The 1,153,433-nt window shown below is 37.2% G+C and overlaps 1 long non-coding RNA gene across 1 annotated transcript; it reads left to right on the plus strand.

The window, feature by feature from the left end:
• Positions 1-451,304: 451,304 nt before the first annotated feature.
• LOC138733563 (uncharacterized) lies at positions 451,305-972,730 on the plus strand. The gene is made up of 5 exons (XR_011339424.1): positions 451,305-451,426; positions 721,281-721,353; positions 780,596-780,703; positions 865,767-865,810; positions 972,677-972,730. It is a non-coding gene; the product is annotated as an uncharacterized lncRNA (long non-coding RNA).
• The last annotated feature ends 180,703 nt before the right edge of the window (positions 972,731-1,153,433 follow it).

Consider the following 1,153,433-nt stretch of genomic DNA (forward strand, 5'->3'; position numbering starts at 1 on the left):
TCCAAGTCTGGAGTGTGTTAGTCCTTCTGCCTGCAACACACTGTCAAGGCTTCTTTTCCCCAAAATCACAGTGTTTGAAAGAGATCAGTGCACACCTTTAATTTGTCCTTATGTGACATTAGGATATGACAAGCATTGTCATTTGCACCTGAATCTGGTAAGTGCATCCACTCTTAATGGTTTACATACAACAACTGTGGTATTTGTGGAACCAGGGGTACTGTACCGCTTGTGTTAGTTAGGGAGTTTGGCAGTCTAATGTTACTTTTGTTGAAAATAAATCTATCAGAAAACTCTTAATTTGCTTTAAACAAAAGTAAATTCAAAACATGGATCACTCATATAATTTTTATGTAAGTACCATATGTGATATTCTACCAATAGACTCTGAATGCCTGTAGTTTTTGTTAGGACTTGCCAGGTTTGGTAGATGGCTGGAAGTGAGTCTGAGGATGTGATCCCAGTAAACACACACACAAACATACTTGTACAACACACATATATCACATAGACTGATCAACAGAGCCAGAAACCACAGCATTACACAAACAGCACTTACAGCCTCATCGTATTTCCCTCTCTGACTGGTCAGGATGAGGGTCAGTTACTGGGAATATATATATGTACATATGAAGTACAAGGTGGCTCAGGAACTTAGCCTGCCTCATAGATGTTCCTCTGCCCCAGTCTCCCCAGCTGCTGGTTCCTGGCCATACAAACACTGACAACTCAAACCCACACTTTGCCACAGGTACGAAGTCCCTTGAACAGACACAGGTACACACATACACAAGTGTGAATCCTCTGGCAGCTGGGCTTAGACAGGCCATCTGCCTAGTAACTTCCCCTGGATCTTCCTGATCCCAGAGGCCTCTCTCTCATATGCATGCATGCACAAACACATGTGTACACACCCCTCCACCAACACGTCTTTCAGTCCTCCTCCATTCCCATGATCCCTCCAGCACTAGGCTTGGATTCCTGGTCAATTTGGGAGCCAGACCTTCCAGATGTCTCACCCTCAGAGGCACCCACAGCCTGGTCCTCCACTGTTTTCACAGCTCCCTGTCTGGTTGTGCTGCCCATTTGCTGATGATCACACACCAGCAGATACACCCTTGCTGACTCTGGTGGTTGTCACCATGGATACATGGACCCTAATCCACTGTCTCCCCACAGAGCTATCAGATGCCCCTTTGCACACACACGGAACAGGGCCCGTCTCCTGGGAAGCAGAAATGGAGGTCAGATGAAGACAGGGGTGACTATTCAAACAGGTCCTGGGGCATGCCCCCACAAGCACACTGGCCAGTTCCTGCCCACATCTCTTTGGCCCCTTGTATCCTCTTTCTCCTCTGGTTTTCTACACTTGCTTCTCCTCAAACAACCCTGATCCCCAACTCTCCTGTCTATGATTCCTCCCCTACACATCTTGCAATTAGCCTTGTACTATCCCCTGCACCCTGTGAAGTGCCTCACACACCTGGGCAGTGCCCCCTCAGTTTGTGATGAGACCCAGACTGTCCCCATGGACTCATACTGCTAGGGTTTTCACCCCAGCCTCCAGGGTGAAAATACCTGCAGCAAGCTGGGGAAAGGTTTGGGGAGGGGCTGGGTGTTCTAATTAGGTTATTAAAACCACCATGGTACCTCTGAGTTCCTTCATGTGGGTGGCAGCCTTGCTTTTTTCCTCTCTGCCTCTCTTTTTGTGTAGAAATAGGCTGGTTTTTGTCTCACAACCCAACAGTTTTACTATGATAAACCAAAAACGTGCAGTATATGTTGTGTCCCTGTGCAATAATATTTCATTTGAGTACAAAGTATTTTGTGGTTTCCAGCTCAAAATAACATTTGAAGATATTGTATTGGGAGTCTTACAATAAGACTGTACTGCATATGGCTTCACTTGGAACAAAAGCATACTCGTCATCTATATTTTAAATATGTTTTGGAATTATAAATACTTATGCTGCACCAAAATTAAGCCCAGCATTAATTTGACTGTCAAGGAGTGTAATGGCCTGGCTTTTGTCTCATTCAATCTTTACAAAATCTTCAGGACAATGTGACTGAGAGCAGCCCTGTGGAGAAGAACTTGGGGGTGCTGACTGATGAGAAGCTCATTATGAACCAGCAATGTGTGCCCGCATACCAGAAGGCGAACCCTACCCTGGGCTGCATCCAAAGAAGTGTGGCCATCAGATCACAGGATGTTGTTCTCCCTGGAATTTTTCAGTGCCAGGTTGGACAGAGCCTTGAGCAGCCTGGTCTAGAGGGAGGTGTCCCTGCAGGGGGGTTGGAGTTAGTTTATGTTTGAGGTCCCTTCCAACCCAAACATTCTATGATCCTATGATCTTCTAAGCTTATTTATCCTAATGTACAAGTCATGTTTACTTCCCCTCCTCCAAAAATATATTTGCACATGTGCATTTCCCGTTGTCTTCTCACTTTGCTTCAACACTTTTTGAATGAATAGCTTTGCAGTACTGTGGAGGATTGGCTTAAACATCAAAATTCAGATGCTGAAAAGACAGCATTAGATCTGTGTGTTGGTGTGCTTCTACGATTAGAATGAACAGAAACAAACTATGAAAATAAACATTTTTTCTCTCAAAAGAAGTCAACACTTTGCCATGGCTTACGCTTGTTGGAAATTAAGGTGCAATTGACATAACCTACTTAAACATTCTAAAGCAAGATATATATCATATGGGGTGACTAGCAGCTACATAAACCAAGTATGAACTATTTGTAAGGAAATACTCCTGCCTAGCTAACTTCTCAATAGTTCAGCTTGTTGTCTAGTTGTAGAATACCTCAGGCAGAGGTAGGTAGTTTACTTCTGGAAACATCTCTCAACAGTTAAATTTTGGGGCTGTAATTATACTTCACAATACTGTAATTTAATGTAATACATACAGTTTTCCTCTCTAATTTTATGATGAGGAACACAGATTTGCAAAAATGAATGTTAAAATTAATTCTTGTAAACAAGCAGTCTGGACTGAGCTAGACATCAAATGGAAAGGTACTCTGATTTATTATTTCAAGGGTATTCTTCCATCATTTTTATCTACAATAATTTAGAAGAACTTTATGGTGCCTGCTCTGTTTAAGTGGAAGCTAAAACATTTATCACAACAAGAAGATAGATTTGATAAAAACAGCAGTAACTAAGACATGATTACACCTTCAGCTGGTCCTCCTGTAGCCCATTATGACTAAATGCTGAAAAAATGATAGATTTAACACAGACATTAGTTTTGCACATACTTATTTTAGCTGCTTGTATTAAATGTGCTTTCACTCCAACCAAGTTTTGTTTTCTTCAACAGAGAGTGTAAAGGAGGCAGTGTATTCTTACTGATGAAATTATTATTGCAGCCATGTGTTCCTGAGGAAAAGTGTTTGTAATGTTTGCATGCAGCCCCATGTATATATGTATCTGCATTTATGCATATAAACACAGAAATTTCTTCTATGAGTAAAAGAAGTTGTGACTGGTGTTGACTTATTCTTGATTTCTGATGTGGATGAAAGGCCTGACAGGAAAACAGCATATCTGAGACAGAAATTTTTAGATGTGCTGCAGTAAAACACCAAAGCTCTCAACAGTATATCTACACTTATATCAGTGCATAAAATGCTGTCTAAAAATGGTGTGAATTCCCAGTAAATGTTGTGAATGACACTCAGGTGTTGAGCTTAAATCTTGTGTTAGTAGCTTTTTGTATTAAACATCATAAGACCCACTCTTATAAGATAAAAGTCCATTCATCAAGACACAGCCTTGTTTGATTTTTTTTGCACTGTAATTGAGCTTTCATGCCTTCAGAAAAATACAGCGGTGTATCCATTGGTTCCACTTTATTGTGACACTGGAAATCATCTAATGAGGGGGAGTTTAGTATCAGTGTCCTACATATGCCTTCACTCATTTATATCACTTCTGCATAAAAATATTTTCAGCTGAATGCTCTCTGAGTGTATATACATAAAAACTTCTTTTAAATTTTTTTTTACTTCGATTAAAATGCTCCATTTTATTACATTTCTCTAGGCTTAATGTACTCTGTGTGACAATTAAGCATTTATGAAAAGGGAGTTATTAAAACTAGCTGTATGTGTTTACCATGTCTTTTCTTTTCGTGTCCGTAAATTGCATCTTCAGGCTCCTTACCAATGTGACCCTAAGTAATATCTTGTCTAACCTACTTTCACTGCTATGCCAGACAATTTGGTATTTGTAGCAGAAAATGTCATGGTGACTGTCAAGGAATAATACCTGGGGATCACTGCAATATATATTTTTTTGTGTAGGAAAAGTGAATTTTCTGGGAAAGTAGACTAACTTTTAGGAATTTATGAAGAAAGTAGATCAATACATTAAGATATTTTATTTATTTTCATATCTTGCAAATATAGCCTTCCCTAACAACCTACTGTTTGCATAGATCAAAGTCCTATTTTTTTCTATTTTTATTTCTTAGCAGTGTTTCAAGTCTTGAAATGTATCTATGAGGTGGAGAAGTAGGGAAGTTATTCTCAGGTCATAATCTGTGACCATAAGTAATATAAATACCCCAGAGAGAGCACAGACAAAGACTCCAGAACAAACGCAGCTCACAAGGAGAGTATAAGGATGGCATGAAATTATCTGTGCCAGACCCTTGTTTACAGCAACAAGCCCTACAGTGCTCTCTGTACCCTGAGGGTGTAATTACCCAAACTTAAGGACAGCTCTGACAGAGTGAAGCTGGATTAATTTTAGAGGAGACTACTGTCAAAATTGTGAAGTTGTGAGACATGGCTCCTGACAGCAGTGCTGCAGGGAACAGCAAATCATTGTCCCGCCTTGCACCAAGCAACCTGGCCAGACCTTGGACCTACCTGGTGGTTGTGGACTGGTCTGTCCCTGTTTCTTTTGTGGTGAGGCAGCCCTGTCCTCATGCCTTTATACGGCAAGTGGACTGAGGCTGTGTTTCCATTTCAATGCCGTATTCAAGGAAGAAATTTAGGCTGAAAAATCTTAGTCTGGATAAAGAAAACTTAGGAAAAACTGCTTAGAAGGAAGGTTTTTCTAATGGATATGTAGTGGAAGCCAATCAGAAGACACAGAAGATGCTCTCACAGACAAACGGCAATGATGAGAAAAGAAATAGTTTTTTCTCTGTGGCACTGGATGGTGCTGGTTTCTAACATGGTACCACTACCAATCAACCACATGTGAATCAACTGCTGTACCAGCTCTCCCTCAGAATCTGGTCACTGTCTTGCTGGCAGAAGTTGCCTTGCCTTCCAATCTGCCCATCTGTGCTACTTATATATCATGCTTGACCCATGCTTGTCAAACCAAACTGGCCTAGCCTAAAAATTTGAAGTAGTAGATTTCTGCTAATGAAGCCCATTTTGAAGGAAACAGCACAAGAAACGCTCACACAAACAGCTAAACTAGCTCATCAAAAGCTGTTAAAATGTTTAGTCTCTAAAATTATACAGCTTTAACAGAGTTAACATTTAACCCAAATCACCAATGGAAATTTGATAAAAAAGTTCCAGTAGGGAAACAAAGTACAGGAGATGAACAGAAATACATACAGAGGAAACAGAAAACTGTGCGTGCCTTTAAGTTATAAGCTGGAAACATTTTGTGTGTACTCAGGAGCAATGTTCAATAGATGTAATTGTTTTACAGCATTGTAATTTTCTTCTCTTGAAAACAGAAAAAATCTGAATGAATTGTGTCTGCTGAAGGGTACAGGAAATTTAAAAGGGCAGATTTTAAATCTTTGAGAAAATATTTTTAAAAACATGCTGAAAAGCAAAGCAAAAAACCTCAGACACAGCAGGTATAGCTTGCAGTCTACTCCTGGACACCCTTCTCAAGAAATGAGCTGTTTATATATTAGTGAAAAGAAAATATTGAAATAAAATAATCATATTAATACCCCTGTGACTTATGGGAAGTCAGTAAAGGTATTGTTAGAAGAAAAAAAAACTGCTTTAAGAAGTTTTATATCATCTTGAAGAAACTGGAAGGCAGACTATGCAAGGTAACACTGAATTCTGAAATGTTAGAGGAAAATAAGGTTAAAAGAATAATTTAAATTTCAAAATTAATCCTTAAAATAGGATTAGTTTCATAAATGTAATGTGTTGATGAAATCTAAATGCTCTATGATCTAAAATGAATCTGTCTTGTTTTCATCTCTATCACATTTCTGCCTCAACATCTTCACATTTTTCCTAAAAAAAGATGTGGAAAATATCCACTAATCAGAAGACATCTATTTGAAGTTAATCAATTTTTATACAAACTGAAATTTTCACAGGAAAACTTTAGTGTACTTTGAAATGGCTATACAAAGTGGTTGCTGTCATCTTTTAAGTAAAAACAACAGACTAGATTCACCATACCTGTGAAATACTGATTAAGTTTTGTACTTTAATGGTAGCTATGAAGACCTGGCTATGATAGGTAAATCGATACCAGAAAAGAAATAAAAAAGCTAGCTAAATTGGAGTATGCTCATGCAAGAAAACTATCATAGGATGTGGTTTTATTTCTATGCTGACATGACCCTGCCAAGAAGATTAAACCACTCTGATGCAACTAGAAAGTTTATATCTTGTTTCTTCTGTCTTTAGTAGAAATCAATTAACCACAAAAGCTGTATACAATTTCACAGTAAGAAACATGGTGGAATAATGCTCCAGGGAAATATTCTTCAGTACGGAACTGTTTTCATCATGTGAGACTTGGCAGCAGACCTGTTCAGGATTTTACCACTCTTTAAAAAATCTACGTTGAAAAACATTCATGAGCATTTTTATTTTTCTCTCTACTAAACACAAGAGCCCAGAAGAAAATGCTTTCCATGCATCAAAAGAAACTGTAATATGTATGTTAGTGGGATAATTTTTAATGTGATTATAAAATTAAAAGAAGTTAATCTCTTCTAGAATTCAAAATCTACAGATTTGATAACCACATCAGAAAACACTCTCTTTCTTGTCAGTATAGTGTAATACAACTCTAAGTAGAGAGTAACACACTCTGAGGAAGTAGTTTGCCTTTGCCATACATATACATCAGGATTAAATGAATTCTAGTCCTGAAGTACCTGTTTCTATTTATGGTTACTAAATTGACTCTAGACCATCAACTAGAAACCTCAGTGTGAAACAGAGCACATGAAAAGCCTGTTTCTCTCCATTGATTTTAAAGAGAGACAGCTGATAGTTTTCTTCAAAAATTTCAAATATAAATTGTTGAAGACAATGAACTGTTAATGACGCTCAGTTAGTATGCATTCCAGGAGACTGGAGTTCAAAAATCTATTTGAAAAAAAACCTAATCCCTGGAATACACCTAGATAATAATGCTAGTTTGCAAAAAAAAAGATAAACTTCCTTCTGATTTCCTTCTTTTGGTTTCTTGAAGCACGAACTTACATGTTTTATTTAATTGTTGTCTTGGCAGATAAGTCATTCAGGCCATGGTGAACTATTCAAGATGGTTTGGTTAGTGGAATCTCAGGTGTGTCGTTGTTGTCCATTTATTGGGTGTTTCAAGAAAATGTTTTTAACACAGGAATAATCAAAGGGAAACAATGAAAGAAGGCACAAAGACTGTGTTTTTCACTTTCCTAAGCTGTGTGTTTGCACAAAGCAGACAGAACAGGGCCCTCTTCTTATTAGCATCTGTGTGTGCTAATGGTGTAAGATAAATAAAGTGCACATCACATCTTTTACCTTCCTTCTCCTCACTGATGTCACCTGTCTTTTTCCCTATCATTTTCAATTTGAAGAAAAATAGTCTGCTAGTGAATGACACCCTCTGATCTGCAATATAGAAGCCTGGAGGGACTTGCTTGCTTGAGCTCAGTGGTGACACAAACACTATGCTGCAGCTCATGTATTTTTTTCAATTCAAAAGTGCCCGAACACCTAACACTCAGATAATTTGCAACATGTTGCATAGGACTAGATAGATTTAGGCAGATCATATCCTTTGTTTCACAATGTTTCATATGGGGATGAAAAGAAATTCCATATGCCCCCTCTTGCAGGATATGTCCATTACTTATTCTACAATGATTCATTTCATCATGTTAATAATGGGGTTTGTACATATGCTTTTTGCAAATTATGTACATAATTTACTTCTGATTTGGAACTTTCTGTGTTGTAAATTTAAATAAGTTCAAAGACAGCTCAGCAAATGAATGGTCAGGTCTGGTTTCCTGAAAATCATCACGAAAACTGAACTTGTTAATTGAAATAAACTGAATCAGCTCTGCACATTTTTGGTGTAGCACCTGATTTTGCTTAATTTAATTTAATTTAATAGAGATGATCCAATAATTTTCCCATCACCTATTCACTGTTTTACCTCTCCCCATAACACTACATCTCCTAGGAAATCTGAACTATCTACAAATCAACCTCTTCTTTTTTCACTTTTCTTTATTTTTTCCCTGTCATTGTTCCTTTTAAGTCATTAATCAAACGTAAGTCTTGTAAGTTACAAACCACAGCATTTGCCAAAATATTTTTTGATCATATGAGATAAGTCACATGGACAATGGACTAAAAAAGTACAATTACCCATTGTAATATAAGAACAAAGTATAGGAAAATAATTGTTTAGAATGAGATCTTGAGTCCAAACTCAACTCTGTACCTGTCAGCCTCAGAGTGTGTGTGTGTCTGGGGGTAGAGTGGTGTAGAGAATGGGCAGAGCTTTGGCTTGGCTACCACTCTCCACTTTCTGTCTTGCTTTTTAACATCCGTTTAACACTTAGTTGAAGGACAGCAATTTATTGGTGGCATGGGCCATAGCTGATATAACAATCCATTTCTACTTCCTGAGAATTAAGAGGAAAGCAAGAAATAAAGGTGACCGTAAGGTTTGACTGAGTTACTCTGTCTTCTGGGAAACACCCTATATTGAGACACTGTACAAGTAAATCATTGCTCAAGGTTTTACATAACCTCAGAATGTAACCAGGAAGCCTTACTGAAGGATTCTAAATCAAAAAGTATTCAGGTTCCCACATACTTCTGAACTCTTTTATGAGAATATCCTTAATGTTTACTTAAAAAAAATTATTCTAAAATTTATTCTAAAAGTCTAGACAGGAAACTTCAGATAACCTGAAAAACATTTTCATCACAGTCGTACACGATACGAAGCTAAGTTGGCCCTTCAGTATTAACTGATTTTGGTTTCTAATTCAGGCAAATTTTGTGTGTAAGTTAACGTGATAAGAGTTTTCCAAGGAAAGGTGAAGCAGTAGAAAACATTTTCCTGCATAAATGCAGGATACATGATGAAAAACAACTATGCTAATCTGCATTGAGAGTAGCCTTGAACATCATTGTATATATCAGGATCCCGTGAGTATCTGAGTGTCCCAAATTAAGCCAATAATCCCTCAAAGGACCTGCTCAAAATCTTCTATAGCTCTCATTTTTCTTTGTCCCTGGCCTTTCTGCACCAGGCGTATGAGCAGGCAAGGAAATGTGTACGGGTAAACACTCCAGTAGACAGCAGTACTTTCTCAGGAAGATTTTTCTTAGCCAGCATTTTAAAGACGCTTACTGTCATCCAATGACCTCTATGTAAACTGAGCCTTTGAAGTTTCACTGACAGTTAATCTAGAAGAAACTCAATATGTATGGCGTAATGGCATAATCCTTGCTTTAGAAGTAACATTGAGCTGTATAAGAGATCGTGTTCTTTTTCTCTGTATATAGAACATGAAAATTTTGAAAAGAAATAATAGTGTTCACACACATAAGTTTTATGACATCTGATAAAATTATTGAGAGGAAATTTAAAAAAATACATAATCTGAGGAACAATAGACACAGTAGTGCAAGAGAACTGTCAGAACTGTCACTAATATGTATGGTAAAGTTGCCTAATGTGTTCCATGATAAATCCTGTTTCTAAATCTTTGCAATTTTTCTGAGCTTTAACCATTTGATGTGGAAATTTCTCTGCTTCCTGCCTGCTTCAGGCTGAGATGTTTGAGGAAATGAACTACAAAATCTAGTTGGATCTCTTTCCAAGTTAGAGGTATTATGATACTTTTTTAAAGATACAAATATTCCCAGGCCTCCTGCTTACTTTTTTTTTTTAAGTGCCTTTGGGGAAGGGGCAGGGGGAGAAGGTGAAAGAAAAACTAAGTGAAATACCAGAGGGATTTGGAGCAGAAACTTGATCTTTTGCAGCTGCACACAGGCAGCACTTGTGTCATTCCCAAATGTGATGAAAGTCTCATTTTTCATACAGAAACTTTCAATTATGTTAAGGAAACAGATTTCATTTAGAAGCTGTTTACGTAGTAGCTATTTATTTATTTATTCTTAGTTAACTTTTCCTGGTTCTTTCTTTTGCAAGTTAAAAATTTCTGATTTCATCTGTTGATTTGGTTAATGTACAAAGATAGTTTTTACATACAATGGATCATTTGGATCCATAGATTCACAGAAAGGGTCATTGGGCACTGGAACAGGCTACCCAGGGAGGTGGTTGAGTCACCTTCCCTGGAGGTGTTTAAGGCACAGGTGGATGAGGTGCTAAGGGGAATGGTTTAGTGTTTGATAGGAACGGTTGGACTCGATGATCCGGTGGGTCTCTTCCAACCTGGTTATTCTGTGATTCTATGATTCTATGATTTATGACCAAAATGATAAATGGAACCTTCAGAACAGGAAAAAAAAATGTCATGCTGATGTATCTTCTAGTAATTTTCAGTGTCTAGATCTTTTAATTTTGTTAGTGTCACTATTGTGTAGAGCAAAGATTAATTCATCCAGCAAGCACTCGCAAAGGAAGATAGTACTTGTGCTGTAATAAGTTTAAACCTCATGGCAGGCCATGTTTAATTGATGCAGCTCTTTAGGATAAATCCTTTTCTTAATGATCCCTTCAAGCAGCTTAAGAGACATGAGAAAATTTACCTTGTAGTCTTTCAAGTATGAGTTCTTGATGGAGACTTAATGAGTGATTTTCTACTGTTTCTCTTTTAAGTTTATTGAAAGTTTAACACACCTCTAATGTTAATAAGTTTTCTGACAATGTGCAATATCTTGCTTTGTTTAGCATAATTAAATTGTTAATTTTTTTTTTATATATTGTAAAGTGCTAATAACTAAAGGAAAGGCCATGCTTGACATTTGCATAGTATGTTCAGACCAATCATGGGCAGTATTCATGGGAGACATTGTTTCTCAAAGGTGAAATTCCTTTTTTTATCCATTCCTACTACAGAATGTCTAAAGTTATTCTTACGCTTGGAAAAATGCAGTTTGCTCTTTTTAATCTCAGAAAATTTACTGTGGATAAGCAGCATTATAAACACCCTCTTCGCTTCTTGACACTTCATTACCAGACTTCTTTAAGCAGAATAGAGTTTCCAGCAGGACCAACTTTATGCCCTAGCTACCAGTACCTACCTGCTTATTAAATAGACATACAGTTAATAGAATTGGATATAAAGTATAAAATATCTTATTTCCTACTGTATAAGAAACGATCAGGATGTACTCTAAGAATCCAGATGTATTGAGTGGACAGATGTTAATATAGCCACTAAGCACTTAAAAGTGAAGGAAGATCTATCGTATAAAAACAAATAGACAAAGAAAACCCACCAATACATGAAAACCAAAAGAACATAACATAAGAAATAACACAATTCATACATACATACATAAATGTGTAATCATGTACATGTAATATTTCTTTCATGAATATTACAGATGCTTCTATTTGTCTTCAGGTCTATTATCAAAATCCTAAGAAGAAGAAAATGCAGTCATCTTGATGACCAGTTCAGGTTGGATTTCTCCAAAGATAGTCTAAGAGGAAGCAGGAATAAGCTTATATGTATGTAAGCTAGCTGTGTGTATATAACTCATCATAACAGTGTGGAAAATAAAAGTGGATGAAAAAGCAAATATACAAGTAGATTTTGGAAAGATGGGGGAAAAAAGAAAAAATCAGAAATACCAGATCTTGGGGTTCTGCAATAGTGGAATATATTGCATATACTCTTTTAATTAGGTAACTGAAATTAAACACTCACAAAACCCAAGAAATGAAACACAAGGTAATGCTATAATTGCAAAACAAATTGGAATTTAAACCAAGAACAAAGCATAACAAACAAAATAACAAACCACAAAACAATCCAAACAAGACTACAGCACTATGGAAAAGGAGGATTGGGTCCTTAGACAAATAAAAATAAATTAGAAAACTAAGTAGTAATGAAATGATAATATCTTAGCATGAAAAAGTAGAGAAGTAAGGCAATATGTGTGTGTATACATCTACACATACACACATGCTTTACCAATATTTATAAGGATATTGATGTAGATATGTGTATGTGCAATTTTTATGCATATTTTACACATATATACAGATATACTTTTTATATATGAAGTATATATATGCATATGGTCATGTATGTGTATGTATTTATTATTTAGTTTACAGGTACCATTAGGTACATATATAGTATGTACATGTGTAAATGCTTCTCCTACTTTCTTTCCTCTAATGCAAAACAGTTTGGTAAGCTATATTTCTTGAAGTTTCCCACAAATCAGTAAAAGGATACCAGGCAAATTAGATGGCAATTTTCTTTTCTCTGTCATTTAGCATAACATGAAAAAGTACTTCAATTACTTGTTAACCTTGTATATCAGTGCAAAGACAAAATTATTTTAACAGTAAAGATTATATCATATAACCAAGCATCTAGACTACAACATGGAGTTAATATACTAAGAAAAGAATTTTCAGCTTATTTTTCTTTGTAAGTAATTAAATAACTAAGGCGAGGGGCACTCAATTCAAAACAGTTCTGAACAATACTGTGCTAGTCCTGCCTTTCTGTTATTTTTTCTACTGTCCTATTAATCTTTCCCAGTGCTACTTCTTCTTCCCTGTCACTTTATAAACTTTTTTAATAAGCAAACAAATAACTGTTGGACTACTGTGCTACATCTTCACAATTCAACATGTCAGATCCAATTTTAATCAGACATATTACTGTCAGAGCTGTCATAAAACAGCTAGGACTATACTCAATGTATTAATAATAAAAATATCTATGGAGAGATATGGAGGATCTGTTACTCATTTGAAAATATCATATATTTAAGCGTGTACCCCTTACTCAAGGCAAAGTGATGTTGATATCAAAGATGCTAAATGCAGCTAAATTGTAATTCTTAAAGTAATACTTTTTCCTTCTCCTGTTGCACTGAAACAGTATTTGTTAGGCCTACCGATCTAGCATATTACACAAAGATTCTATAAATTTCCTCATAATCAGCCCATTGGAAGATTTTACTTGCCATAACACAGCAGAATGCTTGTCGTATTTTAGGAACACATAAAGGGTGTCTGAACATTAGTGTTTAAAACCTAGGTCCTTCTGAGGTAAATAGGAGTTTTGCCATTGGATACAATAATGCCACTACTAGAAATTAGAGAATGATTTTTTTGTGACGCTTATTCTGGTGAATCAACACAGCAGCTGATGACTTACATATTTGGAATATAATTGGAATCTCATGGCTTTATGGAAGACTTCTTAAAAACTAAGATGTAAAATGTGTGTATAATATCATAACACTATTCTGCCATAAGAGAATCAGTTGCCCAGTCCATCTAGCCATGATCCATGATGGAGCTGGGACTACTCAATACTGGGAAAATTTTTTTGGAGAGTCATTCACTCTGGTCTGTAGGAAGGGTTGGTGAAATTTCAAAAAAGATTGTTATAAGGCCAAGGAGATGCATCAGGAGTTTTTAAAGGAAGAACATTATCTGTGATGACATCCTCACTGCTAGCCCCCATTTACAGTTCTTAGTAAGACTGTGGGGTCTCCATCTCATGAAAACCTTCTAGTGAGATTTTTTCTTTTCTTCATAAGTGCTTTCTTTCTTCTTTTCCTTCTCATCCTCTTCTTCCTTCTCCTCTTCCTCCTCCTCCTCCTCTTCTTTCTCCTCCTTTTTCATGTTGATAGATCTTTATTTGTTTATGTGCTATTTTTTATTTAAGAGTGCTTCATATCCTGAGTTTCCACCACTTCAGTTCCTCCACGGTGAATGGAAGAGGCTCTGAAGGAGACATCAAAAGTTCTGACAAAGAAGGGTTACAGACAGTAGTTGCTGCTTGCAGCTTCACAGAACAGTTTAAAATATTATCTCTTTTGCAGTCTGAAATGTCCTTTCCTTATTTACTTTACAAGTTGACTTTTATCATAGACTTTAAATCAAAACCACATGCACAAGTTTCATGGACTTTCTTAATTGCCAATCACCCTGTGCGCCAATCACCCTGTTCACCAATCACAGAATAAATTAGATGCACAATCTTACAATATCTAGACCATGAGAAAGTCTGTGTTTAAATTCCTTTCACGTCTTTGAGAGTAAAGTCATATTTAAAACAGAATTCTTCTAATCCGCTCCGTGTTGACTCTTACCACTGTGAGCCAATGACAACAAGATCAGTCTTAATTTTCTTTGTGGAGGATAAAGTATGACTAAGGCAATTATGTAAGACTACTGAGCCCATATTATTAACACTAAATTACACTAATATCTTCATATGATTAACCAATAATAATAATTATTATTAACAATAATAATTTTTATATTTAAATAAATAACTCATTTTATTTTTTTAAAGTCATAGCTTTTTTTTATGTTATACTGTGCTGCTATAAACTTACAGAATTTACATAGACATGGTATGCAAATAACCTAAGTACAGAATGTGAATAGTTCATGGTTTAGGATCCAAGTCCCATATAATTAGTATAACGTTTCAAATCCCTTCAAGTTCTGCATATGCATACATTAGCATGAGTTAATGTGAAATTATTATCTAGGCACGTTTACATGTAGGTTAGGGAAAATTTAGACAGCTAGGATTATGTAAAGGCACAGTTACACACTGTGAGTTGCAAAGAGAAAGAAATCATACACGAACAAAGGAAGTACTTAAAGAATCTCATCATTAGATGTTAGACTAAGGACAATTTTTCCTTCAGAACAGCAGAAACATATTCAAGTCAGTGCAACTTCAAAAATCACAGTCAGACTCCTTTTTAAAGTTTTTTTTGGGGACGTATATATTACACATGCTTTGAGATCTTTTCATCTTGTTTTTCTTCTAGCTTTTCTTCTGTGCATGAAGCAAGTTAGGCCAAGTTGTTAGCTATACACAGGATATGTACAATTAAAAGTTATACAGAGAAAACAACAGTTCTTTAAATGCTTAAGCTGATATTGGTATGAGAATTCTTTTCTCATCTTTAATTTAGGCACAAGGTAGAAATTATCAAGCCTCAATGCTTCAAAGTAACTGCAAAATTTCTGGACTGTATGAACTTTTTAACAGTAACTCTGTTCAAACAAATAATAAAAAGGAGAAGGATATATTGGTAATTTTTAGTATTTTATTTTGCTTATAATTTTTAAGTATATTTGGTTTTGTGGCTCTTTTTTCAGATGTGCAGGCCTGTGCAACAGTCTTAAATGAGTTTGACACTTCACCTATCCAACAGTAATCGCCAAATATGTATTAAGTTTCCAAACAAAATTTCAGTCAATGAAATAATGACAACTTATCTCAAGCCAAAATCAGTTCTTCAATATTAATCTGTAATAACTAACAACCAATCTGGAATAAAAATATCAAATATATCCAAGATTCGAGACCTGTCAGTATAAGCTAAAGCAAAGCAAAATTGTCATAATCTTTCTTTACACTGAAATAGTTCAATGAGGAACCAGATCTTGATGGCTGTTGGAGATAAAGGGAATGTTAACAAGGATCCCAAAAGTACAAGCACAAGATGAAAGCAAAGGCCTTCAAAACGTAATCAGAAGCAGCATATCTATAAACACAAATCACACATGATTGATTACTGGTTTATTAAAGGAAAGTAGTACCTGGTTCTCTGTACAGCCAAATTTAAATGTGAGAAAGAGCTCAAATAAAGTATAATTGAGGTTAAATAATTGGAAAATATGATCTATAAGACTTGGTATCTACTGTAAAAATAATCCTTAGACTGTTAAGACTATTGTTTGACCCACAATAAACTTTTGTCTTCTCACTTAATATGTACTTCTTTAATCCAGAAAGTATCAACAGGATAATTTGATCTCCTTCTTCTTGAGGTTCAATTCTAAGATTTAATTTTAGAATGTGGACAATCCAGATGATAGTTTGCAAAGTAACAGGTAAGTGTAAGTTTTTATATTTTAAATGCATTATTCAGTTGTTCCTACATACTATGTTCTGCTTTACATTGTGGTGGTCTTCGAGTACATTACTGAAATGGTTTTGAATGAAAATAAACCTGAAGATGTCCTTTGGAAGTTCATGTATACACTGGGCTCCAGCTTTTGTCAGAAACTTGAGTCACAGGGCTATGGTACAGCTTTAGCTAGACCCTATACAATTGGTGTCAGGTAGACACCAGGCTGTCGGTAGATAGAAAGTCAGCACATACCATGCTACAGTAATTACCAAGATAAATACAGTCAATGAGTTCAGAGATATTTTGTCTTTTCTACTGTCTCAAAAAAGTTAGAAAACCTCCAAACCAACTGCAGTCATTCAGATTATCCTCTTTGCATTGCTATTCCACTTAATGAAATTCCTTTAAAAAACAATGACAACAAATACATTTATAAAGAGTTACATTTTCAGAATTAATCTTTTAGCATGGCTCAGTTAAATAAAAATAACTTAGAGTTTAGTGGGAAAAAAGTAGCGTTGGGGATTTTTTCATTTGTTCCTCTAAATATTGTGCGGCATTTTCCACCTAGTATGTGGGGCAACATATGTAAAGGCAAATTTCTCTTAATGTTGTTCCAGAAATTTATTTTCACTGGATTGGAAAGATCTCCAACATATCCAGATTTTCAGCTAGACATAATTTTCATTTTAGTACAAGAACACTGATTACTCTTTTACACAAATAACTTTATGTGTAAAATGTATAAAAACATCCCTAGTTCTTATTTGCCAAAATCTATGGCTTTTATTGTAAATTGCCACAAGCACAGGGCAGAAATACTCAATATCTTATTTTAGCAGTAACATAATTAACACAACCTTTACATGACAGCTGACCATATATCCCAAACTACCTCTTGCACTGAAAGGTGTGACTGAAAATGTGTTTTCATTCCTTTAAACACAGCAAACTATATGCCAACATAACTTCTGCACAGCAGTATAAAATTTCCTCCTCATTCAGAGACATTTCATTTTATTGACTGTTTATTATACATGTGATTAATGTACCTTTTGATGTGTTTAAATCAAAACCCAGAGTTGAAACACAAGTTGTTACTATTCATACCATAAAATCTGAAGCGTGATAATAGCAAGAAACATATACAAAGACTTAGTAAAATCCACGAATCGTGACCTGTAATCTTTGGTTTCTCTTTCTTCCTCTCCAAGGATATTGCACTTCATATATTAAAAAAACATACATATTATCATGAAAAAATTGCACCATGTAATATGAAATGCCCTTAAGGCTACTAATCTTGACTTTAAATAGTGTGTGACAAATGCTGGTCTTTAATATGAAGCACTGAGAGTTTTCAGCATTAATGTATCATTTAGATTTTAACATATAGATACAGAAATCACAGCGATTTAAATGGAGACCTTCTCATCAGAAAGCAGGATCTTAGAAGGAAAGGAAAGGGATTTGAGGATGACAAGCTTATTGGTTGCATTTCCCAGCAAACCTGACCTTATTTCTGGGGTTTTTTCCTAGCTTTCTTAGAGAAAACAAAATGCTGGAAAATGAGAAGGCTCTTTCCAAATATCAGAACAGTATATATTTTACTAGTGTGGAAGTCAAAACAGAGCAAAATGTTGTCTTAAGTATATATTGTTGACTGTATGGGGGTTGACTGTATGGGGGTGACTCCATGGGGGTGGATTTTTAAAGATCTGTATCTTTTCAAGTTCTTAATTATTAATGCAAGTCAAGTATCAGCCAGGACCAATCAAAGGTCATAAATATTTTTCTCTCATTAGTATTACAGGTGTTGCCTTGAGAATTGACATCTTAGCTCAGATGATCACTGTAGAGAAGTCTATGACGTAAACCATATTTCTGAAAGAGTGAAAAATGCTGAGAGATTCTGTCTATGAGTTTCCTTCCAAGAAAATTCACTATTTCTACCAGTTCCAGAGCTAACACTTCAGTAATACATGAATCACTACAAGGAAAAAAAATATGTAAAATGTGTTATTAGTCACTATATAATTCAGAAACAATAATTCTTTAATGTAGTTTTTATAAGTCAGGCTGATTGCAGGTTATAGCTTATCTAACCTGTATATAATTATGCGAAAAGTATGCAAAGGTTCTTTTTTATTTGGCTTTTGATTTTTCTCATTGAGGTTCCCAGACAGTCTCAGAGAGCCTTTTTTCTCAGTTTCTATCTTTTTGTTTTATCTTTTAATTTCTTTTCTCTTTACAGTAAGATCTCATGAGTTTAAATTATGATTATTACCTTATACTTGTTCTTTCTCTTTGGAGATAGTCATCATTGTAAGTATTTCTCAAAACATCATACTGCAGCTTTTCAGGGTATGGGCAGCACGTTGCTTTTCCATATAAACACATTTGACAGAAAGGCATAAATTAATCACATTCATATTGAGTCTCTGCATCTGATATCTTAAAAAAATCACAACTGTTATGGATTACTGACCAAAATACCTATATCAGAAGATTAGGTATTATTGCATGAGGGCAAAACTTAAGGGAGAAGAGTGCAGGGATATATGTATGTCATTCCTCCTCTCTTCCAGAAAGGGTGTGTCACATGTTGGAGTTTTCAAACCTAGGAACAGCATAACTTGTAACTCTGGTAACACACAGGCATATGCCTTATTTAAGAAAGCCTCACTCTAGTCCATGGCCCATTCCCAGGAGGTGGTCTGTGCCTCAACTGCATGAATTTCTGAAAGCAATAAAGGGACCTGGCCCTAACTCCTACAAAAATCTTTATTCCTAGTTATTCTGCATTCACAGTTACCACAAACAAGGTCTCAGGGCCCTACTTACCAATTCGCAGATCTCATGGGAAAACCCTGTGTGCCTCATTGCTGCCCAGGGGCTACCACTACCACAGCACAATGCCCAGTCCAACACTTCCATAACCCACAGAAACAAAAATCCCCAGCACTGACAATGACATGACCTTCCTTTAACTTAGCTGAGTTCACAGAGGCACCAACTATTGCTTGTCAGCTCCCTCCTGATTTCATTCTTCAACTAGAGGAGTTAGAAGCTGTGTCAGAAATTGTTCAGCGAGAGACTGCATATTCTGACAGCTAGTTTGTGGTTTACGAGGAGCAACTGATGACTAAAGATTTCTCCCACGTCCTCTCACTCTCATTCAAAGAAATTGATGGATTTATATTGTTGCCAACCCAGCTGGGTTGTGACTTAACATATGGATAGAGAAGGAAAGGTCATTTTCCACCTTTTTACATGGTCTTTTGGGTCATCTTGGACTAGAAAGAAATGCATTCATTTCCATTGATATTTCTTTAAAAGTTTTCCTTATACTTACTTCCTTATACTTACTTATATATGTTTCTTGCTAAGAACTAATTTCAATAAGAAAAACAAAATGCAGCAAGCACTGGGAAACATTTTATCTAGCATGTCATCATGTTTCTAAAAAGGCATATTTTTTCATATTTCATTATCATGATGGTAAGAATAATTAAAGCAGATATTTAAAACAGAAAACCAGCAACATTTCAGTCAAAAAATGTACCTCTACTAATTCTATAGGGTATACTGTAAAACACACACATGAATTCTGCATTCTATGTTTATATGGAGGCCACTGACAAGTGGGGTTCCCCAGGACTCAGTGCTGGGTCCAGCCCTGTTCAATGTCTTTATCAATGACCTGGATGAAGGCATCGAGTGCACCCTTAGCAAGTTTGCAGATGACACTAAGCTGGGTGGAAGTGTTGATCTGCTGGAGGGTAGGGAGGCTCTGCAAAGGGATCTGAACAGGCTGGACCGCTGGGCAGAGTCCAATGGCATGAGGTTTAACAAGGCCAAATGCTGGGTCCTGCACTTGGGGCACAACAACCCTGTGCAGTGCTACAGACTAGGAGAAGTCTGTCTAGAAAGCTGCCTGGAGGAGAGGGACCTGGGGGTGTTGGTTGGCAGCGACTGACCATGAGCCATCAGTGTGCCCAGGTGGCCAAGAAGGTCAATGGCATCTTGGCTTGTATCAGAAACGGTGTGACCAGCAGGTCCATGGAGGTTCTTCTCCCTCTGTACTCGGCACTGGTGAGACCGCTCCTCGAATACTGTGTTCAGTTCTGGGCCCCTCACCACAAGAAGGATGTTGAGGCTCTGGAGCGAGTCCAGAGAAGAGCAACAAAGCTAGTGAAGGGGCTGGAGAACAGGCCTTATGAGGAACGGCTGAGAGAGCTGGGGTTGTTTAGCCTGGAGAAGAGGAGACTGAGGGGAGGCCTTATTTCTCTCTACAACTACCTGAAAGGAGGTTGTGGAGAGGAGGGTGCCGGCCTCTTCTCCCAGATGACAGGGGACAGGACAAAAGGGAATGGCCTCAAGCTCCGCCAGGGGAGGTTCAGGCTCGACATGAGGAAAAAATTCTTCACTGAAAGGGTCATTAGGCAATGGAATGATCTGCCCAGGGAGGTGGTTGACTCGCCTTCCCTGGAGGTGTTTAAGGTGCGAGTGGATGAGGTACTGAGAGGCATGGTTTAGAGATTGGTGGGAATGGTTGAACTCAATGATCCAGTGGGTCTCTTCCAACCTGGTGATTCTATGATTCTATGATTATATACACATAAACACATATATGTGCACACTAATACTTATAATAATGCATATAAGTGTATAGACAGATATTTCTCAGGGATAATTTTGATATGAAAACGCTTTATCTGTTTGACATACGGTTAAAATTTGAAAGTTTATAAATTACAAGTTAGAAGTTATCAACACTAGCAATCTTAAGAGGATTTTACTTCAGATCAGACAAAATATCTAATAATTTTTAAATCAATCCAGATGTAATCAGGATTGATGATAACAAAAATCTTCAGTCCTCCCATAAATCCCTATAAGACGATGTACTCCATTATAACATAAGATTTTAAATTCAGTAGCAAAACATTAATAGATCATAGCTTAATTAAAATGCAATATGTATATCATTAACTGTTATATCATGATTTCCTGTGGGAGTGACTGATATATTGTTTCTCATTTATATTATTTTCTTTTTTAATCCCACTCATAAAGCAGCAGTATAATTCACTAATGCCTGAACCACTTAATCTTACAAGTTATACAGGTTGCCTCCTTTCAATTTACCTAGCCTCCCTGCTAAGTAACACATAATTATAAAAAGCTTAGAAAGTAACAGTAAAACAGAAGAGCACCAAATTTCTTTCTTCAATCTACAGGAGGTTACATCTTCATTCAGAATGCTTCAGACAAACAGAGGTTAAAGGAACATGAAATAACACCAGCTAGTGCCAGTATATCAGTTGTTTACTGTGCAAATATACAGAAAGGCTACTGAACAGCCAATCTGAACAATTTTGAATAACTTGTACTTACATAAAGATGTGAATAACTATGGAAACACCTACCTTTCCTGAGGACACATCTCAATGATCCATTCCATTTCCAAACATTCCATGCCCAGCATACAGATCTAATGGAAGTAATTTATCAGGGTAACTAGTAAACTCGGAGATTTCCCAATTGTATATGTAAATGCCTTTCCTGTAGTCTTAATGAAAGTGAAGTCCCACTGATTTCAGCTTTAATCCAAGAGGTTTTAGTGACATAGGGAGTGAAACAGTTGATGGTAACAGTCTTTCTAAGCTGAGACATGCTAACATGATTTTTTCTTTTTCTTTGGAAGAACATCTTTTCTCATGAATTCTGTCACAGCCACATCACTCTGCTGATTAAAATCTTTATTTCACATTCTGAATTTGTATCTAGTGACAATGTCGAATCTAAGATATATATTTGTTATTTTGTAGTATGATTGACCCAAAACCTCAGCTCAAAATAAAGTTTAAATTGTTGAATATCCATTGGTTTTAACACCAGACCATATGTCATTCAGGATCCTTTACAGTGTGACTCCAGTTATCATATATTTTGGCCTCTACATGCATTCTTTTTCTTTTAAGATTTTATAAATCCAATCTTCTCGAGCTGGATTGAGAAGAACAAACAAAACAAACAAACAAACAAACAAACAAAAGACAAACAAACATCAAAGTATTGACTGCCTTAATTATCCCAAATTGTCTAAATTCTGAAAATTGATGTGCACTTCTCCTATGTGGCAAAACTGTGGTTCATTTGTAAGATTCACAGCAAGACCAGGACAGCGAGTGTAAGCTGGCTATTGAACTGATAAACGATACAGCTGCCTCAGAAACAGAAACAGTGATTATGATAATCTTCTTCACAGTACAGTATTGAGAACAAGCCATCTCTAAATAGCTTGTGAATCAGTGCACCTGAAATATGTACAGAAACTAAGAAAACTGTATTTTTGCATATGCTTTTGTATATGCTTATGTATACAGTATGATGAACAATGATGCATGGCCTTGCTCAGGTGGTATAGAATGATAATAGTGGCTAAGGTCATGTTATTTTTATTATTGTCTAGACTTGTCCTTTTTTCTGGTTTTAAACATAGATACAACTTTTTTATTGTTAAGATATGAAACCAAAATAATACTGAGTGATTCCACTCAACCATTTTTTGGTAAATGTGGGAAGTATTATTACTTTTCATAGACCTATACAAAAACCTTAATTTAAAGAAAAAAGAAAGCCAGATATGGTTGTTTCTCTGTACATTAATCTTTGACCCTAGCTACATCTTGAATATACTAGAACAAACTAGAAAAAGTAAAGGTATGATTTTTCTTCTTGCTTGTATGTAAGCTCTTTTTCAGTTTTTGATGTCAATCTGTTGAAAGGGAAGTCCACTACAAGCAATCTGAACATTTCAGAAATACATGGCAGGAAATGGGGTGCACAAGACAAAACTGTCTTTGGTAACAAGCTGGTCAATCTGCTAAGGAAAGGTGTAAACTAAGAATGATGATGAAAGGAGTGCATGATCTATGAAAAAGGGAGGACGTGGTGGTTAGGATTTGCAAGCAAAAGATGCAGGCTGGTTTAGACAAGAGAGGCCTTACAATCAATGAAACACATCTGAAGTATGACGGCCTGAAGTATATGTACACGTATGGGGAAATGAGGAAAGGATGAAAATATCAATTAAGCTCAAACATTTTCAGGGAATTCAGCAAACCTGGTTCATTCAAAGTAGCCATACACCATGATGGATGCAGCACATGGAGCTAGATAGGAGAAAGCAGAAGTCTACATGCATTTGTGGGGTCAGGGTCTCACTGGGATCATGGATATATGGTAGTGTCATTTGCTGGCAGCTGACTGAACATGAGCCAGCAGTGTGCCCAGGTGGCCGAGAAGGCCAATGGCATCTTGGCTTGGATCAGAAATGGTGTGACCAGCAAGTCCAGGGAGGTTATTCTCCCTCTGTACTCGGCACTGGTGAGACCGCTCCTCACATACTGTGTTCCGTTCTGGGTCCCTCACCACAAGAAGGATGTTGAGGCTCTGGAGTGAGTCCAAAGAAAAGTGACAAAGCTGGTGAAAGGGCTGGAGAACAGGCCTTATGAGGAACAGCTGAGAGAGCTGGGGTTGTTTAGCCTGGAGAAGAGGAGGCTGAGGGGAGACCTGAAGGGAGGTTGTAGAGAGGAGGGTGCTGGCCTCTTCTCCCAAGTGACCGGGGACAGGACAAGAGGAAATGTCCTCAAGCTCCGTGAGGGGAGGTTTAGGCTGGACATTAGGAAAGAAAAAATTCACAGAAAGGGTCATTGGGCACTGGAACAGTCTGCCCACGGAGGTGATTGGTTCACCTTCCCTGGAGATGTATAAGACATGGGTGGATGAGGTAGTGAGGGGCATGGTTTAGCATTTGATAAGAATGGTTGGACTCGATGGGGTGGGTCTCTTCTAACCCAGTGATTCTGTGATTCTATGATTTATTAGAAGTTCAGTCTAAGCAATCACTGCATGTCCAAAAAGTCTATTCAATATGGACTGTAAAGGATCAAAACGATATCACATTACTCATAAAATATTGATAAAAACAAGAAATAAAGTCATCTGGAAGAGAAACAATTAGTGATGGCTACTCAGGCAGTACTCTCCAAAGAAAGAGCAGAGATTCAGGTAGCAATGGAACAGAGTTATCCAGAGAAGGAACAATTGATTCAAATTCCATGACCTGCTGCTATCATGGCATTGGCTCTTACTATAACTCTTTTGAAAAAATGGGCTCTGTGGCAGTATGTGCAGGAAATAGCCACAAACAACCCAGAGAGATAGAGCTGTGGATATTGCCAGCCAATATCATAAGTAACAGTCTAGATATTTCTGTCCCTTTTAACAACCCATTTTATAACTAAGTACATTAATTCTTTATTTAAAGAAGTGTTATTAGTTCTAAACTGTGAGTATTCAAAAATATCTTAGAAAAAAAAATTTTCAATGGTAAGGCATAATTTGTTTTAGCATTTATTTCATGCTAATATTACAATTCATTTTGGCTAAAAATCTACCCAGGCAAATATATTTACCTTCCTAACTGATAATTTAGGACAGAACATTTTGTGGCTAGTTAAGAGAAATTTTAAACAACCTTGAATATCTGTCAAGAGTGACAGCCGGAATATCTAAGGAAATAAGACACTCTTAACTGTAAAAAGATTTATTTCCTCTGCATGGATCTGCATGGTTCTTAACGTGGTTTTGTATTTATTTTTCTCCAGTATTTCCACGCTGGTTTACTTTATGATGTCTTTTCAAATATACACAAGTCCCTGCTTGGCATTCCACTTCACAGTCTCCGTGGAACAGCTAAGTTTGCAGGAGTCTTCAGTTTAAAGTTGCAAATGCTCTACAAATGCTAGAACCATGTGGGCAAAAGTCAAAAAGCCAATATAATAGAACACTCCTTCCAATGCACAGATTAGAAAGAGACATGATTATCAACTATTTAACCCTGAAACATATGTATATTCTTAGGAACTTAACCTAAAAGTGTGCACAGCTAGTTGGTAACCTAGTTTTTAATAGTAAGACATTTCAGAGATGAAGAATTCTACACTGTATCAGAGATATATATTGAAATTTGAAGATACTGACTTACCCTTCTTCCTTGCAAAAAGAATCAGTTTACAAAGTCATTATTTTCTTTTCCTTTAACAGATGTGTCACATAAAACATGGGGAGAAAGCACCATGTGACTAGAAAGCGAGAGTCACACTTCTGAACTGCCATTCTGTGACAGTTATTAAAAGATCCTTTCTTGTTCTAAAGATCACTTCTTTTTTTTTAATTAAACACCTTGATGTTCAACACTTTAAATTTCACCTTTTGAACTGGAAAAATGTGAAAAGAATACAGAACAAAGTTCTTCTGAAGTCTGAGATGTACAAATGATCTTATTTTTCTCTAAAAACTGTTGTGAGAGAGAGCTATAAAAGTAAGACAAAAATAAGACTACAGACTGTATTCAAAGGGGACAGGCACTGCTTTTCCATACTAACCAATGTTACATACCATAATAGATTGTTGTGATTTTGACAAGACTACATTTGGAAAGCTGCTACATGGCAAGTCTTCACTGCTGTGTTTAACGATATCCTTATTTTCAGAAAAATAAGATTAAGTATAGGGTAAATATATTTCTTAGGAAACAAATATGTTGTCTCAGCTCAAAACCATTGGATATTGTGAATATATACAGCAATTCAAATTGAAAAGTAGAGATTTTGAGGGTATTTGTCTTCAGTATTTTCCTGTTTACTTTTGATTAGAAAAACCCAAACAATCCAATCACATATGCTCATAATCGTTTTCAGATAAACAAATACAGTGGCTGTAGTAGCAAACTTTCTAAAACTTTGGTAAAGAATAATGGACAACATATTCTTAAGTACATGTTGATGTTTCTTTTCTGAATCTACAGTCTTCTAGACACAAGTTAATAAGGATATCTTTTCCAATTCATACCAAATGAACTTGAATGGAATCTGGTTCATAGACTAGAGTATGAGGGCACAGTACAGAAAAGGGCAAATATTATTCAGCTTTCTCTAAATAAACTGGTAAAGGTACCAATGGCAATCCATCTGAAAAAGTAGAAAAGTCAATAAAAAACCTAGTACACCCTACTGAGAAACAGGTAATTTTCTGCTGTTCTTGACTTAAAGATTCTTCTTAGTGCAAATATTTCACTATGATACAAAGATTTTGGTCAAGGTCTTGCCTGCGGAAAGTGATATAAGATGATAGACTTCCTTGGAAAGCTCTAATTTCTCTGTTCCTAAGAACCCATTTCTAATTTTTTGAAGCAGTTCCAGAAAGACATCATTCTTCCATGAACAATTTGTGGGCAACAGGATGCTAAACTTTTCATTTAGCTGTTTTCTTGGGTGGTTTTTTGTGACAATTTTTTGTGTTATACCTTCCATGTCACAAACAATTCTGGTTTAGTACATCATACTGGCACACACTTACCACTTTTTCTGATATCAATAGCACCCATTTAAACCAGCTTTATAGTGTCAATGGTTACTTTATATGTTATAAAATAAGACATGCCTCAAAATAAGTTTTTTTACTGTCTCACTGGTTTTCTAGATTTACATGAACATCTCTTCCTTGCTTTTTAATGATTACTATAATGTAGCTCTATATCAGTCCACAACTCTGCAAGACTTCCCTGGAACTTGCAGCCTTGCAAATATTAGTTATTCAGAGAACCTAGTTTTAATGCTTTTATTGTCTTCATTTCTTCATTGGGTTAGTAATTTTATGCTAGTTTACTCCAACACTATAAAATGTATAATTTTCCTGTAATACTGATTCAACAAAATCCTAGACTAAACCTTCTTTACTTATCTCCTGATAAGATCTGGATTTGCATAGGTAGAAATATAAGGGACATCTTAGCACCAAGCAGTATTCAATCCTCAGCTTAAAAAATAATGCTGCTTTCAAACAAACTACTTTGTCCACTATTTAATGTGTCATCACATCATTGGGGTACACAAGTGAAAAGAAAAGACTTTAACATTCTTAATTATACAAGTACCCTATTTAATATAGTAGAAAGATTTCATTATTTAGGTCCTCCTTGTTTAATTTTCATTGGAAAACTAAACAGGATAATTAACAGGATAATGGTGGTTTTTGGGAGTTGGTGACACTACATTGGCTTGCAAATAATGACATAAGCAATTCAAAGTTTCTTCCTGCAGTTAGTAGGGGTCTGCACATTTTTAATAAGAAGATCAATCAGACAAGAAATTTTTATAATAACTATTTGTGAGGGGATCTTAATATCTGAAATTGACTGCAGAATACATAGTGATTGTGCCAGCTATTTCTTCTCTGCTTCCTGCAAAAAGGTCACTTTATTTGAATCCTGCATAAAATGAAAATTCCAGCTAATGAGCATTTGAAAACTTGTCCTTGTTTTTCAAGTTAGTATTTTTATCCACTGGTCAGCACCTAAGTATGAATCCCTACAGGTATTTTGAAAAATCTTTCAGCAAAATGAATGACTTGTGGTTTCACATGAACTAGCAGTTGCCTTGAACTGTTTGTGTATCTCAAGTAGTTTTAATAATCTGTCTTGGGAAAACTCTAATTGGTTTTGAATATGTCAGAATGAAGCTAACACTTATGTTTCAATCTAATGTGGTGCATTTAATTTCACACCCTTTTGTTATAATCTGCATAGCTAGAACAAAGAAGAAATGCCTGCTTTCATGCTTGTATTTGCAGAAAAAAGTCAGTGGAGTATAATTAGTTTAGAAGTTGTGTTTAGTTGGTCTTCTTGCCTTGCTTTACACTTTTACTCAAACTCTTTCACTTATGAATAAAAATACATTGGTTTGTTGAAGATCTATAATGATTCTTCTCCATAAGCACAAACCCATTTCTCTAGCAAACTACGATATCTGAGGAAATACCTGCAAAATCTGAGGGGAAATCAAAATACTTTTCCCAATGGTTTCAAGGTGTATCAGGACAAAGACAGTTTGTAAATTTTCTGAGTAATAGTATACTCTACTGAGATGTAAAGGCACTAGCTACACATCAGCTAAATCTTGAACAGAGTAAAATATTAAGTGATGTAGAGCAATGTTGGTAAGTAAGAATAATGTACAGAAGACTCTTTGTCTGTATTGTTCTCATCATCCTTTATTATACATAGTCTTTTTTTTTCTGTTATTGCCTGTCATTGCCTTACATGAGAAGAAAAAAACAAAACCAAAACTAAGTCAAACATATGGAAAACCAAAACCTTGTTCATCTTTTTCTCTAACCTGTGCCATTTTGCTAGGTACATCTGTAACCTAAGGGTCATTTCTGAGTTCCTCTCATCTCTTATTGATTTGAGAAATTCTTTCCAAAACCTATTGCTTCCCTTATTGCAACATCATGTGACAACAATAGAAGCAAAGTGAAGAAAGAGGATAGAATATAGTGGATAGAGAAGTAGGATTATATAAGAGCAAAAAAATAAGAAGAGATTTTTTTTTTTAAAAAAAAGAAAAAGAATAACAAGGAAAGAGCATATATTTGTAAAGAAAGTAATAAAATGACTAAAAAAAACCCAACAAAACAATAAAAAGAACTGGAATGACTGGCTTAGAATGCACTTTACTGAACTGAAAAATCAGATGAATGCTGTAATTGTATTATTTTAGATAATCTAGGAAGGAAAAGAAAAAGTCAGGGGACAAAAGTGGATGATTTCAGTACTTGAGATGTTCACCACTACTCAAAAATTATGTAATTGCTTTTCAGAATTTATTTGCAATAGCAAATAAGCAAGGTAAAAGATTGCCAGGAGGGAGAAGAATGACAATAAGCATGAATTGATGAATATTTGCATATGAGAGAACTAAATGGGAAGGAGGTGAAAGTCATAGAAAGGTTTCAAACTGTCATATGAAAGGAAACTGATTTTTCTGAGGTTGCTGCATCACGTCTAATTAAGAATGAACAGTCCAGGACATGCAGCCACAGTTCAAGGGTATCTGTAAATGCTAAGTCTTCCTGGACTTCATGGTGTTTAGCAGATTTTTCACTTTTTACTTTACAAGTACAACGCCTTGGTCACAGCAATTTCCAGGAAGATTGTCCTGTGTTCTCTTCACAAAATCTGCCTGCCAATAAAATTTTTATACCTTATATTCAGACTTCAGTTCATTTCAAATTATGATGTACTAAAGCTTTAGGTGTGAAAACAAAGATGGAAAACCACACAAAATAATGATGTCTCATCAGGTTGGCATAATATGTTTAAAAATGAGAACAAAAATCTCATGTTTCAAATATACTTGCACTATGAAAATCTTCATATAATAGAGCGTTTGGTTTTGTTGTATTTTTGAAGTGGCACAGCTGGAATCCTGCCTGATGGACGTTAATGACATTCAGTTAAGGGCAAGAGAGCCAGATGTTATTCATGAAAAAAATTTTTAGGGTCTGAGTCACTACTACAAGTTTATGGGAGACAATTTTCTTGACAGAATAAAACTACTTTGTAAAATAATTGTATTTCTGAGACAGAAGTGTCTTATTTTCAGTAATAATAAAAAAAATCCCACCAAGATTCAAAACTTGAAAGATTTTTGTTCAATTTGGATAATCCAAACTGAGAATATGAAACAACCAAATTAGTTTCTCTTTGCAGTAGTACTTGCTGACTGCAGATTTGGTAGTCAATGAAGATTCCTGATTTCAGTATATGAGCAGGAGAAATTTACTTCTAGAGAAAAGAAAGAGGTTTGGGAGTTTTTTATTACTTTCATCAACATTATGATGGTAGAGAAATATTAAGCATAACCACAGCATTGAAGACTCACAGAAGTAATTGTGGAGTTTAAAAAAGAATCAGAAATGCAGACTTACTAAAGACAATTCAAATCAATTGAAGAGCTTCAGTAGTGAAATGGAAGATGTGTGTCAAAGCAAAAAGTCAAAGGATCATGAGAACATAGAATGGAAGTGATCATCTAGTCCAACCTTCCTGCCATGATTAGGACATCTTTCACTGGGTAAACCTGCTCAAAGCCCCATCCAACCAGAAACTGAGTTACTGTAGTTCTGGGGTATCCACAACTTGTCTCGGAAAACTTGTTCCAGTGTCTCAACAACCTAGTAAATGTAAAACCTTTTATCTCCATTCTAAACCTAGCATCTTTCATTTGAAAACTGTTGCCTCTTTTCCTGTCACCACAGGCCATGGTACAATATCTGTCTCTGTCTTTCTTATAAGCTCCCTTTGTACACTGGAAGGGTACAGTAAGTCTCCCTTCTTATTATTTAGATTAAACTACCCCGACTGTCTCAGTCTTTCTTCACAGGACAAGTGCTCCTATCCTTTGGTCATTCTTGTGGCCTTCCTCTGGACCCACCCCAACATGTCTGTATTTTTCTTATACTGAATATTCCAGAGCTGGATGCAGTACTCCAGGTGGGATCTCACCAGAGTGGAGTAGAAGAGTAGGACAACCTCTCCTGACTTTCTGGCCACAATTCCTTTCACGAAGCCCAGGATACAGTTGGTTTTCTGGGCCGTGTGCTCAGACAACAATACTGGTATTCCCAAATACTCTCCATAGGGCTGTTCTCAATCCATCCATTTACTAGTCTGTATTGATACTGGGGTTTGCCTTGACTCAGGTGTGGGATCTTGTAGTCAGACTTGTTGAGCTTCATGAGGTTTGTAGGGTCGAATTCTCAAGCCTGTCCCAGCACCTCTGTGTTTTCCCTTAAGCATATCAAATGGACCATTCAGCTAGGTGTTATCTTATAACTTGCTGAGGCTGCACTCGATTCTACTCTCTGTCGTTGATGAAGATAATTGGTAGTACTGGCTCATTTATTGACCCTTGAAGGATACTACTCTTTTGTGAGTTTCCACTTAGACATTAAACTATTGTCTATAACTGGATACAGCAATCTAACCAGTGCCTTATCCACCTAACAGTGCATCCATCACACCCACATCTCCCCAGTTCAGTGGTAATAGTATTGTGTGGGACCATGCCAAAAGCCTTACAGAAATCCAGGTAGATGACATACATAGCTCATCCCTCATCCAACAATGCAACCACTGAATTGTAGGCCATTAGATTATTCAAGCACACTTTGCCCTGGTGCAGCCATGCTTGCTGTCTCTAATCACCGCATGTCTCCAATCTAATGTATGTCTTCCATGTATTTTGATATGTCTTACAGTAGGATCTGTTCCATGATTTTAATGGGCATGGAATTAAGACTGACTGGTCAATGGCTCCAGGATCCATCCTTTTATCTTCTCTAAAAGTGAGTGTGATTTTTCCCCTTCTCCCATCACTAGGGACTTTACATGACTGCCATATCTTTTCAAATATGGTGGAGAGTAGCTTGTCAACTTCAACTGTTAATCCCTCAGGACCATGAGATGCATCTCATCAAGTCCCATGGACTTGTCTATACTCAGATTCCTCGGGTATTTTATCTTCTATGATAGCTAGGAACTAATTCCCCTAGTCCCTGCCATGAGATTCAGGGACTCAAGATGTGGTAAGATAAACAGCCGGTGAAAACTGAGGGGAAAAAATTGTTAAGCACCTCAGTTTTTTCCATGTCAGATGTCACCAGCTTTCCTTTCTTATTTGCCAGAGCAGGTACCATTCTTTTTAATCTTTGTTATCTGGCCAACGTATATGTAAAAAACGTGCTTGTTTTTCTTCACATCCCTCAACAAAATCAGCTCCAACTGTGCCTTAGCTTTTCCAATACCATCCTTACACATCTCGGCAGCATCCCTATACTATTCTCAGGCTACACATGCCTTATACCTTTCCTTCTTAAGTTTCAGTTTGACCAGGAGGTCCTTACTGAATTTACTGATTTTACATTTCTGTGCTTTGGAATTTTGCTGAAAACAGTGTTGGTATCATACTGGTGTTTTAGTTACTGCTGAGCAGTGCTTACTCAGCATTAAGGCCTTCTCTGTTTCCAGTTCTGCTCTACCAGCAAGTAGGTTTGGAGTGCACAGGAAGCTGTAGAGTGGAACGCAGCTGGAACAGCATACCCCACGCAATAGACAGAATATTCCATACCATATGATGTCACACTCAGCAATAAAACCCAGGGGAAGAATTAAAATTTATTTACCTCAATCAACAGGTCCTGTCACTTTTACCCTCGTGATTCTCTCCCCCATCCCACTGGAGGGCAAGAGGTGTGTGTGAGTGAGCAACTGTGCTGTGCTTAACATCTTAAGCCCTACTGTGGTTAAACCACAAAACTGAGACATGCTATTCTCCTGCCTTCCTTGCCAAATTTATAATGTGTGGGAATTGAGAGCTCTTGTCCTAATTCTGCAGCAACTGAAAATTTGGCCCCCTAAAACTCTGTATCCTGACTTTTCTCTTTACCTGACAGATATGTCTCAAGAGTGTGTATTCTATTAGGACCAGTCTTGACAACTCTGATTAGTTCCTCTGTGTTGGTGAGTGCCAGGTCCCATAATGCTTCTTTTTCTGCTTCCTGCAGTCCAGAAGTTAATATGAGTTCAGTAAACCTATGACTGCTGCCACACGTCTTGGAATTGGGGATGAAAAACTGGTAAATAACCAAGAGCCATGGAACAACCAAGATTCTCTACCGATTCACAAGAGAATCAGAAAAGTGTTTGGTTGATGTATATTCAGAATCAATGCCAGATTGCTATTAATTAGTTCTGTTAATGTGCAGACCAGTGTATACAAACTGGTGCAATTTTCTTGGGATTTTTGTTTGCAAAGCCTTGCTGGTTTTGAACAGAGCACGTAACAAATAACGAGGCAAATGAAAAATGAGATTACCTTTTATTTCACAAAATCCTGACATTTTAATCTATTTTGGTACTTATATTCCTGTGTGGAAAGGAGAAAGAGAAGAAAATGTACTGTTTCCCTGTATATGTCTGTGCAAAAATATCATGGGAGAGCTTTCAAACAAGGACTGCCTTGCATAATTTTTCCTTATCTTCCTTTGATCAAGGAGGGAAAGGGAGATCTTTGTGAGTCTATGAAAAATGAAACCTAAGGATCTTTCTGAATATTGATCTGATTGAAAAAGCATTCTGTATTTCCACCAAACCTTGCCTTCCTGCCTTCCTGCCCCTTACAAAACACTCCCAAATCCTTCTCCTTGCACAGTCTAGTATGCTGCATTACAGTAGAATGAGGCCTCCAGGGTACTGATGATGCACAGATTGTCATCCATGATCGTCCAGAAGGAGAGAACTAATGATAATTATGTCATGACATTTACCTACATTTTGCCTCACATTTCTAGTGCATATTGACATCTATCTCTCTCTCTCCTTAAGTTAAAACTTTAAAAGAAAAAGCTTGTTCCAGCTTCCTGTTCACCAGGTGAAATTTTCTGAGTGAATTCTTTTCATAGCAGAAAGCATCTTTGTGTGTTCACTTTGTTTCTTTTTTTTAGCCATCACAGTTTACATTAAGGCTGACAGCTGCGTTATTTGCTTGTTTTTAAAGATAGAACACAGCGGCCAGGTAGATAAACTTATTGAGCTCCTAATATGATGTATCTATCTTTACATAACCTGTCAATAGGGGATAAAATTTAGAGATGGAAAATCATAGTCAGTTTTCCTAAATCATATTATGCTTCCTGAGTCTGATTTACAAGTATAGAATTAAATGGTGATGCGTGAGAGGGGTGATTATTTCATGCTTTTAGATCTGATGCTCAGGCAAAAGAAAGCGGGAAGAGAGAACAAATCATGATAGTTCAGCTAAGCATGGTGCAGGTAAGCAGTAACTATGGAAACAGCCTTTAACCATCTTGCACTGACACTCCCAAAAGAAGTTTTTCCTGAGAAAATTAAAAATGATTGGAGAGTCTAGGTGAGGAAAATGAAAGAGACAAAAGTAACTAAGTAAAATGAGAGAGGTGTTAAACAAGCAAAGGCTACTTCTTAGAGCTACAGGGTCATCAGAATACATCTGTTTCACTCCATCTGACATGACGTCTGTTGAAAGGCTGAGAGACATAGGTAGCCTATATTTAAGTGTAAAAGCCTCATGGTAACTGCTGATCTCTCCCCATCATTATTTTAAAAGGCTTGAAAGAGATACAGAACAGAAAAAGAGTGAAGAAGAAAGAACTGAACTTCAAAACTGGGCCCTTGTCTTCCATTTGTTTTTTCTTTGGCTATTTACCAATAAATACCTTTCTATCTCCTTTTGTTTCAGAAATTATTCATTATCTCTTCTGTGTTAATGCCTGTAACCATAATAAGATAGTTTCCTATAGCCTCTGATGCATTTCAAATTTCATTCATTGGAAGTAAATGTTCCAGCATGCACACCACTGAAAATTAATTTCATCTTAATGTTCACTACCTGAAAATATAAATACTTGTATTGCAAATATAGGAGGGGCCCTTGAGTGCACCCCTGGCAAACATTTGAAAAGGCCAGGAGCAGTATGGTACTAGGAGTCACACAAAAATTCAGTTGCTGATGTACAGCTGTTTAACAATCCAGTAAAGCTGCAAGTAAATAATAGCACAGGTGGAGCTGTCTTTAAAGTATGTATAAGAAAACAAAAAAGCACAACTAGGTACATTGGCCCCACTGCTTCATGTTTGGGTATGAAGAACTGATAACTATGTTGTCTGCTACTGTACTCCTGCACATAAAATCAATGTTTCATTTGTTATTGTGGTACTTCAGTTCTTAGTCTGCACCCTAAATAAGTATAAACCACTAATTTGCTAAAAGAAATGTTATTTTCTGCCTTTTGTTTCTACTTCCCTAATTGTCCCCAATTCCCAGGTATTGACTAGGTTTAAAATAACAGGACTGGAATCAATGGAGAGCAAAGACCATTTTCTGCATGCTGACAGGCATATAAGGATAAATACAATTTACTAAGGAACACTGATAATCAGCTCTCATGGTGGTATCCAAACGATCATCAGCCTGGTATAAATATTGAACACTGGTACTAGCTATGCTGTGATAAATTCCAGTTCCACTTCCAAGGCTTCCTATAGAAATTAAGATTATCCTCTATAGTGTGTTTAAGCTGCTGTTTTGTAAATCGAGCTCACAAGTAGCTAACTGCAAGAGTAAAAATAATCAGCCTAAGAGAATTGTAGGCTTTAGTCACAGGTTTGGATCAGCTGTACTTTCACATAGCTCCTTCACCCTTTCCAATTGTCTCAAAGCAATGTATGTTTGACTGCTGGCAGCACCTAAGTAAAAGTCAAGTGGAAGCTAAGGAGAAAAGTTATTGAAGGCCAAGACAAAAAACCAGTAATTTCTCAGAAAGAGTATACCTTTTTCTCCCAAAACAATTCTGTCTGGAATTTACCTCAGTGAGGGTGAAAGTGGTAAGAAATTGATCCACCTATTCTTGCCATTACTACACTGACTCCTCACCTCTCCAGCATATTGATTTTAGATACTATATCAGCAGTTTTGGGAAACTACAAGAAAGACTGAGATGAATGCATGTCTGAGAGGTGGCAAAGATGAGGCAACCATGCTTTTATACTGACCGTATAGCCTGAGAATACTTTCATGCTTGCTCGTTGAATTTTAACCACTGTTATCCAGTCAAGAGCTTTCTAGGCTAAATCTCTTGTATTATACATCAATTAAATAATTAACACACTTTCAGTTATTAAACAGGAATCTGTCATGTTTCAGCTGAATTTCATAAATGTACTTTGACAATTGTCATTTCTATCTCATTTGGTCTAACAAATATTGAAAAAAACTCTTCTGAAACTACATAAAAGACTGAGAGACTCTTACATGATGAAACAGGGGTTTAAAATCCCAGGCACAAGTCATGAATCTGTTGAAATAAGTCCAGGTAGTTAGGGCTGTCATTCTCATTATAACTTTGCAAAGTTTAAATATCAGAATAATTACAGAATCACAGAATAACCAGGTTGGAAGAGACCCACCGGATCACCGAGTCCAACCGTTCCTACCAAACACTAAACCATATCCCTCAGCACCTCGTCCACCCGTGCCTTAAACACCTCCAGGGAAGGTGACTCAACCACCTCCCTGGGCAGCCTGTTCCAGTGCCCAATGACCCTTTCTGTAAAGAATTTTTTCCTAACGTCTAGCCTAAACCTCCCCTGGCGGAGCTTGAGGCCATTCCCTCTTGTCCTGTCCCCTGTCACTTGGGAGAAGAGGCCAGCACCCTCCTCTCTACAACGTCCTTTCAGGTAGTTGTAGAGAGCAATGAGGTCTCCCCTCAGCCTCCTCTTCTCCAGGCTAAACAACCCCAGCTCTCTCAGCCGCTCCTCATAAGGCCTGTTCTCCAGCCCTTTCACCAGCTTTGTTGCTCTTCTCTGTACTCTCTCCAGAGCCTCAACATCCTTCTTGTGGTGAGGGGCCCAGAACTGAACACAGTATTCGAGGAGCGGTCTCACCAGTGCTGAGTACAGAGGGACAAGAACCTCCCTGGACCTGCTGGTCACGCCGTTTCTGATACAAGCCAAGATGCCATTGGCCTTCTTGGCCACCTGGGCACACTGCTGGCTCATATTCAGTCGGCTGTCAACCAACACCCCCAGGTCCCTCTCCTCCAGGCAGCTTTCTAGACAGACTTCTCCCAGTCTGTAGCACTGCATAGGGTTGTTGTGCCCCAAGTGAAGGACCCGGCATTTGGCCTTGTTAAACCTCATGCCATTGGACTCTGCCCAGCGGTCCAGCCTGTTCAGATCCCTTTGCAGAGCCTCCCGACCCTCCAGCAGATCGACACTTCCACCCAGCTTAGTGTCATCCGCAAACTTGCTAAGGGTGCATTCGATGCCTTCATCCAGGTCATTGATGAAGACATTGAACAGGGCTGGACCCAGCACTGAGCCCTGGGGAACCCCACTTGTCACTGGCCTCCAGCTGGATTTCACACCATTTCCCACCACTCTCTGGGCCCGGCCATCCAACCAGTTTTCCACCCAGGAGAGTGTGCGCCTGTCCAGGCCAGAGGCTGACAGTTTCCCAAGCAGAATGCTGTGAGAAACTGTGTCAAAGGCTTTGCTGAAGTCCAGGAAGACCACATCCACAGCCTTTCCCTCATCCAGTAGCCGGGTCACTTTGTCATAGAAGGCGATCTTTGACAACTGGCATTTAATAATTAGAGCTTAAAACTATATGAAATATCTGAGCCACAGGAAGAAAAGTTGCCAACTGCTTTTGTATTCCTTAAAGTGGAAATTAAAACAATAGAAGTGCAGTGAGCTCCTATCACCACTCACACATGAGCCACAGCAACCTTCCCAGCCCAGGGCCAGGAAATGTGACTGGCTCACAGATACCAGTAAGTGTTAATTAGATTTGATACCTACATGCATACTTTGTATGTTTATAAATATATTTGATAACTGCACAAGTATATTAAGTTATATTTAGCCTGCATATAGCGTACTATAAGGTGCACTTCCAGGCAATATAAGCTACAAGTACAAGATACAAGTTGTTCCTGATATTGTGTTGCAGAACAGCAGGAAGGCTTCTCAAAAAGAGGGGAAAGAAGGATATAATAGAAAGATAGTGTGGGGTCTTACAACAGTAAGTATTATGGGGAATAAAAAGACTTATAGTTGTGCATGGGCATAGCAAAGAAATTAATTCTGCAGACTTGTAGACCAATGTCTTGGAACTTTAAAGAAATAAGCAAAGAAACAAAAAGACCCCCAAAACATAACAAGACACGAAATTACTGAAAGCTCCAGGCAAAATTAAAACAGCCTGATCAATGAATGGCCCTTAAACACCACTCAGGAACTGCAGAGGTAAAGCCAGAGGCAGTGTTGGAGACCTGCACTCATACAGTGTTTCTAAGGTAGTGATTGATGGTCCTAAGTTAAGCTGAAATAGATGTCTTTGGCCCATGGGCAGGGGTTCCAAAGGGCCCAGATGAGGCTTTTCAAGACCAGTAAGGTCTGTTAATGTCTTCAGACCCCAGAGAGACGACATCTAAACTTTGACTGGTTCACCTTATAGAAAAGGTAGATTCTGAGAGACCATATAGATGTCTACGAATGTCTGGTTGGAGAACCTGGAGAAGATGGAGTCAGATTGCAATTGGAACTACGTGGTGATAGGGCAAAATGCAACATGTTCATGATCAGATGACTGTATCTGATCATGAGAAATTTTAATGAGCTGCAAATAAAGAAATTTTATTATGAAGTTATTCAAATACAAGAATTAGGACTCAGAGAGATTGTAAGATCTCTATCTATTGTTGGAGATATTCAAGACCCAGAGGCACAGGGCCTAGCGCAGATGAATCCATTCAGACCTGCACTGAACAAAGGATTGGACTAGATGATCTCTGGAGGTCCCTTTCAACTATTATTCTGTGAATACATGATTAGAAGCAGCACTATCTTCCCATGAGAGCATGGTAAAAAAAAAAAGAAAAAAATGCATTTTCAGCAGTTTCATGCCTTGCAGTTATGCAGTGAATGAAGAATTTACACTTTCAGAGAGATGCACGTATATCTGGTCATATGTAATTCTAGGTTTAGCAGGGAGTTCTGTCAACTTTTCATACAGAAAACCATTGTAAGGTAAGTTGGATTCATCTGAACTTGGGACTGTTCAGCCTGAGGATCAGTATTTATATGTCCACAGAAGACAATCATTCTAAAGCAAACTGACTTTTTTTTGGAAGCATGAATGAAAATGACTGTGACACCTATAAAATTCAAATAAATTAATCATAACCATTCCAACCGATTTCTCAGAAAACTTCATTGTTTTAAACCCTTCTGTCAAACCTCTGCATTTTGTCTACTGCAAAACAACAATTCTGAGATAGCAGTTCCAAAAGCCAGCATTACAGCTTTACCAGGAAACGAATTAGTCTGCTTTATAATTTCCATTAGGTGGCATTTAAAAGTGCACAGAAGCTTTTGAGTCAGCAGAAGTCATGGACTTCTATGCTGTGTTATCTATCACCTCTCTCCAAATTTAATTGGATTTTGTAGCTGTCTTAAAAGAAAGTACTAATTGCTATCAACTTCAGGTGTGCTACCTGTGCATTTTATGATGAGGTGATTTGTGAATGGCTAATCTGCATAGAAAACTGACCTTGATCTTAAGCGTCAGCAGGCTCTGCCGCTAACAGTGATAAGAGTTAGCCATTGTTCTGACCCAAACCTTGGAGCAGCAGTATCAAGAAAGGTGTCCTACAAAATTAGTTGCTAAACATTTTCCATTTTTAATAAAAAGGGAGCAGATGCATCATTTTTTTGCACCTTAAATGCCTCTCTCAGGACTGTTCATTTTATGTGCTTATCCTTTTTTGGCTTGCTCATTTGATCTAGGCATTTCACAGCTTACTGTGAATTCTCTGACCTGTTTCACTTTTGTGTTTTTCAGTTTCCTTCTGCTATACAGGTAAAACCAATCTTTAAACTCTTGTTTTTTTCCTCGTGTTTTCTTATGCTGATCTTCTGTATGGCAATTGGAATGCTGCTCCTAACACTACCAACTCTACCGTCTCCACTGATATTTAAGTCCCTTCATCAAATGACACCTGCAATATATTCTTCCGTAGCTGGCGGAGATGCAAAGACTTTAGTTGCACAGCACTCCTCAGAACCACTAATATATGCCCTTGAGGTTGTATCCTAATTTTTCACTTCCTCATTTTCTCCTTATCAATTATCTGCCTTTTAAAACTGTTTTTTGTCAAATTTATATTACACAATATTTGTAAGAGAAATTATTTTTTATGAAAGCATTCCTAAAAAAACCTAACCTTTTTTTCCGTTTTTTAAGGTTTCGTTCCTTTTCCCCATTGTTAATAGTATCAGAATTGTAAGCATGCTTAACATAAGAGAAAATTGTATTTTAAAATTGTATACGTTACAAGAGAGACAGATGGGGGAATTTAGACAAATTTTTTTTGCTTTTTAAGGTAATGCTATTAGTTTGCATGTGAAGGTGTTGTTTCTGAAACATAATCTCTCTGTTAAGGACAATTCCTGACAGTTATGACATTAGCACAGCTGGATATCTGACAAGAAGGAGGATTCATAGAAAGATTCATTTAGGCATTGCAATGTGTTTGATTGACAATATGTCTTGGACCAACAGCAAAAGAAGTATTCCTGAGCTTGAAGGAGGAAAGAAGTGAGAACTGCAGTTGTTTGTGATTTGTACCTAGCTGGGTAGCTAGGAAAATGACACAAGGTATAGCTAGAATGAGATGCCTCAGAAAAACAGACTTTATTCAGAGAGGTAATTCCATTGAAGTGTATGTTTCCTCTTGGTAAATATTCCAGAATCTAGCTGAAGAGGAAAGCTAATAAATAGGGTTTCTGTGATTCATTTTGGTTAACTTACATTAGAGACTGAAAGTTAATGGCAAATCTGTTTTCCTGAATAAACACACAGGGGCAAATTCTCATCAGTTTTTCACTTGTACTGGTAGGGAATTTCAGCAGGTACTGAATTTCATCTACTGCTTCTGTTTAAATGGGTATGCCAGGTAAATTACGGAATAACCAGTTTCAGGGTTTGTTGGCATGTTTGACTGCTCATGGGGCTTAATGTTAATTTCAGTGAACTCAGAGACAGCCTTCCCAGTGATTTTTACAGGACTGGGATCTGATTCATTGCTTTTCAATGCTTGTATCCCTACCACAGCAAAAATCATTTCCTAAAGCCATGTGATCGCTGTGAGGGGTTGAAAAACAATTTCAGTCAAAGCATAAACTGAAAGAGATAGAAACTATTGTAACGTATTTCAGTTCCTTAAATTTCAGTATCTGCATCTGCAGCCAGTCTTTCCTGAGATAGAGAAAATGGTTCTTTACCTTGTCAAATGTTAATAGTATATAGTATCCCTGTACTGCTTCTTTTAAAGAAAATTGTCATTGTGATGTTTTTTGAACTAAGCTTTGAATGTTGTTCTTTGTACTGCACAGAAGATATCTTTTTTTTTTTTTTTACCTCCATTCTATTTGTGGTCATTGAGAGAAGCCAGGAATACCAGCTGGAAATATAGACACAACATACGCTACACTACAGGCCTTTGTAAAAGAAGTCCCTCCCCAGCTTTCTTGTAGCCACCTTCAAGTACTTGGAGGTCATTATAAGGTCTCCTCAGAGCCTTCTCTTCTCCAGGCCGAATAAGCCCAATTCTCTCAGCCTGTCCTCATATGGGAGGCGGTCTAGCCCTCTCATCATCTTTGTACCCTTCCTCTGGATCTGTTCTGACAGTTCCATATTGTTCTTCTGTTGAGAATTCTAGAATTGGACACAGTACTCCAGGTGAGGTATCACAAGAGCAGAATACAGGGGAAGAATCACCTCCCTCGACCTGCTGGCCACACTTCTTTTGATGCAGCCCAGGATATGATTAGCCTTCTGGGCTGCGAGCACACATTGCCAGCTCATGTTGAGCTTCTCATCAACTAGCAGCTCCAAGTCCTTTATCACAAGGCTGCCCTCAATCACATCATCTCCCATCCTGTATTGAAACCTTGGATTGCCCCAGCCCACATGTATGACCTTGCATTTGGCCTTATGAACCTTATGAGCTTCACACAGCCCCACTTCTCCAGCTTGTCCAGGTCCCTCTGGATGACATCATATCCTTCCAATGTGGCAACAGCACCGCCCAGCTCGATTTCATCTGCAAACTTGCTGAGGGGGCACTCAATCTCGCTTTCTATATCATTGATGAATATATTAAACAACACCATTCTCAATACAGCTCCTTGAGGGACACCACTTGTCGTGAATCTCCACTTCATCAACAATCTCTTGACCACTACACTCTGAATCCAAATTATCCAACCAATTTCTTGTCACCAGGGACTTTCCCTGACTGCCATGACTTCTTAAATACCATAGAAGGTGGCTTGGCCACCACATTAGCAAACACCCTCAGGACTCTGAGATGCATCTCATCAGGTCCCATAGACTTACATATGTTCGGGTTCCACAGGTGATCACAAACCTGATCCTCCCCTACAGTGGTGGTGGGGCTTTACCCTACCCAGCCCATTGACCCAGGAGTGGTGAGGAGAGTGGTTGTCCGTGAAGACTGAGGCAAAAGTGTTGTTGAGCACGTTGGTCTTCTCCTCCTCTGTTCATTCAAGGTAACCATTTTTATCTATAAGTGGGAATATGCTCTCTTTAATCTTCCTTTCCTTTTATTGATTTAGTCTAACATGATATCCAAATTTAAGATGATAAATACTCTTTTATTTAAGTTAGCATAGAGGAAAAGCATAATTTCATCAAAGCCGGATAGAAAGAAGATACAGAACTGATTTCTGTACTCAGTTATGTATGTAGAGATAGTGTCATTATTAATCTGTAGACTTTAGCGAATAAATACCACTAAAATGACATACAATGTACTGCTAAATAGCTCTAGTAATTGCTGTATTTCACAGACATGATCACATTCTAGGTAGAGATACGTTCACATTGAGACTTTTAAGGAATTTCCATGGAAAAGACATTGGCACCTAGAATTTTTATGCTAGTGGTTGCTTCAGAGAAAATATATATTTTCTTATTTTTTCAGGAAAAGATAAATTATTTGTTACCTAATGTGCAATAGCAATTATTTGTAAATAAGTATATTGTAGCTACCCTGTAATTTAAATTAAAGATTCTTTGAGGCATGTGCTGATCATTTCTTTGTTATTTCATCTTATACTTTTTTAACAACACCTGGAATAGCAATTCTTAGACATTCAAGTTCAGGGTTCAGTGCATTGCAATGTAGTACAATATGGGAAGTGATACATACATGAATTCAATGTTTTGGTTAACTGTTAATTAATGCAGAAACAGTGAATAAAACCTTCTTTCAGTAATTGATTGTATCAAGCTGTCCCAGATTGACATGGGAGATATTTTCCCCAGCTTCAAAAACTGTGCTTGTTTCCTCATGGTTTTTCAAAGGTTCATGCAGGGCTGCTATGAAGCATGTCAGAGGAGAGCCTTAAAGCAGGGAAACCAGACATTAGTCTTTGCTGCTGTCATGGAATGGAATATGAAACAGCTGCTTTGCTTATGTTTTTTGTCCTTGTTCCAAAATGTCATTAGATTCTTCACAAAGGCTGATACCTGAGCTAGAATGGGTTCAAGTACAGTGTTACAGACTAGGAGAAGTCTGTCTAGAAAGCTGCCTGGAGGAGAGGGACCTGGGGGTATTGGTTGACAGCCGACTGACCATGAGCCAGCAGTGTGCCCAGGTGGCCGAGAAAGCCAATGGCATCTTGGCTTGGATCAGAAATGGTGTGACCAGCAGGTCCAGGGAGGTTATTCTCCCTCTGTACTCGGCACTGGTGAGACCGCTCCTCACATACTGTGTTCGGTTCTGGGCCCCTCACCACAAGAAGGATGTTGAGGCTCTGGAGCGAGTCCAGAGAAGAGCGACAAAGCTGGTGAGGGGGCTGGAGAACAGGCCTTATGAGGAGCGGCTGAGAGAGCTGGGGTTGTTTAGCCTGGAGAAGAGGAGCCTGAGGGGAGACCTCATTGCTCTCTATAACTACCTGAAAGGAGGTTGTAGAGAGTAGGGTGATGGCCTCTTTTCCCAAGTGACAGGGGACAGGACAAGAGGGAATGGCCTCAAGCTCCACCAGGGGAGATTTAGGCTGGACATTAGGAAAAAATTTTTCACAGAAAGGGTCATTGGGCACTGGAACAGGCTACTCAGGGAGGTGGTTGATTCACCTTCCCTGGAGGTGTTTAAGGGACGGGTGGATGAGGTGCTAAGAGCCATGATTTAGTGTTTGATAGGAATGGTTGGACCTGATGATCCGGTGGGTCTCTTCCAACCTAGTTATTCTATGATTCAATGATTCTTAGTGTCCACAGGAATTCTGCAAAGCATTTAGCAGTAGTAGCAATTCAAGGTTGGCATAACATTTCAAAGGTTTCCTGGCTTTTCAGCCCAGTTACAAGGGTTTATGGAAAGCTAAAATATATCAGGTGTGTGGAAAACAATCTCTGGTACAAAACCATTGCCATGATTTCTTTAAAGATAAATGTAACAAAAGCATAACAGTGCACAATTTTTTTAATTCCTGGACTGCAAGTAGGGAATAAAGCATATCAAGTATGAATTTCATAGACTGTTGTCTGTGGTTTTTTGATGCTGTGCAAAAATGGATACAAGACAAAAGCTAATGTTTTTTTCTGAGCATAAGTCAATTTTCCACAATGCCGGCCTTATCAGTTTCTATTGTTTTGTTTCTTTACCAAATGGGATTTCATATTCCAAAACTTTTGTAGTCATACAGTTTATTTTCCTGACCCTCTGTCAGAGCTCTCATGAATCAGAGCAAATGGCTTTGTCCATTCATCTCATCATACTAAATGTCTATAAATCCATCAGCTAGCTAGGAAATCTACTCTGAAGGACTACACAGCTGTCCACGATCTAACATATTTGAACAGTGGCAAGTCAGACACCACCATCAAATTGTTCTCCATTTGCACAGATCCTCCTCACCAGTATACCTAGCAAGGCAATCAGAATATAAGCAAAGAATGAGGAAGTGTGAGGTGGGATACGTCTGCAAAAGTAGACTGATGATTAGACTTGTTTTTCTAAATGTGCATAGAATAAGAATTATTAATTACGGCTATATTTTCTATGTGTATCTGTTCTCCAGTGAAAACAGGAGAGTAGATCTGAGTGATCCTGCATTAAATTATTATGCAGTAATCTTGAGAACTCATTTATTTACATGGATTTACACATATGGGGTGGCTCTCCCTCTGTTTTCACCTTTAGTCTTCCACTTTCATAAATTGAATGATTTTTGTTTTATTTACAGAACTGATATTTGTAGCTGAGAGATACTGTGAACTTTATTTCTTTATTTTTATTGCTGCTTTAATGTAGGTTCTCAACAAAAAGCACCTGTCTCTTTCATGTAATATATCCATCATTATCACCTGCTTTTTGTATATAAAGCAGTACTTAGTGTTTTGTACCTGAGTCCTGCTTGGAAAGATTATCTTAGGAGAAAGAAATGAACCAGCCAAGCACACGTACGCATAAACAACTCAGACAAACACAACCAAAAAATCCACAATGAGCTTTCTCCAAACAACATTTGTTATTGTCAAAAATATGTGTAAAAATACCTTTTGTCCTTATCACAAGCAGCAAAGGACACTTCAGAGCATGTTGCTGTTGTCCTGTCCTCAGTGTGCACTTTAGAACGAATTAAAGCATCACTGATCTTCATTACTGGTATTCCAATCCTTCTGAAGCTTAATCACACATGTTGAACGTATGCCAGACGATGTTGGATGTCAAGAAAGTCAACATTCATATTTCCTGTACTTACACAAATAGTTCAGTTAATATATTCTCTCCATCTGTTGCAAAGAACTAAAGATAATGACAAAGCAGTGATGCTGAAGTTATCTGCTAAATCTTTTCTATTACCGTCAAAGGTTGAGACTTCTTAGATACTGTTAATTGGTAGGGATCAATTAAGTCCCCTGAGTAGCTTTGAAAATATCAGCCAAGATTCCTGCATTTTGCCTGTGGCCACATGAGGAAATTGAATTTCCTATTGCTCCTTTTGCATCTTGTGCAGCTACTGTGCTGCATAACTATCCAATTGCATGATTCTTAGGAACTTACATTTCTTACTCATAATCGGTTCTTGTTTAATAACTGGGTCTTAATTTGTGAGCAATCAGGCACACATCACGCCATTATGCAACCTCTTTTTACTTTCCTCATGCACAAAACCTTTCTCATCAGCAGGTCCCAGACTTACTGCACTATCCCTCAGTATACTTAATAGGATGGATGACTTCACTTAGAAATTCTAGTCCCTAAAGGAACATGGAATAGCGTGTATGTAATGATAAGGGAATAGGAGAAATTCACTGTTAGCTGTCAAGGAGGATTTCCACCATCAGCATTAACCATATAATATAGTGGCAGTGGAGGGCAATGAATGTGGAGAGAAGTGAGAGCAATCAGCAAGCTTTCACTCAGTGAGATGGAAGAGCTTGTCAAAGACACAAACAACTAATCAGTTGCCAGCACTGATTGATGTCCCAGCCTGCATTCAAATCTATCATCATGACCAAGTAATGCCTATCGTTTACCCGGTGGATGGATAAACTAGAAGTAATATATGGCACCTAAGAAAATAGATCATTAATTCTGCTTAATATGTGGGGGCTAAAGTTTAAATCTTTTTCTAAACAGCAATCTTTCCCATAAGGAAGGAAATAAAAAAGCTTTTTAAAAAAATCTACTGTGGTTGACTAGGCAATAAAGATTTTTTTCACAAGTTACAAATTTGCTGCATTGGATTTTATTTTAGGTTATGTCTCACAATTGTCACTGAGTATTAAGTCTATCAGGAAATCTAGTAACATCTTAATTAAAACGAGTAAAGAATGCAACAGATGATATGCCAGTAGAGACAGAAGACTGCTGTTCTATATTTCCTTCTTACACTTTATGCTTTTATACTCCACAAAGTGTTACCAGGCTCAGCCCTGCAGCAGTATTACCCTTGACTTTGTATTCTTTTTTCTTACAATAAGATGAAAAATTTAAACACAGACGTACAGTTAATTGGATTTTATTATTGCTTGACTTCTTAATTGCAGGGCATTGAAACATAGAATCATAGAATCACCAAGCTGGAAAACACTCATGGGATCATCGAGTCCAACCATTGCTATCAAACACTAAACGATGACCCTCAGCACCTCACATAAACACCTCCAGGGACGGTGACTCAACCACCTCCCTGGGCAGCCTGTTCCAGTGCCCAATGACCCTTTCTATGAAAGTTTTTTTCCTGATATCCAGTCTGAACCTCCCCTGTCTGAGCTTGAGTCCATTCCCTCTTGTCCTGTCCCCTGTCACTTGGGAGAAGAGGCCAGCACCCTCCTCTCCACAACTTCCTTTCAGGTAGTTGTGGACAGCAATGAAGTCTCCCCTCAGCCTCCTCTTCTCCAGGCTAAACAACCCTAGTTTCCTCAGCCACTCCTCTTAAGACTTGTTCTCCAGCCCCTTCACCAGCTTCGTTGTTCTTCTTTGGACTCGCTCCAGAGCCTCAACATCCTTCTTGTGGTGAGGGACCCAGAACCGAACACAGTATTCGAGGAGCGGTCTCGCCAGTGCTGAGTACAGAGGGACAAGAACCTCCCTGGACCTGCTGGCCACGCCGTTTCTGATACAAGCCAAGATGCCATTGTCCTTCTTGACCACCTGGGCACACTGATGGCTCATGGTCAGTCGCTGTCAACCAATACCCCCAGGTCCCTCTCCTCCAGGCAGCTTTCTAGACAGACTTCTCCTAGTCTGTAGCACTGCATAGGGTTGTTGTGCCCCAAGTGCAGGACCCGGCATTTGGCCTTGTTAAACCTCATGCCACTGGACTCAGCCCATTGGTCCAGCCTGTTCAGATCCCTTTGCAGAGCCTTTCTTCCCCCTCAGCAGATCAACACTTCCACCCAGCTTAGTGTCATCTGCAAACTTGCTAAGGGTGCACTCAATGCCTTCATCCAGGTCATTGATAAAGACATTGAACAGGGCTGGACCCAGCACTGAGCCCTGGGGAACCCCACTTGTCACTGGCCTCCAGCTGGATTTCACACCATTTCCCACCACCCTCTGGGCCCGGCCAGCCAACCAGTTTTCCACCCAGGAGAGTGCGCGCCTGTCCAGGCCAGAGGCTGGCAGTTCTGTAAGCAGAACTCTGTGAGAAACCTTGTCAAAGGCTTTACTGAGGTCCAACAACATACATCCACAGCCTTTCCCTCTCTCAGCAGCTGAGACCCTTTGTCGTAGAAGGCGATCAGGTTAGTTTGGCAAGACCTGCCTTTTGTGAACCTGTGTTGACTGGGCCTGATCACCCGGTTCTCTTGCATGTGCTTCATGATAGCACTCAAGATCAGCTGTTCCATGACTTTCCCTGGCACTGAGGTCAGACTGACAGGCCTGTAGTTTTCTAGATCCTTCATCCGACGCTTCTTGTAAATGGGTATAACATCAGCCAGCCTCCAGTCAAGTGGAACTTCCTCAGTCACGCAGGACTGCTGGTAGATCAATGGTACTGAATGATTTCTTAGTGGTTCATAAATTTCACATTTTGCACCAATCATCATCAAAGTCAGTAGATTGTGGCACATGAGCTGATCAAATGTTTATTCAGGTCATAATTAATGGAAATACTGAGGCCTAAACTGCTGTAAATTGGAACTGTTTTAAGAACTGGACAGGAAGTAAGCAGTGTGTGGTTCTCTAAACTGAGGCTTGATTTCTGTGTTCTGTCAAGCATCAAGAGGGAAAGATGTACATGTCAATAATTTAGGAAGGGTGTCTCAATTTGCTGCATATAGTCTAGTGAAATAAAGCCGTAATCTCTGAAGAAGGAGTATAATTTCTATGGTTTTGCATTTTATTAAGATGCACTCTGGCTTGTTTCAAACATTGCCATTGCTCTCTCATCAGTAGGGTACTTTTAATGAATAAATAATGGTTTCATTCATAATTTTTATCTTCTGAGGTTATAAATTATTAATATCAGGCAACTACAATAAGCATAAATTTTATATATTCAATTTTGCTTAATATACTTCATTTAGGACTGCAAAAGAGATCAAAATTACTATTGAAGCGTTTGACTAAAACACAAGTCTACTGAATTTGTTACTCTGTAGCCTCTTTAGAAACGTTAAGGCTCATGTAGAGAATATTTTCCTTTCTTAACTTTCTTTTTTTTTTCTGTAAATGAAAAGAAGTCCTGTGCAATTTGCAAATGATCTCACAGTCTAAATCTGACTACATAAAGGTGGGTGGAAAACCTGCAAAATGTTCAACATGTAGATATTCTCAAAGTCAATGTGTCAATCAAATGATACGTAGACTTACAAGAGGCTCTTGACTACCTGATAATAGATTCACAAAACAACTCTCACTCATCCTAAGGTTCTAAATCTCTCAAGAATCCCTGACAAAACCCAGTTTACAATCAGTAAAAATTAAACCTTTAAAAAATAGTCTCTGCAGTGATAGTACTAGTCAGGATGCATTGATGGAAAGCATTCCGTTTTCTTTGAATGGTTACCTTTTCCTCAGTGATACATTTACCTGGAAACTGTAATATCACAGTTCTTTACTAACTGCTGCAGCAGCATTTCAAATACATAGATAGTAGGAATGATTTATGAAAGCGTTTCTGAGAGCCTGGAATTAATGGGCTGCATGCTTGGTTCAAGAAAACTTGTTTAACCACAACAGCTTAAAACCACCTACTTTAAAATATGTTCACTATGTCATTGCTTTGAGAACTGAAATATATATTATTTACAATGTATTTATCCATATATTTGTGCAGAACAAGCTAGTCTTTTGAAGATTAATATTTCCTACCATAAACAGAGTATCTGTTCTTTAAAAATTCTCAGCAACAAACCTAATGTTAGTTTTTTTCTTATAACTGTTGAATAAATCTGTAAAAATATTTGAAAAATAAGTAAAATCAAATACAATGAAAACACTACAAACCTGTATTTGCTCTTTAATACAAAACTTTTGTTTTCAAATATTTCTTTGATAGCCTCTTTGAGACATATAAAAAATAAATAATCAACTCAAATTCCACAAAATAGGCCCAATAGGACTGCAACACCGTTGTGTCCTGGGAAATTATACTGAGCATGTAATATTTGTAAATTATGTTTATTGTCCTTGGCCCCTGTTTTCCAGTGACTGTTAATATTACTTTATAGTCTTGTGACTGAACACCAAACTTCATTTCAGTTACACAGAATAGCTTAGAGCTGTAACAGTTTTTGTTTCAGTTTCAGAGGACGCTTATTCTGTCAGCAGCTTGATTGATCCTTAGTATTTTTTGGTGTAAATCAGAGACTGGTGGGAAGGATATTTTATATTCTTTTTCTCATATGAGCCTTATGATTTTATGGCTTCTTATAGACATAGCACTCTTATAGGGCTTCTGCGAGTATTGTAGTGTCTTTTTGATCCCATCATTTTTACAACAGAACTACATTACATTTATGTCTTGTAGTTCTCCAGAAAAATGAGAAAATGAGGTTTGGGTTGGGTTTTAACTTAAAAAAAGTTGAAAGTAGATGCTGTCCAGCAATCAAAATGATAAAATATACTTGGTAGTCAGAAGTATCAGTGGGAGGCCTGCCTGAAAATATGTAATAGATGGATGGGATTTAAGCTATGTTTTTCCAGGCCTGTGTATTAAACAGTTAAACATATACTCACGCCTGTGTATCTTCACAATAAGTATAGTAGATAATTAGTTAAAGTTTTCACATATACAGCTATGGATCTCTCATCTACATAAATTAGAATGGAAGCTGATGTGGGCTGGGGCAAAGACTTAATTACATAAGAGGTCTGTGCAATAACTCCATGAAAATTTCTTTGTAAGTCCTACAGACCTGAAGATATTAAACATCTGAAGAGACTAAAACATCTGAAGGTATACAGTGGCCTGAAGTCTCTGACTTAGAAATCATGGTACATTGATTGTTAGGAAAGTTGTTCACAGCTTGGATAATTTTCAGATTAACTAGATATCTAAGGTATAAAACACGTGTACGAAGTTCAGCTCACAAGGCTTTGGTCACTGTGACACAGAAACAGTGCCAAAACTGCAATCAATCAAGTTCCAATGTCTAAGTCATGTCCACACAGCTGACAGTATCTTTTTCCTTAATCAGATCCATTGAGGTCACTGCAGTTACTGACAGAATAAGGTATTGCCATCAGTGTATTTTAATTGCTACAGACTTATTTTGATCAAGAAATCCAACTGCAAGAATATAGTGAGTTCCAAACCTTTGAACTATGTCTTGCATTTCTTAGACTTCTCTTCCCATTAAACTTTGCTTACATTTCACCAGATTTTTCCTGTGGGAGTGTTTGTGGCACAGATATGACAAATATTGAACTATTTGAAAGTATATTTAAACATTCACCACTTTATTTTTATTTTTATTTTTATTTTTATTTTTATTTTTATTTTACTTTTATTTTTTTTTTTATACATGTCGAGTTGTGCCAATTAAAAATACATAATGAATAGAACTCAGTAAATCATCAGAAGTATACAGCTGGTAAATTACAGAAGTCATACAGCAAATGCCATTACTATATATATTAGATTTTCCCAAATATTGGTGCTATTAACTTTTTAAGTGATATTTTATGTTTTATGGTATTTAGCAGGACGATTACATGCCTTCTGTGATAGTATGTCAATGGGCTTTTGCAAGTAAAGCTTTAAAATATTATTTTAAAGTCTGGTTTGCAATTTTTTTCTTTCCTAAGCCTTCATAAAACTAATTGTCACTCATGGCTATGAAATTATAGAGCTGCCATTCAGCTAAATAGACATCAATGAGTCATGGGACAAGCAAGAAACATCAGGGTGAGTCTTTTGATTACACTGGGAGAACTAACACATCTTATTTAGCTTTAAATTAGTTTTAGTAAGGAACAGTGTTTCTTCAGAAGTGATGATGTTCCAAGCTCTCACATTTTTGTTCTGAAAAAACATTAACCAAATTTGAGTTACTTAATACCTAAGTTAAATTTGACTTAACTTTGTATCTGAGTTTCACCTACACATTTGCCACTGTTCTTCTTTGTACCCCTCTTCCAGTCCGAAAATGTCAATCCCAAATTAGTATAGTTTCCACTAAGTAAGCATAGTTTTGTTTCTCTTTAGGTTGTCTCATGGGAAAAGGTAAACCAAGTTAAGATTTCATTTAGTCCACTCGCAGATTCTCTTGATGACCTATAATGCCCTGCCTATGAAGTTTAAACAAGCATGTTTATGTTTCTGTGCAAATCAGGATGAAATAGTGAGGAGAACTGCCTTTCCGGCTATCAAGCAGCCCATCTACACAGATATATTTGATATAGACACTTCACAACTATTCTATTCTGTACTTTTAGACTGCTTTTTTTTTTTCAAGGGCAGTTAACAAAATAAAGTCCTAATTTCTAAATACTCAAATATTAAGGCAGTAAGAGGTCATAAAATAGGTCACCCTTCTTTGCCATAGCAAGAGAAAGAATATTATTCATGTGTACGAATGATCATTAAATCAAGGGACTACTTTGACCTAATGAACAGCAAGACTTCCGGTCTGCTGCTGGTATATATCATAGAATCATAGAATAATCAGGTTGGAAGAGACCCACCGGATCAACAAGTCCAACCATTCCTATCAAACACTAAACTATGCCCCTTAGCACATTGTCCACCCGTCCCTTAAACACCTCTAGGGAAGGTGAAACAACCACCTCCCTGGGTAGCCTGTTCCAGTGCCCAATGACCCTTTCTGTGAAAAATTTTTTCCTAATGTCCAGCCTAAATCTCCCCTGGTGGAGCTTGAGGCCATTCCTTCTTGTCCTGTCCCCTGTCACTCGGGAGAAGAGGCCATCAGCCTCCTCTCTACAACCTCCTTTCAGGTAGTTGTAGAGAGCAATGAGGTCTCCCCTAAGCCTTCCTTTCTCCAGGCTAAACAACCCCAGCTCTCTCAGCCGCTCCTCCTAAGACCTGCTCTCCAGCCCCCTCACCAGCTTTGTTGCTCTTCTCTGGACTTGCTCCAGAGCCTCAATATCCTTCTTGTGGTGAGGGACCTATAACCGAACACAGTATGTGAGGAGCGGTCTCACCAGTGCCGAGTACAGAGGGAGAATAACCTCCCTGGACCTGCTGGTCACACCGTTTCTGATACAAGCCAAGATGCCATTGTCCTTCTTGGCCACCTGGGCACACTGATGGCTCATGGTCAGTCGGCTGTCAACCAATACCCCCAGGTCCCTCTCCTCCAGGCAGCTTTCCAGACAGACTTCTCCTAGTCTGTAACACTGCACAGGGTTTTTGTGTCCCAAGTGCAGGACCCGGCACTTGGTCTTGTTAAACCTCATCCCATTGGACTCAGCCCAGCAGTCCAGCCTGTTCAGATCCCTTTGCAGAGCCTTTCTTCCCCCTCAGCAGATCAACATTTCCACCCAGCTTAGTGTCATCTGCAAACTTGCTAAGGGTGCCCTCAATGCCTTCATCCAGGTCATTGATAAAGACATTGAACAGGGCTGGACCCAGCACTGAGTCCTGGGGAACCCCACTTGTCACTGGCCTCCAGCTGGATTTCACACCATTTCCCACCACTCTCTGGGCCCGGCCATCCAACCAGTTTTCCACCCAGGAGAGTGTGCGCCTGTCCAGGCCAGAGGCTGGCAGTTCTGTAAGCAGAACTCTGTGAGAAACCTTGTCAAAGGCTTTACTGAGGTCCAACAACATACATCCACAGCCTTTCCCTCTCTCAGCAGCCGAGTCACTTTGTCGTAGAAGGCGATCAGGTTAGTTTGGCAAGACCCGCCTTTTGTGAACCTGTGTTGACTGGGCCTGATCACCCGGTCCTCTTGCATGTGCTTCATGATAGCACTCAAGATCATCTGTTCCATGACTTTCCCTGGCACTGAGGTCTGACTGATAGACCTGCAGTTTCCTGGATCCTCCCTCTGACCCTTCAACCCTTCTGTAGATGGGAACAACATCAGCCAGCCTCCAGTCCAGTGGAACTTCCCCAGTCTTCCAGGACTGTTGGAAGATGATGGAAAGGGGTTTGGCCAGCACATCCGTCAGCTCCTTCAACACCCTCCCCCTCAAGACGGGTTGTTGTGAGCAATCTCCTTGCTCAGTGTTACTTTACCTAACGTGGTTACAACAAGGTAAACTGTGTCTTACTCTTTCCTACTTACCTAGGGTGTTGCTTTAGTTGACTTCAGGTCTTTTAGTTACATTTTAATTCCATATAGCATTCAAAAGACAAACGTTACTTATCTGCTGAAAATGGCAATATGAAAACATCAAAAAGGTGTACATTAACAGTTCTTCATTAAATTATTTTTTCTTCACAATATGCTAGATAGTTGTCCACTAAGTGCCAGAAGCATTTTGCATTACATGATTTGAATTAAAGGCACCTCATAATTTAGACACTACATCCAATTTTCAAAAAAAGGGAAATGTTAAAAGCTTCAAAAGGATATATATCATGAAGGGCTTAAGATCCTTTTTAAAATTATACTTATCCATATCAACATAAAACAAACTCTGAAATAAAGCAGCGTAAAGATCTTAGGCTTTTCGAGTCATTGGACCAGAGTGCTATTCTAACACAGATATTTTCTATGTCTGAGCTAACTTTCCCAGACACTTTTCAGACATCCTTACATAGCAATGTAGGATAGCAGAAGACACACCTTTTGAAAGACCTTCATGCTACGCGTTCACATGTGAAATGTTACTTAGCCAAAATGATTTTGCTCCAGAGTAAAGAGCTTTCTCACCAGCCATTCTGGGTTTGGGGATTTTGGGGCGAATTTTGCTTGTTTAGGTCTATTGGCATTTTTTTTTTTTATTTCCATGTAAATAATTTACTCTGGATAATGTAATCTGAAACAAAACCCTGCATTCGTTTTACTCTGCAGATTTTAAGGTTCTTCTTTGGTACAGCACATGCATTTTCTAATCATAAATACAGATTTCCTTCCATGGAAGGAAAGTGTTCTGATTGACCTAAATGGCAACAGAAAGAGGTCGCATATTCCACAACTTGCTCTTAGGAGCACTAGGTCTGAATATCCTTGTTATTATTCATAGCTATGCTTAGGTGAAGGATGCCACAGGTATTTGCAACACTTGACACAATCTGAGAATATCAGATGAAGAAGAAAAGAGTCAATATGAAATTGTGTAAGTTGTTGAGGAAAACAGAAGTATTTTTTGAGTTTGTTTTTGAGTTTGTTTTTGAATAAAAAACAAAATACAGCTCTAGTGACCAGTATTGGTCCTTTATCTCTGTGGATGCGTATACGTTAAGAAAAATGACACAATTTTCTTCATTAGTAAAGTCACATTTTGTAGACATGATGGGTGAGTTCCTTTATTTGTATTCTCTGTGGCAAGTTTTAGAATACTGAGAATTTCATGTCTGTTTCTATTAATGGTTGAAACATGACTGTAAGCCGTTTTCCCTTCTAATATTGCAATCCAGTGACTACAATGACTCGATAACATTCATTCTCACCTAAATGCCTAGGATCCTATAGACGGTTGAGTTTTTTAATTTTATTTCTTCCTCAGAAGTGCATTCTGCAGTAAAACACAGATGACTGAAACGTCTCCATGGGCACAACTCAGACTTTTTTTAAAAAAAATCTTGTAAAAGGCATTGATACTGCAATCCAAGAACTGAAAAAAAGAATATCTTGGATCAAAGACTGTCCTTCTTAGTCAGTCTTAATTCATTTGCCATTTCTGCTTCCTGCTTCCTTCTCTTTCATTGAATTGCTGGCACCATATCATATAGTAAGTTATGGCTCTTTGGAGCTCTACCGTTAACACTTGATATTTCTTTTACTTCATATTGATTACTTTATGAAGCAGAGAGGACTTCAGCCAGAGGTGTGTGTGATATCCACATAATAATATCTTCAAATATTTATTCAAATATGCAATTTTTTTTCTTGTGACATCTTTTCTAGGATATCATTTGGTTTAGGAAAACTATGAAATACATGTGGCATTACAGCCCACTGATAAAAGCCGTAAACTTAAATGATACAGAGATACTGTAGTAGTATGTCTTACCAGTGATTTGAATCACTGGTGAGACCGCTCCTCGAATACTGTGTTCAGTTCTGGGCCCCTCACCACAAGAAAGATGTTGAGGCTCTGGAGAGAGTACAGAGAAGAGCAACAAAGCTGGTGAAAGGGCTGGAGAACAGGCCTTATGAGGAGCGGCTGAGAGAGCTGGGGTTGTTTAGCCTGGAGAAGAGGAGGCTGAGGGGTGACCTCATTGCTCTCTACAACTACCTGAAAGGACGTTGTAGAGAGGAGGGTGCTGGCCTCTTCTCCCAAGTGACAGGGGACAGGACAAGAGGGAATGGCCTCAAGCTCCGACAGGGGAGGTTTAGGCTAGACGTTAGGAAAAAATTCTTTACAGAAAGGGTCATTGGGCACTGGAACAGGCTGCCCAGGGAGGTGGTTGTTTCACCTTCCCTGGAGGTGTTTAAGGCACGGGTGGACGAGGTGCTGAGGGATATGGTTTAGTGTTTGGTAGGAACAGTTGGACTCGGTGATCCGGTGGGTCTCTTCCAACCTGGTTATTCTGTGATTCTGTGATTCTGTGAATGGTTGATCACTCTGCATTTGTAGACACAGAGTAAGAAATAGCTAGTCCCAGTGAAAAAAAAAATATGCATAGACGGACTCTTAAGTCTTTACTTGTATATTTGGTATCTCTTGCCCTGTCTGCAAAAGTAAAATGACCTCTGTTGACAGACAAGTCTGTTAAGTCTGTTGACAGACTTAACAGAGTAGTCAACTTTTTTCCTACCTATTAGAGAGTCTTGACAGCTGACCAACTTTAAGGATCCCTGTGGGAGAAACTTAAGCGTAGTACAGGGGTTTCTGCTATTTATTTTCTGGCTCACTGATCCTCATGCACAGATCAGTATAGTGCTGCTGATTTTCCTAGCTCTGCATAGCCAGAATGCTTGGACAGAGAGGCTATTTTTCCCTAAAACGTTAAACCTCCCAAACCTCTCAGTCTGCAATCAAATAAAAATCTAAATGAGCCTTGTAGATTAGATTTATCAGCTTGCTTTATACTTCAGTGCTGGTGACATTTTGGCAAAGAATATACAACAATTTCTTTTTCAAAACTGTTGTAATGTTTTGCTAATAGCTGCCAAAAAGCAACAGGTGCATGAGCAGTCATGAATCCACAGGATGTTGTCAATTATTTATATATTGACAATATCCATTTTTAACTGAACATTTCATGCTTTATAATTTCACGGTTTATGTCAAAAGGTGGCAAAACTCAGCCCTACAAAGCTGTGGCATAGTAGGTTAATTTTCCATAGTTTCATCATAAGTGAGTGCTGCTTAGCATAATTTTAAATGCCATTGGGTTGCATTTCTAGCAGTTTCTGATCTGACAGTAGCACCAGCATGCCTTTTGGATTACTTAGTGACAGAATTCCTTTTCAGAAGACTCCAAAGTTCAGCCAAATTCTGGCCAAAAAGTGACAATAAAGAAAGTTGCTTACTGTCATAATAATGATACTTTGGTTTTGTTGACATCTACCTACAAAGAACTCTCCATCAAGTCATTTAACACAGCCTGCTAAGGAATTATCAGCTCTTAATAATATGCTGTTGGTGTTATTTTACAGTGAATGTAAAGTGCATAAAGATATGCACTCTTCTCTCTGCATATAAGAGAATGTATTTATGGGCACAAGGTTCAGAAGATGCAAGATGAACTCCTCATTTCGCCACATATGTAATTTTTGAGAGTAGGCACAGGTTTGTAAAATGAGGCTGGTACTACTATTCTTTCAACCTTTGTCTTTTTTGTCTGCTCAGGTCTTGAGTTCCTAACCAGAGAGGCTCACGATTACTAAGGAGTTCCAATACAATTTGTCTGCTCTACTAATACAAGCAATTGCTAGGGTTTTAAAAGCAGTATAAACCAGATATATATGTATGACTGCTTTGTGTTGCTACCCTTATGCATACCAGGGTTTTTTGTTGCTTTCTCTCCTGAATAATTGAATTGACTTAAGCTGTACCACCTACAGGATAACTACTGAATCATCTGATCAAAAAATAGAAAAATGTAGTCTACAGCTAACATAGTAGTTACAGATCATTACCAAACTAACTGAAAAAGGCACGTGTATATATATGTAATTTATATGACAGTACACTATGTTACAGATATACACATATCATACATGTATATGTACACAAACATGTACATATATACAATAAATGAAAATGACGATGTCAGGAAATGCAGCAGTCATGAAATAAATCTGTGTCATAGGGGACTTGCTTATAATATTTTACATTAACCTATTTTAAAGGATTCTGTTACACAAACCTGCATACGTATGTAGATTTAAGCAACTTCTTCCATCCATACTTGAAAAGAGTGTTCTTCATGGGTTTGTTTTGCTTCTGCATTAGTGTTGTTTAAGGGCAGGAGTGTTACCGCTGCATGCTATGCTTGGTTGTTATGAATGATGCTACTAATTATACTAATATTATAAACAATAAAACCAGAAATGTTTGTGCCATCAGCTGTCACTTTTAACACTCCTAGTCATAAATGAAAGTTGAGTAAAGAAAAGGGAAATGCTTCATTGATTCTAGAGGTGCTCCTGGTTATTCAGAAATAATTGCACTTCTTGATGAACCACAGTACAGTCTTCTCTTGTCTTCCTGTTTGATTACAGTTCAGATACCAACACTTAATGGGTAAGTGATCTGCCAGTAAGCTTTCCTTCATTCTGTATTTCAGGATACATTATAACAATTCATGTGAGGAAATGCAGCTTTCTACCATATGCTGACATATCACAATGCAAGATGGTGAAGTGTCATAACTGACGTGTTGCAATGTGATCTGCCACCCATGAAATGGAATACTTCAAAAAACAACATGCCACTTCTTGAATACACTCTGACTCCGGTACATACTGCAGCCAGCAGACTGTGTAAAATGCCTTTAAGTTAACCATAGACTGTTGAGCTCTTCTACCAGTATAAAAATAAAGGTCTAATTTTAGCTCCACATTGTAAAGAATACAGTTAACCTTACAACACTGCAGTACTTCATTAGTAAGGTTTTATTTTAGACACTACAGCAAATGCTGACTTTTAAGTTTTATAAGATTATTTATTAAGACATTTAGTTACCTCCCAGTATTCAGAGGTTCTTTATGCCTGTGAATGGATAGCAAAGGTCACAGCATTTATTAAGCTCTGCTGCAAATCAAGTCTACTGATGTATTCATAATGTATTCAACCAATAAACATAAAATATATATGCAATAGTATATCAGCCTTTCAGTGTAACAGCAGCCAGACTTATAATTCACTTCTGTGATCCTGGGTCAGCACTTACAGAAGAGAAAATGAAAATTAAGTGTAATCCAGCTAAGAAGCTACAAGGAAACAATAATGTTCTTTACTCTCAGTAATGGTTTAACTGGAGAAATCTAGTCTGGCTGTACTTGGCTAGACTGGGCATATTATTGCTAGTCTAGTAAAGACATCAGCATGTTGGTTTAGACTCTTATTGTAAGAAATTAGATTCTTATTATAAGAATTTAATATAGTTCTTGGAAAGGGAAAAGAAGCAGAAGTTCAGCTGGGTTAAAATTTGTTGACCTCTCACCCATCTTAATTGGCATGTAAAGTGTTTACTGTGAAGATTGTTGAATTTGTTTCCTTGAAAGGACAATCTTAAATCACATCAGGAGAATCCCAAAATACCACAACAGTGCTGGAACAATCAGAAGAGAGAATTGCCTTCTGAGTAAACTGTCAGAAGCTCTCATGTGGTAAATTAGATGTCTGCTGGGTATGAGGCTAATTCTTGGTATTTAGTTAGAAAATATTGAAGTCAAATTTACTTAAACCCTGGCTAGACCAGAAGATGGAGACTCAATGCTTAATCCTTAGAACAGTCACCCCAGACTTTTTAAAACCAAAAGCTTATTGGTTCAATCCGACGTTCAATTTTGAACATTGCCAGCCAACTATCCCAAAATATAGAAGATAATATTTGTGTTCACGGTTAGAAGACACAAGGGATCCACTTACCACTGACAGAATAGCAGAAGCCCTGTCAGGGTCATAATGATGTTCTCTGTCCCTCTGTGGACACCATCAGCTGATTTTGTCACTCAGAGTGGAAGATAGTGGCACAACAACAAACTCCCAAATAAATACCATACTATCAGTTTTGACAAAGACTCCAATGCTGTGTAAAACATTTATTCAAGAATGATTGTCAGGACTGTCTGAGGTGCCCTCCCACCTATCCATGGTGCTATGAAGGGTACAGGTTAATTACTTCGTGTGCTAAGCACTTTGACATATTCCAGCTTAAGAGATTACTGAGTAACCCTGTGTGGTCTGTACCCTTCCTTGTCTATTCTGCTGTTATGCCATTACTTTTAATGAACTGTTGATCTAGTAAGAGCTACGATTTTTTCAAGTATACTTAACAAACTAATTGCAAAAAACTGATCACAGGCAAAACAAATGAACAAAGTGTTATTTCTTGGAAGAACAGACAAGCACTTCACTTATTAATTAGCTCCTTGTGTTGTTCTAAAATCCCAGAAAAAAAGATCATCCCTGCTTCCACCCCTAAATACCATTTGGACATGAATATTTCATATTTTGTTTTCTCATTCAATCATACGAACAGTTTAATAGAGTTAATTTTATGCAGTCACTAGTAGCTCATAGATAATTTGTGTTGTATTTCAAAAAATTGCTGATCATAATTTTCTTTATGATTTCTAAAGTCTTTCCTTTGGCTTGACTTAAGATATAAAATACACATCTTCAGCTAAATTCACTATAATATGCAGCTATCTAATCTCTTTCCTCTCTGTTATATTAACTTTACCATTAATGTTTATTATAACTTTAGTAAACACCACAGTTACAGTGTATGTGTACTGTATAAGTATATACATTTTTAGAACTGTTTCTCATTTGTTTTCTGCTCTTAACATATTTTTCACTGACAATGGAAATCACTGTGGACAAGTGCTTAGCAAAGACAATTTTGTAAGATACATAAATTTTTCTTAATAGACTATTGCCTGGAAGAGTTTTTAAGATCTATTCTATACAAGTAGCTGCAAATAAACATGAACTGACTCCCCTTCAAGCCACTGCAGCTGAAGGAGTGCAATTCAGGAAGTTACACAACCACGTTGCTGAAATACTGAATTAACATGTCCTTCAAGAGCTTTTCTAACTATCCCAGAGAAAGACACTAATAATATAGAGGAATTATTTCTCACAGATCTTCCCAGTATTCCTGTCTTTAATGGCATTTAAGACAGGTGCACAGCTTATCAGACTTAACTCTTGTAGCCTGAGAAAATGTGTGAGGTTTGTTTGTTTTTCCTCCGTTGTGTGTTTTTCTCTACCTTCTCTATTCAAAAAAATGAAAGACAAAGAAGTACAGCTGTGATCACCTCTCTGAGCAGAAGTACTCTTTCAACAACAGAATCTTGATGTAACTATATTATGATCTATTCCACCCTTGGAAAAAATAGTGTGAATTATCATTAAACACACAGAATAACTGCCTTTCTCAAGGTGTGTATGTGAATGGCTCAAAGCATTGTAGGTAATTCTGGTGGCAAGTAGAACTGTGAGAAAGAGATGAGATGACACTGAAAGACACTTGTATCCTGTGTGAAACTGACTGTGACTTCTGTCTGGGTATTTTTGCTATATCTAGTTATATAATTTTATTTTAAATCTCACGTATTCTTTTACAGAAATTAACATAGAACATTCTGCTCACAAGAAAAGACCAGCAGTGCCATGAACGGGCAAAACTATGTGATAATTGTTCAGTAATTGTCTGCTGCTGCAGGCTCTGGAAGACAGCAGAATATATTATCATAGACATCTGTAAAAAAAAAAAAAATACAACACTACTTTAACAAATATAGCTACCCTAGCATGACAAGAACATAAGAAGATGCAGATGCTCCTAATATCACAGAAAAAGTAAAGTCCCAGCAGATAGCTAACTGTAGCCACCTAGGTACATTAACAAGCTAATGATATGATTTTTACAGCACATGAGGAGGGGAAACTTTAGCAAGTTACTGGCTAAGTGGAGATTATCAAGGCAAGTTTCAAAAAAAGTGTATCAAATAAGTCAAAGAAGTAAGAATAAATAGAATGGATTATTTATTTGAAAAGTGACAAAAGTGAAAAAGTACATGTAGGGGATACTGGATCATATGACCAGGAACATCAGTGTAGTTTGAGCCAGGAATACAAATTCTTGCCTTTTTTTGAACATACGTATGTCAAACTTCGACAATCAGGATATTCAGGAGTGTTCTTCCCCAGTGTTACTGAGAGCACAGTGGGGAGTGCTCTTCCAAATTTCAAAAAAGAACACCTATAAAATAATTTGTGATAACATCATCTCTTAATAGAGATGGCCACAATGTATTTCAAATTCTGGAATGTGAAACAAAAGCCGTGAAAGGAAAAAATAAATTGTTATGAAGACTTCGGATAGCAAAAGTGACTAGCAACATACTGCCATGCTGTAGCAGACAAATGGCTAACAAAGCTTTTAGAAACCTCATGGAAAACATGTTAAAGAAAAAATGCAAAATACAGAGAATCAAAGTTGTCTCAGAAATGTTAAGATACATAAGATGTATCTTGAAATATATTCCTCTTAAAAACTGAGATAGCTGTAGCAATTGATTTGTGATGCTTCCTTAGCTGAGTCTATACCTGCTTTAAACTTATACTGAAATGCACAGGCCTTTCTTAGTCTATGAAATACATAGTAAATAGTAGGACACAGCTGATTTTATTGTTTTGTAACATCACCATCTATTCTTAGTAGGAAACTTACAAGTATGCTTACAGAAACAGAAGCAGCAAGAAGAAAAGAACAAGTAGAGAAAACAAGGGTGAGGAGGACACTAAAATGGTTACATCTTTTCACAGCTTAACTAATATAAGATTTAACATGCTTATGCATAGTTCTCAATCATTCTAGTTCCATTTTTAAAAGCAATTATGTATCTATTTTTTAAACAGATATTTGAAGGATTCTGACAGAGATTTGTTGGCAGTTGATTGCTGTTTAACTTTGATTTAATTTGCAATAGGTTATTTTCTGCTTCAGGAGGAAGATGTTGCTGGCAGCATCTCTAATATTGTAGTTATAAATATGTCAATCAGTAGCACTGCAGGTGGATTGTTTCCTATTTCCAAAGATACTGTTATGATAGTATAGTATATCTATTTTCATAGATATTATGGATTATATATTGTTAAAAATAAATAGTGAATAAATATGACAGATATGGAAATGTAAGGAAGGGCAATGAGTTTTTATACTTTGTTATAAGGGAAAAGAATACATCTAGTACTGGGCAAGGCAAAAATACAGACCTAAAAGAGCATTATGGAAAATAGCAGCTTAGGAAAAAAGAAAAAGAAGAAAAAAAAAAAAACCCAACAGTTGCCATATCACCATTCATGATATATGTGTGTCTATACAGGCAGGAATATTGAGATTGTGTGTTTCCTTTTGATAGATCTGACTGGTGCAGTGCATGAATCTGGACATATGGTGTCCAATGGTCATCCACTTATACTTAAGTGTTCTCTATACTGTCCAGGCAAACTTTCCTAATCCAGAAATCTTCTCAAAGATGTGAGGTAAGGACAAAGAATATTGAACCCTTGAAAAATAAAGACATATAGGAGTGTTTATTTTTTCTTTAAAAGAATAACAAACAAACAAACAAATAAATAAAAGGCAAGTCCAACAACAAAAAAATCCACTACAAATAACCAATAACCTTTTAGGGATAGGGCAGTGATCTAGAATAATCTATAGAAAGAATGGTTGAAAGCTTTATGACCATTTCCTGTATAAAAAAAATATGGGGTACATACACTACCTTGAAATATCATGCTTTATTTTGGCATTAGATTTTGGATAAAATAAAGCAGAAATCTGCAGAAGAACAGGATAAATAAAGAGTAGTTCTTTTGATTGTCACCATTTCAGGAGAGGGGATAGAAAGTCCTAGATATTTTAGCAGTATGGTGTCAAGTGGCATCTGAGAGAGGAAGCAATAACAAGTTTGATGAAAAACTATGAACTTAAAAGCACTTTAGTTTTACCAGTGTGCTTGCACTTTTGTTTATTGTTTACCAACAAATGCTTTAGTTAGTGTGAAATTGCTATGTACTAAAATGTCTATGACTATTACTAAAAATGTCTATCTCAAATTTTTAATTAGAATCTTTTAAACAGTATAGGCCAATAACTTTCTTTCTCCATGGACAGTGAAGAAGACTGGATAAATATGGTGGTCAGAGATGGGCACTGTGAGTAAAAGATGAGTTATGCCAGGATTCTTTCACCAATTTTAGGGGTTTGTGCCACAGAAAATTTGAGGTTTGACTGTAGAGACGTTCATTCTTGTTGCCCAACCTCTCACACTCAAGTATGACGGATGACAGAGGTTGCTGCTACACTTAGTTATTCCTATTAAAAGAGCTTTATAGAGGCTTAAAAAAGATATATAATAAATTAATATTCTAGCTCCTTGACATATCGTACCTTGTCTAGTGATGTGCTGAACAGAGCTTGAATCGGTTCTGTGTAGATAGTATGCCTTATCTGACACACTGTGCACTATTCAGAGACATTCATCTCCTTCTCTAGTAGAATTTACAACATCATTCATTATATTTGCAGAAAATATTGCTCAAGAAATCCATCTCTCTATCACTCCTGTAGATTAATGGCATTTAATCTGTGAAAAGATGAGCAAAATACTCAACCCTCTAATTTTACCAGACTGTTATCTGAAATGTTTCGGTAATAAGAACACGGTACACTACAAACCAAACTTCTATAGTTAAGAAATGAACCAGTTTGTATAATTAGTGAATGAAGCATTTAAGCTGCTCACAACAGCACTATCAAGACTCATTAGCACAAGCAGCAAAAATAATAGCCTGGTGCCAGAAATACGAATTTTCTAGAAATGCAAACAGTGCCATTCTTTTCTAGGATGATGATGATAGCCTAAGACTATGGTTTACCCTATATTATTGGTCTCATATCTTTATCTTTCTTTGTTAACATACTTCAATTATCACTTTGTGGGCCTTCTTTATATTTCCAAATTTAATTACTACTACTCACTTCCTCATTCTCTCCTGTTCCCAATTAATACTTACTATAATAACACCATCAAGTTCCATACAATTCCATTAAAGTGTAACAAAGACCATTTTTATTTCTATGGCAGAAACAAAAGAGTGGGAAAGGTCTCATGTCTTGTTGAAGGTACTAATAAGAAAACATTAGTGTTATGAATTATTTACAGTCAAAAGAGTTTATTCTAAATACAGGCTTGAAATCAGCATGATTGTTCCTGGTAACAGTTAAGCAGTGTGATTTAGAGGACTGTGGTTTGAAGTAATCAAGACAGACACAAAGCAGGGAGAAAGCTAAGCAAAGAAAAGTAAATCATGTGCCTGAATCAGCAGATAAGTCAAAGACAGAAATTAGCCTCAAAGCATAAAAGTGTAAGTTATAAGTATTAACAACTGATCATTCTGCATGAATATAATGAACTTATTACCCTAATTTTCTATAAAGAGCATTAAACACTTCCACAAATAAATGTCTTAAATTATGCGAACGTAAGAGTACCTATGGAATAGATCAGCATATTTTTGTGGCAACTTAATAACTTCTATGGTAATTTTAGTGTTTCAAGCTAGTTCTTGTATCTCTGACTGTACAATACTAAGTTTGGTTTTTCCACTTTTCCTTTTCTTCTTCCTTTTTCCCCTTCCCCTCTCCTTCTCCCTCTTTTCCTTTTCCTTTCCCTTTTGCCCCTTCCCTCTTTTTCTTTTTTCCTCCTTTTTTGCCCTTTTCCTTTTTTCTTCTTCAACTTCCCCCTTTTCCTTTTTATTCTTCAACTTCCCCTTTTTCCTTTGCCCCCTTTTCTTTCTCTTGAGTAGATAAATATCTCTACATACTGATTGATACAAGAAGTAAATGAGAAAACACAGAATTCTCACTTTGTCTGGAAAAGAGTTCATTTTCTTCACAGCAACTCACCTGGTTCTCATTGTTCCAATCTTGAATGGCATAACTTTTTCTATGTTTCTGCTCTTTATGATACATACCTAGGTCTTCATCAGATCTACTATTTTATTAGCATAATCTCAAATAGTTGTGTAGCAAATTTGAAGCTTCAAAATAATCTTTAGTTTTTATTTTAAAAATAATTTATATAAAAAAGTATTCATTATGTTGCTTTGTTTTCTATACACATATGCTCATGGGAATTCGCATAGGACTTCTACTCCAATTACATTTGAAGATCCTTGCTTTCTCTTTATTTCTTATTTGTATTTACTGTTTTCAAACTTTTTTTTAATTTCACTAAGGAAAATGAAAAAATATATGAAAGGAGGAAAAAATAGAAAATAGAAATAAATCTGCAATTTTAACAACAATTGTTTCAGTTAATTTTGATGGTGAGCCTGAACTTCATAATATTTAACGCCACAACATGATAATGTAATCTTATGGAAAATATCTCTTCAAGTAGGCATTTCTGTGTCCTCTCAGTCTTCACCATCAATGAAAATCAATTTTTCCGCTAATTCTCCTGTAATTTATTTTCAAATTTATCACCTTCTAAGAACAATGTCCATTGTCAGAAGACTAGAATATTTTACCTCTTACTCAAAAGCTAGTTTTCAGAACAGAAATTTAGGTGTTTTGAATGAAGACTGGGAATTTCCTTTCCCTTTCCCTTTCCCTTTCCCTTTCCCTTTCCCTTTCCCTTTCCCTTTCCCTTTCCCTTTCCCTTTCCCTTTCCCTTTCCCTTTCCCTTTCCCTTTCCCTTTCCCTTTCCCTTTCCCTTTCCCTTTCCCTTTCCCTTTCCCTTTCCCTCTTTTTCTTTTTCTTTTTCTTTTTCTTTTTCTTTTTTCTTTTTCTTTTTTCTTTTTCTTTTTCTTTTTCTTTTTCTTTTTCTTTTTCTTTTTCTTTTTCTTTTTCTTTTTCTTTTTCTTTTTCTTTTTCTTTTTCTTTTTCTTTTTCTTTCTCTTTCTCTTTCTCTTTCTCTTTCTTTCTCTTCTTCTTTCTCTTTTTCTTTTTCTTTTTCTTTCTCTTTTTTCTTTTTCTTTCTCTTTTTTCTTTTTCTTTCTCTTCCTTTTTCTTTTTCTTTCTCTTTCCCTTTTTCTTTTCCTTTCCCTTTTTCTTTCTCTTCTTCTTTCCCTTCTTTTCCTTTTCTTTTAGAATACTGTAAACAATTGATTCTGAGTCATAAGGACATTGATATTTAAAAATATACTTTTGAACCACTCCCAAATCCAAATGAGTAAGTCAAATACTGTTAAAAGAGCTATAGCTTATTTTAATTGGGTTTTTTAATGGAGAAACACAAGTGTCTGTTGTTTAGTAGAAATACTTGTCAGGAGGTGAACTGGGATTAGAATGTGATTTATGGATTGAGACCTTGTGAGATCTTAGAGTAATTTAGCTGGCATACCCATTTTAAGTGTCTTAGTGGATGAAATTCCTGCTTTCTCAGAGATTATGGCAAAATAATTTCAGCCTGGAAAACTTTGACTCAAAGTCACACAAAAAGAATCTTCTAGCACTCAGGAAGCATGCAGCATAGCTGCAATTATTGTCAGTATTAAAGAAGGGATCCAAATAATACCCACTCTTTTTACCATAGTTGCCATACTTTTACTTCAATATTTACAGATGCAATGCTATACTATCTGATAAGAATGTAGCATTAGTAATAGTGTTAATGATACAGAGGCAAGGTTGGGTTAACTGTTTTCACATTGAATCATGTCTGTTGTAAACAGATGAGTCTGATTTTTCTGTTTCACACAACCCTATTATATTTATCATTTCAGCTAATCGCTCATCCTTTTCTGTAGCCCCAGCTTTTATCAAAGACAAAGTTTCTATTAGTGCAGACAAATATGTAAATAATAGAGACCACATCCATAATTAAATATGGATACAGCATGGCATCTCATGAATTCAGATCTGCAATGGCAATTTGAATCCTATAGTAAATGTCTTTCTAAAAAAGCAGTAGACAGCTTATGACCACTGTTTACTGTGATAAACCATTGTTTTTTCATTGTCATTTTGTGCCTCCCTCTCTTTTTGCGTAATTACCTCTTTTCTTTCATTGTTAATTTAGACAGATGTTTCCTTTTGGCAAAAACATTTAATAAAAATAATCTTAACAATAATGCTGTATGAGCTTCCAGGGAGTTTGCAGTCTTTCCTTTGGCCAGATTCTATGATTTTGGCTCACTGAGATTCTCCCATGTGATTTCAGATAAGCAAGACAATAGGTGCATATCCTCTTACAGTTAAAGCTGTCCAGACTGAAGAAGTTAGCTGCCCACAGTGCTTCTTATGAGTCCCTCAGGCCTGCATTTATGAAGCTTCATTTACAGAAATTTTATTTATTTCAATAATAAAACAGGCCACGACACTTGCATGATGTGAAAAGCAAGGGAGCAAAATCTTTCCACCTGGAAGGAAGCAGCTCTGCAGTTGTCTACCACACCTATGACAGGTGCTACAGGTGCAGCTAGAAATCCTTTCATTCACAACGTGTGTCATGGGAGCTATTACTCTTTTATTTTTTAAGATGGGCCACACAGCTGTAGTTCTGTACACAAAATGACACTATAGGCCAGGGTGTGCAAGAAGTAAAATGGACTGCAGTCTTGCATTATTTGCAAAATGTCTTGTGTGTAAGTGAAATAAGGCCTAAGAACTGACTAAATCATTTTGCCTTTGAAGAGTGAAAGAAAAACATGGATTGATGGATAAATATTGAGAGAGTATCTTCATAGGTAACATTAAATATTGTCTTTGTTTTTTATTGTATACACATCTCTGACGATGATTTAACACATCAGAAGAACTAGCTTTTCAATATCAAGTTGTAGCAAACTCTTCACATTTGGGGACTGAGAAGATTCTGAACTTATCTAAAGTTTAGGCTTTGATTTTTTCAATTATTTTTGCTTTGTTAAGACTAATTAGTGAAAATATGTTTGAAAGCTTTCAAAACAGAATAGAATCATCAAATCATAGCATCATAGAATCATAGAATCATAGAATCATAGAATCATAGCATTCACTACTTCCCCTCAGGTACTGAAAGGTTGCTATAAGTTCTCCTTGGAGCCTTCTCTCCTCCAGGCTGAACAAGCCAGTCTCTCACATAGAATCATAGAATGAATTGAGGTGGAACGGACCTTAAAGGCTTCTAATTCCAACACCCCTGCCATGGGCAAAGGTGCCTCCCACTAGATCATGCTGCTCAAGGTTCCATCCAACCTGGCTTTGAACATTTGCAGGGATGCGGCATCCACAGCTTCCCCGGGCAACCTGTTTCAGTGCCTCACCACCCTCATTGTGAAGAATTTCCTACTTATGTTTAGCCTAAATCTGCCATTCCCCAATAGATAGTCATTGACTTCCATGCTATCACTACAGGCTTTTGTAAAAAGCCCCTACCCAGCTATCTTGTACACCCTGCTCTCAGGTACTGAAAGGTTGCTATAAGATCTCCTCGGAGCCTTCTCTCCCCCAGGCTGAACAAGCCCAACTCTCTCAGCCTATCCTCATATGGAAAGTTCTCCAGCCCTCTGATCATATTTACAGCCCTACTCTAGACCCATTCCAAAAGTTCCAGATCCTTCTTACATTGAGGATTCTAGAACTGGACAAAATACTCCAGATGGGGTCTCACAAGAGCAGAATACAGGCGCAGAATCACCTCTTTCTACATGCTGGCCACTCTTTTGAGGAAGCCCAGTATACAGTTGGTCCTCTGGGCTGTGAGCGCACATTGCTGTCTAGTGTCAAGCTTCTCATCAACCATCACCTCCATGTCCTTCTCTGCAGAGCTGCTCTCAAACACACTATCCTGTATTGAAATGGCAGATTGCCCCTACCCACATGTAGGACCTTGCACTTGACCTTGTTGGACTTTACAAGGTTCTCACAGGTCTACTTCTCCAGCTTGTCTGAGTTTCTCCGGGTGGCATCCCATCCTTTTGATGTGCACCACTCAGCTTGGTTTCATCTGCAAACTTGCTGAGGGTGCACTCGATCTTGCTGTATATATCATTGATGAAGATATTAAACAGCTCTGGTCCCAGTACAGATCCCTGAGGGACACCACTTGTCACAGATCTTCATCTGGACATCAAGCTGCTGACCACTGCTCTCTGATTCCAAATCATCCAACCAATTTCTTGTTGACTGAACAGTCCACCCATTATATCCATCTCTCTCCAATTAAGAGAGAAGGATTTTGTGGGGCACCATGTCAAAGGCTTTACAGAAATCCAGATAGATCACATGCATTGGTTTTCTTGTGCCCACTGCTGTGGTTACCCCATCAGAGAAAATCACTAGGTTTGTCATACTTGACTTGCCGTTCGTGAAGCCATTGCTGGCTACCACTCATGTAGCCTCCATGTCCTCCATGTGCTTTAGCATAGCTTCCAGGAGGACCTGTTTCATGATCTTCTCACCACAGAGGTGAGTCTGACAGGTCAGTAGTTCCCAGGGTCCTCTTTTCTAACCTTTTTAATAGAAGGGACATTCTCCTTCTCCTAATGATAAATGTATGTAAGACATGGATGAAGAATCAAGAGTTTTCAGAACTAAAACTATTTTGTCCACAAATAATTGGTTTTCTTTTACATGATTTGGGTATTTTTTCCAACAAAAAAGAAGTACACAAGTACAACAAACAACCCACAAAATTCGTGGGTATTCTTATCTCACTTGTTGGTGTTTAAATTTACTTTATTCAGTTAAATTTAACAGAAACCCAGGAATGTCTTTTCCCTTACCATTTCCGCTTCCCCTTCATTTTCCCTACCTCTTTCACCTTTCCTCACCATTTCTACATGATGTGACCTTGCAGTGTGTCTAGCTAGAGTTGCACTATGAAAGCTTTTCTTCATTTCCTATACTCAAACCATGTAATGAGATGGTGTTCTAAATAACAAGCAGGGAAAGAGAGTACTAAAATAGATCAAAACCTTAGAGTGACTTCATGTTTTCACTGGTCAGATAAACAACAGTATTTTATGTTGAACTGTACCTTTGTGGAATAATGGTTGGTGTTGGCTGATGTGTTGCTGTTTGAGAAACTGAGAACTCGCAACTTGAACACATGCATACACATGTCTACACTTGTACCTTCCAGGTTGTTAGTGGTCTAGTATATTAAAAATTTCTAATGCACAGTCTACAGATCCATATGAACTTTTAGAGATTCACCCATACACAACACTAGCTTTTTTGTGTGTTCTTATCAAAATACTTGAATTCCACACAGGTGTTTATTTCATAAATCAGAAAGTAAAAGAAACTGCTTCTAGACAGGTGACATGATTAGCATATAACTGCAGAATGACCATTTGAATTGAAATAGTATGGAAAAAAAGGAGAACATAAAGCTACAAGGCTTCTTTCATCCTTGAAGTGTAGAATTAATTTTTATTTCCATTTGTAAAAGCAAAAATTTCCAAGGCTTACTTTCAAGCCATGAATATTTTACCCTGAGCACTCCCTGAGAGGGAGAGAAACAGCTTTTCAACCAGCTGGTGCAGGGTTATATTTGGCATATGGAGTCTGGATTCAGTTATTGACTTAGAAGGCCATAAATACCCCCTTAACAGCAGTGCTGTGTGTAATACACATCGTTGGGGAACTCCTTAACACAGATTTCTAAAGTATCCAGCCTGCTTGTCTACTAACAACACAACACACAGCAAAGTAGAAGACTTGAATTTAGATCAGGTTGATAAAATCCTTAGGTTGGCAGAAGCTGAGGAGTCTCCAGCAACAAAATAACCTCGGGATTTGTGTAATGAAGAAGGAAGCTAACATTTTCAATGGTCCTCTGAACTCTTTTCAACTCATTTTGCATAGTGTACTAGTGAAAGATGCTGAATTAACAATGCTAAGGGGTACGATACACTTTATGCAAGTCACATATACAGTACAACCAGCAGCAATACAAGATTTCTCACAACACCAACTGAGCATCCATGGAAGTCTATTTTCAAGTTTTAATATGATTCGGTTACAATCAAATATTTGTTTTGGTTTTGGTTTTTTTCATTATGAGGCAGTTAAAATGATTCCTCGGGGTTAGTCAATTCACTCTTTTTAGTGAAATTATAAAATAACTTTTAAAAAGTATTTGAAAATTCTCTTCTTCATTTGTCTGATAAAAATAATATAAGGTTTGTATATGCTAAATACTTCAATGCATGTGTCATGCAGGCATGTAACAGCTGGGATCTATCACTGCCAAGAGATAATTAAACAAAATTGGCAGCAGAACTCTGGGAAAATTTTTGTATGCAAAACAGAACCATATATCTTCTGTTGGGAACTTTCTTGTGGGAGTGTGAAAAATCCTTTCAGACTGCTTTCTTTTTTTTTGTGTTGATTATATTTTTTGTGGTGGTCGTCATGGTTTTTTTTTTAATCATTTACTAGAAGAAAAGACAATTTCAATCAGTTTAAAATGAGTAATTAGCCCTGAAAATCATTAAAATCAGGAGGGTCAGTCAAGTAGCGGTTATTTAGAGAATTAGAGCAAAACATGACTTAACACTATGCATAGTTAATACATTATGCTTGTCTTACAGGTTGTGTGAATTTTATATTAAGCTTTACTTAAAGGGAATATTGTACACTCATTGTGTAAAGCATACACATATAATTACATATTTTAATCTAAATTCTGGTTCTGAGGGTAATATACATTAAGTCAGGTAAAACAAACCGTCAGAATCACCCTGGATTTAAAAATGTTTACCTGTATATTTTTAAACTCCAAGCTATTTGTCTTTCTGTGGCCTATAAATATGTCTGCTCATGCTAATAAACTCAAACATCTATGTTTTATTGGCAGAAATTTGTTAAACATGCTCTTATCTCCACAATTAGATATTCTGTGAGGAAGACACTGAGAAGTTACTTTCATGTGACAAGTACTTATGAGAAAATTACTTTCCTGAAGTGAGAGAAAGAAATGAAACTTTCTAAAGAAACTGCCGCGAATAGTTTGGTCATCTCCAGTTAGTAGCTATGAATTTTATTGACACTATATGAGACCATAAGTCTGGAATCAATAAACTTGCTCATCAGTTTGTACTATAGGTTGCTGCATCGTAATTCTTTGAACCAGAATAAATTACTCATGAAGCTACATTTGTGAATAAGTTGAGAGCTTTCACTGCTCTCATTCTTAAATTATCTGCCCCTCAGAAAAGTGTTAATATTTTTACCTCAGCTTGTCTTTTTTTTATTTAATTTCAGCAAAGCCCCTGTAACCCAGGCAATGTCTAGGGCAGTGATTTTATGCGTTTTGTCCACCATTCCCTTCTTTTTTCCTTTCCTTTGCTTATGGTCACTTAGTCCTTCACCCAGTATGAACAGTATCCATTCTTAGTATCTCCCAGTAATTACCATCACGCATATTTACTACTATTAGGTCTACAGTAATGTGGATTATAAAATTTTCAGTAGTATTTTGGTCTTGACCCAATATAATATGGAAAAGCAAATGATAAGCCAGTATAACCATCTTTGATTTAAAACATTAGATAGGCTACTAGAAAGCGTTCCCATTGCCACGTTATTAAAAGAGCAGTTTAAAGACAGGATATAGTAACTGAGAATCTTTATAGTGGTTAAATATTGTAACATTGTAGATCTTGGAACAGAGTTTAAAAGTTTTTCAAACAGATATGCGTTCTGTAAATGCATCACAGAAGAGTATCATAGTCTGTAAAGTATTGTATTTAAAGCTTCTCTCTGCCACTAAGTATAAAAACATTTCCTGGGGAAATGTAGCCGGTTATTATTGTGGGAATACAATGGTCACTGAGGTGACATTATGTAGGAATTGTACAATGCAGATCAATACTGGCAATTCATTTGTGTGGGTATGAAATTTCCAGTATTAGTCCATTAATGTTGAGAAAGAACAATGGATGTCAGAGTGCAGAAACACAAGCAAGGAGAAGCAAGGATAAAAGCAAACAGACTATTGTATATTAAAATGGGAAGGGAGAAGGAACAGGCATAGTGTTTGACTAATTTACTCCTATAGGCTACCAAAGAAAGGTCAAGTCCTGCTCTTAAAACAAGTGTGTGCTAAGTTGCCTGCTATGACAATGAGCCCATGAGAGATCCTTAAAGCAGTCATTATGGTAATTTTGCATGCTTCTCCTGCATATACATTGGTGAAGTAGCTATACACCATTGCAAAACACAAATGAGAAGTGAAAAAGAATCATAATTATATCCCCATTTGCAGTAAGATATATACCTATATCATCTCTATAGGTACCTAAAGTCTACGGTTGCCTTTCATATTGCTGTAGCTTGTTTTTGTTGTTAAAAAACAAGCCTAAGTGCTTATGCAAGCATCTGCAATTAATGTAATCAGTAGATTTCAGCAGCAGGAAAAGTAAGCATTCCTGCAAAAGGCAGTAGGAAGTTTTTGCTGTTTGAAAGATACTGTAGTAAGAAACAGGAACAGAAAGAAATGGCACATCATCATGATCCCAGAATCATTATGGTTTTTTTAGTTACTATCACTTCACTGGAGGCAGTGGACTCAGTAGATGGTTTTCCCAGTTATAAAACTTGAGGGTCATGTCTTGCTTACTTTTGCACTACCCAAATACCCATGAATCTCACCAATGAAGAAATTGTAAGCAGGGAACACCTGTGTAGCACGATGAGAATCTCAAAAAGAATAAACTAAGTAAAAGCAAACCAGATATATCAATGTTTTTTCTTAAAACAGTGTTTAAAATTCAAGAATTAGCTTATATGGTTGCTCATACCTAGGAGGTAGAAGGTTTTATAATGATCAGCTGAATAGGCAAGCCGTGCAGTGAAGATAGTACTGTAATAGAAGATCCTTTCCTTAAACACAGGCCTCCTCTTGTACTTAAGGAAGTTTCTCTTTGTTGTGTGATGCGACAAGGTGTTCATCACTTCTTATGACTTCTGCTTTTTAGAGAAGTTAAAGCAGTTTTAAACCATTTGGGTAATACATTAATATAATGAAGTTTAGTTTTGTTTATTAAAACAACCACGGAAGACGAAAAAGACTGTTTTGAAAAAAAATATCAAATTATACCCCTTTCTCTTGACCTGATCTAATTCTCCTGACCATCAAAGGAATGGTCCAGTGAGGCCCTTGTCTGTCTAGTGGCTTCTGAACCAGGATTTAGGCATTCCTGAATCCAGTTCCTGAGTCCAGCTCCCTCCTAGCCACAGACCTTGTGTCGGTTCTACAGCACTTGTGGTGATGTATAGTCATTTAGGGGTAGAGTGGGGGTACAAGTTAATGTATTTGCATATATTTTATTACATTATTATTAATATTACCACTACTACTATTACTACCATTATTACTGCTATTATTTCATTAAAGCTGTCATTTTATTTTCCAACCTGCAAGATTTTTTTTCCCTCTCATTTTGTTTCCCTGAGGATTAGAGGGGTGGATTTGGAAGTTCAGCTGTGCTGTTTTAACTGCTGAAATTTGCCAGGCCAGGGCTAAACTGTGACAAATGTGTCTTCCAAGACAGAACTATCTCCAGGTTCAGGCCTAGTCCTTTCACAGCACTTAGTATGAAATATTCACCTCTTTGTCTTAGGATCTGTTATAAGTATTTGGAAAAATCTGTAGAAAAATGAAAATCTGAGGAATTAAATTCACTCTGATCACTTCAATCTCCTCAAATATTTTTCAGGTAGTGGAAGAATGACACCTCTCCTACTGCTTCACTGAGGTTTCTGGTAGACAGCTCAGCATGTATCTTGAAGTAGCAAACCTAATATTAGTACTTCAACACGTTAATGAAATGTAATTGGACACACTTTTTTTTTTTGATGCAGTGTTTTGTGAACATACAATTGTGTGAACTACTGCAATGACACATTTTCTTGTCTATGAAACATAGATTTATTGGAACAACTTTAAGACTAAAAAGAAAAAAAAAGTCTTGCAGAGTATAGTGTGCGTCAGGCTCACTACAGTGGACTCTTGCCTATATTGCTTGGCTTTCAAGGACTATGTCTGTGAAGCATGAAGTAGTGTCACCAGTTTCTTTCCATCCTTTTGAAGTAACTAATCACTGCACAACAGAGCAGTGTTACTTCCTCCTGTACTGACCAGTTATTAAGGACGTTTTGCAGTGCTGTACTGGTGCATAGGACTGTTATTCACAATGCTTCCTCTGTACAGCTTCTGAGGAAGGTTAGACGGGGATGCATAAAAGAGTGTGTGAAGCTGCTGATTGTCCATCAGGTAATTAAAATGGTCCAACACATAAGAGCTGCCAAAAATGAGGTCACTGCTGTGCAAAAGTAGCAGTTCGAAATCAATATTTTATGGCTACACAAAACATTTAAAGTATTTGAACCATCTTATTTCTTCTGTGGAGCACTGTAAACTTTTAAGGACTAAAAAAATACATAATATCAAGGTAAATAAAATATGTAAGTGAATTATTAGTACTGAATATGTAAACTAGCTCTGTTTCTTAAGAAAGCAAATGTTTGTAAAAATGAAGGCTTGTTATAATTTGCTAGGTTTCTTTACTATTTTTTTTTCCTATTATTTTCTTGAAAGAGAATTTCCCTTTAAATTTTCCAGGGTTTTGGAAGTATTTTAACTTTTTTACTCAAATCTGACTAGCCTGTGAATAACACATTCTTACTAAAATATTAATATTATTGTTCATCGGTAGTTAATTGTTGGAACACTTAAATTTTTTTAGGACTCTGGAAATTGACTTGACGTGTACTTGAACAAGAACAGCAAACTCTACTTAAAACGCAGGTACAGATTAACAAATGCATAGCTTACACAGCTGGATGCACCTATTCCAACCTGAGGAAAGCATTTATTCTACAAGCTGCCTTAAATTGCAAGAGTTTATATTAAAGGGGGATATCTAATCTCCTTCTGACAAGCAGAAAAATTTAGTGAAACAAACTATTTTCTCTTGAAGAACTATATTAAATTTGCCTAAAGCAAATGCCTAAAGCACTCTTTGAAATTTACATAAATTTTTATTTCTGAATCACTTACAAAACTGCAATTTCTTCCTTCCATATTCTACTTAGCTAGAAGTTTTGGGATGGGTAAGTTGCCAGGTAATATATGTTTGTAACCTGTGGGAAGTGACTATTTCTTAATTTTGGATGGACTATAATACAGTCTAGTAAATCGCATTGGGAATTTTTATTACCCTGATATAACTCATTCTTTATACTATTGTAGTTTGTACATATAGTTTTCTGTAAGGCCAAAGGAACTAAGTCTGCATTATATAGGTGCTGATTATATTAGTTTTACTAATTTATACTATATTTTACTATATTTCTATTGTTTCTGGACTATATAGTACTCAATGGATTTGTAGTGTTTCACTTGATCTTGAAGTACATTCGGAGTTCATGTTTAAAACCTGCAAACTTTTTTGTAGAGTTAAATCATGAGTAACTAAATATGTATTGGGTGGCCTTATAGCAATTTCATAAGGTATATCAGCTTGCATTCTCAACTCCAATATTTATACGCCTTACAATGTATTGCTATTCTGCTTTATTTTTTGATTAAACTCTTTAGAATTATCCTGCTAAAGTAGCCATGATTTTTCAATATGTTTTGATGGCATCATACAAAATCAGATATTTAATGCACATTTCAATAGAAAAATGAGACATATCTTAAAATAAATGGTCTGGGTGAGAAAAAAATTGCCATGCAAATAGGACATAAATGAATGGAAGAGAGAAAGGAATATGGTAGAATATGCTTATAAAAGAGATGGAAAAAGTAGGTCACAGAGAGGGAAAAGAATAGACACTGGCTTTATGTGATCAGCAATCTCATAATTTATTTAGTTTATAATTTATTTACAAGAACATCCATCCATCAAAGACAGTATAGACTTGTTCAAAAATAGATGGAGAGTCAATCTGCCTGCACTCAAGAAGCTATGTTACAAGATCATTCTACAATCCTGATCAGACTGTTAGCAGTTCAGTTTCAATCCTTGAAGCAATAACCCCTTTCAGAGCAATATGTAGGGAAAAACATGTTAAGATGATGTGGAAGAAGGTTGCTCCACTGATCTGCCATGCCTCATGAATCACTATTTGATTTCACTGAGCAATGACAAAGCTACAAATCATATAAAACAGAAAAGGGCCAAATCTTTGTTTGCCATATGCTTGCATCTGTATTGAAGTTGTATGTGTAACAAAGGTATTTCAGACTTTTTAAATGTTGTTTCTTTGAACCCTCATTCAGACTGACACTTTGAGAAGACATAAATCCCTTGAATGTCAAGTGTACTCAGTTATATATTAGCAATTAAGTATATGCTTAAACATTTTTCCTGCCACAGCTAAGTTCTGTATCATTAGCTGTAAGATGAAAGACATGATAGGACAGGTAATTTTGAAATGAAGTTCCAATTAGTAAGTGTCCCAGATGCCTGTCATTTATATATTTTCAAACTTATTTCCCTTTTTCTAAGGCTGACTTATTTGAAGCCTTTTAATGTCCACAAAATACACCTGGGGTCACAAATCATATTACAGTACTCCATTGAGAACTAAAAGATTTGCTTCACCAGATAATATTTCCAGAATAAAAGCAGGCTGATGTATGTTTTCAATAAGCAGAGCTCATTTTAGTGAAAAAAATATGTCTAAAATGGTTTACTTTTTTTAGTATTAAACCTGAAGATATTTCCAAAAATATTTGAGGTAAATGATTTATTCCTAAACATATTATTGCTATTTGATTAAAAATATACTAACATTCCATATAAATAACTTGAAAATTATATTGTAGTGCTTCACTGGTAAATAAGAGATACATAATAGAAATAATAACGAATAAAAACTAAAGTAAAATAGTATGAAGTTTTCCCCAAAAAATCAAGTAACTCCTTTCAACTTTTGCATTACCTCTGTTTTCTTAAAGAGAAAATGCAGTTCAGATGCAGCAAGTCATATCACTTTCCTTTCTTGGTATAGCTGACAATGTGCAGTAGCAAGACCATAGCTCATCATCAGTCCAAACTGCTCTCTTAAATCTGGTTGCTTACCCAAAATCAGCCTGTGACAGCTAAGTAAGTCTTTTGAATCCTATTCTCAGAGCTGAGGAAAGCAAAGATATTAACAGTCAGATTATTGCATGCTTTGTGTTAAAGGCCACCCCAGACTAGAGTTTTCACATCAAAAGGAACACAGGAGGCAATTCAGGAAAAAAAAACAATCTGGAAAGACGCAAGAAGACAAGCCAGCCAAAACTGCCTCCACTGTGGTAGAGTATCCTTCAGATTAGTATGGGAAATTATTTTCAGATGTCTGCAAATTTCAAATGTAACAGTCTTATACATGCAGTTGTAATGAAATCCAGCCCAACACGAAAAGTGGTGTGGGTTTTCTTTTAAATAATTATTTGTCAAGACAGATCTAACACTTAACATGCGATTGAAACAGTAACAGACTCTGACAACATGTTAAAAACCAAAGCTTTTCATGCAGTAAGAAAGACGAACAACACCACACCTATATCGTGAACAGGATCAAAAGTGATCTTAATGGCTTTGGCAGACTGCCAGGGACACTGATTGTCCTAAGTCGTCTGGCAGCAACAGTCAATCATTCAAAAAATTTCTGAAACCAGGTAGGGGTTATGCCCCCTCTTGGCCCCACCAAAAGCAGTGTGATTTTTGAGGACAATACGGGCAGCATCTTTGCTGCCAGTGTCAGTCAGGGGACCAGCTGCCAGGCGTAAGAGTACTGGTAGTCTGTCTACACTTCTGATACTCCTCAAGGGCAGGGTGTCATCCTTTTAAAAGCAGGGCAATAGTAAAATATTTACATGTGCTTCGTGACTAAATGATTTATATGTTTAATTGTTTATCTTCATTAAAGCTGCATGTGAAAGTCTTGGAGATACACATGTGAATCATTTTACTGGATATCAAAGATGACCTCTCAAGATAAGGAATTAGAGCTATATATTTTACTTCAATTATTGTATTATTCAGTTATTAGTTGGTAAGGAAAACTGGTTTTGTTATTTAGAGATGGGAAACTTGGTACCTCATGCCTTCAGGTATTAGGGATATGATTTAATATTGCACAGATACGGTTGGAGTTGATGATCTCAGAGGTCTTTTCCAACCTTATGATTCTATGATTCTATGATTAAATTCTTGTTGGAAAAAAAAAAAAAGAAAAACAAAACAAAACATTGCTGAATGTTTCCTTGCTCTCCAAAGAATATCTTCTATGCTAACTGACTTGTCTTCAACAAAATATATTCACAGAGGGTGGCCAGCTTTATTGAAGCATATTCAATTAGGTTTCTGATCGTAAGATTTTTCACTCCAGCAGGACATGATCACAGCAATTGGACATATATTGCCACTGATTCAAACAACTTCTGCTTGCATGGCTTACTTTTTCAGGAGTTGTAAATTATCAATTAAATCTAATGGATAGTTCTCTCATTAATTTCTCAGAGTACAGCCTATCACATCTTCATTAACAATTTTAGAATATTTGTTCTATGATTGCCTTATGATTCTTTCCATATTTTCAACATAACACCTCTGTTCTTTGTGCAATTCTGCATCAATTTCTCCCCAGGGAATAATGTTTTTCTTCAGTTTAATAGTTCCTATAGTAGTTAGAATCATAGAATAACCAGGTTGGAAGAGACCCACCAGATCATTGAGTCCAACCATTCCTGTCAAACACTAAACCATGCCCCTTAGCACCTTGTCCATCCGTGCCTTAAACACCTCCAGGGAAGGTGACTCAACCACCTCCCTGGACTCCTTACTATATGATTGTTTCTCCATTCTTTCCTGCACCCTGTGTATTACCAATACTGGTGTCTAAAATCCATCCTTTCTGTTGTTTCAGGTTCTTTGTATTTGTCAGAAAAGCTCCCTTAGGAGTCCTTACAGTCCCTTTTCTCACTTCTGTTCCCCGTTTAACGATCAACACTTGTGATTATCTACTAATAGTTGACAAAGATAGAACTACTTCCTTAATTTAGAGAAAGATGCAACATCCCCTCTTCTCACTTAAGTTCCAAATCAATGATTGGAGAACAGCGGTAGCTTTGTGTTTGATTTTTTTTCGCAGAGAAAATATTTCAATTTTATTAGCTTAAGTGGATGAGGAATTGGATGCATACATTGCTAGCCCATTATTTCAAAGACTGAAATCTCCACTGCAGCAGATGCAAATGTCCTTTCATTACATTTTGAAACCTGAGTGTCAGGGTTTATAATTTTTAACAAATAATACAAACTCTATTACACCAAGAAATAGAATAAAGATGGCTCAGTAATGAACTAAAAAAGCTTCTGTAAATGTTGTTTTAATTTTTTAAATTATTTACTTCAGTCATGCATTCATTTTAGTGCTGCCTTAAAATAATTCTTGAAGATTTACATTTATTTTCTAAAATTTGTCTCACAGACACACAAAATATTTTTTCTTTTTTATTTTACTTCAGGGACTTGCCACCTTTTCCTTGTTTCATTATTTGCAATTAAGATACATAGTTCTAAACTCAGAGAACATGTACTTGTAATTACAATAAATGATTTATTGTTGAACCCTATAAAGGAAAAAAACTGTTGTATTAGTTTAAGTCCTCCATGGTAATAAAGTCAAGGTTTTCCCACAATAATGAAATTATTTTGTAATGTACAGAAGCTTAGATTCACCGAATAACAGATATTTAATTAGTAGTTAACTTCTATATGTTTGAGTACTTGTGTCATTGATAGGTTTGTTCCACATTGCAATGTTTAGAAGTCCTAAAACTGAAAGTGTTTCTTGGTACTACTGCTGAGGAATAAGAAGGTTTCAATGTGAAACTCATAAAGAATGTAATGTAAGTGATCGTTTTTAAGGGAATTTAAAAATGAAAAGCAGTAGCTATTGCTTCATTGACTTCAATATTCCAACACTACAATGAAAATACAGCTCTTATAGTGAAAGAAAAGGTGGCAGACATTGAGGTAGGAGCATGCTATAAGTGAAAACTTACCGAGATTTGTATCTTTATCTTCCAATTTTATACGTTAATACCAGAACAAATGTGCAGATATGCATTTAAATGCTTGTCGATTTACTTGCCCTTTTCTGCTCAAGATTGTTTAGGGTTTTTTTAATTATTTATTTCTGTTTCATCTTATTATTGCAGCATGAGATGTCTTGGACACCTGTGTCTCTTTTTGACAACACATGAAGTTTACAATGTCCTTAATTCTTGAAGACAGGGGATCCTGGGCAGCTGAAGATATAGCTGCCTTATTTTTTAGTAGATGAAATCTCAAGGTACCAAATCATAAAGATAATTTTTAAAAGTGAATTTTCAATACAAAACATTGTGTTTCCTGACCAGTCAGAAAAAGCTGAAGGTTTTACTAATGAAATATTGATTGCTGCCAGTCCTATGACAGTGGCAGAGCTTAAGACAGTGTAAATAAGCAGGAGCTCAAGGGCCAAACTCACCAATATTGAAACAGAGATGTCACAGCCATCGATCTGGTACTCATTAGGGTGCAGACTGAACATTTCTGTGCAATCAGGCTGGTGAGATGGATCACCATTTGCAGATGGAAGATGCACAGTGATTTTACTGTCTTTTCCTGAGAAATATATGCAGTTTTCCAACAACAGGGAGATATTTGGTTAAACAAATCAAGTCTATTACGGAAAGGATATTTGTCTTGGAGTTCTGAGGTGCTTTTAAAGACTTTTGATGATAAAACCCAAGGCAACATCGAGGCAGCATGGTTGCTGTTTCAATTTGCAAAGATAGAAATTTTAGCACGAAGCCATTGGAGGATTTGAGGAGTCTTTGCTCCTTTCTGCAATAACTGCCAGGATGGTGTTCCTGTGGCACGAGAACTTTCAGGAATTCATAGTATAAGGTAATTCCTGAATGCCTAAAAGTCACAGAGGACTCATTAATTTATTTCTGCAGATTAGATAGAAGGATGATAGTCTTGAAGATGTTTAGCTGAAAGGCAGGGCCTGTAGGACAGTTTCAGGGAGTGCAAGAATTGGCTAGTACCCTGGCCCCATGTCTTTTGCAAGAGGCACGGCAAGTTACCCTTTAACTTCTAATTTAGGTGAATAGTTTAAAGGAGGTAGACTCTGCATCATCAGTGATCTAAATATTACCACATTCAGAATTCTCCTAAGATTGTTGCACTTCTAGATTATTTTTTGCTTTCTTTCGTTCTGATAGAGCTTATACCTACATGTAAACATGCCATAGATGGCCTCAGGGGGTTCTTTATTGAATCTTTGACTACGGAAATTTATTCGTTCCCAGTGGAGAAAAGTAATAGCCTGCCTGATGTTCAAGCTATGCACTTCTACAAGCAAATGAGTCCTAATTGTTGTCTTGCAGCCTGTAATGTTCAAATCTATCACACTGGAACTGGTACAAAATATTCAATAATTTATTTCTATACAATCCTTATGGTTTTGGAAATTTTTTAGGTTTTGGCTTAAACTATGTTAACAAGTCTCATGATGACTAATTTGAACTAATTACTTTTTAGAACAAATTAAAGAGAGACAGGAGGACGAAATTAAAAAAAAAAATTTCTTTCTGTAGGATGTAAGTGGGTGTATTGTGCCTCAGCAGCTGTGTTGCTAAGTGTTTGCTCCCTCTTATCTTACAATCCTAAAAATTCTGAAAAAAATACCAGTGTGAATGATTTGAAACTTACTCTTCTGCCTGAAATTTAGGTTTGATACAAAGTGACTTCAATGTTCAATAATGAAGTCCCTTATTTTAATAATTACTTTATATAATTGATTATTGGGATGCAATAAAACTCTCAAAATCTCAAAATAGCGGACAAAGTGAAGGAGGAGGGTGGATGATTCTTGATAAAAGTAATTTATCCTATTGATTTTTTCATAGTAATGCTAGTCACACACTTCAAAGACTTCCTATTGAAGTGTTTTCTCCCATTCCATATAAAATGTTACTGAACCCTAATACCGATATATATATATTTAAAACATACCACTCTCCAGTTGCACATCTTCCACAATTACAAGATTCATCAAAAGTGTAATCATGTACGATCACCTGAAATTTGTGAGACTTATCAAATTCAGAAACTATTTTTCTCTGTTCTTCAAATATCTTTAAAATAAGCATGTTTCTTTGAAAGTAATAATGACAATAATGAGATTGGCATGGAAGACCCAAATGTAATAATAAGTCAGTGGTATTTTGAAGTTTTATTTTATTTCAGATTGAATTCTAGAGTTTTATACATACATTACTAGAGAGGATCTCCTGCCTAACATTACCACAGTGTACTTTTTAAAAAAAATAACACGCCTGCTATTTCAGAAACTGACACCTTGATTTTGAAGGTCAACACTGTCTTATCAAATAAACGAGAAAATAAAATACAGAATCCTTAGAATAAGTAGGATGGAGGACGAACTTCTTCTCCTCTTACTGCATGACTCATTATCTTCTGGAACAGTGACTTTAATTTAAACAAAACCATTTATACATTTTACATTTATTTTATACTCCATAATAGTACAGATCATTGTGAATGGAAACCACAGCTTGGCTTTCAGCTAAATTTGTTTAAATCTGTGATTTACTAAAGCGTATTAATTTTGTATAAGAACACAATTTGTAACTTATGCAAGGGCTTGTAAAGATCAAGCTTTCTATGTCCATCTTCTGGTGTTTTTGAAGAAGACTGTATTTATCCACTTGCTGTCTTTCTCAGCCCAGTTTGTGCTTCTGCAGAAGAGTGCCATTGGGACTCTAAAGAAGTACTCCTTAAATGTCTTCAGTACTCTTTTTGTGTCTTTACAGTGTTCAAATTCTTAATTGTTGGATGCTTCATTGCCTGCAGCATTGCCAGAGTATGAGTCCTTCAACTCCACCTTGTTCGTAACAGTATTAAAACAAATGAGAAGCTGTGCTCACAATCACTATCTCTTACAAAGTTTGGCTCATTATTAAATTATTATATGTGAAATAGTAGAGAAAGCATTTCACAACTTTCAGAATAAATCCTCTCATTATTGTGATCAAAACATTTAATCAAATACTGCTGTTTTTACTGAGGTTGGACGTACTACACTTCAAAACATTCAACTCAGAGTGAAAATCAAGGTGTACATAAAGACTTATAAGTCTTGTTATTTTGGGGTTGTATGCTGTAAGTGTAACTATAGTTAGTTAGAGTAGTATACTTCATTGGAACACAAGTTCAATAATATTAAATTCAATGTACATGATTGCAGAGTTGCACAAAATTCATTGAGAATTACTTTATACTTATGGTTACCTCTTCATGTCACTCCAAAGGAGATTCTGCTCTAGAGGTCATATTCATGTATACTTGGTGTTAACAAAAATCTGTAAGGTACAGTATTGTATTGCATACTGTTTCTGCAGTTGTAGCTTATTCTCTTCTAGCTGGACATTCTGTTTTGAAGCACTTTTTGAGTTTACAACAACAGTATTTAGTTAGTGTGTGCATGTACACATTTTACAGAGAAGCTTTAATCACTTTCAAGGGTAGGTCTTCATTTACTAGTCTTCAGAAATTCATCACTATTATTGCACTGTTTACAGAAAAATAATGAGGCATTGATGAGGTGCTACAATTTATGCACATTTTATAAAAATCAGATTATATGGAACCAAACCAACTAAAAAGATATTATTAAAGCAACATCATTTCCTACCTTGCAGTGCAAATGGTGGTGCTTGTAGGTGCAGTAGTTATCTCACAGTAATATCAAAAGAGAGGAATAAGTTAATAAATATTTGAAAAATTGTTAGTCTCTCTGCATGGCTACTGCAGTCTTCAAGACATAGTGACTTAACAGGGTTAGAGTCCTACAGCTTTCTTTACTGTTATTGTAAGCAAGGGATATTCTATCTTCTGTAAGCGAAGTATCTTTATAGGTAAAAGCTTGTATCCCACATGGCTAGGGAAGAGGACAATGTATATAAAAGAGATTAAACTCCATATGCTTAAAAACATTAGGAATAGGGCTCAGGAAACTAGATACTTATGTTGCAGAGAGAGAAGAGAGGAATTGGTGCTGATTTATACCTGTTTCAGGAGCTACATGTTTTCAACATGTTATAAGGAGAAAAGGAGAAATGAAATATCTGTGTATGACTTCATCACAATCTCTTTCTCAGAACAGTCACTTCAGAAAATTGATTTCTCCTTTGAATTCTGTAATAATACTGTTCCAGCAGAGTCAAACCAATTGCTTGGAAATCAATTTGGTTTTTATTGTTTGGTTTGGTTTTTTTTAAAGTGACAAAATTCTTCCTCAGAGTCACAGGTATCCTCCTCATCCAGTTTCTCTCTCATTGTTCTAGAAACTTGCAGTCAGCTCTCTTCTGAACATAGCACTGAAGATGAGGATAAAAATTCTTGATGATCTGGCTTCAAGTTTTAATAATGAGATGACAAGGCAAAACAGAAAATTGAGAGAAGGCAGGGTGGATACTGAAATAAAAACTGCTGGAAACTTCCTGGCAAGTTAATCTAACTAGGGGGGTAGGGGGTTGAGGGAGTGGGGTGAGATTGTTGTTTTGTCGGTTTTTTGGTTGTTTTATTTTTTTTTGTGGGACTATAACAGATCAGCGAGGATGAACTATAAACATGCTCAGGTTTATCACCTGAGATAAAGAAAAACACATAAATTGTGTGATCATTGCCTACTCTTGGCTGTTAACCAACCAGAACCTTTTGTGTTTTGGTAACACAGGCCTATGAAACTCAGGGCCATCCGAGAAAACATGCTTGAGATTCCTACCCTGACAAGAGAAAGATCACAGCATAGTGTAAAACTATTCTGCTTCCCTCTGACAAATACAGGCATAGTTGTAGGCTGCATACAAACTGTTTCTAGCAAAGGATGAACTCCAAGGTGCTGGCATTCCTGCTTTTCTCCACCTGGGCACTGTTTTAGAATTGCCCTGGATCGTAAGCAAGGACCAAGCTCCATGGTGCTTGTATTCCAGTTTGAATTTCCTCTCCCTGGGTGCTGTTTCAGAGTTGTCCTGTATCATGAAATAAAAGTAATAAGTTCTTTTTTTTATTATTTTATCGGTGGCTTTGTGCTTGTTCCTGCTCTCTGCCGGTTTGCTTGGGTTGCAAATAACAATCTTGCTATTTGCAAACTGCACACCTGAATAAGGTGTTTCAGAGTACATTCACCGTAGGCAAAGAACTTTCATTTGTTCCCTACTGGGATTGTAAGCAGCTTTATCTGGATGCCTTGGTAGGCTGTGCACTGAGCTGAACAGAAGTTTGCTGTCTTTCCGTTAAATAAGCTATTTGTGAAAACCAGGCATTCTAGCTTCCAGTTGCAGAGAATACTAGGTGAATCTTCCATCTGTATATCTTGCATCACTGTTTCTGTGCCAGATATTTTTGTAACAGAGACAGAATAATAGTTCTCTGATTCTATCTTTCCCTTAGCTCTATGCAGGGAAGTAAATTGCTTGTAAGAAGACTGCAGTATTCAACTGGATTGAATTTTTGCAGTTGTAATGCACTAAATCATAGAATCATAGAATCAGAAAGCCATGGAATGGTTTGGGCTGGAAGGGAACTTAAAGATCACATAGTTCAAACCCCTTTGCCATGGGCAGCGACACCTCCCACTGGTGAAGGCTGCTCAGGGCCCCATCCAATGTGGACTTGAACAATTCCAGGGTGGGGGACATCCACAACTTCCCTGGGCAACCTGTTCCGGTCTCACCATCCTTGTTGTGAAGGATTTCTTCCTCATGTCATATCTAAATCTTCCCCTCTCCAGTTTATTGCCATTCCCCTTCATCCTACATGCCCCTGTAAAATATCCCTTCCCAGCTTTTTTATATGCTCCCTCAAGTACTGGAAGGTCACTATAACATCTCCTCGGAGACTTCTCCAGGCTGAACAAGCCCAACTCTCTCAGCCTGTCCTCATATCGAAAGTGCTCCAGCCCTCTGATCATCTTTATAACCCTCCTCTGGACCCATTCCAGAAGTTCCATATCCTTCTTACATTGAGAATTCCAGAACTGGACAAAATACTCCAGGTGAGGTCTCACAAGAGCAGAATACAGGGGTGGAATCACCTCCTTCAACTTGCTGGTCACGTTTCTTTTGAGGCAGTCCAGGATACTGTTGGCATTCTGGGCTGTAAGCTTGCACTGTCAGCTCATGCCAAGCATCTCATCAGTCAGCACCCTCATCTCCTTCTCTGCAGGGCTTCTCTCAAACACACCATCTTCCATCCTGTACTGAAACCATGGATTGCCCCAAACCACATGTAGGACCTTGCATTTGGCCTTGGCCTTATTGAACCACATGAGTTTCAAACAGCCCCACTTCTCCAGCTTGTCCAGGTCTCCCTGTATGACACCTCATCCTTTTGCTGTGACAACTGCACCACTCAGCTTGGTTTCATCTGCAAACTTGCTGAGGGTGCACTCAATCTCATTGCTTATATCACTGATGAAGATGTTAAACAGCACTTGTCCCAGTACAGATTGCTGAGGGACATCACTTGTCACAGATCTCCATCTGGACATTGAACTGTTGAACACTCCTCTCTGAACCCAAATCACCCAAGTAATTTCTTATCCACTAAACAGTCCACCCATTAAACTCACCTTTCTCCAATTTAGAGAGAAGGATGTTGTGGAAGACCATGTCAAAGGCTTTACAGAAATCCAGATAGATCACATCGTGTGGTTTTCTGTGCCCACTGCTGTGGTTACCCTATCATAGAAAGCCACTAGGTTTGCCATACTTGACTTGCCCTCGGTAAAGCCATGTTGGCTGCCTCTAATCACCTCCATGTCCTCCATGTGCTTTAGCATAGCTTCTAGGAGGATCTGTTCTGTGTTATTCCCAGGTACAGAGGTGAGGCTGACAGGTCAGTAATTCTCAGAGTCACCTTTTCTACTTTTTTTAAAAATGGGCACAATATTACCCTTCTTCCAGTCACCAGGGATTTCTTCTGACTGCTATGATTTCTCAAGTATCATAGAGAGTCACCTGGCCATCCCATCAGCCAATTCCCCCAGGACTCTGTGATGCATATGATCACTTCACATGGACTTATGTAAGTTAAGGTTCCTCAGGTGGTCATGAGCTTGACCCTCTCCTACAGTGGGAGAGACTTTACACCCCGGCCCTTTTCCTCATGTCCGTTGATGCAGGAGTAATTATCAGTGAAGACTGAGGCAAAAAAGTTGTTAAGCCTTCTCCTTGTCTGTTGATAAGAGATTATAATTTTCATTCATCTGTTATTGTACACTTCCTTTAAACTTTCTTTTCTGATTGAAGTACCTGTAGATGCCCTTCTTGTTAGTCTCCACTTCCCTTGCCAAGTTTAGCTCCAGCTGCACCTTGGCCCTCCTGATCCCATCCCTACACAATCGGGCAGCATCTTTATACTGTTCCCAGGTTCCCTGTCCCTGCTTGCACTGCCCGTGCAGTTCCCTCTTCTTCTTTAGTTTAACCAGCAGGTCTCAACTCAGACACACCAGTCTCTTCCCTTCCTTGCCTGATTTCCTACATCTGGGCAATGAACACTCTCGCACTTTATGGAAAGCATCCTCTAATACTTGACAGCTCTATTCTGCTCCCTTGTCCCTGAGGACCCTACCCCAGGTAGTCCTACTGAACTGCCCCTTGGAAAACTGGAGGTTTGTTTTCCTGAAATTAAGAGTCCTGAACATACTCCTCAGCTGTCCCATGTCCCTCAGGACTTAGAACTACACCAGTACACAATCACTCCAGCCCTGGTTGCCTCCAACCTTGATGACTCTGATGAGCTCACTTGCATTAGTGATCATCTGGTCCAGTATTGAATTCCTTCATGTAGGGCTGTCTATTACCTGGGTTAAGAAGCTATCTTCAATGCAATCCAGGAGTCCCCTAGATTGCCTACAACTTGTTGTGCTACTTTTCCAGCATATATCAGGGTGATTGAAGTCCCCCTGTTGGATGAGTACCTGCAAGCTCGGATACTGCAACAGCAGCAGAAAGAATGCTTCATCAGTATGTTCTCTTTGATCAGGTGGCATGTAGTATACACCAACCACTAGATTCCTTTTGCTGCCTTAGGCTTTTATTCTGATCCATAAGCTTCCAACCTGTTCAAGGCTACTCTTCAAAGACAGCTCTTCACTCTCTATGTATTCCTGATAGAGAGGGCACCACCTCCACCCTTCCTTCCCAGTCTGCCCCTTCTGAACAACCTGTAGTCATCAATAACCACACTCCAGTAATGGGATTTGTCCCACTAAGTTTTGGTTACAGCAACCAGATCATAGTTTTCTAGCAGCACAGTAGCCTCCAGCTCCTCCTGTTTGTTGCCCAAGATGCGTGTCTTTGAATAGAAGCATTTTAGCTTGACTCTTGGCCTCATTACCTTCTTAGTGGAATACTCCTTATTTCCCAGTGTTTTGTGGAAGTTTTTTGCTGGTCCTACTACCTCAGGAGCCCCCCAACTCATCTCCGCAAACCTTCAACTGTGCTGCGGCATCCTCAGCATGCCCCAAGGATGGCAACAGATGGAGGGCTCATACCAGCAGCCTGTCCCTTTAACCATTCTGTGTCCTCCTGCAGCTTGTCATAAGCAAGCCTGGTATTACCACCTTCCCCCTTCACAACTAGTTTAAAGCCCTGTCAATGAGCCCTGCATGCTCCTGAGCAAAAACTCTCCTCCCCTTTGAGAAAGGTGGCTCCATCTGGCACCTGTAAACCTGGTACCTTGTAGTACATCCCATTGTCAAAAAACCCTGAAGTTATTAGAGTGACATCAACAATGGAGCCATTGTATTTATAGGCTGGACCCGTATGATCCTTCTAGTGTCACTGCATGTAACTGGAAGGAGGCATGAAAAGATAACCTGAGCCATAGGTTCCCTCACTAGTTGTCCCAAGGCCTTAAAAATCTCTTTAGATCACCTACGGGCTGTGTACTGCAGTAAATAAAGAACAAAAATTAATACTACATAAATAAAAAAATAAAAAGCCTCAACTTCACCTCCCCTCCAAAAAGGAGTAAAAAATAAAAGGTATGGCATTTTAGAGTCGACATTGGTTTATTTTCAGCAATCTTCCTTAGTAACTTTTCTTAAGGGACTGATGACTCCGCTAGTATGTTAATAGACTACTCACTTCTGCCTGAAACCTCAAGCAGTAGCAGAATTCATTGTACCCGCTGGTAATTTTCCTCTTCTACCTGCACTTACAAGAAGCAGTATTTCTCTGTGCTTGCTGCACATTCATCATTTTTCACACAATCAGTTTAGGATTACATTCCTCCATGCACTGAAATAAAAAGTGTTCTGTTCTCAAGGCTGTTAAGTAGACAGATGAGAGTCCTGAGTGGACAACTGCAAAGGGCGACAGAAGAGATCACTTTGGTTGAGAGTGCATGACTACTCACAGCATCATAGTGTTTTCTATGGCCTGTCAATGTCCTGCTGAAGAAAGAATTGTAGACACATGCATAGCAACCTAAACGGACAAAGTACAAAGTGCACAGATAACGCCTTGGATTTATTTCCTCCTCAAAATACCTTCCCATATAAAGTACAAGGGATGAAGAATATCAAGTTATGAATTATTTAACCAAGGCCAAAGTAAAGGTCAATGAAGAATCTAAGAATCCAGTCCAAGTCAGTGAGTTATTGTGTGTCATCAAACCAAAATCCAGAACTGAGCTCATGTTTGAGATTCTGCCTAATGCAGAATCTGCAATTTTGTCTAATCGTCATGGGAGGAACTGTGTAGGAAGAGAATACCAGTATGATCTTTTTCTCTTTCCTGGTAGCAGTGTGAATTAGGGTCTGGCCCAGGGCCTATTTTGAGGGAAGAATAGTCTTGGGATCTGGCTTGCTAAATTCATTAGTTTTCTCAATCATACTTCAATACATATCTTTAAAACAAAGCTGATGAAAGTACTGTAGAATTTCATCCTAGGACATCATATGACTGTGTTGGGGTATTGCAAAGTTACAGCATGAAAAATGCTACAGTGGCAACAGATGAATTGGGAGCAAAAGGCAATAGTGCTCTCTCAGTGAGAATCAAGGGACTGATTTGCACTGTTTTTTTCCATTTCACAGGCCAACTAAAGAAATGGGATGCATGTGAGAGAACAGATCCCAAAAACTAGACTCATAATACTGTATTACAGCTGTCTTGGACTTGCTTGGACTTTATATACTGTTATAATTCACAGTGTACCTGTATGGTTCAGAGAGAACCATATGGCTGTAATTAGTGGCTATATGTGCTCTGGTTACTAATAACAGCCCTAGGTGCTTGAAGGGGTTTTGTTGTTTTAATTTACAACTCTCTGTATTTATCTCTGGTAAAAGTCCTTTGTTCCTTATTCCTCCCTCTTCTCTTTGGTGAGTCATACTCTGGAATGGATGAAGAAGTAGAAAATCATTATCCCTGAATCAATCAGTGCTTCAGAATTTGTGTATGTGTGTTCATGCGTAAACATATGTATGAAATATATAACTGTATGTTTATATTTATGAATAAAATATACAGTTATATTTTTTTATTTCTGTATAAAAGAATGTAACGAGGAACTGCATAGAGTAAAAGCATGAAAGATTTTTGGCACTGGTAGGATTGAGAAGTGTCTAAGGAAAGGAAGAGAGGTGGGTTTAGAATCAATTTTAGTAACAACACAATGATGTGGAAATAAAGTTAGTTATACTGAGCAAAGTGCATGTTCCAAAGCATAAAATAAAATTACTTTTACTAACGAAACACGCACAGCATATGGGAAGGTCAATCAAAAGCTGGATCAATAAATATCACCATGAATACCAACTATGTGGAGCACTAACATATAGTGAGCTAATGCGGTGCAGTGAAGAAACTGAAACTTGCTAGGACAAAAAGAGACAGACCTTTTTAAGATTCCCATACTCCTTAAAAGCAAAGTAAATTTTTATCTAGATAGTTAAAATTAAGACTGTGAGAATCATAGTTATACAGGGAAAAAGAAAGAATCTTTGTCTAAGTTCAGGTACCAAGTGAATTGTTCTTGTGTGACAGTAATAGACCACACAGGTCTGTTAGTTCCTTTGCAAATGTTTATAATCCTGTACTTCCACAAAGGGTCTGACCTCACTGACGTATCAAGATCTTCTCACCTTTGTCTCTTCTCCACACCTGCTTGATAGTCAATGACCTTGAGTCAAACTATGCTTCCTCAAGGACTTCAGTAATGAGATTCATTGGAAAAGGGGACAGGGAAATATTTTAAAGAAAAGAAAGATAAAACTCAAATCCAACAAAAACAAAGCAACAAACATGAAAGCAACATCTGGAACAGACTACTGCAGTGTATCTATACTCATTTCACTAAAGGCCTTTTTCCTTTCATACATCTATTGTTTTTTTCTTCCCCTTTTCTTCCCTGTTAGTCACCTTGTTGAGCACATGTTTCTTATACTGAACCATATTGTCAATTGCTGGTAGAAGTTGATTTATTTCATATATATATGCACACACACATTAATTATTGTGCAATTCATAACTCCCAATAAGTTTTGAGTACAGCCTGATGTCAGAATAGATTTTGAATTAGTGAATAATAAAGCTCCAAAATTGCACATTTTGTTCTTGTTGGACAAACAGAAAGCTTTTTGTAGTTGATCGGTTACTTAATTTTCTTTGAAAAATGAGAAAAAAGAGCATATTTTAAGCTCATTGGGTTTCACTCTTTCAGTTAGCAACAAATAAAACATTTTAAATGGAACATCACTAGAAGGACAAAGTGGAAGTGGAATATTTAATAACAGAACGACACTGACATTTCTCTGATATCTATTTTTTCCTGCTTTCTTATTCCAAACATCTGACCTTCAGAATAACTCCTGTTAGATAAAAGAAAAATAATTAAAAAAAATCTTTACAGAATATTTAGATTGAAACTTCAACTTTTGGAACAGAATATTCCAAGACTGATTGGAGTGCAAGATATCATTGCCCTGCGGCCACTGTATGGCAATGGTATCGTCCTTATATTCAAATAAAAGATAAAGATAAATCAGCAACTGAAATCCCATTCCTTCCTTGTCAATTTGACCATTTTATGCTCTCTACTGAAATCTCTTACTTCATTCATCTTCTATGTTGTACAGCTGCACCTCTCCTTGAAAGACATGAAAGACTCAGTTTCATCTAAGTATTTATCTTTTCGTCACTTGCACCATGCTGTTCTCAGCCCAGTGCAATCAGTCTTTATACTTGTCATTACCTGCAAGCGAATACCAAGACTGTAACTGTGTTAGACCTGCTCACCTTAACATGGTCTGCAAGGTGAACAACCTCATCCAGTTCAGGATTCATTCTGTATTGTTGACAAGAAATTGAACATCCAACAATACTTACAGTTTTCACTATATTAATAAAATTTGTTAAGGACATAAGCAATTATGGATTTGCTCATTGTGTTATATCTCACTGAATTTAGCTTAGTCAAATGAGACCTTAGTGCTCTGACTTTCTAGGAATGTCTCAGACCTGAAAGATAAAAAATAACAAAAAATTAATTGAATTGTCAAGATGGAAGCATGTGGTATTATGCAAAATCTGCTTTTCCTTTATCTTGTCTATTCAAATTTTGTAAGACTTCATTATCATTATAGTTTTTGTTTTATTTGTAATGTAAGATTTTGAAGAGCTAGTTACACTTAGAGACCTTTGATGAGCCTTTCAGATAACTCATTCTGAGTTTGTATTTTTATGCCTCTCAGCCTTCCTTCCTGTGCAATTCTGATTTTTCCTTTGTTTGCCTCATATCCAAGAGTAACAGCACAAACGAACTACATAGAACAAAGTGCTTTTGTTTCCTGGCACTCAAGAAGCCAGTAGCCCTGAGCTCTATTGCATAAACAGTTCTGAAGACTCTCCATTTAAATTCAGATATTTGACAGCTCATCTAGTCTGAGGAAAAAAATACAGCCTTTCCTTTTAATAACACAAGAAACCAGAGAGTTAACCATGGATTTTTCTTGAGATCAGGCTTGAACACTTACCTCTAAAAGGTCTTTATAATTTAAAAAGTATGCTTATGTCATTTAAGAGATGGAAGTCTACCATGTGCTTCAAGTAAATTGCATTTTTATTTTGATTGTGATAGGAAAGGTTCTTTTACATTCATGTAAAGTGAGGGGGAAGGGGGCGTCTGCAACTAAAAGATCCTTTTCACAGAGGGAAAGAGGAGGGTGTTTGGTCTTACTTCAAAGTGGATACAGCAGCACACATTGTAAGAAAAATGTGAATGACTTTGAAGTTTTCCTTTTTGTCACAGATACTTGGCCTGCTTCTCCATTCTTGCAGCTGAGTGAGCAGGATTATCTTAAGTAAAGACAATGATGTTGCAGTGCTTTTTTTAAATGGACATCACAGGAAGCTGTGCTGCAAACAATCTTTATTTTTCAGCATTTTTTTATATGTATCCCAGTAAAATTGTGATTTTGTTTGGTTTCAGCTAGTTAAAATATCTTGATTGATTATAGCAGTTAAAATGTCTTCTTTTAAAAGGCTCTCAGGTTCAGGGGATATTTATAAGTTTGTAAATTTTTGAATGTTTCTTAAAAGGATTTATTCTGTTGTGTTCTCAAATAAAGTTTAGACACTTTTTAACCCAAAATGTTTCTAATTTGATCAGGGCTACTGTCAGTACATGGAAGTATATGTATGCTGCTAACCACATGAAGCAGTTTGCCATATCTTTGTTCAACTTTTCTTTTTCTGGACATACTCACAAGAAAGAAAACATAGGCACAGGAGAATATTTTAGGTATAACTTCAACACCTCAAATGGACTGTTCAGCATGACCCTTTTTGACCCGGAAACTTTATACAGGCAAATAGAAATAGAATCTTATAGATCCCTTGAAAATGTTAAAATCATGATAAGGATGATGGAAACACATTGTATTAATGATCTTTCCATATATATTAGTAACTCCTGAATATGGACACTAATATCCCTGAATTCAGGTGCAAGCATTGTCAGCTTCTGAAATGACTATATTCACTTTTTTTTTTCCTTCCTGGATTTTGAGGCTAATAATTTACATTGAATGAATGGACTTAAATCAATTTCCCTAAGCTGTGGGGGATCTGGAAAACATTCTCATTGTTTTTGCGTGTTTTACTCTTGAATAAAACTGAGGATGTTTTAATCAATAAGAATATTTAGATTGCATCCAGGAAATAGTTCGTTTTACAGTAGAACAACTTTAAATTCTGTGATATAGTTTCATACTTGCATTGTAGAACACTAAGAAGGAAACAAACCTTCTGCCCAAACTAGGAGCTACAGGATGAGATCTGCGTGTATCTGTTACTGAAATGGCTTGGTGGGTGCTGTCCATTTGTGGTAGACATTTCCTTGCCACTGTGTAGGAGGATGTCAATAGAAGTCATTGGGCCTCAGTCCAGGAGTGCCCACGTCACTGAAATCTGCTGAGGGAATAAGAGTTGATTGTTTCTTGCTGTGTATGGCACTATGTTGATTCCTGAACAAGACCTTGCAGGGATGAAAGAATTCACAGCTGTATGAAGCAAGAAATTTAGGTAAAAACAGTGTCAAGTTTGACAGAAACAACTACGTAACCTGAATAGGTTGAGTATAATTATTGGAGTCTGCTGGAAAAATTCAGTACTGGGTAGCATCCATGACTGGCACAAAAGCATCCTGGAACTCCTGGCATCTCCTGGAACTTCTTCATCTACTAACTATTCCAAGATAACTAACTTCCTATCTTAGCACAACACTTCACTCTAATGTGTGGTACTATTAACTCATTACTATCACATAGAGAAGAAAACCAAGTGCTAAATCACCATTGCAATTCCTCTGTCATCGTAGTGGAGATTTGCCAGCCAAATACTGACCTAGTGTACTTTATTTAGCTTGTTAGTTCTGTTGGTACAATAATGAAAATATCTTGCCACCAGGCATTTTTGTATGTCGAACTTTTATGATAGTAGTTTTCAAATATTGACATGTCACTTTTTTGAAGGCACATGGGGAAAATTCATAAGCAACACTGCTAGAGAAATGTTTTCCTGTTGTTTTCCATATTGAACAATGAGCATCCTTTAATGATGCTAAAAATAGATGCTTCAGAAAACAAAGAAAATTCTCTAAATGGTAGCTTAAGATTAGCCATAGTACCACGAAAATTTTAAGTTAATTTCTTCTGCCTGAAAAATTGTTGTGAAGAATCCTTTATAACCAGGTTTTGGAGATGGAACATATACTGTATGTGTATTTTTACACTGTGTTTTTGTGAGTTTCTTTTCCTTGTGTTTAATATATATGTGTCAGTTCTCCATGGAAAAAAGATTATCTGGGGCTGGAAACATTTCTTTTGCATGTCTTTCCTGCTAAGAGCAGATTGCATGCTACAATAAAATCAAAAGAATTATTATTAAAAATGTACAAGATAAGCAGTTCTGATGTATAAATATCTAATACTCTGCATTGTTACATGCTACAGCAGAAATTAAGGCTGTCTAGTCTTGCAGTGGTGCCCTAGATTTCCTTGCTTTTGTTCTTGCCATGCATCATTTAGAGCTCTCTTGAGTGATGTTCTAATGCTGAGGAAATGGGAGAGCAAAAAGGGTGGGGGAAACAGAGAATTAATTCCTGTAAAAATTGAGCATAATAGTCAGTGTCATGTGGTGTATTTCACATGTATGTGTTACATACAAAAGTACAGGGTTTTAAGCAAAATAGTGTACAATATTTTGAAACACCAACAAAGTCTTATCAAGCAAAAGTGGGCCATATGGTTTTTTTTTCAGAGAATTCAAGCCTCACACTTTATGAAAAAGAAAAGTGCATGGGTATTTTTAGAATGTTGCCATTTTGAGGTATTTGCAACACTGCCTTTTCTAACCTTTTCTTTTCCCCATATAGCAGGGTGACTCGTCTCTACTGGAAACAGGTTTGCCCCAAATAATTGATTTATCCCATTTCTCTGCTGTATATTGACCAGCTCTAATAGGTGAGGTGTCTGAGACCAGAACTCTAAATCCTCATAATGCTGTTTGTGACATGGACTTATTGGGTAGTTATTTCTCTAAAGTGTATTAAACAATATAAAGCTTTCTGGATTATCTATATATGTATATTATTAATATTAATTATTAAATGATAATTTCTGTAATAACACCACTGCACATTGTTGCAGTTATCAGCTGAAGTGATCTTTTAACTATATTAATAAAGCACCAGGTAGTTTTTAATTTATCAATGAAATATTTATTTGAGTCTCTGCAGTTTTTCCAAGTTGTTGAAATGGATATATTTAGGCTATGATAGCTTAAATAGGAGAAGTTAACCAATAATTTAGTGGGGAAAAAATGGCTTAATAGTCCATGTATTTATATAAGAAGACATAAAATAAATCCAAGTTTATAGGAAAAATTCATAAATGATGATGTCTTTAGTAAAGAGTATATCCCAAAGAACAGAATTATCAGCCAAAGCTGTCCTGATTTTAAAGAAACAAAGCCACTGTATCTCATGGGATAATTAAGTGTATATAGTGGCACTAAAAGACAGAGGGCACTGTAGCAGCATAAAACCACAACAGAAACTTGCCATTGCAATGTGAAGAATCACACAAGCAACTCCTTTTCCCTTGCTTCTAGTTGTGACAAAATACTAATTTTTTCTGTCCATTTTTGTATCAAACATTTTTTTATGAGGTCACCATTTATCTTTGCTTGTCTTGAAATGTTGAGAAGAAAAATCAATTTACAATGTGTCAAAGTTTTCAGATTATTATGCTCAGTTCTTTTCATCCATCAATACACCAAAGCACTATAACAATTTCATAGTCTAAATGAATATTGCTTATGAGACAGAGAGGCATAGGGGGATTCTTCTACAGATGCCTTAAAAAGCATGGAAATTACTAACTAAATGGTTTGTAATGTAATGTTCTATTTTATTCTTAGTATATATAAGAACTAATATTTTATGTTAGTAGAAGAATAGTAGAACAGGAGCCAAATTTATTGTTTAATGATTAGTTGCACTGTCACCTTCTCAGTTTTGCCGTAGACTAGACAGGTCACTTTGGGCAGTTAACTTCATTTCCAAGTGTGAAAATCTTCTCTTTTTAAAATGGCTGAAAGTATCTACTGAAGAAACAGATGAGACACATAAAGAACCAACAAACTGCCTTCCTATGGGACTCCTGGTGGATTAACTTAAATTCTTCCAGAGCAGGAGTCTGAAATACAAACTGGAGAAAGAAAGCAGGAAAAAAAATGTAATTCTCTGAATCTTTGTTTCTGGTTTCTTTTTTCCCCTTTAAGGGGGAATCTGGAATTAGCTATTCATTCACATGGACCAATGAGACTTACAAACCTTCTACTACCACTGCATGACTGAGCTGGGAAGGCATTCTGCTCCTAGAGCACATAGTTCTCCAAGAACTAGATAACAAGAGGACAAATCAAGCTACTCTCGTAGGTCTTCGTATTCTCATAGTCATGATATTTGAGAAAGAAGACTCTTAGAAACGATTTCTAACACTATTCTTTTTCCATTATACAAAGAAGGCAGTAGGCGCCAAAGGGTGGATTTTGTTCAAATCCTCTCTCTCCAACATTTCAATTGGACATTTCCCGATTCCAAACTCTAAAATAAACCTTGAGACCTTTTATAAGGAAAAGTGAAGGAAGGATATTGTGGTTTTTGTAGACAACTGCTACTAAGTTTTGTAATATCCCCTTCATGCAAGATACTGGGGGCCATTTGACTAAAAATGTAGAGACTAGGCAAGTTTTAGAAAAAATCAATGGAAAATTTGGAATTATTTTCTCTTTTCAGGGGAAGCATTGGTTTGTGTTTCAATTACATGGGAAACAAGGTAACATATTTTAGAGTACGGATCATGTAGACATCTACAAAGATTGTTTCTGGCAAGGTTGTCTCTATTAAAAAAAAAGACAACACAGAAATGAATTTTAAAAAGAATTAATGGAAAACAATATGTTTCATATCTTTGATCTGCCATTCAGGTACACTGCTACAAACCTGGAGATCAAGGAGAATTACTCCAGAGCAAGAGCCAAGACTAGGAACCCACTTAAACCAGATTTAATTTCCCCTCCTCATATTCATATTAACTAGAAAAATTAAATTAGCTATTACTATAGAAATTAGGAACCTCTTTTTTTCAAATTCTTCCTTTAAAGGAACAGGAACAAATTTGAAGATTAAAGTTTTCACCTATCCTGTAGCTATCTGAAGATTTTCTCAGTTAGTGATCTGCATGCATTTTTAAAGTGAATGGATAACTACGATATTGCAAGGTGTTGATGTAATTACAGGAATTCCTTGGAAGAGGGCATGGGAAAGTTAATCTTGTATTTCTGAAAGAGCATGTATAGAATGACAAGAAATATAAAGTATTTTATGAGATTTGTCACCTGTCTAAAAATAAAATTACACTCTGTTACAAAGCCTATCTACCACACAACTTGCTGGTCATTGAGACCTACACATTGCAAATTTGCCTCAGCTGCTCCTCATGAGACTTGATCTCCAGCACCTTCACCAGCTTTGTTGCTCTTCTCTGGACTCTGTCCACAGCCTCAACATCCTTCTTGTAGTGAAGGGCCCAGAACTGAACACAGTATTCGAGGTGTGGTCTCACCAGTGCTGAGCACAGTTGGAGAATAACCTCCCTGGACATGCTGGTCACAGCATTTCTGATAGAAGCCAAGATGCCATTGGCCTTCTTGACCACCTGGGCACACTGATGGCTCATGTTCAGTCGGCTGTCAACCAACACCCCCAGGTGCTTCTCCTCCAGGCAGCTTTTTAGCCAGACTTCTCTTAGTCTGTAACACTGCACAGGGTTGTGGTGTCCCAAGTGCAGGAACCAGCATTTGGCCTTGTTGAACCTCATGCCACTGGTCTCAGCACATGGATCCAGCCTGTTCAGATCCCCTTGCAGAGCCTCCCTACCCTCCAGCAGATCAACACTTCCACCCAGCTTAGTATCACCCACAAACTTGCAAAGGGTGCACCCAATGCCTTCATCCAGGTCATTGATAAAGACATTGAACAGGGCTGGACCCAGCATTGAGCCCTGGGAACACCACTTGTAACTGGCCTCCAGCTGGAGTTAACTCCAATTACCACCACTCTCTGGACCCAGCAATCCAACCAGTTTTCCACCCAGGAGAGCATTCTCCTGTCCAGCCCAGAGGCTGACAATTTTCCTAAGCAGAATGCTGTGAGAAGCTGTGTCAAAAGCTTTATTGAAGTCCAAGAAGATACATCCACAGCCTTTCCCTCATCCAGTAGGTGGGTCTCTAGAAGGTGAGTAAAGGAAGATAATGAAAATACTGTAGTAAGAAATGTCTGTTTGTGATTTAGAGGTAGTTACAGTGATCAGAGTAGAGATGAAACAATAATGTCCATCCACAAAATTAATTGAAGGGCGCCCCAAGGTTTCGTAGAAATTGAAGAATTATATCACTGCTCTGAATTAACTTTAACAATTTCTCATTGTGCTGAAAATATTGCCAGGCAAGAGACAATTAATTACCTTAATTAATTAACCTAATTGCCTGTTAAGTAGACTTGGTTAAGTCTAAAAGATACACTACAGTCTCTTTCTACCAGCTGCCCATTAACTCTAGTTGCTTTTATGTCCTTGGTCTTTTGTGGTCTGGCTGTGGGCTATAAGAGTTTGTTTTCTATTTCTTCAGCCTTCTGTTCTTACAAAAAGGTGATCAGCTCCTAAGCTTGCATTCAGAGTCCTCTTCTTACCTTACCACACCTTTTTTTAGAGTTCAAAGGATCTCCTGCAAGATAGTGTTGGTCTGGGAGTTGGCATTAGTAAGAAACTTACCAGGTCAATACCTTTTTATCTGTGCTGTTTGCACTGTGAACAATTCCTTCCTATAGTTCTTCTCCCAAGTGTCATTTCCTTCCTTACAAATGTGTTTATATCCTCTACCTTTTCCTGTTTTCTCTTTAGTCATATCATGTTTGTTTTGTTTTATTTATAGTTGTTGTGGCTGGGCTTTTAGGTTAGCTTATAATATGTCTTCTGGTAATTGAGAGATGGTGTTAAATAATATAACCGGATTTCTGTAGTATTGGCTTGGTTTACCATTTTCACTGGTCAGGATTAACATTCTAATTTTGTAACCCAAACAGAGGAAGATGCAACAAAAAGTATCCAACCTGTCATCAAAAAATATTTCAAATGAAAGCAATGAAATATTTTAGAATCTGTACTAGTTTATGAGTTGGGTAAATTGGCTCAGGCTCATTATGTTTGCAACAGTATTTCTGTCAGAACACAGTGTGAGAATACTGCTAAAGCACTTGAAATACCATATAAGAATGTTTCTGTGAGTTTCTGAAGACAGAGAGATTAGTATCTGATTTTCCTTAACTTAAAAATAAAAAACCTGTGTTCAATAGACCATAGGAGAAAGAACATTGAATAGCAAGTTCTTCTTCAAAAGAGAATTTTGTGCCCCTGTTAATACTAGAAGTACATCCATACTAAACATTCAGTCTTAATTTCTCTAGATTCTAATCTGCTTTTATTCAGACTGAGTATTAGTAGCTACCTGCTGTGGAAGCAAGAAATAGTGCATAGAAAATGGTTAACATTGAGAAACTGCCAAATGCAAAGATAGTGATGGTTATGCAGTGTTGTTTGTAGGATTTTGTTCCACCTGTTTTTATTAACTGTTATGAAAAAAAAGAAGCATTTTTGCATAGTTGGCGTTTTTGTAAGACTAGTAGTACTAGAAGTGAAGTTTCAAATTTGTTATGCAGCCCTAGTCACCATTGGCAAATTGAGTAATGTGGGTCACGCTTTTAGGTTCTTCTTGTAGTAGTACCTTGTGGCAGCTGAAAGATTAGGGACATGCAGCTATTTCATAAAATCTATCAGTTATGAAATACTGGAAGGTGCTATTAGCTGAACTTGCTTCTACTTGTGGGGGAGATCTCCAACAGATTACTTCTGCAATGAGACGAATAAAGATTAGAAGTCTCCAGACAATATTTTACTGTGACTTTTACCATTACTTGCAGAAACAATCATTTGCAGGAGAAGAAAGTTTGCTTCATTTTATAAGAGTCTAGTAACTAATGCTTAGGAGTAGAATAATGGATTTCACATCTATATTGAATAGCAAGACATAGTCATTGAAAAGACTGACTAAAGAAGTCATAGAAATCTGATGTTCTATCTTGCTTCTCAGACGCTGCAATACTGAAAACTATATATATACACACATGTATTCAAATCATTGTCTTCAGTTAAAGTGAAGGATGGATTTATACCAAATTCCTTAAATAAAAACCAGTGACCAACTAAAAAACTTCTATGGACTTGTACACTGTGTTTTTCTACTTACTTGAGACTGATTTCAACAAAACTTGTATCTAAGCTGAACGAAAGTTTTGTCTCCAAACAACCTGAAATATTTTGACCTCCATTACATGTCTCTAGGTAGTAGAGGATTCTGAAAGAAGCTGAACTGCAAACAAAACAACTGCTAAATTCCTCTGTGACTTTATCTAGTTTTCTTTAACTATGGAACAAAAAATTCTGCATAGAAAACTATAACAGAAATTAAAACGCGAAAATAAAACAAAGATTTTACAGTATGGCTTATAAAAACATTATTTCCAGCTACTGAATCATGTTGTCTAGTGCTGCTGTTGTTTAAAAACCTTGAATATAAAAACTGGACATGAATGAGAAAAAAAAGACAAACCTCCTTTATGAAGAAATTCATTAGGGATTTGAATTAGTTCAACAACAACAAAGTTGCTGAGATTTTGTATAACAGCAAGGAAATTCGGATCCTGTAGATTACAGACAGTAAAATAATAAAGGATTTTAAGCCCTGTCTAAGCTGACAGGATCTGGGGTACAACCCTGGAAATTAACAATTAACAGAAAGGAATTTTTGAACCTAAAACAACTTAGTCTATGCCACGATGAACTGAGAAACACATCTGTATATAACATGTAAACCCTACAAATCTGAAAGAAAGGTACCCAGAAAAGAGCCAATTCAAAGACACCTGCCTTAAAGGCACATAAATGACACTTTCTTCAAGCATTAGTTTGCTTTATGTTGCAAGAATGTTTATTGTTATGACATTCATTTGGTGCATGTACACTTAGTAAAGTTGAGTCCCCGTGTAATCAACTCCTAAAGGCATACTTAAAACAGTGAGAAAAACACAAAATAACCCCAAATCAAACCCAAATAAAGCCCCAAGCATTCTATGCAGATTTTTTTTTTCAAAAATTAGAGAAATTGATGCTTTAAGTTCCTCCTGTACTGTAATCTGAAACATTACCTCCATAGTCTAGCACAGACACTGAATAAAATCCTCATAAAACTAAGCATTGTATTTTAAATGTTTGAGCCTAGTGTCCTCTTCACCACTAATGTCTCAGTGACTGAAACATTACTAACCTCCTGCGGAAACATCTCATGTGCACACAATACTCATTCATCAAGGAGCACAGATAATTGAAGCAATTTATGTGCTTCACTGCACTGTTCCCTGTAATTCTGACTTGTGTATATCTGCCTTTTCCTGTGACCTCTGTATTCTTTAGATACCTGTATACAGACTGAAATGGAAGCTACCTGCCGTATATTTTTCTTGAATGAATTGGAAATATTGTTTTATGAAAAGACTGAGTTCTATATTCACTACCACCAGATTGCATTTTTTCTTATGTGTTTTTTTGTGCATATAACTCTTGATTTCAAGACAAGATTGAGACTATAGCCCTGATGGAAATTTGTAGTCCTAAATCAGTCTTATATTTTCTTTGCAGTTCTGAACTACAGTCTGACATGTGTCCTCATTCTTTTAATAGAACTAAGAAGGTGTATATGGCAGCAATAAGCTGAAATTTGCACTTTCGAAGAACATAAGCATCAGAACTTGTTTGATAGGTGCTGTAGCACGCTTACAATTCCTTTGCATATGACTGTGATAGATGTCAAGACTGGCAGTAGCATAGGCTGTTTGCTTTCCTGAATTTGGGGCTTTAGAAGCTGCAAATCCATGTTTGCGATTCTATCAGAAACTGTGGTTTGCATAGTCTACATTTAAGAAGTTGACATATTATTTAATCATCAGTGGTCATTATGGTCAACTACAGTGACTGGAGCAATGCCACTTTCCCAATGCATTAACAGTGCTGCTGAGTGATAACTGTTACCTGAAAGAAGCAATATTTATAATGTTGAATATTTAAGGTTTAGGCTAAAGTAGCTATAGAATGGAGAAAGTGTTTATGTACAGTATATTGTTTGAGTGTTTACTGCGGGAATGTCCCATGTTGTATCTTTATACCTAGTTGGAAACTCTCCTGGACATTGCCTTTAATGCTAAAACAAGACTTTCTCCTTTAGCTTTTTGCAGTTTCTCTGGGAAGAAACCCATAGCATGAGGAAAAGTTTTCTTTGCCTGGCTAGGAATCACAGAGGAGGGTCTGAACCCTCTAGCCCTCCAGTATTGGACATTTTAAAACCAGAGACAGTTTCTACTGTCTTTGGTCTCTGCTATGTTCTTTCTTTGCATTGGTATTTAGCACGTTTTATGAAGCAATTTTTATTCCCAGGTACATGGTCAGTGGCTAGGACTGGTAAGTAGCTGGTCTGTTGTGCTTTCCAAAGACCCAAGCTGTGGATTTGTCTTCTGACAGTTGATCTCTAGTCCTCCTTTTCAGAAAGTACAACCTTCTTTTAATTTTGCAGACACTATGAAAGTGCAAGTTATTGAATGACAACCACCTTACAAGGAAAAAACATTTTGTAAACATTCGACAGTTTTTTGTCTAGCCAAAAGAAGCATCTGCAGGACCCAGACACTTTTTCCATTTTAAGTGTATTTTAGTTTTCTTTTTAAATTCTTCAGCAAAATATATGTACATATAATTTCCTTTCTCCTTGAAATCTCTCGAAGTAAAAAAAAATGACATGAGCAAAACACAGCCAATTATATGTAAAATTTTTACCCTATATTTCCTGGTTCAATATACTGTAAAAAGAACATAGCCTAAGAATCCTAGTTCTGGCTTACTATCAGTAGATCATACTGTTTCTACTGCTGCTCTCTTTTTTTAAACTTCTTTTTTTTTTTCTCTTTTCTAAATAAAGAATAAAAAAGTGAGGCACTTTTAACTTTTCTACTTTTCATCCGATGTCCTATTTAAATGTTGGCAACCAGGCAAGAACATAAAACAGACTGGAAAAACTTTAAAAAATTTCTCCTTCATCTTTTCTGCCTTGCATTGTATACACTACTTGACTTTTTTATTCCAATTTTCTTTTTTAAATAAGAATATCTGGAGGCCAAAACCACTAGCCTCACTATCTATCTGATGTTGTTGTTGTCTAGTAATTTTTAATTTCAGAAAACTATTATTCACATATTTTGAAACCTATTCAGGTAAAATATCATTACCAGCTCTTTGTTTATCCATCTTGAAGGTGGATTCAGTTGAAGATTCTATCAGGTCCTTAGGGACAAAAATGACCAAAAATCTTTTTTTTTCTGTTATATATTGTTCAGAAAACCAAATCTCATCAAACTACCACTCCAGAAGTATTACAGTTGCTGGCTGAACTTTATCAGAGGGAGTAGAAAAGTACAATTTTGCATGGAAATATTGGGTAGAATTGGTCAGTGACCTAAAGAAAACAGGAGATAAATGATTTGCCTTAAGATATACCAAGACTGGCTTTTCAGGTATAGGTTTATCTCCTCAGCCTCCCAGGACTGAGTTTAAACCAATTTTTTAATTTCATCTGATCGACATTGAGCAAAATATTTCTTTTTTTCTCAAATGGTGATAAATGATTCAAAGCAGAATCTAATATAGCTTATTAAAATGTGTATGTTTTTCAGTAGTCTAAGTATTGATTTCCGTACAAAATCTTCCTTGCATTTAGGATTTGGTCAGAATGTAAAGTTGAGATCTTTACTCTCTGCTCTTTCAGTGTTTGTTTGGTTTTGTTGTCTTGGGGTTTTTTTTTGTTTGATTTGGATTTTGTGAGTCTTTTTGCCCTATCACCCCAGCTATTTTTCATCTTTTTATTTTTTTACTCTTGCATGTTTAGCTTACATGTTTTATTCTCAAACATAATTAGTTTACTTGTAATAAGTTGGAAAACTCAAAGTCAGGTAGAAGAGCTTTAAAATCAGATCTTACAAAATCTTCCATTACCTTTAGAGTACTCTCTGACCCCTACCAGTGCCCCATTGCTGAAGATCTGTATAGACAGATTAACTGCATTAACTCAAGTGGTAACTCACTGATCACAATCGACAGGTAAGCTGTTTTTTATTGTCTGTATGCACGTACTTAAGCCTTTGTAAATGTCATGAAATAGAAAATGTGCCCTAAGTTGTTGTTCAAAACATTTGAATGGCTCAAGACAACAGGAAGGATGTTAGGTTTTTTACTTCTAAGTAGTGCTGTGTTAGCATATTATATGTCCATTTGCATGAGCTAGGAGCACACAAACTGTCAATTAAGATCAATGATTTGTAGCTTTTTTAATTGCTTAGTTCCCTTGTTCGGTAATCCTGTGTCCCAAAAGTTGAGTGCTATGTAACCTTTTCCACTTGTTCCCTGTGTTTCTGGAGCATTCTAACTCTAGTGATGTTTTCACAGCTCCAGTCTTGAACTCAAATTATTTCTCCTCATGTGATTTATTCCTGGCACCACCGGCTCTTCGTTATTACAAGGATTCTAACAGATTTCTGCTTCCTCCAGTGTTTCACTTCAAATGGATCATAATTGTAGAACATCATCCCCTGCACATGAAAACAACCTGTTTCTAAAGGCTTTTCTGATAACATTTTACATACAAGATCCCCTGCATAGCTGGAGAATAGGACATCAATATCTGTCAGGGAAGAATGCACCAGACCTGTGGACTGAGAAACAAATGCAGAAGGGTTATACCAGGATGATTTAACATTTCGGATAGCTGTACAGGAGAGAATCTTCAGCTGAATAGGGGACTGCTGGAGTATCTTCTCTCTGCCAGTGCTGAATAAATATGTTTGAAATTTATGCTTGGAAGTCCTAGCTGCTACTGTTCTGGAGAGCTTGTGGAGAACTAGACCCTGAAGAAACTAGGGACAGATTTTAAAAAGTATGTAGAGACTCATGAAATTTCAAAACATGGATGTGTCCAACTGTCAGCATAGTGTTAGAGGGATAAGACAGCTAAGTATGTTAGTAGGTCTTACTGGGAACCCATTGTTCCTTTCAGGTTGGCAGTTTGGAATGGGGGCCTCTGTGCTTGGAGATCTGAAAGTATTGAACTGCAAGTCCATCTTTGGCACATCAATACAGGTATTGTACCTTCCACTAATTGACTTCTTCGGTGTTAACATTTGTGGGCAAGGAAATATACAGAAGAATATTTTTGGAAATCTGTCTGTCATATTACCCTTCTGCTTACAATGCACAGGATGACTGAAGCAGGCCTTCCACATAAGACAAGGTGCTGGAAAATACACCTATGTCTACAAATTTGTATTTGTAAGGCTAGAAAATGGTTTTGCTCATTTATATGTGAGACATGGATGCAATAAGTTTGCAGATTATGTTTGCCAGATACTTTCCTGAATCTCAGAATCTCTTCACTGGAGACTAGTGATTTCTTACTTAACTGCAAGATGTTTCAATCAGTGAAGAGTGTAATGCATAACTGGAAGTTCTACCTCTCCATAAAAATTTTACAATTTCCCTGGCTCAAACAAAAACTCATAAGATAATTTATGTGTAAATTGGGGGTTGCCTACTTAAACATGGTAGGGTTTTGTATTACAATAGGATTTGTACATTATACATAGAAAAGTCTTCTTCCTAATTTTTCAGACTTCACAAAGATTTACACAAGCCCCTGGCAAAGTATATGTAGGTTTTGACTCAATTATAACTGATTTGCAAAAAGGTAGACTTTACAATGCTGCGAGTTGTACATACACAGCAGAGATTGTTGCCAGTAGCAAGCATTTTGCAATCAGACTAATCACAGTTATTGTATAATACTAATATAGTGAAGGAGTTCTACCTATCTGTGAGAGCTCTATGTTGTAGTAAATAAAATGATACCATACCTGACATCCCTGATTTAACAATATATCCTACATCCATCTATTTGTAGGCTTCATTAAGTGAATATGAAAAATATATACTTTATATATATACTTTATATACATACTTTACATGTACTTTTTCTCTAAGAGGTTTTTGAAGCATTTTCTGCTACCCTACATAATAGCTGAATCTTCTTTGAAGAGCCAAGGTTTTCTAGTATTCTATTTAACTTGCCACAAGGTAATATTGTCATATATTAGGCTTAGCTTATCTCCAGAGTGAAAGAAAACGCCTCTTCAAAAGAAATTAATCACAAAAAGAAGAAATCTCTAGCATCCAAATTCCTCAGCTGCAAGAATGGCATCTTGTGACCATGGGGAGTCAGAAACATGCTTTCTTACTTCCAAAGCTATCCCAGGAGCATCTACTTTATCTTAAAATTAACTCTGTTCTATCCCTTGTAAAGCATATTTTAATCAGACTGTGCATACAGCCATGGAATAGATGAACGTATATGTAGAATTACTCTCTTCAGTTCCTGCTTGAATTCATCAATGACAGTAAATGTGTGAGTGGAAGAATGCATGTCTTCCATGACTTATTTTGAAGAGGTCTGCTTCCTAATTTAAAAAATCAGCCAGCAAGCTGCAATTCACAAGTGTGGCATATTTGACCTCAGAACTCACTAACTTATTATCCAAAAATTTTGGCTTATTTTGACATGGCATTGTAAGGCAGAAAAGAGTTTCCAAAGCTGTAGTTCTTTGAGGGACAAACTGAACAGATAGATCTGTCCCCTTTACTGCTGATGTGAGAATTAAAAGCTCATGTGTCAGAGTGGTACTTGCCTACTGTGATCATGAACCATAGTCAATGAAAAATCTTATGTGTACCAGAAACATAAAACTTAGACAAGTTTTCAAGTGCATAGGACTATAAAACTCAACAGTACAGCGTCCCCTGGTGATTAAAGTAACTCCTTCCAACCCTCCAAATACAGACTCATGTCAATGTTTCAAAACGAAGCCAATCCCTTGAAAGTGAAACAGTAGGATATATAGCAAAGGGTTAGGCAGATGGCAGATTCCCATTAGTGTAACTGGATGATTATGTAAAATTTAAAAAAAAAGTTCCCAGCACATATGGCAGAACTGGTGCCTTCAAGTGTGAGGGAAAAGATGTTCCTCATTTTAGCTGCTGAGTAGGGGGAAAAGCAATCCTGAGCAGCTTAATCATTGACTTCTTGGATTCAAGAGCTGTTTACAAGGTGGCCCTTTCCTGAAGCACAGCCGTACTTTCAAAGGGTCTAAATTTTAAGTGGCCTTTTATCACATTAGTAGTTTATACAGTTCTCTGAAAGTTATTACTTTAATTACGGGGAAACAAGGACAGTTATCATAGGTAGGTGCAACCTTCAATTTGACCAATTTACTTAATATTATTAGTTTAATTTCCTATTAAAAAATTTTATGTGAACTATCTCAAATCTTTTTGCATATTTGAAAAGATTACAGAAAAAGATTCCATTTTCTTATGCACACAAATTCTAGCCAACGGGTTGTTCATGAATTATTTGCTATGCTATTTATAATTCATATTTCCTAATCTCTCTGGTACTGGTACCTGATAGTACTATTCCCTCTCCTCATTGAATGTAAGAGACCGTGGGAAAGCATAAAGTACGCAAAACAGAAATACTTGTAAGAAATGATATTTTATGTATACACACATGTGAAATCATATTTTTACAAGAGGCTGTAGTTAACACATACTTTCCTTCCACAGACTGTTCATGTTGGTGTGAACATTTTGGAAAGAAATGAAAAAGACACAGTGCTGTCAAAAAGGCAGGGTGTTCTTGTACCTCAACATGTGCTGAAGAATACCTATACCTAATAACATTATTTTCATTATAATTTTCTGCTGTTTGCCTCCCTATTTAACCATAACTATATAGACATTCACTTAAACTAAATATCGGGGAGTCAAAACTGAAAAATGGGGAGTCAATAATTTCCCGGGCACGATGTAACTTGCAAAGTTAAAGGCTGGTCTAAGTCTAAAGAAGTAAGTACAATTATACTGAAGATTAGTTCAAAGTATGACTAGTAAAAGATAAAAAATATAATACTCTCAGAATGCTTAGAAATTACTATTATGTATTTTACTACTATGGAACTTCTGTCTAATTTTCTCATATTGTCATATATAGTGATGGTATTACCACGTGTTTTCTTGTATGATAAAAACAGATCTGATAGGCAGATACTTGAGCATAATGAAATTAATTGCTTTATCCACAAGTTCCTGGTACCATTCTCCTTTAGCATACTTACTTCAATTCATTTCATAGTTTCACTCATTGGATCACCAAAACAGTATTTTCTGTACTGGATTACTTAGATATCTGTTGCTGTTTTGAATATTCATAACATCTTTAAAATGTGAAATTGCATTTTAATGGAAAAAAACAGACCTTGTTGCTCCTTCAGCCCTATCTTAGTAGGTAATAATGGAAGGAATTGAGCTGACATTTTTGCTCTAGTAACGGACTAGCAATGGATAATACTGTTGGTAGAAACAAGAAATGCTTAGATGATGGAAAGAGAACAGAATGCTACGTAGCAGCACGAAATATGAAGATACAGTAGTTATTGATGATTTGTCAGGTGGAAGATATCTTCCATTCTGAGTGTTAGAATATCAGCTGGTAAAGGCTAGTAAACATAACCAATTTTCTATGACAGATGGTCACAGCTGTACCACTCTTAAGCTTCTTGCCCGAACTCTTTGAAAATTAAATCGTGTTGCAGTAACAAGTACAAGCAGTACTATGGCATGCAACATCATTAGACAGTTATCCTCTGTCAGCTTTGCCTCAGGATGTAAAACTAGCAAACTGGTTGTTAATTGCATGAAATGGCTGGCTTCTTGGGAAATAGTTTCAATAATGCACGAGTTACTTAAACACCACACTGTGCTGTTTATCTTTTCCATTTCTTCTATTTCATAGTTTGGAATACACATTGAGATGAGTCTGTAGTTAAAAGGAGGCACCATTTGTAACCAGCTACTTCTTCAAGACAAATTGCCTAGGGCTGGGGGGGAGACCAGAGTGAAGGAATAAATAGGCTTCACATTTATCGAAAAGAATAATGTATTGCTTTAGAAATACATTTAGAAATGTATTTAATTCTTGCTCCTATTTTTTTTTTTTTTTATGTTTCTACCCAGTTGTTATCTGAGTTACTGACACAGTTTATCCCTGACCTCCCCAAATTTGGCAGCTAAAAACATGCAGTTGTACTCTTATCTCCTTTCCCCCTAGGGAAAGGTGAAAGGTAAATGAGAGGAAAAGGAAAACTTGCAGGTTGGAATATAAAACTACAGCTTCAATGAAACAATAATAACAGCAATAATAATTATGAAAATAATTAGAAAGTAATAAAATGTTAATATAATATAAAAATAATAAAATACTATCAGTAATATAAATATGTGTGTGCGTGTATGTGTGTGTGTTTGCACACACACATACACACACGCCCTCGACTGTAAGTCACTGAAAACACTGTAAAGAAGACAAGAGAGAATGGGTCCATGGCAAGGAGGAAGCTGAGCTGAGGAATTGGATTCAGGAATGCCCGGATCTGTGATCAGGAGCAATTGGCAGACGTGCTCCTCACTGGAAGCTGGCCATCACAGAAAAGGTACAAAACTCGTGATCTCTCATTTTATACTGAGTATGATACATATGAGATGGAATATTCTGCTGGTCAATTTAGGGTCACCTATCCTGTCTGCCCCTCCTTAGAGGTCCCTCCCTTTTTTGCCAGCTTGAGAATGGCCTTGGTTATTATAGGAATAAGTATAAGCATTGGCCTTTCTGCAAATCAATGCCCATTGTTATCTCTTCTAGCCAGGAACACTGTCTCAAAAACATGCAGTTAGCTTTCAGAGAATGAAGTTACTTAGAGTGACAGAGTTAGAATCAGACTGACTCTGGTTTAACTCAAACTAAACAGTTACAATCATGGAAAGTTATTTTTTAACTAGGAAGGATCTTATGGCCACAAATTCTGTGTCATTCTGAATTAGAGATTCTCTCATGCAAAATATGGTGCAAATGGAGAAAGAAAAAAGGCTGTTTTTTTTTTTCAATGGCCCAAACCAAATAGTTATGCAAAACTCTGTGGCCACCCTTCACATTGACGTTATTTTCTAGATGGGAAAAACGATTCATTGACCAATACTAGTTGCATTTGTTAAATTACAACCTTTCTTGAAAAAAAAAATCTGAAATAGCAAAGGATTTTTTTTAAGCTTTGGAAACATTAGGCCATTCAGTCACAATATGGAATAAGTACCATGCAATTTCTGAGACCAGCTGCAGTGAGTATAAAAATACAAATTTAATAATTGACAAATGAGCTGCAGGATGAAAATATTTTAATTTTAATACAAATAATAGGTCAAGCAACTGTAAATCATGGATGAACTCATGCTGTATCTGTGAACAAAAACTGACTTCACAAATAATCTAAAATGAAAAACTGAGTTCTAATCACATATAGATAAATTTAACCTTACAGTATACCAACAGCCAACACACTCAAGCTTCTACTTATGAATTTCCCAATCCATCATGAGAATTTTACGAAGGTATTTCTTTTTTTAAATGTTGCATAACAGTTTAGATGAATTTTCATTTAAGAAAAATCTTATGTGTTTAACTTTCTCATTTCTTATTTTTATATCTTGTTGATGAGATAAAGTTTGTTGTGATTTACTGCTATTATGTGTTGTCAAGATATAATTGTGATTTAATTAACTTTTTCAAGGCATATAAAATTAGAAAAAAATAATATTTCCCTAAATATTATCTATTATCTTTAAATGAAGTATTAGTTGCCAAAAGAAAAACCTGTCTAGAAAACCAGTGATCATTAGATTTATATCTAATTACACAGATTATATGTAAATTATATGTAAATTGCATGCATGAGTTGCCAAATGCACTCCACACCACATGAGAGCTTCCAAATGCTCTCCATAGTTATCTGCCAATGCACAAAAAATGACATTTATGACAGTGCTTTCGAGGAATCACCATAACTTATCTTATGAAAGCTGCTAGTGAAATGATGGTTTGAAAAACAATTATCTATAAAAATACATTCTTTTCAGAGTTCTCCTGTGAGCTCTCTTGTCTTCTCAAGGACTCCTGCATTCAGTCTGGCACATCAAGGATTAAATAATAACTTACTCATGATAAAGGTTTTAGCTATTTTCCAAGCCCAGCTGGTCATAAGGGTGATCCTCAGATAAATTCCGACTATTTGATAGGGCCAGCTTTTGTATTACAACAGTTGTCTACTGTCCTGATCACCTCCCTTTTACCATTTCACTCTTAGAAAAAGCAAGATAAACACATTTAGTGTATTTTACACAAATAATCAGAGGAATTAACATAGAGGTCTCAGCAAGGTTAATATTCATTAATATGAAGAGCAAGCAGTAAGATCTTAACGGAAAAAAAATGAAAACAACAACAAAAAATACCCTAAACATAGAAGTGTTTCATCTGTATTGCACCCTAAACTTTGATACAATTTATGATAGAATCATAGAATCATAGAATGGTTAGGGTTGGAAGGGACTTTAAAGATGAACTAGTTCAAAACCCCCTGCCATGGGCAGGGATATCTCACTAGATCAGTCTGCCCAAGTCCCCATCCAACCTGGCCTTGAACACCTCCAGGGATTGGGCAGCCACAGCTTCCCTTGGTAACCTGTTCCAGTGTCTCACCATTCTCATGGTGAAGAAATTCTTCCTCACATCAAGCCTAAATCTTCCCTCACCAGTTTATACCTGTTTCCCCTCATCCTATCACCACACGCCTTTATGAATAGTCCCTCTCCAGCTCTCTTGTAGGCTTCTTCCAGGTTCTGAAAGGGTGCTATAAGATCTCCTCACAACCTTCTCTTCTCCAAGCTGAACAAGCCCAACTCTCTCAGCCTGTCCTCATAGGGAAGGTGTTCCAGCCCTCGTATTATCTTTGTAGCCCTCCTCAGGACACACACCAACAGCTCCATATCCTTCCTACTTTGAGGATTCCAGAACTGGACACAATATTCCCGATGAGGTCTCGCAAGAGAGGAATAGAGGGGCAGAATCACCTCCGTCGACCTGCTGGCCAGGCTTCTTTTCATGCAGCCCAGGATACGATTGGTCTTCTGGGCTGAGAGTGCACATTGCTGGCTCATGTAGAGCTTCTTATCAACCAGCACCCCCAAGTCCTTCTCTGCAGAGCAGCTCCAAATCACATCATCCCCCACCATGTACTGAAAACAGGGATTGCCCCGACCCACATGCAGGACCTTAGACTTGGAGCTGTTGAACCTCATGAGGCCCACTTCTCCAGCCTTTCCATACCTCTTTGGATGACATCCCATCCTTCCGATGTGGCAACTGCATCACTCGGCTTGGTGACATCTGCAAACTTGCTGAGAGTGCACTCAGTCTCACTGTTGATATTGATGAAGATATTGAACAGCACTATGGACCCCTGAGGGACACCACTTGTCACAGATCTCCATCTGGACATTGAGCTATTGACCACCTGAATATGACCACCTAACCCATTTCTTACCCACCATACTGTCCATCCATCAAATTCATATCTCTCCAATTTAGAGAGAAGGATGTTGTGTGGGATCGTGTCAAAGGCTTTACAGAATTCTAGATACATCACATCCATCAGTTTCCCCATGTCCACTGCTGTGGTTACCCCATAGAGTGCCACTAAGTTGGTTATGCAAGATTTGCCTCTAGTGAAGCCGTGCTGGCTGCCACTAAACACCTCCCTGTCCTCTACTTGCTTCAGCCAAGCTTCTAGGAGGATCTATTCCATGATCTTCCCAGATACAGAGGTGAGGCTGACAGGTTGGTAGTTCCCAGCGTCATCTTTTCTACCCTTTTTAAAAATGGCCACAATGTTACCCTTCTTCCACTCACCAGGGCCTTCTCCTGATTGCCATGACTTTTCAAATATCATGGAGAGTGGCTTGGCAACCATATCTGCCAGTTCCCTCAGGCCTCTGGGATGCATCTCATCAGGTCCTATAGACTTATAAAAGTCAATGTTCCTCAGGTGGTCACGAACCTGATTCTCCTCTGCTGTGGGAGGGAGTTTATCCCCTTGGTCACCATCTTTCTGTCCCATGACCCAGGAGGGGTGAGGAGAGTAGTTATCAGTGAAGACTGAGGCAAAAGTTGTTAAGTACCTCAGCCTTCTCCTCATCTGTTCATACGAGGTCACCATTCCCAACCATCAGTGAGGGTACGTTCTCTTTGACCTTCCTCTTCTGACTGACTGCAGAAGCCCTTCTTGTTGGTCTTTACTTCCCTTGCCAAGTTTAGCTCCAGCTGCACATTGGCCTTCCAGACCTCATTCCTACACAACTGGGCAGCATCCCTTTACATGTCCCAGGTTCCCCATCCCTGCTTGCACTGCCTGTGCAGTTCCCTCTTCTTCTTTAGTTTAATCAGCAGGTCTCAACTCAGCCACACCAGAAGACCATGTCCCAGGGAGTTCTATTGAGCAATTCCTTGAAGAGCTCAAAATCTGCTTTCCTGAAAGTTAGTGTCCTGACTATACCCCTTACCTGGCCCATATACCTCTGGACCTTGAACTCCACCAGCACATGATCACTGCAACTCAGGCTGCCTCCGATCCTAATGTCACTGATGAGTTGGCTTGTACTGATGATCATAAGGTCCAGTATTGCATCTCCTCGGGTGGGGGTCTCTATCAGTTGGACTAAGAAAGTGGCTTCAATGCACTCCAGGAGTCTTCTGGATTGCACAGCTTGCTGTGCTACTTTTCCAGCATATTTCAGGGTCGTTGAAGTCCACTAGTAAGATGAGAGCCTGCAAGTGTGAAGCAATAGTTATTGAATTTGGCAGTATGAAACACAATACAATCCACTGGAAGGGATGCTATGCATTCATTCCATGCTGTAGTATAGTTTTGCAGAATTGTAAAATGCTGTCTGAATGGATCTGTACATTATGTGTGAACAACGTATGTGTTTACAATTATCCTCCATATTGTAAGCTATAGTCATGGGTCTGGGATCACAGAAAATCTGGAACAACACAGAGGTGGAAAAGATGGGATAGGTAGTGTACACTGTTATTAAGATTTTCTGCCAACCCTTCTTCATCACCCAGTGCATCACTTGTAGTCCATGCAACTACAAATAGATATTTCTTAATAAAGGAAAATAGATCAATGGAAGTAAGAAAAAAATGTAATGTTTATCTAATTCCCCTATATATAGCCAACTAGTTATTGTTAATATAGAAAAAAAGAAAAATTAGGGCTAGAAAATAATACTTTCCCAACAGATTTAGATTAAGGAGTCAATGCAAAAAACCAGTTTTTTGTTGAATTGTTTTCTATGCAAACTGTTTGGATTTGTTATGAGTAAACAGAATATTAGGATTATGTATGAACAGGTGCTGCCTACTAAACAGTTTCAGTATTATTCTAAATTTTTTTGTACTGAACCATGCAAAAAATTCTCATGATCTTACATACTTATCCATACTGTATCATTGTTCCCTCTGCATTTTATGACTGTGATAACTAAACTTTTGGAACTGCAATATGACAGAAGTGGGCCATCTGAAATTGATTCACACCTTAAAGGCTCAATGGATGCTTCCAAGGAAATTACACACTTCATTGCACTTACGCACAGAGAGATGAACAATAACGTAACACCAAAATCAAGTGGCCATAGGGTACTGATTATTTACTTAAATAGCAGTAGAGAGAAATGGCTTAGGTTTTTCTTGGATGACTAATCAAGGGTCTATGTAATGAGTTTAGCTAACTTGATAGGAAAATAATATAATGGAGTAGTATTAAAATGAAGAAAAAGACAAATGTTGAAAAATCACATTTATTAGAGATACAGAAAGAATCTGTCTAGAATACAGACAAAACAAGTACAGCACCTCTGCATAAAGGAGTGGTGAGCTACAAATAAAATGATAGTATTGACGTGAATTGCCTTTAGTTTTGCAAATGCATTCACTTGCTACAGCTACATTAATAAGTGTTTGATGTTTAACAAGGTCTTTTATAAAGTGCATTTATTTAAGTACTCTTCATTGTAGATATGGCATTCTCAGGGCAGCTGACAACAGCCTCAGCAATGTTTTGTGCTCTAATGTCCACATGCACTCAAATTTTTACTTTAACTATCAGATGGTATCAAACTTGAAATATAACAGATGCGAAAGTATGTCAGTAAATTCAGAATACAATTGACTAAAGTTTTATGGATAGAGTTATCTAAAAAGACTGAGAGATTTAGATACAAAAATCTGTGCTCAGAAAGACACCAAAGCTATTTTAATCTCCTAAGAATTCTTGACAGAAGTTTATGCTATATAGCTCTACTTAATTGTTTTGTCATGCTATTTGCAAAAAAAGTGATGTGAGGCTTTCTCCATTCCCAGAACAGGATAGTAAAGGAAAGTAATTTATATACATTATATCATCAATTATGTCACTGTCTTCTTTCTAGCAGCACATTATGGACTTTCCTTTGGTAGGTACTATTCTGGTTGTGCCCAGTTTGTGAGGTGTACTGGCCACAGACCTTTTAACAGTCTCAAGTGGAGAAAATCGTAGCATCATAGAATCATAGAATTACCAGGTTGGAAGAGACCCGTCGGATCATCGAGTCCAACCATTCCTATCAAACACTAAACCATGCCCCTTAGCACCTTGTCCACCCGTGCCTTAAACACCTCCAGGGAAGGTGAATCAACCACCTCCCTGGGTAGCCTGTTCCAGTGCCCAATTGTTGGAAACGACGGGAGACATGCACATCAGATGATGATCAACAAGTCCCAATTTATTGGGGATAAAGCGATGATATATATATATTAGTTAATTAGCTCATACATACTGCAAAATAAAGGCTCATCATTGGTTACATTATTTTAGTCATTTACTACAAAGGGTCTGAATATAACACAATACTACTTTATTCTGTTACCATGGCTATTATGATTATCTAAACATCAGGTTCTTAAAAAGAAGACAACTACAAACATAATTATCTCAATCTAGCTACGTTCTGTACTATGATCTCTGCGTGCAAGCGGCTTTGTACTTGCTAAGCCTTGCGTTTCGGCCATAAATATTGTAACACAATACTCAGCTTAGGTAGCCAAGCTTCGAGGGGCCTCATGACCTTTTTCTTGTAGCCAGGTGCTGACAAGATCATCCACACCCAATGACCCTTTCTGTGAAAATTTTTTTCCTAATGTCCAGCCTAAATCTCCCCTGGTGGAGCTTGAGGCCGTTTCCTCTTGTCCTGTCCCCTGTCACTTGGGAAAAGTAGAAATGGGACTGAGACAGCGGAAAATTCAAGAGAGTTTATAAGTGTGATTTGTGCTCCTTAAAATACACTGATCAAATATTCATCAAGTGTGCTGATGGGACAGTTTTTTGTTCTCATTTTGAGTCATGTTTAATTCCTAGTGCCTCCTAACTATGGCAGTAATAATTAACATTTTCAGCAATTGTGAATAAAAGGTTTAACCTTCAAGCACTGAAAATAATTATAGTTCCACAAAAGTCAATAAAGAAGTAGATAATTTTCCTAATAGTCTGGCCATTATTCTCTCCCTTTCCTTCTTGTTTGCCTTCTTCCTTCTTGTTTGCCTTCTTCCTTCTTGTTTGTCTTCTTCCTTCTTGTTTAATAAATATATTTCTCTCCCGACAAAACTTAAAATTGAGGAAGTCCTGGATTTTTCCATCTTCTGCAGCCTATTAATTTCTCTCACACAGACACAGACTCACAGACCCACAGGCCTATGGGCGCACACCCTCCAACATAGCACAAGCTAACCTATATGTACCTTTCCAGAGACTGCTGTGAAATTGTGCATACACAGAAAGAATCATATTTTACTAGGTAATACTTCATAGAGCCATATGACTTTTTTCTTTCTTTTAGAGGAAAACAATTTGACACTTTTCAAGCACCTAGGATATATTTTCCTTAAATATTTTAATATGCATCCAGTAGGATTTTAAAAAGTTATTTAGAAGAGTAAGATGAGAGATATGGATAGGAAAAATGAAAGGGTGTGGTAACGAAGTAAAAAAAGACAAATGTGAACCTTCAAAAATTAAAGCACTCTGATAAATTGTTGAAATATTTCATTGCATTGCAGACTTAACTTGAAGTCAGACATTATACGAGGAATATAACAGACACTGGGTCAGAAACCTGAAGAGTCTTGCTGCAGACAGCTGTTTTACTGGTTATTCACATAGTTCAGGCTTGACACGTACCTGGGCATTCTGGATTTATGCAGCATAGGTCTTGTCAAAGGAAGTTGTTGCATAGGTTACTGTTATTGTTAGCTTGAAATCACTCTCTAATCAGGATTTCCTCCTTTGGCACAGAGATGTTTCAGTAGGATAAACTCTGGTGCTTAAGGAACTCTCTTACAGATTCACGAAGAAGTGATATTAGTTCATTCCACATCCAGAGATTTAGAAAGTCTCCTAGAGTCCTAGGCAATTCATCTTTTTGCTTTCCCTACAGACACTGTCTCTTTTTCTATCTCGTAATGCTTTTCAGAGTCAGAGGGAAAAGCCTCCAATTTCAACTCAGCAAGCTTTTACTTGCTTGAGGCAACTAGGTAGTGTCTGAAAGGAAGAACAAAAGCCCCAACAAGCTCAGTTTTTCACTGCAAGTTGCTGTCTTACGTTGTGTATAGTTAGGGAACAGAACCCAGTGGAAAAAAAAAAAAAAAGACCCTGAAGTACCCGAAGTATAAGAATTTCCTCTAAGTGTTTAATTACTAGGTAATAGTAATGCCCTTTGCTTGGTCTGTTGTTAACTATCTATCTCCTAAACTCTGAGTGATTAGAATAATTTTTCTACTTTCTCATAGGAGAAGGGAGTTGGAAGAGAAATTTGGCTTAGTCCCTGCTTAAATCTGAAAACAAGCGTCCTTTTTTTTGTCCTTAGAGACAGTGAATGAAAAACTTCATTGTCATATTGACTACATTTTCTGTGTTTAGCCATCAGTAATATGATTATTCTAATGAGGTTATTTTTTGCCATTTTCAAGATAAATAATATTTCTGTGATGGCATCTTTGATCTGCACTTGTGCCATCACCATAAATTTTGCATTATATACTTCATTCTTTTACCTGGTCTGCTTTTTTTAGGGCTTTTTTTTCAGTGTTGTGGAATGTGAAATGCTCACTGGAGCTTAGGCTGCTTCTCTAGGAGACTGGCAGAAGTTTCTACCAATTTGTGCTTTTGTGCAACATGACAGATGAAAACTTCAAAAGGAATTAGTGTCAATGCCTGCTTCCAGAACTACTAGGGCTCCAGATGAAGACCATATGCTGGAAAGAGCCATAACAGATCTAGTTCCAAAATCATGTGAGGTTTTGATCATGGAAAGGATCTTTCCCTCCATGACATGTTTTCCCTCTGTCCCTCTGTATATGTTCCTCAGTTACCAAAGTCCTAGTGCTTTTGAGGTGGGTATATGTTTCTTAAGCACTCCCTTTTTGTATTTAATCTTACGCACTACTGAGGCATCTGATCCATAAAAGGCCTTCATCGTAAATGCAGCCATCTCTATTTAGTTGTAATCTCTCTATTTTGAAATATATCTGAGAGGGAATCTTTCTGTAATTAAGACTGATCTTCTGTCCTGTGCTGATGTTCCATAGCTCAGTAGTCAACCCATCCACTGTAATAAAATACAACTTTTCCAAATATTTTCTAAACCTTATGAGATCTTCCCTGCTTTGGATTATTGCTTTTATTCTCCACAGAAGATTGAGAATCACCTTGTGCAGGTAATGGCACAGAAAATCTGGCTTTTCTGTGTAGTTACTGAAGACTTCTTTCCCTTCCAATTTGTCTATAGTTGTCAAAACCAAATCATTTCGGGGTCATTAGATATATGTCGTATCTGCATAGTTGCCTTGTTTCCCCTTCCAGTTCTTCTCTCTGGAACATCTAAAATTTTCTGTCTGCACTTAACTTTTCAAAGGACTTACTGAATATTGTCAGAGTGCTCCAGTATTTTATAGCTGTAAAAATCAATTTCTGTTCCATTAGTCGATGAAGAATTTCCTGCTAGAAACCAAAATCAATGAATGGCAGCTTTCCAGAATTATATTATAGACCTCCAATACGGCAAAGAAGATACTGTATGATTACCACAGGTATCGCTAATCACAGCCAAGGTCTACTTTACACCAGGTTTGACTGTGTATAATTTAACAATCCAAAACTCATCAAAATACTTCCTGCTTACTGTAGATTTCACTTTTATCATACATTTTTTCAACATTTCTTTGTTTTCTTAGTGCTTATAGCTTTGCACTGTGTTTCCAAATAGAGCAAAAAGTCCACAGAAATGGTTGAGTATTTGGCTGTTTTCAATTGTAGTTGAATTCCTTCACATCTTCCTTCTTTCCTTCAGGCCTCATATTTACTGTGAATACCACAGGCCTTCATTTTTTTCATGTTTTTTAAAAAAAAAAAGCAGGGAAGTGAGATAGGAAGAGAAGGACCAGCATTCTTTAATCTGGTCTTGGATCCTTACCAAAAAAGGGCAAATGCATCATTTTAGGTTCTGTTGTCCAAAGTACTGACTTTCCTTCCCAGTTACAGTGTTTACAATTAAACTTTTTGCTGGAACAAAAAAACACTTGCCTGTGTTAACATTCCTAGAAAATTCATGTAGAAAGATAACCAATGTAGAGTTTAAACAAAAAGGTCATATTCCTCTCCAAATGATTTTTCCACTTGAATCCTCCTGTACCACAGGAAAAGGTTTTAAGGACACCCTCAGAAAATTATAGCAACTGTGTTACAGTTCCTAGCACATAGGGCACTAGTCTGGACACACTCCACAGTCTATGTTTAGCCTAATATTTGTTGCACAAGCATAATGCATGTAAACCTCAATCGTGTTCATTTTCATAGTAAGAAAACACAACCAAAGGAAATGAATTTCTAAATTAAAGTGCTGGATAAGTTTCTTGGTATTTAACCAGCTGGGACCAGTGTCCATGAAAAAGAAATATTCCAGTTGCTTGCAATCTATTGGCTTTGCTGTTTTCTTTCACATGATCTGCATTCATAGCAGGCTTGCTAAGGAGAAATGGTAAGTGGCTAGCCCCATATTTCATCAGCTTTTATAAAAATCAAAAATATTATTCTGAGAACTTTATTTTGATGATATCATTGCTTTAATGCATTTCTTACTGTTATAATATTTATTCAGAATGTGTCACTGCCTTTACTACAGTAGTTTGCTCTACAGGCTTGAAAATTATTCATAGAAACGAATTCTCCAAAACTAGTCTTATGTCTGAAACATTCCATTAGAAGTGACATTTTTTTTCAGAGAAACTCAGATGTTTCTTGTTCTAAGACATTACTCCCCAAAGTTTCTGCTTGCAAAGGTGATATTAGAACTTGGAGTTCAAAGTACTTTTAACTGAGTGCCAGGTATTTTGAGATGCCTGCAGCTAACACATCTTTGAATGACAGGTCATTTCCACTAACCCTTTTGGAGCATTCTGTTGGTTTGTCTGCTAAGCTTCTAGTTACTGGGAGATCACTTGAAGCTCTGAAGTGTAAGACATCCTTCACAAGAGGTCTGTTAGCAATTACTGGATATTTTTGCACCTGCAGATCTCTACAGCTAAGTGTTTCCTTTTGAAAATGGGGAAATTTTCCAGTTTGAGACACAGAAGTAACATTTATCCCTCTCAAACTAGTGGGTAATCATTGCTTCCCATTGATTACTATCAATATGTTAAGTGCTACCAAGAAGCATTTGACAGTATGTTTTCCTCTCAGAATGCATTATGCAGCACCTGTCCAGTAAAGCCTGAGTTTTAGGAGAGAAAAAGCCACTACAAAATGAAAAAAACCACAAAACCTACAAGTGAAAGTTTGAAGTACACCTTTTAGCTCTGAAAAAAAAAAAAAACCAAAACAAACTGGAAAAATCATTCTTACCATAGAAAATAGTTTTTCATATCCTGACATTATATATTTCATATTAAAGTTTCCCTTAAACATCTGGGTTAAAAAAGGGATGCCCAGCATACTCCATAGGTTCTTTCCTGGGAGTCACCTAGATTCTGGTATTTGCCTGTGGAGAGTGATGGAAAATATTTGAGGAAATCAAGTTAAATAAAATTTTTATCTTTTTTTTTCTTTAGTAACCATATTATTTTTCTGATTACACTATTTTTGATTTACAAATGATTATTCATTATATGTAAATATATATCTTCAGTAAATTTTCTAACTGAAGGGTTTATTTGAAAGGAAGACATTAAATGGTGCCTCCAGACATGTAAGCAAGTGCTGAATGGTAAGTCTACTTTGCAAGCTATGTTCTTACCTTCAGGATTGTACAGGTGCAGCTACTAATGTGGCTCCCTGGCTTAGCCAGATACCACACAGTTCTGATGTCTTTTCACAGAATCAGTCAATCAGATTTCAGATTAGCTGGGCAAGAACTGGAACAGGAGTTTAAGTTTTTGTTTTTCTCTTTTCATTGAGTTCACTGGATGTCAGATTTCTTGTGATTGAATTACCTTTTGCAGGTTTACAGCTGTCAAAGAGAAATGCTGAAAAATATCTAGTAACAAGGTAACATGAAGGCTTATTAGAAAACAGGAATCATATGACCTGAAGTTATAAATACATCTAACTGTCTTTAATAGATCCAAGCATAAATATTTAATAAAATTATATTTGTATGTTTAATGATAAACTTGATTAACAATATAGATTATTAAATGCTAAATACTAGTAATTATTAATTGATCAGAATTATTATGAGTGATCTTCAGGTATGATTTTTACATAAATTAAATAAAAAGCAGAAAAATGTGGAGTTGGAAATGCATATGTCAATTTAAATATGTCACAAATATATGTATATATGAATCACTAAAATCCCCCAAAATACTAAAGACTGTCCAGCCTTTGTAGACTGAAAGCACATTTTGCTCTCACAAGAACTATCATTGTTTGTCTCTGCACTTTTTGATGGTTCTGTAGACATAACTTGTAACACAATATCACCACCACAAAAAAATTATTACTTGAAAGCAGCTGTCTCAGTATGCATACTTTTATTGTCATTTTGGCAGATCCAGAGTCTCATAAGGTCAGTTTTAAACAACCTCAATTCTTTCTAGGTATGATACTTCTAATGTAGAAATGGAAACTAAAATTGCTCCCTAGGTTTTCCAATATTCAGAACTATCAGGTTCTGATCTCCGTAAGTACAAACCTTACCTGGAAGAAAGTATTAAGTGTATCTTTTAACGAATTTAAACTATTTTTTTTTCAGAGCAAAATAAAACACTGGGACTATTAATTGCAGATCTAATATATTCTGTTACAAACCGAAAGATGTTACTTTAAATCCTAGGACTGAAATAGGTAATAAAACTGCCATTTGCTTTTAGGAATTGGAGAGGAGTATAATACTCTGTAGATGTGTAGGCAAATGTTATGCTTAATCCACAGTTATTCTGAACCAGAAATCTTTAGCAATTTGAAAATGTTAATTTTGAGGCAAATCCTACTATAATTCTTTATAAGAAATTGCATTAGTTAAGGATTTAGAAATAGTTTAAGATACACAGAGATGCTGTCATAAAGGAATGAACTTTAGGTCATTATGAAATAAAACACTCAATCCTTCAGTAAGCATATTTAAAAGAAAAAATGAAAGTACGCAAATAGGAAATAGAGTATATATCTTGAGAAAGGTATAGTTTTAAAATATAATCAAGCTGAAATATTGTAAAATGAGATCTACTGCAACAATAATTTAAAGTAATAGCAAAGATGTCATTTAAGCAATTTGCAAATCGTATATTTCCCTGCTGTGTTTGCAAGATTGCCTTGTGAATCATCAGGAACGATAACTCAAAAACCTTTTGATTTACATTTTCCTGAGACCTAAAGGCAAGAAAGGACACTACAGATAAGATGAATAACTCGATCTACTAGCTTCAATAAAGAAAAGACTGCCTTTTCCCAACTGACTAAGGTTAGCACCTGATACATTCTTGCAACCTGTCATGTAGATATACTGCATGGTAAAAGACCACGTCTGGCTCAATATGCAAGAAGTTTTAGTGAGGTTTCTACATTATATTTATAAGTAAACAGATAATTATGAGTTTAAATGTGCAAGAAGGAAACATCCAAAAGCTTTGGGGACTTAATGCAGTATTAAAATAATTCTAAAAATTAAGATGTGCTTTTCAAAATGGTTATACCCTACATTTCTGGCTATATCACAGGTTTATTTTTATGGGAGCCCCAGATAGCTACAGAATATCTGCCTCATTCAAATTAGGTTCAGCTTTGTCTATAATTACTGAAACATTCGAGTGTCTTCTTGAAGCATATTAAGTAGCGTGGCTAACATCTATTCTGTATTTATTTGTTCTCTTGTTTTCATTCTTGAAGAGAGAAAAAAAGAACAGTGAGGCTTTCCCCTTCCTTCCTTCCTTCCTTCCTTCCTTCCTTCCTTCCTTCCTTCCTTCCTTCCTTCCTTCCTTCCTTCCTTCCTTCCTTCCTTCCTTCCTTCCTTCCTTCCTTCCTTCCTTCCTTCCTTCCTTCCTTCCTTCCTTCCTTCCTTCCTTCCTTCCTTCCTTCCTTCCTTCCTTCCTTCCTTCCTCCCTTCCTCCCTTCCTCCCTTCCTCCCTTCCTCCCTCCCTTCCTTCCTCCCTTCCTTCCTCCCTTCCTCCCTTCCTCCCTTCCTCCCTTCCTCCCTTCCTCCCTTCCTCCCTTCTGTCTTTCTTTCTCCTTGGGATACACATACTTTGATGATATACAACATTTGTAAAATCCGTTTTCATTTTCCTACGATACAATGTCCTCATTTTTCAAATTCTTACAATTCCTTCTCATTCCTGGGGAGGAAAATACAGTTACAACATAAATGCAACCTATCGTTCACCAGAATAAAGCAATCTCTGCTTACTTCAGCATTAATCTCATCTACAAAGTCTACAAGAATTTAGTATTGTTTTCAGATGATCTAATAGTCCTGCAGAAATTGGGTATGACAACAATTTTTTCCATATTTTATATAAGATTCAAAATTCCATCTCTTACCCTGCTTCTTGAACAGTAGCACATTAAAAATTCCTGCTATACCTAGTACTCTGTTACGGAAGGGAGTAATGCAGAAAAAATTCACTTGATAAATGATAGTAATCTTATCCAATTGCTTATCCAACTTGAAAGCTGCAGAGATATTACAATGATGGATTTTGTGAACGAACCTTCTTTCTCACTTTGAAACATAAATGGAAATCACAGAATCACAGAATTGTTCAGGTTGGAAAAGACGTTTGAGATCATAAAGTCCAACCGTAAACCTAACTCTGCCAATTTCACCACTAAACCATGTCCGTAAGTATCACATTTACAGGTTTTTTAAACACTTCCAGGGATAGTGGCTCAAGCACTTTCCTGGGTAGCCTATCAATGCTTGACAACCCTTTTGGTTAAGTAACTTTTCCTAATGTCCAGTTTAAACATTCCTTGGGACAATTTGAGACCATTTTCTCTCAAATAATTATGAGGTACCTGCACTTGGAAAGCCGTATAGCTGTAAATCTTTTCCTATTCCTAGATGTCCAGCACCTACTTCCCATAAAGCAAAAGCTTTTTTATACCGGTTCAAATAGAAAAGAAAGCCAAGAGGGGGATCCCTCAGTGTAAATTTAAGTAATGTGCTGCAAAAGTAATGTGCTCCTGAAAGGGCTGGAGAACAGGCCTTACGAGGAGCGGCTGAGAAAGCTGGGGTTGTTTAGCCTGGAGAAGAGGAGGCTGAGGGGTGACCTCATTGCTCTCTACAACTACCTGAAAGGAGGTTGTAGAGAGGAGGGTGCTGGCCTCTTCTCCCAAGTGACAGGGGACAGGACAAGAGGGAATGGCCTCAAGCTCCACCAGGGGAGCTTTAGGCTAGACGTTAGGAAAAAATTCTTTACAGAAAGGGTCATTGGGCACTGGCAGAGGCTGCCCAGGGAGGTGGTTGAGTCACCTTCCCTGGAGGTGTTTAAGGCACGGGTGGACGAGGTGCTGAGGGATATGGTTTAGTGTTTGATAGGAACGGTTGGACTCGATGATCCGGTAGGTCTCTTCCAACCTGGTTATTCTGTGATTCTGTGATTCTGTGAAAATATTCTAATCACCAGAGGACTCTTCAGTATAGTGATTTTGAAAGAAGCTGGGTTGTTAAGACATTTCTGGGCCTAACAACAGTATAAAATGTGTATCCTTAGACTGAAATTTCCCAAGGAGTAAACTTCCCTGCATTTAGCAAAATGGTATCTAAACAAGCTACATGCAGGGGTGAAACTTCTTTTTTTATTTTCCTCTTCCTCTGACTTCCTTATATGGAGGTATTTAAAGCAGGGAAATGCAGGCCAGTGTTTGAACAGAATCTCAAAAACCTTGAGTATACTGAATGAAGCACAAAATAAGAGCAAACCTGGTGAACTGCTGAGTTTGTTAAAAAAGGTATTAGCGTTATTCTTTTGAACCTCAGCCCTGATGGAGCCTGGTAACCTGTCTTCAATTAGGATTCAGGAAGTAGACCAGTGAACTTTATCGAGTAAATTAAGCCTCCACTAGTAGCAACCAAACAAATAAAATAATTTTTAATGTATTATGCCAATACTGATAGAATGGGGAAACCCCAAAGGTATTATCATAGAATCACCAGGTTGGAAAACACATTTGAGATCGTCAAGCCACACTGTACCTGTCCACGACTAAATCACATCCCTACATACTTCATCTACCTGTCTTTAAATGCCTCCAGGGATGCACACTCAACCACCTCCCTGGGCAGCCTGTTTCAGTGCCTGATAACCGTTTCAGTGAAGAAATATTTCCTAACATCCAATCTAAAGTTCCCTTGACAGAGGTTAAGGCCATTCTCTCTTGTCCTATCACCTATCACTTGGGAGAAAAGACCAACACCCACCTCTGTACAACTTCCTTTCAGGTAATTGTAGACAGTGACAAGGTCTTCTCTCAGCCTTCTCTTCTCAAGGCTAAACAACCCCAGCTCCCTTGGCTGCTCCTCCTCACTGTTCTCCAGACCCTTCATCAGTTCCGTTGCTCTTCTCTGGGCACACTCCAGGACCTCAATGTCTTCCCTGTAATAAGGCACACAAAACTGATCACAGTGTTTGAGGTGCAGCCTCACCAATGTTGAGTACAGCGGCAGAATCATTTCCTTTGTCCTGCTGTCCGTGCTATTTCTAATAAAAGGCAAGGTGGTATTGCCGTGCTTGGTCACTTGGGTATACTGCTGACTCACATTCAGGTGGCTGTAGATCAACACTCCCTTCTCCACCAGGCAGCTTTCAAGGCAGTCTTCCCGAAGTCTGAAGTGCTGCACAAGGTTGTTGTGCCCCAAGTGCAGGACTTGGCACTTGGCCTTGTTCAGCCTCATGCCATTGGTCTCAGCCCTTCAATCCAGCATGTTCAGATCCCCTTGTAGAGCCTCCCTACCCTTAAGGAGATCCTGCCAAGCAGGTTGGGCTGGGTTGTAGCAAGGAGCATTATTCGCACCACTTTCTCACAACAGTTACTCAGGTCTAGCCAGTGGGTCCTTACAATTACTGTTAGCCTTACCCTGGTCAGGAAATAATCACATTTTTGTCATTGTCATTCAACCTCTTTGGAGGACCAGACTGACTTCAAAATTTTCTTGAGAATAAAATTGAAGATTTCTCTCTGCTGAGACTGTACAGAATCTCAGAGCAGTATCAGCAGATCTATACAGCTTTGGAATTGTTTACATTGCGAACTTTGAAGCATTACCATTGTAATAATATTTTAAGGAAAAAGAATTGATTTGGAGAGTTCACAGTCCTGAATCTACTGCTTGAAGATGGAGGTGAACATCCCAGTTTTGTTTTATACTGTGTTCATATCCAGAACTTACTTTGTTGCTGTAAGGCAAAAAAGCTCTGAACTCCTATTTTTCTCCAACATCTAACCTATTTTTAAGCCCTGTTTTCTTTGCTTGTACTAGAAGCCAAATGCCACCAAAGAATTTATCAATTAAAATGTGATTAGCTAACCTGGAATCCAGTGTAGGTCACATGTTCTGTACTACCAAGAATATGTGAGTATATTCAGAACTATTTCAGAAATGATTGAATGGCAGGGCTCAGAGACTTGTGGGAAATACACTCAACTCCAGTTGGAGGATGGTCAGAAGTGGTGTCCCCTAGGGCTCAGTGCTGGGTCCAGCCCTGTTCAACATTTTTATCAGTGACCTGGATGAAGGCATTGAGTGTACCCTTAGCAAGTTTGCAGACGACACTAAGCTGGGTAGAAGTGTCGATCTGCTGGAGGGCAGGGAGGCTCTGCAAAGGGATCTGAACAGGCTGGATCCATGTGCTGAGACCAGTGGCATGAGGTTCAACAAGGTCAAATACTGGGTCCTGCATGTAGGGTACAACAACCCTGTGCAGTGCTACAGATTAAAGGAAGAGTGGCTAGAAAGCTGCCTGGAGGAGAGGGACCTGGGGGTGCTGATTGACAGCCGACTGAACATGAGCCAGTAGCGTGCCCAGGTGGCCAAGAAGGCCAATGGCATCTTGGCTTGAATCAGAAATGACATGGCCAGCAGGTCCAGGGAGGTTATTTTCCCTCTGTACTCGGCAGTGGTGAGGCCGCAACTCAAATACTGTGTTCAGTTTTTGGTCCCTCACTACAGGAAGGATCTTGAGGCTCTGGAGCATGTCCAGAAAAGTGCAACGAAGCTGACGAAGTGGCTGGAGAACAAGACTCACGAGGACCAGCTGAGGGAACTGGGGTTGTCTAGCCTTGAGAAGAGGAGGCTGAGGGAAGACCTTATTGCTCTCTACCATTACCTAAAAGGGGGTTGTAGAGAGGAGGGAGCTGGTGACTTCTCCCAAGTGAAAGGGAACAGACCAAGGGACAATGGCCTGAAGCTCCACCAGGGAAGGCTCAGACTAGATATCAGAAAGAAATTTTTTAAAGAAAGGGTCATTGGGCACTGGCACAGGCTGCCCAGGGAGTTGGTAGAGTCACCATCCCTGGAGGTATTTAAAAGATGGGTAGACGAGGTGCTGAGGGTCATGGTTTAGGGGCAGATAGGTATCGTTGGACTTGATGATCAAAGAGGTCTTTTTCAGATTGGTGATTCTATGATTCTATTTCTACTATGTCAAGGCTACTAACTTTCTAAATTGTCTTCCTCCGCCCTGGTCTAGAATGAGCACAGGGTTGGTGCCAGTGGGTGGAATGAAGTGAACTGCCTTGGTCAAGATATTGCTGTTAAGTCTACATTCTTCTTAGTAATGCACTTGCTTGCAAGTATGAAAGAAGTGTTTAGTTTAAATCCTTTTTTTTACAAAACACTTATTTGTAAAGTGCTGCTTCTCTTTACTTTTCATTACAATGATAAGCCTTGCTGCTAGTAACATCACTCACTATAGAGTCACCATCTTATACCCATGCCATCCATTAGATGAAATCCTGCTGGATAAAAGAAATAAACTGTTCAAGGAATAGATTTACTGTACAACAGTGCAATGAATTAAGAAGTCTCCAAGCCCTCTAGGGTGTTCTATATTTCTTGGCCATTTAGCACATCTCTTAGAAAACAAACAAGAAAGATCACTTTCCTCACCCCAACTTCTAAAGGCAAATTGAATCTAAAGTAAAAATAGGATACATAAGTTCTTTAGAAAATGCTGAAGTAACTTTTCTCTTATGATTTTTCTCTCTTTTCTTTTTCCTTGTATCCTAGGATGATAATGCATTCACAAGAGTAGTTTATGACAGTGTGATTTCTCTGAATGTCTTTGTGTGCCAAAATAAGTACTATGTTTAAATTCTAGAGATGTAAGTTTAGTTTCAAGCACTTTGATAGATGACTTAAATGACCTTGTACAAAGTGACATGGTGATAGATTTGATGCAGCTAAAATTCATCACCTAAGTTAGATATCTGGAAAGTTCAGTTTACACTGTTGAGATCCAGAATAAAGAAAGAGTAATTTTCCAGTTCCTTGGGTGATGAACTTCTCTGAAAACCATGCTGTGCATTTTGCAGAGCACGCTACTAGAGCCTAACAATGCTTTGTCTTTGAGTGTTACTGGCCACAGAATCTGGTCTCATAGAAAGCTAGCCAAGGCCTTTTTTGAGAAGGTGCCACCTATCACTTTTGTACCTCAACTTCCCACTCACAAAATGAGCTTCCATTTCACTTTCCTACCCTGTTGTCTTTCTTTTGAAGTCTGTGAGAATCAGGTTTGGGCTAAATACCTATTGCAATTCTTTCAGTTGGTGCTATTAGAGGCTCCTTTACTATCAATAATTAAGGCATAAAGAACTTATAATTCTGAAAGAAATTGTATAAAATGTATCAGTAGCTACCAAACACAGAAATACATTGATCTAGCTGATCATACAGCATACATGAATACATTAAGCCAACATGAAGATCAGAATAATATGTAAAGTTTCTACTGAAACTGAATATAAAATAACTGTTTCATTGTCAGAGAAACTTTGACTTTTAAAGTTTATTGACTTTAAAGCAAGGATGGATTGATTCATACTTATATTTTCCTTTAAAAGCAAATTTACATTTAAGATTGTAATAGAAAATAAATCTCTACTGCATTTATTTTCTCTGTCTGTACTGTCCACAATTACTTTAATGAGTGAATTAGCAAGGCTGTCCAGATAATTTTTGTGGTTCATTTGACTTTAAAGAATGCTCATGGGAGGTGAATTTTGAAGAAGGAACCATCAGTATCTACAGTACAAAACTTTCTTTAGAATCTACATCTGAAATACTGGGGTTTTCCAGAGAATAAGTGCTAGATGAGAAATTATTCCAAGGTAATCCACTTACAACAGAACTTGACACAGTAGCAAAGTCAAGTAAAGCATGTACCCTGGGCTGACTCTGATGTCGTGCTTTAAAGCCCTCAAAGCCGAAGTTTTTTCATAATTATTTGACCCAGTTTGGCAAATCCCTGGAGTTTCACGTTTCTCTTATACACTATATCTTTATCTTCTATTTTAGGTTGTTCAAATCATGGTATTTTCCAACCAATAGCTTACAAAAGAAAACAAAGACAAGACTAATGCACGGCAGGTAGTTTTATGTATGCATAGTATTTTGTGTAAAGAAAGATGTTTTTGAGAAAGAAAGAGCTAATGCAGTTGCCTTTTTTAAAAAAAAAACTTGGTGTGATATATCAAGTAGTTCTTGCTGTCTAAGAAAAGATTTGATTTTAGACAGCACATTTAGTGTTCAGAAACATAACCTCAAATGAAAAGTCTTGTGAAACTGAGGGCAGAAACAGGAGATTCAATTCATTCCTTTGAGGAGATTTTCACTTCATCATAGTAAAGATTCCCAGACATCACAGTAGAAGGGCCTCTGAGGTAGGGTGTTCCCGATTAATTCCACTCACACTCTTGTTTCACTTTGCATGAATAATTAAACATTTGTGGATCAGCAAATAAATTCTGACTATCCCAGCTCCCAAATGAGAGTCCAAACCTCTAGGATGAAGAACATTTCTTCTCTTCTCATGCCCACAAGTATTTAATTATTTATGTAAAGTGAGAATATTTGTAGGTGACATAAGGAGAAAATGAAAACATCCGGTCTTGTTGCAAGGTTTGGGATACTTTCCAGGGAAATCGTGTAATTCAGAGATGGTAATTGAGCCCTTCTTTAGCATAACCAAGCTGATCAGATATGCCCTGAAAGGTGACAGAATGAGTGCCTTCATCAATCCGTGACTCAAATAAATGTTGCACACAATGATGCTTTCTCTGAGCTTTTGACTTTTCATTGCTTCTTATAAACTGCTCAGTAAATAATAAGGGTCCACCTAATAAAAAGAAAAATTAGAATTGCTTGCTGAATGAGGAATTAGAGTTTGTTCATTATGTCTTGTTGTCATTATGGTCTTCATGCGCTCTCTTGTTCACTTTTAGTTCTTCAAGGAGTTGCCTTTCATTTTGCTCATGACTCTTGATGCCCACGAACTGATCTCATTTAAATTTTCTTTCTAGCTGTGTTTTTAGATACGTCTCAATGTCCTAGTCTTAGTAGGTGAAAATTTGAATTTTCATTGAATTGTCATTCATTCACTTATTTATTGAGAGACATATAATTAATATTACCAGTATCAGTATAAAATAAACAGCCAAACCCCACTTTTTGCAGACATGTTTTAGGTCCTCTGATGATCCTTTGTTTACCACTTTCACAGGAGATATTAACTGTTGCAATATGTATCCTTTTCTTCAGATGAAAGATGCATCAGTAAAAGATAAAGAGCTTTATTATCTGAGTTCAGTAGAATAAGAATGAAAAGTGAGTTGGGAAAGTGAAATATGTAGTCTGAGAAACAACTTGTAAATTTTATCTCACTAAAAATAATTGCATCAATAAATATCGCTGGAAATAATTTTTATTTTTATGCAATTAATTTGCTGTGTTTTCCCTATGGTTGGGAGAATTTTTAAAAATCTTTTCCACCCCTAGTTACAACACAACACTAAAATTCAAGAAGTTCTTTCTCTGTCCTTCTCTTAGGGAAATTCTGTTCAGACAGAATGGCATTAGTTCCAATTCTCACTTAATGTCTTTCGAGATGAAAGATTTTACTTAGTAGTAGGATTTAAGACTTTTCTTTTTCTCAGAGCATGTGTAACCATTAACACTCAGCTAGTAAAGTAATGATCTGATTACAAAAATAAACAGACCCTAATTCAGAGTTGTGTTTTTAAGAAATCTTTGATGCATTTAGCACTCGTGTGTTGGATTTTTAATACTTCTACTGAAATAAACACTTGTTGACAAGCTAGAAGTTATATGAAGGGAAGTGGGAGGTCACAGTGTCTGTTAAATAATTAAAAATTCAATTTATTAGGAAAAAAAATGCAAGTTAGAGAAAGGATATTGCATGCAAAACATGTCTGTTGTCACACAGTACAGCCACTTAATGTAAGACATATCTATGCTACGAAAGAAAGATATTACTAAAACATGTTATCTATTGACTTTTGCTACCACTATATTGCTATGTAAATGTAATTGTGAGTTTTGGCTAGGGGCTTAAAAAAAGTTGTCAGGAAATAAGAAAATCACTCTTGTATCATGCTGTGGTATCACTTGTTTTGTTTGTAAAGAAGTGTGTGCACATAAATTACACAAAGCAGTTATTTGGTTGTTTTTTTTATTGAGAACTTGTGATATTTGTTTCATATAAAAAATCTATAACTTATAGAGATTATTTCATTAGTTCTATGAAATTCAAGCTTACAGTACATTATGGGATACAAGAGGTTAGAAGGAAAACTAGTTATCTTTCAAAAAGGCAAAATAACTACAAACAGCCTGCTCAGGAAGTGGATTTTTACTCTTGAGGAAAGGAAACAAAGAAGGGCCAAAATATGGGGGTTCTAATTTTTAATTTTTATCTATGTCAAGCAGATTGTTGACCAGAAGTCATTTTCCAGGTGAATTCTGTAGTCTATAATAGAGACAGTTCTACCCCCTCAGTTTTGTGATTTCAAAACCCCAGACTAGTTCATTCTTTCCAAAGAAATATTCCTTTCAAATGACTGAGGGATGGAGGCTCCCATCAGATTCTAACTAACTGACAACTGGATATTTTAACAGAAGCAACGCATAAAACAGCATTCTAGAAGAGCTGCCCAGTGGAGTAATATGTGCTACTAGTGATGACTAGATGTTACAACTCAGTGGTGTGCTGCATAGTCCAGCCCCAGTAGGTATTTCTCCAGTACAATAATTCCACATACATATCTCTCATGTGTCAAATCGTTGTCTGCACTTGTTCCTCTAGAAAAGAGCAATAGTAGAAATGAGGTAGGGAAGGGCCAGCAGTATAAATTCAAGATGTTAGGCATCATTTACATTTAAGGTAAATCGCCACAAAACCATTTTTTTTTCTCTAAACCTAGCATTCTTGTTACTTGCAGTGGTCTACTCAAAAGCATGAGGAGAGAGGTCTTACCTTTTCTTTCATTAGAACTGTAACTCGATTTTGCTTGAAATGAGGTATACACTAAAGGACAAACTGATTATACCTTTATGCCTGTTGGATGAAGTTTTTAAGTAGCATGTGAAGGGGGAACCACTTTGAATGTGAGGTACTCAGTTATCTTTGTTAAAATATCAGGAGTAGAAGTATACTGGGATCACTAGAATTAGTCATGCCGTCACTGTTTGACCAAGGATGAGTATTTCAGATGATTTTCTATCATCAGTTCTAGGCCCCTCACCACAAGAAGGATGTTGAGGCTCTGGAGTGAGTCCAGTGAAGAGCCACGAAGCTGGTGAAGGGGCTGGAGAACAGGCCTCATGAGGAACGGCTGAGGGAGTTGGGGTTGTTTAGCCTGGAGAAGAGGAGGCTGAGGGGAGACCTCATTGCTTTCTATAACTACTTGAAAGGAGGTTGTAGAGGGGAGGGAGCTGGCCTCTTCACCCAAGTGACAGGGGACAGGACAAGAGGGAATGGCATCAAGCTCCACCAGGGGAGATTTAGGCTGGACATTAGGAAAAAATTTTTCACAGAAAGGGTCATTGGGCACTGGAACAGGCTACCCAGGAAGGTGATTGATTTACCTTCCCTGGACGTGTTTAAGGCACAGGTGGACGAGGTGCTAAAGGACATGGTTTAGTGTTTGATAGGAATGGTTGGATTCGATGATCCGATGGGTCTCTTCCAACTTGGTTATTCTATGATTCTATGATTCTGTGATCTAAACATGTGAATTCATGGTTTATTCCCTATCTTTTGGCAGTAAACTTTTATGAGTGAAACAGCTATAGTGAATATTTTGATGTCTAGTAAATGGGATTTCTGTGTTTCTCCTGGGAAATATTTTATGCAGATTCAGTACAATCACTGAAATACCTCACACTGCCATAACCTGTGTGATTTCAGACTTAAAACACCAATATAATTTATATCACTTACGAGGTTTGCAGCCTTTAACAAATCAGTTTCTTCTACAACAAGAAACAGTAGCTTCATCCTATAAAGCAGCAATATAAGATACTTGGGACCTACAGTGGTAACATAGATTTTGTTCTGAAATTAAGGGAAAAATTTGTAAGAAGCTATTCAGCTTTCTGAAGGCTACTTATGGAAGTTACTTCATTATTTAGTCTTTATTTTGAGGTAGGATGTCTTACTAGAAATGATAACTTAGTGTTCTGTAGACATTTTTATTATCTTTTAGAAATCATTCTCTTTCATGGCCACAAATTTGTCTCTGATAATTTAGTGGTTTTGCAATACTCGTGGTTCAAGAGTCATAGAATCATAGAGTCATTGGATCATAGAATGGTTTTGGTTGGAAGCAACCCTTTACATTTATCTAGTTCAAATCCCTCTTGCCACCAAGAGGGAGATATTTCACTAGATCAGGTTGTTCAAAGCCCCTCTCAACCTCACTTGAAACACTTCCAGTGATGTCTCACCACCTTACCATAAAAAACAAACAAACAAACAAACAAAAACCTTCCTAATATCTAATCTAAATCTACTCTTTTTTCAGTTTAAAATCACTGCTCATACTTCTGTCATTGCATTCTCTGGCAAAACGTTATTCCTCAACTTTCCTGTAAGCTGCCTTTATATATTGAAAGGCTGCACAACCTTAGCGTATTGAAAGGTTGAACAACCCCAACTCCACAGCTTTTCTTCACAGGAGAGTTATTCTGGCCCTTTTATATTTTCGAAGCCCTCCTCTGGACCCTCTGACAGGTCTGTGTTTTTCTGGTGCTGAGGGCCCCGCAGCTGGCTTCAGTACTCCTAATAGCATCTTACAAGAGCAGAGTACAGGGGAGGAAACAACTCCCTTGACCTGCTGGCCATGCTTCTTTTGATGTGGCAGGAGATAAAATTTGCTTTCTGGGCTACAAGTGCAATTTATCATCTCATGTGTGATTTTTCATCTAGTAATACCCTCTAGCTCCCCTCTGCAGGGCTACTCACATTCCATTCTTCCCTCAGGCTGTACTGATACTGGTGATTGTCCTGACCCAGGAACAGGACTTTACATTTGGCCTTATTGCAACGTTGTGTGGTTGAACAAACTCTTAAGCCTGCAAATGTCCCTCTGGGTGGAATCACTTCTCTCTAGCATATCAACTGCACCTCAGCTTGCTGTTATCAGTAAACTTGTTGAGGATGCAATTAATCTCATTGTCTATGTCACTAATGAAGATATTGAAAAGTACTGATCTTAGTACGGATCCCTGAGGGACACCACTTATTGCTGCTCTTCGTTTGGATATTGGGCCATTGACTGCAACTCTTTGGATGTGGCCAACCAGCCAATTCCTTATCCATTGAATTTTTAGATTTCTGATGCTCCTACAGGGTGTCAGTATTGAAAGTCTAAGGATAATTCTGTCCTGGCTCTCCACTAACAGGAAACCATAGGCGTAACTGGAATATACAGCACTCCAGCCTGTTCCTATACTAGTACATAGTTGCGTAAGTGCTCCATAATTTTAAGTCTGTTCTTCATCTTTCCGCCAGGCAGCTGCATATTTGTAAGAACAGGTGGGTTGTGGAACTATTTTTGCAATTTTTTTGTTGAATTGTGAGTAAGTGTAACCATCAGCATTAAGACAAGGTACTTATTGTTGAAAATAAGACTTCAGTGATTCAGAAGATTTACCCTGTTTGGTTTTTTTTTTTGCCTAAGGTAAGTGAGCAGTCATCTGAATCACACCTTGTATTTATTTTCTAATTTGGATGACCCTAAAGCAAATGAAGAGGTAAAGAACAGATTTGTTGGTGCACATGTATTTTTATTTTCTTGCAAATATAAACCTAGCAATGCCAATAGATGGTAAAACAATCTATTTTAAAAGGAAGTCAGATAAATTTAGGTTTCTCAGAATTCAAAATATGTTCTGAACGCTACTTCTCCATTTTTCAGCATATCTTCATCCTTACTGGGTCCCTCTGGATTAATTTAGACTTCCAGGTTAAAGCCTTCATGGAAATACGTGATTTCAGCTTAGTTTTTCTGGAACTTCAGTTCAAGGTTCATATAAACTCTTGAAGGAAGACTGGCTAACTCAGTTTATTCAAATGTGCTTGGTTTTGTGTCATGTTTTAAGTTGCAAATAATTTCAGTTGGAACTTGAGAGTCACAGAATTGTATAATCATGGAGCCTTAGAATGATGTGGGTTGGAAGGGACCCATGGCAGTTCCAATCCACCTGCCATGGGCAGGGACCACTCCCAGTAGACCAGGCTGCTCAATGCCTAATCCTTGAATACTTCCAGGAATGGGGCATCCACAGCTTCTCTGGGCAATCTCTGCCAGTGCTTCACCACCCTCATCATGAAGAACTTCTTCCTAATATCTAATCTAAATCTTCCCCCTCCCAGCCATTCTCTTCATCCTGTTACTACATGTCCTTGTGAAAAGTCCCTCCCCAGCTTTCTTGTAGGCCCCTTTTCAGGTACGGGAAGGCCACTATAGCCTTTAGTCCTCAGCAATTTTGCAGATGACACCAAGCTAAGTGATGCAGTTCCCACACAGGAAGGATGGGATGTTATCCAGAGAGAACTGGAAAAGCTGGAGAACCTATCACTAGGAAAAATGTCTGTGCTAGCTCTTTTTGTCTGTATCAGCATATGTTGGGCAATGAAACACAAAATTTGCAAATGGCTTCCTTAACTTGAACACACAATTGCAAACTGCACTCTGGTTTTATCATCTTTCTTTCTCCCTATCCCACCCTATGAAAGTATCCAGTCACATCTGTTAGCTCTAATTGAAAGAGGAAAAATGAAAAAACACCACATTTAACTTTGAGCAATATTTTTCCATTAGTAAAACTTTGTGCAAGAACAAAAAAAATGCATCACAAATTATTCAGAAATCAGAGTCTCTTTAGTAACTGTAAGCAACCAAAATATTAAAATATATATATTATTGAAAAATGACTTAAGTCTTATTAGGAAAATATGTACTGTACACGGAGAGTAATTGGTTTCTTGAAGGCTTACCTCTAGCTTTATATTCCATCAGTTATTCCTTCAATGAAGTACTACTCTGCCTTGTTAGACAATATCTGTAAAGTGAATACAAAAGGTCAATTGTGCCAAATTCACATCTAACATTATACTAACGTCACAATACATAGAGAATACCAGTGCTTTTATCCACTAAATGCATTTAACTGCTATATCCATTTACCAAAGTATACCTGAACACAATGACCTCCTGAATGTCTGCAGCTGAACAGGTTAATTTTTTGTAATTAGTATTTTCTGTTTGTAAATTGTGAATATTTGTCTGCCTTCTACCCTGCACAGACCTTCACACATTTGCCAATAGTTTTTATTTCTACTACAGAAAAGTGCACAGTCTGGTCATCAGAGCTTTTCACCTTTTTTAAAAAAAAAAACAACTGACATGCCTAGTAATTTTGGAAATGCCAGTGGGTAGGCTTAGTGTAAAGTCAGCTCTCTTTGCCTTAAACATTTTGCCTGAAGACTGCCTGCTTGTGTGTCAGGTTCACCTGAAGGACAATGTAGGAGCAGGCACTGCTCTCCCTTGCTTGGCTGGGCTCTGGACCCAGAGCTGGCTGCGATTGGGTGGAGGTGATGCGACAGCAGGTTCGGCTGAGCAAGTTGCACCCTCAAGTGTCACCACTATGGACAGCATGGACCTGAGTTTTCGATCTGAGTTCTGTAACAAATGTTTAAGTCACGGAGTGGAATGTAAAGTCAGACTATGTTTATCTGTTTGCCTTAAACATTTTGTCTGAGGACTACCCACTTGTGGCACCAGCTTGTCTGTAGTGCCGAGGTTCAGTGGAGGGGATGCAGCCGTGCCTGCTGCCCCTGCTCCCCCCAGCCTGCTCGCTTCCGGGGCCCCAAAAAGACAGACGGGGGTCGGGCTGGCCTTATAAAAGACTCTTAAGGAACCACACAGGGCAGTCTCGCTCTCACCTCCGTACTCGCTCCCTATCACACACTTCTATCAGATCAGCCTGGACCATGAGGGTGGAAAAAGCTGCTGCTGTGACCACGTGTTCCCAAGATCTGCTGCTGCCTTCGACACGGTGATTTCTTTCCTTTCCTCTCTCTCTCTCTTTCTCTCTGTCTCTCATTACCTTATGGTGTGCGTGTTGGATCGTATCTGAGGGATCTGGGTTGTTTTCGGGGATTAATTTCTGTAACTTTGGGTGGTCGCACACCCCCGTGTCTTTGTTGTGTGCCCTAGTGTGTTGGTGTGTTCATGCTTGCTGGAGCCAGAAATATATAGTGCTCTTGATATTCACCCTGGGAATGACCTTATGGGCCTCCAGATCGCCACACAGACAAAGGAATCCACTTTCCCCACCCCCGTGGGGACTTTTCTTTCAGTTATGTTAAGCTATCTAAGATGTCCTCAATGACAGCCACAATTAAAAGAGGGAAGTGTGATTTGGATGTGAGCAGCAAAAAACATTCAAATCCAAACAAGACTTTTGTTTTGCAGAACTATGCTAGTCATAAGGCAATACTAGCTTGCATTGGCTTACCACAAAGGTGTCTGGCTCTGAATCTGACCCTATTTTGAAGGGCAATGAATAAAGGAAAAATGTAAAATATAAAATCATTATCACCACTTAAAATTATTCGGCGGAAATTAAGGGGAGAGGATGATGATGAGTATCTTTCTTTAATTAAAAAAAAGTTTTCAATTTTTTTTTTATAGACTGATTTCACAAATATCATTGGTCCCAATAGGGAAAAGAACCTGGCTGAGTTAAGCTAAGTTACATTAAAAAAAAAAGAAAGTGTGGGAGAAGAAATAAAGACTATAAGAACTACAGATGAGAAAATGACATTTGAAATAAGATCAGAAGAGTTACAGAGAAAACAGAGAAGAGAGGAAAATGAAAGAAATATTCCTTTAATTGAGTTCTGATTTGACAGATACTGCAAAAGAGAAAAATAAAGGTAGCAAAGATAAGTTTTCATGATATAACAAATGATATAAAGAAATCTTCTCTATAAAAGTGCATTTTTAGTTGTTGGCAGAGATGGCTACATTGATGATGTTTGCCATGTAGTACCAACATAAATGAACTGTTACCAACACAACTTTAAAATCCCCCTACTTTCAGGAAATCCAGGGCTAATAAGTCATCAATAACAGTTAATGATGTTAGTTGTTAATGATGAATCCAAAGTGATACTGGACTTTGTTTTTGACATTTCTGTTGCTTAACTGTCCTGAGCAGACAGATACATGACGAAGAGGCCTACATCCCCTTCCACGCATGGCTTGTGACATCTGGAAACACACCACCCAAAAGTAGGCTTCAAGAAATTGCTGGTTTGGTCAAGACCTTATACAAAGGAGATTTAATATTAGATTTTCTGCTGGGAAAAAAAAAATGAGGTCTCCGTCTCTTCTGTTAAGAGTTCTGAAACATGGCATAGATATTTTAGGCAAAGGCACTTATTGTGAAATACAAGGGATATTTTTAATGTATTGCATAGGAGTGGTGGTGCATGGCAGGAGAGTGAGAGGCAGCAGGCACAAGCTGAAACATGGGACTCACAGAGTGGATATAAGGAAAAAGTCGCTTTGCAGAAAGTAAAGTATTGGAGCAGGGGACCCAAGGAGTGGTGCAATCTCCATCCATGGACCCTTTCAAGGTGACTCTGCTTTGGATAGAGGTTTATGTTAGACATATCCTGAGGTCTCTTTCAGTTGCAGTTATCTAATGATTCTGTTTTGCTTAAATGCTTAGAGATTTTAAAATATACTTTGCAAATTTTGATGTGATTAAAATGGAATGCTTTTAATCTCATTTTCTGAAAAAGGTTAATAGTTCTGAACCCAACTCATATAGAAGTATAATTCATTTATGTGTCTGAAAAAGAAATATAATTAAATTTAAAAGAACTTATCAACTTAATAAAGTTTTATCCTTATAATGAGTAATTTTATAAGAGTTTCATCGTATCTCTTTAAATCTATGCTTAAATATGCTAACATGTTTACATTGTTTCACACTTGCCTTAAAAGACTTTCAAGGTCAAAATTAAGTTTAAAGGTACAAAAATCATATTGTTTTGAGGTTTTTTAAAGGTTATAACCAAACTGGTGAAATACAGACTTGATAATAGCATGAATGGTGGAATACTGGGTGAGTGCAAAGGGTTATGATTAGTGCAACAAGTACACCTAGCTGCAAGGTTTACAGACAGTGTTAGTTTGGGTTTGATATTAGGGCTAATAACATTTCACATCTTTACTGGTGACGAGGGTGACAGGGCATGTGTTTTCTACAAGTTAGTTTCGTACCAATTTGGAAGAAATGGTCAATATGCATAGGAGCAGGATTATAGAGGATCTTATACAGGCTGGAGAAATGAACGAAGAGGAACCTTATGAGGTTCACCAAAACTGAATGGACCTAGATTTCTGTGCCCATTCCAGTGTTCCTCCGCATGGGGCAGAAACTGATGTACTGGTGCGAGTCTCATGGATGCCACCAAACCATTAGGGGAGTGGAGCATGGCTTGTTTGAGAAGAGGCTGCAGGAGTTCTGTCTGTTCACCTGGGAGTAGATGGATTCAATGGGATATTATTAATTCTTCAAAATACCCAGCAGGGAAGTGTAAAGTAGGCAGAGGTACATCCCTCTCAGTGTTGTACAGAGCAATGAACAGCCTCCTGGTGGAACATGGCAAATTCTGGCTGAAGTTAAAGGAAGTTATTTTCACGGTTGAGGTGAACAAACATGGCAACAGGTGTTCAAAGAAGTTGCAGGATCACTGTTATTAGGAATACTCAGTGCTGCACCAAACACAGCCTGAAGCTACCTGCTTTAATTGGAGGTGCTTTAAGCAGGTCCTGGGGTTGGTAACCTCCAAAGATCTTTTCCTGTCTGCAGTATGAGTCTGGTAGAATTTCACTTGCAACTTTCTATAACTGAGAAAGGCCTAATATCTGGCATATGGACCAAATATCATATTCTCCGAGTCAAACTCCACAGTTGCATCTTTTAATTATTCAATTTACATCCAGGTAGCTAAAAGCAAGATTTCCCTCTTTGTTAAATCATTTAAATTTGGATATTCATACTTCAAGGCTTTTTTTCTCTTTGGTCAATTTTGATTTTTTACTGTAGTGTGAATGTAGAGCTACAGAAAACATTTTTATTGACTTGTTTATTTCAGAAGCTAGTTATTACTACACTGACACTGTTGTGTTAGAGGTAAATGTTAGAAAGGTTGACATGGCTGGCCTTAATAGTCAGCGCTCGAAGGGGAAAGAATGGACTATTTTGGAAAATCTTAAAGCACCTGAGGACAATTTTTCAGAAGATAAGGAATTCTACTCAGAGGAAAATATTACTGCCTGAAAGTGACAGTGACTACAGAAAATGGAAAATAGTCTATATATATCATACAAGTTCATTTTCCATAGTCTTGTACATTACCATTCCTGTCTCTCCAGCAAAGTAAATGTGAAGATATTGTGACAAACATGTCAGGCAGCAGAAAGTCCACAATCAGACCATCATATACCCAAACAACAAAACAATAACCTTTAAAAAGCATTGAAAAACTAATATAAAGGATCAATGCAGAAATGCAGCTTTTATACTGTTTTGCAAATGGTACTTTTAATTTACCATGTTATGATAAACTCTTTATTTGTTTTTCTTGAATTCTTATAGCCTTATGGATGCTTTGAGAAAGTTTGAAATAACCTCTGCAGGTAAAGTTTAGATCTCATATTACATCCAATAACGCTGACTCCTCATCTTGCTGAAACGGTCAGAAGTTTCTTTTCACTGTATTCAGAAGTTAAGCCAACTCTATTTCCAGAGGAATTGAAAATAAACCATCTTTATAGATGTTGGATGGCCTTTGATTTTCAAGGTTAGGAAACTAGTTAGCCAACTGTACAGGCATCATATATGTCTATATAAATACATATACATATACATATACATATACATATACATATACATATACATATACATATACATATACATATTACATATTACATATTACATATTACATATTACATATACATATACACATACATAAGCCACTGGAAATGGAGCTGATTTCAGCACATGTTTAATTAGCCAGAAGCATCTGTACTAACTTTCTACACTACATCCCCAGCACACATATATATCTTTTAAATTCCAAAGACAGTGATCTAGAAGTGTACCATGTAATGAAGTGTTCTCAGAGTTCAGTGTGTTGTTATGACATAAATAAAGATTGTATTAACAGAATAGTGACTGGGTGAAGAAGACAATTACAGTCACTGCAAGTACAGAGGGAATGTGGTTGAAGAAAGAATCAGCAGAATCTGAATAGCAGGAGACTTTAGGGGAAATAATCAGTAGGAGTAGGTAGAAGATGAGATTATAGATTACTTCAGAAGAAACAAAGGTGGAGAAAGGAATGATAATAGAATAGAAGAGTGAAAAGTTAACAAAATGATGCCAGTACATCTTCCTGTTCTCAGACAAAAAGATAGAATTCTCACTTGAATGCAATGTGAAAGACGTGTTTGATTCTGAAGTCTCATTCAATTTTGAATATGGTAACTTCTTAGGGTACCAAATTTTAAACAAAGTGCAGCAATCTTACACTAATGCAGTAGATGTACAATGTCCTTTGCTTAAATGTAGAATGTCCTTTGCTTAATGCATATACAGAGATGAATCAACAAGAGTGTTTTTTGACTGATCATGAATATCAGTTCTGTTGTGACAGGGTAGTTTTTTGGGGTAAGGAGGTTTTTTCGTTATTTTTTCTTCTTTTGTGAAAGAAGATTCCATGGGTATATATAGTCTGAATCATGCTAATACTGCTCTTGATAAACCCAGCCACACACCTCCCTAAGTATAATAACAAGCCAATGCTAAGAGAAAGCATGGAGTATTGTTAGAATATTGCCTCCAGCATCCTACGAATCCATTTACAATTGGAATCCACTCCATCATTTATGTTCTAGTGTTTATTAGGATCTTGAAGATCAATTTATCAAATGCAGGCTTCCGGGAGAACAAAGAAGACATTGCTCGAGGTTCTCTGCTTTATTATATTGAGATATCAGCACTTAAATGCCTGCAATATAATCTGAGCCTTGTAATTAGTAATCATTCACTACAAGCTGAAAACACCATATAGAGCACTTGCAGCCCCAGAGGACTTAATTGTTTACTGCTGCTAGTGTTGTTTTATGATTCCAATAACTAAAATCTATTGACTGTGATTTTATTATGGTTTGTAAAGTAAGAAATTGAGTGTCTCTTCCATTTTCCTCTAGCCTTGGGCATTTGCTGTCTGTCTTATTTTCTGTTACCATTAAAACTGAAAATCTGAAGAGAAGTGGATTTCTGTCTGTTAGATGGCCAGTGGAAATCAGCAATATGCAAGCTTTTGATGATATCAAATAAAGATATTTAATCTTGAGTATCAATCTGTAGTGTCCTTCTCATTAATATACTTAAAACCATAGGGTTACTTTTGTTTTTAATGTCAGTTTGGCTGGGTGGGCAATGCTTAGGCACAACATAAGATACACTTATTGATTCTTAAAAGGTCTTTATTCACACTGCAGCCAAAGCAGCTGGTAGTGGGCTAAAGTGCACTCAAGTCACCCAAATCTCTGGATATTGCTTTCTGCTGCACCATCTGCATCCAGTTAAATATTCTTGTCTTTTGCCAAGTTTGGTCAATTTATATGTTAAATCGGTTGTTGAAAAGAGGATCCAAGATGCTTGTTCAGGAAAAAAAAAAAAGAGTATTAAATTGCAAACTCTTATACGTTAATCATTTGTTTTGGAAAAATCCAGTCCAAGTTCTGCTGTACAAATAATGGCAATGAGATTTCAGATTTCTCAGTCTACTATATAATAGTAGGAGGGCAAGTATGACTTCGGTACATTTTATTCCCAGAGAGGGGTACTATCTTCAGCCTTAAGAGGAGATGCTCTCCTATTTCTTGTTGAAAGAGGAAAAAACATGAATCCAGTGATTCAGTGAAGCAGTTGTAGAATCAACTGCAATAGCAGAAGTTTTTTTCATCTACTGTATCCTATAACCAAATGAGTCCTAAAAAACCAGCTAATTATTGACATTTTATTGTCTCATGACAAATGAACATTGAAGTAATCCTGAGGACTATGGATTTAGTGCTACATTTAAATGGTGATAATCTGTAAGCAAGTCAGTGTTCTAATTTTCTATTAGTTTAATACAATAAATTGTATTAGGAGGACAAAAATCTCATCCTTGGATATTTCTCCTATAAATCAAAGTCTTGCTGTATCATGTCAGTGCTGTTCCATTCATTGATTATGTATCAGTCATCTCCATGCAGAAACTTGAATTTGACCATCTCACTAAAATGTACTGATTGCATTAGAAGTGTCCTTTTTTTAGATGCTGTTGCTTTTAAAAACAAACAAAAAAATACTTCAAAATATGTTGAGTCAGATTTTGTATCCCTTTGCCCTTCTTAATTATTATATACACTTGATTTCTACATTTTAAGCTCTGTCAATACAAAGACCTGCACACTTTGAATGTAGGATTTGTGCATATGTTGCCAGCAGTAAGACCTTGCCAAATTTCTGATGTCATCGTTTCAGATTCCCATTGTTCTCCCTCCTCATGGTAGTACCATAAAGCACAATTTTTCATCACTTATTACACTTGTTGTGAATGACAGCTTATTGTTTTCAATGATAATGCTTCCCTAGTAATATCTGATGATGTATCAAAGTAGCCTAAATTAAATGTTAAATCAGTTACTCAAAATAGTAACCATGGGTTAGATAACAATATAAATAATATCTAATAAAAGCAAGTGTGTCAGAAATGATTCTTTATGAAAATATTTGGATATGTTGCATATTCTTGTTTCCATGGCTATCTACTTGACCTGTGATAGCGACCAAAAACAAGAGGGTTCAGGTGCAGAACACAAGGGCTACAATTATTTCATTTTTTATTAAAATTTTGAATTTATAAACTCAAAAATTCCTTCAGTCTTAACTATTCTTTGTCATTACTTTTGTTGCAAGAAATACAAAGCCTTTGAAAATGAGGAAGAAGAAAAATTCTGTTATTTCAAGATTTATTGAAAAAAAAGTTTAAAAAGCAATATTTTTTAAAAAAAAAATATTGAATTTTGACTTCCAGAGGGCAGACTTTGGTCTGGTCAGAAGACTGCTTGATCATGTTCTGTGGAAGACAAAGGGCAAAGGAGCTCATGAGGGCTGAATGCCTGGATCCAGGCTGAATGCCTGGATACTCTTTAAGAAGGAATTCCTTGTAGCACAAGAGCAAGCCATCCCCATGTGCTGAAAAGTGAGCTGGCGAGGAAGAAAACCGGTCTCGCTGACTGAAAAGCTCTGTATGGAAACTAGGAAGAAGAAGAAAACACACAAACTCTGGAAAATGGTGCAGGCAGCTCTTGAGGACTACAAAGCTGAAATGAGATCTTGCAGAGATAAAATGAGAAGGGATAAAGACCAATTAGAACTCAGATTGGCCCATTCTGTGAAAGATAGTAGAGAATCCTTCTACAAATACATCAATAACAAAAGAAGGGCCAAGGAGAATCTCCATCCTTTCCTGGACACAGGGGGGGAACAATAGTGACAAAGGAGGAGGATGAGGCTGAGATGCTTAATGCCTCCTTTGCCTCAATCTTTAATAGTGAGGTAAGATGTTCCCTGAGTAATCAGCCTCCTGAGCCAGTAGACAGGGAGGAAGAGCAGAACAAAGCTCCCTTGATCCAAGAGGAAATGGTTAGAGAGCTGACAAGTATATTAGATGTGTTAAATCCAGCTGGAGGCCAGTGACAAGTGGGGTTCCCCAGGGCTCAGTGCTGGGTCCAGCCCTGTTCAATGTCTTTATCAATGACCTGGATGAAGGCATCGAGTGCACCCTTAGCAAGTTTGCGGACGACACGAAGCTGGGTGGAAGTGTCGATCTGCTGGAGGGTAGGGAGGCTCTGCAAAGGGATCTGAACAGGCTGCACTGCTGGGCTGAGTCCAATGGGATGAGTTTTAACAAGGCCAAATGCCGGGTCCCGCACTTGGGGAACAACAACCTTATGCAGTGCTACAGACTAGGAGAAGTCTGTCTAGAAAGCTGCCTGGAGGAGAGGGAACTGGGGGTGTTGGTTGAGAGCCGACTGAATATGAGCCATCAGTGTGCCCAGGTGGCCAAGAGGCCAATGGCATCTTGGCTTATATCAGAAATGCTGTGACCAGCATGTCCAGGGAGGTTATTCTCCCTCTGTACTCAGCACTGGTGAGACCGCTTCTCAAATACTGTGTTTGATTCTGGGCCCCTCACCACAAGAAGGATGTTGAGGCTCTGGAACGAGTCCAGAGAAGAGCAACAAAGCTGGTGAGGGGGCTGGAGAGCAGGTCTTAGGAGGAGCAGCTAAGAGAGCTGGGGTTGTTTAGCCTGGAGAAGAGGAGGCTGAGGGGAGACCTCATTGCTCTCTACAACTACCTGAAAGGAGGTTGTAGAGAGGAGGGTGCTGGCCTCTTCTCCCAAGTGATGAGGGACAGAACAAGAGGGAATGGCCTCAAGCTCCACCAGGGGAGGTTTAGGCTGGACATTAGGAAAAAATTTTCACAGAAAGGGTCATTGGGCACTGGAACAGGCTGCCCAGGGAGATGGTTGAGTCACCTTCCCTGGAGGTGTTTAAGGCACAGGTGGATGAGGTACTAAGGAGAATGGTTTAGTGTTTGATAGGAATGGTTGGACTCGATGATCCGATGGGTCTCTTCCAACCTGGTTATTCTATGATTCTGTGGTTCTATGATTAGATACTCATAAGTCTATGGGGATGGATGGGATCCACCTGAGAGTATTAAGGGAGCTGGCCAAGGTGATTGCCAAACCTCTTTTCATCATCTACCAGCAGTCCTGGCTGACATCGGACTGGAGGCTGGCAGATGTTACACCCATTTACAAGGGCCAGAGAGAGTATCCAGGAAACTACATCCCTGTCAGTCTGATGTCAGTGCCAAGGAAGGTCACGGAGCAGATCTACTTGGGTGCCGTCTCACAGCACATACAGGACAACTGGGTGATCAGGCACACTCAGCATGATCGCCTTCAATGACAAGATGGCACGCTTAGTGGATGAGGGAAAGCCTGTGGACATAGTGTATCTGGAGTTAAGTAAAGCTTTTGACACATATTCTCACAGTATCCTACTCGAGAAACTGGATTCCACTGGCCTGGACATGCACATCAACTGCTGAGTGAAAAACTGCCTTGATGGCCAGGCCCAATGAGTGGTGGTAAATGAAGTTAAATCTAATTGGAGGCCAGTCACAAGTGGTGTTCCCCAGGGTTCAGCGCTGCATCCAGTCCTGTTCAATATCTTTATCAATGATGTGGATGAGGGGATTGAGTGTGCCCTTAGCAAGTTTGCAGATGACGTTAAACTGGAAGGACATGCTGAAGTGCTGGAGGGTAGGGTGGCTCCACAGAGGGATCTGAAAAGGCTAGATCCATGGGCTGAGGCCAATGGAATAAGGTTTAACTAGGCCAAGTGCCAAGTCCTGCACTTCGGACACAAAAATCCAATAGAATGTTACAGTCTTAGGGAAATGGCTGGAAATGTGGCAGGTAGAGGAAGGCCTGAGGGTGTTGGTCTACAGCCAACCAAACATGAGCCAGAAGTGTGCCCAGGTAGCCAAGAAAGTCAATAGCATCTTGGCTTGTATCAGAAATGCCGTGGCCAGTAGGACCAGGGAAGTGATTCTGCACCTGTACTCAGCATTGGAGAGTCTGCATCTAGAATCCTGTGTTCAGTTTTGGGCGCCTCACTGTAAGAAAGGTATTGAGGTCCTGGAGCATGTCCAGAGAAGAGCAACAAAACTGGTGAAGGTGCTGGAGAACAAGTCTTAGGAGGAGAAGCTGAGGGAACTGGTGTTGCTTAGCCTGGAGAAAAGAAGGCTGAGGGGAGACCTTATTGCTCTCTACAGCTGCCTAAAAGGAGGTTGCATAGAGGTGGCTTTTAGCCTCTTCTCCCAAGTGATAGGTTACAGGACAAGAGGGACTGGCATTAAGCTGTGTCAGGGGAAATTTAGATTGGAAATTAAGAAGTTTTTTTACAGAAAGGGTTATCAAGCACTGGAAGATGCTGCTCAGGGAGGTGTCCGTGTCACCATCCCATCCCTGGAGGTGTTTAAAAGGTGGATAGATGAAGTACTTGGGGGACACGATTTAGTAGTGGACAGGTACAGTTGGAGGTGATGATCTCAAAGATTTTTTCCAACCTGGTGATTCTATGATTCTAATGGTACCATTAGGAGTATGTACCCTAGAAGGGCATTTTCAGAGTATCTCTCTTAATTTAGGTAATGATAGTACCATGGAATCTCAAGCTTTCAAAAGCAAGAAAAGAGAGAATGTGTTCACATCTTAGCTTCTACATGTTACTAAGAGCTTCTATAGTAAGGGGCTGTGCAAACTATTCATATTTTTCATAATGAAATTGTGTGAAATGAAACTGGTATGTGTGAGGAATCATTAGAAAGTTACCTCTATTATGAAAATGTTCATTTTAGAATCATAGAATCATAGAATAACCAGGTTGGAAGAGACCCAACGGATCATCGAGTCCAACCATTCCTATCAAACACTAAACCATGGCCCTGAGCACCTCGTCCACCCGTGCCTTAAACACCTCCAGGGAAGGTGACTCAACCATCTCCCTGGGCAGCCTCTGCCAGTGTCCAATGACCCTTTCTGTGAAAAATTTTTCCTAATGTCCAGCCTAAACCTCCCCTGGTGGAGCTTGAGGCCATTCCCTCTTGTTCTGTCCCTTGTCACTTGGGAGAAGAGGCCAGCACCCTCCTCTCTACAACCTCCTTTCAGGTAGTCGTAGAGAGCAATGAGGTCTCCCCTCAGCCTCCTCTTCTCCAGGCTAAACAACCCCAGCTCTCTCAGCCGCTCCTCATAAGGCCTGTTCTCCAGCCCCCTCACCAGCTTTGTTGCTCTTCTCTGGACTCGCTCCAGAGCCTCAATATCTTTCTTGTGGTGAGGGGCCCAGAACTGAACACAGTATTCGAGGAGCGGTCTCACCAGTGCCGAGTACAGAGGGAGAATAACCTCCCTCAACCTGCCGGTCACGCCGTTTCTGATCCAAGCCAAGATGCCATTGGCCTTCTTGGCCATCTGGGCACACTGCTGGCTCATATTATAATTAACATTGATATCGCAACAGATACAGGTGACAGAGGCGACACAGACGACACAGACGACAAAGACATTATAAATGACAATGACGTCACAATAGACACAGAGGACACAGACGACAAAGACATTTTCTTCTCATACAACACAAAAAAAGCCCCTCAAGACTGTACCTGTAATTTTTTTTTTACCTAACATATTAAGAAAATCAACTATGATCACCTCCAAAATAGTTCTCTTCTGAGCTGACACACAACTTCATATAATGCTGCCAAAGTTCAAAGCAAATCCGTAGATAATTTTCTGAAGGGCTGTTCAAGCTCCTTTGAGCACTGGCTTGATCTTTGGAATATATTTACCATAAGCCTCAGACAATAACTGAAAGATTTCCATCACATATTTCTTCAGTTTCACTAGAAACTTGATGTTTAGTTTTTGTTCACTCTTGCAGACTGACATTTTCTGACTGAGGGTAAGAAAACATCTGTGTTTGAACACATGTCCCCTTGAGTGAAGAGATCGAGCTGAGCCTTTTCTCACTGTGACAGCTTAGAACATGTTCTGTAACCATCTCTTTGTCTCTCCCTTCCCACTCTTGATTCCAGAGCTACAGGTGAATTTTTGTGTTGGAATTTGTACATTTACACTGAACATTTGCGAGGGTTTGCACAAGTGTAGTAAGAGAAGATTACCTTATCAAAGTTGGCCTTATGTTTTGAATTGCTCCATTGTCATTGTTCCTTACCTGTGCATTTTCAAGGCCTCACCACTTCAGTCTTCAGTGTGTTATGCATATAGCTGAACTAGTCATACACAGTAGTCTGAATACTGAAAGCAATGTAGAAGCAACAACATAGACTGTATAGTCTAATTCATCTACCTGTTGTCACAGCTAGGTCTCTTGTAAAAACTAAGCTGGCTATCTTGTTTCTCTGTCACTGCAGTCCTCTGGATAGATACCTAAATGCCTCACAATGATTAGTAGCTCAGGCAAAGTGCTTTAATTTCTAGTTTGAGTAAGAAAGTTGGAAACCTGTTAATTATTCTCCTTAGTGCCTCTAAGCCATCAATGACTATTAAGTATGAGTCCAGTTGAGGCGTATGCCCTTCCATCTCTTTCTAGCTGCACCTGTCCTCATTCCCTTTCTTTTTCTCTCTCACATTCTTTTGTTGGTTTTTTTTTTCCTGCTTTGTCTTTTGGATGCAATAGTCACTGTATTTTTCAACCATTTTCTATGCTCTCTCTTAATGGCTTTGCCCAACACACTCTGATTTGATTAAATGGCTGTGAGGGAAAAGGGTGAAATGATACACATTGAAATTCTTTCTGCTATCCTTGAAGCATATAAGGCAGAGGGATGAGAGAAGAATAGCTGCTGTAAAATAATATCCTGCTTTTCTATGTTTGTTTCCATTTCTGACTTGCATATCAAACTCACTCCTTCATAAGCTGAACCCAGAATTTTTTATCTGTCAGAAATACATTCTTGTCCTTTCTCTGAAAATCAGACTGAGGTCTTCTTGTCTCCTACTTCAACAACTACAATAAAGATTCTGAAATTAAAAGTTACCAGGTATCTTGTGGTAGTTATGAAAACGCATAACACATTGTACTGCCTTTGCCCTGCTGGTAGAACTAAAGTTTTTGATGATAAATTAACAGCTGCGTTTCCTGAGATACATAGATGCCGTTATATATAGCAACAAAACAACATATTTTCATGATACTCTCTTTCCACCCAAATTGGAAGACAGTGCTATAAACATAGGTTTTGCCTTAAAGAAGGCTTTCTCAGAAAATATTGACCCCAGATATGAATAGTCCAAATTCTTGCTTCACTCTCTCTTTCATGATCAACTGAGATATGATATTGATGAAAATTATTGTGATTATATTATTAATAATAACAATAGTAGTAATAATGACAGTGCTAACAGTTTTTTCTGTTTTAATGGTTTTTTTCTCTGGCTGGAGATTTTTTTAATTACTTCAATTCTCAGTTTCATAGAAAATGTTTTTGAGTATATGCAAAGGTTGTACAATTAGCTACATCTTGATCTGCTGGTGGGAAGGAAAGAAGGAAAGCACAACAGTTTCTTTTGGAACTAGTTTTTTGATAATTTTAGTGAGATTATTAAGTATATTTATCAGTCCCAAGTGAGTGAAATAAGATCTAGTTAAGAATTATTAACAGTAGAATGTACCCTAAGTAAGAATATAATTTCTTTAAAATAGAAGACAGGAACTCTTGTACTAAAGATATCAGTAACTTATACGTGATAAAAAGATTGAAGAGGAGGTGAACTTAAGCTGAAGGATATGCTTCTCACTGATCAGTGAGACAGTAGGTCGGAGAAGATGAAAGACTCATTCAATTCTTTTACGTGGAACTGAAGATTAATTTATTTAAATAATAAAAATAAATTCTCTGGGCTCTCAGACTTCATTAGTGTAATCCAAAGGTAGTTAAAATACATATATCGCAAACAAGCCCTAAATTAAGTACGTAATAGAGCTGCCATTGTGCAAACTCATTTATAGAGCCGCTGCTGCCATCCTGCTTTTTTTTTCAGGAAAATTTTCCAGGAATTTCTGGGGGTTTTGTATTATTAGCAGAGGGATTACCTTCAAACTGATATACAGGGATACAAGGTAGGAACTCTAACTTCTGTTTTAAAAAACAGCTAAAACTTCTTTATCTTATTCATATCCAAGACTAAAACAGGTATAGTGCATCCTCTGATTATCTAAAGATATGAGGAGATCCACCAGATATTTCAATATGAAAGCAGACACTTTTCAGGAGGAAAAGGAAGGAGATACTTTCTCCTCACATGAGGTGGTGGATCTGCCCCTGAAGTTTTGTCAGTAGAGTTTTTCACAGAAATGAAATGTTAACGAACAAGAAGATAAAATTACTGAGTATGAATTGGAGGCCAGGACACAATGCTTGACAGTACCTACACAGTAATTGTAAAATGAAAATAAAACATAACATCAGGAAGAAGTTACTAGATGAAGGGGAACAATATAGAGAAAGATAGTTGGCTAAAAATTTAGTTTAATTAGTATTTCCTAGCTAATTGCTAGATACAGCTGAAAAATTACCATCACTAAGAAGTTTGTATCTTACCTGAGAATTTAGTTTTTCATGGTGTTTTCAATTGATGTTAAGACTTTCATCCTTTATGTGCCTACATTTCTGTAGTTTCTTCCTTTTCTTTTTTTAACATATATCACAGTGACCAAAGATGTTTCAGATACCAAAATCCATGCTTCAGTTTTTTTAATCGACAACTATATTTTGCTCTACAACTGGCTCTTCTACTTTCATCTCAGCATCTTTTTTTTTTATTTCAGAACATTTCACATTATTGATAGAGCTGACATATATTAGATAAAATGGTAGAAAAAAATATATAGAAAAGCTACTGCCTCTTGCAAAAAAAGAAACATCAATTGTTATTTTAAGATTAAATACTTTACATTCCCCCCAGCCAGGAAACAAAACGCTTAGGTGATGTAATTCAGCATAGCTCCATTGACATCAATGAAGCTCTGCCAAATTTATATCAATTGTAAAAGTACTTTCTGCGATTCTATTGAGTGGATTTAATGAGGATTATTGTCAGTTTCCATTGTAAATGCTGAAATAGTGCTTATTGTCCTTTTTGGCTGAATGTTATTGAACAGTTCTGTTGCATCTTCTCCTTTTTTGTCATTTGTATTGCAGAAGAAAATCTGGTGTGCAGAAAATAATTTGTAACTAATGACTAAAAGAATGACAAAACATTTATTTTAAAAAGAATTCTCAGTCATCATGAGGAAAAGACTTCAAAAGTATCCCTGAGCTTCAGCATACATAGGCCAGCTTTCTTAAAAAGGTCTGAGGGCTGCCATTCAGAAGTGAACTATTTAATTGTAATGTGGAAGAAAATCGAAAAGCTGCATTCTGATAATTATGATTTTTTAGCAGAAATGAAGGGTTTCAGAAACCATGGCAGGAATCAAGGCTTACTGCAACAACCTCTTAGCTTTCATTGTAAGTTTAAACAGCTGCAGAAAAAAAAAAAAATCGTTTCCATAAAGAAGCACACGTAATCATTTACTTAAAGTGTTAATAACAATACGTGCCAAATTAACTATAACTTTTTAAATAAAACATACACAAGAAAAAGTATTCTCAGTCCTGGGTTCCAAAGTGTTAAGAACAATTTAATGAAAGAAATCAGTCTCCTAAAATATCAAACAATCCTACAAGTCCAAAGCAAAACACACTTAAATTAACTTTGCATGCAGAACATACTATTTTCCACAGCAGAGACACTTCTATACTGATTTATTTTTAAATAAAAGGCTCTAATGTGCAAAACCAAGAAAAGCAAGAAGGAAAGTGTTGAAACCAAAGGATGTGCTGGCACATAGTAGAGTGTTCTGTGATAGATTATATATTATGACTTAGTATTTTGGCCTACTTCCAATAAAACAAGATGAATAATGAAATAATAAAGTCCCAATTAGACATGATTATTTTGTGTGATTCAAAATGAATAGAGATTTACAATTTCCTTTTACTCCTTAATAACATCAGGTGAGTGCGTTTTTAGACACTTTCTCTTTGGCATGATCCTAATCAAAGCAAATACATTTCTAGTCCCTACATAATCATCCACTCATTGGCAAAGGATAAATTTTTTATTTCTATACCAAAAAAAGAAATGTTTCCTTTCTTAAGGAAAGACATGTGGCACTTAATGATCACTATGCTCAATGAATACTGAAGTTTATAACTCTCCATAAACTCCCAGTGGGAACTGGTCATTCAACTGCTTTTTCGGGATCTGGGTCACAGGGTTTACATGATTTGCAGGAGATAGGCTTTATTCTGTGTTAGTCTCTAGGGACCTGTTCCTTTTACCAGATCTTTATACTGCTCTGTAATGACCACATCTAGGAACAACCACAGAATTTCTCATGACAATTATTCATTTGCATTACAGGCAGTGTAATTTTTCCTGTCTCTGGAGCTTCTAACACAGCAAGGAAAGTGACAAAATAATGTTGAAAAGAAAGGAATAGTAGAAACTCTTGTACATAAATAGTACTTGAAAAAAAATAAAAAAGCTGTTCTTTCTTTTTCCTTTGTGGTATTTAAGACAATGGCATGCTTATGTGGATTAATAATATGAAAGTGTCAAAAGATATTAATGAGAATGTCATCATTTGTCCTTGTAAATGCCACTATTTTGCATTTCTCTTTGAGTTTATTTGTAGGAACTGAATATCTGGTTAATAACATTGGTTAATAACACTCAAAAGGCCTTTTTATCACTAAATCTGTGATGCTAGGATATGTTTAGGTATAAACATACACAATCAAATTGCAACAGCATAAGGCAATAAAGAAGCTGCATTTAAATCCAGAAGAGCAAGACATTATCTCCGTTCATGTATGTCTGCTGCAACCTTTATACCATTGACCATGCCATTTTACTAAGACTATTTTATAGTGATCCTTTCCTTTCTTGCATGACTTGTTCAGCTGTCAATGAAAACCATCTTTTTGTATTATGGTTATCTTAAGGTCTATTTTTTTTCTGTACATATTGATTCATAGGAGAGTAAGGAAAGGCTCCAGTTTATGACTTACCTGAGAAACATGGGGTTTGTCTGTGGGAAAGCTTGATGAGGGAACGCACCTGAAATGCACTATAGGCCACTGGTTTTTAGGAAGTCTGCCAAACAAAATCCCATCTCAGTTGTGATGTGCTAGTAATTTTTTCTAAGGTCATTGAAATTAATCTGTTTACACAGCTAGTAATACTAGAACTAAATTTAGTGAAATATAAAATAAAATTAACAGCAGGAATTATGTACTCTGACACCATTTGGCTAGGTATGCTTTTCTTCCCTACTGGTCAATGTACTCCAGATCATTAGCTGTTTCAACAGTTAGCTCAAATGCTGTAATTCTGGGTTGTGTGGTTGTGTTTGATTAATTCTTCTTGCATAGCTTCTCACACTGTCTATCCAGTACATGGGAAGCCTTACTAGGCCAATTTCCCAACATCTGGTCCTCAGCCGCTTTTCTGTGCCCATATGGCATAGGTGTCCAGGCTGTTTTTGCTGGCTTCCTACCAGATTTTAGTGAGCTATACAATCAGATTAGTCAAATTAATTTCACTGTTGGAGTTCTTTTTCCTTTTTTTCCATTAGTATGAGCATACGATTGGTTGTAAAATGAAAATAATTGAACACTATATAGATCTCAGTAGAGATTCTCTTTATCTAATCTTGTTTCTGGAATGTACATCAATAAATTTCAAGTACAGCCACTTCATAACATTCAAATACACAAAAACTAAAGTTCCAAGTCATAGAAGTTAATAAGAGATTTGGCTTTGATTTAAATCAGCAAGAGAACAAAATGTACAGAGGTGAATTCTTTAACAACACAAATTCGAGAAACTGTACATACAGAATGTGTTGTATATAAAATGCACAAAGCATATTAGTGTATGACCAATTATTTCAGTTAGTTTCATCACAGTTCCATTGTGGATGTTCCAATCTCACTTTGGTCCACTGCATTGTACAAAAGTAACTACTGCTAGCTAACTTCTTCCTACCAAAGGCCAGAATAAACACCATGTTTAACACAGTTTACTGCTGTTCTTCTAGTCACTTGTCATTCTTTGATTTTTTCACGTCTGGATTTCTGTTTGCTATACTCTAATTACTGGCTTAATTCACTTTCAGAATATCTGTGTAAGCTTTTTGCATAGTATTCAAATGGCTCTGTCTTTCACATATCTCTGCAGCTTAGTATTATCTGCTGGGTTTTTTTATCTTGGATCAGGATTTGCAGCAGTATTTTGCAGATTTGTTTGGGGGTCTTACTGTCCTTTGTGGTTTGTTTGGTTTTTTTTGTCCCTGAACCAGACATGAAACATTATTTCCTTTATTACAACACTGTAAGATTTCAAGATATTTTCTATTCCCTTTCAAAACAAATAAACACCCTCCCCCCATCATTCTCTAGAAGATTTTAAAGAATAAACATACACATGCCTGTGCCTCCAGTATACAAAACAGAGTAGCAAATAAAGATTATCCCCCAATTCAGAATTATAATTTCAAATATCTCATCCATATTCATCAGGCTACCAACTATTCTACAATAGCAGAAGCCTCGAAGCTAAATATAGCACAGATCTATAGAATTTTGCTAGTGAAAGATTTGTTGAAACATAAACATTTTTGCAAAACTTATCAGTTTCAAAGAGAGAATTGCATAGTTTTGATTATAGAATCAAAGAATCAAATCATAGAATCAATTAGGCTGGATAAGACCTTTAAGATCATCAAGTTCAACTGTTAACCTAGCACTGCCAAGTCTAACACTAAACCATGTCCCTGAGCACCATAGTCGTAGGTGCAAAAATGATCTGCCATACTTTATTTATATCCTATAGTTGTCATGACTTTTGAAATGCAGTTTTCAAGGTGTATCTGATTTTAATTGATATTTTTTGTATGCTTATTCCAGTGGATTTCTCACTGGAAGTGTTATCAACAAGAAATAAACTTACACATATAGCTAATAAATTCAAGAATCTTTTCTTTCACCTAATGAACACATGTAGCTGTCTCACAATCACTGAACTTACTTACTAAAAATTTAAACACATGATGAGATATAGAATGGCAGATTTATCTTTGTTCCGTGGAACACATATGTATTATTCAGCTCTTACAAAGAGTAACAAACAGTTTTCCACTGCTTTCTGTATTTTATTCTGTAGATAAAGGGGTGGAATTCTAATTGTGTTGTTAACTATGACAAATCTTGAGTAAGGATTTTTGTTTCTGATCCTGATTTGCTAGTGCAGTTTACAGCTGTTGTTCAGTAGTTCAGGTACCTCAGCTTTATTTGTTGTTTGGAAATTGGATATTGTAATTTCAGAACTTTTTTTTTCTTTAATCTGGTAGATTTTAGTGGAAAGTAGTAAGACATGGGGGATTATTATTCCAAAAAATAAATTCAAGACTCACAGAGATAATTATAAAGAAAATCCACTTCTACTTAGACTCGTGATGATAGTTTTCTGCTCTGAAAGATAATTTCCCTCAGATGTGTAAGGTGTTCTCCTTTCTGCTACCACGATTGAGTTTAGTCGATTTTGTCAGTTATGTTAAAGGCCTGTGAATCTGTTTCATACCGTTTTAAAAGACAGCTTTTTTTCTTCATTCCACTAGAACCTTTGTGAATTCAATTCACCTCCAGCATTCAACACCCACAGGTCATGACTTTAAAAGCAAAACAAAATAAAGTAGATGAAAATTAAATAAAATAAAACAAAACACTTTTGTCCTATTTTTCTTGTCCTTAGCGATACAGTTAAAGAGTAATGGTATTTCCCACAATAAGGTATATATTGTACATATATTTTTTTATATTAGGTCAGGCAGGAATAAGGAACATTCTGTCAGAACCATCTGTTACATGCGTGATATCATTCAATAGACTGATCATGAGCAGTCAATTACTGGATTATTGAAGCTATGCATTTCTGAAACCTGTATTCTTTTTCACAGAATATATGTTGCCAAAACTTTTAAAATAATCTTTACAAGATGTGAATATGAAGTATTTACAAAAGACAAGAATGTGACATTTTTATGCAGGGTAATTGCTTTAGAACTGATAAATTTATATGTTATTCTGGTTACCCTTTTGAGGACTAGAATAACAAAGCATCTCCTAGGACTCATGAAAGATATGCTGCTGACTGATTATTTAAAAAAAAATACAAAAGAGTGGAAAGCAGAGATGATAATGATCATGTGATTTCAGAAACTGTACTTGACCAATCTCTACTCCTTTGCACTCTCAATCTTTTGTCAGATGATGCAATTGCTTGTTACCAAGACCTTTGCTGGTTAACTTTTTAGCTCCCCAACATTTTGTAGGATTCAAACTTTGTCACTGGCTTAAGATCTCAAGAAACCATCCTCTGAGTGGATTCTATAGCTATCCTCTTCCTGGCACCTGAAATCCATGGAAGAAATACATGCTTCATTGTGCTTGGAGTAAGCATTTTAGATCCCTGATGATATGTGCAGGTTCGTTCCAGAAGTTCTTTCAGCTGTTGTAGTCCTTGGCCTTCTGAACTTATTTTTTGAGGAGTCATGTAAATAACCTGGGAAGACAGGTGTATTCTAAAATGCAAAAGACTTCGACAGAGTTAGAAAATCCTGTAGTTTTATTTAACTGACCAAAATCAAAACTAATTTGGAACACATGTATAGAAAAGAAATACTCAACACTTTCTTTGATCTCCCCTTGTTCTGAGCTAGAAGAAAAAATCCTTCCCAAATGAAGTCATTGCTACCTTCTTGGAAAATCTGGCCTTTTCTCATTCATTTTTTGGTTACGAAGCAATTATAGAGACATTCCTGGTGACTTCTTAGACAAGGCAGGTTATATCTGCTAAGTAAAAACTACACAATCACATACCTTAAGTATTTTTAAGTAAAGAAACATTGTCTTTTAACTCCTAAATTTAGATTCCTCATTATACACTTCCAGCCTAACAAAGCTAGCAAGTAAGATCAATCTAAGTCTTCCTTTAAGATTTTCCATTTTTAATAATCGTCCCTATCACAGCTGTCCTCTACTTGTTCTGACTATAGCATTTGTGTATATACTTTTGAGTCTGTTCAGCTCAATAAAGAAGAGGATTTTTTTGCTTTTATGCTATTATTTACAGAGGAGTTAGTGATCTGTGTTGGCTGAAAGAGGACTCCAGAGCCAACACAGAGTAAGCAGTAGAATTAGACAGCCACAAACACTGTTGAAGAAAGACAACATCTTTCTACAGAGGTGTTAGATTGACTCAGCCAGCTGCTGATACTTTCTCCTAAGTATGACGGAGCATAGTGGCTTTCTATGATGGGGTTACCACAGCAGTGGACACAAGTAAACCAATGGATGTGATCTATCTAGACTTCTATAAAGCCTTTAACAAGGTCCCCCACAATATCCTCCTCTCTAAATTGGAGAGATATGAATTTGAGGGGTGGAGAGTACGGTGGATAAAAAACTGGTTGGAGGGTCGTATTCAAAGAGTAGTGGTCAATGGCTCAAAGTCCAGATGGAGATCCGTAACAAGTGGTTTCCCTCAGGGGTCTGTACTGGGACTGGAGCTGTTTAATATCTTCATCAATGACATTGACAATGAGATTGAGTGCACCCTCAGAAAGTTTGTAGATGACACCAAGCTAAGTGCTGTAGTTGCCACACTGGATGGATGGGATGTCATCCAAAGGGACCTGGACAGGCTGGAAAAGTGGGCCTGTGAGAACCTCATGAGGTTCAACAGGGCCAAGTGTAATGTCCTGCACCTGGGTCTGGGCAATCCCTCATTTCAGTACATGATGACGGATGACATGATTGAGAGCTGCCCTGCAGTGAAGGACTTGGGGATGCTGGATGATGAGAAGCTCAATATCAGCTGATAGTGTGCGCTCACAGCCCAGGCGGCCAACCATATCCTGGGCTATGTCAAAAGAAGTGTGGCCAGCAGACTGAGGGAAGTGATTCTGCCCCTCTATTCCTCTCTTGTGAGACCTCATCTGGAGTACTGTGTCCAGTTCTGGAATCCTCAACATAAAAAGGATATGGAGCTGCTGGAGCTGGTCCAGAGAAGGGCTACAAAGACGATCCAAGGGATGGAGTGCCTTCCATATGAGGACAGGCTGAGAGAGTTGGGTTTGTTCAGCCTGGAGGAGAGAAGGCTCTTAGGAGATCTAATAGTGACCTTCCAGTACCTGAAAGGAGCCTACAAGAAAGCTGGAGAACGACTGATTTAGACTAGACATTATGAAGAATTTTTTCACCATGAAAGTGGTGAGACACTGGAACATGTTGCCCAGGGAAACTGTGGATGCCTGATCCCTGAAGGTGTTCAAGGCCAGTCTGGATGGGGCCTTGGGCAGCCTGATCTAATGGGATGTCCCTGTCCATGGCAGGGGGATTGGAACTAGATGGTCTTTAAGGTCCCTTCCAATTCTAACTACCCTATGATTCTAAGATTCTATGATGAAACATATATTTAAAAGAAAGTGGACAGTGTAAAAGGCCATGCATACAAAGCAGCATTGGCAAATTGATATAATAGAAACAAAGGTCATAATTTTATGTATGATTCATAAGGCAAGATTTCACAACATTTTTAAAGGAAGATTCACACAAGTACCAGGAGAAAATTAAGTAGTTATGCGTAACAAGTAAGAAAGAAGTCTGCCACTGATTGGTGTGATGGATACATTCTTTTTGAATGTGCACCTCACTTGCACTTGCACCCTATCTAAAAAGAGCTGCCATTTATTTTTTACATCTTTCCTTGTCTGAATCTACAGTGGTATTTTCTTTTTATATGCCCCTTTCAGCATCTCTAATAGTGATGCAACTTAATAGCCATGCATTCTAATGTATACTGCAATCTTCTGCCAAACTATCTTTAGGCACAGGCAGTGCTTTTATCAGTTTGTACCTAAAATATATCCACTTTGTGTATTCTTATTCCAAAATAGTACTCAAGAGAGTGGTCAACTTCAAGTAATCTCATTGTTTTTCATTCAGAGATGTGGCAAGCTTGTTTTGTTTTGTTTTCATGTCTAGTAAAAAAACCCAAGATTTTCGTTGTTTTGCAAAAGCTGTAGTGTAAACAATAGTAGACATAGCATTAAAATATGAAAGAGACAAATCTAGCTCTGCATTTAAAATAGACTGAGGTGTTTATTGAATTCTGAAGAAAAAGCTTAGTTTTTTCCTGTTTACACAAAGACATCTCAATTATCACCTTCCTTATATCCAAGTTTTGATCCTTAATTCACACACAACAAATATCTATTTGTTCAGCTATTTCATTTCAGGATTGCAAAAAAAAGATGGAGGGAAAGGCATGAGAGTCATGGTAAGTCCTCAAAATGAAAGGGAGTAAGACAACTTCAAACTAGACATTACTTTTACAAAGTGCAAAATATCTTAAAATCCAAGTAGAAGTGTAAATGTGGCTTGTTTATCACCTTCCATTCACCATTCCTGACATTGAAGCTTTTTTTTCACATATCATCTGGAAAAGATGGTGATGTAAAGGCATTTGATGACTTCCTTTGCCCCAATTTTCCATGCTTTATACCAGTCAATCAGATACTTTCAAGTGTCAGCAAAACTAAAACACTGAGAGATGTAGAGGCAAGGAATGAATGAAGTAAAAATTTCAAATAATTTAAAATATCATATAGACATACGTTGGATTTAAAACCGAAACTGCTTTAGAATTACTAAGAGTGGAATGCAGCATTTTTCTGCCCCTCTAGTACATCAGTAAAACCTACATTTCCCAGAAACAGATTGTAACAATTTGAATGAATGGCTATGAAATACAAAATGGGGTTTTATTGTGGCTGGGTTTTAGACAACATATAAGTAAAAAATTAGGCCAGGCCCAAAAAATAAGCTGGTCTTAAAGCATAACGTGTGGGACAAGAAAATCTTCTCATTGGAAGAAATATCGTGTTTTATTAGTAAAATGTACTTTTAAGCCAGCTTCAAGATAAATGCATGTCCCTCAGAACAGCTGAAAGCAATTGTCAAAGGGTGATCTTCCCTCAGAACATTTTTGGAAGATCTGGAAAAAAACAGCGTTGCTGCTGCTAGGGGGTTGATTAGTCTGTAATGATTGTCAAAGGCGGGGAACAATGCTACGCCTCAGTACAACAAAGTGAAAACTAGTAACCATAAACTTAGAGAAATGTATGCTCTGCTATTTCTCTCCTGGCTAAAAGTAAAAATATCTACAAATCAAAATCTGTGAATACAAAGTATGCATCTCTGTACCTTGATGATTTCTTTCATATTCCACAAGCTGAACGCCTAGAAAATTCATAGTACAGTAAATACAACTTTTTAAAAGATACCTGTGAATAACCTGTTGAGCAAGCTGAGTATTTGGTACTCAGTCTGTTCTTCATGGAAAACAGAGCAGAAGCTCCCAGCAAGAGAACAAAAGGACTCTGATCTTACTTTGTTTTCTAGTCAATTAATTCATCAACCATATTGCAAAGACATAAATTACGGTATTATGATACTGCAACTTTACACTGATGTTCATATATTAAAAGTAATGAACACACTTTAAAATTGAATGTTTATAAAATTAAATTTGGAGTCCTTGCTTCAAGTGTAAAAGTAACATGGAATAAATCGTAAAGAATTTTTTAACACTGCTTATAATTTCTTATAAAAATGTTTCTGTTTATTTATTTAAATTATATTAAAAATAAATTTTTTAAAGTTTGTATATTCTTAAGATTTCATAAATTATCAGATATCCTCTGAAAATTATGTGGGATAGAGAAGGAAATTATGATTGTACCTTATATGTGTTCCCAACATGTACAAATATATGTGCTGTACAGCGGCATAAATTGCCATTTGCCCTTATATGGATTTCTAACCTTCTTTCATACTTAAATTTGATATCATAATTTAACTAGAACTTCTGGTTTGAGACTTTTTTCTTTCGCTTTGAAAAATGTCTGTAAAGGTGTTGTCTGTTCTTAACCATGAAAAGATTCAAGTGGGTCTATTCTGAGCATTCTTAATACTGTACACACTTTTCTGATTTAGTATTTAATTTTGGGGCAAATCAAGCCTTCACTAAGAAAAGAGTGCTAACATTTTCTTCATGAGAAGATTCCTTTCTACTTATTGGAGTAATGAATATTTAAATATCACATATGGCAGGCTTTTTCCTAAGCACTTACCATTTGTTTAGCTGTTACAGAGGAATTAATAGTAAGATGCCCATTAAATTCAGCGCAAGCAAATCTAAAACCAAGATGTTTAGCATCATTCTCCACAGACCTGTGCAGAAGACACAACTGCAATACTGCTGCAAAATAATGGAATGAGTTGAATTTGATTCCACCAGAGTTGGTAGCACAACAGCTGCCTTTCTGTCTATTTAAACTAGCAGAAGCCATTTAAAGTCTCTGTGTAATGAGACAGCTGAAGTTATAAAAGCCATGAATGAAAGTTCAAGTGCATGTGTTTAAGTAGAAAGCGAAATAAGTAATACAAGAAGTCCTTGTAAAAATCAGCACAGTAGTAGTTGCAATGAAGTCATTGATTATACTAGAAAGAGTTGACAATCTGATATAGAAGATACCAAACTAGAAGGAGTGTGCGATATACCAGCTCATGTGCGCATTGCCATTCAGAGAGATGCAGAGAGGCTGGAGAAATGTGTCAGCAGAAACATCATGAAATTAAACAAAGGAAAGTGGCACACCCTCCAGCTGACGAGGATTAACTTCATGCATCAATTCATGTTGATGGCCTATCCACTAGTATGCAGCTTTGCAGAGAAAGACCTTTTGTTCTTGGTGGACAATAAGCTATGACAGAGCAATATTCCCTTGCAGTAAAGAAAGCCAGGGCCATCCTGACGTATTAGGCAGACCTTTGCAAGTAGACCAAAGGAGGCAGCCCCTCACTTCCTCAGCTCAAATGAGAAACATCTGGGTGCTGTTTCCAGTGCTGGGCTGCCTAGTACAAGAGACTTGGATATACTTCAGAGAGGCCCCTGGAGTACCATGAAGATGGTGAGGTGAGTGAACCATACATCACATGGGGAGAGGCTGAGAGAGCCGTGAGCATTTGTCCTGGAGAAGTAAAGGCTTGAGGGGATCTTCTTCAGGTGTATAAATACCTAGGGATCTACATTAAGGATGTGAGAAATACTCATTCACTGGTAAAATATTAAAAAGGACAAAGTCTTTGAAGCAAAGGCAATAATATTTTTATTTTACAATTCAGCACTGAATTGGATGCCCTTCTGAAAAGGCATGATGCAAAGGCTGGTTAGAGGAGTTTTATACTGGTTAAACAGTATAAGTATACAGATTCTGAGAAACGCTGGTTACGTTTTCAAGGAATATTGGCTAAGCTTACACAGAACTCATATCACCCACTCTCAAATGCACATCATAGTTCCTTTGTGTCTTTAGAATCCTCTGATGCTCTCTATCTTATCTCCTTCCTCATCGACTCCTCTAGGTGAGCTCAGGTCCGCTCTTTTATTCCTGCAGAGGGCCTGTCCTTGTTTCAACTAGTAAACAAGCTAAACTCCTGTTACAATCACATCCTTTGTTACTGCAAGCTGGCCACGATCTGTCTTCAGTATATACCAGTTTTAGGCAAAGAACAGTGTAAGTCATCAAAGAATATTTATTTAGGTTATCCGACTATGTCTGGAGATCGTCTGCATATTATCTCTTGATACAAAACAGATTTATATCACAAAATCATAAAAACCAGCTGCAGCAAAACTTATCAATCAGTTCTCACAAGGAGAAGGAGCCAAACTGCTCAGTGGTGTTCAGTAGAAATGCAAGAGGCAATTGATACAAACTAGGATACACAGAAATAATTCTAAAAAGAAGAAAATGAGTGTTGATAGTGAGTGTTGTCAAATGACAGCGCCAGAAACCAGTGCTGCCCAAAGACTGTGTGTTATCTGTGTTCTTGGAGATATCAAAACCTGCCTGGACACAGTCCTGGGCAATGTGCTACTCTGCACATCTGAGTGAGACTAGACAATCTCCAGAACAAGCCAGCCTCGGTCACTCTGTTATTCTGTGACAGGTTAATCAGGACAACCACCACCAAAGAATAATTAGGAACAGGGAGATACAGAGAGATCAATGAATTATAAGGCACAGAATCATGGATTTATTACACTGATGATATTGACTTTTAAGTTTCTTTCTTTATAAAATATAGTTGGAGCCACAAGAGAAGTGAATGCCATGTGTTGCTTGGTATCTCATATGCTGATGGAGCAGAAAATCTTTATTCATATTTCATTATTTTCCACTTTATCAAGAGGCACATGAGTTTGACCATCAACATATTTTTCTATTATAAACAGAAAACTCACAAACCTGAAGTAATTGCTCAGATCAAGAAGTGATCAAGAGATTTAAACACAGAGAAGCCATTAACACTGCTTCTTCGGCAGCACCCGGCAGCAGGACGGTGAGTTCTGTGGTGGGGTGGACTTTTTGAGGCGGTGGGAGCTTCCCTGAGCCGGGAAAGTCCCAGAAAACCCAGGCGGGGGTCCTGACAGCCCCACACGCTGGTCCCACGCGGTGCCTGACGGGAGGGGGTGGTCCCGGCCGCCACCGCGGGAGATTTAAACAGTCCCCTGGGAGCACCGTGAGGAGGTGTGGGGTAGTTTGAGCAGCAGTTTGAGGAGGCAGGGAGCAGAGAGGACCTAGAGACTAGACAGAAGACACCGAGGATGATGGTGGCCACCCGGCAGAAGGTTAAAGCTGCTCCGTGTGCTGCAGCAGGCAGGATGGATGCTGCCACCCAGACAGAGCCACAGTGGGTGCAGCAGCTACCCGGACCCTGGGCTGCAGGCAGTGCCCCCCTCCCACACCAGCTCGTGCCTCTGGTCCTGGCTCCACTTGTGAAAGTTGCACTCGAGTGGGGGAACTCCATTGTATGGTGGAGGAGTTAAGGGAGGAGGTAAAGAGGCTGAGGACCATCAGGGAGTGTGAGAGGGAGATAGACCAGTGGAGCAGTGCCCTCTCACTAACTCAGCAGCCTGCTGGAGCTGGTGCGTCCAAACACCATCCACCTGCAAACTGCAAGGTTGGGGTTACAAGAGATGGGGAATGGCAGCAAGTTCCTGCCAGACAAAGGAAACCTGCTCCCCTCACCGAGACACCAAAACCCCAGATCCCCCTGGTGAACAAGTACCAGGTGCTGCAGGTGGAATCCAACCCTGAGGATGAGGAGGTGTTTAAGGCACGGGTGGACGAGGTGCTAAGGGGCATGGTTTAGTGTTTGATAGGAATGGTTGGACTTGATGATCCGGTGGGTCTCTTCCAACCTGATTATTCTATGATTCTATGATTCTATGATTGACAATATTTAGTTTGTGTTAGAAAAAGTCAAATTATTAAACAAAAGTGGAGAGTTTAAACAAATCAATACATATTTGACCTACCTTTATCTACACAGCTGACATTCAGGTTATTGCAGCTATGTTTACTGTATTGGAGCTACAGTAACCTGTCCTAGATATATGTACAGCTATATTTTTTTCCTGTGTATTTCAATTGTTTCATGCTTTGCTTTCTTGTTTCTTGCATGCTATAGCTGTCTAAGATGTGGAGAAGGAGAAGCAGAAAGCGAAATGGAAGATACTACAGATGAGCAGATATTCCATAAGAAATTGTTATATAAGAAAAGGACTTCTAGAATTTGACACTATTCTCTCAGGCTGGATGAAGTGTTTCGCATTAGAAATCTGGAGAATCAAACAACTCCATTTAAGATAAGGAACAGCTGTAATTTCAATATAAAATTTTTCACAACCTTACTTTTAGTAAACATTTGAAAATCAGTTTGCAATGACAGTACTGGAAAAGAGTTCTGCTTTATTTACTTCTAGTAAATGTTATATTGACATGCAGATTTAATATCTTGTAATAAACAGTAATTTGTTCTGAAGTTTATGATTGCATCAATCATCTTACATTTATTTCTAAACAAAATGGCATAGAAACTACCTTCTCAATTCAGAATCTCTATATTAGTTTTTAAAATATATCTCATAGCTTAATTTACATTAACTGATGCTTCAGTCTTTCCATATTATAAGAAGGTGAGCAACCTACCCCTATCCCGTATTCACCAAGCAATAGATTGGTAGTCAAGAAATGTCTAAGCATAGTGTGGTACCTTGGCTTTTTATGGCATTGCTTCTTTTTTAATACCCTTTCAGATGTTTAACTGCTTTCCTTATACACCAAAACAAAGACTATAATGGGAGTCTTTGGATGGTGTTTAAAATACTACAAATTTTATGCAGGAAGATGAATTTTTTTTGCAGACCAACAGCCACTGATAACACATGCAGGTGGTAGCATTTCTTTTAATTATTATTTGGTTTAGTTTTCATGAAATAGAGCATTTGAAAGCATTTCTTACAATTGACGGCAGTGCAGATTCTAAGTATAATTCCACTAAAACATAGAAACAGGGAATACTTTAAACTTCTGTGACCCTTTGTGGGGAAAATGTTGTTTGATTTCTGATGCTAAGAAGGCATCCTTGAAACATTTCTTTTCCTCTGTCTTCTAAACTTCTTGCCTCCACCATCAAATAAAATCTATTGGTTTTCTAGAAATGTGGATTAAAACCACCCAGTAGTTCTAAACTGCTATATATATTTCCCTTTATAGATATGCTGTATTACGTGCATGAAATGCTTTTACTGTAAACTGTCGCAATTTTTAAATTCTCATATAAGTCCACAGACAGTGATGCAGCTTTTAGTATAAGTAATAATGAATATGGACTCCATTTGTGATGTCTATCACGGGCCTTCTGAGAGGTCAGCAGCTTCAGATCACAAGAGGTATGTCCTTTGCTGTAAAGTAAGAACAATGCTATGCCAAAACCTTGAAGGAAGCTCTTCATAAGGGAAGGGAAATGCTCAAAAATGTTACTAAACTGTTGTGCAAATCCAGCAGGGAAAATAGGCTTCTGCCACATATAATTCGCGTCAGATTATTCTCACAGCTTTTCTTCCATCTCAGAGGGTACTGGTCAGTAAGGAGAGAAGACACCTAAACACAAGATGGTTTAGGTCTTGTGTTTGACACCATGCATTTTACATTCAACAAAATAAGTAATGAAATACTTCAAAGCAAACTTTTTGATATCACATTTTAATATACAGAGACAACAGTGATTCCAGTGTCACATTCATGTCATTAAGCTTTTTCCAGAGAGAGACAGAGAGGAAGAGTGCAAAAAATTCAGTATTTCAAATTCTAGCAGCAAAATACAGCAGCCAACATATGTTTCTCCTGCAGCAGAAGTAAAATTTCCTCTTGCTAATTAATACTGAAAACTCACAGAGTGAATTATATATTAATTACTTTGCCAGTTCTTCTTCCAATGGAACCTTATATTTGATTAATCACAGTATACAGAGTTTGATACCCCCCAACTCATCCTCCAAAATAAAATTTGCGGATGCCAAAACCCACAGTGAATAGTTAATAAAATACATAAACAAGCTGTAGGATATGAGAGAGGGGCTTCATTACCCCCACCTCGTGTATCCATTTGTCTTTCATTCTTCCTGTCTGCCTTATATCCTTTAATCCTTTCAGGCCTCATATCCCCACCAAACACTGGTGGTTTCAAGTCCATCTGTTTTATGATACTTCAAAAGCTCCTTGACGTGTTCTGGTTTGATTAATGGCTGGCGGTATTCTGAAAGCATGTAGCAAGCAGACTGCCCAAAGGTAATCGCAGGAATCAAAAGTCTGTGTGGTCCTGTTTTAGTTGAGCTGTCAGATAATACAGAAATCATAAATGAGTGGAGTGCTTAATTATAATTTGGGGAATTAATTTTGTGTTATATAATGATTTTGCCATCTTAGTCTTGCTATGATTTTTTCACAACACATGCCTCATAAAATTGACAAAATTCTCTCAGACTAGAAGTATTATCCATGGCTTGGGGTTTTTTTAATTATTTTTTTGTATTTTGTAAGAAGAAAATGAACTAATAGGAGTCTTTAAACACTTAGAAAAACAGGATGAAATACTAAACATCTTAAAATTGCAGCATGGTACACAGTTCTTGTCTATGTCATTTTTGTCAGAAACCTAGGTATTGAATTAAGAGTGCATTCCGTGTATGTTTCAAAAGGCAGTTATCTTGTATATTTCATTGTGTCTTCATATGATTAGAAAATATCCTGGATATTTAGTGTGCCTTTGAGCTTTTAATAATCAGGAAGGAGTGCCTGAGAAAGTAGGTCATAGAATTAAGCCCATAACATTGAAAGGTGATCTAAAATAAACAAACTGTATCTCTAAAAGGTGGTATTCCCTTATTTCTGGATCTTGTATCATCACTGACACTAATCTCAGATGGATGCGTGTATGATGCAGATAGCTTTTGAAAGACAGTTAAGAGAAAATTGTGCATAAGGCCTGGAGACCTTTTATTTGAACAAAATTATTGTGTGGTGTCAGGTGTAGATGCAATCCCAGACAGCGCAACCTGTTCTAAAGAAGTCATAAAATACCTGCTCCGGGGATATTTTTTCTGTAATACAGAATAATGGAAAAATACACCTCGGAAATTATTTGGTCTGATCCCCTACTCAAAGCAAGCACAACTAGATCAGTCTGTTAAGAAGTTTGTCCAGTCGATTTTTTTAACACAATCAAGAATGGAGGCTGCACAGCCTTTTTGGTCAATATTCCCAATTCTCTGACTACACATAGTATGCAAAAAATTTCTCTTGCTAACAAGGTGAAATTTCCTTTTCGTATATTCGCTCTTGTATTTTCTTTGTACAGCTCCATCTTCTCTATACTCTTCCATTAGATAACTGAAGATACCAATTGTGTTCATGGTCAGCCTTCCTTTTCTTAAAGGCTGAACACACATAGGTCCTGTGACCTCTTCTTGCATCTTCAGTACTCCAGCTCTGATTGCCTCAGTGACCTCGTGGGACTTCGTGCTGTTTATGTCAGTGCCATGCTGTGGAACCTCACACTGTACACAGCACTGAGTTTTTCAGAGGTCCCAGACTGTTCCCTTCCTGGACCTTTTGGCTGCACCCTTGCTTGTGCAGCCCTTGATAGAGTGGTTCACATTGCTGCACAGAGGCTCTGCCAACATCGGGATTTGAGCTTGATAAACTGCGTGATGTTCTTGTCTTCTTACTTCCCTAGGCTGTCTGTACTCCTCTGCATATAAGCCTTGTTTTTCAGTGTATCAACAGCTTATCTAGAGTAAGTTTCAACCACAGATTTGCTGATAATGCAGCTTACCTCGTCATCTTGGTTGTAACAAAGACAATGAAAAAAATAATTAAATACTCATGAAATAGTATTGATCCCACACCAAGTCTCTGACAAACTCTTATTGTAACCGGCCTCTACTTGGACTGCACTACTTTTCATAGAACTTTGATTTTGATAGGCTTGCCAATTTTACACTTATGTTACACTATCTATCCAATTCATATTTCAGCTTTTTCTTAAAAGTTTCAATATGACATTATATTGAATATTGTAGGATACTATGTTTGTTAAGTTTCTCATTTTCTGAAAGACTCTAAGGAAAAAATACTTTAAGCCTAAATTTGAAACTAATTGGAACATAGACAGTATTTTAACAAAATGCCTATAAAAATGTGATCTCCTAAGCATCTTTCTTATCAGTCCTGTGAAGGACCTTCACAAGAGCGGGAATTAGAGAAGCAAATGCTTTGTTCTATATGCTTTTTCTTTTTGACTGATGATGTGATTCCTTGTTCTTCACATGTTTGAAAGCCATTTCTAGTTCTCTGAATTAATCATCCATGTGCCTCATGATTGAGTAAACTGTTTCAGGAAGATATTTTTTGAAGGAGAGACACAAAAAAAGGTAAACCTTGTAATGTTAAAATAAGCGTTACAACACTGAAAATTGCCATGGGTTTCTACTTTTATGATCTTACTCTTCCATTTTTCCTCACTTTAGATAATACTTTACTTCATTACTGGCTAGTAAACACATAGATGTAAAGGCTTAGTATGGTAATATGTGGATATTAATACAAGGAAATCTAGTAATTTCAAAATTCCACTGACACAAAAACTTTTCTTTTAGAAATTGTGATCATCTTTGCATTCTCCAGCAGAAGTAATGACATTGGTTGTTTGCATTCATGTATATCTGAACTCTGTACACAGATATGTAGGGTGTTGGGTGACAATATTCTGAAAAATAAGTAAACATCTGAAATCATTAAAACAGACTTGAGAGGGCAGCAAACAAAATGCTGCCTGATGCCTTTGGTAATACCTTACCACCTTGGAAACAGTCTTATCGGGGGTAGAAGAGGGACATGAAACTAGAAAACATTATTGCAAATTTAACTGGAAAGTAAATGTTTTCTACATGAATACAATTATTCAATAATCTCTTAAGGAATTTGAAAGTAAATCTAACAAATTGACTAACCTAGTTCTGAATGACAGAACCAAAATGTCTTTTTTTTTTCTTTTTCCTTTTTTTTTCACTGAAAGTGCACAACATTAAGACAATCAAACACTAAACAAATATTCCTGGAAGAAGTGAAAGTAATTACATGTTCTGCCGGAGCTACTAAGCAAAAACACATTCTGTCTCAGCCTTCTGTAGAGCACATCAATTTTGTTTCCGTATTTTCAGCTTTCAGTGCACACTCTGCTTGAGAATGCACTGCTTTGAAAACGAAAGTATCCTCTAACAAGGAATCCTGAAAATTAAGCATATGCCAAACTCCCCTGTGGACATGCCTAGAGAAAAAAAAAAAACTGCTGGTAGAAAAACACCATTCACTCCCTCAGAAGTCACAGTGAGGAACTAAAAAAAGAAACATCTTAATGAGCCTATATCTTATCTTGCTACTTGTACCTTCTGCATAGGCATTGTACCGTTTGTATAGATGTTAGCATAAAGCAAGGCAGAGTTTTATGCTTTATGAGAACCACGTCTTCCGTCATCAAAGTTAGGCCTTCATTTCTATGGGGAGGTGTTTCATCCATTCTCTTCAGATCAGGGATTTTTTTTACAAAGGATCAGATTTTAATGCTTCCAAAAAGACATTATATCTAATTTGTAGAATGACAAGGAAGGTACATTTAAGAGAGGCTAAAGTTAAGTTTAAGCAAAGTTAAGAGGTGAGCTCTTTCAGCTCTGGGGAAGGAGTACTTACAAATTCTTGCCTATTACAAACTGAGATGGGTAGTTACCAAAGCATGTCCTTCTTATGTGTTTAGCCAACAAGAACATGTTATGTTGCACAAGGCTGGGGCAAGTACTTGTCTAGCTTCAGTTTTAGCTCTGTTCAAGGTTTGAATTACACACTATTAGTCTCCTTTGTTTTGAAACATATTTCTCTTGAAAGTGACTGATTGTTCATTCTTTTTTCTTTTTTTATTGAAGTAACAGGAGACATGGTAAATTAACTAATATTCCTTTTGTATACTTAATGTCACCTGTATTAACTTGCTAATCACCTATACCTAATCCTTGTTACGGTCCTTTCACTGGAGATTGTCACAATTATGTCATGGCTGCATAAATTCAATAGATAAATGATGATACTGCACTGTCTCTGCATCAGACAACAGAAAGAGACTGAACACTAAACAGAACAGGGTACTCAGACTGTCTCAATTCAGGGTACGACTTTGAAGATCCTAGGCAGTACTAGCTAAAAGGCCAGTGCAGGTCCATGACAGCATTTCTACCTGCCCTTACTTTCATTCTATTTTAAAATTTTAGTTTTATGTAAACTTTTGCTGCTTAGTATATTAAATGTCTTTCTTCTATAGTTAACGTTACTTCTGAGCGGTAGTTAACCTGAGAAATAGTCTTGCAGTACAAAACAGTTAGTTTACTGCACTGTTTAAATAACTGTGACATGTAGAAAGGAAGAACCTGGATCAGAGGAAATATTCCTGATCTGTATCTTGAATGTGAAGAACAGCTATTTCATCAGCAGGCAAAATGAGCACATTTAATCTCATCTTCAGTAAACAGACATAATAGTTCTAACAAGTAGTATTCCTCCTGGCTTTTGTTTTTTGTGTTCCAATATCTGAAGAATAAAGGTTTCATTCTTTTTATTGTCTTTTTAGATTCAGCCTTATTTACAGGAGAGAAAAAGACTAGGTAATTGTGACTATAACACCTCAACTATATTATTTGTGTGATTACACTTCCTGTATTTCCCTGAATCTATGTTTGCAAAGTTTTTAAAATGTCACTTTTAAAGCTGCATGATTGTTTTCTGAACTCTGTATCACTTTCCCTCTCCTCTGCCTTTCTTTCCACTCTTCCTAACCCATTATTTTTCTGTAATTAACGTTGATGCCAATAAAGAAGATGTTCTGAAGACATATGTACAGAGAAGAAAGGAAGAGAGTTAAAGACAGGATCTCTGAAAAACTTTGTTATTATGCAGTATAAAGTCTTCACAATCTGTACTGTATTATAGGTAGTGGATTTAGAGCTTTAGACTTCATGGAGAAATTGAACAGAATGGCTATCATAAAATATATAGGGGTTTAATAGCTGCTCCAATCGATGTATCCATTTTAACTTCTTGTTCAGGTAGGTATTAATCTATCTCTTAATATTTTAAATTGCAAGGTTGTTTCTGTAAATTGATTGAATGCATTGGAAGCACTCATGAGTAAGCAATTTTATTTTTGTCTCTCAAAACAAGCAGTAATTTTCTACATAAAATAGTAACTGATGAAAAATGCATAAATGCAAATTAATACAGGATGATGCAGGTTTATGAAGATGCTTCTCCTTTTGTTATCATTACTTGTCTCATGCCGGCCCTTGATTTGAAAATGGTAGTGCATATCCACAGCTTTTAGCCATCTTACACTTTCTGTCTTGTTCTGAATTTAAAGACTGTTTTCCAAGGTAGCTGGGCACCAAAGCTAAATGAGTCTTTTGGCTTTGATTAGAATTTTCTTTATTTTGGTTGCCCAAAATGAACTGTTGGGGGCCCCTAGCATCTTCTTCTGTACTGTTCCTCTTGGCATGGAATTTAACTTCTGAGTTTCAAGAGGAATAGCCTGCCCTCCACCTGCTTGGGTCTGGTCAGACTGATCATCAGCCTTTAGCCTTATAGAAAGTAAGAACAATGGTAAAGTTAGCTCCACTATATAACAGCTATGATGGGGGGGGTGTGGAGTTTTTTATAAAAAAACACAATATAGTATGGGCATAAATCTCTCCATTTTCTGGGTGTATCACATAGTTGGTATATAATGTTCAAAATAAAAGCTTTCCTACTGATCTTGTAGGTGTATTTCTCCACAGTCGCATTACCTTTTCTTTCCCGAAGTTTTGCATACCGCAGAACGTCAATAATACACTTGCCTGCAAGGCTTAATCAGTTCTTTTATTTCTTAACAACTGAGAGCTACTGCACTTACTGCGCAACAACAGCTTTAATGTACATGGATGGTATAAAAAATATTTTCTTATATGCATAGCTATGAAGTGCAACACATTTACTTCATAGGAAGGTTTATTTCCTTATGTGAGGAAATGCAATAATTAAATCCATTGAACATATGTAACCAGTTTATTTGCATATATTCACTGAACAAGTTTAATAAAAGTTGCATGCACCGAGCAATTCACTGTTTCATTTAGGAAGTCTTTTTTATTCCCGTGTGTACATTTCCAACATGCTATTTGTTTGAAATTATTTACTACGCACTATTTAAGGGCCAGTTTAGAGTAAAACTGTTTTAGTTATAAAATAAAAAATCATTCCTCTATTAGTTATACATTTGTTTTAGGACTTTCATTGTGCCAAATATTATGAATTGACATAGATGATATAGAGATTTATGCAGAGCTGTTGACAGGTCCTCACCTATTAATATATAAGAAAGATGTGGAACTGTTCGAACAGGTCCAGAGGAGGGCCACAAAGGTGATCAGAGGGCTGGAGCACCTCTGCTATGGGAAGAAGCTGAGAGAGTTGGGTTGTTCAGCTTGCAGAAGAGAAGGCTCAGGGAGACATTATAGTAGCCTTCCAGTACTTGAGGGGGCATACAAGAAAGCTGGGGAGGGACTTTTTACAAGGGTGTGGAGTGATAGAATGAAGGGGAATAGCTTTATATTGGAGGGAGGAAGATTTAGATTAGACATTAGGAAGAAATTCTTCATGGTGAGGGTGGTGAGGCTCTGGAACAGGTTGCCCAGGGAAGCTGTGGACGTGTTCAAGGCCCTGGAAGTTGTCAAAACCAGGCTGATTGGGACCTTGAGTAGCCTGCTCGAGTGGGATTGAAACTAGACGATTTTTGAAGTCTCTTCCAACCAAAACAATTCTATGGTTCTATGACAACACATAAAAATTTTGTATCTTGTGCTTTGTCCGTGTCCTTGTGGAAACAACTAATAATACCAACTGCTATTGTTTTAATCACGATTAAAATGCACATAATTGTCTACTAAAACCAGATTAATAAACCCCCCTCCCTTTCTATGTCATTGGAATAATAAAATGCATAGGAGAAAAAAGGAACAAAAAAAAGAAAGGAATTTTTTTCTTTTGGTTAGGGATTTTGTTGTAAGTGAAAGGCATGGAACCTGATGACTTCATGAGACTTTGTTATATTAAATACAACAGAATGATCAGAATCATGCTTCTGAGTAGGGACCGTTACTGGCTACAAATGCATTAGAGCTGTGGAACTGACAATTCATCTAGTTAGACAAGAATTCTGGAACAGTCTTGTGGGTTACAAACAAACTTTGAGAGAATGTGCATAGATTGTGTATGAAACCTAAAATTATGGGTATGCTGCAAATCAAGGTGCGGATCTTAGTCTAATAAATTACCATCTGTATTCACATTCATTTCACTGGGAAGAAGAGACAGTACTGTCTTCTGAACAGTAAATAGCCAGTGACAAAAAGCTGTTTTAAAAAAAATCTGCGTGACTGATGATATCTGAGCAGGGCATTCCAACAACAGCAGCTGTTTCCACAGCAAAAAAAAAAAGGATTAAGCTTTCTCACCTGCTTTTGCTGGGGATAGCAGAGGGGTCTCAATCAGGATATTTTATAGTTCTTGATAAAAATTTCATATGTTGATCTAACAATATTAGTGTAAACTCCAGGGAAAGCTGTGGCACATAATGTTCTTTAATTTCACTATTCAATGTCTGTTTTTTCCATGAATGTACCTAGGCTGCCACTTTTGCAAGCAATAGCATACAGTGCAACTGATTACTGACAAAGCTAATAAATTAAAAAGAAATGTACACCTGTGGGTAATTAAATTAGACTTAAAAGTTGTGGAGATTAATGCATGCAATCAAACGATATGCCTTAATCACTTCCACTGTCAGTTGTAATTTATGGCAGAGCTTCTTTACAACAATTCACTTTAAATTTTAAAGGCATATATATGCAGAAAGGCAGGATACTGCATTTTGGGTTGACATCTAGTCCATTTTGACAACAACAAAACCCAGAACAACCTCTTTTACCTCTGTCAAGCAACATTGAAATTCTGTGGTTAAGTATTAATCACCTGAATGTACACAAATGAATTTGACAAGAGTCTTGAACTAATATTACACCTAGGGAGGTAGAGCCAGACATGTCTATTAGAAAACCTGTTAGAAGTCAGTCATTCAATCCGCAACACTTTCCATGCAGTACTATTTCTGTAATGACTTCTCTCTTAGCAGTTTTTTGTTCAACCTAACCTTAAAAGTATTATACACATGCTGACTGTATAAGTAATCATACCGCACACAAAAAAACCACCCAAAACGATAAGTGACATAAGGATGACAGGAAAGGAAGTTTCATCCTTCTAGAATTAAAAGACTATCATTTAGAGAAGTTTTTTATTGAGAAGCCATTTTAGACACCTATAATTAATGTAATAAATTGTTTGAGGTATGCATGTAGGTTTCCATCACTTTTGTCAATGTACTCGTGCAGGTGTCTACCTACACACTTATTTGATACAACTGCTATTAAAAGAGGTAATTTATCATCATTTTTAATACAGACCTTATTAAGAATGCAGTAAATGTTAATCTGTTGTGTTTTGATGCAGAAAGACAATATGAAGACTGTGAAGACAATGTGCCTTCACAGTTCTGTGTAAAAAATATTTATCACTTCAAACAGGCTCATACAGAATAGAAAATTGTATACTGGTATATTTTAAAATTGAGTTCTGGACACATAAAGGTTTTAAGGCAACTATTATCCACGTGGTGACTGGAAGATTTATTTCACAAAATGTGAGAAAGGCATCTAGATCAAAGAAGCAGATTTAGGTTGCAAATTGTACTTTCATGTGGATACCTGCTGCAGGGGATGCTTAAATTCAGGATAAAACCAGGATTTTGAAAACACGCTTCTCTCTTCTTGATGCTTAGTCATCCTTCACTAAATACACTGGTATTCTTTAATTGGCATGGCTTTTTGCCATTAAGCATAAAGGAAGCCTATGTCCATAGAGGACATCTGTGAACTCTGCTCCCCTGTCTTTGTATTTCATATTTTGAGCTATTGGATCCTTGCTGTATCAATAGGCATAACCAGCCAAATGAATCTCAACCTAGGTTTGTACTGGACTTTAAGAACTTGATGTTCATGTTTCTGAATTTTTGCTCAAGATATAGTGGTGGCTTGACCTTAGCTGGATGTCAGGCGTTCACCAAGCTGCTCTATCAGTTCCTGCACTCAAATGGACAGGGGAGAAAAATACAATTACAAGCTTACGGGTCAAGATAAGGACAGGGATGTCACTTAGCTACTACTGTTGCTGGCAAATCAAAATTAACTTTAGGAAACTAATTTAATTTATTGCAAATCAAATCACAGTAGAGTAATGAGAAGTAAAATAAAATCTTAACACATCTTTCTTCCACCCCTCCCCTCTTCCAGTGCTCAAATTCACTCCCAAATTCTCTATATGCTTCTCTCAAGTGATGCAACTGGTCAGGGAATAGGGGTTGCGATCAGTTCATTATGCTGTTTCTGCCGCTCCTTTTTCCTCTTCTTCTGCTCTAGTGTGGGGTCCCACCAACAGGTAATAGCTCTCCACAAACCTCTCCAACACTGGTCCTTGCTGTGGACTGCTGTTCTTCACAATCTATTCCAGTGTGGTTCCTTTCCATGGGTTGCAGTCCTTCAGGAAAACGTGGTTTCAGCATGGGTCCTCAGCAATGCCAGAGGTCCTGCAAGGAGCCTACAGTAGCATGTACTTTCCATGGAGTCACAACTTTCTTCAGGGCACATCCACCTGCTCTGGTGTAGTGTCCACCATGGGTTGTAGGTGGATATCTGATCAGGTGCCTGGAATACCTTGTGGCCCCTCTTCTCAGATGTTGGGGTCAGCAGAGTTCTTTCACTCACATATTCTCACTCCTGTTTTCTGTCTGCTGCTATGCAGCAGTTTGTTTACTCCTTTAACATATATTGTCACAGAGGCACTACCCCTGTCACTGATTAGTTCAACTTCAGCTAGCAGCAAGTCTACCCTGGAGCAGGCTGATGTTGGCTCTATCATACATGGGTGTAGCTTCTCATTGTACCACTCGTGCAGCCCCCTTGCTACCAAAAGCTTGCCACATAAACCCAATAAAGATTACATCAATGAATTCTGAAAGCAAAGAATGTTGATGATCAGTAGAAAGCTTAAAAATATATTTCTTCTTTAGCCTAAATTTTAGATACTTGAGTAGGGGTACAGTCTCAACACCAGGCCCAAATAATCATTTTCTGGAAAGACTTCAGCATAGATTTAGCTTGTTTCTAAATAATATTAAGCCATTGATTCAGAGCATAGGATGGTGTGACATAACAGTTAATGTTACTGAAAGTATGGCTACCAGAAATAAAAACAAGGCCTACTTGGTTTTAATGGAAGAGATGCTATTAAGTATTCTGGTTGAGAGGGAAGCTAAGACTGAAATGTTCAATTGATAGAATGATATTAACTTAAACCTGTCACTTACTCACACCATTTCAACTCAGCCAAATATAAATTTGCCCTTTGGGAATTCAGACATATTGAAAACTTGACCCCTTGTCTATTTTTTATATTTTTCTGCATAAAACAGTAGTTTCATAATGTCCTCCTATGATCATCTTTTGAAAGACATGGTGTGATTTTTCTTTTATTTTCTTAAAAACATTGGAAAGATATTCTATATTATAAAAATTATTTTAACACTGTAATGAGATATGAGATTATATGCAAAATTAGTGTCTTGTTTTAAATAACATATTCAGATCTTATGGATCATAAGGATTCCAGTTAATAAGGCTTTATTTCATATTGTTGCTGTTAGGGTATATCTAAAGGCTGCAAAATGCAATGAGATCCATTTTCCCAGTACATGCCTCTGCTTTAAACTGCCAACTATTTTAAATACAAAACCAAAGGATACCTCTGTCTTTGTCTGTGTGTTTTATAGAGTTCAAGCTCATTCATGAGACAATGATTACTGCAGGAGGAGCTGGGTGTTGCATTGCTCTCTTAATGAATTTTGTGTACGAAAAAGTAATCTGATTAATCACAGCATTACAAACCTTATTTGGCAAATCCCACTTTGATATAAATATGCAGTTCTGCACTTTGTGCTGACTGTGGCTGCTCTTATCACTACTGGGACCATCTAGTATCTCAGAGCTGTCATAGCACAGAGGTTACTTGAGATAAATCACTTAACAGCAGCTGCAGGCCCTTCCAAAGTAACAGATTAGATACAGCATATGCAGGGTAATACAGAGGGAAGCAGACTGACTGAATATTCTGGAATCTAAATCAGTAGCATCCTTCTCCCCAGTAAAAGCTCAGACCTGGCAAAGTGTCTTAGAAACTGGTAAAGATCATTCTTCTGTAAGGTCAATGCAGTCTGGAATAAGAATATATTGAGCCAGCATAGAAAATATGTTTTCACGGACATTTTTTTGCTGCTGTTTTCTTTTTTCTGACAGGTTAATTTTTTACTCTGCTTTCACTGTTATGCCAGTACAGCAGAGGATCCTTTCCTGTGCCTGGCATTGCTCTGTAGGAGAGAATACTTGCCACAGGACAAGCTGAAACTGAATTGTGAATAACCCTTTTATAGCTGGAGTCCAGAATAAATTTTATTTGATGCAGTTCATAATGATTTCATTGTTATTTTGAGATGAGCCCAAGAAAACTAAATCTATTCAAATGAGATTTTAAAAAGCATTGAAGCCAGGCTTCACTCTACAGTTTTACCAGGAAGAGTAGATAATCATGTATACAGTTTTATTTAGAAATAGATAGTACCGCCTAACAACAGGACACCTACATGTCAACAAAATCAAAATAATTTTTCAGTACACTTTGCTTGCAGGTCCTCTGCCTTTATCATAAGGTACAGGACGTGTTCAGAGAAGAATATAAGACAATATTTTTCATTTACTACCAGACATTTTTAGAAAAAGGCTTTCATTCGAAACATAAAGGACTGCTATCCTTTTCCCTCATCCATTAATCTCAAACTTGCTTTAAAATCACTCAGCTTCTCACAAATTCCAGAGTTCTTAGGGTTTTAAAAGTCAAATCCCCTAATCCAAAATATAAGTATTCAATGATCAGATTACAAAAAAACACGTCTTCTAAAACTAACCTAGACCCCAAATGGATGTCAGATTAGGAATAAGTGTGGTAGGAAGTATAAATTACAGAAGAGTTTGTCTCAAAAAACAGAGAGAAAGCAAGTGGATGGGGAGAAAACAAAAACTTTAAACTGTAGTAGGAGATAATTAAAGTTAGGTGGGGAAAGGTAACTGTTGTAGGGGGAAAATATAAAATTAACTAGAAAACCAAGAAAAGAGGTTTAACATTCTAATGCTAGTGGGTTTAAAGATGTTTCTCATATGCTCTAAGACAATACAAGGACTCATGTGCCATGAAAGCATACTCTTTTGTTCTAAGACATATCATACCGATATTTAAATAAATATTAAGATGTAGGTTTATTCAAAATATAAAGCTAAATTTCTAATTGTCAATACATTCTCTGAAGTACTGGTCAAACAGCTGATTATTCTGTCTTGACCATCAGTTAACACCAAAAGACGTCAAAGATTTTTTACTTAACTTCAGTGAAGCTCATCTTTAATTTGCAGTGAAAGAGCAAGCAAAATTATATTGAAATATTTTTATATAGCCTGCTTTCAAAAGGGAGTTTCTTGCAATTTATTACTCTCCTCCTAATATAAAAGAGAAGGATGAACTCCTCCTCTTGTAGTTTGTACTTACTTTATTGTGGCTTTATTTTCTTTCTTGACACCTGGCTTAAAACAGGTAAACCCAGTGTATTTGCATACAAAAACTCAAGAAGATAGGGATGTCCAGGTCTGGATCTTGATAAAGGTTCAGGTAATTTTAGAAAACCTCCTGTTCAGGAGTTGTTAAATCATGACATTGCAAATGAACACAGATGTAACTCTTTTGACTTACTAGATCTTAATGGTTACACAGTCAGATAAAGAAAGTTCAGAAAGCTGATTGCACCAAGTAAGAAGAACCACAGTGTACTGTAGAAAAATGCCAGTTAGCAGCAGGACAACGTACAACAAAGATATGTGTTGTATATTTTAAAACCAAAGGGACTGGCTCCAACAAAGAAGCTAGCAAAAATATACGTCTTCTGTAAAAAGAATGGCTGTGTTATCATGGCATAAAAAAGAAGTATTCTAAAAAATAATCAGCTCAAGCTGAGCTGGAACATTTTGCACAATTCCAGAGAGAAACAACCTATACTGGAGAAACTTTATCTACTTATAAAATCCACTCGTGAACCCCAAAGGCTTTTCGTCTACATAAGGAAACTGAGTCAGAAAAAGTGTTTAGTTGAGCTAGTATTGCCTAGGTACTAGTTTTTGTTACACTCAGTAAGGAATTATTTGTTTTAAAGATTTGTGCAGTATCCGTTTGTTAGAAATGCCCATCCTACATTCAGGGGCAGAAAACTATCTTCGACATTGCTGTTTAACCTGTTGGAGAGCCTTAGAAGCTTGACCTAAGGAAAACACACTGCAAAGCTTTTGGACCACAAGATATTGTGCTAGACAATTATGTACCCTGACAGTGTCAGTTTGTAGCCTACTCACAGGAATAATTCCAAAATTTCAGATATTCACAGGATTCAAAAGCCTATGATATGCTCAAAAGCCAACAGTGCAGAATACTTAGATAAATTCCCTGCTCTATATGGTGTATGAGTGAGTGGGGGTGAACATGAACTTGGACACCCTTACATGTCTCTTTTGGGTGTGAGGAAGACATCGGTCTACTTGTTAGTCCAGAAAATAAAGCAGTTGTTCTGTAATAATTCACAGACTTACCTTGTTATGTTTCCCGTATAGCAGTGTACACATCTGTTATTTTCTGTGAGTATCTGGCTTTTCTCTTTTTATCTTTTCCTTACTTTCTTTTCCTCCCAAAAGATAAATGCTCTCTCATTTTCACATGCACTTTGGCTCCCAGCTCTCATCACAGTCCTAGCTGTGCCTTATATCTGGCAAGCTTAACATGCCTCTATCTGTCCTCAGAACCAAAGTGCACTGGAATACTCAATAAACCAAGAGAGTTACCTGACCCATATTACCCAACAGACCGTGTGCATGTCATTTTTGTAAAGCACCTTGCATCCTTCTGCCAGCCAAGAGCCTTCACATATTCTGTCCATTTTGAAATAAGCTTCCCTTGTGTAGCAGCACGTACACCTTTATACATATTTTACCATCTACTCTTGTTTTAACTGAACCTAGATGATGTTCTCCTGACACTTGCAGACTTTAAAATATCTCTAACTGTCAGAGTCCTAGAGCTTTCAGATGCGTGTACATTGTGATGCTCTAAAGCATGCACTAAAGACAATTCTGTGAGTGCAGTAAATTTATTATAAATTTCAGAGATTTTTTTTCCACAAATGCTTCAGTGCTACTGGATTTCCTGACTGTCATTTATTATACTAAAAATAACCCTCCCTCCAGCAGTGTGAGCAGGTTTTATAAAATTTAAGCTAAGGTCTAACTAAGTTTAAACTGACATTTTACTGCTATACTGTTGCTCTTGCATGGAGAAGGAGGAAACAATCAATTATCCTTTCTAGAGTTAACAACATGGGCTACCAAAACCATGCAAGCCACAGGGAAAGGAGACATTAAATAGTGATTTTCTGTGCCATTCACCTTTTATTTCACCTCTCCTTTTAAAACAAAACAAAACCCACTAAATTAATATTGGAAGTATTTAATTGTTGCTCATCTTCCTCTGCCCAAAGACTTTGTCACTTTTGTATGTTGCACAACACCAAACCATGCCAGGCTCTAATATGAGCTGCACCACTCCTGAAATAGAAAGACATGAACTAGGAGTCTTCTGACTTCTCAGAAGTCTGGACTTCTGATTTGGATACCAGTCATTCAGATAACCAAACAGAACTCTTGAATGTACCTTCATTGAGAAGTCTTCTCTAGAAAGAACATGAGAACACAATAAACTTCCATGTGTTTTGGGGAGAAGTGCTGAAATTGTTCTATCAATATTCTGTCACAATATTTCTGGATTAACACCATAAAATTCTTAAAGTAGAATTGGACATCTGAGGCCTTGCTCATACCTAATTCCCATTGAAATATTTTTCAGACAGGCTGCTCTGCTGAGGGCTCATAGTCCTTGTTTTGACTGGATTGAGGTTAGGTTAGGTTAGGTTAGGTTAGGTTAGGTTAGGTTAGGTTAGGTTAGGTTAGGTTAGGTTAGAATAGAATAGAATAGAATAGAATAGAATAGAATAGAATAGAATAGAATAGAATAGAATAGAATAGAATAGAATAGAATAGAATAGAATAGAATAGAATAGAATAGAATAGAATAGAATAGAATAGAATAGAATAGAATAGAAAAGAATAGTTCCAGGCCTAAATAATCATTAAGTCCAACTGCCTTACCACCTCAGGGCTGACCAAAAGCTAAGCCATATTATTAAGGGCATTGTCCAAACATCTCTTAAACACTGACATGCATGGGGCATCAACATGTCTAGGAAGGCTGTTCTAGGGTTCGGCATTTCCTAGATAAAGAAATACTTCCTAATGACTACCCTAAGCCCCCCTTGGCACAGCTTTGAACCATGCCCATGCATCGTATCATAGGACCCCGGAGAGGTCAGCACCTCCCTTTCCACTTCTTCTCACTAAGCTGTAGAAAACAATGAGGTCACCTAAGTCTCCTTTTCTCCGAACTAGACAAGCCCAAAGTCCTTAGCTGCTCTTCACAAGACATGTCTTCCAGGTCTTTCACCAGCTTTGTTGCCCTCTTCTGAACACATTCAAGGACCTTCACATCCTTCTTTAATTGTGGGGCCCAGAACTGCCTGTGGTACTCGAGGTAAAGTCACACCAATACAGAACATTGTGGGATAATCTCTTCTTTTAACCAACTGGCTATACCGTGTTTGATGCAATCCAGCACACCATTCACAGCGTCATAGCACCATAGAATCATCAGGTTGGAAGAGACCCACCGGATCATCGAGTCCAACCATTCCTATCAAACACTAAACCATGCCCCTCAGCATCTCATCCACCCGTCCCTTAAACACCTCCAGGGAAGTTGACTCAACCACCTCCCTGCCACATTGCTGACCCATATTGAGCCTGCTGTCAATCAGAACTGCCCCCCCACACCATGCCCCGATCCTTTTCTGCAGAGCTGTTCTCCAACCAGTTGTCTCTCAGTTTAGAATTCTGTCCAGTGCTAATCTATCCAATGTGCAGAATTCACCATTTATTCTTGTTTAATTTCATACCACTTCTTATTGCCCAATGGTCTAATCTACCTGGATTCTTCTACGAGGCTTCTTGTTCCTCAAAAGAGTCAACAGCACCTCTTACTTAAACATGGTCGACAAACTTGCTAATGCAGCATTCAGGTCCTGCATGCAGATTACTGATAAATATATCAAACAGAACTAGCCCTAGAGCTGAGCCCTGAGGAATTCTGCTAGTGACTGGCTGGTGGCCAGATGCAGCTTCATTCACTAGAACCCTTGAGCACTGCTATTCTATCAGCTTTTTCACAGCTGGAACAGGTTTCCAGAAGGATGCTGTGAGGGAGGATATGAGAAGCCTTATTAAAATCCAAAAAGCCTTCACACGTTAGCACATGACCTTATCATAGAAAGATATCAAATTAGTTAAACAGAAATTTCCCTTAATGAACCAATGTGGAATGTATGTGATGATTACATTGTCCTTTAACCACCTTTAAACAGAACATACTGTGATCTTTAAGAGATGGCACAGGTCAGGTAATACATGCCAGTCACTCATATACACATATTCTAAACTTTTTGGCTACAACCTCTAGTCCGGAAATAGTTAGACACAACCTGTATGCTAAGAAAGGTTAGGGTAAACTGCAAATTCTTCTCTTGAAGAAGCAAAATCTAAGCTAATAATGCTTAGTTGATTTGGGGCCAGGTTTTGGGCCAATGATTTAATAATGTTCATGTTGAACCATATCTCTAATACTTCTCTATTGTAAATTTTGTTGTTTCCTATATGTCTTCCATCCATTCTCTTTAGGAAGAAATTTTGAAGCATTATTTCTCATAATTAGTTAAAATCTTTTTACATATTTAAGTGTTCATGCTTAAAATTTAGTTTGTTACCAAATGGATTATAACTTTCAAATGTTCACAGGTAGTTTACCATAGATATTATTATTCAAAAAGATGTTTCATTTATATTAATATCATTTTCCTGTTCAGGCTATAATGTTAGGCATGATACTTGATGATGGTAGTGGATAAAAATTCTAAAGAAATGCCTTCTTCTTTCAGGGTATCAAATAATCAGAAATATTGACTTTCTATCATGACATCCCTATAAGGCTCTTTATAAATTTTTGACATCCTTAGTGAGGAGTGAAACTAGAAAAGAAATTAACCAGAGATCACATATTACAGACCCAATAATAATAAATAATAATTAATATTAATTAAAAATATTAGCTCATTTATACACTTATTATTAGGAAATAATCCTACATTCCTTGAAAAGTAGACTCTTAAGGTATTAGAAATCTCTTGCAGTGTTAAAGTCTTCTGGGATGAGAATCATTTGCTTACTTCAGCACTCTGTATATCTGACTTTCATAAGTCCTTGAGTTTGATGGTAGAGAGTATACCTGCTGAAAGTGAGTCTGATACTTTGATTCATGAAAAGTTGCAGAAATAAAGCAAAAAAAAGCAGAAAAATTGGATAGCTGGAAGAATGGTACACAGGAGTGTAAATGTAGGGGGACAAGCCAAATATCTTGAAGTATACATCATGCTGGTTTTTCTTATAGATGAAGAAATACAGTGCAGAGTCACTTGATTCACATGCTCAGCATCGCAGCAGTACTGTTAATGCAACTCAAGTTGGATGAGACTGACTTTACAGAGGTGGCATTATTCTGTGTGTTGGATATGAAGTAGTATCCCATGGATGTTCATACTGCATGTTGGGCTTTACTTTAAATAAACAAGAGGAAATTACTGTAGAAGTAGAAAGCAGAGTTTTGTAGGAAAAGATTCAGGCCAATCATGAATAAAGCCTATGTAACAACTTAGTCATGAGTGAACCTTGGAATGAATTTCAACCTAGCAAACAAATGATGAATGGGCAATGTCGTCTAATTGTTTTTCTGTTTGAAAGATCAAAACGGTAAGGCATAGTTCAGGAGTGAACTACACAAATATTGCTACCAAGAAAACAGTTGTAAGAAAAATTAATATTCAAAAGGATGCCAGGGAGAAAGTTGTCCTGTAAGTGCAGAGAAGTGACACACCCTGGCCGTCCTTCACTCTCAATAATTCTGCATGTCTTCTCCCAGCCCCATTTTCCCAAAAATAAATATTCCAAGATGAATAGAGAAGGCCTTGTGGGGGATGTGGCAGTAGGTGGACGCCTAGGACAAAGTGATCATGAGATGATAAGGTTTTCTGTTCTAGGTGAAGAGGGTAGTTAGTAGGACAGTAGCATTAAATTTCCAGAGGGCAGACTTTGAACTCTTCAGAAGACTGGTTGGCAAAGTCTCATGGGAGACAGTCCTTAAGGGCAAGGGAGCCCATGAGGGCTGGGAGCTCTTCAAAAAGGAAATCCTAGCAGCTCAGGAGAAAGCCATCCCCATGTTCTGGAAAAAAATCTGGCAGGGGAGAAAGCCAGCTTGGTTGAACAGAGAGATCTTGAGTGATATCAAGAAGAAGAGAAATGTTTATGGGCTCTGGAAGAGGGGACGGGCCTCTTGGGTGGACTACAGGAGGGAAGTGAGATTGTGTAGAGAAAAAATCAGAAGGGCTAAGGCTCAGCTAGAAATCAGATTGGCAAAGTCTGTGAAAGATAACAAAAAATCCTTCTATAAATATATAAATAATAAAAGGAGGACTAGGGAGACCATACAGTCCCTATTGGATGCAGAAGGAACAACAGTGACAGGGGATGACAAAAAGGCTGAGGTACTTAATGCCTTCTTTGCCTCAGTCTTTAATTGTAAAGAAAGTCGTTCCGTCTGTGTACAAACCCAGGAGCTAGAGGAGCAAAATGAGGCTCCCATGATCCAAGAGGAGGTGGTCAGAGCCTTGCTAGCCCGACTAGACACTCACAAGTCTATGGGGCCGGATGGGATTCATCCAAGGGTATTGAAGGAGCTGGCAGATGTGCAGGCCAAACCCTTTTCCCTCATCTTCCAACAGTCCTGGCTGACTGGGGAAGTCCCACTGGACTGGAGGCTGGTTGATGTTGTGCCCATCCACAAGAAGGGTCGCAGGGAGGATCCAGGGAACTCCAGGCCTGTCAGTCTGACCTCAGTGCCAGGGAAAGTCATGGAACAGGTGATCTTGAGTGCTATCATGAAGCACATGCAAGAGAACCAGGTGATCAGGCCCAGTCAACATGGGTTCACAAAAGGCAGGTCTTGCCAAACTAACCTGATCACCTTCTATGACAAAGTGACTTGGCTGCTGGATGAGGGAAAGGCTGTGGATGTATCTTCCTGGACTTCAGTAAAGCCTTTGACACAGTTTCTCACAGCATTCTGCTTGAGAAACTGTCAGCCTCTGGCCTGGACAGGCGCACACTCTCCTGGGTGGAAAACTGGTTGGATGGCCGGGCCCAGAGAGTGGTGGTAAATGGTGTGAAATGCAGCTGGAGGCCAGTGACAAGTGGGGTTCCCCAGGGCTCAGTGCTGGGTCCAGCCCTGTTCAATGTCTTCATCAATGACCTGGATGAAGGCATCGAGTGCACCCTTAGCAAGTTTGCGGATGACACTAAGCTGGGTGGAAGTGTTGATCTGCTGGAGTGTAGGGAGGCTCTGCAAAGGGATCTGAACAGGCTGGACCACTGGGCAGAGTCCAATGGCATGAGGTTTAACAAGGCCAAATGCCGGGTCCTGCACTTGGGGCACAACAACCCTATGCAGTGCTACAGACTAGGAGAAGTCTGTCTAGAAAGCTGCCTGGAGGAGAGGGACCTGGGGGTGTTGGTTGACAGCGACTGAACATGAGCCAGCAGTGTGCCCAGGTGGCCAAGAAGGCCAATGGCATCTTGGCTTGTATCAGAAACGGCATGACCAGCAGGTCCAGGGAGGTTATCCTCCCTCTGTATTCGGCACTGGTGAGACTGCTCCTCGAATCCTGTGTTCGGTTCTGGGTCCCTCACCACAAGAAGGATGTTGAGGCTCTGGAGCAAGTCCAGAGAAGAGCAACAAAGCTGGTGAAGGTGCTAGAGAACAAGTCTTACGAGGAGCGGCTGAGAGAGCTGGGGTTGTTTAGCCTGGAGAAGAGGAGGCTGAGGGGAGACCTCATTGCTCTCTATAACTACCTGAAAGGAGGTTGTAGAGAGGAGAGTGCTGGCCTCTTCTCCCAAGTGACAGGGGACAGGACAAGAGGAAATGGCCTCAAGCTCCGCCAGGGGAGGTTTAGGCTGGACATTAGGAAAAAATTCTTCACAGAAAGGGTCATTGGGCACTGGAACAGGCTGCCCAGGGAGGTGGTTGATTCACCTTCCCTGGAGATGTTTAAGGCATGGGTGGACAAGGTGCTAAGGGGCATGGTTTAGTGTTTGCATAGGAATGGTAGGACTGATATGGTGGATTTCTTCCAACCTGGTTATTCTATGATTCTATGAATAAATTAAACTTTAAGGACTAAAATAAGAGAAGCTGTAGAAACCCTGAAGGCCTTGCATGCCTTATTTTTGAAGTCAGCTAAGGCTCGGTAAACCTAATTATTCATTAAAAGGAAAGAATAACAGGAAAAATGGCAGACTTCCCTCATTACACCCAATCGTGGTAATTAATACTTATTTGGCACATTAAAATTTTGCAAATGTGTTCATTCCTTATACCAGCGTATTTTTTATATTATGTGAAAGGGACAAAAACTATGCATTATTCAGGCACTCCTGAACTCCAAACTCTTTGACAATAAAGAAAATAATACATTAATTCCTGAGCTGTAATTATATTCTATCTATTTCAAATCTGCTCACAGCAATGTGAGCTTTTCCATGAAGGAAAAATAGCTTTCTTTTCTGGCAATGCTACCGGAGAATGTGCATCCAAACTGAGTCACATTAGAAATAATTATATTTGCTGATGTATTTGGAGTGTGTCTGCCAGTAAGCACCCTCACCATATATCTTTTTTCTTGAACAGGTACAGAACCACCAGAAAGTTTTGGCAAGGAAAGGTGCAAAATTGTCCAGCAGAAATTGGAAGTATAAAGAGGAGCAGGGCTATGAAGCAGGCATTGGAAGATGTTGTTATGCAAGAGATGGTTTATGGCATTCATTTTGTTTAGCCGAAATTCCCTGATGAAATTCATGATTCAAATCCAAACACTTGGTAGTGAGTGCCGCAAATTATTTACTTGGGGTAATGGGATGAATCGTGAATATATTCAAAAAACTGTTGCTGTATAAGACATCGGAAACATCCAGGGGTTTGTCTTAAACTGGAATGGACTGTAGAAGAAGGAATGTGTCTGAAAGAGCCCTGTTGGATCAAGGATCATTCTTTATGTATCCATGCAGGAATACTGGCATGTATTAAAAGCAAACAATATAATACTCCATCCAGAGAAGATCTGACAAATTCATATTAAAGGCGCTGTATTATTTTGTAACTATCAGAATACTTAAATGTAAAGTAGTATTTTTTTCAGTGAGGCCAATAGATATTTGTCAAATTTGGGAATATATTTTTTTCAGTATTCTGTTATTATTAACACATTTATTTGACTTTATTTATATGTAAGCAAATCAGCACATACTAGTCATCACAACATAACAAGAAAACAGCAGGAAGATTACAGTTAGAATAATAGCATGCTTTGGGAAATAAAAGAATCTGAAACCTGTGGAATATAAATGAGTCGACAGAATCAAAAGTAGTCTGATATATCTTAGTGGAATCAATTATTGAAATCTGATTATTGGAGTGATCAGTGACCAATCAGTAAAGCAATTTAAAATTTGCCACTGCATTACATTCAAAATGTTGAAGTTTCAAAAAAAAAAAAAGAAAGACAAATGGAATTAATTCTAGAAGTAAATTATGGCTGGCTAACTAAAACTTTGGAGAGTGAGTATGAGATTAGTCTCTGGGTACAATATTTGCACTTTTTTCTTCTGTTTACGCCTAATATTTTCTCTTTTCAGTATTACCTGTTCCATAGCCTGCAAGCTGCTGAATAATCTGGTGTCTAAATGCATGCTCAGTACACTGAAAATAGATAGATAGACAGATAGATAGATAGATACATACATACATACATACGTACATATATACATACATTGTCAGCAGCCTAAACAAAACAAGGAAGTCAACGAATACATTAAAGCTAAGAACACTGAAAAAAAGCTCAAGCAGAGCCACTAAATATGTTCCCGAGAGGAATGGAAGTTTAGAAAAAAAAAGGTACTGAACAACTTTTTGTCATGTGAGCAAGATCAGCCAGGGAAAACATAAGAACAGATAAGAGCAGAACAGACTCTCCAGTACTACTTATTAAATCTGGATTGCAAGGTATCTGTCTCACTCAATAGCTTTGAAGTTCACAGTGAGATTGTGTCTGAGTGTGACAGCTCCCATCTGATAGTGTTGCAGCTGAAATAGTGGTTTATCAGAGAAAAATGCATTGTTCTAGCTCGATTATGTTATGGTGAGGAAGGAACTATAGTGAGAAATTACTAAATCAAGGGATGTGGGTTTGGGGAGGTATTGGATTATTATACAAAGTATACTAAATATAGACTCTAGATTAACATCTGGTACACTGGAAAAAAAGGAAATTTATTCAAGCCACTCTGTGCATCCCCTATGATAAATGCCATTCGATATCCTCTTATGAGAGTTAAATTTCAACTTACATGGGATGCCAGATAATTTACAGTGTATATAAAGTGAAACATATATTTAATACAAAAATATAAGTGCTTTTTAGAAAATATAAGTGCTTTTTTTTTTATAAGGGCTTTTTAGACGTTTTATGAAGGTGCAAACTCCTTATGGTTAAGTCATCTCAGATTGAACATTGCTGTGGATATATTGTTTAAATTTGATCACAAATTACTTAAGTACCAGGATACAAGGAAGAGTTTTCTTCTTACTATGCTTGATTGTTTTCAGCTGTTGATCATCTTTTCAGCTGTCTTTGAAAATACTAGTATAGTGACTTAACCATGGCTGGTCAGCAGGTACCCACCAAGCTGCTCTCTCATTTCCCCTCCTCAGCAAGAGGGGAAGAGAAAATAAGATGGAAACCTCACAGGTTGAGATAAGGACAGGGAGATCTCTCACCAGCTATCATTGTGGGCTAAACAGATTTGGTTTGGTGAAGATAAACGTAAAATACTGTCAATTAATATGACAGTGGGACATACAGAAATTAAAACTAAACTAAAGCCACCTGCTGTGGTGTGAGATCCTCCAATACATGCTATCCAGTGTGAATATCTGTTCCAACACAGTCCTCTATAGGCTGTAAGGGGGCTACCTGCTTCTCTATGGTCTTCTCCACAAGCTGCAAGGGAATCTCTGCTTTCACACACCCAGATTATCTCTTCCCTCTCCTTCTTCACAGAGTCTCAGTGTCTGCAGGGGTGTTTATTTCATGCTTTTCACCTGCTTCACAGACATTGTGCACTGTGTTTTATCCTTTGTTAAACGAGTTATCACAGGGACACCACCAGCATCATTGATGAGTTCAGCTTTGGGCAGCAGTGGGCCTGTTTTGAGGCTAGCTAGAAGAGGCAATGGGCAACATGGGGACATCTCCCAATATCTCCTCACAGAAACTACCCCCAGAGCTCCTCACCACTACCCCTGCTACCAAAATGTTGCAGTGTAAACTCAGTGCTACTAAAGAACCACAATGATTTCCAGTTTGATATTCTGATCAAACTATTTGATCCTAAACTGAGGGCTTAGGCTAATATTGAGAGATTCATCTGAATTAAGAAATACTTTAAGAAGTCATTCCCTCACTAGCTATGTAAGTTGCTGTAGGTAACAGTGGACTAGTATCTTATAAGAAACATCAGTTTACAGACTGAAATGTTTTTGTTTCTTCTTTGGTTGCAGCATATTTCCAAACAACAACACTGATATGGGAGAAGCTGAGGTACACAGGCCAGGGATATATTACTGATAAAAATGGGAGGTATTTCACTGTTCAGTGCCATCTCTTGAGCTGTGAATCCAATACAGTGGAAGTACAGTGGTTTTTTAAGCTTACCTATAAAGTTTAACAGGGCAAATAGAGGGTCTGGTTCTGTGAAACTGAGAAAGCGTGATTGTTAAATTCACTAATGATATGAATGTGGGACAGGCAGTATTGATTTGGGAAAACATTATTTCGTAGTAGTATTTAAGTATTGGTAGAATTATAAGCTAAATTAATGAAAGTTATTGTGAAATTCCATAATCAAGAAATTCTAGATTATGGAAAGTAGACATGTAGTTTGAAACATAGAAAAGGAAAGGAGTCTTATTTAGAGCAGTATAGTAGCACTATACACTTCGTAGAAGTTCTAATGAAATTCATCATATCAAATACTTTCCTAAAAGCAAGTGTTACACTAAAATGTTATTTGATTGGTGCTGCAGAAGCTTAAGTTTTGTCTAGTTTGTGTTATTGTAGTTCAAGGATTGCAGAACGCTTATGATCAACTTATCCATGTTAAAATATGAAGTGTATCAAACATCCTGAAAATGAAATGTGTCACAAAAGACCAAGTTTAGGTGCTGTTTAGGTTGTTGTATCAATTAGCCCTTCAGAGCTATTTCATGTAATTTTCAAGACTGGAATTTTTGCATGCTAAGAATGTAACACTCAGTACTGAGTGACGAAATATTCACTGAGACAGAGAAAAAGGACAGGAGACATAGATAAAATAAACAACCAGTCATGAGGAACATGATTCATTCTCTGCTTTGCAAGTCTATTCTGTCTAATGGAGTTCCTTTTCAGCAGGTTTTGGCAATTTTGTAGCCTAACAAAGATATCAAGCTGTCTCGAAGCCAGGAGTTTAGGAGCACACTTGGAAGTCTTGTACAGTCAACTTTGAGGAGCTTGAAATTACATAGACAAAGGGATGTTATCTTGATTTGGTGACTTTTTTGTTTCTATTAGGTTTTTTTGTTTGGTTTGGTGGTAGAGGAGGTGGTAGGCTTATAAATTCTAGAATATATTTTGTTGTGGTTAGAGATAAAGTAGAATCTCAAAAATAGCAGAAGTAGTACAAAGAGAAATGAAGCTTCCATAAAATGCCTAGGAGACAGTTTCTTTGAAAAGTTGCTTCATAAACAGACCAAGAACGAGGTACTCCAGGAAGCAAGAGGTACATGACTTGAGTCAGGGTGTTTGCAACTTTCCAATGTGACTGCAAAAACACTGTCTCAGACAGCAATAAGAAAGTACTTGAGAAAAGGAAGAAGTGAAAGCTCTTTTATGTGTATGTCTTTTTTCTTTTCTTTACTCAGACAGTAATAGCAGCTATCAGTGAAGTGCCCACATGGTTATTGCTAATTCCTCAAAAATCATTCACAGTTTGCTGTCAAATAATACTATGTCTTCTAGTAGATCTGACAGTTTCTCTGGGGAGTTCCTGAAAGAGGAAAGAAGAGTGTCATATCTGAGTAAATGGAGAATCATCTGACCCAAGTTGTTTTGCTTCAGTAACATTTCCAAATCCATGCGATCTCTCTAATGGATTTCTAATCCACCAATAATATTTAGGATAACAATTCATAGGAATTAAATCACTTCCTCCTAACCTATAAGAAGATATTCCTTTGAGGTGAATGAGCTGTAATAGTTCTAGCTCCATTTTTCTAAGCTTTCCCAGTAGATAGTTTCATTTACTGTTGAGGGATGCTTTTAACTAGACTAGTAAAGCAAAAATAGTTTGGAATAGCAATATTTCGCTAAACCATCACAGTGAAGTAGATAATGCAAGAAGTAACCTGAATTCTCACTGACTCAGAAAGATGTGTGTATGCATGCATGTTGGTATAGAGCTGAGCATCCAGAACATGTGTTTCTCCATTCTTTAAATTTATGCCTGAAAGAAACCAAAAGAGTAAAATTCCCGCCAGGGAAATGATAAATGTCCTCTCTTCACATCATATTCTAATTTATTTGGAAGAGGTGCAGAGAATGCTATGTAATTATAAATCACCTCATTAAATTAATCCATCTAAAGACAATAAGAGAAAAGGGTTTGGATTATGTCTATTTATTCTAGTCACACAACAAAGGGTGTGGTTGTTCAAAGAAATAGTGCTATTAACATCAATCTGATCAAATTTGACCAGTATAGCTTCAAAAAGATTTTCAGACACATGGGAAAATATGTATATACATAAACATTATATATTCATGTATATATATATAAAAAATAGAATATTTAACATCACTTCTTACTCAGTTTTTAGAAAATGGTTTTGATCAATAGGTGGTTCCTACATTAAATACTTTTCTGGTTTTATAGTTATATTCTTATCTGAACCCCCAAAATTATTACAATAATTTACATTTCTTTTCATACTTACAATTCTAAAGTACCATGCCATTTTAAGCATAAATAGTCATAGATTGGGGAGGTATAAGTGGCTAAGATGGATTTTAATTGATTACTCTGTTATCATCTTTTGTTCCCATAGTGATTACCCATCTGCTTAAAACATCTTAAAAGTAGTCATTCAGTATACCCCTTTTATGAAACCAAATTGCTAATTCAAAAATACCAAAGTAATCTGTTTTCCTTTTTTTTTATACTGAAAATGTACAATGCAATTTTAAGTAGAAAAACAGCATTTTAAAAAAAATTATAGAAAAAAACCTTTTAACCCAATCTTCCTTGAAGATTGTAATTCAATTGTTTTTATAGCATAAGGAAACAAAGCAAAAGTAAGACTATAAGAATCCCTTATAAGTTCAGACTTTCTACCCAGTCATAACAGCAATTGAGTTACAAAAGTGGAACTCACCTGTTGGAGTTTGTTCAGAAAGTCAGCAGAAATGTATTGTAAATCACAGGAATTTTATTTCTTCTGCCTAGTTAGCCACTGCAGCACTTGCACATCAACTTATTTTGTTTTTCCCGTTCCTTCATCCTTCTCAGCTGTGTGGGTGATTCAATTAGTGGTATACTTCCCTCCCAACCAGTAAACAAGCCAAGTTATTCTCACTGTGCAGCCAGAGAGTCCATCTTTCAAATGAGACATATGAACAAGATTGTGATCTTTTGGTAATTTGTAACATCTTACAGAACATACTGCAAACTTGAGAACTTTGTTTATTTTGCCTGGGGTTTAGCTTTCTAGGACTGCAATCAAAACTGAATTTTACTTAACATCTTGTAAATGTTTGCTGAATTTAAATAGGAAACATATTTGTATTTGTCACCGTTACAGATGTATGTGGCTTGATTTCCATGCTATGAGTGACACACATCTGAACATCTCTTTCTTCATGTAAAAGTCATTGAAAATCGTATTTCCCTATTGATCTTCACCGTTGCTTTAATGGTGGTCATCTTTTGACTTTACATTAAATCTATTCTTCTTCTTTCTTCAGAGTACAATAAATTATTTAATCCATTAAAAAGTGTGTTAACTCTTAAACCTTGGTCGAAAACCAGTATTAGTAGTTAAAATTTGGTTAACCAATAGCTTGTACTCCTACAATGCCTGCAACTGTTCATATATCTAAGGCCTTCAAGAACCTTAAGTAAAAACATAAAATAGAGGTTGAAACCTATTATCTTCAGGTTAACAGTTTTCTATAATCTGGTACACATTTCTTTGGGATTGTAATTTAGTGTTACAATATGTTTTCAAGGCAGGGCAGTATAATAATCCCCATTATATTGACACAAGTAAAACCTTCCACTGAGTTACACGGAGTTCAAACTTGAAATAATTTTGCTACTCTCAGACATAGCTTTCCTCTTAAAGTTTTACATTTCAGCTCTTTCTCCTGCAATTCCATCTGTGAGTTGCTTGATTACATGCCATAAGCCATTAGGTGGGATTAATTTAGAACACTCCCTATATTGTTAAAAATAAGCCAGAACCACACTGATGATGGGTGAGGTGACTTTTTCATTATGCATTCCATAGAGATTAAAAAACTAACAGAAGTTCATGAGGTTCCCCAACCATCTTAGTGTAAAGGAGGTTTAATACTATTCTTGTGCCCATTCCTCTTTCTGTTTTCTCTTCCATGTTTGCATGACATTTTAAAAGTATGTAAATGGAATAACTGTTTCAGTAGTGTTCCTTGCAGTGCTATGCATTAAAAACAACTGTCATGTTCAAAACACTTCCTCACTTTTAGAGAAGAAAGCCACTGTATTACACTTGAAGTTTAGACTCTTCCTAACGTCCTTCCCAGTGCTACAGCTGTCACTAGTATGGTTCTTTACCCCATTTGAATGATCTATATTTCAATTTATGAGATATGTTATTTTCATTATTATTATTATTTATTAGCATCACACTAGCCAATTAAAATGTTCAATACATTATTGAGTGTAATTGCTAATTCCATATCAGAAATCTGAATTTTATTATTTCTTCATGTGAATATTTTCAATAACAAATCTTTTATTTTCTTTGCAAATAGTGGTTTAATGTATTTTCAAGAATTCATATGGCAAGCAGTCCTTGTGAGACTTAATGGAATTTTTCTCATTAAATAATGATACACTCCTTATTTATTGAAAAATATGTAAGCATTTATGATTTTTTTCTATTTAAAAAAAACAAACCTAATCAAACATTTAACTAATATTTGAACCAAATCCCTGCATTTCATATCCATATTAGGATGTGGGGCACTAGATTGAGCTTTTTTCAGTAGATGTGAGAATCCAAAGTTCTTTGGGTGCATGAACTGGGATATCCAGCAATGAATGGCAGAATGATAATAATTTTTTTTACCTGTATTCTCTACCTTTTTTTTTCAACTGTATTTTCTACCTTGTTCTCATTGTTATGTAAGCATACGTGTAACTCACAATATAAAATTAGGATAGATTTCAAATAATAATTAAGGAAAATTTATTTTATGATATTAATAACTGTTGTTAATATTTTGCAATTTGTTATCTGTCTTTTCTTGCAATTATATTATAGCACTTCCCTAGCTGGGTAAGTATCATCATCCCCGTTGTTCCGATGTTAATCCCAAAGGATGCATCAACTGTCACTAAATGTTCAATAAAACTGCACTTTTTTTTTCATTCCACTCACTGTGGAAACAGCACAAAACAATCCCCTTGGTATGTTCATCAAAACTGTGATCTCACTGATTAAAATGCAGATGAACTGGCATTTTCCTTTTACCTGCAGTCTATCATATCTTTATTGTTTGAATCTCATTAACACCCCGTTTCACTTTAATGTTGTTAAAATTGTTTGGTGGTTTGGGGGGAGGTGTCCACCACTTATAAGAATTTAATTAAGTAGACACATCAAATATATTGCATATAGATTTCTCAGATAACTTTCTGTCATATGTGAAGCATATCTTATTTACGTAGATTTCTATCATAATTTATAAGTTAATTACAAAACTTAAAACTTTTTATTCAAAAGTCATCATTTCTTAAATATTCTTTAAATGTACCTTATCCTCTTTTGAGCTTTCCTTCCCTTTTTTCTTTGGATTTTACTGTTAAGATTAGAATATTTTTTTAAAGTTAATTGCAACCATCTTTATACTCTTTTTGTGAACTTACCATATTTTAACAGAATATTCTACAACATGCTCTTTATAAATACGTAAATGGTTATCTTTTCTTGCATATTTATTCATCAGAGTGTTTGGTATAAGGTGCATTCCATTTTGATAGGGTCCAGGTGCCGCCTTTTTTTCTTGCAGCCCCAACACATATTCTTAACATCATTAGGCTTTTCTTAGATTGGAAGTAGGATATGAAATCTATGACCTTTTCCAAATTATAATAAGACAATAATGTTCTAGAATTAAGTTGTTTTCCAACAACCATCTAAACCAGCAACTAAGAAGCACATTAATTCATCATCTATGTATATGTACACGTGTGTATATATATATGTATATGTGTATGCATTTGCATATGCTTGTGTAGAATAAACATCACTTTCGCAGTACCATATCCTGAGGGTTTTTTTAATGAATGTCTGAATTCTGGTATCAAAACTGACAGAGGCGGATCTAGTCTTCCTCCTTTTTCATTCTTCTGAAATCAATTCAAATAATTTTCCCAATAAAACTTAAAGAAAAGATGTTACTCACAACTCTCTTTAACACCCCATATTTACCACTGAAAGTGGGAAAAGGACAACCTGTGCTGAATATTTTTGTAATTTTTAGAGTAGAATACTTCCTTTACCTGGTTATCTTATCTCAAATAGTTTGGTATCCAATTACTGTTATGAATGTAAAAAAGCGCATATTTTTCCAAATACATTATTCTTTTAACCTACAGCCATAAGAAAGAAGCACCAATTGATAAGCAAGCTGGACCTCACAGAATTTTCTATAGCTTTCATACAACTTGGCTTACAATAATCCCTAAGGACCTTAACATAATTAGACAATGAGATTTAAGAATGCTTAGAGTACTGATTGATTGTCTTTCTCATCATTTTCCAAGAAATTCTATTTCTTATATTCTTCCTTAAAGACAAAAATCAGTGTGAACCACACTGTTTTAATTTGGATAATTAATTTGAATGTATGCAACTCATACATGCATATCTCTTTATTATAAATCTTTATCTATATCTATTGAAGACTAAGCAGTGTAAAAATTCTTGAGCCTTAAGGCAAGTATTACAACTTGCAGTGGTTAATGAGTAAGGGAGCTTGTTTCAAGCACAGCAAACTTTGTATGATCTCCTTATTCTGGGACATTCATTTCTGTGCAGTTTGTCAATTATATTGGGAGACACTGTGTAACATCGGCTGGCACTTGGTGTGAGTAAATAGGAAAGTGGTGTAAGCATGAAGTAAAGGATTTAAGTATCTTTTAAATGAGATTGGCCAAGAAGTTTTGGATTTTTTTCTTTTTTTTTTCCCAAGTGTGAATTGTATTCAAAATTATTAAGGCCTTTTTTTTTTACTTCTTCTACTTCTATTACAAATTACACATGGTTTTATACTATTCCTTCTAAACATATTTCCTAAACTAAATTAAAATCTTCTTTCCAAATCCAAACAGAAATTTACCCCAAGGATTTAACCTGTCATTTCTGTAAGCACAATATTCTTGCAGGTATTAAAAATGTTTTGTAGTTTTGTTCAGTAGTTTAGTTCCATTCCTACCAAAAGTGGTAATGCACGTTAAGAAATAAATTATCTGTGGAAGTACATCTACTAAGTCCTTTGGAATTATATTAATAAAGTACTTAACTTGAAATATTCACTTCCAGCACTTCTCAAAACCAGTAAAATCTTTCAATTTTTATTTCATTATAAGAAAATCTGTCACTTGGGTATTAGCTACAACTGCTTTCCTTTTTCCTACTTTTTCTACACAGATATTTTTTCTGTGGATGTTCACAAGCTGATGACTAAGATCTATGAGTAATTATGAAAAAGATATCATAAACATAACTTGAGTTATTTCTTCATTTATGCCTACTGGAAGACATTTAGCCTTTAAATTGTTGTTTCTGTTATGTTCTTGTGGTATGATATCTTCTTCAATATTCAGAAATAATATACAATTGGATGAATAAAACAAACAAGTGAAAATTCCAATTTTATACAGAGCAAGAAGAATTAGCATACATTTTATAAACTGAATGGGTCTTGAACAGGATAAAAGCAATGTCTGTTTATGACAAATCAAGCAACAGCATATGCCATGGTTAGTGAAGGAAGCAATGTAAAAAGAAAAAAAATATCAAAAGTCTAAAACCTTGAGCAGTAAAACTTGTATGTAAGAAACCAAAATGATTTCTCCTGTTTCATGCTGGAATGAGGAGGACTATTGCTCTCAATAGTAGGGGTGGGAGAGTTATTGAATTTGGAGAGACAGTGAGGAGATGGGAGTGGCTGAGTTGTCTTATTATCTCACTACAACACCTTCTGTCACTTCTGGTACTCCTGAGTTAAAAGAAATAAAATTCATAATTTTCTTTGAAGCCTGTCATGTAATACTTACACAAAGGTTTTATAAAAACAGTTGATATGTGTATTGGATTCATATTGAGGAGCAAACACTTTTAACTCACTCCTGGGTTTCTTTGTTATTGTAAATAAAACAGGAAAAAATGCCCAAATAATAACATATTTAATAATAATAATAGTGTGCATAGGTTACCTGCAAAGCATTGTTTCCTCACACGTAAACTATATATATGATCTGCAGCTTAAAAGAAGAATAGACTAAAAATTCCTCTAATCAAGAATTCTTTAGCATGAATAGCTGGCAAGAACCATTTGATTTACTTCCTAAAATGACACTAGACTACAACACTATATAAGGTCTTACTTAGAACTACCTTGGTCTATGAGAATTTAAAAGGGCAGGGAAGATGTCAGGGGGAAAAGAAAAGTGAAGAGGAACTGTCCTTCGAAACTCCTAATATCTCAACTCAGCAAGTCATTCAACATTCTGACATAAAATAAAGATAGATAGTTGAATAAATTTGATGTCTTTACAAAGAGCCAGCATGGCTTCTGTACAGGTACTTCCACTTTAGAACGTATTGGACTGTTGAGAAAAGGTGAATAACACATACACATGGGTAATTGATAAACACGAATTTCCAGAAGTTTTATGACAATCTACTTCTATGAAGGTTTGCTGGAAAAAATAACTATCCATGGAAGGGAGGATGTAAGTGTTTGGAATATACTATTAATTATTTAAAAGACAGGAACCTAAAGGTGAGGATAAGTGGCCAGAAGGGAAAAGTGTAACCAGTGAAATTCAGCAATGAAATGTGTCAAGAGTTATTCTGTTAAACTCTCTTATACCAGCCTAGAAAAGAAATTGAGCAGTAAAATGAGACATTTTTCTGATGATGCTAAATTATTCAGGAAAAAATAAGTGAAGGACAAGACTGACTGTGAGAATTACAGAACTTGGAAAATGAAATTGCAGATGAAATTTGATGTGATGAACTTGCCAAAAATTGTAACATTTTATTTAGGAATTGATGGTCTCTGTGTTACCATGGCCACTTAAAAAATTCTTATCAATGTAATGAATTCTTCCTTGAAAATATAATCTTCAGTGAGCAGGAATGATAAAAATAGCAAGTGTGATAGTAAATCATAAGGCAAATATTAGAAACAACAAAAAATAGTATGTCATTGTGACAGTTTTTAAACATTTGTTTTACCGGCCTTGTGAATACTGACTGCATCTCTTGTTCCTCCTTTGAAAAATTAAATAATAGAATTGAAAAATTTCAGAAAGAAAAAACCCAAAGATATTCAGAATTGTGGAATAGATTCCGTACAAGGAAAAATCCAATATACTGCAGCCAGGGAGAAAGACAACTAAGGACAGTTATGATACTGGGCTGTAAATCTATAAATGGAAGAATCATTAAAAAATATGTATTGCTCTCTCCTTTGGCAACAAGAAGCAGGGAGAAGCAGATGAAGGTACGAGGAACCGATTCAATACAAATAAAGGGATTTGTTTTCTTGTAGCTCCAGTGGCAGAGACTGGATGGGATACATGCTGATTGCTAGCATGGCTTCAAATAAAGACTGAATGTATCAGGGGAACAGAAATGCTCTGAACCTTTCTAAATACATAGAAACCACATCTGTTCTAGGAAGTCCAACATATGAGCTTTTGAGAGAGACATAATGGATATTCATGGAAAACATCGTATTTAATTGCCTTATTCTTACTCTTTCCCATATATCAGTTCCAGCCGTTGTCCAAGAACACAGATTTGAACTAGGCAGAAACTTACTTCATCCTTATGCAGCCCTTTTGTATACTATTTTTTTTAAACTCGTGTTAGACTTATGTACATCATAATATCTACAAAATCCTACTAAAGCATATTGGTAGGTCACACACTAAATTATCTTGTGTAGTTATTAAACTTCATTTCTTAGCCTGGCTGTAACAGCTTATTTTATCTTATTTCTGACCCTTAACAATGAAAATAAAGGAATAAATCTACATGCATAAACAACAAAATAGAAATGTTCCTTTTCCTTTCGTGCTTGTAAAGCATCTACCATCATGGGTCACAGGTTTTAGGCTGAAACTTTTTACGTTGTTATAACAGATCAATATTTAAGAACTTTATCACTTTGAGAATGTAAGTATTAATCTCTTAGAAAATGTCAATGGAAGCATTTTACCACAATGGGGAGAATAGCAATGTATTTGGAGATTTTAACATTTAATTGTCCTCTGGAAGTGTATGACTAAACAGTTTATTTTTTTGTTTGCTTGTATTGAATTCTTTCCAGTCACTGAAACAAAGATAAACAGCCTGCCCACACCCCCCAGACTTCTTCCATGACATCTAAAATATATGACCTTTTTTATCATTTTGCTAAATGAAATTAAACAACAAGCTTTTCAGTACTCAAGGATATTTCTGCCAATAGTTTCTCCTCTGGACTATGTAACTACTTCTGTCTCCTTTTGTCCACAGCACTTATTAATTTTTCCTTAAGCTAAACAAACTCTCTTCTCAGTCCAAGAGCTTTGTTGCTATTTATATGCCTGCTTTTCAATATTCAGAGCATAGTTGTTAAATCTAATGATTTGTTTAGTTTCCTTTGAAGCTTTTTCCACTGGGAATAGGTGACATATGTCAGAGTCCTTGTCAGTCTCTGGCTAACTCACACATATTTTGGTAATTTTTATGAAACTAGCAAAAATTAATAAATTGCACTTAAGCAGAATCTTGAAACTGCCATAGGGAAGATACAAAACAAGGAAGCCAAAATCATCCTCATTTACAGCGTTTAACAAGAAATTATTTAAGAAGTTTATAGATGAACATTTATTATCTGCATAATTAATTAAAATACAAGAAAAAGGCTCTAGAATTTATGTCCCTAAAATTCTTTTCAGAATTATCTCATCTGCCTACATAGTATCTGAAGTCAGGAAAGGGATGCACGAACCCTAATCTCACAAAATCTGATCTCCTAGTAAATGAAACTAGGTAACTGTTTATGAGAAGGTTGAAGTAGATGTATAGTGAGAGCTCTTAAATGCAGTTGCCTGACAAGAACCAGTGTGTTCCTGAGATAATTACTTCAGCCTTCCTCCACAGACTGAGACTTGCCATCTTGCAAGGAAGTATAACAAAAAAAAAAAAAAAAAGATTCCAGAGGTCACTCAGGCCACACAGAGATTGCACTTATTTCTTTGAGCATATTGAAAGAAAATTCCTTGGGAAATCGTAATTCACAGCCTTCTTCCTATTTTCTCCTCAGCAACTTGTTTTGGCCTGTAAATGAGAACAATAGGTAACACTATGCTCATCACAATACAGAACTTTATCACTACAATAACGGCTAACATGGAGAGCTGCTTGTCCCTCACCATCCACTGCACTAGCCTATATTTGCTGAGGAACACTTTCCCATTGTCTTGGCGCATAGCAATCTGTGTCTGTAGCCAACTGTCCTTGGGGACATTTGAAGATCTCTCTGAATCTCCATTCTATCATGTCCTTAGGCAAGGACCTTTTTTTACTTACAATTTTATTCAGGACGTTTGTCAAGAGTTTTATCTCCAATAAGCATCTGAGTCTTTATTAGGTATTTTTGACCAATATCTGTGATGACTGCACCTTTCTCTTAATTTTCCTTGGAGTTCTGTTCCAGGAAGCAAATACCATTTTTAAGAAACTTAACTGAGTATACAATCCAGCATTATAGGATTTTTATTATTTTAAGCAGCTTTCCTCCAAGTCAAGGACTATTCACAACTGCTGTGATGGTTAAAAATAATAAAATATAAAAAGGGATCCCTTTTACATTCAACAAATTCACAATTTGTATTTTTATTCACACAGTATCTGTTAATACAGGTGTAAGACTTCACACTCCTAGCACTAATATGAAGCTTCTCCTGTTCATTTTTGTTAGTGTCAACAATAACTAGTTAAACATCCATTAAAAATTATTTTTTCTTTCTACACTGAATGTATCTTTTTTTCTGATTTGTAAGATTATATTAACATTACTGCAGTTAGACACACATGTTTTGCCTTAGATAATGTATGACTTCACTTAGAACAATAGAATCATAGAATCATAGAATCATAGAATCATAGAATAACCAGGTTGGAAGAGACCCACCGGACCATCGAGTCCAACCATTCCTATCAAACACTAAACCATGCCCCTTAGCACCTCATCCACCGTCCCTTAAACACCTCCAGGGAAGGTGAATCAACCACCTCCCTGGGCAGACCGTTCCAGTGCCCAATGACCCTTTCTGTGAAGAATTTTTTCCTAATGTCCAGCCTAAACCTCCTCTGGCAGAGCTTGAGGCCGTTTCCTCTTGTCCTGTCCCCCGTCACTTGGGAGAAGAGGCCAGCACCCTCCTCTCTACAACCTCCTTCATGTAGTTGTAGAGAGCAATGAGGTCTCCCCTAAGCCTCCTCTTCTCCAGGCTAAACAACCCCAGCTTTCTCAGCCGCTCCTCGTAAGGCCTGTTCTCCAGCCCCCTCACCAGCTTTGTTGCTCCTCTCTGGACTCGCTCCAGAGCCTCAAAATCCTTCTTGTGGTGAGGGGCCCAGAACTGAACACAGTATTAGAGAAGGAGTCTCACCAGTGCCGAGTACAAAGGGAGAATAACCTCCCTGGACCTGCTGGTCACGCCGTTTCTGATACAAGCCAAGATGCCACTGGCCTTCTTGGCCACCTGGGCACACTGATGGCTCATATTCAGTCGGCTCTCAACCAACACCCCCAGGTCCCTCTCCTCCAGGCAGCTTTCCAGCCAGGCTTCTCCTAGTCTGTAGCACTGCATAGGGTTGTTGTACCCCAAGTGCAGGACCTGGCATTTGGCCTTGTTAAACCTCATGCCATTGGACTCTGCCCAGTGGTCCAGCCTGTTCAGATCCCTTTGCAGAGCCTCCCTACCCTCCAGCAGATCGACACTTCCACCCAGCTTAGTGTCGTCTGCAAACTTGCTAAGGGTGCACTCAATGCCTTCCTCCAGGTCATTGATAAAGACATTGAACAGGGCTGGACCCAGCACTGAGCCTTGGGGAACCCCACTTGTCACTTAATATAACTTTTTGCATACATTTTGACATAGGCAAGTTTGTTATGTTTTAACATATGTAGCAAATTTGGGATTATTTCTTGTGGTGCAGTTAGGGACTACAACAAATTATCATGTCCTCAAAAATTCTCTTTGTTTGTAAGGAAACATCTATAAACACAAATTTTACCTTTTAGACAGTTCTGCTTTTGTTTGTTTGTTTAGTTGGCTTTTTGTAGTGCAGAGCTATCGACGCTGCAGTAAAGCAAGAAAAGAAATGTACTTCAGAGAATTGCATAGGGATTGTGCCCAATTTAGTATTTTGTCTGTAGATTTATCAAAAGACTCTGATGTAGATGCCTGATGGGGAAAGGGCAAAGAAGAAGGTGTGACCACATGCATAAATTAGATATCAAATTTTAAGAAAATATGAGAGTTGTAGTATAACAAGCTTGTCTACATAATTAGGACAGATCGGAAACTGTCAAAATGCCTCTCCTTGCTTGCCAAAGGGGATATTGGATAGAATATACTTATCTTACACTCTTATTCTAATTACCTGTTGCATCATGCACCTAGAGGAACAAACCTTGTATTTGAAGTGTACTGTCTGTGACAGGCACAAATTTGAGACATTAACAAGTATTCCTTTTTCTGATCTCTCTTTTAGGAGAAAGCTCAAGCTTGCAAGGATCTAGGAGGAGCAGACTTCCCCTGAAGAGAGGTCTTTCAGAGTTGCTCCCTTGAAATATTTTCTGTTATTTTTTCTTCCCCTGAGTCTGTTTTCAAATCATTTTTGTATTGATATGAACATAAACAAAAAACCCAAAGCATAGAAGATGTTTTTAGCACCACAGACATAAACTACTACAACTTTGAATAGACAGGTTAGGGAAAGGAGAAGAATCAGAATGCATAATGGATCCAACACAAAAAATCCCATGAGACTAACTCTCTGGCTTGGGAACCAAGATTTGGAAGGGAGAGGTAAAGATATGATTACAGAACATGTTCTCACAGAACATGTTCTCGCCTGCTACAGTGAGACAAGGCTCAGTTCATCACTTTAATCAGTACGAGTGGACATGTTCAAATACAAATGTTTTCTTACCCTATATCAGAAAATGGCAGTGTGCAAGACTGAAGAGATAAGAAGTTGCAAAACATTTCAGTATTATGTGTATGTAATTGGCTATCTCCCGTTTTACAAAACAAGCCTTACTGAAGTAGATGCAAATTAAAGAGGATTTGTTAGGTTCTTCCAAGAATATGATTAATGGGTATCTTATCCTGACCCCAAGATTTGATGGAAGTTACAAAGCAGAATAGAAATCAGGATAAACCTGTAGCAGTGACAAAGCAGTGCTATGAATATGAACGGATGTTAGCTGATACAGTGCATTGTGCTTAGTGCATCTTATTTTTGAGAAGAAAGGATTAGACAATAATGCCCACTTAAAAATAACTACTCAATGCCTTACCAATGACAAACAGAAAGCTCAAGTTAATCTCTCTATATGATGGAAAAATTATTGTAAAAGCAAAAATACAATGTTCTAGTAGAATGTCAATTAATGCTGGAAAGGGAAGGCAGACTGATAATTGTGCTGCGAAAATGTCAGTTAATACAAAAGAGGAGTAAGAACAACTTTGTGTTATAATAAACAATTAAAAATACACTAACACATTTTGGGCTGCAGGTTATGCACTTGACAGGTGTAATTCTCCTATTTTTGGTTTAGCACCAGTCAGTATCGTTTGTGTAAGTAGATAATCATCAAGTAGAATCACTGCATTGTATCCTTTCTATTAAAATGGTAACTTACTATGTATTACATGTGATCCTAGGAGGCTACAGCAGGAAAAATAAATTATTCAGAAGTGTGTAATGTGGTGTAAAATTTGAATTAATCAGAAATACACTGAAATAGAGAATGAAAGAGAGATCTGTGAATGTCTTAATTTTAGGATACAGCTGAAACTTAATGTATCATATGTAGTGTAAATCAATAGCAAAGTCTGGCACAGGCTAAAACAGTATAACATGGATTTAGTACCTTATCAATTAAAATTTGGAGAAGAAATTCAAAGCTGTAGTACATACCTCTGGCACCATTTCCAATCAGCTGTCTTGAATATGCAACATATCATTTTTAATTGGATCAAGCTCTGGTTCAGCAATGATCCAACCCATTGCTTGATCTTACACTGCATGGCTCTCTACAAGAGGTGTCTCCAAAATAATAAAATGGCTATGTGTGTATACTCAGTGCACAGAGACACAAACCTTGTATCAAATGTCCTATACTACAAAGCCCCCAATTTATGATTCATAGTGAAGGAGCTAATTCTGCATTCTGGGAATGTAGCTATTTGGTTAATGCAGCATTTTTATCATCTACAGAAATAATTGAAACTATTGACAAAAAACCCATATCTTTTACCTAGAGATCATACTTTAACACAAAATGTTAGATGCATCCGCAAAGGAAAATAAATACTTTTTTTCATTAAAGCAGAACTGCTCTAATTTAATGATATCTGTAACGTCGCTGTCTTTTGCTATGTGAATGGCAGAGGATTTTGGCTTTCATTGATTATCCTTTCCCTCTAAGAAATGGGTGCTTATATTAGAAATGAGAACTAAGTGTTTCTGCTAAGACATCACTGAAATGCTCTAGGACTGAGAACATCTGCTTGGTAAACAGTAGCTGTATTTGGAGGAAAAAATGTCCTCAATAAATACATAGCTTGCCCATAAATACATCTTCAAAAGTAATAATCTCTGAAGTTAGCAGATAAATCTTTAACATACTTAATATTACCTTGTTCTGGTGAAGCTGTCTGAATTGTGTCACCAGAAAGCTAGTGGAGACATCAGCCCTCCAGGGAGCTAGCAGGAACATTTTTATCATTCATTTTAATTTTTTTTGTAGAAGGCCATTGCTGAAATAGAATTGTGCAGCTGAAGCATTTCAGCACATGAATGCCAAGTTTACATCTCCAACAGAAATCTTAAAAAGAACATTTTGGAATTACCTATAATTTTTCAACTACCATGCAAAGTCCTATGGACAACAGCCTAGTGAACAATATTTTAAACAGAAAACATGGGTCCTAAAACTGCCAGGTACTGCAGTTCAGTGAAACAACAAGGTAGGAAGGCAGCAGCTTTTTACTGTGTGTACAGTACTTGTTATTATTTTTTTTTTCTTTTATTGTCACTAAGGCCAAAAATGTTGTGAAAATTTTAATGTTTCTTAGCTGTATTGCCAGAATATGTCATGAAGGTCTCTGCATGATAAAGTAAGGAAAGAATAAACTAGGCCATGAAAAGAATGGTTCAGACCTCACTATTTCAAAATGTTGGCTGGCACTTTTACTGTATATTTATAGCAAATGGAGGTTTTATTTCAAAACTTCTTTACAGGAAATCTTATGCATATTACACAGCAATTATTATATGTTGAATTGTCTTTAAGGATGACATGGGCTCTGTAGCATCTGCTGGATATTTAAATAACTTTCAAAATTACGTATGATCATATGAGAGTTTGATAAGGAAAAACTCATGAAGCAGATTTGTCATACAGAAAAAGAATAGATTCATGCTTTTGTTTTTCTTTGTGTAGGATTTCTTAGGATAAAGAAGTTGTCAAAAAATACAATGAGTTTTTTACTCTGTACTATACAAACCTTCATAGATAATTTCAACCCTGAGTACTTTAGTTTAGCATATGTCATTACTACTTAAACATGCCAATGAACTTGCATCACTCACTGTCTTTTTTTACTTTCTTTCTAGGAGTATAAGCTTTAATTTAACCTATATATTTATCATAAATAATGGGCAAACAACACCTAAAAAACAGGAAAATGAAAGGGAAGGGGGAACTTTCTTCATCCATCTGACTTCATGGACCACTAAATATTTAAATGAAAAATGTGATGAAGATGAGATGAAAAGTAGAGAAAAAGAGTATATTTCTGGGTTTAAGGAGACTGCTGGGTAGTATGTTACAGCATCCATGCACTGCTTTCATATCAGTTCCTTAAGTGAGTCTTTAATTGCCAAGCCAAACAGTTTTTATAAGTCTGCATCTGTGGTAAACAGACCAGATGGGTACATACAGAAATAGAAAGCTTTAAAAAAAAAGAAAAGGCGGGGAGGGAGGTGGGCAGGGAGGGAGTGTTGATTCTCATACCTTGTTCTAATAACACTATCAAGTTCTGTTTTGAAATGGATTGGTTGTCCCAAGCAAGTGTCCTAAAGGTACCGTCAGGCATCTGAATGTCAGCCAGTGATTGAAAATATGCCAGCCTGATATCTATTAATTGACTAACTGTGAGAATCCAATATTGCATGTAGGAAAATTAGACTTTATTCTGAATACTTCACCACGAGAACAGTAGAGGGAGCTGTCAATCTTCGCAGGAACAAAGACATAGTGTTTCCAGCATCAGAGATGGGTGGGTATTAGCCAGTAGTTGGTCAATGTTAGAAAATTACACAGAGCTTGTTGAGATGTGTGTGGGCTATCCATACATACAGATAAAAATGGAAATCCATGATTTCGTAACTTGACCAAGGCTGGAAAATTAACCTACATAGTTTAAAATTAGCCTAAATTTATGTACACTCACTATATTCATTATCCATTGAAGTCTAGCTGGTTTATGAATTTTAATATAACTTAATTGGGGTTTTGGTTTTTTGTTTGATTGGGATTGGGATGGAGCAGGTGTGTGTGTGACTATTGCTTACCCCCTAGATTTTCCCTTTGGCTGCTTGTTGCTGGCTTTCAAAACTATATATATCCTACTAGTATTTGAAATCCTCCTTTACTACTTACCAGCCACTGGTGCATCAAGAGGCATGATAGTGAAGGCAAGTAAAAGAATATATCATATCAGCAAAAATTAGGCAGAAAAAAAGCCAAAAACCCAAAAATCTGTCCCAGACATGAACTTAATATGAAGAACTGAGCAGTAAAATATTCTTGAGGTTCTTTCTTTAGCATTTAAATAGCTGTATTCCTCCCACAGTTTCTCCTACAGGAGTCTAGGCTAGAAAGGATTTTTAAGTGATACTACTGTACCATTGTATGGTGTTTGAGTTACAGAGTTAGGAAGCACTACAAAAAGTTCCTTAAATGGGAAAAGAGAGATTTATTCAGTGACACCTCAACATTATCTAAGACACGGTACAAATCACCTCTGTCTTCACTTGACTGCTAATTTGCCCAAGGCAAACCTTTTTTAAATCAAGCTTAGAGGTAAAGTATGTGATAGCAGAACAAGATAACTGCTAGATCAAATAAAGTCCTCTCAGAACAAAAGATTCTGCATGAACTGGAAAGTAAGCTATATCTTAAATTACTGTTAATTATTTGAGTAAAGTACTAAAATGGCATTTGCAACACTTTTCTAATGAACATAAGACATTTTTGGAAAAAAACAGAAGTTTAAACTATCATATTCAGTGGGCAAAATGTTAGCCTAGTAATCAAAGAATAAGGATTAAAAGACCACGAACACATTCTAGGCAGAAAATTATTCTTAGCTTCTCTGTATTGTCATCTTTTATATTTGCTGTACTTAAAACTTTGTACTTTCACATTTATGTTTTATTTAAAGCTTAGGAAGCATATACACTGTTATTGGCAAATGTGTATAATAATCTCTTATATTGTTAAACTCTCAAAATCAAAATTTAAAAGAAAAAAAGAGTGTTTTCCTCTCCCATCTTTCCTTCTGCCCACATCAGTGACTAAATTTGATTCGTTATTATATTGTATAGTTCAACTCAATCTGGATACACATTCAAAACAACTGTGGGCAAATAATTAGAAATACTTTTTATGCAGCATGAGAAGCAATTGTGTGGAACAGGAACATATGAGATTAAATTTCTGTATTTCAGGTGTCTTTCAGTTGGGAGGTTGATCTGCATTTCATTCAAGAGAGCAGAACTCTTCACATTCATAATGCATTATTTAGAATAAAATACAGAAAGAGCAAAGAAACTAAGCAATAGACAATAGACTACCAGCCCTTTCAGGCAACATGTTCAACCTAACAGCATAACTCTCACTGTTTTCACAACGACATCTAACTGGGGATAAACACAGGCACAAATGCTTGAATTACTTCTTTGCAAGGAAGGTTTGATTATATTGTGCAGTCATATCTTGCTCAAAAACTTTGTAAAAGTCCTTATTTCTACAAATTAAGGAAAGAAAATAATTTTAGGTACATGAGGTTGTAGGCTTCACAAGAACATTGAAGCAAAAACGGGGTTTTTTACAGATAGGGTTTCTTTGTAATTTAACTCACACCTACTTTTTCTCAGCTTCTCAAACTCAACACTCTCTAAGTTGTTAGGCTGCTTAAGAAAGTAAAAATATAACATAGGCTTTGAGAGAACTGCATGCTAAAGAAAAGGGGTGAAAATCTGTATATCGATTGACAGTAAAGCAAGTTTTGGTCAGAGTGCTATAGAATGCTATGTTGGCAGTCAGCAACTGTAGGCTTTCAGACCTCTTTCAGTCACTGAACACTAGACTGCATTCTCTCGCTCTTTCTGTTGCACGTGCACATTATTATTATTTCTTTTTAAGAGCAATTTTACAGAATTCTACATACATCATGGTAATCTCTGAAACAGGTTATACAAGTACAAAAAAAAATCCACATAGATCATCTGGGAAGCATGTTCTTGAGAATCAGAGGGCTGATAAGGCTCTTGGGAGCCTTCATACTGATCTGATATCATTGCCTGTGCATCCAAAGAGAAAAACTGTTGGGACAACTGTCTTTATTATACCACACAATACTTTTCTCACAGATGATGGTTGTTGTTGTTGCCGTTGTTAACTGGAGATAAAGAAACAGCAGTTTTGTGGGACAGAGCAAGGACATATGGAGGCTTTTCTTTCCAGAAACCCAGAATTCCTAGGGAAAGTACTTACATCTGATACTTTGTTGCCTTTCCAAATTACAGATGTTTTATTTAGTGAAATCCCTAGTGAGTGTTCCTTGATGGTGAAACTGTGTTACTGGGACTGAAAGGTGTTCTAAGAAACCTAGTTATATCACTTTGTATTCCTGATCATCTTGAAGAATCTAAAAGTTCTGGATGTAGGATGAAAGTACATATTTCTTAATGGGAAAATATGAAGAAGTAATTCATGGCATATTCTGTCCTTTCTATTTCACCCCTGAAAACTGTATTACAGGGCAGAAACTTGCAATATTTGGATCCTAATCAAAGAGATAGGTGAGTGTCTGTTTGAAACATAAGTTAATCTCAATTTTGGCACTTTATGGAAAAGTCTCTCTGTAAGATAAAAGACGTTTCCTAGACAGATTAATAAACAGTTTGAACTTTGTATTAATTATAGGCTTGCATACAGAAGTGTTCCTTTTATAAAACTTTCATAAACAAAACATACATAATCATACAGTCAATTTTCAATCTTAATGTGACATTTTTAAGAAACATTCTCATTCAAAAAGTTAATATCAGAAGTAAATTAAGATGTCTACAATGCTTTTTCTTGAACCATTGAGATGGTTTGTTTTATCAGTGATAGCATTAGGACTTTGCGATTGGATTAACTGTCAAGTGTTTCCCACTTATCAATATTACACTTATGAAACAGCTGGATTTGCTCATATTTGGCAATCTATCCTTCAATTCTGATGACATACCTATTTTCCTTTAAAATATTTTTTCCCCATCTAGTGTTTTAACGGTGATCACTTCTGCATCATAATAAAGGAAATTCAATGAAGACTAATGAATGCAAGAGTGGACAATGGGCTGAGAGACAACATTCATTGACTAACATATATTTAGAGATTTGTTGTCATTTCTGCTATATTTTTTCCAATGGTATTACACATGGGTGTTGGCTCAAAAGTCCTTGGTGACATTTGAAGGTTTCAAACCCTTCTGCAACAGGTTCTTCACATCTTTCCTTCAATTTATAAGTTCTAAAATTATGCTAAACTTTTATTTCTATTTCCCATATTTTCTTTATAGGTCTACTATGAGAGTGAGGTCAATGAATAGACTGATCTTAGTCTGGCAAGATGAATAGCTCAGAAGTTGATATAATCTTCATAGTGAAAGGAATCAATTATAAACATAGTTCATGAATTTATGCGCATAATGGAATGACAAAAAAAAAAGAAGGAAGATTCTTGGCCTTCACAATTTATGCTACTTTCACTGTACAACAGTCAAATTAACATGATTTGAATTATTTGCTACCACATGTTCTAGGCTAACTTAAAATAATTCTTTCAGCTACCCTAAGAATAAAGTCATTGAAGTCAAAGGAGGAACAGGAAAAAGTTTTCCAGGGAAGCTGAGGAAACCCCATCCCTGGAGATGTTCAAGCCCAGGTTGGATTGGACCTTGGGCAACCTAATCTAGTGGAATGTCCCTGCCCATGGGAGGGGGGCTGGAAGTAGATGATCTTTAAGGTTCCTTCCGTCCCAAACTATACTATGATTCTATGAGCTTGTAAATCAAAGTCTGAGATGTGTAAGTTCCTGGATATATTATGATTTTAGAAATTGATTGTCCAAAAACATTAAGAAATTATTTCATTTGTTTATTTATTTATTTGGTTTTTTAAAATGCAATTTAAGAACAGAACAGTAAGCAGTATGACCTCCTATAAGCTATGTCAAACTAGACTTCCTTTTGTCCGTTTGATAAAGCGTGCAGTTTTTGTACCGTTATAGGTTTGTCAAGTTTTGACCACAAAGATATTTTTTGTTTTGCCATAATGTTCCTCTTCTGTGACTGTGTAGCCACTCCTTATTCCTGGCCTCTTTATTGCTAGAAGTATATATACTTCTTTTTTTTTTAATTTTCCAACAATCATTTTATAGGTTGTTCTAAATCTTGAAGAAGGAAACAAATGAATTAAAGCAGTTAGACCTGCAATTTTAACTGGTATATGAATTTTGTAATAACATACCATTTATATAATCTGTCATTTGGGACAAAAATAATTGCAGCTTTTGAAAGATCTTCAATTCATATTAGATATTCATAAGCTGAAAAAACTCTTAAAAACTGGCAGTTCAGCATGTAAATCTCTATGTTATCCGCATGTGAATTGCTACAAAATGACAAACAAACGTGATTGAAGTACTTACTGTTGCAGCTGCATAAATAATCTGCGCTAACTTGATTCATCTTTCTTTATATGTATATCAGAAAGAGAAGTGAGCTTTTAATGTCATAGCAGAATCTACAAACACAAGCATTTTCTTTCTTTTCTGAGTTTTTCACATACTGTATGGATGCGAATGGCATGTGCATGTCTGAGAGTTACATAATGGTAGTATAAATATAACAAATCATTTTAGTCCTGTGAACATTAAAACTTACACAGATAACTTAATCATCTCCATCAATTGTTAACCAAGAATCAAACTGAGTACCAGAACTATAAGCTGCATCTCTGAGCATTCTTCTACCTTTTTAGTCAGCCATCATTTTCTTATTCTAGAAAAAGTGTTTGATTTCTGATCTTTCACACTACTCTCTGAAAAAGTACAAACAGCACTTGAAACTTCTGTTAGATTTCATATAAAATTTCATTTAAATTCTGTTCTGCTTTTTTCTTAATGTTTGAAAATGATTGAAGTCTTTTTTTCCCCCTTATAAATAGATCTGTCTTACATGTTCTTATGCTTACAGCATGTTGTCTTGTTCATTTTGTTTGTCTTTTCATTCCTTGGCTTTTGGGGTTTTTATTTCAGAGGAAAATATGACTGGATTGACTTATCTGTATTTGTTTTCTTTAGGATGAATAATAATGAATAGGTACTGAAAAGTCTTACCTAACAAGAAACATCAGAGTGAGATCTCTGGGACCTTCTCCAACTCATCACAGTTCATGCTGCTGCAGAAACATCCTAAAATGACAGAACTACAGCATAGTTCATGCTGGAAACTATCTCTGGAGTTTTTTTGAGAAAAAGTATGTTTATTGAAATGCTTTCAGCACTTACTTCAAAATGCTTTTAAACCCTTTTAAATTGTCGCAGTAGTAACTTACAAATCAAATAAAAAAAAAAAAAAAAAAAACAACTTGTTTACCTATATGCTGATTCAGACTTAATTTTTTGTTCTATGGTGTACTGGTTCTTCTCATCTGTTCTTCTCTGTAGTTTTATATATTAAGCACATTTTTCATCTTGTGCCCTACTGAAGCCTTATTTTACACAACCTACATTTCATAGTTGCTCCCTTTCTTAGAAAACTATTTATCAATGGAAGAATAATAATTGTTGAAAGATATTGCAGGTCTTGTACTTAAGACAGGAAAGCCACTTGTTCTTCACTCATTTGGTTGGGAAATCCCATTTTAGTGATCAATCTCATTTTACATTTTACAATCTCATTCTTCCAAAATGTCAAGGTTTCAAAATGTGGGGTTTTTAAACAGCAAAGAGCAACTGAGAAGAAGAGAGAGGATAAATATATTTAAATGATTTCTTGAAAGAGGACTCCTTCAACAGTCACATTTTCAGTCCTGCTGGAAAGTTTATGTAACTGTGTAATGGGTATAAAGATTCTGATAGTTGTAAACTTCAACAGAGAAAGATATAAAAATAACCAGGAGACTGCAAATTTTATTTGCAATATAACATTTCATTTACTACATCTCTTCTGTTCATTCACCTTGAGAGAAGCAAAATCTGCCTGTCCTTAAATAAGTAAGGGATCTGAACAGGCTGGACCGCTGGGCAGAGTCAAACGGCATGAGGTTTAACAAGGCCAAATGCCGGGTCCTGCACTTGGGGCACAACAACCCTGTGCAGTGCTGCAGACTAGGAGAAGTCTGTCTAGAAAGCTGCCTGGAGGAGAGGGAACTGGGGGTGTTGGTTGACAGCAACTGAACATGAGCCAGCAGTGTGCCCAAGTGGCCAAGAAGGCCAATGGCATCTTAACTTGTATCGGAAACGGCGTGACCAGCAGGTCCAGGGAGGTTCTTCTCCCTCTGTACTCGGCACTGGTGAGACCGCTCCTCGAATCCTGTGTTCAGTTCTGGGTCCCTCACCACAAGAAGGATGTTGAGGCTCTGGAGCGAGTCCAGAGAAGAGCAACAAAGCTGGTGAAGGGGCTGGAGAACAGGCCTTATGAGGAGCGGCTGAGAGAGCTGGGGTTGTTTAGCCTGGAGAAGAGGAGGCTGAGGGGAGACCTCATTGCTCTCTATAACTACATGAAGGAGGTTGTAGAGAGTAGGGTGCTGGCCTCTTCTCCCAAGTGACGGGGGACAGGACAAGAGGAAGTGGCCTCAAGCTCCGCCAGGGGAGGTTCAGGCTGGACATTAGGAAAAAATTCTTCACAGAAAGGGTCACTGGGCACTGGAACAGGCTGCCCAGGTAGGTGGTTGTTTCACCTTCCCTGGAGGTGTTTAAGGCACGGGTGGACGAGGTGCTAAGGGGCATGGTTTAGTGTTTGATAGGAATGGTTGGACTCAATGATCTGGTGGGTCTCTTCCAACCTGGTTATTCTATGATTTTATGATTCTATGATAAGTACCATTGCCTTTACCCTAATTCACCGATCTTTCTTTACACGTGGTATGCTGTTTATTTCCTTTAGTAACTTCTTTGGATTTAAAACATTAGTTCAAAAAAGCTTTCTTTAAAGCACTCTTCCTAAAGTTATTAGAACACTCCTAATGCTTTATTCAAAACTCTGGTTTGTATGCATTTTCTGTTGTAAGTTATCTAGCTCGCAACTGGATTAGTGTCTTGTAAAAGAACTTAATAACATCAAGGTTGCTTCATTAGAGGTGCACATGGTTTCTAATACATCCTTTCATTTTCATGTTCTGTACGTTAAAAGTTCATGTCGCCTGCAAGCGGATTATGTAATTCAAGAAGTTTATTTTGTCCTCAACCCATCCCTGACGAAATTGTTCTCTTCTAGTTTTATGTTGGCCTAATGATTTTTAAAAATATTTTTAGTGTAAATATAATATTGAAATATTTTTCTTTCCATTTTCCATAAGAATATGTGCAACATGATATCTGATTAAATTAACATTTACCTCACAGCATGTGAAAAATGCTGACATTAACTGCATCTGATACAACTTCTTGATGAGTCAGGTAATTTTAAAAGGAGTAGTTTATTTTAAAAATTCTGTACATAGTACGCAGTGCCGGAGGCTCTCCAAGATATCATGGTATTATTGTTCTGTGGTAACAGCTCCAGTAGCAGCATTACTGTTGGAATACAAAGATTTAAAGTGGAATAAATGTCAGAAGGTTTTGGCCATCTGATCTCTTTAGCTGTAAGAAATCCCAGAAATATTCAGCAAGGCATAGAATTTTACCATGGCTGTAGAGGATGTAAGTTGCTAGAAATTAAGAATGGTATGAACTTTCTACTTATACTAATAAATAGATGTAAATCCAAGACAAAAAATTAAAAAGCAGCAACAAGCACTTTGAAAATTAATTCCACCTATTTCCTGCCTTTTGTTTTACAAAAAAAACCAAACAAAAACAAAACAAAAAACATAACAAACGTTATGGAAATTGTATTACTTAGAAGCACAATTTGGTATATTTTATCTGTAATATTCCTGGATCAAAATGGATCACACTAATGTTGGGTTGAAAGGCAAAAACTCTACAACTCTTGTAAAGAAGTATTTTCTTTTCTAATTGTAAATAATCCAGTTAGGATTAAATATTGCCAGACATAATAATGTGATTCAGAACAGAAATTTCAGTTGCATCCAAAGGCATTCATCATGATCACAGTTTTCTTACACAACAGTTTCCTGTCTAAGTGCAAAGACACAAGTATATTCCTGCACATTTGTATTTCTGCATTCAAAATAATCTACTGTTTTCAGAAGAAGAGATGCTAGATCATGATCTCTTCTAAATTTCTCAATTAGGAAGTACATTCACAGTACCTTTAGAGTGATACAAGGGAGAATATTCTTCCTATACCTCTAAACTGCATGCTTTTCAGCAAGTTTTGGTCAGATCTTTAACATTATTTTAAGATAGCTTTCCTGTTTAATCACTGGAGGCATTGTACTTCATCGTGTCTAGTACTTAAGGGCTTCTAAGTATGCAGATTATTTAACTGACAGGTATGTTTTACTATGGTTCTGTGTTTAGAAGCACTCATCATTCAGAGAAAAGTAGAGCTAAATCAGTTTACAAACTTAAAACACAGCTTTAAAGCAACCACACAATTCAAGTGACAATCTCAAATTAATTAGGACTTGAAACAAGAGTTTCACCTGAATGTAACTAGTTGTAGCTTGGAAAATTTATAAAAGAAATTATAAGATAAGATTTTAAACTTACTTAAACTTAAAAAGGAATAAGGAGTACACAATAGTCATTAATATTCATGAGCTGAAACTTGTTTTTACCACTTAGAAACAATCAAGAAGCCATGAAAACAGAGAGAATAGTAGATTTTATTTAAGTTTTTCCTACTGGAGTTCAGACCAAAGTGATTGAGTAATAAAAGGACTGCAGCAATATAATTCAAGAGTTAAGTGTTTTGATTAGAGCCAATTTAAAGCCTAGCAATATTCACTGAATATGTTATACGGTTACTTTTTAACCGCCATTCCTTGCTAAGTTGATGAACACTTTTTGACCGATTGTATAGGCAGCCAAATATTGAAAAGACTATTTTATAATGTATTTCATTAAATAATAGAAAATCAGTGTTATTAACATCTAAAATTAATATTTAATCAAGTCTCCTTCAGAATGCATCCTCAAAATGATTGAATTGCTTAATACTTTGCTTTTTAATACTTTTTTCCGTAATTAATTCTTGAAGTGTACAGTATATATCAGTTTGTACAATCCTGCTTCCAGTTAAAATTTTCTACTTCTAAGTAACTCAGTACATCTGAAATATATTGTATGTCCCCTTCTGGGATTTAGGTTGTTTCTGTTGTTGTTATCTTGTTTTGGTTTTTTTCTCTATTTCTGTTCGTATTGTCCAATAGGCTCTGCACGAGTCTGGCTAAACCATCTCTCAGAACAACTGCAGCATGTCTTGTTAACAATAACAGCTGAAGTTCCCTGCACTGGAAGAGGAAACCTTAACTCAAAGTTCAATGTGAAAATGAACCTGTCCTTCCAGCAGTCTCAACCACCCCCAAAAAGATTCTAAAATGTCCTGTGGAGTTTGATCATTCGAAGCCTCTGTTCTATAATGTGCTCTAAATGAGAATAAAGAGGCTAGTGCAGCTGAACTGGATTAAAACATGGACAGCCGCACAAATAAATCATGTAAGAGACTCCAGATAAAAAAAAATCCAAATCCAGTCTGGGCAGAAAGAGAACAACTAAGAAAGTACTGGCCTCAGCTCCACTATGTGCACTGTTGAAGGTTTGACAACAGATAGGCAGAAATTGCATAGCAGGCAATATTCAAAAGTTATGAAAAAAAAATGAGGTGGATCATACACTGAGTATTTTCAATTAATACCACCATCTGCATGAAAGAAGTGAGTAAACATTACTAGTGATGGAACTGGATAAGGAGGTCCATTCAGGACAGACCTCTTTTCCCTATGTAGCTTTACGAACGGCTTCTGAGATACTAAGGCAGTTGAGCTCCGATTTTCGGACTGGTTTTACTGTCATTTGGCAGGTGTGAATGTCCATGAATATCCAATGTGGACTGAACTATGTACTAGAGGAAGCAGTAGACCACAAACCACGAATCTTGACATCCTTTTTACAGGGAACAGAGATGTTGAAGAAGAAGTGGTTTGGGACCATAAAGTCAAGGTGCAAGAAACTCATGAGATAATATATCACTTCTAAGTGCACATAACACAAAAAGTATGGAATATGATATCTTCTTTCCAATGTGAGTAAAAGGTAAATCTAGGAAATCATAGAAGTTGGGGAATAACAGTCCAAAATACTTATGCTTCTGGCTTTGTCATGGAAGTATATTGTCTGTCTGACTGACTAAATACATGTATGTATCTTTATAACTGTGTCTATTCATGTTCCTTTTATGCTTAAATATTAATATATCTTTGCGTGCATGTGTATATATATCTATATTGCATTAGTATTTATTATACTGTGTAGGAAATAAGAGTGGCTCTTCTATTTTCTGAACCTTTAATAAGTCTCTGTTTTGATTACAATAGATTCCATACAATCACTTTGCTAAATATTAAACTGGTTTGTGATTAAGTGCTACTAAAAATCTAGTAATTTAATTTACCTCACATTATCAGTAAATTCTAAATTCCTGCTAAATCATAACCATATAAGCTATTTCCACCAAAGACAACGGGAGAGAAGTCCAAATTATAATGCAACACCAACTGAATTTATTAATCACAGATTAGGGTTAACAGTAAAATGACACTACGGTTAACAGTAAAAACAGGAGCACAGTGACAGAGAGGGAAAAAGTGAGTAAGAATACACCTGGAAAGACACAAACAGTAAGACCAGGACTGAGACAGTTTAGACTACAGTCATTAACTGGGAAAACAAGAGAAATAAAATCAGAAAAAGACAGAAGGCATACATACGACTGTCCAGGAGATGATGTCAGGAAACAATAAATGTTTCTCTGTTCTGCAGCAAAAAAAAAAAAGGCTTCCAGAACTTGATTTCCAGAAAAATACTGTCTTTGTATTATTTCTCATTTCCATTTGGTCTGCAGGTTTGAATTCTCTGACAATGGAAAGAATTTCCAGCCACATGAAGGATTAGAAAGGTATCAAAGACTAGTCAGCATGGAATTACCAAGGTGAAGTAATTTTTAGCCAGTCTGGAAATTATTATGAAATGGCTAGCCAGGTCAGTGAGGTGACATCAAAGACTATTTTTTACCTAGTCTTCAGTAAGGCTTTTGACACTGTGTCGCATAAAATTCTCACAGAGAACCTGATGAGGTGTGACTAGGTGAGCTGGCTTGTCCAGTGACAAGAGAACAATATAAGGGGCACAAACTGAAAAGAAAAAAAGAGGTTTTGCCTAATCACAAGGCAAAATCTTTTCACAGTAAGCATGATCGAGTACTGATAAAGCTTGCGCGGAGAGGATGGAGAGTCATCCTCCTTGGAAATACTCAAAAGCTGTCTGGACTTGTTCCTGGGAAAACAGGCTCCAGGTGGCACAGCTTGAGCAGGGGGCTTAGGCATGTATTCAGAGGTCTCTTCTAACCTCCACCATTCCACAATTCATCCAAAGGTTCGAAAGAAGTGGTTTAGATCTAATGAACTTGCAGTTACCAATAAACCATTTCAATGGATAAACATATTCCTAGACAAAACAGAATGGGCTAGCAGTAAGGGTCATGGCTCCTTGGGGGGTTGCAAAGTTCAGAGCTCTATACCCAAAATATTATCACTTGTTAGCCTAAAATAAAATAAAATAAAAAATTAAAGAAATACCTTTAAAAGAATGAAAAAGCTTTAAAAAAGAAGCTTGTTAGAGAAAAAATGTGTCAATTTACATGGAAATTGGAGAGAGAGGAACAGAATTGGGAGGAGAAGTCTTTGGAGATGACCTTATAAATCAACTATATACTGTGAATATTATCTCTAATAGTAGCATCTCTGCAAATACTTTATTAAGGAAACTTGTTTAGGAAACATGAAGAAACTTCCTTTCTACTAGGAAAGTCACAACATACATTAAGTTTATAGACTCGGCCGTGGGGAGGTATGACACAGCAGGGGTTCATTATGTGTAGTAAATCCAGTATCTGATACCTGGTAGCACTGAGAATGCCTAGTGCCTTTTTGAAACAGAACAGAAGGAGGCAAAGAAAACCCAAACCAGTTTCATCGCTTAATATCTGGTCTTCAGGGTCAGATGTCAAAAAGGACATTGAAGTACACATTAATTTTAGTCAGAACTTTTAAAGGTTTTGTCGCTACAATTGTAATTAATAATAACAAATTATTGTAATCAAATTAAGTATTCATATCTATTAACCTCACAAGGAAAATCATTATTTGAAAGTCTACAATTTAGTCTGTCAGTAGTCTACAATTTAAGAGGATGAATAAAATTGCTTGCCAAGTGGTAGCATCTCAATGGGAAAAAAAAAAAAGTGGTAATCTTTGTATAAGATGAAATGAATGCTTCTCATTTGGGCCATTTGGCTTGTTTTTAGGAGATGACTCAGACTTAGTTTTCCGTTTTCCTCATCAATACATATTTAATCTACTCTGTTATCTTTGTATCTATAAAGATGACACTGCTTTTCCTAGATAGCTATTGCCATGAAACTTCTTTGGTTCATTTTTTGAGATTCCTCAATCAAAATCCAGGTTACAAAACTTGTCTTTCAAACCCTAGCTATTTGAACAAAAGGTAATGGAGTTTTTTTAAAGTAAGCAGGGTAGGGTAGCCTAAGTTTCATTTCTAGAAACAGCAAAACACTTAAAATATTACCAGTAATACATTAAATATACACCTTCTTTAATACATTAGTAATAAAAAGTTTTGTCTGTCATGAACAGCATTTCCACAGTGTCAAGGCTTTCCCTCTTTCTCTTTCTGCCCTCCCCATACCTGCAATATGTAGGTTGAGTCTGAGCAAGAGGTTTGCAGAAGAATGTAGTTGAGATAACTGATGTAAATTGGACAAAGGGATTTTGCATGCCATGTAGAACGAAATGAAAGCTCAGGTGCAGGAGAAAGAAAGGGATACATCTGTCATTACGGCAGTTTTCTTCCCAAACAACTATTATACGTTTTGACACTCTCCTTTGCAGCAAGTAGCTAAACATCTGCCTGTGTTGGGAAGCAGTTACTGAATCCCTCCTTCTGTTTTGCTTGCACACGCAGCTATTGCTTTAGCTATTAAACTGTCCCTGACTCTTCGTGCTTTCCATTTTCTCCCTGTTCTACAGGAGACAGGGGTGACAGGGTGGCTATATGCAGGCTTGGCCATTAGCCACCTCAAACCCCTACAGAGTTATTCATGCTGTTGCTATTTGTTTGCTTGTCAGCCCGTGCTCTTTCTGTCTCCCTCTGCATTTGCCAACCCCTGTTCACCGATATCAAGGTAGGTGACACAGATACATCAAGGAATTGATTCTTCAGCATCCACATTCTAAACCAGCTATGCGAATACAATGCCATGGACCTAATGATGTAAAGCTAGCACAGGTGGTGATGGTCTTTGATCAGATCTCTTCTTAATCTGATCATGGTGATCATGCTTGAAAGCTTTTTGACAAGAGAAGTTGGATCTAATAGGCTGGCTTTCTTATCTATGTTTCTTGTGTACTCATGATAGTTTCTTGCTATTTTGCTCCCACCTTCTCCTCCCGCTACTGCTTATCTTCTTTTAGGTTTTGCCAGTCATCCTTTTTTGTACTCAGCAGGAAATGCTACTTGGAAGCAATCCTTTGCCTCTTACATGCTGCACTGCCTACAAACTTCTTCGTAACTTTGATGTATAGCTGCAGGTACTTTTGTTTGCCTGTAGGATGGTCACCTTGCTCACACATTTCTGTAACATGGTTATAAATTGTGCCTGGTTGTTTCAAGACAACAACATGTAATAAAAATGTAAAAATATCTAACTAAATAATTATGAATTGGTTTCAGATAGGTAGTTTGTGAACATGAACCAAAAATTCAAGGCAAAGTAAATAATTACATATTATACATCCTAATTAGACTGGGTTTGGGTTTTTTAGATACCACAACCGTCTGCTCTGGGTCTAGTGCTCCCAGTAACATTTGAGAATGGGAGAGATCTCAAATACACACCAGTTCCTTCAGTTTAATGAAACAGCTGTCTGGGCAGCATATAGACACCCAAGCTGCTGCCTTTAAATTTTCAGTGAGTTCAGATACATTATTAAACACTCTTTGAGACTTTACTTGGCACCTGGACTTAGTTACTGAAACTCCAGGAAGCTGATTTTCATATGTTATGCTATTGACGGAATTACTAGTATGGTTTTCTGTAATTTTGTATAATGATATTTCGTTGCCTTTTCAAAAAATCAAAAAATTTATTTAAAGTTCAACTTTATGCCTTTGCAGTCCGCATCATATTGCATGCTGTATGATCAAATTGCACTGGTTTATATGGTGACTGTTTACAAAGCTTTTTCTTCTGAAGTCTGAAGTAGATTTTTTCAATTTCTCATTAAAATAATGATTTCATCTATATGATATATAGTCTCTTTTTGCTCCTATTTGCAGGTAATTACTGAAGCCAGTATCAGAAATGCTGGCTGAGTTCTTACATGAAATTTACATAAAAAAATATTTCTATTATTAAAGAGCTATATTTCTAATGTCTTCGTAGTCACTGCTTTCTGTCTAAGAACAATGTCTAATTTATTGCAAAACCTCACCTCCTAAGTGTTTGGTTTCATCAGTATTGCTTAGAAAGAACTTTGTACACCATTTTTTAAAAATAAAAAAAAAGAAATCTGGAGTCACTCTAGGGTTTTTAGATAGGGGGGAAAAAAAGACAAAAAAAACCCTAAAAAAACTCTCATGATTTGGGAAGAAGGACAATCACCATCAGGAAGCAACAGATAAGAGGCTACCAAGGAAAGCGGATTTCATGAGACAGAAGGAATTCACCTGAGGGTGCTGAAAGAACAGTCATGTGGTTGCAAGACCACTATCACTTACAAAAAGTCACGGTGATTGAGAGAGCTATCAGACAAATGGGAAAAAAAGCCTGATCCAATATGCATCCTTGGTTTATCTGGGGAGCTAAAATTCAGTCAGTCCCACTTTTCTACAGGCCTTATGAGGAACGGCTGAGAGAGCTGGGGTTGTTTAGCCTGGAGAAGAGGAGGCTGAAGGGAGACCTCATTGCTCTCTACAACTACCTGAAAGGAATTTGTGGAGAGGAGGGTACTGGCCTCTTCTCCCAAGTGACAGGGGACAGGACAAGAGGGAATGGCCTCAAGCTCTGCCAGGGGGGATTTAGGCTGGACATTAGGAAAAAATTTTTCACAGAAAGGGTCATTGGGCACTGGAACAGGCTGCCCAGGGAGGTGGTTGAGTCACCTTCCCTGGAGGTGTTTAAGGCACGGGTGGACGAGGTGCATGGTTTAGTGTTTGATAGGAATGGTTGGACTCGATGATCTGGTGGGTCTCTTCCAACCTGGTTATTCTATGATTCTATGATTCTATGATAATGGAAAACAATATATTTCTAAATGCATATAAGACATGAAGCAAACAAAAAAGAATAGCACTGATTTACACTGTTACAATCACACTTAAGTGACACATTTGCCTTATGTGCAATGTCCAGTTTCATCTACAAGATGTTGTAATACCCCTTAATCTCAACTAATGCTACTGACACCACTCCCCACAGGAACCAGCTTTGCATGCAGAGGAGTTATTGGCCAAATAGATGTACTGTTAGGTGAACTGAAAACTGCCTGGACCTCTAATCTGAAAGGCAAGCAACCAGTGACTTGAAAGCCATTATGAAACTAAGTGTTTTTACACTGCAGTTAATATCATGCATTAGCTCTATCAGCTGCATGGACGATAAGACAGAATGTATTCTCAGCAACTCTTACCTATAATGCTAGTTCAGGAACAGTGGCTGAAATGGCATATGATAGCATTTCAGTTCAGGGGGATCAAGAGCATCTTCAGGATGGAGCCAGGGACAGAAGCAGACAGTATCATAAATTTCCTGATGTTCAAAAGGAAGATAAGAAATCCTCAGAATAAGCCTATGTATCAGTGCAGGCTGGAAACTCACTGCTTCACTAAGCTCTACTGAAAAAGACCAGTGCATCACAGTTGATGTCAAGTTCTAGATGAGCCATCAGTGTGCTTTCATGGTTAATAAATCAGAAGACAGTCTGACTTACACTAGGAGGAGTGTAGCAAAAACATTTAAAGGAGTTATAATCCTCTTCTATTTGTCAGAGTTTCAGCTGGAATATTATGCCCAGTTTGTGCACCACACACATCTAAAGGAAGACACTAAAATCAGGAGAGGGCTCGACAGAGGCCAATGACCTCAAAGGAAGTTTAGAAGAATGTGGACTACTTTAACCTGTTGAACAAGACAATAATAGATCTACAAATAACTGAAAAGATTTTATAAACATCATGCAGCAGTGATGGATGTTTTAGGTAGTAGTAGGTGATACAGAAGTTACTGTGGACCCAGGTTTTGTCCTGGGTAGTTCCATCTGGACATTAACAGGGAAAAAATCATGACGAGAGTAACAAAGCACTGGAAGCAAGTACTCAGAAAGATATGCAATCTGCATCTCTGCAGACATTCAAGACAAAAGCCTGTACAATGTTAAATTTTAAATATTAAAAGTGAAAATCTATACTTACTTTCATTCTATTTTAAAAAACTTGATTTAATGCTCGTATAGAATAGGTAGTTTTTCTTTATTTTAACAAGTTCTGTAAATAACAAGGAAATGTTTCTCGTCAAGTTCTAAGCATATGTAATGCATATCATGCTACATGGTTAACATGAAACTCACGGAATAGCACTATTAATAGACTGATATCATTCACCCAAGATATTGAAACTCGTGTTACAAAAAGAAAAGGTGCAGATGGAAGGAAATGTTTCTCAAGGCAGACTATAAAAACTTAAAGTACATTTTTAAAGTTTTAAGTATTTTAAAAATACGATCTTTGTGTCATTAATTTTTTTATACATTCAAAGTAAAATATTTGATAATCCAGCAGCATATTTTATCAAAGATAATTCTAAATTTTTCAGCCAAACCAGCTTTGATATTTTTTACTTTATTCACAATGACCTTCTACAAATTCTACAAACAAGTCTCCAACTGTTACCTTCCTGTAGCTGACAAGTGATTTTATGGGTATGTATTTTCAGAGGCTGAAATAACATTACCACTCCAAAGCTGAGAGCTGGGATAAGCATGAAGTTTTTCCAGGATGATTTTTTTCTGCCTACCTTTTCAGAATCTTCAGCTCAGTAACAAATAATCTATTCAATAAAATATGAGCACAACTAGTCATAGACAACAACATTATACCTTCATTAGAATCATAGAATCATATAATCACCAGGTTGGAAAAGACCTCCAGGATCATCAAGTCCAACCATTCTGCCTCTAAACTATGTCCCTGCGCACCTCATCTACCCATCTTTTAAACACCTCCAGGGATGATGACACAACCACCTCCTTGGGCAGCTTCTACCAGTGCCCGATGACCCTTTCAGTGAAAAATTTTTTTCTGATATCCAGTCTGAACCTCCCCTGGTGCAGCTTGAGGCCATTCCCCCTTGTCCTGTCCCCTGTCACTTGGGAGAAGAGGCCAGCTGCCTCCTCTCTACAACATCCTTTCAGGTAGTTGTGGAAAGCAATGAGGTCTCCCTTCAGCATCCTCTTCTCAAGGCTAAACAGCCCCAGCTCCCTCAGCCTCTCCTCATAAGACTTGTTCTCCAGCCCCCTCACCGGCTTTGTTGCTTGTCTCTGGACTCTCTCCAGAGCCTCAACATCCTTCTTGTGGTGAGTGGCCTAGAACTGAACACAGTACTGTCTGCTTCTTGTCTGTTTGCTTTCAAAGTTTCTATTGACTCATATATCTCAGTTAATAATGGATAAATATTTTCATTTCTCTTCTTTTTATTTCCTGCCGTCAAAGACACATTTGATACAAATCACTTGTAAGAAGAGGAATTAAAAAAAATAGGCAATACAATGTAAAGATATTTATATAACCAGCAAAGCATGAGAAGTTCTTTAAATAAAACAGTGCTTCATTGGCCTTTTATGTTTGCCAATGTATATGTTTATGTTTGTATACCAATGAATCTGCATAGAACTACCATCAACTGGGTCATGTTTAATCCAGTCCAAGACCAAATGAAGGAATATATATTTTGTTGCGGAGGTCAAAGAAACTAGGCCAGAACTAACACACTTGGTTCTGTGCTGTGCTTTTTCTCTCTACTGCATATAACCCGCAGACTAATATTTTTAAATTTGAAATTTCCGGAAATATTGGTTAATGCATATAGTCTCTAAATTCTGATTTGTCTTATTGCTAAAGGTGTATAGTAAATACACAACAAACAGTTTAAAAAATACTTGGTGGTTGTAGCTTAGTGATTTAAATTCATGTATTGTAGTCCTACTGTCCCCAGGAGACCTGGAGTGCTTTACCTTATTTCTATAACTATATACTGACACATTTTCATTATTAGATCAAAGGAGTAGGGAGTTACACAAAGCAAGTTGCAAATGTAATATCAAACTTGACTAGAATATGCACATTCATTCCACCCAAATATCATTCTGTTTTTCAGAAATCAATAGAGGAAATGGAAAAAAAGGAGACAGAGGCCCTAAAATTAATATAGTTTATGAAATGTGGCTTAAAGTGTGTTCATTTATACTCAGTTGAATGGAATGAGTGAAATATGGATTTTATAATTAGAATGCCTTTTGAAAATGTCTGTTCAATATTTAGAACACTTACCAAAAACAATTTTTGACTCACATTTATTGTGTATTGAAACAAATTGCATTTTCAAAATACATCTGGTTTATACAAAGAACACACATGAAGTGAAAAAAAAAAGGACAGAAATAAATAAAGAAATCCAGACTTAGTAAATTATTAGCTTAGTTTTTATTCCTTCATGTTGATGAAAAGTCTTATTGAACAGATTGAGTCTTTTGGGTAACGTGGTACAAAGTCAATTGGGGGCAGATAATTTTATTAACCCTCATTGCCATTGTCATAGGCTGTGTCACATCACATGAACTCTTTATTAGTAAGCAGCAAGAAACAAATCTGTGAGACCAGCCAGTGTCAATAGAAGTTAATCAGTTTTCATATACTCAGAAGCTAAACCTTCTCTGCCTTTAATACATGATCTCAAAGAAATCACTTACGTGTGATCAGACTGAGGGATGCAAGGACACAGTAAATGGTTTTCTTGATTCTCTTGATTATAATAGTCTAGAGCTTAAATGAGATGATTGTATTGATCCCTTGGAAGAATACACATGTAACCCAAATAAGAGATTTTTTCACCTCTTCCAGAGATCAACCTGCAAAACCTGACGTGAGTTAAGAAAAACCCAAACACAACAAAGCGTTGCAGTTGGCTACTTTTAACGTTTCATGACTATTAGAGTAATCCCATAGTGAATACCTTTATAGAAAATACAAAACTGATGCAGTTTTCTTAACCTCAGAACAGTATTTTTATTTTTCTGGATTGCATTTTACCATTGCAGTAAGAGAATACACCCACATGAAGTAGACAGCTCAAAATGTTTCATGTTACATATACTTGTTAGCTAAGGATGAGTCCTGTGGCCCACATAAAAGGATAAGTTCAGTAGAAAGGGGCAAAAAATGCTCTAGAACACACAAAAGATTGTCAAAACCTATATGAGAACCACGCAATGAATTGGGCCCGTGTAAGCAACTTTTATATCATTGACTGTTCAAAAAAAAAAAGGGAAAGGTAGAAATCCTTTCTGAGAGTTTGTCATAACAATTTATAGATGTTCTTTACAGTTGTAATCAACATTTTCCAAATGAAAACCATTAGCAACACTTCAATTCTGTAGTGCTCCACCCCAAAGAGGTAAGAATAAAGTGCTGTATTCCTGAGCCGGGGGAGGAAGAGGAAAGGCAGTATGGGAAAAAGAACATTTTCTTGTGGGCAGTTCTATAGTGGTACCAACCTCTGAGTAAAACCAAGAGAGTAGCTAATGAATATAATTTGTGTATGGAAGGAAGAACAGAGTTCACATACACTAATTAACCATGTAGTGGATTTCTGGATACAGTTTGCCGGGTTTCAAAACTGAACTGCAAGTACACCTAAAAGCATAACTTATGGTTCCAAGTTCCATTAAAGTTTCATACTGTTGTTCTGCATACGACCAACTGTCCAGAACAATCTTTAAAGATTTCTAAACCACAAAAAAAGGTGGAATGAATCTCAAGAAGAACAAAAATGTTCCCTGTAAAGAACAATCTATGTGCTTATAAAAAAATCCCATTGATGACACAAAAAGGGCAAAGGATAAATTAAATACCCCCAGGGGCAGGTTCAACTTGCATCCAAACTCAAGTTTTGCTGCTTTACTCTGTTGGCTAGTTTCTAATTGCGCACTGCAATGAAAATTGTTTATAACTAGAAAGGTCCCATCACAACATGGCAAAGGAATGGGGGCTGCAGCATAATATTAAAGAACATTTACCCTGTGGGTGATCACTAGTAACTGAGGAAGGTAATAACTGCTCAGTTACTCTGAAACAATTTACTCATAAAAGAATCTTCATTAAAAAAACATTAAGGAGTATTTTCAATGTGGTGTGCAGGGACATAGCTGCATGATTCCTTTTAATATTAATGGGAATTGTGTGGCTAAACCCACACACACTGCAGTGAAAATCTACACTTATGATTTTAACAAAAATCCATAAAGAGAAACAAATTCAGGTGTAGGCTTCACTCTGTTGTACCCAGTTATGCTAATAATACAGTATGTAAGATTAGTGCCTAACAATTGTGATGTCCATAATAAACATGCTGCTGCAGCTAAGCTCTTAATAAAAGAAGTTAAGGAGAGAAGGGAGAGCTTACCTTTGTGGTAAGCAGTGATTAAACAGAAAGGGCAAAATTTACCATTCTACGGTCTGAATTTTTCATACAATAGGCTGCAGCACAAATGTGTTGTTAAGCAATAAAATAATTATTCCAAAGGAGACAAAGTTGAAAATATTAATAGCAAAAGAATCTTTGACATTTAGTGGGAAAAACCCCATTCTGGACAGACAGAAATTAGAAGCACCATTCTTTAATGAGAATTTTCAAATAATCCTTGGAAGTCACCTTCTAGGTGACTAAAAAGAACATGGGACTCATGACAAGACCAGTTTCCTTTTATTCTTCTCAGTTATGCTACCCTAGACAGGCATAAAGACCTCTAATTGGGCCAGTGTGATACAGACTAGTTAGAAAATAATTTGGTTAAAAAAAAAAATAAAAGTCAAGGCAGTGATAACAGAGAAAGAGCTGTGTCTGAACTTCATCCCGACCTTTGCGGTACTAGGTTGGCAAAAAGGGAGACAAAAAAGTATCAGGTCCTAAAAAGGCAAATTTTTAATCCATTTTAGCTGGTAACTGGTACTTTCATCCTCATAGTGAGTATCAGAGACGTTTGTTCTCTACTCCATATTGTGTCTTCATGTTTTGTTTTGTGAGCAGAGGTGTCAGGAGGTGGGGTGGGGGGTGGTTCAATTGATGTGAGAAAGATTGAGTTGAGGCTAAAAATTTCAGTAATGCAAATTATGACAAGAATACCTTAAGATAGTATTTGTGTCCAGTTTTACCAGAAAAAGGATAACCTCAATTGAAGTCACTAGAATTTGAAAATATGAAAATGATAAAGAAAAAGATTTTCAGTTATAATCACACTTGTAAGAATCCCTCTGTAACCAGGAGACAATAATATGAAGAGGAATCACTGCACGTAAAGCTTTTATTATATCTTTTATTTTTGAAAGAGTGTTATGAGAGCTTAACATTGCCTTTAAATGATTGACACAATAAACATTCAATTTTAATTGGCGCTTCTGTGATTTACCACTATATCATGTCCAGAACACCCCATCGGGCCATTTGTAAGTGAATAGCAGGGTATAGTACATTTGACAATACTTGAAGGCTTCTATTGAAGGTTCCTATTAAGAAAAGACACCTACTAAGAGAGTTCATGTCCCCATTTGATCTAACTACTGAATTGAACTGAATTATATCCTTCCCTCCTGAGCAGAAATAAAATCCTTGCTATCCCAATAGTACTTAATGATGTCACATTGCCATGTTTTCCTGTTCTGCAAGTGCATAAATAATATAATTTCTTTTCTAAACTGCAAAGACAAGGAAGCATCATCAAACTGAAAGCAATTGCTTTGATCATCTCAGCTTCTAACTTCCATTCAAAACAGAAGTATTCTTAATCTTCATGAGTACCATAACACCTGAGGTAAAAAAGAATCACAGAATCATAGAATAACCAGGTTGGAAGAGACCCACCGGATCATGGAGTCCAACCATTCCTATCAAACACTAAACCATGCCCCTTAGCACCTCGTCCACCTGTGCCTTAAACACCTCCAGGGAAAGTGACTCAACCACGTCCCTGGGTAGCCTGTTCCAGTGCCCAATGACCCTTTCTGTTAAATTTTTTTTCCTAATGTCTGGCCTAAAAAAGAAGCCATGACAAACCTTGGTTTTAGATCAAGGACATAGTTTCCAAATACTGAAGTTTAAAAGTTTACAAAGCTGCTGCCCCTGATCCTGCCAAGGCCCTCATACAGAATGAATTTCCTTCTAAAAGCTGTTCTGTCAAATCCTGTGGAGGCAGCAGCCAAGCAGAGTCTCTAGGTATTGGCTTCTTCACTTTGTGTTCTGTTCACTACCATACATTCCAATGCTAAAGACTAATGACTCTGAGTAGCATCTTAATGCCTCCATTTTGAAGAGGTGTGTTCTTCAAAATCTTTCTGATCACCATCAAATACTGCTATTTCAGGATTTTGTGGATCGAATTTTAGAAAATCAATTAATCTTGACACATTGTGATACATGCAGTTTTGCCTTAGTATTTGATATGGGCCAAATGATTTCATTTCAACTCCTGCATTACATATCACATATCACATATTACACATTTTACATCAGCAGCTCTTACTCCACTTACCATCAGTCTTTAACAGCACCTAGGTACACAGATATAGTGTTGTTGTGCAAATGTTAAAGATCAGCTTAATCTTTCCAATTCCTAAAAATCGTAAATAAAAATACCTTGAAACATGTCAACATCTAATATTTACTCTAATTTGTTTAACGGGAGTTTTTGTAGGCTTGCCTTATCCTAAAAGTTGTGGGTTTAGTGAAAAAAGTTAAGGATGAAGTTCCACCCAAAGTACAGCATTGCACACTTAGAAATAACATAGACCTCAAACTGATTCAATACCAGAAAGAAAATCTAAAAATACTTAAAATACTGATGGTAATGCTACAACCTGAGACATTCCAAGGTTCTTTTCTACATACTTATTTTTAGTTTCAGTAAGCTATTCTATCAAGAAATAGAGTTTTAGTTAAAAAAGAAACACCACAAATGGAATCTTGCCAAAAAAGTTTATATAATAGCGTCTTAGAATGGATGTAGGCCACTGCAGTTCTTTCATCTCTGTGTATAGAAACATTCTGTTCATATTGAAATCAAAATCTGAAACTGTGATTCTCTGGTTTTCCATTCATTTTTGGTCCTTCTTTTATTTTCTTTAAGGAAAAGCCAAACCATACTGGATATTAACAGAGAGTTTATCTGTCAATCAAAGTTCTCTTAAACACTCTATCTTTGCTTGGGAAGTTCTATCTATGTAACATTTTCTACCAAACTGTTCAGTAACCTTTGGTACTGGAACAGAGAAATCAGTTTTCAGGTCTAAAAACTTTTGGTGTGTTCTGGCACATGCTGTTCACCAAATTTTATCAGGCTTTGACGGTTGGTCAATTACCATGGTGGTGGTTATACCGGAGAAAGAGCCAAGAGCTTCCTTTGTTCAAATGCTTTTTCAATTGCTTCTTTATTAATAAAATTATATTAATAAAACAATAATAAATTTTAGTAAACACATGTTCTTTAAACCCTCCTTAAACAGTAAGACATGTACTAGCTCAGCATGCACACTTCCTTCACTCTACACATGACCCATCACTCTTACTCGCTATCTATAACCCATTGTGTGGCTACTCAGGAGAAATCATTCTCAATCACACTTTCCCCAATGGGTGACGGGCTCAGATCAGCAATAAGGATGCCACTGTATGTATATGTGTACTACATTTTGTTTATGCTGTCCAGGCTGCAGTGAAGAAAAGGAGGTGGCTCTGATGCTTCCCATCTTGCAGCTTTTCTGCTCCAACACCACACTTAGACTTGCTGGCAGACATTCCTTGGTCTTTGGTGCACCTTTCCCCTACCTACCACCCACAAAGTTTTATCACCCAAGATTTATGATGTCAGTTGCCTAATCTCAAGTTTATGTGGCTGTTCAGTCAAGAATTACTTTTTCTGGTGCAGTCCAGTCATTAACTTTTTCCCCAAATAAGCAGTGTTACTATTACTATATGTACCCGTCATAGTAACTTGCACTTTTCCTGGTGTCATGCTCACTTTTCTGCTGCTCATCTGGGGTCCCCAGGGTTCATGGCATCATCCTGGTGTTTTGAGAAAGGGAACAGAAGAGGAGGTGTGCAACAATTTGTTCACCAGACTGAGTCCTTCAACAAGAAGTACAATGTTGCTATAGACAGTTACTTTTTCCTCAATCTAGGATGTACTTGAGGTCACTTTTAGGTGTTTGCTGACATACTGTTAGGTCTTGGTTTTTTTCTTCCCTGGTCTGTAAGTTCGTGCTACCTCTGATTCTACTATATATGCTGCTTTTTGCATATGTCAGACACTATTTATCATTTCTCTTCTCTTCACCTGAACTTGACTTTTCCCAGTCCCAGCCTGCAGTTCTTAAATGAAGCACCATATCACTGCTTGTAGACATAGGGTGTCCTTTGCCAGGTCTGGCCCCTTTTCTTACCAGGATTGCCTGTAGTCCTCTACATCACATCCTGTGTCTCCACTTCTCAGAGCCACAGCCACTGAAAGTCAATTTAGATGCTGCTGAGTTTGACCTATCTGTTATAATTATTGCCTAAAAAACCATACTGGATCGGATGAATGTCTGTTCGCTAGTAAAGTATTTGGGCTTAAAAATTATTATTCTACATTAGTATAAGAGATGTCAATAAATTCCTGTAATAGATTTTCAGCTTTGTCAAATACCATAGCTCTCTTAAACTTACTTGTGGTATTAGAATCCTTCTTTAATCTAATTCTGTACCTTAAAATCAGAGATCCTTATGTGAGGGAAGCAATTTCTTTTTAAAGGATGAAAATGACACTGATTTAAAGCTTCATCAATTCCTTACGAATTTGTTCTCATTTTTTTAATTACTTTCACAGGATGTAACAATAGTCTTCAAGGTATTTGCTAGAATCCTCAGGCTTACAGCAGCATTACTTATGGGTAGATATTGATTTTTTTTTGCCTTGCCTGCAAAAAAGCATCAAATCTACTTCAACCACTTTCATTCCACTTGAGTATATTGACTGTGCTGGCCTGTTTGGAAAAAAAAAATTGAATGCATCACAACTGGCATCTTAATTCTTTACCACTTGACGATGAAGTTGGCATTCTGGTTTTTTTTCCTTTTACTGATATTAAACTGTTGGCATACATTTCCTTATGATGAGATACAATTCTAAACTTGTATAGAATTTTTTTTATCTCGAGCTATTTTGTGCTGAAATGACATTCTAAATATGTGTATGTTTGCTATGTAGAGTTAATGACATTCAAGACATTAGACAATCTAGTCACAGCATTCAATTTCTCTTTATTTTCTCAACAGAATTTATGGGATGACTGAAAACTGAAAATACGACAAGTGTTGCCTTGCATTTTTCAGACGAAAGAGTGTAGACGTCATCATTTGGTCATACGGCAGCAATATTTCTTGCCAGCATCTCAAATAATTCACTACTTAAATAATTAATTGGTTTATTATTTCTTGCACGCCGGATTAGGACACTAAATTCTTACTAGCATATGTGTTTGAAGGATATTAAATTAAATGTAACATCTTTGTGTTTTATTTAGGTAAAATGGCACATCTTTTTGCATAAAGGCATAAAGTATCATAACCTTCAAAACCAACAGAGATGTAAAACAATGAGGCATAATAATAAAAAAATCTCATACAATTTGGTAGATAATAAGATACATGGGATAGTAGAGAAATCTATATCCTCTCAAAAACCTTCGTATATAGATTTTAGTCTGCAGATTTTATTAGAGAAAATAATCCCTATTTTATACATTTATGATTAGCTTATCTGTAACTACAAGATTTTTGTGGTTAACAAATAAAACTCTTATATGTGTTGACACCAACCATGCACATAAAAAAAATCTATATGCCATCTGTATCTATCTATATGGCACATATGCATATATGTATGCAATCTATAGCTCTGTTAGAAAGCATTCAAATTTTAAAATATCAACCACCATATCATTTGCATGTGAATTTCCATAGGGCAAATAACAACAAAACCTAAAAACGGAAAACTAAAATATTAAGTAAAGTCAACAAAAAAAAATGTGAGTGGGGAGTGAGGTAAGGCATGAAGAAATTCTTTGAGGTAAAAGAGGAATCGGCGTCTTGCAAGATCTTTATCTGACAGAACAATTCTGGGAAGCTGTCCAAAATGGATCCGTGTTTTCAGGACTTAATGAGTACTGCATATGGACTTTTCACTATGTTCAGTCAATTCATCTGAGTCTTTGTGTCAATAGAATAGTAAAAGTTCATTATAACCAGCAGAACCAGTCTTCCATGCAATGATATGTTACATTCACCAAGCATGAAAATTCCAGACTGAGCACCAAAAAGAATTTCTATGATTGTGTTAATTGTGTTTTTAGAAGAAGTACAACATAAAAAATAGAATAGATATGACTTCAACATGCCCACGTGATTTTATTCAATTTTGTGAACAGCTAAATTACTATTTAAGCAAGTAACAAATCAAAATAAGTGTCTAAACATCTCTAGTCTCTGCTTCTGAGTCTATGGATTATATGTATTGCACGTGGTTTCCCCTCGAACTGTTTTACTAGCTCCAGCTATTTTGTGCTGTGGAAAAATAACAGTACACTTTCTGGTCCTTCAGGATATACAAGTAGCTTGTGGTACAGGTATGCTTTGGAAGGTGAAGCTTAAATTTTTTTTTTATTGTTTCTGTTATTGCTGTGCCGTTGTTATTATTTTTATTAATAAAAAAATGTCTGTAGATATGAACAACAGAACATTGTTTTCTGGCTTCTTAAGCAGCATGCGGAACGTTTCTCTAAAACGTTTGTGAGATATTTACTGACATTGTTCGAAAAATGACCACAGAATCACAGAATCAGAGAACCATCAGGTTGGAAAAGACCTCCAGGATCATCAAATGCAGCCATTCCTATCAATCTGCCTCTAAACCACGTCCCTCAGCACCTTATCCAACCTTCTGTTAAACACCTCCAGGAACAGTGACACAACCACCTCCTTGGGCAGCCTCTGCCAGTGCCCGATGACCTTTTCTGTAAAATATTTTTTTCTTTTATCCAGTCTGAACCTCCCCTGATGCAGCTTGAGGCCATTCCCCCTTGTCCTATTACCTGTCACTTGGGAGAAGAAGCCAGCTCCCTCCTCTCCACAACCTCCTTTCAGGTAGTTGCAGAGAGCAATGAGGTCTCCCTTCAGCCTCCTCTTCTCAAGACTAAACAACCTCCAGCTCCCTCAGTCTCTCCTCATAAGACTTGTTCTCCAGCCCCTTCACCGGCTTCATTGCTCCTCTCTGTACACACTCCAGAGCCTCAACATCCTTCTTGTGGTGAGGGGCCCAGAACTGAACACGGTATTTGAGATGTGGTCTCACCAGTGCCAAGTACAGGGGGGAAATAACCTCCCTGGACCTGCTGACCACACCATTTCTGATATAAGTCAAGATGCCATTGGTCTTCTTGGCCACCTGGGCACACTGCCGGCTCATGTTCAGTCGGATGTCAACCAACACCCTGGTCCTTCTCCAGGCAGCCTTCTTGCCACTCTTCCCCTAGTTTGTAGCACTGCAATATGCTACTGCAATGCCAGATATTATCCACTTTTATTCATGCACAAAAGGAAATGTGACAGCAACTGTGGCTTCTACTTGATTAGCCTGTCCATTTTAGCTAAGGTCAACTTTAACATGACATGTACCTAACATTACTGATTTCTGTTATTTCTGCAGTTACCCAAGAAATTACCTGCTCTGTATCTTTTGCTTTAATTCTATAAAGTTTAGAGAAATATAGTCCCCCCACTTCCTGTTCCTGTTTAGGCTATCCGGTTCAATTTTGGATATTTTCACCTGGAAGTAAGTCAGATTGTAGTGCACACACAGGCACAAACACACACACTATCTTACATGCTCCTTTTCATAGTATAAATTATCCATTAATGTTCAAATAATGTATGACGCTGGGTGGAATAATCTCCTTTCAGAACTGTCAGCTGTGGAGAGAATGGAGAGATAAAGGGGTATCCTGTATAATATGTTGTGATTCAGATAGTAATTTTTATCTAATCATAGACATTATACTGTCCTGACTGTCCAGATACTTCATAAAACTTTAGGGACTGATTTGTAAAGTGTGTTTGGATAATACAATACTTGGCCGATACATGCCTGCATTTGAGATTGTGTACTCTAATACTGGCAGCTGTTCAACAATTTAGAATCAGTGTTAGAAATAGGTGCATATAGTGTAGTTGTGGTTATTGAGTCTTTTTTTGTTATTTTTTACAAGCTGCCATGCACATAGACTGCTTCACTTGTTTCTGGATGAAAAAAGCCATGTGCTATCCTTCCTGCAAGACTCTTTGCACACATAAATTAATCATGTGAAATTATCAGTAAGGATGAAAAGGTTGACTTTGCTGTTAGATCTGCTGGAATACAGACTGAGGAGAAAAGTGAAGGAACCAAGCTACTATAATGAAATATTGTTAGATTGTTAAAGAGAGAGGTTAATAATCCTCTGACTAGAATAAACAGAAGGAAGCGTCTCATGACTAAGCAGTGAGAATGGAAATCTGGTAGCCAATGCCTTCCATCTTTTCTTGCCATAAAGACAAAAATATTGGACCAATTGTTGTAGTGTTGGTGGTTGTTTTAAATATCACAGGAGAGATAAAACTGCAGTGTTTCTTCATTAAAGTCTCTGACCATCTTTGAAGATATTACTAGAGTTCTAGAAACAGAAACAGAAGATTTTATGCTGTGATGAACCCAGAAATCCTGTAATACATGGAATGGTTTTGCATTAAATATGCAACTTACATCATAGTAATCCACAAAAGAAAGCTTCTAGAATATGAATGCAATTCCAGAGGACACTGTGGAGTTTATGTAGAGGAACTTATGCAGAAAATGCAGTAAGAAAAACAGGCAGAACTCTCAGTATAATTTTTATTACTAAATGTAACTCTTTCTTTGTTCTGGTGAACTCTCTTTAATGTATTTTCACAGTATTGTGAACAGCATAGAAATGGTTATTCCTGCCTCCTTAAGTATAATTGAATATCTTTATCTCTCTCTATGTTTGGGGTTTTTTCAGTTGTTGTTGGGTTTTTTGGTGGGTTTTTTGGGGGGGTTTTGTTGTTTTTTGTTTTGGTTTTTTTTTTTTTTTAAGTGAGGACAATTTTAAAGGAGCGATTAAGATATTTTCTAAGGATACAGGAAATCTGATTAACCGATCAAAAAGACCATCTGTGGAGATCAGGTTTAATGCCAGGGGGTAATTCTCCTCTCCACAATCCTTATGTAAATCAACCTAATCCTAGAGTCTGAATGAATTTATTCTGAAAGATGGCTTTCCTTATTTGTAAATATGTATTTTCAGGAAGTGTGCTGTTGAATATTTTTCAAGACTGTGATTCAGAATATTTGCATGCATAACTAAATCATCTTACAGGTAAAGAGTCAATCTTCCAAACACAAGGGAGAACTACATTAGATCCACTATACATGTGAATTTTCGTATTGAAAGATCTTGTAATGTCATCTATAAGTAGCGTTTCTGATTAATAGATTTTGCTTCCAATATTAATGTTTTTTTTTCCACTGAGTCCTTTAGTGGTTTTTTAACAACTTGAGTCTGAGTGCTGCAAATCTTGATGGAGATGCCCCCTGGAAGATAATAGCTTTTTTAAGTTCCATATAAGTATATTGTTCTTTGAAGTCTCTAATTATATTTCAATTTAACAAACTAATGCACAATTCTAATATAATCTTATTTAAAAAATAAGTCTTTCTGATTTTTTGACTTGTTGATTGAATTCTGCATTAAATTTATTTACATCATGCACAAAATCTCTTTACCTGACAAAATTATTTAATAGTTGTTAAACTGTCCTTCTAATTAAGAGCCTATGGAGTGCCCTTCAATATGCCTAATATATGGATAGCTTTCTAAAGAAGTGTAAGACTTTCAGCTTTGGGTTGACACTTTTATAGAATGTTTTTGGCTACATGTTATTAACATGAAGTCTATGGTTAAGTACTCAAAAAGCTGGAAACTGAAGACACTTATATACAGACATGAATAATTAAAATAGAGTCAATATTATCTGTTAAGCCCAAGTAAACTTCTTCATTTATGTTCTTACTATCTGAGTCAGTATAGCCTCCAATAGAAGCAGATCTTTAGATCCTACACTAGGATGTGACAAAAGACAGGTTATTCTGAAATAACCTATGGGACTGCAATTGGCTCAAGTCACCTGTCTGTCATTTTATACTCTGCCATAAGTTATTCACGCCAGTCTAGTCAGAGGTTATTGCCTAGTTAATGACAGTTACTTTGGAATTCTCATATATGTTTAGCATACAAAAAGCTAGAAGCATGACTAGCCACTCTACCACAAGGAGCTCTGTTGTGTTCCAGTGAAGCTACTCAGATGTGTAAAGATCTTGAAATTGAATTTCTTTCAGGACATTATATACTTGTCTAATAGTTAAAGAGATAAATGAATTGTTGTAGTTAAAAAATCTGTAGAAAGGTGATCTGTTGCTTTTTGCATCTTTTATATTAACAATAGAATGATATTAATATTTAGCTTTTACTCTTTTTACTTGTTTGCTTCTGTGTTCTGTTTATCAAAATAGATGAATAGTACATTTTAACTGCAAAAAAACCCAAAACCACAAAAAACAAATGGGTGTTAATTTTCAAGGTGATTCTTGCACCCTAATCAAATAGTGCACCAGGAAGTAATAACTGCTCAAAAGAATGTCACAGGAACTCAGAGAAACTAGATGTCTGGACTTATCTTTTCTTGAACTGTATTGGTGACATTCTTTTTCTCTTTTTTTTTTCTCTCTCTCTCGAAATGGTTCCTGTGCTATGTAAGAGAAACATTACATCTTAGACAGGAGGTAGTAAGCCCCACAAGTGTCTAATATTGTCACAACATTAGTACCAGTGATCAAAAGTCCCATGTCTCTCTATTGAAGAAAAATATAGGGCAGTATTTTGAATTCATTTTCATACAGAAAGAAATATTAGAAACCCTGATTTGTTTAGTACTTTTGATAGAATAGCCAGCCATTGCAAGAGTTGCACTGTAATGTGTATTGAAATTCAATGTTAAGAAATCAATAAAAGACCGTATTTCCAGTAGTAATGTTCATTAGAGTCTCCATAACTGTCTTTTAAAGGAAACAACAGTACATAAGCTTCTAAAGACTAATGCTACACTAGTGCAGAGTGAGATAGTTTGTGCCTTTAAGAGTTTAGTCAAAATACAGGACACAAGCAATGGCAGCAAGAGAGAAAGAGACAGAAAAGGAAACGTGAGAAGGTTACCTGGGCTACAACTGAGTTGAGTACCTACTGTGGGTTTCCTACACCCATTTTCTTTCTTAATTTATTTATTTTCTTTTCAAGTGGCAGGGCTGAAACCCCACTTCAAAACAGACAAGAGAATGTTCATCTGCTACAACAGACTATACAGCACAGAGTCATCACAGCCACCATCAAAATGTGTGTCGAAGTAGTTAGAAACAAATAGATAGCAATCCTTACACACACTGCCATACACTCATAATACACACAGAGACTGTTTACGTATAAATATGAGCTACAACATTATTCAGCAGACATGACCTGCTAAATCATTGAAGGGCAGGATACTATGATTACCTCTGTACTAAGAGATCTTAATCTATTTATAAGTCTGTGATAAAACTGGTAAAGGTTTTGAAAGGAAAAATCTTTCTTCTCTTAAATGAATATTATTATTAGCATACTAAACAACAGAAGTATGGGATGTCATCCAGACGAACCTTGACAAACTGGAGAAGTGGGCTTGTGTGAACCTCATGAGATTCAAAAAGGCAAAGTGCAACGTCTTACACCTGAATCGGGACAATCCACAGTTTCAATACAGGATGAAGGATGACGTACGTGATTGAGAGCAGCCTTGTGGAGAAGGACATGGGGGTGCTGATTACTGAGAAGCTCAACATGAACTGACTATACACATTCCCAGCCTAGAAGGCAGATTGTATCCTGGGCTGCATCAAAAGAAGCAGACACAGCAGGTCGAGGGAGGTGATTCTACCCCTCTACTCTGCTCTTGTGAGACTCTAGCTGGAATCTTCCACACAAGAAGGATATGGAACTGTTGGAAGGGGTCCAGAGGAGGTCTACAAAGATCATGAGAGTGCTGGAGCACTTCTGCTGTGACGACAGGCTGAGTTGAGGTTGTTCAGCCTGGGGAAGAGAAGAGTCCAGGGAGGTCTTATAGCAACCTTCCAGTACTGGAAGGGAGCGTACTACAAAGCTACAGAGGGAGTGATAGGGTGAGGGGGCATGGCTTTAAATTGGCTGGGAGGGGGAAGATTTAGACTAGACATTAGGAAGAAATTTTCCATGATGAGGGTGGTGAGGCATTGGCACAGGTTGCCCAGGGAATCTGTGGCTGCGCCATCCGTGGAGGTGTTCAATGCCAGCCTGGTCTAGTAGGAGCTGTCCCTGTCCATGGCAGAGGGGTCAAAACTAGATGATTTTCAAGGTCCCTTCCAACCCAAACCAACCTATAATTCTATGATCCTGTACCTGAAGAGTCTATCCAGTAATGTAAAAATGTCAAAAGCTAGATGATTTTAGACTATACGTACTGTTTGGAATTAAATGTTTTGATTTGTGTCTGTGTGTGTGTGAGTGTGTGTTTTACTGCTTAGAAGACTGCATGATTTTATATTTGTTTTATTAAAGTCAAGTGATATTGTAACTTTTAAGTGTGATTTGATGAATATGTAGTACATTTAATTTGTAGTAGAGAGAGGTATCTACTGATTTTTTCTCTTTTTTAAGTTTCCTTCTGCACAGATCCTAGTTGATGTTGGTGATTATAGAACTGCATCTTAAAAATGTGAAGAAAAAGAAACATTATAGCAAATTCCAGTTTGTTGGATTAAAATTCTATAACCTAGCACCAGAAGTTACCTCTGAATTCAATAGTGCAAAATAAAAGTCTGTTCCAGTTGTGAAATATTCATTTAATATAATTCTTTGCCCATTACATTAAAGAAGGTGTCTCTGTGTTAGGCACTGGTTGAATCTTCACTGTCAACTTCTTCTCTAACATCAGAAGGAATGAGTTGTAGAACTGAGTCTCAAAAACAAATGCATGAAGTACCAGAAAGTAGTTATAATCCCAAACAGGAATAAATAGACAGTAAAAAAAAATGGATTAGTTCTCTCTCTTTTTCTTAGAAAATCGTAGTTTTCCAAGAATCTGAGTGCATTTGGACTGTGGCAGTACACTTTACACAACTTGTTAGATTTTGGAACATGAAATAGTTCACAACTATACTTCATAATCTGGAAGAAGTTCTTTCTGTTCACTTTGCTTTTGTTATGTAGTACAATTCTAAATATTTTTTGTCCTGGGTTTACTATTCTTTTTTTCAAGAAAGTCTAAATCTCTTCAAAAAATGAGACTAGGTCTTTCATACCACCAAGGCATTTTTAAAATGTTAGCCCTGCACTAGAAGTGTTTATATATATATATATTTATAAATAGACTAATAATTTTTCATAACCCAACATCACAAATTTAATTAGGAGATTTTTATGCAAAACTGAAAAACAATTTCTCTTCAATGTGGCACAGAATAACCCTCAACTTCTGGTAGTCCTAAGAAGAGCTCAAGAATATTTAGGCATACACTTCAGCATCTAAATTATACAGGATTCTTAAAAAAATTGCTAAGGTACTAGGAAAAAGCAATTCACTTTCATGACTATAACAAATGTCTATACTGGAGACAATTGCCATCCTCAGCTTTAACTATATTGACCACACTGCATCAGGAATTTTGAGGTCATTTTTACCTGAAAGAGCTCTGGCAAAATATACTCGTTCAGAGCTGCCTGTAGGTCACTGCTTAAATCTAGAGAATTATTACAAAATGGTAAACACAACATTAGAAAACAGGAGAAAACTCAAACAAAAATTAATCTCACCTCCTCAGAACGTAATTTAAACCAAAAATTAATCTGTATGTCCCACTTCAAAAATAATTGCACAGCTATTCCCACTAGTTGATGATTATTTAAATGATTATATTCTAATGGTTAAAAGTAAGATTCCCATAAGTTGTACAGGATCTTGAGGATGTTTTTTTGAAGCCTGTGTTAGCTATATGAAATGGATATATATCCACTTTTTTAATAGGAATCTTCGGCGTTGACAAGCTATGGACATGAAGATCAAGTAAAAGTTCTCTCTCTCAGAAATGAAGATGTAGTACAGGAGAAATGAATGGATAGCCGTTCTTGTAAAAAATGGATTTTACATTCAAAAAAAATTCATATACGTTGCTTCTTTTATGTTTATCTTCTTCCAAATTACTTATTTTAAGAAGTTCTGTGGCAATTAAATAAAATCATATTAGACTAGCAAACAACTTCAAATAAATATAGGGATATAGCTGTCTTCACATTTACAGATTCAGGTTCCTGTGGACAGATGTGAGTATCTTAGAGAAACAATGACTTTGAATTATCATCGTGTGGTGCAACATGGCACATAATATCTGTGAAGGTAACACATATCACCACTGCATGTCTGAAGTGTGCTATGTCTGGATTTTGTAGATATATCCGTACATCACTGCTGAAGGAGAGACTTATAGGTTAAATCACTGAGATTTGCTAGTTAGAGTTCCTGCCTCCAGGAAGGTTGTGTTGTTGCTCACTGTTTTGATTTTGGGGTTCCTCCCCTCCCCAAGGTTTATTCCTTATTTCTGTTCCAAATATGTATATATAAACATATATTTAAGGGCGAACATGGAGAACCCTGAAAAGCAGAATGAGTGTTCCAGGATCTGCAGTGTACAGATTTTTGTTGGTAGTATGTTTGTGATGTGTTTGGTTGTTTTCCATTCCCACTCCCACCCCAGTTTCTCCTGTACTACAGTTTCTGTGTCTTGAAACCATAAGGGGAAAATTCTACCAGATTGAACATTATTTCTGTGAAACCCTGATGATTGCACAGCAGGCTATTTTATGGTGTCACACAGGTTAAAACATTAAACTTGAGCACAATATATGTTATATATTAATTTTTATTTTTAAAGTAGCCATTTGCTTTTCTGATCCTTTACCCTCCATCTAGTCTGTACACAGGTGCTAAAGTATGGCATTCTTCCCTAGGAAATTTACCACTTCAATCAAGTTTCTGAGAATCCTATTTATGTCATTTTAAACTTCACTCTTACAATCAGAATACCAGGATTAACTGAAAAAGAAAATGACAAGAATTTTATCCTGATTCTGTTCAGTTAGTCATTAAAATTCAATCTTCTATTCACTAAAATTACATCTTTAACACATGCCCTTGTTATTCATGTCTTCTAATATTATTCACAACACCCACCCAATTACCTGTACTTTGCAAATCTAAATGAAATCAATATCTATCAAATGGAATCATGCTCTTACTGCACGTTATTTCTCAGTCTTAATCAAATTATTTTTATTCCTCCTTTAAGAGCAACATTATTATGCACTTTTAGTACCTTTATTAACAGTCATTTTGAACCCATAGAAATTTCTTCCTACATGTGCATTCTAAAAATGTACTTAGTAAGTTCGGGTTAGTCAAGTTGTCACCTAAATTCATTTCTTCATATTAAAGCACATATTTGATGCACCATAGAAGAAAGCTGGTGAACTTCTATATATAGACTCAGTCTATGCTGTTTCTAGCCCCTTTGCTAAGAGATTTATTTTATGTGGCTGAGCATTCTCACTCTCCTTGCATGCATCTTTATGAAAAAAGACCAGTTATACTCTCTGCTCTTAATTAGGCCAGGTGATTTCAAATGGAAGAGACTAAAGGAATTGGTGCCCTGATCCTGTATAACAGAGCAGGATATCTGCCAGCTTGTGTTGTGTTTTAAGCCCAGCAGCATACCTCCTAGTCAAGCCAGCCTGTAACAGCAAGATGGTTTTACTGCCAGAGAAGTGTCTGGAATCACTTGCTTTGCTTTCCCTTACCACATCATCCAAGTGGACACATCTGTTAAGAACAGGATTTCGCCCAGTAAGACTTCTCATTAATCTTATGCTTCATTTGTCTGGCCAAAATTCTCATTTGCCAATGTGACACATTTGAATGAATGTCTGAAATAGAAATATCCAGAAAGATTATTTTCCTCTTTCTCTGTTGTTGCCAACCTCTTTCAACTGATATTTCTTTCCACATTCTGGAAAGAAATAATTTGGGAAAGACCTTTGCGAAGGAAATGATGGTTGCATGGAAATAACTTATCATCAATGAGGTCTTGAAGGATCTTCTTGGGGAAAGAAAAAAAACTCCACAATTGAATAACCTTGCACTGACATGCAGAAGTCATTTGACTTATCTCTGTGCTTTATTTCTGTGATGAGATGGATTTCCTTCTTACTCCCAGCTGTAAACATAAAACCAATATGTAAAGATAGTATTTTGTATTTGTTTTAGCTAATTTTTATGGGTTTAGTTTTGTTTTGTGAAATTTCTTGTAAATATTTATTCAATAGCTATACAGAACTGGCAGAATGATTAAGTACATGGATTGGACTTGACTGCTAATTCAACAAAAGAATTCAGAATTTACTTATGTGGCAGAAAAAAAATCCTGTGTATTGTAAGTTTTTGTTGAAGGCAATGAACACTTTATTAGTGCTCTCATACCTCTATAACTGACTAATCATTTGGGCTAAGGAGACTGAATTTATCTTCTCTGATGGTTTTCTTACAGCAGGCATTAACTATTTGTCAATTTATTACTGAACAGCCATCTCAAGAAACTTGGGATCCTGGCTCTATAGTTTTGTAGCTGTAAGAATATTATTTTGTTTGACCGTAGGATCAGAGGATAATTCAAGCTGGCATGGGAGCCTGCTGGAAAGGTCTCCAGTCTCAGACTGTGCCAGAGCAGGCTTGGCCATGATGTCAGACCAGGTTGCTCGCAGCTTCACTCAGTTGTGTCATGAAACCCCTCAATACCAGAGATGGCCTAACCTACCTTGTCCTTGACTCCTTGGCTGGGCAGTCTTCATGGGGAGAAAGTTTCTCCTGATCTTCAGCCCAAGCTTTTTGTATTTCAACTTGTGATGCTGTCTCTCACCTTTCCACGATACACTGCTTTGAAGAGCCTGGCATCTCCGCTGTGCCTTATCACCAGTACTGGGCATAATTCTGGAGTGCCCCAAAGCCCTCTTCTTATGGCTAAATCAGCCCTACTCCCCCAGCTACTCCTCACAGGGCAAGGGCTCCAGCCCCACCTTCTCATTGTCCTCTCCTCAACATAGTGATTTTTATTGCCATCCTTGGTCTACTGGAGACCTCAGACTGGAGATTTGTGGTTTGGTTAAACATAATTGAATCTGATGAGGGATCTCAATGAAAACTAGGACTTCTGTAAATACATAGGTAACAAAATGAAAACTAGGGAAAATATGGACCTACTTCTGAATGAGGTGAAGAATCCAGTTACAGAGATCAGAAAAAGCTGAGCTTCACAATGTTGTCTTCACATCATTTTTCATTAGCTTCACTGGCCTTCAGGAATCATAGGTCCCAGGGATCAGGGTAATGTCTGGAGCAAGGAAAACACACCCTTGGCAGAATAGGACCAAGATAGGGAATACTAACACAAACAAGACATATATAAGACCATGGGCCCTGACAGGATGCACCCAAGAGTTCTGATGGAGCTGGCTGGTGTTGGCCACTGCCAATTATTTTTGATCAGTTACAGTGATTAAAAAGTTCCCCAAGACTGAACAAGAGAAAATGTCACTTTTATCTTCAAGAGCGGAAGAAGAACGACCCAAGGAACTACAGAAGTCACTTTGATGTTTGGAAAGGTGATGGAGCAATACACCTGGACACCATTTCCAGGCACATGAAGGACAAGAAAATCATCAGAAGCAGTCAGCATGGATTCACCAAGGGGAATTAATGCCTAACCAACTGAAAAAAATTCTACGATGAAATGACTAGTAGATTAGGGGAAAGCAGCAAATGTAATCTATCTGGATTTCAATAAGGCCTTTGATATTGTTTCCCATAAGATCCTTACACAGAACCTGATTAAGCATAGGCTGGATGAGTAGACAGTATAACAGACTGAAAATCAGTTGAATGTTTAGGCTATTCACTGGATGGGGATCAGTGGTGCAGAGTCTAGTTGGAGGCCAGGAACTAGCAGTGTACCCTAGGAATCAGTACTGGGTCCAGTCTTGTTTAATGTCTTCATTAATGATCTGGATGATGGCACAGGGTATACCCTTAGTAAGTTTGCAGATGATGTGGGACAGGGGTGAGTAGTTCATACACCAGGGATTTGTGCTATCATCCAAAGGAACCTTAACAGCCTGGAGAGATTGTCTGTCAGAATGTCTATCACATTCAGTTTTGTGCAAGGGAAAGTGCGAAGTCCTGCAGTAGGGGAGGAAAAATCCCATGTACCTGTATTTTTGGAGAACAGCCAGGTGGAAAGCAGTTTGGCAGAGAAGGACCTATGGGTCCTGGTGGACGCAAAGTTTAACATGAGCCAGCAATGTCCTTTTTCAGCAAAGAATGTTCATAGAATCATAGAGTAATTTAGGTTGGAAAAGGCTTTTAAGATCATAAAGCCCAACCATAAACCTAACACTGCCAAGCCCACCACGAAATCATATCTGTTAGCACCACATCTACACATCATTTAAACTTTCAGGTATGGTAACTCAAACTGCTTTCCTGGGCAGTCTGTTCTAGTTCTTGACAACTCTTAAGGTGAACATATTATTCCAAAGGGGTGTGTCCAGGTGTGGTTTTGAGTACCTACAGAGAAGGAGACTCCACAGACTCTCTGCCAGCTTGTTCCTGTGCTCTGCCACCCTCACAGTTAAGAAGTCTTTCCTCATGTTCAGGTGGAAGCTTCTGTGTTCCTGTTGCTGGGCAGCACTGAAAAGAGTTTGGCCCCATACTCTTTACACCTGCCCTTTAGATATTTATAAATATTGATAAGGTCCCCTCACAGTATTCTATTCTCCAGCCTGAGCACATTGAGGATAGATGTTCCAGTGCCCTAACCATCTTCATGGCCATCCACTGGACTCCCTCCAGTAGTACTTTCCCTTTCTTGAACAGAGTCCAGAATTGGACACAGTACTCCAGAGCGGGCCTCACTAAGTCAGAGTAGGCTGGGAAGTTAACCTCCCTCAGCTTCCTCACCACAATCTTCCTAACGGACCCCAGGATACCATTGGTCTTCTTGGCCATAAGGGCACATTGCTGGCTCACAATGGACTTTGCGTTGACCAGGACTCCCAGGTCCTTTTCCACAGAGCTAAGTTCCAGCACATCAACCCCTAACCTATACTGGTACATGGGGTTATTCCTCCCTAGGTGTAAGACTCTGCACCTTTCTAGCTACAGGCATCCACCTAGACTTTGTTCCTTTCAGGTAGTTGTGGAAAGGTCTACTGTCAGCCTCCTGCTCTCCACACTGAACAAACCTAGCTCCTTCAGCTAGTCCTCATAAGGTTTGTGCTCTAGAACCTTCACCATCTTCATTACTATTCTTTGGAAATGCTCTAGCATCTTAAGGTCTTTCTTGTAGTGAAGAGATTAAAATTGAAGTATTTGAGGTGCAGTCCCACCAATGTCAAGTACAAAAGTATTATCACTTCCCTTGCCCTGCTGGCTACTCTATTTCTGGTACAAGCCAAGATACTATTGGCCATCTTGGTCACCTGGGCACACTACTGGCTCTTATTCAGCCAGCTGCCAATCAAGACTACGAGGTCCCATTCCACCAAGCAGCTTTCCAGCCACTGTTCCCCAAGTCGGAAATGTTTCACAGGATTGCTGTTATCCAAGTGCAGAACTCTACACACAGCCTCATTGAACCTCATGCAATTGACCTTGGCCCATTGTTCCAGTCTAGCAACTGAATTTAACTCCAATCATAATGCTTGGGCTCAGCCAGCCAGTTTTTTTAACCAGCATACAGTACACATGGCAAAGCCACATGTGTCAAAAGCTTTACTAAAGTCCAAAAAACCAACATCCACAGCCCTTCTCTCATCCACTAAGTGCATCATGTTGTCATAGAAAGAGATCAGATTAATCAGTATTGATAATATCCTGGGCTGCATTATGTGAAATACTGCTAGCTGAAGGTCAAGGGAAGTAATCCTCCTCTTTGATGATGAGGCTACTATGTTTCCTGTGTTCCCTGGATTACTGTGTCTGGTCCTGGACTCTTCAGTACCCGAGAGACGCAGACATACACAAGAGAATCTAATAAAAGCCGATGATGGTATTGAAGGGTCTGCAGCAACTCTTCTGCAGGGGAAGGCTGGCAGAACAAAGGCTGTTCAGCCCAGAGAAGAGGCAGCTCAGGATGGATCTTATCTGTGTGTAGAAAAACCTGGAAGTAGGGTGTAAAGAAGACAGAACCAGACTGTTTTCAGTGATATCCTGTGACAGGACAAAAGGCCATGGGCACAAACTGTAACACAGGAGGTTCCCTCTGACATCACAAAATACTTTTTTTACTGGGAGGATGACTGAGGACTGGCACAGGTTTCCCAGAGAGATTGTGGGATTTCCTTCCTCTGAAGTCATCAAAAGCTGCCTGGACAATATCCTGGACAACCACCTATAAGTGGCCCTGCTGGAGCAGGTTGGTTGGACTAGAAGATTTCTAGAAGTCTCTTCCAACCTCAATTGTTCTGTCATTCTGTGATTGTGTGATTCTGCAAATAGTTCACTCATGACGAATCACCTTCCTTCAGGTCCTTCATCTGACCTGAAATGTACTGCAAGAGGAATAGTAACTATAATTTTTTCCCTGGAACAAAGCATGAATGGATTGCCAGTTTTTCCCTGGCATGTAATTTTTGCCTTCTGATCCCAGTACATCTGATTTCAGTTTTTAATGTGTGCTTAGCTCCCCCAAGTTACTGGTGTTACCAGAGATTACGAGTATGTACTGCACTGTACTTCAGTTTTCCTTCCTTTCTGAAAGGTAGAATGATACCTGCCTTTTTTCTGATGCTTACAGTTTGATGTTTGCTAAATTGAAGCTTCATTTGCTAGTAAGCCTTTATGCAATAAAGCATTTGTATGACAGTGGAGAAAAGGCAAACCTAAAGACCAAAGTATCTAATAAGTGTAATTTTATGGTAAGTACACACATGTTTACAGAACTTGGACGTGACTGCAAGACTTAATAAATACCTTGAAAATGCAAAATGACAGTATTTTTATTTGTGTCCTTTCTTTCAGTCTATATTCCAATTGTTATAACAAAAATAATGTAGATTGCCATGTTTATGAGAAAATAAGGTTTTTGAGTGCATTAAGATGTTGAGAGATATGACTTTTCAGGATATGAGCAACGAATCCAATCCAAAAGTTTTAGTTCATCTATAGAAAAAGAACAGCCCAGAACAGCAGTCCATTTCAGTTTTCCATGGGAACGGGATTTGTAGATCAACTATAGACACAACCATACATAATTCTATTTCTTTTCAAACTTATGTGTCCCCACATCTGATTAAAATAAAAACTTTTCATGCTCAAGTACATTTAGTTTAAAGTACGGCACGTAAAACACTATAAAACTGAAAAGCACCAGTGATGTGAATTCTTGATGCTGTTATAAAAACATCTCAAGTATTGTAAACTGACAACAGTTACATAAATCAAATAATGCTTCTGAGCCTTGCCAACACATTGCAATAAAACAAATATCTAAAAGCATGGCTTTCTTCAGAAGATATATAGATTTGGATGAGAACACTTTTTTTACGTTCTTTTCTCTCCTGGTGAAAACAATAGCTGATAGAACAGAGGGATGAGAACGCATGGTGAAGGGAGGGTCCAGTAGTCTCTGTTTCATAACATGTTGATTTGTAAATATTCAAAGCAATTCTATTGATGCAACAGGGCTGCACATAGAAACAGTGTTTCTATGGCAGTACTAGCCCAGTCAGTATCTTCTGCATGACCAGCTTTCATAGAATCACAGAATCATAGAATAACCAGGTCGGAAGAGACCCACCGGATCATCGAGTCCAACCATTCCTATCAAACACTAAACCATGACCCTTAGCACCTCGTCCACCTGTGCCTTAAACACCTCCAGGGAAGGTGAATCAACCACCTCCCTGGGCAGCCTCTGCCAGTGCCCAATGACCCTTTCTGTGAAAATTTTTTCCTAATGTCCAACCTAAACCTCCCCTGGTGGAGCTTGAGGCCATTCCCTCTTGTCCTGTCCCCTGTCATTTAGGAGAAGAGGGCAGCACCCTCCTCTCCACAACCTCCCTTCAGGTAGTTGTAGAGAGCAATGAGGTCTCCCTTCAGCCTCCTCTTCTCCAGGCTAAACAACCCCAGCTCTCTCAGCTGCTCCTCATAAGACTTATTCTCCAGCCCCCTCAGTAGCTTTGTTGCTCTTCTCTGCACTCCAGAGCCTCAACATCCTTCTTGTGGTGAGGGGCCCAGAACTGAACACAGGATTTGAGGAGCGGTCTCACCAGTGCCAAGTACAGAGGGAGAAGAACCTCCCTGGACCTGCTGGTCACGCCGTTTCTGATACAAGCCAAGATGCCATTGGCCTTCTTGGCCACCTGGGCACACTGCTGGCTCATGTTCAGTCGACTGTCAACCAACACCCCCAGGTTCCTCTCCTCCAGGCAGCTTTCTAGACAGACTTCTCCTAGTCTGTAGCACTGCACAGGGTTGTTGTACCCCAAGTGCAGGACCCGGCATTTGGCCTTGTTAAACCTCATGCCATTGGACTCAGCCCATTGGTCCAGCCTGTTCAGATCCCTTTGCAGAGCCTCCCTACCCTCCAGCAGATCAACACTTCCACCCAGCTTAGTGTCATCCGCAAACTTGCTAAGGGTGCACTCAATGCCTTCATCCAGGTCATTGATAAAGACATTGAACAGGGCTGGACCCAGCACTGAGCCTTGGGGAACCCCACTTGTCACTGGCCTCCAGCTGGATTTCACACCATTTACCACCACTCTCTGGGCCTGGCCATCCAACCAGTTTTCCACCCAGGAGAGTGTGCGCCTGTCCAGGCCAGAGGCTGACAGTTTCTCAAGCAGAACGCTGTGAGAAACTGTGTCAAAGGCTTTACTGAAGTTATGGCTTACAATGAGAAGAAGAGGATCTTTACTTGCTCCTGAAAAAGTAAAAAATGCCTTACAAAAGAGGTAGATGCCTCTCTAGGTGCATAGGAGAGAGAAGTACTCCTGTGAGAGAACCGTCTCAAGGGAGTCTCAAAGGGAGCAGAAGAACAAAATCTCAGTTTACAGCCATTAACAATGAATGCAATCAATCACGTGCTTCTCATTAGTTTCTTCATGGACATGTTTCTTCTTGTCTATATAGAAGGATATGTAAAAATAAAGAGCTTATTAATATATGTCTTAACTGAACAGAGCTCCAAAATCATAGAAGAGATGTGTATTTGTTCCTGAAACTGGGAGAAAAATGAACAAAACAAGGTGATCAAAATATTACAGCTATTGAGAAACCCTTTACAGAATGGTAGAGACGGAAAAACAGTTCTCCACACACATGCAGAAAAGAAATATTTTAACACAAAAATCATTCCTTAACATACTTTTTAACATATCCGTTTCAAGACAAACCAAAATTATCTAGTTCTTAAGTTTTAGTGCCAGTGAACTTTTAGTTTGTTTTCATTAAGTTCTGAGGCAGGAAGGAATTAAACTCTTTAACAACAAAGGAGATATGATCTGAAGATTTTAGCATTAATGCAGACAAGGAATATTTATTATTCTCAGCTATGCCTTATTAAAAGAATTCTAAAATTATGTCTCTAACTATAATTCTTGAAATTTACTTGAGCACATAAATAAGTTACATTATTTTTTCTTTTCATAAGAGTTGTAGAAAAATCAAATTTCAAGTCTCTTTTTATTTCGTATACTGAATTAGAACTTAAGTTTAATAGAAAAAGTGATTATACTTGAAAAACCGTATTTCTCCTTCTTTCTTTTTTCTGCAGTACAATAATGCATTACAAGAATTTAACAAATGCAAAATTAAATTATTTTTTCACATAAATTCTGATTGGTCTTGCAGTTTTCGCATGAAGCATTTGCTCATATTTTCAATATTATTCTGGCTAAAATACATCACCATTAAAAAAACTCAAATCTTACCTTTTCATCTGAGAGAATTACTATAGCATGCAAAGTAATAAAACTGGTTAGATTCATGTAACGCTGGTTTTCTGACTTACTTTCACTCCTACCCCCAACCAAGTAACAGGTCTGCAACTGAAGTACTATAATGGAATACAAAGTCTAATTGAAAAACAAAACATATAATTGTTTCAGTTAAATGGAGTTTGTTTCTGTGTGTCTCTCTCTCTGTCTCTGGGCAAGTTAAAACACAAATACTCAAATAACAATCACTCCTGCCCAGCAGATAAAGAACATCGCCATTTCATTGTTGAGTTTTGTGGCTCTTATAAGGCTGCCAATAATTGCCCCTTGTTCCCTTACAAATAAGGCTAAAGGACATGTTCTATTTGTTGGTGTTACTTTATTTTTGCTTGTACTAATACTCCTACTCATCCCTTCACTGCTGCATTGTCCACAGTTGTTCTCCCAAGACCATTTCAATAAATAGACATTTGTTAGTGACTACACAAAAAAATAAGATGTTTCTGGAACCATGAGTCTGTAGGGTAGTAATTAGTTACTACTTGAAAGACAAATACTTAATTAAGCAAAGAAAGAAAGGACAGGTTATGTCAAAACCATTTAAACTGCAGTGCTCCAAAGAGGCAGAAACGGATATGATTCTGACCTTGCTTATGTTGAAGCTGGTGCACCCATTATGCCTGCTGATTTTATTTGTTTTGCATGATTTCAGCCTACAAATGCTAGTTTGTTCAGTCCACTAAGCTTCAAAGTACTTAGAAGTCTCTGCCTTAGATGGTATGTAACCTACTGGTCTTTGCTCAGTAAAGACCTTTTCAGCCTTGGTAGCCTGTGCTTGTACTACACCTCAGTTTTTGTAAAAACAGTAAAACTCCAGTTTTCAAATTCCTTGTCAAGTGCTGAAGACATTACCCTAATAGCCTAGTTCAATAGTTAATTTATCTTCCTATAGTGGCTTAAAAAGAGATTCAGATCATGCATTTTAAGGTCTGTTTTAAAGGGATGCTGTATTTTATTTGCATTCAAGGAGATATGTCTAAATGGATTCTTCCATTATTTTGTAATAATCTTGTGCCAAATCACCACCTCCACCTGTGGCAAAACAGAAGAGGTAAGTTTATCCTGAGGAAAGAATCAACAGTTTCTGAGGAACACTGGCAGCATGCAACCTAGCTTTAAACTGAAAACTTTTACCATGAAAACAATGATGGAAGAAATCAAAATAAGAAGTTGTTATGGAAGTTGACATACTGAAGATAAGTTGATAAGAAATTATGAAATGATGCAGAAAAGTGAAGAAATAACCCAAATTACTAATTAGAAATTAAGTCATCCAGTTACATGTCTCAAAGATTGTGAAGTATTTCCCAAATGAACATAGGCTATTTGGCTGGTGAACAATGACATAGGTGTTACTGTCTGTTTCTTGCCCACAAGACACAAAGGGAATATCAAATCTACATTCTGGGTTGCAGTGGGACAGGGAGTTCTCTCTGGTATAAAACATAAGACAAAAGGAACCTCTGGGCAGTAAACCTAAACTGAGGGCCCTGAGGAGCAGGAACAGAACAAGTTCTGTCATCCAAGAAGTCCTTCCTTGTTTCTTTTTCTATCACATCTTCCTATAAAATATTATTTCCTCTTCGAGTGTATTTTCATTAGTACCAGTGTTGCAGTTGTTTGTCAAGAATTTCCATAGCCTTTTTTTTTGCATATAACATGGGAGTACATAGTCTATGTATTACAAAGCAGCTTAATAATGTTGCAGCACTAATAACTGAAAAGTTAAGGAGGTCCAGAATTAATATTGTAATATCTCCTCTGCCCTCTATGTAGTGCAAATCTGTTCTTCCTCACTGGAGCACCATTGTTGGTTCAGTAAGTAAGAGTAAAGTGGGTGTGAAGTACAGCAAAATTTTATAGGTATAGGCTGGTTTTCAATCATAGCATACAGCTTCTTATTTATCTGTTATTCCGTAGTAATATAGCATAGGAGTGTCGGTGTCTTAGTTAGGTTCTTAATAGAAAGCAAACAAAAATTAAACAAATACATACTTAAAGCATAAAAATTGAAAGAAAACCAATAAAGGATTGGTGCTGGAAGAACTTAAGCCAATTTTTCTAATTGTTGAGCATGACTTGGCTGTGGACTCAGTAGACTGTAGTCCTCGTCTCTTTGTAATTTGTCTCAAAGCCTGCATTACAGGGACAAAGATTCAACTTGACCCTGGAGTCACAGAAGACAATGAGAATTTTAGACAGTCTTAAAGCTTACGTCTTTCATTTCTTATATTCATAGTATATGATGTTTAAAAAAATGGAATAGCACTTTCATATTAAAACTCACTATAAAAAATTTATTTTGGAACTCTTCACTATAGGGTGTTTCTTTAACCAGAAATATTCAATCTCATTCAGTACCATATTGATTAATGGATTGATTAATGGCTTATTTAAAAGTCCTTGGTCTCATAAAATTTATCTTTTTATTTCATTTTATTTAGTTTGTGTGAGTCTATCTGTCTTCAACTTAACCTGACTTTTCACAGTGTTTAACAGTAAGTCTTCAGTATCATATACAAAAAAATATTAGCTCTGTGTTCCCATGTTCACAAATGACAGAGAACTGTTTAGTGGGATAAACTTTCTAGAAGGACTTACTAACTGAAAAGTCAACTTGATCTCTAGAGTATAGTTTGCTCATGACTGTCTGTCATTGTTCTTTTTGTAACTAAGGATTTGTATTTGTAAATCTGTTACCAGATTTATACTGGATATTAGGAAGAAACTTTTCACCAAGAGTTGCCAAGCACTGGAACAGGCTGCCCAGGGAAGTGGTAAAGCCACCACCACTGTAGGATTTAAAAGCTGTAAATGTAGTGCTTAGGGACGTGGTGTAGTGGTGGGCATGGCATAGTAAGTTTTTTGTTTGAACTCAGTGGTCTTAAAGGTCTTTTCCAACTTTGATTCTACAATTGTACCAAGGCATACTTTAACAGTTTCCAGTTATGGAACTTCTTGGTCCTTCTGTAAAATAATTCAGCTAAACCTGCTCTGTCATGGACTCATTCTGTTCTGATTCTTGTAAAAGAAGAGAAAAAAGATGAAAAAAATATCATCAAGTCATGCTTTCCCTAGTATACTGTGTTTGACAGCACAAAGTCAAAACTGAAGTATTTCCAATGAAATAGATTTTAAAAATATTCACATAGGAGAAACTACGCTAATATATATCTATTCCTACTCTATCTCTGACATCTCTAACTGGGGCATCATCCGGCAGGTCATGAAGGCTAAAAACTGACAGAAGTAAACATTTGATTCAGAGAAAAATCAGGTTATTTATTATTATTATTGAATTGAATTTCTACAGATTAAGAATGCAAGAACTCACCATCTCTAGTCATTAGTAATAATTAACATGACCTGTAGGAGAATATCACAATCTGAATGCAGGAATGGTCTTATCAGTGCTGGGTGTCAAGAAGAGTTTCTTACGTGTGGAAGCTGTTGGAAGAGTCCAAAGAATTTCTGTGCAAGAAAGTTTTCAACTCTTTTTGCACTATGCGTAATAAGAAATCTGTTACATAACTGGCATTTACCTTCCCATGTCAGAAGACCAATTAGGAAACTTAATGTTGACTCCTCTTACAATTCAGAACACTGTTTTATGACATATACTCTGTTTTTTTAATTTATTGTAATTAATATATAGTCTAGGACTTCGTGACTACCTGTAAAAAACAGCAGTTTTCATCAAAGAGTACTCTGTACTTCACTTTGTGTATCTGAGAAAATAATACTTCTGTAATGAACTTATAAGCAAAATGTACTTTATTATGATTTCTACTGAGATGAAAAAAAAATCATGGCTGGTGGGGACTAGCAGTGTCAAATCTCTTCTGGGATACTCTAATTTACAAAAGAATATTTTGCAATATTTCACAGTTGTATAAAGAGAAGTCATGCATGACTTTATGAGTGGCAAAGTTCTTTATGTTCAGTTCATCTGTGATCTGTGACTTTTTGCACAATTGGTTGTGGGCTTGTCACAGTGCACTATGCTAGTATCTTTGCCTACTATCTTCACCAGGATAAAATCAAAGCCATAGACTATCATAGAAAGCAAGGAACACTGTGTGTTGATTGATGTAAGAAAAACAACAATGGTATGCAGTTCAGCATGTGTGATATTCATTTGCTGAATAATCTGTTTTACAAGAGCCTAGTTCTGTGACCACTGTCAAGCACAGTATCAACCACTTGTAGCAGTTTCATTATCTTCAGACAGAGTCTCAAGTAAGTAGCTCTTTGTGGCTAAATACCCAGCTATAAAGCTTCTCAAAGGGAAAAAAAGGATGTGATTCCTTTTATAAATATGACACTCATCATCTAAGGTGTAAAAGAAACACAACCCACTGCTTTTCCAGTATTCTGGTTGAGCTTAACTGGCTTACACCAAACCAGTAACTTGCAGGGGCGTTGTGTAGGGGAGATGGTTACTTCGTACTGTGATCTAGGTTTCTTCAGCTGTATTTGTCTGCTGTACAGGAAATATTTTTCTAGCAGTCATCAACTTATTTTAGGAAGATTACTGAGCAAAATAGAAGTTCAGTTTTGATATCAAATATATAAGGCCAAGTTCCAGGTTTTCACTGGGGGCACGACAACCCCATGCGACACTACAGGTTTGGGGAAGAGTAGCTGGAAAGCTGCCTGGAGGAAAAGGACCCTGGAGTGAACATCAATCAACAGTGTGCACAGGTGGGCAAGAAGGCCAATAGAGTCCTGGCTTGTGGGATAGATGATGTGGCCAGCAGGACAAGGGAAGGGATCAGGCCCCTGTGGTTGTGGTGAGGCTGCACCTCAAATCCTATGTTCAGCTTTGGGGCCTTCTGGACAAGAAGGACGTTGAAGGGCTGGAGAGCATCCAGATAAGGACATTAAAGCTGAGGAAGGTTCTCAAGTATGAGCGTTATGACGAGCGGCTGAGAGAACTGGAATTATTTAGTCTGGAGAAAAGGAGTTTGAGGGGAGACCTTATCACTGCCTGCAGCTACCTGAAAGGAGGTTGCAGCAAGGTGGGGTGCAGTCTCTTCTCCCACATAAAAAGCAATGGGACAAGAGGAAGTGGCCTTAAGTTGTGTCAGGGGAGATTTAGACAGCACGTTAGGAAAAACTTTTCTCTGAAAGGTTTGTCAAGCACTGGAACAGGCTGGCCAAGGCAGTGGTTGAGTGATGATCCCTGGAGATATTTAAAAGATACACAGATGTGCTGCCTAGGGACAGAGTTTACTGGTGGGCTTGTCCAGCGTTAAGTGTTGGATTCAATGATATTAAGTGTGTTTTCCAGCCTAAGTAATTCTATGCTTCTGTTCTTCTATGCAAATGCATCTATGGCCTTATGAATAGCTAGTGATCAAAAAGTGACATAGGGAACTAGTTTTACAAAAGACTTTGTGAAAGTGATCAGCCATGGGCATGCAAAAACTTACCCCGCCACCCCCCATCTGCAAGAAAAATAAACAAATAAATCATTGTCAAAACTAATGAGAAAATAAATCACATTTTTCTAGTTTCTGTAAAAGTAAGAATATTTTGTGATCTTTCTTCCCCCACTCTCTCTGTTGTTTTCCAGAAAAAAAGAGGAAACATATGGTGATCATTGCAGAAAACAAATTTGTAGGGAAGAATTTTGATATAATCTTAGGTAGAATATAATTATCTGTGCAGAATCTATATCATCTGGTTATAACAGCCAAAATATGTGCCTTTCATTTCTAGGAGGACTAGGCCTGCATATTACTGTTTTAAATTAGTCTCTCAGTTTCAGTAGGTTTGATTCTAATAATTTTGCCAAGATTATTCCGTTTGAATATATTTAAAGTATATGTTTGTATATGTAAGAAAAATATTCTGTAATTATACGGATAATGAATGGCCTTTCTTTATTTGGGACACTACAGAAATTTCCAGCAGCCTCAAGGTGCTATTTTGCCAATTTTATCTCACAGGAAGTACAGTTCTATGTTCTTGCCTGAGGAAATACAACTTCCCAGAAATATATTTATTCCCTAAAGCTGACAGTAGGTAGAATACTGAATCTTAGTAACTTGACTAAAAACAATGTTCAGGTCTTGGTTCTATAGTCGGTTTTCAAGGCCATCTGTAAGTGCTTATGTATATGTATGGGGAAGGTGGGGCGGGGGATGTGTGTATTTATATTTATGCATATTCATTTTGCTGTATCTAGAGAGAAAGTGAAACATTTTCAGATTCATCTCAATCCACTTTATTACAATTTTTAAGAGTCTCTCATTACTAGGTAGGCTGCAGAGTAAATTAAAAGGAAACATTAGGTGAAATATTTAAAGTCAGTCAAAATTGTGAAGGTCAAATAATGTGTAACATGAAGGCCTAGTTTACACATAGTAAGTAAGGTTGTTTTCCAGCTGCTTTCAGACTCTTTCCCTATAATCTTGACGGAAGTCAGCAAAGTTGGGTCACCCATTTGCCAAGCAGCACATTTACTTTATGTCAACCTCCCTGTTAACACTGAGCAGGCTTCCTTCTTTTGTGGGGAAAATGAGCCATTGCTAGCTTTGTGGCCAGGAAACCACACTTGTTAGTTTTGTTGTTTGAGCAATTCCTTGGTTCACTCTTTCCTCATTGTCTGTTTGCAGAAAGCCTCTTTTATCGAAGCATGCACTTCTCTGTGCAGATGTGCAATACACCTTATTTGAAATTGTTGCTGTTATTTCCTTTAAGCTTACAAATTAGACATTATCTAACATTAATAACATTATTAAACATTGGCTATACTGTCATTTTGGTAATTTTTTTTTCCTTTTTCCTTTAAGCTTACAAATTAAACATTATCTAACATTAATAACATTATTAAACATTGGCTATACTGTCATTTTGGTAATTTTTTTTTCCTACAGTCTTAAGTAAAACATAAAAACAGTCTAAATGATAGATCTCAGGATAAAGTATAATTCATTGGGGTATTTCAATGTCCCTATGGCAGAATTATAAAAGCTGATATTTGGACTGGTAGTTGCACACAGTTACACTTATTTTTATATTGTTTACAACACAACAGTTCTGAATTTTCTTGCAACAGTTACAAATTCATATACCAACTTTTCATCAATGCAAGAACTCAAATACTCAAACCCTTATATTATGTATGGTACAGACATTATATAATTAGCAGATATATTAAAAGTAGAACACTTTGGTTTACTAGAACTAGTAAAGAAGGAAAGCAATACTAACAAACAGGTCCCAATTTCATGTAAATTCACACGGAATTAATTTCTTCAATGAAAAATACAAAAGAATTGTTGAAAAATTCTGCTTGATAACACCACCAGAGATTTTGTGCCTTATGATAATTTCTTGACTTCACATATTTACAGAACACCATATCATCTGGAAGTTAGGTCTATGCCATAGCTGTGGCACTAATGCTATTTTGTCAAAGTGAAAAAAATCTTGATTTACAGATTCTATTTATTTTAACTGCACAACCAAATAACTCTGTTATAGAAGTGTATTGTGGGCTAACCACAATAGGTAGCTAAGCCCATACAGCCTCTCACTTATTCCTCAGTGTGGGCAGGGGAAAAGAGTCAGGAGGGTAAAAGTGTGAACATTCATGGATTAAGATAAAGACATTTAGGTAAGGCAAAAGCTACATCCTCAAGCAAAGCAAAGTAAGGAATTCATTCACTCTTTCCCATAGGCAGGTAGATGTTTAGCCATCCCCAATAAATCAGTGCTTCATCACTTGTGATGGTTACTGGGGAAGAAAACAAGACATCACACTGAACATCCTCTCTTCCTCTTCCCTCAGCTCTTGTTGCAGAGCACAACGTAGGCTGGGACCCCCCTTCTGTCAGTTGGGGTCAACTGACCTTCTGGCAGGGCAATGTGCGAAACAGAAAAGGCCTTGATACAGCGTAGGTATTACTCAGCAATAGCTGAAACATTGGTATTATTAACAGGGTTTTGGTCACAAATCAAAACATAGCCTTTTATGAGTAACTATAAAGAAGATTGCCCTTATCCCAGACAAAACAAGTACAAAGCAGCTAGAAGATTTTTTTAAAAAATAAATTCATCCATGGTCTCTGCCATGGTGTTATCATTCATTAGCATGTTTGCAATATGAATGTGACCTGCTGAAAGATTATGAGCTGCCTTAATTATGGTAGATTTTATTAAAGGAAGCATGGAAGCAATATTGTATTACACGTGCCATACATGTGACATATCTTCCCTGGAGGTGTTTAAGGCATGGGTGGACTAGGTGCTAAGGGACCTGGTTTAGTGTTTGATAGGAATGGTTGGACTCGATGACCCGGTGGGTCTCTTCCAAGCTGGTTATTCTATGAGTCTATGATTCTACTATGAGAACTATTACTGCTTTGTTTGTGGCTTATTTTTATTTTTTAATTGAAATACTTGATTAGAAACTGTTAAACAGTGAGCCTTATATCTGAAGGTACATCAACTAAGACACAAATAGTAATCACCAACGTTTTAATTGTCATTAGTATTGTGGATGTTTCTCTGTATCTATTTTCAATACCATCTCTGGTGTAAAGTAGCAGAGGTCAGGGAAATGAAAAGAGAACTTTTCACCAGTTTTACATACAAAACCTGTTATTTTAATACCATTACTTTTAAAAATACATGGGGAAATAAAATCAGTTTTTCAGTTTGTGTGGAGCTTTATAATTGAGAAAGCCATGTAGTTTTGTTATATTTCTGGATCTGTTCATAGAATTGAATGTGGATATTGAGAGCGATTGATTCTTCTGTAATCAGACCAAGCAGAAAATTAGGAAATATAACAAGGACTTTGCAATATAACTTTGAAAAGGATATTTAGGTTTATATTAACAAATATCAAGGCAAGGGCAGGATGGGTAGGATGTCATGGGAGTGGGAAGAAAGGCAAGGTGAGGCAAGGTGAGGAGAGGCAAGGCAAAGAGACTAAAGGCAAGGAGAGGCGAGGCGAGACAAGGCAAGGTAAGACAGGGCAAGGTAAGGAAAAGCAAGGAATGTCTAGGAAAAGCCAGGAAATTCAAGGAAAAGTAAGGAAAGGCAAGGAAAAGAAAGGGAAGGCAAGGCAAGGCATTTAGTCAATTTTCTCTCCCAGGCTTTAAATAAATGCCTCTAGAGGTATCCTCTTTTCACCAGTACATCCATAGTCTTTGCTTGAGGCAAGAAGTCTTTGGGTACTGGTAGAGTAGGAAGTGAGGAATCATTTGTTTCAGTTCCTTTACAGAATTATTCTAAGGTTACTCAGAGCCCCATCTAAATGACCTTGACTACTTCAAGGGATGGGGCATTCATGGCCAACCTCTTCCACAGTTTTACCACCCTCAATGTAAAAATTTCTTCATATCAAGTCTACCTTCCATTAGTTTGAAACCACTACCCCTTGTCTTATCCTAACAGATCCTGCTAAAAAGTCTGTCCCTATCCTCCCTATAAGCTTCTTTAAGTACTGAAGGCTGCAATAGGGCTTCCCTGGAGCTTTGTTTTCTCCAGGCTGAGCAGCTCCAACTCTCTTAGCTTTTACTCACAGGAGAGGTATTCCACCCCTCTGTGGCCCTACTGTGGACCTATTCCAACGGGTCCACATCATTCTTGTACTGAGGCCTCCAGAACTGAATGCAGTATTCCAGGCAGCGTCTCACCGGAGTACAGTAAAAGGACAGAATCACCTGCCTCAACCTGTTGGCTACATTTCTTGTGATGCAGCCAAAGATAACTTTGACCTTCCAGGCTATGAGCCCCTGTAAAATTCTGACCAGGTCCCTTGACCACTGAGAGTGCCAAAGGGCACATGGAATGAGGGAATTGTCACATTTCAAACTAAATTCTACAAATAGACTCTTGTAGTTAAAAAAAACAGAGAAAAAAAATCCATAAGGTTTATCTATAACGATACTCTTTTCAGTGCCATTTTTTTTTGTCTATTTCCTTTTCATTGTTGCTCTAGGATTTTTTTAAAAATATTTTTGATGTTCAGAGGTTGTTAGGGATAGCAATAAACAAGAAAATGTTTGAGGAGTTAAATGTACCTGCTGACACACTCAAAAAGTAATCTGTCTCCAGCACTGTACCTTTTTTTCCTACCTTTTAGTACTTAATTTATTAGTCCTTTGCCTCCTGTTCTTTCCACTCTGCTGTGTAACTGACTTTACCTGCCATTTTGAAAAAAAATATGTTCATGAGAAATCTTAATTGGTATTGATTTATTGTACTAATGTAGCACAGTTTATTGGAGGTAAAACAACTTCTGCCAGGAAAGGGGTGACTGACCACAACTATACCTTGTCTTGAAAGATGTAAGAAGAATTGTAGGGAATGTGTATGGGAAAGGACTGTATACAAAAAGAGCAGTTGCAGATTTAGAAGCCCTAAGAGATTCTTTTTTTTTTCTAACAGAATACATTACAGGAAGGGTACATAAAATTCTGTTATTAGAAGAAGGTGTCTTGGGGTAGTACCTTGAAAGCTTTATTACTTTTAATTCTTCGAGTTATGCTCACAAAAATGACAGTTTCATAATCTGAGGATGCTGTCTTCCAAACATACTGTTAGGATACATGGAGTTAAAGCAAAGAGGTATGTCAGAAAATGAAAGCCTGTTTGAATGCTGAATAAGCCTACAGAAAAATAAACAAAAAAATATTCTATGTATGTGATGCACTGTGCTACTATTATTTTATGTCTAGAAGGAACACATGACTATTGACACTTGATTGGTGTGCCCTCTTTAATGCTGAAATCTAAATCAGGCAACGCAGGTTCTTAAATGCCAAATGCCTTTAAAAGACACTGTTATTTCCACTCATTCTGAAGTATAGGATGGCTCTTATATCAGAAAAAAGTGTGGTTTATGATCATCTTGGTTTCTGAATGGGAAATTTTTTTAATATTTTTTTCCCCCTTCAAACAGAATATATGCACTTAAAAAAGTTGTTATGTTAGAAATGTATACAGAATGTAGAAACAGTATATATATTAAGAAATGTCAAGATACATTATGTGCAAAACTGCATGAAAATTCGCATGAAAACTACACATGCATTTCCCTTAATTCTTTGGTTATTCTTTGAATATTCCTACCTTTTATCTCTTCCTTTTGTAAATACATCATTGCTATTTTTAATCAAATTATAGTTCTACATCTATCTCCCATCACTTGAGTGACTCGTGTTTCCAGTAGTTTTACCCATTACTGAATTTAATCTTATGACTGTGTAGATTAAAGGATCACCCATAGATCCTTTCTTAAACACGGTGTAATATTGGCTTCTTGTCTCACACCTCCTTCGTTTTCAATTAGTAAAAGCAGAAGATTGAATTAATGCTTTATAAAGATGAAGAAAAAATACAGTGCTTTTGTGACAGCCTATTCTCAGAATGCTTTAGTGATCTGAAGTGGAATCACATATCTTAAAGTTCTGGACAAAGCCTAAAATGACCATTCTTCTCCCTCCAGTAGTATGTCTCCTCTTCCAGTGAACTACTGTTTTTCTCACTGAAGGAATCAAAGAACTGAAAATGAATGGTAAACAAATTATAGTTTGTAATGCATCTTAAGGGGTTTATTTATTTATATATTTATTCTTCAGAGCCTTTCTTAGCATTACTGGTGATTCCTCTTCATTTAGAATGTAAAACACAAACAAACAAGCCAAAAAATATCTCTGACTGTTTGAACTACTAATTGTTCTGCTTTTTGCCTCTCTTGTATTTTAAGAAATTATACAGATAAACTAGAAAAAAGCTGCACATTCTATTGCTGTTTCTTGAAAACAAGAAACAGAAGTGACAGAAAAAAATTATTTCAAATATACATATCTAGTATACGATAAAAGTAATGTTTAAGTTTCCTCAACTTCTAACATGGAGGAAAGTGGTTAGATTGGTGGTTTCCACTGAAACATAGTTTTACTCAGGTATAAATATAATGCAGGATCAACTAGATTACATAACACACTTCCGCCAAAAATTAACACAATATTACTGTTCTTTCAACCCTGTGCTGTACTGCCAGATAAAAATGTAAATATCAGGCTTTGGAATTGCTGTGAGATTGCACAGATATCTAGTTAAAATTCAACATGGATATGTAATATCATCATATTTGCTGCAAAAGCCAAAACATTATATGTGCGTATACTGTTGCTATGACTATTAAGCCGTTCAATTATTAGTTGCTATAAATTCATACATAATTTTTTAAACCAAAGAAGAACTTGCTTAAATAGGGAAAGCTTAATAAAAAATCATATGTCACATAGTTTTGCTCTTTTATCCATAGTAAAATCCTTCCAAAATCACTGTTATAATGTTACTGTCTGAATGTTAGATTCAAGTTGCCTGCAACATGTGATAGAGAGGTCTCTGTGTTTGCAGAAAGTTTGATTAAGTTTAGGTTCTAGAGCTAATGATCTAAAAAGAGTAGGTTTAGTGGACTGGTGTCATGTTTAAGGAGATCCCTCAAGGTTTTCTTATCATGTATTCCCCTAGATAGCTCTCGCATTCTTCTTTGACATGATTCCCTGCACAGAGGCTACAGACTTTCTGTGACTGCAGAGACTGTAAAAAGCTTCCTTTATTCGCAGCCTTCCTTTATTCTGAGCAGCCTACCATGAGCCATTAAAGGAATGCAAAGCAGTGCCCTGCCACCACCATTCCCCAGAGGACCAGAAATAGTAAATGAATGTGAACACTAGTTCATTGGCCAGACTTTCGTGATACCATCATTTCAGTAGTTCTCTAAATTAAATATAAATGATTGATTTATGCTAGGATGTTAGAATTACATCAGGAATGTTACCTGTCTACCACTATTTTGAGAAATTTTGTAATATTTATTACAGTACATGTGATGGACATGTTTTCTTTTCGTTTCCAGAACTTGTTGCCTAAAAGTTAAAGTATCCTGAAGTTTTACAACTGCATCATCTATAGGGTCTCCAAAAAATCATTACTACCCCTAAAGTATTTTCAAGGGTAGTATTTGGAAATAATTAACTGGATATATAAACCTTACCTGAACCACGTTCCAAAATATCTACATTTCAAATTTTTAGCCTTTGGGGCAGAGGAGGGTTAAGGGAGAAAGAAAAACAAAAATCCAGATCCAAGACTTCTTTTTTTATTATTGTTCTTTGTCTTCTGCATATATTTTTTAGTCCACGGCACAGGGAAGAGGTGATCAGCTGAACTTCTTCTTACAAGTCTGTAATGTGGTTCCTTTTCAACTTTCCATTGAAAGAAAACAACTAGCATGATTTGACATATGTTGCATTTTGCTGGAGTTCCTTAGCAGTGTCTCCTGCCCAGCCTTTCAATTTACCGCACACACTCCTTTTGAGAACATATCCACAACACCTGATAATATACCACACTTTTGAAAGCAGTCAGAGCTTTGGTACTAACTTCCAGCAGACAGGCTCCACATATATTTCCTATATGTTTGCACATTACCAAGATATTCTTCTAAGTTTCAAAGATAACATCTTAAAGAAAATTTTACCTATGTCCTTCCTCTTTCCCCTAGGAAAAGAGAAAAATCTAGGGTTTTGTCTTTTATTTCCTTTCATAATAGATATTAAAACCATATCTAACCTGAATGTCTCAGTCATCAGAAGGAAATGAGAAAAACAGAATTATGTCACAAAAATAAATGTAATATCAAGTAGCCACTTTGAGTAAGTATGTTGAAACCAATTTGAAAGTTTTAAGCTTTTAATACTTACTTTGATGTCAGTCCTCAGTATGAGTTCTGAGCCTGATTTCTGATTTGAGGGTATAGATATTCATTATGTTTATAGACAGCCTGTTTTCTACAAAGCACTGTAAATTTAATAATTACTTTCAACTTGTGTAACCAATGATTAAAATTCTGCCTTCCCTTTGCTTCTGTTGATATATATTTGCTTCAACATATCGCTTCTCCAAGATATGAGTAGACACCCGAGTTTAAATCCATCACTTAGAAACAAACAGGAATGAGAAAACAATTCAAATAAAAATACTCTCATCTTTTAAACTAATTTTTACATATTAAGAAGAAAAAAGAAAACAATACTTGCAAAATAAAAAGTTGCCTTAATCTTTCCATCTAAATATAATTCAGTGGGCACCTTAGGGAAGACCTAATGGTGTTATAAATAATTCTAGTGTTTACTTTTCATGCCTGACAATAGATGGGTTCCAAGTGTAACTAAATGCCATCTTGTCTACAATATATTTGGAAGTGGATAGGTACTTTGATACTTGTCCATCAGGAAAGAATAAATTATTAGCCTAGTGACCACTGATGAAATCATGTGCCTGAGTTATTCTCTCCTACAAGCGTGACTAGCAGTTTAGTCATGTTTTATAGAAAGCTTTAGAGAGTCACAAGACTTAACAACAACAAGAAAAAGAAACCACAAGCAAAACAAAAACAAGGAAAAAAAACCCTCCAATTACACTCTGTGGTAAATATTTCTCACTGTTTGGTCCTACAATACGAATTACCTGTCTCCAGTCTAAATAACTTCATTTCACTGGTGAAATTGACATGTGACACAAGAGATGAGTAAAAATGGCGGTTGCTAGACTTAGACACCTAGTACCGAAAAGCAGTCAGCAATGATCTGTACAGAAATAAAGCTAAGAGTTTTGGACAAGATACTAACAGTCACACATGTGGAAACAGGCTTTTTTTAAAAAACAAACAACAAAAAAGCCCCAGAATGTAATAGAAAAGACTACAAAGCATGTTGCTACAACTGCATAGTATTAAGCCACAATGTCTGTCAATGCAGAAATGAAGTGCTGGAACAGCAACCAGTGTTCCAGTTCCTCAAAGTTGTAGCTATTGCCCTAAGTATGCTGAATGAAACAGAAGGAACTATTGTATGATTATCACTATCATAGCGAAGTTAGACCATGGAAAAGCATTAGTACAAAAAATACATTGCCTAGCCTTTGTTTATTTCTTTATAAGTTACAAAAATAAAGCTGCAGTGGGACAGAAAAAGTGTATGGTGCTCAAGGAAAAACTTGCAGCAAATTCTATAAATTCTTCTGCTATAAGTATTTCTTGAAGGGAGTTCCTTGTGTAACTGTGAATGAAATTATTCAGTCTCATCAGAAAACTGCATTATATTATAGAATAGAAAAAGTTGAGGTGCAGTTACACTCTAAGAAATAACAATGTAAGAAGTGAAAATGACAGGACAACTTAGAACCTCAGATTAATTTTATTTAATGGTTCTCCTTGATTTTATTCAGTCTTCTTCCAGGCCATAGATGCTTTCAGACTTTCAAATGTTATCCAAGTTTTTTAAGATAAACTGTTTCTGGCTGTCCTTCCTCCACTGGTATTTAAGATTTTTAAATTGAAATTGGGCTTGGAAATCTGTTCATACCTGCTTGCAGAAAAGAGTCCATATTTCTTCTCGTGGTGGTATTGGGTTTGAAATGAGGGCAGTGCTTCCTGTGGTTAGAATGCATATGTCTAGAAGATTTATAATTGTTAAGAAGCTAAGTCATATAAGAATTTGACTTAAATTACTAAAGATAACTTTTCAGACTCAGTGAGTTTCAGAAATACACTGGGATGGTGCTTTCCCTACAATTATGTAATAAGACTTCACGAAATCCTAAAGCGGAACCTTAACTTCAACCTTGTGTTCTTATTGTATCCACTTATTGTATCCACTGTTCCAAAATTTTAATAGTAGAAAAAAAAATAATAATTCATGAAGTATTGTCAGCTCTGAAGAGCTCAGCTTAATATCAGGATTTGACTGAAAGTAGCTTAATTATGCCTTAATTGCAGAGTATGAATAAAGGCCAGTGAGATTTTACAGATCTTGTCCATGTAGCAGGCACTTTATTCAATCTTTCAAAATGTCAAGAAGAATGCTTTGGGGAACACAGAGAAAAAGCAAGCTTTTAGAAGCTACACTTCTGAGAAATAAAGGGTGTACCTTGCTGCTTTTCTTTTAAAACTACTTCTGCAGGCTCTGAGACAAGATAATGGATTCAATGAACCACAGATCTGGTTTACTATGCCTATTTCTATGTGATTTATTGTTGTATTTAAATTTAGAAGAAACTTTTGCCCAATGAACACTGACCTCAGCTGCACTGCAGTTACTTGATGTCAGGGGAGATGGCGTCAAAGAGTCTCTACCACACCTGAACTCTAAGTAAAGCAGAGAAATTCACACGTAGTTGCTAAGCTATCTGACCCTCTCTAGATTTCATATGCTTCATGCCTGAAAAGCATGATATCTCTTCTCAATCCAATAAGTCCTCTAGAAAACTCTCAGTTTGTTCATCAAAGAGATAAAAACTTGCTAAAGTGATTGTATAAATTACCATAATCCTTCAAAGTGCTATGAATCAGCTTATTTGTCCAATATGGCAAATTGCTTCGTAATTTTACATTTACAGCCTTTGTCATCTGTTACTTGATTTCTGTCTGTCTTAAGAATGAAAGACATGCTAGTAGAATCCTTTTACACATATCAATTCAATGTCTTGTAAGAAAACTCAAAAATTTATGAAGTAGCTTTTCAGTCTTGGACTAAGGTTAAGATGAAACTCTTTTTAATAAGAGCTAATTCATGCCTGTAGAAAAAGATCAAGGCAAACCAATCAAGAATAATGCTAATAAGTTAGCAAATATTTTGCTTTCTTCTTTAATCCCCGACAGCCTATTGATAATAAAACCCTGGTTTTGCAAATCTGCTGTCAAATCTAGCTGAGACCAAAAATGGAAGAAGGAATACAAAGAATTTCATTGTGATTCACACTTGGTCCCCTGCTACTTAGACATGAAGAATTTAGGTGTATGGGAGGCAGAATTGTTGGTGTTGAAAATCTTGCCTTTTTTCAGATGTTTTTCAATGTTAGTGAAGTGAGTGTGGAGAATTACTTTATATTTTGCACAAAATATCAAGGGTAGAACTCATCCATTGTTTCTAGTGATAGATTGGCTTTATCATCACATTTTCAGTAGCTTGATGTGTCATTCATAATTGGTTTTTGTCATTATAAATATCTAAGGATAGCAAGTGGTTAACTGTAAGCCCGATAATAATCCCATGTCATTCTGATCTATTGCTGAAAGTAAGCAGCATCTTCCATCATGAACAGATCCAGTCAATTCCAGTGTGGGTTCTTTGGGCCAAAGAGATCTGATCCTTCTTTATAATGTGATAGTTTTGATTTTGAACACTAACCAGGCATTTTGTCACCTACTACATGGTGGACATAGTTATTTAAGATTAATACTAAGGAATGATATAATAAATTTTAAATACAGCTGTATACAGTGAACTGTCTTCAGAAACAGATAAAATCCATCACAACATATTAAAAGAGATGATATTGACATTTTGTAGAAATGTTTCTGCCACTTAAGAAGCTAGACTTTTTATTAAAGTATTATTGTGGACTGCAATCTCAGAGAGCAGAATTATGATGGACTGTCCTATTTTCCCTACTGCCTACAGGAATTGAAAACTGCATTGAATTTAAAAAACTAACCATAAACATGGCATAAATATATTCTAAATTATGGATTATCTGTTTTACTTAGCTAGAATGTGAAGTGGGTTTGTTGTCAATGTGGTGTTATCCAACAATTTTCTTACTGAAAGTGATAGGCTATGGAATCATAGAATAGTTTGGGTTGGAATGGACCTTAAAGATCATCTAGTTCCAACCTCCTTGCTATGGACATGTCCCACAAGACCAGGCTGCCCAAGGCCCCATCCAACCTGGCCTTGAACACTTGCAGGGATGGGGCAGCCACAGATTCCCTAGGCAACCTGTGCCAGTGTCTCACCACTCTCATGGTGAAGAAATTCTTCCTTATATCAAGCCTAAATCTGCCCCTCTCCAGTTTATACCAATTACCCCAGTCCTATCACTACAAACCTTTGTGAACAGTCCCGTCCCAGCTTTCTTGTATGCCCCCTTCAGGTACTGGAAAGTTGCTATAAGATCTCCTCGGAGCCTTCTCTTCACCACGCTGAACAAGCCCAACTCTCTTAGTCTATCCTCGTACGGGAAGTGCTCCAGCCCTCTTGTCATCTTTTGTAGCCGTCCTGTGGACCCATTCCAACAGTTCCGTATCCTTCTTGTGCTGAGGATTCTAGAACTGGACACAATGCTCCAGGTGGGGTGTCACAAGAGAGGAACAGAGGGGCAGAACAACCTCCCTCAACTTGCTGGGCACGTTTCTTTTGATGCAGCCCAGGATACGGTTGGCTATCTCTCTAAATACAAGGAAGTAACTTGGTTTTCACTGAGCAGTTGTGTTAGTGTCCATTATATTACTCTGATTTTTTCAAAGGTCTGCTGAAGGGTTGGTATTAATAGGATGGGAGTTTAAGTCTATATAGAGGTAGCAGAAAAGAAAACCCAAAAAACAAATCAGTTTGCATGTAATAAACCAGATTTCCACATACTCAATTGTACAGATGACTATGTAAGGATAAGTCCTGAAACTATGTACTGGTGCTGTTAAAAGAAGAGTTGACCATTTTCTAGATTTGCTCTTTACTTCTGTAGTTCTACTTGTGAATTTTGTCAAATCAGTGAATTGTTCTGCTCAAAGTTTCCAGGAAATTAAAAGCAAATTCTGTCATTGTAAAGTTACTTTGAAACAGATTACCAAAATTTGCATACTAAAATTTGCCAGAATGTAGTAAATATTGAGTACAAATGCACTCATGACATACTATATTTGCACTAGAAACAAAGGTGGTGAGGCATGGGTTGTTCATGTGTTCATGTCCAATTCCTTACAGCCATACTCTGTGTTTTATTTTACTTGATTTTTTACACTAAAACAATATAAACCAGCCCATTGAAAAGGATACATATCTAGAAATTCACCTGTATAAAACTATCTTCAAAACACTTCAAAGTCATGTTTTTTCCACCATATGACTGTGTACAGTTTGTGACCTTTTATTCATCAACTTATTCTGTATTTCTTTTCTGAATTTCCCCTTAGTTGCTACAACTCATTCAAAAAATCAATCACTTCTTCAACTAATATGACAAATATAAATAAAATCAGCTTATGGTGGTATTTAGATACAAATCACAGTTCCTTGAATCTCCATTTCTTTCCCTAAAATGTTTTTTCTCTGAATTCTTTGTAAAGAGTAATTTTGCATTGTCAAGAATGATTAAGCTATAACAAATAAACCTCTAAAATACTACCTTCTCTGAAAGTAATTTTATACTGACTTTGTCTATAGGCCTTCACTGGGTAAAAAAATCTGGCTTCCTTTACTTTTGTCAGGATCAATAAAAAAAACACATAGGATTGCTGAGAATTTTTGTAGACAGAAGCAATTTTTTATTTACTCAGATTGTGAAATAGAATAAATATTATAAAAGCTCTTTCTTAAGCAATATGTTTACTTTAAACAAAATGAGTATTTATTCATTAATTCAGAAACAGATAAATTCCGATTAGAGACAGTTATTTTCATTTGTCAAGGCCAACAGAACTCCTATCACTCTGGTAAATTAAAACTGTAAAGGAAATTTTTTCCAAAAGGTTTTTTTATTACTTAAAACCACATCTATGTTTTGTCTTTCCCCTTCTCTTGTTAATCTACATAAAATGGGGTTGTCCCCTAATAGATAGGTGATTTTATTACTTTAAGTTATTTTGAAGCATTTCTCTTTTCATTAGGACCTTTCCCTCTGCCCCCTTCTATATCAATCCACTGAAATTTGTTTTGAATCAAAGTTGGTTTGGAGTCAAAGAACATGCTGCTTCTAACATTATGGCAGTTTGCTGACTACCAAACTGAAAATTTAAATAAAATATTTGCTATGTATCCAACTGTTGTGTTATACCATTCTTACGTATACGTTATACACACTACTTTGCTTGAGTAAGTGTATGTTGTTGACAAGGCTTCCTGTTAAAGTATTTTGTGAAAGCAAAAAGTTTTCTTCACAAATCTTTTTGTCACTACTGGCAAATTAGGCTATAAGCAACCTGATTTAGGGCAAAAGTGTTGGAAGCAGATGATCTTTAAGATCCCTTCCGACCCAAACTATTTTATGACTCTGATTATATGATTATCAGAGGAATATTCATTTGAGATAGTGCAGAAAGCAAATGCAAAAAAAAACCCCAAAAACAACAAAACAAACACCCTAAAACCCCAAAACAAAAAAAAATTATAGCTTTATGACTTAATCGGGAAAGCTCTTACGAAAGAGAAAACAGTTGCTTAGTAATGATAGCAAAAAATTATGCACATAGAAATCTGTCATGATGCCAGAGCCTGGGAACAGAGAGGGATTACCAGGATGGAGGGTTACGGGGGAGGATGTGGCCAGGCAGGGTATATTCTATTGTCTACAGTCAGGGAGTAAGGCAGAACAGGGGGCAGCCCCAGACTTGGTCATTGGGCACCTACCTCCCTGGGAACAAGGACAGTCCAAAGCCGGGGAGTTCCATGGCTGGACAGAATATGGTTGTGGTGGAGCTCAATACTGACATTCTCCAACATCACTGCAGCAGGCACTGATGGCCTCATAGGCACTAGTAATGGAGCATTCACCCCTCAAAAACAAACACACACATAAAATACAACAATAAAACAGTGCAGTGTTAGGGCTTAACAGCTGGGAAGGTTTGTTTTATATATGACCACGCAATAACAATCTATAAAGGACTTAAGTTGCAAACTGACCAAATTTGAAGTGTCAGGGTACCTCACATACAGCTGTGTAAGTCTCATAACTGAATGAGTCCACTGATCAACAGCCACTCCAGATGTGATCTAGATGAATGAGCAAGCTGGTAAAAAAAGTCATGTAAAAAAACTTAAAGCTTACTTAAAGCTTAGCCACATAAGTGTTTGATTGTTAGTATGTGTTAGTATTCTGATAATGCTATTGGCTCTGGAACACTATGGGACTTAGAAGTCTTGGGTAGGTTTCCATTCATTTTAGGAAACAGGTTCTCACCTTTCAGATGGATGGGCTAGTGTTGAAAATATCTACCATTCTAATGCCTTGGAAATCTTACTTCCAAATGCTGCCCAGAAAAGGAATATAAAACAGATCTATAGAAGATTTAGAGTGTTTCATGAGTACATTTTATTACCTGAATTTCTAATAAGCCAGGCTTCTTTCTAGCTTCCCTAAATGTCATATGGAAAAAGACACTGTGTATTTTCCAGAGACTTTTGGGAAGAGGGATTAGCTTTGAATTAGTTTTGAGTAAGATTTAGTATTGGCTAACTACTTTCTTTTTTGGACGCTTAACTTTGCTGTTTGCATCTTAATGCATGATGCCAGTCAGTTATTGAGTATAGTCTCTTTAAAAATGCAGTTTTAACATTTCAAAATTTGAAACAACCTCCTTTATATAAAAACTTTCTAAAACATTCCATTAAAGCAAGTTACTTGAATATTTTTAGATTTGATATCTGCTTTATCAAACTGTGCTTGGCATGAGGGCCAATTTTCTCTTAAGATGACAAAGTCTCAAACCAGTTCATCCTTTTTTACAAACATTCTTGAGAAAGATTTTTGTGAAATAAAGTATAACCTTACTGTTATGATTATAACTCTGACACTTTTGAAAGAGGTGAATTTGACAGGGATTTTTAAATGTAGTTTCAAAGAAAAATCCCACAGTTATACAGAAGTGTACGTTTCTTATAGTAGCTTAACTGTCAAAAGCCTTATGAGTTCCTCAGTTAATTTAAAAACATAAGACACAGACTTGGAAATACCTTGGGAACTTTTCAAGCTACGTAATATCTGGAGGAGTACATTGAATCCATTAATTCCTCAGTTATTTGAGATTTCATTAACTTTGCTTTAATATAATTTAATTTAATTTAATTCTTATCTATATTTTATTATGTAATGTTTGGCACACTGTAAGCTTTATAGATCTGCCAAGTATAAACTTGATTGACCTAAATTCTCATTTCTTGGGTCATTGCTGTTTCTGCATAACCTTGAAAACTGAAGCATTGGATGAAATAGAATAATCAAAGCTTTATTAAAAATACTCCTGAGAATTTCATGTCTTTAATTTCAGACTGCGAGTTTTGCTGTGAAGAGTGATTGAAACATTTGATGCTTGTTAGTTTGCATAACAGAACACAGAAATCACTGTACAGGCAAAGAAAGCAAAAGGTAGGACTCTACAGTACTTTATATTTAATTGAATTTAAGAAGGAGTTACATGAAGTTTCTGCAGAAGTGTAGAGTTTTGAATAAAAAAAAAAAAGAGAGAAAGAAAGCAAAGCAGCTAGACACTTCAGCAATCTATTTCTTCTATAAAGATGTCCTAGCAATAAGAAGCAGACACATTCATATTTCAAGAGTTTCAGGATTTAATAAAACATCCAGAACCTATCTAAAATATAACAAAGGCCTTGTGTGTAAACTGAAGAACATCCAAGTATTCTTGTTCTTACAGCCTTGACTTGTGCTAATTTTTTTTAAGCTAATCCAGAGTTTTAAGATCTGGCAGAAAAGTGAATAAAAAGACATATTTTCCTAAGTTGAATCCTAAAAGATGCTCTAACTACTGGAGGGGAAATCAGTTATTCAATTTTCAAGGAAGAATCCAGTAGTGAAATTAATTATACTTCCAGTAACCATCAAAAGTTTGGGTGTTTTAAATCTGGATTATAAAAATATCTTTATCCATAGTGATTAATCTTTCACCACAATTTACTAGTAGGTTTCCTACTTTTCAGAAGAACACTCTCAAACATTACATTTTATTCCATATTTCAGCAAGTCACTTCATTCTATAGTTCTTCCATTTTTTAATAAGCTCCATATTTGCAAGAAGGAAAATGAAGAGTCTCAGCTTTACAGTTTCTATATATTTCTAATTTTTGTACAGGAGTTCCTCACAGTTTTCTGGCCTTTACTTAGTGTATAGTGTTACACTAAGTAAGATACTTCTAAAGGATGCAGTTAAAGAATAATGCAGAATACTCAAAACTGGGATACTACAATATTGGACCAACTGACTTTATTATGTCTATCAAAATGCACTGTTTGTAATGTAGAGCACTTAAAGAGAGTTCAAGGGAAAGAATTTTTTCTTTTGTACTGCTACTGATTTATTTTAAAAAAGAAATTCAACTTTTTTTGAAAGCCCAACATGTAGCTTTCCTTTGTTACACTTTCACACTTTCTATCAACTCAAACCAGATCTTATGTCACCTGCAGTAGGAAGTCTGACTGGAGTAAATTCTTACAGATTTCGGTTTCTATAAATCATCAAGTGACTGAGAGATAAGAACAAGTGGCTCATTCTGGAAAGTAAAAAGGTGGAACTGGTGAGAAATTATTTCCAGTGTCAGAAAATTCTCATATTATGAAAGAAGTCCCTGTGTCACCTTCAGGAATACATTGTATACTCCCTCATTCTGTGCAACGCACTTAAAATTGTGCTCCCAAAGTCAGTCACAGAACAAGACTCAATTTTTCACAAGAAAAAACCCTGTAATGTGGACATTGTTACACTTGTATGGGCATAAAATTTTCAAAGACGTATGTTTGTCTGGTAGAGTCCAGAGATTTTGTGTACGCTATAATGCCTACGGAGTCCATGCTATGGAGTCGACCTCAGTGTTAATCAAAACACTTATAAGCTGGCTATGTTTCTTAACGCACATGAGCTATTTTTGGTAATGTTTAAAAAAGGAATGTAAATGTGTATAATGAGGTGTCATTTAAAATGGTGTTAAATGACCCAGATTGCTATTCCTTTAGTGCTAAAGGTATAGATAGCATTGATGAATTGTGAGATGTTACAGTAAACTTAACAACACAAAACCCAGCAAAAGAAAATAAAAGGGAGATCTTTCTAAATTAGGTCAAGCACAGTGCAAGGGTGAACCTAACAAATGCAGACCCAGTTACTGCTCAGGTACCATTTCTCACTCATTTTGTTTTCACCCAGCACTGTAGAGCTGACTACTATAGGTCCCATATGCTATATGTTCATGATAAGGGCACAGCTGATATGGTAACAGAGCTGTTGAAATTGCTTTCCTGTTTATTGCTACAGTTTACTTTTGATCCCTAATGAAAGAGGCACATTTAGTGTTCTCTTGTGTTAGAGATGTTAAACTGAAACACTCTGCCTTAATTGCACAGACATAAGTGGTTACTGTTAGAGCTGGAAGTAAAATGACTCTGCTCATCAAGGCCAAATGCTTTGTGGGGAAGTTTATCATAAATAATTGAAGTATAAGCAACTGTAATAGTAAGTAATGGGAATTAGGGGGCATGGGCTTACAAACACTTCAGTATGTTTTGCCAAGCTAAGGAAACCTGGAGAATTGTTATGGAATAAGGTGGTGAAAGGTTTTCCTTTTTATTTGTAGGGTTTTTTTTAATGTTTCCTATTTTTGACACCTTCTCTCAAAGTACACTTGCATGACCAAATTTGGAGAGTTTATTTGAAACCATCTTTCATTGAATCAGTAAGTAGAAAAGTCAATTATATCTTTTTACTATTCATTAATATTTCTAAATTCTCTACCTTGCTATTGTTATGTTAGAACAGACTAAGTGATATATTATAAGATATAACACAAATAACATATAATATGATTATATTATAAATATATATAATAATAATAATGATATGTAGTAATACTACTAAACAATAAAGTCTTGCTTTTATATCTTTGGTGACATGTAGAGAAATGTTTAAAAAATAAAATTAAAAAGCTTGAATTAAGTTATCAGGGCTGGTTTCAGATATTTTTTAGAAATGCAATAATAGACGACTCTCATGGGATTTAACACACGCTAAAGGAGAACCTCTTCATTTTGGTAAGATTACTTTTGATGTTGAAGACTTACTTTTTCAAAAAAAGTGTATATAAGGTGTTACATACATGCTTTCCTGACTGCTTATTTATGGCTCTGCCTTGAAGTGGTGGGATTAATAATAATTTTAAAAAAAAAAACAGAGCTATACTATGAGCCCTTTTAATATTATTAAAAAATAGCTTCTGATACCAAAGATACAAATGTATTTGATAAATAAACTGGAACATTTACATCAGGAGGGGTGAGAAGAAGAAAAAGTTTTACCTATACTGATAGCAACTGAGAACATCTTATCCAGTCACAAGAACAGAAGAAGCATTAGAATAACCTATACATTTCTTTGACGGCAGAGGTACATAAATACCTTTAAAAATTATAATATTCTATTGATATGCTTCATGTAGTAAAATAAGGCGGGTTTGTTTCGCTTTTTTTTTTGTAAGTCCAGACAAGAAGCTGATTTCTATTTTAAATGCACCATTGAGATTCTTTTTTCCTTGGTAATTATTTTTTTTTCCAGAGTAGTAAGTTTATACAATATTTTCTCTACTTGCTCCATTTGGCCAGCTATTTGTCTCAAAGCCTGACACAGAAATGTAATTATTCTTAGGTGAAAAGCAGGGAGACAGTACCAAACCAAGTGGTTTACGAATGTTGGTTGTCATTCTGAGCACCTTACATAGCAATAAAATTATTCCTGGAAGTATGTTTTGTGTGACATATAGGGACAGGACACTGGAATCTAATGTTACACTCAAAATCTTGTCATGGGCAAAAGGGAACTATATACATAGAATCAAGACTATGCTGTTAGTCACCATATTTTGAACGGCACATTACCAAAATTATCTCAGTAAACCAGAAAAATCCCTTTGATAACACAATTACCATTGTCATACAGAAACTTCATGCTTTCTGCTCCTTGATTCTGGTGTCGGTCTCACCTTTCCAATAACTCTTGAAATTGTAAGGCTAACAGTTCAGGTTTCCTGTGGAAGGACAGGGGAGAAGGTATAAGGTGATGAGAAGTTCCAGACTCTACTGGTGGGGTCTGTGGAATGTTAAACCTCATTGACAGAGAGTGTTGCATCACCCTTCATAATACAACTACCTCAACAGAAGCAGCTCGAGCCAAGATGAAAAACGTTGTGGACCAGGCTGCTGACCTGTTCCAATCAATGCAGCTTAAAGCATGGTTCAATGGTTGGGCTCCAAGCCCATGGTTACATTTGATCCCAAGATCCTGGGGACTCACAGGGTGGGGGCATGGTTTACAAGCCTAGGATAAATGTTAATTTCCAGATTTATGTTTTGCTGGTTGGCCTAGCAACTGACCACTGCGTGATTAGCTGTCTTCTTTCTCTACCCTCTTTTCTCCTGCTATGCACTACATGCAACTTGCTACCAAAGAGGATAGATGCATGCAGATCACCCTGCGAAGAGAATACAACAGACCTGTTTGAGCCACAGGTTGGTGTATGAACCGAGCATGACATTGGTTAAAATGTCTCTAAGCAAGTGGTTCTGAGATGTAACCCTGTGTCCCCTTCCCCCTAATCTGAATGGACAGTTACAGGAGCACACATTTTGAATGGCATGTCTCAACCTGTTACCTGATCTGCTACCTGACCCAGGTAAGAAATGGGGACAGAGAGTTTCAATAATCACACATACACCTGTGACCCTGTGTACACCCAGCATCTTCTTGGACCCACAGGACAAAGAAGTACATGCTACATCATACGGAGCTTTGAAGTGGCCACTATCTCATCTCTTCTATCTCTCTTATAAACTCTGTGTCTTTTCTCTCTTTATATTTCTTTCTACTTGTTCTGTATTCTTGGGTTTTTTTCCCCCTGTAAGAAGTGCAGTTGCAGCAGGCTGTATCATGCATTTTTGGTGTTTAATTTTGACTCCAACAAAATCAGTCTCATTTTATGTTTTTTTGATTTTGTTAGGCAGATAGTTTTACAGTGTTATCAGTGTTCCTAAGCTGCAGAATGTTGCAGTAACATTGGCCATTATGGTTTCTCATTGGTGCTCTGTGACATACAAGTCACTGATTGTTTGTATCCAGTGTTACAGGGCATGCACCCTGTAACATAGTGTTTACACCCTCCCCCTGACTGATTTGTGTCACTTACACCATGCTGCTGATTCCAAAGAACTCTATCTAAGTGGAACATGACACACTCAAAACCTTGTCATGGGCAAAAGGGAACTATATACATAGAATCAAGACTACGCTGTTAGTCACCAGATTTTGAACAGCACAATACTACAAAAATTATCTCAGTAAAGCAGAAAAATCCCATTGATAGCACAGTTAACATTATCATACAGACACTTCATAATTTCTGTCCCTTGATACCGGTTTCACCTTTCCAATAACTCTCCAAGTTGTAAGGTTAACTGTTCAGGCTTCCTGTGGAAGGACAAAGGAGTAAGTATACGGTGACAAAAAGTTCCAGACTATTGAAATCTTCATTGATAGACAAATGGTGTGTATTCTAGGGATTCCTCTCAGTCCCAGCTAGACTGAAATTTCTTTCTTTGCATTTCCGAGGCAAGGCTGCCCAATTGTTGAGTATCATGTTCTTTTAAAACCTGAGCTAATTTTTCATTAACTGAAGTTTGAATAGATGTATGCTGTTACCTAAGTGTAAAAACCTTGTGAATTCAGTTCCTCAAAAGTTGTGCCTTGCTCCCTCAGTAAGACAAAAATGAAACTCCAGGATACATGAAAATAGTGTTGATGTACAAACCCATATTAAGGTATGAGGCTCCAAAACTACACAGTTTCCAAATGTGGTCTCCTGACTGCTGAGCAGGAGGGGATCCCCTACACTTTATCTGATGACTTGTCAATTGGCCCTTGTTAGCCCTTGTTGCTGCACAGATGCATGGCTGGCCTCTGCTCAAGTTGCTGCCCACACAGGTCCATGGCCATGCCCCAGCACTGCTGGTCCCACCAGATCCAGCACGCAAACTTACTCTGCCTTTCTGGTACAGGGCCTGGCCTCATCCCTTCTGAAATCCATAGGGTCCTGTTGGTTCTTTTCCCCCATATGTATCTTGCGTTAATCAGTGTGCGTCTCAGTAAAGGTATTGTTTTATCTCCCTTCTCTCCTTTGTTAGACAGGAGTCTGTTTGGTTTTGGTTTGGGGGTTTGTTTTGTTGGGTTTTTTTTTGTGGTTGTTCCCCTTATGAAACTTAGTGAACATTTTGATGCAAGTCAAGACAAAAGGTGGATCCAGCATGATTCTTCATTTGTTTACTCCAGGTAATTAATTATCCATTAGAAATGTCCTATCAGTATTTCTAAGCACAAAATAACTTTACCAAAGATAGACAATTTCTGATATATTTCTGCAGATTAAAAGGCTTTTCCTCTTATTCATCCATCTGGAAATAAAAATCACCTGAAGCCTATAAATATGTAGAATACTTCCTCCCTCATCCAGCATGTTCTTATATTCTGCTGCCAGGAGAGAAAACATGAAGCTAATATAGCTATCAATACTTTCTACCAAAGGATATTCAAGAAACAGTGTTTCCTAAGGGCAGATAAATACTAGACCATGACAATAATCATAGCACTTAAGACCTGTTCAATTTTTTATTTTTCCTTTTATTTTGTACCTGCTGTGTTCATATTGTGCTGGTTTGAGAACACATTGGCTCCAAGCACTGATACAATCCACAGTCAGGCGAAAACCACATTCCAGTTACCAGCAATCATCAATGTTCATCAGGCAGCGTTAATAAGCTACAGTTACCAAGGAGTAGCAGATGAAATCTTGTCTATGACTGGGAAATCTACAGATTCTCTGTTACATAGCTTAGTGGGAATTACTCGTCTTCAGGTTTAACTATCTGTGCATATATATTTTTTTCTCTGATCTACAAAATGAACAATATTTTGAGCACTGCTTCTTATCTGTGTAAGATTAGTCTCCAGTTTTTCTACCCAACCCATTTGTGGGTCGTTGTCCCTCTCAAGAAGTGATGTATATTCTGTGATTGTTCTTACAAGCTATTGTGACTCACCCACATCACCTAGCTACACACTACAAATTAGCTAGTTCTGCTACCAGCAAGAGTTAAGAGAGTCAAATAGCATTTCTGTTTCTTTTTCTACCTCGGTGATTGAAGACCAAATACATAGAAAACAACAGATAAATTGCTGGTTTTTTCTGTTATTCTGCTACTCAGTACATGATTCAAATGAGAGAAGAAAACACCAGTTGAACTTCTTAGCTTTTGGATTAGATAGTCTCTCTATTTAACGTAATTCTACAATGGGTAACAGGAGTGTTGTGAAGTCCACAAAGTGATAGTGCTCTGGTAGAAGATTTTATACATTCTTAAAGCTGATGTGTGAGCTGATGAATTAGACGTGGAAGGCCACAATTTATTATTATTATTAAACCAAAGCAAAATTGACTTCTTGATACAAATTATTAGTTTTAACACTGTATTTTTCCTTTTTCTTTTTCTCATAGCATAGATAAATTCAGTTGTTATACTGAGAAACTTGTTTTGATGAGAATTAACTAACAGTATACGTGGAATCAAAAGCATGTTGTTAGACACATTAATGTTGCAGCAGCACAATATCATCTAAAATTATCTCAGTAAAACATAAAGTCTCATTAATAACAGTTACTATTGTCATTCAGAAATTTCATACCTTTTACTCCTTGACTCTGTCTTTGACTCACCTTTCCAATGACTCACCAGGTCCTAAGGCTAACAGTTCAGATTGTGGAGTGACAACAATTTGCCATGCCCTGTTAACATAAGCTAAAACAAGGCAGGGGCCACAGCCAGTACATCCAGGATCTAAGATTCTACAGTACTAGGCCAAGGAAGATCCTATGACCTCTTACTAGTAAGAGCAAAAATACATACTTACCACAACAAAATGTGTTTGTTTAGGGGCTTTATCTCATTGTTTTCCTACCTGTTCTTTATTGTGCTGCCTTTTAAATTCATATCTTTTTATAGCGATGCTTTTACTTCTGTATTAGGATACCTAGACAAAAGTAAAGTAACTTCTGAATTATTGGGTTAACATTAATATATCCTAAAATAAATAGATAGATAGATAGATAGACAGACAGACAGACAGATAGACAGACAAAAAACCCCAATAAATTACTGCCAGTTCTGGGAGGCAGCAGAAAACAAATTATCAATATATTTCTCAAAGGATTGGGATTTCTTTTACTAGTACAAGTTCAGATGAGTGTTCTTTTAATGCAGCTTTCAATCAGCTTGCATTAGACATGTTACAAATAGGACAGGTTCATCTTATCTTAAAGTCTGTAAATTTGTTGAGTGAGTCCGGCAGTAGCTGAACATCTTGTGAATGTAGCAAGTATAGGCAATGTTATAAAATCAATGCCTTAACTTTTTTTGAGGACATATATTTTTTTCATTTCACAGTTCTTCCAGTATAAACTGAAATTATCTCAGTTATTTGTTCAGCCTTGCATTGCTCCTGTTAGCACAAGTTATAATCACAATACTACCTTTTTGTTTTATGATAGTTGTCTACAAAAAAGACTCAAACATTATCAAAATACCTCAGATGCCTTGTTCATGTGCTAGTTAAACATTTTGATCTGTGTCTGTCAGTGTATGTTCCCAAAGCATAGTTCATTGACTTAAATTAGCTGGAAGTGGTAAAGCAGAGGCTAGCTGTATAATGGCAAACTGTGCTGACTCTTCAGATGAAAGAGCTGTTACAATTAACCACAGAGGCAAGAAAAAATTTTTGATGCTCAAGTCTACAGCTCTCTTATGACCTGATCCTAATGTTATTCAAATTAGTACAACTATTTCCTTTGATTATTTGCATTGATTTTGGATTAAACAGCCCCAGAACCATATACTGTATTACTGTGGTTGCGCAGACAAAGGTTACCAAGAAAACCAAAACAGTGTTGTTGTAACACAAGTGATAATTTGAGTTAAAAATCTCGAATGAAGTTTTCAGCTAAAAAGACTCAAAGTATTGAGAGCAAAAAAACCCTAAAATTATTATCAAAGACATCACTTCTGAAGCAGCTTAAATAATAACTTGCATTTATCAGTATTCCAAAAGCCGCTTTTCCTAAAGTTTAAAGATATTAATTTCTCATTATGGTTAAAGGTCAGAGTCACAATTTACTGTAACTTTAATTACTTGTATTTCTGGGGCGTTTGCTTATTTGGTTTTGATTTTCCTTATTTGTTAATTGAATGGAAACAAGTAATATAATGAAGTATAGTGAATGGTGGAATGTAACATGCTATGCACTTAAATTGGTTTGTTAATGAATTTTCATAGAATCATAGAATCACCAGGTTGGAAGAGACCTGCCGGATCATCGAGTCCAACCGTTCCTATCAAACACTAAACCATGCCCCTCAGCGCCTCATCCACCCATGCCTTAAACACCTCCAGGGAAGATGACTCAACCACCTCCCTGGGCAGCCTGTTCCAGTGCCCAATGACCCTTTCTGTGAAATTTTTTGCTAATGTTCAGACTAAACCTCCCCTGGCAGAGCTTGAGGCAATTCCCTCTTGTCCTGTCCCCTGTCACTTGGGAGAAGAGGCCAGCATATGTTTTCATATGTTAGCTGTTGGTTTTTCAAAAGTATGCTGAAGACTGCATTACAACCAGTACAGACAGAGGTCACTAGCATGATAATTTCTGAAATAAACTGTTTCAGGTTCTCCTGTATCACACACTCACACTCTTCCTCCATCTCCACTGAGTCAACCAAATAAATCTGCTAGCCACCACTGCCCATATATTTGTCTTATCCTACAGTATACTATGTATCATTTCCAGTCCCTGCTTCTCTTGTCTGCAGTTTATGACACTGAAGATTCATAGAACATGTAGTAAAAGGAAAAAAAAATTGCATCGTGAGGACTGAAAACTGTCGTTTAAATGAGATGTTTCCTCTTAGATACCCGTTCTTTCTAAAGTAATAACCTACACTTCTCTTTCTTGTAAATGATTCTGTGTTATAAAAAATAAACTGTACTTTAACTGTACTGCTAAAATAACATTTTCCAACACTTATTTGCTTTGTATCCTAAAACAATAGCAATGAGTGTTTGAGAATGCTAGTTCTACTTTAGTGCTCCTATGTAGCTGCACGTATCTGTCAAGTGTTTTGAATCATAACTATTAATCATCCAGCTGTGTATAGTTAAAAAGGAGAATTTAAAACTCATCAAAAGAGAGAAAACATCATTACGCCTTCCTGTTTGCCTTACCAATCATTTCTCTGTGGTTAGTATTTAGGAGGTAGGTGGGTCCATTGCATTTGAGAAAGATGTTTATCCTTGCCTTTGAGCAAGGAGTTAAGTGCCTATTGGAGATAAGTGTCTTACCCAAGATCTCTCTGTATTCCAGCAGCATGCTCTGGGAATAACATGAAGGCCTTCTAATACCAGAGACAGAAGGCACTGCCTGCCAACCTTTAGTTTTACTACCCTGACCTTTGTTACTGTTGACTGTTTTCCTTTTTTCTGTATAGCCTTTATTGCTTGTTCTAATATCTTGAGGTATAAATATTATACTAATATTAGTTGATTGTATTAGGGCTTTAGGTCATGCAAATATTAATCATAGTTTTCAAAAGGGCCTGAATTTCATAGAAACTGAAGATCTCTGCATAAGGGTTGCTACATATATTCTGGAACATAAAATAAGTTAGGTCTCTGAGATATCTTTCCACAAACTGAGCTGATTGAGACAATATCTATCTCCTGTGACTCTACTAGTTTTGCTCTTCCCACTCAAACTATTGGTTTATATCATTCTGATGGTGTCATCATTTCTGAATTCTTCCTTTGACCTTGTGTTAAATTTTAAACATCGTTTTCCTTTCTGAGACTCTGATCTTGCTAACAGCCATAGAACTGTGCTCTGTCATGATATTTTTCCTTCTTTTGTTTGATGCTAGTTCTGATTGCCTAGTGAACCATCTCAGCAAATTTCTCCTCTACTTAGTCTACAAACCTTCCAAAGATACTTCAGAGGTGTGCAAAAAAATAAGCAGAAAAACTTTAAGTTTGGGAATTGCCCACCTATTTCATTCAATCCCACACTAAATATATGCAGTTCCTGTTATATAAACCATGAATGTAGAAAATTAATTTGCTTATCCTGGATTGTAAGAATGCTTGCTGTCAGAAAGACTACATCATATGTATTTTAAAAAGACACCCTATGACTGGATTGTGAGTACCAGGTAGAAATTATTTATCAACTAAAAATAAAGACTTGTTGCATTGTTTTTTAATGCAAATTTAAATACACTAATGTAACAGAACTATGTAAGCATTTTTGTACCCAGTGGCACAGTAAGAGTTGTCTTGTCATTGTTAGTAGTGGCCTGCCAGTTAGCTTTATCCTATACTAATTGGCCAGGGACCAACTCCTGTCTTGTCAGGCTTCTTACCAGCATGTTATGAGAACATTCTAGATGAATAAAAGCTTGGAATGATACTACAAGCAATATTGTTTATATGTTACAGAAAAATAATGATATTACAGGCTTGAAGAGTGGGCCCATGAGCAACTCATGAGGTTCAACAAGGCCAAGTGCAAAGTCCTCCATCTGGGTCAGGGCAACTTCCAGTAAAGACAGAGAATGACCTAGTGATACTTGTAGATGAAAAACTGGGCATGAACCGGCAATGTACATTTGCAGATCAGAAGGCCAGCCATATTCTGGACCACATAAAAAGAAGCATGTCCAGCAAGTTAAGGGAGGGCATTCTGCCCCTCTACTCTGTTCTCATGAGACCTCATCTGGAGTAATGTATTCAGTCCTGGAGTCGTCAACACAGGAAAGACATAGATCTGTTGAAATAAGTGCAGAGAAGGGCCACAAAGACGTCCAGAGGGCTAGGACACTTCCAATACAAGGACAGGCTGAGAGACTTGTTTAGCCTAAAGAAGGCTCCAGGGAGACTTTATAGCAGCCTTCCAGTACTCTGAGGGGGCCCACAGAAAAGTTGGGAAGTGGCTCTTTATCAGGGATTGTAGTGACATGATGAGGGGTAACGATTTTAAGCTGAAAGAGGGGAGATTTAGATTAGATATTAGAAAGGAATTTTTTACTGTTTGGGTGGTGAAGGACAGGAATAGGTTGCCCAGAGAAATTATAGATGTCCCGTCTCTGGAGGAGTTCAAGACTAGGCTGGAAGAGACTTTGAGCAACCTGACTTAGTGGAAGGTATCCCTGCCCATGGCTGGAAGGTTGGAACTAGGTCTCTTCCAACCCAAACCATTCTACGATTCCATGATTCTAAAGGGTCTGGAGGAGGGTCACAAAAACGATCAGAAGGATGGAACACCTCTCCTATAAGGAAAGGCTGAAAGAGTTGGGATTGCTCAGTCTTGAGAACAGAAGACTGTGGGGAGACCATATTGCAGCTTTTCAATACATAAACCGGCCTTGTAAAATAGACAAAGAATTTTCATCAGGACTGTAGTGAAGGGACAAGTGGTAACAGTTTTAAACAGAACCTTAGGATGAAAGATTTTACTACAGGGATGGTGAGATGTTGGAACAAGCAGCCAGAGAAGCTGTGGATGTTCCATCATTGGAAGTGTTCGAGGTCAGGTAACCCAATCTAGTTAAAGATTCCCCTGTACACGGCAGGGAGGTTAGACTAGATGATCTTTAAAGATCGTTTCTGTGTCACACCATTCTATGATTCTATGGCATATAGTTTAAATGGAATATTGTAACAAAGAATTTGAAAATATGGGCACATTTTGGAAGCTGTTGACCATGAACAATTCACTGGCAAATAATTACAGGTCATTGAAAAACTGTAGACACAGAAATGGGAGGGGCGAGGGGGTGAAGGGTATATATTCCACTGAGAAAATACTTAGCAGTAAAGTGAGGAATTAAAACAGAAGAGCAAGAGCTTAAGACACCTGCTGCAGTCTTGGAAAGTATTTTTTTCCACTTAAGCATTTTGCAGCATATGGCAACTTTAGCCTTTGACATCTAAGACCATCAATGACCACTTAAGTAAATGAGATGATCTCAGTTGTATGAGTTTGTGCACTAGTCAATGTAGAATAAGTTTTTTACTGATTCATTGCTTTAGTGATCACGACTGATAGTGTGTAGGAAAAAAAATATTACTATCAAGTTTGTCACTAATGTGGTAGTCCAGTAATATTCAGTTTTAAAGCTTAATAATGACATTTTATAACAGTCTTCCAAATCCTCCTACCATGACAATGTTTGATTTCCTCACTTTTATACATGGCATATATATAGTTACACATGTGAACGTTTAAAAGTAAAAAGAATCTTTTTGAAGCAGTAGTTTGGAATCCTCCTGCCATCTGGGATTCTTTACCATGCAATAAAAAATGTTCCTACTCTCTGTGCATACCAGGTTTGCATGGCAAGGTCTCAGTACCAGTGAGGCTACAGGAGTGGCTTCTGTGAGAAGCTGCTAAAAGCTTCCATAGTGTCTAATAAAGCCAAAACCAGCTAGCTCAAAGACAGGCCCACTGCTGGCCAAGGCTGAGCCAGTCAGCAATGGTGGTAGCACCTCTGTGATAATACACTTAAGAAATGAGAGAATAAACTGCACAAGTGTAAACTGCTGCGGGAGAGAGGAATGAGAAGAGCAAGAGCTTAAGACACCTGCTGCAGTCTTGGAAAGTATTTTTTTCCACTTAAGCATTTTGCAGCATATGGCAACTTTAGCCTTTGACATCTAAGACCATCAATGACCACTTAATGTTACCATGAACAATCCACAACTTAGAAACACTGGCAATACTGTATTACAGATAATTGACTAGCAAAGCAAAACCGAAGCCAAAACCAGATGCCTGTTGCAGCCCATTGCAGCCACACTTATTCAAAAAAACAGGAAAAGGGAACAAGAAGAGATAGACACAGACAGAAATACTTGATAAGGAGAGAGAGAAAAGATGGAAGATGTAGTCACCACCTTCCAGATCCACTCTTTATTTGACCATCTTCTTACTCAATCTGGAAAATGGTAGGCACTATGTGGGCTGCAGGTGTGTGCTTGCCTTATAAGTCGTCTGTCCCTGCCTCTGGTACACCTGTAACAGGTATTCTGAGGTCTGACACACCCTCTGGCACATGTCCTTCCAGGATACTTTGGAGATTGCAGCACAAGGTTGCAGGGTAGGATCAACACACCTGATTTGAGACATTTTAACCCATGCCACTCTGGACAATACCAGGACTCTATACTTGTACCCCTGCATTGCTTCAGGGGAGGAGGTAGAGAAATTAAGAGTAAATTTAAACCTAGAAAGAAGGGAGAAGTGGAGGATATTTTAAAATTTGGGTTTATTTCTCATTACTCTACTCTGATTTGATTTGTAAGATATTAAACTAACTTCCGCAAGTTGAGTCTGGTTTGCCCATGGCAGTAATTAGTGAATTATATCCCCCGCCCTTATTTTGACCCACAAACATTTTGTTATTTTTAACTTCCCCTGTCCAGCTGACAAAGGGAGGGATGATAGAGTGGCTTTGGTGGTCACCCAGCATTCAGTCGGAGTCCACCCAACACACTATGGAAACCTTTTTTTTTGCTGTTAGAAGCAAACACGTTTGTTATGTGATAAGTAAAATTCAGTTATAGGAGCAATGATTTATACGAAAACACATAGGAACAAGGAAATAGTCTCACACAGAGGCATCAGTTTTCAAAGTAAAACAACTACTAGCTTTTTTTTTAATAGAAAGTTTTAAGTCTAACATTAACACTTTGTTTCTCTGCTCACAGTTATTCTTTGCTGAAGCGAAGGTTTCTAGTTCAGAAGAAAAAGACAGACAAACCTTTTTGTGCAACACCTGATTATAATTATCCACTGAGAATATAAAGTAGGGAACATGGATGTGCAAGGAAGTTCAATGGCTTTACTCATGGATAAAGAATAGATCAAGTATCATTAGGGTGTGCTCAGCAAGATATTGGTTTAGAGATATGAGTGCATGTCTGCCTTGCTGATCTTATATTAATAAGTCACATGTAAACTTCAGAAAGTCTCATCTCATTTGTAAATTTTCCAGAACTAATTTTGTACAAGACTGTTATGCAGATGATGGGCCTTTTATTGTGAGAAAATAGAAATTTTCTTGGCTATTTTAAGGAAACAGTAAGAATATTACTTCAGCTATGATGTAAGACATTTTTAGGTGAGTACATGCACAGTTTAATGATCTAAGTAAGAATTTCTTAATGCCTTCTTTAGATGACAAGCTGTAATGTAGGATGAAAAGCTGTTCTCTGTACTCTAGCTCTCAGGTTCTTCTGTGTTTGTGGGTTTGTTTGGGGTTTTTTGTTTTTTGGGTTTTTTTTTTGTAGAACTTTAAGATAATACTTCTACATATTTTTCATACAACCAAATTCTCCCTTATTACATGATCGCATCAGAAACTCTACCATACCCACAGACTGTGACTTGAAATCCTAGACCTTCGTGAAAATTCACATTCTAAAATGAAATGTGGATGTACGTTCAGTTTCTAACAAATGTGGTAAATTCCAAACCAGCTTTAGAGGATGATTAAATCCTTAAATTTGTTACATGTTATATAAGTGTGTCTATTCATATTTTGGTCTATTGAAATTGGAATTTATGATAGCCATCATGTAGATATCTGTGTTAGATTGTATCAGACTATTCAGATACTATTCAGACACGCAGCTGATTGACAAAGGTTGTGGAGACAACAATAATCACACAAAAAAATAACTCAGAATGTCTAGGAATTTTAGACTGAGAGTGAATACTCATTTGTTTTAATGCATCTTCTTCCATGACCTACCAGAGATACCAAGAAAATCTGAAAAGTGTACTTCTGTGAAGTGTGTATTAATTCTGACTCATTAAAAAGATACTAGTCATCACTTTATTTTAGCACAAACAGAAAATGAACAGGTTTTGGTGGTGTTTTGTTTGTTTGCAGTTATAGTGTTTGAAGAGTACCTGTATTAGCACATTTACACACAGTTTTGTTATTTCTTTATATCGTAAGTCCTCTGAGCGCCAGAATTTGGGGGTTTTTTGTACACTCTGAACAGTCAAATATACAAGCAAATACAGGAATTAATTTTGAAGGTCTGTTTTATGAGTACAGTGTGCAGTGGATCTCACCATTTTCTAAAAAAATGTGGAAATTTGCCTCAAGGACTTGCTTGAGGTATACTGCAAAAACCTCAAAAAACCTCAGAACACTGATAAAACAGTAAATTATGTACAGGTCCTTCTTACAGTGATAGTGAACTCTGGTCTCTAACTATTGGAATGCAATTTATCACAGAATGGAATTATGGAGTCATAGAATGGTTTGGATTAGAAGAGACCTCTAAAGGTCATCTAGACCAACCACTCTTCAATAAGCAGTGAAACCTTCAACTAGATCAGGTTGTTCGGAATCCCATCAAACCTGATTTAGAATCTTACCTCTCTAGGCAAGTTCTTCAAGTGCTTCACCACCCTCATTGTAAAAAATTTCTTCTTTATATCTACTCTGAATCTACCCCCATTTAGTTTAAAAACATTACCACCTGTCACATTTCTACAGACCCTACTAAAAAGTTTGTCTCCATCTTTCTTATAAGCCCCCATTAAGTACTGAAAGACTACAATACGGTCTCCCCAGAGTCTTCTCTTCTCCAGTCTGAATAATCCTAACTCCTTCAACCTTTCCTTTCAGGAGAGGTGTTCCATCACTCTGATCATTTTGTGGCCTTGCTCTGGACCTATCTTATAATGAGAACTCTAGAACAGGATGCAGGACTCCAGATGGAGTCGACTCCAGATGGGGTCTCATCATAGCAGAGGAGAGGGGCAGAATCACCCTCTTCACCCACTGGCCATCCTTCTACTTTCGCATCCCAAGATACAGTTAGTTTTCTGGGCTATGAGTGTGCACTGCTGGCTTGTGTCCCACTTTTTGTCTATCAGTATCCCCAAGTCCATCTCCAAAATGCTGGTCTCAATCCCTTCATCTATCACTCTGTATTGATACAGGGAGTTTCCCCATTTACATGCAGGACCTTACACTGGACATTTTTTAACCACATAAGGATCATATGAGCCCATTTCTCAAGCTTGTCCAGGTCCCTGAGAATGACATCTTGTCCCTCAGATGTGTCAACCACAATAATCAGTTTGATGTTATCTTCAAATTTACTTAAAGTTTCACTCTATCCATCTCTCTGTGTCATTGAGGAAGATATTAAATAATACTGGTCCCAGTATGGACCCCTGAGGAATCAAGGAATGCCACTCGTCACGGATCTCCATCTGAATACTAAGCCATTGACCAGTAGTTTCTGGATGTGACCATTCAGACCGTTCCTCATTCATTAAACAGTCCATCCATAACTCTTTAATTCAGAGAGAAGAGTGTTACGTGGGACATTACCAAAGGCCTTACAGAATTCCAGACTGATGACTTCAGTAGCACTTGCCTTTTCCATTGATGTAGTCAATTCATCACAGAAAGCCAGTAAGTTTGTCAGGCAGGACTTGCCCTTATTGAAGTCCTGCTAACTACCTCAGATCTTGTCCTCTAAGTGCCTGAACATAGCTTCATGATTTTCCCTGGCATAAAGGAGAGGTTAATGGGTCAGTTGATCCCAGGATCCTTTAAACTTTTTTTAGAAATGATTGAATGTTTCCTTCTTTTCCAGTCACTGGAGGCTTTACCTGACTGCTGTGACTTTACAAATATCATAGAGAGTGGCTTGGCAGCTGCATCAGCCAATTCCCTCAAGATTCTAGGATGCATCTTGTCAGATTCCATAGACTTATGTACATTCAGGTTCCTCAGGTGTTAACGTACCTGGTCTTCTCCTACAGTGGGAGAGCCTTTGATCCCATAGTCCCTACCTTGCAGTTCATCCACTCAAGAGGTGTGGGAAGAAAGCTTGCCAGTGAAGAGTAAGGCAAACAAAGCTGTTGAGTTATTCCTCCTTCTCCTTGTGCGTTGTTACTAGTTTGCCAGTCATCTTCATCAGTGAGGTTACACTTTCTTTGACGTTCTTTTTCTAGTTAATATACCCATAGAAGCTTTTATTATTCTTAGTGTCCGCTTGCAAGCTCAGCTCCAGCTGTTCCTTGGCCTTCATGACCAGACCCCCACACAAACTGGGCAATGTTCCTATTCTCTTTGCAGGATACCTGTCGCTGCTTGCACTGCCTGTGCGTTTCCCTCTTACCCTTTAGCCTGACCAGCAGGCCTGAATTCATCCATGCCAGTCTCTTGCCTTCCCTTCCTGACTTCTTATACTTAAGAACCTGGTGATTGAGAGCTCTTGTACTCTCAAGAAAGTGTTCTTAAAAATCTTCCAGCTTGATTCTGTTCACTTGTCCCAGAGGGCAGTTTGCCAGGAGGTCCTATTGACTAAATCCTTGTAGAGCTGCAATTTTTCTTTCCTGAAATTTGGGGTCTTGACTTTACTCTTTGCCTGTCCCATTTCCCTCGGGGATACAAACTCCACCGGTTTAGGACTGCTGCAGCCTAGGCTACTTCCAGTCTTGATGTCTCTGATTAGGTAATTTGCATCGTCTCAAACAGTTAGCATATTTTCTTAACCAAAAAAGAGATGATTCAGAATTAATGACCTGCGAAGTGTATCCACTTGCACAGATGCAGAATCCAGATTATCAAAGTATAGGAAGAGAAGCAGATAAACTGTGTTAAAGTTGTCACTTTTAGTTTTCTGAATTCTGCTTTACATAATATCCATATGCCTTGAAATTATGGTTAGTATTAGAATTATCCTCTGTTTAAACAATCTTTAGAAATGTTATGACTGTTTACTTGCCTCTTTTGTTTATGTCAGGATTTTGAGAAAAATTTGAGAGAAAGAACTTTTCCTGTGCTGATTCTTATTCCAAATAAGTACTAGAAATGAGCATTTCTCTTGTGTGATTAAGAGGCATTCAACATTTAAAAATGCAGGAGTCAACAACTCATTTATTTTTCTTAAAATTTACATGATTGTCATTGAAGATACTAACCCATGTAAAATATATCATTTTTCCCAGGACTTCATGATTCAGAACTGAAACTATCAGTCTAGATCATTGAAGAAATGATGTCCAGTTTCTTAATTATATGAAGAAATGAAATGCCAAACAAAAAAGCACAGCTGAAAGAATTCAATTTTCTATCAAAACAATGAACCTTTTCCAAATCATTCACACATATCTGTCTGATTTGTCAGGCTATGGCTCTAAAACAACAAAGCTGAAGCAAGGCTTGTCACAGAGTAACATGATTTTCAGTAGTATGGAGAAACTTCAATGACTTATTGGTCCTGATCTGGTTGGATTGGATATTTTTAAAGAACTTTTCAAGTAGTATCTTAATGTCACATTTTTAAAACTGTATAGTTAGATAGCCAAGTCACTTTTGCAGGATCTTTGGTTTATTTTTTTTCTTCAAGGGAAGATATTTTAAAACATATACCTGATTAGATATCTATTCCTACACACACACATATATGCACACACTCCTTCCTTCTAGTCCAATAAAAATTACTTTTAAGGGGAGAATTCAATTGAAAAGTCATCATCACAACATGAGAGTTTTCATGGGATCAAGGGTAAAATTACTAGGGGATACTTTTAAAATCTATGTTAATAAAAGCTATTAACTATCTTTAATCTGTCTTTTAAATCCAGATTCTGGTCTTGAGTAGTGCAAGTTTTCTTTGCAGAACAGAGCACTGAGGTTCACAAATACACCTCTCCAAATACACCTCTTCCTATACAGCTACTAATATACTAAATTGTTTTTTCAAAAACTGTTGTCATTATGTATTTTAAAAACATGACCTTCAAAAAGTAGTAAAAGCATATTATATACAGGAAGATGAGATGATTTGCATCTTGATCGGGAAATAATGAGGAAAAGAAATTGTTAAAGTTCTGTAATTTATTACGTTTAAAACTTGTATAGGTTAAATTGCAGAGTGAGTGTGATGTGGTATGTTCCTTCTCTGACAAACAGATGGACTGGGTAATCAAAATTATCTCCTTTTTAACTGCAATTTATTGCCACAGTTGTTAACTGCTGACTCAAAGCTATTACAAATCCTTAACATCAATATAGCCAAATGACATTTATTTTTCAGTTCCAGCACAATCTAGTAGACATTTTTTCCTTCATTCCTTTCTTCCACTACTACTTTCCCTACCATGTGTTCTCAATAATTTTACTCCAAGAGAAAGAAACAGAGTTGACATTTTTAGGTATAGATAAAAATGTAGACTCTTTCTTTTCAAAATCTTGTCGTTTTAATGGATGTTAAAGTTTTTAATTACAGGTTTATATAACTTATTCTCCATGGCTAATCTTTATAGTTACCACAACCATACTTTTAATGGACTTTAAATTAATAAAGTATTTATCTTAAAACCACATTTATTCATAAGATAATAAGAAATAATTACCTTATACTTCTTTTAAATAGGTTCATAATTAACATTTCTAATTTTAAAACTGAAATAAATACATCAATGTAAGTGTAAAATGGGATTAATGAGCACTTGCTAGAGTAAAAAAACATTTTCACCTCCATATTTCTCTTATATCTCAACATCTTCTGAAAGACAAAAGCAAATCAGATCTTTTGTTATTCAAGGTATTCTATGAGCTAGTAGACTATAATGCAATATAATTATTTTTTTAAAACAGAAGAAAAACCTAAAATAACATGGAAGTTTTTAGTTTTTTCCAAAAAATGTGGAAGACTTAGTTTGTACAGCATATGACTTTAACGCTTTATAATTAAAACAAAAATTTAACTGTTCTTTCAATACTTAAGTAAATTTACAGTAACTAAGGGAGTAGGCAACTGTTTTATATTGCTTACTGTACATCCAAAAAGCTCAGTGAGATGTATGTTATAAAGTTATGACCTTTGGTTCAATCAGACTTACACTGATACATTATTTCTCTAGTGAGTAGCATCTATGTGATAAATAAGACAGAACAATTCTCAAGACTGTCCTATGGTGACTTTTCAGTTTGATGCAAATTGTAGTCCAAATTCTTTTATCATCAGCAGGCAACATTTCCATTGATATCAACAATAGTTTGACACAGTAGGGATGATTCTTCAAAAATCTACCTGTAGTTGGTAATCAAGCTAAAAATCTTTCAAGGAATGAACATTTCACACAAGGAGAAATAACTTTGACTACTCTGCCAGAGAATAAGATTTCCTCAATTCCAAAACACTTAATATCTCCAATTCTTTATTAAAACAAAAGTTATGTGACAAGACACAAAGAGTAATTGTAAGATAATATACAAACTTACGTCTTAAAACATCGCTAGGGCCATAAGAGCAAATTAAGTTGTGGGAACTAGAGGTGTCTTCTTATAAGAATAAAAAAAATAGAAGTTTGGAAAATTACATTACTCTTAGAAATTGAAGATGAATGTCTTACCAAAAGATTCACACTTTATTATAGATCTGGAGGGTAGTATCTGCTTGAAGTTTATAGCAAAAAATTCTACAACAATTTCCAACAAGTAGAAATTATCTTGAAAGTTCAGCTCTCATTAGAAACTGGTTTGGAGCAAGTAAAATGGTGCCTAAGTAGTAGTGTGTCTGGATTCTCAGTTTTGTTAGTCTGACGAATATAATTATTAACATTTCAAAATAAGGGTCACAACTATCTTAAAAGTAAACTATTTGGTTTGCTATAAGAATTTATTGGTAGAAATGAAAGGTTTAGGTGCACTTTATGCCAGCCAATTATTTGATTTCTCTTATCCACAATATTACCACCAAATGATTCCCAACAGATTCACAACTACAAAGTGGATTTTTACAGCATTTTACAAATCATCTAACTCTAAGGGATGTATGTAGTTTTTAGCAGAGGCTGGATCTGAGCTAGCAGACCAAAGCTAAAACACTCCCAATTGTCATAGACGTAACATGTATTAAGTAAGAATTCCTTTGCAATTTCCTGAATATTGTAGGAAGCTTCTGTCAGCAACGTGTTAAGCTTCAGAACCCCTGAAAATCTTGATCAGTACTCAGCACTGTGGTAGGAAATAGTTTAGAAGGCTGTGATAGCAAAAAAATTAAGCACAGGTAAGAGCATGAGATCAAGGGTTCTCCATATCTCATGAGGCCAAGAGAGTATGAAAAAAAGTAAATTATTTCAACCAGTTTAAAATAGGAACTTTTAATGGTTTAAAATATCAGAGAGAGGACGCCTTTTGGGTTTCATCTTAGATTCTTTTATTTTACTGCTTTCACAGTGAATTTGTGTAAGGTCCATTTAAAGGGGTCTTAGAAGGTTTATATGCCCTGGTTGATTCAAGGTAAGGTAAAACAGCACCAATTATACTTTTTAAGAACTGATTTTATCTTGCATTTATATTGTCTTCAGCTGTGGCTGTGATTATTTGGAAGCTGTTACTGGTTTGTAGGAAAAAAAAGGAACAAAAGAGAGATAAAAGCAAAAGAAAGAGAGAGAGAGGGAGAGAGATCACTACTCCTGGTTCCAGTGATGGTTCTCTGAGTTGTCCATGTGTTGTCAAGGCCCCCAGGTGACAGGCGCACTCCCGGTAACCTTGGGAGACATCTTTTATGCAACACTGTTCCATGCCGCTTCCTCCTCATTAACATAAATGTAAATCAAAAGTGAAAGGAGGTAGCTTCTCTCTGCACATGTCAGGCAAGGTTCTCCGCGGGTTGCTGAGGTCTTTTGTATTGGTTACCCCAAAAATATTAGGCATATACTTCACAAACTGGTGAAGCAAAACTTTTGTCCTCTGATTGGCTGATTTTGGGGAATTTAATTTCAGAAGCATAGTCCAACCTTCATTAAACACTGTCCCTGTTAAGCTTTCTGTCTTCACAACAACCTAAATGCAGAACCTCCTGTTCCAAAAATTGTTGCAACGTTATGAACGGAAGCAATGCCTCACAAATGGAGTATCTTGCAATGATGTTAACAGGGCTGAAATGAATCCAAAATAAAAAATCTGAAATAATGTAGATTCACATTTTATTTTTTTAAAGTCCTGTAAGTCTAACATTCTTATGTTTCTCTGAATTTTGGAACAAATTTTCATGAAAAGTCATAATTATGTGTAAACTGACTGAATCATAGAATCATAGAATCATAGAATAACCAGGTTGGAAGAGACCCACCAGATCATCGAGTCCAACCATTCCTATCAAACACTAAACCATGCCCTTTAGCACCTCGTCCACCCGTGCCTTAAACACCTCCAGGGAAGGCGAGTCAACCACCTCCCTGGGCAGCCTGTTCCAGTGCCCAATGACCCTTTCTGTGAAAAATTTTTTGCTAATGTCCAGTCTAAATCTCCCCTGGTGGAGCTTGAGGCCATTCCCTCTTGTCTTGTCCCCTGTCACTTGGGAGAAGAGGCCAGCAAACTCCTCTCTACAACTTCCTTTCAGGTAGTTATAGAGAGCAATGAGGTCTCCCCTCAGCCTCCTCTTCTCCAGGCTAAACAACCCCAGCTCTCTCAGCCGCTCCTCTTAAGACTTGTTCTCCAGCCCCCTCACCAGCTTTGCTGCTCTTCTCTGGACTCGCTCCAGAGCCTCAACATCCTTCTTGTGGTGAGGGGCCCAGAACTGAACACAGGATTCGAGGAGCGGTCTCACCAGTGCCGAGTACAGAGGGAGAAGAACCTCCATGGACCTGCTGGTCACACCGTTTCTGATACAAGCCAAGATGCCATTGGCCTTCTTGGCCACCTGGGCACACTGCTGGCTCATGTGCAGTCACTGTCAACCAACACCCCCAGGTCCCTCTCCTCCAGGCAGCTTTCTAGACAGACTTCTCCTAGTCTGTAGCACTGCACAGGGTTGTTGTGCCCCAAGTGCAGGACCTGCCACTTGGCCTTGTTAAACCTCATGCCTCATGCCCAGCGGTCCAGCCTGTTCAGATCCCTTTGCAGAGCCTCCCTACCCTCCAGCAGATCAACACTTCCACCCAGCTTAGTGTCGTCCGCAAACGTGCTAAGGGTGCACTCGATGCCTTCATCCAGGTCATTGATAAAGACATTGAACAGGGCTGGACCCAGCACTGAGCCCTGGGGAACCCCACTTGTCACTGGCCTCCAGGTGGATTTCACACCATTTACCACCACTGTCTGGGCCCGGCCATCCAACCAGTTTTCCACCCAGGAGAGTGTGCGCCTGTCCAGGCCAGAGGCTGACAGTTTCTCAAGCAGAACGCTGTGAGAAACTGTGTCAAAGGCTTTGCTGAAGTCCAGGAAGACCACAACCACAGCCTTTCCCTCATCCAGCGGCCGAGTCACTTTGTCATAGAAGTCCATCAGGTTAGTTTGGCAAGACCTGGTTTTGTGAACCCATGTTGACTGGGCCTGATCACCCGGTTCTCTTGCATGTGCTTCATGATAGCACTCAAGATCACCTGTTCCATGACTTTCCCTGGCACTGAGGTCAGACTGTGGCGCTGAGGCCTGTAGTTCCCTGGATCCTCCCTGTGGCCCTTCTTGTGGATAGGCACAACATCAGCCAGCCTCCAGTCGAGTGGGACTTCCCCAGTCTTCCAGGACTGTTGGAAGATAATGGAAAGGGGTTTGGCCAGCACATCCGCCAGCTCCTTCAATACCCTTGGATGAATCCCATCCAGCCCCATAGACTTGTGGGTGTCTAGTTGGGCTAGCAAGGCTCTGACCACCTCCTCTTGGATCATGGGAGCCTCATTTTGCTCCTCTAACTCCTGGGTTTGTACACAGACGGAACGACTTTCTTTACAATTAAAGACTGAGGCAAAGAAGGCATTAAGTACCTCAGCCTTTTTGTCATGCCCTGTCACTGTTGTTCCTTCTGCGTCCAATAGGGACTGCATGGTCTCCCTAGTCCTCCTTTTATTATTTATATATTTATAGAAGGATTTTTTGTTATCTTTCACAGACTTTGCCAATCTGATTTCTAGCTGAGCCTTAGCCCTTCTGATTTTTTCTCTACACAATCTCACTTCCCTCCTGTAGTGCACCCAAGAGGCCTGTCCCCTCTTCCAGAGCCCATAAACATTTCTCTTCTTCTTGATATCACTCAAGATCTCTCTGTTCAACCAAGATGTTTTTTTCCCCCGCCGGCTTTTTTTCCAGAACATGGGGATGGCTTTCTCCTGAGCCGCTAGGATTTCCTTTTTGAAGAGCTCTCAGCCCTCATGGGCTCCCTCCTGAAAAATATATCTCTTTTTTTGACTAGGTAATGCAGGAAACTACTTGATCTTTTAAATGCAAATGTTAATCTTTCTGTTCAGAAAAGTTTTCTGATCATTTGCTAAACAAATAATAAAATAAATTTAAAAAATCCACACAACTTCGCACATTAGTTCAGTCTGATTACCAAAAAGCTAATTTCTCAGGGACTGATCTTTAGTCCACTTTTAGAGCAGTGAAAAAGTAAGATAAAACATCTCAATGAACGGAAACAGGGGGCCACAAATATGGTAAGAGAACTGGAATGCCTGTCCTATGAACAAAAGCTGAGGGTTGGGGTTCAGCCTGGAGTAAAGAAGGCTCTGAGGAGACTTTATAGCAGCCATCAAGTGCCTAAAGGGGGCCTAAAGCTGGAGAGGGACTTTTTACAAAAGCATGTAGTGATAGTACAAGGCTTCCAACTGAAAAAGGGCAGGCTTAGGTAAGATATAAAGAAGAAATTCTACACTATGAGGATGGTGAGGCACTGGAATAGAGTGGCCAAAGTAGTTGTGGATGCCCCACCCTGGAATAGTTGAAGACCAGGTTCGATGGGGTTTTGAGCAGTCTGGTCTAGCAGGTGTACCTGCTTATTGTAAGGGAGCTGGAACCGGAAGATCTTCAAAGTCCCTTTCAGAGCAAATGATTTTATGATTCTATGATTCTGTGATCCTATGACAATTTGTATTAGAGAGGTTAGGCTTTGGAATTTGGTTGTACTCTTCATAATATCCTAGATGACAGGATGCTCAATATGAAATTTTAATTTGAGTTTCACGTGACCTCTTTAAAAGTATAAACAAAACCATTCTGTACATATTCAACTACTTAAATATGTGCAATCTGCACCTACATTTGGTTCTGAAATTGCAGATTTCATTTGAATAGCTTGAAAGACTATGTAGTTCAAAACAATTTTATGGGAAGAATTATGAGTTGAGCTTGTATGTAGTATTGCAAAGGTAAGATTTTGGTCCTTTGCTACAAAAATGGAAGCTGTGTGAGGAGTTAAGGAATTTGTTATCATCTTGGCTCTTCAGTCAACTATGGAAAAAAAACAGATTGGTTTTGATAAGTAGAAGCTAATTCTACGCTGGCAGGTAATGGTTCTTCCTTGTTACCGCTCGTGTTCCAGGATGATTATGTCTGGGGCTACTGTAAACTTTTTCTGTGTTTTGTTAAGCACCCTTGTCGTTAATTTCCTACTCACTGGGCTGTTACTATGTAAGATTTGTTAAAAAACCAAAATTAAATAAGAGGCAGATTTTGCGCCCATTGTATGCATTTTACCTTTCACAGCTTTATGGCGATTTCTTCTGGAAATGGCACTTGATAATGGTTTTGGGAACAAAGGTATAATAGTTGTGAGGTAAAAACCCTTGGCTTAGAGAATAAAATAAAAAAAGCTATAAGTGTACCAGAAATATGGATTCACATTATTTTGCGATGAATCTTAAAGTTTAGTTCCATATGGATTTTGATTAGTTATCAGGTGTCTGTGGGTTTGTGGAATTCCGTGTTGAATAGTCAATAATTTTTACTGCTATGTAGAAGATAAATCATAGCCAGAAAAATATGCTTCACTTCATTTTCTATTGTATCAACAGATGACAGAATTGGTGTGATCACAGCACCCGTCATGCAATGGTCCAGGTATCCAGATAGGCTTGAGAAAAGGAAGTGCAGCTGCCTGCTGGACTGTGCTGTAAATCTTAGGTTTGGTCAATATTTTTGCTTTGCTGTGTCCACACCATACCTGTTACCTGGCTAGCTACCCCACAGGACAGGTGGTTCAAATGCTTAACTGACCAGCCAGAACATGTTTATATCTGTCACTAAGCAAATGAAATTAAGAAAGTAAACACAATGTTTAGAAGCAAGGTGTTTTTTTTCCAAATATACCTGTTACATTTCATCATCTGTTTCATTATAGTTACAATGGCATTTCTTAACAAGATTCTTCCAATGTAATATTTGTATGCACGTTTACTTCAGTGAAGGCTAAACCATTTAGCACTTCCTACAGAGTAGAACAGAGTGATTAGTAGAAACCTACTCCTCAAGCACAATTTTACCACAAGAGGCTGTACTAAATGCAGTCATGTCCTGGAGGAAGAAAAGGAGTAATTGTGTTATGATAGCCTAAGTGGAGTTTTGAGGGGGTTTCCCCACCCCATATTTTACAGTATAATGAATAGTATGTTAATCTGGATAGTTAACGTATAGCAATCCCTATAACTATGTAACACACAACCAGTATGTCTGTTGTAGGTCTGCGACCTGAAGAAAACTAATCACTCCCTTATGCCCTACTTGCTACACCAGCACATAGGTTTCTGCTGGTCATGGGTTTGATGGCCAAAATATAAAGCGCCTAGGGATCACTTTCTCTTTGCCCTGAGAACCTTTAGATTATTGTCAATGTATACTTTCCTGACTGTTTCCCCTACACGCTGCATTACGATTCTGGAGACCACAGGAATTCCTCCTCCAATACTTACAATATAAATAAGGTAAAGAAAAAAGCGTCAGCTAGTTCTTCTGGGATTAAGTATATCTGCAGTGTGCTGCCTTGCTAAGCCAAGACATAACTGGAGGGCAAAAGGAAGAAAGTATCCCTCCTCCTTCTTTGCAGTTCTGTTGTAAGGTTACTGTGGACTGTGAAGACGAAATGAGGAGAAGTATAGTCTGACTTTGTCATTTAGGTGTGAATATGACTAGAGGGCATGAAGCTGCAATTGCCATCACTGTTGATAGCTGAAAGAGAAGTACAAAACACTGACATCACAAAATCCCCAAAGGAGAAAATCTTAGGCCCTTTGTGCTGCAAAACATTGTCTGCCTTAGCTTTTATTTTACTGCAGATCTAGTACATTTGGGCATCTTTTATTTCTGGAAGCTAATACTTTCAGTGCCCCTTGCTTTATAGTGTCTAATTTGCAAAAAAGCTATCACTCCAAAGAAGGTTTAATTTCTCTTTCCACGTTTTCTCCCTTCAATGGTCACAGTTCATTTTATTACTGCTAAAATTCCAGCTCACAGTATGACAGCATGGCTATTTTTCAGGACGGTTTCCTTTCTTAGAGAAAGGAGGATGAATTGAGGAAAATATAAAAGGAAGGAGGGAGAAGAGCAGAAAAGAAAATAATGTAGATGCAATTATGAGTGATCTTGCAATACTAAACTGGCATACTCTGCAGAATCAATAGCCAGACAATTTTCTGTGGCAGATCCAATAAGAGAAAAATCACTGGTGTGGGGGAGGAAGCCAAGTAGATTGAAAAAAAGACATGATGGTACTACCACCACCATGATGGTGCCAACGCTCTAATACAAATTTTGAGGCAGAAATTTGATTCACACAAAAAGTGACAGCTGTTGTGGCTTTGGCCAATTAAATGATGAAAAATATAATAATTTTATGCTTTGTCTAGTATATAACCAGATACTTGAACAACAGGAAGCTAAGTGAAAACAATGAAGACTAAATAATTTGTTGCTGTGGATGTAGAATTGTCTTTTTCCCTCTCCTTCCCTCCTTCCTTCCTTCCTTCCTTCCTTCCTTCCTTCCTTCCTTCCTTCCTTCCTTCCTTCCTTCCTTCCTTCCTTCCTTCCTTCCTTCCTTCCTTTCTTCCTTCCTTCCTTTCTTCCTTCCTTCCTTCCTTCCTTCCTTCCTCTCTTTCCCCCCTCTTGCTTTCTGTCCCTCTTTCTCCCTTTCTTCCTCCCCTTCTCTCATTCTCTCTTTTTCTTTCTTTCCCTTTTCTCTTCTTTTCTTCTTTCCTTGCTTTCTTCTTTATTTTTCCTTTATTTTTTTTCTAAGACAAATAATTTTGGGGTAGTATATTGTGACAGATCATTTTACAAGATAAAATAAAAAGAGAATCTTTTTTATGCATTTGTAGAGAAGGAAATGCTTGTTAATCATGTTCACTGTTAATTTTGTACCTCCATACATACAGATTCCCTCTAATCAGATGATAGCCATCTCAGCTGTAAATTTTGAAAGACAGTTTTTGATGTTTGTGAGAAATATTTGTCAGTTTGTGGGGTTTTTGTGGTTTTTTTTCTCTGTGAAAATAAAAGCCAATTAATTTTGAGGTTTTCCCTCCCACAAGACTTTCATCCAAAAAAGAAAGGAACAAGTAATCACACTTTATCTTCTTTATACACCTTGAATGTGTCCCTGGTTTCTGGAAATTCCTTTTGATTAAGGCACATCAGATGGTAAGGTACATCATATAAATATTATTGATCAAGTCTGGGATGCTTGAGTTTATACTACATTCATTGATCCCTCCGTTGTTTCTGTTCCCAAGTTCTAACCTAAGTCTCTATTAAATCCAAGGTAAAACCTGAGAGGCATGCATTTGAGATTATTGCATATTCCTAGACATTGACTATATGAACAATAGTGATGGAGAACAGTAACATTTAGGACAATAACTTTCATATGGAAAGTGTATCATACATTTATTTCACAAGCAACTTTTCAGATCTCTCACACTAGATTCACTTTCTTCCCAGAACTTAATAACAGAAGAACTGACAGTCTAAAATCATCACAAGGGCATCTTATTTTTTGTACTGACAACAATAACCCTTCATTAAGAATGTATCTAAGCAGTGGTAATCAGCAGTTTATTAATATCATGGAATGATACGTTTTGCTTGCTGCATATGTTTCATCTATTCAGTGGAGCAATGACTTTCCCACTATTCATTTTCCAAGCCTTGCCAAGATTTTGGTCTCTGAAATTGTCTAGTTATAAGTGAAAGCTGGATTTGGGCCTTAACATCTATAAATATTACCAACACCACCACTCTAGTAAAAAAAAAAACCAAAAACAAACAAACACCAAAACAATCCAAACCCCAAGAAACTCAAAACATAAAACCCAAATACATCAATCCCACCACTCCCCCCCCAACCCCTCCCCCCCAAAAAACCTCCACCCTAAACCCAAAGAAACAACCCAAAATATTTGCATTGGAAGATTGTGTTAGAAACCGTGATTTAAAGTAATAAAGAAGAGCACTGTACTGAGATCCTCCACAAAAAAGACACTCAGTCTTTGAAACAAACATACATATTGCTGTTACAAGGCTTTTACATACACACTTCAGTCTCTTTCAGTACTGCTAGTGCCTGCAGACTTTTAATGAAAGTAGCACACACAAAGGTGAATGATGATAAAACAGCTCCCATATGGACTTGCCTAGAGATTCTGTGTTGCATAGTAGAGCAATATTGAAAAGATTATTAAAATGCTACAAGGTCTATAATTGGAAATTTTGAATGTGGTAATCTGCCAGGGATGGTAATGAAATTATGTCTGTTTCTCCAAAGTAACTTTCTCGTTTCTTGCAGCATGCTAGATTTAAGTGAAGAGGTTTGAGAACTGTAGTTGCTGCTTACTACATTTGCATTATAAACTGCTTTTGTTTCCATTGTTGTATAAGGCCAATGTCTCTCTCTTCCTCCTTTTGGTGGCATTTTTTTCAGATCTCTCATATTAGACAGATTTTGTGAAAGTATTTGCTGAGGTAGAGCCATCTCTGTTTTAGATTACAGTAGTCCCACCGGCCTATGGAAGGGTAGATATGGGCAGTTAAGGGTCATACTCTTAAGTATTTTAAAATCTACTTCACGTTCCAGTTGTGCTTTCAAATGTCCTTCCAGAGAGAGAAATTCTGTTTCAGTATTCTGAAGTATTGTGGCAACTATCCAATTGGAAAAGTAAGGTGTATGCAGGAGTAATCTCCAGCTAGAAGTAAAGAGAGAAGTGGGTTGGAGAAAAGGAACAAGACAAGACTGACTCTTGGCCTCTCTCATCTCTTCCACAGCATAACAAAGTGAATAAAGTGAATGGACAATAGGCTATAATTTTCTTTCCCATTTCCATAGCAGATATTTTTGAAAGTGAGGCATTTTTGTTTATTCTCTGCATAAACATAACATCTGGAGCCAAGGCTTTGCTCTGAATATCATAGTAATATAACAAAATCAAGTTACATTTCAATTTATGACATGATTCAAAAGATTTTTATGATTAGATGGTGAGTGAAAAGGCACTCAGTAGTATAAGTTGACCCCTACTTCTATACTGCTTTATTCAAAGCATGTTGGAACAAAGATCCAGGTTAGCTCTATGACAAGATGTGACTGTAAAATCCATACCTTGGAGTGACTCACCTGGTGGTTGTGAAATCATTTAATAGAATTACACCAGGGAATAGAATAGGGCTTAGGAGAATTGATGCTGCCTTGTGCTGTTCAGCCTCTCTCTGGTAACAGCTTAATTATCCCAGCCACAGATAAATCCCAGGCATGTAAATACAATATTACTTTTTTTTAAAAAAAAAATAGTACTCTTATACCACTTTCTTGAATTGCAGCGAGCTGCAGGAACTGTTGGGTTTTTTGCAGTGCATCTTTTCAATGTCTCCTCTTTTCAGACTCATGAATTTTCTAAAGATATCCTTTAATAAATTTTTTTTTTAATATATTTTAAGATATAACAGTTTTAGGAAGCTCACTTTTTAACTTTAGAATGATCTTCTTGGTTTCTTTGGTTAGGAGCAATTATCTTTGTTTAAATATGCAAACCAAATAATAAATTTCTCACTCCAGCTCCCTACAAGAACATACCCTTTGGTCTTTGACATTTATCATGGACTTTGCCTGCCAATGAAAAAGTAAGTATCTGTGGGTGTTCTTTTGTTAATATTCTGCTATTTTATCCACCAGCAGAATGTGTGAAGAAAACAGGAACTTCTAATAACATCACAATCCACTATGAAATTCTGCTTGCCATTAGTACAGCATGAAATGACACAAGGCTGCTTTCCAAAATAGTCAGAAAATTATGTTGACATAAAATAAACTGTTACATTTTCTTTAGTGTGTAATGTTGTAATTTAACATATTCTACATTATGAATTTTGTATGCTGTTTAAAATTGCCTAGTGTTTTGTCTTTTGACAGAAATAACGCATAGGATGCATCATAAAGCTTGTGTGTAATCCTGAATGTGGCATGACTTTTTATTTTGTATTAATATCTCAGTGATAAGCTACGATAAACACATCTTTGTTTCTTTCAGATTATGTGTGCTCATGCAGAGCTGCCAATAAGAATCTTTGATACTTGAAAATTGAATCAGATACCTTTGCTACATTAAGTAATTAAATCAGAGAAGTGCAGTACTACATAAATGTTTGCAATTTCCCTGGTTTAATGCCTGCAATTTTTATCATTCCTCTCTACAAATTTAGCAAATTATCTACTCCATATTGACAATGTATAATATATTAGGTCTAAAATTTCCGGATTCCACTTTTGGCATTAGGTAAGTTAGTTACTGTGCCCCATTTAAATGATAGTGGGGAAAAAAAGTAAAAATATTACCTCGTACTTGAAAATTCTCTGGAGGATCTTTCTTCAAAAATCTTTTTTATATGGAAGTATTAATGAGACGAGCAAATTAAAACTTCCATGTGATACTTTTCAGATGTCTTTTTTTTTCTTTCTCTTTTCTTGTTTGAAAATGCTGCTTAAATATACTTCTTTAATGTCCTACATATCCTGTAAAAGGAACTTAAGGAATAGAATGTATGCATTAATATATTTTACAAACACCTAGGTAGGGTGATACATTTCATATGTGTTAGACAAAAAATACATTATTTCATCCATCTGTCCATCCATCCACTTATTAATGTACCTCTCTGTCTCTCTCTGTCTATCTCCCTGCTTCCTTCCCTTTTTCCCTTCCACGCTACCTACTTATATGCCTACCTACCTACACGCTTACATAACTGCATACCTAATTATATCTTTAGCTTGCAGATATGCCTGCTAGGGTCAAGAATGGAAAGATAAGGTTGTTCCTTTTGGCAGCTGAAGAACATGAGAGGAAGAAATAAGGGAGATGAATGTTTTTTCACATGGATTGACTTTGACAATTAACTTAGAAAATCAGATAAATTATTGCTAGTTCTGATCACTATTATTATATGTATTCAAATTTCAGCTAGCCTCAAAGGGAAGAACTAACATCCTTATTAATTAGTGTACTTTTTGTTTGAAATGGTGTTATTCATTATGCAAACTTCCAAACTCTGAAGTGAATGATTATACAAGCAATTGATAGAATAGTTTTAGCAAAACAAAGAAAAACACTTTTATTGTGGTGAAAGTTATTGAGACATTAGGAGGTTGATCCATTCATGGTGAGTAAATGTTGGCCCTCATGTGCTCTGAAATAAAAGGAGGACTTTGTTACACAACCTAAAGCTAGGAATAGATTGACCCGTCTTTGGTGCCTGAAGAATATACAGATGAGCTCACTTAAAAGGGTTGGGACTAGGATCTATAACAGTGACTTAAAATGCATTTAAAGAACAGGGAATATAACCCGCACATCTTTTCCAGATGGCACTGAAGGCTACAGCCTTTAATACAAGCAGTATGTAGAGAGTGAAGAGTGAATTTTGCTGTAGCCAAGTTTTGATCCATGTAATGACTAGCAGTGTCAGCCTTGTGCCAATAAAGTGAATTTCAGCCCACACAATGAGTGGAAAGAAGACAGATTACTGTCTCTCAAGAAATATATTGTGTATTTTGCAGAAACAAAATATTCTGCAAGTGGTGGGTTTCATTCCCTTTGTTTTCAGAAAAATGTATCTGATATTTCTGATATTGATAATAGCCTGCAGTCAGTGTCTGAGACTACTTTCGTATTTCTGACCTCAATTCACACTTAGCATATTTGCAACTGTAACAGTATTACTAATATTGATGCAATAGTTAAAGGTGTTGTAGAACTGTGTTCTCATAAATGAAGGAACACATTTTAAGAAATGGTCAGTACATGATATTAATCTCAAATTTTTAGCAAACACAGAGTTGGTATAATATAAGAATGGCAAAAGTTTTACAAAATATGCCTTTTCCTGTATACTTAAAGCTATAAAGAATTTTTTTTTCACATCTAAAAATTAAAATAGCGTGTTCAACTGTGCATGCAGAAATCAGTTCTCAAGTGCCACTGAGTACTTTCAAAAATTGTAGCATTTATACAGTGATTACACATAAATATATCTTGTAGTAAAAATCTCATTCATAATACTGTAGACATCATTATCAACTGGTTCACTGAAAATGCTGTTCTTCTGATATTAGATCTTCGTAAATTTAAAAGTCAAAGTAAACAAGGTGTTCCAAGAAAACTGTAAATCGAAAATATTAAAGAGGAAAAATAGAGTCCCTGGAATTTACTGAGGTAATTCTCACTCTCGTAATTTAGATCACTCATTAATAATGTGCTTTCTGTCACTGTTGAATTTATTAGATATTTCAGATTTAAAAAGATTGGAAAAATTTCTACTAACTATCTCTACTGACTTAATAAGTAACATAAGAATGGCTTGTGTGGAATGGAAGTAATACTAACCTACTATCAGATCCCAGACAGAAATGCTTTAGGAAAACAATTTCAATATTGAAACAGAAATTCTCAAATGATATAAAAATTATACAGTCACAGAATTATAGAAGCAGAGAATGATTTGAGTTGGAAGGGAACTTAAAGATCATCCAGTTTCAAGCCCAGCTCCATAGCCAGAGGCATTTCTGAAGGGAATAAAAGGGAAGCTTTTATATCCAAGTCCTGTGTTTCACATAGCTGGTGGGGGAGAAGCACATACACTGGGAAGCCACGAAGACACACACAGTAGTCAACAACAAGTGGGCAGGCTTGGTGCTGTCTCTGTGCACAACGGAAGCAGGGAAGTTCACAGAAACTTTATTTCCATCTAGCCATAGCACTCTGCTAGGTCAAGTTCTTTCAGGAGAGACAGCAGAGAATGCTTTGCCTTTCACCAATAAAAAATTAAGACCTTCTGGTTCACTTTGGAGACAACGAGAAATGGTTGAAGTAAAAAAAAACTTCAAATGATCCAGGCCCTCTTTCTTTTCAGTTTTTAAATTCCAAGATTTAGGGGCAGAAGTGAAATCTGGGCCAGGATGTTTTGTTACCTCAAATCCCAGAAGAACTGGGAACCTCTGCTTTATCTGTCTAGCAATTCCTTCTCCCGCAGGAGGACATGGTTTGAGGATATGAGTTCATTGTAGCATTTTATATTTTTAAATGACATGAATACATTGTGGTTTAAGCATCTCAGTTACTTAGCACCATTACTTATTAACAAAATCACCTGAAATAATGACTGATTAGAAGCACCAAATATGCACCTACACTGCATGAGCTCCCCTGCAATTTCTATGTTTATCTGCACATAGAATCATAGAATCATGGAATAGTAGAATCATAGAATCATAGAAGCATGGTTTGGGTTAGAAGGGAGCATAAAACCCATCCAGTTCCAACCCCCCTGCAATGGGCAGGGACACGTCCTACTACTTCAGGCTGCTCAAGGCCCCATCCAGAATGGCCTTGAACACTTCCAACGAGAGGGCATCCACAACTTCCCTGGGCAAACTGTTCCAATGCCTCAGCACTCTCATTGTGAAGAATTCCTTCTTAATGTCTACTCTGAATTTCCCCATTCCAGTTTAAAGCCATTCCCCCTTGTCCTATCACTAAACGCCCTTGTAAAAAGTCCCTCCCCAGCATTCCTGTAGCCCCTTCAGGTACTAGGAGGCTGCTATAATGTGTACCCGGAGCCTTCTCCAGGCTGAACAACCCCAACTCTTTCATATTCATGACTTAATATTCAGACATAGAGCATCTTTTAGTTTTGTTTCTTTTAAAAATGCCTAACAGCAACCATTGATTTCCACGCTACTTTAAACTTTTCTTCCTTTTAAAATCATAATGGCTTTCTTAAAAAATCGATTACTTCTGATTTTACTTGAGAGTAATATAATTATTCATTCTTTTTTTTTTGATTCATTTTGAATTGTTTTTACATTTTCCCATCTAGTATTGAAGGGAATGTTGATTGCTTACATTGTCTTTTTAAGAGTTTGATCAGCAGACGATTCCCAGTTTATCTGCGCTTGTTCTCTCTTCAGTAGAGATAGAATCATAGAATAACCAGGTTGGAAAAGACCCACCAGGTCATCGAGTCTAACCATTCCCACCAATCTCTAAACCATGCCCCTCAGCACCTCATCCACCCGCACCTTAAACACCTCCAGGGAAGGCGAGTCAACCACCTCCCTGGGCAGACCGTTCCATTGCCTAATGACTCTTTCAGTGAAGAATGTTTTCCTTATGTTGAGCCTGAACCTCCTGGGAGAAGAGGCCAGCACCCTCCTCTCCACAACCTCCCTTCAGGTAGTTGTAGAGAGCAATAAGGTCTCACTTCAGCCTCCTCTTCTCCAGGCTAAACAAGCCCAGCTCTCTCAGTCGCTCCTCGTAAGACTTTTTCTCCAGCTCCTTCACCAGCTTCGTTGCTCTTCTCTGGACACACTCCAGAGCCTCAACATCCTCCTTGTGGTGAGGGGCCCAGAACTGAACACAGGATTCGAGGAGCGGTCTCACCAGTGCCGAGTACAGAGGGAGAAGAACCTCCCTGGACCTGCTTGTCACACCATTTCTGATACAGGCCAAGATGCCATTGGCCTTCTTGGCCACCTGGGCACACTGCTGGCTCGTGTTCAGTCGGCTGTCGACCAACACTCCCAGGTCCCACTCCTCCTTGCAGCTTTCCAGCCAGGCTTCTCCCAGTCTGTAGCACTGCTTAGTGTTGTTGTGTAGATAACTTGATAGGTAACATTTGGTCTTAGATTTTGGACTATTTCACTACATTGTTAGATCTGTCCCACTTTGCGTTGCAATTCTCATATCTTGCTTCAGTGTTGTTCCCATATTTTTCTCCTATTTCCTTTTTTTGTCATTCCCCAAGGGGATGTGCAGGGAGGGGACTGTGTTTTGTGTGTGTGTGTTTGTGTGTTATGGCTTTTGGCTGTACCTCCTCCTTGCATTTTTTCTGTTCTAGTGGTGTTTTGCTAAATATGCTTTCTTGTTTCAATTGATATCTCAGAAATATGAGGAATAGTTATATTATATATACTGGTGGTTGCATAACTGATTGCCTGTTTGCTACCATTCAGAAAATGTGTCTATCATATATTCTTATTTAGGATGATTCCAACAAATTCTTTTTCTTTGGTCAAGTAAGTTTACACATATTTCAGAACACATTTCTCAGTGGCTGATAGATGCTCTTTTCAGAATATGTGTTTGCTGGAATAAAGGTATGTTGAAAACTATGATCCATACATAGTTGATGTGAACATTACACACACCTTTCTTTACAAAACAAGAGAGTTTTTTGATTAGGATTTATTGAACACTTCAATAGTAATTTCTTGCTTATCCTATGTACTTGTACAAGGCTATCTCCTACTTTGATTTAGATGTATCTTCCTTCTGAACTTCAATGCCATTTGGGACATAAGTTTTAAATGCAGTTCTACCACTTACTTAGTATCTGGATCTGGCACCTCATATTTTATCAACCATAAATTATACTCTTGCTAAACTTGCATCACTTTTGATGCGTGTAATTAGAACAATGGCTAAGAGGAGAAGCCAAGAAAGCCAATGGCATCTTGACTTGGATCAGAAATGGCATGGCCAGCAGGTCCAGCGAGGTCATTCTGCCCCTGTACTCAGCACTAGTGAGACTGGACCTCGAATACTGTGTTCAGTTCTGGGCCCCTTGCTACAAGATGGATTTTGGGGCTTTGGAGCACGTCCAGAGAAGAGCGATGAAGCTGGTGAAGGGGCTGGAGAACAAATCTAATGAGGAGTGACTGACGAAGCTGGGGTTGTTTAGCCTGGAGAAGAGAAGGTTGAGGGGGGTCCTTTTTTCTCTCTACAACTACCTGAAAGGAGGCAGGAGCTGGCTTCTTCTCCTGATTGACAGGGGACACAACAAGGGGCAATGGCCTCAAGCTGCACCAGGGGAGGTTCAGACTAGATATCACAGAGAAATTTTTCACAGAAATGTTCACAGGACCTTGAAGAAGCTGCCCAGGGAGGTGGTTGAGTCACCATCCCTGGAGATGTTTAAAAGACGGGTAGATGAGGTGCTTAGGGGCATGGTTTAGTGGGAGATAGGAATGGATGAACCCAATGATCCAAGAGGTCTTCTCCGAACTGGTGATTCTATGTTTCTATGATTCTATGATTCACTGTCTTAAGTATTGTTCTGATATTGTCTCCTTATCTAAACAAGCTTTTTTGTTGTTTTTTGGGGTTTTTTTAAATTTTTTTCAGAGTGCTCAAGGTAGGTATTTAATTTTCCATCATATATCACAATTTATTGCTACCGATAATAGCCATTTTGCAATTAAACTTTGCTTGTATTATCCAGCCATACATGGTGATGATAATGCAGAAATTTAAAAAGAAGACAGAACTGTATTTTCTTCAATCAAACTGACTCTGTTGGATTATAAGTTTTTTTTACAGGCAATATAATATTGTCCCTAGTGGATTTCTGTCTCAAAAAAAAAAAAGTTGAAACAAAATAAACTCTTTAAAATTATATATAAATTAAATAGAAGATATTTGGATTAAAACTTCTCATGAAGCAATCACCTTTCAGCTTAAAATGATTGCATTTCATGGCATTTCATTGCACAGAGGATCTATCCACACTTGCAGTTTATGGGAAATACTTTAAAAATTTAAGCGTTCTGGGCCAGCCTTTTATTCACAGTAGCTAATACAGATCTGTGCTTTTTATTTGTGCTGGAAACAGTGTTGGTAACACAGGCATGTTTTAGTGACTGCATAGCAGTTCTTACACAACCTCAAGGCCTTTTCTGCCTCTTGTACTGTCCTGCCAGTGAATAGTCTAGGAGTAGGCAAGTAGTTTGGAAGGGACACAGCTGGGACAGTTGGACAGTTGACCTCAATGAACCAAAAGGATATTCCATATCATGTGACATCATGCTCAGCAATAAAACTAGAGAGGAAGTTGTCAGGGGAGTCTGCTGATGAGGGACTGGCTGGGAATCGGTCAGCTGGTGGTGACTGATTGTTTTCATTTTGATCAGTTTTCTTTCTTGGCTTTTATTTATCTCTGTTAATTTTTTCTCTTTAAAATTTGTATAATTATTTTATTTTATTTTATTCCAATTATTAAACTGTTTTTATCTTAACGCACACATTTTCTTACTTTTACATCTCTGATTTTGTCCCCTGTCTCATTGAGGCAGGGAGTGAACAAGTGGCTGTGTGGCGCTTAGTTGCCAGCCAGGGTTAAACCAGGAAAGTGACCAAGAAGGGTATTTTTCTAAACTTTGCTACAGTGTAATCCAGTGTGTAGCTGAAATAGCTACATAGATTAGTTTTCCAAAAACTATAATAATAGGCCTGAGTGAAGGTGCATGAGTTGGGTGGAGAAGAGTTTTCTTCAGTATGCATACAAGTTGTAGTACTTTCACGCTGTGTTCATCATACCAAGTAAACCCTCCGGAAGTGTTTATGACCACAACCCCCTGGGCAAATATGAGAAACAGATCTCTCGATCACATACTGGACTGAATGACAGTTACATTTCCTGACACGGAAACTGTATTTTTTTTTTGTTTTGATGTGGGAACTGAGGTTTTCGCTATTTATAGGTAAACAGAAGTATATCAAATCATATATCTAATATTTATAATCAATTTATTGCACTAACAGCAAAAACAGTCCTACAGAGTTCCAATTACTTTATAACAGTTTGTGATGGACACACTCCTCCTGTTTGAACTAACTGAACTTTGGTCCAGGCAGATGCTTAGCAAGTAGACCTAACCAAAGTTAATTTATTGTGTAAGGCTATGAGTAAAAACACAATACCAAAAAAAAAAACCAAACCAAAACCAGTTTCTCTGGAGAATGGGATGATGCATGAACATAGCAGAAAAACTGACTACAAATCAACAACTTTACACTCTAAATATCTTCAGCCATAGGTGTCAATTCAGCTCTCCCTCGTAGCTGGCTGTGCAGTGATGATCACCTGTTGAGTTGGTGTGCCTCTCAAGAATATCCCTCAGTGCTGGGAGATCCTCCATATGACACCAGACATCAATGGGTTGGCAAGTTACACTTTTTGCATGCACCTAGAGAAACTCCCTATTACCCAAGACTAGCTCCAGTTTAGATCCTATTTGAAACTGAAATCTGAATGTTGGCATGGGTTGTTTTGGTGCTTATGGAATTTTGAAAGCTCACATACGAAATTATTTGGGAGGATTCAGGAGTCAAGTCTCTAAAGACATCTTAATAGGAAATTGGTTTGCATATAGTGCTATCTGATCTTGAACTGAAAACAGCAGTCCTACAAGGAGACCAAAATTGGAAGGTTGCTCCTTGACTGAATTTGAAAATGGAATGGCTAAGGGTAGATAACATTGGTACTGCGTCACGTGGAGTGTCCTACACAGCTTCCCACCTTACTCAGGCAGAATGCTTAAATAGACAGACCTTCAATTCTTACATAGAATTGTTTTGAGGTAGTATTTTATATATAGGCTATATATTATGAAAATGACCCCTTTCATCAGCATATTATAGAATCATAGAATCATAGAACAACCAGGTTGGAAGAGACCCACCAGATCATCGAGTCCAACCATTCCTATCATTTTGAAAGACAAGTAACATGCTTTCTTTTGGAAAGTAATGGTTTTTTGCTTAAATATTTTACCATGGTTTTTGCCACATTACTATGCTCAGAGTTCTTCTGTCTAAATACATGACAGAAAGTAAGAAAAAATGACATGCATTGAGAATCTGAAAGCTCATATTGTACCTCACTATCTCTATGGTCGTTACGAGCAAAGTTCAAAACTGTAAACTTTCTAACTTCAATTACTTTTTATCTTTTGGGGAGGAGAAAGATGTAGTAGACATTGCCTTTTGATTAAAAAATGCCATGAACCATACTTTAAAAATTTCTTCCCATGCTGACCATTGTCAAATCTTCAATTGGTCTATTGTTCTTATTGTCAGCTACAGAAATGCTAAGAATATTATTCAAAGAAACACATTCTAGGCTTTGTCATGGAAAATCTTGCAAGCAAATTTAATTGATTTCAGTTTTCAGAAAACACATATACAGTATTTATACCAGAGAGAAAAGGCCTTGCCTTGCCTTGCCTTCCCTCACCTTCCCATCTCTCTCCTCCGCTTCCTTTCTCTCCCTTCTCCCTTCCCTTCTCTCCCGTCTCCCTTCCCTTTTCTCCCCCTGCTCTCCCTTCCCTCTTCTCAGATGCTATTATAAAGAAAAATAGTTAGATAATAATTCATTGTTCTATCCACATAGACAATGTTTAGAATAGTTCATGAATTTTAAAGCAGTCTTATTTTCACATACATCTTCATTCTGAAAAATACTCTTCTCTCATTCTGCAGTTTCAAAAAGTTTTTATGTGCATCCTAATTCCAAACATGTTTTCCAGTTTTGCTGCAATGGAGCCAGTGTTTTCATACCCTGCAGGACTGAGCTCCAAACAGATTCTGGATACTGCTGACAGAAGTTAAAAATAGCTATTTGAAAACTATGCTGAATCTTAACTTCTTAAATTCTACTGATCCTTGATTGATATCCTTTAATATTTCAGATATGAATGCAAATTTTCTAAACTTCCCATCATGAGCTTTTAGTGTCAAGCTTTCCTCAAAACTATTGAAAAATTTTTCCTTGAATTCCTGTGCAATTGGTGGGCAGAATATTTAAGGAAAGGCCAACTAAAGACCAGGTGCAGTAGTTTTCTTCAATAAAGAATAAAGTTCAAATTGTTGATTTACACTTAGGTATATTCCATATTACTAAATATAAAGAATTACTTAGAGATTAAATATACTCACTCATAAAAGCATTTAATGCTGAATATTTAGAGAAACAACATTTTGCACAATTAAGAACATTGCACAGCATTGAAATCTTAATGTATCTGCTGTGGACTAAAAGTTCATATTGCCTTACTTTTAATAGGTAAGAATTCTGTAAAATGGTTGTTCAAGCTGATAAAGCAATGTAAAATAATATATTTTAAAATAATAAGATTATTTAAAAAAAAAAAAAAAAGAAACCAAAACAACAACAGATAAAGTTTATGCCAGGCAAAGTTATTTTGGAAACAATAGTGACAAAACAGCAGGAAGAGCAATCTTCCAGAGCCTCAAGAATATCACAACTTAATTCAGCTAAGGCAGTCCCAGGCTGACAGTCTTGCTGTTTGGGTTGCTACAAGTTTTGGACTTGATATGGGTAGCAACTGAGATGTGGCTTGAAGACAGTGTGGCTAGATACTAATAAGTGAACAGGAATTCCCATCTAAAGCTACCTGAGGTAGATTTAGTTGCACAGTAAGCCATTGAAACAGCAGAATAAATTACTGAAGCAATAAGGCAGTCTTTCATGGAGGAGGAGATTGATGATGGAAACCATTGCACCATTGAAAGGAGAACTGAAACATTTAAAATGTCACATGAACAGAACATTGCAGAAAAACTTTGTAAGTCTTTACCAACAGCATTATGATGGATAATCAAGATAAAATACTAGTAAGGGTAAATAATTTTTCATGGAAGAAAAGAAAAATGAGTGGTCATTAAATATCATAAAAGGTTTGAGTTGACTGAAAAGACTGCATTTACACAAAAGGTACAGAAACTTGGGAAGTAAAATTAAAGGACTGACTGATATTTTGACAACTCAAAGATTCCGACAGCATTCTAAAAAAATTAGAAATGTCTCTGTTTTTCTTGAGTAACTTTCACTCAAATGCATTAGAAAGTAATATTCATTGGTACTAAACTCAGACACAAGAGCTTTCTAAAATAACTCATTAATGTACTAGGTGTGCATTCTTATATTATCAAAGGCAGCTGGTCAAAAATAAAAGTAAGAACTAGATAGTTCACAGATTAACTAGATGATCTGCAGGTAACCACTAGAATCTATTAAGTCTTGGAAACATCTTCTTAGCAGTTGAACACTGCCCTAGAATGGGTATGTCACTCACATACATGAAAATAATCATGTATAACAATTATCACCACCAGAGCTGTCACCTGGCAGTCAACATAATAGATTTTACAGTTAACAGCACGGTGGTTAGCTGTGGCTGTCGGAAGCAGACTGAAGAGAAATCTGTTTGTAAAGATCTACACAATCTCTCTGCAGATTTTCTTTGTAGTAGTCTGAGATCCCAATGTTTTGAGAAACCTTGCTGGTGCTTTGAAAAATAACAGAAGAAAAAACAATGCATCTGGGGAGGTGAGTATGGGAAGCGTCAGGTAGAGATCCTTCTGAACCTTAGCCAGAGGTTAGTTGACCACAAATAGCCTCATCTTCTGGAGTGGCTGCATCTATTTTATGGGTAACATAAGGTTAGGACTGCCTAATTTAGTCTCCCTTACCAGGAGAAACCTAGATTAGGCATTTTTTTAGAATGTTACTGGTACTCCAGTGAGGTAAATAGAGAATGGTCCTCCAACTTTATTTATCAGTGTTGTTAAACTGCAGCTGGAAAAGAATACACATTATAACAACAACAACAAATCAAAAGACATCCAACTGTAATTTACTGATGCTAAGTTGTACCACTTGGAGAAAGGAGCTCTGCAGTGGACATATCCTTTCTATGCTTGTATGCCTTTACAACTGCACACTGCTGAGGAAGGTATTGTATTCTGGTTGATGATTTGAAGGATGCAATTCTTTCTGTTTAATAAATAATAAATGAATACTTAGTGTGCAGGAAAAAGACATAAAGTAACATGAAGTTTAGAGTCTTGGTGAATAGCTGCCCTTAATCAAGAGGGAATTCTACACAGAACAACATATCTTGGTAAATTAAGATTAGCTAGAGATTTTCTGTTCCCGAAGAAAAAGAACAATGTGAAAAAGTGATCAGTCCTGATTTTCAAGGGTAATACTTTTACTTTAAATCAAATAAAAATATATTTGCATCAAAATGTACTTCAAAGCTCCCTTTGCATTAATGTATAAAATCAGGAAAATCTTTTTTCTCAAAGAACACAAAGTGGATTAATTCTATCCACTCAATAGTTTTTTTGGTTTTTTTTTCAGGTAAAATTATCCAAAATCCCATAGAAAAGACCTTTTTATTTGTCATTATTCAACGAGTCTGAATAGCAGAGATTCAATTCTGTGCAAAGCTGATCTTAGAATAAACTCACAGGGTTCAGTTAAGCAGAGGAACTAAAAAAGAAAAGTCTTTGAGAATTATATTTTTTTGGAATGGTGCAAGAAAAGGCATTGAACAATGAAACATCAGAAACACATAGCTAAAAATGTAGTGATAAAATAATGAAGGCTTCTCATTTTTATAGATTTTCATTTAATTTAATTTATGAGAAAGTAAATAATTATTTATGATTTCTTTCAAGGAAGTGATGAAACCCTTGTCATACATGATACCAGTGCAGGTGATTAAATTCAAGTAATGTAAAGCATTGTTCCACAGAGCTATTTCCTTCCTAGGAAAGCCTCTTCCATCTTTAAATTCTCCGACTCTAACATAAGGTATTAATTGGAGATTTTTAGGTTATGTAATGAAAAAACTTATTACCACAAAGGGAGCACAGAGGGGCAGAGAGGAATGATAATGAGTCAGACAGCACCACCACCCCATCAAGGACCCTACAGGCAGAATGGTGGCTTTGACAGCCCGGCCAGAACAGCCAACCCCTCCTCAATCCCTTCCCCAGGGCGTTGCAGGGAGCCTCCATCCCAGAGCCTGGCGAGACACCCAGCACTACTAGTCCACGGGGACTCTCCAGATCTCATTGCAAGCAGAGGGACAATTGCCCCAGTGTACAAGGTGCTTCACTGTGTGCACAGGATAGTACAAGGCTTATTGTGATATATGCAAGGGAGAAACCATTGGCAGGAGAGATAAGGACCAGGGTGGTTTGAGGAGAAGTAAGTATGTGAAACCAGAAGGGAGAGAGGATGCAAGGGGCCAAAGAGGTGTGAGCAGGGGCCAACCAGCATGCTTGTAAGGCCATGTCCCAGGGCCAGCGGCATGGTTGGCCCTGTCTTCTCTCTGATCTCCATTTCTGTTTCTTGGGGGAGGGGCCCTGTCCCATGGGTGTGTGAAGGGGCAGGAGGTGGCTGTGGGAGGAGATGGTGGTGGAAGTCTGTGTGTCCATGGTGGCAGCGAAGGGAGTCAGCACAGGCGTGTGATCGTTAGTGGCTGTGCAGCCCAATGAGCCAGGGAAACGATGTGAGAAACACAGGACCAGGCTGTGGATGCCTCTGAGGGTGGGGCACCTGCAGCTGTTGGCTCTGAAAGGGACAAGGCATTCGAGATGTGCTGGAGGAACTGTGGGGGCCAGGGTGAACTGAGAGACCTGGATGGGGGGTAGAGGGCGGCGGGGGTAGGGGGGAGGTGACACATGCGTGCATGTGTGTGTGTGTCTGACAGAGGGACAGCTAGGATCAGGAAGATCCAGAGGAAGTTAACAGACAGACTGCCTGTCTAAGCCCAGCTGTCACGGGATTCACCCTTGTGTCTGTGCACCTGTGTCTGCTCAGGGCTTTGTACCTGAGGCAGGGATGAGATTCTAGGTCATATCTGTGTCTGTGAGACTGATGTGGTTTCTGCCTGTGTGGATCTGTGTCCTGCTCTGCTTACGTGCATACATATGTATTGTACATGTGTGTTTGTATATGTATTACTGCGAATACGTCACCAGCTCAGTGTCACCAGCTTTTCTCCTGATCCTCGGGCACTGGAGGCATGGGACTGGGGCAGCCTTGTCAGAGTCAGGCGGCCAGATTCAGCAATCGTTAACTGACATGTAGGTGTCAAACCACTCTTTAAAAGTTCTGAGATAAGAGTAATGATTTTGGAGCTTTGTTAGGCCACACTTTCAGGCTTAAGATGGATAATGACATGTTTAATCGTTAACAGAAAAATAATTACTAAAGCTGGTGAAGAAGAAAATAAAATCCTTATCTTCCTCTACTATCTCCAAAACATTAAATATCAAGGGATTGTAACATGTGGAAACAAAACAAGTAGATCGCTGATAACATCTTCCCAGAAACAAAAAGGGAAAACGAAGTAGTCGCATCCTTTCTGCCTCCTTTCTCATCTTCCATCTTTCTTTTGATTGTCACTTTCTTCCCCACAGCCCAAGTCCTCTTTAGTTTGACTTAGAAAAAAATACAGCTTTGACCTTCCCGAGCACACAGTGACAATTTGAAAAATGGATCCATTTTGTCCAAATGAAGTATCTGATCACAAAATACTTACTGAAGCAAAACTCAGATTTAAGTCAATAAGTTAGAGGAGTGGAGTGATCAATGAAATCAATGCAACCTCGTTTTGCCATGAAATATGGAACTACAGTTAGATTTTCCACACCTATCTCACTCACTATCAACCCACCTTTTTCAGATTCAAAATGATTGACTCCTGTCCACAATAGTGCTTCCGCAATAGCATATTCAGGAGGGACCAGCACCACAGAAAAAAAAATAAAAATAAAAATGAAAATGGCTGCCAGCTCAGAAGTATTCACAAAATTTTATAGATGAGTATGTTTCTAATTTCACTTAAAATACTTTTGATAAAGGAGTGAAATTTCTTAAGCATTATTCAAAGTAATGTGGCTTATGTGTACTGACAATTCTTTTTCTTGTTTGTAATATTGATAACTATAACCAGAGAGCGAAGCAGTGCTTCTCTTACTTGATTTACTCCTACAGAACGGTTCAGAATAAAAGCAGCAGTCTCCAAGATGTTTTCTCTTTTATAAACCACATAATCTGTTAGTGGTAGACATGACTGTTTCAATTTGAATGGTGTTTAACTACAAAAAAACCAAAACAAAACAAAAAAACAGCCCCCAAGTCCCCCAGAACTGAATATCAGGATTTGCAAAGATGAAAATCCAATTTTCTTGTTTTAAGAGTGGCATGGCCACAGAAGCAAATGGAAAAACAGCTGAATCTTTGTTTCTCTTTTCAGAACAGGATTTTAATTTCAGAAAGAATTTGCTCTGTGATTGAGTGGCAATTAAATTCAATTAGATCTGTTGGGCTTGATTTAAAAAAAAAGCTTAATTAATTACGCAAACAACTGATGATCCTGTCAAATCGGCAAGTAAGTTCATTGATCTTAAAGTTAAGCTGAAAAATAATGAAGAATTAACAAAGCAATACAAGTGAAACTACAGAAAGGCCATTACAGATAGAAAATAATTGTGAAAGAGCTGCAGACACTGTAAAGAAGGTAAAGATTTCTCTCTGGTCACAGTCAGAAGAAAACTGTATTAAAAGACTCAGATACCAGTATTTTGCTATAGTCAGAGGAAGTCTCCGTCACCTCTGGGGTTGGTAGTATGGAATAGATCCTCCTGGAAGCTATGTCAAGGCTTATGGATGGCAGGGATGGGATTGGAGGCAGCCGGCATGGCTTCACAAAGGGAAAATTGTACCTGACTAATCTGGTGGCCTTCTACAATAGAGTAACTGCATTGATGGATAAGAAAAGAGCAACTGATGTCATCTGTCTTGATTTCTGCAAGGCCTTTGACTTGGTCTTACAAAATATTTTGGTCTTTAAATTGGTGAGTAATGAGTTTGATGGATGTACTGTTAGATGGATAAAGGAACTTGCTGAATGACTGCGCCCAAAGAGTTGCTCTTAGGAGTTCAGTGTTCAAGTAGAGATCAGGAACAAAGTATGCCCCTCAGGGGAGGACTAGTACTGTACAATCTTTATGAATGACATAGTGGAATTAAGTACATCCTCATCAGCTTTGCAGATGACACCAAGCTGAGTCATGCAGCTGACATACTTGAAGCAAGGTCCAGAGGGACCTCATGGAGTTCAGCATATCCAAGTGCAAAGTCCTGCATCTGGGTCAGGAAAATCTCCACCATTAATATGGGCTGGGGCATGAAAGGGTTCAGAGCAGCCTTGCTGTTGAGGACTCAGGAGTACTGGTGAATGAAAAATTGGACATGAGCCAGTAACGTGTGCTTCCAGCTCAGAATGACAACTGTATCCTGGGCTGCGTCAAAGGAAGCATAGACAGCAGGTTGAGTTGATTCTCCCCTCCTATTCTGGTCTTGTGAGACCTCACCTGGAATACTGCATCCAGTTGTAAGGCCCCCAGCACAAGAATGACATGGACCTGTTGGAGCAGGTCCATGAAAATGACCAGAGGACTGGAATCCCTCTCCAATGAAGAAAGGCTGTGAGAGTTGATTTTGTTCAGCCTCAAGAAGAGAAGGCTTCAGGGAGACTTTATTGTGGCCTTCCTATACATAAAAGGGGCTTCTAAGAAAAACAGAAGGAGACCATGCCCTGTCATGATAGAACAAGGAACAATATTTTTAAAGTAAAAGATGGACCTATGGATGAAATTTTTTATGATGAGGGTAGTGAAACATTGTAACAAGTTGCAGAGAGGTAGTGGATGACCCATCATAGGAAGTGATCAAGTGCTGGACGGCTGGAGTCTTTAGCAAGCAGATGTTGTGAAAGATGTCCCTGTCAATGGCAAAGGGCTGGACTAGATTATTTTTAAAGTTCCTTTCTGATCCAAATCCATTCTATGCTTCTATCATTCTACGATTCCATGATTCTACATTACGCAAAGAATATTGAAATTAAAATATTTTCTTAAACATTTTACTAACATTAATTAATAGTAGAAAAAGTGAAAATACACAAAAGGAAAAGCAAAACAAAACAAAGCAAAGAAATTACTATATTTGTATTTCATCCTGTTGATTACATTTACATGGTAGCTGATTTTATTCAAGTGAAGTAAGATCACTTGCCTTCTCCTGAAACTTTTGAATTCAGGGGGAAAGAGCAGAACAAAGCCCGTGATCTGTGAGGAAATGGTAGGAGACCTGCTAGGCAAATGAGACATTCACAAGTCTATGAGCCAGATGGGATCCATCCAATGGTAATAAGGGAGCTGGTGGATGTGCTTGCCAAACCTCTTTCCATCATCTACCAGCAGTCCTGGCTGAGTGGGGAACTTCCATTTGACTGGAAGCTGGCAGATACCACACCCATTTACAAGAAGGACTGGAGAGAGGATCCAGGAAACTACAGGCCTGTAAGTCTGACCTTGGTGCCAGGGAAGGTCATGGAAGAGGTCATCTTGAGTGCCATCACACAATAAACACGGGACAACCTATCTCACAGGCCCATTCCGCATGGGTTTATGAAAGGCAAGTCCTGTCAAACTAACCTGACCGCCCTCCAAGACAAGGAGACCCACTTAATGGATGTGGAAAAGGCTGTGGATGTGGCATACCTGGACTTCAGTAAGCCTTTTGACACTATTCCTCACAGCAGTCTACTTGAGAAACTGGCTACCACTGGCCTGGACAGGTGCACCCTCTGCTGGGTTAAAAAGTGGTTGGATGGCTGGGCCCAAAGAGTGGTGGTAAATGGAGTTAAATGCAGCTGGAGACCAGTCACAAGTGGTGTCCCCTAGGGCTCAGTGCTGGGTCCAGTCCTGTTCAATCTCTTATCAATGACCTGGATGAGGGGATTGGATGCACCCTTAGCAAGTTTGTGGATGACACTAAGCTGGGAGGAAGTGTTGAAGTCTGTGAGGGTATGGAGGCTCTGCAGAAGGATCTGAACAGGCTGGATCCATTTGCTGAGGACAATTGGTTGAGGTTTGACAAGGCCAAGTGCCAAGTCTTGCACTTTGGACACAATAACTCCGTGCTGCACTACAGCCTTGGGGAAAGAGTGGCTGGAAAATGACCTGGTGGAGAAGGACCTGGGAGTGTTGGTTGACAGCTGACTGAGTGTGAGAAAGCCAATAGCATCTTGGCTTGTATCAGAAACAGCATTGACACGAGGGTCAGGGAAGTGATTCTGTGTCTGTACTCAGCACTGGTGAAGCCACACCTCGAATCCTGTGTTCAGTTTTGGGCCTCTCACTATAAGAAAGACATTGAGGTCCTGGGGCACGTCCAGGGAAAAGCAACAAAGCTGGTGAAGGGGCTGTAGAGCAAGTGTTATGAGGAGCAGCTGACAGAACTGGTGTTGTTTAGTGTAGAGAAGAGGAGGCTGAGGGGAGACATTGTCACTGTCTACAGCTACCTGACAGGAGGTTGTAGAGAGACGGATGTTGGTCTCTCATCCTAAGTGATGGGTGATAGGACAAGAGGGAATGGCCTTAAGCTGCATCGGGGAAGTTTAGATTGGACATTAGGAAAAGCTTGTTCACGGAAAAGGCTATCAAGCACTGAAACAGTCTGTCTAGTGTGGTGGTTGAGTCACCATCCCTGGAGGTATTTAAAAGACAGGTAGATGAAGTGCTTAGGGATATGATTTAGTAGTGGACAGGTACAGTTGGAGTTGATGATCTCAAAGGTCTTTTTCAACCTAATGATTCTACGATTCTATAATTAAATAACAGATTTACTTTTAAATTATATTAAAAGGATCTACAACCATAATTTCATGGACCACAGACAAAATAGCCTTTGTTGTATTTTTCTTATTAATTTATTTTATTAAATGAATTTTAAAGTAGCTGTACTCCTTCCTTCTGTCTCCTCTTGATCTTTGAGGAATAATTTATATGCAGTGATCACATTATACTAAATAATATAAATTTTTCTACAACACTTCTTGAGTTATATGATGCATGCTTACAATGTTTATTTCCATTTATTTTCTATCCATTTTTTATATTATTTATTTTCTATCCATCCATCAAGATACTTCCTTGCTATTTTACTACTAAAGGAAGAGTTTTTATAGGAGAAAGTGTGTTTAATATTTTAAATTGGGACCTCCCCTTCCCCCCCATTTTTTAGCATGAAAAGAATACCAAAGTGTTTGGGAGAATAAGTGAAGAAACACAAGAAATACTCAATAACCTTTGACAGAAAAGGTGACTGTTTTCTTCTTTACAGTATGTATCAGCATTTCTGAGTGCATGTGTCACCCTAAAACAGACATGCTTCTGCAATAAGAATACTAAATCACAAAGAAACCTGTGCACACGTATGCACCTTTGTATCATCAAGCTAACTACTATGGAGACTAAACTGACATATTCATAGAAAGAATTCACAAGAAGTAAAACATTGATTGTGCTTGGTTTACAGGGTCAAAATTTGTTCCATATGTGATAAGCAGTTTAATAGAAGAAACAGAACAGGAGAAGAATAGACAGTAATACAGGAGATTGAGAGGAAAAAGCTGAAACTAAAATAAAATATATCTTAAAAACTTGAGGATAAAGTTGAAGTTTTGAAAATTATACATGCGTATACATGCTCAAATGATCAAATCCATCTACTTACCTAATCAGAAATTTTGGAAGGAGAAAAGGTGAAAAGAATAAGAACAAGGCTAAAAAGGAGAGTTGTTTCGGTTACTCAGAAACAATTTCAAACTTCTTTTAAGTAGAAAGTATGTTCATTTCTGTGTTGTTTAGTGGGTACAACTCCAAGTGAAATATATTTCAGGCCCAGTCAACACGGGTTCGTGAAAGGCAGGTCTTGCCAAACTAACCTGATCGCCTTCTATGATAAAGTGAGTCGCCTACTGGATGAGGGAAAGGCTGTGGATGTGGTCTTCCTGGACTTCAGTAAAGCCTTTGACACAGTTTCTCACAGCATTCTGCTTGAGAAACTGTCAGCCTCTGGCCTGGACAGGCGCACACTCTCCTGGGTGGAAAACTGGTTGGATGGCCAGGCCCAGAGAGTGGTGGGAAATGGTGTGAAATCCAGCTGGAGGCCAGTGACAAGTGGGGTTCCCCAGGGCTCAGTGCTGGGTCCAGCCCTGTTCAATGTCTTCATCAATGACCTGGTGGAGAGGACCGAATGCACTCTTAGCAAGTTTGCGGATGACACTAAGCTGGGTGGAAGTGTTGATCTGCTGGAGGGTAGGGAGGCTCTGCAAAGGGATCTGAACAGGCTGGACCAATGGGCTGAGTCCAATGGCATGAGGTTTAACAAGGCCAAATGCCAGGTCCTGCACTTGGGGCACAACAACCCTGTGCAGTGCTACAGACTAGGAGAAGTCTGTCTAGAAAGCTGCCTGGAGGAGAGGGACCTAGGGTTGTTGGTTGACAGCCAACTGAACATGAGCCAGGAGTGTGCCCAGGTGGCCAAGAAGGCCAATGGCATCTTGGCTTGTATCAGGAATGGTGTGACCAGCAGGTCCAGGGAGGTTCTTCTCCCTCTGTACTCGGCACTGGTGAGACCGCTCCTCGAGTACTGTGTTCAGTTCTGGGCCCCTCACCACAAGAAGGATGTTGAGGCTCTGGAGCAAGTCCAGAGAAGAGCAACGAAGCTGGTGAAGGGGCTGGAGAACAGGCCTTATGAGGAGCGACTGAGAGAGCTGGGGTTGTTTAGCCTGGAGGAGGCTGAAGGGAGACCTCATTGCTCTCTATAACTACCTGAAAGGAAGTTGTGGAGAGGAGGGTGCTGGCCTTTTCTTCCAAGTGACGGGGGACAGGACAAGAGGTAATGGCCTCTAGCTCCACCAGGGGAGGTTCAGGCTGAACATTAGGAAAAAATTTTTCACAGAAAGGGTCATTGGGCACTGGAACAGGCTGCCCAGGGAGGTGGTTGAGTCACCTTCCCTGGAGGTGTTTAAGGGACGGGTGGATGAGGTGCTGAAGGGTATGGTTTAGTATTTGATAGGAATGGTTGGGCTCGATGATCTGGTGGGTCTCTTCCAACCTGGTGATTCTATGATTCTATATTTACAAAGGAAAACTGTGTCACAGATACACTAGTCACATCAGGTGGTTGAGTCACCTTCCCTGGAGGTGTTTAAGGCACAGGTGGATGAGGTACTGAGGGACATGGTTTAGTGTTTGATGGGAACGGTTGGACTCGATGATCCAGTGGGTCTCTTCCAACCTGGTTATTCTGTGATTCTGTGATTCTGTGATCAATTATTTGTATCCATTTATATTCCTCTTTCCAGGACACATAAACCAACAAACCAAGATTTTTTCTAAAAAACCAAAACCACCACTACTGCTTTCCATGCTTTTTGATATGATTCTGCAGAAAGACATGGGAAAAACTGGTAATAACGCTGTTCTCAGAGGCTTATGATTTCAGTGAAGAGAGTCACTACTCCAAGATGTGAAGGCACAATTACATATTTGAAGATATTTTTTAAACATAATTTCTTTAAAGAGATTTGAAGTATCTTTAAGCCAGAGTTATATAGGAAATGTTCTTTTATTACTGAATATGGACTCAATTTTACTTTTTTTAATATCTAGTAGGTAGTGGCTGAAAACTGTCTGTAAAACAAATAAATAAACAAATAAGCAAATAGAATTCCCCTAAACAGTTTCACTAAAATGTTTGTAAAAAGCTTTATCCAGAAGATATTTAAATAGTAAAGTACAACGGATTTATTGTGTTTGCAACCAGTCCACACTGATAGGAAGAGCGAGAGCCCTAAGGTTTTGCAGGTAGGTACATTTACAGTGTAAATCTGCACAGCATTTGTGCCAAATCATTAAGCCAACTTCAAACAGAAGTCCTAGGTGAGACAGGTGTTAACACAGTGGGTGCTGAGAGGAGAATAGAACGAGTGTTGGATGCTCTAAAAGACAAATACTTTACAATTCAAGTTATGAGCAGACTACTACTGACTCCCCTATAGCTGAGCATGGCTGATGCCAACCATTGATTTAATGCTTGCACACACCAACCCTCACTAACTCAAAGAAGCAATGTCATTTTATTTCACTTTGACTATTTTTTCTATTTGAAAGAATTGGAGGACAGTTTTGCTAATAGAACAGAGGTTATGCACAAGTCCTTTGACTTATGAAGACATTGATGTAACTACAAAATTGGTTAAAGAAGGATTTCTCAAAAATAACTCAAAAAAAAAATATAGACCATTCATTCTTTTTATGAGCTAAACTCCTGGTCTTTAGGATCAAAGATACTTCTGTTTGTCATTCTGTTAGACATTTTCTTAATAATATCTGTGGATTAATTAGATTTTCAAAAACTCAGAGATTGATAGTACTGATAGGCTCAGGTTTCACTGTGCATTGCCATCTGAAATATTTCTGTTCTTATTAAAGCTCCCATCTTCATCCACATATATGAGATAACGATCCATTGGTATATAAAGTTTATGTATACCTGAAGTATTACCTCAGAATGTGAATAGGACTAAATGGCGGGAAACTTTTAAAACAATTGGAATGTGTGCTAAATCCAAAATTTCTGTTTTCCTATTTTATGGCATGACGTCATCACTAAGGGGAGAAGGAGCACACCAGAATTTCAGGTTTCTAGAATGTGATGCAGTGCTGAAAGGGAGCGTTATTATGCTGAAAGGGAGCGTTATTATGCTGAAAGGGATTAATCATTGTCATGGTTTCAGCTGGGATAGTTATTTTTCTTCCTAGCATCTGCTGTGTTTTAGAATCAGTGTAAGAAGAATGTTGATAATACACCGTTTTCAGTTGTTGCTGAGAAATCCAATTTCCCATACTCTGCTAGTAAGCAGGTGTACAGGGAGCTGGTAGGGTTCATAGCTAGCCAGCTGACCCAAGCTGTACAAAGATACATTCAATACCATGTAACATTGTGCTGAATATATAGATAGGAAATTGACTAGGGACTAAAGGACCAAAATTCAATGCTCTGGCATTGCTGTTTGGGGACAGGCTGAGTACTGGTTGTTGAGTAGTGAGCAATTAATTGTGTATCACTTAATATGTCTGCTGCTGCTGTTATTGTTGTTGTTATTATTATCATTAATCATCGTTATGTTTTTCTGTTAAACTATCTTTATCTAAACTTGCCAGTTTTCCTTTTGGGTTTTTTTTTAATTTTCCTTCCCATCCTAGTGATGGGAGCAAAAGACCAGCCACACAGTCCTAGTTTCCAGCTGGGGTTAAAACTGTGACAATTGTGCACTGATAGAATGATGGAGTATATGACTTAGGAACATTTTTTTATCTCTAAAATATCTATGATATATGTTCTGATCTGCTCTAAATGTGTTTAACTGTGTTTTAATATGCCCTGAAAGGGGTGGATTTGTTAACGGGGCTTATATCCACATGAGAAACAGGGCTTATATCCACATGAGAATCAGAGAAGGCTACAGAAGTGACTTATTTTTTGAATCCACACAGAATTTTAAAGCTGCTTATTACAGGGCTAAAAGGGAAAGAATAATTAATTACACTTTACCTCTTGACTCCTTATCTTGGATTTAATCTTTAGAAAATGTACAAAGATGTACAGTAAGGGTGTTAACCAGGTACAAAGGTATTTGGAGTGAATTAGTACAATATTACCCTGGCCATATCCTGCTCTTCTTTACAGAAATTTATTATCCCTGAATCCACAGATAAATAGAAATCTAGTTCACTGCATAGTTGTAAACGATTAGGAGGAACTACATCATGGCAGAAGGAATGTAAGACTACCTTCAAGGCAAAAAACATGGAAGTGCACAGATAGCAATTATATGGCATGCTTTGGATTCAGTGCAAGAAATGCAATCAGCATTCCTTTTCCTTCAGGCTTGGGAGCACGGTTTCTCATGCTGTTTCAAGATCAGTGAATGGGCTTTAGTTTTGCAAGTCTGTAATGTGTCCTTTTTTTTGTAGGATATGCAAAAAGACAGCAGCCCCTCTGAAGAGCAGGCAGAGAGGTATTACCTGAAACTTTAGAGAATAAAGGATATATTCCATGAAAATATAACAATAACCCTTGCCTACACAAATTCAGTTAAAAAAGATTTGTCAAAAAGACCCATCAGGCTAGTTCGGGAACTTGCTTATTTTGGTTGGCAACAGGATATGAAGATAAGTTTTTTCAGCTACATACTGGCATTACTCGAATAAGAAAATCATACCCTTATAGAAAGTGATCTGGACACTACTTTAGTATCTTCTTTATTAGTCACTCTGGAAAATCCAAGTTTCACGTGCAGTGTCTAGCCGAATACAGTACACAGACTGCTTCTGATATTTTAAAGACCAGGAACAGTAGCTAGCATGACAACACCAGGCCAAACCAATGCTGCACGTGGAAAAACATTTACATTTTAAAGAGTGAGTTCAGATGAGGAGACTACAAAGGTATTTGTGAAAAAATCCTAATAAATTAATCAGAATTAAACTCTCTCAGATGATGTAATTGCTAATAATTGCTAGTTGCTGATAACACTAGTTAAGAAGACTATTAAGACAGAGATAAACTTAACCTTTCCTAAAAAAGGACATGTTTGGAAACTACCTCTCCAAAACCCGAGTCTACTCCCCAAGCTAATTGTGAAATATTGATTTTAGATATCATTGACTCACACAGACCCAGAAATTACTACAAGGGGAATTCTGCATCAGAATTTTGATGGAAGCACCTGTAAACTTCAGCAATCACTTCGTTGTGAGATGTTCAAGATCAAATTACCAACAACTTCAGCAATTTTTAAACCAAATGGGACAGACATTATGAAATTATCTGCAGATAATGCACATCTGTTATTAATCTACAACACATTTCTAGAAAAGGCTTTTCACAGTCTTTGACTTATTACAATATTTTTAGTACCTGTCTTGCAGAGCCAATGATCTTACTATCCTTATTTCTGCAGTCTAACACAGTTAGACTTCAGACTTGACAGGATACTAGCATAGTGTAAATAATTTAATAGAAGAATCATAAATGGTGGAAGACTAAATATGTCAGTGAAGAATGTCAAGCTAGTTTATCCTTTTTTCTGTTATTTTCCATAAAAAATTACTATCACCACCTCTCTTCACCATTTCAAGGCACATCTATGAGAGTCTGATACAAACAACATACAGATAAAGCACAAGTATGCTTTCCAGTTATTCAAGGACTAGTTAGACTACAGATAATAAATCCTTTCTTTATTCTTAAAAAATTAGAATGGAACAGAAAGCAATGAAATATAACAGAATATTATATTTCTACAAGGATTATTTCCCAGCTTGTACTTATGGAGGTTATTATGCCTGAATGTATATCTATTCAACTTCATCCCTATTGAAATAATTCAGTATTTTCTAACCTACTAATTTTCCATCATCCTTTCAAATTTCAGCATAAATGAAACCCTTTCTTGCTCAGTATTATCTGCACATTTAGGAATTGTACTATTTACTCTTCAGCTGGCTGATGAAAATACGAGGTATTGTTAGACATATGGAAGATTAAATTTTCTTTCTGAGATCAAACCATCAATTATAATTCTTCAATATTAACTTTCACTACACATTTTACTGTTGTTTCATGGAAGCCATTTTTTCTTTCTTTCTCATAAAACATATGACAATGTCAAAATTATTAGCAAACAATAGATGTGTTATATCTACTGCTTCTATATTGTCTAGTAGGGATGGCAATTTGTCATACTCTTAATTCAGCTTTATTCCACAATCTTTGCCTTTAAATAGTTTTCAGTTACTACTATGCATTGCCTTTCGTTTTCTAATTATTTACAAATATTTCAAAATTTTGCTTCAACTTTTTTTCTAGAAACAAAACTTCAGCAGCAGAGGCTTTAATGTCAGCTCTATTCTTTGTAAGAAAGAAGCTAGTTAGCTGTTTCAAGATTACTTCAGCTATTTAAGACACTTATGAAGAAATTCCTAAACCAAATCAATAAAAAAAATTCTCCACCAACTTCAGAAACTATTCAACATCACTACTAATACCATCAGATTCTTGATTATACTTGACTGTTTTAGCCTATGTATAACAGTGTCATCACTAAGAGTACCAAGACCAAGGACTTGAGCCTTGTCAACTACACAGTCATCGGGACTTGTTAGAAGTTGTCTGAACTTGTCTTGAACTGTAAGAAGTTCTGTTTTATTTTTTTCAGCTGTAATGACAAATGCCTAACAACCATGTGACTACTATAGACTTGTGTGATGTCACACTTTATGTTATTCACCAATCTTTAGAATTCCAGTGTAGCGATTAAGGCACGGACCTCATCAATGGGGGCGACAATCGAGATCAACTTTATTTAAAGAATGCAAACCTCATATAGTGCCTCTGTATCCAGTAACAGCTATCCCAGTGAATTTCCACCCATGAGAATCCCGCAGTGCAGCAACAGAGTGCAACCCCCCTGTTTTCCACAGATGTGCCCCTTATCTTCATGTTTTCCACCTAGTGCATTCCTCTCCTATTAACCCACAGGTCTTAATAAAGATTCCAAGGTCTCAACAAGCTAGCAAGCATGAGAACATTGGCTGTTTGTTCTCTGCTTGCTGCTAATATCGGAGGTACATCAAGGCATCAGCTGTTTGCCCCAGCATACACGCAATACTGGAATCTTTATGCCCACATTCCAGTAGCTACACATACAGATCATAGAATCATAAGGTTGGAAATGACCTTAGACATCATCAACTCCAACCGTTCCTGTCCCCTACTAAATCATTTCCCTAAGCACTTCATCTGCCCGTCTTTTAAATACCTCCAGGGATGGAGACTCATGGTAACTCAACCACCACACTAGGCAGCCTGTTCCAGTGCTCAATAAACCTTTCCATGAAAAAGCTTTTCCTAATGTCCAATCTAAACTTCCCCTGATGCAGCTTAAGGCCATTCCCTCTTGTCCTATCACCTATCACTTGGGAGAGGAGACACCCACCTCACTGCAAACTCCTCTTCAGTTCATGTAGAGAGCAATAATGTCAGCCTCCTCTTCTCTATACTAAACAACCCCAGTTCCCTCGGCTGCTCCTCATGCAACTTGTTCTCCAGCCCCCTCGCCAGTTTCATCTTTCTTCTCTGGACATGCCCCAGGACCTCAATGTCTTAATGGATTTAAAAATATTAAATGTCTTAATGGATTTAATAATATTAAAGATATTACAAAAGAAACCTTGGGTATGCAGCAAGAAATCATAGAATCATAGAACATAGAACAACCAGGTTGGAAGAGATCCACTGGATCATCGAGTCCAACCATTCCTATCAAACACTAAACCATGCCCCTTAGCACCTCATCCACCCGTCCCTTAAACACCTCCAGGGAAGGTGACTCAACCACCTCCCTGGGCAGCCTGTTCCAGTGCCCAATGACCCTTTCTGTGAAAAATTTTTTCCTAATGTCCAGCCTAAATCTCCCCTGGCGGAGCTTAAGGCCATTCCCTCTTGTCCTGTCCCCTGTCACTTGGGAGAAGAGGCCAGCACCCTCCTCTCTACAACGTCCTTTCAGGTAGTTGTAGAGAGCAATGAGGTCACCCCTCAGCCTCCTCTTCTCCAGGCTAAATAACCCCAGTTCTCTCAGCCGCTCCTCATAAGTCCTGTTCTCCAGCCCCCTCAGCAGCTTCGTTGCTCTTCTCTGGACTCGCTCCAGAGCCTCAACATCCTTCTTGTGGTGAGGGGCCCAGAACTGAACACAGTATTCGAGGAGCGGTCTCACCTGTGCGAGTACAGAGGGAGAAGAACCTCCCTGGACCTGCTGGTCACACCATTTCTGATATAAGCCAAGATGCCATTGGCCTTCTTGGCCACCTGGGCACACTCCTGGCTCATGTTCAGTCGCTGTCAACCAACACCCCCAGGTCCCTCTTCTCCAGGCAGCTTTCTAGACAGACTTCTCCCAGTCTGTAGCACTGCATAGGGTTGTTGTGCCCCAAGTGCAGGACCTGGCATTTGGCCTTGTTAAACCTCATGCCATTGGACTCAGCCCATTGGTCCAGCCTGTTCAGATCCCTTTGCAGAGCCTCCCTACCCTCCAGCAGATCAACACTTCCACCCAGCTTAGTGTCGTCCGCAAACGTGCTAAGGGTGCACTCGATGCCTTCATCCAGGTCATTGATAAAGACATTGAACAGGGCTGGACCCAGCACTGAGCCCTGGGGAACCCCACCTGTCACTGGCCTCCAGCTGGATTTCACACCATTTACCACCACTGTCTGGGCCCGGCCATCCAACCAGTTTTCCACCCAGGAGAGTGTGCGCCTGTCCAGCCCAGAGGCTGACAGTTTCTCAAGCAGAATGCTGTGAGAAACTGTGTCAAAGGCTTTGCTGAAGTCCAGGAAGATACATCCACGGCCTTTCCCTCACCCAGCGGCTGAGTCACTTTGTCATAGAAGGCGATCAGGTTAGTTTGGCAAGACCTGCCTTTCATGAACCCGTGTTGACTGGGCCTGATCACCCGGTTCTCTTGCATGTGCTTCATGATAGCACTCAAGGTCACCTGTTCCATGACTTTCCCTGGCACTGAGGTCAGACTGACAGGCCTGGAGTTCCCTGGGTCCTCTCTGCGACCCTTCTTGTAGATGGGCACAACATCAGCCAGCCTCCAGTCCAGTGGGACTTCCCCAGTCTTCCAGCACTGTTGGAAGATGATGGAAAGGGGTTTGGCCAGCACATCCGCCTGCTCCTTCAATACCCTTGGATGAATCCCATCCAGCCCCATAGACTTGTGGATGTCTAGTCGGGCTGGCAAGGCTCTGACCACCTCCTCTTGGATCATGGGAGCCTCATTTTGCTCCTCTAGCTCCTGGGTTTGTACACAGACGGAATGACTTTCTTTACAATTAAAGACTGAGGCAAAGAAGGCATTAAGTACCTCAGCCTTTTTGTCATCCCCTGTCACTGTTGTTCCTTCTGCATCCAGTAGGGTCTGTATGGTCTCCCTAGTCCTCTTATTATTTATATATTTATAGAAGTTTTTTTTTGTTATCTTTCACAGACTTTGGCAATCTGATTTCTAGCTGAGCCTTAGCCCTTCTGATTTTTTCTCTACACAATCTCACTTCCCTCCTGTAGTCCACCCAAGAGGCCTGTCCCCTCTTCCAGAGCCCATAAACATTTCTCTTCTTCTTGATATCACTCAAGATCTCTCTGTTCAACCAAGATGTTTTTTTCCCCCGCCGGCTTTTTTTCCAGAACATGGGGATGGCTTTCTCCTGAGCTGCTAGGATTTCCTTTTTGAAGAGCTCCCAGCCCTCATGGGCTCCCTTGCCCTTAAGGACTGTCTCCCATGAGACTTTGCCAACCAGTCTTCTGAAGGGTCCAAAGTCTGCCCTATGGAAATTTAATGCTACTGTCCTACTAACCACCCTCTTCACCTCACCTAGAACAGAAAACCCTATCATCTCATGATCACTTTGTCCTAGGCGTCCACCTACTGCCACATACCCCACAAGGCCTTCTCTCTTCACAAACAGCAGGTCCAGGAGGGCACCCTCCCTTGTCGGTTCATTCACTAGCTGTGCAAGGAAGTTGTCTTCCACGCACTCCAGGAACCTCCTAGACTGCTTCCTTTCTGCTCTATTGTACTCCCAGCAGATATCAGGAAGATTGAAGTCTCCCACAAGAACAAGAGGCATCGATCTAGAGATTAACCCCAGCTCTTTACAGAAGAGCTCATCAGCTGCTTCTCCTTGGTTGGGTGGTCTGTAACAGACTCCCATCACAAAATCTACCTTCTGGTGGGCTCCTCTGATTTTGACCCACAGGCACTCAATCTCCTCATCGCCACAGTCCATCTCAACGGTGTCCAAGTCCTCCCTTACAAAGAGGGCTACCCCGCCTCCTCTCCTACCCTTCCTATCCCACCTGAAGAGTTTGTACCCCACCATAGCTGTACTCCAGTTATATGAGTCGTCCCACCACGTTTCCGTGGTGGCAACGACATCATAGGCTCCTTGCCCTACGACAGCTTCCAGCTCTTCCTTCTTATTCCCCATGCTGCGTGCATTGGTGTAAATGCACTTCAGCTGAGCTGCCGAGCCTTCAGCCCTCTTAGAGGGAACAGAGTTCATTCCCAATTGCCTGGTAACTGGAGTAGCTAGCACCAGAGTGCCCGTATCTCCCTTAGCACCCCGAGGTGTGTTGTCCCCCACTTTCTGTGTGGTGAGGTACTGGTGGTCCTCACCAGCACACCCTCTCCGAATCACCAGTGCCCCACGTCCAGGCTCATTCCTGTCTAGCCTGGGCTCAACCCCCTCCCCCTTCACATCTAGTTTAAAGCTTGATTTATGAGCTTAGCTAGGTTTTTAGCAAGGGCTTTAGTCCCCCTAGGAGACACACGTGTCCCATCCTTAGTAACAAAGCCTGGGGGTGCGTGAGCCACCCCATGATCAAAGAAGCCAAAGCCCCTCTCCTCACACCAGGCTCAGAGCCAGGCATTAATCGAATTCTTCTTCCTGGCTTCCCGCTCCTCTCTATTTAGCCTTGGGATGGAGCAAAATACTATTTGTGCCCCAGAGCCCTCCATCATTTTCCCAATGGCCCTGAAGTCATTCTTGATGGTTTTGGTCTTTTAGTTTACTAGATCATCGTTACCAGTTTGGACTACTATCAGAGGACAGTAGTCTGTCTCGTGGACCAGGGAAGGAAGTTTTCTAGCTACCTCCTTCACTGATGCCCCTGGTAAGCAGCAGACCTCTCTCTGGAGCGGGTCCGGTCTACAAATGGGTCCCTCTGTTCCTTTTAGGGGGGAGTCCCCTACAACAATCACTCTCCTCTTCTTCTTGATGGAGGATGTTTTTATCTTTTCCTGAGGATGGTGCGGCCTAGGGAAAGATTCTAGGCTGTGGGAGCCATCATCCTCATCCTCACGGTTGGATTCCACCTGCAGCACCTGGTACTTGTTCGCCAGGGGGATCTGGGGTTTTGGTGTCTGGGTGAGGGGAGCAGGTTTCTTTCATCTGGCAGGAACTTGCTGCCACTCCCCATCTCTTGTTCCCCCAACCTTGCAGTTTACAGGTGGATGGTGTTTGGACGAACCAGCTCCAGCAGGCTGCTGAGTTAGTGAGAGGGCACTGCTCCACTGGTCTATCTCCCTCTCACACTCCCTGATGGTCCTCAGCCTCTTTACCTCCTCCCTTAACTCCTCCACCATGTGAAGGAGTTCCCTGACTCGAGCGCAACTTTCACAAGTGGAGCCAGGACCAGAGGCACGAGCTGGTGTGGGAGGGGGGCACTGCCTGCAGCCCAGGGTCTGGGTAGCTGCATGCACCCACTGCGGCTCTGTCTGGGTGGCAACATCCATCCTGCCCGCTGCAGCACAAGGAGCAGCTTTAACCTTCTGCCAGGTGGCCACCATCGTCCTTGGTGTCTTCTGTCTAGTCTCTAGGTCCTCTCTAGGTCCTCTCTAGGTCCCCTCTAGGTCCTCTCTAGGTCCTCTCTAGGTCCCTGCCTTCTCACCCTGCCCACTCAAACTGCCCCACTCCTCCTCACGGTGCTCCCAGGGGACTGTTTAAATCTCCCGCGGTATCCGCCGGGACCGCCCCCTCCCGTCAGGCACCGCGTGGGACCAGCGTGTGGGGGCTGTCAGGACCCCCACGTGGGCTTTTCTGGGATTTTCCCGGCTCAGGGAAGCTCCCACCGCCTCAAAAAGTCCACCCCACCACAGAACTCACCGTCCTGCTGCCTGGTGCTGCCGAAGAAGCACCCCCAAAGTCAATATTGGGATACAAGTGGATGATGCTGACGACTCAGTGTAACACCTCCTTGCCTCAAACCACTGTCATTAACATGTGGACGACCATATAGGCAGTAAAAGACTTTTCTTCTGTAATACTCTTTTTTGTGTGTGTGTAAGCATAACATCTGGTAAAACAGTAGTTCCTTGATTAAACTGTTATGATTTCATTTTGGATAAAAACAAATTTTGCCTTTGCATAGAGAGTGTATTTATTAGGCCTACTGAAACTGAAAAAGCTGCAGTACAAGAAGTCAGTGGAGAACACAGGTAACAAGATTTATTTTATGTGAAGGTGAATACTTGTGGCATTTTGTGAGCAGACTTTTGCAAAAGCCTTTTTTGCACACTAGGCTATCATAATAAAAAAAATGAAGAATGCTAGTAAAATGTATGTGTTTATATGGTCCTTCTTTATTGATTAACATATCAAAACCCTTCCAATTCTTCTGTTTATATGAATAGATTTATAGGATCTTCTTATTAGTAAGATTAATCAAAGATATTTCATTTTATATGTTGGCATTTCTGATTTTATCCTTACATGCTAACGCTCCTGGATGATATAACTATACTGGAGGTATTACTATGCTGACAGAAGCAGATTTTAGACAGCAGAAATGGTTTAGTATTACTCCATAAATATCTGATAGGTCCTATGAGAAATAAAGAATTCCTTAGGATGGGCTGTAATCTATTTAAGAAACCTTGCTTATATCCTCAGTAAAATTTTCTTGTTTAAGTGTTAAGATTAAATTTTACAGAGACCAGTACTTCATCAATAGTAACTGGTAAAGACCTAATCATCTTTTAGAGTAAATTGCAACCTAATCTCCAACTTGAAGTAATGCTTTCTCCTTTCTTCTGCACTTTGTAGCAGCAAGAAATAATAAAGAGAGAAAATATTTTTGCATTAATACAGTCTGTCACTCAATCCTTATAAATGCTATTTCTTACTGACTACTTGATGTCAATACTGGTGACATGATACTTACGGTATGAATAGAGTCACCACAGTGAGTCCCAGTAATCTAATTATCTCTTTCACCTCAATAAAATTCCTGTGAAATACAGAACTTGATTCTTTTTTCATAGACTTCTACTGATTCTGTCAGAAACATGTATTAGTTGCAAACAAGAATGTACTAGAAGATGTATTAAAATATCTTTACTTCCACTTTAAAGTAAAGCAATTCTTACAGACTGTGCACTAATGACTTAGGCAATGCAGTTAAAGATTGCCTTGCCCACTGCCTTTGCTTATTTTTTTTTTTGCACTTAACATTTTAATTATAGTGGGGTTTTATGGTTTTATTTAACTTCCATGGAATATTATCATGCTCATACAAATAAATAGTAACAACCAGAGCTTTGTAGTAAAATGTATAAAAAAGTTGATTTTGGAAAAAAAGAATGAAAGATTAAGAGAAAAATGTTATCATTTAACCAGCTGTTGTAGTATGAGGTAAATTAGAGTCAGTTTTGTGACTAACTCAGTTGCTGCAAGCAACTTCATTTTTCTGAAACCTAACTGCATGTTTTTGAGACAGTGTTCCTCTGTAAAATGATAAGATGGCATTGATATGCAAAAAAAGGACAATGCCTATATTTAACCAAGGCCATTCTCAAGCTGGTGGTAGGGGGTCACACCTGCAAGGTGGGGCGAATAGGGTAGATGACACTAAACTGACCAACAGAGTATCCATCTCATATACGTCATACTGGTAAAAACTGAGAAATCACTAGTGTCTCGCTTTCTTCTGCTATGGCTATTGCCCAGTGAGGACCATGTCTGTCTGGTTGCTCCTCATCCTGGATCTGTGGGTTCCCCAATCTGGTTCCTGAGTCCAGCTACCTCCTAGCCATGGACCCACTCCCTCACGTCTGGTCTGCATTATTTGTGGTGAGGTATAGTCATCAAGGGGTGGGGCAGGGCAGTATCTCATATATTTGTATATATTTTATTACTTTATAATTATTTATATCATCATTGTCGTTGATATCATTGCATTGAAGTTGTAGTTTAAGTTTCCAACCCATAAGTCTTTTTCCTCTTATTTCCCTCTCTTCTCTTGTTGTGGGGCAAAAGGGACAAAGGGATTTTGGAGTCTCAACTGCATGATTCTAGCTGCCGCATTTGGCTTGGTGGGGCTAAACTGTGGAAATAGCAAGGCTCAAACCACACAAATGTGCATAGTTAATATTCTGAAATATCCTTCAAATATTTTTATTACTCCCACATATTTGTGAATAAATATGCCAGTTCCTTCAAACACTAATATGGGCCTTGCAGAGTCTACTAGTTTTATTTTACAGGAACAGCTAGGATTAATGAAGACAAGTATTTGTTTGATGTTACTTTCTTAAAAGGCCACATTAGATTTAAGGACACTAATGTATATAATAAAATTAATACTTTTGTCTGCAGATTAGAGCAATATTTATTTTTTGTTACGAAAGAACAGGCCTCTTGTACAGTTTTAATTCATGCTAAGACAAGGCATGGGACGAAAGGGGACAAAATATATCTCTCTGAAAGCAGACGGTATTTCCAAAAAACACATCAACTTAAAAAGCCTTCCAAGGTTCTTGTTTTCAGAGATTTTCAGTGTACTTTGAGGAAAATCTTTAAATAAGTCCAAGACAAGCATACTGTCAAGGAAGAGCAAGGCACAAAAGTCTACCCATTTTCAGCCAAGATATCTGTTCATCCACAGAGTAGGACATAAAGTACCGATTGTGCACAAAGATGGTCTTTTTCACGCAGTGCATTCAGTGCTCTGTGTGTGTGTGTGTGAATTTAAAGTTTCCCTTCCTGGCAGTAGTGCTCTGCACCTACTTGGTTCTTTCACTCTCGTAAAGATAAGACATGAAGAAAAGAGCACCACAAGGAGGAAAAGGTGGTTTGGTCCATTTTAGCCCCCTGAGTGTAATCTTTAACTCTAGTTCAGTTTAAGACCTTTCTTGTCAAATATCAGCAAATATTTCACTTTATTTATGTTGAAAGTATTTATTTGATTCTTTTTTTTGTCTCTTGACTATTTTGTCAAGTAAATGGTATCAATTACTTCTACATTGCCTACATGTTTAAAAATGTCAACTTTTGAAATACCTTTTCTGTTGATTGATAATATGGTAGAAAAAAACATTCCCAAGTGAATATCACAGAATCACAGAATAACCAGGTTGGAAGAGACCCACCGGATCATCAAGTCCAACCGTTCCTACCAAACACTAAACCATATCCCTCAGCACCTCGTCCACCCGTGCCTTAAACACCTCCAGGGAAGGTGACTCAACCACCTCCCTGGGCAGCCTGTTCCAGTGCCCAATGACCCTTTCTGTAAAGAATTTTTTCCTAACGTCTAGCCTAAACCTCCCCTGGCGGAGCTTGAGGCCATTCCCTCTTGTCCTGTCCCCTGTCACTTGGGAGAAGAGGCCAGCACCCTCCTCTCTACAACGTCCTTTCAGGTAGTGGTAGAGAGCAATGAGGTCTCCCCTCAGCCTCCTCTTCTCCAGGCTAAACAACCCCAGCTCTCTCAGCCGCTCCTCATAAGGCCTGTTCTCCAGCCCTTTCACCAGCTTTGTTGCTCTTCTCTGGACTCTCTCCAGAGCCTCAACATCCTTCTTGTGGTGAGGGGCCCAGAACTGAACACAGTATTCGAGAAGCGGTCTCACCAGTGCCGAGTACAGAGGGAGGATAACCTCCCTGGACCTGCTGGTCACGCCGTTTCTGATACAAGCCAAGATGCCATTGGCCTTCTTGGCCACCTGGGCACACTGCTGGCTCATATTCAGTCGGCTGTCAACCAACACCCCCAGGTCCCTCTCCTCCAGGCAGCTTTCTAGACAGACTTCTCCTAGTCTGTAGCACTGCACAGGGTTGTTGTGCCCCAAGTGCAGGACCCGGCATTTGGCCTTGTTAAACCTCATGCCATTGGACTCTGCCCAGCGGTCCAGCCTGTTCAGATCCCTTTGCAGAGCCTCCCTACCCTCCAGCAGATCGACACTTCCACCCAGCTTAGTGTCGTCCGCAAACTTGCTCAGGGTGCACTCGATGCCTTCATCCAGATCATTGATGAAGACATTGAACAGGGCTGGACCCAGCACTGAGCCCTGGGGAACCCCACTTGTCACTGGCCTCCAGCTGGATTTCACACCATTTACCACCACTCTCTGGGCCCGGCCATCCAACCAGTTTTCCACCCAGGAGAGTGTGCGCCTGTCCAGCCCAGAGGCTGACAGTTTCTCAAGCAGAACGCTGTGAGAAACTGTGTCAAAGGCTTTGCTGAAGTCCAGGAAGACCACATCCACAGCCTTTCCCTCATCCAGTAGCCGGGTCACTTTGTCATAGAAGGCGATCAGGTTAGTCTGGCAAGACCTGCCTTTTGTGAACCCATGTTGACTGGGCCTGATCACCCGGTTCTCTTGCATGTGCTTCATGATAGCACTCAAGATCACCTGCTCTATGACTTTCCCTGGCACTGAGGTCAGACTGACAGGCCTGGAGTTTCCTGGGTCCTCCCTGCGGCCCTTTTTGTAGATGGGCACAACATCAGCCAGCCTCCAGTCCAGTGGGACTTCCCCAGTCTTCCAGCACTGTTGGAAGATGATGGAAAGGGGTTTGGCCAGCACATCCGCCAGCTCCTTCAGTACCCTAGGGTGAATCCCGTCCGGCCCCATAGACTTGTGACTGTCCAGTCGGGCTAGCAAGTCTCTGACCACCTCCTCTTGGATCATGGGAGCCTCATTTTGCTCCTCTAGCTCCTGGGTTTGTACACAGACGGAACGACCCTCCTTACGACTAAAGACTGCACATATATACATGCACATTCACACATGCACAGATATGTTACTGCATGTTCAGTGATCTACACTGATGAGAAGTTTGTGAAAAGCTTGACATCAGTAATCAACATGACGCTTACATAGATCTTTCCCATTCCTTTGAAGTTGTATAGTTCTCTGAAAAAAACTTTGATATACCACCTTTAAATGCAGTCACACAGAGACAGAGTAAGAGTCTAGTTTTTCCAGCTGCACATTTTCCTGAAGTTAAAGTACTGTACATCATGTGTGCACTTTAGCAGCACTTCTGTTACTACTTTACAACTGTTGAAGGTAAATATAAACAATAATAATATGAAGTAGGTTACCAGTGTCATAGGTATCTGTCACCTACAGAAAAAAAAAATTATGAGGAATCTAGAAATGTTATAATTAGCGAACTAACAACTTCTACAGAATATTAGCATCTCAAATGTATTAGGTGTATCAACTGTGAAACAGAAGTTGGTTGTTGATCCAGTTTAATCACAAGTCCGATCTGCACATTTATCATTTACAACTTAACATATTAAGAATTACAGTGATGTGACTAGCCCATATGCAACATTAAAACACTAAGTGCAGGAAAGACAAACCCAAGACTCTTTCTTTTACATGTAAGTGAAGCTTGCCTTAGTCAAAAGCATGCTGAATTTATAAGCCTTAATGAGGTTTAGGTTGGAATAAGCATTGAGTTCTCCAGTTATAGCAGGATACATTTGAGACAAGCAAAGAACTTGAAACCCAAAACCAAAAAAGAAATATATATTAAGGTTGGAAATGGAATCTCCCAGTTCTTAAGAGTTGTATATAACAGCCCTTCTAACTTAAGATTGTCTTCTTAATGGAAAAACTAGGCTTTACTGAAAAAAGGATATAAATAATTAAAATAATAGAACTTCTGAACTAGTCAGTCACTATCACTCTGTTTATTTAATTTATAGTTTATAGATTATTTTATTACTTTGATGTACACCCATATTTTCATATGATTAATCATGAAAAATCATTTATGTCTTTACATTTTTCCTTAGCATCTAAGACTCTTTATGATGTTAACCTCTTACAAGTTGTACTATATTCACATCAATAAAGAATATTCATGTTTTAAAGAAAATTCCTGCAAATGTAAATTAATGATATTCACATTACAAGTAGCTGCTGTTTGTGAACTTTGATCAAGAATCAGCATTTGCTAGTGAAGTCTTATGAAATGGCTAAAGAAAGGTGGTCTGTAGTCACTTCAGTTAAACATGTACATTTCGTGAACAATATTGTCCATATGAAAATAAAAACTACCTGTCTGGATTCGGAGAATATTTACAGTTTATTAATAATGAAACTAATGCCAAACAAGCAGAGCATAATGGCAAAATATTGATGGGAGGCTGCAGATCATAACAAGTACTTACGAAATCTGTCTATGAGCACAAAGGTTTGGTGCTCTGGAATTCTACTGCAAGTTGCTTATCCACACAGAAATATATACGTATCATTATTCAGGCTGGAAAGTCAAAAGCAACTAGATCTGATACTACCTTCATCATGATTTGAGTGCTGCTGGTTACAGCAACACATGTGTCTTCATAACACCTGTTGAAGTACACTATGTGACAATTGCTGCTTGCATGGAAAACAGACGTCTCTTCAGATACTTACTTCCACCCTAAGGCTTGAAAAGGTACCGTACAGAAATACCATAGCCATCTCCCTATTGCCTGTAATCACATTTATTTCAAGGGAGACTAGTTTGGATTTTGTATTAAAAAAACCCCAACCAAACTGATGCATAATTGAACAAGATTTAGTTGCTAAAATCAAAATTCCTGAGTAAACGACTACTGCACAACGTATAAATCTATTAAAAATCACTAGCATAAAAAAAAAGCCTATAATAACTGGAGACATTTTTAAAAGGTTTTGAAATCAGGAAAAACAAAGGACATATATTTTATCACCATGCTGAGGAAGATTTTCTTCAAGCGCAATCCGTTTTTTTTGATAATATAATTAAATACAGATAGTAATAAACCTTTGAATTTCAAACTCTTGGTTATATCACATTCAGATGCACATTTCCCCCCCTGAAAATTTATGAATACATTCATGGTTCAGTTTAAGTTATATTTCCTTTTTTTTGGTGATGATTCTGGGAGAAGGAGAAGGTGAAAAATCCCGGTGAAAAATTCCATTTATAAAAAGTAAGTCAAATAAGTATGTTAAAAGAGAATAAAAACTGATTTTAGTCTCTAAGAAAACTTTTTTATATGCAGTACTTCCTACTTTTGTTTACAAGAGTTGCACAGACATTTCATGCTAATCAATAGTGGAGGATTGATCTAAATGATAATATGACCTCCCATCAATGAGGAAGAGTATATTATGGAACTTGCTACATTTCTGTAAAGACAGAATTTTGAGGGGTTTTTGGGTTTTTTTTGTTAAGCTATCATGAAATGTGAAGTCAAGCATTATTGTCAATAACCTTGCAATATATATAATTAGTATTAAATAAGAAGCGGATTCTCTAAAAATAAACATTACAGAATGCAACCTCAATATGCCATCAAGAAACTGTGCCCTAGAGAAGATCTTCAAAGCTCTGTCTGTGTATAATCAAGCTCTTTGTACCAGACATTGAAGATACCAATTAACATTCTTGTGTAGAAAAAGAAAGTTAACAGTTCATTCTCCTTTACATACTATAGTATTTTTCCTAAGGTATCTGTTTTGCAAATGGAAGCATTTTAAAAACAATTTCCATAATGGATTTATTTGTCAAGCATTTTTGTCAACATTTGTTTACTCATGATCCATGTGAAGCACAGCCCCATAAATAATATAAGTTATGCCCCTAGCTCACTGTAATTGCACTGAAAATTGACTCTGCTGTGGCTGTATATGCCATTGCATTCATAATAGAGCAAGTCACTACAATTTCATTCTAGGCAGAGCACTTAGGAAAAAAAAAAGAGGAAAGAAAAAGCATGTGGAAACAGACACACTCGATCGAACAGGGACTGAGTAAGTCACGTGAGGTTGTAGCAAGAAATGATACAGTCATTAACAGAGTGAAAGTCTGCTGACTCCCACTACCTTCCACCTACGTCTACAACATGATGCCTTGCAGTTTTGATGGATAAGACAGTGCAAACTATCTTAGTGAGAGACAGAACAAACTGGAATACCATTCCTTCAGCCCTATTATTATTTTTTTTTTGTAGTCATAATACACTGAAACCAAGGGATAAATACTTAATGAAGAAGACTCAAAATATGCTGTAAAGTATTTCAGGTACAGTAAAACTCCCCTGGTTGTTAACTTTCCTGAAACTGTTCTCCTAAACAGTTAAGTAAGATCTATTATGCTCAGGGGATTAGTGCTATAGCTGTGCAACAGCTCTTAGTGGCATTATGAGGAAGTATCTAACATAAAAGAAGAATATATATCAAAGTCTGGAAGTTTGCAGAGAAAAAGAATGTCATTAGATTAGCTAATACTGAGGAAAGGGATGAAGAAATAAATTTAGCTAGGGAAGAGGAGAAAAAGCAAAGAAAGTTAGATACATGAGGAGGAAACAGAGACCTTGATCAAAACAAATGAAAAGGAGGAAAAAAGCAATGAGACTGAAAGACAATCTGATCAAAGAAGGTATGTGAGAAGTGAAAAATAGGAAGAACATGAAGGAAAAAAACTGATGAGAAAACTACCTTGAGAACAAGGTAAAGATTATTTAACACATGGTCAGAATCTTTTCAACTTGTTGCTGCTAAATGATGTGATACAAATTTAGTTTACATTCCACATTTATTGCAGTGATTAGTAACACTTGTACAACACAAATATTTTCATATAGCCACAATATGAGACATTTCTCAGACCCACGTTACCAACACTTTTTAGTCAGTACATTATTTAGAAGCTGACATCAAGCTGATATGTAATTTTGTGTGGTCTAGTTAGAAAACTTGATTATTGAAGAAAAAATCATCAAAATTTCCACTGGAAACAAGGACTGCTGAGTAAAGACAAATCAATTTTCATTGGAACATGGCCTAAAGTTATGGAGGAGAGGAGAACATATAGAAATCTTTCAACCTAGAAGTTACACAATACTGCTGTGACTAGTTAAAACAGCATTATTTCATCCCTTTATGTACTTTCTCTCATTGTTTCTCCATGCTTCTTGTTAATAACTAGCATTTATAGATCTTTCTGTCTCCTAGGAGAGACAGACGCAAAACAATAGGAGGGAGTATTTCTGTTAAGAGCACAGTCCACAGTCCAACAAAAATCATCATAGACAGGTAGAACTCAGACCCTATGAACCTTGTGCCACTTAGCAGTACTATGCATCTATGCATCATTTCACTCTTCTGACAGTGAGCTCTCTGGCTTTCTTAGATGCAGTTAATAGGTGTGCCATTCCTAAAACAGTGAGCTCTAAGAACTCTGAAATTTCCTAGGCAATGTCTGCACTACTGTGAAAACAGACTGCTGCTAGATTACTTTACTTGGTTTTCATGACGTTTTATAAACAATGAAATTTCGCAGACACCCCAAATTCTTTAAACAGACAATTTCTCTTTTTAAGAAGAAAGTGAAAAAAATGTTGCCTCCAATAATTCTTAAGTACTTCTCAAGAACTTCTCAGTCTGATCCCAGACCAACAAAGCTATGCATCCTGTTATTCCTGACAACAGTAATCAGTTTTAAACACATTTGAATGCAATGAGTGTAAGATAGAAACAGCTGTCCAAGCTGCCCTCAAACTCTATCTGAGTTTCAGAAGTTTCCTATTGCTAAAACATTTCTCATCTTGACTTTGCTTTCCAGGAAGGCAGCCCTGGAATAGGATCTAACATGTTACTTCCTTGTCACCCCTGAGAGATAGGCTTCCACGTGCAGAAAATGGTAAAGGCACACAAAATTTTTCTATAACATTAAGAAGGCCATGAATGAAATCCTGAAAGAGCATTATTAATCCCAGCAGCCTCACAAAAAGGAAGAAAGGTATTTTGCTTAAATCCCAAACTACCAATGATTCTCACTGATGACAGAGGCAGGCAGCAGAAAAAGACATATATCTGCATTGCACTCAACCACAATTTAGTTCCGGAATGTGAGGGCACCAAAAGTCCCTCTCAATTGTCCAGTAACATAAACCGAGAATCTGAAATACTGAGTAACTTGCAAAATCAGGCTACTAAATGTCTTATTGGGTTAAGATAACAGTCAAAACTGCATGCTGAGGGTAAAGCATGTTTTCTCATTGTGAGCCCTCACTCTTCCCTCCAAGGTAGTTTTAGTTTAATTCATGGGCAAACTACCTACATTAAATAAATGTATGATAAATGTCTCAAGAAGAGACTGCCTTCTAAGAGCTCAGGCACCACTACTTCCATGGAAGTAATTAACTTCCAGGTGTCACGAGACAGGTTTCCAGAAACCTAGTTCGGTAGGAAGCTGTTGGAGGAGAATTTGAGGACACAGCTGTTGTTGCTGCCAGTCCAGCTGCCTGCTCTTGCATACACTCCCAGGAATCACAGGAGGCTTACAAGTGTAGGTTTTGCAGCCAATGATCCACAAATAGATTGTTGATGTTTTTGCAACTACAAGGCAGAGGAACAACATGTAGGTGTATAACAAAGGTTGTCATTGGTTAGGCATACACAGGATTTTCAGAATCTGAGCAGAATTTTCCTGCTGTTTGCTCTGTATGCAACAACTCTTCCTCCCTAGACCCACATAAGCATACAGAGCTCAGTCAGACTCTCATCTCTATAGCCCCTAGCTTCCTTCTGGATCTTTCCCAGAGCATTATTGTTTAGATGGTAACCCCATGTCAAGCATTGGCCACAAAGGAGGAGACCAAAAGCCTGAAGTTAGATTGCACAGGTCCAAATAAGAGGAGAATAATACCCTGTGTTAAAGCCACTTGTAATCATTTTCTGAAAGTTAACTTGCACGTTTTTCAGTCAGTGTTTCTCTCTAGAAGTGGTAACACGGAGCATCGGCAAGCAGAGAGGCCAAAGCTTATACTTATTCCTATAGTAAGCAAGACTATCTTTGGTGCCAGTGGAGTGCCATAGGTCAAAGATGAATAAGGGTTGCACCTGCGGGCAGTGGCAGACAGGACAGATGATCCCAAAATGACTAGCAGAATATTCCATCCCGTATACATCATTCTTGGTATAAAATTGAGATTACAAGGGCCTCTCTCTCTCTCTCTTTGATGGCTGACATCAAGTGAGGACCTTGTCTGCCTGTTTGCCCCTGATCCTGGATCCATGCATTCCTGAATGCAGTTCCTAGGCCCAGCTTCCTCCTAGCCTTGGACTCTTTTCCTTTTATCCGCTCATGGTGACATGTAGTCATTGAGGCATGGGGTGGGGATGTGATTTTGTATACTTGTATATGTATTTTCTTGGAATTTTATTATTTAATTAAAGCTCTAGTTCTAGTTTTTCAACTCATGAGACTTTTCCTTGTAATTCCCTTTCCCTGGGAGTGGAGGGGAGATGGACAAAAGGAACAACTGGGGCACAACAACCCTATGCAGTGCTACAGACTAGAAGTCTGTCTAGAAAGCTGCCTGGAGGAGAGGGACCTGGGGGTGTTGGTTGACAACCGACTGAATATGAGCCAGCAGTGTGCCCAGGTGGCCAACAAGGCCAATGGCATCTTGGCTTGTATCAGAAACGGCGTGACCAGCAGGTCCAGGGAGGTTATCCTCCCTCTGTACTTGGCACTGGTGAGACCGCTCCTCGAATACTGTGTTCAGTTCTGGGCACCGCACCACAAGAAGGATGTTGAGGCTCTGGAGCGAGTCCAGAGAAGAGCAACAAAGCTGGTGAAGGGGCTGGAGAACAGGCCTTATGAGGAGCAGCTAAGGGAGCTGGGGTTGTTTAGCCTGGAGAAGAGGAGGCTGAGGAGTGACCTCATTGCTCTCTACAACTACCAGAAAGGAGGTTGTAGAGAGGAGGGTGCTGGCCTCTTCTTCCAAGTGACAGGGGACAGGACAAGAGGGAATGGCCTCAAGCTCCGCCAGGGGAGGTTTAGGCTAGACGTTAGGAAAAAATTCTTTACAGAAAGGGTGACTGGGCACTGGCAGAGGCTGCCCAGGGAGGTGGTTGAGTCACCTTCCCTGGAGGTGTTTAAGGCACGGGTGGATGAGGTGCTGAGGGATATGGTTTAGTGTTTGATAGGAACGGTTGGACTCAATGATCCGGTGGGTCTCTTCCAACCTCGTTATTCTGTGATTCTGTGATTCTGTGAACTGGGAGCCCAGCTCTCTGTTTCAGTTGCTGAAATTGGCCAGGCTAGGGCTGAACTGCGACAACATCTGACACTTACGCTTAGGAACTGAGATTAAGTGTTATTATCTACGGAATATCTATGCCATAGTCATTGGTAAAGGGTCACCTATCTTTACAGCTTAGGTGAAATCTTGGCAAATGACAGGATTTATAGAGATGACAAAACTGCTACTAACATAGTCAAGACAAATGTGCTTTCATCTCTAGACTGCAGCGTGATTATTATAGAGGAGCAATAAATATGCTTGAGTCAGAAGATGACTGAAAATCAAAATACTAAATGTGTTTAAATAAACCCCTTAGAAAATAATTATATGTCTGAACTCCACAGTGATAGGTCAGGGAAACCTATTGATGTGCTTGATCTACAGTTCGTTTTAATATCAAATGTAATTTAATTACGAATAGTAATATTCTTGGAAATTATTGATCTTGAAGTATGGGAACGTAGATATCAATCCTACCCTAACTTGTATTATTTAGAGAACCTAGAGAAAGTTCTCTTATTTCCCTGATATATTCATAGTCTCAGCCTGATATTTTCAGAATCTTGCCTGTTATTTTTTTTTTTTTGTAACCAGACAATAGCAGCAACAGGATAAAAGAGTGTGAAGTCAGACCCACACTCGGATATTGATTAGCGTCTTTGTTATCAATCAAGGATTTGACATGCTGACTGATGGAAAATGAGGTACAATTGCTTGATATTCATTGCAATAGGCTTTGCATCAACTTGTAATAGCAAGGTTATATGGGGGTTTTGGTCAAAAATGCTAAGTTATGTCTTTCTCTGAACTCTATGACACATCTCTCAGCTTAAACCACAATGTATTCATGTCATTTAAAAATATAAAATGCTACAATGAACTCATATCCTCAAACCATGTCCTCCTGCGGGAGAAGGAATTGCTAGACAGATAAAGCAGAGGTTCCCAGTTCTTCTGGGATTTGAGGTAACAAAACATCCTGGCCCAGATTTCACTTCTGCCCCTAAATCTTGGAATTTAAAAACTGAAAAGAAAGAGGGCCTGGATCATTTGAAGTTTTTTTTTACTTCAACCATTCCTCGTTGTCTCCAAAGTGAACCAGAAGGTCTTAATTTTTTATTGGTGAAAGGCAAAGCATTCTCTGCTGTCTCTCCTGAAAGAACTTGAGCTAGCAGAGTGCTATGGCTAGATGGAAATAAAGTTTCTGTGAACTTCCCTGCTTCCGTTGTGCATAGAGACAGCACCAAGCCTGCCCACTTGTTGTTGACTACTGTGTGTGCCTTCGTGGCTTCCCAGTGTACAAGTATGTGCTTCTCCCCCACCGGCTACGTGAAACACAAGACTGGAATGTAAAAGCTTCCAGTTTTATTCCCATGAGAACATTAATAAATCTAATTAATTTGATAGGATCAAATACAGTCCTATCAAGGTTAATTGACCTCCATGGGCTCCTCCTCATCCTTTGGCGGATCCACGTCCATGGGCTCGACGGCATCTGCTGGTGGATGCTCATACGTGGCCCTGACACCCTTCCTCATCAGGTGGAGCATATAGGCACGCCAGGGCCCCAGGCTGTTCCATGGTTTGCCCACAGCTGCAAAGGCGTTGGCCTGATGAGTACAGACAATGTCTTTCATGCCGCGAAGAGTGATGGTGTTCCTCCTTCCGGCCTGTCTGTCCTTCAGGCTCCTAGAAGTTGTATTTCTCTTTGACAGCTGCGGGAGGCCATTCTGTGCTGTGCCATTTGAGGAGGAGGAGGCGCTTGTGTTGCCGCTCTGGCTTCCTGTCACTCCAGACATGTTGAGCATCCGAGGACCTCAGAGCTAAGTGACCTGTGAGCCAGCTGCAGAGTGCGCAGCTTTGCTAGGTGCCGAGCAGCAGCCAGTCCGGTGGATTGTGACAGCAGCAAGTCATTGTGATGTCATAGTGATTGGGACCGGGGCAGAGGTGTCTTGCCAAATATGGCAGGTTTTGGGGGTGAGGAGTGGCCTGCCAGGGTCCCAAATGTGGGTGAAGGAGGAGGGTCATGAGGGCTTAGGGCCCCTGTTGCTCAAACGCGCTCCTGCCTGCCATGCTGCTTGGCCACAGGGACCACCGTCTGCCTCTTCTCATGAGCCCTGGGCTCCAGCCCCCTCCTCATCCCGTGTTTCTAAACGTTGAGTGATGAAGACCATTTACCTTCAGCATAAGAGATCAAGATGCAGTACCTTCACCTCGCTTTGGAGAACACTCCAGTTGTCAAATTTCCATATTTTCTGGCATATCCGTAGTTGCCTTCATTGTTGGTGTTTACACTTGGAAAAGGAGGAGTATGTAGGAGCTTGACCTGTGGTGTAATCTGCCTGCAGAGTTCATTGCACTACTCAACATGGTGACTCTTCCAGGGTTATGAGTGGAACTGCTCCAAAGCAAAAGTATTGACTCCCTTTATAGTCCCCTACAGTCCCAAATATATGGGACATCAAGACGGTGATTGGGCTTGGGGGCGAGGGGTAAGGGCTAAGTTCCTTCCCACTGTAGAGGAGGATCATGTTTGTGAGCACTTAAGGAACTTGAACATCTATAAGTCTATGGGACCCGATGAGATGCATCCCGGAGTCCTGAGGGAATCGGCCAATGTGGGTTCCAAGCCAATCTCCGTGATTCTCCCCGTCTACTCTGCTCTTGTGAGATCCCACCTGGATTCTTGTGTCTGCTTCGGGAACCTCCACCATAAGAAGTTTATGGAACTGCTGGAACAGGTCGAGAGAAGGGCCACAAAGATGATGCAAGAGCTGGAGAACAACTGCTGTGAGGACAGGCTGAGAGAGTTGGGGTTGTTCAGCCTGGAGAAGGCTCCGGGTACACATTATAGCAGCCTTGTAGCCCCTGATCAGCAGTTTTAAGAGTATATGCTTTAATAAAGTTTTTAAATAGTATAGCAATTTTACTATATGTATATAAGTTTACTGGTGATTTTCCACTCTTTTACATGTTTTTATCAATATCAATAAATATGCACTTAATTTAGTATGCTAATGAAAGATTTTAAGTACCTCAACTAACAATTCTACGAGTATGCATCACATATGTAGTATGCTTAGACATGTGTGATTTTATATGTGCTTATGATTGCTGTACGTTATACACACACTGGCATTCAGTAAGGCATACATACACTTTCACTCCTTTTTATTAGTTAAATATATGGCGTAAATAATTGAAAAACCAAGAAAATTTAAATTAATCAGTCAATTTCTGAGTCAGGGAAATATTACAAATAAAATGAAATAAACATACATAGGAGTCAAAGAGGAAGAAAGAAAAGATTAAATAAATGTATGGTCTTAATCTTTAAACGCCCATCCAGCCCATACTCGACCATTTTTGAAAGTGTACTTTAAACTAATTCCTTAAAGAAAAACTCTTCAATATGTATTGAAGTTAATCATTAAATTAGTATGAAGAGCAAGTAATCTGAGTTACATCAACTATGGTGTTTCTATATTCTCCTGGCTTTAAAGTGCATCACCTATTTTAAGTAATGTAGACTTTTTTTTTTTTTCATTCATTCTGCAAGTCCTCTAGTTAGTTTCAAAGAATCCTGCAGAATATGCTCTGCATTTCTGTGAAATATGTTCTGTGGCATGGCAACATCTCTTGGGCAGGATTTGTCAGGCACACAATTTCATCAAGCAGAGCTGAAGGCAAGAGTATTTCTGCTGACATAAATACCAAAAGTTTTTATTACTATGTGACTCGAGGAGGTATGTTTTCAGATTTCCTTTGAGCTTGAAGTGTAAACTTTATTTAGAAATAAAATCACACAAAAAAAGGATTAATTTCAAATAAATATGTGTATCTATGCACATACATATGTTTGTGTGCAGCTTACCAGGAAGGTTTGTGCACAGAAGACTACATTGCTGCTAAATTCAGAATTTGCTTGTAGCTGATCTACAGCAGACACACTACAAGAATTTCATACACCTCAGTTCCCTCATATGTAGAAATCTTACTTTCCTTATGCAGTGTTCAGATGTTCATTAAGCACTTTTGACTTTTTGAGAAGTGTAAGCATTGTTAGAATAGCATTATTTATAGCAGTGAGGCACATACTTTTTATCTAGCAGACAATATCTGAATTAAATTAATAATGTTACAGTAAACAAAATGTTTATTAGAATTCTGTTCAGGTAGATTTAAAGTGAAACATTTTTTTTCTACAGGTAGAGGTGAAGTGTATTTAAAAGCAGTTAGTCCACAGTGAATGGCATGAAAAGGATTACATATTTTAAGATTTCAAAAAGAAATTACATCTGCAACAAGCATCCTCTGAGACAACGACCTCTTTTAATGCATGTGAGTGGGAAAAGATTTTAGTAGATTGTTTTTTCTGTAATTTTCAGATTCTGTATTTTACACTCTGCAATTCATTTATAACCAGTCAGAACTGCTGTTTGAGAAAAAATAGGCCAAGTGTGCTGCTGGTCTGCTTTAACATAGCAATGTCCATGTTCCTATGAAATGAAGAAAGAGAAGAAAAACTTCAAGAAATGTTAAGTTACATTGATAAGAATATAGCAAGTCAGTAAAGTATTCCTGAGGAGAATGAAATGGAGTGGAGCTATTTAAAAAAAAGACTGGTATGATTTTGAAATAAATAATTGGGCAGATCAGCAATAATAGTCACATTTTCCTTACCATCACTGTCAGTAGCCGCATATCTAACTGCATGTGGCCAAGCTGCACAACCACACAGTGAGTAGTGAATTTAATGGAATACTTTTCCTTGTGCTACCAACATCACTGTATTTTCTTTCTGAAAGACCTTGAATTATTCTCCAAGATCTTGGCACTTCTTTTCTATTCTCTCAGCTGCTACTCAAAGTGTTAAGACAAACACCCCTTTTAAGTCAGATGGTTTAATTAAACCTATATGTAAATGTTCTTTACATGTAAATTAGAACCTAATTTTTCCGATTTTATTTTCAATACTTCAAATTAAAATACTTTCTTAAGTTCCTTTTCTAGAAACTATGTAAGATGTCCCAAATCACTTTATTAATCCCTCCTCTTATGGATGATACGGCGACATGGTTAGTACATCGAAGATCTGTATTTTAAAGCCGTTTAGTGACATATGATTAGCCAAACTGGATAACTGCCTTGCAGTTTAGGTGAAAGAGAGATCCTTACATTGTGTCAGAGAGACAAAAAAATTAGAAAGTGTATTATTTAATGAAGTGAACTACTACCTCCACAATGGATGGAATCTTTAAGTTTACAGCGGCTGCAGAATGTGATTCTGCAGCCATTGAGTCTGAGTGTTCTTGGATTCAAAAGCTTATTTTGAACAGTTCTAATGAAGATTATGTGAAGAAAGATCAAAGGTGCAATCTTATCCAAATTCAGAGATCACACATTACTTTTTAACACAGTTAAAAGCAGGGAAAATCTCTCGTCTTGCTAATATGGGTGATAGCTGTAATAGCTGTTCTGGAGCACTGATGGACAAGGGAGTGCTTACTTTCGTTGCTCAGAAATGAGTTTAGCACATCTTTGCACAGAAAGTACACCACTAGCTTTTTACAAACTCTATGTAAATGGCCTTACTCTCTTTTTCAACTGACAATGAAGATCTTCTGTTTTGTTACAGATAATCAGACCTTTTGCCCTCTCCAAAAACACTGAGTAATTCCTTCCATCTGTCTCTTTAGCCTTATTCAACTAGATTTAGTATTATGTCATTGTCATCCCTTGATTTCCTCCTAGAACTCAGTCAACAAAAATCAAAAGACGTGAAATTCTGTCTTGCTTGGAAAATGGCCTCTACCACTGAGTAGAGTCTGGTTTGAGTTGCTTTAAAGTATATATTTATTGATAGGCATTTGTCACAACCCGGACCCACGAGCCACACGCTCGTGTCCGGCCCTGCCTGGGGGGGAATTGGATTCGTTTGTCTGTGTGGCAATCTGGAGGCCAATAAGGTCACTCCCAGGGTGAGTATCAAAAGCAGTATTTATTTCTGGCTCCAGCAAGCATGAACACACCAGTATCCTAGGGCGCATAACAAAGACACGGTGAGTGGGGGTTGGGATCAGGGGCTGCAACCACCGAGTTACAGAAATGAATCCCCGGAAACAACCCAGATCCCTCGGATCCGATTCAACACGCACACCATAAGCAAACGGGGGAGAAAGAAATAGAAGGGAAGAAATCACCACATCGAAGGCAGCAGATGATCTCGGGAACACGTGGTCACAGGCAGCAGCTTTTTCCAGGCCGCGTGGTCTAGGCTGGTCCGGTCGAAGTGTATGAGAGCGGGCGAACACGGAGACGGAGGTGAAACCGAGACTGCCCCCTTGCTTCCTTGAGAGTCCTTTATAAGGCCAGCCCAACGCCCCCTCCCCCCCATCTCCACGTATCTTTTCGGGGCCCCGGAAGCGAGAAGGAGGTGGGGGGGAGGGGCGGAAGGGGCGCGGGGAGGGAGCGGGGCAGCAGCCATGGCTGCGTCCCCTCTGCTGAACCTCAGCACTACGGACAAGCTGGTGCCACAAGGGAGTAGTCCTCCGACAAAATGTTTAAGGCCAACAGGTAAACATAGTCGGACTTTACGGCATTTTTTTTTGAAAAGTTCGAAGTAGAGTTGGGGAAAATATTGCTGAATTTGAAAATTTTCGAGAAAGATATCTGATTCATAGTCTGAATACAAAAGGAGCCTGTAAGGGATCTCTTAAGTGTCATGGTTGATGATGAGTTGCAGTAGGATTAAAATGTGCTTTTTCTATCTAACACATCAGACATGAAAAAAGTGAAATATTCCAGCGGTCTTCTGAAAAACTAAGTGAAGAGGCCTGCATATGTTGTAACCATGAAAGAAAAACCATTAGCAGTCCTCACAAGACTAAGCAAAGTTAGATCTGGAAAGAATTCAATTTATTTCATTTCATTCTGTTCACATAAGTTACTCCGCCATTCTCCTATTTTTGTTAGCTTTGTGGTTGTTATTTTCTGTTTGTTTTTTTTTTTTTAATTTGTTTTGAAGCTGTTTCATGTACAAAGTGCATTTTAATAATCGTCATTCCACTCTCCATAGAAAACATCTCACAAATTAATACATTTTGGAAAGCTTTCCAACTAAACATATTGTGAGATTGTAATATATTTCTCTTTAAGTGAGAAAGAAATGAGGTCTCATATCAGCCAAGAAGAAGGACAATGACTGATGCAATTCACTTAGGTCACTCAATAATTTTATTAATTCGTCTGGAAATTTCACATCAATAAACCATGCAGCCCAGGTAGTTATTTCTCTCTTAATAATTTCACCTGGTGAGAAATGCTGTGGGCCTTTGCCAATACCCTGCTACTGTCCTACTCTGCAGATAAAGACATAGGAATGCATTTACTTCTTCATCTGTTGTGTCTTTGTTTCTGATTTCTGCTGAGTGTTTTTCAGTGTTTTTCATTCTGTCTTTTCGTTAAAGATTTGTTTTCATACAAGTTCTGCCCACATTTCAGTGTTTGCTGTGAATACCTAAACTTGGCTAATAACTGAGCCCCACCCAGCCCTTGCAATGTGTCAAAAGAAAGATTCTCTCCTAGCCCCAGGAAGTCTACAGGCAAAGCTGGGTCCTTCTCTGATGCTAGTAATCAATCAGCAAGACTGAATCTCCTGGCTAGGAGTTTGTCTTTCTTCCTTCAAGGACTTCAAAGATAGGTAATAGACTTGAACCCTGGTGGTTAACCTCTTCATCTTTGTGCCATCTGTCTCCTCTCTCGCTCTTGCTAATATGAAAAGATTCAGAAAAGAGCTTGAGCGGATAAAGTTTTTACATTTTCTTATCAGAGGAGAAATATGTTCCATTCAGTATGATTGTACTCCATGGAATTATAATGGATTTGCAACTGAAAGCTTAAGTTCAACATCCTTGAATCACAAATTTGTATATTTCACAGCATGACCCACACCAGTAAGAATACAAACAGAAACTGTGTTTCTTAGCTTTCTTTTGTGTTCACTTTTAATTAATAATTGTTTATCTATATGGATTTCACAGCAGCTATCATATAAACTTTAGGCAAATCACCTAAACTGCCCAATGGGAAAGGTCTACTTGGAAGACACTTCTTTCCATTTAATCACTAGTAATGTCCTTGTACAAATGCATTTTTAAAATACAGCAAGGAAACTCTTTTCTGTGTGGTTAAATTTATGAATCAGTGCTCTCATGCTGAAGAAAACAATTTAAGTACTGTTGGAGTTAAGTTGTAAGGCATACATTTATTAGGTCAGCAGTTGCAAGAGTGAATGTTTGGAAGCACAATCAGGAACAGCTCTAGGTTTAATCAGCAGCTATGAGGAGCTTTTCTAGATCATCATTCAAGGGATGGACTATCTAAGCCTTTTCTGTCTGGACGAGAGAAATCTGTTTTCACACTCCATACTTCCTCTAAAATACTTGTAGCTTTTGCATATTGTGCAATAGGTGGAGAAGATTCCACCTAGTAGGTATTCAGCCCCAAGCCCATGATGATGTAAAATCGTCGGGGCATAGGCTTGGAGTGGACTGGAGCATCTACTGCCACAGGTCTCCAAAACAAAAACGTTCATTGTATTTCAAGACATTCATTGTATTGCAAGTATGTACCTGAGAAACAGTGATGCAGCGATAGGAGAGCTGCTTACTAAGGCAATATGCTGAAATAGCCAGGTTGCTAGCATTATTCATTTTACTGCAGTATTTATGTACACAATATGCTTAGTTTCCAAGGGAAATGAGATATGATGATTAATAGTATTTGTCTGTCTGTCTGTTTAGCAAGACCTTATGGCAGCTTGCTAATCTGTTTTGGTCAAAAATGCTAAGTTATGTCTTTCTCTGAACTCTATGACACATCTCTCAGCTTAAACCACAATGTATTCATGTCATTTAAAAATATAAAATGCTACAATGAACTCATATCCTCAAACCATGTCCTCCTGCAGGAGAAGGAATTGCTAGACAGATAAAGCAGAGGTTCCCAGTTCTTCTGGGATTTGAGGTAACAAAACATCCTGGCCCAGATTTCACTTCTGCCCCTAAATCTTGGAATTTAAAAACTGAAAAGAAAGAGGGCCTGGATCATTTGAAGTTTTTTTTTACTTCAACCATTTCTCGTTGTCTCCAAAGTGAACCAGAAGGTCTTAATTTTTTATTGGTGAAAGGCAAAGCATTCTCTGCTGTCTCTCCTGAAAGAACTTGAGCTAGCAGAGTGCTATGGCTAGATGGAAATAAAGTTTCTGTGAACTTCCCTGCTTCCGTTGTGCATAGAGACAGCACCAAGCCTGCCCACTTGTTGTTGACTACTGTGTGTGCCTTCGTGGCTTCCCAGTGTACAAGTATGTGCTTCTCCCCCACCGGCTACGTGAAACACAAGACTGGAATGTAAAAGCTTCCAGTTTTATTCCCATGAGAACATTAATAAATCTAATTAATTTGATAGGATCAAATACAGTCCTGTCAAGGTTAATTGACCTCCATGGGCTCCTCCTCATCCTTTGGCGGATCCACGTCCATGGGCTCGACGGCATCTGCTGGTGGATGCTCATACGTGGCCCTGACACCCTTCCTCATCAGGTGGAGCATATAGGCACGCCAGGGCCCCAGGCTGTTCCATGGTTTGCCCACAGCTGCAAAGGCGTTGGCCTGATGAGTACAGACAATGTCTTTCATGCCGCGAAGAGTGATGGTGTTCCTCCTTCCGGCCTGCCTGTCCTTCAGGCTCCTAGAAGTTGTATTTCTCTTTGACAGCTGCGGGAGGCCATTCTGTGCTGTGCCATTTGAGGAGGAGGAGGCGCTTGTGTTGCCGCTCTGGCTTCCTGTCACTCCAGACATGTTGAGCATCCGAGGACCTCAGAGCTAAGTGACCTGTGAGCCAGCTGCAGAGTGCGCAGCTTTGCTAGGTGCCGAGCAGCAGCCAGTCCGGTGGATTGTGACAGCAGCAAGTCATTGTGATGTCATAGTGATTGGGACCGGGGCAGAGGTGTCTTGCCAAATGTGGCAGGTTTTGGGGGTGAGGAGTGGCCTGCCAGGGTCCCAAATGTGGGTGAAGGAGGAGGGTCATGAGGGCTTAGGGCCCCTGTTGCTCAAACGCGCTCCTGCCTGCCATGCTGCTTGGCCACAGGGACCACCGTCTGCCTCTTCTCATGAGCCCTGGGGTCCAGCCCCCTCCTCATCCCATGTTTCTAAACGTTGAGTGATGAAGATCATTTACCTTCAGCATAAGAGATCAAGATGCAGTACCTTCACCTCGCTTTGGAGAACACTCCAGTTGTCAAATTTCCATATTTTCTGGCATATCCGTAGTTGCCTTCATTGTTGGTGTTTACACTTGGAAAAGGAGGAGTATGTAGGAGCTTGACCTGTGGTGTAATCTGCCTGCAGAGTTCATTGCACTACTCAACATGGTGACTCTTCCAGGGTTATTAGTGGAACTGCTCCAAAGCAAAAGTATTGACTCCCTTTATAGTCCCCTACAGTCCCAAATATATGGGACATCAAGACGGTGATTGGGCTTGGGGGCGAGGGGTAAGGGCTAAGTTCCTTCCCACTGTAGAGGAGGATCATGTTTGTGAGCACTTAAGGAACTTGAACATCTATAAGTCTATGGGACCCGATGAGATGCATCCCGGAGTCCTGAGGGAATCGGCCAATGTGGGTTCCAAGCCAATCTCCGTGATTCTCCCCGTCTACTCTGCTCTTGTGAGATCCCACCTGGATTCTTGTGTCTGCTTCGGGAACCTCCACCATAAGAAGTTTATGGAACTGCTGGAACAGGTCGAGAGAAGGGCCACAAAGATGATGCAAGAGCTGGAGAACAACTGCTGTGAGGACAGGCTGAGAGAGTTGGGGTTGTTCAGCCTGGAGAAGGCTCCGGGTACACATTATAGCAGCCTCCTAGGACCTGAAGGGGCTACAGGAATGCTGGGGAGGGACTTTTTACAAGGGCGTTTAGTGATAGGACAAGGAGGAATGGCTTTAAACTGGAATGGGAAAATTCAGAGTAGACATTAAGAAGGAATTCTTCACAATGAGAGTGCTGAGGCATTGGAACAGTTTGCCCAGGGAAGTTGTGGATGCCCTCTCGTTGGAAGCGTTCAAGGCCACTCTGGATGGGGCCTTGAGCACCCTGAAGTCTGCACACTTGTTGACTTCTGTGTGTTTCTGTGCCATGATTTTGAAGCTATATTATGGTTATGAATCTATGGTATTGTGTTATAATTCTATGAAGAAGACAGTGTTTGGAAGCATGAGCTCTTTCAGTGGGAACTTCCATTACATGACCTAGGCTTTTTTGTTAGCTGATTTTGTCATTTAATGTTTAGTGGCTGGCAGCCTCTCACTAAGGTATGTTCCCTACCTTTCACTCCCTCTCCTCAATAGGATGAGGCATGAAAGTACAATCAAAAAGCTCATGGTTCAAGATAAGGACGGGTATATAGCTCACCAATCACCAACAGAAGGAAAGCAGGTCTTGCTTGAGGTAAATTAATTTCATTTATTTATAATTAAGAATGCAGTTTGAGATTTAGAAACAAAGGTGGTACTCACAATACCTCCCCTTCACTCTCCAGGGAAGACTGAAGAAATGTCCTTTATTTCTTGAAGCTCCTTTGTTCACTTTATTAGTTTTGTTCCTCACATTTATTCTAATTATGTCTGTTCCAAAATTGATAACTTTTAGAAGCTGAACAGTGGATTAATAGTGGATGTGGTAATGGCTAGTGGATGATACACTAGCTCTCCTGTAGAAACTCTATCACTGCTTGCAGTTGCAAGACCTGATGGCAAAAACTTTAAGAAACTCTCTTACGAGCATGGACTTTGAAGACTATATACAACTTATTGCTCAAGTATTTCATTTTTAATTTCTGTTTTTTTCCATTGCTCTTTGGAAAATGAGAATGTGAAATTGTCTGAACTGTTGCAGTGAAGGTTGTTGTAAGCTTTCTTGCCTTGTGAAACTCTTTTCCAGTTTGAGGATTACACTGTCTAGTCACTTTCTGTAAATCATACAGAGATCTTTATTTGAATATTGTAGACAACTTTCTTTGCAATTTTTCTTTTTATTACTACTTTCTTGAAAACCAATTGAACTATAAAGGCTAAAGGCATTGCCAGGGGTAAAACAAGTGTTGAATGTCAAAATTGAGCTAATAGGACATTTAGAAACTGAGAAAGCAGCAAACTGATGAGGCTCAACTTTCAACTCACTTACTGGCAAACTGATCGGATAAAAACTTGGAGTGTCATGTTTGCACCTTACTATGCAAGTAAATCACTTATGATTTCAAACCAGTACATTTCAACTGAAGAATGAACCAAAGTTTGCATTTCATATAAAGAAATTACGAGTTTTTGTAATAAGTGAATACTTCAAGTTTAAATTACACTTTTTCTTGCATTAAAAAAATAGGTATTCTTAGAAATGTTAGATTAACACCTTCTTTATCAGTCAGCCATAGAAAGTTAATGTCAGTGAGTTTTGCAGCTGTTTCTTGGAGACAGAGAAACGTTAAGTTGTGCGAGTACTTTTTTTTGTTAAACAGTTATTTTCCTTTGCATGGGAAGGAGTAACCCCTACACCAGTACAGACTGGAGAGCAGGTGTCTGGAAAGCAGATTAGCAGGAAAGTACGGGAGGGGTCCTGACAGACACCAACTCAGCTATCAGGTAGAAAAGCTTCCTTGTGGTAAATAAGGCCAACAGGTTCCTGGGCTAAATTAGGCAGTGTTGCCAGAAGATCAAGAGAGGTGATAATTGCCCTCTGCTTGGCACTGGGTGCTGTGTCCAAAGCCAACCTCTCCAGTATCAGGGAGATGTGGACACCCTGAAGCAAGTCCAACAAATTGCCAAAATTATAAAGGGTTATATTAAAATATCTATTAGTATAAAGATTATATAAATTTATATACCTTATATATCTCTGGGTCGTCTCAAGAGGTGTCTTTCAGCTTCAGCAGTTCTGTGATTCAGTAAATTTTGGTAGACACTTAGACTCTTGTTTTCATTCTCTTGTTTTCTTCATAAAATACATCCTCTTATTCTCTCATTCATAGTGTCCCAGCTCCTCTTGGTCCTACTATGCCAAGGTCAGGTCATCACCTTTCCAGCCAAATGGCTTTCTTTTTTTTCCTCATGTGGCTATAAGCCAGGTGAAAACTTTTGGGAATTTCTTAGGAAAGTGGTTTGCATGTCTACATTACTGTAGCTGATGTGTTAGTTTCCCCTGACTGGGAAAATTAGAACCTAGGAGAGGAGAAATTCTCTTAATCACTGTCTTACAGTGAAGAATGCTTAGTCATCTAACTGAAACAGTACTCATATATTGGTTCTAGAAGTTAGTAAGGTATGTTCATTGAAGATTTTATTTTTTTTTGTGGAGAATTCAGCTGTGTACCCACGACAAACTACTAATGGGTGTTTGCAATTAGAATATTTAAAGTCTTATAATTTACAAATGACAACAGATTTTCACAGAGGGGAGCTACAAAAGGCAACTTCCTTTCCATGTGCCAAATTTGAAACCTTCCTATTAATGATATTTAAATCAATTATTTAAATATTTGTAATAATGTAGAGAAAGTAATTCCACTCTAAAAAATGGCAAGATTTATTGGCTAAAAATAACTTATTATAAGGCCAGTATTTGATGTTGAACAGTTTAATTTTAATAATTAAAGTTTGGCACAATTCTAAGCTTCTTAAAACAGATCTTAAACAAAGGAAGCTTGGACATGCTCCAGCTGTGTTAGTAGGGTACACATATATGACAAACAGAATATGAAGGAAATTTAGAAAATAATGAGGAGATTCAGCCCTAAAACTTTTCTAAGTTTTCATACTATTTTAAGGAAATGGCTATGGTGAATACTATAAGAACTCGTAGAACTTCAAAGTATATAAAACCTAAGATTATGACCAAGTGCTTACCTGGAATACATTTACACCAGACAACTCAGTAACCTTAAAGGTATTTTATTTTGGAACACTTCAAACCAAAGTTTTAAAACATTATTACTGAGAGTAACTGAAGCCAACCTGCCAAGAAAGCAGATTTCATGTCTGTTCCTTTTGTTTGTCTCAAGTTTGAGAAGAAAAACATTGGATGTCATAATTTAATATATCAACCTGTCATAATTCATATTTTTATATTGCAATAGGCATATTTCAGTCCTCAATTATTCTCCTGTTGCTTATGAGTTATATTTTGTTTTAAGAAGAAAATTAGAAAAATATATAACAAGAACTCCATGTTTAGCCCATTTGCACAACTAAATTACACTACAAATACTTGGATGAATAAGAATACTGCAGGCTAGTCTCACTACAATGTTCAGCTTGGCTGGTTCATTTGAATGAGCTCTCAATTATTAACACCGCCTCAATAGAGATATGTATAATGACCCAAAATGGTTCTGTGAGTCACATCAATATGCAGCTCAGTTGAGTGCAACAGGTTGTCATCTCTGTGAATTTAAACAAACACAAAAAAGTACCACATGGGATATCGTCTTGTTTCATACACTTGTTATATGATGTGTTCTCTCATCTGCCTGTTGTGTTAAATTTCTATTGTAGAACACAAAGAATGTCCTGATTGGAGTACAGGGAGAACACATTCAGAGTAAATGCAACTTTTTAAATAAGAGTCTGCTTTCATTTCCATCACATAATTAAGTCTCTATTACACTGTAATCTGTTTTCAGTGTTGTACAATTACCACCTCTGAAATAAATCTGCAAAAATACAGGCTTAAAAAGGTCTTCCTTAATTTTGAGAACGCCTTGAAGTATCATGAAAATTATAAAAAAAGCAATATGCATGCAATTCAGAAAAAGAAAGTAAAGCTGATAAAAAACTGAAGCCCCAAACTGTATGTTTCAGAGTCATACCCTGCCCATTAGATATGATAATCATACTATTGCTAGCCTCTGCTTAATCACTGTGATGGGATTAGAATTCTGTTTTTGCTAGCTGTGATTTACTTAGTGTGCCTTGATTTATGGCACCACAAATTTGTTTAGTTAATGGAATATTTTAATTTACTGTGCATGATAGAACACACTGTAAAATTACTTTGAAAATCTGTATTATATTATATTACTGTTGAGCACCAGCCAAACTATGATATCAGAAGAAAATTAGTTGTGCAAGCACTTTGCTAGTACACTGAAGATCTTTCAACACATATACCAAAATGAAGATTATGTTCTATGTTGCAAGTTACGCATACTGCTGCTTAGAGACCTTTATAAAAACTATGCATCACTTGGCTAAGTGCTGCAGTGCAGAGCTGGAGCTACTCATAAACCTGCAATTTCATAGTCTCAGTTCTGCAGATTTCCACAGTAAGTCAATGGAGTTATTTATAATAATTCATAGTAATTAGATTTAACAAATAAGTATATCTTTACAGGACTGGAGTCCTTAGTACATTAGCTTTGAAAGCCTCATTCAGACAAACAAGGTGATAGAGAGGTGTTTAGACAAAGTGTGATAATAAAAGAAATGTAATATGATACCTGAAAAGGAGCAGGTGTACAACAAAGCAAACACTAGAGAACATTGATGACCACTTCTGTTGGGTACTTTTTGCTGTGTCTATGTAGCATTACCCTAATGAGAGCAGAGACCAGGTGTTACCACAGTAATGCTAACAACTTCAAAAAAGTCCTCTGAATTAAGCTATCCTATAATTTCGGGCTTTAAGGTCATTAGTTTTCCAGTTATATCAACTGTGAAGAAAAGATCATTATGAAAACAGTCAGTGTCTGTATTTGTAGATTTTACATTGAAAGTAACAGTAACAGGGGATGAGGAAAAGGCTGAGGTACTTAATGCCTTCTTTGCCTCAGTATTTAGTCATAAGGAGGGTCGTTCCGTCTGTGTACAAACCCAGGAGCTAGAGGAGCATAATGAGGCTCCCGTGATCCAAGAGGAGGTGGTCAGTGCCTTGCTAGCCCGACTGGACAGGCACAAGTCTATGGGGCCAGACGGGATTCACCCTAGGGTACTGAAGGAGCTGGCGGATGTGCTGGCCAAACCCCTTTCCATCATCTTCCAACAGTCCTGGAAGTCCCACTGGACTGGAGGCTGGCTGATGTTGTGCCCATCTACAAGAAGGGTCGCAGGGAGGACCCAGGAAACTACAGGCCTCTCAGTCTGACCTCAGTGCCAGGGAAAGTCATGGAGCAGGTGATCTTGAGTGCTATCATGAAGCACATGCAAGAGAACCGGGTGATCAGGCCCAGTCAACATGGGTTCACAAAAGGCAGGTCTTGCCAAACTAACCTGATCACCTTCTATGACAAAGTGACTCGGCTGCTGGATGAGGGAAAGGCTGTGGATGTGGTCTTCCTGGACTTCAGCAAAGCCTTTGACACAGTTTCTCACAGCATTCTGCTTGAGAAACTGTCAGCCTCTGGCCTGGACAGGCGCACACTTTCCTGGGTGGAAAACTGGTTGGATGGCCGGGCCCAGAGAGTGGTGGGAAATGGTGTGAAATCCAGCTGGAGGCCAGTGACAAGTGGGGTTCCCCAGGGCTCAGTGCTGGGTCCAGCCCTGTTCAATGTCTTCATCAATGATCTGGATGAAGGCATTGAGTGCACCCTTAGCAAGTTTGCGGACGACACTAAGCTGGGTGGAAGTGTCGATCTGCTGGAGGGTCGGGAGGCTCTGCAAAGGGATCTGAACAGGCTGGACCGATGGGCAGAGTCCAATGGCATGAGGTTTAACAAGGCCAAATGCCGGGTCCTTCACTTGGGGCACAACAACCCTGTGCAGTGCTACAGACTGGGAGAAGTCTGTCTAGAAAGCTGCCTGGAGGAGAGGGACCTGGGGGTGTTGGTTGACAGCGACTGAACATGAGCCAGCAGTGTGCCCAGGTGGCCAAGAAGGCCAATGGCATCTTGGCTTGTATCAGAAACGGCATGACCAGCAGGTCCAGGGAGGTTATCCTCCCTCTGTACTCGGCACTGGTGAGACCGCTCCTCGAATCCTGTGTTCAGTTCTGGGCCCCTCACCACAAGAAGGATGTTGAGGCTCTGGAACGAGTCCAGAGAAGGGCAACAAAGCTGGTGAAGGGGCTGGAGAACAGGCCTTATGAGGAGCAGCTGAGAGAGCTGGGATTGTTTAGCCTGGAGAAGAGGAGGCTGAGGGGTGACCTCATTGCTCTCTACAACTACCTGAAAGGACCTTGTAGAGAGGAGGGTGCTGGCCTCTTCTCCCAAGTGACAGGGGACAGGACAAGAGGGAATGGCCTCAAGCTCCGCCAGGGGAGGTTTAGGCTAGACGTTAGGAAAAAATTCTTTACAGAAAGGGTCATTGGGCACTGGAACAGGCTGCCCAGGGAGGTGGTTGAGTCACCTTCCCTGGAGGTGTTTAAGGCACGGGTGGATGAGGTGCTGAGGGATATGGTTTAGTGTTTGATAGGAATGGTTGGACTCGATGATCCGGTGGGTCTCTTCCAACCTGGTTGTTCTGTGATTCTGTGATTCTGTAATATTATACATGTATATAATGTATACATAAATATATGTATATGTATATTTATATATATAAAATGCGTGCATGTAACATGTATGCATTATATATATGTACACATATATATGTATAAATAAACATATGTGTATACATATAAAGCTTGTGCATGTAACACACGTATTATATATATGCAGATTTTATGCCCTGGAAATCAGTGGTTTCTAATACCTGTAATTTTAGGTTTTGTTCTTAGAGGCATATTTTAATAATTTCCTCAAGCAAAACAAAAAATTTAGCAAAATAAAAGCAATTCACATTAGATATTGCAGGCACGTTCCGAACTAGTGGTATGGTAATACTCTTCACCAGTGTCTTTCAAAGGAGTTTTCATTCCTAACTTAGATTCTTCAAATTATCCTTAGCACTCTTATTTCTTCAAGTCTGATGTTGTGTCAGCATTGGCTTGGAGATATGCCTCCATGGATTTGGATGAATCCAGCATAATGTGCCTGCTTCTCTTCAATTAAGTTGATTTTTTGCCTTCTCTATATGTGTATTTTAAAGTCTTACATTCTAGCCATTAGTATGAAATGAATGACAGTAAACAGAATTACTGTCCTAAAGCTTCACAAAAAGCACTAGCTGGGTTTTTTTTTTTCCCCATCCTTCTGAGAGACCTTAAATAGTGGCCTTGTGTATTTGTGCATTTGGACCAGCTAGCAGAAATAGGCTTCACTGAAGGCTTCCGTAGGTTATCTGCTACTATTATTTAGAATAACTGCAGAAATGAGAATATATTCACAAAGTAATAACTTAATTATCGTGGAATCATATAATTTGTCATTAAGAAAAATAGAAAAAAAAATTCTTTCTGTTGGTTAATATGGGAGTGTTGCTTGTGAAAAAGGCACACCAGTCAGGTTCTTCCAGGTAGTTATTAAGATGTAGTTAAAATCAGATCGAGGACATGAGATCAGTGGAGACAATATATTACAGTCATTATATTTTCACATTAATTTTATAATCTCGATTGATTTTCAAACAAAAAGTTACAAAGTTGTCCTCAATTTAACACTTAGAATTTTGAAATAGGATGTGAAATTCAAGTTTTATTTTCTGGAGAGTGTGCTGCAGCTGTAATTTAAAGCAAACTTTTTTGGGGATAAACTACTATAGTCTGGAGTTTTTAGTCTTGCCGTACTTAGTACTGCAGTGGTGTCAGGAACAGAAACTAGCCAGTTGTATTTTATTGCTAAAATAGACAGGATGAAAGAAACAGATGTCAAGAAAAGGTTCTTTGCTTTCTTATTATTACTATAACTGCATTGTGTAAGTCACTGAAGTAACTTATACCTGTGAGAAAAGTTGTTCTCAGTGAAAACTGTTTCCTATGGGTTTGCTTGTTTGCTTGTTTGTAAACACAAATATCCATACGTACCTACTTTTCTTGTCCCTCTTTTGTATATAGCCTAGTTCGGCACATTTTTGGAAAGACAGCATCAATCAGTCTTCTTAGTTCATTAAGATTTCCTGTGCCTTTCTGTTTTTCTTCAGATATTAACACAGCTCATGTAAAATAATTCCAGCCCCAGAGTTTTCCTTGTCTAAAGAAGCACAACAGGGCCAGTACCTTTCCCTGTACAATACTTAGCCTCATCTCAAAAGCATCATTTATAACAAAGCTTAGACAGTAAAGTAATATTAATACATATTTTAGCCAACAAATTTTGGATCTGCTTTTGTGTATCAGAAGATGACAGTCATGGTTATAGTTTGCTTGCCTCATCTAGGCAACTTTACTCAGGTTCTTGCCACGGCATGATGACAGTCAAGTCTCTTTTCAACTTTCATATTCTTTCCCAGAAAGTAAATTCTATTCTCTAATTCGGGGTTAATCTGCTGATTTTTTTCAGTCACCCTATCTGGAGGGTTCCAGTTAGGATTACAACCATTTCCCTGCTGGAAGCAGTCTTTAAAGATAAACAGCTGACTATAACTACACAGTCTGAGCAATTTTTAATGGTTTAAATGCTTTAAGATTAATACTAATTCTATGTAGTGTATTAGGATATTATAGATTAATATTGCTAGTGACTAGCAGCAGTTTTATTACAAAGTAAAATGCAACTTAGATTTTACTATTCTCTTCAGTGACTCACAAATATTTCCTAGAGAAGTTACAAAAGAATTTGTCAAGAATTCTGAAGAAATAATGATTACTAAGCAGCGAATAGTTCCTCAGTTTCAGATGGTGATTTTGCAGCTGTAATTGTAAGATCCCATATGCAGCAGTAGACACTCAGGATGTGAATGGATATGAATAACAGATTTCAAAAAGTACCTGAATGCATGAGTTCAAACTGTCACTTGAATAACAATTATTTGTTACCCTAGCAGCACAGGACTGAACATATTTATATAGCAGTGAGATCAAGCTCCACCAGGGGAGGTTTAGTCTGAACATTAGGAAAAAATTTTTCACAGAAAGGGTCATTGGGCACTGGAACAGGCTGCCCAGGGAGGTAGTTGAGTCACCTTCCCTGGAGGTGTTTAAGGTTTAGCATTTGATAGGAATGGTTGGACTCGATGATCCGGTGGGTCTCTTCTAACCTGGTGATTCTATGATTCTATGATTAAATCATCCACTACTGTCTAGCAGTGGTCATATTCCTACCTTTTACTGAGTAATTTTTACCACTGAAGCCACCAAGGCATTTTGGTTCTACTGGTAACTTCCCCCTGCTACTTATGAATATCCCTCTGATTTACATCATGTAAAACAATAGTGGCTTAATCCTGCTGCAGTTTAAAAATATACACTATTAGAATTGCTACAGTGTCAGAAGAAAGAATATGACAGATAGATAATAGTCAATATCTGATGCACATCTTCTTGAGTTTTATAGAAAATATTACATTCCAACTGTGATAATAAAATTACCTAAATAATCACTTTCTTATAAAGACTCAATAGCCCAGTCCAGTTAAAAATAGTTTGCATGCGAATAATTTAAATAAGATCACTGTAAAAATTATGTATAAAAGCAGAAATGTAACCTAGTTATGTGTGAGTCAGTTCCAACTATCTTAAGGCAATTGTGATCACATTTTGTGCCCAGTCATTGTTAGGCAAAGAAAAGAATATTTAAGAAATGAAGGCAAGCAAAATAGATTTTCCTGTATATTAAAAGCAAGCCTCTCTGCACACAAGCAAAACTACTGGTGACCTAGTCAGTGTTTATATCATATGACTTAGAAATCTTCTTTTGGTGGGAAAGGGGCAGTTGACATAACTTTTACAATGATGCAAGCTGACAAGTAGCACCTGAATCAATCCCAGTATTGATTTCCATGGGTTTAGGATCAGGGCTTTTATTACTATGAGTGCTAGCAAAATTCAGTATCAGCTCATGTTTCATAGATGCTGATGGAAGTAGACCAAGCTTTTACTGTATACAACAATCATGGACATAGTTGTTATAATCAGATACTTAATTTCTTTCTAAGCTGTTAAATGAAAGGAAGAGAGAGAAGTAGAAAGGGAGAGAGGCAAGAGAGAAAGCTTCCTGAGAGCTCCTTTGCGCCACCTTCACAACGAAGGAAGCATGAACACCACGTGATAAATCTGTGCATTCATGGTGTTCATTCCAGCTGATAATAATGGCTGTGAAACAGTCTGGATCAATGTAAGATTGAAAGTCAGCACGTCTTCCTATATTCATTAATCCCAACTAGAAAGGCAGAAAGCAGAAATGTGAAGGCTGCAACCATTAGGATGCAAGTTTTAGAAATGTGTTGTGCAAGTGTATGAATGCATTGTGGTACTGGTTAAATTGTTCGACTTCCAAAAAAATTCAAAAACTGTCAAGGGCTGTGGTTATAGCAATTGCACAGATGCTGTTAAGCTTCCTTCCCTTTACTCGTATCAAAGTCTTGGTCGGATTTTCTTTGTGATAGAGGGCATGAAACATTACAGATTTTAAATTATTTTAGCTGGTTCAAGACACGAGTATATCTTGCTTTTTTACTCCAAGCAGCAGGAAAATGGGGGAAAAAATGTCTTGTATGCATCTGACCATTCAGCAATAAATTTCACAGGACATTCAGTGTCCCAGTTTCAGGCTAAATGGCAATTTTTAGCTGCAGGTTTTTTCCTTTGGATAACCTCATTAAAACTGCGTGATTTTGTTATATTTTTTCTCTAGTCAAAATGATATATTATGACTGTAATATTAAATAGGCCAAAATTTTTTCCTTTTTTCTTTCCTTTACCCAATCATCTTCCATTTAGAAGATTTTTTTTGTTTCCCTTCTCTTTAGCACATGTTTCTGAAGACATTTCTTCAGAATGAAGATCGGGTCTATGGGACCCGATGAGATGCATCCCGGAGTCCTGAGGGAATCGGCCAATGTGGGTTCCAAGCCAATCTCCATGATTCTCCCCGTCTACTCTGCTCTTGTGAGATCCCACCTGGATTCTTGTGTCTGCTTCAGGAATCCCCACCATAAGAAGTTTATGGAACTGCTGGAACAGGTCGAGAGAGGGGCCACAAAGATGATGCAAGAGCTGGAGAACAACTGCTGTGAGGACAGGCTGAGAGAGTGGGGTTGTTCAGCCTGGAGAAGGCTCCGGGTACACATTATAGCAGCCTCCTAGGACCTGAAGGGGCTACAGGAATGCTGGGGAGGGACTTTTTACAAGGGCGTTTAGTGATAGGACAAGGGGGAATGGCTTTAAACTGGAATGGGGAAATTCAGAGTAGACATTAAGAAGGAATTCTTCACAATGAGAGTGCTGAGGCATTGGAACAGTTTGCCCAGGGAAGTTGTGGATGCCCTCTCGTTGGAAGTGTTCAAGGCCATTCTGGATGGGGCCTTGAGCACCCTGAAGTAGTAGGACGTGTCCCTGCCCATTGCAGGGGGGTTGGAACTGGATGGGTTTTACGCTCCCTTCCAACCCAAACCATGCATCTATGATTCTATGATTCTACTATTCCATGATTCTATGATTCTATGTGCAGATAAACACAGAAATTGCAGGGGAGCTCATGCAGTGTAGGTGCATATTTGGTGCTTCTAATCAGTCATTATTTCAGGTGATTTTGTTAAGTAATGGTGCTAAGTAACTGAGATGCTTAAACCACAATGTACTCATGTCATTTAAAAATATAAAATGCTACAATGAACTCATATCCTCAAACCATGTCCTCCTGCGGGAGAAGGAATTGCTAGACAGATAAAGCAGTTCTTCTGGGATTTGAGGTAACAAAACATCCTGGCCCAGATTTCACTTCTGCCCCTAAATCTTGGAATTTAAAAACTGAAAAGAAAGAGGGCCTGGATCATTTGAAGTATTTTTTACTTCAACCATTTCTCGTTGTCTCCAAAGTGAACCAGAAGGTCTTAATTTTTTATTGGTGAAAGGCAAAGCATTCTCTGCTGTCTCTCCTGAAAGAACTTGAGCTAGCAGAGTGCTATGGCTAGATGGAAATAAAGTTTTCTGTGAACTTCCCTGCTTCCGTTGTGCACAGAGACAGCACCAAGCCTGCCCACTTGTTGTTGACTACTGTGTGTGCCTTCGTGGCTTCCCAGTGTACAAGTATGTGCTTCTCCCCCACCGGCTACGTGAAACACAAGACTGGAATGTAAAAGCTTCCAGTTTTATTCCCATGAGAACATTAATAAATCTAATTAATTTGATAGGATCAAATACAGTCCTATCAAGGTTAATTGACCTCCATGGGCTCCTCCTCCTCCTTTGGTGGATCCACGTCCATGGGCTCGACGGCATCTGCTGGTGGATGCTCATACGTGGCCCTGACACCCTTCCTCATCAGGTGGAGCATATAGGCACGCCAGGGCCCCAGGCTGTTCCATGGTTTGCCCACAGCTGCAAAGGCGTTGGCCTGATGAGTACAGACAATGTCTTTCATGCCGCGAAGAGTGATGGTGTTCCTCCTTCCGGCCTGTCTGTCCTTCAGGCTCCTAGAAGTTGTATTTCTCTTTGACAGCTGCGGGAGGCCATTCTGTGCTGTGCCATTTGAGGAGGAGGAGGCGCTTGTGTTGCCGCTCTGGCTTCCTGTCACTCCAGACATGTTGAGCATCCGAGGACCTCAGAGCTAAGTGACCTGTGAGCCAGCTGCAGAGTGCGCAGCTTTGCTAGGTGCCGAGCAGCAGCCAGTCCGGTGGATTGTGACAGCAGCAAGTCATTGTGATGTCATAGTGATTGGGACCGGGGCAGAGGTGTCTTGCCAAATGTGGCAGGTTTTGGGGGTGAGGAGTGGCCTGCCAGGGTCCCAAATGTGGGTGAAGGAGGAGGGTCATGAGGGCTTAGGGCCCCTGTTGCTCAAACGCGCTCCTGCCTGCCATGCTGCTTGGCCACAGGGACCACCGTCTGCCTCTTCTCATGAGCCCTGGGGTCCAGCCCCCTCCTCATCAGAGAATTTGATCTATGTATTCTTTTATAACAAACATCCCATCACAAAGATATATCTAAATGAAAGTTATAGCCAGCATGTAAGAGTGAAATTGTTCCGTAAGGAAAAGTGATTGGTAAGGGTTATAAGTAACCACCTACATAAGCAGAACCCTAGATCCATGGCAGAAAATCTATCATAACATTAAGGAGAATATTTTTGTGCTTTGATACCTATTTAAGTGATTATGTCAACGTAGAAGAATATTGTGATTGACTACTAATTTACCAGATAAATACTGGAGCAATGCACAAGGTTTGTTTCAACAAAGATGAAATAACTTCGATATCTCAAGAAAAGATAAAACCATTTCACTGAAAGAATTCTTGGATTCCAGAATGCCACATTAATTGAAGATCCTATTTGTGTTCAAATAAAATAATCCAAAGTTAAAACTGGTACACAGTGTTCTGCTCTTCATTCTCTCTAATTAGACTTATCATACCAAACCCATGGCCTAGTAAATGTCATGTTTCACAAGGTGTATAGAAATTCTGGTGAGTAAACTGCACACAGATGTAAGTTTATTAGAAAAAGTAAAATGTCGTGAGTGTTTTTACTGTGGTATATGTGAATTGAGCATAAAAGGAAATCTATGTTGTTATGAACTTGTACTTTTCATGTTACCACGGTGGTATTTCAGCTCTTGTTTACTTAGTTAATCTTAATCTTATATTTTAGAACAAACTTACTCTAAGCCATATTAAAATAAGCAGTTGGTTCTCCTTGTGATAACATCTTATTCAATCTTAAAATATAGATTTACTTGACTGCATGTGTTTAGAACAAAGCCCTGCACCAAAAAGACAAGCTAGCTTATGTATGGTGCTTCAATGAAGATTCTCTAAAATTTACTCAAACAAAATAACAAAACTCTGCTGTGAAATGGAAAGTAATTTTGATTATCAAATGAAATCTGAAAAATAAAATAAAACTATTCTTACAGCACCAAATAGCAACAGCAAACTCAGAGTCGAGCAGCCCCAAGATCTTTCTAACTGATATACTGTAGTGTAGTATAGTACAGACTGCATACACTGTAGTCTGTAAAATTTCTTATGTAAAATATCTTATAATGTTACTTAGTTCTTCTTGTGGGAAAAAAAATAGTGGTTTTGATTTTCTTGCTTGGGCTTGAAAACACTGAAGTTGACTATAACTTCCAAAGTCACATAGTTTACATGATAAATATATTCTTGAGAGTCTTGAAGGGCAAAATGAAACACTGACACTGTAAGCTTAACGTACATTATTCTTACATGTGTACATGATTGGCATTGGTTACTTTTGTAGATGCTGTTGTGCATTGCTTTGGCATATTTAGATTCCAAATACTTCAAAAAGTTTTTTTTACTATTTTAGTTATACTAGTAGAAGAACTCGGTGAATATTAATAACAATTTAAATAGAAAAAGTCCCTTGTGGATATATTCTTAATTTTACAGCTGTTCCGGTTTTGTATATTCCATCATTTTTCACTGTGCCAGTTGAGAAATACTGCAATGTTGCACACAAAACTGTGTATGTTCAAGTGTCTATTCAACTATAATTGCAACTGAATGACTTAAGTGTTTGAGTTTAGTCAGTTATTTATTTTACATCAAAAAATCAGTCTTGCAAGTACACACCACTTGAAAATATTTAGATAATAAATTATCTCAAACATCAAAAAAACCCTTCTTGTAGTAATGCTTCTCATAGACATTTGTTATTTAGAAATTAAACTGGCATAGTCGATAATAAATAATTTATGTTTACAAATGAAAACTGAAAGGACAGTTTGACTCCATGACATTTAACTTGGTGAAGCAAAATGACAGTTTCATTTTCTCTATGTGTTAACTTAGTGTATATGAGTTCAGAAAAGACTGATCATGTTTGAGTACATAAACAAAACTGAGGAACAACTGTCAATTTGGAAGAATTTGGTCAGTAACATTTATCTTAGTAAATTATTCGTGTACTATTAAAAATAAATGCAAATTCATGTCTTTGTCACTAAATCTGATTTTTTCCCTTTCCTTCTCTTCTATTCAATTCCCTTCTCTTTTCCTCTTTTCCCTTTTTTTCCCTTCTTTCTGTATCTTTTTCCCTTTTTGTGATTTATCACCATAAAACATTGTTTAAGTATAAATACTTAATCAGAGGGACAAAGAAGGGCTACTTAATCCAGTAGAAGAGGGCTGCACACTCTGGAACTTATGTCAAAAAGGTACATGAAAAGTCCTAACAAATAATCTCATGCCCCTAGGGTGTTTCTGTCTAACCAAAGAGCACTTGCTTCAGGTGTCTGACCTTCTGAGAAGACTAAATGGTAACCTTAGGTCAAAACCACCCTGAAGAAAAGTTGAGCCTTCAAGTCAGATAGTATCTTATGGGAGTCAGAAATCTATTACCTAATCAATGATAGAAAATAGCCTAAATCACATAATAGCTGATTTTAAGGAAATTAACCTGCTGTCATACACACACACAGTTTTTCCTGGGTTTAATTATTTTTTTTTCTGTACTCCTGAGGTCAGCAGGGTGGCTAATTCTTCTGAACTTGGCTGTATGTTTCTAAAACTCTAAGAATAGCCTACTCGGGAACTTACAGTGATGTTGTGTATTGCTAAATATTTTTTGACAATTCTGAATTGCATACATAATCTTGAAAGAATCTGATAATTTTTAGTTTAGAATACTATTAATAAAAATAAAAAGCAGTATCATTGCAGCATCTTTCACGACTTTTAATTGATAAATTATACTTCAGATGAGACAGAAAACATAATAAGAACAAATCTGTCAGGAAATAGGTATTGCCTCTGAGGAGAGACAGGTGACTCCTTTTTTCCTGCTGGCTATGGTTTTTACATTTTTGCCTCTGCTTGGCAGTTTCCAGATTCTATCTACGGAACATGTCAGGTGGTGAGAAAGGCAACACACTAAGTAGAAGTGGTAGAGAGCGCTTGCTTTTGATTATCTTTGGCACACAGCTTCCTAGGCAGTCATATCCTTTTTGGTGCTAGATCACATTTGAATAAAAAGTCCATCAGTCAACCTCAAGATATCAGAGAGGGCCAACAAATGATGGGTAGCAGACAGAATACTTTAAGAGTAACATCTATACACTTTATGTCCTTTTTTCTTAAAAGCTATTGTAAAAGCCAGTGATTTTTTTATTATTATTTTTTTTGAGAAAATGCCATGGGTTGAAAGGAAAGCGGATAGCAATTTTCTCTGGACACAGAAGACATGACTGAAATGTGAACCTTGACTGTATACCTCTGGTAAGTTGTGATGAACACACTAGAGGCTGAGATTTAAAAGCTAGAGAAAGAACATAGCTTATTTAACTGAATGTGGGGTCCATAGGAAGTAGGAAAACACTGAATTAAGTTACAGAGCTTGCTTAAAGGTTGGCTTTTCAGGGAAGATATATTATATGAACAGCCTTATGTGATTTCTAAGTCTAGAAGTCAATAATAAAATCAGAAGTACGAACCACATAACATACTTTTGCTAAGAAGTTTAGGAAAAAGATAGCTGTGATAGTAAATCTCCTGCTTTTCCCCTGAAACCCTGAATTGCAAATGAACCTGATAATTCTTCCTGGTATACTTATATCCATAGAGCTTCAGAAGCTATAGACAACTTTAAGGACATGTTTCAAGTTTTACAGAATTATTATACTTATTAAGATGAGATGTAAGTCTGAGTGTACGACTAAGGCTACAGCCCTTGTAATTAGCATGGTTATTTAAAGATGGAGTTAAAGAAAAGACAGTATTCAGATAATGTGGGTTTTAAGTGTGGTTGTCTTCTTTGCTGTTCTGACTGCATACAAAGTGTTCTAGATTCATCTCCATCTCCTCTGAAAACTTTTCCCAAGACATGCTTCTTCCGAAATGGCTGCATAGCCAGTTATATTTATTTAAGAAAATTAGTTTAGGGATGAAAATGTACATAGAAATGTAATTCCACAAAGACTTTTTGTTGCAACCAGTGCACTTCTTATCCTGCCCTCTTGTTCTTGCCACCAATTTTCACATTATTTATTGTTTTTGTATTATTTATTGTTATTGTATTTTCACATTATTTATTGGGTTTTTTTTCTTTTTCAAACTGAAAGTGTAAGACAAGTACTTCGACTTGCATACCGTAACATGATTCTGAATTTAGTGGAACTATGCAAGTTCACAGCCATCTCCTGGTTGGGTTTGGTTTTTTTTTGTTTTGTGCATGGTTACAGACAATCTCACCTGAACACTTCAAAACATCTTGGGCAGAAACATTACCATAGTGACTCTGGTGATCACATGGATATCTAAGTAATTGGTTGCAACTTTTAATGTGCGGATGTGCATTCCACAGCACCTAGGGTTATGCTGGTTTTGGTGTTTAGTACATCACTCCCACTCTATAAATATGCCTTTAAAGATTTTTGCAGCCTAATTAAAAGATAATAAAGGTAAAAAAATATTATATCCCTACCAGATTCCATGGGTCCTTACCTTAATTTTTTGGAGTAAACATCACCAGCTTGTCCAGCATATTTTTGTCATTAAGATAGTCATATGCTTTAGCTTAGAGTACAATAGCCTTCATGTAGATGTACTCAACTCTCATCCTGATCCCTCCATACTTCTAAAATGCTCAAAGAATGTTACAGGTGCTTTACTTTGATCTGGGCCATTGGTGATGCATGTGGAGAGTATGTTAAAATGCAGGAAGAAAATCTGCTGTCATCTTTTACAGCTGCTTAGGCAGGAGAAAGAGATACGAAAGCATCAGCTGTAGACTATTTAGCAGGACTAACAGGTCTGCTATAAGCGGTCTCTATCATTGCTTAAGGAAAATATGTGTGTAATACAGCTAGGTAAAGCTCTCGGAGAACTTAAAAATACTGTATGAAGGGTTTAGATACCATCTGATAGTTAAAAGACTAACACTGAAAAATGGGATAGAAATAAAAGAAGCACCTAAGAAGAGTTCATTAGGGTGCTTAATCCATTTAAAAGCAACTCAATTGCTGTAAGAAGCAGCTGTGGCTATAAACTCTTCAGGCAGGATAGGCAAGGAAGGAGAAGCGGTGGGGTAGCCCTGTATGTTCAAGAGTTTTGATACCCTAGAGATTAATGAAGGTGATGATATGGTTGAGTTCTTACGGGTAAAAATTAGTGGAGCACCTCATAAGGCAGATATCATGGTGGGAATCTGCTGTAGACCCCTCAGCCAGGAAGAAGAGGCTGATCAGTTATTCCATAAAAAACTGGGAGAAGTCTCACAATGGCTAGCCCTTGTCCTTGTGGGAGATGTAAACTTACCAGATGTCTGCCAGAAAAATAATACAGCAGAGAGGAAACAATTTAGGAGGTTTCTGGAGTGTGTGGAAGATAACTTCCTGATTCAACTGATGAGTGTGCTGACTACAGAAGGTGCCCCACAGGACCTGCTGTTTGTGAACAGAGAGGGACTTGTGGGAGATGTGACAGCTGGAGGATGCGCGGGGCGTAGCAATCACATGATAGAATTCTCAGTTCTAGGAGAAGTAAAGCGGGGAGTCAGTAGAATGGCCACCTCAGACTGTTGAAGGGCAGACTTTGGTCTGTTCAGGTCAAGCTGGCTGCTTGATCAAGTTCCATGGGAGACAGTCCTTAAAGGCAAAGGAGTCCAAGTGGGCTGGATGCATCTTGGCTTGTATCAGAAACAGTGTGGACAGCAGGACCAGGGAAGTGATTGTGCCTCTGTACTCTGCACTGGTGAGGCCACACCTGAAATAGTGTGTTCAGTTTTGGGCTCCTCACTATAAGAAACGCATTGAGGTCCTGGAGTATGTCCAGAGAAGGGCAATGAAGCTGGTGAAGGGTCTTATGAGGAGCAACAGAGGGAACTGGGGTTGTTCAGCATAGAGAAGAAGAGGCTGAGGGGAGATGTTAGTTTCTACAACTGCCTGGAAAGAGGCTGTAGAAAAGTTGGTCTCTTCACCCAAGGGATAGGTGGTAGGACAAGAGTGAATGGCCTCATGCTGCATCAGGGAAGGTTCTGATTGGACATTAGGAAGAGCTCATTCATGGAAAGGTTTATTAGGCACTGGAACAGGCTTCCCAAGGAGGTGGTTGAATTGCCATCCCTGGAGGTATTTAAAAGATGGATAGATGAAGAGCATAGGGATATGATTTAGTAGTGGACAACTATGGTTGGACTTGATGATCTCAAAGGTCTTTTCCAACCAAGGAATTCTATAATTCTATGTTTCTACAAATTTTCTGGGGTTTTAGTTCTTTTATAATGTGTTACATTTGTTAGCTAAATCAGCACAGGCTATAATCAAGGAATATCTTAATTATCAGTGATCACAAGACTCTGAAAATGAAACTTGATAGTAGGTTTATCATTACCTTTACTGACAGTTCTGCCTCACAATTTTAGTCTAATAGACTAAACACTATTAACTTCATTACTGTTGGGCATTTTGTAGACAAGGTCAAGCCTGTAAACATTTTACTGGTCCCCTGCTGTGTGCATGTGCAGTTGCACATGCCATGAGGAATGGAGTTTGGGATAGCTTTTGAAAATAATCAGTGGTTAAAAGCACAAGTAAGTTTAGGTACCATAAATGGTATTCCCACTTAGGATTCTAGGTTTTTTTTTTAATCTTCTTGGAAGAAATACTTAAAGACAATCAAGAAGCTAGCAGGTTTTTTGGTTTTTTTTAAAATAAATCTGGAGCTTGAAAGACATGCCACAACCCTCTTTATTTTGCTTTAGTATCCTTTTGAGTAGCTTTAATGTCCTTTTCCCACAAAATCCTTTTTTATATATAATATTACTTATATTGTAATCTGAAAAACACAGTGAACACTTTGGTCTTACTTTCAGGATGCAGGACTGTCTTGTATTCATGAACTCATCCTGAGATGGTTTAGAGTTTGATTCACTGTAGGACCTGAATGCAGCAGGGACAATATTTGCTCCATGGGGTTTTGGATACATTATTGTGGCATGGTGTAACTTATAGGTATGTAGGGTCTGGGAAAGGCAGAGCAGCTCTTCCCTTCAGGACTGGTTTGTCACATGCAACATGGAACTATTTTCTTATGAGAGGCCTAGCTACATGTAGAAAGTTAATATTTCTTACTTCTTTTATGTGGGCTTCTGGAGTCCACAGTGCCATAAGATCAGTGTTAAAGATATCTTTAAAGAATTAATACAGTGGTTGTAGTCACAGTCCATGTTACAAGCATTCTATCAGTCTGCATACTGTGGAAGAGATCTAAAATCTTTCCCTTTTATTTGCAATTAAAAGATAGCATTGGTCTTGGTTCATGTAATATTTCTCAGTATTTTTGAAGACTTCAAGATAAATGAGTACTATTTCTTTTTTCATACACATTAAGTAAAACCATCTGTTAAGTACCAGGCGTGTAAAAGCAAAATAATACTTATGCAATAGTGTATGTATATATGTGTGTAATGTAATGTCTGTTACATTAAACAATAGAACAAAATTAGTTCAGCTACTCTTCTATCTTTTCTGTGTGTCATCTGAAGCAGCGGCTGACCTATGCAAGTATGTCTTGTGAAATACCATATATTTACATAAATATATGGAACTCATCTTTGTTAGAAAATACGCTCTTGGCAACATGCATTTTGACTTATGTCAGCTTATAGAACTTAGAATCATAGAATCATAGAATAACCAGGTTGGAAGAGACCCACCGGATCATCGAGTCCAACCATTCCTATCAAACACTAAACCATGCCCCTTAGCACCTCGTCCACCCGTGCCTTAAACACCTCCAGGGAAGGTGAATCAACCACCTCTCTGGGCAGCCTCTGCCAGTGCCCAATGACCCTTTCTGTGAAAATTTTTTTCCTAATGTCCAGCCTAAACCTCCCCTGGCAGAGCTTGAGGCCATTCCCTCTTGTCCTGTCCCCTGTCACTTGGGAGAAGAGGCCAGCACCCTCCTCTCTACAACCTCCTTTCAGGTAGTTGTAGAGAGCAATGAGGTCTCCCCTCAGCCTCCTCTTCTCCAGGCTAAACAACCCCAGCTCTCTCAGCCGCTCCTCATAAGACCTGTTCTCCAGCCCCTTCACCAGCTTTGTTGCTCTTCTCTGCACTTACTCCAGAGCCTCAACATCTCCTTGTGGTGAGGGGCCCAGAACTGAACACAGGATTTGAGGAGCGGTCTCACCAGTGCCAAGTACAGAGGGAGAAGAACCTCCCTGGACCTGCTGGTCACGCCGTTTCTGATACAAGCCAAGATGCCATTGGCCTTCTTGGCCACCTGGGCACACTGATGGCTCATGTTCAGTCGCTGTCAACCAACACCCTAGGTCCCTCTCCTCCAGGCAGCTTTCTAGACAGACTTCTCCCAGTCTGTAGCACTGCATAGGGTTATTGTGCCCCAAGTGCAGGACCCGGCATTTGGCCTTGTTAAACCTCATGCCTCATGCCCATCGGTCCAGCCTGTTCAGATCCCTTTGCAGAGCCTCCCTACACTCCAGCAGATCAACACTTCCACCCAGCTTAGTGTCGTCTGCAAACTTGCTAAGGGTGCACTCGATGCCTTCATCCAGGTCATTGATAAAGACATTGAACAGGGCTGGACCCAGCACTGAGCCCTGGGGAACCCCACTTGTCACTGGCCTCCAGCTGCATTTCACACCATTTACCACCACTCTCTGGGCCCGGCCATCCAACCAGTTTTCCACCCAGGAGAGTGTGCGCCTGTCCAGGCCAGAGGCTGACAGTTTCTCAAGCAGAATGCTGTGAGAAACTGTGTCAAAGGCTTTACTGAAGTCCAGAAAGATACATCCACGGCCTTTCCCTCATCCAGCAGCCGAGTCACTTTATCATAGAAGGCGATCAGGTTAGTTTGGCAAGACCTGCCTTTCACGAACCCATTTTGACTGCGCCTGAACACCCGGTTCTCTTGCATGTGCTTCATGATAGCACTCAAGATCACCTGTTCCATGACTTTCCCTGGCACTGAGGTCAGAGTGAGAGGCCTGTAGTTCCCTGTATCCTCCCTGTGACCCTTCTTGTAGATGGGCACAACATCAGCCAGCCTCCAGTCCAGTGGGACTTCCCCAGTCTTCCAGGACTGTTGGCAGATGATGGAAAGGGGTTTGGCCAGCACAGCCGCCAGCTCCTTCAATAGCCTTGGATGAATCCCATCCAGCCCCATAGACTTGTGAGTGTCTAGTCGGGCTGGCAAGGCTCTGACCACCTCCTCTTGGATCATGGGAGCCTCATTTTGCTCCTCTAGCTCCTGGGTTTGTACACAGAGGGAACGACTTTCTTTACAATTAAAGACTGAGGCAAAGAAGGCATTAAGTACCTCAGCCTTTTCCTCATCCCCTGTCACTGTTGTTCCTTCTGTGTCCAATAGGGACTGTATGGTCTCCCTAGTCCTCCTTTTATTATTTATATATTTATAGAAGGATTTTTTGTTATCTTTCACAGACTTTGCCAATCTGATTTCTAGCTGAGCCTTAGCCCTTCTGATTTTTTCTCTACACAATCTCACTTCCCTCCTGTAGTCCACCCAAGAGGCCTATCCCCTCTTCCAGAGCCCATAAACATTTCTCTTCTTCTTGATATCACTCGAGATCTCTCTGTTCAACCAAGATGGCTTTCTCCCCTGCCGGATTTTTTTCTGGAACATGGGGATGGCTTTCTCCTGAGCTGCTAGGATTTCCTTTTTGAAGAGCTCCCAGCCCTCATGGGCTCCCTTGCCCTTAAGTACTGTCTCCCATGAGTCTTTGCCAACCAGCCTTCTGAAGAGTTCAAAGTCTGCCCTCTGGAAATTTAATGCTACTGTCCTGCTAACCACCCCCTTCACTTCACCTAGAACAGAAAAACCTATCATCTCATGATCACTTTGTCCTAGGTGTCCACCTACTGCCACATCCCCCACAAGGCCTTCTCTGTTCACAGATGTTGAAAGAGAGAGGATCCACCAATTTCTGTCATTATTTTGCACTACCTGCTCCATTACTATGTAAAGAATTTATTCGCAGTGACATCAGAATAATTAGATATTACCTAGCAAGGAAGACCAGAATCTTCGTGAGTTTTTACATGGAGTATAAGAGAAACTTTGCCAGGATAGAATAACTGAAAAAGCAAATTACCACTGACATTAAAGGTGAACTGCAAAGCAGAAGGATACACTCAGAACCTTGGTTAGATTTTATGAGATTCTAACTGAAATATATATATATTGTTTCTTTGAATTAAAAATCTGTCTACCCATCTATCACCGATTGTTGACCAATTAACGTCAACTTTTATTTTTGAACATTGTGAATTGAAAGGATTTCTTATAAAATTGAACCTATTTGTTAGAAACTGGATTTAGTGCATTTTGACCTGTTGTTCACACTTTTTATGACTGAACAGCCTAAAACCATGAGTCTTATTGATTGGATCTATTTACAACCACTGCTGTCTCTTTGCTTTTAGCATTATGTTCTTGAGGGGAAGAGGTCGGATGAAATTACTAGCAACTTCATCTTTGTGGTAGTGCTTATTCACTGAGAATTTATACAGCTACACCAGTCTTTTTGCTGGTCATCCACCTGAATCTTTAAAAATATGGTATTGTTTTTGCTTACATTAATAATTTAACATTTTTAGATTATGATGTATTGCTTACTTATTGAATTATTTGGGAACATTTATATTAGTCGCTTAAGGGAATTAATTAAAAAAAATTAAGTATCTTGAGCTTTATGGAATTCATTTTAACCATGTAGAAATGAGAATACTGTTCTCATACATCAAACCTTTTTAGTGCAAGATTGGATAAAACTGTTTTTCTAATCAGACTTCACTGTGAAATTTATTGGTATAGAAAGTTTCTTTCCCATCTGGTGATTCATTCAGGATGTCCAACCTCTATCCAGCATATTGTAGCTGGAGGGTAAATACAAAATGTCAATACTCTATTTGGTTGGCTCAAAGCACCCAGCATGAATTTTTTGTACACTATGGGGGATGAAAGAAGGGTGGGAATAAGGCTGGGATTCTTCCACACAGGAAGGCTGGAGTGAAAGTTTTATAAACAGGAAATCCCAAGAAAGATCATGGGACTAAGGAAACAAAATAATCTTTGAAGAATGGTGTCTTTGACTAACTCATAGAAACATTTGACATGATTTTTGAGGCTTGAGACATTAAAAGTAATCCATTCTTTTGGTGCTAGTTTCACTTACATAAAAGAATAAGGCTAAAAATGGATATAAGAAATAAGGGTAAAAATGGATATAAAGATGACAATCTGTTCATTTGCCAATTTTTTAAAGAAATGCAGTTTTTTTAAATACAATTGTATTTATAACATAAATTTCTATTATTCCTACTGTGTTGAATTAGGCAATTTTATTTAAAATAAATCTTCAGAAGACACAAATTTTGCATATGTAATGAAACCCCAAAACTAGAATGCATTCTTGACATCATGTTGGTAAAGAGGTAGAAAAAAATGGCATTGCAAAAATAAGCTGCATTGATTAATGATTGCTATAAAATAAATTCTGCTCAAATTTACTATATGTTCCCCTGTGGCCTTAGGTACAGTAGAAAGGAAAAAGCTTCTATTTTCAGTAAGCCTCTGAAATTCTTCTATTCTAATTGTTGTTACCTTTCCTGTTGTAAAAGTCCCTCGGTTTCTTATAACTTACCCACATAATCAAGAGTTTATTATGAAAAATATATGCAGGGAGGAAAGCTTCCATGTGTATGAAAAAAGGAAAGAATCAGTCAAAGAATGAAAATGTTTAAAAGAATAAAATGCATCCAGTCATTCTAATTGGGTTTTGCTCTCTTCAAAATACCAGGTTTTCTGTTTCAATCCATAGTTTCAAACTGAAAAAAATTAAGGCATTGTATGTTTTTATATGAAGGTGGAAGAAAGAAACAAACAATACACAAAGTCATTTGAAGGTTGAAGGGAGTACATCCCCTGTCAAAACAAAACAAAATATGCTAATGTTAGCCAAAAGGTTTAAAGAGTTTAAAATAGGCTTCCATGAATTCTTATGGAGCAGGGCAAACAAACTCTGTCATAAAAGACCATCCTCCAGTAAATGGGAAGACACTAAAGAAATACTAATTTTAAAGTAGCTTTAACTTCTGAGCAGAATTTTATCTCACTAGAAAAAAACATAGGTAGAAAGAAATGAACACTTAAAAGTATTACAGTAATTCTGATACAAGATTTGGTATGATACTTACCAAGTCATACTGGAAATGTTATACTTCTCAGACAAGCAGACGAACTAACTTTTCCAGAAAGAAAATCTAGCGATTTTCACAAGACAACTGTTTTTCTTCCCAGAAATAAATTGAAACAATGAAAAGAAAATATCCAGAGCAAAGTGTGATCATGGGATTATGAGTGAAATATGTTTTGAAGCTTACATAATTATGTAACGCTTTTAGCATGTCTGTTATGGAAAAATTCAGGGTATGTCTATGTCATTCACTGCAGAATTTTCTGAATTTCTTGGCCACTAAAGACTGAAGTAGCAGCTTTCTGCCCATTATTCAAACTGGAAAAGTAACCCTGTTAATTCAGTTCCCAGCCTCTGCTTTTATTAGATCTTGTTAATTTGGTAACCAGCCCAGAAAGCAGTGTTCTGACTTTCACCCTTACACAGGATCAAGCATCTGTGGCTATGGGTAAGCAGACTGGTTTTGATACCTTGCAAATTTCTGTGCTGCTCCACTATGTCTCTGTATCCCCACTGAAACCAATTAGGAATCCTGTTATGTGAAGCACTATACAATCATGTCAAAACACCTGGGGATAAGCACACATGGCAGATAAAGGGAGAAAGTACTATTGTTCAGTTAAAAAAATGTACTAATTTTTAACTGAAAAAAATTAAGGGCCTCACGTAATTAAGCCTGGGGTCTGTATCAGTTTTAGTCCTCAGCTTCTCTAGGAATCACCGTAACAGAGACTGGTGTGGTACAACATCATAACCTGTAAATTGTTTCCAGTGTGCCACTCTGCACCTGGAGTTTGGTAGTTTTTGGCATCTGAAGACAGCCATTTGCTTTCATATGAGAGTGTGGTATTTGCAGTAGAGAAGGCCACCAAAGCCAGGTTCCCGCCATATATCATTAGGTTCACGAGAGACACTACCACACTTAACCTAGTGGCACTTACTCACAAAGCTAAAATTATGTCTATTTTTAAAAACAAGAACGCAAGGAGGATGAAATGTTACTCAATTATATATTTGATTTTATTTTCTTCTACTTTGGAGGCTGTAAACAATTTTATATGTTTCAAATCACAGAAGGGACAAATTCCATAACTTTTTGAGGGATTTTCATATTACAGAAGAGACTTTTTTTACAGGCTAAATATTTTTCATTTTGAGAATGAAACTTTTTATTAGGCTTTTTCCTCATATCCACAGAGTGTATGAATTTACAGATGTCCTTCTTTAGTATTACTTACAAATCTCAGCAACATAGAATAGTTTGTGTTGGGAGGAATTTTAAAAGGCCATCTAGTCCAACTCCCTCTGCAATGAGCAAGGACATCTTCAACTAGATGAAGTTGCTCAGAGCCCCGCCAACCTGTCCTTGAACACTTCCAGGGATGGAGCATCTACCATCACTCTGGGCAATCTATTTGAGTGTTTCACCACCATCAATGTAGACATATTCTTCCTTATATCTACTCTGAATCTACACTCTTTCAGTTTAAAACAATTACCCCCTGTCCTATCACCACAGGACCTACTAAAAAGTCTGTCTCCATCTTTCTTATAAGACCCCCTTTAAGTATTGAAAGGTCACAATAAGGTTTCCCCAGAGCCTTCTCTTCTCCAGTTTGGATAACCCCAACTCTTTCAACCTGTCCTTGCAGGGGAGGTGTTCCATTCCTCTGATTATTTTTGTGTCCCTCCTCTGAGCCTCCTCCAACAAGTCCAAATCTTCCTGTACTGAGGACTGCAGAGGTGGATGTAGTACTCCAGGTTTCTTTTGATGTAGCCCAGGATACGGCTGACTTTCTGGGTTGTAAGTACACATTGCCAACTCACGTCCAGCTTTTCAACCACCAGTACCCTCAAGCCCTTCTTCAGAGGGCTGCTCTCAAATCCTTTATCCGCCAGCCAGTATTGATACCAGGGGTTGCCCAAGCCTCAGTGCAGGAACTTGCATTTGGCTTTGTTGAACCTTATGAGGCTCACATGGGCCCACTTCATAAGCTTGTCCAGTTTCCTCTGAATTGCATCCTGTGTCTCAGTTATGTCAACTGCACCACTCAGCCTGGGGTCATCAAGTACTGTATTTATAAAAGACAAACTTTTTTTCCTTTTAAAAGTCGAAAGATACAGTGGCTAGAGCCAAGCTTCTGACCTTCATCTAGGATGACTCCAAAACTGCTCTGACTGAACTAGATCAGAGATAACAAAAAGCAATAATTAAAAAAAAATAGTTATATTACCTTCAAGAACTGATTTGTTAAAGAAGAAAATTATTCATATACCATGCAGGGAAAAAATACAAAATGGTCATTAACACACACACACATACACAAATCAATGTCATGCCCTGAATCCTACACACTCATGTCCTGGCCTTCTTTCAACTTGCCTAGTCAAAAGAAGGTGATTCATTCATCTATGCAGCGATCCAGAGGCCAAAAAGGTCACTCTCTGGGCAAAAATAAAAAGCAAAATTTATTCTGGCTTCAAACAAAATAAACAGACCAAAATACTTGGCTGCACATCTGAGGTATAGGGGTGCAGCTTCCTAAAGTTGCAGAAAAACAGATTTCAATGTGTTCATATCACAATCTGATCCTTGAACTCAGCCAAGGTCACTCAGATTCTATCCGACGCACAAAAGGATGCCAGACAAGAAACAGTAAGGTAAATTATATATATATAGAGAGAGAGAGAAGAGAAAAAGAGTCACCACATCAATGGGCAACAGCAGTTCCACAGTTGCAGCAGCAGCTTCTTCCAGGCTGTGTGGTCCTGGCTGGTCCCATTGAAGTGTTGGGCACACGCGCTCTATGACTTCTTGCTAGTTCTTTTATAAGGCCAGTCAGTATCCCATCAGTACGTGTCACGGTGGTCTTGCTGCATGTGTGCAGAAGCTCCCTCAGGAGGATTCGGCCCAGGCAGCCCTCAGACAACATAGATGTTTAAGGCAGACAAAATGGTAAAGTTGGTCTTTACAGTCAACGTGGAAAACTTTAAAACAACATGAACTAGACCTCATGAGTACACTGATGAGGCAGAAAAACTTAGGGAAAATGTTGATGTGGGCCATGGGCATAACACAATATCAGAACTGGAAAAACTCAGAAGTAAAAGTAGATCATATTGAAATGGAAGTAAGAGACATATAAAAAACGTTTGTATGGCTGTGCAAATTACAAAATTTTAAAGTCTCATCCAATTTGTTTTGTTAATTTTAGTTCTAGCATCATTACAAACATTAAAATTTCCTCCTGTATTTTAATCTTTGTAACTAGAAAAAAATTACTGATTTCAGTACTATGCTTTTCACTTGCTTTTCCAGTGACATCTCTTTTTTCAGAACCCACACACACACACTGACAATGGAGAACCCACAGAGAATATACCCCCCACCCAGGTCCAAAATATGTAAAACTATGCCTGACCAGAATGCTTCTGGAAGACTAGGAAAAAATTGTTCAAAGAGAACAGAGCTGTAATTTCTCCTGGTGATAAACTTGTTTGTGATTTATCTAAAACTTCATGTTAAAGTATTTGTAAGTTCATGACTGTGCGATTCTGAGATCTTTTCAACAACGAGATTGATATTAAACACATGGTCTTAGTCTACCTGCGTGACGTTATCATACTTGCTGCATTTGATAGAAGTTTATGCCAGATCTTTCTGCAAAATTATAAAAATTACATATCATGTGGTTGTTCAAAATTCTTACAAAGCCTAATAAATGAAAGATAGATTTGAAAATCTTTGTTAAATTTTGAAACAGAGGTTTGTGATTTGAACACTCATTTCTTTTTAACTAAGCAAATTCCACTAACTTTCTCCTGACTCTTCCTCTAAAAAGCGATTATGTGGAGTCCCCTGAGTAGCTCAGACATGTACAAATTTGAAAAGCAGCATATGAAAAACCATTATCTTTCTAGTAACAGACTTCCATTACAGACCAAAAGGCTCAATGGGATGATGAATTAAGAAACAGTGACAGAAAAACACAGCACTGTCAGACAAAGCATGTAAGAACATACTTCTGTTCTTTTCTGGAATTCTGGGTATTGAATTTCCTTTGAATGTACAGAATTTGAGAGAAGAATGAATTCTACTGATGTGCTCTCTTAATATTAGCTCTCTGAGTCTTCCTCTTTGCCTGGACTTGGAGTGAAAAATAATGTCTTTAAATGGAAAATTGGAATTTATTTTGTATGTTTTGTTATGAGGTAAGAAAGTACAAAAATAAACACATGCAGAGGAAAGAAAAGGCAAAACAAAAGTCAGATGTCATATGCACAGAAAACAAGAGAAAGACTTTGGCAAATACTGTGGATTAATTCCAAGCTGTAGCTGAGCCCCACAGAGCCACTTACTCACTTTCACAGAATGGGACAAGGCAAGCAATCAGAAGGGCAAAAGTGAGAAAACACAAAGTTGAGATAAAAACAATTTGATAGGTAAAAGAAAAGCTGTGTGTGCAAATAAAGCAAAATAAAGAATTAATTCAGTACTTCCCACCATAGGCAGGTGTTCAGCCATCTCCAGAAAAGCAAGGCTTTGTCATGCACAACAGTTACTTTTGAATACAAATGTCATGATTCTGAATGTCCCTTTCCTTCTTCCTTTCCCAAGCTTCTATTGCTGAGCACAGCACCACATGATCTGGAATATCCTTTCTGTCAGTTCTCCCAGCTCTGTTCCCTCCCAACTTCCTCTGCGTTCCCATCTACTCACTGTTTAGATGGCTCGAGAAGTAGAAAAAACGTTAACACTGTAAGCACTGCTCAGTGGTAATAGTTTCAGATTCTTCGTTGATTTAAAATACAGTCCTTTAACTGTAACACATTTTCATCTACAGCTTCTTCCAGTGTTAGTATTTTACTGTTTCTCTCTAAACTTTCATCCTCCTATGTCACCATTTCTTGCTCTATTTTTATGAAATGTATTTATGTGTTCCTATATATTGAAGTTTGACACACAAAACAAGAAAATTAAAAAGATCTTAACTGCTTTTAAAAAGTTTCAAAAAGTCAGTCATTCGTTAGAAGTTTTTTTCATTTGTTTGACCCACTACATGAACCTGTACCCTTGTAGAAAATTTGCCTTTTAAGGGGCATTCCTCATCTGTGGATGTCTTTAAACAACAAATATCCAAAAATACATATGTAAGGCCAGTTCATGAGACGTATAATATTTTCATTAGCTTCATGTTTCTAGCAGAAAAAAAAAAATCACTTTTTTGTCACATACCCTTCCACTCCTAACTTGTTCTAACTTGAAGAATAGTACATTAGTTTCTCCATATTCACTTACTTCTTACATCAAATCCTTTTTAATATCCAGATCACCTCCTTTAAATTTGTTCTAGAATTGTTACAGGAATCAGAACCTCAGCCACCATGACCCTTTGTAATACAGAATTTAGGCTATGTAAATCTGCCTATTCTTAAAGACAGTAAGAATCTTACTTTCTATTTGTTTATTCTGCTATTTGCAAATTATTATTCTAAAACTCACTCTGGGCATCTGATTTAATCCTATGTCGTAATATTTGGGACCTACAGAATCCTTGGAATCACATCTTGGTAATGATTGTATGTAACATTGAAGCAATACACAAAAGCCTTCTGGTGATTACTTGTGACATCAATTAGTGCTGAATCCAGGCCTACACTTGTGAGTCAATTACTTCAAGCACAAGAAAACTATAAATACCATTTTATTTTGCTCTACCATGTTACCAAATACATAAGATAAAATTTGAATACACAGCAATACTCAAGTTATAAAATAACATTACAGGCAGTGTCCAGCCTAAGTTAGCTGACAGGGGAGTAGTATATTTGAACATCAAGTGCATTTCAGTGTGGAGGAAAAGCCCTTTCTTTGTTGTCATTTTTTACCACAAAAAGGGTTTCTAAATTCAGTGTAAATCTGGTATACGTCAAATTAGAACAAAGATACCAAAAGCATTAGCATCTCTTAAAAGAAATTAACATAAATAATTTAAATTGTTTATTTTTAAGTGAAAGTTACTAGTTAGTTATTTTAGCTTGAATGTAATTTCTTGCCCTACAGTATATATTACATTCATAATAGGTCAATAAAGGAGAGATTGTGAAAGAGGTGGAAAGAGTTTAACCTGAGAGTCACTTTGCACCTTTATTGGAAGTCCTTACTCAGTAACAAAATTTTCCTGGAAAAGACAGTTCTGCTTAGTTTTGAGACAGGTTTCTATGAAGGTTGTTTGGGAGACTTTTCTAGCTCACTAGAATAACTTTTCGAATTCAGGGTTATGACATACAAATCTCATATTCAGAATTTCTTAGGTCTATGCAGTCATTTAAGGAGAATAACTTATAATAGTGATTAGATTTCACATAAGAGAATTAAATAGCACCTTTGGTGGAAAAAACTATGATTGTTTAAAATACATTTTTTTTTATAATGGTTTCACTCTGCAAAGTGAAATTGCTCTGCAAAGGGATCTGAACAGGCTGGACCGCTGGGCAGAGTCCAATGGCATGAGGTTTAACAAGGCCAAATGCCGGGTTCTGCACTTGGGGCACAACAACCCTGTGCAGTGCTACAGACTAGGAGAAGTCTGTCTAGAAAGCTGCCTGGAGGAGTGGGACCTGGGTGTGTTGGTTGACAGCGACTGAACATGAGCCAGCAGTGTGCCCAGGTGGCCAAGAAGGCCAATGGCATCTTGGCTTATATCAGAAACGGCGTGACCCGCAGGTCCAGGGAGGTTCTTCTCCCTCTGTACTCGGCACTGGTGAGACCGCTCCTCAAATCCTGTGTTCAGGTCTGGGCCCCTCACCACAAGAAGGATGTTGAGGCTCTGGAGCGAGTCCAGAGAAGAGCAACAAAGCTGGTGAAGGGGCTGGAGAACAGGTCTTATGAGGAGCGGCTGAGAGAGCTGGGGTTGTTTAGCCTGGAGAAGAGGAGGCTGAGGGGAGACCTCATTGCTCTCTACAACTACCTGAAAGGAGGTTGTAGAGAGGAGGGTGCTGGCCTCTTCTCCCAAGTGACAGGGGACAGGACAAGAGGGAATGGCCTCAAGCTCTGCCAGGGGAGGTTTAGGCTGGACATTAGGAAAAAAATTTTCACAGAAAGGGTCATTGGGCACTGGCAGAGGCTGCCCAGAGAGGTGGTTGATTCACCTTCCCTGGAGGTGTTTAAGGCACGGGTGGACGAGGTGCTAAGGGGCATGGTTTAGTGTTTGATAGGAATGGTTGGACTCGATGATCCGGTGGGTCTCTTCCAACCTGGTTATTCTATGATTCTATGATTCACTTCCAATAGCTGAAGTAAAGGAGGAACAGAGTATAGATAAAATATAAGTCATAGAGGGGCTTATGTATTTTTTTAAATTCTATTCTTCCTATTGCTGCATATTGTATTCCCATATAAAATCCTTAGTCTTTGCTGCATATCACATAAAAATAAGGAAAAATTACAAATGCTGGATTATTTTTTTTTGTCGTTTCTACAAAAGTGTGCTTAGTTCAGAGAGGCTAATGTTCTAAAATGCAAACTCTTAATAAATAATGTCTAAGCTCTTCCAACTTCCCCTATGAGCTTAAGAAGTCTTTCTCTCTTTATATGGATAAACTTAATTGTATTTTATCAACTCTTTTATTCTTATTTTTTATGTAAAATCTGACAGTTGTTTTCTAATTGAATATTAGTTGATTTTAATTATGAGTGATAGTTTTATTATGCACTGTAAGGAATATTGGACTATATCCCTAGAAATGAAGCTGTAATTATACCTTCACAGAAAAGAAAGGGCACCTGCTTGTTTCAAAAGGTAGGCAACACCTTCAGGTCACTAAAATAATGATTAAATTGACTGCCTGTTTCCACACAGAAATAAATATAAACGTATGAAAAGTCACTCACTGGCAAAATATGGCCTGGTTAATATCTGCTTTAGGTAGAGAAAAAATCTGGGAAAAGGATCAACTCAATTTTAAGAGGAGATGTCAATGCACTTAGATCTCTTTATTCCTCTTGGACTTCAGTGGGTTATGGGGTATGTTAAGGGGCTCAGTGGAATGAGTTGAAGGTCATCTCTGGCACTGATGACAAACCAGAAGATCGGGCTGTCCTCCTTCCCTACAGAGCTGCTTTTCAGTAGAGGCTGTCCCTGCTGCCCCTGCCCGAGTTGTACTGCAGCTGCTCAGCATTCACCTCCATCCTAACCCAACCCAGACCATGCACTGGTCCTGACCCAGACTTGCTGTCTTAGAGCCCTGACTCTTTATTGGATGAGGTCATCACCCTGCCTGCCTTGCATTCACACTCAGCTCCTGGCTCCCTCCTCACGGGGAGCTGCCAGACTTTGATCCTCTGTAACAGCAGGTTAAGAAAAAAACAACTAGCAGTCTAATGCAGAGCAGCCTGGCATATTATGACTGATTACAATCAGAAAACAGATATTGAAGGAAAAAGCTAAGCTTTCCATGGTATAGTTTATAGGAATGGACTGCTTAAGGGCTTTTTAAGCTAGAGGTTTCATGATGATAGTAATACTATTATATCTCAGTAGGACGAATGTTACTATATTGTTCATTTTTTTTGGTCAAAGCCCTTTTTGCTTCCACATGATTCTTTGGCAATGTATTCCACCAATTATTTTCACTATTGGTAGAAAAGCAAGGCTCCTCGTTTGTTACAAATTTTCTTCTAGACAGTGTAAATGAATGACTTGTGATCTTTTGCTAAAACAAAGTACAATGTATTTATTATTGATTTTACCTAGGATGTGTTTGCTCAGATATTTTGTAACATTCTTCATGCTTAGAATATATTTTTTTGTATTTTTTCATTTCATCTTAGATAATTTAAAATATTCTGCATCACTCACATTCAGCAGGCTAGTTTCATCAAACTCTTGTTATGAAGCATGCAGAACTGAGGAGTACTTAAAATCTAATTAGATCTTCCTTGCAAGAGTTACGAGCTAATGATGGAGAGAAAAAGTCTGAAAATCCTGAGGAGTAAGGGTAGAAAATCCCTCTGAATTCCTTCTGAATTCTTACCAAATTCTTTTTTCATGTCTTAATATCATATTTAGAAGTACATGCTTAAAAACATAACTTCAGTTCTTGTTTTTAAATAACAACCTGGATTTGCAAACAAAACACCATATATTTCTGTACTATTTAATACTTAATTTAGTCTGGTTAGCTCAGCTGGTATTTCTGATCCTGTGATGTTTGAACGTAGATGGGTGTCTTAAACACACTCTTAGTTAATTTTTCAAGATGTATAAATACATGGGTCAGAAACAAGTGGTCAAAGCCTTTTGTATTATATTCCAAAACCACTCAGTGGCTGAAACATTGTCATTTGTCTATGTTCCTCAGTCAGAGAATGATTTGGGAAGCCACAGAAAATGTGTGTAAGTTGCAAATTATTAAGAAAGTATAATATTGACCATATGAATTTATGCAATTGAAGTAGTTGGAAACATTTTCTACCTAAGGACCCCTTCCTGCTGCAAAATAAGGCAAAGCAGTGCTTATATACCTGTGCCATATAATACACATTTTGTATTTGATAGAAAGTGCTATATATATAATAGTACTACAAAAAATGCTAGATGAGCGATAAACGAAATGTGCTAGAAGTAGACATAATTAATACAATATTAAGCTTCCCCTTATGATATATTTGCCTAGCATGGGTGTCATTAAATTTAGTGTTGTCCATTTTATATATCGGAAGATAATTAGATTAATAGAGAATCCCTCTGAACTCAGGATTTTTTTAATAGTATTTAAATACATATAACATCAAGATGATGTAGCTCATTTTAGTAGAATTTTATTAGATAACAAAGACCTTAGCTTCTATAAATGTAAAGAATGAACTAGAGATATAAATGTTGGCAATATAATACTGCCTGACATTATCATGGTATTGTAGAGAAAGAATTGGAACAACCCATTTTCTTATGTTTCAGTCCCCCTATCACAACCTCAGATTTTCACTTCTGCTGAATGTGCCTTTACAGCATGTTTAGTATGTCAGCCATTAATCCCGTGCATAAAATAATTTACTATTGGGCAGATAATTTTATTACTGTTCTCAGCTGTTTTTTTTATAGTTTAGCAGGAATGGCTTCTACTTTTTTCTTTTGATCCAAAGGTTCAATCCCAAGCAGTGTCTGAAATGAAAGCTACCTTACAAGAATTAGTACACATGGATTATGGACCCGGATTTCTTGCATTTAGGAGAGCTACCACTGCTATACCAAGTCCTCGCACTGGATGATCACAATGTTCTCCGTGTGAAAAATATTTCTTTAAGGCAGTAAGGGGTGATTTAGGTTTTCCATCCTGTCACATTGAAATAATCATTCCAGCACAAATAGTTCCATTCTAACTGTTGTTTGGTACTAGTTTAACTTTTTTATAACAAAGAGTACTTTGGACCTTAACGCAAGTTTTAAAACAACTTTAATTTTTCCATAAAGTTAAATGGATTTTTACTTTTGATTTTTTTTTTTCCAGGATCTGTATAATGATAGCACCATCCACCAGGTCTGTAGTGGAGGATTTGTATTCCAGCCTACTACTAAAGTTAATTGGTGTCATTTTTACATCCACAAACATGTTAATGGGGAAATAAAAATGAGATTCAACTAGTTACTAAATGACTCCACATGCAGCCATATTTATGGTTTTGAATTGAAACAGAATAGAACTTAAATAAAGCAATGATAAAGGGAGCTGCTATGAAACGTCTCTTCATCAGTAAATTAGGCAACACAGCATGAATGAGCACAGAGGCTTTTGTGTTGCTTTTATATTATTTTATGAAATTAGGTGACGCATGAAAAAAATAGATTCACTAGCTACAGATTCAGTAACAGAAGCAGCAGTTTGACATGAGCATCTCTGGTTTTATTTAATAGGCCTTTGAATGGATGCTTTCTTTCTAGTATCTTCCTATATTTTTTCCTGTCTACAAAGGTCAAAACTCTCTTTTAAAAATTTGAGAAAAGTAAAGAGTCTTTGTTTGTATGAAGAAGAAACTGATTAATAATCATTTTTTTTGCTGCTTCTTTTATAGGTTCTATACTTAGCTTTCCTAATGTGAGATTAAAAAAAATTCTGTTGTGTCTGAGAAAAATCTCTGTGGTTTGATACAAAGATTCTCCAATGCTATATTATTTCTTTTTAAATAGGATCCAGTATTATCCTTGCTTTGAAAGTGTATAAAGTTGCTGAACAAAAAGTACCTGAAACTTCATACACACAGATCTCCTAAGCCCTTGGAGTTTAATGGGGATGATGAAACATTTTCTCCTTTCCTGGCATTGACAGTTCCATGTCTTTTTCAAGTAGAACCAACAAGCCAGCATGCTGTATTTTCATCTCCAAGTCACAACACTTACCAGAAACAAGCAACAAGACTCTAAATTACATATACACCGAAGTAGTGAGAGAAGTGTAAGCTAACTATGAAAGCAATGTTTCGCTCGACTACTCCAAAACTCAGCAGTGAAAACTCAGCCCAGGTATACTTTCTGCTGAGATTTAAACAGAAGAGCAGTGATAAAAATAGTCATCACCTGCAACTTTAAATACACCTAACATTAGACAACTTTCTACAAGCTGCAATGCAGAATTTGCTACAATAATGGGAAACACCTAAGGTGTGAAGATGTGATGACCTTTTTTCATACAACTTAAAGTGTTTTCTATTTGCACAACAAAATATATCTATATGCCATGTACTTATGTAGTACATATAGATAAGAAAAAATGTATAACCTCTGTGGACATGTCTCAAAAATGTAGTAGAAGTCTTTCCAGTGTTTTCTTTCAGGGAATGAAGTTTCCTTTCAGGGAACGATGATTCCTTTCTTTAGCTCACTGACACTGAGAAAAGAGGTACAGAAATGTTCCAGGCACCTTCATTTTCAAATATTATAATATTTCTCTTTAATCCTTTCATTTTCTCTCTAATTCTATGTAATGAAAATTTGATGATTTATATTTCCATCAATGTGATCACAGAGAATGTATTTTAAAGATAAGAAAATACCCTTAAGGAAAAATGAAACTAAGAAATGATTGTTAAAATATATTTCAAATGGAGATAATTTTTGCTAAGAAACATCTACCTTTTTTATAAAATTCTTCCTAATTTTATATCACTAGAGTTTCAGGATACCAATGCGGGAAAATAAATGGCAAATTCTATTATTGTTAACATTGAGCTTGATGTAATTTTTTTTAAAGTTTTGTCTCGGTACAGTAGGACATTATGGTCAGTGACTAAATAAAAATTGTAATCCACTATTAACTCATAATGCACAGTATAAAAAAGAAAAAAACAAAGTTCATGAGCTGGAAGTTCTGCATTTCATGGTGAAGACGGAGAGATTTGGCCTGCTAAACGTTTTCACACAATGATCTCATACAATGTTTGTATGACTTATATACAGTCAGGTGGTTGGCTTTTCTGACGTATTTCGTCATCAGGAAAGAATGTACAAGTCCTGTATGCATATAAGGGAAAACTAAAAAGAAAAAAAATTAGCTGAGGATGGAGTATGGAATTTCACAGACTGAACTTCTAAATCAGCATTAGGAAAGGGTTGCTTGCAGCTTCCCCAGTAAGAAATGATATAGATTATGCTTGCTTGCAGATCATCTCATAAGGAGATATGGTGTGCTACATCCCTTCCCCTTTCCTGAAACACCTAGACAATTACTTGGGATTTTGAGTCCCATTATCTCCCCAATAACCCTGCTACTTACGTAGCTCTGTCATCAATTTTGTTGAACTTGCTACCAGCACGCAGCAGAAGCCCTACAGCCCCAAAGAGAATGAAGGGACTGCAGGTTGAGTCCATGCCCTGAAATAAGGAACAGGGATGGAGTCAGAAAAAAACCGCCCATTCTCTGCTTAAGTAAATGTTCTGACAGGTAGCTGTTAAAAAAACTAGCCCAAAAAATGATTGTGTAAAAATTATTGGCATTACTGAAGGCCAACCTTTTATAACAATAACACCATTTCCTAAATTTTAAATAAATTTTTGTAGATGACTTAATTAGTAACATCTAGTAAAACATTCAGTAGAAAAGATAATTACTTGATTGTCAAATGGTATAACAACAGCTTTCCCTGCAGTGAAATCTCTACTACTGTAATTAGGTTATGTCATATTTTACCCTGAAGGGAATATTAAAAACTCAAGACCAGCCAGTTCCATCCACTGTATTTTTCTATTTATAGCTTTGTGCTAAATTGCTGCCTTCATGATGCAGCAAAAACATCAATAACAGAATAACAGCTCTTCTGTTGCTCAATTAAGTTTGCTACATGGATACTAATGTAAATATGGATCTTGTAAGAGAATTCTGTTGACTAATCATTTGTAGTATATTAATAAAAACTACATGAATGAAGAGTTCTGAAAGAAAAAATAACACATTAAAAATACATGCAAGCAGGACAAAAAAATGAAGTAATAAAAATATCCATAGGGGATATACATATGCCTAATCATTGAGTAAATTAAATATTTCTTTTGTATTTTTTTCTTTTGTATTTCTTCTTAGTTCATTATTTGGCACTAAAAGAAAAATAAAACCTTAAGAATAACACTATTGGATTACAGTTTGATGTAATACAAAGGATTGCCTACCACTGGTGAGTCCATTTTGCAAAACAAGAGACAAAATTATTTGTTTAGATTTTAGCACCTGTTTGTGTTAATTTTTATAGATAAAAAAATGGTTTTCACTAGTGTGAATACTGTTTGATTTTCCATGTATATTTGATAAATAAGGAAACTAGATCATTTTGTAGCTAATGTAAAATTATGCTGCATTTCTTTTGCCTAGAAAACCAGATCATATTTCTAAGTGAATGACTTAGTGGAAAAAAAAGTATCTGAAGGAAATGGCTTTGCAAATTCTCCAGTGAGTTGGGTGAATCTTAAAATTATTGACATTTATGAAATGGGAAACATCAATAGCTTCATGTTCTCCTTGAACTAAAGTTAACAGTCAGGGAAGCTTCCGGTTCAATATTTGAGTTTTCTTTTCCTAAGGAATGAGATTACTTTGTAAAATAAATTATAGAAAAGGATAGGCATAAGACAGTCAGGAGAAGAAAAGATGAAAAGCAACCTTGGTTAACTATCTGTTCTGGGTTTTTTTCATTATTCTTAAAATGATTTGTAGAGGTTTTGTAAGTGACAAATGAGCAAGTACTCTCCCTAGTCGCAGCTCCAATACCAAGCTATGAATGGATTAAGAGGGATCTAGATTTCTTTTTCTGACCAGCAGTCCTTGTGTTGGGGCCCTTTGACTGAATAGAGAACTGCTTCTAAAAGATTTGTTTATGGTTAGCATATTAAATGAAACACTGTTCTTTCTGGAAAAATGGAAACACTGTTCTTTCTGGAAAAATGGGAACACTGATTACGTATGTGATCAGCTTAGAAACTGTTTCATCTAACAGATCTCCTATAAGAGAGATCAAGCAATGTCAATGACAGCTAGAAATGCAGTATATGACCTTCTATGAAAATGACACAAAGCAACTTACATCATTCCCATCGTTGCTACTTTCTGAAAAAAAAAAGACTAACTTCATGGTGTAATACTGCAGAAAGGAAAAGGAATTTCTGATTAAAGGACTGGCATCAAACAACATCTGTGTGCTGAAACTGAGTAATCACACTAGTATTATTGCTTATATTTTTCTCACTATTGCCTTGCTTCTCAATTCTTTTCCTTGAAAAGCCTGTCCTTCCATGATTGTCAAGTCCATCAAGTAAGGAGTTTTCTGTGGCATTATATTCCACTAAATAAATAGTTTATTTCATATTACTGTCACCTTTCTCAGTATATAAAATCTATTTAACAAATAAATATTTACTATTTAAAAAAATTAAGCAAAGGAAGTACAGGTAATTATGTCTTTTTCATTATCTATAAAACCAGGAATTTATTACCAGATACCTCTTGACTGAAACAACTGTTTAATTGTGTTCAGAGCAGAGTACTATGCAGTATAAAATAGAGAGTATTGTGTTGGATATTTCACTTCAAACTCAGGAGGGGAAATTCCCATTCTATATTTGGTTCAGACAGCATGATTGATATAGTCTTTTTTGGTGAACAACTCCAAGGAATTCCTCCTTTTCATGGATAAGCAAAAATTCAGATTTATATGTTGTTCAGAAAGATAGCCTCTTCGCTACTGCAATGCCATATAAAATCTCAGCTCACTTCTGACTCAGAGGACTGCCAACAGCAATGCTGTTAGACTTTTTGCTGGAAGCTTCATATTTGAAGTCCTAGCACAACGCAAGTCTACTTAGTGTATGAAATTCAGTGCGTTATTGACTTGAAGCAACACAAATATATGCCACAGTTTATCATGCAGCATACAGGTTTTAACACTTCAGGCAACAATGCTTTGCAGAAATTTTAAGGGAATAATTTTTGCAAATCTAGAGGGAGAAGATACCAAAGGGAGACAATGTTTAATGACACCTTATTTCTCAGTTGACAAATCAGATAAAGCCATGAGGTTTTGAAGTAAGATTGACTGGGTTTACAAGAAGACTACAACCAGCATTTCTACCCTGAAGGTCTTGTAGGCATGAAATAGTAATTCTAAGATAGAATGGTTCCCTGAGGCAGAAGGCCAAGGGAACAAGCACCATCACTATCTCAAACATAAGTAGCAGTGGTAGTATCAAAGATAACCTGACAGTATGCCAAATGCTATAACCATTGAAAATTATTAGTATATACATACTTGTTCTTAGTCCTCAGGAACTAGTAAGAAAGATTCTTCTGTATCTCAAATGCTATTAAATATTAAATTCCAGCACCTCAAATTGTCTTTAGAAAACCATGATTGTGGAATATAAAGGTAATTATTACTTCCTCTATACTAAGTACAATTGTTTATTGATGGCTTCTATAATGAAAATCCTAACGTTTTCTCAAATCTGTTCTGAGGTGTCATGGTCACACACAGCTTTAATAGTTATGTGAATGAAAAAAATTACACATTATAATATACTTGCAAACTCGTTTCTTTTCCTTTCTTTCCTTTAGCTACTGCTTTTAAAATGAGATAGATTAATCTCTAAGTTACCACCACAGGCCTCCCTCACCAATGAACACTAATCAGAATCCAAAGATAGAAGTTCAGAGATAGTTCAGTCCCTGCATCTACACCATTTCACTAAGACACTACTAAAAAAGGACAGTTGAGATGAATTGTGAGGGTGGCTTTGCTTTAACATAAATTTCTGTCTTCAAGAAGCAGGACTGAAAGCATCAGCTTTTGTTCAGAAAATTTACTGTGCAGCACCCTTATTAAAATATTTTCAGTCATTACCAGCCAAAGTAAGATCAGAGCCATTGACCTAGCACTGACAGAAGACTCTGTATTGCGTTATTCAATTTAAAAACACTTTTCACCCATAAGCAGATCTTAGCACTCACATTTGAATCCCTCCAAGATACCCTTACAAAAAAATATTCCTTCAGGTTTGCAGCCAGAGAATAAGCCTGTGCTGATACCCATTGATGAGGTCTCATGACCTAAATGTATGCCGAGTTTGATACTAACTTCTATTGATGAGCCAAATCTTGTATATTTGTATTTTAGAGGACTATCTGGCCAGAAAAAGTAAAATATTCCTTTTTCCATAGATGACTGTTCTCAAATTAGTGTTACGACAAGTAACATTAACAGCTAAATCAGTGAATCTGTCTGTAAAGGTCCTGTGGGGCTATGGTTATGAGGAAAGATAGTCTTAACCTCTTTGCATTAAATCTGAATAAAACAAGATGGAACTGTATAAATACGGAACTGTAAGTCAAAAATACTAGTATGCTTTCTGACAACCTCAGACCATATTTTCTTGTAGTTCATGCCATTTGAATTTTTTGTCTAAGCTTGCAAGATCACACTTACATTGACAGAACTTAGTAAGGTGAATAAATTATTTTTCCAGATTTTGAGGTAACACTGCCTTTTTATCTTCCACCTTTGTATTGCAATAGGAATTTGTTTATTTGCTGTACTCTCTACGGTTCTTGATTAGAAAAATGCATATCTGCTATTTCTTGTTCTGCAGCATGTGGCCTGCCATCCAAACTATTTTGGGAGATTTTGAAAGCATGGTAATATTTGTATTTTCCTGTCCTAACATTTTTCCTTTTATTGTTTGTTTACTTGTAGATATGATAAAATTTTAATTTGAAATATTTTCTGAAGAATAATTTTAAGTTATCAGATTAAATGAAGATAAATGCAGTGAAAATAAGCTAAAAATAATTTAAAGTCTGAACACACAGATATGTTAAAAATAGCTGTGATTGATTTAGGTACTCAAGTTAAGAACAGAACTTTTCAAGCTAATTGGGGTAAATGTAAAGACAAGATCAATGAGACAAAAGACAAAAGGTTTTGCAGCATTCAGGAACGAGAGGAATTAATTATAAATTTCAAATCTCAGTAAGATACGCGTGGCTCCATGGCAGCAGAAAACAATTGCTGAAATGAGACTTCATGTTTTCTTTTTGCTTCTCTCTCCTAAGAGCAGTCTGTTCTTAGCTGAGCTCTTCTATGAATGTTGAGAAGAAGCTCTAAAGTCACCTCTGAGGAATTAATTTCCTTTCACCAGTTTTCTTACCCTGAAGAAATCTGATATGATTTCAGGAATTATACCAACAACCATGGATGATCAATTTTTCCCTTCCCTGCTTACATCACTAAAACTCTAGCTTGTTATATGAACTGTGTAATACAAGTAGAAGTTTCCTAGCATCAACGTGTGTTGGGAGAAGAAGCTTTGTATCTTCTACAGTTTCTCTAGGCTTATACGCATCCTTGCTTTGGTGCAGTGAAGGTGCATGTGAAAAAGGTAATTGGCAAGAATAAGGACAATAATTTTACTCTCAGGAGAAATGAGTCAACACCACAAGACAGCTTAGTCTTTTATTGCACTTGCTTATGTCCTTCCTGCCATGCTATGCCACAAAAATCCCCTCAGTCTTTGTAATATTTGTGCCCTGTTTCACCTTTGGCCTTCAAAAGAGACATATGCGAAAGAAACATGCTCCCAGACAAAGTCTGGGTGGAGTCAGCCGGGGCTCAAGTGAGCAGAGCAGCACATTTTCATGTACTGCATTGCTGGATTTGCAGACCAGAAATCCCTGCGGGAAAGGAATTTATAAAGGTGTGCTTTCTGAGGAAACAAGCAATATTTTACCTAAGCAAAATCTGCTTGTGTAGTACATCTTCTGTAACAATGATGTGTTTTAATGGTGGGTGTGCACTGAAGAAATTTTAAGTGCCCTAAATTACCATTCAATAGATTATAGGCTGCCACTATGATACTAATTTGTGGCACAGTTAATTTGTACATACAGACTACAGAACCTGTCCTAAATCTATGTAATAATGATAACAGTGCACTTTTGTTTGTACAAAGAGTAAAGTATCATGTAAAGATTCAAATAACAGTCATGAAGGACTACTAGAGTAATTAATATATAGAAAGATCATAAGAAATATCTATTCAGATGATGATAAGAACTTAAAGGGATCAATATACTAAGATTTTTTGAGGAAAAATTATGTAGTCTGCAACTACTTGTGCACATATATGACATAGTTTGCTAAAAGAAGGCACCTTCATCCTTACCAAAACAGCCTGAGCAGGAAATACACTGACTGTCATGTCATGCTGTCATAGTTTGGCCCAGCATGGGCTGATCAGCATCTAAACACAGGCAATTGTGTTGCAATTCACTCTCCACCTCCTCATCCCACAGGAGAAACAGAAATGAGAGAGACTTGTGGGTCTGAAACTAAAAGAGCTCCAGTGAAATAATAATGATGAAAATGTTATTAATAAGAAAATAATAAAATGTATACAACTATACAAAATCACATCCCTCTTAATAACTACATTACCACAGATGCTGCAGGGCAGACATGGGGAAAAGATCTTAGGCTGGATTTGGTGGTAGGAGGGAGCTGGACTCAGAAACTGGATTACGGAATGCAAGGATCCAAGACCAGAGGCATAAAAAGATGGGTGGACTTCTTATCGGGCATGAGCCATCGAAGAAGAGAGTCTGAACCTTGTGATCCCTCAGTTTTATACTGAGTATGGTGGATATGGAATGGAATATTCTGCTGGTCAGTTTTGAGTCACCTGCCCTGCCTGCTCTGCACCTCCAGGTGCCACCCCTTTTTTTGCCCCTTTCATTTATGGTATTCCACCAATTTGAGGATGACTTTCACCTCCATAGGGATAGATATAAGCAAGGGCTTTTCTCCATACCAATACCCTGTTACTCTGGTGAGGATCATAAATTTCATGTGTTATCACTTCTAGAGATAAACATTGTATGAAAATCTGTAGTTAATTTTCAGAAAACAAAGATACTTAGATGAGGCTTAGCTGAAAAGTTAGAAATAGATTCTGCTTTACCTTAACCAGAACATGCATGTAAAAGTTGGGCTTCTTTTAAGCCTTCAGTCATTAAGATGTGAGAGCATTTTCTCATAACATTTTGATCCTTTCCTATCCATTATTCTCTTAGTTTATTGTCCAATCTGTCATTTCTCATCTCTAAGTATAGAAGCTCTGTACTACTACTACTACAACTGCAAATGCTATTTTCAGTACTTGTTAGTTAGCATTTCCCATCCATAGACTTTTGCCTCGAACCTGATACCTTGCAAAAGGCTTTTTGCTCAGACCTTGACCTACGTCTCTGTGTCCACATCTGGGCCCATTTGTACAGGATTTCCCAGTGCTGCGCAGAACCTTAAGTACGTTAGCCTATGTAGCAGTAAAGGCCTTTGGATTTGTAAATCTTCATCCTCCCTTACCTTTGAAGATAATGTAACTTTTTACTCAAGCTGGTGTGTTAGTATTTTCCAGTATTCTCACATGGTGTGAGAAGAATGTGATTTTGTGCTGTTCTTGTTGCACCTGCAAACCACAATTCTCTCATTGTTGAGTTCTCATGCAAAGAAAATGCTGCTGATGTGAGAATCCTTCCTTTATTCCTGCTCTTTTCTTACATCCTACTTTGTGGAGTTTAGTTAATCTTAGAGAAACTTAAAATTTAGTGAATAACAACATGGTAGTCATTTAAAAACGCAGTAAGCAGTACCTAATAATACATAGGCAAGAGAGCTTAGCAGTCAATCAGCATGTAATGCTCATGACTGATTAGGCATACTGTAATCCACACTAATATCATAAGCATGACGAACCTAATTGAATGAGTCCCACTGAAAATTATACAGTACTAGGAAAATGTAGTAAAAGTCAACATCCTCATCACTTTCAGCTTCACCAACTGCTGCACTTAAAGGGATGAAGAAGGAAGAGCTTTGGTGAGAGCTTTACATCAGTGCTTTTCATTTTTGGTGTGTGTCAATGACCCATCTGAGTAACGTTTTTGCATATAAATCTGTCTTGATATCTTTTGTGCAACAGATATTCCACTGGTTTTATGCACCATTACACAGAATGGGTAAGCAAAGATTCTGGACGTACCGTGTTCTCGGGGACCCCCTCCCCGACAACTACCCTGCATTTGATCAAGGCCTGGTTTGCAATGTGTAAGCACAGAAAAAGCTAACAGTAGTAGACTTACATAGTTTATTCTTGCCTTCCATATGCAGACTACAGCAAGTTACAGAAGCTGATATCAAAAGTTTGTGTAAAGTGCACTACCCAAGTAATTCTCATGATTTGACAGTCTCAGCTCTTGCAGGCATCTGAGCAAACTCCAGCTGATGCTGCTGCACTAGTATAGTTTGAGAGTCACACTACCATCCCACTCCCATCTGCTCCTGCAAACACTGCAGAGGATGCAGCATGCAAACAGTATCTTGACAAGGAAGTATCTTAGCAATAGGCCTGTAGCCTGAGATGAAAGGCTTCCACACCTCAGTTATCCAGAAATATATTCCAAAGTTTTCCTGCTAATTAATAACTAAGATCTGACAAAAAAATGATGCTTCATAAAAGTTGAAAGATGCATGGATGTAAATTATGAATTCTAGCCCTAATGATTTCATTACCTAATGATCAAAATACTAGCTGGTCAGCTTGTAAGGCATTAGCCTACACTGTAAAAACCAGTGTAACACATCATGGATTTGCAGAGTTATTTGGTTTATGTGGCAAGGTGTTGGTAGCAGAGGAGGGGGCTGCAGGAGGCCTCTGTGTGGAGGGACTGGGGGTTGTCCTGTGCCATACACAGTCAGGTCCAAACAGCTCCAGTGGACCCATTGCAGGAAACAGCTGAGCTTCTTAGCAAAGCTGCTGGCACCTCTAGGAAAATCTGTGTAAGAAAGAGTAAAAAAAGCTGTGTATCAGCTGTGTGAGAGAGGAGTGATTAAAAATGTGAGCAAAGCAGACCTGCAGACACCAAGGCCAGAGAAGAAAGAACAGGGTGAGTTGCTCCAGATGCCAGAACAGAGATTGCCCTGCAGCCCATGCAGAAGACCATAGTGAAGAAGTTTCTTTCATGCAGCTCATGGAGGACTTTTTGCTGCAGAAGGTGGGTGTGCTTTGAAAGAAGATGGAGCCCATGGAGGTCCTATGCAGGACCAGCATTTCTGGCAGGAACTAAGACCCATGGAGGACACATGTTGTAGCAGTCTGTTTCTGAGCAATTGTACCCTGTGGAAAGGACCTGTGCTAAAGCAGTTCTTGAAGAACTGCAGCCTGTTGGAGGAATCCTATGCTAGAACAGGGGAGTGTTAGGAAGGAGTGGCAGAGACAAAGCATTATGAACTAACTTCAACCCCACTGCCTATAACACTTGTGCTTCTTGGAGCAAGGAGGACAAAAAAAGTCAGGAGCAAAGGTAAGCCTGGGAAGAAGGTGGGGAAAATCCTTTTATTTCTGTCTTTGCTTTTTTACCATCCTACACTATTTTTAAATGGCAATAAATTAAATGAATCTTCCCCAAGTCCGTCTGTGACAGTAGTCAGTGAATGATCTCATCAATTCATGAGCTTTTCCATGTTATTTTCTTCCTTGTCCTGCTGAGGAGGGGCAGTGAGAGAGTGACTTGGTGAGTCTTTGGCAGTCAAAGTCAAATACATCACAGCGATGCATCAGAATAATATATTTATCCCTTAATAAGAAACATTCCTTGTCAAGGCAGTAACAGTAGCACCTTGAGAACTCTGATGCAAGGAAAATCCTTATCTATCAGTTGGATACCAACCACCTAGCATACCATAAGCTGAGAATTTTATGCATGCTGGATATTTCTTGTGTCTAACAGAAGAGTCACTTTTCTAATCCCAGGTGTAGCAGAAGTGTGAAGGTGAATGACAGCTGAAACTGGCAAATGATGAGGGCAGTGTTCTGTTCAGTACTAGTGACTTCCTTGTGTTGATCATCGGAAATATGAAATATGAGGTGAACTCTACACATATCTCTTGGAAAATTTCCTTTCCCATGTCAAAATTCTGTACTCATGGTGATCTTCTTAAAAGGTATAGCATAATCTAATGCTATCAGTTCTAATTCTTCTTGTGAACAAAGAGACTGAGTAACAGCATGGGATTAGGCAGGTGAAAAGCCTGTCCTTGACTATTTCCATTCATGCTGTTGACACTGTACATTGTGAAACTAAACATAGTCCCCAGAGGTTCTGTGCATCATCCTTTCAAAAGGATGAAACACCTGGGGTTTTTAAGAGATGACTCCTCTAGTGTTGTCACCCATGGTAACTACTCAATAGCTACTGCAGCCTGAAACCAAATAAGACAAAAGGCTTACTGTGTGTAACAGGTGTTACCTCTTCTGGTAGAGAGATTGACTTGGCAGTAGGCCATATGACATACTACACCATCTCATACTAGCAAAAAAATTTTCCTCTGTGGTTAGATAATTTAGGCAGTGAGGTGGCATATCACATATGATATACTGGCAACTGCTCTCCTCACGCCTCTTGGGTCAATGAACAGCAAGATTAAGACCAGTAGTGTAAAGGCCCTCTGATTGTAGGGGAAGATCAAGTTTGTGACCACCTGTGGAACTTAAATATATAAGAGTCTAAGGAACCTGATGAGGAACCTGGACATATATGTCTAAGGGACATTATGAGATGCATCCCAGAGTCTTGAGGGAATTGGCAGATATGACTGAAATATCTTTTTTTCAGATACCTGAAAAGTCAGGGCAAGATCCTGGTGACTAGAGAAAGGAAAACATTGTGTCATTTTTTGAAAAGGGTAGAAAAAATAACCCTAGGAACTACTGAAATGTCAGCCACACCTCCATGCCTGGGAAGACCATGGAACAAATGCTCCTAGAAACTATGCTAAACCACATGGAGGACAGGGAGGTGACTTGAGACAGCCAGCATGGCTTCACCAAGGTCAAGTCCTGCCTGACCAAACTAGTGGCTTTCTATGATGGGATAACAACAGCAGTGAGCGTGGGAAAAGCAACGGATGTAATCTATCTGTATTTCTTTAAACCTTTGACATGGTACCCCACAACATCCTTCTCTCTAAACTGGAGAGATACGGATTTACTGGGCGGACTGTTCGGTGGATAAGGAATTGGTTGAATGGTCAAATCTTGAGAGTAGGGGTCAGCAGTTTGATGTCCAGATGGAGATCTGTGACAAGTGGTATCCTTCAGGGGTCTGTACTGGGACTGGTGCTGTTTAATATCTTCATTGATGGTATAGACAGTGAGATCAAGCATGCCCTGCAGAGAAGTACTTGGAAGTGATGATTGATGAGAAGCTCAGCACAAGTCCACAATGTGTGCTGGCAGCCCAGAAGGCCAACCATATCCTGGGCTGCATCAAAAGAAGCATGGCCAGCAGATCAAGGGAGGTGATTTTCCTCCTCTACTCCACTCTTGTGAGATCCCACCTGGAGTATCGTGTCCAGTTCTGGAATCCCCAACATAAGAAGGACACAGAACTGTTGGAATGGGTCAAGAGGAAGGCTACAAAGGTGATCAGAGGGCTGGAGCACTTCTGCTATGAGGACAGGCTGAGACAGTTGGGGTTGTTCAGCCTGGAGAAGACTCTTGAGAGACCTCACAGCAGCCTTCCAGTACCTGAAGGGGTCTACAGGAAAGCTGGGGAAGGACTTTTTTCAAGGGCATGTAGTGACAGGATGAGGGGGGATGGCTTTAAATTGTAAGGGAGAAGATTTAGATTAGACATTAGGAAGAAATGATCATTAGGAAGAAATCATCATGATGAGGATTCTGAGACACTGGAACAGGTTGCCCAGGGAATTTGTAGATGCCTCTTCCCTGGAACTGTTCAAGGCCAAGTCGGATGGGGTCTTGAGCAGCCTCATATAGTGGGAGGTGTCCCTGCCTACGGCAGGAAGTTTGGAACTAGGTGATATTTAAGGTCCTTTCGAATCCAAACACTTCTATAGTTCTATGATTCTTGATTCTATACTGCATCTGAACATCCAGAATTCTATGGCTGAAGTATTACTAAAACTCAGATGACAGTCTAAAAGAGATTCTGTAGCCTTCTGCAGGAGACTGAATCCTTTCTAACGTTATGAAATTATGACAATTTCTAAATATGTTGGCCATTATTGTTCAACTATGCTATACACTGTGGCAATAAATTTTAAGTCAGACTATTCATTATTCTGTTTGTCTATCTTTTAGAAATCTTTGGAATAAGGAATAATCTAAGTATAAAGTAAAAATATCCAACCAATAACAACTAGACATAATGTGTTCACTAACAGTTAAATAGCAAGAAAATTGCTTAGCAGGACCTGTATGAGGTAGTCAAATATTGTAGAAGGATCTGTGTGCATGCATTAAGAAAACTAGAAGTCTCAATTACTACTTCATTAAATAACTGAATGCATAGAATTAAAATGCAGACTGACAAAGACAAGAAAAAAATGCCATTTATATGCAAAATGATGTCTGCATACATATGTATAGGGCAAATATGTAGAAAAATTAACAGTTTCCAGGAAAAGAAACTATCTGAAAGAGTGTTTTTCTTAACAAAAGGAAATGAACAAAGTGAAACACTTATTCAATTTAACAGTTACTTTATCAAAAGAAGTTGACAATTTCTTTAAAAGCATTCTATTCTGGCAAATTTGAATTAAAAAGCCCTGTATGTGAAAATTTAGACATTCATTGTCTAAGTCACAGGATGCAGTCACCTTATTCTCAAATGCAATACCTCCTTATATTCTGCTTCTTTCACAAACTGTTTTTTATTTTTCAGATCCATGTAGAGTTTTAATCGTCTCTGTACTTATAAAGTGTCCTTGTCATGGAAACCTTAAAGGTTGCAATACACCATTTGCTACTCTTCTTCCATCTTGTTGTGCTTTGAGTTAAAGTAGGATCAGTTTCTGACCCTTAACTCAGTTGCTTTAAATAACTTCATTCTCTGAAAGCTAACTGCATGGTTTTGAGAGTGTTCTTCTCCCAAAGTGACAGTGCAGGGCACTGCTGTGCAAAAAGGCCAATCTTTGTACTTAACCAAGGCCACGCTCGAGCTGGAGGAAAAGGGCTGCACCTGCTAGGAGGTGCAGACAGGACAGGTGACCCTAAACTGACCAAGAGATTGTTCCATCCCATATACGTCACACAGTATAAAACTGAGAGATCATGAGGGTCTCACTGCCTTCTGCAATAGCCAACATCCAGTAAGAACCTCACCTGTCTGGTTGCTCCTGATCCCTGGTTCATGTGTTCCTGAATCGAGTTCCTGAGTTCAGCTCCCTCCTAACTGTGGATCTATTCCCTCATCTCTGCTCTGCAGGATTTGTGGTGATGTATAGTCATTGAGGTATGGGAGGAGGGAGCATGATCTCATATACATTATTATTGCTATCATTTCAGTAAAGTTGTAATTTTAGTTTCCAACCCGCAAATCTCCTTCATCTCATTTCCCTCTCCCCTTTCCCTGGTGGGGGAAGGAGGATCTGGGAGTCCTACTGTGCAGTTTTAGCATCTGAAATTTAGCTGGACCAGTGTTTAAACTATGACACATCTTCATCCTTTACACACTTCTCTATTTTGATGTCTTCATAAAGTTTGCTTACCTTTGCTTTCTTAGACTATTCCATCAAAATTCCCTACTTTTTAGTACTGATCAGACTTCAGGTGAATTTTTTTGCAGTCATTTCTTTACAAACTAAATAACTATTAAAATAAATTTTGGTGGGGGGAGTGATTTTTTGAGCGGCTAGATTGTTGCTTTTTTTCTGTTAATTACACCATTCCATCAATTTTGCATTCTTAGTTTTTTCCTTGGTGGGAAATGACCTGGGTACATACTTTCATATCCTTGGCGTAGCCTTCCTGTTCGAGGTTCAAAAGAATTCTGAATTGTTAAGCATAACCTTTTAGTGACACAAATAATCCTACAAAGTCTATAGCAGTGCCTGACAAATGATCTCTTTTGACCAAAGAGGTTATCATAATCTAAAACACCAAAACATGTCCTAAAAAATCAATATCACTCTTCCTGACATTATTTGAATCTCAAAAATAGAGTCACAAGCCATGTGAGTAGAGAGTGAATAGAATCACAAGTGCTTGCCAAGCCACTCTCCATCATTTATCAGCCATCCCATTTAACAGGGGAGGTCTCAGATAGCTGTAGCCTTTGTCAGTGTGATGCCCATTTACAAGAAGGGCTGGAAGCATGATCTGAGGAACTAAAGGCCTTTCAGCCTGGCCTTGGTACCAGGGAAGATTATAGAGTAGTTCACCTTGAGTGTGCTCACTGGGCATATGCAGGACAATCAGAGAATCAGGCCCAGCCAGCATGTGTTCATGAAAGGTAGGTCCTGCTTGACTAACCTTATCTCCTTCTATGGCCAGGTGACACATCTAGTGGACAGGGGAAGGGCTGTGGATGTTATTTACCTGGATTTTAGAAAGTCTTTGACACTGCCTCCCACAGCATTCTCCTGGATTCTCCAGGTGTACTCTCTGCTGGGTAAAAAACTGGCTGGATGGCCAAGCCCAGAGAGCTGTGGTGAATGGAATTAATTCCAGATAGCACATGGTCACAAGGAGTGTTCCCCAGAGCTAAGTGTTGGGGCCAGTCTTGTTTACTATCTGTATCAAAAATCTGGAGGAGGGGATTAAGTGCTCCTTCAGAAAATTTACAAATGACACCAAATTGGGTTGGAGTGCTGATCTGCTTGAGGATTGGGAAGCTCTGCAGAGGGATCTGAATGAACTGGATCCATGGGCTGAGACCAACAGGATGAGGTTTAACAAGGCCAAGTTCCAGGTCCTGCACTTCAGTTGCAACAACCCCATGCAGTGCTATAGGCTTTGGGAAGAATGGCTAGGAAGCTGCCTGGCACAAAAGGACTTGGGGGTGCTGGTCATCAGCTAGCTGACATGAGCCAACAATGTGCCCAGATGGCCAAGAAGGCCAACAACATTCTGGCGTGTATCAGAAATGATGTGGCCAGTAGGAGTAGGGAACTGATTCTGCCCCTGTACTCGGCACTGGTGAGGCCACACCTCAAATACTGTGTTCAGTTTTGGGCCATTCAGTCCAAGAAGGACATTGAGATGCTGTGGCATGTCCAAAGAAGGACAACAAAGCTAGTGAATGATCTGGAACATGGGAGTTATGAAGAGCAGCAGAGTGAACAGGGGTTGCTTAATCTGGAGAAGAGGATGCTGAGGGAAGATTTTATCACTCTTTACAACTACCTGAAAAGAGGCAGTAGGGAGGTAATGTTGGTGTCTTCTCCTAAGTAACTAGAGATAGGAGAGGAAATGGACTCAAGTTGCACCAGGATAGTGTAAGACTGGATATTAGGAGGAAGTTCTTTACAGAAAGGGTGGTAAAGCTCCAGAAAATGCTGCCGAAGGGAGTGGTGGAGTCAGTATGCCTGGAGCTGTTCAAAAAATGTGTAGACATGGCACTTCAGGAAATGGTTTTGTAGGCATGATCATGTTGGGTTGATGGTTGGACTTGATCTTAGAGGTCTTTTTCAACCTTAATGTTTTAATTCTATGATTCTAGGTAATTGCAGAGATCAACTAGTTGAGGATGAAATTTCAATAGAAATGTGGGTTTGATTCTGGTCATCTGATGACACGATCTGTGTCCTGGTAAGGTCAATGAATGAGGAGTGCAATCCTTTGAAAAGTGTTCTTCACTATGCAGTTCGTTAAATTCAGATGCAATCTGAAACTTAGCATTACAAAAGCACCGTGAAACCTCAATCCTATCAGATTAGTTACTTGCTGCTGAATTCCACCTGACATGAATACCTTGAATAAATTCAATGGAGGTCACTAGCTCATTGAAGAGGCTACCCAGGGAAATGGAGGATTATTTAAAAGATGTGTAGATTTGGCACTTATCAACATGGTTTAGTGGTGGACTTGTAATTGTTAGGATGACAGCTGGACTTGGTGATCTTAAAGGTCTTTTCCAACCTAAATGATTCTGTGACTCTGTGATTCTGTTGTGTGTCCCACATATCCCTTCATATTTCTCTCCTTTCTGTTTTTGTGTTACTGTTGTACACAGATGTAATATCCTGTTAAGACAGGTTGTATTTATAGGAAAATCACAAGTGAAGCATTAAAAAATATAGCGAACGCGAACTTGAGGAAAGTGACGCTTCATTACATGCTTTCCTCATTTACTCAGGAGGCCCTGATAGACTTCTTGTGCTGTGCCATTCAGAAGAAATTTAATTTTTTTAATATTTATTTTAAGATGCTATCTCTTTCCACTGTCTTCATCAAACTTGCCAAGTTTTCTATTGCCTGCGGATGATGTACTATATTTTTATTTTCTTCTCTTTTCTATCTAATTTCTAGTCCCTTTTTTGCCTTCAGAGCCTGTCCTTCAATTTAAATTGTGCAAAACATAAGTTCAATAGGCAGGCATAGGTAAAAGAAAAAGGGTAAAGAAATTCTAGATTTTTGTTACAGATGTTAATAGGATTACCTGCATCTCTGAGGCAGATTTAATGACCATTTGGTTAGCTACCTGCAATTTAATTAGCAGTTAAAATCAGAACTCTTCCTTAGCTTTCTCTTGAATCAGGATAATTCCTTCAATAATCTTGAGTTGTATTTTCTTTAATAGTTCAAAAGCATTTAAATAAGGAAAACCAGAAGTATTACATAGAGAATATAGAAGAGTCTACAGCACTTTGCTATAACACTGCAAACTCTGAGTTCATATATAAGCATAAATACTGTCACGTGTATGTATGTGACTAAGGAGGCCCTTTACATAATGTATGTTGCCCCCTATGGAACAGGAATCATGAAAAGTGATTCCTTTACTGTTTTGAATTCTAACAGAAAAAAATGACCTTACCTTTAAGTGGAGAGCATTTCATTAATTCTTCTTATCAAGCTAGATTTCAGATACTCTTGCAAGACAACGCAGAAAAACAGTTCCAAGAAGCTGTTTCCTTTGAGGTAGAAAAAGTTGAAGGAAATTCTAGGCAATTATTAGAGGCATGAGGCCACCAGACTGCAAAAGTAGACACCATAGTAGGTCATCAGTTTTATTTACTAGACTTCTAGCAATTACATTTACATTAAAAAAAGATTATTAAGAGTATAGATTAAAATTATCAGTGTTAAATACTGCATGAAGATGTGTTTGATTATGAACTGAAAATAATACATCAGTGGCAAGGTTTCAAAGTAAGTAAATACCATTCTTATCTAATTCCTATATGCAATAAGGCATTTGTGAGGGTTTCAAACTGCTACAGGGAATACAATCCTTGAGTAATCATGTAACTCGTCTGCCAATTTTATATTAGATAGCCTGAAATTACCTCATTCCTTTTTTTTTTCACTACATCCAAAATTACAGCATTAAACCAGATTTTTCATATTTAAGTTTAAGGGATCAGTGAGTAAGGAGAGAGTGTTCTTTTAAATATCACTGTCTCTATCTTCGGTATCTGAATGGTATTAAAAAATTAGTGTTCACCTACAGCAATATTCCTGTAACAGCTGTTATTTGCTGTAAGGGCAGATCATTATCAGCTAATATAAAACTGTTTAACCGAAGATAAAGACAGAGATTATTCTCTCAGTCTTACCTACATGTTTTAAGTCAGCAACTCTGAATTCCAGTGAGTGGAGTCAAAAAGCAATGGAATCCGAGTTCATAAAAAACCCTGTCAGGTTGCCTTTCCATGCTCTTCATTTGGGAACAGAAGTTTGGAGAGGGAGCATCTGTGTTCCAAGCTTCCTCACCAGGCAAGGTGCAATTTGCTATGTAGACAATTTAGAGTGCTTTTCTGAACAAACCAGGGGGCAAGGAACTGTGTTACTGACAGTGATAGAAGATGAGAGCGGAAATGAAGTTGCTGTTAACATTCTTCCCATCTAGGGCATCACGTTACTTCTCACCATCATTTTCCCTAGATATTTCCTTCTGAGAGGAGGAGAAGTTAAATATAAGGAGGAAAACATCATGGATTTCTCTGCACATACTCTCCATTCAGTGAGAAAGTATCTTGTCTCCTTAAGCTGTAGCAGTCATGAACACATACTAGCAGCCATTATACCAAAAATATCCATGAAAACATAGCTAGAGGAGGAAAGTAGAATTTGTGGAAACAAATGATGTTGTTAACAGAATTTAAGAAATGGTATCCTTTGCTCTACTTTGAAAGTTACTTAATCCGAGCTGATAATCCCTGTACTGTTTCTGCAATATTGCATGTCTATCTTGATTATGTTCACTAACAGTAAGGAGTAAATTTCACTAGTGTCCAAAATCTCATAGAGAAAATATCCTTTTTAAGGCTCTGCTTATTCCTTTTGTTTGCATTTGATACAACTTAGACATGAAGGATCCGTTTAAGTGCAAAAATTACTCTAGGTTAAAAAACTGTTGGGTTCTTTTTCTCAGTACAGCATGATATGCTTCTGCTGAGAGTAGAGCTCAAGGTCAAAGTTCGTTCTGTGTTGTTTAAGTGACTTTCTGTTTGTGGATTCACAAACACATCAGTCTTCTGGAATAAAAGATGTCTTGAGGTTACTAGTTACTAGTCAATTGTAACACCTCCGTACCAGTGGAAGGAAAATAATAAATAGTAAAAAAAAAACCCAAACAAAAACCAAACTATCATAAGATGTGTGCTACCAGACACACCCTAAGTTACAGAAATTTTTTCAAAAGGGAAAAAAAACAGGAAAGCAAGAAGGAAAGCTATTGCGAAGAAATAGGTTAGCTGTAGGCAACTGTCTCAAAATGAGTTTCACAGTGTTTGTTCATTGTCGTGTACCAATCTAGGATCTTTCGCAAACTTGCAGCCAGGAGTTTCACAAACCATAGGAAGCATTATAGGCAACAAGGAAAAATTTGTTATTTGTCAAAAAGGAAAAAAAATTTCTCACAAGCTTTTCATAAAGGTCTGTTTCTATTATTGTAAAATACCAAGCAAGTAGCTTGTTTTAAAATTATTATTTTGTGCTTGATTTTTACCTGCTATCCTTTTTATTGTCTTTCAAGTAATAATTTAAAAAAGCATACCAGTTTGTGTTTAAAGTTTATTTTGGTTTTGTTACCTTCAATATTTCTGATGGATATGAACCTTTAAAGGCTGCAAATTAGGAGCTGTAAGGTTGAAAAGGGAAGAAAAATTTTGAAACAGTAGACATATTTTACTTACGGGTGGAAAAGTTGGAAGTTTTTAAATGAAAACTGATTTTAGGGATTGGTGTTTTAATTTAAAAATATGAAAATTTAAAGGTTAGAATATTATCTCAGAAAGCTATAAATTCTTCCAAAAATTGTTATTCCAAGCTACTTTTATTTTTTTTTTATTCCAAGCTATCTTATGTTTTGTTGGCATTGTTATACTTCCAGTTTAATTTTTAAAAGTTTGTCATAGTGAAATGGAAAGTTTCTTAGTTTTCTCTCCTAAAAATAAATGGAATTTCTGATATTGCTAAATTCTCCCAAGGCAGAAAAACATAGAATTGTGGATTTTATCTTTGGTATAGTCTATTCTTCTTTTTGATTTTCATAATTCTGGTGATAAAACCTTCTAGGGGCTTACTCTCCTCTAAGTGGAAATTAAATTATGTGCTTGGTTGTGTTTTTTTGTTGGTTTGGTTTTTTTTTTCTTTAAATCTTAGCAGGAGTGCTATATGATGCGTGGGCTGCACTGAGAAGCATAGCTGAAAAGATATTTTAAATAGTCTTTAGTTGTGATGGAAAAGGACAGGAAGATGATCAAAGCTCACATAAGTGGTTTCCTTCACCCTCTCTTGAGATATAGATTATTACGATACATCATTTCATCTGTTAAAGCTAGATTTAATGAATCCCTTCTATTAAAAAAGAAAAAAGAAAAAAGATTTGGTTTAGTATTTCTGCATCCATTTATCTTTGCATACGGAAACAAAAAATACAGACAGAGAGTAAAGGAATACAAACATCTATGGTCTGGCTAAAGTAATTTTGTGTGCACTTGAGATACATGTGGATTGCAGCAAAATGCTGCTCAGGACTGCTCAAACCTTTCTGGAAACACTGACTTTCCTAGTTACTGGGAAATGTTGATCAGAACAAAGTGTACCCACGAACTTCAGGACATTTCCTAAATTAAAACTGGAAAACATCTCCAGAAAATTAAATTACTCTGGAGCAGGAGAATGCAAAGATCTACAAAGAAATGTGCATTGGCCAGACTAAAATCATTACACTTATTTGCATTTATTTATGCTTTATTGTTTTATGTAAGTATATCATACACTGACTGTTAAAGAATGCAAAGTGGATGCCCAAAAACTACTCAGGTATGCTAATAAGACAGATAATGTGATGGAATCCAATTTCAGCAGAATAACAAAAAAAATGGTAACATAAGACAGCTAATAAAAATCACCTTTTAATCCTTATCTGAAGTTCAAATACATTCCACTGGGTTAATGTCCCCCATAATGTTAAGAGTGTCCAAGTGCAGAAATGAAAAGTCAATGACCTGATGAAAAAAGAAAAAAGAAACCCCTCAGTTTCCATAAGTTACCTTTTCAGAAATTAAGTCATGACTGGGTTTTTTAAGTTAGATAAGGAGTTATCTCAAAAATGTTTAATTATTTTTTGTAGTGTTGCTTTATGAAACAAAATAGTTTATTACAGTAAATCTTTGTTAAACATGGTGTGCCTGGTTTGGAGCCTTTTTTTACTTTTGTTTATTTTCAGCTTCAAGTTTGTTTCAATTGATAATCTGTGTGCAGTTTCTAGATGCTTTCTGGTAACCTCTGGTAGATCTTTGCACAAATATCCTGTAAATCTCCCATGTATAGTGAATTCAGCAATAGCATCCTCCAATCTACAGAACCCCTCATGTGGATGTATTGATAAAAGATAGTCTTACATTGGAACAGTTAATTTTAAAATCTTTATGACCTAAATAGATGCTTAAATGTGTTGCATTATAGTACACTGTTGAATCTTTCCACTTTCAAAGAAAGAACCTGAATTGTTGATTATACTGTAGGTCTTACTGTGTCAAAAACTCCTAATGAATACTAGTTCATTTTTTCTCCCATTTTCCAAGTTGTGACACTTAGGCCTTTCTTGAATTACTATTTCCCTAGCTTTGAAGTCCGCAGGTACTATTGAAGAAAATGTTTCATTTGTTATTATCTCTGTATAAATGATACTATAATAAGTACCTTTACCTTAGCCTGCTACTGTGTAATTTTTGGGAGTTGTTCAATAAATCTTGAAGTCCGCTAAACAAAAGCATCCATGTATACTGACAAAGTTAACATAGTAAGGGATTGTTTATCCACAACACTCTCATACAGACAAAACACTGCTGCACATGTACATAGGAGCAGACAGTGTGTACTAAAGCATGACATGAAGTATTAGGAGGGGTGGGATTATGCACGGTTTTTTTTGGTTGAGGATTTAGTGGTTTTTTGGTTTTTTTCCAGCAGAGATTGTTTTGATCTTTATGCAAAGATCTGTCAGAGATTACAAGAGAGCATCTAGAAACATATACTGAAATATACTTTTGGTAATTTTAAAAGAAAAGTATTTTTATAGGTCAGTTGCATCCAGATTCTTTTCACCATTAGAGCTTCTAGCATGGTTACTATATGATTATTTTGTTTAAACTCAAGGTATTTTTTTCCTGAAGAGACAGCACAGATTGCTGCTACTAGGTTTGGTCTCATCTGTCACATCAGTTTGGAAATGTCTTTATCAGAATAAAAAAATAACTTGGAAATCTAATGTGGCTTTTGCCTTTATTAAGCTTTATCTACATCTTATACTGTTAAGGAAGACTACAGCTCTTTTGATGATTCAGAACTGTTTCAGGAACCCTTCTAAAAACAAGAGTTATTTCTGAAAATATTAAGAATTGCATTATTTTGTTTCCCCACATCTTGTCAAATGATAGGATGCAGTACTCCAAACGGGGTCTCATGAGAGTGAAGAGTCAGAATCATCTCCTTTGATGTGCCCCTCATGTTCCTTTTGATGTAGCCCAGGACACAATTCCCTTTCTGAGCTGCGAGCATACATTGCTGGTATATTTCCAATTTTTCATCCACTAGTACTCCCAGGTCCTTCTCCACAGGGCTGCTCTGAAACCATTCAGCCCCTACTGATACTGAGGATTGCCTCAACTTAGTGGCAGGACCTTGCACTTGGCCATGTGAAACTTTATGATGTTCACATCTGCCCTCTACTCAAGCCTGTTAAGGTCCTTCTGGATGGCATCCCTTGCCTCAAGCATATCAATTGCACCACTCAGCTTGGTGTCACCTGCAAATCTACTGAGGGTGCACTCATTGCCACTGCTCATGTCACTAATAAAGGTATTGAAGACTACTGGTCCCTGTATGGACTGCTGAGGGATACCAATTGTTCCTGATCTCCATTTCGGCATCGAGCCATTAACTGCGACTCTTTGGATGTGGCCACGCAGACAATTGCTTATCCATAGACTATTCAATCCATCAAATGCATATCTTGCCAATGCAAGGACTGGGAAGGCTGTAATGTTGTACAGCATAGTATTTGCAAGTATTTGTTACTTATCTCTGAGACAAACTTTTTAATATAGCAAAATTCTGCTAGCTGTCCAGAAACTTGGTTATGCAGGACACTGACAGATTTCGATCCATTGCCAACATTTCTTCTTTAATATCCTTCAGAACGTTAATCCTTTAGGAGGAATGATGCTTAAACCAAGGCAACGCCAGCAAAACAGCTACTGTTATTCCTATCATGTACATATTCAGAAAGCTTTGCAGTTGTTTTTCTACAGTTTCTTCCTTGGAAGAAGATTCTTTTTTTCTTTTATGCAATCAGAGTAAAAGATTGATAGAGCAGCTGAAAGAGGCTTTGGAAGAGGACTAAGGAAATGATTCTGAGTGGAAAACTGCACATAGTTCACCAGACTTCGATAACTCATCCACACCACATGTGCAGTAACTTTAACCCTGAAATTATTATTTGCTTTTTATCTTTAGAAAAAGAACATTAAACCAAGTAGTTTCTGTGCTGCATATCAATATGTCTTCACTTTTGTCACTTCCTTAGGATATGAGACATTAAAAATAGACCAGTGTGATACATACAGGTTCAGTCCTTAACATTGCTGGCTATCAGGTGAGTTCTTCTGGGGCAAAAAGGGTGAGTGACCAAGCTCTCCTGTATCAGATATCTTGCATCTTCTGTGGCAGATGACACTAACTACTCTTGGAAACAAGATACTAAACTAAATGGAAATTAGGTCAGTTCCAGCAAAAACAATGCATATATATTGTCATTTCATATTGATGATAATAGGCCCAGGTTCATATGACAGTTTTAGGCAGTTGTTTGGTTTAAGGCAACTGTGAGTCATTTATAATGTCCTTTCATATTGCATATGTTTGATCAAAACTAAATGAAAACCAATATCTGTACCTGTAAAAGGTATCTCTTAAAACTCTGAATCCTAAGGCTATTATTTTTTATTGTTTTTCAACACTGTAGGGAGAGGAATTCTGAACTTGTAAAAAAAATTATCAGAAAATGCAATGTCATCAGTTAGAACAATATTTTTTTAAGATCTTCCAAAATCACAATTATTGTATCTTGAAAGGTATCCTTTTACAAGTAAGATGACATTTGATTGATGAAGTTAATAATCAAGTATACAGCTATTGAAAAGGCAGGGTGGTGACATGTGAAAACAATGGTCAAGGAGGATCTGTTCTTTGTCAGCCAGTAGTTTTATTGGCTTGAGTTTTCCATGGTTGCTTCCTCCAATCAATCATCAGTGATTTACTACAGCATAACAAAGCTCAAAACAAAATACACCTATCTGTTTTATAAAGATGACAGGGGCATTAAAAAATGCGTGGCTGATTGAGGACATCCCTTGCGATAGGACCATGAGATCACCTTTGTTACACCTAAAACTATGATGTCGTCAAGACAATCTGTATCCTAACATTAACAAAACACAAATCTAGTAGAACTATAAGCAAAAGACGTGACTTTATTCATTCCCATGTTATAACCCAGTCATGCTGAAATTCCCTGGGACATGAGTAGGGGTGCTCGTTTTGAATGCAAAATTTTCCTGATTTTAATCATAGAAATCATAGAATAACCAGGTTGGAAGAGACCCACCGGATCATCGAGTCCAACCATTCCTATCTTGTGTCTCTCTTGTTTGTTATATTCCCTCTACGTCACCCTACAGTGATAAATCTGTCTGTTTAGGGTGTCTCTTTGTCAGACTGTCCTTTGATTAGGCAATTCATCTTTAACATGTCCAAAAAAAGTTCTTCATGAACAATAGTTGGCAGTTTTGTACTTGCACTGTGAATGCTATATTGTGCTGGCTCTGAATGCTATATTGTACTGGCTAGGCAATGGACACAGAGAGTGATAACAGCCAACATTAATGCTTTTTAATAAATGGCCATACTTCTTACCAACAATATATAGTCATCACTATACTGAAGAAAGGATGCTGTGGGATCAGGGAAGCATGGACACATTTTATTTCAAATTAAAGAACATTTATCAAGATCATCTTCAGTAAAAGAAGGTTTGTGTTAGAGAGCGTGTCCTGTGGAGCTCTACAGAGTACTGAAAGTAAGATGGACGTTGATTATTTTACAAACTGTATGAGACAAGTGGTCTGAAGTTATGCACGAATGCATGCAGCTATAATAGTGTGGCCCAAATTTATATTTGAACTATATGAAGTATTAGTAAAACAATTTGAAAAACTCTTCAATTCAATTCTCTCTCAATTTTTTCAGTCTCATCAGATATGGCAATGTATCATATAAAACTTTATACAGTAGTGGTGAATGCTTTTTTCTCCTGAATTTCAGCCAAAATTTCAATACAGCTTTTGGTGGTGAGTGTTTAGTTTTTAGCATAGTTTGTTGGCTTTTATTTTAAGGTTGTATCCTGCAGGATTCTCCATTTTCTGTGCCTGTGCCATATGCTGAAGAGGGTCAGCACAGAACATCTTGGCCAAAATAACTTAATAAATAAGTAAAATCTAGAATTGCCATTATTATATAGCTATTTGAATTTCTTCTAAAGCAAAATGTCACTTTACCAAATATAATAAAGTTAAAAGTGGATTTTATATAATTTTATGTGAAAACTATTGGTTGCCATTAAATAGTGTAGAAAAACAACACGGAGGAAAATAAATTTACAAAAGTGGAGAACAGGGATTCATTGTATAAATGAATCATGCTTTTCTTTATGCATTAAATTTATATAAATATATGACCAGTTATTTAAAGAAAGTATATTTTGCTGCAGTTACACAGGGCTTGCTGCTGTATCTGTTGACTTGGGGAGAGGTTTAAAGGTTTTACAGCACTGTTCAACATTCTCAGACAACTCTGACTGATGTATACATTTAAAGTACTCTCTCAAATAATAAAATATAATCCTTCCCTGTCCTCTTAACAGCTCCAGTCAGAATGTGATTGCACATACACGCAAGGAAGTAACTACTATGATCAGGGATTTTTACTGTTATCACAAATTAACCTTTTGCTGCTGTGAATTGGTTGCCATCACCATGCATATATTAGCTGCTACCCAATCCTATTATCCGTAACCTGTTTCTACTCACATTTCACAGTCGCTTACATACCCCATTACACACAGAGAAAAGGAAGATGATTTGAAATTACTAAGCCACACAGAACCTGGCTGTTATTCATGGGTTCATAAAATGATTTGGCTTAAAAGGGATCGTTAAAGACCATGTAGTCCACCTACCCTGCCATGTGCAGGGATATATTTCACCAGATCAGGTTGCCCAGTGCCCCATCCAATCTGACCTTGAACACTTCCAGGGATGGGACATCTACAATTTCTCAGGGCAACCTGTTCCAGTGTCTAACCACCCTAATCATAAAAAAAATTATTCCTTGTATTGAACCTAAATTTTTTCTCTTTCAGTTTAAAACCATTGCCCCTTGTCGTGTCACTGCAGACCCTGATAAAAGGGTTTTCTCTTTCTTATAAGCCTGCCTTATTATACTTTAAGCCCACAATAACATCTCCCTGGAGCCTTCTCTTCTTCAGGCTGAACAGCCTCAGCTCTGTGGAGGGGTTAGAGCTGGATGATCTTTAAGGTCTTCTCCAACTAAAATCATTCTAGGATTCTATGAAAACAGTTTTAATGAAATAATAATAATAATAATAATTACTATTAATAAGAAAATAATAATATATAGGAATATATGAAACTGCATCCCCACTCCTCAATGACAATACATCACCAGAAATGCTACAGAGCAGGCATGGGACAAAAGTGAGAGTGACCAGAGGGAAATGGGTTCAAAAATTGAATTTAGGACCCCACAGATTTGGGATCGGGGAACACAGACAGACAAGGTCCTCACTGGGTGTCGGTCATTGAAGAAGACAGTGAGACCTCATGATCTCTCAGTCTTATACGGAGTGTGATGTATATGGGATGGAATACTCTGTTGGTCAGTTTGGCATCACCTGTACTGTCCACCTGTCTCTGTAAATGTGGCCTCTTTGACTGACAGCACTCCACTAGCTCAAAGATGGCCGGAGTTACTACAGGAATAAGTATTAAGCAATGGCCTTTCTGTGTATCAGTGCCTTATGTTATCACTTCTAGAAAGAAACACTGTCTGAAAAACATGCAGTTAACTTTCAGAAAATGAAGTTATTTAGATAAGACATAGCTGAAGTTAGAAAACTGAGTGTGCTTTAGCTCAAACCAGAACAATATCAAATGTGTATCTTGCCAATTTAGAGATGAGGATGTTGTGGTGGACCGTGTCAAAGGTCTTGCAGAAGTCAAAGACAGACAGCATGAGTTGCTCTTGCCTTATGCATTAGTGCAGTTGCTCCATCATAGAAAGTCACCAGGTAAGTCAGTCACAAATTTCCCTTTGTGAAGCCATGTTGGCTGTGTCTGATCACCTCTCTGTCATCCATGCAATGCGTCTTCCAAGAAGATCTTACCAGGCATGAAGGAGAGGCTGACTTTCAGTAGTTTACAGGGTCTTCCCTTTTATCTGTTTTAAAAGTGGGAGTCATATTTCCCTTTTTCCAGTCAATGTGGGCTTTGCCAGACTGCCATGACTTTTCAAGTCTGACAGACAGTGGCTTGGCAATTACATCAGCCATTTCCCTCAAGTCCCTGGAATGCATGTCATCAGTTCCCACAGACTTGCATATGTGCAAGTTCTCCAGATAGCTTCAAACCTGATTTTCTCCTACTAAAAAGGACCTCAATCCCTGACTCCCTCCCTTGATGGTAAGGGGCTTTAGAGCTGCAGGAAAAGGTTACCATTGATTACAATCCTGTAGGTATTATGAGGTTTTTGCTATACGTTAATTGCCCAAGTCATAAATGGACCATGCACCAAAGCATTTATCACAGCAATTGGTTTTCATATGAAAATTTAGCAGCAACTTATGTCGAAACATAATGCTGATATACACTGCTTCATTTGACCCTGCCTTTCCATTTATCTCTAGGTCAAACAGGGTTTTAGGAAACCTGCAGATATTGAGTAATAAATTGTGGGACATTTTTCAAGCTTTAAGTTGGTTTATAAGCAGAGCAAAGAAGGGACCTTGAATATGTAAAGTGACTAAGATAAACAGACTTTGTTTTATTCCCTGATGCATTATTTGCAAGTTTTAGCGAGGTGTTGTTTTCTTTCCCTAGTATCACACCATGTTCTGGAAGAGGACTGGAAGATTATAACTGTCATTATAATGAGGAATATATCTCTGATAATATGATAATAAAAAATAGCATTTCAAATGCATGTTACTTATGAGTTTTGTGTTATCAGAGACCTGGAGTTGCATTTTTTTATCAATAAATTATGGAACATAGCTCAAATAAGTTGCTCAGATATCTAGTATATTGCACTTGTATTTTGACTTATAATTTAATACATGCTGCTCTATAAACATTAGAGCTTATTTAGAACAGTATCAGACAGTAGCTCACTTAGAATACTATTATTTTGAATATTTTTAAGTATTTTCTGCAATTTTGGCACAGCATAATTCCTAATATTAATGGAATTTATGTTTGATGTGCAGGAATTAGTTTGGGAAGGATGGTGAGGTGCTTACTTCTTAACAGTTAAATGGAAGGAGCAAGAAACTGAACACTTGTATTGGATCTTAGAATCATAGAATCATAGAATCATAGAATAACCAGGTTGGAAGAGACCCACCGGATCATCGAGTCCAACCATTCCTATCAAACACTAAACCATGCCCCTTAGCACCTCGTTCACCCGTGCCTTAAACACCTCCAGGGAAGGGGACTCAACCACCTCCCTGGGTAGCCTGTTCCAGTGCCCAATGACCCTTTCTGTGAAAAATTTTTTCCTAATGTCCAGCCTAAATCTCCCCTGGCGGAGTACCCATCTCCTGCTTTCCTGATGTGTACCTAGCACTACTGCATCAAAGAAGAACTGTTAAACAAAGTTGACAGGAGATAAAAAAAGAGTATGAAATTCCAGAGAGAATTACCTCCTTGGAAGAACTTGATTCTTTTTAGCATCTTTCTCTGAATAATGTGTGCCTCAGATAGGCTGTTGGAGACCTTACAATAGTACTGTAAATTGGCATAGTTTTAGAGAGAAAAATTGCTCCTTTATCAGTGGATAGTCAACAGTCTGTGTATTAATGCATTTCTCACAGCCCTCACCAAGATGAGCTCTATGATCACAATGTGCATTTTCAAGTATTTCAAAATCATCAGAATTAAAAAAAACAAAAAACAATAATATCTTCTGAAAAATCAGGGTGATTCAAAGAAGGAAGGCTATACACCTTCATAGTCTTCTTGTATGTCAGTATTTTTTCTCACACTGATTACCTGAATTGTATACTCTGAAATTCAGACTGCATCATGACTTTGGTTGTTAAGTCCTGGAGTAATCATGTACTTTGACCCCAGTTTAGCCTTTGATACAAGCATCTTCCAACAGAATTATACCATTGTTGATCACTGTAGGGAGACTCATGAGTGAAGACAGAAATTTCACAGGATCAGGGCCTAGCCTGTAGTACTCACTCCCACACATACTGAGAATTCCTGCAGGCTTGGCATTTTCAGGACTAAATATAAAAGATGTTTTTATTTAGCTTTCTCTGATCAGGTATGTTCACTAGAAGATATGCTTAGAGCCTTTCTCTCCACCATAGATATACGCACAGCAGCACCACATTCCTCCTCCTCCTCTCAAAAAACCACCTAACCCCCGCTCCAATTAATTAAGATAAATCTGTTACAAGGTAAGGATGAACGAGAAGGAGAAGAACAAGGATGACCGCTGATTCTTCTATTTTTAAATACTCCAGAGACGCTTTGGTTCTATGATGATGAGGCTATATATGTATCTAGATAGTTAATTCCTTAGTCCTCGAAAGAAGTCACTGAAAAATAAATGTTGATATACAATTGACTCATAGGCATATTGCTACTGGCAATATGCTATGGGAATGGCACCAAGAGATGTAGAAAAACAGATTACAAATTTTAGGAACTGATACTTCACATTTTGTAAGTTTATCCCTATAAATTTCAAATGTTAATTGGGATTGTAAATCTTTCTTCCTTCGGGTGAGATCGGGCTTCATCTTCTTGACAGTAACCTAGTATTACATTCTAAACTTACACAATTAAAATGACTAATATCAGCATGAGTTGGAATAGTAAAATTGCATGTTAATTGTAAATTCATTAAAACTGACATTTGTTCTGATATGTGACTTCATGAACACTGTGGTGGTAAAGTGCTAGCAGTGCTTTTTTAACACTGCATATATAATTAGAAATTGCTACCTCCTGTCAGGGTTTTCTGTCTAACTGTAGGGTATGTTTTCCATCTCTTTTGTTCATATTACATTTCTGAGGGTATGTTATTGGTTCAACCAATAACAAATAGTTTTCTGAAATTAAGGGAAAAGAAATGGATTAATGTGCTTATTGTTGTGTTTATAGCACAGAAAATAAAATAGGAAATGCAGTAATTTTAAGGCACAGATTTGGGATAAATTTAGAGAACTGATTCAGTGACAATGTCTAGATTGTTAACGCTTTTAAGTTTGACTCCTTGAGGGGTATGCCTATCAAGCTGTCTTTCTGACAAGACAGCATTCTTCTCAGGTATGAATAGACAATACTTTAAAAGAGATTTATTAAAAAAATGGGGAGAGGGAGAAGAATCACAGAACAGTATAAATCAACAGTCAGTAGAAGGCATAATTCTTTAAATACCACTGGGTTGTAATGCATGTCAGAGAGACTTGTACAAGTTTAGAATCTTAAGAGACCATATGTGGGGGCAGGCAGTGGGAGGAATGCAAAATTTGTGGGTTTAAAAAAATAACAACAGAAAACCTGTGGCAAAGTTCTAAAATAAGATTATGTTAATTTGTGATTCATTGCTAAATGCAACTAAGGATTCATAGCACCAATTAAATCAAGTGCTCTAATTAAAAAGGGGTTTATTTTCAGTCTATAGAAGTTGTGGGAAGTCAACGACAATGTGTTTCTCTAAACTAGCTAATAATTTTAAAATTTCAAGAATGAGGAAAAGCATTGAGAAAGGGAGAAGGAAGGTTTTGCAGTAAAGTAACAGAGACAGAAAAAAAGTAGGTCAGAACTATATGTAGTTTTGACCTTGGATGTCTCACTGAAACTGTATTTATTTGGCTGATCTCAATGTTTTTAATATCAAGAATCTACTAACCTGTTATCAAGCTCCTATCCAAGAACAGGATAGCTCTGGAGTCAAAGGAAACATCCCTGAAGAAGCACTTTGAAGGGGAGCACCCAGAGCCCAAGATATGTAACACCTGTACACTGATATTAATCTACAATTGCTGATACAGCATCATCTCCCTTGCATGGCTTTTATGTCAAGAGAAGGAAGTAAACATTATCAGATTTTCAGATTGCCTGGTGTTTACAGATTAGTGTGGTTCAAAATTTCTCATTTGGTCTTTTGTACTCTTTTTAAAAAAAACAACCAACCAACCACCAATGAACCAAACCAAACTGTTTACTATTATAGTGTCCTCTTTTTAGTCAAGAAGATGCACAAAATTAGGAACTTATATTTATAAAATTACAGTGCATAGAACACACCTGGGCAAATTTAGTTACTTTTTATTTACAATGCTTATTTACCAATTGTCATAATCAACAAATTTATTAGACGTCTCAGCAATGGCACTGAGAAGTTTAAATTCTGTAAAAAGTTTTACTTGGTTTTACCTGAAGCAAGTTCGCACAATACTGACAAACAATAATCTATTTTATTTTTTGCATTCTGATTTTTAAAGTAGGAGTAGTTAATTGTTCTTGCAGAGATCATCACTCCAAGTTATGGCTTCCGGACATTCAGGAAGACTCATTTATCCAGAAAACATGAATGCTACACCCATAATGGACCTTTACTTTTTGAAATGGGTCTGTCCAGTAACTGGTTATGCCACAGTCTGTATGAAAAGACATAAGATCTTTCATCCTCTGATATACAACAGGATCGTGGAGGAATGTCTAAATTTCATGGATCCCAATAGGATTTGTAAGCACTTTGTGCATTAAAAAAATGTAAAAAAATCTCAGTATTTCCTTGACTACTTAGAACACTTAATTAAATAGATAAGCAATTAAAACATAGGTGTGTAAGTTACCATGTATCATTAGATTGAAATAATATAGTAACATAAATAAGCAGTAAACTGTAAGTCCATCCTAAATATAGGAAAAACTCAAAAGTATGCTTGAAATAAACTAATACTGCAACAGCAATTTCAAAGGATTAGTAGTAATAAAGCTTTTTATATCAATATTGACATTTTCTCACAATGATATGTTACAATGAAAATGAATAGATGAGATTTAAATTTCTCTTTGATTTTTGTTTGTTTGACTTTTCTTTTACCTTCCTTTTTCATTATTAAAAAAACCCATTTATTTTTTTTTTTTCCAGTAAAAGATAAAGGTTCTGAATTACCGGTTTAGACCCTCAAAAGAACCATCGGGGTACAGCCAAAGGGGCTGGGGTGGGAGAAACAAAAGATAAAAGATGATCAGGGTTATAATGAATAGTAATTTTATTTATAAGGCTCCATTACCCTGTCTAGCCAAGTCCCTGTAGAAGGGACCTGTGGAGACTGACATCATGAGACAGCTGAAGACACAACTGAAAATGTTACAAAGAGCATGAATGTTTCAGAAACAGTGGCTTTCCTAGGGCCCAGAGGGGTGCAGCATTAGTTGTGGCTATCAGGTCTCCATTGTTCACACCCACCATAAAAATACTCCCTCCTTTGAGTTCGTAGGACCTCTAAAAGCCCAGGAGGGTGGCTACCTACAATCCATAAGGCAACAATCAAACAAACAAAACAAAATTTTAAAAAAGGCATAATATTAGGTATCAGCTCAGAACCCTAATAATCTAAGGGAAGAATTAGTCTTGCAGCCTAAAAGGAAGTGAGAGTTTTAGGAGTGGTGAATGTCTCTGAGATACGGAGCTCTCACCAGAGGCATGCAGAGACATATGTAGGTCCCCAAGAGAAAAAGGAGTCTTTTGTCTTACAGAACAGAAAATTGTGGTTCCGACTGTAAAGAGGAGTCCTAATTTTTGTCATTAATTGAGTAGAACTGTTCATTTTTGGGGGGTTAAAGATAAAAATGTATATAAGAAGTTTGGGGGCAGAATGTCTGCGGCACTCATTTTCACTGTCAGGAACACTACAAGCCTGCAGGGAATTGAGTTATGTTTGAAAAACATGGAACAGATGAACATGGGTTTTTAATAAGGACTGAGCTGTAGATACTGCAGGATTTCAGACAACATCATAAGCACAATTAAACTAGTCTGCCAGTGCCAAAGCACGTGGAAAATTCCATGCGTGTCAACTGGTACACATGCCCTGAAGTGTGGCCATACTTTTAACAAAAAATATGCATATGACAACCTCTTGCTCATTATTCATGTCCTTACTGTGTGTTCAGATTGACTTTTTTACTATTGCTGAGATTTATCCATTTGCATGACTCACACTTTCCTATTCATATACTGGTAGATCCTATGCAGCAATACTGCAGCTGCTCTGGGCTTTGATAAGTTAAGTATATAAAAAGAAAATAATTGCCTTATGACTACATGATTTCATGACAAAAACAAACATCCCTTTTTACTTTACAGCAGTATTACAAAACAACAATACTTGAGAGAAAATGGTATGCATAGCAAGCATTAGGTTTGTGCATCACCAGAGGAGTATGTTGTCAGAGTTTAGGTATGATATACACATGCATAGTCTTGCTGAGCTTCACAAGGATAAATTTCTAAGAATTAATGCTCAGCCACGTTGAGAAAGCACTCTCGTCATCCGTTTCAGTGCAGCCGTGATAGCATAAACTGAATGAGTTTGCCACTGTCTAGTGAGACTGCAATTTGGACTGCTGAGCTTTCGTTGCCAGAGGGGATGCTTAGGAAGCAATGAGATTATCTTTACTTTTAACTGTGAACTGACAGTTAGGAACAGAGAGTTGTCCCCTCTCCCAAACCAATTTAAGATCAAGATTTAACAGTCATTCTACATAGAAGAACTGAATGCTGACAAACAATAATTCTTTACTGGCTGGGAGTGTGAGTGAAGGTTCCTGTCTAAATGAAGCTTTATAAACAATCAGATATTCCTCTTTTGAAAGACCCCAAGATTATTTTTTTACCTGGAAGCTTAAAAGTTAGAAAGACATAAAGTGTGGTCTTAGAGTCCTGCTATGTCTGAGTAAACAGGCAGTCTATGTTATAGGATTTCCATTATAAGTAAAAAGTATATAAGAAAACATCCAAATCCTGTGATGAAAATGTGACCACATAAGAGGTGTTTTGCAGAAGTAGCATCCACACTTGTTGGTGCTTTTCCAGAAACTGCAAATACAATGTATTCTGATGTACTTGAGTGTAAGTGAAGCATTCGAATTTCTAAGAGACACTGAATCTAACATATAGGAGGCAGTTTCTTTTTGCTTCTGGTGAAACATTAAGTATAATTCTATGGGTTTGTTTGAAATCATAATTCCTCTAGTTTGTCGAGTACATTATTATCAGAATTAAGTAAAAAAGTAAGTATATTTCCATGTTCCTGAGTTCTTACTTTCCTTATTCTCTTCTATTTGGTATAAAAATTTTTAGTTAAAGTGAAGTTCATAGAGATCAAAGGACAATGCAGTCTGGCAAAGGACTGGGGAGGCACCTACCTAGAGCAGGCTTAGTCATGGCTTAAGAACAGACTGCTGAAGGCTTCTCCTAGGTAGCTGTCCTTTGTCACTTCCTCCAGATCCCTGACAGAGTTATGTGCATTCCAGGTCACAGGACATACCCCTGAAGTATCCACCTTATTACCTCGTAGGCCATTTCCCTGAATAAATTGAAATTTAGTCTAAAAGTAGATTTGACCCTAAAGCTCTCCTCTCCTGAACTGGTTCTTGAATGCCACTACCACATCCAAGACAATAATTGATTGTCACATACCCAGCAGGTTCTTCTGTAAAGGTAACCATGATCCAATTCAGCTGTGTGCCACCCTTGGGTGAGCAATCCAGTAGCTGTATCACTCTTCATAACTCTTTTTGATTGCTTGTGTTTCTAGTAGGTGGTTAAACTTGTAATCTTCTAATAAGTAAACTTACAATAAGGTCAACAGGCATCCAAAAGAGGAGACAGTTAAGCATTCATTCTATTTTTCTTTCTTTGTGATTCATTAACATATTAAAAACAAAACCAAAACCAGACAAAACAAAGCACAACAACAAAACAAAACCAAAACACCACTTTACTAAAATAAAATACTAATGGTTTAATCTAGCTTGAGAACATCATTTAATGCATCTAATCATCTAATACACAAAGTTTCAAGCAGCTGATTATGTTGTGCTCTAAAGACTGGCTGGACTACTTTTAAACCCCATACTAACGTTTTTAGTGTTTAAATGCTTTGCAGACTCAAAGCTAGATCTTTAGTATCAACTTTGAAACTAAGGTCACCGAATGCCTTTCAGTGCTCCCATGTTGTTATCCTTGTGTCCACCTGTGTGGTTTCCAGTGTGAGAAAAGAGATCATGGGACTCAAAAGCTGACAGAAAAGACAAATATTCGTAATAAACGCTAGACAGTTTTCAAGAAGAAGTTTCAAGCATAAGTAAAAGGACTGGAGTTATATGTATCTGGATTTTCCAAAATTATTTGACAGCCAAAAAGTTAGAAAACATATTATTAGTCCAAGGTGCCATTGGGACTATATTGATACATCAAACTAAATCCCTTCAATGCCAAATGAACAGAAAGGTGAATACAATGAAGGTGAATGAAGTTATTGGCATTCTAGAAAGCCCGAAATCCAATGCTATTGAACTTCTTAAAATGATTAGAGAAAAAACTCCTGGCAAATATTTTGCATCGTATATTGCATATTGTTCAGTAAGTGCCTGATTCAGCTGCAATGGTAAGTCACACTAAGAAAATTCATTCACTCTCATTGCTTCCATCTACAAGAATTCAGGAGTAAGTTAACTGCCTAATTGACAACTGAGACATATCAGCAAGCAAAAATATGGGACATGCTGAAACATGAATACATACCAAACAGAAAAACATACAACACGTGAATCCCAAATATGTTTACTTGATTCCTGAATTAGGCTGGTATAGTGCTGTAAAAATGCAGGAAGTGCCCAGATTTATAAGGTATGTATTATCTGCAAAACAACTACCAGCAAGATATAGCCTTATTAATTATTTTGCTTCCCTTCACCATTATTCTGGAAGACAAACAGCTTCTCTGTGAGCAGCAGATGAAAATTCAAAGGTAAATCTACTGTTACTTCTGCTTTGCAATGACCATAATTTCTTTACTTTGAGTTGCTGCAATACATTATTATATTTACATATTCTGCAACTGCATGTGGACAATATCAGAAGTTGTATTTTTCTTTTTACTTTAATTGAGCCAGAATGCACAGATGCCATGGGCCTAGTAGTCCCAGTGCCAGCCTGTGAAGGGCAAAGAGTCTTGTCCTGGCCACTCAGGGTGGGGATAACTTCTCTGGGGCTGTGCCAAGTGTCCTGTTACTTGCATAAGACAATAAGAAGAGCCTGAGCTGACGTTTTTAACAACAATTTCAATAATGGGTCATAATAGAAGGTGTTCATTATTACATAAGCTAAGAAAAGATACTTCTTGGTCACCACACCTTTAGCATAATGTTAGAAGTATTTAGGACTCAGGTCCCAAGACTCTACCACATTAGATGAAACTTCTTTCACACTGTAAACTTCTCAAAACTTTATTTTAATAACTTCAGTTAGCTGGAACTGGAAGTGTTTTACTTGGTATTGATTCTTTGTAATTGAAGAAGCTGTTCATCAAGTAGTCTAGAGATTCTGGTTTCTTTTAAGTAGCATTTTATTGTACTTCACTCTTATGATACAGTTTAAAGAAAAGGTTTCTTCTGTTAGGGCTTGGACTGCTGAAGGTCAGACTATGGTATTGGGGAGCTCATCTGAAAGTACTCATGGGCCTGATTTTGAGATCATAAACTGTTGTACATCTGATCTAGAACTAACAAAGTTAGTGTAGAGGAGATTGTAACTAGAGACTTGAAAGGCAAAACCAACTTTTGTCTTTATTATAGTTCAAGTTTAAGACTTAAAATGAATGGCCTAGAATTTGGTAGTTTTGTTGCAGTCTAGTGGTCTCACGGCACAAGTGAATTTTGCTGTATGACACTGTGGAGCCCAGTACCCTCTAACATACACAGAGCAGTATTTGAACATGTACTTATTAGGTTCTCTCTGAAGGAATTCATTAAGATAATGTTTAATGTTGTAATGTGACAGAACATTGAAAATGTTGTATACCTCTGCAACTTATGGTTCTAATCATATTTCCTGGGATAAGGGTTGGTTTTACTCTTGCAGTGCCTCCGTAGAGTCATTGCATTGAGAACAGCACCTGCAAGAGGCATTCTAAATAAGTAAACTAGTCCAAGAAAGCATGTACAGGATTTTTTCTTGTGTCAAATGCAAGTAGAAATTTAGTGAAAATGATAGCAGAAATACTTCAGTTTCCCATTAACCCCCTTCTTCTCTTTTAAGCTTCAGTTTGCTTTTCATACTCGTAATTTTTTTCACAGTTTTGGATGATTTGGACAATAATTAATGTGCCCTGTCTATAACATGCAAGAGCAATAAAATCTCTGAGATGCTGCCATGGCCTATGAACCAGTTTCCCTGTTGTGCACACAATGCAGTATATCGAAAGCAGGAAGATTTCTCTCTTTACAGTGGTTTAAATTCCATCTTTTTCTATTTTTGCAGTTAGCATTTATGAACCTATAGTTTTAGAAATAGATAATATTTCACTCTGAGTAATCAAGAAAAACATTGGAATGTTTTGGTGGGTTATTTCCTGACTGTGAGTTTTACCTTTTGGAAGAGTATCAGTCTTTTTTTTTTTTTTTTGATTATACATACAGAGAAAATTGATGATAGGAAATTTTAGTGTGGAACTTTGTTCAGAATAGTAGGCATTTTCAGCTTCTAAATGGCTTAATGAATTTTAACTTTAAAATATTTTTAAAATATTTTTTTCTTTGGCACACCATTACAGTATTTTTCCTACAGAACTTTGAAGCCACTCTATTGAGTATGCAAAGTCTGCATCACATCTTAAAATATTGCTTTCTCAGGCAATATTTTCCCAACAGCAGTGTCACTTTAGATTTAATTTTGTTCATCCATAGGCTTTAATGTTTCTTCACCGTCGTTATGCTTGCCAACACCAGTACTGGCACTATATAGCTATGCAAAACTGTATCACTTACCTAATGTCACAGCAAATTGCTGAAAATACTGATCATTCAGACCCAGGCTGTGCGATTCCTCTCATCTATCCTCTCTACAATAAAGTTTCACTTTGACCCAAATTTCCCTTCACTGCTGATAGATCTAGTATTACAAATCACAGACTTCTAAACTGCTGAATCACGAAAACAGATTTGCAGGAAGGTGATTTCCATAAAGAAGAAACGGCTGTTACATTAATCTGTGAGTACATCCAGTATTTTTCCCCTCTTTTTCCTTCTTCATCTTTCTTCATCTTTCTTTTTCTTTCTTTCTCTTTCTTCTTTCTTCCTCTCATCTTTTCCTGTCTTTTGCATCTCATGGTTCCTCTTGGTCACGTTAAAAAGTATGCATTATACATGTGAAATTTTTGCTAGTAACGTTATTGATGATTTGGATTTAGAAGAAATGAGAGATAATCCCTACCCACAGTTAGTTTTATATAGACCCATGCAACACATGCAACAATTCATAGAGGATTTTGTACAGTTTGTATGCATAAGCTTTATGGTTGGATTTGATGATCCGGTGGGTCTCTTCCAACCTGGTGATTCTATGATTCTATGAAAACAATATAAATTTCTTCTGATAATTAAGTTATATTATGAAAGTATAGGCATTGTAGCTGACTAACCCCTGCTCAGCACCTCAGGACATATACTTCTCCACATCTGAAGGGAAGACTCCAAGAACTTTTTAACTTTTGCATTCCTTCTCATATTACATACTCTTTTTTTATGAATAGTTTAGCTGATACTCTGTAGAATTAAGTGGAAATGTTGCTAAGAATATTATAAATTACATCAAGGACCTGAAGTCTCCATGGAAAATGAGAACTCTAAGTTTAAGAACTATGCATAGCTTGTACCTAAAGTATGTTACAATTCAAGAATAGTCTCCCACATGCAGATACTCACAGATTTCTGTAATGGAAGGTATAATGGAGGCTAGATTATAATAAACCTGGCTCCGATTATAGTTGCAAAAGGTAACAGAAAACACCAAAGTGAGGATAAATCTTAATTTAAATCAGTTATTGAACCCAATTGGATCTTAAAAAAACCCCTGAAAATAAATAAGCATTTCACCAAAAATTGAATTATACAAAATAAGCATTCCTATTTTCCAGATGCTATGAAACAATTCTGAGAAATACGCCTTTGATTCTCTAAAATAAATATTTTCTCTGAAGATTTTATCTTTCACTTAATTTGTATTTAAAATGTCATATAGAGAACATTTTAAGTTGCATGGGCTTGGTCTATTGATTCCAATGACAGAATCGTTTGGTTTTAATTAGTGGAGGAATTAAAGAGATACCCACTAAACCTTAAAATGAAAAGGTGAAAGAATTCAGATGGGTAAGCCAAGAAGGAGGAAGAGATTTTATGGTTCATGAAGACATGATATTCTATGGATCGAGTCCAGAGAAGAGCAACGAAGCTGGTGAGAGGGCTGGAGAATAGGCCTTATGAGGAATGGCTGAGAGAGCTGGGGTTGTTTAGCCTAGAGAAGAGGAGGCTGAGGGGAGACCTCATTGCTCTCTACAACTACCTGAAAGGAGGTTGTGGAGAGGAGGGTGCTGGCCTCTTTTCCCAAGTGACAGGGGACAAGAGAGAATGGCCTCAAGCTCCACCAGGGGAGGTTCAGGCTGAACATTAGGAAACAATTTTTCACAGAAATGGTCATTGGGCACTGGAACAGGCTGCCCAGGGAGGTGGTTGAGTCACCTTCGCTGGAGGTGTTTAAGTGATGGATGGACAAGGTGCTGAGGGGCATGGTTTAGTGACTGATAGGAATGGTTGGACTCAATGATCCAATGGGTCTTTTCTAACCTGGTGATTCTATGATTCTATGATTCTATGTATAAAAACTTCAGTACGTATTACATTAGTCCAGGTATTAAAAGTATCTGACACACATTCCACTAGGCATGCAACCAACGACTTTAGTATAATAGTATAATTAGCATAAAAAGATGAAGGTCATTATTAAAAGACCACAAAGAAAAGCATGATTTTTTTTTGTCACAAGATACCACCTTATCCACCATAACAAGTTCTGGTATCAGTCATATTTTTTTCCCAGAAGTATCAACTTATTCTCTCATTCTTATAGTTTATTATAGTTTATTCTTTATTTTTAACAGTTCAATTCTTTTTAGCCAAGATTATAAAACATATGCTCAAGAGAAATCTTGTAGGAATTAGTGAAAAAAGAGGCTTAAGGTGAGAACAACACTGTTTTTTGCCTTTCATTTCAGAAATCTTCAGTTATCTTCAGTCTCTATGCCAAGTGTATAAGAAATTTAACCAACATATCTGTGGGTGTATTAATGAAACACTTGTTAAACTCTTACCAGGTCCTCTGCTTAAGAACAGATGAGGTACCTTCTTTGGAGACCAGTCCTGTTCTCAGTAAATTAAATGGCAAAATCTTGCTTTATTTTCAGTACTGCAGACCAGAATCTAATTCCATAAGGGACTACACTCTGATAAAACTTCAACACATTTCTTAATACATGCTGAGATCCCCCAAAATTTTTGAGGCCTATGTGAATGCAGTTATTGATATAATGGTCTGACATGGTCCAGTCAGACAGTCTTTCAAATCTAACACCAGCTGTTTCAGTGAAAGGAAGAATAATAATAATAATAATAATAATAATAATAATAATAATAATAATAATAATAATAATAATAATAATAATAATAATAATGTGAACATACATTGATGTTGGATACATAGTCCTTCACAGTTATTCTTAGTTGTTCTCAAACAGTTAGAAATGTAGTTTGACCCAAAGACACAAAGCTGGTTTTCACTTTTTTTTTTTTGACTCTCTGGATAAAATTAAGCAGGTCGCTAGCGAGAGCTAAGTATGTTCAGTAGAATCACATTGGAGACTTTTGTTCCTTAGCTAGTCCTTGTTGCTCTACTGAAATAACAAGAGACAGCAGTTCTGTAAATTCAAACATAGGTGCCTAAACAGAGGTTTAGGGAGAGACACATAAGATTTCCACCTCATGTTATTAAAAATAGATGCAATTCTTTTGTGCAGTGTGAGCCTGTCAATACATCAAGAACAATGAAGAAAATTAATTAATTCAGTAAGACAGGAAAAAATACTTACTCAGTAGCGGGAATCAAAGACCTATTTAGTGCCTTGGTCAAAAGAAAAAAGACAACAAAGAACATCTTGTATAATGTCATATTTTGAGTTGTTTATTTTTCTTTTTAAACTGTTTAAATTAGTGTTATAATTTAGATTAGGAGCAGATACAAGTAGCATTACCAAAATATTTTAAAGTACATACATTTGGAGATATGGTTGTTCTATAAGTGAACATAGTTAATACACAAATATGACTGTTCTATAATATTTTTTCACATTAATACATTCTGTCACACTCCCTAAACTACAGCCATTACCCAGGAAGACTTTCCATTACTATCCAAGAGATATTCAGCTCTGGTGTGTGCACCTAGTCCTTTGTATGCAAAAGAGCTCCATCAACTTAAAAATGAAAGTTTATTTCAGCAAGTACATTTTTAGGCACCTAGCAAACCAAAGGAAGAAAACACATTCTCAAAAGATTTTTGGAAGCTAATGCATGTGTATGCATGCAATTCTTTCTTAATTTCCCTCATCATGTGCAGATTTGTGTAGCGTGCAGACAGACATTGAACAATGGGCAATAATGTTTTACATATAGTGAGAAGAAAAATACATATAATCTTTTCCTGAAACCTTTTCACCGATCTGCTTTGAGATATGCAAAGTATATTAATACTGGTACTGTATAATTTTTCACTTGAATGTTTTCCTTCTTCCCCTAGAATAAAGTGTTCAGTTCTGACCAGTGGGAATAAGGTACAGCTATGGAGAGTGTGTGCTGATGAAGCTGTATCACACAAATTAATGATGTGATATCAGAGCTTTAGAGCTGCTTACAGGCACCTGGTCTTTGCAGGAATTGTCCTTTTTGCCTTCCAGGTGGTTACAAATTGCTATGTCATCTTCTGAGTTTCTTGCAGGAGATGGTACACACTGTCCTAAGAAAAAATACTCAAGAGGAGTTTCACAAATGATTTCTTGCTGTGTTCTTTCCAATGTATTTTCTACTCCTCTTCTCTCATAACCTTTATTTTGGGATGAGACGACTCAACCTCTTTTTGTTCATTGTGGTTATAAGCTTGCTACATACCAAAATGTCTACTGCTTTTCCTTGGAGATGTTACTCCATGAAGCACAAAAGTCTGAGGATTGAAGTTGCTTGAAAAAAAGAATCTTATGTGCCCAGAGAGTCCTAAAGATGGAAGTAAAATAAGACAGTATTTTGCATCTCAGAATTGCGAGGCTTGCAGTTTTCCCAGGTCTGCCTTTTCCTTTGCACAAGCTTCATTAGCATTTTTAAAATGCCCAACTTGAGCCATACTTTTCCAAAGTGGCCTGCAATAAAAGAAACGTTATGCCCTAAAAGAAGTGCTGGTGATGTATATGTAACAATGTATTTACTACTACAGACAATTTCTAAAAAAGCAGATATGCAAATCACCTTTCCTACTCTATATCTTAATTGGGTATAGATGCAGTACTAGCTCCATGTTAAATTTAGTTATTTCAGACAGCAGGTGTCATGTGATCTAACAGACACTGTATCTTGGAGATTTTCTTAATTCTGACGTGTTTTTTGTTCTAAGCTAATGTTTGGAATGTTTTATTTCTCTTTATTGTTTATTTCTACGTATTTTCCATCCCTATGAATTTTCACCTAGTTGCTGTCATATGACTAACTTTTGCGTTTTTCTAATGTTGAATTTACCCCAGCCTTCAAAAACTTGAAAAAATCATAGCGTAACACTCAGGATGCTGGATAGGCTCTTTATTCAGGCTTCATGTAAGTGATGGTGACATGATCTCTTAACATACCATATTGCACAAAATTTTGGTACTCACGGAAGGTAATACATAACAATATATTACAAACTAGAGAATTTACTCCTGTGAAGAAATTTGCAGTGAAAAGTAGAGTCAGACATGGTAAGCTGTAAAATCTAAGTCAAAGAAAAAAATAAAGAGAATGACTGAAGACCAAATAGAACATGGGAATGGAAGATGTGTAATACCAGCTTGGTAAGGAGCGTTAAGATACCTAATTTTTCTACTGCATTCGGAAGTGTTTTACTGTGCAGATAAAATCAGTTTTGCAAACATTAGCGATTTTTTTAGTTGCAAATTAAAGCAATACTCAGAAATTATATATCAAAGGGCAAACGCCATCGGGAGGAAATACTTCACCTGCTTTGTCGCCCTGTCTCAACAAAAATGCACTTCGCAACAGCACAATTTTATCTGGCTTTTTTTTCTTCTTAAAAATAAAGGGGGGGGAGGGGGAGGATATTTTCATTGTTCTTTTGTTTTCTCCTCCTAAATTCTGAATCTTCACGCTTCGAACAACAGTCGACCGAGTTACAGCGAACCTTAGACAAAACCCAGCAGTCCCGGGTACCAGGCGCAGCAGGAGCTCCCCATCTCCCGCACTATTTAAGGGCAGCGCTTCCCTTCGCGAGGGGCCAAACCCACCGCTGAAACAAACGCGTGCCGGGGGGACGACGCGCCCTCTGGCACTCGGAGGGCTGGCAGCCCTTCCCCAGCCTTTTCTCAGGGCGGAGGCGGAGGGCGAGGCGCGACCCGCTGCCCTGCGGTGACCGCGGGGCGAGACCCGCCCGGCTCCCCGCCCGCCGCCGGCTCGGGGGCTCCGCTCACGCTCCCCCCGCAGCCCGTAGGGAGGTTTAACCCCGCAGCCTGCGCCGGAGGGCCCTGCTTCTCCCCGTTTTGGAGAACCTGAGGCCCGTGCGACGCCTCTCCTCCGGTTCTCCGCTTGAGCCTGAGGATTAGGAGGTGATTACGGCTTAGCAGCAGGAGGCCAGCATGCTAGAGCTGCCCAGCTAGGGGCTGGGGGAGGCGCGTCATGGAAAGAAATCACCTTGATTCAAAACAACCTGCTGGGGGGGCAAAAAGAAAAGAAAAAAAAAAAAGCCCATAAAAAATAATAGCGGCTCTTAACCCCCAGAAATCAATAGGAGGTAGCCGGCACGCTGAAAAAAGTTTTATTTTAATGCAGATGAAGTGAAAATAAGAAAAAAACCAAAACCACCAAACAAACCCCACAAAGCCAAAAAAAAAAAAAAAAGAACAACAAAATCCCTCATTTAGTCTTTCATAAACGGTTTAAGGTCTGTGAAGAGCATTTGGGCATCGTTGTGGGGAGGGAAATGATTGCAAATGTTCCTCTTGGAAGACGGTATTGACCAGTGTTAGAAATACCTTCATAAATTAAATCTCGATGGCATCTATTTCTGGAAAAATCTTAATTAAAAATAGCGCACGCACAAAACTGTATTCTAAACAAGAAGAAAATCCCCACCCCCAACTCCGTCTGCTTTCAGACTGTGTAGTGTTGCCAGTGGAGCTGGAAATCTTGCAGCAATCACCCAGCATTTTGCTGCTGGAGAAGGTTGTGTGCGGAGAGGTGTGTGTGCTCCGATGGCCCTCATTGCTGGGAGATACTTTGAGGGCAAAGTAAAAGTGCCCCTCGGGAGCATCGCTCTGCTGCTGCCGCCGCCGCCGCCTCTGAGATGCTGCTGTATCAGACAGAGAAGAAAAGAAATGAGTTTGGAGTTGATGTACACGCCGGAGCAGCAGTAAAAAGATATAAGATATCGACACGCTCAGCTGCATCTTGTTAAAAGCTTCCTGCGGGTTGGCAGAATGAAATCTTTATTTAAAACACACAAACTACCGTCAGGGGAGGAACGGAAGGGAAAACACTAAGAGGGCCAAACACAGTGCTTAACCCATCGGTAGAAGCAGAAAGAAGGAAAAGCAATAAGATCGGTCTGGGGCAAAGGGAAGAGGGGGTGCCCACCTTGCAGCCCAGCCACAGCAGCCCCCCCTGGGGGGCTCGGCGTTCCCACTCAGCCTGGAAGAGAGGATTTCTCTTTGATGGTGAGAGCGATAGTTGCTCCGGCAGGGGAAAAGGGACTTGGGAATACCAGAAGCGTAATTTGCGTTTACACGTGGGTGTCAACGGTGGGGAAACGTGCCTCGCCGCTACACCCACAGCAGCACTCTCTCTCTCTCTTAAGTGGTGGTAGCATAATTATTTTATTATTGCCAGGCGGCGGTTTTAAAGGTGCATTATTTTAATGCATTATTAATTGTTTTCCCGGGGAGAGGAGGAAGGTGGTGGTGGTGGTGGGGAGGGGTAAGGGGGGAATAGGGCTTATTATTATTAATAGCGAGGAGTTGGGTCACTCCTTCTCGCACGCGCCGGGGAGGCGGCAGCGCCGTGGGGGGGGGGCGGGGGTGTCGGGGCTCGGCGCGCGCACGCGGGGCTCGGCCCCGCTCGGATCGGCTTCAGCACAACATACCCCCACCCCAATCCCCATTCCCATCCCAAACCCCATCCCCATTCCCCTCCTTCCCCCCCGCCGGGCGCAAAGTTCCGCTGGGGGCAGCCGGCACCTCCCCATCCCCGCCGCCGCTATCAGCCATCGAGCGGCTCGTTAAGGAAATGCAGGTGAGCGGGATGGGGGAGCGGCGGGGAGGCTCGGGGGGTGCCGCTCCCCGCCCCCCAGCGCCGCCCGGCTGCAGCCCCGGCACCGAGCGCTGAGCGAGCCCCGGCCAGCGCCGCTCCACCGCACCCCCGCCCCGCAGGCGCGCACCCCATCCCTCCTCCTCCTCCTTCTCCCCCTCCTCCTCCCCCTCCTCCCCCCCCGGCCTCGCTCGCTCGTTCCCTCCCTCCTTTTCTCTCTCTCTCTCTATCTCTCTCTCTCTCTTGTCTCTCTCTGCCGGCCTCATCGGAGAGAGTTGCAGGTACCTTTCCTCTCCCCTCCCCGCCAGCCCCTCCCCAGCAAATTTTAAGGTGCAGAAGCCTCGGAAGGCTTTTGTTTTTTTAATCACTGGTAACAAAAATAAACAAAACAATAATAATAATAATAATAGTAATAGTAATAAAAATCCTTCGGAAGGATGACTCTCTGGGAAGAGTCCGCTCTGGAAAGCAGGGATGCCCCCGAGGAGCTAGCGGCCGCGGCGCTGGATCCCACCAAAACAGAACTGCCTGATGTGGCATGTGCTTCTCTCTCTTTGCAGTTCTTCTGGGCCTGTGTGGACTAGGGGCACAACGCGGCGCCTGACTGGCAGGAGGGGAAAGCAGACTCCTTCAGGTTTCCAAAGAGGTCCGAGCGGGCTGCATTAGTAAGTGAATACACTGTGCTTGGTTTCTGTCCCTGTTTTCTCCTGCTCCTCCAGACCTTTTCTTAGCACGCAAACACACACGTCTTTATGTGTGTATGCGTTTACTCGTGTATTTCTGCTTTTAAGTCACACCTTTTTGATCGGAGAGGAGCTTGACTATGGTAACTTGTACAGTTTTCAGTGGAGAAAAGTGCGTTAAGTGGTTTGCCCCTCTTTTATGAGAAAAGAAAATTGCAGGTGAATACTTCTGTAAAGAAAACTGAATGTGGCAAGTATTGTGTAATGCCTACCTTAGTCTGAGTGTAGGTATGCAGTTGTTACAGACAAAATCCGAAGAAAGAGGTATTCTCTCGGGAGGAGTGTACAGTGCGATGTGACCTGCTAAATAATGCCTGGTGACAGGGCATTAATTTTAGTGTTAAATGTGTTATAAATACTGAGTGTTTTTCTCTGCATTCAACTGTAAGCATTTTTAGATGTTAGATTTTTAATGAAGTGTTACATATATAAAGTGTATGTACATATTTTTTTTTCTGCTGATGAGGGTGACTTGTCCAAACAAGAGCTTTGCTTTCTAAGTGCTTTTATGGGACATAATCAAAAGTACTGATGGCGCTTTTTTAAATAGGTGTTGGAAGATCTAGGGGAAGCAAAAAGATAAAACTCATGTAAGAGGGCTTCATGAGCAGTAGGATTGAAATTTGCTGGCTAAGACTTGACTGAAGGTACAAAGATCAAATAAAGGTATGTCACGAAGACTGCTGTTAAGTGGTGTTTAGCACTGAATACGTCTGGGAAGGAGAACTTTTGCAGGCATTATTTCTCTTGGGACAGTGGACTCATTACCGACATTTGCTGCATCTCTAGTAAAGGAAACAGCTAGTACTTGTAATTGAGGGTTAACTATTTCCTAGTTAGAATAAAGAAATAGCAGTGAAAAGTACGTAAATGAAAATATTTGTTTGCTCATATCTAAATAAAACCTCTGTGTTATGTCAGTAGAAATATAGTTGAGTCAGGTGTTTTGAATATACTGAAAGGAATCAATAGCATTTCAGCATTTTTTCTCTGTTCCTGCCAAGTGGACTTGGATTTAAATTCTTGTGTTACTGTATTTATTGTAGGGACAATATGGAATTGACTTTGAATAAACTAAACTTACTTCTTTAAAAATTATTGAAGAATTTGTGGTTTCTTACAGTAAAAAATCTGGAATAATAAATAGGTACTATAAATAAACTATACACCTCAAATCTCTCATGTGCTGTGTTTTTACTGTTCACCTAATCAGAATTAACTTGTGTCATGAGAAACTGTTTAACGTGCATTTACAAGTGCATTTTATTAGGCATCTCAGTGTGAAATGAATGATGCATTTTCAGATGTAATTCAAAATCAGTCACAACTCATTGATGTCACAGAGTGAAAGTTTATTAGGGTTAAAGTAAATGCTTTTCTTTGCGAAGTAAAGGAATTGGAACAAAATTTATTTAGGAAATTACTGTGACACAAGCAGGAAAGGCTAAATCTGCAATAGCAGAAGGCTGACATTCAGAGTTGCTTTCAGGTATTCAATAATCCTAAAGCTAGCAGTAGTTACAAAGCATAGGCTGCAAGTTCTGAGGCAGTGAATCAGGGTGACTGTCATCTGCATCACAGTAGTCTTTGGGTAACTGACAGTAACATTTATGAAAGAAAAAATACCCAATGAACTTATAAACTTGAAACAAAGGATAACAAATTGTCTTGTTTAGTAAGGAATCCTTCTGTTATTGCTTTAGTACCATGAATTTGTTTCAGTTGAAACAAAGCGTTTCTCCTTTTTTTTGATAGGTAACATTTGACATGGGTCAGATGCTTTGAGGCTGCATACAGAGAAGTTTATTAGGTTAAGCTTTCTGTTCTCGTAACTGGTTCCAAGCATACAGAATGTAATGCTGAATGCCAAAAAAATGTCTATTTTTAGAACAAGAAAAAAGATTAAAATATATTTGACTAATCAAAAAGGAACTACATTGCTTACTTTAAGTTGAATCATAGCATGCTTAACAGCTTTATTAGTTTGGAGCATGCTACTTCTGATTTGGCATTTGGATTTTCTTTAAATCTAGGATGTGTCCTGGTGATACTTCAGTATCTATATGAAAAATGACACATACTCCTCTTTTTGCTCTAATTACTGCTTTCTCCTGCAGAAAATTACCTGGGTCAAATACTGGGAATTAAGTTCGATGCGTGTTATATTTCAACGCATATGTCTGTACACTCATGATCGTAATTGGTGATATAGCAGTATGTCAAATCAGGTCAATCTAATTCAGAAGAAACAACAAAGGACTTTAAAAAGTCCACTTGCTCTGAGATATAAAGTTGATAGAATAAAGTTGCATGTGTCAGCAGTTGTGTTTTATTATGCAATTGTTATTCAGATCAGACAATGCCCTGATGAAATATATAAGCAGTCTTCAGGGAATAAATGATGAATCCCTCTAACGTGTGCTTATTGTAGAATTCTTACTAATAAAATTCAATGTACCTGCATTAGTTTGCAGTAGATAAAGTCAAATAGCACTGTCTATATTAATATTAATCACTTAGTATACTAGTGCACTACTAAACTTCGTGGAGGTAAACTATGATGGAAAAATTATGACAGGCTATTCTTTGTTATGTGTGGCTTTACAAAAGAAACTGACAGTACACAAAAAGACATGATGCTTGATAGAAGAAACTAGTTTGAGATGGTGGATATGATAAATACCAAATAATATACAGGTGTTTTAATCAGCTTGGTTTCTGTATCCTGTTTTAACAACTTATACATCAATAATAACTTTTAAGTTTACGGATGCTAATTTTACAGGTTCTAAATACTATAGCAACTTGGAGAAACTGAGATATTATTTGCTGTATGGGAAAACCGGCCAGTTCAGCATTTTGGGAAAGGTTACAGATACTTTTAATCAGTCCAGAGCTTACTTAGTGTGAAAACAGGCTGGTACCTGAATACCACATGTATTAAGTAAACTTAATTGATTTAGTATCACTTTGAAGACCTTGTAAGCAGCGAATGTTCTTGGCAGCAGCTATAAATTTAACAGAAGCACTTATGCAGATGATCTGTTATTTAGGATTGGATTTTGATATCTGTACTCAAGGAAAGCAATTTTTTCCCTTCATTCGCAGCCGCAAGGATTCTAGGGAAACCAGTTGAGAAGAAAGAAATATTCAGGTTATTAGTTGAAATTTTTTTTTAAAAAAGAAAATAAAATTTTAAAAGGCCATAGAACTATCTCAGATTCAGAAGTGTTTCGGGTGGAGAATACCTATTTATGTGTCTTTGTTGGTTTTTTTTTTTTGGCCCAGGTATATTAAAAGATCATTGGTACTAGAAGCTACCTAAAAATCTTTTATGTTATCCTTCATTCATGTAGACTTTCCACATTGCAGTTTGCATCTTTAATCCTAACAGAAACTCTGATAGAGTTAATATGGTGTTTCATGTTACTTTGATAACAGAATGATGACAATAGGGTCACAAAGTATTGACAAGGAGTGCATTTGGTCTATAATTTTTTGGACATATTTGACTGCAATAAAAAATATAAACTTCCAATAGTAAATAAGCAATAAGCTTGGATAAAATATTTCTCAAACAAGATTAATAATAAAGACTAAGAGAAAAAAATATGCACACAAGATTAGGCAAAGGGAAAGCATTAATAGGAGGGAGGGTTTAAAATTCTCAATGCTATTAGATGCTGTATGATTTTCAGTTCATCTCTTCTAATGGCTTCTTCAATAGAATTCAGTACAAACAGTAACAGAAAACGTAGCGATAAATGAAAAATTACAGAGAAATTACTACTTTTATAGTTAATAAGAGGATCATCTTATTTTCATTTGCTGTCCATAGCTGCAGAAATGCTGCTGTTTCTCTTATGTTTCCATTCTATTAAATATGCTTTATTAAGTAAACTATTGTGCAAGAAAATGATTTTTTTACATTTTGTGTTTCCTTACAGTCAACTTTATAACTACTAAAAAGTGGGGGTTTTGTCAGTGCATACGCCTCATATGTAGTTAAATAAGATTTTAACTGAGTGGAGAATGCAGAATCTTGTTTATAAAATCAGTTTTGTAAAATTTCTGTCAGCGTTGCAGTAACATTTTTCAAAATAATAATATGTTTTAAATTCATACTGAATACAGTCATGCTTTTAAATGCCTTTATAGTTGTTTGGAGTGCTACTACACTTTCCAGATTATGCACTTACATTGTGCTGAAATGTAAAATGAAGCTTTTAGAGCTGTTTTTGGAGAAAAATTTCTCGACATGTATTTTTGCAGTATGAAGAAGGCTCTGAATAGTCCAATGAATTTTTTCCTAAGAATGCTGTGTGGAAATTGCTCCAGCTGTAAGTGACATTAGTTCATGTACATAATAGTTAATAGATACATATTGCACACCCATTCCTCTGCTTTGTCTAAACACTGAGTCTAAAAAAAGCATTCTCTAGGTCAGGCAGCCCTAGGCTTTCGTCTCATATTGCTGTGAAGAGCTGGAAGGGTGTTTAAGCCAAATTCTTCAGTATGTCTCAGGATGGCTTTTTGAAAGGTAAGGTGGACGTTTTGATGCTTGTGGTACATTCTGCTTTTCTCCTGAATTAAGAAAGCAAGAGCTGCACACGATGGCCCTCAAGAAATCACACTTTTCTCCAGGCTGCTGCTCTTGACTTGGTTTTAGATTATCTAGCTCATACTCAAAGTGTGTGTAACACAGCCCAGCACTGAAATGTTAAACGTTTACAGTGGAAAGATGGGTTGGAGAGGAAACTGTTTCAGGAAGGGTTATTAACCGGTCTGTAAATATGAGGACTCATGATTTAATGGGATATGGGACTATATAGCTATTCTAGTTATTGCTGAAACTGTGTGAATAAGGTAAACTCATATTTCCAGAGTGTACAAGCAACCTCCGGGCTGGTGTGCTGCTCACGGGTGACAGAACAATTGCTTTATGATGATTGATTTAAGGTGAGCAACCTGAATAAAGGTCCTCTGGTGGCCGCAGGTTGGAAGTGTACACCAGCTAGTCTTTCGGGAGCTTTAATTCCTAAGGTGACTGCAGCCGAAGTAACTGCATAAGAACGATTGCATCTACTGTAGTCTGGAAGTGATTTTTAGACTCTCATGCAGCAGTGTAACAGTCAGTGTGGGAGTATGTGAGCCAAAGTAACTTTGCTCTAGCTTTGACGCATTCTCTCTCTCTCTTTCCCTCCCCTCCCTTGCACTCTTGCCTTATATTCTTCTTTGTGGTGCAAGACACAGAGTCTCAGCTGGCCCTGTACTACATAGGACAGCATCTAAAGTAGTTATAAAGTAGTTAATGCTCAGCTCTGTATTCTCTTCAGTCTCCTCGCTCTCTTAGCCAAAAGTGGTTTTCTTGTGTATTTAGAAAAAAAATGGTCTTCTACATTGTAACTAGATCTAGTGTATCGTATCAATTTGAGTCTAAAGATTTTTAATTTTCTTTTCCAGACATGAGTTAAATAAAAACATTTACAATAAAGTTTGTAAGTCTACACTGAAGGACTTAATTTTATACTTAAAGTCTGGTTTTGTGTTCAGTTTCTGATGAAGTACAACATTCAATACCTGCACGTGAGTGTAAGGGTGAACAGTGTTGTATCTCGTACTTGGGTGCCTACAGGATCGCTGGCTGAATTGATGTGTATTGGATAGGAGGATGTAAGAATATCCATTTAAAAATGACAGAAAAAATCCTGTAGGATAGTATATCAACTCAGTCTTGAAAGATATACATTGAAGGAATGTGCTCTGATGTAATGTTAGGCAAAACGCAATAGCAACACCAGTTCTTAATGAAAAGTATTCAAAGAGGAGGGGCAACAGTGAGGTTGCCAAATGGCGTCCTGAGACTTTTTTAGAGGGCCAGAAAACCCAAAGGAGTGCTGTCTTCATCAGAAATCATAATAGCATAATGAAATTGCAATTGATACTTTTCCTCATCTAGGTTTTCCTTAAGGAAGTGTGTAGGTTTTTTGCTGTTAATTATTGTGGGGTTTGACCAAACCAGAAAAATTTCATCATGCTCATGCATGAGTAGTATAAATCAACTTCTCAGCTGTCAGTATAGCTAGGATATTAGAGTTCATACCATAAGAAGTCAGACTTGAAATCTGCTTTGACTCCTGTAAAAATCTTGTAGGAGGAGGAATGTGCTGGGAAAGGCTTGATCAACATTAAATCACTATTACTGAAATATCCTACATATGCTAGGAGAAGCATTTGAGGAATATATGAAATTTTCCCTTTATGAAGAAATTTAGTTAACATTTTTATACTTCTGTAATTCTCTGCAAATCTGCAGGTATGGCTAAATAATTTCAAATAATATATTGCATATAACCTGTAATATGATTTGTGTGCCTACCATTCATAGAAAAATTCCTGATGAAAAGGTGCATTAATAATTAGTATTCTTTCACAAATGGAACTCTGCCCAGAAAAGCATGACATTGTTTTCAAATTTGATATTAGTAGGTTTGGGCTGGCTTCATTAACGTACCAATGGGAGTACTGAAAGAAAGCAAAAAGAAAAAGGAAAAAAGAACTGGTGCATTAATGGAGTGATAAACTACATTCTCATTTGGATAATTTAGCCAGTTCTTCAGTTTTAAGCACTATTACTCTGCAAAGGTGTCTTTTCTTCATGTGGTTAAAAGATACTCTAATGGCTTTTTCACACAATTAAGTTGGGTTTTTTTGTTGTTTTTTGTTTTAAGAATACTGGGCAGCTAGACTTGAAAAGCTGCACAAATGTGTTTGCCTGATTTTACAGAGCATAGGCTTTGAAATGGGCCATATGGTTGATTTGACTCCTCTTTTCCCCTGTGAACCCAGTGTGCTCTGACAGTTCAGTGAAGTGAAGATCACTTGGCAAGGCTGGAGATTCTTTTGTGAGATGTCTTAGCTAGGAAGTATGAAATAGACTGAGTGGCCAAAAGGTCACCAAAACTGGGTAGCCAACTACTGTTAACCATGCTTCCTATATCCATGATAGAGTCTACTACAAAATCAATTTATTCATTGAGAATTGAGTCAGCAGCATCCAATAGGTGTTATTTGGAAGAACAGAGAACTAATTTGAAAGCAGGGTCAAATTATTTTCTAATCCAGTTTTAAAACAAAATGCAAATTGCTTCCTGTGCAGTTTGATTTTGATTTTCCATTCTAATGGAAGTATGAGAAAGGATGCAAAGTAGTCCCAAAGTTGTGTTAGCTACCAGAAGCCATTGCGTGGAATAAGGTGGTCAAGAAGTGTTTTTTTGGGTTTGTTTGTTTGCTTTTGGCTTTGTTTTTTTTTCCTGGGCAGTCTAATAAAAACTATTCTAGAATACTTCCCTGAGCAGCTTCCATATAGGTTGTGGTTGTCTGCCGAATTCATCAGAATGCATGATTTCTCTTATTTTAAAATATCTTTCCTCTTAGACTCCTCCTATAGTTAGTTTTCTATTCTAGTACTATTAGAGAGCAGTGATGTTTGTATTTGGCACAACAGTAGTAAGTTGCATTGGAGTGTCTGTTTCTCCTCATCAGCCATAGCTTTCAGGGGTTTCTATAGGTCTGGAAATGGAAGTCTCTGGCTATTCCTATTATTATATTCTACGTAGGATTGTAAAGTAGAAAGTATCCAAATACATTTGTGCTCAGAGTCATCTTTTTTTTCTCAACATGGAGGCCAGCCTTTCTGAACCTTCCCTTTTTTATACTCTTTTTAATACTCTTCCTCTGCAGAAGGCAGGACTGTAGTTAAAATGTCTGATTATTTTGCAGTTAGCTCATAACTTAGGTTCCTGTTCCTTCCCATTGATGGTGAGGATAGTGACACTTTCTCCTTGGGCAAGAATTCACTTTTAAGTAGAGTGATGTCCTTAACTTCTTTATTTAGTTTTTCGTTGATCTGACAAGAAAGAGAGCACTCCAGTATACGTAATGTCAGGTATTCCATAATGTAGGGTGAGAAATTAAGAAGTAACTGACAGTGTTCTCCTGGAGTTGTGGAGTTAGTAAAATATACAGTTATGAATGTTGGGGTAAGTTAGTTGTATCAGTGTATTTCGACAACACTCAAGTGCAGTTATACAGGTTTCATCTTCTGCCTGCCACGCCCTTGGTTGGCTTGAGAATGTAAAGGGGACGCAGAAGGAAGCCCATGAATATTCTTATCTATTCAGTATTCTGTTGATTTTATTGATCATCAGTGCTGAACAAATTAAAGAAAGTATGAACTGTGACATTTATTTCAACATTTCTTGGTTACTTAAATAAGGTTTTGTTAAAAAAAAGATTGCAGTGTATGTTCCATCGTGTATTTAAAAAAGGAAGTTGTTGGAAGATACATGAGGAGGAAAGAAAAAAGAGGAAAGTAAAGATAGAAAGTGGATAGCTAATGGGAATGGAAGAAATCCTTAACAATTAATGGAGTCCTGTGATTCAGGTTTCTAGTGCAGTGTCAGGTCAGATGACACTTCGTTTAATCACTGGGAATGAGATTTACTTGCTTTAACTATTGCTGACTCATGCCTTTTTAGAAGCCCTGAGGTATCTGCTAAGCCCCAGGCTACTGTATTCTTGTACCATATGTGCCAGTCCCTTACAGGTATTTCATAATATCAAGAACATACATAATTGCACATTTATCTGTGTTTTGGATTATGAATTGTGTATGTCTGTATTCTGATTAGTATCTGGAACTTTGCCTTTCCTTCTTGCCTTTCCCAAAGGCAAGGATTTTTTCATGTTATGCTAATTATATCTGAAGCTAACAGAGAAAGCTCCGTTAATCAACACTTGTGCTTAACGATCAGCATAATTAGATTAATTATATTTTGGAGACATCCTAGAAATCCTGTCATGCATGTATGTATCTATGTGTGTTGGAAGTGACATCATCATTCTCTTCACATTCTGAAACATGCTTATCTGATGTTTTTCGTTTATTTTTTCGTTTTTCCCCTTGTCATAGATGATACACATACTGATGAAGTCCTAAAGCTTTTGCTACTAGCTGTACTCCATCCACAGAACCAACGTGTATGCTTTCCTCCTCTGGCACTTTGCTGGTGCCTCTGAGTAAAGGCAAAGGGGCACTGCAAAAGTGAACTGTGTAACGTCACACTGTCTTTTTCTAATTTGCTGCTTTGGTAGGTCACCTTTTTTCTGTTTCTTGGAGAGGAAAGATGGACCTAGGGATCTGTGTAATAGTATTATCCTGAGGTGAGGTGTGTTTCCGGTTTTTGTTTTATTGATATCTTGACCATTATGCAACCAGTAAAAATTACTGGCAGTAGTATTTTTTTCTGAGGTCAGGGCTATTGATTTTGGAGTATAAGCAGAGCCAATATAAATCTTACAGTCATAATTCTATTTTGATTTAACTTTTAACATTGTTTATTTTGGACAAAAAGTTTGAGGTACCTGAATATGCATTTACTAAAGTTGTTTGGATATGATGTTCATTAAATGATTACAGAATCACAGAATCACAGAATAACCAGGTTGGAAGAGACCCACCGGATCACCGAGTCCAACCGTTCCTACCAAACACTAAACCATATCCCTCAGCACCTCGTCCACCCGTGCCTTAAACACCTCCAGGGAAGGTGACTCAACCACCTCCCTGGGCAGCCTGTTCCAGTGCCCAATGACCCTTTCTGTAAAGAATTTTTTCCTAACGTCTAGCCTAAATTTTTGATTGCTTCAAAAGACATTCTAAGTGTTCTGCTTGATAAGGGATATTGGAAATAGCATGCATGAGAGACTGCTCTTACAGATGGATATCTGTAACCTATCTATTGAGGTTTTAGAAAGGCAAGAGAATAGATCTTGTTTGTGACCTGGAAACATTTTCTGTAAAGAGATGAAGTCATCTTCAAATGTTATCCTGGTAATCACAAAGAATAGAGCAGTTTGCTAGGCAAAATAAAAGGATTTAAGAAAACCTTATTCTATATTATTTTGTCTAATTTTATTAACATATGTGGCCCTAGGCAATATTCCATTCCTGTAGGATGGTAACCCAGCTCATACAAACTGTACATCTGTTTGTGGTGTTTCACTGGCTGTCAGTTTTCCCAAGTTAGTTAAATGTAATAAAACATAAAATAAATTGTGCTGAGTTTAGATTTTCATAACCTAACCTCACTCTCTAAAAATAGTGCAGTATCACTTGTCATTTGTGTCTGAATCATATCAAAGTTGTAATCCAGGTGGAACTTGGGGGATAATAAATTATAATAATAAAACTTATGGTGATGCCTTATGATCGAGCAAGCTTGAGACTGTATTTTAAGTTCAGAGATTAGTACTCAAAAAAAATAAAGAAAGTGAGCAATGTAATGCTTCTTTCTTTGCCTGCTTTGCTATTAAGTTGTTGTTTTAGCAGTGTTAGATAGGAACTAAGATGGGAAGGCTACCTTGCAGAACATTCTGTCACTTCTCTGCAGTAGTAATTCTCCTCCTTATCTGTAGCAGCAAATCTCACTATTACCTAAAAATACAATTTTTAAAATCAGTTTTCACATAAACAGATATAGTAATTTCCAAAGAGTTGTTATGTGATAGTGTCTAAAATAATCTTCACAATGATCTGAGGTTATTTCATCAAAGTTTCTTTAAGCAAGAAGCGTTGTGTTACTGGTTGCAGCTTGAATTCTGGTGCAATGTGATGTTTTTGAATTTTTGGGGATTAATCAGGGGAGAGGGTGTTTTGGTACCCTTAAAGTAGGAGATGGTATACTTGTGAAACCTTTTATGTTGTATTAGGAAACTCATTCTTAATAATGCTGTCTAAAATGTTTGAGTTGGTTAATACTGCATGCACTTAGAAAGTTTTTAAGCTTTGTTTATGTCAGCAGAGGACGAACTGAGGAGGGAACAAGCACTGCTGTACTGTTTGTGTACAGCTTCACTTAAGAAGGTAGAGGCATGCATTTCCTCTGTAGTCACGAAGAATTTTCTATGGAAAAAGAACAGGTTGACCATGCATGTCCATCCCTTTCTGCTGCTTGTCTTTACAAGAAGAGAGCTGCAGCTTCTTTAGCGGTCAGGAACAAGCAGTCACAGGAACTAGAGCTGATCCAGAGTCCACATTGGTCTCCCTTCTGAGGGATCAGTGGCTACTTGTTGGGGGCAAATGTGTGCTGTGTTCCTTGGTGGTGGCTCCAGTGGAGCAAAGTGCCCCAAGAGCTTGTGCTAAGAACATATGTGAAAAAATGCCTCTTCACTGTGGAAATTTTGAAATATGGTGATCATTTGACTAAAAGTGTTTGTAACTACTCAGGTAGAAGGAAGCATATCTTGGTGAGAATTTGTGAAGGCTATCTTTTTCAGCTTATTATCTTGCCTCCAGTCAAAGTTGGTAATGAGGTGGTAAGTAGCTCAGAGAGTTTTCTTCTCTTGAAATTTGAGAAGAGCAAACCAGTTGAAGAATTAAGAGTGAATCTGCATAATTTTTTCTGTAATGCGTATTTAAAGTGAGTGTCAATTTTTTTCTGTCAATATGCGTATACAGAAATGCCTTTCATATTTTTGTCCATATGTAAAACCCATTCCTGTTGTAATACGTAAGTAGAAAAAGATGACAGATAAGCATAATTTGATTTTTATCTGGTTAGGTCCTGTAGGAGTGAGGACTGGTAATATCTGAATACGTGTCTATTACTTGTTACAGAAAAACAATAAAATCAAGTGTGACACATTTGTTCAGACATCTGGAACAGTAGTTGAAGTGTTAATTGGATTGCATTTCCTTGAACATCTCTTCTTAATCCCTGCAGCTCTTTACTTGCCCATAGAGGAACTACTGTGTGGTTAAAGTTGTAAATAAGAAAACAGGAGTAGTAAGGATTGGGCAGTTCTATGAAGCAAAGATATCCACTCAAGAAAAGAGTAGCGCTGCTAGGCTGTTATACTGATTCTAACAAGTATCAGTTTGTGCCTACTATCAGTAAAGATTTAACAATGAAGGCAGTGGACAGGAACCTGGAGGAAAGAAAATGATTTCTTCCCCTCCTTTCTGTCATCAATAGCGAAGCCTTTGTCTCATCTTTTAACATGGTAGTTACAGCAGGCTTTTTTTTTTTTCCTTCTTACAAATTTTGTAATTCATTTTAAACTGTAAATTGATTATAAAACATGGTATATCTCAGTAGCTACAGACAAATCTTATTCTCAAAACTGCATTGAAAAAGGAAGTAATTGTAATACAAACCATAAGTAAATTAAAGGAGAAAGAGAGTATTTTTCCCCAAAATATTAAATTGGAGTGTTAATTCAATTGTATATCAGTTTTACAGTAACCCCTGTAAATTGAGATGTAATTGTCCTTGCTACTTACCTTCATCAGAGAACAACATTCCCATCATTAGTGTTAGAATTACTGAAAATAAGAATTAATGAAAATACGGAGGATATCTTTGTAATTCCAGAGATGCATATTCCAGTCTGAAAGTATTCAGGCCTTTCCAGTAAGTTTATATTAAGTACTGATTTGCTAATTTTTTACTTTCTTCTGGTGATCAGTAGTTTTTTTTTGTTGTAGAAGGCTGTTAACACGTTTTTTTATATATAATTCCCAGGAAAGACTGACACATAGCCCGTTCCTCTTCCCTCTAGTGCTATGTAAGTGTTGTAAAGATTTTAAAAAATGCTAATTAAAACATGTGCGCTAGAAACATACGCATCATTATTAAATATAGCAATGTGAACTAATTAATTTCATTGTGATACATTACACAAATTGTACAGTGGCAAGCACAGATGATACATAAAGTAAAAAGAGGCAGCAATACTCAGGTTATAAGCTACTATTGTATATGCAAATACCAGTCTTACAGAATAACAGTGTCTGTATTAATCATAGGACAACTGGCGTTGTTAAAGCATTGCTAGCTTCTTATTGTGCTTCTTTTGTGAAGTTCATCACCAACTAGCAAATGCTAAGTCGTCAAAGTTTACACAGTTTGAGTGAGTGATTCACTCTTCTTCACAAGAATGTGGTGCATGTATGAAGTTGGTAAACAGAAACAGCAAAATCTACTACCTACTGCAGAAGTTGCTATTCGAAACATTTTAAAAATAAAATCTGCCATTTTTTTATAGTTCTTGAAGATGGCAGTATGGTTGTAGGTATGTTGTAAATTGCAGACTCTTTTGTTTTCTGTCAGCATTTCAAATTACTCCAAACTCTGTTGTCTGGTGTACTAATATTTACTTAGTTATTGATTATATATCTTAAGAAGGAAGGCTTTTCTTGTTTTGTACTTAGTTAAGCAAAAGTATTCAGAAGTTTACCATAAGTAACTACTCTTACAGAAACTTAACGAATATAGGTGACCATCTATATTTGGCCTGAAGTGCTGTAGGGCGGAGTATCCTACTTTGCTAGTTTGGGCTGAAGCAGAATACTTTTTCTCTGACTTCTTAGCCTGGTAGTCATTCCCAAGGTAATGGGCTATTGGTGTTTAGAGACAGCACTGCTCATACCTATTCCTGTGTGTTAGGACCCATTCCCAAACAACCTGCTTGGTAGGACTAGGGGGGGTAGGTTTCTTTTGTATATCAGCATTCAGGAGTGATGTCAAATCACGGCAGAGGTATACTCAAAATTCTGATATTTACTTTGAACATACTCAAAGTTACAGCTTGTTGCTCTGACTCAAAGTTACGATTCAGATTCCAATCTGTGTTTTGAACACAGTCAAAACAACTGCAATTTACAGCAACAGTCTTTTACTTTGGGCTTGGTTAACTTACAGCAGGAACTTGGAGACAATCAAATTCACCCAAAAGTGCCAAGGAAAACAAAACGTGAGGTACAGTAAGGAGAGAATGAGGAAGAGAGAGAGAAAGAATAAGTAACAGGAGAAAGATAAATACAACATAAAAGTAATCACTATCCCAATGAAGTCCAATGCAGGTTTCCTCAGGAAACATGGTCTGCGGGGCAGAGGGTGCACCCATGTAATTGTTGGTACAGATTACTTGTAGAGGAGCTCTATCCACTATTAGCTTGCAAGAAGTGGTCTCGCTGTGCCTGCAAAGTTCTTGAGTAAAAGCATGCACAGTATTTCCTTTGGCAAAGTTCTTGAATTGGAGACTCCAGGGGTCACTGGCAGTTCAATGGACCCTTGGCAGAAATAACCTCTGCGTGAACCCTTTGGGTGTGCATGTGCAGTCAGAGGCTTTCCTGCCTCTTCAGGGTGTATAAATTCCTCTGCCACAGCAGCCTGGGATAGGTCATTGTGCATTAGGAGCCCAGCCACAGGCAGGTGGAGCAGAGTGTGTGCAGCACCTGCTCCTGCATCTCCCCTGCTCTCCTCTGCTGCTACCAAACTACACAAAGCCCAGGCACACACAGCCTCACACCAAGATGGTGTTTAAGACACAAAAATACAAATAAAGAAGTTGATTTTTACATTATTTAAATTAAGGCCACTCCCAGTGGCAAACCTGCTGGGAGAAACAGACAGCAGAGGTGGTGCAAACCTGAGCAATAAAGTATTTCATATCATACTCTGTATAAAAGCTTAGACATCATGAGGGTCAGCCCTGTTCTTCAGTGGCTGATGTTCAGGGAGAACCTCAACTGTCTGTCCCTGCACTCATCCATGTGGATCCAGTTCCTGAGTCCAGCTCCCACGTGCCATAGAGTCCAGCCTGGGACATTCCCTGTGTCTACTACTGGAGTGCTAGCAGTGACTGTATCCTCCTCCAGGGATTTTGATTTGGTTATTGTATACTTTATACGTGTTTTCTTATTTTCTTATTAATATTATTGTCATTGCATTAAAACTGTTTTGGTGTTAGTTTCCAACCTTCAAGTATCTTTTTCTCTCATTTCCCTTTTCCCTTTCCTGTGATGTGTGGGAATTGGGACTGAAAGGTGCCTTGTTTTAACTAATGACCTGGTAGAGGGGTGGTGGTGCTAATCTGGGACACCTACACATACAGAACAGTACAGCCTTCCTCACCTCTTGGTTAAACAAACCAAGTCTCTCAGCCTGTCCCTATATGGGAGGTGCTCCAGTCCTCTGATCATCTTCATGGCCCTCCTCTGGACTCACTTTAACAGATCCATGTTTGTCCTGTGCTGAGAACTCCTGAAATGAATGCAGTACTTCAAGTGAGGTCACATGAGAGTGAAGTAGAGAAAGTCAAACTTCTTTTTGATGCAGCCCAGGATACAGTTGGCTTTCTGGGCTGCCAGTTTACATTGCTGGCTCTTGTTGATCTCCTCATCCATCAGCATCCCCAAGTCCATCTCTTCAGGGTTACTGTCTATCCATTATCTACCCTGCACAGTCAGAGTGCTTGAGATTGCAGGTACGGGATCTTGCACTTGGCCTTCTTGAACTTCATGAGCTTCGCACAGGCCTACTTCTCAAGCCTGTCCAGATCCCTCTGGATGGATGGCTTCCCTTCCCTTCATGTGTCGACTGCACCACACAGCTTTCTGTCATTGGAAAGCATGCTGAGGGTGCCATCAGTCTCACTATCCATGCCTCAAACAAAATATTAAATAACAGTGGTCCTAATACTAACCCCTGAGGAGCAACGCTCGTCACCAGTCTCAACCTGGACATTGAGACATTGACTGTAACTCTTTCAGTACAACCATCCAGTCAATTCCTTATCCACCGAGTGGTCCATCCATCAAATCCATGTCTCTCCAATTTAGAGACAAGAATGTCCTGTGGGACTGTGTTGGATGCTTAGCACAGTCGAGGTAAATGATGTCAGTTACACTTCTGGTATGCACCTGTGCTGTAACCTCATCGAAGAAGTCCACCAGATTGGTGAGGCATCATCTACTGATAGTGAAGCCATGTTGGATGTCACTTCCTTATTTTGAACATGCCTCAGCAGAGTTACCAGGAGGATCTGCTTCATGATCTTGCTGGACATGTTGCTCAGACTGACCAGCCTGTAGTTCCCTGGGTCTTCCTTTTTACATTTTTGAATAAGTAGGGACTACGTTTTCCCTGTTTCAGTCAGTGGGAACTTTACCAGACTGCTGAGACTTCTTGTATATGATGGATAGTGACTTAGCAGCTTCACCTGTCAGTTCCCTCTGGACCCACAGATGCATCTTATCAGGTCTTATGGACTTGTGTACGTTCAGCTTCCTTAGATGGTCTGGAACTTGATCTTCTACAGTGGGTGGTTTTTCATTCTCCTTGTCTTCATTCTCCTAGTCTTCAGTCTCCTTCTGCCATTTGAGTAGTGTGGTTTGAACCCCTGCCAGTGGAAACTGAGACAAAAAATTCTTTGAGTGCTTCAGCCTTTTGTATAACCAGGTCTTGTGTTTCTTTCCAAAGAGGACCCACATTCTCCGTAGTCTTCGTTTTATCACCGACATACCTATAGAAACTTTTCTTGTTGCCCTCAATGTCCTTGGACAGATTTAATTCCATCAGAATTCTAAGTTTCCTAACCTGATCCCTGGCTGCTCACACAATTTCACTGTATTCCTCGCAGGCTACCTGTCCTTGCTTCCACACTCTGTGGGCTTCCTTTTTGTGTTTTAGTTTGTCCAGGAGTTTCTTGTTCATCCATGCCAGCCTTCTGGCATTTTTGCCTGACTTCGTCTTTCTTAGGAAAGTTTGGAGGATGTGATCCATGAATATTAACCAGTTTCCTTGTACCCCTCTCCCCTGCAGAGCTTCATCCCATACTCTTCAACGAAGCAGTTCCCCGAAGAGGCTGAAATCTGCTCTCCTGAAGTCCAGGATAATGAATTTGTTGCACACTCTCCTTGCTGCCCTAAGAATCTTAAACTCCACCATTTCATGGTCACTGCAGCCAGGATTTCCATTGAGCTTCACATTCTCCCCCTGAGCCCTTCCTTGTTGGTGAGGACAAGGTCTAGCATGGTATCTCTCCTTTTTGGCTCTAATGTCACTTGGAGACGGAAGGATCATCAGTGTACTCCGCGAACCTACTGGAGTGCTTATACCCTGCTGTTTTGTCTCTCCAACAGGTATTGGAGAGGTTGAAGTCCCTCATGAGGTCCAGGGCTTGAGAATGCAAGGCTATGCCTGTCTGTCACTTTTCCTGGTCTGATGGCCTATATCAGACCCCCACTATAATGTCACCCGATCATGCCCTCCCTTTAATCCTGACACAGCTTTCAGTCGGCTGCATCCCCAAGCGTAGCTTCAAGCGCTCCAGCTAGTCATGGACATAGAAAACAATGCCCCCAACTCATTTGCCCTGCCTGTCCTTCTTAAAGAGACTATATCCTTCCATTCAAGTGCTGCAATCACAGGATCCATCCCACCATGCCTCTGTGATGCTGGTGAGGTCATAGCCATGCAGGTATGTGCCCAACTCTTAACTCCTCATTTATTTATGTCTTTGCATAGAGGCATCTAAGTTGGACACTCAATAAAAGTGACTTACTGGTTGAAAATCCTCTTTGTCACTCCTCTGACTCTGTCCTGCTGACCTGTGATCCTTCTTCAGGCTCTTTGTATCTATTGCTGGCACTGCCATCAAACTGGTAAGTGTGGGATGGACTGAAATCCCGTCCCCTGGTGGCTTTGGTTTAAAGCCCTTTTCACTGGCCTGGCAAGCCTATGACCAAAGATGCTCTTCCCTGTTTTCTGACAGATGGACCTCATCAGCCCCAAGTATACTAGGTTTCTCAAAGCGAGTCCTATGGTCTAAGTAGCCAAACTTCTGGCTGTGGAACCAGTCCTGTAGCCATTTGTTGATGTGTCAGACTTGAGTGGCCTTTTCAAACCCCATCCCTTTTACTGGGAGGATTGATGAATAAACTACCTGCTTTTCAGACCCTTACCATAGCTCCCAGGGCTCTGTAATCCTTCTTGATACTCTTCAGACTGCTTCTGCCTGTATCACTCGTGCCCATGTGAAACAACAGCAGTGGATGGTGGTCAGTGGGCTTGGTAGCCTCTTGGTGACGTTTCGACAGTAAGTGGTATGTTTTAATATAAACTTCTTAATCTGCAAAGACATGTTTCAGCTACCATAGTATTAAATAAGTATATACATTTTCAGAAGTTTGCATGTGTACTGAAGCTAGTGCTCCATTCAGCAGCAAAGTTCAAGTAGTCTAAGATTTATTATTTATTTCTTTCAGAAGAGGAACTGGCACAATAAACACTATTATGTAGGTGACAAATCAGAGAACTTAGTTTTGTCTGTTGTAGCTGTGTAATCCGTGCAACTGGATATGTGTAATTATTGTGAAACTGCTAGAAAATATAACTTAATTTATAGGGTTTCTTTAAAGCTATATATATAGTCTAAAAATTCTCAGAAGTGCAAAAGCAAGGTTATTGTTAACTGGATTGGAATGGGAAGTGGCTCTATAAAGCCACTGGATTGGAATGGGAAGTGGCTCTATAAAGAAGTTTCCACTTATGCTGTTTTGCTGCTACAAACACTGGTGCATGACAACATCTGAACTCCAAATACTAGGGGAGAGTCACAAAAATAATAAAACAATGAATAAAAGGGGTAATTACAAAAACCTATGTGGGTACCTTTAGGTTTATGTCTTTATCCAGTCCATTTACTGCCTGTAGGTAAAAGCATGAGAGAATATAGAAGAGGGAAAATCTGTTCTGTTTGAATAAAAAAATGTGATTGTCAAGCCATACAAACTTATGCATCAGAAACTACTTATAGGGGAAGGAGCTAAATTACAGATGTACTATTAAATACATTAAATCATTCCCTTTGACTTGCAAAACCACCAAGGAGGATTAACAGGGAACGATAGAAGCTACCACTGAAGGGGAATAAAGTGTTCTTGGACATACTGCCTCATCAGCTCAATTTTAGAGTGGCCATAAAAAAAGGACAACCTTAATTATGGAAATTGCTACTAGAAACCTCATATAATGTTTGAATAGGATAACAGTTCCTCCTACAGGCTTAATTTTAGTGATTAGTAGCTGGCTTAATAATGTCTCCTGTAGTCTCAATTTCCTGCCTAGAAATCCAGCTTGTGGAGAAGAGTGAAAAATTTTTCTGGTAGCCTGGTCAGTGGGGAAAGGGTAGTTTTTGCAGTTTCTGGATCTATGTCATAAAGCACACTGGCTGCTTTTCAAATATAGAGACTGTGAAATCAAAATGATCTAAGGAGCCCTTGGGCTTTGTGCTCAGCAGAAATGAGTACTGAGTTCCAGGTCATCCTGCTGATGAAAAAAAAGTTCAGTGATTCTACATTATAATTAGATTCTTGAAAATGTGTTTTGATTACAATTAGGGACACTAAGAAATGACTTTTTTTTTTTCTGTCAAAACAGATAAAATATTGTTAAATACCAAATATTTTATATACCACATATACCACCTATTTAAACTGAAATATTTAGTCTTTTTTTTTATGAGCCAATTCTTGTACATCGTCATGAGCCAGTGTCGTGCAACCCAACAGCAATTCAGTTTTAGGTCTCTTTTTAGGCTGCTAGTCATTTGTATGGAACACCTAAGTATATTGTAGACATTTAGAAGTGAGGCTGCCTATTCAAGAAACTTGCCACTTTTACAGTAAGACTCTGAGAAGAATTATTTACTATTATGTGTGTCAGACTGTTAAAACTGCAAAACCTTCAGATTACTTGAGACACCTTTGTAATAAAGCACCAAGGTTCTAGTTCCAGTCACATTTAATTCTAGAGTAAAAAATCCTGTTGACTTTAATGACAGTCACATAAAACTTAGAAAAACAAAGATGATAAAAAGGTGATGCTTAGATTTTTTTTTGTTTCTTATTTTGCTCCATTATTTATCATTCTTTGAAGACTATTTATTTGCACTTATAGTACATGGTTTTAACTTCTCCTGTCAAAATGCCTTTTTTAGAGAAGAGAATTTTATTGAACTTTGAAAAATCACTTAACCTATTACAAGTATTAGTCTTATGCATTAATTTTTAATTAGCAGTTACATTGGCTCATAGTTTAGAAATCCAATTATTCAATTAACTTATATATAGTAATTAGTGTGTTAATTAAGATTTTAGTTTAAGTTGAAGTTCCTGTGCCTGTTTTCAAAGATAACTTTTTTTTTTTTGAACTGGAGAACATGATTTGGGTTTTGTTTTTTTTCCTGTTGAACCTGACATATGGTTTGAATTATAAATGATGAAAACCAGTATTATTTAAGTAATTAAGCCAAGCTGTTCTGAGACATTGAAAGAGAAATCTACACACTGTTTTTTCCTTGTTGGTGTAGAAGTAAAATCTTTATATATTTACCTAATTGAAGTACAAACGTTAAAGTAAGGAAATAGCCTTTTTCTTTTAATCTGGTGACATTGAAATTGTTCTTCAAAATAAAGTTTACCTTTAAGTAGGGGGACATCAAACTATTGTATCTCAGGCATATTGTTACTTTCCACGACTTTTGAGTTGATGGAACATTTCTGATACTTGATTAGATGAAAACCTGGCAGTGGTGTTACCTTGTGGTACTATGTGTTCCATTCAGGCTTAGAAAATTGTGAGTAATTTATTCAACTTATGCTGTTAGTTGGTGAACTGAAATCAGATATCAAATGGCTTGGGAAAAACAGCAGCTTGCAATAGATGTCTGTCAATTTGAAAATGTTCTCTGATTGGAAAGAATCTAGTCACGAATAAGTGATCTTGTGTTATGTCTTCCCCAAAATAAACGATTCTACATGGCAAGCATCTCTCTTAAATAAAGGGGACAGTTATAGGTTTCTATATGCAAGTCTACTTTATGGCTTATTTCTACTTAAAGATGTTATGCTACCAAATAAAAAAGTAAAGATAAAGCAATACAATATATAGTATTACTGATGCAAATACCTATTTGCACAAGATGAGAGTGGTAGGGTTTGAATTATTTGGGGTTAAGGGGAGAAGTAGATAACAAATTCAGCTGGAGAGAAGTTGTGTGTGTTTTTTTCTGGTTTTGTATTGTTTTTAGAAAGTGGTTGCTATTCAGGAGTGGGGTTTAACTGCTAAAATTAGACCCAAAAGATAATGATCTTGATGCATTTATCTCCCATTAAAAATTACATCTGAGATCACTTTTGATATAATGATCCCCTAACTAGAGTATTCATTCCTGGTCAAAGTGCTGAGAATAAAAGAGTTGCAATTTTAGAGTTTCTGATGACACATTTATGTTACTCCTTTCATCCAAGAGAATGCCGTCATAGGTAACAAACTGTATGCTTTGTTAACTTCAGTTAGAATGTGTTGTTTTTCAGAAATGAAGAAACAAATGTAACCTTGTTACATATGATGGACTTCTCTTTTCAGAGTGTGTCTGAATTTATCTTGCCTTTATTCGTGTGTATGTAGGCATTTGAGAAGTACCAGGAATATGTTTGCTAGCAGAACAGAAATGGTAAAATAAGTTAAAAAAGGAAGAAAAATGCAAGCAAACATATTTGCAAATGTACTGTCAAGAAACAGCTTTCTTTGTGCCTTGCTAGTGTGGAATACAAAATTATGTTCACTGTAAAATTTCAGAAGCTTGTTGTGTTGGAGGTAAACATTTCTTATGAAGCTACTACATCCAAATGTGAGTAGAGCCAGAATAGAATGGAAGACTGATGAGGAATACAACCAGTGGTCTTAATTGTGCAGTGGCTTCCTGTTAATAGAGCATATTTCATTGTAACTAATTCTTTACATTTATAAATTAAAACAAGATAGAGTTTAAGATGCTACAAATTAAATGAGTAAAGGAAAGTTGTATTGAAGTCCCTGTAAATAGTTCTTTCTGAAGAAGAGTGGCTCAGAAAAATGAGATATATGAAGAAGAATGGTTGATTAAACACAGGACTATTTCACAATAGTGTGTGCATCTATGCACGTGTGAGGCAGAGCAGGTGTTCTCATGAGGGTGTTTCCCATTGCCCTCATCTGCATGTAGTGACAAACCCCTTCAAGAGTGCAGTCATTTCTGTTTCTTACTGTTGTCTTACAAAGAAAAACAGTGAACTGTATATTTTATTATGTGAATATTTTTCTTATCTGCATAGTTAGTAATGTGTTTTTCCCCTGGTCCAGAAGAATTGGGTTTCTGCCACAGCCCAGACTTGGTGCAAGCCTTCAAGTGTACTGGAGCAGAAGATGAAAAATGTAAAAAAGTTGTATGTCCACAACGTGTAAAATCTCCTGTTTTCTGTGACTTCTGTTTGTGGAATTCTGTTGCTTAATTTCCCCAAAAAGATGTTTCTAAACCAGCAGAGAGCTCAATTAAGCAAACTACATGAATCAAGTATGTGTAGTTTGATATGTAAATCCAGATCTATCTGTCGAGGGTGCATCCCAGTGTCTGAAATTTTGGAGTTTTCTCATAGGCAACAGAAAGATAATTCTTCATTATCATTATTTTTCAATACCACCATGTGGTCCAGTTTTTATCTGTTCCTGCCCAACACTAATGAGAAAGAGCATACTGAAAACAAAGCAAGACCTCATATAATCTCCATATAACATTTATTCATTGGTAAGGAAGGTAACAAGCAGGAGGCCAGTCCAAAGTTGAGATTCCCCCTGCCCTCACTCTTAGCAAAAGAGGGAGAAGAAATAATGTAGGAGGATGATTTTTGTTTTCCAGTCCTTCCTTGGCTACGCTCAACATTTAAAATCTTATTAAAAGAACCTCCCTTGCCCGCCTCCCTCCAACAGTAATATTTCTGAAATTCGTCTTTTCGATTAAGTAGTTTCGTGTGCTAAATCACTTCCTTTCCTAATGCAAAACTTTAGGGCTTTTAATTTGTTTATTTCCAGATTTATTTCAAAATCTCACCTATAAAATTAGACTAGTTTTACTTTTTCTGTAATGATTAAGCGTGAAAAATATATTATTTTTAATGCTAAGCTGAAAAGCTCACAAAATGTTCAAAGAAGAGCTTGCCAGTTGATTTTGCAACATGACACTTTTGCAACCTGCAGTTCTAAACAAAAATAAATTACTTTCTTATCTTGGTTTAAAATATTTAAAGGAATATTCACCATCTTTCTATTTTTCTGGGGGTTTAAGAGAGATCAGATTTCTTGTTTGGGTGCAGATCTATTAATAAAATGTTCCTGCTTATAATTTTTGTATTCAGCTTTTATTACTTTACATTTGTCAAAATTAAATTTCAGTTTGTGCTTGTCAACCTAGTTACAGAGAAAATCAGAATTAATTTAAACTCGACTTACTACCTGCTAAGTATGTACTTTTCGTCTGAATTTTATATTATCATCAAATTTAAAAGACTAGGTAATTTGTAAAAATTAAAAGCCATCAGAAGTCTTAACAGAGATGACCTTAGTAAAACCCTACTAGATGTTTCCCTGTTCAGTACTTCCATGTGTGAATACAGCAGTTTTTTTATAGTCTTAAATACATTTGAAAACACCTAAAGAAACCTGACTCAATTTCTGTGTATAAAGATGGCAGAATTCTGATTTTTGAATGACTGACACATCCAATGCAATCTTGAGTTACTTCCTTTAGGACACGAATTTTATCATATCTGAAATTACTTAACATCTTAAAGAAGTATTTTTTAAAAATATTTTTAATTATATTTTAAGAAGTCAGTTTGTACAGAACCAGATTTTAATTTTTCAGTGTTTTGTCTAGCACATTGACTAAATTGATGGCTTACAGCTTCTGCATTAGTGTCCTTCAAAAAATTTTCATGAACCTGAACAGCTAGAATTGGATATTTGAGCAAATATGCCACAAAGGATTGGTATGGTATACAGAAAAGCTGAATAACTTTAATTGGAATCTCTGTATTTCTTTTCCTTCTTCAGTGAGTATTGTGGTACCTTCAGCTTTCAGATTATTGTTTTATCTGGTAGATTGTGTTCCTTTTAAGTGTACATAGTTTTTATTGTTTTTTTTTCTATTCTTGCATACTTTAATATAATCTCTGTAAATCTACCTTATAGAGTATAATTATAGTACTAGCACTTATAATACATATATGATAATATGCTATTAATATGATGTAACAGTACTTTATAGATCCCTCTTGATCTATAGGTTAGACTGGGCTAGTCTTAATGTTTGAAATTTTCTAGCATCAAATCAGATGTTCGCAAGAAAAAAGAAATCTGTATTGTTCTTCAAGCTATTGGTTCCTCAGCTGCAGCAGATCATTATATAAAAAACAAATTTTTGGGTGTGAAGTTAACCTGAACTCTGAAGTGTTTTGCTATGTAAGGCAGATTTGTTTTGCATGGCTTCTTAGAGACATCCTTTTTTTATTGTGGATACATAATAAAATAATGTCTTAGGAAATTAACTTTTTACCTTTTATTTTTCTTTAATTCAGTTTTGCAGTTGCTAATCTTTGCTTCTTCTGTCCTCCCGATGGTCCCCTGTTCTCATTCTCCCCTGCTTCTTATTTTGGGAAGGAGAGCAGCATTTCACCACCTTATGCACCCCAGAGACATTACATATTTGCTAGCAAAGTTTTCTTGCTAAATCAGATACATTATACCTGTCCTTGAATATTCTGTGTGGACAAGAAGAGGTGATGTCTTGTCTCTTCCCAGGTTAAAGATAGCAACGTGCCGCATAATCTCCACTGAGATGAATGACTGTGTTTAAGCAGTGTCAAATCTCACGCTTTTTTCTCACTGCCAGCCTTGTGGTAATATGAGACCCTCCAGACTACTTTTTGTAGATTTTTTTACTGTCAGGTTTTGAAAGAATTCCATATATTGAGTACTGAAGAGTCTGAATCTGACTGTCCCAGTTTGGCCTTCTGTTATAGGCAGTAAGGCTGTCCTGAGCTGTGTGATGTAATCTTTCATTTGAGGAGCACTAATTTTCTGAGTGTTAATCAGAGAATTGAAGAGGTAGGAGTGTTGCATTTCAGCTGCTGGGATTTAGTGGTGTTGCTTGTGGTGAGACTGTGTTGGCAGGGATTATTCCCTTGTGTTAGGAGCTAGCACACTGATTTGTTTTTGTCCTCAAAGTTCGATTCAAGTGGAAGGGAGAAGTGAGACTCTCCCACCCTCTCAAGATGTCTATTGTTAGCACAAAGTCTGTTCTGCATCAATAGCAGAATGACTCTAACCCCCAGCAAAGGGAGAAGTAGAAAATGGTTAAATTTGGGCTAAATTTTAAGTGTTGCATTTTATTTTAAAAAATACAGCGTTGATTTGTACACTTGAAGTGGTGCCGGCCAAGAAGGGGTGAATGTTTTGCCCCTTTAATATATTGACGTGCCCATTATTTAGAGAGAGACTAGAGCTCTGGCATTTTTAAAAATAAAGAGTCTGGAATATAACTATCAGCTTCTCTGATGGAGTGGGTGTATTGATGTACAATTTTACTGCAGAGCAGAGATAGCACTGGCTAAAAAAAAAATAAAAATCCACAGATCATGGAAGCATGCAAAATCTATCATCTAAATTATTGTATCAGACATATTTCCATAGTATTTGAGCCATAAAGAACCTAACCTTGATGCATCTTTTCTATAATAAAGTCATGGTCATGTCTAGCTCTCTTTCCCCAAAAAGACTTGTCAGTCCAATGAAGTATAAAAAAATTGTATTGGGCCATTTTTAATGTAGGATAGTGAATAGATTCTTTCTAATTATGATATTGCATTCATTGTATGACTTTATGGTAAAGTGTTTAAAAACCTGCAGCTGCAAAGAACAGAATTTAAAATGCTGTGTGAAATTCCTTCCTTGGTATTTACTTTCATTTATTTTTATGACCAGTAAGGGTAAAGTCCTAGGCACTTGAGAAGTTTGGTTAAGTGTTGTAGTACACTTGACAAAATTTTCATTCCAGATGCAATGTAAAATCAATGCTGGTCACGCATTTACCATGAAAATTGTATTTCCTCGGAAAATTGTGATTGTGTTGTGAAAAGTACCTGCCTTCTATATGAAAACAAATTAGAGAAAAAACCCTCAAGAAATACTGAAATACTGCAACGGACTGAGTTTGTAGAGTTGCTAAGGTGCTTGCTAAGGGAATTGTAGTGGGAGCACTTCAGACCTATTTTTCTGTAGGGACTGTTCTTCAGCTCAGTTTATTTTCCAGGATGGAGAAGAGGAAAACATGCCCCTGAACAATCCAGGTGACCTGAGTAGGTCTGAGATATGAATTAATTTGCTTACAATATCTGTTAGAAAGCCCATCTTGTGACTTTTATTAACACTAACTGTGAAAGAAAAATACAGAAAGCAGGAAACTGGCCACTCATGCAGCTTTCTGCACATTTGTAGAAAAGTTGGAGGAGGAAACTAGTCAAGCTACTGTTGCCAAGAAAACCAGACACCAGGTGCTACTCTGTTTAACTTAGTAATATATTGTACATTTGTTTTTTTTTTTTTCATATCTATCTGTCTAGCAAATCCTTGACAAAGTGAAATAAGTAAGAAAACTTTGTGTGGCTGTGGAATGCAGGAACTCACAAACCTTTGCTGTATTTGCTCTGGCACTGCCTTTGGTTTTTGTAGTCTATTACACAGTTATTTTCAGATGATTTCTACAGCTTTGGGGTTGATGCAGTTGTTTTGAAGGAAGGAGTCAGCCTGCAAGTTTTTATTTTTCAGGGAGCATGTTGTATTTCTTTGATGTATTCTTTATCCAGAATAAGGAAGAAACATGACAAACTTGAAGTATTGGGGGTAATAAGGATAAGATGTCAGTCTTCAGTAAGCGTACTGTAGCCTGCAAGACAGAAACATTTGTGGTTTTAGGGTCTTCCAGTTACATTGCTTCCATCTTGCCCATTAATTTTTAAGAATCATTTTCTGCTCTAAAATTAGAAAGCTTTATTTTGATTTTTAGAAGTTAGCAGTGAAGGCAGAGGTTTTGAGGAAACTAGATCACATATTGTCCTTAAGAAACAGACTGAAGAACTGTCTTCAGGCCATCCAAAGGATGATGATGTGGCATAGACTCTTTTAACAACTTCCCATCAAAAAGATAAATGGAAGGTTCTTAAGAAAATAAGAATAAATCCTCTAGCATTTGCAGCTACTGTTGCTAAATCATTCACGTCCCTTTCTCTCAACAGTAAAAATTCTTATGAGATATCATTAGACTGTTACAACTTATAATGGAAAAATCAATGCAGTAAGAAAATTAAATTTTACTCAAAACCTTTAGGCAAAATGCAATGTGAAAATGCATTTTAGCTTCCCTTGTGGTTCAGAGGAAAAGGAAGAAATGGAATCTAGGTTAGCTGTCAGTGCACAACAGTTTTTAGAAGCCAGCAAAGCAGCCTGTGAACTAAACTCTTCCTTAATGTATCTCTTTCCTGATTACTTAATAATGTGAAAATAAGCACCTTAATCTGATCATTTGAAAGGTCAGAAGTCTCTTCTACCCTTTTTAAAAACCAGTCTTTGGTCAAAATCAATGAGTAGATTCATCTTCCCAGGAAAAGGATTTAACAGAAAGAAAACTGATTCATCTGCTACAGTATACAGCAATGACATCTGAACCCCTGGAGAGAGAGAGAGAGTAGCTAAAGTGGAATGAGGTGATTGTGGTGTAATGAAAAAGTAGTCGATCAAAGCTGCCAACAAGCTCTTGTGGAGAAGTGACATATATACTACATTTGGTGTACTTTGTAATCACTGTAAGTGGTCACTGTCTTGCTAGCAGACAGATATGGCAAACACAAACTGACACACAAGGCAATTACTGATTTAAAGCTTATTAAAAAGAAATAAAAATCTCTGAAGTTTGCACTTTGGGTTCACTGTTTTAAAGTAAAAGGAGCATTCTTAACTGTTTTCTATTTAATACAATAATTTATTTACATGGAATTAATAGGTACAAAAATCTATAGCAATCAGAGTCAAGGTTAGAAGACAGTGATGGTCTCCTCTGTCATTAGAACAAATGAATTTGAATTCTAAGACAGACGTAACTATATTTTTTAATATTTAAAATGGATGAGTCGTTCAGAAGTTATATTAGTGAATAAGATTGATATGTTTTAGGAAGATCCTTGAAAGTTGAAGGTAAGCATTATTCAGCATCTAGTTGCTTTACAGTTTTTAACTTCAGAGGCCTTCTAGGTAGTAGCTATATTGTCTGGGAGAATATTTACACATACGTCTACGTACCCTTTATGTTTATATAATGCATGTGTTTATATAATATGTGTTTGCATGGTGTGTTTGGAAAGAATGTATTTGTATCTTATGTGTACATACAGATTCTAAAACCTGTAACTAAACCACTTCTCTTTCTGGAACTAAATGACCTTACATGAATTTATTTGTTTGTTATGTTTTTTTAAACAGGCATATGACAAAATTAAAAACAAACAAACAAGTTATTACTTATACTTACAACATTGCATTCCTCTGAAGGGCCAAAAATAGAAAGCTCATTACTATGTTTGTGTAGGTTTTGATAGAACTAATATTCTTGATTATTCTGGTAGTTGGTAGGATCTCTTGTGGCTGACTTTTAAGCAATAATTATTTGGCCTTCTTTGTATTTCTTTATTTTTTAAGCAGTTTTGTTTCAGTCTGCAAGAAGAGACACAAACATGGGGGGTTTTTTTGTGTGTATTAATTAACATCTTCCAGATATTTTGTTCTTTAATAAAGTGTACTAAAAAGAACTCTCCCAAATCTCTACTGTGTAGTACATAGAAGAAAAATACTAGTTGGCAGCCTCCAAAGACTGAAACCTATTCTTCTTTTATGCTATGCATCAAAGTCTGGAGTGTATTAAGGCACCAAGGAAGAGGCCTGTTTAGAAACCCATATCTCATTTACACAGAATATTTTGCAGTGGTTTTTCAGATTATGTGCAAGTCCAGGTGTGACAGGCTAACTGAGCAGCTGACCTTCTTGCCGGAAAGGAAAATGAGTAGTGGAAGTAAGAGAAATGTACTGAGTGGTGATTTTTGTCAAATGTCATCAAATCTGTTTGTTATGACAAAAGAAGAATGTCATGCATATATGCTATGAGGAATGCATCCAGAATAAATTTCTTTTCCTGGTTTAAATTTACAGGCAAAGGCATTATCTTTTCTATCAATCAGAACTAATATATATGAATCAACTTCCTTCAGAGGGAGAAGCATGCATTTTAGAAACTCCCTGTATAAGCTTTCTTTCACCTAGAGAGGTAGATCAGTTTCCCTGAGATACTAATAATGTGTGCCACCACAATTATCTTCCCACAGTTAATTATCTGATATATTAGTCGCTTCGATAGGCAAATAGGTTGAGGTAGGACATGTGAGAAATATATGTTGTCTTTCCTCAGCTCTACAGACTTTTACCTTGGTTATGAATAGCTATGCTTTATTAAAAACACAAAATCAAACCTGATGCTTGTTTGACCTCAGAAGTCAAGGAGAATTTTAGCACCTGCATTTAATGTTTTGGAGTATCAGTCTTCAGCGTACTTCACTTATGTTCATTGTAAATGCACCGAGTCTTTCAGCCTCTGTGGCACATCTCAGTGTGAATTTTGCGGTGACTGTGGCAAAACTGTCGGGAAGTAGCAGCAGAATTGTACGCTTGAACCTTCTGCATTGATTGGAAACAAATATTAAGTCCTTTTTTGTCTCATACTTCACCTCTTGTATATATGATGACAATTGACCTAACAAACACTATAGAGGGAATGCTTTTAAAACTATCAAGAAATTTTGTTTCCAGTGACAAAATTATTATGTATATAATAATTGGTTACATTAGTATCACTGAAAATAGCTATGTTCAAGAATACAGTATTAATAAAAAAGAAAACATGTTAATTCAAAATGTAAAAATACATCAAGAAGGTAATGTAACTGAAGTAGTTCAGTAACATATATGAACTAGATACTTTCTGAAAATATATTTTCATTTGTGGCTACAAAGACTTTTTTTTGTGTACTAGGACAATGTCTTTTCTTACATTTCTAACTACTTACCCTGGGTTGAGCACAACAGAAGTTATAACTCATTTATTAAGACGTGTGTTTATGTCCATCAAAGATTAAGTGAACATCTTTTTTCAGGTACATACCTTTAGCATATTATAGTGTTTATTTTACAATTTCAGGTAATTCTTACTCATAAACTACCTGCTGAAAAACTGACTCACATAGTTACAAATAGCAAATTAAATACCAGGAACAAAGAGATTTTCTTTGTTCCTGAAACTACAAGGCATACCAGTTTTCTCTCTGTACTTTACTAGTTTATTAGATACAACAGCTGTATTAAGCATGTTCTGTTAAATTGTTTCTTTATGTGCTTCAGTGCTGTATAAAAATGTTACTGCCATGTAAATGCAAAACATGTGTCACTGGTACTCTTTATTTTTTTTTAAGAGTACTTACTTGAAAGTAGAGGAGTTTGAGAAAGATATATGGCAGTCTCAAATCCCAAGCTTTACACTGTGAAAAGCTGTAGAATTCATTGTATAAATACAAAATGCAATCATATAGATTTTGATGGTCTTATTGGGCTGTCATGCTTCAAAATTGTGATCGGAGTGCAGTCAGTGTAAAAGGACCTTTGTACAGAGTGCATTAGGTGTAATTACAAGTAGTGTCTTCCAATGTTTGAAGTGCCATAAGGGAATCCCACACTTGCAGTAAGGGAATATTGAGATGTAGACTTTGAATACCTCTTGGTATCCTGAAGTATTTTCTTGTCTTAGATTAAGCTTAAATGCCTCCTGTGATTTCAGTTTTTCTTTGACCTACCGGTCTGCTTGAGTAAAATCAGAAATTCTGTCCCATCTACCAACTCCTCATGATACATTCAAAAATTACCAGGAGCAAATAGAGCAGTTCTCTGCCTTCATATGGCATAAATAGTGTAAACCAGTAGCAATACATAACTTTGAAATACTTGGGGTTTTGGTGTTTTGTTTTCCTTAGGTCATCAATTTGCACATATTTAGAGTTTTCTGGTTATTGACATCTAGGAAAAAAATGACTGCAAGCTTAAATTCTGAGAGAAAGTGGCATCTTCAAAAATTTTGATTGATTGACTTGTGATGGAAACAGACCATTTCACTATTACTGTTGATGGTAGTGTTCAGATGTTTTCAGTGAAGTGGCAGTAGGTCAGAAATAAGGGCACTGTGATAGTGCAGTGGTATTGCTTTAAACGTTTCTTTACATTTGTAACATAGCTTTCTGTTTCTTAATGTTAAAAAATACCTACAAAACAAACCCAAAAATTGTCATTCCAACTTGTTTTTCCCGTCTTATCAGGGAGACAGTGTGGACAAAATAAGAGTGGAGTAAGCCTGTTACTAGCTGTATTGAATATGTTTGTTCTCTACAGCTCCTATCAGAAAAGTAGCCATTTCTTAGTACTAGGACTAGTCCTAATACTTTGCTGTTATTTAAATTTATTAGAAACTTTCAAAGTCCATGAAAATCTGGATTTTCTTAACAGCTATCAAAGACAAACACAGAAGATTGCTTATCAAAGAGATAAGGAAGATGGCATATACAGGGAACAACAGCCATTTCATACAACCATCTATGACTTAAAAAATTCTGTGGAATAGCAGTTATTCTGTGAAAAAGCCAGAAATAGCAATTGGGCTTTTATTTCCGGTCCTGCAAAATAACTGTTTTGCCAATGAGAGTAAGACTTGTTAGAACTGTGAAGTCACATGAAGTCATGTGGAAGATAGATTTTGTGTGAGCTGAATATGTAGGAATGTGGCAGACAGGAACATTACCACAGAGGATTTCCAAAATTTAACTGATCTATTGGGGAAGATTGGTCTCTGAAGACACTTATGTTTATTTTTGTAGCTGTGAAACTAGTTAGCTTTGAAGGTTGATGGCACCAGGAAAATTCTACCTCCAAAAGATCACTACCTTTACAATCCCTAAAATGAATGGGGATTAAAACAGTTTTAAAACAAGACTGACAAAGTGATTGTCTCATTGCTCTCTACAACTACCTGAAAGGAAGTTGTGGAGAGGAGGGTGCTGGCCTCTTCTCCCAAGTGACAGGGGACAGGATGAGAGGGAATGGCCTCAAGCTCCTCCAGGGGAGGTTTAGGCTGGACATTAGGAAAAAATTTTTCACGGAAAGGGTCATTGAGCACTGGCACAGGCTGCTCAGGGAGGTGGTTGAGTCACCATCCCTGGAGGTGTTTAAGGGACAGGTGGATGAGGTGCTAAGGGGCATGGTTTAGTGATTGATAAGAATGGTTGGACTTGATGATCCGGTGGATCTTCTCCAACCTGGTTATTCTATGATTCTATGATTATAGTTTTTATAATATTTTATATGGTTGGATATTTCTTTCCTGAACCTAACTTTACATCTGTTCTCTGCTCTCCAAAGAAAGCTGCCTAATAACACATAAACGAAAAATAATTAGTAAAATAAGCAGTGCAAACAAAAAAGAAAACAAAAAGCAACCTCAGGCACAGAAAATTGATTTACAAGCCTCTACTTATTTGTACAACAATTAAAGGAGTCTGTGCATTCTTAGACATAGTGATACTAATAATTTTAGAAAAACGTTCTATTTCTATATTTAAATCATAGTGAAACTCAGTAAAATGAACTCTTTAGACCATGCAAATCTTAGAGATGCTAGGAAGAAGTTTTTTATTGTGAGAGTGGTAATGTACTGGAACAAGTTTCCCAGAGAAGTCATGGATGCCCCATCCTTGGAGGTGTTCAAGACCAGCTTGGATGAGGCTTTAGGCAACCTTGTCTGGTGGAGAGTGTCCTTGCCTATGGCAAAGGGGTTGGAACTAGGTGTTCTTTAAAGTCTCTTCCAGTCCACACTATTCTTTGATTCCGTGATCCTATGAATATGTTACTTGTATCTACTTGTCGTGGAAGACATTTGTATTTCTACAGAACACGTCAAGGTTGTGTGTTTCTGAAGAGACTGTCTCAGCACAAGCTTAATTAATGCCATTGATAAAGAGATCTTCAAGTCCAAGATCTCAAATCTAAACTGTGAATGTGGAGAGCATTAAATGCATAATTATCCGTAGGTAAATCAAATAGCTGAATAATAGCCATTGATTTTTTTTAATGAATTATTATAAAAGTTATTTTTTTTCCTAGCAAACACAATGCAACTGTACTTTGTACTTTAGTGAACCCAGTTGCTTCTTGATGGCCTTTGGTGTTTGTCACTGTGAAATGAGCTAGAACATTTGCTAAGATCTTGTATTTGAGTATTAGTTATAAAGGGGAGCCAAAAGGCTTGTGAGTTTATTATTTCAGGCTTGTATACCCTGTTTTTCTGAGTCACTGTACTATTTGATGGAATAAAAAGTAGCTGTGTATACCTTGTTTGGATTTCTTTTAAAAGAAGTGAGTCTGTGTGTGAGCTAATTTATACTAATTTATTAAATCGATTAGACAGAATTTTACAATGATCAAATTAAGATTAGGCTCAAATAAATAAAAAAGTCAATATCTTAAAATTATCAATCTACTAAATTAATAGAGCACATTATCAAATGAAACTATGAGGTCAACACTAAAATAAACTATTTCTTATTAGTCTTGTCTTCAGTTAACCTAAAGTATCAAGTCCATTTTGAACCATTGTGCTGTAACATATAGTGAATAACGTAGTTAATGAAGAACAAGTACAGTGGCCTCCATCATGTGTGACGAGTTTCTGCACAGATACCGTTAGTCTACGGCAGTTCCTTTATAGTGAAGTACTGTTTTCTATTTCATGATTTGAATCTGATTCACAGAAAGAAGCATCTGAAACTGGTCAGATGAATTGCACTTTTGAAGTATGCATTTGTTTCCAACAAAAGGGAGCCATAGAGACAAGCAATGTGCATGCTATAGATATTCATAGGTATCCTGTTCTTCAGCGTACATTTTGATCTTACATTCTTGCCAAGTTGTATTGCTCTAATAAATAATTATTGTGCTATTTTTAATGTGAAGAGATTAACTGAAGAGAATGCTATAAGAGTGAATCTGTGGAAAGATAAGACATCTGGTACAATAACTTTCAAGACACTTAATACAGAAATGGCAAGAAACTACCTGCAGGCTTGCCCTTTTCAAAAACAGAACCTTGGAATCAAAGAAGATCTTAAAAAAGGTCATTTGGGAGGGTAGAGGATACTGCTCTGTTGGCTCACAGACAAGAATGTATAGATATAGATAAGAACATCTAAGGACCATCTGAAGACTCGTACAAGTAACAGTTAAGATGTAATGGTACAAATAGACATAACACATTTGTGGTGTTGTTATACCATTGCTGATGCTATTGAAGAAATAGTGTAAACACCAGCTGATCACTGGGATAGGATGATATGCACCTAAGGATTCTAGCACAGGCATGAAACAACATAATTGCTACCAAGGGCATGCAACACTTCCTTGGTACTTGAGGAATGTAAGATGGGAAGTGTGTAGTCGGTCTTCAGAAAGGTGTTCCAGGGAGAGACCTCTGGATCTGTATGCCTGACATCTCTACTGGGCAAATGACTGAACTTTACTGTGAAGAATCCAATTATTGAACATGGGATAAATATAATCTACCTGAAGAAGAACAAGCTTGCTTTGTAAATTCCTTTTGAGTGTTCTGAAGGGGTCATGCAATATATAAGTTGCTGTAGACTACTGGAACTCCCAAAAGGGCTTCTTAAGGAATTTCAACATCCATGGAGCGAAACAGAAGGTCTGGTATGTACAAACAATTCACAGCATAAAGGATAAGTTCTTGCGGTCTGAGAAGCCACCATAGTTTTTTACAGTTATCTATCCGGTATCTATTTTAAAGTATTCATTCATAAAACTGACAGAAAAGACTGACCCAGTGAGATGGGAAAGTTTGTTGGTAGTACAAAGCTACTGAATGTGAAAACAGTGAGGAGTGACTGTGAAGAAGAACAGAAGAACTGTACAAAATTGAGTGACTAGGCAATATTATGGCAGGTGAAATTCAGTGCTATCAAATATGAACTGAGGCATAACAATGGTAGTAATAGTTTCACATATTAAGTGATAGGTTCAATGCATCATTACTACTCAGGAAAATGGCCTTGAAGTTCAGATAGATAATTCATAGAAACAACAAATCAATGCTTGACGGCAGTCAAAGAAACAGGTGACATGCTACAAAAAATCAGAAAAGGAACAAAGAACATAATAATGAATATAATTTATACCACTGCATAAATCCATGATTTGCTGCAGCTTAAAAACTATGTGAGGACTCCTGGTTGCTTGTTTCAAGAAAGAATGTCTAAGAGATGGAAAAGATTCGAAGAAAAATAGCATGGATATTCAGAAGTATGGATTGCACCTAATATTTTAGATACAGCTGAAGATGTAAGGAGACGTCAACTTAGAAAATGAGTGACTAAAAGAGACAGAAAAAGTCTGCAGAATCATGAGCAAAAGAGAGCTGACTGCTCACTGCCTCTTCCATTGCAACAAGCAAGGTTTGTTAAATGCAAAAAATATGGAAACTCTTAAAACAAAAGGACGTTGTTCCTCACGTAAAAGGTACTAGACTTCTGGAAGTCTGTATTTGCACATTTAATTTGCACGTTGATGCTGTGATTGCAAAATGTTTACTGATATCTGAGTAGAGAACTTGGAGGAGAGATTAATCACACCCAGGAAATCCCTTGAATTAATAATATTTGTGGGCTAGGAAAACATTATGGGATAGCACCAGAGGTGCGCTATTCTTACTCTTCCCAAGGCATACTTTTATGGCTATTGCTAGAGTGTGAATACTATGCTAGATGTGCTCTTCATCCACTTTGGTCTCATGGAATATTGCTAATTGAAAATCCATGGAACAAAATGTGTTTTATTCTGAAATATCTCTTGAGTTGCCAATCATCCCATCATCATAGCTTTCAAGGAGAAGCAAGCAAATGTTCGAAGTGGGGAACACAACTGGGGAATTGTAGGCTGCAGGCCGAAGATGTCATCTAAGTGAATGGATATCAGGATTCTTTCCAGTTTTTGATGCAAAAAGTCCAACCAATTATGTGACGGTTTTACAGAAGCAAAGTAAAAGCTGTTCTAACATTTTCTTTTCGTGCCACTCTGGTAGAGAAGTTGGCTTTACTTTTTGTCATGGTTACATCAGCTATTCTGGAGATCATAAGAGAGAAGGCTTAGGAGGTAATGTGGCTTAATGCCATATTAGGTTTCTTACCCTGGAAGGACTAATTGCTTTAGGGTTAGTTTTGCATTATTCTGGCTATTATGTGAAAGGAATGACAAGCTGACATCAGTTAAGCTGCAGCTTACATAAAAAGCAAAGAAATAATACCACAACTGGCTATGATTTTTAGAATTTGTATAATACAATCAACCTTTTGCATTTTCATTGTTGTGGAATGTTTTTCTAGCATATATTCTGAAGAGATACTGTATAATGCAGTTGTCTTTGATTTTTCCAGAAATAACTCATTAACCATTTAATTAATATCTTGACTTTCCAACTGACTTTCTAATCAATGTTCCCTTTCGCTGCACCTGTTCAACAATTTGGTTTTATGTGCTTATTATATTGTAACAGGTGGTCTTATCTACAGCTATATATATTTTCTTAATACATATGGTGTTTGGCGTCTTAAATCAATGTTTCTGAATCACTTGCTTTTTTTTCTCTTTATTCAGTATACTATTCTGAACTGGAGGGGGAAAGTTTACAATAAATAAAACATGATGTAGTTCTCGTTTTCCCCATTTTGTAGCCCAGTGACAGGCATCGCTAGGATACTATGGTAATATTCTAATTCTGAATGCAAGTGTTGCAAGCCTTATCAATGTCATTGATATATTTACTATTACAATCTTGCTTCATACTGTATACTTATGGATTTTTTTTCTTTCTGCAGCTTTAGAGCCTATCAGTTGTGCCTGCATTGGGGAAGGACTAAAACCGGGAATCAGGGAGCAGCATGGGCACATAGTGGTCTATGAGAGGAATTAGAGATGAACATCACAGCAGGGCAGAGACAAGCATGCTGTCTTATGAGACCCGAGCCAGGTGAAAGGACAGCTCAGTAATGATGGCTGGGGTTAGCCAGCAGTCTTATATTAACGGAGCAAGGCCAAAATCAAGCCAGGAATCTAAACCATGAGTTACAGTCAAATCCTAGTGAGGTGTGTAACTAGGTAGTGGTGAGGCTGCAGGCTGAGGCAAGGACAAGGTAGTGAACATGTGCTTAAAAGCAGCTCCTAAATGAATAGGAAGCATGCACCCATTGAGGCTATCTGACACAGAGTTGGACACCTGCATTATAGGTGGCCATGAGCATTGAAGCCAAGTCCCAGGAGTATTTGGATTCATGCAGGGCTCTGACACTCCTTTGCTTCCTTCCAGTTGCTGTTCCTGCTTTTCTGCTTCTCTTGTTTTCCCTTAGCCTCTGCTCTCCTTCCCTTACTATTTCCCTTTTCTCTTTCCTCACCCTGCTGTTCTTCTTTCCCCTGAAAGAGTAGGTGTAGAGCAGAGTGGACACATAGCTAGAGGTAGTGTGAGTCTGTGAGGACAGAACTGGGTGTGCAGGGCACTGTGCTAGCTTTGCAGGAGTGCACCTTACTGCAGCAACTTTCAGCTATGGGGTCTGCAGTCATGTCCCAGATATCTGAGGAATGGGATGCCACTGGAGGAAGAAAGAGTGATGTCCTGTATCCCCGTGTCCCAGTGAACCCCTTCTAGAAGCTGTTATAACATTTATATGTTTAAAAATATAATAGTTGTTTCAATGTCAGAATTTAAATGATATTGATTGTCACTGTGTAGTTAACTGCGTATTTTCATATCAGTTTTTATTTACATTTTGTGTAGGCTAAATTAAAAATAAAATAACAGAAACATATGGGTGGAAACAATAAGCAAAGGCAATCATACAATATGAAAAAGAACATGTCTCACAAAAGCCTGCTTTTGCCAGAGATGTGTTTAGTAAGATATGCCTATAACTTCATAACTCCACATTCATCCATAATAGCAATGTTAGACTTCACCAAAATCAACTATAATTTGCCCTGGAGTGCCTCAGAGTACTATGGTTGTTCAATAAATTTGCAGGCATTGAGATTGTAAAAAGCTATTATGAAAATTTTTCTGTTACGGTATTAAAGCAGTAGTTTGAAGTAGTTTTAAAGCATGGAGAAGTTAATGAAAAATTGCTACTTTTTTTGCCAATCCTGAAAAATGTTGACAATTTCTTTTAATTATATACATTTTAACAGTATCTATAGTGAAAAAAATAGAACTCATATTTTATTCTAGGTGTAAGCTGGCTTGATGGATGTCTCAGTCTAAAAGACCCAGCTGATTGTATTTATCTTCCATGGAAATAAAGGGTGACTGTTCTGTAAGAGTTTTCTAGTAAGTCTGAGTTGCAGTTTTTGTGGTAGTGGAGGAAGTTGGTGGGGTCTGCCAATGGTGGGGGACTGGCTGGGCATTGAGAGTTGATGATGAGAAACTTTTTTCATTTGCTTCACTTGTTTTTCTTAGGTTTTATTTTCCTCTCTGTTGTGTGTTTTTCTGCCTTAGAATTTGTTGGGTTTAGTTGGTTGGGCTTTGTTTTGTTTTTGTTTTTTTTTTTTTTCAAATTACTAAACTATATTTATAGAATCTTAGAATCATTAGGTTGGAAAAGACCTTTGAGATCATCAGCTCCAACTGTACCTATCCTCTACTAAATCGTATCCCCAAGCACTTCATCTACCCACCTTTTAAACACCTTCAGGGATAGTGACTCAGCCACCTTCCTGGGCAGCCTTTTCCAGTGCTTGGTAACCCTTTCTGTGAAGAAATTTTTCCTGATGTCCAATCTAAACTTCCTCTGATGCAGCTTGATGCTATTCTTGTCCTATCATCTGTGACTTAGGAGAAGAGACCAACACTCACCTTTCTGCAACCTCCTTTCAGGTAGCTGGAGAGAGCAATAAGGTCTCTTCTCAGCCTCCTCTTCTCCAGGAGAAACAACCCCAGTTCTCTCAGCCGCTTTTTGTAAGACTTGTTCTCCAGCCTCTTCATCAGTTTTGTTGCTCTTCTCTGGACACACTCCAGGACCTTAATGTCTTTCTTATAGTAAGGAGCCCAAAACTAAACACAGTATTTGAGATACAGCCTCACCAGTGCTGAGCACAAGGGGAGAATCGCTTCCCTGGTCCTGCTGGCCACACTGTTTCTGATACAAGCCAAGATGCCATTGGCCTTTTTGGCCACCTGGGCACACTGCTGGCTCATGTTCAGTCAGCTCTTGACCCACACCCACAGGTCCTTCTCTGAGAGGCAGCTTTCCAGCCGCCTTTCCCCAAGCCTGTAGTGTTGCACAGGGTTGTTGTGTCCCAAGTGCAGGACTGTGCACCTGGCCTTGTTAAACCTCATCCCGCTGGCCTCAGCCCATGGATCCAGCCTTTTCAGATCCCTCTGTAAAGCCTCCCTACTCTCAACCTGATCAACTCTTCCTCCCAGTTTAGTGTTGTCTGCAAACTTGCTAAGGGTGCACTCGATCCCCTCATCCAGGTCATTGATGAAGAGATTGAACAGGACTGGACCCAGCACAGAGCCCTGGTGAAGACCACTTGTCACCAGTCTCCAGATGGATTTAACTCCATTTACCACCACCTTTGGGCCCAGCCATTGAGCCAGTCTTTAACCCAGCAGAGTGTGTGCCTGTCCAGGCCAGTGGTAGCTGGTTTCTCAAGTAGACTGCTGTGAGATACTGTGTCAAAGGTTTTACTAAAGTCCAGGTACACTACATCCACAGCCTTTCGCACATCCATCAAGCACATCACTTTGTCATAGGAGGAGATCAGGTTAGTTTGGCAGGACCTGCCTTTCATAAAGCCATGAAGCATCTGTGTTTATAAAGCCCCATTTCCCCTTGGATCAAGGGAGCTTTGTTCTTCTCTTCCTCCCACGCTACTGGCTTGTGAGCTTGAGTACCCAGGGAACATCTCACCTTACTATTAAAGACTGAGACAAAGAAAGCATTAAGCACCTCAGCCTTATTCTTTGTCATCCTTGCATCCAGCAAAGGATAGAGATTCTCCTTGGCCCTTCTTTTGTTGTTGATATATTTGTAGAAGGATTTTTTATTATCTTTCACAGAATGGACCAGTCTGAGTTCTAATTGGTCTTTAGACCTTCTCTACAATGTCTCACTTCATCTCTGTACTCTTCATGAGATGCCTGCCCCTTCTTCCAAAGTTTGTATATTTTCTTCTTTTTCCTGATTTCCAGAGCTCTTTACTCAGCCAGGTTATTTTTTTCCCCCCAGTCTTATCTCAGCTTATGAACGTTCTCACTTTTACCTTTCTGATTCTCCACCTGTCCAACTAGGGGAGAGTGAGTGAGTGGTTGTGTATAGTGCTTAGTTGCTGGCCAGTTGTAAAACACAAGCATCTCTTATGAAGAAATAGCAATCACACCCAGGCTAAGATATATATGGTCCTTAATTTTTAGTTTTAAATGCTAAAGAATCTTGATAACTTGATCAGAGGTATTGAAGGAAAAGTATTTCCTGCATCAAAGTAAGGCAGATTAGTAGCATATGCACTTGCTTGTTTGCTTACATCCTTTAAACTGCCATGTGCACATGAAACTGAATTTTTAGAAAAATGAGAAGAAGTCTGCATTTGGTAATACAAAATCTCTTGCCTGGAAGTAAACCATAAATTTCAAGCCATGCTACAGATTTTGAGAGTATGTTTACTTCAACTGCAAAACAATTCTAGATTCTTTATTTATATTACAAAAGTTTGTTGGTGTTCATGAGATTTTTCAGAATGACTATCCATAGGATGAATTTTGTTATCATTAAAGAAAGAGAGGATTTGTTGCCCTGAATTCTAGTGACAGGATTCACTGTTAGAAGGAAAAAATTGTTAAGGGCAAGTGCAAATACCAAGCGTCATTAACAGTTTCAAAATAAGTGCAGGTTTTGTGGTTCAAGACTGTAATATTCTTACAAAGTATTTATGTAATTTTGTGGTAAGTGGACTGCTGATCAGATAGTCTTTGTATCTAAAAAATTTTCAGTAGGACAAAAAAGGAAAGAACAAGTCTCCAGGAGGAAGATCTGGCATTAACAGTAATGAAAAGGAAGGAAGACATGCATTTATTCCTACAGCTATCAGCTAACAGCATTTGATAAGATGTATGTATTTACCATAAAGAGCTTATTCAGAAAAATGTGTGATTACAGCTAAGACAGAGGACAAGAGCTGTCTTTTGTAAAGGCTGTTTGAACTTGTTATTTCTTTAAGTTTTGTAAGAGAGAGACTGCCTAAAAAGAAAAGCACTCTGACTGATCTCATCAGTTTCTTAAATAGCCTTCTGTCTATGAATTATCTTTAAACTTCTGTGTATGAATTATCTTTAAAGATGGCCTGGGTAACATATTTAACTTGGAAAATGAATAGCATTCAAATTTTCTTTCTTGCTGTGTTCACGTTCATTGTTGAAGAAGTGTGATCTTTTGCTTGGTCTCAGTTTGCTTAAAGTAATACAAAACAAAATATCATTCTTGATCTTGCTTATCAACAGAAATATTGCATTATTTTCATTGCATCTGCTGCCATAGGCTTACAACTATATATATTTTTTTACTACAGTTATGCAGAGAACTATGAATATTTGGATTTATTGTAGTCTAAGAGCTGCAATACTTATATTACTTTGTGCCAGAAAGAAAGCTGCCTTACACTGTGAGAAAACTGCTATGAAAATAGATGGTTACATGATTAAATAGGTGATTACATGATTAAATAGGTGATTATATGATTAAAATACATGATATCATGGATTAAAAGTAAAGAATTCCTATGCTGTCCTTAAACTCCATTTGTTCAGAAATGTTATTAGATAGTCTCATAGACTGATCAGACTTCTCACAACTTAAGTGTGAGGAGTTTACACAAACAGTTTGCAAACAGGCTAAGACAAAATAAAGAGGCTACACAGAGTACCGTGAATGTAACTGTAATACCATAGATAAGAATTAACATTTTAGTGTAGTTTAGAGGTTCAAAAAAGGTCTTAATATCCAGGTAAATGTATTTAAACCAATGACACTGATGTACAAACCCATTACAAAGACTTGGACAATGAACACTGGGTACCAACTATGTCTGTCTTTTGAGAACCTCTACATTCACTGTTTGAGGGCAATTCAATGCCTGTGAAATAGAAATGCTAGTGTCTATCCTTTTTTTTTTTATCATGCAGTGTTCTTCTCCTTACTCTTCCCTCCCTCTCCCATTCTTTCCCTTTTCTTCTCCCCTCTCTTCTCCTGTAATTTTTTTCTGAATGTTTGTTGACGTCAGTCTGGTCTATGTTTTGTATATGGCATGAGTAAATGAGCTTTATAGTCTTTCAGTGTTAGTTTATTTGTAGAAAAATATATTTTTTACTTCAGGATTCCTCTCCTCTTTGCATTCTAAAGCTATAAAAATGCCTTTCATAAAAGTATAATATCAAATCTATCTGAAGTTAGCATCATGATCTTTATATGATGAGTTTCTGGGAGTGGGAAGAGGTCATATTCTGCTTTTTGACATCAAATTTCCCTGGCAGAATGGTGAATGTTTTTTTTTTATTCAGTTGCAGTAGAATTCACAGAAATTAAGTGCTCTACCCTTTGACTGGAAGAGATTTAAGTCATTAGCAGCCAAAATAGTTTTTTAAGTAGGGTACTCCAGAGAAACTTAAAGGACGTTACACTAGAAGTAGTAAATTTATAAGTTCTAACTATTTAAGAGTACCTTTGGGCAACTGTGCATTTTTCTACTTTGGTTTTGGAAGGATTTTTATTTTTCTTGTCTTCATCCTCATCAGTATCAGATATTATACAATAACTTGCGGGATATTTTTTGCTTTGTGTTTGTTTTCACTCTCACATTGGTAGAAAGGTATGGCAAAAATCTACAATGCAGTTTGTTTTGCAGACACTGCAGAGGCACATTTACAGAGTCTGTTTGTGACTGCTAAGTAGCACAAAAACCACATGGCAGGCAGGTAAATAGTGTGGACAATGGGGAATACATTCTTCCACCACTCTTCTAAGTCTGTAGAAACTCATGTCCCCTTTCAATTTCTTTAAAATTCTTTCTGCAGACAGGTATATGTCATTAACTGGATTTGTTTATTATAGGCTTACACAAAATCAAACAGGGTGCTCTTAAAAACGTCACCATATATTATTTAATCTAGTTCCACTGCAGGGAGTTAGAGGGGGCAGAACTGCTGTGACTGCAGTTGCTGGGACAGCTTGCATTGACTTCAGTTAGTTCATGATCAGAGATTTTACCCTTCAGAAAGTCAATGCTTCTATATTGTAGTCCTATCAATTCTACTGGGGGTCACTGTCTAGCGAACAGCATTTTAACATATAGTATACTTCCTTCAACTAAAAAGACCAAACCCCAAACACTGAGATTTATGTGCTTTGCTTCTCTTTAAATCGTTACATAGCAATTAAAGCAAAGCAATGACTGGGGAGTAAGTAGAAAAGTGTATTTCATATCCTTTCAGTGAACTAATAAAAAATTTATGCCATTTTATAATACAGTATAAGCTGATGCAGGGTTACAAGAGATTGGAAGCAGGATGTTATTCTTAGTACAGAGCATCTGTGTTTATAAAGCAAATTTTTTCATTATATCAGCAAGTGAAGCTTACATTGTTTTAAGTAGATCAGAAGTATTACATGCTATTTTTTCAGTATTAAAGAAAGAGCAGACTGCTTAATTTTAAGGTAAAATTGGAATATTATTTACAAATTAATAATTGCTTTAAAAATAAAGCTATAATCTTCTAGAAAGATAGGTATTTGTATATGTGTGTGTATATATATGACAAATGAAAAAAGAATAAGAAGTATTTCCACTTTATGAAAGTTAGTGGAATTTCAGGTTGCTTTAGTACAGGCATCTGTAAGTGAATTTAAAAATATTTTTGATAATTATTTCTTCAGGGTCTTTTATTTTACTTTGATATGTGTTCTTCCACTATTCCCAATTACCAAGATAATCTTTCTATATATATTTTTTTTCTCCTGGTACTAGCCACCCTTGCTTCTACCTCCTGAAGCCCCTGTAAATGCTGCCATTTGTTTTGTTTGAAGGAATCTGATAATATTTTTTTCATGGTGGTTATGTTTTGGTTATAATCTTTATTATTTTTACTTGGATTCCAGTATGAGATCTTAATTATGCCTAGAAATATACTTTGTGTACCATGATCTATAGCATGTTCTAAGATGGTGACACACCAAATTGACATTCTCTTAAAATATTCCACCATGACCTTTATACGTGTATTATTTTTTTTACCTTATATTTCAAACAGATTTAGTGATTTCTGAGTATAACAGTAGCTGGTTTAGTTAGAACTCTACAGGTCGGGTTTAAAATACTCCTACCGCAATCTTCAGTATTTTACTGAAGATTGTGATGGGGCAGGCTGCTACATGTAACTCCACCAGTTGCTATGTAATTATTTCATCAAAACCATTTGGTAGGTTATCTGCATTCTTCACCAATTAGTGGATTACTGCTTGTGGAATATATGTACACCAAGGAAAGCCATGAATATACTATTAGACTATTAAAGTCTTAACAGTGTTAGAAAGAACTGTTGTTATTCCACTAAAAGAAATATTGACACATATTGATCGGATTATCTAATTATTACAGATCATTTGCATTAATTTTTCAATCTCAAATAGTGTCAACAATGTAGTATTGCGTGTGTCATGGTCATTGCTCCACTGCTCCTAGATACTAAGGTCAATAGAGTACAGTGAACTATCTGCACGACATGTCCTAGACAAGACGAAGTGTGATACCAGTTCGGGGGTTTTGTCTTCTTGCGTTTGGATCCACTTGGGGTAATTTTTACTTGTTCGGTTTTACAATCTGCAAGCTTGCTCTTTTTTTTTATTTGTTTGCAATTCTGTGTTATATCTTTCATTTGTGAATGATTGACTATACGTATCATGTTTTCCTTAATCTGGATACCAACTTCTGTGTATTTTATTGTTTTCAAAACCATTTTTATCCAGCTCCCCAGGAGGCTTTTGTTTAATGCCTTCTAACTGACCGTCTGTGAGATGCTTATAGATTAAGTCCTCTGGTATTGTCATGTACCTGCATTTTAAAAGCCTCTGCTATCCATCCATGCCTGTACTCTTCTGCACTGCATATTTATTTTAGTGTAATACATAGCTCATCCGTCACATAATTCTGATTATTATTACTATCTATTAGTTAGAGATATATAAATAATAATTAGAACTGCATAATGCAGCTGTGCAAATCTCAGCAAAAGCTATACTGAAGTGTTTAATAGTCATCTGGTGGTTAGGCAATTATGCTTACTGCTAAATAAGCTAGAACAGGGGTTGAGGCAGTCCAAAACAAGTTCAGATAAAGCCTTAAGAATACTGGGACTTGTATTTTGTCAACAATATATTTATTTGACTCTATGGCTACACATAGCTGATGAAGGCATGAAACAAAAATGAGCACATCCCCAAATCTATGATGCTGAGTACTCAAACTGAGCACAACCCCATTAAAATAGGTGGATATTATTACCTATCATTCAAGTTATTGTTTTAGTCCTGCTTTCTGTCTATGGACATGCTTCAGAGAGAGAAGTATTATTGTTCTAGTTTTACTGATAGTGAAAACTGGCATGTAAATTGCTTTACTATTGTAGAAATAACAGGTCAGTATTAGATATAGGAACCCAAGATAGCCACATCTCTTGATTTCCAAATATATTTCAAGTATATAAAATATTAATTGTCCTTATCTCTGGTTTTTTTTTTCCAACCTAGTATCACTAATTGAAATTTAGGAATTTGTCATTTTAATGATGAAACATTTCCACACGCTCAGTTTAAGTGATGGTGTAATATTACCTCTATCTAAAGCTCTACTTAAACATCTGCTGATTCATTGCTCTGTAACATTATTTCATGATAAATAGATTGGAAAATTATGTAGCCAACACATTAGCATTTAGCAATGTGAATGTTTTTTTTCCCATTATTAAGCTTTAATCAGTTGTATTTCTGGAAGAAGTAGAGTGAATAGAGTCAATACAATCCTCTTGCTTCTTCTTATTTCTTTTTTTTTTTAGTTTGCACTTTATTTTTCATGGATATAAGCAACTTACAGCATTTCCAAAGAGCAAAACACGCATTCTCCTATAGTTCTGCCAAAGCACTGACATGCAAAGCCTTGGCATTTCTTTCCTTGGCATTTCATTACTTGGCTTCTCCTGAGTAGAACTGCCAAATTGTGTAGTGCTTTCGTGATGTGGGAAAGGATCTACTAAATGCTGGTGAGAGACTACCAAGTTGATTTATTTCTTTCCAGCTGCAAAGAAGGTAAATGAAATCACTAGGCACAAATCTAGGTTTTTTAAGAATAAAAAGCTAATTCAGTCATATTTTGCTTGCAGCTATTGAATTAACTGTTCTTTTTAACTGGTTTGATGCAAATATAAATGGATTTATAGTTTTTAGTCCCCTTATTGTACTTAACAGAAGCTAAAGCAGCAAATGAAAGAATGAGAGATCCTTCCTGGCATTTGCCAGAAAAGACAAAAAAGAATGAATTGAAAAGTTTTGACAGCTAGACTCAGGAAAAAAAAAAAATGATGGGGATTTTCTGAGAAATTAGAAGATCTGAGGATGGACATAGAGGGGAAAATAAGAGAACTGAGGTGGAGCATGACACTGGCAAATCTCTTAGTCTTGTTTGTGGATGAAAAGGAAACTATGAACTGAGTTGAAAGAAGATAAGCTAATTTTTGTTAGAGGAGAAGAAATAGAGAATTAAAGATGGAAAATTCCAGTAAATCAGGATTGACTATTGTCTGTCATGGCCATGAAAATGAAAATAGAAAAAAAAAATGAGGCATGCTGTACATGCTCTAATTTTGTTACTTCAGAGGAGACTGGCTAAAGGGATGGCCAACATGATATAGCCAACAATATATAAGGATGCATCAAAGCGTCTTAAAGAGCATGAATTCTTCCTGTGAAAAAGGTATGGAAATTAAATAATCTTGAAAGGGTTGCCTAAGAGCCTGTCACCTTTAAAAATCCTTGAAGTTGGGTTTCGTGCTTGTATTCAACTCGGAATAAAAGATCTTATTCTCTCAGCTGTAATGGATGTGTTGGTGATGAGCATGGAGGTCAGCCAACAGAGTAGGTGAAGGTATCATGACTTCACTAGCTAAATATGCTGAGATAATCTTCTGACCTCTAACTTCAAATAGAGAGAAGAGAATGGAGAGAGTGAGACTGGATAGTGGGACTTCACAAGCCTTTGAAACTGTTGTTGAGACTGGTCTTATTAGACCCAGTATACCTTTTGTGAAAAAACAAAACATGAGGTGAAGAAAATCCTTGTACAGTACTGATTCACAGACCATTTCTCAGTGAACCACAGTATCATGTTAACATGATACTTGGAGGGATAAAGAAGAAAGTAATTGGACAAAATATGCAATATTTGTCTGTCAAAGACCTGGATTATATGAACATTTTGGAGAGACAGCTAATGAGGGCCCAGTATATACTTTATAGTTACTTATATATCACTTGTGGAACACAGGACAGGATTTATATCCCCGTCAGGGTAGTGCTTTGGCATAGAGAAGTAGATGTTTTATTGGTAGAGGGATTCATGTCTACTTCTGCAGCACAGAGCTAGACTGCTACTGTTGTCAAGGGAAGTTGTTTCACTGTCCTGTAGCCCCATGCTACTGCTGAGTAATCACATGCTTCCAAGAAAGCATTCTGGCAAATTAATCCTCTTTTTTTTTTTTTTGGTAATCCACATACCCCATATGCTTAGAGCTATGTGGCTGGTGCTAGGCCATACTGTCCTCAGTCATAGAACATCCCCTCCTTCCACTGAATTGCAAACAATGAGCAAAATCAGCTTTGTGAGTCATTACACATTGTTTTAGGCAGCTGGTCAGCACAAATACATCTGGCTAGGAGGCATCATTATTCACATTTTCACATTTTTGTGAACATTTTTGCTCTAACTATGAGAGGTTGGACACCTTAAGAAGGTGACTGGGAGAACCTGGCACTTCTGTGCATGTATCAAGCTCAAGAATACTGTAGGTAGTATCTGTGCCTTTGCCTTTGAAGACAGAAAAACATCAGCAGATTTCTTTTTCCAACAATTTTAGATATATTACGTAGTTGACCAGTGGATGCCAGAACAGAGGTGTTTTAGGTTTCCTTCCTGAGATGGCACAGTGCATGGTAATACTTTTCAAGAAAAAAAAAAAAGATAAGTTGGCTTCAAAGAATGCAGAAGTGCCCTTATTTGCATGCAATACCTCAGATACACGTGTGTACAGAGATTATCTCATGTATGCGTTACCTGGCATTAAGTCAAGGTGGTGTCTTGTTAGCAGTAATTTTTACCAGTCCATCTACATTCCTTTTGTCAGTGGGGCTGATAAAATGTTTGCTTTTACCCTTCAGCTGAAAAGTTCAGGCCAGCTCTTTGTGCACTACTGGTATGTCAACTTTGTTCATGGATGCTGAGGCTAATGCTGCCCAAGCACAAAATGAGAGCTTGTGCTGGTGTTCCATATCCTGTTACTGCTAAGAAAACCTTTTCTATGCAATCATTCAAATTTTGCCATTAGGATTTGATTTACAAATAATGAATGAAGAAATGAAAGACTTCAAAAATTAGACTAACTCATAAAGTGATTATTAATTAAAAATATAGTATAGGGGATACAATTTGATCAAGGGAATGTATTCCTTGTCCTTAAATGCAAAAGAGTCCTAAATCGATTTATAGTGTATTTTTCTAAAGACAGTGAAATGTGAAGTTTTGCACATAGTGTATTTCTCAGGGTTATTGTTAGTAATATGCATATACCTAGAAAATAAGATATAGACTTACTCATAAATATCAAGTTAGCATTGCCTTTTGCTAATAGAATCATAGAATTATAGAATCATAGAATAATTAGGGTTGGAAGGGACCTTAAAGGTCATCTAGTTCCAGCCCCCTGCCAGGACATCCCACTAGAGCAGGTTACTCAAAGCCCCATCCAACCTGGCCTTGAACACCTCCAGGGATGGGGCATCCACAACTTCTCTTGGCAACCTGTTCCAATGCCTCACCACTCTCATGGTGAAGAAATTCTTCCTTATATCAAGACTAAACATGTCTCTCTCCAGCTTATACCTGCTACCCCTAGTCCTATTACCACAAGCTTTTATGAATAGTCCCTCTTCATCTTTCTTGTAGGCTGCTTTCAGGTACTGAAAGTTCAGTACAAGATCTCTGCAGAGCCTTCCCTTCTCCAGGCTGAACAAGCCGAACTCCCTCAGCCTGTCCTTGTAGGAAAGGTTCTTCAGCCCTCAGATCATCTTCATAGCCCTCCTCTGGACCCATTCCAACAGTTCCATATCTTTCTTATGTTCAGGATTCCAGAACTGGACACAGTACTCCAGATGAGGTCTCCCAAGAGAGGAATAGAGGGGCAGAATCATCTCCCTCAACCTGCTGGCCACGCTTCTTTTGATGCAACCCGGAATACAATTGGCCTTCTGGGCTGTGAGCGCACATTGCTGGCTCCTGTTGAGCTTCTCATCAACCAGCATCCCCAAGTCCTTCTTTGCAGGGCAGCTCTCAATCGTGTCATCCCCCATCATGTATTGAAGATGGGGATTGTCCCAACCCAGGTGTAGGACCTTACACTTGGCCTTGTTGAACCTCATGCGGTTCTCACAGGCCCACTTCTCCAGTCTGTCCAGGTCCCTCTGGATGACATCCTGTCCATCCAGTGTGGCAACTACACCACTCAGCTTGGCATCATCTGCAAAGTTGCTGAAGGTGCACTCGATCTCGCTGTCAATAGCATTGATGAAGATATTAAACAACACTGTTCCCAGTACGGACCTCTGAGTGACACCACTTGTTCATGGATCTCCATCTGGACTTTGAGCCATGGACCACTACTCTCTGAATACAACTGTCCAAGCAGTTTCTTGTCCACCATACTGTCCACCCATCAAATCCATATCTCTCCAATTTAGAAAGAAGAATGTTGTGGGGGACTGTGTCAAAGGTTTTACAGAAGTCTAGATAGATCACATCTGTTGGTTTACCAGTGTCCACTGCTGTGGCTACCCCATCATAGAAAGCCACTAAGCTGGTCATACAGGATTTGCCCCTGGTGAATCCATGTTGGCTGCCATTAATCACCTCCATGTCCTCCATGTGTTTATAAGCTTTTGTTAAGCCTGAATGGGATTTTAAGTTATAAATTCTTTGCAGGTGTAACGTATCAAACTGGCACACCAACTATGCACAAATGTATCCCTTCACAGATGTTTCTCTATGATGAAGAAGGACCGTGTGGTCATCTTGCAAATGTTGTCTTGTATTCTAGTTTGAAAAATATATGATTCAGGCAATCCAGTTTTGTTCAGAACTCTTTAAAAATATTACCGATTATAAGAATATGATTTTCTGCTGTTTGGGAAAGCCAAAGTTTCAGATTCAGAGGAGCAAAGATTCGGAACTACACAAAGGCCTGGGGAGTGCTGGGCAAGCATATAGATACAGTGACCCTACGCATGGTTTACTAGCCTAAATTGTATCTCAGAATTCAAATTCCCTTAGAAGCAGTGTTCATATCATTCCTCAACTACAAATTTGGTAGAATGGAAACAGATGTGTAACTTCTTCAGCAAAGGCTGTAATGTGAAGGAAGTTATGCTATTGAAATCGTGTAACTTGTGTAAAATATTGTAATGGAAGCCTTCCAGAAAAAAAAATAAATCAAAAAGAGCTGGAGTGACTTTCGACATATGAGTCAAGGTTCAGAGTGTCAGTATAGTCATGAAAGAAATGTTTTGTAGATTTGGATCTTGCCTGAAGTACATTTGAAAATGTTACTTTGGAAGCAAGACTTAAGTGACATTACTGTTAGGTATCTGTTCTTATCTCACATTTTCTGTCAATATAAGTTTTGTGTAATTCTGTGGAGTTACATTAGTATGAAATTGGCATTAGCGTGAGGAAACTATGTTTTAGTCACAAATATAACAGTAAAGTTTCCGTGGAATGCTCAGTATCTGACTTTACATTGCCATTGTGAATTGTGTGTTACGTATTGTGCAAAAAGAAAAGTGAAAGGAAATATAACGATAAATTTAATAGTGCCATCCATCTCATTATTGTCCAGGGATGGAGGAAAACAACTACTGCTTATTGGCCAGTGATAATGATATTTAATAAGACAATTAAAAAAATTATGTGTGCAGAATCCATTTTCTTTCTCTCCTCTTGAAATACTTTTTTAATATGGCAGTACAGATGTATTTTACCTGCCTACTTGTAGCATAAAATGTGCTTTTTGTTATTATTAAATTGCATACATGCAATTTGACCAACAGCATGTGAATAAATAGGAAGGATTGAAATAGGATATAGCAGCAACTAGATTTTACTTTTTCTGGTTCCTTGTACAAATGGGAAAATGGACATTTAAAATAGATTTTATATGAAGAAATTCAAGAATTATCACGATAAAATGAATAGAAGCTAGTGTCTCTTTGATTCCCCTCCCTGCTTTGCTTGTGGTGATGACTGAAATCCAGTATTCAACATTAAAGCAGCAGTCTTCAGCAGAGTGGATGAATTTGTGATAAATTGTCCCTTGAGGTTTATAAAACATATTCTCTATAAAACCAGCCACAGTATGTTTCTCCACATTAGTCAGTTTCTGACGTTCAGGCTGCTGAAGCTTCTAGGCCATCCCAAAGCTGTAAACAACTCTGTGTTTATAGTGGCAGCGCTCATACGTCCATTTCAAGGTTTTACAGCCATAAAAGGCTGACTGCCTACATAAACTGGAGTGGGCTGCAATGTTGTTATTTTGTTTATTGCTTTTTTACTACAGGGGTCAAATAGTTCCTCTGAGACTAGACACTGGTACTCTGCCATCTGTACAGTCATTGTTAGACAACTTGTGTCAACTAAACGAACCACTATGACAAACAATTATAATGAGCAGACTAATTAAATAAAATGTTGCTGTATTAAATTGTGTGGGAAATGTGGAAGATTAATAGCAAATTAAGAAGAACTTGTCAGTTACTTTTTAATGGATAATGACAGAAGCCTCTAGAGAGGTTTTGATTATATCAGTGCTGCTTCATTTCTTTAATCCTCACTATTGTTATAATTCTATTACAGTGAGAAAAATAAAGATTTGCTACTTAAAGGGGATAGGTGATTTTTACTATATATCCTTAACATTAAGTGTTATCAGTTTAGAGCAGAGCTATAAAATTTTGAAATTGACATACCATTCTTCCCCACAAAATGCACTGTTGTAGCCACAGTGTTTTCTCGTGTCTTCTTAAGATGCAGAAGTTCGTTTCGTATATTAAGAAAACATACTGTCTTTTTCCTTTTTCTTGAAGTTGACCTTTCCTTTGAAAAAATCATGATGTCAACTAATAGCCCCGTAAGTAACACATGAAATCTGCAATTTGAAACAAGCAAAAACTATATATATATATACACCGCAAATCTAAAAAGATGTTGTTATTTCTTATCCATAAGCTCTGATGTTTTCACCAACTCAATATGCTTACTTTTCTGTGCTATTATGTCAAAATCTTAAATGTGTTTCCGCAAATGATTATTCCTTCTTTTGCTGATTGTGTTTCCAGTGACTCAGCACTTCCATATTAAAAAAGTATGCTTAATTTGTCTTAAATACTGCTATGGTCTCACACCACTGAGGAAGAAGCAAATCACATGGGAATGTAATAAACACTCAGAAATATACACTTTTTATTGATCATTTCAGAATTTATCTTTAGTCTCAGTAGGTTGTCTTTAACTAAAAAACTGTTGTCACTGCTAGAGGAAAATGTGTAGGATGGAATCATCTTTTCCTGTTGCTTGAGTAGCTACATCATAAAAATTGGAGGCCTGACAGAATTTTTCTCCAATTAAGCCTAGGTTTATTGCAGGTAGAATAATTATGGAGATATCCCATGGCTTAATCTTGACTGTTTTGATAATGGGGTGTTAAACTCAAAGCCCCCTGACCATCTTTTTCTGTGAGTAAGGGAAAAGGCTGGCTGCTTTGAAATTAACCGTAATGAAGGGCTATTACAAAACATGAACGTTTGTTGAGCACACTGAAGGTTTTGCTTAATAAAAATGTTTAGGAAGCATACCCAAGAATTTTTATCTGCAATTAAAAATATCGTAGACTGATGTGTCTTCTTCTTTTCCAAGCGCAGAATTCCGATGCATTTTTCTTAAGTGTAGATAAAAGTAATAAATACACTTTTTGGTGGTTGAAACAAAATGAAGCATAATTTTTTGGTTAATTAAATTGGAAAAGATGCCTAGAAAAATAATGTACATTTGTTAGTAATAAATAATATTTACTATCTCTTACAAAGGAAATATAAATATTTTCATTGTTAAATAAATTGTAAATAAAGTATTTGTCTCTTCTCAGGTATGAAGTGTTCAAGAATAAGGGAAGTTCTGTCTTTATGAAATTGAGATTTCTTAAAGTATTATTTCTCTCTGCCTAGGGAGGGTGAGGTAAAATGAAATTAAATAAAAAACTGTGATAAAATCCTCTGAGAACACACTAGGATATAAAAAAAATGAGGGGTTGTGGTACTCACAATGGATACTGATTATTTAGCTTAAATGAAGGTGGCATAAATGTAAATCTAAGCAGTTTGTTTTTCGGTAGAGTTAAGAGGATGCTGGCAATTAGCTAGAGAAGAAAAAGGATGGTCATGTAGCTGAGACAGTTGGTGGGAAATCAGGAGACCTTGCTTCAGCTGCAAAGTTTACAAGAATTTCTGTGTAATGTGATGTAACATACTTAGATGTGCAAGCACTCTGCCCCGCACTGAAAGCAAACACCCCTAGGATCTGTGGTCTTAGATTGTCTGTTTGCGTGGGAAAATTGTGACAGTATTGGGAAAAGTGTCAATCTCATGTATAAGATGCATTGTATCCAGTAAAACAAGACATCATTTTTATTGTTTGTGTAATGCAAAGACACACTGAAATCTTGTTTGAGCTTCAGACAGAAAAAAAAAATAAAATTTCAGTATTGTTTTTTGTCATCTAGTTCTACCCCTAACTTTCTTAAGTTAACACATTTTACAACTGCTTTTTTTGTCTACTTTCTGGTTAATAAAAATTCATGACAGCAGTTCCACTATATGCATGTACACATACTTACTCCAAAGAAAGTTTGTTAAAATAGTACCTCAGAGTGAAACTGGGTCCTGAATTGAATCATCTTACTGTCTTCTAATAAAGTGTGTGCAGTAACAGCCAAAAAAAAAAAAAATGTGTATACTTACTTTTGTTATCATCTAAGCCCCAGATTATTGTATTTGGAGTAACTAAAGCACCTGTCCTCCTGGGTAGAAAACCAGAGATGCTTTGTCCATTTTAAATGCTAACATTTCACCATCCTTTTGTCTTGGCAGTACATACTGTGTACTTAGAAGCATGACAGAAAGGGCTTGCTGGAGCCTTTCTAAGATGACCTTCTGAAGTCAAAGTTTTAATTCGTTTCAACAGTCAGTTATCCCTGATTTATGCTTAAAAAAAAAAAAAAGAGCAAGCAAGCAGCTTTATTACATAGTGTCATAGTGTCATCAGATGCGCTCTGCAAACAAATTATGGTAGCTGTACAAGTGTTTGAGTGTTTGTATGTATGGGATGTGGAGAGTGCTTTTGCATGCATGTAAATTTGTCTACCTGACAAAAGATATGCCTTTTGTAGGATGGAATGTTTTCCTTAGTAATTCTACCTTTTCTGGATCTAAAGATCCTGTAGTTGACACTTGTATCAAGGGTTTAAGATTTTCTTTCTTGTCAGGAGGATGGATGACTTCATTATGACTGCAGTGCATGACTTGAGAGAAAGAAGGTTTGAAGTAGGAACAGTCACAGAGTTGCTGAGCTAAGAGGCAAAGTGCTGCTTGCGACAGCTGGTTTATTGTTGATACCTAATATATCATAGCAAACAGGAAACATGGATGCTTTCTAGAGAACCTTGGCAGAAAAGGCATGTGTTAACGAAGTAAACCCACTTGTTAATGTGCAGTGGTAAGGTGTAGCAATTAGAGTGTGATCCATGAGAGGAGATACAGTAGTTTGGTTGTAATGCCTTGTGCTGTGAGGAATGCAAGTTTGATGATGTATACAATACTAACCACTGCTTCTGTCTATATTAAAGTAACACAAACAGTTTTATTTCTCTCTTTACCTTACAGTAAAATTTTGATAAAATACTTTATATTTTCTTATTTTTGTCTTATCCATAGAGCAGGTGTTTCTCACTAGGAGGGGATATTTACAAAGAATAAAAAAACCCTAGACTTGTTTTTCATAATGTTATGTAATTTACAGACACAGTATCAAAATTATTTTAAAACTAGGTATTCAATTTCTGTCTCCATAAACTACTACACGATGGATGTGTGGCGTTTCAGCAAGTTGCTTTCTTGTTACATATTTTTTCTTTTACAGCCATTAACTCTCATTTTATTTAACTGGGCTATCTTGGCGTACATAGTGCAGCCTGTTAAATTGTCCCAGAAGCTTCTTCTGTCTTTCTGTTCACTACAATCTTTTCATCCTTATGCAAAGTAGATGTAAAACATTACCATTTTGATTTTGGAGAGAATCATTCTTAGTCATTTCAGCAGGTGTAAAAGTGCATAGTACAATGAAAAATTAGATTATGATATCACCTGTGGTCCTCTCTAACTTGAACTCAATTGGCATCGCTGGATGTTTTTTCTGAATACAGGTAGAACTGTCAATTGCTTTTCTGTAGCTGGTAATCTGTCTCAGTGCTATGGAGAGCATTAATACTAGTCTAAAATGTTGACTATTTCTTTATAAGTCCTAAATAAAGTTTTTTTGTATTTTCATTATTGTAGTTAAAGTAACAAAAAGGAAGGCTCCATGGTCAAATTAAATAATCTAATTTGCCGGTACTTGATAACAAATAATTTAATTGAATTACTTAATTCCTTCATACATAATCAGGCCTGTGACTGAAATTTTTAATCTGCTTCAGTGTACTATAAATTCTGCATTATATCTGTATATAAGTAATTTTATTTCTGTATAGGAGTAAATACATGTACATTTAAAATTCAATGCAAGTCATACATAGAATCATATTTACAGATGGTCAGTAGAGGTACTGGATGATAACCTATAATAAAAGGTTGGAAATTTAATACATAGTATTTTATTCTGCAGTTTTCGGTTAACTGTACTTTTCATGGCATGGTGTATATAAAAATATTATACAGCTATGGGGCCTTGAGCAGTCTGGCCTAGTGGAAGGTGTCCCTGCCCATTGCAGGAGGGTTGGAACTAGGTGATCTTTAAGGTCCCTTCCAACCCAAACCATTCTGTGATTCTACAAGTACGGGCTAGGTGAACATGTCCATCATAGCATCTATTTTTAAACTGAACAATAAACCAGTCTTTCTATGGCTACATGGATGTTTTTCACTCAAGTATAATCTATTATATTGATGCTTAATAATAATACTAGTAATGATGATAGTAAAAATAATGATAATATTATGCAGGCTTTGAAAACTTTACCCTTTCCACAATTAAAACCATAAAAAATTGATCTCGTGCATCATATATCTGCCTACGTGAATGCCACAACTAACTCTCTTTTCTTTTAGTTCAAAGGGAAGTTGTCTACAGAATGTTTTGCTGTTACTGAGGTAGTACCAAAGGTTCATGTAATGTCCTTTCTGGGACCAGAGTTTCTCATTTGGCAGTTTCCAATGTATTTTCTAAGATTAACTTTTACAGGGAGGAGCATAAAAAAACTGCTTCTCATGCTGAAAAGTATATACATAGAAAATACATACAATAGAGTCATAAAATAGTTTAGGTTGGCAGTGACCTCTGGAAGTCATGTAGGACAAACTAGCTTAGTTAGGCTGGGTTGTGCTTGACTTTGTCTAGTAAAGCTTTGACTATCTCCAAGTATGGAATTCTCACAACCTCTCAGTCATCCTGTCCCAGTGGTTTATTTCAACTTGTAATTGTTGCCTGCCATTCTGTAGCTGTGAACCTTTGAGAACAATCTGCCTCTGTATTTTCTTTTTCATTGGGTATCTGTAAAGTCCAATAAGATCTCCTAAAGCCAGGCTAAACAGACCCAGCTCCCACAGTTTCTGCTTGGACAACCAGTGCTTCCCTGCCAAACACTCGCAGATGTGATCACATCTGTACTTAGGATATAGTTTTTAGTTAAGTCTTACTATGTTTTGTAGGTTAAAATGATTATATCACTGCAGGAACTGTGTGGTCTGATAGGGTGTATCTTGAGTAACAGAATGTCTGAATGACACTGTGCTCGCTAAGCTAGTTTTCATCTTCCTGTTTTCCTCATTTTTCCCCAAGAAAAATTTTTTGTGTTCTGTGTTGACATTTAGTTTTAACTGTCTTTGGTTATTGCCTATGCAGTATGTTCTATGAAAGTTGAAAACACAACTGCAAGGCACTGTTTCCAAACATTATTGAGGGCTGCTCTCAGAGGTACAATTCACGTGTATTTTCTTTTCCTCCACATATAAGGCAGCTCTGTATCAGCATGTATCCTTGTGCATTCGTATTTTGCAGATGTAATGGATGGAATCTTCCTGTATTCTTAAGTAATCAGTCAACCTTACAAACCTATACATGTTCAAAATAATATTGTGTAATTCTAAATATTCTGTAGCTACATATGGGTATTTTGTCATAGACTCATATAATAGTTTGATTTGAAAGTGACCTTTAAAGATCATCTATTCCAAACTCCCCTGCCATTGACAGTTCCGTCTTTCACAAGATCAGGTTGCACAAATCCCCATCCAACCTGACCTGAAACACTTCCCAGTGAGTGGGAATCCACAGCTTCTCGGGGCAACCTCTTCCAGTGTTTCACAAGCCTCATCATAAAGAACTTATTACTTATGTCCAGTTTAAACCTAACTTAGAATGCTCTGTGTTGGAAGGGACCATAATGATCATCCAGTGCCAACCCCCCTGCAACGGGCAGGGACACCTCCCACCAGACCAGGCTGCTCAGGACCCCATCCAACCTGGCCTTGAACACCTCCAGGGATGGGGCAGCCACAACTTCTTTCAGTACAAAACCCTTGCCCCTTGTCCTGTCACTACAGGCCCTGGTAAAGTCTTCTCTGCCTTTCTTATACACCCTTTTATGTAGTCAAATATTCATAGCTAAAGAAATCCTTCTTTTTTATACTACAAAAATCAAATAAACAAACACAAATATTCTTGGTGGTCTCTACAAACACCAGATAGTAGTTAATACTACTTGTGTAGCTCCTCCAAAAGTATATGTGATTGGACCCAGCCAGACAACAATCTTTTCCTGAGATGTCAGAAGCGTTACTTGGGAGCAATAATTTTTTCTTGAAATCTGAGTGTAGTTCAACCCTTATTTACTCAACTCTCAGTTCATTAAGGTGTGAACTGACAACTGTGGTGAGTGGCGCTGACCTGTGTAGGATTAGTGTTGAATTGTTGGTGTGTACATGTGCACTGTAGTGCTTGTTTCATAGGTGGATGCTTAGATTTGTTAGCCTATTTAAGGTTTAAATCACATACATTTGCCTTCAAACAAGTAATCACTTTGTCAAAATCTATTTAATTAAAAAAAAACTGAGTAGTATTAAACCCAAATATGAAAAAAACCATGACATAGATACTATTAGCCCTTTCCCCACCCTGGGTTACAGTACCCTTCCATGAAAAAATAATAAGCGATCTTACTTCACCAGTTACATAATGGTGCTTTTTAAGAAGCAAACTCCTGCATTTTTCTAAACTGTAAATTGAGATGAATAATCTCAAATATGTCCTTTTTTACTGGTGATTGTAATGACAAGCCATACTGCTTTCATTAATGGTCTCCAGTGGTCTCTGAGCAATATTAGGTTCTGAAAACTAGCACAAGGCAAAATTTCCATGTATACAGCTTTAGCTGTAAATGCATGAATTTAAGTGTAGGAGGATTTTCCAGGTCTGCAGGTGGTGTGGCATAGAAATGTGGAAACTGGTGACGTCTAAAAGTGGGCAAACAGATTTAACACAGATTTATGAAGATGCTTCACACTTTTGGACACTTTTAGAGCGTCCAAAGTCAGAACTAGCTGATTCGCTTTTAACTGTATTGAGTTTTCAAGAGGCTTTTTGACCACACGGTCTGTAATCTCATAAAACTGATTCCAAAGCAATAAACACAAAGAACATGGACAGGAATCCTGCGGAGTTCCTAGAAACAGCAAAAATACAAATAAAGAATGTTGCAGCAGAAGATCAGCTATCTGGAATGTTTAATGCCAGCCAACCCTCTCCACCTTGCCAACCTCTGAATAAGGAATGTAGACTTTTCCTAACCTCTCTTCTCTTCTTCATAATCTCTGTCTTATAAAATTCTAAGCAGTAGAGTTGTCCACACAAGTTAGTATAGCCTCCTGGAAACAGTGTCACTGTGCTGTCCAAGGGTTATTCAAATATACCAAAAATATAAACATTTTGTTGTTGTTGTTGTTGGTTGGTTGTAAAATTTCATTAACCATTTGGCATTTCTGATGATGACAGTAAGTTAAAATTCTGCTTCACTGCTAGTTTCATAGAGTCCAGGCAACTTTACTTTTCTAAATCTCCCTATGCTTATTTTGAAACTTACTTAGATATTCTGGATATTTCATCTAGCTTTATACAGTACTATTTGCTTAAATTGGGAAAAGAGCTAATTATGGAAAACAGTTGTTAAAAGGGCTTTAAACAACCATGTAATCATTTCTCCTTTCCTTTCATTTCAGTCACTGCTTTTGTTTTCATCATACAGTTCACTCTAAGAAAACATTTGCAATATAAATTTTCTTCCTTCTATTTCAATAGGAGAAATCATATATTAGGCTGTATTGCTTAGCTATTTTTTCCACATCAAAAAAGAAATGAAACATGTATTTCCATGATTTGTGTATTTCATCTTTTTTTCTTCTGTATTTATAATAGTAAACATTTTCATACTGGAAGAATCAGATGTTCCACAATGTTGTCTTTAGCAGTACCAAAAAAGGTGAAATTAAGTTCTCAAAGCAGTTTTACATTCATTGTAGCAATGCAGTGAAGCTCAGGTGAGTCGCCTAAATTTTGAAGTATGTGTGTAGTAAGGCAACATAATTGCCACATTTCCTGTAACTGAGGTCACGAATATGCTTTCAAGTAATCCTTTAATATGTAGCTGTTAATAAAGGCCTAGTAATTAGATAATGGAGCTAGGAAAATAGCTGGCCTGCGTTGGTTGCTTATTCTTAATACATTTTTGATCTATGTTGATTGTAATGTAAAATCTTAGACTCATAGAATAGAATTATAGAATCAGGTTGGAATTTGGTTTGGAAGAGACTTTTAAGATCATTGAGTCCAACCATAAACCTAACACTGCCAAATCCAAAAAAAAGTAAAAGTTAAAAAAAAATGCACCAAATTCCACTGTTCCTAAACTGCTACTTTTCCCAGAACTTCAGTGGATAGTGTTAAGGGAAGAAAAACTATATGTGACCTATCACACAATATGAGTTATAATTATTGAAGAACAAACTCAGAAAGATCTCAAATCAAACTTTTGCTAAGTTCTCAGGCTTCTATTATATAACAGAGTGAAAAAAAATCTGTGCAGGTGCTAGGTAATGCTAATTGCCATGGATTGAAGGCTTTGGAGCTTAAATACAACAAGTAACCTGATCACTTTCTATGACAAAGTGACTCGGCTTCTGGACGAGGGAAAGGCTGTGGATGTGGTCTTCCTGGACTTCAGTAAAGCCTTTGACACAGTTTCTCACAGCATTCTGCTTAGGAAACTGGCTTCCTCTGGCCTGGACAGGCACACGCTCTCCTGGGTGGAAAACTGGTTGGATGGCCGGGCCCAGAGAGTGGTGGTAAATGGTGTGAAATCCAGCTGGAGGCCAGTGACAAGTGGGGTTCCCCAAGGCTCAGTGCTGGGTCCAGCCCTGTTCAATGTCTTTATCAATGACCTGGATGAAGGCATTGAGTGCACCCTTAGCAAGTTTGCAGATGACACTAAGCTGGGTGGAAGTGTTGATCTGCTGGAGGGTAGGGAGGCTCTGCAAAGGGATCTGAACAGGCTGGACCAGTGGGCTGAGTCAAATGGCATGAGGTCTAACAAGGCCAGATGCTGGGTCCTGCACTTGGGGCACAATAACCCCGTGCAGTGTTACAGACTAGGAGAAGTCTGTCTAGAAAGCTGCCTGGAGGAGAGGGACCTGGGGGTGTTGGTTGACAGCGACTGAACATGAGCCATCAGTGTGCCCAGGTGGCCAAGAAGGCCAATGGCATCTTGGCTTGTATCAGAAACGGCGTGACCAGCAGGTCCAGGGAGGTTGTTCTCCCTCTGTACTCAGCACTGGTGAGACCGCTCCTCAAATCCTGTGTTCAGTTCTGGGCCCCTCACCACAAGAAGGATGTTGAGGCTCTGGAACGAGTCCAGAGAAGAGCAATGAATCTGGTGAAGGGGCTGGAGAACAGGTCTTATGAGGAACGGCTGAGAGAACTGGGGTTGTTTAGCCTGGAGGAGGCTGAGGGGAGACCTCATTGCTCTCTATAACTACCTGAAAGGAGGTAGAGAGGAGGGTGGTGGCCTCTTCTCCCAAGTGACAGGGGACAGGACAAGAGGGAATGGCCTCAAGCTCCACCAGGGGAGATTTAGGCTGGACATTAGGAAAATATTTTTCACAGAAAGGGTGATTGGGCACTGGCAGAGGCTGCCCAGGGAGGTGGTTGAGTCACCTTCCCTGGAGGTGTTTAAGGCACGGGTGGACGAGGTGCTAAGGGTCATGGTGTTGTGTTTGATAGGAATGGTTGGACTCGATGATCCGGTGGGTCTCTTCCAACCTAGTTATTCTATGATTCTATGATTCTATGATTCTATGAAGTACAGTAGCACCTAGAGCATTTTATATCAATGTCCTCTTTCCTTTCTCCATGGGCATACATGTCAAGCTCTGACACAGTAACCCCTGTCTTGCTGACCTTCTCATGGAGAGAAGGTTCTAGAGGGTATCTGTAGTCTTCCCCTGGCAACACACCTTATGTAGAGCCCTGCCTCTCTGCCTTTATATGTCTTCTGAATTTCAATTCTCCAACTTACCATGTAGTGACTCTAATTGACTTTCTTAGTGATTCTATTCATAGTGGTTACTATGAGCAGTAAGGTCCTGATGACACGAGATTTTACTAAGGTCATGATATCAGGGTATGGTCTTTTTCAATGAATAAAAATGTATATTTATATCTGTGTAATCAATCATTCCTAAAGGTTTTGGATTTTAGCTGTAGCAAGTGGTCTCTAGTTTTTCTCATAGAAATTACTTGACTTCACGTTAATATTCTTTTCCTTTATGATCTTGATCATAGTGCTCCCTGTGAATTAAGGTTTTTAAGAAATACAGAGCTGTTTTGGAGTTCACATGCTACTATACTAGGTTAATAATCTGCTGTTACAAGTATCAATAAATATTGATGTCTGATGTTACAAAAAGAGATACGTATCTTTCCACTTTCCATGTCTAGTTAGAAACTAAGTACATGTTTCAGTGGTGCAAATAAATATGCATTTTTAAGATGCACTTGTATGTGTACATATATATAGATATACTCTGTAATTTATTTTCCTCATGAAACTACTTCATGTAAAATTAATTAACAAAGACATTAGAAAAAGGTTTATTCTGGGTTTTCTTTTTTAAATAATTCACTGTGCAGCTTCTCCAGAAAAATATAAGAAAAGATTGTAGTTATGTTTCTTTTAAGGTGAATAAATAATGTTCAGAGTAAAGTATTCTGTCAGGCAGATGGGAAACTTTAATCAAAATGTATTTTGAAAAGAAATATTGGAGCATGACTTTACAGTAGTGTTCAGAATGAAAATTAATGTTCTTTCATATTTCTTATCTTATGTCAAGTAACTGATTCAGTTTATGTCTTTTTTATTGAATTATTTGGCTTGGAGCAGAACATAAGAAAATCTTTAGTATTCTTCTTCACCACTTTTTTTCTGTCTTTTTTTTTTTTAAACTAATTGTTTTATTAAAGGCAACCTGTTTATTATTAACATGTGAATGTATTCACTTCCAATAATATCACTTTTCTTGATATTTCAGATTTTTTTATTGCCTTTGACAACTTTAATTTTTAGTAGTCTTCTGTCCTCTTTAATACAGTAAGTTCTCCTAATATTTTATTAGTTCATAAGAGATCTCGAGATAATTTCTATATTGCAGGTAACAGAGAGTTAAGAAGTGAAGGTACCTGCTTAGTAGTCAGCGGAGTTTCAGACCTTATGGAAGTGTTTACTCGATAGAATGAACGCTAATCATAACTTATGTTTTAAAGTACTTAGACAAATGTGTTGTGTATGTTTAGATTTAATCAGCTGAGTCCAGAGCAGAAAGTGGAGTGCTGATTAATTAATAGTGATTCAGGAAGCATAATTTTTTTTTGTTTTTTGTTTTTTTCAGAGGAAGTCCCACATGGAGTGCAGGAGCAGCAAGTCTGCTACTGTTCCTGCATTTAACGGGACCCTCAAACTGTCTCACTCCCCTGAGCAATTCCAACTCTTCCCTACTTCCTGCGATCCTTCAGAGCACAAAACCAACCTTTCCCCTCCATATAATCAGTTTGAATTACTAGATGACCCTGACAGGTGTTTTGAGGTAGAGCCAAGGGTGTCCTCCAGAATGAGAACACTGAAATGGCCATATGCCAATGGCAGTTGTGCAGACTTGAGGAAAGAACTGTGGCAGTGCGATCAGTATGAGGTTCATTCTGGCGGATCTACACACAGATGTGCTTTGCTTTAGCAATCTTCTTGAAGCAGAACCTACTTCCTAAAATGTTCCCAACAAAAATGGGGAAAAATCCAAAATAACAAGCTATGTTCATTTGTCAGAGAAAAGTAATAAATTTCAGTTTCTGAACCTCCTTTTTCATTTGCCATATTTCCCTAGTGAATAGTAAGATTTTTTTTTTTTTTTTTCATTCTCTCTTGGGAGGAAGCAAAACATTCCGTGGGGCTCAGTATTGAGGCCAGTTCCATTGAATATCTCTATCGGTTATATGGATGAGGGGATTTAGTGCACCCTCAGTAAGTTTTCAGTCAATATTAAGCTGGGTGGGAGTGTTGATCTGCTTCAGGGAAGGAAGGCTCATCAGAAAGATCTGGACAGGCTGGATCGATGTCCCAAGGCCAGTTATATAAAGTTTAACAAGGCTAAATGCTATGTCCTGCACTTGGGTGACAACAACCCCATGCAGTGCTACAGGCTTGGGGAAAAGTTTCTGGAAAGATGCCTGGCAGAAAAGACCTAGGAGTGTGCATCAACAGCCAGCTGAATATGAGCCAACAGTGTGCCTGGGTGTCCAAGAATGCCAGCAGCATCCTGGCTTGTATCAGAAAGAGCGTGGCCAGCAGGAGCTGGGAAGTGATCATTCTCCCTGTACTCAGCTCTAATGAGGCTGAAGTTCAAATACTGTGATCAGTTTTGGGTCCCTCAGTATGAGAAGGGCACTGAGATGTGGGACCATGTCCAACAAACAGCAACAAAGGAGGTGAAGGGCCTAGAGAACAAATCTTAGTGAGGAGCAGCTGAGGGAACTGGGGTTGTTCAGTTTTGAGAAAGGAGGTTGTCGAGAACTTATAGCTCTCTACAACTGCCTGAAAGAAGGTGGTAGCAAGGTGGGTGCTGGTCTCTTCTCCCAGGTAACAAGTCGTAGGGTGAGAGGAAATAATCTCAAGTTTCATGAGGGGAAGTATAAATCGGATATTAGGAAAAATTTCTTCACCAAATGGGTTATCAAGTGTTAGAATAGGCTGCTCAGGGGACTGCTTAAGTCACCATCCCTGGAGGTATTTGAAAGATGTAGATGTGGCACTTAAGATCATGGTTTAGTCGTAGACTTGACAGTGTTAAGTTTGTGGTTGTACTTTATTATCTTAAGGCTCTTTCTCAACCTAAATGATTCTATGATTCTAAAAATTATTTATATTCTGTGAAGATTTGATTATAGGCATTTTAAAGTAACTATCATTGTAAAAGAGAAGCTTGAAGCATTCCTTGATTTGGTTTTAACTCTCTCTATGGAATCTATTTCTAAATTTGTAAGGAGAGTTTATGATCTGTCTTTATATTGGACAGATTATGTAAATGTATTGAAAGCAAGTTGGAAGCATAAATCACAGATGTCGGTTTGATGGAAAGTTTGTAACCAGAAAAATCTACAGCTCTCAAATCCCAGTGTGTTAATTATAAGGCAGCATCTGGTGTACAAATTTATGCCGAGCTAAGAAATGTTCAGCCTAAAATAGAGTACGCCTAAGTGGGCTTAGTGTCTGAAACCTACAGTCATCATAGGGAAACTTGACATCATGTGACCATGAGGTGTCTGTGATCTAAACTGTCTGCAGCTAGCAAAGTGATGTAAACTGAACAGGAAGGTAGGTAAAGACAGTTGATAAAAGCTAAATGAGCTAGTCACATGGACTTGAAGCAAGTTTTGTTTGCCCTTTAATATACTCACATGAAGGCTAGATAGAAACATTCAGAAATTCATTAACTTGATAGCATGTAATTTCTATAACATTCAATCCCAACAAAGTACATGTGTTTTTCACTGATTTGGGGTCAAAAGGGTAAACAATAGAGGCAACGATTTCTGTTGGGTACTATGTGATCACAGAACACTATGTCACACTAACGTATTTTATGAACACCGTGGTAGTATTTGAAAATGGGGCAATTCAAATAGAGCTGTCTAAATTAAACTGCCCTATCAAATTTCAAGGAGGGACACTATGCAATAAAGAAATGGTTTGGTCAAATCTTGAGCATTTAGACTTTTAAAAGTGAAATCCCCTCAGTAGCCATTCAAGGTCTAGTTCTGTTTTAGGTTGCCTGTAGGCTCTGTGAGAACTCCCAGGATATAACAAAATTCTATTTTTTACCTGTCAGAGGAACTTCATGAATTAGTAACTAGTGAATTTCTCTGCGTAACGACCAGCAGGATCATTTTGCTACTTCAGGCTGTATCATCCATATGACAGAAATCAACATAAGAAAATGACCTCACTTTGAAAGCCTGGCAATTCATACATACTCTACCTTTTCAGGTAGGTGGAGTCATTGTATAAACTCAATGATGGTGGTGATTACCAATCAAGGAAAAGTAATGCTCCGTGATTTTGACTGCAGATGACTCTGAACTGTACGTGACATCAGATGAGGGTAATGCTGGCCCCTACAATTTCCTCTTTTGGGTACTCTGACATTAATTAGAAATTGAATTTTTGACTGGAAAATTGTAAATTTTTAACGTTGAAATTATATATGGTTGGAAAAACATTTTAGAATAGAATCAGAAGATCAAATTAACTTGCATTTGCTTAACCAAAGAAGTTCATTGTGATACTACAGCTTTCTTATCACCAAGGTTGTAATCCAGTGTTTGAACATATCAGTGTGTAGAAACTGCCAGAAAGCTACATGATATTTAGTGACACTGAGGTAGCAGTCTTCCAAATAAATAGATGACAATCTGTTTTTCTCAGCCTGGGAAACTACAGTAGCTCAGTTATAGGGAAGGAGTCCAGTTTCTGTCCTGAGCACTGGCTTAGACTCAAAGCCTCTCTGCTGTCTACATTCATGCATTTCCTCTGTCTCTGGAAGCATGGCTAGTTTGAAGAGGATTGTAGAAAACATGTCAATTCATTTTCAGACTAGAAGTATTCAGCATTCCTGAGGAATGGAGAATAGATATGTAACGGAGAGAGTGGACAGCAGTGTGCTGTAACCATAAAAACAAACCCACATATTGCAGATATCCTAGCAGAAGAGAATTATATTGTTGCAGGGGATGAAGACTGCCTGCTGTGCTGATTAAAATTATACAAGCACTGAACTAATAATGTGAAAGATCACATCCAAGTGACTGTGGTGTGAAAACACTGTAAAACATAAATGATAGTTTGTGAAATTTTTTGAGGCTACATAGAGATCATCTGGATGTATTCTGAATAAACTGTCTTCTCCTCCAGGAGATTACGATACAAAAGTTTCAGATTGCTTTCATGACAGAGATGTGAGTCAACTTTACTGAAAGAATATGAACCCACAATTGTGGCACTTCATGGAAAACTTGTCCCACCTTTATAGACTCAGTTTATACTGAGTTTGGAGTAGACCATGTATCTATCTATAATGGTAATGTCTCTAGTGAATGCCATAATACCTGTTATTTAGAAAAATATAGGAATAGATTTTCTTGACTGGTAATAACATTTTGCACTGATACTAATGCCAGCTTTGATTCATAAGCCTTAGAGTAAATTTTAGAGGTATTATTGTTCTCCTGGTTTTGTTTTTTTTGTTTGATTGGGTTTTTTTTCTCTCTAGAGACAGCAGTTTTTATATTATTACTTAATTGTGCTTAGGAATTTTAAGTTAGTGGTAGATCTTAATGTAACCACGATGGATATGCTGTCAGTCCTTTTTTTGAATGCTTGATTCTACTTACAAATGTTGAGCTGTTAGCTATTAATCCAAGAGAAGCATGTAACCACAGAGAGGATTTCCAGTCACTGTGTAAATGCTTTATAGAAAATGAACTGTAGGCAAGATCTTTAGCTGAAAATTAAATTTTCAAAAATAAAAAATAAATGCAGTTTATTTCCACTTGACAGCTCATTTGATTTTCATTGTCTGTGGTTGTTTTATCAGGTTTTATGAGAATGTTATGCTATTCAATAAACACTAAGTGTTGTCCCTCTCCAGAACAGTGCTTGCTACATGTGGCACCACTGAGAAGCCAAGCTGCAATATAAGGAAGTTCCCAGAAGTACAAAGGAGTGACTATTGATTGCAAGTTTGCCATAAAGAAAGACAGCACATCAACAGATTTAAACAGCAGATGCTCATGGTATATAGTGACAAACACAGTGTGTTCCTGATGGTTAATTTAAGAGGGAAGATGGATACGTAGATTTAGCTTTATACAGTCAGAGTTGGACTTTATTGTTTAAACATAAGTTAATAGGTCATTGTAGAGAACCTAAGAATGTGCTTCCACACCAGAGACATGGATCTACTGTAGGTTTATGTCATAGCTCTGAGAAGAGTATTTCTCAGCTATCTACAGCACGCAGCATAGCAGTATGTAACTGTTCAGTCTCACCCACAGATTCAGGTGGTTAATGGTTAGAGCTTTCATTGTTGCAAGACATTCTTGGTTGTTGAAGGTACTTATGGTAAATGCGTTTTTCTCTGTGTTTCTTCTCAGTATAATTTAGCTCATTTGTAAATGTAGATAATGGAATATAGTGCAAAAATTATAGTGTGCTAAAAAGAACAAGCAAGTCTGTCTTTAAACAATACTGTTAGGATTGAAAGATTAAACAGGCGATTCAGAAAATTTAAAAAGAAAATCCACAAAACAAGGAACTTCTTGCAATATTTTAATTTGGTTTTCTTGTTTGCGTGCACTGTGCCATCATTTAATTATCTAATTATATACTGTGGTTTTTTCTGTGAGATTGTGCCTCATTTGATTCATGGAATTGGCAGTGCTTGTTTAATGAGCAGTTGTTTTATATTTTTTTCATTTTTTATTCCAAGAAAGCATTCCCTGCTGTATTTTCTGCGTGCTTGTTAAACCCTATTCTGAAGACTGCACTGTATATGGTCATTGTAGTTGTGCACGTGTTTGTTGCAAGTAGAACCTGAAAATCTCTTTTTTGTGAGGTAGATTTTTTTTCATCATAAAATATAGTCATTGAATACAAAAGCATTTGCCAGAATGTAACAGAGTTGGTGAAAGGTTTCACTGAGAAAGATTAAAGCACTGACACAGAGATACAGCACCGCCATATAGCAAAAGTGGAGCTACCCAACTAGTTATCTGAAAAGTGTCCTGTATATATTCACTCTGATAATACTAATATACAGCACATTTGTTCATTCTTCTCAATATTAAAAACACCAAACAAAAAGGAAGAAGAAAAGTACAAGGGTCATGAAAGAGGTGAAGAAAAGTATCAATGACAAGATTAGCTAATTGCTTTCCCTCAGTTGGGAAAGACTGTTGCAAATGATAACAGGAACATTTTTTCTGGAGTGTTTTCTGAAAAATAAGAGCAGTTACATAATCAGATTTTTTTTCTTCTTTTGAAAATTAAATAACTTTTTTGTAACCATACTAGGAGTTCATTTTCCCTCTTTATTTTCAATGTTATGTGTAACTTTTTATCTACAAAATACACCTCCCTACTAGATGCTCTTACTTTTCAAGTCCTGTTCTATCTGCTTGTTTCTTCTGCAGAAGCTATTTCACTCCCTTGTGTATCTATCACCATTCTTAGTAACTTTCTGAGGCCAACTGTCCTCTTTTTGAGAAGAATGTGGTGGAAATTGAACAACGTAAGTACAGAAGGTGTAGAGCATAATTTCTGTACGTTGTATGTTTTGTTTTTATTTCCTTCACTAGTAATTCTTACCATTCATTCAGCACTCTTGATGATTACTGTGCAGTGAGCTGGTGGTTTCATAGAAGACTTCTTGGTTGTAGTAGCTGGTTCATTGTTTTGGTTTGGTTTTTACCCATGTATGTCATTTTACATTTCTGTATGTTGACTTTCATTTCTTGGGTTTTTTTTGTGTTTTTTTTTTTTTTTTTATCAGACAGTCACTTAAGGCCTTTGTGCAACTCATGCCTTGAATTTAGTATTCTGTGTGCTTAAAATCATTAAATGTCATCACTGAGCAATTCATCCCTTTTTGAGAGCAGAACAGCCTCAACACAGTCACCAATGACAACAGTTAGAAATTATCATTTATGCCCCTGTTATATCTCCTGATTCTTAACTGCTTGGCTATTTATATAAGGACCTTCCATCCTTTTATGTGACATCTTATTTTCTCCATGATTTGTTAGTTAAAGACCTTGTTCAATTATTCTCAGAAACCCAAACAGGCTGTATTGACTGGATCTCTCACTTACCTGTGTATTTACTGAGCCTTTCTCAGGGATCTATTAAATTTGTGAGACATGTTTTTCCTTTAGAGAAGTTATCTTGTCTTTTCTTCATTCTATCATGCATATAGGGTGTTCAAAACCGCCACTTTCAATAAAACTGGACCTGTGGGGTTTTTTCAGCCTGTTGAGAATATATTTGTAGCTGTCATTCGTGTTATCAAAATGTTTTCTAGAGGAATTTCTGGCATACTGTTTCATGATAGTAAATGCTCTCCAAAGGTGTTCATTATATACCCACTGGTAAATTTGATTTCTAATAATAATTAAAAATTCATGTTCTTCACAAACATCAGGAAATCACTTCAGTGGGCTGCATCATTTTATACTAACAGTGCTGTTAACCTGTACACAAGGGAGAACATATTTAATTTATTATTTTAAAAATAGCTGCATGTAGACTGCTTCATACAACCTTTATTTGTTTCTACCTAACAGAACTTTCTACTCTAAATGCCCGTGATTTATTTTTTGCATTTGTAGTGTCTTCTTCAATCCAGCAGCTAAGACCTGTTTGTATTTACATTATTACATTTGTAATTGTTAAATTTCCTTTTACCTATGACTAATACTAGAAGTGTTCCATCAAAACCAATCCTCATTCCAGCAAATGCTTGGCTTTTGGGAAAATATGGAAGAATCCTTTTTTAACCAAGAGCTTCTTGGAGCAAGCCTATGTTATACTTTAAGGGCTAGTGGAATGAGCTGCTGAGGCTCTCTGGTACTAGGAAGTTGCCCTATTGTTAATTCTTGGTCTGTGGAAGGTTGCCTTCTGGGATTTTTGCCAGTCTTACTGGTGTGGGGCATATGGAAGAACTGACTGAGAGATGTGACAGAGATAGTCCATTAAGGATTACTGAATTAAAGATCAAGAGTAGCACCTGATCCTTAAAGATTTATAGTACTGAAAGATAATTAAAACATTTAAGGACCTGAAAATGTTAAGTCTAGTGTTTAATAGAGGAGTTAAAAGCACATTGCTGAGCATTAGTAATATGAATTATTAGTCCTTTCCCAATAATAAGCCTTCAAACAACAGTCCTCCTCACTAGTCTGTCCTCACCAATTTACATACGACATGCTGTTCTAATGCTATGATATGATTTAAAAAATATCTCAGTTTTTCTGGATTTCTTTGTCATCTTTGTATCTGAAAAACAGTAACTGGTTATAACTATATTATTTGTTTTGTTATTTTGCTTCTGGCTAAGAGACAGACTTATGCATGAATTATTTTTTTAAGAAGTTCAGTTATTTGAAAAAAACTTATTTTCTAAGAAGATACTTTTCAGAAAGTTTATTTTTTTCATTGTGACAGCACATCCTGGCAAGAAGTTCAGGGTTGTTGTTTGTTGGGTTTTTTTGAAACACTGTTTCTGAGATCAGAGAATGAAGCGCAACAAACAGAATTACAAATAAAGTATGCTTCTGCTTAGCAAAACTTCTTTCTGTACAATAAATGATGAGCCATGAAAAATAATTCTATAAAAATAAAAAAGTTATTTTTTAAAATATAACTAAGATATCAAACAATAACTGTGAATACTTCTAATTAATATGCACTGCATGTGATCTCAAGTGTACTTTATAAATGTCATAGCTAGAGCAAGAGCAGATTAAAGTCATTAGCTATACCATGTATCTTATAAAAACAGGATCACAGCTATAGGAGAGAGTAACTCTTTAATTTCATAGTTTTAATTGACTGCTTCTGTAATTAATTAAACATTTAGAGTAGGTTTTCATTACAGTCTTAATGGAACAGATTTTAAGCAGCTATTAAATTGAAAATCTTTCATATGAGCACTTTTAGACACAGAAGGAGCTAATTTCTGTTAATAGGCTTTATTGGGTCTGAACATAATATTTAAGATAGAAATTAGTATTAAATGTCCCACAAAAATTTATTGATGTTTCTGTTCTCTTGGGCATCCATACAACTTTATCAATTGAAATCATTATCTGTCTCCTCCTGGTTATTCAACTACTTCATTATAAATCTTATAAGGTATTTTTTCAACAAAAACTAAATACTAACCATGCCATTCTAAAGCTTTCTTAAAGCTAACTCAAATGTTTCTTTGTCAATGTTATCTTGAAGATACAATTAATAAGATATTTTAAATACCTAAAAAGAACATAAAACATCCATTTAAAACCTCTACGGGAGTTTTTCAGTAGATGTGGGAAGTTGGCCTGCATGTTGTGCTTTCAGTTCTGTGAGTCTCTCAATAGGCCATAAATTTCCTTCTCAATAGCCTGGCAAAACTGCCACAGATTTGTTCCCAGTTATCATTGGGTGCCTGTGGGTTAAAATCAGAGGAGCCCACAATAAGGCAGATTTTGTGATGGGAGTCTGTTACAGACCACCCAGCCAAGGAGAAGCAGCTGATGAGCTCTTCTGTAAACAGCTGGGGTTAATCTCTAGATCAATGCCTCTTGTTCTTGTGGGAGACTTCAATCTTCCTGATATCTGCTGGAAGTACAACAGAGCAGAAAGGAAGCAGTCTAGGAGGTTCCTGGAGTGCATGGAAGACAACTTCCTTGCACAGCTGGTGAATGAACCAACAAGGGAGGGTGCCCTCCTTGGACCTGCTGTTTGTGAAGAGAGAAGGCCTTGTGGGGTATGTGGGAGTAGGTGGACACCTAGGACAAAGTGATCATGTGATCATAGGGTTTTCTGTTCTAGGTGAAGAGGGTGGTTAGTAGGACAGTAGCATTAAATTTCCAGAGGGCAGACTTAGAACTCTTCAGAAGGCTGATTGGCAAAGTCTCATGGGAGACAGTACTTGAGGGCAAGGGAGCCCATGAGGGCTGGGAGCTCTTCAAAAAGGAAATCCTAGCAGCTCAGGAGAAAGCCATCCCCATGTTCCAGAAAAAAATCCGGCAGGGGAGAAAGCCATCTTGGTTGAACAGAGAGATCTTGAGTGATATCAAGAAGAAGAGAAACATTTATGGGCTCTGGAAGAGGGGACAGGCCTCTTGGGTGCACTACAGGAGGGAAGTGAGATTGTGTAGAGAAAAAATCAGAAGGGCTAAGGCTCAGCTAGAAATCAGATTGGCAAAGTCTGTGAAAGATAACAAAAAATCCTTCTATAAATATATAAATAATAAAAGGTGGACTAGGGAGACCATACAGTCCCTACTGGATGCACAAGGAACAATGGTGACAGGGGATGAGGAAAAGGCTGAGGTACTTAATGCCTTCTTTGCCTCAGTCTTTAATTGTAAAGAAAGTTGTTCCATCTGTGTAAAAACCCCGGAGCTAGAGGAGCAAAATGAGGCTCCCAGCATCCAAGAGGAGATGGTCAGAGCCTTGCTCGCCCAGCTAGACACCCACAAGTCTATGGGGCTGGGTGGGATTCATCCAAGGGTATTGAAGGAGCTGGCGGATGTGCTGGCCAAACCCCTTTCCATCATCTTCCAAAAGTCCTGGAAGACTGGGGAAGTCCCACTGGACTGGAGGCTGGCTGATGTTGTGCCCATCTACAAGAAGGGTCGCAGGGAGGACCCAGGGAACTACAGGCCTGTCAGTCTGACCTCAGTGCCAGGGAAAGTCATGGAGCAGGTGATCTTGAGTGCTATCATGAAGCACATGCAAGAGAACCAGGTGATCAGGCCCAGTCAACATGGGTTCACAAAAGGCAGGTCTTGCCAAACTAACCTGATCGCCTTCTATGACAAAGTGACTCGGCTGCTGGATGAGGGAAAGGCTGTGGATGTGGTCTTCTGGACTTCAGTAAAGCCTTTGACACAGTTTCTCACAGCATTCTGCTTAGGAAACTGTCAGCCTCCGGCCTGGACAGGCGCACACTCTCCTGGGTGGAAAACTGGTTGGATGGCCGGGCCCAGAGAGTGGTGGTAAATGGTGTGAAATCCAGCTGGAGGCCAGTGACAAGTGGGGTTCCCCAGGGCTCAGTGCTGGGTCCAGCCCTGTTCAATGTCTTTATCAATGACCTTGATGAAGGCATTGAGTGCACCCTTAGCAAGTTTGCAGATGACACTAAGCTGAGTGGAAGTATGGATCTTCTGGATGGTAGGGAGGCTCTGCAAAGGGATCTGAACAGGCTGGACTGCTGGGTAAAGTCAAATGGCATGAGGTGTAACAAGGCCAAATGCTGGGTCCTGCACTTAGGGCACAATAACCCTGTGCAGTGTTACAGACTAGGAGAAGTCTGTCTAGAAAGCTGCCTGGAGGAGAGGGACCTGGGGGTGTTGGTTGACAGCGACTGAACATGAGCCATCAGTGTGCCCAGGTGGCCAAGAAGGCCAATGGCATCTTGGCTTGTATCAGAAACGGCGTGACCAGCAGGTCCAGGGAGGTTGTTCTCCCTCTGTACTCAGCACTGGTGAGACCGCTCCTCGAATCCTGTGTTCAGTTCTGGGCCCCTCACCACAAGAAGGATGTTGAGGCTCTGGAACGAGTCCAGAGAAGAGCAATGAATCTGGTGAAGGGGCTGGAGAACAGGCCTTATGAGGAACGGCTGAGAGAGCTGGGGTTGTTTAGCCTGGAGAAGAGGAGGCTGAGGGGAGACCTCATTGCTCTCTACAACTACCTGAAAGGAGGTTGTAGAGAGGAGGGTGCTGGCCTTTTCTTCCAAGTGACGGGGGACAGGACAAGAGGGAATGGCCTCAAGCTCCACCAGGGGAGTTTTAGGCTGGACATTAGGAAAAAATTCTTCACAGAAATGGTCACTGGGCACTGGCAGAGGCTGCCCAGGGAGGTGGTTGATGCACCTTCCGTGGAGGTGTTTAAGGCATGGGTGGACGAGGTGCTAAGGGTCATGGTTTAGTGTTTTTTAGGAATGGTTGGACTCGATGATCCGGTGGGTCTCTTCCAACCTAGTTATTCTATGATTCTGTGATTCTATGGGTTTTTTTGAAGATAACTAGGAACTAGCATAGGAACTGATGTGCTTTTTTAATTACTTCCATTAATAATATTTGGAATGTATTGGGGGCTCATATTTATTCTTATCTGGAACCTAGAGAGCTTTCTGCTCTGCAGACTGGAAAATATGTTGGTTAGTTTTCATATATTACTTCTTTAATTCCTAGAAAACATTGATTTTCTTTCATTTCTATAGGTATAGGAGGTTCTTTCTTGGCACTTTCAAACTTGGTCATTTGTCATGGTTTAACCCTGTTCAGCATCCAGTCATTACACAGCAGCTCACTCACTCCCTGCCCTGCAGTGGGATGGGAGAATAATTGGAAGGGTGAAAGTGAGAATCAAATTTGTGGATTGAGGTAACAACAGTGCAATAATTAAACATTAAAAAAAAAAAAATCACATGGGAAAGAGAAAAATAGACCAAAACAGAGAGGAAAACAGAATCCAATAACGTCAAGTGATGCAAATGAAAACAACTGATTACCAACAACTGACCAGTGCTCAGCCAGTTGCTAAGCGGCGGACCCCCTGCAAACCTCCTCTTCAGTTTTGTTGTGAGCATGAAGACATATGGTATGGAGTATCCTTTGTTCAGATGAAATCATCTGTCCCGTATGTGTATTCTCTTATTTTTTTGTGTATCTCCAACCTACTCTCTGGCAGGGCAGTGTGAGGAGAAGGAAAGGCCTTGATGCTCAGCAGTAACTAAAACGTTAGTGTGATATCAACACTGTTTTCAGCACGAAAACAAAAACATAGCCCTGTACAAGCTACTATGGAGAAAGTGAACTCCATCTCAGCCAAAACCAGAGCAGTCATAAATACAGATGTCTTCCCATAAATTGTTGACTGAGTAACAGTCGTGTAATACCTCTCATTAAGTTGCCTTTTTTCACAATTTTCATCTTTTAAAGCCCAGCTTTTTTTCTGTAAATGTAAATACTTTTGATTGGGGAAGAAATACAGGGAAATCATATTTCCCTGTAAGTAGGGAAATTAGATTGACAGGCTAAGATTTGGTACAAGTTTTTTCAGATTGTGAATATTGTACATCCCATTGCAGCAATAACAGTGGCTGTTTGACTGAATTATTATATTGTCACTATGGTTCACAGAACGAGGAACATTTACACCATCAGTTTGAAGGGACCATTCATTGCTATAGAGATAATGCTATTATTTCTGAGCCTTCATGCTTTTACAATTTTCTTTTCCTTTTCAGAAATCCAAAGATGTGCTTACCAGTTTTGATGATATAAGCTTAGAAGGGACAGAATTATAAAATTTCTGTATATTTTAAAAGGCAGAAATATTTGATTACTTGCCTTGGGAATGACAGTGCTAAGTTCCATTCATTGCAGATGAAACAAAATAGTTGATCTTTTTTCAAAGGTCCCATTATGAGAATAAAGGTCATATAAAAAACCGGAAACCTAGCTGAACCTTCCTTACATGTGAGTGTACTTAGTTCATAAGCTGGCTGCAGAAGTGCTGGTTTAATTCAATAGCATGAAGAATGTTTTTGGCAAGTGTACACTTTCTTGCCTAGTACTGAGCATAAGTAACTGAGAAGTAAGCTAAGAACTTATAGATCTTTCCAAGTTTTGTGAGTTCACAGGAAAACTGTATTTTCATTAGAACATTGTTTTGAGTAAACTGTTCAAATTGGTTGGAATTCTTTTATTCACTAAACCAGCAACTTTAAAATTCTATCCCTCCTGTGAAGATGAAAAGCTATTTGTGAGTATACGACCCTTGTTTCCTTAAGTGGAACTCTGAAACATTTACTTTTTACATGAATTCTTTTCCTTTTTTTTTATAAAACAAAAAACTTGTACATATTAGATTGTCAAAAATCATTGGAAATAGATTGGCTTTTCCAGACAAATACCTTTAAGTTTCCAGAGTAGTTGTATAATATCACGAAGAGCGATTTTTTTAAATAGTCTGTCATCCAAAGTTTGAGGCATCCATTGCTTTAAAGTATAAGACAACTATTACTGTAGACAGCTTTGGAAATTCATGAGCTTCTTGTGAAAGAAAAATACCGTAGTTGCAGACCTTAGACAGATAGCACTAAAGGTTTGTATGTATTCTGCCCTTTACTTCTCAAACACTCAACTGGCTTGGGAAGAAAATAGTCTTGTCAATGCTTGAAATTAGATATACTAGTCTTAAGAAAAGTATTTCCTCTGTTGCTGATTGCATGCTTGTATGTTTGCCCTCTCAAATCATCAGTGATCGGTAGGGCTCTGTGGCTTCAGAAGTTGTCTTCATCTACTGCAAATAAATTCTATTAAACCAATCATGTTTTCCTAGGAACGCTTCTTCGTTGATAATATGATTTAAAAATAGATGACTGCTCTTAAAAAGATAATGTTCCTACCAGAGGAAGTGACATTATGGGTGGACTAACTAGATCCTTAAGTCAGAAACTACTGTGTTGTTGGACTCCTTTACATTACTGACACATAGTTAAACCTTATTGAGATATAGATTAACTAAAGCCTAGTAAAATGTGCCCACATCATAAATTTCATAAAAACCAATGAAATAAGATTTAAGGAACACAAACCAAGATAGGACCCCAGAAGAACTTTTGCATGTGCAAAAGGAATGAATTGTTTTAATACCAGTCACACTTTATTGTTTTGATAGTTGCCCATGACTAGACAAGCTTATACAACATTTAAAATTCAAAAAATATAAGGTGAGAAGATACCTGAGAAATGTGTAAAGCTCCTTCCTTTCACTTTGACTCATTGCTGAGAGTGAGAAGAACCATGAGGAATAGTCTCCTTTTCCTGCTCCCAGAGAAGCAGGACTAGGTAACCTGCTTTCCCCCTTTGCCACCCTTTAAAGCTGTGATTAAATTGTAACTTTACTGCTGGTTTCTCACACCCAAATAGAGGAAGGGTTAAGGAAGGTACTGCCTTTTCTTCACTCAAGACAAGGAGTAGGAAAAAGCTTTGTGCTTCTTTCTTTTCACTTGATGGTGGAAGGATTTGCATGCAACCTGGAGAAGAGCAATTTGCAGCATAGAGAGGGCTGAAAGAAAAAAAACCAAAGCCCTAAAAAATCAGACAACACTTGTTCATGATGGGAAATTTCTTTGAAATATCTTGAAGTCTGGCAGTATTCTCTGAAGAGAAAAATAACTGAAGCTCAGGGTTTTCATAGAGCCAAGAGAAAATAAGTATATTGTGCAAAGAGACTAAGCTTATTCTGAACAGTAACTGTAACTCTCACATGACTGATTTATATTTCCTCTTTCTGTAGGAAATACTGCAGGAAGAATGTCCATGCTTTTTTGTAACTTATATATAGGGAATCTGGGAATGCCTTATATATTTATTGTAAGACTGTTATTTAATGAAGAGTTTTGTTTATATACTTAGATTGCATTGTGGTTTAATTCTGGCCATTGTGTACTTCAGTATATGAGAGGAAATAGTAGTGAATATTAGGGTATTTTAACTAACCATTCTTTTTGATCTGGTTAAGCCTACAAACTATAAGAAAATTACTGTTTCATTATTATTTTATGTGAGAGTAGGGACAAGAGGTTCCAGTTCAGTAACTATCAACAACCTGAATATTCCAAGTCGTATCCAGAGGAGGATTTTTTTTACAGGTGGGTTTAGTTTTCCTTTCAAGGTAAAATGAGATACAAACAGGAATTTAACTCATGATCCATGAATCCCTGTGTAGTTCTTCAGCCACAAGACAATCCATATTATAACTTAAGTGCCAGTTTAGGAAAACTAACATTTGGTGTGCTTTGACATTACTTGTGTCCTAAAAGCAACATAAAGAATATGAAATGGACATATCCTTTCCTGTGCTCTGGTTCCTATAACTACTCTCAATATCTTGCTTATGCTCTTACGTGCTATTTTACAATCTCAGTGCTCTATAATTACGCATTTGAGTATTTGTATTAGTAGTTCTAGAGCAGGAAGAGTCTGAGAAGGTATTATTTAGGGAGTCAGAAGAAATGGAGAGAGGATAGCAAATGATAGATCAATATATAAATCACATTCTTAATAATCATTGTGCTTTTGCTTTTAACCAGTTGATCTCAGAACACAAATATGTGACTGCTAAAACATTTAGTTTTTTAGCAACTGATACAATGAGATTTCTTAAAATAAGCATACTTCAATATGCATAAAGAAATAGCTTCTGCATATAGCACTTATCTGAACAGTCAAAAATAAAGTGTAGTGGTAGAATGTTGTTTTCTTATGGTAGGAAGCTTGTGTTAGTAAGGTGAAAGAGAAAATAACCTTAATTGAAATATTGCCCAAGATTTAAGTTGTCTGAAAAATGTCCTTTCTTTTTCACACTTTCATTCTTAGAAAAGAGAAAATTGCTAAACAACTCTAGTGCGGTTCAGACACAACATATTTTGCAGAACATATTTTCTTACAAATATCAGATTTTATTTTAATTGTCATCATATTTATTTCACTCCTCCTTTCAAAAGCCCTTTGGTTCAGACACTTCATTTTTCTGTGTTTGAAACACTACGTGGTTAGAGTTAAGTCCAAGTGTACTGACGCAGACATAATAGGCATAGTTAATGTGAATACTAGAAGTCAAATGTATTTTACTACTGAGTGAAATGATGACTTCACATAATAGATTTTGTTGGTCTGTAGTATCTGGGACTTCCATTGTTCGCTGATGATTATGACCTATATGGTTTCAGCTTAGCAGGGGATGCATAAATATTTTGGAAACAGAATGCTTTGCTGTGATATTATCATTTTGAGGATTAGGAAAAATTTTATGTAGTACTTTGAGAAAATAACTCTCTGTGTATGTTCTTTCCACTTGGGTGAATAGAGTTGCATGATAGCGTTTACTGTTGAGAATCACTTTAAATTTGGAAAAATAGTGCTTTCGCCTAGTTCAGTAAAAGGTCATAACTGGAGCAATGGCCTTCAATCATACTCTTTAACAGCAGACAAAGAAATGAGAATTGCAATGTTTTTGAATACTCAGGCAGAGAGATTTTTAGAAAAGATGAGTCTGATCAAACATATTTTACACTTAAGAAGTGGAGCTGAAATTCATTCCTAATAGCCAGAGAATTTGAGGTGGGATTTTTATAGAAGCATCGAAATAACATTAAAGATCAGTGATGCTGTCACGCCTAATTACTTAAGGCTTTTTAAAAATTGGAGCCATTTTATGTACCTGCAAATTACTGGCCCTTCTAGTTTTATAGTAGATTTTTTTCTTTGTTTGCTTGTTTGTTTTCCAGAACAGTCTCAGTCTTGCCTTGGGCATAATTTTTAAATGCTGGTGTATTCTACTCCTACTTGACTTAACTTTCTTTAAGTAGGTGATACTCATCAGAATTTTTCTGATGGAACATATTTTCTCACAAAGTTACTTATTAAATAAACTACTGTAGTATTTTGATGCATTTCTACAGAACAAAACCTGGAACATTTTTGAAGTTTGAAATTGTTTAAATTAAATAAGCATGCTATGTATGAATAATGCAATTCTAAATTTCAATTTTTGTAGTTTTAGTTCAAGAGTTTAAGACATTGAAATAAAAAAAATCACTTAGGTTTTTATTTGTTTTAAATCATTTTAACACAATACTGGTTCTGCCTCAATATTTCTTTGAGTTTTAGTTTCTAGCAGTTTGTATCATAAGCTTTGGACAGATTTGTGGATGTGCTTGTTCTTTGATTATTCTATATATGTAAACTAAGAAATCCCTTTTCTTAGATTTTGGCAACAATGCCCTTTTTGTTTCTGTTTTATGGCCTGCTGTAGTTCTGTTAGAGAATATTAAAAGAACACAAACCAAATCAAACAGAAAACCACCTAATATAGGTTCTTGCTTCTGAATATTCAGGAGGTGTTATTGGTATTCATGAAAAATTCTTGAATACTTAATTTCTACCACCAAGTTTTCATTGCAAAATGGAGATGATAAAAATCTAAATATATAAAGTACCATAATAAACTTCCAAGAATATCCAGCATTTACCAGCTATGGACACACAAAAATCCCCTCTATAAATAACAGGTAAATTTATAACACTAAGACAAGGAAATTTCATATCTATTTTAACAAATCAGTCTGTAAATATTCTTGAAGAAATATTTGCTCAATATCTAGAATTGTCTTTCAAAACCTCTTGCATATCCTGAAATCTGAGTGTGGACTTGTTGGTACTTGACAGTACTTTACGGTACTAGGAGATGTGGTTACAAATCCACAGATCTTTGCTATTTCTGTAAGTGGAAACATTTTTGGCTAATTTGTTAGGAGCAATATATGAAACTGAAATGTATCACAGAGGCTTAGAATACTTACAGCTACAAAGTCTGGTCTGGAGTTTTACTTATGGGTTTATTCAAATAGAAGGGTTTTTTTAATGAGACAGGCCATCGTTGGGCCATAGATGTCTTCTGTCTAGACTGTTAAAATATATGGAGATTTCTGGTGATATGTTTGATTAGTATACTAGCTAATTCAATAAACTTCTATGAAAATTTTTGAATCACATGTAATACTTTGTCCTTTTTTATTGCAATGCAAACTTGCCTTTGAATTAATGAGACAGGGAAACAAAGTTGCTGCATTAGGCAAGAAACTTCATAGGTAAAACTGCTTTAGGATGCTGCTTCTGTCTTTTGTAAGAATTATAGGCATATTTTTGTGTGATCTATAGATAATAAAGTCAGTCCACAGTGAAACGTTCATGTTGAAGCCATCTATTGTTAGAATTGAGCCACATACACCAAAGAATTAATGAAACCTTACGTATATTTTTTCTACTGTGTGAAACTATCTAATAAGGTAATATCTGATGATAAATTGAGTTTATGGTGAACTGCTAGATTCAATCGTTGGCTGTAAATCTCCAAAGCTAGCTTCTTTCAACAAAGATGCTGAAGTCACTGCCGTGTACACCAACTGTCACTTGAATCAAATCCATCCTGACAAGGGTAGTATCTCTTGCAAAATCTTCCTTAAGTGGGGTCACAAACAGTTCATAATGAAAAAGCTGAATGGGAAAAATTTCTTCTACAATAACAGAAAATTTCTTTCAAATATATGTCATAAATTACTATTACGTTTCCTAGGTTTTTGCCTGTGTGATTTTATTTATGGTGTAATATTATCAAATTAAATTGAAGTAAAGTAAAGTAAAGTAAATTTTATCATAGCCAGATTCTGAAGGAGAAATTGTTTGACCTCCTTCTTTTCATTCTCAGGCCTCTGGAGCACTTAACCCCATTAGCTCTTTCATGAATATTTGTTTGATAAGGATAGAAATGAAAGTAACAACTGATAATTAAAACTGGCATAATTACTTCATTATAGCCTTAGCGCTTACTAAAAAGATTCCTGATTATTTTAAGATAGGATTAAGAAAGCAGACATCTATTAAATATACTTCTAATTTCCATATCACGTTCAAAAAAAAGTAAAAACTACAGATTTTGACTGTAAATAGGTAAATTTTGACTGCAATAATTGTGATGGTACAGAGGTTTCATAAATTTCGTCTTGAAACAGATCAAGTATTCTTTTAAATTTGCTTCAGTGACAGCATTGTTAATCGTAGTGGAAAGTATATAAGAAGAGTTGGGTCATTAAAAAGATGTTTTGCAAAGTTTGACTCAGGTACATATTGACATATTTTTTGGGTGAAGGGTAATACTTATTTTTCAGCTGTATGTTTCTTGAGATTTGGATTAAAGAAAAAGAATAGGCAAAAGTAATTAACAAAACTAAGCTTAATAACTAATTTTCTAAGCATGGCCTTTAAATTAAAATTGAAATTTCAGTGCTTTAGTAAAAAAAAAAGTTGCTATTGAGAAAATGTAGAAATCAAAAATTAGAATCAGATTACTTTTCCTGTTGAGATATCAATAGGTGAATGGGCTGAAATACCTGTGTTCTTTTCCGGTCATCAGAAATAAAAAATAGCAATAATTGGATGTTCAGGTTGACAAGAAGTTAATCACAGTATAGAAAGTCTTAAAAGACTGGAATGTTTCAGACAGGAGTAAGTATAGAAACCAAATAATGATAGAAAGAAGGTAGATCAGGGCTTAGAGTTCAAACTCTTCCATGCTAGCAAACTTAAAAAAAGGACATGGGAAATGGTTAAGTGAAACACTGTTTTCAGAAGAGGATGTAATTTGTCCGTAGAACTGATAGGTTAGCACAGACTGAGCAGAGATTACGTATTTTTATTGACTATGACAGCATCCACAATTACTGTACACTGATGCTTTTTGGAGGAGGGGAAGGAGTTAAGTAAAAGGTGATCTGAGACTTCAAGGCATGAGATAACAACTAGGAGCTATCATTATCGACTACTGTATTCATCATCTCTCAAAGTGATTCTTCCTGAACAATGTCAGAAACACAGTGGTGAAATAAATGTATTATTCATGTCCATCACTGCAGAAGATCTGGTAATCCATCTCAATAAAAAATAAGAAGAGTTAGTTTTGACGGCATCAGTGTGGTCCTCCATCCTCATTGACTGAAACAAGGAAGGTGCAGGGGGGAAAATCAGAGAGGGAGATACCTGCCTCTGCAGGGAGGATGTAGACTTGCACTAGGTCATGGGAGCCTCTCCAGGCCGTATCGTTACACTGGGAGACTTTAATTTACACAAGAAGTAAAACCTGTAATTTCCTAGCAATTAGCTCCACTTACTGGTGGAGGGGAATTCTGTGAGTTGATTTGTTCCTCCAGTTCTGCGTTGTGATTTCTTGCTGGTGTTGCCATGAACGATTTATTGAGAATGCTGATAATAATTAATTGCCCTGGGAAAGCCAAGAGCAGATTTGTTTTTATATGCTGTAATCAACAACAATTATGTTGAAAATGTAAGCCTGGAAGATGCTGAGTATCTCCTGCTCTTGTTGTGTTTTTCTGGTGTGTCTTCTGCACCTTTCAATTTTGAGCTTTTATTCACAAACAAATAAGCCAAGTATTAAAAAATTTGGTTAATATGAACAAACAAAACATCTCAGAATTACAGGCCTTATTGAAGATAATTTCAAGATTTTACCTGGCTGTGTTTATTGTATTTTGTCCCATCTTACGTAAACACAGAGAAAGCTGAAGGGAAGAATAAAACTTTTAAAAAAAATACAGAAAGAAACAAACCAAAACCCCCAAAAACATAGAAACAAAGAAGTTTCTCTTGAGAGTTAGCTTGTAGCACTCTCTGCTTTAATTAAGGTCATCCAAACCAAAGAATAACTCAATTTCTTAGTTTTACTTTCAAGCCTGTTGCAAACTACATTGCTCACAAGGTTGTGATTCCACTGCTTGGTCAAAGAAGTGTGTTACTGGTAAATTGTGAGGTGTATCTTGCTGCCAACAGTGATTAAGAGAACATAGGAAGTTTGTATATGCAATAGAGAAAATGTCTAAGCAATATTAACAGAAGTTAATATATTGCCCTCAGTTAAATGTTAATACTTAATGTGAATTATTAGATGAGTACTTGTGTGTAGACATGGTTGTTGCTTTTTCAAGAGAGGAATATAGGACTTACAAGGAAAAATATTGAATATATACTTAGACATATAGGAAACTATACAGCATGTTGTTCAAAGGAGCAAAATGCATCTCCTATTTTACATACAGAAAGTAGAAGTTGTAAATTGATATTGATGAATTCCGTTTCAGTGACAAATAATGATCCAATAATGATCTAATAATGATCCAAAGGCAGTTTTGCATTGAATTTACGTGTGCTTTCTCCTCAAGCTTTTTTCTCTTTCAGTTTATTATTCTCTTTAAAAATGCATAGGTGCCTTTCAAAAGTTTTTAGTGAGTTAGTGAATTCTTCCCTTTAAAAAATAATTTAAAAAAATTAAAAAATCAATTAAAAAAAAGCGGAGTTAATTGAGAAAGACCAATTCATAGAATTTATTAATTTTAAGAGGTTTGGATAATAAAAGTTACCAAAGTTTTGTTTTCACCTTCTTCTGAAGAAAACTGAAGTTTCAAAATGTAAAACTCCCTTGGACAGGAAAACACTTTCTGTTTCCTATTGAGCACATTCCTGTCTGCGTGATATCGTGTATGTTTGTCATGCCATGCATTATGGTTTTGCAATAATAAAGAACTAAAATTTGAGAACTTTTTGAGGTGATTATGCATTTTTAGTAAATTTTCTATTAAAAATGCCATTAAATTACATGTATTTTAGAGCTAAGTAAATTTTGCCTATAATAATGTTTTCTTGCACAACAGACCATGCTTCATCCCTTATTTTATATGGACACTTATTTAAAAAAAGTGAACTAAATATAAGAATTATCTGTCCTTTAAAAATTAAAAATAAAAAAATATTACTCATTAAAAATGTTCATTAGAGACATCTTATAATTAAAAAAACAAGAATTTTAAAATTTTTTGTCATTTCAAAAGTTTGAAAATCTAATCATAACAATTGAAAAAAATAGCATGTGAATGTAAATGTGGTGGATATAAATTGATTTATTCTTATGTATTTCTTGCAGTCTTAGAATACTGCTTTTTTTATTATAACTTCTGTTACCTGAAACTTTGCATTTCAGTGTAAGGCAGAATACTTTAATTTAATTAGACTGCTTTATAAAGTACCAGAGAAGACAGTAAAAATGTAAGATACAGCATAGAATTTATTCTCCTCATCAGACATGGAGTTCATCCATAGTTTGAATTTTTTTTACACCTATCGAATGCTGAGTCCTATTTACTTGAGTTGTCCAATTCATCGAGTATCTGTGAGGGAAAGGGACAACTCTCTATGGCCAATTCTCTGTGGGACCAGCTCTCTGTAGGACAACTCTCCCTGAGACACTTCTACATGGCTGACTCTCCACAGGGACAACTCTGTGTGGGGACCCCCAGGCACCTGGCAGCGAGTAGTTCGGCAGATGCTGCCAGTGCTCCCTTGGCAGCACATGCTGAGCTCCACAAAGCCCTTGAACATCGGTAGGGGCTCTCGGTAGTGCTCCAGGAATTCCTGTGGAGAGTTGTCTCTGTAGAGAATCAGCCATGCAGAGGTGTCCCATAGAGAGTTAGCTGTGGAGAGCTGGCTACTGGGAGTTCTCCTACATCCATCTGTGGTGAGTTATGGGAAAGTGTTTAGAGAATAAAAACTGTGTCCAGTGTCCACGGTGCTGGTGTTGTATTCATGCATATTCACCTCTCAATCCTTAACAAGACGGAGTCTGTGCTTTTATCACTGATATAACACGAAAACAACATGATGTAGTTATTTGGTTGCATTATTCTAAGGTTATACATTTAACAAAATCTGCTAGCTTTGAAATTTCTCTGGATATCTACATATTTGGCAGCTGGAATTATATAGCAATGTCTGTATGAAATAGTGCTATCAGTAATTAGATTTGCCAGTAAAATTTATCTAGCAGTAATTATTACCTATGAATAAAAGTAATACATTTTATCACCTCTGACACTGAAATGTTCAAGACAACATAAAAGAAAGTTACCTTTCTTGTATATAGTAGCAAAACTTAAAATTAGGCCACTGAGTTATCTCTTACACTAGCCCCAAAAATGAATGAAATGGTACATTCATTGGTACTCATTCAACTACTGCATAAGCCAAACAATACGTGTTAATTTTTATCACCACGGGAAGTACATGATATGGGTGGAATTCCGTGGCTGGGGTTCAAAAGTGAGGCATATGGGCAGCGTCACGAGGGAAAAGCAAAGCAATACACTTGCTTCTCTTTTTAGTGCTTTTTTTTCCTCCTCCTGTTACCACTGATACTGATTGATCTGACTAGCAAGCAATAAATTAACAATAAGATTTTTGAATGGAGAATAAAATATTCATCTCCGTTTATGGCTTCAGTTTTGGAATAAACTAGAAGAAAAAAAAAAGTAATTAATTTGGTTACAGTACTGATAGTCAGGCTTCTTCACTGACATCTTTTGGACTTATTCAGTGAAGACAGAGTCTAAAATGAACAGTAAAAAATTCATAATTTCTTCTCACTGGGGAAAGAAATCTGAGTTCATGAATTCAGTGTTCAATACCTTTTTCCCATTCCATCAGCTTTACAACTCTTTTCCAGTGCTTATATACCTTAGGTGAGCTTTAGTTAGGTACCTCCATTTCGTTATTAATTTTATGTAGGAATCTGGGTTTTTTTTTCCTTTCCTTGTTCATATTGAGGGGTGCTGCTATCAATGTCACTCACAAATGCTTAATGTATGTATATGGCTTTTGTTTCATTTTTAACCTCTCAAGAGTTCCTAGAGATTAGTTGTGACAACACTAAATGTTTCTGTGCTCAACTTTACTTCTAAAATGTGTGTCTTGGGGCAGATCCTTAGTGCTAATAGAGCACAAATAAAGGAGTTCTGTCAAGGTCTGGTAGGGTTTTAATGTCTATATGACTCAGTACGAAATTACGTAGCAATATGTGCCTTGGTCCCAAACATAGTATAGTTGCATTTGAGAAGTAATAGCCATGACTAATTCAATCAAGCTTAGAGCTGTACAGAGGCAGCTCGCGGCTTCTAGTTCTAAAGCTGGCTTGGACACAATGAGCTTGAATATACCTGCACCACAGTACATAGCTGGAATCATATCACATAGCATTGGTTTATCTTGTAGGGGAGTATCAAAATGTATTTACTTAAGATCAGGAGGTAGTCTGAAACGATCTGTATTAAAATAAGTTAGATAAGTGGGGATGAGTATGCTGATGACTAAACAGTTCAGTACCTGCAAAATGAGATTCCATGGATGCACATGTTGACCATTTTAGCATTATACTCTGTTAATGTTAATAAGCTCAGTCTCTCGGCAGGACGTGTTAGTCTGAGTGTACTATCATCGTAAAAGTCATACTGCCTCTGGATGGGAAATAACTTTTGCCCTGCAGTCACTGATTTCAGGCAGAATAAATTATAATAATCTGAAAAAGATTGCATAGACATATAACTTGCAGGGAAAAGTCCAGTAGTTTATGGGATTGACACTAAATCCTGCTCCAGACAAAAGAGCAACCAGTTTACATACATATTTGGTCTCTTTTGCAAAAAATAGTCACAAACAAATCTGGTTTTGCATGCATAAAGTCCCTGAAGTCCCTAGTCTTACTTTTTATTTCCTCAGTAAACTCATTATGGAGACTTCTCTGGTAGTAAAGGAAAACACAACATATTTATAATTTTTTGATTTGTGCAGTTCTGAAGTATCAGTTGTATCTTGTGCTATGCGGAAGTCTGAAGCTCAGAGTAAGGTCACAAGCTAATTGATGTTCTGAATTTAAAAAATAAGTACTGTTTGACGTTTCTTACTGCACCTCTGAAATAGTGACAAAAACAAAGTAACCAACACAGCCAACTTCTAAAGTACAGTCAGCATTTTAGAATATTTTTGCATTGCCTTTTCTCAGTTGCTCAGCTGTTGCTCAAAGTCTAGTCCACTCATTTCAAATAAAGCTCTGTTTTTCCTTCTTTTGCAGTAAGGGGCAGAATTTTGCCTAAGATATTGTTCCACTCTTGGAACGGGCAGAGAGTTGTAGCCAAAGCTTTTGATGCTACTTATTTGGCTAACTTTCTTAATTATGTCTTTATAACCTATTATATTTCTGGAACAAAAAATAATCTTTTATACATTCATCCTTGCTGTATTTTGGAACCATAAAACAGATAAAAGTCAGAAGTAAATGAAATGAGAGCTGGGCAATCGCCAGCTGCATGAAGTTTATCAAGGGCAAGTGCCAGATTTTGCACCTGGGACATGGCAACCCTGGATATACATAAGACTGGGGAGTGAGAGGCGGAAGAGCAGTCATGTGGAAAGAGATCTGGGGGTTTTGGTCGACAGCAAGTTGAACATGAGCCAGCAGTGTGCCCTGGTAGCCAAGAGGGCCAGCTGTATCCTGGGGTGAACCATGCACTGTGTTCCTAGCCAATCAAGAGAGGTGATTGTCTCGGTCTATTCCATCCTAGTGCGGCCCCACCTTTACGTACTGTGTGCAGTTTTGGGTGCCAAGTATAAAAAGGATATAAAACTATTGGAGAGTGTCCAGAGGAGGGTTGTGAAGTTGGTGAAGTATTTAGAGGGGAAGCTGTATGAGGAGTGGCTAAAGTCACTTGATCTGTTCAGTCTGGAGATGGGGACACAGAGGAGTAACTTTATTGTGGTCTACTGCTTTCTAACAAGAGTAGGAGGGGGAGCAGGTACTAATCTCTTCTCTCTGGCAACCAATGATAGGACCTGAGGGAATAGCAAGAAGATGTGCCAGGGGAGGTTTAGGCTATGTATTAGGAAAAGGTTCTTCACACAGATGATTCTGGGGCACTGGGACAGGCTTCCCAGAGAAGAATTAATGGTACCAAGCCTGACAATAATAAAGATGCATCTGGACAATGTCCTGAAACACATGGTGTGAATTTTGACAATGATCTATGCAGGGACAGAAGTTGGACTGAACAATCGTGAGTTTCTTTCAACTCAGGACATTCTATGATTCTGTGATTCTACAAAAATAAAAGCATGGACTTTAATTATAGAATCATAGAATAACTAGGCTGGAAAGGACGCACTGGATCATCAAGTCCAACCATTCCTATCTATAACTAAACTGTGTCCTCAGCACCTCATCCACCCGTCTTTTAAACACCTCCAGGGAAGGTGACTCAACCACCTCCCTGGGCAGCCTGTTCCAGTGCCCAGTGACCCTTTCTATGAAATTTTTTTTCCTGATGTCAAGCCTGAGCCTCCCCTGGCGGAGCTTGAGGCCATTAAATAGTCATTACATGCTGTTAATTGGACAGAATATTTTAAAATGTCTTTAAAATTGAAGATATCATAATTAGTTTGGGTTCTGTTTTTCCTGTGTTAAGCAAATGTCTCAATATAAAGACATTTTCATACTCTGTAAGACACACTTAGAAATATGTTTTCATTTATTTGAAAACAGCACAATACCAAACTCATAAACAACTTCTTTGTCTTACTCTAATTATTATGGAATTCCCGTGGAAACTACCTGAGAGAATTACCTTCAATATTGGTTTAATAAACTTTACTTATTCTAACAGCAATATTTTTTTAATATAAACATTTTCTAGTTTGCAACAAATCTTTACTTCAAATTGTGGAAAGCAAAAACTTTTAAACGTGGTTCCAAATTATAAATATAAGAAGAGGTTTGTCATGTGGCATTTATCCTCAGTGGCATGTGAGTAAACCAATTAAAACTGCACCAGCACCAGTTAGCAAGAGGAATTGTCTCCTTCAGTTTTTTCCTTTGAAGGCCAATGAAAGAAAGTGCTGAAACAAAGAGAAACTGTCTTTCAAATTCAAGAAACCATATTTCATCATATCTGTGAATTTTGTCAGGTCACAATATGCCCCAAATGCCTGCGTTAATTATAAGATGTATGGGGTGATTTGTTAGTACAAACATAATAAAAATAATGTAACTGTTAGCATTTCACACTGAACTGCAAACTTGATAATGCTGAAATGTGTCCTGAATTCAGGTAGCATTGCAGGTAACACTTGCTGAAAAAATGTATGTAGAAGTGTTCTCCCTCCGTTTCTCTCTTCACTGTTGTTGAGGATCTGGTTGAGGATCTACTTCAAATTTTGTGTAATTAACCTAGTATTTACTTGCTAATTTTCTGTTTGTTTAGGGTTTTTTTTGAGGCAGAATTGAAGGCAGATTGTCTGCTCCCCAGCCCCATGTCTTATAAACAAAACAGTGTTTTCTTGCTACTGTTTTTCTGATGTCCTACCTAGGGATGAGTGGTTCTTAAGGGGAAGCACAAGATGCCTGACAACAGACGTGTAGAGTTGTCTCCTTTACCTCCCTCTTAAGAAGCCCAGTGAAACAAAATGCTGAAGCAAAGGGCAATAAAAATTGATCAAATTGTTTCTATTGTAGAAGATGGATAACTACTCATAGGCTACTCCAGTTGACATAAATTACAGCATCTTTCAAACTGCTGTAATGTGGCTGAGACAGCCGCATCATAACTGGCTTGGCTGCATCCTGTTCAGTCCTTTAAACAGAATATGAATGTTACATATTGTAAGAGTTCATGAACAATCTTCATAGCTTATATAAATTAAAAGAAACTACATATATTCTTCCTGCATCATTTGAAAACATGATCAATGACTATTAAACATCAGAAAGAAAGCGTAAGAATGAGATTTTTTATTAAAAACAATTAAAAGTTCTTCAGAGAAAATTGCAGTGATATGAAAAATTTCAGATCATCCTCACAGAAATTAGTCAAAATAGCTGTTAGCTGGATCCTATTCATAAGTATTTCAAAGAAGATAATCACGAGGACAGAAAATTAATTTTTAGATGGAATAATTAAAGATAAATTGTAAGAATCACAGAAAAGTATCCAAGGCTCTAGAGGTATCATTCATTTCTTGTTATTATTAATTAGAGATAATCAACTATTGTGATATTTAATTAGTTCTAGCGCTACTTTGTACTTTTATCCATAAAAAAGATACAAATGGGAAAGTATGAAATACTGTTGTATGTTAAAGGAAAGTCTGGCTGTTTAGCTATGAATATGCTGCTGTTAAGTTGCATTTCAGTCTATGATATGGGCAGTCTTTGGCCAGAAGTAATATAGGTATAAATAAAAAAAAATAACAGTTTTTCAGAATAAAAATGCACAGCAAAACTTTTTAAATAGAACATAATCACCGAGGATTTAAATAAAGAGAACATAATGTTTTGGGGAAAGCAAATTTCTGACCTATCTCATGTACAGACCTTTGGCACAAATGACCCCTATGGTCCTATGCAGGTGGAAAGATTATAATCATAACTGGGTATTCTGCAGGCTGTTCTTCAGTGAGCTACAAGATTCTTAGGAAAGTTCTGAACGTGAAAATGAAGTAATAGAAGGGCTTTGCAATGGTTTCCTGGCAATGTGCTCTCATAGCCCGGAAAGCCAACCGTATCCTGGGCTGCATCAAAAGAAGTGTGGCCAGCAGGCTGAGGGAGGTGATTCTGCCCCTCTCGCTTGTGAGACCTCATCTGGAGTACTGTGTCCAGTTCAGGAATCCTCAGCATAAGAAGGATATGAAACTGTTGGAATGAGTCCAAAGGAGGACTACAAAGATGGTCAGAGAGCTGGGGCACCTTCCATACGAGGACAGGCTGAGAGAGTTGGGCTTGTTCAGCTTGTAGAAGAGAAGGCTCCTAGGAGGTCTTATAGCGACCTTCCAGTCCCTGAAAGTGGCTGCAAGAAAGCTGGAGGGGACTATTCATAAAAGCTTGTGGTAGTAGAATGAGGGGAATGGGTATAAACTGGAGAGAGACAGATTTAAATTAGACATAAGGAAGAGTTTCTTCGCTGTGAGAGTGGTGAGACACTGGAACAGGTTGCCAAGGGAAGCTGTGGGTGCCTTATTCTTTGGAGTGTTCAAGGCCAGGTTGCATGGGGCCTTGGGCAGCCTGATCTAGTGGGCTGTCCCTGACCATGGCAGAGGAGTTGGAACTAGAAGACCTTTCAAGTCCCTTCCAACCCGAACTATTCTACGATTCTATGATTCTATAACCAAATCTGCAAGGTGCTGAGCGATATAAGCGATTTAGGCTAGATATAAGGAGGAAATCCTTCACATTGATGGTGGTGAGGCCCTGGCACAGGTTGCCCAGGGAAGTTGTGGCTGCCCCATCCCTGGAGGTGTTCAAGGCCAGGTTGGATGGGGCCTTGGGCAGCCTGACCTAGTGGGAGGTGTCCCTGCCCATGGCAGAGGGGCTGGAACTAGATGATCTTTAAGGTCCCTTCCAACTCAAACCATTCTATGATTCTATGATTCTATGAATTGCCACTCACACAACAAAGCTTTATAATGTTTGCTCACTGACATAACACCTTGGTAAAATAAAGCCTTAGGTGACCTTTTTCCTTCCTGGTTTAAAAGATCAACACCCACGATGGCTGGTTGCTGTTTTGGATAATAGATACAGCATACGACACGTACTTACTAAGAATCTTTTTTATATTCAACATTTTTCTTTCCAGTCTGAGCAAGATGAAAAGGACAAAAGTGCAAGGAAAAAGGAGACCGCTTTGAAGAGAATATCTGTTTTATTTCAGTCTGTGAATCTGGTCAAATCTGCTTTAAAAGGTGAAAAGATAGGGAAAAAAGAATCTTTTTTGAGTTGCAGGTAAGATTTTATTCAGATTGATTTTGTCCTCTTTGATGTTTGTCATTTCATTTGAACAGGCTCTGCTGTTATTAAGGGTATAAAAAGCACTACTTTGTTTATTGCCTTTTTTTCCCATTCATTATACATATCAAATCAAGATTTTATTCAAAGAAACAACAGTACTGACTAATGACCCCAAGAACAGCTCTTAGATTTGCTAGATCTCACAAACTATGATTTTCTCTATGACCTTGAGTATATCTCTTAGTAGGTCTCCATTTTCCGGTTAATGTAATAGGAATATGCAGGTATATCTACAGATTCAACAACAGCAAACAGAATAGGAGTAGGACCTGGTGGCAGAGGTCCTTGAAAAGGCTGAGGTACTGAATGCCTTCTTCACCTCTGTCTTCACTGGTAAGACATGTTTTCAGGAATCTTAGGTGCCTGAGACCAGTAGGAAAACCTGAAACAAGGAAGACAGCCTGGTGAAAGGAGGATCAGGTTGGTTAGGGAACATTTATATAAACTAGACATGCACAAGTCCCTGAGATCTGACAGAAGTGCTGAAGAAGCTGTGTGACATCATTGCAAAGCCACTCTCAGTTTCCTTTGAAAGTCTTTGATGACTACAGGAGGTTCCTGAGGACTGGAAGAAAGGGAATGCCTCTGCTATTGTTAAGAAGGGAAGAAAGGAGGATCTGGAGAACCTCAAACCAGTCAGCCTCACCCTAATCCCTGGGAAGGATGTTGAGTAAATGCTCCTGGAAATAATTTCCAAACACACTGAGAACAGGAAAGAGATCAGGGGTAGTCATCACTAATTTGCAGAGAGAAGATTGTATATGATCAACCTGATAGCCTTGTGTGATGAGATGAGTAGCTCAGTGGATAAGGACAGAGGAGCAGATATTTATCTGGATGTTAGTGATGATTTTGACACTGTCTCCCATCACATCGTGATAGATAAGCTGATGAAGTACACAGTTGAATAAAACAGGATAGAATAGACTATTTCAGTTTGAAGGGAGCTACAGCTATTATCTAGTCCAAATGACTGATCACTTCAAGGCTGACCAAAACTTAAATTATGTTATTAAGGGCATTGTACAAATGCATTTAAACACTGATGGGCATGGGATGTCGACTGTCTCTTTAGGAAGCCTGATCCAGTATTTGACCATTCTTTCAGCAAGGAAATGCATGTTAATATCCTCACTGAGCATAGCTTTGAAGCATTCTCACGTGTCCTATCACTGCATACCAAGGAGAAGAGGTCAGCACCTCCCTCTCTAGTTCCCCTTCTCAAGCAGCTGTACAGAGCTTCAAGCCTCCTTTTCTCCAAACTAGACAAACGCAAGGTCCTTGACCACTTCTCATTGGATATGCCTTCCATCCTTTTCACCAGCTTTGTTGGCTCCTTTGGGTACACTGAGAAACTTTATCATACTTCTTAAGTTGTGGGGCCTAGAACTGCAAACAGGATTCCAGGTGAGTCCACACCAATGCTAAGTACAGCATGATAATCTCCTTTTTTAACCAGGTTGTTATAGCATGTTTTTGCACACCAGGATGTGGTCTGCCCTCTTGGCTGCCAGGGCACATTGCTGACACATATTGAGCCTCCTGTGGACCAGGAGCCCTAGGTCCTTCAGGGCTGCTCTGCAGCAACTCCTCATCCAGTTTAGATTTCTGCCTGGCATTTTTCTATCCTAGCTGCAGAATTTGGCATTTGGATTTGTTTAATATCATCCCGTTAATCATGCTTCAATCTATCTAGATCCCTCTGCAAGGCCCTCAGGAGAGTCAACAGTACCTCCCACTTCGGTATCATCAGCAAAGGTACTAATGGTGCTTTCAAGTCCAGCATTAGATAGTTGATAAAAATATTGAACAGAACTGGCCCTAGAATTGAATCCTGAGAACTCTGCTGGTGACTGGTCATCAGCCATATTTAGTCCCATTCAATAGAAGTCTTTGAGCTTTTGCCCAGTTCTTCACCCAGCACAGTGTGAACCTGCACATCCCACAGTTGGGCAACAGTTGTCCAGAAGGGTGCTATGGGGGGCAGTATAAAAAACCTTACTATAATCCAGAAAAACTGTATCCACTGCCTTTCCTTCAGCCACTAGGCAGATGGCATTCATAGAAGCTTATCAGATTAATTAAAAATTACTTTCCCTTTGTGAACCCATGGCAATTCTACCTGATGATTACATTATTCTTTAAAGGCCTTTCAACTGTACCCAGTATGACCTTCTCCACACTTTTTCCAAGAGCTAAGGTTAGGATAACAGTTTTGTAGTTACCTGGGTCTTCCCTCATGCTCTTTTTTCAGATTGGAATAACAGTGGTTAGGTTCTAGTCAGCAGGGACCTCCCCACACTCCCAAGACCTTAGGTAGATGATCAAGAGGGATCCTGCCATAACATCCACTAAATCCTTCAGTACTCTGAGATGGATCCCATTAGGCTCCATGTACGTATGAACATCCTATAACTAGAAAAATGCACAGTGAGTTGGATTAAAACTGGCTGAATGGCTGGGTCTGGAGAGATGTGATCAGTAACACTAAGTTCAGTTGGAGGACAGTCACTAATATTGTATCCCAGGGGTCAGTAGTGGATCCAGTAATGTTTGACCAGGACAGTAGGACAGAGTGCACCTTCAGCAAATGTGTTGTGCATACCAAACTGAAAGGAGAGGCTGCTACATCGTACATGCATATTGCTGTTCAGAGTGACCTTAATGAACTGAAGAAATTGGCTGACAACAACCTAATGATGCTCAGAAAAAGGAAGTGTCAAGTCCTTTGCTTGGGGTCAAATAACCCCATGCTCCAGCACAGGTTGGGGGATGATAAGCTGGAAAGCAGCTTTGCAGGAAAGACCCTGGGGGTTCTGGGAGACACCAACTTAACGATGAGCTGGCAGCATGCCCCTGTGGCAGAGGCAGCCAACAGCTTCCTGGGTTACATTAAGCAGAACATCACCTACCGGTTGCAACAAGTGTTCCTTGTTCTCTTCTCAGCACTGATGAGACACATCTGGGGTGCTGGGTCCAGCACTGGACTCTCCAGTGTGTGAGACATATGGACGCCCAGAAGCAATTGCCGTGAAAGGCCACGAAGATATTCAGGGACTGGAGCACTTCAGATATGGGTAGAGTCTGAGGCCTTGGAGTGTTTAGCTTGGAGAATGGAAGGTTCAGGGGAAATATTATCTTTGTGTTTGAATACCTGGTGAAATGAAGTAAAGGAATGGAGCCAGGCACTTGGAGGGTTGGTCAGTACTGAAGCTAAAGGCCATGGGCATGAAGTGAAACAGGAAATTCTGTTTAAATGTGAGGAAAAAACCCACCAACTTTTTATATAGTAATTGTGATCAAAGGCTGAAATTGCTTGCATACAGGTTGAGAAGTATCTGTCATCGGAGTTATCTAAACTGAGCAATATACTGTACCTGACGCTCCTCTGCACTAGGCTGGGACTGGGCAGCCTCAAAGGGTGTGATCTAGCCATAGCCTTGCTGTGATTGCGTTATTTATCTTTCATGAAAGGTGAAATGCATGCTGGTATGGGAGGCAAATAGAAAACTTAGGTTGTGAGTTCCTGAACCTGGTATTGGTTTGCTGAAATATATTGTAGGTCTTAATGATTTAGTGATTATACAGGGTTCTGAAGGTGCAAATGCTAATTACATGCTGTCAGTTTCTGAGTGTGAGTTTGTATTACTAGTTAGAGTGGTTCAGCTGCTAAAACACTTGAAAACTTGCAAGCATACCATTATTATGCTCTTCTCACGTATTGTATTTTAAAAGCTGTATAAAACAGATAATGCATCCTATTCAACTTTGTCTCATAATTTGAGTGAAAAACAACCTTATTATTTAATCATCTCTCCTTTTTTCTTTTAGAAGATGCTATTAATGAGTGTCTTAAGCCCTTCAAATAAGTGAAATTATATATTCAGATTGTAAATGTTTTAAAAGTCCAAGAAATGTATCTAGAATAATTTAATTGAGTCCTGAAGATATGTAGAAAATGAAATCTTCTCTGGGCAAATTAATAGTAGCTCTGAATATTCAAATAACAAGGAGTGGAAAGTGCTGTTATAATTAGGATTAAATGAATATAAGCTTCATTTATAGCTGCTATTTTTAGCTTTTTTTGATATTTCTTTTAGGAACACAGTGCTGTGTTCTTATTGTATTTTTCTAATGAATAAGTGATGCAGTGCCTGTTAACTCAAAGGATACGTTCTTTTAATGTTGAGATTGACAGCAACTCTGCAAACATGATATCTTAAAAATCTAGGTTAAAAATTGCATGTTTTATTCTAGAAGCCACTGTTTCTTTTCTCTTACTGAATCTTTGGTTATGTTTTGTTATTGAGCACAGAACTGGCTGTAGCTATGTGAACTAATATAGCTCTTTTAAAAGAATATATGTTTGGGTTTTTTTTCCTTAAACTCAGTAGCGGGAAAAACTCTGGACTGAAGGTAAAACTAGCAAATTAAACTTTGTCAACACTATAAAATAATTTATTAAAATAATACAAATTACATTCAGCCAGAACAATATAACATTTGCAGGGCTCTTAATAATCGAATTAAAAGCTTCAACATTCAATATAGAATGAGGTAAATCCCTATTTAATGTTATTAAAAAAATAGCAGTCATTACTAGTGTTTCAAAAGAAAATGCTAATAGAATTTTCTTTTTGCTGATTTCAGTGGTATCAATCCTTTAGTAGTGGGATTGAGTGCATTTGCTAATGCATTTGTTTGAATAAGTCTCTCTTAGTTCTAAAAATACAACTGTGAAATAATGATGGATCTATTGCATATCCTGAAAGTCATAATCATTGTTTTCATATGAAATTGCCATGCTAAAAACTTCTTTGGTACAGTACAGAAAAGGCCAAGTTGAAATGTCTTTGTCTTTCTGTATATAATATTTGAAGTATATTAACAGAAATGAACCTCCACTTCAATCAGATACAGATCTTTTTTCCTTATTCTTTTTTTTTCTTTTGTCTTTAAAAATAAATCATTGAGAGGTAATGGTTTTTGTTTAGTTAATTTACAGATGTTAAATGAATTTATGTCTTTAATTAATTATTTATTTTTAATAAAAAATAATTTCTAAGGAAAAATATTGAAAGCAATAATGAGTGTCAAATAAAAAGCTTATTCATTAATGTACAGGAGGTAAATGCATAAAAGAAATATTCCTGGCAAATTAATTATCTTTCAGGCAACCTTGATCATAAAAAACCACACCCCAGCCACATTCAGGAAGTGGCCCAAATGTCATTCTTTATAGTTTAATGTACTCTATGTACTGTTATGTGTTTATACTAAAATGTAATCCTTTTCTCTTTCTCTGTCTATCTCTCAGCCTCTGTCTCTCTCCATACATCTGCCTCTTTATCTCTTCGTGTCTCTCTGTCCCTCACTCCTCCCCGCCTGCTCTCTCGTATATCAGCATCTGCAGGTTTGAGAATTTCAACTGGCAAGAAGCCTGACTGTGATTCAGAAACTTAGAGTTATTCCATATTGTACAGTTCGTGCTAGGCTCCAAGAACCTTTGCATTATTGGGAAAATAAATTTGCTTTCTCACATAGCAGCACTATGGGATTTGAAAGCTGGCTTTCACTTACGATTTTCTAATGATTTAAATTAAAATTCACTGTAAAACAGGCCTAAAATTTGCAAAAATTGATTGAGATCTTCACTGCTATAGTCTTAAAATCTCTGTCCTGAGAATATTAAAATCTATATGACATCAAGTTGAATCAGGGAAAACAGAAGGGACTTTAAACTCTTTCATAGAATGACAGAGTCACAGAATGGCTGAGGTTGGAAGAGACCTCTGAGGTCTTCCTGATCTAACCCCCTTGATCAAGCTAATGGCCCAGGACCACGTCCAGGTGATTATTGAACATCTCCAAGGATAAGGTCACAACATTTCTGGGCAACATGTGTCACCGTCACAGGTACAAAGTGTTTTCTGATACTCGGAGTGAACCTGTTTCTACCTGTGCTCATTGTCTCTTGACCCATTATTATGTGCCGCTGAAAACAGCCTGTTTGCTTTACACCCACCCTTCAAGTGTTTATGTACAGTGATAAGATCACCTTCTGAGGCTTCGCTTCCCCAGGCTGAATAGTCCCAGGTCTGTCACTCTTTCTTATAGGAGAGATGCTCCAGTCCTTCCATCATCTTAGTGGCCTTTCATTCAACTTGTTTCAGTGGCCTCATATCTCTCTTGTACTGGGAAGCACAGAACTGGACACAGTACTCTGGGTGTGGCATCACCAGTGCTGAATAGAGAGAAAGGATCCTGTCCCTCAATTTGCTGACAATACAGTCTAAGGATCATATTAGCCTTCTGAGCAGCAGAGGAACTCCAGCTCTTTTTCTGTGAAGTTTTTTTTCCAGCTGGGTAAACCTGAGAATGTATTCATTTTTGGGGTTGCTCCTGCCCAAGAGAAAGACGTTGCATGTCTCCGTGTTGAACTTCATAGGGTTTGTTTATTTTCTGTTTGTAGAAAACAGGTAATTTTGAACCGGTAATTCTTGCTATATGTGGAGTATTTTAATGAGACTTTGTTTATGATAAGATATTGATTCTTCTCTGAAAAACAGAACAAATGCCTCTAGTGCTTTCTACCCTAAGTTTTCACATGTTCATGATTTCCAAAATACTTTCCTGTTTTTCATTGCATATTTTCTAATGACAGGAAGAATCATTGTGTTTGTGGATCATGTACTAATGTTATAAACAAATGTGATAGTTATATTCAGATTACTTTTAGGCATTTCTTTGCATATACTTGAACACTTGTTTAAGTAAGGCAAGAATAGCCTGCTACAACCCAATGCAACATTTAACTGTTAGGGATAATTTAAATAATCCAGTTCATATGAAATTAATAGTCAATCCTCCGAGAGTTTTGATTTTTGCACGACTGATATCTCTTTAGTATCTCAATCTATGTCACTCTTATTTTATTTCATATATAGATGAGGAATTGGTAAGAACTCCCATTTAAATATATCTTAATATGTCTTCAATTTTTTAAAATTCTGCTTCAGTATCAGAATATTGACTTTTAATATTCATTATTAAATTTATTTATATTTTTTTTTAAAAAAAAAATTAGCACTTCATTAGCTACTACTCCATTTCTTAGCTTCCATCTCAGCTTTTGGGTATTACAGTTTAGATTGTTGTGGCATTATTAGGATCTGAAGTTTAGCTGAAAATATTTTCATAAAATACTTTAATTAGAAATAAAGGTGTTTATTTGACTTTGAAAAAAAATGAGGGCATTACTAAAGAAAATGTAATGTTGAGTTTGGGGATTTTAGTATTTTAAAACAGAAGTTACCTTTGTCATCATCAACTCTGAATGTTCAGCCTTTTTCACCAGTTCATAGTTCCATTAAAGATAATAATTATCTTCACCATTAACAGGACATGCAAGCTTCGACAACGTGACTACAACACTAGGTTATCATTAATTTTAGACATGTACATAGAAATAATGTAATTCTGAATCCACTGGAGAGCATTGCATGTTGCAATTCCAAGTGAGTGTAGGTGTTTTAAGACTGAGTCTTAACTGGTTGTGAAGACATACTAAGCTTTCACAGTCCTTGCTGGTTGATTCTCTAGTTGAAATATGAGTAACAAGCTTTCATTTCTTCTTTTCACGATATTTCACAGGATCTGCTCATTACATCATGAACTTCAATACCAGTATTCAAAATCCACACTGTATTTAACAAAGGGACTTTTAAAAAGCAATTATAGAAGATTTTATTGATTGGGGTGTTTGGAGGTGGGTTTTGGGTGGGTTTTTCTTGTATTGTTTTCTGTTTAGTTGTTTTTGGGGAGGGGGAGGTTATTGCATTTTGGTTTTTTTTCTTTCCCCTGCTGTGAAATATGCACACAGTCTCAAACAGTTTGCAGGGATTATTCTAAATGGTAGGATAGATGTTCTGTATGCCAATAGGTGTTTCAGGGAAAACAGTCACCTATGGTTTTGTATACAAACTTAAATTTTTCCAGTGCAGACTTGACCTTCGTAAAGAATCACAGAATGGCAGGTGTTGGAAGGCACCTCTGGACATCATGTAGTCCAACCTCCCTGCTAAAGCAGGTTCAATTATAGCAGGGTGCACAGGAACGCACCCAGGTGGGTTTTGAATACTGCCAGAGAAAGACACTCCACAAAATGTCTGGGCAGCCTGTTCCTGTGCTTCATGACCCTCACATTAGAGCCCACTCATCCAACTTACACTTCCTGTACTTATCTATGAGGATGTTACGGGGAACAGTGTCAAAAGCCTTGCTGAAGTAGAGGTAGAGAATATCCACAGTTCTCCTCTAATCTGCCCAGCCAGTTATGCCATCATAGAAGGCTATCAGATTGATCAAGCATGATTTGCTCTTGGTGAATCCACACTGACCATTCCAATAACCTTCTCTAGATGCTTGGAGATGACATCCAGAATGAGCAGTTCCACCACCTCTCCATGGATGGAGGAGAGGCTGACTGGCCTGTAGTTTCCTGGGTCCTCCCTGTTGGCCTTTTTGAGGACTGGAGTGGCTTTTCTTCTTTTTTTCAAAGATGATGGAGAATGGCTTAGCAATAACATCTGCCAGCTCTCTTGGCCCTCCTGGGTGCATCCCATCAGGGCCTATGGGTATGTGGCTTTCTAGTTCGCCTGATGATCTCTAGCCAGATCCTCATTGACCAATGCACCATCTTGCTTTCTCTAGATTTTCTCTTTTCTTCCAAGGTCTAGGATTCCTGAGGGCTGGCCTTAGCAGTAAAGACTGAAGAAAAATAAGCATTCAGCAACTCTGCCTTCTCTGTATCCTCCATCACTATGGCATCCATCTCATTCAGCAGTGGGCCCACATTTCCCTAGTCTTCCTTCTTCCCTAGTCTTTACTTTTGTGCTTGAAGAAGCCCTTCTTGTTGTCCTTGTCATCCTTGGCAAACTTAATCCCCCAAGGCCCAAGCAGGCCTTTGCCTTCCTCATTGCATCCCTGCATGCTTTGACATTGTTCCTTCCTATAGGAGGAACCTTATATTCCTCCAAGTGGCCAGTCTCTTTTTTCCATGTTCTGTAAACTTCCTCCTTCCATTTGAGTTTTTCAGGAAGCTCCTTGCTGATACATGCAGGTTTCCTTCCTCCTTTGTTTGATTTCTTACTCCTAGGGATGTATCAATATTGAGCTTGGAGGAGGAAGTCCTTGAGTATTGACCAGCTCTCTTGAACCCTGCTACCTTCCCCATGGGATTCCCAGTCAGGCCTTTGAAGAGGCTAAATTAGCTCTTCTGAAGAAGATCCTGCTTACTGCCCTGCTTCTTCCACACAGGATCCTTAACCCCACTGTCTCTTGGTCACTGCAGCTAAGTCTACCCCCAGCTTTCCAATCCCCAACCAGGCCTTATTTGTTTGTTACTACAAGGTCTAGCAGCAGTCTGTGTCAAAATCTTAACATCCATGCTCTATAGGAATTTCTTGGACTGTGTGGGTTTAGCTACGTAACCTTCTAGCAAATGTCAGATTGGTTGAAGCTCCCTATGAGGACCAGGGCCTATAATCATTGAGAAACTGATGGGCTGCATAGCAATTGTCTGGGATTCTTGAGGATCAGGAAAGAAGCCGGGAAATTCTATACACACCTGAAGAGTATGTGACCTATTTTAGTGATGCTTATGAATTGTAGAAGAAAACCAACTGCAAAAACTAGAGTTCTAGTTTACAGTGAGATGCCGGATGAGGTTGAGAAGAAAAGCCTACTAATAAGATGATAATGAGCTACACCAATATATCTATTCACAAGTTGTAACTCAGCACAGTCTCTGTGTAGTAATCAGCACAATTGTATATTTTTATATTTACAAGCTATTCTGTGACTTTCTAAGTCCACATTATGTGCTATTATTTATTTAGAAAAATAAGAGCATTTTTCAATACTGGGGACATTTAATGTCTGTATCTATCTTCCTCTTTTTTTTTGTCAATTCCTTTAAAGGTAACTTTGTGAGGTATAGGGGTGCGCTATAAGTTTTCCAGGAGCTTCTCAAAACACTAAGCTGAATTAATTTAGTCTCTGCCTGCTCAATGAGAAGTAATTCTCTTTATGAATTTCCATTTGTCTGGTAGTCCTGAGCTACAAGCTGCAGCATTGATATAAGAAAGAATAGATAGGCTCTGGTCAAAGGTTTGTGTGGAGAAAAAAAGACACCATAAAGTCTTCTATTTTACTAGGGTAAATAAATGTCCTTTTTTTTTTTTACCCAAATGAGAACAAACCAAAATGCCTTCATGTACATTCACTGACTCAGTTTAGGTAGTAAATAGAAAACACTTCCAGTTCATTTGGATATGACATTATGCACTCATGTGTTTTCCAGTTTGCTGCTTTTTTAGGGTTTATATATTTGGTGTTGTTTCACTTATGAATAACTGCATTAGTCACCATGTACCATGTCACAGTTTCATCAATCAATCTTAACAAGTTACTGAAACTGTCATGAACAAAGAATACTCCAACAAAGGTTCTTCTTTAGTTGCACCACATGTTAAATTGCTGATGCACTAAGTGGAGACATTAATGATCCAGAGGTTAGTCACCAAGTTTTAAACAGAAACCAGATTTTTAAATGCTTGGGTTTGCAGAACACTTTTTTTTCTGCTAAATCTTACAAATCTGAGAATAAATATCGAAGAATTATCTTCACCAGGAATTCTCTCTTTAGTTCAGCGATAGAAATCTGTCACATTTTTTTCCTTGTTGTTGTTTTCCAGTAGCCAACTCTAAGTTATCAAATGCTTTTAGTACCACAGGCTCTTAACTGTATGAAAAAATTAGAATTTTATGGTCACATAATAGAATTAATGATAAACGCCTCTACAACAGCATACGTTCTCAAAAAAGGCATACGAGTATGACCTAAAGTATTTTACATTCTTTAAATGAAATCACATGCCTGTTTAACTTATGTATACAATGAAAATCGAATGTTTAAAGAAATGAAAACCAATTCCTCTTCTTATTAAGAAAGATCAAGAAGGAAGTTAGTGCAAGCCACATAATCACCAGAGATGTTGCATATTAAATGGAAGGCCTTCTGATGCTCTTTTTTACAATAATGATGTCAAAAGACAATATTGTCAAACATCCAATCCTAGGATTTCTAAAAATCAAATCTATTTTAAAAAAAAAACTTTATCACCTGGATTTCAGTTGCCATAACAATATGGAATTAAATTTTCATGGAAGAGGACTTGACGTCTCTTCCCAGTACTCAGCAATGGTTTATGAAAAAATATCTTGTTACTGCCATGCCTTGCACGGCATCCGCTGAAGGAGATCTTTAAAGTGAATGAGAGAAAGTGCATGACCTCTCTTTTACTGTCTGAGGAAATATATATAATTTTAGAAAGCTGATAGGAAGTCATTAGCATCATGAAATTGTTGATGGTAGAAACAGGGGTGAGGAAGCATTCCTGGTGTTTTTTATGAGCATAACCTTAGCGGACATGAACTTTGTAAGTCCTCCAAGTGTAAATTTGTAACAATAAACACTGTATCTCCTTTTGTTGAAAGTATGGGTAAGACTACTGTTAATCTATAAATGGGCGGTCAAGTGACACATCTCCAGAGTTTCAATATACTATTACTTATTCTTTTTCTCTGGTAGTTAATAGCTTCTGTCATTGAATTTGATTTCAGAAAAACCTACTGTTATGTTTGTTTGTTTGTTTGTTTGTTTGTTTAAACAGTGCTGTGTAGGAAGGTCTAAATGACAATGGCTCTTAAAGGCTATTTGAAATGTGCTTTACCATAATAATAATACCATTGTTAATATTACTATTGAAATGTGTTTACCAGATCAAAATTATTTCTTTGGCAGCTTATGAAATTAAGTTTATAGAAAACTTTACTGTGTTCACCCTGTTGGCACAAAGCACATCTGCCGAAAGCTTATTAAGAGGATAATGAGGCGGGGAGGAACATAAGTATAGTCAGTCAAAATCAATTGCTTCATAAATCTCTTTAGAAGTAATGCATACATTGTTTTAATTAGGAGTTTATAATCATATGCTGCCTTTTGGAATTTATTAATATTTGAGCACTGCATAAATTGATTTGGCAGAAAAGTTATAACTGTCCCCTTTAGGCACTCTGGAGATGAACATTTTAAGCCAAATCTACTTTGTTTGATTGAGTAAAATACACTGATGTGTGACCTGATACAGTTTTGACAGTGTATGCATCCAGTGATGTTGAATCTACCTACAAATTCTCTGTGTTTAATGGACCTCTGATAAATCTTACTGAAGTACAATTTTAGGTTAAACTGAGAATTTTTACATCTTCAATATAAAACCGGTGTATTTTCTCGTTGTGCTCAAGGAATGTTTTAGAACAATGCAAATTCTATGCTTTAGAATTCTTTGAAATTACAGCTCAAAGTATCTCTCCTTCCTTCCTCACCCCTGCTCCCCAGATGAAATATGCATACCTTCTTACTATAAGAGATATCTAGTTTACCACATGCCTAAGATGGAAGAAGAGTAATTATTTTTAAAACATGTTGCAAATGCACATAATGGGTTTTAATATATACTATTCAAAAAACAATAAAGGGATGGTGGAGCAAATAAATCTTTTATATATAACTCATTAAGTTAAGGATGTACCTTAACATTTTTCACACTAACGCAGAATTTGTATTTGAGAGAAAGCAGTCAGTGGTAAATATGCCATTTCCTTTTATCTAGATGCTATAGGCACTGTCATTGGCTAGGTCACAAAGAAAGATTAGATTCTTGTCTCCAAAAGTTTATCTGAGTGGACTTGCACTGCAGGTACATTTTGCTCTTTGTAGAGTGCAGTTCTGTCTCCAGGGGCTTCTAGGATACAAAGACTGATTGAACAGTGTTGCAGCTATTCATCTCAATGCATGTCCTGTTTGCAGGCAGGGATTTGTTAGAATGGATGTAAAAACTCATCTATAGTGGAGTAAAAGCATCAGATCAAGGTCTTTAAGTAAAGTTTTCATATCATTTCCTTTTATGAGAATTATTTTTTGTGTTTATAAATATAGACCATAATTTCTGTTTACTGAGGATGAGTTTCTGCTTCTTTTGATAAGACCTTTAAGTGAGACCTTAATTTCTGTTTTCTTTAAAAAGATGTTTTTGCTTTTAATTTTTGTGTACATTGATTAGAAAGCCTCCAGGGTAGTACAGAGAAAAATAAGATAAAGATTTGTGCCATTAGAGTTAAACTTACTTTTCTTTTAAAAGTGCATCTAGCAGTCAAAGTGCAGCATCAGAATTTTAAGTACCTATCATATCTTTCATTAATTTAGTTTATTTATTTAAAATATTTGAGAAGTTTTTTTGGGAGAAGATAAATACCATGTTACAACAGTTCCTGTAAGTTTCAGCATAGACAATACAGTGAATGTACCTCCAGAAAACTGTATATCATCACTAGAAAAACAGAGTGAAGTATTGGGGCTAAATGTCCAAATATGGTAAAAAGGAAACCCTGCTGAAAAAAACATAAGAATTGTTGCTGAGATTTTTTTTATACATTCATACTTGTAAGAACCCCAGGAAAAATATTTATTCTCGATGCTGAAAAAGAAGACTTGTGAAATGATAATTTTTTTTACAATTTTTAAAATGTTTTAATTATTGCGTCCCAGACATTTAATTGTACACTTTTCTTTCATGACTGGAAAGCAAGTAAACAGACAAAAAGAGCTGTGCTTATAAAGTAAATATCACCAACATTTTTCTAAAACATAATAACTTGCATATCTTTACAGTACTGCAGGAAAGGATATGGGAAGACTTACTGATTGGTTTTTTTTCATCAATTGAAGTCAAGTTTTTTCCCATTTCCCTTACAGATCTCAGATCGGTTCCTCTGTTTAAGCATGCCTATTTAACCGGAAAACTGTTGAAAAGGAAAATTAGCTGGCAGGCTTATACTCTGTAGCAAGTTCTGTCGTATTAATTAGGATTCATTTTATAAGAAATCAACTATGGTTTTATGTTTTTTGTCTTATCTTATGAGTAAATGACTGCCAGAAATGTTCATGGTATTCAGATTTGACTTCGAAGAACGGGGTTTGAAATAACAGGTATATGACTAAATGTGGGGAAAAGAGCCAATTTTATAAGATTACCATTATATAGCAATTAATGTTATACATTAATAAGTAAATTATCTTGTAAGTTAGTTCCTACAGAAACTTTTATTTCATGGAATCGCTAGGTTTGAAAAGACCCACGGGATCATGGAGTCCAACCATTCCTATCAACCACTAAACCATGCCCCTCAGCACCTCATCCACCCATCCTTTAAACACCTCCAGGGATGGTGACTCAACCACCTCCCTGAGCAGCCTGTTCCAGTGCCCAATGACCCTTTCTATAAAAAAGTATTTCCTGATGTCAAGCCTGCACCTCCTCTGGTGGAGCTTGAGGCCATTCCCCCTTGTCCTGTCCCCTGTCACTTGGGAGAAAAGGCCAGCACCTTCCTCTCTACAACCTCCTTCCAGGTAGTTGTAGAGAGCAATAAGGTCTCCCCTCAGCCTCCACTTCTCTGGGCTAAACACCTCCAGCTCTCTCAGCTGTTCCTCATAAGACTTGTTCTCCAGCCCCTTCACCAGCTTTGTCATTCAATAGGAGGAACAAGCTCAATCATTAACCATAGACTGTATGCTTTCTTGAAGAGTCTTTTAGTAATTTAAAAACTTAGACTGAATTTCAGTGATTATGTACAACTACACTGTGCTTTTTACTTCTCTTAGTGTAATCAGAGTTGCTCAAATAATGCACGATTGTAAATAAATGCAAATGAGTCCCAGTCTTATACAATTTAAACACAAATAATGAAATCTCATGTGAACTCAACAAGTTCTTCATTTAACATTCTGAGATGTTAGTTTATAGCTTCTGTAGAATAAAACGTTAATAAGAACCTTTTGTTTTACATATGTCCAAGTGGATTCAGAGAACATAATCTATAGAAAGGCAGTATTGCATTTCCGTAACTGCATTTCTTTATGTGCCTTTCTTTTCTAATGCTAATGCGCATGAAAGAATGTATGTGTACAACAGTAGGTATGCTATAAATAGGATCTGTTTGAAGTCATTGTGGAAGTGTGATCTTGACAGGTATTGCTTCTCATAAGAAATACTTGAAATGTATCTGTGCTTAAACAGAACTGGTTATACAGAACTCTGCACTGAGATATAAATAAATTGGAAAATTGTTATGGAAAAACTCTGTATTGTCTGTTGATGGTGTTTTGCAGGTTTTCAGGGAATGGTATAAAGAATTCTGTCATTATTTACTATGCTAAAATGGATAAAATGAGTTTTAGTGCCCCAAAGACTGAGTTACTAGTATGAAGGTAATGAAACACTGACATTTGCTCTTTAGCATTGAGTTGTGAAGGGTGAAAAAACAGTATTAATCGTAGCAGAGCTGCTTTATTCTGTTATCCTGAAATAATGAGATAAGAGAACAGAGATAACCCAGATGTATGGAGTAGAAAGAGAACATGGTGTAAGTATAGTAGCACTTAAAATAATTAAGACAACAGAAATCTCAAGGGTTGGTTGGTTTGGCTTTAGTCATATCATTATAGAAGGCTTTCCAAAAAAGAGCGTTTGTTTCCTGTTGTCTACAGAGCAAACAACAATTGTGCAAATATTATTGAAGTTCTGTCATATCCATGCATGTCATATAATTTGAATACGCTCCTTGAATATCTTAGAAATATCTTGGTACTGTACACTTAGCTGAGTCTAAAATTTGACCTTAAATGTAACTCCCTGAATTTAAATTTAATACAGAATTGAATCTATTTTATTCTAGTCTACTTTATTCTGTTTTCTTTTATTTTTAAGAAGAAATCAAACATGACATTGGAGATTAGAGAAAAGTATTTATATAATGTATGCTGGGGTATTTGATAAAGAACAGTGATCTTTGTGAATCTAATTTAATTGTCTAAATTTCTAAGAGCTTTATCTTACATAATGGTCTTAAGTTACCTCAGGTAACACTTGCTTAGATCAAGCAACATTTTGTTCATAAGATTCTTTGATGTCACAAGAGCTAGAGTAAAGGCAAAGAAAGAAACTTCTATTTCTAAAAGTTTCTCCTTAGCAGACTGAATTGCTAAAATGAGATAATTTTACCAGTGGCATTTAATAAACCTTTTGATACTTAGAAGTTATTTATATATTACTGATGTACGAAATCATATTATTATGTTTCAATGTAGCAACACCAACAATTAGTATACATTGTGCATCTCAGCTTTAGCAGGCTGTATTGTCTCCTGAAAGTGACGAAAGAAGTGTGGGCTGGTTTTTTATTGGTTTTTTGTTGATTTTTTTTCCCATATATATAATTCTTTTCCCCTTTTTCTAACCCTTTTTGAAAGGGTTATGTATAATCACTAGTTTTGAAGAAGCTGGTAGGAGGTAATTTCTGTCTGCTACATAAAATATGTGACTGTAGGCACAAGATTGTAAACATTATGTCAATGACTACTATACAAACAGCACATTGAAAAATCTATTTAATTAAAAAAAATCAGTTTTCTGATATTCAGAGAAATGTTTATATGACAATCAAAAATGTTAAAGAACTTAGAGGAAGCTTGATCCAAACCAAGTTGTTGGAAATCATTCTCTTCAGAGGTGTTTACAACAAAATTCCTGTTCACAAATGTAAACCTTCAAGAACTGAAAAGTTATTTTACAAGTTTCGTAGCTAGTGCTCACCTTACTTTGTGGTTACTCTTTTCTATTATAAGATATAAGGTATTTAATATGTACAGCAAAAGATCACCTATTGAGTTTTTTCCTGAAGCTCATTGCAAGGTGCATGTAAACTCGAATGTGGCCATGAGATGCTGTTTAGGTGTAAGGTAATCCTTGTACCAATTGCCAGCTACCGAAGAAAGAGGAAATGATATATGCACTCCAATGTAATGGCATCTTTTCAGCATCTTCATATTTATCAAGTCCTACTAAAATGTTATTTCCTTAATTGTAGAAGTATTCCTGTGGGTTTGATATGACCGAATAAATTTCTCTGATGCATTTCTGTATAAAACATTTTAATGTAAGGAGATTATTCATTTATTCATAATAAATGCTTTTATAACCAAAAACTTGATTTTAACTTAAAATTTCTTTTTTCTTCGTTTCAGTTAGATTTTTTTAATTTTTTTATTATTATTATTTGTATTTCCATGAAATCTCATTTCAATTAAGCTATAAATGCCTTTGGCAGGGGAGAGAAGTAAAACTGTTTGAAAAAAGTGCCACTTTTAAAGTAATATGGAAATTAACATCCAGATAAGTTAACTAACTCTATTCATTAAGTACTGAGAAAAAGCATCTTGATTGTACACCATGCAGGAAAATGAGATCCCTGTAGTGAAACGGATACAAAAGTGAAGAGTGTTCAAATCCGAAAGGAATGGTATTTTCTCAGCAACACAAGGTTTTAAGTGAGAGTAGGTGAGGATATGTGATTCTGCTTTTTACTCATGTAGTTGTTTGACTCAGTTTCTTTTTATCTCTAGTAAATTTAATTCAGCTCAACTATGTGTCTTTTCCTGGGATTCAATTGTAATACAACCAAGATGGTAGCTGTTTTCGCTTGTACTCTTAACGACCTAAAGACAAAGAAACCTACCAAATACTACCAGATACTTATTTGATTCTCCAATGACAATATTTTATTTTCTTCATTCACTGTGATCAGTGTAAGGAATTCCTTCTTACTGAGCTGTTTTAACACTATATCTGCAGCAAATAAAATGCAGCCTGTGGGGTTTTTTTGAGGTTGTCTAAGAATCATGCTTTATTACATTTCATTAATTCTGTCAACCAAGTGCCACTGTTTTCCTTCGCTGGAGTTTGTTTGCTAAGTGGTACTTTTAAACTGATTATAAATACCAGTGTTTTAAGCTGGATAGCAATGATCTCTTCATTGTAACTATATCAACTTTATTAATGTACTTACATGCATAGTGCTATTTTGTCAGACAATCTCATCATGAGATACATTTTTTTATGGGCTTTATTGCCTCCTCCAAGAATGAACTTTTGAGGCTATGCTGCTTATATTGCTTAGAAATCTTGAGAGTGAGTACCTGTAGAAGGTAAGGGTAGTCTGACTGAAATTCAGACATATCAAGCCATATTCTTTATGGCACAGTAACAGAAAGCAAGCCTAACAATTCATAACACTTCTAATAATTGGTTTTAAAACAGCTCTGTGATTTAATGGTCCATGTGAGGAAGTGATTATATAGAGCTTTATGTTCTTATTTCAATTTTACATTTACACTACTGTAAGCAATACAGTAGAAATTTTATTGACAGAAGGATAAAGAAGAAAGTATTTCTTTGCAAATTTTTTAATGGTTAATTTCTGCATAGGTTTCTGGTAGTATTGTTACTGGTTAAGGGTACAATTGTAAGGAGAATGAGTAGGTTCATAAATTAGAATTTAGTATTGCTCCACCTAGCAATGAATTAGAAGTTTCATTTTCAAATAACGAGATAAATGGGTATTGGGTTGTACCATACCATATTACAATACTGTTCTGTAAATTTTGGGTGTGCTATAAACATAACTTAACACTTTATGATTTCCAGAACAGGATAACGTATTAAGGGTTATTAATCTGTTTACATGTATAATACCTGCATACTTTCTTTTTTCTCTTCTCTCTCAGAACTAGCATGCAATGTAATTGCAAATAATTTTTTTTTCAGATTGGGGTAGTATCTTTCAATGCATCTAAACTGTATTGGATGGAAAAGATTGCTAGAAGGTCTCGTTTTACTTATGAAAAATAACTGAGAATGATAATGTTCATCGTTATTCAGAATACACTTCTATTTTCAGAACCATGGCACTTGAGAAGAGATATTTGCTTTTTCTTAGAGTGGACAAACCCTGTGAAATTTCAATGACTGAATTAGGTTTAGTGCCTTATTAAACAGAATTATAGTGGTTCTAACTGCAATTATGCACAGGGAAAATACTTAAGAGAAATTTTTCCACCATGGGTGGAATTGCTGGGATTTTCACATCATGCATGTAAGCTGTTCTCAAATAACTAGGTAGAACTAAATACCTTTCTCCTTTTAAATCAGAAGTTCCTTAAATGTTTATTAATTCAAAACTTTATATGTAAATTATGTAAGCCTATACATAATCCCACAAGAAAGTTTTGCATTGCCTTTTTGACTGATGGAAATTTATGGGGAAAAAGCCCACTGTTTTTTTCCTAGAACATACTGACTTATTGGAGGATAAATGAAAAGAACACTCAAATTCTGTGTTGTGACCATAAAAGTGTATTGCTTTTGAGAGAGAATGTCCTTGAATCCATGCTTCTGCAGGGTAGCAATTTATTCTGCAGGGTAGCTAGGATTCCAATTCAGAGATTTATTGATTATCTGTTTTTTGAAAATGTCTTTTGAAAGTCTACTCAGATGCTTCATTGTCTTTTGGAAATATCCTTCTAGTTCTAATGCAAAGTAATAATTTCCTTGAAAATTCAAGCCAATTTCCTCTTATTTAGTCTTGCAGAATTAGAAGACTGTTAGCTGCCTTGTATGTGTGAAGGACAATGAAATATCTGGCATTTCCTGCTCTTTTCTTTTCTAGATTACACAAAATTGATTCCTTCAGGCTATAGTAAGTGGCTAGATATTCTATGCCTTCTATCATTTGGAGCTGCTCCTGTTTTACTTAAAAAAAAATTCTTAAAAAATAGTACAGAAAGATCTCATATGATTTTCTTCCCAGTGCAGAATAACATTGAACAGCTATTGTCTGTTTTTCAGATAAAGGACACTTGCCTAGAGGACACTGTCAAGAAGTCATTTGATATTTTGGAGTAGTGAGGCATTTAGACTATGATCCACTATTACCAAATGTTTTGGTAGATCTGCTATGTAATTGTTGATCTTCCATTTTGCGTATAACTTCTTCTTCCTAAATACAGTGGTTTGTATTCCTGCCTTTATACTTATTTTGGTGGAGTGCAGCCTTTCCCCCACTGTATTAAGGTCATGCTGAATTTGGAGCCTGTACTCAAACCTCTGAGCTCAGTGCTTTATACAGTTTTTAACTAAAGTTAAGATGTCAATTGAAGTTAACAGAATCTAGGATTTCTCCTTTTAGCTTATTTTTCATATTCCTTCCTGGTGATTTAGTGTATCTGTTATTAAAATATTTGCCATATGGAACAATTCCTAAAGCCTTTCTGAATCAAACTTTGTCATCTGAATCATGGACTTCTTCTATTTATTTATTCTTAGTTATGCAATAAGCCAGATAGCCTGTCAAGAAGGTCAGAAATGATGCAGTTAATTCTTGTATATATCATTATTATTCTTGAACTATTTAAAATTCTGCTTATTAAGAATTGGATTTAGCATCTGGATATTGAATTCAACTTATTAGGCCTAAACTTCCTGTTAAAGTAAAAAGAGCTAACCTTGTCCTTCTTGACTCCTCTTCTGACTGATTGATGTTGATTTCTGTACTATCATATTATTTACTCTTCTGACTTGGCCACAGGCAACTTGTGAAGAGTTCCTCTTACACCATAAAGAAGGAAGAGAGGGTGATTTGTAAAAGAGAATACTTGACAAAAAAAAAAAGTCAGAGCAATATTTATGTAGCCTTTGAATTATTCCCTTTCTTCCTACAAGTACCGGAAGTTTATGTGTTCCTACTGTTTTCAGAGTAGAGCTCAGCTTAAAGTAAACTCCCTAAAACTGTTGCATTATTATAGAGTCATAGAATAGTCTGCATTGGAAGGGACTTTTAAAGTCATCTAGTCCAACACCTCTGAAATGATCAGATATCTTCAAGTGCATCAAGTTGCTCAGAGGGGCATCCAACCTGACCTAATTGTTTCCAGACATGGGGCATGTACCACCTCTTTGAGGAACCTGTTCAAGTGTTTCAGCACCCTCATAATAAAAAAAATTCAGCCTTAGGTCTAGTTGAATCTACTCTGTTTTAGTTTAAAGCCAATACCTCTTCTCCTATTGCTACAGGCACTTCTAAAAAGCTAAGCCTGCTAAGTCAGCCTTTCCTCACAGGGAAAGTGTTCCATCAATCTGATCATTTTTGGGGCCCTCCTCTAGACCTGCTCCAACAGGTACATGTCTTTTCTGTACTGAGAACTCCAGAGCTGGATGCAGTACTCCAGGAGGAGTCTCACCAGAGCAGAGGGGCAGAATCACATCACTTGACCTGCTGGCCATGCTTCGTTTGATTCATCCCAGGTTACAGTTGTCCTTCTGAGCTGCAAGCACACATTGCTGACTTGTGTCAAATTTTTTGTCCACAAGTACTTCCAAGTCTTTCTTGGCAGGGCTGCTCTCAATGCCTTCATACATTAGCCTATATTAATACCAGGGGTTTCCCTGACCCAGGTCCAGGACCGTGCATTTGGCCTTTCTGAACTTCTTGCTGTTCACATGACCCCAATTCTAAAGATTGCCCGGTTCCTGCTGAATGGTATCCCATCCTTCAGGTGTGTCAGCTACATAACTCAGACTGGTATCATCTACAAATTTGCTGAGGTCACACTCAGTCCCACTGCCTATGGAATGTCTATCATTTATGAAGATATTAAACAGTACTGATCCCAATACGGATCCCTGAGGGGCACTGGTTTCACCAATCACCATCTGGATATCAAGCTGTTGACCACTACTTTCTGGATACAACCATCTGATGAATTCTTCCTCCACTGAGCAGTTCATACCTACAGCTGTGCACAGCTACAGATAGTTTCTCTGATATGAAGGCCTTTATGTGTTAAAAATACTTGCTAAACCAGGTGAGATATTCAAAGAAAACTTTGTCTGTGATACTTGACTGATTAATTATTGCACCATGTTCCTCTCACAGTCCTGTTGCTGTGTTTTGTATATATTGATATTAACCCCAATGTGCTGAAGGAAGGGCTGTGTTGGAGGAACAGAGATACCAGGGGAATTTTGAAGCCTTTGCTAGTAAAAAGAGAGTCAGAATTTAGTGTGACCTTCATACTGGAGAAATGGTAAGGGCAAAAATAGTCTATACCATTAAAAGACAGTGAGTATTTCTGACAGTTAAGTTACGAGAAAATCAGTGAATGAGGTGAAGTTTCAGATTTGCATGGACACCGTTAACGTGTATTTCTTTTTTTTATTCAGTCTGTTTTATGCATAAACAGTGTTACCTGTGCTGTACAAGACACAAAGATTTTTCACCTTTAAAAAGCAGAGAACAAAGAGGACTGTGAAATCTATATGGTGGAATGCTTTATATTGCTTTATAGCTGACTGGGTGTCCTTGAGAGGGTAAACTTGAAGCTTCTGGGCTTTACAAAGTATATTGGTTTGATTTTCTGTTTGAATTTGTTTTTCTGAGGAAGTTGATTTTATTTGTGGCTGTAATATACCAACCATTATTAACATATTTGATTTTATGACATTACATATTTAAGATACTACCTGACTAATCCTAACAAGCTGCCAGTGGAGTAGCTGTTCTAGTGTGCTACTGAATTTTTAAAGAGATAGTGTCTGCATACTTATCAACTGCACAGCTGATGCAAAACAGCTGTTAAGCATTCTAAAATACCCAGTTTCACATTTCCCTAAAAGGTATAGAAATACTTCTTTTCCTATGACAGATACAGTACATCATAACATTGATCTTACTTTAAGATTAAGATAAGCAGCCCCTTAGAGCTTTTTCGTTTGGTCTGGCAGGGACCTTAAAGACCATCTAGTTCCAGCCCCCTTGCCATCGGCAGGGACAACTTCCATTAGATCTGGTTCCTCAAAGCATCGTCCAACCTGGCCTTGAACATCTCCAGAGATGAGGCATCCATGACTTCTCTGGACAACTTGTCCCAGTGCCTCATCACCCACACAGTAAAAAATTTCTTTTTAACACCTAAACTGAATTTACCCTCTTAAAACTTGTACCCCTCATCCTATCATTACACTCCTTGCTAATACCGCCTAACTAGTTAATCCTTTTAAGTGGAAGAAATTAACTAATTTAGTTAGGCATTGTGACGCTGATTAAAGGTCTATTTGGCATCTTGACATATCCCTAGAATTTCAGATTATGTCTAAAATATCTCTGGCCTAGGTTTATAGTGTTCATATTAAAATTGTCATGCCTGTGTGTAAAGGTTAGACATATCAGAAATAATTGTGGCTTTTAAAATCTTCTGGTAGGTATACATTGATATGTAGTGATAACAAAACCATTCTTAGGGAGATAGTGTTTAAATGGTACTCTAACAGTGTTATCCGCCCCCTAGTAACTACATAACTTTAATTATTTAGTTTTATTTTAATAGCCTATAATCTGCCTTTTATATATATGCCATTTCAACATCCTTAAAAAAAACCAACTTCCTTAAAACTAATACAGGCCTTATAGAAATGAAGTCTTAATTTTTCCTCAAGGGTTGGTTAATTTGATAAATTAATTGAAAAAAGAGATTCTATATATCACTATTGTGTCACTATTAGGTCGTAATATGATCTGCATTATCATAATGATTATCTTTGTATGTTATCTCAGGAAGTGAGGGTGATGCTTTATGGAAACTGTTTGCCTTTTATTTAACATCCTCCATGAGAACTCTTAAAAATTTGGTATATACATCTTTTTTTTTTTTAATGGTGAGAGAAAAGGGGCCACTATTGATACATACATTTGCAGAGAATGAGAAGAGTAAACAGAGATCAGAACAAGTATATCATATTCTTACATGGCAAACCAGAAAGGCTTAAAGAATAACTAAATTATTCCATCATACAAGTTTTTATGTAACTAATAACTCTGTACATGAAAGATATTGTATAGGACAGTTTTGGCTGGCCTGCACCAATTGCTGAAAAAACGTATTAAGTCAAACTTCATATGGAGTTCTTGTCTTCAAAACAGAAATGAGTTACAAGGTATCTAATTTAGCTTTTGAACATCAGGTTATTTTCATCATTGCATCAAATAAAGAAATTACATATGACTGTATAGGTAATGACTTAGTGATAGTGCTGATTCCTAGCTACTAAGGAACAGTATTCTTTCAAGTTTCTTTGGATTGCGTTTATAATAAATCCTGAAAAAAATGAATTGCTAAAATATTTAATATAAAACTATGGGCAACTGGCATCATCCTGACATATCTCTGAATAGAGTAGCAACAAGTCACTAACTCCTAATTAAATAAGTAAAGTTTCCACATATATAGCTTGAGGTAAACCATTCAGACCTAGCTCCAAAGTTGGAGTAAATCTCCTAAAACATTTCTGTAATATGAAAATGGGAAAAGTGTGCAAGGAGGAAGAATAAATGAAAATTGTTCACTTCTTTGAATTTATAGAGAAAGTTTGTAAAGACTTTTGATCATATTTCAGTTAAACAATGTCTTACAATCCTGCCAAAAGCTTAATACATTATTGTAAATCTTTCATATCAGTCTACAGCTGAGAAATATTTTTATCTATCATTAATTAGTCACACTACAGTATTAACTTATTACTTGCAGATAACTGCATCTTTTCTAATCTGGGCTGAAGAAATGGATCTTTCAGGGAGATTAAGGAAAGTACTAAAATGTTTAACTATAGGCTGGCATAGGAGGCAATTGAATTTCATGGAAAAACCAACATGGAGGAGTGTAAGTGAAAAAGACTGAACATAAAGCACACTTGAGAGTTGAGTTGTAACATCATGGAAGTATTTGACCTAGTATTAAATAAACATAGAGAGAAAAGGTAGACTTATATAGTTATTTGAAATTGCTTGAATGAAATAAAGTGAGATATTCAGCAAGTAGTGACCAATGGCTTGAAGTCCACATGGAGGTCCGTGAAAAGTGGTGTCCCTCAGGGGTCTGTACTGGGACCAGTGCTGTTTAATATCTTCATCAATGGTATTGACAGTGAGATCAAAGGCACCCTCAGCAAGCCTGCAGGTGACACCAAGCTGAGTGATGTAGTTACCACACTAGAAGGACAGATTGTCATCCAGAGGGACCTGGACAGGCTGGAGAAGTCAGCCTGTAAGAACGTCATAAGGTTCAAAAAGGCCAAGTGCAAGGTCCTCCACCTTGGGGTTTGGGCAATCCCCGATTTCAATACAGGGTGGGGGATTATGTGACTGAGAGCTGCCCTGCAGGGAAGAACTTAGGGGTGCTGGTCGATAAAAATTGTTCTTTGGGAAAATTGTTTTCTCCTTCTAATACGCTGTACACTAGTTAGGTAAAATCAATATACATATATTTTTCTGCTACATTCATCTTGCCATTTCTTTCAAAATTATTAAAAAGATTGTATATGCTCCATTAGCAAAATTGTCTCAAGCACATTTCTGCATGCCTACTATGCCATAATAATATTCTTCCATCTGTTCTTACACTAATGAACTATGTTTTTGGTGTTACTCTCCTGTTGCAGTAAGAATTTCAAAAGGCTAGGTTTTTTAAGCTAATAAACCTAATTCAAGATTTTAGCAACATTAAGATGAATAGATATTACATTATTATTTCAGTACTGATGATAGAGATGGCCTAGACCTACAAGAACTTTACAGCAAATCTTCATTTCCCAAAACACAGCCTTATTTTTAAATGAGTCAGTTATTTAGTTTTGGCACAGATTAACAGTCTGTAACTATGATTGATATTGTGTTTGTTCACGAAGTATTTAATGGACTTTCTAATCCCAGAAACGGAAATATAAATATCTAATATTCTCTGAGATATCTGAAACTAATCTTATTATAATGTGAATTAAAACTGGAAAATGTAAACTTAAGCCATCTTGAAAGAGAAATTTATGTAGGTATACAAAGACATGCAAGAATCTGGGTGGGCAAAAAAACATGTCAAGAGATACTAAGTGACCGTAAGCGGATATGGTAATCTAACCAGTTCTTTTTTTAATATTAAAGATCTTATTTTGCAAATGTTGAGAGAAAAAAAAATTACTGTGTGCAAGTTTATGAGAAATTCTTATTTGTTCGAAGAACAATGGAATAAATTCCTTCATGACATGAAAAAGTCTGTAACCAAATAAATATTTTGGTACTGAACAAGAATCGATTGGATAAAGTAATGTTAATTATCTGTATTTCCAGTGATTCTATTGGAAAATTTATATATTCAAAAATATTCAAAAATTCCAATTTTTTTAGCCAAAAATTACGTGCTTTTAAAGTCAGATCACTGAGAGTGTGATTTATTGTTTAAGCAGTCTTGATGATGAAAGAATAATGCCAGAATCCTTCTGCTAATTCTTCCAAGTATGTAGCTGGGTTAAAATGAATGGAAAGCCCATCTTGATGCAAAATTAGGAACTTTATTCTAGGAAAGATGGTGAAATATTTCTCCCATGTTTTAAAGATAGAGGGACAATTTGGAGAGAAGAATCAGGGCTTCCATTTGGATACTCATTCTCCAAATTGCTATTGGCACATCACAGTTATATTACATTTATGACTTGGTACAATTTGTAGAGCTACTCTCAACCTATCAACTGACCTAGTATCAGCTATATCACAGTCTGGGGCACGATAGCAGCATTACCATTATAAGCTTTATTCCTGTGCACTGACTCCACTAAGTTTTTGATGAAATAACAGTGTGTCCCTTGTGTACACTGAAATTGCTTAACAGCAGCATTTATGCAAATAAATCATACAGTTAATTTATGTTAAACACATTTAATTAGTCAACAAAACTGACTTCAATTAAGTATATACAGCTATTTTAAATCATAAGCCAGAGATTTTTTGAGATTTCTTTGACACAAGTAAGGATGAAAAGTAATATTTTCTTTTGGCAGCAAGATTTTAAAAATAACTTGGTTAATAAAACAGACAGATAAAATTTTTCAGTTCCAAGCTTTTCTCAGGTTATGAGACATAAAAATTACTGACTGTTCTGTATAGTCATGGGCAATTTATATAAATGTTTGTCTAATTGAACACCTGTGTGTGCATGTAAATTTAAGGTATTTGAATGGCCACTTTATATTATTGTAAACTTCATCTCTGTCTTATGCTTTCAAGTATATTCTGCAAATTGTAATTTACTTTTATGTAATAATTTTGCATTTAAAATCTAGGAAAACTAATATTTAAGCTTATGTTCAGTTTCCCAACACTTGGCTCCTGTTTCCATTTCTTCTGCTTTAGTTTTTAATTACTATTAATTAATAGCAGCAAATAATTATATTAATTGTAAATAAATTTCTCTTAAGACTGTAATTAAGTTTGAACTTGGGTAGTATTGTAGAATTATATGTTAAAAAACAAAACCAATCTACAGTAACTCAAAAGCTGGTAGCCGTACACGTTGTCCTGTGCATATTGAAGTCCTTATTATTTACTCTATAGTCAATACTTCAGAATATATCAGGACAGAAAAGGTAAAATTAATAGCAACAAAGGCAATAGAGTGGAGTTTGGTAAACTATCAAAATGAGGAAATAAATTTCTGAAAAATAAAGCATTTCTAGTTTTGCTGGTTAGCCTCACAGAGACATGTTTGGCTAAGTGAAAAAGAAAGCAATCTTTTTAGCAGGCACAGTGAGCCTTTTCCAGTTTTAGTGCTCTGCATGAGCTAGACCAACTGCGGTTGGTTTTGTTTGTTTGTTTTGGAATAGGAGAAACAAACATAACATAAATTCTCAAAACCTGCTATAACATTCATTTTGCATGTCTGTCAGCAAATAAGTATGTATACTGGCTGTTAACTCATGTAGTGTCTTGTCTTCATTGTATACAGATGCTTAGAGTGAAAGTAAAATAGTCTGGAATGAATAGGACAAGACATAAAAATCACTTGGTATAAGTTTACTTTATTATACGTTTAATGTAGCACTAAGTCTTTGAGGTCCGTAACATAGTGGTGATGTTCATGTAGGCTTTATGGACTTACTTTAAAGTTATCTATTTAAAATGTGTTATTCATATACCATTGAATCACATATGTGTAATATAAACTGTATAAAACTCTCAAAAAGTACATGAATTAGTCATCAATGTTCATACTGCTTTGATTAGTTATACAAATTACATGATACTGTATTTCCTGGTTAAATGGAGCAAGGCATTCACATGCAAATGTAAGAATTCCAAATTCAGTGTCCATGAAATACTCAAAAACTATGAAATTATCTGTTAGAAATCATTTATATTGAAGGTTAATTTAGCTCTACCCATCAAATCAGAGTAGACTTTTGCATCTTCTCCCTGAATTCAGCAAGAAACTTTTTTTTTTCAGCAGAAGCAATTCAATTCAATGCAATAAAGTGTTAGCCCTTTGGGAGAAAAATGAATGTTAAAAATAAGGCTTCATCAAAGATGCTAGTTCCAAGTGTGTTAAAGGATGTCCTTGTCCTTTACAGTGAAATGATCATGATGAAATCCATAGGATTGACTGAAGCATCTCTGAAGACCAGTTTCTTTCTGAAGCCCCTGAAATCTCTGAAAGTGTCTATGTAAGGTGCAAGTTACATAATAAATAATTGTTTAAAAAAAAGAAAGAAAGAAAAAAAAGATAAAACCCTTGTGTCAAAACTTTCTAAATTAATTTATTTTTACTCTTGGTGATAAGTCTAAAAGGATGTCCAACAGTATAATTCTAGTACATCATAGCTGATAAAAAGCTCATAGTGATTTTAGAAGAAGTCCTAAAGCTTGTGCACCACTGCTCCTTGAGAATGGTGTATCTGCAATTGTCTTTTATTGTGACAAAATTACATGGAATCACTTTTGGGACATCTCAGTACTTGTAGCTTAAAAAATTATTTGATCTCTAGGATTGAGTATATTTGTCTTTTTTTTTTCTTTTTTACCTGTGTTAGTTAATTTCAAGTCTTCAAGAAACTAATTTATTTTAATGGTGTAGTTTAGGAAACACGCAAATGAGTTCAAATATAGATTAGGTCCTCTGTCCTTCCCCAAAATTCTGACTTTCTGCTGTGCTTTAAATTAAACATTTACTAGCTGTGAGTTTATTCACATGTTGATCCTGAATTTGTTTACATTTAAATACAATTATATTAACATGGAAGTAGGATTACAAGTTTATGTGATTCTCCCTTGTACTTTTGGATTTTTATTAATTATTTTGAGGTATTATATTTTTAGCAGGCATTTTTCAAAGTATGATTTTTAGGTATTGTCTCTTTACTTTTCTGAAATTTTTCTCTTAAGTTCCCCAGTTGTTGCCGAGTTGTGTCCTATTTTTCCTTTCTTTATTTTTTATTTTTGTGAAGTATGTTGTCCTCTATTCTATCAAAAAAAATTCTGAAATTTCAGAATTGTTCCTGGCCTTTTGTAGAACAGGGTGTTTGTTCAGGATTGTTTTGCTACAGAATAAGGAATGTTCAAATAATGAGAATGCTATAAAAAGACATGATAGATTGGACTGAATATAGATTTGGCACCACGTATTTCTGATCCAGAACATAAGGGACAGAAATTTGGATATATGTGTAGAATTCATGAAATCTTCTGTCACTTATTAAATGTTGCATTTGTAAATGTTAAAAATGGTAGGTTGTAAAATACTTTTTTTTTGTGTTTGATAAAACAATGTTAGTCAAGCCAAAAAAATACACATCAGTGAAATATTTAGGATTGTCATGCTTAAGGAAAAAGTTAGTTACCCTCAATACATTCCAGTAAAAACTGTAATTTTGGTAGTATTATTTGACAGACAGTTATTACAAAAATATTTTTGATCTGTTTGAATTCATATTTATTCTGAGGTGGGTGCTGATCTTTGTGTAATTTTCTGACTCGGAAGTATTTCAAGGCCTTCGAAGAGAGAATTCACTATCCTTGTATCTGCCTGTTCAGAATGACCAGATCTATTTTATCATAGCTCATTTTTAAAGAACTAGAGTTCTCTTGATAAGGTGGCCAGTAAACAAAATTACGTATTTAACTGCGACTGTATTCAGTTTACTTTAAGAAACACTCCAAGAATCACAAAAATCACAAATAAAAGTATAGGCAAATGCCTTTTTTTTTTTTTTTTTGCTATAGAATGTTTTTATAGGAAAAAAGAAGATATGAAATTTTATGAGGCTGCTTTATAGAGAGGGGAAACAGAAAATTTCTGGTTTTGATTTTTGCTAAATTTATATAAAGCCTTGTTGTGTCATTAAGCATTATCTTATAATAAAGCTATTATAGATTCATTGTCTCAGAGTGATTAAAGGAATACCAGTCCCCTTTAAAATTACAAGAATTTACTGTATGTCATGGATTATTTTACATTTGTTCATGAAGTACTGCAGGCAAGGACAGCATTTTACAGTCAAAACCTATGTTCTAGGAAGTTTTGTTATGTTTTTATTATGTTAAAATTTGCAAATTGTAAAGCATGAAAGAAGCTAGTCATAAGAGTCATTTCATCTATTAGAAAGGCTAGGCATAGTGCAATAGTTAATAGTCCTCAACAAAGTGTGAATTTAAGGAAATAAGTTGCAGTTAAGCAATATATTCAATGCTGTGGTATCTTTTGCTGTTTTACAGAAAGAATATATGCTAGATATAAATATCACGTACTCATTTTCTCTAACTCATTTATATCAGCAGAATTTTTGCTTGGCTGAACCAAGTTCTCATTGCTTACACATCATAATTCGCTTTTGTTTCAGCTTCTAAATTCTGCCGTCTACTTCCTTCATACATTTTTGTCCAATCTGTGGAGAACTTGATTTGGAACTTATTTCTAGTATCAGTTGTGTCATTCGTTTAGAACTGTTGTTTATTTCATTTGTGTTTATTTCATCCTTTATTAAATCCAGTGACGGTAAACTGACGCTAGGGACTTTGAGACTGCACTATTCTCCAATAGAAGGTGAAAGTCCTTCCTCTCTTTTGGACTTCCAGCATGTGAGTGCTGGTGTTTCTCCACATGAATGCTGTGGCTTGTTACATGAGTCTATTATGTCTAACTTTCTGTAATAATTTGGTGGGGTGTCTGGCCTGCTTTTTGTTTGTTTTTTTTTTCCTCCTCCAAAGCTGATATTTAGCTATTGGTTTTTTATTATTTATGTCTGGTTGGTTGGTTGGGTTTTTTTATTTTTTTTCCTGGTACATTTAGTGTAAAGAGTCCTTAATGACTGTAGAACTTTTAAATAGTTTTCCAGCATTTAGGTCATGTATGCTATTTCCCCATTGACATTTGCTTAAAATGATAAACCTTTTTAAAAAGTGTTTTTTAATTTATTTGAAACAAAAAAGGAATAGAAGGCAAGTAGGAGTGAGCCAGCCTTATATTCAGACCAGTATTTTATTATACATGAAAGTGTAAATTTTATTTTCAAGGGATTTTAAAGGTTTTGTGATATTCTGACTACTGTTCATAACTGTCTTCTCTTGCATGTGTTCTGCCTGATGAAGGAAAAAGACACCAGAACAGTCTTATGTACTTAGAGGAGGTATTTGCTTGGCAGGAGAGAGAAGAGATACATATACTAAAGATGGACACCAAGTGTTTGTCATTTAATTTTTAAACTTAACTTTGCATTGAAATTATTGTTCAGAGAACATATTTTGTTTTGAAGATATTTTTTCCCCTCAGTGCTCCACAATTTGCTCTATATATTCATTTTTCCACCCTTTTTTGGAATCAAGGCTTGATGTCAGCTACCACCTGTTTCTTTCAGCCAGCTGCCTAATTCATTAAAGCAACAGAGCAATGTGTGTTCTGAAATTTGTTATAGAGTTTGATCATTCTTTTTCTCTATACCAGTCCTTTTATTTTGCATTAGACATAATGCTGGGGGTTTCTTGATTTGCTTTGTTTTTATTTTAGAAATAAGTATGGTTGAGAAAGTAATTTTCTAAACACTTACTTCTTGAAAAGCTTAAGTGATATCAATCAAATTTTTCAGTCAGATGTTAATCTTTTTCATCAGTAACAATTATGTCATGATCCATAAAATCAGCAAAAAATTATTAAGAATAGTGTTGCAATTTAGGGAGATGAGATATTTATTTCTTCAAGTAAATAAATAAACTCCTAGTAACTAAATATTGGTGATCAAGAATGAGGAATACTTTTGCCGTACATACTTTGAGATGCTCTGAAGTATATGGTTATTAAAAGAGTATATGGTTATTAAAAGGTTTTCCTAACTGTAGGTGGGTTTTTTCATGTTCTTTGGTAAAGGAGAGACATAATATTTCCTTGTGGCTTGAGAAGGCCATTCTTTAAAAAAGTTGGGAGTTTGTTTTATATTCGAGACAACTGTGAACTTTTTTTAAGTTATGCAATAAGCTAATCACACAGATATTCTTTGCTGCCAGATTGCTTTTATACCAGTGTCAGCCAGTCTTTACATTGTTACATATATACCTCAAACAGAACAGGTTATATTAGTAATAGATCTCTATTAATTCCACTGGCAAATTCAGGATACGTTTAACCATGACCGAGTAAGAAGATTTTCAAGAAAAGACCGAAAGTTGTCATGAACATTTAATTGTATGTGTGAAAAATAGCTTTTTCTTGCTTTGCGAATGTTCTTAAAAGGTTATTCAGACTTTCACAGCTATGCCGTGCATATTATAGCATGGTAACACTGTGAAAGACACAGTTAGAATTATAATTCCATGTTATTTTCTTCCGCAGCTGAATGGAGCTAGAAGAGATATTGCTTTCTGCAAACCTTTCTCTACTCTGCCAATGTATGCCTTTTTTCTATTAGAAGCAGAATAGGGCAGGTCTGTTAGGATGTATGCACCTCTGGATATTCGCACATCTCCCATGTGAATTGAACTCACAGATGTTCTGTGTAGTCTATGATGCAGTGTGACTACTGAATTCCTAAGAAATTCAAGACTATTCCATATTTTAGTTACAAGTAATTTTTTTAATGTAGTCCCTGATGATCTTCAAAGATATAAATAAGACATGATTTTGAGGAGAAATTTTTTTGTATTTTATTATATGTTCTGATATGGTTACAAAAAAACAGATGTATTTTAAGCCATTCCAATTCTTAATTTTCAGATTTGGGGTTTTTTTTGGAAGAGTGTTATTTCATTGTTGTTTTTCCTTCATGATCTTCCCTCATCATCTTTCCTTCACCATGGGACATAGAATATAAGGAGTGGCTAAGGACTTTGGGTTTGCCTCTTTTGGAAAAGAGGCTGAGGGGCAACCTTGTTGCTCTCTACAACTTCCTGAGGAGAGAAACTACAGAGGGAGATGCTGATAACTGCCCCCTGGGATCCAGTGTCAAGACATGTGGGGATGGTTCAAGCTGCACCAGGAGAGGTTTAGACTGGACATCAGGAAGTATTTTTTTCCAAGAGAGTGTTAGTAACACTGGAACAGGCTTCCTAGAGAGAGGCAGTCGATGTTCGAAGCCCGTCAGTTGATTAAGAGGCATTTAGACAATGCCCTAAGAACAGGCAGTTAAACTAGTAGATTGTTTTAGGTCCCTTTGAACTGAAATATTCAATTCTGTCTCTGATGCTTTGGATAGAAGTTATTGTCTTACTTATTTTTCAGAGTCATTTGAGTTTGTGAGATTAATCTTATGGGATATTCTGCTGTAAAAACATACTGTGAGATCCATATCCCATGCATTTGTGTTGACTAATGGCCAAAAGACAGCTTAGTATACAAAATACTCTCCCCCCAAAAAAAAGCAACTAAGAAAAATACGTTACCTTACTATGAAAGTGTAGGTAATGAGTTAAAACATGTAGCAAAATTTAGGGCTGATCTCTGTTGGAACTGCTTGGATTTTAGCCCTGCGAAAGGTTGAAAGTGCTGGAGTTGGTTCATTCTATATGTTTTTCAGTATATGGTGGATAACAGAATGGAAGACCTCAGGCATGAAATTTCAAAATTTCTCAAAGTTCTTAATCTCCCAAAAGGGACGAATGAATTAATTTATCTGACCAGAATTTACTCTGTGTTCATTTTGTATATACCATATATCTTAGTCTAGTGTCAGACATACAGTGAAGAAAGTATTACTTCCTTTAGTCCATGCTTTACTATTTCAGGCAGTTTAATCATTGTATGCAAGCATTATTATCTTGTAATTTCATATATGTATAGTATTCATAAAATTTAAAGATAAAACATTTAAATTATTAAATGTACATGGATATAAATTTACAGCTTTATATAAAATATCAAAATAAATCTGTTCCTGTATTTATGGCTATAAAAAGATAATTAGGATGATGTGCTAGTGACTTTTTATTAGCTATTTTTATTGTGATCTACTTAATCCATCAAAGAACTGGTAATACATAGGCAGTAATTCCTGTTGAATATGCTAATATCCTCAGTGCTATCATTTTTTTGTATGTATATGTGAAGATTGAAGTACTGGTTCCTGGTTGTCCATGACACTGTTTGTTTCCCAAACATATTTTCAGAATATAATGCAGAAATTGATTTTATAGTCACTGGATAGGTAATTATGGCAGCATTTATCTGTCCAACAGTATAATAGATATAATACCAGCATATCATAGAATACAGAGCAATAAAATACACTAATAACATGTAATAAATATGTGTGATGATGCTTTTCATATTGATGTTTTGAGCTGGTATGGTTAACGCTCAGGTCTTAATTGTGTTGATGTCAACAATTCATATTTGAAATTTCCTATTTAAACTTCATAAATGTAGAAATCAAATTGGAGGTATTTTCATAGTGATACACATAGCGTTTTTCACTTCTCTGGTCTTCTTGAAAAATAAATGTTTGTTTTACAAAGACAGGCTTGTGTGTTTTGTCTCTGCAAGTGATGTAAAATTTTAACTTTCTGTGCGAGATATTGTATAAATTTAGTAGCAGTCAAGTGAAATATCATTCTTAATAGATGAATGAAAATGCAAGTGATGTTCAGTGAGAGAAAGGGAGGTATCTTCATTTGCCTCTGTGTAACACTATTGTATTGTTAGAGTGGACTGCAAGGGATTTTAATATGAAAGAGAATCACAGTGGTTGGAAAGATGTTGCTGTGCTGCTTTTTGCCTGTATTGACAATGAGAATTCTGTATACTTTCTGTATATTAAAAGGAATGTATTCAAAGTGAGCATTGCTTGGTATTAGGGCTGTTAACAAACTCAGCATCCGATTATCTACTCAGGTAAAACATCTGGGGTTTTTTAAATTTACACTGTGAGATTTTTCACATTCTTAACGATTCAAGGTGTTTATTTTTGAGGTTTTTTTTGCAGCAGCTATATGTTTTTTCTTACGAATTATTTGTATTTATATAACTATGTAGACAGCCATAAATATATGCATCAATGTGTGTATATGTAAGCAGCTATACATATATAATTATTTGAGACATGGTTACTTTTATTTTACTGAGGATCTATTTTGATGGAATACATGGCATTATTGAAATGGAAAAATCTGCTGTTTCTATCAAGTACCGTGTCTAGCATTCCCTGGTGAACAAGTACCATGTGCTGCAGGTGGAATCCAACCCTGAGGATGAGGATGATGGCTCCCACAGCCTAGAATCCTTCCCTAGGCCACACCATCCTCAGAAAAAGATAAAAACATCCTCCATTAAGAAGAAGAGGAGGGTGATTATTGTAGGGCACTCCCTTCTAAAAGGAACGGAGGGACCCATTTGCAGACCGGACCCGCTCCACAGAGAGGTCTGCTGCTTACCAGGGGCATCAGTGAAGGAGGTAGCTAGAAAATTTCCTTCCCTGGTCCACGAGACACACTACTATCCTCTGATAGTAGTCCAAACTGGTAATGATGATCTAGTATACAGAAAGACCAAAGCCATCAAGAAAGACTTCAGGGCCATTGGGAAAATGATGGAGGGCTCTGGGGCACAAATAGTATTCTGCTCCATCCCAAGGCTAAATAGAGAGGAGCAGGAAGTCAGGAAGAAGAATTCGATTAATGCCTGGCTCCGAGCCTGGTGTGAGGAAAGGGGCTTTGGCTTCTTTGATCATGGGGTGGCTCACGCAACCCCAGGCTTTATTGCTAAGGATGGGACACGTGTGTCTCCTAGGGGGACTAAAGCCCTTGCTAAAAACCTAGCTAAGTTCATAAATCAAGCTTTAAACTAGATGTGAAGGGGGAGGAGGTTGAGCCCAGGCTAGACAGGAACGAGCGTGGATGTGGGGCACTGGTGATTTGGAGAGGGTGTGCTGGTGAGGACCACCGGTACATCACCACACAAAAAGTGGGGGAGAACACACCTGAGGGTGCTAAGGGAGATACGGGCACTCTGGTGCTAGCTACTCCAGTTACCAGGCAATTGGGAATGAACTCTGTTCCCTCTAAGAGGGCTGAAGGCTTGGCAGCTCAGCTGAAGTGCATTTACACCAATGCACGCAGCATGGGGAATAAGAAGGAAGAGCTGGAAGCTGTTGTAGGGCAAGGAGCCTATGATGTCGTTGCCATCACAGAAACGTGGTGGGACGACTCATATAACTGGAGTGCAACTATGGTGGGGTACAAACTCTTCAGGTGGGATAGGAAGGGTAGGAGAGGAGGCAGGGTAGCCCTCTTTGTAAGGGAGGACTTGGACACCATTGAGTTGGATTGTGATGATGAGGAGATTGAGTGCCTGTGGATTAAAATCAGAGGAGCCCACCAGAAGGTAGATTTTGTGATGGGAGTCTGTTACAGACCACCCAGCCAAGGAGAAGCAGCTGATGAGCTCTTCTACAAACAGCTGGGGTTAATCTCTAGATCGATGCCTCTTGTTCTTGTGGGAGACTTCAATCTTCCTGATATCTGCTGGAAGTACAATAGAGCAGAAAGGAAGCAGTCTAGGAGGTTCCTGGAGTGCGTGGAAGACAACTTCCTTGCACAGCTGGTGAATGAACCAACAAGGGAGGGTGCCCTCCTGGACCTGCTGTTTGTGAAGAGAGAAGGCCTTGTGGGGTATGTGGCAGTAGGTGGACACCTAGGACAAAGTGATCATGAGATGATAGGGTTTTCTGTTCTAGGTGAAGTGAAGAGGGTGGTTAGTAGGACAGTAGCATTAAATTTCCAGAGGGCAGACTTAGAACATTCAGAAGGCTGGTTGGCAAAGTCTCATGGGAGACAGTACTTAAGGGCAAGGGAGCCCATGAGGGCTGGGAGCTCTTCAAATAGGAAATTCTAGCAGCTCAGGAGAAAGCTATCGTCATATTCTGGAAAAAAAGCTGGCGGGGATAAAACCAGCTTGGTTGAACAGAGAGATCTCGAGTGATATCAAGAAGAAGAGAAATGTTTATGGGCTCTGGAAGAGGGGACAGGCCTCTTGGGTGGACTACAGGAGGGAAGTGAGATTGTGTAGAGAAAAAATCAGAAGGGATAAAGCTCAGCTAGAAATCAGATTGGCAAAGTCTGTGAAAGATAACAAAAAATCTTTCTATAGATATATAAATAATAAAAGGAGGACTAGGGAGACCATACAGTCCCTATTGGATGCACAAGGAACAAGAGTGACAGGGGATGAGGAAAAGGCTGAGGTACTTAATGCCTTCTTTGCCTCAGTCTTTAATTGTAAAGGAAGTTGTTCCATTTGTGTAAAAACCCAGGAGCTAGAGGAGCAAAATGAGGCTCCCATGATCCAAGAGGAGGTGGTCAGAGCCTTGCTCGCCCAGCTAGACACCCACAAGTCTATGGGGCCAGATGGGATTCATCCAAGGGTATTGAAGGAGCTGGCAGATGTGCTGGCCGAACCCCTTTCCATCATCTTCCAACAGTCCTGGAAGACTGGGGAAGTCCCACTGGAGTGGAGGCTGGCTGATGTTGTGCCCATCTACAAGAAGGGTCGCAAGGAGGACCCAGGGAACTACAGGCCTGTCAGTCTGACCTCAGTGCCAGGGAAAGTCATGGAGCAGGTGATCTTGAGTGCTATCATGAAGCACATGCAAGACAACCAGGTGATCAGGCCCAGTCAACATGGGTTCACAAAAGGCAGGTCATGCCAAACTAACCTGATCGCCTTCTATGACAAAGTGACTCGGCTGCTGGATGAGGGAAAGGCTGTGGTTGTGGTCTTCCTGGACTTCAGTAAAGCCTTTGACACAGTTTCTCACAGCATTCTGCTTAGGAAACTGTCAGCCTCTGGCCTGGACAGGCGCACACTCTCCTGGGTGGAAAACTGGTTGGATGGCCGGGCCCAGAAAGTGGTGGTAAATGGTGTGAAATCCAGCTGGAGGCCAGTGACAAGTGGGGTTCCCCAGGGCTCAGTGCTGGGTCCAGCCCTGTTCAATGTCTTTATCAATGACCTTGATGAAGGCATTGAGTGCACCCTTAGCAAGTTTGCAGATAACACTAAGCTGGGTGGAAGTGTCAATCTGCTGGAGGGTAGGGAGGCTCTGCAAAGGGATCTGAGGAGGCTGGACCACTGGGCAGAGTCCAATGGCGTGAGGTTTAACAAGGCCAAATGCCGGGTCCTGCACTTGGGGCACAACTACCCTGTGCAGTGCTACAGACTAGGAGAAGTCTGTCTAGAAAGCTGCCTGGAGGAGAGGGACCTGGGGGTGTTGGTTGACAGCGACTGAACATAAGCCAGCAGTGTGCCCAGGTGGCCAAGAAGGCCTATGGCATCTTGACTTGTAGCAGAAACGGCATGACCAGCAGGTCCAGGGAGGTTGTTCTCCCTCTGTACTCGGCAGTGGTGAGACCGCTCCTCGAATCCTGTGTTCAGTTCTGGGCCCCTCACCACAAGAAGGATGTTGAGGCTCTGGAGCAAGTCCAGAGAAGAGCAATGAATCTCGTGAAGGGGCTGGAGAACAGGCCTTATGAGGAACGGCTGAGAGAGCTGCGATTGTTTAGCCTGGAGAAGAGGAGGCTAAGGGGAGACCTCATTGCTCTCTACAACTACCTGAAAGGAGGTTGTAGAGAGGAGGGTGCTGGCCTTTTCTTCCAAGCGACGGGGGACAGGACAAGAGGGAATGGCCTTAAGCTCCACCAGGGGAGTTTTAGGCTGGACATTAGGAAAAAATTCTTCACAGAAATGGTCACTGGGCACTGGCAGAGGCTGCCCAGGGAGGTGGTTGATTCACCTTCCCTGGAGGTGTTTAAGGCATGGGTGGACGAGGTGCTAAGGGTCATGGTTTAGTGTTTGATAGGAATGGTTGGACTCGATGATCCGGTGGGTCTCTTCCAACCTGGTTATTCTATGATTCTATGTACTGTGTCTAGCATTATGAACTCCTTTCTTAAAATAATCTATTAATTTCATCATAAAAATCCTGTCAAAACTCCTCTGAAAAAACTGAAATAATGATGGGACCAAAATAAATAAATTCTTATATGATTTGCCTATTTTGTTTTTCCCATTTTTGATATGTTGGTATCAAGGTATTTGTATCTGTTAGTATCTGATAGTGTCATTAGTATCTATTCCTTTCTTTTTTATTATGATTCTTTGACTGGAATTTCTATAACATATTGTAGTGAGGATATTTCACTTGCTTTTTGAAGTTAGAAATAATTTTTTCTACCTAAAACTCAAGTAATGATTCTTTAAAAATGCAGTCTGTGATAGAAAGGTTGAATATCTAAACCTGTAGCTTTCTTTTAACTTGACAAGTCTAGAGTTGTGCATTAGCACGCACACTTTTCCTGCACTTCCGCTTGCCAAAAATGTGAAAGATTTTCATGAAACCTCTGAGGAAAAGACAAATCCTTATTTCGTGCTTTGCTTGTGCTAGAAAGATCAGAAGGTATTTGAAAGCACAAATTTTTAAACTATATAAGGCAGCCATTCTAGAGTGATAAAACAATGTTACTGACCTCTTTTAGGCAGCTTCATAACGGGGGAATGTCACCCTAATTTCCCCCCCTGGGTGTGTCTTTCATATGTAAAACCCTTTCTATCACTTACCTTCAAAAAGTTTTCATGAAACCTTTCCTTTATTCCCAAGAATAACTCCAGGTTCCATTTAATGCTATTTTTTGTCTTTTATCTTTCTGATTCCTCTTCATTCCAAGGAGGTATCAGGTACATTTCTTGAAGTGAGATAGGCCATTAAATATCTCCCCAGGACAGAATACTTGTTCTTTATTAAGTCCATAAAAAAAGTAATAAAATAAAGATGTGGAAGAGTACTTTTCCCTTGATAGGTCAGGGCGACCATCAAAGAAGCAGACATTGTATCTAACATCTTTCTTCCCTAGGGTACATTCCTTTTCACTCTACAAAAGTCGTAATACTAGGGCAGAAAGTATTCTGGCCTCATCTGATAAATTTTGAAGACTCTAAATAGAACCATTGTGTGTTAAGTGGCTATTTTGACATCAAGATACACAGTAGCATATTCTGGTAATTTTTTTTAAGTACTTGAAAACTAAATTCTTGCTTCCGTAATATTTTTTAATATACTTTCAGATACTTATTTAAAGCAATGTTATCATATATTCTTAAGTAAACGTGCAGTTAACTAAATCATCTTTGATTTAAAAGCAGGTATTTATAGTGAAAAGGTATAATAGAATTTTCAAGTAATTTCCTAAAATGGATTATATAAAAAATAATTATATCTGTCTGGAGTCAAACTTAGTAAGGTCATCTACATTTTATATATTCTCTTATGCTTCATATGTTAAAACGCTACATCAAGGCAGCAATATGACATTTGCACATCTTCACCTCTCTGTAATCTCCTAAAGGAAATTTAAACTTTTGGGTTATACCAATAACTCTTTAACCAAGGTGTGAAAAAAAAAGGGGTAATTCTTGGTTCAAAAATCAGAACATTATTTTAAAGGGGGCTGTAACAGTAAGAGATAAGATACAGAACTAGAAAGTTTCTAAGAGTGCAAATTCTCCCCTCCTTTTATGCATTATGATCTTGCAGGAGGTGGGAGAATGGAGAAGGCCTGTCAATAGAATAGGGGAAGGATTGACTAAACCTTGGAAATATGGTACCTAATATAGTGAAACTATTGGGGGGAGGGTGTATATTTGATGGATCAGAGTGTTAACTGGAAATAAGGGCTCAGTATTAGGTCACTAAGTGCATTTAGTTTTAGTAAAATTCATAAGAGGAAGGAAAGGAGACAAGTTAGTGCTCAGTAGATTGCTGGGATGGTAGTATCACAGTGACAATGCAAATGGAATTAGGTTCATTACATTTATTAAAGAAATCTTTGACAGGCAGCAAGAATTAAACAGGCTGCGCAGATGCAGAAGGAGATTATATACCCATTTTCATGAGCAACTAAGCAGCCAGAAAAATACAAAAACTGGCAGAGAGGAAAAGGGCTTTGATACCAGAGCTGTAATTTGTTGTGATACATTTTGAGTGGCAATGAACCTGGGACTAACTTGACACAAAATTGTGCAGAATCCCTAAACTGAATTGCCCTCAGGGCATACAAAATTGGGTGATACATAACAGTAACTATACTGCAATAACTATGTAGGATACAAGATAAGTGACAGGTGTACTACAGACATTAATTAAGTTAGCAGGAGTGAAATCTTGCCAGCTACTGAGTATTTGGTGTGGCCTAATAGCAACGAATTCCTCTCACTCATTTTTTAACAACAGTAACAAAAAAGTTCAAGATGTGTTTCTAGCTTCATCAGAGGCACCAATTAGCTGTTTGTGGTGTCTGTTTCTCTGCAGTTTTCAAGAACAATTGTGTCATTAGAGCATTTAAAATGCAGCGTTGACAGGAAATAGAACAATAGCTGCAAGCCAAAAAAATTACAAAGCATAGAGACATTATATGGGTTTTGTCCTCAGTGTGGTGCATATTGAACAGTGTTTTTATTTTTTGATTACAAGGAAGAAATGGAAGATAATTTAAGTAAGAAAAAAAAATAGGAGGTTGTCTATAACTAGTCTGACATGTCCAATGCCATTTTCTTACTCCTACTCTTTTTTTTGCTTTTAATATATTTAAAAAAAAAATAGACCCACTTGAGTTCTCTGGGGGCATCTTATGAAGAATATAAAATCTCACAAAAATACAATGATTCAGTAGTTATTCTGTTCCATTTCTAGATGACTGGAGCACAGCAGGAGTTGTCTCCATTAGGATATTTGAAAAAAGTGACAATAAGGCTTCTCTTTTCAGCAAACTTAACATAGTGTAAAGGCTCTAAAATCCTCATTTTGCTTAGATTCATAACTCCTCTGTTAAGATTTTTAGGTTATATGAGTAGACAGATTTGTGTAAGGCTTAAATCAGGTTCTCATATCTTACTATTTCAAATTTCTTCGCTCTGTGTAGGGCCAAATAGAAGATAATATGAAAATGGTGAATCCTCAACAGATCTCAAGTATTTTTATGCTAGGAACCTATCTATAGCAGAGTTCTGCAGGATTCTATCTTAAGGCTAGAACTATTGAAGATCTGAAATTATTTAGATACAGGACTTGAAAGTTTACTAAATTTGCAGGTGACACAAAACTACGGGAAGATGTTCACACTCTTGAGGGCAGAGAAGCATTGTAGAAGGATCCAGACAAATTGGAGAGAGGGGAATCACAAACCACTTGAGATTTAACAAGAGCAAGTGCTGGATTTTGCACCTAGGACATGGCAGCCATGGACATACATACAGAGTGAGAGGCTGGAGAGCAGCTGCACAGAAAGATCTAGGGGTTCTGGTCAATGGCAAGTTGAACACGAGTCAACAGTGTGCCCTGAGAGCCAAGAGGGCCAGCCATGTCCTGGGGTGCACCGAGCACTGTATTGCTAGATGGTTGAGGGACGAGACTGTCCCACTGTACTCCGCATTAGCGTGGCCCCACCTTGAGTACTATGTGCAGTTTTGGGTGCCACAGTATAAAAAGGGTATAAAGGTACTGAAGAGTTTCTAGAGGAGAGCCACAATGTCGTCGAATGGTTTAGAGGGGAAACTGTGTGAGAAGCTGGTAAAGTCACTTGGTCTCTTCAGCCTAGAGACCCTCATTAAGATATACAACTTCCTTACAAGGAGAGAAGGAGGATCTCTTCCCTCTGGTGACTAATAATTGGATCCACGAGAGTGGCAGGAAGATATGCCAGGAGAGGTTTAGATTGAATATTAGGAAAAGGTTCTTCACCTAGAGTGTAATGGAGCGCTGGAACAGGCTCCTCAGGGAAGTAGTCATGTTGCGAAACCTGACAAAGTTCAAGAAGCATTTGGAAACTGCCTTCAGACACATGATGTGAATGCTGGGATTGTCCTTTGGCAGGGACAGGAGCTGGACTCAGTGAACTTTGTGAGTCCCTTTCAACTCAGGATGTTTTATGATTCTGTGTTCTATCTTTCACTGTTGCGAATAAAAGATCCTTAGGTGAAAAGGTACAAGAAATGTGATGTGTGTAGAGTAGCATGCTGTTCCAGATGTTAGCCATGTGAGGACTTGGTAAACCATTGGGTTTATTTAGAGCATCATATTTGATGGCTCTTGTGGCACCTACACCTCTATAATCCTTACCTGACTTGTTTTATACCTTTTCAGTATCCTAAGGCAAAGAAGTCCACAATTGCATTACACGTAGTATGGCAAAGGTACTTTCTTGTGTTTGTTGCTATACTGCTACACTGCTTGAAAACTTAATATTGAGTACTGACAATTCTTGAGTAACAAACATAGTCAATACTTGTTCCCTTTTTACCTCTTCTTGCTGCTCATGACTTAATTGCATTGTGTTAAATAATGTTTCTGTTTTCTATTTTCTGAGTTGAATAACAGCAGAAATCCCTAAGGGAATGCTTACTCAAAAGTTGTTTTCTACCTCTGATTACAATTGCCATCCTTTTATTCTCTTGTATTGTGTTCAACAGGGGGTCATACCAGAACTATGCACAGTATTCCATCTGCAGAACACTATAAAATTGTCTTCCATTTGATCTGCCGTTACTAAAGACTGAGAACATTTTCAGAAACTGTTTTTCAAATCATCCGTGTGTGATTATGTACCACATAAAATTCATGACTCTGGATATACACTTGCATTATTTTCTACCATACACTTTTTTTAGAATGTACTGACAGGGAATGTCTTAATGTCTTTTAGCCTTTTTTTTTTTTTAACGCCATTACTGGTACAGTATTGGACCATTTTGTGAATATTCTTAATTGTTTCAATTTTCTTTACCCTCTAGTTGTATCATTAGTACTCTTGGGTAACTTCTCTCCACTCCCTTTCCCCAACCCTTTAAAAATATCACAGGACAAGTTAAATCAGAGTACAAACACCTGAAATTATCTATTGGTAATCTGTCTTTTCTGAAACTGACCCAGTCTGTGACTATGCAAAATGTAGACTTTGGCCTAACAAAACCGTACCTACACATGTCACATTTCAGATAATTCTTATGCTTTTGAGCTCCTGATAAATACAGTTCTGACTGTGTAAGAGATGGAACAATCTTTAACTACTGTCATAACAGGATATATACCCCACTCTAGTGGAAAAGCTGAACCCCTATTATGTCAAAAAACTAATTTAAGATACTGAGTTGGTCCAAGTGAAATGTATTTTCTTAAACTTTCTGAGGATGGATTTTTGCAACTGAATATACCAAACAGTACACAAAGAGGTATTTAAAAAAATAAACTTATCTGTAATGCAAAAAAAAAAAAAAGCCTGCTACATTTGTTCTCTATAATTTAATCCCTCATAAATTCTGGATTAAATTACAATGAAATAGACCTATTTAATGTATCAGGAAAACATTTTTTTTCTGTTTGTCTTATTCTCTATAGGTTTATGCAAACTATATCTTCAGTGGAAATGTCTTTAGGATGTGAAGTGCAGGAATTACAAAGATTTTGTACAATGCATTCAGAAAGTTTCCTATTCTAATCTGAATAGGATAGCAGAAATGCAGTACAACTCAATATATGTGTAGAAAATGACGGTATAGAGGTAAGCTAGGGTCAGTTCATAGTCAAATATTAAAATTTTGGCTATCCTGTATTATTGTGATTTAATGGTTTGTATTTTTAAGATATGTATTTTAAATTTGTGTTCTCTTCCTCTCTGACCTGAAGTTAGAAATAGCATAACTTCAAAAATGTAGGACACTAGATGCTAAAATGCTTAATTGTTACAGGAATCTAACTTCACTAGTCCTGTGTATAGTCAGGGTAAGGCAACAGGCATTCTAAAGAGTTGTACAAGAAAATAAAAAAAGCTGTCAAAGAATAATGAGAGACTCATTAAGGTATATTGATTTCAGAAAACTAGTAGATGGGAAGGGAGTGTTCAGCAATTAAGCTGAACTGATGGCATCTTACTTAATTGTGCTACCATTTGCAGTGACCAGCCAGACAAAAACATTCATTCCTGTAGGAATTTTGATAATAATGTTTAGGGTCATGAAAAGATCTTCCGCATTTATGTAGATCTTTCCAGTCACTTCATAAATAAGGATGAGTACTTTCAGCAACAATTTAAGGTCTGAAGGAATTACCTGAGCAACAAATTCTGAGGTGAAAAGAAGTGCTTTTTGCTTTTGCTAAGGCATCTGTCCATTCAAAAGTGTGAAATAAATAGTGTATAACTTACCAGTGAACACTTTGACTAGCAAATATCTTTCAGTTATTACTGTCATATAGTGAAAGTTATATAGCATACATTTCCTCTGTATTTTCGGTAATCCATGATGTTCTATTAAAAGGTACCAGGGTTTGGGTTTTGTTTCTTTGATCTAGATAATGGAATACAGCGTGACTAGTAGTGTGACTCTCCAGTCTTTTGATGCCTACAGTTGCATACTGAAAATATTGGAAGTTCACTATAAGACAATATTCTCATTTAAAAATTAAAATTAAAATATCTGGCCTATCTATGTGATTTTTTTTAACAGAAAACATAGAGGTGTATGTTGCCTTCAGCTCATTCCGGGTTCTTTCATTTAGAAATTGCAGATCCTGGCTCATTTGTTCACTTTTAGCCTTCTCAGAGTAGAAATAGAGTTTCAAAGACCTTCTCATAAATGCCATTTGCTAATAAACAGATAGCTTGTAGTTGTATGAATCTTCTCTCTAGTAAAGTTCTCTCTAGTGAGGATGAATTGTCTCAGTGGGCAAGTTCTCTTTGAAGTGAAATTCTTGGGAAAACTTTAAAATTTATTTAGAGTCCGCTGTCATCAGTACTCTAAATTGCCATAGACCATTCTTTTCAGTGAAGCTTGTCACTGGCAGTTTTCCATAAATACATAGTGTTTATGCCTGATTTCATAAGCTTAGAAGAGGTTTTGTGTAGTTGGGTTGGGGGCTTGTATTTTTTTTTTCGCCTGAGATCAGCATTTCTGATCTAACAGCAGTATTTGTCAGTTTTGTAAAATCCACGTATTCTGTTATTAATTTTAAAAGTACTGAAAAATTTAGATAGATAGCAAGGAAATGGAGTTGCAGTATGTGGTTTGAGTGCTGAGCTCATGTTACTCAGTGGTGTTCAGAATACAGCAGTGAAAGTGTGTTTAAACTAACCAATAGATTTTCTACCAAGAAAATGGATTTAGAATTTAAATTTCTAATATCCAGTTCATGTCCAGAAGTTCTGGTGCTACTTATACTGAATCATTCCAACTTTTTCAGCTTCAGTGTGCAAAGTGTAGAAAAAATTGTCTGAAAGCATAGCATCTTTATCAGTTCTGCATTTTTCAGTGGAGTTGTGGCTGGCTGCTGTTTAATTTTGCTCGCATGTATTTCAGGATATGAATACATCTGAACTCATTCTGCCCTTTTAAAAAAAAAAATTTTAAGGGCTGTTTTAATCCTGTAAGTAGACATTTTGCTATCTTAGTAGAAGGGCTGGAAATGACTGTAAAAACACCTAGTTCTTTCAAAATTAATTATCATGTTTTCCCTACTCCAAACAAAGAAATATTAGAAATAAACGTGGCTTGAAATAATTGCTTGCTGAAAAAAATAACCAAAAGTTGCAATTAATGGATAACCCAGATGCATATTCTTTAGAGTACCACAGTGCTCTGAAAGCTAGTGAGGAGAGATTTATAGCCCACTCCCCAAGCAGGTTTTTAGAGACTCTGAATGTCTAGACAAGTGAATTTTGAGCCTGTTTGTAATTCCACAGAGATGTGGCAGCTTTTGTGTAATGATCAGCAAAACGTTAAATTCAGGGAATAAATATTGATTTTTTTTTAACCTAATATCTACTTTCCAAACAATTTCCTTGTCCAATTTTGACAATAGTGTTTGCACTGAAATGGTATTATTAGCAGGGTAGTTCAGAATAATATCATTTGTCTACAGAATTCCTGTAAGGTTTCTGTTCAGTTCTCAAGATTGCATATTGTACTACAGGAATATGTATTCTTTTTTATCTCCTAAACCAGCTGAACAAACTGCTTTTCATTCTCTATTCAAGTCCCTCTTTTCTTGACATGTTTTAAGTGGACAGTCAACTGGCACTGGTCAGTATCTTCAAGCTAAATCTAAGTGAGGAGACATTCAAAGCATTGGAATCATACTTTATTTTAAAGAACACATAATTTTAAACATTGAATATGTACAGTATATTAATTTAATCGCAGAGACTCTACTCAGTTTTGCATTACTTTTCAACATTTTTTAAAGTAAGTTTTCAGTCTGATAGCATAGTATATATGGAATATATAAGAGAATTTGATGACTTTTTAAAACAGGTTTTCACTTAAGAATTTTATTGTTACCTGGAAATTGGGAGGTTAAACTCCTTATTTCTAGCTATTGCACTTGGAACTTAAACATGGGTTCCAATGTTCCTTTTAAGGTTGGATTTCAAATGTGATGTTTAATTTTTATATATACTTGTGGTACATAGCCAAGCTTTGCCTTCATACGCACTAGTGGATTTTATTTTTCCCTGGAAGCTGATGTCTATCCTGTGTATTCCAGCTCATTTAGTTAAAAGGTCTGGCCTTTTCACTCAGTTATATCTCATTTCATACAAAAAGTCTTACGTAATGTGAAGGATTCTTCTTAGTGTTCCACACTTCCTCTTCTAATTCTAAACCAGGGAGGCTCTCTGAAGACTGGCAAAAAGTGTGGAATTATTTTTCCAGATTCCATATCATACATACCTAGATGCTTAGAGCTTAGATCCTTAATGAAAGGAGGAGTGTTTGGAAGAGGAAACAGGTGGAATAGTGGCTAATAGATTAGCAAAGTTAAACCATATATAGAAGGCAGGATTTTTCAGAGTCTTTTGAGCTAGTTGTGGTGGACTTCTTTAGTAATAGGTGCTGTTGAGCTAATCAATAGTGAGTGAAACCTAATTATCTGTATTAAAAATAATCCTGTTCACATGCCAGCCCCCTCTAATGCAATTTAACTATTACTTATATAGTCTTTGAGTCTTGGAGAGTTTCTGTAAAATATCTACATCAACTGAGCTTCTGTTTTTTCTTCCTTTTACATAGAGCTTCAGTTGAAGTTGTGTATGACTTCTTGAAACAATAAGCAAATTTTTTAAAAAGTGAATTAAAAAATTAAATATAAACCCCTCTTAGCATATTTCCAGTAATAATCTGTATACTAGAAAAGCAATAGGACTAATTAAACTGTCAGAAACATAGAATCACAGAATAGTAGAATCATTTAGGTTAGAAAAGAGCCTTAAGATCATTGAGTGCAACCATTAATTTAACACTACCAAGTTCACCACTAAATCATGTCCCTAAGCACCGTGTCAAACAGTATGTTTTTGCCAGTCTGGACTTTTATTATGTGCCAGAAACTGGTTCTTAGAGCATAAATGGCTCTTGACTAATATGCTGAAATGTCTGGAGCCAAAATCCCATTGCTAGAGAAAACACAATTGGATAAGTATTTCCAAATATTTTTTTATGCTTTTTTTTTGTTTAAATCAAAGATTAGTTTTAAAGTGGCTGTGATGATAAAAATACTAGGTGGGGTAGTACCCACATGTACTATGTTTCTTCAGCTTAGAACTTCATAAATCCCTTTATTTATGATTTGGAGAACATTACCAACATTTGAGGGAAAAATGTAGCTTAAAATATTTAGAGACATGGATATAATCTTCTATTACTGCATTTGGAATATCGACTATTGCTTTCATGAAAACATTTCATATAAATATATGTACTATCTTAAAAGGTTTAAAATAAATATCATAATGCAAAGAAAAGTATAACTATTTGACAGAAAAGCAAATGGTTTAAAGATTAAGTAGTTTCTAAATTGTCAGAGTGAAGTAATGAAAGAGCTGGAACCAAAACTTGAGAACAAAGTGATACAGAAATATGTGTCCCAAAGGAGAAGGAAAACAGTTTGTGACAATATAATACCCAGATTTCACCATGCGGAGTGCAAAAGAAGATCTATATGACATTTTCCTCTTGTCCTGTTGTCTTTTCATTCTATTAAGTTTGTGCCAGTGGACTGTTTTTCATATGTTTGGTTCCATTTCTTGGCTGTATTTTTTTTTCTTTTGAGATGAGAAGGAAATTGAAAATTTTAAATAGATTTTTAATGTAAATTTTTAATCAGTCCTGTAATCCTTGTCGTTTGTTTCCTATTGAACAAGAATGCACAGATTGAGATAACGGTTTTCTCTACCTGCTTTTTATTTTAAGTAAATTAATTAGCAAATCATTGACTAATCCTTCTGCAAACATAAGTGATCGTGAACGAGAATATGTACCTTTTTGTTCACAGAAGCAATTATTTGCAACATAGGGATATACCCATAGTGTTTTATCACGTCTCTTCTGCTACTTACTTTGATGTGCTCAGGGATGATTCGGGCAGTGAACATAATACTACCTCAGAAAGAATACGAATCTTCAGAAGAAACATGCATGAAATGGAACCAGCAATATGCAGTGCACTGCATCCCAGAAATTTATCTGTATAATGTTTTGAAAGAAGAAGATATGATTCACTAGGTTAGGCAGAACCATCTAGGAAATAGCATTTGCTGAGCAAAATGACTATTACATCTTCAGCTATAAACAGTTTCAGTCCAGGATAAATGTAAAATACAGTAAGTATCCACAGCTAGTAGCTACATATTAGCTTAGGTAATGTGCAGGCATAAATCATCCCAATGACAAATGTTGCCTTCAAACCAATCATAAACTCAGCTGAAAATTGTTCATTATTAGAATGTTCACCTGTAGAGGAGTTTCAGGTGGTTATATTGTTATGACAAGAAAATTTCAGTAACCATTTCCTGCTACCATTTGAATAGAAAGCAGTTTCCTAAGAAAAACAGTTGAACTTTTAATTACATCTTCTTTTTTAAGTAAATAATGGAAATGCCCTACAAATTGCACAACAATAATAATTTTGTTAATGTAGACAAAACCATTTTGGAGGTAACTTCCTTTGAAAAAGCTTCCTTTTTTTTTTTTTTTTTCCCTCCTTTTCCCCTTAGCTGAGCAAACAATTTAGTTGTTGGCAAGATAAAGCAATTCGAATTTGGATGTGGAAATGACTCTCTTCTTCCCGGAAATGTTGACTCATAAAAATGCTTAGCAAGTATTTACTGCTACAGAACCAGTTATTCTACATGACTGAAAAACCTGGTGATTGTGTCTGTGACACCTAAAGCTCTATTAGAAAACGGGAATGGAATAGGAAATTGAATAAATTATTTGGAAGCTGTAACAAAGTTGTACCAAATATTTGACTCAGGTTTCATAACTGCATTTTGTGAGTTAAACTTAGATAGATTTTTCTCTAACAGTTTTGTTGAATTGTAAACAGAAGTTTGCTAGTAGACACAATGGACCAGTTTCCTAAATTGTCTATCTAAAGTACAAATACAACAGTGCTTTTAAGTGTGAAGACCGTAATGGGTTTCCCTTTATAACAACACTTTGTATTGCTTACTACATTCCATTAGCAGATATCACCATACTTTGCAGCTACTAATGACTTGAGTCTCACAGTGAAGAAAAGTTGCTATTCCTGTTCCACAACACATGAAAGAGGTTACATGCCCTCTAATGACAGTGTAGAAGTTGGAGAAGTGAATGAACTAGGAAGGACAGTGTGTGATTTGAAGCACTTTTCTTTTTTATTGATACTGATACTCATTTCAGCAGCTTTCTCGTTGCCAGCTGGATGGACTGGGGAAATTACCCATTCAAAGTTGTTTCTGCTTTAAAACAAATTATTTCTGCAGGTCCGTTACACTAAACTTGAAAGTTTGTTTTTCCTTACTTACTCTATTCACAGTTTTGCCTAACTCTGAACCCTTTCAAGAAGACCGTTTTCAATCTCTGTTTCTGTCTTAACAATCATGGAAATCTGGCAAGTTTTCACATCAGTGTTTGTTTTATACTATATGTTATATAGCATCAGTGAAAGTGGAAATTCAGTGTTTGCGCCCAGTACAAAATTACTAACTTTCCAGCCATTTCTTCCAATCATTTGGACTTTTTCTGATGCTCACCTGTACAAATAGCTATTATATTGGGTGATGGCACTGATCTCATATTTTAAGGGCACCTTAAATATGACTCCATGATTTGGGTTTTTTTCTGTGCATTTGAGAATGAACTGACTGTTGGTGACATTAGTGTGTACCTGAAACCTTCCTATTGATAGCCATACCCTCAGAGAGTAAAGGGGACTCCAACTACCAAGTCTAGTGGCAAGGCAAAACCTTCTATAGAAATTGTAAATACAAGCTGGGAGCCATCTTACTTCCTTAATCCCTTTTCTTTCACTCACCTAATGAAGGAAATGTGTTTGAAAACAAACACAGTTTTATCATTAGAAAAGTTGCTGATTTGGGGAAGGAATGACTCTGCATGAATGGAAGACAATGGGAGGACGAGGTTAAGAAGACCAAAATGTGGAGCTGAAGACAAACTAGTGCTACAAATAGTGGATGTATGTTTTACCTTATTGGCAAGAATGGTTTCCTAATTTATGAATGTTTGAATGCAGCCATAACACTCTTGAATACTTCAGGTTTTTATACATAGTTATTGTACAACGCATGACTTTGCTGTAACTTATTTATGTGATTTTTATTTTTCTGAGTCATTAATATTCAAGAAACTTAATCACCCTTTTCTGCTGCCCCCCCCCAAGTAACTGATTCCTTAATATTGTGAACATTCTTTCTAATCTGATAAATAAAATGCAATGTATCTTTCACTGAAATTTTAATTGGAGTTTTTTTCTATAATTAAAGTATGACACTAGCATCAGATACAGTGTGCCCTAGAATGGTGTTTTTAAGCCTAACCTCTTTCAAGTTCTTTTTCTGAAAATTATTATTAAACAGTGAAACAATTTCTAATGAATGATATTGCAAATCTGATTGTGTGTTGTAAGTTAAGTTTTATAAGTAACTAGGATATCTTTTTATCACCAGCCTGTTTGAATAGCTCCTCCATCCATAGAAAAATGTGGAACTGTTATAATTACATCTAAAACCCAAATCCTTTGGGTAAGTTGTTTTCCCAAACTGTTTGAGGAAGGATACCTGGATTCCCCTAGAGAAAGTAGAATTAAGCCTCAGATTTTCCATATATGAGTGCACATCTCTTCTAGTTTTCAGAGACAATAAGTTAAAAGAGGCGTTACAAGAGAGAATTGGTAGGATATTTCAGTCAGCAAGAAGAGGGGTGAAATTAAAGGGAATATCTACCTATTAATTCACAGTACAAAAATTGCTTTTACTAGAAAGAGTTGCTTTGCCAACAAACAATATAATCCATCTGTATCTCTAGAATGGCTTATGTATACAGAAGGAAATGCAAGTATTTTGCTTTAGTGTACTACCTGTGTAACATATAGATTAGGGCTAAAAAGAGAATTGGTTTTGGAAAATGATGAAAACATATAAATTGATGTTTTAAATTGGTATTTGATATACTACTTCACTATATATATATGCCACTATGGTGGATTAGATGTGTCTTAAATATTTATCATATAAGGAATATAAAATTAGCCATTAATGACAAAAACATCTTCGGACCTATGTTTGTACTGTGAAATACTAAAAATGTTTAGCAGAATATGAACTTACTCAATTATCTGTTTCTCATTTGACTTTATGTTTGTGTGTTACAGATTTTCTTCAATATTTTTACTGTTGTGTTATATAAAAATGCATTCATGTAAACACGCAGTATAAAAATATCACATAGTGGTTATCTAACAGAATAATTAAGTGTCCTGATATGTCCAAGGGTATAGATGGTGTGTTAGAAAGGAATGGAGATAAAAATGAAATTTGCAAATGTTGTGACAGTCTGACTGTAAATCAGATAGTTACTTTCACAGCAAGTATGAGTAAGTTCTCAGGAAGTGGAATTATTGGTGCCAAGAAACATTATTCATTCTGTTCCATGGTCATCTTTACCTTGCAGTACAGTCTAGGCCATTAATATTTCTAAATTTCTTCTCCAGTGGTATTCAGGGCTTGCTAAAGAAAAGTCTGTGGACTGCTTCTGTAGCATTAGATTAATATGTGATAATCAACATTAAACATTTGGGTTTGTATGTCTGTAGAGTAAATCAAAGAACACTGTCAGTAATTTGGGCCATGCAATTAGCTCGTACAGATGGATGACTATGCAGTCAGATGTGTTCAGCATTCAGGAGCGATTTGCAGGGTGATGGATGTTAAAAGCAAAAATAAAATAAAATAAAAATCTGCAGAATTAAGTCTAGAGGAATCACTGACAGACTGTGTTAATAACTCTGACACTGCATGTACAGAGTCTCTAGTGTGATTCAGAGAAGAATTTCCACAGAATAATAACTGAAAATATTCCTTCCACCTCACAAGAGAAAGAAGGATGCCTTGGAGATATCTAGGTAGCTTATTTGGAAAATCATACAAAAGAAATTTCAAGGGCAGTTTTGTTTTTTTTAATCTCCCCTCTCAATTACTTCATTTGCACATTTCTGTTTCTTCAGGGTGTGCTTTCTTTCACCCTTACTAGTTATTTCTTGTTAATCGTTCTTAATTTCGATCAATTTCTCCCAATGTAGCTTCTTATTCTGTGGCCACCAAATCCCCCGAACACCAGAGAACCATTTATAATTTTTATTGGCAAAGGGAAAATTGGTTTTATAGCAGAGTGTTTCAACTGAATACATCTTTCTATAGCAGTGAGGTAGGTAATGAGGAAACACAATGTGTTGAACACAGGGAACTGAACAACCACATGAAGTTCTGTAGCGCTGCTAGTCTAGTCATCTTCAGTGGTGGGCCATGCAATCCTCCATGAAAATACTTATTTTAGGAAACTAAAGTATCATGAAAAGCAGTTGCTTTGCAGGCTTATTCACTCTTTCTGCAGCTTTTCATCCAGTTTTTCTGTCTATAGATTCCTATTTTCTCTGTTTAAATGTTGCCTATCCCACTTCCCTAGGGATCTTCGAAAACTCAACACATCGTATTGTATGTATGTCGTATTTATTTTCTTGCTGTGTACCGAATATTCATTTAAATATGTGAGTGAGACGGTTTCTGCAGATTCATTCCTAATTTGCTCTGATTTTCTAATGAACACCTGAGTCTGTACAGCATTAAAGTTCCATGCAGGTTTTTGGTTTTTAAAAAAGAAATCCTAGATTAAGGGATATTTTCAACTTGCATGCAATTATAATTAATTTACAAAGGTAGATGTGTCATTGCATCATTTCTCAACAATGATATAAAGAAATCCAATAAACTTACTGTCTATTCTTTGATTAGTGCTCATGAAAATTTGTATGCAAAATAAACTACTAAGTTAACAGGTCTTTCACCATCAACCCCTCTGATCTTCAAAATATTAAATTCTACACTTCATAAGGCAAATTCTGATTTAAGTTGTAGAGTACATTTGGTCACATCTCTTACTTACTGTATCTCTTAAGTGATAAAATACTTAAAATGAAAAAAAAACCTTAATATTTATTGAATTGCAAATAACGTGATACATGGCAAAAGCCATAGACATTATTGGCTTGCAACAGTCAGAATTGTGTTGCAATGAGAGTTTTGTTCATCATCATACTATTTTTATGCTGATGATGTAGTTTTATGATACTTTTAAAATACTCTTAAGAGAATTCATCTCTGCTTATTTTGTATTTATCTCTTGTCATGTTTGTGAACTCAGGTTTCATAATTTCTAAAAAGTTTCTTTTTGCTAATGCTTGCATGCTTACAATGAAAACTATATAAAGAATGAAAAGAATACAAACTTTGAGGTGAGTTATTATCTTGGTAAGTATTACAGAAAGAATCAGATAATATGCAGTTTAGGTTTTAATATCTTTTCTTAGATGAGGAGGAAGATTTCTGTTTTCTTAAGTATTTCCTATTGCATTTCTATCCTCATGGATATTAACACTTAAGAAAAGATGGTATACTTAATCATGAAGACAGGAAATCCTCCAAATCCTAAGCAGCATTTGAAAAATTATGAATTCTGTTCCTAAATGCAATGTGAGGAAGAATAGAGATTTAACTTCCTTCTACAGTCTCTATCTTCCAAAGAATCTTCCTTTAGAGCATTTTTTAACATCTTATTTCATCACATATAATAATAATGAAATGTCATATTACCATGATGTTTCTGTATTATCAGTTAGGTAGTAAATTTTCTTTATTTTTAGATTTGAGTTGGGGGTGAAGAAGGAATAGGAAAAAACTACAAAAATGTAGTCATGGCCCCGTTATCCACGTTCAAACTAGATATGACAAAACTAACTATAATTAAGTAAAAGGAAAAAGAAACCATGAAAAGCTCACTTTGTTTTACATAGCTAACTATTGGATATTTGCCTTCACATCAGTTGTTCTGTATGCAAGTTATTTTGTGTGGGTTTTTTTAACTACTTGATAGGAGTCTTTAATCTAAGGTGCTATTAATTTGATTTAGTGTGATTTGGGGGAAAGGGAACGCTTGTGTTTGGGTTTTTTTTATCAGACTAATGTCTTTCATCTACAGTTTGCTGCAGATGGGAGATTAATCCATTAATTCCTACAGTTCTCCCTTGTGACTTACAAAAGTGTTTTTGTTATCCAACTTGCACATCTACACAGTCAAAAACCTTCAGTTATTTGCTAGCTGTTATTTATGAGAATCCTGTTCTCTAAACCTTTTACTTAGGAGGATAAGAAACTCCTGTGGAATTTTTGTTAAAGAAGCATATCACCTACTTAAGTAATATTTTATTGTGTTCTGGGCTTGCTTTTTAGCAGTTCCAGTATGGACAATACTGAAATAAATTAATACCTTATGAGAATTGATGTTCTTAATTTTCAGTGTAGATTTTCTTGAACTGTTGTTACTTAGTTTTCAGTATTTGACAACTGCAGATTTAGGTTTGTTTTTGCTTTTTTCTCTTGCCAAAAAAAAAAAAAATTACAGTTATCACAACAGAATTAAGTTTTTAAAATTTCTCCATCTATCTGTTTTATGTCTGTTTAATAGCAGTCATTTTATCAAAGACTATGGCAAGTTGAAAAGAATTACTTAACAAAAAGAATTATTTTTATCATACTGTAATGAAATGAAACTAGTTCCAGAAAAAAAAGTGATCTAAGAATGAGTAAAGAGGTCTTCTTTATATTTCTGGATTGTTTGTTTTCCAAGTGTTGACCTAATGACTGACAAACTATATTTAAAAGTACTTCACATGCTACATAGTTACAAATTGTCTTAGGCTGGTCTATGTATAGAATCTTCTGTGGATGGTTCAAGACAGGTTACTCTACTACACTTGTGTAATCATATTACTAGTCTAAGTTGGGAAGAAGATAAAATGAAAGAAATGCCAAAAACTGCATAAAGAACTCCTTCTTATTGTGACAGGGCAAACAAGGCCCTACACATTTTATCAGAGGGTGGGTTTTCTGTTTTATTTAAATCTGAGGAAACATCGAATTATGTCAAAACACAAGAGTCAATTAATGTAATGACAAATGTGAGGGAAAAGGGAAAAAATACTTTCTAGCAAGATTGAAAATGTGATTTAGCTGTAAGATTTCTGAATGAAAAGACATGTCACTGTTCAAGCATTTCGAGGCATGGTGATTAAAGAGTGAGGGGAGTAGTGAGGACAGTTTTGCCATTACTTAAATTTTCAGTACTAGCAACATGATTCAACATTGCAAATGGAAAAAAAATAAGCCAAATATACAATAATTTTCTGGTGGTAAAATCTATTAGATATTGGAAAATGTGCTTACTGAAGTTGCGGAATACCTTCCTGTAATTTATTTGATGCTGCATTTGGAAAAATGCTTGGAAATTAAGTGTAGAGAACAAATACATTAGAAAGAGAATATAAGCATCTAATGAATCTTCCTATTTTTATTCTGACCACAAGATCAAATGGTCACGCTATGAAAATACTGGCCAAGACATTCAAACACTATTTTTCTTGATTAAAAGATTTAGTCTGTTTATTATGTTAACAGAAAAAAAACTTCCTATTTTCTATCTGAATTTTCCTGAAACTATCACATCTATTGCTGCACATGTTTTTTAAGATTTGAGGGAGCTAGGTTTTCCTGTGGCAGCTGCAGTCATTTTAATGCACAATGTCATGAAAGGACAGCACAATGAAAATATAAAAAGCCAAGCTTGTTGCATATGTATGGCTTGTGAGTAGCTGAAACTAATTTTTTTTCTATTTGTGAAGTCTAAAATACTGTTGGGATTACATCAGATTTACCCTTCAACTATTGTAAGGAAAAAGAAATGCATGTTAAATGAAATACTCTTTAAGAAACTTCATCTCTTTACTCTTCCTTTAAAGCTATTTTTTTCTCAGTGTCCTACTTTTTATCTGCAGTTTACAGTAACTGAGCCATGCTATTTAATTCCTATAAAATGTCACAAATGGTGTCATTCATTAACTTTGGCAAAAATGCTAGCATTGATTTGAACCATTAGATTCAATTTAGTCCATGTGACCTCAGTAGATTGAATCAGCATTGTTCCATGAGATCCTCAAAAAGTTAAGCATTTTGAAGATTTTTCAGACTGTGAATGTTCACAAGCTCTGTTTGAGCATAAAAACTTTGTGCAAGGAAGAAAGCTTCTTCCCATATTAGAAAATGTCATAAAATAAAAATCAATCCCTGTTCCCTTTTAATTTCTGATATTTGAATTTGGCAACAGCTGAGCAGTATACTTTAGAATAAAATTGGGTTTTGCAAGAAATGTATTTTATTCAAGTGCCAATCTTATGGCATAAATAAAACTATTTTGTGCACTTAATGTTAAAGTAGTTGCATTAGCCATAAATCTGAAAAGTTTAGAAATTATTTTATTTCAATAATTTCCAATACATAAAATCAACCAGGAAAAAAAACAAACAACCACAAACTCAAACAAAGACCCTCTGTTTGCTGGTTGTTCTAATTCAGTTAGGAGGCAAAGGAAAAAAAAGGATTTTTTTTTCAAAAAATTCTAAGGTCAGAAAACAAAAATATTATATGAAAATGATCTGCAACACTGAAAATATCACTCCTGATAATAATCAGTGCCTAGAGCTCACATCACCCAGTAAGATTTGGACATATGTGGGTGTTTGCTATATATATTGCTATCTACTCCAAAGTAAATTTTCAAAGGCAGGGCAGCAATTTCACTTATGGAAATGCTAGAGGGCATCAGCGTTCATTTACAACAGGCTTTTGAACTTGCTCCAGCGACAGTTATAAAGGCTTGCAATTTGCAGCCAAATATTTTAGCTTAGTCCTTTATGCCTGACTATTTCTTTTCCTCTGTGAATTGATGAGGGAAATGAGTGGAGGGAAAAAAGGATTATCTTTGCAGACCTTTTGTTCTCCCCTTCTACATAAGCCAATGGTTCAGAGGAGTCCGTATCTCTCTGGGAGCTGATCTTTTTATTCTTTCATCTGCATTGACCTCTAGCTATAAGCTGCAACAATGCCATTTATAATCTCGTAGGGCAGTGCTTAACTTTAGTATAATGGAAATTACCTAACTGAAACTATAAGCAAAATAAGACATCCACAGGACTCATTAAGTGCATTTCCCTCACCTAGGTCCTCCCTCCCATACTTATTGTTGCCTGGACAAAAGTGGACTCTGATGGTACTTGCTGACTGCTCTGACTCCAAGTAGTGGAAGAGATATTATCACAATAAGATACTTGGTATAACATTCGGGGACAGATTTTGACTTATAATATAAACTCAGTAAAGGTTCTAGTATGTCTGATCTACCTCTCTATCTGACCAAGCACTATGTCTGGTCATGACAAAAGGAGATACTTCGCAAATAACACATGATGAATAATTGCTGTCCATAAACCTTGTAATGCCATAACAGCCACAGGATTTCATTAGAATTGTTAGAGGGATAGCTCTATCTATTCTATTTTACATCTATTTACAGACCTCCTGTCCATGAATTTCCCATCTTTTTAGAGCTTCTGATACTATCTGCTTACACAACTTCATATGGCAGCAGATTATACAAGTTCACTGTCTGCAGTGGCAAGGCTGCTGTACAAGGTGAAAGGATTCAGCAATGATAACTTTATCTGTTGATATTTGAGGTGAATCAAAGTAAGTAAAACCTGAAAAAGAAGTGTTTTCTGATGCTATAGTCGCGTTGCATTCTGCATCACTAGAGCGTGGTAGAGGGAGCAGTATGCATCTTTTAAATTTCAGCTTATTCTGCCTCTATCAGGATTTCCTAAACAACTGCTTTTGATGAAATGTTCATCTATGCCATCTGACAGCATTTGATCTTTTAAAAGCTATAATCTGATCTGCATCAGTAAACTGTATGCCAAGGCAAATGCTGGCATGCGTGACTTGGTATGAGAAAATCCATCAGGGTTGTCCAAAAGAAATTGCATGAAACCAAAATATAGGCTGAGTTTTTTTTCCAAGGCATCTGCAAAATGTTTGTTCTCATCTATTGCTCCACCTCTTGAATGTCTGGCCACACAACTTAATTACCAAAGCATCCTAAAAATGTCTATAGAAATCTGTCTTCAATAAAATCTTGAAGATAATAAAGTTTTGTTTTCTTGAGGAACAGGGAGTTTTCACTGACAAATTTGGGTAAATTTTTCAATACTGGATTATTTTTTAATTTCTAGAGGTCTGTTCATTGGCCTGCAAGGTTTTGAAGTGCTGAAGCGTCTTGAGATAAATAATGATGTAGAAGTCTTCACAGAAGACTGGAAATAGCAGTTACTAGTATGACATGTTCTCGTATTTTAAGAATTCTTATAGTTTGTATGTTTTTATCAGTGACATGTAAAAGCTCTTTCTTATTCCATAAGGTGTGTCAAAACATACAAGTAAACCTATTTAATCAACTATTTTTACTTTTTCAATGTTTAAAGTAATGGAGAAATTGCACATAGCTGAAGCCATATGAACTTTGCTGCATATCATTCTTGAAGAGTGTATTAGGTTCTTAAATTACATATATCACTATGCAATTGCTAAACAAAGAGTCAAATAATTATTGGAATGAGAAGCTGACTGCTGTGCCTAATTTGCCGATGTTCATTCTCCACTGAGTTCTTATTATTTCCTCTTTTCTTTTATTTCCTTCTAGACTGGTAAAATTAACCATCATTGCCAATAGTTGTTGTGTTTACTCTGGAGAAAACTGGCTTTCTCTTTTTTGCCTTGGTGTAAACGAGACAGATTTTTTTCCTACCTTAGCATCTAATGGCCTGTAACAGCCAAGGCAGTAAAAGTGACAAAGATTTCTGTTGGAGAGTTTCTATAGAACAGTTATAGTATTTCACTTTTTACATTTACATAAACAGCTTTATTTTGACCTTAAAGAGAACATTTCAAATGTAGACATATCAACCATATTAAAGCATATCCCGATTGCCTTTGTGTAATTTTTTGCAGATTTTAGTTATCCTGTCTATGTAAAACATATAGTTTTGGCCTTCTGTCAGTGAAATGATGACTCAGCACTGACAAAACACAGGGCCACCTTTGTAATGTGACTATTTCCATGTACATTTTTAAATAAATAAACTATAGAACTATACCTCTGATAGTTGAACAACTTGAGGAAGAAGCTTTGGCATAAGGTGTTCTGTTCCCTTAAAAAAGTCTAGATTCAGAACTTTTTTATAAGATCCTCATTAAAATTTGCAGGTTGCATTCTGCATTGATCTGTAGTTCTAGGAAGAACCAATTATGGTTGAAATTTCTTCTGAGACAGAAGAAAACTCTAGAAAATCTTTCTGAATGTTATCTCTAAACAATGGTCAGAGCATTTTGGTTTTCCTCATAATTTTTTCCCCTTTTTTTGTAATATATACTTATAAAATTTATCATCACATTTGTCTCAAGTTATATAGATATTTTGCATTTGTTTGCTTGCTTTTTTTTAATAAGATATTGAAATAAAACAATGTGTATTTCCATGAAACTGAAATGTACTAATTTGTGAATATCTTAACAAAATATAATCTGTTGTTTAGCCGACACAGCAAAGGTGAATTTCATAGACATTTGTATGCAGAGGTAGGATAATTCATATAGGAAATGTAACTCATTGCTATCATTCTGTCTGGATGAAAAACTACTTTCTGTTTTCTACAGATATAACCATAGACAAAATATATTTCACTTAACTAGTGATGAGAACCAGTCTGTTTTCTTCTGTTCTTGCTAAAATTATAGTACCTGTAACTTGAAACATTCTTTCTTGATAGCTTTATTATGCCAAGAGATGAGAAAGCTGTCATCAGCAATTAATTCTTGCAAATGTCACAAGAATGAAATATATAAACTTGGAAGAAAAAAATCACAGATTTTTAGCTGTTTGGCTGAAATTGGAATGGTGTGAAGGAGATGTTTAAAGGGTAAAAGTGGACTATCAAAGAAAACTGCCTATAAATAGAGGTTGGCCTAATTCTTTCTTATTGTATAGCTAGTTTATACTGCTTCATAAAATCACGCAAAAAATTCACCCCTTATATAATACATTAGTCTGATTAGGAATTTTATGCTAAAAACTGAGGGAGATGAGCCTATATGAATGCACAGAAACCAGCTGGTTCCACTGGACTTCAGTATTAGGAAACCAATTTTTAAGCCCCCCCCCCCCCCTTTTTTAATATTCGTTTGTTTGCTTGAAAATGAAGCATTTTATTATGTATTTATGAAAAAGTAGGATAGTTTATGTTTATATGAAAATAGATTGACAGGACATAGTCAATCTAAAGTATACGATAACTGTTTCAAGATCAAACAATAGACTGGGTCTCATATAAGAACTTGTCCCAATTGTGCTGCACTGTCTCTTATACTTCCCAGTAAAATATCAGAAAACTAAATACATATAATGAGATTAATTTTATTCCCCTTAAAATCTGGTTTTGAAATACAACCTTTGGAATTGTATTTGCCTCAATTGCAGCTTGTGACTTTACCTCAGCTATATACATTCAGAACTTAAAATACATCACATTGTTCCCATTCTGTCTTAAATGGAAATGTAACACACCACAATCTATTTCTATCCTTGAAAGATATCTCAGACAATTATTTTTGGTTTAGATAGATATATTTGTCTTTCTATGGTGAGAACTATAAAAAAAAGAAAAAGACTCATTTATCCAAGCAATTAAAGGCAAGCCTGTTATGTTTAGTAATATTGATATGAAATAAAGTGTAATTTTATATTGTTTGTATTCAGATAGCTGTGATGATGAGAGGAAAAACAAGATTTGTGGATGAAATGTATTTCAATAAACCACTGGCTTGTTTTATTATTATTTATTTATACTGAGTCTTCTCTATAAGGTGTGAAATTGAATGTATTCAAGGGGCAATTGTCTCACATGTTTAGCTCTTAATTACTGAGATGGAGGTAAAAGCACATGCATGCTCATGGGGAAATAAAGAAAATGGAGATCAGATTTCATTAAATCTTCTATTCAGAAAAATAATACGTTCCTAGCCACTGGTGATCATTCCTTTGATTTGGGTCCTTTCTAAGAATTTACACAAAAAAATATACTCTTTAAAAGTTGCTCTTTATTCAAATAATTTTTTCAAAATTTAATAGTGAAAAATTAGGACCCTAAATTACGTTGTGAATAGTAAGATAAGATATCATGAATAGTAAGCCACGGCTGTCTCTTTTATAGTCGTGCATTCAGACACTCTCATGACTTGAGTAATGGCGTGAAAAGTGTATTTGAGATTAAAGCCCTCATTTACTGATTTCAGACAAGGCTTCTTTACTAAATCCTAATGTATATTTGCAACATAATGTCTAACAATTTTTTTTCAGTTGCAAACAACTCCGTGCTACTATCTCAAATATGGGGATAAAAAAAAGCCTACAAAATATACAAATTGGTATAAGGAATAAGTACTAGATTAATTCCCTTGAGAATAGTCAAAGCTGTTTTGTCTGAAACAAAGGACATCAGGTTAGAAATTTGTTTGTCATTGTTTCAGCTTTCAGTATAACTAGTTTAGGTTTTACCTGTTAGCTTCTCTGAGCAAATTTTAATACTTATTCTGTGTTTGTTTATTGATACTGAGATCTTGCATGCACAAGCATTACAAGGATTTATAGCTTCTGCGTACAATATAGTTCCAAGAGCTTAAACCATCCCTTACATTACCTTTTGTATTTCACTCATCATTTTATGAAATAACCCTGGGATTTGAAAATGGGAATGCAGCTTGCAAACATAGGCTGCTACAACCTGATGTGAGCACATATTAGTCAGTGCTGGAGTTTTCACCAGTCTTTTCCCACTGAGAAACCTGTGAGTAATTCCACTGATTAGACTTTGAGTACTTCCAGAAAATGTTCCCAGGCTAGTTTATGTGCATAGATTTGAACAATGAGCCTTGTTCAGTCAAATATTAATATACTGGGAATTTTTCTGTTGTTAGGGTCCATATTTGGGGCAAAATATTAGAAAAAAAAGGGGTGTTTTGTAAGCTCATTTTGGACCAAAAAATCTAAGCACTTTCTATGACTCAAGTTAACACATTTGAAACCTTGTCATCTGGTTGCGCTACAACCAAGTGAGAACTAGCGCAACTGAGCTAATTCATTTGGATAACAGTGCATATTTTTGCTCCTTAAAATTATGCCTACAGCCCATTTCTGAAAGAATCTGCATAAAGGTTAGGGAACTTTACAGGATTCAGGTCTTGGAGTTTCCTTCTCTGTTATTCTCTTGGAGAGACAGGAAAAGCTAGACACTTAACTGCAGAAATCTTGAAATGCAAACAGGTATCTGAAGACATGCAGGAAGCAAATGCCTGTGATCTTTTCTCATGCAGTCAGGTAAGTGCACCCCTGAATTCAGGATCTGTAAAAAGTAGGAATAATATTATATCATGCAACCTATAATACAAAGAACTAGGAGATTTCAGCTATCAAAAGAACACAAAGAAATGTGTTGCTCTGCTTTATGCTGCTTTTCTTTTTTTGTCTGATTTTGTGCCAGCATAGGTGTCCCACTTAGTCTAAGAACACGTTTTTCTTTCATATAAAATGGAGGCATTAATTTTGTCTATCCTAGACAGCAAAATTTAACCAGTTCTGGCTAATCAATAGTAGAGCTTTGAGGCAGTCACACTGTGGAGCCGTGGAATAATGATTGTGATGGTATGTATATCATGTATCTTATGTATCTTCATCAGATCACTTTTGTCTTTGTTCTAAAGATTAATGCACATGCAACACAGGAAAAGCCACTTAAATCCTTTCTCTGAGAATCACTAGAAAGGTCTGTATTTCCTGCTTGCAAAGCATGAGGGACTGCAAAGATTTAAATGCAATGCCAAGACTCAGTGCCCACTTTTTTATTTGTTTTGATTTTTTTTTTTTTTCTGCCTAAGAGAGAGGAAATGTGAAATTGAGCTTTAGGAGGGTTATTTTTGCTTACTGCTCTCCAACCCAGTTTTGCATTCCCAAAGGAGACAATCACAATTTAACTTCTTGTTGTTTCTTTCAGTGAGAACATAATGTGTTTGCTAAACATAGTTCTGATTCCTTATACTTATTCCCCTAGTTTCTGCAGAAGTATTTTGAGGTATGCTATTCCTGCTGGGCTCATCTTATGAACTGCATGTATCTTAGCAGTCAGAATCAAAGTATTATAGATTTCATATTTCATTTGCCCATTTCCTTCAGTACATGATGGAATGAAAGGTTTTCCACTAAAACTGTGGCTAGCATAGCACGAGGGACACTGCTATGTTGCAAGCTCTCATATTTTATGCAGTTTATTTAGGTTTAGCATTTTGTGAAGTTTCCCTGTGTTTTTTTTGTATTTAGGCTCTTAGAGTTACTGCTGATGCAAACTGGAAAAGCAGGCTATTACTCTTGCACTTAACAGATGGCTTACAAATGTCTTAGCCATATAAAAAAAGATCAGCCTTAAGGAAGCTTTCTGTGAGAATTATTTGAACATATTTTACCACTCCACCACCTTTTACCACTTCTGTTGAACTTCAGAATTATATTAAGAAGTTTCTCAACAGCTTTTCCTCTTACTATCATCTTCTAAAATTGCAAATACACAATGAATGACTGTCTTGTGAGGGTCCCAGTTAGAAGACCTGCCTAAAGAAAGGTGATGTTAGGAGATGAGTAATCTGGTTATACTTACTGCAGAAATCCTATCTTTATTTCTATCTCTGATAATATGCAAACCATTTCAGAGGAAGGAAACTTTTGAGTTTCTGTACATTATGAGTTTTCTTTCATGGAAAGAATTGTATTTTTTACACGTCAAAGTGACATTTTTTATAACTGTGATTAAAGCAGTACTTTTTATATTTCTGACTTATTCATCTCTGTTCTTCCTTTTTTGTTTATTTAGTTCATCTACATTTTTTTTCCCCTGCACTCTATTTTCCCACTTCGATTGTTTGGTTTTGGTTTGGCTTGGGCTGGTCTGGATTTTTTTTAACAAAGTCAGCTTTTAGCTACGATTTTGGTTATATTGAGTGGTTCTGGCTTACAATGGTAAGTCTGTGTGTGATACTTTTACTGACAGTCATGCCAAAGGTTTATGGGATCTAAATAACCTGGACAAAGTAATCCGTGTTGCATATTTGAATCACTATTTTTTTTTTCAAATACACTACAAATATTAGTCAGTTATTAACAAATATTAGTCAGTTATTAATAACATGGGGGAGGAAAAAGTTCTTCAAGGAAAGTCCTTACAGTATTCTAATACTTCTTGCTGAACAAAAAATAGCAATTCTTGATTAAAAAAAAACCCCAAACCTAGAAGTTCCTTATGTAAACTTATTGCTAGTTTGCATCTAATTTGTGAACAGCCTGTCCAGAACAAGTGTATTTTAGCCTCCATATACAGGAGCAGACTGTCATTCATATTCTGTTGGCCCCTTCTTGTCATTTATAAATCAGAAAAAAGAACAGTGAAGACTGAGTGTTGAAGAGTAAGGAGCTGTATGGAAGCATGCAAGGACACCTTGTGTAATATCCTAGTAACTGGCAACTCAAGATGTTGGGTCAGGCTGCAATTTGTTACCAGAGCAGAGCAGAGGTGGGAAGTCCCTATACTCAAATTATCTCACATCACTGGATATTCTACAGTTTAAGAGTGACTGAGACTTTCATTTCAGTTTCTGTACTCTTGATGAATTTTGCATTTGTTTATTTTAAGCCTAAAGATTGGGGGTTTTTGTTTTCATGAAAATCATTGGTGTCATTAAAGCTTGATGAGCAGCAGAGAGCCATTTCTTATCCAGCATTATTTCCAGAGTGCTTAACATTGCAATCTCAGCATTCTTTTTTGGGGGCGATGTTTAGTATAACATCTAGAACATACAGAGTAATTTACTCTGGTTACTCTTTTCCATTTGACTGTGAAATTGAAGCTAAGGAAAATACACTTATATTTAGGACAACTAGTTTGCATTCGTAGAAGTAGCAGGCAGTGGAAAAAAGAAGCTAGATCTAAACTAATTTTGCCTTCTAGATAATTGTCTACTTCCTATTTACTCAGTGGGTTTACAATTTTCAAACAATTCATAGTTACAGAAGAAGAATTTTAATAATTAAAATTTTTCAACTCTTCATGTTTTCCCCCTCACCAAGAAAGAAAGCTGTGTTTTGTATTTTCAGTAGATCTTCATTTTCACATATGTTCATTTTCACATATCAAGGGCTTTTAGTTCTGTTGCTGAGTGAAAAGTTACTTATGAATATAAGTAGTGACCTAAATATTACAAAACAATGTTTGCATGATTTGATTCTAAGCAGTTTCTGAAACACATAAAAGAGCAGCTAGAATACAATTCATAGTGACCATTAATGCTTTATACTAATTGCAATTCCCCTTAGTTAATATTTTAGCCAAAGAAATATTAAATTTATGAAATAGTATTTGTTGACTATGACTAGTCAGATTGTCAATAAGAATCCAAAGTTGTTCGTGTTTATTTGAGTTTAGTATGATGTATATATATATCTAAAGCAGTCAGGTGTATACAGCTTATGTGGCAACAACTAACTGCTATAACTTTTTCTGGTTTGATTCTTGTTTGGAAAATGTTCCAATTGCCAGTAGTATGATGTTGGAGGTATCCCCAAGATTTATGTTAGAAGTGTCAGAATAAAGTTGAAGTCTTTACAGTTACTATGTGCGAATACTTATTGATAGGAAAGGTACTGGTTAACAGTTTAACCGTTTATTCCAGGTTAGTATGGAGCAGTCAGTTCTTGTAGAACACCAGTGGTTTAGGTCATTGTCACAAGCCAAGCCTGTAGGTATATAGCCATATTTTAATTTCCTTTTCTACCTAGTGTTTTGCCTAAAAATATTTGCTAGCAGTAAAGTCAGTGAAAACTACATGATAAGTCCTTTAACAGTTGAGCTGTACATAGATGCCAAGTTTATTGTCTATAAGAAATAGTTTTTGCAAAAAAAAAAATCAAACTATCTTCACCCCTACATCACCATACAGAATTATTTTAAGCTGACCCAGTTTCATTTTTGGCTAACATAACCTGTGACAATATAAGGAATTAGACATTTATGCACAGGTAAAAGAAAACCAGCATTTATTCAAAACTGCGGACCATGTAACTCTGTAGGAGCTATGGAAGGACCTGAAGGAATATGTGGAAGTTATTGAAGAAATGTTCTTGTAAACTTTAGTGTGAGCAGTGGTCATAATGTCATAAAATTAATCAGCAGATTAGTAATCAGCTTTCTCAACATTCATAATTCTTCTGTTGAGGTACTGATAAATGCCACACTACACAGTTGTTAATTAGTTTAATTGCAAATAGAAAAAAAAACACAACAAAGAAACTTAGACAGAATCTCTGTAAGTCATATTGTGTGTTTTGTAATACAGAGATACTGTGCCTATACTATGTATGTAACAGAAGTTCAGGGAGTGGATGCATTTCCGTTATGCTTTTGTGGTTAGGGCAAGTTGACAGTTTTTCACAAAAATCATCATTTTTCTGCATTGCTGAATCATGAAAGCAATCTGTGTGCTAGGCAATGCACCTTCACCAAGCTTCTAATTCTGCTGCAGGTACAAGCCTTCTGTGATATTAAATGCTCCAGGAGTGACATTACACTATCCCATTCCATGTATGGTGGTTATCACAGACTGATTATTCCTTATATATATTATAGTATATAATAATGAGATCAATGTCAGTACCAGAATCAAACCAGATAGTATTCTCATGATTGTTAGATATAATATTTTAGCTCATTGAAAAAAAAAGTAGAAACAAACACAAGTGTACCTGAATTAGAGATTTTACATATGCCAACAAGTACTTGACCTTTGTCTGTCTTTGTCTGCAAGATGCAACCTATGAACAAATCTGTTCGATTCCTTAGCATAATTATTATTAAATCCATGGCTTTTTAACTTGAAGCATTAAGTCTAGGGTATTTTTTGTGTGTCTGGCAGGAAAAGCATACATTCTGCTATTTAATATCACGATTTTAATGCTTTACTAGGGACAGAATGATAACATAGTGACAGACAATAAACATATAATTTTTTTTATAAAGTTCAGTCAAAATTTAACCACTACACTGACTGAGTTTAGAGGATCTTCAAGATGACTTCCTCTACAAATAAAAACTAGCTTCATAAATGCGTTTTCTTTCTCATAACTTATTCTAGAGTATGGAATTGTCTACTGAAATAACTTGTCTGAGGGTGGCAAGAGCAGGAGACATGAGTCAAACAATACTTTTATACTTCTAACTTGCTTCAGGCATTTTTTTCTGGTTTTATTTTTCTCTTCAAATTAGAGCAAAGAAATGCTCAAAGTGGAGTGGCCTTTGAGAAGGATAAATCTTAAAAACACATTTGCTGAAAATAAATTTCTCATAGACCTTTTCTTCCTTTTATCCAAATTTGAATCAGACCTTCAAAAGAATCTGTATTCAGAGCAGCCAGATACCAAATACACAGATCAAAGATAATCCATACAAATTCTTATTATATAACCAGTTAATCAGTTTCCCTATCTTGACTATATTCTTTAATTGCCTAGTTATTATGAACAGATCTTTTAGGTTTCTTAATGTAGTCTTCAGCACTTTCTCATAAGGGCATATGTTTTTAAATACTTATGTATATTAATATATATTAATTTATGTTAACACTTTTTTCATACTTCTTTAAGATTACTTAACTGTGCTATATTTATTTAAGAAAACTTGTACCTATTGTGTTTATCCAATTTAACATTATTCAGCACACAGTGAAGTGGAAAATAGAGATATGCTGTAGTCATAATTCTGTCACTATAGCTTGGCAGAGTTTTGGTTCTTAGAAATTTTATTCATTTGCTGAGATACCTTTAGGTATTTTATACCTGTATGCAGGTAGAAAAAAAACTTTTGTAAAAATGAAACAAACAAACATACAAATAAATGAACAAAAATCAGCAACTTGTAGTGTTACAGTTTAGCAAATGATCAAAGATAAAAGCTGGTGGAGAGCTTAACAGTCAGTGAAAGAAATCTCTGGGATGATAAAGACTGTTGTTCTTCCTCATGACTAGGTCTACTCTTCTGATCTTACCTTTCACTTTGTTTTTTCCCTGAGCTAAATGAACATGCCAAGATCAGCTGGTGGTGTTGCATAGAAGCATTCACAGTATGTAGGAAGAAGCTAAGTGTTTTAACTTTATTTCTTTTCTGCATGACAAGGACTATTTGTCCTAGTGAACATCCACGGAGGAGGGCTGAATATAAGTGACTAGGAATGGTTTTTATAAGTCTTATTTTGTGAACTAATCAGTGATTCTGGAGACCTATATTTTGCTATGTCAGAATAATTTCTCCTGAAGTCCAGATATGTAGAAAATGCTGAGAAAATTATATATTAGGATTTCTTTAAAAAAAATTAAATGAATTAAAATGGCTGGGGCAAAAGGGTGAAAACAGTTGTCTCTGAAAGACTGGAAGGAAAAAGAGATATGCAGCATATGCTGGATACAGAGTTACAAATTGCTTTGATATTGAAGCAGTCATACTCAATGTTTTCACTGTATTAGCTACTACTTTCAAACATATAGTGTGATGTATGGAATGTGAAAATATACTGGAGCATAAAGATTTCTTATCATGCATGATTTCCTCAGATCAAAAAACAGGATTTACATATAAAAGGTACATTTTGTATGTACTGACTGTAACTTTCTCAGCTAATCCTTTCAAGGTAGACTTGTTTTCCATGCTTGAATACTTATTAGGGGATATCAGGCCAACTGTTCTCTTTTAGCTTCTCTGTTTCCCATAAAAAAATATTTCACACACCTTTGGGGAAACAGTGAAAGAAGGTTTGTAATTATAAACCTCATTAATAAAGAGCAATGATTTTTTTTTTTCATTTATATATACTGGCTGCAATCTTAATGTTCCCTAAACGCTATGGGTTTTTTTCTTAAAATCCTAGTATAATTCAAAAATATTATTTTAAATTTTGAAAGTAATCTCTCTTTGTCAAAATATTTACACACACACACAAATACTGAAAAATTTTGTGCTTTCAGAGATCAGTTACATGTGGAACATCATATGGATTAAATGATAGAGATTTGCGATTCTAAGTTTAAGTAATCAAAATAATTGAGAGTTTAACTTTGTTTCTAGTCAACCATTCTTTTTTCTCAATTGTGATTTTGAGAGTAAGGAAAAGTCTGTTTGGTTTTTTTTTTAGTTTTGGGTTTTTTTTTTTGTTTTACTCAGTTCTAGACAGGGATTGAAACTTTGGGTATGTCTGTATTAAAAAAAAGAGCTTTACATTTGTCTGTATCTTTGATAGTACTCTTTAAAAAATCTATTTTTAGACTTAAAGAGAAATAAGATTGTTAAAACATATGTTACAATTTGACTGTCATTCTGATGAAATGAGAGAGGAGGCAAAGTAAAATAAAAGGAGAGAATGGCTTAGAATTCACTGTGTGGCTGTATTATTCCACTAATCTTAGGTTGTGCTGGAACAAAAACCCCACAATTCATAACATTTGGTCTTTTTAAGGCATCCGTGACTGAAGATTTTTGGTCACATACCACTGGAGTTTCCTAGAGTAAGTAAAGATATAAGTAGTTATCACCATGTAGAAGTTATGTTTTAACAGGCCTTCCATTTTTTCCCTTTCTTTTTTTTTTTAGACAAGAATCTCAGGGTATTTGATATATTTAAAAATTCAGTTTTAAGTTTTTCATCTTTGATACTTTATCAGCGCATTTTAGTATTTGTGTACTGTGAATTAGTTTGAATTCAACATGGAGGAAAAGATTCTGTATTTCATGGCACATAGTGATTTTTCTCTTTCTAAACAAAATGTGAAGCTTTCTTTACTATAATACTTTGTTTCTAGTTCATTTGTGGAGCCAATATATGTAATATTACCCTTTGTTGATATATACCATTCTCAGGAACTCCAGTCCTCTCCAGAGTATATTCATCACCTTTCTGGTGAAACATACACCAGTATATGTTACCTTAACTTGTGCTCTTTTCACTCTGTGAGTCTACAGGTATAAAGTGTAGATTTTTAAATAGTTTACAGATTTTCTTCCGTGTGTGTCAATAGTACAACAGATTAGAGTTTAGGTTTGGTGAAGAGTACTACAAAACTAGAGGAGATTTCATGCATTTTCAACAACACATGATCCAGCAAACAAGAAAAAATACGCTAAATACTTCGTAATTTTTGATTTTTTTTTTTCTGTACCTGAGAGGAATAACATATCTGCCCTGTATGCAGGAGATCAATGCAGATCAACATGTTTGTGGTCACTCTTTTCTCTGCATAAAGATGAAGTATGCTTTGTTAGCTTTGTGGAATTTAAAGTTGAAAATAATAGAAAGGGAAAAAAACCCAAAACAATGGACTTTGAACACAAAACCTCAAACACACAACCCCAAAACATAATTAAATTTCTGTAAAAACCTGCGTTTAACTTGCACCTTAAAAACTTTGTACACTTCTGGTTCTCAAGAAGATGCAGTAGAACAGAAAGAGTTTCAGAAAAGAGTGAGTAAGATGCTCAGATCCATGGAATTTCTTCTGTATGAGGAAGTTTTGTAAAAGAATTGATTTACTGAAGATATGATAGATCTCTGCAAAATTATTATTGGTCCTAGGAGCACAGACAGGGATTGTGTATGAAACCATGCATTGACTTTGAGTTCAAGATCTAAAGGCATCATGTGCAACTACCCAATCTACTTCACATAATAGGAAGTCCACAATCCTTATTACAGGATTCAGTGGTTACTGAACATTGAAATAGCTTTCAAGGAAAACTGGATTTGCTGTCTTAGTACACTCTACTGGGAGTGTACAGATACACCAGCAGAAGCAGGTTTAAAATCCTGAGCTGAAAACTGGCAGAGCTCGAGAGAGCATTCAGAGGATGTATAACATCAGCTTGATCTGTTCTTGCTGTTTTGTTCTGGACATAAAATGTATGGATGTTGCTTATCTCTTCTAATTTAGAAGAGTTAGTCTATTTATTATTTGCAGGAGGAAGGGCATATTTTAGATAATATTTTTAACAGGAAGATTAAGGAAATTTCAGTTGTATGCTATCCTTTCTCAGTGTTAGGTGTTTTCATGCAATTCTGAGGGAAACGAAATCTCCATGAAGTCACTTTAAAAGAAGGAAAAAAGTTAGGAAAAATATTTCTAAGATGTGCAAACAATGAGGTGGCTGCTTAAACAAAATAAGTCATTAGGGATTTTGGTGTAGCGTAGTGTAGTGTAACATAACAAAAAGAGGAGAGAAAACACTATAGAAAATCCTAGGATTTTTTTTTTTTTAATAAAGTATCTTTTTGCTCCCTCTTTCTTTATCTTTTTATTGTAACATCTTGTAGTGATTAAATGGTATGGTAAAACAGGACAAGTCATTTTAAAAGTTAAAAGGATATCAGAATTGCTAACATTTAGGTCCATGTAATTAACACTGGTTAAACAACAAAATGCATATAATTAATTTTACAACACAAGAGATGCTTCCAGAAAATCCTTTCAAAGCAGCTTTGAATTCCTGAGGAAGAATTACCGTCTCAGTCTTGAGGATTATCTGTAGTAACAGCTCCATTGACATCCATAATAGCTTCATAAGAAGGAGAGAGCAAACTCCATGTACTTTCACTTGCATTAGCATATGCCTACAGAGATTGTGGCAAATGGGTTTACTTATTCTTTTAAGTAGGAGTCATAATTAGTATAGAGAAGAATAATGTCTCCTTGATGATGGTCTCTATGAAGTCAATCTGGAAAAGAAAGTGAAGGAGTTGATGAGCTAAAGGTAGTAACTTACTTAAACTCGTCTTTATTTGCAATGACAGGTTACTGTCATGTAGAACAAAGTGTGAATATTTATACTGTAATTCTATTTTATCCCCAGACTTCATTGTAGCATATGAGCTCTGCTATGCTAGCCCTTGATATATGACCCTTGAATACAGCATAGACATTAGCAATTGTGGGCCAGCTGAAGATACTTCAGAATACCTGTTGTAGCTGCTCAGGGAGTTCTAAATGCTTACCAAACAATGGTTCTCCTTTCATCTGATGACTTTCTGGGGGAGATATTAGAGTAGATTAGAGGCAAATTGAAATTACAAACTCAGAGACAAGGCATTTGTTTGTGGAGCAGTACAGTGAGTGCTACTCAGGTATTGATAGAAAGCCTCTGTTTCATTGCAAACATATACAATGATACACTTTTATTCTTTGAAAGGAACAGATGCTTTACTAGTTTCTGTTAGTGCACAGCAATGTGTTGGGATATATCATTTGTTTCAATCAAAACCTGTGTGTGTTATGTTGTCAACCCGTTTGCAGATTTTGGCAGCAAGTCAGTAGCGGGGTTCTGCAGGGATCCATCTTAGGGCTAGTATTTTTTAGTAACTTCATGTGTGACCTGAATGCAGGCCTTGAAGGTCTGCTAACCAGGTTTGCTGATGACATTTTTGAGAGCAAAGAGGCCCTGCAGAGGAATCTTGACAAATTGGAGAAATAGGCAATAGCCAGTTACATGAATTTTAACAAGGGCAAATGCTGGATTTTACACCTGGGACGCGGCATTCCTGGATATACACACTGACTGAGGAGTGAGAGGGTGGGGACCAGCCCTGTGGAAAGGGATCTGGGGGTTCTGGTCAACAGCTGTTTGAACATGAGCCAGCAGTGTGCCCTAGCAGCCAAGAGGGCCAAGCCATGTCCTGGGCTGCCTCAAGCACAGCACAACTAGCCGGTCAAGGGAGGTGATAGTCCCACTCTGCTCTGCATTGGTGCAATCCCATCTCAAGTACTGTGTGCAGTTTTGGGTGCCACAGTATAAAAAGGATATAAAGCTACTGGAGAGTGTTCAGAGGAGGGGCACAAAGTTGTTGAAGGGTTTACAGGGGAAATCAAACAAGTAGTGGCTGATGTCAATTGGTCTGTTCACTCTGGAGGAGACTGAGGGGAGATCTCATAGCAGTTTACTGCTTCCTCACAAACAAAGGAGGGGGTGCAGGCACTGACTTCTCTCTGATGGCCAGTGATGGGACCCAAGGGAATGGCAGGAAGGTGTGCCAGGAGAGTTTTAGATGGAATATTAGAAAAAGGTTCTTCACCCAGAGGGTAGAGGAGCACAGCAACAAGCTCCCCGGGAAAGTAGTCATGGCACCAAGCCTGACAATATTCAAGAAGCATTTGGACAATGCCCTCAGACACATGTGAATTTTGGGGTTCAACTCAGGGATGGGAATTGGACTAGATGGTTCTCTTCCAACTCAGGTAATTCTATGAATCTCTGATTTTGCTTTTTGAAGAGTTATGAAGTATTGGCTTTCAGAGTACTCAGGGAAAGAGGAGAAAATGAAATACATAACGGCCTCTGGAAGACAAAAAGGGAAATTTTATTACAGTGAAAGTCAACTACATGTTCATCCTTCCCTTCTACCCAGTCACTGTTGTTGCTAATAAAACAGAGATATAGTTAATTCGCTTCCTTCACTTATATACATATCTCTCTGCTTTTGGTAAGAAGATAAGCAAAAAAGTAACTGAGGATATAGATATTTAGAGGATGTTGGCTGAGCTTTTGAAACTGAAGTATATGACACAGAGGGAAGGAAAAGATTTAGCTATGCAGAAACAAAACAGAAAAGCAAAGCAACAGACTCTAAGGAGAGCTCTAGCATAGACTGTTTTCTCCTGCATCAACAAGGCAAGAAGAGTAGAGAAAAAGGATTCAAAAACCTCTGCCCTCTCTCCTCAAAAAAAATCACAAAAAAAAATCCAAAATGACACACCAACAAAAAAAGCCAAGAGAAATTATCTGGAATTAGGGTGCCTATCCAAACTTTGGAAATCTTATTCTTTTCTGTAATGGCATTTCAATCATTACCTGAGAAATGAGAGATATATTTTCATAGTCTGTATCCTTACTAGTGTGAGTGCTGAGTGCTGCTGCTGTTCTGAGTTTACACATGGTCTGGAATATCAATTAAAAACATCTGGTCTGTAATTTTCAATTTGTAATTAGGAGCTCCTAAAGTTATTAGAAGGGATTTCCTTCTCCTCTTATTTCTGAGCATCGTATTATCTGCGGTATGGGGTACCTTTTCACAGTGATCTGTCCATACAGCTCAAATGAATATTAATAGCAATTCCCAGGATGGGGTAGGAGACAATATACCAGATAAGTTTAATTTCTGCAACCTCTGATCCATCTACCGAGTGGCTGGGTGCTAATCCTTGCCACAGTATTTAAGACATACAGATTTCAAATGCTGAAATATATTGACACCATTGATTTAATGGCAATATTTTTGTTGCAGATGCTGTTAGTTTCACTCAGATTTTTGTTTAACTGTCTTTCTAATTTTGTTAAAGCTTTTTAAAAGCTTTTCTGAAACTTGGCTAGCAATGTACATGGTAAATTTTCACTATGCCCTGTCTTTTGTTTTCTATGGGGTGCGAAGCCCAGACTCAGAGATTAAGAGACAGAGGGTAAGAAAATATTAAGGTGTTACAGCTTTATGCCTCATACAAGTTTTTCTCTGCTTTCGACTTTTGATAGAGGGACTTAAGAGACAGAAACCTTTTGAAACTATAAACCATAAGCATTTTGTAGAAAATAAAATTTTGAATTTAAAAACAGCCAGTGGCTTTGTCAACAAGTCACTTAAAAAATTGTGCCTCTGACAAGATGGAAACCTGAAACACTTTCTTAAAATTTTTAATCTTATGCCTCTAATTTGTACTCTTCTCCCTAGAGAATCCAAAACCCAGTAAATTCTGCAAAAACTCACCCTGAATTTTGCTTATCTTCATGTGGAAGTAGTGCTAAGTAAACAGATAAAAAAAAATATGCAGATCCACAGGCTGCAAGATTGAAAATAAAGGAGTTAAAGTAATGGAAGAAAGAAGGCAGAGAGTTAATCACTGGGCGTTGTTCACCCAGATTGTGTGTTACTAATCCTATTGGCCTTTCTTCTAAATGGATTGTCTGTACAGTGAGTCAATGGAATGCTGACACACAACATGGCCTAAACATAAATGAGAGAGAATTCTATGGTAATTTGATACTGATAAACATATTCATGTCAGTTATTTCTCCTGCATCAACAACATAGACACCAGGAGTAAGAAAATTACAGCCATATGGTAAAATGTTGTCACAAAAACAGAAAATGGTTTCTTTGCTCTTGCATTCCTTTTGTTCTTGACTGGCTGGGTTTCTGTTTTTTTAAAGTTAAAAAATAAAATACAGTTAATTGGCAATATTAATGACAAATTAAAACATGTTGTTTACAAGAGTTAAAGACATTTAAATGTTTTGCAGATTTTGATTCCTTCATATTTGCTTACTTTCTTCCTTTGTATTTACCTAGAATAGTATGTAATGTTGCAATCTTTCTTTACTAAATTACACAAATAGGTATTATTGCAAATTTTGTAGTTCTACTGAGGTAGGAACTTATCTCATTGTTAAAACTTTTTGATTTATCACCAATATTGCCAGAAAGCATATCACCAGTGGGGCCATAGATATCTGAGCTTCCACACTGATTATTTTATTACTTAAAAGTAACAATGTTAGTCCCCAAGTAAGCAAACTTTGCTAATGAAATGAGCTAAGAAACAATGACTTTAGATAGAATGGCGCAATGTACAAAATTTGGCTATTTGTTCACTAAAGGTTGGTATATTGACTGACTTCACATTTAACATCTATCTTTCTGAGATAAGTCAAGACTTGTAGTTGAAAGAGGTTATTTAAAAAATGACATTATTTTTATTGTTTAGTTTATTATTTAATTTAGCAGGGAAAATCATTTACCTTTTAACCTTTCTCCAAACACTGAAATATTTAAATCATCCATTAGTAAGCCCATTTTATTTCATTATTGTGTTTGTTTATAGGCTTTTCCATGGTATTAGATATAGAGAATATCATCAAACAATAATGAACTTTGAACTGAAACACTAACTTAGGACTATTACTACGATACTCACCATACTCACTACAATAGAAATTCTTAATTTACTTCCATTTAGTTTATATTTAGAACTCTTTTTCATTGAAAACATAGCTATACAAATAAACATGAACTAAAATGCAGTTGTGTTTTTCCTTTTTTTTTTTTTTTTAATCATGTAGCTTGGGAGACATCAGCAAAGCTATGCAGGACAGCTTCCTTAGCATTCTTCAATTATTAAAGGTCATCTGATATTTTGGGCACCTTCTGTTTCATTTTCTGTAGAAAAAAATAATGCAACTTCTGAAATTTCTCCGAAGGCTTTCCTTATGATATAGTATATGTCATATTTTCACCTGGTCTTGTTAAAGATTATCAGTGGCAGATTTTTCGATATTGTATGTCTTTTTTGCATCATAATGTGTTTCTGAGAACATAAGAAAATGAACCTAGAAACAAATCTTGATATGAACAAATATGAATGTGATCCATTGTCTGTTAAATTAACAGGATTAGACATAATCCATAAATAATGCTTCTGAAAGACAAGAAAGGCTACCTTTAACCAGGTAGTAAGTTGTATAATATTAAGGTCAGTATGACAGCATATTAAGAGTTCTTTATGTGAGCTTCTGTGACTTCTGTGATAATTTTTATGATCTCAAAAGAACCATTCTAGGATCATATTTGTTTTTTAATTTGAAGAAGGCATTGGAACCTTTGTATAATCACACTTCCAAATTGCTTGTGGGAATTATTTGATTAGGGATACTGCTTTAAGAAATCTACTGGGGGCCTTAAAATGTATTTCCTTTTTACTGCTGTAGTTGCTGGGTGATAAACAATTAGTATTCATTCCACTCTCCACTAGACCTGATTTTGATCCAAAAAGTAATTTGGAAGTAAGTCAGTCTACTCTTTGCCCAAATAAAAGTTAAGCAAATCTAAGAAAATTTATAGTGGTGTATAAAACATTTGTTGTTTGGAAGTGTTTTATGTGTTACATAAGAAATGAGACAAATTCAAAGATAGAGTACTTAATGCTCTATTTATAGTAAACTTTCTCTGTTCTTTTGTATAGTGGCTCAGTATGAATGCCTGTTTTTAGGGAGAAAATGCTGGACGGAAACACTTTTTCAGAAGAGTTGACTGAATATTTATCTTCCAAAATGTATTGTCACCTACAATGCATACAAAATACTGAGTTAGTCCCTACTTTACAAATATCTTTATTTTATGTACCAATGTACTGTTCAAAGATCTGATAGTATCTTTTGTTTTGTTAACGTTTTGGGAAAATCTTTTGCAGAATACTCTGCTTTACTTGTTCTTTGAACAATTCTGGAGCCAGATATATATTCTTAACACAAAGAGTCTCCTTCAAAGGATTTTACAAATAGCGAAGGCTCTTGTAAAAAGTCAGGTTAAAGTTCAGGTACTCATTCTGTGTCCTTTTTTTCTTTTATTTTATACCTCTGGGTGATACTTCAAGTATATTGGTCAGTTCAGCTTAGTGTACGAAATATATTCATAAATATGAAATATCTCATTTGTTCTTCTGCCTGCTCGCCAGTTTAAGTGAAGTTATGAGATTCTGGGCCGTGCATAATACCAGTGAAATTAATAAATATTTCTTCTTCTTCTTCTTCTTCTTCTTCTTCTTCTTCTTCTTCTTCTTCTTCTTCTTCTTCTTCTTCTCCTAAGCATGAAGGAAAAATAAAATATGTTTTTTTTCAAAATTTTTATATATAATGATGACTTCCACTATAACGCTGTATTCTTTTACTTTATAAAAATTCATAGTAATTTTGAATACACAGAATGCTTTCATGGTTTTGTCACCAATTAAACAAATTCTGGTTTTGCAAGTTGAAACAATAAGAGTTTATAAGGAACTTTCAGAAAAAAAAGTGTTTTCCCTACAGAAGGGTTTTACTCTGTTCTGGATATAGGTTTTATTTTGATAATTATTTTATACTTTTACTTACTCTATAATTTATTTTATACTTTTAACTGTATGATTTTTCTGGGAACAAAATGGTGCTCAGAATTTCTGTGACTCTTGTACTAAACATGAGAGCCACAAAATATTTTTTTTCTAGTCTAAAATACCTTTCATAGTGGTCCTGAATTTGGTGAACAGAACTCATTGTTCCAAAACGAAGTGCTTACTTTCATTTTTCCTTTTCTAGAGTCTGGCAGACTGTTCTTTTAGAAAAATAAAAATAAACCATGACAGTTTGAAGATGGCAAGTGTATTTAGAATTCCTATTAAAGATTCTATGATTTTAACCTTAAAAATAATGTGATTGTAAATGTTTTAATTTATTTTAATCTGCTTTGATTAGTTGAAATTGTAATCTAAAGATTCATTTCACTTCCATCATGTATATTTGACATTGCAAAAATAGATCTGCTGCATAAGACTTTATCTAAGTATGATTTGCCACCTCTTTTCAGTAACTAGTCAGATATTTCTCACAGTGAACTATGATGACAACTGAAATCAGGTGATACGTGGGGTTTTTTTTAACCTTCAAGACTGAATTCTGGAAGGTAGTTCCAATTTTGAGATTAAGTTTGTTTTTTCAAATTATTACATTCAAAGAAGTATAATTACTGGTCAGCAATTTAATCCTTGTTTATTTTTTTAGTCTACCCTCATATCGTGTAATCGATTGTTTTGAAGTATCTTTCATAACTTGAATGTTTGTGAGGCACTGGCACAGGTTGCCCAGGGAAGTGGCCTTGAGCAGCCTGATCTAATGGGAGGTGTCCCTGCCCATGGCAGGGTAGTTGGAACTCAGTATCTTTTAAGGTCCCTTCCAACCCAAACCATTCTATGATTCCATGATTCTATGTACTTCTATAAGAGTTTCTGCGTACATGGATGGAACTGGAGTAAAAAAAGAAAAGCACATATACTACAGCTACTGATATCTAACATTAGTTTTACAAAATTAATAAATTTTGTCTTACTTTATGTCCTTATTCATCCAATGTCTTGCTCATATTTTTTCCAGGAAAACCTATTCTTATTTCACATGTTCAAACTAGCTTTTTTCCAGAAAAGTTAACCCCTTATTTGAAGAAATGCCAGTTGTCTTGACACTGCAGGAGTGTTTTATCATGCTGCCAAATGCTGCAATTTCTTTTAAAGAGACATTGAGTTAGAAAAAGGATCTTTTGAAGACTAATACAGAAGCTTTGTATGGAAAACAGATTTGGAATGTGGCAGCGAAAGGATTTTAGAGTTGATAGGTGATGAAGACTCTTCTTTTGCATGTTGACAAACCCTGTTTCTTTCCCTGATTCTGATTAGGAAGGACTTAATCCACTGGCCTATTTCTTATTTTATCATTGGTTTACCTCTCTTCTACCTCTTTTTGTGTTCAAAAGCCTGTTTTACTGAAAAATAAATAGAAACACTTCTACTTGAATCTTATTTCCCTTATTCTCAAGAAACAGCCCTTGTGTACCTCTGGCTTCTCAGTAACGGTAAATGACTTATGATTTCAACAGTTAGCTCTGAACCCTGCACAGATATTTCAGAGTAAAGGAAAATAATCATAGAAAATGACAAAGTACTAAACATACTTTATTAACCGCTAGTATTTGATAAAGGTAACAACAAATACCAGGTGTCTCTTTCGAACTGCAATTTCATGTACAGTTTTACTGAGTTCTCCTGTTCTCTGTCCCTGGCTGTCCATTGCCAGAAGGTAAAATAGTATGTCCAGGAAAAGTAGCCCTCCATGTTTCATTTATTTCATACAACCCTTTAGCAGAAGTAAGAGGCTGTGGATCTGACCTAGCTTATATGTGCTTATGTTCTACATTGACAGTGACTGGAAGAACTGAGGTGTATTTTGATACTGAAACACATTTTTATCCATTGCATTAACCACTTAGTTATTTATTGAGCATCAATGTAGGAAAATTGGTCAAGATCCATACAACATAGGTAACAAATGTTGATGAACAATATGTTGTAACTATTAAAATAGTAAATTTTGTTTGCCAGAATCACAGAACCACCGAATCACAAAAACAGAATGGCTGAGGTTGGAAGGGACCTTTGAAAGTCATCTTGAACAACCTCCCTGCTACAGGAAGTTGGTCAGTACTGTGTTCAAACAGCTTCTCCAAGAAGGGAGACTTCATGATCCTCTGGGTAATCTGTGAAAGTGCTTAGTCACTTCACGGTGAAAAAGTGCCTCCTAATTTTCAGATAGAAGTTCATGTGTTTCTGTTTGTGCCTATTGTCACCACACACCACTGAAAAGACCCTGACTCTGAAGACATCATGTTCAGCCTTCCTTTCTTCAGGCTGAAAAGTCCCCGTTCTTTCAGCCTTTCCCTGAAGGAGGGGTTCTCCAGACCCTAAATTATCTTTGTGGCCCTTGTTGGACTCACTTCTGTAGCTCCGTCTCTGTCTTGTACTGGCAGCCCAAAAGTGTGCCCTCTCCAGTGCTGAGTAGATGGCAGGGATGACCTTCCTTGTACTCCTGGCAGTGCTTCACCTAATGCCAGTCTGAGCCTGACAATTCAGCCAGTTTTCAACCTGTCTCACTGTCTGCTTATCCAATCCATACTGCATTATGTCCTCTATCTGGATGTTATGGGACAAGGCATCAAAAGCATAGCTAGGGGCCAGCTAGACAATATCTGCTTCTCTTCCTTCATCTACCATGCTCATAATTTCATGGTAGAAGGTCATCAGGTTTGTCAAGCATGATATGATATGATTTACCACTTGGTAAATCCACGCTTGCTACTCCCAATTGCTATGATTGTTCAAAAGTTAAAGTTACCTTGCAGAGATGTCAGCCAGCTCATGGGCCCATCCCTCAGGGTCCACAGATTTTTGAATGTCGAGTTTGCTTGAGTATTCCTTTAATTTACCTTTTTCAACCAAGTGTAAGTCAGCCTTGCCCCAGGCTTTTCGCTTGGTCTCCAGGTTCGATAAAGATTGGTGTTCAGTATTTCAGCCTTTTCTTAATCTGTTGTTTTGTTGAGATTGATTTTCTTTTTTATTAATAACTATAAAATTATTTGAGATTTGTCAACTATGATGAGTACAATCTGTCATAATTCAAAGTATGAATATAATACAAATTGTATTTAAAATGTCTTTGGATTGACATATTTTTTAGAGAATAAAAGTGTGTGAAGAACGTAATTTTTAAAATTATTTTTAAGGAGAGGGGGGAAAAATATTCTCTGCTACCCTTGTTTTCAAACTATCCTGCCAGTTTCGGAGGATTTTATTGACTTAAGACTTAGTAAAATTAAAACCATTCTTATCTATTTCAAGTACTGTTAGTGTGAGCAAATTACACCTTTATAACCTGAAAGTCATGAGACATTTCTCATTTTCAATCTCACTTGTAAATAACAATTCCAGTTTTGTGATTAACAGTTCAAATTGATGAGCTCTACAATTTGGTACACTTTTACTCCAACCTAAATCACCTACAGTTAAAGCAAAAGGAATGCCACCTTTGTGTTTTAAAATAACTTGGAATATTTATTATTTCATGATATCTATAATTTAACTTTATTAAGGTGTTAAAACAAATAAAAAATCCATGAAAGGGATATAGAAATAATATAGTAGATGTGCCATAAAATATGTTCATTAAGTTGTTCAATCAGATAGCTATGCCAGGCTTCACTGGTATTTTTCGACTTCACTGAATTTTTCAACTACTTAAACTAACGCAGAACTAATTAAGCAACTTCATTAATCAAATTACAATTTAAGTTAGATAAGAGAATTGATAGAATTAATTCAACAGCAGAATGTAAAATGCTTGAAGAGTAAGTATGCTGGAACCCATTAAATCCAATTTTTATTGTAAAGGTCTAAAGCTATGCTATGCTATTTTGAAGGAAATAAAAGGAGATCAGTGAAACTCAGTGTTTTTATGGCAAAACCTTAACAATTTTTTCACTTAAATGGTTTTTTAGTTAAATATCACCCTGAATATTAGTGCATTTAAATAGTGCTATTTCAACGATAGGTTTTAAAGTTGTTTTCAAAAATAAAAATTTTGTAACTCTTTTCTTTTTCTGTTTCTATATATGCACTAATGATTCAAAGCTGCTTCTTGGGGTATTTTTCTCAGTTAACTATAAGATGCTGTGTTCGCATACCATCTGGCTTTAATAATTTTTTTTTATGTATATATATACTTATAAATTTAAAAAAAATCCCAGAATAATTGAGCTAGCAGTAGGAAATAAGCAGCACAATGTTTTGAAATGTATCTGCATTTATAGGTATTTCTGAAAATACACCGTTGTGTGCTTATGCACTGTATTGAAAAGTGTCTTAAGTTCCTTAAGCACTTAGGACTTTGAAAAATAGACTCAGTTTCTGCCTCATAATTTATTAATTCAAGCTATTGGTTTCTTTCTTGTGAGAGTCACAAAAATAGTGTACTAGACATGCAGGAGTGCTTTTAAGTACTTGTGCCTAAATGTAAGTTGAGCTATGCTACATTTAATATTCTAGTTACAGAACTCTTAACCATTCTTATTTTTGTAATTGTTTGGCAAAGAATGGATTGAATTAATTCAATTGCAGAATGTAAAAATATGTGAAAAATAAGTATACTAGATTACATCAAGTCAAATTTTTATTATATGTTGTTAAAGCTATGCTGTTGTATTCTGAGAGTATAAATGGACATCAATATTAAACTTTCTATTTTTAATGCAAATCTTTGTCAGTTATCAAAAGAAACAGATTAGTTATACAAAATTAAATATGGTTTAGAAATAATGAGAATTTGGTGCTTGATGTCACTGTTGTAAGAAACTGAGCAACACCAAAAAGCCCAAATAAACTCTGAATGACTGATGTTTAACTACATCATGACATTTGTCAGTCCTTCTCCCAGGAAAAGTTGATTGTAACTGTTGCTGTGCTGACTAGCAGCTAAACCGTATGAAGAAATCCTTAGTTTATTTTCTTTCCATAGAACTGAATTATGAATAATACTTCAGTGCACAATAAAAAAAGTTTTATCTTTACAAAATAATAAAGTTTTCATTATGTTCATTTGAGTTCTTGGAGTTCTTTTCTAATTTGTGAATGCTGATTTCTTAAAACATTTACCTCAAGTTGTACCAAAGGAGGTTTAGAATGCCTGTTAGGAAAAATTTCTTTATTGGAAGAGTGGTCAAGTATTGGAACAGGCTGCCCAGGGAAGTGGTGGAAGTGGTCTCTGGAGGTGTTAAAAAATGTATAGATGTGGTTCTTTGGGATGTGGTTTAATAGGCATGTTGGAATTGTGTTTATGGTTGGACTTGATCTTAGAGGTCTTTTACAACATTTATGATTCTATGATTCTATAATTCAATTAACACATACGTGGCATATCAAAATGCAACCTGCGTTGATGAAGCTTCCTATATGGATGGATCCATTGAGAGAAGCCTGTCCACTCTCTTTCCAATGTTGCACCAATGCAGGGTTCCCAACATCTAAAGGAACATAAGACTTATTTGCTATCTATATTCCTCTTCTTTTTGTGCCTTGTTAAAGGACCTATTTTGTTAGCTATTTGTTGTTGGGTCTTTTTTGCTGATCCAAAGATCCCTGCATCACTTCTCACTCAACTGGCCCTGTCCACCAAGGTGTAGAGCAGATATCAGATGTGATGTTATTGTATAACACTATAAGCTTAATTAAACAAAACTAATATAACAGATTTTCTTTTTAACAAATTACTTTCAAGTGATGAATGAATTCTTATCAGAGCATAAACTTGCTGTTTCTATTGTGTAGTTCTTGCTACTTGGTATTTTGTTTGAAGGCAATGTAAAATGTGTCTTCAAATTATTTGTATGGTTTTGTACGTTGTACAAGCTCTATAGTTTCCATATCTTTGAATTCACACTTTTCTTTTCTTTTGAATTCACACAAGATGTGTTTCATTAACCCTAGAACTATAAAAGATATGGAAGAAACAATATTACTGCCTAGAGCTTGTTGTCTGTTAAAACAGCCTATGTGCTTATTAAAAATAATACTTCCCATAAATAGAATAAATTACCATCTCAAAGTTAGTAACTATAGTGGTATATTTTTTGCATTAAAAAGTACTACCTTTAGGCTGAAATAATACCAGTGTATGTAGACTCTTAACATAAGGTCACTGATAAAACTTGAGATAGCCCTGTGGATCATGTTTTCACAATCGTAGTGAACACGAACTACTTTGAATTTAGAATATCCTGGAACGTTCTGCTTTTTCTGTTCTGGTCAATACTAGTCTACCAACCATTTCTTTCTTACATAATGTGGGACACAATGATACTTGTATGACTGGATGTTAAACTTCCTTATAGTAAATGAGAAAGAAATCTAAATGCAGAAGAGTTTGTTAATTTGTGAGTAGAGTCCCAAACTCAGCAGGCTGAAAACAAAAAAACCCAAAACAAACAAAACCCCCCAAAAACCTTACAAAACCAAAAAAAAGTGCAACCAGTCTGTAAAAACAGTAATTAAAACCAAATGGGAGGACATGGTCTTTCACTGATTCTCTAAGAAGTTTCCTTAGTTTTATTCTAGTCTTTATAGTGACTCCTTTTGTGAATTCAATCTCTTTGCTTTCTTTTGCCAGTGGTAAAATGATGCTGATGATATTGCTTGTATTAGTTACTGAAGCATTCATTATTCATTCTGAAATAAACACATTAAAAGATGTGACATTATGTAAGCCTGTGCTAAATATTTTGTTGTTTATTATGATTCTAATTTTATTACTTTTTCTTCATTGCCAGTTCAGCCATCCTTATTTCCAGTCTCGTGTGTCCTTGGACTGAACTGATATTTTCTTCTGTTTTTGTCCTAGAAACACGACAGGCCAAATTAGCATGCTTTGACTTATGAGGAAAATACATAAAACACTTCTTCATGGCCATATTTTCTTTGTGGTGCTCATTTCAAAGTGAACTAGTTCCAGATGCACTCGTTGAAGTGCTTGAAGGTCTGATAAATTTGTTTCTGTGCTGCGTACAAACATATCAGAGAAGTTCAAGGCATTGGACCAAGGAGAACGGCTTAATTTTTCAGTCAGGTTTTTCACTCCTGAATCAATTTATGAGCACTAACATAAAATCATAATCCTGTAGATGAGATAGGCAAGCTGGAAATGCAAGTATGATATGAAGCTCAAGTGTGTACTTAGGTAGAAGTCAGTGAAGAAGAAAAAAAACATTTAAAACTCAACCAATTTTTGTATTTTTATTTTATTTATTTATTCCAATTTAAACAAGTACATACATTAACTACTCTTTTTGTGTGTTATACTTAGGCCTAGAGTACCTATTCTCTTAAGCACATAGGACACATAGGGCAGGGCTACAACATTAAATGAATGCCCCTTGTAAAGGAAATTCAAAGAATTATTGTCCTCCCTGAGATATATTCTATCTTTGTGCTCCTTTGGGGATGGTATTTCTATCTGCTTCCACAGAAATTTTGCACATTGAGTATAATTAATAAATACATGATTTTTTTTCAACTTTTACTGAGAATACAACTATCTTTACAGAATTCTAGATTGCCTTTCTGAGCTTGCCAGAGCAGGTGCTGTCAGTGGAGGGATGAGAAGCCTGATGGGAACATGACATTCATTTTAACCAGTGACCTGGACCAGTACTTGAATGAGCCCAGATACTAAAAGCTGAGAAAGAAATGAGTCTAACTCATTGTATAAAACTTCACAAGTGCAAGTCTTAAGTGCAAAAATTATTCTGTTTTCCGTATTTAACCAGATAATATACTTAAATTACAGAAGGCCAAGTGATTAAAAATGGAGGTTCTGAAATGCTATTCTTAGTTTATACCAAAGCTTCTGAGAGAATGTGTTTTATTTCCCTGAAGTCCATATAAAAAGAGATATATGCTGGGGTGTGAGTTAAGAAGAGGAGGCATCACAACAATGTCTTTGGGTTTTTTGAACAATAAAGGAAATATGATATATATTTCTTTTCCTGTGTGTTTTGAATTCTTCATCTACAAGAGTTACCGTTAGTCAATGCTTAGAGCTAAAAATAATAAACAGGGTGAAGGCTTGAAAATGTGTGTTCGAGCATGCTGATCTTGAATTAGGTTTCACGAGTGAAAATTTTAGACCAGCTTTCCTTTAGCACAACTATTGATTTTAACATCCCAGGATTTGTCACAAACACATTTTGATTGTATCATTTCAAGAATGACACCTAACCAATGTGTTTCACCATTTCAAATACAGTTAGTTTCTATTACATGTAAACCTGACCTAGAGATAGGTGCTATATGTGTAAAGGAAGTTCTTCGTTGCTAGAGAGAATATTTAATCAGATTCTTTTTAAAAGTGGCTGTATATATACATTTTTAAAAGTTACAGCTCAGCTGATTAGCTTTTCTTATTTAATTACAAAAAAGCTGTTAAATGTGCCATTGCGTAACTGCTTGTGTGCCACACATACTTTCTTTAAAAAGACCCATTAGTTTCATTAAGTAAGTGCAAACAAGCATGTGGAAATAACAGGCCTTAGATGTTACATCATTACCTTGTTTCCCCTCAAGGTTTAGAAATTATGTCATCTTTTCTGTTACTCTGTAAAGTAAGAATTTATAAAGAAAAAAATGATTACCACAATGTGCTACAAAAACTATAACAATGCCATTTGTTGTCCTTAGCAAATAAGGTAACTACATGGACGAGGTAGTGACTTTTAAACATTTAGGCATATAGGTAGCAGTACTGTTACAGGTTATTGTGGATCACTTTCCTTGAATGCAATTAACTGTGATGGTTATGTTGAGTATATTAAAACATGCATACTTTCAGAAGTAGTCAAAGAGGCCATTTCTAGGTGTATGAGATCAGTCTTTCCTGAATCTTTCTTCTGTGCATGGGGATACAAACCTCTGCTACAGGGCAGCTGAGAGCACTCAGCTGGGGTCCCTCCTCTGCTGTCACTCTCCAGAAGAGCTTGTCTCTCTCCCAGCATTATTAAGGATAAGCTGTACAGATATGTTATCTGTATTTATGGATAACCTTTCTGAATACCCTCAGGGGGAGTACAGGGTGAGATGTTTGCTCCTTGCAGGTGGGTAGCAGCTTCTGCCAGGCTCCAGTGTAAATCAGAATGGCACAAAGCTTTGCTGAGTTGGTGGCGCTGATGGAATGAAAGGGAAATCACTCTCCCAAAATACCTTACTTTCCTAAGGTAAACCAAACAGTTATGATGTAAAAAAATCTGTAATTTTCAAATTTCTGTGTAAAATTAGGCATCTCTGATTTGGAACAGGCAGTGCTAGGGCTCTTGTGTGTGTATTGTGGCTGTAGAACTGCCAGTGGAAATTAGAATCAGTCCTCAGGAACTACTAATCTTATAAAAGATGCTGGGACAATCACAGATTGTTTCCTTTTCTTCCTTTACTTTTCCTTTCTACTTTTATCTGTGGCACAACAATGTATCTTATTTAATTTCTTTTTTTACATCCTGAAATAAAGCATTCATTAATAACAGAAAAGCACTTCAAAATCATTAGTGAATTGAGCAATATCTTATCAGTGCCATCTAGTGTATGCAACCTCAAAATTACTTATTAGAATAATTTTTTCTATCCTGTCTTTCTACTAAATTCACCTGGTGTAATGCTAAGTGTAGTTCTAAACACTTGTCATTGATATCAATGTCTCTTCATGATATATTCTTTCTCAGCTAAACTTTTTGTCAAGTGGTTTCAAAATAGTCTTGTGGAGAATACTTATTAGAAAGGGCTTTGGCAGGGTTATCTTTCATTTGAGATTTCAGCGATAACTTTGTGTTCTTAAGAGAACAGTGGAGATAAATAGCTTTATCATTATTATCTGCTGGTATACCTTAATAATATGAGTCATCCAATCATTCACACTTTGTAAGGAGGATAAAGAAAGCTACCAAAACTGTGAGATTGTCAGTGTATTGGCTAAACTTTCATTAAAATATCTGACTTAAAAAGCAGGCAAAACAATCTGTTTCGTACCATAACAGTAGAACTGTAGGATACTTAAGTGGGGTATCTTAGTACCTATTCACATCTGAGTGATCTTTTTAAATTTCTACTTACCGATTTTCAGCAAAATTAAGCTACTGTTTTCCTTTCTGTCTTTGGAGAAACAGAAGGTGTTTCTTTTTGATTACTGATTTTCTCAACACTAGAAACAAAAAGTAATTCAGCTTGTTTTTCAGGATCAGTAATTAATTTTGAGTAATAAATTTCATAAATCTTGTAATCCACATTATTAAGTTGGTCACTGACATTATGGCTCCTGAAGGATCTATATTGTCATATTATTCAAACCATTCCTCTTACTACAATCTCTCTCTGAGAAGAAAAAACATGGAAGAGAAGAATGAGATTGTCACTGTATTTTTGTGCAAATTTTAATCCCAAGTTTTCAAATTGACAACTTCTCTGTAAAAGACGACAAAACCTAACTTCTGTGCAGGGGGAAAAGAAACTAAAATGTGCATAGTGAAATGTCAGAATCCCTGTGCTCTGTGTTATGCAAAAGTTTCTACATGTTCAAAAATCTGGATAGAATATTACCTTATTCTTTGTTGCTAACCTATGCCAACATATATTTGAAGTCCAACCCACCAGACAAAATAGAAACAATTAATTTATTGACTTATTTTATCTCTTATTGGAACTCAACATATATGCAAATATATGCATGTTTATATATATACATGTATTTGTCCATATGTGTATATGTAAATGTGCCTATATCTGTATACATTGGCATATGTATGTATGCATATTTATACATGTATTTCTGGGAATGAGAAGTTGCCTGGAAGGAAATGGCTAACTTGTGGCTGCCCCCTCCTTGTTCCAGGCCAGACTGGATGGGGCCTTGGGTAACCTGATCTATTGGGATGTCCCTGCCCATGGTAGAGGCGTTGGAACTAAACAGTCTTTAAGTCCCCTTCCAACCCCATCTATTCTATGATTCTTAAGAATTTTATTCTGAATTGGCTGTGCATGTATAGCACCACAGATCTAGTATGATTCATCTTGCAACAAAGGCTATTCCCTGAAGATTCTTAGCCATGGAAGTAGTGGTGATGAGGTCTGACAGCCCTTCAGTAAGAGGAAGAGGAACAGAATTTTTTTCCATTTTTCCTATCTCTTTGTGGATGTTTTATGATCCTCCACCTCTTTTCCAAAGAAAACACTGGGTTCTTCCTCTGCTTCAGATGGTTTCAGCCTGAGAAGCCATACTCATAAAGTTATGACTTGATGTTTTTCTAGTTTAAATAAGTAATTATTTTATGCTTACTGAACTGAAAAGACTAAAAATACTTCATCACAAAATACATCAAAGCTCTGTGGCAAGGGGGTGGGAAATCTGAATTTTTTTGCTTCAGTGTGACATCAGCCTCAGCATTTTGACCACAGTCTCACTCCATACATCTGTTGAAGATGGTTGCACTGAATTTTTGTTTTCTTCAATGTTTTTGTATAGTTCAGTAACATAATAAATTATTTACGTGAGGTGATTAACTTTGAAAACCTTAGTCTCTGTACCCATAGAAGCAAACACTGGATGCCTTGTTTAAATTGGTGCGACAAATTCAGGTCAGTGACCCTCAAAGATACCTGGAGGGTAAATACTTTCCTAGAAGGTGGACATTGTAGTAATGGATACAGTAGTCAAGGAAGATAATTGAATCTAAGTGTAGCACATACAAAATCTGTGCATATGAAGAAGCAAGCTGAAAAAGGAACTGCTCCTGGACTAATTCTTACCAAGGCTACTTTTAATAAACTTGTTTGGCCCATTTGATCTAAATTTGCAAATACAGTTTCAAAGAAGTAAAAAATGCATATTTAGAGGTGTGTTAAATGACCTTTTACTGAGAAAGAAAATGTTAGCCTTTTCTACTTAATATACGCTATACTTACTTCTAAAGGATCACATGAATTGTAATTGCTTACCAAAAGCCTATTTACATTTAGGAGTCTCTACTAATCAAAATGGTTATTTAATTGGATTTTTTATTTTCTGTAGAGAGTGGCAGCTGAAGCAAATTCCATTGTGCATGTAAAATGGAATTCAAGCTTATTTTGTTAAATGTCCAAGCCGAACAAAATTACATAATGCTAGCTTAATGAGCCTTTTAAAATTTCTGGAACAAAAAATAGCTAAGCAACTGAGCTTAGTAGTAAATTAAGCAATACTACATTAGACTTTTTGTGATATTATTTATACATTTCTATTAAAAGTTTTCTTACCTAATAGGGTATTTTGTGGTTCTCCTGGTTGCAGAAGGAATTTTTAGACATAATTCAATCTTGGTTTTCTGTGATATGCAACCTTAATTTTAAGTGCAGTGAGTGGAAATGTTTATGTAGAGCCAACTTCCAGATGAAGAGCCTCATCTGGAGCAGAGTAGAGGGCAGAATCACCTCCCTCAACCTGCTGAAATTAGTTGTTTGGGGTTTTGTCATCACAATAGAAAGGTGATTAAATATTAACTTTCTCAATATGAGCTTATCCTTGGTTAATGTTTGATAATTTATAGAAGGAAAAGTGTCAATGAAGAGAAGTTAATAAACCCACTCAAGCTGATGGCGGTGTTTTCTGGGTTTGATATTTTTCATTTTCACCTTCAAATGCTCACTTCTACTGTGGAGACAGGGAGTACATTAGTCCTTCAAACTTTATAAACAGTGTTGGCATATTGTTAGCAATCCAAGTTAATAAACATCTCAGTTACTCAGTGTCTGCACAATGAACACCAATATAAGGTAACTGGAATAGCTATAAAACTTCCTAAATGTCTTTCTTCCTTTTTCACCTGTAGGTGTGATTACAGTGTAAACTAGTTAAAAGTTTTTGAAGCTTCCTCACTGATGAATTCTTTCCTCTCACTATGATTATCTTTTGTCACCTTTTCTGGCACTTGGAATGTTTGCTTGATAATACAAAAATGGTCTGATGGGGGGAAAAAAAGCTGTGTGCAGTCTTCACAGCTGGTGCAATGTGACATTGTTCCTTGTCATCACCTGCCTACACTTAGTTAACAAGCATTTGTTACATTCCCGTATTTACACAAGATACAAAATAAAATGCCTAGTTTTGATTTTTCCATCTCTCACATGATGCTTCCTCCCTCACTTCGAAATTGTTACTCTGAATATGAAAAGTACAAATATATTGAAATTTAGAGCTCTGTTTGTTCAAGAAATAAAAGACTTTTTTTTTTTTTGTATAAGTATGTAGACAGATCAGCTCTGTTAACGAAAAACTCTACTTTGTGGAATGTATTTCATGGTATTCTAGCAAATCAAGAAACAGAATTATGTGCATGTTGCCTGAATAAATATTCTGACATAATTTATAACATTTTACAAGGTAATTTATTTCTGCTCAGAAGTAAGGAACACCATGCATGCATATTTGAGTTTCTGGCTATTGAGGAGCATGGAATCTGACACTACGGATTTATTTTTAAGCCTGTGTTTAGTAACTACTGGGGCTTTATTTATGCATGTATCTGCTCTGCAGGTGTGTGGATGCAAGCATAGAATAATAATAATTTGTACCAAGGAAAATGGTCAGTAATGAGTACCTGATACAGATACTTGTGATAGCCTGCATTTCTTTCTTATCGGTATGTTAAACTTCTATTGCATTGATGCCTCTTCCATATTGTGTAGATTTCATGCAGTCATATGTGGGACTTTCCAGCACAAGATCAATCGTGATAGCTTTCTCTCATTAGTTTACATTTACCAGTGTTACCATGAATTGTGATATTCACTAACAATGATATTATACTGTATTTTTCCAGGTTTTTGCCCAGAATAAATTACCAAATTTGTGATTTTAAGGTTTCTTTAGTAATTGAGTGGATTATTACTTTAGCATTAATCCAAACTTTACTAATTAAAGCTTGAAGTGTAAAAAATTAACGCTTTAAAAAATGGTTTTAATGTTGTTGAAAGCTTGGTGTTCAAAAATTTTAATGGGGCTTGTGGTAAATTTTTTTGGGGGAGCAGAGTGTTTGTTTTTTTTTATCTTGAAGAAATAATATGCCAAGGTTGAAGGGTTTTTTCCTGAGGTTTACAAAATGAAATTTGAAACAACAATGAGTAGAAGAATACTTGTTTTCAAAATGCCACAGAACTCTACTGTTCCCCGATCTTCCCTATATCAGAAATTAATTAGCTTTCTATTATATTACTGTATCAGAAGAATAGTTTTTACTGTTGGCTTCTTTTCTAGGAATTTCACATTGATTCGCTAAATGTCAGTAGCAATCTTTCCATGATCATATGGTCAGGGAAATAAGAATAATGATTTACGTGATATGCATAACAAGATGAGTAGTTGAGGAACTGTGAATTCAAACATAAAAAAGCTAATTCTTACCCTGCATTAAAAATGATGTAAGTTTCCCTATATGTTTTGGGTTTGGATATTCTGATGTAGGAAGTGAAAGGCAGCGAAAAGAAAATGAATGTGTTTTCTTTTTTCCTTCAATAAAACATGATGTCTGTGTTTAAGAACTTTTGTCACATAAATGAGTTGTTGAGGAGTGGATGGCTCCTAGTATGGACAGCAGAATGTAACAATATTCACTTATTTGTTCCCAAGTTATTTTTTTTTCCCATATCTGTTATTAGTTTTGAAATAGCTGATATGCTCACGATTCTTGACAAATTCCATGAAATTACTTGACAATTTTTGGCTTCAGAAGATTGCATTGGTGTTGGGGGGTGGGGAGTAAAAAGATCTGACACTTTTGAAAGCAGTGCATAGGGCCCTCCCTGTTCCATGACAGCAAGAACTGTATTATTCAGTTACATTAATTGTTCTTGCTGCTGTGATAAGGGAACATTGAATTTAGGTTCGAACAGGCTTTTTGTTCTGACTCGCATGAGAAGATACTAAGAAGTGTGTATGGATGTTAGCAATTCCCTAAAGTTTTAAACTGGAAAAGGAAACTAGATGTTATATTTGCATCCCCTCAGATACCTGACCATGTTTTACAAAATATCCAGCAAACTTCAGCAACCATACTAGGCTTGTAAGATGCAACAATCAATCCTGAAGTCTGTATACTGGAAACAGTGGAGAAACCACATGGAAGTTCAAAATTATCTGTAGTGGAACAACTTTTAAGTACCAAATTGTATAATGCTATGGTGTGCCAGAAGCATCCAGGCTAATGCTGAGTATCAACCATCCAAAATTCAAATATGCATAAAAGTGCTAGGGAAAAAAAATAGGAGGAACAAAAGTACACTTTTTCAGTTATTTTATTTTGACTTTTAGTGTGTCCTGATGCTGAAATAAAATATTTGGGAAAGAGATTGTGAATTATGAAACATACAAGAGGTTATGAAGGCATTGCAAATCAAAGGGCTGCCAAATAATAACCAAGTTCACCTGAGAGCTAGAATTACAATTGAGTTAAGTCCATATAATCTTTGGTCCAGAACACTGTTGTACTTGGGAAAAAGGTGAAGATTTTGCTGACAGAAATTTTTCAGAAATCATGGCAGTTAGTTTTCTTTTGTGCTGATCACAATTTCCTTAGCTGTGAAGGGAATAAAACTGATGGTGCTTTTTGCCCTCCTTAAGGCCTTTGAACAAGTATTAACCACTCCATAGTAAGTTGAATATGTATAATATATAAAAAAAATCCTGATGTAGCCAAACGAACCGTCAGTTAAATTGATAACTTGCTGTCTAAAAGTTTCCAGTTGCAGGCATCTATTTCTTAAAATTACTATGTCTTAAGAAACTACTCAGATATCAAATTAATTTATCCACAAGTTATGTTACATTGCTGCTCAGGAATACTTTTATTTAATGCTACGGGGGTTTTTTTGTTTTTTTTTTTTTATTTGAAAGCAAGGAAAGGGTAATAAGGAATCAAACTGTATCAGAGTTTTGAAATAATATTTGTTTTATGCTTGAGTATTTTTGTCAGTATTATTATAGAGAAGTGGCTTGTGGTATACATAGTTATGGTAAGAATTTACTTTTAATTACCGAAAATGAGTAAGTTACTGAGATTTCAGAAGGCACTATAGTCCAATAAATATATACCAAAAACCTATTAGTCAAGACTACATTGAAAACTAAGATAAAAAAGTCTCCTGTATGAGTGCTCTGCCAGTTCTTGTATACAACACGTCCTGGAATTTTTAATGTACTCGTGTAGCTATGTTGCATATTGAATTGTACTGTGTCAATCAATTTCTTTCCTGCAACATAGCTCATGTCTCTCAGGATTGGTTGGCTTGTTTGCTTTTACTCTCCTACCACTTCATTTATGTGTCTTGGAAAAGAAAATTACATTCCACATTACATTAGGTTGTGTTACTGACTTGTCTTCCTTGATACATCTGGATCTCTGCCCTCTTAGAATTCTTTGCTATTCTTTTTTTATCAATAATAATTTCCTGAAGTTAGAAAAATAAACCACTAACCACATTAACCTGCTTTATGTTTTATTTCATCACTCTGGTAACATGAATAGGAAAAAGTACTCCAGAGACAGTGGACATTGGCAACTTAATTTTAAATATTTTTCATGTCCATTTCTTTTACAGAAACTCTAGACAAATTTTTTTTTGTGAAAAAATCTGTGTGGAAGAAATGCATGTGTATCACCTTGTTACAATATTTCAGCAAGAGACTAGAATAACACTGGGTTTATTTAAATTGAGAAGGTGAAGATTCAGTTTGATGAAGGCAATCTGATGGTTTATATCCTAGTATGCGGTCAAGATTTGATTAACATTTTCAGATTTAAAATTAATACAAACATGGAAATTTTTTGATCCTAGGGTTGGAAGCAATATTCAGTAATATTAATTTACTTAAGAAATAATGCATGGTCTTCTCTCATTTCTCTGTGTCCATACAGCACTCCAAAAGGCCTTTTTCTTTTCTGAAGCTTTAAAATATATTTATGTTAAAAGCTTATATTGCTTAAACTCCACCATCCTTTAGCATTTCACATGTTACTTTAAAATTATGATTGATGTGATTATTTTCAGAAATAACTCCTTTTCACCTGTTGGCTAAAGTTCATTTTCCCTGCCTTTAAGTAACATGATGGATAAGATGTTTTTGTCATAGAATCCTATCCAGCTGCAAAGCTACTTCTTGATAGATTTATTGAGATGCTAGAATTATCTCTTGACGACAAGTATTGATCTCTCAGCTTTCCAATTATCCTGTTTTTTAAAAAGATCTTCATTTAATACCTTGATATTGAGAAGTTCTGTGATGAGTGGAAGGAAAGCAAAGCTCATGAGTGTGACTAGCTAAGTTTATTTGTATACACACCATACATGATACGTATATATATGTATTATAAATATAATATGTGTATGTGTGTATTATATGTCTAACATTTATATGTGTATACATACATGTACATTATATGTATATTAAGAACATATATAGAATCATAAAGTCATCAGATAGTTTGGGTTGATGTGGTCCAATGGATTTGGCTAACTTGCAACACGTAATAATTTACTTATTTTTACCTCTCCAAAATGTGATAAAGAATTGCCAAGAAATAAAAAATGAGCACCCAAAACCCCCTTTTTTTGGGAGACAACCACCATACCTGATGGACGGGCTGGCAGGCCTCTCTTTTCCCCCAAGAAGGGGCAGTATTTTGGTAAAAGTCTCATGCCTTTGGCCTTGTCATTACCTGGAAAAATAACTGCTAACTCAAGTTTATAATTGTTAACCAGTTATAATCATCTAGAGCTAACATAGCAAGTAAATTTATCAAACTTGTTTCATCTGTTTCTTTAAATAAATTGACTACTGTATCAGCATTGTGAAATTGTCCCACTGAGAGTCCCTGGAAGGTTCTGACAGGCATTGCACAACTATTTGTCTGCTCTGGTGACAGCCCATTTGGCTGGCTGGCAGCAAGTATGAACCCTCTGGGTGACAATCTCTGAGGAGACTCTCACAGGTAACACTAAATCTGGTTGGTGTCTAACTCATATACATATTCCATATAATCCTTTAGTTACCTGTCAGTGAGCAAGGACAACTTTACTGACATCAAGTTGCTCAGAGCCCCATCCCACCTGACCTTGAATGTTTCCAGGCATGGGATATCTATTACCTCTCTAAGCAACCTTCTTTGTAAAAAATGTCTTCCTTATACATAATCTGAATCTACCCTACTTTTGTTTAAAACCGCTACCCATTTTCCTATTGCATCCAGCTCTGCTACAAGGTATGCGTCCGTCATTCTTGTAGGTCCAGTTTAAGTTTCAAAAAGTGGCAAGAAGGTCTTCCCACAGCCTTCTCTTCTCAGGGATGAACAACCCCAAATTTCTTCAGCCTGTCTTTATGGGAGAGATGTTCCCTCTGATCATTATTGTGGCCCTCCTCTGGACCTGCTCTAATAGGTATCTTTGCTATGGAGAGGACTCCAGAGCTGAGTGCAGTACTCCAGGTGGGATCTCACTAGAGCAGAGTAGAGGTCCAGAATTACCTTCTTCAACCTGCTGGGATAAGTTGGGTTTTTCTAATAACCATGGAAATGTAGTTTAATATTATTCCTGTCAGTTTGAGCTTAGCCTTGGGATTTTTTCCTCAAAAATTCAACAGGCTCCCAAGCCCAGCCCTTCTTCCTTTTCAATCAACTTAGTAGTTTAATATATGAGATGTTTGCCACTTGTCCCGTAGAGAATTGTGTGTGGTCAGTTCAGTGGTTCACTCCAGCGTGAAGAATCCTGGCATTCCTTGTGTGCTGGAAACCAAAAGGGAAATGCTGTAGTTAAACCTTTGAGAACTTAGTGTGGTATCAGCATCACATCAACTGTCTCAGCATCCTTTTAGGAAAGAAAGACACTTGAGTTGTTGCATTGATGATATTTTGATGAAGAGTTGTTAGCTGCTATATAGTTCCCAAGTTATCACACAGGAGTCATAGGTGCTTAATTGCGAAGCAATTTATGTAATTTGAATCAGCCAGTATCAGCTTTTAGAATAAAAGGCTGTTAGTGGAAATGTATAAGCCCTTAAATATATCTACATATACATATATATACAGATTTTGTATATATATATAAAATTATGTATTATAACTATCTATCTGTATCTATATCTGTATCATCTATATCATCTATATCATCTATATCATCTATATCATCTATATTATCCATTGTCCTTGGCCACAGTCCTGCTAGTGCAGGGACATGGTCCTGGGTGAGTCCCAGCCTGGTCAATGGAGCTGCTCAGCCTTCTGAGATCACCTGGGATACCCAGGTTTTGTTGATTCTGTAGCCTGTATATCTGAATTTCCTCTGTGTCCCCCATGTGAAGTCATTTCTTATCCCGCTCTCTGATCTCCCCAATGGTATCTTGCTACACTTACGACAGTACTTGAAATGCTAATCCTTCCAATATCAGTTGTTTTCTGAATTCCTTCCAGTCCAGTTCCTCAAGCAATCATCCTTTCATCCTCTATTACCTTCACTTTCTTTTAAACTCCTCAAGTTTTTCAATCTGCTTCTGTGTTGTTGCTGCAACTCTTAGGTATAATTAGTCTGAAATAAATACCTACTAAATATCTTTTCTAGCCATCCTTTATCATCTTGTTGATTCTCACAGTTCTATCCCTTACCTTTCTAGGAAAAAACCCTGCCTTTTCTTAGCTCCTGCTGAACTGTGTCTCCTGTAAAGGTCTTATTTACTCTTCAGATATCCTCTCACTCATCACTCACTCCCATCCTTTATAACTGATACTGTTATAACTTCCATGTCTTGAATTTCTATTTAATTGAAGTAATGCATGATTAAAATGTTAGATCAGATGATGCCATCTAACTTAATCAATGATGAATTTAAAATCCAATTAAAAGATCAGTTCAAAATGTGTTCAGTTTGAATGCCAACTACCAAATCAAGAGTTTTAACTAATAGGATATGCTGATTAGATAGTATTTGGACTACCAAAATGTTTTCAAGTTTTGTGTTCAGCTAAAGACCATCTGTGAACCTATATCAATTGCAAGAAACTAGTGATAAAGGTAAAAGCTTGAAAACTCTATATTCCTAAACAAAATCCTGATTAAAAGTTGCAGGTTTTCATCCCGTTTACTAGTAAAATGTTAAACACTAACAGATTCCCACTTTAGATAGGTGTCATCACTTTTTTCTTTTGCAAAACATTAAAAAATACTGTCAAAACAATTTGGAAATGTGTGCATTTCTATTTACTTCAGTAGAAGTGCCTGCAAGACTAGCAATCTGCAAGACACAGGCTCCATCAGGGGAGGTTTAGGCTGGACATTAGGAAAAAAATTTCACAGAAAGGGTCATTGGGCACTGGCACAGGCTGCCCAGGGAGGTGATTGAGTCACCTTCCCTGGAGGTGTTTAAGGCACGGGTGGACGAGGTGCTGAGGGGCATGGTTTAGTGTTTGATAGGAATGGTTGGACTTGATGATCCGGTGGGTCTCTTCCAACCTGTTTATTCTGTGATTCTATGATTCTAAAGCTTCTGATTATTTAAGGCAAGTAAAAGGAAGAGAGGAAAATGACACTACAATACTTGCTTCTTCTTTCAGAAGAATTCATTTCTAGCACTTATTTTGCCTACCTGGGAAAAAACCCTTAATTTCTGATTATAATGGAAAGAAAAATTAACTTATTACTGCACTAATAGGTACATGCAAACTACACAAGAGGTAGGAAAAAAAATACTGTTTTGGCCTGAGTTTGTGCTTGTAGCAGTAATACATCTTTCATAGCCTCCTTTAAATTTTGCTATCTAATTTAACTCAACGTGTACAAACTGGGGAGACCCTCTTAGCTATCATTAAAACAAAATAACAAAAAAAAATTGACTATCCTCTACAGGCTTAATTTGCCTTATAAGCTTATGCTGATTTTTGAAATTCTCAAAATAGAGTAATTCCCTGTGCATCACTGCTGATTTTGAAGTTTGATTTCATTTGACCATCTGTACTTTGGAAGAGGAGTTTCACAAAAGCAGATATATTTGCCTTTTAAAAGTATCGAATAAAATACAGAAATCACTGGAAGAATTGAAACTAGACTGTAATTTCCCTTCCCTCTTTTTGAGTGCAAATCACTAGCAATCTGGTATGGGTTAAGCAAGACACAGTTCTTTTCCTCTTTACTAAAATAAGAGAGCTGACTTAATTTTTCTTACCAAAACTGACATTCCTCCTGACAAAAATTTCTAACCTGATTATTTTTAAACCATGTACTGTTTTGGTTTAAAACTAGTAGATGAAAATGGAAAGAAGAAAAAATATCCCTGAGTCCTGTCCCATGAACAGGAATTGTTAGACCTAAATGGTGCATAAATGAAGCACAATGTATCAGAATGACCCTGGAATTGATACTTTCACATTCAAAAGAGAATAAAACAGCAATGAGTTACACATTTCATGGCAATTTAACCTAATTTAAACCTTGAAACCCACTCAGTCCACTGCATAACATGAATTTGTCATCTGCTTTAGGAAAGACATTTTTATAAGCTTTTTTGATAGTTGATGGAATAGTTGATGGATTGCTTCTACTACAAGAGAGCTGGGAACTTCATTCTTATGGCCAGTTGTTCTGTGAATTGTGGGCCTTTAAATATGCCACCATTCCAGAACTTAAGTTATTAAAAGATATATATAAATAATCACCTATACTGCAAAAATGTGTTTTATAAAGGCTAGCATCAAGAAACCTTACCTATCTATACACTAGTATGCTGTGGAATAATTTATTTTCTGTTTGACAATGAAACAACAATACTTCTAATAATACTTTACAATGGGTAACAATTATCATGCTGCATACTCCAAGTCTGAGAAATACCTGAAATACTCAGTGCAAAGTTTCTTTCTCGCTAAAAAAAAATGCAGTGGTATTCTATAAAGGAAACAAATCCACATTCTTTCAAGAAAATTCATATTAAATGTAATGAAAATAAATCTTGAGAAATTATTTGTGAAATAAATCAAGCAGTCAAAAAAAAAAGAAACAGCAGTTCAGCTGAGGAATCATATTTTACTTCCACTGGGAATGGTCACATAAATTACGTCAGGGTTCTTAAGAAATTTTGTCTACCATGTGTGCTAGAGAATCTTTCCCAGTGAACCTGTTTTATGTGCAAGTGGTATTTAATATGCATCCGGTTAAATCTTTTTAATTTTTACAGAAAGAAAACATTATTTTTGTTCTTTTTATCTAAAAATGCAGAAAGGAGAGCACTCATGTCTTGTTAGAACATACATGTTACAGTGTCACAAATAATATGATAATTCACCTATACACTGTGTGTGAAATCCTAGACAAATGTATTAAATATGTGTTCTATTATCTTGATAGAATGGGCCTTTGTTGGCCCATCAGGTCCTTACAGAAGTATATAATTTTCTGGTGAAAGTATTTTCTTTGCTTTTCAGAGATGGTCAGAATAAATACTACTTTAATATAGAGTTATTAATATAGAGAATTTGTTCTTGTCAAACATTCATAAACCTTGTATGCATTCAAACTAATTGTGGCAAATACACTCAAGGGGATGCAGCTTGTTAACCTCTGACTTAGATATAGGAGAATCTGACTTTGTGCTGGATACACAGAACTTCAATCCCACTGACCACAACAGAAGCCCAAATACAAAATCTAACTCTCTAAAGTTTTACTGAGCTGCAAATGAAACCTGCATATTTTTAAAGGTCACAGCACCTGATTTTTGCAAATGTAGTCCATTCATTTCCTAACTGTTTCATGTGCACAAGTTTTTGTGAGTGGCATTGCATCTACATCTACATTGAGCATATGGACATTTAATTTGTACCTAAATCTCATCAAAACTGCTGAAGTAAATATTTCCTGATCTGTTCCATTCCTAGGGTTTAATCTACCAGTCTCCCAGGAGCATAATCTAAGTGGGGCCCAGCAGAGAATTCAGTTGAGAACAGTGTTTTTACAATACCTGTACCTGATAGTCTTATGACTGACGTATTTATTTGGAGGAAATGAGTCAGGCTGTGATAATCATCTTTGATTCAATGAATATTAAACCCACCTTTCCTGTCCCACGTCATACCAGAAATTTTCCTAGTTGCAATAGTGTCATGTGATTTTCAGATATATTCACAAAACTGCAGAAACCCATGGTATCTTGTTGCAGGTGATGCTGTGATAGCTTCTTAACTGCTAACAAAACTGTGGCTAAAGACTTCCCAGAAGAATGTTTGTAAGGAAGCCTGAAAAAGTCCCCAGAATGTCTGTCACCATTGGAAGGTTTGGCTAGGAGTTTGGGATCCCATTGCATGATATAGAAAACACCAGCATCCTCAGCATGTCTTCTGAACATATACACTGGGAGAAGAATATCCTTTTAGAAGTTATCAATAAACTTGATAAGGTTACCTGTTATGAAATTGTATTAGTGTTTATTATTTCTCTTGTCTGTCTTATTTCTTGTTTTATGAAAAATGCCAGGATCTGTGAGTTTTAATTAACATGGCTGATGGTTCTGGGGTAATTATACAATTGAATTAATTGAAATAATGTTAAAATCTCATCACTTCTTAAAGGTGTCCTGTTATCCAGAAAACAAATTGTCCTGATAAATCAGTTTCTTTAAGCATGTTGTGGCAATGTTTCTTGTCTGAAAGACAGATGAGTTTGCATTTAACGAAAACATATTTTTGTCAAATAATTAATGATCTAGCAATTCAGTAGCCCTTATTAGTTCTTTTATGGCACTTGGTGTTTTTAAGTAAGATGTTATTTATGAAATGAAAATCTGCTTTTCTGGGAAACAGTATTAAAAAAATAGAGAAATCTAGTGTGTTAGCATTAACTTGGTTTACCAGTGTAAACTGTTGGATGATAGATGTTCTTGCACCCTTAGCAAGTTTGCAGATGACACTAAGCTGGGTGGAAGTGTCGATCTGCTGGAGGGTAGGGAGGCTCTGCAAAGGGATCTGAACAGGCTGGACCTCTGGGCAGAGTCAAATGGCACAAGGTTTAACAAGGCCAAATGCCGGGTTCTGCACTTGGGGCACAACAACCCTGTGCAGTGCTACAGACTGGGAGAAGTCTGTCTAGAAAGCTGCCTGGAGGAGAGGGACCTGGGGGTGTTGGTTGACAGCGACTGAACATGAGCCAGCAGTGTGCCCAGGTGGCCAAGAAGGCCAATGGCATCTTGGCTTGTATCAGAAATGGTGTGACCAGCAGGTCCGGGGAAGTTATTCCCTCTCTGTACTCGGCACTGGTGAGACCGCTCCTCGATCCTGTGTTCAGTTCTGGGCCCCTCACCACAAGAAGGATGTTGAGGCTCTGGAGTGAGTGCAGAGAAGAGCAACAGAGCTGGTGAGGGGGCTGGAGAACAGGTCTTATGAGGAGCGGCTGAGAGAGCTGGGGTTGTTTAGCCTGGAGAAGAGGAGGCTGAGGGGAGACCTCATTGCTCTTTATATCTACCTGAAAGGAGGTTGTAGAGAGGAGGGTGCTGGCCTCTTCTCCCAAGTGACAGGGGACAGGACAAGAGGGAATGGCCTCAAGCTCCGCCAGGGGAGGTTTAGGCTGGACATTAGGAAAAAATTTTTCACAGAAAGGGTGATTGGGCACTGGCACAGGCTGCCTAGGGAGGTGGTTGATTCACCTTCCCTGGAGGTGTTTAAGGCACAGGTGGACGATGTGCTAAGGGTCATGGTTTAGTGTTTGATAGGAATAGTTGGACTCGATGATCCGGTGGGTCTCTTCCAACCTGGTTATTCTATGATTCTATATATGTAAATTAAGAGAAAAATTATAAAAATGCAATATAAGTGTGGGGGTTTTGTGTTAAATACCCAGAAAATATATTCCAAGTGCTCTAACTGCACAGTGCACAATTAAGTGAAAGGAAATGCAGTAACTAACCATTAGCTAATCATAGAATCATAGAATCACCAGGTTGGAAAAGACCCATCAGATCATCGAGCCCAACCATAATGTTTTCTGAAATTTAGTTTTAAAGCAGAGGAGGAAGTAGATGGAATTTTGAGATAGCCTGATCAATTTTCATGAAAAATAAGGGTTTTTCAAGAAATAACCTAGCTGGAATTACTTAACTTTTGAGAGATTATAAAAAGCAGGTTTTTTAGATGTATAAATCTTGCACCATACCATTGTAATCTAACTTACTTCTGTTCTGGAATGTTATTTCTGCTTGCTTTTATTTATCTAAACTTTCCAAGTTGGTGTTGGTTTTTTGTTTTGTTTTGGTTTGGGTTTTTTTCTCCACTGGATTTACTTTCTGTATTCATCTTTTTAATATTTTTCCTGTGGAAGTGGGAACCTTCCTGTTTGTCAAGGATTCAATAGCATTGTGCAAATTTGACCTGACTCAAGCATAAAAGACAGTAGTATTGCATTAACTAGAAACTGAAAGTTAAAAGTACACCGAACGGATTACAGACTGGTGACAGACACCCGATAAAACAATTAATGCTAGAGAGTACATAAATCCTTGTTTGCTCTGTTGTCTAACTTTGCATGTCCTTAATTATACTGAATGATGAGAATCTCATTCCAACTCTACCTACTCAAGGTACCAGGCAGAAACCATGATTGATGAGGTCAGGTATAGCTTAGTCTAGTCCGGTGCGGTGGTTTAATGAATGTTACTGTCTTGCCAAAGCCAATTAACACGCATGACTACATTTCAGGGGGACAGTTACTGTTACCTTTAAGGTAAAGAAGACAAAGCCCTGATTTGTTGCTATTGTTCAAACCTCCCCATTATTATCACCACCAAAGACCACTGGTTGCCATGTTGGTGTGGAAACATTGAATTCTGATTTAGCTTTACTTGTAAGAAAGAGAAATCAACTAACTCTGTTTTGATGACATAATGCCATAAAACAGAAGTTGGTATGTTTCTGTTCTGAAATATCTTGTGCATACTGCTGCTTGTAATTTCCTGGTATGCTGAAAGTATTTATGACTAACTTTTTTTTTATTATGTAAATATCCACTCCCCTTTTCCTTAGAGAAGGTAAAATCAAATGTGTCAACACAGAATGTAGTTTTGATTGGCATATTATTTCAAATTAATTGTTTAAAAGTTATTTTATAGGTACAAAAGTATGTTTTACAATGCCATTGTATAAATACAAATATAGATGTGAACACTTAGGCATATATATGCACATAAGTACATAAACACATAAATATATAGGTCTGGTTTAATTTTGTTTTTAGGATTCCTATTTTGAATTTGAAATTAGGATTTTCTGACTGACACTGTTGCATTCTCTTCTGCCTGAGAAGGTCACAGACTCTACACAATGTGTGGTTATTGCATATTGTATCTCATATTGAGACACGAAATATTATTTTTTCATCTGACTATTAAATAAATATCTAATTATTCTTTGCTAAATACGGCTTAATATTTTGTTGAGCTAGGGAAAAAACTCTTATAACTTTTCTAAAATGTTGCATGCATAAGATAGTTGGTTTTGGTTTGAATTGCTGGTTGGTTAGTTAGGTTAATATTTTGGTTAGTTAGATTATTAATCAATAATTTAGCTTGAAGTGGTGGAAATATGAATGGCCAGGAAACAATTTGCAACAGACATCATAGAAACAACATTCAACAATTTTAAGCAGTGCTGTAGTTGTTTTGCTATACATGGAGCAAACTCACAACTAACTCCTCTACAATTTTTGTCTCTGATTAATATTATATTAAAAAATCAGAAACATTGACTCAATGATGATGTTCCATTGTACCTTCTGTATCTCAGTAACAAGACATAAATTATTAAATGTGACTTCCTCACTCTGTTTTCGAAATACCCAGAAGTAAAACTTAAAATTGTAGGTGGTATGAGAGCATTGATTGACTATTGTGCCACACTACTTGTAAAGATGAGAATATACTAAAGATATTTGAGGTGGTGAGACATAAGTAGCATGAGTTGCTTGATGAGATAAACTGAAAAGAATTACAAAGCAAAAAAGGGGGCTATGTGCCAGCTGAGGTGTGGAACAGTAAAACAATGTATTTTACATGCTTTAAGTATTAATTAAGAGTATTCCAGAAGTGTCTTCAATCAATTAGAATTCCATCTTGAGCAGAATAGGCAATACTAAAGTTTAATACAAGTACAAAAAAAAAAGACAGACCTTTGAGGAAAGAGAAATAAAACTGGAAATCTCAGAATATGTCATTCAACTTCACATTAAGTATAGAGAAGTTGACTCTCAGATTTGTTGGCTTTAACTTCCTTCATTGCCTGCACGTTAAGACCTTCTCACTGCAGGATTTTTAAGATTTATGGCAGTGTGTATAAAGTATTACTTAGGCTAAACTTCACAAAGAAGTTCAGAAACTTTGAACCCTTGAAGCCTTTCAGCTCTTTTGGCTTTTGTTTGTTTAATGGAATTTCATATTTGTCCGTGTTATGTACAGTCATACTGTAATTTCTGTGTTCCTTTAAATCTATTCATCATTAAGTTTTGATGCTTAATTTAAAAGTTTCATCATATGGATTACTTTTAATATAAAATTTGGTAAATACTGAGCAAAGTTCAAATCTCATCCATGTAGCCTAAGCTGAATAGGTAAACTGCTACAAATGTACATCTATGTAGCCATCTGCATAGACTATGTTTACATATGTATATGAGTGTTTGTACACATATATTTATCTATATATAAACCGTAATTTCATGCAGATTTTCAGGTTTGAGTTGTAGATGTTCTAGCCCTGCCTGGAAGCCAGAACAAAGAAGAGTTGAAGCTAGTCTGTATTTTCAGTTCCACACCCCATTCCTTCTATGTCCCTGCTGTTGTCAATAGCAACAACAACAAAAGAAGTTGTCAGTCAGATAAACGTGTTGCAAAGAAAGAAAGGCAGAAATGGGAAAAATTACCAAGGGCAGAAGGCAGTGTAGGCCAATACTAGTTCTTTGAGCAGCAACATGCTTGCAGAGGGGTTTAAACAAACTGTGGAACCAGGGCCCTTGGGAAAAGAACAATAGTAACAATTGCTTACTAGGAGAAACATCATTAAAATCCTTATTTTCTTCAAAGAAAAATATTTGGTTTTATGTTGTTTACCACCAACATAGGGAAATATCAAATATAACGGCAGTTAGCAATAAGTTTAATTTCCAATAAATAGTTGAAAAAATAAAATGGGGTTTGTAGATTAGTTTTATGAGTACTTTTGACAGATTTTGTAGTCAGCATAAAAAGGCATCATAAAGCTCTATTAAAAATAATGTGCTTTTTATGCTTTACATTACTGCGTGGAAGATGTTTTCTCTCTTTTTCATTTGTATGTTTATTTCCCTTTCACCTCTGAATGAAGCTGTTCATGGTGGCTTATCTGTCCGTGGTTCTTTAACTCTGCTAGGCTTCACTGTCTACTGCTGTTCCAGGAATCAACAGGTATTTTATTGAGCTGTCCTCCACTGCAAACAGAAAATAGGCATCAAATTAACACTAGCCAGGTTAAATGATTTAGGCGGAAAAAATGTTCCTTTTTTTTTGCAGCAGCAGCATGAGAAGAAGCAGACTAGCCTTCCCCCCTTCTTTTTCTCAGATTGTTCTTAGTCCAGATCAGTATCTTCGTTGGTTCACCCAGCCCAACAAACAGCATACGCAAAAGATTATTACTACAGCAAGGAAGCTACCAAGAGGCAGAGAAAAGTAGAAAGGTCTGCTGCTGTTTCTGATGGGAGTAGTCAGAGTGCAAATGAAAAATAAATGCATGTTTTCTTGGTAAACGCACGATGACCCATGTTAATTGTGAAAGCCTGTTATAGCTGAGAGGAAGTCCTTTGCTTTATTTTAATAAACACTTTATTTTACAATAGTTATAGTCAAGTACTAATGAAAATAATGTAAAAAAAATATATATAATATATATTATATATATAATTATATATATTATATATATTATATATATTTTCATATATATAAATAAATAATGTAAAAAATATACTTCTACTTCTGTGTGTGCATAGCTTAGAGTCTAAAATACAGTTTAGAATATCCAATGAAAGGAAAATATATGTGGAAGCACACATAAGGCTTCAAGGATTTTGGAAACGTGTTAGCCACGGAAAAAGAGATCAGGTCTTTTATTTTCTTTTTAACAACTATATCTCCTTATTAAAATGCATTGTAGTTAACAGAGAAGCATCCTGGGAGGCAGCAGTGAATGATCATTGCAATCTTATATTTAAAATATATCACAGCAGGAGCTGTGCCTAATAATAAATTAAGTAATGTTGCTGTGTAAGTGGTGTTATAAAACAGCCCAGTCATTTTGTTAAGTATATGCTTTATGTAATGAACATCAGATCAGCTGTATAGGTATATTCTGTTGAATATATTATGGATGTAAAATGGTGAAGCTTGAGGGAGTTTAGCCTTTGAAATGAAGTTGAAACATGGCTGCTTTATGGAAAGCAGACATTTTTATTCTTAGTATAAATATATTCATTGGAGTGATATTCAGTAGTAATTTTTATTATTCATTAGCTCCCACTTTTCCATCATGAAGTTTTTACACGCTGCTACATACAGCTACATGAAATACAAGTTTCAGGTGAAAATTCATGTTTTCATCTACAAAAGATGCTAAAAAGAAGCTTAGTAATCAAATGCACTGTAGATAAAAAGCAGATACAATTATTTATGAGTAGGCCATGAGAGACTTGTACTATCAAGACAACAGTTTGTAAATGGAATAGCTTGTGAAAGTGCCACTAATAGACATTATAATATATGTAGAATATTCCATTCTACCATCTTTTCCAAATAACTACCCTAAAATTGGCGGTAGGCAACAAGTTAAAACTTTCCCTAACTAATAAGTTCCCTGAAATAGGAACTCTATTTAAATTTAAATAATTTAATATTTTTGAAACCAGCAACTGATACCATATATTCCCTGTGGGTGGGTTTGAAGAAACTTCCTCCACCTGAATATAAATCCCAATCAAATTTCCTTTAACAATGTATTGATTTGTGGGTTTTTTCCCTTTTATTTCTCTGTCCATATATAAATAGAAAGCATATAGTGTGCATGTTATAATCAGGATTAGGAGGCATTCCACCTGCTTAAAAATATATATTCCTTTAAAGGTTGTACTTCAGCATTTTCCTGACAGTGTTTGCAGTGAACATCCACACTTGGCTCATATATTTCAGCATATTGTTTCAAATTCCTTTCTTTTCATGTATGCCAAATGAACAGCATCCCTTTGGCTTTTTCATAACTGTAGAATCAGAGGTTGTGGAGGAAGGGGAATTAAGGGGCATCTGTCTTGGCAGCGCAGCACATAACAGAAGAGAACACCCATGTTGTACTCTAAGAGAAGCATACTCAGGGCACCTTCCTGCTCTAAGATAATGAGTCAAAATTACCCAGCTGATCACCTTGATTAATTCACATTAGGCACTCAGTCATCAGAAATATCCATTTCATTGCCTGTCTTTGGGTGGCAGCCATGCTTGCTCCTCCCTGGCAATAACATATTTATATTAGGTAATGGAACAGATAGTAGAAGTATTATTTTTTTTACTTTTTTCAAAAGAATATTCTCATTAATTTCTATTAAGAAGTTCATAAACTGAAACGCTTGTGCCTTTCTGATATAAACAATGAAACTTTTGTTTAAAGTATTAATTTGGTTTTACAAAGGGATCAATACATAGCTATTAATATTGGAGTGAAAAATAATACAGTTGCACTTAATGTTCTTTATGAATACTCATCCAGAGAAGAAGGAAACACATACTTAATTAAGAATTGGAGCAAGATAAATTTATTATTGCAAATATTTAAGCTCTCAGTACTATACATTTTTAATGATTTCTATGGGTTTTTATGTAACTATTAGTAAGATGGCTGAACTCCACGTTTCTATTTCAGGCTATTTCTGCTAGATGACATCTCATTCTGGGGATATGATGTAATGCAAGCTGAAGTATTAAGGTTTGACATAATTGGTATATGTATTTTCAGAATGATGGGTTTGAGGGAAAGCATATCTGTTTATCCACTGAAGTATGGTGTATTTATAAAATCCCAAACCATAAATGTAATGATTTTTAGTCATTTTTTAGTCTATTAAGCTAGATATATCCTGTGCAGGCCAGTGGTTCCCTCAAGCCATGTCTTTACCTATAAACAGATGCGTATAAAGGGAAAGTAAACCAGGCTGTAAGTCAAATATGAGTTGGCAGTATTTTTCCTCAAAATAGTAAAGAATAGGGCAAAAGGGACACTTACTAGGAAATTATTTGAATTCATGCTTAGTGCATGTGGGTTCCTTGCACAGAAAACTGAAAGAATTTCCAGTATGCATAAAAAAAATTAGTGAGAAGATAACTCAGTATTTCATTCATTGACTCCAATAAGACCAGTACTGCAGTAATTATCAAAACAGATGCACTGAGGAAACCTAACTGAAGATAACCTCCATGATGAAATTACCTGTAAAATTTAGAATACCTACCACTAGACCACTAGACCAAAGCAAAAACATTTTCAGATGAAGCAGTCCCATGGGAGTAACCATTTGATCAAATAGATGGAATGCCAGCGGATGGATGTTAACATTGTCCTTGAAAAGTCTCCTTGCGGTGAGGCTCCCTCAACTCCTTTCTACTAGGAAATAAATCATACCTTCCAATGAATCACCCAACCTCTCTGTAATTATTTTTAAATGTGTTACTTTCTTGCCTTTTGTTTTTCCTTCTTAGCAAAAGAGGAGAGCAAGAAATAGTTGATGAATGATAGAGTAATTTCTCAGTTTAGTCTTCACTGGGAATAAGGTTGATGCTAATGTGGTGCATGCCCTCTAGGAAACTGACTTTTTGATATTAAATGCACATATGTCTTCAGTAATTCAGAAGAAAGCTAAGGAGTGTTTTGCTGTTGACTTAATTGGCATTGATGTCAGATATAGAAATAGCTGGTTTAACTACAAAATTATGGGGAAACTCATACGAATAAACACAGGTGCTAGCTATTCCTTTGCAGATAGCTGCAAAAATTTTTACCCATCAGCTTTAAGAAAGTTATTTCACTTATTTCTACTTGTTTTCCCTGTTTCTATGCCTAGGAGAGTTTAACGTTGTAAAGAATTGTCTACTTCTAATGTCATGTGTGAGATGATTTACAGAGCTTAATAAATATTTAGGTTTCTATCTAAATTTGTCATTAAAACACTCAAGTAAATAAGCAGAATAAATGGTGTAGCATAAATTAGATGCTAACATTTCTTCCAAGTTCAGTCATTAAAGTGACACTGATGTATCTTTATATATGCATATGCAGACATTATTAATGCCATGCATGTTTTTGTTACTTGATTTTGATAAACTGATCTGATTCTATTCCAAAGCTCCTGCTATTTACTCAAATGGAAACACTTTCTACTAACTTGAGTAAGTGTTATGGTGTCACTTGGTGTTGAATTTTTACTTGGCAAAATATAGCTATCTAACTTACTGTATCTCTCTAGGTAATTTCTGATAAACACTATTCACTGTGATATTTCAGATACTTCTTTCATTTTTCCGGTATGACTGCTTGTATCTCTGAGCATATCATTAGTGATTATTGATTTGAGATCTTCACTAGGACCCTTAAAAGCTGCAGTAATACAAACACCATCAGAAATATCTCTTTGTTTCACTGATATCACAGGCTTCGTCTTTTGTTCGAAGAGTTTCCAAGCAGGAAGATTTTATAAAAGGTAAAAAAATAAAGGAAGTCTTCATTCCTCACCATGTTTTTTATAATCTTCTTAGTGGTACATCCTATTACAACTTGTTCCTTTCTTGAGCCATTGCCCTATTTCAAACATGCTACAATTATTGGTTCATCCTTTGCTATACAGTGCAGCGTATTGTGTTTCTGATAAATGAGTATGACTACACTGCAATGAAAAATTCTGTTTAACCATAGCTCTGAGACAGACCCAGTCATCCAGACAAAAAAAGATACTGCATGATACCTTGGTCATGTAAGGAGGACTGTGGTCATGCAGGAGAGTCTCCTGCATTTCATCCATGTTCAGCAGCATTTCATGTGCTAACAGCTTAGGTGGAGACATCTATTTGCTGTAGTGAAACATACAAAACCAATTAGGTACAACAAATGAGCTGGAATGACTGTCGCTGCACAAGCTCCCCCTCTGTGCCAGAAAACAATCTCATCGTGATTATATTTTATCTAAAAATACATTAATCTTAAGCTAAAAATTTACAATGTATAAGCTGTGGTAAGTGAGCAGAAAGAATGACTGCTGCAGAAGGGAAAGCAGGCCAGGAGCGACTGGTGGCAGAAGGACAATGCCTGTAAGGCCAAGGGCACTGTCCCATGACATTTAAGCAAGAAGAGCAAAGCAGATCTGATGGCAGTAGCAAAGAGACCAGGGTTGCCAATCAATTCTGTAATGATGGACTAGGTCCAGAATCAAGCCTTAAAAGTCAGTGTCCATATTCACAGAGCACGTGGTCAGAGGTCAAGGCCCAAGAATGAGGATCTGAACTTGAAAGTAGCTCCCAAGTGGGGAGGGAGCACCTCTGACCTCTTTCACACGTAGTAATTTCCCAGCAACCAGAATCCAGTTAAGAATGTTGCAGTATATTAGAGGTGGCTTTGAGCATAAGCAGTTTAAAACCTGAAAAGGGTCCTGACAGCTGGCTGTCCTAATCCCAGAGTCCTTAAGATTAACCAGAACTTCTTGCTGGGGTTTTAACCAGAACCACTGTGTCAGAACTAAACAGAACTCAGGCAAAACTGTTTTTAATTTAGCTGGCCAGGTTTTAAATGCACATTTTATAGCCAAGGCCTCACGCTCCACCTGACTCAAGTAACATAAGTAGTCTAGTTTTTTCCAGTGGAAAGTTTTTGAATGTGGTCTGTAAATGGAAGAAAATAGAAAAGATATAAAATGATGAAGATATTGAAAAACAGCAAAGCAATAGAATCTAAAATTTGCTTGCAGTGAATATGTGGTTAATACTTACATTATGAACAGAAAAGCCTATTAGTAGCCTCCATATAGGAGTTTATCACTATTTTTTCTTTCTGTTCTCGTTAATTGTGGATAAAAATTTTAAATCCAAAATGTACCCAGGGTGCTTTTTTTTCTAATCATTAAATCATTTCAGTAAAATCTTTATTAGAAACAGAGGTTTCAGAATCTAGAGCTCCTTGGAAATGTGCTTGTTATTTTTATCCACAGCTGACGTGCTAGGGAAGAAGAGCAATTTTGTTTACTCCCAGGTGGTTTAAATTTGATTTGAACTCACAGCTGAGTTTAAACTGATGAATAGCTTTTTATTGAACATGAATAAATTGAGAAATTCAGATTAGTCAGCCACTTTTTCATAATAATTTAAATTCCAGAGATCATAATTTAAATTCCAGAGAAGATGCATTTAGCAAAAATAGAGCAGAAAAGTATGCACAATTGATAAATTGTACCTGATGACTAGCTGAATTAATAAAATCATTAATAAATATAATGCTGTTACAGATCTTTTCAGTATCAGTGTTCTTATGAAAAAGAATTTGTACAAGACAAAGGGAGAACAACTGCCATCAAAAATCAAAACAAGTGAACACATGGACAAACCAATATGCAGACCAATACAGAGAGGTAGATTCCTGCTTGTAAGTATACAAAGCAGCTATTCCACACAGACTGAATATCCTGTAACAAACATTTTGGTCATGTATAAAACCAGAAAAATCTCAACTGCTCAGTATAGTCTTTTGAGAACAAGACAATATTGAGGGCCTTGTCAGCATTCAGTTCAACTTTTGAGTCTGAAACTCTTCCTCACAAAAGAGAAGGTAATACTAGCAGTCCCTTCTGGAGTCAAGTAGCATTATCTAAGCATAAGAAAATCAGATTCTAGCTGTCTGTTCACTTGTGTGACACAAGCATAATTGCAGTTAAGTTATGTCATTTTTTTTTCCTGACAAAATTCTCAGCATTGTTCAATTTCTGCAGAAAAGTCTTTGCATGGATCTTCTATAAGTGTTTGTATATGTTTGCTTGTGGTTATTTGTAAAATGCTTTGAGAACAGAAGATAAAAAAGGCTACGTATTACTACTTTTTTCTGCTTGGACACCTAGATAGCAGTGACATATCCTTCTCATAAGAATGACAGATTGTGTGAATCTGCCTTCTAGACAAAGAAAGAAAGAACTAACCAAGAAAGAATTATTGGAAAGACTTCTCATGTATTTTTGGTCAAAAGTGGTTAGACCCCTTTAGTGCTGCCGAGATGGCCTTCAGAGAATTGGCCATAGACCATCAGAATGAACTCTGAAAACAAAATTAGCTGATACTGTATTGGTTTGTTTAAAGATGGAGAGCTGGGACAGTGGTCTGTCTGTGTGTTTCTTTATTCTCTGTTTAATAGATGAAAAGTACTTAGTAACACTGAAAAAAAAAACATTTGGATAAACTTTAGCTTAATTTACACATTTCAGATAATAGCAACTTATCAGTGGAGGATATTTTCCTGAGCATAGTTCCCTAAATGATTTTTTGTATTAAATTCTTATAAACAATGAGTGACTTAATGACTAGCTATTTTATATATCAGTGCAGTCTATCATAAGTATGTTATATGCTTTTTCACATGTCATTGTCTTATGTTTAAAAATGTTTCCCAGAATTTGGACAAATCTTAAAACAAGATGAAAAACATCTACCGAATTATCACAGAAGCTTTCTAAATGCAGAAGATAGCTGCAGCCCTCTGACAAATAATACCATCTGATGTGTGTTTATTTAGTGTATTTATAAATTCTAGTGTTTTCTTATTATTTGGTAGTTAGTAGTAAAATATTACAATATTTAACTGAAAAACTCTTGGGTTTATAAATTGATTTAGGACACTAATTTTTCAACATCTAAGTGTACAGCTAAGCAGTATGCTGGGCACATTTTCATTTATAAAGATTATATGCAAATCAATTTCTTTACATCCCTAGTACACTAGTCTGATTCTGTAGCTATTGCCTTGTCACTCTGAAGGAGTGTGAGTTTGATGCCTTAAAACTGGTTCTAAAGCTGAAGGTAGGTCACTTGCTAAGCTCTATTTCTCAGTACACTTGCTTTACCTTTCTTGTTCCATTATAAACAGAGACATCTGTTTGGAAGGTAGTGGTCCCAGAATGGACAGAATGCATGTGTGGGGCATTATTTTCTGGATGATAGTATAATAATATGCTTTGTAAAGTACTCTTGTCAATGAAAATACAAAATGACAAGAAGGAGGATTAGTCTAGAGTGTTTTACAGCTGTTTTGAGGCAAGTTTGGATTAGTTTAGTGTTATCAACTGTTATAAACACACACTCTGGAAACAAAAATTCTGAGAGTTTAAAATATCTCTTCTGTTGTGGAATAAAGTCAGCAAAGCAAGGTATATGGCACTGGGCACGTGGCTGAGGCAAGGCTGCATCTAGCCAGAGGTGCACCAGGTCCTGGCTCCCCTTCCCTTTTATACATTTCTTTTTGATGTGAAAGCAGTTGCTTATCTGTCCCCCATCAGCACATGTTGGTGTGCTCTTGCCAAGTGTCTTTTGAGGGAGGTTGGCCCAGGCAGTCCAGCAGGTAGAGGTGCAGAACTGCCTCTCTACTGAACTGAACTTGGCACCACAGACAAGCTGGCGCCACCAAACAAAGAAGACATTCCACTCCGTGACTTAAGCGTTTGTCCTAAACTCAGGTACAGCCATCAGGATCAATGCATTTGGATGTCCACCCCCTGTTGACCCTCCCCCATGTTCCTTTATTCAAGCCAAAACTCTGAATACCCTGTTTATTACAGTTTCCCGCTCTAATATTTGATCTAATTTTTGGTTTGAAAAGATAACAATTCGCTAAATTTAACCCGTCCCATGTCTGATTTTTTATTCTATCACTTTTCTTTCCACCATTTTTCTAACCGATCCCATGTCTGAACTAGAACATGAACAATCCACTAAATTTAACCTATCCCATGTCTGAACTAAAACATGAACCATCTACTAAATTTTAAACAACAATTACTGAGGTTGAATTTTCCACATACTCCCCCTTTGGTTGCCGACATATAATCCAGGGGTCATTGATTCAGCAAATGGCTGTAAGGTGAGTCCCATACCATCCTTTGATAATTCACTGTAGGCCGTGTTTCCACAGATCCAGTATAACCCTTCAGAGACTTCCCACCCAGTCCCTTTGGGAGAGCTCAGGGTTTAGTTCTGCTTCTCTATTCACAATCTCTGAACCCCACTTATCCCAATTATTTATGTTTCCTTTTAAGGCATTGCCAGCAGAACCTCCCGATGATAATTTCCCCTGGCTACATCTTTTCAGAGCCACTGATCTTTCCCAAGGAGATATATTTTTTGGAATTTTCTGGCCATTGTTCCCCTATGTTTGTTCCTCCACAAACATAAATAAGTCCTGGGCAACCATTGGGATTTCAAACTTGGTTCCGGTTTTCAGTTTTTTGTAAAAAGAGTGGAACAGTAATTCCATTTCTTTGTACCAGGGTCTGATTCCCTTCTATCAATTTGTAAACCAAATATCCAATTGTTTCCCCAATTTACTCTTTCCCATTTCTTGTTCCTTTACGTTTGTAATGAGTGTTTTATATCAGGGATTTGGTGACCTTCTGACCTGAATTTGTTTTGACTCTCAAGCCACTCATCACTGTAAGGAGGAGCATAAACATCCAGCAGCTCATCTCTCCACCCATCTCTTGGCCTGTTAGGTTGCAGCTAACAGCTAAGGCAATGATCTTGGTAGCGGAGAATTTTTGCCTGCTGGACTGATTGCTCCTTGATAACAGTCAAAGGCTATAGTTCCCCAGCTCTTTAAGCCCGTTTTCGCTTTTAATGGATTTCGACCTAAAGTGCTTTCTACACCTTTCAGTGGTCTTTTCCCAATCGTTATTTATTCCTCCCACACTCAAATCAGATAATATTGGCTCCCCTTTGTTCCGTATTCCAATTAAGACACTTAAAGGAGAAACTGACATTTCCATTTACCTATGGAAATTTTTGAGTAGTATTGAATGGGAAAAAGAGTCATAATTACATGATGAGGGAAATTTTGCACTGAGAAATGCAGTAGTGTCATATTCAAACTTCTGCCTCTTTCCCAACACAGGTAAATTTTGTGCAAAATATACACCTGTATATGCAAATATTAAAAGTAGCAAGTAGTAAGAGATAGCAGCCATGATGTCAAATACATCTGAAAACTGCAATAAAAAGCAATCATTAACTTCCTGGCAGAGCTGGTGAGTGAGCCGATTAGGGAAGGTGCCCCACTTGACCTGTTGTTTGTGAGCAGAGAAGGCCTTCTGGGAGATGTGATGGCTGGAGGACGCCTGGAGGATGCCTGGGGTGTAGCGATCATGAGATGTTAGAATTCTCAGTTCTAGGAGAAGTAAGGAGTGGGGTTAGAAGGATGACCACCTTGGACTTACCAAGGGCAGACTTTGCACTGTTCTGAAGGCTAGTTGATATACTTCCACGGGAAGTGGTCCTTAAGGGCAAGGAAGGCCAAGAGAGCTGGGTGCTCTTTAAGAAGGAAATCCTGGTGGTGCAAGAGCAGGCCATCCCTGTGTGCCTGAAAAATGAGTCAGCAGGAAGAAAACTGGCTTGGCTGAGCAGAAAGCTCTGCGTGAATCTCAGAAAAAAGAGGAAAGTCCATGAGCTTTGGAAGAAGGGGTAGGCATCTTGGGAGGACAACAAGGTTGAAGTGAGATCATGCAGAGAGAAAATCAGAAGGGCTAAAGCACAATGATAATTAAAATTGGCCAATTCTGTGAAAGATGATAAAAATGATTTTACAAGTATATCAGCAACAAGAGGAGGGGCAAGGAGAATCTCCTTCCTTTACTAGACTTAGGGAACAATAGCGACAAACGATGAGGATAAGACTGAGATACTTAATGCCTTCTTTGCCACAGTCTTTAAGTGTTAGGTAAGATGTTCTCTGAGTACTTAGTCTCCTGACCCAGAAGATGGGGATGGAGAGCAGAACAAAGCCCCAATAATTCAAGAGGAAATGTTTAAAGACCTGCTTGACCAATTAGACATTCACAAGTCTATGGGACAGATGGAATCCACCTGAGGGTATTAAGGGAGCTGGCATAAGTGCTTGCCAAACCACTTTCCATTGTTTACCAGCAGTCCTGGCTGACTGGAGAAGTTCAAATTGACTGGAGGTTGGCAAATACAATGTCCATTTAGAAGAAGTATCAGAGGGAGGATCCAGGGAACTACAGGCTTGTCAGTCTGATCTTGGTGCCAGGGAAGGTCAAGGAGCAGGTTATCTTGAGTGCTATCACACCGTGCATGCAAGACAACCCAGGCCCAAATGACATGGGTTTATGAAAGGCAAGTCCTCCATACTAACCTGATCGCCTTCTATGACCAAGTGACCCACTTAACAGATGAAAGAAAGGCTGTGGATATAGTGTGCTTGAACTTCAGTAAAGCCTTAGACACTGTTTCTCAGAGGATTCTGCTTGAGAAACTGGCTACCATTGGCCTGGACAGGCGCACCCTCTGCTGGTTTAAAAACTGGCTGGATGGCCAGGCCAAAAGAGTGGTGGTAAATGGAGTTAAGTTCAGCTGGAGGCTGGTCACAAGTGGTGTCACCCAGGGCTCAGTTCTGGGTCTAGTTCTGTTCAATATCTTAATCAACTGGATGAATGGATTGAATGTACCCTTAGTATGTTTGTGAATGATGCTAGGCTGGGTTAAGTGCTGATCTAGTTGAGAGTAGAGAGTCTTTAAAGGGATCGGAACAGGCTGGATCCATGGGCTGAGTCCAATGGGATGAGGTTCAACAAGGTCAAATGCAGAGTCCAGCACCTAGGACACAACAACCCCGTGCAGCTTGGGGAAGCGTGGCTAGAAAGCTGCCTGGCAGAGAAGGACTAGGGTGTGTAGGTTTACAGGCAGCTGAACATGAGCCAGCAGTGTGCCCAGGTGGCCAAAAAGGCCAATGGCATCTTGGCCTGTATCAGAAACAGTGTGGCCAGCAGGACCAGGGAAGTGATTGTGGCCATGTAGTCAACACTGGTGAAGCTGCACCTTGAATACTGTGTTCAGTTTTGTGCCCCTCACTACAAGAAAGACATTGAAGTCCTGGAGTGTGTCCAGAGAAGAGCAACAAAGCAGGTGAAGGGGCTGGGGAACAAGTCTTATGACAAGCATCTGAGGGAACTGGGGTTATTTAGCCCAGGGAAGAGGAGGCTGAGAGGAGACCTTATGACTGTCTACAACTACCTGAAAGGAGGTTGTAGCCAGGTGGGTGTTGGTCTCTTATCTTAAGTGATAGGGGATAGGACAAGAGGGAATTGTCTCAAGTTGCACCAAGGGAGGTTCAGATTAGACATTAGGAAATATTTCTTCACTGAAAGGGTAGGGTTATTAGGCAGTGGAACAGGTTGCCCAGGAAGATGGTTGAGTTACCATCCCTGGAGGCATTTAAAAGACAGCTAGATGAAGTGCTTAGGGATATGATTTGATGGTGGACAGGTCTGGTTTAGCTGAATGATCTGAAAGGTCTTTTCCAGGCTAGTGATTCTATGATTCTGTGATTCATCGATTAGAGTGTGTTGCCTTAAAATAGAAAGAGATTACCTAAGCTTTATAGAGTCTTGTGGCATTAAGAAGATGTTTTATGTGAGTTAGTACTTCTGAAATATTCCTTTAACTTCATGTGTTTTCATATATTTGTGTTGGTATGCTATATGAGGTAACTAGGTGTACACTTGTGTGATATAATGAATTAAAGGTGCAGATGATTTAAATACAAATTAACAAAGACTTAGTTAAAAATAAATTACAGTAGTTAAATATATACCTACATGATATGACATATTAAATAGTTCAGTTATATCTGTATTTTGAAATGTTCTTGGTCTATCAAAGAAAGATTTTTTTTTACTAATTTGTTCTTATTTTTCAGCACATGCCAGTAGACTCCAACCCAATGTACTTAGTATCTCTGCTTTACTACCATTTCAGATTATTTTGTTTCAATTTGAATGGACCTTCAGACAGCATTTCAATATGTTAAAATGATAGAAATCTCTGGTGTGGGAAGAGTGTTATAATTCAGAAATTAAGAAGTATAATTTTCTGGTCACACTCCTTAAAAAAATATGCTTGTGAAGGAGAGTGCTTTGTGATTCTGGAACTTAGAATAACATGCTCCTTCCATAGACTCCATATAACGAGATAATAAAAGGCACTCTTGGGCAACAGATGTGACGAGATATTATTTTGACTTTATTCTTTATTAATAAAGAATGGTAGCAACACATCCACAGTGCAGTCTTCCCTGCTTATTCAGGACAGTTAATGCTAGTTACAGAAGTGTATTATTCTGGTTCTAGTTTGCTCTGCTATGCTTCTATAAACCTCTGATTTTGAGAACAGTTGTTTGACTGTGCTGGGTAAGCTAAGGTGTTGATTCAGTTGTACCTTTGGTGGTGCTGTTTTGTACATGCATGCTTCTGTAAAACATATTTTCAGAGTACCCACGCTTGCGGTGTGTTGATTCTGGCTGGGCACCAGCCTCTGTCACTCTGTCTCCTCAGTTGGACGGGGTAGAGAATATGTAACAAAGGCTCATGGGTCAAGATAAGGACAGGGAGATAACTCACGGATTACCGTAATAAGTAAAACAAACTCAGCCTGTGGAAATTAGTTTAATTTCTTGCCTATAAAATTAAAGTAGGATAGTGAGAAATAAAAGCATATCTTAAAAACACCTTTATTTCACTTCTCCCTTATTCTGGGGATTAACTTTACTCCTGGTTCTCTCTGCCTGCTCCCCAGCAGCAGTACATGGATATGGACAATGGAGATTGTGATCAGTTCATCACGTAGTGTCTCTGTCCCTCCTTCCTCCTCGAGGGAGAGGACTCCTCAAGCTCTTCCACTTTTCCACTGTGAGGTACCTCCACAAACTTTTCCAATGTGGGTTCTTCCAATGGGCTGCAGTCCTTTGCAAGCTGCTCCAGTGTGGGTCCCTTTCACAGCATGCAATCCTTCAGGAACAGACTGCTTCTGCATTCCTCCATAGGGTAACCAGTTCTGCCCACAAACCTGCTCCAGCATGGACTCCTCTTTCCACAGGTGCACAGGTCCTACCAGGAGCCTGCCTCTTGGTATAAGCAGAGTTGTTGCTCTCATATTCTCACTCCTCTCTTTGGCTGCAATTGCTGTTGCACGATAATTAGTGTTCCCCCCCCGCCTTAAATATATTATCACAGAGGCTCTACCACCATTACTGACCTTGGCCAATAGCGTGTCTATGTTGGAACTGGCTGGCATTGGCTGTATTGGATACAGGGGAAGCTTCTGACATCTTCTCACAGAAGCCACCCTTGTAGCTCCCCCACTACCAATACCTTGACATACAAACCAAATACACACTTTTACTATTTCCTGGTATAAATTAGTTATATAATTCTAGAATTCAAACATGATCTCTGAAATAATCAGTAAAGTTGTTTGATCAAGGCATCTAGGGTTCTTATGATTTCCTTGAATGAGATGCACAACAGATTCTGTGGCTGCTTCTGCTCAAGGCTTATTTTTCATTTGTCTATGAGGATCTGGCAGTCAATAGCTGTTGTCACCAATGATGGCAACATCTCCTTCTCTTTCCGTCTCTCTCTAGATCTAGATATCTTAAGCTTTCTAAAATAGCTCTAACAAATTTTCACCAGTGCTTAAGTCTGTAAAGGACTCTGGATTGATACTTCTCAGTTTAATTGAGATTTCAAACAAATGAACAGATATTGACAGAACTGAATGATTGCTTTCATGTTTGTAGTGTCAGTTTTCTCAGGAAAATTAAGATTTTTTAGTTTATTCAATCTTCTAATACTGCTGAGTTTCTTCTCTGAGATATGAGAAACCCATCTCTTCCCCTGTACTTAGATTCTTTCTTCCATATCTCACTCTAGAGTTAACAACTTCCTCTGCTGGAAAAGCATGACTATGTCAGTTACTGTCTTCCCGACAGAGAACTTTTCCTCCAGAATTTGAAGTCTGCTTCTTTTATTTTCCAGATCTTTTTTGCAGGTGATGATTTGCCCTGCTTCCTAGGGAATCCGAATCTGCCATGTTAATTGCAAGGTTAAACTGATAATTAGATAAGATCTGATTATATAGGATTAAATTAATTCCTTGATTTGCATGTAATGAGTGAGAACACAACTGTTAAAAAAGTGGCTTTGATCTGTTGACATAGACCACAAACAGCATTAAGCTTGACTTGACTGATATTAATAAAGGAAAATGTCCTTGATGGCAAGTGTGATAAAGACTAAGATAATTTAATTTATTGGAATCTAAGAATATGGCCTTGGTCAGGTCACATGAAACTGCTGTCCAAAGCTATCCTTTCACTGAATTGTACTCTGTATTATACAATTTCCTATACTTTGCCTTGTGATACACCTATTGGATTTTAAAACATTGCATGACGTGAAAACATTTCCACAATACAGAGGAAATAGATGTGATTTATTGGTATTGTGATCAAATAAACAATAGTACACAACCTTGCTTCCAATAAGATAAGTGCATTTATCACGTTGTGTGTTTTCAAATATGACAAGCATTCTGTTTCATAAAGCAGATATCAACAGTCTCCCTTTCCTGTTGAAATTAATTGCATGGGAGTTAATACATTTGTACAAGCAACTTACCTTTCTTGTTAGTAAGTTAGTAAGGGAAAAGAGTTGTTATTTCTCCTTCCTTAAAAATAAGTAAGCTTGGAAAAGCAAAAAGCGCAATTTTCAAAGTTACCTATGAGCACTGAATACCTGGCTCCTGCTAAAAACTCACAGACATCTCTGAAAATTTCAGGCTAGGTATCTATTTTTCAGTTTATAACTGGTTTTAGTTATTTATACAAGGCTTATCAGATTATTTATTACTTAATGGTCTCGGTTTAGAATCTCACATACCAAATAACAGCTTTTCAGTTGTGTTTGTGTTACTTTGGTGTATACCAGAATTATTGCGTAGCTATTTCTTGGTGATGTGAACCAATCCCTTTTTTCTTGCTATTCTATGGTACAATCAAGGGATGACTGATGCCTGTCATCATGAAAAGAATTGTTCTCAAAGTTGACTATCTCTTTTTCAGATTAAATTGTTCATTTTCCCATTGTTATGTGGAACATTGCTGTTGTTAAATGACAGACCACAAATGGTCTTCAGCAGAGACAGCTGATGAAGCAGTTTTATTCTAAGCCTTTTCATCTTTTATTTGCTGACTGTCCAAGTTAGGCAAATGACCAGTTTAGGTAGCAAACTAAACTGGATTGAAAGGAATCTAAGAAATGAAAGCATAGGCAACTATAGTGATTCACACTTTAGCTCAATTTCTACCTAAGTCATTCTTTATGTAAGGAAGTGGCTTTTTCTAATAGCTGGTTTTATTTTGTTATGTTCTAGGATTATCATAACTTGCTAATATGTTCATGACTGTATCTACATGTATTTGATAGAATTTTTTTAAATCTTTTACAAGTTTTAATGCTAGAACTATGTCTTTTATTCTGCTGAAAAAAATAGACATGTGGGTATACCTTTACATTGTTAAAAGTGATAGCACTTAATCACTACTTACTAACACTAGTAAGTGACTAGTAGCAAGAGTAGTTATCAGTTTTTTGTGAATACAGGTGATCACCTTAATTATAGATGAAAGGAATTAGGTATTTGTTAGTGTTTTTGTTCTGATCACAGCTCCACCTTCTAAAACAAATCTCCTGATGAGTTTTGGTCATTAGGGCACACTAGGGAGCACAAACTGGAGTCCTTTCACGTGGTAATATACCTGAGTAAGAGAAAGAGACTGTCTTGGGCCACTTGAAAGGAGAAAGAATGACAGGAAAAAAGGTTTTGTTTTCTGAAAGCAAATATATCTACATACCTCATGTAAAACTTTATTTAATGTTCTCCTGTTTTTCTTTTTAAAATATTACATGTGATGTAACACAATTCGTTCCAGTACAAATGTACAGTAAAAGATAAATTGTGAGGACTATTTAGAGTAATTTCAGAATATACTTTTCTTATACTGGTTCATTTAGACAATGAGGGAAAAACGTCGGACACTGTGGGAAATGCATAAATCTCACTAACAAATTCTGTAACGGTATTTCTATTCCTGCTGATTCTTTCTCACCTGTGTTTAGCATGCACAGGACTGGTAGGCATATTTCTAAAGAAAATCTTCTTGTGAAGAATTAGGAAAATAAGCATGAAAATAGCAATTATTTTTCTGTGCTGTCATACATTTTTAATATGCACTAATATTTGTGATGCTCAAATTCCATTTATATTATATAACATTTTGAAGCAGAATTTATATTTTCAGTCTTTATTTTATACTACAGGTTTTGGTATCTGCACTTAATTACTTGGAGAAGTTTCTTCCCCATTTGTCGTTCTTAAAATCATTGGAAGAAAGAGGGATAATATACTTATTAGTTGATTTCTGCATGTCAAATATGTAACCTAAATAGAACAACATTATTAATCTGCAAAGTTTACAGTGTATCTGAGAGTATTAACACATGACCAGGGAAGTTTGTAATGCGCAGGCAAAAGCCCCTGGAATTTTTCCCTCCCTTGTTTTTATGTCTCCAGCTTATGGAACTGATCTATTTAAGTAATATCCTAGGTCTGCTAAAGCTGATGTCAGAAATGCCTATCAACTTCAATAGAATCAGGATTTTGATTTTTAGGTAATAATTAGTTATGTATGTGTTCTGTGAACACAAATGGACTTAATGACAGTGAATGCTGCTTAGAAACTACAGCCACGAAGTCATACTCTTGTTTTACCTGCAGGACAATTGCAACCTAGTAGTAATCAGACAGCTACCTTGCACAAGTACAGTTAAAACCTAACTGTAGGAATCTACTATGTACCGGGTACTTAGCTGATTTTTCTTACCTGTCCACTCAAGGACATAAGACACATCAACTATGAAGGTCTGGTTTAGATTTTTAATTCCAGGCCTGAAAATGCAGGACTACACAGTGCTTTGTCATCAATGTGTTTGATGTTGTTTTCAGAGAAGAAGTGTAAAAGAGGAAAGTCTTGCTGTGAAGTTCTGGCTACCGATAAATCTCTCCTACTATCTAGAAGTGAATGCCTCCACTCACAGGGCCAATACATTGTTAAGAAAAATAAAGATATTTAATCTTAATAATATGTTTGTAACAAATCAAGCTCTAAGCTTGCAATCATGTTAATGTAATTTAATATTGTATAGTAGTCTCTGAATAAAAATTGACCTCCAAGTAAGTATATCACAGTTTGTGTATCAAAGTTTATGAAAAAATTCCTCACATTCTTCACCAAGCACACTCTTCCTCCACCTGCTCACTCTGATTCAGAATTTTCTGATTTCCTATGTTCACTGGCTAGCAAGACTGCAAACAAGAGCAGAGAAGTTCAGACTTTAAAACTGAGCCAATTTCAGTAACCTCCTTCCTTTGCTGCTAACTACTGTGCAAAGAATACATATCAGCATCTTCACAGCCTCAGTAATGTTAATCTAGCTCAAGAATGTAACAATGTAAATTTTACATTTTAACCATAACAAAGTAATTTTGTAATATTGAATGAAAGGTTGGTAACAATATTATGGCTAATGATTGCTCCTTTTATAGTTACTGTAATACTGCTCTTTCTGATAAGATCATTTGGCATAATTATATATATAATATAACACAGCATGAGAATCCCATTTTTATATTATATGCCTTACTGAATATTTTTTTAAAAAATGGGAGAAAGCCATCTGGAGACTAAAGATAGAAAACATTTTTTGACCAAATTTTTTACTAAGTCAATACCTTTAGATAAAAGAATGATTTGTGTTATGACTTAAGAGTGCTAGAATCAATAGGAAGAAAGTGACAAAAGCAGTATAAGTAAAATAAAAGCAATATTTCATATCTTGTAAACTAGCTGAGTCATAACAGTACATCACAGGACAGGACGTAGAACTGATGTGTTTAACAGCAAAGATGTGCTAGATCCTAAGCAGCAAGTTTTTTAGCAGTTTTTAGTAATGCTGTATTAATAGCTTTACTGTTTTGCTGTTCGTGCATACATTATTCAGGGTATAGCCATGATTTTATCAGAGATTATTACCATAGTTTAAGAAAATTTATACAGACATGCTGTGGGTAGAGAATATGGGCCTTGAGATCATATTAAAAAAGAGTAATTGTAGGCAAAATTTTAAGTCCTTCTAAAAATATTACAAGACTCTAGAGAGATGATTTGTGAATACTTAGTAAGAACAAAATTATAATTGGCTTATGCATGCAAGTATTTCTTCTAAAATCAATAGGATTATTCATGTAAACCAGGTGGTGGCCAACTACCCTTGTCTTTATTAGATGAGCATTGGACTGCTGACATATTTTAATGTCTCCTAGAATGGTGTAATCTTTTTTGCACAATATTTGAGCTTAATTTTCTGGCATCCAGTACAATTTTCCTCCCCACCATTCCTCAATTCTAATTTAAAAACAGAACAGACCTATACATTTTAACTCATCCTCCTTTATTTCCCAGTGTAATTTCTCTGTACCTACAGAGTAGTGCTGACTGGAGAGGTTACCTAATAGATGCTATCGACCTGATTTTAGCTGGCTGTTTCATATGGTTAATCCAAGCTCAACCTGTTCTATCCGCTGCAAAGGTGTTCAAAGTCATGTCTCTAGGGGTATGTTTAACAGATCTTCTGTCACTACAGGTTCAGATAGATTGGATTTACTTTGCCAGCTTGCCTCCCAGTTCCTGACAGCCTTTTGCTTCTGTTGTACTCAAGGCTGGGTATGGAAGATTTGACTGTGACATGCACTTTCATATGGAACTCGTCACTAAAAAATGCAGCACTTTGCAGGTTGTTTGCTGTCAAATTATGGCCTCTCTTCACAGCTCTGAGGGAACAGAAACAGGATATAACAAAAAAAACCCAAATCTTTTTTTGCAGGATTTAGGCTAGCAATTACTTGGAAATAAATTTCTCTCTCATGTGTATCTGTCTTACTGTAATAACTTGTTTTTACTGTGTACAATAAGAAAAACGTGCAGAGTTGTGAAAAGTATAGATTTGAAGAAAATACTTATTTCTGCACTGAAAAAAAAGAGATGTGTACCTTTTTCCAGCATTAATCTCTAGTATGAAAAATGGCTCAGATGAGATTGTGTTCTCCATGGCACTAGGGTACCAACCTGACAATTTTTTCTTTTTAATTTTACCAAAGGAAGCATGTCACTGTCATTCCCCAGCTGCAGCTGGCAGGACATTAGACATTCTTAAAACTGTGCAATGTGACTAGTTAGAATTATTTCAGAGAATTTCTTGTCTTACAGTAGTTTAGTGCCCAAAGGTGGAAGAGAGGATACCACAAACTGCAGAAGTACTGTAGCTTTTTATTGATGTGTGTTTTATGTTAACACCATTTAAAATTATTTTCTTCTAAAATACTCCTTTTATTTTCTTTGCCTTTTATAACATTATGTAAACTGTATATAATAAACTGAATGTATGTAAACTTTTCCTTTTTCCTACATCCAATAGTTTTGTCAAGGAATCCCTGATTTGTTGTACTGCTAATCTGGCTTTGAGATATTGCAAGCTTTTTACCAACAAAATGATCATTCAGACATCCATTTGCTCAAATTTTGTGTCATCAACACAGAACACAAAGCTTTGGCTACACAGAAGCATTTCAAGAATATAGACTTTCAGCAAATGTTTAGTCCAGTCTACATTATTGCAATTTGAGAGTAATGAATAGGGGTAGGACAGGCTTATGAATAGGTTCTATAAGATCCTGAACATCACGCCTGACTTTGGAAGTAAATGAGCAAGACTGACGTTTAAAATTAATACCTTTGTTTGAATTGTATTTTGACTCCACAGGTCTGCAGAAGAATCTTAAACTTACTTTCAGATGTCAATAATATAACTAAATGAACTAAGTGAGTTCACCTTGCAATGAATTTATTCTGAGGTTCATTACCTATTTCATCACGTCAATCTGACTTTAAAGCAGTGTCTTATTCGCCAATCCTTGTATTAAAATTTCATGCTTACATTTTAGTTCAGACATATTTTTAATATCTATCTGTAATGGTATATATGCATCTGGTCTGTTTTTTCTTTTTTTTAGCATGCTATAATAATCCTACTTCTTCATACTGATGTGTTTTCCTAGATTTTTATATTATCATTCTGTTTGCATTACATATAGGGCTTGAAAATTGTTATTGTATAATATTTCTTAACTTATTTTCAGCTTTGACTTTTACTCTTAATTAGTTACTTTCTAAAATTCTGCTGAGCTCTGTATTGTATTTTGGCTATCCTTGACTCATGGACTAGTAGCACTGTTACATATATGATTATCAAATGAAAGGCAGGTTTTGTTTTTCTGAATCGCATGCGTTTGTGTTTTCTAGTACTGTGATTTTTGGTTTCTTTTTTCTACATTTGTGTATTATGACCTACTTTTAAAAACGGTGCTGTCTTTGTGCTTATGACTGTGGGTTTTCAGCTGGATAAGGCACTTCTGTTTGCTATGACTGTATACTTACTTCATTGCTTCATTTATTGGGTTTATGCTGCTAGCTTGTTTTTGGTTTATGTGCTTGTTTAAATGTTATTCATAATTTCACCCTGGATAACTCTAGGGTTTTTCATTGTATCATGTTGTTTATGCCTAGGCTATATGTTGGTTGGTAAGAAGTTCATCAGCACCTGAGTGAAGAAAATGAGCAGTTGCTATGATACTTGTGATAGCCTCTTCTGTTTTTTAGCCATGCTGTGTGGGGTCTACCTTTGACTTCAATTGACTTCTCTGATTACAGGGATTATCAAATTGGATTTTAGTCTGTTCACACAACTGTAATGTTAAGATTATCTGAAAGATAGTAAAAGGAATCACCAAAAGATTAGTACACTTGATAAAGATATATTCTTCAGTACAATTTTTTTTTTCCATAGGAAGTAATTGAATGCAAGCAAACTTCCAGAAGGAATGTGTAAATATTATTACCCAGGGAGACATCACCTTGCTGTTTCTGCTTAGCATGGATTTGCACATAACTGATACAGATGTGTATGTAAGCCCTGTATGGGGCTTTCTGAGCTTTACAACAGGATGAACTGCTTTTTAATCTGTGTGTTCTTGGTACTGCTTTACTAATATGAACCCCCCAAAAGCACTGTTAGTATAAGAGTTTGACCTAAGCCATGTCCTTGCCACAAGCCAGAAGGCAGGCTGTGAATGATTAGAGTTTGAAGTTTTATTCAGTGAAGTATTCTTCTAGACAGACAGAAACCAAAGTCAGCTGTTATTTTTTATAAAGGAATGCAGAGAATTATTTCTTTCCTGCTTATACAATGTAAATGTGCAGAAGATGCTGAAAATATCTCGAGAAAGTGCAGATAGTAGGTCAATACTGTTTCTTTGAAATATATATATATTTTTCTCATCATTATGGAGCATGGTAAGCCAGTTCTAGTTCCAAAAAATAAATACTCAGCATATATATATGGAACCTGCTGTCCTATTCGTTTTATTTCTGTAAGTAATGTCATTAAATCAACAGTAGTAGTCACGTAAGGTAAGGACAGTATAGCCCTTTGTGTGTCTTTTAAAAAAGGACACTTACCAGTGAGATTCATTATTACAATGTGATGGCGAAGAAATAAATCAGTGCTTTTTTTTTAAGAGGTTAAATCAGTTATAAGGGTCTCCAAAATGTGGTGATTTTGTCACAATTAAGAACTATTCGTCATAGGATTTTTTTTTCTTCTGCTTTAACTGCATACTTCAATGTTCAGTCTGATTTTATGGCTTCTGAATCTTATGAAAAGAGCTCTCTGGAGGATGAATTTCCTCTGTCATGGAAGCTTTTGAGTTTTCAGGACTTCTGCCTCATAAGCAAAACTCTCTGAGCATTTTTGGGAGACCAGGCTGTGAAGAGATCAAAGCTAACTCTTGTGGTTACTTACAGAGCAGTATTACCCAATAAATCCAGCTAGAATATTTTTAAATTTAAATCTGTTCAAACTCAGGTAAATTGGGCAGGAGAAAGTGAGGACGTCTCTAATAAAACCTAGTGATCAGCAAAATGAGACATCTAAAGGGAGTACCCCTCTCTGCCAGATACCGTGTGACTGAGTATCAGGCTCTGTCTCAGTCAGGGCAGGAAGTTGGTCTGTGGTCTTATTAAGAAAGGTATTTTTTCCCTTGTAATTCTCAAATTCTTTCTGCCCATGTGACTAGAAAGGTAGGAATTTCACTAAATAGTTCTGAACTTCTTAACAATGCATTTTGTATCTTCAGTTCTCATCTAAGGTACTGGAAAGAGACATCTGAGAATAACACAGTGCTTAAAATGTTCATTTCTGAATACACTTCTGAAAAAAATACTGAACACTGAGTTTGAAGAAATATTTTCAACAGGCCAGTGGCTAAGATCCTCTGGTTCAAGTTACTCAATTTTTAAAATTTTTTAAATGAAGTCTTTATAGAAGAAAAAAATGTGGAACACAATAAAATCATTTATAGCAATACTCACGCATTTCATATTTACTACTTTGGGCTCGTCTACTTTGGAGTAAAGGAGGCTGAGGGGTGACCTCATCACTCTCTGCATCTTCCTGAGAAGGAAAAGTAGAGAGGGAGGTGTTGATCTAGTCTCCCTGGGATCCAGTGACAGAACATGTGGGAATGGTTCAAACCTGCATCATGGGAGGTTCTTACTGGATGCTGACAAGCATTTCTTTACTAAGAGGATGGTCAAGCACTGAAATAGGCTTTCTAGAGAGGTGATTGATGCCTAATGCCTGCCAGTGTTTAAGAGGCCTTTGGGCAATGTCCTTAATAATTTGCTTTATTATTTATTTTATATATATATATATATATAAAATATTTTCTAGTCAGCCTTGAAGTGGTCAGGCAGTTGGACTAGATAAACACTGTAGATTTCTTCCAACTGAAATATTCCATTCCATTCCAACCCATTCCATTCCAAAACTCTCATTCCAAATTAACACAATGTCAACATTTTCAATTACGTTTCAACATGGTTCATAACATGAAAGGGAACTCTGCATGCAAAACAGACTTTCAGACTGTCTTTCACAATTTGCTTTCATTAAGTTGAGCCACTAATAGCTCTGTTCAGTAATGTCTATGTTTGGTAAGTGGGTAGACTGATTTTCTATTACTTGGTGCTCTGTTAATAAAGAAATAACTGTGTCAAATAATATTTATGTTCTGTGAAAATGTTTCCAAGAAAGCATTAATATCAATTATGCTTAATAGTAACAACAAAAGGTAAAATATATTTATGAAATTAATAATGAAAAATTTAAATAAGACATTACATGAAATATATTTTATTAAGTAATTACTATTTACACTAAAACCTCCTTGACAGAACAGTAAATATCAATAAAAGAGTATTCTGGCATCCAATAAAATAAAACAGGTAAAGTTATTGATTAAATGCATTGGCATTTAATTGGCAGTACTGCTGAATTACTGAGTATTCCTAAGAATATTTAGTATCTCTGCCTAGGAAAACACAATCTGTAAGAAGAACTTCTATGAAAATTAAATATATGTGATATTAAAAACTAAAATAGGATGGATACAGGAAAAGACAACTCATTTTAAAAGACAAAATAGAAAATCTTACCAAGTTAACTCTGTAAATAGGAAAACTGAAAGAAGACATCCTTTCTTTCTAGGTATAGATGGGAGAAAGAGAGTTGAGGACTAGAGTGAGGTGCATGTAAATGTTAAATTGAGTAAAGAGCTATTTTAAAAACATGATAGTTAGTGTCAGAAAAGAGTATCATCCTTTAATAAATTTTTCATTGAAATAATAAGATACCTGATAAAATTCTGGAACAATACTTTAATAAAATGTAGTGAAATCCAAAACTCAGCTTTGTTTTAAGATGAAATCTAATCATTTTCTGAGTTATTCTATGTTGTGGTTGCTTTTTATTGTAGGGAACTGACTCTGTGATCCAAGGATCCATTGCATGTTTAAGTTTTTTTTTTGTTCCAGTTAGTGTTTTTTCTCCTGACTTATTTCTTTGTTTGGTTTTGGTGTTTTTTTCCGGAATATACTATTAATTTTGACATTAGCAATCACAGACAGTAAGAGATATATTCCTGTCTCATACATATTCCATTTAAACCATCTTTTCAGCAAAACCTACCAGAATATTGTTGCCCTCTTTTTTTTTTTCCCAAGTGTTCCTTTAATACTGATAATAATTAAACTGATTTAATTTCCATGGTGCTTATTAATAAAATCTTTGAATTTTATACATTAACCCCTTCTTCACATAGCAGTACAAATGCTTTCTGAATTTTGTTTTAGTTAGCAATTTGTTTTTACATATCTCTTACAAAGATAATCTCATCAAATGTAACCCCAGGTGCAGCATGTATTGACAAATTATAGCAAAGTTTTAGGTGAATATCTGATTGTCGTTTTTCTTAGGCAAAACTAGTCATATAAATTGGGGAAGATAATACAATTATTAAATCCTCTGGTAATACTCTTACAAATAGTAGCTGTGAAGTATGGAAAGACTTCAAGTGGTTATATTTTAAAATGGCTTTTATTGCTGTATAGCTTTGCATCATTTGATATGAAGGTTTAATTTAGACGCATACACAATTTGTTATATATGACTGGAAAAGTTGCCAATAAGAATTTCAGATGAATAATTCTTACAATTTTCACTTTTATAAGTAAGCATTTACTTAGACATCTGTTAGTGGGGAAACATGATTGGGCTTGTTCTCATACTTGCTGAATTCCATTGATTTTGTTCCTTTCCCTGTAGGCTTAAACAGTGCTGTCATTGTGCTTGTGATCAATAAATGAACATATACTCTGTTTAAAAATATAAGTTTAATTCAAGTATGCTTCTTAGTATTTAGGTTGCATCTGTGACCTAATATTCAAACCCAATCTAATCTATTGTCAATTGCATCCCTTATTTATACATGAATTATGGTTATATCTGAGTTGTGCTTTGACCTTGTGTACAAATAAGAATGAGAAACTTACAATGTTATGAGTAGATATCTTTTTTTATTCGCAGTTTGAGGGGAAGAAGAATTGATTTAAGACATCAGCACGTTTCTGCATGTTTTTAATAAAACGTCTTTCATATTTGAAAGAGTACATGTTTTGTACCATTAAGAAGTGTAGGTTGAATCAGTATTTCAGACATCAGACTACAGATGCATAATGGAATGTAATATTTCTCCACATTAGGGAAATTATAACACAAGATCCCAAACTTACAGTAGATAGAGATCTAGTTTGACACATTCTAGCACCGAATGTATTTATAAATGCAAGCAGCTGCTAAAACCAAACTTCAAATTGTTCTGAGCAAGACACTGAAAATTCTTAGATATTCCTAAGCAGAGCTGAATGTCTAATTTAGTTGCTACTAAATGGGGGAACAAATGGGTTCCATCAAAAAGCATACTAGGTGCACTAGAGTTCCAAATATATGCAGGTAAGGGTGGTATTAGGAGAATACTGCAGGTATGAGGTTAACTTAATTCCTGAAATGGGGCTGATTGCTCAGTAATGTTCTAGATCGCTACAAAGGAGCTGAGCTGCCGAATTTAAGAGCAGAGATCATCAGTAGGTCTGGTCTTTAATATAAGATCACCCTTAACTTCTTGATGTAGGCCTTGAAATCAATCAGACTATTTGCCTGATGAAAATTACAGTACCTCAGATTGTATATGGTATGTGGTTTCCTGTGTACACACTGAATAAAGTCTGTAGCAATTTTCTCAGAAATGTTACTAGTCCTTTGTGTTATTTAGAATGGGGGTAGTTGAATATAAACTCTCCACTGTGTTTCATATTGAAATGAATATAGAGCTAACTCATAGCATTTTAAAAAACTGTCACTTCCTTGTATTGAAAAATAAATTCGGATTGCTAATTCCCCTTCATGTAAAGAAGCCCATGATTATGAAAGCATAATAAAAAATCATGCCACTTCTTCTGGAAGTGAAACTGGCTTGAAAGCTTTTACTGCTAGCTGTCAAAACAGTTTTTAAATTATCAAGCCTTGGAAATTAGCTTACTGTCATCACAGCAGTCTACTACTGTAATACCCATTATTTTAATTTCTTACTGCAGTTCCTGTTGAGAAATCAGCTATGCAAACTCTTGTTTTACATAAACCAAACATGATTATACTTATCTCTTATAATGTGACAAGAATGACTAATAGCAGAAATTGAAAATTACATTAAGATATCTTTGTATCTTGGGACATTCAACCTATCACAGATTACAAGAGTCAGATTTTCTCTGAATGGATTTATTTGTTTCTGATTTGATATGAAATATTGTAAAGTACCTTGACTGAAGTCAGGCAATATCTCATTCCCTAAATAATGGAGGGGAATGGAGGAGGAGACAATCTTGGTATTATGACACATGTAGAAGAATTATCAACTCTGTTCAGTGACAGATCTGCCATATTCTTCTGATTTTTCCAAACCCATTTGTTTATCTTCTTGCCTGCAAGCTTCTGAGTCATAGTCGCACTATTAACTTGGACTCTAGTGTTGACATGTGCATGCTCTGCATGTTTGCTTAATGCTACACCTAAGTATTAAGCTGTAGCTGTAGAAATAAGCTTCATCAAATCAAAAGATTATGTTTTCACCTTGTGACCCAGATTTTTGTCATCAGCTCTTATTCTTAATTATCTGCTGCTCACTTATTTAACTTCTAGAAAGAATCTGAACTAGTTAGTCTAACAAGATAGCAGGAAAACAAATATCAAACTATATGATAAGTCTTTATGTGTTCCACTACTTTTTGCTAGGCATTAAACTTAGTTGAAAATAAGGTTGCTCCAGTATGTTTCTTTTGAAACTGACTACTATGAAAAATTGACTTTTCTCTTACTGTCTCATAGAAATGTTTACATTTGACAAAAAACATATGAAAGTTAAGTTTTATTTCACCTGAGCTGTGCCTTCAGTTTAGCATTCACAATGAGACAGGAGTGTCTTAGTACTTCTAGCACACACTCACAGCTTACTCTGCAAAAACCTCTAAGAAGCGTTGGCAGTTAAAACTATTAACTCTGATATCCAAGCAGACAGAAGTCGTTTTTTCTGCTGCTTATAAGGCTTTGACCTTCATTCCTTAAACAAAACTCTCCTGGCCTAAGTGGAAGTTTTGCTTGTATAAGGACTATATATAGGACAAAATAAACCTTCCTCCCCAACACTCTTGCCCTGCTTCAAGCACTTTCTGGGAAATCCACATACTGATGTGCCTATCTGAGGTGCCTATACACCAATGCAAGCAGCATGGGGAAGAAACATGGTGATACGTATAGAGTCTCAGGATTTTGATCTTGCTGGAATCATGGTGATGTAGTGGAGTGGCTTATGTGATTGGAGGGATTCAGGCCTTTTAGGAAGAATAGAGCAAGAAGATGGGATAGGGTTGCCCTTTATGTGAGAGAACAACTGAAATGCATGGAGCTCTGCCTAGGGATGGGTAATCAAGCGAGAGCTTTTAGGTAAGGATTAAAGAGCAGATCATTATGGGTGACATAATGGGTCTCTACTATTTATATGGGTGTCCACTATAGACCACCTGATCAGGAAGAACAATTATATGAGGCCCACTACAGACAACCAGAGGGATCCTCGCTTTTGTGGGTCCTGGTCCTAATGGGGTACTTCAACAGGTCTAAGGTGCCTGTCTGTGGCCAAGTCTCCATGGTAAACCCTCCGTGGAACAACTCTCTGCAGGACAAGTCTCCATGGGGACAACTCTGTGTGGGGACAACTCTAACCTCAACCCTGATCCTAAAGCTGACCCTAAGACTAGCCCTAATCCTAATGCTAAATCTAAGCCTAAACCTAAGTGTAATGGCTCCCCTTGGAGAGCTGTCCCCTCAGAGCATTGTCCCCATGGTGTGTTGTCCCTCTAGAGGTTTGTCCTGTGGATAATTGTCCCCACAGACGGTTGGGTGCAAAGAGTTGTCTTGTGGAGATCTGGCCACAGCGAGTTGTCCCTTCCTGATTTTGACCACCCAGATATCCACTGGAACAGGGACGTCACAGCAGAGCATGAACAATCCAGAATGTTCCTGGAGACCTTCAGGGACAACTTTCTCACCCGTGTGACAAAGGAAAAAAGTAGAGAGATCCTCTGCTATACCTCATATTTGGAAAAAAGGAAGGGTTTTTTGGAAAATGAAAGCCACTGCCAGCTATATTACTGTGATATGGCAGAGTTCAGGAAAAAAGCAGAGTTCAAGGCAAAAAGCAAAGTAACCATGCTAGCACTACCCTCTTCAAGACTTTGGTTGAAATAATCCCATTGGATAAAACCTTAGTTGGAAAAAGACCCCAAGATAAATGGTTGATGTTGAAGGCTTATGTCCTGTAAGCTCAAAAACATTCCATCCCAACAAGCAGAAAGCCAGGGAAGATGTGCCAGGGGGGCTGCATGGATGATCAAAACGTTCTTGGCAAAATTCATATATAAAAAGGGAGCATGTTGGAAGATGAAACAAGAACAGGTAACATGGAGGCAATACAGACACACTGTATAAACCTGCAGAGTTGCAAGTAGGAAAATCAGAGCCCAGGAGCGGAATTGAAAGCATGTTCAGTGATGCTCAGTGATGGGACAGAAGACAATGGACACAAACTAAAACAAAGGAAATTCCAACTCAACATCAGGAGGACTGTGAATGTCTTTCACTGTGAGGGTGACTGGGCACTGGTGTGGGTATCCACAGAGACTATGGAATCTCCTTCCTTGGAGATATCCAAAAGCTGTCTGGACGTGGTCCGTGGCAACTTTTTGTAAATTGCCCTGCTTGAGAAAGGAGGTTGGACAAAATAACCCCTGATGTGCCTTCCAACTTTAACTATTCCATGATTCTGTGCTTTACAAGTGTGGTAACTTTGACATTTGTAGTTTTGTAATATTATCAGATAGAATGTTTCTTGTATGGTCTATAACCTCAACATCAATCCTGAAAGAAGAAAACCACAGCTGACAGCTGGCAGCTAAACAAAAAATTAATTAAGAAACTATTCATTCAGTACCAAGTAACCTCTTTGGAAAACATCTCCATGCATGAGACAAGGAGTGAAAATTGAATTTAAAGTATTTTAGATAATTTCTTATGGAAAATAAATGAAAAAATGTTGAATTTTAAGTCCCCAAACATAATTACTAAACATTAATATAACATTTGACCTCCTTCTCTAAAAAAACCCCATTTTTCATGTCCAATGGGAAGACTTGCATGCTAGTTTTTGATTTCTTTTTTATTCAAGAACATAAAGGATTTTATGTATGTTTTTAAAATTAAAACTATTTGGAGTAATTATTGTGTTATAATGATTAGAAACCTAATGGCAGTTTAACAATGGCAGTTTACATAGAAGAATGCTAACTATTAGTTGAATTAGGACCTTTTACTATTTCCTGCAAATCCTTAGAGCTCTAGAGAATTTAAATTTAAGAATTAATCATAAAAAGATAACAAATCTTGAAAAGTGAAAGTTATTTTGATACATGAACAGAAAACTCTTTGTTATAACCTAGGAAGGTATATCTGATGTCCCTTTAGTTTTAAATAGTGTTAAAATATAGTGCTGAATAAAAAAATACTATGCTAGCTGCATTAATATTTTTCAAATTAGCCTAGAGATGAGCTATAGCTGCTTCTGGCTTTGCTGCTCATTAGCAGACTAAAAAATCCTCTGTATTAAGCTGCAGAAACAGAAGGTAGAACTTGCTGAGCATTCACAAAAAAGAAATTCTCCTGTGAAACTACCAATAATATAAGCAATTTAAAAAAGCTTGAGAGGTATATTAAGAAAATGAAAGAAAACAAAACAAAACAGAAAACTGTAAATAAAATTGGAGAATTCTTTTGGTTTGCTTATATCTAGTTACACAGATGTGTTATATATCAACACAATGAAGGAATTCAGCATGCTGTAAAGTACTAAAGGTAATGCATTTTTAGATTTGATACTTGCTTCCTATTCAATTAAGCTAGTAATTCAATATGAGGTACAATGTTACGTCTCATTTTATCATGAATTAGATTATGAAGTCTTCCAAATAGAGAAATCTTTGATTACCCAGATCATATTTAAACATTAAGTCAGATGAAAGCACCCCCCACCAACTGTTTCTGTTAATGTTGTTCTTTGGTTAACAATAAAATTACACATCGATATTGAGCCTGTTGAAGAGATGTTAAATTGGATCTTCATGTTCACAGTATATTGTTTTCATGACCGGTAGGTCACTAATCTCCTTGGAAATTAGATAAATTTCCTTGAAATTATTTTGCATCATTATGATGAAAAACTAAGTTTGTCACTATCAATAGATACTAGAGGGAAATACGTGACTATTGTCCATGAATACGTTCCATGAATACATGGGTCCAATGTCTTTATATCTCACTCAGATGTAAATCAGTTATACATGACTCTACAGAGAGAAAGAGAGACAAAAAGGATGTAGGATGAAGCTGAGTATTGTTGGTGATATGTGTCTGGGGAGAAGTATTTTAGGAACAGGGATAGAATTTAATTTTGCAATATTATTGTCTTGTTTTAAAATAGGAGTTGGGGGCAAGTGATTTTTTTTTTTTTACTTTGCTTAGTGCATGGATATATTTTTTTTTCCTTTTCTGACATAAGAATATAAAAAGACTGGTATGCAGAATTTCAGCTCACCTTTTTTTTTCATAAGTTTTTGTTTAACAGTACCAGAAATACATATGTATTTCCTTGGAGTTTTTGCTTTGTTTAAAAATTTTATCATGATGTAAGAAGTAAAGTTGCTGCCACTCAAGCACCTAATTTTGCAAGAAGTTTGGGCATGAAAGTGCTAGTGCTTTATTGTCTAATTTTAAACTATGTGAAACATTTATCAATAAATGAGATTTTCTGCTATAAATGATTTGTTCAATATAAATCCTTTTGACTTCACCTAGTCATCCTGTATAAATTGAAGGAATTGCTCCGCAAATACCCATGCAGTAAAGACAGGAAAAGTGTCCCACAGCTCCTATTGGCAATAAATACATTGTTTGTACATGTCCATGCGGACATAAGAATTGATTCTTCTCATAGTAACATCTGTACATTTAAAAACTTTGACTCTCTACATACGTGTAATGGAAATACAGTGAGATTTTTTTTAGAATTAGATCAAAGGAGACTTTTGATGATGGTTCAGTGAAGTCAGAATTTAAAATTAAATCAAATCTTTCATGTAAGCCTGGAGAACGTGATGCATACCATAATTTTAGAATCATAGAATCACCAGGTTGGAAGAGACCCACCGGATCATCGAGTCCAACCATTCCTATCAAACACTAAACCATGACCCTTAGCACATCGTCCACCCGTGCCTTAAACACCTCCAGGGAAGGTGAATCAACCACCTCCCTGGGCAGCCTGTGCCAGTGCCCAATCACCCTTTCTGTGAATAATTTTTTCCTACTGTCCAGCCTAAATCTCCCCTGGCGGAGCTTGAGGCCATTCCCTCTTGTCCTGTCCCCTGTCACCTGGGAGAAGAGGCCAGCACCCTCCTCTCTACAACCTCCTTTCAGGTAGTTATAGAGAGCAATGAGGTCTCCCTTCAGCCTCCTCTTCTCCAGGCTAAACAACCCCAGCTCTCTCAGCCACTCCTCATAAGACCTGCTCTCCAGCCCCCTCACCAGCTTTGTTGCTCTTCTCTGCACTCATTCCAGAGCCTCAACATCCTTCTTATGGTGAGGGGCCCAGAACTGAACACAGTATTCGAGGAGCGGTCTCACCAGTGCCAAGTACAGAGGGAGAAATTTTGTTTCCTCCTCTACATTAAGACTAGTGGCTGTTGAGCAATTCTGCCTTCTTTTTTTTTCAAAAAGGAGTTTATTGTTAGATACCAGTTGCTACCAGTATATGATTTGTTATCAGCAGAGTTCAGGCCATTAGTCTTTCACGCAAATGAAAATGAATCAAATCCTGTTAAATGATATGGAATCACATCAGATTCTACAGTTAACATTGTACCTGACTTCCTATATTATCTCATATTTATACAGTTTCCTCTGGCTTTACTGAAGTAAGACTATTATACCAGAACAAACTTGTAAATAGGTTAATTTTTACCTTGCTGGTTTTATGACTGGGAGTAATCTGTCAAAATATTACTGAACCTTTTCTCAGCTTTTAAATCCATTCAGTACTCCTTAGATCCTTAGCATGCAGTCTAATCTAATTGTCTTAGGAGGAACAGACACCTTTTCTAATTTTGTGCATCAAAGTTCCCTAAGCATGTGTGCAACATCAGATATGGAGCAAGCCGAGAAAGAAAAGAAGCTTTTCCAACCAGAGTTCTAAATGTTAGTTATGTCTTTCCTGGATTTACCATGCCAGAGGCCAGGAGCAGGCACGAAGTCATTCTGTGTATCTGTGACTGTTTCTGAAGGAACAGTAAGCGTACTAAGTGCCATGATTTGAACTAAAGATGTTAACTGTACTAATGTGTGTGCAGTCTGGATTATAAGTATTAAGAGAAGATGATTCTCTTGTACAGAATAAGTACAAAGCATAGTGGGGAAAAAAGCCCAGCCCCCAAGGGCCCAGGAAATTAAGCAAATATATCTTCACATTGTGAAAATTCTGTCAGACTTTTTAGCCTTATCAGCAGGCTCTTTTTACTGGGGTACAGGAGAGATGGAACAGGAGCATTTTGATATGTACAGCTCTGAATCTCTTCAGTGTCTTGCTAGGCAAAATGAGCAGTTTGGATTGTTTCAGGTTCAGGGAGCTTTTGATGTTCAGATAAGAGAAGAAAAGGAAATAAACAGCTATACAATTTTCAGAAGCAATAACTTTCCATTGATGCTCTGAAAAGAGTAATGAGCTCATTTCAAAATTCTTCTATAAGAGCATCCAACCACAGAAACATGGTTTTACTGAAGGTTTCTGAACCGAAATTTTCCACTTCAGCTACAAAGATGTCAGTGGGCTAAAACCAAAGTAGGTGCTATTCATAACTACTTGTGTGAGTACAACCAAGAAAATTGCTCCTCAAATGCCTACAGTCACACTGAGAGGAAGCTAAATCCTATTTGCCATATAGAAATCAAAATTATGCAGAGTCATTGAAAATCAAAAACAAGAATAACTGCATTCTGGTCCAAAGTTGACATGTCAAATAATCTGTTAGAACTAATTGAAGTATTTGAAACTATGTATCATTGTCTAACAACTTTTCTAGTAATATTTTCCCATGACCTATGGAATTTAAACACTATCAGATTGATGAAATGCATATTTCAATAGAAATTATTGAGAAAATTACAGAAAAAAGGATCCATATAGATCTTAACAAGAGCTGTGAAAAACAAACCCAAAACCAAGAAACCAACCAAAGACCAAACAAGTAGAGGAGTACAGATTTGAGCATTTTGCCTGCTGTTAGACACATGCGAAAAAAACTAACTACTAATAAAATTTATAGATGTTTTGTTCATTTGGGTTTGAGGTTGTTTTATTGGAGGGGAAGGAGGAAGGGTGTTTTTTGTTTGAGTTTTGGGTTTTTGTTCCCTTTTAAGTGCTAGCATGACATTTCTCTAAAATCTACTGATGGTAATAAATTGCTTAGGTGGTTCAGGACCAGAATGAGGCTTTATGCCTAGAATTTTTGACTGTTTTCTGTTAAGATCGTGGTAACATTATCCACTCTGATAAACATAATTATTTTAAAAAACTAAAAGGAAAATTGTGAGTCTGCTGCATTGGCTGATTGGAAGAGATCTTATTTATTTGGTAGCCTGAGGATTAAGTGTTTGCACAGATGGTATACATTCAAATTTTCCATCCTTGAATACTTAGCTTGGCATTTCACTGCCAGTCAGTTCCTGAAGCAATGCTTTGTGTATGAAGTTGGGTTTCCTTCTTTATTCTGCTTTCTCTAGGCCACCAGATGGAATTTTTTATTCCTGTTATACCTGTCCTTTCTGATTATAGCAATGGCTGTTCATTTTAAAGGTGTGATATTGTTGTGACACTTTATTTTTAGAGCTGAGACATCTGGAATTTTAGTAAGTGGATTAGCCACTGAGTATGCCATTACCTTCTCTTCTTATGCCTAGTTAAAACAAAACTGAGAAAGCATCTTCAATTATTTATTATTTTAAAGGAAATCATGATTGTCTGGCTGAGCTCTTCTTCCACGTTTGTTATCAATTTAACAGTAGAAATGTATTTAATGTAGTGAAGGATAGAATGATTAAAATAAAGAAAATGGTCAAAAAGCCATGTGATCTACAAAGAAATAATGATAATAATGATACAAGTTTCTAAACCATCAACCTTTTTTAGGTTGTAGAATATGCCAAAACAGAAGTTCACCCACAAGCAAATCAATCAACACCTCTGTATGTTTCCTGGAAGACAAAAGAAGCTTATGTCATTTACACTGCCCTAGTGTACTAAAGACATAAAAAAAAAAAAAAAATCACATTTATGAGAGTGGATCCAGAAAGGCACATGATTTGATCTTATATGTTGTTTTATTCTCCTGTGAAACTCCCCATCACTTTGTGAACACTTTACAACATGCTGAGAAATTAGCAGCTAGTTCTACTCGGAAAAGTTTCACCAGATTGCTTCTAATATTGCAAGAACATTGCATGTTTCATTAATAATTTCCATTGTTTGTTTTAAACCTTAACACTGTTGATGATGACATGTGCTTTTTTTTGCATTGCTAATATTCATAAATCTTCAAAGATGAAGGCGCTATTTCCTGCTTCCTCTGAAATTCATAGTATTTTGGAATATCACAGAAGTTTTAATTACTTTTCATTTAAGTGACTCTACCGTTAGCAAATATTTATTAATATAAATTGTCTTTTAAAAAATCTTGGGCTAAATAAGATGAACAGCAAAATCACAAAAATTTTAGATCTACATCATGCGGTCAATTTCAGTGTCGTTTTTGCTCAGATGAAGACTGTAGAAATGAGGTTCCTGGAGCTTCTTGACAGTTTTTCAGGATTTCTGAAATTAAATCTGCATGGACAGACCCTTGTGTCTGCATAGCAAGGTACTGGATTAATGCTGTAGTTAACAACCAAGGACATAATAACTAGCTTTTTCCTCAATAACTTTTTGATGAAATCACATTTTTCTACTTGTCTCAAGGCTCACTATACTTGCATCTTTCAAATAGATAGACAAATTTCTGAAAATAGTCCCCACAGAATTTTCTGTACATGCAGAGTCCATAAACCCAAGAAAACTAGAGACTAGGATATTTTTACACATAAAATATCAGATTAGTGTTATGGTAGATACAGATGAAGCATAAATGAAAATCTCATGAATACTAAAAATATTTAGGAAAAATAGTAATAGGAAATAAAGCAATAAATAATATTCATCTTCAATACTGCTATCTACTCATACTTGAAAGCCTTCGGCAGCCTGAGTATTCAGTCTAATGTTTGTGGGGGTTTTTTGACCTTTGTACTTAATAAAGTCATGAACATCTCTTATAGTACTCCAATGCATAGGGAATCTGTTCAATACTTAATGATAATTCTTTCACTCATATCACCATCTCACGTTTTCTGTAATACCACTTTGCTTATATTTCAGCGTCAGTTTCAGGAGAATCCAAAGGGGTAATTAATAGAAGTTCTTTGAGGCAGAGCATTATCAAACTTTGTAAATGGCAGCTAAAAAAAGATTACAATGCATCTGATACAGAATCCTAGAATCATGGGAATGGGTTGTGTTGGAAAGGACATTAAATATCGTCTAGATCCAACAACCATGCCACAGGCAGAGACAACTTCCACTAGACCAAGTTATTAAAAATCTTTACGCAACCTGGCCTTGAATACCACCGTGGATGAGGCATCCATAACTTCTCTGGGCAACCTGTTCAAGTATTTCACCACCCTTACACTGAAAAATGTCTTCCTAATATCTAATCTAACTCTACATATAAAATAATGTTTTCAAGTCTTCTTCAGAAGATAAGAAAAAACTTTGGAACCTTATGAGAAGATACATTGTGCTTTAAAGTGGTTGTTCAAAATGTTTTTTGGAATCAGCATCTTTCAGCTATCAGAATCAAGGAAGATATACTAAATATTACTATTATCTCTGTTAAATAGTTTGGATACTGTGCTGGTTATATGAATATTCTTGTAAAGTATGTAAGTATTTTGGTAATAAAACCTTCACTGGAATAAATGCTGAATCTCAAAGAATCAGAGATTTTGGCTTTAATTTTTGTGTTTTGTTGTCGTAGGTTTTTTTTTTGTTTAGTTTTTTAAAGAGAGAATTCTATCAATTTCTGTGAAAGGCAGGCATTGGCTGTATTTCTTCTGTCTGTAGACAGATTTAAGATACATGCAAAGTATGTTCCAGAATTTATTTCAAGTTTTGCTTTATTCTTTACAGCTTATAACATAAAGCATGTAACTGGAAAGTAGTTCACAGAACCTATAGTTTTCTTACACAGGAAAAATGCCCTCAAGTAGATTCACACTCCAGATAAAAGGATTATCCTTTTCTGCTCTGTATTCATTAGATCACGTCTTGATATTGTATTCAGGTTTGACCCTCAAATATGAGCTCTTAGAGAAACTAGGGAGGATTCAGAGGATGCCACTGTAACAGTGGGGCCTAGAGTCCTTCCCCTGCCTGGATCTGATTCATCTGGGAGGAGAGATGGTGTCAGGGGCACTCAGGAACATCCATAGCACTGTTGAGAAGTGATGGGGGAGATGCAGCTAGGATTTTCACTGAGGTATGTGGCAGGAGCCTGAAAGGCAGTAGCCTGAAAGGCAGTAGCACAAGCTGGAACAGGAGAGGCTCAGGCTAGAGGTATGGAGAAGCTGCAGAGAAGGAAGGGCTGCAGATAAGGAGAGAAAGAGTGGAGCGAGCTGTCCAGAGGCATTGTGCCATTTCCATCCTTGGAGGTTTTCAAGACCCAGCTGGACAAAGCCGTGAGCAACCTGGTCTGAATTAGGAGTCAAACATGCTATGAACACTAAGTTTGGCTAGACACTTCCCAAAATCCCTTCCAACCAAAACTATTTTATCATTTTGAGACTAGAAAAATAAATTATCATATCTGTTTTTATTCTTCTATTATTCCCTTAACAAAGCAAATGATTTTGTATTTAGCATACTTTGGCTGTGGTGTATGTGTTGGATATTCTCTCTATTGACAAAGTAGTCTTTGAAGATTTGTTATCAGGTCTTGCGTATTCTAGGCACATCACACGTACGAGGAAGAAAGGGTTAGCACACTTCACCATTGATTTAAAGAAGGAAGGTAGTTAAAGTAATAGTTTAGCACCAATGGCTAAAAAGGAGTCAAGGAGGGGAAAAGGAATTAATACTGCAGGAGATTTAGAAGTTATTAACCACCAGACTCCAATTCTATTAATGCTACCAAGCCTTCAGCATTCACTGCAATATTGGGTCTATGCACACAGCTATAATAGAAAAGAACACTAAAGACAAAGGGAGAATTTAATCTTGAGCTGCCCTGTAGCAACCCAATCTACAGCAGAGTTTAATGGTCCCAAGTGCAAGGTTAGCTTCTATCTGCTGAGGATATTTCTTAGTCCAAATTTTATTTAACTTGTGCAGAAAAATGAGAGTAATATTTCTCTGATTTTTTAGAAAAAGAGCATAGAACATTGTAACATTGACATAATTTATTATGCTGCATGGAGCTGAAATAACAATCAAGGTGTACGCATTATATTACTGCCAACTCTGCTGCTGCTGCTGTGCACCTGTCCCAGGGGCTGGACAAGGAGCTATCTCCCTGTACAGAGACAGATACAGTTGGCAGGTTGCATTCTTCCCAAGATAAACTCCTAAGACATCAATCCTAGGACTGAGTCTGTCCATTCCAGCTCCTGACACCAGAGACTGACATCTGCTTGTATTTCAATCCTTCGCTGCTAACAGCAGCTTCCAGAAGGCAAATGTTGGAATCAAGTTTCACCAAAATGTACAGTAGTTTTGACTTTTGTCTGTGAGGCCAGTATTTGACCTCTGTTTCTGCCTTTCACCAGTTCAGTTTCTTTTCATCACTGTCCTGTTGCTGTGGTTCTCTTATAGCTTTTGCATTCTTTTCTTGACCATATTGTGATAGCTATTTTAAACACATATTACATATATAGTGTTTAATGTTTGTTTGAGAAACCTTGTAAAATCTGTTACTTTACAGAAAGAGTTTTAATGCCTTTCTCTCATTTCTGAATTATAACTAAATTATCTGTTTTCTGATCTTGATTTTTGTAACAAAACAAGGAAATATAACACGAGTTAGTGGAGTGGGAGGTTCCGTGGAGATTGAGGATTTGTTTTCACTAATGGTACTTGAGGACAGAGTACCATAATAAACTCCTCATGGTCAGAAATGTTTTTGTTGTTTGTTTGTTTTTCCTTTTCTTACTATTGCAGGATTGCAAAGGACACATTTTTAATACATTGAAAAAAACTACTAAATATTAGTGATTAGCCATCAAAAGCCTGAAGCCAGCAGAAGGATATGCAGAGGCATGCACGTGTGCAGGGTTACCTGTGATGAATTTGATCCAAAAGGAGCAGTTTAGTAATGACAAAATACGATACTTGGAGGAATAAGCAAGTTAGTGTTGGAAGTGAAAAAAAACAATGCACGAAGGCAGCAGCTTATACGGCATAGTACCCAATGACAGAAAAATCTGAATTGTGTCATGTCACCTTATCCTGCTATGTTATGGATTTCATTACTTCTCATTGCTAGTTTTGAGCCTTGAAGGTCAAAAGCCAGTAGTAAGAAATTTGTTAAAAGTGATATTATGGTCCCTTTCAATACAATACAATGTAAATTTCTTAAGACCTTGCCTCTGTCTGTGCAGAGGGAGAGAGGCCTTGAACAGACAGGGAAATAACTTGAAATTTAACAGATGCAGGGTCTCCTCTAACTATGCTCCTTGATTTCTAAACAGTTTGATGGCTAAGAAGTGCAATTGAAATGTAACATCGCTAATCTTTATTCAAGGAATATTAATAAATGCTTGTCAGTCTCACTTTTACAGGTGCAGAATGGAGGAAACTAGTTTGTTACACTTGTGAGAAAATTAATGAAAATTGATGCAGTGTATATATTCATATTCTCTCTCTTACATTATAATTCATGGACACTACTACTACGTTATTACCATAGGCAATGTTCTGGGCTGCCTGTACATAAATTTTGACCTTCTTCACAGACATATATCTTAAATGTAAGACTATTGTTCTCAATTAATTAATTTTACTATCTCAAATAACTGACATGTACATACCTGTCATATGAATTAAAGTGTGGCCAGCTTATAGCTAAACTGTAACTGGTAAAACTGCTTAGGTAAAGTCTGCTAGGATTTTGGCATATTTTGCATGTAATATGTTATTTTCATGCAGTAGATTACTTAGAAGCACACCTATGTTATTCAGTTTCACTTAAGATTGTCAAGGCAAACAGAATTGGTGTTCTTGTAACCAGTTCTTGCTTTGCTCCACTACAAGACTGTAGGTCCTGACCTCACAGAGAATTGAAAGCCTTATGCTCTCGTTTATTTCAGAGGAAACTGAGGGGTCTAAGACCTCAGTGTGCTGAGTCCTTAGAAATGCAGTAACCACATTTTATGAGTTTTCCCTTCAACTACAGGTGTTAAAACGCTAGTTTTAAAGCCATTCAAAAAGGACATTAAACTAGCATCTAAGACCTTTCAAAAGGGTTGCTGTATGTGTGTGGTGGGTTGACCCTGGCTGGATGCCAGGTGCTTCACCAAGCCTCCTTATCACTCCCACACCTCAGCTGGACAGGGGAGAAAAAATGTAACTAAAGGCTTATGTGTTGAAATAAGGACAGGGAGATCACTCAGCTATTACCAGCATGGGCAAACCAGACTTGACTTGGGGAAATTAATTTAATTTATTACCAATCAAATAAGAGTAGGATAATGAGAAATAAAAGCAAATCATAAAACACCTTCCTTCTCCCCCTGCCTTCTTCACATACTCAACTTTGCTTCTGATTTTTATTACCTGATTCCCTGCAGTGGTACAGGAGGATGGGGGAAGGGGGTTTGCAGTCAGTTCAGCACAGGTTGTGTTTTTTTGCCACTTCTCCTCCTCACACTCTTCCCCTGTGCCAGCATGGGATTGCTCCCATGGGAGACAATCCTCCACAAGCTTCCCCAGTGTGGGTCCTTCCTATGGGCTGCAGTTCTTCATGAACTGCTCCAGCCTGGGTCCCATCCATGCAGTGCAGTTCTTCAGGAATACACTGCTCCAACATGAGTCTCCCATGGGGTGACAAGTCCAGCTGGAATATCTGCTCCAGGATGAGCTCCTCTCTCCACATGTCCTGCCAGAAGCCTGCTCCAGTGCAGGCTTCCCAATGAGTCGCAATCTCATTCGGGCACCCACCTGCTCTGGCATGGGGTCATCCACAGGGTGTAGGTGGATATCTGCTCTACTGCTAAGCTCTGTGGGCTGCAGGTTACAGGCTGCTTCACCATGATCTGCACCATGGACTGCAGGATCATCTCTGTTCTGGTGCCTGGAGCACATCCTTCCCCTCCTTCTTCACTAATCTTGATGTCTGCTCAGTTGTTCTCTGACATATTCTCACTTGTCTCTTCCAGCTGCTGATGCACAGCCTTTTTCTCCCACTTAAATATGTTATCCAGAGGCACTGCCTCTGTTACTGATGGACTCAGCCTTGACCAGCAGCGGAACTGTTTTGGAGCCAGCTGGCATTGGCTCTATAAGTCATGGGGGAAGCTTCTAGCAGTGTCTCACAAAAGTTACCCTCTAAGTCCACACTACCGAAATTTTGCCATGGAAACTCAATGCAGTATGGCTTGCATATATGACAAAATAAAATAGAATAAGTCCCTTGTTGAAGAAGAATTCAATTAATGAATGTCATCTTACCACCAGTTTGCCTTTTTTCCATAATCTTAGAGTACAGTTCTATAAGCCTATGACCACAGACACATGAAAGTGAAAGCAAAGAGACTCACTCCAGGACTAACTTCACTAATCTAAACAATTCTCTTTTGCAGCTAAGCAAGTTAGAATGCTTGATCCAAGCCATCAAAATTTTTTAGCTTTCATTGAATGTAATGTGCAGATATGACTTTCTCTCCACATAATCCAAAACTTTTTCTTTTACCTTTTTGCTCAATTTCAGGTCCACTTCAATGGCAGACTTGACTTTCCTCATAGTGAACTACAGTGGCATGTTTATTTATTGTCCTGGTTACAATGAAGTGTTGAAAAAATTGATACTTGAAATATAGTCTATATTTGTTGTAATAATGTACAAATATCGAGATCAGTATGCCAGGATTTTGGTTCAGAAATCCTATTTATTTCAATAGAAGTTTTAAGGATAAAGGACAGCGAATGCTCTCTTGCAAACCTTGGAGCTGAGTGTACGACATGGCTGTGACTAGAGTATATATGTATGACTTCAAAATCGACAGAGAATATTTCCAGTGTGATGTATTTAAAGTTAATGGGACTTACATAGCTAAACCTCCCTATGCATTAACATTTCTCCTTGATGTCCTGAACTGGAAATGGAATATGTACAGATTGTGGGAATTCATCCAACAAAATCGATGCAAGGCAAAAGATAGCTTGGGAGTTGTGCTTTTGAATTCTGCATTAGACTGTCTGTATCAATTGAAACTTTAAAACATATAATGCTTGTTTTTTGTAATGAATATATTTGAAATTAAATCTTGTAAATGGTAACTATAATTATCATGTAGAATTAAACACATAGAAAAATTCATGGATCTCTTACTTTGAGGGGTTTTTTTAAATTTCTATGTGTTTCCTGGTTGTGTAGTATGAAAGTAAGGCTACTAAGTAGCTGATAGTTTCCAAATTATATGCAAGTTGAGTTTGTACTGAAACACTCAAAATCACATTGTTTCTATACAATGATTAAACACTTCTCCAGCTCATGACACATTAAGCAATGAATGGGTAGTAAAACATCCATGGAAACAAACTGTCCGTGGATACTTAAAACTGAATTACCCATTTTCATGATATTTGATCTTCTTATTACCTGCAGAATGCTTCAGATCTGTTGCCTGTAATTTGAGCTTATTGCAGTCCTAAAGGCAAGTATCTGTGTGACAGGAAGGGCTGTAGTTCTGTCAAAAAATATGAGAATTGTTGTCACGTTAAGCAGGTAAGATTCTGATTGGTAGCTAAGGAGACACTCCTATTGAGTCATGATGTTGAAAATCTCAGACTTTGTTCATGGTTTATGATTAAAGGACTGGGTGTGTGTGCTTATACATATTTTTGCCACAAGTCAGAATCCGGTTACCTGTGAGAGTCTCCTTAGATAGTGGTACATGCGGGGTTAATACATGTGGTTCACAGCCCAAACTGGGCAGCCACTTGCAGCAATGCCAATTAGAGAAACAATTTTGCAAGGCTGGAGGCAGTAGGTAATTTAATTCAAGTGACAGATTAAAACAAATTCAGGATTACCTTGATAAATTCACTTGCTGTGTTAGCACGTAAACATTCATAACTGGTCAGCAATTAGGATAAATATATATATATAACAAGTAAAAATAAAAAACTCGAGTTAGTAGTTATATTCCTGGTGAAACCTCTGACAAACTCAGAAGTGCGCAGTTCTTACCAAGACATTTCTTCTTGGTGGAGCAAGAGAAGTCCAGACCCATCCATCAGCTAAGGTGGTAATTTTTTCTTCCCCCAAAAAAGGCTTTTCAGGTATCAATTTTGTACCTTTTGAAAACTTTGTGGTGCTTCTTGGCAAGGAGGGACTAAGTCAATTAGTGTGTGTTGATTGGCCTTTGGCAAGGCCGCTTCCGTTGTCAGAAGGTTCATCCCACCTTTGAGGCAGGGAGCTCGGTACATGCTTTTGGGGGTGTTTCTGCTGAACTGAAGCAACACCAGGCCTAAGTGTCACTTAGTTAATAAGTTAATTAATTAAGTGTCACTTAGTTAATATGAATGCAAGACCACCACCCAATCCATCAGTTTTACCAAATGCAGTTATCCATTGCCAGCCGCTTCCTTTGCCAGCTGCTATCTTTTGCAAAAAACAAGCTTGTTTTGCAGAAACAAGCTCGCCATTGCCAATTCACAGTGCCATAGGGCCTAGCCAATCTATTGTACTACAATTGTACAGTATATAAAATGTAACTAGAGAGAAAGTCCAGGATTGTAGACTGTGATATTTTTGATATGTTTCAGTGCCACATGAATCAAAATGTTAGAGTGACAGAGCAGTCAAGTTGTCCTTCTGAACTGACATGTACCTGATCAGCATACATATTTGCTGGAATGACTGTCTTAAAAGGTATATTTACTTCTGGTTATTTCAAAACTAAACATTAAAACATAAGTAAAATGGTATACTCTAAGGCTTATATTCTTCACAGACATAGGTAACTTACGGGGAAGTAGAGATGGTTATAAAGTAGAAATGATTATGAAGTATAAATATTGTAGACATAAAATCCATTACATCAAGAAAGAATTATCGTTATCCAGTGACTGAGTGGAGGAGATAGGGATAGAAAACAGCTGCAGGCCATCCCATCTGTGAAGTTGCTTACAGGTGTTGTTAGCAAAAATTTTACCTTATGATAGAATGTGGATTCCTTAAATGGGAAGAAGAAAATTTATTTCAGACTTACAAATTTTTCTATGGTGCCTTATTTTTTTAATACATATAGTGTAAGTCCATATGGAGAAAAAGAAAAAGCCAAAAGCCATGTTAATAAAAATATAGTCGTAATTATAAATCTGTTGTTAAAATGAAGCAAGAATCATAGAATCATAGAATCATAGAATCATAGAATAGTTAGGGTTGGAAGGGACCTTAAAGATCATCCAGTTCCAACCCCCCTGCCATGGGCAGGGACATCCCTCTAGATCAGGCTGCCTGAGGCCTCATCCAACCTGGCCTTGAACACCTCCAGGGATGGGGCATCCACAACTTCCCTTGGCAACCTGTTCCAGGGTCTCACTACTCTCATGGTGAAGAAAATTTTCCTTATTTCAAGCCTAAATCTGACCCTCTTCAGTTTATACCTGTTCCCCTTCAATCTATCACCACAAGCGTTTATGAATAGTCCCTCTCCAGCCTTCCTGTAGGCCCAATCAGTTTAAACATTTTGAAAAGACAAACAAAATCAAAGTCTATTACCCATATATAAGTAATATAAGAATATAATATATATATATAATATAAGAATATCAGTAATGTTTCTATCTCTAGGACAAGGTTGATCCAATTAAAATCATAGAATCATAGAATAGGTTTGGAAGGGACCTCAAAGATCATCCAGCTCCACCCAGCCCCACCTCCCTGCCGTATCCTTTGGCAACTTTCTTTTTCCCCTGCCCCTCTAAACATCTGTATTATAGTAAAAGATAATTTCCAAATAGCGTTAGCACACTTTTGAAGCTGTGACTTAATCCTTATCTACAATTGTTGAATAGTCTACAAAGACTATATAAATGTAGACTGCATATAACATGCATGAAAATATTGCTTCTGTTAGTGGTTGCTCGCTCTCCTTTTTTTTCTCTTCTGCATTAACATCTATATTAAAAAAGAAAAAATCATTTCCACTGCATATTTTAATTTTTACAGGGTGCACCTTGGCCTTGACAGCTTGAAAATTTAATACATCAGTTACCTAATACAATTTTTATTTCTAGTAAAAGGTTAAAGGAGAACTAAACCATATTTGAGTTTGGATACGATACTCTCTTCTAATTCAAGATTGCCATGATATAGCAGGTGCTCAGAAAATGAAAGCTAAAACTTAATTCAGACCCAAAATATTTAGTAGGTATTATTTAACAGTATAAACATGCTTATAAAGATGAGTACAGCTATATATTTAAGTGTCTGTAATACAGATTTCTTATACAACAGCACAGACTAGTGGCAGGTTTTCTTTGTTCACTTAAGTGTCAAAAGAAAATGGCTAGGATGAGAGTGTACAGAAAATCTGAGTGTAAGTAAGAGAAAGTCAGTTTGCAGAGGCAAGTATTATGAAATACTGCTTCTACTAAATTCAGAAGCGAGGGACAGTGGGAGATAGGCTGTTTAGAGTTGTATCTATTTTTCTGTGTGTGTGTTGAATTCGAGTGTACCCCTGAATTTTAATCTCGTCTTATTTCTCCTAGATTTCAGAAAAATGTAGTTACAATTAAGGTTAACAGCTTATCCTGAATGCAGGATTTTTTTTCTTAAGCATTGCACGGAGATTTCTTTACCTCATTTCTCACATATCTTATTCTTCCTCGATACATGTTATCTTTGCTTTTCATGTCTTTCATTAGCCCAAGCATAGTGTCATTATGACATCAGTGTAGTTACTTCAGCTAGCTCATATACTCCTTGAGCATTATTGTCCTACAGGAAGCTGCCACCTATGGAAAATGGCTGCAAATTTTGAAGTTGCAAGAACCTAGCTCATGCAGAGGGAAAATGTATTGCTCTTAATCATCAGAATAATTGAAAAAAATGTCTCTGTGTGTACATTTAAAAAGAGGTCTCCCAGCACATCTCACCTCTGTTGGTCACTTTAAACTGTTGGTAACAGTGTACCTGGTAAATACTGGACCAAAGACAAAGTCAAAGTTAGGGTTCTATAATTAATCACTGAGACTGAAATTCCAATGTGCCTGCAGTGGAAGCTTAGAAATGGTCAATGTGAGGAGATGTAGATGTCATGAAATGTGAACCCCCAGCCCTCGAGGAAATAAATACTTTAAAGTGCAGTTTGAATTACAAGATAATTTCCTGCAATTTTTCTTGCAACAGCAAGTATTTCAGGTATGATAGCCTGAAATTAACCTATCATTCGACTATGCAAACACAGTTCTTGCTTGGCACACTCCTCAACTGTGCATATATGTGCTTCCTTCTTTATTTAGCCAAGGCATTGCGCCTCTTTATTCCATCTTGATGTGGTTCAACTGCCTTAATTTCCTCATCTTAGTTGGTCCCATATTCCCTCCATTCTTTATTGCAATTTCTTCAAAGTTTCATTACACAAATCGGTTAATGTAATGAAAATACCAATAGAGTTCGGCTAGCCCCAAGACTAAACATGAATATGTAGGCCTGTAGGCATTCTGGCTAAGACAAAATTTTAAGCATGTGAGCCTGGTACTGATGTCCGCATCACTGTCCATTTTGAACTATTCAGCATCTAACTTGGCTGCCTTGAAGTCCTCAGCAGGCTGATAGAAAATTGACATTTCAAGAGTTTTAGTTGGAGTAGAATAAGCATTGTTTGGATTTGGGACTATACATAGAAGAGAAATGAAAATTAAGACAGTGAAACAGTTCAAAAACGTCCAATGCTATGTAAGCTGCATGTTACTGCTTACTCTACATTCAGCATCAACATGACTTTGTGGTGCTAACCACTGATGTTTATCTTTTGACATAAATAGAGGTCTCATTGCAGGAGAATAAAATGAGTATATGGTTTGGGGTTTTTTTGTTGTTTGTTGGTTTGGTTTTGGTTTTCTGTTTGTTTGTTTGTTTTCTTTTGTTTTCTTTTTTTCTGGAACTGCCAGCTCTTACAGATAGCTAGGTATTCCCTATGAAGTCTCTGCTACTTATCCATAATGAATGTATTTTTTTAATGGTTTGATTGGGGAGGGGTTGTTTTTGGTTTTTTGGGGAGGTTGGGAAATTTTTCGTCAAAAATAGTATTTTCATGTATTTTCATGAGTGAAAGTGTGGCGTTAGAATTTATCATATAAAATTCAACAATGGTTGTCCATGGAGACCTCTTTGTCTTTCATTTCCCCTTCACTGTACATCTTCTCATTTTATGGTTTTAGGAGGACTTATATACTGTTTGGTTCATATTTATCAATCTGGTTTAGTTACCCAGTCCCCTATTAAGATATTGGCTTATAAGGAGATTAAGGTTCATTGTTTTCATAATTTTATACTTGATGTCTTTAGAATAATGAGTGTTTAGATAGTTACACAGGTGTTATGTATCTAAATTTCAGCACTGCTGAGTTTTAATCTTTCTTTAATTAACTCAAAAAAAATTTATGTCCCTGAAGGTATTCAAGGCCAGAGTGAATGGGGCCTTGGGCAGCTTGATCTAGTGGGATATGTTCCTGACCATGGCAGGGAGATTGGCACTATATGATCTTTAAGGTGCCTTCCAGCCCAAACTATTCCATGATTCTCTAATTCTATGATTTTAAAGCTGATTTAGGAAACGAATCCTTCCAGCAGATGGCAGTATGTCCCTGTGTACCCCAGCTTTAATAAAGAAATTTGTAATCATCCTGAGCAAAAACTCCTGTTAAGAAATTCTTTTTCCAGCTGATGGTTGAATTGCTTATACAGGCTATTTTTCTGTTTAATTTACAAGAAAACCAAGCACAACAAATTATCACTAAATCATCTGAAACTATCCAAGTCTAGAGACATCTGAACCTTACATTGCTACTAGTTCATCATATTGATAATTCAGATAAAAGATCAAAGTTGTAGTTAAATCTGCATTTATGTGACAGGACTCCACTACTTGTGTTAGCTTTGCAGCTGCAAGAACCTAAAGCTAGTCTAGATTTACTCAGCATCTGTAAGAATTTCCTTGCAGTGAAGTTGTAGTTACTAGCTATGCTGCTTACGTGACATAATGTATACTATCAAGTATACTATCAAACAGAATATTTAGGAAGAAACCAGTTTACTCAAATTCAGTGTGTGCTGCAGCTTCCTATAAATAATGGGCTGATTTTATTTTAAATCTGCCTTAAAAAAAAAGTTATAGTGACTTGTTTTCTCCTTCTGCTGAAAAATCAGTACAACTACTGAGACAGCAGTTGCCTGTGGCTCTATCCTACAGCTTATTCAGCTCTGCATGAACTTAACTTCATCATGGAAACAATCCGTCTGCAGTAGAACTCTATTTAATGATACCTTAATACATGAATAAGCCTTTTGAGGATCCAGATGTAGCTGACTACAATTAAATTATTGCTATGCATCAGAAGCAGGATCAAAAATACTCATATCATAAAGGGATTATAGATATAATGCTGCCACTACCACCAATTTCCTTGTTATTTTATATTTAAAGAAATTACAAGTAAAGCAGGCTAATGAAACAGAAGTCTAAGAGAATCGTAACTTATTGTGATACTATTTAGTGAGAAATATGAGAGATAAAAAATGTTCTTACTTTAAACCAATGCTACTAAATCCAGATTTCAATGTGACAGTTAATACTACAAAGCACTTTAACTGCTAAAGAGTTTTTGTTTTGCTTCCAGTCTGAAAGGATACTGCATTTTTTTCACAAATATGATTAAAGGGCTTACATTAGAACACATAAATTTGTATAGAAGTACTATGAAAGGGTTTTCTGTTACCTGATGACAGACAATATCTTAGCTGTATTGAATGCAGAATGGCTGTACAAGGAGAAAGAAATCACTGAAAGATTACTGGCAACCACAAAATAAACTTTTCTATCTTTATGCCTTTTTGTAACATCAATATTATTGCTTACTTCTTAGTTTTGGTTTTTTTTGTTATTTTTATGTTTAATTTCCATTAGAAAAAAACATCCTGCTTTGCGTGCCACATCTGTTCAGAAGACTTTGGAGGTGTCCTTGCTCTTTTGCTTTTAACCTGCATTTGCAATTGCGTATGTTCTAAGATCACTTGTATCAACTGTACATAGAAATGTGTTATATTCAGATAGTGTTAGAGACAGAATAGCATTGCAAGATGATGGGAGAAGACAGGAATAGGTAGAAGAACACTTCGGGTTTTCTTTTTTAATGGTCAACTGCTCGATGTCCACATGGAGATCCATGACAAGTGGAGTTCCTCAGGGGACCGTACTGGGACCAGTGCTCTTTAATATCTTCATCAATGTTATAGACAGTGAGATCAAATGCACCCTCAGCAAGTTTGCAGATGACACCAAGCTGAGGGGTGTAGTTGCCACTTCAGAAGGACAGGATGTCATCCAAAGGGACCTGGACAGGCTGGAGAAGTGGGCCTATGTGAACCTGGTGAGGTTCAACAAGGCCAAGTACATGATCCTACATTTGGATCCCAGCAATGCGCAGTTTCAATACAGGATGGGGGATGATGTCATTGAAAGCTGCCCTGCAGAGCAGGATTTAGGGCTGCTGGTTGATGAGAAGCTCTATATGAGCAGGTAGTGTGCACTCGAGCCCAGAAGGCCAACTGTATCCTGGACTGTGTCAAAAGAAGTGTGGCCAGCAGGCTGAGGGAGGTGATTCGGCCACTCTGTTCCTCTCATGTAAGACCTCACTTGGAATATTGCATCCAGTTCTGGAATTGTCAATGTAAGAAGGATATGGAACTGTTAGAATGGGTCCAGAGGAGAGCTACAAAGATAATCAGAGGGCTGGAGCACCTTGCAGGCTGAGAGAGCTGGGCTTGTTCAGCCTGGAGAAGAGAAGGCTCCGAGGAGACTTTACAACAGCCTTCCAGTATCTGAAAGGGGCCTACAATATAGCTGGGGAGGGGTTTTTTACAAAGGCATGTCATTATATTACAAGAGGGAATGCCTATAAATTGGAGAGGGGAAGATTTAGACTAGACATTAGGAGGAATTTCTTCATGGTTGGAGTGGTGAGACATTGGAACAGGTTGCCCAGGGAAGCTGTGGGTGCCCCATTCCTGGAGGGGTTCAAGGCCAGGTTGGATGGGGCCTTGGGCAGCCTGACCTAGTGGAATGTGTCCCTGCCTATGGCAGGGGGGTTGGAATTAGGTGGTTTTTAAAGTCCCTTCTGACTCAAACCATTCTATGGTTCTATGATTCTTTTGTAAACCTTAGCTTCACTCAGTGAGTTCTATACTATATGATGGATTCAAAGGTCTTAAAGTGAGGACCCCCAATTTTCTAACATTCATACCGATTTTTAGCAGTGGGGAATTCCATTCATATGTTTGCTTTTTTGAAAAATGGACTGCATTTTATACCAGTAGTACATTCAAGATTTTATTTTTATGTATTTTAGAGAACATAACTTTCTGGATGTGCACAAATGCTGTTTCCTAGGGCTCAGTGTTGAAGCTGGTTCTATATAGTATCTTTATCAGTGATCTAGACAAGGGGATTGACTGCTCCCTCAGTGAGTTTGCAGACAACATCAAATGGGATAGCAGTGTTGATCTGCTCAAGGGAATCTGGACAAGGGAACCGATCCGCTACAGATGGACCTGGACAAGCTGGATCAATGGGCCTAGGCCAACTGTGTGGGGTTCAACAAGGCTTAGTGCCAGGTCCTGCGCTTGTGTGACAGCAACCCCATGAAACACTTGTGGAAGAGGAGCTGTGTCACAGTTTACCCCAGCCCGGCCAATTTAGGCAGATAAAACCTAGCAGCTGGGCTCCCAGTTCTCTGCCGTCCCACACTCAGGGAAAGAAGAAAGGGAAATGAAAGCAAAAAGACTCGCAGGATAGAAACTTAAACTAAAGCTTTAATATAATAATAACAATAACGAAAGTAATAACAATAACAAAAATAAGAAGGAGGAGGAGGAGGAGGAGGTGGAGGAGGAGGAGAAAGAGGAGAAGGAGAAGGAGAAGGAGAAGGAGAAGGAGAAGGAGAAGGAGAAGGAGAAGGAGAAGGAGAAGGAGAAGGAGAAGGAGAAGGAGAAGGAGAAGGAGAAGAAAATATATACAAATATATGAAATTGTGCCCCCACCCCTTGATGACGATATATCACCACAAATGCTATACAGCAGACATGAAGAGAAAGGTCCAAGGCTAGGAGGGAGCTGGGCTCAGGAACTGAATTCAGGAACACATGGATCTGGGACCAGGGAAAAGCAGACAGATAAGGCCCTCACTGGATGTTTGCCATCTAAGAAGAGAGTGAGACCCTTGTGATCTGAGTATGGCATGTATGGGATGGGATGGAATACTCTCTTGATCAGTTTGGGGTCATCTGTCCTGTCCACCCCTCCCTGCATGTGTGAACTTACTTTGCCTTTTTGACTTACAGCACTCCACTAGCTTGAGGATGGCCTTGGTTACTATAGGAATAAGTATAAGTGATGACATTTCTGCACAACAGTATCCTGTGTTATCACTGTCTGAAAAACATGCAGTTTAACTTTCACAAAATTAAGTTACTTAGATGAGGCTCAGCTCAAGTCAGAAAATGGATTCTACTTTAGCTCAAAGCACAATGGGCTGGAAAGCTGCCTGGTGTAAAAGTAGCTGAGTTGTGTTGGAAAATAGCTGGCTGAATATGAACCAGTGGCGTGGCCAGGAGGCCGAGATGTCTAATAGCATTCTGGCTTGTATCAGAAACAGTGTGGTCAGGAGGAAGAAGGAAATGGTCGTGCCCCTCTGCTCTGCAATGATGAGGCCGCAACTTTGAATACTATGTTCAGTTTTGAGCCCCTCATAAGAAAAGCATTGAGCTGCTAAAGCGCATCCAAACCAGGACAATGAAGCCGGTGAAGGTTCTAGGGAATAACTCTTATGATAAGTGGCTGAGGGAACTGGAGTTGTTAGTCTGGAGCAAGGGTGGCTGAGAGGAAACCTTATTGCTCTTTACAGCTATATGAAAGGAGGTTGTAGTGAGGCAAGTGTTTGTCTCTTCTCTTAAGTAACACATGATATGACAAGAAGAAATAGCCTTAAGTTGTGCCAGGGGAAGGTTAGACTAGATATTAGATGATGTTAGTTCACTGAAAAGATTGTCAAGCACTGGAACAGTCTGCCCAGGGAATTGATTGAGAAACCATCCCTAGACTTTTTTAAAAGAAGTGGTACTTAGGGACATACTTTAGTGATGGACTTGGCAGCGTGTGACTTACTGTTGAATCTGATGATCTTAAAGGGCTTCTCCAATCTAAATGACTCTATGACTCTGTGATATTTGACATTTTCTGTAGTATGTCAGGTGTTTTATTTAGACCATCATCCTGATGATGTAAATCATTCCTGATTTACAGAAAAATCAGAATCATAGCACAAAGGGAAAGATTTACTGCCGTCTTGCTCCAGGGTTCATTTAACTTATTGCTTATATATGAATAGAATAAATAATTGTGAAGTTTTCAGCACTTGGTTTGTAGTCCCCCTCCCCCCTTTTTTTTTATGACTTTTCAGCTTCAGTACCTGTACTTTAGCATTTGGGTGACGTATCAGTTGACCCATTAGTAGAATTCCCTTATTATTTTATAGGAATTGTTGAACACTTTCTCTGTGATAATATGCTATTTTCATGAATGCCAAATGCCATTGATTGCTGTTTGCATTTATTATATATATAAAGTACTCAAGAAGAGAGCAGAATTAGAAAGTAGTAGAAATAAATTTTCTTTAGGTAGAAAAAAGTAGAGCAATAAAAGAAAGCAATTTGTATAAGCATTTCATTTATGAAATTCTTAATTATGCTAAGAAGATTGGTGGGTTTTATAAAAGAATACCTTCTAGCTTTAGTGCAAATATTGAGCTTTGTCAGTACAGCAGTTGTCTCCAAGGCACAATAAGTTGGCTTATATAAAAACTTTCTTTTTGCTGTGATGTCTTCTGTGCCTCGTACTCTGAGAAAAAAGTGTGTCTAGTCTCCATCTTAGAAACTTTATAGACTAGGAAGTAAAAATGTGAAGTTAATATGGGAATTAATTCTATAGTGCTTTGATAACAGAACAAATAAGAGAAAAGTTGATGAAAAAAAAAATTCTCCAGAGATTATGTGATGTTTTTCCATATATCAGAAATATCTGAATGAAAAGACTATTTACTGCAGATGAAAGACCGTGGTCAAACATTTAAAACCTCAGAAAACTAATCTTTATTCAAAAGTATCTGACAACTGAAATTTTTGGCAAGGAGCAAATACTTGTTCTACCTCAACAAAGAATTAACACTTAGAAATTTGATTTGTTTTGTTTTGAAGTGGGGAATGGAGGCTGGTCACCAACAGGTGCTGTGACAAAGTCATAGACTCAGGGCAGGGATATGGAGCCAATGGGTCTTCCATGAGAAGGCCCCAGAGATTCCTGGTGGCAAGATGAGAATGATGTCCTTCATCTCACCTGTAGCTATGGGCACAGGCCAAGGCCCCTGGCAAGGCCTTACTGCACATGACTTTAAGGGAGTCATGAGGAAAACAATGGCATAGCTATGTGGCAAGACCCCATAGTGTCTGATGCTGGACAAGGGCAGGTGCAGGACCCCTCATCTGGATGGGCTTCAAGGGCTGCCCCAGGCATTCGCAACTTCTGCCTCATGAAGAACAAATACTAACATTTATATTAATATTACTGATACTTATATTAATAGAGGAGGGCAGTACTATCTACCCTACTGATTTTTTTTTAACTCTGATTTAGGAGCTGTTTTTAAAGCTTGGGTTTGCAATGGCATTGGAGTAGAAATTGTCAAACTTTGTCAAATGCAAGGTAAAACAACTCCAATACCTTTTCAATAGGTGAAAAAGGGTTAAATGCATTTTCACTTTATCTCTCCACAGGGGCCTATTTACTAGAGCTTAAATCTCTACCAAACAGCAGTCTGAAACCCCTGTATTTTTCTTCCCGTGCTACTACATTCCCACTGGGGCAATGCGATGTTTCCTGATATTATACTTCATACTACTGCCTCTAAATAGCAATACTACCGAGAATGGCTTTACAGGGGGAGAAACAACTGATTTACTTGGCTGTAAAGTTATTCCTGGAAGGCTGCCTGCTTGTACCATACCCTAAGAGTGAGTGTTTCAGTCTGTTGGTGAAAATGAAATTAGGCAAGTGAGAAGACTTAATAGGTTGACCCCACATCTCCAAATGCAAATACAACTCTTAGCTTAATCATCTGTTGCCAGACTTCTGGACTAATACAAAGGTGACCTTGAACAGCCTGGATTGACCACAGATGTCAGATCAGGAAAGCCTTGAGAAACATATTTAAGGACAAAATATCCTTTTTTTTTTTCTTATAAAACACATTATACAAAAGCCTTAATCAACCTATTTCAGTATCCTTGCACATCTGCATCATAATGTTCCTTCCCACCATCTCTAGAAATGGGAAATACTCTCTGTCTACTTCAGACCAAAGTTCTATCTCCCTGGTTTATCTAGTGTTTTTGCAGGACTTTGCATTCTTGTTGTCTAAGGAGACAGAATGAGCTCCATTAGGCCTCTGACTTGCTGTATGTTAAAATCCCTGATTTTAATATAATTATTCATACTTACATGCTTTAACTTGAGGGATGGATAATTTTCCTCCTTATGGATGTTGCTCTCTGCAGCCAAAATCTGCTAGCAGCCACTGAACATGGTCCTTATCTTTTCTCTCCAGAGCTTGTAACACTGTGTGTCGCAAACTTAGAAACAATATTTGAGGGCTGTGACATTTGATTTCACATATTTTGTACTTCGATGCAGGAAATAAATGTTCTGGACAGATGAGAGGTTTTCTGGAGGAGGAAGGGTTTTTATAAAAAATATCAGAGGCATTTTCTAAGTAATTTTCTTCTGAAGCAGGGATCAGTCTATTGATCCTCTGGGGGTGTGTTGCAATACCATCCTCTTGATATTTATGGCACTCTAATCCACCACTCTTTTCATAGGAAAGATCTTTTCCTTTTTTTCTTGCTTTTTTCCTTTAAACAAACAATGGCCACTTATTAAGTAATAGAGATGTTTCTGTGCCTGAAAGTTTAGGAAACCAAATAGAGCAAATTGAGGAGTTTCCAGAGCTGCCCTGTGGTACTGAGTTGCACTGTTTCTCTTGGCAAATTTTGAGGTTTTATCATCTGTGATTTATACTCATAACTGTGGTGATATACTGATATCCTTAATAGTACTGAGATAAGAATTAAATTGAATGTGACTTAACAGTGAAATTATTGAAATAAATTGAGTAAAAAGAGAAGAGAACCATGAGAAGGTAGGTAGAAAAAAACAGCATGGTGGGGTGAAAGGCATCTCTGCCCCAAACGTAAGAAAAAATTAGTCTTACCAAACTTCTGGCCCACTACCGTAACTTTGCAATATTTCATCCTAATATTTTCCTTCTGATTTCTCTTTTTAGGACTCAGCCCTGTAACTCTTCTTCTTTGTCTTCTCCATCCCTATCCCGTTTATTTTAAATTTACACAGAATGTTTTTGCGAATTTTCAAGGAAATGGCAATGAATTAATCTATTTAAAGTGGGTTGTACTTATGCTCAGGTGAGAATATAGAGTATTTAGAAAATCTTTCAGGTATTAATTACATAATTTATTTAGGAGTACAGCATTGTTCTAAGAATGCTTGAAGAAAAAATACCAATATTAACAGAAAGCGAAATTATGCTGAGCATGAAGAAAATGTTTCAGTTGTGGTGAACTAGACAAGTTAATAATTTTCATGTGATGAAAGTTCATGTACTTGGAGCAAGCAAATTTGATGTAAACAGCTGAAATAAATCATCTAGGGTAACTAAGGGTACTGATAAAAGAATGGATTAATTCACAAGGAATCCTATATTTGCATGCATTTATAAAAAGAGGCTATGCATAGTGCACCATTTTTTCAGGGTATATTTTATGAGTTAATATTGCTTAATCATCATTCCTATGATGTGATGATTATTTAAGCAACTTAAGTCCAATAAGTTGATTGACGCTTTTACATGCATAAAGAACGGCTGAAAGAGGGAGTGGAAAGGTTAAGGAGTACCAGAGAGTATGAGAGTTGGAACCAGATTGTAACATCCCTGAGACCAAGGCAGCAGATAGAGGCTCCACAAGAAGCAGAGGATCTCCTACCCTCTTGCTACCAAGGAGAAGGAGAGGACCTAGGAGGCAGGAGGAGAATGGAAACAGGTCCCTGCTTGGCATGGCAGACGAATCTCCTCTCAGCCTCCTTCACCTTCCCAGTTGCCCTTGCACAAACAGATATGGGGCTCTGGAACTTAAGGCCCAGGCAAGTGAGGTTGTAGGTGGAGGTCTGTCCAGGAGACTGCCTGGGGTGACTCAGTCAGCCTCACACATTGTGACTGCCTCTATTAAAGAAAAAAGGAGGATAACTGCGGTAGGCAATTCCTTCTTGAGGTGAACAGAGGGCCCAATATGCCACCCAGATCCATTCTACAGAGAAGTCTCCTGCCTCCCTGGGACACAGATTACAATTACTATGGAACTCCCTGGACTGCGATGGTCTCCTGATTATTACCCGTGATTGGCTATGCAGGTTGGCAGCGATGAGGTTGTAGAGGCAAGTCCAAAAGCAATCAAAAGGGAATTCAGGGCACTGGGGTGATTGGTTGAAGAATCAGGAGCATTGATGGTGTTTTCCTCAGTCCTGTCAGTGTCAGGGAAGAATACTGAAAGGATAAGGAAGACTCACTTGCTTAATGTGCACTCAGAGGCTGGTGCCATTGATGGAATTTTGATATTTTAGATTGTGGAGAGGTTTACGTGGCCTGCTGGTGACAGATGGAGTTCAACTGTCTCAAAGTGGAAAATGCATTCTTGCTCACGAGTTGGCAGAACTCATCTAGAGGACTTTAAACTATGTTCACAGGGGAAGAGGATATAACGAGGCTCACTAGAGGTGAGCCTAGAGCTGGCTTACCATTGTCAGGGGTGAAATTGATAGCCCAGCTCAAGTGCATCTACACCAATGCACCTAGGATGGGCAAAAAACAGGAGGAGCTGTTTGTGCAGCAGGATAGCTATGACTTAGTCACCATCACAGAAAGATGGTGGGATGACTCTTATGACTGGGCACTGGAATGGATGGCTATAAGCTCTTCATAAGGGATAGGCAAGGAAGGAGAGGCGATGGTGTGCCTCTGCAAGTTAGAGAGGGGTTTGTTTACTGTATAGAGCTCAATGACTGTGATTATAAGGTCATGTGCTTATGGGTAAGGTGAGGGGAAAGGTCAACAAGGCAGACATCCTGCTGGGAGTCTGTTACAGACCACACAATGTACGTGAAGCATTCTACAAGCAGCTGTCAGAACCGTCACAATCACTGGCCCTTGTTTTGTGGGGTACTTCAGCTTCTCATGGGGGTCTTCAAATTACTGGACATCTGCTGGACATGTAACTCGGCAGAGAGGAAACAGTCTAGGAGGTTTCTAGTGTGTGGAAGATAACTTTTTGACATAGCTGGTAAGAGAGCCTACCAGGAGACTTGGCTTTCTTGACTTGCTGTTTACAGAGGAGACTGCTGGGAGATGTGGTGGTTAGAGGCCATCTTGGGCTTAGTGACCATGAAATGATAGAGTTTTCAATTCTTGATGAAGTAAGGAAGAACAGTATGAGACGAAATGGACTGAAGTTGTGCCAAGGCATGTTGAAATAAGGTATTACGAAAAATTTCTTTACTGAAACAGTGGTGAAGCATTGTAACAGGTTGCCCAGGGAAGTGGTGGAGTTACCATGCCTACAGGTGTTCAAAAAATGCTTAAACATGGCACTTCAGGACATAATTTAGTAGTCATGGTGGTGTTGGGCTGACAGCTGGATTTGATGATCTTAGAGATCTTTTCCAAACCTAATGATTCTATGAAATGCTAGCCAGTGTATAATGTCAGCCTAAGAATTCTCTGCCACACACACATCAATGTTAAAATGGAATGTCTATTTGAGGTAATCATATGAACTCAGCCTCCAGCCTCCATCACTGTCAACATGTATACCATATTAATTGCATATTTCTACTCATTCTTCTTCCAGTGTGACTGTGGAAAACATAATCGAGATTGAAATGCTCCTGACTTCAAAATGATTGATTCTTTCTGCTGTCACACACAACCTTGTTTTACTACATCTGAAGGCATTACAAGATCGTATTAAATAAATACTCTAAATACACTGATGTGCTTCCATTGCAGTGTATGCTACTTTATATTTACTTAATTTTAACAAGAAAAAAAGAATATGCAGACTAGACTCAGATACCAGTTTAGAATAACGGGTTCTTCCTAAGCAGGTTGAATAAGCAGCACATAGAATCAGCACTTCACAAATATTTGACACACTTCAGAGTTGAGGTTAAGAACATTTCAGTTTACTTTTCCATCTCCAATAGTAATGGAGAACCTGAAATATTTTCATTGTTTCTTAAAAGCTTGTACAAGAGAGTAGGAGATGGGAAAGTTTAAATAATGCAATGTTTGTGGCTTCAAGACTGGCTTATCGGGTTGATTTGTTGTTTTGTTTGGATTGCAATGTACTGTCATCACTCAAGGACAGAAAGGTATCTTACCTGGTTCTGTATGTACTTATAAGACACTTGGCACCACTATGAAACTGTGAACTAAATTAGTACTGTAGAATAAGGCAGCTTTAGAATTTGGAATAATTTTTTTCATACCTGGAGATATTTCTGTTCTTAAATGGGATCATGCTGCCGCAAATAACTCTTTGCTAGCAAGTAGATCTCCTTACGTTTAGACTCCTTACTGAAAAAACACCCCCAAAAAACTCCCCTAAAAATTATTTGAAAAGTAGCTGCTTTTAACCACAGTCTTCCTCTCCTGGAGAGATTCAGAACACCATTCCTCTGATATTTGGATATTTGGAAGTACTTGGCTTCTTACTTGTAATACATAACTTTAAAAAAACAAGAATTAGTGAGAAATCTGACCCACAATGCTAGAGGTTGATACAAGACAATACAGTTTTGATCAAAAAGTTTGTCTTCATGTAAGACTGCAGAAAAATATGCCTTTATATTGAAAATTACTTTATCATAGTAAAAACAAAATTTAAACTTTTTATATAAAGGCATCTTTTCAAATATAAATCAAAAAACAATTATTTTTTCAGAAAAAATTTACATTTGACTGATTTAAAAAAACCACCTGAATTTCAGAAATGAACCACCAAATAGGTACTCGTAGTATCTCACTTGTTTGCAACATAGAGAGAAAGAAATCATATGCCTGTTATTCCTATACAGAATGATTTTTTTTTTTTTTTTCAGGAAGCTGTCTGTGAATAGGTACATGTTATCAAGTTACAATGTTCTGCACAAACGTAAATATTTTATAATTCCAGGGAAGGAGTACTTGTATTCATATAACATGTAGAAACATTGAAGTTTTAGGTTTTCCTACTTTTAGAGAAAGTTAGCATAACTGTGTGCCTCAGAATCATAATCTTTATAATTTCTTTTCAAATTGTGTTTCACTGAAACTTTGTAAAAGAAAGTATTACTAAATCTGATTAATCAATACTTATGCACAATGCCGTTTCTTGAAGAACACAAAATAAAGTGGCCACTAGATCACTTGGAGCTGGTGCCATGAGCTTGAATATAGCACCAGACAGGTGTGACTTTAAGGTCTTCTTAGGTTTATTTCAATGCGTTATAGAAAGCTCTTGTACTCAGTGGCTGAGGACGGGACTGTGCCATAGTCCAAGTCAAGTCCCCTGAGAGAGCAACTGCACTTCAGAATTACTCAAACGTAGAGAATAATTCAGGCTTCTGAAGAAAATGGTCAATGCAGAGAGCTCATTGTTACTTCAGCAGAATGGAATGGAATGGAATGGAATGGAATGGAATGGAATGGAATGGAATGGAATGGAATGGAATAATAGTGTTTTTCTAGCTGGGAGGGGCCTACAGCAATCATCTAGTCCACCTGCCTGACCCCTTCAGAGCTGACCAAAAGTTAAAACACGTTATTAAGGGCATTGTTGAAGTGCCTTTTAAACACTGACAGTCTTGGGGCATTGACAATCTCTCTAAGAAGCCCGTTCCAGAGTTCTTCCATCCTCTTGGTAAAGAAATGCTTCCTAGTGTCCATTTTGAACCTTCTCTGGCATGACTTTGTATCATTTCCACATGTCCTGTCACTGGATACCTAGCAGAAGAGATCAGCACTTCCCCCTCTGCTTCTCTGCGGCAGGAATTTGTATAGAGCAATAAGGTCACCTTCAGTGTCCTTTTCTCCAAACTAGGCAAGCCCAAAGTTTGTAGGCACTCCTCATAGGGCATGCCTTCCAGCCTTTTCACCAGCTTTGTTGCCCTCCTCTGGATGCATTTGAGGACCTTCTCACCCGTTATTGAATTGTGGGCCCGAAACTGTGCACAGTACTCTAGATAAGGCTGTGCTAATGCTAAATACAACAGGATAATCATCTCTTTTGATTGGCTGATTACTCTGATTACGCTGTTTGATGCATCCCATGATGTTGTTTGTCCTTTTGGCTACTCGAGCACATTGCTGACTCATGTAGAACCTGCTGGCAGCCAGCACCCCCACATCCCTCTGCAGGTCTGCTCTCCAGCCACTCCTTTCCCCTTTCATATGCGTACACAGTGATACTCTGGTCCAGGTGCAGAATCTGGCATTTAGTCTTCTTAAACGACATCCAGTTAATGATCCCCCAAAGCACCAATCTATCTACCCTCTGCAAGGCCTCTTGTCCCTCAAGAGAGTAAACAGCACTTCCAAGTTCGGTATCATCAGCAAACTTGCTAATGGTGCCTTCGACTTCTGCATCCAGATCATTGATATTGAACTGAATTGACACTTGAAGTGAACCCTGGGGAACACTGCTGGTGACTGGTTGCTGGCCAGACATAGCCCCATTCAATATAACCCTGTGAGCCCAACTGTTCAGCTAGTTCTTCACTCAGCACAACAGGTACTGGTCTTCTCACAGTTGGAGAACTTGTCCAAAAGAATACTGTGAGGGTCTGTATCAAAAGCCTTTCTAAAATCCAGAAAAAACTTATATCCACAGCCTTTCCTTCATCTACCAGGCGACTGACCTCATCACAGAGGGATATCAGATTAGTTAAACAGGACTTTTACTTTGTGAACCCATGTTGACTATGCCGATGATTGCATTGTTCCTTATGTGCCTTTCAATAGTATCAGGTCCACTATAATTTTTCTGGCAACTGAGGTTATACTAACAGGTCAATATCATTGTGGTAGATCTGAGTGAGAAAAGACCAAAACCTAGTTAGATCATTGGAAAATTCCTGTTGATTTCACCGGGGTTTGGATCAAGGCCGTATTGTACCTTCCATGAATTTTCAGAAATGTTGTTGATGAGATTTTTATATCTCTACATGCTTGGGTACTTGAAGGTCACAAAGGCATAAATCTGAATGCAGGAGAAAAAGACCATTTTAAAGTTATACCTTTTATACTTTGTTGGCATTTTATTGAACTACTCTGTATTTCAGAAAACAGTCTTTTTTCAGTAGCTCTTAGTCATGCTTTCCCTCTTAAAGAAAGGGTCTGAGGAATTGATAAAATTTGGTGCAACTTAATTATTTTATTTTAATGGTATTGAGTCTTAACATCATTATGATTTTTAGGGGGGAAAATTCCGTACTTGCCTATTTTCAACAACTTCCATAGTGTTACACATGCAGTGCATTTTGAAACATCTTTTTTCACGGAAACTTGTGTTTTATTATGACAAAAATAGTTTACCTTGAAGTTTAGCAGAAAAGAGTTCTTAGGGTGAAACATTCTTGATTGCTATTTATCATTTATTGCTAGTTATTTGCCCCTTTTTTCTACCCCAAATCATTAGGAATATTGTGACTTCTAAATGTTACCAACAAGACACAGAAAAAACTGGAAGTTGATTGTCAGTCACAGTCTGCCTGTGTGGGTGGAAAAAAAACCCCAAATTCTACATGACATGAATAAAATATCACAGAATGGCTGAGATTGGATCTGGACCAACTGCCCTGATCAGGAAAAGCTACTTTGAGCAGATTATCCAGAACCACATCCAGATGGCTTTTTGATATTTCCAAGGATGGAGATTCCACAGCCATTTCTGGTGAAACTGTTCCATTGTTCAGTCGCTCTCACAGTAAAAAGCTGTTTCCTGATGTTCAGACAGACTCTTTTATGTTTCCTTGTTCCCATTGCCCCTTGTCATGTCACTGGACGCCAAAGAAAAAAGCCTGATTCTATCTTCTTTGCTCCCTCTCTTCAGTTATTTGCATACATTGAGAGTCATAGAATAGTTAGTGTTGGAGGGACCCTAAAGATCACCTAGTTCCAACCCCCTGCCATAGAATCACAGAATAGAATCATAGAATCACCAGGTTGGAAGAGACCCACCGGATCATCGAGTCCAACCATTCCTATCAAACACTAAACCATGCCCCTGAGCACCTCGTCCACCCGTGCCTTAAACACCTTCAGGGAAAAGGTGACTCAACCACCTCCCTGAGCAGCCAGTGCCAGTGCCCAATGACCCTTTCTGTGAAGAATGTTTTCCTAATGTCCAGCCTAAACCTCCCCTGGCGGAGCTTGAGGCCATTCCCTCTTGTCCTGTCCCCTGTCACTTGGGAGAAGAGGTCAGCACCCTCCTCTCCACAACCTCATTTCAGGTAGTTATAGAGAGCAATGAGGTCTCCCTTCAGCCTCCTCTTCTCCAGGCTAAACAACCCCAGCTCTCTCAGCCGCTCCTCTTAAGACCCGTTCTCCAGCCTCCTCACCAGCTCTGTTGCTCTTCTCTGCACTCACTCCAGAGCCTCGACATCCTTCTTGTGGTGAGGAGCCCAGAACTGAACACAGGATTTGAGGTGTGGTCTCACCAGTGCCGAGCACAGAGGGAGAATAACCTCCCTGGACCTGCTGGTCACACTGTTTCTGATACAAGCCAAGATGCCATTGGGCTTCTTGGCCACCTGGGCACACTGCTGGCTCACGTTCAGTCGTCTGTCAACCAACACCCCCAGGTCCTTCTTCTCCTGGCAGCTTTCTAGACAGACTTCTCCTAGTCTGTAGCACTGCACAGGGTTGTTGTGCCCCAAGTACAGAACCCGGCATTTGGCCTTGTCAAACCTCATCCCATTGGACTCTGCCCAGCAGTCCAGCCTGTTCAGATCCCTTTGCAGAGCCTCCCTACCCTCCAGCAGATCAACACTTCCACCCACCTTAGTGTCATCTGCAAACTTGCTAAGGGTGCACTCGATGCCTTCATCCAGGTCATTGATAAAGACATTGAACAGGGCTGGACCCAGCACTGAGCCTTGGGGAACCCCACTTGTCACTGGCCTCCAGCTGGATTTCACACCATTTACCACCACTCTCTGGGCCCGGCCATCCAACCAGTTTTCCACCCAGGAGAGTGTGCGCCTGTCCAGGCCAGAGACTGACAGTTTCTCAAGCAGAATGCTGTGAGAAACTGTGTCAAAGGCTTTACTGAAGTCCAGGAAGACCACATCCACAGCCTTTCCCTCATCCAGCAGCCAAGTCACTTTGTCATAGAAGGCGATCAGGTTAGTTTGGCATGACCTGCCTTTTGTGAACCCATGTTGACTGGGCCTGATCACCTGATTCTCTTGCATGTGCTTCATGATAGCACTCAAGATCACCTGTTCCATGACTTTCCCTGGCACTGAGGTCAGACTGACAGGCCTGTAGTTTCCTGGGTCCTCCCTGCGACCCTTTTTGTAGATGGGCACAACATCAGCCAGCCTCCAGTCCAGTGGGACTTCTGCAGTCCTCCAGCACTGTTGGAAGATGAGGGAAAGGGGTTTGGCCAGCACATGTCTAGTCGGGCTGGCAAGGCTCTGACCACCTCCTCTTGGATCATGGGAGCCTCATTTTGCTCCTCTAGCTCCTGGGTTTTTACACAAATGGAACAACTTCCTTTACAATTAAAGACTGAGGCAAAGAAGGCATTAAGTACCTCAGCCTTTTCCTCATCCCCTGTCACTGTTGTTCCTTGTGCGTCCAGTAGGGACTGTATGGTCTCCCTAGTCCTCCTTTTATTATTTATATATTTATAGAAGGATTTTTTGTTATCTTTCACAGACTTTGCCAATCTGATTTCTAGCTGAGCCTTAGCCCTTCTGATTTTTTCTCTACACAATCTCACTTCCCTCCTGTAGTCCTCCCAAGAGGCCTGTCCCCTCTTCCAGAGCCCATAAACATTTCTCTTCTTCTTGATATCACTCAAGATCTCTCTGTTCAACCAAGCTGGCTTTCTCCCCGCCGGCTTTTTTTCGAGAACATGGGGATGTATTTCTCCTGAGCTGCTAGGATTTTGAAGAGCTTTTTGAAGAGCTCCCAGCCCTCATGGGCTCCCTTGCCCTTGAGTACTGTCTCCCATGAGACTTTGCCAACCAGCCTTCTGAAAAGTTCGAAGTCTGCCCTCTGGAAATTTAATGCTACCGTCCTATTAACAACCCTCTTCACTTCACCTAGAACAGAAAACCCTATCATCTCATGATCACTTTGTCCTAGGTTTCCACCTACTGCCACATCTCCCACAAGGCCTTCTTTGTTCACAAACAGCAGGGCCAGGAGGGCACCCTCCCTTGTTGGTTCATTCACCAGCTGTGCAAGGAAGTTGTCTTCCACGCACTCCAGGAACCTCCTAGACTGCTTCCTTTCTGCTGTATTGTACTTCCAGCAGGTATCAGGAAGATTGAAGTCTCCCACAAGAACGAGAGGCATTGATCTAGCGATTAACCCCAGCTGTTTATAGAAGAGCTCATCAGCTGCTTCTCCTTGGCTGGGTGGTCTGTAACAGACTCCCATTACAAAATCTACCTTCTTGTGGGCTCCTCTGATTTTAACCCACAGGCACTCAATCTCCTCATCGCCACAATCCATCTCAATGGAGTCCAAGTCCTCCCTTACAAAGAGGGCTACCCCACCTCCTCTCCTGGCCTTCCTATCCCACCTGAAGAGTTTGTACGCCACCATAGCTGCACTCCAGTTATATCAGTCGTCCCACCACGTTTCCGTGATGGCAACGACATCATAGGCTCCTTGCCCTACGACAGCTTCCAGCTCTTCCTTCTTATTCCCCATGCTGCGTGCATTGGTGTAAATGCACTCTGCTGAGCCTTCAACCCTCTTAGAGGGAACAGAGTTCATTCCCAATTGCCTGGTAACTGGAGTAGCTAGCACCAGAGTGCCCATATCTCCCTTAGCACCCCCAGGTGTGTTCTCCCCCACTTTCTGTGTGGTGAGGTACTGGTGGTCCTCGCCAGCACACCCTCTCCCAGTCACCATTGCCCCAAGTCCAGGCTTGTTCCTATCTAGCCTGGGCTCAACCACCTTCCCCCTTAGTCTTTGTATTGCTATTCAGAATATCCTGAAGTTAGCTGTTTAGCCTGTTTCCAGTCAACCTCACTTTCTGTTCATCCAGCCCAATGCTGTGTCACCATCTCTGTGAGGCTGTTACTGTGGATAGTGATAAAAGCCTTATGGAGGCTAAGCAGGCAATATCCAGCTCTGTCCCATCATCTACAAACCTATCATTTCACCACAGGTGGTAATCAGTTTGGTCAAGTATGACTCCCTTTGGTAAATCCATGCTAACTGCTTCTGATGATATTCTTATTAGTCAACTGTGTGGAAATGGTTACCAGGTTGAGCTGCTCCATCATCTTCCCAGGGACTGAAGTAAAACCTGATGTGCCTGTAGCATCACAATTCCTTCCTGGTCTCTGGGATTCCTGAAGGATGGTATTACAAATGAAACCATTCAATGTTTCAGCGTTTTCCACATCCTGTTTAATCAGGACCCTGTCCACATTTTATTACTGCTTGTCGTAGTTTAATGCTAACTTTTCAGTTGTGAATAATTAACTTCTTTGCAGACAGCATGCACATTTAGTAAGTGTATTGAATGCCTACTGTACAAAAGAGGAGATCAAAAGACAAAAAAGCTTTCAGTTTTTCTGCATTGTTGCCTTGTTCTTACTGTCACAATATATGTTTCAATTATATTACTGGGAGGAGGTTTTTTAAGAACAAAGTGAGGAGGCTTGCAGAACAGTCTACATGACCTGCAGACTAGCAGCATAAAGACCAAAATCTGCTGCTTTTTTGCTTTGTTCACAATTTTATTTTAAGTGGAACCTGTATTCCAGGGGCAAAAGAAGCGAAAAGACAATACTGAAAGTGAAGGTATACGAAGGCCCACAGAGGGTATTACAAATAGGATAAGAAGGAGAGTATGTCTTGTCAGGCTAAGCCAACTGTCATTCACTGAAAGAAGGAAGAGTAAAAAATACTGAATGATTGCGTATTTATAGAAGAGAGTAGGATGGTAGGAGTATGGGAAATGTTAAGGTAAATATGGGAAAGATCTATACTTGGAAAGATAAGTAGGCAAGTTCCAGCTAGAAAATTAGAAGGGAGAAAGAACAAAACCATCACATTATAGAGAAGAGGTCTATGATAATGTCACATGTGAAGCAATAAACAAGTTAATACAAGATGAAAATGCTAACCTCAGCCCCATCAAAGCAGAGATCCTGCTTAATACAATTATGAGGAAAAAAAAATGGAGTTTGGAGGTTTTGTGGTTGTTTATTTTTTTTTCCATTCTATGATTCCATAATTCCTCCTAAGTTCCAAATAATATGAAATCAGGCCAGTGTGGAACCAGGGGGTATTTAAACCCATCCAAAAGCAAAATCTTATGATATACACAGCTGAAAGGAAAGGTGCCTTTTATTTGTATTTTCCTGTAGTGACACTGAAATATATGCCGTAAAGATGAATCCTGCACTCACCATGTATTTGACACTTATCAGTTTAGACTCCGATAGCTATAGAATCTCTATAAGCATTACTTCTAGTGAGTAAGAATTAAATAAGTGAGTTAGAGTGGATGTCCCTATGGTAGAGATTAACACTGGTTTGTGATAACTGAACAGATAGCTTTATTATTGGAAAACCCGCAGTTCTATTTTCACAAACTGCTGAAGTAATTTACTGATTAATGTACTGCCTATGAAAGTACTGCAGGTTTTGGTACTGCCTCTGGTTTACTTAAAGAGCTGATATCATAAGTTCAGTTATGAAACTAAAGTTCTGTACTGAAAATAACACTTTGAAAAAGAGTTGGTTCAGCATAGTGGCATAACAATAAAATATTTCTCATTAAGACAATGTGGTTGAAAATGCAATTGTTGTTTCATGAACACTTTAATCAGAATATACCTAATTCAAACAATTAAATATATGACCATTTATGGTGTAAACTGATTTACTTCATTTACTCTAGAAATTAACTTTTTTTTATTGCCTTTCAGTGATAGCAGTTTGCAGAAGTTTTTTTTGTCATTAGTGTCATGACTTTTCTGTTTCTTGAACCCTTTACAATTTATTTGTGTTACTGTAGAAATGCAAATGAAAGATGTTTTATTTTTGTCTTTCAGGGAAATCTTGAAGAGTCTTACACTTTTAATCCTCCAGTCACTGACTGCACCGTGAGGACATTGTAGTGAGGTGGTAAGTTGGTGTAATCTATTGTTTTGATCAGTGAAATTGTCGTTTCAGATATAACTGCTACAGCTATATATTTCAGTCTTATGTCTATGTGATAAAACTTGAGAAATTTCTTCCTGGCTGTCTTTGCAAATTCCCCATATTGTTGAGCCTGCAATTGATTTCATATGTGAGAAGGTGGAATCACAGAGGCATCAAATTTGTTCTGTTGTGTGAACAGAGCGGTTGATTTGTACATATTCAGTGTCTGTTTTCCAGAAATACTACGTTCCTATACATCTGGAAATGTGGGTGATTATTGTAATTACTTTGATAGAGCACGAGTCACTCAGAAATGTTTGATACTGTCAGCTTTTCAAATTTAAGTAATTTATTTGTCAAACATTTCTTGGTCTATTTCCAGAATTTTACCTCCCACCCCAGTATGACAAATTTGTAAAGGCTTTTCTTTTCCTGACTACAGGAAGGGCTGATAGATTTAAGAGGTCACTGTACCCTGGCAGTGTTCCCTGGATGAGCAACTTTTACGGCGCTTTAATAAATTACATCATGACTTCTGTTGATCTTAGCACTCTGGTAACTCTTCTATTACAATCCCAGGCTAAGAATTTGTATCTGATATGAGTTTAATTTTTACTTTTAGACCCTTAGCAGAAACGACAGAAGTGATAGTCACATATTTCTAGGTGTTAGAAGACTTCTGAATAATAAATAGTCCAGCGACAGTAAGTCACAGTTCAGAGAATCAGAGAGTGAGTAAAGGGCCTAGAGGGGAAGTTTTATGAGGAATGGCTGTATTTGCTTGGTCTGTTCAACCTGCAGAAGAGGAGACTGAGGGGGGACCTCATCACAGTTTACTGCTTCCTCACAAGGAGAGGAGAAGGAGCAGGTGCTGATCCCTTCTCTGGTGGCCAGTCATAGGACCTGAGTGAATGGCAGGAAGACATGCCAGTGGAGGTTTAGGTTGGAAGATTCTTCATTAAGAGGGTGGTGGAGCACTGCAACAGGCTCCCCAGGGAAGTAGTCATGGCTCCAAACTTAGCAATATTCAAGAGGAATTTGGGCAATGCACTCAGACACATAGGGTAAATTGTGGGGTTGTCCTGTGCCAGGACAGGAGTTGGACTTGATGATCCCTGTTGGTCTCTTCTATGGGTCGTTCTGTGATCCTGTGTTTTTTGGGTGTTTATTACATATTTAAATCCACACATTAAGAAAACTAAAGGAATAGTTTTACAACTTTGATTATACATCCTTATTATGGGGAAAATGTTGATATTCTAGAATTCAGTGAGTAACGGAAGATCTTTCAAAGTAGCAGATACTGAAGAGAATAAAGTTGCATGTTATTTCATTTTCTATGGACGTAGAAACAGTCATTATATGATGTACATAAATTGCAGAGACCAAATTTATGCCAAAGTTTTAATTGTTTAAACTTTTATATCATTTTATAATTCAAGACCTATGTCACATATACAATGACGTACAATTTTCAGTTTAGACATGTTTTCTATTTCAGATGCTATGGCAAAATTAAGTCAAAATTGTGCAAACTTAATCTTTAAGAAAAAATTTAGAAAAAAATAATAGCTATAATAATAATAATCTTATTCAAAGATGAAGAGTTGTTATTTCTGTTACATGTCAGTTTCTTTGAACCAGAAATTTAGTGCTTATGCCTCAGACTCCTACGTGTAAACTTGAATGAATAGGAACATGTCTGCAGCACTTTCAATTAGAATTAGCTTTCATCCAAAAGGGAGGTGATTCTGCCCTTTTACTCTGCTTTGGTGAGACTCAGCCTGGACTTACTCTGTCCAGGTCTGGAGTCCTCAACACAGGAGTGACATGAACCTGTTGGAGTGGGTTCAGAGGAAGTCCACAAAAATTATCACAGGGATTACAGAACGATCATAGGATCATTAAGGTTGGAAAAAGCATCTCAGATCATCAAATCTGGCAGTCAGAGCAACACCACCATTCATACCAAACTATATCCCAAAGTGCTATATCTACACATAATTTGAATGCCTCCAGGGATGGAGACTCTAGCACTTTGCTTGGCAGCTTGTTCTAATGCTTCACCACTCTTTCAATATAGAATTTTTTTCTAATATCCAGTCGCTTGGTGCATCTTGAGGCCATTTCCTCTTGTAGTATCACTTGTTTCTTGGGAGAACAGAGCAGCACTCATCTCTCTACAACCATCTTTCATGTGGTTGTAGAGAGAGCACAATAAGGTCTTCCCTGAACCTCTTCCTCTTCAGGTTAAACAATCCCAGTACCCTCAGCAGCTCCTCGTAAGTCTTGTGCTCCAGAACTTTGACCAGCTTTGTTGCCCTCCTCTGGACAAACTGCAGCAACTCAATGTCCTTCTTGCACTGAATGGCCCAAAACTGAACACAAATGGGTGGAACACCTCACATATGAGGAAGGACTGGAACGGTTTGGGTGGTTCAGCCTGAAGAAGAAAAGGCCCTAGAGTGCTTAAAAGGGACTGATGAGAAAGATGGGGGAGAGTTTTTTTAGCAGGACAAGGATAATGGTTTTTAATTAAAAGAGGGTAGATTCATACTAAATATAAGTAAGAAAGTCTTTACGAGGAGGATGGTGAAACACTGGAACAGGCTGCCCAGTGAGGTAGTAGATGTCCCACACCTGGAAACATTGAAGGTCAGATTGGATAGGGCTGTAAGCAACCTGACCTAGTTGAAAATATCCCTACTCATTGCAGAGAGGTTGGACTAGTGAACCCTTAAATATCCCTCTCAATCCAAACTTTTCTATGATTTTAAGATGTTATAAGAGGAGACAATGGGTTTTATTAACAATTAACTTGTTGTGGTTCATGAAAAAGAAGGAAAATGTAGATATAGACAAATAAAAGTGTTATTTTATGTTTCATGGATATAAAGGAGGTTATTATTAAAACTTTTTTGATGAACTAATTGTTAAGTATGCAGAAGTATTAAAGTATTTGAAATCTTAGCACTGTCAGTTCAATAGCTTGGCAAGCTAAAATTTGAATATTAAAGCTTTAACCTGTAGACCATGTTTTTGATGCCAGTTTGAGTTTAACATTTAACATAAATTGATTGAGTTTAACATTTTTGAGCTTGACAGTTTTTTGGCTTCCTGAAATGTGATGATGGAGTGAGTTCAAATGCTGAGGATGAAGAACTGTGTTACAAGACAATTGTGTGTTGTGACAAGAGTTCCCATTTTGTAGTCATAACAGAAAGGTCAGAGCCCAGATATCTATGCAGAGTCAACTGCATTTCAAGTCAAAAAATAAGTCTTGTAGCTCTAAACTGATGAGGGCCCTGTCCCTGTGAAAATTTGAACTTTGTTTTTCCATTCCCCTACTTCAGGCTTTATTGCATTTGTGGCTAAAAATCCATTTAACGATTTACCATCAGCACAAAATTCACTTTATCACTTAATCAAGCTTAAATTTAGGGAGAAAAAGAACCTTCTCCTGAATGCCATGACTTTTCAAATATTATGGAGACTGGCTTGGCCACCACATCAGCAAATTCCCTCAGCACTCTGGGATGCATCTCCTCAGGTCCCATAGACTTACATGTGTTCAAGTTCCTCAGGCCATCATAACCCTGATCCTCCCCTACAGCTGGAGGTTCTTTACCCACCCCGGGTCCCCATCTTGCTGTCCATTGACCCAGGAGGGGTGAAGAGAGTGGTTGTCCGTGAAGACGGAGGCAAAAACATTATGGAATACCTCAGCCTTCTTCTCTTCTGTTGGTACAAGGTCACCATTTTCATTCATGATTTGGTGTATGCTTTCTTTAATCTTCCTTTTCTGGTTGATGTACCTGTAGAAGCCCTTCTTGTTAGTCTTCACTTCCCTTGCCAAGTTCAGCTCCAGCTGCACCTTGGCCTTCCTGATTCCATCCCTACATAATTGAGGAGCAGCCCTATACTCTTCCCAGGTTCCCTGTCCCTGCTTGCACTGCCTGTGCCGTTCCCTCTTGCTCTTTGGTTTGACCAGCAGGTCTTGACTCAGCCGTGCTGGTTTCATCCTTTCACTGCCCAACTTCCTACATTTGGTGACTGTGCACTCTTTTGCTTTATGATAAGCATCCTTAAATATTTGCTGATTCTGCTCTGCTTCCTTGTCCCTGAGGACCATAGATAGTATAATTGCTATAACCATGTGTTCAAAAATAACTTTATGTGTTCACCAGTTTTACTAAATGTTAGGATCATTTAAAGAAAAATATTTTAAGACTTCGTACGTATTTGAGAGATCTTATGGATTGGAGAGTGATGTGTATGCATAGAAAGTAATTCATTATTCACAGTGAACAGATTTTTGTCTGAGTCATGATGTGTTGTGCAGAACTAATCAACACTTTTAGTGAAAAACCTTATTCTCCCTCAACATATTCCTGGTAGAGAACAACATACTTTTGAAACATTTAAGGATTAAATGATAAATTGCCAAAATTTTTTCCTTAGTAAATTTGAGTGTTTTTTGTTCTTTTTTTAAGCTTTTCAAGGTATATTACACTATAATTCTTATCTCAGTAAGATTTGTCACATTGTCTGAAAGTGGCAGTGATTACATGTAACTAGGTGTAAAATTAGTATCCTTCTAAATAACAAGTAGTGTGTGTGTATGTATATGTATATATTAATTTAGTAACTGATTATGTTGTTTCCTTTTTATAGGATAGTACAGCAGACCTTGGCAAAAGCGGGTTTTATGTGTAAAACTAAGACTAATAAACAACCTTGTGATCTAGGGTAGGGGTAGTCTCTCCAGAATAGACAAGAATTGAAGATCTGTTGTACTTTATCTAAGGTATGAGATAGGATATAAGACTTTTGAAGACAAACACCCAAAATGGCTTTTTTTAAAATTTATCTTTTCAATTTTGAATTCAAATGCACTTTAACTTTTCCTCAGAGTTCTTTTGATTCTTGAAAGCATTATGACTATTGAGGGCTACTCTTAGCCTTAACGTAAGTGTGCAGTTACTTTCACTCATATTCCTTTTTTATTATTTCCTGGTCAGGACCTGGAAGACAACTGCCTTCTTTTCTAGAAACAAATGTTACTAAGTAATTATTTAGATTTATTGTGTACTATATGCATATTGGACTTTAGATGATGCCATTCCGTAATAGAAAAGTATGAAAACTAAGTTTGGAGTTGATAAACTTAGACTTTGTTTTATAGATATAAGTATTAAATTATTGTAGTATATCCAACCCTGGAATATTATAATGCAGAATACTGAGTATTATTTCTTTTCTTCTTGTGTTAGGGAGTCTTTGATGAATCTAATCAACTTTTCTGTTTTAGATACTACACAAAACACATCTAAGACTATCACACGTTTTATTTATTCTTTAATCAAACACAAGCACTAATGTTATTGAGTAACCCAGTGTTATTGAGTGACCCCTTGCTGAGAGCAAGGTCAAAGGGCACCTCAGGTTTGACTTTTTTCTGAGGTGAATACTGGATTTGTTTAGTCTTGTATGTTTTCAGGTGAAGAATATATCAAGAACTTGGTAAAAGAAATTTAATAAAATATTTATCTTCACAAACTTTGAGATGTTTCTGATAAGCAATGTTCTATCATATGCAAAGAAGGGATTTGTTTGCAGTGTGTAATGGTGATGTCCTGAACATGAGGAAAAAAACCCTTTGCTTTGAGAGTGACAGAGCACTGGAATAGGGTGCCCAGAAATTAACTGTGGAATCTCCTTCTCCAGAGATACCCCAAACACACTTGGCCTCTGCTTTAAAGCAATTGAACCTGCATTTGCAGGGGGAGTTGGACCAGCTGCTCTCAGGAAGTCCATTCCCATACACTACTACTCTGCAGTTCTGTGATTCTGTGATGTACAATGTGGCTTGTGTCATGAATTCCACAGCCATAGAGTAAATCAAGCCCCTAAGATATTGATGATTCTATGATGTTATACCATCACGACAATTGACTTCCTGCACAGCTGTGGTTTTCCTAATTTCCATCATATATCCATTATTAGAAAAGATTTTTGAAAATGCCTATTGCATTATAGGGATGCACCATGGAAACATATTGGATAAGTATTTTTTAATTTTTAATTCCTTAAAGACCTTTTACAATTTCCCACTTACCTAAAATGCTTGCATAAGAATTCCAGAAAAAGTACAATTGTTTCAACGTTTTACTTAGATTATTAATTGAATTCTCCAGTCACAGGATCAGTTTTCTCCTGCTGTTCTCTGTTTGTTTTTTTGTGATGCTTTATGCCTAAAACAATCCTTTGAGAAATTACTGATGTCAATGAACAGCAGTAAATCATTGCAGACATGCTGTTATCTTTCTTATTTGTCCACTACTAAAAAAAACAACCAAATTTTTTTATAGGCAATATCATATAGTCTTATGTCCCTGAAGTAGAATGTTTTCTGCTTAAATTTGGAGAAATTGCTTTTAATTTGTCAGAGTGCAATGTTTTTATATAATCTATTGCAAACATTAAGCAAAACTCATGATTTGTAATTTCAGAAAATTAATGTCTTTGGATCTACATTTCTGTTCTAAAATCTTTATAATTTGTTGTTTCCCACTTCATATAATTTATTCGTAGAGACTAATACAACAATTAGCTTCCTTGAAATCATGCTGATTGGTACTTAGGCTTTTTTTATGCCTCCGATAAATCCCACAATATCCAAACACAGTCAGCACTAGATGTTCCCAACAATACAGTGCTTTTTTTTTGTCTCAACAACCGGTTTTATACTATTCATTACATTCCAAAATGAGGAGCTACAATAATGACAATAGAAAAAAGAATCATATCTAGAAAATCAGAACTCCTGTTCCTGAATTAATGTTGGTGTATGAATTTGAATTAGATATAATTTCACATAAATGCCTTTCCCTGGGTTAATAAGAACTGATATGTTTTTCTCAAAGATGAGATTTTTCTAATAGACTATGTGAATCATTTCCTTTAGTTCTATGGCAGGAAATTAGACAGAACATCATTAAAAATGAACTATGAAAACATCTGTCATATGGGGAGAAATAAGTACTGTGCCTGAAAGAAACTACTGTTTATTCTCCAAGATGTCTTTGTTTGAGACTAGCATATAGTCTCACATTTCATGATTCCTCTTTGCCACATGATTTAATTACATTAAGATATTATAAAAACAAAGAAAATATAAGCAAACAAAATCCAAGAATTCCCTGCTCACAAAATCTGTGTAAACTTATATTTTTTTAATGTTCAGAGATCAGAGCTGAATTATTTGAAAGTGGATTTCATTTGCTGATATCATGTTTCTTTCTACATAAATTCAGCATTCTGGCTGCTTCATGTTATTTTAGTTACAGGTTTTCAGAATATCTTGGTTAAAAAAAAAAAAAAAAAGCTATTATTCTAAATTGCCTGGCACAAAGGACAAGTCTGGGCACAAATCACAAGTCTGTATTTGTCTGGAGCTTTTTGGGCTGGTGAGCAGCAGTCAGGATTTGTAGAATTTGAGCCTGAATTTTCAAATAATCTTTCTGATGATACTATGAAGGTCTAGCTAAGGAAATAACATAATAATTGGTCATTTGCTGACATCATCTGATCTATAACTTTATTTTTTTCACTAAATGACAAGAATGTGTTGTAAATTCTGCTAGTCGAGAAATGTGTTTTTAAAGAAATAGTGAGTATTACAACTTTTCCGCGGAGTTGTTTACTTTATGCTGTAGTATGTGACTTTGTTCTACTTCCACTCTTTCTTCTCCTTCCTAAATGTTTATCTGAGGTAATAACGATAATTAGAAAATGTAAGTCAGCAGCTGTTAGCACACATACTTTTGTTGCTGACAAATTCAATTAAAGACATTGCTAGCTAAATCAATCAAATAACAGGTAGCTCAGAAAAGGTCAACTCTGAATTATTATTTCCTATAATAATTTCCCAACCCATTAAGTCTGTAAAATTTTTTCAAACCGAAGCTCATAAAGGTAAATCATGGAAAATGCCTTACTGGTTTGTGGGCATTCTAGAGCATAAAGCTTTTTGTCTCCCATTCGTAATGCTCCTCCTAACGTTGTCCAGCTTGCAGCATAACTATAGACAGACTTTAGCAGTAATTTCATTACAAATGTCTATTTCCAGGAATGCTGACTATAGCCAGAAAGCTTTTTTACCCACTATGAGTACAAAGCCAACATTTTTCTTTTTTTCTGTTTTGAACTAAGGTTTGGGCTGTTTATGAATGGTGAGAAAGAAGGCTTGATAAACAGTAATAAGTAAATTTATTATAATAGCAGCAGTATCTTTTGAACCTGAGCAATTCAAAAGAGAATTATCTTTCCAAAATGCCAGTGTGCATTTGAACTTTGTCATAAATAAAGATACAAATGTTATTCAAAAAAATCCAAACCCAAGAGATCTTAAGACTAAGATAGAGTGAAGCAGTCATTTATACTACCACATTAAGCTTTTAGCTACTGTGATTAAGCCCCATTAAAAGTAATATTTGCCAGCATTTTCATGCCACTGAGGTTTTCATGGGCCCTGCTTTGACTCTTTTAACAATTGTAACAGGTTATAGAAGTCAGAAAGGACCCTAAACTGAGTAGCTGCAGAATTAGGGAATTTAATATGATCACAGTTGTTTTTTAAACAAAGTTTTTTATCAGAAAAAGCTGATTTAAGAAAGAGCAAGGCTTTTCATAAGAACAGCAACAACCACAAAAACAACAAACATTGGTGAAAATTAATGAAAAAGAAAGAGAAACTAATACCCATTCAGAGATTAGAAGGGAATAACCTACTAAACATCAGAGATTAGCCTAGGAGGTACCCTAAATAGCTGTAATTATAATTCATCTGCAGTTTAAATATCTTTCTTTACTTCACAGATGGAAAAATTCAACATGTGTCTGCTAAAATACCTCATGGAGAACTCATATAACTTATATATGAAAAAGAAGTTACATCAAATCTTACTTGACTCTTAAAAATAGCTCTTACAAAAGAAAGAAAAAAAAAAAGAGTGCCATAGAACCAGCAAATGCTGCCAAAGCAATTTCCACCTTCCCTGCCTCTACACAAATATGGAAACATCTGATTTAGAATTACTCCAGAACAGTAATTTGGCTCACATTAGCCAAAACAGCTTCACAGTCCACTACAGATGTTTACTAAAGGGAAGAACAGTGCAACTCTATGGCCTTTTTCAAGAAAAGCAGGTGTAGATATTGTTTTTTACAGACTTATTTTTGCTTACCCTTGACCACAGCTACTTTACAAAAGCTTCCTTTTAGTACAAGAAATGCCGTTTCAGATTTTTTTATTTATTTATTTTTTTTAAATGCAACATCTTTTTGATCACAGAGTCCCAGAATGTTAGGGGCTGGAAGGGACCTCTAGAGAGCATTTAGTCCAACCCCTCTGCTAATGCAGGTTCATCTAGAGCAAGTTGCATGGGAATGTGTCCAGGTGGATTTTTAATATCTCCGGTCAAGGATGTTCCACAACTTCTCTGGGCAGTCTATTTCAGTGTTTTGTCACCCTCACAGTAAAGAAGTTTTTCCTCATGTTCAGATGGCACTTCCTGTGTTCCAGTTTGTACCCGTTGCCCCTTATCCTTGTCACTGGGTACTATTGAGAAGAATCTGACCCCATCCTCTTGACACTTGCCTCTTCGATATTTATAAGCATTGGTAAGATCCCCTCCCCAGTCTTCCCTTCTCCAGGCTGAGCAGACAGAGCTCACTCAGCCTCTCCTCATAACCTCATAACAGCGATGCTCCAGTCCCTTAATCATCTACCCAGGAGTAACATGTCTTTCTTGAACTTGAGATCCCAGAACTGGACACAATATTCCAGATGTGTCCTTAACAGGGCAGAGTCGGCAGGGAGGATAACCTCCCTCAGCCTGCTGGTCACACTGTTTTTAAAGTACCCCAGGATATCATTAGACCTCTTTGCCACAGGACACATTGCTGGCTCGTTGGCAACTTGTTGTCTGCCACGACTCATAGGGCCTTTTTGACAGAGCTGCTTTCCAGCAGGTCAGTCCCTAACCTGTACTGGTGAAGGGTGTTATTCCTCCCAGGGTGTAAAACCCTACACTTGCCTTTGTTGAACTTCATTAGATTCCTCTCTGCCCAGCTTTCCAGTCTGTCCAGGTCTCAATGAATAGCAGCACAAACTTCACAGGTATCAGCCACTCCTTGCACTTTTGTATCAACAGCAAACTTGTGGAGGGTACGCTCTGTCCCTTCATCCAGGTCATTGATGAATATGTTGAACAAGATCAGGCCCAGTACTGACCCCTGGAGAACACCACTGGCCACAGACCTGGACTCTATGCCACTGATCACAGCCCTCTGGCATCCAGTTAACTCACACTTCCTAGGCTTACCTATGAAGATGTTATGGGAGATAGTGTCAAAAGCCTTGCCAAAGTTGAGGTAGAAAACATCCATAGCTCTTCCCTTATCTACTCTACCATGACTTAGCCAGTCATGGTATCACAGAAGGCTATCAGATTGTTAAAGCATGACTTCCCTTTCATGAACTCATGTTGACCACTCTTGATAACCCTCTTTTCTTCCAGATGCTTGGAAATAGCATCCAGAATGAGCTGTTCCATCAACTTTCCTGAAAAGGAATAATAGTTAATGGCACTTTAAAGACACTGTGTACTTAAATAATATAACACTGAGAGATCCCAGGACTTTGATTTGAATATTTTGTATGTATTTAATAATACATACATATAACTGGAATTTTAGTTTTAATTTTCTTCTGAGTAGAAGTAATGAATTTTATTTCTTTTTTAGACAGAACTGAAGTCTTCAGCAACTAGCAGCACTGTCCGACTCTTCAGTAGAGGTGTTCACATTGATTTTTTTTCCAGTTGTCTAAGTATTATTGTTTCCCAAATAGTAGTTAAAAGTAAATTTTACTTAGAAGAGTGATTGCTTGCAATTCTTTTCATTGTATGAAGCTAGATACATTTCGGGTTGGGACTGAAAAAGGGGATTTCTTTTCCTTCTTGTGGATCAATAGTCGAGGTTTCTTTCGAAAATATAAATGTCTGGCTGTGGGTCTCTAACTTGAATTAATTTAGGTGAGAGCCATGCAATTCAAATATAAGTGTTAATGTTGCTCAAAGTCAACAATATGCACTCTCCTAGTCGGACTACTTCATTGCCGTGGACACACTTGTGTTTCCTGTCCGGTATTATATGATTTAAAATAGGTGTGTGTTTTGAATAAAACCCAGTATTCAAAGTCTAAGTAAACTGTGCACAGGTATAAAGCATTGAAGTTTATTTAATATACACAAGTTTGTAAATAGAAGTAGATTCTTCTGAAGAATGGTTTTACTTACACCAATGACAATTGAATAAAATTGATAAAGAACTTCTTTTTCTGAAATTGATTCTCACAAAGTGATGGAAATACTTTTGATTTCAGTGGGAATGGATGGGGACACCTACCATGATAGTCTTGAGAAGTTATTTTTACCAGTTTTCAATGTGAAAAATATTTGAGTGTATTATTTATTACAAGGAAGAATGTTCAAATAATAATATTTATGAAATACTTTTAATGTTTTTTACAAAATAAGGGCAAAAACATTAATCTGCAAAGGAGAAGTGCAAGTGGTACACTGTGTGTATAGCATTATTCTTATATGTGTTTGTTCCTATCAACTTTGAGTAAAAGCATAAATAACTTGTAAGCCAGAAAAAACAATGGCCAGTTACAAATTCTTGTACTTCATGCCTTCACCTGTCTGTGGTAACAGAACCTTCCATTTCCACTAGGTCTACAGCTATAAAAAATAAAGAGATTTAGTGTGATAGTGATTGCAGCTATTTCTCTGCTGGATTCCTTGGACTAAAAGATTTGTTGTTGTAAGATTTGCGCACCCGGCAAATTTGTACATGATCTCCAAGCATTCAGTATTACATATTTTGGGAAACAGTAAACAAATGCCAGGTGTGTATCTGCAGATCAATCAACAGTTTCAAAGGTTATACAGTTAGCTGAGAAAGCAAAAAGGGATCCAAATGGTGTCTCCAGTTCTGTAAAAATGAATCAACTTAATATGATAGTTGCATGTGATTAGTTCAGGCAGATGTTGTACCTGATGAAAAGACCTGAGTGTTTGAAAAAATCTAAAATATCCTAGAGACTTCACCATTGACAAAATTATCTGTGCACAAAATACAAATTACAAAGAGATTACTACTGAAGTGTATGCTTTCTACTACAAACCACAGAGATGGAGAGGAATATAAAGAGGGGAAATGCTTCTTAGAATACCTTTTACTTTGCTAATGAACATGTTTGTGAACTGAAGCATCCTTTCAGTGCTTGGTGAACTGAAAACTCTTAGCTGATTTGTGGTGTCTTAGAATTAGTTCAAGACAAGAATAATGCTAGAACAACCACAGAAATACTAGTTATATTCCCATGAAACAATTAATTGCACAAAAAGCACATATGGAAGTTTAAATCTATCTAGCTTAACTGAGATAGTCAGGATGGGAATAAATTGTCTCTATCAAATTCTGTTATTTATTTTTCCTGCTAGAGCACACTGAAAGGTTAAAACAATTACTTTAAATATATATCTTCCTCTTAAATATATATCTAATTGCTGTAGTGAAGGTTATTATTAATTTTGTTCAGTTTCTTCATTCAGAACATTTCTGTGTGTATATATCTCTCTCTGTATATTCATCTTTAACATACATAAGTGATCATTACTCATATTTGAGATTTCATTTCTTCATTACTGGGAAAACACTTTGATACTACTTTAAAAGTGCTTAGATGGGGCTATGGAGTTTCATGGTTGAGCTTGTGAAATCAATCGACTTCACTACTGGGAGTTACTGGTTTTGTACTGGTAGTGTATTACTTCAACAGTGAAAAACCTCAGGGTGATTATTTCTGCATGCCATGCACTCCCTCTCTCTCACCGCACAGTCTGTGCGGTGTTTTGTTGTTTGTGGAGGAATATCATATTAACAGTGATCTCTGTATTTTCTGGTTTATTTTCCCTTCTCAACGTCTCTGTTTTCTGCAGCATCAGAACATCCTCTTCTTTCCATTATTTTCAGTCTCTCAGTGACTTTGTTTTCTTAGCAAACTTTGCTTGCTTTCTTAATAGCCAAGAGCCAACTTTTTTTCTTTCTGCTTGAAAATTTTGCCCAGATTAAAATCTTATCATGGACTCAGCCACCTCAAATCTCTTTTGTAATTTCACTTTTTTCATTTATTTTTTTATTTAAGAATACAGTGCTTGTGCATTGAGTACAATAGTTGTTAAGGTTCTGGAATAATTTGCGGATGTCTCTAACTTGCCTGACTTAATTGTTCAGGTATCATGTCTCCACACTGTCAGAAATGGCTCTGGAGTGAGTCCAGAGAAGAGCAACAAAGCTGGTGAGGGGGCTGGAGAACAGGCCTTACAAGGAGCAGCTGAGAGAGCTGGGGTTGTTTAGCCTGGAGAAGAGGAGGCTGAGGGGAGACCTCATGGCTCTCTATAACTACCTGAAAGGAGGTTGTGGAGAGGAGGGTGCTGGCCTCTTCTCCCAAGTGACAGGGGACAGGACAAGAGGGAATGGCCTCAAGCTCCGCCAGGGGAGATTTAGGCTGGACATTAGGAAAAAATTCTTCACAGAAAGGGTCACTGTGCAGTGGAACAGGCTGCCCAGGGAGGTGGTTGAGTCACCTTCCCTGGAGGTGTTTAAGGGATGGGTGGACGAGGTGCTAAGGGGCATGGTTTAGTGTTTGATAGGAATGGTTGGACTCCATGATCTGGTGGGTCTCTTCCAACCTGGTTATTCTATGATTCTATGATTCTATGAAATAAACCTGCTCAATGGCTCTCCATTGCCACCACTTCTTTGCAAGTATATAATGAAATCTGTTCAGCTTTTTTCCTATTCTTATTTTCAGATTTTTTTTTTTAACACTGCTGCAGCTTCTCTTTCATCTTACTTTTTGAGGCATGTTTTACCAGCTCCACTGGTAAACCAAAAGATTGGTTTATGCCCAGCATTTGCACCAGATTTAATGTTTGCATGGGAAGGGAAAGAGTTGATAATATAGTTGAAGTCTTCTTTAAAGCTGTAGGAGTTCTGGTTTGTGACCTGCTACTTAAAGTTAAAAGTTACTTAAAGAAAATACGCTACCTTAAGCCCATTTTTGTGTTTTGTTCACATTTTAATTTTCTTCTTGATGCAAATTATAATATATATTGTAAGAGAAATTTAAATCATATTATAAAATAAACCTCCTATCTCAGGTGAAATAATTCCAGAAAGGCAGACTGAGAATAGCGAAGTTCTCTACAGTTTTAGTACATGAAGAAGGTGACATATAATATTTCTTTCACTCCCAAGGACAAGAAAATTAAAAACTAGTTAAAAATATTCAAACATGATTTTTTTCCCAATTACGTTCCAATTAGTTAGCTTCTTCCTTCAGGATGTAAGATCAAGGGCAAGAACTTGAAATACTGTCACTGATCATACTGTCCTCTACCAAAACCAAAGCAAACCAAATCAAACAAACCAAAACCTAGCACACGTTGTTTCTCTCATTTGGTATTATCTAGATTTCTGATAATTTTTTTATCTAGTGTGAACAGACTGTTTTCAAGGAATATATCATTTAACTTGGTTAGATTTTTTTTTTAATGAGAATTCACATTAACTGCAAAAAGCCTGCTTTACTTCACCACAGAATATTCTCCTGTAATTTATTTCTGACCACTGATCAGTGTTGTAAAAAAATTAAATTTTCTGAATTTTAAGTTATCAACAATTTGAACTGGAGCTTTTTAAATTGGAAGCATATTTATCATATTTCAATCTGGAGATTTGTATGAATAAGTGAGATTATATTCTTTTTCTGGGCTGATCTTCAGTAAGAAAGGCTATTCTCAAGTGAAAGACATACAAAGTTAACATATGAAATATCATGAAGATTCTTTAGTCTTCAGATAATATTTGTTGAAAGTTTATCAAGATCGGATCAGTACTTCTTTAAGAATTTAGGGAGAGAGATTGAGAAATCTTACAACTTAAGGAAAAAAAAACCCATCTTTTTATTCTAATAGGTAGCTCACAAGCGTTAAATTGTCCTGGAAGAACAAGTACTAATGTCTAGGGGAATAGGAAGAGAGTGATAGATATTGTCATAACATTAGTGCTGAAAGTGAATGATACTTGTTGAGTTTTTCATGTCTGTAAATTTCCAGCCACCTTCCTAGTATCCTGTCCTCTTCTGCTACGTATTAGGAAAAACAAAATAAGATGTAATACAGACTTACAATGGAATATAAAGAACAAAATGAGAAATATCTTGTATTTTCAGAACACTAAGCTCCAATATCCATGTAAATAACTTGCCAGGTAATGTACATGGCACAGACAACAAAGCATAGTGCAACGTATTGTGCTCCAAGATGGGAATCGAAGAGAATTACCTAGAATAGCTCCTGTTTTCAATCCAGTGAAAAGCTGCTGCCTTCAGGACAAGAAGTTCATGGTCCTTAAATAGATTACAGTAACTGGCAAATCTTGACTTGCCTGAAGATGGGGACTGCTAATTATCTGGGTTTGATTTTGATATTTTCCCACTGATTTGGCAGCTGCCACAAAATTACATTTGGCTGGACTCCCAGACATTAAAATATGGTGTGGACCAAAGAGATTGAAATCCCTTCAAATGTCCATATTGTATGCATGACTTTTATCACATTTAACACACGGCACATTTCATATCTGTGTTGCTTAAAAGAAAGTAATTGATTTCACTGAAATCAGTCCAGATAAGTTTTCTCCTAGCATTAATAAATTATATTATTGACAGCTTCTGGGCTGTATGGATTATTTCACTCTGATAAACTATTTCACAGGCAATAATTGTTGCACTTACTTTGTTAGGAGTAGTGGAATGCTTTTTGGTGAGCATCGCAAGTGCGTTCTCAAAAGAACAGAGACTGGTTATTTTAAGGGATCCTTCTCTTTAGTGCTACAGTTATATTTTTCAACTATTCTTAAACAGAAGGCCACACCAACTCCTCATACATTGTCTCCTCTTATGCTTTCCTTTAGGGAAACAAATGTCTCAGTCAATATGTAGAATAGGTTTCCTGGGTCAAATTAACACATATCAGTATACAAAGATATTTCAAGAAATGGTAGATTACCTTAATTCTTCTAACTGAAGATACTGCGCCTTTCTGGAGATATTCTGAAGTAAAGTGTAAGTTTTTAAAGAGTATGCAGTGGGAGAGCTCTAATTTATGCCTTGAAAATAGCTGTTCATCTTATATTAAAACTTTTTCCCCAGAGTCCTCTTCACACTTCTGCAACTTTTATTCTTTACCTAAGACCTATTCACCAGTTGTGACTAGAAATGTATCTGAAATAATATCCAGAGCTACAGACACTGCTGGTTTTGTATGTATGTATGTTTGTGTGTGCATGCTGCCTTTTTCGGCTCTAAGAGATAGTTACAGAAATATATACCTGAGTAAAACAGTGGAATATGGCTACTTTAAAGTGAGTTAATTTCGTAGTTTCTAACAGACTATATTTTCACTTGATTGAACCAGGTTCAGACCAGAAAAATTACCAATTTTGAAACTTAAAAGTCTATATTATATCAATTGAAATTTATGTCTGTCTGACATGCCCACAAGTTGTATTTCCTACTACGGCAGACTTTCTTTTTCATTGTTCATATTTACCAGTATTTCCATCCTGGGCAAATCCACGGATTTGAAAGGTTTACGGTGATGTAAAACTGATGAATTAGGATGGAGAATGAGGTCATAATCATTAAAAAAGGGGATTGTTTTGCTATTAAACTTATATATTACATTATCAACAAATATAATTAAGAAAAAGTAGCTTATTTTTCACTAGCAGGCTGGTTTGCTTTTTCCAGTTTCCAGTAAGAAGATTATTTAATTTTATTTGTTTTATAAGAAAAAAAATATAACAAAAAATCTGCAAAATGCTTCTAGTAAGTAACTATCCCTGCTTAGATGTAAGTATTCTGTGCAGGGAAGACATAAAAAAGCCCCACTAGTACTCATGTATTTCTTTTCTTTTCTTTTCTTTTTTTTTTTCCACAGAAATATAGCTAGCTATATTATAGGTGGAGATGAATTTTTATTTTACAAGCCCAAATTAAAAATTGTCATTTTGCTCAGCTGGTTTATTTCTTTAATATTTCAGATACTAAGCTAGTAAATGAATGATAGCATCCTGAATAACCCCCATCAAATTGTCTCTGGCAGTGAAGGATGTTAGAGACAATTGTTTATAGAGAATTAAAAGTGGCAACAGGAGGATAGCTGGTGTCAATAAGTCAACTATGCCAAGTCAGTTTTCCTTAAAGTGCTATGAAATTACCCAGTTCCTTTGAATTACACACTGATACAGGCCTTGTCTTTGACTGTCATGAATGAGCATAAGACACCGATTAAATCTGTCAGCTAATATGCATTTTTAAAAATGGATTATTCTGCTAATGTGTTTATAAATACCATCCTACTTCTTTGCTGTATCTTCTTTTTGCTCATGATTTCTGTACATATGTAGGAATATTGGTAATGATGCATTTCCTTTTTGCAGGTGAGCAGGGCAGAAGACATGAAAGGGAAAGCACAAATGATCAAAACAGTAGGGGTGGTAAGCAGTGATGGGTCTGCAGTCCTATGAATCCAGGAGTTTTCACCTCAAAATATGTAGAAGCAGCTAGTATAGCTCAAATACAGAGGTACAGGGGTTTTTGTTTTTTTTTTTCCTGTAAAAGCTGGAAACCTTTGTATTAATGTCCCCAAATTTTGCTTGGTTGAAAGTGACTGAGGTCATGATGTCTATAATTTCTCTAGCTGATACAGTAGCAGGCTTCTTTTGGTCGTGTAGCAAAAGATAGGAGGTTACTTTTAATTCCGTCACTCACTGGATCTTGATGCTGTCTACCAGATAAAACTCTTAAGATTTAGTAGAAAATCCTTCCACGACATTTGTACTCTGGTGTTAAAAGGTGATGTCATGCCATATGGGAATTGAATAATTAAGAATAATTAGTAGAAATTAATTTTGTTCATAGGAAGTACAGTAATTCATGGGAAGATAAGACACTCTCCAGTCCTTCATTATCCATTTTGATGACACAGCAGGATTTGAGAGGGTGTAATATTATTATGATCAGGAGCAGAGTTGAGGGAGAATATCGTAGTGTCTTTATATACTATGAAAGTAGTATAAGTGAAGTTGCCACAAACATACAACATGTGCACTGAAGAGATTCTTAGTCATTTCCTAATGTATCTCTATGTTACTAAACCTTGCTTCTTTTTTTTTTTTAATCCTAATGGGATTTATTGGTTTGGGTGCACAGATATACAGGTATGGATGTGTGGATGTGTTAGTTTAGGAAATGGTAGGGTGTCATTAGTTCATTGATTGCCATACTATGTTGCAAAGAACACTCCAACAAAAAATGCACCTTATTTTAATCATCTCAGTTTTCTTGCTTTAGTTTCTTGCAGGAAAGCAAGATAGCTGAACCTGAGTATACGTAGGGTAAAAACTGTGGTTGATCCTCCACTGACAGATATTCTTATAAAGATCACACTAAGGTTCTCAGAAAAATCAGTTTCAAATTATGGAGAAAAGGAATCAGAGGAAATTCTCAAATTATCAAACAATCTTTGTGTATTATTTAAGTTTTTAATTATGTTTGTAAGTCTTGTAAATACTTTAGTTACAGCAAATTTAATAATTTTCATTGAACTGCATTTGTTCGGGTTTATTTTCACATGCTTTAGTCTCAATCTATTGCAAGTTTATATCAAATGCAAGATAAGTTTCCACTTCTTTGGAAAAGACACTGATATAAAGACACAATATACAAGTCAAAGTAATTGAGTACTTTTACAAAGCAACTCTGTGTCAGTGATGTGCATTGACTATTAAGTTATATTCACCAATAAAACTATTTGGTTTAGCTCATACAAGGTCAAGGACAAAAATCTAACAAAAAAGTGGGGAAGTTTTTATAATGCTTACTTTTTTGAACTTCAAAGTAACATATTTTATACAACTGATTTTCGTAATTACTTATATTCTTTAAAAAATGGTGATGTAACTTAAAAATTGAGCTAATGTTCTGCAGAACAAGTACATTAAGCAATGTATGTATAAGTGAGTTAAAAGATTAAAAGAATATGAACAATAATTTGTCTTAACATATCCACAAAATATTTAATAAAAGACTTTAAGTTTTCTTGAAATTAGTTTCTTTGAAATATTTACTGCCTCTTTTAAAAGGGTTCACAAAAGGCAGGTCTTGCCAGACTAACCTGATCGCCTTCTATGACAAAGTGACCCGGCTACTGGATGAGGGAAAGGCTGTGGATGTGGTCTTCCTGGACTTCAGTAAAGCCTTTGACACAGTTTCCCACAGCATTCTGCTTGAGAAACTGTCAGCCTCTGGGCTGGACAGGCGCACACTCTCCTGGGTGGAAAACTGGTTGGATGGCCGGGCCCAGAGAGTGGTGGTAAATGGTGTGAAATCCAGCTGGAGGCCAGTGACAAGTGGGGTTCCCCAGGGCTCAGTGCTGGGTCCAGCCCTGTTCAATGTGTTCATCAATGACCTGGATGAAGGCATCGAATGCACCCTTAGCAAGTTTGCGGACGACACTAAGCTGGGTGGAAGTGTCGATCTGCTGGAGGGTCGGGAGGCTCTGCAAAGGGATCTGAACAGGCTGGACCGCTGGGCAGAGTCCAATGGCATGAGGTTTAACAAGGCCAAATGCCGGGTCCTGCACTTGGGGCACAACAACCCTATGCAGTGCTACAGACTAGGAGAAGTCTGTCTAGAAAGCTGCCTGGAGGAGAGGGACCTGGGGGTGTTGGTTGACAGCGACTGAACATGAGCCAGCAGTGTGCCCAGGTGGCCAAGAAGGCCAATGGCATCTTGGCTTGTATCAGAAACGGCGTGACCAGCAGGTCCAGGGAGGTTATTCTCCCTCTGTACTCGGCACTGGTGAGACCGCTCCTCGAATACTGTGTTCAGTTCTGGGCCCCTCACCACAAGAAGGATGTTGAGGCTCTGGAGAGAGTACAGAGAAGAGCAACAAAGCTGGTGAAAGGGCTGGAGAACAGGCCTTATGAGGAGCGGCTGAGAGAGCTGGGGTTGTTTAGCCTGGAGAAGAGGAGGCTGAGGGGTGACCTCATTGCTCTCTACAACTACCTGAAAGGACGTTGTAGAGAGGAGGGTGCTGGCCTCTTCTCCCAAGTGACAGGGGACAGGACAAGAGGGAATGGCCTCAAGCTCCGACAGGGGAGGTTTAGGCTAGACGTTAGGAAAAAATTCTTTACAGAAAGGGTCATTGGGCACTGGAACAGGCTGCCCAGGGAGGTGGTTGAGTCACCTTCCCTGAAGGTGTTTAAGGCACGGGTGGACGAGGTGCTGAGGGATATGGTTTAGTGTTTGGTAGGAACGGTTGGACTCGATGATCCGGTGGGTCTCTTCCAACCTGGTTATTCTGTGATTCTGTGATTCTGTGACAGGCAGACTGTAACTATGTGTTCAATGTAACAGTGCCATTTTCTTTTTTTACACATGTAATGTAGTAAGAATGGTAACAGTCTGGAAGTCTCCAGTAGCCTCTGAAAGATGTTCTTAAAAAAAAAAAAACTAAAAACTTACAAATTTAGCAAATCCGTGCTGCATAAACTTTGTACGGATCCTGTTGACACAGGTACACTGATGGAATTTACTATTAGCCTATTTTCTGCAACCGTTACTGTTGGCCTTGAAAGTCTGTTATACCACAATCTCTTTCACGCATTCACTCTTCATAAGCAGTTTGACAGAGTATTTTTTGGTTGTTACCAGTATTTAGGCATCTTCAATATAATGTAATAGTATGTGACAGACTGTATGTCTCCCAAAATAGCTCAATTGTCTTGGACTAAAATCTAACATGAACAAGAGTCTGTAAATTACAGCCTTGAATTTCATAAATGACAACTTACAGGCATGCCAGTCCAAAATATATGCTGCAATTTTTCACGTTTCAAAAAATAGGTCCATTTTATTAACCTGGCTGCAATCTGTTTTTAAGAAACAGAGAATTGGCTGCAGATGCTTGAATTGCATCAGAATAAAAAAGATCATTCAAATGAAAACTATTTTTGTCTATATAATTAAATTTTATTTGTAAAGGAAACCAGCAATGCCTAACATAAGAAAAAATATTCATGATAAATTTAAAGATTACTTATGAAATATATGAGCTATCTTATTCTATCACTATCATTCATATACATTGAAGTCACTGCTGTAAGTAGATTGCATGCCGAACACAAGAACTGTATCAGTAAACAGCACAGTGTCATTTGGAATGTTCAGGTACTCCAGTTTGATCTGAAAGCCTTTCAAAAATGCTATTGAACCTGCATCAGCGTCTCTGTAGAAAACATATAACTTAATCTTCTCTAACTGGGGACTCAATCCTGTGATGTCGTAACAGTAGAACTTCATAAGTGATGGTTAAAATTTTATTGAGAAAAAAATCAGGATGCTTTTAGGATCCTTTAGGAAGATTATCTGATCAACACTTGAAATTATCGCTTTCTATTAATGCTAGTTTTAAGACCTACATTTCCCAAAATGTTCTGGATATTTCTTTCTGGATATTTCTTTCTGCCTGTTTTTCATTTCCTCTTATAACTTACGAAATGCATATAAAATCAAAACACAGAGGATAACTTATCAAAATGTCAGATACTGAAATGTAGCCAGATGGATTCCAGCAACTCGATGATCCAGTGGGTCTCTTCCAAACTGGTGATTCTAAGATTCTATGATTCTAACATAGTGGCTAGAGTATGGGCAAGGGAGCCCACGAGGGCTGGGAGCTCCTCAAAAAGGAAATCCTAGCAGCTCAGGGGCAAGCCATCCCCAGGTTCCAGAAAAGGAGCCGTTGGAGAAAAGAAACAGCTTGGTTGAGCAGGGAGATCTTAAGGGGCGTCAAAAAGAAGAGGAATGTCTATGAACTTTGGAAGAAGGGAAAGGCATCTTGGGTGGACTACAGGGAGGAAATTAGATTGTGCAGAGAAAAAAATCAGGAGGTCTAAAGCCCATCTAGAGCTCAGATTGGCCAGGTCTGTGAAAGATAGCAAAAAATCTTTCTTTAAATACATTAACAATAAAAGGAGGACCAAGGAGAATATTCTGTCCCTATTAGATGCAAATGGAACAACTGTGACAAAGGATGTGGACAAGGCTGAGGTACTTAATGCCTTCTTTGCTTCAGTCTTTAATAGTAAGGAATTGTGTGTAGACATCCAGGAGTCAGAAGAGCAGAACAAAGCTCCCATGATCCATGAGGAGGTGGTTAGAGACTTGCTTGCCCAGCTACACACCCACAAGTCCATGGGGCTGGATGGGATTCATCCAAGGGTATTGAAGGAGCTGGCAGATGTGCTTGCCAAACCCCTTTCCATCATCTTCCAGCAGTCCTGGCCAACTGGGGAAGTTCCACTGGACTGGAGGCTGGCTGATGTTGTGCCCATCTACAAGAAGGGTCGCAGGGAGGACCCAGGAAACTACAGGCCTGTCAGTCTGACCTCAGTGCCAGGGAAAGTCATGGTGATCCTGCGTGCTATCATGAATCACATGCAAGAGAACAGGGTGGGTGATCATGCCCAGTCAGCACTGGTTCATGAAAAGCAGGTCTTGTCAAACTAACCTGATCACCTTCTATCACAAAGTGACTCGACTACTGGATGAGAGAAAGGCTGTGGATGTGGTCTTCCTGGACTTCAGTAAAGTCTTTGACACAGTTTCTCACAGCATTCTGCTTAGGAAACTGTCAGCCTCTGGCCTGGACAGGCACACACTCTCCTGGGTGGAAAACTGGTTGGATGGCTGGGCTCAGAGGGTGGTGGTAAATGGAGTTAACTCCAGCTGGAGGCCAGTTCCAGGTGGTGTCCCCAGGGTCCAGCCTGCTGGGTCCAGCCCTGTCTTTATCAATGTCTTTATCAATGACCTGAATGAAGGCATTGAGTGCACCCTTAGCAAGTTTGCGGATGACACTAAGCTGAGTGGAAGTATGGATCTGCTGGAGGGCAGGGAGGCTCTGCAAAGGGATCTGAACAGGCTGGACTGCTGGGCTGAGACCAACGGCATGAGGTTCAACAGGGCCAAATGCTGGGTCCTGCACTTGGGGCACAACAACCCTGTGCAGTGCTACAGACTAGGAGAAGTCTGTCTAGAAAGCTGCCTGGAGGAGAGGGTCCTGGGGGTGTTGGTTGACAGCTGACTGAATACGAGCCAGCAGTGTGTCCAGGTGGCCAAGAAGGCCGATGGCATCTTGGCTTGTATCAGAAATGGTGTGACCAGCAGGTCCAGGGAGGTTATTCTCCCTCTGTGCTTGGCACTGGTGAGACTACACCTTGAATACTGTGTTCAGTTCTGCTTTGCATTCAGGAGGCAATATATTTTCTGATTACTTAATAAAATAAACACTCATGAATTTTTCTAAAGTTTTGGTTGAAGAAGGAATAATGTAAAGAAAAATAACCACTGAACTCAAAACAAAATCAAGCAATGTATTTTCATTTTGTTAAATCATTAGAGAAAGAGCATAATACAGGGATAATGTCAGAATCAAATAATATGGACTAGATAACGTGATAGAAGCTTTATTTGACTGCAACAGAAAATCCTGGATGTGTAAAACAAAGACATATTTAAATAAATGATTCCTATCTTTCTTATTTCAACAGGTGTGAAAACAATTCAATTTACTGCAAATATGTTATCTTGTATAGGCTGACCTTCTCCAGAATGCGTATGTTAAAATCTAGATTTTGGAAAAAGTCCCATCATATAACAGTTATTTTGAATTTTATACAAGAAATTCATTGCATTCCTGAAGCTTTATTTTTTTTTCTCTGGGAAACATTCTTTTATCTCAAAAGTATCAAATCCAACTCAATCCAAATCAAAAACAAAGAGGTAATTGTTAAGGTATCAGGATAATTTTAAAGGAAAAGAAATTAAATAACAAATAATAAATAAAGAGTTTTGTTTAAATCTCAACAAACCATTTGTATTTTTTCCTTCATGATTTCCATATCTTCAATTATATTGAGATGTAAAAAAATGTATTTCCTATTCCTAATATTATGAAGCTCTACTTCCTGTTAAGAAAGAAATTCATTGTAGCGTTGATTGTGTTTCATTTCTGGATAAAATTAATACTAAGATTATGATTTCTAAAGTAATTGTCAATAATAAGTTTTACTGAAATATAAAAGCTTCTTATGAATTTACTTTGCATATTTATGTCTTATAGGCCTATTTCTGTTTGAGTGGCCAGGGACACAGTGAAAGCATATGTACATTTGTTTCTTACTGTCCTATTAGAGAAAAAAATATATTAGCACCAAGATGTAATGAGGCCTTTTGGAAAAGCACATATCTCCTTTTGCCAACTCTTTTTCCTTGCAGTTGTTTCTAGATTCTACTTGTTCATTTTTTAAATGAAGATAAATGCTCCTAGAAAACATGTGAAATGTTTCAGGATATGGTCACAAACTGTTCTATATTTATGATTGGTAGACTCAAAATTACATTTACTAACCCTTAGATATGTGTTCTTCATGACCCTATTAATGTGGTTTGAAAAATGTAGACTCTTCCCTCTAACATAATTGAATGTTTTTAATCAACTGCTCTCAGGATAGCAGCTTGACCTGCGTCTTTCCAGGTTCAGCGGTTTTCAAACTTAGTGATTCAATAAAGATTATAGAGTGGGAATGTGCAATAGCAATGCTCACCTAAGATTTACTACCTGACACTGTTACTGGGAAAAAAAGATTAAACATATTTGCATTAAAAAGATTTTACAGGCAGATCCATGCCAAATAATTTCATAAACTGTTTCCTGATCTATTATTCATTCTGCAGCCTATATTTTCTTGGGTTTCCTTAAACATGGAAAGTGAAACTACATCATTTGTCCTCCCTAGTGCACACTGTACAAGTTATCTTTAGCTACAGAAATAATAAGTCAAATTTTATTTGTAAAAATATAATAAAATTTAATAAAAATATCAAATATATTATAAGCAGAAGTGCTTTCAAAATTTGAGAAAGAGCTGACAAAAGCAAATGATTGTTGTTTTTTTGCTGCTGATGTCTCTTGTAAAAAATAAAATGTTACCGTTAGTGTATATCTGCTAGTTTAATGGTACCCCAGAGCTGCATTGTTGGATTTCATTAAATATTACAGTAAAGAACATTTACTGTGAAAAAAGTGAAAAATGAATTTCTGTGGAGCAGTTATCTTCCACTTAACAATCAGTATGTTGAAGAAAGATTCTACAGGGAAGACAATACTTATTTCATGTACTAATATAGAGCTAAATAAGCCATGCATGAAAAGAAAATGGAGCCAAAAGTTAAAGATTTACTAAATTGTTATACCAGTGGTATGAATAAAGCAATGTAGTATTTGATATAGGAAGCTGTAGCTGACTAGGGTAAAGTGTCAGGGTTAATTTAAGCCGGCAGTCTACAAAACTTATAATTATTTCCTGCATATTCTGAATATATTTGAACATGGTAGCCCCACTGCACATGAACTACTTTTATACATGAAGACTTTGGCAATGTTTGACGTCTTACATATTAAAAATAAAACCATTTTGCATAGGTAGCCAGTGCCAGTCACGTTTAAAATGGATGCATAAATTAACATCCACTGATAATCAGCTCAACCTGATGTTTTCAGTTGATAAAGACTGCAACAAACAGATGACCTTGAATGCACTACCGCCCATCATGTTCTATTGCTTCAGAAAACAAGCTAAGGGATATATTTGATTCAGTCATGACTCTTGTTTGACGTCCAGTAAATCAGTACAGTTACCTTCTTTCATTACTACTAGAAACTTTACAAATAAAAGTGTCTTATAGTTAATTAGAAACTTTCAGGTTTATTCTATGGCCAGTATGGCCAGGGGGAGCCTGGAAACGAGTCGATACCGGCACCTGCAGCCCCAGGGCTTCGCCCGAGCTGCTACTGGAGGTGCTTGTTATTGCTGGAAAAAAAACCCCGGTGTTCTCCATGCCAGCCTGTCCCATTGCTGGTCAGAACGCTCCGATATAACCGAAGCAAACCAAACAAACCCACCCCACGCTCGGTTTGTCCTTCCCAGCCTCACAGCGTTGGCTGCAAACAAACCAAACGCTGGAAGTAGAGAGCTTTTCTTCCCCATCCAGAGCCTGCATTTTCCAGGAAACCTTCTCTTGCTCTTGGCCACGTGGATACAAAACCCGTGGTTGAGTCCCCTTCCCTGGTGGTGTTTAAGGGACGGGTGGACGAGGTGCTGAGGGACATGGGTTAGTGATTGATAGGAATGGTTGGACTCGATGATCCTGGGGGTCTCATCCAACCTGGTGATTCTATGATTCTATGATTCTCTTCCCTTCATGCTGTTTTTCTTCAATATATCTCTGTGCCAGGAATGAGTGCATGAATAGACCTTTCTCATTGTCCTTTCTGTTGGTACTGTCATTTGAAGCAAACTGTTAATAAAAGAATGGTTGTAGACATTGTTGCTGAAGATATCATTAGGGAGACTTAGTACTATTGCTTCTCATTTGGTGGGTGCTTTGCAGAGGAAGCAAACCATCATTAGAAATTCTAGAGATAACCTTGGATTCACATGGCAAGAGTTTTCTATTGCTGTTGGTAGGTCTTTCTGTGAGTTTGCTTGCCGGAAGTTAGTACCTAAGAATAGACTTGAACTGGATAGTGTGAAGGATTTGGGACATCAAACAACTTGGTCTAGTACTAGCCAAGCATATTAAACAGTTACTGTCATATTTTATATGTTGATGTCCTTCTTGTGTTTACACTTCCTCCTTTCCTGTTAAGAAGGATCAGCAATTAATCAATTGACCTTTAAAAATATTTTAAAAGTACGTGATCCTTGACCCAGTTTTAGCATGGTTCAGCTGGATCACCTGTTCTACAGCAGTAATTATTATAAAAAAACAAGGAAAGAAAAAAAATACTAGCGTTCACTTTCTTTCTTCCTTTTCTCTCTGTCTTTTGCCAAAACAACTATCTGAATATGTTAAATAAAAAAAAATAGGTACTTTCCATTACTGCAGCACACCAAGCCAATGGGAAAATTCTATCTTGTGCCAGGTGCTAAGTGTGGCTACAATAAAGATGATAAAAGGTACAGTAATAACTCTGATTGGAAGAAGAGAATAAGAGTTATTTCCTGCTTAGTTTATAAGTTTTAAGGAGATGGTTTTCCTCTATCTTTACTAGTATTTCTCTTCCCCACCCATTGTGGAATTTATTCTCAATAATATGAAATACTTATATTTGTATGATCAATTGATTTCACAGAATCACAGAATAACCAGGTTGGAAGAGACCCACCGGATCATCGAGTCCAACCGTTCCTATCAAACACTAAACCATATCCCTCAGCACCTCACCCACCCGTGCCTTAAACACCTCCAGGGAAGGTGACTCAACCACCTCCCTGGGTAGCCTGTTCCAGTGCCCAATGATCCTTTCCGTGAAAATTTTTTTCCTAATGTCCAGCCTAAATCTCCCCTGGCGGAGCTTGAGGCCATTCCCTCTTGTCCTGTCCCCTGTCACTTGGGAGAAGAGGCCAGCACCCTCCTCTCTACAACCTCCTTTCAGGTAGTTGTAGAGAGCAATGAGGTCTCCCCTCAGCCTCCTCTTCTCCAGGCTAAACAACCCCAGCTCTCTCAGCCGCTCCTCATAAGGCCTGTTCTCCAGCCCCCTCACCAGCTTTGTTGCTCTTCTCTGGACTCACTCCAGAGCCTCAACATCCTTCTTGTGGTGAGGAGCCCAGAACTGAACACAGTACTCGAGGAGCGGTCTCACCACTGCCGAGTACAGAGGGAGAATAACCTCCCTGGACCTGCTGGTCACACCATTTCTGATACAAGCCAAGATGTCACTGGCCTTGTTGGCCACCTGGGCACACTGCTGGCTCATGTTCAGTCGGCTGTCAAGCAACACCCCCAGGTCCCTCTCCTCCAGGCCACTTTCTAGACAGACTTCTCCTAGTCTGTAGCACTGCACAGGGTTGTTGTGCCCCAAGTGCAGGACCCGGCACTGGGCCTTGTCAAACCTCATGCCCTTGGACTCTGCCCAGTGGTCCAGCCTGTTCAGATCCCTTTGCAGAGCCTCTCTACCCTCCAGCAGATCAACACTTCCACCCAGCTTAGTGTCATCCGCAAACTTGCTAAGGGTGCACTCGATGCCTTCATCAAGGTCATTGATAAAGACATTGAACAGGGCTGGACCCAGCACTGAGCCCTGGGGATCCCCACTAGTCACTGGCCTCCAGCTGGATTTCACACCATTTACCACCACTCTCTGGGCCCGGCCATCCAACCAGTTTTCCACCCAGGAGAGTGTGCACCTGTCCAGGCCAGAGACTGACAGTTTCCTGAGCAGAATGCTGTGAGAAACTGTGTCAAAGGCTTTACTGAAGTCCAGGAAGACCACATCCACAGCCTTTCCCTTATTCAGCAGCCGAGTCACTTTGTCATAGAAGACGATCAGGTTAGTTTGGCATGACCTGCCTTTTGTGAACCCATGTTGACTGGGCCTGATCACCTGATTCTCTTGCATGTGCTTCATGATAGCACACAAGATCACCTGTTCCATGACTTTCCCTGGCACTGAGGTCAGACTGACAGGCCTGTAGTTCCCTGGGTCCTCCCTGCGACCCTTCTTGTAGATGGGCACAACATCAGCCAGCCTCCAGTCCAGTGGGACTTCCCCAGTCTTCCAGGACTGTTGGAAGATGAGGGAAAGGGGTTTGGCAAGCACATCTGCCAGCTCCTTCAATACCCTTGGATGAATCCCATCCGGCCCCATAGACTTGTGGGTGTCTAGTTGGGTGAGCAAGGCTCTGACCACCTCCTCTTGGATCATGGGAGCCTCATTATGCTCCTCTAGCTCCTGGGTTTGTACACAGACGGAAGGACCCTCCTTACAACTAAAGACTGAGGCAAAGAAGGCATTAAGTACCTCAGCCTTTTCCTCATCCCCTGTCACTGTTGTTCCTTCTGCGTCCAATAGGGACTGAATGGTCTCCCTAGTCCTCCTTTTATTATTTATATATTTATAGAAGGATTTTTTGTTATCTTTCACAGACTTTGCCAATCTGATTTCTAGCTGAGTCTTAGCCCTTCTGAATTTTTTCTCTACACAGTCTCATTTCCCTTCTGTAGTCCTCCCAAGAGGCCTGTCCCCTCTTCCAGAGCCCATAAACGTTTCTCTTCTTCTTGATATCACTCAAGATCTCTCTGTTCAACCAAGCTGGCTTTCTCCCCTGCCAGCTTTTTTTCCGGAACATGGGGATGGCTTTCTCCTGAGCTGCTAGGATTTCCTTTTTGAAGAGCTCCCAGCCCTCATGGGCTCCCTTGCCCTTGAGTACTGTCTCCCATGAGACTTTGCCAACCAGCCTTCTGAAAAGTTCGAAGTCTGCCCTCTGGAAATTTAATGCTACCGTCCTATTAACAACCCTCTTCACTTCACCAAGAACAGAAAACCCTATCATCTCATTGTCACTTAGTCCTAGACGTCCACCTACTGCCACATCTCCCACAAGGCCTTCTTTGTTCACAAACAGCAGGTCCAGGAGGGCACCCTCCCTTGTTGGTTCATTCACCAGCTGTGCAAGGAAGTTGTCTTCCACGCACTCCAGGAACCTCCTAGACTGCTTCCTTTCTGCTGTATTGTACTTCCAGCAGGTATCAGGAAGATTGAAGTCTCCCACAAGAACAAGAGGCATTGATCTAGAGATTAACCCCAGCTGTTTATAGAAGAGCTCATCAGCTGCTTCTCCTTGGCTGGGTGGTCTGTAACAGACTCCCATTACAAAATCTACCTTCTGGTGGGCTCCTCTTATTTTAACCCACAGGCACTCAACCTCCTGATCGCCTCAATCCATCTCAATGGAGTCCAAGTCCTCCCTTACAAAGAGGGCTACCCCACCTCCTCTCCTGGCCTTCCTATCCCGCCTGAAGAGTTTGTACCCCACCATAGCTGCACTCCAGTTATATGAGTCATCCCAGTATGTTTCCGTGATGGCAACGACATCATAGGCTCCTTGCCCTGCGACAGCTTCCAGCTCTTCCTTCTTATTCCCCATGCTGCGTGCATTGGTGTAAATGCTCTTCAGCTGAGCTGCCAAGCCTTCAGCCCTCTTAGAGGGAACAGAGTTTGTTCCCAATTGCCTGGTAACTGGAGTAGCTAGCACCAGAGTGCCCATATCTCCCTTAGCACCCCGAGATGTGTTCTCCCCCTCTTTCTGTGTGGCGAGATACTGGTGGTCCTCACCAGCACACCACATCATTCACAGAATGAAATAAAAGAAATAAATTTTATTTTGCATTATTTGGAACCCACAATGTGCTTTTGGTTTAATAGACCATTTTAATTTAAAATATAATATTTAATTTAGTTTTCCATATTTGTTTTTGACCCTAAAAAATACTGTCTTCTATAGATTAGAAGTTAATCATACCAAACTAATATTATAGATTTTTTTTTGAACATACGTTGAAATGAAAACTTGACTTTTGACATTTGGCAAATTAGACAGAAAATGGCATAATATTATCAGGATCTGGGAAAGTGTAAACTTAGATTTCTGCAGATTCATTAAGCTTTATACCTTGAATACACAAATTTTGGTCCATATTAGCAGTTTCTTGTCCTGGACAATCAATGTTTAGTGAGGGAAATGAAGAAAAGGAGGTTGTGCCATCTTCTCCTCTATGTGTCTATGTAACTGGTAGGTTCTGCTGCAGCTCCTGAGTCAGTAGCAGAAGCAATAGTTTTTCAGCTATTAAGACTTCTAGCAAAACCAGGTTATTCTGGCCATATCACTGCTGGACCTCTCTTTATGATATAGATGTGAATGACACAGAACAGCTACAACTCATTCTGTTTCCTCTAAGGATATCCCTAAGGTGGTTGCTGGTAAAGCTGGACTTTCTGTAAAGCAAACAGTTTTCTAAAGGGCATAGGTAAAGATGATAGAGAGTGAAAGAGGCAAAAGCTTTTCAGCAAGTAGACTGAAAGTCAGGTATCATATAGGAAACATTCAATTTTCTTTCGCATCAAATGACATGAATGATAGTACACTATGTCTTCTGCTACTGATGAGAAAAGTATCTAATTGCTTTACAGATGAGTGCTACTTTTCACATTTTAGTATTTTTGATGTAGTACTTCCATAAACATTTAACATTTATATTTTAGCAACTGTTAATTATTATTTTAGGCTTCCATCAATTATCTTCTCCTTTTTTGTGTGTGCCAGTAAAATACCTAAATCTGTCATGTGTTTTAATTTGCCCTGAAAATTCAAATCATAGTACTACTAGTGTTTTTGATGTTGATAGGACCATCTTCACAGTACAGTATAATATGGAAAAAAGCAACAAAAGGCTGAAACAAAGAGATCTATTTATATAGAACATATATCCTTCCTCTTAATGTCTTCTTTTCAAACTAGTTTTTAAACTGGCTTGATTACAACAGTAATACTTTAGTACAGGAATTATGTTGTACAGAATGTAAAATAGTTTATTTTTTAGACAGCATTGCCCTTGTGATTTTAAAAAGGAAATTCTGTCTACATTCATTTGACTGTAATAACTATGATATTCAAAATTCTTTCAAAAAAACAAGGCATTTTCAACCAGCGTTAACAGAAAGACATCTTCACTTATGTAAGTTACATTCAAATTAGCAATGAGACCTTAATCCATCTGTGGGATAAAATTTTCAAGAAGTCCATGGGACCTTCACCAAAGGAAAGACTGCTGAATTTACTAGTTCTTACTGTATCTCTAGAGTACTGTGAGAGCATTATTTAGAGCACATTGAGTGGGGGTTTTGCTGTGAGTCCTATGAAGATTTGCTTGGCTTAACTCCTGAATACTATCCATGTATCAAGTACCAAGAAATTGTTGGCCCTGCTCCGAGTCATCAGTTCCAGTATTTTGGCTTTCTTCCCTGACTAACATGCAGCTTTGATACTGTGCATTCCCACATGTTCTTGTCTGGAAAGCAGCCCACACAGATGACGGGAGACTGAGAAACTGAGCGTGTTTGTAGAAAACGCTGCAATGTAGCTAAGCTATCCCCAAGGATTCTCTGACATGAAAGCATGCAGATGAGTGTCTCCAACTTTATTTTAAATTGGCTAATGTCAAGCTTCTCATAAATCAGGACCCCCAAGTCCTTCTCCACAGGGCTGGTCTCAACCAGATCATCCTCCATCTTGTATTGAAACTTCATATTGCCCCAATCCAGGCATAGGACCCTGCACTTGGCTTTGTTGAATCTCATGAGGTTCACACAGGCCCACTCCTCCAGTTTATCCAAGTCCCTCTGGATGACATCCTGTCCATCTGATGTAGCAACTACACCACTCAGCTTGATGTCATCTGCAAACTTGCTGAGGGTGCACTCAATCTTGCTGTCTATATCAGTGATGGAAATATTAAATAGCACTGGTCCCAGTACGGATCCCTGGGGGGTACCTCTTGTCACAAATCGCCATCTGGACATCAAGCCATTGACCACTGCTCAAATACAACAATTGAACCAATTTCTTATCCACCAAACATTCAACCCATCAAATCCATATCTTTCTGATTTAGAGAGAAGGATGTTGTGGGAGACTATTTCAAAGGCTTTACAGAAGTCCAGATAGATTACATCCATTGCTTTTCTTATGTCCACTGATGTCATCCCATCACACAAAGCCACTAGGTTGATGTGGCAGGACTTGCCTTTGGTGAAGCCATTCTGGCTGCCTCCAATCACCTCCCCATCCTCCATCTGCTTTAGCATAGTTTCTAGGAGGACCTGTTCCATGATCTTGCCAGGCACTGAGGTGAGGCTGACAGGTTGGTAGTTCTCAGTGCCATCTTTTCTACCCTTTCTAAAAATGGTGACAGCACTACTCTTCTTGCAGCCACCAGGAACTTCTACTGACTGCCATAACTTTTCAAATATGGAGAATGGCTTGGTGACCACATCAGCCAATTCCCTCAGGACTCTGGGATGCATCTCATCAGGTCCCATAGACTTATACATGTCCAAGGTTCCTCAGGTGGTTTCAAACCTGATCCCCCTCTATAGCGGGAGGATATTTATCCCTCTGGTCCTCATCTTGTGGTCCATTGACTCAGGAGGGATGCAGAAAGTGGTTGTCAGTGAAGACTGAGGCAAAAATGTTGTTGAGTACCTAAGCCTTCTCCTCATCTGTTGATACAATGTCACCATTTTCATTCATCATCTGGGGTGCGGATTTATTTAATTTTGCTTTTCTGGCTGACATACTTGTAGAAGCCCTTCTTGTTAGTCTTCACTTCCCTTGCCAAGTTCAGCTCCAGCTGTGCCTTGGCCTTCCTGAGTCCAACCCTACAAAACCAGACAGTGGCCTTATACTCTTCCTGGGTTCCCTGTCCCTGTTTGCACTGCCTGTGCAGTTGCCTCTTGCTTTTCAATTTGAACAGCAGGTCTCAACTCAGCCATGCTGTTCTTTTCCCTTCCCTTCTGTTTGAATATAAATCTTTAAAAGCTTACCTTGAAATGGTTAATTCAGGATCGACCCCAAAACTGATTTTTTTGTTTGCAAAAATTAATTCAGCTTTTCATCACAACCTGAGGAAAAAGTGGTATTTCAACTTATCTCCTTCACTCACAATGTAAATACAAAGTTCTTCAGGTCATTCATATCTCATTTGGGATTTTAGGCATGTAGTTATTTTCATCATCTCTTCCAAGAGTGAACAAAGTCAGGCTAAACAATCTTCTAGGAATTGTGTCCCAAGTCTCTGCACTATTGTGTTTTTTTTCCCAGTGAAAGGAAGTTATCACACTGCATACAGAGCAAGTTATGCCTTAACTTTTTTAAGACCATATGCACCACCTTATATAGAATCCAAGCTTTGGTTAAACAAAAATTCCACCTTCTTCAACTAGTTCCTACTTTTTTTTGTTTCATTTTCATACCTCCTTGTTAGTCACTCCTACATTTTCCTGTTTTTATTTTCTTTGCATCCATGACCCAGTCCATTCTGACAACTTTTTTTTTCTAACAGCTTTTCTATTACACTTGAGGATCTTCACTTTTAGAAGATTCATGTGTATCCCACTTTTTCTTCATTCTAAAAAGTTCTAAATAATATATTCCAAAATGTCTGGATTGTAGAAGATTATTTGCTATAGTGTACTGTTGTGCTGCTTCCATATTCTTTTGAGAATTTTTTAATTTTTTTCTGTAGTTAAGAAACTCAGAATTTAGGCTTCAATTTTTTAAAATTGAAATCCTAATCAGTTAGAAAATTTTATGAACTAATAAAAATCATAGAATCATAGAATAGTTAGGGTTGGAAGGGAACTTAAAGATCATCTAGTTCCAACCCCACTGCCATGGGCAGGGACAGCCCACTAGACCAGGCTGCCCAAGGCCCCATCCAATCTGGCCTTGAACACCTCCAGGAATGGGGCATCCACAAATTCCCTTGGCAACCTGTTCCGGAGACTCACCACTCTGATGGTGAAGAATTCTTCCTAACGTCTAATCTAAATCTGTCCCACTCAGTTTATACCCATTCCCCCTCATCCTATCACCACAAGCCTTTATGAATAGTCCCTCTCCAGCTTTCTTGCAGGCCCCTTTCAGGTACTGGAAAGTCACTATAAGATCTCCTCAGAGCCTTCTCTTCTCCAGGCTGAACAAGCCCAACTCTCCCACAGGGAGAGGTGCTCATGAGAGGTCCTCATACGGAAGGTGCTCCATCCCTCTGATGATCTTTGTAGCCCTCCTTTGGACCCATTCCAACAGCTCCATATCCTTCTTACCTTGAGAATTCCAGAATCGGACACAGTACTCCAGATGAGGTCTCACAAGAGAGGAATAGAGGGGCAGAATCACTTCCCTCGACCTGCTGGACACACTTCTTTTGATGCAGCCCAGGATATTGTTGGCCTCCTGGGCTGCGAGCACATTTTGCTGGCTCATGTCAAGCTTCTCATCACCCCTAAGTCCTTCTCCACAGGGCTGCTCTCAGTCATGCCATCCCCATCGTGCGCTGAAATCGAGGATTATCCTGACCGAGGTGTAGGATCTTGCACTGTTGCTGTTTCCTTGCAGGAGGGAAGACTCGCACAACCAATATGATTGACAAGCAAGCTTTGTTTATTCATCAGAAGGCACACGTCATATTGTTCAGGTTCATCAATAAGCATATTTGGCAAAAATTAATTGGTTAATCATGTCTCTAACATTAGCATATACGGTTTATCATTGGCTATTGCTTAACGGTTACATTTACATAAATTCCTTACTCTACCAGCTAACTTCTTCCTACTGCTAACAACAACATCCTGTTATTGTATAACATTCTCATCAAGGTCGTCTTGGCCTTCTCAACTCAGCACATTTCATACATGTTGACATGCCCTTTGTCACGTAGCCATTCCTCCACATTGCTCTTCACCTTGTTGAACCTCATGAGGTTCACACAGGCCTGATTCTTCAGCCTGTCCAGGTCCCTCTGGATGACATCTTATACTTCCAATGTGGCAACTACACCACTCAGCTTGGTGTCATCTACAAACTTACTGAGGGTGTACTCAATCTCACTGTCAATGTCGTTGATGAAGATATTAAACAGCACTGGTCCCAGTACGTACCCCTGAGGGATATCACTTGTCATGGATTTCCATCTGGACTTTGAGCCACTGACCACTACTCTTTGAATATGACCCTCCAACCAGTTTGTTATCCACCATACCATCCACCCATCAAATCCATATCTCTGTGATTTAGAGAGAAGGATGTTGTGAGGGACTGTGTCAAAGGCTTTACAGAAGTCCAAATTGATCACAGCCGTTAGTTTATCCTTGTCCACTGCTGCAGTTACCCCATCACAGAGATCCACTAAGTTGTTTATACAAGATTTGCCCCTGGTGAAGCCATGCTGGTTGCCATTAATCAGTTAATTAATTGAATTAATTTTCAGACTTCAGAAGTTATACATGAAACTGATTCATTTTTAAAATCAGCCAAAAATAGTGTGAATCAGTAAAGCACTTTGTAATTCTAACCAAGAAAATATTGTTGATATAAATAGTAATAAATTTCCATCGATTACAGTATCTCTCAGTAAAGGTAAGCTATTCCAAAACAAGTAATAAGTAAATAATCATGGTCTCAATATATAGGAATTTGTTTTATGTTTTTCTCCTAGCCCTAGACAAGAACATATTCTACCTAATTCATTCAAACATAAAAGCAGACATAGTGGACTCTGATCTTTTGTTTTCTACAGAATGTTATGGACACCACTGATAAGAGTGAAATGAGGTATCAGAAAATATCTGTTAATGCAGAAAATTTCATATCCTGAGGGCAACTCCTCACTTTGCTCTTCCATATTATACTGAGCTCAAACCCCAAATTACTAGTGTAATTTGGATCAAAATTTGTTCTTTACAGATCAAGAGAGGCCCTTGACTTAATGGTATTTGTCATGGTAGACCATAATGGGAAATGTCAATGCCATTCTTCAGGTATCCAAGAAGGCTGTGGAAAATACAAAAGACATATGGGTGTCCTAAACGAGTCTGTGGTTGCATGGTTGTATAGACTAAGACTCTTCTCTTGCTGGAGTGAAACTTGTTAGTAAGATAAGTTTCATTCATATTAATGTGAAGAATGGCAAAGATAGAATTATTTCCCTACAGAGACTGGCTGCCATATGACTTTGCAGTAATTACTAAATATAATACTAGTTTTTTGAGTTTTCCCATCTGTTTTTTGAGGCCCTTCTGCTTGTTAATTGTTTACCTATTTGAGAGAAAAATATCCTTTCCCTAACCCAAAGTTTATCTGCTTTTTCCAGCAATGAGTTTCTCCTATAGATCACAAGCTTATAGAGTGGTAACATTCCCAAAATGTTCAGGAATATAATTCAGCTATGCCTCCTAAATGATACATGGGCCTTCTTAAAGCTGAAAGGTGCAAAATCAGTTTGTGCTGTCAGAGTTAAACTCTTCTTTCCCCTGTTGATTTTATTGTTGGCAGAAATTGTTGTATTGACAGCCCTTGTTACTTGCTCATGCATCAGCTTTGTATATTACCAGCAGTGATAAATTCACCTTGCAGCCTTACCCACATATCGGCCACTTTAGACTTTTCAGACTTATTATCTATGACTGTCCTTAAATAACTTCACTAAAAATGTTGCTGGTGAAAAAATACTAATCGCATAATGAATATGATACTGGACATGTACCATGATGTCATTAGCAGTTTTCTGGACATATCAGAAAGCAGTTACTCAGCTACTAACCTGAAATCTGAAGTCTTCATTGCTTTAGACTTATAGTCTATCTGACTGTGCTCAATCTTTTCCAGTTCGTAACCTAAAGCCACACTTTGTAGTCTGCAGCACAGTCTTTGAACTCTGTTTCTTTACATCATGATACTGTTGACAGAGCGCTCAACTAGCAGTACACTACAGTACATAAACGAGTTTCTAGAATGGCATGGTGGGGCCATAGATGGCACCTAGAGCTTACATTCATTGAGGTAAGATTTAGAAAAAGTGTAAAATTTTACATGAGTATAGTCAAGTAAGTTTTGTGAGGGAAAAATTCTCAGGAGACGCTAAGTAACCTCTCCATCAATTTTAAACATCCGATCTTATATCAAATAAGTACAAAATATAGACCTTTATACAAAGTATCAATATGAAATACAAACCTGTAACATAAGAAACACAGTAAAAATGAAGTATACTGTTAAAAGTCAGCTGCAAGTGCTTTATATTTTTAAGATCTTGCCAAAAATCCTAAAATAGGCATAAAGCAATATTTCACAATGATCTCTCAATTTTGACATTTGTCATAAAGCGAATTTTCAAAGAAGGCACTAGAAGGAAAAAAAGAGCAAAACATTCCTGAAATCATAAGTTAAGCTAATAGTGTGTGCAGAATAAAGTATTTAAAGGATATGAAATCTAATAAACAAACAAGTCCAGATTTCAAATATGCTTTTTTCTGTAAACATATATATGTATTTGTGTGTACATATTTTTCAGATTTGCGTCTTAAATTAACTTTTGCAGATGAAAATCATGGACAGCGCTTTCTATATGGGGAAACTAAACACCTCTGAATATTTTCAGAATTAGGAAACAGCTGAATGAATAAGCATGGAGAAAAATATACATATTTCTTAAGATGACAGAGGGAACTATTGGTTTAAATATCAGGAATAATTATTAATAACCCAATGGCATGGTTGGCATTCCTTAGTTTTTGTACATATACTTCAACTGTAATAGTCACAATCCCATAAATAAACATAGTCCTTGAAATAATCCTGAACCATAACTGAGTGAAAAAATAATCAAGTAAGATTTCTCCTAAGGTAAGAGAAGTCAAAAGAGCTACAGCTTTTACTCGACTTTACTGACACATGGAATTTTCTTTTTGCCCATTCTGTCAGCACCCTGGCCACATCCCCTTGCCTATAAGTTCAGTGTACTGAGTTTTTGTGTTCAATGTGCTGAATTAAGATACTCCATGGGGTAAGTGAAGGCATTTAGTCAAAAAGTTACCTCCATTGCTGATAAGAAGTAAGAAGCTTGGGCTACATTCTTTTCCTACAGAGAGTCTGTCCCTGCTGCCCCTGCATGAGCTGTGTTGCAGTTACTCAGGAGATGTGTCTGTGCACAGGCTCATACTGCTTCATCCTAGCCTAAACTGGGCCCATGAACAGCGTTTTCTGGCCTGGTCTGGACCTATCTTGCCCCAGTAGACTTATCAGACTATCACTGCACTGAAGCTAACTATGGTCGTTGTGTCTGGGTCTGACCGTGGCTTGGTGTCTCAATATCTTGTCTGCTTGTCAGGGGCTTTCTCTTCATGGTGAGAAGTCAGAACTTGCTCCTCCCAAGCCCCTTCATTCAGAGTCTAGTCTAACATTTATCAAAACTGTATGCGTATAAAATGTGCAATGAACTTGGCTGCTGTTAAGAAGGTGGTGCAACTGCTGTTTCTTATGGGTAGGTAGAATTCAAAAGAACAAGTTGACTGATTCCTGCAAGCTGATGGAAACAGGGACCACTTTCAATCCTTCTTGTCCTAATTTCTGTAAACTATTGTAGTTTTTGAGCTAAAATAGTGGAAGTTTGGTATTCCTTTTATTAGATTTGGCAGTAGAGGAAACAACAGGGATTATGTTTTATCTTTTTTCTTGATGTCAGTCTGCCTTAAGAATTGGGTAATTGCCCTATTTTTTTACTTTGTGGTTGAGTTACTTCTTTAACATGGACCGTTGATGTGGTGTTTTGCCACTTCTACTACATTTCCTTTGGAATCTACTTTATTGATCCTGTTACTTCGTCAAGTACTGTAATTAAGTTCTGGTTCAGTTCCTATACATTAACCTATCTTTGACAATTTGTTTCAGAAAGGAGTGTTTATCTGGGTGCACTTGTTTTTTTGAGGCTTTTAATAACTTATTTTACTCAGAATTGAAGACTAGAGCCCCAAATATGACTCAAGGAAGCATCAGACATTAAGTGAAATTTACCAACCATAAATAAAGACTTGCACAATAAAGGATCCTTTCCCTGGTTTTTTTTAGAGGTAAGCATTCTGGAACAAATCAAGCAGAGGATCTAACTGAAGTAGTATTATACTGTTGGAGGTGGAGATAACTTGAGATCAAATAGAAGTAGGTCAATTGTAAATAAGCATCACATTAGTAAAGCTGGCCAAGGAAGAAATCATAGAATCACTAGGTTGGAAGAGACCCATCAGATCATCGAGTCCAACCATTCCTATCAAACACTAAACCATGCCCCTTAGCACTTCGTCCACCCATCCCTTAAACACCTGCAGGGAAGGTGAATAAACCACCACCTTGGGCAGCCTCTGCCAGTGCCCAGTGACCCTTTCTGTGAAAATTTTTTTCCTAATGTCCAGCCTGAACATCCCCTGGCAAAGCTTGAGGCCATTCCCTCTCATCCTGTCCCCTGTCACTTGGGAGAAGAGGCCAGCACCCTCCTCTCCACAACCTCCTTTCAGGTAGTTGTAGAGAGCAATGAGGTCTCCCCTCAGCCTTCTCTTCTCCAGGCTAAACAACCCCAGCTCTCTCAGCCATTCCTCATAAGGCCTGTTCTCCAGCCCCTTCACTGGCTTTGTTGCTCTTCTCTCACTCGCTCCAGAGCCTCAACATCCTTCTTGTGGTGAGGGGCCCAGAACTGAACACAGGATTCGAGGAGCGGTCTCACCACTGCCGAGTACAGAGGGAGAACAACCTCCCTGGACCTGCTGGTTACACCATTTCTGAAACAAGCCAAGATGCCATTGTCCTTCTTGGCCACCTGGGCACACTGCTGGCTCACATTCAGTCAGCTGTCAACCAACACCCCCAGGTCTTTCTCCTCCAGGCGGCTAAGACATATTTAAGTCATGAGAAGTACCTGAACTAACTCTCTTTTACCCCTGTGTGTCTTGTAGTAATATTAGCTCACAATCAGCACTGGACTGTTCTTGGACCAACCAGTTACTTTTGTAAATTTGATCAGCTCTTTAAAGCAGTTTTCTGACAATGTTCACTTGGACTCGGTACTTGTTGAGACAAGCTAAAATGAGTACAGGCTCAGACAGGTTCAGCAAGGTCCTGAGGCCCTGCACTGTAAGGTCAGTACAGAGCCTATGGCCTAATACCAGGACTGGTAGAAATCTCGTTTACTGGACTACAGTTTCAACTTGACCTAGCTGTCGTGAAATTTCAAAGGGAAAAAAAACCCCAAGCTACTGCAAATGCAATTGTTAAATCAACCCATGTCTTGATAATAATAATAGAAAAAAAGCTAGGAAAGGCTATTGATTAAGATTATTGCACAGTTTTGCTATAACAACGGGAATAAAAGGCTCTTAACAGTTTTCCCCTGTGACTCGGTTGATACGTGCAGACATTTTCTTGCCTCATGAGCAAATAAAAATTCTTTAGAAAGAAATCAACAATATTTGTGTTTTGGCAACATGGAATCACAGAAGTAAAGCCATTGTTTGGTGACAGAGGATTCAAAGCAATAAGAAAAGCTGGAAGAGATATAAGTATAGACAGCCTCATTACTGAGGTAAATGAAACTGAAGTAATAAGAAAATACAGAAAAATGTGTTGATTGAGGTGTGGGGGTTTCATTTTACATTGCTTTGCTTCCCTTCCTCCTCTACCCAGGCTCCCTTAGCTTAATCATTTTGCATGTCAGGATTCTGAAAGGTGTGAGATTCTAAAGATTTAACTAATACAATTAAATTTTAAAAGTCCTGGCTAACTCTGCTCTCATTTCAATGATACAACTCTGCAGGCATGTTTTAGGGGCCTGACACTAGTTTTATAACAGTGAGAAGGAAATTGCATGAGAATTCTCATATACAATGAAAATTTGAGCAAATCCTTTCTTTGTTGAGTGCTTTGAGACTAAGACTGAGGAATATTTTATTCTCTAGTTTTATGTAGTAAAGCAGATTTGAACTGTACTTAACAAACAATATTGCACTTGAATATCTTTAGGAAAAAACCTCAGGTTTTATCTTTTTTATGTGTTGTAATTTAACATGTTCAGAAGTGAAAGAGTTTAGAACATAATATTCAAATCAGAAGACTTGAGTTTTGCATTGTATGACATAAGATTTTACATTATGGGAAAGCCTAGGGTGATTGTGCTTTCTAAGATCTGATTGCTGCAACATAGTTCAGCCTTTGTTGTTGAAAATCTAAGTTTAGTTAGAATGTTGCTCTTACTTTTTGGCTTATGATTATATAAGCAGAAAGAATCTGCAATACATGAGCACGACCTTTAAATACATTACAATTGCATCCTGGATTTATACTGACCTTCCACATTAGAGAAGCTGAATGAAAAGATTATAAATTTATGTATCTGCTACCTAGATTATTGAGAATGTTATTATAAGTGACAAGTGCTTGAATTCATTGACTCAATGCTCAGCTTGTTTATTAATTGTATTATCATAGATGAAGTGAATGAGGAGGAATATTTTGTATCTTTAAGCTTTTTCAGTTATAGTTTCTTAAATTAGTGGAGTTATTTGACTTCTTACATTCTTTTTTCTGCAATTTCAGATTCAAAATCTGTGATAGAATAGCTATGATAACACTAATAATTGGACTATGCATTGAAAATACTCCTGAAGAATTACATTTCATACTAAACTAGATTTAGTAGAGAATTCTAATAGCCGAGTGCCTGCAAGCCTATAAAATATAATATTAACTATTTTCTAAAATGTATTATAGCTGACAATATTTTTTTATCTCCTTTTTGTTCCCTGCTCTGTTATTTAAAAAGAAAAAAAAAATCTTTAGTTTTCTTTTTTCTTTAGATTATTTCTGGTTTAGTAAGCCTTTATTAAGGATGTCAGTATCACACAATGAACCAGAATATCTAGACTCTACATATCATAAGAAGCTAATCTTCCACTTTCCAAATGCACCAAAAAATATTCCAAGACCTGTTATTTATGCTTCTAAACAGGGAATCCCACTCAAAGTGACTGGAGTGTTAAAATTCACATTAATGGGGAATTTAGCAGTTAACCAGCCTTAGACTGATACAAAGATCCCACAACATTCATAATGATCGGGTCAACGTCTTGCACTCCACTTTTAGGAAGGCTTCCACTATAATCTGAAGGTATTTAAGTAAAGGTAATTGTGCTTTTTTTCAGAGTATATCCAAAAGCTATTACTTTGCATAGAACTGAATAAAATTGTCTCTTTTCTACCCCTTAATTTCTTTTTGTATAAGAAGATGCCATGTTATGCTGGGTGAGAGTAGTATTTTCCCTCCAACAGGGAATTTTGAACTCATCACTGAGCATCAGGAAGGATGAAAATGAAAATTTTGACTGAAGAGTAACAGGAGTAACAGGGAAACAATGAAGTCTGAGTTAAAAAGTAAAAAAAAAAAAAAAAAAAGTAACTTTTACATTTCAGGTAAAACCTGAACATTTAAATTAAAAATTTAAAAAACCTGAACATAATTATCAAGAACGGCATGCAAAGTAAGTATTTTTTTTTTCTGTTCCCTCACTAGAGCTTCAATGTGACTTGTGTATGAGTAATGCATTCACCATTCTCCAGTTCTTGAAAACAGACAGCAACTATACTGATTCTTGATATTAAGTACTGTAGATTTTTACAGTCTTTGTGTGTATTACTATTAGTCACTTTAGATTCCCTAATTCATTCACAAAAACAGAGACAGTGAGATATCTGACACCAGAGAATGCTAGAAATAAGCCAGATACCATTATGCCTAAGGTTATTGAATAAAATGGATTGTCTTCAGCTAGACTTATTGTTAAAATAGATCTACTTCAGAGGAAATGATAAGGAAGACAGCCTTAAATTTTAAAAGTGCAGATATTTTATTTGGTTTAATGCATGTATTGTTGCTGGAGTGGTAAAAAAAAAATCAGTGATGTATGAAGATTAAAAATGAGATCCACTTATTTATGTTTATTGAAAACTGATTTATGCCATTCTTCATATGGGGATTTGGAAAATTGTTTTAATTGCACACCCTTTCTTTAACCAGGGACTGCTTTTGCACAGTAAAGGATTTCTGAGATCAAATCAGAATGTATCAGGAATTATATCCCCCTCGATAACATATCTTCCTTTTTTCTGGACAAGTCTGTCATGAACAACTAAGAAGTTATATGCATCTGGCCAGATTTCATTAGCATAATTAGTGAGCTGAAGAGAATGGTGTGCAGACAGTACTGAATTAGTTAAGTAGTGAGCGGACAATGAACAATAAATTCAGAAGTATGAAGAAGGTTTTTAATGAGTGTTATCCTTGCACGATAAGCTTCGGCCCTTACCCTGCCATTCACTAAGGTTAGTCATTAGGATTATCTCAGCATATGTTTTGAAAAGCACAGTAACTGAATTTCATATAAAATTTTAAGCATGATCCATATGAAAGCCCAGAAAAATCTAAACACATTATTTATTTGAAGTCAAACACACAAAATTTAATAAATTTAAGAACTTCAGAAATTCTAAAATCTAAAGCACTTCAGCCCAAATGTTTTACATCAACATGACAGTACAAAATTTCAGAACCTAGCTGGATTTGCCAAATGATGAGTATCAAACATGTTGGAGCTACAGCCCTGTGAGTTCCATCATGTCAAGGACTGATACTTTATAACACTCTCATAACTTGAATTTCTGAAATTTTGCCATATTTAGTGTGCTGTGATTTCATATAGTAATAAAATATGAAAAATATTTGTTATCTAAAGTATTAAGCTTGAATTTATCTTTCCAAATTTGAGATAACATGATTTTTTTAGAATATTTGAATATGTGCATCAAGTGACTGCTTTTTGAGACTAAATGAAATTTTTATGTAGAAGATTATGTTGCAAGGAGTCAGCAAGAATTCCTACTGAGATGATTTCTTTGAATCGTGTTACTTAGCTTACATTTACTGCATCCTTCTCTGTCAATGTCTGTCTTTCTTCTTAAGCCAAAATTTTAAATAACTATTCTCGTGCTGTAATATATAGCCTACATGTTTTATATGTAGTTTCCATTAATTCCTGCGTGGATTGTAGATATCCCTCAAAAAAAACATGCTTTTATAGATCCTTTGCCTCAGATACATGAGTACATAGAAGAAAGGGAATAACATATTTGTATGTGTTGTTGTATTTTGTAACAGAAAAAAAAAGAAAACATTGTGATTCTGTCTCCAACAAGCAGTCTGGATGGCATGGGACATTTGTAAGGGTGGTGGATCATTCCATTTTCAAATCAAAGATGGAACTGTAGAAACTCCCTGTCTTTAAACAGTGGGAAATTCTGCTTTCAAAATTTAATATCAAATTGAAATTTGGTAGTACCTCGGTCTCCCTCGTTAAGCTGTGGTTGCTAGGCTTTACAGGGTAATGACTTCTTGTAAGATCTACTAAACCCTACTAAATCCAAGGCTTTTCCAATAATCAGGTCCTGTGAAATGGAGTCCCTGGAGCTTCTTGTTTCAACTCTTTTTATTGAAACCTCAACTAGACAAACAACAATCTAAGTTGACTCTGGCCATCACTTTTGTCTGAGGACTCCAGCTAGCCTTGCCTCATGTCATGGTACTGTGGTACTGCATACCAACATATCAGAAGATGATTTGTTCAGCCAGTTCCTCCAGGGCATTATTGTTTTCCATTTCTGTAATGAACTTCAATGTATTTTGTTGATAGGTAACGAATATCATCTTCAAAATAGCCCTCACATTAGTAAATAAGCATGATCTAAACAGGGATTTGCAGGATGCTGGACCTACATGAAGATTTTCCTCTTGTCTAATTTTTGTCCCCCCTACCCCTGGCCCTGCCTTGAAAGGATCTATCATCTCTGCAGCCATCTTACCTACTGTATCCTTCACAGAATTTGTTGTCTGTAAACTCTGAAGCTGGCCTCAGGGTCACAGGTTAAGTTTGCTAGAAAAATTGCTATATTTGTTCTTTCTTACCTTCAGAAGTAATTATAAGTAATTTGGTCACTATTATGATTAGAATAATAGGGGTCTATGTTACTGAAATGAAGTAAAATTATATTTTATTTCACTAACTGCCCAGAAATTTTCTAGTCTTGTCAGTGATTTCCATGTGCATTAACTTTTGCGTGTCTCCATATTAAAAATTAGGATAATTTTTTACGAAATGGCTCTGTACCCAATTGTTGCATACATGAATGATGATTATTCACTCAGCCATGAGGTTTAAGGATGGAACTCTTTGCCAGGGGTGGAAGACAGAGCTTTCATTCTGAAAATAGAATCAAGCCAGCTTTAAAATGCAAGACCTCTGAAGATTAAGTTGTCTTGCTTAATCAGAAAGAAGACTGAGGGATGAATTCTACATGAATATATATGTGTATGCACACAACTATAACGGAAGGCAAAGAACAGCTGTTTAACTTTGAAGACAAAATGGTGACATAAATCCAGTTACTGAAAGTCAACTTTTAGACAATAATAGGATTAGAATTAGAAATAAATGTTCTAATTATGAAATATTTAAATATTGTCAGTGATGCAACTTCCAATCATTTATAACACAACTCTTTTAAAAGTATACTTCACATTAGAAGATTTTATAACCTCTGGATATGATTTTAATGGATATATGACTGCTTTGGTTCATCTGGACCTTGAAATCTTTTAATATTTCAAGACTACTGTGGAAAACAAAATTTGGTTCATTAAAATTTTAATGTTCTTCATATCTGCATCTATACATTAAACTAGTAGCAAAATCAAATTTCATGCTTCAGAGCTTTACGCAGTCATCAGCAAAGTGAAGGAGTGTGTTGTCTGATAAGCAATTGCTTTGATATATTTTTTCTCCTCTTCCTCTTAAGAATCAGAGGCTAGCTGCACCTACAGACTAAAAGAAAAGATAGATACAAAGACAGTTACAAAATATTTTGTCACTGTATCTGCTGACATGTGCAAGGCTATGCTGATCACCAGATCTTTATTCAAGTAGGAAATATTCCCTGCTCAGTCTAATGGGGAATTTGGAACATTTTTGCCTACTGCTTAATTTTCTCTACAGCCAAGTGAGTAGACGGAGCTCCTAAAGTGTCATAATATAAAAATTATTTTTCAGCTCCTAAATTTTACATTCAGAATAAATCACTCTTTCTCAAGAATTGTTAAAACTGAGCTAAGTTTTATTATCTGGGTATATTTAAGATAATAAAATTCATTGTTAAAAACCTGGAGCAGAGGAGCACATGCAGCCCTTCTTTAAATGCCATGATCTACACTGAAGGAAATGTATACAAGCGTTACCCTTGCAGTTCCCAGATCAAAAGACTGGCAGCTATGGTGGCTGACATTGTAGTGTTGCAGCAGCTTCCTTTAGAACATGTCTTTCTGCTGTGGCCTACAATGTGGATATTTGCTCCAATGTGGTCCTCCACAGGCTACAGGAGGGCAACCTGTTTCACCGTGGCCATCTCCATGGGCTGCAGAGGAATCCACTCCAGCACCCAGCGCGCCTCCTGCTCCTTCTTCAATCATGTCTCTCACAGCTGAAACACAGTGTATTTTATCCTTTCTTAAATTTATTATCATTAAGCATCATCTGCTTGGCTAATGGGCTCAACTGTATTCTGAGGTGGGTACATTTTAGAACTGTCTCTGTCTCACGTGGTCGAAGCTCCTGTTCTCACAGTAACCATCCCTGCAACTGCTGTCCTCCCCACCAATATTGCCTCATAAATCCAATATAGTTCTTCATACAGAAAAAAACTGGAAAAAAAGTGTATGGAATTAAGGTAGTTTCTTCATTGCAAAGTATTTACCAAATTTCCACTACAAACTTTAGTTCATATTCAATCCACTCAAAAATCCCAAAATAAAGTAAAACAAAGAAACATGCTGAGCCCAAATTCACATAAGATGGATTATATCTAAAGATACTCTATAAAGTTTGAAAGGAATTAAATGGATTCTACATCAGGATGTTATAAAATAGAGCAGAGAAACATTTATAATTATGACTATTAATGTATTATTATTACAAAAATATTGCAAAACATGATTGGCATCTTCCACTGTAAAATCCTAGTTGAATATGATTTCAAGCATTAAATAAACTACTAAAATTTGTGGTCGAGGTAGGGAAGTAAAAGACTGTTCAGAAATCAGCTCTTACATTTCCACAATGTGCCTTAGAACATGCCTTTGTTTTTATTTTTATAATTTAGTTTTATATCTTATTTCTGGCATAAAGGAGAATGTGGGCATTACAGTCACTTTAAACTCTGAAGACAAGAATCAATATATTTCTTAACATCTTGCAGTCTGTGAGACTATGTGACAGATTTGCTCTCTCTGCATTACAACAGTTTGAAATTCCATCTTTTTGTCAAGTTTCTTCCAGTCTCGAGCCTGGCATCTCTTGTGGGTTGAGGACTAGCAGTCTTATCTAAAACTATTGCAGTTGACAAGAACCTTCTTGTTAGATAAAGAAAGCTCAGAAAACTTCTTTTGAGAGGTCAGTGAAATAGGCAGTGGGATAAAGAGCTTAAACCTTTGAGGGCAGCAGGAGACTACTAATCTCATGCTGTCTTGAAGGCATACTACAGTAAGATTCCTTATGATTCTTTCCACAAAGAGAATAGGGAACACAGTATATGGCTTTCTACTCATAAATGTAAGTTTTTATAAAGGGACAATGGCTAATAATACAAGGAGTTAATAGAAAAGCCTGTCATAGGCAGTACCATGTTGTGTAATCCAAGTATCTTACGTTGGTTCCGTCAATAAAAATTCTCAAAATTTTGATAAAGTTTATAGGGTAAGTGAAATTCACATCTGTGAGGGTTTTTTTCTTTTCTTTTTTTTTTTTTTTAGGTATTACCAGTTAAAAATAAGTATATTCAAGCCCTTATTATTTAATTATATGTAATTCAGTATTTTTCTTATCTCTGTAATTGTTCAGTGCCATGCTTGCAATGTAATTACAACATTATTGGTGAAAACTTATAAACTTAATCCAAGCAACTCTTTAAGAACCAAAACTGCTTCATCTGAGAGCATGCTCTTTTGGGGGGTTCTCCTCTGTTTATTTGGTTTGGTTTTAAATTGTGTCTGTTGGAAATGTTCTAATGGCAAATGTTTTCAATACTTTTAACTAAAGAGTGAAATAAAACTCTCAAATACATTAAAAGTAATAAATACTTCATCACTTGGAAAGAAAAAAACTACTCTCCACATTCAGGGAGAGTAAGTAAAGTTAAGATATGTGTTCATATTATAAGTTTTATTAAATTGATGTTATTTGTTCTCTTAGTTTGGTACTGTTTTTTTATGTGTAACAAAAGAAAAAAGAAACGTGAACTATCTCCTTATGAGCACATCTGGAGATAACAAAGATAAGTGAAAGACTATGAAGTAAATGAACTTTTAAAGTTAGAAAGTCTAATGTGGCTGTAAGTGTGGGTGAGTTGTTAGAACGGACAAACTGTATAACGTACATATCTGAATGAAGAAAAATAGAAAAGGATTTTTTTTTTAAGGAAATTCATCAGCGTAATGTAAAGCCACCCTTTATGTCCAAAGAAATAAGCAGAGGCTTACTGAATTGTGTGTTATTGCCACTGTTTATAAAGCTGGAAGAATTTTGTGCCACTTCTACCAATAATTTTCTTTTAATTTAATTTTAACTACTAAGAACATATTTTGCCATCCTCAGAAATCATGCATATCATGTAAACACTACTTACTTCGGAATGATCATTTGTGTATTGTTTCTGTGCGGGTTTAGGCAGGATTTCAGATTATCTCTTGTCATTTTTAATATGTAATTTTCAAACAAGCTATATCATTGTCACCTGTGACACATAGCATACCTGAATAAATCTTGTCTATATCCTTTTGACCTAAACAAGGAGTTTTTGTGCTCGTTTTCTTTTCCAGTTCTCTCAACAAACCTAATGAGGATATTAGTTCTCCTTAAAAGCCTTTCTTTAGTATCTAGCTTGTGTCTTTGTGCAGCAGTGTGGTAAATCTGAATTTAATACATTGGAAATCATTGTGGCCAGAAACATATATGTAAATGTCAATGCTGAAGCTTAACCTTTTTCTAATATTGTCAGCTATATATTGGCAGCTAGCTTTTTCGGCCTGTTTTCTGAAAAATGTAAATGCTTTAACCCTCTTGGCAGAAAATTTCAGCATACATAATAGAAGAGAAACACAATAATGCACAGTGCTCCTGTAGTGTGTAACAGAAGTAGCAGACAGCCCAAAGCTTTGTGCTTATCTGCTGCTTTTATTCAGGAGCCAAAGTGATGTTTCCTTCTGTTCCCAGCTGATAACAAGTGCAAAACACAAGCAAAATTAACTTAAGGCCAACTGCATACCTATCAAAAAGCAGGAAAACATTACTGAGCTGATTGGCAAGAAGGTGGTGAAAGTATTTATATGTTTACTGAGACTAAAATGCATAGAAATCAAGGCTAAAGAAAAGGAAAACTGAGTTCTAGGGAAAAAAGAAGAGCGAAGCCAAGAAAGGACATAAGAAAAAATGAAGTACGTTGAAAGAAAATATAAGATTTTATTTTATATTTTTTTTAAAATGAGGTTCTGAGAGAAAGGGGTTACTTGCTTCACTGTAACGGGAAATGTGCACTCAGTTTATTTCCCTACAGCAGTCTTAAGAGCGGAAAAATAAATCTTATATTGTTGCTGCCATATAAGTTTATTTTCCAGTTTCAAATTAGAAGTAATAAAACAGAAGAGATTTCTACCCCTTAGCCTCTGCTGATTATTCAGTGTATAGTTAATCATCATATGTCTCCTGTGTTTATCTGCCTTGGGGAATTCCAGGCTAAAGATGTTTAGAAATTTCTCTTAGAATAATTTGTCATAAGATACTATTAATTAGTTGCAAAATGCAACTTGTTAGGGCATATACAACAAAGAAAGCTATGGTTGAAGCACTTTGGAAAAATTTAATTCTCTCTTCCACATTCCACCTATTTGTCTTGCCAGTCTAAACATATCATGAAGACACATTTAAATTTGCCTGTTCTCTTGTTTTGGAAAGATTGTTGGGTTTCTGACAAAGTCTTTGGACACTTTTAGAATACTCCCAGTGCAAAAAATGTTCTGAAACTCCAAGACATTGCAACAGTTAGGAAAAAAGCTCTACTTCAGTTCTGTTCTAGTTAACTACACACGGTCAAATCCATGGGTCTATGAAATGAAATGTCCCTGTCCTTAAGGGGGTTTATGCATATGAATAACTTCCACTAAAGCTGGCACTGAAAGGAAGAGTAGAAAAAGGCTTCTGAGAGAGGAAATTTACTGATTGTGTCAGTCTGCAACTGCAGAGTGTTCCTGGAATAATGTAGACTTTGTATTCCACGGAATTATATTAACCTCATGTGTCTAAGATAAGGGATTTTGTTCTTCATGTGACAATAAGAACACAGAAGAAGGAGCTTTCAGCTGTTAGGAAATTACATCATATTAATTTTATAGGTTTATTTTAATTATTTGTAATATAGCAATGAATTATTTGACTGGCTAGAGGACAAAAGAAGTGTTATTGCAAATTTTAGTGTTTAGATCAGAATTTTTTCTGAAGAAGTAGAGTTGTGCCCTTCACTTTCAGGAAATCACATTAATATACAAAATGACATTACTATATTACATGGTTTAGTTCTCCTAGATGGTTACAAATTTGTCAGATGTGGCTACAGGCTTGGAGACACATGACTGGAAAGCTGTCCAGCAGTAAAGGACCTGCAATTGTTGGTTGATAGCTGACTAAGTATGGTTGGACTTGATGATCTTAAAGGGCTTTTCCAACCTAGACTGTTCTGTGATTCTGTGATTCTGTGATGCTGTGTGGTGTCTCTCCAACTAATTTTTGTATACGGCATTAAGGGACTACATATATTCAATTAACTATTCTTCCTGTCTGGCCTCATAACTGATCATTGATTCATCAGTTTTACTTCAGCTGGAAGTACAGTACAGCAGAGAGGAAGCAGTCTAGGAGTTTCACAGAGTGTGTGGTAGACAACTTCCTCACACAACTGGTGCATGAGCGGACAAGGGAAGGTGCCCTCCTGGACCTGCCATTTGTGAACAGAGAAGTCTTTGTGGAAGTTGTGATGGTTGGAGGACACCTGGGGCAAAATGATCGTGAGATGGTAGAATTCTCAGTTCTAGGTGAAGCGAGGGGGGTTGGGGTGGTTAGCAGAACAGCCACCTTAAACTTCCAGAGGGCAGACTTTGGACTGTTCAGTAGGCTGGTTGATAAAGTCCCATGGGGAACAGTCCTGAAGGCAAAAGGAGCCCAAGAGGGCTGGGTGCTCTTCAAGGAGGAAATCCTGGCAGAGCAAGAGCTAGCTGTCCCCATGTGCTGGAAAACGAAGTAGCAGGGAAAAAATCCAGCTTGGAACATCTATGAGCTTTGGAAGAAGGGGCAGGCATCTTGAATGGACTACAGGGAAGAAGTGAGATCATGCAGAGGAAAAATCAGGTAGGCTAAAGCCCAACTAGAACTCAGACTGCGCAATTCTGTGAAAGATAATAAAAAATCTTTCTACAATTACAGTAGTAAAAGGAGGACCAGGGAGAATATTCAGTCTTTATTGGATGCAAACAGAACTGTGACAAAGGATGAGGACAAGGCTGAGGTACTTAATGCCTTCTTTTCTTCAATCTTTAATAGTGAGGAAAGTTGTACGAATGCATGCATGCCTGTGAGCTAGAGGAGCAGAACAAAGCTCCAATGATCCAAGAGGAGGTGGTCAGAGACCTACTTGGCCAATTAGACACAAGTCTATGGGGCTGGATGGGATCCACTCAAGGGTATTGACAGAGATGCTGGATGTGTTTGCCAAACCACTTTCTATCATCTACCAGCAGTCCTGGCTGACTGGGGAAGTTCCACTTGACTGGAGGCTGGCTGACGTGCCCATCTACAAGAAGGGTTGAAGGGTCAGAGGGAGGATCCAGGAAACTGCAGGCCTATCAGTCAGACCTCAGTGCCGGGGAAAGTCATGGAACAGGTGATCTTGAGTGCAATAATACAGCATATGCAAGACAACTGAGTGATCAGGCCCAGTCAACACGGGTTCATGAAAGACAAGTCCTGCCAAACTAACCTGATCACCTTCTATGACAAGGTGACCTGCTTACTGGATGAGGGAAAAGCTGTGGATGTAGTCTTCTTGGACTTCAGTAAAGACTTTGAAACAGTTTTTCACAGCATTGGGCTTAGGAAACTGTTTGCCTCTGGCTGGGACAGGTGCATAATCCCCTGTGGGGAAAACTGTTTGGATGGCCGGGCCCAAACAATGGTGGTAAATGGTGTGAAATCCAGCTGGAGGCCGGTCACAAGTGTTGTTCCCTATGGCTCAGTGCTAGGGCCAGACCTGTTCAATATCTTTATCAATGATCTTGATGCAGGCATTTAGTGCACCCATAGCAAGTTTGCAGATGACAGCAAGCTGGGAAAAAGAGTCAATCTGCTTGACAGTAGAGAGGCTCTGCAAAGGGACCTGGACAGGCTGGACCATTGGGCTGAGACCAATGGCATGAGGTTTAACAAGGCCAAATGCCGTGTCCTGCACTTGGGGTACAACAACCCTGTGCGGTGCTACAGACTAAGGGAGGACTGGCTAGAGAGCTGCCTGGAGGAGAAGGGACTGAGGGTGTTGATTAACAGCTAACTGAACATGAGCCAGCAGTGTGCCCAGGTGGCCAAGAAAGGCAATGGTATCTTTGCTTGTATCAGAAACTGCATAGCCAGCGAGTCCAGGGAGGTTATTCTGCCCCTGCGCTCAGCACTGGTGAGACTGCACCTCAAACACTCTGTTCAGTTCTGGGCCCTCACCACAAGAAGGACATTAAGGCTCTTGACCGTGTCCAGAGAAGAGCAGCAAAGCTGATAAAGTTGCTGGAGAAGAAGTCTTATGAGTAGTGGCTGAGGTAACTGGGATTGTTTAGCCTTGAGGAGGCTGAGGTGAGACCTCATTGCTCTCTACAACGTCCTGAAAGGAAGTTCTAGAGAGGAAGGTGCTGGCCTCTTCTCCCAAGTGACAGGTGATAGGACAAGGGGGAATGGCCGCAAGCTACACCAGGGGAGGTTCAGACTGGATATCAGGAAATAAATTTTCACAGAAAGGGTCATCGGGCCTGGAACAGGCTGCCCAGTGGGGTGGTTGAATCACCATCCCTGGAGATATTTAAAAGATGGATTGATGAGATGCTCAGGAACATGGTTTAGTGGCAGATAGGAATGGTTGGACTCAATGATCCAAGAGGTCTTTTCCAACCTGATGATTCTATGATTCTATCATTGGATGTTAGGTAGAAGAGATCAGCACTTCCCTCTATACTTCCCTAGCTGTACAAAGCTTTGAGGTCACCTCTCAGCCTCCTTTTCTCCAAACTAGACAAGTCCTAAGTGCGTAGCTGCTCCTCATAGGACATCCCTTCCAGCCTTTCAAACAGCTTTTTTGTCCTCCTTTGGATGCATTCAATGACCTCCACATCCTTATTAAATTGTAGAGACCAGAACTGCACACAGTACTTCAGGTGAGATCACACTAGAACCAAATACAACAGGATAATCATCTTCTGATTGACAGATTATATTGTGTTCGGATCATTTTCTTAAAAGTTACTGATAATACAGAAATCCATGGTAGTGGCTGATAGGAATGGTTGGACTCAATGATCCTGGGGGTCTTTTCCAACCTAATGGTTCTGTGATTTCTGTGATTTCTGTAGTTTGTCCTGTTGGCTGACAAGCACTGCTGACTTGTGTCGAGCCTGCTGGCAACCAGCATTCTCAGGTTCATTTCTGCAGGGCTGCTCTCCCCAGCCACTCCTCTCCCAATTAAGATTTGCACCTGGTGTTACTCTGTCCCAGATGCAGAATCTGCCATTTGGAATTGTTAAATTTCATCCCAGTAATAATTAGACAATTCTTAAATCTATACAGAGCCCTCTGCAAGATCTCTTGTCCCTCAAGAGAGTTGACAGCACTTTCCAGTTTAGTATCAGCAGTAAGTTTGCTAATTGAGGATTCAAGACCTTCAATCTTGGCAGTTGATACATATATCAAACAGAATTAGCCCTAGAATTAAACCCTTAAGGGACACTGCTGGTGACTCATTGCTGGCCAGACATAGCCCCATTCACTACAACACTATCAGCCCTGTCCTTTAGATAGTTCTCCACCCAGCAGTCTGTGAACCCACTTACCCCACAGTTGGACAACTTGTCCAGAACAGTGCTGTGGGATCAGTATCAAAAGCTTTACTAACATCCACCATTTTCCCTTCATCTACCAGGTGGGTAACCTTATCATAGAAGGATATCAAATTAGTTAAACAGGACTTCCCCTTGGTGAACCTGTGTCGACTGTGTCTGTCAATTGCATTATTCTTTAAGTGCCTTTCAACAGTAGCTCATGTTATCTTCTCACATATTTTCCAGAAACTGGGATTAGGCTAATAGTTCTCAGTTCCCTGGGTCTTCCCTCAAGCACTTTTTGCAGATTTGAACATTGGATAGATTCAAGTGAGCAGGGACCACCCCAGACTCTGGTGGGTGAATGAGAGGGGTCCTGCCATGACATCCACTAGTTCCTTCAGTACTCTGGGATGAGTTCCATCAGGCCGCATAGACCTGTGAACATCCAGCTGATACAGCTGGCTCCTCACAATTTCAGTGTCCACAAATGGAAAGTCATTGCTCCGACACTTGTGGTGCTCTGACTCAGGAGGCTGGACAGCACAAAATCTGTCAGTATTATTAAAGACAGACACAAAAAAACACCGAATGTCTCTGCTTTTCTTCATCCCTATTGATCAGATGACTATCTTCAGAAAGTATTTATCCAATGGTTTCTTTAGATCTATTCTTGCTACTAATGTGCTTTAAAAAAGCCCTTCTAGTTATCTGACACAATACTGGCTAATTTCAACTCTAATTCTGCCTTTTGTGTCTTCTCGCTGCATAGACAAACCATAGTTCTGTAATCTTCCTGAGAAGTTTGACCTTACTTCCAGAGATCATACAATTTTTTTTCTTCTTGAGGTCCACAAGGAGTGCCCTGTTCAGACAATATGGTCTTTTGCCGTGCTTGCTTGACTTTCAACATAGTGGAATTGCCTGCTTCTGTGGCTCTGAAAGGTATTTCTTAGAGACTGATCAGCACTTATGGACTCCTAAGCACTCAAAAGCAAATTCGTAGGGTACTCTGCTAAAAAGTTCCTGGATAGCTTAAAGTTTTCTCTCCTGAAATCCAGGATAGCAACTCTGCTAAACTTTTTTTTTCTCATTACACTGAAAATGTGAAACTCAACCTTTTCATGACCGCTGTGGCCAAGACAGTCATGTACCACCTCATCTGTGAATCCTTGAATTCACCAATACCAAGTCTATGAGGGCATCTTCCCTAGTTGGTGCACTGAGCACTTGTGACAGAAATTTATTTCCTACAAATTTCAAGAATTTATAAGGTCTGCACATCACAAGTCGTATGATATTTCCAGTTGATGTTTGAGAGGTTGAAATCTCCCATAAGGATTAGGCCTAATAATCCATCCTACTAATCTTCACTCAGAGACTCTCACTAAATGTAAGTTTTGTACAATCAAACCTCCGCCTTATGTATAGTATGAAACCCCCGCTTCACCTGCCCTGTCTGTCTCTCCTGAACACCTGTCGCCCTCATTCCTCCAAGTGTCATGAATATAAATTACAGCTATGGGAACCAATCAATGCTTCCAGTTCATCGTGTTTGTTTCTCACACTGGATATGTTGATATATAAACATTTCAGATACATTCCTGAGCCCTCAGTGCCTCTAGGAGTAGTGTGGTTGCAACCCTGAGTGTGTGCTATGCCAACACTTACTGACCCTCAGTATTCACAAAGCTGGAGAGCAGCCCTGCAGAAAGGGATCTTGGGGTTCTGGTCAGTGGGAAGTTGAACATGAGCCAACAATGTGCCTTGGCAGTCAAGACAGCAAACTGTGTCTCGGGGTCAACCAAGCAGTGCATTGCTAGACATTTGAAGGAGGCGATTTTCTCACTGTACTCCACACTAGTGTGGCTACATCTTGAGTACTATGTGCAGTTTTGGGTGCCACAGTAAAAAAGGATATAAAGCTACTGGAGAGTGTCCAGAGGAGGGTTAGGAAGTTGGTGAAGGGTTTAGAGAGGAACCCATATGAGGAGTGGCTAAAGTCATATGGCCTGTTCAACCTGGACAACAGGAGACTGAGGGGAGATCTCGTCATGGTCTATAGCTTCCTCAGAAGGGGAATAGGAGGAGCTGGCACTGATCTCTTTTCTTTGGTGACCAATGATTGAACCTGAGGGAAAGTCAGGAAGACATGTCAGTGGAGGGTTAGGTTAGAAGATTCTTCACTGAGATGATAATGGAGCACTGGAACAGGTTCCCTAGGGAACTAATCATGGATCCATGCCTGACAATATTCAAGAAGCAATTGGACAACACCCTCAGACACATGGGTTGTCCTATATAAAGAGAGGAATTGGATTCAGTGATCCTTGCGGGTCCTTTCCAATTGAGGACATTCTATGATTCTCCTATTAGCTTGCCTGCTGCAATCCTATTGGTATCCCTTCCCCCATCTATTCCAGTTTAAAGCTCTCTCAATCAATCCCACCAGCTTATGCCCAAAGATGTGTTTTCTACATTGGGACAGGTGGATCCCATCAGTCCCCAGCATATTTTGTGTCTTGAGGGCTCTTCCATGGTTTAAAAATCCAAGATGCTAGTCCTGGAGGCAGGTACTGATATCGTGGGCTTGTCTATTTCTTCAAAAGTCTCCCCTATTACTGGGAGGATTGAGGAAAACACTACCTCTGCTCCTGAATGTTTAGAATTCTTCCCAAGGTTCTGAAATCTTTTTGATTGATCTCAATTGTGTCATCGTTAGTGCCCACCTGAAAGAGCAGGAATGAGTAGTAGTTTGACAACTGTGCCAAACTTTTCAGTCTTTTGGTCACATCTCTAATTCTGGCCCATGAAGGCAGCAAACATCTTTGAAAAGAAGGTCCAGTCTTCAAAAGGATGCTTCCATTCTGCACTGGAGAGAATCACCAATGACAATAACTCGTTGTTGTTTCTTCTCAGCATTAATCATAATGAAGGTTTGTTATAAGGGGCTGTTCTCTGTTACCTTGGCAAGTCTGCTTGCATAAGTTCCTCCTCTATCTCATTAAGTGCTTACTGCTGTTCTGTAAATGTATCTTAGAGGTCAAGGACGGTTTTCTCTTACAGCTCCATGCTGTAACTTTCTTCCATCCTTCCTTATCCCTTTTAACACTAACTTCTTCTTGGCACAAAACAGATCCCGGACCTGCCTCAGTAGTGGCAGTGCTAAGTTGGTTTGCATGCATCTGAGATGACAGTGGTCAGTCTCTTTCTTAGACTCTCAAATACTCCTCCATCTGCCAATCTCCTCATGCAATTCATCCAGAAAGAAGAGCAGTTCACCTGTCTAGTCACACCTCCCATGGGCTTGCTTGCAGTCACTCTGCACCCCCAGGAATACCCCTTCACATATTCCACAGGCAGAAAAGTGGGTGGTCACATCCTTGAACAGGAGCTCTGTCTGTGTGTCTGTATTAATTCTACCAGGTGCTAGAAGATCAGGAGAAGCAGAGGACACTGCTTGTTGTTGGGTGGTCACCATGCTGCTGCATACTTGCTAACTGCCACATTTATATTCTTGTCCTTCTTGCACCTGCAGATATCTTTCATGAGGATTGTTTGTAGGATTTTTCCCAGAAGCTGAAGTGAAACTAATTATACTATGCTTTTCTAAGTCTTCCACTACACCTCTTTTTGTAGATGAATATAATATTAAACAATTTTTCAGTCAGTTGGGACTTCTTATCTTCATGACCTTTCAAAGCTTATAGAGAATAATTTAAAACTGAAAGACTTTTTCATTAACCTGTTTTTAAAATAGTTTTCATAATTTTGAAGACTATATTCCATAATAAGGTGAAGAAATTTGAAAAAAATAATTAGTTCAAAATAAATTAGAATCTTTTTTATTTGGATGCATATATTACATTACTTTGGTCTGAAACACTTCTATTTTCTACTGCTAGATGTTCTAATTTTACTTTCTTCAGTACCAGCACTTAGAAATGCTTATCTTATATGAATAAAAGTTTGATTTAAATTTAGCTGTTATGAATGAATGTGACAATGACATCTATAAGTAATTTTTATAACAAAATTATGTATTATTATGAACACTTATTTATACAAATATTGTGTCACACATGCAAGTAGAAATTCAGAGAGCAATAGTTTATGGTTCCATCTTTGTATGAGTGATCTGATGAACCATTAATGTGGCAGGCAAAGATAATGTAATAAATATCTTATTGCACTTGGAAGACAGTGAAAAAATGTAACTGACACAATATTTTGTTCCAGGTGGGAGGAAAAAACTAGTACTTTCCTGACCCTTTACAACCTGGTTAAGAATTTTACTGACAGAATGTTGGCACCAGTTGTGGAAGAGCTGATCAACCTCAACTCCATGTAAGTGAAGTCTTAAACATTTCGAGGTTCATTTCAGACTAACTTTGTAAAGCCTTCTGATTTCTAACAACAATCATAAGTTAAAAGTTCAGTTTATATGGCACTGTAGAGCGTTTTGGTTTCCCAAAAAGGTTATAGAATTCAATTTCTTGTTTAAGCACATCTTGAAATTGACATGTAACTTTATCTCTTTGTAGTATTGTTTTGCAAACTTAATGACATCAGATTCTTATATTCTTCTTCCTTTCTAGACAACTGAAAGCATTCACTGAATGAAATGACAAATTATTATAAAAACTAAATATAAAACACGAACATATTTGCATATGTTCAGTGATCAAGAAGACGAAGTGGTGAAAAAGCATTTAAGGAACATTACCTGGGTTATCATTAAATAGACCTTCCTTCCTGTTGCACTTCTTGTGGAAGAAAAAATGGGAGACAATTGTGTATGAAAGTCAGATACCTTGGTTGTCCAAAAACAGTCTGTGAGGGGTTCTCACAATTTATTCTTCATGTGGGAGAAGCAAAGGTGGCAGCAATACTAGAACTGTATAGTACAGAAATTATACATATGTGTAAAAAAGATCTGCAGAGAACTTCTTAATGGAAGTGCATGGAAGGAACTGGCTGTGTTAAAGCACAACTCTCTTCCTTGTAGTCTTAGTTTTTTATTATTCATGACCTTCAGTAACACAGTTCAACTTAGGATAATTTATTTTCATGGTATTCTTTCCCTGTAAATGTCAAAAAATTCTACTTTTCTATAGCTAGTAGGAGCTTATGGAGAAGATAAGAGCAAGATGCTTTTCAGTTTGTCAGATCTGATTTTTTTATTCACAGTATAACACAGTATAATTTCTTAGTGAAAATCTATCTTCCTTTTTGAATAACTGTTAAGAAACCTGAAGGATACTAGTCAGGGAAAAGGAAGAAGAAAGAAAGAGCTGTGGTGACTGTGGAGTATCAATAAAAGATGTTCATGTATCAGAGAGACAGGCAAGATACAATATTGGAAAAAAAATCTCTGAAAAAGTGCTAGTATCACTGCAAGATAAGCTCCTAGCTCACGTTAGTACAATACTTGAAGGTTTGGAAATTGCTCAGAATGTTGATTTTTCAGAGCTGTTTGCACAGACATAGTCTAATAGAGAAGCCAGATTCCTCTCAGTGGCTGTGTTAATCTTGGATCACCAATTGCTGTACTCATTATTATAAATGCTGATAAATATGCATGGATACTTTGTCATATTTGTCCACTGCTGGGTAAACCAAGCTGCGTTGTGATTCATATGTACTATATGCTACATAAACCTAAAGAACTAGGACTCTTCACAGGTTCTCAGATTTATCAAATAAAATATGTTAATCTTTAAGAGTTCTTTTTTATATCAGGCATAAAGGGAAAAGAAACAAGGTGACATATTCTTGATTCAAACTGAGAATAATGTTTATGTGAGCAGTTACTTTCCTTTGAAAACTTTCATCTAGCAATTTTACTCTCTATGAGTGTTTGATGTGTGACTTGAAATTTTCTGGAGGACTGAGAGCATTCCTTCAGCAATTTGATGATTGACAGCTGCATATAGGAAACCCCTCTGTTATTTATAGGCAGATTATTTTCTCCAAATGTCTATTATTCTTTGAAAGTGAAAAATACTGCAGCACAAAGGGCTTTTATTAGTGGTTCCTGCTAATGATGAAGCCCAGTGATGCTTTAAAATAAAAAAAAAAAAAAAAACAACAAAACCCAGACTTTGTGAAAGGGAGTTCTTTGTTGCTGATGAGAATAATAAGTAAAATCCCATCTGCTTTAAACCTGCTGTGGCATTTTAGAGAAATTATGAGTAACTATAAAGTTAGTGTGCAATAAAGAGAACATGCTTTGAGCCTTATCAAATTTTAATTCTTATGACTTTATGTGGTATCCTAGGAGAAACTAGAAAGGAAAAATGACTTTGAGTTATCTTTTAACAGTAGCGCTCCTTTTTATGGCAAGATTTCTTTTAAAAGCTCCATTTGCCACCACTCCTTATGTTTAATGAAGGTCTTTCAAGATAAGCAACCTGTTTCTTGAGATGCACTGACTGGAAGTAGGATCCTAAAACAGATGATAGTGAGTGCTATCCTATACCAAAAGATCACATTTGTACATGGTATGCAGTAGGGCTGCCTTGATTTCTGCATTAAGTCTAGTTCAGTTCCTAAGTTCAGTTCCTAACTGTTAGCAATAATGTCCCCGATTTTTATTTATATATATAAAAATCTATAAAGACATACATACAATGTGTGTGTAAATAAATATACATGTACATATATATAAATACATATGTATATACAAGTGTATATATATATATATGTTTGCCAACTTCCACTAATGGATGGGATACATACCTAGAGGGGGAAAATCTCAAGCAGGAGATCTTAGGCTAGAAAAACAAATAACTTGTTAACCTCACTGAATCCAAGAGGGTGGCTGTGACTATTGCCTATCCTGGAGACTGGTAGCCTTGTCTAATATACATAGATTTTCCAGTTGCCAGCTAATTGGGGTTTGTTAACCTTTTGCAGCTCTTTGTGAATAAAAGTGGTTTTTTGTATTAAAATTTAACTAGGAAAGGCGATTAATTTTTGTCTGTTTCCTGACACAAATTTATAGTTGTTTACCTAATATCTCAATACTATGAGGCTGGACAAAGAAATCAAGAGTTGTTCTAATTCTCAAGCAGAAAAATAGCTCTACTTCATAGATACTAAGATATTAAGCAGAAGCAATGTGAGCATATGTTGGAGATACTGGCCTATTTCTTCAATGACTTGCAAGGTTAAATTATCAGTAGTACTTCTGTATCAACACACTAAATTTTACCAGCTGTTTCATCTATTCTATTTACAACATCACGTGAAAATTCTGTGGCTCACAAACTCATCTCGAGATCAAAGAAGCTATCTAAGCTAGTGGCCTACACGCAATTTCAAGCTTCTGCTTAACAGTGTTGAGCACTCTTCTGTTTTTTGAACAATGTTAAGTTGAAGAAATACTCCAGTAATGTTTGAAGAAGGGAGAATGTTTTGTCACATTAAAAGGAGTCAGGTGGTAGCCATGATCACAATGTTTAGTTTATTGACACCTGTATGTCACTTAAAAAAACCTGAGGAATTACTTCTCATCCAAGAAATGTGCTTATGTGGCATATCAAATGACCAATATGTCTGAAGTGGGAAAAGAAAACATGAAATTATTATACTTTGTAAACACAATGATGGAGAAAAAGACCTCAACATTGTGATTTGGAATGTGAATGGTGTGCATATCCCTTTGAAGATGTGGTCACTTCTGGTGGTTTTATTTTACTTGTTTCTTATTTCAAAGTGAAATTATAATTTAGAAAAATAATAATCATGTAAAGCAGGTGAGCAGTATCTTGTATTTTTAACAGCTGCTATATAAACTCTACCACAAAGGTTGCTTTAGATCTTAAACACAATGTTTAACAAATTCAGGAAAATGAAGATCTATCCAAACCATTCCTAACCAGTGTGATATCCTTGATAAGAAGACTGTAGGCAGGCAACAATGTGTGTACTTGATTGCTCTGACTTCAGAATCTTCTCTGACACAGCTTTCGTAGTATCTTTGTTGCTAGGGCGGTAATACATGAACTAGACAAGAACACAACAATGTGTATTTAAAACAATCTGGACTGCTGGGCTTGCTGTGCTGTGATACAATACTTGCTGTGCTGTAATACAAAGCTCATCTAGAGATCAGGAAGAAGTAATTTTTTTCGGAGAGCAATACCAGCACCAATACTATTTAACATTCTTCACTAACGTGAATTACAGTACAGATTTCATTCTCATCATGCTTGCAGATGACACAAGATTTTCATGGAGCCGTCAGTCTGCTAGGGGTAGGTTTTCTATTCAGATGAATTGTCTGTCAGGAACCCCATGAAGGTGAACGCAAGTCCTGCATCTAGGAGGTACAAGTAGAGGCTGAGGCTGTGGAACAGCTCTGCAGTAATGGCCCTGGGAGCTCTAGGAGACACTAGACTGGCCTGAAGGCAGCATTATACCCATGAACAGCATTCTTTCAACCTGGACTAAATTAGCAAGGATGCAGCCACCAGGTCTGGGGAAGTGATCCTGCACTGCTATTCAGTACCTTAGAGATAGCATCTAGCATGCTGTGCACAGCTTTGGGCACCTCAGTTGTGACAGATATTGATGTAATGGACATAGTCCTGATCAGTGTGGTCTTGGGGTGGAGGACAGAGCCTCCAAGTGCAGGCTGGGCTTGCTGAACCTTGGGAAGGGACAGTTTTGGGGGGACAGGAGAGGTCTTATTGATAGGTATAGCTTTTTGACCTTAGGATGCACAGGAGGCAGAGCCGGGCTCTTCTCTAAGATGTACAGTGGAAGGACAAGAAGCAACTAATACAAGCTAGAATATGGAGAATTTTGAAATAATAATGGAAAAAAACTTACTGTAGTGGTAGACAGATTGTTCAGGAAAAACATGGAATCTACATTCTTGAAAATATTGAAAACCTAACCATCCAGACCATTAAGCTTTTATTACATGTGCTTTGCACAGATGGGCTAGACTAGGTGACATCTGAATTATTCTCTATCGATTAAGTAATTCTCTGGTTCCATGACTGCAAATACTAAATAAAACACCAGAAGAACATATATTGAGAGGTTTGACCTTTATTTACGAAGTGAACATCCATGAGAGTCTGTCAGCTAGTCTCTGTTCCTTCTACTTTTCAGATATTCAGCCCAAATTAGACTTACAAAATTTACCTGCTGAAAGAGGAATAGAGTTGATTTATTTAAAGATGCCTCCTTACTGTAACATATGGACCTCTTTTTAGTCTGGATGTCAGGATAACCTTCCTGAGGAGAAGTATGAAAAGCAAATGTAGTCATGCTGTATATAGTTACAGACTGCAGCTAAGCAGTATATATTCAATGCTTATATTCCAAATATTTCCCAGGTACTTCCCTGGCATGTGGTAGAAAACTTTTATGAAAACCAATAGAGCAGGCTGACTAAATTGTTTAAGACTTGGAAACCATTTATATCTTATGAAATGCAAAAAAAAACTCTGATGAAGAAGGAAGTTAAGTCATATATTTCACAAATATTTCCAGTGAAAAAGTGCAAGAGTTAAGCCAAAATTTTATTTTAGATTAAAAATAAAATCTGCGGATATTAATTGATTTAGTATAACACTTGCAATATCAATGATAGCAAGTAAAACCCAGTAAAATGAAAGATATAAACCCAATTACTATTACTGTTCAAGTTACAGCAGTTTAAAATATTCAGACAAAAGAATGCTTTTGTTCTGGTCTCTTTCTAGGTCATCTTTGTACCAGTGCTGGTGAATAAAAAGCAAGGAAGGAAACATTACTGTATGCATTTTTCATGTGAGAACCAAGCCACAGAAATGTGGCATTTGACACCAGGAAATCAGGTGTTAAGCCAGAAATGAAACCTGTTTATCTTGACCTCTGCTTGGGCTTCAGCTTTCATCTCTAAGAAAGGTTAAATCTTTGTGTCTGGATAGCATCAGGATCAGAATTTTACAAACTTTTAGTAGCAGCACTGGGTGGAGTCATCTCTTTTTTTCTCTAGAGAGCATTGATTACCCTTGATTTTAATGCATACTGAAGGTTAGGGTTAATATTTTTGCAGCTTTTTTTCGCAGTCCTGTGTAACAACACAATTCTATAAGGTTATAATTTGTGTCTTAATCTTATGATCTTTCATGATTGTTTATTCTATGGGCGTGAAGATCTTAGACTCAAGAGGCACACCCAGAGTTCCCCTGGACACAGGGAGAGAGGGACCATGTGTTCACTAATGCCTCCTCTCTGGACTCATTAGGGTTGCACATAAAGATGAGAAAGAAGCTTACCCCTCTGTCTCCCAATTTTTTAGCCTTTGAAAAGGCAGGCAGTGAGTATGGACAACAGCTCCTGTTGCCAGTTTTGGATCTATTATTTACATGGTGTTCAGGGTTAGGAGTTTTATTTCCTGTTTGGTCGTCAATAAAACATTTTAAAATTCTGTATACACAAAAGAGCGAACTGATTACCATTAAGCATGATGAAATTCCTGTCTGAAGCTCTCAAACTAATGTCTTTTAATGTGTTAAAACTGAGGCTTGGCAGCATTTTACATAACTTTTATAACACCTTCTGAATAACAGCATGTTTATGTAAATAACATATTCCTGAAAGTGTTTGAACCCAGAACATCTGCAGAGACAGAACTGTGCTTGTAGAGTTTGCTGATGGTTAATAGTAACTATAGTGTAAGTGACAGACACACAAAGTACTAAATAAATGAAGTAATCTGAGAGCAGACCAAACAGAAATAGTATTTGAATGTAATATTTTCTGGCATATCCATATCATTATCAAACGTGTAGGAGCCTGACAACTTCTATTTTCATAAGTCCTGTGGAGTGAAACTATTCTCCTCTCCATGTAAATGCAAAACTGAGGCACAGAAGAAGCAATTGCAAAACTGAGGCACAGGAAGAGCAATTAATTTCCCCAATATTATATGGAATGAATACATGGAAAACTAGGGATATGCTTTCACAAAATCCTGGATTAGGGACTTGAAAATGAAGCTGTCCTTTGTGAAGGGCTTTCTGTAATACAGAAAGCAAGTAGTCCAAGATCATTACTTTCAATTTCACAAGAAACTTTTTTATTTAAAAAAGGGGGAAAAAACCCTTTGGAAATCAATTTATTGAGATGGGAATCTATTTTCTTTGTCATGTGCTATGGATCATAGAATCATAGAGTTATAGCATGGTTTGGGTTGGAAGGGGCCTTAAAGATCATCTAGTTCCAAACATCCTGCCATGGAGAAGGGACACCCTCCACTATATCAGGTTCCTCAACCTGTGCCAGTGCCTCACCACCATCAGAGTAAAAATTTCTTCATAATATCTAATCTAAATCTCCTCTCTTTCATCTTAGAACCATTACCCTTCATCCTATCCCTGTACTCTGATAAAGAGCTCCTCCCCAGGTTTTCTGCAGACCCCTGTTAAGTACTGGAAGGCTGCTGTAAGGTCTCCCTGAAGCCTTCTCTTCTCTACGATAAATATGCTAAGGTGACAATGATTATACAGTTAAAATCTTGATAAGGTTGAAAAGGTAATACACTTTCTCTGTAAAGCCAGTAATTTATTGTTTATATAATTAAAATATTGACAATCTAAGTTAAGTATTATTAGTCCAGACCTAATTAATACACAGAAATAAAGAAAGAGTATGTTAAGAAAGCATAGTATTGTTAGAGGGAAGGTCTGCATAATAATAATTCAGCTTAAAATGCAGAGCACAGAGCGCTAGTCTCTGCTCCTTTTCTTTTTCACTGCTCCTCTGGGTTTTAGAACCCAGACTGATGATTTTGGTCTGGGTTGCTGGGGGAAGGTACAGTGAGTAGTCAACATTCAGGTTCCTTTGATGTAATAAGTATAATGTTGAGACAGAAGGTTTCTTTCTACTCCATGTAGGAATTACTTGGCATCATTTTTGCATTTCCTAAAACTGTTTAGACTTTGCTATTTCTTCATTGACCTGCTAGTGCATATTACATCTGAACTGACTGTACTCATTGTGCTATCTATGTGTTGAGCATATATTCTTCAGGCTCTTTGCAGCTCATGATTGGTATAGGTCTGCACATTTTTAACTAAACATTTGTGAGTTGTTCATAACTGTAGGTTCTCGAATAGCAGGACCTCACTTTCTTATTGTTTACTGCCTGTGCTCCTCTACGTTCCATCATGTACCCTATTTCCAAGGCCTCTGTTTTTATAAAAGAAATCGTTCTTGACCAAATGATTGTGTTAAAGCCATAAACATTTCTATGCAGAATACATACTTATTAATACTATCTATTTGAAATTATGGTAATAAAATACAAACCCAAAACTAATAACAAAAACATCAAAACCAAACCCACTAAACCTCAAAGTAAAATAAGTCAGGCATAACCAGGTGGTAGTGAGAGAAAATTGTATCTAAACAACTTACAATACACCTTCAGAAATGTCAAGGCAGTTTCTGGCATAGACTGGCAAACTTCAGTTCTCAAAGCTTGCTAAATGAGCACAAAGCCTGAGATCTGCTACTAGCAATGGGGAAACTCTTATTTACTGTACTAGTGTGAGGAGTGTTTGATCTGTAAGTGCTTGTCCTAGTTACTAGTGAGGTAGAAAAAGCATTAGTAGAGAAACTGAAAGAGATATAGTCTTCTCTGTGCTGCCAGTGTTCTCTGTCTGGCTTGTGGATTATATAAAGGAGGGGTTAGTGACAGAATTCCATCATATACCTGGGTCAGTGCAATTCCCAATTTCAATACAGGATGGAGGATGATGTGATTGAGAGGTGACCTGTAGAGAAGGACTTAAGGGTGATGAGAAGCTTGACATGAGCCAGCAAAGTGTGCTCACAGCCCAGAAGGCCAACCATATCCTGGGCTGCATCAAAAGAAGTGTGACCAGCAGGTAGAGGGAAGTGATTCTGCCCTCTATTCCTCTCTTGTGAGACCTCATCTGGAGCACTGTGTCCAATTCTGGAATTCTCAAGGTAAGAAGGATATGGAGCTGTTGGAATGGGTCCAAAGGAGGGCTACAAAGATCATCAGAGGGATGGAGCACCTTCCGTATGAGGACCTCTCATGAGCACCTCTCCCTGTGGGAGAGTTGGGCTTGTTCAGCCTGGAGAAGAGAAGGCTCTGAGGAGATCTTATAGTGACTTTCCAGTACCTGAAAGGGGCCTGCAAGAAAGCTGGAGAGGGACTATTCATAAAGGCTTGTGGTGATAGGATGAGGGGGAATGGGTATAAACTGAGTGGGACAGATTTAGATTAGACATTAGGAAGAATTCTTCACCATCAGAGTGGTGAGTCTCCGGAACAGGTTGCCAAGGGAATTTGTGGATGCTCCATTCCTGAAGGTGTTCAAGGCCAGATTGGATGGGGCCTTGGGCAGCCTGGTCTAGTGGGCTGTCCCTGCCCATGGCAGTGGGGTTGGAACTAGATGATCTTTAAGTTCCCTTCCAACCCTAATTATTCTATGATTCTATAATAGAAGGTTAGCTATTCATTAACTTAATATTATTGTTCCCAGTACTTTCTCATATTTGAGGCTTAAAAATATTGGAACTGATGGAAATACCAAAATGAACTCATGCAAAATGTATTTGAAAGTTTTATTTTGACAAATTATCCACATTTACTGTGAAAGGGAGTGACACTTTCCTTCATCGCTGAAGAACATTTTATCTCTGATTAGTTTTTATTTTTTTTTATTTTTGTGTAAATCCTGCTGTAACTTCTCTGCAATGTGTTTTATCTAAATTTAGGGGAAAATGCGTAATCAGAAAAAAAATGTTGATTTATTTATTCTGAATGTAACAGCAGTCACAAAAATATATGTAATTTTCATCTAAATATGAAACCACCTAAATATGAAAATATGCTGGAATAGGCTACATGTAATTTGTATTTTTTGAACAAAAAATAGGAGGAAATATTCTTGTCTGTGTACCTCATCTTTCTATAGCTCCTTTGATACCCAAATTAAAATATGTAAATAATTGCAACTAAAATCACCACTTTTAAAACTAGGTTTCTTCTTTCTTTCCTTTCTGGTATTGATTCTTATTTTCATATATAAATAAATGCATTATCCATAGAAATATATCTGCTGATTGAAATCTTTCTGAATAAAATTTTAGTAAAGGAATGTTTGCAGTTATTCATAGTAAAGAACTTCTGAGTTCATTGTTAATATTAGAAATCAAACATACTAGCAAACATTCATTGTACAACTCTTTCCATGTTTTATCTTAGATCAGTATTATGAACTCCCAAACCATTGTAATTTTATGTTGCATTTCTTTTTTTAAAGCAATTTAAATCTATGTAACTGTTCTGTAATAAATCATGAGCATTCAAGTAATCTCAGACTGGCAAGCAGCCTACATACACACAAACACATCATTGCTTACTATGGCAAAAATCATGTTTAAACATTCACTGCTTTAAAGCATATTAGCAGTAAATGAAACACCTGATCCCCTCTCTAGTCTCAGCACATTTAGTGAGGTTGTGAAAAGCTCAGCTATAGTCCAACAGGGCAGCAAATACTGCTCTGAGGGTTTTTTTTCTGTCTTTGATGGTCCTGTCTGAAGTCTGTATGAAGACTGACCTAGACCACATGGGTTACAACTTTTCCCAGTGAAGCTCTAGACAGCTTAACCTAGTGTTGACCTATTCCATCATCACTGGAAGGTCTCATGCAAACTGTAATTACAGTTTGTGGTGGACGACAGTACAGTTCTCTTTTAGCTACATAGGTATTTGTTTCAAATTCCAAGAGTGGCCAACTCTTTTGTCTGGCAAAAAAGACTGAGAGGAGATGATTACATAATCATAGATTTCATCTTTAGTCACAGATTTTGGTTCCATTTTGTGTAACCAGCCATTTAGACTGAAACTAAAGTTTTCTCTGTTCCCTACAGCTACCATCTTCTACTTCTTGAGGCTTCAAATGACACATGGCCTGGAACTCACCATTTGCGGATGTTCAGCTTAGACTCAATGTGCTAATTGGGTCTAATTGAACTGTGACAAAGTTCTGTATGTCCCTCTCCTGTATGTCCCATACTAGGGATAGGACATGCGAGTCTCCTAGGGGAGCTAAAGCCCTTGCTAAAAATCTAGCTAAGCTCATTAACCGAGCTTTAAACTAGATATGGAGGGGGAGGGGGATAAGACCAGGCTAGATGGGAGTGAGCCTGGAAGTGGGTAACCAGTGACTTGGAGATGGTGTGCTAGTGAGGACCACCAGTACATAACCACGGAGCAAGTAGGGGAGATTACACTTGGGGATGGTAAGGAGGAAACTGGCACTCTTGGCATTAGCTACTCCAACAGCAAGTCAGTTGGGAATAAACTCTATTCCCTTTATGAGGGCTGAAGGTTCACCATCCCAGCTGAAGTGCTTTTACACCAATGCATGCAGCATGGGAAATAAGAAGGAGGAGTTGGAAGCTGTCGTAGGGCAAGGAGGCTATGATCTCATTGCCACCACGGAAACGTGGTGGGAAGACTCATATGACTGGAGTGCAGCTATGGTGGGGTACAAACTCTTCAGGCAGGACAGGAAGGGTAGGAGAGGAGGCAGGGTAGCCCTCTATGTAAGAGAGGACTTGGACACCGTTGAGCTTGATTACAGTGGTGAGGAGATCAGACCCAGACCAGACCGGGTGATCAGACCCAGTCAACATGGGTTGACACAGGGCAGGCCTTGCCAAACTAACCTGATCGCCTTCTATGACAAAGTGACTCGGCTGCTGGATGAGGGAAAGGCTTTGGATGTGGTCTTCTTGGACTTCAGTAAAGCCTTTGATACAGTTTCTCACAGCATTCTGCTTGAGAAATTGTCAACCTCTGGCCTGGACAGGTGCACACTCTCCTGGGTGGAAAACTGGTTGGATGGCCGGGCCCAGAGAGTGGTGGTACATGGTGTGAAATCCAGCTGGAGGCCAGTGACAAGTGGGGTTCCCCAGGGCTCAGTGCTGGGTCCAGCCCTGTTCAATGTCTTTATCAATGACCTGGATGAAGGCATCGAGTGCTCCCTTAGCAAGTTTGCAGATGACGGTAAGCTGGGTGGAAGTGTTGATCTGCTGGAGCGTAGGGAGGCTCTGCAAAGGGATCTGAACAGGCTGGACCGCTGGGCAGAGTCAAATGGCATGAGGTTTAACAAGGCCAGGTGCCAGATCCTGCACTTGGAGCACAACAACCCTATGCAGTGCTACAGACTAGGAGAAGTCTGTCTAGAAAGCTGCCTGGAGGAGAAGGACCTGGGGGTGTTGGTTGACAGCCGACTGAACATGAGCCAGCAGTGTGCCCAGGTGGCCAAGAAGGCCGGTGACATCTTGGCTTGTATCAGAAATGGTGTGACCAGCAGGTCCAGGGAGGTTATTCTCCCTCTGTACTCGGCACTGGTGAGACCGCTCCTCGAGTACTGTGTTCAGTTCTGGGTCCCTCACCACAAGAAGGATGTTGAGGCTCTGGAGTGAGTCCAGAGAAGAGCAACAAAGCTGCTGAGGGGGCTGGAGAACAAGCCTTATGAGAAACGGCTGAGAGAGCTGGGGTTGTTTAGCCTGGAGAAGAGGAGGCTGAGGGGAGACCTCATTGCTCTCTACAGCTACCTGAAAGGAAGTTGTGGAGAGGAGGGTGCTGGCCTCTTCTCCCAAGTGACAGGGGACAGGACAAGAGGGAATGGCCTCAAGCTTCGCCAGGGGAAGTTTAGACTGAACATTAGGAAACAATTTTTCACAGAATGGGTCATTGGGCACTGGCACAGGCTGCCCAGGGAGGTGGTTGGGTCACCTTCCCTGGAGGTGTTTAAGGGACGGGTGGTCGAAGTGCTGAGGGACATGGTTTAGTGTTTGATAGGAATGGTTGGACTCGATGATCCGGTGGGCCTTTTCCAACCTGGCGATTCTGTCAGACCAGAAAGTTTGTGCACTGTTATCTGGAAACACAGCAGCTGTTCACACAAAATTATTAATTAATTAAGTTTTGCAGTTGTTAATTCAAATGTAAAGTTGCCTTTTTAGTAGAGAACAGAAAGAAAAGATTATTATTCCTTAAAAACATGGTTGAACTTTTAAGAGAAGCAGTCCTAGCCAGCAGTAACTAATGTGTAGGAATTTACCCAGTTTATGTGTATTTTGTTCAAAGTGTTTAAGATAGTCCTTGTAGAAGGTGGGAAAATTAGTGGGGATGGAAAATTGGTGCAATTCCTGTGGCGATGTACAGCTGGATCATGATGGATGGATTTCCTGCAGTAATTTGACATTTCTGGAGGATTTGTATGTGACAGATGGGATACCAACTGCGGAGAAATTGAAGTCACTAAATTAACATTATTGAAAATACAAAACTATGAAACACGAATAAATTAAAAGTGTCACATATTTTGCCTCTGTAATGTGTCAAGGGATATTAAGATTTAGAAAAAGCTGAAAAAATTAGAGGACAATTGACTCACTTGAAATGTCTTCCATAGTCCTGTATGAAGAAAGTAATGGACATTAGAAGTATGTTTGGGTTATTAATCTGGACAACGATCTTTCTGGCCATATTTAGCAGCTGAGTTACATTCATAGATGAACAGCTTCCGTGCTGCACTTGCAGGGAATAACTACTTTTTTTCAGCTGTTATGTAGGAGAATTCCTATGCCTTTTATTTTAAGCTGTCATGTGAACACATCCAGTGTAGACATACTTCAAGCAACAAACTAAATTGATCTTAATCAAACTTGGCCATTTGATTTCAGAATGTCTGTAGAGGAATTAGATGCACTTTAATTTTACATTGCTTGAGAAGTTTAAATACAAGTATACTTTATTCATGTAAACTATATGTCTAACTAACATGAATATCCACCTTTCAGGTATGAGTACTGTTTTGTTTTATTAAAGGTATAGAAAATAAAATGTCCTTTTAAATGAGTAATAAAGTTAAGTGAGGAACTTGCAGCAGAAGTAATCCCTAAAACTTAAGCCAGTATAAATACAAACAAAGAATACCCCATATAGAATCAAAAAAAGTGTTTCTATTTGCTTCCATAGGCTTTGGGACTTGCAGTCCTATGCAGTGCAAAAGTATTTAGAAGTATGTCTTTTGTCAAAGAAATAGCCAGTTTACAATTTAAAATTACTATTTTCTAGAACAGAATGTTCTAAAATACTTCTTAGCTTCCAGAACCACATGACAAATTATTTTTCTCCTTTTTTTCTGTATTCAAAAAGAGAGATTTATTTACTACTGCAGAGTGCTCTGCCACATTTTGCTTATGTTATTCATACTAAATGCATTCCTCCTCTGAGAAAATTTTCACTGAAGAAGACTTCTATTCTAAGTACTCTTAAGGTCTTCACCAGAATCAACTGCAAGCAGTCTCTTTCCTCACATTAGTAGAAGTACTACTAATTAAAAAACCTCTTTCCTTTCCTTAGCTCTACTTTGTTTTTCCTGGTAAATTTGTATTAAGAATGGAACTTTGTTTCAGAAGGCATTGTGGTTAATCCAAATAATACTGCTTGTAGTGCAAAGATCAGAAGTGCTCGGGTTTGGTTTGTATCATTTACTTATTTATCTGTTGTTCTGAATAATTAAGATGTGTGAGAAATAAAGTCATTTAAGCAATAGTTCACAAACTACTGACTAATTCATTGATTACTGCTGCTTTGAAATATGACTACAATTTGTGCTGACACAAGTAACATGATTTAGGGACAATACTTTCTTAATTAGCATTGTAATGTATAACTTTATTTAAAGATCATATTACTATGTAAAACCTATTAAATTGGGAGTAGAATTCCTATCACCAGTGCCCAGATATTTGTGTTATAGAAATTCACAGTTATTTAAATATTTATAAAATTAGAGCTGAAAAAAAGCACTTTTGAAAAGCAGTTAATACTGAATGGACATCAAGGGAGCTATCATTATAACAGCGAAGTGCTTTGCAACTCTAATAACTTCACTGGTGCAGAAGCAGGCTATCAAATTTAATTAAAAGCAGTCAAAAATAAACTGAAAAATTGAACCGCAAAAGTCTATCCTTTGCCAGTAGCTGAAAGCAGAGAGAAAGAGAGAGGGGAGAACCTTGAAAGTAGTAATGAATTGATAAGCCTTCCTGCCTGCAAGTTGTAATTTGTTCTGCCAGATTTTACTATCAGTTAAAATAGATTAATAGAACAATCACTGATTCCCTATCTTAAATCTTTATGCACAGGCCCTCTATTATGGGTTTCTGTGATAAATTAAAGTCTGAGGTGGTCAACATATAAATTAATTTCTTACTTGCTCATTTCTCTTAAATAATTCTGACATGTACATTTGCTGGACACTGCCAAAATTTTCAAAATGTTTTCGAGACAAAAATAAACATTTTTACTGATTGGCTTTTCTTGTGGTTCTTGCAGGAAGATTTAATATCTTTTTTGACAAAAAAAAGGTAGTTATCACCTGGAACATGAGGTATTGACATCCCCATCTGCCACTAGAGATTCTCATGGCGAAATGAAAGACAGGAGACTAATTTGTAATGTAATAGGGCTAGCAAATTTATTGCTGCTTTACACACTCAGATTAATGTGGATATATTCAAACTGTACCACAAGGACAAAACCAATTTACCCTAGATCAGTTTATTTTATATAATATTGTGTTTTAATGAAGCTGAAGTTTCCCTGCTGTGACCCTATTACATTTTCCAACATCAGTGTAAAATAGGTTATGTTGAATTGTAACAGAGCTCATGAAACAGCAGGAATTTTGAGACAGAAGATCAATTATATTTTTGTGGTCAGTACAGAAATACGAAAGGCAAAAGCCAAGTAGATACTGTGAAATAAACCCATTGAAAAAATGAGTAAAAATTGTCATGTCAATCAACATTACACAGAACAGTTCTTATAGGAGTTATTAAAGACACAAGAGTTTCCAAAGATGGAAATTTCCACTCTGGTAATTGTATTGATATTATTTTGTAAAGCAAAGTGGAGTAAATAAGAAGTGTAATGTTGAAAAGTTACATAAAATTGATAGCAATTTAAATGATGATTGATTTATTTTTTGGTAATGTATCAATCCTTCTGAAATTAAAAGGTGTGGTCTCAGTTAAGAATTCTGTAAATTATTGCCTGTCATTCAATTTCCATTAGTTACAAGAAACTGAAAGTTAAATAATAATTAGTTTAATGTTGAAATCAAACTTCTCCTCCACTTTTACTTATTCTCCTTCAACGATAATTGAATCTCATGCCTTTTTGTTTAGAAGAAGGCAAACTTTCAAGAAATATTGCTTATAATCCACTAGATATCAAGAAAAATGCTCTTAAGATCATTCATTCCTGCTGAAATTCCAAGTCACTGTCTATGTTTTTTACCCTTTATATTAAAATACCACTTTGAAAAAAAATAATAATGTTAACAGAGTCGATTACCCTCACTCATATTAAGAATCTGAGTTTGTGTGCCAATGGGGAATGTTTTCTTGAGTATTAAGCAGAGCAATAGAAGATGATACTCATGGTAAAATTCCTAGCCAGTCAGAAAATACATATGAACACATGGTACGTTTTAAACAGTGTGGAAAGCATGAATTTGTCTTCACACCTTGAAGGGACTTTTTGCAATGATACTTACACCTAGCTAGAACTCTAAAAGACAGATGTGGACAGATTTCTTACTGCTACAGTGCAGTCAGATGGCTCGAGAATCAAAAGTCTTAGGGATAAATACAGGTAACATATTATGATAACTTCACTTGGTCTGAATAGCATCTGTTGTCTGAAGTACTCATACTAAAGAAGTATCTAGTATAATGTTAGAACATAATCTGAAGCAAATATGTGCCAAGGTCTGTAATATTCTTTGTATTCCCACTGAACTCACCTGTGAAAAAAGCCATAGATGATATAAATGTCCTTATATGTCAGCCACCTAATTCAAAGCGGTAAGTAAAATGAGCACTATATGCCAGTAACCAGCATTTTCATGATCAGGAAGAACTAGGCCTCACCAGCAGTATGAATTCTTTAACTACGCCCTTAAAGAGGAGGTCATCTTGCCTTTTCCTTCCTACACCAGTGAAGTAGGAACAGGTGGAGAAACTCTCATGCCATGATTAAATGAGGCAGCCTTGGCTGCATCAGTGTCTGCTCTATTTCTAGAAGGTTATCAGGAAACACTTTGAAAGAAGTGACTGTTGCTTGTACTTTTCAAAATGTTGCAAGGTCCCTGCTCTTTTCAGAAGTCATTTATTTACTGGAACATAGAGCCAGGCAGTGACAAAGAGGTGTAGTCACATTCAACCTGTAAAACATAATGAAAGAAAGAGACTTATAGGTCCCACACCTCTTCACAGAGTATATTTACTTTGTATCCTTTCACCTAGAGATTGTGCAAATGCTATTACAGACAGTACAAGCTAGGATTTGAAAGGATAAAATAGGATTACATCTATCATTCTACTGTATAACAAAGTTTTTTTATTTTTTCCATCTCTGTCAGTAGTTCTAGAAAAAAACAAGTAGTTTCTCCTCACAGAAGCCTTCAAATAGTTTTGAAGTGAAATCTGAATAAAAAAGAAAAGTATCATGCTTACATTTGAACATCGACTATAGAAAATCTTAATGGTCAATGCCTAATGCAAGTATTTTGTCTTGTTAAATGAATTTTACTCTTGAGTCTGTACCCTGTTTTTGTTTCAAAGAAAATGGTCAACAACCAGATGACCGTGGGGATAAAGTCAAGTTAATGGAGCTCTGCTTTCTAGTAATATTCCTTTGGGTACTATTTATAATTTGAATCCCAATTGGCTTCTTTTTATGCATAAATTGAAAGTGAAGGTTAACTTTTTCCCCCAAGTCTCTGTAGTGCAAATCTGTGTCCAGAACTGCAAAAAATCAATCAAATGCAGATAAAACTTACAGAGGACATGCAAACTATATCTCCCAGCTTTATTATCAGTGGAGCACTGCCCGTATCAAAATTCAATTGAATATTAGCTAACATTCTTTAATCAAAACAGCTTTTAAGTAAGCTAACAGCCAGTGTAGGTTCGTTTTTTTCTTTGATCTCCTGCTTAATCAATGCAACTACTTCTGTGGTACCTCAAAGTTAACTAAGTTTGGATCAGCTTTTTTCAATGTGGTTTAATTAAAAGATATGACCGTGTCTAATATTTATCATATTAATGGGATTTTTAGTTGACATTTTCCCACTCAACTGTTATTTTTTTACATTATATACTGATGTATCACCAAAAAAAAAAAAATTCAAGCATTTCCAAATAATTTTAAAGTGTCTGGGGAAGAAACAATCCTTTAAAAATCACTTACATGTATATTTTAGGACTTTAAAGCCTAGTTCTGTAGTACTGTTCTGAGAATGTAGATTGATAGGATTTTTTTTTTCCTGAAATATCAAAATACTAAAAATATTCATAATTTACATAGGAAGGAAGAAAAGACTTACTGTTAACAAAGTTACAAAAATAGTGGCACCTGACAGTTCTGAATAATGACTGATTTGATTCTAAGAAATTTTGACTTTACAAACACTGGCTAATCCTTTCTCCTTCCTTAATAAGAAATTCTTGACACATCAATTAAGATACAAATACAAAATCATGTCCAAGATTTTTCCATTCATTTTTTTATTTACTTTTGTAAATGTTGAGCTACTGGTGTACTTTACATACCATAAAGCCTGTCTCACTTCAGTATTATGTACCATGTTTTCAGTGGAAAGCTCACTGTGTTTATACAGTGATAAAGACTAAAGACTAAAGACTAAAGACTGCCATTCAGCTGGTAAATTCTGATTTGAAGTCTACATATATCATGATTAATTTATATTAGCATATTGTTTTATTAGCTTTGTTGGCCATACTGAAGATACACTGCTGAGGCCTCAGGTCAATAACTGATCATTTGTCTGACCTTTCTGTTTCCACATACTATCATTTAAAAAAAATATGAAAAAGCATTAAAGAAAAAAAAGCATCAAGTGACTTTGTTTTCCATATTGAAACAAACAATTTGTGTTAATTCAATAAAGCTGACTTGATGCATGACTAGACATAGAGAACCATAGAAGAGGATGCAGTCTAACATCTTTCTAGGATATTTTAAAAATAATTTAAACTGTGTTTGAAAATGCATCATTGTAAGATGTTTGTACCCTAGAAAAACAATGGAACCAACATATAACTTGGAGTATGTTTTTGGAAGGTTTATACGGAAAGAATTTTCACTTTTCCTTTATAATAGTAATAGAAAAACAATTTGTTATATTTTTAACACGGTTTTATTTATCAGAAACATGATTGCTTGATTTTCTCCCTAGTCACTGGATGCAGCATAGTAGTTTTAGAAAAGATGCCAAACAATAACTTGGTTTTTGTTTGTTTGTTTTAAAATAAACTATCATCTCAACTGTTTAATAAAAAAAAAAATTATAACTCTGCATACTTGTCTCAGCATGAAAATAAGCAAATTTCCAATTTAAATTAGCATCAAAATACCTGAGCATCTAGGAAGAAAATATTAGCAAGTATTATTAAAATGAATTTCCTAATGAATTTAAGTGATTTCTGGGGGGAGGAGGGAAGAAGATTGTTTTATGTTTATGGTAATGAAGTGTGTAGATGGCATGAAATTTCAGTTACGCTGGTCTTTAAATGTAAGTGGTTTTGTTGGTGTATATGTGCTTTGTTGTATTGGCTAATATTTTCATTCATAAATGTGTGGTGTTTCTTCGTTTATGGGAAAGAGTGAGACATTGTTTATACGTTAGAATTAACTATGCTTTCCCAGGTAAGAATTATTTACTAGACATGCAGGCTTCCTATTCTGTGTTCCCAAACACTTCATTTATAACTAGTCCAAAATAGGGCAAGCTGCTAAACCATTCTCAGCAGAGAGGAGAGCTGATTTCCAATCTAGGATTGGTGGGCAAGGAGAAAGTATTCTTCAGCTGTGATGCAGTAAGTTCCTAAAAGTATTTTTTCCAACCATTCTGCTGTGCTTCCCCAGCAGGCTTATTTTCAGTGCTTGATGCAGTGTTCCTTGAACCATCCACCCGCTCCCAACCTGCTCTTTTCTCCTCAATCTTGAAATGTTCTCTTAGAATCATAGAATCATAGAATAACCAGGTTGGAAGAGACCCACCGGATCATCGAGTCCAACCATTCCTATCAAACACTAAACCATGCCCCTTAGCACCTCTTAATAAGCAGTGATTTGTTGTTAGAATGGTTTAAATATTTTCTGTCTGCACAGTTATAAACAGTTTTCACACTCTTCATTTGGAGGGTTTGATAAGTCAAAACTAGGTCAGACTAATCAGTCTCAAATTTATACTATAATTTAAGAAAAATTAAATAAACTGCAAATGGATTGATAGTAAGACAAAAAGTGAGATGAATATGAATTATTTTTCAGTGGAAGTACAAAACTATTAACAGACATTGGTGAAAAAGCGGAATCATCCTTTACCTTTGTCCCCCTAAATGTCCACTACTGGGACAGCTGCATGGCATAAGACCTCAGAGTACAAAAGGAAGGCAACAGCTAGAGATTGCTTAGAAAAAAAAAAGGAATTTTCAAATATCTGACACATTCATGCATTCATTAACACTTATCTTTGAGAACATGTAGGGGACAGATGAGGTTCCACAAGACTGAAAAAGATATGAATATATTTCAGTTTTTTAGGGGAGCAGCTGAAGAATTATAGATACACTACATTAAAAAAAAACATGTAGGAGGACAAAACCTAGAAAAATAGCCAACCTGAATAAGCATATCGTGTCAAAACAACCTAATTTTCTTCTACAGCAGGCTAAAAATCTAAATAATTGTGCAAACATTTGCAGGAGGAAAAAAACTTCACAATTTTTTGGTTGCTAAATAGGAAATAGTACTTTTGCTTCAAAACTGCAAACACGTTCTTATAATCCATTAATCAGTGTGTTAGCCATCCATAGCAGAATTTTATGAAAAACACTATGCTAACCACACATTTGACAGACATGCTTCTTCAGGTAGAAAACTGTCTCCCTTGTTTAATTTATAATGAGCAAAGTATGTGCATCAGCAATCAAAAACTATTAAAGTCTGTAAAAGCAGAAGCTGAACTTTGCATTTGGGTCTGCTGTTTATTTCTGAAAGATGCCTAAAGAGGAAAATTATTGTTCCCAGGATGTATGCTATAAAAAATGCTGTCAGAACAGGCCTTTCTTCTTTAATAGTTCAGTATTTTGTTGACTGTGTAGTCTATAGGATAACGATTTACCTGAGACAAGTTTTGATATAAGCAAGTTATTTTCCATCTCTCTGGAAATTCTCTCCATTCTCAATCTATTATAGCACATAATAATTCTCAGTTGCATTTCTTTACAGTTTCAAAGTGTCCGTGCTTTCATCTTGACATTTACCAGTCTAGATGTAAATGTAATGCTGTTTGCTAGGCTAATATCTTGTTAATTTGATGGGGGGACAGCTAGACAAATTGTATAGTATCTTCTGAAATGTTACCATACTTACATGTTGTAGTCTCTAGTCATCATCTGAACAACCAGTTTGCAATAATTTCTAGATTAATTTGATTTACTGTTAGTATACTTTCTTATGATTTGTATGTATTAACAATTTTTAAAGAAAGGCAAAACAAAGATTAGAGATTTGAACATGATATGGTGTTGGTAGTATTTGTTTGTCATTCAGCTGTATAAAGACAGGATGTGTATGAAGGATCCAGGTTCAGTTAACCGTTCCCCCTATTTGTACTATTTTTCCACGCACGCTACTTGGAAACATCACTGTTAGAATGAATTTTTTCTTTGAATATTTCTGCATTTCAAACCACATTGCTGACTTAATACTCCTCTCCTGTCCATGTTACATCATTGTATCTTGTAAGATAAAGAAATATCTTGTGATGATAGAAAAATTTTTCTTAATATTGTTTAGGAGAATGAAACAAAAACCGCTGAACTGGGCTGAAACAGATCTACTAAACACTATAGACTGGATATATAGAATGAACAGATTTTGTCCTTTTTTTAATTAAAGGAAACTCAGAAAAGTTTGTTTGAAAACTTAGAAGTATACAGAGTGTTGAAAAATATTTATAAATCATGATTTGTAAAGAAATCATCCTTTGACCAGCCTTGCAGTTGTGATTCTACCTGCAAGTCGGTCATAGAATCTTTAACGGATTCCATTGACTTAATTACTCAACGTTTATGTTCAGATTTCATTTCCATTTTAAAATTACATTAATTTAGTGTCCAAATTCATAAGCAATTTTGCTTCAGTGAAGCTGCGTTAATTTGTTCCTTGCATCAGATTCTCCTAATTGCATATGATTTACTGTGTTAAGTGACACATTGGTTTATTTACATTACCAGATGAAATTAAAATTTTATTTTAGAAGGACAGGAATGAAAGAGAAAAGGAAGAGGTAATTTTATAATTGGTTTCTATTAATTTGCATGTGTTTACTGAGTTTCCTTTAGTAAAAAAAAACCAAAACAAAACAAAAACCCAAAATCTGTTTATTCTATATATCCAGTCTATAACACTTAGTAGATGTGTTTCAGCCCAGTTCAGCACTTTTTTGTATGTGCATAGCATTTAGACTTCTTCCAGATCATGGCACAAACAGATACAGAAGTTGCTATTGCCTTATGAAACCAATGGACATAAGGTATCAAGATATTTTAAAAATCTTTATAAAAGCTGCACTGTTAGGCATTCAAGAACATTTTAAAATCCTCCTACTTAGTTTGTACCACTTTTAAAAATGGACTTGATTACATATGCTTAGTCACTGGTTTTGCTTGTGAAAAAACAGGTACACTAGAAACACTAGACTCTATTTATTATGACGCTGAAACTCGTAATCAAAGGATTATGAATTAGCTTTGCATTACACCTTTCCTCATGCTTTAGCATATTATGATATGTTATGTCTTACAACTTTATAGATTTTTGCAGGTCTTGAAAGGTTAACAAAAAGAAAACTGTTATGATGTTGTAGACCATTTCTGTTATCTTGAAAAAATTCAGCTTCCATCTTATGTGACATAGCATGATATGATCAAGAAAACTCCTTCATAAAGAGGTGCAGGGGCCAACTAAAGTTGCATATAAAATAAATATGGTAGTCTCAAACAAAAATGTTTTCTTAGAACTATACAGATATATGTTCCAGACTTAAATGATAATATCCTATTGACAAATTGCAAAACGATGTGATAAACTGCATCTTGATGTAACTTTGCCCTAAGCTCCAATTTAGGAATTATGTCAACTTTCTAAACTTTAATGCAGCTTTGAATAATCACTGTCTCCCCATGTCTTTGGGTTAAGGAAGGAAAATTATGGTAAATTAAAATAAAGACAGGCATTCTACGGCTGTCTGAATGTTAAATGTCTCGATAATTTAAAATACCTTAGTTCTTCTTGAAGACATTTCTGTAGACTGTATGAATACCCAAACATTTATATTAGAAATATATATGATAGAGGTATACAGGGATACAGGCAGTTGTCAAACCTGAATTTTAAAATTATCATAAAATATAATAAAATCTTATTTTAAAAACTCCATGATGGTACTATTAAAAGCAGAATTTTATTGTACGTTTAAAAAGTAAGGAAGCCTGATTGTGTATTCTGACATAAGAAAATAAAATATTAACAGTTGTCTGTGTAATTTAGCTATGATTTCTGTTATATATACGTAATAGACTACATTGTTTTCCTGTTACCCACTTGTGTTACTGTGACAAGGAAAGATCTAAAGTGTAAGGTCAGAGTCACATTTTGTTAAGTACAGAACTAAAACGTAATAAAAAGTAGCTCATACTGACAGAACTTGAATTTTAAAATAGCATTGGAGATAATAGATATCGTGAAATATTTACTATTGAGGATTTGAGCACAACAAAGACTGACTCAAAAAAAGAACATCAGTTAAAATGGTAAATGAACTAGTATCTTCAGTTTGCTCTTCAAGATCATCTGTCCTTAAGATGGAACGGAACCTGTGTAATAATGACGTAAGTCACCTGTGGATTCAGCTGCTTACTTTACTCACTATTGAGTATCTTAAACAACAGCATCAGTAATCCTGTGGAAAGATTTCTCGGCTAATCATTCCTTACCGATTTGTTACCAAGTGCCTGAACATGTGAAAGTATAGGTAGATGTCTGCACATAGATTCACCTATAACGTGAAAAGAATGTCCTGTTAGGACAAGGAGATCTGGAAATAGAAATGACTTTTCAAAGAACTCCTCCTTATCAGGATACTAAGCTTGAGAAATGTATTTATGTAGAGCACATTTATTCTATAGTGCATATTTATTTTATCTAACTAGCTGGAGAGACATATACATTCAAATACAGCCCTTGTACGTAATGTCTTCACCTTTGTGTATATAGAAACAATCGATCGATCCTGGATGGGAAGTCTGTGTAGAATACAGTACTTTGATCATTTTGCCTTAAAGTTTGATGCAGAATACCCAAAATACAATGCATTCTTTTCTTAGGTTAAAAAAGGAGACATTGGAAACATTGTTTTATATGTTTCTTTTTTTCCAGAAATTTATTATAGTACCTGGCCTATGTGTCTGATTTCCCAGCACTGAGATGTACAAAATTTCTAATTTTCAGAATGTATGGTGGGCACAGGAAAGTCACTAAACAAATAGAAGAAAAAGAGAAAAGACACTTTTCCCCCTCTATCCTGTAGAGGATCAAAATGAAAATTGTCTCAGGCTGATACTAATTCCTAATTTTTAATACAGTTACAAATAATTGTAGTTTTAGTAAAAATATAAAGTAGAGTCATTCCTTTTAAATCACATGAATCTTGAATTACATAATTTCTTATTCATCATGTTGAATCCGTGTCTACTGTTTTTTATAAGCTGCATTTACTGATACTTGTTGAAAGGCTTCGGCATTTTAGATGATAATCAGTAATAAGTTCAAGTGAATGCAGCAGCACATTGAGATCATAGGATTCTCTATTATTGCCAGGTTTCTGAAACTATACTGCTTCTGTTTCAATTAAATCAGTATTTTAACACAGTGTTCTTCCTCTTAGAAAATGAAGATCAAAATATCTCAAGGCAAAATATATTTGAAAAATCTGGTACATAAACATGCTCCCTGTTACATACACAGATCCCTGAACTTGTCAGATTCTAATTTATGAGTATTTAGCATCTCACAGGAACAAAGTTCCTTAAGGAGCATGCTTTGTTGTTGTGACAGCTGTGAGATTTGTAGCTGAAAAGACCTGATTGGATGACACCAAGTTAGTCTCTATTGGTGCACTCAGCAGGCCTAGTGAAGATATTAGGAAAAATAAGAACACCCACAACTCTCAGTATTGTTGAGATTATTTATAGCATGGTAATTTTGTGAATAAATAAAAAATGCTTAAAATAATGCATTGTATGTTCAGGTCTGTTAAAAACTGGTTCTAACTGAATTAAATATTCAAACATAGTCTAGAGTTTAAAGTTTGTTTTTTAGACCAGACCATAATGCTTGACACCTGGATGAATAATCTATTAAGTTTATAATTACTAAGAGGACAAATAGCTGTAGCCACGTGCAGGAGAGCACTTTGAATCAGCTTTGTCAGTCCAATTATAGGCAAATAGGCAAAGGCAAATCAAATATTGCCCTTTATTTGGAGGTAAGTAAAGACAGAATGAAAATACAGCTTTACAATTTAAATACCTGATGGTGTATCTGGTCATTACCATATTATGTATAATCCTGTCTCTATGCTACCCTAAATCTAGCAAAATTCAAGAGACTGGCCAAGAAGGTTTCTGTAGAAACGAATGAAAGAATAAATACATCACACGTATCAAGCTAAAAACTGAGGGAATTATAGAAATTTACATGAATACATGTGGCATGGAAAAGGTGGATTAGGTACTATAACTACTTCTTTTATTCATATGAGAGATACTTTTTTTTAAAGGAAGAAGGTTTTTAAATAATATGTTATTAAATTTTGGAACTCATTCCCACATGATGTTATGAAAGCTGAAATCATATATACATCCAAGTCACTTTAGGATGAAGTGAGCCTTATAATTTTTGAAATTTAATATTTTTTAAGTTATTTGAAACTGAATTTTTTTTAAAAGAGAATACAAAATGGACAATGATCACTTCAAATTTCCAGATAGAATTTAGTACAAACAAAAATGCCACTCAATAGATGACCTAGATGTTTCCAGTCTTTTCTGGAAAGCAAGAAATTTCAAGAGTCTAGACATAGGCTTTTATGTGACAGCAGGTGTCAGAACCAGTTCTTGCTACTGAACCAATTTTCTCTACCATTATATGGGATATAAGTATTATTTATGTAATATCCATATGAAATGAATCAGACATTTCAGAATGAGCCAAGCAATCCCAAAAGATGGAAGGACAAACTCTTTGCAGAGGGGGAACAAACCATCCCCCAAACCGAGGAAAACACACTGAACACGAAGAGGCAGAGTGTCACTTCAAAAATGATCCACCATATAGACTCTGGAGTGAGAGGCTATGATCTCATAGAAGGTTCATGTGGGATTCAACCAGGAAGTTCTTGGAGAGAGTGTGAGGCTCCATTTTGATAAAAAATTGTTATTTTTTAAAGATAGAGATATAAGAGGATGTAGGACATCCTACTTCCAGCAACAAATAAATACTGTCAATTTGTATTTTTAATGTGGAATATCCAATAGATGCTGACATTTTCTGTTCTGTCAGAGTGATTTTATTTTTCAGATAGCTTTCCACCTTCTCAGACAGTAAGTTGTCGTTAGTAATCCTTTGGTTTTGTGATTATCAATGGTATCTCAGCATATCAGCACCCTGGTGGCACTTCAGGAGCATTTTTCAAGGATATTTCTGCTTTGCGGGTCTAGTCTCCACTCTTGAAGTTTCAGGCTGGCAGGCCTTTCTCTGTAAGTATTTTTCAGCAAATGATTTCTGCTGTCCAGTAATTTTCCTTTCTAAATAGGCTATCTTTGTGGTTTTTCACATCAAAGCATAAAGGTGTTTTCATCTCTATGCTTGGGTAAATTGGAGGAAGATTGGTTGGATCCTGCTCAGTCTACTCTGGAAGTGAATCTAAGGTAGGTCAGGTAGGTTAGTGACAAAAGGAGATAAGAAATGGGTTCCTTCTGACTGTAATAAAGAGAGAAGGTGTCTTGGGAGATAGTCTTTGCTGTCTTGGCCAGGCTGGTAAGTGACTCAATGTGATAAGCAAGTGTTGTAGGCTCTACTTAAACGATAGTCCATCGAAGTCAAAATGTCTCTAGTCTTCTTCCTGCTTGGCTATAAGAGGCTAAATCATTAAGGAAATGATAGATATGTCAGGTGGATTGGAGGAACATATCTGAGAGTATTAAAACGAGAATGGAAACCCAGAGCTATTAATGCACAAAAGGAAGAGGAGTCTGCTTCAATGACATGCTGAAGCTCACAGCAGTGGCACAGTGTCTACGTAACCTGTCTGAATTTGTCACTGGTATTGGTCTCTCTCCATCTTCCTTTCCGCAGTCATCACACCAGCTACACACAAAGTGTACACATAGCAGGAAAAGCTCTTGTGGCCAAGATGGGAGTAGGGATTGTGCACGAGGTATTATATATATACGTGTGTGTATATACATTTTTATATATAAAACTAAATGTATAGTTAGCAGACCTATACATTTCTTAGCTATTTTCTTAGAATGGACGTATTGTTCCTGTAGCACTGAAGATTTAGAGCTGCAGGTGTAATGAGACATATAAACGTCCAATTCTGTTGTCTTTTTTTCTTTAGAATTTGCTTAATTTTAGCTGTCTACAGTAGCAAGTGGATGGTTGAGAAAAGTTACCAACTGATGGCCTTTGAAAAAATGGTACAGTGCTCAAAACTGAGCAGGTACTGGTGCTAAGCTGGTCTCTAATCCTTTCTTGTGCTCTACAGAGTGAGAAATGTTTGTGATGTAAAAGGGTGAGAGGTGAGTTATTTCTTTGTAACCTGGCTGTACACTAGGAAACTGCATTTACAGATAAAGTTTTAGTTTTTTACAGATATAGTTTTAGGGGTTTTTTATAGTTTTTATATGTTAACAGATATAGTTCTATTTAGTTTTAGCTGTCATATAAAATATATATATATTTTACAGATACAGTTTTAGTTTCTAACAACGTCTTACAGCCCTTCAGTGAAAAACACCTGTAAAAAACTTGACTGGTAAGCAAAGGTTTCAGTGAAACTTGAATGATGAGGAGCAACTCTTCTCAAAGATTACCGGATTGTCATCAGTTTGAAGTTCTGAACAAGTGACACCTGAAGATCTTAATCATGATATAAAACTAACGGAAAACTTCACCAGGATTTTGTGATTTTTAGGTTTTCCATCAACACTGGTAAAGGAACTAGAATTAATTGACTGTATGCAATATGCATATGCCTTTGGTACTCTCTTTGTGTCTTAAAATGTTAAAAAAGACATTTCTGTTATTGTCTTAATATGTTTTCTTTATTTTTCCCATATTCTAGTTCATTTACATAATTAGATCTTCTTGAGGGATATTCATATGTACTGCTAACTAACAATATTTTGCATAATTTAATTCCAGAGAGGTAACCAAAATCCATGTACTAACAGTTGCTACTAGTTTATTTGATTACGATTTGAAAATACAAGGAATAACAGTGTGCAATGCCGCTTCATGCTGAATGCAATACATGTGTTACTTTCTATGACAGAAAGCAAAGGAACGAACATGGCCAAATAACATTGTTGGGTTTGGATAATGTTTTTCTTCACTGATCATAAAGCATCAGACAGTCCTATTAGGTCTGATACGCACCACTGTGGTACGTTTTTATTTTGCCTCAGTGAGAATCAACTTTTTTAAACTATACAAAGTTATGACTGCTTTTGAATACAGTCTCGCCATTAAGCTGTGGAGATTAAATTCTAGCTAAAGAATAAAGGCTAGTGGAGATTAAATTTCGGTAGTAGAAATAAATTACATCATGTAAACTGTAGTAATATGTACTAAATACGTATTTTCAAATACTGAGTAATCATGCCTCCTTTATGATGATTTTTATTTTCAGTAAACTCCATCCCTGTAAAATAAAAAGGATCAGAAATTAATTTTTTAAATAAGAAAATATTTTGAGTTTTTATTCTTTTACTTATGAGTGTTTTTAGAAATCAAAATACTGATAGTAAATATATGTTGTTCAAACTTTTGCAATTGTCAATTCAAGAGTTTCTGTTTTCATTTTAGGTCCAGATATACTGGAACAAGACAGTAGCAGAAATAGACAATAAAGCCTGTGGATCTGCTTAGATCCTGATACTTCTATTGTTTTTTGCCCTAACACTATCTGTCATATATATGCACATGTGATATCAGTCTTAGGTCTTAAACCACACTGGTGTACTGACCCATTGTCAGTTGAGTAGGTTTGAGTGTAGATGTCCTCCCAGAAGAGGGGTACAGAAAGGTATCAAAGGCTAGTGTTAGAGTCTATGCTTTTCCCAAAACAATCTATTTGTATATACATATGGATGAAATGGTAATTTTTTCCTTCTTGTAGAATGCCTATGTAGTTTTTCTCTCCTATTTCCCACCCTGTGCAGACTAATATCACTAGTCAGAGGAAAAGGAGACAAGAAGTATTCTACTTCAGATGGAGCTCCTCACAAAAATGTGTTACATATGTGTGCAACCATATATATGCAGTTTATGCAATATAAGAAATTTTTCTTACTCCTGGACAGGGGAAGAGGCGGGGGAGGGAAACAAAGAATAAAAGTGTTGATAAATGTGTGCTGTTATTGAACTATTTCTGCTAAGTGGGGAGATGTTATCACCAAGTTGTGAAAAATTCACTGTGAAAAATTAAACACGGAGTGGGCACTCCTGAGATCATATTTTAAGGTCATGAAAGAATTATGGAAAGGGAAATGTTTACCTTAAAATGAATGAAAATTGTTTCTTGTGATACAATGGTAAATAAGCATGCTTCTTCAAACCGTAGATTTTTTGCATTAACTTGTCATAATGTTTGCCTTGACCATAAGACCATTGGGAGTGCTGTTTACATCAAATAAACACCTATTCAGCTGAACTGGTTTAGTATAGCATGTGTTAAAAGATGAGATGATCTCTGTCAATAAATACTTTTTTTTTACGCATATAAGTTAAAAGACCCCTGAGCCTAAATGAAAACACAAAGCTAACCTGGGCGTCCTCCTTATTAAATGTATGGAACAAATATTTACATTACTGTAGGTGGTCTGGAAAAGTTCCTAAAATATTAAGCCCTAAGCTGAAAGCTTTTATTGTTCTGATTAAAAGGAGGATATAGAATCACAGAATTATAGACTCATAGAATCATAGGATCACATGCTTCCATGAGCAGGGACACCTTCCACAAGATTATTTTGCTCAAAGTAGAAAAATTTAATGTAGAAAAAATTATCAATTTCTCTGATCTTGAATATAATAAAATTAAAAAAATATACAGCGACCATGCAATTAATTTCTGGTTTTAATTTAGCTTATATTACTGCATTTTTTTGTGTTTCTTTATTTGGATTCTTCCCTGTAAATATGTGGATGACCTTTCTATTTAATGATCAGCACTGTGACACACTTAGTGTTATTTTTCACATTTGAAAAAAAAAGAAGAAACGCATAACCAAACTGACAAATTCACAATGTTGAAACATTATCTTAATTACACAATGCACCATCACTGGAATAATTTCAGCTTAAGACAGAGTTTTATATAATATGGTGTTACTCTATTTCAGTCTTACCTGCTGCTTTCAACATAAAGAGGGAGAAAATAAAGTAGTTCTTGCTTTTGCTAATATCATCATCTAGATACTTCTATGTAGTTCTTCCATATTCTTCAAAAGGAAAACTAGCAGCTGTAGATTTTTTTTCAAGCACACATATTCTGTTGGAAATATAAATCTGTCTTTGTATGCAAAAGACTAAGCCTCAAGTCTCTTATCAATCTTGTTTGTAGCAGACAAAGTGTGACAAACACTTCCAGGTTCCCATCAGTCATTTTAGGAGCAAGGTACTACTTATACTCACTTGCCACACAGCCACATGACAAATAAGCATTCCATTACAGAGAAAACTACCACATCCATCAGCTAGTTTGGAGTACTATAATATTTCTTTCATTTTTTTCTATATTGGTAAAACAATGCATGTCTGGAATCCACCCTTATTTAAAGGTGCAGCTTGCAGTAATGTGAATGAGAGGCGAAAGCTGAAATAATACTACTTATTTTTTAGTTTCATTTTACTAAAGTTCATGGTTTAAGGAGGGTGTGGGGTTTTTTCAATAAAAAACTTGAAAAGTTGAATGGTTTTTTCAATAAAAATCTTCAAAATATGTAAAATACACTAAGCTTAAGGAGTGAAAAACTTCCATTCTTTTCACTCCTGTTCTTCCTTCCTCAATCCCATTAGTCACCTGAGTTCTTGATTCTCAAGTTCTCAAATCAGATGCAGCATGTAAATCTCATGGAAGTACACTGAGAGAAATTTTGAGGTTCCTCAGTCTCCAATAAGATCTCATTTCAGGAACAGAATACTACATTATAAAATATGTTGCCATTGAAATCCATTTAATATCATTTATTTGCTCCTTTCGTGGTCACATACTTATGTAAAATTGCATCTGCCTGTGTCATAATGGTATTATAAAATCTTTGTTGGTTTTAGTTGTGCTGTATTAGGAAATTTTCACTCAACTTCAAAGCAAAATAATTTGTTTTATTCTAATTATTACATGTAGACAATGGTAGGTGTCAAAAGCTTCTGCTACTAAACAAAGCTACAACATAACACTGAGACAAATGAGAAAAAGAGAGAAATTTTAACTGTTTAGAATTTTGTTCTCCTAGATTTCATCAAATGTCAAGAAGTCACAAATGATCCTCTTCACTACGAAGTAGAAAGTTATTTACAATTTTTTTTTTTTGAGGATCCTATATGACGTGCAAAAGCATTTTCAATGTATATTGTAGTTTTGGGAGACTATCAGTACTATGAAATCAATAGTAACAATTATTCATAATTGTTCTTGTATCCTAACAATTTAGAAATTTCTCACACTACACTGCATTAAGTCGACCTGTATACTGATTTGTGCTGCTACAGAAAGAATTTTAAAAAGTAGCAAAAGCATTACCTATGAATAGGTTATGGAAAACACCTTCCAAATATGACTGATTGGCTTTTATTTCTACTAGAAAGTAAAGGTTAATACTGAGTAGAGTAATACCGTTTTTGTGCTTTATTCATACTTCCAGTCTGCCTGCTCTTTCATTTATTAGCATTATTGCTATGGTATTAAATGATTTTTCCACAATGTCATAGATTGGAAATGAGTAAAAAATGCAGTGTGAAATGCAGGAATACAGCAGGTTCAATTCTCCTTTATTTTATGTAAGCTTTCTCTTGCAAACTGCATTCTTAAAAATTCTACGAGTGCTGAATGTTAGCTAAAGGCTAAAATAATTCAAAGATCTCTCTGAGACAGAAAACACATTTTCTGATGAGATTTCAAAAGACATGATATGGCATTTTGCAGGCAGGCTGTTCCAAATAACAGAAATTCACAGAAGACTTCCATAGCAATGCCAATGGAATTATACTAAACCAGACAGTGCTGGTCAATTGAAGGATCAAAAAAAAATAACAAGATTGTAGAGGGCTAAAAGAGAGGAAATTGAGGATTCTACTTGATCTTTAGATGATTAAGGGACTTATTGTAAGTGTTTGTGTTGCTGAAGTATTTCAGAAAGCAGATGCTCGATTTCAAGCAAGTAGAACTTGGCAAAGCCAAATGCAGTTTTTTCTTGCTAGATAAAATGATGACTCTGCAAATGGGAATTCCTAGTATTGAGACAAAAGGCAGTATTACTTGCATTAGAATAAAAATAAATATGTGGAAAAGGAAAATACAGTGTTAAACCTTATTTAATATAATTAATTCTAATCTCAAAAGTAAAGATGATGGTCCCAACTGAGTGGTAGTGTGATATGATAGGATACATTTTAATTTTCTGATCTCATCCAGAGGCACCGGGACAAGCTGGAGAAGTGGGCCTGTGTGAACTTCATGAGGCCAAGGTCAAGATCCTACACCTCGGTCAGGGCAATCCACAGTTTCAGTACAGGATAAAGTGATTGAGTGGAAATTGTGTGTATGCAAAAGAAAAGGCTGACTTTAAATTCTAATTGTACAAACCAGTCCAGTGACAGAATTCTCTAACACGGGATAATTGGCAGACAAAGACAGTATGCAGATTCAGAGCTTATACATCTTCTCAATATGCAAGTGACACATCTCCTATTCTTCTTTTTACTAGGAAAATAACAAGTTTTCGACATGCAAGCTATTTTACACTATTAGACTTCTATCGTATTATTAAAGGGAAGGATAGAAAGAAAATACAATATGACATATGTGTTCTGGAACATTAGAAATTTAATTTAATATTATATTTAATATTATATTTACTGAAATTACATAGAGAAAAAATGTAATAGAGTTCTTCTACTATGGATACAATAGTGTTGTGCCACTTCTAGAATAGAACAGCTTTGCACTGAAGCTATGTCACTTTAAATAAAATGCTATTAGGTATTCTGGGTAAATTTTGAAAACCTGTAAGAAATCAGGTGTGATAATTAGTGACTTTGTAATCTGTTCAGCCAAGAATTATTTGTACGGTTACTCTGTATTTCCTTTCTGTGTATAAATCTCAGCAGGTTGAGACAAAAATGTAGTCGATTTTCTTTTCTAGAAGCATTGCTATACGTATGCACCAGTAAAACAGCAGCTGCTAAGGTGAGAGGTGAAGTACTAGAGATCAAGCTCAGCTAATTGTTGAATTCTAGGATCTCTCATCATAGGCAAAAAAGTAGCTCAAACAATAGCTTGACATGCAAAAGAAAAAAAAGTTCACAGCAAAGGTCATAGATTCATCAGTAGAGTGAGCAGTTTTTACTAATCGATCCACAGAAACACTTACACGCATGGCTGGCTTTAATAGCTGTTTCAGCACTAAGTAGCATCTGCTTAAAATGATACCAAACTACAGAAATGGACTGCAGTGCAAACCATTGTTCATATCTGTATGACATGATATCAATCATTAGAAAGGACCCCAAAAAATCATATAAATATTATCTTTCATATATGGATTTGAAATCAATAGATACCCACAAACATTTGATTTTTTTTTTTGATTACAGTATTTTATAACATATCAAGTAAACACATCAGTCCCACAGAGAAGGATTTGGCATAAGCTATGGCATTGTTTCTCTCTGCAGGATACCTACTGTTTCTCTTCAGCATCTTGAGCTTGTGTAAAGTCTAGAGGACACCAAAAAGTGCAGTCTATAATGTAGGAAAAAACTTACTATATTTAAGCAAAACCATGCTTTTTACATATTGCTGCACATCAATGAGCTTCACAGTAGAGTTTTTGGTTATCTTTTGATTTGTAAAAGACTGCAAAAGGGAGGAAAGTGCTGTGAAGTTTATTTTTACCTTTGTAGTCTAACTTATCACTGTGAAAAGAAGATAACCTTTCCATAAATATGTATGAAAATTCATGAATATGGTTTCCATACTTGAAAAAGCATCGAAGAGAATCACTGATACTCAGTGCTTGCGGGTACATGCCATATGTTAGTGATGATGAGAGGTTTTTCCATAACTTTCAGAACAATATGAGTTTTACACACTGCAGGCAGCATCCTCCATTTGCTTAGTTTCACAGTTGTTTGACTGTTTCTCTATGATGAAGTTTGCCCTGTTAGTTGGCACATCCTTTTCTGCTGGGGACATTTTTTGGATACCATCAGAAAACACAGGTTTCTGCTTTAAACTCAGCTGTTATGATCCAGTTTGTTATACCTTCTAATATTTATTTTCAGACAAGATAAAGTAATTTCTGAGTATACATTATTTTTATATGTATTTTACAGATTAGAGAGAGTTTTTCACATTTGCAAGTAAATATTACACATTTAAAACTCAAAGTCAGCTGAGCTATGCTCTGAGAAAAGAAAAAACAAAATAACTATCAAAATGTTATTAAATATCACCATTCTTTACACTGTCAATTGATCTTTCTCAATGCCTGAATTGTTCAGTGAAATATAACCTGCAATTAACTGAATATCACAAAGTATTCCATCAGTACTTGTGCCCTGAAGTTATTTGCTCTTTGTCAAGGTGAACAGTGCTTGCACTGCATCTTCATAGTTGTCTTGTGTGGTGCTGGGATTTACACTGCAGAAAATAGTGGAAAGAAGGAGAAGGAAATGCTGTTCTTTCAGGCAACTGGAAAATCCATATTTGAAGCTTCAATTTCCTATTTAATACAATGAAATGCTATATTTTTTTACTTTGGTTTAAGCTCCCAGCAAGTATTCCTGGAAACAATTAACTTTGCCTTTGGAATTTTTTTTTTAAATCTGTTAATGGTAACGCTTGAGAACCTTATATTTGATTGATTTCTTTAACATCCTTATCTTATACTGAAGTGTCTTATTTTCATGTTATATTTTTAAATGTGTAACACTTATATAAGGAATATTAGGCATGACCATAAATACAGAATCTGTAAAGACATTTAAGAATTTTTTTTTCCAAAAACCTGGTGTCTATGCTTATAAAATACAACATCCAGTGTAACGTTACATGACATACAATGGTCTAATATCTATCTCACTACTGAAGATAGGTGGGTGGTTTAACAAGTATTTTCATATCAGGAGTGTTTTACTGTATGATCACATTTATTTCAATACTTGTTGAAATCTTAAATTAAGAATGTAGTGTCCTGCTGGAAAAAATGAAGGTGGATGGGAGATCTTATCGCTCTTTACAAATATGTGATAGGAGGTTATAGTGAGGTCAGTGAGGTCAGTGTTTTTTCCCAAGCAGCAAGTGATAGGAGAGGCCTCAAGTTGTGCCAGGGAAAATTTAGATTGGATATTGGGGCAAAAGTTTCTTCACCCAAAAGGTTATCAAGCACTTAAACAGGCTGTCCAGAAAAGTAGTTAAGTAATCATCCCCACAGGTAGTTAAAAGACAAGTAGATGTGGTGCATGGGGATGTGGTTTTGTGGTGGATTTGGTAGACTTAGAATCATAGAATAACTTATGTTGCAAAAGATGCTTAAGATCATCAAGTCCAAACATAAACCTAAGTTCATGACTCAAATACAAGCTAAATCTTATACAAATCATAGCATCACAGAATCACTGAATAGTAGGGATTGGAAGGGACCTCTGGAGATCATCTAGTCCAACCTCTCTGCTAAAGCAAATTCACCTACTGCAGATTTCACAGGAATGCATCCAGGAAGGTTTTGAATATCTCTGAAAAAGGAGATTCCACGACCTCCCATGGCAGCCTGTTGCAGTGGTCTGTCACCCTCACAATAAAGAATATTTTCCACCTGGCCAGCTGTAACTTCCCTTGTTATAGTGTGTACCCATTGCCCCTTTTTCTGTCACTGGGCACCATTAAGCAGAATCTGGCTCAAATCATTTGGGTCAAATAGTTTGGAGTTTCCAAGATTGATTATGTTTTTGAAATTTTGGGTTTAAGACTTCTATAACCTTGGAAAAATATGAGTCTGGAGTTTTTTTGAATGATTGGAAATCATTAGCCTTGCTCTATTTTTATGAAAACCTGGGAATTCAATAAACACTTTCAAGGGCCTGATGTTTCTAGCAAAATACCTCCAGTTTTTAAAAAAGGGAGTGATGTCCATATTAGTGGGAGAATTAAGAAACAAGGTGCTGGAAGAAAATTCAGTAATGTTATATAATCTCAGTGATTAAGCTGAAATGGTATTCAGTTCCAAATAGACTCCGTACTTTTATTTAGTATCTGTAATGAACTTCTTATCACACTTTCACAAAGCAGAGCAGATTTCATTTACTTTGATATCAGGTGAAAGTATAACAGTGACAAAAGACATCTAGTTACAGGAGCTGATCTAAGAAACAACCTTTGATGTCACCAGGGATACTAGTACATAGGAAAAAAATATTTATTAGTTGTGCCTTTTACCCTATATACAGCCAGAAATAGTAAGGGTGTTTGGTATCTCAAACGGGAGAACACAATGGTAGTCACCAACTCTTTCCATTGAGTAATGAACTTGGTAACTTTCATACTTCACATTTATTCCTTGCCCTCTTGACTTGACCCATTGGCCTAGTAAGCAGTTAAGCATACTCCAAATACTTAAATCTTACTGAGGATGTAACATTTTAATACAGTACAAAGTCCAGCACTTGTGCCTCAGCTTCTTAGGGTCTGGCCAACTGTTGTGTGTGCACACGAAGGGACTCTGCACACTTGTATCTGGGCTTGATCTTTTTGTCTGACATCCTAAAACCTGCCTGGAGCAAGGCTGCACACAGTTCTAGGTAATTTCTTCTTCTTAGTCCATCTCTATCTTTTCAGCTGAGACAAGCTAGTAATTACACCTGACTAGCAAACATCACTATGATTGCTGTAGCTAATGATAGCTTATGAATTTCTGGATTTTGGTATTCATATGATCTTACCTTGAAAAACATGTCGAAGAAAACAACTATGCTTTAAAACCAGATTTTTTTAAAAAAAATTAAAAAATATAACTTCTATACCTAAAAGACAGTTTATGTTACAGAAATACCCCACTTTTAGTAAAGAACTGATTTTTTTTTCTTAATTTATTTTCTTTTTTCCTTTATTTTTCTTTCTTTGTCCTTGATAGCTCATTTATATTTGGGATTTTTCTTTTGTTCTTACTATGTCACTAGGTTGATTTCTCACAGAGGTTTGAAGATATTTATATGTCATGTCAGCATGAAATATTAATTTCTAATGATCTCACTCCCTGTGAGTTCCTATATTTCTCAATTATTACAATGACCATTGCAACTGATAGCACAGTACTGAAAGAGTGTCGTGGTTATGTGTATAATCCATACCACAAGGTAATTAAAAATGTACTGTCCCAACTATTGTCAGAGATTACTTTATAAGAACTAGATCAACTCATGAAATGTGATAACATGAGATTCAACTCTATGTTCTTTGTAGCACCTACTGAGAGATACTGAATTTGCATTTCTTATTGAATGTAGTATGTTTTGAAGATTTGTTCTGCAGCTCCCAATTTTAGATATTTTTCCATTAATTATTTCATACTTCAGTTTGCTACCCAGTCATACTTGGCTTGATGTGTTAGGAAATATCATTTATACTTTTTGAGAGGGCTCATCAGTGTCTAATCTAAATCTTCCCCCTTCCAATTTAAAGCCATTCCCCTTCATCCTATCACTACACGCCTTTGTAAAAAGTCCCTCCTCAGCTTTCTTGTGGGGCCCCTTCAGGTATTGGAAGCCTGCTATAAGGTCTCCCCATAGCCTTCTCCAGGCTGAACAACTCCAACTCTCACAGCCCTTCCTCATAGCAGAGGTTCACCATCCTTCTGGTCATCTTTGTAGCCCTCCTCTGGGCCATTCCATTTCATATCCTTCTTATTTTGGGGATTCTAGAACTGGACACATTTCTCCTGGTGAGATCTCACAAGAGCGGAGCACAGAGGAAAAATCACCTCCCTCAGCCTGCTGGCCACACTTCTGTTGGTGCAGCCTAGGATACATTTGGCCTTTCGGGCTGTGAGTGCACATTGACGGCTCACGTTGAGCTTCTTATCAATGAGCAAACCAGAGTCCTTCTCTGCAGGGTTCCTCTCAATCATGTCATCCCCCATCCTGTTTTGAAGTTGCAGATTGCCCTCACCCAGTAGTAGGACCTTGCACCTTGTTGAATCAGTAGACCTAGGAACAAAGTAATTTCTTTAAAAGAGAACCTCTGTATAAATAAATAAATAAATAAACCCAAACCCCAAACAAAAAAAAAAACAAACAAAAAACCACTCAGGCAACTAGAAGTGAATTAGAATTTAGAAGACATGGCTCTTACACTTTCCTTGAAGGTGGTCATTAGGGATCCTGATAATAATGATTTTGACAATACCACTGACTGGTATATGGCAAGACTCCTGAACGTATGTCTCATGTCTTTTGATTATTTCAGTTAAAGATTTTCTAGACCTCTATTTGTAATTTTTATCTAAAAAATTGTAATTAGCACCTACTTCTTTTCTCTCCCTCTTGTACAAAAACTCATTTTTCTTTAGTGATGTTACAGCCTGTCTTATGGGTTCTTTCAAAGCAGGCATGGGTAAGCTGTAAGTGCAACACATTGTTATAAGAATATTCTTCATGACTTTGCAGAACAAGTTTAATGGGAAATCAGAAAGAAATATTGTGTCATTTTGAAGCTGGAAGCAAAGGTGACAAGAATGAAAATTTGTACTCTGCTACTCAGATCAGGTAGAAGATCGGGTCCACTAAAGACAAAAATTGGAAAAATTGTGGCTAATGTTACTGTACTAGAAATATGTTTTCTGAAGCAACCCACTATAGGCAATATCAGAAAATTGTACTACATATTCTACTACTTTTGCCTTAGTACTTTGAACTTGATTGATTTGTGCTGCTCAAATATAAACAAAAAGACCCAAACCCAGAACAACTAAACAACCCAAAACTAAAAGATTGGTAAGATCTATGAATTTCAATGTTCCCATATAAGTTTTGTTTTTCAATTTGGTGGGTGCTATATCAATATTTTTTTTTAATATTTCAGTTTCGCAATAATAAAGTGCATACAGGATAAATACCAAAGTATTGATTAAGTAGAAAAGCCTCTAAAACATTTTTGGTTTTGCCCATAATTTGCTATGTGCTCAATATGGCACACATAGCTCCCTGTGTTCTTCTTCAAACTCTTCTAATGACTGTGATCTTCTTGTCTTACTTACAGCCAATTACTTGGGCTAAAGTTGGCTGGAAAAATTTAAATAGTGTTGGGTTAGTTTATATCAGTTCTGGGATAGATTTAACTCATTCATTCTTGGTTAAAATTGAAACTGGATTCCTGTTTTTACCAAAAACATTTTGCATGTATTAAAATCTGTCTTAATGACTCTTCAAAGCATGAACATAATTACACTGCATGCAATCATGTATTATTTTATTTTTAGAAAATAAACAAAGAAAGTAAAATATTAAATGCTCTCTTACTGAATTTTCAGACATACTTGGTATAGTACAGGCAGAATTATTTTTTTGTTTTATAAATGCAGTTCATCATCTGTTTCTGTAAATAATATTAATTTTCTGGTGCTATTTTTATCAGAATACTTACATTATGTTAGACATCATTTTGGAAGTCCTCTGTGCATTCGTAGGTGCAGGCAGATGAAGAAAACCATCTGACATGAACTGGAAAGCTTTTACCTAATTCTCAAAAAGAATATGCAAGTTGATTTGGTTAGTGCTTTATTCTATGTAGAATTTTACATCTACAACTTTCAGAAAATGTAAGCTATATATTATTATTATTATCTAAAGTCTTAGTATATTGCAGAGTTAATTTGACAATTGTGGAATCTGAAACTTTCTGTGGGAATACATAATTTTTAACAGTAAATGTTGGGAAAGAACAGGGACAGGTTATATGATGAAGAAAGGACATGAACATATAACTCAGTATAGGATGCTTACTGAACTGAAGAAGGTGAGGACAGAAATTCCTGTTTGGCTTGAAGCTGAAGAAACCATTTTCAAGTGCCAGCCCCAAGTGTCTAATATCAGGTATTTTCTCTCTCGCTCATTTTCTGTGAATTTGCACTAAAATTTTGAAGGGCATCACTTTTGATTAATGTGAATATATTTCTAGGTTATCAAGAAAACTATGTATTTCCTAGCTTACTTTTATATCACTTAATTTTTTGATGCTTAAGTCTGCAAGAAGGAAGTGAGAAGGCAGAATTTAAACACATGATCAAAGCCTTTTCCAAGTCAAATTCCTAAAATTATGTTGTGTATAAGCTTTTCATAACCTAGAGAAACCAAGTCATTTATTAGTCTTTAAATTATTTCTTACCAAATTGATTAACTTTCATAAATACAAAAATATTCATGTCTTCTGTGTGTTTTGGGAAACACTAATGCACTGTGTGTATCATCAAACAATAAAAAGTGAAAAGAGCAGCTTACATTAAATCTAGCCCTCAGTGAAAAGTTTGTTATTTAATTTTAGGATTAAAAATTTTGGGTCTTGAAAGTGTAGGGTAGTGTTTTTTTAAGGCATGAGAATGATTTTAATTGTTCTTAGTTCAGCTGAAGGATATATTTCAACAAAACCCTGAAAAAAAGCAAGACAGTTAAGAATGATGTTTTCATATAGAATGACTTCTCTGTGGGCTCTGTTCCAGCTATATTTTAGTATCAAAATATCAATACCAAACACAGTAAAGGAGCCATTACCATTGCCAACAAATAATTCTACTTTGTGCACTGCCATTTAAAAACCATGAAAAACTCTTCCTAATTAAGCTTAATCCTTATGAGTGTGATGCAGAACTATAGCATAACTGTTAAAGGGCTCTTTTTTGGTACAGGATCATCCTTGTTTGCCTTTGAGGGTTGCATCATATTAATCACTCAGTTTTGCCACAGGAGATTTTTTTTGTAATTAATTATCCCTGTTCTCTGTTTAACCCAGAATAGTTTAATCCCTTCCAAGATGATACACATTTATTTCTGTTTCCATTCTATTATGATACAGGACACACTGTTTGAGATGTAACTTCATGGCTTGCTATGATAGTCCAAAGTCTTTGTCAGAACCTCAGGTTAACTGACATAGATAGGAATATTTCCTTGCAAGCTGGAATCTCTCAAGAGATAAGAAGAAATTAATGGAAAGTAATGTCTTTGGCAGATGAAAAAAATCCCATAGCAGCATGTAGCACGTCAGTGTCTGTCAGCTAATTCCCAGGAATACTCTAAATGATTGTGATTGTCCTTTAAAAAGTACAAGATAATTCACAAAACCTTATGTTGAAACACAGTTAAGAATGAAGAGAATTCAGGTAGACGGTTGATTTTACTGTGGTTAATCTGATTAGCTCTGCTGCATGGGAAGTTAATGCAGAGTAACTTGTGTCCAATAAATTAATTTGCTAATTTATTGTATGATAACTTTCATAGGTAGAGGAACTCTCAGCGTGGACCAATTACTTGATTTTAAAGATTTTTTATAGACATTTAGTTCAAATATGTTGTTTGATTGTTTATTTCAAAGTTAGTCTTTTTTTTTCCCTTCAACTTCACCCAAACTACAGCAAGACTAGAAATTTTTACTGTGTTTGTTGCTAGTCTTATGAGATAGTAAGGGTTAACTTGATCAAATGTGTCATAACTATTTTTACTACTCTCAGGGAAACACAATGCAAACTATATAACTCCCCCCATGGCATTAAACAGCATTTTACACGGTTGAAATACTGCAGATGGTGCTCAAGAAGGGGGAAAAAAAACCTTAAGTAAACTGTATAATTTTGCAAATTAAGAAGAATGCATGTTGATGATGTTTGTTTGGTTGGCTGATCTTTTCTTTTTGCATGTTTGGACCAACCACAACAAAGCTACGTTAAGTGCCCTCTTTATGTAAAATCTCAAAAATTTGATTTATAGAGTGAGTATAGAAAAGGAAAACAAGATTATGCACTAACTTTACAGAAAAAAATTATCTGAAAAAAACCCTATAGTATAAATTTTAATATATGCTTTTAATTTATGTGGGATTTTTTTTTAGTATCGGGATTCAGGAGCATAAAGAAGACTGAAGTGCTTAACTTGCAAAGAGAAAATTGTAGAGTATTTGCAAATCTAAACCTTGAAGAATGAGTTTTGAAGAATGACTTGTTTTTATTGGTGGGTTCATGTTCTTTCTGAATTCCATCATGTACTTTATGGAACATATTTTATTTTTATTAGTTTTATTATTTTATGCTCTTTGCTATTTTCACACATCAGAGCGCTGTCATGTCATCAGTTTCCTCCCTGACTATATCTGCAGAATTCCCCCATCTCCCTTAGCAAGCAAAATGTACCATCTACTCCAAGGACACTGATAATGCCACTCCTGTTAATCAACTACTGGGAAACTCCCTTGGGAATACATTCAGCATCCAGTCCAAAACAGTCTAACTAAAAGTCACCTTCAGGACACCTAACCACCCTTGAAGTGGTTGTTACAATGTGAAAACCTCCTGCTTGTGCTCTCATATCAGGCTGAGCCTCAGCTAGGACATTGGTGTTTAACAGCTTCTTTAAGTGTTATATTAGATTAGCATGACTTGCATTGTCCCCTATCTGCCCTACTTACTGTTATTTTTCTAGATATATGCATACCGATATATAGCATATTATTCTTATTGCATCCCAGATTAAGTAGTAAAAGTGCCCTCCACGTTCTGCTTACTTGATTATTAATAAGCAGATGTCAAGAAGTGCTTTATCTACATGCATCATATATAGATTTTTAAAAAATACAGTCTTCATTTATGAATTCTCAGATCCTAAATTGTTCTTGCATTTCTGCTTTCATACTGGAATGAATTTTTATTTCTTCTGAACTTGTGGGGTCTTAAGAAAGTTTTCTTGCAATTTAAAGCTAAGTTGTTCAATATTCCATGGTTACAGGTAATTCTACTGTTCAAGATGCTGCAGTGGTGATAAATAACTCCAATCACATGTAGTTGGAGCTTAAACGTAATAAGAATACTTAGGCATTTACAATATATCTTGTTGAATCTTCCAGGCTTTTTTTCTAGTTTTCCCTTTCAATTGAATTCTGGTCTCTCTTATAGTGAATATTAATCTTGATCAGTACTGTCCTATCTCTGCTACATCTGTCTCGTATTATCTGGTATGTATGTCCCTTTCTGTACTACAGCACAGTTGGTAGTTTGAGGGGGGCCGAGTTCTACAAACTTTTAATAACAAAAATATAACATAATGTCACATCATGTCACGTCATGTCATGTAATAATATTATGTGGTATTATATGCTATAATATGATATAATATGACATGAATGATGTGTCCAAAACCACTGAAATTTTTAGGTATTAGCTGAAAATGCTAGAATCTTCTTTCTCATTAGTGAATTAAGTTGCCTTCTCTACCAGGGACAAAGGTATTTTACAAAAAGTTTATATTCCATTTCCCAGACACCCAGTGTGGAATGATTCATTTATTATCAAGTATAAAAGCTTCACTCGATAATGATTACTGAAGGACAAACATAAAATTTTCCTTATACAATAGTTATTGCTATATTACACTCGAGTTTCTAAAGAAATATTATTGATGTAGTCATGAAACACATGCAGTAATCTGGCATTTGTCCACAGAAACTTGCCAATCAACACAACCAATGTATAAATCTACTGATCAGTACAACCAGTGTCTATTATCTTGCGTCTGATGTCATCTGTTTTTGCTGTTGTTATGACCTGAAGTTAGGGTCAAAGAGCTGATCTGATCTGTGCCTCTCAAATCACTCATGAGACAGATGCTCACCACTGACTCATAGTGTTGGTTTTGCTGATTCAGGCTTCAGTGAAAGCCACATTTCTTACATTGGTAATCCTAGGTTTACCATTGCAGTGCCACATTTGAAAATCACTCTGTTCCTGAAAATGTTCACAAATATTTCTCTTTAATGTTCTTCCTGTGTTTTAATTCTACATGACATCACATTCAGAAGTGACCCTTCATCATATTCTTCCTGGTTGCATCTTGCCAATGCTTGTAAATAATTTCTAAAACATGTTGACAAAAATTCATATCCATAAATGCCCACAAAGCATCTGCACGAAATCATCATACACAAACGCGGGTTTTGTGAGAGGCTTACTCACTGTTCTTCAAAAAGTCTGTTTCCTCGTGTATTGGAAATTATGTTTTTCTCGTATAACAAAACTTTGCTACTTTAATTTCCCCTCTTGTATCATCTTCAATTTGCTGGTAGGAATTTGAATATTCAAAGTCTTTTGTGTGAGGAACATGCAATGTTCTATGACTTTTTCTGAAAATATTTTTCTGGATGATTTGCAAAAAGAGGATTCCTGCTTTTCTTTGCATTGAAATATTTTTCTAGAAGGAATTCTGTTTAAATGGTAATCTTCTGTAACGCTGAGAAAATTCCCAACGTATCTAACTATCAAAAAGAAATAATATTTAAAAAAAAACAATCTGTGGACTGCTTGTGGTTACAGAGATCTATTGGAATCTATGTGTCTCAATATTATTTGTTTACATTACTGTCTTGTAAGTATTTATGTCAATGTATTGGGATTTTGAATGGTTCCATTTTAAACCTATACTACTGTTGAATTTCCTTTAAAAACTAATTAAAAATTACTTTTAAAATTAAATAAAATTAAAATCTCCTTACTGTATGTGTTCTATAATTACGATGGCAAAATAGAACATGCTGTAAAATAAAAGGGATTTTCAAACTACAGAAAATACATTCAGAATTTATTTTGCTCTACAAGTACCTATACAATAATTACAACTCTGGAAGTTCTTTTGCCCTTTCAAACAACCAATAGAGTATGGATTAATTAATTCTGTGAAATTTATTGGGGTATTAACTATTATATTTAATATTTACATTTATAGTAAAGAATAAGTCCATGTTTTTTTCGCCAAAAAGTATCGAACTATGTGTTTTTTAAGATATGATTTAAAGCAATCCTTGATTGCTTTGAGAACATCACATGGTTCTGTATTAAACCCACTGGGGAGACCTGCATTTCACGGCAGTAGCAGATAAGCCTGTGGCTTTGTAAATCTTACACATAATTAATTGTACGGACTTAATAGCCTCTGGATAAACCCTGACTTAACTTATTTGGCTGCGTGCATTTGTTTACCTCAGTTTTGTATGCAGAGATCAGTCACATTTTTTATTTTTTGAACCATATGTAAATATTATAATGAGGCAAAATTATGAGAAACAAGATGTTACTGTTTGTTTTATGGAAAGATATGCGGTAGAAGTGGGTTTGCCTAAAACTTTTTATCGTAATGCTGTTTTAGTTGCTCTGTTATCCTTTGCCTTAGTAGAAAATATGAATATATGCCTTCTTTATAAACTTTAGCAATTTGTTTATTTTTAAAATACTCTCCACAGGGGTAGAATATTTCCAAATTTTATGCAAAGAAGAACTGGTGGAAAAAATACTAAAAAGGACACATAAACATTAGTGAATGTATTTGTTTGCATTAAATAGTGAAATAAATATGATATTTTTCAAAATATAATGCTGTACTAAAAACATCTGGTAGCAGAGGAACAAGAATTTCTGTTTCACACACTAACCTTTATATGCAGTGCAGTTTTATTTGAGGGAGATTTTAATTAGAATACTTCATGTGAAACTGCAAGTAATTTATTTGTTGACCACTGAATTCAAAGAAGGGCTGATGTATAAATCTAGAGTATCCATCAGTCTTTTCCTCTTTGCACTATTACTTATCCAAAAGGGCAAAAATATACAGTGCCAGTGCAGTGACCAGCAGCATGTCCTCCCAGAAAATGCAATTTTAATGAAGCTATGGCTCTTGAAGTTTGGTTGAAAAGAAGTAGGAAAGGGGAAATTGCTTCAAGTTTTATTAAACACTGTCTGTCTTTCTGCTCCCCTTCCAACTTGCTTTCCACTTAAGCTATGATCTTTAAATCAGTTGCTCACTCTCAGATCTGTAGTTTTTAGATTACCAGCACCTCAGCCAAACAACCTTCCCCCACTTACAAGTAGCCGGGCTTTTGGTAAAAAAAGGATCATTATTTCACTGGCTACCTGGAAGCTGAGCAATTGATTTGGATTCTGGAGATACCTAGCGTGTTGCAATTGGGTTTGCAGTCTTGAAGAATCTGGTAGATGTCCATTAGCACAATAATCATTATATTGCTAATACCTTGGCCAGTACTGGAGTATTAGTGCCTGTACAAGGGAAAAAAAATGAGAGAAATTTCACAGGATGCATGTGTGTGTTTATTTTTTTGTTTGTTCATTTTTTTCTGGAAAATGAAAATATCCACTGTTATGCAAATTAGGGATATAAAGGCTGTTGTATTAAAAAAAATCTCACATTATGAAGGGAAAGTTAATGATCTGCTGTGGATTAAAAGAAACTTGTTCCTTTGGATGATGTATATTCTCCAGTTATCTCTTAAACTATGACAGTGACTAGTTCCTTAGAATTGTAGATCACCAACATAACAAGCTTATGCAATTTCTCTTCATATGAAGTTTATTCATTTAAATATATTTTTTCTCGAATTTTTTTCCTGTGCCTGTCAAAGTGCAGTGTGAATAAGAAAAGATTAGCATGCAAAACATGTAACTTTAGCTTTATTCTATAAAGAAACATTTTTATAAGCTTGTACTTAGTGAAAGTACAAGATTTTTTTTTCTCCTGGTGGTTATCTGAATTGTAGACAAAATATGACACTATAGAAGTAATTAAACGTGCATCAACTCCTGCTTTTTATGAACTGTCCTAGATCTCTTTGCAGTGCAGCATTTCCTTACACAGACTGAGGGGCTTAAAAGGTGTTAACAGGAGTGCCTTCTCTCTATGGTCCTTTGCACACAGCGGTCCTTACACAAAACTGACATGTTTTAAAGGGTGTAATGTAAGCAGAAGTGTTTCTTTTCTGAGCAGTATTTGATAAAACAGACTTAGCAGAACCTTTTATGAGTTAAAGAGGACAAACTGTGGTTTCAGCCACTGAGGGCATCCCTGAGACAGTTTTGTTTGAGTAACTGACTGGGGTTACTTCTCATGCTTGACACCTTGTACTGTATACACATATAAATCACATAATAGCTTTTATCTGCCTCAGATTCATGACATAAAGCTTTAAAGTTTCACCTTCACAAGGCACATGTGTTCTAATCAAATTTTACAATGTAAAAGTCAACTTTAAAGAAAGAAAGGGGACAAACAGAATAACAAGAATCTGTTAAATCATGTATCATAGAGGCAAGTCACTCGTCATGTTGTTCATTCTTCTAAACACAGTCCTTTGGCTATAAAAGTTTATATTCCTATTAGTACAAACATGGCAAATGAATTTTGAAATAAATTAACTGTTTACTTATGCATTTTTCTGTTGTAGAACTAACCTGCAGGCTAACAAAATGTTAGCTTGCCTAAAGGATGTTCATTTAAATCAATAACAAAAATTTTTCTGACAGCTCATAATTTGCTTATTTACAGCTTCCATATTAAATCTTCAAATACAGTAGATAAAAACTAATAACGACTTCAGTTGAAGGGCTCTTGTTCCTTTCTGATTGTTCCGGTTGCAGAGAAATGAAACTTCCTTTTGTTTTTTTCTGTGTCCAATTTTCGTCTTGTGACACTCCATACTCTTATACACTGAATTCTCTTTATGTTTTTTTTTCAAAAAATGACCTTCCTCATTCAACTTTCATTTCACACTTGAGGTATAAAGCAACAATAAGATAATTGGATTATTGCAAACACTTAAAAGTACATACAGAGATAAAAACCAGTAAAATCCTGTCACTAAGAAAGTTGTGATTTTTTATGTCACTTAAAATTTTTCTTTTTAATATGATCTTTGTTTTTGTTATCCGTGCTTTTCATAGTTTTCTAAATTAAATTACTGCATTCCTTATACTTGAGGTATTTGTCCAAAAAATTGCCTGCCTACATTACTGATCTTTCTCAGGGGAAACATGAAATTAGTGCTCTTGATGTCTTCACTGGTTCATTTTTGAATTGCAACTGATCTATTAAAACCGTAACCTTAAACACATAAAGAACTCCCACAAACAGCTGAAATCATCTCATTGGCTGCAAATAAAAGATCGTGAAGTTGTACAGTAATAACCTATATCCATAAGTGGAATAGTAACATCATAGGGCAGAAATCTGAGAACCCAAGGAAGGGATTACTACATTTAATGACACTTCCCTTTCACTATTATTTTCACTTGTGCTACTGAGATTAGGCTTGCACAAATACATTCTCCCATACAACGGCCACTACTTTTTCTAAAGTGTAGGGGTACGTTTAATGAATTGCCAATAACTCCTAAATTTATCCCACTTACTGAGTAGATCTTTGAATTTATTGACCATATTTTTGTATAGGACAAATAATCTGTTTGCCTAGCAAGTTGTTTATAGAAATTATATTAATGAATCTTTTTTTCCAGGGCAGGAGTACTTTAAACCAAACCCATTAAGACAGATATAATATGAAGTAATCATTTTTTTTTTTGTGCTCGTTTATTAATGTGGTATATATTAGTAAACAGTTAGATTCAGTGAAATGGTGGATTAGCTGGTTTGGTGAAGGCAATACAGTTAGTGAAACTTCTAACAGTGGTGAATGTAAATGAAGTGAAAAGGGCAGAATTCTTACAAACAAGAAAAAAATATGTTTCTTATTTATTTTCCTACAAAATGTTTAATTTTATTTTTGGCTTAGCTTTCTTCTGAGGTCATGCTGAGCTTAAGAGTTTAGCTATTTGGAAAAATATCCCTTAAAGTACTGAGAAAATGTGATCTATTCATAATTGACAGTAGAAGCATTGAACCATTTGATAACATTTTTCCAGGTAATTTCTCAGAATACAGTTCCACCTTGAAAGTATGTATTTATGAAATCAAAATCACTAGGTTACACAACACATTAGTGAGAAGCAGATTTTTTTACCACTCATTCCAATGTAGTGTAGGTAAACCGACCAGAATTTTTCAGGATCTGACCACATCAACTGCTTGCAAGAGTACCTACTTCACTGTAGGTTTGAACATCTTTTGTAGTCACATCGTTGTACATGCTTCTTTACTCTTGACATCCATATTTTTAAGAAGAAATCTAACTACATTTTTTATAAACTGTGTTCATTGTTTACACATCATAACAGTGAAATGATACTCTGGTTTGCTGTGTTAGTGGGGCAGCGTAGCACATTTCATTTGATTTCTGGTTACATGATCGGAAATTCCTGACGTATTATTTGGAAAATGGTTAGACTTTCACAGGGCAAAAAGAAAAGTCCTCCCCCCTTCCTTATTTTATGTGTCCTTTTAATTGTGTCTTAACACCTGTATTGATACACTGAAGACCTAAGGGTGTTTGACAGCAAGGGAAATTAAGCATTTTTATCTACACTTAAAAAAATTATAATCTCCATCTTTCATGTTGAATTTCCCAAGACAGTAAATATTCTTGCATTGAAATCTCTGTGCATTTGTTCACTGTTTGTCAAATGTGAGAGACAGTGGTAGTTAACCATATTGCATTTTGAGAAACATAAATATTTGGTGAGACACTATTACGGTATGAGATCAGAGTAAGTTAATGAGATCATCGCGTAAGTTAACAAATTCATCTTACTCCAAGATCTGAATGGGACATACAGATAACAGAGGTCAATATACTGAACACTGTGTCTAAAAGAAATAGTTACTACACTTTTGTGCAAAGTACAAAATAGTTTGGGCACTTAAAATACACGGGTTTTACATAAAACAATGCAGTACAATGTATAAACACACAGCAAAATGCATTTTAGGTGTTGGAGAACAACTGCAAATACTGATGTCATGTGGAGATTAAGTCAGTTAAAAAAAGCTGAGTTTTCTTGGAGCACAAATATAGCATGTTCAGTTCTGTTATGGGATGTTTTCCTCCAAATCTTCTTTAGGGATTTAATTTGTTAACTGAGCTTTCTCTCAGTTGTACACATGTAATCTGATGTCACATGAAAATGTGAAAATAAAAAAAAAAACACTCTCACTCAATTGGCAATAATCAGCTGCAAAGATAGTAATTTCTGTGTCCAGGTGCTTGATCAAGGCTAAAATGTAGTTGCCTGAGCGGGCTAAGCCTGGGAAACCCAGGAGCGTGTGAGGGCCAGGTGGCTCCTGACTCCTGAAAGCAACAGCTGCCATGTGGAGGGGTGGTTCTGGAAGAAGTGTGAGAGATTTAAACACCTCCTGGGGAAAGCAGCAAACAGGAGCATGCAAACAGGTGTGGGGCACATCAGAAAAGTGGGACACGGCAGTTTGCACAAGCAGTTCGAGCAGAGAGGGTGTTGGAGCTTGGACAGAAGGACCAGAGTACTGTGGTGGCCATTCATCAGAAAATTGAGGCTGCTCCAAGCTCTGTACCAGCCATGACTGAAACACCCTCCCAGACAGAGCCCCAGTGGTGCATGCACACTGCCACCCAGATGCTGAGCTGCAGGGCATGCCGCGAGTCTTGCATGATATAAGACACCTGTGGGGAAGTCATGTATGGGAGTTGTGCTTGGGTGGAGGAAATCCTGTGCTTGGTGAGAAAGCTCAGGGAGGAGGTAAGCAGATTGAGGACTAACAGGGAGTGTGAGAGGCAGATCAGCCACTGGAGAAACACCCTGTGCTCCCTGTCCAAGACCTAACAGGCAGGCATGCCTTGTATGACAAAGGACAACCTATCCTCTGTCATACTGCTGAACAGAGGAAATTTAGGGGATAGAGGCCAGTAGGTTCCTATCTAGCACAGTAGGAATGTCTCCCATCTTCCAACCTCAGCGTCCCAGGTTCCCTTGCACAATAGATATGAAGGCCTGCAAGTGGAATCAAACTTCAATGAGACCTTCATAAGGTCTCACAGACTAGAACTGTTCCCTCGGTTAAGGTATCTTAAGCCATCCATCAAAACGACCTCTGTTAAGAAGAAAAAATGGGTTATTGTCATAGCTGACTCCTTTCTGAAGGGAACAGTCCTGATCTGCAGACTGGACCCATTACGTAGGAAAGTCTGCTGCCTACCTGGAGGCTTAGTTGAAGGTGTGGAAAGAAAACATCCAAACCTAATCAGGCCCACAGTTTATTATTCTCTACTAATTTTCTATGTAGATAGTTACAAAATCCATACAAGAATTCTGAGGGCAATTAAAAAGGACTTCAGGGCCTTGGGATGTATGGTGAAGGGATTGGCAGCACAGGTAGCGTTCTTATCTGTCATTCCAGCTACAGGGAATGACGAGGAGAAGAATAGGGAAGCCAAAACATAAATGTCTGACTCCTACCCTGGTGTGAGGAATAAAACTTTGGGTTCTTTGATCATGGCTTGGCCTATGCAGCACCAGGCTTGCTGTCCAAGAATGGGATACACTTGTCTCTGAAGGGCGAAAGGATAATTTCCAAGAAGCTAGCAGGACACATCAATAGAGCTTTAAACTAGATGGGAAGGGGAAGGAGGACAAAACAAGGCTTGATAGAAAAAAAACTGGGAATGGCACTCCAGCATCTGAGGAATGGTGTCCTGGCAAGGACCTTTGGTCTGCCACCTCAGAAGGTGTGCGGGATACCACTTCAAATGGCAGTGTATATATAAAAATTACAGATGGCTTAGAAAATTCAGTGAAAAGTCACTTAGGAACTGAGACTATTCCCCTCAGTAGTGTAGCAGGACCAACAGACCAGCAAGCCACAGGAAACTAGAAGTAATTGTAAGGCAAGAACACTACAACATAACTGCCATCACAGAAACAGGGTAGGATGACTTTCATAGCAGGAATGCTGCTATGGCTGGCAATAAACTCTTCAGGCAGTATAGGCAAGGAAGGAGAGATCATGGAGCAGTCCTCTGTGGTAGAGTGTTTTGACACCCTAGAACCCTAGAACCCTTATATTTGGTAAGGAAGATACGGGCACTCTGGAGCTAGCTACTCCAGTTACCAGGCAATTGGGAAAAAATTCTGTTTCCTCTAAAGGGGCTGAAGGCTCGGCAGCTCAGCTGAAGTGCATTTACACCAATGCACGCAGCATGGGGAATAAGAAGGAAGAGCTGGAAGCTGTCGTAGGGTGAGGAGCCTATGATGTCGTTGCCATCACGGAAACATACTGGGATGACTCATATAACTGGAATGCAGTTATGGTGGGGTACAAACTCTTCAGGCAGGACAGGAAGGGTAGGAGAGGAGGTGGGGTAACCCTCTATGTAAGGGACAACTTGGACACTGTTGAGATGGATTGTAGCAATGAGGAGGTTGAGTGCCTGTGGGTTAAAATCAGAGGAGCCCACCAGAAGGTAGATTTTGTGATGGGAGTCTGTTACAGACTGCCCAGCCAAGGAGAAGCAGCTGATGAGCTCTTCCATAAACAGCTGGGGATAGTCTCTAGATCAATGCCTCTTGTTCTTGTGGGAGACTTCAATCTTCCTGATATCTGCTGGAAGTACAATAGAGCAGAAAGGAAGCAGTCCAGGAGGTTCCTGGAGTGCATGGAAGACAACTTCCTTGCACAACTGGTGAGCGAACTGACAAGCGAAGGTGCCCTCCTGGACCTGCTGTTTGTGAACAGAGAAGGCCTTGTGGGGTATGTGGCAGTAGGAGGATGCCTGGCACAAAGTGATCATGAGATGATAGGGTTTTCTGTTCTAGGAGAAGTGAAGAGGGTGGTTAGCAGGACAGCAGCACTAAATTTCCAGAGGGCAGACTTTAAACTCTTCAGAAGGCTGGTTAGCAAAGTCTCATGGGAGACAGTACTTAAGGGCAAGGGAGTCCATGAGGGCTGGGAGCTCTTCAAAAAGGAAATCCTAGCAGCTCAGGAGAAAGCCATCCCCATGTTCTGGAAAAAAAGCCGGCAGGGAAATAACAGCTTGGTTGAACAGAGAGATCTATAACTACCTGAAAGGAGGTTGTAGAGAGGAGGGTGCTGGCCTCTTCTCCCAAGTGACAGGGGACAGGACAAGAGGGAATGGCCTCAAGCTCCGCCAGGGGAGGTTTAGGCTAGACGTTAGGAAAAAATTCTTTACAGAAAGGGTCATTGGGCACTGGAACAGGCTGCCCAGGGAGGTGGTTGAGTCACCTTCCCTGGAGGTGTTTAAGGCACGGGTGGACGAGGTGCTGAGGGATATGGTTTAGTGTTTGGTAGGAACGGTTGGACTCGGTGATCCGGTGGGTCTCTTCCAACCTGGTTATTCTGTGATTCTGTGAAATGTTTTTGCTGAAAGGGTTATCAAGCACTGGAACAAGCTGCCTGGAGAGGTGACTGAGTCACCATCCCTAGAGGTATTTAAAAGATGGGTGAATGAAGTGCTTAGGTGTATGGTTTAGTAGTGAAGAGGTACGATTGGACTTGATGATCTCAAGGATCTTTTCCAGCCTAGGGATTTTATGATTATTACTTCAATGGAACACGACACAAAAAGAGACAGTTTCATTAATTTCATTGCTTTTTCTTTTGAATTAAATCGTTCTGTTACTTTTTGTTTCTATTATGCAAAAAAACCTCCATAATAATCCTTATCTTCATAATATAAGTGTGATACTTTATTCAGTGTTACGAAAGGATTATGCTTTATTTGCAGTTTAGACAATCTTATGCTAGGAAATATATTCATAATTCCCTTTTAGAAAAAAATATTTAATTGAAGCATTCCACACATGGTCCATGTGTGATTTTTTTCTAGCTCTATACTGCAAATTTAAAGTAGGTTTTCTCAGCCAGTGTCCATCTATTGCATCAATCTGATTGGAGGGACATGAGAATCATCCCATTGCCAGCGTTGCTGGGGAAATTTTCCCTTGTAGAGATGTATTCACACTGTTATGTTATATTTTCTCTTTATTTTCTCCCTTAGTTGTGCTTTAAACAGATTTTCTTCATGAAGAATCACAACTTTTATTTTCATATTATGCTCAGCAGCTGATTTTTGGTTTTTTGTTGGTTTTTTTTGTTTGTTTTTTTTTTTAATAACCACTAGGGAAAGAGATTGGTTTTGCTACTAGCATTTTTCTGTGTGGTCATATACTTCTGACTACACCCGGAAGAATACCTAAGGAAAGCAGAAAAACAAACACAACATTATTTCAAGTCTATTAAAAATTCCTCTTGAATTTTCTTCCATGCTATTTCAGAAAATATACTTGCTGGCACAGATGTTTCCAAGAGAATACAAGTTAAGCAAATGTCATAGAATGTTGACTGACAGTGAATTTCAGATGAGTAATTGTGAAAACTCACGTATGATGTCTGACACAAAGATTTTCACTCATGTAAACAGTACAATGAAGTCATTCAATTCAGTTGTTTAGTTATACTGGTTTAATGATAAAGCATGCTATGATACATTTTAAAACCAAGGATTACTTTTTTATTTTCTTTTTTACCTAAAAAAAAAATGGTGGTACTGCAGCACATGAAAACCACTTATGTGTTCTTTTATAAGAACAAACATTTTCCACATAGCAGTACCAAGCTACAAAGTAATTTAAATAATAGACAGCATTTGAGTGCTCTTTTAGCAAACACTTTATTTGCTGCAAAATATTTCTTTTAATGTCACCTAGTTCGATGCCTGCTTCTGCATTTGTCAATTCTTGCCCTTTCAGAAGGGATCTTTTTATTCCAAATAACTTATTTGCAAGTATTTTGTTTGGAAGATTTAAGAAACAAAAGGATTTGGCAGACTTTGTGTCATTTATAATTGTATAAATAGGGAGGGTGATGCATAATTTTACTTTGAGACATTTTGCACATGTGAGAAATTTGAATGTATTTGGAACCACACATTCTACTACAGTGTACATCGAGTCACCTTTATTTTTGCATTTAATTAAATCAGAAGAATTCTGGTTTGCAGATCCAGTTGCAAGGTACGTGCCACAGTTTCATTTCTCATTGCTACATAGATGCACTGGGAAGAAATAAAAATAGTGTAGTAAATGGATTTGGGTTCCATTCAGTATTTTTTTATTATTCACATAATGTATTGTATATAGACTTAAACCACATAAGGAAAGCAGATTTTGATCATAAATTTTCATATAATTTTAAAAATGAGATCAAATATTGCCTGCTGTGAGCACTGTCTCGTACTGTGTTCTTACATTTTGAGAGACAAAGACAGTCAGGTAATGATGTTTAAGTTTAAACTGAAAGCTAAGCTGTTTCTCATGAGGGTTCAAAGTTAAATTCTTAACTTACACGGTGGAAACTACATGAAATGCTGAAATATCATATTAAAACAGAAGGTCCGTGGGAGGTTTCTGGTCTCAAAATCTGCATTAGCCATAAGGTGGCAGTGTGGCAACTATTTTTGTCTGAAGCGGAAAAGATGGAAATGTAACTCCTAGCCTGATTTTCATGGTAAAAGAACCAAAGTTTTTGAATTTTATTTTATTTTAATTTTAATAAATAATAAAAAGAAAGATTCTCTCAAGCTGTAAAGGAAATATGTAAAAACGTGTTAAATATGCAGTCTACAAATAGTAATCAGAAGCTGGATGAGATGCTTAGTTATGTTATGTTACATGGTGTATACAAACTTGTTAAAGGAAATTCACTCTTTTCCTTTTACATGCTAGAAGACCAACAGTGTGTATGTGCATATAACCCCATATATACCCTGACACATGAAAACAGTTTCAAAAATAATTTTCTTCTAAACAACCAGAAGCTGTAAATTCACTAACACTCTCCTTCTGCTCTCCTTCTCTTATATTCCCTTAGCATCTTTCTTTGTTAAACACTAAAGGTTATACAAAACAGATGTGAGAATATTCAATGGATTCCTAACTGACTTCAAGTTTGCATCATGGTAAGAGTTTCTAAAAAGAAATCATTAAAAGACACAAAACACATCACCAAAATGTAGATGGAGGGCATCTCAATGCCTATTCTTCTCAGGTGTTTTCAATAAGTTTGATCTCATTTCTACAGTAAAAGTACACATTTAGAAAGCTGTTGGCCATTCCTACTCAATTCTGAATGTGCAGATGGGTAATGAAAAATGCAAATCAATACCAAATGTGCAATTTTGATGATGGAATCTGTTCAGAGATAGTTTTCCTTCTAAAAAAAATATTTCATATAAAAGTGTATCTTGGAAAATGCAGAGAATTTCAAGACAAACAAATTTGTTGGAGTTGGAACTAGAGGACTCTTGTTGGAACTAGAGGACTCTTACGTGCCTGAGAATGAAAATAAGTGAAGAAAAAAAAAAAAAAGACAAGTTAATGTTCCAAACTGAATGCACTGTTTTCCATTCTCTACAACACATTCCTGATATTCGCTACCTTTGCTGTTTTAAGTCAACTTGTTATGCTTAAAAGCTAGGTTCTTTGGATTAGCAGTTTTCTCATACAACTGATTTACACAAAACATAAGGCAACATAAAGCAAATAAAAGCAACAACATTCATGATGGCATTTGTCTTTATTTAAGCACTTTCTGTGCTTTTATGCAGGCCTGCAGAATATATTTTCTACTCCACAAAGGTTCAAAAGCTAATATGTACCTTCTTCAGAATATCTTCTTATTCATATCTTTTTTCTAAGTGGTAATATGAAATTATAGGTATTTGCAAAAATAGTAACTTTTCAGTTCCCTTAAACAAACAAGGAAGCAGGCAAATAAAAAATTATGTATGCTACCAGAGGAAATATTGCAAAAAGTACATTTTCCTAAGGCTTTAAGGTGTTGTTTTAAACTGTTAGAGGTATCAGTGCTGAATTTTCATCTTTCCAAATATTAATAAAAACCAGTTAAAAACAATCAATCATATGTTTTACTTATAGGATATGGGTATTTTCTTAATAAATAATAGATATTTGTTTCACCTGCCAAGCAGCAAGTGCAACATTTCAGGGAATATTGAGGTATCAGTAGAACAGAGAGCAACCAACAACAACATCAAAAAGTCTGCTGAAATCAAATTTAAACAACCCATCCAAACAACCAAACCAAAAAGCTCTGTCCTTTTTGTCTTTTAGGATTAGAACTGATCAGAAATAAACTCAGTGAATAATGGAAGAGGGCTTTAATCCAACAGCAATATAATTGTACGTAAGCTACTCAGTGCTTTAAGTGTTTAAATTAAATGTTTAATAACTGACCATGATGCTAACAGGTTTGCACTGGGTTTCTATCATTTCACAATGGCAGTTCTTTTTTGAGTGCTACAGATTACGATGGAAAGCTTGGCAATAGCCTACCTGGCTAGTGTCCTGAAAAAAAAGGGTCCTGGAGGTATGGTTGCCCAGACCATAAATAGCCTAACTCCCTGGACCTCGTGATCTCCCAGCAGGAATGGATCAGCCTCCTGCAGCTCCTTATACAACTTGACTTATTTTTACAGCAATGTGTCACCCTCTAGATTTATACAGGAATGTAGATATGTCTCTGTCATTTTCTGTTTCAGGTTTCTTCAGATTTTTCTTCGCACTTCATCTATAACCCCTACTACTCCTCCTATATTCTTGGTACCACATTAGACCTTTCCTCATTTGTCTACTCTTTTTGTGATTTTTTTTGTCTGAGCTGCTAGTAACAACTTGCATAGAAACTCACTTTTCTCACAAAGAAACCATACTATCTGTAGAAGAAAGGATGAGACAAGTGTCATTATGAAACACAAATATAAGGAAAAAAAAGGAGGAAAAAAGAAACTATTTTCTTGAAAGCATTCACAAGAGAATTGAACTGCAGTGAATAACGCCTGGCTTTGGAGACCTTTTGGGCCTAGTCTCTTGGAAATTCAATTTTAAAAGCTTGGGTCAGTCTTGGTCCACTTGTAGGCATTCATTTGACGTTCTCCCCGAAATCAGCAAATCTAAAAGAAGTCAGTGCTTGGAAGTGTATTCTTCCCTTTCCTATACTTAGACACAAGCATATAAGCAGACGGCACAAGACTTGTTTTCTAGCACTACTTATTTTGGGAGTAGACAAAAATAGGGATAATAGTAGGTGGCAGTTGTGCTATGACAAACATAATAGATCAGAAAGGTTCCCAGGATGTGATGTTTTTTCACTTTCTCCTATTTCAACTACTCAGTGCATTGGTGATGAAAGATATCTCTTTTCTCAAGTTAAGTTACTTGGACAAGCAGAATTCTGATGTTGGAAGCCATTCCAGCCTTTCCAGCCTGCATTTCATGTCATTGATTGTCCTTAGACCCTGTAAGAAAATGGTAAAGCACAGTGTTATGAACTGGACCACATCTCTTCTTCTTATCACATTCTCAAAAAAACAAAAAAAAAAAAAGAAAAAAAAACCAAAACCCCAAAAAAAAAAAGAAAACCAAACCCAAATGAAATCAATCTCTGCAAGGTAAAGAGAAGTATGGGGGTAAGAAAACATACGGGTTGGTTTGATCAGTGGTCTCAGACTATTTCTGTTCTTTTCAGAAAAGACTTACTTTCAGACTCTTTCCTATGCTTTCTTCATGTCTCCACAATTAAGAAGAGAGAAACAAGCTCATACAGTATAATTTAGTAGTCTGTTAAAAAAGTTAATCTGTGTTCATCTACCAAAATACAGTATTTCAACATGGAGAGCGCTAGCCCTGTGTATATCCAATAACCTTCTTACTTTATACATGTTCTTCAGCCCTGAGTACCCCACCTGCTAGGCAATGATTAGACTGTTTAAACATTTGGATTTTTACACTTGCCTTCACAGGATGGCAAAATTAAAACATTTCCAGGCTATTCAGTGTTAGTAGTTAATCTACTCTGTAATTTTTGTCTCTCCTCTCTGCTCCTAAATCCTAGTTTCTGCATGATAATTTTTTCAAAAATCTTTACCAATATTTTACTTTTAAATATGTATGAGGGAATGGATAACTTCCATTGCCCACTCAGATTAATCATGACACTATCAGCTATGAAACAATTTTTTAAATGTCTGCAAGTCAGATGTACAGATTCCCAAGAACTATTATATCATTTCCAGTATTGTAACAGTGGTCTAATACTGTCTTTAGCAGTGAAGCTCTTCTATTCCACTTTCATTTCTGGAGTGGATTCAAGAGAAGCCTAACAGCATGCACTTTTTTGTATAAGTCCACCTTTGAGACATCTTCTGAGTTGCAATTAGCAACAGGTATTTCCCAGACCCTATTTTCATCTCTTTAGGGTGGGTTGTTCCTTTTATGGAGGAAATCTGACAGGATATCTGGTGAAGTAACTATGAGTTCTTAATTATCATTCCAGAGAGTGGATTCCAAAGATCAGGAGTGAAACAGATTTCTCCCTGCGTCATCAACAGGGAAAAACCTAATTACTTAGCTGCAAAGGGAAAGGCAAGAGGGAAGCCACAGAATAATTAACAGCAGATTCAAAGGCTGTTGTGCAGTAAAAATATCCTTAGTGAATCTGAATCCTGTCAGTCCAAAATATATGGAATATCCCTCATTGTCCAGAATTTGAAGGTCCTATGAATTTCATTAGCAAGGTATTCATCTAGCTTTGCAAACTACTAATGTGTCAGAGTGAGAGATCTTAGCCTCAAAAAATGAACCATAAGAAGTGCTTAAAGAGTTTAGATTTCTATTATTTTGATATATTAAAATTTTCTTTATTGTATGTTTAAAGAGTGTAAAATATAAAAAAAACAGTTAAAATCATCTTATCTTGAATTTAATAGAACTTTTCACAAGTAGTTTAATCTTATGATCAGGACACCATATTATGCTTGAATGAACTAAAAGTCATGAGCACATTATCATCATCTGAGGTAATCACACTGAATTTTAATTTTGTTGTGGGACTATAATTCAGAATGTTTTGTCCAACACACACACGTTTTGCCTGAGAAGACTTAATTGGATGATACTATTATTTAGCGTATTATTTCCCGTGGGCAAATTAAGCTCAGGTGTTTAGTTCTGTGGATCCTTGAGGATCTAATGAACCACCCTGGGATCACACACCAGGCAACCGTGCATACAGAGTGATATGTAGCAAATCACATTCTAATTTCTTCAAATAACTAAGTTCTGATATTTTAGGGAAAATGCATTAGATTTGTTTTCTATTTTAATTTTGACATTCAACAATTTAAGTGTTTATACAAGCATATTTATACAGAACTTAGTACTACATTAATTTGAACTAGAAAGCAAATGAAATATATTACTTTATCTCCTTTTGGCAGACAACAAAGAATGTTATTTGTTCAGCCGTTAGCTCTACTCCACTGACAATTCAATGTAGTTTGATATATTAGCTGATACTGTATTGTAAAAAGTTAGAAAGGTGTTTAGCTGCTTCAGAAAAAAAAATCTGTTTTAAGCTAGTTTATGAAATATATGAGATGTGTGTATGAAGACATGAAAATCTTCTGAAATAAAAAAAAAATCATACACTAAAATATAGTCTGAGAACCATCATCTTATTTACCACAAGTTTTAACAAATTCCCTTTCTTACTTCCCCAATTTCATAACAATCAAAAATACTAAAATAATTTTTTTAAAACACAACCATGGTGTTTCTTTCCATTTGTAATTTTTGACTATAAATTTTTTCTGCTATTCTACCAGTTTAGCTGGGTATCATTCAGCCAAAATATTTTCAGATTTAAAACTAAGGAAGGTAATTCTTGCCTGATCCATTTGTGTTTCATTCCACTCTTTCACTGTTAGAAAAAATACTTTTAAACTACTTTTACTAGGATATTTATTAAAAATACATTTAGCAGAAAAACTAACGTGAGAATTGCATGGCTAATAAATAAAACTCAGATTTGATTTGATCATTATACAGCAGCTGTGCAAACTCCTTAATGGGTAAGTTTTAGCACATATTCAATAAGTCACATAGCAAAGGGAAAATATCCAATAGTAAAAAAAAAATGTAGGGATTTTCTTTCTAATGTCTTAATTCAAAACTGTTTATAAAAATGACAAAATCACACCCATTTCCCTGAGATCCAACATTTCTTTAAGTAGCGTTGTATCTTTACTTGTGTATCCCTGTAGTGAACTTTGACAAGAAGGAAGAAAGGAATGTATTTCTTAATGGTTAAAAATATTTTATTATAGCAGAAGTTCTACTTTGTTAGAAGCCCAGCGTTCTGTAATTTGCTTACTGTAAGATAACTTTAATGAGGAGAAAATGGAATACTGTATTAAACTGACAACCACATTTATCCATTAAGATATACATAAGGTTGCATAATAGATCCTTCCTTCAGCTCTATGAAGCTGTACTTAAAGGGAAAGAATTCAGACCATAAGGGAGATAGCTCCAGAACTCTGGCGGGGTTTTTCAGGGGTTTTTTTTTGTGTTTTTTTGTTGTTGATGTTTTTTTTGTGGTTTGGGGTTTTTTTTCGTGTGGGGCTTTTTTTTTGTTTGTTCGTTTTTTTGTTAGATATCCAGCTAACAAACAAATGCTTTGTATCGTTTTCCAGTTGCCTGGTCACAAACCTAATGAAGCAGCAGGATTACTGGAACCGTGGAACATTTTATTTTCTTTGTTTTCTATATTTTCTTTCATTTTCTAGATTTTGCTTGTTTTCTTTGTAGTCAGGGCCAAGAAGAGCAGCATATCAGTGTAGTCACTGAAGTGAAGGGCTTCAGAGCAGACAATTGCCCCTTTGCAAAAGGGGCAAGACCATGGTCAGAATCATGAAAGCAAAAAGCCCAGCAAGAGAGAGAGTGCTCTAGGCCCCACCCTTCAGTGCAGGCAAAATATGAGTTCTTGATGAGCTCTGACACTGTGCTGACTCATCAGCTGCAAAGGGAAGTCTTCTTGAAGACTGGGACAACATTCCAGTCAACGCGTGCCTCTTTAGATTCCCAATAGCTTTGAGAAAATCCCTGAGACATGTCTCACTATGATATTAGCCAGCTCTTTAAGTACCCTTGGAGGAATCCCATCAGGCCCCATTGACTTATAGGGATCCAGCAGGAGCAGCAAATCCAGCACAAGTTCAGCATTGATTGGGAGTTTATCATTTGCACAGTCATGGTCCTCTAGATGGGGCTCTGTGGGTGCCTGAGAGCATAAAGCCCATAATCAGTGTTGAAGACAGAGGTCAAAAAAGCATTATACAACTCTGCTTTGTCTAAATCCGTGTTTATGAGGTGTCCATGCTCATCAAGTTATGATCACGTTATTCCTGTCCTGCCTTTGCCTATTGACTTATTTTAAAAAGCCCTTTTTTATTATCCTTCACAGTGCTGACCAGCTTCAACTCTAATTGGGTTTTGACTGCACGAATTTCTGCCCTATAGTGGCAAACAGCATCCCTGTAGTCCTCCCACATCAACTGTCCTTATTTCAACTGCCCACAAACCTTGCTTTTATGCCTGAGTTCCAGCAGAAATCCCCGCTCAGCCAGGCTGGTCTGCTGCCTCACCTGCTTGACTTCTAGCATTTTGGAATTGCCTGGTCCTGTGCTTTTAGGAGGTGGTACTTAGAAAATGACCAACACCAATGTACCCCTGCCCCTTCAAAAGATTTTTTCCAGAGGATCTAACTAAGGAGTTCTCTGAGCGACCTGAAATCTGCTTTCCTCATATCCAGAACTGAGGTGTTGCTGTCAGTTTTTCTCCTGTTATCAGAGATGTTAAACTTGAGTGTTTTCATGGATACTGTGGCCAAGGCAGCCTCCAGTCACCACTTCACCTAGGAGACCCACTCTGTTAACAAGAAATAAATTAAGGAAGGCGCTTTTCCTGGTTGATTCCCTCATCACCTGTGCCATGAAGTTGATTTCTGGTAAACTGATGTCCCCCATGAGGACAAGCTCAGATGACTTGGAGACATCCCTTAGTTCATTCAAGAATCGATGTCATTGTCCTGGTTGGATGACCTATCACAGACTCCCACGATGACATCCAATTTAATTGTTTCTCCCTTAATCATTACCCAGAGGCTCTCAACTATGCCATTGCCAACTGCAATCTCTATGCATTCTGTCCCTTTCACCTCATGCAATGATATCCCCCTTCTTCACCTGCCCTGTCTATCCCTCCTGAAGAGCCTGTAACCATCCATCGTAGTACACCAGTCACAGGACCCATCCCACCAGGTTTCATGTATGCCAATAATGTTGTACATTTGGGACAGGGCTGAGGCTTCCAGCTCCTCCTGCTTATTCCTCATGCTGTGTGCATTTGTATTAGAAATACTTAAAATGTGGTTCATTGTGCCCATCTCCTCATGGAGCAGTCTGAATGTCACTAGGGTGCATCTCCTCAGACGTGGTGTGCATTCCCATCCATTGTCTCTGACTAGCCTTTTATTGCCCCCTTCCCCCTTCACATGTAGTTTAAAACCCTACAAATTGGCCCTGCTAGCTCTTGAGTTGAATAAAGACCCTTTCCCCTTGCATGAGAGGTGCATGTCATCAGACACCAGTAGACCTGATGATGAATAGACAATCTGATTGTCATAAAACCTAAAGTCCTGCCAATGACATCAACCTTGGAGCCACATGTTGACCAGCTGGGTCTGCCTACTCAATTCAATATTCTTTCGTATTTCTGAAAGGCTTGAAGAAAATACCACCTGAGCACCTTTGGAATCCCTTTAGTTTGCTTTAGGATTTCTCTTTGTTATATTTTTACTGCCTAAATGAAAAAACACTAGCAGGTAATAGTCTGAGGGCTTTACCGTACTAGGGAGTTTTCTGCTTATATCTCTTACCCTGGCCCCAGGGAGGCAGTAGGTAGTCCTCATACAAGTGGTTTCTCAGTGTAGTGTTTGTGAATTTCACTCCTTAACTCTCTGCACAGATGTATGGAGGACTTAAAGCAAGCATTCAGAGATTCAAGAATTAGATTTCAACATTCAAGACTCAAATTCAGTCACTGAAAACCTGGTACAACACAGGCATATTGAAGGCCATGTGATAAAAAGCCAAGCTAAGTACTAGTCTGCATTGGGACACAGCATCAAACTGTATAAGATTCAAGAGTTTTAACTGTCTTGTCTGTCACTCAGCAATGTATTCCCACTAACAGCTGGGTCATATTGTGTACACTCCTGAAGCAAATTTTCCAATTCAGTTTCATCTGGAAGGTATCCAGTTTACAGACACAGGACACAAAGTTAACAAAAGCGTGATCAGGGGAGACAGTTAGGAGATTCACTTCAAAAGCCTGGTCTTATGCTAATGGTCATACTGTTTGTAAAATGGTATTGTAATCCAGTTTACTTGTAAATCTTAAAATAAACTAAGGCAACTTTACAATTGCAGGCAATGCAAATGAAAATAAAGGAAAAATGGGTGAGATCTTCCTTCCAAGATCTCATTGTCTGGACAGCTCTGCAAATATTTCTAGAATGCTGTTTTTTCTCAAATGTAACTTGAAATGATGACATTGGCAATATTATGAAGGTTCTTTTTGATATGGGGAAAGAATTCATAATTAGACCAATATTTGCCCTTTAATTAAAATATTATCACACTGATAATTCTGAATGAAATGCAGCTTTGAGGAATTCAGTGATATAACATTAAAATGACAAGAAGCTATCAAACATTTTTTGTCCTGAAGCTGCCATATTCCGTTACACAGTACTGAAGGTTAGAAAGCAATCAAGTGTGGTTTGCTGTCCCCAACTCAGGCTAAGGTAATTATTAGTCTGAGAGTTTCTCTCTCTTCCTCCCCTTATTTTTTTTAACTGTGCTTACCCAAGAGGAAAATGAGCCACAGTACTTATCAGTGCAATGCATACATTAATGATACTGAAGGCAACTGACCATGGCTGGAGCCATAGGTTAGCTGCAAATTCACTAGTGATTAAAAAAATAAAAATAATGACAATAAAAAAAAATCTGTGATTCTAGGCTAAAGCTGAGTGATAAGTGTGGAAAAGTCACAAAAAAAATGACAATGTAATTTGCATAAATATTGGATCAGAAAGGCTCTTAAAAGGCCAAGTAACAGAGGTGAAAAGTTATCTCTAAGGGGATTGAAAACAAGTTTTCTAAAATAATATGTCAAAAATGCTTCATGTAGTTATTTGCACTGAGTCTGAAAAGAATATAAATTCTAACAAAAAGCACTTTTTTTTTAAAAAAAGGGTGATAACTACCCAAAGATAATTAAAAGTATAAAATAATTAAAAGACCCTTAAGGCCATAAATGGGATAACAATCTTAGATTAAACAGACACTAGCATTTCAGGTTAAAAGTTGAAGATAACACCTTAATTTTAAAATATTTTTTCTTATATTTTAGGATTTGCTTTATACTTGTTGGTTCTGTTTAAAGTTCAAGTTCTGAAATTGAGGTTTTGGTCATTTTCATTTTAAATTCATATCTTCCACAGAAATCTCCAAATGTTGTTATTTTTATTTACTTATTTGTTTGTTTGTCACTAGCTATTAATTCTTCACAGCCTCTTTAAAGTTTCATGAAACTTCATGAAATTTCATAAATGGTCTATTTCTACACTTGCTATCTGGATTTCACAAAATGTTTTTGTTTCTGTTAATTTATGCATGCTCACAATTGAAGTTACTCACCATAAAATATATTCAAATAGAGGTTGAATGCACAACTTTTTCTTATAAATATTATCACTTATAAAATGCATCAAATTGTCACTTAAAATGTGACTTAGCTGTCCAAACTACGGAGTGTAAATGCTGGTTGAAAAGCTTTATAAACTAATTTATACACCACAAACCGAAGTAATTGAAGTAAACTATTGAATTCCTTCAAAAAAAGAATTATAAAAATAGAGAAATAATAAAGTTAGTGATACTAACTGTTGTTTCCATCAAAGAAAAACCAAATATTTTCAAATAGAATAGAGGTTTGAGAAATTCATATCTTTCTATAGCATAGTATAATCTTTCTGCCTGAAGGGAAGAGAGAATTGGGTTTCTCATACTCTTTAGAAAAATAACTGTCAGGAATATCAATATTTCATTGTCAGACTGTTGCAGGTGTAAAATTCTAATTTGAATATTGCCTTAGTTGTTGGCTTATGATCCTCATATATGCGTGGAATTATCTTTACCTCTCCCACACATTTCCAAATATGTATTCTAAAGTTTAAGTGGGATCTGCTTTACCTTTTCTTATGAAACTTACTGCTGCTGTGTAACTGCATTCTTCCCTGGTTAAAACACATAAAAAAGCAAAAGATTGATTTTCTGCAAGAGCTTGACTTTTTGTGAAAAAATTGCTTCTCATGAATACTTCCAACCTTTTGCCATTGCAATGGTCTTTGCATGGAGGGCTGTATCAGGACAGATTACACAACAAATGGAACACTGCCTTTTAAACACACTCATTGCTGAGCTACTGCACAAAATCATAATCTTCTGTCCACTCATGTATGCCTGTGCCTGTGTGCCCATGTGTATGTCTCGTGTATTTGTATGGCACACTTTTTGCCCAGCATAAAGCATGTGGTTGCAACCTCCTGCTAGATTTGCTACAGAACATATTTCAATGAGTTTTGAGTACATAACTTGGTCATTCACTTCCACTGACTCATAGTGCCAGAGCATAATCTTGATATCTAAAATAATTTTAAAACACATATACATATGGCTAAACACAGTTGATAGTCTGACTAGATACAAAGGCACTGCATACCTGAGGATGAGTGTGGGAAGGGCATGTGGGTGTTTCTGATGTATTTATAACACCATTGAATAATTCAAGGTGTAAAGAATCTCTGGAGGTCAGCTACACCAACAGTCCCTTAGCATCATCCACCAGCAGAAGCCAGCACTCTTGGCCCAGTAAAACAGAGGCAGAGGATATAGGAACAATACAGGCCTAGCAGAACTTTGAGACTGGTACTTGAGGTTAAATAATTTTTTGTCTTTTTTATTAAAGGATTAAACTAACTGTTCTCATATTTCAACATGTAAAGGTTAGTCTTTTTTGGAAATGTGTCTCAGAGGACATTTTTCGGAATCTTACTGAACCTCTTCGGAACAGTCATTTAAGAGTAGGGAAGAAGACATGGTAAGTCATGCTTGTAATCTTCACATATGCAAGCATGATTCAACTTCCACTTAAAACTTTCAACACTTCAGAGCCTGATCTTATTGTGAAAAAGAAACCCAGAATTGCTTGAACAGTTTAAAAATTGCTCATTGCATTTAAAGTGTACGTAAATCACAACACATTATGTACTGGAGCCAGCAGAATTCATAGCTTGCTGTAATGTTACAGGATAATAATCTTGCAGGAGCAGCCCTGGCAACATCATGTGTCTCTTTCCACAGTGCTTCTAAAGTCAGTAGATGAGACTGCTGTCTTTCCTCTGACCATAAGGCTTGCTATGCCCCTCTTGCTTTTCTTGCTCGTTTTCAATACATACTCTGTGGAGATGTGCTCTTATTCTGTGATAGTTTTTAAGAAGTATAGAAACATTACTGAGCAGAAGCTACAGCATGCTCACTGCCAGGAGAGCTGCCTACAAGATCTACTTCCAGCCTGTTTCTCACGTACCTTATTCCCGAAGAGTTTTGCACATAGTCAGTGGCAAGTCTCTGTAACGTTGAGAGAGAAAAAGAGGACAGTGGAGAAACTTCATTGGCAGGAAAAAAAGGAATGTGGAACTGGAAAAAAAACCCAAAACCAACAGTCCTTTACAAGTCAGAAAGAACAAACAACAGTGTCATGGCTTCTAAAGGTGGAAGGAATGTCAGTGTTTTGAGGGGCAACTATATTTCTGTCATGTCTGCATTTGTAAGGAAGTAGCTGGTTTACATCTCTCATGAATACGTGACTGTCCAACAGACTACTAAGTTCCCCTGAAAGAGACGGTGTTGCAAATGAGGACTTCAACTTAAAAATGGTGAAGAAAAGACAGTTCTGTTCCTGTTAGTGAAGGAAGGTGAAAATACTTTACTGGGGAGAATAGTTTTTTAGAAAAGTAGTTCCTTATCCTGGATATTTTTAAGAGTACTTCTTTCTGTGTTGGGATGAAATTTACTCATGGTGCCTGCAATCCTTAAGTTTTCTGCTGAGAAACTAAGCAAAGTACTGCATGCTGTTTTGTCTCTTTGTTTGACGTTCTTTCAGTGCTGATTAATGTTGACTTATTTCTAATTTAACCTTATGAAAAAAAAAAAGAAAAGGAAAAGAAAACAGAAGGAAAAGGATGCAGCTGCAAAGAAAAAGCCCCACTGGGTTTATGCTGCCATCCAGATGCTGTGGTGCAGGGAGTGCCCCCCTCTTGTACTAGTATCAGACACCAGTGGGGAATTCACCTGCGGGAGTTGTGTTCAGGTAGAGGAACTTCTCTGCTTGGTGACAGAAGGACATGAGCAGGCTGAGGATCATGAGGGAGTGTGAGAGGGAGACTGACTACTGCAACAACACTCTGTGTTGCCTGTCTCAGAACCAACAGGCAGGCATGTCTTGTATGACAGAAGACACCCCATCCTCTTTCCATTCAGCTTAACAGAGAAATTTAGGAAACAGAGAGGAATGGCAGCAGGTTACTCCCAGCAGAGCAGGCATGTCTCCCGTGTTCCAACCACAGCCTCCCAGTTCCCTTGCATGACAGATAGGAAGCTCTGCAAGTGGAACTAAACCATAATGAGGGTGATGGGTCTCACAGCCTGGAAGTGTTCCCTAGGTTAAGACACCCTAAGCATCCATCAAAACGGCTCCTGTTAAGAAGAAAAAACAGGTCATTAACCCATTCCCCTTTGAAGGGAACAAAGGGCCCAATCTGTTGACCAGACCGATTACATAAGGAAGTCTGCTGCCTACCTGGGGCCTTGGTTAGAGATTTGGAAAGAAAAGCTCCTGCTCTGGTCAGGCCCATGGATTATTGTCCTGTGCTGATTTTCAAGTAGGTCGTAGTGAAATCAATGCAAGGAATCTGAAGGTAATTAAAAGCTTGGTTGGGGAGAGACACCTGGGTGAATATGAGGAAAAAAAAAAAAAGAAAGAGGAAAATAAATGAGTTTTGGAAGGAGGGGCAGGAACCTCAGGAGGACAACAAGGGTGGAGTGAGATCATGCAGAGAGAAAATCAGAAGGGCTAAAGCCCAACTAAAATTGAAATTAGCCAGTTCTGTGAAAGATGATAAAAAATCTCCTACAAATATATCAACAACAAAAAGAGGACTAAGAAGAATTTCTATTCTTTACTGGATGCAGAGGGAACCATAGTGACAAAAGACGAGGATAAGGCTGAGGTATTCAATATCTTCTTTGCCTCAGTTGTTCATAGTAATAGTAAATAGATATCTTTATCAATGACCTGGATGAGGGGATTGAATTTAAGTGAGTTTGCAGACTCTAAGCTGGGAGGAAGTGTCAATGTTCTTGAGGGTAGGGAGTATCTGCAAAGGGATCTGAACAGGCGGGATAGATGAGCTGAGGCCAGTGAGATGAGGTTCAACCAGGTCAAGTGCAGAGTCCTGCACTTGGGACACAAACCTGTGCAGCACTTACAGGCTTGGGGAAAGTGGCTGGAAAGCTGCCTGGCAGAGAAGGACCAGGGTGTTTGTTGACAGCCAACTGATCATGAGCCAGCAGAGTGCCCAGGTGGCCAAAAAGTCCAATAGCATCTTGGCTTCTATCAGAAACAGTCCAGCCAGCAGGACCAGGAAAGTGATTCTGCCCTTGTACTCAGCACTGGTGAGGCCACACCTCAAATACAATGGTCAGTTTTGGGCCCCTCACTACAAGGACACTGAGATCCTGGACCTTGTCCAGAGAAGAGCCATCAAGCTGGTGAAGGAGCTGGAGAACAAGTCTTATGATGATCAGCTGAGGAACCGGGGTTTTTTACCCTTGAGAAGAGAAGGCAGCTGGGAGACATTATCACTGTCTAAAACTACCTGAAAGGAGTCTGTAGAGATGTGGGTGTTGGTCTCTTCACCAAAGTGACAGGTGATACAACAAGGTGGAATAGTCTCAAGCTGCAACAGGGGAGGTTATTATTAGACATTAGGAAAAATTTCTTCACTGAAAGGGTTATCAAGCACTGGAATAGCTGCCCAGGGAGGTGTTTGAGTCACCATCCCTAGAGGTATTTAAAAGATGGGTAGATGAAATGTTTAGGGATATCATGTAGTGGTGGACAGGTATGGTTGGACTTCATGATCTTAGAGATCTTTTCCAACCTAGGGATTCTGTGATTCTAAGGCAAGGGAAGGTAAGGGAGGGCAGGGAAAGGAAAAGGAAAAGCACAGAAAAGGGAAAAGGAAAAGAAAAAGGAAAAATGAAAATAAAAATAAAATGGAAAAGGAAATGGAAAATGAAAAGGAAGGGAAGAAGATAGAGTATTGCTATCATATAACAGTTAATGTTTGTCAGAAGTGCTTGAAAGTTGTATTTTTGTGAAGCAATCCCATATTCTCATAGTTTGTAAAATATTTCAACAAAATACTTTAAAAGTTGTGTTTAAAAATGAAGAAGCAAATGAACCAACGCACAAAAATCAGTCCTTGCTTTCTTTGACACGTTTCTCTTTTCCCTCATAGCTGGGACATCTTTTCTGAGAGAGCCAAAATTTTCTTTCATCCTCCCTAAATGCACAGCACAGTGTAGGCTGTAAAACTGGCTTGCATTCTTGAGTCTACTTGCAGCTACACAAGTGTGATACGCAGCAGTATTTTCCTTTGATTTATCTTGAGACAAAATTGAATGTTAATTTGTTGTAGGTTTTAATAGAGAGTTCATTAGAGCAATGATTTGGAGCTCTCATCCCATTACAAAGTTTTGCATCCCATTACTATTCAGGATGAGAGCACAGACACTTGAGCACAGGAAGGAGGGATCACACACACTCAAGTCTGGAGGGGAAGGGAGCACAAAAAAGGAACAGCAAATTGACCATCTTCCTGCAATTGTCATAAAGGGGGATAACTAGTCTGATAGAAACCTCTTTCTCTTTTGCCTAAGAGTTTCACCTCTGAGTGAAGCAGAGGAGCAAAATTTGCAGGCTGCAGGATAAAATGCTTAAGAATTCCAAACTCACACACACTTGATACAATCACACAATGAAGCCAATATGCCAGTCCCCAATTGGCCAGTACAGACACATTGGAGAGTTGGAGTTGCTGAAGCAGGCAGAGTCAGAATAAGAGTTGTTACCAGAAGTGCTGAGCCTCTGCCCTTGGAGAGCTCTTGGGCCAGCAGACTTCCTGCTGGAAGGTCCTCAGCTGCCTGGCCAATTGTTAACTTGGCTCTAGAAAGGCTGCTGTCGAGTGGCCTTTCTCTCTCAGACTGAGGCTCTTCCTTCTGCCTGGGACTCACAAATCCCTCTTCACGGGCCAGGTAAGGTCAGGTGGTCTTTGGATAGGCCTCACTCATCCCTCCTCCATCACCCTGGACAACTACAGTCATGCAGCAGTTCATGAAGCAGCACAGATAGCAGTGATCTAGAACAGTACATCCCCGACAGCACTGGCCAGATATGCACTGATCAAAGTTTGAGTTTGGGTACCAGAATGTTTTTACGCTTCTCTGATGCTTTCAGATTTCTGAACAGTTGTTGGTAAACCTGGAGATTCAGCTGCTGAAGGAGGAAAGAAAGTTGCCACTGCTGAGATACCTGGGTATTGGCCACCTTCATGAATCCTTTGCTGAACACCCAAATCAGTCATGGTCATGGAAAGCATAGGTCAAATGCAGTAAGAGAAATAATGTACTCTCCTTATCAATGAAAAGTGGCAGTTAGTATGAATAGTTCAAACCTCATGAAATGGATTCCTGGATTACAGTATCGTGCCCCAGGGAGAATCATTGCAACTGAAGTGTTCCATTACATTAGCAGTGCGAATGTATATCCAGAACTAATTCCAGGAACTCCACATATAGCTTATAGATTATGAAACCACTAATCATCAGGTTTTTGTTTCTGAGATCATATAAATCAGGATCATAACAGACTTGATTTCCACTAATGAAGTCCCAAATCATTGGATATTAGTCTGTTTTCAGTTAGGAGTCTGTAGTTTTCTTTTAGAGGGTATTTTCAGCCTTTACTCTGGATGCATGGTGGATGCTGGAAATTACTCAACAGCATTTGAATGTCTATGCATGTGAACATAGATCTTGGTCATCAGTGTTTGGAAGCTGAGCTTTAAAATTCATTGGCTTCAATAATAGATTCTAGACTCTAGCTTCACTGAGTCATCGAAAATAGGTGGCAGGGGTGGTAAGTTCTGCAGCTGAGCACTAGACAGGTGGTCCCCAGAGCAAAGGAAACCCAGGAGGGAAACAGGGGCAGGTGGTTTCTGAATCCTGGAAGCAGTAGCTCTTACGAGGAAGGATGATGCAGCTGGGGCATTCTTGGAAGCATCCATGGGAGATATAAATGGCCCCTAGGGAGTGCAAGCAACCAGAAGCACAGAAGAACAGATGTAGTCAAACAGGGCGTGGTGCATCAGAAGAGTATGAGGAGATGGTCTGAAGAGACTTTGCAGGTGGGGTAGGCAGGCAAGGGCTTGGAGGGAAGGTGTGTGGGCAGAGTGATGGACCTCAGCCAGAAGTACCTGGGAACCATGGGGTCCACTTGACAGAGAATTAAGGCCTCTCCAAGCTCTGCACCAGCTGTGACTGATGCAGCCTCCCAGACGGAATCCCAGTGGGTGCATGCTACCACTCAGATGCTGGATTGCAGGGTGTGCAGCCCTCTTTCACTAGTATTGGACACCAGTGGAGAATTCACATACAGGATTGCTCAGGTGGAGGAACTCCTTTGCTTGGTGAAAGAACTCAGGGAGGTGGTGAGCAGGCTGAAGACCATCAGGGAATGCGAAAGGGAGACTGGCAACTGGAACAACACTCTATGCTCCGTGTCTCAGACCCAACAGGCTGGCATGACTCCTGTGACAGAGGACTCCCCATCCTCCTTCCATTCAGCCGAACAGAGAAATTTAGGAGGTAGAGGAGAATGGCAGCAGGTTCCTGCCCAGCACAACAGGCGTGTCCACTATGTGTCAACCTCAGCCTCAAAGGTTCCTTTGCATGATAGATATGAAGTTCTGCAAGTGGAACTGAACCTTAATGAGGATGATCTGACAGCTTGGAAACATTCCCAAGTTTAGGACACCCTAAGCTATCTATCAGAACAACTTCTGTTGAGAAGAGCAGACAGGTCACTGTCATAAAGGACTCCCTTTTGAAGGGAACAGAAGGCCCAGTCTGCAGACAAGACCCATTCCACAGGGAAATCTGCTGCCTGCCTGGGTCCTTTGTTAGGTATATGGAAAGAAAGATTCCAGCTCTGGTGAAGCCCACAGATTATTATCCGTTACAGATTTTCGCAGAAGGCAGTATTGAAACCCCAACAAGAAACCTAAGGGCAATTAAGAGGGACTTCAGGGCTTTGGGATGAATGGTGGAAGGATCAGGTGCACATATAGTGTTCTTCTCTGTCATTCCTATTACAGGGAAGGATGATGGAAGGAATAGGAAAAGCAAGGAAATAAAAACCTGGTGCAAGAAGCAAAACTTTGGTTTTTTGACCATGGGACAGCCTGCACAACTTGAGGCTTGATGACAAATGATGGAGTACACCTCTCCTAAGGGAGCAAAAGGATGCTTACAAAGAAGTGATCTGGGCTCATCAATAGAGGTTTAAACTAGATGTAAAGGGAGAGGGGGACAAAAGAAGTCTTGTTAGAAAAAATCCTAGGAACAGCACTCCACTGTCTGAGGAATAGTATGCTGGCACAGACCTTTGCTCTTCTACCTAACAGTACTAGGGAAAAAGCAGTCCAAGTGGCTGCAAAAAAATGCAAAGGTTATTGATGGGTTAGAAACAACAATTAGTAGTCATTTGAGAATTAAGATTATTCCCCTCAGGAGTGTGGCAGGACAAAATCTCAACTGAACTGCATCTACACCAATGCACGCAGCCTTGTCATCAAACAGAAGGAACTAGAAGTAATTGTACGGCAAGACAGTGCATAACTGGAGTGCTGTCATTTTGGGGTATAAATTCTTCAATCAGGATAAGCAAGGAAGGAAAGGAAGTTAGGTAACCCCAACATAAGAGAGTGTTTTGACTGCTTTGAGTTCAGTGCTGGTGATGATATAGGTGAGTGTCTATGGGTAAAAATCATCAGAATGCCCAATAAGGCAAATATCATGGCAGTCTGCTACAGACCGCCCAGCCAGGAAGAAGAGACTGACAAGAAATTCTACAAGTAACTGGGAGAAGTCTCATAATCGTTAGCCCTCATTCTTGTGGAGAACTTCAACTTACCACATGCCTGCTGGAAGTATAATACAGCAGAGAGGAAACAGTCTAGGAGGCTCCTGGAGTGTGTGGAAAACAACTTCTTGACACAAATGCTGAGTCAGCTGACTAGGGGAGGTGCCTCGCTGAAGCTGCTCTTTGTGAACAGAGAAGGCTCTGTGTGAGATGTGACAACTGGAGGATGCCTGGGGCAAACCAATCATAAGATGATAGCATTCTCAGTTCCAGGAGAAGTAAGGAGGGGGGTAGTAGAATGGCCACCTTGGACTTCCAGAGGGCAGACTTTGCACTGTTTTGAAAGCTGGTTGATAAATTTCTATTTATTTTCCCACTATCCCCTTTTTAAAGCATTGTGAGACCTATCCATACTGCAGAATGAGTTCCATATATCCTATCCAAAACATTCAGAAATGCAGTTTGGAGTACTGTGATATTACAACATCAAGACTGCTGCAAGAACAAAGAGTTTTGTTTTGTGATATTTCTGTTCTCATTGTTCTGAGATTGTCATGAAGATGGATTCTATACAGTTTCCTGCTTTATTTTTGCAGCCTTTGTTATGACTATGGTCTGATTTTGTGCCAACCTTTGTCATTAGAATGAGAATCAGAATACATTATCGAAACTAAAATGTACTAAGCATTAAATTTCCATGATAGCTTATTCTTCTGACAAAGAGATCACTGGGAAAGAATGGCACAAAATTAATCAATTATAGCAACAGTCTCATGATTGTAATAAGAATAGAAAGTGGCACTACATTTTATATAACATTTACATAACTGAGGAAGGTTTTATAATTAATAAATTCATATTTGGAAATCACCCTTTTTTCCTGGAAAATCAGAACAGTTGTAATTTGACTAATGGCTATAGATAGTGAGCATAGTCAGAGATAAAAACTTATAAATTCTGCTTATTTTCTAGTCCTAGCAAACCAAATCAACTCAAGCAGTGGCAACTTTAAAACAAAATTCTGAGAAACATAAAAACACTGAACAATAGGCGGAAGAAACCTCCATTGAAGACTTGTCCTATTTGCAAACTGAAAGGCAGTTGGTGTGGAGGTTTGAAGTTTGGGTACTTTTCTCAATACCTTGCATTTAGCACTTGCCAAAGACAAAATACACAAGATGGAATAGCTGATTTGAATTAGGTCAGCCTGCTTTTGACATCATTGTATTATTGCTTATAAATGTATGCATTTACAGATGATTTTGAACTGGTGATTTGAATGATCATAGAATCATAGAATTGTTTGGATTGGAAGTGACATTAAACATTCTCTAATTCCAAGGCCACTGCCATGGGCAGCAACATCTCCTACTAGACCTATTCAGCCTGGCCTTGAGCACTTCCAGGGGCAGGAAATTCCACAATTTCCCGGGGAAACCTGTTCCAGTGTCTCACTACCCACACTGTAAAGAGTTTCTTCCTAATGTCTAGTCTAAAACTTCCCTCTTCCAATTTAAAGCCATTTCCCATCATCCTATCACTACATGCCCTTCTAAAAACTCACTCCCCAGCTTTCTTGTAGGCCCGCTTCAGGTATTGGAAGACTGCTATAAGGTCACCCTTCTCTTCTCCAGGTTGAAAAACCCCAGCTCTCTCAGCCTGCCCTCATAACAGAGATGTTCTAGCCCCTTGATCATCTTCGTGGCCCTCTTCTGCACCCATTCCAATAGTTCCATAACCTTAAGTTGGGTATTCCAGACTGGACATGATACTCAGGTGGGATCTCATGAGAGCAGAGCAGAAGGGAAGAATCACCTCCCTTGACCTGGTGGCCGTGCTTCATTTGATGTAGCCCAGGATACAATTAACCTTTTGGGCTGTGAGCACAAATTGCGGGCTCATGTCAAGCTTCCCATCAATCAGCATCCCCAAGTGCTTTTCCACAGGGCTGCCCTCAATCATGCTGCCCTCCATCCTGTAATGAAACTGCCATTTGCACTGACCCAGGTGTAGGACGTTGCACTTGGACTTGTTGAACCTCATGATGCTCACACAGGCCCACTTCTCCAGCTTATACAGGTCCCTCTGGATGACATCCCATTCTTCTGGCGTGGCAACTGCACCACTCAGCTTAGTATCATCTGCAAACTTGCTGAGAGTGCACTCCACTTTGCCACCTATATAATAGATGAAAATATTAAGCAGTATTGGTCCAAGCAGAGACTTCTGAGAGATACCTCCAGTAGAGGTGAGTACTCTTTAATACCTTCATAAATAACCTGGATGTAGGACTTGAGGTTTTACTAACCAAGTTGGCTAATTACATGAAATGGGAGAGAGTTGTTGACACTCTTGAGGGCAAAGAGTCCCTGGAGTGGGATCTGGACAAATTGGAGAGCTGGGCAATCATCAGTCATGTGAAGTATAACAAGGAAAAGTGCCAGATTTTGCACCTGGATCATGGTAACCCTGGATATACATAGAGACTGAGGAGACAAAAGGCTGGAGAGCAGCCCAGCAGAAAGGGATCTGAGGGTTCTGGTTGACAACAAGTTGAGCATGAGCCAACAGTGTGCCCTGGCAGCCATTGAGGGCCAACATTGTCCTGGGGTGCATTAAGCACAGCATGGCTAACTTGTCGAGGGAGGTGATTGTTCTGCTCTACTCCGTGCTGGTGTTGTCCCACCTCAAGTACTATGTGCAGTTTTGAGTGACACTGTATAAGAAGTTATTAAACACTTGAGAGTGTCCAGAGGAGGGTCACAAAGTTCACATGGGGAGGCTCACATGGAAGCTCACATGGGGAGGAGGAAGAGCAGGCATTGATCTTTTCTCTCTGGTGACGAATGACAGTACATGAAAGGATGACAGGAGCATGTGCCACAGGATGTTTCTGTTAGATATTAAGACAAGGTTCTTCACCCAGAGGTTTGGTGAGCACTGGAAAAGGCTCTTCAGAGAAGCAGAAGTGGCACTGAGCCTGACAATATTTCAGAAGCATTTGGTGCGAATGTTGGGGTTGTCATATGCAGTGATAGGAGTTGGACTCAATGATCCTTGTGGGTCCCTTTCAACTCAGGTCATTCTACAATTCTATAAGTAAATATAAGGACAAACTTACTTTTTACACTATGCTTTCTCCAGTATTTCAATATCTTTACAATTGATGCAGGTGAGTATCTCCTTCATCTCTTCTCTCTAAGCACTGTTCCATAAATTCCTAAGACCCTTCTCCTGGTTAGGGATATTGCTTCATACCAACACATAGCAATGACAATCACGCTTCCACACTTTTGCAGATAAAGGAGGGGAAAAAAGAAAGGACTCAAAGGAGAAAGGTGGAGAAGATACTGTGAATTCCTTACCTACTGCTTACTTCTGTGGACAGAAACTCTGACTTTCAGAGTCTCTCTTCATCTTTGTGTTATATAGGACATCTAAGCCACTTTAACATTTCCTGAGCAATTCTATCTTCTCTCAGCATTTAATTTTTCTGTTACAGATTGCAGTTTAAAAGTCACAATGTAGCTAATTGAAAACCCTGTTATAAGGCTTATCTCATTAAATACTGAAGTACAAGCACCTCCTGAGTGAAATGCAGCAGCTGTTATACAGTGAAAAGCAATACTGCACAAGAGCTCAGGACAGTGAATGAGAACATTGCATCTAATTGAAACTGCAGGAGAATTGTTAGTAGACAGAATGCAATTATCCATACTGGAAAGTGTCCAAAATACTGGGGTTAACATAGATACTTCTTCCTCACTTTGTAATGTTGGAGGGAAAACAGACTGTTACTTTGCTACATTAATGTGTAAATGATTACAATTTGTGACACTAAGATGTAAATCATTAGAATTCGACTTATTTGTTGCAAACTAAAAGTAGTTCTCTTTGGAAGAAAGTCTGCTGCATTATAGAATCAGAATAAAGCTAACTCAGCAGGAAGTGACATCAATTTACCTTCTTCAGCACAGCAGTCCTTTTGGGTCTCAAAACTTTCGTTCTGCATGAACCCTGAACTCAAAGACAGTGTGCTGGCTCAGAAATACATCTTTTAAAGAATTATTTTACAGAATGATGTCGTCACATGAAAAGCAAGATTTGGTAAGAAGGTACATTTACTTGCAGGATACTTGCTGCTATTGCATGGTGGTGGTGGGTTATTTTGGCAGCTCTTTCATCCTCTTGCCATTTTCTCATATCACCACTTATATGCTTGCTGAAGCAAGGTTTTTGATCAGTTCTTTACTGCATGGTCCTTCAAGTCAAAAAGTTTCTTAACAGAATTTCTTTTTTAATTCATTAACATAAAGAGTTACCTTTGTCTCATCTGCAAAGGATTTCCTATCCTCTGTATATGCTGTGTCAAACAATACAAACTTTCTTTCCCACTGATATTACTGGTATGTAAAGATTCATTCAGGTTGAGAAAAAGCATCCCTTGAAAGTTATCACCTTCAATCTTCAGTTATGTGGGAAGGAAAAAATTTGCAGCCAAGAGATACGGTAGAATAATTCTATTTCTTTTAGGGGACTGATACTGCTGCCTTTGAAATAATTCTTCAGAAGGAAATAACGCTAGATGTAGAAACTCACAAGGTAACTCTGCAGAGGAAAAAGCTTTTTAATGTGTTCTGTGTTGCCAGAATAATTACAAGTAGAGTTTGAACTAATTGATGAGATTGTTTCTGTCAAGTTATTAGGGGTTCAAAGGTCTGAAGTGATGCTATGAAGGTGACTCAGTCACTGTAGCAGAAGTTAACATTGAGTTTGTCATAGTGAAAGACAGAGGACAAATAACATAGTTTGAAATTTGTTTAGTGGGTGAACAGTGATCTTCAAGCATGTTGAGCACACTTTTGTGAGAAAAATATGCAGCTGGTTTACATAAAGGAAAAAAATAAAATAAACCTAATAGAGAAAAAATAATAAAGTAGATGCATAAACATTGGTATGATAGCTGTAGAAATGTTCTTCCTTTAGCCTTGTGTTGCATCATGCACAGAAAATATTTTTTTTCTCATAAAAAGAAATCAAAGACAGATAATAAGTTTTCATCCATGTAATGGAAGTGTTGTGATATGTTAGCGTCTGTGTTGCAGGCTGATAATATGCTATAATTACCATTTTATGACTTACAGGTGCAATTCAGCTGCCAGAACTAATACAGACCACTTACCCCTACCCTTATCAGAGGTTCTGATGCTTTATTATGAACTAGCATGAATCAGTCTGGGCATAATTCTGATACTGCTGTCACTGCACATTAATATAACTACTCTCTTTGGCAGTAATAGAGTCCTGCAAAGACTTCGAAAGAATAATGTTAAGACGTGCTTTTATGAGTGTGATGTAATGTGTATGTGATGAAGACATATTACATTTATTAGCTCATTATCATAGAATCATAGAATCATAGAATAACCAGGTTGGAAGAGACGCACCAGATCATCGAGTCCAACCATTAAGAATATATCATCTGTATAAGTGCAGAATAGGAGACAAGTAACACAACCATGCAGTAAATTTCAAATTTTCTTTAAGAATAACTGTTCCAGAGTTTAAATGTTCACTGTTGCTTAAATTTTCTTCCTCCTTATGGTTAAGAAGCTCTTTTACACACTGTGAGGAAAAAAAAGCCAAACAAACTCAGTGATTTTGGCCAAGCTTGCATGCTGCAGTCAGTTTACTCACCTCTGGACTATCAAATTTGAGGCCTATATGTTCCAGTTGATACTGAAACAGCAAAACTTTATTAAATTTCTGGAAAATTCTACTCATTAGGCCAGTGAATGAAAGCACTAATAACTTTCTTATGGACCTGACAATAATGGAAAATGTTTGAATTAGACATTTAATGATTGTTCTGTGTTTCTGAGGCAGAAGAAAAGGAATTAAAGCAGTCCTTGGAGTTAAAGTCATGACTATCATAAAACAAAGATAGTATATGCAGCTTGTGTTACTTGTTTATTTTATACTATATTATGAATATATTTGATTATATTTTTCCTCTGCTGTGAATCAATAACACATTTATGGACTTACGTCTTGAAGAATATTTTTCTATTTATTTTCATCATGCAGGTGTTTATATAAGCTGTGCGTTTTATCTGTTGATAACTCTTCATTCTCCATTTGTAGAGAGTTTTCGGTACACAAAACAAATCTTTAGTTTACTGTCCCTGTTCTGAACCCTCTTGCTTTCCTAATGTGTATATTTAACTATAATTGCCAAGAAGTTATGAGGAATTAGCTATTCCCTAGATAGCTGTCCTTTGTAAAAATGATCCTTGAAGGCAATAAACAAACTAAAATACTGCACATTTTCTTCAAATCATAGAATTATACAATGTTTTGGGTTGGAAGGGACCATCTAATTCCAGCCTCCCTTTCAATGGGCAGGGAGTTGGCCCCACCCATTTTCTTGGCTTGAAATTCCTCATAAATGAATATGAGGCAAATATTAATATATTAAAAATCAAATAAAAATACTTTAAGCCTTTTGACAGTAATGGAGTGTATTTTCATGAGAGTTTTAATTTTGATAGTTTTTTTTTTTCCTTTCCATTTCATCACTGTTTGCCTCGGGTAGTAAATATTTCATGCTACTGACTGACACTTCACAGCTAGCTCAAGTAAGTATATAACACTCAGATCTAGTTTAAAGGACTCCAGCTACAACTTTATTAAGAAATACCATTCCAAATATAGAGCTAATATTTACTTTGTGACTGTAAGTCCATGGAAGCAATATTCACACACATCATCAGAACTGCAATAGCTGACACTATCAGACTCCTATCAATCCTAGTCCCAAAAGAAGGATCAGATGCTCTTGATTAAAACGCCTTCATAATAAATCTCAGAATAACTGCTGATATCATTAACAGCTGTCTAGTCATGGCAATATTTCTTTAATTTTGAACTCTGAGATAAGGCTTGTAGACTGCATTTTCAGAGGAATTAGCATGCTTCATAAAGCACCTAACACCTAACCTACACAGATGTTTTTAGAAATCACATTGATGAGAGTTAGCTGATTAAGTATTTTGGTAAATCTATATCTATCTTTAAGGTACCGAAATACCTTCCAAATATCTTCAGGCTAAGGCATTTCTAATGACACAACAAAGAAAAGTTATAAGACAAACACAGAAAAAAAAATTGCCTGGGGACAGCAATATACTGTCCATAATAGTTTTTTCCTTTTCTACATAAAATGTGCCATGGACATTGGATGAGAAAGGAAGAGGGCTTGGATTTTGGAGCATGGCAAGTGTTCTATTCAAGGACAATATTTTTTTCTTATGGCAAATACACTGATCATCCAAAATACTGATAGTTCTTTGAAGAACAGATCTGTGATATTATTTTCTGGTTCCACACATCATGAAAGCAGCAGAAGTATGAAGTAGCTAGCTCACAGTTTAATTCTTGATCAGAAGAAGTGGGTGAGGAGATTATTTTGTGATCAGCTATGAAGTGGGTGGATAGCCCTCCTCAGCTTTTATTCACAAAGCTCCCCGAAAGTCAGGTAAGAGAGTCTGAAATCCATCAGTCAGAGGTTACAATAAAACTTTTGAAAACAATGTAAAAAGTTAAGCTATTTTTGCCCATTGGAAGAGGCTGTATTCATGTAGAGTTTAATTTGTTTGTTCAAATACGTATTATCTTAAAGTATTCTTTGGACTTGTATGAGTGAATCGTGTCATTTTATCATTTCAGTGTGAAATATTTTAATTTCTGTGCTTAATTCATCATTGTAACATATCCACTTCAGTGATCTTGTTTTCAATTGATACTAATGTAAATAAGGTAAAATGGAATTACTTCAAAATGGCCAAATATTACACAGATCACTTGCTTTCTGCTAAGAAGCTTGTTTGTTCTCTTAAGTGATCAATAAAAATTCAAAACACATCTTTGATCTCTGCTTAGGTTCAGTACATAGCTTTTATTTGTGGTTCTTGTCACCCTTCTTGGGACTAATTCTTTATTTCTGGAATTCTTATAAATAGTAATCCTCTGAGTAAAACATAATTTAGCTTCAGGTCTAGGAAAACACACATAGGGGAGAGGAGGGTGAACAGTTATTGGGAGCCAGTTACTAAGTTATCTTAAATGACTATTGTCCAATACCTATGATTTTAAGTTATAAAGGAACCCAGCAGAAGAGCTAGTATTTTGAAGAATGGATTAGAAAGGATGGCAGAAGGGAGCAACTGTTTCATGAGGAAACATGTCTCCTAGTCACCAAACTACCGTCACATTTTTGAGGTGCCGCCCTAACACGTGACTAGTTTGCCTGTTTTTCACAGTGTTTGGTGCTCTACTGCATATTTATTATCCCAAGAATGACATCCTGAAGTTGTCAGACATCAAAAAAATGAAGGTATTTACTGTGTGAAAGAAACTCTTGCTTTCTTTTAATTTGTTTTGGGTTTGTTTGGGTTTCTTGGTGGTTTTTTTCCTAGGATTTGGTGAATTAGACACTTTGAAATAGTCCTATGTGCTTTCCCTAATGCTTACAGATTCTTAACTTAAAGGAAGTTAGTGGGTTATTGAATCTAAAGAATTCAGTAGCCTCTCCTTTCGCTTCAGAGATATGGTGCCCTTTCTAAACTCAGTTAAAGCATACTTGCGGGATATGATGTACTCTCTGTATAGATATTGATCAGTAAATCTTGTAACGTTTCTACGAATCTGACAAGTCACAAGATCAGTAACTGCTCTTAAAGGTGAGCTGTAGAATGTTTTTACAGTGTCTAGATTATTCAGTTAGGTTCAAAAGAAGGAGGAAAGTAATAATATACATCAAGGTCACTGCTAATTACAGCTTCAACCTTGCAAAATTTAAAAGTGTGAATAATTCACAGGAGTGTAATTCAGCTTCTGAAGTAAATGAATGTAAAGCCTAACAAGTGTGAACACAGACTGAAATAAATGTGTGTGTTCTGAGCCCTTGGTTAGATCTAGTTATCTTTTGTTTGGTTGGTTGGTTGGTTGCTTGCTTGCTTGCTTGTATTTTTCAGCAGTTTTCTGCTTTTTCTTCTTTTTTTGGCAGAGGAACTGGAATCATCAATAACTGTTGAGGCCAACAGCTACTTCTTTAGAGCAGTGATAAGATGTGTAGTCAGTCATATCATATCATGAATTGACAATATGTTATTTCTGGTGTAAATTCCGATTGCTTCTATCTGTCTTCTGCCAACTTGCCCATAATCCCAACAGTATATTTGAAAAATCTTGATCCTAATCAGTTTCAAGTATTCATTATTTATACAGTCACATTGCTTAAGAAAATGTCTCCCTCTGTCCTCATGAAGTAAAATGTTCTTCCTAGAAACAATCAAACTTATACTGATTAGAACACCTATGATCCAGCAGTCCTAATTATTGCAGCACCAAACAGAAGATCTTTGCATTGATATGGTAGATTTCAGCCTCGTACTAATATCTATTGTTATTCTTAGATCTTTCACACTCTTAAGAACCTTGAGTTTTTCTGAATAGAAGCATTTGGTACAGTGTGTAGCTAGGTTTCATGCTAAAGGTACACATATAACCATACCAGCAGAAAAAGTGATAGGGAATATTAATGGGTAGAACATTTGAACATTTCCTTCTTCAATGCACAAGTATCTTAAGATATGCATATTAGAAATTATAGTATAAGAATAACATTTGATCAAATCACTTGTGAACAAAGTGCCAATTCTTGGGAAAAAACAGATTAAGCTTTCATCCTTTATTATGAAATATTGCAGAGTTCTGCAACAGCGTATCTTTTTTCTCTATCTGAATGGTTCTATTGCAAAAGTGTCAAGGACTCAGATGTAGTAGCACTGAACACTGATAACCTCCCCTGGTTATTATTATCTAATTATTATTATTTGAGCCTTACTTTTCCTAAAATAAACACACAAAAACCCAGGATATTTTGTAATGTTTAATGGAATATTTTATGCAGCCTCGCATTCAGTGCATTTTATTAGAGTTAATCTTTAAATGTCATTAAAATCTGTAAACCAATTCAAACCTGAAAAAAACTCTTTAAGAACTATAACAGTATGTATTTGGAAATGGTGACCCGTGGTACAAATGTTGAATTCTGCATAATTTTAGACATCTATTTTTGGAACATGCAATTATGAAAATTGCAATTAAATATGTTCTCTGATATCATTTGAAATTCCTAATACTTGTAAGAAAATTTGGAAATGTCAGATAAGTATAAAATAGGAAAGAAGTAACTGCAGAAGAGCATTTCCACTTTTATTGCTAATTATTCTTTTTTTTAGGTATATATCAGGTATTACAATATTTAAGAGTCATAATTCTGACTGTTCCTATCAACAAACATAAATCTATGCACGCCTAAGACTGTGGTATTTGAAAATAATTGTTAGTATCAGCAGTATCAAATGCTTTCTTTTTTTTTTTTTAGGTCTCTGTCCTGAGACCCAACAACAGGATGTGCCTTGGGGAAGAGTAAGTTAATAGATTCCTTATACTTGATACTTTTTCATTATAATAATAACTGCTTACTGTATCTGGAGTTTCAATGAAATGAATCTGTTATTCAAGAATTTTTAAAATAGTATGTCACTCCCTATTTACCAAATTCTACACTATTTTTCAGACTTGACCTTGATTTCAACGGGAGCTTTGCATAAGTAACATTCTTTTGAGTACATTGAATTTAAACATGAGCAGTTCTATTAAATTAGTATTACATATTTGAGCAGATATGTTTCTCATGATCTCTGAAAATTTTACAGACAGAGAAACATGCTAGGTGGTTTTGTTCACTCAGGTAATTTTCCTCTTTTAAAGAAACCCTAGGGAAGATGAGATTTCTTATAAAACCACAAAGATACAAAGAAAGCGGTAAAGTACATTTACCAGTGTCTTTTCACTGATGTACCTCTTCCATATGTAAATACCATATGGAAAATTACTTCTATGTGTTTAGCTACCTATTAACCATGGACTTTTTCCTCTGTCTCTGCCTGAAATATCTTTCTTCTCTGTAAAAAAAAAAAAAATCAACAAAAAAAACCAAAACCCAAAAAACCACACAAGGCTAATATACAATTTCTGTCTCTCACATAGTGTACTTGATGAGCTTTAAGAAGCACTTTTCACCTGCATGCTTTTTATTTTATTCATTAATCCCAATAACTGAAAGTTCAAATGCCAGTGACTCAATAACATAGCTTGAGCAGAAATGAACAATATCTGTTAACTGCTTGATATTGAGGGAATGACTAGCAGCGAAGTCTTTGCTATGTCAAGTGTCTGCTGAGTCAAGAAGTTGTCATGCTTTTTTCAAAAGCAAAATTAGTGCAGTGTAAGTAATATTGATTTCCAAGTGGTATGATGTTACGTTACAATGCCCACTGCTAGTCCTTATTTCTATTTGTTAAAGGTACCACAAAGTATGCTTGAGTGGAGAAAGTAAAGTTGCAATAATCCTACAGTTATAAAAGACAATATGAACCCATCTGGAATTTCGCTTTAGTTTTGATGAGTTTAGGACTTGGATTTTAGACCAAATATTAACCCCATTCTGTAAAGAAAAAAGTTCTTTAGCCAGGAAATAAATCTACACACACACAACAGAAAAAAAAAAAAAAAAAGATGCGGTGAGTTAAAGGTAGGAGCGATACTGAGAGTACATCATCTGTGCCTGGCTGCTAGGAGAATATTTCATTTCTCCTTTCCTCAAACATAAAAGCAATTTTCTACAGCCATTGGAACCACTTGAGGTATTATATGTTCAATTCATTTCAATTGTTACAGTTCTGTTCCGTCAACATAGTGGTATTACTTTTCATCATCTCACTGCTTGAATATAAGTCTCTATTACCTCAATTAATGAGTTTTATTTTTTTGCCTTCCTTTGATGTGTTTTGTGAGAATTTACTATTCTTCCAGTAACATTTGCAGGGCATTCTAAAAGACATTTTGCATAAAACCCTCAGTTTTGGAACTATGCCTCTTTAAGGCCTACCAAGAAATTGGTATTGTACTTGATTCACAAGTGTCATTTTGTTCTGAACATATTCTTTAATATTCATCATTGTATCCTGATGGTGCCTCAAGATATTTTCACTAGACAAGCAGAGATATAGTTCTAAGCAGAGGAAGAAGTGAAAATTAAGTCTTCTTTCTTTAAAGGTATTATGTTGCTTATTCAAAAGCAGAGTCCAAAACACATATTTATAACCTCAATGGATAACTGATCTTTCCCTAAATTAAGATATTTTCAGATAGAAGTCTCTGTGGATGCAGTTTACTTCATTAGGTTGCGAGTAACACTATCAAGATTTTTCTGGCAAATTAGGAGAAAGGGACTGTGAAGAAGAAAGAATGAGAGTTAAGTCCTAAACCCAGGATTTTGACCAAAATACAGTAGAATATTTGTACCATGCTATCTCTAATTGATTTCAGATATATGCTACAGTTCTATATTCTGTGAATCTAGATTCACAGAATAGAATCAGAGAATCATTTAAGTTGGAAAAGGCCTTTAAGATCATCAACTTCAACCATAAACTTAGCACTGCCAAGCCCACCACTAAACCATGTCCCTGAGCACCATGTCTACAGGTCTTTTAAATGTGACTCAACTACTTGCCTGAGTAGCCTCTTCCAATGCTTGTTAACCCTAATGTAAACCTCCCTGGAATATCCTGAGGCCATTTTCTCTTGCCCTATCACTTATTACCTGGGAGAACAGACTGTGACCCACACCTCACTGTAAATTTCTTTCATGTAGTTGTAGGGAGAGATAGGATCTTCTCTGAGCCTTCTTTTCTCCAGGCTAAGCAATCCCAGTTCCCTCAGCTGCTCCTCAGTAAGACTTGTTCTCTAGATCCTTCATCACCTTCACTGTTCTTCTTTGGATATGTCTTAGCACCTCAATACCCTTCTTGAAGTGAGGAGCCCAAAACTGATCATGGTATTCAATGTGCAGTCTCACTAGTGTGTACAAAAGGGTAATAGCTTCCCTAGTCCTGTTGGACACACCATTTCTGATACAAGCCAGGATGCTTTTGGCTTTCTTGACCATGTGGGCACACTACATGCTTGTATTCAGCTGGCTGTTGACCAACACCCCCAAGCCCTTTTCAGCTGGAGGCTTTCAGGACACTCTACCCCAGCATGGGATAGCATGGGATTGTTATGAACCAAGTGCAGGACCTGGCCCACAACCTTGTTGAATTTCATGCAACTGACCTTGATCCATTGATCCAGCCTGTCCAGATCCCTCTGTGGAGCCTTTTACCTCTTCTGCAGAGCAGATGAATATTCCCACAACCCAATTTGTTATCATCTGTGAACTTGCATTCACCACTTTTTCGGCCTGGCTATCCAGCCAGTTTTTAACCTGGCAAAGAGTATACCCATTCAAGCCACGAACAGCCGGTTTCTCCAGGACAATACTGTGGGAAACAGTGTCAAAGGCTTTACTGTAGTCCAAGCAAATAGCATCCACAGCCATTCTCTCATCCTGTTGTAGAAGGAGATCTGGTTATTTGAGCAGGACTTGCTTTTCATAAACTCGTGCTGACTGGGCCCGGTCACCTGATTGTCCTGTATGTGCTGCAAGATGGCACTCAAGATGATCTGGTCCGTAACCTTCCCCAGCAAGCTGACAGGACTGCAGTTCCTTGGATTCCCCTTCTAGCCCCTCCTGTAGAGAGGCTTTCTAACCTCTACTCAACTGGGACCTTCCTGGTTAGCCACAGGTAATTGCTGATAAATACGAGAAAGTGGCTTGCTGATCACTTTTTCCAGACCCCTCAGTACCCTTAGGTGCATTTCATCTGACCCCACGGACTTCTCTATATCTAAGTGATATTGAAGGTCACTAATTGTTTCCCCTTGCATTATAAGGGCTTTTTTTTTTTCTCCACATCTCTGTCTTTGAGGTCAGGGGGCTGCATACGCTCAGAACAACTGGTCTTGCCATTAAAAACTGAGGCAAAGAAGATATTGAGCAGTTCATACTTTTTCTTCAACATTTGTTACTGTTTTTCCTCCCACATCCAATAAGGATTTCCTTCAGATTATCCTTTTCCTTAGGATTATCTTTCAGGATTTCCTTCTTAAGTAATGTCCAGCTTTTTTGGACTCCTTTGATCTTCAGGATTGTCTCCCAAAGGACTCTGTCAACTATGTTCCTAACATAGTTGAGTTTGTGAATTTTTCAGTTCTGTCTGTTTCTCTGCATACAGCAAATTTTTTTTCTAGTACTTCATTAATTAATTTCTGGGTTCTTTTATTATTTTATATATTATGTGTACCTTAATAAAATAGGCTTTGTTAATATTTCTAATCCTTTTTAATTACTACAGCAAAATTAGTAGATATTAGTGCTATTTACAAGTGAAAAAAAAAAAAGATGAGTTCCATTTTAACTATGTAAAAAACTGAATTATTTAGTAAAGTACAACTACATCCCACTCAGTATCACAGGAAGAAAAAAAAAGACATAGGTATAAACTAAGGAAAATATCATAGTCTCATAAAATGAATACACGGTATATTCCTCCAATAAGAGTAACCAAAAAAACTTATCCAAAAAAGTCTACATCTATGTTTTTGTGTATGAATCACTTCTTTTTCTCCTGGAGTACTCAAGTGACTATAAAACCAAAAAAGATAATACATTATTTCTATTATGTCTTGGAAGATACTGAAAACCTAGAAATATTTTCCTTTTAGTTACTGCAACACAAAAATGTTAATTTTATTATAATAGCAAAAGACAGGTTTGTTAGTCTTTCAAAGACAAATTCAAAGACAAATTCAAAGACAAATTCAAAGTTGATATGATCTACACAAGCACACAGGATAACCTCACTTTTTTTTTCTACACCAAATAGGGGAAGACAACTGAAATAAAACCAACAAAAGTATAGTCAAGTCAGTTACATTTTGTGGAAAGAAAAAGTAAACCTGCCATAGGGGAGATCTTAACTGACAGATGCAAACCAGGCATCTGGAATAGATAAAAATAATATTTCCAGCTTCAGGACGGGAACTTCCCTCTCAGAAAAGCCCAAACAAAAGATCTTCTCTGTATTAACCAAACGACAGTAGTTCCTAATTACTTTGTAATGTATGGCAGGCAACTCAGCACAACATTTTATTATTGTAGTACTTTTGTGAACACCATACGTTTAGAAGGCTGTAGGCAGTTACCGTTGCTTCAGAATATGAGGTTTTCTAACCACAACAATGACAAAGCGTTTCCTACATAGCTTCCTTTTCTATATGAACTGCTAGTGTCCATGTAAAAATCCCAGTCAGATGTCCTATTAGGAAATTATTAATTCACAACATATGCCATTTCATCAGGAAAGTTACGCGTGTAATTTAGGAGGGAAACTAGCTCAAGAATACCTTCTAAAATTTCCAGGACATTTGCTACTAAATTCATTATACAGATTCACATGTTTCTGCTGTGTAAAATGCTTATTTTGAGCTATATGTGTTTTGGTTGATTTTTATCAGATTTTTTTCATTTTAGTGTTCCTTAAAAAAAAAAGAAACTCTATGAATATTATGCTTGAAACAATAATCAGGTAAGATTCATTTGGTAGAATTATCAGTGGATAATTGTAGACAAACAGAATGTGGTATTTTGCCTCTGCCAAAGTGATAAGTATTTTATATTATGCGATATAAACAAAAATATTATTGCACTGCAATGCAGAATTTTGTCTACATAATCTGATATTGTTGATCAGGCAGCCAAATCAGTTTTTTTTCTTTTCCAGGCTATGTGTTTCTATATGTTTACTCATAAAATATTTCTAAATAGATTGTTTTCCCAGGCCTGTATTGCTAATGAAGAATTTTCTCAAATACTTAAATCTTTGCGTGATTTGAAACTTGACCCCAATGATCCCTCTGCTTTATAATTATGATGGCAGGAAGTTCAATATTTCTGCTCAAACAAAAAGGCTAGTAGATATATTTACCAAAGGCCTTATAATGTTTGCAGTTGACTTTGCAGAAGACAACATTTATAAAATCCTTACAGTGTCTGGCAGGTGCCATGCGTTCTCCTGGGGATTAGTTTTATTCAGATATTGTCTTTCATTTGAACTTCAAAGCCTCTTTTTTTTTTTCAGAGTAGGTTTAGTAGTAGTTCTTGGAGTTTAAAACCTTTTTATTTATGTTATTATGATATCATGAATTTAGTTTTAAGAGGGGGGGAAAGAAAAGGGAAAAGGTGTAGATTTAGTATGAATCACTCAAAGCGCTAAAAAGCATGACCTGTACCATTCCTAGCCTTCCTTTTTTTTTTCCGTTTTTACTGTGGAAAACAAAGGCAGGTAGTAGTTTTCCAGCAGTTCCATCTTTCAGCATCTAATTCCACAAAGACCTTACTGCACTATAAGTAGATAAAAGTTTATGTTTAGTAAGACATAGTGTTAGCAACATAAATCAGCTAAAAATTCAATTTTGAAAATGAAAAAAAAATCTCAAAAAGAAAGACTTAACTGATTTTTCTTCTGTAAAGGCCTAAAAGTAGGTGAAAACTATGGAATTAATCTTTCTTGATTTTAAATTCCTAGCACATGTAAATTTGAGAACAACAGAAGGAACTCAGACTCTAAACAAAAATGGTACTCAGAAAGAGGGTCATTATAAAGTTACTTATAGACTTTCTTTCTTTTGTTGTTTTTAATATTTAGAGAATGTATTTAATTCCATAGTATACTTTGAAGTATGCTTAATGTAAAATTAAAATGGAAAAAAATCTTCAAAATATCATTAACAGAGTTCAGGCTACCCAACATACCTACTGCTTTGAAAACCAGGACTATATATAATTTCTTTTTAGAACTGATACGTACTTCTTTCCTAGTTGCTAATAGGAAAGGATCCTAAGGATCTTCCTTCCATCTTCTCTGGTTTACCACAACCCTTTTGGGGGCTGAATGAAAAGAAGTTCAGCAAAGGTCTTACAGTTGTTTTTCTGGAATAGAAAGTATCTCCGCAGACCTCAACCCCTCTTACAGATGAACGAAAGTTTGTCCACCTTGTGCTTGTTTTCCTTTTACTCTAGAAATGCTTCGGAAACAAATCGTAGGTTCTTTCAGCAAGGTTTTTGCGTATTCTCTGCTGAACCATATGCTGCAGTCCATTAATTTTTGACATCTCTGACCAATTTCAATTTTAGATGAGCTTTTGCTTTTGTAAGTGTATCTCTGCATGTCCTGAAAATGCCCTTGTAGCTTTCAATTCCTATCTGTCCATTTTTCCAACTCTTGTATGCTTCTCACAGAATCACAGAATAACCAGATTGGAAGAGACCCACCGGATCATCAAGTCCAACCGTTCCTATCAAACACTAAACCATATCCCTCAGCACCTCGTCCACCCGTGCCTTAAACACCTCCAGGGAAGGTGACTCAACCACCTCCCTGGGCAGCCTGTTCCACTGCACAATGACCCTTTCTGTAAACAATTTTTTCCTAATGTCTAGCCTAAACCTCCCCTGGCGGAGCTTGAGGCCATTCCCTCTTGTCCTGTCCCCTGTCACTTGGGAGAAGAGGCCAGCACCCTCCTCTCTACAACGTCCTTTCAGGTAGTTGTAGAGAGCAATGAGGTCACCCCTCAGCCGCCTCTTCTCCAGGCTAAACAACCCCAGCTCTCTCAGTCGCTCCTCATAAGGCCTGTTCTCCAGCCCCTTCACCAGCTTTGTTGCTCTTCTCTGGACTCGCTCCAGAGCCTCAACATCCTTCTTATGGTGAGGGGCCCAGAACTGAACACAGTATTTGAGGAGCGGTCTCACCAGTGCCGAGTACAGAGGGAGAATAACCTCCCTGGACCTGCTGGTCACACCGTTTCTGATACAAGCCAAGATGCCATTGGCCAAGATGCCATTCTCTTTTAGTTTTGAGCAGATTCGGAAGCTTGCAGCTAAGCCAAGGAGGGTTTGTTTTCTCCTCCTACTTCCCTTACTTTTAGGGGGTATGAACTGTTATTGTGTTTCCAGGAGAGGGTTCCTGAAAAATTCCCAGGACTCTGTAGCTCCTTTATCCTCTGAACTTGTGAAATAAGAGAAGAACAACAAATCTGAGAAGGACTGCAAAAGTGTGAAGGAACTTGTACTCTCAGATTCTGACACAGAGGAATGTGTATTTAGTCTGAGTAACAGAGTCTTAATCAACACTTCACGATGTGCATTTCATATCTTGTTCATTGCAAAATGTGCAACCTAGCAATGTATTGTTTGTAGGTATATAAAGTATGTTATGTGACCAAGATTTTTAAAAATCTTAGATAAACTGCTAGGCAAAAAATGGACAGTTTTCCCACATGATACCTTAAAACAAAAACCAAACCAACAAAAAAATCCCCCACACCCTGCCTCCCCACCAAAAAAGAAAAGATTACTAAAAAGAAAGATACTGTTATTTAATATTTTATTAAGTAATCTAAAACTTTTTTATATCTTCATTAAGTGGGTTGATATTTCAGATGCTTTCTTCCAAAAGCAAAGTGGAGTGGTCTTTTCCACTTTGAATTTTTAATACCTTAAAAAAATATTAATTAACAAACTTTCTGAAGATATAATTACTAAGCGATCACTAAGCACAGCAACTTCTTACCAATATAAAGGATAATTTTAAAATAAAATATTTTCTAATTTAAAATGTTTTGCATAGCTTTCTCCAAAACCAAATCTGAAAGATTAGCTAGAAAATATAGAATAAAAACATTTGTTTGTTTTAGATTTTTCTTAATGTAAATAAATTTTCCTAATGTGAACAAATACCAGAGTTTGTAACCTGATTGATAGTATTTCATACACTTGTATTCAAAGACTGCATTTTATCATTTATTATTTATTATTTATTTATTATTTATTATTAATCAGATTATTATTATCAATAATATACATCTGGTATTACTTTGTCTCACAGTAAAGACTTCCAGTATATCTCTCCTCTCAGAGAGCTGTGGTTTCAGAAGAAAGAAGGGAAATTAAAAACCCTTAACTGAAAACAGAAACCTTCTTCACTATCTCAGTAGTAGATCCTGATTTCATTGAAAAATAGTGTATTCTTAACATAAAAGCACTTTTTGCTTGTCATGAAATGCTTTGTTTTTCTTTTTAAGTTTCCATTTAACTTGTGTGAATCATGGCTTATCATTCTGACTACATTGGTGTAATGATACATGATGACGTCCCTGAATTTTAGAGGGTTGTACTAGCACCCAGCTCACCCAAAAGAACTTTTTACTGTCAACAAGGACAAGGTGGAGCTCTTTGACAGTAAGAAAGAGAGAAAGAATGAACTAAGGCCAGATGAAAAGGTACATATTTTGATTTTTTTTCTATCAACTACATTTCTATCCTACATTTAAGGAATAAACTGTTATTGTACTGTATCCTGTACAAATCTAGAAGAAAAGCAGTAACTCCTAATTTGGATTGGTCATGACATGAAACAGAAATTTAAGGACTAACTCAGGACCACAGTATAAAGCAAACGTAGTTTTGCAGTTCATTCTGTACTATAAAAGCCCACATGAAATGGAGTTTATTACAGTATTGGCTTACTGCTTTTATGGTCTACAGAAGCTTAACAGACTTTGAAGACATAAATGAGAGAGTTTTTGCCTAGGAATTCTCTTGAAAGTATAGAAATAAGAGATGATGTAATGAAATGGGAACATCTGAACCTCTTCCTTGCAGATATTTCTAATGGAATGGAAGATTTGCTTGAATTTGGCTATACATTTTTCTCTAAGTCAAAGAGTTTCCCCATTTTTGGCACCAATTTAAAGTCTAAGTTCCTCGTGGAATGTATGTTTGCTTTTGATCTATTCAATAAAGGACAATAGTGAAAGGGACTGAGTAGAAGAGAATCCATATTTTATTTATATCTCTTACCTTTGCTATGTAACCTTACATTGGTGAGAGAATTCAAAGAGAAAGATATCCACTACAATGCATAGTCTTTGTGGTCATTTTGCTGCATGCATTATTTATGTTAACCAATCATCTCCTGCATGAAAACTTTTCAGATGCATTTTCAAAGAGTAATTTTACAGAGTCTGGAGAATTTCTCTTATCAGTCATAACAGAAATCTTTTCAAAGGATACTGTGCAATTAAGCATGAACTCCCTGCCTGAGCAGCAATCCTAAATCAAACTCTGTTTCCAGGTGTTTCTCATAACTGTTTAGAATATTTCCAAGCATACCCCTTATTTCACTGATATGTCTGGAGTTTCCTGGATTTCACTTTCTTTTTTTTTTATTTTTCTTTTAATGATAGCTAGTTATGTAAAATGTCCTCTTTACAGGTGGCTATGCTAAAAACACTGACAGACTTCAGGTGTCCAAACTTGAGACAGGGACAAATACAGAGACAAATTAGGAATGACCAAATAGGTCTTTTGCCCACTTATTTCAGCATGCAAATTAGAGCAAATTAGAGGGGTTTACAGGGTTGTTGGTTTTTTTTTTCCTGAAGATTTGTGTGGTATAACAGCAACCCATTAACATGAAATTTACTCTTTCTTACTCATTTTCTTATTTAGCCCTTTGAATTTAAATGAAAAAATATGCATAAAATTTATAACAAAAAGAAAATAATTTCCAGAGACCCAAGCTAAAATGGGGGGAAAAGGAGGAAGAAGGGGAAGTGCAAGTGGACTTCTATTAAATTGCTCACTCGAATATTAACTGCCCCCAGTGAACATTTCTGAACTTTAATGTTTTACTTCTCTTTAAATTGGATGTATTTCCAAGTATAAATTGAAGAAATGTAAAGTAGAGCAATTTACTTAGTAAGTGGGAAAAAACAAACTTTTTTCCAGAACTTTACAAATTTTAACAATCTGTAATTGTTTTGTGATAACCAGTTCATGCTAAAGTAGGTTCACCTAGAGCACGTTGCACAGAATTGTTTCCAGACAGGTTTTGTATATCTCCACAGATGAAGATTCTGCAACATCTCTGGGCAGCCAGTTCCAGTGCTCCATCACCATTACAGTAAAGAAGTTTATCTTCATGTTCAGGGGGAACTTTCTGTGTTCCCTTTGCCCCTTATCCTGTCACTGTACACCAGTGAAATTCTCATCTGCTTGACACCCCCGCCCTTTAGATATCTATAAGCATTGGTAATATCCCCTCTCAGTCTTCTCCTCTCCAGCCTGAACAGATCCACGCTTCTGAGCCTTTTCTCATAAGTGAGTTTCTCCAGGCCCCTGAATGTCTTTGTGGCCCTCCACTGGACAGTCTCCAACGGTTCCTTGTCTTTCTTGAGCTGGGGAGCCCACAGCTGCTCCTCACTAGGGCAGAGTCAAGAGGGAAGATAACTTCTCCCCACCTGCTGGCCACACACTTCTTAATGCACTCCAGGGTACCACTGGGTCTCTTGGCCACATTGCTGGCTCATGATTAACTTTTTGTCCAGCAGAACTCTCAGCTCCCACTTCACAGGGCTTCATTCTAGCAGGTCAATTCCTAATCTGTACTGGTGCAAGGTGCTGTTCCTTCCTAGATACAGAACTCTGCCCTTGACTTTATTGAACTTCATTAGGTTCCTCTCCATCCAGCTCTCTAGCTTATCTAGTTCTGCTGAATGGCAGCATAGACTTTGGTGCATCAGCCATTCCTCACAATTCTGCATTATCAGCAAACCTGTGGACAGTACAATCTGGATATAAATATTGACTTAAAAGGTGTATGTTTGGTTCTTAAATATAATGCTGATATACAATAGTTCCTTAAAATTGTTCTAAGATTTCTTATTTCATCATATGTAGTGTTTTATCACTATGATGCTGAACTGCTTTGTCCTCTTTCTTAAGTTACGTGCAGGGAACACTGAAAAAATCAGAGTAAGTTGTTCTCTTAGGAAATATATATCATACAAAGTGCTGCTAGCATTTGAAACAATTGTCTGTAGTTTGGATTTCACCCCATACTAAACTATTTAGAACTTCTGTTACTCTTAATTTGAACAGATTCTAAATAACATACTTCATGTGAGGTGATGTATTTTGCATTTTTTTCCTTAGTTTTTTAACACATGTTTGGAAGTAGAAATTGCACTTCTTTAGTCTCTGGTGTTTGTTACTAGTTTACACTCATACAGGACAAAATGTTGTAGTGGAGAGACACCCAGCCTAACTCTCAGTGTCTTAGTTGGGGTTATAGAACAAGGTGGAAGTTGAGGGAAACATGAGCTTGCTATGGACTTGCTTTTAAGCATACTTTCAGAATTCATCTTGGTTTAGGTAATTTCATTTTCACTGTTTTCCAAACCTTTTACCCCAGTTTTCTTGTAGGACGCCTAGTCAAAATGGATAGGTAAACAGTTCAGGAACTAAAACCCTAATACTACTGACAAAGAAAGCATACAGGAGCCCTGTTTCTCCATCAGTCACAGTTTGAGGATCAAAGCCACTGTAATACAAAAGCACTTTCTGCAAACACACAGATGTAGCCACGTACAAACTAAGAGGAGACATAGCTCTGATCAGCCTTTGCTTCCTCCTTGGAGTGCGCCGCAGTTCTAAAACTCTCTGGAAGAAGCTGAGGATGGCCAATTTCCCAAAGATCATTTTCATGTCAAAGCAGTGATTTACTTCCTGTTTGTCATTAGTCAGGAACAGTAAACTACAAAGATTTAATCCTCCTAGACTCTTTTCTTTCAGTTGTACATGTAAACATTTATACTGGCATGGAGGCAATACTTCAGACTAAAAGGTACACACTTGCTCACTAAAGGAGAAGGAAGAAGTTTTTACTGAATAGACATAGTTTGTTAAGAGTCAAGAATAGCAGATTTTTAATGGTCAGAAAAATTAATATTTGTTTGAGTTATGCATGCTGGAAGACTACTAAGATTATTTCCTGCATAAGTTGGAATTAGTCATGTTTTGGGAACTGTCTGAAACCCCAGTTCTTCAGCACTTCCTTCAGTCTGTCCTAAGGGTGCATGCAAACACATACACATTTATTACATGGGCTGGTTTAGCAAAAGTGTTTTGGGAGGGAAAAATTGTTAACCAACGTTTTTTTTCACTGGTGTTAGCCTGGAGAGCATACTGGCACACAGTAAAATAGTGAAGAAGGCATTTTTGAAAGCTGAAGTCTCCCAGAAGGGCTTTGATCCTGCCATATGTGTACATTTTTAATTCATCTGATGTTTATTTCTGCTTCTTGTCACATCCTTTAATGCTAGTGGCAGGGCAGCAGTCATTCTTTCTTTCTAGTTAATTTATCTGGTTAGCACTTATATGTAAGCTATAATCCAAATAATCACTAGTATTGAAATGTATGATGCAGCGTGTGGTCAGTTTTGACATATATTCAGCTACTATCATAATGGGCTGATATCTTTTTTGTTTGTCCTCAAATCCAACTGATCTTACAACATAAATTTGCCCTTGTCTATTGAGACATTTCTGTGATGCAGCATCTTCCATCTATGTGGCAAGTATATTTCCCTCCAGAAAAGATATTTTGACACCAAAACCATGTCAAAAATCTGATAATTCTAATTTTTTATGATATGTTGAGATATATATTTCCTAAATCACATAGAAAGATGAGCATAAGTAGGTTATTCCTGTACCAGGTAACTACTATAATAGTATTTTGTAAAAGTTTTTATGAAGTACGTTAAACAGAGATTGTATTTTGATTGTTATGACAGGTTACCACAGTTATTTAAGTTGTTACAGTGTCTTCCCAGCCTGTATCCATAATAAAGCATTAATCTAAAGGTAAAAGGGCAAGAAAAATCCCACACCTGCTGCAGTTGTACTATCAATACAGTTGGATAATTCACCAGTTGTTATGTTGCTCGGCACATTTTGAAGGTGAGCACAAGTGCTTACATCTCTCCCCTTGTTTAAAGCTCCTGTTATAAAGAAATATATATTCCATTTACAGACATAATGCAGTCACAGAAGCTGCCTGGCATTTCTGCTTCTAGCTAGCTGGAGTCTCAGGAACTCTTACTACCAGGTGTTGGAACTTTCTTTTTTTTTTTTTTTAATTTATTTTTTTGATTAAGGAGTTTCTTTAGCTAGGAATTAATTAAGTGAAATATCAAATAATGAAATATTGCAGTAAACTCAGAGAAAGAAAGACAAAAAGCAAACAAAATAAAACCCCAACTGAGGCAAGCATCAAGCAACAGAAGGTTCTTTCTGTTTTTAGCTTTCATCTCCCTGATTTCTGTTTGAGATGGATGATGTGGAAATGAACATGAGACTCCATCTTCAACTCTGAATACCAAAGATGATTATAATATCAGACCCCTTTGGTTTTCTCCACATTTTTCTGCTGAAATTAGTAGCTCTAGGAACTGCTGAAAGCTGCAGTGCAGAGAGCTTCCTGAACAGTGGCTGAATTGCCTGGCCTTTAGCAAAGATTACTTAATTTATGCATGTAAAATTCTACATGTGTGACTGCAGTTAACCTTTTATATATGTTGTGGGTGCCAATTCCCATGAAAGCCTCAGCTCAAATGTCACTTGCACAACACCTGAGCAGGTCAAAATCAGTGTGTGTATTTGTAAATGATGAATAGGTCTACAGCAGGGTAACTGTTACTCACAATTCCAGATATATTTCAAGTCTTAATAAACTAACTAGTGAAAAAAGCTGCAAAGAAGGAAAGTGTAAATGATGTGAGGTTTTGGCATTGGTGTTCATCCCGATGATGTATCCTTTCTTTTTGTCACATAACTGTATCTCTGTCTTTTTTCCTTAACACTCGTATCATCTCCCCACTCCTTTTCTGAAGAAGTCATTTGGTTTTGAACCTCAAAACATGTGTTGCTCAGTCGTAAGAAAGTCTCCTGATTCTGCTAAGATTGTGGTGAGAACTCCCTTAGTTCACATGTAGTGCAGCCAGTCAGGGCAGGGAATGTTCTGACAGCAGGAATGCCCTGTTCTTTCTGTGATACTGTTTATCCAATGGTTCAACAGCAGCTGGGACAACATGGTAGATGGAGGCCATTTACCATGCCCCAGGTGCAGGAATAATTACCTCTGGATAGGTGTAAAAACCAAATAATTCTTATATCAGTTTTGCAACCAGATGAAGAGCTGGGGTGACTATGCCCTAAAAGGTCATATCTTAATCTTAAAGTAACTCAGTAGATTCTACTCAGTCATGCCCAGGCACCAGGTGTCTAAGTCCATTCAAGCTAATGCCTGAAGGTAGTATGATTCTGTATGGGAACAATACAGTAGGAGGCTAGTGAAAATCTCGAGCAATGTATGTATTAAATGCAGGTGAAATGTATCACTGTGACTTCGGGTCATTCAAAGGTTGTGTTAATTTTGTTTTTCCATCATTCTCAAGATCTTCATCAGAGTCAGAGCAGAAGATTGTGGCCTCACATACTCCCTCACTTCAGAGCTTCAATGTCTGCTACCTGCTGCTTTTGCGCTTCAAAACCCTGAGAAATTTTACATCACAGAAATATGGAATGTCATCCCTTTGTTCTATATTGAAAAAGCGAGTAGATCTATACTACACTACTTAATTACATGCTGAGGATCTCAGTCCTGCCCTTTGAATAAAAAAATTCTATTAGATCTCCAGTAAAGGGAAGTAGAACTTAAATTGTAGTTTGACTTCTGTTTCACACATTCGTATTTGCAGATCTAGCATGAGAGAAGATTTTAGACTCAGCTCTTCTGTCACAGCAGGATTATAGTGATGTTGCTGTACTGCCAATTCTTACTTAACTCATGGTGCATAAAGTTCAGAGTATCAGCTATCATGTTTGCTTTGTGATGAAACAGTCAATGTTTATTTTTGATTTTGTGCACTAGTGGGCTCTAAGCTGGTAAATGGAGATAAAGATACTAAAGTTCAGCAATGCCCAGATACAAAAGTTATATTCATCAAGTATGAATATTACACTCTGAAGAAGACATCCACAAAGGATACAGATTAAAGGTCCTAAGCATTACTTAGGCTGACATTTCTATTTATTAGCATGTTAAATTTCACTAAATAAATAACATATCCATATGCAATAGCAATATTTCGGATATTTTACCCAGTTTGAATTTATTTTGTTTAGTAATTCACAGAATAACAGAGTTTTTGATATCTCTTTGGTGTCTGCTGTATTTTACCTTCTAGGTCAAATATAGGAAAATGCCATTGATCATAGTGATTATGAAGTTACCAAGTAATATTTTGGGGATTTATAATAGCTTTCACTGAATTCATGCTATGTGGAATCTGGAACATAACACATATTCCTAGTACAGTGAGGCTACCCTTTTGTCTCAGAGTGGTTTTTCAAAGTGTAGTTAAATAATTTTTGTAGTTCTCTCATCCTCATCACTATATGACTTTTACACAAGGCTTAAAATTAATATGTATCTTGAATATATAAGTGCATAGAGTGACAAGAGTACTGAAAATCATAATGTATGTGAGAGCTTTTTTCCCTATTCTGTCCTCATAAAGCTGTAATTTATGACCTCCATGACAACTGAAGGTATATCTGCAGAAAAAAAGGAAGCAAAACAAAACTTTTATTTCAACAAAGGGATGCTTTTGTCCTCATTTATTTCTTTTCTTTTTCTTTCCTTTATTTCTTCTTTTTCATAATTTTTTATTATATTTTTCATTTTTGTAGGGATTCTTCCGGAATATATATTCTCTTCTGTGGGAGTATTACAGATGACAATATCAAGCAGTTCATATGTTCTCCTCTTTTTCTTATAAATGAAGTGTCTGATAATCTAAAAGAAATGTTTTATCATTGTAAGAGTAATTGTTTCCATCCACTGGAAGGCAAACAATCTTATTCTCTCAGTCATCAATTAAATACTCTGTTGCTTGCAAAGCCATAAGATTATTGAATAATTATGTCTACTTTCTGGGCAACTAAAAGGAAACTTTGCTACTGTTACTGATTGTTTGTTTGGGGTTCTACCCTCTCACCGTCCCTCCCTTTAGTCCTTCAACTAACAACATTGTCCAAATTTATATATATACATGCATGTATAAATATAAATATATATATATATAAATATATAAATACATGTACACACACATATAAAATGCATCTTCATTCAGGGAACTGTTATATAAAAAGTAATGTTATTTTGATTTTTATATAAATAAGTATATACGAACATAGATGTGTAAATATTATTGTATAGATGCATAGTACATATAATCAGCAAAATAACAATACATTTTGTTATCCCCAATACAGATTTTACTAGATAATTCCAAAATAATATTATGCTTTCTAGAAGTCTTATAAATAATAAATGTGGACATTTTTGTTTGATTTAATATTCTACACAATATGCTGCTGGCACAATATACCTGCACTGATTCTTTTGCTTATCAGATTGTAGTGGAGTGAAGCCTGTGAAAAATAAAATCTGGGAAATTTTGTTAGGCATGTATTTTAAGTCCTTCCTCCTATACAGTATGAATCTCAGCTGGATGTCTTCAGAGTGAAACAATTTACATAAATGTTGTTTTGGGAGATTGTTTCTTTCATTTTTTGTTAGGGATGATAGAATCATAAAATCATAGAATGGTTTGGGTTGGAAGAAGCCTTAAAGACCATCTATTTCCAAGCCCACTGTCACGGGCAGGGACATCTCCAAACAGATCAGGATTCTCAAGGCCACATTCAGTGCGGACTTGAGCACTTCCAAAAACGGGGCATCCACAACTTCCCTAGGAAACCCATCCAACTGTCTCACCACCCTCATCATGAAGAATGTCCGCCTAATGTCTAGTGTAAAAGCCCCCTGCTTCTAAGCCATTCCCCTTCATTTGATCACTACATGTCATTCTAAAAAATCACTCCCCAGCTTTCTTGTAGGCCCCCTTCAGGGACAAGAAGGTCACTATAAGGTCTCCCTGGAGCCTTTTCTTTCCAGGCTGAACAACCCCAACTCTCTCATCCTCACAGCAGAGGCGCTCCAGCCCTCTGATCATCTTTTTAGCCCTCCTCTGGACCGGTTCAAATAGTTCCATATCCTTCTTATGTTGAGGATTCTAGAACTGAACACAGTACTCCAGGCGAGGTCTCACAAGAGCAGAGTAGAGGGGGACAATCACCTCCTTTGACCAGCTGGCCATGCTTCTTTTGATGCAGCTGAGGGTACAGTTAACCTTTAGGGCTGTGAGCGCACATTGCTGGCTCGTGTCGAGCTTCTCATGAGTCAGCAGCCCCAACTGCTTCTCCACAGGGCCGCTCTCAATCATGTTGTCCTCCATCCTGTATTGAAACCATGGATTGCCCTGACCCAGATGTAGGACCTTGCACTTAGCCTTGTTGAACCTCAGGAGGTTCACAAAAGCCTGTTTCTCCAGTCTCTGTAGACTGGGCCTGTCTGTTCCTTCCAATGTCACTGCCTGTAACTGAAAGGAGGGAGCAAAAAATCACCTGGGCCCCAGATTCCCTCACTAGCCATCCCAAAACCCAAAAATCTCTCTTGATCACCCTTGGACTACGTACTGAAGCTTCATCACCTCCCACACGGAAAAGTAATAATGGGTGGCAGTTACCAGTCTGGGGAGTTTCCTAGTGATATCCCTAATCCAGCCCCCTGGGAGGCAGCAGACTTCCCTGTCAATAGGGTCTGCTCGACGTATTGGACCCTCTGTTCCCCTCAGCAGGGAGTCTCCTGCAACTATGACTTGATTTTTCATCCTCATGGCAGTTGTAGTGATATGGGGGAGGTGGGAGGTGTTTCTCTGGCCTTGTCTCCTCCTCTGCTGTAGATGAATTGTCAACCACATTGCAATCTTGTGGTCCTCCTCAGCTAGAGCCTCATATCTATTGTATAGAGACACCTGGGGAGGTTTGGGCAAGGCGGGGGACTTCCTTTTAAGTCCCTGCCTACATCACGGTGAGGGAAGGGTACCAGATCTTTTGATTATGTGCTTTTTCCGGTGTCTGTCTCTGTTCCTGTGTCAGGGAAGCCAGGGTATGGTTTTTCTAGTATATCTTTTACTCAGACTCCCTGATGCCTCTTAGCCTGTCTAGTTCCTCTCATAGCTCTGTCACCATGCTGAGGAGGTTGTCTACCTGCTCACACCTAACACAGCTTTTGTCTTTGCTGCCTTCTGTTGCCATTGCAACATTTTCAAATGACATTTTCAAATACTACACAGTATCAGATTGCCTTTTCCTAAGCACAATTTGCTATAGCAATTGTGGTTGTTTAGTATGGACAAAAGGAAGCTCAAGAGAAACCTCATCACTTTCTACAGCTACCTGAAAGGAGGTTGTAGTGAGGCAGGTGTTCAATTGTTCTCCCAAGGTGCAAACAACAGGACAAGAGAAAACAGCCTTAAGTTTTGCCAGGAGAGATATATTGATATATTAATATATTGATACCTTGATATATTGATAGTAGGGAAAATTTTGTGACCAAAAGGTTAGTCAAGCATTGGAACAGGCTGTTCAGGGAAGTGGTTGAGTCCACATCCCCGGAGGTATTTCAGAGACATGCAGATGTGGTACTTAGGGACATGGTTTAGTGGTGAGCTTGGCAATCTTACATTTACATTTGGACTTGATGATCTTAAGGGTCCATTCCAAACTAAATGATTCTCTAAGTCTATGGTTATCAGCCACAGAGTAGCTCCCTGGGCTATGAGGTCATGATGTATTTTCTGAAACCCATGTCACAATGTGGTATGCAAATATTGACCAATAATTTTTAAGTTTTCTATATTTTCTGTCTTTTCTGGGTGTTATTTTACATAACCATGAATAACCACTCTTTACCTGAAGCTCTTTGGTCAAAATAATATTCATACTGTATTTAGTCATTCAACACCCCTCAGCCTCAAGAACATTGTTACATTGAAGGGCCAATGTGACAATTTACTTTCAAAAAATAGTCCCACCTAGTAGTTAACTTCTGGCCCAGTTTGTCCAGCAATGACTATTGGCCCTTAGAGAGAGAAAAATAATGTTAAGCATGAGAAGGATAAGTCAAGTATAAGGTAATTGTGTGGGCTGGATTTTTTTTTAGCTAGATTAATGATTTTTTATTGTTTGAGACTTTTAAACTTTTTAATTAAAGAAACCTAGGAGATGTAAAAAACTTTAAGAGAAGTCTTGGGATATATTTCTGTATAAGAAAGTTACCACAATAGCACAGAGGTAACAGGATTAGTTTATGATAACTTATGCATCTTCTTTGTGAATAAGTGAATGTGAATAACTTTTTCTCTGCAATATACTTCTTAATAATCAGGAATTAGTAATCTGAGGAATTGTCCATTTCCACATAATGCACATCTACTATTGAGCAGCAGTGAGAGGCATTATATTTTCATTTGGTGCATGGTGACTTAAGAGGTCATTTGTATCTAGACGTAAAGCTTCTAAAGCTAATTTGCTGACAAGGCCAGATTTCAGTACTGATATAATCTGGGAGATAAAAGAGAATAATGTTGATCAACATCATCCTTAAATACTTATTCAAGTATTTCTGTTCAGAGGAAATATCTAATAATGTGATATAGAAAGGAAAATCAACAGGAATAACAACAGCAACTACAACAATATAAGTCCTATATGTCTCATTGTTACTGCAAACCCAGAACAATGATTCTTCTGTGAATTCTTGTTGCGGTTAACAGACGAAAATGTAAAAATCTGTTATCTCACGTGATCAAAAGAGAAATTTAGCTATGGATTTATTCTTCTAGAGCTATTATTAGTTACTTCAGTCTTAGATGAAAAATTAATCATGTTGCAACAGCTGCTGAAAAGCTATACACTGTTATATTAATTCCATTTTTCTAGTATAATACATAATTTAGTAAGATTGCTTTCTCTATCTTATTAAAATGCCATTGCCAGATGCTTTGGAGACACTACAACTACTGCTGAAAGTCTAGACAAACAGTTGACATATAACGCACAGTTCTTTTTAACTGTGTTGTTCCACAGGCATTCCCCCAGGTGTGTAAGACATTTTGAGGAATCTAGTGACCATGTTATTTAGATTTATGCCTGTGGAATTTGTTAAGTCTATGAAACCTAAGTATTTTTTGATACAAGCTCTGATGATAAGTATCTAGGCTGAGAGAATGCCATATTTTGGGCTTCTGGATGTTGACAATAATTATGAGTCCTGAGAGTGCAAATAACAGATGCTGTCCTTACGCCTTCTCATTAAGGGTCTTTTAAACTATTTTTCTTTCCTACAGAAATACTGATGGTTGTATTAGACTTTAGCTTAAGAAAATACTGAAAAGTAAATATGAAATCTCTAGCCTACCCTTTACCATGAGAAAATGACTGCTTTATGTCCCAAGTGGAAGAATACTGTTTTAAAAACAGTTTGTTAGAACTTCTTACACTGTTCGTGAAATAGTCACACTGAAATGAAAATATTTACTCTATTAACTAGAGACGAACAAACATACATCCAACATTTATATTTTTAGAAAAGAAACTTCCCTGTGCTTTTTGTGTTTTTGTAAGTAAAATTTCCTGTGTTTATTATTGCAGTCTAGAAATAAAATGAGAGTCTCATGAATTCATCTTATTAGAAATTATGAATTGGGTTTGTCGGGGCAGAACATCAGTCTTATCAAATTATTTTACTGAAATTTATAGCTGGTTGCTTCAACAGTCACTTAAATGTCAACTACTCAGTACTGTGTTACTACAAATGAGTTGTCCAGTGGAAGTGAACTTTCACGAACATCAGTACAAATTACCTTGCAGAAATGAAGATTTTCTAAATGGAAAACACTAAAATCATTGAGAACTATAAGATCTTAATGAAATGTAGATTCCTCACTGATTAGCACTACCACTGAGGTCAAAAGAAATGTTAGTTTCACAAACATTTTTTCTATTCCTTTTTATCTTAGAAAGAAAGAGACTATAAAGCCACAAACTATTGCATTGTAGTACCCTGGCATACTTGTATGTATGTTTGTGAGACTGAATCTCCATTCTGTTCTTGACTTCTCCAGCCTAATGCCAGTCATATCTAGGGCCAGAGAACTTCTCTGTCTTGTTCTCCTTAGAGTGCATGCATGACAGTGGCCTTACATTAAAATTATTCAGACAACAATCTCATTAAGAGATCAGCAGTTTCTGGAGTATAAGTGGCTTAGATTACTTCAGCAAATAAAACATTTTCAGGCATTATTTCTGACTGGAAAGAATCCTTTATGAGGATAAAATATACATTGCATAATCAAATAAAAAAAGAAATCTTGAAGTAAAAATTGAACTGTTATGTACGGTTATCACAAACACAAGACCTTAGTCATTACGACGTCACATGAATTTATTCTCATGAAATCTATTTGAAATTATTATTTTGTCTAACTGAAGTTCAGAAAGTATAAGTTGCATTATGAAAGAATTATGATACTATTCATTATATCTGTCTGACAGAATTTTCAGCATCAGAACTACCAGCCAAACCAAAGTCAAACAAAGTGGAGAAGCAATAGTTGTACCTCTGCCTCTTTGAAAGTTGCTTAAATTTCATCTTGTGTTAATCTTAAGCAAATGATCTGCTACATTACCCAAATGTTGTTGTAGGATTTTTCACATTTTTAAAGACATGAAATGTGAAATGCATTATTTACTAAAGCAGAGGCAAATCTTTGTGTTTATATTAATATAGATTATTTATGTGAAATAAAAATGAAGAACATAAATCAAAATAACTCATTACAAGTTCCCCATTTTACTGTAATTTATCAGTTTTCTTTCTATTTTTTACCGCTCTATATCTAGAATATACCAGTTTAATACTTTTATTTAATTTCTGATTTTTTGGTATGTGTTGCTGAGTTTTGCACATGCTTAAGTATTCATAAAATGTTATATTTCCATCTCTCCTCCATGTCAGCAGGTTAAATAGGCAAAGACATTCCCTTGGACCTCTCACGATCATGCTGTCACCAGAAAATTATTTAAATATTAACTTATGTTTCCTAAAGACCTTTTAAAAAAGGGAAAAAGCCTAACACTCCTCTCCCCCAAAACCAAACCAAACCAAACCAAACCAAACCAAACCAAACCAAACCAAACCAAACCAAACCAAACCAAACCAAACCAAACCAAACCACACTCTTCCTCCCACCCTCTCCAAAAATCCCTAAACACAAAAATCTCCTAAGAAAACATAGGTGGAGGAGGCTTGACAAACTTCATGAAAGCATTAATGTTGGTACTCATGGCAAATAAAAATTGCATTACAAAAACTACCACGTGCCAAAAGGTAAATAATGTATGTTCAAAGGAATATATATTTATGTGTGTATAGATGTGGTCAGAGCCTTGCTAGCCCAACCAGACACCCACAAGTCTATGGGGACGGGTGGGATTCATCCAAGGGTATTGAAGGAGCTGGCGGATGTGCTGGCCAAACCCCTTTCCATCATCTTCCAGCAGTCCTGGAAGACTGGGGAAGTCCCACTGGACTGGAGGCTGGCTGATGTTGTGCCCATCTACAAGAAGGGTCGCAGGGAGGACCCAGGGAACTACAGGCCTGTCAGTCTGACCTCAGTGCCACGGAAAGTCATGGAGCAGGTGATCTTGAGTGCTATCATGAAGCACATGCAGGAGAATCAGGTGATCAGGCCCAGTCAACATGGGTTCACAAAAGGCAGGTCTTGCCAAACTAACCTGATCGCCTCATATGACTAAGTGACTCGGCTGCTGATGAGGGAAAGGCTGTGGATGTGGTCTTCCTGGACTTCAGTAAAGCCTTTGACACAGTTTCTCACAGCATTCTGCATCAGAAACTGTCAGCCTCTGGCCTAGCCAGGCGCACACTCTCCTGGGTGGAAAACTGGTGGGATGGCCAGGCCAAGAGAGTGGTGGGAAATGGTGTTAAATCCAGCTGGAGGCCAGTGACAAGTGGGGTTCCCCAGGGCTCAGTGCTGGGTCCAGCCTTGTTCAATGTCTTCATCAATGACCTGGATGAAGGCATTGAGTGCACCCTTAGCAAGTTTGCAGATGACACTAAGCTGGGTGGAAGTGTGGATCTGCTGGAGGGTAGGGAGGCTCTGCAAAGGGATCTGGACAGGCTGGACGGCTGGGCTGAGTCCAATGGGATGAGGTTTAACAAGGCCCAGTGCCGGGTCCTGCACTTAGGGCACAACAACCCTGTGCAGTGCTACAGACTAGGAGAAGTCTGTCTAGAAAGCTGCCTGGAAGAGAGGGACCTGGGGGTGTTGCTTGACAGCCGACTGAACATGAGCCAGCAGTGTGTCCAGGTGGCCAAGAAGGCCAATGGCATCTTATCAAAAACAGTGTGACCAGCAGGTCCAGGGAGGTTATTTTCCCTCTGTACTCGGCACTGGTGAGACCGCTTCTCGAATACTGTGTTCAGTTCTGGGCCCCTCACCACAAGAAGGATGTTGAGGCTCTGGAGTGAGTCCAGAGAAGAGCAACGAAGCTGGAGAGGGGGCTGGAGAACAGGCCTTATGAGGAACGGCTGAGAGAGCTGGGGTTGTTTAGCCTGGAGAAGAGGTGGCTGAGGGAAGACCTCATTGCTCTCTACAACTACCTGAAAGGAGGTTGTAGAGAGGAGGGAGCTGGCCTCTTCTCCCAAGTGACAGGGGACAGGACAAGAGGGAATGGCCTCAAGCTCCGCCAGGGGAGATTTAGGCTGGACATTAGGAAAAAATTCTTCACAGAAAGGGTTATTGTGCAGTGGAACAGGCTGCCCAGGGAGGTGGTTGAGTCACCTTCCCTGGAGGTGTTTAAGGCACAGGTGGACGAGGTGCTAAGGGTCATGGTTTAGTGTTTGTTAGGAATGGTTGGACTCGATGATCCGGTGGGTCTCTTCCAACCTGGTTAATCTATCATTCTATAATTCTATGTATCAGCACATGAGTTTTAATTCTGATTTTCACTCTTTTTTAATTATTTTAATAAGTTATGTAATACCCAGCTGGTCTTGTGTCAGATTTTTACACAAGAATTATTTTTATTCGTACAGTAACAAATAACGCATAATAATATATATTAATTTCCTAGGGAAAACTCACTTCTGTAGCAAATACTTGGAATGTGGTTTCACTGTGTTTTAGTCAGTCAGTCACTCAGGCTCTCATGCCATTATGAGTTTAATTTGTGCTGGGTCCCATATTTATGTGTGTGAATATCGAGTGTAAAAACCTAATATTAAGTAATTTTTTCAAGCAAAAATTCTGGTATGGACTAAAACTTTTGAATTTGTTTGATACGCTCATCACATTTTAAATGACAAGGATACTTCTCTTACAACTTTACTTTCTAATTCTGTCCTGTTAAAGCTATTCTTGCTATAGGAATTTCAGTGATTTTAGCAATTTGCACTTAAAAAAAACACCAAAAAAACAAACCCAAACCCCAAATCCTGTGTTGCCTTAACTTATTTCACCTGGACAGGCAAAGTCACTTAAATATTTAAACACAAAGTGTAAGCTTATATTTTAAATGACATAAGGCAACTGTGAAAGAAGCCAAAGAATTCTAAATATGATATTCTGTAAGATTATTGTGGAAGGAAAATAAACTGTGTGGAGAATGAATTTTACATGACAATCTTAATAATTAGTTTAAAAATAAATTTTCTAGGTTTGGATTTTCTGTATTTTGAGGCAGAAGGTAGTTGCCTATGGAGTGTAGTAGAGACAGTGACTAAAGGCATTCCCATATTTGCAGTAGTGTTTTACAACTTTCAATTTATTCTTTAAATGCATCACTGTGTGATTCTTAAAAAAAACAGAGATAACTTAGTTTGGAAATGTTTCCAGATTACTTCTCTGAGATATGTGCCATAGTTCTGGGTTTCAATTCATTCAGTTATTGTACAAAGAGATGTGGATTTCTTTTTAAAAATAAATTATTAAAATTAATATTGTGCATTATCAAAAAATAACTTAATTTTCAGCGTTAGAAGCACAAACTAGTCACCAAATAAATTGTTTTATTATGAAATTCCATTGGAAATATTTCTGAAAGTCACCTTTTGTTTTATAACTATTCCTGTACTTACATGTACAACTGTGATAGGTGTATGTTTTTATCTAAAAAATATAAAAATGGGAAATAGAACGTAAGTCTTGTCAAATCCACTAATCAGATCATCTAGAATAGTTTTCTAATGGACTGGGGAACCAAGCATGTTCACATAGATATTCAGAGATCCACATTAGGGAAAGGGAAAGAATGGTCAAGCTGTAAAAACTCCCTTTCGAATTGTACTGAGCTGTAAAATTTTGACATAAGTAAGAAAAAATTAGGTGGTTTTGTTTTGTCTGTTTGACAGACCATCTGAATTAGGATCTTTGTAAGTGAACAAATTTAATCTGTAAGATTACAGAATTTTCATTAATGGAGTCAAGAGCCATGATAGAAAAATAGCTGGTGAACCAGGTGATAAAAATGCAGAAAGAAAAGGGGAAAAGAAGATTTTTGTTAAGGCTTTTTAAAGAGCTCTTCTCATTTAGTGTTCCCTGCAGGCTAGGGAGCTTCAGATTAGAGTATAAGAAATCATTTTTTTAAAACTTTACTGGTATTTTTTTCATTGGGTTTTGTACTAGAACAAAGCTGTTAACTGCATTAATTTCTATTCATGGAGAAAAGCAACAACATTTATGAACATTAAAAATCAATTGTTTTCCACTAATTCTTTTATCTACAAATGTTATAAAATAATGCCCCTGATATTTCATGGTAAGCATGATGGACTATTTTTACCCTGGTTTAATGCCTCCGATGCATCTCCTTTGTTTTGCAAAATTCTTACATTAGACATAGATTCTTAACTTTCTATAGCAACATTTTGCTCAGGTAAGTGTCTTAAAGGGCTGAAAGTGTTCTGCAAGGAAAAATACGAGATTCTAATTCACAAAGCACTTGTTCACCTCCATATTTCTGCTTACCCTAGGATGAATTCAGTGATGTTGCAGCTAAGCAAAGAGTAAATTTTAGTTAAGGAATGAGTATAAATGTTTCTACTTCTGCTCTTGTTTATCAGTTTCTGTCTTAACACCTGTTTCCTTTTCCCTCAGCTGTTCTAGAGGAACTTTATGAGGGATTGTACTGACAATCAGACAGCTGAAATGATCGGAGTGAAAACCAGTAATCCAGTTCTTTCTTCAAACCCTTCTTACTTTTATGTAATGGTGTAAGCAATGAAGCCCTTCCTGCAAACAATAGTTTTGGTTCAATTCAGCAGGCTAGCTCCATTTCAGAGATGCAGTCAGAAGCTTCTTAATCAGTTTCTGCCCTGAATAAACCTGTACTGGAACTACACCCAAAGTAACTGTTCACCTCTGACAATACTGTCCTAGGAAGAAAAGTAGTCTTGAACTTGATTATCCACAATTGCATCTGATGTAGTAATTTATCTTACAAAGTAGGTGTGAAAAGATACACTTATGGTCTGGCAGCAATTTATACCTGTTTTCTCAGGGGTAAATAACTGTACAAGGTGTAGTCATAATAGAGAATCAAGTGTTTTGTGTTTCCATATGCAATGCAAGCCACAGCACTCAGATTGCATTGTGTTCCCTCCCTCTGAAAAGTAAAACACATTGTGAGGTTTGATGTACCAAATTGCATTACTTTGTGCCTCTGATTGCTATGTGTAAAGAGCTATTATTTGTATGGTACAACAAGCAATCAGCTACTGAGAAACATTATGCATATTGATGACAGTATTTATCTCTATGTTTATTAATACTAATACTAAAATATTGTCTAGTACTTCGTGGGGAATCAAGCAGGAATAAGTTGCTCTTTCCGAAGTAACTTCTAATACAATTTTTGTCTTCAGTTTAAGGTATGAACTTGCAAACCTTGGCTCCTCTGCTTAGTTCCCCGCGTAATTACATTAGTTTTGTTATAAAATAGATAATTATACATTTCCAATTTAAGCTGAATACTATTTCAGTTGTAGTAATTCGGTCCTAAAGACTGGGCAGCATAAAACTAAAGAAATCATCATGAAATATTACCAGTCACGTGTAATTCTGTGCATATTTACTGTTGACTTAAAATACAGCTGAGTGTATAAGATGGATTTCCATCTCTTTACAAACAGTTCTCCGTACCATAAAAAAAAAAATGTTCAGGCTGATTTCCAGGAGAAGAAGAAAAAGAAGGAATAGTAACTATTATTTAGAATTCTTTCTCCCTTCCCCCACTTCAATCATAGTTCTTCTGTCCACAAAAGACAGTGTCATTACTGTGCTTTGGAAATGCCTCCATCTAAAATATTTGCTTTGGATCAATATACTTGTAAAGAACATGATATGAAATGTTAGCCTAGTAAACTTTATATTAATACAGCAAGCCTGAAATTATGCATGTATTGGTACAATTTTGCTCTTAGTGTGACTGTATTGACTGTATATACATTAGTGGCGTCTAGCTGAAGTTTGGTATTTGCCATTTTCTGATAAATGATTGATAGATTTTACTCAATTAGGGTCAGAAAATAATCTCATTAATAGCAAGACTCTGGCATTCTGTAGTGTTTGAATAGAACAAACTGAAAGAAATTGCTGGCCCCACGAAATTAAAAAAAGGATATTTTTATTGTAGCTTTATTTTTGAAGACTGGAATAAGATTGTAGAAGGGTATATTTATGGCTGCAATAATGCACCACCTTTTAAGGAGGACAAAGAAGATGAAAATAATTAGATCACAGCTTTTCTCAATTATTTTTTTACTGTTTGTTTCCAAAAAGAAGTGAAGTTTTCACATGTTTAAAACTTTGTTGAGCTTAAATAATATAAGTAGACCATGTTGGTAATTTTACCACCTAGATGTTTTTAAATTTTTTTTTACTCCTTTCAGGAATAGGTCCTAGCCCCCCTGGCTAATAGTCTTGTAGCAGTGTGATGCCAGGGTCTATTCTACAGTACTGATGCCATGGAGTCCTACTGAAAGAAAAAAACTAAAAATAATAGTATTTACTAACTATTAGTTTTGCATTTTTTTGTTTCAGAGCACTTCTAATGAAGAGTCACTTGTAGTATTCAGCGAGTTTCTTATATGTAAGAGAAGTTATCCTCTTCTGTCATTCTTCTTTTGCAAAAGATGAGAGGGAAGAGAAAGTATTAATGAGAATGAGTTGTAACAGCAATATTCTCAGGGCAAGCATGTTATCTCTTTCTTTCTTTTTTTGGGTTTTTTTTTTAACCTTTTTCTTTTCTCTGAACTTTCTTTCTTGAACTGCTGTGAAATTTGTAGGTATCAGTGAGAGTGGAGCAAGAAAATTAGGCACAGTAATAATTAGCAAAACCATTACCCAAATATGCTTGGCTTCTGTTTTGTCTTGAAAGAATAAATGTGCTCCCCAGAGACCCACATGAGCAATCCATTTCTTTTGTGAGAAATTCCTACTTGTCCTTGCATTTTTTGCTGAGATATTTAGATATTCATTGAAGGTTTTGTTTTCTTTAAGAGACCTGCAAAAAAAAAAGGAATTATTTTGAAAAAAAACCCTAAGCTCATGTTAAATAAAATCTCTGGGTTAATACAATCTGAATCACATCACTAACAGTCCTCCCAGGATAGGCACAGCACTTAGGATAAAGAGATAAAGAGGATATGTCTCTTTATCTTCCTAGTTTTGTCCTTTCCTATTTATGTTTTTCTCCACTTCACTGCAGGGCTCTTGAAAGTCTATATAAGGTGCCCACTGTTTTTTTCTCTTTTGTACTTGTGTGGTAGTTTTTGTAGCTTTCACTTGTGATTCTTTCTACTGATTATATTACATTTCATCATAACATTGAATACTGATATCTATTTAAATGAATGTGGGAAGTGGACTGCATCAACTTACCTCACTCAGACTTACAAAAACTTAATAATTCTGTGTTTTATTTATGTTTCCTCTTAATTATTTTCATGCTCCTTTAAAACTACTGGCAGTTTTAAAAGTGACTATATGCAAAAAATCTTAGCAGGAGAGAGCTTTTGCAGTTCTTGCAAAGGATAACCTTGAGAGATATATAGCTGTAAAATTTCAGCATCATCCTATATAGATTTGTCCCATCACAAGAGTAAAACACTGCAACCTAAGATTAAATGAGCAGCTGGTAGACAGTTTCTGATTTGATCATGTTGCTTTTTTAGACAGACTAATTGTTCTGATTTATGGTTATCACCTGTATTTCATGGGTGCTTGCTTCCAGCTCTAATTAATGGATAATTTTTAACTGCTGCAACTTTAACTATTCCTTGGATTTCAAAGAGTACAGGAAATATGGTAGCTAGCAAATAGTGGCCTTGTTTCTATGACTGTTTTTGTGTCAGAAATGGAAATTATAATTGTTTGGGGTTGGACTTCTTCTGAGACATGGAATTTTACACCATCTATGAAATAAGACTGTTAACCTATATGTATAGTAACGACTATGATTAAAAGCATACAAAAATTCTTCAGCTTAAAGAAGTATTTTAAAACTTTCTAGTTTAAGGTTGTTTGACATTATTTAGGGCACAACAGATATTTATATATTTTGTTCTTTTACTCCTGGTGGCTATATAATACAACAACATAACTTTATTACTCCCTCAGTAACTGTTTTTTTACTAATAAATTCCTTGCAGAGATACATACAATCTTTATCCCAAGATTCACTTCCGTTTGCTATGTCATTTCAGTGACTTTGTGAACCATAAGGTACAGTTATGCTATTTTTAATAGAAGATTTCTAGTCATTGTATGAATAATGAAGAAAGAGTAGATAAAATGGAACACAGATAATGAAAGTTTGTACTGTCACAAAAGGAACAGCAGTACATAAACAAATATGAAATGAAACAAAAAAATGTTTGCTTGGGTTTTATTACAAAATAACATGGGATTTCACAATAGGTAAAATGGAATGCATAAGTTATGAGAAGTCCTAGCTTGTGCTGAGGTGATAGCTAGAGAAAAGTACTTGATGAATATAGAAGTGTTTTTTAATAAAACAATTCAAATTTCATATAAACTCACAAGACAAAACATAGATAATGAAATCCCGTCAAAATAGTATTCTTGTAGATTAGGTCTTTTTGAAACTAGTTCTAGAACTACAACTAGAAAAGTTTCTAAGATGTCACAGTCTATTTTCTGGTATTTTGAAAATAGGGGAAAACATTGTTGAATCAATTCTGAAACAAAACCCTCAAAAAACACCTAGCCAATTTTAAAGGTGTTTGTGGTTTTTTGTTTGTTTGTTTATTTTTAATTTCCTAGGATTATAAATCTGCAATTCCCTCCAAAACTATAAGTTTGTCTAATATCATACCTCTGACAATTCATGACATTCAGTTCTAGGTGAGGTGAAGAGGGTGGTTAGCAGGACAGTTGCATTAAATTTCCAGAGGGCAGACTTTGGACCGTTCAGAAGATTGGTTAGCAAAGTACAATGGGAGACAGTCCTTAAGGGCAAGAAAGCCCATGAGGGCTAGGGGTTCTTCAAAAAGGAAATCCTAGCAGCTCAGGAGAAAGCTATCCCCATGTTCTGGAAAAAGAGCCAGCGGGGGAAAAAAACAGCTTGGTTGAGCAGGTAGATTTTGAGAGATATCAAAAAGAAGAGAAATGTCTATGAGCTTTGGAAGAAGGGACAGGCGTCTTGGGTGAACTGCAGGAGGGAAGTGACATCATGCAGGGAAGAGATCAGGAGGGCTAAGACCCAGCTAGAAATTAGATTGGCTAAGTCTGTGAAAGATAGTAAAAAATCTTTCTATAAATATATTAACAATAAAAGGAGGACTAGGGAGAATATACAGTCCCAAGGTTTAACAAGACCAAATGCCGAGTCCTGCACTTGGGGCACAACAACCCTGTGCAGTGCTACAGACTAGGAGAAGTCTGGCTGGAAAGCTGCCTGGAGGAGAAGGACCTGGGGGTGTTGGTTGACAGCTGACTGAACATGAGACAGCAGTGTGTTCAGATGGCCAACAAGGCCAATGGCATCTTATCAAAAACAGTGTGACCAGCAGGTCCAGGGAGGTTATTTTCCCTCTGTACTTGGCACTGGTGAGACCACTCCTTGAATCCTGTGTTCAGTTCTGGGCCCCTCACCACAAGAAGGATGTTGAGGCTCTGGAGTGAGTCCAGAGAAGAGCAACAAAGCTGGTGAGGGAGCTGGAGAACAGGCCTTATGAGGAACGGCTGAGAGAGCTGGGGTTGTTTAGCCTGGAGAAGAGGAGCCTGAGGGGAGACCTTATCGCTCTCTACAACTACCTACAAGGAAGTTGTGGAGAAGAGGGAACTGGCCTTTTCTCCCAAGTGACGGGGGACAGGATGAGAGGGAATGGCCTCAAGCTGTGCCAGGGGAGGTTCAGGCTAAACATTAGGAAACAATTTTTCACGGGAAGTGTCATTGGGCACTGGAACAGGCTGTCCAGGGAGGTGGTTCATTCACCTTCCCTGGAGGTGTTTATGGAATGGGTGGACAAGGTGCTAAGGGGCATGGTTTAGTGTTTGATAGGAACGGTTGGACTCGATGATCCGGTGGGTCTTTTCCAACCAGGTGATTCTATGATTCTGTGATTCTATGAGTCATTCCTGTCACATCCGAGTAAATTTTTATGGCTGATGTTACTGGTATCTTCTCTGTATTTTTCAGATTTTCTACAAATATTTTCAGATTCCTTTCTCTTTTCCAGGTTATGGAGGATATATTACAGAATCACAGAAAGGTGGGAGTTGAAAGGGAAGTCTAGGGATCATTGGGTCCAACCCAATGCTGCTGAAGCAGGTTCACCTAAAGTAGGTTGCAAAGGAATGTTTCCAAACAGGTTTTGTATATCTCCACAGATGAAGATTCTGCAACATCTCTGGGCAGCCAGTTCCAGTGCTCCATCACCATTACAGTAAAGAAGTTTATCTTCATGTTCAGGGGGAACTTGCTGTGTTCCCTTTGCCCCTTATCTTGTTACTGTGCACCAGTGAAATTTCCATCTGCTTGACACCCGCCCTTTAGATATCTATAAGCATTGATAATATCCCCTCTCAGTCTTCTCTCCAGCCTGAACAGATCCACACTTCTGAGCCTTTCCTCATAAGTGAGTTTCTCCAGGCCCCTGAATGTCTTTGTGGCCCTCCACTGGACAGCCTCCAATAGTTCCTTGTCTTTCTTGAGCCGGGGAGTCCACAGCTGGTCCTCACTAGGGCAGAGTCAAGGGGGAAGATAACTTCTCCCCACCTGCTGGCCACACACTTCTTAATGCACTCCAGGGTACCACTGGGTCTCTTGGCCACATTGCTGGCTCATAATTAGCTTGCTGTACTCTAGGATTCTCAGGTTCTACTTGGGACAATTTAAACATATGTCCAGATACAGCCTGTGAAGTAAACTAGGATGTTCTTAAAAGGTAAAAAGTATTTCAGAAGTTTTTCAAATAGTTCATACCTGTATGTATAAATTGGTTTACTTTTTATTAAAAAAGCTCTACCAAACAAATCAACAAAACCATAGTCTTTTTCTTCTGAAGCAGAATATTTTGTGAAAAAGTTGTAGATGCAACACCTTATTAATCTGAGAAGTGTTTCACTATCTTTTGACTATAATTTTTAAAAGCAGAAGCTCTTCTTATAGCCTTGTCAGAAAGTCTTGTCATAAAGCCCAGCACTAGGAAAGGATGTGAAAACCCTACCTTTAAGACTTTCTTATGCCTGGTTTCATGATATCACAATTCTTTTACTTTTTTTTGTTGTTGTTGTTTTGGGGGAAAGGTGGAGATATCTTGATTTATCTGTCATCAAAAATGTTAAAGCATGCTATAGACATGAATTCTCTCTAAAATAGAATAATGTATCCAATAATGAAATTATATTTTTTTTCAAAGTAATGAAGGAAAAATAAGATTGAGACCTGTGGCTAATACATACAAAGATCAAGTCAAAGTTATTAATATAAGAAGAGGATTAGCTCTCTGGTAGCCCACAATTTTTATCAATTTCAATTGTGAACTGCAGAAGGCGCTGACTGTTTGTTATTGATTACAGTTTTTTCAAAAGAAACTATAAATCCATGCTGTACATGAGTCAATCATGATAGAGGATTAGATATTTCTGTATTATAACAAATTTGTAGGCATTATCGTGGATGCTCATTCAATTTTAATTTTAAAATGTCTTTGGCTTTTTCCAGTCCAGAACTAACCTGAAATTTTAGACATCTCAGTAATAAAACAGAATGCCTCTTCCTCTTATCGTTTTCCTTCACTTTTCCTTGACACTTCGACACTTGCATAAAACTAAGTATAAATTTTCAGAGAAGCATGTCCTTAACTTTGGTAGAACTATTTCATATACCAGTTAAATTTACCATACAGTCCTTACCCCTAACTTATCTACATCTTTACAAGGCTGTTCTTATTTTCCCTCTGAGGCAAATGAAGTTCAACAAATGATCTTCAGCCACTGGTATAACCATGTATATGTGGCTCCATTATCAGTATAAAATAGTAATTAAAGAAGATTGGGATTCTAAGACAGGGCTAATTTTCTGAAAAAAATTTTGTTTTAACCTTTCACTGTCAATGTCTCAGTTGAAAACAGCCCCCTCATTTGTCATTGACTAGGCATAAACTTTTTGCATGTACTGCCATCTGTTTCTGAGACGAGGCAAGCTAACTGCCTTTCTTTGACAGGCAGTTGTTAGCATTTTGTGTTAACACTAGATCTACACATGTATATTCTGGTCTTCAATAAGGCAGCTGTGGCCTAGGCATGATCCTTCAATGCAAAACAAAGATGTTACTGCAGCATCTCTATGCTTATTTCATCCCCTTGGAATGGATAAAAGCAGACAGAAAACTGAAGTGACAAGATCATTATTATGTCCTGGCCATCCAAAGGAAATACATGCTCAAACCAGACAAAGAGGTCTGTGGTTCTACATTGTACTAGAGTTCATCTTCCCATGCAGTTGATATGCCTTGATTGGGTAAATGGAGCTGGCACAAGGAAATCTGAAGCCAGCTACAGTCACACCTTTCTTTTGTTAAATAGACATATTTGTATGGACTAGGGCTATACAGCTGCACAAAAAATAATATTAATTAGTTTAGAAGTTTACTTAATGGAATAAATTTTTAGATACTGTGCATTTTAGGTCTACCAATATAGACTGTATTTCACTGATTTATTTACTTCTAGATTTGCCTGCAAAGCAAGTTGAGGATTGCAGAAAAATAAAATTATCTTTAAACATGTAAAATAATAAGTACTCTAGCTTCTCCTTGGTACAAGAGACACAGATTCAGCATGTATGACCTTGGTTGAGTCAAACTTCTGCTAGCTTGGTAAATACTGTTCATGTACTGCATTAGTGAGCTTGGCCTTCCCTTATGGGTAGCAGAGGAAAACAGGTTTATTGAGGTCTATTATGTTCCCATTAACCTAAAAAGCAGAGACACTTTCTGTCATTTTAAGTGTTCATATTCAGGATTCAGCAGCATTAAAGTCAACTGCTTCTGCCCTTGCTAACATATGTCATTATAATCAAAGGAAATGACTAAAAAGCTAGAGTACTCCATCTGTATCTTGCAGATCTTGGCTTCTATTCATGGTAAACATGTCCTTATGGATATGAATATTAATACTTTAAAATGATAATCTTTGTGAACAGTTGTGACCCTTTATCCCTTTATTTCCTTTCTGAACTTCAACATTTTTTTGATATTTCATAATTGTATCCTTTCTGTCACTAAACAGACACAGACATGGCCCTCTGGTCAAGGCTGCATTCAGGTTCTCCAACCTATGACTCTGGCAAGAAAATGTTGTGGTCTCAAATTAATTAGAGGGTGCCTTACAAAAACAAATCAAAAGTATATATAAAGAGAGTCACTGGAACAACTTGGTAATCCTGAAGGATATTTTTATTTATCTGTATCTGCTTCATTTTAATAATTATTTCTATTACTTATCGATATTTATCATCCAAGTATATATGTGAATGCATAAGGTTGGCTAGCAAATACAAAATGAAGGTAACAGGGTTTGGGTTTGTGAATAGAGTTCTGTTTGAAACTTGGGTATCAGAAATCAGCTTGACTCTTACTTTTAGTAGTTGCTTTGTTTGCTTTCTCTTGTCCAGGTTTCTTGTATTGTCTGGTGGATGAGTTCCAGAGACAGCACCTGCATGCCAATCACACATTTGCAATTTCCTTAGAATACTGGTTACTCATCTTTTTATTAGAAAGATGGAATTGCATGTCACATTACTCTGATCATGTCAATGATTTAATACTGGATGTCTTGTTTACCCATGCTTTCATTTTTTGAAATAAAAAATGGTAGGACAATCATAGTATTAAAAGGACTACTACAGAGTATTCAAATAATATATTAGAGAAAATAGTATAATAAGAAACTGATCCATAAATATGGTTTGTTTTCTCTTTGGACTATAAGTTCTCTGTTCCTCATATTCTAAACCTTTATAGGACTACTGCATCAGAGAGAGTATCTTTTAGAATCTTCTCAAGGTGGATTTTGTAAAGTTGCTGAAATTACCTAGGGTATTTTCAAAGAAGAATGCATTTTCTTCTGTCTGCAATCTATATAAGATAGCAGCAAGGAAGCTGGAAAAAAAGGATCAGATTGAATGATGTATGAATTTTAATTTAGACTGTTTATTGAAACCACATACATGTACTGTTAATTACAAAGGAGAGATAAGGAGGATAGGGTTCAGCCTTTTGCAGCAGACTGAAGTTTTATTTGTACTCTTTTGAATAGCAGAAATTAAGAATAAACCTATTTGCTAAATTGAGTGAAAAGTTTTAAAAGAGATGGATTCAAAGCCCAGATACTGTTCATATCTTGTTCCATTCTTTTTCTTTATGACTGGTGAAAAAAACCTCAGCTATTACACCAGCAGCTGGGTTAAGATAAGAGTTGCATTAAAATGCATGCTGGGTTCAAACTTACAGCACTTTTTTTCTGTTATCCAGGTATACTGAGGAAAGTCTTCTGCAAATTATAAATTTATCAGTTTAAAGAGTCTGTCAAGCTTGTCAGTTGTTAGGGAAGGAGAATGGGTAATCACCAGGAAGAAAGTTGAAGGTGACGTTTTTACAAAAGTGCAGAATGCTAATAGCAGCAAATAAACATTAACGGGAGCAATCTTTACGTAAAAATTACAAACCTTGTTGCAGTATCTCTGTGCCTTGTAGTACAGCTAACACACTCCAAACTGTTTTTCTCTGCTGACTATCATGTGCCAATTATTTTCAACATTAAAACAAATACAGCTAAAACAAACTAATGTTGTGACCACTGTTTTGATTAACTGTTCAGTTAACTGTTAAACTTAACATGCAGATTCTTATTATTAAGATTACTTTCTTTTGCCATAGTATAACATCGAAAAGATCAGTTTCATCAAGGAGTTTAAAGATGTAAAAGGAGGAAAAAGTAAACTCTCACTACAGTGTAAGGTGAACAAAAAAATGATTATAAAATGGTATCAAAAGAGAGACTCTCTTTCCTGAGTAGTTTTTGTGACAGGATATATAATAACCAAAATATTTATTACTGGAATACTTGCCCACTTGTAATTTCAACTAGCATGCATTTTTGGAGTTTACTATTATTTTGTTTGCAATCTAGAGTCATCTACCATGCTTATACATTGTGAAATAGAGCGAATACAGAAAATCAAAGGGAAACCAAACCTCCTTGTTAATGTTTATCCATCATAGTATGAGTAATTTTAGTTCCAGACTTGTATAACTCATTTAGTTGTAACTTTAAAAAGTATGATGCAATCAGATATGCTATATGGAAGCTTAGATACCCAACAAGGAAAAATATATAGTGGATTATTATTGACTATGTACAATATTCAGTGAGAATTTAGCTGATCATCTTTACTCTTTTTAGTCCACTTAAATTTTGATATAGAATTGATTTTTAAGACTTTTACCAGATAACTTTACAGCATTAAATAATTAATAAAAGTTTCTGCTGAAAAAATTTATAAACTTTCTTTCCATGGAAATTAGTTCTATTTCATTTGAATTCTGTGTTTTGTTTGGTTAAAACTTAAAATCAAATCAGGTATCCTTAAAATAATACTTACTTTTCCCATTTTGATGAGGATTAATCAACTTAAGTGGTTCCTACTTGCTAACTTGATCAAAATTTATGTAGCACTAAGTAACTTTTGACTGACATTGTGAGTTCCTTGAGCACAAATATACCTAGTAAATGGGAATACTTTCTACAAAAATTAACACTGCAATCTGTGTATTTTATTAGACGTGTAATAGTGAAAATAATGACAATTCAGACTGCCCTGTTTATGCACAATGTACGCATTTTCAAATATTATGAAAAGAAGACCACTTAATCAATTTATACCTGCCTTTGCATAATTATGCAAAGTCTGTGAGAAGACCTTCCTCTTTTTTCAAGCATTCTATTTATCCTCAGTAGCAAATTAAAATCTTAACATTCCTTCATATTTTACAGCAAATGAGAATGTAAGTGTAATTGTGTAGTTTGTAAAGCACTGGGATAGCCTGTGAAATCAAAACCAGTTTAAAACTGTAAAATTATCAGATCTGATTCCCTTTTGGTACAAGATGACATGTTTCTTTTGAAGTCAAATGGCCTCTCTTACTTTTTAAATTGTTATTCTTCTCCTTGCTCTCTTTATCAAGCATGGGAGTTAAAGTTAGATGGGCATTTTCATTCATATATTCATATATTCTTATTTGTACTGCAGACGGTCTTTGAAAAAAAATATCCAGGTAATGAAAGTGTAGGTGTTACAAATTTAAGCCTTCTGATTTTACTAATTAGAACACAAACATTAGCAATATTGTTACAATTGTATAGGAAATAGTGACTAAACTTCTGCACCTTTCAGATATTAATTTCATATGGTGTGATAAAGTTAATTTCCAGTGTCACAGCTATCTCCTTTTTGCTCTCATATATGCATAGTGTCAGTCATTACATTTTCAGCTTCTCTTGCAGAAACACGGAACTTTATATGAGCAATTATTTTTTGTCTAATTTCAGCACAGTTCCTATAAAAGTCAACAGGTCTTACAGGAGCTCAGCATTAATAAGGTTTTGGTCTTAGAGGTTTGTCTATATAGTGCATAGTATTTCCAAATACCTTTATGTTTGTAAGTACATACATGTGTTTGTATGCACAGGTCTACACATAGATTTATGCAGCATACACAATCTAGATTGATCTACCTGCAAAGACGGTAGTCTCATGAGTGACTGCGTGTTGACTAGTGACTCAGATTTCAGACACAGTGTTTTGAAATTTTAGCAAATTTTTTAACAAGGCTAGAAAATGCAGCTGGGCTTTGAAGGTTTCCACATGTACAAAGGAGAAATTGCGGTGCAACTACCCCTTACTTACTCATCGTCAGCTCACTCGGTAGTTATTTATTTATTTATTATTGTCTAATTTAGAACTACATAGTGTGACAATTTGTAGCTACCATACCAATGGATAGGATTTGCTTACAGACTGTGATTTCCTGAGTAATTTATATTTGGCTTGGTATAGTGATTTATTCTTCTTTCTGCAGAGGCAAAGAGATATGATTCTTGATCCTGGTGTTATGAAACATTTTTTTCTTTCCAGGGAAAAAAAACAGTACTTCTGATTTATAGATGTCTTCATCTGAAAATAGTTTCTCTCCACTTGAAGATTAGCAGTTCTATTATAATTCGATTCAAGTAAACTCCTAGTTACAAAATACTGATGGCAGCAATAGACCCTCTGCCCGTGAGGAAACAAATTCCAAGAAAACAGTGCAACCAACCATTGCCTGAATTTTGAAACTGCTATTTAAGAGTTATTAAAATCAAGGAATGCAAATAGATTGAATGAAACAACTAATCTCTGTAAAAAAAAAGGCACACTGAGAGTAGCTGTCATACATAATACAACATAGATAATAAAAAAACCACGTTTTTATTCTTCTTTTAGAGTTCAGTGCTCCATTAAAATAAGTTGTACTGCTATGACCAAGCTTTACTTTCCCCGCAAAACAAGAAAAGGGAGTTTTTAAACTCTACCTATTTAAGTTACGTTTTCCACAAGAAATAAAATGAGTATTAAGGTTTGAAAGGCACTACACTGTGCACCTTTAATAAGGCTCCAGGACATTGAGTAAAATCCTTTACAGAAAAAGCCTAGATTCATCAGAATCATTCACATTAACAGGTAAATGTTACAGGTCACAAAGACCTAGGGAAATAAAGAACCGATTTAATTCTACACATTCTCCACAATATTGCTTAACATTGCAACATCCTTGAAATGAAACACAATATGCTGCAGAGAGCTTAAATTTACATGCAGGAATACTAATGTAGCTTGGCAATGTAAAAAAAAAACCAAACAACCAAAATACCTTGAGTTCTTAAATTCATTGTAGCTTCACTATTCAAAATTATTTCATTTGTAGTCACTTAAAATAGTTTATTAATTAATGTTCTTTACTTCATCCAAATACACGAAGACTTAAAAATAGCTTTTATGGGATAAAATACAATTATTTTCATGAGGCTTGTTGAAGCAATGTAGAAAACTTCTTATAGATCTTGAATTCAATATGATGACTATAGACTTAAAGGATTTTGTAAGATAATGAATAAAATGCTATATTGGAGCTTTTGAAGCTCTATGGATTTTACCACTTAACAGCACTGAAAATTGTGGACCAGATGTTTAGTGTTGCTTAGGACAAGAGAGAAGGGATGAAAAAAATATCTTCATGTAGAGTAGTTGTAAAATATTTACAGTCTGATCTCTTTGACTTTATGTGCCACTAAATCTACAGTCTTGTAAGTGTTTTGACTTGAAGAAGTAGTTCTGATGAAAGATTGGCCATACTTATATAAGTGAAGAATTGTTTAAAGCATAAAAATAAACTCTGTCTTTAACTGAAATAAGGGTCTAATAATATCAGTCATAGCCTACTATTTTACTACATTTCCTGTGGTTTAAAGGTTGAATAGATTTTATATTGTGTAGAATAATAACAAAAAAAAGTTTATTGACTTCTACAAAAACAATAACCTCAGATTCAAGGTCTGACTTTGAAGTTAGCATGTTTCATTTCAGAAGTGACCTTGTGACTTTTTGATACTGTGCACTGTATTATAAGGAAGCGTACATCTGTATTTGTCCTCTCATCTCTTTGTTTTATTGATGGTCTAGCTGACCATGCCTTTCTAGTTTTGTTGATGTTATGGTGGAAGAAATGTTAGTTTGTAAAGTAGATTGTGGTTTTCGACATTTTTTAACTATGTTGCTATACCACCATACAGTTAATTCTATTGGAAATTACTTGCTTACTGTGGGGTACAGGGTTATTATAATTTGCTTTCAGATAACTATGAAATACTGTTGATGTTTGTGAATGAAGGTTTGATTTTCAGATGCAAGCTGAAATGAAGGAGCAGAACTATTGAAAATGGTTTTCAAATGAAAGTACATTAGAATTCTTATTTATAAAAAATAGTTTATTTTATAAACATAAATGGGCATGACTGTTAGCTGACAAAATGCCTCTAGGCAAATGATGAGAGGGGAAATAAAAATTTAAAAACAATCTAGCCAATTGAATCATTAGCAACATGGCAACAGATAAAATTCATCATGGGTAAAATTGAAGATGAACATATTTGGAAAGAGTGCATGAATTTTATTTTGCCTGTTAACAATTTTTCAATTAGTAACATGCAATCATGATCAGAAGTAAAGCAGTATGTTATTTAGGATTAAAAATCTTTGTTGAGAAATAATATACTATACATAATTTCTAAAACATTGACAAAGAGTACTTACATCAATTGACAGAGACCCAAAGAGCGCAGGAATTCTTCAGGTTAACAAGCTTCAGATCAACTACTGTGAGATCTCTGCCTGCTGTGAACGCTTCTGTCAGATACTTTTAATACACATATATACAATTTTGAAAAAAAATTATCTCGTATTACACTTTAATATTCAATTCTGATAAAACTTTCCTTTTTAGAGGAAGCAAACAAATGACATTAGATGTGCATATGCTTCCATAAAGGAAACAGATTGAAAAGAAGTGATAGAAAAGAAAAATAAGGCATATTACATTGAAATCAATCACTTTTATTCATATTAAAAATATGTTATTAGGTACTTTACAGGAAGACATAAGGCTTCTCTGAGGAATATCAGAAATTGGTGACCATCAAGGCTTGAATAAAGGGACCATTTGTCAGTTCCACTTAAAATGCTTATTTGTTTGGTTTCAATCACCTCTCCCTTCTTCTTTCTTCTAAAGGAGAGTAGCTGTTCTTTCCCACGGCACAACAAGACTTCACAACTAGTGAAATGAAACAGAAAAAAATACCTCAAAAGGTTCAAAATTGTAAACTACCTGCCTACATGACCATATTACCGAGTAATCCATTATTCCGTAGCCATTAGTTGCATAGAATATGTTCCTTCCTGACAATGAAATATTGGGAGATCAGTGTGTTATTTTCTGAACAAGTGTTTTATCAAAGAAAATAGCCTCCAGAGGTTTCAGTTTTGTGTCCTTAGTCTGATATTTATCATATTCTAATTGAAGTAAAAAGTTCAATATTTTATGATTACACTAGAGACAAAATAAAATGTTTGTATATACCTATTAGCCAAGCAACACTCATATAAACCTCCTATTCCAAGTACTATTATTTCATGTCAATTGAAGAGAGATTATAAAATTAAATAAAAGTTTTTATCTTTGACATTAACAGTCTGTAAGTAACTTCTAACACAAACTAACACAGACAGTATGCTAAAGAGAGGAAACAGAAGAAAAACAAAATCAGAACCAACACAAAAAATAATACCAGATTTTGAAGTACAGGCACGAATGAGGGAAGTGTGATTTGGTAAAGATGATGTACTAATCTATCAGAGTGATATCACTATCATAACTTTCAAAATTCTAGGGATTTCTGTAAGCAATTAAGAAAAGATAATGTAGTATCTTTTGTGGCAAGCCTTATATAAATAAATAAATATATATACACTTTATATATATATACACACATATATATATTCACACATATGTATACACACATTCTTTCTAGGTACTTTTTCCTTTCTTGGACACCAAAATTCTTTAGCACAACTGTATTACTTAATAATTTAGTTAAAAGAGCTTAATCCAGTAGGATAGTCACATATGCTTCTCAAATTAGGATTATGCAGTGTCTGAATATGCAGAGTTGAATATCAATAAATGATCTGCAATCTCCTTAAGAGCTTGCAGTGTGAAGCCTGAGGTCACTTAGTCAGAGAGTCCTGCTGGGAAATACAAGTTGCCTGTTCTCAGTGCTGCAATTCTATGAAGGTAAAAGCTTGCCTTGTCCCAGAAGGCAGGCAATTTTCTTGTACAGGTGGCAAGGAATGTCGGGAAAAAAAGGCAGAAATAAATTCAAGAAGACAGACAATGAAAGGAGTACAGGTCTCTCAGTGAGCTGTCACCATGGGTAAGACACCCTGACTGTTGAAGATGGCCTGTGGTCTATTTTAACAAGTCACAAATAGAAGAAAAAGGAGAATAGAATCAAAATTTGTTGAAATATGCTGCCAGTCTAGTTTACTTAGATTAGATTAAATTAGATGCAATATTTATATTTCTTATTCTTTTGTTTTTTAAGCTGCAACATATTTAATAGCTGCCTACACTGTCGCTTTGCTTCCTAGTCCCTGGTATACATTAAACTTAACACTGTCTTTGATACCGGTTTATAGTTTATTTCTAAGTAGAATCTAATGTCTCTCCTTCTTAGCAATATAAAAAGCACAACAGGCTTGGGCAGTTAATCTTTCAAACATGTCCTCTGTTCCAGAAGCTGGAAAAAACATCCTATAGTATGTACATATATTTATAATGAAGAAGTATGTCTAAAAATCAAAAACATTATCTCATTCAGAATTAAATTTTCAGGAAAACATTACTGTGTTTGAACACAAGAAACTTATTTCTAAACAATATTACGGGAAATAAGAACATTTTTCTTTCTTAGAAGTAGCAAATTCATGCCTAGCATTGGAAAATAGTACAGAAGTAGTACATAAAAAGAGTTATAAAACCAATAATGTAAGATGTTTTGGTCTGAAGAAAAGGACTGCTACAGCACACCCAGACACAAATCTGGAAAATTTCCAAAATCAAAATTAACACTAATGATTATGAAGACATAAATAAACCATTATAGACCTGGAGACCTGGACATCAGTTTCTTTTGATTCTCATGATGTCCCTTCCTTTCCTTTTAAATAGTTTACTCACTAAGTTTTATTAAAATATTTGACTGAGATGACAATACAGATTATAACAGAAAACTTATTTTCAAGACTGTAGATGTTGCAACTGCAGCCTTCTGCTCTGTGAATAGGATAGAATGTTACAAGAACATCGCACACTAAAATACCACTTTTCCCATTCCCTTTGCAATTCTACATGCCATTGAGTTTATGTGTTCTAAAAGCTCTGAATGTTCTGATCTTAAGTCTGACATATCATTTCTTTCCTTAAGAAGGTTAAAAGAGTTAAGAAGGCTTCAGAGAGGCTGTTGCTGTGCTCACTAGATAAAAATTTTCTGAAAAGATGAAAAGAAAAAGACTTTTTATCATTCATATTAGCAAAAATTATAAACAATGATAGGAATTAAAAACTACCTATTTAGCAATGCTGAAAATCGCAGACCTTTTGTAAATCTGAGACATATATGCAAAATACATAATTTGCTTGATTTAGCACTTTTAAACTAAGCTAAATCTGGTCAGAAGAGGGGGTAGGAGACTTCTATCATAGTTACACTTTTGGCTCTACCGAGAGTAACTAGTTGCTGAACTTTGCTGCAAACTGATAAATCAATTATGACCTATGAATACTCTACCTCTTTGGAAATATTTTTATGATAGAAAGATCACTGAAACACTAACATCGATAAAAAAGAAAGCAATATACAGGATAGTAATTAAAAAAAAACTCCGTAACTTCATAGCATTTAATTTCATCCTTAATCTACACAGATAAAAAGACATCTATCAGGAGAAGGGGTAGCTGCAATGGTTGTTACTTTTTTAACTGTAAAAAAAAAAAATAACACACCTGATGGACACAGGGAGGTTTTATACCAGAATCACCATTAGTTTTTTCCACAAAATTATGACACTTCAAGAAAGTAGTAGCTGTGATTGTTGACTACACCTGGATGGAGTGCTAAATACAGAATGGAAGGCATTACCATTATATTTTCTAATCTGTCTAACTTAGCTTTCATTGGAATGAGGGTTATAATACACATATATGATATTCAAAAATGTGTTTTATTTAAAGAGTTAATTTTATTTTGCTTTTTATGTCACCTGTATGTTGATTTTTTTTAATCTATTCTGCAAGGCCTTTTCTAATAACTATTCTTACAATATTTTTAATGTAGTTTTTAATAAATCAACTATTTGTATTTGGCTTTGTAGTCTACAAGACAGAGATAATTTCATGCATGATTCTGTAGTTAGAGGAGTGTGCTAAAAGCAACTATTTGTACCTCCATGTGGAATTACATACATACTTCTGCATGAGCTTATACAATCCACATATTTGTAAAGAAAATTCATGATAGATCAGTGACAAGTGGTGTCCCTCAGGGGTCGTTACTGGGACCAGCACTGTCAGTGACATAGAGAGTAGGATTGAGTGTAATTTCAGCAAGTTTGCAGATGACATCAAGCTGAGCAGTGCTGTTGGCATGGCTGAGGGTCAGGATGCCATTTACAGGGACCTGGACAAGGTCATGTAGAGAGCCAACGTGCAACTCATGAGCTTCAACAAGGCCAGGTGCAGGGTTCTTCATCTGGGTTGGGGCAGCCACCAGTATCAATACAGATGAGGGGACAAAGAGATTGAGAGAATTCCTGTGAAGAAGGACTTGTGGATACCAGTGGATGAAAAGCTGGACATGACCCAACAATGTGTGCTCAACAATCCAGAAAGCCAACTGCATCCCAAGCTGTGTCAAAAGAAGTATGTCCAGCAGGTTAAGGAGGTTGATTCTTCCTGTCTTTGCCCATCTGGTGAGCACCCATCCAGAGCACTGCAACCAGCTCTGATATTCTTAGTTCAGGAAAGACATAGACCTGTTGGAGTGGGTCTAGATGAGGGCCACAAAAATGATCAGACAGCTGGAACAACTCTCCTATGAAAAGAAGTTGAGAGAGTGAAGCGTCTCAGCCTTGAGAAAAGATGGCTCCAAGAAGACCTTATTGCAGCCTTGCAATGCCTGAAACAGGTCTGTAAGAAAGACAGTGACAGACATTCTAGTAGGGCCTGTTGTGAAAGGGCAAGGGGTAATGGCATTAAACTAAAAGAGCGTAGATTTAGACTGGATATAAGGTAGATTTTTTTCACAATGAGGATGATGAAGCACTGGAACAGTTTACCCAGAGAAGAGGTAGATACTTCATCCTTGGAAACGTTCAAGGTTGTCTTGGATCCAGCTCTTAGTAATCTGATCTTGTTAAAATCCATGCTTACAGTAGCAGGGGTGGACTAGATGTTCTTCCAACCCAAACTATACTACGGCTCTATGACTATATTTGTCTTGCGATGCATTGAGGGAAAACACTGGGAACAGTTGTCCTCTGAGGAAAGAGAAAATTTTTATTTCTTTAAATACGCTGTCTTTATACTAAAAGAAATGGATCTACATTAAAATCTGATTTAAAAAATGGGAGTAGAAAGAGCAGAAAAGAGCAATTACTTAATCAGAAATAAGTTTTTTTTTAAAACCAGACAATAAATAAGTGCACTCTGCATGATCAAGAACAAGTCAAAACAAAATGGAATCTAAGTTGGGCAAGGCATCCAGTAAAATATCATAGAATCTTAGAATTATTTGGGTTGAAAGAGACCTTAAAGATCATCTACTTTCAACCTCCCTGCCATGGGAATGGACACGTCCTGCTAGACCAGGCTGCTCAAGGCCCCATCCAACCTGTCCTTGAACATTTCCAGGGAGGGGGCATCCATAACTTCCTTGGGCAACTTGTTCCAGTGCTTCAACACCCTCAGCAGGAAGAATTTCTTCTTAATGTCTAGTCTAGATATTTCCCCTTTAATGTGAAGCCATTATACCACCCTCAGAGATTATTTTACAGCCATTATGGAAGCAAGTAGTTTCCACTACATGAAAGCTTGATCTTGAGAAAGAGAGTCTGGTGAAAAAATATCATACTCCAAAATTGTAAAGATCCTATATCTGGACACTACACACTATGTAAAACTAGGTGTGTGTTTTGTTACATCCAAAGGCTTACTCTTCTACTGGTTTTATAAAGTGAGACCTCTCTTTTGTCAAAAAGGTCCCTGAATAATACATTCTAAGTATACAGAAGTGGAAGACTTATTTCCTTAAGAAGCAGGAAATTATTTCAGTAGAACATTTAAGATTTAGATTGGGAACCTAGGAAAAAAAAATACAAAACCAAAAAACACCAAACACCAAAACCCACAGGTTTGGATACTGGACTTCAACAACTTTAAAACTGTATTTTCTTTGTAAATGTACAAATGCATAAGGTTAAATGCACAACATACATTATGCCCAGTCCTGCAGAAATAGGAAATTAATGCCTCTGACTCTGAGGCACTTGCAGCAAGACATTTCTTAACTGGGAAGAGAAATATATGAGTGTGGAAATGCTATGAAACAATCAAATCTTAGTTGATTAAACATAATCAGTTGATAGGTGACTCTGAATGTTTTCAGGTTTGAAAATATAACTATTAAACTGTTTTCTAAGAGAAAAAAATCCCACAAAAGTGCCTGATATAGTCAGAAAGCTTCATCAAAACATTTATGAAGCTTTGTTTCTACACAAACAGAAGTATATGGCAGAGTTCTCATATTCTACAAAATGTAAAAACTAGGCAGCATTTATTTAAGAAGAAACTAAAATAAATAAGTTCTATTTATCTGTCCATATTGTTCCTGCACAACTTCAAATATTGCTTGGAATCAGTGCAGAGTTCTCTCATGTTTCTTATGGATACATAAGTGAAGATTAATACTGTTACTTTTCTACTTCCTATATATTCTTGCTATTTTTTTCAGTGAAAACTTATCAAATATTTATTAATCATCTTAAAGCAAGCACTAACTCAAAATCCCATGACAGCAGGACTTGTGCAAGCACAGAAGCAAAGAATGTACAGTGCTTTCCATAGCATGTGCTGTAACCAATCAGACCACATATGGATAAAGACATGTTGGAAATCACAGGGAAACAAGACAACAGTGGTCATCAAGGCAGATGGTACAAGAGCCTGTGAAGACTATAGGGACTTCTATGGGTGGTTTTTGTCATCAGAGAAAAACAGAGTTTTAATGAGGAAAGTAAAAGAAAAGAAATATCTTTGAAGATGTTTAAAGGGAATCCTTCCCAAGTGGAAATGACAACATGGAGGATGTTTATTTGAAATTATTTGAAATTTTAATGGTGTCATAATGAAGATTAACATCATGAGCTAGTGAGAGGTAGAAGATATCCTCTTGATACTGCACTGAGATGATCAAAATTCAGTAATTTTGAAAATGAAGGCAAGTGGTTACTATTTGATATGATAAAAGTAGAGAAGAAGAGCTACTGGAAATATTCAAGATAAAGGGTACAGCATATGAGATGTTGAAAACCTGAATGAAAATGTTTGCATATATATGGAAAGGAAAACATATACCTTAAGGCCTAAACATGATCTGAATATGCAAAGTAAGAAAAGACCAATAGTTATTATACTGATATTCAGAATGCCTGAGAAAATGAGGTAACAGCAGGGCTCAAATACAGGCCAAAAAGACAAAATCAAAGGTCCAGAATAGGAAAAAAAGTTATGCTTTTTGCCTGAAATAGTTGAATTTGTGGGTAAGATTATCCAGATTAGAAATGAAATGGAGAAAAGAACTTATCTAGTGCTGGAAAGCACTTTAGGAGTGCTGTGGACAAGGAGAGTAAGGAGAATTCGCTGAGGGAAGTAAGTTTTCCAAAATTAAGAATTAGTCAAGGGTCATGGAAGACAAGAAAAAACAATTTGTCTGACTATTCTGGTGGTATTTGTCAAAGAAGAAGGCAGAGGCATCCTGCCTTTCAGATTTGGATGCAAAGCTGTTTAAGAGATTACGAGAGATTCTTTAAGAATATTTTCACATGATAATTTACACCATGAGCTAATGCAATGACAAAAACTACAGTGAGCACAGATAGCACCTTTTATGTAGGTGCCTAAGATTTTTCATCATCTTGATGATAGAACTGTTGCTTTTTCCTAACTGTATGAATATATTCTTCATACATTTAGCAGCAACATAGGATCTAGATATCAATCTTTACTATAGTAAGATTAAAAACATCTCTATAATCTTTAATCCTTGGTATTGTTTTGCAATTTTACACAGGAAAACATGAATAATCATTAACAATAATAAGCAAATACTCTATTGCATTACGAAATCTCAGGTGTGATTATGAAGTATAACAAAGACAGATGTGCAGGATTAGCTCATAATAAAATTTAATTAATTGTAGTTGAGATAGTAAGTCAAGAACTGTTCTGATTTTAGTTTTCTTTTACATGAAGGAAATGAAACGTTACATACAATTCACTATGCATTTTTGATAAAAGCAAGTAGATTTCAATTTTGACATAAATATTGAAGCAATGTAAAACCAAGACCAGAAACATGATTTTACTTGGGTTTTAATAATGTCATTACATGAATCATGAGGAAATACAGAAACTTCTTGCTGAGAACAAACAAACTATTTAGGGTATCTGTTAGCACCAAAGGACATATCAGAATAAATAACCCATATTGTTAGTTTTGGTATTTAGAAACCTTTCAAAACCCAGAATCTGGAGGTGACTTACCTAAATTGCCTTCCAGCATGATCTATGATGAAAGGTCAGCATATCACACAAACTGCTGCTGTTCGATGTATCAGGAGGAATAGTGGTGTTCAGCAGTTTCAAAACAGGATTCCTAGAAATAAAGAAAGGAATATACAGGTCACAAAAGTAAATCCTAAATAGATCAAATCAGACATTGAATTCCAACTTGCAGTAAGGTACTTTTGTCCATGTGTTTCCTTTTTCCTATAGCTGGATAATCTTCCCAAATACCTTCTGACAATTAGCTGACCAGTCATATGCCCATTAATGATCAAACAACCATACACGTGGTATTTGCAGTACATTAAAAACACTGTACTTCTTAATTTGAACAAACTTTTCATGTTAAATACAAATGGTAATCAAAGTTAAAACAGTTCCCAAATATTTAATGCCAAGGCTTGAAATTAAAACAGCTATTTATCTTTTTAAATATTAACTTTCCCTAGAAAAAGACAGCAGCTTGTTTTCTTATCACACATCTTCTAAGACCACTAAAATGAGAGCAGCTTGCACTTGCCTACAGGGAGGTATAATGCTTCAGAAATCTAGTAAGCAGCTGCATTGAAATTTCAGAAGTCATTACTGTAAATAACTGTCTAGATCTGACTTAGAGCTATGCCTGAATTATAAATTAATCAAAATATGGGAAAGAGGTGAATTAATTTGTTCATTCATAAATATTTAGTGCCACTTAGGACTTTTTGGGATAGCTAAGACATCTTCATGGACCTGGCAGATGTGGCCTAAGATGACATGTGGATATGACATAAAGTGACATGTGGAGGTGAGCTGGCTGGTCCATATGTGAAAACATGAAGAGGACACTTAAAGGAAATTTGAAGATAGATATCTCTCATTTTTTTTTCTAACTTCTGCAAATTCAAATAGAGCATGGTCCTCTAAAGACCATGGAAAGAAGCAAAGAATTTATGATATCTATGTCACGAATGTCTTTGATCCTTTCAATAATACGTGGGAGAAAAAGTAATCCAATTCACACTTATAGCCAAGTTCTTTTGTCTGAACTATTCCTGCCCAGAATAGTTGATGATTCAGATATACCAAGATCAGTTATGCAAGACATGGACATTTAGTTTGGCATTTGTGCAAGGATAGGAGAATAATTACTGACCATTAAAAGAACAAAAGAAAAAAAATTGAAATCCTGCAAAGAAAGTATTTGCTGGAAGGTTTTTTGCCCTCTGAAGGATTCACCAGCCTCCTTTTTTGGAGTTACTCTACCTTTCACAATGAAACAGACTTCCAGAGTCTCCATCCTTGGAGATATTAAAAACCCAATTGGGCACAGCTGTGGACAACCTGCTGTAGTTGACCCTGCTTCAACAGGATTCAGGCTAGGCAATCTCTAGACATGACTGCCAGCCTCAGCTGATTCTCCTGAAGATTTTTCTGTAATAGGAAATGTTTCTTTCAGTATATATTTTGCAGCAGAAATTGTGAAAATGACATTGAACTGACATGTTCTAAATTGTTCTTTAGGTTTTTTTTTTTTAATTTTTCTTTTTTTCCAAAACAACTGTGAAAATGACTGAATATGGAGTGGTCATCAGAGATTTACGGGCAAGAATTAGAGAGCAAGGCAACAGAGGGAACCTTCTGGTAAATGTTTACTATGTCTCCTGATCAAGATGATACTATTCAAAGGCCTTCTTTCTCCAGCTGCAGAAGGCACTGCACTCACAGGCTCTTATCCTTCTAGGGTTCCTCAGCCACCCCAAGATGTGCTGGAAAAGTAGCATGGCAAATGGTAGGCAATCTAGGAGGCTCTTGGGACGCATTGAGGATAATGTCATAAGCCAGGTAATAGACAAACATACCAGAGGGGATGCACTACTGGACCTGATTGTTACCAACACAAGTGAGCTAATAGATGACATCAAAATTGAAAGCAGCTTGGGCTACAGTAATCTTGAACTGGTGGTTTTCACATTCCTTAGACATATAGGTCAGGTGAAAATTCAGGACCCTGAATTTTAGGAAAGCATAATTCCAGCCCTTAAAAAATTTAGTTAATAGGACCACACTTCTTTTGGTGAAGCCCATGATATGGTTGGCCTTCTTGGTACTGTGAGGTTACACTGCTGGCTCATACTGAGCTTCTCATTGACCAGCACCCCCAAGTCCTTCCCTGTAGGGCAGCTCTCAATCATGTCATCCCTCATCGTGTACTGAAATCAGGATTGCCCTCACCCAAGTGTAGGACCGTGCACGTGGCCTTGTTGAAACCCATGAGGTTCTCACAGCCCCACTTCTCCAGCCTGTTCAGGTTTCTCTGGACGACATCCTGTCTTTCCAGTGTGGCAACTACACCACTCAGCTTGGTGTCATCTGGAAATTTGCTGAGGGTGCATTCAATCTTGCTGTCAATATCATTGATGAAGATAGCACTAGAGCTACCTGTAAAATTCTATTTCAGTCATTAAAATTCTGCCTTTAATTTCAGTAAAATAAGATTAAGCAAATGTTCTACTTGATTTTTTTTCTATAGCTGTATCATGCATATGTTAAAATAAATTAGAATAGCTTTATATGTTCAATAAATTAATTCCAGTGCCTTGACTCCTTTTCCTCAAGACTTTAAACTCCATGTAGAGGTTTGTTTAGTTGGTTGTTTTATTTTTTTGTGAAGTGCAAATGTTAATAATCTACATTTATAGAAGTGCAATTATAATATCTGCAATAAAGCTCAACATTTCATGCAGACAAACGGTACCCAACAACATGTATTTCTTAGGCTTTCAGGGTTCTCTGCAGGTTTCTTAAAGAGGCCACCAGACAGCAGCAACAACGAGTTTGGCACAGATCTTTCTTATGCAAGGTTCGGAGTAATAGTTTCCTCCCCCATCCTTATCCTCATTTCCTCCCAAAAGCCGTCTGAAAGAGGATAATGGAGGAATGAGAAGGTGGAAGGGACGAGTGTGCTACTTGGATGACTTGTTCTTCAGTAAAATAGAGAACTAAGGAATATAGAATAAACCCCTTTTTTAAATATTGACCACGGTAGAATCTTAAATCGAAATTCAAAAGGATAGAAAACAGTTACCATAAACTATAAGTTGAGGCAACTGGGCGTACTACAATATTATATTGTAAAATTAGTCAGTGACATTTAACTGCTTCTTTAATGAGAAAAAAAGATACATTCATGTGGCCTGTTCTGCGCTGATCTTATTTGTGAATGCATGTTCACGACAGTCAAGACTAATTGGCCTTGATTGTTCTGAAGTATAGCAAATGATTTCCGGACACCTCTTCTTTGCTGCTTCCAATGCAAATCCTTATAGACTCTTTTTCTGTGTTGCTCTTCTTGATCCAAAGTAATGCTTCTCACAACATTTTTGAAAGGTTTTGGTAACCAAATATCTCTACATAATTCACTGTATCTTCACAGGGCTTTTCTGGAGATTCTGTAAGGTAAAGTCCCTCATTTGCTTTAGACACCTACAGGTTAAAAACATTCTTCAATGCCAGTCAAGTAGTCTAGAGAAAGGTTTCTGGGAACTAAATGGTCTTTTTGCAAAATGGTAGGAAAGATTCAGGCCTATCTTGTCGCTCAAAGAACTAATTACGCCGTTACCTGCTGCAATTACAATTAAAGATTTTCAGCTGATGAAAGGCGTGTTCACTGCATTCTCATTACCTCATATTTCCTTGCCAACACTCAAGAGCATCATGATTTTGATGAAACAAAAACAGCTCAAGAAGCTGTACTTCCTCAGTAATGTCAACAGGCTAGCTTAGGGACCACACTGCAACTCATTCTACCAATTATACGTTTGCTATGTTGTCTGAAGGAGTAATATCTACTCTTTGTGCTAAAGGTATTTTGTTTAAATTGATATTTACAAAAAAAATGTTCTCAGACATTCACCACAACACTACCATTATTGTCCAAGTCAGCAACTTATAGCACTCAGTTTTGGCTACTTTCTGGAATCTAATCCAGTTGGCTTCTTCCAAATTTAAATAGCTCAAATAAAACGACAATAGCCCCCTTGTACTGAGGGGTAAATCATGCCAAAAATAAACTAGTAATTTCATATGTGATAAGTACAGTCATTTTCTATGAAAATAAAGAACAGAATTAATCAATACCATTTATCAGAGAGGAAGGAATATTACATTCCCTGATATGTGTATCTGCCAATTTGATAATTAACGATGGAGCAGTATCTGGAGTCCTAGCATAACTAAAAATACAACAGGCAAAGTCAGGAAACAAGAGTTTTGAAGGTTATTTAGAAGTTGGTTCTCTTTCTATGGCAATACGCAGTAAATCCTGGATTTGCAAATAGGTCTGGGAAGGTAATATACTTGTCTTACTCTGTTTTGAAAATTCCTGATCTTCCGATATTACCCATTAAATTGCTCAGCAGAAAAATGCATGGTGCATAAAAGGTGATACTTTGTGTAGTGCAGCATTGTTGGTTATAAAAATTAGAAGGGGTTTCAGGAAAGGAGAAAGCTGTACGCTTGGATTTCTGATGCTTAATTTGCCTTTACTATCATTAGAAAAAGAATTCAGTCTGAAGAGATAACAAACCCAATTTTTGTTCGTAGTTTACATTTTCTAATATTTTATCCAATTCCTGTTTCCAATATCAAATACTGGTGTGCAAAGATGTTTCTCTGAAACTACTGTTCTTAAATTCTGATTTCACAATAATTTTCATAGCAACAGAATGATGTTTTTATGAACACTATATTCTTGCATGTATTTTGAGTAGAAGAAACTGAGATATGAATCTGCATCCATATTTTTAAAGAAAAAGATGATGTAGTCCTTTAATATTCAGACTAAGTTACTCATCTAGTTTGCTTTTGCCTTATGTAAGAATTCCTTAAGTTGGTAACTGAAATATCACAGAATTTTTGTGTAGAGCTGGTAGCAGGAGAAATCACTCTTTCATAATGAGCATGAAACAAATATGATCATGAAACCAACATGAACATGAAACCAAGTTTCACTTGTTAATAAAGATGAAAAATCCCAGTGTCAGATATACCACTTCAGACAAATAATACATTTATCATTCAACTGGATTTAAGTTTGGCTGCTGCAGATATTTAGCTCAAGGTATTTCTGAGGAGAAGCTTTCACTGATTTTGTTAAATCCAACATAAATATGCTACCAAATGAAAATGTAATAAGGATAACTTTTCTTTGGTAACCTCACAGTTATGTCTGATCTTCCCTGACTAGAGCTGTTTTCTGGTTACCTTAAATTCCACTCAAGCCTGTAAAAGAACTATGCCACCTCTTCATTAGTCATGAACTACATTTGACATGTGACTTATGAAATTTACAGACATTAATTCCTGGTAACACATTTACTGGAATGGAAGGAAACGTGTACTATAGTAATTGTTAGTAGTTGTGAAAGGATCCTTTGAACATGTGAGCTCTTTGATCTCAGTATTTTATATCTGAAATTTAAGATCCCATTTTTAATCTATTTTTTCAGTCAGGACTGTGTAATATGCAAAGTGATGGATGTAACTCGTGTTTTGCAAAGAGTGTTTAGCCTTATTGAGTTCTCATTCCAAATCCTGGGAAATAAGATTTTCAATATATTTTGTAGTTGTGGGTTTTCCATTTGGTGATTTTAAATCATTACAAAATTTCATTACTTAACAAGAGGACACTGCATTTTCCATCTATGACAATAGAATGGCAGGTTTCTATTAAGCTTACACAGTCATTAAGTGCAATAGCCATAATAACTTTTATATATTTTTCACTTAGAGAATAGATTATTGTATGGAATAGCCAAATATTAGACCATTCATGATGATGTGATGTAAGAGACTAACTTTCAAGTTTCTGTTACAAGATTTCTTTTGACAGAAATAGTACTTCTGCACAAGAAGAACCCCAAGCAAACCAACAAACAAACCAATTCAAATTCTTGCAGTTCAGGATAGAAATTCATAATGCTCTATCCTCTTGTTAAATCAGTTTCAATTTCTTCTCTAACTTTCACAGATTTCATCTAATTACTCTTTATAAAGAGAAAGAACATCTTTGACTTCCATGTTTTCCTCAAGTGTTTTAACTACTACAATATGTTGATGAAATACAATCCATCCTTTTTTTTCCCTCAGGCAAATTTTCAAAGAGCTTGATCCTTGCTTATTGCTCAGCAAGACATATTAGTTATGTTTACTAGTAGGAGAACGTTCCAGATAAACAATTTCCACTGAAACCACATATCATGTCCTAAATGAAAAGGACACCCTTTCTACCCATGGTTTTGTGATCTGTTTATCCCTGTGACGATTTCTGCATCCTAATCCTTAGAATACTTTTAGTTCTCTGGGTTTGGGTTTTTTTGACCCTGCTCTTTGGAACAGGTCCAAAACTCATAGAAGGAGGTGGTGTACAGTGGCCTGTTGTATTTGGATGACAGGAAAGCATTTGAGTGTATTTAGATTTCTATTTTGAGAGAATAAGCAGGATTCATGTATTTGAAAGCATATCAGAAGATAAATGCTTACCCAGGGTTGTGTGGAAAGTGGGAAAATATTCACATCAGATTGTTTTTTGTTTTGTTGATTTTATTATTCTGTGCAAGACTGTGAGTTCCTCAGCATTGGTATCGGACTTGTGCAATCACAAATGTGATATGAAAAAAGGCAGAACAACATTTTGACTGAATTAGCCAGATAAAATGATAAGAAGTGTCCAGAACAAAGAATATAGAGCTTAGACTATCTGCAAAAGAACACATAAGACACTGCATAAAGTTAAAGTGGTTCAGTATAATAATCATTTGACTGTAAGTGTTAATTTTGGTCCTTTCTACAGATAATCTGAATTGACAGAGTAAGTTTTTGCCAAAATTATATTTTAGGACACATGGCATTTTTAGGCTGGTAGTAGCAGAACTAAACACAGAATGACTGTTGTTAAACTAAGTCTTTAATAGAAGTTCTTAATAGAAAGAAATTGTTACCAAAAAAGAGTAATTATTCATTTCCTTAAATGCAGATACTGAAGATAGTGTCTGTATTCGTGAATCATAAAATAATTTTTGGTCAGATGTATGAGATAGACAAAGTGACATTCCAAATAGCGGCATACATTCAAAAAACACAAAATTTTGTTGGTTTGATTTTATGGAGAACTGGATTCCTTAAGTTTTATGGAAAATTTTTCCTATAGTGCCATATTTCTGCGAATGTTGCTACCCACAAAAGAAAAGCATATTAATGTACTTCAGATGCTTCACACTGCAATATTAGCCATTAGGCTGACAGTTTCTGTTTTGCACTTATTACAACACCTATTTTTCTTGAAATTAGCCACAGCTGAGTTAACCCAAGTTTAGGTGCAGGATATAGCATAGAGTTTCATCCTCTCTATAGATTGGGAAGAAATTATTTGAAAAGCAGTAGTTTTTATATGTAAGGTGATTGTTCTATGCAATGAAAGAAATTGCGTGCCATTTAGCTAGGGAAACAGACAAAATGTGTTGTTGCAGTGATTTGGTGGTATAAAAAGAAAGGTTAAGTATGACTGCTACTAAATAAAGTCCATGTGCAATAGGCTATGCAGAAAATATTTTTCAGATACTCCTAGAGAAGTTTTGAAACAAACTGTAAAGTGTATATTTTGTATGTGGAATTTATGACATTTATTAGAATAGTATATAAACAAATGAAGAAGACATATATTAAATGTCTTATCCTAATCTAGTCTTAACTCAAGTCCTTGTTTTGTACTCTTCACCTACATAGTATTTCCATGCTCTTTTTCTCCATAAAGTGAGGATGCATTTGCCTTAAAGCTCTCTTACAAAATGTATCTTACAGCTGTTGAGAATCCTATAGTATCTCCTTAGTTGGTGACTTGATGACTCTACATATTTCCTGTTTTGAATTTTGTGATGCATGAAAATGGAGGAATCAAATAAATTACCAAAACAGTAAATAATAGCTCTGTGTCTTGGATGAGGTTTCTTTATGGCTTTCCTTATTTCCCTTAGATTTTTGTGATGGCTTCATTACATAATCTTAACTCTTTCTGAATAAAGTTGCTCTCAAGGGTTCCCTACAGTAATAATTACACTAAATGTATAGATTTACAAGATGAAGAATGAATACTACAGTCAATTTACAAGACATTGCTAGGACAAACACTAAAACTGCATTTTAAAACAACCCACAAACCTGAAAATTTCTCATCAGCTTGTTTATAACCTTGTGTCCAAGAAACACCTAATTTCTGTGTGATACTTGTTAAGATGACTAATTTCTTAACTTTTAGCTGAAAAATCAGATTTGCTGTATGGCTTTAGAGTTGGACACTACCCTTCATGTACTCTATGTAGTTCTACAGCATAATTTCAGTATAGGAAAATCAAGTTACCATTACATCCTTACTTATATCCAGGGATGTTGTCCTAGTTACTTTAACTAAAAAATACGTAATACAAATAGCTGAAACAGAGACAATTTACTGCAGGAGAGAAACTTGTTTAATGAAAGGGAAGTCTTATGCTGACATTCTGTGAGAAACAAATCCAGAAACTTAATTTTTGTATATCCATTTTCTTTTCATTATTTGATAGTGGGTGGGACATGTATATGGAGACGTAATAAGAAGATGAAGAGATCATGTGACTATTATTGCTGATGAGGTGTGATTGATAGCAAGCTGTTAATATACATCTTGCCAGAAAAGAGAATTTTGGAACCTCCCCTGGGCAAACCTGTGTTGATATGAAGTTACAATTTCTGTTTAGGTACAAAGTTAGACTGAACTCTGACCACATGCCCTCCTCTGCAATAAAAGGACGGCTTTCCTTCCTGAAAACATTCATTTTCTTGCATGAGATGGTATTGACATATCAGTCTTTACTGAAGCTATACCGAAAACACTAGATACTCAGTGCTTCAGTAAGCCTTATTCAGCCCCACCCTCCCTCTCTTCAGCCCCTTACCCTTGTCAGACTGCATAAACATTGTCTTTGTCTCAGAACCTAGCGTAAGCAAAAAAAAGGAAGAATACAGTTCAATGTAACACCCAAGCCTAGTAAAAAAATGTTTTCAAAATTGAAACGCATGTGTAGGACTGCAGTTGTTTTTTAAACTCATGCACATAAGAGCTGTGTAGTTTGTGAGGAAGTCTTGCAAATGTTTCCCTGGCAGCACAGTGCCATCATGTTGGCTGGGCTTGAGTGCTGTGTGTCGAGTCCTTCATTTTTTCCCACCTCTGTTTTCCCTCCTTCTGCCTGCCTTTGCTGTGACATTATTCCTGAATTAGCTTTGGTTGATAGAGAACGGAGAGAAAATATAGTGGCTAATAAAGGCACAACACAGAGGCAGTGCAGAAAGTAGAGCCTTTAAGGAGAGCTGAGCAAAGCTGTGGCAGGGGTGGGTGTGTATAATGGATGGTTTGTAAAACTTGATAGAAAAACGGGTGTTCAGTAGTTACACTGAAACAAAGAGACTGGTCAGTCTACTGAAAATAAATGGATGGCATAAAGATAAAGTTTTAGTAATTGCTTGTGAAAGATGAGTAGCCAGAACATGTTTGGGAAAAATGTAAATGCGGAAATTATGACTGTAAAATTTTTTTTTTGGTCAAGATTCCTTTTTAGATCATTTTTGGATACTGCATAGAATATTAAGCTTTCTGGAAAGAAAAACACATTATGGGTAAAATTAAATTGCATTACTGTATCCTTCTGATTGAATTAAATTTATTAATGAGTTTACTGTGGACTTCAGTATGTTGTTCCAATATAGATTTAAACAACTGCTACTTTCCTCCAAGTTCTGTTCTGAAAACCACATAATTTAGTGACACATTAAATAATCACAATTAGATATTTGCTATTTCCTTTTGAACTTTCTTTACTAGTCAAGAAGAGTAAATGACTTTAAAATTAAATAAATTAAATAAAATATTAATTCAGAGTCTAAGTCTACCAAAACTTTTCAGTCTAGTTTTCTTCATATAACACATTAAAACTCTTGTGTAAAAATGGAATTTTCCACCGAAGACTTCAGTTGTTACTTTGCACTGTTTGCTTTAGTTTATTTATTTGTTCTGCTTTTACTTCAATCTGGTTTTATGAGTTCAGCATTACTTTATAAATATGAACAAATAAAATCAGGGCTGTGTTTTTTCTAGCTGTGAAGATTCATCCTGTAAGATATAATTGCAAGTTTCTGACTTTACACTATGTTCATTTTTATTTGGTTGTATTTCTGTGGACCAAAGTAGCCTTAATTAAACTGTGTTTTCTCTGGTTTTGACTGGCTTGTGTTCTTGTTGGTATAAGAGGTATGTTTCTTCCAATTATCGCTTTCTAAAACTATAAGGAAATAATGTGAATTCCAATAAAATTCCTACATATATTAGAAGTATTCAAGTATTCCATTTAGATGGATGAAATTTGCATTCACTACTGCTGAGTTTGGTTTACTCTGGTAAAACAAGAGAATCGTGTATATATTGTTACCTTTCAGATTGTTTCTTGATATCTCTTTATACAGGATGGAAAAAAGTTAGCACCCAAGTCATTAACTCATTTTAAATTTTGCAGGTAATTCTATTGTAGTGACTTTTTTTGCAACAGAGAACATTTGAATTGATAAATAAATAAATAATGGAACATGAGTTTCTAAATCAGCGAGTTCTTTATTTTCTTTTATTGTGCCAGATGCAACATACATAAATATTTAATGAACTTAATATCTTTGGAACAAACAAGCAAGCAAACAAATCTACTTTATACTTCCAAGAAACCTCCAAATTTACCAGTCCAGTGTCTCAACCAAGCTACTAACCTAAAAGATAAGTTTTCCTCACAGAAATTCATACTACCTAGGAACCTGCTTGTCTAATTCATATACCTGTGTTTAGGCAAACAAAATGGAAATAAGTATTTAAAAGTAGGTGCTTGTCCACAGACCATGATTTGACACACCAGCAACAAGTATAACAGAAAAGTTATGACTTGTTATACACACTTAGGAGAAGGAAAGTAGATGTGTGTCAGATACATATTAGAAAATAAGAAGAAAGGATCCAACTTGCTGAAATGTTCTTAAGCCTGGAAGGACTGCAGGGCTGTGTTCATCTTGGCTGTGAAGGCATTTATAGCTTAATAAGTAAGAAATGTTTTGTTGTCTTACATACTTAGATTTTAAAGACTGGAGGAGAAAGAGTGTATGCAAGTCTGTGCAAGCAACTTTGGGGTTTTCTTCTCTCCAGCAAATATATTTTGGTAGAAAAAGTGACAGAATTAGTAATAGCAGTAGAATTTGGCAATCTCAGCAAATAGGGGGCAATTTCTGGAAGTGTCTTTCTACAATTAATATCCTGGTGATCAAATATACAGTTTGGCTAGGTTCTCATGTGTATGTGTGTATGTATGCATGGGATTTTTAATTTCTTTCTCATTTGACTTTTCTAATGCAATTTTTTCCTCAGAATTCAAATAGGAAATACCATTCCTTAGTGACTCTGATGCTTGAACTCTAATGATCATTGCAATGAAACTATCTTTAAAGTGATGGCACACTAGCATGAAAATGCAAAGTCATTAAATTACTGCAAATCAAGACCCTGTGTTTTGATAACCTGTGTCATTGCTAATACCAGAAGACATGTCACAACTAATGTCAGAAGACATCTATTGTTGTTATCATGATCTTATATATTTTAATGGAAACATCTTTGTAGCTTGAGTAACACTCTTTACATTTAAAACCAGCATTATTGTCCTTCGGCAAGTGATTTCTGAGAAATTATCCATGTCTATAGGAGCTCTTTAACTCCCATGGACATCCTTGTGGCTGAAACAATGCCACATGATTGATTTACATCAAATAAAATACATAAACATCTTTTTCCCCACTTGCAGCTCTCTTCCCTTGCCAAAGCTTAGAGCTGAACAGGACTAATGTGCCTGTTGAGAACTCAATCAACAGTTTACAGCTTGGGAAAGAAACTACTGGAGTTAGTGGTAACAAGGTAAAAGAAGGAAGCTGAAGATGGTGTTCTAAGACAGAGGAGACAGAATATCCAAAAAGGAGCAAGGGTATCTGGTAGAAGAAAAATTATTGATTAAACATAAAGAAGGAAAAGATATGTCTAAAAGAAATAAAAGAATCTTCTGGACAAAAAAAAATGAAGGCAGATTTTTTCACATTATATGTTTAAAATTAAAATATCATATAAAGATTGCATTGCCCAATACAATTTTTTGAGTTTCTTAAATCAGTTGCCACAGCTGTTCATAATCTTCAGCTGATAAAGGGATTTGGTAGCTGTTCAACTACTTAGTAGGTGTCCTGCAGACATGTTTATGAAATGTAAACCTTAGATTAAGATCATTTGGCCTCTCTCTCTCTCTCTCTCTCTCTCCTGATGCCACTGTAATAACCTGGGACAAGTTATGTACCCACACCATGATCACTGAGACCCCCCTCAGTCTGAAATAGAAATAGATTTAGAACGCATCATGTTTTTTCGGACCTAAGGCAAACAAATCTTTTAGTTTTGTTCCCGTGCAAATGAAAGCACCTTAAAGCACTTAGCTTTTAATAATGTTTCTTTAGAAATAGCTGGCATGGTAGTCCTTTTTCGTGAACACACAGATATGTGGGGTAAATCAAATATCTTATGCTTGTAACTTTTTTCAAAAGTTACCACCTCTTACAAAGTGTGAATGTTCAGGACGTTTCTTACTAGAGTGCTTCTAACAGGCCTATCAGCACTGCACAGTTATTGTGCAGGGCGACCTGTGGCTTGTCATCCATTCATCACCACAGCAGACTGTGGATTTCAGAAATATAAAGACATTTTTAAAAACTATTGGATAAATTCACACACAAGAGACTTGTGATGGGCCATTCAACATAGAAATGTTTGCATTCTACTAACAGATTTTTGGTGATTTTCCCCTGACCTAGTATTCTCTTTTCTTTTTCTCCACAATTTCTACTTTGTGAGTTAGAGTAAATGTAAGACTGAGTAAGAGTGTAACTGTCCTTACACTGGCATTATTTTATTACTTTTAGACAGAAACATAGAATGGTCGAGGTTGAAAGACATCCCTAGTGACCATCCTTTCCAACCATCCTGCTCAAGGAGGGTCATCCAAAGCACATGACGTTTGAGTATATCCAAGGATGGAGATCTCACAAGCACAATGTTAAATGTAAAATAATTGTTATTATTAATTACTTTCATTCATCTATAATTTTTGTTTATATTTATTAAGTGTATTTAGAACCAATGGTTGAATTGACAACTGTCTGGGGAATGTTGTATTTTCAGGAAAAAAAGAGGTCATGGTATAAAACTGTACAATTTAATCCATTCTCCTTAAACTCCTCAAAACCTAAAATGCAGTTCAATGAACACTCAAATATTTTGTCTACTAAAAATGTGTGTATGCATGTGTTAACCACAGTCAATTCAATTATGTAGAGGTGAAATTATAATATTTAATCTGATTTCGTATTTTAATTACAGTTTTGAAACACATAAAATAAATGTCTTTTTTTTTATATCATGTAATTGTGTGTAAAAAGAAAAAAACCCTTAGGTTTCTTCCAGAAATCTACCTGACAACACACCCTGTTCAGGTTATGCCCTTCAAGCAGGATTCCAACAAGGTTGATTTACAACAAGGTTGTAAAAGAAACAAAACAAAACAAAAAAATTTATACTGTGAAATTATTCTTTAGAATAAATCAGCAGAATAGAAGAAGCTAGTTTGTCAGAATAGTCTCTATGTGATCATACTTTAGACACTCAAATAAGGAAGAAAAAGTCGTCATTCGTAGAATACGTTACTATTCTGAAAATACTTATGGTAATTTTTTTAAACAAAAAACTTACTTCTAATGAATTTATTTCTCGATAAAAAACCCATGTGTCCTTATCAAAACAAAACAATGATGTGGATAAGGTCTTTATACTTCTACAGAATTCCCAAGAATTCATCTAGACTACACTTGTGGAGACACATGAAGACTGCAATATTCTACAAAGACAAGCTTTGAAATTATTACTTCATTTCATGCTATATATATCTCCTCGTGACTAAATATGAAATGCAGAAATTGAACCTATTTATCTCGGCAGACAGTGGTTCTGAATGATAGTTTTAATGAGAATTGAACAGGTGAAATTAAACTTGAGTACTGCAGACATAACAGTAATAATTGAAAAAACGTTATCCACTGCCCCAACATCTACTTTCTCTTCCCTTTTGACCATCACACAGTATTTTGCTTATAGCATTGCTGCATGTAAGATCACGGTTTTGAGACACTCGTCCAAAAGTCTTTTGAAACCTCATTTTAATGGTGCCCTCAAGAGAAACATAGAGTTTTTGAAAAACAATACTACCAAGAAACATGCAGCATTTCCATCATATCATGACAGGCTACCTTGAGCTGTCAATAGAGTCTGCTGTGTAAAAAATTACATCACTTCTAAGACACGCTTCACTTTCCACTTAAAATCTCTTAGAAGTGTTATGTATCATGCACTTTACTCTTGCCTAGACATTTTTAAGAAGTGTCTTGCCATAGAATTTTGTTGAGATTCAGCTGAACTGTAGGTATTTTTTCATTTCCACACATAGCTCTGGCAACTTCAACATTATTCCACCAGAAATATTAAGCATAAACAGAATCGTTTTTTGCTGGTGTGTCCACTTATCACTGTTAATCCAGTTCGCTGAGAAGTGAAATCAGGTTAAGACTTTAGTCATCTGCTAATTATCTGTAATAATTATTTATCCTCATGAGGACCATACAAGAATGTTGAACCTCACAGTTTTGTAAAACAATAGTATCTTATATTTCCAAAGGAAAACAACAACAACAGTAATAATAATATAATTATGTATGGTTATGATGATGATGATGTACTATTTTTCTCTCTCTAGTTATATAATTATTTACTACAGAGTATTTATGCTCTTGAGCCTCACAGAATGTAGCCACAGACTATGAATGCTTTGCATTCAGTGCAATTGCACAAGCAAATAAGCAACTCTGCCCTGAATGTTTCAGTCCTGTATTGTTTAAAAGACTTCCAAATATCTGAATATGAGCCTATTGTTACCTCATAGAATTAAATTAGATTCACAATATTAGAGAAAGCTGGCATATACGTTATCTGTCAACTGTCTTCAGTGAGAGGATCAATGGAAAATTCTGTCAGTGTAGTCAAACTATTGTTACCCTAATAACATCCAGATTTCCAAGTGATTGTCACTTTAAGCACTAAAAATATATTTTTTAAAAAATTTTGAAACCTCCTCATTGGCTTGACTGATTACTAATGTATTACACACCCCTCAGTGACCACCATCAGGTGTTAATTTTCAGTTTTGTTTGGCCTAGAGTAGATTTGAGCCGTTGACCAGTCAATAACAGTATCTGCATCCCATCGTCAATCTTTTAAGCTCTCCAGTCCTCTGGAATTACTTATCTCTAAAAAGCAAATAAAAAGTTATTAAAATGTAGCCAGTATCACACAGAGCATTCGTCTTAATCTTTTTGAAATATTTTTCTGCAGAACTAATTACACAGCAGCTATTAAATATTATGCATAAGAAGTGGTTTTATATGGATAAAAGTGGATAATATATTGCTTATTTATTGCTGCATTTTAATAGACAGGATGACTTTTTCCAGTTTATAGAACATCAACACCACATGTTCAAAATGTACGTAATAAAAAAGTTCTAATCTGCTCAAGTAACTTTCAGGAAGTGATTTGTTCAAATAGTTGGTTCATTTAATTTTACACCTTCTTACTTCTATTGCCTGGTCAAGATTTCAATTTCTGTACTAGCCCTGAGATTCATCTAGAAAGGGAACTATGCTGTTTGCAGTATCTGCAGATGGACCAATGCAGCAACAGATTACAAGGTGTCCTGTACCTGAAACAATTAGGGTTGTTCAAAGATGATGAAAACTAGGAATACCAAATGGAGGGAGAAATCAAACCTTCTATTTTCTTTTCAGAATCTGTCCTCAAATTTTCCAGGTTATAGCTCTTTGCAAATCTATGTCTATTGTTTTTTCTGTTTTTCTAATTCCAAAGAGAATTGTTAATCTAGTCTCTCTTTGAAAACTCATATCATTTTACTCTATCAATTGGTTTTTTATAGTCCTGTCACTAATCTGTCAGTTATGTTTCAATTGTCATAAAGCAAAAAAAAGTGAGAATAGACTAATAAAGAACAATCACAGGTAAAGAAAGTGAAGAAAAGAATTCCAAGTTTGTTTCTAGTAAGCTAAAGTCATAACACATTTTTAAATTACTAAAATAACCCAGCAGTCTAGAGTAGATTTTCTTTATGCCAAGATGGACTTTTCCTTATCTAAAAATTATCAGGTCATATTCTAGTGTCCGTTTGCAATCTGTAAGTGATTGTTTCCTTGTGTCTCTCTCCTCAGTCAACTATTAAAAAAAAAATGTTTAGCCCATCTACTCCTCCTTATATATATAATATATATATTTATGACTGAAATGAGGAAGGCAGGGATGCATGAGGAAAGAAGAGGAGAGATTCCTAAGAGAGTGCTCCTACATATTTGTATATCAGGTACAATACTACTGTTAATCATGTTCAGCTAGCAAACATTTAAAAAACTCTGTTGCTGACAATAAGTTATTTTGTGTTTTTTTCTCTGTACTTATATACTCTGTCTTCAAAGTTGCCAAAACAAAAAAGTACTTGGAAAGATAAAGAATGACTTTGTCTTATAAAAAAAATCAAACATTCAAACATAGTTTTTGTTACTACCACTGGGGGTGGACTGTAAAACTGTAAGTATATTTGTGTGGACAACAAGGAACTGTGTGCATTGGGCAGCTTCTGTTGTGTAGCTGGCACATGAAACCAGACGAGCAGCTATTTATGCTGCAATCACTTGGCTCCACTACTGGAATCTCCTGGGACACTCCTCAAGACACCTTGGCCTGGCTGACCAGATAGTTTTGGCTAGAACTCAGGAGAAAAACAAATAAAATAAAGAGTTATGAGTTATGAAAAGAGTAAGCAGGGACAGAAAACTCAGAAGGATTACAAAGGTGTTGTAAAGTTATGTAGGGAGAAAAACCAGAAGTACCAAAGCCCAACTAGAACTTAATCTGTCTGCTGCTGTAAAAAACAATAATAATAATAATAAAAAAAGCTTCTTTAAATACGTCTTGCCAATTTGAAGGTATAAAATATACAACCATTTCCTCTTATCCATAGAACAAGTGGACTTGCATTTTAAATTTAAGCTTAACGAAACCTGAAGGTAAATACATAGAATTTATATCTCTATCTTACTTGACCACTGAAATGAAATTAAGAAAAGCCTTAATTTTATTAATTACTTCAGTAAAACATTTCTATTGGGATTCCAAATTGTTTTATGTTTCTTCTATTGAGGAAAATGCTTTTAATTTAGTGAGAAAAGTTAGAAAAACATGACAGTGAAAGAAATTTAAAATAAACTTTGAGCAACCAGTTAAACTTTCAGCACAGACACACTTCTATGTAAGAACAAAAACAAAAAGCTTTTTTTTTCCTAACTCCCTCTGTCTGATTACATGTAGCATTGGTATTAATATTTACTATTTTTACTTTTTTTAGCTTGACGGTGTTCATAGTCAAATTCAGATAATCTCAAATATTATGTAATAAGGAATTTCCCATTAATAGATATACTTCCTAGAAAATGGCCTGTGCCTCTCTTTATTACACTTTAGATTCTGGGTGCAATTCAATGACTTTATTAAAAGTTCAAGGCTATCTATGAGTTTACAGCAAGCTTGACAGCAATAATTTTTCTTTTCAACCTCATGCAAAAGCCATTCTCTTCAGGATTGTTGGTCAGTCTTGAGGATGAAATACGCAGCAATGAACTGAAAAATTTTCTTTCATTTATTCCTGATCTTTGAAATGCCTGAGAAACAGGGGCCATGTTTCTAGCCTAACGATCTACATTGCTTTCCTTGTTCAGAAACCTGAACAGAATAAGAGGAGCTAAGAATGAAGATGAAAATTGGGATGCCACTCTAACCATAAGATTGGTATGAAAAAAATATGAAAAAACTTTAGCATTTCAGCTCACTAACACTGTAATTGCTTGATAGCAACTTAGAACCTTTCTGAGAGAGTGAGATAACATAAGTGGGTAAAGCAAATCATCAGCAGATCTATGACTTAACAGCAAACCAGAAAGCTATTACTATGCTAGAGTGGTTTTTAAAAGCTACCAAAAATCAAGGGCAACACAAACTTTAAAAAACATAGCAAATAAAGAAAAACAACCACAACAGAAGGAAAACAACTGAAGAAGAAAAAGATGCTCCCCTTTTTAAAATGAAATGTCAAACTCCTGGGCCAATTGATTAATGATGTAAATTTTGCCATCTCTTTAACTTTCTGATTTGTAGGCTGTGAACTGGTGTTGAGATACCTCAGGGTAAAGGACTAAGGAAAGATGCTTCTCACAGCTGGGGAAGCTAAAAAAATATTGTGAAGGTATTTCTGTTGTACAAGTCTGCTCTTTTGCAGCATGAGGAATGCTGTTATAGCAGTGATTTCTTTTGCAGGTTCAACACACTGCTAAATGCCAAACAGAAATGGGAGTAATTAAATTATACACCACCATCTTGTGATTGTTGTTTTCTTTAAAAAGTAATTTCCAACTTTCCTCCAGTTGCCTTGCCAACAGATTTAAGTTCAAACAGTAAGTGTAGCAGCTTAAATCCCGAAACACTAGTTCCCTTCCCCTGTTGCCAGTCATTTTGGATCAGGATAATCACCATAGAGCTCAGAAAAAGAGACACAAAATGACAGAGAAGTTATCAGACTACTAAGGAGTGAAATATTTCTTATTTTTAATGAGGTGTCGTTTCACAAAGTTGGTGTGCCTCCTCAAGTCAAGACAAAGATACAAGTACACTCCAGGCTATGTATGCTAGAAAACAAGGAAAGCCTGGAGACCCAAAGAAGCCTTAAATCTGATGTTCCTGGAGCTCCTAATTTCCATTAAAATTATTGGGAGGTAAATTTACTGTAGGAGTAGCACATTAAACATTAATATTGGTCTGGCTTTGTTTTAGTATTTATGACAAGCTAACGATGGGAAAGATTTTTCTCTTATTAAAGTACTGTGAGGGAGGTATGTGTTTAGGATGATAGCTTCCACATCACTTTCTAAAAAATGTTCCTTTCCTTGTGCTTTCTTTCAGATCATATATATAAAACCAGTCAATATTGCCTCTGCCACATTTCTGGGAGCCACTGTACAGTTTCTGACACCACCACTGTGGGGAAAATTATTTTAATTTCTCTGTATTATAGGGCTACCATGGCACATAAAGAATATATATACTTCACAGGGTGGTGATATGATGTTAAATTAAAGATGGAGAGTATGATTATATTGCTTCCTTAATATTATAATAGAGCAGAAACATTTTTTCATCAGGATAAAAAGCTTGTCATCCTTAATCACATTTACTATTAATATACTAATGTAGATAAATTTAGTAAATAAAAGCCAGTACTCACAAAAGAGGTATTACAGCCCACCACCAAAAATGTTCATTAATTTATCTTCATATTTTGAGCAAATGAGAACATTTTAAGTCAGCAAAATGGGAAAAGAAAGCTCTCTCTCAAATGCAAAAAAAAAAAAAAATTCCAATTATGAGATTCACAGCACTTCTGCTGTCTGCTGTCTTGGAAATTCTCCCAGAACAAACATTTGTGCTTTTGAGTAATTTTGATATTTTCTTACCACAGTAATATGGACAGAAAGAAAAAAATGTGTTTGTGCAATTAACACTTAAAAGGACTAATTATAAATAATTAAAATGTTTTTAAATTAGTGAGGAGGGCAAAGTTCACCTAGTAGTTGTCAGGGCTTTAATTATTTCCTGTTCAACTCACTGTTTAGCCTTACAAAGTGGTTTTGCTTCTGCTAAATGATCGTAATTTCTACAAACCTACAGGATACTATTACTGGAACATGATTGTTTAGTCTACTTGTTTTCTGTTTGAGTCTCAGAATATTGCATCATCTAAGCCTAGATTAAAACTAATCTGTTATTCATATTGATAACTAAGACATTTATTGATCTATTAGCCACCAGAACATGACAGAATAGTATGAGGAACAATAGAATATTTGCATGCACTCTATCAGATATTTAACCATAAGGAATGTACAGTAAAGTTATCGTCCTAGACGTACACTCTAATATCTAAATTAAGTAGACCACATAATAAACACAGGAATCTGAAATGCCCTATCCAAACAGAATTCAACCTGTTCTGTTTTGAGGTGTTCACTACCCTTGCTTAAAAGAATGGAGTGTTAAACAACTTCACTAATGATCTGGGGGTTCAGAGCGTTCCATGAGTAAGTCTGAAGAGAATACCAAAAGGGGAGTTGCTGGTAAACCAGGTGGGTGTGCCTTTCAAACGCACTTGGACAGTTTGGGGAAGTGGGACTACAGCAAGTTTTAAATTTCTGCTAAGGTAAATGCCAAGCCCTGCCTCTGGGGAACTCCAGGCACTAATAGAGGCTGGAGGCTGACTGCCTGGAAAGCAGTTCTATAAAGACATGGAGGCTCTGGTGATCACCAAGATGGCCACAAGCCATCAACATGCTCTTAGGGCAAAGAAGACCTCTTGTGATGCATTAGGAAGAGCATTGCCTGCAGAAAAAGAGAGGTGAATCTTCCTCTCTACTGAGTCCTGATGAAGCACATTTGAGCGGTTTATTCAGTGCTGAGCTCCCAAATACAAAAGACATGTAGTCATACTGAAGGAAAAGGTCACAAAGATCATTAAAAAACCTGAAGTATCTGTTGTATGACGGTAGGCTGAGAGAGCCTGGAGTGTTCAGTCTAGAGAAGAGAAAGTTCAGAAAAATCTCATCAATGTGTATTGATGAGGGGTTGAATGAAGGAGAGTGAACCAGATTCCTCTCAGTGGTGCTCAGTGACAACTTAAGAGGCAATGGTCAAAAGTTAAAAGACACTGAAATTCCATTTGAACACAAGAAAGTATCTTTCTACAGTGAGGATGACATTACATGTATAATAAAAAAATATATATATAATTGAGTGAGTGATAAACACATGAATCTGAAATATCCTACCCAAACAAACCTCCATCCTTATGTTTCTTTTGTTTTGAAGAGCTCAGTAGCTTTGTCCGAAAATTGAGAAACTGAGGTAGGAGAAAAACACTTCTTGTCATTTCCTGCAACAGACAACACACAATTCATGATTGGATAAAGTTAACGAAATACAAGACGAAGGCAAGTGAATCAAGCCCAAAACTAAGAATCTTAACAGATCTTAGGACATCAAATCATGAAACAGATTAGGCACTATGAAATAAAATATGCTTTTGAAGTTGCTGGGGTCCATCAATGCTGGTCGCTTTTTAAGTACTCCTAAGCACACAGGACCAGGCAATACCAAAATGCTGGACATTAGGCAGGTGAGACAGCAGGCTAGCCTGGCTAAGCAGAGGTCTTCTACTGGAACTGAGGCATAAAAGCAAGGTGTGGGGCCAGTGGAAACAAGGACAGTTCATGTGGGAGGACTACCAGGATGCTGTTGGCCACTGTAGGGCAGAAATTCATGTGGCCAAAGTTCAGTTAGAGTTGAAGGTGGCCAGCACCATGAAGGATAATAAAAAGGGCTTTTAAAAGTATGTTAATAGCTAACGGCAGGCCAGAAATAACATTGGCCCATTTCTTGATGAGCATAGACACTTCAGAAACAGGGGTTGAAATAAACCAGACATATTTAGTGCTTTTTTGGCCTCAGTCTTCAACGCCAATGATGGGCTCTGGCACCTCAAGAGCCCTGGGCTAGAGGACCATGACTGTGCAAGTGATAAACTCCCAATCAACTCTGAACTTGTGCTGAAATTCCTGCTCCAGCCAGGTCCCTGTAAGTTGATGGGACTTGGAATGAATCCAAGGGTATTTAAAGAAGTGGCTGACATCATATCAAGACCTCTCTCAAAGAAATGTAAAAGTTCTTGGGAATCTGGAGATGTTCCAGTTGACTAGAATCTGGCAAACATTGTTCCAGTCTTGAAGGGCAGCAGGCATGATCCCAGTAACTAAAGTTCTGTTAGTCTCACTTCAGTGCCTGGTAAGATTGCGGAGATGATTATTCAAGGCTGAAAACTACCTAAAAGACAACAGAGTAATTGGTCCCAGCAGTATGGGCTTACAAGGGAAGATCCTGCCTGACAAACTTAATTTCTTTCTATGACAATGTTAGCCACCTAGCTGACCAAGGGAAACCAGTAGATGTACTGTTTCTGGGTTTCAACAAGGCCTTTGATCCTGTCTCTCACAGTACCCTCCCAAACAAAATGTCCAGCATTCAGCTGGATAAACAAATAATACAGTGGGTAAACAATTGGCTGGCAGGTCAGGCTCAAAGAGTCGTAGTGAATGGGGTTACATCAGGTTGGCAACCAGTCACTATCGGGGTTCTGCAGGGATCCATCTTAGGACAAGTGCTCTTTAATATCTTCATAAATTACCTGGATGCAGGGCTTCAAGGTTTAGTAACCAAGTTTGCTGATGACATGGAACTGAGTGGAGATGTTGACGCTCATGAGGGCAAAGACACCCTGCAGATGGATCTGGACCAATAGGAGAGCTAGGCAACTCCCAGCTGCATGGAGTTTAACAAGAGCAGGTGCCGGATTTTGCACCTGGGACACGGCAACCATGCATATTCATAGAGACTGGGCAGTGAGAGGCTGAAGCACAGCCCTCCAGAAAGGGATATGGGGGTTCTGGTCAATGACAAGGTGAAAACAAGCCAATGGTGATCCCTGGCAGCCATGAGAAACAACCGTGTCCTCGGATGCAATAAACACGCCATGACTAACCAGTTGAGGAAGGTGACCGTTCCACTCTACCCTGCACTGGTGTGGCCCCACCTTGAGTACTGTGTACCGTTTTGGGAGCCACAGTAGAAAAAGGATATCAAACTACTCAAGAGTGTCCAGAATAGGGTCACAAAGGTGGTGAAGGCTTTGTAGGAGAAGTCGTATGAGGTGTGGCTGAAGTAAATTAGTCTGCCCAGCCTGGAGGAGGCTGAGGGAAGACCTCATTGCAGCTTACTGCTTCCTCACAAGGGAAGGAGGAGGAGCACACACTGATCTCTTTCTCCCCAATGACCAATGATAGGACCCAAGTGAATGACAGGAAGACATGTCATGGGAAGTTCAAGTTGGATGTTAGGAAAAGGGTCCTCACACAGAGGGTAGAGGAGCACTGGAATAGGCTCTACAGGGAGGTAGCTGTGGCGCCAAGCCTGACAATAATCAAGAGGCACTTGGGCAGTGTCCTCAGACACATAGTGTGAATGTCGGGGTTGTCCTATGCAGAAGTAGGAATTGGACTTGATGAAGACCCAATTATTGGATCCCTTCCAATTCACATCATTCTATGATTCTATGATTCTATGATGCTTTATTTGGAAAACATGCACATCAAGAATCATGGAATCATTTAGGTTGGAACAGACCTTTAAGATCATCTAAACCCACTGTTAACCAAACACTTCAAAAATTCACCACTAAACCATGTCTCACATCTGCATGTCCTTTTCAATACCTCCAGGGATGGTGACTCAACCACTTCCCTGAGAAGCCTGTTCTGATGCTTGATAACCCATTCAGAGAAGAATTATTCCTTAACATCCAATCTAAACCTCCCCTGCCACAACTTGAGGCCATTTCCTCTTGTCCTGTCACTTGTGATGTGGGACAACAGGTCAATGTCAACCTTGCTACAACCTCCCTTCAGGTAGTTTTAAAGAGCGATAAGATCTCCTTTCAGCCTTGTTCTCTCCAAACTAAACAGCCACAGATACCTCAGCTGTTCCTTGCAGGACTTGCTCTCTAGACCCTTCCCCAGCTTCATTGCCCTTCTTTGGACATGCTCCAGCAGCTCAATGTCTTTCTTGTGGTGAGGGACCCAAAACTGAACACAATATTCAAGGTGTGGCCTCACCAGTAACAAATGCATGGGGATAATCACTTCCCTATCACTACTGGCCACACTGTTTCTCGTACGAGCCAAGATGATATTGGCTTTCTTGGCTACCTGGGCACACTGATGGCTCATGTTAAGCCAGTTACTGGCCAGCACACCCAGGTCCGTTTCTGCCAGACAGCTTTCCAGACACCCTTCCGCAAGTCCATATCACTGTATGGGGTCATTGTGGCTCAAGTGCAGAACCCAACACTTAGACTTCCGAAACCCTATACAGTTGGCCTCGGCTCATCTTATCGCATGGTTTATCATTATAATAATGTACATTATGCCACATAACAATGAATAGTTTATGGATCATTAACTTTTTGATAAAATTTACTGACTACCAATACAACAAGCAATGCCTCTTGGTTTCACACCATAAACATCATTTACTAACTTTCTATTTTACAAAGCCTTAAATGACAGTTTGAATATTTTCTTTTATTCTTTTTTTTTGGACCTAGCAGGAATAACTGCTAAGTTTTTTGTAACAGGAAAAAAAATATTTTAAATAAATTTATTATGCAAGACTTCAAGTTTTCTGTTCTGTTTTCTGTTTCACTCTAATTTTAATACCTGTAGAAGCTTCACCAAGAGGGATATAAAAATTTCAGATTTAGATGCAAGGTTTTTCCCAGGTAATATTTTGCAAGAGAATATGAATCTAAACACAGTTAGTAGTTGTCGCAGAATGTATTTGGCAGAGTTATATCGTAATTGTAAATTAACAAATCGTGAAAAATAGATTTAGATAAAAATATCATTTATGTACTTAGGCTTGGGCCCGGAGGGGAGGCATGGAGAAGAGGTGAGAAATAGAAAGGGAGAGAGAGAGAAACATTACAACACAATATAACATAGCAGTTCACTGGAAACCGAGACAGCAAATTTTCCATCAGAACTCTATAATTTAGAAATGTTAGATCATTCCCGGGTCACAAATCAAAGTAAGAATTCAGAGTTCCTGGGTACCAGAGGAAGAGCAAGTTACTTTGCAATTCTTTCTGTAAACTGTATGTATTCCCCTTGGCTTCCCAGAAAACTTCAAACAGTGTTAAAATGCATTTAGGAAACGTGCCTGGAAAGATGGTTTATGGTGTTCTAGCCACACCTCTCCTACACACATTCTGTGCCAACTTTGTAGTTATTTTTTGAGCCTGATGATGGTGATGATAGGATTGAGTGTCTGTGGGAAAAAATCAGAGGAGCCCACAAGAAGGCAGATATTGTGATGGGAGTCTCTTATCGATCACCTAGCCAGGAAGAAAAGGCTGGCAAGCAGTTCTACTAACAACTGGGAGGAGTCTCAAGATCGCTAGCTTTTGTCCCTGTGGGAGACTTGAACCTACCAGATGTCTGCTGGAAGTACAATACAGCAGAAAGGAAGCAGTCTAAGTGGTTCCTGGAGTGTGTGGAAGGCAACTTCCTTGCACAACTGGTGAGTGAACTGACAAGGCAAGGCACCCTTTGGGACCTGCTGTTTGTGAACAGAGAAAGCCTTGTGCGGAAGACGTGACAGTGGGGGGACGCCTGGGTCGAAGCGATCATGAGATGGTAGAATTCTCAGTTCTAGGTGAGGTGAGGAGGGGGTTTAGCAGAACAGGCACGTTGAACTTCCAGAGGGCAGACTTTGGGTTGTTCAGAAGGCTGGTTGATAAAGTCCCATGGGAGACAGTCGTTAAGGGCAAGGGAGCCCAAGAGGGCTCCCTTTTCAAGGAGGAAATCCTGGCAGTGCAAGAGCTAGCTGTGCCCATATGCCGGAAAATGAGCCAGCGGGGGAAAAAAAACAGTTTGGTTGAGCAGAGGGACCTGTGTGGGCATCAAAAAGAAGAGGAATGTCTACGAGCTTTGGAAGAAGGGGCAAGCATCGTGGGTGGACTACAGGGAGGAAGTGAGATCGTGCAGAGAAAAAATCAGGAGGGCTAAAGCCCAACTAGAACTCTGCAAATACATTGATAGTAAAAGGAGGACCGGGGAGAGTATTCAGTCTTTATTGGATGCAAAGGGAACAACTTTGACATAGAATGAGGACAAGGCTGAGGTACTTAATGACTTCTTTGCTTTAGTCATTAGTAAGTCAATAGTAAAGAAAGTTGTACCTGTGTGTACATCCCCATGAGCTAGAGGAGCAGAACAAAGCTCCCACAATCCAAGAGGATGTGGTCAGAGACTTGCTTGGCCAATTAGATACTCACAAGTCTATGGGGCTAGATGGGATCCACTCAAGGGTATTGAGGGAGCAGGTGGATGTGCTTGCCAACCCACTTTCTATCATCTACCAGCAGCCCTGGCAGACTGGGGAAATTCCACTTGACTGGAGGCTGGCTGATGTTACACCCGTTTACAAGAAGGGTCAGAGGGATGATCTAGGAAACTGCAGGCCTATCAGTCTGACCTCAGTACCAGGGAAAGTCACGGAACAGGTGATCTTGAGTGCTATCACACTGCACACGAAAGATAACTGCGTCATCAGGCCCAGTCAACACGAGTTCATGATAGGCAGGAAGGCAGGTCCTGCCAAACTAACCTGATCACCTTTTTTTACGAGGTGACCCGCTTACTGGATAAGGGAAACGCTGTGGATGTAGTCTTCTTGGACTTCAGTAATGACTTTGACAGTTTCTCACATTATTCTGCTTAGGAAATTGGCTGCCTCTGGTCTGGACAGGTGCACTCTCTCCTAGGTACAAAACTGGTTGGATGACCACTGAGCTGAGACCAATGGCATGAGGTTTAACAAGGCCAAATGCCGGGTCCTGCACTTGGGGTACAACAACCCTGTGCAGTGCTACAGACTAGGAGAAGTCTGGCTGGAAAGCTGCCTAGAGGAGAAAGACCTGGGGGTGTTGGTTGACAGCCAACTGAACATGAGCCAGCAGTGTGCCCAGGTGGCCAAAAAGGCCAATGGCGTCTTGGCTTGTATCAGAAACGGCGTGGCCAGCAGGTCCAGGGAGGTCATTCTCCCTCTGTACTCAGCACTGGTGAGACTGCTCCTGGAATCCTGTGTTCAGTTCTGGGCCCCTCACCACAAGAAGGATGTTGAGGCTCTGGAGCGAGTCCAGAGAAAAGCAATGAAGCTGGTGAAGAGGCTGGAGCACAAGTCTTACTAGGAGCAGCTGAGAGAGCTGGGGTTGTTTAGTCTTGAAAAGAGGAGGCTGAGGGGAGACGTTTTTGCTCTCTACAACTGCCCAAACGGAGGTTGTAGAGAGGAGGGTGCTGGTCTCTTCTCCCAAGTGGCAGGTGGTAGGATAAGGGGGCATGGCCTCAAGCTGTGCCAGGGGAGGTTCAGACTGGATGTCAGGAAGAAAAAATTCACAGAAAGGGTCATCAGGCACTGGAACAGGCTGCCCAGAGGGGAGGTTGAATCAGCATCACTGCAGGAATTTAAAAGGTGGGTAGATGAGTTGCTCAGGGACATGCTATAGTGACAGGTAGGAATGGTTGGACTCAATGATCCAAGAAGTCTTTCTTAAAATTTGGATCTATCCTACAACAAGTTCAAGAAGAGTTTGCTTTCACTGGGAAAAAGCCGTTTAGGTTTTTTTTCGGTACTACCTCCTATGAAGTCAAATAATTAAAAATAAATGGGGTTGATGGTGCTAAAATCTGACAGCGACTGAAGTTAGAAGTATGTTCTACGTTGAAATGAATACTTTTTTTTTTTGGTACAAATTTACTTCTGTTTCTTCGCTGAAGAACATAGCTCCAATTCATTCATTAAGTGCTACTGTGAGAAGAGAGGCAATGTGGTCCATGATTACAGTACAGGAGGGCTGATTCCTTACTTTGCCCCTGATCTGTTGTTCGGTATTAGACATCAAAGCCTTGACTTTACTGGAAATAACATCTGTTCACTGACTCCAAAGATCAATTGTTGTGAAATTCTTTCCATTTACAAACACACAAATCTCCAAGACTTACAATTATAGTTTGTCAAGTTCTTCCAAGTTCCTTTTATTAGCAGAGAAATCTCAAAATACAGAGACAGTTTGAACAATACTTTTAAATATTTCTAGTTTTAGGTTAGTGAGGTTTGCAGAGAAAACACTTGACGGAGAGGCAATGCATGTATCTCTATGGAAGACTCAGTGGCATTTTTACGAGGGAAAAGGAGACCATACAGTCTGACGCAGACTACAAATTTGACATGAGAAGTGGCACAACCCCAGGAAAAAAGGGGTAAACTTCTTAGAGGTAATCAGAAGAAGAAGGTGTAGAGAGTAACTGCTTTTTCATACAGTTGCTTATTAATCTACTGTAATATTTTTGTGGTGCTAAATGAAAACAAACTGATTCATACAAACGTAGGATGCTTTGTGTCTTCTTAATTAGAGGCAAGCCAGTAAGAATAATCTAAAAATCCCTGAATAATGTGTAGAACATTGCATGGAGATAACTATTCTTATCTCAAGCCGCAAACATTTATAAAACTAATGAAGTGCTTAAGTGATCCAAGTACAGAAAAATAAAGGCATAAAAATGCACACATTACTACTATACTATGATCCAGGCAAGTTTCTGCTATACCTATAGGTGCAAACACGCACATTTGTTTTCATGCAAATAGTACTTGTGCAAGGGAAAATGAGAGTAGTTTTCTTGTTCTGTTATCATCTACTTGGATTTAAAAAGCTACTATCTCATCATTTCTTGTCACAAACATTCCCAATTTTCACATCAGACAGGTGTTTCTCCTGAATCCACTCTTCAATGTTTCCTTCAGGAAACCTGTTTTTTTTGGCATTTTATTAATACACCTGTAGGCTAGCCTATGTTGATTTTGAATGTCAATTTAATAGATCTGATCTTCAAACGCAACAGTTCTTTCATCATGTTTTGTACCACTAATGGAGGCTTCAGGGAGTTATTCAGATTTATTAGTTGCACTATCATTTCCTTAGGAATCGCCGCAATGTGCAACATTGCACTTACCTACTTATTTTCAAATACTCTTTTAAAAGTTCTCTTGCCATGAAAGATTCCAACTGTCCCTCTCTCCGAATCTTTGATTAATCTCTTTCGCAATTCCCAGTTCCAAATTTAAAAGAGTTTTATTTAGAGCTCTCATTATATTATAGGATTTTGATGATGCCTCTTTTGGGTCTCATGATTTAAAAATATTGGTTGCATATGTAACGGTTCTGTATCTTATATGATCTCTCACATGCTTTTTGTAAGATTTTTACTCTTTTCTTCTGGCTATTGTGGACCTGTTGTTCTTATGCCTTGTCTGAGCTTGTACAACCTGAGTGCATCTTTATATGTCACTTTCCAATATCCAGAGTAACCTGTTAGGGTAAAAAAGTCCTTCATTTCTAAACTAATTCTGAAAATTTACATAATTTGTATCAGGCTAACTGATAGCAGGTTGCTAAAATGAAAAGCTGAAATACTAAATTTTCAGGTTTTTTCATATTTTCTGTACCTGTCTTCCCAGTGGTGTTCCAGATAAGACTTGCTTTCCTTTTCAGTCCTATTTTACACATTATGAACCAATCTTTCTTGAGTATTTGAGGAAAAATATGGGAAGGCTAGTATTCAGGCTTAAGTACTCTAAAGTTTACCTCAGGAAATCTGAGGAGATTTCCAAGGTAATGTCTGCCAGTGAATTTAAACCTGTTGGTATTAGAATCAGATAAACATAAATCAGCAATTATAATTCAGCTATTAAAACCATAGGGATATTCAGAATCAGTATCACCTATGCACTTATCTCAGGAACATGAAGAATTAGCTGCTCATTAGTATTATATACATATCCTTAGCTTTATTTTAAATTCTTTAAGCACTAGATAGATGGAGACATAATACTTCTAACACACCTTCAGCACTTCCTTTTTTTCACTTTATTTCATATATAGAGCAATAATATACATACCAGCTCAATAATTTCTCTCTGAAGTGTTCTGTAACTCTTTCTTTGTTTATGTTTCATCTGCAAAACACACAGTCAAGCAAGATTGTAGGGTGTGAGACAGTCACAGGCCCTAGACAATTATGACAACAGTGGAATTACAAATCACAGAGTTTCCGTGCTCTTCCTCATTTTTTCCTGGAAGTCTATGACTTTTCTCATTCTACTTCCTTCTGTCTCACACCCTCCATCATAATGCTTCTTTCTGGTTTTGCAAGTATTTCTTACTGGGTACCAAAGAGGTAGCATGACTTCTGAAGATGATTTCAAATACAGCTAGCAGGTACTTCATGAATACTTCTTCCCCACTTTTCCCTGTGACCCAGTGCTTATATCACAAGAAAACAAAATGAAACTCTGAGTAGATAAAATCTCAAACATGATTATGAAAACACACCGAGGCAGTGAAACTGAAAGCCATGAGTGTGGCACCAGACTGTATTTTCAATACTGAATAATATTTCAACTAGAAGATAATTTTGCTATGAAAATTTACAATTATCGTCAATAATTACTATGTTTACTTATATCTTCCATCATGTATTCTACAAAAATTGTACTGATTTTTAATGTGTTACTTCAAAGAGTCCTCATACTTCTTCAACAGGTGCTATACATTCTGTCTAAGTAAAAAGAGGGGGTTTTTTCTGAAGAGAGTCAAAGTTTACAGTTGATACACAGGAATGGTTTTTCTTCTCATCCCATCAAAGTTGTCTCATACATCATTAGTGAATTTTGGTCAAACACCAATATTTGTAAGGTGTAAATATCAAACAATGCTTCAACATATTGGCCAAAGCTTTGTGTTCCTGACATTCAGAAAACCAGACTTTCAATAAGTAAAAGTAATTTGTGACAGTTCCTACTTCAATTAATATGCAAGTCTTAAGTGTTTCTAATAAAGTTTTATAGGAAACAGAATGTTGGATTGGCAATATGAAGAAGCTACCAGCTATACCAGATAAGAATTTGAACCTATCTGCAAAAGGATGCTTTTGCACAGGCACAGATGATAAATACTGACCATCTGTTTCAGACATCACAATAGTGAAGAGAGGTGCAAACTGAAAAACATCTACATGAAAGTGTTTGTTAAGGCAAAATACAACTCATAGGAGGTAGGCGCTCAGATGTCTGGACCATAAATTCCATGTTGTTATTTAGAAAAACTTAACAAATACTTTACACGTTCCATATGTGCCAAGAAGATTGCTTTGATGAGCTGGTCACAAACATGTACTTGATGTCTGTTAATGAAGTGTGTGCGCAGATGGGTGACATTGATTATGTTTCGGTTGAGCGGAAGTGGAGGGAAAAACTAAAGATGGCTCTTTCCTGTTAATTAATTCCCCGCTTCTTGTGTTTCTGAAGGCAGAACAAAGGAGGGTTTATCCAAACAAAACTCTGAAGGGATGAAAAGAGGTCATTAAGGTCATCCAGTTTTTTAAAAATGTGGGTGATATATATACACTTTCTGTTGGCCTGCAGACCAACAGTTAACAACCATGGGATCAAAGTGAAATAGAGGACAAAGTTCAGCTGTGAACATTAGACATTTTGGTTTTATCTAATCGTTACTAGTTTAGCCTGATACGGTAGTTTTTCCCTCTTTCCTTACACTATTGCATGGATTAAACAACCAGTTCAGCTACCTGGTTTGTGCAGATGTAATTATCTGGTTAATGAAGTTTAAAGTGAACCAATGCAAGAGTCCAGGAAGCTAGAGGAAAATCTTCTTCTAAAAAGCTTCTTACAACATTAAGTATTCTACGAGATAGATTTCATACATCGAAAAGGAGCACATGTATACGCATAGTTCGTACTCAATGATGAGATCAGAGGTTCCCATTTCTTTTGAGAAAATTTCTCTTCAACAATTTAGATATTTAAACTAAAAGAAATATAAATTCTTTCAATTTAATCAACCATGATCACCAGGAATCCAATATATATATTCTGAATACATGTATAATATTTTAAAATCTGCTTCCTGTATATTTTTTCCCGATAAATGATTGCACACACTTAAGAACATTTTGCATTTTATCAAGGTAAATACATACAATTTAGACTACAGTTAAGGTCCACATTTAAACCTCCAAAACTGCAGTCCTTACTTGTTTCTTCATTGAGCTTTGAGCACAGAGTTAAAAAATGCGCACATAGAACTCGCAGTTTCATACTTGCAGTGTGTTTTCTCTGGAAACAGATATTTTGTCTGTATTAACACTCCCATTTAGCCACTTTCTCCATTTTACCACTTTTGGTAGCTAAAGGTAATATCTAGTCTTAAGGATTAAGTGTTCATAAGTCATTCCTTAATGACATCACATATATAAGAGGAGAAAAATATGTCAAACATCTCAATGTATTTTTGTCTTTTTCCCTTGCATGAAAGCCCTAAAATATGATTCTTAAAGACTCAGGGGGTGACAGACTGGGAGGCGAATCCACCTTGTCAAAAAAGCACAAGTAAAATAAAAAATAAACATGTGTTATGTAAATAACTTTTGGAAAAAAGTTTAGGAGAGGTTAGGCTGCACTTATGCATTCTTTTTGGTTTTTTGTTACTGAAATTAATTTTCATTAAAATGTATTGAATGCTCTGAGCATTAACAGCTTTATGAACCAGGTGGTGTAGGATACATTAAATGCTACTTAGATGTAAGTAATTCAGCTTTGAATATATGTGTGTAAAGCATCCAGTATTATTCCGTTTATTAACATATTCCATTTAATCATGTAATTAGGATATGTGGAATTCAATAATGAACTTTCTAGTTTACTATGCACAATAGAGAATCTTCCTCATCATTAATGGTTCTGCTGTGCCCCTGATCTTGTGTCCTTTAGCCAATGGAAACCAATAAATGCAGTTCTGCAGAGGCTGTACAGGCACAGCTATACTGGCAATCTGCCACACTTGTATACCTCTTCAATTATTTCCAAGAAAAACAAGCTAACTCTTGTCCTATGACCATTCTGTGCTTTCAGTTGAGATGAAAAGAAATAGGTGAAAATGTGGCATAATTCCCTGTTACAGCCTACACAGCTATTTTTGACAGCCAAATACATGCTAAGTTAACACCTTCACCCTCTTCAGAAGGTGATATAAGAGCTTCTTATTCTTATATGAGATTCTACAGAGGTGGTATAAGGTACAATTTTTATAACAAACAAATATATTGAACTTGCTAAGGATCCTTATACTAAATTCACCTGTATATGTCACACTTAATTATTTCTTTATAGCTTTGTTTTTAATCCTTAAAACATTAAATGCAGAAGTAGCATTACACAGTAGAATGCGTTTTATGGAGGTTTTCTACGATAGAAAGAATCAAGTGATTAAAAAGATCATTTCTTCACTCTCATCATAACCTAACATTCCAGATAGCCTTACTGGTTTTGGTTTTTTTCTTTATTTTGTTACCTCATTCAAACATAGGAATAATAATTAAAAAAAAAATCATAACAAAACCGAAAGGCCTAGGATTATACTGTGTTTATTCATAAAGAAATAAGAGTAATACTATTCACATGCAAATACATTGCTGTGAAAGATTAGTGATTATCAATTATGTATCAGTTTTGCTTGTTACTATAAAAACCAGAAAGTTAGAATATTTTTGACAATCAATATTGTCCACATCATTTAACTAATTTGAAAAATATGCTATGCTAAAAGGAGACACAAATCATGTGTTCTTAAACTGATATAGCTAAATACTCCTGCCTTTTCTTCCAACTTTCTTCTTCTTTTTAAAGGTATCAAAAGGAAATGAAGATAAGTATCAGAATTTTGGGAGATTACAAAATCAGACAAAAATGGATATTTCAGCACTCTTGAAGTGCATCTTTCTAACCAATGACATGTTTCTATATGACACCTTACAGAATAACACCCATTACTGGTGGTCAGTTATCCTTTTACGTGGAAAATCCACTTTGAGAAAAAAATTGCTTAACAGTCAAGAAAATTCTGTATTGCATTCATGCATGGTAAATGACATTAATAATGGTACTATTCAAGTAGGTGTTTCTTGTCAGTGAAGCGTCAACAATGTCACCTACATATTTCTTAATCAAGCAGCTACTCTTCTTTGTAAGATCACAGTTTTTTGACTAAGAATTATGAATTGACTTAGTCTGCTACACTATTTAATCCTGCAAATGATCACTGTAACATCGTGTTTTACATAATTTTCCAATACCAGTAATTGTTATCTCACAATCAAAATACAATTAAAACATTCTTTTAGGTTTTCCAGCAGAAGTAATACTAATCAGATAAATGTGACTACATCAAGAATTTGAATACAAACCCTCTGCCGATAATGTTATGTCACAGCTTAATCCCAGCAGGCAGCTAAGTCCTGCACAGCCACTTGCTCACTCCTACAGTGGGAGGCAGAATATAATCAAAAGGGTAAAAGTGAGAAAACCTGTGGGCTGAGGTTAAGGCAGTTTAATAGGTAAAGCAAAAACTCTATGTGCAAGCAAAGCAAAATAAGAAATTCATTCAGTAATTCCTATCATCAGGCAGAGGTTCAGCCATCTCCAGGAAGGCAGAGCTCTGTCAGATGTAGCATTGATTTGGAAAGACAAAAGCCATAAATCTGAATGTCAACTTCCCTCTTCTTTCCCCAGCGTTTATTGCTGAGTAGAATGTCATATGATATGAGATATAGAATCAGTTGTTGTCAGCTGTGTCTTCTCCCAGATTCTCGTGCAGTCCTAACCTACTCATTGGTGTAGCAGACTTGGAAACAAAGAAGGCCTTGATACTATATAAGCACCGTTCATCAATAACTAAAACATCAATACGTTATTAACACTTTTTTAATAACAAATCCAAAACACAGCAGCATACAAATAACTATGAAGAAAACTAACTTTATCTCAACCTGAACAAATACAAGCATTAACAAACATGGGAGGTTTCAGAACATAGTAAGTCATAAATACATTTGTCACTAAGAACACATTACACTCCAGTTATGCCTTTTATGTACGATTGTGAGTTAGTCTTATAATTAACTTCTATTCAATCAAGTCTCACATGATTTAAACTGGTACATTTTATTGCACTATCCAATACAATACTCAGCCTCACTGCTAAACACAGTTGATCACCTACATATAACAAACTGATGGAAAATTTCTAAATGTTTAATAATATGAATTATCCTGTGACATTAGTAAGTAGACTAGAAAAAGATATTAAAAACATATGCTTATATATTCATGTGTGCTCTGGAACGGGCCTTCATCCATTGCTAACTACATAAAAAAAATCCACAGACTCATACAGTTCATGGACTTTGTTTTTCTAGATCTGCAAATGAGTTCTTTTCAGTTTTTAGTTAGGCACAGTCTCACATGTATTTAACAGCCACACAGAAATGGGACTGTGTGTGCTGGTTAAGAGCAAGTTCAATATGGGATCCACGCAAGAATACTGAGGGATGTGATGAAAGTGCTTACCAAGGCACATTAAGTTAATGTTAGGTTTACAGTTGGAATTGATGATCTTAGTGGTCTATTATGACCTAAAAAACTATGTGATTTTGTGATTTTTCAGCACATTGCGGCAATTCCTAAGGAAATGATAGTGCAACTAAAAAATATTTTTCCTCAAATACACAAGAAAGATTGGTTCATAATGTGTAAAATAGGACTGAAAAGGAAAGCAAGTCTTATCTGGAACACCACTGGGAAGACAGGTACAGAAAATATGAAAAAACCTGAAAATTTAGTACTTCAGCTTTTCATTTTAGCAACCTGCTATCAGTTAGCCTGATACAAATTATGTAAATTTTCAGAATTAGTTTAGAAATGAAGGACTTTTTTACCCTAACAGGTTACTCTGGATATTGGAAAGTGACATATAAAGATGCACTCAGGTTGTACAAGCTCAGACAAGGCATAAGAACAACAGGTCCACAATAGCCAGAAGAAAAGAGTAAAAATCTTACAAAAAGCATGTGAGAGATCATATAAGATACAGAACCGTTACATATGCAACCAATATTTTTAAATCATGAGACCCAAAAGAGGCATCATCAAAATCCTATAATATAATGAGAGCTCTAAATAAAACTCTTTTAAATTTGGAACTGGGAATTGCGAAAGAGATTAATCAAAGATTCGGAGAGAGGGACAGTTGGAATCTTTCATGGCAAGAGAACTTTTAAAAGAGTATTTGAAAATAAGTAGGTAAGTGCAATGTTGCACATTGCGGCGATTCCTAAGGAAATGATAGTGCAACTAATAAATCTGAATAACTCCCTGAAGCCTCCATTAGTGGTACAAAACATGATGAAAGAACTGTTGCGTTTGAAGATCAGATCTATTAAATTGACATTCAAAATCAACATAGGCTAGCCTACAGGTGTATTAATAAAATGCCAAAAAAAACAGGTTTCCTGAAGGAAACATTGAAGAGTGGATTCAGGAGAAACACCTGTCTGATGTGAAAATTGGGAATGTTTGTGACAAGAAATGATGAGATAGTAGCTTTTTAAATCCAAGTAGATGATAACAGAACAAGAAAACTACTCTCATTTTCCCTTGCACAAGTACTATTTGCATGAAAACAAATGTGCGTGTTTGCACCTATAGGTATAGCAGAAACTTGCCTGGATCATAGTATAGTAGTAATGTGTGCATTTTTATGCCTTTATTTTTCTGTACTTGGATCACTTAAGCACTTCATTAGTTTTATAAATGTTTGCGGCTTGAGATAAGAATAGTTATCTCCATGCAATGTTCTACACATTATTCAGGGATTTTTAGATTATTCTTACTGGCTTGCCTCTAATTAAGAAGACACAAAGCATCCTACGTTTGTATGAATCAGTTTGTTTTCATTTAGCACCACAAAAATATTACAGTAGATTAATAAGCAACTGTATGAAAAAGCAGTTACTCTCTACACCTTCTTCTTCTGATTACCTCTAAGAAGTTTACCCCTTTTTTCCTGGGGTTGTGCCACTTCTCATGTCAAATTTGTAGTCTGCGTCAGACTGTATGGTCTCCTTTTCCCTCGTAAAAATGCCACTGAGTCTTCCATAGAGATACATGCATTGCCTCTCCGTCAAGTGTTTTCTCTGCAAACCTCACTAACCTAAAACTAGAAATATTTAAAAGTATTGTTCAAACTGTCTCTGTATTTTGAGATTTCTCTGCTAATAAAAGGAACTTGGAAGAACTTGACAAACTATAATTGTAAGTCTTGGAGATTTGTGTGTTTGTAAATGGAAAGAATTTCACAACAATTGATCTTTGGAGTCAGTGAACAGATGTTATTTCCAGTAAAGTCAAGGCTTTGATGTCTAATACCGAACAACAGATCAGGGGCAAAGTAAGGAATCAGCCCTCCTGTACTGTAATCATGGACCACATTGCCTCTCTTCTCACAGTAGCACTTAATGAATGAATTGGAGCTATGTTCTTCAGCGAAGAAACAGAAGTAAATTTGTACCAAAAAAAAAAAGTATTCATTTCAACGTAGAACATACTTCTAACTTCAGTCGCTGTCAGATTTTAGCACCATCAACCCCATTTATTTTTAATTATTTGACTTCATAGGAGGTAGTACCGAAAAAAAACCTAAACGGCTTTTTCCCAGTGAAAGCAAACTCTTCTTGAACTTGTTGTAGGATAGATCCAAATTTTAAGAAAGACTTCTTGGATCATTGAGTCCAACCATTCCTACCTGTCACTATAGCATGTCCCTGAGCAACTCATCTACCCACCTTTTAAATTCCTGCAGTGATGCTGATTCAACCTCCCCTCTGGGCAGCCTGTTCCAGTGCCTGATGACCCTTTCTGTGAATTTTTTCTTCCTGACATCCAGTCTGAACCTCCCCTGGCACAGCTTGAGGCCATGCCCCCTTATCCTACCACCTGCCACTTGGGAGAAGAGACCAGCACCCTCCTCTCTACAACCTCCGTTTGGGCAGTTGTAGAGAGCAAAAACGTCTCCCCTCAGCCTCCTCTTTTCAAGACTAAACAACCCCAGCTCTCTCAGCTGCTCCTAGTAAGACTTGTGCTCCAGCCTCTTCACCAGCTTCATTGCTTTTCTCTGGACTCGCTCCAGAGCCTCAACATCCTTCTTGTGGTGAGGGGCCCAGAACTGAACACAGGATTCCAGGAGCAGTCTCACCAGTGCTGAGTACAGAGGGAGAATGACCTCCCTGGACCTGCTGGCCACGCCGTTTCTGATACAAGCCAAGACGCCATTGGCCTTTTTGGCCACCTGGGCACACTGCTGGCTCATGTTCAGTTGGCTGTCAACCAACACCCCCAGGTCTTTCTCCTCTAGGCAGCTTTCCAGCCAGACTTCTCCTAGTCTGTAGCACTGCACAGGGTTGTTGTACCCCAAGTGCAGGACCCGGCATTTGGCCTTGTTAAACCTCATGCCATTGGTCTCAGCTCAGTGGTCATCCAACCAGTTTTGTACCTAGGAGAGAGTGCACCTGTCCAGACCAGAGGCAGCCAATTTCCTAAGCAGAATAATGTGAGAAACTGTCAAAGTCATTACTGAAGTCCAAGAAGACTACATCCACAGCGTTTCCCTTATCCAGTAAGCGGGTCACCTCGTAAAAAAAGGTGATCAGGTTAGTTTGGCAGGACCTGCCTTCCTGCCTATCATGAACTCGTGTTGACTGGGCCTGATGACGCAGTTATCTTTCGTGTGCAGTGTGATAGCACTCAAGATCACCTGTTCCGTGACTTTCCCTGGTACTGAGGTCAGACTGATAGGCCTGCAGTTTCCTAGATCATCCCTCTGACCCTTCTTGTAAACGGGTGTAACATCAGCCAGCCTCCAGTCAAGTGGAATTTCCCCAGTCTGCCAGGGCTGCTGGTAGATGATAGAAAGTGGGTTGGCAAGCACATCCACCTGCTCCCTCAATACCCTTGAGTGGATCCCATCTAGCCCCATAGACTTGTGAGTATCTAATTGGCCAAGCAAGTCTCTGACCACATCCTCTTGGATTGTGGGAGCTTTGTTCTGCTCCTCTAGCTCATGGGGATGTACACACAGGTACAACTTTCTTTACTATTGACTTACTAATGACTAAAGCAAAGAAGTCATTAAGTACCTCAGCCTTGTCCTCATTCTATGTCAAAGTTGTTCCCTTTGCATCCAATAAAGACTGAATACTCTCCCCGGTCCTCCTTTTACTATCAATGTATTTGCAGAGTTCTAGTTGGGCTTTAGCCCTCCTGATTTTTTCTCTGCACGATCTCACTTCCTCCCTGTAGTCCACCCACGATGCTTGCCCCTTCTTCCAAAGCTCGTAGACATTCCTCTTCTTTTTGATGCCCACACAGGTCCCTCTGCTCAACCAAACTGTTTTTTTTCCCCCGCTGGCTCATTTTCCGGCATATGGGCACAGCTAGCTCTTGCACTGCCAGGATTTCCTCCTTGAAAAGGGAGCCCTCTTGGGCTCCCTTGCCCTTAACGACTGTCTCCCATGGGACTTTATCAACCAGCCTTCTGAACAACCCAAAGTCTGCCCTCTGGAAGTTCAACGTGCCTGTTCTGCTAAACCCCCTCCTCACCTCACCTAGAACTGAGAATTCTACCATCTCATGATCGCTTCGACCCAGGCGTCCCCCCACTGTCACGTCTTCCGCACAAGGCTTTCTCTGTTCACAAACAGCAGGTCCCAAAGGGTGCCTTGCCTTGTCAGTTCACTCACCAGTTGTGCAAGGAAGTTGCCTTCCACACACTCCAGGAACCACTTAGACTGCTTCCTTTCTGCTGTATTGTACTTCCAGCAGACATCTGGTAGGTTCAAGTCTCCCACAGGGACAAAAGCTAGCGATCTTGAGACTCCTCCCAGTTGTTAGTAGAACTGCTTGCCAGCCTTTTCTTCCTGGCTAGGTGATCGATAAGAGACTCCCATCACAATATCTGCCTTCTTGTGGGCTCCTCTGATTTTTTCCCACAGACACTCAATCCTATCATCACCATCATCAGGCTCAAAAAATAACTACAAAGTTGGCACAGAATGTGTGTAGGAGAGGTGTGGCTAGAACACCATAAACCATCTTTCCAGGCACGTTTCCTAAATGCATTTTAACACTGTTTGAAGTTTTCTGGGAAGCCAAGGGGAATACATACAGTTTACAGAAAGAATTGCAAAGTAACTTGCTCTTCCTCTGGTACCCAGGAACTCTGAATTCTTACTTTGATTTGTGACCCGGGAATGATCTAACATTTCTAAATTATAGAGTTCTGATGGAAAATTTGCTGTCTCGGTTTCCAGTGAACTGCTATGTTATATTGTGTTGTAATGTTTCTCTCTCTCTCCCTTTCTATTTCTCACCTCTTCTCCATGCCTCCCCTCCGGGCCCAAACCTAAGTACATAAATGATATTTTTATCTAAATCTATTTTTCACGATTTGTTAATTTACAATTACGATATAACTCTGCCAAATACATTCTGCGACAACTACTAACTGTGTTTAGATTCATATTCTCTTGCAAAATATTACCTGGGAAAAACCTTGCATCTAAATCTGAAATTTTTATATCCCTCTTGGTGAAGCTTCTACAGGTATTAAAATTAGAGTGAAACAGAAAACAGAACAGAAAACTTGAAGTCTTGCATAATAAATTTATTTAAAATATTTTTTTTCCTGTTACAAAAAACTTAGCAGTTATTCCTGCTAGGTCCAAAAAAAAAGAATAAAAGAAAATATTCAAACTGTCATTTAAGGCTTTGTAAAATAGAAAGTTAGTAAATGATGTTTATGGTGTGAAACCAAGAGGCATTGCTTGTTGTATTGGTAGTCAGTAAATTTTATCAAAAAGTTAATGATCCATAAACTATTCATTGTTATGTGGCATAATGTACATTATTATAATGATAAACCATGCGATAAGATGAGCCGAGGCCAACTGTATAGGGTTTCGGAAGTCTAAGTGTTGGGTTCTGCACTTGAGCCACAATGACCCCATACAGTGATATGGACTTGCGGAAGGGTGTCTGGAAAGCTGTCTGGCAGAAACGGACCTGGGTGTGCTGGCCAGTAACTGGCTTAACATGAGCCATCAGTGTGCCCAGGTAGCCAAGAAAGCCAATATCATCTTGGCTCGTACGAGAAACAGTGTGGCCAGTAGTGATAGGGAAGTAATTATCCCCATGCATTTGTTACTGGTGAGGCCACACCTTGAATATTGTGTTCAGTTTTGGGTCCCTCACCACAAGAAAGACATTGAGCTGCTGGAGCATGTCCAAAGAAGGGCAATGAAGCTGGGGAAGGGTCTAGAGAGCAAGTCCTGCAAGGAACAGCTGAGGTATCTGTGGCTGTTTAGTTTGGAGAGAACAAGGCTGAAAGGAGATCTTATCGCTCTTTAAAACTACCTGAAGGGAGGTTGTAGCAAGGTTGACATTGACCTGTTGTCCCACATCACAAGTGACAGGACAAGAGGAAATGGCCTCAAGTTGTGGCAGGGGAGGTTTAGATTGGATGTTAAGGAATAATTCTTCTCTGAATGGGTTATCAAGCATCAGAACAGGCTTCTCAGGGAAGTGGTTGAGTCACCATCCCTGGAGGTATTGAAAAGGACATGCAGATGTGAGACATGGTTTAGTGGTGAATTTTTGAAGTGTTTGGTTAACAGTGGGTTTAGATGATCTTAAAGGTCTGTTCCAACCTAAATGATTCCATGATTCTTGATGTGCATGTTTTCCAAATAAAGCATCATAGAATCATAGAATCATAGAATGACGTGAATTGGAAGGGATCCAATAATTGGGTCTTCATCAAGTCCAATTCCTACTTCTGCATAGGACAACCCCGACATTCACACTATGTGTCTGAGGACACTGCCCAAGTGCCTCTTGATTATTGTCAGGCTTGGCGCCACAGCTACCTCCCTGTAGAGCCTATTCCAGTGCTCCTCTACCCTCTGTGTGAGGACCCTTTTCCTAACATCCAACTTGAACTTCCCATGACATGTCTTCCTGTCATTCACTTGGGTCCTATCATTGGTCATTGGGGAGAAAGAGATCAGTGTGTGCTCCTCCTCCTTCCCTTGTGAGGAAGCAGTAAGCTGCAATGAGGTCTTCCCTCAGCCTCCTCCAGGCTGGGCAGACTAATTTACTTCAGCCACACCTCATACGACTTCTCCTACAAAGCCTTCACCACCTTTGTGACCCTATTCTGGACACTCTTGAGTAGTTTGATATCCTTTTTCTACTGTGGCTCCCAAAACGGTACACAGTACTCAAGGTGGGGCCACACCAGCGCAGGGTAGAGTGGAACGGTCACCTTCCTCAACTGGTTAGTCATGGCGTGTTTATTGCATCCGAGGACACGGTTGTTTCTCATGGCTGCCAGGGATCACCATTGGCTTGTTTTCACCTTGTCATTGACCAATTCCCTTGTAAGTCCATACTGCTGGGACCAATTACTCTGTTTTCAGCCTTGAATAATCTTCTCCGTAATCTTACCAGGCACCGAAGTGAGACTAACAGATCTGTAGTTACTGGGTTCATGCCTGCTTCCCTTCTTGAAGATTGGAACAATACAGTATTCTAGGACTCAAACAGAAAAAGAATAGACTAAACAATCATGTTCCAGTAGTAGCATCCTTTATGTTTGTAGAAATTATTACCACTTAGCAGAAGCAACTACCCTTTGTAAAGCTAAACCATGAATAAAACAAGAATTAAAGCTCTGAAAACTAGTAGGTAAACTTTGCCCTCCTCAGTAATTTAAAAACATTTTAGTTTATAATAATTAGCTTTTTTTGATGGGGTCTTAGTAAGCATTTCTCTGAGCAACATGAAGTCTGCTTTCCTCATATCCAGAAGTCTTTGTCTCAGTTTTCCTCCTTTTATTATATATGTTAAGCTTGACTCTCTCTGTTAACAAGCAACAAATCAAGGAAGGCACCTTTCCTGGTCGGTTGTCTCAGCACCTGCAGCATGAAATTATTGTCCAGAGAGTTTAGGAATCTTCTGGACCTGTCTATACCAGAGGTTTGGTACTCCCAGATGATATCTGGCAAACTGAGAACCTCCAAGAGAAGGCACATCTTAAAGAATAACTCATCAGTGTTGTCGTCCTGGTTGGGTGACACCTCACAGACTTCCATGACAGCATCCATTATAATTCTCTGTCCCTTAATTCTTACTCAGAGGCTCTTGACTATACCATCATCATCTGCAAGCTCCATGCATTCCAGCCCTTACACCTCATTCAATGATACCCCACCTTGCCTTGCCTGAACATCTACCCCTCCTGAAAAGCCTGTAACCACCCATCATGGCACAACAGTCACAGGACCTATCCTACCAGGTTTCATTGTAAATCTGGGACAGGGTCACAGTTTCCAGCTCCTCCTGCTTATTCCCTATGTTACATGCATTTGTATAGAAACACTTCAAATGTGGCTCATTGTGTCCATCTCTTTGTGGAACAGTTTGAATCTTACTAGGATGCAGCTCCTCAGACTTAGATGTTCCTGCCTATTCATCGTCACTGACTAGCCTCCTATTGTTCCTTTCCTCCTTCAAATCTAGTTTAAAACCGTATTAATCAACTCTACTAGCTTTTGAGTAAGACCCATTTTCCTCTTCTGTGAGAGGCACATGCCAACAGCGCCAGCAGTCCTGATGAGGAATAGACCATCCCATGGTCAAAAAACCTAAAGTTTTGCCAATGACACCAACGTCAGAGCCATGTATTGACCAGCTGGCTCTATTTACTCAATTTGATATTCTTCCCTGCTACTGAAAGGATTGAGGAAAATACCTCCTGTGCACCTGATCCTTTAACCAATTGTCCCAAGGCTTGGAAATCCCTTTTGTTTGCTTTAGGATTTCTCTTTGCTATCTCTTCACTACCTACAAGAAGAAACACTACTGGGTAATAGTCTGAAGGCCTTATCAAACTGGAGAGTTTTCTGGTTATCTCACTTTCCCTGGCCATAGGAAGGCAGCAGACTTTCCTGTGGGTTGGGTCCTGTTGGCATATCAGATCCTTCATTCCCCTCAGAAGGGAGTCACCTAAGACAACTACCCTTCCTTTTTGTATTTACATGGGTGATGGTGATGCATGGGGGCTGACTGGCTGGATGAACTCTTCATCTCAGGAGGGCCTACACCCATATCATCAGCTGTTTGCCCTTCCAGTTCCAGGGCCTCATACCTGTTGTGTACAGGCACCTGGAAAGGTGAGGCAGGCTGAGAACAGATTCACTTGCTACCCTGATCAGTAACATTTCTCCTTCCCTTTCTCCAGGGCCTCCTCCACTTGCTTGAGGCTCATGCAGGACAGATCCTGGAGAGAGTCACAGGGAGGCCACCAAAGTGTTAAGGGCTGGAGCGTGGGTAGTTTGATAGGAGGTTGCAGAGGGTCTGTTCATCCTGGGGAGGAACAGTCTTGTGGATGGTCCTTGTTGGTGTGTACAGGTACCTGCTGAGTGGACACAGAGAAGACAGAGCCAGATTTGCCCAGTATTGCACAGTATTAGTTATAAAAAAAAAAATTAATTGTAAGACAAGAAATATCAGCTAGACACTATTTTTTTTTTCATCATAAGGGTGATTGAACACCAGCACAGACAGACAAATACCCAGAGGGGTTGTGGAACTTCCCTTCTTAGACTTATTAAAACCCTGACTGAGCATATCTGAAAAACAGACTATTTGCTTCATCTGTCTCTAATACTGTTGCTGGGAGGGTTTGCTGGAAAGGCCATGGGATCAGAACAGCACTGCTCAGAAACATGATCAGAGGTGAATTTTCTGAGTGGGGTGTGTGTGTCTGACGGACTGCAGTATCTTTTCTAGCATTTCTACCCCACAACCAATTCACATTCTTCACATTTGCATGAAAGAGAGCCTAGTGGTTGTGGACCAGCTAGATCCAGCACCAGCCTGGCTGATTGGTCAACCTCTGTGCTGTACAGCTCCACCCTGACTCAGCATTGGATATCAGTGATTGTGTGTCTCTAACCAGCAAACTACTGGTTTTGCTGTCTATCACTTTGTATCTTGGGTACTCAACAGATGCAGATTATGTGTCTCTGAGCCACTCGTTGTGACTCTCTTCCTAACTTAGGCCAATTAGCATCTGTCACCAGGATTTCTGCTACCTACTGGTGTCCTACCCTAGAAGTCTCAAAGAGGTGTGAGGGTCACAGTAGTTATATGATAAAGGTTGTCTATTGCTCCTTTATTTTCCAGCTCAAATTTTTTTGTCTATTCAGTTAGTACCAAGTAGATATACACAATCTTTCCTAATCTAAACAATGTTTTCAAGTAGACTTTATCACATGATGACAAATAACCTAGGGTTTTGACACTGATAAAAGGACAAAAAACATTGTTATTGTAAGGTACCTGAAATATATAATTGATACAAATAGTGAGGTATTTAATTTTCTACTGTGAAAAAGAATGAATTATATATAAAAGTAACATCCATGAGATAGGAATTCTGCTGCAAAACAACTTGTGGAGGTTTGAACTGTGTGTTTCTTCAGAGAAAGCGTGAAAGATTTATTTGCTTATCAGAAGGCATAGGTACAGGTCAAGGATGACGGAAATCTAAATTCTGGCCTTTCCCAGTGAAATTTAGAGTTACGTTTCACTGCAATTAACTGTGAACAGGATACAACAAAGATGTATGTCTGCTTGATCTGTATTGGTTTGACAAACAAATGCAAAATACCCATTCACTTCTCTGTTAATTATAATAAGGTCACAAACTTGCTTTTCCCATTAACAAACAGCCCGACTAAATGGTAAGTTTCTGCATTCCTGAATGAAAACAGATTTTGAAATATTGCAACTCAGACCTAACACCAAGTCATTTTCCTAACCTCCAGACTTCAGATTATTTGCTCTCAGACAGAGATATCTCCCAGTCCTCTTTGACAGCAGTTCCATAAAATAGCATTTTTAGTTTCTAGGTGTCCTAATCAACATGTGATAAAATAGTTCCAATCTTCTAGACTTTTCTGTGATCATTATAAACTAACAAAGTGATAGGTTATATGTTACATCATCCACAGTAATTCCCAACATGTCATTCTTGTTAGTCACACTTTACAGTACCTGGCTCCATTTAATGATACAGTCAATTATTACATATGTTCCTCCCTGATTTGATACAAGAGTATACTAAGAAGTTGCCCTAAAGTAATGAGCCATCAGTCCTATAGACCAGCTCCTTACTACTCAGGTGCTTAAGGTAAATCACAATGGCAGAGTGCACAGACTAGTACATAATATTAAAAACGCTTTTGCTTTAAGAGCATATTTTCTTTTCCTCAAGTTTGATTTGCCAGATGTAATATTTTGTCACAATTCAAATGATAATGTTCATTAGCAACAGAAACACATGCACAATAAAACTTTGGGTAAACAGCCTAAATGTTTCTTAAAGATATTTTAGGGTTTTTTCAGTTTTTGTAATTCTACAGTTAAAATGATAGACTGAGACATATTTATAACCAATAAATTTATAACTTAAGTTTTTGTTAATTACACAAAGCAAGCTGTGAGATGAAAACAAACTTGTTTGATTTTAAACTTTGACATCTTCAAAACCATTTTTTCAACACACATGCACACTTGAACTAAAATAGGACCTTAGAGTTTAACATATACATTCTGTAAAGTAATATTGTAGAAGAAAAATCACTAACCTCTTTGAATTAGAAGTGTGTTTATGTTCTCCAGTGGGAGCTCTGAAGCATTGGTTTGACTGTAAACTGCATCAAAAAAAAAAAAAAAAGGTGACAGCTGCGAATAATGTGCAGCAATTACCATTATACTTAGTGGCTCTGAATCTTTTCAGTTTTCCTTTTAACAACAATATTTCATTCATTCAAAACATTACCTACAGATAAACTATTTTTACGATTTCGTTTCATAAATTGTCTTATTCATTAGAACAAAAGCAAAAAATTTTAGAAAGTAAAATAAAGAGGAAATCTGTCCTGAAGCAATGCTTGATATTTTCAGCTGTCACTTAATAAGTACTGCATGCCACCTGTCAGTATCTAGTAAACCAGTTATGCTAGTTTTTAATAATTTTTAATAATTTAATTATTTTAAAAATAATTCTAGTGTGCCTGAAAAATTAAAAGAGTGTTGACTAAGCATAATTTCTAGTTGCTCAAGTTATCTTTCCAGGCTTCACAGTAAAAAAGTTTTTTGTGTTTTGTTTCTTTTTTTTTCAAACCCAGTTACACAACTCCTTAAAACAAATTAACAAAAGAAATGTTTCTTGATAGACTACACTAAAAAGGATCATGAAATAGATATATCTTGTCAATTCTATACTGTGTGCACTTGCAATTAATTCTGAATTTTCTCACACCCTTATAATTTGCACTATTTATTACTGGTTTGTTTTCTTCTTGTCTCAAATGATAACAAAACATGGGATGATCATAGTGTCTTTTGAAAGGTTATGAATTGTGTAAGGGCACATAATTGCATTATCTTAAGCATAAATCATGGTTTTACAAGGTTAGATTTGAGGGACTTTAAATTAAATCTGTTCAAAAAGAATGTTATTTTCACTAAGCAATTTCTCAATATTTTTGTAGTGTTTCCTCTCTGTCTCTCCTTCTGTTTTTCCTTATATAGAACAAGTTTTCAATGAAAGCAACTAAAACAAGTAATTGCATTGTTACATGCTATACCAAAGTTATAGTGTCATATTAGACTAGTCCCCCGAGGAAGTAATGGAGACTCCATAGTACTTTCAATTCTTTTCTTAAAGTGCAAACACAGAATCTGAATTATTAACATAAGAAATATCAATATAATTACTTTTACAAATGAACATTATTAAGGGAGTTAAAATATTTAAAAGGCTAAGCACTTATACCTCACTCATTCCACCATATAACTTCATCTTGCTGTAAATTACAAATGAGATGTCTTCCTCAAAATTTTTTTCGGCTGCACTGTTTTGTGCACAAAGTCGGGTCTTCTTTCTTTTTTTGTTTTGTTTTTTTTTCCTTGTTTTTTTTTTGTCTGAATTATTCTGTTAGTATGAAATAGAATAATGGTGCATTACTGGGTTCTGTAAACTGTAGACTCAGTTAGGTTTTATTTCAGCTTTTCACAATTTCCACCAATAAGTACACTCTACTTATTCAGCACTGGTTTGTGCCTTGGATCTAAAGGTCAGGTTCTTATTCTTTTGTTGATCTTCCCAAGCCTTTGTGGTGTGTCTTCTGACAGAGATATATTTTTTCTCTCAATTTTATTTAAAAAATCCCTGAGATTTGCCAAATATGTTTCGGAGATATTTGAATCTTACATATTTTTCGGTTTTAGAATTGGGCACAGCATAAGGTATCTAAATAAGATTGGAACTCCAAACATCAGAATGCACATAATACTGCAGACATTAGACACTTTATCAGATGAATACAATCAACGTGAATTGTAACTTCTTGTGTATATTATGGGATCCTCTGGTTAAGACAACAATATGATTAAATATGTCAACGGATGCTGCTTTTCCACATGATATAAGTAATTTTTCTAGGTGTCCCGGAGATTTAACTAGAATATTTTTAAATATTTACATACTTTCCAGATATTGACTTCATAGCTGTTGCAACAAATTGTGAGACACATTAGCCATGAATGCAAGTTTCTGTGATTTGGCCATACTCACAAGCCCAAGATCTGAGGAGTTAAGGATGTGGAAGTGGCATTCTTATGTGATAAATTACTAGATTCACTAGATTATGCTGGTGTTACTTCTTTCTGTTTTGTGTGCGAATTGATTCAATAGGATACAGACTAACAGCTGCAAAATTCCAAGTAAAAAATGTCATTAAAACACTAAAAGAAAGGAGAAAACAGTCCCCAAAGCTATAAGGTTTAAATTCTTGTTAAAAATACCAAATACATGAAAATTCTGATGGCTCACTTTTTTTAGCAAATGGAATTTCAACCACATGGTTAACTCTAAAAATTTATTGTAATTGGCTGACAGAACTTTAAAGAACAGCTTCAAAATCAGAATAACATGTAAATTGAAGGCTTAGATCAAATATTCAAATTGCAAATTTTTATTTTCAAAAATTCAATTGATTTTATGATTCAGTTAATCATGGGATCTTATTTCATAAATAACTTACATTGCATGACTTAAAGTCACTAATAATATTTGCATCTTCTATTGAAAATGGACATTTCTGTGGTTTCAGAGATACGTTTTCTCTAATAAGTTTTAGGTGATAGCATGATGATAAACTCTAGTAACTGCTGATGATAGTATGTGGCACGCATTTCTTTTAGTGCAAAAGTGAGCTTCTACTAAGGAGATGTCAGCAATTCTTTCTCAGCTACAGGTTTAAAATTTGTAGGTAGTTTGCTAGCCAATACAATTGTATCCAAAACATTTTGAACAGAGAAAATAACTTCCCTGCACAGTTTCATTTAATGTTTATGAATAAATTAATCAGAATTTATGTGGCATCTCTTTCAAGGTAATTACCATGTTACACTTTTATGAATAAAATAATAATCTCAATTTTCTCTGCATCTACAAAGATTGTGATATAATTGGGTATCTAGTTTGGAACACAAGTTTGAAGACCCATTGAACAGCATGAGAGGAAAAGAAAGATATTTTACAAATACTGTTGGAATTCAAACGTTTCATGTCAAAACTTGTCTGGCTCCTCTGATTTCGAATAGATAGTAAGAACAGTCAAATATGAAAGTTGTTACTCTAAACCATTCTTTTTTGAAAATGTAAGAATATCTCCAGAAGACTTAACATCATGTTTGCTTACATTTGGTCGCTATTTATTCATTTCAATGAGCAAAGGGATATAAGGAAACTATTATTATTACAGAGCATATATTTGCAGCGCAACATGTACTCAGATACCTGCATATACATTCTTAACCCTGGTACAGGTTTTTTAGATAATAATTAATAAAGGAGTGTATAACAAAAGTGGCAAACCACTTGTAACTTTGACTTTAAAATTATCAATATTGTGCTGAAAGCAAATATTAATGTAATTGCAGCTGAGGAAAATTCAAACTGTTTCTAAATTATGATAATTATGAGAGATTAATTAGTTTTTATGAATTTTTTTATGCCTTTGTCTCCATAAGGCAAATTTATTTGTGAATTACTAAAGCATGATTTTTTCCATGAGGGAAAAAAAGTAAATATCATATAAATAGGTTTTTATTAAGGGGGATATAGGGAGGGTGTGTGCTATTACATTGTTTCAAGCAGACCAGCAAAAGATGAATCAGATGTAACCACCAACAGCTTGAAAAATTGCTTTCAGTTAACAAGTAATCATTATTAATCATTTCAGCTCAGGGATTCTGCAGGAGTCTGTTTTGTTCATCTTGTTTTTCAGTGTCAGGAAAAAAAAATTAATTTGAGTGATGAAAGAAACCATAAGTTTTAAAAACCTGTGGCTGGTATACAGCCGTGCAGGATTGTGAATGCCCCTGAGGATGGGAACAGAATTTACAAAGATCATGGTAAATTAGGAGCTTATTCAAGATCAGCAGTATGAAACGGAAATGCAAGAATACCACCACAAAGTGCACAGAAATAACTGGATAGAATGCAAGAGACAAACTTTTACACAGCATGATATATTGAGTACTAGTACAGCATAGGCAAATTAATAGAAAATAGAAAAATTAATAATTTAATATTTTTTAATAGAAATAAGGAACTGGCTTTAGGACAACTCTCAGTAGGGAAAGTCTTCACTGGGACAAATCTACGTAGAGACAATTCTAACCCTAACCCTAACCCTAAGCCTAAGCCTGACCAAAACACCAGCTGTAACTTTAATCTGAAGCCTAAACCTGACCATAAGCTTAATCCAGACAGTAGTGACTCCTTGTGGACAGTTGTCTCCATGGAGAGTTTTCTACATGTGTTCCACAGAGTGTCCCCCAAGTGTTGTTCCACAAAGAGTTTTTCCCACAGAAAGTGGTCCCTGTAGACAGTTGGCCATGGATAGTTGTCCCTTTGCATCCCAGCACTGTTACTCAGATCACCCACATTTCACGAATCATTTAAGCATACAGTAGTTACTTGCCTGCCTAACCTATACACATAAAATTGCTTTTAATGGCAACAGGGAGGAAGTGCATTGTGAGGTTTCAACCTGGTAAACATAAGAACATACTCTGTGGTGTTTGTCTGGCCACCAGGGCCACTGGAGTTAAAACAGAGAGTATCTCCCCTGAAGTCCAGTTGTAGCCCTGATAGTTCACATGAGCAAAAAGAGTTACCAAAGGGATTCTGCAAGAAAAAGTTAACCTTAAATAGAACGCATTTTATAGTATTGCCGTATGGGCTCTCTGCTGTGTTAGAAAACCCAAACTGTGATATTTTGGCAGAAAAAAAACAGATTTTCCATTAAGTTAACACTGAGATGAAAGGAAAAGAGTGGAACAGAAATAGGTTAAGAAATGGCTGTTGTTCAAAAATTAGTATGACACTTAAATTCCCAGGTAAATGACAGAGCAGTACAAAACTGCTCTGTGATGGTGATGATGGGGTTGAGTGCCTGTGGGTTAAAATAAGAGGAGCCCAAAAGAAGGTAGATATTGTGATGGGAGTCTGTCATAGACCATCCAGCCTGGAAGAAGCAGCAGATGAGCTCTTCTATAAACAACTGGGAGTAGCCTCAAGATCGCTAGCTCTTACACTCTTCGGAGACTTCAGTCTTCCAGATATCTGCTGAAAGTACAATACAGCAGAAAAGAAGCAGTCTAGGAGGTTCCAGGAGTGTGTGGAAGACAACTTCCTCACACAATTGGTGAGTGAACCAACAAGGGAAGACACTCTCCTGGACCTGCTAATTGTGAACAGAGAAGGCCTTGTGCGGGATCTGACGGTTGGAGAATGCCTGGGATAAAGCAATCACAAGATGATAGGTTTTTCAGTTCTAGGTGAGGTGAAGAGGGGGATTACCAGAACAGTCACATTAAACTTCCAGAGGGCAGACTTTGGACTGTTCAGAAGGCTGGTTGGCAAAGTCCTGTGAGAGACAGTCCTTAAGGGCAAGGGAGCCCACGAGGGCTGGGCGCTCTTCAAGAAGGAAATCCTAGCAGCTCAGGAGGAAGTTGTCCCCATGTTCCGGAAAAGGAGCTGGTGGGGAAAAAAAACAGCTTGGTTGGGCAGGGATATCTTGATGGATATCAAAAAGAAGAGGTATGTCTATGAGGTTTGGAAGAAGGGACAGGCATCTTGGGTGGACTACAGGGAGGAAGTGAGATCATGCAGAGAAAAAATCAGGAGGGCTAAGACCCAACTAGAAATCAGTTTTGCCAAGTCTGTGAAAGATAACAAAAAATCTTTCTAAAAATACATTAACAATAAAAGGTGGACTAGGGGGAATATTCAGTCCCTATTGGATGGAGATGGAACAACAGTGAAAGAGGATGAGGACAAGGCTGAGGTACTTAATACCTTCATTGCCTCAGTCTTTAATAGTAAGGAAAGTTGTTCCCTGTGAGTAGACACCCAGAAATCAGAGGAGCAGAACGAGGCTGTCTTCATCAAAGAGGAGGCGGTTAGAGACTTGCTTGCCCAGCTAGACACCCACAAGTCTATGGGGCCGGATGGGACCCATCCAAGAGTATTGAGAGAGCCGGCGGAAGTGCTTGCCAAACCGTTTTCCATCATCTTCTAGCAGTCCTGGCTGACTGGAGAAGTTCCACTGGACTGGAGGATGGCTGATGTTGTGTCCATCTACAAGAAGGGTTCTACAGGGAGGATCCAGGGAACTACAGGCCTGTCAGTCTGACCTCAGTGCTGGGAAAAATCATGGAACGGGTCATCTTGAGTGCTATCATGAAGCACATGCAGGAGAATCAGGTGATCAGACCCAGTCAACATGGGTTCACGAAAGGCAGGTCTTGCCAAACTAACCTGATTGCCTCCTATGATAAAGTGACTCAACTACTGGATAAGGGAGAGGCTGCGGATGTGGTCTTCCTGGACTTCAGTAAAGCCTTTGACACAGTTTCTCACAGCATTCTGCATCAGAAACTGTCAGTCTCTGGCCTGGACAGGCGCACTCTCTCCTGGGTGGAAAACTGGTTGGATGGCCAGGCCCAGAGAGTGGTGGGAAATGGTGTGAAATCCAGCTGGAGGCCAGTGACAAGTGGGGTTCCCCAGGGCTCAGTGCTGGGTCCAGCCCTGTTCAATGTCTTTATCAATGACCTGGATGAAGGCATTGAGTACACCCTTAGCAAGTTTGCAGATGACGCTAAGCTGGGTGGAAATGTGGATCTGCTGGAGGGTAGGGAGGCTCTGCAAAGGGATCTGAACCGGCTGGACCACTGGGAGGTTATTCTCCCTCTGTACTCGGCACTGGTGAGACCACATCTCAAATACTGTGTTCAGTTATGGGCCCCTCACCACAAGAAGGATGTTGAGGCTCTGGAGTGTGTCTGGAGAAGAGTGACAAAGCTGGTGAAGGGGCTGGAGAACAAGTCTTACTAGAAGTGGCTGAGTAAGCTGGGGTTGTTAGCCTTGAGAAGAGGAGGCTGAGGAGAGACCTTATTGCTGTCTACAAATACCTAGAAGGAGGTCGGGGAGGGAGCTGACCGGTTCTCCCAAGTGACAGAGGCAGGGCAAGAGGGAATGGCCTCAAGCTCCACCAGGGGAGGTTTAGGCCTGACATCAGAAAAAAATTTTTCACGGAAAGGGTCATTGGGCACTGGCACAGGCTGCCCAGGGAGGTGGTTGATTCACCTTCCCTGGAGGTGTTTAAAAGACGGGTGGATGAGTTTCTGAGGGGCATGGTTTAGTGATTGATGGAAATGGTTGGACTCAATGATCCAGTGGGTCTTTTCCAACCTAGTGATTCTGTGATTCTGTGAAAACAAAATGCACTCCCACTGCTCTTATTGTATGCTGCACTTGCATCTTTTTCCAGTTATGGATGAACTAGATAACAGAACAATCTATGAAGCTATTGCATCTTTCTCTTACACTTTCTTCTTTCTGTAAAAGTCCATGAAATTTCTTAAAAGAAATAAGGAGAGAAGAACCTTGTATCCTCCAAAAGTAGTAAAATGGTTTATACATAAAAAAAATAACTACTGATCTCTTCCAAAAAACAAATACTTGAATGTAATGTTAAAAATTTCTAGCTCTTTCACAGGTTACTTGGGAAAACTCCTCAGTTTTAATTATACCCTCAGTTTTGTGTGGATATTTCAGGATTCACTCCTATCGGTCTGAAATAAGTTTTTGGCTAATGTTTATTTCCTGGAACTGAATTGAATTATCAATGGGTAAACGAATATTTCATTGTTGATAATTGATGCAACCTCTCACAAGGAAATAAGAATGAATGCAAACAAGGTTATAATACACACTGTCAGAATCCCTGGAATTTGTCTTGGTAATCATCATCATCGAAGTAGTGGGGCAGTTCTATGCTGATTTATTACCAGTATTTTAAAGTTAAACTGGAAAAAGACTGTTGAAAGCAGAGTTTTAATATCTTCTTTTTTTCCTGACCCTCTGAATTTTTGAAAAAGATGTAAACTAACATTGACCAGTACTGCCTGGTAGTTACTGACTTTTAAAAAAAGTTGTTGTAAAAGAAGCTATAAAATGCAATAGTCTACTTAGTTAATGATCAGTGATTTTTAATTATGTGATAGTATTAATAGGATAAAACATTTTCATAGGATAATAGCCTCCTGCTTGTTTGTAAAATTGTGATGATTAAGACAACACTGGTTGTGAGAAATTTAAAGAAACTCAGGGAAAAGAAGCCTAGAAAAATTGATAATAGTAGAAGAAATGTTGTACAAAAGTGGGAACTGGCTAAGCATTTAAATGTTGCTGAATAATGTCCTTAGTAGTGTGAGTTTGCAAACCTGGAAAATAAATCAATTTGTGCTTAAAATAAAAGCAAATTACTTTCAGCGGGTTGACTTCCTGTTCTCCCTAAAGTATGATTAATTTGCTGGCAATACAATATAATGAACTATCTTATTGATATTTTATTTTTATATAAATCCTTAGTACAGAAAAAGAAATAGCAGTTTTCATCTAAACCTCTGGAAGTATATAAGAACATTTAATTGAAACTCCCAAGATGATTTTACAGAGCAGGAAAGCTTGAGGACAGAAAGAATGTACAGCTTTTCTGCATCAATATTTTAGTTCACAACTGAACTAGGGTTATGTTTGAGGATTTTTAACCTACAGCTTCCTGGTTTAAAGCACTTGGAGTTTTTCTGTGTGAGGATTAGACTGGTACTATCATGGGCTGACTCTGAAGGGAAGGTTAATAAGATTTAAATTTTTGCACCTGATTTCAATTGCATGTAACTCTCTTCTTCGGTGGATTAAAACTGTAGCAATACATTCTAGCATAACTATCCCTACAGTGATTCAAAATAATAACGTAGAAAAAAGGTGCTATGGGTCTCAGATTAGTTTAGACTCTTTTATACCAGCAGTTTGCAATGTATGTTTGGCTTAACAAGATTTTTTTCACTTGCGTAAAAACACTTGTTAGTGATCATATACTACTGCTTTAATAAAGAAAGAAAAGGTTAGGAAAGAAAAGTATAAAGTACAGAATACAAAAGAATGCCCAGGGAGTATTTATTTGGAGGTATAAGAGTAAGTTAAACTCTTAAAGTAAGAGCTTTATTGTGGGCTTCTCCCCCAAAACATGATGGCAGTAACACATCGTGATTCTGCAGTGACAGAACAGATTGTTTAACAGCTTAAGAGACCTAAGACTGAACGGGGTGGAAATTCTGTGGTCTTTAATTAGAAAGCATTGACAAAGTTCTACTGAACTGCTATAATTCCCACTTTTAATTGTCCAGGTCAAAACTTCATTGGAAACTTTAAAAATAATAATAAACTCACTTTTTTAAAATGTAATATATTATATAATTAATATATAATAGCATTCATTTTTATCCACAGGTTCTTTTTTGATCGTGTCTGAAATACTTTCAATAAAAGGCTGCCATTCCCTGAGCCATGGGAAAAAAAACCAACAAAACAACAAAAAACCGACAAAACAAATGAACAAACCCATAAAAACCAAATTGTAAAACTAATCTATCCAATACAAACACCATGAAAAACTTATTAGAACTTGTCAATAATGCAAGCGTTGGATGCATAATCTGTTAATAAGATATCTTGAATAATTTTAAGATTACAGAGACATACATACTTGCTCCAGAGCATGCAGATTACCACTATAAAATGCAATCTTCTTTCACATGTTAATTGCTGATAGCATAAGACTAAAATAAATTTAAATTTTTTTGCATCATTTTTTTCTACACACCCTTCTTTTCTATTCTTCAAACACACACCTTTTTACTTTGTCTCTTTTCTAATATTTAGCTGCCAGATTTGAAATTTTGAGCATTAATCTTCATTAATGTTGTACTGGGAAGGGAAAAAAGCCCATAGACAAAAAGTTGGAAACTAATTTGCTGCAGGAAAATCAGTTTTAGATTTTTCTTGTTAATGGGTAACCTCAAGCCTTATTAATGAAATAACCATGGTTATAGTATTGATAAATGTAACAAATCTTAGCAATTATAAAGAAATGCATCCAGGTCAACAAAACAAATGTTAATTTAATGATGAATCATTTGTATTTGATGCTCATAAAGGAGATTTGCTGTACTAATTTGTTTGCTTCCTCTGCTTTTAGAGAAGAAATCCCATTTTTGCATCCACAGATTTACAAACTTCCACCCCTAAGTCAGATTCTCTATTACTTTTACTCCAATGCACTTCCACCAGGTGTCACAGAGCATTCTGATATGAAATGCATATCCTTTATTATTATTTTGATTTTCCACATATTCTTAGAATGTAGTCTGACTTTTTTTTAAAAAAACCATATATTCTAAGCATTAAAGCGATTAATTTTCTAAAGGAGCTACTTATGTTCAAATAAACTCCTCAAGTCATGGTTTGAACTGTTCTAGTTTAGAGTATGAATGTCTTCTCTCCAGATATCCTTGGAGTTTATTGGCCTCCACGGAAATTCACAAATCCATAGTTCCAGGAGAGAGATTAAAATTCTTTTTCCACAGAAAATTGTTGGGAAGTAGAGAATGGATGACTGGAGAGACCTGAAAGTTTAGGAGGTCTTAGTCTGCTTTTCTGGCATACAATGTGCTTCTTTCAAAATGTAGTAGTCAAGGTTAAATTTAATTGATTTTCCCACAACATATATGTATGTTAATTATTTGCTGTATTGAGCTATTTGCTGTATATATAATGTCTAACTATTTATTGTCAATGATGATAGAAAGCTTTTGTTTTCTGTTCCTCAGATCTCGGGATAGGGAATTTTTTATTCAGTTCCAAACCTGCAAGCTCAGGGTGAGTAATACCTTTTGTTTCTTCCTTTTGCTTGAATTTGGATGGTTCTGTGAATAACTGTATTCCAACATACGAGTGTTTCTTCAGGTATGAAAAAAAAGTCCTGCAGCGTCAGTGAGAATGTCAGCTGATAATATAAGTAGTTACCTTTTTTTTTGTTTCAAGAGATTCTAAGAGAAAAGAGGGGTGGGGTTTTTTCCTCACTGTGCAACCAGACAATGAATTTGTTCACAGTTTTTCATTTGGATTTTTTTTTTTCATAGTTCAACCATGACATATTTTAATGTTACATATGTAACTTGACCATGTTGCTTTTTGTGACTGCTGTTAACAGAGTCATCAAACGCAGGAGCTGACATAATTTTGAAGTGAGAGAAATAACATAAACCAAAAAGGCAATGGTCTGTAAAAAAGACAGAGGTTCTCCAGGCATAAACTGCATTTTTTTTTACATCAAATCCCTTGTAAGAAACCATCTTTTAGGAATGAGTAAGGACCAAGAAGCTAGAGACAGTAAAACTATCATGTTACAGATTCTATTGAAATTTGTTCCTACTAACAGAAGCTTAAAGTGAGAATTTTGGGGAGTGTGGTACAAGACAGGTGACTGTTATAATGAAAACTAAAATCACTGGAAGCTCGTGGTTGCTGTAGTTTCTCTTTTCCATATACTAAATTTTCTTGGAAATATTATATTTAATGAACACTCATTTGAATTAAATATGTTGATTCTTACCATGTTGCTGAAATAATTTAATAAGTAACATAACAAAGCTATTGAGACAAACAAGCTTAAACAGGTTACCAAAGTATTCTCCTGTGTTCTAAGCCTGTTTTATATTATTAAGTAAAATAAAGTTGAGTGCTTGTTTTATGATAACAACATGATTAGCATGCAATTAAGATCAAACTCATGAGGAAGCCTCATTTGTATAACATAAACAGCTGTCATATTCTGCATACATGGGCAGCAAACAGTGCCCCTAGACAGTGGAAACCTAAGCCCAGGAGAACAGGTCTGTCAGCTTTGTTTTGTGATTACATTAATTGTATGAAGGTAGTAGTTCAAAAAGCACCATGGCAGAAATAACCACGTAACTTTTTTTGTACTGAGTTACAACCTTCGAGATTTTTTGCGAGTGCCTGAAATTCAGCGTTTTGTAGTATCTATTTTAAAGACTCACATTTTTTCTTAACATTAGGAGAAGTCTAGCAGGTTTCATTCACTTCAATCACTTGTTTAAACTGGATCAACTAAGTTCAGCATACTTGGAGCAATTAAACAATACAGCTGATTGGGTTTTACTGTGGAAGAGGGCTCATTTCTAATAGCATAATCTTTTCAGCCTATTCAAAGTAGGAAGATAAATAATATACTTAATTTGTAGCATAAATGGGCAAACTTCAAATGTTATAAATTAGACATGGGATTCTCTCTGCTGGTGTTTATAAACTGTAAGTATAGCTGAATTGTCAGAGAACTTTCTTACACTGTTTTATTGCCCTGCAATTTGTTTATACAAAGGTTATGTAGATGACTTAAACAGAATTCAGAATGATAGAGACAGCTAATGAAGTATCAGGGAATACTTGCAAAATTTAAATTGATGTGAAATCTGGTCTTGTACCTTAAATAGTGTTTTGGTGAGAGAGAAGTTGAAACAACAGTTCATTGTATGCCTATTTTAGTAATTTGTAATACATATTTTAAAAAAAGGCGCAGACAAATCTAACTAGCATTTGCACCATTAAAGTAGTAATGCTGATTTTATTAATTTTATGGTTTTTTAAAAAAAATTACATAAAATTAGGTATGTATTTCAAAAATAGCTCTTAATAAATTAATGCTTTCAACTTTCTCCTTCACTTAAGAGTGACTTGATCATTCTTATGAAGGTTTTATTAGGAAGAAAACAAACTGATTCAGAAACAATGGACGAAAATAATTCTTTCACTGGAAATTAATATCTGGAAATTATCTTATGTTAGGTTCATGACCGTGCCATTCCCTATGCACAGTCATGAAACTAACATACTAGGTATGTGGTTTCTAGCTAAACATACATGCTTCTATGTATTTATACATTTCCAATGAGCCAGGTAAAAATTTCTTAAAAGCACTGCAAAATTGCTTAGCCACTTGTTCTTTTAATGTAAATTTTAAACATGGTAAGTGTAATAATATAGAAAAAGCCAATACAGCAGATTTATCTTGTAGTACTCTTAGTAGTAGATTCACTACTATGTGAATACAACTACAAATATTGCAGGTAATGCCGCAGTAAGAGTTAGAGGTTGTATGTAAATTAGGAATAAGATCTGGGGGTCTTTTACTTTTGCTTGTTCGGGTTTTTTTTTCACTGCTGTGAAATCCACAAAAAAGTTACTTTTGCTGAAACATTCTGTCTTTTGAAAAATTAAATGTACACCTAAAAAAGTATTTATTTTATTTGAAATGCAATATATTCCCTTTTTTTTTATTAAGTAATAGTACCAATGAAAAGTTATTCACCTTGCATAACATCTGAAATATAAAAAAAAAAAAAAAAGGTTTTTATACTGAATAGAGCTGTCTTTTTTTAGTAAGCATACTCTGAAAGCATTTATTAAAATGTCTTACCATGGCCACAGGATAGGGCAAACTATCATTAGAATGATATTATACAATCTTGGTGGTATTCTCTCCTTTATTCTTCTGAGATTTTCATTGTATCTCTTAAGAGTACGATTATTTCTAAAATTTAAATCAACTTTAAAAGAAAGGCAACATGAATCTCATTTTCAGGTGGATGGTGCTAAACATACAGTGGGAATAAATCTCTTCTCTAAACCAGAGACCCACCAGACTCAAGGTCTTGCAGCTGTGTTTGTATACTGTTCTTCACAAGGAACCTCTCTAGTTTTTATCAAGTGATAATTGCACCTTGAAACTTGCTTGTAGACCAAGAGACAGGGCTTATGAGCCAAGAGACAGAGCTATCAAGTAGATCTGCAAATTCCAGAAAATAAGGATTTTTCAGAAATTATATTAAGTCAATCAAGGAAGTAATGGTGGGGTGAAACTTCTAAATAGGTATACATTTTTAATCAGTTTCTCCAGCTGCATTATTGTGCTATTCAATGGGTGAAAGACATGGGCTTCCTGATACCCTGGGAATAACTAGTAATGGATACACTGGTGCCCGCCATTGTCAATGGATTATTAACAATAGTTCTTAGACCGATTTTCTGACATTTCTTTGAACTTTGATAATCCACATTTGTCCCACTAAACACAATCGTTGTTCATAGAATCACAGAAACATAAAATGCCAGGCTGGAAGGGACCCCCTAGGATCATCTGGTCCAGCCTGTTTAGGTGATCTATAGTTTTAAATGAGATGGCCTAGAATCCTGTGAAGCTGAGGTTTGAAAGTGTAGAGGAATCTAATGCTTACCCAGGGAGATTGTTTCAATGTTTAACTGTTCTCATGGTGAAAAGTGTTCTTCTGCAATACAATCGGAATCTCTCCAGGAACAATTTATACCCACTACCCCTTGTCTTTTCCATGAGACTATTAGTAAAAAGGGAGTCTTTATCCTTATAGTAGACTCCCTTTGTGTACTGGTATGTGGAAATAAGGTCTCCTCTAAACCACCTTCTCTCAAGGCTGAATGGGCCCAGTTCTCTCAGCCTTACTTTGAATGTTAGGTTGCTTAGCCCTCCGATTATCTTAGTGGCCCTTCTCTGGACCCTCTCCAGCCTGTCACCATCTTTTGTGTAGTGAGGACTAAAACTTAACGCAGGTGCAGCCTGACAAGTGCTGAGTTTGGTGGGAGAGAAGCACTCAGTAGAGGATTGGTTGCTGTCAGTCTTCAGGAAAGGTGGAATAATAGTTTGAAGCTATCAGCCTTATATTCAAGGAACCTGCTTACATAAGCTTAGAGTTACTCGCTTTTACAAAGGATGTAGAATTTGAAATGTAAATTACAAAGTTAAAACTGTTTCTTTCATCCAGTTTCCAACACTTACTGAATATCTGAAACAGAGAGTTGATTGAAAATGCAATATAGCAAAAAGTTTTGCATTTGCATCAGCAGAGGTCTACTAACTCTCTGAAGGAAGGATTTTTTTCCCCACAGTCAAAAGATATTACACTACCATTTTGTAATACTGCGAAAGAAAATTGGTGACTCATATGACTTCACTGAAGTTATTAATAAAATTACATCAGGGATAAATTTGAGAACTTATTTATTTAAAGTACCTATTTCCTTTGTTTTCTAACAAAAAATTGACATATTTCAACTATTTTTCAGTTTTTAAGGAACTGAAAATTATTCCTCTGCAATCTTTTCCAAAACCTGATCAAAAGACTACTATTAGTATCAGCAGCCTGTAAATAAAGTCCTTTTTCATACACTCCTAGTGAGCTTTATCTTACATAGAACTTTTTTTCTGTCAGGTCCACATACTGCACATTGTTAGTTATATAGGTATTTATATCTATACTTGTATCTTTAATGTGAATTATGTTCATTGGGCTTGTAGAGAACATATAATAAATGAGTCATTAGCTTCTGCAACTCCACTGACAAAATGGTGTGGAAGTAAGAATTTGCCCAATAAAATTATGAAGAACTTTATAAATGTGAAATACAACATCAGATTTATTGCTTAAGACATCAGAAAACAGAACTGTTGTCTCTTTTATTTTCCCATTATTTTATATTCAGCGTGAGGGCAGAGAAACTAGTTACACTGCTCACTGCAGGAGCAAAAGTGGTGTCAAAGCACAAGTTTACCAGATTTTATCATTTAAAATGCACTATGAAAAATGTAAAGAAAAAAAAGACTGGGTATTTAGCCTGTTGATAGGTTATGGAACATAGGAGGTCCAACACAAAAAAACCCAAGACTAACCTTATCATTCAGGAACCAAGAGTGGGAGGGGAGAAAAAAAGAAACTATTATAGAACATGTTGTCACAGTGAGACAGAGCCCAACGTGACCATTTCACTCAGCACAAGTGGATGCAGGGTCGAGTGCAGATATTTTCTTACCCTTGGTCAGAAAATGTCAGTGTGTAAGAAAGATCAGTGAGTTAACACTTTGTCTATGAAGAAGGTTTTAGCTAATAATAGCATCATTGTGCTTTAGCACTCACTGTTTGCCAGACCTGGCTCCTTACAGTTGCTACCACTTATTAAAGATCAAGTCAGTGCTCAAAAGAACCCATTTTTTATGGGTAGAAGATGTGAAAGCAAAAATGATGGAGATCCTCAACAGCCTTTCAGAATATAATCTGCAGAATGGCTTTGAACATCGGCAGCATCGTGTGCAGCTGTGCGTCAACTCAGAAAAGAGATATGTTAAAGGTGTTTGTAGTTACTTTTCTTAACTTGTTAAATAAAAATTAGAGGCACAGTCTCATTTTTTCTTGTGTTGTACCTCATATACTTAAAAGAATAATGCCTTACCTTTTAATCTTCATCCAGCTCCTCCTTCTGAAGGACACAAACTTTGTCAGAGTATTCTGATTGAAAAGCATCATGAGTTGCCAGCATGTGCAGATCTGGAAAGAAACTAGCTCAAATTTGATTAATATTGGTTGGCTGAAAGAGTATAAGAAAATAAAAAATCTATTTTTTTTTCATTTCAGATGCAGTTACAGCTTCCTTCTATATGTTATTTGTAGATGTGTTGTCATGTGAAACTACATCACTAATATGGGATTTTTCTCAATACTTTGTAACTCTGGTCCAATATCAGTATAAAAGTCCTTTTGCCTTTCAGGGAATTGTTGTGTGCTTTTGCGTGTCTGTGGACGAGTTTTTCTGAATTTTTATGCTCAATAAGAGACTGTGTAGAAATCCAGAAAAATTGCATGGTAGAATCTAATCTTTTTTCTAGTCCACCTGGGATGGCAGGTCTCACAAATACATGGATTTCTGCATAGACAGAGGTAGGAAAAAGAGATTTAGGACCTCATTTTCAAAGACGATGTGGCCCATACAATCACTTACATTCACCTGGGCAATGACTGCAATAGAATGTGATCTCAGATGAGTACTTCAGAATTCAGCATTAGTCTTAAACAAAATGTTGTTAGATTATTTTAATCTAGAAGTCCAATTAAAAATAATTATTTTAATAAACACATTAAGGAATAATCTGGGACTTTGAGTCAGGTCAAAGATTCAGCTGGCTCAGCATGATTTTATCAGTAGTGTTTGGCTGTAAAGGTAAATTTTCTTATGAAATAGTGTCCAGCTGCATTCAGTCATACTGTTGGTTCCGTTCAGTTCACTGTACTACACTAAAATGGGAAAGTGTGAAAGAACGATGAAGAAATTTGAAAACATTTGAACTTTTTATAGTTTTAGACTTCACTACTAAATAGATTGAGTAAAATTTCCTATGTTTTTTTCTGTGTCAAATTCAACCAAACTTTTTGAGAATTCGTAAAGAATATTGCAGTTCAGAATCAAATTCCTTAGAATTTTTTACCTCATTTAAAAATTAAACTGGAATACAGAGGAGGAAAAGGAAGTGTATGTCATGTGCTACAATACATATCATTTTGTATGAGTGAAATGAAAATTACATGATTTTCATACTCTACTTTACATATCTTCCCTTTTCAGTTGTGTTTGTGTATTGATAAATTGCATAGGGCTTTGCTTGCAACGCTTCCGCACGCACAGTCTGAATGGGTGTATGCAACTTGAGGATATAGTTTTCTTTTTTTATTCCTCCTACCATATCAAGGGTAAGTAATTTATGTACTGTGACTTGTCCTTTTGACTGCTGATGACCCTTTCAGTCTTTATCAAATTTTGTATCAGAACTGAAACACGTTATTTGGACCATGCGCGTACTTGAAGATCATTATTTGGCTCTTGTTGGGTCATATTATCAATAATGAGTAATTACGGGGGGAAAAAAAAGTAAACTGCATTGAGAAAATATCTTTGAATCATGTTTATGCCTGCAAAAGTTTTTCAACAGAAAGTACATCATTCTAGGGGCAATAAAATAGATGAGATTTCATTGCATAGCTAAGCATAATTTAGCACCTAATATGTCAGCTTTACACCACAGATTATCAATAACATGCCACTCTCATCAGCAGATACCAATCGGCAGTAGCTGACATTTCTGAATTTGAGGCTAGAATTTTGTTCTAAAGTATAATAGCTCTCTGATTCACTTCCTTCCTTTTAGTAAAAGTCATTCTCTTTCCAACACAGAAAATATAAATGGTTGTTGTACTATGTAGTTGATGGCATTCAGTTTATAAAACTAACATTTTTGAACACTGGAAGAATAGTAGCACACAAAGCAACCAAATTCAGGTTGTACTGCAGAAAGTGCATATTGGAGCATTTAAGTGTTTTTTAACACCTGGAACTATGTGAAATGTCATGGAAAAAAAATCCAGTAGATAGTAGAGATCAACGTTCTCTAAAAAGAGAGATGCATTAATTTATTTTATAAGAAACATTTTCTTTCATGCTTGAAGTCTTTTCTTCTTCCTTCCAAAACCACATGACTCTTTTGTAGATCAGTCTTAGCGGTCCAAAAAAGTAAGAGACAACTCCTAGTGTTTGTACTAACCTTAGAAATAAGGGAAAGATGGGGAAAGACTGTATATAATGAAATCTCGGGCAATCCCTTAGTGCAGAATTATTCTTTCTGGAAGTAATGAGTGCAACTACTGCATAATCACAGAATGAAAGGGGCTGGAAGGAACCTCCAGAGATCATCTAGTCCAACCCAACCTGTCCAGATGGGTTTTGAATAGCTCCAGTGCAGGAGAATCCAAAACCTCCCTGGACAGCCTGTTTCAGTGTCACCTTCACAGTAAAGAAGTCATTCCTTGTGCTCAGCTGGAACATCTTGTTTTCCAGTTTGTACCCATTGTCACTTGTCCTGTCACTGAGCACCACTGAAAAGAGTCTGGCCCCACCCTCTTGATAGCTGCCCTTTAGATATTTATTAGCAATGATGGGATCCTCTCTCAATCTTCTCTTCTCCAGCCTGAACAGACCCATGTGTTCATGACTTTCCTCATAAAAGAAATGTTCCTGCCTACTAATCATCTTTATGGCTCTCTGCTGGACTCTTTCCAGTAGTTCCTTGTCTTTATTGAGCTATGGAGCGCAAACCTGGACACAGCATTCCAGATGGGGCCTCACTAGGGCAGAGCAGAGTAAGAGGACAACCTCTTTCAACCTGCTGACCAGTCTTCTTAATGCACCCTGTATCCTCTGCCATTAAGGCAACCACCTCATTCAGCAGCAGGCCTACATTTTCCCCGGTCTTTGTTTTGCTACTGATTTACTTGAAGAAGACCTTCTTGTTCTTCTTGATGTCTACTGCTAAATTTCATCCCAAGCAGGCCTTAGTCTTCCTCCTTGCATCCCTGCATACTCTGACCGTGTTCGTATTTTCCTTCTAAGTGACTGGTCCCTTTTTTCACATTCTGTAAACTTCCTTCTTCCATTTGAGATTTTCCAGAAGCCCTTTTCTTATCCATGCAGGTCTCCTGCCTCTTTTTCTTGATTTCTTACTCCTAGAGATGCATCGACCTTTAGCGTGGAGGAAGAATTGCTTGAATATTGACTCTCTTGAACACCCCTACCTCCTAGAACCCTAACCCAAGTAGGTTTTTGAAGAGGTTAAAGTTAGCTCTTCTGAAGTTCACAGTTATTATCCTGCTTATTGTTCTGCTTCTTCCATGCAGGATCCTTAACTGCATTATCTCGTGGTCACTGCAGCCTAGGTTGCCCACAACTTTCACACCTCTAATCAGTTAGTACAAGGTCCAACAGCACTCCACTTCTCATTGATTCCTCCACTGCCTGTGTCAGAATGTTATCATTGACGCTCTGCAGGAACAACTTGTGTGTACCTAGGTGTGCTGTCTTTCCAGCAAATATAAAGGCAGTTGTAGTCCCCCATTAGAACCACACACTGTGATCGTGAGGCTACTTTCAGCTGTGTATAGAAAGCCTTGTCAACTTCCTCTTCCTGATCAGGTGGCCTGTAATAAACAGTCACAACAGTGTTATCCTTAGTAGCCTGCCCCTTAATTCTTATCCATAAACTCTTGACTCATTCATCATCCACCCTTAGGTAGAGCTCAATAAATGCCTGTTGTTCCCTCACATACAGAGCAACTCCACCACTTCACCTTGCTGGCCTGTGTTTTCTAAAAAGTGCATAGCCATTCAAGGCAACATTCTAATCATGTGATCTGTCCTACCAACTCTCTGTAACTACAGTGGCATCATAGCCTTGCAATCGCACACAGATCTCTAGTTCTTCTTTTTATTTCCCATGCTCCATGCATCGGTACTTTGGCATTTTGAAGACATAATCATGCATACTGATTTCACTGGAAGGGTACCAGAGGATCCTATATAGCCATACATACCCTTGAGAATGTTGATCTTCTAGTTCTTTTCATGGCAGGCAGTTAAGGAATATTTGCTGCCACTCTGGCACACCTGGTTTATTCCCCAGTTGGATGTCATGGCATGACCCTCACCATTTTGGACCCAAGCCCCTGAGCCCTTCAATTTGAAGCCTGTCTTACCAAGTTGGCCAGCCTGCTGCCAAAGACTCCCTTTCCTCTTCTAAACAGACAGATTCCATCCCTCCCTAACAGGTTATAACTGTTAAAGAATATACCTTTGTCATAAAAGGCAAAACCCTCATGACAGAACTAGCTGTGTAGCCTGAAGATGATTCTCATTATGCATGTATTTCTGGCTGCCCACTTCCCTCCAATGGGTAAAATGGAGGAAAATATATCTTGGGCACCAGCAGTTTTTGCTTGCACCTTCAGGCTTTTATAGTCTTCCTTGATCCTGCCCAGGTTCCAGTATATAGGAGGCTGAAACAGGGGAGACATGCCTGCTGTCATTCCCCTCTATCTCCTAAACTTCTCTGTTCAGCTGAATGGAGAGAGCGTGCAGACTCCTCTATCACACAAGACACGCCTGCTTGTTGGGTCTGAGACAGGGAGAAGTGTTGTTCCAGTGGTCAGTCTCTCTCTCATACTCCCTGATGGTTCTCAGCCTGCTTAATTCCTCCCTAAACTCTGTCACCAAGCAGAGGAGTTCCTCCACCCAAGCACAACTCCCAGAGGTGAATTCCCCACTGGTATCAGATACCAGTGCAAGAGGAGGGCACACCAGTATCCAGTATCTGGGTGGCACCATGTGCCCACTGGGGCTCTGTCTGGGAGGCTGCATCAGTCTTGGCTGGTGCAGAGCTTGGAGAACACTTAATTCCTTGCTGAGTGGACACCACAGTTCCTTGGTACTTCTGGCTGAAGTCCAGCACCCTGCTTACGTCCTTGCTTGCTCACCCTCCCTGCATGAACTGCCATACAAACTGGTGCAACAGACCCTTCTGACGCACCACACATCTGTTTGCCCATTCCTGTCACTGGCAATCCTTACGGACTGTTTAAATCTCCCATCAATTCTTCTGGGAACATGCCCCACACCCAGCCCCCCCAACAGCCACCCATGTGGGAGCTGCTGCTTCTGGGAATCAGGAGCCATCCACCTCTAGCTCTGTCTAGGGCTTCCCTCACTACAAGGAGTGCCTTTCTGCCTGGATCTATCATCTGACTACAGAACGTACTGTACCTGCTACAGACTCTTGCTGACTGAGCTATTTTTAAACCATCAGTTCACAGCAACTCTGCTGCCATGTAAGGAGACATGCTGTAGTAAAGTCCTCCATCTATAAATCTTTTTTAAATGTATGAACATCTGAGACTGCAGTAGTCTGGAAAGTTTGTTTAAATTTATTTCACTGGTCAGAGTTGGGTGGAGGTGGACATTCCTTAGGGAGGGCATTTGATGTTTATACTGCTGCCTTTTTAAAGAAATTCAGATGAGAAATACTAACAGGTGTTCTAAGAAAATAAGTGGCGCTTACATCACTGAGTCTCCCACAGCTCTGCTAATTAGAGGGTGCTTCTGAGATGCATTTGGGACTACAGAAGAATTTCCATCAGTTACCGTGGCTTTATCTGTCTACTCTCGGTGGCTTTATCTGTCTACTGTCAGTATCAGCTACTATTGATCCATAACTGACCTAGACAAACCGGTTAAGATACGGCATTTTCCCACTTCACATGACTGATTCACTACTCTGCTGGGCATAGCATGTGGTTGCAATTTGGGATTGCAAATATTATTATATAGGAGGGTGACTGTCCAAAAGTATATAGCGGTCTTTCATTCACAATAGTAAAAGATACAGTGATGCACTCATCTTCAGTCATCTGTAGGAAACACCTATAACTGAGCTCAAAAGATTGAACTTGGTACTGAAATACAATTCTTTGTCAAAATCTGCCAGATGTTTTCTTAAATCTTTTGGAAAGGATCTCAGAACTGTAGAATCATAGAATGGCTTGGTTTGGAAGGCACCTTTGAAGATCAAGTCCAACTCCTCTGCTATGGGTAGGAACACCTTTCACTAGATTAGATTTGTCAAAGCCCCATCCAAACAGATCTTGAACACGTCGAGGGATGGGGCATCTACAGCTCCTCTGGGCAATATATTCCAGCATCTCACCACCCTCATCACAAAAAATTCTTCTTTATGTCCAGTCTCATTTGTTAGTTAAGCTTCCGAGTTATTTACAGAAATTTTTTCATACTTTTTTAACTTTTATTAGGTTTCCTTTTTGTCATTCCTCCAAATTACATTTCTTCATAGTTTCACATAGGCATCAGTCTTGAGTTTATATTGTCCTTTCGCATACGTCTGAAAGCATGTCTAATTTCTAGAGAGGATCTAATTGAAAAATATGAAGTTTTTAACTTTTTCTTTTTTTTAATATCAATTAAATTTTCTAGTAAGTTTACAGAAATCATGGGAGAAAACTTACTGCTGTTTTAAGCAATTTCTTCTTTTTCCTTCATGGTTTGACCTTTAAAACTCAGAGGAGTGCAATATAGGGTTCTGTTTCTGTGGAGCTACCTTGTAGTTTTTATTATAGGTAGGGAAATCATGGGATAAAAGTGCCCAAATACCACCTAATAAAGAACATATATTTAGACACATAATTTTAATATGTGTACAAGACCATAATCTGCCCTTGGAAGAGATTTAAAGTAGGTGTTGACTGGTCTCAGTGACTTGTGTCATCTGGGAAGGACATGTAACCTGAAAAAAACTAAAGAAGCATGAAAGAAATGAGGGACAAGGTAGTAAAATTTACTTCCACATTTTCCTTCTTTTCTGCTGCCTGAGTGAGAGAGAGTTTAAACAGAAGGAAACATAAATTGACATTACAAATTCTCAGACAAGAAGATATTTCTGAAAGGATATTAGAGCTTTTAGTCTGAATCTTCCTTCCCCATCCACCAAAATCAAGAAAATTGATCTACATTTGAGTGCAGGCCTGACACAATAGCTCCTTCTCAACAAGTTCCTTCATGTCCAACAGGATGAGTATCACTGTAGGTTTGCCTCTTTTTACTAGACTTCATTACAAATAAAGCTTATTTTCCCATCTATTTCTAAAACAGTTAATGCTGAAAAAAACTAGCAAATGTATTAGGTATTACTCAGGAAGAGATGTCTGTTCCATCATAAGGCAGAAGACCCCTCTACTACAGATTCCAAACTCAAGCATACACTTTTCCCTCTGTTTCTCTTACGGCAATCTTCTTTTCTTCTCCTTTGGGACAACTGAGCCAGTATTTCATTTGCTAATCCTCTCAAAACAAAAGCAAAGCCCAATAAAAATTATGTGCAAATATTCTTTGTGTAAAAATATATCAAACTGATAATGTTACGTCCTTTCCAAACAAAGCAATATACTCATTTATAGAGGAAATAGAACAGATATTGATAAAGAGAAACTCTGAGTTGTGTTCTTACTTCAGGAGTTTAAGCTGTTCTAATCCATTATTATTGCTCTCAGGAAGCTGTCTTTTTATGAAAGGATTGACATTTTGTGCTGTATAGATGGAGCTCAGGAAATACCTTGCTAACTGGAGTAGAAACTGGTCCTTCGGTTTATTTCAGCCTAGCAAGCCAATTTGAACAGAAAATAAGTGCACAAAATATCACATATTATTGCAGGAGCGTCACTTTGTCTTTATAAGCCAACTCACCTACTACATGAGGGAAAGGCTGTGGATGTATCTTCTTGGACCTCAGTAAAGCCTTTGACACAGTTTCTCACAGCATTCTGCATCAGAAACTGTCAGCCTCTGGCCTGGACAGGCGCACACTCTCCTGGGTGGAAAACTGGTTGGATGGCCGGGCCCAGAGAGTGGTGGGAAATGGTGTGAAATCCAGCTGGAGGCCAGTGACAAGTGGGGTTCCCCAGGGCTCAGTGCTGGGTCCAGCCCTGTTCAATGTCTTCATCAATGACCTGGATGAAGGCATTGAGTGCACCCTTAGCAAGTTTGCAGACAATACTAAGCTGGGTGGAAGTGTCGATCTGCTGGAGGGTAGGGAGGCTCTGCAAAGGGATCTGAACAGGCTGGACCTCTGGGCAGAGTCAAATGGCACAAGGTTTAACAAGGCCAAATGCCGGGTTCTGCACTTGGGGCACAACAACCCTGTGCAGCGCTACAGACTAGGAGAAGTCTGTCTAGAAAGCTGCCTGGAGGAGAGGGACCTGGGGGTGTTGGTTGACAGCCGACTGAACATGAGCCAGCAGTGTGCCCAGGTGGCAAGAAAGCCAATGGCGTCTTGGCTTGTATCAGAAACAGTGTGACCAGCTTGTCTAGGGAGGTTATTCTCAGAAAAAAAATTCATGGAAAGTGTCACTGGGCACTGGAACAGGCTGCTCAGGGAGGTGGTTGAGTCACCTTCCCTGAAGGTGTTTAAAAGACGGGTGGATGAGTTTCTGAGGGGCATGTTTTAATGGTTGATAGGAATGGTTGGACTCAATGATCCAGTGGATCTTTTTCAACCTAGTGATTCAGTAATTCTGTGATTCTGTAAATGCAGCAGCATGTTTCTTCTACTCTCTTCTGCTCATGTGTGTGAAATGTATCTCTCGTTCTTAAAAATACTGGCATCACTGATGTAACAAACTAAAAGGGAATGTTTTTGTGAGAAACCGCTGAAAATTTCCCAAAAAGATACGAATGGGGATTCAGTGATTAGGCAATTCTTGGCTTTATCTGTAGTTCTGAAACATTGTTAGGAAGAGGAAATGTCAGAAAATCTTTGTGCATTTAAATGTTAAATTTGGAATCAAGTTCTTTCTCTGGAGGACAGAAGGAAGATTTTGATCTAACAGATTCTTCTACTCCTATTATCTTACTTTTGTGTGGTTTGGTGTTTTTATGTTGCAAGTTCTAGGAATTTCTGTCACAAACAGAAACATGACTTAGAAAGGATGCCATGCACCATGCAGAGAAAAAGAAGGTGCTGAGCTACAATGATTAGAAAACATTTAAGATAAACGGAAGAGTTCTGCTTCTTTTCTAAACACAAATGGCTTCAAAAAAATTAAATATTTCTGACAATACTGCAGTGAGGATAATGCTGAAATTACCGTGAATTAGCAGGCTGGTGCTTCCTTTGCGTGGTTCTTTCAGTAATCCTAGGTCATTCAGTAATTTATATATATACACACATTCTATATATATATATATATACAATCTTGAAAAGTAAACAATTCTGAGGTAGAGTTGCAATTCCCTGTATTCATTTTTTAATTATTTTAAATATGTACCAAAATAAATTAATTAGAAAAAAATTATATGCTTCATTTTTTCATGTACTTCAATCTTGTACACTAGTGTCCTGCTGATTCATGGTGCCACGTAGGTACTACCATAGACCTGGCTGGTTCAAAAGGACTCCATTAAAGAGAAAATTCACAACACATTGAGGTAGCATAATTTTTAAGACAGTGTTCTTTCACCTTCCCTTCTACTTTATGGTTTTGAGTGTCTATTTTCTTGTTTTGTGCATACTGCCGCTGAATGTTAGTGATACTTTCTACAGGCATCATTTCATTAATAATTTCTTTGTAGTAGTCATTTTTTGAGATTAATTCTCTGTTTTCTTGTAGACAGGACCTGGCAGATACATAATGGTGATTGCTATCATGGAAAATTATGCTTAATCTCAGAGTTTTAACCCTTTAAGCTATTTTTTTGACCTCTAATCAAGAATGCATTTTCTTCCCGAGGAATGTTGTGTTTGTATCTTCTTTAGAGAACAACCTGGAAAAGGATGGTATTGGGAAAAAGGACTTCAAAACCAGAGCCAGTTTAAAGAATAAATCAATAGCTAGTCAGGAAGCCATCACTTCCTCTTAATTGTGTTTCTTCATCTGGAGAGCTCACAGTTCTAGTCAGATTTGGTAGGAATCCTATACACGTCAGCTTAACTTGGTATATTAACATGTTCCAGCAGCTCAACCTACGTTCTTCAATATAAAGTATAAAACTTTAATATTCCAGTTATTATTCAATAAGCCAGGAAGCAGATACCTTGAAAGAGTGTAATAACAAATGTTTATGCTGAAATTTAATTTGGTCTTTGAGGCTTTTAAAATGGCACAGATACATCAAGATTACAGCATCCTAGTCCTTTGCACTGTCATTACAATATTCGGTTATATAGTCAGAGTGAATGATTTACTTGCAATTTAATCTTATTTGTCTGCTCATGCTGATGATTTTCTTGGTGCTGTGTTTACACATGACCTAGTTTTCTTTGTACTTGCATTTATTGCAAGTGTTTATATAAAAAAGTCAGCTGAAGACAAAATAAACATAAAATATTTAAACTTTGCCATGGTACTTTTCTGTCTCATACTACTAGTAAAAATGATCAAAGAATATTCTAAGCAATCAGTGAATTTGTTTTATTTGATGATTGATACTTCACTTGATGAGTGCTGTTATTATCAGCTAAATGTGGAGTGTTGTGGATTTAATGGCTTTTCTACAAATTATTTTAAAAGCATATCCTAAAATAGGGAATGTACTTAAATAGAGATTAAATGAATGTTGTTTATACAGCTCTTTAAAGAAAATAGCATTGTTTTGTTTTTCTAGCTATTCATGCTCTTTGGTAGTTTGCCTAAGGCTACATAGTTCATTTAATGTCTTTTCTTAACCTTCATTCTCCTCAATTAGGTGATTATTAGTGTATGTGGGAGATGATTGATCCAGTTTTTCAAATGCAAAAAAAGCAGATAGGTAGGTCTGGATCAGATAAGCAAGTGTTCTAGCGTCCAGACCACTGTGAGAGCTATAGAAGGTTGGAAACTGTCTAGAATCTGAGACTAACTCCCACAGATAGACAAAAGCCCTGTCATGAAATTTTGCTTTGCAGAGCAGGAGGGAAGGTAAAATAAGAGATAAGGTGTGGTGAAGGGCAATGTGCCAAAAACCTGACAACTGTTGTTACTATTGAGAGTGGCCCCATTGCAACTCCATAGCAGTGTGGTGAAGGAGAAATGGCTGCAGCTGGAGATCATTTCTGGAGGAGAAAGGCAAGCACAATATGATGCTTAAAAACTCTTTCTATGATTCAAACTCTAATAGGGACTGTGCACAGCAGGCATGGGGGTATGTTTGTGAGTCTGATTCATTTGTGTAATGCAAGTAAACAAAGTAAAATTTTCTGTAGACCCTGATGTGGAGCAGGAAAACTCTCAGGAGAGTTTGACAGTGCTAAACTGGACAGATACTTTTGGGCCAGTTCAGGCAGACAGACAAAGATTTCATCCTTGTCCAGATACTCATGGTAATATTGCCACATCAGTAGTTTCATTCTAATGCATTTTACAAAAACTATTCATATATGCATACATCCATATGTATGTAGATAGTAGTTTTGCACCTGGGGAAGCCTGGTATTACTAAAGAAAAGGGTAATTAAATGCATTTTACATAACAAATTATGCCATTTGGCTATGGTTTTGGTATTTGTTTCTTTCTGTATAATCTGCTATTTAATTTGCTTCTATTGAAATTAAACAACAGATGTCTCAAGGATTCAGGTGCTCTCACTTTAGTGACTGTTCTGATGAGAAGTGCTTCTAGCCTTCATAAAAATATGCAGTTGTGAATATATATATATATTCTATATTGTATACCATATACTTTATACATATTACTTTTTTAAGGTTATTTATTGTTGTGCATTTCTTTAAGTCAGTCTTGTAAAGTATTTCCAGGCACTACATAAGTGTAAATAGATTTATTTATCTTGTGGTACTTCACTGAATAGTTCTTATTGATTTTTTTATTTTAACTTAGGTATAAGATTTTTCAGAGAATGTTTTAATGAATTATTCTTGTGCTAATGTGAATGCTGCACTGTACTACTATTTTTCCTTTATTTTGTGAAATAATAGGCAACCTATCTGAATTAGATTTTGAAATCTCATCAAATGTTACAGATGTTCTATCAGGAACACTACAGTTTTTCTGTGATCCATGTCAGAAATGCAGCTGTCAACCCTAAAGCACACCTGCCACCAGTTTGCTGTCAGCAAATTATTTTTCAGTTTTATTAGGAAGTGCAATAAATTTCAAGAACAAAGCTTTGGTCTCATATTGAACTTGATGTCATATTCCAAGTTCAGAATCTATAAATCAATAGATTTAAGAATGCTTATATGGATATAACCTAAAGTCTGAGAAGTCACACAATAAAAAAAAAAATCTTTTAAATAACACTGTAGATATCTTTAGAATATTGCTCAGTACAACACCAGCTGCTAAGAATTGTGCAGGTCATCTTTGGGCTGTTGAAACTGCACATGTGGAGTCTGTAGCTAAGAAAGAAGAATAGATCTTATTGCTTTCAAATAAAAAGTTTTTCACTACACAATTAATTCTGGAAGGAAGAGAAGTCCATGGGTGATTATTCCTCAGATTAGGACAGTCATGCATATTGGATTTGGAATCCTTCCATATACTGATGTTTTGAAGTGAGATGAATTTATACGTGCCAAAGTACATTCAAGAGCTAAAGTGTTGACTTCTTTCACTCTGTCTCACGTGAACTATGGCTTCTGGTGTAAGGTTCTAATCTGATAACCTCTATAGAGAACTTTATCTCTAAACCATACAACTTATTTTGTAATTTAAAATTCTGAGAAGTTGAGGTATAGCACATTTTGTGGAGTATGACAAGTTATAAGACTTGAACTGTATTCTCCCAAATGAATGACTACACCATTATCCACTGTATCACTTTGCAAGACGCTTTCTGGTTTTAAACTGCATTTCTCTATTACATAATATTGCACGATTAAAAAACCGCCTGATGATTTTACCTCCTAATATAAACGAAAAAAAACCAAAACCATTTTGCAGTGTGGGAGTCTTTTTCCCCTCTCATTTTTGGAACTTTTTTCCCTTAGTTTTACGAAATAGTTTTTGAAACTGTGTAATAAATAAGCATTTGAGTTCCTATTTTTAAAATGCTATATCATAATTGAAAGTTGTCATGAGAGCTCAAAAGGCCTTAGCTCTTTTCTAGGCCTCTTTCATTTAAGTACTTACCATTTCATTGATCATATTTTCCCATATCTGCTTTCTACTGAATTACCACGGAGATTTTGAATTATCTGAGTGAAATTGTCAGTGCTTGTCTGTGAAAATAACTGTATACTGAAAAAGGACTGGCTGGCACTATTCCTGGTGGAATACCTGAGCATTTGATTTACTGGCTTCCTCCTTCATACACCAGTTCCATGTTTTACCTATCTGTGAATATCTGAAGATCATTTCTTAAAATTAGTCTTAGCAGTTGTAACAGAAACAACAGAGTACTGTGGACACAGACAGTTTCAATTTGCTCAGTTTTAATTGATTATGGAAAATTCAGTAACTAGCCAAGACAATCTATACATTAAGCACACTACTAAGTATAGGAACAATTCACTTTTAGGCCATCTGGCAAATTATCATTTAACACTGAACTGCCAAGAGTGGAAATCAAATCCCTTTTCGGAAGCAGTTCCTCCAGCTGTTGTTTAGAATTTTTCATAGGAGTTTTCCCCTCCTGAACTAGAGAAAAACTATAATGAATCATGAAATCTAGACAGTTTCTGAGATAAAATTTACAAAATGTGGCTTTCATAGCTAAGACCAAGAAAGGTAGCCCTCTACCTGTCTAAAGACATTCAGATTAACATCACACAGAAAGGACAAATGATTGCATAGAGCTAAGACTTTTATCAGCATGGCTTCTTTCTTTTGTTTCAGTGCAATCTATACACATTATCAGCTTAACTCAGTCATGGAAAAACAGCTTAAGGGCAAGTTTCCATTAGCATAGGATTGTTACACATACTCTTACAGTAGTTGTGGTCCTCATCGATACGAAACGTAGGTTTAAAAAGATACTGTGGATGGGATACTGTGTTGAAGCCATGAATGAGCTTATCTTCCACCATCTCTTTATACAACTGAATAAATTCATTTTGTGTCAGTATCCTCAAGGACTTTTCTTACACACTGGAAAGAGCTTCCTCTTATGAGAATACATAGGGCCTGTGGAATCTAGACTAATTTCAAATAACATTTTCACACCTTCTCCTTCTCCCAAACATAATATGCAGATGAGGGTATTTCTGTAAGTCCCTTGTCATCTGCTATAGCATTATTGCATAGACATAACTTACATATATAGTGTTAACCCAACAGTTTTTAAAAAAATAATTGTGTCATTTAGAATAAGTTGTTATGTGTGTGCATATATGTTTCTACACATAATAATAGTATTTATACTTACTAAATAGGCAGTAAACATCTTGGTCACTTCAAAGCACTGATAAATAAAGTCACATTAAGTTCCTAAGCAAATGGAGAAATATTAAATCACAGCTTGAGAAGAAAGGGAAGAAACCCTTCTTAGAATCCAGGATCAAGAATTGTATAAAATAACGTCTATGAAGTTTTTTTATTTGTGTCCAGTTTCCTCTTTGGAATAATCCTAGGCAAAGTACCTTATATTATGTCATGTAGACAGAACAATAGCTAAGATAAACTTCCTTCTGGAGAACAGATAAAAGGTGATTTAACAAATTTGGAATATCTTATTTTGACACAACAGAATTTGACACTTGCCTAATAAAACTCGCCTCAAGACCATAGATAAACAATGAAAATATTATTCAAGAAGTGGCAGTCTCTACTCAATTCTATACAAATTCTGTCTGAAAAGTTAGGGCAAATAATTAATTAGAAGAACTTTATTGTATATTGTTGCTAAGACTGATGAATTTACATATTCAAACAGAATTTTAGGAAAGGAAAGTATAAAGTTTGGATTAGCATAGAATATTAGAAACAGAGTTCTAAATAATTCATGAATTAATAGCTGCATAAATTTTACTTCTGTATTTTAAAATTAGATGTGAGTAAGAATATTTGCAGAGGAATAAATATACAGTGCATACATACTTTTATCGCTGTTCAACTGTTTTAAGCGCCTGAGATATTTTTTAAAAACAAACCCACAAATTTTACTAGTTACTTTTTAGTTGTCTTTAGTTTGTAAACTTTCTAGAAATTATTTTGTTCAGTAGGAAACACTGATAAAAATAATTATAAACTTAAATAATTATAGACTTAAATAAATAAATATTTGCACTTTTATCTGCATTACAATCATCTAAATTAATACAACAAAAAAAACAAACAAAAACCCCAAAACAAAACAAAAACAAAGTTCTGGTCCTAGCTACTGTTAACTATACAGTTATGTTTATCAACATAATTTTGTTGGGATATAAGTCATATGCTTTATTTTTCATATGCTCGAGTCTGAATTGATCAAGTAATGGCAGGCTGCCTTGCAATTACATAGAAGATGGTGCTTTGATATGTAGTTGATGAACTGAAACAGCTTTCTGAAGAAAAATATGTTGAAGGGAACCAAGGAAAGTAGAAGCTGCTTTGAAAAAAAAGATTAAAAAAATACTTAGTCTTTGTACTTAGTAGTTGTTCAAGAGACAAATTGCCAGAAAACTTGCTGTCTGCCCAAAGGAAAATATTACTTCCAAAATTTTTAACAGCTTCATGTGGATATTGGTGTAAATGTTTTTATCCTTTTTTATCCTCTGAAGTACAATACACTCTTCTTTTGCAAATAACACTCCAAAACCCTAATGCTGTATGTTAGTGAAAGCAAAAGAAAATAGAAATAGAGACTGATTACTTCCCTGTATGGCCTTAAAAATCCACTGAAACGGTTTCTCTTGTCACTCAAAACACCAAATGCACTAGGATTTGTACTAATCCCTTTCCATTTGGCTGTTGTTAATTGTAGATACAAGCTTTAAATTAACACTAATGGATATTTTTGCCAATATAATCATGTTAATCACTGCGTATCTTACTTCAGAGGAAGTAAGATATTTTGATAGCAATCCTTTGATCAGCCTCCTACAAAACAGCTTCCAGAAAATATATCCTGTGCAATTTCTCTTCTACAAATACCTGGCATTTAGCAATGTGAAAAACACTCTACTCTGTTTCCTACCTTTCTGCTTCTTCCTGACTTGACTGCTATCCGAAAGGCAAAGTCATACACCAAACTTTTTCTAGCTACAAGAAAGTTTTAATTGAAAACAAGAGTGCCAGCTTTGAACACAACTTCAGCAGATTAGCAGTAAAATTAGAAGGGGGTTTTCGTTTAAGTTCCAGTGTTGATATGTCATTGTGCCCTGTCACTTTGAAAAGCGATAGTGCGTTGTTATCAGCACTGAGCGCACGCAGTCTCCTGATATAGAGGCAGACTAAAATAGGCTGCCAGGGTGATGAAGGCACCATGCACATTTTGCATCCTCCTGCACAGGGATATGTGAAGGTGTGGTGCTGACACACTGGTCTGCTCAGACAAACAGACTGATCACATCTCAGGGCCTGGTTTCCTGATATTTTACAAAAACAAACAAACAAACAAACAAATAATAATAATAATAATAATAATAATAATAATAATAATGATGATGCAAAAATATTAATCCTAGTCCAACTGAAAGAGTATGAAGGGATTCAGAGAATGTAGTAGCATTTCTCATTAATGAATGATTCCTTGCACGTTTGTATATCATCCCTTTGGCAGGAAAAATCCTTGTGGGATTAGTCATTGCTAATAGTTCTGTATGTGCAGAAATTGCAAGATTTGAGAGGTAATCACATCTTATACTGAGATATTAGATGGAAAAGAGGTATAAAAATGTTATTCTATGCTTCCATTATTAGGAATCATTATAATTCTTTTAATATTTAAAGTCACTTTTTATATAGTTCCAGCCTCTACAGATCTTACAGAAAATGGATTTGTCTACATTTTTCCTTCTGTTTTTTCACTTCCTCAAATTCCTTCTCAGGTCTGCGTTGGCAATCTAGATATCACCTATTTGATGCTTCTTTCTGTCAAATCTTCTCATACACCTATCTTAATTCTTAGAAAAGAAAATCTCATGTGTTCTCTAGTTAGCACGTTAGAAGGAAGACACTTAGCCTTTCATTTTCTACCATCCTTGTCAGCCCAAACTGAGGAACATTGTAAGACGTCCCACTCCACTGATTGTTGGTAATGGTGACCTCGTATCAACAGATGAGAAGAAGGCTGGAGTACTCAATAACTTTTTTGCCTCGGTCTTCACTGATAACTGCTCTCCTCACCCCTACTGGGGATGGCAAGATGGGGACCAGGTAGCTAAACCCCATCCCACTATAGACGAGGATCAGGTTCGTGACTACTTGAGGAACCTGAACACTTATAAGTCTATGGGACCTCACGAGATGCATCCCAGAGTCCTGAGGGAATTGGCAAATGTGGTTCTCAAGCCACTCCTCATGATACTTGAAAAGTCATGGCAATCAGGAGAAGTCCCTGGTGACTGGAAGGATAATGTTGTGCCCATATTTAAAAAGAGCAGAAAAGACAACCCTGTGAACTACTGACTTCTCAGCCTCAACTCTATGTCTGGGTAGATCATAGAACAGATCCTCTAGAAGCTGTGCTAAAGCACATGGAGGACATGGAGGCGTTTAATGGCAGCCAGCATGGCTTCACCCAGGGCAAACCCTCTATGACCAAATTAGTAGCTTTCTATGATAGAGTGATTGCAGCAGTGCACACAAGTAAACAAAAGGATGTGATCTATCTGGATTTCTGTAAAGCCTTTGACATGGTCCCCCACAACATCCTCCTCTCTAAATTGGAGATATATGGATTTGATGGGTGTACAGTATGGTGGATAAGAAACTTGTTGGAGAGAGTAGTGGTCAATGGCTCAAAGTCCAGATGGAGATCCATGGCAAGTGGTGTTCCATAGGGGTCTGTACTGGGACCAGTGCTGTTTAATATCTTCGTCAATAATATTGACAGCGGGTTTGAGTGCACCCTCAGCAAGTTTGCAGATGGCACCAAGCTGAGTGGTGCAATTGCCACATCAGAAGGATATCATCCAGAGGGACCTGGACAGGCTGGAGAAGTGGGCCTGTGAGAACCTCATGAGATTCAACAAGGCCAAATGCAAGGTCCTACACCTGGGTTGGGGCAATCCCTGATTTCAGTACACAATGCGGGGTAACGTGATTGAGAACAGCCCTGTGGAGTAGGACTTGGGGGTGCTAGTCGATGAAAAGCTCAACATGACCGAGCAGTGTGGGCTCACAGCCCAGAAGGCCAACAATATCCTGGGCTGCATCAAAAGAAGCATGGCCAGCATGTCGAGGGAAGTAATTCTGCCCCTTTATTCCTCTCTTGTGAGATCTTATCTGGAGTACTGTGTCCAGTTCTGGAATCCTCAGCATTAGAAGGATAAGAAGCTGTTGGAATGGGTCCAGTGGAGGGCTAACATAGATGATCAGAGGGCTGGAGCACCTTCTCTATGAGGACAGGCTGAGAGAGCTGGGCTTGTACAGCCTGGGGAAGAAAAGGCTCTGAGGAGATCTTATAGCGACCTTCCAGTACCTCAAAGGAGCCCACAAGAAAGCTGGAGAGGGACTTTTCTTAAAAGCTTGTGGTGATAGGACAAGGGGGAATGGATATAAGCTGGAAAAGGGCAGGTTTAGACCAGACATTAGGAAGAATTTCTTCATCATGAGAGTGGTGAAATACTGGAACAGGTTGCCAAGGGAAGTTGTGGATGTCCTCTCATTGGAAGTGTTCAAGGCCAGTCTGGATGGGGCCTTGAGCAGCCTGAACTAGTAGGATGTGTCCCTGCCCATTGCAGGGGAGTTGGAACTGGATGATTTTTACGCTCCCTTCCAACCCAAACTATGCTATGATTCTATGATTCTATGATTCTATGATTCTATGATTCTATGATTCTACGATTCCATGATTCTACGATTCTATGTGCAGATAAACATAGAAATTGCCGGGGAGCTCATGCAGTGTAGGTGCGTATTTGGTACTTCTAATCAATCATTATTTCAAGTGATTTTGTTATTAAGTAATGGTGCTAAGTAACTGAGATGCTTAAACCACAATGTATTCATGTCATTTAAAAATATAAAATGCTACAATGAACTCATATCCTCAAACCATCCTCTGCTAGACAGATAAAGCAGAGGTTCCCAGTTCTTCTGGGATTTGAGGTAACAAAACATCTTAGCCCAGATTTCTCTTCTGCCCCTAAATCTTGGAATTTAAAAGCTGAAAATAAAGAATGCCTGGATCACTTGAAGTTTTTTTTTTTTACTTCAACCATTTCATGTTGTCTCCAAAGTGAACCAGAAGGTCTTAATTTTTTATTGGTGAAAGGCAAAGCATTCTGTGCTGTCTCTCCAGAAAGAACTTGACCTAGCAGCGTGCTACGGCTAGATGGAAATAAATTTTCTGTGAACTTCCCTGCTTCCGTTGTGCACAGAGACAGCACCAAGCCTGCCCACTTGTTGTTGACTACTGTGTGTGTCTTTGTGGCTGTGTGCAAGTATGTGCTTCTCCCCCACCAGCTACGTGAAAGACGAGACTTGAATATAAAAGCTTCCACTTTTATTCCCATCAGAACATTAATAAAGCTAATTAATTTGATAGGATCAAATACAGTCCTATCGAGGTTAATTGACCTCCATGGGCTCCTCCTCCTCCTTTGGTGGATCCACGTCCATGGGCTCGACGGCATCTGCTGGTGGATGCTCATACATGGCCCTGACATCCTTCCTCATCAGGTGGAGCATATAGGCACGCCAGGGCCCCAGGCTGTTCCATGGTTTGCCCACAGCTGCAAAGGCGTTGGCCTGATGAGTACAGACAATGTCTTTCATGCTGCGAAGAGTGATGGTGTTCCTCATTCTGGCCTGTCTGTCCTTCAGGCTCCTAGAAGTTGTATTTCTCTTTGGCAGCTGCGGGAGGCCATTCTGTGCTGTGCCATTTGAGGAGGAGGAGGCGCTTGTGTTGCCGCTCTGGCTTCCTGTCACTCCAGACATGTTGAGCATCCGAGGACCTCAGAGCTAAGTGACCTGTGAGCCAGCTGCAGAGTGCGCAGCTTTGCTAGGTGCCGAGCAGCAGCCAGTCCGGTGGATTGTGACAGCAGCAAGTCATTGTGATGTCATAGTGATTGGGACCGGGGCAGAGGTGTCTTGCCAAATATGGCAGGTTTTGGGGGTGAGGAGTGGCCTGCCAGGGTCCCAAATGTGGGTGAAGGAGGAGGGTCATGGGGGCTTAGGGCCCTTTTGCTCAGACTCGCTCCTGCCTGCTGTGCTGCTTGCCTGAGGGAAGGGGTGACTCTTGGCCACAGGGACCACCCTCTGCCTCTTCTCACGAGCCCTGGGCTCCAGCCCCCTCCTCGTCCCGTGTTTCTAAACATTCAGTGATGAAGATCATTTACCTTCAGCATAAGAGATCAAGATGCAGTACCTTCACCTCGCTTTGGAGAACATTCCAGTTGTCAAATTTCCATATTTTCTGGCATATCTGTAGTGCCTTCATTGTTGGTGTTTACACTTGGAAAAGGAGGAGTATGCAGGAGCTTGACCTGTGGTGTAATCTGCCTGCAGAGTTCATTGCACTACTCAACATGGTGGCTCTTCCAGGGTTATTAGTGGAACTGCTCCAAAGAAAATGTATTGAGTCCATTTATAGCCTTCTGCAGTCACAAATATATGGGACATCAAGACAGTGATTGGGCTTGAGTGCGAGGGGTAGGGAGTAAATTCCCTCCCGCTGTAGAGGAGGATCATGTTTGTGAACACTTAAGGAACCTGAACATCTATAAGTCTACGGGACCCGATGAGATGCATGCCAGAGTCCTGAGGGAATTGGCCAATGTGGGTTCCAAGCCGATCTCCATGATTCTCCCCCTCTCCTCTGTCCTTGTAAGACCACATCTGGAGTATTGTGTCCGCTTCTGGAATCCCCACTATAAGAAGGATATGGAACTGCTGGAACAGGTCAAGAAAAGGGCCACGAAGGTGATGCAAGAGCTGGAGAACAACTGCTGTGAGGACACGCTGAGAGAATCGGGGTTGTTCAGCCTGAGAAGGCTCCAGGTACACATTATAGCAGCCTCCTAGTACCTGAAGGAGCTACAGGAAAGCTGGGGAGGGACTTTTCCAAGGACATTTAGTGATAGGACAAGGGGGAATGGCTTTAAATTGGAATGGGGAAATTCAGATTAGACATTAAGAAGGAAATCTTCACAATGAGGCCTTGAGCAGCCTGAACTAGTAGGACGTGTCCCTGCCCATGGCAGGGGAGTGTGGAACTAGATGATCTTTGAGGTGCCTTCCAGCCCTAACTGTTCTATGATTCTATGATTCTAAGTTTTTTATAGCTGCACAACAATTTTATGGCAGGCATGGTCTTTCTCTAGCTCCCTCTTTCTATGTAAAATAAAGCTTTATTTCTATTCTCATGGGCTTCAAACGTGCATATTTGGAAGAGAGGAGGCAGAGAGGATCTGATTTTGTTTTTCATTTTTCTCTTTTCCATTTGTAGACATCTATAAAATTAAGTAAAAATATAAATTAAAATAGGGTGATTAAAATTTTCTTCTAAGCTATTCAATTTGTCTCATAATTTTTGCTGATGCAGTGTTATGTTAATTCAAAAGCCAACTAATCCAGCAAATTTGGGGTAAAAGGTATGGAATGTGAATTAATTTATCCTGGACAGTATACATAAAACTATTAATGACACATAACAGCCCTAAGTCTTATGCCAATAATAAGTACTTGTATCATATGTATTACTTCATATGGCATTGCAGATGATTTCTCATTCTTTGCTGAAATCTTTACTATTGGGTAGTCTGGTGTATGAAAAAACAGTAGCAGGTAGGAAGAATATTCTTCTATGGACCTTTCTTCTCCTTCAAGGACAAATTGATCCATGAAATACCCTGGCATTGGGGGTGCTTACCTTGGAGTTCACATTACAGTGTGCTGATCATTGCATAGAGTTGAAGTTAGCAAAATCACAAGCTCGTAGGGTTTTAGAATCTTAGAGTCATAGAACCATAGAATTGCTAGGTTGGAAAAGACGTTCGAGATCATTGAGTCTAACCATACTCATCCACTACTAAGTCATTGAATCACACAATCGTAGATTCTATGGGTTGGAAGGGACCTTAGAGGTCACCCAGTTCCAGCGCCCCCTGCCAGGGGCAGGGACATGTCCCACTCGATCAGGCTGCCCAAGGCCCCATCCAACTTGGACTTGAACAGTTCCTGGGCAGAGGCATCCACAACTTCCCTGGGCAATCTGTTCCAGTGTTTCACCACACTTACCATGAAGAATTTTCTCCTAATGTCTAGCTTAAATCTTCTCCTCTCCAATTTATAGCCATTCCCCCTCATACTATCACTACATACCTTTGTAAAAACCCCTTCCCAGCTTTCTTGTACACCCTCTTCAGGTACTGTGAGGCTGCTATAAGGTCTCCTTAGAGCCTTCTCTTCTCCAGGTAGAACAGCCCAAACTCACTCAGCCTGTCCTTACAGCAGAGGTGCTCCAGCCCTCTAATCACTTCTGTGGCCCTCCTCTGAACCAGTTCCAACAGTTCCATATCCTTCTTATATTGAGGATTCTAGAATTACACAATTATTCACGTGGGGTCTCACAAGAGAGGAGTAGATGGGCAGAATCACCTCCTTGAACCTGCTGGCCATGCCACTATGTACAGCCCAGTACACAGTTGACTGTCTGGACTGTGAGCATGAATTGGCAGCTCATGTCGATCTTCTCACCAATCAAGTCCTTCTCTGCAAGGCTACTCTTAGTTATGTCATCCCCAAGCCTGTATTGAAACTGTGTATTGCCCTGATCCAGGTGTAGAAGCTTGCACTTGGCCTTGATGAATCTCATGAGGTTGACATGGGCCCACTTCTCCAGCTTATCCAGGTCTTTCTGGATGACATCCAGTCTTTCTGGTGTAACAACTGCACCACTCAGCTTCGTGTCATCTGCAAACTTGCTGGCAGAGCACTTGATCTCACTGTTTATATCATTGATGAAGATGTCTATATCATTGGTGCCAATATGGATCCCTGAGGGACACTACTTGTCACGTAAGATCATACCCCTGAACATTTCATCTGTGCATCTTTTAAATACCTTCAGGGATGATGCTGACTCAATTGCCTCCCTAGGCAGCCTCTTCCAATGCCCGATAAACTTTTCAATGAAGAAATTTTTCCTAATATCCAGCCTGGATCATCCTGGCACAACTTGAGGCCATTCCTTCACCTCCTGTCACTTAGGAGAAGAGGCCAATAATCACTTCACTACAACCTCCTTTCAAGTAGTTGTAGGGCAGTGATAAGGTCTCCCCTCAGCCTCCTTTCCTTTAGGCTAAACAACCCCAGTTCCCTCAGCCACTCCTCATTAGACTTGTTCTCCAGCTCCTTCACTAGCTTCATTGCTCTCCTCTGGACATGTGTCAGGACCTTAAAGTCTTTCCTGTAGTGAAGTGCCCGAAACTGAACACAACATTCAAAGTGCAGCCCTACTAATGCTGAGTACAGGGTCATAATCACTTCCCTGGTTCTGCTGGCCATGCTGTTTCTGACATAGTCCAAGATGTTATTGGCCTTCTTGGCTACCTGGGCACACTGCTGACTCATATTCAGCCAGCTGTCAACAAACATCCCTAGGCCCTTCTCTGCCAGGCAGCTTTCTAGCCTCTATTCCCCCAGAATAGCCACTATTCACCCTGTGTAGTGCTGCATGGGCTTGTTGTGTTGTGTTTTAAACTGCACAGGCTTTCTTTCCATGTGAAGCTTACACATACAAGTTTCAATCTGTTATTTATTACTTTGCACCATAGAATCATAGAATGTTCTGAGTGGGAAGTGACCCATAAGGATCATCAAGTCCAACTCCTGTCCCTATATATATATATGTATGTATTTGCTTTTACTTTGGTTATTTTATGCTATTGGAAAGCATATTTCATTAGAAAATTTTGCTTTTCTGGTTAATAGTTAAAGAGCTCTATTGTTTAAGTTATATGATTTGCTGTTTTCTACTGAATGGCTTTGTTTTTTTATTTTTTTTGAAAACTATTTTAGCAAAGATATCAAATAGAATCAAGTACCTGTACTGAACTAAAAAAAACATTGCTAACTTCTTTTATATTCCTCTGCAAACTCTTCATTTGGTTAGATTTCAGATATATAAAAATATTTTTGAACTAGAATTGATTCAATTTAAAGCATGTGAAATTGGCACTTATGATTGCAGTAAGTTGCACACCTAAGGAATACTTCCAGTTTTATTTTTATTTCTGGCTAGAACAGTGGTTAAGGCAAAGAACATAACTGGAATAACATTTTTTTTAATTTTCTTATATTTCTTGTAATAGTTTAACCTTGTTAAAACTAAAACATTGAAAATACTTAGTGTCATGTTATAAGCATGATTTATTTAGTGTGTTCACTAAATTGTCTGATTACAAGGTTTTTATCAGAGAGAGAAACTCTAGAAGATGCACATAAATTTACTTTCTCCTTTCCTCACTTTCTGCTAAATATTTTTCATTCATCTCACTAGAACTCTTTCGAAACAGTTACACAAATCATCCAGCAGCTCCTATTGTCAGTGAATGCACTAAGACAGATAATGTCATTAACACTGCAAAGGATTTGCATGAATATATGAACTAAATGAAATTAAGTCAGGTGTGACAAATTGCATTCAATTAAAATTTGTTTTTAAAAGTATTTTTTTCTGTCTGAAGGTCATTGTGTGCACTTCTAGTCACTCACTTCGAGAATGCTCAAAGCAGATATTAGATCAAAGGGGAGGAGGTAATATTGCAATTCTGCAATACTCTGAAAAACAGAATAGAGCATCGTGGGAAAAGTAGCAGGAAATACACATCTGCAGCTGAACAGATGTAATTTGAATCCTTGTTTGTTTGCATTCTTGCTAAATGAAAAGGACACTATAAAAGAATCCAGAGGCTATAATTGAAATGTATTTGTTTGCTTGGAGCTGGTGCAAGGTGGAACATATGAAGAGGAATAATACCTTGTTTTCATTTGGTGGTAAAGGTTTGGGGTTATTTGTTTTTTTGCAATTTCCTTTACATTTTAAACTCATTTTGTCTGCTTAACATTTCCATACAACCAATTTTTCAGCATTTTAGAAGTGGAATTATAGTCCAGCTTTGATATGAACTATTCATAAGATATTAACTGCATATCTTGCAGAACTTCTAAGTTACGCATTTGCTTCTAGTAAATATAACTTGTAATTCAGAGTATATTTATTTATTTTACTACAGTTTTCTGGTTATGTATGCCCATTATCATGGGCACTGGTGATATAGCCAGTCTGAGGGCTATCAAGAATAACACAGAGCCCTGGGAGTAGCGGTAACGGATCCTGGAGCTCAGTGTTTTTTGTCATGAGTCCTCTCAGTCAAAGAGATGGGGTTTGAAAAGGCCAGTTGAGTCTGGCAAATCAACACATGGCTACAGGTCTGGTGCCGCTGCCAAGGGTTTGGCTTCTTAGACTATGGGACTTGCTTTGGGATGCCTCGTCTCCTGGAGGATTGATGAAGTCCAACTGTGAGAGAAGAGGAAAACCATTCTTAGTCATAGGTTTTCAAATCTGGTGGAAAGGGCTTTAAACTAAAGCTGCCATGGAAGGGGAGCATGAATCCATCCTACTCCAAACAGTTTGATGCCAGTGCCAGTAACAGATGCCCAGAGCCTGGAGAAAATGCACAGGTCAGGAAGTGAGCACCTGAAGAGAAACACAAAGGATCTCCAGCCAGTAAGACAGCTTCATCAAGGACCTAATTTAAGTGCCCCTATGCAAACGCACATAGCACGGGGAATAAACAAGAGAAGTTAGAGAAGTGTGCACGTCTGCAAGGCTATGATCTCATTAGTATCACAGAGACATGGTGGGATGGATCCTATAATTCGATGTTGGGATGGATTGGAAAGGGGAATGGGGAAGAGGTATTGCTCTTTAGGCTAATGACCAGCTGGAGTTCACGGAGCTCCATCTGGTGATGGATGATGACCTGACTGAGATCTTATGTGTCAAGACAAAACGGAAGGCAGGAACAAGTAACATTATATTAGGGGTCTGCTACAGGCCACTGGACCTGGAGGAGTGAGTGAATGAGGCCCTCTACAGACAGATAGGCACAGTGTCGTGTTTACAGACTGATCCTCATGGAGGATTTCAACCACGCAGATATCTGTTGGAGGGAAAACACAGCAGGGCACAAGCAAGCCAGGAAGTTCCTGGAATGAGTTGATGATAGCTTCCCTCTCCCAGTGGTAGAAGAGACAATGAGAAGAGATACTATGCTGGAAATTGTTCTCACCAACAAGGAAGAGCTGGGGGCGAATGTTAAGCTCAAGGGCATCCTTAGTTGCAGTGGTCACGAAATGGTTCAAGATCCATAAGAAGGATGTAAGGAGGATGTGCAGCATCCCTCACTCACTCAGTATGCTGGATTTCAGGAGAGCAAACTTTAGGGATCTGCTTGGTAGAGTACCTTAGGATAAAGCCTTAGAGGGGAGAGGGGCCCAAGAAAGCTGGTTAATATTCAAGGATTGTGTCCTCCAGATTCAGGAGTGATGCATCACAACAAAGTCAGGCAAAAACACCAGGAGCATGGTTAAACAATCATAGATTAATACCATGAATGAACAGGGAATACCCGGACAAACTTAAACACAAACAGGGAGCCTACAGAGGATTGAAGCAAAGGCAAGTAGCCTGGGAAGGATACTAAGAAATTGGCTGAGGCTAGTTGACACTTCTGAAGATCATCAAGTCCAACTCTCTGCTCATGCCGTGTCAGCTACAGTAAGTTGCTTGGGGCTGTGTCCAAGTCAGAATATTTCCAAGGATAAGTTGCCCCATGAGACCTCCCATCTCTAGGGCATACACACACACCTCTCAGCATCTCCTCGAATGGCAGATGTTCCAGTCTTTTTATCATTTTTGTTGTCCATTACTGAACTTGCTCTAGTACGTCTATATCTGTCTTGTACTGAGGAGCCCAACAGAAGACACAACACCCACATGTGTCTCACCTGTACTGAGCAAACAAGGATCACCTCCCTTGACCTGCTGAAGAAGCTATCGATCTTCTTCAAGGATCAGGGTTCTTTGCTGGGTCATGGTCAACTTACTGTCCACCAAGGCATTTCTGCTGAGTGTTTTTCCAGATAGCTGGCCACCAGCTGGTTGCTACTGCACACAGTTATTCCTCCCTAAGAATAGGGTTTGGCATTTCACTTTGTTGAACATCAATACATTCCTGTTGGCCATTGGCTCCATCCTGTCAAGATCCTTATAAATCTGGTGTATCAGACTATCATTCCTATCCTCTGCAAACTTGATGAAGATGCATTCCGTCCATTGGCCAGTCCTTTGAACAGTCCTTGTAGTCTGGTAGTTCAATCAGTTTTCAGTCAACCCAATTTTCTATTTACGTAGTCCATACTTAACCTATTTGCCTATGAGGATGTTAGAGGGGACAGAGATGAAATTTTTACTAAATTCAGGACAAGCAACATTCATTGCTCTCTACTTGTTCACAGTTCCATTCATCCCATTATAGAAGCCTGTGAAGTTGGTTAAACATAGTTTCCACTTCCCATAACCATGCTGAGTACTCTTAAATGACTTTGTATGCCTCATGTTTGTAAATGGTTTCAAGAAGGATTTCCTCTATCACTTTCTCAAGTATCAAGGAAAGACTGACTAGCTTGTAGTTCCCCAGATGCTCCTTTCCATTCATGAACAGAGGAGTGATCTTTACATCCTCTCAGTCCTGTGAGAGCTCCCCTAGTCAAGATTCTCAAGATAAGATAAATTCAGAGTGGTCTGCTGATGACATGAACCACCACCTCAGTACTACTGTGTGCAACTCATTGGGTTCCAAGTGTAGATCTGTCTTTTTCCAGACTTGCTTGCTGCTGTCATGTACCTTAGTCTTATCCTTACCCAAGATAAAGAACGCACTAAATGTTTAAGTCTTTTCAGTGTCCTTTGTCATGAGGTTTCTTCTCTTGTTCAGCAGTGGGCTCACAGTTTGCTTTGTCTTCCTTCTGCTTCTGATGTGCCCATACAAATAATATTTCCCTTTGCATTTCTTACCAGATGCCACTCCAGATGAACTTTCGTTTTACTGACTCCATCCCTGAATGCTTGAACAATATCTCTGTGTTATTCCTGGGTCACCGGTCCCTGCTTCCTACAGAATGTTGCATTTTCTAGTCCGAGTTTTCTCAGGAGCTATATTTGCAGCTATAGAAGACTGTGCCTTCTATAGAATGATGTGTTCTTTGTGGGAAGGAGGGAAGAAAAGTCCTGAAAAACAGCATAGAACATGCAAAATGTGTTAAGACCCAGTGAAGGGGGAATCCCTGACAGCAATAGCAACACCCGCTGAGAGGAAGAATAAGTAAAAATTCATGCTGTTAAGCTGTTGATAAGCAGAGTTTCCTACAGACATGAAACGGATTTTCTCATGTTTGTTCAGTCCAGAAAAGCACTGAAAAACCAATAAGATGAAAAAGAGACTAAAAGAAAAGACTGAAGGAAGGACAAAGTAGATAGGGCAGATTTGTTAACACATGTTTAATTATTCTGCTTATTCCTGAAAAATTGAATTTAATTTTGAATTTATTTTTTAGATATTTTTATTTTGTTTATGAGTTTTCTTTTCTAACGACTGACAACCTTAGAAATGGAATGTCCATTTTTCAGATTTCTGCATATGAAAATACAGATAATTCTCCTGTAAATAACTACTTAGTTTGGAATCTGAGAATTTTCTCCAATTGTATCTGTTTTGTCACATGTTTATTAGGTTTACTGACCCTCAGTAGAAGGGTAAATTTTCAAAACTGCAAATCTGTGTGTAAACACTGTAAATTAATTAATATATTTACTTCATTAAAAACAGCAAGTCTAAGAGGGCACCTTTTTTAGTTGGCTCACTGACAACTTGTGACAAGAGATTATTTCCTACAATTTTCAGGAATGCCCCATGTCTGCCAGTGTTTAAGAGGCATTTATACAAAGACCTTAATAACACGTTCTAACTTTTGATCAGCCCTGTTTTGTCAGGCCATTGGACTAAGAGATTTTTGTAGGTCTCTTTCAAAAGAAATACCGTATCGTATCGTATCGTATCGTATCGTATCGTATCGTATCCTATCCTATCCTATCCTATCCTACCCTTTCCTATTCCATTTCACCCTACCCTACCCTACCTTACCCTACCCTACTCTACTTTACTTTACTTTATGATACCCTATTCTACAGAGCCATCATATTCTCCAAATGTGCTGGGTGTAACAACTTTTATCACACAAACTGTACAGTGTAATCTTTACAAAATACGGACAATCAAGAACGACTCGCTGACTGATGTGACAGCATTTAGATTCCATCTTGCTGATTTCAAGACCCATGATAGTATTTCCGAATGATACTGAAAAGTGTAAAATGTATGTCAACAGTTGCTTGCTGACTTAATTGCACAAAGAATGTGTTCCTATATCCATCATACAATAATAATTAAAAAGAGAAAATCTATGTAAACAAATAGATACGTTCACTTCATTGGTGATCAAGACCAGACAAGTGTCCAATCTCCTTCCTTCTTTCTTTTCTGACATTTATTTTAATAACAGCTGACCACTCAATGTTGCAAATATTCACACCATTTGTGTGAAAAATGCCTGATATAATAAACAAAGCCATAACTGTACTTTGAAAACTGCTCAAATCACAAGACAAAGTTCTTAATAACAAAAATTAAAAAAACAAATTCAGGTGCTAAAACCATGCCTCTACCTCCCACACACCACAGGGAATGGGGAGAGGAAAATGAGAGGAAAAAAGCTTGTCTGCATGGCCACTGTGCATGAGAAGGCTGGTGCTGTCTGTGTAGCTGCGGTGCTCCTTAAGGCTGGTGGTCTCTGCTAGATGTGGCACTTTTAATTAAAAAGTGTTGTTGTCTGTGTGGCTGCTATCTTAGATTTGTGTTTTGCAGGGCCAAGCAGTATGCCTGTTGGAAGCTGAGGTAATTGCATAAATATTCAGTAATAAATTCAGAAGCATTATTAATGATATAAAGCTATTCTGCCTAAAATCTAATTGAATCAGCTCAGTATAGTACAAGAAGGTATAATTTCCCCAGTGTAGCTCCTCAGGTTGGTAGCTGTACTGAATGTCAATCTTATCCCAGACAAGGCCAAAAGTGTACTTAAAAACAAGGCTTACTAAATAATGTCCAAAATTCTCAGGTAAGGCCACAGCTACACATATTGCAAGGAGCATTACAATGAGACCACAAATCACAATTACCACTCTCATCCATTGCTTAAAAGTCATAACTGCCATAATGATGCAGAGAGCAGGTAAGCCATAACATACCACCTGTCTCACATGCTGCTTTGAGACAACTAGCTATACAGAAAAGTTTACAAGAGGATCATCAGGAAGATGAACTATCATTAATGTTACCAAATAACTCATGGTTAGGACACCCATTATGTTTGCTTACATTTCCCAGCTTCTACTGTTGATAAGACAGGAAATAATAATGAGGGTCCATATGCAAATGGACACCATGAATCCTGTGATCCATATGTCGGTCATTAGCACCTGTATCATTGCTGAGTCCATTATCATTTTAAACAACAGTTGGAAAAATTTTACAAGAACAAAACAATAATTTTCTCAAAAGCCATATAAACTAGCTGTCCATTCTAATTTCCAACCCTTCAGCTCATAAGGGAAAAAAAAACCCCATACCCGTAACACTTCCTAATTGTACTTTTCAAATCTGCCCTGATAAGCTTCAAACGAGCAGCTTCAGGCTGACAGTGTGCCCAGCAAAGCTTATCATCAGAGCTGGCCAACATGGTTCAGCCAAGGCCCTGCCTGTACTTAAAGAGGACCTTCTTTTTTTTTTTTTCTGCAGTCCTGTCTGTGTCTAAGCTATCTGGTCAAGTTAAGTTAGTAAATGTTCCAATGCACCTTCGATTTGTCCTTCTTGGGCCCACCCAGAGATGTCAATTTACTGTCACAGTTTAGCTCCATCTGTCCAAATTCAGCAGTTAAAACCATACAGCTGACCCTCCAAAATCCCTCCCCCCACAAGACCCTCAGGAAAAGGGAGAGGGAAATGAGAGGAAAAAGACTTGTAGGTTCGAAACTAAAACTACACTTTTAATGAAATGATAATAATAATTAAAGTAATTAGAAAGTAATTTTTATATATATATATATATATACACACAGAAAAAAAATATATGAGATCATGCCCCCAACCCTTGATGACTATACAAATGCTGCAGAGCAGACATGAAGGGATACGTCCATGGCTAAGAGTGAGCTGGACTCAGGAACTGGTTTCAAGAATGCATGGATCTGGGATTAGGAGCAACAAGACAGATGAGGTCCCCACTAGATGTCAGCCATTACAAAAAAGTGAGACCCTCATGATCACTCAAGTTTATACCGAGTACGATGTATACGGGATGGAGTACCCTTTTGGTCAATTTAGGACCACCTGCCCTATTTGCCCCTCCTCGTAGATGTGGTTCCTTTTCTTCTAGCTTGAAGATGGCCTTGGTTAAGTACAAGCATTGTCCTTCTTTGTATACCAATGCCGTGTGTTATCAATTTAGAAAAGAACACTGTCTCAAAAACACGCAGTTATTTTCAAAGAATGAAGTTACCTACAGCAACTGAATTAGTCACAAAACTGACCCTAATTTATCTGAAAGTACATCAGACTATGACAAAAAATAAATATAATATTAAGTAGGGAGTAGTTTATCAAACACTTTTTAGCTAAAATTTTAGTAACCTTTGATTGTGACAGAAATTTTCATTTAAAAATTAGAAATAATCCAAATTTAGGGAGATAAGTAAGACCAAAAAAGTCACACCCCAGACATATAGACTGGCTTTAATATCAGCCTGGTTTGCTTGAGCACGCTTTTGAATATAGATCGTCTGAATATTTTAACATAAATTAAAAACTACATTATCCACTTATTCTGTTTTCTACAACAATTGAATTTTGTTGACTAGAATTATCTTCACTTCAAGATATCCTGAGGTAAACGTATGAAAAAAAAAGCCTTTTTTTTTTTTAAATTACAAGCAATTATTTGTATGGTTTGTAATGAGAAATGCTTTGCAACTGCAAAAATAGCCAGCGCTGTTAGTACCAGAACAGATAATTAAAGTCATTTCATATCAAACACGGCAGCTGTATAGAGAGAAACTGTTCTCTGTGAGCATAGGTGTCAAACCCAATTCTTTAAGGTCACATCTATCATCTGAATAATTATAAGAAGAAGTTTTCTAATGAAGTCATAGAATCACAGAAAAGTCTAGATTGGAATAGACATCTAGAGATCATTTAGTCAAAGCTCTGGTTGAAAGTAGAGTCCCAGAATAGGCTGTCAAGAGTCCTGTCAAGAGACTTCAAAAATTTTTCTAACGAAGGCAGATTCCACTACTTTTATGTGCAACTTATTCAAATGTTTAGTTGCTCTCCCAGTTAAGACTTTTTTTCTTCTATCTGTTAACCCTTATCATGATGTATCTATGCAAAGAAAACACCTTCATTCTCTTCACAGCTGCTTTTTAGGTACAGGATAACCATAGTTAGAGTCCCATCAGGGCTGCCTTTTCTCCAAGCAGAACAAACCCTGCCTTCAGAAGTCACCTTCTCCAGTCCCTAAGGCAGCTCACCAGCTGCTGGACTCTCTTAGCTGTTTCAAAGTCTCTCTTAAACCGTGGGACCAATACTGCAGAGCATATTGCACCTTTGGACCAGTAAGTCATGAAAGGGTGGATGCAACCATCACGCAAAGAGAGGCCAAGAGAGCTGAGACTGTTCAGTCTGGACAAGAGAAATTAAGGGGTGACAAGGGGTGATCTTATCCGTGTGTACCTGAGTGAGAGTGTGTAAATAAGAAAGAGGCAAACTCTTCTGAGTGGTTTTCAGCAAAAAGGACAAGAGAGAGTGTGTAAAACCTGAAAGATTTGAAATTCCATCTGAAGATAAGAAAAAGAATTTTTCCTGTGATATTGGTCAGAAACTGTATGAGTTTGTCCAGAGAGGCTATGGAGTCTCATTCCTTAGATATATGAAGACCTGCTTGGCACACAACCTGAGGAACCCGTTTTAACTAATCCTTTTCTCAGTAGACGGTTGCATTACATAATCTCCGGAAGTGCTAACCAGGTTCAGCCACTCCATAGTGCTTAGCAAAACAGCATTATTACAGCCTTTGATATACTGTCTGTAATGGTGCTGACGCAACCCAAGACATGGTTTCTGATCATGACTGCAAGAGTGCACTGTGGATTCATTTTCAGCTTACCTGCCAAAACAGCTTTAGCGAATGCAAAACTATACCGGAGATTTCATCACTAGCACTGGAAAACACGCTTCCAAAGTGTGAATGAGGTACAGTCAAAAACCTTCCTTTGAATCAGCGTTCTCCCTAGATATATTTTCTGCTGTCCTCATGTATGTTGCTGCTTTATTCTCGTTCCACATCCATTCCATCTCTTTATTGTTCTGTTGCTGAATGATATATACAGTAAAAGGATGTTACCTTGCATATAGGAATAAGTTTCCAGGCTTTTACATTCCCTGTTCATGGTACCAGAAATCAAGCAAATAATTGAAGTAGCAAGCAAAACCAGTGTCAAAACAGTTTTCCTAGTGGCTTGATATTCCTGTCCCGCCCCCGTGATTTTAATCTCTGGAAGTCGAAAGGTCTATATACATTGCAAATCAATCACCAACTACTTCGACAGAAAAATTAAAATCATGGCTCTCTTTCATTAAAAATTTTGGGCTACACTATGGCTTCCATGATCATATACATATGAGTATTATTTTAGATACTAGGCATGCACGGAGATTTAGTCTATTTGTCTCCAAATTCTCTGTTTAAAACAATGTGCATAGCTTAAAGAGAACCTAGAATATAATTATAATTTTGTGGACATATATCTATGCAATATTATTTCTGTAGGGGCCTGACATATAACGATTTACATTATCACAGGCTGAATAAGCAACTGAAAAATCTGTCAAATTATACATTTGTATTTAATATGAATGCATATCAACCCTCTCTGCAAGAAATTAATTGTAATTTCATGCTGTAAGATTTCACAATACAGAGAACTGATCATTAGATATCCATTTTTTAAAGAAGCAATATAAAAAGAATACAATCAGATCTACAGTAATTTATCATTTCATATTATCAATGTGAGCTGGCAATGTGTGCTTGCAGCTTAGAAAGCCAACCATATCCTAGGCTCCATCAAAAGTACTCTGACCAGCAGGTTGAAGTAGGTAATTTTGCCACTCTATTCTCCTCTCATGAGAGCTGACCTGGAGTACTGCATTCAGTTCTGGAGTCATCAGCACAGGAAGGACATAGAACTGTTCAAGTGAGTCGAGAGGAGAGCCACAAGGGCAGGCTGAGAGAGTTGGGGTTGTTCAGCCTGGAGATCAGAACACTCTGGGGACACCTTATAGCAACCTTCCAGTATTTAAAGTGGACCTACAGGAAAGATTAGGAAGGGCTCTTTATCAAGGAGTGCAGTAATAGGATGAGGGGTGATGGTTTTAATCTGAAAGATGGTAGATTTAGATTAGGTATTAGGAAGAAATTTTTTCTGTGAGGTTGATGAGGCACTGGAAGAGGTTGCTTAGAGAAGTCATGGATGCCCCATTCCTGGAGATGTTCAAGACGAGGCTGGATGAGGCTATAAGCAACCTGATCTAGCAGAAGCTGTCCCTGCCCATGGAAAGGGGCTTGGAACTAGATAACTTTTAAAAGTCCTATCCAGCCCAAGCCATTCTATGATTCATCTGCCGTCGATGATGTTAACAACCCTGAAAACCACATTATTTTTACACACAGCATAGCAGTTCCACAAAGTACTTCGCAAATTAATCTAAAAAAGTATATCATTGTTGAAGTGATAATCATATATTCAAACACTTGTATGTCACTATATTGCCCTATGTTGCTTTTTTTCAAAACTCCAGTTTTTGCTATAAAATTCACTGTTTGAAAGAAATTTTCCTCAGAATCTGCTCATTTGAACTTTTAGGCAAGTAAACCTAAAATCTGCACTTGATTCTCTTCAATAAACATTTAATACAGTTAAACTAGTGCCTTGAACAATAAATTTCCTTGAGCAGTACAATTAAGCATTGATCATTTTTATGTTTAGCAAAATAATTTTCTAGAGGAATTGTTGTAGTGGATTTCCTTTTACAGTAAATTAATACACATGTAATCTAACATGGGTATAGGGTAGGCACTAATTCATTATTCCTTATTTATTTTGATTCCTGCTTTAGAGTGACTGGAATTTTTTCTTATTTGCCACAATTAATTTACATTAGAAAACATGAATTGTTTTTAATTTCATTTCAAATTCCCCATTACATTTCCTATATACTTCTACAGCACCCATGCAACACAGAAATCTGTGAGGGAAAAGCAACCAGTAAGATCTATAATTTTTGAGTGGAAAGCACAACATGAGATTATATATATGCTTAAGTCCAAACCAGGACAGATTTGTTGAGCAGATTACCTAAAAGAAAATATGTTAGAACCTATGCCTTGTCCAGTGAACCTGTAACACTCCTTGCGTCTGCAAGCAATTTTGTTAGAGGATTAAAGAGTTCTTGCCACAAAAATATTTTATATTATATTTAGCATGTTATTAGAGATGAAATATAAATAAAGGATGATTGAGTGTAATTTTTTTATTGGTTTTCATTTTTATGTTTTTATTTCACAACATAGATTCCATTAGTAAACAGTACTTTGGTCTATACAATGTTTTGAATCTTGTTTTTCAATGTAAGTACTTTTTTTTCTATTCCCTAGGTAGGAAGCTCATAAATAGTTAGGGATTTAATGATACATTTTAAGTACATAGGGTGTTCACATTCATTTCAGCAACAGAATGGTGAAAATATGAAGAAAGTAAAGTAGCTATGTCTGTAGTAAAATTAAAATAATTATTATTTTTTATTTTAAAAATCATAAAAACACATTATAGGTCTGCTGTGTTCTTAATAGTTCTGCTGGCTTTCCAAGAAAAATAAACCCAAATTTATCTTCTTTACCCAAGACCTCAACTAACCTTAAGATTTGGATGTCCTCTGGCAGTGAAGATTTCAAACCTGGCTACAGCCAAATGAATGCCGAAATTCCAGTAGGTGTCTCTCTGGTTAATGAAGTTAGTCTTCACTAAGTTAATCTTGTTAACTTCACTAAGTTACCTTGCTGTCAAGTGATGAACAATTAGACTTACCTATTTAAAATTTCTTGAATAAATATTCACAACCCCCAAATCAGACACCAATTTGTGTAACAATTAAATATTTTTAATATTCTTTCCAAAGAATTAAACATAAAGATGCATCCCCTTCTTTCCCTAGCAGGTGAAATTGAGAGTGATTGATACACATTGCTCCCCATCCAGTAAAGTGTACTGCTTATGTGAAAAATAGTCTGAGGTTCATCAGGTTCTCAGGGATCCTGAAGACAAAAATGCCATTATAGAATTTAACAAATAGCCTTAATCATTTTGAAAATCCAGATACTTTTGTGCTGTATTGGTGTCACTGATTTCAGGATACTTCAGTGATTTTTTAAAAATAAAAATATAATTTTTGAAAGTCAGATTTGGCCTGATGGAGAGAAAAAAGGAAATAACTGAAGATTTTTAACCAATAATGAGGGTGCATTCTCAGTTAATATTTTGTTTTCCTCATTTTCCCATAAAGCAATACTGAATCCATGGCTTCACTTTTCTTCCATGTATTTTCCTTTTCTGAATGTGTTATTTGGTCAGAAGAGTCTGAGCTTTACAGCCATTGCCTGACAACTTAATAAGCCATATTTATATTGTACTTAAAGATTTTGAACTTGCTTCTTTCCAGTAGAGCCATCTTAAGCATGAAATGTGATATTTAGGAGAAATTAACAAAAACTAGTTAAGATTTGGTGGGCAGACCACACTTGCAAGCTCTCCCAGTCCTCAGATATGCTATTTCTTATGGAAGATGTATTGATGAAATCCATACAACATCCTCACATTCATTGAACATGTATGTGGTGGGTTGACCTTGGCCAGCTGCCAGATCATCATGCAATCACTTTCTCACTCCTCCTCAACAGAGTAGTGGGAGAAATGAAGACAAAAAAGCTCATTGGTCGGGACAAGGACAGGGAGGTCACTTACCAATTGCCTTCAAGGGCAGCACAGGCTAAACTTGGGGAAAATTAACTTGCAGTCAATTAAAAACAAGAATGAGACAGTGAGAAACAGAGACAAAGCTCAAAATACCTTCTCCCTCACTGGGAAGGACTTCCCAGGCTCAGCTTAATTCCTGACTCCCTAACCTACTCCCTCCTGAGTATGCAAGGTGCTGAGGAATGGATGTGGCAGCCAGTTTCTCTCTGCTGCTCCTTCCTCCTCTCACTTTTCCCCTACACCAGGACTGGTCCGTCATACACCAGAAAATCTGCTCCTGTGTGGAATGCCCTCTGCCATCTGCAGGGTAACCTTTGCTTCCCTGCACCCCCTTGATGCCAGCACCTGATCACCTGCACCTACCATATTATACTAAGATTTTGTGTTTGCTGACATATGGGGTAGGAAACAAAGCTTTATTCCTCAGTGATTTGACTTTTCATTACTCATGAACATCAGTATCGAAAGGGCATTTATAACACTTCTGCAGTGCCAAAACAGAAGGGCACACACTGTACACATCAGCCTGGTAAAGCAGGTTTGTACTGACACACTTGTCTGCAACTACTCCTTCTCACACTAATAATGACTGACGTATAGTCTAAGCACTATAATTTAGGGGATGTGTGTGGCAAAAAACAACACTAGCATAAAAACTGTTCCCTTGGTAGACCAGATTTTCCTGACTGAAGAAAGGGGGCATAAGTGCAGTATCTCATATTTATCTCATAATTATATATTACCTCATGACAATTTTAATTCTCCATGTTTACCTGTTATGTATTTGCCTGTCACTCTGCTTCCTAATTGTGTAAACTCTCAATTCCACACTGCAAAATGTCTCTTCTGATCCTGCTGCTAAAGCTGCAACTCTCTGGAACGTGATTTGAGACTTCTGGAGAAAAGGTCTCTCTCCTTATACACCACTGAAAATTCTTACTTTATGACTAACAGATTGTAAATAATTTATGTTAAAAATTTTTTGAGGACTGGTACTTGAAAGAGTTTGGAATAAAAATTCTGGACCAAGTGAGCAAACATTATGATTTATTATCATTTCCCACTACTGGAGAGTAACTAAAGTAAAAGGAAACTAAAATCTAAAAATCCTCATGAGTCTTTTTACATACTTGTGCATATTATGCATGTATAGTGTATGTTTGGCGTATATTATACATGAGTAATATATGCATGTGCAATATATTCACAGATATTACCTTTTTAAAAATTAACAAAATAAAAATGTGTTTTGCGAAGTCAAGGGATTTACACAGCAAAGTCTGAACACAGAATATGTCGAAAATCCTTAATTTTTTCCCAGAGAAATAAGAACTTTCCAGCATATTCCTTGACTTTTTAGGTTAATTCAGATGTTCAAATGAAGTAAATAATTCTGCCATTCATATTTTACATTTTGTTCCATTTCTCTGTCTCCCCCTCTCTTGCCTTGCTCTTTTCAGTAGTGAGGTGACCTGTAGTTATTTTTATGCATACATAACTGTGAGACAGAACAGATTATGAGACTTGGAATACACTTGCTTCTCACTGAACTCAGAAAGTCCCTCATTACACTTTGTTGGGATTTTATTGTTGATTGGGGAGTGGGGATCTGGTTTCATTTTTATTGGTTTGTTGTTTGGTTTTTTAAAGTAAGGAAGCATCTAGTGTGTTTGAGTTTTCCTATTATTAAATGTTTTCTCCTGAGGAAAAAGAAAATAGAAATCTGAGGATAATTTTATGCCTGTGATATCACCTAGGGAAAACCGTTCATTTGCATCAGGTGATATTTAGGGGCCATATCCTGAAATCAAAACTGTAGTGACATATTCAGTGTGCTAAAAGTGTTTCATTCTCTTCAGTACCTCTGTCTCACCCTTCTTCACTGAGTGTCACAGCTTTTCTCTTCTTTAAATCTGAGATTTGGTGTTCAGGAACTACAAGCATGTTGCAAGCTGCTGGGAGTATTGAAGTTTCTAGCAGATGCCATGTTAGTGATGATAGCAAATGGTTTGATTCTAGCATATATGCTCTGGTTTTTACCCTTTTGGTCTATATATATGTATATTTACATTAGCTTAAGCTCTTTGTTTGAATTTGTGTGCAATACTTCACTTATTTATTCTTGATCCACCAACAGCTTTTTCAGTTGTAATTAGTTCCTCTGCTGCACATACGGTATGCTCCCCAGAGTAATCTTCAATCTTAGTAAACACAAAAACAGTAGGAAACAAATTGTACTTGAGGATGCTCAGTCATGTTTTCTACTGAAGTCATTAACATCCCTGAGTGATAAGTCATCAAGGGAAGAATTTCACCCCAATTGTTTATATCACAAGTCACTGTCTTTTCAAGCAGAAATCATTAGAGGAATCTTTTCTGTTTTCTCTTGGATTCAGAATTCCCTGAACAGCTTTTATGATTTAGGGTGCATAAAGAACATGACTTTGAATTTTTAGGTAACTTCTTGAAACCAGATCTACTTTAATGAAAAGAAAGTTTATTATTTCCATGAGCCCTATAATTTTGGAGAAAATAGTCAGTTGAGCAAAATGCTATATGTGTTTAATATCAACTTGGTATTGGCATATATGCAAGTGAATAAGCCACATAGTTGGAATAAACTTCCTTTATTGTTCTTACACAAGAACAGGAGAATTGAGGAAACCTGAATTTAGGCTGGATTAGGGATGAGGTAGAGTCATAGAATCATAGAATCACAGAAACATAGATTCATAGAATAGTTTGTGTTGGAATGGACCCCAAAGATCATCTAGTTCCAGCTCTCCCTGCCATGGACAGGGACACCTCCCACTAGATTCGGCTGCCCAAGGTCCCATCCAACCTGGCCTTGAACACCTCCAGGTATAGGGCATCTACAGCCTCCCTGGGCAGCCTGTTCCAGCGCCTCACCACTTTTATGGTGAAGAAATTCTTCATATGTCTAATCTAAATCTTTCCCTCTCTAGTTTATAGCCATCGTCCCTAGTCCTATCACTGCAAGCCTTTGTAAACAATCCCTCCTCAGTTTTCTCGTGAATAGGGAAGTTCTGTGCAAGAGAAAAAAAGCTGAAAAGTTACAACAAAATATATGCTCTAGGACAGAACTACAAGTGATGACATGGTAGCATGGAATGAAGAAAAAATGTAAATCTTCAGAGTTTGGTCCCTTGAGGTGTTCAAGGCCAGGCTGGATGGTGCCTTGAGCAGCCTGATATAGTAGGAGGAGTCCCTCCCTGCCCATGGTGGTGTGGGAAGTGTGGAACTAGATGATCTTTAATGTCCCTTCCAACTCAAACCATTCTATGATTCTTTCAGAGACTATTTGAAGATGATGTCAGGTTTAATTCTTCACTTGTTTCAAGCTCTAAAGAAAGGCAGCAAATGAAAAGGAATGGAGTTTCACACTTTAGAAAAGTAGTGTAAGGGATAAGGATAAGAAGATGTAGTTCAGCCTCATGTTTCGGGGGCTTTTCATATGCTACAGTAAACTTCTGCTGAGCATTTCTTTTCTTTAACACTGTTTAAAACCCACTGTAATTTATTTCTACTCAGCATGTTTTGTGATTGCAATTATCTCCTTATTCTAGTCTTTCATCACAAATCTTAATGGCAGTTGTGATTAGGAGTCTGTTGCTTATTGATTACGTTGATATGTGCATAGCAAGTTATTTACATACTTAATTTAAATTAATTTTATTCGTAGAGTCAAAGCAGATGTTGTGGAGTTCTGATTTCCCAGAGACTGTTCAAAGAAGCATCACTTACATGAGGATTTTTTTTTTCCAGAAGCTTTCATTTTCTTTGCTTGTATGTTTATGATCAGGACTTTGCGAGAAAATGACTTCCATGATTAACACAAGTACACATTATGCGATTTATGGTTCACTCTCTCTCTATTGGATACATATTGTATTGTCACTAAGCTCATTGAAAATCTTTCTTGCTCTATCTCTGCGCATCCATTTTACATGCATTTGGGTACTGACTGAGCAGTAAATCACAGTTGCTTTGGATGCCATCTGTATGGGTATGTGTACACATGAAAATAATGTGTATCAGCTAATAATTTATAAAACCGAGGAATAAATATTCCTAAAATCATACCACAAGGCAACATGGAAGACAAGGATCTTTGAAAGGTATCTAGATGGATAGTAGATATTATTGTATAGTCAAGAAATTTTTTCTTTTCTGCTTTCTAAAGGACAGTGAAAGAATTCTCTAACTGAAAGTTGAAACAACACAACATGACCCATAAAGAACTTGTGATGACTATAGACATTTGCAGTTATTTGTGTCAATATTGCTGGTACTCTTTTGACCTGCCTCTTATACCAAGTGTCCTTTTATTGCCTAGGTGAAGAATAAGAGATTTAAGTAACACAATAGACACCATATATAAGAAAGGCCAAAACTCTGCTAACCCTGTTTTTATCTAGAACACTGGCATAGTGACACCACTAAGATCCTCATATTCTTTCTCTGCTCTTCATGCTTAAAACTGATAAATGTGGTAAAGATGTTAACTGTACTCGTAAATTATAATTGTCTGGAAATGGCGCAATGGCTATGTTACTTTTTAGTTTTTAACAAAATTGTTGTAACTATTAAATTTAGAATATAAATAAAATACTGTGAGCCTCTTAAAAGGACTGATATGAACATATAGTTTAGAATGTTATATTTAGAAAGCTTATAATCATCATATTTTCTTGAAATTTGGAAAATTTGATTTGTTATGCATAGATTGCACTCACACATGATTTGATTTAAAAAAAATAAATTGAGAAGCATTAAAATAAACATACCTTATGAAAGATACAAGTGCAACATGATCTCTTTGGGCTACATAAAATAGGCTTTCCTTTTTTTTTTTTTTTAAGATCTTTGCTTATTTTGGCCTTTTGTTCTTCCTAAAGACTCAGTGTAGAGTTGTTTTCATCCGTGATGAAGCCTTGTCTATGCCAGGAAATATACGAACTTCATAGACGTGATGCTTTGCTGTCACTGTTTTTGGAGGGAGGGCATTCTTTTTTCCATTTAAGATGTGGGACACTTTAGGCATTTATGTTATATGATAGTGTTTTCAAACATAATACACAACGAAAACCAAAGCAGTTCACTAAAACATGTACCAGCTTTCAGAAAAGGAGGACATTTACTGCCAGCCTAAAAAGAGTAGGTAATTAGCTGACTATTGCAATATGTTTGATGTCAGTGTGTTACTTTCTTTACTTTATAAATGTTTTTCAGGACATGAAGAAGGAAATACTTAACTTCTCAGTTTTTTTATACTATGTTTACACTATCAGAAAGCTCACAAATTAGTTTTAAAAGAATATTCTGTTTGTGCACGTGTGTGTGTATACTGTCCAGTGACTAATTGTGTGGACTTTTGTTTCTTGAATTGCAGGTTCTATTGGTCTGCAAGTAAGCTGGGGAATACAAGGAATTTTTATGCTATGGCAGTTTTACTGATCATAAATGTTAAATGAACCTCTTTTCCTCTGGAGGACTTTTAGGGGGCGGTGAGCAGGGATTTGTTTGTTTTATTGCATTGTGGCATTCAAGATTCTGGAAAAGTACATGGTCCTAATAGACTTGATTGTAGCTGGTCACATGTAATAGAAAATTACTAGCATTTAAGCTGAATCACATGTATTCTTGGTAGTCTGCAATTTTACCTTATCCATCTTGCCATCTTACCAGGTCAGACTCCAGGGAACACATAGTTCCAAATATAAAGATTGGGGAATATATGCCTCTGAGGTTTTTGGTCACCCATTGTAAACTGGACTGGACTGATAGGCCTTGGGAGAGATGAAACATTGGAAATAAGAAAGAGAAGGTAATCAGGAATGTGTAATTTTAAAAAAAATATAACAGAAAGAGAACAACTCTCTAACTTTGAATATCAACAGATAGGCATCCTTTTTCATGTACAAAGGATTAACATTTCAGCATCTGTTTTGTGTCCTCTATTTTTCATCTGTCTGTGTCTCAAAGATATTGACAAACATAAATAGCTCCAGCCAGCCACAAAATGTGAAACTATTTTCTTGGGAACTAAAAAAAGGAGTCTGAAAGCTGATCTTTTGCTACTTGCATAAGAGAATCCTAGAAACTATGTTAAAAGACTTAGACAAAGCTGTACAACTGTACTTTTCCTTGCAGTGCCAAAGAATTCTTAGATGATGTGCTGCCATGTTCCCATTTATTCTGATACTGGAATTACTGTGGAATTTGGATCACATGTAGTAATTTTGTGTGTGCAAAGTGTACATCAACAGGTTGACAATGGGGTTCACCACTGATGGTCTACTGTTCAAAACTGCCAGAAACTACACCATTCTATGGAAATTCCAATATTATTATTACTAGAATTACCTTGCTAGAATAGAGAAATAGCTTTCTGAAAGCAATGAATATGAAGGGTAAAAGCAGAGTTTCTGAATATTGATGTAATACTTATTTTAGGTGGATATCACAATATGCTTTTAATTTTTTATATTGATATATTTAATTTTACCTTTTAGTTTTCTGCATTTGTCAAGCAGGGTGATTTGTCATGGCAAAGTGGAAATGTTTTGAACATGAGATATGGCAGAAAACTGAGTTGTTGACAGGCTGATTCGTTTCAACCTGTTGAAGATATATTTTCCCATGGGTTTCTACCCAACAGCTATATAAGTAGAAATTAATATTCAAAGAACAAGCATAACAATTGTTATTAACGTACAGTGCCCTCCTAGATATTTATTGCTGCAGTACAACTTCTGGTTTGTATAAATCAGTTTTCATTGTAGTTTATTAACAATCAACGATGATTATTTGGCTCTAGTGTTTGCAAGCTATAATTCATCATCCTCTTATCTTTTATTTATGAGAAAATGTCAAATGAAAGAAGCAAATTATGCATTGTTCTTGGTTGGAAGAGCTCTCCAATCTACAGCATATTAACTTTTCCATGAAGTGGCAATGTTCATTGTTCTGGTCTGACTACCATGTGCATCCAATCTGCCTTTATCTCATACCAGAGGAGAAAGTACACTCTTCAACAGTGTCTCACAGTGGCAACTGTCATTTTAAAAACAGTTGTAGAAAAACTCTGACCTGTTAAAGTCAATCAGAGATTTGTTATTTACTTAGTGAAGATTTTATCCCTTCTGTTGGCTGCGTTGTTACTTTTGTTGACACCTGTGCTAAGCAAATAGGAAGCAGAAGAGAATAGATTCCTTCTGTTCATCTTCCTCTCATGGGAAATAATTTTCAGCATATCTGGAATGGAACTGTTTAAATCCTGCTGCTCCCATTTATATAACTGTCAAAGTGAAGTATTTCAAGAAATCAAAAATTATACTAGCATGTTGGTTTTGATGTCATTACAACTGTTACTGAGAAACAGCAACTACTAGGAAAACTGGTCATTTTCCTTTTGGATTTCTTAAAGTGCTATAGTGGTAGTTACATTTAATTATCAGATTTATACTATGGTAGTATGAAAATGATATACACTTAAAACAACAAAAAAAATTGCAAAAAAAAATAATAAGGGAATGAAGGAAAACAGAGGTTAGCAAATATAATACTAATAACTGGTCAAAGCACTTTTTACAATAGAACCTGTATTTTACTCATGGTTATCATCAGTGGCTCCACTATGACAATACTGAACTAAATAGCATTATATTTATCACTGTATGATGGAATATTTGTTATTTCATAATATCACTCACATAAAACATCTCAATTTTATATGAGAAATTCATTGGGGATTTCTAAGCACTGTTTTGTTATTTTCCTTGTGATTTGCATGCTGAAACAGTGCTATAAATTTATCACTAAATTTTAGTATGACAATATCTACTAAGACTAAAATGCTTATTTCTATGTTAAGCCAGGTTCTTAACCTCTAAAGATCTGCAACAGGGCAAGATCTGCAGAAGAAAATATACTTTTGATCATGTTTTCTTTATGGCCATTTCATGAAGAATTACTTGTTAATATAGACTGGATAAAGTTGAAAAAAATCCCCAAAGAAATCTTTTCCCTTCAATCTTACAAAATTGCTTTTTAAAAAATTTCTTTCATTCTTGGTGGAAAATTACATACTCTTACCAGCACAAAAAGCATTTTATAGATAAATTTTGCAATATTACTATTTATGATAATATTAGGTTTTATGCATTCCTGATTAAATTAATTGTGAAGATCAAAAAATATATAGGGAAAATATATCTTAAAATTAATAATTTAACACTACAGGAGGCCTGAATTTTAATATATATGTTATGGTGGAATAACTTGTTAGATAGATCTCAGTAGACTCATAAAAAATTGTATTTTAACTTTGCCTATAGCGTTTGTTTTCAAAAACTTTATATGCATTTTAAAGGTGGTACAAATTTTGGAAAATGATGATAACACAATAAACATTTTTCACATTGCTTATGTTTTGAAGAACTCATTCTAGGACTTACCTTAAGTACAGGGCAAAGAAAGGAGATGTAAAGATTCTGATTAAAAATGTTATGGATAATTATGCAAGATTCATTACCAAAACAGTGTGTCAAACTGAGTATGCATTGTTATTGTAGTTCCAATATTTTTTTGCTTGTGGTCTTACAATACAGTATTTATTTACTGTTGTGAATACTTCCTGCATCATACATTCTTGGCTTTAACTAGACCTCAGATAATGCAGTGTTGCTAGAGTTAAACTGGGGTGTGCAATGTAACAGATTCAATTAAGATTTTCCGAAATTTAAAGCACAGAGAATTTGGAAGCCAGGAAGCCTTGTGGATTAGGGTTGTCCTGGTTTTCAGTTTAATGGTTTACCCCTAAATTATATGAGCTTTCTCATCCTATAACTTTTGTGATCCTTCTGAACCCTGTCCTGCCTCTTTACTATCTCATCTTCACCCAGAAGACACTGGGTTTTTGGAAGAACACTGTCAAAACTTTTTCTTACATTGATTTTATTAGCCACAGTTTGAATAAATTTCAAAGGCCATGGGGCATCATGGAGAGGTTGAGTGACCTCTAGTTTACTAAATATAGACCTTCTAGAGTTGTGTCCTGACAACAGAGAGAGTGGCTTGCCAGTCAGCAGGCATTATAAGTAACTCTAGGTTGTATTTGTAATGTCACAAGGGCACTGTTCTTGTTATATGAAATTATTAGTGGCAGTTGATGAGAAACCTGAAGTGGTGAAATTATTAAAAGCACACCTCTGATCAGATTAGCAATAAAAATTAAAATGACCTGTCTGCATTGACTTTCTTTGCTGTCATGTACCATGCACTGTTTCCATGGCAATGAAGCATTTACACTATTTATGCTAGCTTCAGGTAATGTATTCCCCTCGGATGTACGTTTTTTATCATCATCCATTTTATTGTATGAATGCTGACGTCGCAGGTCATTGCAGGTGTTCCATAATCCTTTATTTCTGTAAACAGTTGCTCCTTTCCTCTTCTCACTACACAAATATTTATAGCTCTGTCACAAAGCCATTGATTGATGTTATAGACATCAGTATATTCAAAGTTGCTTTGAAAATACTTAGCAGATGAATTGATACAGGAAAGGGATAATATGAAAAGTTTGTCTAATACAATACATTTACCCCCAAACCTCAATTCTATACAAATAATATATTTTTTGGGACCATGCAATTTATTTTTTTTTCAGAATGACTTGCATACACAAGTAAAGAAGTCAGAATATTTAAAATGTTTAATTTTTTATTTCTTAAAAGAGGCTGGTAAAATGACAGTTTTCTTTAGTTTATTCAAGACTTTTTTCCTTACCCTTCTCACAGAATTTGATGCTGTGAAGATATATTAAAAAAAAAAATTCTGCATATGTGCCAACACACATATTTAATAGAACAGGGTTTTATGTAACAGATCTACTTTTCTTTGAGAACCATGTCTGTAGCTGTGCTATAAGTTTTGGGAAAGAAAGTCAAATTCACAAACAAGTGTCTGAGTTTTAAAGGTTTGCTCTTCAGCATTGTACCAATCTTCTCAACTTGAAAAGGTCTTTGATCTAGGGGTAATTCACTTCTTAAGAGTCAACGTTGTTAGTTACTTTAACGTTTTGCTCAGAGATTTTTTTATTTTATTATATTTTTTTTTTAGTAAACACAAAGCTGAAAAAGTGATAGTGTTTTATAATAAGGACTCTTGGCCAAAATATGTTTCACTAGCATTATACTACCTTTTAAAAACTTTTCCATTAACCTTTCTTCTTCTTTTCACAAATGTCAAGTAGCTCTATAAGAAAATGTTATAACCCCCAAATATCACAGCTTTATAAGATTGCAAACTCCATCTTACTGTAAAAGAACCTTATTTAATTAGTAATCTTTTTCTGACTCAAAAGTCATTTATTTGAACTTAGTATTTGATATCTAAAACTGTAAAGTATAATGATAAGTGGGACTTAAAAGGGCATTAATGTCTAAAAGTTGAAGTCCACCTAGAAGTAATCAAACACAGTAACCAAAGAAAATACAACGCTGATGGCCAATCCTTTGTCCTCTATAGACATAAAAGCAGAGTGAATAAATAGTAGTATCTGCAATTTACATATCTCATTTACTGTTATTAATTTTTTTCCAAATATTAAATTGTGATAGATTGATAGAATTGTACTAACTTTTCATGGGACTGTTTAAGAGGACTTGAAACCTTATCTTTGATGAGAATGTGTGCATCGCTCAAACTCACAACGTTTTATCAGGAACATAGCATTGAATCTATGGGATCAAGGTTAGACAAATACCAAAACTCAGTTTTGTTCAAGCGTGTTGGACAAATTCAGTGAAGGGCAAAACCTAGGACCTAAGAAGATCATATGGAAGAATCTAAACCTGTAAGGAGAAGAATAGAATGGGACAGTGAATACTGGTTGTAAAACACATGAGGACTTGGATTCACATGATTCAACAGGGAACAAATTTTCACTATGTACACTCACATCAGAGGGTAAAGAATAGGCAGGTGATGATGGAAAATATTTTTGATGATTAATATAAACAGGTGAAAATACCTGTCTTTTAGAATTTATGTGTTAGAGAAAAGGAACAGAGAAGACATAATCTGATTTCATCAGATTGGAGATGAATCTGGTGCATCTTTTTCAGACACAGAAGTCTGGCACCCAGTGTAATTTGAATTTGGGAATTCTATCTGAAGTCATCTGAGGTTCTGCCTTGTTCAAATTTTTATATTTCCCTAAGTTATTAAAATATATTCCTTTGAAATCAAATACCATCTACCACATATATTTTATTTTTCCAAATTTTAATAAATTTGATTCAAAGATAATTTTCTATTTCAGGCCCTTCTATGATTTTTTTTATCACTGCTTAATAAAGCTAAAATATATTTATCCCTACTTAAATCTCTTATTTAAACCTAACCTAACAAAAAGATTTTGAATATATTCAAAGCTCAAATATATGAGTAGTCTCTTTGACCTTAATATCAACTAAACAGTAATGTTTGTTTGGTGAGCTTGCTGATGTTCTCTAAATACAAGTATGCTTACTGTTTTACTCAGTCTTGACTGTAATTTGGCTTGGCTTCATACAATGGGGAAGATGAAATAAAAATCACCTCCTGTTATTTTTACAATTATTCCAGAACTTTTCAAAATATACGATATCATTGTCCTAGGTTCTTCTGTTAGTTCATTTTACAGTACCTAGCAGGTATTAATATTATTATGGTATTAATGTAACCTTATTACTTTAGCTTTACTTAAAACATTAACTCCTCCTGTAGCATGCTAATTAATACTTAGAGAAACTAAACTTTCTGTTGGAAGAATTTCTTTGATATTTCACATTAAGGGCAAATAAATTGAAATGGATTTTTTCCCCTAAATCTGGTTTTGATCTTCCACAGTCAAACTTTTCACTTTGTTCGGCTAGTAAATGGAGTAATTAAGTTCCTTGCACAAACATTAAAGTCAGTAGGTTAATTCTTCAATGTTCTTGTACATGAATGGAAGAAATAAAAGTGTCCTTCAGAAAGATACTCCACACACTGAAAGTTACCCTGGCTTTCTGAATCTCTCTGGAAATGACTCTTCTCACTTTATCCTTCTTTCCTTCTCTGCTGCGTTTGTCTTAGGCCATGAAATTTTAGGCCTTTGATTTTTATGCGTATCTATTACAACTGTGAATATTCAACTATTTTTTTCTTGTGAGACATGCAACTTCCCCTCTCATCTCTTTTCAGTTTAACAATGTATGGTCTGTCCTCACTGTTTGGATTTTGTCTCTCATGGGTCTCTTCTCTGAATCTTGAGTCATCATTGTCGTACTGATCATTACACCTCTGATATCTCATTTTCTGCTCTGGTTTCCATTAGAGAAGCCCTCTGCAGTCTCTTCCAGGGCATCTAATTTTTCATCTTGGGTGTAAATTCAAGGTCTGTCTTACGATAAGCTATTTTTCCCTTATCTCTAATTTTTTTCACCATTCTGACTTATTTCCTAAAAATCATGATCTGGCAGTTTAATATTGTTTCTCGTGCCTTTCTTTCAAAGCTATATTTCTGAGTTACTAATAAACTAAACACATTATTTTTTTTGTCCTCAGTGCAAAATCCTGACATTTGTCTGAACAGTTTCTCTCTAATGCTAAAGAGTGCTCTCTGCATCCTTTCCTTGTCCTGCCTCCATAACTTTAGTGTTGACCTAAAATAAGAAATTTACACTAGTCTTTTCTTCCTCACTGCCATGCACAGAACCCTCTATGGGTCTTATATTTTACTGATATTAAAAAAAAAAATTATCGAAGTACAGTCCCACAGCTCAGCTTAATGGTTAAAAATGTACTATGTGCATTTTTGGGTTTGCATTGTTAAGTATTGTACGCAAATTTTCTGTTGTCCCCATTACGTTGGCTGTTTTTCCTGCTGTCTGTTGGGTTCTTGCAGTTACTGACAGCAATAGGAAGATTTACAGCCCTTTTGTCTTAGAAGAAACTTCAGGCTTCCTTGGAGCATTGTAGTTATTGAATCAATGTTCTTTTTTAACACAATACTAACATTCCTTAGTATGCAGCTTATCTCTTTTCTGGGTGTAAGATTCAGGACCTGCAGTGTAGTGTTTTGACTCATATTTAGGGCTCGTTTGTGACACTAGATAGATAAAAAAGTGCTCTTTGAATTTTTCCTAGGTCACACAGACCCAAGATACAAATAGCACCCACAGTACTTATATCATGGATAATGAGGGAGATTTGTGGATAATTCAGTAAAGGAAATAGCATATTTTCTCTAGAAGGAAATAAAATGCTTAACAATTGCATTTCCTATTCTTGTTTGCTGTTCTGCTTTCTGTTATTGCTGCAATAATGTTCTTGAAATTCAATTTACTGTCTGGGGCATTAAGTGGTCCTATTCAGTAGCTGTGAGATATATCCAGCTGTTGGTGTAAAAGGATCAAAAGCAAAACTGTGAAGAGTCACACTACAGAAAGTGTCTGCTTCAGTTTTGTCTCTCATAGGCAAGGAAATACCAAAAGTTTAAATGTAGAAATCCTTTGTCTCCCTCTAGTCTTAATAGTGGAAGAATGAGTCTCTGATTCATCAAAAGTCTCAAAATTATGGTGCGGTTGATTCTTCTAATAACATTGTGCACATTTGCTTTGATCCACAGCAATCTACATATATTAGTTTCTCAATACTCAGTCAAACAAGAACAAAATCACTTGTAACCATTAATGTCTATTCAGTAAATGTCATAGATTGTCCTTTGGTCACTGTGTGACTAAAGATAGAAATCAAGCTAGAATTCATGATAAAGTTGCAGAAATAGTCACCCGCATGGTTTCATGGTGTCCTGAGTGATCTCAAGAAGCATCAGCAGTGGGCAATTGCACACAAGGCTCTTTCAACAGGTTCTTTTGTAACTTTTCTTCTCATCTGAGTTTTTCATGATGACTGCACATAGTGCACATCTCTACACACCTGTTCACGTGCACACACTCCACTTGTCTCCAGTTCACTCTTCATGCAGCCGTCGCGTGGCCCAATGGTACTTCTACAGAGTGCTTTCTTGTGGTTTGACAGTTCTTGTGTTGTGATTGACAATGAATAGCAATCTTTGACACAGAAGTGTCACAGTTCAGCCCCTCACAATATGTAAGAAACTTACAAAGTGGGCATAATACCGACACTTAGCAAAAAACTCAAAATAGTAGTACAAAACAAGTGAAAACAGGCAAAACTGTAAAAACTTTGAAGCAGCGGAAGACAGGATAGGCTGAAGAAGTGAAATAATGGATTTAAGTTTGTTCTACAACCTGCAAAAAGCAAATGCACTGAAGATATGGTGTAACTGCATATATAGCCCTACTCTGTTTCATCCCCTCTCCCTTTTCTGAGAGATGTGTCTCTCGAATACAGAGAAATATCAGAAATAAAAAAAAAAAAAGTCATCGCCTCCTTTTTCTTTTTTGTCTGATAGTAGGAGATGCTTGTTTACCCAAATGAAGTATATTTCAGCCTGGGAATATGTATGGTTTTTTAAATACATAGCAAATTAATTGAAGTATTATGAAGTTTCAAAGGTATTAACGTAGCAATCACAAATGTTAATGAATGTTATTCAGCAAATGAAAAACATACATCACGAATATGCAAAAGTGAAATTGTCCAATGAAAAGTCCTAACTGCTTATCAAAGTTATTCAGCTCTTATACGAAGTATTTTTTAATCTATTGCATACAGAAATCAGAAACAGACTTAAAATAAAATTTAAAACTCTGAATGAAATTTCTTTTTTGCCTTAGTTACCAAGAAATCTTATCTTTCTGAAAAAAATCAAGGAAAGAACTACAATTGCCAGTTTTGACAACGATTGAACTATAATGGATCCAATTAATATGGAGGGCAACATAAGAGCTTCAATGATAATTTAAAATATTTCTATTTAAATTAAAATTTACATACATTTTATTATTTTTGCAGACTCAGAATGATCTAAGAGCTTTGCAGGAAGTTTAAGGGCAAAAGTTTGATTTCTAGATTTTCTAGAACGAAACAAAAGCATCTGTACCTACTAAATAGGGTTTTTTTCCAACCAAATTGAATTTAAATATGTAACAGCTGTCTAAAACTTCTGAAAGTGTTTTGGAGTTAGAAAGTTTTGAGAGGAAAACTATCCATGATTAAAGGCAAGCAAGGCAGGGACAGCTGTTTTCTCCTAGGTTTAGATATGTTTAATACTTTCTAAAATCCATTATTTACTGTATATTATTTATGTAACTTGAAGACAAAAAATTAAAAAAAGTCAATTAAGTTTTCTTGTAAAACCTAAGTTTGGCATTGGTACAGCATCTGTCTGAACTCACTTGGTTACATACTCATGTCTTCTAACTACATTTCTCACAAAGGTTCATTAATTCTATGTTCCTTATCTATTGGCGGACAACACAAGATGCACTGTCCAGCAGAAAAAGAAATGAGACTATGCCTGTAACACTTTTTAACAATGTAAGGAAATAAACTATGACAATCTTCAAAATAGTTGCCTTCTGAGCTGCCACACAGCTGCAAAGGATGCTGCCAATGTTCAAAGCAATTCTGCAGATCACTTTCTGAAAGGCTGTTAAGCACCTCCAGCATTTGTACTCTCACATCTTCTGCAGACAAAAAATGGGTTCATTTGAGCATCGACTTCATCTTTGGGTTCTCTTCACTATAACTCTCAGTCAATAATTGAAAAGTTTCCATTTTGGTTTTCTTCAGTTTTACAAGACACTCCATGTTATCTTACTGTTCACTCTCACACACCAATGTTTTCTGTCCGATCATAAGAAAATGTCTATATTTGAAAACATTTTCACTTGTATTGAGTGAAGTGATCGAGTTGAGCACTTTCTTACTGTGACAGGTTAAAACATGTTCGACAACCATCTCTTTACCTCTCCTCCCATCTCTTGGTCCCTGAGTTATAAAGTTAGTCTCATCTTTTTTTCCTCTCAGACCTCATACAGTACAATTTGCAGAAATGTGAACCATCTCACCTCCAACTGTATTTAGTAAGAGCTCTGCTCCAAGTCCATAAACAACTATACAGCTTTAATAATGATTAATAATAAACCACTGGGCATCAAAAATCAATCATGCAAAATTAGCTAACACTTATACTTTTCTTTCTAATCTCTCTGCCTCTGTTTTCCTTGTGTAAAATTACATTAATATTACCTCATCTCATTTGATTATTGGTGCTCAGAGACATGTGAACTTAACAGTACCAAGTTTGCACTTGGACTTGGATATCTTAAAGGACTTTTTTAACCTAAACAATTCTATGTCTCTATGATTCTATAATATTACTGAAGATCTAAGTTCTTACAACAAAAACACCACAGAAAATTCCATAGGGGAGTCAATAATTCCACCTTCAGAGCAAAACCTGGATAATTTTCAGTAACATGGGTCAGTGAATAATACTGGAAAATACAGGATATTAATTTTCTTAAGCTGAACTGATAACAGTCGGAAATAAACAGAAAAACTTTAAAGCATGCAGAGTCTTTCCTTGCTTGATATGGCTTTAGAAAAATTAACAAGCTTCTGAATATCAGGGTAAAAAATGTATCTTTATCATTTCTTCAATTATATAGTTAATTTAAGAAGGAATACCCTCTCTTCTTTGAAGTAGAAATATACTGGCAATCTTAAATATCATTCGCTGACTTTGCAGCTGTCTTGGTTCAGGTAGTGTATATGTGAATGCAATATTTATGTGAAATCTTCATGTAAAGGGAGCAGCCTGTTATACACATCCACGCCCCTACTGACTTATGATGTACCCAGATTTGTTTTTCCACCATTCCAAGAGTTCATGCCATTGTGAAAATCTTGGCATTTCTAGAAAAAGTGTTTGAACTAGTAACTTTTGAATGACTCTGATTTTTTTGATTTTTAATGTCTGTGCACAAATTCAGTACTCCATTAATGTATGCTTCATATACACATGTATACTAGGACTGAAAGAAAGATAATCTTTGGTATTTGTTTTTAAACAAAAGTAAGGACTTATCTATCAGCATCATAAGTGTCTCAGCTCATCAATGAGATAAAAAGCAGCTGTATTCCATTTTGCAGCTTTATAAAAGCTTTTGGCTCATGCTTTATGTGGAATAAAATCACATAACACCATAAACCACCAAGATTTCTAAAGCTGTATTATCTGAAATGATGTAACAATACTAAACTGTTTCATTTACATATTGTGGAAGGTATGTTAGAAACACACAAAATACTAGTGTGATTGGTTTATAAGTGGTTTTGTAACATTATGTTTGGTAAAGGGAGCTTATATGGAAAGTATTCAGAAAAGACTTGCATCAAAACTGCTTGCTTATCGACAGACATGTCGAAGAAGAAATTTTACTTTGGAACAGTTTACTAAAGAATGGGACATTTTGTATCATAAACTAACCTTTAAACCAAGACCAGTGGGCTTTATAAAAGAGAAATTTCTATACCTTAATTGGAAGACAATGGCTTGATACATGCAGTAATGAATTGAATTTTCTGGTGGTATAAGTTCAGATGAGAGGATTAGACAATTTCCTTAGGGCTGAAATGTCTTTGAGCCATTTCTCTATTACATAATGCTTCTGGTTGGCTGTATGCTTCAGCAAGGTATTTTATATAAACCTACAGAGTAGATTTCACAAAAGTGATTAACTCTGCCTTAACACTGGCTCCATGGAGGCATCCTCATACTCAGTGATCCAGCGTTAACATATTAAGTGCTTCTAAGAGTTCTACTTGAAGGGAGAATAATGCACATTTAAATAATTATTTTCAGAAGATAGTTGCCATTTTTATCCCACTGTTATAACTCACAGGTGTGGTGGGTTTGAGTGATTTTAATCACATTTCTTTGATAGTATTATAATCTTTTCATCTTAAAGAAACTTTTCCTTTCAGATACATCTTTCTGATCAAGTACATCTTCTAGAGACTGATGATTATTTGAGGGATAAACTGAGATAGGATGAGATTATTCATCATGGAAGTTTACCAAAATTTTTTTATTTTTATTCTTATTCCTAATCAAAATAAATTAGTTGTTTTACAAAATCTTAGAATGACCAGAAGAATAACAACAACAAAACCAACAAATACTATTTTTTTTAATCTAGGAATGTACAACACAGTCTTCTAAGATAAACATTCAAAAGAAGATCAAAGGAAGACAATTACAAAAATATGTTATAGACATAAATAATTCAAATTTTTGTCTCATACAATATGTACTTTCTTGTTGTGTACCTCTTTCCATCAACAAGGTCTTATTTTTACCAATGTTAAGACTTCTTTTAAAATGTTGGTTTCACCGCAGTTGTAAAAGAAAAGTAAAAAGGTAGTCTTGTATATAAAGTCTATAATTGTATGTATACTTAGTTTTTCCATTGACATGTCTCATATTATACTACATGATAAGTAAGCAGTTGTGAAATACTAGTTATGTGCTTTGTAGTTCTTTGCTAGCATGTTGTGTTTTCTATGTCTTTGGACTGTTGTATGTTTTGGGTTTAATATATCATAAATTCCTAATACAAAGTTCCTTATTCCCAGAAAGGCAAAAAGTCTGCTGAGAAGTTAGAAGCCTCAGCTCTATGCATTAACCTCCTATGCATTAGCATGACCTCATGGCAGATCCATACATAACAGAATGGTTAAAATTCTCTGGAACTGTTCTTGTTTCAGCTTGAATTAAAGCTATTTATTCATAATTATATTATCTAGTCTTTGAGTAACCTTGTTTCAGAATATATACTCTTGACATATGAATAAATTTAGCAAAATTGATGCCTTTTATCTTTTCTAACTGCCAGAATGAACATCTAAAGTGGCAGAGGTCATTCAGGTCTTGAGAATCACGAGGATTTGGCATCTGTAAATGCTTTCCTTCCACGTTACCAAAGGGCTTAACCCAGCTTCCAAAAAATAAAGGGGTTGTTAATTTATTCTAAAGTTACTAATAGAAACCAGAGAAGATGAAACAGAATAAAGGTCCATAAATAAATGTTTACCCTTAAATAAACGTTTACTCTTAAATAAATTTTTTTTTTCCAGACAAGCTCTATGGATCTTATTGCCTGCTTTAGGAGAGGCAAGTAGTTTCCTGCTGGCTGCTTTTGCTTTTTCACCTCAGTGCCAGTAAGCATCAAGTATAGGCATGGCTCAACCTAGAGCCATAGGTGGATATTGGGCAGGCAGGGGAAAGCCCCATAAATCTGTCCAAGGCCAGCTGAACTGGTTCGTGATAACAGCCAGGTTCACTGATAGCCGTGTAACTTTGAGGCACATCCACAGCAATGAGGCAGGTCCAAGCCCCAGATTACTGGTCTGTGTGAGTAGTAATAAGGCCAGGTATAGGCACAGCTGCACTGGAGAACCTCCCTCCAGCTGGCAGCAAGGACAGGACTCTCTCTTTGAAAGGAATTCCCAAGCACACTAGGAGAGCAAGGATTCAGCATAGTTTCTGATCATACAGAGATTTTTTTGGAAGAGTTCTTTTAAAGGTCAGATACCAGCACTATTATTTAAGCTGGTCCTGAATCTAAGAAGCCAAACCCCCAATGTGAGAAGAAATGCACTCAGGGCCCAGATGCTGAGTTAGTACATATCAGCACATTTTTGCAGGACAGCAGTGGGCAATGCTTTACAGTTCCACCTGCTCCTTATGCCTACATCTTGCCACTCTCAAAATCTTGTTAGCACCAGAAGGAAACTCACCCCTTATTATGAGACAAGAACATAGTGTGAGTTGAACTAACACTGGCAATAAATTTTAACAGTATAATTAAAACTCAGTTGTTATTGGTCTAGGTACAAAATACTAACACAATTTTCACATTGTTGTACTGTTGAAATTCTGTTCTTCAGATGTTGCTGTTCAAATAAGCATAGAAAAGTCTCATTAGTAATCCAGTTTCAGTCTCTGTAATAAGCAGCCTTCCTAGTTTATTTCTAGTATTCCCCAAACTTTTCCAAATTGTTGGAGCTGGAGCTCCAGCACCTTCAGCAATGGCCACTTGGCCAGCAGTGTAAACCAGCCTAGGCCACAGCAAGTCCAGCCATGTCCCAGGACCCTGCATTATTGGGAAAACACTGACTGGACTATAATAGCTTCATATTTTATTTGTCTTTTATGTTATCTCATGGTGCAACAGAAATAAGGGTAATCAATCTAATTTACAAAGACATGAATACTTCCTTTAAGTGAGAGCTGCTGACAGTGCTTCCTTGAGGTGCTGCTTACTTTTTGCTTTCCCTGAACTTCCCCACGGATTTTACTCCATGCAGCAGTCAAGGTAATACTAATGGGCATATGAGACACTTAACTTGTTTCCGAGGAAAGCTGTGGATGTCCCCTCCCTGGAACTGTTCAAGGCTAGGTTGGATGGGGCCTTGAGCAGCCTGGTCTAGTGGAAGGTGTCCCTGCCCACAACAGGAGTGTTATAACTACCTGGTATTTAAGGTCGCTTCCAACTCAAACCATTCTATGATTATAAGATTCTAAAACAATAAAAGTATTTGGTTTAATATCCAAACAAAAACTTTTCCAATAGATATCCTTTTTCAGGAAGTACTAGAAATATATTAGCCACATAAACAGATTTTTACCTGTTTCAGGTGAACTGTAAGTCTCCCTTTTTATTGTTTAACCTGCTTTCTATTATATGAATGTATAGTTAAAATGTCTATCAAATAATGAGAAGCAAAATTATAATGAAAAGCCAAGCAGTACTATTGCTACTACTATTCAAAAATAGTATTAGATTTATAGCAAGTATATCACAGCTTGTCTTCAAAATAACACAAATCATAATTATATCATAGAAGAGATCAAATTTGAAGTAGGCTGTTAGTCCCTAATTGAAGCTCAACTCCTTGTGTATTGAGATATTTTGGTCAATATAGGCCTACTTGTGGTTTCTTTGCTTTTTCTCTCATTTATTAGCTTGTCAAGATAGGTGTGTTTTTTTGTTTTGGAAATTGGTTACAGCAGTATAATGCAATGTATTTGGGGGGACGGCGTTGTTGTGTGTGGTTTTAGACATATAATTATTCCTATATATTTGTTTAAAACTTGAGATACATACAAAGTTTCTCAGTTATGATTTCCAAATTGCAAAAACAAATGAATCTTGGTTTAAGTTTTTCACAGATTAGCAAAACTGAAGCACAAAGCAATTTTTTATAGCAAAAAAAAAAAAGTGAGGACTTAAAAGGCTTGCAAAACAGAGAATAGACCTCTTAGGAGGGTTACACTACCTCCTTAAGATTTTACTAAGTGTTATCACAAGTGACAATGTTCCTCAGCCCAAAATAATTGAGAATACTTGGATTGGGACAAACATAGGAGCTTCTGTACATATCCTTTCCAGGATACAGATTTCCTTTTTCCCACAGCAGTGTCGGCTACAGTCATTTGTTTACAGCTGTCTGCTTTTAAAAAAACAAACAAACAAATAAATAAATGAACAACTAGTTCCTACCATCAGGTTCTCTGCCTAGATTCTGAGGTGGGATTTATTGTACTCAGACGAATCTTCATCTTCACAAGAGGAAAGGAAGATTTGCGGATATTCTAGATAGTTTTTTAATTTAATTACATTTGTCTGTGATGTTGTCTAGTCCTGATACTATTAGTCTTTCAGTTTTATACGTTTTGGGAGGTGTGAGAATTGCTCAGTGGAACTAAGTGTTAGGTCAAGAAAAATTCTTGATGGTCTCCCTATGTCTCATAAGAAAGTCCTGCTATTTTTCCCCACAGGTCAACAACCCTCCCGCACTAAAACTCATTCTTTGAGGGAAAGATTTTGCCTACTGCCCTACAAAAATGAAAACAGTGTGAATCAAGGGAGAAGGAGATCCCTCATGTCTTAGATCATGCTATCTTTCCTAGTTCTGCTCCTCAGAACCAGTAGGGAGAGACATAGATCTACCTGCTTTCCACTAGAAATCTATTTTTCTCAGGCAGGTTTCCTCATAAGGAGTGTCAGGGACACTTTTATGTAATATTTATTTTTCCTTAGTAAATCTATTCTCTCTCTTTGGTTCAAAGGAACAGTGACACAATATTTCCCTAAATGTAAGAGTGTAGGTTATTCCTTTATTTCTAGTTACAGACCTCTAAGGAAAGACCAACTCTCTCTTCACCTTTCACTTGGATTGCTGAGTGAGCTGCACTTGGAGGTTTAAATTTTTATCTTATATAGCAGTTATTAACCTGGCCTTCTCTGGACTGTAGTGAAGTCATCACTATTTACATTGAGTTATGGTTGATTTGTCTTTGGGATTTTTTAGCCTGGGTTTTTTTTTTGGTTGTTTTTGTTTTGTTTTTTTAGCTAAGCTAAAATGGAAGAGTTTGCCTTTGGATTTCATCTGTCTTCCACTTTATTGTTTCCAATAACTGTGTATATAAAAACTGAAAAATATTGTTTATAATATGCAGACTTAGGTAGATCTGTTATTTCTAATTCTGTTACACTGGAAAGTGTGATCCATTCTTCTTTTGGAACGCTGTTCCATAGCTACACTTGTAGGTTTTTCAGGAAATTTCCTTTTTCTCTGACAGATGTTTTATGATCCTGTTTGCAACCACTGAACATATGTTTTTTCCAAGAATCTCTTCTTTTTTTATTTTAAGATACATTTATATACTTCCTTTTTAACGATAACTATCATCGTCACTGAGCAAACTGGACTCATAATAGCTCAAGAAGATTCATTTTTCATGAATAGTCTGACATTGTTAAAATCACCCATTTCTTTGACTTCTATAAAGGAAAAAATCCAAGCAGTAAAATTAAAGAGTATAAAAGATGGACATCTCTGAAGTGCCTAGTTATCCATTTTTCCATTAATAATAGCACATTCTAGTCTTGCAGTTTTTGATTTACAGCCTCAAATAGGCTTTGAAAAACATAATAGAACATCTTTAATTAAATCCCCAAAACTCACATTCAGGGATAAATAATAATCCATCAGCTATTTCATTCTCTAACAGAACCCAGGAGAACTTGACAGTCTTAATCACTTCAGCCATTTATACCTTCATTTTCAGCTTTGTTTCAGTTGAGCCATTTAGTGGGGTTTATCTAAATTACAGTATCGTTTATTTTTATCACACTTCGTAGCTGTAACACAGAAACTAATTTCAGGTGCAAAATGGAATATCTCTGAAGCACAGACATCAGTGGCATAAGCACGTTAGAATGAAAAGTTACCTGTCACTGACTGATATTTGTCTCTGTAATGAGTCGAGGCATTCAGGAACTGTGCCTCTAGTAAAATTAGGAGCCACCAGCAGCAGCACAGCAGAATTCTAAATATGTTAGAAAACATTCATTTTCCTTATTGTGTAGGATAGCTGTGGAGTACAGAAACAGTTTCATTAATGTAAAAAAACTTTTGAACTACATCCCAGCATTGTTACAGCTGTGTGGAAGGTCAAAGTAAATAATTTCCAAACAGTCATATCAGTTTTTTCTTGTTTCTTATACCTGTCTTGAGGATAAAATAACATTTACAATGTGCTTTTATATTTTAAACTTTGGTATAGTATCCAGTTCTTTTAAAATATATTCTGCATGTGAAACAAAGGGAAATTGGAACCAGTGCTGTTAAATATTTTCATCAATGGTATAGACACTGAGATTGAGTGCACCCTCAGCAATTCTGCAGATGACACCAAGCTGAGAGGTGCATTTGTCATGTCAGAAGGATGGGATGCCATCCAGAGGGACTAGGATAAGCTGGAGAAATGGGTCTGTGTGAACCTCATGAGGTTCAACAAGGCCAAGTGCAAGGTCCTACACCTGCGTCAAGGCAATTTGCTATTTCAACATAGGCTGAGAGTTGATTGAGATCAACCCTGCAGAGAAAGACTTGAGGGTACTGATTGATGAGAAATTGAACATGAGCCAGCAATGTGCTTTCGTAGCCCAGAAGGCCAACAGTATCCTGAGTGATTCTCCCCTCTATTCTTCCGTCATGAGAACCCTACCTGGAGTACTGTGTCCAGCTCTGGAGTTCTCAGCACAGAAAAGTCATGAACCTTATGAAGTAGGTCCAGAGGAGGGCCACAAGGATGATTAGGGTGCTGGAACACCTCTGCTATAAGAAAGACTAAGAGAGTTGGGGTTCTTCAGCCTAGGGAAGAGAAGGCTCTGGTAAGACCTTATTATGGTCTTTCAATACTTAAAGGAAGGTTATGCAAAAGATGGGGACAAAATTTTTTTTAAGAGGAATGATTAAGACTAGTTATAAGGAAAAAGTCTTGTATAATGAAGGTAGTGATGCATTGCAATAGTTTTCCCAGACAGGTGGTAAATGCCCAATCCCTGGAAACATTCAAGATCAGCTTGGACACAGCCTTGAGCAACCTGATCTAGTTGAATACGCCCCTGGTTGTTGTAGGGGAGCCTTGACCAGATGACCGTTAAAAATTCCTTCCAACAAAAACTGATTCTTTGATTTCATTATCCCAGACAGGCATTTGCCAAGTTCTTGTGGCAAATTAACATTGCAAGAGATATAATATATATTATAATAAATATTTTTCACACTAGTTGTGTTGAATAAAAAATGAAGATGATGGAACAGGCAAACACTGTATTTTAATCAAGCCTCTTTAAAAGGATTTGTTTGGGAGGGCACATGATTCACAATAATGGAACTGATTGCAATTTACACCCATACATTAACATATGCATTTAGTAATACTTGTTTGAAGTGCTCTATATTGTTTATATATTATAAAGCAAGTTACTTTTTTGTAAGACACTTGTGAGTCTGAAAAGTGAAAAATATAAAACATAATTCATCTGCTACTAGTGTTACATTGGAGTAAACTGGGAATGAATATATAAAATAAATTATAGCAAAATGTTGGCCAACTACTTCAGATCCTCAAGTGATTGGTGCTCAATTTTATTTTGTGATTAAAAAGTATTTATAAAAAGTACTTTAGGAAACACAAGAATTGCAATATGTAGGCCATCAATTACTATATGGAAGTAGGCAGGTGTTGGTATATTTTTCTAACACTTAAATATTTAGCATGATCATTAAAATTTATATTGCACATATGCATACATTTGCAGCCAAGTGAATGCATGCAATAGAAATTTCAGCACTTGTCCCACATACTCAGTTTCAGAGAATCTGCCCCTTGTTTGTAGTGAATGAACAAGTGAATGAGTAAAAAGCAGCATAAGCAGGGATGCTGCATCTAAATCCAGCGAGCTTTGGGAAATAATAAACAAATGGAGATGTAAGCATTGCTGTTCCCTGCTGACTTTTTATATCACCATTTCCCTTCCTGGAGAATGTTTTTAAATCTTGCATTAATGCATTTTCAGATGGTTTCTTTTCTCATAAGGTAGTTCTTAAAATTTCTGAATAGTTAATGATTGGAAGATGAATGCAGATTTATGTATGAGACAGTTCAGCAGATTTAGCATCTCTGAGTTGTCAATGTATTCATGTGTGATTCAACAACAAAGGATGTTTTAAAGCCATGGTAATAAAAAGCATATCTTTATGAATGTAATTTAGTAACAAATTCCACTCAGGAAGTTCACAGCTTTCAGGAACACTGCAGGTTCAGTCAGATTTACACAGCTCCAAAAAGCATGGAAAAGCATATCCCTCCTGCTTATTCCTTTCAGTAGCCAAATCTCTCAGTAGTTTCCAGGAAGAAAGCAAGTGTGTTTTCTTGCTAGCAGAAAACTAGTGTCTTTCTTTTTATATTCCAGTCCACAAAACACACACTGGGGCTGCATCTATGCATAGTCCTGGAAGTTTCCTAACACCCTGAGGGTGAGCTGAATGTTAAGAAAGCTAGTTGCCTCTGTAGCTCCAGAGGTTCAATAAGAGACAACTGGTTCAATAAGAAACAAATTTTATGTAGTCATAGAAAAGTCTTCTCCAAATGAGTAGAGTGAAATAGGAAATATTCAGTGACAAAACCTGAATGCTACTGACAATTTGTGGGAAATGTCTTTTATTATTTTCATGTGCCTTCTAGCTGTTATTTGAGAATGATCTTAAAAGTAACACTGTTGTGGCAAAGGGACAGAAGAAGTCTGGGTACTTGGCTTACCTTGACCTAATACATGTGTTATTTCAAGTTCTTAGGTAGCATTGATCTAAACGTTGTAGGTAGTTACTTAATACTTTACAGCTGTCAGTTATAAATTTGATTTGTTTACTTCATGTTTGCCCACTTTATGCAATGCCTTTTGTGTTCAGTTTAAGATTTTTATTTAAAAAAACCCAAATCTGTTGCTAGCCATCCACTTATTCGTAAACTTCATGAAACAACGTAAAATTCAGAGGAGGATTCTTGGAAAAATACCAAAGGACAAAGTAGCCATAAAAATAATAGTTTGGTTTGGGGTTTTTCTTTTTTAATGTTTTGTCCCTGATAGATGTCACTTCCATCAAAATATATATTACAATTTTGGTACACAAGAGAACAGTTTATAAGGCTGAGAGGGCAAGCCTTTATCATCAATTTTAGGATGAATAGTAACAATGAAGTTGAAAATTAAACTTTGCCTATGTGACTTTGGTTGTACTCTTATTATGAGGTCACAGGAAGCATAAGAGATCAAGTTAAATTCACCCTCTGATATGGGTTTGAAGTCCTTTTTTTCCAGGTTTAAAGCCTCACTGTCGTTTACTAGGGCATGGGATATAAAACTTGTGTAGAACACCCAATGATGCAAACACAAAAACACATTTAATGCTTTTCTTAAAAAAAAAGTATTAGGCTGAGCCATCAGATTATACATAGATGATTTTTTTAATGTCATATCAGCAGAAGGCAAACTCACACGGGTATCTGTAAAATATACTGGGGGAAGAGACCAGTCAGCATTATTTCAGATTATGCTCTTCATTTCAGGGTCAATACTAACTCTCCTACAATTATGACTGTCACAATGCAGGTTCTAACAGCTGTCCATGACCATATAGAATCACAGAACCATAGAATAGTTTGGTTTGGAACAGGCTTTAAAGATCATCTAGTTCCAACTCCAGTGCCATGAGCAGGGACTCATCCCACTAGATCAGGCTGCCCGAGGTCCCATCCAACCTGGCCTTGAACACCTCCAGAGATGGAACATCCACAGCTTCCCTGGGCAACCTTTTCCAGTGCCTCTCATGGTGAAAAAGTCCCTCCCCAGCCTGCTTGTAGGCCCCCTTCAGGTCTCCTTGGAGACTTCTCTCCTCCAGGATGAGTAAACCCAACTCTCTCAGCCTGTCCTCACAGCAGAGGTCCTCCATCCCTCTGATCAACTTTGTAGCATTCCTCTGGATGTGTTCCAGCAGTTTCATATCCTTCTTATGTTGAGGATTGCTGAACTGGACACAATACTCCAAGTAGGGACCCACAAAAGAGAAACAGAGGGGCAGAATCACCTCCCTTGACCTGCTGGCCACACTTCTTCTGATGCAGCCCAGGATATGGTTGGCTTTCTGGGCTGCAAGCACACACTGCCAGCTCATATTGAGCTTCTCATCAATCAGTAACTCCAAGTCCTTCTCCACAGGGCAGCTCTCAATCACATCATCCCCCATCCAGTATTGAAACCATAGATTGCTCCGACTCCCGTGAAGGACATTGCTCTTGGCCTTGTCGAACCTCATGAGGTTCACATAGACCCACTTCTCCAGCTTGTCTAGATCCCTCTGGAAGACATTCCATCCTTTCAGTGTGTGAAACACTAGTTAAAAACACATATGAAACCCTTCTGATACCACCATAGACAAGCCAGGATCCATACAGCTCACATAGTTTTGCTGCATAAATTCCAAACTTCAACCCCATCCCTTGAACTCTAGATGTCATCCTGCATGTCACAGTCTTGATAATCTGTAATTTTTTAAACTAACTTATTTTGTGCACCATGGCAGAAAGGCAGAAATGGTAACAACAAACCACTTGTTGGAGCCTCATGGAAATGAACAATCCATAAGAAAAGCTGTCATTTATTTTCATAGAAATCCCTGAAAGAGACTTTATTTTTAAATGAATCATGTTACTGGGCTGTACCTTCCGTTAGAATCATAAGACTTTTATGCTACATTGAAAGCTAATGTTTCTGATATGAAGAAACTTTTCTTTCAAATCTAAAACCTCTTTCTGTATTCTTTCAAGCTCCACCTAACATATGCACTCGAAGGGAAATATTTACTAATATTCTCCTAGGCATTGTGAACTGGTGGGTGAGTGCACTGCCACATCTGCATACATCTATAGAGTTAGAGAAAAAAGGGGAATAAACAATGCAGCATTCAGGTATTTGTCTTCATTGTACACAAATAACCCACTTGTGGTTTTTTAACGTAAAAGACACTGACTTTTGCAGAAAAAAAAGTAGGAAATGCAGTTGTGCTGAACTAAATACTCTGGCTGTAGCTGTTACATGAAAGCTTTTTAAAGAATACATCTTGTATTTTTTGCACTGTATGAAGTTTGAATGTGATTAAAAGCCAGGAAAAGGCTTGATCTCTTTGTAACTGTAGCTTGCCTGTACTACTTTCTTCTCCAAAAACTAAGATTCTGTTGATGACTTCAAGACTTGAAATCTATAGTTGCTTAATTCTTTACTTCTTCTTCTGGTTCTTATTGTAGTTTATGCCATTAAAATGAAAGTTTTGATCAGTATAAGGAAATACCTAGCTTTTATACAAATCTGCTGTTGTCATGTAAAATTGAGATTGATTTTTACATAATAGAAAATGATGGATTGGTTCAGTAAACATCAGTACCAATCTGAGTTCACAAAGTCAGACTTCAAGATTAAAACTAGAAATTTTACTGACCAATTAACATTGTGTTTATATTTCCTATCAAGACTTCTAAAGAGAGAGGAATATATGTGATTTGTTTTAGAACTTTCATATGAAAAAATAAGTAGAAAGTAGTAGCCACTCTGAAAATTGTTAATATTTCCATTTCATTCCCATTCAAAAAATCAAAAATTTAAACTTTTATTAGAACTGGAATCAATATTTATTTATCATTCCTTTATTGTTTTCATATCAGACAAAGCTGACAAAATTTATGACTATTTTAAAGAAAAATTTATTTATCAATATATGAAGTGTACTGGTCTGCTGCAGTTCATGATAGTGAAACATCAATGATGAAAAAACAGAATATCTGTAATTTTTCACTTTCTAACTGAAATTGGGATTCTACATGAAAATAAATTATTCATAAACATAACTGTTTCTAAATTAGGCTTCTCATGTTCCAGTTGTCTTACTACTTTTCCTGTTTCCCGTTCTCACTTTTTCAAAATTATAGGCAAGTATTTTCAAAAGTCTATCCTACATTTTGCTTAAATTGGCCAGTGATGGATCTAATATACATGATCTAACTATAGTGAAACTTGATTTGCATATATAATATTCCAAATCCAGAAACATGTGTTTTCTTCTGCAGAGTACCTGGCTGTGTTTGAAAGGACACAGCCCTTATCTGAGTTCTAGCTTTGTGTATACGCTGTCTTATATTCAGCTGGCTGTTGACCAAAACCTCTAGCTCCTTTTCAGCCAGGCAGCTTTCCAGCCACTCTTCTCCAAGCCTGTAGTGCTGCATGGAGTCATTGTGACCCAAGTGCAAGACTTGACACTCAGCTTTGTTGAGCTGTTATACAGCTGGCCCTGACCCATCGATCCAGCCTGTCCAAATCCCTTTGTAGGGTCTTCCTACTATCAAGCAGATCAACACTCCAGCACAACTTAGTGTCACCTGCAAACTTTCTGAAGATGAACTCAGCCCTCTCATCTAGATAATTGACACTCTTTGGGCCCAGTCACCCACGCAAGTTTTTACCCAGCAAAGAGTACATCCACTCAAGCCTTGAACAGCCAGTTTTCCTATTCGACTGCCATGGCAAATGGTGTCAAAGGCTTTACTGAAACCTATCCACAGCACTTCCTTCATCTATTAAGTGGGTGACCTTGTTAGGAAGGAGATCAGCAGGACCTACCTTTCCTGAACCCATGATGACTGGGCCCTATCACAGACTCAGGTCTTGAAGAATGACCAGCCTCTCTTGACTCCTTTTCCCCTCAGAACTGCTTCCCAAGGCACTCTGCTGACCAGTCTCCTAAACAGGCCAAAGTCTGCTCCCTAGAGGTCCAAGGTGGCAGTTCTGCTGACCCTCATTTTCAGTTATCTATCGTTTCATGATAGTTCTCCCCAGTTCTCACATCACTCACAAGTCCTTCTCTGTTCATGAACAACAGGTCTAACAGGTCACTTTCCCTAGTTGTATGACTCACTAGCTGTGTCAGGAAGTTATCTTATTCCAGGAACCTCCTAGACTGTTTCCTCTTTGCTGTGTTGTATTTGCAGTAGACATCCAGTACGTTGAAGTCCTCCGCAAGGACAAGGGCTAGCAATCATGAGGCTTCTTTGAGCTGCTTATAGAAAACTCATTCACCTTTTCATTCTTGTTGGGTGGCCTGTAAGAGACTCTTAGCAGGATATCTGTCATTTTGGTCATCCCTTTGATTCTTACCCATAAGCAATCAACCTTATCATCACCATCATTATGCTCTAGACAGTCCAAATTCTTCCTGACACACAGGACTTCCTCACCAGCTCTCCTTCCTTGCCTATCCCTGCAGCAGAGTTTATAGCCATCCATTTCAGCACTCTAGTTCTGTGAGTGATCCTATCAAGTTTCTATCGTGGCAACTGAATCAGGATTTTTTTCCTGCTGCACAATGGCTTCCAACTCTTCCAGCTTGTTGCCCACACATTAGTGTAGAGGCACTTCAGCTGGGCTACAGGCCATGTTACCTTCTTAGAGGAACACGTCTTAATCACTTTGAGGTGTTTCATTGGTATTTTCCTCTTGTTTCCTGTTATCTCAATAGGCCCTGGCTCATCTCCATACTACTTCAAGTGTGCTGCAATGTAGCCAGCACACCTCAGATACACAGTCTGAGGGCCCTTGCTAACACCCTGTCCCTCCAGTCTTGGGTTGTTATCCTGAAGATTGTCTCAGGCAAACCTGATATTATCCTCCTTTCTCTTTAAGTCTAGTTTAAACCTCGGCCAATGAGCTCTGCAAACTCATGAGCAATGACCCTCTTCCCGCTGAGAAAGTTGACTTCCATCCAATATCAGCAGGCTTGGTGCCATGTAGGCTACCCCATTATCAAAAAAACCCAAACTGACACCAGACAGGAAGCTATTCATTGATAGACTGAGTGCACCTGTTTCTTCTGGTGTCACTACTCACAACTGAAAAGAGAGAGGAAAAAATATTCTGTGCTTCAAATTCCTTTACCAGCCATTCCAAGGCCCCAGAGTGGACCACACATTGCAACTTCATCTCCTCCCATATGGAAGAGCAGTTGGACAACCTGTCCAACAAGATGCTGTGAGGGAATATTTAACTATTGATTTGGGTAGTGGGAAATAAAACCAACAAAACAGAAAAAAAGAAATAAACATTTTCACATTTTGGGAAAACACTTTTCCTACTTTGCATGCTCAATTTCTCTCACAGTCCCAGTTTCACTCCAAGCACCTCTCTTCCCCACTTGGTAACAGTTAGTTGGGCACTGCAGGAGGGGTTGCAGCCAGGACCTAGCATTTTCTTTCCCTGCCACTGCTTCTCTCCCATTCTTTTACTATACTCTGGTTTGAGTGCTCCACAGGATGCAATCTCCTCAGGGAAACGTGTGCTTTGCCAGGAACAACTCCAATCCCTCTGGCCTTTGTATTTCCTATATTAATTCTCATTCTTGTTTTATTCCCTTCTCTTAAATGTATTAAATATATTTTTACACACCACATGTGGTAGATTGGCTCAGCCAGATCAGCCACATGTGCTCTGCAGCACATCCATTGTGGATCTGGCAGGAGATGAGTGGAACCAACTGTGTCTAGTGCTGGATAGCCACTGATGTCTTCTCTCAGAGGCCGTCCCTGTGACTCCCTAACACCAAAACATTGACAGCTACACCCAATACAGACTGTTTCAGTCAACACAAATTAACTTTTATGTTTGTCTAAAAATACTCAAGAGTTTCTAGGAAAAAAAAAATCTTGTATTTTTCCTTACTTTTCTGTTATTGGCTTGTTTTGTTCTCTCTCATTTTCCTTCTGCAATATCAGTGATTTATCTCTGAGAGTATTTTTCTTTCATTTTATATTATCTGCTTTTTAATTCTAACACCAGTGTCTATGTCAAGACTAGTTTAGCCTTCATATCAAATTTAAGTCTAAGAAACAGATACAGCTGGTCTTTCTAAGTGCTTTGGGAACACAGTAACATTCAGGGGAAAAAGAGAAAAATTTAAATGTAAAGGAAATATTACAACAAAATGCATTTATATAGTATGGACATAAAAAAGCCACATGAAGATGGCATAAAGACAAAAAAAAACCTAGAAATTTCAAAAAGAAATAGAGATTTATGGTAAAATTAATATTAGACAAGCTGATGGAAGAGGCAAATAATATAACTATCTGCTAAATAAAGGGCTGCACCTGATAGCACTACTGTGGCCTTTCAAACATCATTGAAGATTTTTTGTTGTTATTGTTCATTTAAATGTTTAATCTTATTTTCTTAATCCTTAGGAATACTTTGTTTCAGAAACAGGACAGATTATGGGATATTTTTTGTATTTATCATTATTATTACTATTTCAAAAATCCTTACTTTTTTTAATGCTTTTTAGACAAAGTAAGTCAGCAGATCAGTGGAGCTGTACTGTTTTTAGTAGACCATAACCATTTTTCAGAAATTCCCAAAGTGCTCAACAGAGAAAGCAGTTTGTTGGCTAATGTACTGATGTTACTTACGGAACTTGATAAATAACCTTTTTTATTTAAATCTAATTTTTATTATTTTTCAAAGTAGATACTCCAGTTTTGTTTACAAGTTGAAATGAACCCATGCTTTATTTGTTTGCTTACTAGGTCAGTAGGATGTATACCGTTGTTTGCACGGGTTTTTTTAACTGTGTGTAAGTTTGGGTTTTTTTTTCACAGAAATGGCTCAGCTGTGTGTGTACCTAACACTGTGATATCTACAAAAGATTTATTGGTCACTAGTATAGATTAAAATCTCAGTTGCACAGGATTTTTTTTTCATAGTTTTGCAGTTTCACCTTCAGAATTTGAAAATCTGAATTATTAAGAAGACACCAAGCATTTATATCCTCATAATTTTACAAACGATGATAAAATTTGTCAAGTTAACCTTTAGGTCATTGCTTAAATATCTAAATAAATGACCTTATTTTCTTTGAAATTAGTGGACTCTCAGCACCGTTCAAGGTAGAGGTGTAGCAGTCTGACTTTTCCACTTCTGGAAACCCCATATCCAGCTTCCTCAGTCATTCAGTTTACCCGTTATTTGTGGTACCACTTTTGGTTTAAAGTCTATAAGGCAAATACTCCCTGATTTACTGACATATAGACAGAATGCGTATTTTAATTTATAGATTTGTCCCACTAATCTCTGCTTCAGGAGAATTCTGCATTTATCTGAGCAAGTGCCTGTTTCTTCAACGTACGTGGTATTTGTTGAATTTCAGTGAAGAAACTCACAGAACCTTGTTATTTTTTCCAGTGTGTTACTTAATTATATGACAGCAATCCACTAAATTGCAACACAACTATACATGCAGAGTGAGTGGGAAGACAATAAAAAAGGGTAAAATACAACTATACTTCTAGTTTAACAAAAACATGGTTTTATTTTGATGGGACTCCAGGAGTTAATTTTTTCTCCTCCCTAATGGCACTCCTACTGGACCAAGTGTAAATTAAATTTATTCCTCAATGAGTATGTCATCATGGAATTGCTCTCAGACTAGTGAAATCTTTTGAAACACTTGTTATTTTCAAAATCTAAGTAATCTTACAATGATAGCCTGTTGGTCATATTTCCTACCCAGTATGGAGAAGCTGGATCAGCATACAAACCATGCTGTCTTACCATTTATTAATGAAAAGAAAGCAGTTTGCAATACTAGTCATGAAAAACCTAAGTTTTTTTAACAAATTCACCATAATATACCAATATATTTCTTACATAATTATAACATTTTATCTACATGGATGAACTAGGATTTTTCACTTGAAACTTATAAGCCATGGGCTTCCAAACAGATATGATTTTTTTTGTTTGTTTTAATAAATGAAATAACAATATCCTAAATATCATGTAATTGATCTTGTTATTCAGTGCACTTGTTCAGAAATTGTAAAACTGTGAGAGTCTAATAGATGAGTTTAGCTACAGGGCACTTTGCTCTTATTTTTTTTATGGGGTGTGGCTATTGCAGAACTACAGCTCTAATCACTTCTTTCGCTTCTTAATGTGCTTAATATTTCTTGGGTTAGACAACTTCATATCTTCATTAATTATGATGCTTTAACTTTAAAATTTATTGGATTTTTTTTCATAATTTCTGAAAAATTTTAAGGAGTAGTAACAACAAAAGACAATGCAGAAGAAGTAAAATTTATTTCTCAGGTTTACATATAAATATTATACTTTTAATAAAGATTACATAAAAATTAAGTTCCATGTGTTAGTGTAACATTCATATAAATATAATATTGTACACATCAGTTCTTATAAAAGCTCAAATATTTTGTCTTATTTCTTTATTTCTTAAGTAGAATACATGGAGCACTATGTTTGTGCTGTCACTATTCCTTACAAAGGTTAACTATGATCTGTTCTGAAACTTGGCTTGGATTCCGAATTCTGAAAGATATCATTGCACTCTACATACAGCTAGGAGACAGCTATACTTCTTATATATTATCATGAATTACCGATTTGGCTACAGCAAGTGTCTGCTCTCTGAAACACACTTCTGTGGACATTTTCCTTACTGTCTTGGTTTGAAGAAAGTCTTAAATACACTTGTCAGCACCGACACAGCAAAAAACAAACAAGGCAATAGGAAACTTGAACAATACTTCCACTGCATTGGCAAATTATAATTAAGCTCTTAGGAATAAATAATCCATAGAACAATGAACAAAGTAAGCACAAGAGTGCTCAGAATTAAATTCATACTACAAAGATTTTGATAGACTCAGAGAATGATAAAAATAGAGCACACATACTAGATGTCACAATAGTGACAAAGGATGAAAATAAGGCTGAGGTACTTAATGCCTTCTTTGCCTCAGTCTTTAATAGTAAAGTGAGATGTTCCGTGGATACTCAGCCTCACAAGCCAGTCGATGGGGAGGAAGAGCAAAATAAAGCTCCCTTACTACAAGAGGAAATAGTTAGAGACCTGCTCAGCAAATTAGATATTCCCAAGTCTATGAGGCTGAGTGGGATTCACCCAAGAGTATTAAGGGAGCTGGAGGAGGTGCTTGCCAAACCTCTTTCCGTCATCTACCAGCAGTCCTGGCTGGCTAGGGAAGTTCCTTTGGACTGGAGGCCAGCAGATGTTGCACTCATTTACAAGAAGGTCTGGAAGGAGGAACCAGGAAACTAAAGACTTGTCAGATCGACTCTGGTGCCAAGGAAGGTCATGGAGCAGGTCATCTTGGGTAACATCTCACAGCACATACAGGAGAACCAGGTGATCAGGCCCACTGAGCCTGGGTTTAAGAAAGGCAGGTCCTGTCAAACTAACTTGACCACCTTCTATGACAAGGACCTGCTAGAAGGATGAGGGAAAGGTGGTGGATATAGTGCACTTGGACATGAGTAAAGCCTTTGACGTGGCATCTTACAGTATCCTACTTGAGAAACTGGCTACCATGGGGCTGGACAGGCATGCCCTCTTCTCAGTTAAAATCTGGCTTGATGGCCCAGCCCAAGGGGTGATGGTGAAGGGAGTTAACTCCAGCTGGAGGCCAGTCACAAGTGGTGCTCCCCAGGGCTCGGTGCTGGGTCCAGTCCTGTTCATTATCTTTATCAGCAACCTATATGAGGGGATTGAGTGCATCCTTAGCAAGTTTGTGGGTGACATTAAACTGGGAGGCAGTCTTGATTTGTTGGAGGGTAGGGAGGCTCTAAAGAGGGATCTGAACAGGCTGGATCGATGGGCTGATGCCAGTGGGATGAGGTTTAACAAGGCCAAGTGCAGAGTCCTACACCTGGGACGCAAAAAACCCATGCAGCACTACAGGCTTGGGGAAGAGTGAAAAAAAACCTTGAAAGCTGCCTGGCAGAGAAAGACATGGGGGTGTTTGTCAGCAGCTGACTGAACATGAGTAAGCAATGTGCTCAGGTGGCCAAGAAGACCAATAGTATCTTGGCTTGGATAAGTAATGGTGTGTCCAGCAGGACCAAGGAAGTGATTCTCCCCATGTATTCTGCACTTGTGAGGCTGCACCTTGAATACCTTGTTCAGTTTTAGGACCCTCGCAATAAGAAAGATATTGAGGTCCTGGAGCATGTCCAGAGAAGAGTGGTAAAACCAACAATGGGGCTGGAAAACAAGTTTTATGAGGAGCAACTGAAAGAGTTGGGGTTGCTTAGCCCAGAGAAGAGGAGGCTGAGGGTGGACCTTATTGCTTTCTACAACTACCTAAAAGGAGGTTGCAGAGAGGTGGGTGTTGGTTTCTTCTCCCAAGTTATAGGTGACAGGACAAGAGGGAATGGCGTCAAGCTGCATCAGGGGAAGTTTAGATTGGACATTAGGAAAAGTTTCTTCCCAGAAAGCACTGGAACAGACTGCCCAGGGAGGTGGATGAGTCACCATCCCTGGAGGTGTTTAGAAAGCGGGTAGATGAGGCGCTTAGGGACCTGATTTAGTAGTAGGCAAATACAGTTGGAGTTGATGATCTCTAAGATCTTTTCCAACTTAATAATTCTATGATTCTATGATTCTATGAAATCAATCTTTTCATTGACAGTATAGGAATTCTTTGTTAAACATAGTTCCTCTATATAAATAGTCATCTCTCTTCCACAGTCTTAAGGGCCTTATTTCATTATCAATAGGTATTAGATTCCATGACTTGGCACCTTGGGTAACAAAAAATATCTCTTGTTAAATATGAATAATACTTCTAGCTTCCTGGGAAGCCCTTTTGCTCGTCATGGAGATAACTTTGCATGGTCAGATGTACAAGTATGAGAAAGGGTGAACTGCAACTGATCCAGAGACAAGCCTTGAAATCTAAACTTTGACCAATGGCTTCAGAAGTCATTGGTCAAAGTAGTAAGACAGCTTGTTCAACCATCATGACAGAGAAAATGACCTTGAAGTCAAAAATCACCATCTAAAGTCACCAACTCTCTTGTGCATTGATCTCTAGTGAAGTTACTGTCAGAAATACTGTCATCATTCTTCAAGTGGATGAAACTTCCCACAACTCTGTCATTAATTTATGCACAAAATCTGGTTCTTTTCAATAAAAATTATAATCTTCATGAGGCTGTTTGAGAGAAAAAGAACAGAGTTCTGAAGTGTGACTGTGTGCATCAGGAATACATTTATCTCTGGCAATGTGCAAATGAGTAGAAAAATAACTTCATATGTAAACATATAAGGTTATTCATTCCAAAGTATTTTTTAGAATGTTCAATACAAAAAAAAAAATTAAAAGAATCTTATTGAAATGATCATTCCATTAGTTCAAAATAATATTTTATCTGTATTTTGATGGAATTAGAAATACCCAAGGTTTCTGTTCTATGTACTATGACAGCAAATTTGGTGAAATGCAGGGTTTATTGGGCTTTAAATAATAAAGACATTATTTTCCATGTGTAGATTTTTTTGTGTATGGGTCCTAATCATCTGACTAATTCTCATCTAAGTCCAAGTAAAAATATAGACGGACAGTTTTCCAGGACAAACGTGCATTATTTAGAACAGACAAGAACAAGCTTAAAAATCAAGTGATTTTCATAAAGCAGCTGTTTGTTTCAGTGATAATAAAAATATATTTTTAAATCAAAGGTTATGGCTGTTATGTGATTTTCTGTTATTGTAATAATGAGGCCTAGTTTTGTTCTAAATGACGCATTCTTCATTTCTACGATAGTAGTAAATAATTAAAATTGCACTTACTTTCTATAAGCCATTATTTTTTCCTTTCTTGTTATTTATTACTATGCACTGTAGCTTGCAAAGATTAGAAAAATTATTTAAATATATCAAGACTTTGCAGTTAAGGTATTCTGAAAAAAAATTAAATATTCTCATATCCAGTTAAACTAAAAACAATAGACATCTGCAACATGAACTATCAAGAGTAGTTCTAAAAGTACAAAATGTTGTCAGAACAGTTCTTCTTTATAAATGTACATTAAAAATTTGATTAGTCTCCTGTACATGATATGCAGATGCTTTTGAATATTTTCAGTATTGTATGGTTACTATATATTCACATTTTGCAGGTAGTTCTATCTTAATTTTCAGAACAGAGTCAGCAGTAAAATGTATATATGTGTAAATATACACAGAACAATTTTTATTTTCATGGAGAACAAAACAAGAACCCAGTAATGTTTGCAATAATTTTGTCAGAAAAGTGCAGCCCAATAACATGCTTAAAACTTCTTTCATGTTTTGTTTTGTTTTTTTTTTTATTTGGGTTTGTTTGTTGGTTGGTTTTGTTTTTCTTTTTAATTACATGCATTGGATTATAGTATCTGCTGTAAAAGCTGTTAGGATGATATGGTTCTATTTTTCTCTCTTTTAATTTTTTTCTTAGTATGAGACAACATTATTCTTATTAGTACACATCTTGTTCTCCTAGAGGACGTGTACAACTTTAATAAAATACACAGAATCACAGTGGTTTCACTAATCAAATACAGTTAGTTCTCATTTTATCCCTACAGTTCCTAGATATACCTTCACAGCACCAGCTATAGATGATTTTGTGATGTTTTTGGTTTTGTTTCTTTTGTGGTTTTGTTTGCTTTTGGTTTATTGTATTTTTAGGGTTTCTTTCCCCCCAAACAATATTTTATGTTTATACATTCAAGGAAGTTTAGGATATGTTTCCAGTCTGAAGTGAATTAAATCTTAAAGCTGAAGAGGAAGAAAAAGAGAGAGAAAAGAAAATTTGGAGGGGAGAAGGAACTTGCGTAATTGAATGTTTCACATAAACTTCTCACTTTTTACAATTTCCATTCTCCATTGAATGTTTTGATAACCCTGTATTGATAAACCTTTAATGGTACCTCTGAAAGAGGACATGTTTTTTTCTCTCATATTTTGCATATGTCCTCATTTCTTCATGCACAATTAAATGTGGAAGTGTGGAAATAAGCAATAGATTTTTAAGCAACAATAGTGTGAACAGAGATAAGAGCTTTGTGTGACTGAAATAGACAGCTGACAGCACAGTTTTGTGTATTTTTAGCTATACCTGAAACAATATATCGTTATGTTCCTTTCCAAGCCATTCTGTGAAGTCATCTACTACATTTTTCAATCATAGTTCAAAGTCCTTGGAGATTCAATTGCTAACAAATATTAGAGACTTAGGAAATGTTCCTGACTTTCTCAGAGTTTAGACGATAACAATTCTACTACCTATTGTCTTTGGTCTATGACAGTATTCTTGGCAACAAAATGACCTCCATGACAAGACGTTTCCCATGTGTATGTGTATATGGTCTAATACCTTGAACTCCTTTAAGAACACCATTGTGTTTTTCTCACATTGGCTATGTTATCTACTACAAATGCTGCGCATTTGGCCGGAAGAAGGTTCAGTGTTTTTAAAGGTTTGTGCATTACAATGACAGCATTGTCGGTACTGTCAGAACAGAAAGGACAAGAAGGAATGGCCTCAAGCTCCACCAGGGGAGGTTCAGGCTTGACATCGGAAAGAAAAATTTCATGGAAAGGGTCATTAGGCACTGGCAGAGGCTGCCCAGGGAGGTGGTTGAGTCACCATCCCTGGGGGTGGTTAAAAGACTGGGTGGATGAGGTGCTGAGGGGTATGATTTAGTGATTGTTAGGAATGGTTGGACTCGATGATCCTGTGGGTCTTTTCCAACATTGTGATTCTGTGATTCTGTGTGTGATTAATAGGGAGCATATTTTAGAACAAAACCAAACCAAACCAAAGAAACACAAATATACTGATACAGTTAGTTTGGAATATAACACTAGATAAGAAATTATGGCTTGGAAGTGTTCATCAGTGTGATCGCTAGTATCTGCCATTGGGGAAAACCACACCTCATTTTTGTGTGCCTGCTTTTTGGATATGGAAAAAAAATGCAAGGAATACTTTGACTTTTTGAACCAGGCAAATATAAATTCTACCCTATGTGGAATTTTCAGGCAAAACAAACACTTTTGAAATTTATTTTCACAAATGTTGTGCTATTGCAAACTACAAAAATTTGAAAGAGATTTCAAACTGAGACTTCGTCTCCAACTAAAAATATATATAAGTTGTATTTGTCAGAAGGGCTGCTTGGATCTCCTCCTCATTGTTTACTACTCTGTATGTATTTTTCCATTTTGTAATCACTTCCTTAATTAAAAATCTTTGTGCAGTATTAGAACATATATGATTAGATTACATATCATTCACTAATATATTGCTGTGCTCTCAGTGGGAAAGAGGTCTCTGCTTACAAAGGAGACGATAATAAGCCCTACAACTAGTTTGCTTCATGCTCTTTTATAAAAACAATAAAAAAAATATTTTTAAAGAGTTATATCTGCCTAAATGATAACTAAATACGGTATTAACAGCAGAAGACTCCTTGAACTAAAGAACTCTTCTACTCACTTTGATGGAGCCATATCCACATATGCTGTTACAGAAGCTGGATTCTTCAGTTTTCTGGCTGTGTAAACATTCTAACTCAATAAAACTTTCATATTGGTTAAATAATTAGCAAAATTCTCAAGTCTTTTCCAAGTTTATTCATACTGTTGTTTTTATTTTCTATGTTCTTGAACCATAATAGCCTATGTGTTTGAAATTGTCCAAATTGGTGAGCTATGTATGAACTAGTAATTGATTTAGTAGCAGAGGAGGACAATAACTTTCCAAGTCTTCTTCCACAATGTAGGACCTAAATGTTCCTTCTGAGCAATGCAAATTTCTCTTTCTGAAATCCTTTTAAAGAGGACATATGCATTAAAATCACAAATCTCCCAAAGATTGCTTAGTAGATAGATTATTGTTTACTGGTGGTACAAAGCCATGTAAGAACCAGAAACTTTATGACAGTTTTTTAAGGCTCAACATTATATAAAAAGCTAAAGAAAAGAATTAGTAGCTATACCTTTCAAGCAGCAACTCTTTGGATGTTTTTTCTAACTGTAGTCTTAAGCATCAACTGTTGAGAATTATTGAAATATTGCAGTTTTCCTTAATAACTGGTGAATAGTTTTTCACCTAAATAATTGAAAAAAAAACTTGAGCAACTGCTCAACTATTTATCTGACAGGCAACATTAAAATATTGCTCTGTTGCCGTTCAAAAGTTTCAGTTTCAGTTTAGAGTTTTCTTTATGCTTTCCTGTATGCTTGTCATTACCAATTGTCTCCAGCCTTTCTGGAAACAAAATGAGGTATACAGGATTCTCAAGTTTACACAGAAACACGGCTGAAAAATTCTGTGTGTTTCTTGAATCTCCTTCATAATGCCTTCAAAATGTAGGCAACTGTATTTTAAGAGAAGTAGCTTTGATATTTAAAATTGTGTGTAGTATCAGGCAACTACTGCGTAAGTTTTTTTCTAAGACTGTTTGCAGTCTCATATTGCCAAACAGTCTCAAGAATATATACTTTTCTCATCACATTGGTGTTGACATGCTAAGAGAAGTAAAATCAGCTATTTATAAAGATTACTTCAGAATATGAACTGTTACTGAATTTAGAGTACTCTTCACAAAAGTGTTGTCATTACTCCTTTTTAAGAGGAAAGAAGCTTTCCAATTTCTTTATCACCTTCCACATTTATATGAAGTGCTTGTAGAAATGTCCAGACATGAAAGATCAGTCTGATTTGTTTATTTTTACAATTTTCTTTCTTTTAAATTAAAAAACAAACAAAAACCCAAACCACCATACAATCAAGAACCCCTTCCCCTTACCGCTATAACTAAAGAATTGCAGAAGTTAGGTTCCACCTTCACATACACTAGAGTTTTGAGCAACTATCACATCCTGAAGAGCTGGAAAACCGTGCATCTGTGTATGTTACATAAACTGATAAACTTTGAGAACCCTTTTTTGATTATGTAATGTGATATTAATACCTAGTAGAGAAAGAATACAGTGCCAATCAGATTTTCACACATAGCTGTGTTTGAAACAAATACTAGTTGAGGAAAAGGAAGTAGAGTTAGAAAAAGGAGATTCGGTAACACCATCAGCCCTATGTTTCAAAGAACGACCTCTGAAGTCACTACTTCTGTACCATTGATACATTTCTTAGAAGTAGATGGAAGACAGTTCTAGTGCCCTATAAAGATAATATGTTTATGGGTCCTTTTCATGAAGATTGTGGATTTTACTTCTATGGCTTGGCTTTGATCTTTCTTGTGAAACAAATCCAGGAAGTCAGAATTCAAGAAAGCATGTGAAAATTACACTTTCATAACTGTGTATTTAATCTACTCCCTGCCTGAATTAAGTCTAGCTCATGTTGGTGTTTCATATTCCCCCACAGTTACCAGGAAAGTAATTAGTGCATTGTGTTGAACTCTTGAATTTAAGAATTTTTATAGCTTGTTCTTCTCAAATTTTGAATTTATTGCTCTTATACTGACTGGTCTAAGATATGTTTTGCTAGGTCTAGGTGAAATTTGGCAGATAGAAATTAGGGTTCTAGTAAAATATTTTTATCATATGGTTTCTTTCAGTGGAGACTTTAATTGTTAAAGTACAGTTGCTGGGGCAGCTACAGCAAGAGATTTCTAGACATTCTGGGAATTTGAAATGCTCTCATAATGTAAATACGCAGATAGCTGCAAGAGTGGTGAAGTTATTCAAAAGGAAGTGCTTGGAGTTCTCTTTGCCATACCTGAGAATAACATTAAAGGAGTTACAGGCATACAGACCTAAAGTTGGGGAGCATGCTTTGTGTTCCACTGAAGCTGTGTATACAAGCTGCAGTCTATATGCTGCTACTTCCAGATATTTTCTGTTCAGTATAGGAAGACAGTCAAAAGGTATATTGCCACCCTGCTTCAAAACACTTGTGAAATATCCGTGTAGTAGTGGGGAATACAAATGCTCAGGGGAAGAGCCTTTGCCTGTGTTTTTTGTACTCTTTCAAGTCCTGTTCACTGTAACAAACCTTGAGGCAGTTGGCAGGTAGTATCAGGCAGAACAGATCTCAAGCCACTTCATCTTCCACTTGACAAGTAGACCATTTCACATCAATCTTATGGTTCAGTACATTTAGAGAAAGTTTACAGCACTCTTCTGTCCTGAAACCTCTTTATCTACTGTTACTATCTGGACCTGTATGCAAATTACAATGCTGAAGATAGGTTTCCTCCTATTTCTGACTTTATTGTAATATTAGTTATAAAATAATGACAACATTCGGGCTCAATTCACCTGTATAAGATATGACTATTTCCATTAATGAACATGGAGCTGTCCTACTGAAAGATGAAACCAAAAGGTTCAAAGCCATTTTATTATGTTGTGATTAAATGAAATTATAAATATTCTGCAGTTATGTTTTGAGGCATTTCAGTATAATTTAGGGTCATTTGGAGTATCACAAAGAACCACATAAATGAGGAAAAGGAGTTCTGAAAATATACCTAGTAAGAATGTCAGTGTTTTGTAAAATACTGAACAGCAGCCATCAAAAAAGAGGGCTTCTCTCATGATCCCTCAGTTTTATACCGAGTATGGCATATATGGAATGGAATATTTCATTGATGAGTTTTCTATCACCAGTATTATTTGCTTCTACCTGCAGGTGAAACTCTCTTTTTCACCTTTAGACCTATGGCATTCCACTTACTCTAAGATGCCCTTGATTTATGTAAGAATAACTATAAGCAATAGCCTCTTTTACATACCAATGCCCCGTTATCTTGGTTATAAACATAAAGTTTATCATTTCCAAGGAGAGCACTGTGAAGTGAGTAACTTCCATAAACTGAAGTTACTAGAAGAGACTTAGCTAAAAATTTAGATAATTGGTTCTACTTTAGCTGAAACTGGAAAGCAGTCACCCATTTTAAAAAGTCTAATATACTAGCTCTTAAACTAGAGTTGTCTATGAAACAATAAAGAGACCAATGGCCTTAGCTTATGTCTTTGGACATAGAAAGCATTCAAACAATTAATTTATCTGAAAAGTATTCTTTAGTGCTAGATAGAAATATCTGCAACAAGTTAATTTGTTTTCAAGATTTATGTATAAAATATCTAAGAATATGTTTCGCAGCTTCATTCAGCCTCTAAGTAAAAGAACTTAACAAATTTGTCCTTTTTTTTTTATAGTATTTTAGTGCATGGTTATTTGACTGGTATATTTGAGATTGTAATATTAGGTTGTACAAATACATTAAATATGTTAAAATTAATTTAGTTTTAGCATAAAAACATCCAAAAATCCAAAAAGACTGATTTAAAAAGAAATCATTGTTGATTTTGACATTAAAATACAGAATTGCCCACAACATTAATGAATGTAAAGAATATAAACTGTAGATAAACATTGTACACTAGATTCCAGCTTTATTCATGAAAAAATATAGAATTAGCAAGAATTCATAGAACAGTGAATTCTCCCTAGATGGGCAAACAGCCTTCCAAACACCCACAGTTGTACATTTTTTATTCTGAGCAACAGCTTGATCTTTGCAAGAAGGGCAGAGAATCATCATAATGCACCATAATGTTGAATGGTGTTCTTTAAGGCCACTCACAGGAGCCATCTGTCTCCCCATTTGTTTAAGCTATGGAAAGGTACTGACCTCTAAAGGTGTACCAACCTCTGTGAAGGTTAGTTGCAACCTCACCCTGACTTCAGACACGATATGCAAATTATACTGTAGCTTTTTATGTTGGCAGCATTGTATTGATGTTAAGTGGCTGTGCACGCAGAATTTATGCTGCAGCTGCAGCCAGAGACACCTGGCATTTCATCTTAATTGTGAAATTCATTAGGTGCCAACCAGACCTTTCAAACTTATTCCTATTTATTCACAAAAAAAAAAAAATAATAATAAAAAGGATGTCTGATTAATTCTGTGATCAGAAGGATATATTACTGTGCATAAAACTGGGATTGTCACCTTCAAATAAAAAGTTGAATTTCAGTACTTTTCCAAAGCATAGAAGGTCATTCTTCTGTTTGAAAATTATTATCTAGAGCAATAATAAGAATGCAGTATCCATGAATGGTAATGCAAAGGTTGTATTTTCCTCTCTTTTCTCAACTGCCTTGATTACATGGTGAGTTTGTCTTTTAGTGATCATTTATCTGGATAATAATGCAAAGGATCTGAATTTGGCTTCTTATTGCTGCAAGAAATGGTCGCAAAGATGAATACATGTGAGAGGCTGAAAATGCACTACAGAAAGTTATTACTCTCTGATACACTTCTCACTCTAATATTTAACAGAATGAACATCCAAAGCCCCAAACTGCTGGGAACAGGGACCAAATCTTTTGTCTAAAGGCTGTAAAGGTGTATCTAGAGTAACTTCCTGAGAGTCTCCATGTAACAATTGCACCGAGAAGAATTGATACTAATTTAAAAATGTGATAGGTCTGTCAGATGATTGTTTATTGCTATGGCAAATTCACAGTAACAAGTCATGTCATGTTTCCGAAATGGAAATTCAAAACAATAAGATCAATAAAGGATTTTCTTGGCTATTTTTCAGTTTTTTCAGGTGAAAAAAAACTGGTTTATGTCACATAATTTAATGGTGCAAGATGCAGGTGAGAAAAAGATTATATGTGACAAGAAAATGGAAAAATTTTAAAGAAGTGGCAATTGCAAAGTATTTACAACTAATTTTGGAAACACTGTACCATTCAGCTTAGTGTTTTTGATACCTTTTCAAAACTAGAAATATATTTATTTCTTTTGCAAAACTCTAGGCCAATGTCTTTAATATTTATACTACAATTTTCAAACTGCATAATTTGAAATGATCTTTTCACAGAATGTTACATTTTTATGAAATTAATTTTGACCTTCGGACAAGTGTCTCATCTTGCTCTGTCTACCTACCTGTTACTTGGAATTACAGGCTTGGAATTCAATAGAAGGATCATTCTTGTTTCTGGATATTACTCATTGTTTCGTAAAGTCTTTTAGAAATATTTGTAAAGTTCTGAAAAATCAATTTGTACATATTCAGTGGTTATTTGTAGAGTCTGACAGCTAGATTTTCTTTGTTGTGTATAATTTGGACAGTTTTTCTTTTCTTATGGTTCAAATTTAATGATTGAGACAGACGCATTCTTAGATGACCAAATATAATCCAACTTCAGATACACAGGGCTGTCTTTCCTTCCTCAGAAGTGTTGAAGTTGACTCTTGTTGTGCTTTCTAGGGAGCTTGCCCAGTTGGCATTTTCTGATAATTAAAGAATGCTATTGCTACCTTACTATAACTCGCTAAGCATGAGTTGCAGCTGATGCAATATATTCTACAAGATATTATTATGATTCAGACTGGAAATAATGGGACATGGTCTCATATACTCCTTCTGTTGTGAAAAAGTGAAAACATAACATTTCTTATTACTCCATCTGTGTACTCATACAGCGTTTTGCAAATTAGTTAGATAACATCATAGGCAATGATTTCTCTTTTTTAGTCAGAATACCTGGGGCATTATAGCAATTCTTTCTGAGCCCATGGCAGACTTGTCGACAGTACTGTCTGCAGTCTATTAGGTTGCTTGGGGAGCTAAAATTATTTTGTCAAGATTTTCATAGTAATATTAATATTAGTTTAATTCTATGTGCTTTTCAACCTTGTCATTTCCAAGGTTGTTTTGTTATTGATAGGTCTGGTAATGTTGGATAGAATAGTTAACATTTACTGTGGATATTTTATTGTTTTGTGCTCTCAACTTGTGTTACGTTGTCAATGACAGATTCCATTTTCCCCTTAGAAAGTTTTTTCAATGTGCAACTTTGACAGTGCCTCAAATATGTACAGTTTTGAAAAGGTATTTTATAATTCTGCAATATTTTTACAGCAGTAGTATTAACTAAAATTTGTGATTCTTATTGTAAAACAGATAAAATGCAGCTCTCATGAGGCAAATCCATCTCATATACTGCACTTGCCTTTTTCACCACTATAGGAAACTCTATAATTTAGAAGATGTCTATCCCTACCAAGTAGCTTCTGAATTGATATATGCTTAATATTAACCCGATATTCATTGAGATAGCTCACTAGTCTAATGAATGCCTTGTTAATGAATGCTCTACTGTATAGTCTCTTTCTGCTTAAGATGTCAATCATCTTGTAAGTGAACCTAGTTAGCTGAAAGTCTAGAGTACATTATTCTAGACCAGTGTTCAGATCATTCTCTATTGACAATGCATACAGGCAATGTACTGCTTTTTGATGTCTCATCCAGTCTAATTATGATGAAGATACATTAATACAGTAGTAAAAAATGAACTACTGCACTGTAGAACTTAACTCCCATCTGTAGAATGTTATCAGGAAGAGCACTTCAGTAAATCTTTTCTATGCTGCCAATCCTAAAAATCCTTGAGCTAGGAGTTCAGTCATCAAACTTGGATAGAATTAAACATATTTAAGCTTAATAAAGACCTATTGAACACAGCAGTTTCTTCACCCTAGCACTATATTATCATACTATTGAAGACAGTGTGTAACACTAATTCAGTCATTTATTCATTTCCTTTTCAGTAATACAATGCCTTTCAGTGAATCTTATACGAAATAATAAAATCCTCCTTTGGATCTCATATTCCTGTCATTGATTTTACTTTATTCTGAAAAGATATGAAGTGAAATTATATGAAAAATCCAGGGAAGATTTTTTGTAAAATATTTTTTATTTATTATTGAGTATTATTGATTAAGTGACAACAACCAATTGTGCCAATAACTGCTTTTCTTATCCTAAAGACTCATGAGAACTGTAAGAACATCTCAGCATTCTGTAGGACATTTTGATGTATTTTGATGTGTTAGGAGAAGCCAGGTGGGCAAGACAGTATCAAGGACAACAAATTTTAGACAAATCTTATCAGAGATAGATGCATCCTTTAAATATGAAATCCAGCAAAACATGTTAGATGATTTTCTGACAATATTGACACAGAACAGCCTCGTAAGATCCATTTTCTCTCATGTAAAAGTGCCGTGATTGAACCCTGGAATATATCCATATTTTTAGAGGAATGTAGCACATATTTATTCAGATTTGTGTCAGATTTGAATACAGATAACTTTTTCCTCCCCTGAAAGAGAAATAAACTGAGTTGATAAAAGTTCTTTGTTTCTAAATTTAGTTTTGAATGTTCCCTAAAGAGACCAGTTTTCATCATGTATGCTTGACTGTTTGCTACCAGTATTTATAGTTAGCCTTGTTAGTTTTGGTTTAGTGGTTTGTTTTTTACCCTCCCCTTATGCTTCTCATTGTAGAATCTCTGCTTCTGCAGGTATATGTGTAAAACTAAAATAGAATATTGCCCTAGATGAGTTCCATACCTGATTCTATTTTCAGTGAGATTTATACAACTCAGACGAATGCAGTGAACATCGTGATGTTAAGGCTGACTTCTATCTGTTGAGTTGTGATAGTGACAACAGTCCAATTAGAAAATCAGATTTGCACTTCTGGGCAAACTTGATCTAGACTGTTGTCAGTAAAAACCTCCTTGAACACACAATGCCAATTTTATGCAATCCTTTCCCAAACTATTTTGTAAACATAGTGTGATTAATGTACAAACCTTAAACACATACATGGATAGACTTATTCAGAGATACCAGAAATATCGCACAGAGCAGTACTTTATATTCTATAGACCTATTTATTCACCTCAGAAATCCTGAGCTGGCAGGTCATTTATATGACTGTCAAAGGTTCAGTTCCTTTTATGCAATGAGGCATACAAGCCTCCAGACATTTACAAACTACCTATTGAAAATTGTCCTCAGATAAGTCCATGTTAGCTATGTAGGTGAAAGAATCACAGTATTAATTTAAAACAATACTCTAGTTTCAAACCAAATCAAACCAAAACATGTTTCTTTTATGTCCATAAATGTCACTTTTCTATAGATGTGTAACATTTGTGACATGAATTTCTAACCACTTCCTGGAAGCCTCCTTGTGTCAGAGTTCTCAAGCGAACAAGAATAATGTCACAAATTGAGCAAAGAAGCTTGTATGACTGTGTTCCAGATGTATACTCATCTCAGTTAGGATGACCTCCTGTTCTTCCCAACATAAACGAAACTTCAGTAGTAAACTGATCATAGCTTTAATTACTCCAAAACAGAGCTTATTATGAATTTATGAGAAAAGTAGTTATATTCTTTTAGTCATAGTAATAACAAACCCTCTTGAGACAAAACACATTTGTAAAGAGATTGAATCATTATCCTGACATTCAAATAATATATGCTATGATAACATCTAGACTAAGAAAAGCTTTTACACAAAGCGGCAAGAACGATACAGAGAAACCTAACAAAAAACTTCTCTTTTGCTCTCTACAGCTATTACTGCATGAGAGAAGGCTAACTTCAGCTTCTGCACTGGCTAGTTTTCTGGTTTTCACCAGAGTATCTGCTATTATAAATCTCAAAATATCTTCAATTGTTTTAAAGAAACAAAGGAAATTATGTCATCCTTGTTTTTTTCCCTTTGCATTATTTTTTTTCCACACTACTATGTTTCTACCACAATTTACATAATTGCTTTGAGACTGAACATATTGAGATGCAGTTAGAAAATATTGATTTGTTTCTTTTCATGTTGTTTTCTGAGTACTGTGTGTAAAAAATCGCCATCAAAAAAGTGAAATAACTGGTGGGTTTTTTTTAAAGGTGTTCTGTTTCAAAGAAAGCAAGTTGCCCACAGAGATTGCAAGCATTTATCAGTAGAACATAGTGGACTTATTTTTCACTATTTATAAGGTACTTTTAACATAGGCTTGATAATATTTATGATAACAGTTTACCTTTTTTCCCCTATGTGCTGTGGTTTTGCTTGCTGTTTTAAGGAATTTTTAATTACTATATTTTAATTATATCACAATCTTTGAAGTGGATTCATTAAACCTTCAATCCATTTGTTAGCAGGGAAATGAAAATATCAGCTGTTAGTTTCAAATTAAGAAGTGGGTTTTGTACGGAATCAATCTCCTGTTTCCTCCTGCATCTACTTGCTGCAAACTGGTAGCCAAAGATCTCTGTTCTGTATTTCTATAAAATGCAGATACTTGCTTCTTGAACCAATCATATTGACTCTTTCATTCCATCTCCAGTTTCCTAATTCATGTAGTAAGAGAACAAGTACACATTCTACTTTCTTCTTGACATTACAGAGATTTTGGAGGTAACCACAGAATAATTCTGAATGGTTGTGGGTAGATGCGTTGTCAGTCTTTCCTTGGAGCAGTCATTCTCCTTACAAAAAGCAAAAAGGAAAAAAAAATGTGGTAGTTTTAGCAATATATGGAACTTCTTTTGAAAGTGGCAGTGACTACCAGAAGAAAGAATGCTGCCACAGACCTGCCAGGAAATGCAGGCGTAGAATATCAAGCGTTAGTTGGAGCAAAGACACAAGACACGTTACTCCTGTATGCCTGTTTCTCCTGTACAAGATCAAGCTTGAAATACATGTCTTTTTACAAATGTCTTCATCTCAAAACGAGTATCCTTATTCATCCAGTAGTTCTGTAAAGCTGAACACTGATATTCAAAGTGAGATGTAGTCTGGACCTTCAAATCATCAAGTACTACTTTTTTCGAAAATTGACTGTGAATTCATGCATACCATTGAATCAATATCTTTTTAGTTTTAGGAGTGTCCTTTCCACATGTTTGTAAGAGATTTCATGGAAAGCTTAGCTAATAGGAATAGCTCAAAGGCATATTTAAGCTAATGCATCCTAAATGAAATCTTAACCTTCAACCTTCATTTTTGAAAAGCATATTCTCTAATTAGATAGTGCTCTTTTCATGCAAGTGAAAGGTGTAATGCTGATTAGGTATATCACTGAGGGAAATTTTACCACTGCAAGGTCAACATCTGTTAACTTAGAAATTAGAAAGCATAATTCAGCATTTGAAATCATAGTTGTTTCTAGTAGGGTTAATTAAGAACTAACTCATATTTTCCTGAAAACTTGTAACAAATGTGGTCATCACAAAGTTGAAGGAGATTTGTTTTTTTACATTCTGATATGTGTTGTGAATTTCTAGCCCATAAAGTATGTAGGTTAACAAAGGTTAACCATAAAGTATGTAGATTAACTGTGAATCCAGACACAAACAATTTTGATTATGTTTTCTTCTGTGTTGATTTAGGTTTTTCTATGAGTCTTGTATACTGGAATGCAATTAAAAAATAAAGAGCATAATGACATTAATGATTCATACTCCAATCTCAAAAGGTACTAGTTTAATCAGAAACTCTGAACAAGACTTCATGCACAAGTCCTTGTCAATATATTCTAATTTTTTCTGCCTTACAAGACTGTGCAACAAGTCCTTAGCTGCAATGCTGATTAGATATAGGAAGAAAAAACACACACAACTTTTTTTTTTTCCAGAAACCAATTAGTTCTTTGTGAATGTCAACATAATAATATATGCATTTCAAGGGTGTAACTAAGAAGGTCAGAGATTATGATGGTGGTTTTTATAAATTTTTTCTTTACAACTCATGAATACTTTCATCTTAGCAAAATAGAAGCTTACAGAAATACAGTTATTAACAAAAAGAGGTTTTGTTCAAGGGAAGCAAACTCTCTTTCTAATTGTAATGCAAAAATCCTACACAAGTTAGTGTTTACTTATGTTAGTGTACCAAAAGCATAGAAGTGCTGATTAAGAACTGGAAGAAATATTCATAGAATCATAGAATAACCAGGTTGGAAGAAACCCACCAGATCATCGAGTCCAACCATTCCTATCAAACACTAAACCATGCCCCTTAGGACCTCATCCATCCGTGCCTTAAACACCTCCAGGGAAGGTGAATCAACCACCTCCCTGGGCAGCCTGTTCCAGTGCCCAATGACCCTTTCTGTGAAAAATTATTTCCTAATGTCCAGCCTAAATCTCCCCTGGCGGATCTTAAGAAGTGTATCGAAACATTAGTCTAGAAAGCCAATAAGTTACAAGAAAGAAAAATATGTCCATCTCATTAGTAATACTAGTATATATTCTTCACTGTTTCTCCAGTGCAAACATAAGAACTATTATTTGCATTTAGTCTTAGACTCAATTACATATATAATTTTCCACCATGACTTCTGATCTAGTACATCTTTTTTTTCTCATCATGTTATTCTACATTTGAAAAAAATCTGAAGTATATTTTGAGATTACCCAATATTGCAGAATATATGTTAATTTCCACATCGTAAAAAATAAATGAATGAAAAAAGAAGCTAGTATTCTACTACTTGAAAACAAATCAACCACGCCCCTAATATTACACAGTTCTTACCTTGGTAGGAGTAAAATTCTAAGAAGTAACATTTTTTTTGTGTGTCAGAAATACCATATTAGATCAAATCATTAAATGTTTTGAAGTGTATTTTCACGGTTTAGATATAAAGATATAAATGCTGGCTATAGAGCTTTGTGGAAAAATCACTGGGTTTTTTTTTTCTGTTGAAGATCTATATTAAGAGTCAAACAGAGATAACAATTGAAACACAATTCAAGGCATTTTTCAGTCTTTTCAGTCTGACAAGCTTGTTTTAAAATTTTAGCTGATTTAAATTCTCTCAAGTTCAAAACAATATAAGTGAATAGAGATGATATATGTACAAAGCCTACTACTGTAATAAAGTTTTGAACTATTTGTTGAAGATTACTGTGAAAATAAAAGATTCTTTATTTGTACATATTCTATTATTATAGACTATAATGTAATATATATTTATGAATATAAACTTTCACAGTGCTCTTCCATACATTGGAAGATAGAATTTGTCAGTCTCCTCCTCACTGTTAGTAAATGAGAGAGGAGAGAGAAACTTTTCTGGTTCTGATGCAGATTATTTTAGCTATCCAATTATCACTAAAAAGCATGAATTTTCTGCAAACATTAGATTAATTTGACTAGACCTATTGAAAATTGCAATAAGCATTTCAAGACCAAATAAAAGTTTGAAAGTTCAATGCACCTGTCAGCTTTGAAAGCAGGAGTAAAAATGAGCAAAAAGCTAAGGCTAGAAATTCTCAACTAATTAATCAAAATTCACACAGGAGTTATATGAAGTTGTAGGCTGGCATGCTTGATACTGGAATAGAAGTGACACTGTAAGCTTGTAGCCATGCTTTAAGAGTGTGGTGAATAAAAGGCAGAAGTAGCAGCTTTCTCTCTCTGTCGATGCAGCTAGGGCAAGCTGGTTTACGCTATCTCCAGAAAACACTTTAAAGAACGGGACATTTCTCTGTCACCCACAGACACAATGTTCAATTTTAAAGAAAGCAACTCCTAAAGAGATCCTTTTCAGAAGTTCCCCCAAATGCACCCCTTTGATACTCCTTATCTTCAAATAAGTAAAAAACACCTTCTACATATTAGTGTTTTCTAGTGTCTTCATGTTCTTTTACATACAACTCTCTCATTCCTGTTCCATTTGAAGTCTGACTTTTGCTACAGCATAAAGCAAGAGGAAGATCTTGTGTCATGAGGAGCTTAAAGAGCAAATAAATCAGACTTTAGAGGGACAACTTAAAATATTTTATTAGTTAAAAGCTGTAGAATACCTGATAAGAAGTCAAGAATTAGGAAAAGCACAACCATAACAAAATTTATATTTGTTTATTTTATGAGACTGGTGGCCTGTCTAAGACTACGAAATCTTAAAGTAATTGGAGTTGTTTTGCTGGAATGCTAGGAGCCATCTGAGCAAATTTCCTAAGACTTTAAATAATTTGTTGATGTTTACCGAGTTGATATGAAGAAGAGGAAGCCCAGCCCCTAGATAAATTAGCAATAATTTTCTTTATGATTAACATTTATGTGGCACACTGTAGCTTTCTTGGTAGTCCACTTAAGGCATAACCTCTAGCATCCAGTGATATCAGTTGGTTTCACGCAGCACAATGACACATCCATTTCATTCAGCCTTGGAGCAGAAAGAAGTTGCGCTACTTTTTCTCAGGTTGTATTTCAGTTTGGTTACTTGGTTGAGTTTTCATTACTGTTGGTTTTCATCGTTACGGTTTTTATCATCCCTGAGATAAGATAGTGTTAAAGGATTTTCACCAGACTGTGAGTAACTCAAGGCTTGCTTTATTGACAACTCAGAGTTGGGCCATCACCTCAGTAAGTGGCAAAAGCTCACACAAAATCATCAGACGTTTATATACATTATACAAGAGGTATCCTTTCTTCAAAAAGTTATTGGTGCTTTTCCATGGTGTTTCTCCATGGGCTCTTAGTTCTCTCTTGTTCACTGTTCTTCTTTGAAGTCCACCTTGATAATTCATCTCTGCTCTCTCATTTTGGTTCTCCATCAAACGTGATGCTTCATGTTTCTCCATCAATCATAAAAATCACTTATCTTCCCTCTTGAGACATTTCTACATATTCTTTGAAACTTTAAAGAAAACCTTAAGCAATTCCACTATGTTTTATATATATTTAATCTATGCCTGTATGCAAAGTAGTTTAACCTTTAAATCATTAATTATCAGTAAATCTAATATCAATTCTAGGCTTGAGAATTCTTGCACAACCTGTTGATTCAGCTGGACTGGGCTTTAAACCAGCCATAGGAAAGGCTATGTATAATTGAACGGTATTTTTATAATTGCCACAAAGATTAACTTCCCAACACCAGTTCTGGTTGTACTCCTCACACAACACTCTATTTATCACAATCCACTAACAATAATATCTAAATTTTACATAATTATATTCACCTTAACTCCTTATTTTCCTTAACAGATAGAAAACTTCAGGCTTCAAAGTTAGACCCTTTAAATGTATAAAGATAAATCATTAGATATTGAGATGTTTGCGCCATTACAATCTTTCTTTCATGAGTACATAAAAGAAAGCAAAGACAGTAACAGGAAGTTAAACTTTTTCTTGCATTTCTAAAATAATTAAGAAAGATATTCCTTAAGCTAACTGTCAGAAAGTACTAGTGATACTGATGAAGCCAAAAGAGCAAGAAAATGTAGAGAATTTGATGGGTTACTTGGAGAAAATTGACTTAATTCCATTCAATAATATTGAGTTTTAATACAGGATTTCCTTATAATTCTAAAAGCACGTAATTTAATAAATTCACAGGACTTCATAGTAAGAGAGCTCAAAAAATTGATGTCTCCTTAAATAGATGATTGATCTACTTTCAATTCATTAGATTGCAAGATCTATTGTATTTTTGATTTTTCTATTTAGTTTTTTTGCTTCGTTTTTGATTTTGTGTAATGCTTTTACAGTGAAAGATAACAACAAAATCAATTCCAACTCTTGTATTTGTTCATTTATACAATACAAGAAAGCACTCTAACAATCGGCTTTTATCCTTCTAGTCATTATTTCACTTGGGAGATAATGTCAAAAGGAACGGAACATTGTCATTGGATAGTGTTCTCTCACTGCAAGATGAATGTCAAGACATTTATGAAAAACAATGTTTTATGTGAAACTGACACATCTATTTCAAAACAGGAAAGAACTTTCTGATCAAAATATTCAATGCTGGTGAGAGGACTGCTGTCCATGCAAACCGGTTTGAAGAATTAAAAGAGATGATTCTTAAGAATATGATAAAAAAATACGTTTTCAGTTATGACCAAGAATGTAAAGAAGTGATGGAATATTTTCCTTAATATTTTCTGGCTTATTCTCATTTTTACTATACAACAGTTGCATAGAAATGCATACCTTCAGAGGTATAAAAATGATAAAACAATCAATAAAGTTATATAGTACGAATATTATTTTATCTGCTATATATATATAAAAAATGTTGTATCATTTAATTTTGTCTATTTATAACAAGTTGAAACTTAATTTTTTCCATCATTGCCATTGCCTGTATATTTGCAAAGATCTTAATCTATTTTTTGTAATCAATGAGAAAAAATTCAACCAACTTTTGGCAATATTAAGAAAATAAAATTAAAATCTCATCCTAGGCAGGTTTGGTTCGATTTGATTTTTATTGGGTTGTTTTTTTTACAGACCAGGTAAAAAGGCAGGTGGTATTAGGAAACTCATGCTTATTTTTATCATATTACTGTCAAAATCATTCTGCTGAAAAGTCATAGCTATGAATTTTGACATTGAGTAGCTGGTAGTTCAAAGAGTATCAAAGTATTCTGGGGCAAATATAGATTTTCCTATACATATCTGATCTTGCTTTTACAGTATAAGGACACTTCATATCACTGCAGACTCAGACTTCCATTTTATTGCAACAAATGTTAAATTTAATCAATCTCCTTGAGTTGTAATAAGTAATGAATAACTAGAAAAAATGGCTGAAAACAGAAGCTAACTACTCATGGTTACAGCTGTCTTCTCGATTTCTAGTTGTGCTGCTTAATAAGTAAATGCCTTTCCTGTATCTTCCATTTTGTTATTTTAACACCAACAGCACTAAGATATCTGGTGTTGATGGTGCAATGAGGATTAGAGTCAAAAGAAAGGTTCCTCGAAGGAAAAACTACAGCAACATAGCTTTAGGAAACCAAACAAAACCAATATGAATTATGTGCTATTCAATGTAAATTAAAAAATTGTAACATTTAAAAAAACCAGAGATCTAAAAAGATGTGATTAAGATGATACCTTTGCAGACAGTAACCAAAGCTGATTTTCTACTTTTTTTTAAAAGAAAGGATTTTTTTTATTAAAAACTCTGAAAAAAAATAGCGTTCATGCCTTTTCCATTGCATCGGTTTTAGTTAGAGTACTCATATGAGGTTTCCTCTGCTGTATTGAGAAGCAGGCATCATTAATTCATGTGAGCTGATAATCATGTTACAGGTTGGTTTAATGAGATTAGGGCTTTTTTTGTAATTATTATGGTAATACACTGCCTATGACCCATACAATTCTCTTCTGTTAATTAGTATGTTACTGCTTTAATATAATTTATTTCTTTTAAAGTGCCAAGTTTATTATACTAAGTCATATAGTTATTGACTTTATTACATAGTTTACTTCATTATGATTCCTTTTTTTCTTATTGGAATTTAATTTTCATCTGGGTCCACAAATCTCCCTTTATATTCATGAGATTTCTTTCACTGAAAGACTTACTGAAAGTATACAAATTAAGTCATTATTTCTGTTCAAATCCTGAGAATCACTATTGTGTTTAAAGTGCTGGTGGGACACAAATGGTGGAATCACCCTATGCTGTTATTGTACCATAACATGCAACATGGAGTCCTAAGAACACATCAGCTCCACTTAGGCTGATTCTATGCTTCTAAAAATGATGTCTCATAAGGAAAACATAAAATATATCATGATTTCTGCAGTTCATTATTCAACACTAATACCCTTGATGAAGAAAGTGCCACTCTAGTGTCTGAACCTTGTGAAACATCAAAGATTTAGGGTAACACAAGTGCATCACCATTGCCCTCCATTTAGCAGGTGATGTAATGCAAATAGTTAGGAAAGCTGCCCTAAAATGGCTGTCTAAAGCACATGACTTCTAAGAGTCTGTGTTGGAGATGAATTCACAAAAAAAGCAGTGCAGCAAGGCATACAGTCAACATTAGAACTCTTCAAGCAAAAGCTTGAACATACTTTTTTTAATTTCTAGTTTAAATTAAATTTTATTCCTATCCCATTCTTATGTTTCTTTCTTTCCTGCAAGCAATGTGAAGAAAGTAAGCAATGGTATGTTAAATTCCATTTCCTAGGAAATCCTCTTTGAATACGACCAAATTTTGTCATTCCAAAATCAAACAGAAAGGGAAATTCATGTGATTTTTACATAACAGAACAGCTGTATAAAAAGTATTATTTCTCTGGATCTCTGTAGAGAAATGCCTTTCTCACAGCAATTCAAAATTAATTACACATTTTTAGTAGAAATGTTAAAAAAGTTGATCATACCTGATAAGCTTACCAGTTTCTCACTGGTTATAGTAAGACAATCAAGATACAATAAGGATTGATATTTTCTTCTGTACTACCAACCTACAAATTCAAATTTTCTATCATATTACAAACTCAGACTCAAATTTAATCTTCCAGTGTGGTATGATGGAAGTTTCATGTTTCACCAAAGGACTGAATTGTCACTCTCCAAATGGGGAATAAATATAGTAATTTTTGTTACTTGTGTGTGAAGCTCCAGATAACACTTTCTTTGAGAGGGGGAAAAAAAAAAAAACAAAAAACAAACCAAGGAAACAATAAAAACCACACTTGTTTAAGACTCTAGACCTAATCTCTAACGTTTCTTTCTATACAGTCGGTAGATAGAAGCTCACCTTTTTTTTTTAAGTTGAATGCCTTCATTGTAAAAGCTGTTATATAAAATAAAATCATGTTCTTTTCACACTCATGCTTTTTAAAACAGTAAATTTTGTGTGTGCAAATTAACCTTCTCACAACTTACAAATAATTTGAAAGAGTGCCATTAATGATTATTTCTTTGCAATGCACAGTCTCAGTGTGCATACAAGCTTTTACTGCTATCCTAATATTATCCTTCTAACTAAAAAACTTATTCTTTTCAGGATGGAAAAAAGATGATGAAAATGAATTCATGGAGAGCATTTAAGGATAAAAAAAATATAGCATTTGATTGATTATCTATGACACAGTTCATCAATCTTTCCACTTAGTAAAGTTTTGTTCTAAAACAATAAAATATGTGTCAATAAAATCACCTTCAAGATCAGAATTTGTCATATCATCACCTATGTGTGTCACTGGCATTTCTCAAAATCTTAGTGAAAACTGAAGAACCTAATTGTTTGTCACCTGCATGTTTTCATATCTTTTCAGTGACCCACTACACATTACAAGCACTGCTGCAGTGCTAGTTTTGAACCTCTGAGCTTCCTGCTTAGTTGTGGTTCATACTTGCCTTGTGTAGATTCAGACTACAATCTTAAATACCTGAAGTTTGACATTGTTAAATAGGAACCATTTAAGCACTTGCCCCTTTTCCCCAAACTACCTTATAATTTCTTTTGGCTGCCTTTACTGTTCCTTTCCTGATTGCACCACTCTCCTAATAACCTCCCTCGTATTTTCAACGTGCAGTTTTCCTTTCAGTAGTAGTTCTTAATATCAAGATTTCCCAAGGCATGGGACATTCCTAAGAGACAATAAAAGCATGATTTTCCTTGAACAAAATTTCTTAAGCTTGAAGAGCCATATATTCTTTGAGGGCATATTTAAGTAAAAATCAGAGAAAAGAAAAAGTAACCCAGCATCAACATAAAAAGATGTAAAGGCTTGTTTCAAAGTTGCCAATGTCCCACTATTTTAAGTGCATCTGCACCCTGTTTGGGTTCTTTCAAACCATAGTGGGCTTAGTCTCCAGCATTCCTGGAAAGTACTTTGCATGCTTTATTATATTCTGCTATGGCTTGTTGTGTCTGTTGTGTTGGAGTTTTCCTAAATAGAAGTTAAATATTTATCAGAGTTGAAACTTTTAAGTTTTATTTTCTATGTGGCAATCTTCATGACAAACAAGGCAAAGAAAGGCTCACTTTCCTGTATTTTATTTAGGAATGAAAATATAAGCAACAAATCGTTTGTCAAAATGCCACAGCCATGGGTACTTCTGCTTTAAAGTCAGGGTTGAGATTATTCCTTGACTGGAGTCACATAGTATTTACTTGAATATTTTATTAATTATACAAGTAAACAATCCTATTCCAGAAGTATTTGTTATTTTTCAGAAGAACAGATTTCTTGGTAATGGAATTTTATATAGCCTACCATCCTGATACCCAGCTTGTTCTTAAGTCTATTTCATTCATTATGTTACATTACACAACTTTCTTATTCACCATCTTATCAAATAAAAAATGAAAAAATCAACCAGAATTATTTTTTATCTATTTGTCTGTTTGTCCTATATGTTGAGCAAAAAACACAGTCAAGTTGCAGTTTACACAGTACCATCCCTTTAAATTCTAAGAATAGAAGCAATAAAAATAATATGTCTAATATTATATTGTTTTAAAAAACCTATACTAGTTAACACAGGAGAAAATTCTTACTGAACATCATCCAAAGTTTGGATTTTTCTGGTATTGCTTACAAAGGTTTGGTCTTGTCTTTTTTTGCTATTTATTTTTTGTTTTCTTTATTTACCATTTGTATATATTGTAACCACTACTTCACTTTAAGAAGAAATACCAGGAAGCAGGCAGTATTGTTACAACATGAAAGATAATGATTCCTTACACGAAAGCATCCTATTTAAAAAAAATCTTAAAAGTTCCTTACAATATGAATGATTTGTGGAGTCTGTTGGATAACTGACACGTCTCATTACAGGATGTGTTTAAATAAAAAAGAAAAATTATAATTACTTAGTTAAATAATGTAATGCAACTTCATCAGATTCCAATGCTATCTATAGTAATTGACTACTGTATCTCTGAATCTGTACATTAAAAGATATATTTAGCACAAGTATCTTAAATGCAAACAGAAGTTAGCTGATGAATGGCATTTGCATCAGGGTGGTTATTGTGACAAATAACTACAACAGAGTGATCTCTGAATGACTGATGGCTAGCATTTCCTTTTGAGATAAGGAGTAAAACACATACAAAATGTGAAACAGAACCAAGAAAATGTTTCAAGGGATAACTTCATTGTTTGCAGCTTACTACAGAGCCTCTTATACACTAAGTCATGGACTGACACAATGTACAGTGGCTAGCATCAATTGTGTCTGTATGCTTACATATTTTAGTGAGCGATTTCAAGAATGTCCCTTGCTGGAGCATTTCTCTGAGAGGACACTGGAGTCACTGCACTGTTGAAAAAAACCCAAACTTTAAATTAGAAACTTGCTAGATCAGCGAAATGATTCAACATAATTCAATTTCCATCATCTACAAAAACAAAGTGTGTGAGATGTAGGTCAGTGAGTCATCATATTAAATCCTCCACATGGCTATGTCCCATATTGGGCCATGTGCTTGGCAATAATTACTTGTCCTAAATAAAATATAATAAGGAAACGATCAGATAACTTAAAAACAGACACATTTCCTCTTCTGCCCTTAAATGATAACCTTCTATCAGTTTCGGTCACAAATCCCTTCATTTTTCATCCATCTTTCTCCTCAGATTCCAACAACTAATTTCATAGAATCATAGAATCATAGAATCACAGAACCATAGAACCATAGAACCATAGAACCATAGAATCATAGAATCATAGAATCATAGAATGGTTTGAGTTGGAAGGGATCTTAAAGATCATCCAGTTCCGACCCCCTGCCATGGGCAGGGACACCGCCTGCTAGATCAGGCTGCCCAGGGCCCTATTCAACCTAGCCTTGAATATCTCCAGGGATGGGGCAGCCACAACTTCCCTGGGCAACCTGTGCCAGTGTCTCATCACACTCATTGTGAAGAATTTACTCCTTATGTCTAGGAGGTTCCTTCAGTTTTGCCATTTTGAATTCTTCCTAATGTTGTAACCCACAGTAGGTTTCTCAAGTTCTCATTAATGTCTTTTTTACAATTAGGTTTTTTTCATATGGACTTTTCATTTTTTCACTTCCAATTTAGTCAGTTCTCCAGTTAACTCTCTTGTTCTTTTCCTCTATTGATCCCACACTTTCTTCAGTATATACTGTTATTAACATTTGAATTCTTTCTCTCCTTCAGATTGTCTTTATTGTAAGAAAAAGAAAATTTTGCTGTGCTTTTCTTTCTGCCTCTATTTTAAATGTTTTTCTCATTTTTTTTCAATATTTTTCATCTGCTTTCACAGTTTTTTGAAAAGTCCTATTTGACTAGTCTTGCTTTGCCATTCCTTCATTGATGTCCTCCATGCACATGTTGGCTATGAAGTCAGTGTCCTCCCTTCTTTACAGAAGTATGGTGTAACACAAATTTTGGAAGTAAATGAGGCATAAGGCTTTGCTGGATCATTCCCTTTCTCCTATTCCAGGTTTGTATATGGTTTCAGCTCTTCTTTTGTCTGTGTTTGCAAGACTAGGTCTTCAGAGAGTTTATTATTTCTAGCTGCATTTGGACTATCTAAAATATTTTGGCAGCCCCATACTTTTTGATATGGTAATAATAGTCCATTGTATTTCTAAGAGTCTTGACACATAATAGAAAACATGTTTCTATGAACAGAAAGAAAAGTTGCAATCCTACATAGCTAGATGAAATAATTTTGAGTTTCTATGAAAGATGACATTATACAGAGCTTTGGGAAGAAGTAGTTTTTATGTCAAACAGGCCATATTCTCAAGTTTTCCAACTAATTCAAGAAAATATGCCATACAATCCCTTAAATGCCAGAAAAATACACATTGCTAGCTAAGTCTTCAGAATTAATCTTAAATAAAAGTAAAACAATTATATACAAAACCAAGCAATTTCAAATTTATTAATAAATAACTAATGTACACATAAACACATTGAAAATTTTACTGATAAGTTACATGAACTATGGTTTTTTATACATAACTTCAAGTCCACTCTCATTATTGTTCATTTCATATCTTATCAACTGGCCACACTTTTTCTAAAATGTAGCTAAATAAATTCTTTTATATAAAAAATTACATTTTCATCCCATGCCTGGCTGAGGTCTTTCCATCAATAAATTAGCAACCCAGAGACTATTTATTTAAATAGCAAATATAGGATTACATACTCTATGGCCCACATACCTCTGCTGATCATAGAATCATAGAATCACCAGATTGGAAAAGACATCTTGGATCATTGAGTCCAACCATTCCTTTCTGCCACTAAACTATGTCCCCGAGCACCTTGTCTACCCATCTTCTAAACACCTCCAGGGATGGTGACTTGACCACCTCTCTGGGCAGCCTGTTCCAGTGCCTGATGACCCTTTCTGTGAATTTTTTTTCCTGACATCCAGTCTGAATCTCCCTTAGCACAGCTTGAGGCCACTGCCTATTGTCCTATCTCCTGTCATTTGGGAGATAAGGCCAGCTCCCTCCTCTCCACAACTTCCTTTTAGGTAGTTGTAGAGAGCAATAAGGTCTCCCCTTAGCCTCCTCTTCTCAAGGCTAAACAACCCCAGCTCTCTCAGCCACTCCTCATAAGACTTGTTCTCCAGCCCCTTTACCAGCTTTGTTCCTCTTCTCTGGACTCACTCCAGAGCCTCAACATCCTTCGTGTAGTGAGAGGACCAGAACTGAACACAGTATTCAAGGTGCGGTCTCACCAGTGCCGTGTGCAGGGGCAGAATAACCTCCCTGGACCTGCTGGTCATGCCATTTCTGATACAAGCTAAGATGTCACTGGCCTTTTTGGCCACCTGGGCACACTGCTGGCTCATGTTCAGTCAGCTGTCAATCAACACCCTCAGGTCCTTCTTCTGCAGGTGGCTGTTTAGTCACTCTTCTCCTAGTCTGTAGCACTGCACAGGGTTCTTGTGCCCCAAGTGCAGGACCCGGCATTTGGCCTTGTTAAACTTCATGCCATTGGTTTCAGCCCAGCGGCCCAGCCTGTTCAGATCCCTTTGTAGAGTCTCCCTACCCTCCAGCAGATCAACACTTCCACCCAGTTTAGTGTTGTCTGCAAAATTGCTAGGGGTGCACTCAATGTTTTCATCCAGGACATTCATAAAGATATTGAACAGTGCTGGACCCAGCACTGAGCCCTGGGGAACACCACTTGTGATCAGCCTCTAGACGGAATTAACTCTATTTACCACAATTCTTTGGGCCTGGCCATCCAACCAGTTTTCCACCCAGGCGAGTGTTCTCCTGGCCAGGCCAGGGGCTTACACATTCTCAAGCAGAATGCTGTGAGAAACTATGTCAAAAGCTACATCCAAAGCCTTTCCCTCATCTAGTAGTGGGGTCACCTTATCATTAGAATCCATCAGTTCATCAAAATTGCATTTGTATTTTCTTGTTACGGCATTCACACCCACCCGTTTTCATTTTTACTGAAGTAAAGGAGAAAACCAGGAGAAAAAGAGTTGTTTTATTTTCACTTTCATGTCTCCTCTGTAAATATGTAATGGTGATATTGTTTTATTTCACACCAAGAGAAGGATTCACAGCATCTCAAAATTGTATTTCCTTTTTTGGAAACAATCAGCAATTTGCAGTAATACTTAGAATACTTTTGGTGAGATTTCATGACAAGTATAAAATTGAACTCAAGTCACCAGTGTGTGTTATATTAGCTTCTCTAATGGCCTGCAGTCAGACTACCTGCTTTCTGATCCTGTTAAATCTAAGAAGCTAAACAGCTTCAGACTGATTACTTGATTTGGTGACCTTCAAGGAACATAAAAAGCCAATGAGAATAGTATTAGTAGTTTAGCAGAAACTGCTCCTCTCTCTGCTGAGCAGGTATGGAAATACAGGCTTAGCATGAGGCTAGAAATGTTATATGCCACTGGAGTTCTGGAAATTACATCATCCAGTTTCTGAATGTCCTGTGAATTCGCGTTTTCATATCCTTATTCATTATCCTTCTCCATGTCCTTTTTGAAGGAAAATACAAATTCAAGCACTGATTTTGATTCTACTTGTTTCCTGTATGGATTTAATATCTAGAAAATAATTTAATAATTGATAATGTTACTTTTCAAACTTGCTCATTTCTCTTCTCTGCTGCATAGTTAGGTGGTGAAACAGGGTATTATTTTAAAACCAAAATTTCTTGAAGGTCTGGTTCTAAATGATCCCACAGGAGCACACACAGTGTATTTAGGGAACCTTGAACTCTTGCGATTAAAGAGCATTCTTTATGGAATGTTTTGTTTGGTTTTGCAAAAAAATATTTTTTTAATGAAACAAGTGAAAATTTGCTGAGCTTCTGAAGCCCAGATCAAGAAACAGAGAGATACCTCTTCCATGGTCTTGTAGGTATCATCAGTAAAGAAATGACTAAAGACTTCTTGCCCCTTCTGGCACCAAATTTTTCCTAACTCAAATGTTTGACGTGGGAAAACAAAAACTATTTTCACTGTTGATTGCTACACATCTTTGTAAAGAGTTGGATAGCAACTCTCTACTCCTGTATCATACACCTCTTTTCTCCTCACTGCCTTTCCATCATCTATATATTTATAAGTTTATATCTTGTTCAGAGCAGACTTCTTGTATAAAGCTAGCCCATTTCACTTAACCTTTCCACCACTCCAAATAGTGAAGAATGTACATATCTAAACAAAGAATGAGATAAGAATCTGAATAGACTAAAATGAAGATGGCTTTCAATGTCCTGGGAAAACTGGCACTGTAAAGGAAAGACATTAATTACATGCGGATTATGAGAGAAACGAAAAATATAATATAGAAAAAATGTGAAACTTCTTCACAAAAAATAATGATTTTATTGTGCATGAGTGCTGTAGATACACAGAATTTCCTGCCTCATTTTATCTTGTTTGTTTGGGTTTTTTTCTTTTTACTTCTTTCCATTGTCTCCAGTGCCATCCCCCCCTCTTTCTTCTGTAACCTTTTCAGTTTGTGTGGATGTTTATTTGACATTTTTATTATGATATTTTCACAATCTGAAGAAACTTACCCACCATCACAATTATATTGAAAAAATTCACATATCGTTAAATAAAAAGTAGTAAAACAAAGTATGATGTGAATAACAAGAATCTCAGAAAGTGTTCAGACAGCAAAACATTATCTGAAAGCATTGTGACATAGTTATTATTTTAACTAGGAAATTAATATACATTATAATCCAGGAAACAGGATTATCAAATTTTAATATAGAGTTAGTCAGGTTATGCTGGCACAGTCAGCAATTCAAAAAGAACTAGTTTAGGAGCTGGGATTACAAATTCTGCCTGCAAGATCTATGATTAGTTCATTAAACTTTGTCAATTCTTCTTTTCTCTCATTTTTGGTATTTTTTTTATAAAACTAGATTTCCTGGAGGAAGGTTGTCACTTCAAAAATTTCCTTCAGACTTTAAAAGCTAACATTATTTGATCAGAGTGTTCGAATGTTGAAAAAAAGAATTAATAAAACCCTCCAGTATCTATATGTGACATTATTTTTCAGCAAATTTTGTCTCTTTGTAGTTATGTATCAATAACAAGATTTGATAACATGTTTATCATATTGACACATCACATTTCTTACCCAACTCATCTAGGCATCATTACAATAGTTTCCTTATCTTTTAGCAGCCATGGGCTGAGAACAGTTGGATGATTCATTCAGGAGCTGTTAACAGCCTCTGAAAAGAGAAAAACTACCAATTTCCAATTCCTTGTCACTGAATTTCTACCTTTGTGCCTGCTTAGGAGTATCTGAAACATGTAGTTCTGAAGAAGCGATCTTCTCAAAGAATTAATTGCATAAGTATCACAAACTAAAAAGTAATAACAAGCTAGTATAATGTGACATGATGGCTATATAGCCAAGTGCTCTCTATAACAAATAAAAATGTGTTTGTATTCTTAACCAAGGTGTCAGTCTATAATAGAATAATTCAAAGGCCATTGAAGTCAGCTAGTACCTGCCTGTCCACTATCTTAGGAAGTTTTAACCTCAGCCCTACTCTTTCTTACATTCATCTGTAACCTATCTGGTAAAATGTTGAATATTTCTTTTTCCCCTCTGTGCTGTTGGGTTTGGTTGTTTCCCCATCACCATCCTTTGCAGATTTCTTATTTCTTCATAACATTATCCTCATTTGAATAGCTGACTTTCTTATGTTGAAGCATTTGTTACTAGGCTAAATGTTGGTTATCAGCTTTACCTGCTTTCCATCTGCCAAAAGTATAGCAGGCCTTATCAGTTCCAATTTAATCTATTGGGTAATGGCTCTTTCTCTGCATTTCCTGTGGCAAAATACACCTTAACAGACTTTCTACATTTAGATAGGACTTATTTTGCAGTCCTGCAGTACAACTTATCTGCTTCCATACTGAGACTTCTTATTGTTAAGGACTTCTAGCAGTTACCCCCTTGCGGTAATCATTTTATACACAGTCAACCCAAATTAGTCATGTTTCTTTCAAAATGATATAGAGCTTCCAGTATTTTTAGCAATATTTCCTTCTTCATTTCTCAATAAACACGAATAACTTGTCTAAAATTAGTATTTGTATCTGTCCAGAATTTAAGATATAGTAAGTGCCATGTTTTGTACGAGATATAATCTTCCATGAATAAAACCAAAAATCAATATGCTGACTGCTATTCACTTACATTTACTTACGTTTCATATACGTGTTTAATTTGTATGCTTGTTTTCTTACCTTTCCATAGTTGAGATCCTACAGTACGGATATTGCTATATTAGAATTGTAATTCATCATTATAATTATATGTAGGGAATTTAAGCTATCTATATTAATAACTTTTTAAGTGATCAGCTGACAATTTGACATCGACTGCAATGGAGCACAAAGTCTGAAAACTTGATTCTCAGTGGTTGTACAACATGATCATTCTGGTGTGCCAAACATGCTAGGTGGAACCTCATTTTTAAGTGCAGAATAACTTGTGGAATACTGATGGAAGACGTAGTCTAGAGGTGGTTCACAAAGCAGAATATAATGTTCCGGGTATTTTAAATTTTTTGTGTCTTTGTAAGCTTTTCATGGATTCCTGTAGACATAATAAAAATATTTATTAATGTTAATTTAAAGAAAACACTCAGAAATTGATATTTCCGTTCTGCTGTAGTCTTAATCTGTAGGTCTTGTATGTAAGTTTTATTTACTTATTTACTTGTAATCAATCTCTAAAAATTAAGCATTTGACCCTGTAAATAAGTTAATTGTTCCGTTTTCTTTTTTCTTTCCTTCAAAGGAAAATTAATTCATTCTGTGAACTTCCATCCTGGAGGCCACATTCACTCTTAATTTCAAACCGAACACAAACTAATAAGACAATTTTAAGTAAGAAATCCTTGCAAATTGATGGCTGAAATAGATCCAGATTTAAATAAAATGATTGCTTTTTACCTTATTGAATGAAATAAATATTTCTAAGTCATTCTTTAAAACTGTTTCATAAGTGGAGAAAAAATAGAAACAAACTTAAGGGCTCTCTTGGAAAGAGAACTTCAGAGCAGTGATAAGATATCTCACTATTCACAATCAGTAACTCATTTCTTCTCTTCTCTCATGCTTTATCAAGTATAGTTATGGCTATAAGTCCTTCACAGAATGTGGTCGGCTGGTATCCATATGTAGACTTGGTCAGGCCAACAAGGAAGGTAAGCCAAAGGACTATTTGTAGATGAACAAGCAAGCAAAGAGTCTCAGGCTGGGAACTGATATGGTTTCTATATCTGTAATTCTTTTTTTAATTTGTCTTGTACCAATATGTACCAATACTGTCTTTATATGCTGATTTACAAGAGTCTGAATTTGTGAGGTAGAATACACTTTTTAATGTTTATTAGTAGAAATAAAAGAGATTGGTTTTGGTGAAAATAAATCTGTCTCAGGAAAAATACAGTCCTTGAAGGTAAGCATCTTCTTAGTACCAGCAAAACAAAGTCATGCTTGAAGAATTGAATACACAGATTTTCACATCTTAGCTGCACATAAAGAACAACCACTATCTGAGAGATATACAAAGGTCATTCCTGTGATATAAAAGATACTGAAGCATGCCACTGCCTTCAAAGCTGTAGCTCATTGAGTGTGGAAGCAATTAAAACTTGGAAGTAGGTTAGGAGATTTGGTTGTTTAGAAGAAATGAACTAGGACATTGGTTCTCATGATGGAAAGCCAGCTAAAGCCTCAAATGTTTTCAATACTCCCAGATTAAGTAATGTGAACAGTTATCCTGTATATTATGTACAGTGTTTATGTCTAGTGATTTGGTTGAATATGTAGAAACACCAGCTTGTGAAACTGCAAATAAAGTTGTAACATGCTATATAAATCTTACTTTAAGACATACCAATCTCCATGACTTAGGTCAAATTACATGATTTTATTCTCGATCCGCATTTCCAATTTTTCACTTTTTAAATGAAAGTTTAAAGTTAACACTTATCAATGATGTGAATGTACAAAAGAACTTTCTTTAGATGTAAATTAGATGTGTGTTATCTTGAAGGTACTCAACACCCTCTGGTGCCAAGAAAGGTATTTTGCACTCTTTGCATAACATCTCTTCTTATTTCTGTGGTTCACATAAAATAACAATCAAGACCTGTAGGTTTCATTAGCTCCAGATCTGGGGAACTGTGGTGCAAACTACAAGATCCCAGATTGAGAACTAAGCTATTCAACTAGTGCATTTGGTATAAGATATACATATAGAACTTGTCTAGTCAGCTCAGAATCATAGAATCATCACGTTGGAAAAGACTCTTGGATCATCAAGTCCAACCATTCCTACCTGCCACTAAACCATGTCCCTGAGAACCTTGTCTACCTGTCTTTTAAATACCTCCAGGATGGCAACTCAACCACCACCCTGGGCAGCCTGGTCCAGTGCCTGATGACCCTTTCTGTGAAATATCTCTGATGTCTAGTATGAACCTCCCCTGGTGCAGTTTGAGACCATTCCCCCTTGTCCCGTCCACTGTCATTTGGGAAAAGAGGCCAGCACCCTCCTCTCTACAACCTCCTTTCAGATAGTTGTAGAGAGTGATAAGGTCTCCCCTCAGCCTCCTCTTCCCAAGGCTAAACAACCCCAGTTCCATTATATTATATTATATTATATTATATTATATTATATTATATTATATTATATTATATTATATTATATTATATTATATTATATTATATTATATTATATTATATTATATTATATTATATTATATTATATTATATTATATTATATTATATTATATTATATTATATTATATTATATTATATTATATTATATTATATTATATTATATTATATTATATTATATTATATTATCATCCCTATTATTTACACCTGCCTCATTTTCCTTCTCACAGATGCTAGAGTAGCTAAAGTTTCCTATGATACAAAGGCCTGTGGTTTGACACAACTTCCTTTAGGCAACTGAAAAGGTTTAATTTATGTCCTTATCTTACTCTTGTGACCTGTAGTAGACACCCTTTATAGTGTTAGTCACGGTCATCTGTCCTCTAATCTTTATCCATCATCCCATATTCTCTGCATTTAGCTCTCTCCCTAGGCTAGTGCACCACCTGCCCTCTTCACCTTTCCTGCATGTCACTCGTAGAACCCAGTCCTCTCCCATCCATCACCATACTCAAGTCATGAACTGCCTTTACCACAGCTCTGTAATCTAAGGGAAAACACAGATCTACAGGTGCACACAGATTTCTAAGTCATCCTGTCTTCCAAGTCATGTATATTTGCATAAATGTTCTTGAGACAGATCCTCTTTACTGAAAAAATCAGGAAGCTACTACTTGTGCCTATTTGTGACGTGCCTTTATGTCACACTCAGAGCTCTCCATTCACTCCTGAACCATGTGAAATGTCCACCTGAGAGTATCACTGGTGCCCATGTGGATGATCAGAAAGGGCTAACAGCACGAAGACTTACTTAACTCATTACTTTCTCCACACCATCCTGGATAAAAGCCTCCCAGAAGGTTCCCACTCCATAGAGGTGTAGTATATCCTGTACTTCTACAGTGTTCTCCATTCTTCCATTTCTCATTACACTTTGCTCATTACTCCTTCTCAGTAGCTTAGCAAACAAAGTCATCAAAACGTGGTCATATATTTGTTTCTTCATTTTAATTGTAAGCAACAGATACTAATAAAGTCTAAACAGTGCATTCTGCCTTACTAATTAAGACAGACTTAAGTAACAAACTTACATATATCTTTATTGTAACTTGAACAAAACTTGTTTTAGGAAACTGTGAGGTCTAAAGTCATATGCGAGTGATTTCTGTGCAACATTAGAATATCTTAGTGCCAATTATTATGTTTGTATTACTGTACTGCAGTTCTGCCCTATTGTTTTCCAGACTTTAATGTTCAGATAGACTTTCCCCCATTCCCTCCCCACTGTGTGTGAACACTTCAGGCTGTACACATGTACTTTCCTTTGAGGATGTTTTTGTTTCTGGTGACTGAATGCTGAAACAGAAAAGAGGAGCAGATATTTTTAATATTGAGAACATTGAGGTTTGAGTAGAAAATGACAATGATAATGAAAAATTATAGCAATACTAATAAAGCAATAATAAAATATATACAAATTTCAAAACAAATTCAAACTCTCCTGATTACTATGTGTCACTGATGAAGATACAGAGCAGGCTCAGGGAAGCTAAGGTGCTGGGAAGGTCCCAGACAACTCAGTGGAAAGTGGGTGTTGGACTCAGGAATAGGATGTAGGAACTGGATTCATAAACATGTGGATGGGTTTGGGGTCAGGCAGACAGGTGAGGTCCTCACTGAATATTTGCCATCAAAGAAGAGGGCTGAGTATGATGAAATGGTATGGTATACTTGGTTGGCCAGCTGGGTCACCTGTTCTCTGCACCTCTCACCAATAGGTGAGAACCCCCCTTCACCAGCAACTCTGGGATGGTTTTAATTTATATAGGAATATGTGTGAGCAGTGGCAACTCTGCACACCAATGGCCCATTAGCCTGGTGATAGAAATCAGGCTGAAAAATTGGAGAAAATATTCTTCTTTAGCCGAAAGGCAGAAGGGGAAGAAGACTGCAGGGATTTCCTTTCCAGAGTCCCATCATCTAGAAATGATAGAAGATAAAAATACATCCTTATTAGTTATAAACCACAACATGATTGTTGTAGCTAAAGAACAGACAAATACAAAGTACATCTGGAGTAGGGGAGTATTGCAATCTGTTGCTGTTGGTAGGAAGTTCATCTAGAACTCTGGACAGATTTATAGTCTTAGAGAAAGAGCTGTTGAGAGACTAATTTAAAAGGCACAGGAAAACTGTTTATAGAATTAAAGTGTTTTCCATAGAAATCTTGAGTTTAGAGGAAAAGCAAACGTTATTAGTATGTATGTACATAGACATGAATCTTCCATACTAGCTGGAAAATGCAAAGGTGTCTAACCATCAGTGTTTTAAGAACAGTATTCTGTAGAAGTAATAATGTAATGGATTCTAAAATAGACAGTGATAATTTTATACGAGGTTTTAATTAGCACAGTTGACTGTAATGACAGGACCTTGTTATTCAGTGACCTGAGATGTTCCTCTCAACTATATGCAGTACATGTATGGATCAGGAGCAGAGTTAGGAGTCTCATTCAGGAGGAGAAGGAGAAGAGGAGAAGAGCCTGGATCAGAATGAAGGTGGTACAGTGGCAAAGGCTGAAAATTGAGAAAGATACTAGTTTTCTCATGAGAAATAAAAGCTGTAAAAGCAGGAGGTGGAGGAAAAGAACCAAGGGAAACAAAAAAATGATACCTGGTCAGAGTGAAAATCTAACAGATAATTCTGGAGGATATATTTATCTTTTCAGGTTTACTGTTAAAAGCAAATATTCATCTGTCATACTAATTAGCTATGCAGAATACAAAGTTAAATTTATCTCAGCTTAATTAATACTTTTTATGTATGTTCATTATAACATGTTTTCTAATTGCCAGTCTTTCTTTCCTTTACTGTGTTCCTGACTGCTACCTTTTTCTCCTACATTCATTTCTTCTTCTTCTCCTTCTTTCCCTTTAGAATATGAGCAAACATCACCTACACTTCCTAAGCATGAAGAAATGCAGTACAGACTTCTTTTATTTGTGAAAGCTTCTACTAGTTCTATAACAAATAAATTAGTTCATACGAGTTGGTGACCTGTGGATGCACTATTTTTCCTAATGTTTTGTTTCTGCTGCAAAAGGAAATAGAGCTTTAATAAATAATCCCTAAAACTAAGACATGCTATTGTCCAAAATAATTCAGCACTGTGATAAATTTGTAAGTCTGCTACATAGCAATACTGATGCCAAATATGTACCAAGGCATGGTCATAAATGTTCTGCTGGTAAAAGACATTTTCCTTGATTAGAATCTCTATAAGGATGTGTCAAAGAGAGATTTTCTACTGCCATGAAGACATACTGCAGGCAGTCTTTTCCCATGGTTAGGCGCACATTTAGTATTTACTTTTCAAAAAAGAATTGACTAACATGTCCAGATTTGTGGCATTCCTTTTCCTGCTGCTACTTGATATTAAAAAAAATATACATCTCTAAAATGATGTAGTGGTAGCCGCAGCAGTGATACAGTGCTTTAAGTTCTTGAATCAGAATTTCCACAATTTCTAATAAACTTAGTTTTAATATTTTTAAAATTAAATTGAAACCAGATACTTAAATTATTTTTTAAAAAATCCATTTAGGATGAAATTATCAAAGAACTGGCAAATTATCCAGTTAACTAAGAATTCCATTTTTACTGTAAGAGAAAAAGGCATTCTACTGTCTATGTACCGATACCCTTTCATAAAAGGTACTGAATAAAGACACTAGGATATCATAGAATAGTTTGGATTGGAAGGGGTCTCAAGGATCATCTAGTTCTAGGCAGGGACACCTTCCACTACATGAGGCCATCCACTGGTATTGAACACTTCCAGGGAGGGTGCATCCAAAACTTCCTTGGGCAAACTGTTCCTGTGACTCACCATCCTTGCTGTGAAGAACTTCCTTTTAACATCTAGCCTAAATCTTCCCCTCTCTAGTTTATAGCCATTCCCCCTAGTCCTGTCACTAGATGCCTCTCTAAAAAGTCCCTCCCGAGCTTTCTTGTAGGCCCCCTTCAGGTACTGGAAGAACATTATGAGGTGTCCCTGGAGCCTTCCCTTCTCCACGCTGAACAGCCCCAACTCTCTCAGCGTGTCCTCATAGCAGAGGTGTCCAGCCCTCTGATCATCTTTGCAGCCTTCCCCTGGACCTATTCCAACAGTTCCATATCTTTCTTATGTTGAGGATTCCAGAACTGGACACAGTACTCCAAGTGGGGTCTCACAGGGGTGGAGTAGGAAAGAATCACCTCTCTCAATCTGCTGAACACGCTTGGTTACACTTCTGGGCTGCGAGTGCTCATTGCTGTCTCAAATTGAGCTTCTCATCAATCAGCACCCTCCAGTTCTTCTCTGCAGGTAACTCTCTTCATCCTCTATCCTGTATTGAAACCATGGATTGCCCTGACCCACATGTAGGACCTTGTACTTGGCCTTGTGGAAACTTGCAAGGTTCAACAGGCCCACCTCTCCAGCTTGTCCAGGTCCCTCTGGATGACATCCCATCCTCCCAGTGTGACAACTGCACCACTCAGCTTGGTGTCATCTGTAAGTTTGCTGAGGGTGCGCTCAATCTCACCATCTATGTAATTAATGAAGATATTAAACAGCACTGGTCCCAGTACATATCCCTAAAGGAAAACACTTGCAACAGACTTCCATCTGGACATTGAGCCATTGACCACTCTCTGAATACGACCATCCAACCAATTTCTTACCTACAAAACCATCCACCTATCAAATCTATATCTCTGTTCCTGTTAGTTTTGAAGTAGGAATTAATTATTTCTTATACTATATATGCATTATTTTTACTCAAATTATTTGGGTTTATAATTAATATGAAAGAAAGAAGACATGCAATATTTTCCACTTTTCCAGAATAGGTTGCCTGCATGGTAGTCCTTCAAACAATAACTAAGAGAATAAGTCTGAAGGTTGTGTTACTGAAGGCTTGTTGAGCAAGCTGTAAGAAAGCTACTTGCTAATGCAGCTTCCCCCTTTGCAGTTGATGGGACAGTTGTGATAGATTGTGTAAACAATTCTACTCCATGGAAAATTTTCTTTAAAAAATTTATCATTTATTTAATCTTTGGTCTTTATAGATGGTCTCTACATTTAATATACATGAAGGTGCTATCATAGGCATAATAACAGCCATTTTACTGATGTATGCATAATTAGGATTGTCTGCCCTGATTGATAACAATAAATCTTTAACCAAACTTCCACACATTTGTTTCCTGTTAGCCTTCTGCACTAGCCTTGCTTTTCAGCTGGTATTTGTTTATCTACTTGATGCAGCACTTTGCTCATATTTGTTGTTTTGGTATTTAGCCAGAGTTTTCAGAGGATGAGAAGGGATTTTGTATTTCAGAGAAGCTTAACCCTGTTATGTTTACAACATTACTAAAACCAGGTGACCTACACAGAGGTCAGCAACTTCTGAAAGGAAACATGATAGCTAGTATTTTTTTTTTTTGCCAGACCAGAGGTAAGAGAATTGCTTTTTAAGAGGGACTCAGGAAAAAACAGGAAAGCAAAGCAGGAATTTTTTACTTCTTCAAACCTTTTTGCTCAGTAGTGTCTTGCTTCTGAACAAGGTTCAGTTCCTCTGACTCCAATCATTCATATAAGCCATGTTACTTGGCTATAGAGGAGGTCTCTTTTTTTAAGTTTACTTCTTATGGAACTCAATTTTAAATTTTATAAAGGCAAATGTTCTTAATACTGCTGTTTGTGACCAGGTCTTTCTATTGATTTTTTTAAAAAATAATCACATAAAATGTTGTATGCATAATAGTTATTTCTTGTAGCATGTTTATTGTACATCAGGATGAAATTGGATTTAATTAATATGATAGGGAGATATTCAGTGAAAACAGTTTTTATCTTGCAGTTCCATGGGAAGGGCGGGTTTGCACTGTACTTGTGATCGGCTACACTTAAGAATAATATCTTCATTTGTGGGTGGATGAAGTAATTAAGTAATCAGTTGAAAAGTGCTGTTTTCTAGATTTGGAAAAAAAAAAAAAAGATATTTTCCTGAATGTTAATGTGGTTCACAGACTCTGGACTAGACTATCAACTAGTTTTCGGTTTCAAATCTCAGAAAAGAACAGCATGCAGAATCTGCAAATGCAGTAAAATATTTTCAAAACAGTTTCTCCATATTTTATCTCAGTAACTACAATGATTTTTTCAATGGGAATGCCATAGTAGGGGTTTCTAACACAGGATCAGTGAAAACAATCCTAGACATCCTGTCATAAATATGTCAAAAAAGCTTAAGGTATCCCAACTAATTTCAATAAATGCTGGCTAAAAAGAGCTTGACAATGTGTTATCTGTCAGAAACTACAATTCTAGCAGTTGTCTTACTAGAAAAAAATTAGTTTTCTCCTACATAGTACATAATGAGTAATGAAAATTAAGGTAAACAATTCATAACAGAAATTTTAAATGGCCATATCATGGCACTATTTTAAGCTCTAAATAAAACTTAATGTCTTGGTATCAGATGTATCCTATTTCATCCCTAAATATATCTTCAACAGAAGGCTAGAGTCTTAGTAGGCTGGATGAGTAATATTTTAGTCCGGCAATACTACACTGCTCAAAGCATAAAAGTTATGTACCCATGACTGAAGCTTTAGAACAACTGCAAGACTGACTACTTCCCAAATTAAGACCAGGATTTCAAGAGTTAGCTAGTGTCACATAAATAACTGCATGTGATTTTTAACGTTAGACTCTCCTGTCTCATCTCAAGGCTACAGTTTAAATAGCTCCAGATGAACTATGGGCATAACAGACAAAAGCTAAAAGCTGACTAAATAACTCATCTATACTGATGATTTAGGATACTGAATCTAAGACCCCAGAAATGAAATCCAATTGCATCATCAGTTCTTCTAATACAATCTGGTCACAGTTTGATTTACAGATAATTGTTCTGCACATTTTTTTTTTTGTAGCATTTTTCCACAAAAAACATTTGGAAAGAAACAATATTTTACTGTACTGTTTTCCATTCTTTGCCAAATGTGAGCACCCTTCTCTCTTTTAATAAGGGAAATGCAAACAAGAAAAGGTAGAGTTAAATACTTCTGCTAAACATGGCTCTGTCTTTGGATAGGTTTACATTTGTTTTTATCATGTAGGACAAATATGGAAAGTATTCCAAAGAAGTATCAGCATAAAGTAAGGCTTCTACAGGCACATTTAATATGCCTTCTTCCTATTTGCACATTGAGTTGTTTGCATCTATGCTCCTTGCAAATGAACATTTTTCCAAGAGCCAAATAATTCCCCAAGTATGCACCCAATTCTTGCCTTGTATTATAGTGGAGTAGGGGGCTAAAGCGGTGGCTTCTGTAGAAGCTGCTGGAAGCTTCTCCCAAGTCTGATAGAGTCAATGACAGTGATCTTGAAGATGTACCCACCACCGGCCAAGGCTGAGACAGTCCACAATGGTTGTAGCACCTCTGTGATAAAACATTCAAGAAGGGGGATGAGGGATACCTGGCAGGACCTATGGACTGAAGGAAACAGGAGTCTTCACTGGTCCAGATTTGTAGGCAAGACTTGTGACCCCATGGAGGATCCATACTGTGACAGTCTGCTCCTGAAAGACAGCAGCCACACTAGGGAAGTTTGTGGAGAGCTGCAGCCTGTGGGAAAGACTCACATTGGAGAAGGTCATGGAGAACTATCTCTTCTGGCAAGATTACACATTGGAGTAGGAGAATTCTGTGAGGACTCCTCCCCCTGAAGAAGAAGGAATATTAGAGACAATGTGGGATGAACTGACTGTAAACCCCCATTGCCAATACTCCTGCACCACTGGAGTGGAAAGGAGGTACAGAATTCTGTAGCAGAGTTAACTCTAGAAGAGAGGAAAAGGAAGAAGATGCTTTAAGATTTAGGTTTTATTTCTCATTATTCTGATTTGATTGGTAATTAATTAAACTGATTTTCTGAAGGCAAGGCTGGTTGTACAGGTAACAGAAATTGGTGAATGATCTCCACCTCCCCTTATCTGGACCCATGATCTTTGCATTACTTTTTCTCTCCCTCATCCAGCTGAGTAGGAGAGAGTCTGGGTAGGCATCTGGGATACAGCCAAGGTCAACTCACCTCAACTCCATGTTTCCTGTTCTGAAGCCTTATAGGCAAAACTTTACCAGCCAAATTGTGATAATTTCTTGACTGACTCTGTACTCATGTGAGTTGCAATTTTTTTATTTATGACTGGATTTCTTTAACTTAGCAATAGGTCTTTATAGAAAAAACAGAATTTGTAGACAAGAGCAAGTGTGTATTGGTGATGACTGGTTACTATTAGGTACAGAGGATAGAGAGAAATCATTGAGAAATTACCCTGGCAGCATATGTATAACTGTCTGACACTGTTTGCTGCAAATATGTTTATATTTATTCATAATGAATATTTCAGCTCCTTCCTTCAAAGCTGTTGACCTTCTGGAAATGCATTTTTGAAAATTATTTTACCATGTGAAAGTTTTCCCTTCAATGACTTTATAGTTCTTTAAGCATTTAATTCCATTCTTAGTTTCATACATTTATGTTCAGGAAAGCTTACTAATCTGTTTATTGGCTGGAGTTTCATTTCAACAACAGACCCCTGTGGGAGGGAACTGACTCTGTATTCATCCGAAGACTTTTGTTGTCTTGACTACATGAGTCATCACAGTGACTACTCTAAGACTTCATTTCTGTCTTCCAATTCTCATCAAAGCCACATTATCTAGACAGTTTTTGTCTCTGCTTTCACCAGTCACAAGCCTAAAGATTCAAAAAGACTCTTCATTACTGCCTTTGCCTGTGTTGCTGTAGAACTGAAACATATTAAGTTACATTAATTTATCATTAATTTGATTTTCTGTTTTCTACTATTAAACATATCCGAAGTTTCCAGAAGGCCAAATAAAATGTATTCTCCAACATGACACTTGAATGCAGAGATAAATACAAAAAAATTTCATAAGACCATCACTCTATGTATCAAGGAAAATTTAAAGACCCATGGTTCCTAGAACTAATGATTTGTCCCTGAATCCAAGTACTTTTCTTATCACAACTTCAGAGCTTTAAGGTTATATTTGAGAGCTTTGAAGGGTCTTTAATCAACATTCTGTAATTTCACAACAGTGAATCCTACTATGACTTACATTTTAATACTTCAGCTAACAGAGGCAGCCCACAGAGGCAGCATTTTGTCCTAAGGTGGAGGCAGAAATTCTCCTGGGGTCAAAGCCTACGTGCTTAGCAAATGTCAGCATACACCATGATGCAGGGTCCCTGGCAACCTCTAGACAACTCAGAAGATTTTACCCAGCACAACCTCTCATGAGGGAGAGTAGTTCTACAGGTCAGGGGCTGCAGTAACCCCTCGCTAAGGCCACAGGCAATGGTCTCAGCACTTGCAGGAGATGTACACTGGTAAACAGTCTGCAACATGAATAACAGAGTTGTGGGAGGAGGTCAATGGACTACACAGTGTAAGATGTAACAAAAAAGGAAGTGGATCTAACATCTTCAAGAGACTGCACTGCAAGAGCTTGAACCTCCAGGGAGGGGCAGGTAGCACCTGTGTTTTTCAGGCTGAAAAATGGAAACAAGAAGGCTGGTAAAGGCTGAAAGCTTGTGAACTCAGACACTAGGATGACTGTTCCTGCTCCATCTGCAACCATGACCTGCAGAGCAGGCTCATGGCTCCAGCACAGGCAAGGACAGGAATTTCTACCCAACAAATCCTCTGAGCTGCCTGTGCCTGTGACCTGTGCCAGCACTGGCAGGGCAGGGCAAAAATAGCAATAACGAATAATGGAGTCATGTTAAGCTATTAATTATTTTCACTGATATTAACCTAACCTTGAAATAGCAGGGATTTATTAACTAGTAACATTAGTAAATGTCAAGCAAAAGAAAATTATAATAACACTTTCAGGAAAGTGGGAAAGACTAGAGCACCTGTATTAGTCCACTGTATTGAAAAACCTGGATAATCTGCCCTCTGCCACCAATGGGTGAAACATTTGTACTGACTCACAGGTCAAGTATCTATTAAAACAGTGAGAAATCAATTGCCATCCTCTCTAACATCCACAGAAGTACAGAAGATCTGTAGAAGCGACTGCTGTTCTATGACAGCTTAGTGGGCTTCTCTGTCTTACGTAATGAGACCGAAAGTTTGGGTACTTCATAAAAGCACTGTATATTTGAACACCTTGATAAAAAGTCAGTAAGTCAGTCAACACAAATCAAGATGTGAATCCAAGAAACTGCAGGTAGGGTGAAGTACACAGAGTCTACCAAAGCTCATCACATTTGAAATTCAAAGACAAGAATTCCTCAGTTAGAAAATTCAAAATTATGTCTGCTTCTCTCTTCCTCCACCTCTATTACACTTTTTCTCTACAGCAAATAAGAGCTATATAGACTGACTTCATTTTATAGATTGAAGTCAGCCTTATTTTTATATTTAGTTTACAGGAACAGTTAGTAGCAGTACCCCACTGCCTTTCTATCACAAGAATTCTGTACAACTATTTTGCTTGAATTTTCTTTGAGAAATGGTTCTTGCTCGAGTTGGTAGATTTTGCTAAGCCTTTATCATTTCTTCGATAGACACAAGATTAACAATACTCTACCTCTTGTAAGGTTGGAGGGTTTCTGTCAGTGTAATTATTCTACATTTCAGAGGGAAGGAACTGTCCTTATAAGGTGATCACTTTATTTAGTGAAGGAAAAGGCCCTGATGAGTGTATTTCCTCTGTGTTTTCAGAGTGCAGCTTTTAGCTATTTATATTGTAAGCATTTCCTAGAGTAAATTCAGTGGGAATAAATATTTCATCTCTGGTGTCTCATTTTCACTTTCTTAAACTTACTTTGGCCATTTCAGGCTTCCTCTCAAGGAAAGCCTTTGCACATCTGTTTGTGGGATAGTAACAGACTTCGTTGGATGCGGTACATGAATTTGGAACTCTCTTAAATCATTTAGATCTGTTACCAGTAGAGTTTGCTGTGAAAATCTGTGAAGGACTGGAGGAAGCATAAGTAGTTTCTCTCTTGAAAGCAGCTCCTTAACAAAGAGAAGAGCTCTCTTCTGCCTCACATGCAGGAGCATGACAGTGAGCTTTCTCATCTGTTCATGTTGTACTGTTTTAGAGGATACTCTGAAAGTTCAATAGAGGGAATGAAGTTCCGTATCGCTTAAGGAAATGCAGTCCTTTCCCTGTTTTTATACCATGAAATCTAGCTGGTATATAATGAGCCACAGAATTAGGAAACTGCTGGCAAGCAGTAGTATAGTTTAACCTACTTTGGATGAGCTATTTCTGAAATTTCTGGAAGAGACGTTAAAAATCATCTACTTCCAACCTCCCTGTCATGGGCAGGGACACTTCCCACCAGGTCAGGTTGCTCAAAGCCCCGTCCAGTCTGCCCTTGAACAGCTCCAGGGGTGGAGCATCCATGACTTCACTGAGCAACCTGTTCCAACGCCTAATCACCTGCACAGTAAAATATTTCTTCCCAATATCTGATCTAAATCTGCTCTCCCTGATGAAGAGTCTCTCCCCATCTTTCCTTTAGGAAAGGTACTGGAAGGTACTTCAGGTACTGGAAGGCTACTATAAGGTCCTCTGGAAGCCTTCTCTTCATTGGATTAAACAAGATGAACTTTCTCAGTGTGTTTTCCTATGGGAGGTGCTCCTGTCCCCTGACTGTCTCTGTGGCCCTCCTCTGGACTTGCTTTAACAGATCCTTATCTTTCCTGTGCTAAGGAATGCAGAACTGAATGCAAGATTCCGGGTGATGTCTCACCTGAGCAGAGTAGATGGGAAGAATCCCCTCCCTTGACCTACTGGTAACACTTCTTTTGATGCAGCCCAGGACTTTTTTGTCTTTCTGGGCTGCAAGCACATATTGTTTACTCAAGTTGAACTTCAGCAGCACCCTAAAGCCCCTTCAGGACTACTATCAATACATTCCCTGCCCAGCCTCTATTTGTGTTAGGATTGCCCTGATGCAGGTACAAGACTTTGCAACTTGGCTTTGTTGAACGACATGAGGTTTGCACAGGCTCACCTCTCAAGCCTGTCCAGGTCCCTCTGGATGGCATCTCTTCCATCCAGTGTGTTGACTGTGCCACACATCTTGGTGTCCTCAGCAAACTTGCTGAGGCGGCCGTTAGTCCCACTGGCAATATTTCCATCAAAGATGTTGAACACCAATCCCAATACTGACCCCTGCAGAACACCGCTTGTCACCAGTCTCCACTTGGACGTTGACCAGTTGATCTGTATTCAGGATCATCTTTATCTCATACCAAGTGTCTTAAAGACTTAAGTTAGTGGTTTTTTCTGACACTGTTTTGTTATACCCATTTCTGCATTAAGGGCCTAAGCATTACAAGTCACAATTCAAAACAGTCAAATAAAGGGATATAGAACTGATAGGCATCTTGAAATGACACTTTCAAGTTTTGGAAGGCTAAGATAATAAGATTAATAGAGCTGGGTCTTCCTGAAAACATATATAAAATTATAGTCCCCTTTGCTGACTAGGACTTGAAGGACTGAAGAACACTCTGAGAGTCAAAGCAAGCATGTCCTATGCTGCTTTTCTAAGTCTCCTGCAAAATATTATGCACATGTTTTGGTGGTACTTTCATATAAAGGGTGTAGAAAAAATTAGGGAGAATACGAATTCATTGTTATTCACATAAAAAAATGAAAGCCTATAAATTCTCATGAAATTTTAGGTGCTTTAAGATGAAGTACATGTTCAAAAATAAGCTTTGCTTAGTTAGGAGGAAAGAGATACATAGGGATGTGACCTACTATACTTATTAGTTATCTATTACTCCAAACTACGTGGTACATTTGCAATTATCATTACATTTTATGTTAAGTGACTATTATGTCTTTACTTAAATGTTAGCATTATATTCACTCTATTTTTTAATCTATGCTTATATAATAAAGTAATGTAAAATATTCATAAAAACCTCGTATTGCACCAATTCTATTAGAAACATTTTTTAAAAGTATTGTATTGTTAATATATTAAATATAGCTAAATAAGTCTTCTACTCCCTAGTTACTCCCTAATTACTACAACCTGCTTCATAAATTACTATGTTTATGAGTTCAAGTAAATTAAAGTGATAATGATTTCAATTTCTTCTATACCATGCATTATATTTGAATTCTAATTAATTTCTAATTAATAATTGTAATATACAGAATTAAACTTCTCATTAGATGAGTATTTTCCTCACCTTCAAGTAAATAAAAGTTTGTATTACCCAGAATTTATTAGACTTAGTATTTTTAAGGAAAGAAGTTAAAATACCAAAGGCAGTGCTGTCCCATATATAAAGTATAAAGCAACTTTTTGTGAACAAACTAAAAGTTACTCTCTTTGTTATCTTGCCAAAGAAAATTAATGCAATTGTCCTTGTGTTTCAGAAAGAAACTAGATTGCTCCATGTCCATGTTTGGCAGACTTTTTTTCCCTACTTGATTTTAATTTTTTTTTTTTTAACTTTAAAATCAAAATGAATATTTCAGTGAGACTTCTAGATATACTTACCAAGTATCCAAGGGCCATGTCGTGTTGAAGGTACTGAGAACTGGCCAATGGATAGTAAGTCTAGAAGTCCTCTTTCCAGAGAAAGCAGTTCTGTCTGACAATGTTCTGGACATACTGAAGAAATCCTGTTGGTTTGGAAGTCTTTTCCCATAAGAATTTACCGGTCTCTCTAAGATCCAAATTGCTCACCTGCTACGCAGTATTTGAGTACTGGCTTCTCAGGTAGCTCAAAGAATGTTCCACGTGAGGCTTTTGATATCCCTTTAAGACAATATAACGTGCAAAATGATCAGTTAACACATCTATTACTCATGGAAGATGAAGATTAATACAGATTTTTCAGCAAAACCTTCACTCAAAATTTTAGCTATGTGCAGCATTCATCTGTAATTCTGAATTCATACATGGCTAGCAAGCAGATGTTGATGATGACTGGGGAAAGAGAATGTACCTATTCTGCTTTTTTCTCTGTGGTGTATGTAGTGCTTCCATGTTTCAAGCTGTCTTTATAATTCAGTCATTGACATTTTTTGCTTTCCTGTGGAACAGCCAGTTTTACAATCCATACAGCTAAAAAGTAATTTATGACTTTTTTCTGGTTTTGGTTTAATATATATATTTGCAACTGGGCAAGGTACAAATGGATGCTTAATATTGATCTTAGAACTTACTACAACACATAAGGAAGATTCCAACCTTCATATGTCTTCTCTCTGTCCTTTATTATGGGTTTATTTGGTGGGGTAGGCAGTGAATAGTATAAGCAGTAAAGGTCTTCTAAAGCTTAATTTTAAATTAATTTTAATTTTTTTACTTTAAATGATATTGACTTTAATTTAAATGCAATGCATTGTAAGCTATTTACATATTTCCACAGGAAAATAAATGAATAGTTTAACCGCATGATAAGATTGTGATTTTAAAACAACATACGTACTGTTTTGTCCCAGATAAGTTCCAGAGATCTGTTCAGGTTCTTCTAGATATTCCATGCTCAGTGTGTCACACTTACCAGACAAAATTTATTACTGGCTAATTTATATCCAGATTTTCGTATAAAGCCCATGATCTTCAGTGATTTCTCTGTCTTCCTAATGTTCACCCTCCTGATGAACCTACATGGAGCTATGGCATTTTCTTGCAGCTTCCCTCTTCCAGGTTAAACAAGCTGGGTAGTGTCGTCTTCTTAGGCAGGCCATGAGAGATTCTGACCATCTTAATACCTCTTTTCAGCACATGCCTGTCTTTCATATAGCTTTAGTAACTTTTTAAATACAGGTGACAAAAACTACCCACTGTAGAGAGAAGGCATGAATTTTAGAAAGATGTGGTGACTTAATATTTATCATAAACCTTTCTTTCCTGTTTTCTTCTAATTTGCCATGGCATGAACAAAGTAGAAGGTACAGGTTAGAATTATATAGCAGTAAACTTTGCTACCAAGGTTCTGCTTAAAGTACTAGCTCCATTTCATAAGAAAACTAAGCAACTTTCTGATTCCTAATTAGTTTTTGGCATTTCATTCCTGAGGAATTCTTTGCTCTTTTTCACTAACTGAAATTATTGAATTTTGAATCCCAAATATTTTCTCTCTTGCAGTTTTGTCTTGAGGTTTAAAGCATTGCTTTCAGATACACAACCTGTTAAACCATCTTACGATTCTCAGCATAAATAAAAAGTTGCAGTGTAACTAAAACTAAGGTAAAATAAATGATTTTAATCAATTTAGTAAAGGGACATATCTACAGATAAATGTCATACTTTTCTACTAGAATTGTTCCTTTATGATTTTTGACTTGTCTGTTTTTCTGCAGCCAAATCATGTCTACACATGGTATTCAAATAGTACCTCAGCATAGCTTTCCTGGTAGCTAAAAGGTCTATTTAAGGCTTTAACACTAGTTAGATGATAATAATCTTTTAAACAAGCAATGAATTCAATATTATGATTCCTACACTGGCAGATCTCAAAATATAGAAATTATTTTTATCCTATATTTTAAATATTAAACCAGCAAGTTGATATTACCAAACTCATTGAGATTCTAGCTCACTTTTTTTTAGTCATTGATTATAGAAGTCTTCCTTATTATGAGGAGTTCAGACTAGAAAACTTTTTAGTTAGACAAATGTTAGCCAAAGTGAACTTTTCAAGTAGTTCTTAAAGTTTAATAGAAAACACACACCAAAAAAAACCCAAAACAAAACGAGCACCCCAAAAAGTAAAGGAAAAAAACACTCAGGAAGTGTTACCTTTAAATTAGTTAGCCATATGGTGACTGCTCATTCCTTATATTAAAGTTATCAGCAATATTGCCTATTTCCACCTTACTTATCTATGTTAATGGAGTTTATAGGTGTATTTGTAAACAAAAGTAAGAATTAGATAGAAAATATAGAGCAATCTTTTTTTCAGTGTGAAATTTAAAAAATAATAAAGTTATTTTATTCGAAACAACAATTACTATCTTCAGAATCCTTTATAGCTAGAAATACTATTGCTGTCTGTTAGGCTACAAACAGCTACCCAAGCTCAGAAAATATCCATATCAGTCCCATGATGTCCATAAGGCGAGACAAGATAACCAGTATTGTGACCAAAAGTAGTGCTTTCTCTAGAGAAAAGTAGATTTATAAATCATAGGCTGAACCAAGCATGACTATCAGTCATTTGAATGAAAGAATATGGTTCAGCTGGCATGTTACCATAAGTAAGAAGCTGACATTACACTAATGCCTATTTGTGTGGTGTTTCTCCTGTCCATTAGAGGCTCTGATTTAAAGGGCCCATTGCTGGAAAGACCAGATAAAAACATATAATGTACAACCAGCAACATAGAACATGTAACATTTTTCTAGCACTGTATTGTAAAATCTCCCAATGTATTCCATGTCTTGTATTCCATTACCTCTCTAATGACTCCTATCTGGATGAAAATACTACAACGTAAAACTTGATGTGATCTCACTGCATTATCATATTGTTTATCTCCAGAGACATAGACAATTAATAGAGTAATAGAAAAAATTCTTGATAAATTCATAAAAATATTAAAAATAAAATCTTAAAATCTGCTGCTCTATCCCTAACTCACTGAAATGTATTTCAGAATAAATATGAAAAAGACAGAAACATAGCGAAAAAGATATTTAGGAATGAAAGAGTTGCACCATCTGAGAAGAAATTAGAACAAAAAGTAGCTGTATTTGCTTGTAGAACTTAATCTTCATTACCTGAAGAGAAGGAATGATGGACTAAATATCTCAGTGCATTTATTTCTTGTGTAGAATGAATATGAATAAAGACATCTACTTATTCAAGTTTTATTGGAATGGCGATAATGGTCACAGGAGCACATGCACTTTGAAGGCATAAAGCCAATAATGCAAAATATGACTACAGACCTAGAGTCACATATGAGTACAAGACAATGGTGCAGAACTATAATCCAAATTCCATTAACTAGAGCAGATTTCTAGTTTTGTAACTTACATATTTGAACTGAAGGCAAGCCTCATTATCTAGAAAACTTAAAGCTGCATATAATTTCATCTTTTTTTAAGGAAAAAAAAAGTATTTCCTGAGTCTTAATCCAATCTTTTAGGCAATGAAGTTCTGATATTATTCCCATATCGGAGCATGTATGGTAATAAAATTGTGTCTGAAAAGGGTTGGAAAATCAGGTTTTCTTCTGAAGTTACTTAATGAACCAGAACAAAAATTTTGTGAATAGCTAGAATAGCACAACATTGGAGAAAAGGTAGCCGCTATGTGTAAGAGAAGTTCAAAGAAGCAAGCATTTACTTGAAATTAAGCATTACTTTTGTGCTTTTTTCTCTGTGGTTTTCTGGCCGCTCTGAGGAAGTCTGAAGTAGAATTCAATGCTAAAAATAAGCTGTAAAGCCAAGTCTTCATCAAGATAAGTCAAGACTGAAATATGTACTGGAAACAGAACAGAGGGAGGAAAAAACACTGACTTGTTGAGGAGATGTTCTTTCATGCATTGTAGGTTGATACGTTTACATAATTTGTAATGCAATTGGGGAAGCAGAGCAAAGAAAATTATTCTGAAATCAGAAAAATCTTCTTCAGGATTTTACATTATTTGTTTGCCCTGCTGCTCATGCATCAAGCTTGCTTTTTCGGTTTAAACAGAAAGGAATGGTTTTCAAACTATGACATGATTTTCCAGGAAAATTTAAGTAAACAGATAAAAATCCTAGAGACTCAACAAAAAAATTCAGAGATCTAAACACAGTATCAAATCTGAATGATTTCAGTGGAAGTGGTAAGATTAAATTTTAAAGATGACAACATTAGTTCAGGTTTCATTGAAAATACTAAGTCCTAATTCCACAAACTTGTTCCTTTCCTTGAGCTTTTGAGAATTTATTTGATATTATTGCACCTCTAGTTAGATTGAGTTAGCAAGAGGATAGAAACGAAGAGCTCTTTCTTGGTCTCCTGTAGAGGTGTTAATAGGAAAGAAATCAATGTTCATCTCATTTATTTAAATGTAAATATGAGCTTATTTCTGCAGAACTCTAAAACTTCTGAAGACTGTTTTTGCACGGCATTGTTTTACAGAAAATAAAACTGTGATAATCTGTTGCAGATTACAGTCCAAGATACAGATCTGAAGACGTTGTCAAGTTTCAGCTGTTTACTGATAATAAAATTAACAAAAAGCCAACCATCTTTAATAAGAAAACATATTTATTTCCACTGTGTAGAGATTTTATCTGGTCATATAATGCATCAAATTGTCTTGGCATACCTACCCCTGGACAGTTGTAGATCAGTTCCCTCCAATTCCCTGTTTTAATGAAACAATAATAGTAGAAAGAAAAATAATATTAATAAGAAAATAATAAACTATATATAGGTACACAAAACCAAACCCACTGATAACTATACAACATCACTGATACTGCAAAGCAGGCATGGGGGAAGTCCCAGACTGGGCTCAGTGGAAGATGGGAGCTGAATTCGGGGAATGGGTTTAGGAACATATGGATCTGAGTTGGAAGTAGATGGACAGACTAGGTCCTCAGTGGATGCTGGCCATTGAAGGAGAAGACTCGACCCTCGTCATCTCTCGGTTTTATACTGGGTATGGTGTGTATGGAATGGAATACTCTGCTGGTCAGTTTTAGGTCACTTGTCCTGTTGTCCTCTCCCTGCAGATGCAAACCTTTTTCATACTTTGACTCCACTAATTCTAATATGGCTTTATTTTTTATAGCAATAAGTATAAGCAATGGCTTTCTGCATACAGACATCTTAGTGATAACTATAAACATCAGATGTTATCATTAGAAGAGACAGACACTCTGAGTGTCTGAAAAACTTTTTCTTTACATTTTCAGAAAATGAAGTTACTTAGAAGAGGCATAGCTGAAAAGTTAGAGAATTTACTTTGCTTTGGCTCAAACCAGAATGCACCAGCCCCGTTTAGATTATGCTCAGGTCACTATTACTTTTACCTTCAAAACATATATATATACACATACATACAGAGCACTAATTTATGATTTAGGAACATAAAATTTATTGAGTTCATGAATATGAGTTTCCATCCATTAGGTCACGAGGGATAGTGTAAGGATTTGTCACAGCTCATGCCCATGGTTGCAGGTTAAAGATGTCATCGTTGAGGAGGTTACTGGATGAAATATCTAGTGAATGCTGTTGGTATCAAATAGTGATTAACATCATACAGCTTAAAATTTAGGATTCTCACCTAGAATCAGATTTCCATGGGAGAAACAACTAACTTCATCATCCATTAACATTACCTACCAAGTAGGTCCAGGTCCTTGAGGAAAGGCAACCCCACATAAAAGCAGGAGAAAATAAAATAGTTTTCCCCACTAAATTCCTTTCATGTACCACAGTGACCATATGTTGAAGATCTGATTGAGCAGGACCAGCTCAACTGGTAGATGCATTGCTATTATCTCATCAAATGTCTTCTCCCAAATGCTTATCCCGTTCTTCAAATGTGCCACCCCCCATTACTTTCAGGGTAGTTTTTAATAGTCCATTGTATTACTCATTTCCTTTTCCCTTTTCCTTGAGTGTATGGGGCACAACAGGCACTGCAACTGATCAGGCCAGAGGCAAGGGCTAAATTAAGACACAAATCAAGTTTTCCATTTGCTGAAGTTTAATCATCTGAAAATAAAAATTATAAAAAGAATTGAACCAACCCTTAATCTTTAGAAAACTGTAACATCCCAGAGGAATGTATTTTAGCAGGCAACCGAATTTAGAAGGTATTAGAGATGCAATTGGATAAGGATATTCTGGTATTGGTAGTGTCTAAGAGGGTAAAAAAGAGGAGAACTTTTAAATTTCACTTTCCATACTTTTTTGTTGTTGTTCTCTCCAGAAATTGCTCTTGTCTTACATGTTTTTTCTCATTCCCTTCCAAGGAAGTAGCTAAAGATGAGAGAACAATGGAAAAAGTCAAGACTGTGATTTGTATGTTACATAGGTCATGAAATTCACGTGGAATATCCAAATTTAAAAGTTTTTGGAAACACCTTGAAATCGTTTCTGATTTGCAGTAAATATTAATAAGTTCCACTTCTATTTTTGTTTTATTAAAAATTATCTTTTATATTTTTTCTGACCTTCATTTCCTACTTTTCTAGCACCCTGACAGTGCTTTTTAAAGTGTCTAATGTGCAGTGACTGTAATAACATCAATAGGTTATAAAATAATATCAGAACTCATAGCAACTTAGAACTAGAAATGACTGACAAAAGGACTGTGAAGGAAACATATAGGACTACATATTGGTTGAAGAAGGCTGATAAATTTGGTTGTTTAGTGTTTTTGAAGACAGGGATAACTTCAGCTAATTGACTTTTTACAAGTATATTTGAACTTTTTTTCATCTGTTTTTTACTTTCTTTGTTCATCTGCATATGGGATCACACATTCTGCTATCTATTCTTTCCTATCTATCAGACTATCTCATTTTATGTGACAAGGTGCCACCAAAAATGTTTTAATAAATTGTAGACTTCTTATACCTAGAGATTACACATGGAAAAAAAATAAAGTATTTATTTACCTTCTGTTTATAAAAGGTGAACCTTTTATTTCATGTAATTGGTCTTCTTATCCAAGTTGTCTCATTTTCTGGGATATGTTTGCTAATTCAAATGTCTTCCTTTCTGCTTCTTTTTCTGAAAATAATTTTCTTTTTCTCCTAACAGGAGCTGGAATTCACAAAGTTGAGGTAGGAAGCTCATTTTATTACTGCATAATGCAATTATTCTGCTCAAAGCCAAGAGTATTAAAGCTTGAAAATGTGTTTCTTCTTATGATTTGTATCTGGCAGCTATTCAGTATGGTAGTTTACACTGAAGGTTTACAGTTAGAACAAAATAACTTTTCTACAATATAGAGAACTACTGTGGATTGTTCTTCTCAGAACTGTGTTGCATAAAATGTTTCTGTAAAATAATCAACTATGTTTCTATTCTTGCAAATAATTCTGATGCATAATTCCATATTCTGAGGCCTGTCTTTCCATTAATGCTGAAATTTTCCTGTAAATTATATTTATGTCTGATCTGGGGCCCATGGAAACAAAAAGTTTTGAGGGAGTTGTAACCTCAGTGGAACAAACTTATTTGTCTTTTCAGAACTCTATGATTCTCTATAAGCCAAACTAAAGGGGAAAAGGTGCTTAAACATGTTGTATTGTATTTACATCTCATTTTCAGAATGTGAAACATCCAGTAATAATTTACTGTCAAAAAGCCCAATAGTTGCAGTGACATTATCTGGAGAAAAAAATAACAGCTTTTTTAATATATCCTTTCAAAAGTCATTTTTTAACTTGAGTATTGTGGTAATAATTTGCAGTTCTGTATTTGATTACAGTAAATTATGTTTTCTCAATAACTTGTTTAGTCAAAAGGTAAAGAATATTCATAACTTTAACTTTAACTTTAACTTTAGCTGTGGAGCTTGAGGTCTTCAGGATATGTCTTTGCGGGAAAAATACAATTTAAATTCCCTTCTGCAATATGACAAATATTTAGGAAAGACCGTACACTGAAAAAAAATCATTTTAGATGCAAAAAAATAGACAGGGACACCTAGATAAGCTATATCTTTACATTCCTTTGGAATAAAGATTTTGTTTTTTCCTTATTCTGTAAAATTTTTTTATTCAGTGTAATTTTGGTCTTACTTCTGCCCTCAGCTCCCAGTTCTTACTTTTTCCTCATTGTAATATGAGACCTGCGTATTTTACGATTTTATTATTTCATAGCCCAGAGACTTTTTGTGCACTACCATAATTCCTTTCTTGAAAACCACAAACCTCTTTGCTTCACAGCAATGGATATAATTACCTCTGGCATTAGACTAAAACACTTTCTGCATCTATTTTAATAGAACTGTATTCTTCACAATATTTAATACATGTTAAGAGAGGATCTAGAGTATTTTTTTAGAACATAGTCTATTATCCACAAAATTAATCCCATGTTATCTAGTAAACCTCTGTTCTGCATTTCATTCAAAAGCTCACAAACAAGGGTAATTTTAAATTGAAGCTGGTACCTTTACAAGGTACTACTAAACAATAAAATCCTTGTAAGAATGTTTGTCTCTGGAAAGCAAAAATAAACCTATTTTTAATAGCACTTCCACCTAGATTCCTTCTATACAAGGGTAACTGTTCACAGATGCTCACATGCCTTTCCACTCACAGTGCATTATGAAGTGGTGTGTCCAATGTCAAGTGAACCCCTCAGAGGATATTTAAAGAAGCTTTCCACCTTACTGACAGACTTTGGCACCGTATTTCATTGTTTCTCAACTCCAGCAGCTGCAAAGAGGTTTTAGGGCCTATACTGAGTCGTTGCGTGAAGAGCAGCTAGTAAACTTGAATTAAATAAATTCTTGTCTGGGATTGAATTCAAAGTAAGAATGGACAGCCAGCAGCAGTCCAGAAAGCAAGATTTACCAGAAAGCAAGACCTTGTTTCTGGATGAAGGGTGGTAGTGGTGATAGAGCATTGGTTAGAGATCAGTTGGTTAGTACTGATTCAAGTTTCCTTTTATTTTCCTGTCATAGTAGCAGTGGAAAGGAAACTCTGCTGACAGAAGAAATGGTTTGATGTTTTGTTATTTAAATGCAGGACTATTGGGAATTGAAGAAAATGGAGTTCAGGTTGGCCATATGGCCAGTCATCAGTCTTGAGAAATTAATATTTTACCACTGAGCAGAGTCCTTCCAGTCCAGTGAAGAGTATAGCCCTCCCAGTTGCACAGCACAATCCAAGAAAGACCAAGGGATTTCAATATTCTCTTACTGTTGGGAATATGTAGAAGTACTATACAAATATTTCAGGCACAATTTATGCATCTTCATAGAAATATATATGTACCCTAACAAAATTCTTTGTGTGTCACTGTTTTTCTTGCATATGGTTCTTGCAGAAACAAACCTGCGTCTTAGTCTAGGTATTCCAGGATAAGCAAATTTAGCTCTAGGTATTCCAGGTTAAGTAAAATTTGCCTCTAGTTATTATGAACAGCAGCTGCTTAGGTTTCTCATACAAGTAAAGGATTTAATTGTTATTTAGGACCATTGGGATAGGGCAGGGTTAGGTCGTACACTACATTATGAAAATTAATATTTCCATGTCTTATAGATCAAGACTTCTGTTAATCGATTAGAGCTGATGAAACTTCAGCATACGAATCATATACATAATTATATATATGTATATTATTCTCATTAATTTCTAACCCTTAACCTTCTAATCATAATAAAAGTCAGTAATAGATTCAGATAGCTTTTTTTTTTCTTTTTAATCCTGCAGGTGTCTTTAATGCTATCATTCTCAAAAACACATTTACAGACAGTCTGGGCAGGTGTGTGACTGAAAAAGGTCAAAGCAAAATATCAGCATACTTAACATATATTTTTGCATTCCGTCATAAAAATCCTTTTGGTTGCATAGCAACTGTGTTTTTAATTACTACTTGCAATCTAGATTTTAATAATTTAAGTAGTATTTTTCTTCATTAAATTGTTTCACCCAATAAATCTATCAACTTCAGTTCATTGCTTATTTTTAAATAGTCTTATTTACCTTCCTTCTTTGCCCTTCCAACATCTTTGACTACTTACGATAGAGTAAAAATCTCATTAATTTCATATCAAAAAACTACGGTTAAAAGGACTTAGCCTTATCCAATAAGCAAAGATACATAATTTTAGATTTATCATTTCAGCCTTTGTAGTTGAAGTCATTGCAGAGTTCAGGCAAACATTAGTGAAGTCAATAGGGCTTCAGAAAACTGTTACAACTACAAGGAATCATTTGGAAGTAAAATGAAAGTTTTCAGAGGCAAAATTCAGAGTGATGGGATGTTTAGAGTGGCCTAATTTAGAGGTAGTGGTTTCAGTGCTTTTATCTTGTATTATTTAATCTTAGCTGACTAGAATTATAGTCCCTTGTGAAAAATCCTCAGCTATTGCTCTGTAGTAAGCTGCTGCTGAGAGGCTGAAGCCTAATGAGAACCAACTAATACAAGAACAATTATGCAAGGGGGAAGAAGATGGTATCTAAATAGCTACAGAACCACAGCTATAACTACTTCACAGTGGAAGTTAAAGCTGCTAACTGATCTAAGGAGGTATCAGTACTAGTAAGAAAGTTTTACATACTAAGTGGGTGAAAATACATGGTGGTTGGTGCGGAATAACTCAATCTATGACCCCTGCATAAGAAGGAAGGAAAAAAAGGAAGCATTCAGTCCTAAATAGTTTGCTTAGAAGTACCAGTCTTCATATCGGCAATCAAGAAGAAATTTTCACACAACTGAAGCACCAATGCAATATCTGTTGGAAACTCTACAACTGTCTTTCTTCTGACATATCATGTTAAAAATTTTAATTTTTAAAGCTCTTAAAAATTTTATAAGACTGTATATTTCCAGTACCCATTTACGATTTGAAGAAGTATGATTTTCTCTCATTTTCCCCTACATTAATCTTGAATAGAAATTTGAATCTAGATATGGTAGACATAAATGAGTATCTGAAACAGAAAAACATCCAAGTGGTTTATAAAACTGTTCTGATATATTTAGCACTTAAAACCTGAAACCTGAGAAGACATTTTTGAAGGATGCCTTTAAAAGCTCGCCCCATGTTCAAAAATAAATAGTTGTTCTTTAATGAATTCTGAGAGGCTGAACTTGCACTGCATCATTTTCCACCACTGCTTGAGGCATTAATCTAACATATCTAAAATATTTTTAATTATTTTTATGTGTACAATCTTTGCAATACTCCTGTCTTCTCCTCCACCCATACAGTCTTACACATGCACTTCCGGCTTTCCAACCTACACTGAATTTTCATGGCAGTTTTGAGATTATCAAACATTATTTTAACACATTTTACAGGCAGTTTGTTGAAACAAAACCACCAATTAAGACAACCTTAGCCTTGTGGGTAAAAACTTTCATACTTTACCTAAAAAAAAATAAACTCCTTGGTTCATTATCTCTCTCATTACAATGTTTGTCTAAATAGAATTAATAGAGTACCTACCACAGGTTTTCTGCACTGATTGCACATGAATTTGTGGATGTTAATATTCAAGGACATTAAAACAAAAATAAAAGAAATTAGATCCTTTCAAATAAGTGATACTTTAATGTTCCATCCCATAAAATAAAATAAACATTATAAAACATTAAGCCTATAAACATCAGGAAGATGGATAAGTTGACACACCATTCTGCATATCTCTGTTTAATAATATTATATTTCATTGCTCATGCTAAGAAAACAGCCATTACCCAAAGCAGCCATTCGTAAACAGCCATTGTGAACAGATTGCATCCTTGTTGGTGGTATGGTAATTGAAATAAGTTTACCAGTCTTTTATGAGGAAATACCAGATGTATAAAACACCTATTAATCAACTCAGTGGCTTTTGCAAACATCAGTTTCAATAGCAATGGCTATCAAAGAATAAATGGAAGAAGAGGAAAAATATCAGGGAATTAGCAAAATTACTCAGCAGCGTGTTGTACCACTTGCAGTGAGGGACATAGAAGAGGAAGTGGTATATGGTAAAAAGATCCTATCATCTGGGTTTTGCTTACAGCCATTGGTTTCACTGTTTATACCTGTCTATTTTCAAATATCTTTAATGCCTCTCTTATAAGCCTGCTTAAAAGCAACTTCGTGAACAATGACAGGAAGAGTTAGCTGCCCTTCAGTCACTTGTAGATGTGTTAATTTCTCTTCCACTAAACACATTTTTCAATTACTAGATGAAGGGGTATATATTTGTGTTTATTTATTTATTATTAGATGCTTCAGGAACTAGGACTTCAGCTGCCGTTACCTACATAACAGTGGCAGCTACGAGAGCTGTAAGATAAATCACTGTTCTGAGGAGTAGTAGGAAACGTACACTGCACTGACCTTTGGTCAGAGACTGCACATACAGCCCTTCTGCATTGCTTGAACCATGAAGAGCAGTTTGGAACAGGCAGAAGGACAACTTACTTTTCTGAATCTAGTAGGCTGATTTAGCTTGTGTCTTTTAACCTGGTGTTGCAGACCAATAGAATTACTTTGGTAAAGGTAAACAGTTGACATTATAGGCACTGAAATGGGACTGACTTCAAACTGCCTCTAGTCTTTTCTTGAATTAAGACGCATTCTTAAAACATATCTGACAATTTTTTCCAGTGAAAGGACTAATTCCACCACACTGCCAAGACCAAAAGCATTGCTGTGAGATATCAAACAAAGATAACTGCAGTTGACAACTTACTTTTACTTATTAATTACATTAAAAGCCAGTGGATTAATAACATAATTGCAGGTATTCAAGTATGTGGAAGTATGAATTTACACTTCAATTACTACTCTTACTTAGTAAGCTGTTATAAGAAAGCTGGAGAAGGACTTGTTACAAGGGCATGTAGTAATGGGACAAGGGGTAATGGCTTTAAAATGAAAGAGCACAGATTTAGATTAGATACAAAGAATTCTGCACTATGAATGTACTGAGGCAGTGGAACTGGTGGCCCAGATAAGTACTGGATGGTCCATCCCTGGAAGTGTTCAAGGCCAGGTTGGATAGGATTTTGAGTAGCCAGGTCTGGTGGGAGGTGTCCCTGTCCATGGCATAGACATTGGAACTAGATCATCTTTAAGATCCTCCCAGCGCAAACCCTTCTATGATCGTATGAAAAATATTTACTTCATGTCATAAGAAGCTATGTAAAGAGTGTAGAGGCCCATTAGTGACTTGGACTACAAATTGACTTTAATCTATGGCTGATTTAGAATGTTTCTTTATTTTCACAAGACTGTGTGCAAAAGGCAAATTATTGATGGAGTAACAGATACTTTTGATGAAAAATTAGGCACAATTTGATGATTACTTTTCCAGCAAGTGAACATTGAGAAGGAAAAATATACCCGCACTTAGCTGCCTAATTAACCAACTGAGGCACTAGAGTTAGCCAAGGACATGGAATTAACTTTTGTTAAACTAGTTCCATGGCTATAAAGACCGGGTCTCTAGACTCCTACAATTAAAATTAATACAAATCTGTTACTAAGGAACAGCTCGGCCACTCAGAGATTACATGGAAAGCTGATAGCCTATCTTTAAGCCATACCCAGAATATATGTTTTTACCTCAGTCACTATACCTAGGTCAAACTAAGAGTTGTTACATAGGAAAAGCTATGGATACTAAACAGTCAAGTTAGTTAGTCAGAGCGAGCATAGATTCGAGGTAATAATCAGGAGACAGAAGAAATGACATAGACTATCAAAGTCAATACAAAATAAAAATCTGTGTGTTCTCAAAATGTTGATCTATGTCTAGCATCACAGTTCATGCCAATTTAGTTACAACATTGAGATCTGTCCAGGATCACTGACAAATGCCTTTTGCGTTCAATAGAAAAGGTAAAGTTTCCACCTCTTTTGAATGTAACAACTTCATCCCCTTCCTTGATGTCCATGAACAACATTCACTAACAGATGTGGAGTATCCACTCAGTATTTTCAATAATTTAGTAATGATTATGACAAAAGATATACACTAAAACCTAGACAGTTTATTAAGGAATTAGAATCCTTAAAGAGCAAGCCTTGCTAAAATGCCTAGTTTTCATTAGAAATTAAGAAACACAGCTCTCCTTAACATAACTGCCAGTGAACAAATTTCTCCAGAGCTTTTCTATCCAGTAAACCTGATAGATGTCACATAAAATTTTCATCTTAGAAAAGCATTATGTCAGCTGGCACATGTAAGTGCTGCTGAAATCAACAGGCAAACATGATTAAATGTAGAAAGCACAGTCTTTACTTCCACATGCTATCAACTTGTTGTTCTTTAGAGCAGGAATATCTCCTTTTATCACAAAAAAAAATTGGGGATTAAGAAGAGGAATGATTGTTCTAATTTTGTGGTTTAATACATGAAGGACAACTGTTTAAACTTTAAAAAATCTACCGTGATGTAATGATTCAGATTGTAATATTTGCCTTATTAATTTTGCTATCTCCCCCTAAAAATATGGACAACTCAGGAAATACCTTAATTGCTCTTTCTCACAGAAATTTGTTAAACTACCTACTTTGTTATTTCTGTAAAGTGTGAGTCAGATGTCTCAGTGTACTCCCTTTACGTTCCTCTGCTCTACTGGAATATGCATGAAATTCTGCTACCTTAAGATTTAATGTCTAATGGAGTATTCCAGCAGTGAGTTTCTATAAATGCATAAAAAATAAAGCAGCTAAATGTTTAATTTTAAATATAATAATAAATTGTAATCAATTTTATATGATTCACATAAACATTACAAGTTATTTATGTATGATCCCATAAACATATGACACATACAGTTGTTTGAGAGCTAGGGTTTTGTTTAATTTTGCAGCATTATGCTGCAATACTTCATATACTTCATATAAATTTTGTTCGGCATGCTATTTTTGCAGTCTATGGTAAGAAAACAAGAAGATGGGGCTGCCAAATTCAGTTAGTTAAAGCTTCTGCTTTAAGACCTTTCTGAATACCACCCTTTAAGATAAGATGAGAATGTGTTTCAAATTTCAATACAGGTTCAGCTTTACTCCCTGTGCCAGTTCATTGACTTCTTGGATAAGTACAGTTAAGCATTAGTACAAATGTTCGCAGGGACATAATTTTAATCATAATTCTTTTCAAGGTAAGGCTATATTGTTCACAGCAGTTTGTCCCACACCTCTTGATATTATTCATGTTGTGGAACTCCTTTTGGCAGATTCATCAGAACCAAAATCAATGAGCAGCTGAGGCAGACACTCGTAGTGTCCTAATCACAGCAAAGCTTCCTAAGTGACACAGTGGTGCTGCTGTCAAGACAGAAAACCCATATTTTCACTTCCATCTAGGGTCCACACTGATTCCTGGTGCATAGGAATGCTTATTTATCTTGTATCTTAATCTCTTGGTTCCTTCCTAGTAGTTCCAGAAGGAACTAATAAGCAGTTTTATATGAGTAGGAATTGAAACACTTAGAAAATTCAGAAGCATGTGTTGGCAAAATAAAAAAAGATATCTTGGCTAAGAAAAGTTAGGAGAAGGATTATTACCAGTATAACAAGTACTGTTTGAGTGATATCAAGTCATTTGCTGACCTCTGTGTGCCTTTCCCCTACAATAACATCTGTTCCTTAAGTGGCATTACTGTGGTTCACAGATATTGTAGAGCCATTCTGCTGGGTGGCATTTGGAGCCTTTGAAAATATAATCCTTGCAAAGAATTAAATGAAAAGCTAACCAGAAAACCAGTACATATTACAAGCATAATATCTGGCTTGAATGTGTATCCTGGAGTTTCATATGATGTCATAATCGGCTACAGCAAATTTAGTAGTATTGTTGCCTGGAAGCTAAGTCATTATGCTATATTTAATTTCACTACGATGTAAATTACATTGTTCAGTGTTGTATAGTACTGGCTACTGCCACTGTAGATTCTAGTTCTTGCAGCTGTCAGGAATTCTAATGTTTATTGGGATTTTGTTTAGCTGGAAGTCTTAAGCTTTTATAGACTTTTTAAAAAACAATTATTTTATCCCTCCCTCATTTGCTATTACTCTATCTCATCTCTAAACTCATGTCTTTTCCAGCACTATTAACAGAATAATTGGCTGACTTTTTGAATTATATCAATAAATACTCAATCCCTGAAGAAGAGAAGAGCAATGGGACTTAAGAGTGATTTCTCGCCTGTTATCATATCTCGTTTTAGTGAGCCTTTAAGCCAAAAAGAAAATGTTCTTCTAGAAAAATTCCAATCTCAGGTGCTTATACGTCATCTTGCATGTTAAGTGCCAGCATGAATTTGAGGAGACATTCTGTATTACCACACAACTTTTACAAGATAACACAGACAAAATTTGCCCCCAATAATGCATCAATGCTTTTGTTATCATCTGAAATTCCATAGACTCATGGACTCATAGAATAGTTTGGGTTGGAAGGGAACTTAAATGTCATCTAGTTCCAATCTCCCTGCCATGGGCAGGGATAAACCACTAAATCAGGCTGCCCAAGGCCCCATCCAACCTGGCCATGAACACCTCCAGGGATAAGGCATCTACAGCTTTCCTGGACAAGCTGTTCCAGTAACTCATCACTCCCACTGTGAAGAAATTCCTGTTTATGTCTAGTCTAAATCTGCCCCTCTCCAATTTATACCGATTACCCTTGTAAAATTACCCTTTGTAAAAAAAAAAAATACATGCCTTTGTAAAAAGTCCCTCCACAGCTTTCTTGTAGACCCCTTCCAGGTACTGGAAGGCTGTTATAAGGTCTCCTCAGACCCTTCCTTTCTCCAGGGTGTACAAGCCCAACTCTCCTAGCCTCTCCTCATATGGGAAGTGCTCCAGCCCTCTGATCATCTTTGTAGCCCTCTCCTGGACCTGTTCCAAAAGCTCCATATCCTTCTTATGTTGAAGATTCCAGAACTGGACACAAAACTCCAGATGAGGTCTCACAAGAGAGGAATAGAGGCTCAGAATCACCTCCATTGACCTGCTGGCCATGCTTGTTTTGATGCAGCCTAGGATACAGTTGGCCTTCTGGGCCATGAGTGCACATTGCCAGCTCATGTCGAGCTCATCAACAGCACCCCCAACTCCTTCTCTGCAGGGCAGCTCTCAATCTCATTATCCCCCATCCTGTACTGAAATTGAGGATTGCCCCAACCCAGGTGTAGGACCTTGCACTTGGCCTTGTTGAACCTCATGAAGTTCTTACAGGTCCACTTCCCCTGTCCAGGTCTCTCTGGATGGCATCCCACACTTCTGGTGTGACAACTGCAATACTCAGCTTGGTGTCATCTGCCGAATTGCTGAGGGTGCACTCAATCTCACTGCCTGTATCATTGATGAGGTTATTAAACAGCACGCATCCCAGTATGGACCCTCGAGGGACAGCACTAGTCACCGATTTCCATCTGGACTTCGAGCCATTGCCCACTACTCTCTGAATATGATCATCCAACCAATTTCTTATGCACTGAATGGTCCACTCATCAAACCCATATCTCTTCAATTTAGAGAGAAGGATGTTGGCGGGGGGGTGGGGGACGGGACGAAGACGGGGACGGGACTGTGTCAAGGGTTTTATAGAAATCCAGATAGATAACATCCATTGCTTTTCCTGTGTCCACTGCTGCAGTTATCCAATCACAGAAACCCACTAGACTGGTCAGGCAGGACTGGCCCTCAGTGGAGCCATGCTGACTGCCAATAATCACCTCCATGTCGTCCACGTGCTTTAGCACAGCGTCTAGGAGTATCTGTTCCATGATCTTCACTGGTACAGAGGTGAGGCTAACAGATCGGTAGTTCCCAGGTTCATCTTTTCTACCCTTTTTAAAAATGGGTGTAAAGTTATCCTTCTTCCAGTCACCAGGAACTTCTCTTGATTGTCATGACTTTTCAAATATCATGGAGAGTGTCTTGGCAACCACATCTGCCAGCTCCTTCAGGACTCTGAGCTGAATCTTAGACTTACATGAGCTCAGGTTCCTCAGGTGGTCATGAACCTAATCCTTCTCTACAGTGGAAAGGGGTTTATCCCACCGTCACTGTCTTGTTTTCCCATGACCAAGGATGGGTGGGAAGAGCGGTTGTCAGTGAAGACTGAGGCAAAAAATGTTAAGTACATCAGCCTTCTACTCATCTGTGTCCAGCTGAATTGCATGGGACAATAGCCTAATAGACCACATATGAAATATAATGGGTGTATCTTTAATGTAGTAAACCATCTTTTTTATCATTAAAATCTAATACAGTAATTGACTGTTAGCATCCAGTCATGAGCCTTCCTATCAATGATTTCTTGACAACATATTACAAGTACTGTGACACATGGCAATGAAATACTATGATGAGCTTATTTCTTTTTTCCTTTCAAACATCTGTTAGTTAAAAAATATCTTACTCATGCACATTCCTACTATTGCACATCTTTATGTTCTTCTCTCTTCATTTGTCTGTGGGTGGATCTTTTTCCCATCTACACTGCCTGTCAATTCCATACTTCTGACAATAAAATTGATTCTAGGTGGATTTATGTATATGCGGGAAATAAGTGGAGACTTTAAACAGCAAGCATTGCTAATAAAGAGATGATTCACAGTAGAGGTATGCTTCAAATGACATAAAATAAACCAACAATAACTGGTGTCATTTGTAAACCACACACAATCACAAATAATTTTATCTTTATCTTGAAAACTTTAAAGCAAAGATGAATGTTCGAGTGACTCACATTTACAGAAACGCATAAATGTTTGCTGCTGTCAGTTGGTTTTGTTTATGTAGCAAAGCCATCACCTGTATTTTGATCCTGGCAGTGTTTATTTGCTTCCTGTAGCTGTTGTGATCTAGTGGCACAAATTCCCATCTTCACAGCACAGTTAAGATACAGCAGCCATTCAATGGCTCTTTGAGACAAGGCATGCTTCTGTCAGTGCTCTGTAACTTTTCCATGATTAATGGTCACCTAAAAGCAGAAGTAAAAGTACTGTAAATCAGAAAATTATTCTAAACCCAACTCTTCGATCTCTTTGAAATTGCCTGAATTTGTCTCAGAAATTGTCTTTACAGGCCTTGAAATCATGTAATGAAGGAATACAGCTGGGTTTTTGTCACATACTTGAACATAGTAAGACAGTGCTGTGTTGTGAGACCAGTGTTAAGGGATATTTTAGGTTATTTGCTTACAGAAGAAGCTTGAGGTAGTACAAAAACTAAAGGTCATAAAACCCGAACTAAGGCTTCTCCAACAAAACTGCAACCATTAACAAAAACTTTCCACTCACCTTCACTTGTCATTTTTGAGTTTTAATCAGCCTACAGACAAAAGAGCCCCACATGCCATCCTACCCTGGTTTTCAATTCCTTCTGTGTGAAGTAGCCTAAATATGCTTACTAAAGGTATAGAAAAGTTGTCTGAGAACAGTAGCCTGGACGGTTTTTCCTGTTGTCTTCAGAGAAGTTACAGAAGGGAGCACAAGCCACTTTAAATGAGATTTAATATATGTACAAAAACACTAGTGGAGAAAGCAACAAGGATTAAGAAATTATTTTAAATTTAACATTCTACACGAGAGACATCAACTGGGAAGGCACAATAGTCAAGTGCTTGGCACAAGTATCTCTCCTCCAGGGCAGGTGGAGGCATTGAACTTCAGATTCAGAGCATTATAAATATGGTAAATATGGCTTCTGTACTACTTCCTTGATGAGACAGAGGAAAGGTGGGAACTAATATCTACATGACAAATTATTATCTACAGGTCTTATAATGCATTTAATCTTAATATTGTAGTAACAATAAGTTTGCCTTAGTGCACTCTGGAAATTAAGTAAGAAAACAACCAGTCCCTAAAACACAGGGGACTGTTAAACTGGCACGATAGTGGAAGTGTTTCAACATGGCAAATGAATAGCAAATACTACAAAAATGTTTTCCTTTCCCTGTCCCTCCAGACTTTTCATTGGCTAGGAAAAAGGTTACAAATTTTGAAGTAAAGTTCTGCAGTCATGCAAATAGTAGTTACTGCAGAGGGTTTTTTTTATTTATGGTTTTAAATGTAAATGAGGTGTCTTATGTTCGGCATTTCAGAATTGAATAGAATGCTTCATGCTCATTGAACACGCTACTTAAAATAAAATGGTAGTACAAAGCAAGAAAGTGTCAGGTTAGTGGGAATCAGGCAAAAGTCTCTTTTTTTTTTTTTTACTGTCCCAGAAAAGCATTTGCTACATTAGGTCTTTTAAGGAAAATAAAGGATTGTTCAGTGCAGGTAATATTTATATAGTTCTCATTTTAAAACTATTAAGAATCACTGATGTTTCTTTTATATGTAATAAAATATTGGAACTTCAGAGAAAGGCACATCAGTTATTGTGAAATGCTTAGTTGCAGTGTTGCAGTTAGCTTTTTCTCCTTTAATAATAAGTTTACAAAGAAACAGCGTTACACCATGAGTATGTAATTTTCCACTTCACTGATAATTGTGTAGTACTTTTCTCCATACTCATATGTATCCTGTCTTCTGAAATCTGATCTCAAAACACAAATCTTGAAGGAATAAAAAATGAGCAAGTAGGACAGCATAAACCAGCAACCCACATCCATGAACTGCAACTTTATGCTCTGAAATGAGAATCCTGTGGACTATGTTTAAATTCCAAAGCTTTCTGGTCTGTGTTTCTCTGAGATGCACAGTTGACAAGCAAAGTCTACAAAAATACTGTATTACCTTTATCCCTACTTTATTCCCCAGCTCTAAGCTGAATCAATAAATTTTGTGTGAGAGATTTCCCCTTATTTTTTACTAAAGACAAGATCTCCAAACTGTAACATAATTGTGTATTGATGTCACTTTCCTACATATTTAAATATACTTAAACTCTTAACATCAAAATTATAATTGAATAGTAGTAGATGATAATGGTAAACCACTATGGATTAAATGAGTTCTTTGCTTCACAGTTCTATATTTCAGTGGAACATGCAGAAATTCTGTTTAGATTTTTGCTTTCAACATTTATATTTAGCTGCCATTAATAAACATGTGGAACTCTGGCCTTAACTTTTTCTTTAATTTTTAATTCCTAAAATGCCCCATTTCACATTCCAGATGACTTTCCTAGCTGGTGTGTTGGGTGGACTGCAGGAGGGAAGTGAGATCCTGCAGGGAAAAAATCAGGAGGGCTAAGGCCCAACTAGAAATTAGATTGGCTAAGTATGTGAAAGATAATAAAAAATCTTTCTACAAATATATTAACAATAAAAGGAGAACTAGGGAGAATATACAGCCCCTATTAGATGCAAAAGGAACAACAGTGACAGAGGATGAGGAAAAGGCTGAGGTACTTAATGCCTTCTTTGCCTCGGTCTTTAATAGTAAAGTAAGTTGCTCCCTCTGTGTACAAACCCAGGAGTTAGAGGAGCAGAATGAGGCTCCCATGATCCAAGAGGAGGCGGTTAGAGACTTGCTTGCCCAGCTAGACACCCACAAGTCTGTGGGGCTGGATGGGATACATCCAAGGGTATTGAAGGAGCTGGCAGATGTGCTGGCCAAACCCCTTTCCATCATCTTCCAGCAGTCCTGGAAGACTGGGGAAGTCCCACTGGACTGGAGGCTGGCTGATGTTGTGCCCATCTACAAGAAGGGTCACAGGGAGGATCCAGGGAACTACAGGCCTGTCAGTCTGACTTCAGTGCCAAGAAAAGTCATGGAGCAGGTGATGTTGAGCGCTATCGTGAAGCACATGCAAGAGAACCGGGTGATCAGGCCCAGTCAACACGGGTTCACGAAAGGCAGGTCTTGCCAAACTAACCTGATCGCCTTCTATGACAAAGTCACTCGGCTGCTGGATGAGGGAAAGGCTGTGGATGTGGTCTTCCTGGACATCAGTAAAGCCTTTGACACAGTTTCTCACAGCATTCTGCTTGAGAAACTGTCAGCCTCTGGCCTGGACAGGCGCACACTCTCCTGGGTGGAAAACTGGTTGGATGGCCGGGCCCAGAGAGTGGTGGTAAATGGTGTGAAATCCAGCTGGAGGCCAGTGACAAGTGGGGTTCCCCAGGGCTCAGTGCTGGGTCCAGCCCTGTTCAATGTCTTTATCAATGACCTGGATGAAGGCATTGAGTGCACCCTTAGCAAGTTTGCAGACAATACTAAGCTGGGTGGAAGTGTCAATCTGCTCTTCAAAGCAGAGGTTCTTCAAATGGATGTGAACAAGCTGGACCACTGGGCATAGACCAATGGCATGAGGTTTAACAAGGCCAAATGCCGGGTCCTGCACTTGGGGCACAACAACCCTATGCAGTGCTACAGACTAGGAGAAGTCTGTCTAGAAAGCTGCCTGGAGGAGAGGGACCTGGGGGTGTTGGTTGACAGCGACTGAACATGAGCCAGTAGTGAGCCCAGGTGGCCAAGAAGGACAATGGCATCTTGGCTTGTATCAGAAACAGCGTGACCAGCAGGTCCAGGGAGGTTATTCTCCCTCTGTACTCAGCACTGGTGAGACCGCTCCTCTAATCCTGTGTTCAGTTCTGGGCCCCTCACCACAAGAAGGATGTTGAGGCTCTGGAGCGAGTGAGAGAAGAGCAACAAAGCCGGTGAAGGGGCTGGAGAACAGGCCTTATGAGGAACGGCTGAGAGAACTGCGATTGTTTAGCCTGGAGAAGAGGAGGCTGAGAAAAGACCTCATTGCTCTCTACAACTACCTTAAAGGAAGTTGTGGAGAGGAGGGTGCTGGCCTCTTCTCCCAAGTGACAGGGGACAGGACGAGAGGGAATGGCCTCAAGCTCCGCCAGGGGAAGTTCAGGCTGGACATTAGGAAAAAAAAATTCATGGAAATGGTCATTGGGCACTGGAACAGGCTGCCCAGGGAGGTGGTTGACTCATCTTCCCTGGAGGTGTTTAAGGGATGGGTGGACGAGGTGCTGTGGGGCATGGTTTAGTATTTGATAGGAATGGTTGAACTTGATGATCCGACGGGTCTTTTCCAACCTGGTGATTCTATGTTTCGATGATTCTATGAATTTGTTATTACTGTGAAAATTTAATTAAAAATGACTTCTTTATAAAAAGAATTTTTTTAAAACCACCTTTGCAAGCATAAGCCCAATCACAAGCCAAATATTTTGTGTTTGCATTGCTAATTTAACCTCAACTTATTGAATACTCTGGAATCTTGCATATCCTTTTTAGGCTATTTCAGTACCAAATTGCATTCTCTCAATGTCTCATTTGAGCCTAATGTTTTATTCAATATCACATGTGTAGCACTATATAAATGCAACGATTCTAAAAGATGAGTGAAGATAAAGTTCTTTAAGAATTTACTATGGATGTTATTTTAACTTTATTTCATAGCTTTCATAATATAAATTAGTAGTGTAATTCTTATTTTTCTCAGGCTAATTTGCTTTCTTCCTTTTAAGACTTTTTTTTCTAGAGAAATTTTGTGAAAGTGTGCAAATCAGTTCAGAAAATTGTCTAACTTTGCTGTTGCAGAAAAGCATCCCAAAAAACACTGCTCCTCATATCAAAAGAAAAAAAAATCAAAAGAATTCTTCCACTGAAAAATTACTAAAGAACTACCAAATGAACAGGATTATTACAATATTTATCCTTGGCCCTAGGAAACAGAGAAAATTAACAGTTGCCAAAATATTTAGTTGAGGATTTGGGGGTTTTTTGGTCTTTTTTATGGTCAATGTAAATTGAGTAAATAACAATCTTAAAAAAGATTTTAATGTCTATAGAAAATTAAATAATTTATACTGCTAAATAGTTCTAGTATTCTTTCTTTTTGCCAAAAAAAAACAAAGAATGAAATTATGTGTTAGAAACAGACCTTATTCCTCTTCTGTTTCTTGTACCAATTCTCCCCATTTTTTCTCTTTATTATGATGTAATTTTTCTACTAAATCACAGAAATTCTGTTATTGGACATACTTTTTATTTCAGTGTGTTGTTGCTCCTTAGTTTACATAAGAACATAAAAAAATGCCCTACTCAGACAGAGCTGTACTCTGCCCAACACACTCTTTTTTGTCTGGGAATAACAATGCTTCCTTTCCATTCACATTATAATAGAACCACAGAATCCTGGAATTACAGAATGTTAAAAGGTTAAAAGGGGCCTCTGAAGATCATAGAATCACAGAATCCTTTAGGTTGGACCTTTAAGGTAATCATGTTCAATCATATTTCCCAATATCTAACGTAAACCTCCCTTGGTGTGAGTTGAGGCAATTCCCTCTCCTCCTATTGCTTGTTACCCACCTCACTACAATCTCCTTTCAGAGAGTTGTAAAGACCAATAACGTCTCCCCTCAGACTGCTTTTCTTTAGACTGAACCACCCCAGTTCCCTCAGTTACTCCTCATAAGACTTGTGCTCCAGACCCTACAGCAGGCCACCCCTTCTGCTGTGGTCAGATAAAGTTCAGTTCATTAGATAAAGTTGTTCAAAAGACCATCCAGCTTGGCCTTGGATGCTTCCAGTGATGTGGCATCCATGACTTCTCTGGGCAGCCTGTTGCAGTGTCTCACTGCCCTCACAGTAAAGAATTTTCTTCCTTATGTATAAACTAAAGAGATCTTCTTTCAGTTTAAAACTGTTGCCTCTTGTCCTATCACCACAGGCCTTGGTATAAAGCCTCTCTCCACCTTTCTTATCAAGTGCCTTCCTATATTGAAAGGCCACAATAGGGTCTACCCAGAGACTTCTGCAGGCTGAACAACTCCAGCTCTTATAGCCTTTCTTCACAAGAGTAGTGTTCAGCACTCTGACCATTTTTGTAGCCCTCCTCTGAACTAGATACAGCACTTTGTACTGCCCTGTTGACCTTTGCAAAGTTCTTACAGGACCACTAATGAAGCCTGTCAAGGTTCCTCCACATGGCACCATTTCCTTCTAGTGAATCAACTGCACCACTAGCTCGGTGTCATCTGCAAAACTGCTGAGACTACACTCTATCCCACTATTCATATAATTTATGAGGATATTAATTAACATTGGACCCTTGAGGGACAATACTCATTCCTGGTTTCCAATTGAAAACTGAGGCTTTATCTGCAACTCTTCGGACATGTTCTTCCTTATCCATATAACAGTCCATCTGTTAAACCCATATCTCTTCAACATAGAGGTCAGAATGTTTTGTGTGGCAATGTCAATGGCTTTATAGTTTACCTAGACCACATAAGTTTCTTCCCTTCTCCACTGATGCACTTCCTCCATTGTAAAGGTCATTAGATCAGTCAGGCATGATTTGCTCTTTGTGAAGCCACACTGGCTGGCTGTAATTACCTCCCTATCTTCCATGTGTTTTGACATGTCTTCCCGGAGGATCTGCTCCTTGATCTTACCATACATGGACGTAAGGCTGGCTGGTCAGTAGTTCCCAATGTCCTCCTTGTCACCATTTTTGAAAATGAGTGTGATTTTTCCCTTTACACGGTCAATGGGAACTTTGCCTGAGTGACATGACTTCTCAGATATAATGGAAATCAGCTTAGCAACTCTGTCTGCTAGCTCCCTCAGGATCCTAGAACACATCTCATCCTGGGAGTCATTCCTTGCATACTTCCCCAGCATCTACACTCAGGATTAGGGAATTCAGAGGACATGTCCCTGCCTATTCTTTTTAGCATTCATTTACCAATTTGCTTTAAATTTGTCTCATTCCTGTGAGCCTGCTGATGCTATATACCTTGATAGTCTTTTGTGGCAAGAAATTCCTTAACTTCATTACTGGTTTTATAGAAAAGTAAATCCCATGTTTTAAATTATCTCTTCCTCTTTTTGACAGATCAACACTTCCACGTGTCCCCTAATTCTAGTAATTAGTAAATAACAGCACCATCTTTACTTTATGTTTCACTCTCTTGGCCCAGTCTTTGCCTTCATTTATTAAATGGAAGAGCTGTAGCATTTTAGTCTCTTAAGCTCTGTTCTCTCTCTTGTTTTAATGCTCTGTGCCTTCTTTAACTCTGCTTTACCTTTGTGGAGGTGTAGAGAAGAGAGCTATATAAAGTATTCACAATAAGATACTGCTAAGGCTTTGTATAACATCAAAATGTCAAACTATTCTTTCCTTGCTACATCTTCTGAGTGTTATGACCATTTTCTTGGCTTTTGTGAATGCCACTGTGCAGTAAATTATTGATTTCAGAAAGCTGTCAATAATAATTCCAAGATATCCCTACCTTCATTTCAAATTCAGCATGCTGTAACTACATCTTTCATTATTCTTTCTCTAGAAACTTTACAATTATATACACTGAAGCCTATCACCTTTTCACTTTCTCACTCAATGTTGTGAGGTCCTTTAGGACTTCCACACCAACAGTATAGTATTTGGCATTCCCAAGAAAGCTGAGTTCAAATGAGCTCCAAAAACGTACAGCTCACTAAGAGATGTTGAGAAACATTATATGCTCTACAAACATTTGTACACAAAATTCCATACGGGACCATACGGGACTTTTCTCTATCCTGAGCAGTGACCACTAAATCTCCCCCTTTATGTCTAATCTCCTAGCTCCTTTCAGCCTTTGAAAGGGAGAATTCCTTCAGTCTTGCAACAATTCAATTTCTATAAAATATCTAGCCAACAAGAAAAAAAAAAATCAAGGGTTTTAAAAATCTGAGTTTGTTATTATCATTGGGTTGCCTTTATCCACATATAGGTCAACAGCTTTCCAGAGCTCCAGCAAGTCAGTGTGGCAGCCTTTCCCTTTTTAGGAACTGTAGTCCCTCTTTATGAGCAGACTATATTCATCCATGCACTCAGTGAACTTTTTCATTTAATGTAGATGCTTTGAAGGACTGCAGTTAGCATCATTTTTCTCTAGATGCCAGAGTGCTTTCTGGAGCTCTACCAGCAGATGCAAATAACTTCAGTAATCTATCATCCTCTGAGAGCACTGCTTTTACCACTTGTGTGTTGCATACTTTGGGCAAGAAATTGACAATTTCATGTTTGAGTTCCTTCTGGTTTCTTAAATTAATCTCATATAATCCTAGTATCCATCTCCTCTATTTGGTCTAATTCATCTATAATTTGCCTCCAAAGTGTGAGAAAAATATGGAAATATTTTCAAAGTTTTCAGAAGTAAAAACTGGTAAAAAAGAGCTCCCTGAACTTCTTTTCTATTATATTATAATGCTCAAGTACCCCTTTCACACAGTTCTAAACAAGTAGTGCTACTGATTCCCTAGAAGACTCTCTTTTTTATATATTTAATAAATTTCTGCTATCAGTTTAAGCACTATTTTAACAGCATTATGGTATCCATGGGTCAGTAGTATAATTCTACCAGCATGTTTTTATTTGATCAGCCTAGGTCCTGCTGAAAGAAAAAATAGAAAGAACTATAGAAGCTATAGATAAAATGAGAGAATTGGAAGTCTAAAATAACTTTCCTTTGAGACAATAGAAAAACTCTGTGATGTTTAGGTGAGATCAGTGGAGTATAAGCCTCTTGAGTAGTTACCATACTACAATTAAGAGAACAATATGCATTGACTGGTAGTTATACTACTCAGTTAAAAAAATGAAGCATAAGAAATAACAAACCTTTCACACAGCCAAGTATTGCACTAATTTTAAGCGGTAGTAAATTAACATTTTTATTGCTACTTACTAAGACATGGTTTTGTTTCCTGAATAAATGTTATTCTTATAAGATTTTTCATTCATTTGTAAACATTTCAGAATTTTGGGTTGAACACCGTATAGAACAATACCTTTCAAGCTCTTTCTCAAGCAATTTCTGGCATAGTTCAGAGTCATCAAGGGCCTGTAAGTGATAAAAAAATCTAAAAAAAATCACAGAACTAAAATTTGAGGAAAGAAGGGTGTGACAAGGAATGAAAACATGTTTATAAAAAAAAATTTTAAAATCACAAAAGAAATAAAAGGATAATTTAGGAGAACATATGCTTAAAGAAAATAATAATTTCATTTTTGCTTTATTAAATATCTTCAATTAACATCATTAATGTTTACTACTGTGACCCTGTGTGGTGCTAGATATCTCTTACTGTAGTGCAAATACTATGAGATATGTGTAATATTTTTCAAAATCCTTCTTTTTGCATAATTGTTGCTTAAAGGTTGATTGCGAGAGGAGAGGAGAGGAGAGGAGAGGAGAGGAGAGGAGAGGAGAGGAGAGGAGAGGAGAGGAGAGGAGAGGAGAGGAGAGGAGAGGAGAGGAGAGGAGAGGAGAGGAGAGGAGAGGAGAGGAGAGGAGAGGAGAGGAGAGGAGAGGAGAGGAGAGGAGAGGAGAGGAGAGGAGAGGAGAGGAGAGGAGAGGAGAGGAGAGGAGAGGAGAGGAGAGGAGAGGAGAGGAGAGGAGAGGAGAGGAGAGGAGAGGAGAGGAGAGGAGAGGAGAGGAGAGGAGAGGAGAGGAGAGGAGAGGAGAGGAGAGGAGAGGAATATGAGTACAGAAGCACAGTTCTGTGCAGGCTTGACATGCATCTGTCACTGGTCTGTATCCTTGTGGCTGATAAATCTGCTACAGATTGCAGACAGCTTAGGATAGGACTTTTGTCTTTCCCTTACTCTGCATCATGCTTTGAATAAATAGCAGATAATAAAAAAAATTTTAATGTTAAAGATGTAAGATTTCTAAATGATTAGGGCATTCCTAGACACAATGGCATCCTATCTGGATATTTCAGATCCATGCTGCCTATGTCATGTTACAGAAATAGAGTTCAGAAATAGTTACCTGCATGCAGTTCAGAATTTTTAAAAACAGGAACTAAACATGCATTTAAGGTCTCAGCATCCATAGAAAGGTTCTAAATATATGAATTAATGAAATATCTGTGGTGTCTGTATAGCTGTGGGCTTTTCGTAAAGGCTCTCTTTTACCAAATAATAGTAGGCTTTAGCAGCCTTTCTTTGTTATAAGCTATTTTATCATATTCCATAATAAGAAAATAACAGTCTCAAATTCTGTCTCCTTCATACCGCTTGCCTTGCATGGTGCTCTGCACACATAGCAACGGAAATGCAGAAAACGTTCAATACTATGTTGTGAGACAAGGTCATTAAGCACCTGAGCCAAAAGCTGTTGTAGTAAATATAGAATTCCCATTGACTTCAATTGCATCTGGGTCAAGTGAAGGCAGTTAGTATTTACAATAAAAAGACTAAGTACATCAAAATTTGTGTAATACAAACCTTGCTTAACTGTGTAGTCCTTATATGAGACCCGTTGACTAGACAATGATCTTATGTTTTTCAGATGTTTATATCTAGATTACCAGCAGTCTTTTAGTGTAGTTGTTCCCCTGAAATTAAAATGGTTTCTACTTTGAGAATACTAGGATATTTTCTTTTCAACATATAAACAAGCATAGTCAAATATTGTTTAAATTTCCATTTCTTTTCAGCCTGTATTTTCTCTTGTAGTAGCCATCTGAGTCAACTATCATAATTTGTGTTAGTAATGCTAATATATATATATACAGAGTTTTAAAATCTGTTACTTCATTTAAGGGGCTGGACCTCCTCAACAGTTCTGAGGCCTTACAAAATGGGGAAGAAATTTTATCCAAAAGTTTGTATTTCAAAAAGAAGCGGAGGGAGAAAGAGAAGAAGGAAAACATAGCTGCATTTTTAAAAGAATTCTATGTTCCTTCCATCCCATTAATTCCTTAAATTATTTTTTCCATTCATTTTACCCATGACACATTCATCATTTACAAAAAGCCAGAGTCCAAATGAACCAGATGTGCTGAACAGGCAAATAACTGAAAAATGGGTTTCCCTGGAAACCAGATGAAAGCCTTCAGAACAGCTCCACCTCCTGCTCAGCTTGCCTTTCCCTTTTAGCAATTCACTAATAGCAAATCAAGACACTTATACCCAGATTGTCCCCTCCACTTACATGAGCAGGGGGTAACCACTTCAGGCAGGATTCAGAAAGGAGAGACGTCCATTTCAGTCTTTTTCACTGTTTTATTCTCTGTAAATCTGTAACTTTTGTAATAGCAGCACATGGATTGGAGGAGCATTTTCACAGATGGTATCAGAAAACAGCTGCCTTTCACGTTGTCCTTTAGCACTCCCATGGTTAACTGTGTAGAATATCTACTAGAAGGCCACTCCAATTAGCACTCATTTATCTGGAATCCCTTCCCCGGAACTTTTTGTTGCTGTTGCAGAGTATTTTGAAATTCAGATGGGAACTAAATGATTATCCAGAATGCTCACCTACCATAATCTGCTAGCTCTTTTCCCACATGTTCTGTACTGTTCTGCATATGACAGAGTATGAAGGCAAGCCTCATTTCCCCTTGAGTGCATCCTGCCTTTTTCCATGGTCCTCAGCATATCAAGTTATTGAGTTACCTTGGGCCCTGCCAAATTATTAACACTTCCAGTATAGTATCTCTGGTACAATTAAATTGCTGGAACACATTAACATAGCTTTGGCCCTTTGCGCTCCTTCATGTACTACCAATGTGAAAGGAATAATGTGGCCCCAGGGGATGTTCAACATTAAGAGACTGTCTAATCAAGATGGTTTCCTTTAATATGATGATCTGACCTAGCAAATGTTTCCTTTTACAGACCAAGAGCACTGCAATGTAACTAGAGAAATGTTGCTGTAACAATAAAGTTCAGTACAAATTTTCTTCACATTGTGAAGTAATCATGACTTATCCTAAGAATCAGGAGAGGAGACCCTTTGATGCATTGCTCCCATTTTCATTCCTTATCTGGTCAGGGAAAGGTGGAATAAATCACAGTGCTTCCACCCAGACTAGAATAAATTCCTGAAGGGAGAACTGAGTGAACTACACTTATCAAAAATTGTCAGCTCAGATGAAGTAAGGCAACAAAAAAGAGAAGTATCTTGCTCTGTTGATGAGATGCCAGTATCTGGATTACCCAGTATTTGCTGTATTTCTAATTCTTTTTCATTGCATTAACATGCTAATGTTAATATGATACATTACTTTCAGTCATGCAGGCATAAAGCTAATATTTAGGAAACTGGACTTATGGAGAGCAAACCTAGGGAATCAATGAATAACTAATTTGCAAAGCTACTCAGCCTAACTGTATGCCAGAGATGAGAATTTATAATCCTGTTTTTTAAAGTGTTTCAATTTAATGAAACAATGTATGTATGATTAGCCTTAGCAGTGACCTCTTCTGGAAGCTAGCACCTAGGTTTTTTTTCTGATCTTCTTTTTGATACAATCAAATATTATACTTCACTTTGTTTCATCAGGGTTGCACCCTTTGAATAATAACATGACACGCAGTATCTGATACAGCACACTTGAATGAAACACGGAGACTCCATTCCTCCTTTCCCTTAAAAAAAATAATAAACCACCGCAAAAAAAAAGTAATTTCTAAGGAATAAGTTCTGGTTCATCAGAATGTCAAGCACCTCCTTTAGCTGACAGCAATAATAGTGCTTGGACTTAAGAAACATTCTTATCGATTCATGAATATTCCAAGGGGATAGATTAATCTTCTGTGAACCATACAGCTCTGATGAAACTGCTGTTTAACATGCTAAAGTGCCAAATTCATCTGCTGCTTGTACAAAAGAACTTCCTGTAATAAAGGCTCTTTGTAACAGCAATAAGATGTCTCTATGGGGAATGTTTATCATGAAGTGTTTGCACTTGGTACTTGATATTTTCTTGTGCATTAAGGATTTAAGTGTACGGCAATATCCAATATCTTCCATTCAACTTTATAGCCTAACTATTGCTTAGGACATTCTGTATACACGTTTGTCTAAGATTAGGCAAGCAAAGTTTTATTAAACTTCATGAACTGTGACATGACTTTTATTGTGTTTCACATCTTCTGTCATTGTATGCAAAACTTAGGTAGATGGCAGGTAGATAAATAGGTGGGTAGACAGATTTCAGTACAGGTAGATAAACTGAATTGCAAAAAAGATTCAGGTTCATGTGACCCATTCCTTGGCTGGATGTTACTAATATGAAACATCACTTTTACTCTGGCCCTATGGCCAGAATACAGGGTCTCTGTTATAACAGCTGAGCTTTTGCTGAAAGATAACTTGTTCCATAGGTTAAGGAGGTCTATGTGACTCCAGGGTTGCAAGTTGCAGAACTCTTGTATACAGGTTGTTAAATACCTTTGAATAGTGAGTGGGCTACTAATGACATGACCTCTACAAGTCTGATACCATTTCCTGCATATCTGTGATGACCATACTGCTATTCGTGTACGTAGTATAATTAGTGAAATGCCTATGAAGGATGCAGATACAAATTTGAATATTGCTCTGTGAAAGGAATTGTTTATACAGACTAACTAAAACCCTACAAATGTTTGTAGTTTAGTAGGTGGAAAAATACCAACCTGCTCTTTCAACATTCATACTTTGAGAACAGTATTTTTTTCTTTCTTTCTTTAACAATTTCATCATAGTTTACATTAGAAAATAAAGAGTTTTGGTCTCTTATCTACTTGCCTTTGACAGGACAGCCTCAAATTATGAATTCCATAAATATTTAATGTGATTTTTACATACAATATAAAAGAAATAGAGAGCAGATGTCTATTAGTTTCACCCACAAGAAAAAGACTGGTGATATTAAAAAAAAAAATAAATAAAATATTGTTGAATAATAGCAAAAAAAGCAGAAGGCCTATGTGAAATATGTGTATTATAAAAGAACTGACTTGAGTCCTATTTAACAGTACTGACAGCATTGTGTATCTAAAGAAGTTTCCAGCACAGGAGTTGAAACAACTGTCTCTGTTTCAGTTTATAAGCAGGCACAATCTTCATATGCTCTGCAGATGTTGACAGTTTTACTGCCGGGATGGGGAAAGCATTTATGGGCCACAGTCACCTAAATAGTCTCATATTCATGTTGTATTCATTCATCCAAACTTATTTCACAAAGAAAAAAGCAAAACACTATTAGTATTTTATTTCTGAAATAGAACGGAGTCTTTACTGTGTGCTCATACAGTTCAAAAAACAAAAGTTCACCAGAAAATTACGAGAAACGTAGTGGCTTTGCAGAAACTATAAGAATTTCATTTAAATAGTACGTGTAACCTGCAAAGAGTGTTTTGAGATCTGATTGAGTTTTGTGTGTTTCATAGGTGGTAGGAAGAGAAAAAGAGAACTCTAATTATGTTCTATAATATATACAAAAGTTATGCATATAGAAGAATTCTTCATCCTTTGGGATGGATGTGTGTTTTAGCATTATAATGACAGTGTAATGAGTAAAGTTCAGCTGAAGGACATGTTTGTATCATGGTTGCTGAGACAGCAGTTGCTATCCATCTTCCTTGATAGCAGCTACATTGTTATCTTCGCAGTTCCATGCCCATCCTGATAACAGAATCCGTATGTACTACCTTGAGCAGTGCCCCATTCTCCATTCCAGAGGTAAGGAACATTTCAAGCAGGCAGAACAGGTCTTTCCCATGGCAACCATAATCCTTTCCTGGGAGCAGCAACTACATCTTTCTTTAATATCACAGTAAAATGAAAATTCAGGGAAAGTTTGGGGTACACAACCCCTTTTTTTTTGTTATTTTACAACAAGAAGAGGCAGTAGACAAAGGTAAGAATACAGGAAACCTTAGTAATTTATTAATATATTATTTTCAAACACTTGAAGAAGTTAATCAAATATTGGAAGAGATTGATTAGGGATTTTGTGGAATTTCCATCTCTATAGAAATTCAAAACTTGACTTAACAAGCAAGGTGAGCACCTTGCTCAGGTCCAGCACATTATACTCTTCTTCAGCAGAGTTTCCTTCCTGTATGATTCACTGTATGACTCTGCAATCTTATTATTTCTGTAGGATGTTGCAAAATTCTGGCCTAGAATGGTATCTACATCTTTCTTGTCAAGAATGTAATATAAATTTTATGAGGCATTATGAGACTTAAAAAAAACAAAAACAACAAAAACAGATTAAAAAACCCACCATCAAACAAACAAATATTAGGGGGGTTGCCTTTTTAGAAAGATTAAACCTACAGAAATAATAGAATTAGTCTAACAAGTAATACTGTTTGTTATACTAACCATAATAATGAGTACAAAGTGATCAGAGATTATGGGAAAAAAAACCCTAGCTACGACTAATGTTCACCAATTTCACTAAATGTCTTACAAATGCTGAAGAAAAGAATGAAAAATTGTTGAGTTAGTGGCATAAGATGGAATTGCAAGCTACTGTACTCAGAAAGGTAATGCAATGAACAGCTTTCCCCATTTATCATTGCTGTGTTCCCAGACTCCCACACCAAGTCACTTTGGTTTGATAGTTTACTATATTGCTAGCGACTTTATTGATCATATTTCACACTGTACTAACTTAGCACTCAATGTCTTGTCTTACTTTCACATGCTGTCTTACTGGGTAGATTCATAACTACTAAGGGTCACACTGCAAAACAGTGCAGAAGCACTCATGATCTCTGCAAGACTGACTTCCCAGAGAGGCACCCTTTGGCACTGTTTGATGACAAAAAAAGGTATTTAGACTGTGACATTATATCTCAGTTCCTGAATCTCAGGTTTGTTCTTCAGCCAAATGCCTTCACAAACTACCTACAGTACTCCACTGCCTCTTGGCAACTAGTTGCTTTTGTCATCTATACACCAACCCTTTACTTCTTCAGACAGCCTGACCGAAATCACAGAAATCTTAAACATTATAGTCAGAAGCTAAGTTAAATACTTTTTTTTTTTTTTTTAAGAACTAGGTCTAAGTTCATCATGATATCCCATGTACTGAAATGGTATTAAAAAAAAACAACCCATACTTTTGAAAAAGTCAAACACACTTTTATCAAATGGTTGTTCTCCTTATCTGAAAAGTGTGTTTGAAACCTCAAAAGACATTTCTCTCTGTTAGACTGATAGAGATTGACTTATAGAAATAATTTTTCCAGGTTTTTATTTAACTGGTTAAATGTGAATCTTTTAGAAGAAAAAATTATTCAATCCAGTCAGCGTAGGAGCAATCAGTGAGTAAACCTACAATGAATATTTTTAGAATATTAAAATAAAAAGGAGATAAGAAAGAGAAGGAAGGATGAAGTAAGGTGTAGCTTCTCTTGCTTAGAGAGTTTATTTTAAGGTAAGGGATTTTACCACCGAAATCTTGGAATATTGAGGAAGGAGAAAATAATTTCTTTCTACCAAGTGGATGACTTCTGTGTAGAGCTCATCAATCATATTACTGGAAAATATATATTACAAATATTGAAGACATTCTTACTTCTGAGATTCTGAATTCCTTGACACAAACATGAATTAGAATTACATCCAGAGAGTTCAGTGCATCACATATTCAGCCACAGATACGCTGCTTGTAAATAGGTGTTCAGCACTGATTTATGCAATATGAATTCTCAGCCTGCAAAAATCATAACACTAAAAAGTTTATGAATTGGGAGAAAAGCATTTAAAGAAGCATTTTCATAGAATATATTCAGATCAAAGAACTAGGAGAACCTTTGTTGTTTCTTCATATTATAGAATCATAGAATCACTAGATTGGAAAAAGACCTTAGAGATCATCAACTCCAGCTGTACCTGTCCACTACCAAATCACGTCCCCAAACATCTCATCTACCCGCTTTTTAAACACCAGAGATGGTGACTCAACCATCTCCCTGGACAGCCAATGCCAGTGCTTGACAACCATTTCTGTGAAGAAATTTTTCCTCATGTCCAATCTAAACTTCCCCTGGCACAGTTTGAGGCCACTCCCTCTTGTCCTGTCACTTGTAACTTGGGAGAAGAGACCAACACCCACCTCTCCGCAACCTCCTTTTAGGTAGTTGTGGAGAATAATAAGATCTCCCCTCAGCCTTCTCTTCTCCAGGCTAAACAACCCCAGCTCCCTCTGTTGCTCCTCATAAGACTTGTTTTTCAGTCCCTTCACCAGCTTTGTCGATCTTCTCTAGACATGCTCCAGGACTTCAATGTCTTTCTTTTCGCGAGGGGCCCAAAACTAAACACGGTATTCAAGGCGTGGCCTCACCAGTGCAGAGTACAGTGGAAGAATAATTTCCCTGGTCCTGCTGGCCACACCATTTCTGATACAAGCCAAGTTGTTGTTGGCTTTCTTGGCCAACTGAGCACACTGCTGGCTCATGTTTAGTCAGCTGCTGACCAACACCCCTAGGCCTTTCTCTGCCAGCCACCTTTCTAGGCACTCTTCCCTGAGCCTGTAGTGCTGTATGGGGTTGTTGTGCCCCAAATGCAGGACTCAGCACTTGGCCTTGTTAAACCTCAGCCCACTGACCTCAGCCCATTGTTCCAGCCTGTTGAGATCCCTCTGTAGAGCCTCACTAACCTCCAGCAGATCGAGACTTCCTCCCAGCTTAGTGTCATCCACAAACTTGCTAAGGGTGCACTTGATCCCCTCATCCAGGTTATTGACAAAGGTATTGAACGGGACTGGACCCAGCATCAAGCCTTGGGGGTCACCACTTGTGACTGGCCTCCAGCTGGATTAACTCCATTTACCACCACTCGTGACTGGCCTTCAGCTGGATTAACTCCATTTACCACCACTCTTTGGGCCTGTCCATCGAGCCAGTTAACCCATCAGAGGGTGCACCTGTCCAGGCCCATGGAAGCCAGTTTTTCAAGTAGGATACTGTGAGATACTGTGTCAAAGGCCTTACTAAACTCAAGGTACACTATATCCACAGTCTTTCCTTCATCCATCAAGTGGGTCACTTTGTCATAGAAGGTAATCAGGTTAGTTTGTCAGGACCTGCCTTTCATAAGACCATGCTGAGTGGGCCTGAGCACCTGGTTGTCCTGTATGTGCTGTGAGATGGCACCCAAGTTGACCTGCTCCATGACCTTCCTGGCACTGAGGCAACACTGAGAGGTCTGTAGTTTCCTGGATCCTTTCTCCGGCCCTTCTTATAAAGGGGTGTAACATCTGCCGGCCTCCATTCCAAAGGAAATTCCCCAGCCAGCCAGGACTGCTGGTAGATGATGGAAAGAGGTTTGGCAAGCACCTCTACCAGCTCCCTTAATACTGCTGGGTGAATCCCATCCAGCCCCACAGACTTATGGATATCTAATTCGCCTAGCAGGTCTCTAAACATTTCCTCTTGTATCAAGGGAGCTTTGTTCTGCTCTTCCTCCCCATCTACTCGCTTGTGAAGCTGAGTATCCAGGGAACACCTCACCTTACTATTAAAGACTGAGGCAAAGAAGGCATTAAGAGTCTCAGCCTTATTGTCATCCTTTGTCACTATTGTTCCTCCTGCATCCAGGAAAGGATAGAGATTTTCCTTGGTCCTTCTTTTGTTATTAACATATTTGTAGAAGGCTTTTTTTATTATCTTTCAGAGAATGAGCCAATCTAAGTTCTAATTGGCCTTTAGCTCTTCCGATTTTCTCTCTACAAGATTACACTTCATCTTTGTAGTCCTCAAGAGTTGCCTGTCCCTTCTAACAGAGTTCGTATATTTGCTTCTTTTTCCTGATTTCCATCCAGAGCTCCTTCTTCAGCCAGGATGATTTTCTCCCCCGATGGCTTATTTTCTGGCACATGGATACAGAATGCTTTTGTGCTGCCAGGAATTCCTTCAGCCTCCTCATCCTGTCTGGGTTGTTTATAGTAGACTCCCACCACAATATCTGCCTTATTTGTTGAACGTCTTATTTTTACCTATAAATATTCAACTCTATCATCACTGTCAATGAGTTTAAGGCTGTTGAAACTCTCTCTAACATAGAGGGCAACCCCACTGCCTCTCCTTCCTCTCTTATCCCTCCTGAGGATTCTATAGTCTTCCATAGCAGCACTCCAGTTATGTGGGTCATCCCACCAATTATATCATAGTCCTCCTGCCTTAAAATAACTTCTAGCTCCTTTTATTTATTGCCCATGCTGCCTGCATTGATGTAGATGTACTTCAGTTGGGCTGTTGATACCACTAAGCTCATAAGGAGAACATTCTTAATTCCTAGGCTGAATTCCTCACTGAATTATTTAACTTTTCTGTGGAGCCATTAGAAGTGCTATTCCTCACTTCCTGTGAGGTGGTAGACCAATGGTCCTTTCCAGCACATCATTCCTCAGAAACTGGAATGCCATTCCAAGCCTTTTTTTGTTCAAGCCTACTTATGTCACCCTCCCCCTTCCCATCTAGCTTAATGCTCTATTAATGAGCCCTGCTGTCTTCCTGGTGAGTAGCCTTTTGCCCCTAGGAGATAGGTATGTCCCATCCTTCAACAGCAAACCTAGTGATTGTGTCTTTCTTCACAGTAAGCATTATATACTGTTCTCAGATATGACATATGTAGCTGCTTCTTTCTTTCTTTCTCCCACTGTTCTAGTGGTTTGTGTAGTTCTTAATTATCACCTTCATACTTAGGTAACTACTTTCCTTGACAACAAGATTTCTTCGTAACTTCCACCCAATTAGGACTCCAGAAGTTTTTGTGAGCATCATATACCTATCTACATCTATGTGACTAAAAAATTGAGCATGTATTTCTGAAGGAATAGGAAGATACAAAAAAATTCACATAACTAAGGAGGAAAAAATAAAGATAGCTTTAATGGTTTGTTATCAAAAGTTTTTTTGCTACTGATGCAATCAGATCCAGGCCACATACATTTCAAAAAGAAGACACATAAGGTGGCTTTTCAGATCCAATTCTTTAATTTCATGCAGTTTTAATAAGTTACACAGAATGTTGACAACATTTTGTGTAACAGACAGCAATCTTTCCCCAAAATACTTTAACAATGACAAGAAAAAACTTTTCCATTTTGGTACTTTTCAAGCCACTGTGCTAGAACAAATGCAGCCCATTCTAATTGGGTGGCATCAGGCAGCAGTGAAAAATGCAATTTGTTGAGAAATTTTGCTGTCAGAAGTCCAGCATTCAACACTTGTGCAGCTCTCCATTGGACCTTGTCAAAGAACAGGCTAGCTGGAGAGCATCAGCAGTGCTGATAACTCAAAGGAAAACAGAACAGCTGTGCTTCTGACAGCTGGAGCAAGCATGACGTCCATCAGCAAATAACGGGGATATCTAAAACTGTCCTCCTTAGCAGGGTGCCCCTAAATCCTGTTATGTTGTAAATGAGTTCTCAGTGACTGCCAATTCCAACCATTATTTTCCAGCAGATGATAAACATTACTTTTTACATCTGTGTATTATTTCATCATGCTGTCATTCATCATTCATAAAGTAGCTTTAGGTAAGAATTATAAGGGGATAAGCTGTTTCAGAGAATCTCAAGCCCTAAGAATCCTCCCATGTAAATGCACTGCAAAAACTCATGCTGCAAACATACAGAGAAATTCCATACAAGAAATAAATTTTCAGTTCAAGCCTTCAAGCCTAAAACAACCTGTTGTGATATTGGTATCTACACTCCAAATATTTATCCTTATTGTCATCAATTCACAGATTTTAAGATACATCTGAGTTTTATTTTCTAGTGTCAAGAGTACATTAACACACAATTTATCCTACAAAGTTAACCATATTGGAGAAACATATTTTGGACTGTTCACTAGATGCCCTCTGCAGAAAGACAAAATAAAGCGAAGGAAAAAAAAAAAAAAGGAGTAGTGCATGTTTGTTTTTCTGGATTCTGATCAGTGTCACCATCATACTTCCTGTTCGCCTTTTTTGAGTTGTAATTAGAATTCACTTCAATGGCCTTTCAGAGTGCCTGTTCTTTATGTTGGAAGTGGCTTATTGGCCAGTTAACAAGTTACGCTACTAAGGAAGATATAGTTGGTCAAGTAACAGAAGCTGAGAGCATATTTAGCTTTACTTCTGTCTCTAGTTTTTACATATTTCAACTCTAAAAATTCTGTAACTCATTTCTTCAGGCACTGGCATTACCTGAGGTGAATTACACCATTACAAATTTAGCTTCAATAAAATCAGTCCAAACTGTGACGTTCGAAACAGTTCTAGAACATGGTCTTATAGTCAAAAAGCCACAGCATACTGGACACTGGTTTATTCTTTCAGGCCATGTGTTGCTTGGGGATAAATATATACTATAGTTAATCATTAGCTTTCAATTGTACGATCACGAGTAGCAAACACAGATTTCACAAGTTGCCTTTTGACTCCCAGCCTTGTGGTTCGCACTATACATTTTCATACTTTTTTAAAGACTCCCTGTTATGAATCTCCCAGAGCAGAGGTGTACACAGTTCTTAAAAAAAACATTCCCTGAAAAGAAAAAAATATTAAATTCTGTCATATCAATTTCTCAACAAATACATAAGTCTATAAATATTTTGTGTGACTGTATCTTTGTAAAAAACTCCAAATGCTGAAATGATGTGACTAAAATTTTTCCCAGAAAAATAAAATAAAAATGCACTGAGAAATATTCCTGTACCTTCTGTTACTAAATTTGCACTTGCAAGGGAGGCATTAAAGGAGGACTAATTAAACCATCAGTATTCAAAAATCCAAGGAAAGCAAAAGAAGTTGAATCAAAGGCTGGTATTTTTCAAATACTTTCATCTAATGTGTTTATGTACTACATTGATAATGAGAAGGTTCATGGAAACGTCATATAGGCTTCTGACTTCCTGCACACAGCACTGAATTAAGGTCTAAGTACCAAATACACTAACCTCTGAACTCCTAATTTGTGTAAAGCTATATATTTGTTATTCAAGGTAAAAATTTTGATGCCTAAACATCAATTCCTCACCATAGAGACAACTTTTATTCATGCAAGTGTCAGGTGTATCTCTAGACAAGTTATAAATAACCTCTTGCTTATGTAAGGACAGGCTGTGTCCTTCCCTAACATCGTACCTGACTGGGTGGAGCAGTTCCCCTGCTACCACCCACTCACAGCAGCTTCATTTGAGACTCCAGCACAGGAAGATTTTAACATAAAAAATGCTGGTGGGGGGAAAGGGAATCAAAAGTACGTAGGACTTTACAGTGCCCAGGGGAATACTGCTTTTCCCGCTTCCAAGAGATACAGCATGCTGTCTTGTGCAGATGCCTCCCAATAATTGTCTAAATTGCCTCCTGAAGCAGTGCTGCACTGTGCTGGCCCTAGCTCCGGGCTATGACTAAATGCAGTAATCTAGCTTTTACAGCTGTAATATGGCAGACAGTGATGCAAGATGCCTTAATTAACTGTGTTTACTTATGTACAAAACATGAAAACAAAAATTGATTGAAAGTCATTTGAAAACAACAAGACTTCTTCCTACCTGCTGTTCATCAGCTAAGAGAGGTTTTCAATGGAATTCAAGATATCTTTTCCTTTTAAATAAGTGATTTATAATCTCAGTAGTTCTAATTTACAGTAAGCAAAACATAAGATTAGTAATGTGTTTAATATGAGTTATTAAATTCCCATTAGACTAAATTACCAGCCTTAGAAATACAGAAAAGCACTCCAAATTCATTTGTGTCTTCTAATAACTATGTATTTCATCTATTTCTAAAAATATTAGTAAATTTAAGGTTGATGCTATACCAGTTTACTTGGTCTGTTAAGACCAAGACACTTAGGTCAGATTTTATGCCCTATTCTCTTGGTTGAAACTTTGTTTCAGAAGAAAATAATAAAAGAAAATGTTCTCTCAAGTGTCTTTTCGATACAGGAATAAGACATAATTCAGTTTGAGGATTCTTTGGCTGAAATACATTATGAAATAACCTCTACATTTGTACTCTACTGTCCAGCCTTTACTGAGTCAGGTGATAGTCCAGCATCCTCCAGGAATGTTTTTCTTGCTGTCCCCGTTATTTCTCAATTGCAGCCTGCCTAGGAAGGGAACTATATCACCAGCCACTTTTATTAACCTTTTTCCAAATCCTTTACACTGTGAAGGTACTGCACACCTTCTTATCCTTGGCTGCCCATTCTAAATTTCAGATGAGCAAGCTGAATAGCTTACTGTGGTAAAAATTGCCATTTCTTGAACTTGAATAGATTTGGCTTGCTTTCACTGGGTCATGAAGCTAATTTCCTTGAAATTACTCTTAGATACAACAAAAACCTGTGAGATGAAGACAGAATGTTTTCTTCTACTTAGTGAGAGGTCTGAAACCCAGGGTATTCCTTCTCAGAGCAATAGCTGTCATACAGTAACTTCTCTCCAAATTTTTAAAAATGTAGGGAGACACCACATCCTAGAGATTAATATTCACAATCAATACTCACAAGGAACACAGAGTTGTTACACTGATGTGAGTAATTATAAATTCTCTTCCTTCTGGCAGTGTACATGCATGTAAAAGTACATGTATGTGCAAGTGTGTGCTGAAAATAATATGCAGTTAACTCATAACACTCTGTTTATAGAAGACATTGTCAAATGACTATTTCTTGACCCATGATACTAAGTGGTTCTTAAAGAGCTATTGCCGTAAGTTGTTGGCAACATCTATTAAAGCCTATTTTTTCATTTAAACAATACAAGCCTTAAAAATCTTTGCATGTAATGTGTGATATACCTTTTCCAGTACTTTACATTTTTAATATATATATGTACCTGTGTCACATGTAAATCCATACACATAAATTAAAAATTTTCTATTTGTTAAAGTTAGTAACATGGTGTTAACAATTAAGACTTTGCAATTAAATCTTTTGTTTGAAAGATGGAGTAAAGTCCGCTAGTTCTATTTTATTCCTACTTCTCAACAAGTTCTGAAACGTATTTAAGATGTCTTGGTGGATGAGAGAAAGACTAGCAAACTGTGGTTTGAATAATACCAGAGAACATAGTGCCAAATTGCCTTAATTGTACAATTGCATTGGTTAAGCTGAAGAACCTAAGTAATACAACAGCATTCATCTCTTAAATGGTGCTCATTTTCTGTAGTTTATCACCATCATTTTGTAGACCACTAATTAAATTTGAAGGCGTTCTTAAGAAGAGTTTTGTCGAAGATAAATCATAAGCCAAAACAAATGAAGAAAAAAAAAGACACTGCAAGTCCACCAGCTACCTAATGCCCTTAGTCTCTGTGTTCTCTTTATCACTGCACCTATTCTCAGCATACAGATTGCTCCATTTTCATGTTTTTAAATGTATGCATATGTTATAATTAATATATGTCAGAGTTAATATGTTCTGTGGGTTGCACTTGCTGATTTTACAAAACCCACAAACTTAAATGTTTTGCTGAATCATGATCTTGTGTAGTGTAGGTAGTAAAGGACACATATCTCCAAGATAAATTTTTCTTAACTTGCCTCATGGTTTTATAAAGAACAAGTCAGCCTGCCACCTTCCCATCTGTGCTCTCCTTTCTACACTTAGAACACTCCTTTACTTCTTCTTATAAAATTTTTAATGGACACGCAATACTGCTGATACTGCTCTTTTCTCTTGTTATAAACAAGAAAACCTTAGTGACTAAATAGGTTTTATTTCTGGTTCAGATCTAAGGCCTCTCAAAATAAAAACAAACTTAGAGACAGTCACCATGTTCTTGATAAACCACACCCCTCCCCCCCAACTCTGTTGGATACATTTAGGCTTCAAAATTTGACTATTTCTTGCAACAAGAAGGAAGACTCCATCCCTTGTTTACTCCTATATGCATAGGAGAGTGATGGGAAGTCATGGTTCCTCAGAACAACGATCCTTTAGTGCTGTCAGTGGTCTTTCCAGGACAAGCTATTTCAATGATAAAATCATCCAATTCATTATCTCGTTTTCCTCCCCTTCTTTAATGAGTTGCTACTATTTCTAAAACTTTTAACTTTCCAAATATCTGACACCAGTTTACACATAGTATAAAACTGTCTTCATATGGGAGGTGCTTCAGCCCTCAGATCATCTTTGTGGCCCTCCTCTGGACCCATTACAACAGTTCCATATCCTTCTTACATTGAGGATTCCAGAACTGGACACAATAGTCCACGAGAGGTCTCACAAGAGCAGAACAGAGGGGCAGAATCTCTTTCCTTGACCTGCTGGCCACACTTCTTTTGATGCAGGCCACGATATGTTGGCCTTCTGGGCTGTGAATGTGCATTGCCCGCTCATGCCGAGCCTCTCACACAACTGTCGCCCCTGCTGCCCTATGTTTCCAGTTCAAGCTGGTGACACTCCCTGCAGCCTGAGACCTGGATGCCTGCATGTTTTCCTGGGAGCTCACTCTGGAGTTACATGTCCATCCTGGCAGGTGCAGAGGATGCAGCCTCCCACCGGGTGGACATCATGGCTGGGCTTCCTCTTACCGACTGAACTCGCTTCCTGATTGTGACGACTGCACCCTCCCTGCGCTAACTGCTCTCACAAACTGCTGAGCCGGCCCTTCTGACAAGGCCAACCCCGCATACATGCTCCTGCTCGGAGCATTCTGGTCATTGCACTCTCAGGAGACTGTTTAAATCCCCTACAGCTGCTTCTGGGACCTCTCCTCCTTCCTCAGCCACCACGTGGCAGCTGCTGGGACAGAGAATCAGTAACCACCTGCTTCTCCCTCCCTTTTGGGGGGTTCCTTTGCTTCACAGAGCACAGTTTCTGCCTCAATCTAGCACCCGGCTGCAGCACTTTACCATGTATGCTGCTGTCTCTCAGTGGTTGAGATTTAAACTGATTTAAAGCCTGAAGAGAAAAGGATTTAAGCATTTAACTCTAAATCTAGTTCTTAAAAATCCATATTCAATCTTGTCATGCAGTATGTAACTTTCACATTGCAACAGCCCCTGTGAAATTGGTCATGGACCTGCTTTTCTCCTTATTCACTAAGTATGCAACCAATTATAAGTGGGTACTACAAAATACAAAAGACTTAGGAAGAGATAGGTTGGGAAATACAAAGACAGTAGAACAAAATGTTGAGAGACATTACAGAGAAGACATATAGTTAAACTTCATATCAGCTGGAATTCTGGCTATCTTGGTAGTCACTGAGAGGCACCAAACTAGGTATATCATGAAAGGACCGTGAAAGGACCAAGAGATACTGAATTTCATTCTTGTGTTTAGCTATCTGAAACTGGCCAACAGAAGGTGCAGTGTTACACTATTTATGTTCCCTCAGATATAACTCGTAGTGCATTTGAACATTTTATCTGCTAAACGTGTCTGACTTCAACGCTTTGACTGTGTCTAATATGGTGGCATGTTGAAAACTGCATTAGATATTTCTCTGTTTGTTTAGGTTCCTAAATACCTTTTGTAAATATAACCTCAGGATCTGCACAACTGTTAGGATATGGCTCTCTGCTAATAATTCTCCCAAATGATGTGAAAGAGAGGATATATTAATACTAATCCTGGGAATTCCTACAGGAATACTAAGAGCCTTGAGTCAGGCTATTAAATGCATGTACAGTAACAGCTCACTGCTTCTGGCTCTCATGTGGGAAAAGCTTTTGTCATTATCTTTGTTACCCAGCAGCTGGGACCTCACAGCCTTGTAAATGTCCTCAGATTTGTTAAAAACAGACAACCATGTTTTACCTTAAAAGACTCAATACTGGCATTGTGCATGTTTAATCAGATTTTACACACATCTGGGCTCTGCAATACAGCCTGTCTGAGGAAAATATGCATTCTGTTGCTTTCTATTGATAAGGAGATAAATAGAAACAGGACAAATCCACTGTATATCCATGCTCAAGCATTAGGCTAAATTAAAAATAAATCCCTACAGCATTAGATTTCCAGATTTTTTCTATTGATAATACAGCCTCAACTAAAAAGCTCTTACACAAATATTGCTCTTTTCAGCTAGATGATTATTGGACATGTTCTGCTGGAAAAAAAAACAACCCACATCGCTGGGACTGTTAAAGGTTTCTCCTATTTTAACTACTGTAGTTTCAACTTCAGCTAAAGAAATTTGACCAGCTGGTTCTCTTCAGATTTTAGCATAATTCAGGCTAGAAGATACCCAGAAGGTCTCTTATCTTATTCCTTGCCCAGAGAAGACCCAGTTCCAGTCTCAGACCAGGCTGCTCAGGTCTTCATCCAGTTGGGCTATGAAACCCCTCAAAGCTAAATATAGCCCAGACTCCTTGGGCTTCTGCCCCATTGCTTGGTTACCCTCGTGGATGAAAGGCTTTTCTTCATCTCAGACCTCAGCCTCTCACACTCCAGCTTACATCATTGCCTCTTATCCTCCTACAATACATCACTGTCAAAAGCCTGGCTACATCTCCTCCATCCTCTCCCACCAATGCTGGGGATGCTGTTGGGTGCCTCCAAAGCTATCCCTTCTCCCAGTGGAACCAGCCCCAACACTGCAGCCTTAACTCACAGGTCAAGGGCTTCAGACTCCTGTTGGTCAGTTTTGCTGATTTAATTCCAATTATCTATATTTTTTCTTTTACTGTAAGCCCCAAATTGGACACTTTATCTATGTGTCATATAGCAAACACTGAGTGAGGGGGGAGCTCCCAATGCTATATCCCAGCTCACACCACATCAGATGCTGCTGTCCTTGCTGGCTGCAGAACAGCTGGCTCCTGCCCAGCTTACTGCCCAGCAATGCTCAGGGAAATATCCACAGTAGTGTTCCTCAGCTCCACAACCCCCAGACTGCCATTGCTGCAGAGCTTTGGTTTTAGGGCTTGGCCTCTGTCTCAGCTGAATTTCACAGCCACTTTTATGGATGATCTGCAGCACACTCATGCACAGTATCACATTTAGCCGCCTATCTTCCAACCTTGACTGAAAAGCTCTCAGCTAGCCTGTGCTCTGTCCCATAGATGAGCTGCACACATCTGCACACATCTGCACACATCTACACACATACATGAGACCTTCATATCATAGGCAGCTCCCACCTTTGTCTTCACTGCCTGTCTTGCCTGAAGAGTTTGTATCCACCCATTGCTCACTCTGGTTGAGCAAGCTGACCCACCACATCTACTATTGTAACTTTGCCATTATTTTCTGGCTGCACATGCAGCCCTGGTATCTCCTGTTTTGTTTCCCAGGCTGAGAGCATTTCCATATGTGCAGTTGAGGTATATGTTGCTTTGCTGTGTTTTGACATTCCTGAAGTCACCTTTGTTTCCATCATCCTTCAGTCTTCACCACCTAAGCCATCTGCTCTTTTCTTATTTGAATCTGAGTCATAAACTGCCTCACTTGTCTCACCAGTTTAGATCTCTCATTGCAACGTTGACTAGCTTTTTAGCAAGGATGGTCTTGCCCTATTTCAGCATGTGAAGCACACCGATCCCATCAGTTTTCTTCAGTCTTTGATCCTCAGAATGTGTCCCATGGTCATGTGATGCGCCACATCCCACAGCTGCTTAGTATGGGCCGGTTGAAGTTCAGAGGTGAGCAGTCCATTCTTCACAACTGGCCGCACAAATACAACTCTGCTTGCAACATCAGACCCAGCCAATGCTAGCACCACCCAAAAGTCACTGGATTCCTGTCTTGATAGGAGCTGTTTGCAGACTAAGCGTCAAACACACTATTTTTTTTTTTTTTTTTTGAGAACGGTAGAGAGGAGTTGTCAGAAATGAGTGCTAGATCTTGCCCAGAGCAAAATCCTGCTGTTATGACACTTTGCTGGAAGTTACAGCACCCCAAGATGTCAACAGGAGTTCCTAGGATACCATAGAGGTAGACCTGAGAGATTTCTCCACAAATACTTCTCTCTGCTGTACTTTTTGGGTGTTACTTTCAAATAAACTATCACTAATGTTACCATATTGCTCCTAGGGCCTGGGGCTTGAAGTACATAAAAGCTGAAAAGAGAAGCAGAGCATCCAGAGTATCTGTTACTACTGTATGAAAAATGTTATGGGACTTCCTTATGAAAATGAAAAAAAAATCAGATGTAATTCTACCGTGTGAAGCTTAGTTGAGTCAGTTGCACATTGCTATACTATTCTTCCTTTTTAAAAAAAAAAACAGAAGCAAAAATGAACAAACTTCTAATCTCTTGCTGCTCATGCAGGGCAACATTTGAAGCAGGACACACAGAATGAAGGTGCTGTGTCTTGTCTATTTTGTTCCTTAGAGTAGGCTTGCAGGTAAAAGCTAGAAAAGCTCTTTGTCTTGGGTCATATCTGAACTTGTAAAAGAGATGTAGTTGAATGAAATTTTATTTGAAGCAAGAGCTATACAACTTGGAAAGAGAGAGCTTGCATAGAGAGCTGCAAAGCTCCCAAAGAAAAGCCATGAAACTAGTCAAAGCACTAGGAGAAGTCAAGGTGTAAAGTATTTGTTTTGTTCTCTTTGTGTTTAAATACAGAACACAAGATCAGGACTCATTCCTGTGATATAATTCTGAGTTAGGCTAAAAAAACTTCTATTCAAAGAGTATCTTCTCTGATTTTACTCCTCCTTTCTTGGTGGACAATTTATGCAAGTGAACACAGAAGAGATACAGTGTGAAGCCAGCAAGGCCTGAAAGTAATCAGGACTCTGAAAAGCAAATGTCCAAATTCCATTTTGGAAAAACTGTTCGCTATAATAGAGGGGAAAAAATATATGACCTTCTCTCTCTAGTGCTTGCTAACATTCCTTGGGTGTGCTGTCATCCTGGATTATCCTTACCTAGTGAAGGTCTTGATCCAGACTTGTCTGTATGGTTCATGTTTTTTACCATGAAATCTAACTGAGTGCAGTGTGTGGAGAGCTATCTTCCACTGACAATGTACACTACCTTCCTTAGCTTCCCTTGCTGTATTAAAGCTGGGTATGTTCTATATGTGTGTTTGAGAAATGTCCCCAAAGGCAGAATTAAAACATTTCTGACTATGTGGGTGGGAAGCCTTAACGTTTTATGAATGGGGTGATAATATAATATCTTTGTATTCCTGAAATTAACTTGTCTTGAAAAACTCTTTGGTGCTGTTGTTATCTGCAATAATTACAATAATGACTTCCTTATTCAAATAATCTTTTTTAAAGTATTGTATTAGTGATTGTGGGTCATTGTCACAGCCAATTTTAAAAGAAAGTGAATTCTTTTTCCCAGCACGGTGCCCGTGCCCGAGTACTTCAAAATCACTCAGAGGTATAGGTGTACACTATAACTTTTACTAAATAAGATGCATGCCCTTAAAACACTGGATTCAAACAATTATACTGGATTCAAATGATCAAGCAATCCGCATAGGCCAGAGAACGGACAGGAAAACCTGCAGCCGCAAAAGTGACCAAAACAGCCATCAGTGGCAACACTTTGCAGCAGTGTAGCAACGTCTTAACTGAGCCCCAAACAGCACCAAGAGCCCTAATGCTTCCTGGAGTCAAACCTGAAATCAAACCAAAGCCACATGCTACTGCCTGCTGCAGCTACACGTGTTGCAAAGAGAAGAGGAGAAGATAGGAAAGGATAAAAGAGTTGCAAGAGACAAATAGTTGTAAGAGGTGAGAAAGAGTCACCACCTCAGGATCTCCACATGTAGCAGTACATGTTTCTCTGTCCTGTGCGTCCAGAGGATGGTTGGTGTCCACACAGAGCACACAAACACAAGACAACAGACAAACAGAGAGAGACAAGACAAACAAAGAGTTGCTGAGAGAGTTGCGGAGAGAGAGTTTCAGGCCTTTGCAGGGGTTTTTAAACTGTCTGTTCCTGCTTCTCACCTGATCAGGTTGGGATTCCTTGCCACTGAGGCTGGGGTCCATACACCTGCTTTGAGCCATTCAATTCATGGCAGGCCAGGTCCACAGAGTCATGTCAACAGGGATGAAGTTGCCACAGAGCAGAGTAAAAACATGGAGTCATGGTGACACAAGTTGCAAATTCAATCAGATAATCACCACTAAAAGTACTTCTAAGTCCCTCTGCCAGGAAATAAAGAGGATATAAGGTAGGGACTGGTTACCTTTCAGAGTTTTGTGAAATTTGGGTAAAACATCTGATTCTACAGTTGCTCTGCTGATTGCTTTTGCACAAATCGACACAACTGTTGGTGATCACAACCACATGTTGTCTACAAATTTTTTAAATTCAGCATCTGGCCTTGCATCACGCTTTTCACTGGCACATCCTCTCTGGAGCAGTTATACATTAACTTTGAGGAATCTTTGTCATTAGTCATACTTACACACATTTAAAAATTAAATGGTACATTTCTGTAATTATGGTGAAGTATTATTAAAATTCAGTGACGTGCTAAATAGCTTTTGTACTTGTCACTCAATGAAAAGCTTTTTTTGGTTTAGGGAAGGACTTTTGGGGGTTTTTGAGGACTGTCCTTACAGGACTCCAGAGTCAATGTCAGTGAAGGAAAGCTCTCAGCTGTAAAAACTGACACAAATCTGACTTCAAAAATGTTGCTAGTTCTTATTTTAGGCAACTTTCTATGTCAAGCTCTATAAGGAGAAGTAGATGTTGGATATGTACTTAATAAATATGTTACTCTCCTGCTATGGAACCTTTATCATTCACCATAATATTACTGTTCACATCAGGACTAATTTTTTTGTTATCCAGAACGTCACTTATTTTCAGGTCTGGTCAGTCCAGCTGTCTAGCTTCAGCAAGCAAAAGAATTTAGTCCCTGGTTTTTTATGATTTCTTGTTGTAGGAATGAATTATATTTGAAAAGAAGCAGTGTCTTGGACCTATTATGATACACATTCATGCATCACTAGCTTCTTACTCTAATACCCATTGCCCAGTGTGGTTCTCTATGTAGGTTGTGGTCTTCTCTTAGCTCAAGCAAAAGGAAACCAATGGATTTTTTTTTTTCCCTTAGCTTTTATTTAGAAATTCTACTTTCTTTTAACAGATCCCTAAGGTCAGATGCTGCCCATGTTCATTAAGATAGGAAAATCCTAGATGCAGGGGGAATAGGGCAGAGTTTGTGGTATGAGATCACAGAAGAGCCCTCCTGCAGTGGCCTGGGGCAGCACCAGCGGGAGAGGGAGATAATGGCATGTGAGTGCCAGGAAGGTCAGGGAGTCAGTCACCCACTATGGAAATGCTCTAACCAGATCTCCTTGGAGAAAGATAGCTCTGCTGACATAGTACACTTAGTAGTAAACCACTGATAAAGGCAGAGGATTTCTTCTTTGGAAAACTCTTACGTGAAGCCTATCCACAGGGATCAAGACTTTGGGCTTCTGTAACACTGCTTCTTTGGGATTTCCAGTTTTCCATTGTACTTATTTCTGATTTGTGTGCTGGGAGAACTCGTGTCATCCATTTACTGTTTTATAGACACTTTCAGAAGAAAAAAAACAAACCCTTCTTTGTGTTTGTTATCTCCATCTGTCTCTTCCTAATTGTCTTAAAATACAACCAGAAGCAGTGGTGTTGGGGCATTGTGAGTCTTGAAAAAAGATCTTTGCGAAATTGTCAAAATACTAACATTACACAAACCTTTAAACTCCTAATCAGACTCCAGTTCTAACCTTTCTTACCTGATAAAACGGAGGTTCAAGTGCTATTCTATTGACAATGGAAACTGGGTGCCAGATTAATCCTTTACTGTCTATCCTTTATACTTGTTCTTCCTTACCTCCTCTCAGACTTTGTGGATGCACAATGCTGCCTAGAAAACTGCAAAACATACTGGGATATTTATTTTCCTTTTAAATTTAGACTTCAAATGACATCATTGTTGTTTTCATACATTGCCTTCTGTTGTGGGTTTTATTTTTTACAGGGTATCTCATTTGACCTTTGTAAAAATACTGTCCACAAATGTTATCCATTACTAGAAAAAATCCACATGTAATAGACTTTCTGAGTTTTAATCTACAGTAATTTGAAGCAGGACAAAAGTAAAGCATTATTTCTGGCTATAAATTTTCATTTATTTACATGGTTTTCTCCCTAGTATGCTGTGGTTGGGTCATATGCCTTTAAGTATGCAGGCGAAACACATGAAGTGAAAATTCTGTTGACAGGTAAATGTGAGTAATCTTTTTTCATTCAAAGGAAAATAATCAAGCTCTTTTCAAATAATATAAAATGTAAAATGATTGCCTTTTGGGGAGAAGGCAGGCTTATCAGCATCTCTTCTACAGCAAATGATTTCCATTTTGTCGCTGGAGGAACATATGCTACAGCTTATCTTGTCACTTGACTGCAGTTTCTGATATTTATTATCATTTTATTTCCTGTAGATGCCGTTCTTTCCTGTTTCTCTTCTCCCACCCCACCAATCAATTATTTTCCCCAAAATCACATCTGTTCTTCTTTTTCATTCTCACTTCCTTAAAGAAGATTATTTTATTACTGGTTTTCAAGATGCATTTGTAATGAGTAGTACAGCCCTGGTTCCATGTATAATTTGTAACAGTCTGTATTTGAATCTCCATTCCTTCCCCCACCCAGCCTTCACTTGGTCATTTTTATCAAGGCCCGTGGGACTGACATTTTGTAGTCAATGCAGGAAAATACAGAAATGATTAATTATGTCTTCAAGAGAAAATTTAGTATTCAGTAGAGATTTATACAGAGCAGGGGAAGGGCTGCCTGCAAGATACAGGGTTGCATACAGCATCTTCAAGAAGTCTGCTGCAAAACTAGAGGCCAGCTGCACATCATCTTCTTGTTGTCCTGGGAATATGAATGTCCTACATCTATGGCCAGCAAAATCAACTGTTTTGTAAGCTATCACTCCACAACTAGTCTTATAAAAGTCTTATAATGATTATAAAAAAAAATCATCTTTCCCCCTTCTTGCTTCAGATGTATCTGCCTGTGGTTTTCATAGTCCCATATCTTTCAATATTCTGCTTTAGACTTTGATTGTTTGTATTTTTCTTCTCTTTTGTGACCCATCTTGCAGAAATTGGAAATTAGGGTTTATAATGCACCCATATTTTAATGATGATAATAATCCATATTAGAAAAGATACCTTCTTTATCACAAATTAATAAAGCATAGCAAAGGCTTGGCCAGTTACTTAAAATGTCATTTTCCAGCCAGAAAAAAAAAGAGCTATGTCACAACATCTATTTTCCTTGAGATAGCTCTAGATCTCAGATAACTTCCTGCCATGAGGACTGATTACATTAAATATTCGTACTTTCTTGTTTTACTGTATTGCTTACATCTTCAAGGTGATATTCTAAAGTTCTTGGTATGTAGCTGTCTAAGATTGTTCATGTCAAAATCCTGCTTGTACTTGTTTATCTGTGAAACAAATCTGTGAGAAAAGTGAATGACCCACAAAAGAGAAATATTTGTTCAGTTCTTGTAAGGTTATAAAATGCCATTACTCACTCATAAATTACACCTACATTGTCAAAAACCATGTGACAAAAGGTATAAAAAAATGCTACATGTCTGCTATTCCTTGGAAACAAACAGGTACACAACATCTTCTACTGGGAAGAAAAAAGAAAAAATAAATAAAGTAATGCTGACATGAAAGCTTGGACATTCCTGAACTGTCTTGAGTCCTGGAGACAGAAATATTACATTTGAGCAAAGATGGACACGTGCTGTGACAGTAAATGTTCACAGACTGGGATAGAGGCCCTGAGGAGACCATTCCTTCTTCAGTGATGGTAACACAGTTGTGTTGCAGGCAGACATAACATTGTCAGGTTTGCAAACTTTTAACCCCACTCATGGCAAGCCTTGCATATGCACATTCACTTATATGAATGTGACTTCAGCCCTGGTACTCAAAGAAGACTCCTATTGAAAATCTGATTTCCCTGGTGAAGAAACACACATCTAGCTGTGGCTTCCAGGTTGTATGTATTAATCTGTACCAGATTCCCTGGTCTGTCTCTGTGTGACAGGTGTGCAGCTGGAGGGAAGGAAGCCAGTAAATAATGTGGCAGGCTGAATGGCTGTAGCAAGTAGGAAGTATTGATTGCAAAAGCATGTGAACTCTTGTTAATACAAAGCTAAGAAGCAGATAAGTTCATATGTTTGTTTATAATTAGTTCAAATGTTTAATAAGGTAAAAAAGCAATATTTTGCAGTTCGTTGTACTAACCATTCATTAGTTACAGTAGGAACCAGGCCAATGTTAATCATATTAACTAGACATGTGACAATTCAGTTCTTTGGTCTTATGAACCTTTAACAATTCACAGTTCTCCAATTAAGATTGTGTTCTTAAATTCTGCATCATAAATATTTAGTAGTTCGTATGTTTCCTTCATTATTTAATTATTATCCTATTGTTGCCACAGGCTATATGTCGTCTTATAGTAATTTGACTTTCTAAAATAACTATTGCAAGAACTTT

The sequence above is a fragment of the Phaenicophaeus curvirostris genome, chromosome Z (genome assembly GCF_032191515.1).
Source record: "Phaenicophaeus curvirostris isolate KB17595 chromosome Z, BPBGC_Pcur_1.0, whole genome shotgun sequence".
NCBI classification, from domain to species: Eukaryota; Metazoa; Chordata; class Aves; order Cuculiformes; family Cuculidae; genus Phaenicophaeus; species Phaenicophaeus curvirostris.